This window comes from Cetorhinus maximus, chromosome 4, assembly GCF_964194155.1.
Source record: "Cetorhinus maximus chromosome 4, sCetMax3.hap1.1, whole genome shotgun sequence".
NCBI classification, from domain to species: domain Eukaryota; kingdom Metazoa; phylum Chordata; class Chondrichthyes; order Lamniformes; family Cetorhinidae; genus Cetorhinus; species Cetorhinus maximus.
This window is the reverse complement of record NC_135882.1, coordinates 162,971,122-164,097,234: the sequence shown is the minus strand read 5'-3', so window position 1 is coordinate 164,097,234 and position 1,126,113 is coordinate 162,971,122. Positions and strand designations below refer to the sequence as shown.

The window sequence follows — 1,126,113 nt, the reverse complement described above, 5'->3', positions numbered from 1 at the left end:
TGCATGTGAGAGGCTCACTGTCAGTGTGCTGCATGTGTGAGGCTCACTGTCAGTGTGCTGCATGTGTGAGACTCACTGTCAGTGTGCTGTATGTGTGAGACTCACTGTCAGTGTGCTGCATGTGTGAGACTCACTGTCAGTGTGCTGTATGTGTGAGACTCACTGTCAGTGTGCTGTATGTGAGAGACTCACTGTCAGTGTGCTGTATGTGAGAGACTCACTGTCAGTGTGCTGTATGTGAGAGACTCACTGTCAGTGTGCTGTATGTGACAGACTCACTGTCAGTGTGCTGTATGTGACAGACTCACTGTCAGTGTGCTGTATGTGACAGACTCACTCAGTGTGCTGTATGTGACAGACTCACTGTCAGTGTGCTGTATGTGACAGACTCACTGTCAGTGTGCTGTATGTGACAGACTCACTGTCAGTGTGCTGTATGTGACAGACTCACTGTCAGTGTGCTGTATGTGACAGACTCACTGTCAGTGTGCTGTATGTGACAGACTCACTGTCAGTGTGCTGTATGTGACAGACTCACTGTCAGTGTGCTGTATGTGACAGACTCACTGTCAGTGTGCTGTATGTGACAGACTCACTGTCAGTGTGCTGTATGTGACAGACTCACTGTCAGTGTGCTGTATGTGACAGACTCACTGTCAGTGTGCTGTATGTGACAGACTCACTGTCAGTGTGCTGTATGTGACAGACTCACTGTCAGTGTGCTGTATGTGACAGACTCACTGTCAGTGTGCTGTATGTGACAGACTCACTGTCAGTGTGCTGTATGTGTGAGACTCACTGTCAGTGTGCTGTATGTGACAGACTCACTGTCAGTGTGCTGTATGTGTGAGACTCACTGTCAGTGTGCTGTATGTGTGAGACTCACTGTCAGTGTGCTGTATGTGTGAGACTCACTGTCAGTGTGCTGTATGTGTGAGACTCACTGTCAGTGTGCTGTATGTGTGAGACTCACTGTCAGTCTGCTGTATGTGTGAGACTCACTGTCAGTGTGCTGTATGTGTGAGACTCACTGTCAGTCTGCTGTATGTGTGAGACTCACTGTCAGTCTGCTGTATGTGTGAGACTCACTGTCAGTCTGCTGTATGTGTGAGACTCACTGTCAGTGTGCTGTATGTGAGACTCACAGTCAGGGTGCTGTATGTGTGAGACTCACAGTCAATGTGCTCTATGTGTGAGACTCACTGTCAGTCTGCTGTATGTGTGAGACTCACTGTCAGTCTGCTGTATGTGTGAGACTCACTGTCAGTCTGCTGTATGTGTGAGACTCACTGTCAGTCTGCTGTATGTGTGAGACTCACTGTCAGTCTGCTGTATGTGTGAGACTCACTGTCAGTGTGCTGTATGTGTGAGACTCACTGTCAGTCTGCTGTATGTGTGAGACTCACTGTCAGTCTGCTGTATGTGTGAGACTCACTGTCAGTCTGCTGTATGTGTGAGACTCACTGTCAGTGTGCTGTATGTGTGAGACTCATTGTTCAGTCTGCTGTATGTGTGAGACTCACTGTTCAGTCTGCTGTATGTGTGAGACTCACTGTCAGTCTGCTGTATGTGTGAGACTCACTGTCAGTCGGCTGTATGTGTGAGACTCACTGTCAGTCGGCTGTATGTGTGAGACTCACTGTCAGTAGGCTGTATGTGTGAGACTCACTTTCAGTCGGCTGTATGTGTGAGACTCAGTCAATGTGCTCTATGTGTGAGACTCACTGTCAGTGTGCTGTATGACTGTATGTGAGAGACTCACTGTCAGTCTGCTGTATGACTGTATGTGAGAGACTCACTGTCAGTCTGCTGTATGTGTGAGACTCACTGTCAGTGTGCTGTATGACTGTATGTGAGAGACTCACTGTCAGTCTGCTGTATGTGAGAGACTCACTGTCAGTGTGCTGTATGACTGTATGTGAGAGACTCACTGTCAGTCTGCTGTTTGTGAGAGACTCACTGTCAGTGTGCTGTATGTGACAGACTCACTGTCAGTGTGCTGTATGTGACAGACTCACTGTCAGTGTGCTGTATGTGACAGACTCACTGTCAGTGTGCTGTATGTGACAGACTCACTGTCAGTGTGCTATATGTGACAGACTCACTGTCAGTGTGCTGTATGTGAGAGACTGACTGTCAGTGTGCTGTATGACTGTATGTGAGAGACTCACTGTCAGTCTGCTGTATGTGAGAGACTCACTGTCAGTGTGCTGTATGTGACAGACTCACTGTCAGTGTGCTGTATGTGACAGACTCACTGTCAGTGTGCTGTATGTGTGAGACTCACTGTCAGTCTGCTGTATGTGTGAGACTCACTGTCAGTCTGCTGTATGTGTGAGACTCACTGTCAGTGTGCTGTATGTGTGAGACTCACTGTCAGTGTGCTGTATGTGTGAGACTCACTGTCAGTGTGCTGTATGTGAGACTCACAGTCAGTGTGCTGTATGTGTGAGACTCAGTCAATGTGCTGTATGTGTGAGACTCACTGTCAGTCTGCTGTATGTGTGAGACTCACTGTCAGTCTGCTGTATGTGTGAGACTCACTGTCAGTCTGCTGTATGTGTGAGACTCACTGTCAGTCTGCTGTATGTGTGAGACTCACTGTCAGTCTGCTGTATGTGTGAGACTCACTGTCAGTCTGCTGTATGTGTGAGACTCACTGTCAGTCTGCTGTATGTGTGAGACTCACTGTCAGTCTGCTGTATGTGTGAGACTCACTGTCAGTCTGCTGTATGTGTGAGACTCACTGTCAGTCTGCTGTATGTGTGAGACTCACTGTCAGTCTGCTGTCTGTGTGAGACTCACTGTTCAGTCTGCTGTATGTGTGAGACTCACTGTCAGTCAGCTGTATGTGTGAGACTCACTGTCAGTCGGCTGTATGTGTGAGACTCACTGTCAGTAGGCTGTATGTGTGAGACTCACTTTCAGTCGGCTGTATGTGTGAGACTCAGTCAATGTGCTCTATGTGTGAGACTCACTGTCAGTGTGCTGTATGACTGTATGTGAGAGACTCACTGTCAGTCTGCTGTATGACTGTATGTGAGAGACTCACTGTCAGTGTGCTGTATGTGAGAGACTCACTGTCAGTCTGCTGTATGTGAGAGACTCACTGTCAGTGTGCTGTATGTGACAGACTCACTGTCAGTGTGCTGTATGTGACAGACTCACTGTCAGTGTGCTGTATGTGACAGACTCACTGTCAGTGTGCTGTATGTGACAGACTCACTGTCAGTGTGCTGTATGTGACAGACTCACTGTCAGTGTGCTGTATGTGACAGACTCACTGTCAGTGTGCTATATGTGACAGACTCACTGTCAGTGTGCTGTATGTGAGAGACTGACTGTCAGTGTGCTGTATGACTGTATGTGAGAGACTCACTGTCAGTGTGCTGTATGTGAGAGACTCACTGTCAGTGTGCTGTATGTGACAGACTCACTGTCAGTGTGCTGTATGTGACAGACTCACTGTCAGTGTGCTGTATGTGACAGACTCACTGTCAGTGTGCTATATGTGACAGACTCACTGTCAGTCTGCTGTATGTGAGAGACTGACTGTCAGTGTGCTGTATGTGAGAGACTCACTGTCAGTGTGCTGTATGTGACAGACTCACTGTCAGTGTGCTGTATGTGTGAGACTCACTGTCAGTCTGCTGTATGTGTGAGACTCACTGTCAGTGTGCTGTATGTGTGAGACTCACTGTCAGTGTGCTGTATGTGTGAGACTCACAGTCAATGTGCTGTATGTGTGAGACTCACTGTCAGTGTGCTGTATGTGTGAGACTCACTGTCAGTGTGCTGTATGTGTGAGACTCACTGTCAGTGTGCTGTATGTGTGAGACTCACTGTCAATGTGCTGTATGTGTGAGACTCACTGTCAGTGTGCTGTATGTGTGAGACTCACTGTCAGTGTGCTGTATGTGTGAGACTCACTGTCAGTGTGCTGTATGTGTGAGACTCACTGTCAGTGTGCTGTATGTGTGAGACTCACTGTCAGTCTGCTGTATGTGTGAGACTCACTGTCAGTCTGCTGTGTGTGTGAGACTCACTGTCAGTCTGCTGTATGTGTGAGACTCACTGTCAGTGTGCTGTATGTGACAGACTCACTGTCAGTCTGCTGTATGTGACAGACTCACTGTCAGTGTGCTGTATGTGTGAGACTCACTGTCACTGTGCTGTATGTGTGAGACTCACTGTCAGTCTGCTGTATGTGAGACTCACAGTCAGTCGGCTGTATGTGTGAGACTCAGTCAATGTGCTCTATGTGTGAGACTCACTGTCAGTCTGCTGTATGTGTGAGACTCACTGTCAGTCTGCTGTATGTGTGAGACTCACTGTCAGTCTGCTGTATGTGTGAGACTCACTGTCAGTCTGCTGTATGCATCAGTCTCACTGTCAGTCTGCTGTATGTGTGAGACTCACTGTTCAGTCTGCTGTATGCGTGAGACTCACTGTCAGTCTGCTGTATGCGTGAGACTCACTGTCAGTCTGCTGTATGCGTGAGACTCACTGTCAGTCGGCTGTATGCGTGAGACTCACTGTCAGTCGGCTGTATGTGTGAGACTCACTGTCAGTCGGCTGTATGTGTGAGACTCACTGTCAGTCGGCTGTATGTGTGAGAATCACTGTCAGTCGGCTGTATGTGTGAGACTCACTGTCAGTCGGCTGTATGTGTGAGACTCACTGTCAGTCGGCTGTATGTGTGAGACTCACTGTCAGTCGGCGTATGTGTGAGACTCACTGTCAGTCGGCTGTATGTGTGAGACTCACTGTCAGTCGGCTGTATGTGTGAGACTCACTGTCAGTCGGCTGTATGTGTGAGACTCACTGTCAGTCGGCTGTATGTGTGAGACTCACTGTCAGTCGGCTGTATGTGTGAGACTCACTGTCAGTCGGCTGTATGTGTGAGACTCACTGTCAGTCGGCTGTATGTGTGAGACTCACTGTCAGTCGGCTGTATGTGTGAGACTCACTGTCAGTCGGCTGTATGTGTGAGACTCAGTCAATGTGCTCTATGTGTGAGACTCACTGTCATTCTGCTGTATGTGAGAGATTCACTGTCAGTCTGCTGTATGTGAGAGACTCACTGTCAGTCGGCTGTATGTGTGAGACTCAGTCAATGTGCTCTATGTGTGAGACTCACCGTCAGTCTGCTCTATGTGTGAGACTCACTGTCAGTCTGCTTTATGTGAGAGATTCAGTCAGTCTGCTGTATGTGAGAGATTCACTGTCAGTCTGATGTATGTGTGAGACTCACTGTCAGTCTGATGTATGTGTGAGACTCACTGTCAGTGTGCTGTATGTGTGAGACTCACTGTCAGTCTGCTGTATGTGAGAGACTCACTGTCAGTCTGCTGTATGTGAGAGACTCACTGTCAGTCTGCTGTATGTGAGAGACTCACTGTCAGTCTGCTGTATGTGAGAGACTCACTGTCAGTCTGCTGTATGTGAGAGACTCACTGTCAGTCTGCTGTATGTGAGAGACTCACAGTCAATCTGCTTTATGTGAGAGATTCACTGTCAGTCTGCTGTATGTGAGAGACTCACTGTCAGTCGGCTGTATGTGTGAGACTCAGTCAATGTGCTCTATGTGTGAGACTCACCGTCAGTCTGCTCTATGTGTGAGACTCACCGTCAGTCTGCTTTATGTGAGAGATTCAGTCAGTCTGCTGTATGTGAGAGATTCACTGTCAGTCTGATGTATGTGTGAGACTCACTGTCAGTCTGATGTATGTGTGAGACTCACTGTTAGTGTGCTGTACGTGTGAAACTCACTGTCAGTCTGCTGTATGTGAGAGACTCACTGTCAGTCTGCTGTATGTGAGAGACTCACTGTCAGTCTGCTGTATGTGAGAGACTCACTGTCAGTCTGCTGTATGTGAGAGACTCACTGTCAGTCTGCTGTATGTGAGAGACTCACAGTCAATCTGCTTTATGTGGGAGATTCACTGTCAGTCTGCTGTATGTGAGAGACTCACTGTCAGTCGGCTGTATGTGAGAGACTCACTGTCAGTCTGCTGTATGTGAGAGACTCACAGTCAATCTGCTTTATGTGAGAGACTCACTGTCAGTCGGCTGTATGTGTGAGACTCAGTCAATGTGCTCTATGTGTGAGACTCACCGTCAGTCTGCACTATGTGTGAGACTCACTGTCAGTCTGCTTTATGTGAGAGATTCAGTCAGTCTGCTGTATGTGAGAGATTCACTGTCAGTCTGCTGTATGTGTGAGACTCACTGTCAGTCTGCTGTATGTGTGAGACTCACTGTCAGTCTGCTGTATGCGAGAGACTCACTGTCAGTCTGCTGTATGCGAGAGACTCACTGACAGTCTGCTGTATGTGAGAGACTCACGGTCAGTCTGCTGTATGTGAGAGACTCACGGTCAGTCTGCTGTATGTGTGAGACTCACTGTCAGTCTGCTGTATGTGTGAGACTCACTGTCAGTGTGCTGTATGTGTGAGACTCACTGTCAGTGTGCTGTATGTGTGAGACTCACTGTCAGTGTGCTGTATGTGTGAGACTCACTGTCAGTGTGCTGTATGTGTGAGACTCACTGTCAGTGTGCTGTATGTGAGAAACTCACTGTCTGTGCTGTATGTGTGAGACTCAGTCACTCTGCTGTATGTGTGAGACTCATAGAGTCATAGAGGTCTACAGCACAGAAAAAGGCCCTTCGGTCCATTGAGTCTGTGCCAGTCAAACAAGTACCTAGCTATTCTAATCCCATTTTCCAGCACTAGGCGCATAGCCTTGTATGCCATGGCATCGCAAGTGCACATCCAAATATCTCCTAAATGTTATGAGGGTTTCTGCCTCTACCACCCTTTCAGGAAGTGAGTTCCAGATTCCCACCTCCCTCTGGGTGAAACAATTCTTCCTCACATCCCTTCTAAACCTCCTGCCCCTTACCTTAAATCTATGCCCCCTGGTTATTGATCCCGCCACCAAGGGGAAAGTTCCTTCATGTCTACCCTATCTATGCCCCACATAATTTTATACACTTCAATCATGTCTCCCATCAATCTCCTCTGCTCCAGGGAAAATAACCCCAGTCTATCCAAACTCTTCTCATAACTAAAACTCTCCAGCCCAGGCAACATCCTTGTAAATCTCCTCTGCACTCTCTCTAGTGCAATTACATCCTTCCTATAATGCGGCTCAAGAACTACATGCAATACTCTAGCTGTGGCCTAACCAGCATTTTATACAGTTCCAGCATAACCTCCCTGATTTATATTCTATGCCTCGGCTAATAAAGGCAAGTATCTCATATGTCTTATTAACCACCTTATCTACCTGTCCCAATACCTTAAGGGACCGGTGGACATGCACACCAAGGTCCCTCTGATCCTCGGTACTTCCCACGATCCTACCATTCATCGTGTATTCCCGTGCCTTGTTTGTTCTGCCCAAGTGCATCACCTCACGCTTATCCGGATTAAATTCCATTTGCCACTGATCAGCCCATCTGTCCAGCCCGTCTATACCCTCCTGTAATCTAAGGCTATCCACCTCACTATTTACCACCCCACCAATTTTCATGTCATCTGCGAACTTACTGATCAACCCTCCCACATTCAAGTCTAAATCGTTTATATATACCGCAAACAGCAAGGGACCCAACACCGATCCCTGTGGAACCTCACTGGACACAGGCATCCAGTCACAAAAAAAACCCTCGATCATCACCCTCTACTTCCTGCCACTCAGCCAATTCTGGATCCAATTTATCAAACTGCCTTGGATCCCATGGGCTCTTACCTTCGTTATCAGTCTCCCATGCGGGACCTTATCAAAAACCTTGCTTAAGTCCAAATAGACTATGTCAAATGCATTGCCCTCATATACATACCTGGTCATCTCTTCGAAAAATTCAGTCAAATTGGTCAGACATGACCTCCCCTTAACAAAACCATGCTGCCTGTCCTTGATTAATCCCTGCCTCACCAAGTGTAGATTAATTCTGTCCCTCGCAATTGCTTCCAATATTTTCCCCACCACTGAGGTTAGACTGAGTGGCCTGTAGATCCCTGGTTTATCCCTTCCTCCCTTCTTGAATAACGGTACCACATTGGCTTCCTCCAGTCCTCTGGCACCTCTCCTGTGGCCAGAGAGGTATTGAAAATTATTGCCAGCGCCCCTGCTATCTCCTCACTGTCAGTCTGCTGAATGTGAGAGACTCACTGTCAGTCTGCTGTATGTGTGAGACTCACTGTCAGTGTGCTGTATGTGAGAGACTCACTGTCAGTTTGCTGTATGTGTGAGACTGTCTGCTGTATTTGTGAGACTCACTGTCAGCCTGCTGTATGTGAGACTCACTGTCAGTCTGCCTTGTGTGTGAGACTCACTGTCAGTCTGCCATGTTTGTGAGAGATTCACGGTCAGTCTGCTGTGTGTGTGTGTGTGTGTGTGTTACTCGCAGTCAGTTCGGTGTGTGTGTGAGACTCACTCAGTCTGCTGTGTGTGTGAGACTGTCAGTCAGCAGTTTGTGTGTGAGAGAGACTCACTGTCGGTCTGCTGTGTGTGTGAGAGAGACTCTGTCAATGTGCTGTGTGTGTGTGAGAGAGAGACTCACAGTCAGTCTGCTGTGTGTATGACTCACTGTCAGTCTGCCATGTATGTGAGACTCATGGTCAGCCTGCTGTGTGTGTGTGTGCGACTCACTGTGAGCCTGCTGTATGTGTGAGACTCACTGTGAGCCTGCTATATGTGTGAGACTCACTGTCAGCCTGTTGTATGTGAGAGACTCACTGTCAGCCTGTTGTATGTGTGAGACTCACTGTCAGCCTGTTGTATGTGAGAGACTCACTGTCAGCCTGTTGTATGTGTGAGACTCACTGTCAGCCTGTTGTATGAGAGAGACTCACTGTCAGTCTGCTGTATGTATGAGACACTGAGACTCAGGGCCCAGGAGAGGGAGCTGCAGGTGGTACAAAACACCAGGACCCAGGGGACGGGGGAGCCTTGGCTCGATGACATGAAGGGAGTTCGTCCAGCCTGGGCAGCCAAAGGCAGAGCTGCAGACCTGAAAGACTAGCTTTTGAAAACCAATCAGAACCGTCAGCCTGACAGTTCCAATTTTTTTTTAAAGCCGGTATTTCAGGTCAGTTTCACTAAGTTGCTGCTCTGCTGCTTCCGACCTTCAGGTAGCTTCATGGTTCCGATTTTTTTTAATCCAGTCAACCACAAAGCTGTCCGAAGGTCGAACTGACAGCAGAGCAGTGATTGGGAGAGCAGCAGGCACAGGAAACATGGAGCTACTCCTCCATTCACACTTCCTGCTTCCCCCATTGGCGCGGTGGCCTTCAAAATTCTTCTAATAGCCTTCAGTGGATATCGATGATTTTTTTTCAAATCAACTACTCCGGGATTTATGAATTCAACTCATGGGGAGGGAAAAGGAAACAAGTGTGATCAGAAAAGGAGGATGTGCGTTTATAGATGGTAAGGCCAGAGTAGAGGCATGTGGGGGTGGGTGGAGAGAGAAAGCCAGGGGGAGGGTTGGAAATAAAACCTCCAACTATAATCATATCGGCTGTGGTGGGCTAAAGATGGACGGAGGTTAATGTGGAAATGTGTGCAGGGACGAGTGGCAAAGCTGCAAAGGTTTCTTGGGCACTCAGATTTTGCAGGTATCCTTTGGGGGAGAGGGTGATAAAACAGCTGGAAACAAAACTAGTCTGTTTAAAGTTTCAACGGAAGCCTGTCTTTTATGGTTTCAAGAGAATCAGATGGATAATTGCGTTTTTGAACTTAAAAATACATTAACATGAAACTAATATTCTCGAGGGACGTGGGGAGATCCCCAGAACAGCGCTCCTGTTGGCGTGAATGATGGTTTGTACACCAATTATAAATCATTAAGGTTTTCAGCAGCATCAAATTCATGGGCCTAAAAGGTTAAGGCCACCATGCAGGAGTCTTCCAGCTGCACTGAACGACTTGTGATGACATCTTCCGGGAGGCCAAGGAGAAGAAGCAGAAAATGAAAGAACAGGAGGGAGTCTCCGCTGGTAATTGAGCCAGAGAAGGCCAGGGGCAGCATGCTGTATATATATATTGGACGATATTTGTAACCAGATGCCAACAATTGGAATTATCATTTTTCTGGGACCTTTCTGTGATTGTTTGCTGAACCTTGAAAGGGGAAAAAATATCATGCACGATTGTTGGGGAGGGATAAAGGGTCAGGGCCCAGAAACAGGAGAAGCACCGGGGCCCATGATTTCTCTCCCTGGCCCTGCTCAGACTCACTGCCAGTCTGCTGCTTAAGAGACTCTCAGACTCACTGTTATTCTGCCTTGCGAGAGACTGTCAGACTCACTGCCAGTCTGCTTTGTGTGTGTGTGTGACTTTTTTATTCAATCACGGGATGTGGACTTCACTGGCTGGGCCAGCATTTATTGCCCATCCCTAGTTGCCCTTGAGGAGGTGGTGGTGAGCTGGCTTCTTGAACCGCTACAGTCCATGTGGCGTAGGTGCACCCACAGTACTGATAAGAAGGGAGGTCCGCTGGTTGGAGTCATACCTAGCATGAAGGAAGATGGTTGTGGTTGTTGGAGGTCAGTCATCTCAGTTCCAGGACATCACTGCAGGAGTTCCTCAGGGTAATGTTCTCGGCCCAACCATCTTCAGCTGCTTCATCAAAGACCTTCCTTCCATTATAAGGTTAGAAGTGGGAATGTTCGCTGATTATTGCACAATGTTCAGCACCATTTGCGACTCCTCAGATACTGAAGCAGTCCATGTGGAAATGCAGCAAGACCTGGACAATATCCAGGCTTGGGCTGACAGGTGATAAGTAACATTCGTGCCACACAAGTGTCAGGCAATGACTGTCGCTGGATCAAAATCCTGGAACTCCCTAACTGCAGTGTGGGTTTACCTGCACCACATGGACTGCAGTGGTTCAAGAAGGCAGCTCACCACCACTTCTCAAGGGCAACTAGGGATGGGCAATAAATGCTGGCCCAGCCTGTGAAGCCCACATCCCGTGAATGAATTAAAAAAATACACTTTGACCCAGCGACAATGAAGGTAGGGCAATATATTTCCAAGTCAGAATGGTCAGTGACTTGGAGGGGAACTTCCAGGTGGTGGTGTTCCCATCTATTTGTTGTCCTTCTAGATGGTAGTAGTCGTAGGTTTGGAAGTTGCTGTCGAAGGAGCCTTGGTGAATTCCTACAGTGCATCTTATAGATGGTACACACTGCTGCTTCCGTGCATCGGTGGTGGAGGGAGTGAATATGGATGTTTTGCCAATCAAGTGGGCTGCTTTGTCCTGGACAGTGTCAAACTTCTTGAGTGTTGTGGGAGCTGCATTCATCCAGGCAAGTGGGGAGTATTCCATCACCTCCTGACTGGTGCCTTGTAGATGGTGGAAAGGCTTTGGGGAGTCAGGAGGTGAGTTACTCGCTGCAGGATTCCTAGCCTTCAACCTGCTCTTGTAGCCACACTATTTATATGGCTAGTCCAGTTCAGTTTCTGGTCAATGGTAACCCCCAGGATGATGATAGTGGGGGATTCAGTGATGGTGATGCCATTGAACATCAAGGGGCGATAGTTAGATTCTCTCTTGTTGGAGATGGTCATTGCCTGGCACTTGTGTGGCGCAAATGTTACTTGCCACTTGTCAGCCCAAGCCTGGATATTGTCTAGGTATTGCTGTATTTGGACATGAACTGCTTGAGTATCTGAGGAGTCGCGAATGGGTGTGCGCGCTTGTGTCTCTCAGACTCACTGCCAGTCTGCTGTGTGTATGTGTGTGTGTCTCTCAGACTCACTGTCAGTCTGCTAACGTGGGCTATTCGATAGCCTATGCAAACAAGCTTGGATGTAGGCACAGATTGAAAATAGCATTATCAGACAGTGATCTGGATTCCAACACATCCAGAATACGATGTGATTTTCAAAGGGTTTGGGGGGAGCCAGTAACCCATACATCTCCAATCGCTAAGCTTATTGTAGAGCTTATTAAAAGCCTTATAAACAGTTTTAGATTTTCAGTCTGGGTGTCTGGGGATCTGGGACTTGAGGGTGCAGCTGTCATGAGCACAGCAGGGAGCAATGACTGCTCATGGACATAATGGTCAACCTATTTAAGAAACGGGGATTTACACCCAGCTGCTCAACCAGAGACACCGAGTTGCCATTGCTGGTGCTGAGTGACTTGTATTTGTGAACAATGAGTGGTTGGACTTAGGAAAGGGACGTGAGGTTGCAGTTATCACACTGGGCATCAGAGTCTGGTAGACAAAGCCCTGGCGAATGAATCAGCAGCACCTGAGGGATTAGAGATGGGAGCAAGCTACTCTGACGTTGGACAGAGTGGAGAGGAGGAGCTTCAGCAGATGCATCCTCCCGGTCAGGGTAGATCAGAGAAGCACTGCAAGGGGAAGAAGTGCTACCCAAGACATCAGCTGTTCCACCCAAGGTCACCTACCTGCAAATGACAGAGTGTCACTGCCGCAGGAGACTGTGTCTATCTACGCAGATGGCCTCGGAAATTGTGTTTTGGTGCACAATGACCTGAAGACACATAGCCCCCATGGCAACTTGCAACCGTCAAGGTCATCGTCGCCCTGAATTTTTATGCATCTGGGTCGTTCTAGGGGTCAGCTGAAAACCTGAATGGCATCCGCAGTTGGCAGCTCACCAAGCAAGTTGCAGATACCCTCTTTCAGAGGGTGGGGGAACTACATTCATTTTTGTGATGGATGAACCAGCGCTGGCACAGAATGCATTTGGGTTGACTGCCAATGATGGTTTCCCTCAGGTCTGGGGAGGACCATCGACCCATGTAACTGTCAAGGCATCGATAGACCAGCCAGCCAGATGGCTGAACAGAAAACCCACTGGATAGCCAGCTGGTCTATGACCACAGGAAGGCATCTTGCAGGTGTGAGCCTGGTTCCCGGGCAGCTGTTATGATTCCTTCATCCTTTGAGAGTCCCAGATGTCACATTTCTTCAGGCCAACATCCCACACTCCATCGATAGCTGCTGGGGGTTAAGGGTTATCCTATAAAGAGGTGGCTCCTGACACCTGTCCAGGACCCAACCATGAGTGCACAGAGGCACTACAACCAGAGCTACCTACTATTACTAACATGTATTGAAAAGACCATTGGCATCTTGAGGATGCACTGTCACTGCCTTGACCAATTGAGTGGTGCCAGTTAATATTCGAATTGTGCTGTTTTCCTATTCTGGGGCTCCGGCTCCCACCCTGCTGGAGGATCATGATCATCTTGGAAGAGAAGAAATTGCAGGGATACCAGAAGATGGAACATAATGGGGAGGCGGTGGAATGGTGGTTTTGTCACTGGACTGGTATCCCAGAGACCCAGGGTAATGCTTTGGGGATCCAGGTTTGAATCCCACCACAGCAGATGGTGAAATTTGAATTCAGTAAAAAATCTGGAATTAAAATTCTGATGACGACCATAAAACCATTGTTGATTGTTGTTAAAAACCCATCTGGTTCACTAATGTCCTTTAGGGAAGAAACTCTGCTGTCCTTACCATGGTCTGGCCTACATGTGACTCCAGACCCACAGCAATGTGGTTGATTCTTAACTGCCCTCTAAACAAGGGCAATTAGGCATGGGCAATAATGCTGGCCTAGTCAGCGATGCCCATGTCCTGTGAATGAATAAAAAAAATAAATCGGCTGAAGTTATGGCAATAAATCCTAGGAGGCCAGTTACCCAGTTTCCGCCATGGAGACACTATTTTGAACAAATCTTTTGGATCATATCTCTATTTGGAGAACCAATTCAAATCCCATGGTACCTAGCTGATCCCCGACTCTGGAGATGACCAGGCTCTTGTCTACCAGAGAATGAACGAGGCTGTGAGCTACTGTAACTGGAGGGTTCCAGAGAATGAGTGTCATAACTCTGCTGTGGAGAGGAACAAAAAGGCAGTGAATGCAGAGTTGGTGCTGTGGAAAGGATACCTTGAAAAGATGGGTCCTGATTCCTATATTGCTGGGAAGAACTTCACAATGGCAGATGTAATGCTGCTCCCACAAGTGGCCTCTGCTGTTCGTTTTGGATTATCAAAGATACATATCCCAAGCTGATGGAGTACTACACTAGAGTGAAAGAGTGTCCAAGCATCCAGGCTTCATGGCCTCCCCATTGGAAGGAGAGCCCTCCAACCATGGACACTGAAAGATGTTTGAGTTTCACATCAATAACAGACCCCATATACGTTACTGGTGTTGGCCTTGACACTTAACAATGTCCTGCCTAAAGATTAACTTTTGTCATGGTGCAGTCTGTCATTGTTGCATTAAACCTCATTAAAATGTTATTGTAACAAAAAAATTAGAGTACATGCTTTAAGTTAGTAATCAAGAGCAGCTCTCCCCAATTAGGGAAGTATTAGGGCTTCAGTACAAGAGTATGTAAAGGTGTTGACACTGGGTGTTGGGGGGACTTGGAAGAGTCTGTAGATTTACTCTGCATTCTTGGAAATAAATCTGCCTTAAATTACAGGCTGGCTTCAGACTCATCCTTTCCTCAACATATGAATTTTGGAATTAACAGTACTCTCCAGTATGAGCCAGCCAGGATCTCTCATATTGTGGTCTTCTGCTGCACATGACAATAGAGAGAGGTCTGGAGCTGGATGAAGAGGAATGACACTCTTTCTCAGAGGAGGATGGGGAGGAGGCAGAAGAGGATGAAGGGAATACTCTAGAGGAGCCGGGTTCCCAGAATTGGAGGCAGTCCACCAAGGCCTTCCTAGATCTCGCAGCGATCAGCAGGCTGGCAAAGCCGCAAGGGCCACACTAATTCAGCAATGTCTCACTTGAGCGGCTCCCAGCTCTTATGCCAGATCATCTCTGAACTCACCTTCCATCAGAGAGAGAAATTATCCACCAATCACACGTGTCTGAATAATCCCATTGCCATCCAAATAGATTGAAAACAGGGTCTGTTGCCAACAGTCTCCCCCAACACAGACCATGCCACCGCAGGAAATTCAGTACTCCCACCACCACCATCACTGCCCTTTAACCTCATGTCCCTTTGGACATCAGGCAATAATAACACATATCTGATTGTAAGCATAAGCATTAATTGTTAAAGGAAATGTTAATAACCATATAAACTGAGAAAACGTCACCCAGGTGACCCATTGTGCATCTAACGAAATGGCGCCTCACACTCATGCACACAGCATGCTCCCGCTGTGGCTGAGGGTGAGGGTGAGGTAGAGGCAGCCTGCTGTATTCTACCTCCATCCAGCCAAGATGCCCATGGCTTCCGTCCTTGTCTTGGAGGTGCTCACACTTGTGTTAAAGCAGTGGCAGCCTCTGTCACATGGCAGCATGGATGGTTTCTCAGTCACGGAGGTGAGGGATGACACCGGTGCCCCCAAAGGAGTGATCCCTCATCAGCCCCCTCGACTAACTCAGCCCTTTCACGGTGTCATTTTATGCTCGATAATGCACCAGCTGAGATCCAGCTGGCAAATCCACTGAAAACATCTCTGCACTATCAGCAACACTGAGCAGTCAATGCTACAGAGAGTCTCACTCTGTCTGTGCATAGCTGTTCCTGCATCCACTCAGAGTGGTGCTGTATATGGGCCATTCTTTCAATTGGGGAGTTCATGTGCTCAGATTCCTGACAGAGCACGTGCACTGCATGGTTTCCTCCATGTCTGTCCATGACTCAGCAATGCTCAGGAATCTCTAACACTCGGGAACTTAACTGCTTCTGATGCTCCAGATAAATCCTCCTTGTCTGTGACACCCGAGGCCCGGTAACTCCACCAGCAGAGCATGACTGTCTCCTTCCTCTGTCTTCCGAAGGTGACTGCCCACAGCTGACTCGGCCTCACTTACCTCCTCTTGTTCATTCGTGATGTGCTGCTCACCCAGTGCTCCTCATTCTAAGCTAGCTTTAGACCCAGCCAAGGTAAAGGTGTCTGCACTGGTGGAAGATGTGTAGGAATGATGTGACAGTGCTGGCCACCTACCAGTGCCAGTGCTGGCCCTCTGAGCTCCCTGTTGTTCCTTTGCTTCAGTAGACGGCAAAGCCCAGACATAGTTGCCACTCACCAATTAAGAATGGCGCGCAGGCTCCCAGAGCTGCCGGCCCAAATCAGAGGACCGGCAGATCTGGAACCTCAGCTGTCCCACCGGGAGAGGTGGGTGCTGCTGAAGTAGGTAGAAGGCGAGGGCACTTCAAAATGGAGGTGTCCTCTGGAGGGGCGAAAATAATAACAGTTTTTAGAAGAGCCAAGCTGGCAGGCCCCTTTGCTCAGAGGGGGAAACTCTCCGACTGTAGCATCTGGGCCTTGAGGGCCTTTGCTGCCCTGTTTGGAGGATAGCACCTCTGACTCCGATGACCTCACAACCTGCCATAGGGAGGTCACCTCCATTGAAATGGCAGCCTCTGCATACAATCTCGGGTGATTATCGGGCTGCAGGGAATTCTGAGGTTTGGTGGTGGTGGGGGGGTGGGGGGGGGAGGCTGGCTGGGGCCAAGCCCATGAAGGGATGGAAAACAAGAATGAAAATTTTAGAACTGTGGTACTGCTAGATGGAGAACTAAAGCAAGTCAGTGAGCAAAGAGGCAATGGGTGAACAGAACTTGGTGCGATTTGGTATAAGGGCAGCAGAGCCTAAGCTGATGGAGGGTAAAACCCACCAGGAGAGGTGAATACAATCCCCAAGAATTTTAATCTGAAGAGACTGCTGACCATTTGACGGGCTTCTTCCCATGTCAGATACAAGGCTAACCAAAGTTACAGGCTCCGTGATGGCTGCATACCTGCAACTAAGACCATGATCATCCTAAGTTTGATTTCTGGTCTCCAATGATCTGGTCAATCTTAGTAGGATTGGCAGTCAGAATGCTAAATAAAACAAAGCTTTCATTTACATAGCGCTTTCTGTGACCTCCTGTCATTCCAAAATGCTTTTCGGCCAATTAAGTACTTTTGAAGTGTAGCCACTGTTCTAATGTAACAAAGGAAGCTTCTGCACAGGAAAAAGAATTCTTTGTTTAAATTTATGATTGCAACAAATACCTCTAAACTTTCAAGTAATTCTATAATTTTTTGAACTGTTTTTAATCCTAGAATTATGTTTTATTTTATTCAGAGAAAACCGCTTAAAAGTGAAATAATTCAATCGTTGACTCAAGTTGAATCCTGTGTCAAGTGTTCCTTGCTGCTTTCTGAGAAGGATGAGGTCAGCGTGATAGGTTTTGTGGTGCTCCTGTTCTAAAAGGAAGCAAATAACTTTGTGATCCCAGTACTTGAACAAAAAGAAATAAAGGCTTGCATTCATATAGCGCCATTTACGACGTCAGGATGTACTTTTGGGATTCCCTAACTCTTGGCATTAGCTGAAAACTTACTTGTGTGGCACCCTTTCATGTGGAACTTTGTGGAGGTTGAGATTGCAATCTGCCACAGGCCTTCTCTGTATCACATTGGAATGTTGTTTTCTTAAAGGCCAGGAGTTTCATTCTTCTGAAATAAAGAAATACTTTAATGTTGGCCAGGACACCAGACGTAACTCCCCCTAGTGTTCTTCAAAGAAGTGTCATGAGATCTTTTATATCCACCTGAGAGGGACCTTAATTTAACTTCTCATGAGAGAGATGGCATTTTAACAGTGCTTCCTCAGTTCTGCACTAAAGCGTCAGCCATCATTTTTGTGCTCAAGTCTTTGAAGTGGAACTTGAACACACAACGTTCTGACTCAGGTAAGACTGCTGCTATCCATTGACCAATGGCTGGTTATTCTTTCTATATTCCTCCTGCCTCGTCCTCACCTCTGAACATTCAGGACACACAGCAGGACTCAATGGGGATTGGTGGCAGGAAAGATAATAAGGCAAAATGCTGCAGATGCTGGAAATCTGAAATAAAAACAGAAGATGCTGGAAATACTCAGCGTATCTGGCAGCATCTGTGGAGAGGGAAACAAAGTTAGTATTTCAGTGACTCTTTACCAGTTCCAATGAAAGGTCACAAACCTGAAACATTAATTCTGTTTCTCTCTCCACAGATGCTGCCAGACCAGCTGAGTATTTCCAGCATCTTCTGTTTATACTAGGCCTGGGAGGTAACTTGTCTGGTCCTGAACTCAGCCCAGGTTAGAGTCAATGGATTGTGCTCTCTTGAGACCTGGTTTGAATCAGATACTGTGCCTCTTTTCACAGTTAAACACTTAAACATTCTAGTAAAGGCAGATTCTGAACTACAAATTCTGGAAATTCAGTCAGTCTGGTCCGAAACATTTCAAAGGCTTTGATGAAGACTATTACATTCAGCCCTCTGCCAGCTCTTCAGGTATATATGGAAACATCAGCCAAGTCTTTCTGCTGCTATCAGTCAACTGCGCAGAAAATCCTAGTGGTTCAGCACCTACAACGCTAGTTGAAAATGGAACTAACAATGTGGCATAAATGAGATGAAAATCCATAAGAAGCTTAAAGAGATTAAAACAGATAAATCTGTGCTAAGAGAGACAACGGAAGAGATGTAAAAGCCGTTAACATCTGTCAGACTAATGTAGTGTCTTTTTCAATAAAGATGACAAAACATACCTATAGGCCTGTAAATCAACGTCACATCAATATCACGGAATTGATTCTTAGAAGCATGCTTGAGGATTACCCGTAAGACAATAACCTGGTAAATATTGACTAACATGGACTCAGTAGGGAAGCTCATGACATCCCAAGAAGACTGTCTGACATAACATCGTGTAATTAGACTTCCAAAAAGTCTTTAATAAAGTTCCACATGAAAGGCAGTAACTTTAACTCAATGTGTCAAGGATGTAAGGATGCTAATACTAAAAGTTGGCAACAAAAGTAAGACTTGCATTTACATAGTGCCTTTCAAGACTGAAGGAGAACACCCCTGCTCTGCTTTCACATAGTGCCATGGCATCTTTTGTGTTCACCTGAGAGGGCAGATGAGGCTCCAGTTCAACATCTCATTCAAAACAGGGCACCTCCAAAATTGGAGTGTCAGCCGTTATTTGTTGTGGGAGTAATGTCAGGGTGGCAACAGTAAAATCTGAGGAGACATCAGGAGAACTTCAAATGAGTTAAAAAATGTAAAACAAAAACAGAATTACCTGGAAAAACTCAGCAGGTCTGGCAGCATCGGCGGAGAAGAAAAGAGTTGACGTTTCGAGTCCTCTTGACCCTTCAACAGAACTGAGTAATATTAGGAGAGGGGTGAAATATAAGCTGGTTTAAGGTGGGGGGTGGGGTGGGGGGAGAGAAGTTGGGGGGGGTGTGGTTGTAGGGACAAGCAAGCAGTGATAGGAGCAGATAATCAAAAGATGTCACAGACAAAGAACCAAAGAGGTGTTGAAGGTGGTGATATTATCTAAACAAATGTGCTAATTAAGAATGGATGGCAGGACACTCAAGGTACAGCTCTAGTGGGGTGGAAAGACTAGCAGGGCATTAAAGGTATAGATTTAAAAATAATGGAAATAGGTGGGAAAAGAAAAATCTATATAAATTATTGGAAAAAACAGAAGGGAGGGGGAAGAAACGGAAAGGGCATGGGGATGGAGGAGGGAGCTCAAGATCTAAAGTTGTTGAATTCAATATTCAGTCCGGAAGGCTGTAAAGTGCCTAGTCGGAAGATGAGGTGCTGTTCCTCCAGTTTGCGTTGGGCTTCACTGGAACAATGCAGCAAGCCAAGGACAGACATGTGGGCAAGAGAGCAGGGTGGAGTGTTAAAATGGCAAGCAACAGGGAGGTTTGTGTCTTTCTTGCGGACAGACCGCAGGTGTTCTGCAAAGCGGTCGCCCAGTTTACGTTTGGTCTCTCCAATGTAGAGGAGACCACATTGGGAGCAACGAATGCAGTAGACTAAATTAGGGGAAATGCAAGTGAAATGCTGCTTCACTTGAAAGGAGTGTTTGGGCCCTTGGACAGGGAGGAGAGAGGAAGTGAAGGGGCAGGTGTTGCATCTTTTGCGTGGGCATGGGAGGTGGCATAGGTGGGGGTTGAGGAGTAGGGGGTGATGGAGGAGTGGACCAGGGTGTCCCGGAGGGAACGATCCCTACAGAATACCGCCGGTGGGGGGTAAAGGGAAGATGTGTTTGGTGGTGGCATCATGCTGGAGTTGGCGGAAATGGCGGAGGATGATCCTTTGAATGCGGAGGCTGGTGGGGTGATAAGTGAGGACAAGGGGGACCCTATCATGTTTCTGGGAGGGAGGAGAAGGCGTGAGGGTGGATGCGCGGGAGATGGGCCGGACACGGTCGAGGGCCCTGTCAACGACTGTGGGTGGAAAACCTCGGTTAAGGAAGAAGGAGGACATGTCAGAGGAACTGTTTTTGAAGGTAGCATCATCAGAACAGATGTGACGGAGGCGAAGGAACTGAGAGAATGGGATGGAGTCTTTACAAGAAGCGGGGTGTGAGGATCTGTAGTCGAGGTAGCTGTGGGAGTTGGTAGGCTTGTAATGGATATTGGTGGACAGTCTATCACCAGAAATTGAGACAGAGAGGTCAAAGAAGGGAAGGGAAGTGTCAGAGATAGGCCATGTGAAAATGATGGAGGGTGGAAATTGGAAGCAAAATTAATAAATTTTTCCAGGTCCCGACGAGAGCATGAAGCAGCACCGAAGTAATCATCGATGTACCGGAGAAAGAGTTGTGGGAGGGGGCCGGAGTAGGACTGGAACAAGGAATATTCCACATACCCCATAAAGAGACAGGCATAGCTGGGGCCCATGCGGGTACCCATAGCCACACCTTTTATTTGGAGGAAGTGAGAGGAGTTAAAGGAGAAATCGTTCAGTGTGAGAACAAGTTCAGCCAGACAGAGGAGAGTAGTGGTGGATGGGGATTGTTCGGGCCTCTGTTCAAGGAAGAAGCTAAGGGCCCTCAGACCATCCTGGTGGGGGTTGGAGGTGTAGAGGGATTGGACGTCCATGGTGAAAAGGAAGCGGTTGGGGCCAGGGAACTGGAAATTGTTGATGTGACATAAGGTGTCAGAGGAATCACGGATGTAGGTGGGAAGGGACTGAACAAGGGGAGAGAGAAGGGAGTCAAGATAACAAGAAATGAGTTCCATGGGGCAGGAACAGGCTGACACGATCGGTCTGCCGGGACAGTCCTGTTTGTGGATTTTGGGTAGGAGGTAGAAGCGGGCCGTCCGAGGTTGAGCGACTATCAGGTTGGAAGCTGTGGGAGGAAGATCTCCAGAGGAGATGAGGTCAGTGACAGCCCGGGAAACAATGGCTTGATGTTCATTGGTGGGGTCATGGTCCAGGGAGAGGTAGGAGGAAGTGTCTGCGAGTTGACGCTCAGCCTCCACGAGGTAGAGGTCAGTGCGCCAGACAACAACAGCACCACCCTTGTCAGCGGGTTTGATGACAATGTTGGGGTTGGACCTGAGAGAACGGAGTGCAGTAAATTATGAGAGAGACAGATTAGAATGGGTGAGAGGAGCAGAGAAATTGAGACGACTAATGTCACGCCGACAGTTCTCAATGAAAAGATCAAGAGAAGGTAAGAATCCAGAGGGAGGGGTCCAGGTGGAGGGAGAATATTGGAGGTGGGTAAAAGGATCCGTTGAACGGGGAGAGGACTCCTGCCCAAAGAAGTGAGCACGGAGATGAAGACGGCGGAAGAAGAGTTCAGCATTGTGCCGAGCCCGAAATTCATTGAGATGAGGGCGTAAGGGTATGAAACTAAGTCCTTTGCTGAGCACTGAACGTTCAGCGTCGGAGAGGGGAAGGTCAGGGGGTATAGTGAATACACGGCCGGGGCTGGGATTGGAAGATGGGGTGGGGACGGGGGGACAGGCAGGGGTGGAGGGTCCTAGATGGGTGTTGGTGTCAATGAGTTGTTGGAGCTTGCGTTCCTTAGCACTTGAGAGAAAGAGAAAAAGTTTCTTGTTGAGGCGTCGGATGAGATGAAGAATAAAATGAAACTGGGGGCATGCGCAGCTTTGAAAAAGGGTGCGGCGGTGCTGCTGGAGGGAGAGGTCGAGTGTGTTCATATGGCGGCGCATGGCACTGAGTGTGGATCTCAGAATGCGACGGGAACAGCAGTCCGAGAAACATTTTATGTCCCGGAGATACCTGTAATCCTGGGTGGGTTCGAAACAAGAGGGATGGAATTTCAGTTGAAATCCACGTGGGGTAAGTCGGAGACAGAGACAGTCACTTAAAAAATGTGTCGGAGCAAAACAGTGACAATTAACTTTACTGTGCAGAAGTGAAATGTACTGTATACAGGAATAAAATAGTCAATACACACATCAGGAACTAGCTAAAGGTAAAGATGAAAAAGGTCTGGGGATATTATTAGACTCAATGCTCAATATCTATCATCACTGCAAAACGGCAATTAACAAAGCACACTGAATGCTGAACTACAGAGCCACAAGAACAGAGTAAAAAAGTTGCAGGGAATTGTGCTTAAATCATACAGCAAGCACCCTGTTCAAACCACATCCTGAGTACTTTGTCTGTTTCTATTCATTGAAACATTCAAACTTGGAAGTCGTACTGAAAAGGGTAAAGAGACTTAACCACAAGCATCAGAGAAGTGAAATTTGAAGAAAGACGGGAAAATTGGATGTTTACCCTTGAAAATAGGTAATATGGCCTCACCCCTCCCCATCTGTATAATCTCCTCCAGCCCTACAACCCTCCAACATAATTGCACTCCTCCAATTCTGGCCTCTTTCACATCCCCAATTTTAACTGCTCCACCATGCCTTATGAACATACGATTTAGGAGCAGGAATAGGCCCCTAAATAATCACAAAGGCCCCAGTAGGTCCTTATCCAGTTTGAAAATGGTTAAGTACCCAACTACAAGATTGCCAGTTGGATCCTGGTTGACGCGCTGGATATGATATGATGATTTATAATAGCACCTGATGTTTGGAACCTTTTTTTTTCAATTACCTGGGAGCTTGGAGAGCCTCTAGTTCCCCACTGTTTTCTCCATGGCAATGCCTCAGTCAATCAGAGTCGATTTGCCAACCAATCATCACCCTTTTCCCCACTAGTATAAATTGTTGTGATTGTTTGAAATGTGGCATTTCTGCATTTGTCCTGATGAGTGCAAGATGAAAAACATGGATTTTAAGGGTGGGATAAAACACTTCAATAGCACCAATTCTGGAGTACAAGATTCGATGGGTTGATTTTGATCGATGTCTTCCAAATTCCTTTCAGTTCTTGCTGATGACACTATATGGTCTTCCAGCACTTTGTATTTAATTCACTGGTTGAGCAATTGCCTTTCAATGTCTCTAACAGTGATTTTCCCCTTTGCCTCTTGACAGGTGTTTTCAGAGAAAGAGCAGGTTATAGAGGTATGAGGAGAAAAAAAAAAACAGCTAGCTATTATTGTGGAATTGCTGGAATCTTCCACACACAGGAGAAAGAGGTTTTAGGTCTTGTTCCTTTCAGGCTAGGAGCTATTCTGCTCTGCTCTCACACAAACCCTGGTCACCTGGTCAGGAGCCAATTAAAATGCTGTTGTCAGGCAGCTCCCTTGGTCCAGGACTCCTTTCAGGCATCATACTGTCTTTCATGGCACACTCCATTCCAGGACTGCAACATTGTATATATCTCTCATCCTGTTCTAGGGGCCATGTCTTTCAACTTGCAGCCATTGTGATTTTAACCCACAGTCCAACAGAAAATAGAAAGATATGTTCTTTACAATAGTCCAACAGAAATAAAAAGATATGTTCCTTACAATGGTTAAGAAGTACCCAACTACAAGTTTGTCACCTGGGTCCTGGTTGACGGTCTGGATATGATATGATGATTTATAATAGCACCTGCAGTCCACTCTCCATTCTAGTGAGTTGGTAAGGAAAAGTCAAAGGAATCAGGTAAATTTGACCATCTTGCTTATCTGGAAGAGGACCAAGTGAGGGATCAGATTGACTTGGCAACATGATTTTGTCACAAAATCTATTCACCAATTAATCCATTGGCTGCATTTATTTGTGCCACATGACTAGGGGGAGCACTTCTTGCACATATGCAGATGCAGCGTCAATGGCCAGGAACTTCCAGCCCAATTCCTGGCGGGACCCACCACAGAAGATTTGGCTGCCCAACCAAAGGTCAATTGACTTTCGACAGGGCCGGACGATCCAGGCGGCGGGCAGGGCCAGGAAAATCCCGCCCAGTGTCTGTGACACCACTGACAGTGACATCCCACGATGCTGCATGCATTAAAATGAACAAAAATAATAAAGAAAACACAACACTTTTCTGGTTCCCCCGCCCCCACCAGCAGGCTCCCACCGTTCCCTCGGATCCCCCATTCTCCCCCACTTCGCCCATGGCCCCTCGCCACGCCTCTCACACCTTCTGCTCATGCTCCCACTCCCTTCACCACTTCCCACCCACTTCCTTCGCGGCCCCTTGTCATTTCCTTCATAGAACCATAGAACACTACAGCACAGAAAACAGGCCATTCGGCCCTTCTAGTCTGTGCCGAAATATTATTCCGCTAGTCCCATTGACCTGCACCTAGTCCATAACCCTCCAGACCTCTCCCATCCATGTATCTATCTAATTTATTCTTAAAACTTAAGAGTGAGCTCGCATTTACCACGTCAGATGGTAGCTCGTTCCACACTCTCACCACTCTCTGAGTGAAGAAGTTCCCCCTAATGTTCCCCCTAAACCTTTCCCCTTTCACCCTAAAGCCATGTCCTCTCGTGTTTATTTCTCCTAATCTAAGTGGAAAGAGCCTACTCGCATTTACTCTGTCTATACCCCTCACAATTTTGTAAACTTCTATCAAATCTCCCCTCATTCTTCTACACTCCAAGGAATAAAGTCCTTACCTGTTTAATCTTTCCCTGTAACTCAACTCCTTAAGACCCGGCAACATCCTAGTAAATCTTCTCTGCACTCTCTCAATCTTACTGATATCTTTCCTGTAGTTAGGTGACCAGAACTGCACACAATACTCCAAAGTTGGCCTCACCATTGTCTTATACAACCTCACCATAACATCCCAACTCCTATATTCAATACTTTGATTTATGAAGGCCAGTATGCCAAAAGCTTTCTTTACATTGGCATTCATTGCAGGTTCATTTCTGTAACAGATGGTGGGAAGTGAAAGGACGAAGCGAAGGGTATGGCGGGGTGGGGGGGCAGCAGGAGTAGCAATGAAGGGAAAGAGAGGGAAATGGGAGGAAGCAAGGAGAAGTGGCGGAGGGAGTGGGAAGAGCGGGGCAAGTTGCGACGGGAGCAGGCAGCATGTGGGAGGGAGCCAGCGGCGGGTAGGAGAAAGTTAGCAGTGGGTGGGAAGCGAGGTTTTGGGATTTACAATTATGACATAAGTGGTTAGGGAAACCGCACACGCACCGGTGGTCAGAGTGGGAGCCAACATCCCGAGTTCCTTTTCATGTTTGGCAGTGGCAGGAGTTACAATGTTTTGCTACTGCATCTGAATGACAAAGATGTGGAGGAGCTAGGTTTTAGAGGATTGGTAACAATGGGAGGGGCTTAGAGCACAATATGCCAGCACAAGATGCATTGTAACGGACAGAAAACAGAGAGTAGGGATAAATGATTAAGTAAATAACCAGATTAGTGCTGCTGAGCAAGCACAAATGGGAGTCTAGTATTCCATAATTGAATTGTCACTGGTTTAGTGATCCAGAGACCCAGGGTAATGCTCTGGGGATCCGGGTTTGAATCCCACCACGGCAGATGGTGGAATTTGAATTCAATAAAAATCTAGAATGAAAAGTCTAATGATGACCATGGAACCAATGCCGATTGTTGTAAAAACCCATCTGGTTCACTAATGAACTTTAGGGAAGGAAATCTGCTGTCATTACCTGGTCTGGCCTACATGTGACTCCAGGCCCACAGCAATGTGGTTGACTCTTAGGGATGGGCAATAAATGCTGGCCCAGCCAGCGAAGCCCACATCCTGTGAATGAATTAAAAAAAACAGCAGATTGCAAGAGCCAGTAACCGTAAAGTGGAGACATTGGCTCCTCAAGTAGAAGCCGGCAAGGTTGGCAATTAAGTTATTTCAGGTTTTGACTTTCCCAGCAGTTATCAGCAGATGCTGTTTGTAGGTTTGTGATCGATCAAGGATGTTGGCCAGGCACACAGGCTGAGCATCATTTTGAGAAGTTCACCATTTAGGATGATAGGAATTTCACGAGAGGCAGTAGCACCGTGCTGGTGAAAGACGGAGTATACAGAATGCAAACAAAAGGAATATGTTCAAGCCTTGGAACCTTTTTTTTCCAATTACCTGGGAGCTTAGGGAACCTATAGTTCCTTGTTGTTTTCTCCACGGCAATGCCTCAGCCAATGAGTTGATTTGTCAACCAATCACCACCCTTTTTCCCCACTGGTATAAATTGTGATTGGTTGGCAAATCGACTCATTTTGTTTGAAATTTGGTATTTCTGCATTTGTCCTGATGAGTGCAAGATGAAAAGCTTCGGCAACATGTCTCTCCTTCCAACAATACGGTCTTTGTGGTATCTGGTAGAAGACACCGTTTCAGGCAGGACACAGCATAGGTTTCATATCAATATCGAGTGCGATTTCCAAAATGCCAAAGTCATTAGCTTGACTAGGCACTGTCATCAGCATAGATCCATTTCCAAAATCTGTTCACAAACAGGTTGTTTATGTATGGATTAGAAAGAAGTGGGTGCAAGTCCAGATTCCTGAGGGAAGCCATGGATTTTGTATCATGAGCTGGTGGGGTCAGTCAAGTGAGCACGTTGATCCCATAGCAGTAATTCAATTCAGCCAGAGGCTTAAAATAGCAGGACTCGATATTTTCAACAGAATACCGAACAGTGCCACAGGCTGCTGTTAGATTGAGGAAGACAACACATGTCATGAGGCTTTTCTGAAAGTAATTTTTAATGACAGTGGTCACAGCAAATACTTGGTCACACAGTGGAAATCAGCTTGGCCTGGGCCCAGCGTAGCCATGTTACTGGAGATATATATGTTGGAGGAGCAGATACTCAAGCATTTTATGACAAACGCTGAGGAGGGAGACTGGTCAGTAGCTCATTGCTAACAGTGAGAATATAAGAAACAGGAGCCGGAGTAGGCCATTGAGCCCTTCCAGCCCCCTCCATCATTCAATGAGATCATCGCTGATCTTCTACTTCAACACCATTTTCCTGCAGTATCCCTGTATCCCTTGATGTTTTTAATATGTAGAAATCTATCAATCTCATTCTTGAACACACTCGACAACTGAGCCTCCACAGCTCTGTGAGGCAGAGAATTCCAAAGATTCACCATCTTCTGAGTGAAGAAATTCCTCCACATCTCAGTCCTAAGTGAGCTGCCCCTTATTCTGACACCGTGTCCCCTGGTTCTAGACCTCCAACCAGGGGAAACATCCTTCCTGCATCTACCATGTTGAGCCCTGTAGGAATTTTGTATGTTTGAATGAGAACACCTCTCATTCTTCTAAACTCCAAAGAATAAAGGCCCAGTCTATTCAATCTTTCCTAATAGGACAATCCCTCCATTCCAGGGATTAGTTTGGTGAACCTTCATTGCACTCCCTCTATGGTAAGTATATCTTTTCTTAGGTAAGAAGGCCAAAACTGCACACAATACTCCAGGTGTGGTTTCACCAAGGCTCTATATAATTGCAGTAAGACATCTTTACTCCAATACTCAAATCCTCTTGTAATAAAGGCCAACATACCATTTGCCTTCTTAATTGCTTGCTGTACCTGTATGCTAGCTTTCAGTGACTCATGAACAAGGACACCCAAATCCCTTTGAAGTGCAACATTTCCCAGCCTCTCACTATTTAAGAAATATTCTGTATTTCTGCTTTTCCTACCAAAGTGGATAACCTTACATTTCTCCACACTGATAAAAACAAAAAGCTAAAAGCTACTGCGGATGCTGGAAATCTAAGACAAAAACAGAATTACCTGGAAAAACTCAGCAGGTCTGGCAGCATCGGTGGAGAAGAAAACAGTTGACGTTTCGAGTCCTCATGACCCTTCGGCAGAACTGAAGTATAGTTAGGAGAGAGGTGAAATATAAGCTGGTCTAAGGTGGGGGGCGGGGGGAGAGAGAAGTTGAGGGTGTGGTGATTGTGGAGATAAGCAAGCAGTGATAGGAGCAGATAATCAAAAGATGTCACAGACAAAAGGATCAAAGAGGTGTTGAAGGTGGTGATATTATCTAAGAAAAGTGCTAATTAAGAATGGATGGCAGGATACTCAAGGTACAGCTCTAGTGGGGGTGGGGTGGAAAGACTAACAAAGTATTAGTTGTAGATTTAAAAATAATGGAAATAGGTAGGAAAAGAAGAATCTATATAAATTATTGAAAAAAAAGGGAGGGGGAAGAAACGGGGTGGGGATGGGGGGAGGGGCAGAAGATGCAACACCTGCCCCTTCACTTCCTCTCTCCTCACCGTCCAAGGGCCCAAACACTCCTTTCAAGTGAAGCAGCATTTCACTTGCATTTCCCCTAACTTAGTCTACTGCATTCGTTGCTCCCAATGCGGTTTCCTCTACACTGGAGAGACCAAACGCAAACTGGGCGACCGCTTTGCAGAACACCTGCGGTCTGTCCGCAAGAAAGACCCAAACCTCCCTGTCACTTGCCATTTTAACACTCCACCCTGTTCTCTTGCCCACATGTCTGTCCGTGGCTTGCTGCATTGTTCCAGTGAAGCCCAACACAAACTGGAGGAACAGCACCTCATCTTCCGACTAGGCACTTTACAGCCTTCCGGGCTGAATATTGAATTCAACAACTTTAGATCTTAAACTCCCCCTCCCCCCCATCCCCACCCCGTTTCTTCCCCCTCCCTTTTTTTTCAATAATTTATATAGATTCTTCTTTTCCCACCTATTTCCATTATTTTTAAATCTATAACTAATACTTTGTTAGTCTTTCCACCCCACCCCCACTAGAGCTGTACCTTGAGTGTCCTGCCATCCATTCTTAATTAGCACTTTTCTTAGATAATATCACCACCTTCAACACCTCTTTGATCCTTTTGTCTGTGACATCTTTTGATTATCTGCTCCTATCACTGCTTGCTTATCCCTACAACCACCCCACCCTCAACTTCTCTCTCCCCCCGCCCCCCCACCTTAGACCAGCTTACATTTCACCTCTCTCCTAACTATACTTCAGTTCTGCCGAAGGGTCATGAGGACTCGAAACGTCAACTGTTTTCTTCTCCACCGATGCTGCCAGACCTGCTGAGTTTTTCCAGGTAATTCTGTTTTTGTTTTACATTTCTCCACATTGTATTCTGTCTGCTAAATTTTTTCCCACTCACTTAACCTCTCAATGTCCCCTTGAAGCACCTTTGCATCTTCCTCACAACTCACAATCCTACTTAGTTTTGTGTCATCTGCAAACTTGGAAATATTACATTTAATCCCCACATCCAAATCATTGATATAGATTATGAATAGCTGGGACCCAAGCACTGATCCTTGTGGTATCCCACTAGTCACAGACTGCCAACGTTAAAATGACCCATTTATTCCTACTCTCTGTTTTCTGTCTTTTAACCAGTTCTTAATCCACGCCAGTGTACTCGCCCCAATCACATGTTCTCTAATTTTGTTTATTAACCTCTTGTGTGAGACCTTATCAAAAGCTTTCTGAAAATCTAAATATACCACATCCACCGGTTCCCCCTTATCTGGTTCTGCTAGCTACGTCTTCAAAAAAATCCAACAGGTTTGTTAAACATGATTTCCCTTTCATAAATCCATGTTGACTGTTCAATCTTACCGTTATTTTCAAATCCATGTTGACTCTGTCCAATCCTACCATTATTTTCTAACTCTCCTGTTATGACATCCATTATTATAGATTCTAGCATTTTCCCTATGACTGATGTTAGGCTAACAGGTCTGTAGTTCCCTGTTTTCTCTCTCCCTCCTTTCTTAAATTGTGGGGTTATATTTGCTACCTTCCAATCTGCAGGAACCATTCTAGAGCCTATAGAATTTTGGAAGATGACCACCAATGTATCCATTATCTCTACAGCCACTTCTTTCAACCCTCTGAGATGTAGATCATCTGGTTCAGGGGATTTATCAACTTTAAGTCCCATTCATTTCTCTAGTACTTTTTTTGAACTAATATTAATATCTTGCAGTTCATCATTTACACTAGTCCCTTGATTCTCCAATATTTCTGAGGTTTTTAGTATTTTTCTCTATAAAGCAGACATGAAGTACTTGTTTATTTTCTCTGCCATTTCCTTGTTCCCCATTATACATTCTCCTGTCTCTGCTTGTAATTGACCCATATTTGTTTTTGCCAATCTTTTCCTTTTTACATACCTATAGAAACTTTTACAGTCCGTTTTTATGTTTCTCGTTAGTTTACTCCCATATTCTATTTTCCCTTTCTTAATCTTTTTCTTGGTCCACCTTTGCAGAATTCCAAAGTGTTTCCAATCCCCAGGCTTACCATTTTTTTGGGCAATTTTATACGCCTCTTCCTTTGATCTAATACAATCCTTAATTTCTTTCATTAGCCATGGTTGGAACACTTTCCTTACTGGGTTTCTTTCATATTTTTGTTGTAAACTATGTATTAGTTCTTTAAATGTTAGCCGTTGCCTGTCTACCATTTCATGTGGTTTCCTAATCCACCATAGACAATTTGCTCCTCATACCTTCATAGTTTCCTTTGTTTAGATTTAAGATTCTAGTTTCTGATAGAACTACATCACTCTTTCCACAGGCTCCTTTACAACAAGGTTATTAATTAGCCCTTTCTCATTGCACGATACTAGATCTAAAATACCCCGTTCCCTGGTTGGTTTCTCAACATACTGCTCCAGAAAACCATCTTGCGTACATTCCAAGAATTAGTCTTCCACAACATTAGTACTAATTAGGTTTACAGTCTTTAAATAGATTGAAATCCCCCATGATTAGTGTATTACTCTTGTTACATGCATCTCTAATTTCCTGATTTATACTGTGATTTACATTACCATTGCTGTTTGGTGGCCTCTACATAATTCCCACCAATGTTTTATACCCCTTGCTACTTCTTAGTTCCACCCAAACTGATTCTACATCTTGCTCTTTAGAACTAAGTTAATCTCTCACTACAGTACTAATGTCCTCTTTAATTAACAGAGCTACCCCACCATCTTTTCCCAGCTTCCTGTCCTTCCCAAATGTCATCTACCCTTGAATATTCAGATCCCAGCTTTGGTTTCCTTCTAGCCATGTCTCTGTAATGGCTATCAGGTCATAAAATTAATTTCTATTTCAGCTGACAATTTAATTGTTTTATTGCGAATGCTGTGGGCATTCAGATACAGTGCCCTTAATTCAATTTTGTTTACTGTTTTTGTAAACTTTGGTCCTATCTGCTGGCACACTCCTTAAGTTTACAATCATTGCACCTTCCTGCCATACTCTATTATCATTACCTTTATTGCTACCTTGATCTATTGCCTTGCCATTTCCCTTAAATTGACTCAATCTTCCCCTGCATGATCCCTTCCCCCAATATTTAGTTTAAAGCCCTCTCTATTTCCCCAGTTATACGACTCACTAGAACATTGGTCCCAGCACAGTTCAGGTGAAGAAAGTGGTACAACCCCCGGCAATATTTTTCCTAATATTGGCCACATGAATCGGAACCAACTTTTCCCACATCAGTCTTTGAGTCACGCATTCATCTCTCTAATTTTATGTACCTATGCCAATTTGCACACGGCTCATGCAATAATCCAAAGATTATTATATTTGAAATTCTGCTTTTTAATTTAGTACCTAGCTCCTCATACTCCCTCTGCAGAACCTCTTTTGTAGTCTTACCTAAGTTGCTGGTACCTTCATGGACCACGACAACTGGATCGTCCCCCTCCCGCTGCAAGTTCCTCTCAAGCCTTGAGCTGATATCCCAAACCCTGGCACCGGGCAAGCAACACAGCCTTCAGGATTCTCACTCTTAGCTGCAAAGAACAGTGTCTATCCCCCTGACTATATTGTCCCCTACAACCACTACATTCCTTTTAACTCCTCCCACATGAAAGGTTTCCTGTACTATGGTCAGTCTGCTCATCCACACTACAGCCCTCAGTCTTGTCCATACCAGCTACAAGAACCTCAAATTTGTTGCTCAATTGCAAGGGTGGAGGCTCCTCCACTCCCATCTTCTTGATCTCCTTACCTGCCTGACTCACAGTCACACCCTCCTGTCCCTGACCAAATCTAAATTAAGGGGTGTGACTGCCTTCTGGAACAAAGTGCCCAGGTAACTTTGCCCCTCCCTGATGCATCGCAATGTCTGTAGCTCGCCTCCAGCTCATTAACTCTGAGCTGAAGCTCCTCAAGCCACAGATACTTACTACAGATGTGGTTGCCATAGATTACAGTGGCATCCAGGAGCTCCCAGATGCTGCAGCCATGACACATCACCCATTCTGCCATCTTTATTGTGTTAACTGAATTTATTTTTCTTAATTGATTTATAGTTTCCCTCTTTGCTGAATTCCTTCACTCACCAAACTCCCAGCTTCACACTCTGTACACTCAAGTAGCACTAAGTGCAGACAAGCAGCACTCAGAGACCCCTTTTTTTTATACTGAAAACCAATGATGAGTCTACTCTGCTAAAGCACAGAAACCAGTTTAAGCTAGCTACCTAATTAACTAGTTACAACTGCTCTCAGAGAGCTTTATATCCCTGTATAAGACTGGAAGATACCTGACTTACTCTTAACTTAAACAGTAATTTTAGTTAATTGCTAGATGTAAACAAAAACAGACTTTAGAGAGAGAGATTAGCCCTGAAGATCACCTCACTTACCAAACTCCTGGCTTCACACTTTGTGAGTCCTTGCCTTGCTTCAGTAGGCTAGTAATCGTTGCTCAAAACCATACAGCTGGCATTCAACCTCAAAGAATAATATGAGTGAAGAAAGGTGTTATCCAATTACAAACTTATGGACCAAAGGTCTTCAAAAAAGCACTTGATGCAAAACTGGGTTTCATATTATGCAATACAATAAAGTTCAAATGATGTGAAGGCCAGTGGTGGGTCCTGTTTCAGGATATTTTGACATAAGTGATGCTATTCACTATAAAGGCTTTGATGTGGCCACTTTTAGGCTATGACTAGGCGCTGACTGACACAAATGGTTGGCCTATGCTGCTGGATGTTGAGCAGCACCCACGCAACTAATGAGTCTCCAGCTGTTCTGGCACAAAGAAGTAAAGTCCACCTGAGGAATTTACTCTTCCCAAAGTACTCAATGTGCAGCATCAAGTGATTCAATCAGGACATCTGCAGTACTTAGGCTCCTTAGACAGTACTTTACAAACCCATGACTGCTATCATCTAGAAGGGCAAGGGCAGCAGATGCATGGGAATACCATCACCTACAAGCTCCCTTCCAAGCCACACACCATCCTGACTCAGAAATATATCTCTGTTCCTCGAGTCGTTGGGTCAAAATCTTGGAACTGTGGGTGTACCTACACCACATAGGCTGAAGCGGTTCAAGAAGGCAGCTCACCTTCACCTTCTCAAGGGCAATTAGGGATGGGCAATAAATGTTGGCCTAGCCAGTGATGCCCACATCCCATGAATGAATTTTTAAAAATTTGAATTGTCGGGTTCCTCATATGCTTCCAATACTGCAGTGCAATGCATTGAGTTCTCAGTGCAACCCTGTGAATAATTGATATCCCAGTGAAACCAATGATACAACTAACAAATCAAAGAATCTTCAGTTCACAGTCAATTGCCTAACAACAAGATCTCTTATATGACACACAGTGATGTGAGCTTTAAGTGACATGTTCTGTAACCTTTCGGGCACTACATAAACTCTGGCTTTGTTTCAGTTTTATGCATTTTCAAACATGACTGAATTTTTCAATTTGCTCTCTCTGTTGCTGTTTGACTTCTTTAAGACTGCTTTCCATGTCATGAGACTTTTGTTTGCTATTGAGAAGGGCTGCCTTGGTGAGACCTCGATGTTGAACTTTGAGTAGTCCCTAGCCTGCGTCCCAGCAGGTGAGAACTGATCCTCCTCGGAGATTTCAATACCAGAATTGGAAAGGATGAAAGTCTTTGGAAGGGTAGGCAAGGAAAGAGTAGAGAAAGCAAAGTCCACCTGAGTCCTCCTCCTGACTAAATGTCTAGAACATGACCATGTTATAACCAACAACCTGTTTCACCATCCAGAGAAGCACAACTAAGACCTCATGGCAATACCCACAGTCCAAACATTAGCACCTGCTCAACTACGTCATGATTCAAGCAAGGGATCGCAGAGACATCTGCATCACCCACGCTATGACAGGTACCAACAGCTGCTGGAGCGGTCGTCGCCTTATCCAATCTACCATCTCCATTAGCCTGACCCCCAAGCAGCAGAGGCAACAGTCAGAAGCAATGCCGCAAGAAAATTAACATCAAAGGCCTTTGGGTTGGGTATTCCCATCCAAAAAAGCTCTATCAGAAAAATGTCATAGTTTGCAATGAGATTTGTAATTCCTGCAAAGTTCTAAGATAAAAACAAACTTTGTCAACAATAGGGGCCGAGTAGCACCTCCAAAGGCAGCGCCCTCTACTGCATTCTGTGTTGACATGCGGGCCTATCACTACGTCACCTGTTGGCCATCCTCATAGCGAGGAGCCCCACGCTGCTTGCTAGCTCTTGCTGCTGACATCCTGCAGGTGCCTGAGTCCCGCCTCCAATAAGACCATAAGACATAGGAGCAGAAATTAGGCCATTCGGCCCATCGAGTCTGCTCCGCCATTCAATCATGGCTGATAAGTTTCTCAACCCCATTCTCCCGCCTTCTCCCCGTAACCTTTCATCCCCTTACCAATCAAGAACCTATCTATCTTGGTCTTAAATACACTCAATGACCTGGCCTCCACAGCCTTCTGTGGCAATGAATTCCATAGATTCACCACTCCCTGGCTAAAGAAATTTCTCCTCATCTCTGTTCTAAAAGGTCTTCCCTTTACTCTGAGGCTGTGCCCTCGGGTCCTAGTCTCTCCTACTAATGGAAACATCTTCCCCATGTCCACTCTATCCAGGTCTTTCAGTATTCTGTAAGTGTCAATCAGATCCCCCCTCATCCTTCTAAACTCCGTCGAGTCTAGACCCAGAGTCCTCAAACGTTCCTCATATGTTAAGCCTTTCATTCCTGGGATCGTTCTCGTGAACCTCCTCTGGACCCTCTCCAGGGCCAGCACATCCTTCCTGAGATACGGGGCCCAAAATTGCTCACAATATTCTAAATGTGGTCTGACCAGAGCCTTATAAAGCCTCAGCAGCACATCCCTGCTTTTATATTCTAGTCCTCTCAAAATAAATGCCAACATTGCATTTGTCTTCCTAACGACCGACTCAACCCGCAAGTTAACCTTAAGAGAATCCTGGACTAGGACTCCCAAGTCCCTTTGCACTCCAGATTTCTGAATTCTCTCCCCATTTAGAAAATAGTCTATGCCTCTATTCTTCCTACCAAAGTGCATGACCTCACACTTCCCCACGTTGTATTCCATCTGCCAATAATACGGTAATAATAAAACAATATGGCGCCACCTGTCGGTCATTTCCTGTAACAATAGTTAGTGAATTTGGTTAGCCAGAGACAGCGCCATCTACCGGTCCCTCGTGATACAACAGACAGGGGCAGCGCCACCTGCCGGTCCCTCTGTGTTACAACAGCCAGGGACAGCGCCACCTACCGGTCCCTCCAGGATACAATAGTCGGGAAGTGAGCCCCCTGTCGGCTCCCCCTCGTCATTACGGGCGGAGCGGGAGGCGCCAAAGATTCGTCTGATCCCAGCACAGGCCCGTGTGTTTCCGCCCTGAATTTGCTGCGGAACCAGTCGGGAGGATGTTCGTGGCGCGGAGCATCGCGGCCGATCACAAGGACCTGATCCACGATGTTTCCTTCGACTTCCACGGGCGGAGGATGGCGACCTGCTCCAGCGATCAGAGTGTGAAGGTGGAGAGGCCGGAGCCTGGGCCGGGGGTCGGGGCCTGGGGGCTGGGGCTGGGGCCTGGGCCTGGGGCCTGGGCCTGGGGGCTGGGGCTGGGGCCTGGGCCTGGGGCCTGGGCCTGGGGCCTGGGGCCGGGGCCTGGAGCCTGGGGCTGGGGCCGGGGCCTGGGCCTGGGGCCTGGGCCTGGGGCCGGAGCCGGAGCCTGGGCCGGGGGTCGGGGCCTGGGGGCCGGAGCCGGAGCCTGGGCCGGGGGTCGGGGCCTGGGGCCGGGGTCGGGGCCTGGGCCTGGGGCCGGGGTCGGAGCCTGGGGCTGGAGCCTGGGGCTGGGGCCGGGGGTCGGGGCCGGAGCCGGAGCCTGGGCCTGGGGCCTGGGGCCTGGGCCTGGGCCTGGGGCCGGGGTCGGAGCCTGGGGCTGGGGGTTGTTAGTTTGCCCTCGGCCCGCCTCTCGCAAGCGCTGATGTCTTTCTTTCTACCTCAATGAGTGAAAATCCCGGGGAATGTGACCATTAAACCCCCCCCCCGCCCCCCCCCCCCCAGTAACCAACCCTAATGGTAATGAGGGGCACTTGGAACCGGGGGGGGGGGGAGGGGGGGTTTGGTGACCATGAGGAAAATGGGGGGGTGTTTGGTGACCATGAGGAAAGGGGGGGGTGTTTGGTGACCATGAGGAAAGGGGGGGGTGTTTGGTGACCATGAGGAAAGGGGGGGGTGTTTGGTGACCATGAGGAAAGGGGGGGGTGTTTGGTGACCATGAGGAAAGGGGGGAGTGTTTGGTGACCATGGGGGAGGGGGGTGTTTGGTGACCATGAGGAGGGGGGGGGTGGTTTGGTGACCATGAGGAGGAGGGGGGTTTTGGTGACCATGAAGGAGAAGGAGGGGGAGGGGGTTTGGTGACCATGAAGAGGTGGGGGGGTGGGGGGAGGTGGGGGTGGGGGTTTGGTGACCATGAGAGCCATGGGGGGGGAGGGGTTACAATCAACTAAACTTACAACTTATCTCGTTGAGTCATAACATTATCATCTATTCGCTCAAACTCACCCTGGAAACTCCCAGAATCAGTCTCCCATCGGCTGTCCTAGAAATACAGGACAGGGGACAAACAATCAAAATAAGGGATAATCCCTTAAGACATAACCCCTTGCCCTCACTCCCCAATAGCTATCCCCAGCCATGGGTCAGCCGTTTACAAACCACTAAATCCCTTATGAGCTATATAATCTGTTTTGAAAGAGGGGTTATTGTTATCTAGCACCCTAGGAGAAATCTTAGCTGTGAGTAATGCATGGTATCCTTGATATCGGAAATGCAGGTATCTCTGACCATACTGCACTCTAGAATATATGTTCAAATCCTAAGAGTGGGGCTTGCACCCACACCTGATTGAGAAGTGAGAGTGTAATTACTGAGCTAAGCTGATCAATGTGTGGAATGGACTTGTATGTTAAGGCCAAAACGGATGTTGTAATAGACAGACTACGTTCTATCAGAAAGAATGAGCCAATCTAGATGTAGAAAAGTTGTTGCTGCTTATTTGGAAGTCCAGAACTAGAGGTCATAAATATAAGAAAATCACGAATTAAATCCAGTATGGAATTCAGGGGAAACCTCTTTACCCAGAGAGAGGTTAGAATGTGGAACTTGCTACCACATTCTGTAGTTGAAGCAACATAGATGCATTAAGGGTAAGCTAGAAAATCACATGAGGGAGAAAGGAACAGGTTATGCTGATAGGGCAAGATGAGATAGGATAGAAGAAGGCTTGCACAGGCATGGACCAGTTAAGACAAATGGTCTGTCTCTGTGCTTTAAATTTTCAGTAATTTACACTGATCTGATGAATAGCATGCTGGTTATATTCTAATAGGTGTTCAGCGTTATGAGCTGTGATATACTTAGAGTTCTGATAACATTGTACACTGTTTTAAAAAAAAAACGCCTGACTAGTTTATGAAGTTACTTTAACTGCAAGTCCGTTACGTCATGTTATTAATCCCATTAAGTCCTCTTACACTTTCAGTATCTGTTGGTGTCTCTTTTGTAACATCTGGAAAAGCATAGGTCTTATTCCCTACAAACCATTCAGAGCTCCCACGTTGCGTCACAAAGTTGATTGAAAGTTGAATTGAGAACAGTGGGTTTTTCCTCATCTCTAATTCTTTCCTGGTTATGTGGCTATGTGCCATTCATTCCCTGGCCTTGCAGATTAGCAGGGGTGTAATGTGCTGCTTAGGCACATGGGAATTGGGAAGAGACAGAACTTGCCCTCCTAGTTAATCCTTGTGGGCAAGGACCTGGTCACCACTCGGGACAAGGTTACAACTGTTGCATCCATTGGTCCATCAGCGTTCAATTGTAATGGTTCCATGTTCCACAGGCTTTGTGCTCCATTCATTCATGTGTAATGTAATCTCAATACCAATCAGTAAGGTGTGATGACAGGAGCTTTTATTATCAATAAAGATACGGCTGATGGTGGGGGGGATAGTGTTGATGTAGTAGTCTCTGCGAATCTGTTGAATTTGTTTTTAACACATGCTACATTGGTTTGACAGGTGTGGGACAAAAGTGAAACTGGGGAGTGGAACTGCACAGCAAGCTGGAAGGTATGGAGCTCCTACCTGAGTTGTGGAGGCACTAGTGCCTCTTAATTACACTGTACATGTTGACACACAGACCAAATTACAATTGTTTTTAATGTGTGTGCGCATACACTATCCAATCTCACAAGGACTCTGAAATTAGAGAAAATCAGACTCCATAATCTCACAAATAACCATTGTTTCAGCTTAAACACCAAACGTTCATGTCACTGGTGCTGTTATTGAGTTTACGGGTGAAAGATTAAGCTAAACCATGGTGTGTTAATGATCATATGTGGAGGCTCCTTCACATTATTCAAATCTGTAAAACCTCCAAGTTACGGACTGTATAATGACCTTGATAATCAAAAATTTAAAAATATCAAACTGTTCAAGTTTATCATAGTTCTTTTGATGGTTTGAATCTGTGATAAAGAGGCTCCCTTTATACAAAATATAAACAGAAAATGCTGGAAATAAAAGCCAATAAGGAATTCAGGAGAAACTTCTTTACCCAGAGAGTAGTTAAAATGTGGAACCCAAGTTATGGCAGTATCTGTGGAGCGAAACAGAGTTAACATTTTAGTTCTGTGACCTTTCATCAGAACTGGGAATAGTTAGAGATGTAATAGGTTTTAAGCAATTTGGGTGGGACAAGGAAAAAAGGAAGGTTTGTGATAGGGTAAAAGTCAGGAGAGATTGAATCATAAAAGAGATTGGCCCTGGAAGACTAAGAATGGTGATGGGGCAAGAAAAGGAGAGATGTTTCTAGAGCAGATGTGCCACTGTCAGAAATCAAAAATAAGAGAAAAACCAAAACATGCAAAGAAAGGGAAACAAAATGGACCAGGGATTATGTTCTGAAATTGTTGATCTCAACGTTGAGTTTAGTACTCAAAATGAGTTGCTGTTCCTCAAGCTTACGTTGAGCTTCACTGGAACTGTGCAGTAGGCCGAAGACAGAAATGGCAGCGTGAGAACAAGGTGGAGAATTAAAATGACAGGCCACTGGAAGCTTGGGATCATGCTTGCAGACTGAACAGAGGTGTTCCGCAAAGCAATCACCCAATCTGCATTTGGTCTCCTCAGTGTAGAGGAGACACATTGTGAGCAGCGAACACTAGCTTGAAAGAAATACATGTAAATCGCTGCTTCACCTGGAAGAAGTGATTTGGAACCTTGGATTGTGAGGAGAGAGGAGGTGAAAGGGCAGGTGTTACCTCACCTGCGATTGCATGGGAAGATGTCGTGGGAAGGGGACAGGGTATTGGGGGTGATTGGAGGTTGTACTAGGGTGTCACAGAGGGAAAGGTCCATTTGCAATGCTGAAAGGAGAAGGGAAGATGTGTTTTGTAGTGGCATCATGCTGGAGGTGGCAGAAATTGCGGAAAATGATCCATTGAAGATAGAGGCAGGTGGGGTAGAAGGTGAGGAGCCCTATCATGATTCTGGGAAGGACGGGAAGGGGTGAGAGCGCAAGTGCAGGAAATGTGGCTGAGGGTCCTGTCAACCACAGTGGGGGGGAATCCCTGGGAAAAAGAAAAAAATCTCGGAAGCCCTGTTGTGGAAGGTTGTATCATCAGAACAGAGGCAACAGAGCCAAAGGAATTGGAAGAATGGAATGGAATCCTTACAGGGTGTAGGATGCAAGGAAGTGTATTCGAGATAGCTGTGGGAGTTAGTGGGCTTATAATGAATATTAGTTGATAGTCTAACTCCAGAAATGGGGACAGAGAAGTCAAAGAAGGGAAGAGATGGAGAGAAGGATGGAAATTGGAAGCAAAGTTGGATTGGAAAACGTCTTCAACAATTTTCGCGGGGTAACAGTGTGTACAAACCAGCATCTTACCACTTTGGAGCATGGTTGACAGCTCCAGTCTCCTCTGCTACTTTGTCTTGGTCTTGATGGTGGTGGTGGGGGTAGGGAGGGCAGAATCAAACCTTTTACTGAAAATAACATGAAGTTGAAAGACTTCCGTTGAATAGATGATTGAGGGAAAGCTAGATTAATACATGAGAAAGAAAGGAATAAAAGGTTATATGAACATAAAAAATAGGATCAGGAGGAGTCCATATGGTCCTTCGCATCTACTCCACATTCAGTAAGATCATGGCTGACTTTCTACATCAATGCCACTTTTCTGCCTGTTCCCATACCCCTTGATTCCCTTAGTGTCAAAAAATCTGTCAATCTCAGTTTTGAATGCTCATTGACTAAGCAATGACAGAAGAATTCCAAAGATCTACAACCATCTGAGTGAAGAAATTTCTCCTCATCTCAGTCCTTAATGGCCAACCCCTTATCCTGAGACTATGACCCCCATGTTCTAGACTCTCCAGTCAAGGGAAAGAAGCCTCACAACATCTACCCTGTAAGAACATTATAGTTCCAATGAGATCACCTCTCTTTCTTCTAAACTCCAGAGATTACATGCCAATTCTAGTCAATCTCTCCTCATAAGACAACATGGACCAGTTGGTTGAATGACCGATAACGTTTTATGGTTACTCTTCTAATTGAGGGTTCTTCCCATTAAACCCGCTGCTCTCTCTAACCTAACGTACAGTATTTTATACAATCTGTTTTGTAGACACACAGTGGCTCAGTATGGCGAGTGACATGGGCCCACCCTGAATTTGGACAAGTGTTAGCCTCCTGCTCCTTCGATCGGACAGCAGCTGTGTGGGAGGAGATAGTGGGAGAATCTAATGATAAACTACGGGGACAGAGCCATTGGGTGAGTTTGGATCTTTTCATTACTGGCGCTGCTGGGTTTTGGATGATGCTGCTGGTGTTTGCAATGGATTGTAGCAGATGACAGCTTTACCACATTCCAGTCTCCAGATCAACTAAAGCACATGAGGTTCGACAAAAATTCAATTTATAGAGGTCAACGTGTTGTCTTAAGGCAACGTTCTGTTAATTGTCAAAACAGTTATTCAAGTTGAAATACAATTTTTTTTATGTGGTTAGTGAAATGATCAGTGTTGTTTTAATTATCAGTCAGAATTACAAGTTGATCAATGTATGGTGAAATGCAATAGATGTCAACTGAAGTGAAAAGAAGGAACTTACATTTCAGTAGCACCTTTTACAACCCCAGGACATCCCAAAAAAACTTCACAGCCAATTAAGTACTTTTGAAGAGCAATAACTGCTTTAATGTAGGAAATATGGCAACCAATTTGTGTACAGTAAGCTCCCACAAACAGCAATGTGACATTGACCAGATAATAATGTTTTAGTGATGTTGATTGAGGGATAAATATTGCCCAGGACACTCCTCATCTTCAGAATAGGGCCATGGGATCTTTTGCATCCACCTGAGATTGCAAGCAAGACCTCAGTTTAACATCTCACTTAAAAGACAGCACCTTTGATAGTGCAGCATTAAGATGTCAGCCTAGATTTTGTGCTCAAGTCTTTGGATTGAGACTTGAACTCTTACCTTCTGTCTCAGAGACAAGAATGATGTAGCTAGTCGCCTTCTGTTTTTTCAGGATTTTTATTTATTAATACCCGTTTTAACCACTCTGATACAAGTTAGACTAAGCCCTGTCAATGGGCACATTCCTGTGAGACAAAATATTCTCTTATTGTTCACTTATTAAGTCAGCACTGGAAAGCTGTGGCTGAGGTGCATTTTCCCTTTAACTAAACATTGCCTTTAGCCTTTGCAGTTGTGCATTAGGGAGAGGAGTGAAAATAAAAGATTGAGAATTCCTCCATTCATGCTCCTGATTGTTGTCGTTTGGTCGGCACTGGAATGTTTGTGTGAGACTGTCAGGTGAGACCGGGAGAAATCATCTGCGATGCCCTGCGTAGTTTTGCATGACGAATAGCTTCGTGTGAGGTATTGGAAGTCTGCTGGACCCATTGGAATTGTTCCGTAGGAAGAGTCAGCGTCTTCCCGGAAAGGAGGGAAAATGAGAAAGGATATTAGAATGAAACAAAAATAAAAACCATTGTCAATAGCTACGTGTACATTAACAGGCCTTTAAATGGCTATCTCCAAACAGGTGAAGAGGACTACACTAGTGGACAGCAGGACGTCGGTGACTGATGTGAAATTTGCTCCGAAACACATGGGTTTGGTTCTAGCCACCTGTTCTGCAGATGGTGTTGTGCGGATATATGAGGCCCCAGACGTCATGAACCTCAGTCAGTGGTCATTGCAACATGAGATCTCGGGCAAATTGAGCTGTAGCTGTATTTCCTGGAACCCTTCAAGGTGAGAATATGTGGGTACTTGCACCTAATAGCTTGAGAGCATTTTAACTTAATACAGCGCACCAATTGCAGATAAAATAGTAGTTCCAGCCAGGTAAAAGCATAGCTTTGGTTTTGGGTAATAAGGAGTGTTTTTACTTCTTTATGCAACTAAGTGAAGGTGCCTTTCAAGTTCAGAATAAATTTATGTTGAGCTACTGTAGAGTCAGTTACTGTAAGTCAAATTGGCGAGATTTCTTCATTCTGCCACTACTACATGGAGTAGTTGAAGAGAAAGACATAAGCGTGTTTAAGGGTAAGCTAGATAAACGTGAGGGAGAAAGAAATAGCGGGTTTTGTAGAGGGGAAGTAGGTAGAAGAGGCTCATGTGGAACATAAACATTGTCATCGACCAGTAAGGCTGCATGGCCCACTTCTGTGCTGTAAATACTATGTGGGCTACGCTGTATTTTGGATACAATTCCTAAAAAAAGCTAACTGTTAATATTAGTGGGACCACTATTCATTTAGAGAGATTTTGGCTACAATGGTGTGAGCACCTCTGTCTTGTATGACTATCCTGCAGATGGTCAGCTTCTGTTAGTTTTGTTCCACTATCTCCTCCAGTTGTTTTCTACTGTGTTTTACCTAGGAGTGGTCAGCTGGGTGGAAAAATGAAGAAATGTTGCATTTCCCTCAGCACTGATAACCCTCGCTTTCATGGGATCTTGCAGCTCATCATGTGTGTGTCGAATCTTTGAAAGAGCTGTCCAATTAACCCAGCCACTTGTTCTTTGCCTATAGTCCTGCAATTTTCTCCCATTTCAAATATTTATCGAATTCCCTTTTGAAAGTTGTTACTGAATCTGCTCCCACCACCTGCTCAGTCTGCGTATTCCATATCGCAACAACTCATGTGTAAAAAAAAAAGGTTCTCCTCATCTCCCATCTGCCTCTTTGATCAGGAAAAACATACTTTAAATGTCAATTATGTTTGGAATCTTGACAACTGATGGAAATGCACGTTACAATTCTGTGTCCATCCAGTCAAGTTACCTGTTTCTGAAGCAGATCATTTGAGTGTGTAATCAGCCATGGGTTCAGCCTAAATTCTTTCCTTTTGTTTATTTTTGTTTCCCCTGTTCTTTTAAAAACATTTTTTTTAAATTACTAGTGCACCCTTTAAGCACAGTGAAAGTTATCACGCTGAGAGTTGATGCTTTTACAGATTTAATTGTATGCTCCCGTCATCATTGTATAGGACTTAAGAATTATATCTTAAACATTCTTTTTCTAATGTCTTTCTTCACAGTTCCCGTTCTCATCCCGCTATGATAGCAGTGGGAAGCGACGACAGCAGCACAAACCTAGGAGGGAAAGTTCAAATTTATGAATACAATGAAAACACCAGGTAAAATATGAAGGATTTTTTTTTTTAATTCATTTTTAAGGGATGTGGGCGTCGCTGGCCAGCATTTATTGCCCATTCCTAATTGCCTAATTGGAATGTAAGGAAAACATTTTATTTTTTGCCATCTCGTCCTGATGGTGCCTGTGCATGCTGCAATGAAGTTCCACGAACAGTTACTGTCTGTTAAGCCATACTCCAAATGCCGGATCCTTGTGTATAAACCCACATGGTGAGCGTCAGTGAGAGTGTAGGAATGGCCATACCGATCCAGATCCTGAATGTCCCATGGCCCACAGAGGGACAAGCGTCTGTAGCTCAGATTCAGAATCAGGGATCCTGGTTGGGTTTTGTCTCCCCTTTAACCTGGGGTCTCTGAAACCAAATGTAGCATTATCTCATTGCTGTCTCAACTGAGATCTGCTTAAAGCACAGGCTATTGATGAAACTCGGGACCTTTCTGGTCTCTGGTGTGTAGCTGAAGATCCCTTCACAAAGTGCAGCTATTCATCATCATGGGTAGGTTTTTGTCGCTTCCTTGTTCTCATTGTCCTCCCATTTGTGAAGGAACTCTTGCACTTTGCAGCAGCATTTTCAGTTTGAGAGTTGAAGTGAAAAGAAAATGTGAGCAAAGAAGAATAAATGATATGAATCCTGATTTGATATTTGTATTTTGCTTTTAGGAAGTATGCAAAAGCAGAAACCCTAATTACGGTCACCGATCCTGTGCATGATATTGCATTTGCTCCAAACCTTGGAAGGTCTTTCCATATCCTTGCAGTAGCAAATAAAGATGTTCGAATTTTCACGCTAAAACCTTTAAGGTGGGCATTACTTAGTCCTTAATTTCTGCTTTACCTACTGTATGTAAAATGCCCAAAGCAAATTAGTATTTAAGTTATGTGATAGAATTTGCATTTACATAGTATCTTATGTCTCTTGAGACATTCTGTAGAACCACATAATCATTTTGAATTGTTTTGTGGAATTCAGTAGGTATTTTGTGAATAGCAAATACCAATGATAAGACAAAAGCAAAATACTGTGAATACTGGAAATCTGAAATAAAAACAGAAAATGCTGAAAATACTCAGGAGGCCTGGCAGCATCTGTGGAGGGAGAAGCAAGAATTATGGTTTCAGGTCTGTGAACTGGGAAAAGTTAGAAATGTAGTAAGTGAAGTCAGGTGGATGATAAAGATCCTCTTGCACTACTTGAAAAAGAATAGCGAGTTCTGACTAACATTCTTATCTGAACCAACACCACAACAACAAAAAAATAGAATAATTAGTTATCACCTATTTCTAATTTTTCCTTGTTTTGATAAAAGGTCACAGACCTGAAATGTTAACAGTTCCTCCCTCCACGAATGCCACCAGACCTGAGTATTTCTGGCATTTTCTGTTTTTATTTCAGATTTCCAGTTTCTGCAGTGGTGGAGTGAAGGAAATATGGTATTCACCTGATTGGAAGCCTTTGAAGTTTTCATAGGGCTGGAGTTAGTTATAGAGATAGGGAGGGCAAAGCCAGGGGCGGGGTTTTAACATAGGGATCAGAATTTTAAAGTTGGGGTGTTGCCTGCCCAGGATCTAATTTTGGTCAACAAGCACAGGAGTAACTGGGCCTTGGTGAAGATTAGGAAATGAGTAGCAGACTCTTGGAATATTGGGTGGAATACAGGAGACTGGCCAGGAGAGCATTGAATAGTCAAGTCTGGAGGTAACAAAAGCGTGGGTGGCAGTTTCAGCAGCAGATAGCTGAGGCTGGGGAGGAGACAGTGATAATAAAGAAGTAGAAGCGGATGATCTTAGTGATGTAGAGAATATGGAGTTGGATGCTCAGCTCAAATAGGACATGAGTTGCGAAACATTAGATTCAACTTAAGACGGTAGCCTGGGAGGGAAATTTAAAAAGTGATGACGGATCAGACATTGGCTTTGGTCTTCTAAATGTTTATCGTCAATGTAGCTCTTCTGAAATGTAGCCACTGTTGGAATCTAAGACACAAGGCAGCAGATTTGTGCACAGCAGTATCCCACAAACATCAATTAGACAATGACCTGGTAATCCATTTTAGTGACGGGATAAATATTGACCAAAGTGTCAGCCCTGGATTATACGCTCAAATTTCTGGAGTACGGTTTGAAACCACAATCTCCTGATTAGGTAGCAAAGAACGCTACTCATTGAGCCACAGTGGATGATTAACTCAGTGCTCAGTTGGATTTGAAATTACAACATTTGACTGACTAGCACTTCATCAGAGCATGTGAATAATATTTAAAAACACTCTAGCAAAACTGAAATATTCTATGAATGTAAATATGCATTTATGAATTTTTCTATTCATTTAATGCAAGTCTAAACTTGATCATTCTTTTACAATACCTCACCTCACCACAACTGTTGATAATTGTAAGAGTGATTCCACCTATCAGCACAGGAAGCCATAACAATTAAAAAATTAAGATTTATAAATGTCTTTGGCTACTGTTAATAACAAAAGATTGAAGGGAGAGTTTAGGAGAAATTTCTGCATACAGAGCTGTTAGGAAATGGGAGGCCTGGTTAGAAACAGCAGTAGACACAAATCCATAAAGCTTTTAAAAAGAATGTGGATAAACAAAAAAAAAATTAAACAGGACTAAGTGTTAATCTCAGTGAACTACAGAGTAGTAGGGCCTAATGGCCTCCTGTGTTGTAAGATTCTATGATTTAACAATACTACCAAAAAACAAAAACTACATTTAGTCATTTGGTAGTACAGAACTTGAGTATTGCTGAAAAAAGACATGGGTCTAAATTTTCCGGCCCCTGCCTGCCATGGGAATCGTAGCAGGTGGGACAGATAATTTGACGGACCAGCAAAAGGTCCATTGACTTCTGGTGGGAATTTCTGATTCCGCGGCGGGTGGGACTGGAAAATCCAACCCATACACTATCTAAGCTTTTCGTCTTGCACTCATCAGAACAGATTGCAAGATTACCAATAGTAAAGGGAACAACAATCTATAATTCATGAGAAGAGAGTGCTGATTGGTTGGCAAGTGGACTCTAATTAACATTAGATGTGATTCCGCACTTAGACAACATTTGCTAAACAATCCTGATTGTGCTAAGAATTGCACCGAAAACCAATTTAAGATTATCAGTCAGGCTCGCTTACGCACATTAGAAGCCATATGTATTTATACAGAGGGCCCTGTCCTTTGTGAACAGAAGGAGCATGTCCACACATTGCACCTTTTTCAACTAAACAAAAGCTTGGGGGACAGCCATTCCCTGGTTCATTCCCCATGGCAAGGCCTTGACCAATCGGTCGACCTGCCTGATTTGAACAAAAGCTTTGCAATTAATTGCTCCCTGGTGCATACTTCATGGCAACCCCTTTGCCAGTCAGCATTCTTTTCTCATGTACCATAAATTGTTGTTCCTTTTACTGTTGGTAATCTTGGGATCTGTCCTGATGAGTGTAAGGTGGAAAAGTTAGACAGCATGTCTCTTTTTTTCAGTATTAAAAACTACATTATTGGCAGTAAACATTGGAAGACCAAAACCAATGTCTGATTCCTCATCACTTATTATATTTCCCTCTCAGGCCACCATCATGGGTTGAACCAAATGGTTTGCAACCTATGTCCTATTGCAACCTATGTCCTATTTCACCCTGAGCTTCCAACCAAACGAAATCCCAGAGGGAAACTTGGCTTATGGGCCATACCCTTTTTTCTATATTCTGAAAACGAGAAGAAGATATACCAATTTCAGCAGCAAAAATCTAGCAACACTTTTGGGTTTTTAAAAATTAAAAGTAAAAGTTTTATTAACAAGAAAACTTAAGCACACAAGATTACAGTTACACAGTTAAATTTGGTCTTACCAAACATTCCCCAAAAAAGACACTCTACTTGATCAGACCTACAAGTAACCACCTCCCAGCCAGCACTCCCTTATAGATGTTTAACTATAAGAATCCAGTAATATTAACCAAGGCAAATTGCTGTAGCCTCAATAAAGGCATACCACATGACCTCTAACCCTTTTCCATCTGCGATAGAGATCCAAACTTAAGAATAAAACTGCTTTTGCCAACTTTTCTGGCTTGACTAGATGGTTGATTCAAACCACATCTTCTCCCAGCCCAGAGCCACAGCTCAGCAGCTGCATCTCACCAGCTCCAGCTCAACAGCTACAGCTACCCTAATCTCTCCATAATAACTCTAAAATACCTTTTTTCCCTATCATCTCAGGTTCCGTTGTTCTCAAACCTCTTTGAAACTGAAATCCTTCCAAATATAAGGTCTTTCAATTTTCCATCTTGTCTTTGCTTTTGGGTAAATAAAATATAACATCCCCACCTCTTTTTACCTATGGAACTCCTGCAAGATGCAAACATGTTTCTTGTTATCTCTGACTTCCTTTTGATATTCAAAGAAACTCTCCACGTATCTAAAAATGTAAATGTTAGATCTAATGTATTCACTTGTACCTCAGACCTAACACCTCTATCCTTTTCATGTTTTAAATCGCCCCAGACAACCTGTCTCCTATTAATCTCTGCCCAGCTTAATTAAATCATACACACACCCTCAGCCCTTTTCACAGAATAACACAATATTCCTCAAAAATGTTTTTAAAAATAAATCAATTTCTCACAATATGCTCTCCATCACTAAGTCTGAGTACTTCCACCTCTTCCTTCATATCACTGTCTCCACCTCAGTTATCTGCTGTTGAAACTGTCATCTACACTTTTGTTACCACCTGACTTAACTAATTCCAATGCCCTCCTGGCCTGTTTCCCATATTCCACCCAATATATTCATTCCAAAAATTTGCTACCTAAATCCTAATCTGCGCAAAGTCCCATTCACTCCTGTGATGGTTGACCAATATCTTGAATAATTCTCAGCTCATTGAAATATACAAGATTCTGAAGGAGCTTGATAGAGTAGGTGCTGAGAGATTGTTTCCGTTGGTTGGGGAATCTAAAACACGGTTTGGGGGCGGCGGGGGGTGGGGGCGCAGGGGATTGGGGCACAGTCTCAGTATAAGGGGCCGATCATTTAGGACTGAGAAGAGGAGATATTTCTTCACTCTAAGGGTTGTAAATAATTGGAATTCTCTACCCCAGAGGGTTGTGGATGCTCCATCATTGAATATATTTGGGCTGGGATAGACAGATTTTTGGTGTATCGAGATCATGGGTTTTGAGGAGTGGGTGGGAAAGTGGAGTTGAAGCCTGAGATCAGCCATGATCGTGTTGAATAGTGGGGCCATATGACCTAGCCCTCCTCTTTCTTGTGTTCCAAGACAGCTGCATGTTGTTCCACACTGATCTTCCAAAAGTTTTTTTTATTCATTCATTCATGGGATGTGCACATTGCTGGCAAGCCAGCATTTATTGCACATCCCTAATTGACCTTGGGAAGATGGTGGTGACAATTGAGTGGCTTGCTAGGCTGTTTCAGAGGGCAGTTCAGAGTCAACCATATTGCTGTGAGTCCGGAGCCCCCTACAGGCCACCCCAGGTAAGAACGGCAGATTTTCTTCCCTCGAGGACGTGAGAAAGTCAGTTGTTTCATGGTTATGCTTACTGATATTAGCTTGTTAATCCCGATTTATTTAATTAATTGAATTTAAATTTCTGAAGTACCATGGTGGGATATGAACTTGCATCTCGAGATTATTATTTCAGGTCTCTGGATTGCTAGTGCAGCACCATAAATACTATGCTGTTGTACTAATCTGATGATTTCTAAACTGGTGCATGACTAATAAAAAATCAGCTTCACACCTTTCTCATCATCTTTTCCCTTAGAAAAGAATTAAGTGGTTCAGGAGGGCCAACAAAATTTGAAATCCAGACAGTGGCCCAGTTTGATAATCACAATTCCCAGGTATGGCGTGTGAGCTGGAACATCACTGGTACAGTATTGGCGTCCTCTGGAGATGATGGATGTGTCAGATTATGGAAAGGTGACCTTGAATTTCTAAGCACAGTTGGATCAATGTCAAACAGTTACTTTGATTTTGTTGTATTGTAATTATTGAGAGGTTTAATTGAAGGATACTATTTGCTGATCTCAGTGCAAGACCAGTTGGGTAGCAATCACCAAAGTGGTTTTAATTCAATTTCCATTTTGCTATTGGCATTATTACCCTGTTACGCAGGAATACTCTCACATGAATGTTTAACATCAAGATCTAATTATTACAAGTTTTATAGTAACATGACATTTTCAGCTGTTTTAATAATGCAAATAAGCATTACTTTAATCTTTTGATTTTACCTGCAGTGTGAATGCTGATGTAAACTGAAAGGCCAATAATACTACTCAGATGATTTGTTATTATTGAATGGCCCTACAGGATGATCATTGTTGATAAGAGAGCAAAGAACAGAAAGGAGAGATGCACCACCTAACTTTTTCGGTGTTAAATTGAGCTTTGAAACACCAGCTAGAACTGGGTGCTACTTTACTTGTTCCTCATTTTTATATTGTGCCCTGTAATCTAATTTTAGCCATGCAGTTTTATCCCTGATTAATGGAGTAAGTCTCTTTATTTTGCAGAGCAGTTTTCTGAATTGGGGGTACACAAAAACAAGATTCTACTGTATATTTTTTTCCTCTTGCCCATTATTGTGGCCTTCCTCAGTTGCTCATCAAATATTTCCAGGAGTAACTCAGTCATACAGATCAGGGTTTGCAGAGAAACCACACTTGGATCTTAGCCCCTCTGTCTCTGGAGGAGGAGGGAGGCTGGGGTTCCAGCTCCCAACTGATGATTGTTAGAAGTGAACTTTGATGAACGACAGGTTCAGTCATGGCCATGAAGAAACACAGCACAAGAAAAGCCAACATGCACTCACAATCTTACTGCCACCAGACAATAGCTGGTGATTTGTCTGTACACCAACAAGGACCTTTAGGAGAGAGATTGGGAGGAGGAAATTACTGAGAAATAAAAATATACCTGTTTTAGAACATTATCAAGAGGCAGAGGATGAAGATAAAGGGGAAAACCACTGGACAGGAAAGTAAACCGATGCTTGGAAACTTTAGACCGATGGAAATTATCCAGACTAGTTATATCAGTTTTTATTTCATCTTGATCCTAATTATCATTAGGACAAGACCCAACCTGTAGACTGATTTAGCTGACTTTGAAAGAAATTGAGGTGTTTACGCTGGAGAAAGGATGAAGCTGGACTCATTTGCCTGTGTCAGCCCATCTGCCTCTGAAACCTTCATCCATGTTTTTGTTACCTCCAGACACTACTATTCCAGTGCTGACTTAGCTGGCTTCCCACTTTCCACCTTCTGTGAACTTCAGCTCAAGTCCCTGGCTGACTGATCCATGTTGGCTATTGGTCCAGCAACACTTCGAATTAAAAATTCTCAGCCTTGTGTTCAGATCCTTTCATGGCCTCGTGCTCCACCCACCTCCAATCTCTGTAACATCCAGGCTTACATTCCTCCAAGGATCTGTGTTCCTTCAATTCTGGCATCCCCAATTTCCTTTGGTCCTGGTGGATGTTGTAAAATCTGGGATTATCTCTCTAAATCCTCTCTGCCTCTATTCTCATGCTACTTAGAACCTGCCACTTTGACCTTAATGTCTCTTTATATGGCTCAGTATCAAATGTTGTCTGTTAGCTCCCCTGTGAAATGCTACATTAAAGGCAGCATTTATAACTCGCCTACATCCTGGGTTGAAAGCATGAAATGTTAATTTACGTTCACTGAGATTCAGAAATGCTTTACATGCATACGCCTGTAGACTGAAGTTCCTATTTTTGTTGTTTTCCAGCTAATTATATGGACAATTGGAAATGTACTGGCATATTGAAAGGAGATGGAAGTCCTGTAAATAATGCCTTACTCCAACAGCAAGTGGGAATTCTTAATCCTTCCACAGTATTTAGCAATTCAGCCTCACAGAATACACTTAATGGAATGTCTTCTGGAGGAAGGTAGGTTGATAGTGCTTTCAGTTCAGAGTCATTGATGGAGGTTTGGAGAAATGTAAATGTAAGGTTACTATTTGGGGGCTAATAAATTTCATTTGACTTTTTTTTAAGCATTAGCTAGGCTGGCATTACACTACAGGATTTGAACACTGGATCCAATGGATGCTAAAACCAAATGTCAAATCCTGTAGTAAATATTATTGGCTTCAATATAATTTTTCTCTTTTTATGCTGGTGGGACTAGAAACTATCTGTTGTGACGAATGTGTAATGGGTGATGTGAGTGATACCCACTGAGAAGGTGGATGGGTAACCTCCATTTGGGAATCTGCCAGTGCTGTTCTGTGACTGCTACTAGGTGGCGTAGGTCACTCTATCTTCTAATGGCCATCTTTCCCAACATTAGGCTTAAGTAAGAAACTTGCCATTTGGGAAATGGAGTGCTGTGGCAAACTTTGTTTCAAAAATCAAGATGCTGCTACTGCTCCTTTTATTTTAAATTATTACTCCTTTTTGCTTCTCCATTACCTTTTACTTATGAAGATTATTGAGTGATAGAACCTTTTTAAAAATTTATTACCTAGTTGTAAAAAGGAATCTTCCCGAATAAGCCTCTGATCCCTGACATAAACCCCCAAAGTGGACAGGATCTGCTCTTAAATCTGTTGAAATAAATAAAAAAAATTATTTAAAAGTACAGAGTCTCGTCATAGCCATACACCAGATTCCATAACCATAAACCTCTCAAGATGAGGAAACAACTTTCAGTGCTGTGCCACTGCATAGTGTCCATAACTCTGAACTAGTTTTACCTTGAAAAATTGATGCATAAACCAATGAAACACATCTAAAATAATGAATATCTAAACTTATAAAAGGAAGAACAGAAACAGTATAACAAAACACAAAGTACTATTGCAAATGCTTAGAACTTAAAATCATCCTCACCGGCACAGAATAATGTTTGTTGCAATTAAATGTACACAACTCTGAGCTTGTACTTTATGGGTCAAAATAATTTGGAATTTAATTTGCCTGATTGTAGTGAACCAAGCTCCAGCAATGTATGAGACAGCACAATGGAGTGTACACATAAACCAGTTAGATTTATTGTAGATCAGCGTTATTGTCTTAAAGGAATGTTTTCAAGTAAAGAAAATCCAGATATCAAAGAATATAACTAAGAAAAAATGGGGAAAAAGCTTCCTACTTAGCTGGAAGTGTTTTTAATTTAACTACTGATTCAAAGGCTAGTGGAGTTGGACCATTTCAAGTCTTCTGTCACATTATGGGGGCACTTCATTTATCCCAGTTGTGAATGCAGTAGAGTAACATCATAGAAAAATCCTGTAGGTTGCCAATCGGGACATGTTCAGTTGCTGATTTTTGAGCCAGGTAAAGATGGTGCTGGATAGCTCAGCTCTGTATTCAGAGGGGAGAAAATAGTTTTTTCTGGCTCCATTAGTTAATATTGTCGAGTCTTTTTGCCAGTGCTACCCTCACCCAACTGACTGGAGATTCAGCCTCTGACTCCCTCCATCCCTCCTAGAGAAGCAGTGTTCCCTGATGCTTGTGTTAAGCTCAGGAGCTAGGCAATGTGGAAAATTGTAGGGGCAAATGATCTTTAACTTGGTGGCAAGAAACATTGATTGTAAAACAGTGTCAACAAGAGGCACCTTTTCCACCCATTTTAGAAAAACTCCATTTTTAAATTTGAGATTGTTGTGCTGTGGTGCAGAACAGTAAACGTGGAAATTGCTTGCAAATCTTTTCAATATACAAGATATGTATTGACCTAGCAAAGAAACAAACCTTTAGAGGGAGAAAAATGGAGCAAAGGATTTGGATTTCTTTACTTAGCAGTCAAAGTGAAAGTTACATTTGACATCTTTTTTCCTCCAAACTCCTCCCCCACCCCCCCCCCAAAATAGAATCAAATAGAAAAAATTACAAACATTTTCACATTTGAAATGTGGTATATGTTCATTTTTTTTTCTTTTAGGAAACCTTGATACACCTTGCCTTCTACATATATTATGCCCTTTTCAACAGACAGAAAACACAGCTGATCTCAAGCTAACTGGAATAACTTGGCTGTTTTGCTGCTTGTTGCATGCACACAGGAATGAAAAGTGAACTCCTTTTTCCCCTCCCAGTGTCACCCGAGGCCAACCAGCAACCTGCTTACTAATAATCTTGGATGGAAGGCTTTATAAAATTACATTTCCTTTTTTTCCCTGTTTGCCAGTGTTTTTTCCTGAATAAGTTTGACATTGTTCTTGAAGAGTTGGCATCAATGTACAGGAAACTCAGGAGAGGCACATGTTGCATTATCTAAGAGAAGCAAGCTTGGAAGAAATCTATTTTGCATCTTCTATAGCCATATACATAATGTATGTGTAACATTAAGGTGACGATAAATGACTTCCTTTGTAAACATTTAAGGAAAGTACTGCAAAAATATAAAGGCTGAAAGGAGAATATAGTTTAACTAATTTGCTTCAAGGTAATATTCATTTTAAACAACAACTGCACACACAATGTCACCACACATGCAGTGAGCACTCCAGTGTTACCCATGGAAAGCACTAATGAGGGCATACAAACCCAAATAGACATGCATATGTTCCCTTTTCCAGTGTGGGACCAGTATTCTGTGTGTTCTAATTAGAATGAATTAAATAAATTGAGAATCACAGAAACAGTATCGTGTGCGCTTGTTTCTTTCAATGTTGTATTTCCGATTACTTTTTTTTGCAGTCTCCAAACTCTTTCCTAATACTGATTCAGAAGTGTTGTGTTTACATAATGATGGAGGAACTGTTGAGAATACAGATGAAAGATACTTAAACGTCATTGAACTGTTGCATGGAATTGCCTTACTGTGGTCAGTTTCCTGAACCAAGACCCAGTGTTTTTGTTTGTTTTTTTTTCCAGGCATGTGTATCTTTCATTTTCTTATATTCATCACTTTTTCTCTTTGTCTTCTGTTTTTTTCTCCCATTTTTTTCCTCTCACCTGTGTGTTCCCGTCTACATCGTTTCAGGTATTTCTTTCCCCCTTCGGACCATGCTCGGGCTGGATCAAGATGGTCCAGTTATGCCCAGTTTCTTCCTCTTCCTCCTCCTCCTCTTCTTCCTATGGCAGAACAGTCTTGTGATGCTGATACAACTCACCTTCAGTATTGTAACCCTCACAGTCGATACTCCTGCAGATCTCTCAATTCCTTGCCAGAGAATGAGGGGGTGCAATAAAAAGGCTTACTTATGCAGAGCTGGTAATTGTGTATGTTTCTGATAAGTTATTTTCCATCCTTCCTCACTTCTACTGTACAGAGTAAGCTTCTCAATAGTTGGTTTATTGGGGTTATAACGCTCATATATAAATTGTGTAGATAATCTGATGTTGAAATGGCTCTATCAATCTGGTAGTTCCAAAATACTTGAGATTGGAAAGCTGCAGTTGACATCTGTATATGATAACAGCTAGTAGACCAAGTTAAACCTACAGAGTTGTGGTATGCCTTAGAAATGCCTACTGTTAATTTTTAATGGAGATTAATCTGTATCATGAGTGATTTTTGAAAGAAATATACATTTTTGAATGATCAGTTTTACTAAATATTTCTTGCATTATGGTTGGGAGAAAATTCTGTTTTAAATATGTTACCAACCTCAGAGTAGTGCATACAGCATGGCTGATGGCAGGATGATCATGGAAGCAGAGCTACGATGCCATTCCTGTTTTTGAGCTGAAGTAGACCACCATGTCGTCAGTGTCTTGCTAAATATTTATACATGTGATGGTATAGAATTATACTGAATAATGAATTGAGTGTAAAATTGTTTTGTTAAAAAATAAAGATACATGCAAAAAACTGACTGATTATAATTTGTTTGCCCCACACGGGAAAATGTTAGTAATCAATTCATTGAGTACTGACCTCTCATTGAATAGATTTTGTTTAATATTATTTGTCTCTTAAACAGCATAAATGTTTGAAAGTAGGGATTGAATTGAATTCAGTTGAAGGGATTTTGGGATGACAAGTTGGTTTATCAGTAAATTGAAGGATTTGGTTGAATTATTTAAATACATCCCTCTGCAAACAGTAAGAAGTCTGCCTTGGAAATAAGAGTGACACACTTTGTTAAACTATTAAAAATTCAAAGTGAACACCTACAGATATCCAAGTATCACATATCAAAGGCTAGATATTTGGAGCTGAAAGTACAAGGATCATCTAAAACATGGGTCAATTACATTTTGGATGTCACTGTGTTGTGGCTTAAAATTGCTACTATCCAAGCTAACTAAGAATATCTATTCCCTCCAAAATAATAAAGTCTCTTAAGTATATAGAGCCACAGATGACTTATTTTCCCTGTAAAAGTTAGCACTTCTTCCTGCATTGGGATTTCCAAAGAGCTGTCAGTAAAGAAGCAGCAAAAGCTGTTAGGTAAAGTTGAGTGGTGTGGAATAGGCAGTCAGATTTTTAGATGGACAGCAAATTGGTTCTACTTGCATAGGCAAGGTGTTGTCATTAAAGGTGTTTTTGTAAGGTTCTGTTACTAGTGGAAGCCCACAGACATTGGAATTCTTCACTACCTTTATTAATAATTTGGATGAAGGCAGCACAAATCCAATCCTTCAGATTACTGATAACATAAAGATGTAGGGAACTTTAGACAAGAAACAGAATGAAGTCTAAAAAAAGTTAAATATGCTGGATAAAGAGGCAGGGAGGCACCAATATTACAGCACTATGGAAGCATTCACTAAGTACTCGGAAACCGAATTCCGAAGATGGTCAGTTCACTGCTATAAGAAGGAAATCAGAAATCACATATTACAAGAAAATATTGTTACAGACAGGAGGGAGTTTAATTTGAACTGCCCTGATTTCCCCCCTCATCACCCGTCCGTAAACGGATAGAAATTTTGATTTCCCCCCTTTATAAGCAGCTCATATTTCCCAACCCCTCGGTTTTGAAGTGATCCAATTTCTATTAATAGTTCCACAGCAAACTCGAGATAGGGTAAACTCAGGGAGCTAGTTTATTCATGCACACGCAAACATGAGAGGATTTGCATTTTCACTCATACAATAAAAGGGGGGAAAGAGAAAGGGAGATTTATAGGGCAAAGACCACAGAATAAAGAATTGTTTCACTTGAGTCCAGAACCAAAGTCCAATGCTATATTCTTTCACAGGTCAGCAGGCTAAAGAGTGATGCTGGATAATTCACTTTTCCAGTGGAGATGACTTCCATGATGAGATAGGCATATAGAGAAGAAATGGTCTTGTAGTTGCTGGCACAGAGGTTCCAGTAGAACAGTGTAGATGGGGGTGTCAGGTATTCAAACCTGGACAGAGCCCTTTAGCTGCTTGCTAGATGGAAAATGGCAGACTGATTGGCAGGACAGCAATACAGTATTACAGGTTCCTCCAGCTAGGGGGTCATCTTACATGACTCCCACCTGTCCAATTTGGCTTTGACAAAGGATGTATACTCCATTGTCTGGATTCTTCAGATTGTTAATGTCCCAACCATTAAGAATTTTAAAGGAGGTTGCAGGGCTCTTTGTCCTAGCAAACTGGTAGTCTTCATTGGCCAGGCCTGGCTTAGGAAATGTAGATGACCTTTGTATAATTCCCTTTGAATTTGGTTTCTGCGACTTACAGGTACAATAATTGTCATAATATTATTGGGATTTATTGTAAAGCAGAATAATAATGGGGTCTGTGTCTATGTCTGTATGTGTGTGTAAGACTTAATTGAATTAAAGGCAGCTGGTCTGAAGGCTTTGATGTGTCAGAAGATAAGCTAGGTTTGAAATGGTAAGTAGGTAAACATAGATATAAACGGAGCCTTTGCATTTTTAAATAAACCAGACTAGATTGATTCAAAGGAAGGGGTGAAATGTTTCACCTAGCCAGAAGGAGTTAAGAAAGTGTGTTTACTTTTCCCAAAGATTACTGGTAAAATTGGTACTATAAGAAATTTTTATTAGAAAGGTAAAGTCTAAAGACATAGTGAAACAATGGGAATTTATTCAAAGGGGAAAATATGGATAAAGGAGAGAAGGCTGTGTGCAAGGAAAGGCATCCTAAGATCTAACAAGTGTGAAAAGCCTTCAGCATCTATACCTCAAGCTGCTGTTTACAAACAACTGAAGTTAAGAAAACTCACTTTGAATTGGGTTCTTCTGGGTATTGTGCCTGGGTCTTTTAAAATCTATGTGTCTTACTGTTATCTTAATGAAAGTGTAACTAGGAGTTAGATTAACTAGGGGATTCAGAAGTTATCATTGTAGTAATTTGTAAATCATTTCTTCTATTAATAAAGGTTTCATTTAGTTTTGTAAGAAACCTATAAGACTCAGTGGTCTTATTACTACTGAATTCAAGGCACGCATCTCAAAATTTATACAAATTGCAAAACATTTGTGGCAGTTGTTTAAAGTTTCCCTTTGGGATTTGAGCAGCTCAGCATTTACCATCGGCTGTGCCATAACAAGTACTCAAAACCGAACACTGGTTTCTTTTCAAATTCCTCCAAGTCCTCACCCTCTCCCTATCTCCATAACCCCCTCCAACCCTTCAACCTTGCAAGATAGCTGTGCATATCTAATTTTGGTCTCTTGACCATCCCCAAATTTAATCGCTCTGCCATTAGTGGCCTTGCCTTCAGTTGTCTTGGTGCTCAGCTCTAACATTTCCTCTCTAAACCTCTCCTTCAAGATGCTGCTGAAAAATCTCTGACCAAGGTTTTGATCCTCTTTCCTGATTTCTCCTTCTCAGACTAACCGTCAAAAATGTTTTTATTGATTTCTCTCTGGTGAAGCGGCTTGGGACGTTTTACCGCATTAAATGCGCATGCATTAAAATTTAGTGTTTGGAGGTAGGTTTTAAATTTAGGGCTTGAGGTTAGGTTAAAGATTTTTTTATTCGTTCATGGGATGTGGGCGTCACTGGCTAGGCCAGCATTTATTGCCCTTGTTCAGAGAGCATTTAAGAGTAAATCACATCACTGTGGGTCTGGAGTCACATATAACCCAGACCAGATAAGGACAGCAGAGTATGAGAAGAGAGATTGAGCAGTTTAGGCCTATAGAGTTTAGAAGGATGAGGAGATCTAATTGAGGTATATAAAGATGCTAAAGGGGGTAGACAAAGTCGACGTGGAGCGGATGTTTCCCCGTGTGGGGCATTCTAGAACGAGAGGCCATGGTTTTAGGCTAAGGGGTGACGGATTTAAATCAGAGATGAGGAGGAATTACTTTTCTCAAAGGCGTCGTGAATCTGTGGAATTCACTACCTCAGATTGCAGTGGATGCCGGGACGCTGAATAAATTTAAGGAGGAGAAAGACATTTTTAACTAGTAATGGGTTGAAAGGTTATGGGGAGAGGGCGGGAAGTTGGAGTTGAGGCCGAAACGAGATCAGCCATGATGGTATTGAATGGCGGGGCAGGCTCGAGGGGCTGAATTGCCCACTCCTGCTCCTGGTTCTTATGTTATGTTCCTTCCCTGAAGGACATTAGATATGGAGCTATGTTTGGAAATGAGTGGGTCGGGTTGGAGTTAGTGGTTATATTTTCAGAGGAATGGAGATTTGCACCGCTGGGCAATGGGGACCAGATCTGAGCTGGGATCTGTTGAAGGGTCATGAGGACTCGAAACGTCAACTGTGCTCTTCTCCGCCGATGCTGCCAGACCTGCTGAGTCTTTCCAGGTATTTTTTAATTTGGGATTTCCAGCATCCGCAGTTTTTTTTTTGCTTTTATATCTGAGCTGGGACCTGCCTAATGACCTCCACGTTACCCCGCCACAAATTCTCCATTGTCACTCAACACGTCCATTTATTCTTCGACCGAGCGTCAACCATCCGCCCCGCCTCTCACGGCGCAACAAACCATCCCCCCCACCCCACCCCCCACAAAAAACAACCTTCAAGTTTTAATTTCACGCAATTTTTATTTTGGACACGCTGCATGCGGAACTCAAAAGAAAACGCGCGCTTACTTATTGGTTCAGACGTGCTGGAAGCTGTCCGAAGAAACTTTACATTTCAACAGTGCGTGAGGGTGATTCAGATTCCTTATAACGAAGGTTAGTCACGGTTACTCATGGTGCGTGTTGGGGGCGACACTTTTGGCGCTTTAACGGCCAATATGCGATAACGGACGCTCTCTTTCAAATTCAAACCGTCCTGACGTTGAGGGACGCACGCGAGGTGCCAGGTTCGCGCGGAACGACGCCGGGGGGGGGAGGGGAGATTATGCGCATGCGCGTGGATTGAACCCAGCCCCCCCCCACTACCCCTTCCCCTCCCCCTCCGAAGCTTTTAGACGAGCCAGGAAGCTGAGCGTCCGCTGACCTTCCCCACTCTGGGCCTAAGTGAGGAGCAGCATTGGGCGGCGGGAGCGTCCATCATTGACAGGGCAGTATAATAAACAGGCGCTCTGGTTATGAGTCTGCGTGTAAACTTTCATGTAAGGTGAGTATTCCTCCAGTTTTCGGTTGGGCTGAGATAATCTACAATTGTGTTCCAGTCATTAAACTGCTATGGTTCAAATCTCCCCCCCGCCCCCCCACCACCCCCTCCCCACCTTTAACTGCTGAAAAGTTTTGTGTTATATCCTCTTTGTTTTTTTTTTAAAACGTGCGGATACCGTGGTTACTAATGCACTTCCATAAACTTCTCATAACCAGTTGGAGTGCACTTGCCTGATAACAGTAGCAGCCTTCAAAAACATTGCAGAGATGTTGGGGAAAAGGGTAGGAGGATTGGGGATTGACTGGATTGCTCGTCGAAAGAGCCAGCACAGACTCAATGGGTCGTTTCTGTGCTGTATGATTCCAATCATGTTGTGTGTATAATGTTCATCGTGTAGCTGAAGGAGTGTCTAAAAGTTGTGCTCAACGATGGATCCTTAATAATGGAAGCTGTGTTACATTAATACAAGCATTTATGTCGTTATAAAAGCTTCCCAGCGGCTTTTTAGGAGTGGAATTCGCACTTTCAGCAATTGATGTAAAATTAATTGTCTAGTTAAGATTGATATGTCACGTAAAATATTTAATATCTTTCAACATAACAGCAGCAACTTGCATTTAACATGACTGTCCCAAGATGCTTTGGAGGATGTCAAGCCCAACAATGGGATTGTTAAGAGACTCTCGGGGTCACTCGGTTCCTGACCTCATTCCAGCCTTGGTCCAAATGTGGACAAAAGAGTTGAACTGGTGAGGTGAGAAGGACTGTCCTTGACATCAAAGCAGCATTTGACTGAGTGTGGCATTGAGCTGTAGCAAAACTAAAGTCAATGGGAATCGGGGGGGGAAACTCTCCACTGGTTGGAGTCATACCTTGCACAAAGGAAGATGGTTGTTGCTGGAGGTCGGTCATCTCAGCCCCAGGATATTGCTGCAGGAGTTTCTCAGGGTAGTGTCCTCGGCCCAAACATCTTTAGCTGCTTCGTCAATGACCTTCCTTCCATCATAAGGTCAGAAGTCACTGATGATTGTGTGATGTTCAGCACCACTCCTCAGATACTGAAAGATAGAAAATAGGAGTAGGTAAATCAGCCCTTCGAGCCTGCTTTGCCATTCAAGATGGTCATGACTGATCCTCTATCTCAACGCTGTACTCTTGTGCTCTCCCCATACCCCTTGATGCCTTTAGAGTCCAGAAATCTATTTCCTTAAATATATTCAGTGACTTGGCTTCCGCAGCCTTCTGTGGTAGAGAATTCCATAGGTTCACCACCCTCTGAATGAAGAAATTTCTCCTCACCTTAGTCCTAAATGGTCTACCCTGTATCTTGAGGCTGTGACCCCTTGTTCTAGATCCCCCAGCCAGAGGAAATATTACCCCAGCATCCAGTTTGTCCAGCCTTGTCAGAATTTTAAATGTTTCAATGAGATCTCTTCTCATTCTTCTAAACTCCACTGAATATAGGCCTAAAGAAGAAGTCCATGTCCATATTTAGTAATACCTGGACAACATTCAGTCATGAGCTAATAATTGGCAAGTAACATTTGTGTCACACAAGTACCATCCCCAAGAAGAGAGAACCTAACCATCTCCCCTTGAAATTAAATTACCATCGCTGAATTCCCCCACCATCAACATCCTGAAACTGAACTGGATCAGCCACGTGAATACTATGGCTACAAGTGCAAGCTGGGAATCCTGCGGCAAGTAACTCCCCAAAACCTGTCCACCATCTGCAAGGCACAGGTCAGGAGTTTGATGGAATGTTCTCCACTTACTTGGATGAGTGCAACTCCAATAACACTTGAAGCTTGACACCATCCAAGACAAAGCAACTTGCTTGATTGGCACCCCATCCCCCAACTTAAACACTCACACTCTCTCCACTACTTACGCACACTGCCAGCAGTGTTCACCACATACAAGATGCACTGCGGCAACTCATCAAGGCTTCTTCGACAGCACCTTCCAAACCTGCAACCTCTACCACCTAGAAGAAGGGCAGCATATGCATGCGAACACCACTACCTGCAAGTTCCCCATCATACATCATCCTGACTTGGAACTATATCGCTCTTCTTCAACTGCGCTTGGTCAAAATCCTGGAAATTCCTTCCTAACAGCACTGTGAGTGTACTTACAACACATGGACTGCAGCAGTCAAGGAGGCAGCTGTTCACCAGCCCCTCAAGGCAATTTGGGATGGGCAATTAATGCTAGCCTAGGCAGTGAAACCTACATCCCATGGACAAATAAATAAAAAGAACTAACCAAAAATTTGGTTTAAAAGGTTGGTTTTAAGGAAGGCCTTGGAGGTGGAACAATTTAAATATAAAAGCAAGCTTTCATTATAGTGTTTCCTGAACTCAGGAGGCCCCAAAGTGCATTACAGCCAATGAATGACTTTTGATGTGCAGTCACTGTTGTGCTGTAAGAAATGTGGCAGCCAGTTTGCACATAGCATGTTTTCACAGTATTGTAATAATGACCAGAAAATTTGAAGTAAATAAGGAGACAAATGCAGAGGAAGTGATTACTTTTTTAAAGCTTTCGAATAGTTAAGATGATAGCTTAATGAATTTAACAAGTTGGTGAGTGTCTGAGGTATAATTCAGACTCTGTACAGCTGACCTCCTTGCTATAATGTTTATTATATACATCACTTGCCTGTAGCCAGCACTTAATGTAGATACAGTGTTTCTATGATGTGTTTTATCCAGGGCTGCAATGTGGTATGTTTTCTTTCAGTGTTGTTGGCTGAGGGATAAACATTGGTGAGGACTGAAAGTGGGTTCCACATTAAGGAGTTTAGGCAGCTGGCAGCACAACTGCTGATGGGATGGAGGAAGGAATGCACAAGAGACCAGGGTCAAAGAAGGGTTTTGGTGCTGGAAGTGATTAGAAATGGGGAAGGACAAAGTCCATGAAGTGATTTTAAACACAAAGATGAAAATCTTCATAGATAAAAACAAAAAACTGCGGATGCTGGAAATCCAAAACTAAAACAGAATTACCTGGAAAAACTCAGCAGGTCTGGCAGCATCGGCGGAGAAGAAAAGAGTTGACGTTTCGAGTCCTCATGACCCTTCAACAGAACTAAGTAAAAATAGGAGAGGGGTGAAATATAAGCTGGTTTAACCCTCTCCTATTTTTACTTAGTTCTGTTGAAGGGTCATGAGGACTCGAAACGTCAACTCTTTTCTTCTCCGCCGATGCTGCCAGACCTGCTGAGTTTTTCCAGATGAAAATCTTCAGTTTGAGACATAGGGGGAGCCAGGAACCTATCTGCCCTAAAAGACTATCTACTTTAATAATCTGCATTGTATGTATATAAATTCTACTGTGATAAAATTATTTTATGTAATGGGCCTGGGGAAATTGGCCATCATTTCATTTTGTGAGGCTGATGATAAAGCTCCAGTATTGCGAGTGGCAGGACTGACCAAAACAGCGTGTTGCACATGTATAACATCTTTGCAATAGTGCCGGTTGTGGTTTAGTGGCAGCACTCCCATCGCTTCTAAGCCAGATGGTTGTGGGTTCAAGTCCCACTCCTGAGACTTGAGTATGTAATGCAGGCTGAGACTGCAGCAATGAAGGGGTGCTGTCTTTCAGATGTACTGTTAAACTAAGGCCCTGTCTACCCTCTAAAGTAGACAGAAAAAAAATTCCATGGCACTATTTTCAAAGAGGATTAGAGCAGTTTTTCCCCATGTCTTGGCCAATGTTTATACCTGATCCAACACTCAAAACAGACTATCTGGTTATTATCAAACTGCTGTTTATGGGATCTTGCACAGATTGGCTGTTGCATTCCCGATGTTGCGACAGTGACTAGATTTCAAAGGTACTTAATTGGCTTTTAAGCTCTTTGGAATGCCCTGAGGCTTTGAAAGATGCAGCATAAATGGAAGTCTTTCATTAGAAAATGTCCCAAGGTACTTCACTGAGGTGTAACCAAAAAATCTGAATGCTGAGCTAAAGAAGGCCCCAGCTGTAGTAATGCGTCCAATTTTGGACATCACTCTTCAGGAAGGATGTGAAGAATTTGGAGCGGGTACAGAAGAGAGTTCCTAGAATGGTTCCAGGGACCATTCCCCCTGAAATGGGATGGCTTACAGTTAAGTGGATCGACTGGTGAAGCTGGAATTGCTTTCCTTAGAGCAGAGAGAAGAGTTGATAAAGATGTTTAACATTATGAAGGGTTTATTTGCACTGGCTCTAATATACTATTCTTTGATTCTATGATTTGAAGAGGGATGATTCAAAGCTAGGTCAAAGAAATGGTTTTAAGAGAGTTGGGGAGGAAGGTTTTAGGTAGAGAATTGCAACATTGGGCAAAGGCAGCTGAAGGCCTGACTGCCAGTGGTGAGATGAAGGGATGTGTATAAAAGGGTAGAGTGAGAATTGGGGCAGATGCCAATGGTGAATTGAAGGTAAGGGGTGTGTACAAGAGAGGTTAGAACATAAGAAATAGCAACAGGAGTAGACCATTTGGCCCCTTGAGCCTGCTCTGCCATTCAATAAGATCATGGCTGATCCTGTGTTTCGATTTCCACGTTGCCATCTAACCTCAATAACCTTTGCCTAACAAGAATCTATCTACCTCTGCCTTAAAAATATTCAATGACCCTGCCTCCACCTCCTTCTGAGGCAGAGAATTCCAAGGTTGCACAGCCCTCAGAGAAAAAATTTCTCCTCATCTCTGCCCTAAAAGGGCAGCCTTTAATTTTAAAACAGTGCCCCCTAGTTTTGGACTCACCGCAAGAGGAAACACCCTTTGACGTCCACCTTGTCAAGGCCGTTCAGGATCTTGTATACTTCAATCAAATTATCGCTCACTCTTCTAAACAAGCCCAGCCTTTCTTCATGAGACAAGCCACTCATTCTAGGTATCAATCTAGTAAACCTCCTTCGAACCGCATTTACATCCTTCCTTAAATAAGGAGACCAAAACTGCACACAGTATTCGATGTGCGGTCTCACCAATGCCCTGTATAACTGAAGCATAACATCCTTACTTTTATGTTCTATGCCTCTCATAATAAAGGATAGCATTCCATTAGCCTTCTTAATTACTTGTACCTGCATACTAACTTTTTGTAACTCATGTACTAGACCGCCTAGATCCCTCTGCACCTCAGAATTATGCAGCCATTCTCCATTTAAGTAACACTGCTTTTTTGTTCTTCCTGCCAAAGTGAACAACTTTACGTTTTCCCACATAAAACTCCGTTTGCCAGATCTTTGCCCACTCACTTAATTATCTATATCCATCTGCAACCTCATGTCCTCTTCACAACATACTTTCCTACCTATCTTTGTGTCATCTGCAAATTTAGCTACCATGTCTTCACTCCCCTCATCTAAGTCATTGATGTAAATCATAAAAAGTTGAGGCTCCTATGGGATGCCACTCGTCACATCCTGCCAAGCAGAAAAAGACCCATTTATGCATACTCTCTGCTTTCTGCCAGCCAGCCAATCTTCTATCCATGCTAATATGTTACCTACCACACCGTGCACTTTTATTTTCCGTAATAGCCTTTAATGTGGCACCTTATCAAATGCCTTTTGGAAATCCAAGTACAGTACGTCTACAGGCTCCCCTTTATCCATTGAGCACGTTGCCCCTTCAAAAAACTCCAATAAATTGGTTAAACATGATTTTCCTTTCACAAAACCATGCTGACTCTTCCCAATTGCCTTGAGCTCTCCTAAGTGCCCAGCTATAACCTTCTTAATGGTCGATTCTAATAACTTCCCCACGACAGACGTCAAGCTAACTGGCCTATAGTTTCCTGTTTTCGGCCTCCCTCCCTTCTTGAATAGAGGGGTTATATTTGCTACTTTCCAATCTGATGGAACCTTTCCAGAATCTAGCGAATTTTGGAAAGTTAACACCAGCATCAACTACCTCATTAGCCACCTCTTTTAAGACCCTAGGATGTAGTCCATCGGGACCTGGAGACTTGCCAGCCTGCAGCTCCGCCAATTTGGTCAATATTGTTTCCCTAGTGATTTCAATTTCACCAAGTTCCTTTCTCCTGTTCACTACCTGATTTGCAGCTATTACTGGAATGTTTTTTGTTTCCTCTGTAGTGAACACAAGTCAAATATTTGTTCATTTCTTCCACCATTTCCTTATTATCTACTATTAACTCCCCACTGTCACTCTGTAGAGGACCAACACTCACTCACTCTTTTCCTTTTTAAATACCTGTAGAAACTCTTACTATCCGTTTTTACATTTCTAGCTAGCTTCCCTTATACTCTAATTTCTTTCTCCTTTTTGGAGATGGGGAGGGGCAAAAACAAGATGATAACGACTAGTCTTTATTCTTTCATGGGATGTGGGCATCTCTGGCAAGGCCAGTGTTAGTTGCCCTAATTGCCCTTGAACTGAATGGCTTGTAGGACGTTTCAGAGGGTGGTTAAGCCACATTGCTGTGGATCTGGAGTCACAGGTAAGGTGGCAGATTTCCATCCCTAAAGGGCATTAGTGAACCAGATGGGTTTTCATGGTTACCATTACTGAGGCTAGCTTTATATTCCAGATTTATTATTTGAATTTAAATCCTACCTTCTGTTGTGGTGGGATTTGAACCCATGTCCACAGAGTATTAGTGTGTGCCTCTGGATTACTCACCCAGTGACATTACCACTATCTCCCCCTAGTGCGCAAGTTGCTGGATGATACCTATAAAAGCCATATCCCAAAAAAAATGAACGTTCAAATTCAACGTAACTGAAAATGTAAAAAGTATGTTGAGGTATGCATCAGATATTTGTGCAATAGCCAGTTGCTATGAGCTTTCATAATTCATTCGTGCATGTACAAGATAAATGGTTGATCCTGTTTTCTTTAGTTTGGGTGAATTACTGTGATTCTAGCAATTGTATTTAACATAGCCCCCTTGAGACTATTTTGCAAATGCAGTACAGTGATGTTATACATCATTCTTGCAAGTAACAGTTTTGAAACTTGCACAATGTGAAGTTTATCCTTGTTACCTAGTCTCTTGAGCTCTGCATGTGATAGACCAGGGATACAATTTGCTTCATTCAATTTAAAACAAAAAGACAATTTAATATAAGAAATAGGAATCTGCCATTTGGCGCATGGAGCCTGCTCTGCCATTCAGTAAGATCGTGGCTAATCATCTACCTCACCTCTGCTTTCTCACTCTATTCCCATATCCTCTGATTGCCTTGAGGTCCAAAAATTTATCGATCTTGGTTTTGAATGTGCTCAGCAACTGAGCATCCAGAGCTCTCTAGGGTAGGGAATTCTGAACATTCACAACCCTCTGAGTGAAGAAATTTCTCATTATCTCAATCCTAAATGGCCAATCCCTCATCCTAGGACTTTGACCCCTAGTTCTCGTGTCTCCAGTCAGGGAAACAACCTCTCCGTATCCACCCTGTCAAGCTCTCTTAAAGATTTCTGGTATTTCATAAGAATTTGGGGTTACATCTGTCAGAGTCCTTACAGCACAGAAGGAGACGATTCGAGTTCTTGTGGCTCTATGTAGACAATCTGTTCCATTGCTCCCTCTACCCCTTTAGATTTATTTGTCTCAAGTGCCCATCCAATTTCCTTTTGAAATCATTTATTGTCTCCGCTTCCACCACCTGTGTGGGCAGTGAGTTCCAGGTCATTAACACTTGCTGCATAAAAAATTCTTCCTCATATTCCCCTCTGTAGCTCTTGCCCAAAACCTTAAATCTGCATCCTCTAGTCCCCTTGTACCATTAGCTAAAGGGAACAACTTTGTTGTGTCTACCTTATCTATGCCTTTCATAATCATATACACCTCAATCAAATCTCTGCCCAATCTCCTTTGTTCCAGCCTCACCTTTTGGCTAAAATCCCTCATCCCCATACAATTCTGGTAAGCTTCTTCTGCACCCTCGCAAGGACCCTCACATCCTTCCTGAAGTGTGGTGACCAGAACTGGACGCATACTCCAGTTGTGGCTTAATCAGAGCTTTATACAAGTTCAGCATAACTTCCCTGCTTTTGTACTCAACACCTCTATTTATGAAACCCATGATCCCATATGCTTCGCTAACAGCTCTGTTTTGGGTGCTTTGTTGCATGCTGGAAGAGAATCTCTTGGATGTCTAGCTCTCCTGGCTTAATTTCTATGTACCGGAGAGAATTGCTGGATAGTGTCAATTGTCAAAGTTAAATCATCCTGGTTTGGATGGATCACTTAATGTGTTAAGGCACATGGGCAACAAAAGCCTAATTGGTTGCCATGTTGCAAAAGAGAGAGACTTAATCATTTTTTGATTGTTTAATGCAATAGGGACTTCAAAGCAAAGAAGCTTATTGCCCTAGAACTAGGCTCAGAAGTGACCATGTGCTTGCCAGGCAGTTGTATAAGCTGTAGCTGATAATTGTTCTGGGAATTTGAGTTCACATCATTTCACAATTGATATTTCTATTTTAATGAACCAGATTTGTAAAATCTAGATTATGTACACAAGTCCTTAGTGGGGCATGAAGTACACTGTTGGTGTCACTTATGCATGTATCAGAGGATTGGAGTGTGCAAGGTGGCTTGCACATTATTCGGTGAGCTTAAAAGGAATTTAAGCGGTTTATTGCTCATGTGTAGTTCACATTTTGGTTCATAAGCATGTGGCTACTTGTGGCAATGGTCCTTCACACTCGGCATAAAAAAGTGTATTTGGAGAGTGCCTGCATTATAAGAAGAGACCTTGAATTTGTAAGATATCTTATCATGCCCTCAAAATCCCAAAGTGCTTCACAACCAATAAATTACTTTTTAAGTATAGTCATTGTTATGCAGTTAAGTATGGCAGCCAGCTTGAGCTCATCAAAGTCCCAGACACTTAAAAATAGATTACCTGATAGTTTATTTATTAATGGTTTTAGTTGAGGGAAGGATGTTGTCAAAGGGCACTAAGAGCTGTTCCTGACCTTTAGCTTGAAGTATGGAATCTTTTATGCCCTCTAAAGCCCTTTACCTGCTTAACTTCTCTGAAAGATGGCATCTCTAACAATGCCGCATTTCCTCACTACTGTCAGAACTGTTAGTCTAGATTATGTACACAAGTCCTTAGTCGGGCTTGAATCCATGATGTTCTGACGGGCAAGAATGTTGCAACTAAACTAAGCTATTAGAGTAACGGTAATGAGGTTATTCTGTTTTTCTTCGTGTTTTATTCAATTTATTTATTTCAACCTTCTGCAGGTGAAGATCAAATGTCTGTAACGTAATGGAAAGTGTCAGAAATCTGGAGGATGAAACATTTCCAAGCTTTCTGTTGCAGTCTGTGAGAGGCAATAGCAGTGAAATGCTGGAAAATGTCACAGTTTCTTCAAATTTTGGACTCCCTGTGGCAGCGTCAACAGTTGCTAAAAATAAATCTGATTCCAGCAACAGGTGAGCTGTATAACCATGTGCATTTGTTTCACTTTGATTGTAAATGGCTTGATTGTTTTTAAATTTAAAGGGAAATTTCAACCTGTTAAGTGAAAATGCTAATACCATTAGTGAAGGACCCTGGTTTTGAGGGTTTTGAACCTGGCCGTACGAGTTGTTAATCATGATATTAGTGACTGTCGTTCCAGCTGGCACTTAGGGTTTAACTGTAGCACTTTAAAGTAGGTGCTCGAGATTTGTATGAGAACAGTGTTCTCTCGACAGTTTGTCTTGAAGTTGGGGTGAGACTCTGAGCAGTACTAAGTACTCTATATTGACACAATAGAACCGTAGTCTTTGAGCCAATGCTGCATGAATAATATGTACAGTAAGGTAACACCTTTTGGGAACAATTAACATTAAATGTTGCAAGTATAATTCAATCTGAAATTTGGGTGATGTCAAAAACCATTAACTTTATCCTTTTTTCTGAGCATTGAAATAACGCATTATTATTCTTATTCAAATGAATATCAATTTTTATGTAACCTCCATGTGAATTCATATAAATTTCTTTCAGAATTCCAGATATTCAAACTTCATACTTGGAAGAAGGAAGGTTTTCCAGAGCGGAGACACATCCATCTGATGTTTCGAATTCTGAAACCTGTAAAATATTTGCACTTAGTTTTAAAGATGAACTGTAAGTATCTGGTCCTTCCCATACTTTGAAAACTTCAATTGCAGAAAAAGATGTTGGAGTTGATGATGAAGAAATAGTTAGATTTTAAGGGGTGTCTTAAAAGGTGGATATAGAGGACGGGAGGTTCAGGGAGGGAATTCTGTGCCAAAATTTCATATATTCGGGAAAGGCCCCAGCGGATTGGAAAACCTCAAATGTAACACCTCTATTCAAGAAGGCAGACGAACAAAGCAGAACACTTTAGGCCCATTAGCCTCACATCTGTCATTTGGGAAAATGCTAGAATCCATTATTAAGAAGGTGGTAGCAGGACATTTAGAAAATCATAATGCAATCGGGCAGAGTCAACATGTTTTTATGAAAGGAAAATTGTGCTCAAAAAGTTTGAGTTCTTTGAGGATGTAACAGAAGGGTAGATAAAGGGAAACCTGTAGATGTATTGTATTTGGATTTCCAAAAGGCAACAAAAGGTTACTTCACAATATAAGCTCATGGCGTTGAGGATGATATATTAGCATGGATAGGGAATTGGCCAACTAACAGCAAACCGCATCAGGATAAATTTGTCACTTTCAGATTGGCCAACTGTAATGAGAGGAGTGCCGCACTGATCTTCGCTGGAGCTCCAACTATTTACAATCTTCCATTAATGACTTGGAGGATAAGACTGAGTAACTTATAACTAAATTTGCTGATGACAAAAATAGGCAGGAAGCAAGTTGGAGGATACAAACTGTCTGCAAAGGAATGTAGTTAGGTTAAGTGATTGGGCAAAACTTTGGCAGTTGGTATATAATGTTGGAAAGTTATCCACTTGTTGAGATTATCCATTTTGGTGGGAAGAATAGAAAAACAGAATGTTGTTTAAATGGAGAGAGGCTGTAGTACAGAGGGATCTGAGTGTCCTTGTACACGAATCACAAAAAGCTAGCATGCAGCTACAGTAAGTAATTAGGAAGGCAAATGAAATGTTGGCCTTTATTGCATGGGGGAACAGAGTACAAAAATAGGGAAGCCTTTCTACAGCTGTACAGGGCATTGGTGAGACCACAGCTTAGACTGTGTACCGTTTTGGTCACCTTAAGAAGGGATATACTTACATTGGAAGCAATTTGGAGAATTTACCAGGCTGATTCCTGGGGTGAATGGGTTGTCTTATGAAGGAAGTTTGAGCAGATTAAGCCTGTATGCATTGGAGTTTAGAAGAATGAGAGAGAATCTTATTGAAACATCTCAGATTCTGAGTGGGCTTGAGAGGATATTTTCCCCTCACGAGGAGAGGGGGAAATCTAGAATTCGGGGGCACAGTTTAAAATTGGGAATGAGGAGGAATTTCTTCTGAGGGTCGTTAGTGTTTTGAATTCTCTTCCATAGAAAGCAGTGAAGGCTGGGTCATTGAATATATTCAAGACTTAGCAAGACAAATTTTCAATCTACAAGGCATTTGAGAGTTATGTGGGGGCAGGCAGGAAAGTGGAGTTCAGGCCTGATCAGCCATAATCTTATTGAGTGGTGGAGCAGGCTTGATGTGCCAAATGGCCTTGTCCTCCAACTTATGATCTTGGCACCTTGACAGTTGATGGTGTGGTTGTGGATGATGGGATTATTTAGAATCAGGGATGTTCAAGAGGCCAGAATTGTAGGAACCCTTAAAGCGCTAAGGAGGATTGTGGGCTGGAGGAGATTAGAGATAGGGAGGGATGAGGCCACAAAAGGGTTAGAGCTCAAAAATTGAGGCATAGCTTAACTGGGGGCCAATAGGTCACGGTTTAAAGCTAAGAAAAGTTAAATTTTTTAATTCATTCATGGGATGGGGCTTCCCTGGCTGGGCCAGCATTTACTGCCCATCCCTAGTTGCGCTTGAGAAGGTGGTGAGCTTCCTTCTTGAACCGCTGCAGTCCATGTGGTAGGTACACCCATAGTGCTGTTAGGAGTGCCTCAAAAAAAAACTGAAATCTTACTATCCTCCATAATGTTACTATATTTTGAAGTTTTTCTTGTGTTATTTGCAAACTTTTAAAAAATGTACTGAAGTCCAGATTGTAATTTGCATCAAACTATACCAAATGCCAAACCCTGATGTACTGCACTTTATAGTTTCCTCCAATCTGTTGCTGATTAGTTTCTACTGTTTGTCTCTTGGCATATTGTCACATCTTGCCCACATTGCCATTTACCCTTTAATCTTGTGGGATTTAATTTTGCTTACAAGTCCATGACTTTGACCAAAAATTATGACCGGCAAAGATGTGTCCGGAGTCTGTGAAAATGAACAAAAGACACTTGACAATTTCATTTCTTGAACTACATAAATTAGATTTTGCAATGTTCAGAGCCAATGTTTGGAACAATAATGGGAAACCAAACCCCTGACGGTTCTGAAGCTTCAAAATAAAATTTCTTGGTTGTATTAACAATTAACTTAAATTCTATTATTTGACCATAATCAAAACTCAGGTGCATATCAATTTACTCAGCTGCCAGATTGAAATCTATACTCCTGTACCTTGTAGAAATAGCTAACAGAAACCAGAGCAGAATTCCATTATCTGTAGCTACAAAAGAAAATTCAATGAAATAGCCAAGAGTTCTTTGCATTGTACCCAATATGTCACCTCCAAGGCTGCCTCAGATACGAAATCATAAATAAAGGTATGCATTTCACTGTGGGCTATAACTGTTCTCCAAGAACATCCAAATACATCTAGTACATTTAAAATTTACCTGAAGAGTACCATTGGCATTCATCATGCTAGGTGCTCTGCCTAATATATTTGGGAGTGAGGTAAAGTGAGGAGGAAACATTAGGGGAAGAATTTAATATTTTGATTGTAGTAGAGGTAAACAGATTGAACTTATGATAGTCCATATCTTCATTTTACAATATAAATGAAACACATTTTAAAATATTCCAAACTGATGAGTGCATTTTCTACTATTAGAATTTTTTCTGTTTCTTTTACAGAGAGCATGTTGATGACTTCCTTGATGCTCACTGTATTCCTGATGTCATGGAAAAGCACTTGGATGAATTTAGTTCTTTCTCAGAAGTAAATCCACAACATGCATTATCAGGGAAATATAACAATAGACAAGATGCCAAATTTGGATTATTGTCTGTTGGTAAACTAAATGGTATGTATGAACAGCCATTCTGAATATCTCTGTAAAATTTGTTAAAATACTCGAGTGTAAAAGGTTTTCTTGAAAATAAATAGTGGATTGAATTAGCAAATTCATTCAAATTAAATTAATTGAAATTGAGTATGCCATTGTAACCACATTTGGATCTGAATTAAGGGGGAAAATTGATTTATTAGTAAAGTTCAAATTAACTCAATCATTTTATTATGTTTGAAATGCATACTTGCAAGTGGACAAAAATATAAATAACTCATTTTCAATTACATGTGGACCCATGTCATCTACCATGACATTGAGAATTAGAATTCTGTTTTTTAAAAATCTGGAAACAAAGGAAATCAGAAAATAAAAAAGATTGGTTCAAAGAAGCCCTTTGGCAAAGGAAATCTGTCTTCCTTGAAGGAGGTGACTCCAGCCCCACATCAACACAACTGACTTATAACTGTCCTTTGAATTGGCCTACCAAGCCACTCAGTTGTATCAAATTGATTCAACACCTAATGGCATTGTAGAGTACCTTCACTACACAGGCTGCAGCAGCTCAAGGATGTGGTCCACTGCCACCTCTGAGCAAGTAGAGATGGCCACTACAGACCAGCCTTGCCAGCAATGACCATATCCCTAAACAAATTCAAAATACTGGTCGTTTTTTTCAAATTTTTTGTTTGCTTAAATTCACTGCTTACTTTTGCAGAGACTCCTCCTGGGTTGGATAGTTTGACTGACAGCACTAACAATAAAGCAAATAAGGTATCTGCAACCAAAATATATCATTGTTGTACTTATTGAATTATAACTTAGTTAAACTAAAGTTTGTTAATTAAAATTATCTACTCATCCGAATGCTTTTGATCACTAAATGCCCACTTGGAGTATTACTGAATATTCCAAATGTTTTAGAAAATGTAATTATCAGAAGTAGATAAATATCTTTCTGAAACTTCGTCTTGCTTTATAAAGCACCTGTGACAAACATTTGAAATACTGTAAATGAATTTGCAAGTTGCTTTACTTAACTCCGTCAGCCCAAGAACATTGCTACAAGAATTCCTCATGATAGTGTCCTTGGTGCAGTGATCTTCAGCTAATTTGTCAATGACCTTCCCTCCCAACATAAGATCAGAAGTGGGATAGTGATTGATGTTTAGTGTTCAGGGGATGAACAGCCAGCAGTAATGCTCCTTATCAGTACCAACAACATAGGTACAGAGTGCAACGTGGTCCTGTAGCTGAATTTAGGGAGCTAGGAAAGAAACGAGCAAGTAGGACCTCAAAGGTAGCAATCCCAATATTACTCCCAGTGCCACATGCTGTTGAGTATAGAAATAGCATAGAGCAGATGAATGTGTGGCTGATGAGATGATGCAGGACAGAAGGCTTCAGATCCTTGGGGTATTGGGACCTGCTCTGGAGAAGATGGGAGCTCTATAGGCCTGATGGGTTGCACCTGAACAGAACTGGAAAAGTGTCCTGACGGGGTGGTTCACTAGTGCTATTGGGGAGGATTTAAATTAACTTGGCAGGATAAAAACCAGGTGGTAACATTAGAAAGAAAAAGCAAGATGCATAACGGTTGGGAAAGACAGATAGCACTGGAGTAAGAAATAGTAAGGTATTAGGTGGGGTCAGAGTAGGATGAAATACAATGAGATCTGAATTTAGTTTACTGTGTACTATGACGAGTTATCTGTAGTAAAAATAATTAGCTGGGGCAGGGTCAATTTCAATGGGTTGAGAACAGACCTGGCACAGGTAAATTAGAATCAAAGATTGACAGGCAAGACTTTAATAGAACAATGGGCTGCCTTTAAAGTGTTGAGGTACATGCCCATGAGGGGGAAAAATAAGACGAGCAAATACAGAATTCTATGGATGATGAACGGGAGAATAAGATGGAGCAGAAAAGGGGTGAGTATGACAGGTTGATAATGCATGTGAGAACTAGGCTGAATATAGAAAGTTTGGAGGGGAAGTGATAAAGGAAATGAGAAGCAAAGAGAGAATATGAGAAGAGACTGACTGCTAACATAAAAGGAAATCCGAAAGTGTTCTATAGGTATATAAATAGTAAAAGGAGAAGTGGTTCCGATTCAGAACCAAAAATGGGATTTACACATGGAAACCGAGGAGCATCACTGAGGCACACAATGAGTATTTTGCATCTGTCTTTACCGAGGAAGAAGAAACACTGGATGGGCTAAACGCTCTAACAAAGGAGGTGTTAATTAGGCTGGCTGTACTTAATTAAGTCACCTGTACTGGATCAGATGTATCCAAGGATACTGAGAGAAGTAAGGGTAGAAATTGCGAAGGCACTGGACATAATTCTTCAATCTTCCATAGATATAGAAGTGGTGTCAGAGGACTGAAGAATTGCAAATGTTGCACTCCGATTCAAAACAGGGTGCAAGGATAAACTCAATAACTACAAGCCTTATACCCTTTTATTCCTGTTATCTCAATTCGTAAAACCTACCTTTTTTCACATTTACTATCAAATTTTCCCCGCATTTTCAAATTTCCTATATGACCCCTACATTTCTGTTATTTTAAAGTTGGATTGAAATTAAGGTGCACGGTATCAAAGGGCATGTGATTGTAAGGATAGAAAGTTGGCTACAGGACACATAATAGAAACATAGAATAGTTATGGTGCAGAAAAAGGCCATTCAACCCATTGTGTCTGTGCCGGCTAAAAGAGAAAAAAGAAACCAGCTACACATTTTAATCCCACTTTCCAGCACCTTGTCCGTAGCTTTGCAGGTTACAGCACTTCAGATGTAGAATAGGATCAGTGGATTTTTTTGGACTGGAGCAGTGGTGTTCTCTGGTGACATATTAAGACCACCAGCCATCTTAATGTATAATTTTTGTTCTATATGAATGTCTGTGTGTTGCTCTTGTACCCCTTCATTCCTGCTATCTTGCGTTTAGTTTGAAAAATACACTCATTTAGTATCTTTGCCATTCCTTGATCCTCCATAAGATTTCCTTTTTTATCCCAATCAAGTTTACCTTTTACTCTTGATATTTATAAAATCCTTTACAAATTTTCATTGTTTGTTGTCTTCATACTACAGTAACTTTTATGTTTCACCTCCATCTTTTAAACTCTGCTTGAATTTCTTTTGCATTGTTAGCACTAGATTGTCATTTCTACAAGTTTAATTTTAATGGCTCACCTCTAGCAATGAGAAGGATAGCCAGTTAGAAGTCTCATTAGAGCAAATTTCACAATTCTTTATGCGTTTTTTGGAACTAATCCTGAATTTGTAATAGTTGTTTTGTACATCACCAGGTTGATGGCACAAAGGAACCTGGGAACTCCCCTACACTCAAACGAACAGATGAGGATTTGGGCACAAGACGATACAGTGACAGTCTAGCTAGTTTTTTAGAAGATGAAAGGCTCTTGTCATTGGCAAGCTTGGAAGACCAATCCACAGGTACAGTGCACAGTACTGTTGTCCTGTTTCCGAGGTGACTGAACTATAGTTAAGTATAAGGTGAAATTGTTGAAAATATTTTAAAATTGAATCTTTTTTTTAAAAACAGATGAACTTTGGGTTTAATATTGTTTTTTTTTACAGTTTGCAATGTCCAAAACAATTTTTGTTCAGTGCACCAGGAATTCTTAAATGGCCTGAACTTATTTACATTATTCAGAGGAAAAAAAGAAAATTATTCCTCCTTTTGTATATGCTGAAATGTTACAGAATCTTGCAGCAGTGAAGTCCAATTGGTCCATTGTGCCTGTGCTGGCTCTCTTTGAAATAGCTTTCCAATCAGCCCCCCTTTCCCCATAGCCCTGCAATTTCCTCTCTTTAAGTATATATGCAATTCCTTTTTGAAAGTTACTATTGAATTTGATACTTCCACCCTTTCAGCCAGTGCCTTGCAGATTATAATGACTCGCTATGCTAGAAAAAGGTTCTTCTCATCCTTCTGGCTCTTTTGCCAATTACCTTAAATCTGTGCCGCCTGAATATATTGACCCTTCTGCAACAGTTTCACAATTACTCTATTATAACCTTCCATGATATTGTTCAACATGATGACTAAAGGTTCAGTTTTTTAAAAAAAACTTGTCCAATCATAGTTGCTCCACTATTGGCCGCTGTGCCTTTAGTGTCTTGGGCCCCTAGCTCTGGAAATCTATGCCTACACCTCGCCACCTTTTTACTTCACTTTCCTTCTTTAAGACATTCCTTAAAATCTTCCTCTTTGACCAAGCATTTGGTCATCCGACCTAATATCCTTATGTGGCTCAGTGTCAGATTTTGCTTTACAGTACTCCTGTGAAGCACCTTGGGATATTTCATTACATTATAAGTACTATATAAATATAGGTAGCTGCTCAAAAATGAATAATGCTTCAATCCTAACAGATGATGAGCTTGATGCTGAGGCATTTCGGGATGATAGACTGGAAGCTTATTTCAAACAGTTGGTCCCGCCAGGAATGCAAAGAGGTCACACTGAAGGACAAGAACTCCCTGAAGTCCATGCTGCACTTCAAGAAACCAGATGGCACCAGGTAAAGCTCAACAGTCCTGTCTGTGCACCACACATCAATGCCAAAGGTTTCATCAAGTATAATGGTAAAAATAAAATTTTAATATTTTTTCATGAACTCCAGATGCAGCATTACAGCTTCCTCCTTTTTATTTAGGCTTGTGTGAATCAATAGGAGCACCTATCCCAAAAGAACTGGTGTTTTTTTTTGATTATCATTTTCACTGCTTGTTTCCACCTTGGTTTAAAAATTTAATTGTATGGCCCAGAATTTCCTGAATTGCATTTATGCAATAATTCCTGTTAGTTCCTGTGCCAATCTTGTAAATGTGAATTTATGGCCTAATTTGCCTACACTGGAGCCTACTAACTCGCATAATTAAGGTTCAGATTCATCTGAACCAGTACCAGTATCATCCTAGATTTCTATATTTGAAATGGCCGGACAGAAACTTAAATTACTTGTTATTTAGCCTTGTCCAATAAAACATAATACACCTATATGGTAACATTTTTACATCATTGAATATTTCTATAAATAATCAAACCTGTTAATTTAACTTTCCCTCTCCACTGTTAGCCCTTGCTAAGTGCAACTAATTCAGAAAGCTCAAAATATGAAATTTAGAAAAACTGAAATGAATAGTAGAACGAATTGAATTTTTAAAAAATCATTCATATGATGTGGGTGTCGCTGGCTAGACAAGCATTTATTCCCATCCCTAATTGCCCTCAAGAATTAGCTGAAGTCTGCCATCTAAGATGGTAGGGACCTTGGGAATTAGCTGAAGTCTGCCATATAAGATGGTGGGGACCTTGGGATGAGGCCAAGAGGGATCCATCCACTGGGCGCTTCTGGTCAAAGGTGATTGCAAACACTTCAGCCTTGTTTTTCACTTAACTGCTGAATCCCTAGATGTAATCTGACTGTTTACAGTAATAGCTGCAACATAACACCTAGCTATCAAATGTAACTCTTCAGTTTAACAAGGTGGAAGGGCTATTAACATTTTAGAAGTTGGTAAGAACAAGATAGAAACTTTTAGCTAGCGTATTCTGGTATCTGTAACAATTATTTCTGACCAGTCATGAATCTCAGTGCCACTCAGTTGACCATTGTGCATAATTCTCAAATTGACATTTGTATCATGTTGTTCACACCCCAAAATACTTACAATCAAGGAATTTTAATTGTGACCACAAAGGTAATGCAAGCAAACAACACCCAGGGTCCTAGGTGTTAAGTGACAGTAACAGCTAATCAAACCTTGTGCCTGGATATTTTGAAGTAGACTTAAGTTGGAGGTTGGCCAAACCTATCTCTAGTCGCCATTGATTTGCAAGTGACGTTCATGCCAGGCAATGGCCACCTCCAACAAGAGAGAATCTAGCCGTCGTCCCATTACATTCACTGAACTCCCACTATCAACATCGTGGGGGTTACCATTGACCACAAACTGAACTAGACTAGCCATATAAATACCTTGGCTACAAGAGCAGCTCAGAGGCTAGGAATCCTGTGGCGAATAAGTCACCGTCTAACTCCCCAAAGCCTGTCCACCAGCTACAGGTCAGGAGTGTGATGGAATATTCTCCACTTGCCTGGATGAATGCAGCTCCAACAACACTCAAGAAGCTTGACACGATCCAGGACAAAGCAGCCCGTGTGCTTGGCACCCCATCCACAAACACGGACTCCCTCTGCCATCACCGCACAGTGGCAGCAGTGTGTATCATCTACAAGATGTACTGCAGGAATTCACCAAGACTCCTTAGACAGCACCTTCCAAACCCATGACCATCAAGAAGAACAAGGGCAGCTTGGGAACACCACCACCTTTTCAAGGACCATTAGGAATTGACAATAAATGCTGGCCTAGCCAGTGAAGCCCACAATCTGTGAATGAATAATAAAAAAAATTATCCATCTTTACTGTTTTAGGGGGTTAGTGAACATGAATTGGATTCCAATTTCAGGAAATTAGACAAAGGTCCCTAGCAGCCACTGGTTAATGATGAGGTAGAAAATGTCCTCGTTCAGAAAATGTTTTATTCTCCTACCTGCCCATACAGCTAATTTTGAAATTAGTCTTTTAACTATTGAACTAAAACTGTAGATAAAGCTAAGATAAATATACAGACATATGTCCCAGAATAGCATGTGATCACATTGGCAAGTGGAATAACTTGAGAGCATCTTGAATAGAAAGCCCATGTGCAATTTAAATATTTTTGTTTTCACTGCAGCGGGTGCACCTAGCACTCTGTTCTCTTAAGTATTCTTGAGTGTCCTTAGTGCAAAGTGTTTAAAAATCCTACTGATGAAATTCAGTTAACTGGTAAAATCTTGTACAATTAAATTTAAACCTCTTGGGGGGTTTGTCATCGACGAACACCATTGTGTCATCTTGTACCTAGTGCTACCTAGTGCCACTGATGCCACAAATACTTTTACAAGTGCGTATACCTCTGTACAGAGCACAGTTAAAATCCTAGTTTGATTAACTTTGAAAAATATATTGTTTTTATTCGTTCATGGGATGTGGGCATCTCTGGCCAGGTCAGCATTTATCACCCATCTCTAGCTGCCCTAGTTCAGAGGGCATTTCAGAGTCAACATTGCTGTGGGCCTGGAGTCACATTTAGGCCAGAGCAGGTAAGGACAGCAGATTTCCTTCCCTAAAGGATATTAGTGAATGGGCTTTTATGACAATCGGCAGTGGTTTTATGATCGTCATTAGGCTTTTAATTCCAGATTTTTGTTGAATTCAAATTTCACCATCTGCCGTGGCAAGATTTGAACCCAAATCCCCAGAACATTACCCTGGGTCCCTGGATTACTAGTCCAGCAACAATACCATTACACCATCGCCATGTCTTCTAAGGGTACTTTATAAAGCTGTTAAATAATAAATTTTCCTCATGAATATTTGTATAATTGATTTGCAGTTTTTTCATCTGGAAAGTAGGATTTTTATTTGTGTGAAGATAATGCAAAATTTTGTCATTTTCTCCCCAACCAGAGGGAATAATAGTCTTTCCTTCACTCTATCAGAACTTCCATAATTTTAAAAGCTTCTATTAAATCTTCTCTCGGTCTGTTTTGCTGTGGTGAAAATAGTCTCAATATCTTTGGTCTGTCTTCATAACTAAGTTTTGTGTGCCTGATATTATCTTGATCAATGAATGCTCTCCATAGCTTTAATGCCCTTTCTATTCCAAGATATCCAAAACTGCGCACAATACTCTATGATGTAGCCAATGTTTTTACAAATTTGCCTCAATTACTTCAATTACTCTTGTACTCTGTATCCTTTTACATAAAACCAAAAAGATTTTTACTTTGATGGGTTTGTCTGCTTCTAGCTTTCAAGGATTTCTGTATTAGACCCCTTGGTCGTCTTATGTTCATCCAGATTTTCCATGGAGTGTATACTCCCTTGATTTACTTCCCAAAATATATTATCCTCATCCTTTGCCACATTACGTGCTATCTTCCAGTTATCTGCTTATTCCATAACTTGTCTGTCTTTCTAAAGCCTTTCAATTCTATGATTTGCATATGAAAATGAACAATCTTATGACACTTAATGAATCTTTTTTCGTTAAAAAATTATTTGACACTTTGCAAACAATTCTTCAATGTTGGGTAACTTTCAGATGCCTCCTGTTCGACAAGCAGCCACTGGAATGGATTCCGCACCATCAAGTGGTGCGGATACAGAAGATGAATTGGAGGCTGTCCAGCAACAGAGTGCTTTGCAAGGACAATTGCTGTTGTCCAGTTCAACAAGGCAATTGGTATGTAGGTTCTATTATACTTCTAAGGAGGGAGGAGGGGAGGGGAGGGGGAGGGTGCACACCTTTGAAGCTACTTTCTGAATTTTTGTGCACACCTTTGAAGCTACTTTCTGTTTGAAGTCACTAAAAAATTGAATTGGTAGGGATTAATCATTATTACATTGACTTCTGCAGATCAGCAGTGAGTACACTTGTCAACATCCTTTGAATTTTATGATTTTATATGGGTGTGACTCTGAAAACCTAATAACTTTAGAGTTTTTGAAACTTTTGGGGTCAGATAACTTTTTTAAATGAGTTGCAGTTATTAATTCCAAAATGTTAGGGCCAGGAAGTAGGAATAGATTATATATGGGAAAAAGTATATTAGCCGGAATGCAGGGGAAATAAAGACGACAGATGAGTATAAAACTCAGTTCTGGTATTTGAGTGAAGACTATCTTCAAATAGGAAATCTCAGTGGAAAGATAGTACAGTCTTTGCCTTAAGTCTGCCTGTAACCTAAGAATTAAATTCAACACAGTGAGTTGCTTGTCTTTTGGTTTTAATGTTATCTTAAATTTCCATTGTACAAGTGAATGCTGCCAATGGTTTATTAAGCTTACCAGTAAGTAGCAAAGCATTACATTTCTGAAAGGACTCCGATTTGATTCCCAGTCTAGGCTGTGTTAGCTCAACAGCGGTAAAGTGCTACAACTGATGGCACATCCCCCTGAGTTTAAGCATGTGGAAAAGTGACTAGGTTTCCCAATTGTATTTGCCTACTGGAATTAGTCATATGTGGGCATTGAGTGACAACAGTCTGAGACCTGGCTGTTTAACAACACCCTGCTGATGTTTTCTGTTGAGGTGTGCGTGTGTGTATGTGTGCTTGCAACAATGATGGCCACTTAAACTGTCGGGCACATGTATGGCTTCACACCTTGGAGAGAAAATTGTTGAGGAACCAAATGAACATGGGAATGATTATGTATCCTACATAACCCTAATGTTTATATTAAGTGTATTTTCATGTAATTTAGGTTAATCTTCCACAATGCATTTTCTCTTCATTGATGCATTTTAGTCAGCGTTACTGCAAGGGGATTGGAGTACAAGAATAAGGACATCTTGCTACAATTGGCTTTGGTGAGACTGCACCTGGACTACTGTGTGCAGTTTTGGCCTTGGTGTTTAAGGAAGGATATACTTGCATTTTAGGCAGTACGGTGAATGTTTGAAAGATTGGTCTCTGGGATGAGAGGCTGAGTAAATTGGGTCTTATATTCTCTGGAGTTTAGAAGAATGAGAGTTGATGTCACTGAAATACATAGGATCCTGAAGGGACTTAACAGAGTAGACACTGAGAGATTGTTTCCCCTGACTAGGGAATCTAGAACATAGCACAGTCTCGGGGTAAGGGATCAATCATTTAGGATTGAGCTGAGGAGAAATTACTTTACTCAATGTTGTGAATCTCTGGAATTCTCTACCCCAGTGGATACTTAATTGTTGACTATATTTAAGGCTGGAATAAGGCACATTTTTGGGCTCTTGGGAACCAAGGGATATGGGGAGAGATAGGAAAGTGGAGTTGAAGCCCAAGATCAGCCATGCTCCTGTTGAATGGCAGAGCAGGCTTCACAGGACGTAGGGGCTTCTGCTCCTATCTCTTGTATTCTTAACATGGGAGAATTTCCCCACCGATTCAAAGGTGGTGATTCATGTTGGCATAGTTTAACAAATGCTACCAGCCTGCTTAGTTTGTGTGAATCTGGATGATAATTAGTGATGGATTATTTAACTGTGGAAGATGTTTATGGGTGAGCATAATCCCATACTTGCCTGGTGTCCTTACATGGCATTGCTATCCCGAGGCAAGTTATCTTAGCATAAAATGGGGATTGAACATAAATATTTTTCACAGAATACTAATTAACTTAATATCTTAACTTGCAATGCAGCTTGGAGAGAGCAATCATCCCAGCTTTAGGCCAGGATTGGAAGGTGGTAGCTCTGATGAGTCCATCGGACCACTTGATGAACTAAATGATGTTGGATTTGAATTCAGAAGATCAGCAGAGGGTCAGGTCATAAACTCACCAGTTGTAGGTAAGCACATTATTACTGGATGTAAGACTGCTACTGGATCACTTTTTTCATACAATTAGGACGATACCTAGCTAAAGCTACAGGAGCATTATTCTGACAACGTTTTGCTCTCTTTATCCCTTTGTTGAAAGCTGGTCTCTGGTCGCCATTCTTGTTTTAACACTTTTTCTATACTAGTTTCTTGTACAATTAATTTTTTTTTTGCCGAGTTCAAAACATTTTCTGCGTTTTTTTTGTAATAAACATCTAACCTTTTGACTGACTGCCTAGGCAAAGGAAGTTTTATTTTTTTCAGATGAGCTCCTTAACACTTTTTGAGATTCCTATTAAAAACCTGAAGCAGGGTCCCAGTGTTGCCAGTTGGATCTTTGGTGGCATGCTTTGTTGGACTGAGTTATTTTTAGAAACCTTGGGCTCCAGCTGTGCATAGGAGGTTTCTATTCCTGGATCAAATTGGGATGGAAGTGTTTATTAGTAGCATTTTCTTGCACGTTCAAGATGTCACGATAATTGTGCTCTTCAAAGTCTCATATGGAGAGCCAGTATCAAGAGTTCTTTTGGTCCATACTTTTGACCTCTGGCATCATTCACTGACCTGTCCCATGTTGTGGTTTCACTATCAACTTTGGTTTATTGCGCCTGGATGATTTTATCTGTTTCAACTTTAGAAGAAGTAGCATTGACCCTGACAGTCGTGCTTTTACGCTGTTAACACAATTGTTAAAACCTTAATCTTACAGGTGGTGGAGGGGATGGTAGCAGTGGGACTGAAGAAGATGGAAATGTCGGTGTGTCAGCTATTCCTTCTGATTCTACAACCCATGATGATCGGTGGGGATGTGAACTAGTGGACAGAAATATAGCTGGAGAAGAAGATAACAATATTAGTACAGCAACTGTTCCCTCTAATACTGCAACATATGATAATTTGCGAGGCTTCAGAATAGTGGATAGGAATGTTGCTGGCCAAGATCAAGCACAAAGTACACTTCCATTAAATGGGAATAAGGAATTTATTGTTGGTCAGAATGAGGTAAGAAAGTAAATGAAACCCATTTAAAGTTTTCCATGTCATTTTTCAACCTAATGAACTCTATACTGCATCTGTAGATTTGAGTTGCTGTGATGATTAAATTTGCATAATTGTAGGATGTAATTTATTTACATACTGCTTCCAATGCTGTAGCTATCTTCTCTTTTAGACAGAGGGACGTTTAGGCCCAGTAGGCAATGGAAAAGTTATTACTACTGTTCCTGGAACAGCTCTTAATTTATCCTCCAGAAGAAGTTCAACTCATCATCAGGAAACTTCAGTAAGTGAAGTCCCTTCAAAGACCATGATTTCTATAATGTTTAAATCACTTCGGAATTTGTACCTACCGGAGGTAACATCAGTCTGGCTTCAAAAGGATTGACTTATGGCCAATCTCTTAAGATATAAATGGAGAGAGAGAATTATGCAAGAAAGTGGAAATAGTTGCAGGGTGGGAGGGCCCTGGGCACACCAACCTGGTGGGTATTCTGGAGTGAGAGAGAGAGCCTCATAGCATTATATCTCTCATAAAGATGTTCCCTCATGTGAGGACTTGTATTAAGCATTTGCTAAGCTCCATGTTGGGTTTTGGACATCAAAAGCTGCCCCGCAGAAATCCTTCCCTATGCAGTCCATTGTAATGAGGAAACCCTTGAGCATGGAGCAACAGCTGCAGGCTAGGGTTTGCGAGCATGCATTCTTATATTCATGGCTTGGTGCTTCTGCTTTTTTTGTTTTTGGAATCTGAGCTCACAAAGCTGTGATTGTTGCCTATCCCTGCAGTCATTTGGTGGCATAGGAGCAACCAGATGCTGGTCAGACCCCACACCTCCAACTGGTGAACACAAGAAATAGGAGCGAGAGTAGGCGACAAGGCCCATTAAGCCTGCTCTGCCATTCAACATGATCATGGCTGACCTTGGGCTTCAACTCCATTTTCCTGCCCATTCCTCATATCACTGAATTCCCGGAGACCAAAAATCTGTCTATCCCAGCCTTAAATGTATTCAGCAATAGAGTACCTGCAATCCTCTAAGTAGGGAATTTCCAATATTCTCAACCCTTTGAGTGAAGTAATTTCTCCTCATCTCGGTCCAAAATGATCGGCCCCGTATCCTGAGACTGTGCTTTCTTGTTTTAGATTCCCCGACCAGTGGAAACAATCTCTCAGCGTCCACCTTATCAAGCCCCTTTGAAATCTTTTATGTTTCAATAAGGTCGCTTCTCATTATTCCGAACTCCGGAGAACATAAGCCCAATTTATTCAGCCTATCCTCCATAGGACAACCCTTTCACCCCAGGGACCAATTTAGTGAACCTTCACTGTACCACCTCCAGTGCAAGTATATCCTTTCTTAAATGTGGATATCAAAACTGCACATGGTATTCCAGTTGTGGTCTTGCCAAAACCCTGTACAAATGTAGCAAGACTTCTTTATTCTTGTACTCCATTTCTTTTGCAATAAAGGCCAACATGCCATTTGCCTTCCTAATTGCTTGCTGCACTTGCATGCCAATTTTCCATGCTGCTTGAATGAACATACCCAAGTCTCTTTGAACATCAACACTTGCAAGTTTCTCATCTTTTGAAAAATCTTCTGCTTTTCTAGTCTTTCAACCAAAGTGAATAACTTCACACTTCCCTACATTATACTCCATCTGCCATCTTGTTGCCCACTCACTTAACCTGTCTATATCTCTTTGCAGCATCTGTGTCCTCCTCACAGCTTACTTTTCCACTTAGCTTTGTATCATCAGCAAACTTAGATACATTACTCTCTGTCTCTTCATCTAAGACATTAATATAGATTGTAAATAGCTGAGGCCCCAGTACTGATCCTTGCAGCACTCCACTGTTCACTGCCTGCCAACTTGGAAAAAGCCCTGTTTATGCCTGCTCTCTGCTTCCTATCTGTTAACTAACCCTCTATCCATGCTAATATACTACCCCCAACTCCATGAGCCCTTATCTTGCCTATTAACCTCTGTGTGGCACCTTGTTGAATGCCATTTGGAAATCCAGGTATACTACATCTACTGGTTCTCTTTTATTTGCCTGTTACATCCTCAGAGAAACTTGTTAAACAGGATTTCCCTTCAATGAAACCATGTTGACTTGTTCTAATCACACTGTGCTTTTCTAAGTCCAGTGTTAAGACTTCCTTAATAATAGATCCCAGCATGTTTCCAACAACTGATGTTAAGCTAGCTGGCCTGTAATTCACTGTTTTTTCTCTCTCACTGCTTTTTAAGAAAGGAGGGAAACATTTGCCAACTTCCAATCTAATGGGACCATCCCCACTGAAACCACTTTGATAGTAAATGATGCTTGCCCATGCTGTGATTAGGAGAATGGTAGCATTGCATTTGATCATCTTAACAGGAAGTTGCACTGCTCACAATGACATTTGCAAAAACAAAAGCTACCTCTCATCACATTATTTTTGCTGAACAGCCTGCACATTGAATCTATTCCCACCTTCATGGTTCCACAATTCTTAAATGGCACTTTTATTGTAATACACATGCTTCCGGTCTCAGCATTTTATTCCTAATGCTTTAGCATTCAAAGAAAGGCTCCCAATTTGATTTTGTCTTTTGTCTTGGGTCTTTAGTTTTATGTTTACAGTATTATTTCATGTTTTCTTCTCTGATTCTCTAACTTCTAACTGTGGAAATCTGTTTTTCCACAGTTACAATCTGACCATTCTTCTTCTATGTCTAGTTTTGATTCCATTCACTATTAGCAAATCTTCATCTTCCTAATTAGAAGCGCTCCATCTTTCATGAAATAACCAGATTTACTCTGTTTTCTGTTATTTATAAAGCTAACGCCATTTAGCACACCCAATAAGCCAGCTACATCATCTGCTATGATTCAATTCATTGGCTGATTATCCTACCAAAGACCAGGAATTGTCCTCCAAATGTAACTTCTGAGCCCTCATACTTCAGTTTCTTGATAATTAACTTAAAGCTATTTGAGCATACTCCTCTCCTGCATTATTTATTCCTGCATGAACACCCACTTCCCTTCACTTTGGAATCTGAAACTTCATGCCTGAGGCAGAGGAATAAGATGTTGATGGGGCCATAGTTTTTGTTTGAGCAGTGGAAATTGGCAAGAGTTATAGATTGGATGGGAGGATGTCTGGGAGAAGGACAAAGAGGAAGCAGTTCAAGAGAGTAATCAGGGTCTCAGGTATGTGGTGATGAGAAAGTGGTCTCGTGCGTGGTATGACCATTGATGGGGAATCGATATGGAGAGCGAGGTTGATTGAAATGGACAGGCAAGGAAACAAAGAACAAGGGGACTGGTTAGTTTTAAGTTGGAAACCAGTTGTATTACTTTGCAGCATTAAAATTCCAATAAACTATTACTTTTTAGAATTGATTTTAGATTTCACCAATGCCTCCTATGAAGCTAAATGCACTAGCACCTGCATATCAGTTGAGTAGACAGATGTAGAGTCAGTCTTTTTCTTTTTTATTGTGACATGATCTCAAGCTCTGAAAAGCACGTTCCCTTTAAAGATTGTTATTAAGCCCTGAATAATTAATTTTTTTGCTGTAAATTTCTGAGTCAGAACTGTATAAAGACTGCAAAATAATTTCACAAAGGATCCTTGGAGAGATGGCACATATTACAATAGTCTGGGGTGGAGTCAATGTAGCCAGGAGAAGCAGTAGTGCAGTGGGCTTCAAAAAAATATGGTTTGTTTCTAATTATCTATCTCTTTTAGTTAAAAGCATTGTGCATGCAGTAGCATTGTTTTGTTTGAGATGATTTTTATGGTGCTTATAGCTTTAAAGATTTGTGCAACTGAGCCATTGGTAGCCTAAATTTATTTCTGTTTTGGTTCCACAGAATGCTATGAATATCAATGTAAATGAAATGAAGCTGGATTCTGCATATTTTCGCACTGTGGGAGGCAATATTACCACAGATGACCAGTTACTTTTTGCTGTCCAAGACTCACCTTTTCATCTTTCTCAGATCACCTGCTCACCTTGTGATAATGACGACTTGGGTCTTGGAGGTGGACCTTGTGGAGACATTACATTAGGCCAGTCAGCAGCTACGGGAAGTTCTGATGATGCTGATTGGACCTTATGTGCTGATTCAGGCCCACCTCTTGCTGCTGCCTACTTATCACCTGTGTATCCAGATGAAATTGCAATTGAGGCATGGCAGGATTCCTCAAAAAACTCTCAGTTTTGTAAGCAGCAGAAAGCTGAATGGAGCACTGGGTGCTCCCAATGGGATAGTGGAGAAGGTACCTTTTTACAGTTGCTAATTCTAGTCTGCATAGTCATGTAGAGTGAGATTGATTGAAGATGCTAGGTGTTTTGCAGCTGGCTTGTTTAACTGATTCCAAAGGATTTACGCAATGAAAATATTGAATCCAATTGCTTTAATATTACTACTTCAGCTTTTTTATCCTTTAAAAAGAAGCAGTGATTTTATTCAACAAAAACCGCTGAGAACACGGAGGATGCAGCACTCCTGGGCACATGATCATCATGTTGATTGCCTAACTGTCATCAGTAACATATTAACAAAAATCTTATAGAAGTTGGACACTGATCCACATAGCCACGATATAACTTTGAATTGATAACATCAAGCAGGTGCAAAATGCATAGTGATATCTCTCTCTCTCTTCCCTGCTATGCCTACATAACATATACCTCCTGTGCCTATTCACTTGTTTGTTGGGATTAAAGCGCATGGGTTTGGGGGTAGTGTATTGAGACAGATAGAAGACTGATTGACAGACAGGAAACAAAGAGTAGGAATAAACGGGTCTTTTTCCGAACGGCAGGCAATGACTAGTGGGGTACTGCAGGGATCAGTGCTGGGACCCCAGCTATTCACAATATAAATAATTTAGATGAGGGAACTAAATGTAATATCTCTAAATTTGCAGATGACACAAAGCTGGATGGGAGAGTGAGCTGAGGAGGAGGATACAAAGATGCTTCAGTGTGATTTGGACAAGCTGAGTGAGTGGGCAAATGCATGGCAGATGCAGCATGATGTGGATAAATGTGAGGTTATCCACTTTGGTAGCAAAAGCAGGAAGGCAGATTATTATCTGAATGGCTATAAATTGAGAGAGGGGAATGTGCAACGAGGCCTGGGTGTCCTCATACACCAGTCGCTGAAGGTAAGCATGCAGGTGCAGGAGGCGGTAAAGAAGGCAAATGGTATGTTGGCCTTCATAGCCAGAGGATTTGAGTACAGGAGCAGGGATGTCTTGCTGCAATTATGCAGGGCCTTGGTGAGACCACACCTGGAATATTGTATGCAATTTTGGTCTCCTTATCTGAGGAAGGATGTTCTTGCTATAGAGGGAGTGCAGCAAAGGTTTACCAGACAGATTCCTGGGATGGTGGGTTTGACATATAAGGTGAGATTGAGTCGGTTAGGATTATATTCGCTGGAGTTCAGAAACATGAGAGGGGATTTCATAGAAACCTATAAAATTCTAACAAGACTAGGCAGGAAGGATGTTCCCGATGGTAGGGGAGCCCAGAACCAGGGGTCACAGCCTGAGGATACGGGGTAAACCATTTAGGACTGAGATGATGAGAAATTCCTTCACCCAGAGAGTGGTGAGCCTGTGGAATTCACTACCACAGAAAGTAGTTGAGGACAAAACAGTGTATGTTTTCAAGAAGGAGTTAGATATAGCTCTTGGGGTGAAAGGGATCAAAGGATATGGGGAGAAAACGGGAGCAGGCTGTTGAGTTGGATGATCAGCCGTGATCATGATGAATGGCAGAGCAGGCTCGAAGGGCAGAATGGCCTACTCCTATTTTCTATATTTGGCTTCTCTCTTCTCTGGAATCCTTCCCTCTCATCTCCCCTTTTCTCTGGGAAAGTGAGAAAACATAGGAACTTCAGTCAGACTTCACCTGGAGAACTGCATTCAGTTTTGTGTCAATGCACCTTGCTAAAGAGATATTAGGAGAGGGGTACAGTTTAAAGAGTTAAATGAGGGTGGCTTGTATGAACTTAGTTTGTATTCCATTGAGTTTAGAAAATTGAGGGCTGACCAAAGGTGTTTAAAACATCCCTTTGGCCACCAAGTGACACTTCTTTTCAGGCTTCCCTTGACCCTAGGTCTGATCCCATATTCTTTTCTTGTTTCCTCATGCCCCCTCCCAGCTCACTGAAATCTAGCTCCTCCTCCCGGTATCCTATTCCCGCTGAACTGTTAACCACTTGGCTTCCCTTCCAGGCCACTATGCTAGCTGACATTGTAATTAATACCCTCTCAGGTACTGTTCCTCTCCATTTCAAAACAACCTCATTCTCTGAAAAAAAAATTTTAAATCCCCCTACCCCGCAGTCCTTTCAAACTACTTTCCCATCTCCAAAGCCCATTTCTTCAGTTCTTACATTTTGACACCAGCCAAATCTTCACCTATCTTTCCCACAACTCCAGGTTTGGATCTCTGAAATCCTAGTTTCTGGTCATTCAACAGCATAAACAGTTCTAATCGAAATCACAACTGACGTTGTTTGATTGTGACTATATACAGTATTCCTCCTCCTCTGCAATCTTGGAAGTGATCTGTCACAGCACCCTCCTCCAACACCACCCCTGTTGTCGACCTTGGTGGGACTAACCTTAGTTGGTTTCATGGTTTCTCCTGTTCCACAAACTGTTACCCTTGGAGTCCCTCAAAGATCCATCTATGGCCACATTCTCTTCTGCATGTTGCTCTTCAATGACAACATCTGAAGAATTGGCCAATATATGTCATATAGCTGGCTTCTGTGCACCTAAATTTAAAGGGGGAAAATCAGTCAGGTTTCTGCTTTTGATCAGAATCCAGGATGTAAATGTATGTTAGTATCAGATGAGGGCGGTATATGGCTCAACTTTGATATTTGAGAGTCAAAAAAACGGTCTTTATTCATGGAGACTGCAAATGTGGAATGAGTGTAGTAATAGAGGATTGCTGATACTATAGAACTGTACCATACAAAGTTCATATCTTCAACAAAGGAGATGGAGAAGACTGGACATAAAAGGCTCCTGTTAAGTGTGTACCCAAAATGCCTTCCTTTTGCAGGGGAGAGACCCAGTGTGGTTTACCAAAATGAAGAAGGAAACTGGGTGACAGATCTGGCTTATTATTATTCATTGGATAAAGAACAGGATCAGTTCAATTTGCCAACCGATCTAGCCAATAGTATTCAAGAAGAAGAATTTGTAACTGGCAGTAAGATTTTAGCTTTTCTATAACATTTTTAAAGAAATAGCTTTGAGGAAACTTTTTTACTAATGCTTTACTGAAACCTTTTAAATGTGTTTTACAGACAAAGCTGCTGCATTGATTGAAGAAGATCAAGAGGAGTTTGAGGAAAAACACCCATTTCTTCAGGTTTGAGAGAGAATTATTTTGTTGTTCTTCCTAATGCAATTCAATGAAAAACTTGTCTAGATTGAGGTAAATGTGAATGCCTTTGAAGATCTCGGGAATTGGGGCTTACCTCTGAAAACAGACTGAAATAGGGAGCCTGGAATTTCTAGAGTAAGAACCATAGTGAAGGCTCACAGAAAATACAGTATTTATTTCTGAACCAGATTAATAGGGTTGAAAATTCCTAATGTAAAACTTAAAACTGAAGCAAAAATGAAAACAACAGATAAAACAGTTTCGCTAACTTAGAGAGAAACCAAGGACTCTGCAGCAGTTTTCTACAACAGTTTTATGAAACACAAGACAAATTTACACCTGTACAGTGATTAGTGAACTCATAAGGCTCCAGCATTCATCATCTGGCAGCTCATTGCTCAAAAGTCTATCCGATAATGACGGTGTTATTCTGGACACCCTAATTGTTTTTTATTTGCACTCCTTTAGCTCATATTTCTGTGCTATACTTTTACAGGGCTCTCCTTTATTTTCCTGGCTGTTTGACACTGCCTTCAACTCTATTAAATAGTAAAGGAGCAAGTGAATATTAACTCTATACGTATAGTTATATATGTTTATATATAAAATATATGTTTATATATTGTCTGCAGTGGTATTTAAGCTTATAAAGCTGCTCAATGCAATTTAAAACAAGTTAATGCTGCAGTGGTCCCCAACTGATGAAATCATGTATCATGCTATAATGCTGCTAACCTTGCTTGCATTGAATCATACTTCTCCCTCTTTAAAATTCCAAGAATGGCCGGTTGCTGAACAGGTGATTCTGTAATCTCGCATCCTTGTACAGCAAACTGAGAGTAGTTGATTTTTCTCTTGTAGTGCACATGGGGAATGCAAAGTTTTCAGATCTCTGTCACTTTGATATCACTTCAGGAGTTGCCAGATGTTGGAGGTGGAAGGCAAATCAGAATGCCTGCACCTACAAAATGAGTGGCTAAACATAGCCAAGAAGTGGTATAGACTAATGATTAGAACACGGAAAATCACCATCTATGGATGTGTCTGGCTAATTTTGTAGTGAGGCTTCTGCAAAATGCTCATATGAGGTAAACTGTGATTTGGGAAATGTGATTTGCATTTAAACTTGGGGGTTTTTTAATCTCCCAAGTAATTGGCCAGTATTGGCCATGAATAATTGTAACAATAATTTGATTTGAACTGGGGCATAGCTTCCAAGTAGTGTTATGCTTTTTTAAGCCACTTAAGTGCCATAGCAAAACTGAAGAAGCCAACATCAAGCTAATTTTTTTTTTATTCATTCATGGGATGTGGGCGTCACTGGCTAGGATGGGCATTTGCCCACCCCTAATTGTTCTTGTTCAAAGGGCATTTAAGAGTCAACCACATTGCTGTGTGAGAGTCTGGAGTCACATGTAGGCCAGACCAGGTAAGGACAGTAGATTTCTTTCGTTAAAGGATATTAGTGAACCAGATGGGTTTTTACAACAATCGGCAATGGTTTCATGGTCATCATCAGATTTTTAATTCCAAATTTTTATTGAATTCAAATTTCACCATCTGCCATGGTGGGCATTAAACCCGGATCCTCAGAGTCTCACCCTGGGTCTCTGGATTACTAGTCCAGTGACAATACCACTATGCCACTGCCTCCCTTCTTGGACATAAAATTTGAGGATAAAAATTTAGCATTTACTATCCTATAGTTTTCTAGCTCCTAATTAATTGTTGAATCAGATACAATTTTGCAGCCATTCCTACTGTAGCAGCAACTTGTGAACAATGACACAAGAAGTCATCTGGTTCTCATCTTGTCTTTAGCCTTTCATGATTTTCTTAAAGCTTTGAGCCAAATTTTGTTAGATTGGTTGTAAACAGCCAAGCAATAGCACCTTTAAATGATTACCATTTAGGCCAGACAAAATTTCATTAAAAAAATTGCAAAATAAGATCCTTTATGATTTGTAATATATCTATGATCCATCACCAGTTTGTTTGCGATGGTTAATTCTAGACATAAATCAGGTACGTTTTCATTTTTTCTTACCAACTGAATTTGGTCTTGTGACTATAACAGCAACTGCTTTAAGTATTTTTGACATACAAATGAATTAAACTAATTTATTGAAGATTGTAATTTAAAAATAAGTTTGGATAGCCAAGTGCATTCTTTCCTATTGAAACAAGTTTGTTCATAATGGGCAGGTGAAAAATTATGGAATTCAAGATGACAGTACTTTTTCCAACTACTTTAAATGTGAACCTGGATGTATTTTTTCCATGTTTTACGGCTACTAAGGTGTATTATATGTCCATCTATTCAGCACAATCTCCCTAACAATTTCTGAGCATTTTAATTTCAAATGTATTGACTAGTCTACCAACAAAGTGAAGGGGAATTACGCAAAAAAGAGAAGATTCAATTAATTGAATTAATTGTGAAACTAGCAATTATTCCTACTGTTTGGCATCCATAAACATAGAGACCATATGTACAGTTAACTACTATCATATTGAGAACCGAGGTTCATAATTTTGAAGTGTCTTCTCACCTTCTGTACAGGAGGATAAAATGGACATGACAGTTACAAATGGAGCATGTGGAAGTGATTCATGGCAGCTGCCAGCTAATAGCTGCTTGATGTTGAGAGCATCTCAAGCAGGATCTGACTTTATGCAAGGCAGTCAGAGTTATCTTCGCCTCACTCTGGGAGAATTCTTTGGTGAAAGATCAGAGGCTCTTGGATGTCTTGGAGAACAAAGCAATGGCATAAAACGGGTTAGTTCAAGGTTGCAAGGTTGTATATAATTTTTTTTTAAATAAGTATTAAAAATAACTGCCTCAGCCTCTAATTGAATTCCCGTTTCACATTTCCACATTAAGTAAAATCTTAACCCATTCTCCTTAGACTATTTGGGTAACTAAGAAGAGACCCTCCAAAGAAATTGTTTAAAACTAGAAATGCACAACTAAACTGTTGTCTATGTATTTTTCCTTAATTTATGTTGGTAATAATTGAGACTATTTCTAAATCTATTAGCCTTCATTTGGATATTCCATAACGTCACCAGAACACCGAGCACCTGTTCCTTTATTTGAACCTAATTTGTCACAAGTCCACAATGAAACCAGCAAGCTTTGCAATGATGATGCACTTTATTCAGGTAAAATAAAACCTATATTTTTGTTTGCACAAGTTGAGTATCCTTTAATAAATGTGCAAGTGCCAAAATTGAGTTTGTGATTAAAATAAATAAGGAGAAACTATTGTTTTGACTGGCAGGTGGGTCACTGAAGAACACTATTTAAGATGATTGGGAAAAGAGCCAGCGGGGAGATGAGGACATTTTAATTTTATAACCTGGAATGCACTGCCTGAAAGGTGGAAGAAGATTGAATAACAACTTTTAAAAATGAATTGTAAATATATTTCAAAAGGAAAAATTTACAGGGGCATGGGAAATGAGCAGTGGAGCGGCTCTTTTGTCAAGTTGGCACAGGCCAAATGGCCACCACTGTTTATTTTTATTCATCCACGGGATGTGGGCTTCACTGGCTGGGCCAGCATTTGTTGCCCATCCCTAGTTGCTCTTGAGAAAGTGGTGATGATCTGCCTTCTTGAACTGCTGCAGTCCATGTGGTGTAGGTACACCCACAGTGCTGTTAGGAAGGGAGTTCCAGGATTTAGACCCAGCGGCAGTGAAGGAACAGCGATATATTTCCAAGCCAGGATGATGAGTGACTTGGAGGGGAACTTCCAGATGGTGGCATTCCCAACCATCTGCTGCCCTTGTCCTTCTAGATGGGTCGTGGGTTTGGAAGATGCTGTCGAAGGAGCCTTGCTGAATTCCTGCAGTGCATCTTGTAGATGGTACACACTGCTGCTACTGTGTGTCGGTGGTGGAGGGAGTGAATGTTTGTGGATGTGATGCCAATCAAGCGGACTGCTTTGTCCTGGACGGTGTCAAGCTTCTTGAGTGTTGTGGGAGCTGCACTCATCCAGTCAAGTGGGGAGTATTCCATCACACTCCTGACTTGTACCTTGTAGATGGTGGACAGGCTTTGGGGAGTCAGGAGGTGAGTTATTTGTCGCACGATTCCTAGCCTCTGACCTGCTGTCATAGCCACAGTATTTAAATGGCTGGTCCAGTTTGGTTTCTGGTCAATGGTAAACCCCAGGATGTTGATCGTGGGGGATTCAGTGATGTTAATGTCATTGAGCATCAAGGTGCGATCGTTGGATTCTCTTGTTGGCGATGGTCATTGCCTGACACTTGTGTTGCGTGAATGTTACTTGCCATTTGTCAGCCCAAGCCTGGATGTTGTCCAGATCTTGCTGCATTTGGACGTGGACTGCTTCAGTATCTGAGGAGTCGCGAATGGTGCTGAACATTGTGCAATCATCAGCGAACATCCCCACTTCTGACCTTATGATGGAAGGAAGGTCATTGATGAAGCAGCTGAAGATGGTTGAGCCGAGGACACTGTCCTGAGGAACTCCTGCCCTGATGTCCTGGAGCTGAGATGACTGACCTTCAACAACCACAACCATGTTCCTTTGTGCTAGGCATGACTCCAACCAGCCGAGAGTTTCCCTTTGATTTTCATTGACTCCAGTTTTGCTAGGGCTCCTTGATGCCACACTCGGTCAAATGCTGCCTTGATGGCAAGGGCAGTCACTCAGGAGTTCAGCTCTTTTGTCCACGTTTGAACTAAGGTTGTAATGAGGTCAGGAGCTGAGTGGCCCTGCTGAAACCCAAACTGGGCCTCGGTGAGCAGGTTATTGCTAAGTAAGTGCTGCTTGATAGCATTGTTGATGACCCCTTCCATTACTTTACTCATGATCAAGAGTAGACTGATGGGGCGGTAATTGGCCGGGTTGGATTTGCCCTGCTTTTTTGTTCAGGACATACCTGGGCAATTTTCCATGTAGCTTGGTAGATGCTAGTGTTGTAGCTGTACTAGAACAGCTTGACTAGGGGTACAGCAAGTTCTGGAGCACAAGTCTTCTGTGCTATTGCCAGAATGTTGTCAGGGCCTATAGCCTTTGTAGTACCTAGTGTCTTCAGCAGTTTCTTGGTATCACGTGGAGTGAATCAAATTGGCTGAAAACTGGCATCTATGATATTGGGGACCTCTGGAGGAGGCCGAGATGGACCATCCACTTGGCACTTCTGGCTGAAGATTGTAGCAAATGCTTCAGCCTTATCTCTTGCACTGATGTGCTGGGCACCTCCGTCCTTGAGGATTGGGATATTTGTGCAGGCACCTCCAGTGAGTTGTTTTAATGGTCCAGCACTATTCATGACTGGACGTGGCAGGACTGCAGAGCTTAGACCTGATCCGTTGGTTGAGGGATTGCTTAGCCCTATCTGTCACTTGCTGCTTATGCTGTTTGGCACACAAGTAGCCCTGTGTTATGGCTTCACTAGGTTGACATCCCATTTTTAGGTATGCCTGATGATGTTGCTCCTGCCATGCCCTCCTGCACTCTTAATTGAACCATGGTTGATCCCCTGGCTTGATGATAATGGTAGAGTGGGGTATATGCTAGGCCATGAGGTTACAGATTGTGTCCGAGTACAATTTGCTGCTGCTGAAGGCCCAGAGCGCCTCATGGATGCCCAGTCTTGAGTTGCTAGACCTGTTCAAAATCTATCCCATTTAGCATGGCGGTAGTGCCACACAACATGATGGAGGGTATCCTCGGTGTGAAGGTGGGACTTCGTCTCCACAACAACTGTGCAATGGCCACTCCGACCAATACTGTTATGGACAGATGCATCTGCGGCAGGCAGGTTAGTGAGGATGAGGTCAAGTATGTTGTTCCCTCACCACCTGCTGCAGACCCAGTCTAGCAGCTATGTCCTTTAGGGCTATGTCAGTAGTGGTGCTACCAAGCCACTCTTGGTGATGGACATTGAAGTCCCCCACCCAGAATATATTCTGTGCCCTTGCCACCCTCAGTACTTCCCCCAAGTGGTGTTCATCATGGAGGATCACTGATTCATCAGCTGAGGGAGGGCGGTACGTGGTAATCAGCAAGTGGTTTCCTAGCCCATGTTTGACCTGATGCCATGAAACTTCATGGGGTCTGGAGTTGGTGTTGAGGATTACCAGGGCAACTCCCTCCCAACTGTATACCACTGTGCTCGCCACCTCTGCTGGGCCTGTCCTGCTGGTGGGACAGGACATACCCAGGGATGGTGATGGTGGTGCCTGGGACGTTATCTGTAAGGTATGATTCTGTGAGGATGACTATGTCAGGCTGTTGCTTGACTAGTCTGTGAGACAGTTCTCCCAGTTTCAGCACTAGCCCCTGGATGTTAGTAAGGAGGACTTTGCAGGGTTGACAGGGCTGCAATTGTTGTTTCCGGTGCCTAGGTCGATGCTGGGTGGTCCATCCGGTTTCATTCCTTACCTACACTAAGATTCTATTACTAAGGTACAATTCATAGAATAAGAGGTGATCATTAGATTTGTTTGTCATACACAAATATAATGCCTTATTTGCTGGGCCAAAACCCAGGAGCAATCTCCTTTATGACACTGAGTATGCCTGCACAGCGACATTTCTGAGGTTCAAAAAGGCGGCTTACCATCACCACCTCGAGGGCAATTGGGGATGTGTAGTACTTTTTAGCCTTGCAAGCAATGTACACATCCTATGAACAAAAACCCTTTCTTATCCCACGTCCCCCACCACCCCGGATACTCCATCGGAATATAGTGGCGTCTGGTTATTCAGACCGACGTGCAGTATTTTTTTTTTAAGTGGCCAGTGGAATGTTTGCCTTTGTCTCAAGAGGGTTGAAATACCACGGATGCAAATTATTGTACAGCTGTACAGTGTCCTGGTTAGACCCCAGCACTGCATACAACTATTGGCCTTGGAGGGGGTTAAGTTCAGATACACCAGAATTACATTAGGTCTTAAGAGTTAAATTATAAAGACAGGTTGCATTGGCTAGGCTTGAATTCCCTTGAATATTATTTAAGTGACCTTATTATGATGTTTATAATGGGATTTGATGGGACAGATAAGGCGATACTATTTCCTTGAATCGAATGGGTTTGGGGAGTCAAGCAAGGGGCACAAAACTTTAAAATTAAAGTTAGGCGTTAGGCAGGAAGTACTTCTAAATGTAAAGGGCAGTGTAAATCTAAAATTCTCTCCTCCAAAAGGCTGTTGAGGCTACATCAGCTGAAAATTTCAAAAGTTTTTTTCATGGTGTGTCAAGGATATTAAGTATTATGGAGCTACTGTGGGTATGATAGATGAGCCATGAGCAATTGAATGGCCCAACAGGCTCAAGGAGCTATAAGGCCTATTCCTGTTCGTCTGAAAGAAAGGAGACAAGATATGAGATTGAAAGTTTTAAATTAGCTCTTGTGGTATGGGCAACACTAGCAAGTCAGCATTTAAAAAAAATTTCCATAATTAGTTGCCTGGAGAGCATTGAGAATCAAATACCCCTGGATAATCTTTAGTGTACCAGTGCAGGAATAATGGGAAGATTAGCCTCCTTACATCCTGTAAAATTCAATAATTTTTTAACTGATTAGCTGCCAGAAGAACCAAATACAGGTTTGCATAAACAATTGTTTAGAAATTCCTCTCCAACCCAAGCTCCCAGGAGACCTGATGACCCACCTGCCTTCAGTATGTCGATTTGAGGCACCAAAAAACTCACCCAGTTCCCTTTTGAATGCTTGCATCCACATGTGCTGCATATGTTAGCAACTTTTTCCAGTGATCTTTGTAAATCGAAGCACCTAGCATTGAACTTTGTTTTTGTAACATGGTACTTATGTCCCTGGTCCTCCTTTCCCTGGCCCTCCTTTAAAGCAATCCTTTTGAATGGCCTGTTCTCTTGGACTGAGAACTTTCTTTTGTTATCTTAGATGCCTCAAGTCCCTTCAAAGTCTGTGCTTTACTAAATGATTAAGGTGCCTGCAAGATTACATTTCTTGTTTTGTGTAAACTTAACTTATAACTACTTCAAGTTGATGCTTATTGTCATTGTAAATTCTGTTTAAAACTTGCATAATTCACTTGGCTAATTTATATGGGTAATATCATACTGCCATGGTGAAATCTTCTATCACCAGGTAGTATTGTTTTAGAGGAAAAGCACAATTCTGTTCACAGAACTTGTATTTGTTGCTGTTTGTTCATTCTCTGTCTCATTTTTCATTAATATTACATTATGAAATATCCAGGAGTTTGTTTTTATGCAGCTGACCTGAAGAAAATGGACCAAGAAATTCCTACAGAATTTTCTACTACATTTCTAATTAACAAGCTGACTGAAAATGACAAATTTCAAACCAACAAGGAATCAAGTTCAAATATTCACATGAATGAATGTGGGGTCAGTGTGCCATTTTGTTCTTTAATTTTTTTTATTATTTCATGGGACATGACTGTCGCTGGCTAGGCCAGCTTTTCTATTGCCCATTCCTAATTTCCCTTGAGGATGGTGATGAACTACCATCTTGAGCCACTGCTATGTTTAAATGCATGTTATGTTTTAAACTCTGAAAAATTTTAATCATTGACTTGTTGAATAATGGCTTGCATTCAAAACATCATTTGGATATTTACTTTAAATTGTACTTCAAATAATAAGTATATGGCTAAAAACTTTTCCCTTTTTCTTAGAGTATGAAACTTTTGAGTTCACATGCGAAAGCTGAAGAACCTAAATTATTCAATGGCACAGATTCCTTCTTGAGCATAAGTGCAATTGCTTCTGCTATAGCTGATGCATCAGTGAGTGCTGACCCTGCTCAGCTAGCTACAATGATTTTGGAGCTTTCTAATAAGAACAGGAAGAAAATTGAGCACGCAACAACTATCAGCAAACCAAGTGCGCAGCTGCACGACCACGAAAGCAACATGAAGGATTTGGGTGTTTTTGTGGAGAAGAATTGTGAAAGACCTGAGACCAGTGAAAGTGAAGTCCTGAAATCTGAATTTAAACCATTGTCAGAATCTGTTTCTGCTTACAGTTTAGATTCTGTTGTTTCATCTGAAAATTCCAGAAATCCTCACAGCACGTCAAATTCATTTTCGGAGAAATCTACCTCAAGTAGAACCAGCAAGCAGGAAAATAAGGAAACAATATATTCAAAAGAAAAGTTGGGCCAATTTAACGCTATTGAAACACGAAGTGTGACTCAGTCAGATGAAACTTGTCTGTCAGTCAAATTAGTTGAGGGTAAGAGCAGATCACATAGTCAGAATGATCGCACAAAAACTTTTGTACTTGAGAAGAGCAAATTTTCTGGCCCCAAACATGGTGGAAGTCAACTTACCGATGTCAAATTAATGGCAAAAGAAGAATTTTTTGATAGCCAAATTACGTCAGTTGGAAGTACACTCACTGATGTGCCAAAGTTAACTGGCACTGTTAAATCAGTGGAGAAACATGGTGAATCTTTTTTAACTGTTTCTTCTACACAGAAGGTTTGTCTGGTGGATAATGAACCAAACTTGGATAAAACTCTTTGTAAAACAAAGAATGAAAGTGGAACAGAGATGATGCAAAAAGATGTTGAGGAAAGGTCTTCAGAAACATTATCTGATGATCGAATATTTAAGACAGAACAGAAAAACTTGAAGGTCACTGTTTCTTCACAACCCACTGCTGTTCAAGGTGTGGCAATGAATAATTCCAGTTTGCATTGTCCAAAAATACATTCTATTGAACCTGTGGAGCAAAGATTTAGAAAATCAAAGAGTGATACAATATGTGAAGATGACAAAGCAATGCACGTAACTTCAAAGTCACAAGTGGGAAGAGATGAACCAGAAAGCTCAGATCCCCATAACCAAGAAGAGAGAGTCAGCTTTGAACAATCAAATCGTGACCCAACTGCACCAAAAAACAATGAAACTGGTGAGCAGTCATTAAATAATGAAGTACTCATTGCATTAAAATGATATTGGCTACTGTAATTAAAAAAATAATAAAATATCAAATTTTCTAGGGTTACCTTCTTAGAACCATCCAACGCAGTTATGTGTAAACTTGAGATCATCCAATACTCTGCCTGTGTCTTAACTTGCAGAAAGGCCCGTTCCCCTATCATCCTTGTGCTTGCTGACCTACGTTGGCCTCTGACCAAGCAATGTCATGGTTTTAAAATTCTCATCCATTTTTTTTCCCCAAATCCCTTCATAGCTTCGATCCTCCCTATCCATGTACCCTCCTCCAGCCCCACAACCCTCCAAGATCTAGTTCTGGTCTCTTGTGAATCCCTGACTTTAATTATCCACCACTGACAGCCACTCCAAGTTGCCTAGGCCCTAAGCCCCTTAAAACCTACCTCTTTGACCAAGCTTTTGGTCATCTGACCTAATATCTCCTATGTGGCTTGGTGTCATATTTTGTTTTATAACGCTCCTGTGAAGTGCCTTGAGACATTTTATTATGTGCAATATTAATATAAGTTGATGTTAATGGAATCACTTGAATATCATTTTTAACAGATCAAGTGTGTGTGGTGATGCACAGCAAATGTAGATAATTTTTAGTGGTTCAGTACTTTTGACATTGCATGTAATTTTAGCCAAAAAATACATAGTCAACTTCTGCCGTTCGCGCCCCCCTTCATCACGGTTATGTTTTACCGCACTATCTGTGTATCCAATTGTGGTTTGCGCCCCCCGATACTTTGCTCATCCACGATTAAAAGTGTAACAATCCAGATGCCCCAAGTTCACAGTGATATTTAAACAGCACACCCCTGTGTAATGTGTGGCAAACCCCATGTTTTGGGACCCTCTTAAAGTACTGGTGCCACTGCACACTTACAAACATTGAACTCAAAGTGTCGCTGCTCCCCTGCCCACCAAAGCTTTTTTTATACTAAAAAATTAAACAGCACTTACACTAGCAAAAGATTTAAAGTTTCTGCACATGGTCCTGAAAGGTTAAGTAAGAACTTTATAAAATTCTTCAGAAACCATAAAAAAAAACATTATTTGTCCTCTTTTCCTTGAAGAAAGCGTGCACTACAAATATCCCTTCACTATACTGTGCAGTCTCCATGTGCACGTGTACAGTACTGTGATTTATAATTGCACTACAGGTATGTACTGTATTCTGTAATAGAAAAGCTTTACATTGTTTTCTTGTGTTGACACAATTCAGCAAAATTGTCATCAATTTAATTTTAAAAAATAGTTTTTATTGACTCCATCAATATAAAAATGTGAAATTTGGGGATGGCTGGAACATATCCAATTCAGTCCCATAATAAACTGTTTGTCATTCGCGATTTCACCTTTTGAGAGATCGTGGGAACGGAGCTCCCCCCACCCCCAAATGGCAGGAGTTGACTGTACTGACTTTCAAAGTAACATACTTTATATGTAATGTAACCCATTGATCAGACCTGAATTGCATTGGATAGTTATATAAAATATTTGGGGTAGAAAATAGCAGCCTTGTGAATTATGTAAAGAAATTGCAAGGAGCAACTTCTGTTGTAAAATAGAAGAAGCATTATATTTGCCAATAAATTCATTGCTTCTAAATTTGTAGGATAAAGTGAAGCATGAATTATAAACTGTGATCAGAATACGTTAATCTCTTGCAGCTCTGGTATTGTGCGTTGGTGCTGTTTCATACTGAAGTTAAAATATAATTATCTTAATGGCTAGTAAATACATAATTTTTAACTGAAATACATAATTTTCTTTCATTATAGATCATTGTTCTATGGCAGATCAGGTAAACTTGAGGCCATTGACTCATTCTTCACCAAGCCAAGTAACAGATTTACAAACTGCCACAAGGTAAAGAGGTTTTCTTTCGCGCGTCCCTGTTCAATTTTATGAATTTTGTTTTGGTGCATCCACAAAGTGGCAGGTTACTCGGACCAGAAGCTTGAAACATTTCAAATTAGGCACCTTGTTCAGTAGAATATTAGCATGTTTTTTGCAAAGCGAGCACTCGGAACACTTTGCTGAAATCTGTCGTTCAAAGCCAATTTACAAAGCTCTACTATCCAACCATGAGTAAGAACTCTGGGGTGGCCATCTATGAATTGGCTGCCCAGCTAGTCTGAAGCTTCCTTTAAAAAAGGACAATAAGCATCCCAGATTAGCTCCAATTAGTGCAGTCATGAATGGTCTAGTACAGAGGAGAGATACTGGCCTGTGCATTTGATGTCCGTAATGGCAATGTATGGAGATAATTGTTGAATAATTTTATCGTTTTTTTTTTAAATTCGGAGAGGAAATGGGATGAGGAGTACCCTGCCATTTTTTTCTTTTAACGACATTTCTTTAGATAACCTCTGATTTGCAAAGAGCCACTTCAAAATATGAAGACTGCTCCTCTGGTTGAGTTAATAAATTCAACACTCTTCATAAAGCTGAACCGTACATTTGTAACAGCAAGATCCCAGATTCTGTTTTCGGTTAGGCGATCCAGGCTAGGGTGCCAGTCGGGGCCTGGTGCTTCTAGATTTAAGAGCAGTGAAAATCAGCCATAATTTTTGCTTGTTTGCTATCCATGGGGTCCATGTTGGGAAATGTAGGACTGTGATCCTTAGATGAGGATGGGATCTAGCTTAGGTGTGATTCTTTCTTTCCTTCTCCTTCCCCAACAGTTGAATAGTTTGCTTGTGTACTGTGTTGCTTCAAACATGAAAATTAGACACATGGCAAGGTACTGAAACTTGGCCAACTTCTGTAGAAACATAACCTATGAGAAAGGAGGGGAGAAATTGAATAAAGTAACAGAAAAATAGCCTGCCTGGCTCTTGGATGGTGGTTATCGTGGATCGCAATAGATTTTGCCTATTTTTCAAAGCCCATCCAGGCTGAGCAGAAAGGTGTGCCATAATCTTAAAAATAATCATATTTTTGACTAGGGTTGTACTGCTTGAAAGACTATTAACAACAGAATCCCTATAAACATATTTTCAAAGTAATTAGAATCGAGCCTGTGAATGGGGTTAATCTTGAGTAAAATCATTTACCAGTTACTGTATTGCCCTGAGAGATTAATCTAATAGTAAATTTTGTGCCTGTTTCCCTGATGGAGACACTGCCTGGTGTAGAATAAAGCCATACAGAGCAGTGACCCTCCTTCATTTTTTGATCTTTGCATTAGCTGATCTCATCTAGACCAGCAGATGGAGTGCTGCAGTTGACTGCTGGAAAGTCTGCAGTTTGTCCAAGGATGAGCATCTGGGCAAGTTACAGTGCCCTTTGGTAAATAGCCTGTCATGAACTCCAGTGAGTACTGGAGATCTACCAGTATCCAAGGAACTGGAGAACTTGGGACCGGCAGAAAAAGAGGACAAACAAAACTATCATTGTCTTACATTGATGGTTTATTATCTTAATGTGTTAATTGCAGGGCTGATTTTCTATTCCTTAAAATACATTTTCCCTTTTCCAGCAGTTCTTCCTCATTGACATACTCCAACCCAAACCTTAGCAGACTGAGCTATATCTCTGGTGTTGACACAACACTGCAAAACAGCACAGCCATTGATGGTCCAGCGAATGCTAAGGTAGGAGAATGCTGTGAAACCTGAAATAGCAACTTAGATTTATGTAAGCAATTTTAACATATTAAAATGTCCCAAGGTATTTCACACGAACGTTATCGAACAATATTTAACACCAAGGCACATAAGGAAGTATTAAGAGAGGTTTAGGGAAGGAACTCCAGAAGGTAGGACCCAAGCAGCTGAAGGCACAATCACCACTGGTCAGAATTAGAGGTGCATACATACTTTGGCAAACATTGGGAAGAATGGGGTTACAAGATAGGGAGGGACAAGGCCATGGAGGGATTTGAAAATCATTGGGAGTTATAAAATCAAGGCATTGCCTGACCGGAAGCAGGTCAGGGAATACAGGGTGATGGATGAGAGGATATGGGCAACAGTTTTGGGTGAGCACAAGTTTACCTAGGGTGCAAAGTGGAAGAATGGCCAGGTAAGCATTGGAATAATTGCATCTAGAGGCAACAAAGGCATGAATGAGGGTTTCAGCAGAAGACCTGAGGCAGGGTGGAGAGGACATCTTAAAGCTGAAAGTAAATAGGTAAATGAAGTAGCACCCCTCAGTGTTGGGTTATTGCACTGCCTGCTGTGAAAGACATTTCAAAAGATTTCCAGATCACAATTTCTGATCATTGCACAAATTTTCAATTATAACCACTTGCTAGAAGAAACAAATGTAGGAAGCACGTAGCAAAAAAAAAATTCTAACTGTTACCAAAGCAGAAACTTACAGCAAGCAAGGTGGCATCGGAAAAGTAAAACAGATCAACATTTCAGTTAGGCAGTATCATTTTAACTTTTGACCTCTGATGAAGGGTTTCTACTTATTTTTCGTTACAGAAGCTAATATTCATGCCATGTACCTACAGCATTTTCTGTTCAATTTTATTTCCAGCATTTGAAATTTCTTTATTCTCTTCTCAAGGGCAACTAAGGACGGGCAATAAATGCTGGCCCAGCCAGTGAAGCCCACATCTTGTGAATGAATGAAAAAAAATATTGTTTTTGTGTGCACATATAAAATTTTAAAGGCATCTAGCTTCCTTGCAAATAAAATCATGGGTACAACTGGTAAGGCTGAAAATGGTTTGTAGTTTGTGTAACTGAGTGTGGATGATTTCCAAGTTGCTCGAATTCGGGGATGTTGCCAAATTACCCATAAACGATTGAAAATCAACTGATGGTTTTGATCACGGAATACTAATAGTCAATGTGCATTTCAATAGGAAAACCGGAATGTCAGAAAGTGCTACTTCATGCACTGTAGAGGAAACCTGGAATTCTTTTCCTCCAAAAAAAGCTGTTTGGGCTAGAATCAATTGAAAATTTCAAAACCAGTGATAGTTTTTGTTATTCAAGGATATTAAGGCTCAGGGTATCAAGACTGGTAGATGGCGTTAAGGTACAGGTCAACCATGATCTAATGAACTGGGGTAACAGGCTGAAGGCCTACTCATGTTCCTATATTTTCTCTCAACCCAACTGCTGGCCATAGATTATTAATCGTCTCGATCTTCTAGCACTATACTGTCCAGTGAAAGCATTCATTCTCAGTTGGGCATATGTATTAATCTCACTGGATTTATGCACAAGTGCCCAATTCATTTCTGGAACTTGAGTTGCTTGTACTTTACACATTTGAACAAACTGAACTTGAATTAGAGTACAAGGAATCAATAATATGATTTTTTGGAAGGGTATTCTTATGTCCTCTTATTGAGCAATAAAGCATTGCTTAAAAGCAAGGTTATGTGGTATAATTCGTGGTCCCATAACAACATCAGGTTTACCTCCCACCCCCAATAAATCATGTGGTCTTTTTTTTAAAAAATGGCTTTGGGAAGGGTAACGTAAAGAACGTGCTTTAGGTTTTAGAAGAAACTATATATGCTTTTTGCCACGCAGACTGTGATAATTTGCCTCCACATTTAGAGGTAGTGGTCCAAAGTTGTATCGAATCACTGAATGTAGAGAGGCCATTGACTTGGTGTCTTGGGCCTTTACTTATCCACTTAAATAAAAGACTGATGCATATCTCTTACTACCATTAACTTGAATCTTTTAGATTTTGGCCAATTATTTCTTCTTGTGTTACCTACGTTCCTTCACTAAATCTGAATAGAATACAGAAAGGATGAAAGATGTGAATTGTTTACTCTGACCATAGATCAACACCACCAAGCACTTATTTACATACAGACTAAATTTATAGGTTCACTCTGGTATGGTCCTGAGTTGTTGGCTCTGCCTTTAATGCCAGTTGCTCTAGTCTCTGAGCAAATGGCAAAGGCAGTGATTTTGGATTGTTAATAGTCTCAACAGTAGATGTAGTTAGTGCAGGAGGAATGCAGATGAAAGTATTGATCCATTGCTTTCTGTTCCCGATCATTCGTTATCCTTTAATCTTGCTGCAGGCTCTTATATTTACTATTTACTTGTTTTCTCCTTGATTCATTTATTCAAACTTCAAATCTCTTTTCGCTCCTCTTGCCCTTTCAGTCAGTTTCAGAAGTTTCTCAGAGCTCATTTGGTGTACAAGCTCTTGATGTCAGTTACAGATTAACTTTTATGGCCAATATCACCACTGAAAATGGTGACTGAGAAGTGGACGTCTCAAACAATATGTTTCTCCCTCCTTTGTTTTGTTTAGCAGATTTTGTAACTCCTGAATATACCAGGTTTTTTAAATCGGGAAGCGGTTCAATAGGATAGACAGAAAAAATGTTTCCATTTGTGGAGGAAACCAAAACTGGACGTGATAAGTATATAGGTAGTCACCAATAAATCCGATAAAGAATGTGGGAGAAACTTCACCCATAGTGTGGTTAGAATGTGGAACTTGCTACCAAAAGGAACGGTAAAGAAAATAACATTGTCTTTCAGGTGAAACTAGATCGATACATGGGTGGGAAAGGAATTAAAGATATGTTGATAGGATGGGAGGATACTTAGATGGAGCATAAAAATGGACACCGATCTGTTGGATCAAATTGTTTACTTTTGGTTCTGTAAATTCTATGCAATATACTTCATGAAAACTGTTCTACATATTTTAAATTGGGTGCTATCTGGCGGCTGACAATATTACAGCCTCAGTTTCTGAAAGGTCATACTGGAAACATTACGTGCTGGCCTTATCTTTCTCTTTTATCTTTCTCCCACTGCACGCGCGCGCGCGCACACACACACACACACACACACCCCCCCCACCCCCACCAAATATACTTCTGGGCTTATTTTTTTTAAATATTAAAAAAAAAATCTGTGACAAAAATGTATTCCGAGCTCGTATATATTTGGAAGATCTTTTAGGTTAGAAATAATTGACTGATGTCACGCCACAGCTGAGTTGTACAGTTTGGTCAGAGTTCAGCGAATGAAAGTTTTAAGACAGGGAAAATAAATCAGAAGTTTTGCAAAAACCAGAAGACCAAAAAACCCATAAGAGAGTAGATTGTATGTAGTGTTCAGGAGCCAGCAACTTTCTGGTTTCATGTTTATACTGTATTTGCATATAAATACTGCCCATAATTGTTAAGAAATAACTATGGTCTGCCAATACCTTTAGCAAACCAACCTACGTGTATTCTGTACCTAAAAGTATAATTTTCTTCCACAGAATGACAAAACCATCGAGCTAAGCACTACAATTATTCGATCAAGTCCCACTCCAACGCCAGATCAAACTCTAGTTAATCCAAGTGAATTGACAATTTCAAGCTCGTTGGAGGAACATACAGATGATTCTTGCAATCCTCGCTCACAGCCAAGAAAATCGGGTTGTGATAAACAGCAAAGCCATGAATGCAGAAGTTCTGTGGATAAAGCTGAAGATGGATGTCATTCACAAATAGCTGACATATCTTCCCCACAGTCTGAAGAAGCAAAGATACTACAATCAAGTAATCAGCAATTGGATGCTTTTCCTCCTGCAGCATCAGGCAAGCCAATGGTGTATGAAGAATCATCTACAATACAAAAAGCTGATCATGTTCATGCATCTTGGCAGGACAAGATGAACAGAATACATTGTAGAGACAACATTCAAGGATCCTACACAACTAATAGTGGGTTAGGTGTTCTCCCACCATTAAATACTAATTGCAGATATATGCCCATTTCAAGCTTTAAACCTCAAGGAGCTTCTTCAGATGGGCCCACGGCAGGCCCAACATTACTTACTGGACATTCATTATTAACAACTCCACTGGCCCAGCAGTATCTGGGAACTCTGACCTCCACTTCCAATTGTCTAAATGTGCCTTTGACCTCATGCCACTTGGGCAACACTTTGTCTTCTAATATACATAATCTTGCAGCTGGTTTGCCTGGTGCTAATATGCTCATTGGGAATATTCAAGCATTTGGGACTCACCTTGATCCTAAATTGGGGGCAAGGATGTTAGACCCAGCTCAGTTCTACAGTGCACACACCATACCTTTGGACTCGCAGTCTATTAGCTACCAACCATCTAGAATTGGCATGATTGATCAGTGGTCAGGTGGACATCAATTGAGAGATGTTGGTATGTATTTTTCTGGTATCTTTCTGGAGCTGAAGTTGCTGTTAGAACTAGATGTGCTGATATTTTTTTCAAAAAGCAAAACAGAAAAAGCACCATGCTTCATTCACCCCTTTGATACACTATAGAAGTGTAGCCTCATTCATACTTTCACTTGCGATAGGACTTTTAATCTGGGGAATCATGTGTCAACAGGAAAATGTCATATCACCTCATTGCACCTAAAACAATGCACCACACATGGTCTTGCATCATACAAGATCCACAATATTACGTAAGTTCATTTTTCTGCAACTAAACTTCTTGGCTCACCCCTGACTTGCTGCCAAACTGGAGTTAGTATCCCTAGCTCTACAGGTGTAGATTTTACGAGACAGATTGTCAAGTATGTTTATATCTAAGTGTTCCAGATTTTGTTTTCATTTTGAAGTTTTCCAGAAGTCCAAGGTGGTGGTGTTACTGGGTAGATTAAAATATTAGATGAATCTTTTCTAATCCAGCTTGTTAGAAGTAACACACACAACTATAATCTGCTCTCTAGCTAGCCATATAAAAAACAAATGAAACAGAAAAAATAAATGAACGACATTCAACAGCTAAAGTTGACAATTTAATATTGCATTTGGTAGAGTTTCCCAAGCTGGGCTTCAGTCATGTGGCATGGTTTATGAAATACATTAACTGGATCGTAAAGTATATTTAGTTCAGCATGTCTGCACCAACATATGATGGAGGTTTTCTGTTTGTGAGATGTTAGTTTGCACCTTAGTTATCTCTGTTCAGCGAAACTGGAGCGTCCTCTCCAGGGCATAAGTCTGGGCAAAATTTATGGAGACCCTGGGCTGCCCAAACGTCAAGGTCCCTCCTTTTGACCCCCCCTGTTGGGTCCAAAGAGATGCAGAGCACTACGTTTGACCCCAGCTTGGATGCAAGAATTGCCTGAAAGATGACCGAGTCAAGTCTACACCTGCTTTTGGGCTGTACTCTAGACTTTTTGTCAGGGCTTACTACCTTAGTCTTTACCTCTCCAGTGGGGCTATTTTCCCATAGCTGGGAGTTTGGTTCATGAGCACCAGGGCATGTCCACACACCAGTGGGCCTACAGGCTGCATGCCTGGGGACCATATCTCCTTTGCGTTTCTCAGAAGCTTTAGTTTGGAGCCACAGGGTACCCAGTTTCCATGTGTTACCATGAGGAGGCACAGCTGAGGACTTGCCTGTGGAGAGACTGTGTATTGACAGGGAAAGACTTGTGCAACAAAAACAAAAATTGCTGGAAAAACTCAGCAGGATCTGACAGCATCTGTGGAGAGTAAGACAGAGTTAACGTTTCGAGTCTGTATGACTCTTCCATTCTGAAGAAGTGTGATACGGACTTGAAATGTTAACTCTGTCTTTCTCTCCACAGATGCTGTCAGACCTGAGTTTTTCCAGCAATTTTTGTTTTTGTTTCAGATTTCCAGCATCCGCAGTGTTTTGCTTTTATCTAAGGATTTATGTACTTGGCTCCATTTTTCACATTGCGACTAACCAGGGGTATAGGCTGAAAGTAAAGAGCACACAAGAGCTCTGAGCACTTTACAAAATGCAGTGATATTCTCACCTTCATTCTTTCTATATAGTGTGATTTTATAGATTTGACTCTGATTCACAAAATGCATTAGGAAGGAATGATGGCACAAACATGGTAAGCCTAAAAACCAAGACAAACCTGACCCTGTTAGGGAGGGAGAGATGTCTTTGGACATGCACTACAATTGTGTAGGATGCTGAGGCAAGTAAGGGTGGAAATTGCGGAGGCAGTGGTTATAACCATCCAATCCATGGATACAGGGAAGGTGCCAGACGACTGGAGAGTTCCAAATAATATACCCTTGTTCAAAAAAGGGTGCAAGGTTAAATTCAGCAACTTCAGGCCACACAGTTTATCCTTGGTGGTGGAAAAGCTTTTAAAAACGATATCCAGAAAAAAATTAGTCACTTGGACAAATGTGGATTAATTAAGGAAAGTCAGCACGGATTTGTTGAAGGCTAATGTGGTTAACTATTTGAGTAACAGAGGGTTGATGAGGTTAATGCAGTTGGTGGTGTATATATGGACTTCCAAAAAGCACCTGATTAAAGTATCATAACTGGTTTGTCAGCAAAGTTGATGCCTATGGAATAAAAAAGACAGTGGCAGCATGGAAATGAGTTACAGGAAACAGTAGTGGTGAATGGTTCTTTTTCAGAAGATGTATAGTGGGGCTCCCCAGGAGACACCGTTGGTTTTCAGAATCTGTATTAATGACATAATGTGGGTGTGAAGGGTGCAATGTCAAAACTTGGAAGCATTGTGATCTGTGAGGATAGTGCTAGACTTCGAGGACGTAAACAGGTTGGTGGAATGGATAGACATGTGGCAGATGAAATTTAATGTAGAGAAGCGTAAAGTGATGCATTTTGGTAGGATGGACGAGAAAAGTCAATTTAAGATAAAAGGGTACAATTCTAAAGGGGGTGCAAGAGCAATGGGGCCTGGCGTATATCTGCACATTCGAGGTGACAGCACAGGTTGAGAAACCAGAAACCATTTGGGATCCTGGGATTTACAAATAGAGTACAAAAGCAAGGATGTTCAGATGAACCTTGATAGAATACTGGTTGGTTCAGCCTCAACAGCAATATTTTGTCCAATTCTGGACACCACACTTTAGCAAGGATACATAGACATTGGAGAGGGTGCAGTAAAGATTTAGGAGAATGGTTCCAGGGATGAGGAACTTCATTAACGTGGCTAGATTGGAGAAGCTGGGGCTGTTCTCCTTAAACAAGAGAAGGTTGAGAGGAGACTTGATAGAAGTATTCAAAATCATGAGGGACCTAAACAGAGTAGTTGAGGGTAAACTGTTCCCATTGGTGGAAGGATCGAGAACCAGAGGACACCCATTTAAAGTGATTGGCAAAAGAACCAGAGGGGACAGGAGGAAAAAATGTTTTTATACAACGAGTAATGAAAGTCACTGCCTGGGTGTGTGATGGAGGCAGATTCAATTGTGGCTTTCAGACTAATTGGATAAGCACCTGAAGAGAAATAACTTGCAGGGCTATGGGGGGAAAAAGGCTGGAGAGTGCAAGAGCAACTTGGCTGAAAGCCAGAGAGCTGGCATGGACTCGCCAGATTGAATGGCCTCATTCATTGTTGTAACCATTGTGATTCTATACTGAGACCACACCTAGAATACTGTGCTCCATTTTGGGTAAGGAAGGATGTACTTGCCTTTAAGGCAGTACAGCGAAGATTCACAAGATTGGTCCCTGAGATGAGAGGGTGGCCCTATGCGAGGCCAAGTAAATTGGATTTATATTCTCGAGTTTAGAAGGATGAGAGGTGATCTCGTTGAATTATTAAAATTCTGAAGGGGCTTGAGGTTGTTTCCCCCTGGCTGGTGACTCAAGAACAGGGGCACAGCCTCATGATAAAGGTTCAGTTACTTAGGACTGAGATGAAGAGATATTTCTTCATTCAAAGAATTGTGATTGTTTGTTTGGAATTCTCTATCCCGGGCAGTTGTGGATGTTCCATAGTTGAATATATTCAAGAGTGGGATAGATGGATTTTGATCTGAATCGAGGAATGTGGAGAAAGCAGAGTTGAGATAGGGGATTAGCCATGATCATATTGAATGGCAGAGCAGGCTCAAGGGTCTGCATGGTCTACTCTTCCTATTTCTTCTGTTGTCCAGTTCATACACTTGTTGGGAATGTTGGTGCCACTTGATGCTGAACAATCAGTGATTTAACTTAAATTTATGTTGGGAATTCACCAGAATAGGGTGATGATGAAATTGCAATGGCACTCACAAGCACCAAGGAACCTTTGAAGACCCTTGGTACTGAAAGGTTACTGGCACTGGGTTTTCTGGTACTGAGAAACTGCTGACACAAGACATTTTCACTTATTGGTGCCAGCATTGTATGCAAACAAAAGGCAAATTGCACCTGATCTCTGCAAGAAGGTAATTATCAGTCTAGTAGCACAGGACTTCTCTCAAGGGCTCACAGATTTCAGGTGTGGCATCACCAAGGAAATTATTGCTCAAGCAACTTCAGTGCCAGATGGTATCAACCATTCTTCAGTGCATGTTCCCCCAGAGTTAGTCAAACCCACCTGTAAATATAACCGAGGGGCATTGGAACAACTGTCAAGTAGTAATCCAAGAAAGCTTTGTACTTAGTCCCGGTTGTGGAAGATTGGTAACATTATAGTCTTCAGCAGTAAGGGAATTCAGCAGTGAATCTTTACCAAAATAACTTCTGAGAAATCAGAACTGAATATATGATCTACTGGCGCAGCAATGCAGCCAATAATTTGGCTGGATTGATTAGAAGCATTATTTTTGTAGTGAGTTAGAGTGAGGAGGGGGAGGGGAAATAAATAATGGTAAACGTCCCAAGGATGCATTGTTCAATCAGAGCTCCAAATATACTGTTAGTTAACTTCTTTAATCTTCAAGTGAAAATAGATATTGGCAGAGGTGTGGAAGCAATTTGATGACTGAATCACTGTGTTATGTCATATTTTAAGCCCTAAAAGAATGGTGTGGTTTAATAATTTTGTAAACTGATAGACTTTGGTGCAATTTTTTTTTCTTCTTAACTCCACGTTCTTTTTCCCCAAAAAATTCTATTCTGTTAGGCCATGTGCTGGTCCCGGAGGAATTGAAGTTTCCAAGCTCATGTTGTGTTGGAATAGCATCGCAAACATCACTCAGCATGTTCAATCCAACTGAACGGTGGATGCAAGTCTCTATTGGAGTTGTTAATGTTACACTAAATGGAGAGAAGGTTTGTATAATTTTAACATTTTTCTCATCAAATAGGCTTCCAGCAGGATAAAGATAAATACGGCCCAAGAATTGTTCAAATTTGCATCTTACAGTATCTGAGGGGATATCCTTTTTCTATTTTTGGCCAACTTTCAGTCATTCCCGGTCTTAAATGTTTGCTTTAAATCTGCTTCTGGATATTGGTTTTGATTTGATTCATTCATGGGATGTGATCCTTTATTGCCCATCCCTAGTGGCCCTTGGTAGGGTGGTGATGAACTGCCTTCTTGAACCACTGTCACCCTTACTGTGTAGGTACATGCACAGTGCTGTTGGGTAGCTATGTTAAGATTAGCCATACTAGCAAACTCTAGTAACTGAAAGCTATGATGCTTGTGTTAGCATTAGACAATTTGGACTGAGAACCTAACTTTTAATAGTCTGTGTTTTATATGTCTAAGTTAAACTGTTGCCACACAGCGTAAACAAATTGCTCAGCTGAATGGTGCCCTGCCAGTCTGCTGCTTTTCAAAAAAAAAAAATTCTTCAAACAAGCTGAATTTTTTTCTCACCTGAAAACTATGCTTTCTTCCCCTCGCCCCACCTGATTTCTTGTCATTTCTTCCAGTTTTTGTCTCTTTTGCATTTACAACTTCTGAACCAGAGTTTGAAATATAGATTTCCACCAACTGGGGTTCTCCTTTAATGGTGGACAGGACCATGACCATGCCTCTACCCCATTTCCCCCTCTACGCTGCTCTCAAAATAATTGAGTGCTCCTTCTTCCCACTTTTCACCTTGCCAGCCTCTGAACTATCTGCATAAATTTTCTGCCATCTACAACACCATTACCCCATCCAGAACATCTTTGCTTTATAGAGGGTCCATTCTCTCAAAGTGTAGTCATTCTTCCACTACTCCACATTCTAGGTGCCTTTCCTTGGCATTCTTAGCCAGTGCTAGCAGATCTCTGGATTTGGATCTGTGTGACGGAATAGAGCTGCTTTGGGTGATGTACAGGAATCACAGTCGTTAGACCCAAACGATTATTATATCAAAGTTGGTAACTTAAAGATAAAACAAAACTTTGTTTAATTGGGGAAAAAAACACAATTTTTTTCTCTGCAATAGCTGACTATTTGGCACTGCATTCTTCTAGACAAAAAAATTAGAACCATTATGGTTGTGCTCATTCTTCTAATATCTATCTCTCACACAGAAAATCAGGACCAATTGGAAATAGAAGATATAGTAATATTTCAACTGGGCATTAGGCAGAAACCCAGCGGTGAAGGAGAGGGGGGTAATGAATTGTCCCAATAATGCCACTCAGTAGTAGGTCAGTTTGTGTTTGCACTACTTGGTTGGAGTAGCGAGGATGAGGTTACTGGATATTTAGTTCCATTCCTGAAGGCTCATTGGAGCAGCAAAGGCTTCGGGTTGTCCTGGTGGGTTCATTGTACCTCTGCTACAAATGTCTATGAGGTAAGGATTCATGGAATATGTGGAATACTGCATATCAGACGCTGTTTTCTTTTGTGTGGTGATCATTGAACTTTGAAAAAGGCTAGTTGGATCATCCAAAAGGATCCAAGAGGACCAGGGTGGAGAAAAGACCGTAAGATGTGGGAGCAGAAGCAGGCCATTCGGCCCATCGAGTCTGCTCCACCATTCAGTGAGATCATGGCTGATCTGATGATCCTCAACTCCATTTTCCTGCTTTTTCCCCATGACCCGAGATTCCCTTACTGATTAAAAATCTGTCTATCTCAGCCTTGAATATACTTAACGACCCAGCTTCTACAGCCCTCTGTGGTAAAGAATTCCACAGATTAACCACCCTCTGAGAGAAGAAACTACTCCTCATCTCTGTTTTAAATGGGTGATCCCTTACTCTGAGATTATGCCCTCTGGTCCTCGACTCTCCCACAAGGGGAAACAACCTCTCAGCATCAACCCTGTCAAGCCCCCTAAGAATCTTATGTTTCAATAAGGCTGCCTCTCATTCTTTTATACTCCAGTGAATACAGGCCCAACCTATTCAACCTCTCCTCATAAGAAAATCCCTCCATACCCGGGATCAATTTCGTGAACCTTCTCTGGATTGTCTCCAATGCCAGTACATCTTTCCTTAGATAAGGGGGCCAAAATTGTTCACAGTATTCTAGGTGTGGTCTAACTAGTATAGTTTGTACAGCCTTGTATAGCTTTAGCAAGACTTCCTTATTTTTATACTCCATTCCCTTTGAAATAAAGGCCAACATTCCATTTGCCTTCCTGTTGAACTTGTATGCTAGCTTTTTGGGATTCATGCACGAGGACTCCCACATCCCCCTGTGCTCAAGCTTTCTGCAGTCTTTCTCCATTTAAATAATATTCAGCTCCTCTATTCTTCCTGCCAAAGTTCATAATCTCACATTTTCACACATTATATTCTATCTGTCAAGTTTTTCCCCATTCACTTAACCTGCCTATAATCCCTCTGTAGATTCTTTGTATCACCCTCCCCACTTGCCTTCCCACCTATTTTTGCGTCATCTGCAAACTTGGTGATAGAACATTCTTTCCTTCATCCAAGTCATTAATACATATTGTAAATAATTGTGGCCCCAGCACTGATCCCTGTGGCACTCCAATAGTTACAGGTTGCCATCCTGAAAATGCCCCCCTTATCCCAATTCTCTGTTTTCTAGTCTTTCGAGTTATCAACAGTCACAGATTGCAACTCTTTCGAGTACAATCACAGTTCTTGGTTTCCGGGAGTGGGACATGAACCCACAACCCTCTGATTCAAAGGCGAGGTGCTATGAACTGAGCCACCCTCCATCCATGCTAGTATACTGCCCCTAACACCATGGGCTCTTATCTTAAGTAGCCATATCTTATTAAGTAGCCTTATGTGCAGTACCTTATCGAATGCCTTTTGGAAATCCAAATATATTACATCTACTGGTGCCCCTTTATCTATCCTGCTTGTTACCACCTCGAAGCTAATAAATTTGTCAGGCATGATTTCCCCTTTGTGGAGCCATGCTGACTCTGCTTGACCGGATTAGTTGGCCTAAATCTGTCAGCTCTAAAAGAGGTACAGTAGATAAGTATATGGAAGACATTACAAACTTTGTAACGATGCATACCTCTTTATGAGGGGTGGTCACTAGGACCTGAGCCTGCAAGAGGAGTGCGCCACAGCACTCACATCTCTTGAAGTGCTAATGTTAATTCTGAAAAACTGATTTTATAGATATCTAATTCTGATTTTAATTTCAGGCAAAAGTAAGTACTGCCTTCAGGTATTTTTTCAAGTTACTTTTAGACTTTTGTTGATCTGATTTTCCATTCAAGAAACGCCTTTCATCCACAAATTAAAATACGGTGAGCCCTGCTGGCTCGTTTGTACATTGCTGCCCAGTGTCTTTTTAGTGGTACTGCATGCTAACTGTCAGCCGAAACAGTTGATGGGCTGCGCACCTAACATTGCTGTGACAGTCATTTAATAATGCTAATTGTGATGCCACTTACAGGTACTGTAGGTAAATGTTAGCAATTTTAAAGTGGCTGTAGGTAGAGCCTGATTTGGGATTTGTACTAAAATGTTCAGATCCACTTGGCTGCCTTAAACAAGGCACAAAATTTGCAAGCAAAGTGAAAATAGGGGTTTATGTGTTGGCACTGCAAGTGACTTCAAGAAGGCATACATGGGCTGATTGAATTGTTATGACAGATGAATTTGGAACAATGTGTGGCGATACATTATGGGAGAAATGACAGGAAATTTCCCCAAATGGTTAAGCTATAAGAGGAGAGACATTTAGGTTAGTTATCGTCCCACTTTCAAACATATAAGCATAATCAGGCTGTAAAAAGGCTTATGGTGTTTTAACTTTTATAAATAGAAGTATAAAGTGCAACAGCAAAGGAATAATGCTAAATAAATATAAATCATGGGTTAGGCTGCAGTTAGAATATTGTATCCAGTTTCATGCACCCTAGTTTAAAGAGACCTTTGAGAAGGTAAAGAAGAAATTTGCTAACATGATGCAAGAAACGAGAGGTTTTAGTTGTGAAGAAAGGCTAAGTGAACTGAGACTCCATTAATGTGGAGCAGGTTAAAAAGAAAATGGATAGAAATGTCAGAGTGAAGATTGGTAAAGGGAGGGGTTAGGAGACTTTTTATTTACGCAGATGTTAGTGTGGAATATCCTAATCAGTAATGATGTTGGAAACAGAATTCATGATCACTTTTAGAAAGGTACTCAATACAAGTTTGACATTCAAAAGAGTAAAAGATTATGGAAGTCGATCCCTTTTCCAGCGAGTCAGAGCAAGTTTGTTGGTTAAATGGACGTCTTCTGTGCCACAAAATTCAATGAAACTGTAGCCAAACTACAATGACTTGTTCAATTCATAGTATATTTTCACTCATTTTTACCTTCCAGATGGATACTTTTGCTCACCAGTGTTGGATATTCAAGAACAAAACCATCATTGGCCCTCATGTTACTGAAGATTTAAAATTGATGTTCCTTCCACGTCACTCTGGGATTTTTCAATGTGTAATGTGTGTCTCCTCATGTCCAGTCTCGGCAGATGCCAATACAATTGCCAGAGCAGAAGCACTTGCTGTAAGGGTGATTATTACAGCTGTGGCAGAAGACCCATTGATTGAGGTAGAGAACTGTTTAATATGTAATTTATGTATAGTACATATGCGCCACTAGATCTTTATTGACCATGCGTTGTTAAATTCATACAATTTTATGTTTCAACCACTACTTGCTACACTTAATCCTATGATAAAAAGCTGACCACCTTTATTTTGCACATTGAGTTATTTTTGACTGTCTGAAGAGCCTTTCAGAAAGTCTGACTTGAGGGGAAAGAAGATACCAGCGATGCATGACTGTTTAATTGTTTCATAACTTCTTTACTAGTACTATGGATCTTCCTTGACATTGCTCATGACGAGGATTCACCATTTTTATAGCAACAAAAATTTTTTTAATGCCTTGTAAGAGAGAACCACTGATTCACTGACAGCGATCAAGTGCAACTCCAGTTACAATAATAATATGCTTGGGTTTGCTGTCATAGTATCTTTGTGGAGTGAATTCCACTGCTCTGTCTGTTATTCTATAAATCTGTTTTCTTTTGGTATTCTTTATTATGTATAAAATGTGTATCTATTTAGTCAATGCGAACATATATTTCAATATCTTCTGCTCGAAGCATTGTGTACCAGATGGACAACAGTGTGTTGTAAAAGTGTAAAGTAATGAAGCCCTCAAGTGAACTTTGGAAAACCTCACTGATTTAAATTTTAAATGGGTCCCTAGGAGATGACAACCTTTTCGTTACATTTAATACATGTGATTTTTTTTTTAAATGGGAGGAGAGATTTCAAATAAATATTCTCTGTCTTCACACTAGAAGACACAAATTGCATACCAGACCTAGAGGATAATAAGGAACTTAAAGTAATAAATATCAGCAGAGGAAAACATACTGGAAAAACTTAAGGGACTAAAATCCAACAAATCCTCAGGACTTGATGGTCTACATCCGAGAGTCCAAAAAGAGCTGCAGAGGTAGTGGATGTGTTGGTTATGATTTTCCAAAATTCCCTACATTTTAGAACAGTCCTAGCAGATTGAAAGCTAGCAATGCAACGCTGCTATTCAAGAAAGGAGGGAGAAAGAAAACTGCCAACTACAGGCCAGTTAACCTGGCATCAGTTGTCAGGACAATGCTGGAATCCATTATTAAGGAAGTCTTAACAATGCACTTAGAGCATAGCATACTTGGATTTCCAAAAGGCATTGATAAGGTGCCAAACAATGTTAATAGGCAAGATAAGACTCATAGAGTTGGGGTAATATAATTAGCATGAACAGAGGATTGCTCAACAAACAGAAAACAGAGCAGGTACAAATGGGACATTTTCAGGCTGTAACTAGTGGAGTGCCACAAGGAATAATGAAAGGGCCACAGCCCTTGACTTAGTCGAAGAGACCCAAGAATAATGTACCTCAGTTTGTTGACAATACAAAGCTAGGTAGAAATGCAGGCTGTGCAGGCGATGCAGAGGATGCAAAGAGATATAGACTGGTTAAGTAAGTGGGTAACAAGGTGCCAGATGGAGTGTAATGTGGAGAAGTGTGAGGTTATTCATTTTAGTCATAAGAATAGAAAAGCAGAATTTTTTTTCGAAATGCGTGAAAATTTTAAATGGTAGAGACTTGGGTATTCTCATAGAAACACAAAGTTAACATGCAGGTAGAGCAAGCAATTAAGAAGTCAAATGGTATTATGGTCTGAATTGCAAGGAGATTGGAGTATAAGAATAAATAAGACATGCTACAATTGTACAGGGCTTTGGTGAGACCACGTCTAGAATGCTGTGAGCCATTTGGTCTCCATACTTAAGGAAGGATATACTTGCACGGAGACGATACAGTGAAGGTTCACTAGATTGGCCCCTGGGTTGAGAGGATTCCCCTATGAAGCATTGGTAGGCTGAGTAAATTGGGCCTATACTCCTTGGAGTTCAGAGCAACGAGATGATCTCATTGAGATATTCAAGATTCTGATGGGGCTTTACAGGGTGTACACTAAGTGGTGGTTTCCTCTGGTTGGGGAATCTAGAACTGGGGACACAGTCTCAGGATAAGGAGGCGATCATTTAGGACTGAGATGAAGAGAAATTTCTTCATGCCAAGGGTTGTGAATCTTTGGAATTTCTGTACCTCAGAGGTTTGTGTCTCAGGGAATCCAGGGTATGGAGAGCAGGGGGGAAATTGGAATTTAAGCCGACGATCAACCATGAGCCTGCTGGGCATGCTGTGTGGTGTAGTCCTGCATCTATTTCTTAAACTCTTCTTTCTGTCTGTTTCCAGGTTTTGGCTGGGAAAAGCAAAAGCTTGGATTTTGGTGACTTGGTGCCTGGTGGTGATAAAGCACTCTCTCTCAAATTGATTAATAGGACTCGCGCCACTGTTCCCATTCGACTTGTCATCAGTGCAGTAAGTTTTTATTTCTCTAAAAAGTGACTAATTGAACAAATTAATGTATTCTTGGTCAGTTATAATGCAATCTTTGCCCTTTGTATTAAGACTTGGCCTCCTTGTCCTGATGCCAGACAGTTGACTTGACAATACCATAAATACACACAAGCTTTTGTTTAAATTGTTTTTATTCATTCTCAGAATGTGGGTGCAGCTGGCAAGGCCAGTATTTATTGCCCATTTCTAATTGTTCATAAGGTGGCAGTGAGTCACTGCAATCTATGGTGTATGTTCACCCACAGTGCTGACAAGGAGGCCCAGTATTTTGATCCAGTGATGAGAAAGGAACAGTGATATATTTCCAAGTTAGGATGGTGTGTGACTTGAAGAGAAACTTGGAGATAATGGTAACAAAAACAAAAAATGCTGGAAAAACTCAGCAGGCCTGACAGCACCTGTGGAGAGAAAGACAATGTTAAAGTTTTGAGTCCATATGACTCTTCAGAGCCTTTATGTTGGAGATAATGGTGTTCCCAAGTGCCTGATGCCCTTGTCCTTCAAGACGGTAAAGGTTGCGGGGTTTGGAGATAATGTTGAAGAAACCATGGCGAGTTTTACGGTGCATCTTGTAGATTGTACACACTGCTGTCACGTACTAATGGTGGAAGGATTGAATGTTCAAAGTGGATGAGATGCCAATCAAGCAGACTATTTTGTCTTGGATGATGTCAAGCTTCTTGAGTGTTGTTAGAGCTGCGCTTATCAGACAAGTGGCGAGTATTCCTTCAGACTCTTGTTGGCACCTGAGGAGTTGTCAATGGTACTGAACACTCTGCAATTAATAGTGAACATCCCCACTTCTAACCTTATGTTGGAGGAAAGGTCATAATAAGCTAACCCTTGCACCCATGTCCTCAGGCTGCAATGATTGGAGCCTCCAATAGCCAGCTAGTGGAGACTTACCGCCCCCCCCTCAATTTTCCATTGGCTTCGATTTTACTACGGCTGTTTGTTGCGACACTCGGTCAAATACTACATTGATGTCAAGGGCAGTCACTTTTGCCTTATCTCTGGAATTCAGATCTTTTGTTTATGTTTGGACCAAGTCTATATTGAGATCTGGAGCTGACTGATTCTGGCTCTGTCAGCTCTTTGCTCAGAGTACAATTCAGCTTCAACCAGTGAAAATTAAATTTAAAGAAAGAAATTAAAAAATGAAATGAGATGATGACTGGCTTTGAACACTGCATCCTGAGAAAATGGATGTAGCTTGATGTGAATTCATAGAATCTGGAGCTGAGCCTGTGGATTCCCCTCATTTATAACTTCAATAGCTATGGCACCTGACATCGCATTGCAATGTTATTGAGGGGTTGTTCTGTTGCATAACAAGTATCAACAAAGAAAGTACTGTATCAGCAAAGGTATTTTGACATGGACCAATCAATTTCTTCAGTGTTCCATACTTATTAAGCTATGACCTGAAATGCATTTCAAGATATCTTGTTATTAAAATCTTGAAAAACATTGAGTCTTCTGCCGTGAGCAGTATGCTAACCCAGTGCACCATCCACTGCTCTCTAGATATACAGACAACCTTTCCTCAACGGGGAACTTAATTTGCTTTAGCCATCTCGTGTCGGTTTCCAATAATTCTAAATACATTTTTGTGTTGTACAGAATGCCGCTGCATGGAGATGTTTTACATTCTCCAAATCTGACACGTTAACAGAAACTGCACCGCAGGCTGAGAGAATCTCGCCATTGGTGGCCCCATCAGTCATGAATCATGTGATGCGAGCCAGCTATGATGGAGAGGTAATGAGAAATTCTGAGCCTCAGCTCAATGTGTTCTTCCATGTTCAGTTTCGATCTACTTTCAAAAGAGTAAAAGTGTTTTTTCTGCTTGGATATTTATTTCTGTCATAGGATGATTTGTACATTTTGGAAGGCTGAATAATATGTCAGTGTGAGAAATCAAGTGGATTTCAAACTTTCTAAATTGTTCAGTGGCTTGGAAAAATCAATTTTTGGGAAGATTTAATGCTGTTGTTGAAATTTTGCTTTTCAGTGTCCTATAGGCAAGCTTAGCAGAGTGTTTTATTCTACATGATCTATTTTAAACTAGCAAAAAACTTATTGTGTGGCACTGAAGATTGGATCTCCTTTTGCGTGAATTTCTTTGGTCATTGACTAAGAGTATTCACAAGCAGCGCAGAGTGACCTCCAAAAACGACAGTGATCATGGGTTTGGATTGGCCTGAGTGCTAATGTAGAACTGAAGGACTTTGAACTTATGATAACTGTTGTGTACTCTGCATTCTCATCATGGTTTCCCAGTACCATCTAGCTGCCGATCAGCTCTTTGGTTGAAGACATGTTTAGAGCCATTTTAGGATGCTCCGAGTTGACCACCTCACTGAGTACTGTTGTATCTATTGGTATGAGAAAACCTATAAATTATGAACCACCAAGCAAGGCTGTGATACTGTGGGTAAATGCGAAGTTTAGGCTAGTCACTTCCAAGTCAAGGATGTTATGATGTGGCAGGCAATGTGTGCCAGGTGGACCAAATCCACGATGGAAACTTGGCCACGTTATCACAACAGTTTTGCAATTTGTATTTATTATGAGAAGATTTGTGCACTGAATTCAGAAGTAATAAGTCCATTAAGGCCTTTAGAGATTTTAAAAATTAAATTAAAACATTTATTAACAAAATATTTCAAGCACATACACAAGATTACAGTTCCTTAATGCTATAACTAATCCTAAAACTCTTAATTAACCTAACTCCCAACTACATACCCCCTTTAAGGCAACAGTCCAAAATAGATTTTCAATTTTAAAGGCAAGCCAACAAGTTACCACAGCATGCACTTGACAGTGGAATTCCAGAGGCTTTTCTCCAATATTAGTTACTGGACACAACAGACTTTTCAAGTATGGCTGGAGGCTTCCCCAAGACTGTTCCATACACACCGGTTAGAGATAAAAACAAAAAGCTAAAAGCTACTGCGGATGCTGGAAATCCAAAACAAAAACAGAATTACCTGGAAAAACTCAGCAGGTCTGACAGCATCGGTGGAGAAGAAATCAGTTGACGTTTCGAGTCCTCACGACCCGGGTTCTGCCGAAGGGTCGTGAGGACTCGAAACGTCAACTGATTTCTTCTCCACCGATGCTGCCAGACCTGCTGAGTTTTTCCAGGTAATTCTGTTTTTGTTTCACACCGGTTAGATCTTACATGGCCCCTCAACATAGCCTGTCATTCCTCTTTATGTATGTTTCCCTCTCTTTAATCTGTAAATTCCATTGTTCCAACTGTCTTTGCAAATTTGCTTTTCCCATAATAAAAATCTTTCATGTTGCCAACTTGAATGCTTTCCTTTTGGGAAAAATAAAAGCATTGCTTGGCCTTGTTTATCTTGTTAGTTGTAAACATCCTACTATCCCTTTGAAACCCAAACAACTCCTTCACTTATCTAAAAATACAAATTTCTTTTACACCTTTGTTAAGACCTCATCCATGTTTACTCATTAGCATTTCAAGTACCCTTCTACACCTAACTCCTTTTGATAATTTCAAGCTTGCAGTCTAGCTGACTCCAACTCAGTTAAATCACACACAGACAGAATCATCCATACTCACCTCTATAAACCTACTTTAGAATAACCCACAATAATATTATGAAAATTATTATAGTTTAGTAACAAGGAGAGAAAATTGGAGAGCCCATTTTCACAACCATTGAATGGCATTAGTGACATTCATCTTTGCAGTTTTGAGTGAAAAGGGGAAAGGTTTAGGGGGAACTTCTTCACTCAGAGAGTGGTGAGAGTGTGGAACGAGCTACCATCTGACGTGGTAAATGCGGGCTCACTCTTAAGTTTTAAGAATAAATTAGATACATGGATGGGAGAGGTCTGGAGGGTTATGGACGAGATGCAGGTCAATGGGACTAGAGGAATAATATTTCGGCAGAGACTAGAAGGGCCTGTTTTCTGTGCTGTAGTGTTCTATGATTATAGTTTGGGGGAAGTTCAAAAAAATTTTTTTAAGCCCTTCATTAGTGATTTGTGCATTGCTAAAATACATTCAATTTAATTTCATATTATTTAAATAGTGTGGTGATAGCTGTGGTTACTTTACCAATTCCGCTGGATCTAATTGTATGTTACAGAATACCTGCACCAATGATCACAAGAACAGTTACCGCTTCTATACTTTAGTTAGAATATGTTTCAATCTCTTATAGATATCAAATGGAATGTTCTGTCTATCCATGCATGATACCCACAGCTGACAAGAGGCACAAGCATGATAAAACTGCTCCTCAGTATATCTTTTTAAACAAAAGTGCAGTTATAAAGCAGATGCTGTTTAGAAACCACTAAAACTGCAGTCTTTGGCCAGCCGAAACACTCGTGCCTATTGTCTTCACTGGGAATATCAATTTTTCTTTTGAAAAGTTTAGAATGTTTTTTCAAACTTTGGCAAACCTGAAAAATGTATGTCTTCACTTTGTTTTTTTTGATGGATCTTCTACAGCATTATAAGATTTTTAAATTTGTTTCTTTTTTTACAGGATCCTGAAAGTTTTGTTTTGTGGGTTCATTTTCATGCACCACAGAAATATATCAGTAGTTCAGGTATTTATTTCATTTTGCAGTTTGAAATGTTTTGAAAGGCTTTCTCCACCAACTAATCACAATCTGTATTAATGACATGGATGAAGGGACCTGTGCCAATTTGCTGCTAATATAAAGATGGGTAGGAGAGCGACTTGTGAGGAGGATGCAAAATGTGTGCAAAAGGATATAGATAGGTTAAGTGAGTGGGCAAGATTTAGCAGATGGAGTATAAATGGAAAATATGGGGTTATTCGCTTTGGTACGAAGAATAGAAAAGCAGAATTTTATTTAAATGGAGAACGACCGCAGAATACTATGGTTCAAAGGGACCTGGGTGTCCTTTACATGAAGCATAAAAAGTTAGCATGCGGATACAGCAAGTACTTAGAAGGCAAATGGAATGCTGGCTTTTATTGCCTGGGGTTTGGATTATAACATGGAGAAGTCTTGCTAGAACTGTAGGGCATTGGTGAGAACACACCTAGAGTACTACGTACAGTTCGGTCTCCCAACTTAAGGAGGGATATACTTGCATTGGAGGCAGTGAGAGAAGGCTCAGTAGGTTGGTTTATGGAATGAAGGAGTTGTCTTATGTGGGAAGGTTGAGCAGGTTGGACCTATACTCATGGGAGTTTAGAAGAATGCGAGGTGATCTTATTGAAAGGTTTAGCATTCTGAGGGGGCTTGAGAGGGTAGATTTTTTTATTCACTCATGGGGTGTGGACTTCGCTGGCTGGGCAACCATTTAGTGCCCATCCCTAGTTGCCCTTGAGAAGGTGGCGGTGAGCTGCCTTCTTGAACCGCTGCAGTCCATGTGGTGTGGGTACACCCACAGCGCTGTTGGGAAGGGAGTTCCAGGATTTGACCCAGCGACAGTGAAGGAACAGCAATATATTTCTAAGTCAGGATGATGAGTGACTTGGAAGGGAACTTCCAGATGGTGGTGTTCCCATCTATCTGCTGCCCTTGTCCTTCTAGATGGTAGTGGTCGTGGGTTTGGAAGGTGCTGTCTAGGGAGCCTTGTTGAATTCCTGCAGTGCATCTTGTAGATGGTACACACTGCTACTGTGCGTCAGTGGTGGAGGGAGTGAATGTTTGTGGATGTGATGCCAATCAAGCAGGCTGCTTTGTCCTGGGCGGTGACAAGCTTCTTGAGTGTTGTGGGAGCTGCACTCATCCAGGCAAGTGGAGAATATTCCATCACACTCCCGACTTGTGCAATGTAGATGGTGGACAGGCTTTGGGGGTAAGTTACTCGTTGCACAATTTCTAGCCTCTGACCTGCTCTTATAGCCACAGTGTTTATATGGCTAGTCCAGTTCAGTTTCTGGTCAGTGGTAACCCCTAGGATATAGTGGGGGATTCAGTGATGGTAATGTCATTGAACGTCATGGGGCGATGGTTAGATTCTCTCTTGTTGGAGGTGGTCATTGCCTGGCACTTGTGTGGCGCGAATGTTACTTGCCACTTGTCGGCCCAAGCCTGGACATTGTCCGGGTCTTGCTGCATTTGGACATGGACTGCTTCAGTATTCTGAGGAGTCGTGAATGGTGCTGAACATTGTGCAATCACCAGCGAACTTCTGACTTTATGATGGAAGGAAGGTCATTGATGAAGCAGCTGAAGATGGTTGGGCCGAGGGCACTGCCGTGAGGAACCCCTGCAGTGATGTTGTGGAGCTGAGATGACTGACCTCCAACAACCACAACCATCTTTCTTTGTGCTAGGTATGACTCCAACCAGTGGAGAGTTTTCCCCCTGATTCCCATTGATTCCAGTTTTGCTAGGGCTCCTTGATGCCACACTCGGTCAAATGTGGCCTTGATGTCGAGGGCAGTCACATTCGCCTCACTGAGAGGATGTTTCCCCTTGGGAATCTAGAACTGGGGCACAATTTTTTGAATAAGGACGTTTAAGACAGCGATGAGGAGGCATTTTTTCTGAAGGTTGTGAATGCCTTTGGATGCCTTTGTGGCATCTGAGTCTTTGAATATTTTCAAGACTGAGATAAACAGATTCTTGAAATATAAGGTCGTCAAGAGTTATGCAGAACAGGCTGAAAAGTGGATTTGCAGCCATGATCTTAGTGAATGCCAGAGCAGCCTCAAAGACCCATACGGCCTGCTGCTGCTCCTATTTCTTATGTTCTTATTTAAGTATGTTAATGGGTTCTTTATTTATTTTGTTTCAATTCGTGAAAAAAACTATATATAGTTGGACAAATATGATTGGCAACATCGTTTCACAGCTTTGTGACATTAGTTTGTAAACTAGAAACCGTGCCTTTTTTAAAAAAAGAGCATTAGTGATCCTAGAATAAAAACAGAAAATGAAGGAAAAACACAGCAGCATCTGTGGAGAGAGAAACAGAGTTAATGTTTCGATTCCAAATGACTCGACTTCAAAAGTGATCCTGGGTTTTATCAATAGGGTCAGAAAATTTTGAAAACTGAAAGGTAATTCTAAACTTGGACAAATCTTTGATAAGGCCATAGCTGGAATACTAGGCCCTACTTTGGGGACAAAATGTCAAAGCCATTGAGTGTACAGAAGAAATTTACTAAAATGATATGAAGGTGTAAGGTTTTAGGTACGAGGAGAAACTGAGTCCCCTTTCACTGCAGCAGGAAATGTTAAAAGGAGATTTAATAATGATGCTCAAAATGATGAATGATTTTATTAAGGAAAATGAGGGTAGCTATTATTCTGCTGGCTAGTGAGTTCATAACTACTGGGTGTTTAGGTGGTGTAGAAAGAATAAAGGAAAGAATTATTTTTGCCTTATTTGTGCCTTAATGGCATCTGGCTCCAGCTACTTCTCAATGCAGAAAGTCATTGGGTATGTGGCCGTCTTCTGTCTTGCAGATGTGCCCGAGCCAATGAAGCTGTCCTTTAAGTTATTTTACAAGTACTTTTAAGAGTAAGAGGGTAACTTGGGAAAGAGTAGGGCCCGTTAAGGACCATAGTGGTAACTTGTGTGTGGAGCCGGAAGACGTAGGTAGGGTTCTAAATGAATACCTTGTGTCGGTGTTCACAAGTGAGAGGGACGACATGGGTATGGAAATCAAGCAAGGCTGATATAATTAAATAAATTAGCATAGAAAGGGACGAGGTTCTAAGTGGCCTGGCAGGCGTAAAAGTAGATAAATCTCCAGGCCCAGATGAAATGTATCCCAGGCTGTTGAGTGAGGCAAGGGAGGAGATAGGGGCGCTGGCAATAATTTTCAATACCTCCCTGGCCACAGGAGAGGTGCCAGAGGACTGGAGGACAGCCAATGTGGTACCGTTATTCAAGAAGGGAGGAAGGGATAAACCCGGGATCTACAGGCCAGTCAGTTTAACCTCAGTGGTGGGGAAACTATTGGAAGCAATTCTGAGGGACAGAATTAATCTATGCTTGGAGAGGCAGGGGTTAATCACGGGCAGTCAGCATGGTTTTGTTAAGGGGAGGCCATGCCTGACCCATAATGCGTAACAGAAGTGAAGGTGGAAGTTGCTGGATGCCCAAAGCTCCACGTCCAGGATGCTTACAAGCATGACGTGAAAGCCCTAGACATTGATTATCGCACCTTGGAGTGATTATCGCACCTTGGAGTCACTAACCGAAAAGGGAGGAAAATGGCGACACCTCCTGTGGGCTTGCATGCACCAGCACGATGACCAGTGGCATAACAACAGACCTTAACGCTGAAAACAACGTTCAGTAGCTTCCTGTGTGGCACTTATGGCAGAACCTGCTTGCCAAGGATTGGCCAGCAGCAAAGGTGTGCCATATGAAGACCTCGTCTGAAATGAATTTGTTTTCTCCGTGTCCATCATCCTTCGTAGATGGAAGGATTCCAGTTAGATCATGGGATATTCTAACCTAGTGGTGGATAGAAAGCCATGTTCGCTTTTAGATGGTAAGCAACTAAATATTAAAATGGTAGCGGGGAAATGGGATTAAATGAGTTTCAGATAGCTGGCACAGATTAGATAAGCCAAATGATTTTCTCTGTCTTCTGTGAAATAATGATTCATTACAGAAACCTTGAGCTTTAAACTGTATTATAAACTTTCAGTACTATGACATTTATTGCAGATCCCTTAGGTGCTGCTGAGAATTACTTTGCAAGAGTTGATATAGAGGTTGACAGTCCTGGCCCCAGCAACGTTATTAACAGTGTACCACTCTGTGCCAGAGTTGGAATTGCTAGAATACATGCTCCTAAAGACCTGCAGGTATGCTGACACAAGCATTTGAAGATATAAATTTTTTGCATCTTGGATTTTCTGACAGCCTTGTGGGCAGAAGTAATGTCTGGTGTAGCATGAAACCATGCAAACAAAAGGGCAATTCATGCTCCATTTTCCACTGCTGCCATCTCTCTTTGTACACAAGTATAAATTGTTAGTATGGGAGTGGGGGTGCAAAAGTGAAAATCCAAGTGCTGGCATACTGTGAGATTTAATACATTTTTGTCTGCTAGATGTATGGACTGAAGTCATTTTCTGTATTCGCAAATGGATCAACTGGGATATATTATAAAGGACTCTTACTAGCTTAAGGTAGTCAAATTGTAGTTGCAGTTGGCAGAGGATGCATCGTAACAAATGGAAGTTATAAGCATCTGCTGCATTAAAAGTCACATGATGAAAAGGTTTTGAAGAACATCATTTTTTTGTGAATGACAATCTAGCAGAGACATTTTGTACAAGTATTGAAACTGAAGATAAGTGTATTCTGTTGTTAATGCAATATGTGTTGAGGGACATGTCTGTTGTATGTGCTCTGAGGTTTTCATTGTTTTTACATTTAGACTCTCGTAATGTGTGCTAAGCTTGGTATGACAGCTAAACAAATCCTCCCTCTAAAAAATGCAGGAAATATCACTGCACAGCTCAAGATTCAGGTGAGTTAGCAGTTACCTTAAACAACTTCACTAGTCTTTTTAAGGATTTAGTGCACACTACTTCTTAGTTTTGTTTTATGTAAACTTATGCAGCGTTCGTGTGAAAACCTCCTATAATCATTTCAGCAGCAAATAAGGTGGGGGGGGTGGGGTTTAAAAAGCCTTTCATTTACAAATATAATGCTAACCTCACTTCTTAAAAATGAATGCTGCATGTATGGTATTAAGCTTGCATAGTTCAATTTGTTCTCTATGTGGGCAATACTGGTCATCGTTGCATTTATTGCTCGACCCTAGTTGCATTGATGTGGGCTGCCTTGCACCATTGTTGTCCTTCTGGTGCTGAATTTCCCATGATGGTCTCAGGTTGGGAATTACAGGTTGTTGACCCAGCTAGAATGATGGAACAATAGGTGTGCAGATTAAGATGGTGTGTGTATTGAGAAAGAAATTGGAGATGATGGTGTTCTTGTAACATTACTGCTCTTGCCTTTCTTGATGGTAAAGGTTGCCCAGTGCTACTGTGTATTCTACTGCAGCCAGAGTGCACCAGTGTTATTGGAGGGTGGGGTTAGATGCTGAGTCTAGTGGTAGAAGTGCCAATCGAGCAAACTGCTCTGTCCTGGATACTGTTGAGTTTGAGTGTTTTTGCAACTGCACCCATTCAGACGAGTAGCGTGTATAATGTCGCACTGAGTTAAGATGGCTCTTCCCAGCATTCCCACATAATTCAGCTGCTCAAATGAATGCTCTATGCCATTTTCTCAGGTAGTAACTCACTTTCCTGGGGTTTTATTTGGTTTGGTGGCTAGTCTGAATATGCAACTCTGTTGCAGTCAGTGGGGCAAGGAAGTACAACAATATTGCTAACATAGCAATGACGGAATTGTAGCCAACCTTGCTTGAAATGAAAAGTTGACACTTTTTTTGTTAAAAGAAAAATTTGTCATCACCTTTACATCTTCAAAAAAGAGGCAGTGTCACTTAACAGTATACTGTGAAGTTGATGTTTTGGGATATGAATGCATGCAGTATTTTCATTGCAAAATATCCTTTTTGCTTGTTTGCCACCTGTTTTTTAAAAAGAAATGTTAGGATTTCTCTTCAAGCTCATTTCTTGTTTTTTGTTTACACATAAAATTACGTTTCATTTTCTTGGAACTATAATTTTTGCACTTTCTAGGGCTGTTAAACTGATGTCAGCAATCGGCCCAGTCCCTAACTGGCTGCTTTGGAAGCAACTCCCATCTTTGTTAGAATCATGTAATTTCATAGCATAGGAGGAGACAGCTTGGTTCATCATGCATGTGACAACACTCTCATTTTGCGTTCAGGCTGCTAATTAGGTCTACAAACATAAACCTCCATATCCTCAATATCAACCAAGTAAACGAGTGCCTGGTTTAATATCAATGTTGTGTGTCTTATATAGCTCCCCATTAAATTTTCTGATCATTTTTCTGAAATTTGATCATCATTGGTCCAAATTATATTAATCTCATCAGTAAACATTAGGCAAACTTTGAGTGGAAACAAAAATCCTGAAATATATGTTTATACGTTTGGTCTCTTGAATTACTTATTGTATAGTGAAAACTGGGTTGATTGAATGATGGTTTTCCCATCAACCCACTATTCCTCGTGTCCTACAATTTCATTGTTAAGCAAGTAAGTTGTATTTATTGGTCATGAATAATTTGCATAGAATTGTTCAACATTGCATCTTTTTTAAAATGAAAATTAACATTTTATGATCATCTATAGAGAGAGTTCTGCCTACTAATTGGGGATACAAACATTTACCTCTGTACCCATGATCGACCAAGTGAAAAAGAATATCTGCTTAATGTCAATTGTGTTAAAATCAAATTTATCTACATACTTCAGTACTGAAAGCCTGTACTTGGAAATGTTTGTGTATATTTTATGGATACTTAATGCTGAATTTTCCCCTAATTTATTTTAGACTGCAGAATGCTGTTTTTTAGCAAAACCTGAAAATCTTTTGATTCGGCCTGGAGAAGAATTGGAGATTGTAGTTTCATTTACTCCACAGGATGCTCAAAGTGAGATACAAAGGTATAACATTAACATTAGTCTTTTAGCTTTGCAATATAATTGATCTTCAGTCCCCACTATATACTCCATTGATCCCCTTCCTTAGAAACTGTCTCTGGCTCATCAAGACCATTACAATTCTGTTTGACATTGAGCTTCCAATATCCTTTCTGTCACCAAGACTGATTATTTCCATCTATGCAATACCTCTAATTCTTCGCTGATGAACCCTTATGTATGTCTAAACTATCTCCAGATGACGCTTTTCTTCCTCCCATCTTCTGTAAACTCCAACTTGTTCAAAACTCCACTACTCACATTCTGGAGCAAGTCATGCTCAGCCATCACTCATGTCCTCATTGATCCACATTGACTTCTGTCCCACAACTCATGAAAATTCTTGTCTTCACCTTAACATCCCTTCACTGTCTTGCAGCCTTTAGCCATCTGAGTCCCACTTTCAGGAGTTGCCTAGCTAAATTTTGCTGGACCTCTACACTTCTCAAAATGACCAGAACCTAACTCTTCACCCCTCCTAACCCCTCATTCCTTGGTTCAACTTCCTTTTGCCTAATTGCCATCTGTGAAGTACTTTGCAATGTCCCTTATGTTAATGTTGTTACGAGTTTCTAATAGATCTCTTGTCAAGGAAACATTGCTACATTTTACAGCTTACTGTTATGAGCAGAGCCAAGGATATAAGAAATGCGAGTAGACCATACAGTCCCTTAAGCCAGCTCCACTGTACAGTAAGATTATGGCTAACTTTAAACCTCAACTCGATTCCACATACCTTGATTATTTTAGTATCTGAAAATTTATCAATCTGTCTTGAATACAGTAATCAGCTGAACATCAATAGTCTCTGCAGTAGGACATGACTGCAGGAGTTCCTCCAGGGTCGTGCCCTAGGCTCAACCATCTTCAGCTGCTTCATCAATGACCTTCCATCATAAGGTCAGAACTAAGGATGTTCACTGATGATTGCACAATGTTCAGCATTCGTAACTTCTCAGATACTGAAGCAGTCCATGTCCAAATGCAGCAAGATCTGGACAATATCCAGGCTTGGGCTGACAAGTGGCAAGTAACATTTACACCATACAACTGCTGGCCATTGACCATCTCCAGCCAGAGAGATTCTAACCATTGCTCTTTGACATTCAATAGCATTGCCATCACTGAATCCCCCACATCCTGGGGGTTACCATTGACCAGGAACTGAACTGGAATAGCCATATAAATACTATGGCTACAAGAGCAGGCCAGAGGCTAGGAATCCTATGGTGAGTAACTCACCACCTGACTCCCCAAAGCCTGTCCATCATCTACAAGGCCTGAGTCAGGAGTGTAATGGAATACTCTCCACTTGCCTGGATGAGTGCGGCTTCAATGATACTCAAGAAGCTTGACACCATCCAGGACAAAGTAACCCACTTGATTGGCACCACATCCACAAACATTCACTCCCTTCATCACCAATGCACAGTGGCAGCGATGTGTACCATCTAAAAGATGTGCTGCAGGAACTCACCAAGGCTTCTTAAGCAGCACCTTCCAGCCTACAACCACTACCATCTAGAAGGACAAGGGCAGTCGGCAGAAGGGAACACCACCACCTGGAAGTCCTTCTCCAAGCCACACGTCATCTTGACCTGGAAATATATCATTGTTCCTTCACTTGCTGGGTCAAAATCCTGACAGCATTGTGGGTGTACCTGCTCCATGTGGCCTGTAGTGGTTCAAGAAGGCAGATCACTGTCACCTTCTCGAGGGCAATTAGAGATGGGCAATAAATGCTGTCCTGGCCAGTGACATCCACATCCCATTAATGAATTTTTAAAAAAATGTATTCAGGATAGTTTCTTAGAACAATACATTCTTGAACTATCCAGGGAACAAGTGATTTTTAGACCTGGTAATGTGTGCTGAGACAGGGTTCATAAATGACCTGCATAGTAAAGGATCCTCTAGGGAAGAGTGATCCATAACATGACAGCATTTCACATTCAGTCTGAAGGTGAGAAATGGGTCTGAAATGAGAGTTAGGCTTAAATAAAGTGTAAGAGTATGAAGACAGAGTGGCTATAATGGATTGGGAAAATAGGTGAAAAGGTAAGATAGTAGAGAAGCAGCGGCAGACATTTAATGAGATATTTCATAATTCTCAAGAAAGATGCATTCTGTAGAGAAAGAGACTACGGGAAGGATGCACCATCTGTGCCTAACTAGGCAAGTTAAGGATGGCATCAAATTGAAAGAAAAGATGTACAATGCTGCAAAGATTAGTGGTAGACCAGAAGATTGGGAAAATTTTAGAAACCAGTAAAGGACAACTAAAAGATTAATAGGGAGAAATTGAAGTCTGAGAGAAAACTAGCAATAAATTTAAAAACAGACAGTAAAAGCATCTGCAAGTATTTTTTTTTTAAAAAAGAGAGTAACGACAGTGAGTGTTGCTCCCTTAGAGGTTGAGACTGGGGGATTAATAGTGGGAAACGAGCAAATGGCAGAGACTTCAAGCAAATATTTTGTTCTTCAAAGTCGAAGACACAAAAAGCATCCCAAGAATAGGAGAAAATCGGAGCAAAAGGGAGAGGAAGGAACTTAAAACAATCACGATTACTTGAGGAAAAATTACTGGGAAAACTACTAGGACTAAAGTCTGACTAGTCCTCTGGACCTGAATGGCCTGCATCTTAAAGGAAGTGGTTGCAAAGGGTCCCAGCAGATTGGAAAGCTGCAAATGTAACACCTCTGTTTGCGAAAGGAGGGAGACAGAAAGCAGGAAACCATAAGCCAGTTGGTCTAACATCTGTCATTGCGAAAGGAGGGAGACAGAAAGCAGGAAACCATAATCAGGCAGAGTCAGTATGGTTCTGTGAAAGGGAAATCGCTTTTGACTAATTTATTAGAGTTCTCTTGATGTAGCAATCAGGGTGGATAAATGGAAACCAGTGGATGTTATGTATTTGGATTTCTAAAAGGCATTCAATAAGATACCGCATAAAAGGTTGCTGGAGAAGATAAGAGCTCATGGTGTTGTGGGTGATATATTAGCATGGATAGAGGATTGGCTAACAAGTTGGCAAACTGTAACTAGTGCAGTGGTGCATGCACCAGGACTGGGGCCTCAACTATTTATGATCTATATTATTGACTTGGATGAAGGGACCAACTGTATTGTAGCTAAATTTGCTGATGATACAAAGGTAGATAGGAAAGCAAGTTGAGGAGGATACAAAGAGCCTGCAAAGCGCTATAGATATATTAAGTGAGTGGGCAGAAGTTTGCAGATGGAATATAATGTGAGAAAATTGTGAACTCTTCCACTTTGGCAGAAAGAATAGAAAATCAGAATATTATTTAAATAGAGACTACAAAATGCTGTGGTACAGGGGGATCTGGGTATCCTTGTACATTAATCACAAAATGAATGCAGGTACAGCAAGAAATTAAGAATGCAAATGGAGTGTTGGCCTTCAGTGCAAGGGGGTGGAGTATAAAAATAGGGAAGTATTGCTCAGCTGTACATGGTATTGGTGAGACCGCACCTGAAATACTAAGGAGCTTTGGTTTCCTTATTTAAGGAGGGATACACTTGCAATGGAAGCAGTTCAGAGAAGGCTGATTCCTGTTATGAGAGCGTTGCCTTACGAGGAAAGGTTCAGCAGGTCGGGCCAATACTCATTGGAGTTTAGGAGAATGAGAGGTGATCTGATTGAACCCTACAGGATTCTGGCAGGCGCTTGACAGGATAGATGTTGAGAGGATGTCTCCCCTCATGGGAGAATCTAGAATTAGGAGTGCAGTTTAAAAATAAGGGATTTCCCATTTAAGAGATGAGGAGGAATGTCTTCTCAGGGTTGTTAGCATTTGGAATTCTCTTCTCCAGCAAGCAGTGGAGGCTGGATCATTGAATGTATTCAAGGCTGAGTTAGACAGATTTTTGGTTGACAAGGGAATCGAGCGTTATGGAGGCCTGGCAGGTAAGTGGAGTTAAGGCCAGAACCAGATCAGCCATGGTCTTTTTTAAAAATTCTTTTATGGGGTGTGGGTGTTGCTGATGAGGCCAACATTTGTTTCCCATTCCTAATTGCCCTTGAACTGAGTGGCTTGCTAGTCCACTTCAGCGAGCAGATGAGCGTCAACCGCATTGCTGTGGGTCTGGATTCGCATGTAGGCCAGACTGGGTAAGGATGGCAGATTTCCTCCCCCATACGACATTAGTGAAAGGGATTGTTACAAAAACCTATGAACTTTTCACGGTCACCATTACTGAGAATAGCTTTCAATTCCAGATTTTATTGATTGAATTTAAATGGCAGCTGGTGGGATTTGAACTCTTATTCTCAGAGCATTAGTCGGGGCTTCTAAATCACCAGTTTAGTGACGTTACCACTAAGCCACCATCACCCCTAATTATTGAATAATGGAGCTGGCTCAATGGGCCGAATGGCCTACTACTTTTAATTTATGATCTTTTAATCAACTCCTCTGCTGCTGAAACCCTCATTCATGGCTTTGTTAGCTCTAGACTCAACCATTCCAATGCACCCCGGCTGGTCTTCCACATTCTAACCTCCTTAAACTTCATGTCATCCAAAGCTTGCTGCCTGTATCCTAAATCCTGTTCCCTTATCGCCCACGTGCTTGCTGACCTACAGTGACTCCTGGTCAACCAATGTCGTGATTTTAAAATTCTCGTACTTGTTTTCAGGCGTCTTATCCTTGTTTTCAAAATGCTCCATGGCCTTGCCTCTCCCTATTTCTGTGATCTTGAAATCTGTCCTCTTGTGCCTAGGCTCCAAGCTTTGGAATACCCTCTCTGTATCTCTCCATCTCGATAGCTTGCTTTCCTCCTTTAAAACGCTCCTTAAAACCTACCTTTTTGACCAAGCATTTGGTCATCTATCCTAATGTCTCCTCGTGTCTCAGTGTCTTTGTTTTATAATGCTTCTGTGAAGCACCTTGAGAGGTTTCATTATGTTAACTATGCTGTATAAATAAAGTTGTTCTGTATCTCAGTCATTCTGTTCAAGTGACATACTTTTTAGTCTAGGAAACTTTTTTGAAAAGTTTTTTTAAAGAAATTATTGTTTTAAATGGGTGAACAAATTGAAACTAGGGAAACACAGATATTGATGGTGGGAATAGTAATTTTAAGCCTTTAGAACTGTTTAGAATTTATCATTTTCTTTCTAGCAATTTGACTATTCTGGTCCAGCCTTTTGGTCCCCAGTATGAAGTTGGTTTGAAAGGATTGCTTGGGAGACCTGAATCAGTCCAATCAATCTCCTCAACTTCAAATTCCTCGGTTGATGTACCACCAATTCTATCCAACAAGCAATTTATGTCATGGGGTGGCGTTTCTCTTGGAAGGACAGTGTAAGTACTATTGTCATTGGCAGTTAACATTATTCTAAGATTAGTATTGGTGTTGAATTCCATTATGAAGGTGGAACTGATGGAATTTTGTTTTTAACTTAATTGTTTTTAATAAGCCATCAAACTTTCATTTTACAATCTGCTCCTGCTAATTGAGGGTTATTTTTCACTTGAAAAATTTTAAATGCTCCAATTGTAAAATTGAGTTTTAATGAAATGGCATTGCACAATATTGCAGAAAAATAAGTAGCATAAAACATCAAAGCAACTGTTGAAATGCATTTGTTTGAAAACCACTGATTGTTTGCTTCCTTCCAATAGCGCATTCAACTGCAAACTGTTTAACGTGGATAAAACTTGCATTGGAACATGAGGTGTAGCTGTTCTGGATAAGTAAGGGCAGGCAAACAACAACAGTCTTGATCTGGACCGTGAAGAGAGGGGCAGTGGAGAAGGATGATGTTGAACGTTGCTGCAAACGATGGGGAGGGATATTGCAGGATGATTACAGTTACAGAAAATGTCATTTATGACTGATTAGGGCTGTTTCAGATATGTAGTGGAGCAGAAACCCAATTGTAAAGACTCAAACATGGAGTAGCGAGAAAAGCGCACATGGATATAGTAGGCAACAACACATTCAGGAAAAAGGAGTTTGGAGACAGTGTTAGTTTGCAAGAACACGGTTGTAGACTGACCAGGTAGGAACACTACACTAAGGAACAAGGTATCGCCATCCATGAATCAAGTTTCTATCAAAGCCACAATGTCAAAGCAGTAATCCACAAAAGTGGACGACACTAATCTTGTTTGAGAGTAAAGGGACATTCTAGAGAGAGATGTGGAGAGAGGTTATAATAATTCTGGCAGGGGTCAAGTGGAAAGCCCCAAGTTGGGGAGAGGTAGCAATGGGTGCCTTGATGGGCTTTTAAGAGAATGCGGAGAGAGAGGTGCAGGATGACCAAAGCCTTGTCTATTGGCATTGAAGTTTGGGATTGTAGCAGGAAAGCAGAGGAATAGTGATGAATTGGGTTGCTGGTTTTTGGGGAATGCCATTGCAGGTGTTATTCTGTGTGGAAAGTTAGTGCAGCATTGTCAGCGCAGAGCAACTTGATACACCTTGAATCTCAGGCGAGCAAAGCTGAACAGCTTTCAGTCAGTTCTGGTATGTAAGTAGATGCCCTCTGTAGATGACCTGAAAGCAGATGACAACAGTAAAGAGAAGAATATGCGAAGAGCGTTGGTGCCAGAACACAACCCTGGTTACAAATGGACAGATTCTCTCACCTATAAAGAGTTTGGTTTGACCATCAGCATCAGGAAGACAAATGGCATGGTCCATTGACAAAGTGACCCTGAGGTGGTTTTTGTTAGCTTCGCACATCTAGACTCCACAATCACCAGCAATCTGCCACTTGATGCTGAAGTCAACTCACATTGCAAAAGCAGCTGTTATGTCCAAGCTGAATAAGAGAATTAAGGAGCAGCAGCAACCTGACTGAGAATACCAGAGTGCAATTTTACCAAACCTGTGTCTTCACACTCCTCTACAATGGTGAGACCTGGATAACGTGCCAGGCAGGAGAAAAGGCTGAACAATTTCTACCTTTGCTACCTCAGATGTATTCTCGACAGGGCAGGGTCACCAACTCAGGTCCTGGAGTGTGCTAATTCTATCAGCGTTCACTCATTGCTAAGCCAGTGACATCTGTGCTGGCTTGGTGCTGTATACCCAAAGACCTTATGTACGGTGAACTAGCCACTGTATCACGGTCTCCTGGGCATCCATATCTCCGCAAGCAAGATATAAAGATGGCGAACTTTGATATCTGGGAGATAGTCGCAGATGGCAGTGACCTCTGGAGGCTGACTGCTTGGAAGGGTTTTGAAAGAGGTGAACAGAAACGAAAAACTCAGCTGGCCAAGAAGAAAGCCCAAAGAAAACAGGCAAGCGAATTGTGCACCTTCTCTGCCCGCTGTCTTCCTCTGTAGCAAAGGCGGCAGGGACTGCCGTGCCAGAGTGGAGCTCCTGAGCCACAACAGGGAATACTCAAGAGTTGACAAAACTGTTGTCTTATGAGACGAAGGCTGCCACTGAAATCCTGCACTGTTACCCATCTATCCCTCGGTGTGTAGGATTTTGCTGTGAGGTTTGTTGATCTGGAGATGGGGAGGCCTACTTTCAGTGTATCGCCTTGGATTGCTATCAAAGATAATAGGGTTTGGCCGTAGAATCAAAGATGCAGTTGTGTTTTCCCACCACAGGTTGTATAGCACTGCTTGGAGTTGGGAATCGATGGAAGTTGTGAGGTGTTGCAAACTTGATGTTTAAATTTCAGCTGATAGTTCTTAGTTTTGCTATGATTTGTAGTTGTAAAATTTCCTAAACTTCTCCATTATTTCTGTTGGCCTAGATCTTGTGTTTTTTGTTTGGATGCAAGTGTGTTGTACAGGGCGAAAGTATGTGCAGCATTTTTCTGGGGGAGGAATTGTTAACTGTGAGGAATCAGCTCTTGGTATTTGTGAAATTATTTTTGGGGAATATACAATTCTATTTACAGAAGAATTTTTGTTCCAAAGCTGGCTTGGTAATACAATTTTGCAGAGAGGTCAGAGTCTTAATTGCTGCTTTTGTCAATATAAATCTGACCCTACTGGATTGCATCAATAACTCAGCATTTTTATGGTAAACCCATGTGTCTGGAAATGCGTGCCAAGGGTAGATATGTGTTCTTAAACAGTGCAATAATCCTAAATGTCAAGTTGTCCCATTTTTATCACAAGATAGTATTCTGTGGTTTGCTTTAGAGATGATTAGAGCTCAATATGTGCATAGAATCTCAGGCTAGTTCATCTGCTGGTCTGTGCTTTCCAAAGGACATCAAAAGAACATAATTTCAAGCACACTCAATAAAATGAGGGGTTCTAGCATGTTTTATTTTCAAATGCTGACTAATATCCAGCAGTTAGTAACCTTAATGGGAAATATTCCTCACCAGAGCTAGTTGTACAAACTAGTTGATAGCCATCACCTTCAAATTGTTCTTTGATGCCAATCTAATATTGAAATCGTAACTTCATAGACTTATTGACTCTGACGTTTACAGCACAGAAGTAGGCCATTCGGCCCATCATGTCCACACCGATCAACAACTGACTACACTGATCCCATTTTTCAGCGCTTGCTCCATAGTCCTGGAGGCTATGGAAACGCAAGTGAATATCTAAATACTTCTTAAATGTTACGAGAGTTCCTGACTCAACCACCCTTTCAGGCAGAGAGTTCCAGACTTGCACCACCCTCTGGGTGAAAACATTTCTCCTCAACTCCCCTCTTAGCCTTCCACCTCTTACCTTGAATATATGCTCCCTGGTTATTGACCCCTCTACTAATGGTAAAAGTGCCTTCCTATCCACCCTGTCTATGTCCCTCATAATCTTATACACCTCTATCAAGTCCCCTCTCAACCATCACTGCTCCAAGGAAAACAATCCCAGCCTATCCAATCAGCCCAGGCAGCATTCTAATAAATCTCTGCTGCACCCTCACCAGTGCAATCACATCCTTCCTATAATGTGGTACCCAGAACTGCATGCAGTACTCTAGTTGTGACCTAACAAGCGTTTTATACAGTTCCAGCATAACCTCCCTGATCTTGTATTCTATGCCTCAGCTAATAAAGGCAAGTATCCCATATGCGTTCTTAACCACCTTATCTACCTGTCCTGCTACCTTCAGGGATCTGTGGATGTGCACACCAAGGTCCCTCTCATCTTCAATATTTTCTAGGGTCCTATCTTTCATAGTGTAACCCCTTGCCTCGTTAGCCCTTCCCAAGTGCATTACCTGACAGCAATGTGGATGTATCTATTACACACAGACCTCAGCAGTTCAAGAAAGTGGCTCATGACCACCAGCACCTGTGAAATTAGGGGTGGGCAAGAAATGCTTGCTGTGCCTGCATCCAGTGAACAAATCTATCTTTAAATAAAATTTTAAAATTGTTGGCATACAGTGGCATCACTATTCCTGACTGGAACAGTGATGATTTGTTACTTATGCCATCAATCAGTGCTGTACATGACTGAGCTTAATCTAACATATATAATTTGTACCCAACTATCTTCCACTTACTGTATTCTACGGTTTTTAATTGGGCAAAATGTGGGGTGGGGTGGGGGGGGGAGGAAATAAATACAATAACTATCACTAGAGAAAAAGTACTAGGGAAATTAATGGGGCTAAAGGCCGATAAGTACCCTGGACCTGATTGGTTGCATCCTAGGATATTACAGGAAGTAGCTGCAGAGATAGTGGATGCACAGGTAGTAATCTTCCAAGAATTCTTGCATTCTGGAAAAGTCCCAGAGGATTGGAAAACTGCCAATGTGACGCCCTTATTCAAAAAGGGAGGGAGACAAAAAAGAAGTAACTTTCGGCTAGTTAGCTTAACATCTGTCATTGGGAAAATGTTAGAGTCTATTATAAAGGATGTAATAGAGCATTTAGAAATGCATAATATAATTAAGCAGAGTGTGCATGGCTTCATGAAGGGAAAATTTTATGCCTGACAAATTTATTAGAATTCTTTCAGGAGGTAACAAGCGGGATAGATGAAGGGGAACCAGTAGATTTAATATATTTAGATTTCCAAACGGCACCCCACACAAGGCTACTTAATAAGATATGAGCCCATGGTGTTGGGGGTAGTATATTAGCATGGATAGAGGATTGTCTAACTAATAGAAGACAGAGTTGGGATACAGGGAGACATTTTCAAGATGGCAACCTGTAACTAGTGGAATACCGCAGGGATCAGTGCTGGGGCCACAATTATTTACAATGTACATTGGTGACTTGGATGAGGGAAGTGAATATACTATCACCAAGTTTGTGGATGACACAAAAGTAGGTGGGAAGGCAAGTGGTGAGGATGATACAAAGAGTCTACAGAGGAATATAAACAGGTTAAGTGAGTGGGCACAAACTTGGCAGATGGAATATAATGTGGGAAAATGTGAGGTTATGCACTTTGACAGGAAGAATAGAGGAGCTGAATATTATTTAAATGGAGAAAGCACCAGCACAGAGGGATTTGGGGGTTCTCGTGCATGAATCCCAAAAAGCTAGCATACAAGTTCAGCAGGTAATGGGGAAGGCAAATGGAATATTGGCCTTTATTTCAATGCGAATGGAGTATAAAAATAGGGAAGTCTTGCTAAAACTATACAAGGTACTAGTTAGAGCATACCTAGAATTCTGTGAACAGTTTTCGTCCTCTTATCTAAGGAAAGATGTACTGGCATTGAAGGCAGTCCAGAGAAGGTTCACTAGGTTGATCCTGGGCATGGAGGGTTTTTATTATGAGGAGAGATTGAGTCAGTTGGGCCTGTACCCATTGGAATTTAGAAGAATGAGAGGCAACCTTATTGAAACATAAGATTCTTAGCGGGTTTGACAGGCTAGATGCTGAGAGGCTGTTTCCCCTTGTGGGAGAGTCTAGGACCAGAGGGCACAGTCTCAGAGTAGGGGCGCCCATTTAAGACTGAGATGATGAGGAATTTCTTCTCTGAGGGTAGTCAATTTGGAATTCTTTACCGTAGAGGCTGGGTCATTAAGTATATTCAAGGCTGAGATAGACAGATTTTTAATCAGTATGGGGAAAAGACAGGAAAGTGGAATTGAGGATTATCAGATCAGCCGTGATCTCATTGAATGGCGGTGCAGACTCAATGGGCCAAATGGCCTACATCTTATGGGTGAAGTTGTTGTAGTTTCAATCACATCCTATTTGCTGCAGTTTCATAGTAGAGCCTATAAGCAGACTTTGTTTAACTATTTTTCTGAGTAAATCAACTTTTGCTTTGCTGTTTGCCCTAAAATCCACTGTTCACTGTCGGTCCCACCCCATGTCAGCCCTAATGTATTGGCTGAAACAATTGTCAATATATCCTCCAGAGCTCTAGCAACACCTGAAAGAAAAGTCAACACCCTGGTTGTCAAAAATTTGTCTTCCTCTTTGACTTTTTCTTTCAATTTTTACATAGATAATTGTATATTTGCGTTCACAAATTGTAGTTTACTGTCACTGTATTCATGCGCACTGAATGTATATAACCTAGTAAGGCAGTGAACCTATGCTTCGACCCGATGACCCATTAACTCATATTCACTTAGAACAGAAATAGTCCTGAAAACCATCAATGATATGCTTTTTCCCTCTTGCCTTATTTCTAGTTTACAAAGTTATTTTTAGCTAGTTTGTACGTTTTCTCATTGATTTTGTTTTTGTCTTTCAGTCAACAGAAGCTTATTCTTAGAAACAATTCTTCCTCTGTTACACAGCAGTTACGTTTGTTGATCAAAGGTCAAGATCAAGACTGCTTTCAGGTAAGTCTGAAGCAAAAGTTTGCATTAATATGTAGCTTGCATTTAGAAACCACAGGACTTTTTTTCCCCACAAGGAGAAGCATTTCAATTAAGCTTAATAACTTAGTTTTCATTTTTATATCCTTCATTGCTCTTTCTTCTTTGCCCTTGCTCCAAGAAAGTCATGTTTTTAAGAGATACTGTAGGCCATCTTCTTCCAAGTTGGCTTTAATGACTGTTATTGCATCTGCCACTATGCTATGGGTTGCCACAGGCTGAAAGTGAGCAAAATGGTGCAACCACTTATTTTTACCTCACCTACCTGTAAAATGGAAAGTATGATCAGTGAAATTGAAATTTATTATCCTTGAGGTCTGAAACTGGACTGGTGACAGAATGTATATAAATGGTGTACTGAGCTGGACTTGACCTTGCCAAGGAAAAATGCAATTTGACCAAACACCATCCAGTTTAGTTCACATCTTTACCTGTGGTTTTCTGTTTGTGCTAATAAATATTTGTGCTTGAGAAAGCAGTCCACACTTTTAAACTCAGTATGGTTTTACAACACTTGAAGGTTTGATTTTTGCCGTGTTTTTAAATGGTATATTTTCTAACTGATACAAATCCTGATGCACTGTCTATCGGCAGTAGTTAGTCAAGGCATTCCTGAATTTTTGAAATCAAGATTTTAATACACGACTGATTTTTTTTTTTTAGTTACAGAGCACATTTGGTCTTGAAGAAAGACTAACAAGTAATCGCGAGTTGATGGTCTGCCCTAAAGATGATGTCTGTGTGCATCTTTTGTTTGCACCAACCCGGGTGGCTTGCATGTTGGCAAGGCTCGAAATTAAGCAATCTGGGATACGTTCAATTCGACCAGGAGTAAAATTCACAGTATGTATACAGTTAATTAAAACTAAGACACAAAGAATGCTGTAAAACAGATCAGTTTAATGACTTAGATTTAGTCTTTTCCATTACGAAAGATGCACATTATCTTAAATTACTGTTCCTACAACAAGGCTATCCAAAGCTGTATGCGGCAAAACATCAAACCCCCCTCAAGGCCCTGCTCTTGGAGACGGGGTTGAAGAAAACCCTTGATGCAGTCAAACTGGAGAAACCGTCGACAAATTACTTTGACCCCTAAACAGAACAGTTTCAAATATGTTCATAACCATAAAAACAGCTCTAATGTATCTTCTTTAGGTATGCTATGTCACTGCTGTATAGTGACTTCAAAAAATGTGTTTTTCTTTGTGAATGATAAACTGGAAGGTCCTATAGTCAGTTGTTAAAGCAACCAAGTGTTAGTTATAGTTCCTGATGTAAAATATATGTTATGAATGGCTTTTTCTCTCTATTAAATGCTTCTTTACAGAGTCTACCCTCCCCACAAAGATAATGGTCCCAGTTCTATTCAGATGTAGCCAATCTGATTTGTGTTGGTGAAGAGTGCTCCAGAATCTAACATGTCTGTAACCATGAATTCATTTCCCTCATCCATCTGTTCCTGATTTTTTTTGTTCCTTGCGGAATTTACTCCTGTTCCTCCCTGCGAAAAACAGACAGAAAGGGCTAGGGAAATTATCAGGATAAAATGGAGGCATATGTGTACAGAGCAAAAAACTGTCGTAATCCTCCTAAAGCTAATTTGCATTGATGAGCTCTAATTCTTAATAAAGGTCCTTTTGACTGGTAACTGTTTTCTGCATCATGCAGATGGCCCATGTGATTCCCAAGGAAGAAAAGACAGGATAAGATTCCAATTGTATTGTAGACTCTCAAGTGACCAATAAGTTGAAATTAATTGTGTTTGTACCAAAACTTCAAGTTTTTAAAACATTTTAAGTTTTTTTTTATCAGATTCCACTTTCAGGTTATGGAGGAACAAGCAACATTATATTGGAAGATGTCAATAAACAATCAAGCAGCTATGTGGTGAATTTAAATGATATCACACCAGACAAAGTGAGCAAGATATCTTTCTGTATGAGAAACACAGGCTCTCGGGCTGCTTACATTAAGGCAGCTTGTTTCATGGATTCACAGATGAAAACTTTTATGACCGCCGATGTTATAAATATTTCTCCAGCCCAATTTGTACTCAAGGAACGGACTCGAGAGGTAAGATGGTGTATAATAAAGAACAACAGTAATTAAATTCTAGGAAAATAGACCACCTTCTGACATTACTCATCAACTTTCATGCAAACTAATCTTGAAGAAAGTTAAAAGCAAAATTCTATCTGAGATTGAGCGGTACAAATAGGAATTCCTCCATCCAGTGGTTGAAGGGGAATCATTCTAAGATGCTATTTCTCAATTTTTTTTCAAGCTTCAGGGGATGTCTCTTTCCCAGAAATTGTTTTAGGCTAGATCTTGAGCTTAAGATCCACTTAAAACTGTGAACATCTCTCAAAGCTGAAGACTGGTTATACTTGTGGCAATCTCTGGCAGTTTTCATCCTTTTCCAGTGTATTATTATTTTGTTTTATCTATTTGGATGGATAATTGGTTGTGGCACTGCAGGTGCGAAGGTGCCCTGAAAGTGCAGATTCTCGGAGACCTGCTGCAGTATTTTGTACTGAAATTTATATACTTCCTTATTAGATTATTTAGATTGCTTCCCAGACACAGTGGTGCCTCATTCTGTGGAAAAAGTAAGTTTAGTCTCCACATGCAAAACTCCCTGACAGTGGATCATTCAGCTTTGTCTGCTGTGGTTTGGGCTTGGATTTGTATTTTGTATATCCTTATTCAATATTTGATACTTTCTTCCTTTTTATATTTTTACACTTTAGAACTTTCACAATTCACACTGGTTTTAGCACCAATGTACTGACATTATACAGACGTATTTCAGTGCTTTCATTAGGGTCTGTTGCTCTAGAACTATTATGTACAGCAAAACCGGGAGTAGATCCCCTGACTTCAAGTATCAAAATTAAAAGCAGCTATATTTATGAGGAAGTTGCAGTGAGGATGGAAGGTATTCAGTTTGTATGTGGCAGTCCAACTTCCTGAAAGAAGCAAGTTGTTTTTTTTTTTATCTTGCTCGGAGTAAGGTGCCGTTATCTAACAGAGTTCTGTTCATTTTTTAAAGTTCAAACTTCTGATTTATAAGCACTTTTATAAACTCATATTTCTGTATGGCTTCGAGTAGTGTTCTATTTTATCACTTGATAAGCTTTGGCTGCTATTTGGAGATCATAGGATGGCCTCCATGCAAGGAACTAAGAGATCAAGTGTAAATGTAGCAGAGTTAAAGACAAACCATTTCATCGCTCAGAATGCAAATATCTACAGGGGATGCTATTGCTAGTTGTTTTCCTTTTGGATGATACCTGAACACGAAGATTAACGTTTTTATTTGAAGAATGAGAAAGATCACACTTCTATTAGATCAGTTAAAATTTCCCATGACTGTGTCCATATTTGAACAAAGGTCAGAGCTTAAATCCTCCTGGATGCAGATACTACTTACTTGCTTTACTGATGCTCCTTCCAATCAACCAGCCCAGAATAGAATTTCCTGCTGAGGACTAGTGTAGCTGAAGGAATAAAATGAAGACTAATGCCAGAAAGGCACAGTAGAAATGGTCACTCACATGTGGCTAGAATTATGGCAGACAAAATAAGACAGTGTACAGTAATTGCTTTGTGTGATGCTAGATGGATTAACATGCCAGCATGCCATCTTGACAATCATTTGGAGAAGGTCATAATTTTGATTAATTTTAATTTTTTTTTACAGCAAATCATTTGCAGTATGCTTAGATTATATGTTAGATTAATTTTAGTGTTGCCTTATGGAGCAAAACTAATGTCAGTCTGTTGGGGTCTTGCGGATGTTTAAAGTTATTTCACACCTGAGAATGAATGTATAAATGCCACTAATTTATCCCCTCACTGTCAGATTTGAAATTTAGTGCCATCCAGCTAAATATAGCTTTGTCCTAGTTACTTGTCCTGTCTTGTTTATAACCAGATATCCTTTGATGGGAGCAAATATTCTGAACATGACGAGACTTTAAATGCAAGGAAGCCCTGTTTGTGAATTTTGGGAAGGAGTTAGGAATTGGCTGTTTAAGGTTAAGGGCCTATGGGGTTGGAGGCAATGGAGGGAAGATTTCCAAAGGAGTTGAGGTCAGTGACAGACCTGGAGAGGATGGTGTGGTGTTGAAGAGCTGCCATTCTCTGCAAGGTAGAGGGTGGTTTGGTAGACAACAGCCTTGTCAGCAGGTTCTCTCTTATTCTTTCCCCTCCTTCCTACTTTCCCTGCCTGCATAGTTTCTTAAAACTGATTGCATTTCTAACTTTTTCCTGTTCTGACAAAATATTAACTCTTTTCTCTCTCCACAGATACCACTTGAACTATCTAGATTTTTTTTTGTTTTTATTTCAAATTTCTAGCTTTCACAGGATGTTGCTTTTATATTAGGGTCAGAACTTCTTTTGGTTTTGATCCATGTGTATGTAACTTTCTTCTCAGATAATTACAGTAACCTGCAAATCCACTTTAAAAGAATACCTTCACTGTAAAATGGATTCAGCATTACTTTGTACAATTTGTTTCTTTTGCGGAGACGAGGTGGCACGCCAGCAGCTAAGAAGGCAAGTGACATGTTTACAATTTTTGTTGCTTTGGAAGTTTGAGAAGAATATACTTGTCCATATCCACATTTATTACTACTCACTTTTTTAGCAGTAAATTTAATTTGAAGTTTCATATATTATGCTAGTGATTAGTTTTAAAAAGCCTGTTTGGCAGTAGTTGAATCAGTATATTTGTTATCTGCATATCTGGGCAACAGACAAAAATCAGGGTTCTTGGGAGTATCCACTGACTGCTGTATAGTGGTGCGGGCCATCATGTGAGTATAGCATCAGCCAGAAGGCAGAGACCGAAATAGTTAAGGATAAGGAGACTGTTTACAAACAGAATAAGTAATGCCCAGTTAAAAAAAAACTATTCCCAATTTATCATTAGCAAATTTGTTCAGGCTTGATGACATGGGAAAAATTGCTTACACTCTTTCAGTTTCAAATTCTTCTGAGTTTGAAGTTATGGCGTATTGAAGCAGAGAGCGGAATCTTTATGTAATAACTGGCTTTCTTGGGAGTCCACCCTGAAAGTGTTTATTTACTAGTATCCCTTGCTATCAGCACAAAGATTCACACAAAAAAAACAAAATAGTAATTTTAAGCTTAAAATGCAAGTGCGCTAAATCAGGAAAACCAGTCCTTTGAACATTAGGCTAGTTGCTTTCATTATCAACCTACACTAACTTTCATTTTTATCTTATCTGTCACCTTCCCTTTCACCCCAAATCATTACCTCAGAGCACTTAGCCGGAATCATCATGGAGTTGAACAGATAGTTTGTGGAAACAGCCCACTTCGGAAGATTAATTTCAATCAAAAGTTTTCTGGGGAAGAGTTCGTATCAGAAGGTATTAATTGTTTATTTATCTTTCAATTAACTTGCAGATTTCATGGATTCTATCATTTTATTATAGGTGACAGTTTTCATATCCTGAAAATTCTCAATTTCTACCCCTTCTAATGTTCAAACTTCATTTGTTCATCCATCTTGTATTTTGAGGCAAAAAAAATGTATTTGTTTTGAATTGTTGCGCCTTTTGGAAAATGGGTATGTATTTCACAAGCGCACATTTCTTTAAATAAAATGTAATTTATGATAAATTTGACAGCAAGCCTCTAAGTCTTGGATAAAGGGTTCAATGTAAATTAGTATTGTTGGTTGTGACGACTTATACACCAGACATTGGCTCAGGTAAGTAATGGAGCTGGTAAAGCCAAAGGCACCCCTGATAATTGTTCAATGAAAATCTCTCGAGACCATACTCAGGACTTAAGATGCAATACAAAAATGTGCGAAATAGGAGCAGGAATAGGCCATATGCCTCTGCTATTGAGTAAGATATTGGTTGAACTTCTACTTCTGCTCCCATTCCTCTGATATCCCCATAACTCTTGATTCCCTTACTATACAAAAATAAAACCTACCAATTTCTGTCTTGAATATATTTAACAATGGACCATTCACTTCTCCAGGGGGTAGAGAATTTCAAAGTTTCACAACCCTCTGAGTAAAGTAATTTTAGTCCTAGTCCAAAATGGCTGACCCCTTATCCTGAGTCTGTGACCCCATAGTTGTAGACTTCCCAACCAGGGGAAACATCATCCCAGCATCTACCCTGTTGAGCCCCTTAAGCTTATGTTTCAGTGAGATCATCTCATTCTTCTAAACTCTAGGGCCCAGCTTACTTGTTTTCCACAAAGGACAATCCCTCCTGCCATTCCAGAAATCAGTCTAATGAATCTTTGTTGCACTCCTTTAAGGCATGTATGCTTCCTTGGGTAAGGAGAATAAAACTGTACATAGCACTCCCAAGTGTAGTTTTTTGGCCAAGACTATATAAAATTGTAGTAGGAGTTCAGCATTCTTATACTTCAACCCCCTTGCAAGAAAGGCTAGTATAAGATTTGCATTCCTAATTGCTTGCTGCACCTGCATGTTATCCTTCCACATGAATTGCTGAAAGTTACTCAAGATCCTATGAATACCAATATTTCCTAGCCTTGCCATTTAAAATTATTTTGCTTTTCCATTTTTCCTACCAAAGTGAATAATGTCACATTTTCCAATATTATATTCATTCTGTCACATTTTTGTCCTTTCATTGACAGTGTCTATATCCTTTAGCAGAATCATTGCATATCATTCTGAGCCTATTTTCTCATTCAGCTTTGCATCAGCATCAATAGGGTCCTGCCTCTAAATCATTGATTGTAGATTGTAAATAGCTATGGCCCAAGTACTGATCCTTGCAGAACCCCACTAGTTACATTCTGCCAACAAAAGTGACACATTTGTTCTGGTTTTCTGTCCATTAACCAGTCCTCAATTCATGCTAATAAAGTACTGCAATCTCGTGAAACCTAATTAGCCTCAATGGTTACAGAACGGGAGGCCATTCAGCCCACATGTCCATGGCTCTCTGCAATAGCAACTCAATTATCCAGTTCCCTTCTGAAAGCCTTGATTAATCTGCATCTACCACATTCCAAATCCTAACCAATTGCTGCATAGAAAGTTTTTTTTCTCATGTCACCTTGTTTCTTTTGCCATTATAGTGTGTCGTCTGGTTCTTGCTCCCTCTGTCAAAGAGAACAGCCCCTCTAACCACTGTCCGTATCCCTCAATTGTTCAAAATCAACAGATCTCCTCTCAATTTTCTCGTTAAGAAGCCTCCAGTTTTTCTCATCTATTCACATAACTGAATTTGTTCATCCCAGAACAATTCTGAAATCTTATCTGCACCTTCTCTAATGGCTGCACATCCTTCCTAACTGGACACACTGCTCCAGTTGGGGCGAAATCAGTGTTTCATAAAAGTTCACAATAACTCCCTTGCTTTTGTACTCTATAAAGGCTCTACCTTTATTTTATACTGTGTCTCCATATCTTTCCTGCCAAAACGAATCACCTCACACTTCTATGCATTGAACTTCATCTGCCACTTATCTGCCAAATCCACCAACATGTCTGTCCTTTTGCAGTTCAAGACTATCCCCATTACAGTTGACAACATTTCTAATCTTCGTAACATCTGCAAATTCTGAAATCATGCCCTTCACTCCACAGTCTAGGTCATTACTATATATCAGGAAGAGCAAGGGTCCCAACACTGCCCCCTGAGGAACTCCACTACAAACCTTCCTCCAATCTGGAAAAACAAGCATTTATCTCTGTTTCCTGTCACTCAGCAATTTCTTATCCAAGTGCCTACTTTCCCTTTTATTCCATGACCTTGAATTTTGCTCACAACTCTGTTGTGAGGCACTATTTCAAATGCGTTTTAAAAATCCACATACACCACATCAACAGGGTTTCCTTTATCAACCTTCTCCATTATCTGCTCAAAAAACTCCAAGTAAGTTAAACACTCCCTTGATGAACCCACGCTGACTTTCCTTAATTATCCTGCACTTGTCTGAGTGGTTATTGATTTTATCCCTTAGAATCATTTCCAGAAGTTTCCCTACCACTGAGGTCAAACTGACTGGCCTGTAGTTGCTAGCATTATCCTTGCACCCCTTTTTAAACAAGGATGTAATATTCACAGTTCTCCAGTCCTCTGGCACCTCCCCTGAGTTGAAGAAAGACTGGAAGATCATCACTACTGCCTCCTGTAATTTCCACTCTCACTTCCCTCAGTACCCTTGGATGCATTTCATCCTGGTCCTGGTACTTCATCTGTTTTAAGTAAAGATATCCTTTCCAACACCACCTTCCTCTCGATTAAGTTATTTTAGTTACTTCCTCTCTCACCTCAGCCTGGGTAGCAGGTTCTTCCTTTGTAAAGTCAGACCATAAGATGTAGGAGCAGAAATAGGCCATTTGGCCCTGAGATCATGGCTGACCAGATAATCCTCACCTCTACTTTCTGCATTTTCCCCATAACCCTTGATTCCCTTACTGGTTAAAAATGTGTGTCTCAGGCTTGAATATACTTAATGGCCCAGCCTGTACAGCCCTCTGCGGTAAAGAATTCCACAGATTCACTACCCTCTAAGAGAAGAAATTCCTCCCCGTCTGTCTTAAATGGGCGAGCCCTTACTCTGAGATTATGCCTGCTGGTTCTTGCAAAGTACTCATTCAATACCTCTGCTATTTCTCCAGCTTCCACATTGCAAGTCATTTTTTTTTGTCCCTAATCAGCCCTACTCTCTTTTACCACCCTTTTATTATTTACATGCTTAAAGAAGACCTTGGGATTCCCTTTTATGTTTCCTGTCAGCCTATTTTCATGCTCTCTCCTTGTTTTTCTTATTAGTTTCTTCTCTTCCCCTCCTGTTCCTTCTATATTCAGCCTGATTCTCCTTTGTATTTTCTCCCTGACATTTGTTGTACGCGCACTTCTTCCTTTTCATCTTTACCTCTATCTCTCTCGTCATCCAGGGCGCTCTGGATTTATTTGTCCTACCTTTCCCCTTCAAGGGAATATACCTTGACAGTGCCTGCAATACTTTTTCTTTGAAGGTGGCCCATTTGTTCAGCCACTATCTTTTCTGTCAACGTTTGATTCCAACTCACTCGTCTCAGATGCATTCTCATCCCAAGGAAGTTGGCTTTCCCCCAGTTAATTATCCCTGCATATCCTCTCCTTGGACTGGAAACATAACTGCTGTAGAAAAACATCTTGAACACATTCCAGGAACTCTCACCCCTCTTGTCCTTTTGTACTATTTCTATCCCAGCCCAAATTCGGATAATTGAAGTCCCCCATTATGATTACTCTATAATTCTTGCACCTCTCAGTAATTTCTTTGCAAATTTGTTTCTCCACATCCTTTCCACTAGTTGGTGGGGTACATTCTTCACCATTCAATATTATTGTACCTTTCCCATTCAGTACCTCTAGCCAGAGAGATTCTGTCCTTGACCCCCCCTCTCTCTCCAGTATTGTAATGCCATCTTTAACCAATATTACCACTCCTCCACATACCCCCACTTTCCTTCCATTTCTATCTCTCCTAACATCTTGTACCCAGGAATATTTAATGCCCAGTCCTGCCCTTCTTTGAGCTAGGTCTCTGTTATAGCAATAATATCATGATTCTATTTGTCAACCTGTGCCTGCAGTTCACCAATTTTATTAATCACACTCCATGCATTCAGATACATGCACATGAGTCCTGATTTAGGCAGTTTTTACATTCCTGCTTGTGCTGACCCCATCTAATGACTTACAGTTGCCTAACCATCTTCTATCATACTCTCTAAACATTCTATCTACCTTGATGCAACTCTGATATATCCTCGTTATCAGTTGATACTTCATTATTTCCCACTGCCAGTTTTTTTCCTCTGCACTCTGAATATCCCCTCAGGTTCCCATCCTCCTGCCAATCTAGTTTAAACTCTCCTCAACATCACTAACTAATCTCCCCGCAAAGACACTAGTCCCAGTCCTGTTGTGTAACCCGTCCTCCTTATACAGGTCCCACCTGCTCCAGAACCGATCCCAATGCCTCAGAAATCTAAAGACCTCCCTCCTACTCCATTTCTCCAGCCATACATTGAATTGCTCAATCTTCCTATTCTTATGTTCACATGATAACATAATGGTTATCATTTCTAAAACTAGCTTTCAATTCCAAATTTGTATGAATTTTTTCTATTCATTCACAGCATGTGGGCTTCGCTGGCTGGGCCAGCAATTATTGCCCATCCCTCTTTGCCCTTGAAGGTGGTGGTGAGCTGTTTTCTTGAACTGCTGCAGTCCATGTGGTGTAGGTACACCCACAGTGCTGTTAGGGAGAGTTCCAGGATTTTGACCCAGTGACAGTAAAGTTACGGCGATACATTTCCAAGTCAGGATGGTGGGTGACTTAGAGGGGAACTTCCAGATGGTGGTGTTCCCACCTATCTGCTGCCCTTGTCCTTCTAGATGGTAGTGGTCGTGGGTTTGGAAGGTGCTGTCTAATGAGCCTTGTTGAATTCCTGCAGTGCATCTTGTAGATGGTACATAATGCTGCTAATGTGCATTGGTGGTGGAGGGATTGAATGTTTGTGGATGTGGTGCCAATCAAGCAGGCTGGTGTTATGACAATGTAGTTTGGTAAAGCTGAGCTATTTAAAAATCCCAGAGGGAAACTTTAAACAACTGCCACGACCTATATTTTTAAGTGGTATGTTTGAGGTGCAACTCTAAATTCAGGAATCAGATCACCAGTTCTTGAGAGGTTTTATTTTAAACTAAATGAAACATTTTATTAATTTACACAAGTTAAATATATACACATGGCTACAAATTGCTACTACCATAATTTTTAACAAATTCCTAAACTAATCTCCATTAAGGCACAGCAACCCATAGATTTTTAAGCAGGCACCAGGCAAAGTATTTTCACCTTACAAATTCAAAATGAGGTTCCTTTCACTTTGGTTCCTGTGGGGACAGTTGGAAGCTTCCAGCTTCTTTGATCTTACATTGCCTCTGCACTGCACACACACAACTGCTGACGGTTATATCCAGCACATTTCATTGAATGCAAATTCTAATTGTATCACTAGCCTCTTTGAACTCTACCTCTTCTAACAATAAAACCCCTTTCATGGTATCAATTTTATTAGTAATATAAGCATATTGCTTGGTCTCTGCTAGCTAGGTACCAGATTTCACCCCCACTTCTTGAATGGTCTATTCAAAAAATGCAAATGCACTCTACCTCTTACATCTCAAAACTAGTACACATCAAAGCACCCAGACTAGCTGGCTTTAATCCAATTAAGACACACCTACAGACCTCTATCTTTAAAAGAAAAATATTTTCAATAATATTATATACATAATAGCTTCATGACACTGGACAGCGTCAAGCTTCTTGAGTGTTATGAGAGCTGCACTCATCCAGGCAATGGAGAGTATTCCATCACAGTCCTGACTTGTGCCTTGTAGATAGTGGTCAGACTTTGGGGAGTCAGGAGGTGAGTTACTCATTGCAGAATTCCTAGCCTCTATCCTGCTCTTGTAGCCACCGTATTTAAATAGGTAGTCCAGTTCAGATTCTGGTCAATGGTAACCCCCAGGATGTTGATAGTGGGGGATTTAGTGATGGTAATGCCATTGAACATCAAGGGGCGATAGTTAGATTCTCTCATGTTGGAGATGGTCATTGCCTGACACTTGTGTGGCGCAAATGTCACTTGCCACTTGTCAGCCCAAGCCTGAATATTGTCCAAGTCTTGCTGCATTTGGACATGGACTGCTTCAGTATCTGAGGATTTGTGAAGGGTGCTGAACATTGTGCAATCATCAGCGAACTTCCCCACTTCTGACCTTATGATGGAAGGAAGGTCATTGATGAAACAGCTATAAGTGGTTGGGCAGAGGACGCTACCCTGAGGAACTCCTGCAGTGATGTCCTGGAGCTGAGATGACTGACTTCCAACAACCACAACCATCTTCCTTTGTGCTAGGTATGACTCCAACCAGTGGAGAGTTTTCCCCCCTGATTCTGATTGTCTCCAGTTTTGCTAGGGCTCCTTGATGCCACGCTTGATCAGATGCGGCCTTGATGTCAATGGCAGTCGCTCTCAATTTACCTCGGAAGTTCAGCTCTTTTGTCCAAGTTTGAATGAAGACTGTAATGAGGTCAGGAGCTGAGTGGCCCTGGTGGAACCCAAACTGGTTGTCAGTGAGCAGGTTATCGCTAAGGAATTGCTGCTTGACAGCACTGTTGATGACCCCCTTCCATTACTGATGATCGAGAGTAGACTGATAGGGTGGTAATTGGCCGCGTTGGATTTGTCCAGCTTTTTGTGTACAGGACGTACCTGGGCAATTTTCCACATAGCCGGGTAGATGCCAGTGTTGTAGCTGTACTGGAACAGCTTAACTAGGGGCGCGGCAAGTTCTGGAGCACAAGTCTTCAGTGATATTGCCGGAATATTGTCAGGGCCCATAGCCTTGGCAGTATCCAGTGCCTTCACCTGTTTCTTGATATCACATGGAATGAGTGGAATTGGCTGAAGACTGGCATCTGTGATGTTGGGGATCTCCAGAGGAGGCCGAGTTGGATCGACCACTCGGCACTTCTGGCTGGAGATTTGTAGTAAATGCTTCAGCCTTCTCTTTTGCATTAATTGAATTAATTAATTTTAAATTCTAGCAGATGCTGTGGTAGTATCTGGACCTGTGTCCCCAGATCATGAGCCCAGACCTCCACTGCTCCAGTGACATTGCCACTATGCTAAGATTGAAATGCATGCAATTACTGTATATGTCATCGAAAATCACCATTGATCTCTACAAACTCCCAAGTTCTGCAACTGTAGCGCACTGCTATCTCTAACCAGTCATAGTTAAAGTACATAAATTCTAATTTAATATCTAATCAACTCTGCTTATATTAAGAGTTTTGAAGGTTTTCAGTGAGAGCAGCAACATGGAATAACACAACTTTATGGTTGTATCATGTAAAGTTTGCTCTGAAAAGAGCAGCTGTTGCATTGAGTTCTTTGGAAAAACTTTTAGGCTTCAACATTTCAGACAACATACTCTGGCCAATTATCTGGAGGAGTGACTGGAACAGGTGAAGGAGGTTGTTATCTTTAGTGGAGGATGGGACTATGGGAGGGACTCTATTCCAGATTGGTCAAGTTGTTCATTTTGTAATAGGTCAGTACATTGATTAACTGTGTCGATGAATGTCAATATACTGGCCTATTACAAAGAGAATAGCCTGACCAATCAGCTGTAGAATCCCACCCATAGTTGCATCCTCCACAATATATAACTACCTCTTTTACCTGTTCCAATTATTCCTCTCTGTAGAGGTAGAGCATGCTGCCTGAAATCTTCAGGCTTCCTGGTTGTTTTAATGAACTCTTCTAAGGTAACAAGGGCTCTTTCTCAGAGCAACTTTTATATTGTGTTGTAGTAAAATTGTCTTATTAAGCTTGTATTCATTTTTAATATGTATTTGAGATTAAGTTTCTAAATTGTGAAATTTCTATGCTTTCCCTTAAGAGTTAATAAAAATGAGTTATCTTGCTTGATGTATATAGGACTGTTCTCCCTGCCTGCTCCTTTCTCTACCCTACCCTCCTTTTCTGTTCTCTGACCACACCCCCACTCCTTTTTGATTCTCTGGTTCTCCTTCCCAACCCATCCCCTTTTTAAAAAATTTTCTCCCTTGTTGTTAAACTTAGAAGAATTGAAGCTACACACCCAGTTGATTAAGCTGGCAAGAGGCTAAGCTATGCAGACCAAAAAGTTACAGACTTTATTCTCAATCTGTGAGCACATCACAGGGCAGTATTAGGCACACTCTGGGTTAGGTAGGAGGTAATTGATCAGGATGCCCACTCTTGATTGTACTTTCAGTCAGGGATGATTGAGTACACCTTGATTAGCATATTTGTATTTGATTCTTCTGATTGCACATTTACCACTAAAGCATAAGCTCAGCTGATTGATCTAACTTGCAAAATAGATAAATATATTTGAGTGAGATAACTTCACAAAAAATTTCTTTTGAAAGAAAATACTGAAGCAGTTTGTATTTTTTTTCTTTCTCCATATAGTTTATGACATACCAAAGAGGCCAAATGACATCCGGATTTTCTATGGAAATCTGAATAAGGTGATACTCTCTGTCACTGGAAGTTCTGCAACTGAGAACATTGTTACAGAAGCCATGAATTCGTTTTCTTCATCATCTGGTATGAGTGTTGGGTCAGAAAGGTATTTGAATGTGTCAAATTATTTACAAACTTAAAAATTAGATTTAATTGTATGGCTTTCATTGTTCATGATATTCAAAAAATTAGAATTGTTCAGAATTTAAAATAGCCTCAACTTTTAATGCTATCAGTCATAAACTCATTCAGTGGCAGAGCAGGCTCAAGGGGCTGTTGCATGGCTAACATTTTATTAATTTCTTTCATGAGATGTGGGCATCACTATCTAGGCCATCACATTGCCCACCCCTAATTGCCCTTGAAGGTACTGGTGAGCTGCCTCGAACCGCTGCAGTCAATGTGTTGTAGGTACACTCTGTGCTGTTAGGAAGGGAGCTTCAGAATTTTGACCCAGCAACAAGTGAAGGAACAGCAGTATAATCTGAGACAGGAACTGTCTCAGTGCTGTTGAAGGAGCCTTGGTGAGTTGCTACAGTGCACCTTGTAGATGGTACATATTGCTGCCACTGCGTCAGTGCTGAAGGGCGTGAATATTGAAGGTAATGGATGGCAGGCCAATCAAATGAGCTGCTTTGTCCTGGATGGTGTTGAGCTTCTTGAGTGTTGTTGGAGCTGCACTTATCCAGACAAATGGAGAGTATTCCATCATACTCCCAACTTGTGCCTTGTAGATGGTGGACAGGCTTTTAGGGGTCAGATGATGAGTTGCTCGTGGCAGAATTCCAAGCCTCTGACCTGCCCTGGTAGTCTTACGGTATTTATATATTTTATTCATTCACGGGATGTGGGTGTTGCTGGCTAGGTCAGTATTTATTGCCCATCCCTAATTGTCCTTGAGATATATGGCTGGTCTGGTTGTTATGATCCCCAACTGAGGCTACCACTGGACAAGCCTGATCCCAGGGTGGAACCCAGCTTGATAGATCCTAACTTTTAATTTGTTTGTTTAGATGCGTAGAGAGTGGCTACTGAACAGTCACCGGAGTCAGCTAATGAACTTTTAACAAAAGAATAAAGCATTTTTTAAACAAGAAAAGATGAACTATATTACAATGCTCCTTCACCCACAACTATACCTTTACAGATTTGTAAGCAAAACAGGTTACAAGAGCTTTCTTATCCTCTAATGTGCACAGTAAGTACAGTCCATGTAAACCAATTGGCAACCTGTGGTCAGACACACCACACTCTTAAGCCAAGTGACAGATGCCACCCCAGACAGATGCCATGGATCTGCTTGGGACGTTCTCCTGTTCCGCTCCCCTGGATTATTGGGGGCTTTCTTCTTTAGCTTAGGGCTTGCTATCTGTCCCTTTTGCTCCAGTCTCTCTCTGGCAGATACTTTAACCAGCTTTAGTTTGGAACTGGCTATCTGCCCCTCCTAGGCTGCTTCTGCCTGGCAGCTACCCTCAAAAGCCAACTGAACTCGAAACAACAGTTTGATTTGGAAGCTGGTTAAAGTTTTTTGTGTCTGTGAGAGGGACCTGCCTCTCTGTACCCCTGTTGCTAGGCAACAGCCCAGTTTACTTTGTTTAACTTAGCTTGGAGTCATAAAATTCTCACTAGAAATCTAGGCACCACTTAAAGTGAAACTAAAACTCAATTTGACCTTTCTTAACACAGATACAGAATTACAAATCAAACTTAAACCTTAAAGCTCAAACTCATTCCTAACACCTACAAATACAGATATAACTTGGGAAATAGAGTTTAACTAACACAGTTCATGTTTCTGGTGAATGGTAACTCCCAGAATGTATCCCCCACCGATGGGAATGCCTTTGAATGTCATGGGGCGATGGTTAGATGTTCTCTTGTTGGAGACTTGTGTGGCGCGAATGTTACTTGCCACTTATCGGCCCAAGCCTGGATGTTGTCCAGGCTGCAAATGAGCAGTATTCTGAGTCATGAATGGTGCTGAACATTGTGCAATTGCACACATTGCAATCATCAACAAACATTCCCATTTCTGACCTTTATGATGGAAGGACGAACATTGATGAAGAAGTTGGTTGGGCTGTGACATGACCCTGAGGACCTCCTGCAGCAATGTCCTGGGACTGAGATGATTGACCTCCAACAACCACAATCATCATTCTTTGTTCTCTGTATGACTTCAAAACAGTGGAGAGTTTTCCCCTGAATCCTGTTGATTTCTGTTTTTGCTAGGGCTTCTTGATGCCACACTCGGTCAAATGTTGCCTTGATGTCAAAAGCAGCCACTCTCACCTCACCTCTTGAATTAGCTCCTTTGCCCATGCCTGGACCAAGGCTTGAGGTCAGAAACTGAGTGGCCTTGACAGAACCCAAACTGAGCACCTGTGAGCTGGTAATTGCTGTTTGATAGCAGTGTTGTTGACATTTTCCATCACTTTACTGATGATCAAGAGTAGACTGGGGTGACAATTAGCCAGGTTGGATTTGTCCAGCTTTTTGTGGACAGGATGTACTTGTGCAATTTTCCACATTGTTGGGTAGATGCCAGTGTTGTAGCTTCACTGGAATAACTTGGCTTGGGGTGCAGCTACTTCTGGAGTACAAGTCTTCAGAACTATTGCTGGAATGCTGTCAGGGCCCATAGCCTTTGCAGTATCCAAAGCCTTCAGCTGTTTCCTGATGTCACGTGGAGTGGATTGAACTGGCTGAAGACTGGCATCTGTGATCCTGGAAAGTTCAGAAGGAAGTCAAAATGATCAGCTGCTCAGCTCTTGTGGCTGAAAATGGTTGTAAATGCTTCAATCTTATCTTTTGCACTGATGTGCTTGGCACCCCCATCATTGAGGATGGGGATACTTGTGGAACCACCACCTGCTGCTGTTGTTGAATTGTCCACCACCATTCATGACCGGATGCAAAGCTCAGATCTGATCTGTTGGCTGTGGGATAGCTAGCTCTGCCTGTCGCATGCTGCTTCTGCTGTTGGCATGCAAGTAGTCCTGTGTTGTAGATTTGCCAAGTTGATACCCCATTTTAGTTATGCCTGATGCTGCTTCATAGAAGCCAGGTTTATCCACCAGCCTGATAGTAGTGGTAGCATGCCAGGCCATGAGGTGGATTTTCAAAAGGCTTTTGATAAAGTCCCCTGCAGGAGGCTAGTTAGCAAAATTGAAGCACATGGAATAGGAGATATATACTGGCATGGATTAAGGATTGGCTAACGGGCAGAAAACAGGAGGAATAAACGGGTCGTTCTTGTGTTGGCAGGATGTGGCTAGTGGGCTACCACAAGGATCAGTACTTGGGCCCTAGCTGTTCACAATATATACCAATGATTTAGATGTGGGGAACAAATATATTTCCAAGTTTGTGGATGACACAAAGCTAGTGGGGATGTGTGTTATGACGAAGGTGCAAAGCAGCTTCAGAGGATTTGGACAGACTTAGTGAGTGGGCAAGAACATGGCAGATGGAATATAACCTGGAAACGTGAGGTTATCCACTTTGGTAGGAGGAACAGATGTGCAGAGTGTTTCTTAAATGGTAAGAGATTAGAAAGTGTAGATGTGCAAAGGGACCTGGGTGTTCTCATTAATAAGTCACTGAAAACAAACATGCAGAGCAGATGCAGGTAAGGGGGAAGCCACTTAGGACCAAGATGAGAATTTGTTTTACTCGGGGTTGTGAATCTTTGGAATTCTCTACCCGAGAGACCTGTAGAAACTCAGTCATTGAGTGCGTTTAAAGCAGAGATTGACAGATTTCTAAATAGGCATTGGCCAGAAAGAGGTTTGGGGATAGTGTGGGGAAAAGGCATCAAAGTAGATGATCAGCCATGATCGTATTGAATGCAGAGCTGAATGGCCTACTTGTATGTTTTGTTACAGCTTGTGTTTGAATACAATGCTGCTGCTGATGGCTAACAGTGGCCCATGGATGCCCAGTTTTGAGTTGAAATCTGTCCCATTTAGCACAGTATTAGTGCCATACAACCTTACTTGATCTGGCCTACACGTGACTCCAGATCAACAGTAATATGGTTGACTCTTGACTGCCTTCTGAAAAGGCCTAGTAAGCCACTTGATCATATTAAATCTGCTGCAAAGTCTCCAAAAAGGAGTGAAACGGGTCGGACCAATCAACATCAACCTGGGCACCGGAAGCGACAGCACACCCAGCCCTGTCAACCATGCAAGTCCTCCGGACTGATATCTAGGGGTTTGTGCCAGAATTGGTAGAGCTGTCCCACTGACTAGTCAAGCATAGTCATGCTTGTAGAATTATACCTTTTAATGTCCCAGACACTATCACCATCCCTGGGTATATCCTATCCCACCGACAAAACAGGCCCACCAGAGGTGGCAGCACAGTGGTATACAGTTGGGAGGGAGTTGCCCTAGGAGCGGTCAGCATTGACTCTGGACCCCATGAAGTGTCATGGAATCGGGTCAAACATGGGTAAGAAAACCTCCTGCTGGTTACCACCTACCACCCCTCTTCAGCTGATGAATCAGTACTCCTCCATGTTGAACAGCATTTGGAAGAAGCACTGAGGGTAGCAAGGGCACAGAATGTACTCTGGGTGTGGACCTTCACTGCCTACCCAGATTGTCCACCGCTGACCCAGCTGGCTAAGTCCAAAAGGGCATAGCTGCTGGAATCAGTCTGTGGCAGGTAGTGAGGGAACCAACAAGAGGGAAAAACCTACTTGACCTTGTCCTCACCAACCTTGTGAAGACAGGACTTTGCCTTCACATTAAGGATACCGTCCATCATGATGTGCTAAATGGGTTAGATTTAAAACCAACCTAGCAACCCAAAACTGGGCATCTGAGGCACAGCGTGCCATCGGGAGCAGCAGAATTATGTGCAACTACAATTTGTAATCTCATGACCCGGCATCTTGTCCACTCTACCATTACCATCAAGCTGGGAGATCAGCCCTGGTTCAATGAATAGTGCAGGAGGGCATGCCAGGAGCAGCACCAAGCATACCTAAAAATGAGACGTCAACCTGGTGATGCTGCAACACAGGACTACTTGCATGCAAAACAGCAGAAGCAGCATGCAATAAACAGAGCTAAGCTATTCCACAACCAACGCATCAGATCTAAGCTCTATAGCCCTGCCACATCCAGCCACGAAAAGTGCACAATTAAACAACTAACTGGAGAAGAAGGTTCTATGAATATGCACATCAGTGCAAAAGACAAGGCCGAAGCATTTGCAACCATCTTCAGCCAGAAGTGCTGAGTGGATGATCCATCTCTGCCTCCTCCTGAGGTCCCCCGCATCTTGGATGTCAGTCTTCAGCCAATTCAATTCACTCCACGTGATATCCAGTGCTTTCAGCTTTGAGCAGATGAATATGTGGCTTCAGAGCTGGTGCAGGAGGGTGGGTTTTAGATTCCTGGATCACTGGGTCCGTTTCTGGGGAAGGTGGAACCTGTACAAGCGGGACAGTCTACATCTGAACCAGAGCGAGACTAACATCCTTGCGGGCGGGTTTGCTGGTGCTGTTGGGAGGAGTTTAAACTAATTCAGCAGGGGGAGGGGACACAATGTTAGCAGAATAGGGACGCATCATAATACAGTAAAACAATCAAGTCAGAGGGAGTCCAGCTGCATTAAGTTTCAAGGGAGTAAGGCAAGGCTGGATGGCCTCTACTTTAACGCCAGGAGTATTACAGGTAAAACAGATGAGTTAAGGGTGAGGATTGACACGTGGAATTGTGATATAGTAGCCATCACTGAGACGTGGCTGAGGGAGGGGCAGGATTGGCAGCTCAACATTCCGAGATTTAGAATCTTCAGGGAAGGGGGTGAAAGAGGAGAAGGTGTTGCATTATTAGTTGAGGAATCAGTTACTGCAGTAAAGAGAGATGATATCTTGGAGGGGACATCGAATGAAGCTTTGTGAGTAGAGCTTAGGAATAAAAAAGGGGCAGCCACATTGTTGGGTGTTTATTATAGACCCCTAGATAGTCGGCGGGAAATTGAGGAGCAAATATGTGCACAATTTGCGGAGGTGTGTAAAAACAATAACAATAGGGTAATTATATTAGGTGATTTCAACTTTCCCAACGTTAATTGGGATAGACGTAGTTTTAAGGGCTTGGATGGATTGGATTTCTTGAAATGTGTACAGGAGAACTTTTTAGGTCAATATGTCCAACAAGGGACGGCGCAGTGCTGGACCTAATTCTGGGGAATGAAGCCGGACATGTGGTGGTGGGGGAGTATTTTGGTGATAGCAACCGCAACATGGTACAGTTTAAGTTTGTTATGGACAAAGAAATAGACAAGGTGCAAAAAAATGTTTTGGATTGGGGGAGAGGATTTTAGTAAGATAAGGCAGGATCTGGCCAAGGTAGACTGGGAACAGCTACTTGTGGGGGAAATCTACAGAGGAGCAGTGGAGGATGTTCAAAAAGGAAATGGGGCGGGTACTTCACATCCATCTTCACCCAAGAGGATGAAGGTATCGAACTCTGGGAGAGAGACTGCGAGGTTCTTGAACAAATTGGTAAAGGGAGTGACAAGGTATTGGAGGTGTTTTGGCAGGCTTAAAAGTGGACAAATCTCCAGGTCTGGATGATTTGTGTCCCAGACTGCTGAGGGAGGCAAGGGAGGAGATTGCAGGGGCTCTGACCCAAATTTTTAATTCCTCTCTAGCCATGGGGAGGTGCCAGAGGACTGGAGAACAGCTAATGTGGTTCCGCTATTTAAGTATTGTAGAGATAAGGCAGGGAACTACAGGCCAGTGAGTCTCACGTCAGTGGTAGGGAAACTATTGGAGAAAATTCTGACAAAGAGAATCTATCTCCACTTGGAGAGGCAATGTTTGATCCGGGATAGTCAAAATGGCTTTGTCAGAAGGACGTCATGTCTAACAAATTTGATTGAATTTTTGAGGAGGTGACCAGGTGTGTAGATGAGGGTAGTGCAGTTGATGTAGTTTATATGGATTTCAGCAAAGCCTTTGACAATGTCCCACATGGGAGACTTATAAAGAAGGCAAATGCACATGGGATACAGAGTAATTTGATAAGGTGGATTCAAAATTGGCTGAGTTGTAGGAGACAGAGGGTGATGACAGAAGGATGCTTTAGTGACTGGAAACCAGTCTCCAGTGGCGTACCACAGGGATCTGTGCTGGGTCCCCTATTATTCATCATTTATATAAACGACATAGGTGACTATGTGGGGGGTAGGATTAGTAAGTTTGCGGATGACACAAAGATTGGCCGGGTGGTTAACAATGAGATTGAGTGTCTCGGGCTACAGGAAGATATAGACGGGATGGTCAAATGGACAGATAAGTGGCAGATGGAATTTAACCCTGAAAAGTAAGGTGATTCACTTTGGAAGGAATAATTTGACAAGGAAATATTCAATGAACAGCATGACACTAAAGTTCTGAGGAACAAAGGGACCTTGGCTGTGTGTGTCCATAGAACTCTGAAAGCAGAGGGGCATGTTAGTGGGGTGGTGAAAAAGGCATATGGGACACTTGCCTTTATCAATCGAGGCATAGATTACAAAAGTAGGGAGGTCATGTTGGAGTCGTATAGAACCTTGGTGAGGCCACAGCTGGAGTACTGTGTGCAGTTCTGGTCGCCACATTATAGGAAGGATGTGATTGCACTGGAGGGGGTGCAAAGGATATTCACCAGGATGTTGCCTGGGATGAAACATTTAAATTATGAAGAGAGGTTGGATAGACTTGGGTTGTTTTTGTTGGAGCAGAGAAGACTGAGGGGCGACCTGATTGTGGTGTACAAGATTATGAGGGGCATGGACAGGGTGGATAGGGAGCAGCTGTTCCCTTTAGTTGAAGGGTCAGTCACAAGGGGACATAAGTTCAAGGTGAGGGGCAGGAGGTTTAGGGGGGGATGTGAGGAAAAATGTTTTTTACCCAGAGGGTGTTGACGGTCTGGAATGCATTGCCTGGGAGGGTGGTGGAGGCGGGTTGCCTCACATCCTTTGAAAAGTACCTGGATGAGCATTTGGCATGTCATAACATTCAAGGCAATGGGCTAAGTGCTGGTAAATGGGATTAGGTAGGTAGGCCAGGTGTTTCTCATGTGTTGGTGCAGACTCGATGGGCCAAAGGGCCTCTTCTGCACTGAGGTTCTGTGATTTCTTGATACTGCAAATGCTATGGGCCCTGACAACATTCCGGCAATAGTTCTGAAGACTTATGTTCCAGAGCTAGATGTGCCCTGAGCCAAGCTGTTCCAACAACAGGCATCCACCCAGCAATGTGGAAAATTGTCCAGGTATGTCCTGTTTGCAAAAAGGAAGACAAATTCAACCAGGCCAATTATCCCATCAGTCCACTCTCGATCGCAAGCAGAGTGATGTAAAGTATCATCAACACTGTGAAGCAGTACTTAGCGATAACCTCCTCAATGACACTTAGTTTGGGTTCCATGAGGAGCACTCTGCTCCTGACCTCATTACAGTCTTGGTTCAAACATGGACAAAAGAGCTGAGCTCGGTGTGGTGAGAGTGACTGCCCTTGACATCAAGGCAGTATTTGACAGATAATGACCACCTCCAACAAGAATGAATCTAATCATCTCCCCCTGACATTCGATGACATTACCATCGCTGAACCCCCCCACTATCAACACCTGGGCGTTACCATTGAACTGAACTGCATGAGCCATATAAGCACTGTGGCTACCAGAGCAGGTCAGAGACTGGGAATTCTGCAGCAAGTAATTCACCACCTGACTCCCCAAAGCCTGTTCACCATCTACAAAGCACAAGTCAGGAGTGTGATGGAATACTTTCCACTTGCCTGGACGAGTGCAGCTCCAACAACACCAGCACCCATGACAAAGCAACCTGCTTGATGGGCACCCCAACCACCACCTTCAACATCCACTCCCTCCACCATCGATGCACAGTGGCAACAGTCATCTACAAGATGCACTGCAGCAACTCTCCAAGGCTCCTTCGCCAGCACATTCCAAATCCATGACTTCTACCACCTAGAAGAAGGGCAGCAGATGCATGGAAACACCACCACTCCCAAGGCACACACCATCATGACTTGGAACTATATCGCTGTTCTTTCATTGTTGCTGAGTCAAAATCCCCAAATTCTCTTCCTAAACAGCACTTTGGGTATACCTATACCGCATGTACTGCCGCAGTTGAAAGTTGAAGAAGGTGGCTCATCATCACCTTTTCAAGGTCAATTGAGGATAGACGTTAAATGCTGGCCTAGACAGCGACGCCCACATCACATCCCTTGAATGAATAAAAGACGCATAATGTAGCGTATCCCCAATGTGAAGGTGGAACTTTGTCTCCACAAGTACTGTGCCGTGATCACTCCTACCAATGCTATCATGGCCAACTACATCTGTCACGGGGAGATTTGCGAGGACAAGGTCTGGTAGGTTCTTCCCTCTTCTTGGTTCCCTCATCACCTTCCACAGCCCCAGTTTAGCAGCTATGCCCTTTAGGCCTCAGTCAGTAATGGTGCTACCTTTATTTATTTTGCTCTTAAGGAAATAGTAACCTTTTGGCACATTTATATTTGAATATAATTGTTATCTGGGAATTAAATTTGATTTCTTGCTTAAAAGAAACATTAAATGGTGTGTTTAACAAAACCATTTGGAAAATTGATCTGATGCTATTTTGTTGTAGTGTACTCGGAAGTTCAGAAAGAAATCCATCAAATGCATCTTTGGATGTTCTTCCAGTAAGAGGACCGCAAGGTTCTCCACTATCTTTGAATGCTTCTAATCAAATGCTGAACCAGACAACCAAACCAAAATCATCATGGACTGTGCGGCCTGAATATTTAATTCTTACTGTGCCATCAGTTGGTGAGTAATGTTGCAATGCAATTCTGTTGATGTAGTGAATGAGAGGAACCAGACATACTGGAACATTTTTTTTCCTCTAGAGAAATAAACGATGGAAAGGCAACACAAAACAACTTTGGTTTATCCCATCACCTGGAGGTAATGGGTCACTTGTGTGCAGTATAAGCTGACACAATACTGAGCATTGAGGTAGTAGTATCCTTTCCTCTGCATTTGCATAGCCACACTAGGTATAGTATGGGACTTCGAGGAATCATGGTACTTGGTAAAATATTTGCACTGGCTGTCCATGGGAGATAATGTATTTGTGGACTGTGGCAACCTTAAACACAGATGTGGTTTGTAGGTTCACTTACAGCACATAGCAAACCTGCAAGTTGGCTTCTTTTGGAAAGTGAAGCCGCGATAGACACTGATTCTCAGACCAATGTACGTATGCTAATGAGTGTGCTGATAGTGAAGGAATTTGATATGTGTGGTCTCTTTATAATGCTCTAATTTGTTTCCAAATTTGTAGATGGATCAGCGCAGACTGGGCGTGTACAGATTATAAACCACTCCCCAAGGTCTTTGTCTTTTGAGCTGTCTTGGCCAGCACACTCCTTAACAGTGACACCCCAACATGGAGTAGTTGATCCAGAGTAGGTATAAACTCAGATATTTACTGTTTGAATGATTCCTGAAGTGAGGGATATTTACGTTATTAATGATTGTAATTCATACCTGGTAACATAAACTGTCCATTTTAACTTCTCTAGCTTGAATTTTTACTCCTGTCAAAATGAATATGTTGAGGTCTTTTAGATAGTGGCTGTATTTTGCAGTCAGCGCTGCGGTTTAAGTCCAGCTATCCCTGTTTGGCATTCCTAATGTGTTCCTTAAAAGAACTGCATGCTAAATGGAAATCACTTTTCCATAAGAAAACCATGTAAAAAGGGTGTGTTACATTGCTGGCAGGTTGCCAACTCTTATTGACTCAACCTGCCCCTCTCCCAAGTCTGCCCTCTGTCACTCAAGAGAGGCAGTAAGTGAATGGGTTGGGGGATGGCGGTGGCAAAGCAGCAGTTTATTTTTAAAAGACCAAGCATGTGCAGAGACAGTGCTATTCAGGGACTGCCCCGAATCTACAAACTGCTCATATGAAAACACTGTTTAAAAGGTGCTTTAAACAGGGATACCTGAAGCACAATCTCATTCCCTTCCCTTGACGAGGAGCTTGAATTGCAACTCCTGAATTTTTGCGTTTTTAAGATACTGAGCAATTTGCTCCATAATGATTTGAGTATTGATACCGTATCGCAAAATCCAAGCTAGTGTTTAGTTGCTGTTTGTTTTCCAAAATGTTTGTTCTTAATATTCAACCTACACATAGAACAGGAGGATAAGTTTTTTTTGATGCCATTTTTTTGATGCCATTTAGATTGTATCATCGAATAGTACACCGAAGGAGAGCATTTGGCCCATTTGAGTTTTTACTGGCTGTTTGGAAAAGTAAACCAGCTATTCCCATTCTTTCCCTAGATCCCTGCGTTTTTTTTCTCCAAATATTTGTTTTCCTTTTGAAAGCTACTATTGAATTTGTTTTCACCTAATCACGCAGTGCATTCCAACTCCTAACTACTCATTGCGTAAATAGTAGGTTATCTTCCCTCTACCCACTGTTCAATACAATTAGTCTCTTAATCACACTTGTTTTTACTGTCATTAGCAGCTTCTATCTATCCTTCTTGGCATAAGAAAGGTTCAATTAGTCCATCTTTGGTTCCTGAATGTGTAGATATTAAAATGCTTTCTTTTCTGGCGAATGTTTTTTGCATAGCTGTTTTTTTTTGGGGGCGGGGGGCAGTTTTGATGCAAGTGATCGTGCAATGTACCTATTTTTGTCTTTTACCACATCTTAAATTTATTCAATTTAATGGATCTTGCCCAGTGTCTACCTCTATTACATTTGCATGCAATATATAACATGGTGTGATTTCCAGATTTCTGCAGCCATTTTAAGCTGAAAAACATAGCAGTAGACCCCACAGATCAGAAAGGCATTAAAGTACCTCTGCAGTTTCGAGTTACCAAAAAAAGCCCTGTTTTTGATCGGGATAATTAAGGTTAAGTAGTCTGTGCCAAATGCAGCAAGACCTGGACAATACCCAGGCTTGGACTGACAAATGGCAAGTAACATTCACGCCACACAAGTTTCAGGCAATTACCATCTCCAACAAGAGACTCGAACCATCGCCCCTTGATGTTCAATGACATCACCATCACTGAATCCCCCACAATCAACATCTGGAGGTTACCATTGACCAGAAACTGAACTGGACTAGCCATATAAATACTGTGGCTGCAGGAGCAGAACAGAGGCTAGGAATAATACGATGGGTAATGCACCCCCTGACTCTCCAAAGCCTGTCCACCATCTACAAAGGCACAAGTCAGGAGTGTGATGGAATACTCCCCACTTGCCTGGATGAGTGCAGCTCTCACAACTCTCAAGAAGCTTGACACTGCCCAGAACACAGCAGCCCACTGGATTGGTACCATGTCTACAAACATTCACTCCACCACAGATGCACAGTAGCAGCTGTATGTACCATCTACAAGATGCACTGCAGGAATTCACCATGGTTCCTTTGGCAGTACCCTCCAAACCCTCGACCACTGCCTTGTCCTAGAAGGACAAAGGCAGCAGATAGATGGGAACATCACCACCTAGAAGTTCCCCTCCAAGTCACTCATCATCTTGACTTTGAAATATATTGCCGTACCTTCACTGTCACTGGGTCAAAATCCTGGAACTCTGTTCCTAACAGCACTGTTGGTGTACCTACACCACATGGACTGCAGCGGTTCAAGAAGGCAGCTCACCACCTTCTCAAGGACAGCTAGGGATGGGCAATAAATGCTGGCCCAGCCAGTGAAGCCCACATCCCACGAATGAATGAAAAAAATGCCAATTTTTATTAGGGCACAAAACGATTCCTCTCTGAGATGCCTTGACTGCAATTGCTCAGAGAGTGGGCACCCCTTATAAAATCCTGCTTGTTTTCTAATCCATTGGTTTCGGTGATTGATATTTCATCACTGATGTATGCCATAAGGAAGTGCTTTTGTTTTGTATGTGTGATTCCCAATTAAAGCACAAGATAAGTAAATGTAATTTTGGCATTTAATTTCACATGAAACATTATGCTGCAGATTAGTTTGTGCTCAACCCAAAGATTGATTCCCAAAAATTAGTTCCCTGTTCGATTAGCCAGTATAAACAAACCAGTCACATGCGAAGGCTGGATGACTAAGAACCACTCCAATAAAAAGGGGAAATTGCCATAGGGAGCAGTTTCTGAATTGGGGACGGGACATGGGCAGATCTTTTCATTTACAAGGAAAATTTCTTAAGTGCTGTTGTGGGTCACTTCAACTTTGTAGTCTATAATTCTCTTTAAAACTGCCTTTTGGATGCATGTTGGAGAAAAGCAAGGCTACCAATGACTCCTACATATTTAGCCAAACTCCAAATGAATAATGTAGACTGTTTGGGAAATTATTAATTTGTATGCGAGGAATGAAGTACATTGAAAATTTGAAGACTGAGGAATGTCATGTCCATGGTGCATAATTAAACGTTTATTTGATTTGATATTCAATTAATTAGATATCAATATGAATGCAAAATTTGTACGGTTCTTATTTTGTTATGGTGGAAAATAAGCTTTGCTTTTTGTTCAGGAGCCACTTACTAATTCTTGTGAGCCCAAATCCTTCTCTCGTTGCTAAACCTTCTGCTGTACCATGGAGTGGACAGATCTATGTGCACTGTGACAACATACAGCAGGTAGGAAATGTATAATTTAATTGGAGTTAATTAACTCCAAAATAAAAATCAATCATTCTGTAGACTGGTGTATGCACAGGTTAAGATTAATTCCCGATTTGGTTAGCCAGTATAAACACAATGAGAACCACTCAAACGCAATGGTGAAATTTCCATTGGTAATCTATTTGTGTAATTTTAAAAATGTTCTTTCTGCTCCTACATTGCCTTATCAAGGCCAGTAAAACTGGATATAAGGATTATCTCTACCCTTTTTAAAATAAATTTTGGGTGAGCCCAGGTAAGGTGTTCCTTGCTAGTTTATGTAACCAGGAGAACTTTATTTGATTATTTTAACAAAACAGTTAAACATTGCTGTAGTTCTAATCTCCACTCCAAATTCTCTCTGCAATGTATATTCTGCCCCCTCCAGTCTAACCCATTGTTTGAAACTGAACCAGACTTGACAGAAAGCTCTAGGTTCTATTTAACCACCAGCTTAAATTTCTGGCCCCACACATTCTCATCTGATCACCTATTTCTGGCCCTATCTTCCACCTGCCTCATTCAGAAACCTCCTCCCAACCCCCCACCCCAATCCAGATTTTTCTTACCTCCAGACTCAGTCCTTTCAATGCTCACCCAATGTTGTCCTAAGTAAGATGTGGTGAAGTAAATCATTACATTACATTGTATAGAAAGTGCACTTGTGCTTCAGAAGACTAATTCTCCATTCTCAACTTTGTGAACATAAGCTTATCAAAAACTGCTGCCCTTAGACTATCCTGCACCAGGTACCTCTCAGGGAGATGATGACACAGTGGTATTGTCACTGGACCAGTAATCCAGAGACCCAGGGTAATGTTCTGAGGACCCAGGTTTGAGTCCCACCACACCAGATGGTGGAATTTGAATTCAGTAAAAATCTGGAATGGAAACCGCTGTTGATTCGTTGTAAAAACCCATTTGGGTTTCTGAAAATGTCCTTTTAGGAAAGGAAATCTGCCACCCTCACTTGGTTTGGCCTACATGTGACTCCAGGCCCACAGCAATGCCCTCTGAACAAAGGCAGTTAGGGATGGGCAATAATGCTGACCTAGACAGTGACGCCCACATCCCATGAATGAATTTTTTTAAAAGTTGAAAAATTCCATGCTGTGGAATTTCCTCCCTTGCTCGCACTGCCCTTTTAAACCCACTTTTTGGGCCAAGCTTTTGGTCATCCCTCCTAATATCTTCCCTTGTGCCTTGGGACATTTTCCTTTTATGAAGTGTGTTATATAAATACAAATTGTTTTTGAGATCTTTATACTGAACAAAAGCATTAAAGGTGGAGGTGAGAGTGTGATTGGACAGATCTCACAGCAGGTTTACTGTGGCAAAAAGGGACAAACGGTAAATAATTTGAGAGTTTGAATTTGCCATTGCAAGTGACCTGACGGGGATTTTTTCCAGGGACAGCACATAAGGAATGGAAGGGGGGTGTAAGTGGTGAGGGATAAATGAAAGTTATCACAAGTAACCTTGTTTGTGATTGAAACATTATAAAGAGGGCAGTTATGCAAGATGACAATGTTAATGGGGTGGCCATGAATATTGGTAGAGGAGTTTATATGGGGAGTGTCTGTAAGGGAGGACAGGCAGAGTTGAAATGGATGTTGAAATTAAGGATAAGAACTGGCAGCAGTTGAGGGAGGAAAGCATCATTATTTTCATTCCTATCAAATTCAGGAGTGCAATGGAATACTCCCCACTTGCCTGGACGAGTGCAGCTCCCATAACACTTTAGAAGCTTGACACTGTCCAGGACAAAGTGGCCCACTTGATTGGCATCCACAAACATTCACACCCTCCTCCACCGATGCACAGTAGCAGCACTGTGTACCATCAACAAAATGCACTGCAGGAATTCACCAAGGCTCTTTAGACAGCACCTTCCAAACCCACGACCACTACCATCCAGAAGGACTAGGGCAGTAAATAGATGGGAGCACCACCTGGAAGTTCCCTTCCAAGTCACTCACCATCCTGACTTGGAAACATATCACTGTTCCTTCACTGTTGCTGGGTCAAAATCCTGGAACTCATTTCCTAACAGCACTGTGGGTGTACCTACACCACATGGACTGCAGCAGTTCAAGAAGGCAGCTCACCACCACCTTCTCAAGGGCAAGTAGGGATGGGCAATAAATGCTGGCCCAGCCTGCGAAGCCCATATGTCATGCAGGTTAATGGAATAGACAAAAATACACTTAATGTCGAGCATCATAAAGTAATATATTTTGGGAGGAGAGCTGAGCTGTGAAAGAATAGTGATATTAATATTTCTAAAGTGATTGAACAGAGAAATATGTGGACTCTTGCACAATTTGAATTTAAAAGCAAGGAAGTAAAGTTGAGTTTATTCAACATAATGATGAGGAGTATTTGGAATATTGAGGTTCTGAATGCCCCATCATTAGATGAGAAGTTATAGCTACAAAGTAAGTCACAGCCTATTGGGGCACTTTTCCCAGAATTAAGTGGTTAGTTTTCAACATTATGAAAGATCTTTAAAGAGTCGCTATGATAGGTTAACTCCACTGTCATGGAGCCAATGACTCAATGAACACCAGAAGGGAAAAGGAGGAAATAGCAGAAGCTTCTTCTCATAGAAAGTTATTTGAATGTAGTGAAGTTGTATGGGACAGGAACTAAAGCTTATTTCAAAAATTAGACAACATTTGAAAAGGGAAAATATTGAAAGAGCAATGACAAAGGAGTTGCGGTTTGATGGCTCCAGTTAAAGAGCTAACACTTGACCACAAGGGAATAAATAGCATTCTGCTATATTATCAGCACCAGATTGCTTATTGTGCAGTAAATGCACATTTTGTTTACATGAATGTCAGTTTATCTGGCTATTTTAAAATTTTAAAGCTGCTAACTGAGCAAGATCACTTCAAGATGATCACCATCACCAGCAATACTAAACTCAATTATTCTACACCAAATTAATTCAGATACCTAGATCTTTTATGTCAGTGTTATCTGCTATACAGTAACCATTGCATAACATAATAACGATGTTTTTATTTCCTGTTCAGTTAATTAAAGTACAAATTCGAGAAGATGTTATAATGGACACTTCTGCAGCTGTATTAAGCCCAACTGCAGTGCTAGATACAGAACCTTGGACACCTAATCTTCATCTGGCAAAGCCTCTGTTGAAGTCCCCTCCTACAAAACTAAAGATAAAGAACAGAACTGTACATTTTCCCTCAACATCAGCCGGGTCTAGTTCAGGTAAAAATCGAGAACTTTATTAGCTGTGCGTGGGCTATATAGTGTTTCCTTGATTCATGTGTTGTTCCAAGATAAACTGAAGACTGCACACCATAGGTCTTCTAGTATAGAATCATAGTCTTAGTCATTAGTCATAGAGCACAGAAGGAGGCAATTTGGCCATTGAGTTTGGAGCAATCCAGTCACCTCCATTCCCCTGCCTTATCCCCATAGCCCTGCAAGGTTATTTCCTTTTGAAATTATTGATCATTTCTGCTTTCACTGCCCTCATAGACATCAGTCATTGCCACCTGTTGCATTTAAACAAAAAACACACACACAAATTCCATCACATTTCACCTTGTATCTCTTGCCCAAAACCTTAAACCTGAATCCTTGTACCATCAGCCAATGGGAACAGTTTTTCCTTGTCTGCCTTATCCAAACCTGTCAAAATCTTGAACACCTCTACCAAATATTATTTTCTTCTAGGAGAACAATTCTAGCTTCTCCAACCTAACCTTGTAGCTAAAATCCCTCATCCCTGGAACCATTCTGGCAAATCTCCTTTGCACCCCCTCAAAGACCCTCATGCCCTTCCAATAATGTGGTGACCAGAACTGAATAATATTCTAGTTGTGGCTGAACCAGAGCTTTATATAAAGGTTCAGCATAACTTCCCTGCTTTTGTACTCCATGCTTCATATTTACTAAGCCCAAAATCGCACATACTTTCGTAACTGCTTTGTCCTGCCATGTCCAAAAATCGATGCGCACACACCTTAAGGTCATTCTCTTCCTGCACAGTCTTGAGAACTGTGCCATTAAGTCTATATTGCTTCTCCCCATTCCTTCTGCAAAATGCATCACCACACACACTAGCACACTATTTCATCACCTTACCTTTCAGAATTAACCTTGACAGTCAACCATTTTGTTACATTGATTCTAAATATTCACTTAGAAATATCCACATAGAAATGGATAAATTGTATTCTTGCTTATACCCATTAGAGATATGAAATATATACTGCAGGTGTGAATGACATTTAAAACCTCCATTGCACTAAATCACCCTGATGGCACTAAGCTATGTTTACTTTTCCAATAAAAGTTGTTAACTGTAACAATTTTCTACTATCTGTAATATAACCAATACTTGGATACTTGAATCTTTTGATTACTGTCTGCTCCACTGCTGCACTTATGCTTGGCACTTGTAATTTGGGTACTCTGTAAGCAATACTTTGTTTTTAAATTTAAACCTATTTCTAGTACACAGGAGCTCCATTGTAAACAATTGATGTGGAATGTCTATTACTTGATGCAATGATACCAGCAGTGTAATAAACAAAATTGCTGCTATAATCTGCCAGTATTGGTTATATTATAGATGGTAGAAAAGTGTTACAGTTAACAACTTTTATAGGAAAAGTGAACTATAGCTTAGTGGCATCAAGGGCAATTTAGTGCAATGGAGGAATTGCTTCTTACTGTGGTGCAGTGCAGAGCCTTATTGGAAGAAAGCTGTGTCTAATTAGCCAGTTTGTTTTCCCTCAAATGAGCGTATGATGAGGGTTTTTCATTAAATACGATTTACTGTTCCCACTGAATGGGGGCAGCATCCTATTGGAGAAGTTGGGGGGGGGGGAAATAACTTGCATGAATATTGTGCCATTCACTCAGGACAAGTCAAAGCTCCTTTGAATAAGTTAGTACTTTTGAAGTGTTGCTGCTTTTGTCACGTGGGAAGCTCTATGACCATTTGTGTAGAACAAAATGAGTCCAGATCATCTTTTTAGGCATTGGTCAAAAGATAGATGTTGGCCAGGACACGGGAGACTCCCCTATTAGCATTTGAATAGTGCCATTGGATGCTTTACATCTAGCTGAGAGGACAGGTTGGGTCTCCGTTTAACGTTTCATTCAAAAATAACGGCTCTCCAAAATCGCAGCACTCCTTCAATACTGAACTGTGATAGCAACCTAAATTATGGGCTGCAGCCTGGAATGGGGTTTGAACCCACAACCATCTTATCAAGAGGCAAGAGCACTCTGACTGAGCCAAGGCTGACACAGCACAAAGTGTTAAACTTCGTTTTAAAATTACTAACAATACTTTTGTTAATCTTGGCACAGAATCATTATTGGAAATTGAAAACGATGGGGAAGAAACTGTGAAATGGTTTCTATCGTCATTTGCACCTCCATATGTAAAGGTGAGCTGGTGCAATAATGGTTTTTCAGATAAAGAAATCATGTTAAGTAGGTTTTGCTTATTTCCCGGGTCTTAGAATTTGTATATGTTAAATCAAAATTTTCATCTCTGACCTTAAATAGTTTAAGCTAACATTGCCTTCATTATGATTGCTAAAAGCTTAGTGATTTTAAAGGAGAATTTTTATCCATTTCCATTTAAACATCACTGTATACTTTAAGTTGCTTGCTCAGTTTTGTGTCCGCAAGTATAAAATTAGTTTTTCAGGTACAGGTGCAGCTGTTGAGTAGTAATAAGGATGTTACTACACCAATCAGAAATCTAGTTACACCTCATTCAACAGTTGTAACTTTTCAAGGTTTTTCCAGTAAGGCTAATAGCTTTAAGTGGCTACTTGATTGCAGGGTGGAGGAGGGCGGGGGGTTAACTTCAGCGCACCCTGTGGGGAAGTGTGACAACTTCTGGGTTCCCACATTTAACTGCACCCCTGCAGACTCCAGAGGTTGCTGCCAGTTTCACCAATTAAACTGTCCTTGGTCACAGGTATTAACTGTCCTTACCATAGCTCTCTGGAAGATAGATCTGAGATAGATGATGAGGCAAACAATGTGTGGACTTGAAATGCCAGCTAGTACTGCTCCTTGTTTATGGTCCTACCACTGCTCAACTGAGATCCGTTAACTTGGGACTAATGAAAAACCTGGCATCTTGCTCATCTGTGTGGCTTAATGTTGCATATATGATGTACTAACCCATCAATCCCCATTTAGGGGATTGCCCACATGTAGGGCTGAAATTAGTGGCCACCCTAACCATCAGCCAGATGGCCACAGCAAGGTTGCCGCTGGCTACTTCCAGGAGCAGCAATGGGATTAAATCCCAAACAGGCACTTGCTGCCTGCTATTTAGGTTCCTGTGCCTTTTGAAGATCCAGGATCCTGCCTCCCAGAGCCATTGGTCAGTCGGAGGCCTGCAGTCCTTCAGTGCCAGCAGCGCCACCAGAGAGCAGTGGCCACTGAGACTACAGGAGGCTTGGAACAAGGAGCAGCACTGGAGTCCCCGGAGCAGATAAGCAGGGTGGCATCACAGGCTAGTCAGGCAGACCCTGATGAGGAAGAGCAGGAAGGGTTTTTCCCTAGGGAGCGGTCCTTGCCACAATACCCTGCAGGCAAGCCTACCATGATAGACCTAAGGGAGGAAGCCATTTATGGACTTCAATTTGGGAAGGCTGTCCTAGTCCTTTCCTGCCCTGACTTAATTGAGAAGGAAGTCAGGAAGGTGACACTCTCCACTCTGTGCCTTCCAGCCGGTTCCCGGGAAGATGTTAAATTCAGGCCATGCAGTACAGCACCTGGGAATGGCACTGACAACCACAGCTTTATCCCCACTCAGAGCTACTGCTACACTTTTGTCTGTTCTATTTATATCAATATTCTACCTTTTCAAATATAGTTAAGCTCAAGGGGATCGAGAAGAATACACTCTTTTTAATGGTAGGATGTGTGGCTGTTATTTCCCCATAATGTGGTGCATGTGTTGGTGTAATTGTATTTTGTTGTCTTGATGTATTGCATTGTTATTGATCAATGGTTAGAAATTGTGCCCTGTTCATAGATAAATGAGTTAAATTTAAATGCTTTCATTATATCTAACAGTGGGTGGATGAGAGTGGAGACATTTACAGAGCAACCTATACAGTCTTCAGATGCGCCAGAGTGTCTGGAACACTGCAGGCACACAGTAATGAGAAGGTAATGATCCATTTTCATAGAACTATTTTTCAAGAATACTTGCATTTGGTCATGTGCTGTATTGGAGTGAGTAAAACATCAAATGTTTTTCCCCCAAGAAATCTTCTTTTACCCCTACCCTGTATATTTTGGGAAGAAAAAATATAATCCACTCCACAAGAGAGCTGTCAGTATAGGAGCATGAGTGGCAGCCATCAGCCACTTTCTACATTCTGACAATATACCATAGCCTGTTGGCATGTCAGTAATTGTTCCAAAGTCTGAGTAGGCTTAGTATAAATTTTTTTGAAAAAAATTATGCTTGCGTTACGATTAGTTTCTATATAGCTTGTAAAATACAGAAACCCTTAACGTTTTCAGATCAGCCTATCTTTTTGTATAGGGGATGGACTACTTTCATTGAATGCAGAGCCCTATTGGATTTGTTTATAAATTAAGTTGATGCAGAATGAATTTTGTAGTGCCTGAAACTCAAACATGCAGAAATATTCATTAGTGTTCACCACCATGACATACTCAAATGAATCAACTTCTGATCTTTTGAAGTTGCCGATTATCTTTATGCCTCGCGATAAGGGTGACTATTCTCAGTTCTGGGATTTGGAGTGTCGCCTGGCTGTCGAGCCACATATGAAGCACAAGATTCAGTTTCAACTTCATGGAGCGGTAAGTGCTAACTATAGTTTTAGCTTCATCTTAAACGGTCTTCATTTACCTTGATAAAAACTGAAGCACTTTTTTGAACTGACATTTACGTTTCTACTTTTTGAATGGAAGAGCATGATGAGTATGGGTTAGATGAGTGAAACTTGCAGCTTAACAAAAGACAAGTGTGCATTCTGTGGAAAAGTGCAGAATGCAAATATCCTACCTGCTAAAGTTCTGTGACATAGAAAACAAAAGAACCTAGGAGTGCAGATACATAGATCTTTAAAAGCAGGACTGCAGATTAAAAATCCAGAAAAGAAATGGATTTCCAGGTTTTATACATTAGTCACTGAATATAAAAGCAAATTTTGTTAGGAAATAGTTGAGGTGCCATGGCAAAATTTTTCTTTATTCGTTGGATGTGGGCATCACTGGCTATGCCAGCTATTATTGCCCATCCCTAATTGCCCCTTGTTCAGAGGTCAACAACATTGCTGTGGGCCTGGAGTCACATGTAGGCCAGACCAAGCAAGGACAGTAGATTTCCTTCCCTAAAGGGCATTAGTGATTTTTATTGAATTCAAATTCCACCATCTGCCATGGCGGGATTTGAACACGGGTCCTCAGCGCATTATCCTGGGCCTCTGGATTACTTGTCCAGCGACAATATCACTATGCCATCGCCTCCCCTTAAAATACGTTTTCAATAGATCCCCAAAGCCTGTCCACCATCTACAAGGCACAAGTCAGGAGTGTGATGGAAAACTCCCCACTTGTCTGGATGAGTGCAGCTCCTATAAAACTCAAGAAGCTAGACACCATCCAGGACAAAGCAGCCCACTTGATTGACACCACATCCACAAACATTCACTCTCCACCTCCAGCACACAGCAGCAGCAGTGTGTACCATCGACAAGATGCACTGCAGGAATTCACCAAGGCTCCTTCGACAGCATCTTCCAAACCCACAACCATCTAGAAGGACAAGGGCAGCCAATAGATGGGAACACCACCATCTGGAAGTTCCCCTCCAAGCCACTCGCCATCCTGACTCGGAAGCATATCACCATTCCTTCACTGTGGCTGGGTCAAAATCCTGGAACTCCCTTCCTAACCTCACTGTGGGTGTACCTACACCACATGGACTGCAGCAATTCAGAAGGCAGCTCATCATCCCATTCTCAAGGGCAACTAGGGATGGGCAATAAATGCTGGCCCAGCCAGTGAGGCCCACATCCTGTGAATGAATTTTTTTAAATTCTCAAAACTCATGGGATGTCAGCCACTTGCCCTCTTGAATATCAAGGTTGTATTCTTCAAGTTGGCAAATCAGCATACTGTTAGGGCAGACAGCATCTACTGGAGTGTTGTCCTAACTAGATTTAATAGTGTATGATTGCAAATACTTGATTTTTGGCTACTTGTAAGTGTTTCAATTTCCCACTGCTTCCACTACTGGCTATCATTTGTATAGTCTTCAGCCTGGAGTAACAAGCAGTCTACGGTATGAGCTTCTTGCTAGTTGTGTGTGAGTCATCAGCCTATGAGGTGCCCTGGATAGTGCAGAGATGGCAGAATGCCTGTTGAATTTTTGTAAAAACTGATGCAAAATGGAAATGATGGATTAAACACCAAAGATTATGGGCCCAAGCAACATCCTGGCTGTAGTGCTAAAGACTTGTGCTCTAGAACTAGCCACGCTTCTAGCTAAGCTGTTCCAGTATGCTGGTATCTCCCTGACAAAAGTGGAAAATTGCCCAGGTATGTCTTATCCCCAAAAAGCAGGACAGAGTCCAGCCAACAACTGTCTCATCAGTCCACTTTCAGTTATCAAAGGAAGGGGTCATCAATGGGATCAAGTGACACTTAAGTCACCAATAATCTGCACATGGTTGCTCAATTTGGGTTCCACCAGCATTACTTGACTCCAGACCTCATTACAGCCTTGATCCAAATATGGATGAAAGAGCTGAATTCCAGAGGACAGGAGAGAATGAATGCTCTTGAATTAAAGGCAGCATTTGACCGAGTATGGGTATAAGGAGCCCAGTGAAATTGAAGTCAGTGAGAACTGCGCTAAAACTCTGCTGGCTGGAATCATGCCTTTTGGAGGCAATATCCTCGGCCCAACCATGAATGCTTAATCAATAACATTCCCTCGATCATAAGGTCAGAAGTGGGGATGTCTATTGATTACATGCACAGAAGTTGTCCATGCCTGCATGTAGCAAGGCCAAGGGCAAGTAATATTTGTGCCCCACAAAAGCCAGGCAATGACCATCTCCAGCAAGAGTGACATTCAGTGGTTCATTGGCATTGCCACAGCAGATCAGAAATTGAACTGAACCAGTGTACAAATCCTGTGGCTAAGAAGCTGGGAATTCTGCAGCAACTGACTCCCCAGAGCCTTTTCGTCATCTACAGGGCATAAGTCAGAAGTGTGATTGAATACTTTCCATTTTCCTGAATGATGCAGCTCCAACAATGCTCAATGCCATTCAGGACAAGACAACCTGCTTGATTGACACCCTTTCTGCCACCTTAACCTTTCACTCCCACCAGCACCAGCGTACTGTGGCCATAGTGTGCACCATCTGCAAGATGCCCTCCAGTGTTGCTTAGACAGCACCTTCCAAACCTGTGGCCTCTGCCAGCTAGAAGGCAAAGGGCAGCAGACTCATGGGAATGCCACCACCAAACTACACACCATCCTGACTTGGAAATGTGTTGCTGATCCTTCATTGTTATTGGGTAAAAATCTTGGAACTTTGCACCCAACAGCATTGCACTGTGGTATATCTACACCATATGGGACAGGAGCAATTCAAGAAGGTGATCACTTTCTTTTCAAAAGCCATGAAGGGTGGGTAATAAATGTTGGCATTCCTGACAGCACCCACCTCCCTGTGAGTGAAAACTGATATAAAATGGGGTAGCTGATAAAACTGCATGGATAAAGGAATCTAATATTGTGCTTTCATATAGGAAATCAATATTTATATGATTATTGGCATTTTTTGTTTGTTTCATTGCTGACAACACAATCATCTCTCTTCAGGGGACAAAAGCTAAAGGGAGCTCCAAGGAAACTGATTCAGCCACTGAACTGGTGAAAACTGAAATAGCAATGAAAAGGAGGAAATCCATATCGGAAAGATTAACCAGAACGGGGTCAGTAGAAAATGTTTGCAGTAAACTGTTAACATATAAGAATAGGAGCAGGAGTAGACCATACGGCCACTTGAGCCTGCTCCGCCATTCAATGCAATCGGGGCTGATCATCAACCTCAACTCCACTTTCTTGCCTGCTCCCCATATCCCTTGATTCCATGAGAAACCAAAACTCTTGTCTATCTCAGCTTTAAATGTATTCAACGATGGATTATCCACAACCTTGATGAAGGGGAAAAAAGAACCATGAATTTGCTATGTTTGCCCAGATGCATATCTATCTATATTCCTACTAATCCAAGTGATCTTTGAGCCAATCAAATTGATAACTAAAATTTAAGTTTTGTTCTTTTCAGACAAGAACAGCCAGCTTACAAGGGTGTATTTGCACCTGAGGATTTATACTCCTTCCCGGCAACACTTGTTGGGGAATCAAGCACATTAAAGGTTAATTTACGTAATAGTTCATCTGTTGCGCACATGGTGAGTTCTTTTCCTGTACAGTAAGTTTAAACATACTATAATGTGCAGCTTTCTAAATATCATCAGACTAAAATGAACCAAAACCTACACTTTCCACAAGACAGGAATGTGATATACAAAAGCAAAAAACATTTGCTCTGATGAGTAACCACTTCAAAAGTAATTGATTATCAAGTGCTTTTGAGATACCTTGAGGACATGAAGCATTGTATAAACTATTTTTCTTTGTGTTTCTCTCTTTTTTGATATTGCTATATCAATATACTGAGGCATTTCTCCAAGGTTTAAGATGAGCAAACCTGGGATATACAACTGAAATAATTTGCAACCTGAATTGTTTTTGCAATATTGGAGTAACAGGGAAATAGTATCTTGCATTTGGGTTTAACCTCCAATAATCCAGAGAATCTGATACTCCTTACGAATTGATGCCTGAAGGCATTATAGGAAATATATTACTCCCCAAACTTTACAACTGCTACACTTGGTTTTCGAGGTACCTTGTATGCTGTAAGGGACCAGATGCTGCTGATATACTAGGGTCACAATATCATACTTAGCTTGTGTTTACCTCAGTTGTTTAAATAATCCTCTGATTAGACTTGACTCCAGGGAAAATCTCTTCTGCAAGTCTCTTAAAGCAACACTTTGAAACTCTCAACTGTTTAACCTTGCTTTTCATAATGCTCCTGCTCCCATTTACTCAATCACACACACATCTCCACTTTTTCCTTTTCCCCCAGTAAAACTCTTTCTTCAACCCTGGTATGGCCCCCATCTTCACTCCCTTAAGTCTTAGGGGTGCAGGCCTGAATTTTAATGACGTACAACTAGTCTAGCTGTTCATTCTGCAATGTGAAGGTATCACCAGTTTCCTTTTTTTCCACTGCTGTCTTTTCCTTAAATTCCCCCTCCCTGGCTTCCTCCACCTTTTGCCTCCAATAAGAAGTGCAAGGGACTTGTGGATTTCATTGTCTTTATCAGACATTCCTCCCTCCCAGTTCCACATTAAGCCAAGCTTCCCCACCCTAACCCAGAACACTCTCCCCCTCCAGTTTCTCTCCTTTCTCCCCATCTTGACCATGGGGTTCGCCACCTGCTCTCTGCCATATTCCCACAAAAGTGCCGACCATACAAATATCTTTCCGGGCACTCATGCTAACTGATATTGCAAACCTTTTCAAACCTGCAACTTCTACCACCCAAAAGAGCAAGGGCAGCAGGTGCATGGAATAACCACATGCAATTTCCCTCCAATCCGTATTATTTTGATTTGGAAATATACCTCCACTCACTCAGTCACTAGGTCAACATCCTGGAATTCCCTCCCTAATAGCACTGTGGGTGTACCTACACCACATGGACAGCAGCAGTTCATGAAGGCAGCTCCCCACCACCTTAAGGGCAGTGAGGGATGGCCTAGCCAGTGATGCCCACATCCCGTAAATAAACCAAAAAAACCCTTTTTTGTGTTCCTTCTCTTCTGATGGTGTCCCCATTGTTCAAATCTGTTGTCATTACCCCGTTCAAAAAAAAACAATGATCCTTCTGCCCTTGCAAACTTACCACTCCATCTCCAAACTTCCTTTCTGCTGAAACCCTTACTTTTTGCTTCTGACTCAATTATTCAATTGTTCTCTTGGTCAGAATCCCCTCTCGCACACACTCTTAACTTGATGCGCATTCAAAATTCTGTGAACTGTATCTGAACTTGCATGCAGTTATGTTCACCCATAACCCCTGTCCTCTTTGACATACACTGGCCCCATACCTCAATATGAGAATATTCTCATCCTCATGTTTTAAGTCACAGACTCACAGTGCAGAAGAGGCCCTTCGGCCCATCGAGTCTGCACTGACACGTGAGAAACACCTGACCTACTTACCTAATCCCATTTACCAGCACTTGGCCCGTAGCCTTGAATGTTATGACATGCCAAGTGCTCATCCAGGTACTTTTTAAAGGATGTGAGGCAACCCACCTCCACCACCTTCCCAGTCGATTCATGATCTCATCCTTCTCTCTTTCTAAGCAAATCCAGACCCACAATATTTGAAGACTCCATGTTCTTCCAATTCTGGCCTCTTGTGCATCCCCCATTTCCTTCATCCCAACATTGGTAGGCACGTGTTCAGCCATCTAGTTCTAAGGCAATAGAATTAACTCCCTAAACCACCACCTCTAAGACACTTCTGAAAGACCTTTCGTTACAGATGGGAGAGGGTTTAATTTAAACAGCCTCGGTTTCTCTCGCCACCCGTCTGTAAACAGAGAGATGTTTTGATTTTGATTTCCCCCTTTATATGCGGTAGTGTATTTCCAACCCCTCATTTTGGTGTAATCCAATTTCTATTAACCCTACAACAAACTCGTGATAGGGTAAGCTCAGGGGTAGTTTATTTGCATGCTCTCAAATACAAGAGGAGGGGGCGCAGATAAACCATGATCTTATAAAATGGTGGAGCAGGCTCAAGGGGTCAAATGGCCTACTCCTGCTCCTTGTTCATATGTTTGTAACGTAGCCTCCTTTTTCACTCGTACAATAAGAGGGGGGATAGAGAAAGGAAGATTTACAGGGTAAAGACCACAGTAAAAAATTATTGTTTCATACGAGTCTAGAATCACAGTCCAATGGTGTATTCTTTCACAGAGGTTGGCAGGCTGAAAACTCGAGTGTTGTTGGAACTGCACTCATCCAGGCAAGTGGAGAGTATTCCATCACAATCCTGACTTGTGCCTTGTAGATGGTGGACAGGCTTTGGGGAGTCAAGATGCGAGTTACACGCTGCAGGATTCCTAGTCTGTGACCTGCTCTTGTAGCCACAATATTTATATGGTTAGTCCGGTTCAGTTTTGGATACTGGATAACTCACTTTTCCAGTAGAAATGACTTCCACGATGAGAGAGGCACACACAGATTGTAGATGCTGGGTCAGAAGTTCCAGTAGAAAGTGTAGATGAGGCACCAGGTGTTCAAACCTGGACAAAGTCCTTTTTCTAAACTGCTGCTTGCTAGATGGAAAATGGCAGACTGGTTGGCAATACATGACATACAAAGGATGTATATTCCTCTTCTGGATTCTTGAGATTATTGATGTTTCAACCAGAAAGAATTTGAAAGGAAAGGTGCAGAGTCCTTTGCCCTGGCAGACCAGTAGTCTGTTGGCCAGACATGGCTTAGTAAATGTAGATGGCCTTTGTATAATTCCCTATAAATTTGGTCTCTGCAACCACAGTCATTAGCGTCTCTTCAGTGATAACAAGGTGCAAATTTCTCTGACACTGTTAGTTTAGCTCCTTTTTTTTCTTTTAAGTCACAGCCAGAAAGTTCTTTTTGTTCAGGGTTACAGGCAGACATAGCTTCAGCCATCTTGGTCCAGTTTTAAAAATTTTAGGAAGTAGCCATGCTGATATATTTTTCATAAAAATACAGTGTGAGGTCATAGCTCTATTATGCCTGTGACTAAGCCTTTGGTCACCTGTCTGAATGTCATTGTCTTTGGCTTGTGTCAATTTTTGTTTGATTCCATCCTGTGAGGGGCTTTTGGACATTTTACAAGGTCAATGGCACAATATCAAGGCAAGTTGTTGCTGATGTGTAAAGGTTTGTGGTTGAAATTGGGTTGAACGTGTTTGTATAGTAACTACGATAACTATGCTGCTGAGTTATTTCAACTCTGCTTTGTGCAAAGGATTGGGCATATAAAAGCAAGACACTCAAGGGATTCTCTTGTCTTAACTTGCAGAAAAGCAGCTCTAAACTCCAGTAATGCCTTTTTAATAAATTTTGCTAACTGCAAAGGTTTACTCTTTGTCATGGCAAAGGCTGCAGATGGGGCAACAACTTCTATTTATATAGACCCCCAAGCTACAGATATTAAGACAAGGTGACGAAAACCCTAATCAAAGATGTTTTGAACCAGACTAAAATTTACTTTATAAACACACAGAATAATATAGTTGTCACACACCTTGGAATACAAGCATGTTATGCAGATGTGCATTACATATACAGAAAGCATGCTTTGATTTTTGCAGCCACTACTAACTATTTCAAAGCAACGACTTCAACTGCTCTGAGAACTTTGATATCTGCATTCATTAGGCTGTTTGTGTGGAGGTTATTTGTGTGGAGTTTTAAACTTGACTGAAGAAGCACAATTTTTGTACTGTCTTGCATTTTGCCATCACTTGCAGGCACTTTTTAACTTGCTAAATGGGTTGAGCACAGCATTGTGGTGCAAAATAGTGTCACAACAGAAGTATGTTGATGCATGGGACTGCTTTGTCTTCAAATGCCTAGGCCTACCTGCTGTTGTTTAGGGACCTGTGAACTTGCAAGGGTCACTTATAAACTTTTATTCAAATTCAATTAAAACCTGAAATTGAAAGCTAGTCTCAGTAATAACCATGAAACTATAATTGATTGTCACAAACACCCATCTGGTTCACTAATGTCCTTCATGGAACGAAATATGCCATCCTTACCCGAACTGACCTACATGTGATTCCAGATCCACAGTAATTTTCTTTATTAATTCATGAGATGTGGGCATCACTGGCTAAGCCAGCAATTATTGCCCATCTCTAATTGCCCTAGAGAAGATGGTGGTGAGCTGGCTTCTTGAAACCGCTTCAGTCCACCACAGTGCTGTTAGGAAGGGTGTTCCAGGATTTTGACCCAGTAACAGTGAAGGAATGGCGATATATTTCCAAGTCAGGATGGTGAGTGGCTTGCAGGGGAACTTGGGTAGCGGTGTTCCCATCTATCTGCTGCCCTTGTCCTTCTAGATGGTAGTGGTTTTAGGTTTGGAAGGTGTTGCCTAAAGAGGCTTGGTGAGTTCTTGCAGTGCATCTTGTAGATGGTACACACTGCTGCCACTGTGCATCAGTGGTTGGGGAAGTGAATGTTTATGGATGGGGCGCCAGTCCAGCAGGCTGCTTTGTCCTCAATGAAGTCAAGCTTCTTGAGTAGTGTTGGAGCTGCATTCATCCAGGCAAGTGGGGAGTATTCCATCACACTCCTGACTTGTGCCTTGTAGATGGCGGACAGGCTTCGGGGAGTCAGGAGGTGAGTTACTCACCACAGGATTCCTAGCCTCTGACCTGCTCTTGTAGCCACGCTATTTATATGGCTAATCCAGTTCAGTTTCTGGGCAATGATAAGCCCCCCCAGGATGTTGATAGTGGGTTCAGTGATGGTAATGCCATTGAAGGTAAACAGCTGATGGTTAGATTCTCTCTTGTTGGAGATGGTCACTGCCTGAAATTTGGGTGGCGCAAATGTTACTTGCCACCTCTCAGCCCAAGCCTGGATATTGTCTAAGTCTTGCTGCATTTGGACGTGGACTGCTTCAGTATCTGAGGAGTTGCGAAAGGTGCTGAACATTGTGCAAACATCCCCATCTCTGACCTTATGTTGGAAGGAAGGACATTGCTGAAGATGGTTGGGCTGAGGGCACTACCCTGAGGAACTCCCTGCAGTGAAGTCCTGGAGCTGAGATAATTGACCTCCAACAACCACAACCATTTTCCTTTGTGCTAGGTATGACTCCAACCAACAGAGAGTTTCCCCCTTGATTCCCATTGACTCCAGTTTTGCTAGGGTGCCTTGATGCCACATTCAGACCAATGCTGCCTTGATGTCAAGGGCAGTCACTCTCAAGCTGAACTCCAGGAGTTCAGCTCTTTTGCCCATGTTTGAACCAAGGCTGTAATGAGGTCAGGTGCTGAATGGCCCTGGTGGAACCCAAACTGAGCATCATTGAGTAGGTTATTGCTAAGCAAGTGCCGCTTGATGGCACTGTTGGTGGCCCCTTCCGTCAGTGTGGTTGACTCTAGCGATGGTTAACAAATGCTGGCCTTGCCTGTGATGCCTACATCCCATGAAAAAATAAATATTTTTAAAAATCTTCAGGTGCATTATTGGATAGGAAGGCACATGCTATGATTTTAGAATTCATCTCCATTGAGACCAAACACAAATGACATTGTCAATACAGAAGTGTACCATATCCAGTTTTCTTAACACTCTGGCCTCTACTGCATTTTAAATCATGTTGAGGGAAATGACTGGAACATAATGACAAAATAATGGGCACCTGGTAGATATTTTAACACAAGTTTGAAACACCAAAAAAGAGAGACTGTTTATCTTTTGTTTCTGCATTTTTTTAAATCTGTAATTATTCCATGTCCATGTGAAGCCTGTTTTGCAATAACAGGAGAGACTCCTTTTAGTTTTTCCATTATCGTCCTCATCATGAAAGCTGCTTGAGCTGCAGTATGAATCATTCAGATAATACACCCATTATTATCCATTTCGCAGCACCTGGAGGGGAAGGTAGATGACTTTTCATTAGAATCAGAAAAAAATTACAAATTGAAAGCCTATAGGAAGAATGGAGCTTGGAAAGGGGTTGTGGTGAAAAGAAATGTGATTAGGATGCAGGACATGATTAATATGGTCTAAGATGAAGGATGCAATAATGAAAGAACTTTGGATCTGGTACTGTACCTCAAGCTTGCATTGAGCTTCATTTGAAACCGTGTGGAAGGCCACGGTCAGAGTAGAGAAGAAAGGAGAATCGAGGTGACGAGCAGCCAGAGTTCAACATTGCCTTTGTGAATGGAAGGTGGTGTTCAATAAAGTAATCGCCCAATGTAGAGGAGGCTGCATTGTGAGCAGCAAGTACAGGACACTAGGTGGAAGAAGTACAAGTAAATCGCTGCCCTGCCTGCAAGGAGTGGAGGTCCTGGGCATAGGAGGAGGTTAAAGGGTAGGTGTTGCATCTCTTGTACTTGAAATAGAAGATGCCTGGGAAGGGGCACAGTTATGACTGGATCAAGGTAGCAGCAGTGTGTACCACCTACAAGATGCACTGCAGAAACTCATCAAGGCTCCTTAGACAGCACTTTCCAAACCCACAACCACTACCATCTAGAAGGACAAGGGCAGCAGATGCATGGGAACACCCACCTGCAAGTTCCCCTCCAAGTCACTCACCATCCTGACTTGGAAATATATCACCGTTCCTTCACTGTTGCTGAGTCAAAATCCTGGAACTCCTTCCCTAACAGCACTGTGGATTACCTACGCCACATGGACTGTAGCGGTTCAAGAAGGCAGCTCACCACCACCTTCTCTAGGGCAATTAGGGGTGGGCAATAAATGCTGGACTAGCCAGCGAAGCCCACATCCTGTGAACGAATAAAAAAGAAAGTGTCACTGGGAAAACAGCCGCTTCAGAACGCTGAAAGGAGGGATAGAAGAAGATAAATTGGGATCACTTTGGAGGTTGCAGAAAAGGCAAAGAATTGTCTGTTATGTGTTCTGGTGGGATGGAAGGGAAACAGTATCGTGCTTTTCTGGGTGCGGAGAAAAGTGTGGGAAATGGGCCGGAAAAGACTAAAGGCCCCTTTCTCCTGCAGTACTGAGAGGGAGAAGAATCAAATGGAAGTGGGTGAAGTGGAATAGACACCTGTCAAGAGGTCAACACTATGTACTATAATGACATTCCACTTGAATTCTCCATCTCACACCCTCTCTGTGTTAGACTTCCTGCACTGTTTAAATGCAGTTCAATGCCAGCTCGTGGAGCAGCAGCTTGCCTTTCTACAGTGTTTTACAGCTCTCCACCCTGAACATGTGACTTTAACAAGTTCAGAACTTAACCACAGCTTTCATTTTCTCTCAGACATCAGGTGCTGGTAATGTAGGTTGGACATTCATTTGTCATTAATTTAACTGTAAAAGAACTAGTGCATCTATCCCTTTGTTTACAACTTATAATTTAATGCAGTTTGTAAAAGTAGTATGCATTATTGCAATAACTTATACACCGTATGCTTATCGCATTTTGGCATAGTGTATAAAACTGTACTGGGACTTGGTGAAGATTATGTTGAAACCTACAAGTATGGTTTAGTCTCTGATTCTTTTCTACTGTATTAATCTATGCTTATTTATTGGATTTTTACATGGGTAAATGATCTAGGAAGAGAAAAATAAAGTAATTAAAACATGTCAGTTAATACAGCTAATTTGAAGTGGTGCTTGTATCTTTAATAATGCTTGCTTTATGCTGTAAACTAAAATAGTGATGAACAGTTCTTCAGATATCTTGTTTGGATTAATTGACTCAAAGCTGTTGGATGTAAACTGTAATTTAACAAAGCAAGTATTTTATGATGTGCATGTGTTTGTATTTGCTTGTAGCTGTACTAATGCTCTTGGTGTTGATTTGCAGCTGAAATTTGTAAACCCCAGGGAGCCATTTTATATCAAGCATTCCAATTATTCATTGCGGTGAGTGATCAATAAAAATATGAAGCAACGAGGAGACAAAACCTTGAGAATTGAATTAATGAGCCCTAAGTTTTAAATCTCTCAATTGCAACATTGTACAAGGGGTTTGAATCTTTGTTCCTGTCTCTTGCGATTTATGCTGAGTCCTCAGCATCTTGCTGTAGCTCACTGTAGAAACTAATATAGCCTCTTTCCATGTAGTAGATAATAATCAAAACATGCTCTATGCTGGTAATTCTCTTCATTCATGTACGTTTTAACTGAAAACTATAGAGGATGAGATCCAAGATTGAGAATATCAGCATGGAGCACAAGGCCAAAATGAATAAAGATTGTAGCAGAAGGACTAATTTGAGAAATACATGGAATTTGATTTCACAGTCCTGATCACCAAAATTGTACTGCATAGAACTAGAAGTGTATATTGCATTAAAAGTGATAATTGTGAGACAAAGGTATGTATGCTCATCCAATAACTACATGTCTGACTGATTTCCTTTCCCTCAGGATGATGAAGCCTACTGTAACATTCTTTTTTTTTAACCAAATCCCCAGTTGAGATTTGCTTATAGCACTGACCAGGGATTGGATTTGTGATCTCCCCTGGTCTGCATGGCTCCTAGGCAATGTTTACATTTCAAAAGTAATCAGTTTGGCTGTGAAGTGATTTAACACACCATGAGGATTTAAAAGATGCTGTATGAAACCCCTGTTTATCCTTTCCTCCCTCAATCTTCCATCTATGTCCCAGAAGATAAATTGCATTTTCACTACAATCTTAAATGTGAACTTTTAGAAAAGTTTTGATTTGTGTTGTATTCTCAATGGATCACTTCCCATAGTAGATTAGTTCCCAGTCCTAGACTTTGCCTTTAATGAGTTGTTTCCTTCATCACAGAGTGATGTGGAAATTGAGATTAATTATCATTCCACTCCAATTTGGATAGAGCTCTTGTACCTCCTTCCCTCATGAAGTGCTTCATCCGGCGAAGCGAATTTACCTCATTAGAATTGGAAACAATGAAATTAAATTGATTTAAATATTCAAAGCAGAGGAAGAATACAGAGCTTTAAGTAGAGGACAGGAATATAAGAACAGGAGTAGGCCATTAAGCCCCCCTAACTCTTTGCCATTCAACTAGGTAGTGGCTGAATTGTATCCTAACTCCATTTACCTGCCTTAGTTTTGTCACCCTTAATGCCCTTGACTAACAAAAATCTATCGATCTAAGTTTTAACAACTTCAGTTGACCCTCATCTTCAAAGCTGTTGAAGCTGAGAGTTCTAGATTTTCAGTTATCCTTTTGTGTGAAGCAGTGTTTCCTGACATCACCTCTGAATGACCCAGTAATGACTTCAAGGTTGTTATGCCTTGCTCTCCCTCCCCTTCCACCTTGTACCCCCCGCCAGAACTGCAACCAATAAACCCTTCATCTTTCAGTTGAGGAAATACAAGCCTCTTCTCTGCCTGTCCTAATAGCTTAACCCTTCTGACCCTGGTATTATTCTAGTGAATCTGCCCTGCACCCCACTCAAGGCCAGTATATTATTGAGGTGTGGTGGCCAGCACTAAATTCTGTACTCCAAATGGAGTCTAACCAGAGTTTTATATAATTTTTACCCCCCTGTAGTCCTGGATTTGCTCAGCCAATTGAGCTTCTATTTTGTACACTTTTTTAGGGTTTTTAATTTGAATTTGAACCTTCAAAATAGGTTTCATTGATGTTTAATCTGCTGGCTCTTGTTTCTCCTCCCCCATTTGCTCTCCCAAATGAAGCTAAAAGACCAAATGTGAATGCTGCTGCTATTATCTTTCCTTGAGAGATGCAATTTTAATCTGAAACTTATGATGGGAATGGACAAGTACTTGACCTTATAGTGGAGGGGAAAAGTTGATTTCAGTTTTGTTCAGGTTGCTTTAATTTCATGAATTTACATTTTGTTTAGTGCTCAACACTACATCAATCTACCTGTCCGGTTCAAACCAGAGTCAGACGGCAGATTCGAGGCACTGCTCGTGATACAAACCGATACATGTGGAAGTCTCCCTATTCGACTTATTGGTGAAGCTATTAGAAAAGAATGAACAAAAATTAACTTGGTCAAATTAAGTGCCTGGTTGAACTTTGAGACCCACTCTCAAGAGGAAAAGTTGTTCCACAGGAAACCGCATTAAGTAGAATCCTACAGCAACAAATGGAAAATGTACCTTTTATGTACAACTCATGTATTTTGTAAATGAAGATATTTATAGACTGGTGCCTTTTTGATTTAACATCAGAGTGGCTCTTGAAAAGGATGGAAAGTATTTTGGTAGATATTTGTAGTATACTAAATAAAGGTGCCAGCTTGCTATAGCAGGAACCTGTACAAGTTTCTGTCCTTTCCTTCAGTATTGTATAACTTGAATTATTTTGCACAAGCTTTATTTTTGTGGCCATTTTGTATACATTGGAATAGTTCTTTTATGCTGTATATTTGAAATAAAGTCAGTATTGTAAATTAATCTTCAATTGCCTTTATGACTTTCAAGACATTTCCTAAGTTTTAAATAGGAAAATAACCCTGGAGATGATGCAGCTTCAAATAGTATTTTGTGGCTGTAGAGCCATAGAGGTCTACAGCACAGAAAAAGACTCATCGGCCCATCGAGTTGCGCCGGTCAAACAAGTACCTAACTATTCTAATCCCATTTTCCAGCACCAGGCCCATAGCCTTGTATGCCATGGCATCACAGGTGCACATACAAATACTACTAAAATGTTATGAGGGTTTCTGCCTCTACCACCCTTTCAGCCAGTGAGTTTCAGATTCCCATCATCCTCTGGGTGAAAAAATTCTTTCCCTTATCCCCTCTAAACCTCCTGCCCCTTACCTTAAATCTATGCCCCCTGGTTATTGATCCCTCCACCAATGGTATAAGTTCCTTCCTGTCTACCCTATCTATGTCCCTCACAATTTTATACAACGCAATCATGTCCATCAATCTCCTTTGTTCCAGGGAAAATAACCCCAGTCAATCCAATCTCTCATAACTAAAAGTCTCCAGCCCAGGCAACATCCTGGTAAATCTCCTCTGCACTTTCTGTAATGCAATCACATTCTTCCTATAATGTGGATTCCAGAACTGCACACAATACTCTAGCTGTGGCCTAACCAGCGTTTTATTCATTTGCAGCATAACCTCCCTGCTCATATATTCTATGCCTCGGCTAATAAAGGCAAGTATCCCATATTCCGCCTTAACCACCTTATCTGTCCCAATACTTTTAAGGGACGGTGGACATGCACACCAAGGTCCCTCTGACCATCGGTACTTCCCAGGGTCCTACTATTCTTCATGTATTCCCGTGCCTTGCTTGTCCTACCTGAGTGCATCACCTCACATCTGGATTAAATTTCATTTGTCACTGATCAGCCCATCTATATCCTCCTGTAATCTAAGGCTATCCTCCTCGCTATTTACCACCCCACCAATTTTCCTGTCAGCTGTGAACTTACTGATCAATCCTCCTACATTCAAGTCCAAATCGTTTATATATACCACAAACAGCATGGGACCCAACACCGATCCCTGTGGAACCCCACTGGACACGCATCCAGTCTCAAAAACACCCCTCAGCCATCACGCTCTGTTTCCTGCCATTCAGCCAATTCTGGATCCAAATTGCCTTGGATCCCATTGGCTCTTATATCCGTTATCAGTCTCCCATGCGGGACCTTATCAAAAGCCTTGCTGAAGTCTAATTAGACTACATCAAATGCATTGCCCTGCCCTCATCTACACACCTGGTCACCTCTGAAAAATTCAATCAAATTGGTCAGACATGACCCCTTAACAAAACCATGCTGACAGCCCTGAATTAATCCCTGCCTCTCCAAGTGTAGATTAATTCTGTCCCTCAGAATTGCTTCCAATAGTTTCCCCACGACTGAGGTTAGATTGTCTGGCCTGTAGATCCCTGGTTTATCCTTTCCTCCCTTCTTAAATAACCACATTGGCTGTCCTCCAGTCCTCTGGCACCTTTCCTGTGGCCAGAGAGGTATTGAAAATTATTGCCAGCACCCCTGCTATCTCCTCCCTTGCCTCACTCAACAGCCTGGGATACATTTCGTCCAGGCCTGGAGATTTATCTACTTTTAAGCCTGCCAGTCCCCTTAGAACCTCCTCCCTTTCTATGCTAATTTCTTTAATTATTTCACAGTCGTCCTGCCTGATTTCCATACCCACGTCGTCCCTCTCACTTGTGAACACCGACACAAAGTATTCATTTAGAACCCTACCTACGTCTTCTGGCTCCCCACGTAAATTACCACTATGGTCCTTAATGGGCCCTACTCTTTCAAAGAACAAAGAAAAGAAAAGTACAGTACAGTACAGGAACAGGCCCTTCGGCCCTCCAAGCCTGCGCCGATCATATTGCCCATCAACTAAAACATTTTGCACTTCCGGGATCCATATCCCTCTATTCCCATCCCATTCATGTATTTGTCAAGCTGCCTCTTAAACACCACTATCATACTGCTTCCACCACCACCTCTGGCAGCAAATTCCAGACACTCACTACCCTCTGCATAAAAAACTTGCCCCGCACACCACCTCTAAAGTTTTCTCCTCTCACAAATCTATGTCCCCTCGTAATTGACGCTTCCACCCTGGGGAAAAACTTATCTATTCTGTCCATGCCACTCATAACTTTGTAAACTTCTATCAAGTCGCCCCTCAATCTCCGTCGCTCTAATGAGAACAATCCAAGTTTCTCCAACTTCTCCAGATAGCTAAAAACCTCCAGACCAGGCAGCATCCTGGTAAACCACCTCTGCACCCTCTCCAACACCTCCATATCCTTCTGGTAATGTGGTGACCAGAATTGCACGCAATATTCTAAGTGTGGCCTAACCTAGGTTCTATACAGCTGCAGCATGACTTCCCAGCTTTTATACTCAATACCCCTGGCTGATGAAGGCAAGCATGCCATATGCCTTCCTGACTACCTTTCAGTGACCTGTGGACCTGTACACCCAGATCCCTCTGCCCGTCGATGCACTTAAGGGTTCTGTCATTTACTGTATAATTCCTACCTGTATTAGACCTTCCAAAATGCATTACCGCGCATTTGTCCGGATTAAACTCCATCTGCCATTTCTCCGCCCAAGTCTCCAACCGATCTATATCCCGTTGTATCCTTTGACAATCCTCTTCACTATCTGCAACTCCTCCAACCTTAGTGTCATCTGCAAACTTACTAATTAGACCAGTTACATTTTCCTCCAAATCATTTACGTATACTACAAACAGCAAAGGTCCCAGCACTGATCCCTGCGGAACACCATTAGTCACAGCTCTCCATTCAGAAAAGCACCCTTCCACTGCTACCCTCTGTCTTCTATGACCAAACCAATTCTGTATCCATCTTGCCAGCTCACCTTTGATCCCATGCGACTTTACCTTCTGTACCAGTCTGCCGTGAGGGACCTTGTCAAAGGCCTTACTGAAATCCATGTAGATAACATCCACTGCCCTTCCATCGTCGATCATCTTTGTCACTTCCTCGAAAAACTCGATCAAGTTAGTGAGACACGACCTCCCCTTCACAAAACCATGCTGCTTCTCACTAATATGCCCATTTGCTTCCAAATGGTAGTAAATCCTGTCACGAAGAATCTTCTCCAATAATTTCCCTACCACTGACGTAAGGCTCACCGGCCTGTAATTTCCTGGATTATCCCTGCTACCCTTCTTAAACAATGGAACAACATTGGTCATCCTTCAGTCCTTTGGGACCTCACCCGTAGCCAGTGAGGATACAAGGATTTCTGTCAAGGCCCCAGCAATCTCCTCCCTTGCCTCCCTCAGTACACTGGGATAGATCCCATCTGGCCCTGGGGACTTATCCACCTTAATATTGTTCAAAACACCTAACACCTTTTTTGGTCTCAACATGATCCAGGCTATCTACACACTCTTCCCTGGACAAATCGACCGCTAAGTCCTCTTTGGTGAATACTGATGAGAAGTACTCATTTAGTATCTCTCCCATTTCTTCTGGCTCCACACACAGATTCCCACCCTTGTCCCTGAGTGGGCCTACCCTTTCCCTGGTTACCATCTTGCTTTTCACATATGTATAAAAGGCCTTGGGATTTTCATTAATCCTGGTTGTCAATGACTTTTCATGACCCCTTTTAGCCCTCCTGACTCCTTGCTTAAGTTTCTTCCCTAGTTATCCTCTTAACATACTTGTAAAATAACTTTGGCAGGTGAAATAAAGGAAAATCCAACATTTTTTTTCACGCCCCCCTTTTGCTCTCCTAATTTCCTTTTTAAGTTCCTGCCCTACACATTGTATACTCGCCTAGGGCTTCTGCTGTTTTGAGCCCTCGGTATCTGCCATACTTTTTCTCTTTATCCAATCCTGTATATCCCTCGACATTCAGGGTTCCCTGGATTTGTTGGTCCTACTCTTAGTCTTTACTGGAATATGTTGGCCCTGTACTCTCCCTATTTCCTTCTTCAATGAGTCCCACTGCTCTGATGCAGATTTACCTAAAAGTAGCTGCTCCCAGTTCACTCTGGCCAAATCATATCTGATCTTATTAGAACTGGCCTTCCCCCAATTTAGAACTCTGATTTCTGGCTCATGCTTGTCCTTTTCCATAACAACCTTGAATCTAACAGAGTTATGATCACTATCTGCAAAATGCTCCCCCACTGATACCTCTACCACTTGCCTGGCTTCATTCCCTAAAATTAAGTCCAGGACCTCTCTTGTAGGACCTTCTACGTACTGGCTTAAAAAGCTCTCCTGGATGCATTTTAAGAATTCCGCTCCCTCTAAACCTATCACAGTATAACTAACCCAGTTAATGTTGGGGAAGTTGAAATCCCCCACTATTACTACCCTATTATTTTTACTCTTCTCTGAAATTTGCCCATATATCTGCTCTTCTATTTCTCTTATTGTTTTGGGGCCTATAGTACGCTCCCAGCAATGTGACTGCTCCTTTTTTGTTTTTCAGTTCTACCCATATGTCTTCATTTGAGGAGCATTCTAAGATGTCATCCCTCCTTACTGCTGTAATTGATTCCTTGATCAATATTGCGATATCCCCTCCTCTTTTATCTCCTTCCCTGTCTGACCTGAAGACCCTATATCCTGGTAGATTGAGCTGCCAACCTTGCCCCTCTCTCAGCCATGTCTCTGTGACAGCAATGACATCATATTTCCATGTGTTAATTTGTGCCCTCAACTCATCTGCCTTATTCGTCAGACTCCTTGTGTTAAAATAAATACCATCCAACCTTGCCAAACTCCCTTGTGCCTTAACTGGCCTATAATTTCTATGCCTTCCAGACTCACTTGCTGTCTCTTCTAATTTTGGCTGTGCATCTCCCCCTGCTGAACCTCTTCTCAGGATCCCATCCCCCTGCCAAGTTAGTTTAAACCCTCCCCAACAGCACTAGCAAACCTCCCTGCAAGGATGTTCGTCCCATTCCGGTTCAGGTGCAACCCGTCCGCCTTGTGCATGTCCCACCACCCCCAGAAACGGTCCCAATGTCCCAGAAATCTAAAGCCCTCCCTCCTGCACCATCTCTCCAGCCACACATTCATCTGGACTAACCTCCTATTTCTATACTCAATAGCGCATGGCACCGGAAGTAATCCAGAGATTACTACTTTTGAGGTCCTGTTTTTTAATCTGCTTCCTAGCTCCCTAAATTCTGCTTGCAGGACCTCATCCCTCTTTCTACCTATGTCATTGGTACCAATATGTACCACGATCTCTGTCTGTTTGCCCTCCCCCTTTAGAATGCCCTGCAGCCGCTCAGTGACATCCTTGACCCTGGCACCAGGGAGGCAACAACCCATCCTGGAGTCACATCTACGGCCATAGAAACACCTGTATGTTCCCCCTACTATCTCCTATCACTATTGCTCTTCCCCTCTTTTTCCTCCACCACCACACCCCCCCCCACCCCCCCAGCATGCCTTGTGCAGCTGAGCCACTCACAGTGCCATGAGCATAGCTGCACTCCCCAGAGGAACCATCATTCTCACCGTTTTCCAACACAGAAAAACGGTTCTCGAGCGAGATGCACCCTGGGGATTTCCTGACTACCTGCCTGACACCTTACTTCTGACTGATGGTCACCCATTCCCTCTCTGTCTGCACTTCCGTAAGCTGTGGGGTGACCATGCCTAAAAACGTGCTATCCACGAAAGTCTCAGCCTTGCGGATGCACCTCAGTGTCTCCAGCTGCTGCTCAAGCTCTGAAACTTGGAGCTCAAGTAGTTGCAGCTGGTGGCACTTCCGGCACATGTGGTCGGTCAGAGCGCAAGGAGTGTCTAGGACTTCCAGATGTTGCAGGCAGTACATAACGGGACTGAGCTGCCCTGTCATGCCTCTGGTTGAAAAAAAAAACCCTTACTTTAAGTTAAATACAGTAAAAAAAGATTAAATTATTTATGTACTTTAAATAAAAACTAGAACTCTTACCTTTCCTTAGCTTAATCTATTTTAAACTGGAGAAAAACACTTACCCACTACTCACCAATCAGCTCTCACCTTTGTGCTGACGTCAATTTTTGAAGCGTCCCCACATCTGCACTGGTTGTGATCTCTCCGCCGTGCTCTTGCGCTGTCTTGTGATGTCACTCTTGTTATTTTCAACAAGAACTGACTGCAGGACACTCTTCCCAGACTGCTTCACCGCAATGCTGGCTGCAGAATACTCATCCCAGACTGCTTCACCGCAATGCTGACTGCAGGACACTCTTCCCAGACTGCTTCACCACAATGCTGACTGCAGGACACTCTTCCCAGACTGCTTCACTGCAATGCTGGCTGCAGAATACTCATCCCAGACTGCTTCACCGCAATGCTGACTACAGGACACTCTTCCCAGCAATCAAGAAAATGAAGCTAAATACTGAACAGGGGCTACCAATTTTGTTCTTTTCCAGGACTAAATCTTGATTGATAATGGGCCAGATGATATAGATCATAAGACGTAGGAGCAGATGTAGGTCATTTGGCCCATCGAGTCTGCTCCAACATTCAATGAGATCATGGCTGATCTGATAATCCTCAACTCCACTTTCCTGCCTCTTCCCCATAACCCTTGATTCCCGTACTGATTAAAAATCTGCCTATCTCAGCCTTGAATATACTTAACTCAGCCTGGACAGCCCTCTGCGATAAAGAATTCCACAGATTGACTGCCCCCTGAGAGAAGAAATTCCTCCTAACCTCTGTTTTAAATGGGCGCCCCCCTTACTCTGAGGTTATGCCCTCTGGTCCTAGACTCTCCCACAAGGGGAAACAACCTCTCAGCATCTACCCTGTCAAGCCCCCTAAGAATCTTATGTTTCAGTAAGGTCACCTCCCATTGTTCTAAACTCCAACGAGTACAGGCCCAACCTACTCAACCTCTCCTCATAAGAAAATCCCTTCATACCTGCTATCAACCTAGTGAACTTTCTCTGGACTGCCTCCAATGCCAGTATATCTTTCTAGATAGGGGGATCAAAACTGTTCACAGTATTCTAGATGTAGTCTAACTAGTGCCTTGTATAGTTTTAGCAAGACTTCCCTATTTATATACTCTATTCCCTTTGAAATAAAGGCCAACATTCCATTTGCCTTCCCTATTTCCTGTTGAACTTGTTTGTTAGCTTTTTGGGATTCATGCACTAGGACTCCCAAATCCCTCTGTGCTGCAGCCTTCTGCAGTCTTTCTCCATTTAAATAATATTCAGCTTATCTATTCTTCCTGCCAAAGTGAATAACCTCACATTTTCACACATTACATTCAATCTGCCAAGTTTTTGCCCACTCACTTAATCTGTCTATATCCCTCTGTAGACTCCTTGTGACATCCTCCCCACTTGCCTTCATCCACAAGTTTGTGTCATCCACAAACTTGGCGATGGTACATTCACTTCCCTCATCTAAGTCATGAATATATATTGTAAATAATTGTAACCCCAGCACTGATCCCTGTGGCACTCCACTAGTTACAGGTTGGCATCCCGAAAATGCCTCCCTTATCCCAACTCTGTCATCTATTAGTTAGCCAATTCTCTATCCATGCTAATATAGCACCATGGGCTCTTATCTTATTGAGTAGCCTTATGTGCAATTTGTGTGATGATTAAAGGACAAAGTTCTGTTTTGTTGGAAATATTGATCATAGCTGTATAATCTTTTCAATTATCAGTACTATTAGAAAACTGGTTGCTTCAGTGTTGTTTCTGCAGTAACATATAAGGAGTTTGATTCTTAGATGCTGACAGAGTTTGAAGAGGCTGTATTCCTAGTATTCATTCTGTTGAAGAGAGTACTGCCAATGATCATTTGTTGGTAGGTTGACCTACTCGGCCAAGTAAGGTTATGGACCTAGTCACTAAGGTTAGTGGCGCATGCCCATTCCAACTAACCTGCTTCAACACAGCTTAAAACCTCCTGTTTAGATTTGCCTCCCAAGTACGTTTCAAGTTTTTTGTTCAAATGTATAATGTTGTATTTAACATTTGCATCCCTAAATAGGGTTATTAGGAAGAGATAACCTTTCATCAATGCGAGAAGTATAACAGGCAAGGCAGATGAGCTTAGAGCTTGGATTAGTACTTGGGACTATGATGTTATTGCTATTACAGAGACTTGGTTGAAGGATGGACAGGATTGGCAGATAAACGTTCCAGGATTTAGATATTTCACGCAGGATAGAGAGGGATGTAGAAGAGGTGGGGGAGTTGCACTGCTGGTAAAGGGGAATATCACAGCTGTACGACAGGAGGACACCTCAGTGGGCTCATGCAGCAAGGCAATATGGGTAGAGCTCCGGAATAGGAAGGGTGCAGTCACAATGTTGGGGGTTTACTATAGGCCTCCCAATTGCAGGCGGGAGATTGAGGAACAGTTATGTAGGCAGATTTTGGAAAGATGTAAAAGCAATAGGGTTGTTGTGGTGGGTGATTTTAACTTTCCCTATATTGACTGGGAATCACTTAGTGCTGGGGGCTTGGATGGTGCAGAATTTGTAAGGTGCATCCAGGAGGGCTTCCTGAGACAATATGTAGATAGTCCAACTAGGGAAGGGGCAATACTGGACCTGGTATTAGGGAATGAACCCGGCCAGGTGGTCGAAGTTTCAGTAGGAGAGCATTTCGGGAAAAGTGACCATAATTCAGTAAGTTTCAAGGTGCTGGTGGATAAGGATAACAGGAGTCCTCGGGTTAAGGTGCTTAATTGGGGGAAGGCTAATTATAACAATATTAGGCAGGAACTGAGGAATCAAGACTGGAGGCGGATGTTTGAGGGAAAATCAACAACTGACATGTAGGGGGCTTTCAAATGTCAGTTGATAAGAATTCAGGACCGGCATGTTACTGCTAGGATGAAGGATAAGTATGGCAAGTTTCAGGAACCTTGGATAACGAAGGATATTGTGAGATTAGTCAAAAAGAAAAGGGAAGCATTCGTAAGGGCTAGAAGGCTGGGAACAGATGAAGCCCGTGGAGAATATAAAGAAAGTAGGAAGAAATTTAAGCAAGGAGTCAGGAGGGCTAAAAGGGGTCAAGAAAAGTCGCTGGCAACAAGGATTAAGGAAAATCCCAAGGCCTTTTAAACATATGTAAAAAGCAAGAGGGTAACAAGGGAAAGGGTAGGCCCACTCAGAGACAGAGGTGGGAATCTGTGTGTGGAGCCAGAAGAAATGGGAGAGATACTAAATGATTACTTCTCATCAGTATTCACCAAAGAGAAGGACTTAGCAGTCGATTTGTCTAGGGAAGAGTGTGTAGATAGCCTGGATCATGTTGAGATCAAAAAAGAGGAGGTGTTAGGCGTCTTGAAGAATATTAAGGTGGATAAGTCCCCAGGGCCAGATGGGATCTACCCCAGAGTACTGAGGGAGGCAAGGGAGGAGATTGCTGGGGCCTTGACAGAAATCTATGTATCCTCATTGGCTACGGTTGAGGTCCCAGAGGACTAGAGAATGACCAATGTTGTTCCATTGTTTAAGAAGGGTAGCAGGGATAATCCAGGAAATTACAGGCCGGTGAACCTTATGTCAGTGGTAGGGAAATTATTGGAGAAGATTCTTCGTGACAGGATTTACTACCATTTGGAAGCAAATGGGCGTATTAGTGAGAGGCAGCATGGTTTTGTGAAGGGGAGGTCATGTCTCACTAACTTGATCGAGTTTTTCGAGGAAGTGACAAAGATGATCGACGATGGAAGGGTAGTGGATGTTATCTACATGGATTTCAGTAAGGCCTTTGACAAGGTCCCTCATGGCAGACTGGTACAGAAGGTAAAGTCGCATGGGATCAGAGGTGAGCTGGCAAGATGGATACAGAATTGGTTTGGTCATAGAAGACAGAGGGTAGCAGTGGAAGGGTGCTTTTCTGAATGGAGAGCTGTGACTAGTGGAGTTCCGCAGGGATCAGTGCTGGGACCTTTGCTGTTTGTAGTATATGTAAATGATTTGGAGGAAAATGTAACTGGGCTAATTAGTAAATTTGCAGACGACACTAAGGTTGGAGGAGTTGCAGATAGTGAAGAGGATTGTCAAAGGATACAACGGGATATAGATCGGTTGGAGACTTGGGCGGAGAAATGGCAGATGGAGTTTAACCGGACAAATGTGAGGTAATGCATTTTGGAAGGTCTAATACAGGTAGGAATTATACAGTAAATGGCAAAACCCTTAAGTGCATCGACGGGCAGAGGGATCTGGGTGTACAGGTCCACAGGTCACTGAAAGTGGCAACGCAGGTGGATAAGGTAGTCAGGAAGGCATATGGCATGCTTGCCTTCATTGGCAGGGGTATTGAGTATAAAAGCTGGGAAGTCATGCTGCAGCTGTATAGAACCTTGGTTAGGCCACACTTGGAATATTGCGTGCAATTCTGGTCACCACATTACCAGAAGGAGATGGAGGCATTGGAGAGGGTGCAGAGGAGGTTTACCAGGATGCTGCCTGGTCTGGAGGTTATTATCTATGAGGAGAGGTTGGAGAAACTTGGATTGTTCTCACTAGAGCGACGGAGATTGAGGGGCGACTTGATAGAAGTTTACAAAATTATGAGTGGCATGGACAGAGTAGATAGTCAGAAGCTTTATCCCAGGGTGGAAGAGTCAATTACTAGGGGGCATAGATTTAAGGTGAGGAGATGTGCGGGGCAAGTTTTTTACGCAGAGGGTAGTGAGTGTCTGGAATTCGCTGCCAGAGGAGGTGGTGGAAGCAGCTACGATAGTGATGTTTAAGAGGCAGCTTGACAAATACTTGAATAGGATGGGAATAGAGGGATACGGACCCCGGAAGTGCAAAATGTTTTAGTTGACGGGCAATATGATCGGCGCAGGCTTGGAGGGCCGAAGGGCCTGTTCCTGTGCTGTACTTTTCTTTGTTCTTTGTTTTCTAAATGCCTCTGAATGTTGATTGGTGTTTCAGTCAGATTTGTTTGCATTAATTGTTGTTGTGAGCTAGTATTTATTCCCAAGTAATTCAGACCTTGCGTCATTTTTAAATTAATACTGGATCTCATGATGAAGGCAGCTGTCACTTCAATGACTTCCAATTTCCCTCTGCTAGCTTTATTACCTCAAATGACTCATATTCTTTCATCGGCTCCAAATAGTGGGCAAACTGTTTCTATAATAAAAGTAAAATGTTAGCTGCATAGAAACTCCTAGTTCGTGATTCATACTTGATCTTCTCTATTTCTGTTTGACCTTAAGTCTTGTCTTTGCCAACTATGTACTTTGGGTTTGAATAATTGTTTTTCAAGTGGAACTTTTCTTCCAACACAAGGGGAGCAAATCAGTGGAGGCATTAGTGGAGTACAGAAAGTGCAGGGTGGAGCTTAAGAAAGCAATTAGGAGAGCAAAGAAGGGATATGAGAGAGCTCTGGCTGGTAAAAGTAGGGAAAATCCCAAGATATTCTATAAGTATATCAATGGGAAGAGGATAGCCAGGGAAAGAGTAGGGCCCATTAAGGACCAAGGAGGTAATCTATGGGTGGAGCCAGAGGACATCGGTAGAGTGTTAAATGAATACTTCACATCCGTCTTCACCCAGGAGAATGAGGATGAAGGTATTGAACTGGGGGAGAGGGACTGCGAGGTTCTTGAACAAATTGATATAGGGAGTGACAAGGTATTGGAGGTGATGGCAGGCTTAAAAGTGGACAAATCAACAGGTCCGGATGATTTGTGTCCCAGACTGCTGAGGGAGGCAAGGGAGGAGATTGCAGGGGCTCTGACCCAAATTTTTAATTTCTCTCTGGCCACGGGGGAGGTGCCAGAGGACTGGTGAACAGCTAATGTGGTTCCGCTATTTAAATAGGGTTGTAGAGATAAGCCAGGGAACTACAGGCCAGTGAGTTTCACGTCAGTGGTAGGGAAACTATTGAAGAAAATTCTGAAGGAGAGAATCTATCTCCACTTGGAGAGGCAAGGTTTGATCAGGGATGGTCAGCATGGCTTTGTCAGGGGGAGGTCATGCCTAACAAATTTGATTGAATTTTTTGAGGAGGTAGCTAGGTGTGTAGTTATAGTTGATGTAGTTTATATGGATTTCAGCAAAGCCTTTGACAAGGTCCCACATGGGAGACTTATAAAGAAGGCAAATGCACATGGGATACAGGATAATTTGATAAGGTAGATTCAAAATTGGCTTAGTTGTAGGAGGCAGAAGGTGATGACAGAATGATGCTTTAGTGACTGGAAGCTAGTGTCCAGTGGCGTACCACAGGGATCTGTGCTGGGTCCCCTATTATTCGTCATTTATATAAACGACATAGATCACTAAGTGGGGGGTAGGATTAGTAAATTTGCGGATGACACAAAGATAAGCTGGGTGGTTAACAGTGAGGTTGAATGTCTTGGGCTACAGGAAGATATAGACGGGATGGTCAAATGGGCAGATAAGTGGCAGGTTGAATTTAACCCTGAAAAGTGTGAGGTGATACACTTTGGAAGGAGTAATTTGACAAGGAAGTATTCAATGAACGGCATGACACTAGGAAGTTCTGAGGAACAAAGGGACCTTGGCGTGTGTGTCCATAGATCTCTGAAGGCAGAGGGGCATGTTAGTGGAGTGGTGAGAAAGGCAAATGGGACACTTGCCTTTATCAATCAATAGATTACAAAAGTAGGGAGGTCATATTGGAGTTGTATAGAACCTTACTGAGGCCATAGCTGGAGTACTGTGTGCAGTTCTGGTCGCCACATTAAAGGAAGGGTGTGATTGCACTGGAGGGGGTGCAGAGGAGATTCACCAAGATGTTGCCTGGGATGAAACATTTAAGTTATGAAGAGAGGTTGGATAAACTTGGGTTGTTTTCATTGGAGCAGAGAAGACTGAGGGGTGACCTGATCGAGGTGTACAAGATTATGAGGGGCATGGATAAGGAGCAGCTATTCCTCTTAGTTGAAGGGTCAGTCACGAGGGGACATAAGTTCAAGGTGAGGGGCAGGAGGTTTAGGGGGGATATGAGGAAAAACTTTTTTACCCAGAGGGTGGTGACGGTCTGGAATGCACTTCCTGGGAGGGTGGTGGAGGCAGGTTGCCTCACATCCTTTAAAAAGTACCTGGATGAGCACTTGGCACATCATTACATTCAAGGCTATGGGACAAGTGCTGGTAAATGGGATTAGGTAGGTAGGTCAGGTGCTTCTCACATGTTGGTGCAGACTCGATGGGCCGAAGGGCCTCTTCTGCACTGTGATTCTGTGATATCCTACAGAGCTGAGTTTTGGTGTGATGGCCTCTGTTTTTCTGTTAAAGGTTTTGGTCAGTTTTTTTTGTGAATATTGACAGTGGCTGAATTTGATGGGGCAAAGGAAGAATGTCTAGCCAAAGTTTTGCACTTAAGGCAAAGATTGAAGGGATGACAAATACATTGGCCTCAGAAGTTCATTTTTTAGAAAACATTTTACTAATTCAATCCATTCTTTACCTCTCTTGTTTTCTGTACCTGATTTGGTGAATTGAATTCAATAAAAATCTGGAAATAAAAATCTAACGATGACCATGGAACCATTGTCGATTGTTGTAAAAACCCATCTGGTTCACTAATGTCCTTTAGAGAAAGGAAATCTGCTGTCTTTACCTGGTCTGGCCTACATGTGACTCCAGACCCACAGCAATGTGGTCGACTCTTAAATGCCCTCTGAAATAGCCTAGCAAGCCACTCAGTTGTAACAAACTGCTACAAAGTCACAAAAAAGGAATGAAACCGGACAGACCACCCGGCATCAACCGAGGCCCCAAAACGACAAAGGCAACTCAGCCCTGTCGACCCTGCAAAGTCCTCCTTACTAACATCTGGAGGCTAGTGCCAAAACTGCCTCACGGAATCATACCTTACAGATAATGTCCCAGACACTGCCATCATTATCCCTGGGTGCGTCCTGTCCCACAGGCAGGACAGGCCCAGCAGAGGTGGCGGCACAGTGGTATATAGTCAGGAGGCAGTTGCCCTTGGAGTCCTCAACATTGGCCCCGGAAGTCTCATGGCATCAGGTCAAACTAGGACAAGGAAACCTCCTGCTGATTATCACGTACTGCCCTTGAAGGATGACAAGTGCAGAATCTACTCTGGGTGGGGGACTTCAATGCCCATCGCCAACTACTGGCCGAGTCCTAAAGGCCATAGCTGCTAGACTCGGTCTGCGGCAAGTGGTGAGAGAACCAACAAGAGGGAAAAACATACTTGACCTCATCCTCACCAACCTGCTTGCCGCAGATGCATCTGTCCATGACAGTATTGTTAGGGGTGACCACTGCACAGTCATTGTGGAGATGAAGTCCTACCTTCACATTGAGGATGCCCCCCCATTGTATTGTGTGGCACTACCACCGTGCTAAATGGGACAGATTTCGAACATATCTAACAACTCGAGACTGGGCATCCATGAGGTGCTGTGGGCCATCAGCAGCAGAATTGTACTCGAACACAATCTGTAACCTCATGACCCCATTCTACCATTACCATCAAACCAGGGGATCCACCCTGGTTCAATGAAGAGTGCAGGAGAGCATTCCAGGAGCAGCACCAGGCACACCAAATAATGAAGCGTCAAAATGGTGAAGCTATAACACAGGACCACTTGCGCACAGGACAAACAGCATAAGCAGCAAGTGATAGACAGGGTTAAGAGATCCCACAACCAACGGATCAGATCTAAGCTCTGCAGTCCTGCCACATCCAGTCGTGAATGGTGGTAGACAATTAAACAACTCGCTGGAGGAGGAGGCTCCACAAATATCCCCATCCTCAATGATGGAGGAGCTCAGCACATCAGTACAAAAGATAAGGCTGAAGCATTTGCTGTAATCTTCAGCCAGAAGGACTGAGTGGATGATCCATCTCGGTCTTTTCCGGAGTACCCCAGCTTCACAGATGCCAGTCTTCAGCAAATTCATTCCACTCCACGTGATATCAAGAAACGGCTGAAGCACTGGATACTGTAAATGCTATGGGCCCTGACAATATTCCGGCAATGGTGCTGAAGACTTGTGCTCCAGAACTTGCTGCACCCTTAGCCAAGCTGTTCCTGTACAGCTACAACATTGGCATCTACCCGGTTATGTGCAAATTACCCAGGTACCTCCTCTACACAAAAAGCAGGACAAATCCAACCCAGCTAATTACCGCCCCATTAATCTCCTCTCCATCATCAGTAAAGTAATGGAAGGGGTCAACAACAGTGCTTTCAAGCAGCACTTGCTTAGTAATAACCTGCTCACTGACATCCAGTTTGGGTTCTGCCAGGGCCACCCAGCTCCCGGCCTCATTATAGCAGCACTCCCCACCATCTACAAGCACAAATCAGGAGTGTGATGGAATTCTCCCCACTTGCCTGGATGAGTGCAGCTCCCACAACAGTCAAGAAGCTTGACACCGTCCAGGACAAAGCAGCCCACTTGACTGGCATCACCTCCACAAACATTCATTCCCTCCACGCACAGTAGCAGCAGTATGTACCATCTACAAGATGCACTGCAGGAATTCACCAGAGCTCCTTCGACTGCACCTTCCAAACCCATGACTGCTACCATCTAGAAGGACAAGGGCAGCAGATAGATGGGAACACCACCACCTGGAAATTCCCCTCCAAGTCACTCACCGTTCTGAATTGGAAATATATTGCCGTTCCTTCACTGTCGTTGAGTCAAAATCCTGGAACTCCCTTCCTAACAGCACTGTGGGTGTACCTACACCACATGGACTGCAGCAATTCAAGAAGGCAGCTCACCACCACCCTCTCAAGGGCAATTAGGGATGGGCAATAAATGCTGGCCCAGCCAGCAAATCCCTCATCCCATGAATGAATAAAATAAAAGATCCCCTCAGGATCTTATGTTTCAATTAGATCACCTCTCATCCTTCTAAACTTCAATGGATATAGGCCCACCCTATTCAACTTTTCTTAAGGTAAGCCCTTCATCCCAGGAATGAGTCAAGTGAGCCTTCTCTGAACTGCTTCTAATGCTGTTTTTTTTTCAAATAAAGAGACCAAAACTGTACACAGTACTGCAGATATGATCTCAACAAGGTTCTGTACAGCTGCAGTAAAACTTCTCTACTCTTATATTCCATTTCCCCTTGCAGTTAACACCAACATCCCATTTGCCTTCCTAATCACTTGCTGTACTTGTGTACTAACGTTTTGTTTTCATGTACCAGGACACCCAGATCCCTCTAACCACCAAGTTCTGCAGTCTCCATTTAAATAATATGCTGCTTGTCTATTCTTCCTGCCAAAGTCAACAAATTTACATTTTTCCCACATTGTACTCCCTCTGCCAAATTTTTGCCCACTCACTTAACCTGTAGATATTCCTTTGCAGACTCAACCTCTTGACAACTTACTTTCCTACCCATCTTGGTGTCATCGGCAAATTTGTCTGCCATGCACTGGGTCCTTTCATTCAAGTCATTGATGTAGGTCGTTAAGTAGTTGGGGCCCCAGCACTGATCCCAGTGGCTCTCCACTAGTTACAGCTTGCTAACTTGAAAAAGGCCAATTTATCCCTACTCTCTGCTTCCTGTTTGCTAACCAATCCTTTATCTATGCGAATATTTTACCCTGTCTTCCATGCGCTTATTTCCTGCAGTAATCTTTTGTCACAAATGTGTAATTACAATATTATACATTTTTGTAAGAAACTATACCCTTTCAAAAATGGACACCAAGGAGTTTAAAAACATGGCTCCCAAAAGTCACATGATTTCTCTTGCGAATTCAATTGCGATCAGCCAGATGGAGGATCCAGGCTGCTTATCTCAAGAAGGATCACAAAACACATTTGAAATTCAATGATCCTTAAATGGACAATTGGGTTTTCTAAAGATGTCAAAGCTCATGACTCCTTTGATACTGGCAGGAAGGGCTTCTGCAAAAGACCTCGTGCAAATTTAATTAGCTTCGCTTTGTGGAACAATGACGCATCTACAGTAACATATCAGCCATTTTTGTATTTTTGAACTGTAAAAGGAGGCTGTGAGAAGCCATTTTGTGTGGCAGTGTGAGAGACAGCACCAGCACCAGCACACAGTTCTCTGCTGAACCAGCCATGAGTCACATGCGAGAGCTGGGGCTCCCTGCCATCAGGAGTTAGGGTAAGACATCCAGAAATTCCATTCCTGGTCTGCTGAGAAGTAACACAGGCCTTCTGCGCGTGTCAATACCTGCAGTTTCTAGTAAGGAAAGGAACCTTTTCTTCCCCAGCATCTGCTCTGCCTATCAAGGCCGAGCCCAAAGGAAAACTCTTGACTATTTGACTTCATAAGCCATCGCAGCTGCTGAACTGAACCTCAAGTTTCAACCCCTTCACTTCAGGAAGGAGGAATTCAAGCAATGGACCCGCAACAAAATATCTCAGAGACTGATTTGAAAATCTCCTCTTTAAGTCATTTTTTCTTTATCTGAATTTTAATCATTATCACTATCTGTATTTTAGTTAAGTAAAAAAGTTATTAAGTCACTCTCAGCAGTAGTTTTACAATAAACTAACCTTTATCTTCTTTAAAAATCAAGCTTGACTGTTGAGTTACTTTTAAATGAACCATTCTCAAATTAAAAGGGGGCCACATACACACATACAAATTCTCAGCTGGTGGACCACTCAGAGGAAACACCTTTTATGTAGCCATGACACGTAGTGGCATCTTATCAAATGCCTTTTGGAAATTCAAGTATACCATATCTACAGGTTCCCCTTTGGCAGCTTGCTTGTTCCTTGAGCAGGAGCAATTAGGGATGGGCAATAAATGCTGGCCTAACCAGTGACGCCCACATCCCGTGAATGAATATAAAAAAACTTCCTCAAAAACCCTAAATTAGTCAAATACAATATTCCTTTCAAAGCCATGTTGACTCTGCCTGATACCGTTACAATTTTCTAAGTATCCTGCTGTGTCCTTCTTAATAATGGATTCTATCAATTGCACTATGACAGATATTAAGCTAACTGGCCTATGCTACATTGCCTATTTTCCAATCTGTTGAGACCTCTCCATAATCTAATGAATTTTGGAAGGTTATAACCAATGCATCTATTATCTCTGCAGCCACTTCTTTTAAGACCCGAGGATGCAGATCATCTGATCCTGGGGACTTGCCAACCTTTAAGTCTTATAGTTTCCCCGGCACCTTTTCCCTAGTGATAGTGATTGTTAATTTCCTCCCAGCTGTTTTTCACCTCTTGATTTTCAAGTATCTTTGGGAAGTTTTCCAAATCTTCCACAGTGAAGACACAAAATACATGTTCAATGCCTCTGCCATTTCCTTGTTTTTCATTATCAATTCCTCTGATTCACTCTCTAGAAGACCAACATGAGTTTTAGTTATTCTTATACAAATATACAAGTAAATACTTGTAGGAACTCTTGCTATCTGTTTTTAAATTTCTAGCTAGCTTTCTCTCATGCTTTCCCATACATGATTCTCATACTTGACTTTCCCCCTCTTTTTATTATATTTTTTAGTCGCTCTATGCTGATTCTTGAAATCTGTCCAATCTCTGACCTATCCCTAATCTTTTCAGGTTTATATAGTGTTTCTTTCAATTTGATCCGATCCTTAGCTTCCTTATTCAGCCATAGATGATGCATCCTTCTCAAAGTGTCCTTCTTTTTCACTGAGATAAATCTTTGCTGAGAGTTATTAAGTATCTCCTTAAAAGTCTGCCACTGCGTCTTAACTGTCCTACCTTTTAGCTTGGTTTCCCAGTTCCCTTCAGCTAGCCCTGCCTTCATACCCTTATAATTACCTTTATTCAGGTTTAAAACAGTAACCTTAGATTTACATTTCTCTGCTTTGAACTGAATGTGAAAGTATATCATGTTATGATCGCTGTCACCTACAGGCTCCTTTACCATGAGGTTATTGATTAAACCTGTCTCACTGCTCATTACCAGGAATAGGATAGCCTGCTCCCTAGTCGGCTGTCGAACATACTGCTCTAAGAAATTGTCTCAGTCTCTATGAATTCATTTTCCAGGCTACCTTTGCCAATCTGATTCACCCAATGTACTGGCCTTTAGTTTCCTGCTTTGTCTGATTAGTGTGGTACCTTTCTTACACACACCAAGGGCTGAATTTTTCCATCGGTGAGTTGGGGGCGGGGCCCGCTCGCCGACAGGGGATGATGTCAGGAGGAACCCCCGACGTCACCCCACCCCATTTAAATATTCAGGAAGGTGGGGGCACAGCAAGATCAGCTGTCCATCCACCGACCTGTCAATGGCCAATTGAGGCCATTGACAGGATAATTAAAGTAATTAAAGGCCCTGCCCGCCCAACCTTAAGGTTGGTGGGCAGGCCAGGAGCCCCAGCGGGCTTCTGAAAAAACATGAAACCTCATCCACTGGCGGGAGAAGGTTTCATGTAGGTTTTTAAAAAATTTATTAAAGCTTTTGTGATATTTATTAACAAGTCCCATTTCATGTGACATTGTCACATGAGGGGACATGTTAATGATTTTTTTATTTTTCTATTTTTAGAGTTTGAAAACCTTTCAGCGACCTCCCTGAGACAGCACTTAGCCTCAGGGATACGTGCGCTCTTTTGTGCGCATGCGCGAAAGAGCGCACTCTCGCATTTGGGGAATCCCCCCTGCCCGCACTGGGAGCGCATAGCACTTCCCGCCGGACGTCACGCTGGGTGGGCCTTAATTGGCCCACCCACTTAAAATGGCGGCGAGGCCCGCTTCTCCAGCAGGGATCAGCTCCCCGCCTGCCGGAGATTGGGTCGGGCCCGCCCGCCCGACAGACAGGAAATTCAGCCCCATGTATTTTTTCCAGTATACTCTGCCCTGGAGTGTAACTTCTGTTAGGGGCCCTATAAACTACCATGGGAGGTTTTATTTCACGAAAGGCACTATTTAAATGCAAGTTGTACAGTAAATTCTGACCCATTAAGTTTCTTGAATTCCGAAATTGTTGAACATATAGCTTTAATTCAGAGATTTCCAGCAAAATTAATTGTACCAAACAGAAAATCAGATTAAATAATAAAATTCTCAATCTGTTTACCGTAACTAAGTTGTTTCTGTGGCATGAGATTTTTAGTGGTTGCAAAAGTTCTTTACACTGACCACAAAGTGGAGCTGTGGTAATGTAAAGATAACAAAAAATTCAGTATCTTCAGTATGTAAACGGCTAACAATAGATTTGACTTAAACAAAAATACCTGGAAAAACCCAGCAGGTCTGACAGCATCTGTGGAGAGGAACACAGTTAACGTTTCGAGTCCGAATGACTCTTCAACAGAACTAAGGAAAAATAGAAAAGAGGTGAAATATAAGCTGGTTTAAGGTGGGGGTGGGACAGGTAGAGCTGGATAGAGGACCAAAGATAGGTGGAGATAACCAAAAGATGTCACAGACAAAAGGCCAAAGAGGTGTTGAAGCTGGTGATATTATCTAAGGAATGTGATAATAAAGGTACAGTTAGCCCTAGTGGAGGTGGGGGGAAGGGATCGAAATAGGCTAAAAGGCAGAGATAAAACAATGGATGGAAATATATTTTAAAATAATGGAAATAGGTGGGAAAAGAAAAATCTATGTAAACTATTGGAAAAAAGGGGGATCGGAAAGGGGGTGGGGATGGAGGAGAGAGTTCATGGTCTAAAATTGTTGAACTCAATATTCAGTCCGGAAGGCTGTAAAGTGCCTAGTCGGAAGATGAGGTGCTGTTCCTCCAGTTTGCGGTGAGCTTCACTGGAACAATGCAGCAAACCAAGGACGGACATGTGGGCATGAGAGCAGGGTGGAGTGTTGAAATGGCAAGCGACAGGGAGGTCTGGGCCATGTTTGCGGACAGACCGAAGGTGTTCCGCAAAGCGGTCACACAGAGTTTGGTCTCTCCAATGTAGAGGAAACCACATTGGGAGCAACAAATGCAGTAGACTAAATTGAGGGAACTGCAAGTGAAATGCTGCTTCACTTGAAAGGAGTGTTGGGCTCTTGGACGCTGAGGAGAGGGGAAGTAAAGGGGCAGGTGTTGCACCTTCTGCGGTTGCATGGGAAGGTGCCGTGGGAGGGGGTTGAGGTCTAGGGGGTGATGGAGGAGTGGACCAGGGTGTCCCGGAGGGAACGATTCCTGCGGAATGCCACCGGGTGGTGGTGGCATCATGCTGGAGTTGGCGGAAATGGCAGAGGATGATCCTTTGAATGCGGAGGCTGGTGGGGTGATAAGTGAGGACAAGGGGGACCCTATCATGTTTCTGGGAGGGAGAGGAAGGTGTGAGGGCGGATGCGCGGGAGATGGGCCAGACGCGGTTGAAGGCCCTGTCAACCACCATGGGTGGAAAACCTTGGTTAAGGAAGAAGGAAGATATGACAGAGGAATTGTTTTTGAAAGTGGTATCATCAGAACAGATGCGACGGAGGCGAAGAAACTGAGAGAATGGGATGGAGTCCTTACAGGAAGCAAGGTGTGAGGAGCTGTAGTCGAGGTAGCTGTGGGAGTCGGTAGGCTTGTAATGAATATTGGTGGACAGTCTATCACCGGAAATTGAGACAGAGAGGTCAAGGAAGGGAAGGGAAGTGTCAGAGATGGACCATGTGAAAATGATGGAGGGGTGGAAATTGGGAACAAAATTAATAAATTTTTCCAGGTCCCGATGAGAGCATGAAGCAGCACCGAATCATTGATGTACCGGAGAAAGAGTTGTGGGAGGGGGCCTGAGTAGGACTGGAACAAGGAATGTTCCACATACCCCATAAAGAGACAGGCATAACTGGGGTCCATGCGGGTACCCATACCCACACCTTTTATTTGAAGGAAGTGAGAGGAGTTTAAGGAGAAATTGTTCAGTTAGAGAACAAGTTCAGCCAGATGGAGGAGAGTAGCGGTGGATGGGGATTGTTCAGGCCTCTGTTTGAGGAAGAAGCGGAGAGCGATCAGACCATCCTGGTGGGGGATGGAGGTGTAGAGGGATTGGACGTCCATGGTGAAGAGGAGGCGGTTGGGGCCAGGGAACTGGAAATTGTTGATATGATCTAGGGTGTCAGAGGAATCACGGATGTAGGTGGGAAGAGACTGGACAAGGGGAGAGAGAATGGAGTCAAGATAGCAAGAAAGGAGTTCCGTGGGGCAGGAACAGGCTGACACAATCGGTCTGCTGGGACAGTCCTGTTTGTGGATTTTGGGTAGGAGGTAGAAGTGGGCCTCCGAGGTTGGGAGACTATGAGGTTGGAAGCTGTGGAAGGAAGATCTCCAGAGGAGATGAGGTCAGTAACAGTCCTGGAAACAATGGCTTGATGTTCAGTGGTGGGGTCATGGTCCAGGGGGAGGTAGGAGGAAGTGTCTGCGCGTTGACGCTCAGCCTCTGCGAGGTAAAGGTCAGTGCGCCAGACAACAACAGCACCACCCTTGTCAGCGGGTTTGATGACAATGTCAGGGTTGGACCTGAGAGAACGGAATGAAGCAAGTTCAGAGAGGGACAGGTTAGAGTGGGTGAGAGGAGCAGAGAAATTGAGACGACTGATGGCACACCGAGAGTTCTCAATGAACAAATCAAGAGAAGGTAAGAATCCAGAGGGAGGGGTCCTGGTGGAGGGAGAATATTGGAGGTGGGTAAAAGGGCCTAAACACTCCTTTCAAGTGAAGCAGCATTTCACCTGCACTTCCCTCAATTTAGTCTACTGCATTCGTTGCTCCCAAAGCGGTTTCCTCTACATTGGAGAGACCAAACGCAGACTGGGTGACCGCTTTGCAGAACACCTTCGGTCTGTCCGCAAGCATGGCCCAGACCTCCCTGTCGCTTGCCATTTCAACACTCCACCCTGCTCTCATGCCCACATGTCCGTCCTTGGTTTGCTGCATTGTTCCAGTGAAGCTCACCGCAAACTGGAGGAACAGCACCTCATCTTCCGACTAGGCACTTTACAGCCTTCCGGACTGAATATTGAGTTCAACAGTTTTAGACCATGAACTCTCTCCTCCATCCCCACCCCCTTTCCGATCCCCCTTTTTTCCAATAATTTACATAGATTTTTCTTTTCCCACCTATTTCCATTATTTTTAAATTTATTTCTATCCATTGTTTTATCTCTGCCTTTTAGCCTATTTCGATCCCTTCCCCCACCCCACCCCCACGAGGGCTATCTGTACCTTTATTATCACATTCCTTAGATAATATCACCAACTTCAACACCTCTTTGGCCTTTTGTCTGTGACATCTTTTGGTTATCTATACCTATCACTGGCCCTCTATCCAGCTCTACCTGTCCCACCCCCCATCCCCCCTTAAACCAGCTTATATTTCACCTTTCTTCTATTTTTCCTTAGTTCTGTTGAAAAGTCATGCAGACTCGAAACGTTAACTGTGTTCCTCTCTGCAGATGCTGCCAGACCTGCTGAGTTTTTCCAGGTATTTTTGTTTTTGTTTTGGATTTCCAGCATCCGCAGTTTTTTGCTTTTATCAATAGATTTGACTTGTGAGGTTCAGATCTCTTCCTTTCAGTTGCTGAGGAATGCACAGAAATCAGGTCTTCCTGCCAGCTTATTCTCTTCACAGAATAAATTAGTAGTGTTGAGAACATTTTCATTTGTTGAGAATGTTTTCAGGATATTGCCAACTAGCAAAACAGAGTTAACGTTTTGAGTCCGTTTGACTCTTCTTCAGAGCTGAAGAGAAGTAAAAATGTGATGAAATTTATACTGTTTAAGGGGGGGGTGGAGCAGGTGAAGCTGGATCCTCACGCCCCGCTTCCTGTAAGGACTCCATCACATTCTCTCAGTTCCTTCGCCTCCACCGCATCTTTTCTAATGATGCCACTTTCAAAAATGGCGCTTCTGACATGTCTTCCTTCTTCCTTAACCGAGGTTTCCCACCCACTGTGGTTGACAGGGCCATCAACCGTGTCTGGCCCATCTCCCACGCATCTGCCCTCACACCTTACTCTCCCTCCCTCACTTTTCACCCCACCAGCCTCCGCATTCAAAGGATCATCCTCTGCCATTTCCGCCAACTCCAGCATGATGCCACCACCAAGCACATCTTCCCTTCAACCCCCACTGTCAGCATTCCATAGGGATTGTTCCCTCCGGGACACCCTGGTCCATTTCTCCATCACCCCCAACACCTCATCCCCTTCTCATGGCACCTTCCCATGCAATTGCAGAAGGTGCAACGCCTGCCCCTTTACCTCCTCCCTCTTCACCATCCAAGCGCCCAAACACTCCTTTCAAGTGAAGCAGCACTTCACTTGCACCTCTCTCAATCTGGCCTACTGCATTCGCTGCTCCTAATGCGGCCTCCTCTACATTGGAGAGACCAAACGCAGACTTGGTGACCGCTTTGTGGAACACCTTTGGTCTATCCACAAGCATGATCCAGACTTTCTTGTCGCTTGCCATTTCGACACACCATCCTGCTCTCATACCCACAGGTCATAGAAACATAGAAACATAGAAAATAGGAGCAGGAGTAGGCCATTTGGCCCTTTGAGCCTGCTCCACCATTCAATATGATCAATATGAGCCTGCTATAGAAATAGAAATGTCCGTCCTTGGCCTGCTGCAATGTTCCAGTGAAGCCCAACGCAAACTAGAGAAACAGCACCTCATCTTCCGATGAGGCACTTTACAGCCTTCTGGACTTAACATTGAGTTCAACAACTTCAGACCATGAACTCTCTCCTCCATCCTCACCCCTCCTTTTATCCCCTTTTTTCAATATTCATTTCTATTTGTAAATTTTTATTTTTTATCCATTTATTTTTATTTATTTTCATTTTTATTCATTGTTTCATCCCCACCTTTTATCCTATTTTCGATCTTTTTTCCCACTGTCCCCTCCCCCCACTCCACCCCCACCAGGGCCATCTGTCATTTGTTCATGTTGTTAATTCCAGAGTGCTTACCCTTGTCCTATGATCACATTCTGCTTTCTGACCTTAATGCCACTATCAGCACCTCCTTTAGCCAGTACCACTACCCTTTGTCCTTTTATTCATGACATCTTTGTCAATCTCTCCTTTGCCCCCCACCTATCACTGGCCTTCTATCCAGGTTCACCTGCTCCACCCCCACCTTAAACAGTATAAATTTCAGTACATTCTTACTTCTCTTTAGCTCTGAAGAAGAGTCATATGGACTCGAAACGTTAACTCCGTTTTTCTCTCCACAGATGCTGTTAGACCTGCTGAGTTTTTCCAGCATTTTCTGTTTTTGTTTCAGATTTTCGGCATCTGCAGTATTTTGCTTTTATGTTGTCAACTCGTGCTAGATGTGACAGCTATTTTAAGCAATTGTAGGATGGTAACCTTTACTGTGGGTGCATTGGGTGTAGTGGGAGATCCTAAATCTCTATTTAGATTCTGAAAGCAGTTTGTCATTCGATGTAGCACAATGGTGTGAGGAAGAATCAGAGTTCACGGAATTGCTCCAAGAGCCAGGTTAAGTGTAACATTTCTTGGCCTAGGAAGCAGTTTTACTTCCCTGCTTTGCCTTATTAATTAAATTAGAAGAAACAAAAGTGGCAGAAATTAGAATAAAATTCTCAAAAATCGTCTCTGTCAAGTTTTGCTTCTTTCTCTGTCTATCACAAACCCATCATTTGTGACTGCATTACCTTTTCAGGAGCATTGAGCTGACAAACTACTGCACACCTTTGATATCAGTCCTTAACCAAGCCCTCAGATGCTGCATTTGAACAATGAGCAACGAGTCTGCTCCTCAAACCATTTTCCTATATTCCGCATGATCTTGCTGATACTGGAATCACCCTCTTGAATCCCAACTGGAGTCGAGACTAAACCTTGAACGGAAAGTGGCTTATTTTAATGAGGACTGAGCGCCAAGTGTTTTAATGCTCTTAGCTTGAAGCTCTTGAAGCAAGCTGTTCTAATTCACATTAAAAATGCAGACAATTCAATTTTCCATTTCAATAGTGTAGAGCAGACGATGCCACAAGTCAGCATCTGAATTAAGTGGAAAGTTTTACCACATGTAACTGATTTAATGAAATATTCATGATGCAAAATAAAAAGCTTGTGGCTTTTCATTGGTTTCATGGGACAGTTAGCTATGCTGCACTGTGCCAGTTTTTAGGGCATTGGGAATTGGAATTTTTTTTTTAGGTGGGATCATGTTTATATTCTGTGCAAAATTACCACATCCTTCATTAAAATGGCAATTCAGTCTTTGTAACCTGTACAACTCAATTTATAAATCCCTTATCCAACTCTTACACGGTCTTCACAGCAGTTGCAAAAAAAAGGGTGAAACCTCATTTGGGCCTGTTTTGAGCACTGTTAACAAGTGCCCAATTCAGGAGGCACAAAAATCAAGAGGATTTCATCTCCAGGCTTCATCTGCCGATGACCTGCAGGTCGCCTGTTGGGAGAATCCAAATTAGAATCACCTACTTTGCTGATAGCAGCCCCCTGGTGGTGACGGGCTGGAGTGGGCAATGGGAGAGCTGGCCAATCATGATGCCTAAGGAGCCAGGGGAGAATTTCTGTTCTTCCTGGCTGCATAGGTAAGGCATGCTTAGCTGGTGGCTGCAAGGCAGGCCTGACACCTGACATCCACATCATCCATTAATTTCCCCGTTGGGCACTGTGGTTCTAATTAATGCATCAATGAGGCCTTATGCTGTTTTGGTAACCCCTTTACAAAAATGCCCCCCTTGAGTTCAGGAACCAATGAGGTTGGTATCCTTACTGCCCCAATAACACTAGAGAACAGGTCAGCTACATTTTAAAAGGACTCTATCATGGAGTAATTGACACTGTTCTATGCAGCAAGAGTCCAGACAGCTTTGTTATCTGCCCGGTGCCAAGGTTTGGGACATCTGCTCAGGGCTGGAGAGGATCTTGCAGTGGGAGGTGGAGGATTCAATTGTCATGGTCCATGTGGGTACCAACAACATAGGCAGGACAAGGAAAAAGTTTCTTCATAGTCAGTTTGAGAAGCTAGGTACCAATTAAGAAGCAGGACCTCAAAGGCAATGATCTCTGGATTATTACCTGGGCCACGTGCAAATTGCCACAGGGAAAATAAGATTAGAGAGATGAATGTGGGTCTCAAAAACTGGTGTGGGAGAAGTGGATTCTGGCTCGTGGGGCACTGGCACCAGTACTGGGGAAAGTGGGATCTGTACCATTGGAACATTTTTTTTAATTCATTCATGGGATCTGGGTGTCACTGGCTGGGCCAGCATTTATTGCCCATCCCTAATTGCCTTTGAAAACTGAGTGGCTTGCTAGGCCATTTCAGAGGGCATTTAAGAGTCAATCACATTGCTGTGGGTCTGGAGTCATATGTAGGCCAAACCAGGTAAGGACAGCAGATTTCCTTCCCTAAAGGACATTAGTGAACCAGGTGGGTTTTTACAACAATCAACAATGGTTTCATGGTTATCATCAGATTTTTAATTCCAGATATTTTATTGAATTCAAATTTCACCATCTGCCGTGCTGGAATTTAAACCCAGGCCCCCAGAGCTTTACCCTGGGTACCTGGAGTACTGGTCCAGCGACAATACCACTACGCCACCATCTCCCACACCGTGCTGTGAAGTGTGTTCTTGCGAATCACATAGTAGGAAAGTAGAGAGGGCTTTAAACTAAACAAGGGGGGTTAGGGATCAAACTTGGGTAGATGTGGCAAATCAAGGTGTAGATTCAAGGCAGGAGACCATATTAGTAAGGTGGGAAATGAGGGTCATAGAATAGCAGGAGGGGACAGAGAGATAAAACCTAAGAATGCACCAATAGTCAAGACTAGATGTTACAAAGATCACAAAAAGACAAAGCTAAAGGCTCTATATCTGAATGCATGTAGCATTCATAACAAAGTAAATGAATTGATAGCGCACGTTGAAGTAAATAAACATGATCTGTTAGCCATTGTGGAGACGTGGCTGCATTATGACAAGGATTGGATCCTGAATATTGAGGGATATATGATATTCAAGAAGAATAGGAAGCTAGGTAAAGGTGGAGGGGTAGCACTGTTGATCAAGAATGACATTGGTGCAATAGTTAGAGATGACCTTGGTTCAGGGGATCAGGATGTAGAATTGGTTTGGGTGGAGATGAGGAATAGTAGGGAAACAAAGTCATTAGTGGGAGTGGTCTACAGGCCACAATGTAGGACAAAGTATACAAGAAGAAACAAAAACAAAAATTGCTGGAAAAATTCAGCAGGTCTGACAGCACCTTGGAGAGAAAGACAGAGTTAACGCTTCAAGTCCGTATGACTCTTCATCAGAACTAAAGAGAAATAGAAATGAGGTGAAATATAAGCTGTTTAAGGAGGGGTTGGACAGGTGAAGCTGGATAGAGGGCCAGTGATAGGTGAAGGCAAAGAAGAAATATTGTGTGCTTGTGAAAAAGGGACAGCAATAATCATGGGTGATTTTAATCTACATATAAACCAGAAAAATCAGATTGGCAGTAATAGCCAGGATGAAGAGTTCATAATGCTTTCAAGGTGTTTTTTTTAGAGCAGCACATTATGAAAGCGACCAGAGAGGGTTATATTAGACTTGGTATCGTGTAATGTGACAAGGTTAATTAATGACCTCAGAGTGAAGGCACCCCTAGGTAGCAGTGACCACAATATGATTAAATTTTACATCCAGTTTGAAAGGAAGAAGAGTGTGTCCACGACTATTATTTTAAATTCAAATAAGAGCAACTATGTGGGCATGAAAGCTGAGCTACCAAAGGTTAACTGTGATACTAGGCTAGGGAATAGATCAATAGAGAAGCAGTGACAGATATTTAAGGGGATATTTCAGAATACTCAATAAATATATTCCTACTATAAAGAAAAACTCTAAAGGGAGGACCCACCATCCGTGGTTAACTGAAGAAGTTAAGGAAAGCATCAAACTTAAGGAAAAAGCATTCAACTCCGCAAAGATGAGCGGCAGGACAGGTGATTGGTCAAAATATAAAGAACGGCAGAGAATGATTAAAAGGTTAATCAGGAGAAAGGAATTAGAGTATGAGAGGAAGCTCGCAAGAAATGTAAAAATGGATAGCAAGAGTTTCTACAGGTATTTAAAAAGGAAAAGAGTGAGTGAGTGTTGGTCCTCTAGAGAGTGACAGTGGGGAGTTAATAGCAGATAATAAGGAAACGGAAGATGAAATGAACAAATATGTTGCTTCTGTCTTTTCTAAAGAGGATACAAAAATCATTCCAATAATAGCTGTAAATCAGGAGGTGGAAGGGAGAGGGGAACTTGGTGAAATTAGAATCACTAGGGAAGTGGTACTGAGCAAACTGATGGGGCTGTGGGCTGACAAGTCTCCCAGTACCTGATGGACTTCATCCTAGGGTCTTAAAAGAGGTGGCAAATGAGGTAGTAGGTGCATTTGTGTTAATTTTCCAAAATTCCATAGATTCTGGAAAGGTTCCATCAGATTGGAAAGTAGCAACTATAAATCCTCTATTCAAGAAGGGAGGGAGGCAGAAAACAGGAAACTATAGGCCAGTTAGCTTGACATCTGTCATGGGGAAGGTGTTAGAATCGATCATTAAGGAGGTTGCAGCTGGGCACTTAGAGAAACTCAAGGGTAATTGGGAAGAGTCAGCATGGTTTTGTGAAAGGGAAACCATGTTTAATCAATGTATTGGAGTTCTTAGCATTCCATTAGCCTTCATAATTACTTGTTGTACCTGCATACTAACTTTTTGTGACTCATGCACTAGAACGCACAGATCCCTCTGCAGTTCAGAATTCTGCAGCTATTCTCCGTTTAAGTAATAATTGATAAAGGGGAGTCAGTGGACGTAGTATACTTGGATTTTCAGAAGGCTTTCAATAAAGTCCCCCACAGGAGGTTAGTTAGCAAAATTAAAACACATGTGATAGGAAGTAATACACTGGCATGGATTAAGGATTGATTTACATGCAGAAAACAGAGTTGGCATAACCGGGTCATTCTCATGTTGGCAGGCTGTGACTAGTGGGGTACCGCAAGGATCAGTAGTTGGGCCCCAGCTGTTCACAATAAATATCAATGATTTGGATGTGGGGACCAAATGTAATATTTCCAAGTTCACGAATGACACAAAGCTAGGTGAGAATTTGTGAGGAAGATGCAAAGTGGCTTCAAGGGGGATTTGGACAGACTTAGTGAGTGAGCAAGAACATGACAGATGGAATATAATGTGGAAAAAAATGTGAGGTTATCCACTTTGGTAGGAGGAACAGATGTGCAGAGTATTTCTTAAATAGTGAGAGATTAGAAAGTGTAAATATACAAAGGGATCTGGGTGTCCTTGTCCATAAGTCACTGAAGGCTAACATGCAGGTGCAGCAAGGTATTAGGAAGGCTAATGGAATGTTAGCCTTTATCGCAAGAGGATTTGAGTATGGAGTAGTGAAATCTTGCTTCAATTGTATAGAACCTTGGTTAGACCGCACCTGGAATACTGTGTGCAGTTTTGGTCCCCTTACCTTAGGAAGAATATTATTGGCATAGAGGAAGTGCAACAAAAGTTCACCAGACTTGTTCCCATGATGACGGGACTATCCTATGAAGAGAGATTGGAGAAACTCGGTCTGTATTCTCTAGAGTTTTGAAGAATGAAAGGTGATCTCATTGAAATCTACAAAATACCCATAGGGATAGACAGGGTAGATGCAGGTAAGATATCACCCCTGGTTGGGAACCAGGGAACACAATTTTAAAATAAGGGGGAAGCCACTTAGGAATGAGATGAGGAGAAAGCTTTTTGCTCAGAGAGTAGTGAATCTTTGGAATTCTCTACCCCAGAGGGCTGTGGAAGCTCAGTCATTGAGTATGTTTAAAGCAGAGATCGGCAGATTTCTAAATACCAATGACATAAAGGGATATGGGGATAATGTGGGGAAAAAGGCATTGAAGTGGATGATCAACCATGATTGTACTGAATTGTCAAGCAGCCTCAATGGGTTGAATGACCTACTCCCATTCCTATGTTACCATGTTCCTAAATATACAAGTACTGTACTTTCAAAAGATTACTTAATATATTAGTTTTTTTTGTAGGCAGAACTGATTGAATCAGTAAGTAAATGGCCTGCTACATGAATCACAGGAACCAGGAAATCCCTGTATTTGATGCCTGGTCCTGGTAAAGCTGATGCCAGACAGGGCTTCAACCTCTCCGCTCTAGACTGAAGAAAAATCACTTCTGTTTCTGATCATTATCCAGTGACCCTGACCTGGAAAATGTAAATATGCAAAATACTCAGAGGGCAATGTTGAGCTCAGTTACAATGCTGTAGTGATTAAAAAGCTTGGCAGTGATTACAGTCTAGACTCACGCATGAAAAAGTTCAGGTGAGATATCAAAAGGATTTCAGAATATTTGGAACCAGATACCTTCAAATTGCAGGACAGACATAACAGAAACTAACTTACAGGTAGAAAGGCAAAATACTACATATTGGAAATAAAAACAGGAAATTCTGGAAATACTCAGGCAGCACCTGTGGAGAGAGAAACCAATGTTTCCGATGAAAGGTCATGGACCTGAATCTCCACAGATGCTGCCTATTTCCAGCCTTTTCCATTTTTCTGATTTAGGTGGCAATCCTGGACAGTTTTTGGTGGATAAAATATGAAGATTTTCTACCAAATTCCAGAAGTATGTTAACTGGAATGCAACAAATGATCACAGTTAAATATCAAGTTGAAATTTCACCTTAATCCCTTGAGACATGCACAAATTCTGTCAGCAAGACTGATTGTTTCTCAATTTTTCAATGATAGCAAAAAAAACTTGTATTTATACAGTGTCTTTCACAATCTCATGATGTCCTGAAGTGCTTTACAACCAATAAAGTAATGTACTTTAGAAGTGTACTCACAGTTGTAATATAGGAAATGTGGTAGCCATTTTGCACACAGTAATGTCCCACAAACAGTCATGAAATAACAACCAGACATTCTCATTTTACTGATGATATTTGTGTGATAAATATGGGTTAGGACACCAGAGAGAACACTATTCTTTGAATAGTGCTGTGAGATCTTCTGAGAGAGCAGATGAGACCTTGATTATAATATATTACCTGAAAGATTACACCTCCAACAGTGCAGCATTCCTTCAGCACTGCACTAAAGTGCCAACATAATTATAGGCTCAACTTTCTGGAAAGGTACTTCAACTTCTGACTTCAACTTCAACTGCCTTCTGACTCAGAGGTGCGAGAGGAACTTCTGAGCCACGGCTGACACCTATGTTAAAAGTACTCAAACTCAATTTTACAAGAAGGGAATCCTGGTGAAGGAAGTAATGGACATAAAACCTTTAATTTTTGAGACCTGCAAACAACGCCAAAGAAGGGAGAAATGGGAAGGAGAGATTTGATGGCTGAAAGACATTTGCGCAACAAGAAGTTGACAGCGTATCTAGAAGAGATTTAACAATATTTTTTAAATTGTTAAATAAAGACTTCAGCAGCTAAGTCAAATGTGGAACTATAAACGATGTAAGTTGCTTCACTAACTCTGGTAAGTGTTTTTTCATTGTTTTGTATTTTCATGATATTGTAGTATAAAACTTTTTTTTAACCAAGCGACAGAAACGTATATTACAGAAAGGTTAAATTATTCTCAGTGTGCCATTGTTTTACTTTGTGGAGGTTCTGAAGATGGAGAGAAAACTTCATAATTTTCCCCTCACCATAGACAACATTTGGATGTCCCAGCTTAGCTACAAACCATTAACCACAAGCAGTACCAGCGCAAGCAATTTTCAAGTATGCAAACAAGCAACTGATAAAGAAATAGCTGCAGATGCTGGTGGCAGCCATATCATTTTGTAAGCCTTGGTAGATTGGACATTCATTCTGCATCTGAATTTCTTAGGTTTTCCAAACCACTGGGATTGTCCTAGCATTTCCAGGAATTTAACACTGCTGTGAGCAGCCCAGGAGAAAAATCATAGGGGCCTTAAAAAAAATTGTGTTTTTGAAGAATGATCTTTGCCCACTTTTGTTACAAAAGTACTGGTACAAACAAAAAGAGGCTGTTTGACTGACAGTTACAAATTGAGTATCCAACTGGGTAAATAAAGGTGTGTTCACTTTTCAATTGGTTGTGGGAAGGTGGGTTGCAAGGGTGGACATGTCAGGTCATTAATGCCGAAAGTGTGGGGTTGGGGTGGGTAGATGCAGGAAGTCCAGCAAAAATTGGCAACCCTAGCAACTAGTGAAAGCCTATTTGTCGTGTTGTCTTATGCCCATGTTTGATTGGACGAAATTCCTAGTTAGTGGTGATGTCCTGTCCAGAAATGTTTTTGTCAAAATAAATGCAGACTGTTGGAAAATCGGTGAAAAACTGTTTAGTTTAATCAATTAATTCGAAACTGCCCTGTTAAACTGAAACCAGACAGAGAATATCGTGGCAGAAAATGCCCCTACTATTGTTACCTTTCTGGATTTTACTAAAAAAGTGGAAGCCTTGTGAATCTTGTGAATCTTTTTTGGAGTTGTATGTTAAGTGCTATGTTGCGAGTGTTTATTGTTTTAAAAGGAGAGTGCATACTGTGGCTCAGTCCATAGAACCCTCGCCTTTGAATCAGAGGGTTGTGGGTTCATGTCCCACTCCTGGAAACCAAGAACTGTGATTGTACTCGAAAGGGTTGCAATCTGTGACTGTTGATAACTCGAAAGAGTTTCCTACTTCATGTTGACATAGTAGTGAATTCCTCAATTTATTTTCATTAAGCACTCCATCAGCTACTGGTCCTGCCCACTCAATGATTAGTTGATTCATTCAACACCATGAAAGACACAGAATTGCTGATGCTAATTATGTAATAGTATAGAAGATTAAGGGGCGGTCTGATTGAGGTGTTTAAAATGGTTAAAGGATATGATCATGTAGATGCAGAGCAATTACTCTCTCTGCTGGGGTAATCAAGAATGAGTTGGGGGGGCTGCAGGGCTGTGGGGTGCGTGGTTGGAGCAGTGTCTTAAAATTAGAGCCAAACCATTTAGGAGGAAAATAAGGGAACACTTTTACGCACACAAGTTGGTAGAAATCTGGAATTTTCTCCAAAAGTGCTGAGGATCTTGTGTCCACTGGAGCTCCAAAGACTCAAATTGATAGCTTTTTGTTAGGTAACGTTTAAGAGATATGGAGCTGAGGCAGCTAAGTGGAGTTGAGGGACAGATTGAGTTGAGGTACAGATCAGTTATAATCTAACTGAGTGGTGGAGCAGTCTCAAGGGGTTAAATTGCCGACTCTTTCTGGCCCTGCCTTTCTAGTCAAGCATCAAATCAGAATTGATGGCAATCATATAATATATCATATAATATAATATAACTGTTCAATTAATCTCATTCTTTATTGCTAATTTTTTTGTAATTAGTTTGTGTTGCTCTCCCAAATACATCTTTTCCTCCCCATCCATTTACTTTATTTTGACACCTCCCCCTAAGTTCCTCCAAGTGCTGTTGCCACACAGACCACTCTCCAGTCAAAAGTGGAGGCAGGAGTGTCTGCCGATGGTTAGAAAACAATTCCTTCAATCATCAATTTTTTCTCTGTGTTGAAGCATCCTGTTCTTTCTCAGCACAATCGAGATCCCTTACAATCTAGGGAGAGGACAAAAAGCAAACCTGTCTCCTGACCATTCTGATATGCTGCGATACAATGTAAATGAGTGGTACAAATAGCTTAATTCTTGAAGTGATAGGATGGAGACCATCCAGCCTGTGATCAACACCAATGATGTTCCATATTTGTAATTAAGTGAGAAAACCCATTATATACCTTACTCCACTACTCTCTGTCTCCTGTCACTCAGTCAACTTTATATCCATGCTGCCACTGTCCCTTTTATTCCACTGCTTTTAACTTTCTGTTATGTGGCACTTTACTCATAAGCACTTAGATACGTCAGCGCCTGCCCTCCTCCCGCCCCCATCCCTGAGCGTTTCAGTGTGTGTTTCGCACTGGCTGGCCGTTAATTGACCAGGCAGTGTGAAATCGTGGGGGCTGATCTCAGGCAGCGGTCCATTCCCCAGCTGCTCCCAGGCCCACCGATCACACCCGCACACTGACCTAAAAACCCTGCCCCTGCTTTCTGTGCAATGTTCTGTGCTCAGATTGTAGTTTGTGATTCAGCACTTGTTACAGAAGTTGTTATTCTCCGAGATCTCATTTGGGTTTCCTCCAAACTGTCTCATGTGAAGATTAGTTGCAGACACTCATGTGTAAACCTTGATTTCAGACTATTAGTCATCCAGATAATGGTAGTAGTTATTTTATCTCTCCTCTCCTGTGCACTCAGATTGCACCAACAAAAACAAGCAAACATTTTAAAAACCTGTTTTTAATGTATTTACTTTTTTGTATTGCCTTCCCTTTTCTTTTGTCTATATCACCATCAGGGTTACAAAGGTGAGTAATGCACCAGAACTTCCTTCCGGTTGCCATCTTTTAATGACCTCTCAGAGATGCATGGAAGCAACCCAAAATATTTAATCTAAAGTTACCTACTATCCCCAATATCATCCATTCATCACTTCTCCATAATGAGGATTCCAATTCACCACCAAGAGACCAACTGTGCAAACCCTCATCCTTTTAATCCATAACATAATTCCTCATTTCAATTTCTGCAGTACATGGTGACATTACACAGGAACGACACACCACGGAAAAACTCTGACTTCTAAACTCCATATTGTCCAGTGTGACAAGTCTATCAATTAAACAAACTTAAGCCTATAGAATACCAGAATTACATTCTGCATTAGTATTAATAGCATGCTGAGCCTCATTGCATTCTCAATATCAACAAGCTTTGTGTTTGTAATGAGCTTCACTGGTGTGAACTTCACTGTTTCCAAATTCATTTTAGAGCAGAAAGTACTGTCAGTCTGATCAATGGTAAATATTATCCATTAGATCATTGCCACTGAACCATGACACTGAGTAACAGGAGCAGCCGAGTGACATAGGTTAAGGAAGTTCCTTTTTCATATAGATAAAAACAAAAAGCTAAAAGCTACTGCGGATGCTGGAAATCCAAAACAAAAACAGAATTACCTGGAAAAACTCAGCAGGTCTGGCAGCATCGGCGGAGAAGAAATCAGTTAACGTTTCGAGCCTTCATGGCCCTTCAGCAGAACTGAAGCATAGTTAGAAGAAGGGAGAAATATAAACTGGTTTAAGTGGGTGGGGCCGGGGGTGAGGGGTGGGGGGGGGGGGGGGGGTGGTGCGGGGAGAGAGACATTGAGGGTGTGGTGATTGTGGAGATGAGCAGATAATCAAAAGATGTCACAGACAAAAGGGTCAAAGAGGTGTTGAAGGTGGTGATATTTGTCTAAGAAAAGTGCTAATTAAGAATGGAAGACAGGACACTCAAAGTACAGCTCTAGTGGGGGTGGGGTGGAAAGACTAACAAAGTTTTAGTTTTAGATTTAAAAATAATGGAAATAGGTGGGGAAAGAAGAATCTATATAAATTATTGAAAAAAAACCGGGGGGATGTGGGGAGGGGGAGTTTAAGATCTAAAGTTGTTGAATTCAATATTCAGCCCGGAAGGCTGTAAAGTGCCTAGTCGGAAGATGAGGTGCTGTTCCTCCAGTTTGCGTTGGGCTTCACTGGAACAATGCAGCAAGCCAAGGACAGACATGTGGGCAAGAGAACAGGGTGGAGTGTTAAAATGGCAAGCGACAGGGAGGTTTGGGTCTTTCTTGCGGACAGACCGCAGGTGTTCCGCAAAACGGTCGCCCAGTTTGCGTTTGGTCTCTCCAATGTAGAGGAGACCGCATTGGGAGCAACGAATGCAGTAGACTAAGTTAGGGGAAATGCAAGTGAAATGCTGCTTCACTTGAAAGGAGTGTTTGGGCCCTTGGACGGTGAGGAGAGAGGAAGTGAAGGGGCAGGTGTTGCATCTTCTGCGTGGGCATGGGGAGGTGCCATAAGTGGGGGTTGAGGAGTAGGGGGTGATGGAGGAGTGGACCAGGGTGTCCCGGAGGGAACGATCCCTACGGAATGCCGTCAGGGGGGGTGAAGGGAAGATGTGTTTGGTGGTGGCATCATGCTGGAGTTGGCGGAAATGGCGGAGGATGATCCTTTGAATGCGGAGGCTGGTGGGGTGATAAGTGAGGACAAGGGGGACCCTATCATGTTTCTGGGAAGGAGGAGAAGGCGTGAGGGAGGATGCGCGGGATATGGACCGGACACGGTTGAGGGCCCTGTCAACGACCGTGGATGGAAAACCTCGGTTAAGGAAGAAGGAGGACATGTCAGAGGAGCTGTTTTTGAAGGTAGCGTCATCAGAACAGATGCGACGGAGGCGAAGGAACTGAGAGAATGGGATGGAGTCTTTACAAGAAGCGGGGTGTGAGGAGCTGTAGTCGAGGTAGCTGTGGGAGTCGGTAGGCTTGTAATGGATATTGGTGGACAGTCTATCATCAGAAATTGAGACAGAGAGGTCAAGGAGGGGAAGAGAAGTGTCAGAGATGGACCATGTGAAGATGATGGAGGGGTGGAGATTGGAAGCAAAATTAATAAATTTTAACAGGTCCCGACGAGAGCATGAAGCAGCACCGAAGTAATCATCGATGTACCGGAGAAAGAGTTGTGGGAGGGGGCCGGAGTAGGACTGGAACAAGGAATGTTCCACATACCCCATAAAGAGACAGGCATAGCTGGGGCCCATGCGGGTACCCATAGCCACACCTTTTATTTGGAGGAAGTGAGAGGAGTTAAAGGAGAACACACTCGACCTCTCCCTCCAGCAGCACCGCCGCACCCTTTTTCAAAGCTGCGCGTGCCCCCAGTTTCATTTTATTCTTCGCCTCATCCGTCGCCTCAACAAGAAACTTTTTCTCTTTCTCTCAAGTGCTAAGGAACGCAAGCTCCAACAACTCATCGACTCCAACACCCATCTGGGACCCTCCATCCCTGCTTGTCCCTCCGTCCTCACCCCATCTTCCAATCCCAGCCCCAGCCGCGTATTCACTATACCCCCTGACCTTCCCCTCTCCGATGCTGAACGTTCAGTGCTCAGCAAAGGACTTAGTTTCATACCCTTACGCCCTCATCTCAGTGAATTTCGGGCTCGGCATGATGCTGAACTCTTCTTCCGCCGTCTTCGTCTCCGTGCTCACTTCTTTGGGCAGGAATCCTCTCCCCGTTCAACGGATCCTTTTACCCACCTCCAATATTCTCCCTCCACTTGGACCCCTCCCTCTGGATTCTTACCTTCTCTTGATCTTTTCATTGAGAACTGTCGGCGTGACATTAGTCATCTCAATTTCTCTGCTCCTCTCAGCCATTCTAATCTGTCTCTCTCTGAACTCACTGCACTCCGTTCTCTCAGGTCCAACCCCAACATTGTCACCAAACCCGCTGACAAGGGTGGTACTGTTGTTGTCTGGCGCATTGACCTCTACCTCGCGGAGGCTGAGCGTCAACTCGCAGACATTTCCTCCTACCTCTCCCTGGACCATGACCCCACCACAGAACATCAAGCCATTGTTTCCAGGACTGTCACTGACCTCATCTCCTCTGGAGATCTTCCTCCCACAGCTTCCAACTTGATAGTCGCCCAACCTCGGACGGCCCGCTTCTACCTCCTACCCAAAATCCACAAACAGAACTGTCCTGGCAGACCGATCGTGTCAGCCTGTTCCTGCCCCACGGAACTCATTTCTCATTATCTTGACTCCCTTCTCTCTCCCCTTGTCCAGTCCCTTCCCACCTACATTCGTGATTCCTCTGACACCTTACGTCACATCAACAATTTCCAGTTCCCTGGCCCCAACCGCTTCCTCTTCACCATGGATGTCCAATCCCTCTACACCTCCATCCCCCACCAGGATGGTCTGAGGGCCCTTAGCTTCTTCCTTGAACAGAGGCCCCAACAATCCCCATCCACCACTACTCTCCTCCGTCTGGCTGAACTTGTTCTCACACTGAACAATTTCTCCTTTAACTCCTCTCACTTTCTCCAAATAAAAGGTGTGGCTATGGGTACCCGCATGGGCCCCAGCTATGCCTGTCTCTTTATGGGGTATGTGGAACATTCCTTGTTCCAGTCCTACTCCGGCCCCCTCCCACAACTCTTTCTCCGGTACATCGATGATTACTTCGGTGCTGCTTCATGCTCTCGTCGGGACCTGTTAAAATTTATTAATTTTGCTTCCAATCTCCACCCCTCCATCATCTTCACATGGTCCATCTCTGACACTTCTCTTCCCTTCCTTGACCTCTCTGTCTCAATTTCTGATGATAGACTGTCCACCAATATCCATTACAAGCCTACCGACTCCCACAGCTACCTCGACTACAGCTCCTCACACCCCGCTTCTTGTAAAGACTCCATCCCATTCTCTCAGTTCCTTCGCCTCCGTCGCATCTGTTCTGATGACGCTACCTTCAAAAACAGCTCCTCTGACATGTCCTCCTTCTTCCTTAACCGAGGTTTTCCATCCACGGTCGTTGACAGGGCCCTCAACCGTGTCCGGTCCATATCCCGCGCATCCTCCCTCACGCCTTCTCCTCCTTCCCAGAAACATGATAGGGTCCCCCTTGTCCTCACTTATCACCCCACCAGCCTCCGCATTCAAAGGATCATCCTCCGCCATTTCCGCCAACTCCAGCATGATGCCACCACCAAACACATCTTCCCTTCACCCCCCCTGACGGCATTCCGTAGGGATCGTTCCCTCCGGGACACCCTGGTCCACTCCTCCATCACCCCCTACTCCTCAACCCCCACTTATGGCACCTCCCCATGCCCACGCAGAAGATGCAACACCTGCCCCTTCACTTCCTCTCTCCTCACCGTCCAAGGGCCCAAACACTCCTTTCAAGTGAAGCAGCATTTCACTTGCATTTCCCCTAACTTAGTCTACTGCATTCGTTGCTCCCAATGCGGTCTCCTCTACATTGGAGAGACCAAACGCAAACTGGGCGACCGTTTTGCGGAACACCTGCGGTCTGTCCGCAAGAAAGACCCAAACCTCCCTGTCGCTTGCCATTTTAACACTCCACCCTGTTCTCTTGCCCACATGTCTGTCCTTGGCTTGCTGCATTGTTCCAGTGAAGCCCAACGCAAACTGGAGGAACAGCACCTCATCTTCCGACTAGGCACTTTACAGCCTTCCAGGCTGAATATTGAATTCAACAACTTTAGATCTTAAACTCCCCCTCCCCACATCCCCCCCGGTTTTTTTTCAATAATTTATATAGATTCTTCTTTCCCCACCTATTTCCATTATTTTTAAATCTAAAACTAAAACCTTGTTAGTCTTTCCACCCCACCCCCACTAGAGCTGTACTTTGAGTGTCCTGTCTTCCATTCTTAATTAGCACTTTTCTTAGACAAATATCACCACCTTCAACACCTCTTTGACCCTTTTGTCTGTGACATCTTTTGATTATCTGCTCATCTCCACAATCACCACACCCTCAATGTCTCTCTCCCCCCACCACCCCCCCCCCTCCCCCCTCACCCCCGGCCCCACCCACTTAAACCAGTTTATATTTCTCCCTTCTTCTAACTATGCTTCAGTTCTGCTGAAGGGCCATGAAGGCTCGAAACGTTAGCTGATTTCTTCTCCGCCGATGCTGCCAGACCTGCTGAGTTTTTCCAGGTAATTCTGTTTTTGTTTTGTGTTCCTTTTTCATATGTTTGAAATCAATGAAGAGGCGGATAACGGATGGTGGATCTATTATTATTTGTCTTACACTTGTCGCAAAAGTTAAAATGACTCTGATTGAGCGGTAAATGGGTGACAACACATTCGTGTTAAGAGAACACTGCCCTCACCCCATCACATGGCATCTTGTCTTTAAGAAAGCAGGTTTCCTTGCAATAGATACTTTCATTTCCCACCATTTTTCTTTACCAGCTTTCACCCCTTATCTCTTGAGATTGACTCCTCAATAGGAAATTCTTTCTCGTACCTTGCCCCACGTTGGAGTCCAGATAGTGAAAGCCAGGTGGGAAGGAGATAAAATCACAGAGTAATTCACCGTGGGGCTATTACTGTGTTGCTGACAAATTCAAGATAACATGACAGGTAGAAGGCATGTCAAGCCCACAAGATAGTTAGGAATGAGGTATGCATCTTTGTTTATCTATCAGGAAAGACCTATCTATCCAAATGTCTCTCCTCCAAATTCTTTATATGTTTATGAAGAACCTCTTGATGTTGTCCAAAATTTGCCTTTAACTAGTTTGAACCTATATCCTCTTATCCTGCTTCTGCAATTTAAAGTAATTTTGCAGATTTTTCTATGCTATTTATGATATATTGTACATCTATACGATCACCTCTTTTCAAGGTTGCAAAGCCCAAGTTTCTCCAATGGTTCTTCATAACCGTGCCTTGGATTTCATACTTCTAATACTAAGATTCAGTATTGTGGCACAGCCTTGCACTACTTGAATGAGTAGCTTGTGTCTTGGTGGCCAGAATTTGGGAGACAGTACTCAAAGCATTGATTAGTCAAAACATGTTGCAGTTTGAGTATGACTTCCTTTGACTTGAACTGTATTGTGTAAGCTATAGGGGTCAACAGTTTTTGGTTTTGTTGATTGTTGCTCTGCACTGGTTGGAGATGTTAAGAGTCAAGTCCATTATCTCCCTGAGATTCCTTTCAAACCTCATCTTGAGCTATTATAGCACTATTCATAGAATGTCTATCTTGTCCATTTTTCCTTCCAATTTGTAAATAATTGTCCCTGTTAAATTTCACCTGTCATTTTTCTATTCACTTATATTTTGTCCCAAATCATTTTGTAATTTTGGAGCTACTTTCAATCCAGTTGTCCCTCCTGGTTTTGTATCATTTGAAAACATGACCAATTTTCATTGAGCTTTTAAATTCAAATCACTGATATAAATTAGAGACAGTATTGGCCCCAAAACATCACAGTCTAGGACATTCAATTCAGTACTTTCCCCATCCTAACTTACCTTCTCGAACTAATACCTGTTGCTTTCTAGCCTTCAGACAATTTCTTACCCATTTCAAAGAGTTAAACTCAATCCCACACTAAGAGCTTAGCTTTCTGATATTACAACAATATTTCAAAAGTACTTAATTAGCTGTAAAGCACTTTGGGGACATCCTCTGGTATGAAAACTGTGATATATAAATGCAAGAATTTCTTCCTTTCTAATACACTTCTGTGTGGAAACCTGTGCTTTTTTGCCACAATGCATTTGGATTGTAGCTTCATCAAAAAGTTGAGGAGCTTGGTTATGCAGCATCTTCTTCTGAATCGATGGCACGAAGTGTCTGTCTTCCTGGGTTTTGTGTGAAAAAATGGAAAGACTTGCTTTTATATGGTGCTTTTCATGAGAATCAGTCATCTCAAAGCACTTTACTGCCAATGAAGTACTTTTTGAAGTGTAGTCACTGTAGTAATCTAGAAATGTTGTAAAATAGGAAATGAACTCAATCGTGGCAGGGGACTCTGAGGAGGACGGTGAAACGCTTTAGGAATATCCTCAAAGCATCCCTGGAGAGATGAAAACCTCTCTCTCATCAACTTATGGGAGTCCCTGGCCTCTGACGAACCAAAATAGGGAAGCTTCATCGGGAAAGCATGGAACACATCGAGGGACTTTGTTGGGAACACGCACAGGAGAAGTCATGGCATTAGAAAGAGTGTATAAACCTCCAAGTAACTCATCTACCCGACACTTCAAGCACCACGTGCTCTGCAAGTGGCAGAATCTGAAACCGTGAATTGGACTTGTCAGCTATCTCAGAACCCATCAAACTGGAGTCGAAGCAAGCCACCCCAACCCCTAGGGACTGCCTAAGAACAGTAGGAAGAGACAGTAGACCCAATTTTCTCAGCCGCTCATCATAGGGCAATCCCCTTATCCCAAGGACAAATTTAGTAAACCACCGCTATATTGCCTGCAATGCAATTGGAGACCAAAACTGCCCACAGTACTCCAGATGCGGTCTCACCAAAACCTTGCACAACCGTTGCAAAGACTTCTTTATTCCTGTACTCTAATCCCCTTGAAATAAAGGCCAAAATGCCACTTGCTTTCCTAATTGTTTCCCATACCTTTATGTTAACTTTTTGCACTCTTTGTACGAGCACTCCCAAGACTCTTTGAACATCAACACTTACAAGCTTCTCACCTTTTAAAAAAGATTCAGCTCTTCTATTCTCTACGCCAAAGTGAATAACTTCACATTTCCCTACATTATACTCCATCTGCCATCTTGTTGCCCACTCACTTAACCTGTCTATATCTCTTTGCAGCCTCTCTGCGTCCTCCCCACAGCTTACCTTTCCGCCTAGCTTTGCATCACCAGCAAACTTTGATACATTACTCTCTGTCTCTTCATCTGAGTCATTAATATAGATTTTTAAAAAATTATTCATTCATGGGATATGGGCTTCACCAGAGAAGCCCACATCCCGTAAATGAATTAAAAAAAGATTGCAAATAGTTGAGGCCCCATCACTGACCCTTGTGTTACCCCACTATTCACAACTGCCAACTTGAAAAAGTCCCATTTATGCCCACTCTCTGCTTCCTATCTGTTAACCAATCCTCTATCCATGCTAATATATTACATCCAACTCCATGCGCACTTACATTGCCTATTAACTTTTTATATGGCACCTTATCAAAAGCCTTTTGGAAATCCAGGTATACTACATCTATTGGTTTCTCTTTATCTACGTTACTAGATACCTCCTCAAAAAACTTAATAAATTTGTTTAACAGGATTTCCCTTTAGTAAAACCATTTTTAAAATTCATTTACAGGATGTGGGCATCGCTGGCTAGGCCAATATTTATTGCTCATCCCTAATTGCCCTTAAGAAGGTGGTGGTGAGCTGTCTTCTTGAACTGCTGCAGTCCCTGTGGTGTCAGTATACCCACAGTGCTGTTAGGGAGGGAATTCCAGTATTTTGACCCAGCGACAGTGAAGGAATGGCAATATATTTCCAAGTCAGGATGGTGAGTGACTTGGAGGGGAACTTCCAGGTGGTGGTGTTCCTATGTGTCTTTTGCCCTTGTCCTTCTAGTTGGTAGTGGTCGTGGGTTTGGAAGGTGCTGCCTAAGGAGCCTTGATGAGTTCCTGTAGTGCATCTTCTGGATGGTACATACTGCTTCCATTGTTCGTCGGTGGTGAAGCGAGTGAATATTTGTGGGCGGGGTGCCAATCAAGCTGACTTGTTGACGTTCTAATCATACTATGCTTTTCAAAGCGTATTGTTAATGCCTCCTTAATAATAGAATCCAACATTTTCCCAACAACTGATATTAGGCTAATTCTCCCTCCTTTCCAGAATAGTGAAGTAACATTTGCCAACTTCCAATCTAATGGGACCATTCCCAAATCCAATGAATTCTGGAAAATCACAGCTAGTGCACCCACTATCTCTGTAGCTATCTCCTTTAGAACTCTAGGGTGTGGGCCATCAGGCCCTGGGTATTTTTCACATTTTAGTTCCTTGAGTTTTTCTAATACTTCTTCTCTGTTGATATTAATTTCCCTAATTTCCTCACTTTTATTCAGCCCTAGTTTACTGTCTATTTCTGGAATGAAACTTATGTCTTCTACTGTGAAGATAGACACAAAATATTTGTTCAATGCCTCTGCCATTTCCTCATTCCCCATTATAATTTTTCCTGTCTCTGATTCTAATGGACCAATGTTAACTTTAGCTACTCTCTTCCTTTTTATATACTTATAAAAGCTCGTTCAATCTATTTTTATATGACTGACTAGTTTACCCTCACATTCTATTTTTTTTTCTTTTTATCAACTTTTTGGTTTCCCTTTGCTGGTTTCTAAAACACTCCCAATCCTCAAACTTGTCACTGATTTTTGCAATATTGTAAGCCTCTTCTTTTAACCTGATACTATCCCTAACTTCCTGAGTAAGCCATAAATGGGTCTTTCTTGCTGAATTGTTGTTTTTCCATGAAATATATTTTTGTTGGACATTTTGAATTGTTGCTTTAAATGTTTCCAACTGTTCATTTACCTTTCAGTCTATTTACCCAATTTACCTTAGCAAGTTCTCCACTCATACCCATGGAATTGGATTTGTTTAAGGTTAATATTCCTGTTTGTGATCAGAGTAAGTCACTTTGAAACTTAACCTGGAATTCAATGGTATTATGATCATTATTTCTCAATGGATCTTTTACTACAACATTATTAATGAACTGTGCTTCGTTACACAATACTAAATCTAACATAGCTCCATCCCTAGTTGGTTCCAAAATGTATTGGTCCAGGAAACTATCATGAAAACATTCCACAAACTCATCTTCTATACCGCTCTTACCAACTTGATTGTCCCAGTATATATGAAAATTCAAGTCCCCCACAATTATTACATTATCCTTGTTAAAAGTTCCAATGATTTCTTGTTTAAAACTCTGTCCAACAATATAACCACTGTTAGTGGGCCTCTAAATTACTCCCACCAGTGTTTCATGACTCTTGCTATTTCTAATTTCTACTCATACTGATTCTACTTCATGATCTTCTGAGGCCAGGTCTTTTCTCTCTAAAGCCCTTATGAAATCCGTTACTATCAGAGCTACTCCTTCTCCTTTGCTATTTCATCTGTCTTTCTGAAATATTGGGCAGAATTTTGGCCTTGGTGCGGTTGATTGGCGGGGGTGGGTGGGGGCAGTCGGGAAGCCGACTGCAGCCCGCGATTGGCACTGCACCGTGATTTTACGCAGGTGGGCCAATTAATGCCTGCCCAGCGTGGAACACGAGCGGTAGCGCTCAGCACTGTCTATGCAGGCAGGGGGAGGAGGGCAAACGGGCCTAGCATGAACTTCATGCATGCACGCGAAAGAGCTCTTCAATCTCCCTGAGGCACGGAACTGCCTATAAAAAAACAAATGAATAAAACAAAAATGTCATAAAACATGTCCCCTCATGTGACTCTGTCACATGAGCAGGGACATGTTTTTAATTTAAGTGTAAAGTTTTTATTTTATTTTTATTTGCTTTAGGAAACCTCATCCTGTCTGTGGATGAGGTTTCCCAAAAAATGCAAAGGCGGCTTTGCCTTTTTGCCTGCCTGCCGTTAGGTTAAACGGGCAGTAAAAAAATTCAGCACAACTGTTAACTTAATGGCCGTAATAGGCCTTTTAATTGTCAGTGGGAGCGTTATTTCATGCTCGGGCGTGTCGGGCGCACGCCCACACACCAAGCGAAAAATCCTGCCCATTGTGTACCCTGGAATATTTATTTCCCAACCTTGATCCCTTTGTAATCATGTCTCTGTAATGGCAATTAGATCTAAATAATTCATCTCTATTTGGCCATTAGTTCGTCTATCTTATTGCAGATTCTTCATATATTCAGACAAGGAACTTTTAATTTCTTTTTTTGTAACTTCTATTCCCTGCAATGACCTTATTCATTGATGTGCAATTTTTGTTAAACTCCCTGTCCCTTCCTGTCCTATTCTGAATGTCTTTACCCGCATCATTATAATCCTTTGATGCCTCAACCTTTCTATTTGGATTTTTAGATCCCCCTTCACCTGAACCCTCTCCCCCTCTGTTAGTTTAAAGTCCTCCTCGTTTAAACATGCAAGTTTCTGAAGGAGTTTGACAGGGTAGATGCTGAGAGATTGTTTCCGCAGGTATGAGAAGCTTAAATGTGGGGGGCACAGCGTCAGGATAAAGGGCCAATCATTTAGGACTGAGATTACGAGAAATTACTCAAAGGGTTGTGAATCTTTGGAATTCTCTACCCTAGAGGGTTCTGGACGCTCCATTGTTGAATACATTTAAGGCTGGAATAGACAGATTTTTGGTCTCTCAGGGAATCAAGATGTATGGGGAGTGGCAGGAAAGTGGAGTTGAAGCCCAAGATCAGCCATGATCATATTGAATGGCAGAGCAGGCTTGATGGGCCATATGGTCTACTCTTGTTCCTATTTCTTGTGCTCTTGGGTGTTTTGCTATAATGTGTGGTACAGGGGGTTTACGAACAAAGAGTAAAATCAAACTTACAAAATAAATAAAGGCATTTTAATTATGTGTTTAGGCAGATAGAAATAAAAACAATTTTGAAAATGTTTTCTGTTCTTTTCAAAACAATTTTATTTGATTACATTATAGCATGTAAATCTGGCAAGAATTGCCAGAGGTTTAACAAGATACTTTTCAAATACACTTTTAAATAAAATACTTGGAAGATAAATTTGGAATTAGTAAACAACATGTATTGACATCATATTAAAGAAGGATTTTCAAAATAAATTAACAGACCAGAATAGGACTCCATCCTATCTTAAATTTAGTTCACAGTCACATTACACAATTACCATTCCAGATGGGTGGTGTGGTGGAACTGAGTGGTATAGCGCTAAAGATTTGAGCAATGGAAAAAAGCCCAGTCCTAATTTCAACTAAAGCTTCAATCATTCAAACTACGCTAAGTAGGAAATTGCTGAGCAGATGGGAAATGGGACATTTAGAAGGTAGAGCCATGCCTTGGCATTCCCCAACACCTTTGGGGGAGATGGTGGCATAGTGGTAATATTACTGGACTAATAATCCCAAAGCCCAGTTTAATGCTTTAAGGGCATGGGCTCAAATTCCACCTCAGCAACTTGTGGAATTTTAATTCAATTTATAAATCTGGAATATGAAGCTCATCTCAGGAATGTGGCCATGAAATTATCATTGATTGTCCTAAAAAAAACCCATCTGATTCCCTGATATCCTTTAGGAAAGGAAATCTGCTCTCCTTTCCTTGGTCGGCCTAAATGTGACTCCAGATCAACGGCTATATAATTGACTCTTAACTGTCCTCTGAAATGGCTCAGCAGGGCAATCAGGGATGGGCACCAAATGCTGCCCTTACCAGCAATGCCCACATCCCATGAAAGAATAAAGAAAACAAAATCTTCTTTTAGCAGGTTACAGTTAGATTTTACAGAGAACTATGATCAGACAGATTGCTTGCCTTCTCAATCACAGACTTGTATCATGAAAATATAATAATTTTCATAATATTATTGTGCTTTATTGTAAAAGTGGGTTAATAGTGGGGCTTGGATTAATTTTTCTGTGTGTATGTGTGTGTGTGTTGGGGGGGGGGAGGGATTTAATTGAATTGGAGACAACTGGTCTGGAGGCTTAGAGTCATCAAAAATAGAAGCTAGGTTTGAAATGCTAAATATGTAAACATGGCTGAAGTTTTAGAATGTGAGGTGTGGGGAAAATTTGCATTTATAGATAAATTAGGGTAGCTTAAATTTCAAAGAGGTGGTAGGATGTTACACCTAGCCAGAAGAAGCTAAGCCAAACAGTGTGCTTATTTTTCCCTAAGGTTACTGATAAAATTAGTACTATGAAAGAATTATGAGAGGGGAAAAGTTCCAAAGACACATCAGAACAATGGAATTTACATCAAAAAGGGAGAAAAATGTATAAAGGAGATGAGGCTATGTATAAGAGGAGAAGGAATTCTAAGATCTAACACAAGTGTGGAAAGCCTCCAGCTTCTGTGCATCAAGTTGCTCTCTACAGGAACCGAAGCTGATAAAACTCACTTTGAGACTCACTGTCCAGGGTATTGTATTTTTTTTGCCTGGGTCTGTTTAAATCTATCTGTTTTTACTGTTGCCTTAATGGAGGTGTAACTGGGAGCCAGATTAATTAGGGTTTTAGGAGTTATTATAATAGTAATTCATAGACTTGTGTATGTGCTTGTAATCTTTTCTTTTGTTAATAAATGTTTAATTTAGTTTTCTAAAAAACTTCAGAAGTCACGGTAGTCTTATTACTTCTGAATTCAAGGCACGCATTTCGAAATAAAATACAAATTGCAAAACAGTTGTGACTGTGTGATTAAGTTTCCCTTGTGGATTTGATCCACCTGGTACACATTATCTGTCACATCATAACACTTGAAGTCTCGGCAGAGCAACAATGGACAGTAAATCATCAGAAGAACAATGAAAATGAGAAAAAAAAGACACAACTAATTTACCTTTTTATTATTGTCATTGACACTAATTATTGAATATTCGCAATATAAATTACATTCTAAAACTATTGTTCTCTAGTTCCTGAGCCCAAAACAAAGCTGAAATTTGATGGCAGTCTTGCAATTGCTGTTATTTCATATGTCTGAATCTTTGTCGTTTTGCACCTGAAGGTTTGGTAGGTTCCAATATTGTTCAAAAAACACACAGACATGTCTGGCATAACAATGAGCCACAGGAATCAAGAACCTTTACTTATGAGATCTTATTTAGGTAAAATAACATTCATAAAAATAAAAGCAACTGCAGAAATTTGCTGCCGTCAAATGCCCCAATGATTCAGGTAAGTGGTGCAGACTAGAGTGCATCTGATGCACAACTAGTTTAACAGTCCTTCAATAGATCTGCTAAGCCACATCAAGGGTTAGCTACCTTCACTCTCCTCTGCGTAAATTGTTACTGTATGCCTGAATCATTGCAATGAACAAGGATAACCCTCAGCTTATTTTCTTCACTACCAAAGAGCTCTTTGAAGATCTCATCTTGTCTGTCAAACCCACATCTTGCTCCCTGGACCTGATTCATATTAAACCGCTGATCAGTCAATTTCACTTCCTGCTCTCCACACTGCCTGGTATTGTAAATTGTTCCCTTCTTTATAGTTAGCACCTTCCTCCTTAAAAGAGCTATCTTTGACCCCTGTCCTGATCCCAAATTAACTTCCCTTTCCTATCCAAAGTCCCTGAATGTATTGTTCCCAAAGTTGCGCCTAACAGTCCAGCAACTTTGTTTGAATCTCTCCAGTCATCTTTCCATAACAGAGGACCAAAAGCAGTGGCATAATGTCCTTGTGGCGAAATGTCTCTGCCCCTGAGCCAGAAGCTCTGGGTTCAAGTCCCACCCGAGGAGGATGTGTTCATATAATGCGGCCAAACAGATTGAGCATCAACCTGCAAATCCGTCCAACGTATGCCAGTAAGAGCAGGAGAGATTTGTGATCAGCCATGTGATGGAAAGAAAATTGGAGCCTTTAGCATCACTATTCATGAGCTCTGGACAACAAAGTGCATGTAAAAGAGTATGTTGCCACAGCAACTTGGACTCCTTCGCTCAGTTGGCTGGATGGCTTGTGTGGATCAGATTGGTGCCAACAGCATGGGTATTCAATCCCTGTCCCAGCTGGGGTGGATTTGGGACCTGCCTCCTTGGCCACCTGTGGTGGAAATTGCATCACTTTGGGTTGGATCTGCCTTTGGGCAGGGAACAGAAGGAGAAAAACCAAAATAGCCTCAATCAAAAGTCACAAGTTTCATCCCCTGTAACTATGGTGAGTTTTCCCTCCTTGCCCTACTCAATCTCTCTGGGATGTGGAGTCAATGTGCCTCCAAAGCATCTCCTGCATTAGCCATTCCAGACTGCCTTTGCTTGATTCCCACTATTATCCTTTCAATCATAGCCACAGCATTTCCACTAATCATTTCTTTCTCTGATCCCCACACCATTCCCTCTACTCTCCTGACAAATTATCCTTGGCTCTTCCTTAATTTTCATCTACCCCTTGACGACATCATCTGATGACATCGGGGAGTGTCAACATTGAAGAATATGTGAGTTTAGATGCTCCTGGGGAAAGTTAAATTCACCGAAAATGTCAGAGCAGATCGAAGCTGGCTCCAACATGTCAAACTTCTGGGTTCAACTAGGTGTATTCTGTAGTTTGTGTGCAATCCCTCAAGAGAGGTGGGTTACTAATTTAATATGCAAATTGCTTTTTTTATTCATTCATGGGATATAGGCATGACTGACTTGGTCAGCATTTATTGCCCATCCCTAATTGCTCTTGAGAAGGTGGTGGTAAGCTGCCTTCTTGAACCACTGAAATCCATGTGGTGTAGGTACAAACACAGTACTGTTAGGGAGGTAGTTCCAGGATTTTGACCCAGTGAAGGAACGGTGATATATTTACAAGTCAGGATGGTGAGTGGCTTGGAGGGGAACTTCCAGGTGGTGGTGTTCCCATGTATCTGCTGCTCTCGTCCTGCTACATGGTAGTGGTCATGGGTTTGGAAGGTGCTGCCTAAGGAGCCTTGGTGAGTTCCTACAGTGCAGCTTGTTGATGCTACACAATGCTGCTACTGTCAGTCAGTGGAGGGAGTGTATGTTTGTGGAAGGGGTGCCAATCAAATGGGCTGCTTTGTCCTGGACGGTATCAAGCTTCTTGAGAGTATTGTTGGAGCTGCATTCGTCAAGGCAAGTGGAGAGTATTCCATCACACTCCTGACTTGTGCCTAGTAGATGGTGAACAGACTTTGTTTGGGGAGTCAGGAGGTGATTTATTTGCCACAGGACTCTGAGCCTCTGAATTTAACTGTCCTTTCAAATTTAATGCTGTATGCATGAGTTTCCTGGGTTTTCTGAAACTGGGCATTTAAACCTCTGGAGACTGAACTTGTCTCATCAGATGGTGGCAGGTCTGCAGCCTCCTGGAAGAAGACCTGCTCCCTCCTGGACCTGGTGGCTATGCTTTATTAGTGGCTGGGAAAGTTGTTAGCTATATATCAACTGTGGGTTTAATTGTACACAGGTAGTGGGCATTAACTGGGAATTCACTTGTGCTCCTATAAATAGGAACAGGCTGAAACTATGGTGGTTGGGTTAGGAGGTGCATGTTTGTCATGTGTACCTCTGTAAATAAAGCCTACTAGAAGTGAATAAATATTGGCTCTGGTTCTATACTTCACCATCTGGGCTTCATGAAATAAAACAAAAGTGACCTATAGATTCTAGATCCTTCTGGAATGCTGCTGGAGACATATCAAGGATCTCCCAGTCAGTTGTACACAAATGTATAAGGCAAGTCATGGTTGGGATGTTTGCCAGGTGTTATGACGTGGCAGATGATGTGTGCCAGGCGGATCAAATCCACGAGGGGAACTCCTAAAACCCCAAATTAATCTGGTTCCCAGTTACACTTCCGTTAAGGCAACAGTAAAAAAATAGATTTAAACCGACCGAGGCAAAACAACACAATACCCTGGATAGTGGAATTCAAAGTGAGTTTGCTATAGACAGCAACTTGATGCACAGAGGCTTTTCTCACTTGTGTTAGATCTTAAATTGCCTTCCCCTCTTACACATAACCTCATCTCCTTCATACATGTTTCTCCCTTTTTAATACAAATTCCATTGTTCCCATATGTTTTGCAACTTTACTTTTCTCATAATATAAATCTTCCATAGTACTAATTTTATCAGTAACCTTTGGGAAAAATAAACACACAGTTTGGTTTAACTTCTTATAGCAAGGAGTAACATCCTATCATCTCTTTGAAATTTAAACTACCCTAATTTATCTGTAAATGCAAATTTTCCTCACACCTCACATTCTAAAACTTCAGCCATGTTTACATATTTAGCATTTCAAACCTAGCTTCTTTTTTTGATGACTCCAAGCCTCTAGACCAGTTGTCTCCAATTCAATTAAATCCCACACACGCACACAAACTATGCAAACCCCACTATTAACCTACCTTTACAATAAATCACAATAATATTATGATAATTATTATATTTTCATGACACAGGACTGGCAATTATGTCAATCTCATTTGTGAAGATGCCAGTCACAATGAGTGGGTGCTCTGAGGAGGAGGTGGAAGGGGAAAAGGAGATTAAACAGTAACCTAACCAGCCACACATATTGCTGCTTGGGATGCCAGGGATTCCCGGAGAGGTGTAAGGTTCAGTTAGTTACTACCACTGGACTCATGTAACAACCACGTTCAACATCCAGTCGCATCAACCCCTCAATCCTACTGACACAAAGCATTCCTGCTACTAAACAACTGTCCATTGTACACCCTTTCCTCCAATTGGTTCTTGTTAATTCATATCTTATCATTGATTAATAAATAACTGAAAAGGTGAGTTGCCACCCGCCAAAAAATAATAGGCAACAGGCGATCAATTTAATGTGATTCTCCTAAAGAACAGTAATATTACAATATAACATTTTGTCACATGCCTGTGTGCATTACCTTCAGGAACTACAAAGCTTTACCCTTCCTTTTCCTACCACTCCTATGTGGACCAACCCCTGTGGCTTGAGAAAAGGTAGAGGCAGGCTGCTCAGATCTCTGCTCTGACTGCTGAGAATCCTTTGGCTCATATTCTTGGGGTTTCAGAGCCCATCACTTCGCACCAACAGAGCAGCCATGCCTTCAATGTTCATTTTGAATATAATAATCATTTTCTTTTCCTCTTCTGTGAAATAATTAGGTTTCCAGTGATCTCTTTCAGATCAACATTTTTGTGTGCCAATCTCATATCAAACAGATGGACAAATTCTGCTGTCCATAAAATTTTTCAATTCTGTTCTACGCAAGTCCTGTAGTAATCTGGCATCAGAAAAGAGAGTTAGAAAGTAGATATATAAATGTCTAGAGAAAATAAACTTGGATACAATGCAACAAAGCTATGGAAGAATTTAAAAATGAAGATGACCATCTTGTTCTTAATTGACTGTGGCACAGGATGGGAGAAACCAAGGATTCTCACTAGGGCCAACCGATATTCCATAAGATAAAAACAAAATACTGCGGATGCTGGAAATCTGAAACAAATTTAGAAAATGCTGGAAAAGCTCAGCAGGTCTGGCAGCATCTTTGGAGAGAGAAACAGAGTTAACGTTTCCAGTCCATATGAGGAGCAACCCTTTGTAATGAATAATGTTTATCAATTTTTTTTCCAAATTGGAAAAGGCTCCTTTTTCGAGAAATAGAAACTCGGTGTATTTTTCCTCTGAACAGCTAGTTAAGATAAACAAATATGTAAGTGTATTGCTTTGGGTGAAATACTTTTGCAAATTCCCGCAAGGGTTCCTCCACTCAACCACTGGCAAGACACACAGCGCAACCAGGCGGTGTAGTGTCACCTTCCCGTCCTGCAGGTGGCGCGGCGGCGGCGGCGAGATGAGAGGAGATGAGCTCGGTGGAAAGGGGGGAGGGGCAGAGATAGGGAGCGAGCGAGAGAGAGAGACAGGGGGAAGGGCTTTTCTTTTCCCTTGTCCTTGCCGCGCGGCTCCCCCTCCCCCCTCCCTTCTGCATGTCTCGCGCGTCTGTCTGAATGGAGCTCGAGCGAAGTAGTGGAAGATGGAGTGACGACACGCGGCGGGGGAGGGGGGTCGCGCGGAGGCTGAGTGTGCGAGAGACGGTTAGGGGGGGAGGGGAGGGGAGGGAGGAGCGGCAGCGCGAGGAGGAGGAGGAGGAGGAGGAGCTCGAGCGCCGCTCAGTCAGTCAGTCAGTCAGTGAGACGGCGATAAAGACGCCAGACAAGAGCCGCGGGGCTGATTGAGAGAGAGAGAGGGAGAGAGAGAGAGAGAGAGTGAGTCTCGCTGTCACTGCATTTATCCACGGTTTATTTTTGTGGGGGGGGGGTGGGAAGTGGAGGGAATGGGGAAGTTTTTAATTCGGAAGCACAACTGTACGTTTGTTGTTAATAATCCTGTCAGTCGCCGATTTCCAGCGGCGGGTTGTATAAAAATGGTTGTTTGCGGTGGCTGTTGCAGTCTGTGTGTGTGTTTGTGTTCCTATAGAAGCCAGACAGGGAGGCAGACTGGGGGGGGGGGGGCAGTCTGTCTGAAAGCTGTGTGTGTGTCTCTGTGTTTAGCCAGAGGGGCCCAAGTTTAAAGTCAACTGCACATCCAGCATCAGCTGGCGGCGGCGGGGGGTGGAAGCCACTCCGTGACAGCAAATTAAAAATCCTTTTAAAGTGTGGCACATGCCCTGCAGAACTTGTGCGTCAAGTCATTATTGCACCGCAATTGGAGGTAGTTTGGTGATTTTGTTTTTAAAAAAATTGATGGGCATTTTTCGTTACCACATTTACCGTTTAAATTGCTTGAAAAGCTGGCTTTGCTTTTTTTTTTGGACCAAAAAAATAAATCTCTTGGATGCCAAATGCACCAAGGGCTAATGTATTAATGAAGTTCAATGTGTCATAATCCCACTGCAGAAAGTGTCTAGCTTGTTTTTTTTTTAAAAAAAAAGTTTGTTGCGAAAGTGGAGGATGATTGAGGATGCTTCAGGGTGGTTCACCTTGGATCTGAGTTGCTTTTGGACTGTTGAGTAACCGTGAATGATTAAACTCCAAGCCAGTAGTGGCGCAAACATTAATCTGCCGTTCATTAATCCCCATCCCTTGACTATTTTTCATTTCATTTATACCCTTCAATGTCAAAGCAGATCTTGGATCCCTCTTGCTACATTGTGTGTTGTACACAGCATCCCTCTCTATGTGGATAATGTATGGAGTTCTTCATTTTGGCATATTTGCAATGTGAAGTTTGAAAGACAGTCATTTATTTATTTTTGACAATACAGACAATATTTATATTGTTCTTTCGGGAGGATGAAGAAGTGCATCAATTTCAGTGAAGCTTTCCTGATGTTTCGGGAGACTTTTAACTAATTGGGCTCCTAAGCTCTCTGCCTTTGGGTTTTGGTGTTTCTGGTGTAAAAGATCATAGTTACCAACCCACATCCCATCACTGCAAGGTGCAGCATGTTGCTGCTCTTATACAATGTTATTAAAAAAAATAATGTGTGACCTCAGGTGACTTGTGTTCATTTGATGTCATGAGCATTATTTTCACGTACAAAATAGTTGTAAACAACCTGTTCCTTTTCAAATCATGCACATGCATATATTTATGTAAAAAAGAAAGACTTTGTTTATATAGTGCTTTTCACGACAACTGGATGCCTCAATGTGCTTTATAGCCAATGACGCACTTTTGAAGTATAGTCACTATTGCAATTTAGGTATAAGAATTTTTAAAAATAAGATTATAGTTCTGTCACTGTAATCAGTGAACCAGCACAGAAGGAGGACATTTGGCCCATTGTGTTTGTGTTGGCTCTCTGCAAGACCAAATCAACCCTTCCCACTCCCACTCGTTTTCTTTGTAGCCCTGCAAATATCTTCTCTTCAAGTGCTTATCCAATTTCCTTTTAAAATCCATGATTGAATCTGCCTCCATCAATCTCCCCTGGCAATGCATTCGAGATCCTAACTACTTATAGAATCATAGAAATTTACAGCATGGAAGGAGGCATTTGGTCCATCGTGTCCATGCTGGCTGACAGGTAGCCATCCAACATAACCCCATTTTCTAGCTCTTGGTCTGTAGCCATGTAGCTTATGGGACTCCATGTGTGTATTTAAGTACTTTTAAATGTTATGAAGGTTTCTGCCTTTCCCACCCTTTCAGGCAGTGAGTTCTAGATCCCCACCACTCACTGGGTAATACATTTTCCCTCAATCCCCTTTAAGCCTCTTACCCTAAATCTGTGCCCCTGGCTATGGCCGTCTCAACCAAGGGAAATAAGGCCTTCTATCCGCTTTACCTAGACCCCTCCTAATTTTATAGATCTCCCCTCAACCTCTTCTGTTCCAAAGAAAACAACTCTAGCCTCTCTGATTTTTCCTCGTAAATAAAATTCCCCAGTCCAGGCAATATCCTCATAAATCTCCCCTGTCATCCAAATCACCTCTTTCCTATAATGAGGTGATGAGAACTCCAGTAGCCCAACAAATGTTTTATACAGCGTAACATCCCAGCTTACTCGCTGCGTAAAAAAGATTTTCTTCTGGTTGCCATTGGTTCTTTTGCTGTTCACCTTAAATGTTCACCTCAACCCTTCTGCCAAGCATCATTGGGAGTATATTTCAAATACCCATAGCAAAACATCTGGCCCCTTCCTGTCAAATTGTCTTGCTGCTCTTTGTCTAAGTCTGCACATTTGTACCTGATTGTTTCACTCAACTGCCAGCAATAAGACTAAAGCTTCATTTCAGTTTTACTAAGTTTCTTCAAACACAAGACTTCACTACACAGCTTCCTTTGTGCAGCAGATTCCACAAAAATTAGGAAATTGTCAAGTATTTTTTCCTTTTCAGTAATTTTTTGCTTGCCATCTTGAGTTCCTTGTGCAAGAAAATTGATTTGTAAACTGTCTTTAGAACACTGTCAATGCTGCTATACAAGGTCATTATATGATGATTTTCCCAATGTTTTTGCTTGTTATAACTAAGTATCGGGTTTTGACAAAAAGAAGTTTGTAGCTGGAAACCTATGCTTTGTTGTACAGTATGTCAGAGATGCTTTGTGCACCATATTGATACTTGCTATTTAAAAAAAAATCAACCTTGGGCATAGTTCCCATATTGCACTTCTGTCCATTTAGTCTCACTTTTTCACATTTTTGTTACCTTTTGTTGCAAAATAAAAAGCTGAAGAGGTAGGAAGGTACAAATCAACAGTGAGTAAAGCGTCTGGAAGCTACTAGTGACGTTTGAAAGCAGCTAATCCTGTAGGGCCAGTCGGGATAACCTAAAATAACTGAAAAGAGGTGAGACTACCAGCATAAATTTAACTGTAAATTTGTCTTTTGTATATTTGAATGCCCCCAAAGGTCTCAGCCTCTTTCAAAAGCTTGGCCATCAACTTGTTTTTGCCCAGAGTTGTGACCATCATTAGTGTCAGCTCAAATAGAGAAAGGTTTGGTGGATTTATTTTGAAAGTACTAAAGAGAAACCAGGGGCATAAAAATAAGGAAATAGCAGACATGCTGAATAATTACTTTGTGTCAGTGTTTATAGTAGAGGAAGAGGTCAGCATGTGGGAAATCCCAAGAAATTAGGGATGGGTATTCACCAAAATTAACATAAACAAAACAGTGACAAAGAAAATAATGATAAATCCCTGGGACCCGATGATCTACATCCCGAACTGTCACAAGAGGTGGCTGTAGAGATAGTGAATGCAATGGTGGTCATCTTACAAAATTCTAAAGATTCTGGAACGGTGCCTGCAGATTGAAGGTATCAAATGTAACCCCATTCTTTAAGAAAGGAGGGAGAGAAAAAACGGGGAACTGCAGATCTGTTAGCCTGACATCAGTGGGAAAATACTAAAATCTATTATTAAATATATGATAACAGGACGCTTAGAAAATAATGGTAGGATTGGGCAGAGTCAACATGGATTTATGAAATGAAAATCATGTTTGAGGATGCTTCTCACTGAAAAGATGAGGGGGAACCAGTGGATGTGGTGTATTTGGATTTTCAGAAGGCTTTCGATAAGGTCCCACACAAGCAGATAGTAAACAAAATTAGAATACCTGAGATTGGAGGTAATGGGCTAGCATGGATTGAGGATTGGATAACGGACAGAAAACAGAAACAGGTCATTCTCAGGTTGGCAAGCTGTGACTCGTGGGGGACCACAAGCTTCGGTGCATAGGCCACGGCTGTTCACAATCTATACCAATGATTTGGATGTGGGGACCAAATATAATATTTCCAAGTTTGCTGATGACACGAAGCTGGATGGGAATTGTATTGAGAGTATGATGCAAAGAGGATTCAGGGGGATTTGGACAGGCTAAGTGAGTGGGTAAGAACATGGCAGATGGAATATAATATGGATAAGTGTGAGGTTATCCACTTTGGTAGGAAAAACAGGAATGCAGAGTATTTCTTAAATGGTGAGAGGTTGGGATATATTGATGTCCAAAGAGACCGGGTGTCCTGGTTCATAAGTCACTGAAAGCTAACATGCAGGTGCAGTATGCAATTAGGAAGGCAAATGATATGTTGGCCTTTCTTGCAAGAGGATTTGAGTACAGAAGTAAAGATGCCTTACTTCGATTATATAGAACTGTGGTTAGATCGTACCTGGAATATTGTGTACAGTTTTGGTCCCCCTTACTTAAGGAAGGATATAGTTGCCATAGAGAGTGCAGCGGAGGTTCACCAGATTAATTTCTGGGATGGCAGGATTGTCCTATGAGGAAAGATTGAGGACACTGGGCCTGTGTTCTCTAGAGTTTGGAAGAATGAGAGGTGATTTTATTGAAACTTACAGAATTCTTAAGGGCTAGACAGATCTCATGAACCTGTAATTATGATATTACAGATTTTAAGGGTAACGGTTTTAAAGGCACATTTTTGTTTTCAAATCATTTCATTGAGTTTAAAAGCCTTTTTCAAAACGGAAGTATGGACAGACAACATGGCACCCTCTGGTTTTTATTCAAATCCTGTCGGACTTGAATCTCTTTCAAAGGGCTCTCCAGGGATGTCCATTGAATTCTAAAAGGTGTGAAAAGCCATTTTACTTCTGAGGGAACAGGAGACAGGAAGGGACTTCAAAGCACATCAGCATAATTAAGTTAATTGACTGGTGGTACAGTGCTTCATCGAAATTAACAAAGCAGCCATTTTAAGTTTTTGGAACTGTGTAAAGTCTGTTTGAGAACAGCCATTTGTGTGCAGAACCACAGGAGGAACTGAGAAAACAACTTCTGAGAAGGTTCTTGTCCAAGGGAGGACAAAGAGGCAGGTATCAAGAATTGAACTGCTGCTGAAAGAGTCCAGGCAATCTTCAAATGCCGCAACAACAGAATTAGTGAGGAATAAGAAACCTCTCCCAAAAACCTGCTAACCTGTTGAGTCCACCTGGAAGGGCAAATTGAATAGCTGACTGCAGCAGCCATCGCAACTGTTAAACCGAACACCAAGTTTCAAACCCTTCACTTCGGAAAGAAGGAATTCAAGCAACTGGCCTGCAAAGATATCTCTCAGACACTGATTTGAAAATCTCATTTTTAAGTATCTTTTTTTGTTTATCTGTATTTTAATCATTGTGACTGTTTTTTTGTTAATATCTTTATCACTTTTACTTAAATGACTTTCAGCAGTAGTTTTAAAATGAACTAACCTTTATCTTGTTTAAGACTAAAGCTTGTCTACTGGGTTACTTTTGAATTGAACCACACATAAGTTACAAGGGGGCTACACACACACACACACACACACACACACATTCGTAGCTCAAGGACCACTTTTAAGGAAAAGCCTTTTTATGTCTTCATGACCCAGAGTAGATGCAGAAAGGTTGTTTCCCTTGGTTGGGGGGTCTAGAACCAGGGGACACAGTCTTAGAATAAGGGAAAAGCCACTTAGGACTGAGATGAGGAGGAATTTCTTCACTCAGAGGTAGTGAATATTTGGAATTCTCTACCCCAGAGGGTTGTGGAAGCTCAGCCATTGAGTATTTTCAAGGCAGAGATTGATAGATTTCTAGATACTAATGACATTAAGGGATAGGGGAGTAGCATAGGAAAATGGCATTGAGGTAGATGATCAGCCATGATCTAGTTGAATGATAGAGCAGGTTCGGAGGGCTGAATGGCCTACTCCTGCTCCTGTGTTCCTAATGGCATTAAGAGTGACAAATCCACAGGACAAGATGCTTTTTCTTCCCAAGTTTCTAAAGGAAGCAGGTGAGAACATTGCTGATGCCTGACCTATAATCTTCCAGAGTTCTTTTGAGAACCATTCGTTTAGATTGGAAAATTGCAAGCCATTCCTTTTATTTAAGAAGGGTGAAGGAGGGAACCAGGGAATTATAGACCAGTTAGCTTGACACCTGTTTTCTGGAAATTGTTTAGAGTCTATAATTAAGGATAACATGGCTGAATACCTTGAAATTATTCAGATGATCAGAGAGCTGGTGTGGATTTGTAAGTTTGTCAGGCCGAACAAATCTGATTGTATTTTTTTTGAAGAAGTAACTAAAGTAATGGCTAGAGAAATGTCTATGGATGTTATTCATATGGACTTCTAGAAGGCATTTGATAAAGTCCTTCATAAGTGACTGGTAGCTAAAATTAAAGCTTTTGAAACTGAAGGCAAATTATTGACCTGGTTAGGTAATTGGCTGACTGGTAGGAATTAGAGAGTAGGGATAATGGGCAGGTACAATAATTGGCTGGATGTAAATAGTGGTGACCCCCAAGGATCTGTGTTGGGGCCTCAACTATTCACAATATTTATTCACGAGTTAGATCATGGGATAAAAAGCCACAAATCCAAGTTTGCAGATGACACAAAGATAGGTGACATTGTAAGCAGTGTAGATGGAAGCATAAAATTATAGAAAGATATTGATAGGTTAGGTGAATGTGCAAAACTGTTGCAAGTATATTTTAATGTAGGTGAGGCCATCCACTTTGGTCCTCAACAGAATAGAACAGGGAACTTCCTAAATGGTGAAAAACTAGGAATGAGGAATGGAAACCCAAAGAGACTTGAGGGTATCAACATATGAATTAGGAGCAGGGGTAGGCCATTTCCACTAGAGCCTTCTCCACCATTCAATAAGATTATGGCTAATCTAATTGTATCCTCAACTCCACATTCCCATCTACTCCCGGTAACATTTTGCTTTCCTTGTTTATCAAGAATCTTACCTACTGCTGCCTTAAAAATATTCAAAGACTCTGCTTCCACTGCCTTATGAGGAATAGAGTTCCAAAGACTGTACCCTGACAGAAAAAAATTCTCCTCCTCTCTCTTAAATGTTCAACCTCTTGTTTGTAAACAGTGACCCTTAGTTCTAGATTGGGCCTGTTCAACCTTTCCTCGTTGGGGGCTACACTTCAATTTTTCTCACACTTGGGGGATGGATGAGCAAATTTCAGGAAGCTAAGGTTTGGCGCAACATTAAACATGAATTTGAAAAAAAATGCTGCCTTATGATTAGAAACAACTTGCTGAGCAAGAAAAATTCTCACAATAAATTGATAATTAAAAAATGAGTAATTAAAGACGGCCATTCGAGTTTGAAAGGGTGAGAGTGTGTGTGTCCTAACTCTGAGTCTCAGGGTGTTCACTCACTCACCCTCACCCATTGTGAGAGTGCCTGTTAGTGTGTGAGGGTAAGGGTGAATGAGAACCCTGCGACTGGGAATGAGCCAGACACACACCCTGTCCTCCCTATTAGACCCTCTCTCACATGTGCGCTCACCCTCTCATAAACGTGTTTGTGCACACAATGACCAAATTCACCCCACGCCCCTCGCTTGCCCCCCTGCCCCGCGATCGCCCCACCACCACCCTCTCCTCTCTTGCCTCCCCCCCCCCACCCCCCCCCCCCCCCTCCTCCAACCACCACTCTCTCCTCTCTGGCCCGCCTTGTCTTCTCTCTGGCTCCCCCCCTCTCTCTTTCTCTCTGCCTGCCTCCCTCTCTCTCTCTGCCTCTGTTCACCATCAGCACAGCTGCAGTGGTCATTGAAGGTGTGACTATCTAGCACCTTCTTTGCAGTAGATCAACCTGGGCCTCATTGTCCCCATGGCATCCAAGCCACCCAAGCTTGTTGTCGGGCAGAATTCAGAGCAGTTACGTGACCCCTTTTATTTATCCTTTTTACTCTGTTTACTCTGCACTAGAGAGTCCCAAAACATAACAATCATAAACTTTGTATTTGCAACACCATGAGTACCTTTTGAGACTCAAGGCTTTGCTGAAAGACAGGATCTGACTCTGAGATTTGAAACAGTGGAGGAAAGGCAATTTACAGGCTGTTGCAGGTTAACATTAGATCATGACCTAAGGGGGACAGGATCCTTGAAGAATTGGCTCGGTACCTGGGACACGAGAGAGAAAGGATCAGTTATGTTATTGATCGAGTACAACTGGCTAAGATTGTGAAAACAGAACTAAGAAAGATTGACGTAGAGAGGAATTAGCAAGAGAGGAAAGAGATAAAGAGATGAAAAAACATGAAATGGAGCATGAGTTCTGATTGCAAAACTGAGTTGAGTAGGAGAAGTGAGGCTCACTCTTAATTTTGGAAAGGAATTTTCACTTAGTACCTACATTTAGTGAGCAGGGAGCAGAGATGTACTCTTGTCATGCGGGAAAATAGCGATGAATCTGAATTGATTGAAAAAACAGTGGACTATGCTCCTCCAAAGTGTTTTGGTAGGGAAGGCTTTGGAGATGTACTCATCTCTTTCAGCAGAGCACTTGTGTGATTACGAGGAAGTAAAGGCTGCTTATGAGTTGATGCCAGAGGCCTACAGGCAGAAATTTAGAAATTTGAGAAAAAGAACAGGCAAGACCTATGTAGGATTTGCCAGGGGAAACAAAATGGGTGTTCAACAGGTGGTGTAGGTTGTCAAAGGTTGAACAGAACTTTGATAATCTTAGGAAGATGATATTGTTGGAGGAATTCAAAAATAGTACCCCTTTGGGGTTAAGGTCTCACCTGGAAGATTACAGAGTTCATAAAATAAGGGAAGCCTTGTATTGACATATGATTATGAGTTAACTCATAAAATATTTAGTATAAACAGCCTCACTTTGGAATCTTCTAGAGAAAATGAAATGAGAGAGGGGTCAATGATGAGAGAGGTGGAAAAAGTAAAGACCAAGGCCCATCTCAGTTTAGTGGAAGTGAAAGTTCGGAACTCAGGTAAAGTTCAAGGGGTCTGACGTGCTGCTTTTGTCACAATAAAGGGCACATGAACTCTGAATGGTGGAAGTGTAAAAGCAAGACTGTAGCATTAGTATGGTTGCACAGTGTCCTCCTGGCAAATACTGTTCTATAGGGTAAAGCTTATGACAAGCCCGGTAGGTTCTTCTGTATTTACTGATGGAATAAATCAGAGTGAAAAAAGCTATAGAAATTGTTTAAGGGTGATGTATATCCATTTTTGTCCAATGAGGCAGTGAAGTCAGTTGTTATCTTTAAACTTACAAGAGCGGCACAGTTACTGATGGTGGTAGGTGCCATGAAGCTCTCCAAAAAGTTTGCTGAATAATAAAGTTTTGAATTAGGGTATTGATGGAAATTGTTCACCTGTTCCTTTTTATAAGTTTAATTTGAGATGTTGCTTTGTCACTGGTTTTGTTATTGTGGGTGTTGTTCCGACTTTATCTGTTGAAGGTATTGATTTCTTATGAAGTGACTTGACTGGAGATAAGGCATTGCTGTCTCCAGTGGTTTTTGGGAAACCTGTTGAAACTGAGGTTGTACAGGAAAGCAGAATAACTTAAAAAAACAATTATATTTTTTTGTACCTCTGCTGCAAAAAATAATGTTTTGACTAGGGATGTGTCCAAACAGTCAGCTAATTGGCCTGCTAGCATTAAAAGGACATTGGACCATCAGGCTTAAAAGAAAAAGTTAATGGCAGTTGGAGACGAGTTAAAGCCATCTGAATGAAAAATGCAGGAAACGCACAATCAAGGTGTGACAAAGCCGTTAGCAATAGTAGTCAAAGCTAATGATGAAACAAAGGAAAGGAATGCTTTAAAGGAGAGTGGAAAAGCTGAATCCAGTGGTGACATTATAGAACTATGAGGAAGGATATGTGCTCTTGAACGCAAATTAAAACTTCAAAATGACAAGGCAATTGCTCTTGCTAGAAAGGAATTAGATAAAGCTCGAAGTAAGTGGGAGGAAGGGCAGAAAAACGATAATTCAGAAAATTCATAACCTGATACTTTTCATTCCGTTCTTCTTAGCTGAGCATCGATATAACCTCAATGAAGTTCTTAAATCAGCTACAGATGATTTTACTCGACAGAAAATGGACTGCTTGCACAAAAAGAGGCAATGTTAAACCTGTGTCTATTGGAAAAGAAAGCCAAAGAGTTCGATCATTGTTAGACAAGAACTTGGAGTTAGAAGTGATCCTGAATTTAGACAGGATGAGGTGAAACATAGGAATGCAGGAGTAGGCCATTCAGTCCTTTGAGCCTGCTTGACCTTTCAACTAGACCATGGCTGATCACTTACCTCAACACCATTTTCCCAAGCTATCTCCATATCTAGAAATCTATCAATCTCTGTCTTGAGGTGATGGTGTAGTACAGCAGCAATCTAGAGACCCAGGGTAATGCTCTGGGGACCTGGGTTCGAATCCTGCCATGACAGTTGGTGGAATTTGAATTCAATAAAAATCTGGAATTATTGATCCTGAAACCATTGTCAATTGTTGTAAAAACCCACCTGATTCACTAATGTCCTTAGAGAAGGAAATCTGCCATTCCTAACTGGTCTGCGTACATGTGACTCCAGACCCACAGCAATGTGGTTGGCTCTTAAATGCCTAGCAAGCCATTCAGTTGTATCAAACTGCTACGAAGTCTCAAAAAAGGAATGAAACCAGACTGACCACCCGGCATCCACCTAGGCACAGAAAACGACAATGGCAAATTCAGCCCTGTCGAGCCTGCAAAGTCCTCCTTACTAACTTCTGGGTGCTAGTGCCAAAATTGGGAGAGCTATCTTACAGACTAGTCAAGCAACAGCCTGACATAGTCATCCTCACGGAATCATATCTTACAGATAATGTCCCTGACACCAGCATCATCATCCCTGGGTATGTCCTGTGGCAGCACAATGGTCTACAGTTGGGAGGGAATTGCCCTGGGAGTCCTCAACATCGACTCTGGACGCCATGAAGTCTCATGGCATCAGGTCAAACATGGGCAAGGAAACCTCCTGCTCATTTCCACGTACTGCCCTCCTCAGCTGAAGAATCACTGCTCCTCCATGTTGAACATCACTTGGAGGAAGCACTGAGGGTGGCAAGGGTGCAGAATATACCCTGGGTGGGAGACTTCAATGTCTATCACCGAGTGGCTTGGTAGCACCACTACTGACCGAGCTGCCGAGGCCTAAAGGACATAGCTGCTAGACTGGGTCTGCGGTAGGTAATGAGGGAACCAACAAGAGGGAAAAGCATACTTGACCTCATCCTCACCAAACTGCTTACCGCAGATGCATCTGTCCATGACGACAGTATCGGTAGGAGTGACCACTGCGCAACCATTGTGGAGATGGGGTCCCGCTTTCACATTGAGGATACCCTCTGTTGTGTTGTGTGGCACTACCACTGTGCTAAATGGGATAGATTTCAAAAAGATCCAGCAACTCAGGACTGGGCATCCGTGAGGCACTGTGGGCTATCAGCAGCAGCAGAATTGTACTTGAACACAATCTGTAACATCATGGTCCGGCATATCCCCCACTCTACCATTACTGTCAAGCCAGGGGATCAACCCTGTTCAATGAAGAGTGCAGGAAGGCATGCTAGGAGCAGCACCAGGCCTCCCTAAAACAGGTGTCAGCCTGGTGTAGCTATAACATAGGACAACTTGCGTACCAGACGGCATAAGCAGCAAGTGATAGAGGTAAGCGAACCAACAACCAACGGATCAGATCTAAGCTCTGCAATCCTGCCACATCCAATAATGAATGGTGGTGGACAATTAACAACACACTGGAGGAGGAGGCTCCACAAATATCCCCACCCTCAATGACAGGGGAGCCTCGCACATCAGTGCAAAAGATAAGGCTGAAGCATTTGCTACAATCTTCAGCCAGAAGTGCCGAGTGGATGATCTATCTCAACCTCTTCCAGAAGTCGCCATCACTAGACACCAGTCTTCAGCCAATTTGTTTCACTCCATGTGCTATCAAGAAATGGCTGATGGCACTGGATACTGCAAAGGCTATGTGGTCTGGCAATATTTCTGCAATAGTACTGAAGACTTGTGCTCCAGAACTTGCCATGCCCCTAGCCAAGCTGCTCCAGAACAGCTAAAACATTGGCATCTACCCGGCTATGTGGAAAATTGTCCAGGTATGTCCTGTACACAGAAAGTAGGACAAATCCAACCCGGCCAATTACCGCCGCATCTGTCTACTCTCAATCATCAGCAAAGTAATGGAAGGTGTCATCAACAGTGCTATCAAGCGGCAGTTGCTTAGCAATAACCTCATCGATGCCCTGGCTGGGTTCCGCCAGGGCCACTCAGCTCCTGACCTCATTTCAACTTTGGTTCAAACATGGAGATAAGAGCTGACCTGCAGAGGTGAGGTGAGAGTGACTACCCTTGACATCAAGGCTGCATTTGACCGAGTGTGGCATCAAGGAGCCCTAGCAAAACTGGAGTCAATGGGAATCACAGGGAAAACTCTCAGCTGGTTGGAGTCATAGCTAGCACAAAGGAAGATGGTTGTGGTTGTTGGAGGTCAGTCATCTCAGCTCCAGGATATCACTGCAGGAGTTCCTCAGGGTAGTGCCCTTGGGCCAAACATCTTCAGCTGCTTCATCAATGACCGACCTTCCATCATAAGGTCAGAAGTGGGGATGTTCGCTGATGATTGCACAATGTTCAGCACCATTTGTGACTCCTCAGATACTGTCGAAGTCCATGTCCAAATGCAGCAAGACCTGGACAATGTCCAGGCTTGGGCTGACAAGTGGCAAATAACATTCGTGCCACACAAGTACCAGGCAATGACCATCTCCAACAAGAGAGAATCTAACCATCGCCCCATGATGTTCAATGGCATTACCATCTCTGAATTCCCCACTATCAACATCCTGGGGGGGTGGTTACCATTGACCAGATACTATACTGGACTACCCATATAAATTCTGTGGCTGCAAGAGCAGGTCAGATCCTAGGAATCTTGTGATGAGTAACTCACCTCCTGACTCCCCAAAGCCTGTCCACCATCTACAAGGCACAAATGTCAGGAGTGTGATGTAATACTCCCCACTTGCCTGGATGTGCAGCTCCCACAACGCTCAAGAAGCTTGACCATCCAGGACAAAGCAGCCTGCTTGATTGACACCACTTTCGCTAACATTTACTCCCTCTGCCACTGATGCACAGTGTGCCATCTACATGATGCACTGCAGGAATTCACCAAGGCTCCTTAGACAGCACCTTCCAAACACATGACCACTACCATCTAGAAGGACAAGGGCAGCAGATAGATGGGAACACCAACACCTGGAAATTCCCCTCCAAGCCACTCACCATCCTGACTCGGAAATATATCGCCATTTCTTCACATTTGCTGGGTCAAAATCCTGGAACTCCCTTCCCAACAATACTGTGGGTGTACGTACACCATGTGGACTGCAGCGGTTCAAGAAGGCAGCTCACCACCACCTTCTCAAGGGCAACTAGGAGTAGGCAATAAATGCTGGCCCAGTCAGCGAAGCCCCCATCCCGTGAATGAATAAAAAAATAGCTTCCACAGTCCTCTGGCGTAGAGAGAAGAAATTCTTCCTCATCTCGGTGCTAAATGGGCTGCCCCTATTCTGAGACTGTGTCCCCTGGTTCTAGACCTCCCCAGCCAGGGGAAACATTCCTTCTGCATCTACCCTGTCTAGGCCCTTAAGAGTTTTGTAAGTTTCAAGGAGATCATCTCTCATTCTTCTAAACTCTAGAGATTAAAGGCTTAACCTCTCCTCATAGGACAGTCCCGCCATCCCAGGAATTAGTCTGGTGAATCTCCGCTGCGCTCACTTTATGGCAAGTATATCCTTCCTTGGGTAAGGGGACCAAAATTGTACATAATACTCCAGGTCCGGTCTAATCAAGGTTCTACACAATTGAAGTATGACTTCTTTACTCTTGTACTGAAATCGATTGTTATGAAGAACAGTTCAGATGGTTGGTTGAAACTTTTTTTCCAAGACTTGGACATTAAAAACATGCGGACTTAGAGTAAAATGGAGATCAGAGTGAACAGAGTGGTTCAATCTGCTTCAAACAGTGGAAACCCTGATGACAATGTATTGTCTAGCTTTAAAGGAAGATAATGGAAATATCTGAACCCAGAAGGTAAGAAGTGATATGACAGAGGATTGATTCTGATTCACAGCTGTCAGCACCCAGAAGCAGATGGTTTGCCAGAAATTAGTAATGTTCTTGACAAAGTTAACCAGACCAAAAAAATTGTGAAACCTTTGGGCACAAATACTGTTACAAGGGGCCAGCCTATGCATAATCGAATACAGATGTTAGAGAGCAACATGAAGAATGCAAAACCAAGGTACAATCTTTTAACCAAGAACATGGAAAAGCTGTACGGACTATGCAAAATGGGAAAAAAAGCAGATCTTTTGCGCAGATTGAAAGAAAACGAATTGACCAGTAGTAAAAGAAACTTGTTTGCCAGAGAGTTGGGATTCTAAGAACTTACGCAAGCTGGACTTTAAATCTTAATTGTCACATGAGTGTTTGGTGTTGAGCCTTATAATGTTGTCAAGACAAAATGTATAGCGATGAAATGTGACAAATAGTGGTTAGTTGTGGAGGAGATACTATATAGACCACAACCCATTGGTGTACCTAGAAAAGCTGAAATCCAAGAACCAAAGGTTGTTTGATGCTTCAGCCATTTACACTAAAAATTGTGCATGTTGCCAACCAAAAAAATGTGATTGTGGATGCACTGTTGAAAGTTTAAAGAACAAGGGATGGTAACAATGCCTTAAAGATGGGTGAACGTATTGTAAAGATTGTAAAATAAAATTATTTGTAATGAAGCTTGTTTTGTAAATACGATATATCGTTGCTACCTGTGTAGCAAGCTATTTGCTAAAGTGTTAATGATGTTAAGAACTTGTTAAGAAAACTTTACTACGGTAAAGCTTTCTTTATTCCAAGGGGTGTGGGGGGGAAGTGTGCAGGCCTTTGACTTGGAAGCAATAACAATAAGGAAAATTTAGAATTACTTCAAATGTTTGAGGAATCTGTAATTTTTGAAAAATGTTTGAAAGGACTTTTAAGAATTTGTATCACTTGTAAAACCACACTCAATAACCTATAGAGAAATAAATCTTTTCTTCTATAGCAAACTCACTTTGTGCTTCTGAAGACGTATTCCCTCCTCTGTAGCCTTCATTCTCACTCTCTCTAAACTTCAGCTCATCCAAATCCCTGCTGCCTGTAACCTATCCTGCACCACCTGGCTGGCTTACCATCCCTCACTAACCCACATTAGCCCTAGATCCTAGAACCTTACATTTAAATGTATCATTCTTGTGTTTTAATGGTTTCATGCCTTAACCCCTCCCTGTCTCTATAACCTGTAACCCCCTCCACTAGGTATTTGGCTTCGTAGCTGTCCTTGTACACCTGTTCCTTCTAACCACTGGGAGCCATGCCTTCAGTGGAAATTGTGCATGGACTTTTCTGGGCTGCTGTCACAGTTTTGGCTTAATCTGAATCAATTTAAGTCATCTACAGAACCTTATTTCAAACTGCAACAATATCTTTTTTAAGGAAACTTAGATAGTGGAACTAGGCAATCACCCACAATGAGAAATGGCTGCTGTTGCATACCTTGGTAGTGGTTTTCAGAACAGAACAGTGCTTGATCTCTTGGATAGAGGTTGGCATGCATTCATCATATGGCCAGATAGGTTGATTATCAGCCTGTAAATCCTTCCTATATGCCTGATGGCAGGCGCTAAGAGTGGGAGAGTTTCCTGGTCAGCCATACTGCAGAAGACAATGGCAATGGGCTGCAGTACTTTGCCAAGCATAATCATGGACCAATCCAATGGAAGTCCATGGTTGCCAACACCTTCCTAGGGAATGCATCACAATATAAAAAAAATGTAAAGGACATGCAATTAGCAAATTGCATTTATGTTTTGCCTTTAATGCAGTAAAATGCCCCAAAAGGCTTTGTAGAAATATTATCAAACAAAATTTGACATCAAATCAAGGAAGGAGATATTGGGATGGTTCATAAAGGTAGGTTTTAAAACAGTGCCTACAAATTTACAAATTAGGAGCAGGCATAGGCCATTCAGCTCCTTGAGCCTGCTCCTCTATTTGATAAGATCATGGCTGATCTGCTTGTGGCCTTAACTCCACTTTCCTGCCTACCCGCTATACCCTTTGACTCCCTTGTCAATCAAGAATCTAACTCAGCCTTAAAAATATTCAATAACCCTGCCTTCACTGCACTTTGGGGAAGAGAATTCCACAGACCAATGACCCTCTGAGAGAAGAAAATACTCCTGAACTCCATCCGAAAGGGGAGACCCTTATTTAAAACTGTTCCCAGGTTCTAGTCTCCCACAAGCGGAATCATCCACTCTGTCAATCCCCCACCACCGCCCCCTCCGGATCGTGGACGTTTCAATAAATTACCTCTCATTCTTCTAAACTCTCTAATGAATACAGGCCCAACTACCTTCTACCTTCCCTCATAAAATAACCCCTAATCCCAGGAAGCTTAACTTTTAATGCAGTAATATCCCTTCTTGAGTAAGGAGACCAAAATTGTACACAGTACTCCAGGTATGGTCTCACCAACGCCCTATATTCCATCCTACTTGCAATAAATGTCAACATTCCATTCGCCTTCCTAGTCACTTGCTGTACCTGCGCACCAACTGCTTGTGATTCATGTATCAGGACACCCATGTTATGATCCCCAGCTGAGGTTGCCACTAGAAAAGCCTGATCCCAGGGTGGAACCCAGCTTGATAGATCCTAACTTTTATTTATTTGTTTAGATATGTAGAGAGGGACTACTGAACAGAGTCACCGGAGTTTTTTTTATTTGTTCATGGGATGTGGGTGTCGATGGCCATTTAATGCCTATTCCTAATTGTCCTTGTTCAGAGGGCATTTAAGATTCAACCACATTGCTGTAGGTCTGGAGTCACGTGTAGGCCAGTTCAGGAAAGGACACCAGATTTCCTTCCTTAAAGGACATGAAGCAGATGGGTTTTTACAACAATCGACAATGGTTTCATTGTTATCACTAGACTTTTAATTCCAGATTTTTTTAAAATTCAAGTTCCACCATCTGCCATGGTGGGGTCCGAACCCGGGTCCCTAGAGCATTACCCTGGGTCTATGGATAACTAGTCCAGCAACAATAGCACTACACTATTGCCTCCCCCGTCAGCTAATGAACTTATAACAAAAGCATAAAACATTTATTAAACAAGAAAAGATAAACTATATACAATGCTCCATCACCCACAACTATACCTTTGCAGATATATACAGATTTGTAAGGATAACACAAGTTACAAAAGTTTTTTTTTAAATTCACACACTGGATGTGGGCTTTGCTGGCTGGGCCAGCATTTATTGCCCATTCCTAGTTGCCCTTGAGAAGGCGGTGGTGAGCTGCCTTCTTGAGCCGCTGCAGTCCATGTGGTGTAGTTACACCCACTGTGCTGTTAGGAAGGAAGTTCTAGAATGTTGACCCAGCCACAGCGAAGGAACGGCGATATATTTCCAAGTCAGGATGGTGAGTGACTTGGAGGGCAACTTCTAGGTGGTGGTGTTCCCATCTATCTGCTGCCCTTGTCCTTCTTAGATGGTAGTGGTCGTGGGTTTGGAAGGTGCTGTCTAAGGAACCTTGATGAATTCCTGCAGTGCATCTTGTAGATTGTACACACTGCTGCTACTGTGCATCGGTGGTGGAGGGAGTGAATGTCTGTGGGTGTGGTGCCAAACAAGTGGGCTGCTTCGTCCTGGACGGTGTCAAGCTTCTTGAGTGTTGTGGGAACTGCACTCATCCAGGCAAGTGGCGAGTATTCCATCACACTCCTGACATGTGCCTTGTAGATGGTGGACAGGCTTTGGGGAGTCAGGAGGTGAGTTACTCGTCGCTGGATTCCTAATCAATGGAGAGTTTTCCTCCTGATTTCCATTGCCTCCAGTTCTGCTAGGGCTCCTTGATGCCACGCTCTGTCAAATGCTGCCTTGATGGCAAAGGCAGTCACCCTCACGTCACCTCGGGAGTTCAGCTCTTTTGTCCACGTTTGAACCTAGGCGGTAATCAGGTCAGGAGCTGAGTTGCCCTGGCGGAACTCAAACTGGGCGTCAGTGAGCAGGTTATTGCTGCTTGATAGCACTGTTGATGACCGCTTCCATTACTTTACAGATGATCGAGAGTAGACTGATGGGGCGGTAATTGGCCGAGTTGGATTTGTCCTGCTTTTTGGGTACAGGACAAGCCTGGGCAATTTTCAACCTACCTATGTGACAGTTGCTAAGATGACCACTGATGATAAATCTGTGATACATCCGTGAAGGTAAATGTTTTTTCAGAAGGATGAATGGGTAAGAGGCATAACCGCACAGAAGGAAGCCATTTGGCTCATGGAGTCCAGCTCATTGTAGAGCAATCCAATCAGGGCCATTCCCCATTCTACTCCCGTAGCCCTGTAAATTTATTTTCCTTAAATTCCAATTCAATTTCCTTTTGAAATCATTCATTACTTATGCTTTCACAACCCCATAGACATCAAGTTCCAGGTCATTAGCACTTGCTGCATAAAAGTTTTCTTCTTCACATGCACCCTGCATCACTTGCCCAAAACCTGAAATTCCTGTTCCTGGTCCTTGTGTCATTAGCTAATGAGAACAGTTTTTATTTGTCTACCTTATCTAAACTTGTTGTAATCCTGTAAATCTCTGTCAAATCTAGCAAATCTCGTTCAATCTCCGTTGATTCAAGGAGAACCAACCCAGTTTCTACAACCTAACCTTGTAGCTAAAATCTCCTCATCCCTGGAACTATTCTTATAAATATCCTCTAACCCTCTGCACCCTCACATCCTCAAGTGTTGTGACCAGAACTGGATGCAGTATGCTAGTTGTGGCCTAACCAGAGCTTTATAAAAGTTCAGCATAACTTCCCTGCTTTTGTACTGAATACCTCTATTTATGATGGCCAAGATTGCATATGCTTTACTAACTCCTCTCCCATTATGACCTGCCACCTTCAAAGATCTATGCATGTGAATCCTCAGTCACTCTGTCCCTGTACACCCTTTAGGGCTGTGCCAAAGATAAGCTACATTATGTATTTTTGTAAATTTTGCTTTTGCTGTTAGATGTCATGTTTTTGAGAACATTTTCAAAAACAATTGGTTTAAGACTTTTAAATGTTCGATAAATTGAACTGTTAATCTCTAATGAAGCAATATCAGTGCAAATAGTTGTTTGGTAGTACAGAACTTGAGTATCGCTTAAAAAAAAAGAGGCGTAGAAGCTTTTCATCTTACTCCTCTCATCAGGACACTTCGCATGAATACCAATATAAGGGAAAACAACAATTTATACATATGAGAAGAGAATGCTGTTTGGTACAGGCATTGCCGTGGAGGATGCACCAATGACTGAAAATTAACTGCCAAGCATTGTTTGAAATTTAAACCAGACAGCTTGACCCTGATTGGTCAAGGAATTGTCCTGAGGAATGAGTCAGTGAATGGCTGTCACTTATTTAGCTGTAACAGGTGCAATGTGTATACATGTTCTTTCTGCTCTGTGTATTGGTAGCAACACAAGTGGTATTCACCACTAACAGGATGTTGCCGTCAAGCCAAAAAGATGTTCGACCTATCTCACAAATGAGTAATGTGATATGTGAATTTCAGTGCCAGTGTAATGCTAGCTCTGTAGGCCGTACATCCCAAAGACTGGTGGATCATATCAAATAGCATGTCCCAGCCGTTGTTTGCAACAGGCAAGGCACAGACTGTACCCAACGAGCCTGTGCTTGGAAAACTCAAAACACAATGTCCAACATTAGATGTGATTCCGTGATTGGACAACATTTGTTAAATAATCCTCAGTGTGCTAAGAATTATTTAAGATTGTCAGTTGGGCTCACAGTGTGTGCATGCACTGGAGGTTACATATATTAATACATAGGGCCCTGTTCTTTGCAGACAGAAAGAACATGTACACACATTGCGCCTGTTTCGCTTAAACAAAATAAGTGACAGCCATTTGCTGACTCATTCCTCAGGGCAATGCCTTGACCAATCAGGGTCAGGCTGCCTGGTTTAAATTGTGAACAATGCTTGGCAGTTAACTGTCAGTATTCAGCAATTGGTGCATTCTCCATGGCAACACATCTACCAATCAAAGTCCACCTGCCAACCAATCAGCACTCTCTTCTCATACAGCATAAATTGTTGTTTCCCTTATATTGGTATTCTTACGAAGTGTTCTGATGAGTGCAAGACGAAAAGTGTCAACATGTCTTTTTCAACAGTACTCAATATCAATGTATTAGAACATAAATTGATTTATTTACATTTGAGTAACAACTGCACAGTTGAGCTTTGGTTGGAGTTATTTCTTGATTTGTTGGGTCCTAAATTAGGAGGGAGAGTTAAGTAGTACAGATAGGAGCAGGAGGTTGCAAAGGGACATAGACAAACTGTGAATAGCAGAACTATGGCAGATGTTGTTTCATTTGGCCAAGTGTGACGTCATCCATTTTGGATCCAAGAAAGACAAACCAGAGAATTTTCTGCATGACGAGAAACTAGGAATTGTGGAGGAGCAGGGAGATTTGGGTGTCCATGTACACACCACTAAAAACTGCTAGATAGGTATAAAAAGCAAACTAAAGGCTAATAGATTGTTGTTTATATCAAATAGGACTGAGTACAAAGGGGAGAAAAGTTGTTTAGTAGTACAGAGCTTGAGTATTGCTGACAAAAGAGGGATGCTGTTGAAGCTTTTCAACTTGCATTCATCAGGACAGATGAAAGAATACCAAGTTTCAAACGGAACAACAAATTATACTGCATGAGAAAAAGGATGCTGATTGGTTGGCAACTAGACTCTGGTCGAGGTGTTGCCATGGAGAACGCACCAATGAACTGTTAGTCCCCATGCTTTTGTTTAAATTCAAAACGGCATGTCGCCTCTGAATCAGAGAACCGTTGTCCCCCATGCTTTTGTTTAATTGATAAAAGCGTAATGCCTGGACACCTTATTTCTGATTGTAGAGGACAGGGCCCACATGAATATATGTACCTTCTAGCAAGTGTAAGTGCGCCACATTGAGCCCAACTGATAATCTTAATTTCGTTATTCGTGTAATTCTAAGCACACTTGGTATTGTTTAGTAAGTGCTGTGCAATTATGGAATCGCATCTAATGTTTTGCAAGTACGTGCTGGTTAAGTAGGGTCGGTACCCTGCCTGTTGCAAACAACAACAGGGACATGCTGTTTGATACAATCCACCTGCCATTGGGATGTACGGCCTACATACCTGGTATCACACTGGCACTGAAATTCATACAGCATATTACTCATTTGTGTAGTAGGCAGAACATCTTTTTGGTTTGACCGCAGCATCATGGTTAGTGGAGGTTACTGCATAGTAGCAGTGTGAAATGGATGGCTTCACCTGGATGGCCCAGTCTACTTCAAATTACCCTGAAAAGATGAGGTGTCTCAAAAATGTGAGCAACAGGTGAAGCTGTTGAGTATTTCCTTGAGTAAAGAAGATTAGTCTAATCTAATCAAGGTGTTTAAGACGATTAAAGGATTTGACATGATAGGTAGAGAGAAACTGTTTCCTGTGTTGGGGGAATCTAGACCATATCTGGACCAACTGTATAATTGTGGGTAGTAAGAACATATTCTTAAGATTAGAGCTAGCCCATTGAAAAGGGTAGTAGAGATCTGGGACATTAATCTAACAAAAGGCTGTGGATACTGAGTCAATTGAAAACCTAAAGACTAAGGTAGATAGACTTTTGTTAGGTAAGGTTATCAGGGATATGGATCAAAGGTGGGTAACTGGAATTGAGTTATGGATCAATCAAGATCTAACTGAATAGTGGAATGTGCTCAGGGCTGAATGGCCTCGTTCTGTTCCCATGTAACTCGCTACTTAAAAAGGACACACTTTAAAGGATTGAAAGGTCAATTACAAATTTTTCATGAAATCAAAAGATGCCAACCAGAATACATAGATCACGGTGTCTAGGTCGACTTTTGAAACCTCCAAAACTCCTTCCAAAAATGGGGGTCAACTTTTATGCTGAGTAAAAAACGTGGTCATCATTTTGAAAGATGAAATTAAAAAAACACCAGTAATTCATACTAAATTAACGTGGCACAGTTTATTGAATTAATTAATTGTACAAAGATATCTTTAACCACAATCAAAGTGTTTTAAAACCATCAAATTAATTTCCTTCGGCATCTGACACAAAGAATTCATCTAATTTATCTAAAGTCACTTTGGCTATGGCACCGTTGTAAGGATCTCACTCTGGATGAGATTTCAGAATCATCCTTCTACAACAAATCATCTTCCTCTCCATCTATTGAATTGGATATTCTGCATTTTTTGAATGATCTGATGGTGCAGTAATAGCATCCCACGATGTGATAATTAAACCACAGAAAACACCAAGCAGGGAAGTGCACATATTTCCACTCTTTTTGTGAAAGTTTCTGTCAACCATCCATCTATTCCATTCAACACAAACGTGATTCTTGATTGGCTTGTTGAGGCATCCAAAGGTTGAACTACGGGTATTAGACCTCCTGGTATAACTGCAATGTGGTGTTATTTCTTTGCAGGCATCTCTTATTTTCTCATTGGTTATATGGGATCTGTACGTGTCCCTCACTAATAAGCTGCATTCTTTACCTAGGCCACCGGGATGCCTATTCCACACATGATTGATCCATAAGTTCACTCCATCCTCCTCCATCCAACAGTTGTCATGGATGTGCACAAAATCCCCTGTAGGGAATTTAATGTTTGGCACGATTTTGCATTTGAAAATTACCATAGGCTTTAATTTTGTTCTGTTAGCCATGCAAGCTAGTACCACCTTAAATCTTGTTTTTACATGCACTGTCATTTTTCACTCAAACTGTTTTTGAACCGTTCCACTCCACAGTTTGGCTGCTGGGCATATCAAAATTCATGGCCGCTTTATTCATGTTGTTACGATTCAGTTAAGCACCAGTAACGTTCTGTTTAAAGTGGACAAAGTTTGAAATCCCAATTAACCATTAGGAGAATAAAGCCACAAGATTACACAGTTTTTAAAAAACAAAAATTAATTTTCCTATACTAAGTCAGAAAGGTAAAACAATGTACAATGTCTATCTTATACTCCGACATTTAGGACTAACATGAGGTAAATATGAATTAACAGGCAAACTGTGGTCAGATACACTACGCTGCACTGTAGATGTAACCAAGACAGATCCCGTGGATTTGTCAACAATTCACCCAGACGTCAGTGACCACTGAGTCACAATATCTTGTTAAACTCTGTCCCCTTCACAAGGAATTTCAGCTGTTCACTTTCAAAGATCTGTCCTATTAATTCCCTCAAAAGCAGCTCTGACTCAGACTGCCCCAACGACTGCTCACCTCCCAATGGTTCAATCTTTACTCCTGAGACTGCGTTCTATGAAATTCACAAAGTTGTACTCCCACCTCTAATTACTGGTATGCTTGCAACTGTTTCGCAGACCGCTAGCTTCATTAAGCTAGCACTGCCCTTGGGTTTCTGCAAACACCAGTCTCCCAGCTGCACCAAGCTATAAATGGCTCTTGGGGCTTCTTCTGAGCCGTAACCATCTTCAATATGAAACCAGTGACCTTCCACCACCTTCTCAGCTCCCTAGGATTCCTCCTGAGCCCTAACTGCACTGGACTGCTCCCCGGGCTTGTCTGTGAGCTACAAATCACATGTGGTCCAAACTGCAACTAACCCCTCTGCCAGATAAATTGAAACCAGAGAACCTTCTTAAGGTTCTCCATAATGACATAACCTTTCAGGGTTTACTGAATGCTTTTAAACTGATTTAACTCTCTGAGCTGCAGTTCTTTGCAAACAATGTAGACATTATGTCTCCAGTTCTCCAACTAAGTAAGCCTACCTGCTGTTTTAGGACCTAATCTTTCTAGCTGTTAACCCCTTAAGTCAACATGGCCTCAACCTTTTAAATGTAATAGTCGTTAAGCTGCTTTAGTTGCACTTATCCCATTTTCTACAGTAAAACTTTAATCTTCCCAGAACTAAACATCCCCTAAAATATTAACATGAACCATGAACTAGATATTCACAACAATGTTATTGATGTGACTTAATGGGTACTCATATTTTTGCTGCTGTCTGATAATTCCACTGGAAATTGATAATTTTGGCATTGAGGTCTTATGGTAGTCTCTGAGCAACCTTGGTCTTCTGATGCAGCACTAGGCTGTTTTGTTCCATAAAACAACCATACCAACTAGCTATTGGTCTGAAATCTTTGATGGAGTTTGATTTGGTTCTGTTAAGTGCATTGTACATACATGGTATTCCTGGTGACAATGTGACCATTCCGACGATTTTCGAGGACCCATTGCAATACATGGGTTCTCAAGATCGGGTCACTGTTCTGATGGCACATTTGGCATGGAAATCTTCTTCAGGGTTAGTTCCTCCTCCTTCTATTTTCACACCAGTTTTTTTTTCACGAGCAATGAATTCCCTTGCTGCAGCACAGTTATTTGACCAGTTAGCAAATGTTATGACTTATAGCTTGAAAGCAACTTCGTACTTCATTCTTTTTTGCTGGAAGATCCATTTCTGTTCGTCACTTGCCATGCCATATGCAGTGTGCTCTGTGTGGGTGTGACTTAACCTCCTGCGCATCTTCTTTGCAACACAACCTGTATTGCTTGCTTGACCCTGTGCACTGACTTACAGTATAAGCAAGTAAGACATGAATTACTGTGTTGAAAAGTTGAGGCCAAATTAATGCAAGCATAGCATTTTGTAGCTGAAAAGGAGGGTGGAGGAGGTTGACTTATATGCCGAGTATATGCAAAAGCATGATTGTTGGCATTGAAAAAATCGGGTTGTCCTATATGCCGGATCGACTTATGTGCCCTGATCTACAGTACATATTTGAACAAATTAGATGGTTTGCATTTGAATTGTGTAGCTTTGCTTCCCTTCAACAGCTGTCATTAGACAAACTGAATAGTTTTTGAAACAATATATTGAATTAGGCTGGGATGTAATCTCTGTGAATGAAGATAGTTTTTAATTTTTTTTATGCACTTTGGCAGAATTGAAAGAGTTGGTGTTAAGCTAAATCTTTGACAAAAATGTTTGTTTAATTTTTGTCACAGTAGGTGTATAAAGATGTAAATAAGAAGAATCAGAAGAGTGGATAGGTTTGAATGATGAATGGAGAAAATAATACATTTGAAGAAAGAAGTAGGAGGGAGAAACGGGCCCTGGAGAACCTCTGAAGGAAGGAATTATCAACTACACTGCAAGTAATCATTTGAGAAGAAACATGATGGTGGTGAGAGGCCACACAATGCGTATCTAAGGTAACTATATCATTTTATAGTTCAAGTAAGATCCTCAAAGTAAGCCATGAAGAGGAGGCTATATTTGACCTGCCTTTTCCATTGTGTATTTCACTAGTGTGTTTTTTTTTTGCAAAGTGCAATTTCTAGTCATGTATGGTTTAGGGACCTTAAATAGCAATTTGTTATAGGATATTTGTGACTAAAGACTCCATCACCACCCTTGTAGTTTAATATATATGCATCAGGTGAAAATTAGCAATTGGGATGAAGCAGATTACTCAGAATGTTAGCTGCAAGACTGCTTCAGTACCTGAGGAGTTGCGAATGGTGCTGAACATTGTGCAATCACCAGGTATCCTCCTGGTGCTGATCCCCCAAGAATAGCAACTATATAGTGTTTTAATGTAAAGAAAATTTTCCTCAGGTGCTTCAGAGACTTGGAAAAAAATAGGTACAAAGTCAACCAAGGAATTAATGGCCGATGAAGTAGGTTTTAAGGGAAGTCTTGGGGACGAAATTTCAAAACCTGGAATCTAGGTGGCTGAAGGTAGTCTAAGTATTGATGGGTGAGCTTTGTGTCCGCCTTTTCCTGAATCATAAAGAACAGTTTGTCAGCTGCACTTTTCCAATGCCCCTCCTTGGTTTGTGCGTTCCAGGTTTTCCTCTCCCTGTCTCACTAGTCTTCATGTTGTTTAAAACATATACAGCACTCTTTCTATCTGAATTGTTTTAGTCCTTGCCTTTTTTCGCCAGAAAGTGGCCAATATCTAATTATATGATGGTGTAAACTGGGGATGTCACAACTGATCTCACTTGTAATCTAAATTTGATAGTATCTTCTGCACATGCCTTGTGCACCTCCAACCTTTTGAAGGTGAACTGAAATATTTATTGATGAGGGCAAAATCACATCATTAAACTGCTTTATTTCACAGTCTTATATTCACTTTCAAGTGAATATAGTCACAGTTTGACTCCTGAATAGTTGAAGTCTCTCGTCATGGGCAGGGGCTGACATTTTAATTGACTGACTTGAGATGCCGATTTAGACGACTTCCCTGCAGGCACCCGAGTAATGGCATTAAAGTGTTAGGCCAGGTTAAACATAGCTTTGTGTTGTTAGAGCATCACAACAGCATAGTAGACCCCAGATTGCCTTTTAGCAGTGCGCTAGAAGATCAGCTAGTTTTCAGTGCAAGTGTTGGGTGTCCTGACCAAAAGGTGGTTATGGACTCTTGACAAAATAAATTTTAGCAATTCAGTTTGTTGGACAGTATAGATATGTTCTCCACTTAGAGTTGAAATTTGCTGACAAATGCAATTAGAAACTTGAGATTGATTTTGAAGCCACATTCTTGTAGAATAATAAGTCATTTAGTTATGCTAATTATTGAAAAGAACACCAACTGACTGATATACTTAGGAGAACAGTCTGTGGATTAAAGGCTTCACCTGACATCCAACAAGCTTTATTGTGGTGTTATGGTAATTTAATTTGCTTTTTATTCATCTAATTTCTTTAGAAATCTGTTTATTCCCTACAGTGAAAGGATTACAGAATTAGTTTGTAATTGTAAGTATGCCTGATGTAATTGGGCCACTTGTGAATATTCAACCGATCACAACTTGCTTTTAAATTTCTGGAAGAAAAACATACGTTTTGGTGTTGTGATATTTCAGTCAAAATTTACTTTAATGGAATATCAATGGAATAGTTTTGAGGTAGTAAACCAACTGAAGTCTGTCATTAGGATTCCTGAATTCCTGAAAATGTCAACACACTTTCCTTTCCAAATTTCAGAAAAGCAGTGTCAGGTACCCAAAGGGCAACCTTGCTGTATTTGCAGAAAATGTTTTTCATTGCCTATTTTTGTCATCTACCTGTTTGTGTCTCTATCATCTATCAACTAACTTGGTGTTGCCCCAACTTGGGAAAAATAGATGTAGGCTTAATGTTTGAAATGGAACTGTCAAATGATTAAATTAATCACAGTTTTTTAGTGATTGAAAATGTTAACTATTTTAATACATATTTAATTGATGCAATTGTTGCACCCATCTCTTAAGTTTCCTTTAATTATTGATGTTATGGTCTTTCAATGAACAGCTGAGATTTGGTCATGTTACAATTGTTTTGGAACTGCATCTTTAAATTTAGGGTAAATGAAAGACATCATGTGACCCTTTCTGAACTTTGACTGACAAGCATGGGTGGTTTGATTGTTCAAGATCAAAGGAAGGCTTAGATTGTTTTACTGATAAGGTGCAAGGTATTTACGATTGGAATCAATGTCAGCGGTCTCTGAGTTTACCAAATGTAATATTTCCAAATTTGCTGATGACACGAAACTTGGTGAGAATGAGAGTAATGAGGAGGGTGTTAAGAGGCTTCAAGGCAATTTAGACAGGTTGAGCGAGTGGGCAAATACATGGCAGATGCAGTATAATGTGAATAAGTGTGAAGTTATCCACTTTGGTAGAAAAAACAGAATGGCAGAGTATTATTTAAATAGTGATAGATTGGGAAATGTTGATGTATAAAGGGACCTCGGTGTCCTTGTACACTAATCACTGAAAACAAGCATACAGGTGCAACAAGCAGTTAAGAAGGCAAATGGTATGTTGCCCTTCATTGCGAAAGGACTTGAGTACAGGAGCAAGGATGGCTTACTGCAGCTGTACAAGGTCTTGGTGAGACCACACTTGGTGTATTGTGTGCAGTTTTGGTCTCCTTACCTAAGATAGGATATACTTGCCATAGAGGGAGTGTAGCGAAGGTTCACTAGACTGATTCTTGGGATGGCAGAATTGTCGTATGAAGAGAGATTAGGCCAACTAGGCCTGTATTCACTGTAGTTTAGAAGAATGAGAGGAGATCTCATTGAAACACATGCAGTGAATTGAATTGGCTGAAGACTGGCATCAAAGATGCTGGGGACCTCCAGAGGAGGCCGAGATGGATCATTCACTCGGCTCTCCTGGCTGAAGACTGTTACAAATGCTTCAGCATACCTTTCCATCTTGGCCTCCTCTGGAGGTCCCCAGCATCATTGATGCCAGTCTTCAGCCAATTCGATTCACTGCACATGATATCAAGAAATGGCTGAAGGTACTGGATACTGCAAAGGCTATGGGCCCTGACAATATTCTGGCAATAATACTGAAGACTTGTGCTCCAGAACTTGCCTCGTCCCTAGCCCAGCTGTTCTAGTCCAGCTACAACACTGGCATCCATCTGGCAATGTGGAAAAATGTCCACAAAAAGCAGGACAAATCCAATCTGGCCAATTACTGCCCCATCAGTCTACTCTCCATCATCAATAAAGTGATGGAACAATCATCAACAGTGCTATCAAACGGTGCTTGCTTAGCAACAACCTGCTCACTGATGCTCAGTTTGGGTTCCACCAGGGTCACTCAGCTCCTGACCTCATTACAGCTTTGGTTCAAACATGGACAAAAGAGCTGAACTTCAGAGGTGAGGTGAGAGTGACTCACCACAGGATTCTTCGCCTCTAACCTGCTCTTGTAGTCACAGTATTTATAGGGCTGGTCCAGTTCAAATTTCTGGTCAATAATAACCCTCGGGATGTTGTTAATGAGGGATTCCACATGGACTGCAGCAGTTCAAGAAGGCAGCTCACCACTACCTTCTCAAAGGCAACTAGGGATGGGCAATAAATGCTGGCCCAGCTAGCGAAGCTCACATCCCATGAATGAATTAAAAAAAAAATAATGGTAATGGCATTGAATGTCAAGGAGAGAGGGTTGGATTCTCTCTTGTTGGAGATTGTCATTGCCTGGCACTTGTGTGGCGTGACTGTTACTTGCCATTTATCAGCCCAAGCCTGAATGTTGTCCAGGTCTTGCTACATATAGGTACGTACTGCTTCAGTATCTGAGGAGCCGCAAGTGGTACTGAACATTGTGTAATCATCAGCGATCATCCCCAATCCTGACCTTATGATGGAGGGAAGGTCATTGATGAAGCAGCTGAAGATGGTTGGGCCTAGGATACTAACCTGAGGCACTCTGCATTGATGACCTGAGACTGAGATGGTTGACCTCCAACAACCACCTTCCTTTGTGTTAGGTATGACTCCAACCAGTGGAGAGTTTTCCCATTGATTCCCATTGACTCCAGTTTTGTTAGTGTGCCTTGATGCCGCACTTGGTCACATAATGCCTTGATATCAAGGGCAGCCACTCTCACCTCATCTCTCAAGTTCAGCTCTTTTGTCCATGTTTGGACCAAGGCTGTAATGAGATCAGGAGCTGAGCGACCCTGGTGGAACCCAAACTGAGTGTCAGTGAGCAGGTTATTGCCAAGAAAGTGCCTGAGTTGATAACACTGAAGACAACCCTTCATCACTTTGCTGATGATCAAGAATACACTGATGGGACAGTAATTGGTCGGGTTGGATTTGTCCTGCTTTTTGTGAACAGGACATACCTGGGCAATTTTCCATGTTGCTGGGTAGATGCCAGCATTGCAGCCCTACTGGAACAGCTCAGCTCAGCATTATTGCCGGAATGTTATCAGCGTCCATAGCCTTTTCAGTATCCAGTGCCTTCAGCTGTTTCTTGATATTACGTGGAGTGAATCAAATTGGCTGAAGACTGGCATCTGCAATGCTGGGGACCTCAGCCTTGTCTTTTGCACTAATGTGCTGGGTTCCCCCATCATTCAGGATGGGAATATTTATGGAGCCTCCTCCTCCAGTTAGTTGTTTAATGTTTGGCATGCAAGTAGCCCTGTGCTGTAGCTTCACCAAGTTGACACCTACAGACTGCAGGGGAGTCCTCTATTAACAGCAGAACTATTATAGGAGCAGTATTGATTTTTGTCAGCAAACTTTGACAAATGCACCAAGCCTCCAAATGACAGTCAGGGTGAAGCGTTTACAGTTGGCACAAATGGTATTGCTTGACTTAAAACTCAGCTAAAATCCTAAACTCAAATTCCTTTTAACAATTAAGCAATTTATATCCTGAAAATTATACTGTGTGAATTCCAAGATTTGTGTGTTTGCAATGCATCATCACAGGTAGTAAGCTACTCTACTATTCATGATTGAAACATTAGATTAATATGACCTTCAGTCTCTGATGCGGATGCTAGTAGTGCAACTTTTTGTCCAGGGATAATGGAACTTTGCACATTGCTAATTTAAATGTACAATGGAGGACTTGACATTCCATATGTACTGTAATGTGCTGAAGCCACTACCCATTTGAAGTAAACTATGTACCTTGCTGATTGTTTTTCGTTGGGATTATTTAAACACATTAGACACTAAGATTAGGACAAGTATTAAAGGTCTTAGTTTTAATTCCAATTATTTTTTAAATCCCAATTTTATTTTGATTGGCTAATGGAGAAATATTTCATTCATTTTTGTCAGTGACATTTATAAAATATTGAGAGAAATACTTCAATCCTTCACCATAACTTTTACACATGGCATGTTTATAGGTTTTACTACTGAACTTAAACCAGCAAAACATTGGGAATGTATTGATTGTTTTTAAAGGTACTCTTTCTCCAGGGAGCACTGAATACAAGAGAGTTAACCAATAAATGCAATTCTGCACGCAAGAAAGAATACATGCTACTTGTTTCAGAATAGTGCTAATAAAGCTTGCTTTCTTCATTTAGTGGCACTTATCCATTCAATTGGATGCTGTGTGTTGGTTTTGGGGGAGGCTAGAGTGGGGTTTGGGGGCAGGTTATGAGGCTTGGGGGGGGTTAAGGTGGTGGGGGAGCTGGTCAGTGCCACCAAATTTACACTTCCAACATGGCATTGGATAGCGATTATGGAACTGTGGCTGAATTTTCTCTTCCTCTGCGTTTCTATGTTGGTGTCCTCAGCAATGTTCCTGCTGAGCTTTGAGGTATGCAGCCATGTGGCAGGCTGGAAGCTGGAAAGAACCACACAGGTAATGTTCCATGATAAATAATGTGTGTGTGCAGCTGCACAAAAATATTTGAAAAGACAGCATACTGAAAAATGTGCTTCACAGGGGAATTAGTAAATAAAATATGACATAGAACCACACAGGGAGGTAATAGGGCAGATGACCAAAAGCTTGGTCATGGATGCCAAGGAGAGGGATGGAGTCAGTAACCAAGGAGTATAGTTTGTGGCAGGGATTGAAGACAACAGCTTTGGCTTCCCAATATTTAGTTGAAGAAAATTTCTGCTCATCCCGTACTGGACGTTGATGCACACATGCAGTGAGACAATTTAGATACAGTGGAAGAGTTGAGAGCGGTGATGTTGAGGTAATGCTCAGTGTTATCAGAGTACCTGTGGATACTGACTCTGTTTTTTGGATGATGTGACCAAGGGGAATCATGTAGATGAGAAAAAGGGGAGCAAGGATAGATACTTGGGGACACGACCTGGGAGAGGGGTTGCAGTTGGTGCCAGACACTGGGCCCGGGTGCAAGGTAGGGGGAGTTGCCAAGGCTCACTATCGTCCTTCAGACAGGCTTCAGACCTGAAAGGCCAGCTTTTTAAAACAAAAATCAGAACTTGGGTGGGAGGGGTGGAGGGAGGTTTGGTTGGGGGTGGGGGGGGGTGGGGGTGGATTTGTGTGGGAGGGGTGGGGGGGGAAGGTTTCGGGTTTGAGTGGGGGTTGGGGGGAGGGTGGGAGTTTGAGTGGGAGGTGGGGATTTGAGTGGGGGGGTGTGGGTTTGGGTAGAGGGAGGGTGAGGGTTTGTGTGGGAGGGGTGGGGGAGGTTAGGGGTTTGTGTGGGAAGGGTGTGGGAGGGTTGGGGGTTTGTGTGGGAGGGGTGGGGGAGGTTGGGGGTTTGGGTGGGAGGGGTGCGGGAGGTTGGGACTTTGTGTGGGAGCAGTGGGGCGAGGGTGGGGGTTTGGGTGGAGGGAGGGGTGGGGGTTTGGGTGGAGGGAGGGGTGGGGGTTTGGGTGGGAGGTGGTGGAAGAGTGAGGGTTTGGGTGGGAGGTGGTGGAAGAGTGGGGGTTTGGGTGGGGGATTGGGGTGGGCAACTGGGGTGGAGGGTGGGGGTTTGGGTGGGGGTGTGGGGCAGAGGTTGGGGGTTTGGGTGCGGGAGGTTTGGGAGTTTGGCCGGGAGTGGTGGGGGTAAGTTAGGGTTTGGGTGGGGGATTGGGGTGAGGTTGAGGGTTTGGGTAGGAGGGGTGCGAGTCAGGTTGAGGATGGGGGAGGTTTGGATGGGAGGGGTGGATGGAGTGGTTGGGGGTTTGGGTGGGAGGGGTGGATAGAGTGGTTGGGGGTTTGGGTGGGAATGGTTTTAAAGTGTAGTGATTGGTGAATCTTAAATGGGGGATAATGTCATGCCTGATTGAGGAGACGGGTTAAGTTGGGGCGGTTTGGTGTGCACAATGGGCCTGGAGAGAGAAGTGCCAGGACCCATAATTTCTCTCCCTGGTCCTGCTTGGGATTATTGCATTTAGGCATAGAATCAGTTGTCCATATAATTCCCATGCACATTATATTGACATATATCTGTTTAGATAAAGATTATACTCAAATGGTTGTGGTGGGGAGAGGGGGTGGGGGGAAGCGATAAGGAAGGAAAGGTAGAGAATATCTTTGTATAATGTAATACAGTTTTAAAATTGTCCATGCATTTTTGTTCAACTGTTTTTAGTACTGTTTATTGTCGCTCCTTTTGATTTCAGTGGGTTGTCACTAATTTTATTGGTGTTGGTTCTCTATTCTAATATATGTTTCTAAGTTTTAACTGTATTTGCAGTATAAATCTAATCTGCAGCACTCTGATCATTTCCCTTAATGATGAAAAATATCTCAATATACAGATTTGCCTTTGAAAAGGATGGTACACTCCCTTCCCTCACCTAGCTAATTAGTAAGTTGTATTGGAATTTTTGTAATGCCAAATTTATTTAGTCTTGCGCTTTGTTGTATCCTTTATTCCTGTTTTCTCTTATTTGTCTTTAATGGGGTTTGCAACCCAACGCTGCTTTGTAACTAACCTTAAGGAATGAAGAGAATTACCAGGGCTGATGAATTTATTTGATTATTTTCCATTTTGCGCTTGACAACACTGACTGAGATTGCAAGGTCCAGGAAGAAACTTGTTGCAACATTTTGTCACTGTTTGATCTATTCTTGTACTGATAATTTGTTTCTTACTCTTTTAACAAATTTGAAAAGCTGGAGATCAGTATCTGTCTGATAATTCACTTCCTTTGTTATGATTAACCCCACACAGAGCAACACGCAGGCTTGTGTCTAATGTTCGTGTCTAATGTGTCTAGTGTCAAATATGGGATTTGATGAAGAACCATGAAACAGCTGCTCCAAGCCTGTGCATGCCTCTTTAAAGTAGTCGAGGTCTTCCTAACTGCATGGTAAACCATGACCTTAGTCTCGGATTTGAGATCTTGGTACTCAAAGACTTTTGTACATTTTGCACAATTACTTTTGTAAATAGTATTGTGTACAGTTTTGGTCTCCTTACCTTAGGATGGATATACCTGCTTCAGAGGTTCATTGGACTGATTCAACAGTAGCAACAACTTGCATTTATATAGCACTTTAACATAACAATGTAATAAAACGTCCCAAGATGTTTTACATGAATGTCATGGCACAAAATTTGACAACGAGCCTCAGGAGATGTTAGGTTAGATGACCAAAAGCTTAGTTAAAGAGCTAAGTTTTAAGAAGCATCTGATTCTGGGATATATCTCTTTAGAGTTTAGAGGAATGAGAGTGACATCATTAGAAGATATAAAATTCTTAAGGGGCTGCACAAGGTAGATGCTGGGAGGATGTCTCTTCTGGCTGTGGAGTCAAGTTCTAGGGGCCACATTGTCAGAATAAGGGGTCAACAATTTATAACTGAGAAGAGAAATTTATTTACCCAAAAGAGTCATGAACCTTAAGAATTCTCAACCACAGAGAGCTGTGCTAAGTCATTGAGTATATCCAAGCCAGAGATCGACAGATCTTTGGATACTGAGGAAATCGAGATATTGAGATCAGGTAGGAATGTGTAGCTGGAGTAAAACATTAGCCATGAATGGTGGAGCAGACTGGAGAGCCCCTGCTCCTATTTCTTATGTTCTTATCAGATATTTTTCCAAGGTTCAGCAGAAGTGAGAAATGACCTTGAGTGATTAGCAGTGCACACCAGTGGAGAGATGAATATGGTCTATGGTATTAAGAAGTAAATGGAACATGTTTGCCATGGTTGTGTGGCAGCAATGGAGTAGATTTCAGAACAAGGTGGGAACCATCTGGAACAGTGTTAGTGCAGCACAGAGTGAAATTTCCTGGCAGAGGAGCAGAAGACTGAAGCCGAAGAATCAGATCAGGTAGTAGTATTGAGGCAGCCCAGCAGAAAATACGCCCCTTGTATAAAGTGGTGGCAGCAGTTGACACAACTGAAGTCCTGAAGCCAGCAGGGAAATGGATTCAGCCCAGGAGAAAATTGATTTCTGTCCAAGACCCCACAACAGCAAAAAAAAGTTCATAAACCAAAAGCATTGAAGTACAGTGAGAAACTCAGCAGGTAACAGCAGCTGCTGGGGCATAGGTTACAGACTAGAAGAGCTTACTGTAAAAATCGCAGTTACTGAATAGCAGAGGCACAGCAATTTTGGGTGACTTTTCTAGGAGATCAGTGTGTCTTATGTTCCAGCAAATATGTACCTGTCTTTGCCCCTTTCTCTTAATACCTTTAGTTTAACAAAAATCTATCCATCTCTCTTTTAAATAACAATTGATCTAGCATCAATTACCATTTGCGGAACAGAGTTCCAAGCTTCTACCATCTTTTGCATAAAATGCATAAAAGAGTGTTTTGTAATTTTACTCCCAGAGGGTCTGGCTCTTAATTATTTGGTTAATTAATCCTGTGCTCCTAAACTGGTGGAAATAGTTTCTCTCTATCTATTCTATCTGTTCCACTTAACATCAACAACAACAAATTATGTTTATACTTTTAATGCAATGATTCTCCCAAGGCACTTCAAAGGAGCATAATAAAACAAAGTATGACACCAAGCCACATGAGATATTTGGTCAGATGACCAAAAGATTGGTCAAACAGGTTTTGAGGAGTGTCTTGGAGGAGGAAAGTGAGGCAGAGAGATGTAGGGAGAGAATTCCAGAGCTTGGATCCTGGACAACTTAAAGGCATGGTCACCAGTGTTTTTTCTTAATTCGCTCTTGGGATGTGGGCATTGTTGGCAAGGCCAGCATTTATTGCCCATCCCCAGTTGTCCTTGAGAAGATGGTGGTGAGGCGCCTCTTTGAATTGCTGCAGTCTGTGTGGTGAAGGTGCACCCACAGTGTTTAAGAGTGGAGCACTTACAATTGAGAATGCACAAGAGGTCAGAATTAGAGGAGTGCAGATATCTGGAAGGTTGAGGGGCTGGAAGAGATTGCAGAGATTGGCAGGAGCTGATGTTAATACAGGACAAGTCAGATCCCAGGGTGGAAACTGGCTTGATAAATCCGAACACTTTTTTTTAGAAACTGGAGGAAAGTAACTGAACAAATTCACAGGAGTTTACTGATGAACTTTTAACATAAAGAATTAAACATTTATTAAATAATAAAAAATGAACTAATTATGCCAGACAAAAAGGTTGGCAAGATCTTAATACAAACGCAAGAAAGTAATTCAAACTCAGACTATTCCTTTTATCCCAGCAATACCCTTACAGACACTCAAACCCAGTGAAGAGTGCAGAAACTGCAAGTTTTACACTGTACTGGTCTCTGGATGTCTGTATCCCACTGATGGATGTCTCATCCAAGTAGCTGTTGTTCTTTTGTGATCCCCAATGGCAGTAGGCTTTTCAGCTTTGGGGGCATAACAGCTGAGTCAGTCCATGCATTTATTTGATGATTGCACTTTCAAGCAGAAGTCAGTAGACAGGAGTTGGATACTGGTTGGTTTCTACCCTCCCAAGCCTATGGGCACTGAGGTCAGATTATTGGCTCCCGCATTTTAAAAGTTTCATCCCTGTTTCAGACCCCTCCATGGTGTTGCCCCATCCTATCTCTAACTTCCTCTAGCTCTACAATCCGCTGCAATCTCCACACTCCTCTAATTCTGGCTTCCTGTGATTGTACTTGCTCCACCATTGGTGCTCATGCCTTCTGCTGTCTAGGCCATAGCTCTGGAATTTCCTCCCTAAATTTCTCCACTTCTACAACTCTCTCCTTTTACATAGGATTTATGACATAGAAACATGCCATTTGGCTCAACCGTGCCGGTGTTTATGCTCCACTTGAACCTTCTCCTATCTTTCCTCATCTAAATCCATAGTATAAATCTCTATTTCCTGCTTATTCATGTGCTCATCTAGTTTCCCCTTAAATGCACCTACATAATTCCCTTCAACCACTCCCTTAGGAAGGATGTGAAGGCAATAAGATAGTGCAGAAAACATTCATGAGAACAGTTCCAGGAATGAGGAACTTAAGTTCTGTAGATAGATTGGAGCTGTTTTCTTGGATAAGGGAAGATTGAGAGGAGATTTGATAGAGGTATAAAAATCATGAGGGGTCTGGAAAGAATAGATGGGGAGAAACTTTCCATTGGTGGAAGGATCAGGGCACAGATTTAAGGTAATTGGCAAAAGGAGCAGTGACAACGTAAGGAAAACATTTTTCACGCAGCAGGCAGTTAGGATCTGGAATGCACTGCCTGAGAGTATAGTGGAGGCAGGTTCAATCGAGGCATTCAAGAGGGAATTGTATTATTATTTGGAAAGAAAGAATGTGCAGGCCTATGGTGAAAAGGTAGGGGAATGGCTCTTGGGGAATTACTCCTTCGGAAAGCCAGCAGACACAACAGGTCGCATGGCCTCCTTCTGTGCTGTAACCATTCTGTGTCTCCGATAATGAGTTCTACATTCTTATCACTCTTTGGGTGAAGAAGTTTCTTCTGAATTCCTATTGGATTTCTTGATGACAATCTTATACTGGTGGCCTCTAGTTCTGCTCTTCATTACAAGAGGAAACATTCCCCCAGTATTCACTTTATCAAAACCTTCCATGATTTTAAGTACATCGGTTAGGTCACCCCTCAACGTTCTTTCCTCAAGAGAAAAGAGACACAGCTTGTCAATCCTTTTCTGACATGTATACCTACACATTTCTGGTATCATCCTTGCAAATCTTCTCTGTGCCCTCTCCAGTGCCTCTATATCCTTTTTATGATATGGCAACCAGAACTGCATGCAGTACTCTATGTGGTCTAAGCAAGGTTTGATACAGCCACTCCTTTTAAGATGCCTTAAAACATATTTCTTCAACTAAGCTTTTGGTCATCTGTCCAAATATCTCCTTATGTGGCTTGCAATCATATTTTGTTAATGCTCCAGTGCAGCACCTTGGGATATTTAACTACGTCAAAGGAGCTATATAAATGCAATTTGCTTGTTTAAATGCTGAAAATTTTCACCATTGGAGATTTAAAACTTTATTTGCATAGTAAAACTAGATTTCTGTTTTATTTTATTTTTAATCCCAGTTGTACTATGAACTTGTGGCAAAGCTGAGCCTAAAATAATAACTCATTTGTTTCTTTTTATATCTTTGCTTATACCTGTGTCAACCAAGGCTCGTTGGTAACATTCTCTTGTCACAAAGTTCTGTGTTCAAGTCCCACTCCAGGGCTTGAGTGCAAAAATCAAGGCTGATACTCCAGTGCTGTTCTGAAGGAGATTTGCACTGTTGGAGGTGTTATCTTTCAGTTGAGATGTTAAACTGAGGTACCATTGGCTTGTTTGGGTGGATGTAAATGACCCCATGGCACTATTTCGAAGAAGAACAAAGGAGTTTTCTCTGGTGTCTTGGCCAATATTTATCCTTTCATCAATGTCAAAAAAACAGATTCTCTGGCCATTATTACTTTGCTTTTTGTGCGATTTTGCTGAGCGTGTATTGGCTGCCACATTTATTACATTATAGCAGTGACTACACTTCAAAAAGTACTTCATTGGCTGTAAAGTGCTTTGAGATGTCTGGTGGTCATGAAAAGTGCTATATAAATGTAAGTCTTTTTTTCTTCTAAACCTGCAGCCAAGCCCAGAATTGGCAAAACTTAGCCACAGATGTCATTGTGTTGAATAATTGGCAATGGTTATGTTGTGAATTTGAGTTCTGAATAGTGTCCAATAGTCAACCATGAGAGCTATTTGACTTCCACCCATCTTCTATAAATTTAAATCTGACCTGGAAATGACATTTTAGCACTGGGAACAATTACACTGATATGGCATTTGAGTGTTTTCATTCACAGAGTAAGCCATTAGCACTTTGAACCACGTAGCCAAAAGAGCAGAATACAAGTTGGGGGAAATGTATAATACATTAATTAACCACAGTTTGAGCACTGTGACTTTTCTGGTCAATGAGAGCCAAGGCAGACATTCTTTGCACTGCTTCAACACTACACCAGGCTGAGCCCAAGTGTCAAAATTGTTAAAAGATAAATTTAGGACTAGTATCAGGAAATTCTTCACTTACAGATTGATGAATGTTGGAAATACATTTTTGGACAGAATAGTGGAAGCAAAATCTGTGGAATAAAGACGCAGAACAAAATTAGGCTGTTCAGCACACTGAGCCTACTCCGCCATTCGTTAAGATCATGGCTGTAATCATTCACAGGGATGGAAAGGATGTTTTGGTGCATATCAAGGCAAGGAGTGACAGTGATGGAGAAAATACAATTTTGCATTTATGTACAGCTAGCCCATGCTTGCCAGAAACTGAGGGCAGGATTTTGAGCTCAGCCTGCAGGTGTGCGCCCGACATGCCCAAGCGTGAAATAGCACGCGATGACGTCAGGCGAGTGTCCCAACGTCGTTGCACACTCGTGTGATATTTCGGTGGGTGGGCACGTGCGAGAGTCGGCAGCGCGCCCGTCGACAACTAAGAGGCTTATTAAGGCCCTTAAGCTAGGCTTGAGTTGAATTTTTCGCTGCCTGTCCACGGTTGGCGGTTGGGTGAATAAGCCAGGTGGCCTTTGCATTTTTTGCGAAACCTCATCCATGGGCAGGATGAGATTTCTGTAATTAAATTTTTTAAAAAGTGTTTGGGTAGGATTTTAATAATCACAATGTAAATTGGGTTTTTAACATCTTTAATTTTGTTTTCAAAAATCTTCAGCTCCCTGAGGCAGCTCTGTGCAGTCCGGAAGCTTTCAGTGAGCGCAGCTGTGCGCATAGGCAAACTTCAGTGCTCGTGCTCCTCCCGTCCCCACCCTGGCAGCGCTGAGGAGCTTAGTGTGCATTTCACATTGGCTGGCCGTTAATTGGACAGCCAGCGTGAAATCGCGGTCAGGGCCGGATTGCAGGCGGCGGACCATTTCGCAGCTGCTCCCAGGCCCGCCAGGGGATGAGGGGAAAATCCTCCCCTGAGTTACAAGTGCCCAAGCTTATTTCACATGAAGTTCTTACTGCTGGCACTGCAAGGAGACATTCTTTATATCACGTAAACCATATATGTTTATGAAGTATCAATATCAACAACCAGGGTGCAGAGAATAAAAGGTAGCGCCAGTGCCACTCAAAATGTTTGCATTTAGGAGAAAAAACCTTAATATTTTGCCACCCGTTTCCTCCCCTAGGTCAAGTAACAGAGGCTGATGGGAGTGTAATTTATTCATTGTCTGCACCGGAGTGCTGCTTTGGGCTGCATTAGAGTGCTTAAGTTGGAGTTTGGTGAGAGAGAGACTTTTAAGGATTAATTTCTATCTAAAGTCTAACCTTTAATTTAGTAACTAACTAAAAGTTGCTCTTTGGGCTGGGAGAAGGTGAATTATAATCCAGCTTTAAGACAGAGGTTATAGAGGCTCTGCTCGCAGCTGCAGCTAGTAAATTAGTTAACTAACTTAAGTAGGTTTTCAGAAGCTAGATTTGGATAGCATAAAAGCAAGCCATCTGCAGTGCTGCTTTGGGCTGCACTAGGGTGCTTAAGTTGGTGTTTGGTGAGAGAGGGAGTTTGCTGAAGAGGGAAGGATGGATCTTTTCATTTTCTACCTTGCCTCAGTAAGAAGAGCAGCAGCCTTGGTAAGTAGGACCTGGTGAGTATTTCTTGTGTCCTTAATATCCTCTAAACTAGAGGAAGTAAAATTAAAGGAAGTAATTTTAAGGATAAGGCATGGCAGGGAAGCTTGACCAAGTGGAATGCTCCTCCTATGCGATGTGGGAAATAAGGAACGCTTCCAGTGTCCATGGCAACCGCATGTGTAGGAGGTGTCTCCAACTGCAGATATTCGAAATTCACGTTTCGGAGCTGCAGTTGCAGCTGGAGCTGCACCTGGAGTCACTGTGGAGCATCTGCAAGGATGAATTCTTAGAGTGAGGTGGTCACACAGCAGGTAAAGAGTGCACAGGCAGAAATGGAATGGGTGACCGCCAGAGTAAAACCACTGGGCAGGTAGTGCAGGAGTCCCCTGGGTCCATATCCCTCTCTAACAGATTTTCCATTTTGGATACTGCTGGGGGAGATGGTTTCTCAGGGGAATGCAGCAGGAGCCAAGTCCCTGGCACCATGAGTGGCTCAGCTGCATGGGTGGGGGAGGGGAGAAAAAAAAGTGGGAGAGCAATAATGATAGGGGATTCTATTGTAAGGGAAACAGATAGATGTTTCTGTGGCTGCAGACATGACACCAGGATGGTATGTTGCCTCCCTGGTGCCAGGGTCAAAGATGTCACTGAGCAGCTGTAGGACATTCTGAAGGGGGAGGGTGAACAGTTAGAGGTTGTGGTCCATATCGGTACCAATGCCATAGGTAAAAAGAGGGATGAGGTCCTGAAAGCAGAATATAGAGAATTAGGAAATAAAAAGGAGGACCTCAATAGTAGTAATCTCAGGATTACTCGCAGTGTCATGTGCTAGCGAGATCAGAAATAGGAGAATAGACCAGATGAATGCGTGGCTGGAGAGATGGTGTAGGAGGGAGAGATTTAGATTCTTGAGGCATTGAGACCAATTCTGGGACAGCTGGACAGGTTGCACCCCAGCAGGACCAAGACCAGTATCCTCGCAGGGGTATTTACTAGTACTGTGGGAGAGGGTTTAAATTAGGCTCGCAGCGGGATGGGAACCTGAACAGGGAGACACGAGAGAGGGAAACAAAGATGGGAATGAAAGACATAAAAGTAGAGAGCAAAAGTGGAAGGCAGAGGAAACAAGGGCTAACAGCAAATAGGGCCATAGTACAAAAGAAAGTGTCTAAAAATGTTAAAAGGACAAGTCTAAAGGCACTGTATCTCAAGACACTGAGCATTCTCAGTAAGGTAGATGAATTAACAGTACAAATAGATGTAAATGGGCATGATATGATTGCGATTACTGAGACATTGCTGTAGGGTGACCAAGGCTAGAAACTGAATATCCAAGGGTACTCGATACTTTGGAAGGACAGGCAAGAAGGAAAAGGAGGCGGTGTTGTTAGTTAAGGATGAATTTAGTGCAAAGTGAGAGTGTATATTGGCTCAGAAAATTTAGATGTAGAATCAGTCTGGGTGGAACTAAGAAGCAACAAGGGGCGGAAAACATTAGTGGGAGTTGTCTATAGGTCTCCAAACAGTAGTGATAAGGTAGGGGATGGCATAAACTAGGAAATTAGAGATGCATGTAACAAGGGTGCTACAGTAATCATGGGTGACTTTAATGCACATATAGACTGACAAACCAAATTAGCAATAATACTGTGGCAGGTTAATCCCTGGAGTGTGTACGAGATGGTTTTTTAGACCAGTATGTCGAAGAACCAACTAGGGAACAGGCTATCCTAGATTTGGTATTGTGCAATGAGAAGGGATTAATTAATAATCTTGTTATGCGGGGTCCTTTAGGGGACAGTTACCATAACATGATAGAATTCTTCATTAGGATGGAAATTTAAATAGTCCAATCTGAAACTAGGGTCCTAAATCTAAACAAAGGAAACTATGAAGGTATGAGGTGTGAGTTGGCTAAGATAGATTGGGGGACTTCATTAAAAGGCAGTGGATAGGCAATGGCTAATATTTAAAGAATGAATGTATGCATTACAACAGTTATACATTCCTTTCTGGCACAAAAACACAACAGGAAAAGCAGCCCAACCATGGCTAACAATAGAAATTAAGGATAGTATTAGATTCAAAGAGAAGTCATATAAAGTTGTGAGAAAGGGTAGCAAGCCTGAGGATTGGGAGCAGTTTAGAATTCAGCAAAGGAGGACCAAGAGATTGATTAAGAGGAGAAAAATAGAGTATGAGAGTAAACTTGCCATGAACATAAAAGTTGACTGTAAAAGCTTCTATAAGTATGAAAAAGAAAAAATATTAGTGAAGACAAATATAGGTCCTTTACAGTCCAAAATGGGAGAATTTATAATAGAGAATGAGGAAATGGCAGAGCAGTTAAACAACTACTTTAGTTCTGTCTTCACAGAGGAAGACACAAATAACTTCCCACAAATACTAAGGTCTAGTTAGGAGGAGTTGAAGGAAATTAGTATTACTAAAACAATAGTGCTGGAAAAATTAATGGAACTGAAAGCCGATAAATCCCCAGGGTCTGATAATCTACATCCCAGGGTAATAAAGGAGGTGGCCATGGAAATAGTGGATGCGTTGGTTGTCATGTTCCAAAATTCTGTAGATTCTGGAACAGTCCTGGCAGATTGGAGGGTGGCAAATGTAGCCCCACTATTTAAAAAAGGAGGGAGAGAGAAAGCAGGGAATTGCAGACCGGTTAGCCTAACATCAGTAGTAGGGAAAATGCTGGAGTCTATTATAAAGGATGTGATAACAGGACACTTAGAAAATATCAACAGGATTAGACAAAGTCAGCATGGATTTATGAGAGGGAAATCATGTTTGATGAACCGACTGGAGTTCTTTGAGGACGTAACAAGCAGAATGGTTAAGGAGAACCAGTGGATGTGGTGTGTTTGGATTTTCAGAAAACTTTTGATAAAGTCCCGCATAAGAGGTTAGTGTGTAAAATTAAAGCCCATGAGATTGGGGAAATATATTGGCATTGATTGAGAATTGATTAGCAGATAGGAAACAAAGAGTAGGAATAAACGGGTCTTTTTTGGAGTGGCAGGCGGTGACTAGAGGGGTATTGCAGGGATCAGTGCTTGGGTCCCAGCTATGCACAATATATATCAATGATTTGGCTGAGGGAACCAAATGTAATATTTCAAAGCTTGCTGACGACACAAAACTTGGTGGAAATGTGAGTGGTGAGGAGGGTGTAAAGAGGCTTCAAAGCGATTTAGACAAATTGAGTGAGTGAGCAAATACATGGCAGATGCAGTATAACCTGGATAAGTGTGAAGTTATCCACTTAGGTAGGAAAAACAGAAAAGCAGAGTATTATTTAAATGCTGATAGATTGGGAATTGTTGATGACAAAGGGACCTGGGTATGTATCTTTGTACACCAATCACTGAAAGAAAGCATGCAGGTGCAGCAAGCAGTTAAGAAGGCAAATGGTATGTTGCCTTTAATTGCAAGGGGACTTGAGTACAAGAGCAGGGATGTCTTTCTGCAGCTGTACAGGGCCTTGGTGAGACCACACCTGGTGTATTGTGTGCAGTTTTGGTCTCCTAACCTAAGAATGGGTATACTTGTCATAGAGGGAGTGCAGCGGAGGTTCTCCAGACTGATTCCTGGGATGGCAGGATTGTTGTATGAGGAGAGATTAGATTGACTAGGCCTGTGTTCACTGTAGTTTAGAAGAATGAGAGGGAATCTCATTGAAACGTTTAAAATTCTGACAGGGCTGGACAGACTGGGTGCAGGGATGCTGTTTCCTCTAGCTGCGGTGGAGGGGGGGCCTCTAGGTCACAGTCTGAGGATACAGGGTAGGCCATTTAACACTGAGATGAGGAGAAACTTCTTTACTCAGAGGATGGTGAACCTGTGGAATTCTCTGCCACAGAATGCTGTGGCGGCCAAGTAACTGAATATATTTAAGAAGGAAATAGATTTCTTGACACTAAAGGCTTCAAGAGGTATGGGGAGAGAGTGGGAGCATGGCGCTGAGATAGAGGATCAGCCATGATCATATTGAATAGCTCAAAGGGCCGAATAACCTACTCCTGCTGCTACTTTCTACTTTTCTATAATCTTGCAGACAAGGGCTGAAGAATAATGATCCTAGGACGAAGCTTGCTTAATTTTCATAGTTCTTATTGTGGCCTTCGCTGAGCGGCTCCCAAAGTATGAAGGCCGAGGAAAGAAGTTATGTAGCCGTATTGAGAATTGTAACTGTATTCAAAAACTGCCATGTTAACATGACTACTGCTTCAAACTTCTATCAATGTGGTGTGCAAACAGCCATCACACAAGCAAAATATAATGTCTCTTAACGTTGTCAGTAGTTTGTTATGTTGTTTCTTCACTCACTCCAATTTATATACTAAGATATTTTGAACATACATGCATGAAAAGTTCAAAAATAGTGTTTCAAAAAAATCTCAAAACCTATCATTATTACACTAAACCATACCGTTTTACAATATTTTTCATTAGCACAGACCTGCAATCTTTCTGGAAGAATTGATCATCTCTATGGAGTCAAGGAGTCTTCAAGATTGGCATATTTTAGTTTTCCATTCTGCTTCTCCGACTGCTTGCCTTTGAGGCCTCTGGTTTACTCCCCTTTCAGGCCTCTGTGCATGTGCAATCACTCGGTACTCCTCAATGGACTACACCAAGTCCCGTTTGCCCATCACCACTGCTGATCTGTGTTGAATCCCAGTCCGGCAAAGTCTCAAATTTTAAATTTTCAACCTTGCTCTCCAATCCCTTTCTCTGTAATCGCTTCCAACTTTACAACCCAGAGATTCTACACAGCTCAAATTCTGCCCTCTTTAGAATCCCTGATTTAATTTGTTCCGTCATTGGTGGCCGTACCTTTGGTTGCTTAGGTCCTAAGCTCAAGTTATGTACAAATTTGATGGACGTTTTTGGTACCTCGATGAACTTTTAAAAATATTTTAATTTTAACAGATATTCAAAATATGTATTCAGAGCTAGTTGCAGCTCATGCAAAATAGAGAATTGAATAGAATTGAAGATTCTACCTTGATTGTTCAAATTGTGCAAAGGAACAATGGTCTTAGCATTTCATACATTCCCAAATTCTTCTATTTCTCAAATCGTGCATTCCCAATCTTAGCAAAGTCATTTCACGAGGAACATAGGAAATAAGATCAGAAGGCCACTCAGCCCTTTGAGCCTGCTCTGTAATTCAATTAGATCATGGTTGATCTTCTACCTCAGCCCCATTTTCATGCACTATCCCCATATACCTTGTTGTCTTTGCTATTTAGAAATCTATTGATCTCTTTCTTGAAAATACTTGTTGACTGAGCCTCCAAGGCCATCTGGGATAGAGAATTCCAAAGACTTACCACCCTCTGAGTGAAGAAATTCCTCCTCCAAATGGCCTACGCATTATTCTGAGACTGTGTCACCTGGTTCTAGATCCCTCAGCTAGGGAAAATATCCTTCCTGCATCTACCTTGTTGAGCTCTGTAAGAATTTTGTTATTTCAATGAGATCGCCTCTCGTTCTTCTAAACTTGAGAGAATATAGGCCCAGTTTCCTCAATCTGTTATCTCGGAATCAGACTAGTGAACCTTCCCTGCAGTCCCTCTATGGCAAGTATATCCCTCCTTGGGTAAGGAGACCAAAATTGTACACAGTACTCCAGGTGTGTTCTCACAGCAAGACACCTTTACTCCCATACTTAAATCCTCTTACAATTAAGGCCAACATACCATTTGCCTTCCTAATTGCTTGCTGCACCTACATGTTAGCTTTCAGTGACTCTTGAAAAAGGACACTGTCACGAAACTAACATTTTTTCATTATATTATTGTGGTTTATTGTAAAGTAGGCTTATGGGTGTGAGTGTAGATGATTCTCTCTGTGTGAGTTAATTGAACTAGAGTCAGATATGCTGCAAGCTTGAAATTATCGAAAGAAGTTAGGGGTAAAAAGCATTTGAAATGCTAGTGAGTAAATATGGATGAGGGCTTAGCATGTCGGGTATGAAGGAAATTTGCATTTTTAGATATGTGAAGGGGTTATTTAGGTTTCAAAGGGATGATAGGATGTTTACAGATAACAAGGTAAGCAAGGCCAAGCAGTGTTTGTTTCTCAAAGGTATTGACCATATTGGCAACATGAAAGATTTTTATATTATGGGAAAAGTAAATTTCCAAAAACATATATAACAATGGAATTTACAGAATAAAGACAGAGAGACATATATAAAGTGAATGGAAGGCTATGTTGGGGGGTGTGACCATGTAATATCTAAAGGAGCATGTTAAACAGCTTTCGGGAAGCCTCCAGCCACTTTAGCAGAAGTCTGCTATGTCCAGTAACCAAAGGTGGAGGAAAGCCTTTGGAATTCCACCGAGTGGGTGCTTGCTGGCTTGTTTTTTTTAAAATTTAAAATCTATTTTAGACTGTTGCCTTAAAGGAGGTATGTAGTTGGGAGCCAGGTTAATTCGGGATTTTGGGATTAGTTACAGTATTAAGTCACTGTAATCTTATACATATGTTTGAAATCTTTTCTTTCATTGGTAAATGTTTTAATTTAGTTTTTAAAATCTCTAAAAGGTGTTACTGGACTCATTACTTCTGAATTTAGTGCACAAATCTTCTTGTAATAAATGCAAATTGCTAAACAATTGTGATAGTGTGGCCAAGTTTCCCTTGTGGATTTGGCCTACCTGGCACATGCAATAGCAACATGCAGGTCCTATTGGGCATCAACACTCTCCAATCTCTCACCATTTAAGAAACACTCTGCATTCCTGTTTTCCTATGAAAGTGGATAACCTTACACTTATTCACATTATATTCCATCTGCCATGTTCTTGCCCACTCACGTAGCCTGCCCAAACCCCCTTGAAGCCTCTTTTCATCCTCCTCCCAACTCACATTCCTACCTAGTTTTGTGCATCAGCAAACTTGGAAATATTACATTTGGCTCCCAAATCCAAATCATTGATACAGATTGTGAAAGCTGGGGCCCAAGCACTAGCGGTACCCCACTAGTCACAGCCTGCCAACCTGAGAATGACCCTTTATTCCTACTCTGATTTCTGCTGTTAACCAATTTTCAATCCATGCCAGGAGCCCTAGCAAAACTGAAGTCAGTGGGAATCAGGGGGAAAACTCTCTGCTGGTTGGAGTCATACCTAGCACAAAGGAAGATGGTTGTGGTTGTTGGAGGTCAGTCATCAGCTCCAGGATACCACTGCAGGAGCTCCTCAGGGTAGTGTCTTCGGCCCAACAATCTTCAGCTGCTTCATCAGTGACCTTCCTTCCATCATAAGGTCAGAAGTGGGGATGTTCGCTGATGATTGCACAATGTTCAGCACTATTTGCGAATCCTCAGACACTGAAGCAGTCCATGTCCAAATGCAGCAAGACCTGAACAATGTCCTGGCTTGGGTGACAAGTGGCAAGTAACATTCGCGCACACAAGTGTCAGGCAGTGACCATCTCCAACAAGAGAGAATCCAACTATTGCCCCTTGATGTTCAACGGCATTACCTTCACTGAATCCCCCACTATCAACACCCTGGGGGCTACCATTGACCAGAAACCGACCTGGACGAGCCATATAAATACTGTGGCTTCAAGAATAGGTCAGAGGCTAGGAATCGTGCGATGAATAACTTGCCCCCTGACTCCCCAAAGCCTGTCCACCATTTAAAAGACACAAGTTAGGAGTATGATGGAAAACTCCCCACTTGCCTGGATGAGTGCAGCTCCCACAACACTCAAGAAGCTTGACACCGTCCAGGACAAAGCAGCCCACATCCACAAACATTCACTCCCTCCACCACCGACGCATAGTAGCAGCAGTGTGCACCATCAACAAGACGCACTGCAGGAATTCACCAAGGCTTCTTAGCACCTTCCAAACCCACGACCACTACCATCTAGAAGGACAAGGACAGCAGATCGATCGGAACACCATCACCTAGAAGTTTCCCTCCAAGCTACTCACCATCCTGGCTTGGAAATATATCGCCATTCCTTCACTGTCGCTGGGTCAAAATCCTGGAACTCCCTCCCTAACAGCACTGTGGGTGTACCTACACCACATGGGCTGCAGCGGTTCAAGAAGGCAGCTCACCACCAACTTCTCAAGGGCAACTAGGGATAGGCAATAACCCTATCACGCCTTCTCCTCCTTCCCGGAAACATGATAGGGTCCCCCTTGTCCTCACCTATCACCCCACCAGCCTCCACATTCAAAGGATCATCCTCCGCCATTTCCGCCAACTGCAGCATGATGCCACCACCAAACACATCTTCGCTTCACCCCGCCTGACGGCATTCCGTAGGGATCGTTCCCTCCGGGACACCCTGGTCCACTCCTCCATCACCCCCTACTCCTCAACCCCCACTTATGGCACCTCCCCATGCCCACGCAGAAGATGCAACACCTGCCCCTTCACTTCCTCTCTCCTCACCGTCCAAGGGCCCAAACACTCCTTTCAAGTGAAGCAGCATTTCACTTGCATTTCCCCTAACTTAGTCTACTGCATTCGTTGCTCCCAATGCGGTCTCCTCTACATTGGAGAGACCAAACGCAAACTGGGCGACCGTTTTGCGGAACACCTGCGGTCTGTCCGCAAGAAAGACCCAAACCTCCCTGTCGCTTGCCATTTTAACACTCCACCCTGTTCTCTTGCCAACATGTCTGTCCTTGGCTTGCTGCATTGTTCCAGTGAAGCCCAACGTAAACTGGAGGAACAGCACCTCATCTTTCGACTAGGCACTTTACAGCCCTCTGGGCTGAATATTGAATTCAACAACTTTAGATCTTAAACTCCCCCTCCCCCCATCCCCACCCCGTTTCTTACCCCCCCCCGCTTTTTTTTTCAATAAATTATATAGATTCTTCTTTGCCCACCTATTTCCATTATTTTTAAATCTAAAACTAAAACCTTTAGTCTTTCCACCCCACCCCCACTAGAGCTGTACTTTGAATATCCTGTCTTCCATTCTTAATTAGCACTTTTCTCAGACCAATACCACCACCTTCAACACCTCTTTGACCCTTTTGTCTGTGACATCTTTTGATTATCTGCTCATCTCCACAATCACCACACCACACCCTCAATGTGTCTCTTCCCCCCCGCCACCCCCCCATCCCCCCCAAAACCCACCTTAAACCAATTTATATTTCTCCCTTCTTCTAACTATGCCCCAGTTCTGCCGAAGGGCCGTGAAGGCTCGAAACGTTAACTGATTTCTTCTCCGCCGATGCTGCCAGACTTGCTGAGTTTTTCCAGGTAATTCTGTTTTTGTTTTGGATTTCCAGCATCCGCAGTAGCTTTTAGCTTTTTGTTTTTATATATAGGCAATAAATGCTGGCCCAACCAGTGAAGCTCACATCCTGTGAATGAATAAAGAAAAACCCAATCACATGCACTCTAATTTTGTTTACTAGCCTCTTGTCTGTGACCTTATTGAAAGCCTTCTGAAAATCCAAATATATCACATCCACTTATCTATTCTGTTAGTTATACCCACAAAAAAACTCCAACAGGTTTGACAAACATGATTCCCCTTTCACAAATCCATGTTGACTCTGCTCAATCCTGCCATTATTTTCTAAATGTTCAGTTATCACATGCTTCTCGATAAGAAAACAAATAGTGAGTTACCTCACATTGGTGCTGCGCATTTTTGATTTTAGTTGACTCAAAGGCAGCAGTGACTGTACTCAGTGACAACTATAAAAAAGATGCATGTGTATTGTACTTCAGATTTAAGGGAATGCCATGTCTTTGCAATTTGATACTCATTATATTTCAAGTTCACTGTCACCATTAGGGCTGTAAATATATCATGCATCCAGACTGTGTCTTATACAGCTTCATATCTAGGGTCATTATTGATTGTCCCTCTATTTGAGAATTTGAGGATGAAATCTATTCAAGGTTGTGAGTTTCTGCCATGGCTCTTCATGTGACCAAACAGGCCAACTCTCAGCCCACAGATCTTAGGGCATATGTGGCAGGATGTCCCACAAGGTAGTGTGATCCACAGTACAGGATTCTTTTCTTCTCTGCCACTGCTCTGCCCTATCACATTGTGACTCAGAGCTTGATGGACAAGTTGCCGCCAGTAGCAAGCTCCTCCGAGCCTTTAATGTTAATACTGCCGTGCTTCAAGGAGAATTTCAGAGTGCCTTTGAAGCATTTTTGTCCTCCCCGGAGAGCTGGCCATTTGAGATTGAGAAAATAGGAGCTGGCAAGGGAGATGCTTTTTGGCGCCCAGTCAATCAAAGTTGATTTTGCAGAAGTTTTGTCTGAAAGCTTGTGGAGCTGGCTTCAAGGATGCTAGCGTTTGTTTGACAGCACTTCCATTGAATCCGGAGGATGCGGTGGAGGCATTGCTGATGGAATTTCTCTCACGATCTTGTGTCGCTGTACACAGTTCAGGTCTCACTGCGGAAAAGGAGTATTGGTGATGACAGCTGTTCTCTACTCCAGGATCCTGGACCAGACCCCCAAGTTCTTGGTACCATCGGTTGGAGACCAGTAACTTTATGTTGAAAGTAGGCAAGGTTTGAGATTCAAGACACTTGCTAAGAGAATAAAGCCACAAGATTCCACGATTTTTGAACAAACAAAATAAACTTTATTGTACAAGGTCAAAGATAAAACAATTTACAACACCTGTTTTATACTCTTGCATTCAGGGTTAATATGAGGTACATGTGAACAAATAGGCAAACTGTAGTTGAAAGCACCACACTGCACAATAACTGCCAAATGTGACCAAGCTAGATGCCATGGATTTCTCAACAACCTACATAGACATCAGTAAACACTTGAGTCAACTAATCTTGTTGAAACTCTGTCTCTCACACGAGGGATTCCAGTCTTTACCTGTGAAGATCTAGACTTGGAATTCTCTCTATAAGTTGCCCCAACTCCGATGGCCTCAAAGATGGCCCACCTTGTAGGGTTTCAATCTCGTCTCACAAGACTCCAATCCCCTGGATTCCTGAGTCTGCACTCCAGCACCAATGCACAAGCACAACTTGGGCTTTTCGGCCGTACTGAGCAGAATATTACTGCCCCAAAGGCGTATCTTCACCCCAACAGCCCGCAGCAAGGAGCCACCAACCTTCGATTGCCTGTTAGGTCGTCAGGGCTTCACCCAAGCCTTGACTACTTAAAGTCTGCCAACTATAGCCCATTTTCTGCTTGGAGCATCTTTCTCTGCTGCTTCTCTTTCTTATTAACTGGGACCTCTCCCTGTTCCTCTGTCCCTGTTCCTCCCTTCCTGTCCCATGCCCGGGACTCTTCGATTATGATGCTGCGATCCCGGTCACACGATTGTGGTTTTCTCGCAGTTTTCTTTTCTCCGCTTCATGCAGGTGCTCTGGGCCCATTCCCGGTCTGAACAATTACAAAAGGGCAGATTGCGTATGCACAAAACTCCCAAGGCCTGTCAAGACTTGGAGTTCCCGGTCCCCACAGTTGACGAAAAGTTAAGTTTGATTTTGTAACAACAAAGACGTTTGTTGACTTATGGAGATTTGTTTTTGTCGCTGCCATAGTTTGTAGAAGGCTAAGCTGGCGCAGTTGATCCGCTGTTGGGTCTCCTCATCAATGGTGGCCTTTTGAGAGAGGTAACTGCCAAGGTATGGGAAGTACCAAAAAACCATAGAGAGGTTAAGGTGCAAAAAAAGGCCATTCAGCCTATCTGTGCTGGAAATGCTCAACATATTCCAGAATTTCTCCTTCAACATATATAAGAAGTGTTGGCTGACCAGGTGTGGGTTGATGTGAGCTTTGTTTTGACAACTTTAAAAGACAGGCCAAGTTTTGTATGCAGAATTGAAGAGATCAAGAGTGGCTTGTAAATCTGGTGCCGAGTGGATGATGACACTGCAAATCCAGGGTAAACAAATACGAGATCTGATGAATTGAAAGACGACCCTATTCTGTACACAGATTTAAAAATATTTTTTGTTACGGGAAGATTTGAAGTGTTTTCAGCTACAAGGGAAAGGGGGTAAATTCATTATTGCTGCACTTTGTCTGTGTGGGTTAATAGGCGATCAAGGTAGCCATTATCTACTTTTAAGAAATTTTCAGACTGTATTGAGCAATTATGCAATCACTGGGTAATGAGAAGAAGGAAATATTAGTTTCCACCCTCTGTTGGAAACTATTATGTTACATGCCTTTGTTAGTCGAGCCTAATGTTTGAAGCACTCAATGAGAACACGTTGGTTTGTTATGGGAATTGCATCTAATCTATATACAAAACGTTTGGACAGACCTTTGAAAATAGATACACACTTGTAATGAAATGTGTATACAGTGGCTAAAGCATCTCTAAAATTGAGGTTTAACATTTTAATGGAAATTATCTGACACTTAACTCAGAAAATTGATTAATATGACCATAGAAATATACTCAAGAATTATGAGAAGATTCAGGTCTGTCTAGACCAAAGCATTTTTTTAATGATTGATTAGTCTGCCAGTGATAGCATATGGTCGAAACATGGTCTGAGGGGCAAGTTGTCTTTGTGACACAGTGCGTAGAAGATGGACAGATGGTGAATTATTTAACCTCATAGTTTAATTCTACATGCTGACTTGCCAGAACCCTATAGAGTATCTAAGAAGATTAACTGGGATTTTTGTGAATTTATAATAAAATAACCATTACCCTTGAATCTACACTTCATGGTGTTGCACAAAAACTGAAAACCAAGTAATACATATTTATGGCAATTTCTTAACAGAAAATACTGAAAGGGACACAGTTTGTAACTTTCAACTTATTTCTGTGCATCTCCATAATGTACAAGGAAAATCTGTTTAAGCTTGTATCATATATGTGGACCAATTTTCAGTGGGTTGGTAGATTTGGTCAGGTAACTTGCTGTCTGGCAATTTTGGTTGTTTAATTTCAAGTTCCCCTATAATTACAAAAGCAAGCCTCAAATGGTTCAGAATTATCTCAACCTTTGACAAATTAACTTTGTAATTGATCCTTGGTATGAGTTTATAATACAGTTTGCAATATCTGGCTTGCATCGTATCTGGTTTATTCTCTCATTGGTCAGACTTTGTGTTGGTAGTGCATACTAGTTTTATTTTAAAATTCATTAATGAGATGTGGGTATCGCTGGCTAGGCCAGCATTTATTGCCTATCCCTAGTTGCCCTTGAGAAAGTGGTGGTGAGCTACCTTCTTGAACCGCTGCAGTCCCTGTGTTGTAGGTATACCCACAGTGTTTTCAGGGAGGGAGTTCCAGGATTTTGACCCAGCAACAGTGAAGGAACGGTGATGTATTTCCAAGTCAGGATGGTGAGTGGCTTGGAGGGGAACTTCCAGGTGGTGGTGTTCCCATGTATCTGCTGCCTTTGTCCGGTCCTTTGTAGCGGCCGTGGGTTTGGAAGGTGCTACCTAAGGAGTCTTGGTGAATTTCTGTAGTGCATCTTGTAGATGGTACACACTGCTGCCACTGTGCGTCGGTGGCAGAGGGAGTGAATGTTTGTGGATGTGGTGCCAATCAAGTGGGCTGCTTTGTCCTGGATGGTGTCAAGCTTCTTGAGTGTTGTTGGAGCTGTACTCGTCCAGGCAAATGGAGAGTATTCCATCATGCACCTGACTTGTGCCTTGTAGATGGTGGTCAGGCTTTGGGGAGTCAGGAGGTGAGTTACTCGCCACATGTTTCCTAGCCTCTGAACTGCCCTTGCAGCCACAGTATATGGCTAGTCTAGTTCAGTTTCTGGTAAATGGTAATCCCCAGGATGTTGATAGTGGGGAATTCAGCGATCATAATGCCATTGACTATCAGGGGCGATGGTTAGATTCTCTCTTGTTGGAGATGGCCATTGCCTGGCACTTGTCTGGTGCAAATGTTACTTGCCACTTGTCAGCCCAAGCCTGGATATGGCCCGGGGTTTGCTGCATTTGGACATAGACTGCTTCAGTAGCTGAGGAGTTATGAATGGTGCTGAACATTGTGCAACGCGAACATCCCCACTTCTGACCTTATGATGGTAGGAAGGTCATTGATGAAGCAGCTGAAGAACCTTGGGCCTAGGACACTACACTGAGGAACTCCTGCAGTGATGTCCTGGAACCAAGATGATTGACCTCCTACAACCATAACCATCTTCCTTTGTGCTAGGCATGACCCCAACCAGTGAAGAGTTTTCCTCCTGACTCCCATTGACTCCACAGTTTTGCTGGGCTCCCTAATGCCACACTCAGTCAAATGCTGCCTTGATATCAAGAGCAGTCACTCTCACCTCACCTCAGGAGTTCAGCTCTTTTGTCTATGTTTGAACCAAGGCTGTAATGAGGTCAGGAGTGACCCTGGTTGAACCCAAACTGAGGGCCAGTGAACTTCTAAGCAAGCACCGCTTGATAGCACTGTTAAACTGATCATCACTTTACTGATGATTGAGAGATGCTGATGGTGCGGTAATTGGCCAGGTTAGATTTGTCCTGCTTTGTGTGTACAGGACATACCTGGGCAATTTTCCACATTGCTGGGTAGATGCCAGTATTGTAGCTGCGACACATAACATTGGTAGGCTCACCATCTTGATGCAAGATTAAATGTTTGCAAGTGAATTAGCAATCATGATTCTATAACTGAAGTTTAATTGAGAGAATGCCTCAGTTTGTGCAATATAAATCATTTGCAGTGTTGTATTGTAAATATCAGTCAATCATTGATAAAGTTTTTCATGAGGTTACAAGCTGAACTATATAGAATAGTTAACAAACTGGTAAGATGAATTGAAAACCAGCTTGGAACAAAAGGACAGTTGTGGGGAGGTGGTGGAATTGTGCTATTATCACTTACTAGTATTCCAGAGACCCAGGGCAGTACTCTGGGTATCAGGTTCAAATCCCACCAGATGGTGAAATTTGAATCTGATTTTTTTTTTAAAAGCTTGATCATGACCATGAAACCATTGCCAATTGTTGTAACAACCCATCTGGTTCACTAATGTCCCTTAGGGAAGGAAAACTGCTGCCCTTATCTGGTCTGGCCTACATGTCACTCCAGACCCGCAGCAATGTGGTTGACTCTTAAAAATGCTCTCTGAACAAGGGCAATTAGGGATGGCCAATAAATGCTGGCCTAGCCAGCGATGCCCACATCCCCTGAATGAATAAACAAAATGGAAAATGGTTTGCCTGGAGCTCTAGAGTTGTGTTCTGAGACCCTATCTTTTTATATTAACCGTATTTTGAATCATGTGGAGCAGGGTATGTGGATCAAGTTTTCTGTTGAGTCAAAGCTTTGTAGGGAGTTAGTTGAGTAGAAAGGAGATTGAGTATTTTCAAAGAGTCTTGGACCAATTAAATTAGGTTGGTTGCTGGTGGATTTTAATATAAGGTAATGTAATAACAAATAGCAAAAGTAAACGTGTATAATGAAGAAATGTCCTATTTGTGTAATTGAAACAGAAAATACTGGAAACACTCAGCAGGTCAGGCAGCATTTGTGGAGAGAGTAACAGAGTTAATGTTTCAGGTCTGTGACCTTTCATCAGAACTGGGAAAAATTAGAAAAGTCTTAAGTTTTGACCAAGGAATGGATGGCACAGGGACTATGCGATATGGTGAAAGACAGGAGAGATTGAATGACAAAAAGAGTTAGTCTTCCAGGGTCAAAGGGAATGGTGATGGCACAAGAAAAGAAACAAAAGATGACAGAAAGAGTCTACAGAGGGATATAGACAGGTTAAGTGAGTGGGCAAAAATGTGGCAGATGGAATATAATGTGGGAAAATGTGAGCTTGTGCACTTTGGCAGGAAGAATAGAGGAGATGAATATTACTTAAATGGAGAAAGACTGAAGAAATCTGCAACACAGAGGGATTTGGGGGTCCTCGTGCGTGTGTCATCCTGAGACACTCCCAGGTGCCGAGGCTCTTCAGTGTTGCAGCTCAATTGGATGGATGGCTGCTGGGTGACCAGGGCTATCCGTTAAAGCGGTGGCCCATGATGTGCCTCTGCCATCCAAGAACAGAGGCAGAGAAGCGTTACAATACAAATCATGCCTCCACAAGGGTAGTGATAGACAGAACTATAGGTCTTCTCAAGATGCTCTTTGGATGCCGGGATCGTTCAGGGGGAGCACTACAATACCCCCAGAGTGGGTGTCACAGATTGTGGTTGCATGCTGCGCTCTCCACAATCTGGCACTGGCAAGGGCGGACCCACTGGAGGAAGAGGATCTTGACACAGCTGCACAGGCCACAGATGATGAGTCCAGTAGTGAGTCTGAAGATGAACACGGCGAAGAGAATGCTGAAGGTGTGGAGTCAGACCTTGGTAACCTCCGGAGATGCCTTGATCCAACGCTCCTTCAGCTAGGCTACCAAAGATCAGCCTCAAACACATGCCAGGGCTGCCTCCTCCATCCTGGATGTCTGAAATGACCCTTTCATTTGAACACAAAGAACACTCTGCCTGTGCAATAAAGTTCAGAGCCACCTAAGTCCAGCATTACATATTGGCGTATCCTGCACCAATAAAATAAAAAGATGAAACATACTCAGTCAAAAACAAAATTTTTCTCATTTTGACAATGCATAAGCTTCTCTGGTCTTCATTCCCAGACCAGTATAGATAAAGTAAACATAAATGAACATAAAATCACCTGTGACCTGTCCCTCTTGTGCTCACCGTGCCTTTAACTTACGTTTGCGAGTGCTACGTCTAGGTGCTCTCCCCTTGCTGGCACCAGCATTGGAGACGACCTGCTGACTCTGCTGTCTTGTTAGCCTTGATGACCTTAGTGGTTGTTGTCTGGCCAGTGGAGCCTGTGCTGGCCTCGCCTGGGAGGGAGCAGCCAGTGCTAGTCCCCAGTCGCCGCAGCCTCATCAGATGCCATGGGCGCTGGCGGAGGGGTGGAGGAGCTGCTGCCGTCATCCAGAGCACCCTGAGAGGAGCCCGCAGAGATGACAGGCAGGTCATGCGCCAACGTGAAGTTGCTGTGGACCTAACTGCACACCATTGATGGACGGGTACCTAGCTGGGATCCTGGGTGCCTCATCCATCTCCCACATTGGCACTGATCACCTGAGGTCATTGTCTGTGTGAGGGCTTGCAGCTCCGAGAGCAACCCCAGGAACCCCTCATTCGGCCCCTGGAGCTGCCTCTCCCTGAGAGTCCCCACTCTCTCAATGGAGGAGGCAGTGCGCTTAGCCATGACAGTCAATACAGTGCTCACGCTCCGCATGGGCTCCTCCATCACGGAGACCATGGCACGCAGATCCTCATGGATCTCCGCCAGATCCTCCTGCACATCTTGCTGGACATCCAGCATCTGCCGCCTAATGGACGATTCCAGAGCCTCATCATTAACCTTCGACTGAGCATTGTCCGGGTCCCCAGCTGTCCTCCGACTGCCGGCACCTTGGGCACTCTCTGCTTCCGTCTGCATCTCAAGCAATTGTGAAGTGCCCTCACCAATGTGCACCGAGACACTAGCTGCCGCTCTAATGCTCACCGAGGTGCTGGTGCCTGCTTTAGAGAGCAGGTGCAAATGATGCCCGGTAGTCATCTGGCGTCAGGGGTGGCCCTTTGGGTCTGGAGATTGGACACCTGCTGGCGATCCTAAAAGGGAGAAGAAGGACATGTCTTTAGTTAAAGTCGTCACACTGTGACTGTGCATGCTAGGCACCCTGGTGAGACAATGGAGATCTGCATCATGGTGACCTCATCTTCCAGTGATCAATGGGGACTCCGGGTTCGAGCCTCACATCAATGAAAAGATTACACTAGAATGGTTGCACAAGCTGAAATACTCCACTTCTGTGCACTGCACTCTTACCTTCGTCTGGCACCCCCGCCTCTCCATGCCTGGTTGCACATGGGGCATGCCAGCTCTCAAGCTCCAGGGCATCTTGGTCATACCTCGAAAGGATTAGGAGGCTAGCAGGGCTTCCGCTGGTCTGCGACCTTTCTATATTGTTGTGGGCAGTCTTTTCCTGAAACCACAGAGGAGCATTGATTAACCCACTCTGTACATGCAGCCCCATTGCAGCCTGGCCAACTTCAGCTGAGGAGCTCCTGGCAGGCACTTCCGAGTCGTGGACCTTGAGCCACAAGGCACTCAATCCAAGCAGCCAGGGCTCACCCCCTTTGGCCAGCTCTGGTATGATTGACAGTTGGCAGTCAGACTTGAGCACAACTGGAATCCATGGAGGGGATGGCCAGACCTTAACACAGCTGCACACTGGCCCATGCTGACATGGCACTCACCCTTCCTGAGCGCAGCAGGTCATTGAAGTGCATCCGGCATTGCCCCCAGGAGCGCATCACCATGCCATGGCTGCTGACCAGCGTTGCCACCCCCTCCCATGCCCTCTTGGCGAGTCGTGGTGGCCTCGACCTCCCATCCCTGGGGTCAAGGGTCTCCCTCCTGGCAGATACCTCTTCCAGGAGGACGGCAAGGCACTCATCTGAGAAGCGGGGGCCCTCCTGCCTGCCATGTCCAGCTTCACTCGGGTCCATTGTGCCGGCTCAGGAAACGTACTCCTGGGCCGCTTTTAAACCGGCTGCCGTGTCGCCGTTGGACCCAGCGGCCAACAGGCCTGCCCCTGTTCGGCCCTTCCTGACCAGTGTGGAGCCGCGTTTCATGCTGGGCAGGCCTTAATTGGCCTGTCAGTGTGAAATTGCAATCGGGGCCCAATCATGGCCGGTGGTTGGTTTCACGGCTGCTCCCGGGCATGCCCGCCACACTCGCCCAACAAGGGGAAAATTCTGCCCATGGAAGAATTGACTACTGAATTGCGAAATCCAGGGTATGATACCTCTCAAAAGGTGAATAAAATTCCATGTTGGTCAGTGTTACTTGTGTTTAATTGCATGCAGGTGGTGGGCTTTAATTGGGGATTCACTTGAGCCCCTATAAAAATAGATTAAAACTGTGGTTATTGGGTTAAGTATGCTTGTAATGTGTAACTCTGCAAATGTGTAAAGATAGGCTCTAATACTATCCTTAACCAATTGGCTTTCTGGATTAGAACAGCCAGTGCTGTTATTTTTATTTGTTTTGCGGATCAGGTAAAGCTTTAGTGGAGTGTCACAGTATCTTTACAGTGCAGAAGGAGGCCATTTGGCTCATCGAGTGACCGCTTCAATGGAATAGCACAAGGATTAAATGACAGCAAGGTAGGTAAGTGATTATTTGCAATTGCCCACTGAAATGGTCTAGATGCAAATTTCCATTTTCTTTCTCATGCATATTATGAAGAGGTGTTGCACATCTAGGTGCTAAAAACTTTGTTCAAGCTCAATGAGGAAAGGATACAATTTTTTTTATATATAAAAGAAAACTTGATGTTCACGACAAATGATGAAAATGCTGTGGATTTTTTTCTCATTTCAGGCACCTTGTGTCAGCATCAAATACTCCCAAATTGGAGGACAACACAACTAGGTGAACACCAGAACATTAAGATAAAAGCAAAATACAGCAGATGCTGGAAATCTGAAATAAAAACGAAAAATACTGGAAAAACTCAGCACGTCTGACAGCATCTGTGGAGAAAAAAACAGAGTTAACGTTTTGAGTCCGTATGACTCTTCTCCATCAGAACTCGAAACATTAGAACTCTTGTTTCTCTCTCCACAGATGCTGTAAGACCTGCTGAGTTTTTCCAACATTTTCTGTTTTTATAAAACCAGAGTGCATTGGGAAATTTTATACTCCCAGCCACAGATCATCTGGCCATTCAGTTTATTCAGAAAATCAGTATGCTGAAAGTGCCTAATTTCCTATTCCTCAGAAGGGATGTGTGTGTATGAGGGAAAAATTAGCTCAAAACAATTGCATTCAGTACTTTATTCATACCAGTCACTTACAAAAGGCACCTTGTATACAGTGTATACCTTATCAGTTCAAGAGGCTGAATGATTTGGGAATCTATACTTTAGAGAAGCGTAGACTCGGGGCGGGTAGGGGCAGTGTCTGATTGAGGCTGATAAGATGACCAAGGAAATAGATTGTTCCAGTTGACAGTTTGTTCTAATTAAATAGGTTAAGGATCCAAGATCACAATTTTAGGTTGTGTAAGGCCAGATCTAGGCTTGATGTCAGGGGGTGTTTCTTTTTTGAGGGAATAGCTGACCTCTGATACAGCCTGCTGCCTCTTGCAGCGGACGCTAAATTCCTTCAAGAACTGGACTTGTTTCTGATTGGAGTGGACAAAAGATAAGCACTTTTGGGAATTCAGGTCCAGAATGACGATTTTTGATTGCTTAGATGTATTAGAAGGAAATTTCCCAGATATACCACCCCGAGTTCCCACCTCAAATTGGCCTATATCTGGTTTGTTGTGTTTCCCAGGGAATCACGTGTAGGGAGTGTGTCTGTTGTATCAATTGTGTGGCACAGGCTGGATGAACTAGCTTATATTTATGCCTCTTGTTCTGGACTCTCCCTCACTATCTAATTCCACAATTTTAAAGACCGGTATTAGTTCTTTTCATCTCTTTTCCTGAGGAAAGAGCCTAGGTCTGTTTAGTCTTTACTGATAATTGCACCTGCTGAAATCTAGTACTGCTGAAAAAAGAGACATGTCAAAGTTTTTCATTTTGAACTCATCAGGACTCTTTGCAAGAATACCACCATAAAGGGAAAACAACAATTTATGCTGTTTGCGAAAGTCTTATTGGCAACCTTGTAAATAGGGCCTGAGCCATTTGCTCACCATGCAAGCTTGATGCTGAAATAGGGCACCTCAAAGGCATCCTGTGGAATAATGGCTACCCTTTTCAGATCATTTCTTGCTGCATATCATGAAAACTCAAGAATGGGCTTAAGACCGTCACTTTCGGCCCTGAAAAGTGCCCAGTCTACCTCCAATTACCCTGGAAGGGCAAGATGGGACAAGGCAAAATTTGAGCAATAGGTGAAGCTATGAGTGGCATTCGCCACTGACAGGATGCTGCTGTCAAGCCAAAAAGATGTTCTGCCCATCACACAAATGAGTAATGTGGTATATGAATTTCAGTGCCAATGTAATTGTAGGTATGTAGGCCATATAGCCCAAAAACTGGTGGAGCGTATCAAACAGCATGTCCCAGCCATTGTTCAAGGTACAGACTGTACCCAACTAGCCTGTGCTTGCAAAATTCAAAACGCAGTGTCTAACATTAGATGTGGTTCCGCTACAACAAAAACAAAAATAGCTGGAAAAACTCAGCAGGTCTGACAGCACCTGCGGAGAGGAATACAGTTAACGTTTCGAGTCCGTATGACTCTTCATCAGAACTAAGGAAAAATAGAAATGAGGTGAAATATAAGCTGTTTGAGAGGGGTGGGACAGGTAGAGCTGGATAGAGGGCCAGATAGGTGGAGGCAAAGAAGAGATTGCCGAAGATATCAAAGACAAAAGGACAAAGGGGTGTTGAAGGTGGTGATATTACCTAAGGGATGTGCAAATGGGGACATTAAGGGTAGAGAGCAGGACGAGCAAGTGACAGATGGCCCTAGTGGGGGTGGGGTGGGGGGAAAGGATCGAAATAGGCTAAAAGGTGGAGATAAAACAATGGATGGAAATAAATTTTAAAATAATAGATATAGGTGGGAAAAGAAAAATATATTAAAAAAAATATTTTAAAAATGATAAATTATTGGATAAAGGGGTTCAGAAAGGGGGTTCGGATGGAGGAGAAGTTCATGGTCTGAAGTTGTTGAACTCAATGTTAAGTCCGGAAGGCTGTAAAGTGCCTAATCGGAAGAAAAGGTGCTGTTCCTCCAGTTTGTGGTGAGCTTCACTGGAACATTGCAGCAGGCCAAGGACGGACATATGGGCATGGTGGTGTGTTGAAATGGCAAGCGACAGGGAGGTCTGGGTCATGCTTGCGGACAGACCAAAGGTGTTCCACAAAGCGGTCACCCAGTCTGCGTTTGGTCTCTCCAATGTAGAGGAGACCGCGTTGGGAGCAGCAAACGCAGTAGACTAAATTGAAGGAAGTGCAAGTGAAATGCTGCTTCACTTGAAAGGAGTGTTTGGGCCCTTGGACGGTGAGGAGGGGCAGGTGTTACACCTTCTGCGGTTGCATGGGAAGTGCCGTGGGAGGGGGTTGAGGTGCAGTGGGTGATGGAGGAGTGGACCAGGGTGCCCCGGAGGGAACGGTCCCTGCGAAATGCCGACGGGGGGGGGAAGCGAAGATGTGTTTGTTGGTGGCATCATGCTGGAGTTGGCGGAAATGGCGGAGGATGGTCCTTTGAACACGGAGGCTGGTGGGGTGATAAGTGAGACAAAGGGGTCCCTATCATGGTTCTGGGAGGGAGAGGGAGGTGTGAGGGCGGATGCACGGGAGATGGGCTGGACATGGTTGAGGGCCCTGTCAACCACCGTGAGTGGAAAACCTTGGTTAAGGAAGAAGGAAGACATGTCAGAGGAACTGTTTTTGAAAGTGGCATCATCAGAACAGATGCGATGGAGGCGAAGGAACTGAGAGAATGGGATGGAGTCCTTACAGGAAGCGGGGTGTGAGGAGCTGTAGTCGAGGTAGCTGTGGGAGTAGGTAGGCTTGTAATGAATATTGGTGGACAATCTATCACCAGAAATTGAGACAGAGAGGTCAAGGAAAGGAAGGGCAGTGTCAGTGATGGACCATGTGAAAATGATGGAGGGGTGGAAATTGGAAGCAAAATTAATAAATTTTTCCAGACCCAGTCGAGAACATGAAGCGGCACCGAAGCAGTCATTGATGTACCGGAGAAAGAGTTGTTGGGGGGGGGGTCCTGAGTAGGACTGGAACAAGGAATGTTCCACATACCCCATAAAGAGACAGGCATAACTGGGGCCCATGCGGGTACCCATAGCCACACCTTTTATTTGGAGGAAGTGAGAGGAGTTGAAGGAGAAATTGTTCAGTGAGAGAACAAATTCAGCCAGACAGCAGAGAGTGGTGGTGGATGGGGATTGTTCAGGCCTCTGTTCGAGGAACAAGCGGAGAGCCCTTAGACCATCCCGGTGGGGAATGGAGATGTAGAGGGATTGGACGTCCATGGTGAAGAGGAGGCAGCTGGGGCCAGGGAACTGGAAATTGTTGATATGATGTAGGGCGTCAGAGGAATCACGGATGTAGGTGGGAAGAGACTGGACAAGGAGAGAGAGAATGGAGTCAAGATAGCAAGAAGTGAGTTCCGTGGGGCAGAAACAGGCTGACACGATTGGTCTGCCGGGACAGTCCTGTTTGTGGATTTTGGGTAGGAGGTAGAAGGTGGGCCGTCCGAGGTTGGGAGACAGAGGTTGGAAGCTGTGGAGGGAAGATTTCCAGAGCAGATAAGGTCAGTGACAATCCTGGAAACAGTGGCTTGATGTTTACTGGCAGGGTCATGGTCCAGGGGAGGTAGGAGGAAGTGTCTGCGAGTTGACGCTCAGCCTCTGTGAGGTAGAGGTCAGTGTGCCATACAACAACAGCACCACCCTTGTCAGCAGGTTTGATGACAAAGTCAGGGTTGAACCTGAGAGAACGGAGTGAAGCAAGTTCAGAGAGAGACAGGTTAGAGTGGGTGAGAGGAGCAGAGAAATTGAGATGACTGATGTCACGCCGACAGTTCTCAATGAAAAGGTCAAGAGCAGGTAAGAATCCAGAGGGGAGGGTCCAGGTGGAGGGAGAATATTGGAGGCGGGTAAAAGGATCCGTTGAACGGGGAGAGGACTCCTACCCAAAGAAGTGAGCATGGAGACGAAGGCGGCGGAAGAAGAGTTCAGAATCGTGCCGAGCCCAAAATTCATTGAGGTGAGGGCGTAAGGGTATGAAACTGAGTCCTTTGCTGAGCACTGAACGTTCAGCATCAGAGAGGGGAAGGTCAGGGGGTATTGTGAATACAAAGCCGGGGCTGGGATTGGAAGGCGGGATGTGGTCAGAGGGACGGGCAGGGGTGGAGGGTCCTGGATGGGCGTTGGTGTCGATGAGTTGTTGGAGCTTGCGTTCCTTGGCACCTGAAAGAAAGAGACAAAGTCTCTTGTTGAGGCATTGGATGAGATGAAGAATAAAATGAAGCTGGGGGCAAGGACAACTTAGAGATCGGGTGAGTCGGTGCTGCTGGAGGGAGAGGTCGAGTGTGTTCATATGGCGGCACATGGCATTGAGTGTGGCTCTCATTATGCACAGCAGTCGGAGGAGAGTTGTATGTCCCGGAAATACCTGTAATCTTGGGTGGGTTCGAAACATGAGGGATGGAACTTCAGTTGGAATCCACGTGGGATAAGTCGGAGACGGAGACAGAGACTGTCACTGAGGAAGGAAACATGGCTGTGAAAGTGAGTTTTAGTACACACCTTGTCAAACACCAGGAGAGAAATGGAAAGCAATGAAGATGAACAGGGCAAAAGAGACAAGCGGAAAATCTGTTGGACAGAAGAGGTAGGCATTCCTGGAAGAGAAGAGGCAGTTAATTAAACACTAAGATAAAGGCAAAATACTGCAGATGCTGGAAATCTGAAACAAAAACAAAAATAGCTGGAAAAACTCAGCAGGTCTGACAGCATCTGCGGAGAGGAATACAGTTAACGTTTCGAGTCCGTATGACTCTTCATCAGAACTAAGGAAAAATGGAAATGAGGTGAAATATTAGCTGTTTGAGGGGGGTGGAACAATTGAGCTGGTTAGAGGGCCAGTGATAGATGGAGGCAAAGAAGAGATTGCCAAAGATGCCATAGACAAAAGGACAAAGGGGTGTTGACGGTGGTGATATTACCTAAGGAATGTGCTAATGGTGACATTAAGGGTAGAAAATAGGACAAGTGAGTGACAGGATGGCCCTAGTGGGAGTGGGGAGAAAGGATTGAAATAGGCTAAAAGGTGGAGATAAAACAATGGATGGAAATAAATTTTAAAATAATAAAAATAGTGATTCCGTGATGGGACAACATTTGCTAAATAACCCTCAGTGTGCTAAGAATTACGCTGGCAACGAATTTAAGATTGTCAGTCTGGCTCGCAGTTTGGTGCATTTGTGTGTACTGGAAGCTACATATATTAATACACAGAGCCCTGTTCTTTGCAGACAGAAAGAACATGTACACGCATTGTGTCTATTTCAGCTAAACAAAATAAGTGACAGCCATTCGCTGACTCGTTCCTCAGGGCAATGCCTTGATCATCAGGGTCAAGCTGCCTGGTTTAAATTTCAAACAATGCTTGGCAATTAACTGTGAGTCACCATCACTGTTGCATTCTTCATGGCAGCGCCTCTATCAATCAGAATCCACTTGTCAACTAATCAGCACTCTCTTCTCATACAGTATAAGTTGTTGTTTTCCCCTTATGTTGATATTCTTGCGAAGAGTCCTGATGAGTTCAAGATGAAAAGCTGCGTCATGACAAATCTAGTACCATCTTTCTAAGTCTTTTCTGCATTTTCTCCATGTTTCATCATATCTTTTTTGTAAGTTGGTGTTTAAGAACTATGCACAGTGCCTTCACCAAGTTTAATGTGGCCTCCTGCTGCTGTATTCTTTTTTCTGAGAAATGAATTCCAATATTTCATTTTGTGCCCTGCATGGGCATATCAAATTTTTTATTCGTTCATGGGATGTGAGCATTGTTGGCAAGGCCAGCATTTATGGTTCATCCCCAGTTGCCCTTGAGAAGATGGTGATGGTGAATCACCTTCTTGAACAGCTAGCTGCATTCCTTGTGCTGTAGGTATACCTACAGTGCTCATAGGGAGGGATTTCCAAGACTTTCACCCAACAACAATGATGGAGCGGTGATATAATTCTATGTCAGGAGGGTGTGTGACTTGGAGGGAATTTGCAGGTGGTGGTGTTCTCTTGCGTCGCTGCCCCTATCTTTCTAGATGGTAGAGGTTGCAGATTTGTAAGGTGCGGTGAAGGAGTTTTGGTGAGTTGCTGTATTGCATCTTGTAGATGGTGCATACTGCTACCGCTGTGCATCGGTGGTGGAGATGGGGTGGAAGGTTAAGGTGGTGGATGTGGTGCCGATTAAGCAGGTTGCTTTGTCCTGGATGGTGTCAAGCTTGTGTTGTTGAAACTGCACTCACCCAGGCAAGGGGAAAGTATTCCATCACACTCCTGATTTGAGCCTTGTAGTCGGTGGACAGGTTTTGGAGAGTCAGGAGATGAGGTACTCACTGCAAGTTTCCTGGCTTCTTACCCTACTCTTGTAGCCACAGTATTTATATGGCTGGCCCAGTTCAGTTTCTGATTGATGGTAACCCCCAAAGTGTTGATGGTGGGGGATGATTAAATTCTCTCTTGTTGGAGATAGTCATTCCCTGCCACTTGTGTAGGATGAATGTTACTTGCTGCTTATCATTTCAAGCCTGCATGCGGGCACTTTATCAGTATCTGAGGAGTTGTGACTTGCACTTAATGCTCTGATCTTATGATGTAAGGAAAGTCATTGAAGCAGCTGAAAATGATTGGGCCGAGGGCACTACCCTGAGGGACTCCTGCAGCAATGTTCTGGGGCTGAGTTGATTGGCTTCCAACAACAGCAACTATCTTCCTTTGTGCTAGGTATGGCCTAACCAGTGGAGAGTTTCCCCCTGATTTCCATTGACTTCAATTTTGCTAGGGCTTCTTGATGCCACATGCAGTCAAATGTTGCCTTTTTCTCAAGGACAGTCACTGTCATCTCACCTTTGGAATTCAGCTGTTCCATTCATGCTGCGACTTTTTATGTATTTGTTGTTCTAGATCTCTTTAATCCTCTAATCCTATTTATTTCTTACCTTCAAAGGAATACATTGCCTCCTTATTCTTCCCACCAAAATAATCTATCTCCCAGATTGCTGTATTGAATTTAATTTTCCATTGATACAACCATGGATGGTCTGGATTTCCATTCCTGAATGCCAGACATCTACTTGTGCTAGAAATGCCAAGATGTGAACAGAACCAAGTTTTATTGTAATACTAATATTCCAAACCTAAGCTCTCGGGAATGATCATTTGCATGACGTAGAGTGTTATTTAGCACTGGAGGAACAGTACCTAGCAAGGATTCAATATCTTCAGGAGTGCTAGGTAAGAGAAAATTGCTGTTTCTTTCATTAAAAATATACTTATACTTGAGGAAATATTCAGTGGGAGGTCATTCTCATTTTTATTAATGTTTTCATGGCTGAATCCTGTGTGGTTAATGCAAACTGCTTAAGGTAGAAATCTTAAAAAATGGCCCTGTGAAAGGTTGCAATCTTTTGAAGAATCAGCTGATGTTATGATCTCCATGGAGACCAACAAACCAAATGAACTGAATTTACTGAGCCAGGGGAAACCAATGGAACCTAGGAACTTAGGAAATAGGAGCAGGAGGAGGCTATTCCGCCTCTCGAGCCTGCTGTGCCATTCAACTAGATTATGGCTGACCTCCTTACCTTAGTGCCACTTTCTTGCACTATTCTCCATATCCCTTTGATATCTTTAATATCTAGAAATCTACCTATATCTCCCTTTGAATATACTCAATGACTGAGCCTGTACAACCAGGGGGAACATCCTTCCTGCATCTACCCTGTTGAGCCTAAGAAGAATTTCATACACTTCAATTAGATAGCCTTCATTCTTCTAAACTCTAGAGTATATAGGCCCAGTCTCCTCAATCTCTCCTCCTACGACAATCCCACCATCCCAGAATCAGTATGGTGAACCTTTGTTATACCCTATGGCAAGTGTATCCTTCCTTCGGCCCAAAACTGTACACACTACTGCCGATGCGGTTTCACCAAATTTCTATACAATTGCAGCAAGACACCTTTACTCCTGTACTTAAATCCTCTTGCAATGAAGGCCAACAGGCCATTTGCCTTCCTAATTGCTTGCTGCATCTGCATGCTAACTTTCAGTGACTCATGAACAAGGACCATGCAGGTTCTATTGGACATCAACAATTTACAATCTCTCACCATTTAAGAAATACTCTGCATTCCTGGTAACTTCACATTTTCCACATTTATATTCCATCTGCCATGTTCTTTGCCCACTCACTTAGCCTGTCTAAATCCCCTTGAAGCCTCTTTGCATCCTTCTCACAACTCACGTTCCTACCTAGTTCTGTGTCATCATCAAACTACTACATTTAGGCCCCACATATAAATCATTGCTATAGATTATGAATAGCTGGTGCCCAAACACTGATCTATACAGTACCCAATAGTCACAGCCTGCCAACCTGGGAATGACCCATTTATTCCTACTCTGTTTTCTGTCCGTTAACCAATTCTCAATCCGTGCCAGTTTACTATCCCACCCCTCAATCCTATGTGCTTTAATTTTGTTTACTAACCTCCTGTGTGGGACCTTACCAAAAGCCTTCTGAAAATTCAAATACACTACATCCACTGGCTCCCCCTTTTCTATTCTGCTAGTTACATCCTCTTAGAACTCCAACAGGTTTGTTAAACATGATTTCCCTTTTGTAAATCCATGTTGACTTTGCTTAATCCTACCATTATTTTCTAAGTGTCCAGTTGTCACATTCTTTATAATAGATTCTTGCATTTTCCCTACTACTGAAGTCAGGTAGCAGGTCTGTTATTTTCTCTACCCCTTCTTTCCTAAATAGTGCTACTTTCCAATCTGCAGACACCATTCCAGGATCTATTGAATTTTGGAAGATGACCACCAGTGTATCTCTGCAACCACCTCTTTCAACACTGTAGGATGAAGATCATCTCGTCCAGGGAATTTATCAACTTTCAGTCCCATGAATTTCTCCAGTATTACTTTTTTACTAACACTAATTTCTTTCAGTTCCTCATTCTCACTAGTCCATTGGTTCGCCAGTGTTTCTGGGAGGTTTTTTGTATCTTCATCTGTGAAGACAGACAAGTCTGTGTGGCAGAAAGGGACAGAGCATACAAACTTAGAGTGCGCCAATAGATAAGGTTGTGAAAATAATAAAAAGACAGAATTAAAGGCATTCTATCTGAATGCACCCAGCATTTGCAATATGGTAGATGAATTGATGGCATGAATAGAAGTAAGCAGGTATGACCTGATTGCCGTTAGAGATGTGGCTGCAGGATGACCAAGGCTGAGAACTTAATGATCAACGGTATTCGACATTTAGGAAGGATAGGCGCAAAGGAGGTGGGGTAGTATTGTTCATAAAGGATGAGATCAGTACATTAGTGAGATAGGATCTTGCGTCAGAAGATTAGGATGTAAATCAGTTTGGGTGGTGCTAAGAAACAGCAAACATTGGTATGAATTGTTTATAGACCAGTAAACAGTAGTGGTAATATAGAGCACGGTATAAAGCAATGGATAATATATCACTTCTTATACCTTTTAATATAACAATCAAACCAAAATTGACATGAGTTAACAGGCAACTTGGGGTCGATATAACCTATAAATTACAAAGGAAATAGCAGATGCAACAAAGATAGATCTCTCAGATTTACTGAGCAATCCACTCAGCATATATGGTACTAATTTCAGCCACAAAGTCCTTCAAAGCTTAGAACTTTATCCAGTGGAATTCCAGCTCCTTTCCTTTTAAGGATTTAGCCTGATCCCCAGCCGACATCAGTGCCCAACCAACCCGAGTTCCACAGGCACGGCCTTCACCAAAATGGCAGTGTCTGCAGAACCTTCTTAGCTCTGCGCAAGATGGTCTTGATGACATGGATCCACCATTGTTATCTTCAAGTAATAGAAAAAGCTGCAGCAACTGTGTATTTGCTTATTCCCAGCTTCTGGATCCAGCCTCCATCTTCTTCAGTCTGCCTGTACTGCACCTCTGGGACCTGAGCTCAAATGGCTGTGTGTATTTATCTGGTTTCAACCAGTGTCAGTTTCACCAGAAACCTGAAGTTTCCATTTCTGTTTCCATTTCAGTTTTAGTTTTCCAAGAATCTTGCAGTTTCCATTACCCTTTCAGTTAGCTAAAAGTTCCATTTCAGTTCCAGTTGGGGTCTGTCTCAATAAATACAAGCCCTGAAACCATGGATTCCATCACACCGATGAAAGGGTTAGTACTCGGTATTTTTCTGCAAGTATTAAATTACAGAAAACTATAGATGTTGCAGTATTCATGTTTTGTTTGGAACAGTGTTGAGAATAGTAGAAAGGAACTCAAATCACTAATAAATCTTGTTAAATATGCAACTGAAATTTTCTTTTTGGCTGTTGGAGTAGTAGACAAATTTAATTTGCCCATAATCTATTGACAAAACATTGGCACCTGTAAAAAGGCTTTTTGCAATGATGCACAGTTGGATATAACTTATAACTTAAATTGCACTTGTCAGCTATTTCTAGATGTAGGATAGCAATTACGATGTCATTTGCAATTTATTACTGTTTAATGACTGTAATCTTTGCCTTATTCCCATGGTATGTTATTTGTGGGGCGAACGTCTCTTGAAGTGCAGCGTTGAAATTCAACAAAATAAAAGAGAAAGATTAATCACAAAGTAAAAGACAGCTTTTTTTTTTAGTTTTTTATTTCTTTAAATATTTGAGTAATGAAGTTGAAGTACAAACTTGACAAACCAAAACTGAAAGAAAAATATATCAAAATTAATTTCAAAATTGCAAAAATAGGACTGAATTGTGTGACAAGCTGTGATAATTAATTGGCAGTCAGAGATTGGGAGTTCGGAGGCTGGGAACTAGCCAGCGGGTCTCGGGCCTCCTGTGCATGCGCAGGCTGGGAGATGGCCACACGTACACAGTTTGTTATTTCCCGCATGCACCGGCTGGGAAAGGGCCTCACGTGCAGTTAGTGGTTTTTCTCATCTTCAGTCTGGGAACCGGCCCTGCGCACATCCGCAGAAGAAAAAAAAGAAAAGTGAAACTCCAGGTCAGGTGACCTGAAGAGGAGCGCCATTGTAGAGAAGGTGTCGCAGGAAACAGGACACGGGGAGGGGGACAGGGAGAAGGTCCCAAACAGAGAAGACCCCAAACTAGGGAGTGAGGCAGAAACAAGTCCCAGAAGAAGGTCCCAGTTAAGGGACAAGGTCAGAGATCAGAAACAGACCCTGTTAATTAAAGTTGAGGGAAACCAATATTTTCTTTGGAACAAGGACAGAGTTCAGAAACAGATCCTGTTAAGTAAAGTTGAGAGAAAGGAGAAGAGCAATAGGCTCTGAATTAAAGAGAGAGAGCTGCGGGGAGCAGACTTGAAGCAAAGTGGGCTCGAGAAAAGTCCTGAAGATCTTAGAGGGCAGCCGAAGGTTGGCGATTCTGTGCTGCGGGTCGCAAGAGCAAAGGTACCTTTTTAGAGCAGTGGAGTTCTGTTTGCCATGGCCAAAGATCTGAAAGTGTGCTTGGAAGTGCGCTTGAGTCCAGAGGAAAAGAATCTCGGAAGGCGAAATTGAAATAAAAGCAAAATACTGCGGATGCTGGAAATCTGAAACAAAAATAAAAATAGCTGGAAAAAATCAGCAGGTCTGACAGCATCTGCGGAGAGGAATACAGTTAATGTTTCGAGTCCGTATGACTCTTCATCAGAACTGAGGAAATATAGAAATGAGGTGAATAGAGGGCCAGTGATAGGTGGAGGCAAAGAAGAGATTGCCAAAGATGTCACTGGCCCTCTATCCAGCTTTACCTGTCCCACCCCCCCTCAACCAGCTTATATTTCACCTCATTTCTATATTTCCTCAGTTCTGATGAAGAGTCATACGGATTCGAAACGTTAACTGTATTCCTCTCCGCAGATGCTGTCAGACCTGCTGAGTTTTTCCAGCTATTTTTATTTTTGGCGAGATTGAAACCCTGGAGGTGGATCCTGGTTGAAGTCGTCTGAGCGGGAGTGACATTTGAAGAGGACTCTAAGGAAAGTTCATCAAATGTGGTGATTGGAAACCCTTATAAGAAAGACAGAGTTTGAGTGAGACTGGTTAGCTCATGGTGTGACAAGCACCTGGATGGATTGTTGAGAAATCCATAGAATCTGCTTTGGTCACATCTGCCATTTACTTTGGAGTGTGGTGTGTCTGACCACAGTTCACCAGTTGGTTCACATGTACCACATACTTATCCCGAGTATTAGAGTATAAGAAAGATACGGTAAATTGTTTTATCTTTCCAAATTTGTATGTGTCTGTAAAGAGATAGCTGGGGTGAAGGAATAGTAAATATTTGAATCATGTTCTTGTGTTAGCATTGAGATCTTTCCAACCTTTTTGTCTGGTGTAATATAGTTCATTTTTCTTGTTTAATAAATGTTTTAAACTTTGTGTTAAAAGCTTATAACACTCCTATGAATTTGTTCAGTAACTTACCTCCTCAGTTTCTTAAAAAAAGTAAAAGTTAGGATCTACCAATCTAGGTTTCAGCCTGGGACCTGACTTGTTCAATAGTAACATCAGCTGGGATCGTAGCAGCAGATTGTAACAAATTGACAAAACCAATATTTCCTTTGGAACAAGAGTATAAGAATGGAAAACCCAGTTAGCTGGGTTGAGTTGGACTATATTTAGCTGCCCCTGGGACCAGAACAGGAAGTTTGGGTCTACAACCTGTCCTAGAATGTCTGGGTTGCATGTAGATCTGATTGTTCTCTAAATTCCAGATCAGAACACATTTGGTATTTGTCATCAGAGTCAATAAACTCCACTGATTATAATCATTGATGGGGTTTCACCCTAGATGTCAAACCAAGTTGCTGACAGCTTGCTCAAAAGTAGAATCAGGCAACTTGGGATGCTAGCCTTCTGGTGCTATGCAACAAGTATGATATGATGCAGAATGTGGAACAGTTTGTTCATCAACCTGTGTCAGAATTTATTGGGCTTTAATAAGGAAATCTAACGAATGAGGGAAGTTTTTTTTAAGAATTGTGATAAATTTGAGGAATATCTTGAGAAACTATGAACAAAACCAAAAATACCTGGAAAAACTCAACAGGTCTGACAACATCTGCGGAGAGGAATACAGTTAACGTTTCGAGTCCGAATGACTCTTCAACAGAACTAAGGAAAAATAGAAAAGAGGTGAAATATAAGCTGGTTTAAGGGGGGGTGGGACAGGTAGAGCTGGATAGAGGGCCAGTGATAGGTGGAGATTGCCAAAAGATATCATAGACAAAAGGGCAAAGAGGTGTTGACGGTGGTGCTTTTAGCTAAGAAATGTGCTAATGTGGACATTAAGGGTGGAAAGCAGGACGAGCAAGTTAGCCCTAGTGGGGGTGGGGTGAGGGGGGAATCGAAATAGGCTAAAAGGTAGAGATAAAACAATGGATGGAAATACATTTAAAAATAATGGAAATAGGTGGGAAAAGAAAAATATATATAAATTATTGGAAAAGGGGGGATCGGAAATGGGGTGGGAGAGAGTTCATGATTTAAAGTTGTTGAACTCAATATTCAGCCCGGAAGGCTGTAAAGTACCTAGTCAGAAGATGAGGTGCTGTTCCTCCAGTTTGCGTTGAGCATCACTGGAACATTGCAGCAGGCCAAGGACAGACATGTGGGCATGAGAGCAGGGTGGTGTGTTGAAATGGCAAGCGACAGAGAGGTCTGGGTCATGCTTGCGGACAGACCGAAGGTGTTCCGCAAAGCGGTCACCCAGTCTGCGTTTGGTCTCTCCAATGTAGAGGAAACCACATTGGGAGCAGAGAATGTAGTAGACTAAATTGGGGGAAGTGCAAGTGAAATGCTGCTTCTCTTGAAAGGAGTGTTTGGGCCCTTGGACGGTGAGGAGAGGGGAAGTAAAGGGGCAGGTGTTGCACCTTCTGCGGTTGCATGGGAAGGTGCTGTGGGAGGGGGTGGAGGAGGAGGAGACCAGGGTGCCCCGGAGGGAACGGTCCCTGCGAAATGCTGCCGGTGGGGTGAAGGGAAGATGTGTTTGGTGGTGGCATCATGCTGGAGTTGGCGGAAATGGCAGAGGATGATCCTTTAAACGCGGAGGCTGGTGGGGTGATAAATGAGGATAAGAGGGACCCTATCATGGTTCTGGGAGGGAGAGGAAGGTGTGAGGCCGGATGCGCGGGAGATGGGCCGGACACGGTTGAGGGCCCTGTCAACCACCGTGGGTGGAAAACCTCGGTTAAGGAAGAAGGAAGACATGTCAGAAGAACTGTTTTTGAAAGTGGCATCATCAGAACAGATGCGACGGAGGCGAAGGAACTGAGAGAATGGGATGGAGTCCTTACAGGAAGCGTCCTTACAGAAACTATGTTTTTGTTTGCATTTAGATCACATTGTTTTAAATCATACATGCTAGAATATGTTAAAAATAAGTGGCTGATTCATTTTTCTTGTCATATCCTGTCTAGGTTATGTCTAGGTTTTCTGTTTTATTGGAATAAGCAGATAAAAAGTACTCATCAGCAAAATCCCTTGACATCTAAAATGGACTCACATTTTGATCATTCTATAATTTTAATTTTTAATTTGAGCTTCTGACCTCCTGCTAAAGAAGTGCAAAGAGAAAATTATTGCACCAGAATTAATAACCACCATTCTAATTTTAGACTCGAGGTGGGTAGTAAAGTTTAAAAAGTGATTTTTGTCTTTCTTTCCAATGAATTGCTTTGAAAAAATAAAATGGCTAAAGGGCATACCAACAAAACTAATTGCAAAAACACTTTATCAAATCCTGCTGCTTGTAAGGACTCTATTCCATTTTCTCAGTTTCTCTGCATCTGATATGATGGTGCCACTTACCATACCAGTGTTTCAGACATGCCTTCCATTTTCCTCAACCTAGGATTTCTCCCCCACCGTGGTTGACAATGCCCTCAGCCATTCCATTTCCTGCACTTCTGCTCTCACCCTGCCCCCTCCCCCCACAATTGCGTTCCCCTTGTCCTCATCTTCCACTACACCAGCCTCACATCCAATGGATCAGCCTCTGCCAAATCTGCCACGCCCAGTGGGATGTCACCAAAAAAACACATCATTCCCTCCCTTACCCTTTCAGCCCTCCAAAGGGATCATTCTCGCCATAAAATCCTGGTGCACTCCTTGGTTATCCCTAATTTTCCCATTCCCATGAAAGCCATTTAGGACCGAGATGAGAAGTTTCTTCACTGAGTGTTCTGAGCCTTTTAGAATTTACTACCCTAGAGATCTGCGGATGCTCAATCGTTGAATATAGATTTTTGTGTATTAAAGGATAAGACAGTGATACTCACTATGCAGCCCACAGTTGTCTTTCCTGCAGCCTGTTCGCCGACCGCCCGCCCCCACTCTTGCCTTTCCCCCGCTAGCCAACTACCGCTCGCTGCTTCCTTCCCCGATCTTCCCTTGCTTCATCCCTCACGCCGCCCCTCCCCAAGCCATTGTTCACTGCTGTGATTATCTTTTCTTATCATTTTTTGTGCTTTACATATCAAGAAAACTTTTTGAAGAAATACATCAGAATGAATCTGTCAGTATTTTTAAGTTCCTCTTGCCCGATTAAAATTTTCCAATATCCCAATTGGCGCTCTGTTTTCCTAGTGGATGCCACTGGGATATGAGGACAGTGCAGGAATGTGGAGTTGAGGTAGATGATCAACCAGCAAATAGGAAATTAGAGATGCATATAATAAAGGAACATCTGTAATTATGGGTGACTTTAATATGCATATAGATTGGGCAAATCAAATTAGTAACAATACAGTAGAGGAGGAATTCTTGGAGTGTATACGGGTTGTTTTTCTGGACCGATACATTGAGGAGCCAGCTAGAGAACAGGCCATCCTAGACTGGGTATTGTGTAATGAGAAAGGAATAATTGGCAATCTAGCTGCCCCTTGGGGATGAGCGACCATAATATGATGGAATTCTTCAGCAAGATAGAGAGTGACGTAGTTGATTCTGAGACTAAGGTCCTGAATCTTAATAAAGGAAACTACGATGGTATGAGGCGCGAGTTGGCTATGATGAATTGGGAAACGTTACTTAAAGGGATGACGGTGGATAGGCAATGGCAAACATTCAAAAAGCGCATGGGTGAACTGCAGCAATTGTTTATTCCTGTCTGGCACAAAAGTAAAACAGGAAAGGTGGCCAAACCATGGCTTACGAGGGTATGAGAGTAAGCTTGCAGGGAACATAAAAACTGACTGTAAAAGTTTCTATTTGTATGTGAAGAGAAAAAGATTGGTGAAGACAAATGTAGGTCCCTTACAGTCAGAAACAGGGGAATTTATAATGGGGAACAAAGAAATGGCTGACCAACTAAATACATACTTTGGTTCTGTCTTCACAAAGGAGGACACAAATAACATACCAGAAATGTTGGGGAACACAGGCTTTAATAAGAGGGAGGAACTGAAAGAAATCAGTATTAGTAGGGAAATGGTGTTGGGGAAATTGATGGGATTGAAGGCCGATAAATCCCCAGAGCCTGATAATCTACATCCCAGAGTACTTAAGGAGGTGGCCCTAGAAATAGTGGATGCATTGGTGGTCATCTTCTGAGATTCTATAGACTCTGGAACAGTTCCTACAGATTGGAGGGTAGTTAATGTAACCCCACTATTTAAAAAATGAGGCAGAGTGAAAACAGGGAATTATAGACCAGTCAGCCTGAAGTCGGTAGTGGGGAAAATTCTAGAGTCCATTATAAAAGATTTAATAGCTCAGCACGTGGAAAACAGTGGCAGAATCGGACAGAGTCAGCATGGATTTATGAAAGGGAAATCATGCTTGACAAATCTACTGGAATTTTTCGAAGATGTAAGTAGTAGAGTTGATGAGGGGGTGCCAGTGGATGTGGTTTATTTGGACTTTCAGAAGGCTTTCGTCAAAGTCCCATATAAGAGATTGGCGTGTAAAATTAAAGTGCATGGGATTGGGGGTAGTGTATTGAGATGGATAGAAAACTGGTTGGCAGACAAGAAACAAAGAGTAGGAATAAACCAGGTCTTTTTCCGAATGGCAGGCAGTGACTAGTGAGGTACCACAAGGATCGGTGCTGGGACCCCAGTTATTCACAATATATATTAATGATTTAGATAAGGGAACTAAATGTAATATCTCCAAATTTGCAGATGACACAAAGCTGGGTGGGAGGGTGAGCTGTGAGGAGGGTACAGAGATGCTTCAGTGTGATTTGGAAAAGCTGAGTGAGTGGGCAAATGCATGGCAGATGCAGTATAATGTGGATAAATGTGAGGTTATCCACTTTGTTAGCAAAAACAGGAAGGCAGATTATTATCTGAATGGCTATAAATTGAGAGAGGGTAATGTGCAACGAGACCTGGGTGTCCTTGTACACCAGTTGCTGAAGGTAAGTATGCAGGTGCAGCAGGTGGTAAAGAAGGCAAATGGTATGTTGGCCTTCATAGCCAGAGGATTTGAGTACAGGAACAGGGATGTCTTGCTGCAATTGTACAGGGCCTTGGTGAGACCATACCTGGAATATTGTGTGCAGTTTTGGTTTCCTTATCTGAGGAAGGATGTACTTGCTATAGAGGGAGTACAGCGAAGTTTACCCGACTGATTCCTGGGATGGCAGGACTGACTTATGAGGAGAGATTGAGTCGATTAGGATTATATTCTCTGGAGTTCAGAAGAATGAGGGGGGTTCTCATAGAAACCTATAAAATTCTAACAGGACTAGACAGGGTGGATGCAGGAAGGATGTTCCTGATGGTGGGGGAGTCCAGAACCAGGGGTCACAGTCTGAGGATATGGGGTAGACCATTTAGGACTGAGATGAGGAGAAATGTCTTCACCCAGAGAGTGGTGAGACTGTGGAATTCGTTACCACAGAAAGTAGTTGAGACCAAAACATTGTATGTTTTCAAGAAGGAGTTAGATATAGCTCTTAGGGCGAAAGGGATCAAAGGATATGGGGAGAAAGCAGGAGCAGGCTATTGAGTTGGATGATCAGACATGATCATAATGAATACTAGAGCAGGCTCGAAGGGCCGAATGGCCTACTCCTGCTCCTAGTTTCTATGTTGTTAAATGGTCGAGCTGGCTCAAAGGGCAAATGACCTACTCCAGCTCCTATTTCATGTCTCTTAAGTGCAGGAGTTGCAACAGATACCCTCTTATCTCCTCCCTTCTCACCGCTCAAGGCCTAAACACTCCTTCCAGGCAAAACAACGATTTACTTCTACTTCTTTCAGTGTATTCCTGGTTTCTCTACTCATGGTGGGACCTTCTTTGCACTAGGGAGACCAAATTGGCAGATTGGGTGAGCCTCCGTTCAGTTTGCGAGTGTGACTCTGAGTTTCCAGTTGCCTGTCATTTCAGTTCTCTGCTCCACTCATACCTTTCTGTCCTCGGCCTCCTATATTGTTCCAATGAAGCTGAACATAAGCTCGAGGACCAGGATCTTACCTTTCGTCTAGGCAATTTATAGTCTTTTTGACTCTACGCTGCATTCAACATTTTCAGATCATAACCGTTGCCCTTATTTAAATGTTTGCTTTTTATTTACTTTTCCCATTACCATCTCTTTTTGATTGCACTTCATTGCTTTTGTCACTTAACCTATATTGCCTTCTACCCTATTGCAGATCTCCCCTTTTATTTGTTCCTCCCTTACCTGCCTGGCACCCTCTGACCCTTCACCACCCCCTCAAAGCTCTCCCATCTCTCCCAAGTACTCTCAGCTCTGAGTACTGAGTACTGAGAGGCCGAGGACAGAAGACAGATGGAGGGTCATCGATCTGAAATGTTAAATTTGTTTCTCTCTCTACAGGTGCTGTCAGCCTGAGTGATTCCAGTAGTTTTTTTTTGTTTTCATCATAGACGACTGAAAGCCTACCTATAGCTTAGTAGTGGTAACATGCTGTTATACTGAGATTGAAACTGTCCCCTTGCAGGTCCTTCAGGCTGTGCAACACACCAATTATGAAATGGTTGGTAGTGGCAGCAACATCAAAGCTTATGCAGCTATCTGAAGTGAACTGCACGTGCTGAGTGTTCCTTGTCGTCCAAGCTATTACCATGTGTGCACAGACATACAGAGTTGACTGTACAGTCGCACTCCAAACTTCAGACAGAATTTTCAAAAAAAATTAATGGCTGGATGTTGGCAACACTGGCAAAGTGCCCAGTTTGCCCAGTTTACAACTGGTGCCAGTCCACGCATTACCAGGTATATACTGAATTCTGTTTCACAACTTGTCATGCTGGGATTTGAAGACACATCTTCCGGTCAGTGGCAATGCTGCACGCAAAGATTCTCCTGAACTGATGGTGCTGCACATTTCTTCTGGGATCTTCCAACCCTGGCTGTCAAAGAAATGCGCAGTGCAGTGTTTTCTGGACAAATCCATCCGAGTGGAATAGAGTTGGAGAAAGAGAGGAAACACCCCATTTTTACAGCACTAGTTGCTGTGTTCCGATAAGTTTAAAGGTCCAGTCTTTGAGTGTGAGTGGAAGAATGGGTGAATGGATGAATGGGTGAGGTTGGAAGGATGGGTAGGTGGGTGAATGGATAGTTGGGTCTGGTTGTGGGGAGGGGGGGTGGTAATTGGTTCCAGTTGGGGGTTTAGTCTGGTTGGGTCGGGGAGATGGTGGGGGTGCTGGTTGTTGAGCAGCTGGGTCTGGTTTTGGGGTTTAGTTGGGCTGGGGGGGATTAGTCGCATCTGGTCCAATGGGGGCAGGGGAATGGTTGGTGAAGGGTAGTTGAATCCAGTCCATTGGTGGGAGAGTGGTTGGATCCTGTCTGGGGAGAGAGGGTAGTTAGTTTGGTTTGGAGGGGTGTGGCGGTTTGGTTGGATCAGGGATAGTCAGGTAGTCGGGGAGCTGTTGAGGGAGGTAGTTCAGTGGTTGGGAGGGTGATTGGAGGGGTCAGTTTTAGAGTTGGCCAGGTGTTAGTCCAGGTTTTATTCTGCCCAACAATTCCTGGGTGACTATCCAAGTAAGCCTAGCGGATCTGTCTCAAGTCTCCGACTCTGAGTTAGAGTCAGAGACATTTGCCCAGGGTCTGGACAGTGGGGGAATTTCTTATCAGAAGTTTAAGCTCCCCAGGCAATTCCCACATAAGTCCGCATGTCAGGACTTCCACAAGTTTCTGATGCGCAACTTCCGACAATCCAGAGACCAGAGGATTTGGGCTATAATGTGATACCAAGTTCCGTAAACCAAGAAGGTGTTGATTTAGTTGGATTCAGTAAGTACTGTGGCAAGACTGCATGCCAAGACTAAACTGAGTAAGGTCCTAGTCTGTGAATTGCTGTTTGTTGATGATGCCATCCTAACATCCCATAGTGAAGTTCTCTTGCAGCAGCTTGTAGAATGCTTCTTCCAGGCCTGTATGCAATTTGGATTTACAATCAGTGTCAGGAAGACCAAATTTATGGGCCATGATGTAGAGACTCCACCTTCCATCAACATCGACAACTTCATTCTGGAGGTCATCGACGACTTCACATACTTTGGATCAACAATCATCAACCATCTGTCCCTTGATGCAGAAATCAGCACCAGGATTTCTAAGGTCACAGCTGTCATGTCAAAATTGGGAAGGCGGATGTGGACCAAGAGCAAACTAACCAAAAGTACAAAGCTCCGTCTGTACCAGGCTTGTGTCCTCAGTGCTCTGCTTTGCAATAGTGAGGCATGGAAAACTTATGCAAGCTAATAAAAGTGGCTGAACAGCATCTACCTCTGCTGCCTCAGACTAATATTGGGCATTTCCCGGCAAGTCGGGGTGCAGGAATCCTTAGCATGTCTGTCCTCCTAATTCAGCGGCGACTCTGTTGGCTGAGTCATGTGCACCAAATGTGTGATGACGCATTCCCAAAGATATGCTCTATGACGAGCTTGATATTGGCATGAGACAACAGGTAGGCCACATCTGCGATACAAGATGTCTGTGAGTGAGACCTCAAGTTGAGCGGGATCTGAGTTGATGCATGGGAAGTCCTTGCTGCTGACTGGAATGCCTGGAGACGAGTAGTCAGGGTGTAGAAAAAATAGAGGACTAAAGAAAAGACTAGATGGTGGAAGAGAGAACCGGATGGAAGGAAAAAATATCAGTCGATCTCGGGTCAATGTTATTCATCTGCACCAGCTGTGGAAGAGATTGCCACTCTCGAATTGCCTCTGCAGCCACAACATACGATGTTCAATCCAGAAGTGACGTATGCCCTGGGCGCAGCCCATCTCCCAAGATGGACAGATGCCTACTATTATGGTCTGAATATTACAAATAACTACAATGTTACAAGCATTTTTTGGGATGGTGTGAAAATATCATGCTACATTTATATTCTTGTATTATATGAAATATATTATAATGCCCTTCAGAAACACCTTGCTATGCCACCCCCCCCTGCACACACACATACACACACACACACACACACACATGCTCACTCACACACCTAATTTTGAAGTGCATTGACTTAGTATGTAGACAAATGTAGCAGCTGCTCTCTGCGCAACATCCCACAAACAGCAGTGGAGTGAATGGCTAATTTTTCTGAGTTTTGGTGATAGTTAAATCTGCCTTTTAATCTAAATAGAGAACTTCCTTCTCTTTAAATCGTGCTGGGGAATCTTGAATGCCTACATAATCCACTGGAACAAAAAGGGATTAGGTCCAGTCCAAAGGATAGCACCTCCAACAGTACAGCATGCTCTTGAGTATTGCACTGGATCACCAGACTGGAATATATGCTCAAGTCATGATATTCCTTTTTTTTGGGAACTGAATTCATTCTTTTTTACACACAAATGGTTATTTACATCCCAGTGGACCAATGGGTAAGATGAACAAAATATGAAGTCCATCAATTATATGTAACCTTTTGCAGCTCAAAAATTTAACATCTAATTTTAGGTTCTGAATACCATCAACTCAAAGAAATATGAATTGTTAAAACTTTAATTCTGGAGAATATATAGATTAGTGCTCTCCATATAATACCTAATAATGTACTTTCGCAGTTCAATAATATGGAACTATATTTAGTGCAGCAAGTGCCATACTTAGAGTGAAATATACTAACTACAAAACCATTCTCACATTTTCTGGTAATTTGTAACTCCCATTTTGGTTTAAGAATTCACCAGTTTCACATTTTGACTTGGAACTGTTGAAGTTCAGCCATTTGGCTCATTGTGTCGATGCTGACTCCGACAAAGCAATCCAAAACAAATCCCAGTGCTCTGATCTCTTCCCGTAGCCCTGTATTTTCCATTGCTTCAAATGTTTACAGCCCATGTCCCGGCACCTTCATCGCCATCTCTGGGTATGTCCTGTCCCACATGGACTTCAGCAGTTTAAGAAGGCAGCTTACAACCACCTTCTCAAGGGCAATTAGGGATGGTCAAAAAATGCTGGCCTAGCCAGCAATGCCCACATCCCATGAATGAATAAAAAAAAGTTTATCTATTTTTCCCTCAAGCTGCAATGTTCTTTGGCGCAGCTATTCCTTGTACCAAAAAATGTAGTACTCTGCATAAAGAAATTTCTTCTAATCTCACTAACTGTCATCACTGACACCCCAATGAGAGGAGATGGGGTGAATAGGGAAAGTATTTGAAAACTCTTCATAATTTTAGAAAGCTCAGCTCAATCTCTTCTTGACCTATGCTCCAGTGGCAATAATCCTAATATTTTAAGGATTCATTTTGGTGAATCTACACTGTATGCTGGCTTTGGTTTTATTGTCTTTTCTATTATGTGTGCTTAGCTAGTTAGCCAAGATTTAGTTCAGGTAGCATTGATCAACTACTTTTATAATCATCTGGAAACTTAACTTTCACCAAGATTTAAACATTTTTGTTGTTTCCAGTCACCAACAGGATGACTGCTGTTTAAAATAATTTTGAATGGATGTAAGAATTACAAATAGTTTATAAATAGGAGCAATTAATGAATCCAGCAAGAGAGAATTCTGTGAAACTCCAAGCACCAGCAAGATCAATGGAACTCCTTGCAATGTTTGAAACTTTTATCAATTGATTCAGCTTTATCTCTATCAAGAAAAGTAGTGAGGAGGCTCAGTTGTATCAAACGACGACAGAAAAGTCAAAAATAAATAAAACCAGACAGACTACCCAGCATCGACCCAGGCACCGGAAACGATAATGGCACACCCCGCCCAATCAGCCCTGCAAAGTCCTCCTTACTAACATCTGGGGGCTTGTGCCAAAATTGGGAGAGCTGTCCCACAGATTAGCTGAGCAGCAGCCAGACATAGTCATACTCTTTGAATCATACCATACAGCCAATGTCCCAGGCACTTCCATCACCATCTCTGGGTGTATCCTGCCCCACTAACAGGACAAACCCACCAGAGATGGCGGCACAATAATAGGGATGGAATTGCCTTGGGAGTCCTCAACATTGACTCTGGAGCCAATGAAGTTTCATGGCGTCAGGTCAAGCATGAGCAAAGAAACCTCCTGCTGATTACCTCGTTAATGAATCAAGATGCCTGCATGTTGAACATCACTTAGAAGAAGTATTGAGGGTAGCAGGGAAACAGAATATACTTTGGTTGGAGAACTTCAATGCCTATCATTAAGAGTGTCTCGGTAGCATCACTACTGACTGAGCTGGTTGAATCCTGAGGGACATTTGAGCCAGACTGGGCCTGTAGCAAGTGGTGAGGCAACCAACTAGAGAGAAAAACCTAAAATAAAAGCAAAATACTGCAGATGGTGAAAATCTGAAATAAAAACAAAGTGCAGGAAATACCCAGCAAGTCTGGCAGCATCTGTGGGGAGAGAAACAGAATTGACGTTTCGAGTCAAATACGACTGCTCCGGAACTCAGTGGGGAAAAACCTACATGACATCGCTCATTCCATATACCTGTTGCAGACAAGGCTTGGAAGACGGCGATGCACAAGGTGAAAAACACTGGGGCCTGTGCCCTCTGGGCCCTGGGACCCCTGGCTCAACTTGCGACTTTTGCTTTAATGTCAGCAATGCCCTTCTGCGTAGGTGGCAGACGTTCATATCCACAGTCTGCACTGAATGCACATTCCAACTCTGAAAGCTGGCCATTGTCCCTAATTCAACGGAGTTCCTGGACATGGCATCCTACTTGGCCGCCTCCAGGGAGATCTGTCCAACAGGTGCACCAATGCCAGTGCAAACACCCCCCCACCCCCCACCCCACCCCCGCCTCTTGGATCTTGGCCTGCTCCCGTGTTGTGTGCAGAGCCCACAAGCAACTCAGTCAAAGAGGATGCAGTGCTGGAGCTGCCTTGGGCCAATGCTACAATGATGCAGATGCAGTGGGTACATGAAAAATGTATAGCCTCCACCTCACTTTGCATGGTGCAGGGCCAGGTAGATGACCAATAGCAACCATTGCACACCCCAATTGAAAATAATTAATTTGTGTGAAACTGTGAAAGGAAGAAAAATCAGTTTGAATTTTCAAAAGAAGTGCAGATTAATTAGGCTCCAAAGATTTAAAGAAATTGAAAGGAAAGAATTGTTTCTTCATTTAATAGTTATTTACAAAGATGTAGCTTAGTTCTTAAATTGGAAGTTTTCTCATTATATTGTATAATAATATAAGGCTGTATAATTCTGAAAGTTAACGTCAGTAAGTAGTATTAATAAAGTACTGGAGAAAGTGGGAAACAAAAAAAAAAGGAGAGCGTAGAAAGATTAGCTCCATTCTTCTCAAAGCTGCTTGTTCAATGTTGCAGTACAGGTAGAATAGTTTTCAAGTGATCTGTGTCTTGAGTGGAGTCAGGACCCGGAAATAGTTCCAGCTCACAATTATTTTCTTAAGTCCGAGAGAGGAGGAAAACCCAGACTGAAAAGCAACCTGCTTCTGATCACTTTCATATGAATTCTGCCAAGGCCAGCTTGGAGTCTGTGCCACCTGGAGTGATCATAAGGTTAAACCCAACTCCTCTCGCTCTAGCTCCGCTCCTTATCAAAAAGGTTTTGTTAGTTAGCTCTGCTGCTTGGCACTTTTTAATGGTCATTTTTATTAATTACTCTTTTTTAAATTATGAATTCATTGCTTTGGCATTTCTTTTTGCTGAGCAAGTTGCTTATGTTTTCTTCATACCTTAGCTTTGTTTTGAAATTCATGTTTAACATTGTGCCAAACCAGATCTCAGGCAGCTGCTGCTGTGTTTTGTGATGAAGCAGAATGAGAGGCTCACAAGAAGTCTGTTTGCTTCTTGGAGGCCTGGCAAAAGGGCTTATTTTTGCTCCAATAGGAACAGCAAATGTTGGAAATGCTTAGCAAGTCTGGCAGCATCTGTGCAGAAAGAAAGAGGTCAGTGACACTTCATCAGATTTAGTGCAGATCGTGGACCTGAAGCATTGACTGTGTTTCTCTCTCCATAGATGTTGCCTGACCTGATGAGTATTTCCAGAATTTTCTGTTTATAATTCAGATTTCTAGCATCTGCAGTACTTTGTTTTCCTATTATGTGCTCCATGCTGGGCATTTGTAAGTGTGGTTAGTTTCAATTTAAAATGAGAAAGTATTTATCACTCATGCAAAGTGTAATTTTTCTGTTAACAAAGCCCATGTGAGTGGTTAGAAATAGCATTTTATTGCAGGTGAATTGGTTGGTGCTAATTTACTGGAAGGTTTCGCCATTTTTGAACTTGAAAGTGAAACCAGAAGTCATGCGCCAGTCAAATATTTCACTGTTAGTTCAGCATATTCTCATTTGTACTCAGTGCAAATAGATATAAATAAGTATGATCTGATAACCATTACATAACTGCAGGATGACATAGATTGGGATCTGGATATTGAAAGGTGTGTGTGACATTTGGGAAAGACAGGAAGTTAGGAAGAGGTGGAGGGGTGGCTCCATTAACTAATGATCATATTAGCAAATTAGACTGGGATGACCTAAGTTCGGAAAGTTAGGACGTAGAAACAGTTTGGGTAGAGATGAGAAATGATAAAGGCAAGAAATCACTGTGGGAGTGGTGTACAGACCCCTAACAGTAACCGTACAGTAGGACAGGGTATAAAGGAAGAAATAATGGGAGCTTGTCAGAAAGGTACGGCGATAATCATGGAGAATTTTAATCTGCATATAGACTGGGAAAATCAGATGGGCAAAGGTAGCCTAGATGAGGAATTCACAGCATGTTTTTGGGATAGTTCTAAGAAACCAGTGAGCAGACTATACAAAACCTCATATCATGCAATGAGCAATTAATGACCTCATAGTGAAGGCATCCCTAGGTAGCAGCAATCAAAATAAGATTGAATTTTGCATTCAGTTTGAGGGAGAGAAGAATGGGTCCAAGGCTAGTGTTTTAAACTTAAATAAGAACAATTATGAGGGCATGAAAGCACAGCTTGGCTAAAGTGAACTGGCAAATTAGGTTAAGGAATAGATCAATAGAAATGCAGTGGTGGACGTTTAAGAGAATATTTCAGAATGCACAGAATAGATACATTCCAACGAGAGAGAAAAATTCCAAGGGGAGGACCCACCATCAATGGTTAACTTAAAGAAAAATTAAAGATGGCATCAAAATAAAAGAAAAAGCATAATTGCACAGAGATGGGTGGCAGGTCAGAAGATTGGACAGAATATAAAGAGCAGCAAAGAATGACCAAAAGATTGATAAGGAAGGAAAAATTAGAGTGCGAGAGAAAGCTAGCTAGAAACTTAAAGACAGATAGTAAGAGTTCCTATAGATAAAAAAAAGCTATCAGAGTGAGCAATGGTCCTTTGGAAAGTGAGTCTGGGGAACTAATCATGGAAAATAAGGAGACAGCAGATGAATTGAACAGGTATTTTGCATCGGTCTTCACTATAGAGGATACAAGTAATATCCTAGAAACAGCTGGGAGGGAGGAATTCAAGAAAATAATAATTGCCAAGGAAGTGGTACTGACAAAATTGTTGGAGCTACGGTCTGATGAGTCCCGGCTCCTGATGGACTTCCATCCAAGGGTCTTGAAAGAAGTGGCTAGTGAGATAGTTGATGCGTTGGTTTTAATTGTCCAAAATTTCCCACATTTGGGGAACGTTCCATTGGATTGGAAAATAGTGAATGTAACTCTTTTAATTAAGAAGGGAGACAGAAAATGGGAAACTACAGGCCAGTTAGCTTAACATCTGTCATAAGGAAAATGTTAGAAGCTATTATTAAAGATGTTATAACAGGGCACTTGGAAAAATTCAGGGTAATCATACAGAGTCAACATGGTTTTGGGAAGGGAAATTCCATGTTTAACTAATTTATTGGAGTTCTCTGAAGAAGTAACATATACTGTGGATAAACGGGAACCGACAGATATACTGTATTTAGATTTTCAGAAGGATGTTATTGTGGAAAATAAAAGCTTGTGGTGTAGGGGTAACATATTGACATGGATAGAAGACTGGTTAGCTAACAGGAAACAAAGGGTAGGCATGAATGGATCTTTTTCAGGTTGGCTAGATATAACGAATGGTGTGCCACAGGGATCAGTGCTGGGGCATCAACTTTTTACAATTCATATAAATGACTTGAATGAAGGGACCAAAGATATGGTCGCTAATTTGCTGATGACACAAAAATAGGTAGGATTGTAAGATGAAAGAGGACATTAGGAGGCTAAAAAGGGATATAGATAGGTTAAGTGAGTGGGCATAGACCTGGCAAATAGAGTATAATGTGGGAAACTGTGAAATTGTCCATTTTGGCAGGAAAAATAAAAGAGAAGCACATTATCTAAATGGTGAGAGATTTCAGAGCTCTGAGATGCAGAGGGATTTCGGGGTCCTAGTGCATGAATTGCAAAAGGCTAGACGCAGGTACAGCAAGTAATTAGGAAAACTAATAGAATGATATCATTTATTTTGAGGGAAATTGAATACATTAGTCAGGAGGCAATGCTTCAGTTATACAGGGCATTGGTGAGACCACATATAGAGTACTGTGTACAGTATTCGTCTCCTTATTTAAGGTAGGGTGTATGCATTGGAAGCATTTCAGAGAAGGTTTACTAAACTAATACCTGGATTAGGTGGATTGTCTTATGAGGAAAGGTTGGACAGTCTAGGCTTGTATCCACTGGAGTTTAGAAATGTAAGAGATGACTTGATTGAAACCTTTAAGATCCTGAGGGGGTCTTGACAAGGTTGATGTGGAGAGGATGAATCCTCTTGTGGGAGAATCTAATAGTTGGGCCAGAATTTTCCCGTCGGCGATTTGGGGGCAGGGCCCGCTTGCCGACGGGAAAATGATGCGGGATGACGTCAGGAGGAACCCCCGACGTCATCCCGGTCCATTTAAATTTTTAGGAAGGCGGGTGGACAGCGAAATCAGCTGTTCACCCGCCGACCTGACAATGGCCAATTGAGGCCATTGACAGGATCATTAAGCTCATTGAAAGACCTGCCCATCCACCTTAAGGCCAGGAGCCCCAGCGAGCTTCTGAAAAAAGATAAAACCTCATCCACTGGCAGGATGAGGTTTCATCTCAGTTTTTAAAAAGTTTATTAAACTTTCACTCATATTTATTAACATGTCCCATCTCGTGTGACAGTGTCACACGAGGGGGACATGTTAATAATGTTTTTCTTTCTCTATTTTAAAAGTTTTTTAAACATTCAACACTCTCCCTGAGACAGCACTTAGTCTCAGGGAACGCGCAAAAGAGCGCACTTTGACAGATGGGGAATCCCTCCACCCCCCGCACAGGAAGCGCATAGCGCTTCCTGTCGGGCAGGCCGCTGGCTGGGCCTTAATTGGCCCACCCACGTAAAATGGCGACCGGCCCTGTTTAGGCGGCGGAGTCCGGCTGCCCGCCCGCCCATCAAGGTCAAAATTCTGGCCTTGGGGGCCACTGTTTAAAAATAAGGGGTCACCAATTTAGAAAGAAATGAGAATTTTTTTCTCAGAGGGCCATGAGTCTTTGGAATTCTCTTCCTGAAAAGGAGGTGGAAGCAGAATCTTTGAACATTTTTAAGGCAGAGGTAGATAGATTCTTGATAAGCAAGGGGGTGAAAGGTTATTAGGGGTAGGCAGGAATTTGAAATTGAGGTTACAATCAGATCAGCCATGATCTTATTGAATGTTGGAGCAGGCTCGAAGGGCCAAGTGGCCTACTCCACCTTGTAATTCGTATGTTCGTATGTAGATGGGATTGTTGTTTACGGTGCTTGTGAGTTTCGAGTCTTTTGGATATTGCTGACTGGAAATTGCATAGGGCCAGGTTCAAAGAAGTGGAGCTGGTTGCGTAATATGAATGACCAAGTTGTGTGCCTGTGCTTTCAATGGGCTTTATAAATAGAGGCATATACTACAAAAGTCAAAAGGTCTTGCTGAACCTATATAAAACAGTTCAATCCTACTGTGATTGTGGTCCCCAATTCAGGGCACCCATAGGATGTGAAGGTTTTATAGAGGGTTCAGAAGAGATTTAGTAGATTGGTTCCATGGATGAGAGATTACAGAGAGTCTGGGATTGTTCTCTTTACAGCCAAGAAGCTTGAGGGGATTTTTTAGAGGAGTATAAAATTCTAAAGACTTTAGATAAGATAAATAGAAACTGTTTCCAATGGCTGAAGGATCAATAATCAGTTCGCCCAGGCTTAACTTCAGCAGATGCATGGGAACACCACCGCCTGGAAGTTCCCCTCCAAACCACACACCATCCTGATTTGGTCATATATCGCCGTTCCTTCACTGTCGCTGGGTCAAAATCCTGGAACTCTGTCCTTGGTGTTCCTACACCAATTGGATTGCAGCGGTTCAAGAAGGCAGCTCACCACCACCTCCTCAAAGGCAAATTAGGGATGGGCAATAAATGCTGGCCTCACCACCCACATCCCATGAATGAATTAAACAAAATCTAAAAAAACAGTGGTGACACAAGGAAAAACTTTCACATGAAGTATGGTTAGGATTAGGAATGAACTTCCTCTCTTACATTGTGGTTGGTACAGATTCACATCAGTGTTCAAAAGTAAATTGAATAAATTGGACTGCAGCGGTTCAAGAAGGCAGCTCACCACCACCTCCTCAAAGGCAAATTAGGGATGGGCAATAAATGCTGGCCTCGCCACCCACATCCCTTGAATGAATTAAACAAAATCTAAAAAAACAGTGGTGACACAAGGAAAAACTTTCACATGAAGTATGGTTAGGATTAGGAATGAACTTCCTCTCTTACATTGTGGTTGGTACAGATTCACATCAGTGTTCAAAAGTAAATTGGATAAATACTGGAGAAAAAAATTATATGGAAAGAGTGTGGGTGGAGGGGTGGCAGAGGTGCGGTTGGACTGACTGGATTTCTCTTCGAAAGAACTGGTGCAGACTTGGTGGGTTGAAAGTCCTCCTGTGCTGTATTTTCTTATTCTATAGGACACAAAATGCATTGCAAAGGCGCTCGATGGAAGCTGTTGAGGGTTAAAGGGGGTGGGGGATGATGGGCCTTGAAACAGGAGAAGCACCAGGGCCATAAGTTCTCTCTCTGGCCTTGGTTGTAGATGCATCTGTCCAAGACAATATAGGGAGGAGTGATTACTGCACAATATGCACTACATACTGAGGATATCGTCGATTTTGTTGTGGGCCACTACTATCATGTTAAATAGTAAAAATTCAGAACAGATCTAGCAGCTCAAAACTAGGCATCCATCAGCTGTAGGCTGTCAGCAGCAGAAGAATTTTATTCAAGCACAAACTAACCTCATAGCCTTGCATATCCCTCACTCGGCTATCAAGCCAGGGGTTCATCGCTGGCTCGGTGAGGAGTGCAGGAGGGCATGCCAGAAGCAGCACCAGGCATATCTAAAAATGGTGTGTCAATCCGGTGAAGCTACAACACAGGACTATTTGCATGCCAAACAGTGGAGTTATCATGCAATAGACAGAGCTGAGCAATCCTACAACCAAAAGATCAGATCAAAGCTTTGCAGCCCTGCCACATCTAGTCATAAATGATGGTGAACAATTAAAAACTAATCGGAGGAAGAGGAGGCTCCACAAATATCCCCACCCAGCATGTTATTGCAAAAGACAAAGCTTTTTGCAACCATCTTCAGCCAGAAGTGCTGAGTGGATGATCCATCTCGGCCTCCTTCTGAGGTCCCCAGCATCATTGCTTCCAGCCTTCAGCCAATTCAATTCACTCCACGTAATATCAAGAAATAGCTGAAAGCATTAGATACAGCAAAGGCTATGGACCCTGGCAGCAACCTGGCAGTAGTACAGACGACATGCTCCAGAACTCAGAACTCATTGCACCCCTAGTCAAGCTGTAGTGCAGGTATGCCTAGTCCACAAAAATCATGACAAATCCACTCTGATCCACCAGTCTACTCTCGATCATCGGCAAGGTGATGGAAGGTACCATTAACAGAGCTATCAAGCGACACGTACACAGCGATAACCTGCTTACCAATGCTCAGTTTGGGTTCCGACAGGACCACTTGACTCGAGATCTCATTACAGCCTTGGTCCAACATGGGTAAAAAAGAGCTGAACTCGAAGTGAGTTGACGTTGATTGCCCTTGACATCAAGTTAGCATTTGACCGAATATGGCATCAAAGAACCCTAGCAAAATGGAAGCCAGTGGGCATTGGGGAAGTCTCTCCAGTTGTTGAAGTAATACCTAGCAGAAAGGAAGATGGTTATGGTAGGCCTATCATCTCGGCCCCAGGACATTGCAGAGAAGCTCCCCAGGGCAGTGTCCTAAACACAACCAGCTTCAGCTGCTTTACCACTGAACTTCCCTCCATCATAAGATTTGACCTGGGGATGTTCACTGATGATTGCACAGTGTTCAGTGCCATTTGCGATTCCTTAGATACTAAAGTTGTCCATGTCCATATTCAGCAAGACCTGGACAACATTCAGGCTTGGGTTGATAATTGCCGAGTAACATTCATGCCACACAAGTGCTAAGTAATAATCATCTCCAACAAAAAAGATTTTGACCATCTACCCTTGACATTCAACAACATTACCATCACTGAATTCCCTACCATCAATACACAGGGTCACCATTGACCAGAAACTTAACTGGGCCAGCCATTTAAATACTGAGGCTGCAAGAATGGATCAGAGGCTGTGGCTCCAACAACACTCACGAAGCTCAATTCCACCCAGGACAAAGCAACTGGCTTGATCGGCACCCCATCTAGCACCTTAAACATGCACTTCCTCCACCACCTGCGCACAATGGCATGAGTATGTACCATAAGCAAGGTTAATTGAAGCAAGTTGCCAAACCTCCTTCGACAGGACCTTCCAAGCCCACGACTTCTACCATCTAGGAGGACAAGGACAGCTAACACATTGGAACACCACCTGCATGTTCCCCTCTAAGCCACGCACCATTCTGACATAAAATAATTGACACCCCAGTACATTGTGCTTGTGTGACACATCTTAAATTCTGTAGTAGAAATAGGATGAGTTAGTGTCAGGACTTTCTATTTGGAGTGCCAATGCTGAAATTCTCATTTATTTTATTACTGTGTTTGTGACACCTTTTTCTTCTACACTTTTTCATTGAAAGGAAGTAGCCTTGCCAGTTTGCCCTTAAAAAGACACATGAAGCATCAAAAATATCATAGCATCAGAAAGCACAGAAGGATGTTGTTCAGCCCACAGGGCCTTGCAATGGCCTGGAATAAATCTTGGTGTCCTGATTTGCAGGCGAGAATTCTACGCCTAAACCACCAATACCCACTTATTTGAAATATAGAAAGAGCTATTCAAGGAAAAAGCCACAAGTGTAAATCTACAAACGTTTCCACGCAATCATGTGTCTTGAAAAGAATTTTAAGGCCAGCCTATAATTTGTAATTTGTCAGTTTATAATGTGAGAATCTAACCATCTAGCTTTCCTAACAGGATTCTCCCAGATGCATCATTGAACATTTCTCAGAATGCCTCTTCTGTAATGAAGCTGTTGGCTTATGGTTCAATCTAGTACAGACTAACTTAAAATGAAGAAAAGTTTATGAAAATCAGCTTTCCCTGGAATAACTGCAATTATAATTTAAGTTTCATGTACAGTGTAGTTGTTGAAAGTCGAAAATTTACTGATTAAAAAATCAACACAAATACATTAACACAAAAGCAAAATAATGAGCATGCTGGAAATCTGAAATAAAAACAGAAAATGCTGGAAACAGTTTGCAGGCCTGGAAGCATCTGTGGAAAGAGAAACAGAGTTACACATTTCAGGTTGATCCATCAGAAATGTAAACGCTGTTTCTTTCTCCACAGATGCTGCCAGACATTTTTTGAGTTTCTCATACGTTACAACTATTTAATGAGATTGGTGCCTGTTTCCAATGAAGTATCATTTTACATTTTTTCAACACTTTGCGTGTAAGAATTGAGGTGTTATGCCAACATCTTGTACTCCTGTCTAAATATTTGACAATCAAGTTTTGACACATTTCAAATATGACAGTTGAATATTTTGTAATCATTCCTTTAAACTTCACTAGTTCATTTTGGTTAAGGTAAGTGGTAAAAGTGTCCTCAACCACGCTATATGTGGTCCTCTGTTCCTTTAATTTAATTCCACCTTCTATACCAACATTGGAGATTTCAGACATTTTATCTTCAAAGTGCATATTATGAATTTAGATTCTGTTATTGGATTTTTTTTAATGCTTTACGCATTGATAATAGAAGAGAACGTTGTGCATGTGATTGAAATGAGACTGTGCTGAGGCACAAACAGTGAAAGTAAAATAATAGTATGCAGAGATGGAACAAACTGCATCCATTTCCAGTAATTTACATGTGATTGCAGTCACATTTGCAGCTGGTAATATTTTAAAGATTGTCAATGTTAAAATATTTCTCAAACCCAGATTCTGGTTCAGAAGCTTTTTGCATGTGTAGACTCTTTGCAGCATGTCCTTTTTTTATAAAAAGGACCTTCTCATGTCAGTAAATAGGTGCATTACTGTGTAATACTGTGCTATACAGATGAGGAAGTTCAATTCACACTCTCTGCTGATCTGGTTTATGTCTATTAGAGTACCGGTAAAAATGTTCCAGATGGAGGCAGTGTTTTTGAGCTCTTGTTTTCAGATGACTGTTGTTGCAAAATGTGCATGTATGTATAGCACGAACAGGATTAATTTGCTTATTCTGCCTCATGCAGTTGAGTAACCTATTCCTGCTCAGTTGGGCAAACTATTTGATTGAAGGACTGGTACACATATGATTGTAAACCAGCATGTATCTGTGCCTTCAAGAAGCGGAAGTGTTGTGGAGTGGAATAATCACTGTTGTATCTCCAAACCTGTCTTGGCAGCATTTACATACTTGTGCTTCAGAACTAGCTGCGTCTCTAGCAAAACTGTTCCAGTACAGCTACAACATTGGCATCTACTTGACAATGTGGAAAATTAGTAATTTATAAAGCTGTGTTACTTCTAGGGGGTTGGGTAATGGTAGGTGGTGAAGGTGAATGAAAGCAGATAATGCAATGAGTTAGCATTCTAACCTGTTCTCCTTCTAAAGCTGGGTTTAAATCCAACTCTGCAAAAACACATCTATTTATTTTAGTGGTACTGTTACTGGACTAGCAATCCAAAGACCCACGCTAATGCTCTGGGGACACTGGTTCAAATCCCACCCTGGCAACTGGTGGAATTTAAATTGAATTATTAGAAGTCTAGAATTAAAAGCTAGTCTCAGTAATGGTGACTGTGAAACCATGATTGCTTATCGTAAAAAAACAATCTGGCTCACAAATGTCTTTTAAGGAAGGAAATCTGCTGTCATTACCTGTTCTGACTTCAGACCCAGAGCCATGTGAGACTCTTAAATGCCCTCTGAAATGGCGTTGCAAGTTACTCAGTTGTATCAAATCGCTACCGAAAAGTTGATAAAGAAATGCCACCCGGCATTGACCAAGACACCGGAAATGAGAATGGCACACTCAGCCCTGTTGACCCTTCAAAATCCTCATTACTAACATCTGGGAGCCTGTACCAAAATTAAAAGAGCTGTCTCACAGACTAATCAAGCAACAGCTTGACATAGTCATTGTCTGTAAGGTATGTTTCTGTGACTATATCCCTGACACCACTATCACCGCACCTGGGTACATCCTGTCCCATTGGCAGGATGACCCAACAGAGCTGGTGGCACAGTGGTATGCAGCCAGGAGGGAGCAGACTTGAGAGTCCTCAATGTTGACTTCTGCCCCCATAAAGTCTCATGGCATCAGGTCAAACATGGGGAAGTTAGCCTTCTGTTGATCACCACGCCCACCACCCCCTCTGCCCCCTTAGGCTGATGAATCGGTAGCCGCCTGTTTGAACACCACTTGGAAGAAGCACTGAGGGCAGCGACAACACAGAATGTACTCTTGGCGGGAGGCACTTCAATGCCGTACCACTACTGACCGAGCTGGCTGAGTCTTAAAGAACATAGAAGCTATACTGCGTCTGCGGCAGGTGGTGAAGGAACAAACCAACTTGACCTCATCCTCACCAATCCACCTGTCCACCACCTGTCGCAGATGCACCTGTCCATGACAGTATTGGTAGGAGTGACCACTGCACAGTCCTTGTGGAAACCAAGGCCCTTCTTCATATTGAGGGATACCCTCCATTGTGTTGTGTGCCATTACCACTGTGCTAAAAGGGAGAGATTTCAAACAGATCCAGCAACTCAAAACTGGGCATCCATGAGATGCTGTGGGCCATAAACAGCTGCTGAATTTTATTCAACCACAATCTGCAACCTCATGGCCTGGAATATCCCCCACTCTACCATTACCATTAATCCAATAGACCAAGCCTGGTTCAATGAATAGTACAGGAGGGCATGTAAGAAGCAGCACCAGGCATATCTAAAAATGAGCTTTCAACCTGGTGAAGCTACAACACAGGACTACTTACATGCCAAACAACAGAAGCAGCATGCGATAGACAGAGCTAAGTTATCCCACAAGCAACGGAACAGATCTAAGTTCTGCAGTCCTGCCACATCCGGTCGTCAATGATGGTGGACAATTAAACAACTAATGGAAGGAGGAGGCTCCAAAAATATCCTAATGCTCAATGATGGAGAAGCTCAGCACATATGTGAAAAAGACGAGGCCAAAGCATTTGCAACAATCTTCAGTCAGGAGTGCTGAGCGGTTGATCCATATTGGCCTCCTTCTGAGGTCCCAAGCATCTCATATGCCAGTCTTCAGACAATTCCATTCACTCCACATGATATCAAGAAATGGCTGAAGGCACTGGATACTGCAGCCTATGGACCCTGACAATATTCTGGCAGTAGTTCTGAAGACTTGTGCTTCAGAACTAGCTGTGTTTCTAGCGAAACTGTTCCGTACAGTTACAACATTGGCATCTACTTGACAATGTGGAAAATTTCCCAGGCATGTCCTGTCCACAAAAAGCAAGACAAATCCAACTCAATTACTGCTTCTTCAGTCTACCCTCAATTATCCGCAAAGTGATGGAAAGGTTCATTGACAGTGCTACCAAGAGGCACTTACTCAGCAATAACCTGCTTACTGATGCTCAGTTTGGGTTCCGCAAGGGCCACTTGGCTCTTGTCCTCATTATAGTCTTGGTTCAAACATGGACAAAAGAGCTGAATTCATGAGGTGAGAGAGACTGCCCTTGACATCATGGCAGCATTTGACCAAGTGTGGCATTAAGGAGCGCTAGCAAAACTGGAGTTAGTTGGAATCGGGTGGGGTGAGGGAGAAACTCTTCAGCGGTTGGAGTCATACCTAGCACAAAGGAAGATGGTTGTGGTTGTTGGAGGTCAATTTTCACAGTTATCAGCACCATTCATGATGACTCAGATACATTTAAGGCTCGGAAAGACAGATTTTTGGTCTCTCAGGGAATTAAGGGATAAGGTGGGAAAATGGAGCTGAAGCCCAAGATCAGCCATGATTGATGGACCGTGTTGTGTACTCCCCCTATTTCTTATGATCTTATGAAGCACTCTATGTTCCATAGACAGCAAGGCCTGGACAACTTTCAGGCTTGGGATAATAGTTGGCAAGTTACAGTCGTGCCACAGAAGTGCCAGGCAATGACCATCTCCAACAAAAGAGAAAAAAGAGAATCTAATCATCTCCCCTTGGCATTCAGTGACAATACTATCACTGAATTCCCTACTGTCAACACCCTGGAGTTACCATTCACCAGAAACTGAACTGGACCAGCTATATAAATATTGTGGCTACAAGAGCATGTTAGAACATTGACACTCCATCCACCATCTTAAACATTCACTCCCTCCATCACCGACACACAGTGGCAGCAGTATGTACCATCTACAAAATACACTGAAGCAACGCGTCAAGGCTCCTTCGAAAGCACCTGAGGTCAGATTGACTGCCCTTGTCATCAAGGCAGCATTTGACCGAGTGTGACATCAACGAGACCTAGCAAAACTGGAGCCGATGGGAATCGGGGGAAAACACTCTGCTGGTTGGAATGATTGTGGTTGTCAGAGGTAAATCATCTCAGTTCCAGGACTTCACTGCAGGAGTTCCTTAGGGTAGTGTCTGAGGCCCAATCCTCTTCAGCTGCTTCAGGAATGACCTTCCTTCCATCATAAGGCCAGAAATGGGGATGTTCACTGATGATTGCACAATTTTCAGCAACACTCACGACTCCTCAGATACTGAAGCAGTCCATGTCCAAATGCAGCTACACCTGGACAATATCCAGGCTTGGGCTAACAAGTGGCAAGTAACATTGGTGTCACTCAAGTGCCAGGCAATGACCATCCCCAGCAAGAGACAATCTAACCATCGCCCCTTGACATTCAATGGCAATACCATCACTGAATCCCCTGCTATCATATGGGGATTACCATTGACCGGAAACCGAACTGGACTCACCATATAAATACTGTGACTACAACAGCAGGTCAGAGTCTAGGAATCCTGCGGCAAGTAACTCACCTCCTGACTCCCCAAAGCCTTTCTACAAGGCATAAGTCAGGATTGTGATGGAATACTCTCATCTTGCCTGGATGAATGCAGCTCCAACAACGCTCAAGAAGCTTGACACCATTCAGGGCAAAGCAGCCGATTTGATTGGCACCCCCCCCACAAACATTCACTCCCTTAACCACCGAGACACAGTGGCAGCAATGTGTACCATCTATAAGATGCACTGCAGTAACTCACCAAATCTCCTTAGACAGACCTTCTAAACCCACGAGCACTACTATCTAGAAGGGCAAGGGCAGCAGACAGATAGGAACACCTCAATCTGGAAGTTTCCTTCCAAGTCACTCACCATCCTGACTTGGAACTATACCGCCGTTCTGTCGCTAGGTCAAAATCCTGGAACTCCCTCCCTAACAGCACTGTGGATGTACCAACACCACCAGGGACTGCAGCGGTTCAAGAAGGCAGCTCATTACTGCCTTCTCAAGGACAATTAGGGATGGGCAATAAATGCTGGCCTAACCAGCGAAGCCTACATCCTGTGAAAGAAAAAGAGGTGCCACATCAAAGGTAATTACAGAAAATAAAAGCTCATGGCGTAGGGGATAACATATTGGAATGGATAGGAAGTTTGGTTAGCTAACAGGAAACAGAAGGAAACCATAAATCTGTCTTTTACTGGTTGGCAGGATGTAATGAGTTGTGTGCCACAGGGATCAGTGCTGGGGCATCAACTTTTTACAATTTATATAAATGACTTGGATGAAAGGACCAATTGTATGGTTGCTGAATTTGCTGACAACACAAATTAGGGAAGAAAATAAGTTTTGAAGAGGACGTAAGAAGGTGACATAGATAAATTGGAAGGAAGAATAAAAAAGAAGCATTTTATATAAATGGTAAGAGGTTGCAGGGCTCTGAGATTCAGAGAGATCTGGGTACCCTCGTGCATAAATCACAAAAGGCTAGTGTGCAGGTACAGCAAATAGGAAAGTTATTAGGATATTATCATTTAATGTGGGGGGAGTTAATTACCATAGTAGGGAGATTATCTTCAGTTATCAGGGCCCTGGCAAGATCACATCTGGAATACTTATTGCCCATCCCTAATTGCCCTTGAGGAGGTGGTGGTGAGCTGCCTTCTTGAACCGCTGCAGTCCCTGTGGTGTAAGTACACCCACAGTGCTGGTAGGGAGGGAGTTCCAGGATTTTGACCCAGAGACAGTGAAGGAATGGCAATATAGATTCAAGTCAGGATGGTGAGTGGCTTGGAGGGGAACTTCCAGGTTGAGGTGTTCCCATGTGTCTGCTGCCCTTGTCCTTCTAGATGGTAGTGGGTTTGGAAGTTGCCATCTAAGCAGGCTTGGTGAGTTATTGCAGTCTATGGTATATGGTATACACTGCTGTCATTGTGTCTCGGTGGTTGAGGGAATAAATGTTTGTGGATGGGTGCCACACAAGTGGGCTGCTTTGTCCTGGATGGTGTCAAGCTTCTTGAGTATTGTTGCAGCTGCCCTCATCCAGACAAGCTGAGAGTGTTCCATCATAATCCCGACTTGTGCCTTGTAGATGGTGGAGAGGCTTTGAGGAGTCGAGGTGAGCTACTCATTGCAGGATTCCTAGAATCTGACCTGTTCTTGTAGCCACAGTATTTATATGGCTAAAAGCAAAATGCTGCGGATGCTGGAAATGCTGGCTCAAGGAGGTGCTAATGGTGACATTAAGAGTAGAAAGCAGGATGAGCAAGTGACAGATGGTCCAAGTGGGGGTTGGATTGGGGAGGGGATGGTGTAGGAGAAAAGATAAAATAGGCTAAAAGGTGGGGATAAAACAATGAATGGAAATAAATTAAAAAAAATAATAATAGAAATTGACAGGAAAAAAAATATATAAAAATTAAAAAATAAATATTTGAAAAAAGGGGGATCAAAAAGGGGTGAGGATGGAGGAGAGAGTTCATGATCTGAAGTTGTTGAACTCAATGTTAAGTCTGGAAGGCTGTAAAGTGCCTAATCGGAAGATGAGGTGCTGTTCCTCCAGTTTGAGTTGAACTTCACGGGAACATTGCAGCAGGCCTTGTTTGCATGAGAGCAGGGTGGTGTTGAAATGGCAAGTGACAGGAAGGTCTGGGTCATGCTTGTGGACAGACCGAAGGTGTTCCGCAAAGTGGTCACCCAGTCTGCGTTTGGTCTCTCCAATGTAGAGGAGACAGCATTGGGAGCAGCGAATGCAGTAGACTAAATTGAGGGAAGTGCAAGTGAAGCGCCATCCCCCCTGATTGATTAAGATGAACTGGGAGAATCTGAAAAATGTGGACCACTTTCCACATCTTCTGAGCCTTCGCTAGATGAAGGCTGACATAGATGCCGAAATTCATCATTGCTTCCAATGTTCCAGCTGAGCCTTTGGGCATCTGAGGAAAAGAGTATTTGAGGACCAGGCTCTCAAATCCAAGACTTAAGGTCATATAGTTCACTAGGGAGTAGTGATTCCCACACTCCTAAATGCCTCAGAGACTTGGACAACCTACAAAGCACTGGAGAAGTACCACCATCAGTGCCTTCGCAAGATCCTCTAAATCTGGTGGCAAGAAAAGCGGTCCAACAGCGGTGTTCTCTCCCAAGCCAACTTGCACAGCACCGAGGTACTCAAAACCAGTTCCGCTGGACAAGACATATCATTCATATGCCTGACACCAGACTCCTGAAGCAACTTCTCTCCTTAGAACTCGGTTGCGGAAGGAGACTCCGGGGGGACAGCGGAAATGCTTTAGGGATGTCCTCAAAGCATCTTTAAAGTGGTCAAACATCCCTGTTGACTCATGGGATTCCTTGGCCTTTGATGAACCAAAATGGATAAAGTTCATTTGGGAAGACACCAAGAACATCAAGAGATTTGTTGGGAACGTACAGACGCAAAGTCGAGGTGTCAGAGAGAGCGCACATACCTTCAAACAACTCATCTACCCAACCCTGTAAGCACCATCTGCCCCGCATGTGGCAGAGTCTTCAGATTGAGCATTGGACTTAGCAGCCATCTCAGAACCTACTGAACCAGAGTGGAAGCAAGTCATTCTCGATCCTGAGGGACTGCCTATGAGAAGATAGTGCAGAATTCTCATTTTGCATATATTACCCTCCTGTTTTGAATGGAACTTGTGTAGGGTGCAAGAATGAGAAAGCATTCAAGTAATACTCACCTGAGGTTCATTGCACTGAAGGTAGCCACGTAATCTCCCTCTACTCAATTGTACCAGCAGGGATCACAAAAAAAATTCCGCAATTAAACTGTGGATCAACAATGCATTTTTGTTATCGCACTAGTTACAAAGTTAAGAATTTACCTGAATATCACTGCTGTCCATTTTGATTTAGTGTGGTTTCAGTACATGCAAAATCCCTCTGGCCAGCAGGCTAATTTCACATTGCTGTTAGACTCCCCTTCAAACTCACTTTCACTACTGTGGCCCCTGCCTGGCACCCCCACCCCGTGGCCTGTTCCTTCCATCTCTCACTGCGTTTCTTTTTAATTCATTCACGGGATGTGGGCTTCATTGGCTGGGCCAGCATTTATTGCCCATCCCTAGTTGCCCTTGAGAAGGTGGTGGTGAGCTGCCTCCTTGAACCGCTGCAGTCCATGTGGTGTAGGTACACTCATAGTGCTGTTAAGAGGGGAGTTCCAGGATTTTAACCCAGCGACAGTGAAAGAATGGCGATATATTTCCAAGTCAGGATGGTGAGTGACTTAGACGGAAACTTCCAGGTGGTGGTGTTCCCATTTATCTGCTGCCCTTGTCCTTCTAGGTGGTAGTGGTTGTGGGTTTGGAAGGTGCTGTGTAAGGAGCCTTGGTGAATTCCTGCAGTGCATCTTGTAGATGGTACACACTGCTGCTACTATGCGTCAGTGGAAGAGAGATGAATGTTTGTGGATGTGGTACCAATCAAGTGGACTGCTTTGTCCTGGACGGTGTCAAGCTTCTTCAGTGTTGTAGGAGCTGCACTCCATAGAACCATGGAACACTACAGCACAGAAAACAGGCCATTCGGCTCTTCTAGTTTGTGCCGAAATATTATTCCGCTAGTCCCATTGACCTGCACCTAGTCCATAACCCTCCAGACCTCTCCCATCCATGTATCCCATCCATGTATCTATCTAATTTATTCTTAAAACTTAAGAGTGAGCCCGCATTTACCACGTCAGATGGTAGCTCATTCCACACTCTCACCACTCTCTGAGTGAAGAAGTCCCCCCTAATGTTCCCCCTAAACCTTTCCCCTTTCACCCTAAAGCCATGTCCTCTCGTGTTTATTTCTCCTAATCTAAGTGGAAAGAGCCTACTTGCATTTACTCTGTCTATACCCCTCATTCATCCAGGCAAACGGGGAGTAATCCATCACATTCCTGACTTGTGCCTTGTAGATGGTGGACAGGCTTTGGGGAGTCAGGAGGTGAGTTACTTGTCACACGATTCCTATCCTCTGACCTGCTCTTGTAGCCAGAGTATTTATGTGGATAGTCCAGTTCCATTTCTGGTCAATGGTAACCCGCAGGATGTTGATAGTGGGTGATTTAGTGATGGTAATGCTATTGAACATCAAGGGGCGATGGTTGGATTCTCTCTTGTTGGAGATGGTCATTGTCTGACACTTGTGTCACACAAATGTTACATGTCACATATCAGCCCAAGCCTGGATATTGTCCCGGTCTTGCTGCATTTGGACATGGATTGCTTCAGCATCTGAGGAGTCAGGACGGTGCTGAACATTGCGCAATCATCATCGAACATCCCCACTTCAGGCGATGGCGTAGTTGTATTGTCGCTGGACTAGTAATCCAGAGACCTAGAATCCAGAATCCCGCCACGGCAGATGGTGGAATTTGAATTCAATAAAAAATCTGGAATTAAAAGTCCAATGATGACCATGAATGTTGTAAAAACCCATCTGGTTAACCATGTCCTTTAGGGAAGGAAATCTGTCATCCTTACCTGGCCTGGCCAGGTAACTCCATGTGACTCCAGACCCACAGCAATGTCCTCTAGCAAGCCACTCAGTTGTAACAAAGACACTGCTTCTTCAGCAGTCTTCAGCTGCCATTGAATGACTCACCGAATGGCTGACTGAGCACTGTATTGTGGCTCCATCCCCTGCTTTCCAGACTACTGCCCACAGTCGGAGCTTCTTCATTCCTGATACCTGTTTTATTTAGCCTTATATTTTAAATTATCATTATCATCAAGAGAGGTTTTTGTGTGTTGCTTGGATTGATCGTGTTAGGTGGCACTACCACCGTGCTAAATAAGATAGATTTCGGACAGACCTAGCAACTCAAGATTGGTAAACCATGAGGTGCTGTGGCCATCAGCAGCAGTAGAATTTTACTCTACCACTATTTGTAACCTCATGGCCTGGCTTATACCCCATCTACCATTACCACCAAGCCTGGTTGAATGAAGACCTCGGAGGGCGTGCCAGTGGCAGCATCAGGCATACCTAAAAATGGGGTGTTAACCTGGTGAAGCTACAACTCAGGACTACTTGCATAAAAACATAAGAAATAGGAACAGGAGTAGACCATTCGGCCTCTCAAGCCTGCTCCGCCATTCAATAAGTTCATGGCTGATTATCATTTGTTTCGATTTCCACGCTCCCATCTAACCCCAATAACCTTTGGTTCCCTTGCCTAACAAGAATCTATCTATCTCTGCCTTAAAAATATTCAATGACCCTGCCTCCACCATCTTCTGAGGCAGAGAATTCCAAAGTTGCACAACCCCCTGAGAGAGAAAATTTCTCCTTATCTCTGTCCTAAAAGGGCAACCCCTAATTTTAAATCAGAGTCCCCTAGTTCTGGACTCACCCACAAGAAGAAACATCCTTTCGACGTCCACCTTGTCAAGGCTGTTCAGGATCTTGTATACTTCAATAAAATCACCCCTCACTCTTCTAAACTCCAGTGGAAACTAGCCCAATCTGTCCAACCTTTCTTCATTAGACAGCCCACTCATTCCAGGTATCAATCTAGTAAACCTCCTCTGAACCGCCTCCAATGCATTTACATCCTTCCTTAAATAAGGAGACCAAAACTGCACACAGTATTCGAGGTGCGGTCTCACCAATGCCCTGTATAACTGAAGCATAACATCCTTACTTTTATGTTCTATCCCTCTCATAATAAAGGATAGCATTCCATTAGCCTTCTTAATTACTTGCTGTACCTGCATACTAACTTTTTGTGACTCATGTACGAGAACACCTAGATCCCTCTTGCACCTCAGAATTATCCAGCCGTTCTCCATTTAAGTAATACTCTGCTTTTTTGTTCTTTCTGCCAAAGTGAACAACTTCACATTTTCCTACATTATACTCCATTTGCCAGATTTTTGCCCACTCACGCAACCTATCTATATCTGTCTGCAGGCCCCTCATGTCCTCTTCACAACATACTTTCCTACCTATCTTTGCGTCACTTGCAAATTTAGTTACCATGTCTTCACTCCCCTCATCTAAATCATTGATGTAAATCGTAAAAAGTTGAGGCCCCAGTACAGACCTCAGTGGGACTCTACTCGTCACATCCTGCCAATCAAAAAAAGACCCATTTATGCATACTCTCTGCTTTCTGTCAGCCATTTATGCATACTCTCTGCTTTCTGTCAGCCAGCCAATCTTCTATCCATGCAAATATGTTACTCACTATACCTTGCCCTTTTATTTTCGTAATAATCTTTGATGTGGCATCTTATCAAATGCTTTCTGGAAATCCAAGTATAGTATGTCTACAGGCTCCCCTTTATCCACTGCGCATGTTACTCCTACAAAAAACTCCAATGAATTGGTTAAACATGATTTTCCTTTCACAAAACCATGCTGACTCTTCCCTATCGCCTTGAGCTCCTCTAAGTGCCCAGTTATAACCTCCTTTATGATCGATTCTAATAGCTTCCCCACGACAGACATCAAGCTAACTGGCCTATAGTTTCCTGTTTTCTGTCTCCCTCCCTTCTTGAATAGAGGGGTTATATTTGCTACTTTCCAATCTGATGAAACCTATCCAGAATCTAGCAAATTTTGGAAAATTAACACCAGCGCATCAACTACCTCATTAGCCACCTCTTTTAAGACCCGAGGATGTAGTTCATCGGGACCCAGAGACATGCCAACCTGCAGCTCCATCAATTTGCTCAGTATCGTTTCCGCTGACACTCTCTAGAGGGCCAACACTCACTTTACTTACTCTTTTCCTTTTAAATACCTGTAGAAATCTTGCTATCCATTTTTACATTTCTAGCTAGCTTCCTCTCATACTCTAATTTCTTTCTCCAGATTAACCTTTTAGTCATTCTCTGCTGTTCTTTATATTCTGTCTGTCCTACCACTCATCTTTGCGGAGTTGTATGCTTTTTCCTTAAGTCTGATGCTTTCTTTAACATCTTTAGTTAACCATGGATGGTGAGTCCTCCGCTTAGAATTTTACTTTATAGTAGGAATGCACTTATTCTGAACACTCTGAAATATCCCCTTAAATGTTTGCCACTGCTCCTGTATTGATCCATCCTCTAGCCTAGTTTCCCAGTTCACTTTAGCCAGCTCAGCTTTGATCCTCACATAGTTACCCTTATTTAAGTTTAAGATACTAGTCTTAGACCAGCTCTCCTCCCTTTCAAATCGGATGTAAAATTCAATCATTTTGTGGTTGCTGCTACTTAGGGGTGCCATTACTCTGAGGTCATTAATTAATCCTGTCTCGTTACACAATACCAAGTCTAATATCACCTGTTCTCTGGTTGGTTCCAGAACATGCTACTGTAAGAAACTATCTCGAAAGCATTCTAAGAACTCCTTATCCAGGCTGCTTCTGCCAATCTGATTTTTCCAGTTTGTGTAGATTAAAATCACCCATGATTATTGTCATCCCTTTATCGCAAGCATACAATATTTTCTCTTGAATACTTTGTCCTACACTGTGGCTACTTTTAGGGGAGGCTGTAGACCACTCCCACTAATGACTTTTTCCCCCTGCTATTCGTGCCAAGCAGCATAAGCAGCATGCGATCGGCAGAGCTAAGCGATCCCACAGCCATCTGAACAGATCTAAGCTCTGCAGTCCTGCCACATCCAGTTGTGAATGGTGGTGGACAATTAAACAACTCACTGGAGGAGGAGTCTCCACAAATATTCCCATCCTCAATGATGGGGGAGCCCAACACATCACTTCAAAAAATAAGGCTGAAGCACTTGCAACAATCTTGACCCAGCATCAGAGATGCTAGCCTTTGGCCAATTCGATTCACTTCATGTAATATGAAGAAATGGCTGAAGGCACTGGATACTGCAAAGGCTTTGAGCCCTGACAATATTCCAGCAATGTGTTATGGCACAACCGATGGTAAATGCTGAGTTGTTCAAATCTTAAAGAGAAACTTGAATCAACTGCCACAACTTGTTTTGCAATTTGTATAAATTTTGAGATGTGTGCCTTGTATTCAGTAGTAATAAGACCACCAAGTCTTATAGGTTTTACAAAACTAGATTAGACATTTATTAATAAGAGAAATGATTTTTAAATACATACATAGATCTACAAGTTACTACTATGATAGATTTTAAATCAATCTAACTCCCAGTTACACTTTCATTAAGACAACAGTGAGACACATAGATTTTTAAAGACCCAGACAAAGAAACATGATACCCTGAACAAGTCGAATTCAAAGTGAGTTTTCTTAACTTCTGTCCTTTGAAGACAACAACTTGAGGATGCTGAAGGCTTTTCATGCTTGTAAAATCTTAAAATGCCTATCCTTACACATAGCCTTCACTCCTTTATACATATTTGCCCCTTTGAATGCTAGTTCCCATAGTTTCGCTATGTCTTTGGACATTTTTCTCCCAATAATAAAAACCTCTCATAGCACTAAGTTTTACAAGTAATCTTTGGGAAAAATAAACACACAGGCACACACATAGACACATCCCACTATTACTCTATTTTTCAATAAATTCCAATAACACTATGAGAATCATTATATCTTCCTTGCAAATAATACTGAAGACTTGTGCTCCAGAACTTGCCGCACCTCGAGCCAAGATATCCTAGTACAGCTACAACACTGGCATCTACCCGGCAATGTGGAAAATTGTCCAGGAATGCCCTGCACACAAGAAGCAGTACAAATCCAACCCGGCCAGTTACTGCCCTATCAATCCACTCTCCATCATCAGTAAAGTGATGGAAAAGGTCACCAACAGCACTATTAAGCGGCACGTGCTTAGCAATAACCTGTTCACTGACGCTAAGTTTGGGTTCTGCCAGGAGTGCTGAGCCCCTGGCCTCATCACAGCCTTGGTTAAACATGGACAATAAAGCTGAACTGGTGAGGTGAGAGTGACTTTTTTAATCCATTTGTGGAATGGGCTAGCATTTATTGCCCATCCATAATTGCCCTTTTGAGAAGGTGGTGGTGAGCTGCCTTATTGAACTGCTGCAATCCATGTGGTGTGGGTACACCCACAGTGCTGTTAGGGAGTTCCAGGATTTTGACCCAGAGACAGTGAAGGAACGGCAATATATTTCCAAGTCAGGATGGTGAGTGACTTGGAGGGCAACTTTTAGGTTGTGGTTTTCCCATATATCTGCTGCCCTTGTCCTTCTAGATGGTAATGGTTGTGTGTTTGGTCATTGCTGTTGAAGGAGCGTTGGTGAGTTTCTGCTGTGCATCTTGTTGATGGTACACACTGCTGCTACTGTGCGTCGGTGATGGAGGGAGTGAATGCTTGTGGATGTGGTGCCAATCAAGTGGGCTGCTTTGTCCTGGATGCTGTCAAGCTTCTCGAGTGTTGTGGGAGCTGCTCATCCAGGCAAGTGGGGAGTATTCCACCACACCCCTGACTTGTGCCTTGTAGATGGTGGAAAGGCTTTGGCGAGTCAGGAGGTGGGTTGCTCGTCGCAATATTCCTAGCCTCTGACCTGCTCTTGTAGCCACAGTATTTATTTGGATAGTCCAGTTCAGTTTCTGGTCAATGGTAACCCCCAGGACACTGATAGTGGGGGATTTAGTGATGGTAATGCCATTGAATATCAAGGGGTGATGGTTGGATTCTCTCTTTTTGGAGGTGGTCATTGCCTGACACTTGTGTGATGCGAATGTTATTTGCCAATTGTCAGCCCAAGCCTGGATATTGTCCAGGTTTTGCTGCATTTGCTTCAGTATCCGAGGAGTCACAAATGGTGCTGAACATTGTGCAATCATCAGCGAACATCCCCACTTCTGACCTTATGATGGAAGGAAGGTCATTGATAAAGCAGCTGAAGATGGCTGGGCTGAGGACACTACCCTGAGGAACTCCTGCAGTGATGTCCTGGAGCTGAGATGTCTGACCTCCAACAACCACAGCCATCTTCCTTTGTGCTAGGTATGACTCCAACCAGCAGAGAGTTTTCCCCCTGATTCCCATTAACTCCAGTTTTGCTAGAGCTCCTTGATGCCACACTCTGTCAAATGCTGCCTTGAAGTAATGGGCTGTCACTCGGGAGCTCAGCTCTTTTGTCCATGTTTGAACCAAGGCTGGAATGAGGTCAGGAGCTTAGTGGCCCTGGCAGAACCCAAACTGGGCGTCAGTGAGCAGGTTATTGCTAAGGAAATGCTGCTTGACAGCACTGTTGATGACCCCTTCCATTACTTTACCGATGATGGAGATTAGAGTGATGGAGTGCTAATTGGCTGGGATGGATTTGCCCTGCTTTTTGTGTACAGGACATACCTGAACAATTTTCCACATTGCTGGGTAGATGCCAGTGTTGTAGCTGTACTGGAACAGCTTGGCTAGGGGAGTGGCAAGTTCTGGAGCACAAGTCTTCAGTACTATTGCCAGGGCCCATAGCCTTTGCAGCACCCAGTGTCTTCAGCTGTTTCTTGATATCACATGGAGTGAATTGAATTGGCTGAAGACTGGCATCTGAGATGCTGGGGACCTCTGGAGGAGGCCAAGATGGATCGTCCACTCGACACTTTTGGCTGAATATTGTAGCAAATGTTTCAGCCTTGTCTTTTGCACTGATGTGCTGGGCTCCCCCATCATTGAGGATGGGGATATTTGTGGAGCATCCTCCTCCAGTGTATTGTTTAATTGTCCACCACCGTTCATAACTGGCTGTAGCAGGACTGCAGAGCTTAGATCTGATCCGTTGGTTGTGGGATCGCTGAGCCCTGTCTATCGCTTGCTGCTTATGCTGTTTGACATGCAAGTAGTCCTGTGCTATAGCATCACCAGGTTGACACCTCATTTTTAGGTATGCCTGATGCTGCATCTGGCATGCCCCCCTGCACTCTTCATTGAACCAGGGTTGTTCCCCTGGCTTGATGGTAATGATAGAGTGAGGGAAATGCTGAGCCATGTTGTGCTTGAGTACAATTCTGCTGCTGCTGACGGATGCCCAGTCTTGAGTTGCCAGATCTGTTCGAAATCTATCCCATTTAGCATGGTGGTAGTGCCACACAACACGATGGAGGGTATCTTCAATGTGAAGCTGGGACTTCGTCGCCACAGTGGCTGTGTGGTGGTCACTCCTACTGATATTGTCATGGACAGATGCATCTGTGGCAGGTAGGTTGGTGAGGAAGAGGTCCAGTATGTTTTTCCCTCTTGTTGCTTCCCTCACCAGCTACCACAGACCCTTTAGGACTCGGTCAGCGTGTTTAGTAGTGGTGCTACCAAGCCACTCTTGGTGGTGGACATTGAAGTCTCCCACCCAGAGTACAGAGTACATTCTGCGGCATTGCCACCCTCAGTGCTTCCTCCAAACGAGCACTAATTCATCAGCTGAGGGAAGGCAGTTTGTGGTAATCAGCATGAGGTATCCTTGTCCATGTTTGACCTCTCCCGGGTCCGGAGTCGATGTTGAGGACTTCCAGGGCAACTTCCTCCTGACTGTATACCACTGTGCTGCCAACTCTGCTGGGTCTGTCCAGCCAGTGGGACAGGACATACCAAGGGATGGTGGTGGTGGTGGTGTCTGCAACATTATCTGTAAGGTATGATTCCATGTGGATGACTATGTGAGACAGCCCTCCCAATTTTGGCACTAGCCCCCAGGTGTTAGTAAGGAGGACTTTGCAGGGTCATCAGGGCTGAAATTGCTGTTGTCGTTTCCGGTGCCTAGGTCGATGCTGGGTGGTCTGTCCGGTTTCATTCCTTTTTTGCGACTTTGTACAACTGGGTGGCTTGCTTGGCCATTTCAGAGGGCATTTAAGGGTCAACCATATTGGTGTGGGTCTGGAGACCAGGCAAGGACGATGGATTTCCTTCCCTAAAGGACATTAGTGAACCAGTTGGGTTCATGGTCATCATTAGACTTTTAATTCCAGATTTTAATTGAATTCAAATTCCACCATCTGCCGTGGCAGGATTCGAACCCGGGTCCCCAAAGCATTACCCTGGGTCTCTGGATCACTAGTCCAGCGACAATACCACTATGCCATCAACTCCCCAATGTCCTTAACATCAAGGCAGCATTTGACTGAGTATGGCATCAAGGGGCCCTAGCCAAACTGGAGTCAATGGGAATCAGGGGGATAACTCTCTGCTGGTTGGAGTCGTACCTAGCACAAAGGAAGATGGTTATGGTTGTTGAAGTCAATCATCTCAGTTCCAGGATATCGCTGCGGGAGTTCCTCAAGGTTGTACCCTAGGCCCAACCATGTGCAACTGCTTCATCAATGACCTTCCTTTCATCATAAGGTCAGAAGCAGGGATGTTCACTGATTCAGCACCATTTGCAACTTCTCAGATACTGAAGCAGTCCATGTCCATATGCATCAAGAATGGGAAAACATTCAGGCTTGGGCTGATAAGTGGCAAGTAACATTTGCACCACACAAGTGCCAAGCAATGACCACCTCCAACAAGAGAGATTTAGCCATTGCCCCTTGACATTCAATGGCATTACCATCACTGAATTCCCCACTATCAACATCCTGGGGGCCACCATTATTCAGAAACTGAACTGGACTAGCCATATAAATACTGTGGCTACAAGGGCAGGTCAGAGGCTGGGAAGCCTGGGGAAAGCAACTCACCTCTGGACTCCCCAAAACCTGTCCTCCATCTACAAGGTGCAAGTCAGGAGTGCGATGGAATACTCTCCACTTGATTGGATGAGTGCAGCTCCAACAACACTCAAGAAGCTCGACACCATCCAGGACAAAGCATCCCGCTTGGTTGGCACCCCTTCTATAAACATTCACCCCCTCCACCACCGATGCATGGTGGCAACAGTATGTACCATCTGCAAGTTGCACTGCAGGAACTCACCAGGGCTCCTTAGACAGCACCTTCCAAACCCACGACCATTACCACCAATAAGGACAAGGGGAACAGATACATGGGAAACCACCATTTGGAAGTTCCCCTCCAAGCCACTCACCATCCTGACTTGGAAATGTATCACCATTCCTTCACTGTCGCTGGGTCAAATTCCTGGAACTCCCTCCTTGCAGTACTGTGGGTGTACCTACACTACATGGACTGCAGTGGTTCAGGAAGGCAGCTCACCACCACCTTCTCAAGGGCAATTAGCGATGGGCAATATATGCCGGCCTAACCAGTGATAAGCACATCCCATAAATGAATAAAAGAAAGTGATGATTTCATAATTATGAACACATTATAAGATAAAAGTTTATTTTTAAATCTATTGTTTGTAACAATATATTAATATTGTAGAATACGATTGAAGATATCTATATAATTTGAATCAACTTTGATTAGCTAACTTAAACCAGGCTAATTTCAAACTCTGAGTTAAGTCAATTTACCCAATTGTTAATGTTCAGCCGAAATGAGTTGACAGAACTATTTCATAGTGTGAATTTTCTGGAAGTATTTTGACATATTCATTAAACCCTGACCACAGTAACACTTTAAACCATAATGCTAAAATTACCTTGTTATAATAATTTTGCCAGTGTGAGGTGTATGTACATGTTTAGTATTACTGTAATGTATATTGTCACAATGTTTATGTTAATGTAGTATTTTTTCAGAATATTTACTGTAATCTCCTTTTCCACGTTTGAAACTTTTATCTTCCCCACTGCCCCTCTTTAGATGCAAACTTCCTATGCAGAAGCTATTTATAACTATAAGGCCAACATTTTCACCTTAAAAAAAATTTGGAGGGTAAATTGAAGCATTCTTTATTTAATGTTACAAAGTGGATTTCCATATGGCATTTCTCACCAAAAACATTTCAGTAGTAAATGCTCAGTCAACATTAATTATTAAGCACAAAACAGATTTTTCATCTTTAAATGATTATTTTGATGTTTTTGAAATTGAATATAATCCTATTTTCTTTGCACTTCAAAGTCAACAGAACAATTTTGTTCTGAGAATTGTTGGACTGCATTTGTTTTATTTTTGAAGGTCTTTGATGTGAACTAGCTGTCCATGAAACTGGTTTCCCTTAGTCAGACCTACTGATTTTAATAAGTCTATAGGTCATCAAAACATAATCTCTGCTTTTTAATTTTTCAGGACATTGCATGAAGCACCATAGGATGGGAATGGAAAGTACTTGTGACTGAATCCTGGAGAAGATAATAACTACGTTTTTAAAAAGACGTTGGTGGGGACGGTTCCTTACTCTGCTGTGACTTTCAGATTCACAATGGCAAAATTTTTGTGGCTTGGCGGCTAATATTTTGCTAACATATTTATCAGTTTGGAACTTCAACTTCTGTTTGCACAACTGCTCCTGGAGATTGTTTGCGGATGAAATGCACTGCAGTTAGAAATGGACTGTCAAGACCTGCAATGGAAGTGTCCTGGCTGTTTCCTGTTCAGTTTTGTCCAGTGAGGATAGGTTGAAGTTGGAATTGCAAGCATTGCTTGGAAAACAGTATGCAGGAAGCTGGTTTTCAAGCCACAAATGCTTTAAAAGGTATGTGTGCTTACAGTGGTATTTACTGTGGAGATTTCCCATAGATACTCCATCAGAAAAATGTCATTTTAGATCATTACTGTGATAAAAGTAATTCCTGTGATGAATGGGTCAATAACCAAAGGTAATTGGCAGATTAACCAGAAGGAAGATGAGAATTTTTTCTTAAGGTAGTAAATAGTTATGATCTGGAATGTACTGACTGAAAGGACGGTAGCAACAGATTCAGTGGTTCAAAATGTATACTTGAAAAGGAAATATTTTCAGAGGTGTGACTGGCCTCCTTTTGTGCCATATCATTTTAACATGAATACCTTAGTTGAAAGGACAAATGTTCCTGTGACACACCTGCAAAATTTCTATACAGAGCTCTCCAGGCAGTACACCAACTGTGGCTGAGCGGATTTTTGGCAATTTTTCACAGTATCATTCTTTAGGTAATTGTCAAGAGATACACAAGACCAGCCAGTGACCACTCCCTTTGTAGGCTTGTGGACTGGAAGCATACAGCCAGTGTTGGAGCTTTTAAATTTATGCTCCTATATTATAATAGGATTCTTGAGAACTAAGTATCCTTGTGACTTACTATGTATTGTGAATATTAAGTAGCAGAGTATACACTGAGTAATGAAGAAGTTGTGAGTTAAGATTCAGAACATTGTAGTTTCTTGATCTAAACAAAAATAAAAATGTATATTGGTAGTACACTGTGGCTCAGTCAGTATCTAATGAAGAAGGTTCTTTAATACTTTGCACAGGACCTTCAAGTAGAATTTTGTGGTTTTTATTGTGTTTAAGCATTGGTGGCTGATACCGAGGCTTTGATAACTTGGGTGAGAATAAGCTTTTCAGCTGTATGGCAGCGTCATGGTTATGATACGAGACTAACTACCCAGAATTGGTGAGTTCAAATCACAGGATTGTGAGTCAGGAAATAGAATTTGATAAATCTGGTAATTTGTCAGCTGTCACCAGGAAAAAATAACTGAAAGCCACCAGATTATCATTAAAAACTCAACTGGTTCATAGATGCTTTTCAGAGAAGGGAACCTGCCTAGGTTTTGCCTAATGTGACTCTCATTCTAATGACATTACAATGCCCTAAGGACATGGGTGATAAATACTGTGCTGCAAGTGTTGCCTTCACCAAGGAAAAGTAAAGCTGGTTGGATGACCAGTCTTCTGTGTTAATGTTATGTTAATTAGGTTGTTAAATTACACAGCTGAAGGGCATTGTTTAATTGAGTGCTTCAAGCACCTGTAACGAGGACAAAAACAGAAATACCTGGAAAAACTCCGCAGGTCTGGCAGCATCGGCGGAGAAGAATGAAGTTGACGTTTAGAGTCCTCATGACCCTTCAACAGAACCTGTAAAGAGGAACTGCTGGGACACTGTGGGCAGTTGGTAGAAGGCAGGCGTATGTGATACTGTATTCTGTTAGTAAACCTATGATCAGGAAAAGGATTTGTGCCCAGTTTCATATTTCACCATCTGGCTTGGGATCCATTTATCATCCTGGAGTGATTGCACTCTTGTATTCTGGTCATTTGGGAATTTTAAAAAGTACTTGAGTTTTCTTATCATTTTTGTTGATCAAATGGGACAAAGAAAGACAGGTTTTAAGTACCACTAGTTTACTCAGGTATAGCATTATTTATGCAGAGATTCTACTTTGTAGGTTTACTCTCTACCTCTATCTCTCACCTTGACCCATTCCCTCACTGCATGGCCCCCTTCTCTGCTCGCTCAAGTCCAAGGGTGGTCTTGAAAGGATATGGCAGACAACTAGTTTAGCCAACCACCACCAGATTTGGCTGGGCTACTTAAAACACAACTGGGTCATACTCTTAAATAAAAACAAAAAGCTAAAAGCTACTGCGGATGCTGGAAATCCAAAACAAAAACAGAATTACCTGGAAAAACTCAGCAGGTCTGGCAGCATCCGTGGAGAAGAAATCAGTTGATGTTTTGAGTCCTCACGACCCTTCGGCAGAACTGAGGTATAGTTAGGAGAGAGGTGAAATATAAGCTGGTCTCAGGTGGGGGGCGGGGGGAGAGAGAAGTTGAGGGTGGGGTGGTTGTGGGGATAAGCAAGCAGTGATAGGAGAAGATAATCAAAAGATGGCACAGACAAAAGGATCAAAGAGGTGTTGAAGGTGGTTAAAATGGCAAGCGACAGGGAGGTTTGGGTCTTTCTTGCGGACAGACCGCAGGTGTTCTGCAAAGCGGTCGCCCAGTTTGCGTTTGGTCTCTCCATGTAGAGGAGACTGCATTGGGAGCAACGAATGCAGTAGACTAAGTTAGGGGAAATGCAAGTGAAATGCTGCTTCACTTGAAAGGAGTGTTTGGGCCCTTGGACGGTGAGGAGAGAGGAAGTGAAGGGGCAGGTGTTGCAACTTCTGCGTGGGCATGGGGAGGTTCCATAAGTGGGGGTTGAGGAGTAGGGGGTGATGGAGGAGTGGACCAGGGTGTCCCGGAGGGAACAATCCCTACAGAATGCCGCCGGGGGGGTGAAGGGAAGATGTGTTTGGTGGGGAGAGAGGAAGTGAAGGGGCACCTATGGCACCTCCCCAAGGGCCCAAACACTCCCTGTCGCTTGCCATTTTAACACTCCACCCTGTTCTCTTGCCCACATGTCTGTCCGTGGCTTGCTGCATTGTTCCAGTGAAGCCCAACGCAAACTGGAGGAACAGCACCTCATCTTCCGACTAGGCACTTTACAGCCTTCCGGGCTGAATATTGAATTCAACAACTTTAGATCTTAAACTCCCCTTCCCTCCATCCCCACCCCATTTCTTCCCTCCCCCTTTTTTTTCAATAATTTATATAGATTCTTCTTTTCCCACCTATTTCCATTATTTTTAAATCTAAAACTAAAACTTTGTTAGTCTTTCCACCCCACCCCCACTAGAGCTGTACCTTGAGTGTCCTGCCTTCCATTCTTAATTAGCACTTTTCTTAGAAAATATCACCACCTTCAACACCTCTTTGATCCTTTTGTCTGTGACATCTTTTGATTATCTTCTCCTATCACTGCTTGCTTATCCCCACAACCACCCCACCCTCAACTTCTCTCTCCCCCCGCCCCCCCACCTTAGACCAGCTTATATTTCACCACTCTCCTAACTATACCTCAGTTCTGCTGAAGGGTCGTGAGGACTCGAAACGTCAACTGATTTCTTCTCCACCGATGCTGCCAGACCTGCTGAGTTTTTCCAGGTAATTCTGTTTTTGTTTTGGGTCATACTCTTACCTGCTAAAACTACTCACTATTCTAGGATTATCGTGGAATGCAAATATGGCTTCTCTTTGCTATGTCAGACTGTCCTCTCAAACCCCTTCTCCCCTGTCCCTTCTCCATCCCCACCTCCAACAAGTGCGAGAAGCTCATGGACTACTTCATCACTAAGGTTGAGACAATCCGATCAACTGCCTCTGCCACGTCACTGCCTTGCATTAGCCCACCTGATCATACTGCCTTTAATGCTCATCCCTGGGCTAGCCCCGAGCTTGCATCTTTCTCGAGTTTCTCCCCGTATGCCCCCTCTGAGCTCATCTTGTCCAGGAGATCCACCGCCTGTTCCCTCAATTCTATTCCCTTTAAATTGCTGATCACCCAACTTCCCCACCTGGCTCCCCATGTTAGCTGATATTATAAACAGTTCTCTCTCTTCAGGTGTTGTCCTTTATCCTTTGAATCTGCCGTCATTACCATCTCCTCAGATAAACCAACCATTCCCCCACCCCGCCCCATTCTTGAAAAATACTATTCCATCTTCAACCTCTCTTTCCTCTCCAAAGTTCTTGAATGTGTTTTCGCTTCCTGAATCCATCTCAGCTCATCTGCTGCTGAAACCCTCAATCATGCCTTCATTAACTTTAGACTTGACTATTTTAATACACTCCTGGCTGGACTCCCACATTTTAACCTCCGTAAACTTGAGCTTATCCAAAACTCTGCCGCCCTTGTATTAGCTTGGACCATGTCCTGTTCCCATATCACCCCTGGGCTCGATGGCTTACATTGGCTCCCTGTCAGTTTTAAAATTCTCATCCTTGTTTTTAAATCCCTCTATAGCCTTGCCCCTATCTTTGGAATCTCCTCCAACCTCACAACCTCCTGAGATAGCAGCACTCCTCTCATTCTGACCTCTTGTGCATTCCCAATTATAATTGCTCCACCATTGGTGGCTGTGCCTTCAGTTGCCTAGGCTGCAAGCTCTGGAATTCCGTCCCTACATCTCTCCACCTCTATAGCCTGCTTTCCCCCTTCAAGATACTCCTTAAAACCTATCCCTTTAACCACGTTTTTGATCATCTGACCTAATATCTACATATATAGCTTGGTGTTATACTTTGTTTTATAGTATTCTTGTGAAGTCCTTGGAATGCTTCATTACTTTGAAAGGCTCTATATGAATATAAGTTGTTGTGGGTGTCAAGGATGAGCAAGTAAGCAAGAAAATGACTGGCTCACTGCATGCAAGAATTTGGGGAGAAAAGTGGAATAAGCATGTGAAAGAGAGGAGAAAGGAAAGCACAAGCACAGCAAGAATGTGAGAACAAAAATGTGTGAACGTATAAAAACACAGACAAATGCATGTTAGGAGAGCATATGCTTCAGAACTGCATGATAAGGCAGCTTGCTCAATTGAGAGTGAGAACACATGTACACTTGTCAGCAAATTACATTCTGTTGGCATTACAATCACTGCTGAATTGATTAGATCTCGTCTATTTTAACTTTAATGTTGGGTTCCTTTGCATCAAATTGAGCGTGTAGTTTAAAAATTTTAAAGTACTAATATTATTCTGGACATAGGAACCTTATATATTAGATTATATTTATACTGTTTTGTTACTGAAATTCCTTACTCAAATTTTTATTTAAACATTCATAATATAATTATATATGCACTATATATCTGCATTAGACTTTATGTCCATTATTTTATTGGCTTCATTCATGTTTTGGCTGTGCATTCGGCTGAGTATAGCTTAACTCAGCCTTAAAAATGTGGGTTGCCTACTGCAGGTTTTTTAAAGAACTTACAGCATAAATACTTGTGAGTTATGAAACATTGGGTTAGAACCATTGGGAATAAGGATGATATAGGTTTAAAACTGTTCGTGTATTATTCCACATGATACTTGTATATTTGTGAGCATGTAGATTTCCAAGCCCGTTTCTCCATTATTCACTTAAAAGACTATCGGGTCCTGCTCTGCACAGGATCCTGAGCTTTATAAATAGGGGCATAGATTACAAAAGTGAGGATGTTTTGATAAACCTGTATAAAACACTGTTCTGCCTCAACTAGAGTACCGCATCTAGTTCTAGGCACCACACTTTAGGAAGGATTTGAAGGCATTGGAGAGAGCAGAAAATATTCAGGAGAATGGTTTTGGGATGAAGAACTTGTTACATAGATTGGAAAAGCTGGGGCTGTTCTCCTTGGAGCAGATGAGATTGAGTTTTGATAGAGGTATTCAAAATCTGAGTGCTCTGGGCAGAGTAGATAGGGAGAAACTGTTCCCATTGGTGGAAGGATCGAAAACCAGAGTACACTGATTTAAGGTTATTGGCAGAAGGTACATTGATGACATGAGGAAAACTTTTCTACGCACCAAGTGGTTAGGATCTGGAAGGCGCACAACTTGAGAGTGTGGTGGGGAAGATTTAGCCATGACTTTCAAAAGAGAATTGGATCATTGTCTGAGGACGAAAAATTTGCAGGATAATGGGGAAAAGGCTAGGCACTAGATGAATTGCTCTTGCAGAGAACTGGCATGTACAAGACTACAGAGCAAGAGCTAGAAAGTGGGATTAGGCTGGATGTTTTTTCTCTTGGTCAGCACAGACACAATAGACCGAATCATTCTGTGCTATAAACTTCTATGATTCTACAAAGCATAAACAAACATAAATATTTTTTCAAGACGTTATTTGAGAAGGGATTAAATTTAGTCTTTAAGAGAGTCTGGAATCTTGTGCTTCTAAATTTAACACTTAAGATCTTGGGCTAAGTCATTTTTGATTGTTTTGTCTCCAGACATCTCAATTGGACAAGTGAATTATTTTACTTCTGGTCCAGATTTATCAAAATTCATCTGAATGAAAATTTAATTCAGTTACTTCGTGTCCTGCCATCAACCTTGGAGAAGTGTCCTCTGCTTTGAAAGTGTAATTTCTGACTTTTTCTCCATTTCTTACTGGGCTGCTTACTTGAGAATGTCTGTTGTCAACTGCGTTATGTGATGCATCACTTCATTGTGCTGATTCAGACAATGGTTTTGATTGTGTAGGTCTTTAAAATTTTTCTTAATGCCATTTTGATGCTAAGTAATAGTGCTAGCTTTTTAAAAAAAATTGAGTAAGACATAGAGAAAATGATCATGAATTTCTTTAAAGTTGGGTGAAATGAACCTGCATATATGTTCACGTCTTGGAGAAAATAAAGCCCTAAGGTGTGCATCTCATCTTGCAAGCTCAGTAGTTATATGGAAGCTACTACATATGTTTAGAAATTGGAAATGAGAAAACATGAATAAAATTGAAGAACTGAAAAATGGAAGAACCCACCTGCCCCCACACAATGCTTACACACCCTCCAATCATCCTTTCCCCAAGCTTACTTTATAGACCCCAGCAGATGGATATGACGGTAGTGGATGGCAAGGAAGGGGACAACAAGAGTGGGCAAGTTATTGCAGTGGGGTCATGGATTGAATTGGATTGGATTGGATTGAAGATAGGTAGCTACAAGAATAGGTATAGATAACAACAATGGAATAGGGTTGTGACCTTCCTGAACGAGCCAAAGTTGGATTAGCACAGCGGGGGATGTGGTGGAGGACAATTAAACAACTAACTAGAATAGGGAGTTCCACAAATATCCCCAATGATGGGGGAGCACATCAGTGCAAAAGGCAAGGCTGAAGCATTTCAACAATCTTCAGAAGTGCTGAGTGAGTGATCCAGCATCACATCAGCCAATTCGATTCACTCCATGTGATACCAAGAAATGGCTGAAGGCACTGGATACTGCAAAGGCTTTGGGCCCTGACAATATTCCGGCAATAATACTGAAGAGTTGTGCTCCAGAGCTAGCTGAGCCCTTAGCCAAGCTTTTCAAGTACAGCTGCAACCTGGCATCCACCCAGCAATGTGGAAAATTGCCCAAGTATGTGCTGTCCACAAAAAGCAGGACAAATCCAACCCGGCCAGTTATTGCCCCATCAGTCCACTCTCGATCATCAGTAAAGTAATGTAAGGGGTCGTTGACAGTGCTATCAAGTGGCACTTAGTCAGCAATAATCTGCTTACTGACGCTCAGTTTGGGTTCCGCCAGGTCCACTCAACTCATTGCAGCCTTAGTCTAAACATGGACAAAAGAGCTGAATGCAATCAGTGAGGTGAGAGTGACTGCCCTCGACATAAAAATAGCAGTTGACCAAATGTAACGGCAAGGAGTCCTAGCAATACTGGAGTTAATGGGCATCGGGGAAAACCCTCCATTGTCTGGAGTCTGTACCAAGCACAAAGGAATATGGCTGTGGTTGTTCGAGGTCAATCATCTCAGTCCCAGGATGTCACAGCAGGAGTTCCTCAGGGTACTGTCCTAGGCCCAACCATCTTCAACTGCTTCATCAATGACCTTCTCTCCATCAGAAGTGGGTATGTTTACTGATGATTGCACAATGTTCAGCACCATTCATGACTCCTCAGATGCTGAAGCAGTCCGTGCAGGGCTGTTGCATTACTTAGCTTGGTGCCTCAGTTCATTGTGCTAAATCAGCCAATGACTTGTATTTATTAAATGTCACCTTCAATGTTGGTACGATCCATGTTGAGACCAATTACCTTTAAGAAGAGATATGAATATCCCAGTGACCAACATAATGAATCACATGACAAGATTTCATACTTTAAGACTTTTATTGTAACAAGCAAACTTAAATCATCTTCAACTCAGCATAACTTAGTAGGCACTAATACATTAATCTACAGAAAAGGTGCTTTAAGATAAAAGCAAAATACTGCGGATGCTGGAAATCTGAAACAAAAACAGGAAATGCTGGAAAAACTCAGCAGGTCTAGAAGGGTCATACAGACTCGAAATGTTAACTCTGTTTCTCACTCCACAAATGTTGCTAGACCTGCTGAGTTTTTCCAGCATTTTCTGTTTTTGTTTCAGAAAAGGTGTGGTTTCTCTAGATAGTAGGTAGGGACAGTGGGAATCTCGTTCATCCATTCATGCGCGTCACTAATTAGATGACGAGGCATTTGGCTATTTTAGTACGCACAATTTATGTAGCATCCAATCCGAGTATTTACGTGGCTCGTCCACATTGTGTCTTAACTCCAGGAAACCACAACCAAGGGTAGTGAATCAGGTGGAAGCGGAGCTCTGGGATGGCTGATCTTGATCTTCAGTAGATAAAATTTGAGTAAGCGTGGAAGTTCGTCACATAGGTACTGATGAAACTAGGTAGCCGATCATATGGTTAGTGGTCCGAAGACCTACCCTGAATAACATCACTGAAAGTGTGTTCTTTTTATTAATTATTTACATTAACCCAGGAAAAAGCCGTAATAGTTAACATAATTATAATTAACACCGTGCAACCACTTCCCAAACAACTAAACAAGGTAAAAGCCAAAACCGTTATGCCAGACTATACAAGTTCATTTAACCATAATGTACTAATTATCCACCTTACCGGCCCACCGGGGATCAGGCGTTAGACTTCCCACCCTGGAAATATACAATACCTGTCTCGTGGAACCTCTCCGTCCTTCATCTTGGGTCTTGTGACATCTCATCAGGTGGTCTCTGTGAAACGATTCTCTGACTACTGGTCTCCAAAGATTTGTCCAAGTTCCAATGACAGGGAGATCGTCAGTCTTGAAGTAAGCTGGGCGAAGGATTTGTATTTGTGAATCTTCAGGAATCGCATGAGGCTGTTATTCATGTCGAGCCACTTCCCTCTTGCTCCCATGACGAATCTGAAGAATTTTACTGACGTGCTGCCTGTCAATTCTAGTATCTCGTCCTTCAGATGTTGGTATTTGTGTTTTTTTTCGGCCCAAGCTTTCTCCAACGATTTGTTATTATCTTTGAAACGTACTGTGACATCCACCACCGCTACTTCTCTGTCCTTGACGAGGACCAGGTCTGGCTTCCAAAGGGACCCGTCCTTCCCGAAGAGCCTCGGTTCCAGGTGAGATGTCCAGCTGTACCTGGCGATAAACTGTTGCAAGCGGTCCAGGATTTTTTTTATGTCTTTTGATCTGTGCATTTTTCACAAATGGACAGTTGCCGGAGATGTGAGCCAGTGATTCGAACGGGGCCTCACATTGTCTGCAGGATTTGTTTTGGTGGTGTCTCCCTCGGTTTAAGGTAGATCTCGTTGGGTAGAGATTTCACCACAGTAGTAAGCTGTTAATGAGTCTGGACTGTTTAATGTTAAAACAGTTTTTCATCCAGGAATTAGAGGCGTAGTCATTTCCGTAATACTTGATGCGCGTTCCTTGGCATTGGAGTTTGGTCCACTTTAAATATTCAACCTCCCTCCAAGCCGCGTATCTATTGATGGGTTTGGGTCTGGACGTTTGGGTAGTATCCATCCATCCCATAGCGATACCAATTTCATTCATGCCCTATCCTTCATGTGTCCCTCTTAGACCTCCACTATCCTTGAGGGCTTCTTCGATCTCTCTGAGCACTTTGAGGTTCCTCAGGGAGTCGATTGTTTGTTTATTATCAATACCGCTGAATTCAAATGAGGCCTTTATCACCACGTCCGGCGAGTTCTCCAACGCCTCTATTTTCCGGATAATGGCGGACGGAATCTGGACTTCAAGCCTCGGCATGGCTAGACCTCCATTCCTGTTACTGCTGTATAGTAAACCATCCGTTGTATGCGGCAGAAGGTGTAGTATTTCTTTTGTTCCATTCTTGATATAATGATCCAGTTTAACTAGTGTGTTCTGTGGGACCTCTGCGAGGATCAGGTGGAAATATATTCTGGGTATCATATGCGTTTTAAGGATTTCAATCCTTTGGATAGGCCGAAGAGCTGCCTTCTTCAGATTCTCTATCCACGTACTGATTTTGGATCCCCATTGCTCCTCAATTACTCCCGCCCAGGGGTCGATTCTGGCACCCAGATATTTCTCCGTCTCTCCTGGTGGTATGTAAGAGATCGGACCTCCTTTCAGCTGCCAGTTCGCTCTACTGTTGTACAGGAACATCTTCCTTTTGTGGATGAAGTGGAAGCCCTTGGTCTTCCCGGCATTCATCTCCAATCCCGTCTTTTGGCAGAAGTCCTGTACAATGGCCAAGTTCTTGGTCATGCCGGCATGGGAGTCACTGAGCAGAGCAATGTCGTCAGCGAACGTCAGAGCTGAACAACACATAACTTAGTAGGCAACTAATACATTAAACTACAGAAAAGGTGCTTTAAGATAAAAGCAAAATACTGCGGATGCTGGAAATCTGAAACAAAAACAGGAAATGCTGGAAAAACTCAGCAGGTCTAGAAGGGTCATACAGACTCGAAATGTTAACTCTGTTTCTCGCTCCACAAATGCTGCTACACCTGCTGAGTTTTTCCAGCATTTTCTGTTTTTGTTTCAGAAAAGGTGCTTTCCTCATTAATTAACATAACCGAAAACCCCATGTCATGTTTATACGTTATGCCACACTCTCAGCAGATATGTTGCCTTGTACATAAAGTTCCGAACACCTCCCTGCTATTCAACTGGCTCTCTTCTACCTGTCACACCAGTGCAAGTCTTCCAGTATGCTTTGAAAATCCTTCACTCTATCTCCTGAGTATCATCGAACTGACTTCCAGCAGCAAGGCACCCTCTGGCAATTCTTTGGTCTTTTAAATCTCCACAAATCTTGTCATTTCAAACAGGAAATCTGTTCTCACCAGCATTCTGCTTGATGGCTAACACAAAAATAGTCTTTTGCTCTGCTTAGCACGGTAACTGTTTTCAGTCTTCCTTTCCAGATCTCTCTTTGTCTGAGTCTGAGAGTCTGTGTCCAGCAAGACCAACTGCCCCTCTTCTGTGTCAAATGTGAAAACTTGCACTTGAGTTTCTGAGTTTCGACCTGAACCTTTGTTCCCATGACAACCTAAACAGATGGGCTGGTTTCCAGGCAGATTTTAGTGTGATTCCCCATTTCAGGAAACTCTGTTTTACATTAATTTGAAAGATACAGTTTAAGACATAACCACCTTATAAAGTCTTACATTCATTACAATGTAATAAGACATCCTAATTCAGTTCACAGCATTATAAAGCAAAATTTGACTCTGAGCCACATAAAGAGATATTGGACAGATGACCAAAAGCTTGATCAAAGACATCATTTTTAACTAGTGTTAAAGGATGACAGAAAGGAAGAAGGGTGGAGAGGTTTATGAAGAGAATTCCAGAACTTGGGGCCTAGGCAGTTGAAGGCACAGCCACTGGTGGTGGAGCGATTAAAGTCAGGGATGCTCAAGGGTTCAGAATTAGCAGTGCACAGTTGTCACAGATACTTGGGGCCAGTATAATAAATATGGAAACTGAAGCATAATGGAAATGGCATGACTGAGTAAAGTTTTACAGAAAATGTTTGCGATACTTTCAGGATGAGCTTGCTATATATCAGAGGCTTTTAAAATAGTACTGGCAAATCTTCTGTGGTGTTGCTTATGGTGTGTCAGTGGTAACATTTTATAATATGTGTTACGCCACGTAAAGCATAATGTATTATCAGGCTATTGGTGTATAGTGAAGGGTGAAATTCTGTCTTGGTATTCTGGAATTTTTATTGACTGCTTTGGTATTGAATTTTGCAATTAAATTTTTCTGCAAGAACAATAAATTGGTGGCCTTGAAAGAGAATCCCTTACCTACCCCATAGCTTTTTTTAAAAAGCGGATAAAAAGTGAGATCGTATTTCAGATGTAACAGGTTAGAAATCAATGCATGGCTCCGTTAGGCTTGCTTGTGCATGTTTAGGTTTCTTAAAATTGTTTCTACAAAGTTGTTGAAAAATGTTGCCTGATAATGCCACAATGAGGACAAAAGGATAGGACCTTGGCAAATAACAGGATCATCTTAACAAATGAGACTTGTTGAGAAACAAACAGGAAGAACCAAAAGAAGGGTGAATTGGAGTGGGTGAATTCAATGTTAAATCAGGTACAGAAGATGAAATAGAGGGGCAAGAAAGATTGGATTAAGTGGAAGGAGGAATGAGAGACAAAAGAAAAGTAAAAAGTGTAAAGTTAAACCTCGTTGACATTTTTAAAATCTAAAACAATTCACAGCCTAAAGGAATGAAACTTTATAAACAAGAGATTGATTGGCAGTCATTAACAATTATCGTGTCATTAAAAATGTATTTGAGCTGTTAATCATGAGACTTTCTAGCGAGTTTATGGGCAATTAATTTGTACATGTAGCGACTTTATGGTGAGGTTAAATGTAAGATGCTGTTTTTGTAAAGCTAATGGCATAGCAGTGTACATTAGACAGAAACTATTGGTTTGCAATTCATGGTATATCTCTTTGCTATGAGTTGCCGGCTGATGTATGCATTAATAATAGCATGTGTCCTTTGCATGCAATCTTTTTCAGCAAACTCTGTCCTGGATTTTATTTGGTGTTTAGCAGTATTGAGGACAGAGAAGTGCAAGTGGGATTAGTATCATTGTAGGAAGAGCTTGAGGTCTAGTTGAACTGACTGGGGTGGAATGTGGGGCTTCTAGCTCTGGTAGAGTTTTGAGTGCATCAGCAGGGAAAGAAGGAAAGGCAAAGTTCTGATATCTTTGGGCTGGAAGGGTTTTGTATCCAGTCTGACAGCACTGATCTCTAATAGCTCTCTGCAAACAGTGAATTATTTCTGACCAGCAGAGACCTGTAAAACATTCGCAATCAAATTAATATCCTTTTTGCAACACTACTCCTCTAAAAACAAATTTCCAATTATTCTTTCATCAAAGACATTAACAGAATCAAAATCTCTCATTCTGAAAAAAGCTACATAAAGCTCTCTGTGTGTCAAAATAGACCTATAGGAATATTTATGCAAATTTTGGCAAGAGTCTGGCCTTGTGACTTGTTTATAGTCACAGAATATGAAAGTCTATTTGGGAACTGTGATCTCCTGAGTTGAAAAGGTAGGTTTACATCTGATGGGCTCAATATGATTCAAGGAATAAACATTCTATTTCCTTGAAATTTGTCCGTTATAATTTCAACATCTTTCATTGAAGGAAACAGCTTCCTAACTACCAGTCTTGTTCCATGACAAAGTCTTTGTTTAAGATTCAAGTTTCGTAGCAACATTATAATTATAATTGTTTCTTGAGTCTAATTTGTGTGATGGCTTGCCCATTGGCACTTGACTGTATAGAATCTCTGGAGGACATAGACTGTTATCATCATCATCTTCTATAGAATCAATGCTGATTACTATTTTAATTCACCTGTCAGCTTCGCTAAAACTTCTTTATTCAAATCTAGTGAATGTCTATTTTAGCTATAAGAATAGTGTTTGAATAATAAGTTCTATCAAGTAATTGTCTTTTCTGTTTTGCCACACTTAAACCAATTCCATCATCTCAGCTGCTCCCATGCCATCTACATCCTTGCTATGCCATCCCTCTCCTGTCATCTTCATCCCATTTCCATCCTTCTCATGCCACCTCTCTCAAGTTATCCTCATCCCGTCTCTATCCTTCCTATGCTATCCCTCTCATGTCATCCCCATCTCATTCTTTTCATCCCTCCCATGTCATCCCCATCACACTCATGCCATCCCCATCGCTCCCATCAATTCCATCCCATCCCTCATGGAAACAAACTCTTCAGCCAGGGGAACTTTGCTGATGGACTCCCATTACCTTCTGCAGTTTTTTCTCTCTGTCATCAACTGTTGTCATGTGCATCATGCACCCGCATTCTCCATTGCCCCACATGCCCCTGCATGTGTCAGGCACCACCCACCAAATATACCCACTAACAGATACACCTCTTAAACTGACCAATTAAAACTATCCAGACAGACAAAAAACTGACTTATTATTTCTGATATGGTTCCCAGAAAAATAGCATTTTCTATGTTAAAGCAAACATTATATCTGCATTATTCCCTCATTCTGCCTCTCCAGGACAGTAAATACTGTTGTAATGTAGCCATTATAAGGTAGGAAACTGGTAGCCTATCTGCATACAGTTAGTTAGTTTCTAAGAGATGGTTGCAGGATAAATGTTGGTCTGGGTACTGAGGAGAATGACCCTACTCTTTGATAACTGCCACATGATCTTTAGGGCTATCTGAGAGAGCAGACAGGGCATTGTTTTAACATGTCATAGAATCATAGAACCATAGAGAAGTTACAGCACAGAAGGAGGCCATTCGGCCCATCTTGTCCATGCCAGCCTGAGGACACCCAGGTGCCCTTTCTAATCCCACCTTCCTGCACCTGGCCCATAGCCCCGCAGTTTACAGCACTTTAGGTGCAGATCCAGCTACTTTTTAAAAGAGTTTAAAGTTTCTGCCTCTACCACCAACTTGGGCAGCGAATTCCAGACACCCACTACCCCCTGCGTAAAAAAGTTCTTCCTCATGTCCCCCCTACACCTTCTGCCACTTATCTTGAATCTATGTCCCCTGGTTCTAGAATTCTCCATCAAGGGAAACAATTTTATCCTGTCCACTCTATCTATTCCCCTCATCTAAAAGATGGAACCTCAAACAGTGCAGATCTCCCTCAGTTTTGCATTGAACTGCCAGCATGGATTGCCCAAGTAATTTCATTAATTTATTGATTGGTATATCATTTATTGATTTGTTGTTGTGCTTACTGGCCCATTGATTTGGATTATTGGTGAGTTCCATTGTTTTATTGATTCACTGAGGCCTGCTGCTCCTCTAACATTCTGATTTGTTGTATATTTGCTGCTTCATTAAGTTATTAATTCGCTGTTGAATGTTGCTCCAGCACTTTATCAATTCTTGGCGCCTACGTCTCCATCCATGTATTAATCACTAAGCCTGCTGCTCCATTAATTTATTTGGTGCTCAGCTGTTCTATTAATTAGAATTTGTATGTCAGCTGCTTCAAAAATATATTCATTTACTGGTGCCTGCACTTCCATTAATCTGTTGAATTGTTAGTGTGCCCACAGATCTATTAATTTATCGATTCACTGATGTCCACCCCTGCGCTGCCATTATTGACTCATGGATTCCTGATGCTCCATTAAGTTATTGCTTTGCTATACAAGCTGCTTTAAGGCTTTACTAATTCACAAGCTATAACTCCATTAATTTATGGATTCATTGGTGCCTGATGATTCATTAATTTATTGATTTGCCATACCTGCTGCTTTGTTGATTCTATGGTGCTCACTTGTTCATTACTTTATTGAATTGTTGGCACCTGTTGCTCTATAAATTTATAGATCAAGTAGCTGGTAATCTTTAAATTTATAAATGAACTGGTACAGTATTTATGAAGTTGTGCTGCAGTGTTCATTATAATTTTATTTTTATCAGTGAATGGTGATGCATGTGACTTGTGTTGGGTTTTTGTCAGTTGAGTTTTCCTGTTGTAATTGTATAGTGTCACAAAACAGTCTTGTTATAATTCAAGTTCTCTTCGTTATTTTAAATCTCTAGGTAGTTATTATTACTGAAACAGATTTTTGTTATCCACTTAGTGTATTCTGTCTCTTTGGGAATAAAGAGAACATGTTTTTTTAATATATTACTGTGCAGTCTTGAGTTCTCATGCAACGCCATGGGAAATTGACATGCATACACCTGTGTAAAATGTATCATAATACCTTATTCAAAATCTTTGTATACGCTTTTTGTTGTCACACAACTATGATAGTTTTTTTTCCATTTTAAATTTCTGCATCTGCTTTTATACTGAAAACAAAACTTGTCGACGTAATCCTGGCACTGGGTCAAAATGCTTTATGAAAATTTTCATCTCAAAATTTTTATCGGTAATTTTCATCTAGGCCACTTAAATTTCTAAGATCCAAAATAAAGTTTGAAGTAAACTAAACCACAGGGCAGTTGCTTCAGGTTCCCCCCCCCCACCCAGGAAAACCTAACTTTTTAATGTGAATTCCCAGCATCTCCAAGAACACTAGCTGCAATGTCAAAGCCTTAGAATACTCAAGTATTTGTTTTGAGAAGCACAAAGAAGCACCAGTGGTCCAGCTTCAGCCTTATGGGCATGAACTCTTTCCCTCAGTGCTTCATCTCCCATTGGCCTTTGAGAAATAACCTTGATATGAATGAGAAAATGTTTTCCCAGTTCGGTAATAGTAATTTAGAGTTAACCAAGATAGCTTCACTGCTTTCCTTCCTCAGCCTCTGCACTGAACAACAACTTTGGTGATTTTTCAACCTTCATTTCAACTCATCATGCTCTCTCCTTTTAGTCCAATTTCTTCTTTTTCTCCCAGATACAACGTGGGGAAGTGTGAGGTCATGCACTTTGGTAGGAAGAATAGAGGCATAGACTATTTTCTAAATGGGGAGAGAATTCAGAAATCTGGAGTGCAAAGGGACTTGGGAGTCCTAGTCCAGGATTCTCTTAAGGTTAACTTGCAGGTTGAGTCGGTAGTTAGGAAGGCAAATGCAATGTTGGCATTTATTTTGAGAGGACTAGACTATAAAAACAGGGATGTGCTGCTGAGGCTTTATAAGGCTCTGGTCAGACCACATTTAGAATATTGTGAGCAATTTTGGGCCCTGTATCTCAGGAAGGATGTGCTAGCCCTGGAGAGGGTCCAGAGGAGGTTCATGAGAACGATCCCAGGAATGAAAGGCTTAACATATGAGGAACGTTTGAGGACTCTGGGTCTATACTCGATGGAGTTTAGAAGGATGAGGGAGGATCTGATTGAAACTTACAGAATACTGAAAGGCCTGGATAGAGTGGACGTGGGGAAGATATTTCCATTAGCAGGAGAGACTAAGACCCGAGGGCTCAGCCTCAGAGTAAAGGGAAGACCTTTCAGAACAGAGATGAGGAGAAACTTCTTTAGCCAGAGAATGGTGAATCTATGGAATTCATTGCCACAGAAGGCTGTGGAGGCCAGGTCATTGAGTGTATTTAAGACAGAGATAGATAGGTCTTGATTGGTAAGGGGATGAAAGGTTACGGGGAGAAGGCGGGAGAATGGGGTTGAGAAACTTATCAGCCATGATTGAATGGCGGAGCATACTCGATGGGCCGAATGGCCTAATCTGCTCCTATGTCTTATGGTCTTATCTCCCCCTCCATATAAACTCCCCAACTCATTTTCAAGGCCACCCCATTGCCTTCTGACATGACTCTGTGACTAGTGTCATATCAATCATAGATATGGCCATCTCTAATCACTTCCTTATAACAGTCTCCATTCAAATTTCCCTCTCCCATCCCAGCCCTACTTACTTCTGTGTCCACCCTGGAAAAAAACTCCTCAGTTTACTTATAACCGTACTTTCAAAATCCGATAGAACAAAATACCGTGGATGTTGGTGATCTGAAATAAAAACCAAGTGCTGGGTGCTGGAAAAACTCCCGAAGAAGAGTCACATTGGAGTCGAAACATTAACTTTGTTTCTCTCTCCATAGATGCTGCCCGACCTGCTGAGTATTTGCATCACTTTGTTTTTCTTTCAAAATCCAAACTGCCTAACCTTTGGCCCACCATGATGTTTCTGCAAATACTGACTTTCTCAACCACTCTGTTAACTTCACATTTGATGCCACAGTCCTCATTAAAACCATTACACTTTTGTATCCTGGCCATTCACTCTGGCTTGGCCCTCACCTCTGCTCCCTATGGTGGATATGATGGACAACTAGTTTAGCCATTCACCACCAAATCTGTTTGGACCACATAAAGCATGGGCAGGTACTGCTCTCATCTGCTAAAATAACTTACTGTTTCAGGATCACTCTGGTATGCAAAGTTGGCCCACATCACTTAAGTGCAAGGAGCTCATGGACTTTTTTGTCATTAATATTGAGAATATTGGATTGGCTGTCTCTGCCACTTCCATTCCTCCCCCAAGTACACTGGGCCAAACATCCTCTAAAGTTCTCATCTCCCCTAGCACTGAACACTCTAGTTTCTCTCTTTACTTCCCCTCGTGCCCTCTCTGAGCTCATCTCACCTATGAGACCTATCTCTTGCTCCCTTGACCCTATTCCCACTAAACTACTGACAATTCATGTTCTCTTCCTGATCATATTAGCTGATATTGTTAATGGCTCTCCTCAAGTACTACCCCTCTCTGCTTTAAATGTGCGGTCAACACCCCTCTCTTTAAAAACCAATCCTTGACCCCACAGTCCTTGCAAATTACTGCCCCATATCCAAATTCCCTTTCCTCTCAAGCCCTCAAGTGTGTTGTCATCTCCCAAATCTATGCCTGGTTCTATTCTTGCTATCTAAACATAGCCAAGTATCAGTTGCAATGGCTTCTCTTCTTGCTGCCACACAGTTAGCTCTAGTGGCCCCCAAGTATCTATCCTGGCCCCCTCTTTCTCATTCAAACACTGCCCTTGGAGATATCTTCCTAAAACCCAGCGCTTGTTTTGACACGTATGTAGATGACATAACCAAAACAATAGAACATGAGTTTGAGAAAGCCATAATCTAACTGTTCAGTGCTCTGGTTAGAGTGCAATTTGAATATTGCATCACGTTCTGTTGAGATTCAAGCAAGATGTTGAAGTGCTGGAGGCTGTGCAGAAAAGAGCAAGAGCCAATCTGTTAAAAGTTTGAAATGGTTGTGAAAATCTGGTTCATAATTAATTTGCTTTAGAACAGAATATAACTTTTAAGGGGGTTAAAGTGTTAAATATATAATAAGTGGATATCTGATTGAGAAACTGATATGCAACCCTGAAGTAAATACAATTCAAACAAATCTGGGTTTATTAAAAGGTAACCTGTGTTTATTTTACAAGGTCATGGGTAGAGTGGTGAAAATGATAAACAATGGGGAGTCTTCTGTATTAGCATAATAGAACCAGAAGGTCTCCCTTACTTCAATAAAATATTTTATTATGTATGTAGTTTCCAAATGAAAGCAAGCTAACAGCTTTGTAAACATTGAATTTCTTCGTGGACCCAGGGTGTCTAGAGAAAGGGTTGTAAAACTGTAGAAGTTGTTGATATGGTATGGCAGATAGTAATTGCCGGGCTGACCAAATCCCAAAGGGGAAACTTGGTCAAGCTATCACAATGATTTGCAATTTGTATTTATTACAAGGAAGTATGTGTAGTGAAGTCAAAAGTAAAAATTCCACTACCTCTTTTGAAGATATTAAATATTAAATCAAAACATTTATTAACAAAAAAAAAAGAAAACTTAAACACACAAGATTCCAGTTACACAGTTAAATTTAGTCTTACAACATTTTCCAAAAGATTTCTACTTCGCTAGACTCACATATAAACACCTTTTTCCAGGCAACATTCCCTATAGAGTCTTAATCTATTAACAATCCAGTAATATTACTGCAAGGCACCCGCTGTTGCTATGGGGGAGATATTTCACAGGGGCTTCTCTCTCCCTTTCACTGGACAATGGAAATCCGAAGCTAGTAACAAAACCTTGCCTTCTGGAACAAACACTTCTCTGGGGTAGCGAGAGGCTGCTTACTTCACCGGTCTGCCCTTACACAGCCCACTCTTCAAGATCACAAGGCCACACCTCATACTGCTTTCAATCTTTCCATAAATATGTTTTTTCTATAACACAGGACTACTTGCATGCCAAACAGCATAAGCAGCAAGTGATAGACAGGGCTAAGCGATCCCACAACCAACAGATCAGATCTAAGCTCTGCTGTCCTGCCTTATCCAGTCATGAATGGTGGTGGACAATTAAACAGCAATAGAGGAAGTGCAGCGAAGGTCAGGACTGTCTTATGAGGAGAGATTGGTTCAACTGGGCCTGTATTCGCTTGAGTTGAGAAGAATGAGAAGGGATCTGATTGAAACGCATAAAATTCTAACAGGGCTAGACAGACTATATGCAGGGCGTATGTTTCCCCTGGTTGAGGAGTCTAGAACCAGGGGCCACAGTTTCAGGATACAGGGCAGGCCATTTAGAACTGAGATGAGGAAACATTTCTTTACTCAGAGGGTGGTCAACCTGTGGAATTCTCTACCACAGAAGGCTGTAGAGGCTGGATCACTGAGTATATTCACGAAAAGAATTGATAATATTAGGGGATCAAGTGGTATGGAGAGAAAGTGGGAATTTGGCGTTGAGATAGAGGATCAGCCATGATCATATTGAAAGGCGGAGCAGGCTCGAAGGGCCAAATAGCCGGCTCCTGCTCCAAGTTTCTATGTTTCTTTGTTTCTACAACCCTGGAATTGAAGTGATGAGTTCCAAGGGGGTTAGTAGTTTAGTGATTTTGGGAAAAAACACAAAGTAGAAAAAACTGTGCTGTTGCCTAGCGGGAGGAGTCCAGTGGCGCACACAGGGAAAGGCTGAAAAGAAGTTCAGAGAGGGAAGACTGGAGTTCTAAGCTCTCTGACAAGAAATACTGCAAGGCTGCTTGGGGACTGAGTTTAGGGAACTCATGTTTGCTCTGCAGTTGAAGTAATAGTGAGTTTAGAGTACAGCTTCCGATGTCTCAGGGAGAGATAACAGCTGGGGAAAAGCACCTAGTAAATGCTCAGAAATCTGTTGGAACAAAACCATTTGCAACTGGTCCAGCCCAAACAAGAAGCCTTGTTTCTAATATAGTAGTAAATCTTCACGGGGTTTTTGTGTCTGTCAGGGTATTGCTGGGCTAAAAGGGATAGTGTGAGTTTGAATAAATTTCCTGATGTTTGAATTGAAATCTTTCCAACCTTTTTATCCGGTGTAATATAGTTCATTTTTCCTTGTTTAATAAAGGTTTTATTCTTTATGTTAAAAGTTCATTGATAAAGTCCTGTTAATGCCCTCCATGGTTTCTAAAAAAGGCCAAGTTAGCATCCATCAAGCAAGGTTTCACTCTGGGATCTGATTTGTCAAGTATTAAAATGAGCTGGGATCGTAACAAAGTGGTGGCTCTTGTGGGATTAAACATCCTTGAATTTAAGGGGGGTTTGTGAATCCTTAAAGAAACAAGTACATGGAGATACAGGGCATAGGAACAGGATTTGCTGTGAAGTATCTTATACTGGTTGGAACTCAAAAATGGCTTTCACTGTTGCTAAGACTTTTCTGGGAGTAGAAAATGTTATCGTGGATTATTTGAAATCCTTGATTAAGACTAAACTGAGAGAGTTATTAGGTAAATTGAAGGTAGAAATAAAAGCAGGATTTCATAAGGATGATATCATTAAAGTAATTACCCAGCATTTAGAAATAAAAAGAGAGAAAACCCTGAAATTGATGTATCACAGCTAGAGTTAGCTAAGATTCAGTTGTAAATGAAGCAGCTTGAGATAGAAAGAGATACAGAAAAGCAGAAGCTTGAACTGGCAAATGAGAAGAAATAAAAAGAAAGACAAATGGAAATGCAAAAGCTTGAGCTTTAGTTTCAAAGAGAGAAAGAAATCAGACAACATGACTTGGCTATAGAGTAGCTTAGAATAAAGAAAGAAGGGAGTGATAGTGGTTCAGAGGATGATTCTGATTCCACTGAGGATTTTGATTTAACTAAAAATTGCTGAAAAAAGTGACAGGTTGAAGCTTTCGCCTTGCACTCATCAGGACACCTTGCAAGCATACCAATATATGGGGAAAAGTATTTATATTATATGTGAAGAGAATGATGATTCTTTGGCAAGCGGATTCTGATTGGTAGAGGTGTTGCCATGGAGAATGCACCAGTGATAGCGACAGACAGTTAACTGTTAAGCATTGTTTGCAATTTAATCCAGGTAGCTTGACCTTGATTGGTCAAGGCATTGCCTTGAGCAATGAGTCAGCAAATGACTGTCACTTATTTAGTTTAGCTGAAACAGGTGCAATTTATGTACATGTTCTTTCTGTCTACACTGAATAGAGCCCTGTATATTAATATATGTAGCTTCCAATTCATGCAAGTACGCCAAACTGCGAGCCTGACTGACCATCTTAAATTGGTTTTCAATGTAATTCTTAGCACACTGACGATTATTTAGCAAATGTTGTCCAATTGCGGAGTCATATCTAATGTTGGACACTGGCACTCAGAGACGAAAGTGATACCCTTGGGCCTGTTTGAGTTTGCGCGATACACAGCGTGAAATGATCTGAACTGTTCAACACGCTATAAGATTGGTCTTATTGGCAACCTTGTAAATAGGGCCCCAGCCAATAACTTACGATGCAAGCTTGATGCTGAAATAGGGCACATCAAAGGCAGCCTGCAGATGATGGCTACCTTGATCAGATCAGTTCGTGTTGTATATTATACAATCTCATGAACAGGCCTATAGCTATCACTTCTGGCCCTGAAAAGTGCCCAGTCTACCTCAGATTACCCTGAAAGTGCAACGTATTTCAAATATTTCAGCAACAGGTGAAGCTAGCTGTTTCACACTGGTACTATGCAGTAGCAACATGAGTGGTATTCGCCACTAACAGGATGCTGCCTTAGCAAAACTGGAGTCAATGGGAATCACAGGGAAAACTCTCCACTGGTTGGAGTCATACCTAGCACAAAGGAAGATGATTGTGGTTGTTGGAGGTCAGTCATCTCTGCTCCAGGACATCACTGCAGGAGCTCCTCAGGATAGTGTCCTTGGCCCAACCATCTTCAGCTGCTTCATCAATGACCTACCTTCCATCATAAGGTCAGAAGTGGGGATGTTCACTGATGATTGTATAATGTTCAGCACCATTCGCGACTCCTCAGATACTGAAGCAGTCCATGCCCAAATGCAGCAAGACCTGGACATTATCCAGGTTTGGGCTGACAAGTGGCAAGTAATATTTGCGCCACACAAGTGCCAGGCAATCACCATTTCCACAAGAGAGAATCCAACCATTGCCCCTTGATGTTCAATGGCATTACCATCACTGAATCCCCCACTATAAACATCCTGGGGCTTACCATTGACCAGAAACTGAACTGGACTATCCATATAAACACTGGCTACAAGAGCAGGTCAGAGGCTAAGAATCCTGTGACAAGTACCTCACCTCCTGACTCCTGAAAGCCTGTCCACCGTCTGTAAGGCACAAGACAGGAGTGTGATGGAATACTCCCCACTTGCCTGGATGAGAGCAGCTCCCACAACACTCAACAAGTTTGACAGCATCCAGGACAAAGCAGCCCACTTGACTGGCACCACATCCTCAAACATTCACTCCCTCCACTACCGATGCACAGTGGCAGTGTGTATCATCTACAAGATGCACTGCAGGAATTCACCAAGGCTCCTTAGACTGCACATTCCAAACCCACGATCGCTACTAACTAGAAGGATAAGGGCAGCAGATAGATGGGAGCACCACCCACCTGGAAGTTCCCCTCCAAGTCACTCACCATCCTGTCTTGGAAATATATTGCTGTTCCTTCACTGTGGCTGGGTCAAAATCCTGGAAGTCCCTTCTTAACAGCTCTGTGGGTGTACCTACACCACATGGACTGCAACAGTTCAAGAAGGCAACTCACCACCACCTTCTCTAGAGCAACTAGGGATGGGCAATAAATGCTGGCCCAGCCAGTGAAGCCCACATTCCGTAAATGAATTTAAAAAATCACATTATGCCTGTTTCAGCAAAATAAGTGACAGCCATTCGCTGACTTATTCTTCAGGGCAATGCCTTGACTAATCAGGGTTAAGCTGCCTGGTTTAAATTTCAAACAATGCTTGGCTGTTAACTGTCAGTCACCATCACTGCTGCATTCTCCTTGGCAATGCCTCTATCAATCAAAGTCTACTTGTCAAGTAATCAGCACTTTCCTCACATACAGTATAAATTATTGTGTTCCCCTTTTATTGGTATTCTTGCGAAGTGTCCTGATGAGTGCAAGATAAAAGGATTTGACATAGAGAAAGGTACTAATATGGAAAATGATAAACAGACCCTGACAGGAAGGGACAGAGTACAAATTCTAAGAGGAAATTGGCAGAAAAGGCTAGATGCTACAAAAATATTAAAAGGACAAAACCATAGGCCCTGTATCTAAATGCACTTAGCATTTGAAACAAATCAGATGAACTGATGGCACAAACATAAATAAATAAGTACAGTCTGTTAGCCATGACAGAGACATAGCTATGGGGTGACATTGATTGGGACCTAAATATTGAAGGGTGTGCCACATTTAGGAAGGACAGGAAGTTAAGAAAAGCTGAAGAGGTGGCTCTGTTAATTAACGATGGCTTTAGTATATTAGAGAGGGATGACCTAAGTTCAGGAAACCAGAATGTAGAAGTGGTTTAGGTTGGTATGAGAAATGATAAAGGCAAGAAGTCAGTTGTGGGAGTGGTGTACAGACCCCCAAAATCAGATGGGCAAAGGTAGTGTGGATGAGGAGTTCATAGAATGTTTTCGGGATAGTTTCTCAGAACAGCATGTTCTGGAGCCAACCAGAGAATAAGCTATACAAGACCTGGTATTGAGCAACGAGGTAAGATTAAGTGATAACCTCATAGTGAAGGCGCCCCTAGGTTGCAGCAATCATAATATTGAATTTTACATTCATTTTGAGGGGGAAATAAGTGCGTCCAAGGGCAATTTTGAGGGCATGAAAGTGGAGCTAGCTTAAGTGAACTGGCAAATGAGGTTAAGGGATAGGTCAATGGCAGACATTTAAAAGGATATTTCAGAATACACAGTATTAGATACATTCCATTGAGAAAGAAAAATTCCAACAGGAGGGCCCACCATCCGTGGTTAACTAAGAAAGTTAAAGACAGTATCAAACTTAAAGAAAAAGCATATAATTGCGCAAAGACAGGTGGCAGGTGAGAAGATTGGAAACAATATAAAGAATAGCAAAGAATGACAAAAAGATGACTAAGGAGGGGAAAAATTAGAGTGTGAGAGAAAGCTAGCTAGTAATATGAAGTTAGATAGTAAAAAGTTCTATAGATATTTAAATAAGAAAATAGTTAACAAAGTGAGCGTTGGTCCGCTAGAAAGTGCACCTGGGGAATTGATATTGGAAAGTAAGGAGATGGAGATGAATTAAACAGGTATTTTACTTCGGTCTTCACTATAGAGGACATAAGTAACATCCCAGAAATAGCTGTGAATCAAGAAATGGAAGGGAGAGAGGAACTCGAGGAAAATTACAATTACCAGGGAAGTGGTATTGAGCAAATTGTTGGGGCTGCAGACTGACAAATCCCCAGGTCTGGATGGACTTCAATGTAAGGCCGCGAAAGAAGTGGCTCGTGAGATAGTTGGTGTGTTGGTTTTATTTTTCCAAATTTCCCTAGTTTCTGGGAACGTTCCGTTAGATTGAAAAATACTTTATTCAAAAAGGGAGGGAGACAGAAAGTAGGAAACTACAGGCCAGTTAGTCTAGCATCTGTCATAGGGAGAATATCAGAAGCTATTATTAAAGATGTTATAGCAGGGCACTTAGAAAAATTCAAGGCAATCAGACAGAGTCAACATGGTTTTGTTGAAAGGGAAATCACGTTTAACCAATTTATTGGAATTCATTGAAGGAGTCACATGTGCTGTGGATAAACCGGTGGTTGTACTGTACTTAGATTCCCAGAAGGCATTTGATAAGGTGTTACATCAAAGGTTATTGCGGAAAATAAAAACTCATTGTGTAGGTGGCAACATATTGGCATGGATAAAAGATTGGCTAGTTAACAGGAAAGTGAGTGTTGGCATAAATGGGTCTTTTTCTGGTTGGCAGGATAATGAGGAGTGGTGTGCCACAGGAATCAGTGCTGGGGCTTTACTTTTTACAAATTATATAAACGATTTGGATGAAGGGGCCAAAGGAATGGTTTCTAAATTTGCTGATGACGCAAAGATAGGTAGGAAAGTAAATTGTGAAGAGGAATAAGGATGCTACAAAGGGACATAGGTCAAGCGAGTGGGCAAAGATCTGGCAAATGGAGTACAATGTGGACAAATGTGAAGTTGTCCATTTTGGCAGGAAGAATAGAAAAAAGCTTATTATCTAAACGGTGAGAGATTGCAGAGCTCTGAGATTCAGAGGGATTTGGGTGTTCTCGTGTATGAATCACAAAAGGCTAGTATGAAGGTACAGCAAGTAATTAGGAAAGCTAATAGAATATTATTTATTGTGAGGGAAATTAAATACAAAAGTAGGGAGGTTATGCTTCAACTGGAATACTGTGTACAGTGTTGGTCTCCTTATTTAAGGAAAGGTGTAAAAGCAGTTCAGAGAAGGTTTACTAAACTAATACCTGGATTGGGCGGATTGCCTTATGAGGAAAAGCTGGACAGGCTAGGTTTGTATCTGCTGGAGTTTAGAAGATTAAGAGATGATTTGATAGAAACTTATAAGATCCTGAGGGATCTTGGCAGGGTGGATGTGGAGAGGATGTTTCCTCTTGTGGGGGAATCCAGAACTAAGGGTCACTGTTTAAAAATAAGGGGTCGCTCATTTAAGACAGAGATGAGGAGAAATTTTTTCACAGAAGGTTGTGAGACTTTGGAATTCTCTTCCTCAAAAGACGGTGGAAGCAGAGTCTTTGAACATTATTAAGGCAGAGCTAGATTCTTGATTAACAAGGGGGTGAAAGGTTATTGGGGGTAGGCAGGAATACGTGGTTGAGGTTACAATCGGATCAACTATGATCTTACTGAATGGCCTACTCCTGCTCCTAATTCGTATGTTCGTATGTATGTTTCTTTTTTCAGCAATACTCAAGTGCTGTACTACCAAACAACTATTAACTAAAAATCTTTGTTCAGTGCCTAATTTTACAGAGGATGGAGTTGAAAGATATTCTACCTCATTTGAAAAGACAGCAATGAATTCTGAAGGGGGCAAAAGATGATTTGACCTTCATGTTACAAAGTGTCCTGTCAGGTACAGCTATGAATGTGTGTACTGGCCTGTCAGAAGAGCAATCTGCAGACTATGAAGTGGTTAAAAGGGCAATACTCAATGGGCAGAATTTTGCCCTTGATGGGCGGGCGGGCCCCACCGGCTCAGTGGCGGGCGGGCAGCTGATCGCCGCTGCCAAAATGGGTCCTGCCACCATTTTAAGTGGGCGGGCTAATTAAGGCCTGCCCAGCGGGCTGCCCAACGGGAAGCGCTATGCGCTTCCTGTGCGGGGGGAAGGGATTCCCCAACTGTCAGGGTGCGCGCGAAAGAGCGCACATCTCCCTGAGACTAAGTGCTGTCTCAGGGAGATCACTGACAGTGTTATAAATATCAAAAATAGAATAATAAAAAAATTATTATCATGTCCCCCTCATGTGACAATGTCACACGAAATGGGACATGTTAATAAATATGACTAAAACTTTATTAAACTTTTTAAAAACAGACATGAAACCTCATCCCACCGGGTATTAACTTATTAATTAAAGTTTAGGACCATAAAAAAGAAACCTGATTACACATTTGTAGAATTTGCAAGAAAAAAAGAAACGCTGTGAGATCAGTAGTTTCGATCACTCTGAAGTTGGAGAAAAATTTTGAGAACGTGAGGGAATCTATGATAATGGAGGAATTCCGGAGCAGTATTCCAGTAACCGTTAAGGCATATTTAGATGAGTGTCGAGTAACAAAGATTTGAGAAGTGGCAGTTTTGGCTGCTACCTATGATATCTCACACAGTTACATGTGGGGAAATGGTCGTATGGGAATCAACAGGAAATGGAGGAATAGAAAATCTGATGATGGAAAAGGAACTAGTTCTAGGGGAGCAGACAGAAGGATACAAAATAGTAAAGGAGATAGGCTAGAATCTAAAGGTGATGTAATGAAAACAGTATGCTTCCATTGCAATAAAACTGGACATACTAAAGCTAATTACTGCAAATTAATTGAGAGGCTTATTGCAGTAATAGGAATGCCTAAAGCACCTTTACGAAAAACTAACTTAGGGAAGGAGACAAGTGACAAAACAATAGCCATAGCGCAGGTGCACAGTGAAGGCTCAGAATCTACTGAAAAAGTAGGGACAATTTAACGAAGTAAACGTAGAATAACAAATTATAGAAAGGTTTGAAGAATTTGTTTATAGAGGAGAGGTATTCCCTTTTTGTCCAAATCAAGGAGGCAAACCAATAAAGATATTGAGAGACACTGGAGCAAATCAGTCACTGATGCTGGCTGAAGATACAATTCCCCTTCTAGAGAGGCAAATGAAGGAAAAAATATTAATTGGAGGTACCCACAGAGCTTATAAACCGGTCTCATTAAATAGAATTTGATTAAATAGTGATTTAGTAAGTAGAGAGCTTGCAGTTGGAGTAGTGCATCAAATCCTTATAGCAAGAATTGATTTTATCTTGGGGAATGGCGTGGCTGGCTCAAAAATATTCGCTTCACCGAGGGTGTTGGAACAAACTGTGGAAGCGAAAGAAACTGAGATATTACAGGAGGAACATCCTGGATTGTTTCTTGATTGTGTCATGACCAGATCTCAGGCCCATAAAATTAGACAGGCAAAATCTATACAAAAGGGAGATGACGTAGAAATTCAGTTATCTGACACTATTTTAGAAAACTTAAGCAAAAATGAGGAAGGTAAAGAGAATGAGGCTGGCATGTTTAGCCTACCTTCTTTAGTAGAAATGGAACAGGCTGATCCTGAGTTAAAAGAGCAGTATCAAACATCCTGCTCGGAGACTGAATCAAAACCAATTCCTGAATATTATTATTTAAAAGATAAAGTGCTAATGAGTAAGTGGAGACTACCTCAAATACCAGCCAATGAGGAGTGGGCAGTAGTTCATCAGGTGGTAGTTCCATCTGAATATTGTAATTAAATTATACGAGTAGCTCATAAAATTCCAATGGCAGGTAATTTAGGATTAGGAAAATACAGGCTAAAATATTGAGCCATTTTTATTGGCCAGGATTGCATAAAGATTTGGTTAAATTCTGCCAGACATGTCATACATGTCAGGGAATGGGGAAACCCCAATCATCAATTAAACCTGCACCCTTAATTCCGATACCAGATTTTGGTGAACCATTTAGCAGGGTCTTAATAGATTGTGTAGGACCGCTACCTAAAACCAGAAGCGGAAATCAGTATCTTTTAACAATTATGGATATTTCAACATGATTTCCTGAGGCATTGTCTTTGGGGAAAATTACAGCAAAAAGGGTAATGGAAAGGATAGCGGTAGGATTACCTAAGGAAATACAATCAGATTAATGCTTGAATCTTATGTCACAGATATTCAAAGAAATAATTTATAGCTTGGGAATAGAGTAGTTCTTCATCCACAATCGCAAGGAGCATAAGAAAGATGGCATCAAACTTTAAATACCATGATTAAAGCCTATTGTCAGGAATGCCCTAATGATTGGGATAAAGGAATTCCATTCTTACTGTTCGCCATTAGGGATGCCCCTAATGAGTGAACAGGATTCAATCCTTTTGAACTGATGTATGGGCATGAGGTGAGAGAACCCCTTAAATTAATGAAAGAAAAATTTATAAACCAAACCTCAGAAACTACACTTTTGACTTGCGTTTCAAATTTCCAGGAAAGATTAACGAAAACATGTGAGTTGGCCGAAGAGCAGTGGTAAAAAATGTAGGGAGTGAAATAAAAATATCAGAACATTCTGAGAATGAATCAGAAGTTGAAAAATCTGAAGATAACCCTCCAGTAATCAGATTAGATAATACAGAGGTGCTTAAAAATTTAGATCTAATATTAAACTATCTTCCATAAAACTTTCAAAGTGACTTACGAAAGCTATTACAAACTCATGGATCGATTTGCGTGAATAGACTCGGGAAAACGTCTTTGGCCGTACATGATGTTAATGTCGAGGATGCATTATCGGTAAAATAACATCCTTACAGACTAAATCCAGAGAATGTAGTCCAAGTGAGAGAAGAGATCAAGTTCATGATGGAAAATGACATTTTTGAACTGATTCACAGTAGCTGGAACTCACCTAATGTATTGGTACCAAACCCAGATGGGTCGTAGTGATTATGTGTAGATTATTGCAAAGTTAATGCAGTAACAAAGACAGATTCACATCCAGTTCTGTATTGAGTGGACAGGCAATGCTCGTTACAAAAGTTGATTTATTGGAGCGATATTGGCAAGTTCCATTAACCGATAAAGCCAAAGAAATATCAACTTTTATTACCCTGCATGGACTTTATCAGTGTAAAGTCTTCTCTTTTAGAATGAAACATGCACTTGCAACTTTTCAAAGAATAGGTCGTTGAAGGATTATGCAACTGTGTGGTATATATTGATGATTTGGTTGTGTTCAGCCAAACCTGGGAGGAACATTTACAACACTTGAATGAATTGTTTGATCGGTTACAAAGAGCTAATTTGGTCGTAAACTTGGCAAAAAAATGAATTTGCCAAAGCGGAAGTAACTTATTTGGGCCACATTGTGGGACAAGACCAAGTAGCACCTAGGGAAGCAAAGATAACGGCTATCTTGGATTTTCCAGTGCTTAAGGCAAACAAGAGATTTTGCAGTATATAGTGGATTGTATCAGAAGTTCATTCTAAATTTTAGCACTGTAGTGGCTCCCTTGACAAGCTTGTTAAAGAAAGGCAAGAAATTTGAATGGACTAAGGAGTGTCCAAATGCCTTTGACAGCTTGAAAGCTGTACTGACTACCACACCAGTTTTAGCAGCACCAAATAATGCTAAATCATTTAAACTGGCTGTTGATGCCCCTGACATAGGTGTTGGTGCAGTGTTATTGAAGGAGGATGAGATGGGAACGAATGGCCAGTCAGCTACTTTTTCTCAAAAGTTAAATTCTTGCCAGTAGAAATACTCAACTGTGGAAAAAGAGACTTTGAGTTTGGTGTTGGCTCCATAATGTTTTGAAATCTCTATATCTTACAACTCTGTAGAGACAGTTATTTATGCAAAGTCCTTGTGTATATGAGGTAAATACACTGTTACTGCTAGAGTAAGATATGATAAGTTAAATAGAGATAATAGTAAGAGGAGATTGTAATAGAAAATCACACAATGCCTCTTAAAGATGTTTTTTTTTCTGCATGGAAGTATTAGGAACAAAGTATAACTTTAAGTTTAAATTTGTACTTTTGTATTAAGGTTGAACATGGTTTCAGTTTCATTTAGTTTTGTTTGTGAGCTTGGTGTCAAGAGAGTCTGGAGGGCCTTCGAGCAAAATGGTCAGGTTTCTGGATTTTTTTGTATATGTGTATATGAGTTTTAGAACTCTCTGTTAAGAAATAGTGCAAGATTGCTGGGGGACTGAGTTTAGGGAACTCGCGTTGGCTCTGCAGTTGAAGTAATAGTTTAGAATGGGTTTTGAGTGACTCGGAGAGATACCAGATGGGCATAAACACCTAGTGAGTTCTTAGACATCCGCCAGAAGAAAACCATTTGCAACTGGGCTAGCCCAAGCAAGAAGCCTTGATGGTTGTAAATTTTCTCTGTGTTTTTGTAAGGGTATTGCTGGGATAAAATCAGGGGGAAAACTGTCCACAGGTTGGAGTCATACCTACCACAAAGGAAGATGGTTGTGGTTGTGGAGGTCAGCCATCTCAGCTCCAGGACATCACTGCAGGAGTTCCTCAGGGTAGTGTCCTTGACCCAATCATCTTCAGCTGCTTTATCAATGACTTTCCTTCCATCATAAGGTCAGAAGTGGGGATGTTCGCTAATGATTGCACAGTGTTCAGCACCATTCACGACTCCTCAGATACTGAAGCAGTTCATGTTCCAAATGCAGCAAGACCTGGAAACTATCCAGGCTTGGGCTGACAAGTGGCAAGTAACATTCACACCGCACAAGTGCCAGGCAATGACCATCTCCAACAAGCAAGAATCTAACCATTGCCTCTTGACATTCAATGGTATTACCATCACTGAATCCCCCACAATCAACATCCTGGGGGTTACCATTGATCAGAAACTGAATTGGACTCGCCATTTAAATACTGTGGCTACAAGAGCAGGTCAGAAGCTAGGAATCCTGTGACAAGTAACTCACTTCCTGACTCCCCAAAGCCTGTCCACCATCTACAAGACACAAGTCAGGAATGTGATGGAATACTCCCCACTTGCCTGGATGAGTGTAGCTCCCACAACACTCAAGAAGCTTGACACTGTCCAGGACAAAGCAGCCCACTTGATTGGCACAACATCCACAAACATTCACTCCCACCACCACCACCGATGCACAGTGGCAGCAGTGTGTACCATCTACAAGATACACTGTAGGAATTCACCAAGGCTCCTTAGACAGCACCTTCTAAACCCACGACCACTACCATCTAGAAGGTCAAGGGCAGCAGATAGGTGGCAACATCACCACCTGGCAGTTCCCCTTCAAGCCACTCACCATCCTGACTTGGAAATATATCGCCATTCCTTCACTGTTGCGAGGTTAAAATCCTGGAACTCCCTCCCTAACAGCACTGTGGGTATACCTACACCACATGGACTGCAGCAGTTCAAGAAGGCAGCTCCCCACCACCTTCTCAAGGGCAACTAGGGACGGACAATAAATGCTGGCCCGACCAGCAAAGCCCACATCCCAGGAATGAATAAAAAAAAAGTAATAGTGAGATGTGAATAATTTTCTGGTGTTTGTGCTGAGATCTCTCCGACCTTTTTGTCCGGTGTAATATAGTTCATTTTTCCTTGTTTAATAAATATTTAATTCTTTGTTATAAGTTCATTGGTAAACTCCTATGAATTTGTTCAGTAACTTCTGTCCACGGCATCTGAAAAAAAAAGTTAGGATCTATCAAGCCAGTTTTTACTCTGGGATCTGACTTGTCTAGCTTGTTCAGTATTAACATCAGCTGGGATCGTAACAATATGCAAGATATTTAAGCCAAGGAAAATCTGGAGTTTTGCTGACTAAATTTCAAGAGTACGATGAGAAATAGGTTGAAACAAGTAAGAGGCAAATTTCAGACCGAAGAAAATTATTATTCTTGCAAAGAATAATCAATCTATAGAATGGCCTTCCAGATAAACTAATGGAAGCGAAAACCCCAGAAGCATTTAAGAAATAGTTAGATAACTCAGTGGGGCATCTTGGGATTTTGCTGAGTGGACAAAGAACTAGCTCTGGCTCTAAACCAGAGGACACAGTCTCAGATTAAGGGGAAGGCCGTTTAAAACCGAGATGATGAGGAATTTCTTCACTCAGAAAGTGGTGAATCTTTGGAATTCCCTACCTCAGAAGGCTATGGAAGCTCAATCGTTAAGCATGTTCAAGACACAAATCTATAGATTTCTGGGTATTAATGATATCAAGGGATATGGCGATAGTGCAGGAAAATGGCATTGAGGTAGATGGTCAGCCATGATGTAATTGAATGGCAGAGCAGGCTCAGCTGGCCTACTCCTGTTCCTTTGTCCCTATGTTCCTATGACAAATTGACCTATTTCAAACCTTGATTTTTTCGTGGTCTTGTGAAATGAATGGCAAGGCAGAGAGGGAGATTAGGTGGGTTGACTGAAAGCTGGGTTGAAAAGTAGGATTTTGAAGAGGTTTTTAAAGGAGGGCAGAGAATTAGAAAGGTGCAGAGGTGAGTACCAGGAGTGGTGCCAAGGTGGCTAAAGACTTTGCCACCAATGACAGAGTAAAGGGTCGGGATAGAAAGAAGACACCAAGGCCAGAATCGGAGCACTCAGGATTTGGATATGCAGTTCCTGCCATGATATCGCTGCAACGTTAACATTACAGTAGCTCAGTATTCAGATTTGCTATTAATGTAGCAAATGTACTGAAATAGAGCAGGGTCATCTGAGACCTCAAGAGGTGGTGGTCTCTGCCCTTTTGCAATTGCCCCAGGTAAAGGTCAATGCTCAAGGCTACGAGCCATGGCCAATTGCAAAACCAGCAAATTTTCAGTGGTGATGGTGGAAGAGCAAAAAAAATTGAAGAATTGCATTTACACGACCACTAGTCATCTCAGAGCACTTTACAGCCAGTAAAGTACTTTTGAAGTGTAATCACCATTGTAATGTTAGAAATGTGGCAGCCAATATGCGCTCAGAAAACTCCCACAAACAACAATGTGACCATGACCAGGTAATCTGTTTTTTGTGATGTTGATTGAGGGATAAATATTGGCCAGGACACCGGGAATAATTCTCCTGGTGGTCATCAATATAGTGCCATGGGATCTTTTGCATCTACCCAAGCAGACAGATGGAGTCTTGGTTTAACGTCTCATCTGAAAGATCTTACCTCCAACATTGCAGCACTCTCTCAGCTGAAGTATCAGGCTTGTTTTTTGTGCATTAATGTGATAATAGCTTGCTCAGCAGATTTGCTATTAATACAGTAAATCTATTGAAACACAAGGTCATTTAAGGGAGGTGGTTGTCTCCGCACTTTTGCGAGTCATCCCCAGGCCCAGGGCCAAGGTTCTATGCTTAGGTTTAGAAGCCATGGCCAGTAACGAAAACAGAAAATTTTCAGTGGTAATGGTGGAAGAGCTAGAACCTTGAGGGACAACGGCTGCTTACAGGTGGAGGATCCATCAGAAAGTGGACTTGTGTTTCCTTAACAGCACACTTGAGGGAAACCAGTTCATGTATTCTCCTCCCTCGTCAGATTGCTCATGGCTCACTGAAATTGGACCATGAGGCATGGAGAAATGAGTAGAGGACCTGCCCTTAGGCAGATCACTAGTGCTGAAAAACATGAATGATGGGAAATAAACATACTATGAACGTTCTTGATGTGTGAACTCAAGGTATAATTTGCCATACCATCTGACAAGGCTTGCTTAAGATGCAAGTTACATTGATTTTTTTTTCCCCCAGAATAATATTGTTCTAAGTATTGTTGCTCTATCTCCTGTGGTGGATTTGTAATATTGGCTTAAGTTTGCAAGTGTTTTATTTACTTGTTTATTCTTTCATTCTCCATTTTCCAAACATTGTATTTCTTTGTTAATTGCACTATTCTTAAATGTTTCTTCCCCCCTAAGTAATCTAGGCAGGTGCTTCAATACAACAATGAGGGAGTAGTGCAATGTTAGAGATGGTATTTGGAGAAATGCCTTTGTGCACAGCTGTCTGTTGGGTACTGTGGCTTGCCATAGTCATGTGATCTCTGATTTCATTCATTTGTGAGTAAAGGATTGGGGCAGAAGCCATTTTACCCACAACATGGACATGGTGTCAGGAGTGTGCAGCTGAAATTGAGTGGATTTTGATAGCTGGGAGAGAGAGCTAGTCATTGTAAGAAATAGCAGAGAATAATTAAAACTTCAGTCTGCAACTTTGTACAGAGCTTTGGCTATTGGGTGAATAATATGGCTTTGAATATTCCAGTACCGCTCCTATGGAGATGAAGGCAGATTTAAGAATGAATTGGAAATCCTTTCAGTCTCAATGACAGAACTATGAAATTGCCACAGAATTAAATAAGAAGCCTTAACAAATAAGAGTAGCAGTTCTGTTATCAGTGCTTGAGAAAGAGTGCTACAAGATGTATTGCACCCTAGACCTCATTGAAGAGCATAAAAGCCAATCTTGTAAAATTTTGGAGGCCTTGAAGACCCAATTTGAACCCTCTACTAATGTTGTTTATGAATGCTACGTGCTCAACACCAGAGCTCAGGAAGAAGAGGGAATATTGATTAATATGTGACTACACTAAGATGTCCAGCTGAATCTTGAGAGTTTGAGCAACTGAAGGATGATCTGATCAGAGATAGGATTGTCTTAGGAATAAGAGATCTTGTGATGAGAGCACATCAGTAAGAGAAGAGAAACTTACTCAAGAAAGCTGTTGACATCTGCAGAAGTTCTGAAGTGGTCAATCATCAGCTGAAGAGTATTAATGGGATAACTGAAGAGGCTTTGCACCATGTGGAGATGCAGTTCAGGCCTTCCAAGCATAAGACAATGGAGAAAAGGAAGAACTACAAGAAGGCCGGCAGAAAGATCAAGGCCAGAGTAATAGATGTAAATATTGTAGAGGATACCACACAGGGAAAGGAAACATGTCTAGTATGGGGAAAGCAATGCTCTAACCGCAAGAAGAATCGCTTTGCACGCAAGCATTTTGCTGGAAAGAAGAAGAGCAAGCCTATAAAGATGATGACTGGAGAGATGTTGAACGGAAACTCTGATGAATCACTCTACACCCCAGAACAGGTTGGCACCATCAAGCTGCAAGGTAAAAAATGGTTTATGGTTTGGTATTGGAATGATGACTGCAGAAGCAGAGCATCATGTTAATGTGAAGTGTCAGATGGACATTGGCGCTACGTGCAATATCATGAAGTTCAAAGACCTGTGTGAAGTTGCTCAGCTGGTGACCTGAAAATAAGGCTGTCGAAGCTAAAGTTGAAACTATATGATTGAACAATGCTCAGTCCAAGAAGGCAAGCTAAGCTGAGAGCCCAATACAATGGGAAGAGAGAAGATCTACAGATCCTGATAAAAGCAAAATACTGCGGATGCTGGAAATCTAGAACAAAAATACCTGGAAAAACTCAGCAGGTCTGACAGCATCTGTGGAGAGGGATACAGTTGACGTTTTGAGTCTGTATGACCCTTCATCAGAACAAAGACATATAGAAATGAGATGAAATATATGCTGGGAGAAGGGGGTGGGACAGGAGAGCTCGATAGAGGGCCAGTGATAGGTGGAGGCCAAGAAGAGATTGCCAAAGATGTCATAGACAAAAGGACAAAGGAGTGTTGATGGTGGTGATATTATCTAAAAGATGTGCTAATGGGGACATTAAGGGAAGCAAGCTAGTGGCAGATGGCCCTAGTGCGGGTGGGGGGGAGGGATCTAAATGGGCTAATAGGTGGAGATGAAACAATAGATCGAAATAAATTTAAAAATAGGAGGGAAAAGAAAAAAATATAGTGTAAAAAAAAGATGATAAATTATTGGAAAAAAGGGGATCGGAAAGTGGGTGGGGATGGAGGAGAGAGTTCATGATCTGAAGTTGTTGAACTCAATATTATGTCTGGGAGGCTGCAAAGTGTCTAGTCGGAAGATGAGGTTCTGTTCCTCCAGTTTGCATTGAGCTTCACTGGAACATTGCAGCAGGCCAAGGACGGACACGTGGGCATGAGAGCAGGGTGGAGTGTTGAAATGGCAAGCGACAGGGAGGTCTGGGTCATGCTTGCGGACAGACTGAAGGTGTTCCATAAAGCGGTCACCCAGTCTGCGTTTGGTCTCTCCAATGTAGAGGAGACCACATTGGGAGCAGAGAATGCAGTAGACTAAATCGAGGGAAGTGCAAGTGAAATGCTGCTTCACTTGAAAGGAGTGTTTGGGCCCTTGGACGCTAAGGAGGGGGGTAGTAAAGGAGCAGGTGGTCCGCCTTCTGCGGTTGCATGGGAAGGTGCCGTGGGAGGGGCTGGAGGTGTAGGGGGTGATGGAGGAGTGGACCAGGGTGTCCCGGAGGGAACGATCCCTGCGGGAAGCCACCAGGGCATGAAGGGAAGATGTGTTTGGTAGTGGCATCATGCTGGAGTTGGTGGAAATGGCGGAGGATGATGCTTTGAATGCGGAGGCTGGTGGGGTGATAAGTGAGGACAAGGGGGACCCTATCATAGTTCTGGGAGGGGGAGGAAGGTGTGAGGGCGGATCTACGGGAGATGGGCTGGACACGGTTGAGGGTCCTGTCAACTACCGTGGGTGGAAAACCTCGGTTAGTGAAGAAGGAAGACATGTCAGAGGAACTGTTTTGGAAAGTGGCATCATCAGAACTGATGCGACGGAGGTGAAGGAACTGAGAGAATGGGATGGAGTCCTTACAGGAAGCGGGGTGTGAGGAGCTGTAGTCGAGGTAGCTGTGGGAGTCCGTAGGCTTGTCATGAATATTGGTGGACAGTCTATCACCAGATATTGAGACTGAGAGGTCAAGGAAGGGAAGGGAAGTGTCAGTGATGGGGCACGTGAAAATGATGGAGGGGTGGAAATTGGAAGCAAAATTAATAAATTTTTCCAGATCCAGACGAGAGCGTGAAGCGGCACCGAAGCAGTCATCGATGTACTGGAAAAAGAGTTGTGGGAGGAGGCCGGAGTAGGACTGGAACAAGGAATGTTCCACATACCCCACCAAGAGACAGGCATAACTGGGGTCCATGCGGGTACCCATAGCCAGACCTTTTATTTGGAGGAAGTGAGAGGAGTTGAAGGAGAAATTGTTCAGTGAGAGAACAAGTTCAGCCAGACGGAGGAGAGTCGTGGTGGATGGGGATTGTTCGGGCCTCTTTTCGAGGAAGAAGTGGAGAGCCCTCAGACCATCCCGGTGGGGGATGGAAGTGTAGAGGGATTGGACATCCATGGTGAAGAGGAGGCGGTTGTGGCCAGGGAACTGGAAATTGTTGATATGATGTAGGGCGTCAGAGGAATCGCGGATGTAGGTGGGAAGAGACGGGACAAGGAGAGAGAGAATGGAGTCAAGATAGCAAGAAATGAGTTCCGTGGAGCAGGAACAGGCTGACACGATCGGTCTGCCGGGACAGTCCTGTTTGTGGATTTTAGGTAGGAGGTAGAAGTCTGAGGTTGGGAGACTGTGAGTTTGGAAATGTGGAAGGAAGATCTCCAGAGGAAATGTGCTCAGTGACAGTCCTGGAAACAATGGCTTGATGTTCAGTGGTGGGGTCATGGTCCAGGGGGAGGTAGGAGGAAGTGTCTGCGAGTTGACGCTCAGCCTCTGTGAGGTAGAGGTCAGTGCGCCAGACAACAACAGCACCACCCTTGTCAACGGGTTTGATGACAATGTCAGGGTTGGACCTGAGAGAACAGAGTGCGGCAAGTTCATAAAGAGACAGGTTAGAGTGGGTGAGAGGAGCAGAGAAACTGAGATGACTGATGTCACACCGACAGTTCTCATTGAAAAGATCAAGAGCAGGTAAAAATCCAGAGGGAAGGGTCCAGGTGGAGGGAGAATATTGGAGGCGGGTAAAAGGATCCGTTGAACGGGGAGAGGACTCCTACCCAAAGAAGTGAGCACGGAGACGAAGGCGGCGGAAGATGAGTTCAGCATTGTGCCGAGCCCGAAATTCGTTGAGGTGAGGGCGTAAGGGTATGAAACTAAGTCCTTTGCCGAGCACTGAACGTTCAGCATCAGAGAGGGGAAGGTCAGAGGGTATCACCCTCTGCCATTTCCGCCAACTCCAGCATGATGCCACCACCAAACATATCTTCCCTTCACCCCCCTGGCGGCTTTCCGCAGGGATCGTTCCCATTAGCACATCTTTTAGATAATATCAACACCCCTTTGTCCTTTTATCTATGACATCTTTGGCAGTCTCTTCTTGCCCTCCACCTATCATTGGCCCTTTATCGACATCTCCTGTCCCACCCTCTTCTACCAGCATATATTTAATCTCATTTCCGTATGTCTTAGTTCTGATGTAGGGTCACACGGACTCGAAACGTCAACTGTATCCCTCTCTGCAGATGCTGTCAGACCTGCTGAGTTTTTCCAGGTATTTTTGTTTTTGTTCTACAGATCCTGATAGTGGACACTAACCAAAATCTTCTCATCTCAGCTAAAACAAGTCAAAAGCTTAGACTGGTAACTGTCCATCTACCAGAAGAGATTTTTAGTGTTTCGCATGGCACCAAGCCATTGACTGCTGAACAGATCCTGACAAAGATGTTTTCACAGGTCTTGGATGTCTCCCTGGTGAATATCATGAAGTAAATGAGAGCCTGAGCCCAACTTAACATCTTCCGAGGAGAGTTTCAGCTGCCCTCAAGTCCAGTCTGAAAGACAAGATAGAGGACTTTGAACAGATGGGAGTAATCAATAAAGTGACAACTCCTTCAGGCAGTATTAGCAGTGTGGTAGTGAAAACACCTGGAAAGTTGGGAGTGTACTTAGATCCAACGGACATGAATAAAGCTTTGAAGAGATCCCACTACCCCATGCCAACCATTGAATAAATTTTGCTGCAACTTGCCAAGGCAAAGGTCTTTACCACCCTAGATGTGAAATATCTGCTGGCAAGTGAAGTTGGATGAAAGCAGCAGTTTTCTGACTATATTTTGGGAGATACAAATTTGGCATTTCTACTCGCTGGAAGAGTATCAACGCGGACGGCATGAGATAGTGATCTTCCAGGAGTGGAAGCAATTGTGGATGATCTGCTATTCTATGGATGCAGAGATACAATGGAAGAAGCCATCGCAGACCATGATCAGAATCTAGTGGAACTGCTATAAGTCATGCACTGACAGCAAAAGGACCTCACTCTGATCCTGATAAGGTGCATGCTGTAGCAAAGATGCAACAGCTGACGTATGTGAAGGCAGTTCATTGATTTGTAGGTTTTGTGAATGACCGAGCAAAGTTCCTGCCCAGTTTGTAAACTGAGTGTGATGACACCGCAAAGGATGTTCAGTGGTATTGGGGCACAGAACACGAAGCAACTTTCCCTCGTATCAAACAACTAGTGACAACAATGCCAGTGCTGAGGTACTCTGATGCCACCAACAAAGTCACCCTGTAGTCTGATGCCAGCAAAACAGGACTTGGAGAAACCCTCATGCAGCAAGGGCAACCAGTTGCATTTGCATCCAGAGTGTTAATGCAAACTGAACGCTATGCCCAGGTTGAGAAAGACTGTCTTTGCTTGTGAGCATTTTAATCATTACTGTTTGGAAGAGACAAAGTGATGGTAGAGTCTGATCACAAGTCACTTCAAAGCATCTTCCTCAAACCGCTTCTATCTGCTCCAAAGTGTCTGCAAAGGATGTTACTTTGTTTGCAGAGATATAATTTTGGAAGTGAAGTACAAGCAAGGGAAGCAGATGTACATTGCTTACATGCTGCTGAAACCCCTCTCCTTTTGAAGGAAGTTGATGATGCTAATACAAAGTGTGAAATCTTCTAGCGTCAACGAGAAGTAATGGTACAACATGCTCTGGAAGTCATCAACCCAGTGGCGACTTTGAATCTACCCGATGGGCGTCTTGCTGAGGCCAAGCAAACTGTGCAATGCGATGCAACTCTCCAAGTGCTACAGGAAGTAGTGATGAAAGGATGGCCTGAAACTATCAAGGACACATCTGTTGCTATAAGGGAGTATTGGGCATACAGTGATGAAGTGATTGCCCAAGATGGCATGTTGTACAAAGGAACTAGAACCGTCATCCCTAAGGATGTGAGAAAAGAAATGCTGAAGCACATCCATGCAAGCCATCAAGGGATTGAGGAAGGCAAGAGAAGTGGCCAAACATTAGCAATGAGATGAAGGACTACATCAACCAGTTGCAGTGCTTGTAATGCATATCAAGCTAAGCAAGCTAAAGAGCCACTCTTGACTCATGAGATCTCAGACAGACCATGGATGTGGCTTGGAGTAGACCTCTTCCCTCTCTTTGGAACTGACTATCTCGTCTCCGTCAACTACTATTCAGACAAGTTGACGTCAACGATTACCCGTGAGATCATAGAATGCCTGAAAGCGCACTTCAGTCAGTCGTCATGGCATTCCTGACATTGTGATGAGTGACAATAGCCCTGAGTTCATGAGTGAAGAATTCAGGCACTTCATGAATCATTGGGAAATTCAGTGCTACGCATCATGTCCACACTACCCCCAGTCAAATGGAAAGGACGAGGCAGTGGTGAAAATTGTGAAAGGAGTCATCAAAAAAATTGAGTAGATCCAGCATTGATGTATACAAGGTTATCTTAGAGTGGAGAAACACACCTGCTGAAGGCATAGAAAGTAGTCCATTCCAGCAACTAATATAACACCGCACCCAAACTACTCTTCCAATAGCTAAAAAACTATTGAAGCCAGAAGTAGTAACAGGATTGAGTGACAAATCAAACTGAAATGACAACCAAATTTCACTTTGATAAAGTGGCCAAATCATTGCCGGATTTGAGAGTTGGAGAGTCAGTCAGAGTGCAAACATTCAATGTACTCAACCAAAGTCAGTCCACTTGGCAACTTGGAACCTGTGTAAAGCAGTTGTCACCTCGATCATACATGGTGCAAGTGAACAACCAGACATATTGTCACAGCTACAGACACACACGTGCAACTGGAGATGTTGCTGCTTCACAGCAGACTGCTAATGAGGAAGAGTTGATTTCCCCAAACTGAACATCAGTCACAGAGGTCAGCTACTCCCCAGCAAATGCAACAAATCAGCAGCAGCACTTGTCACAGCATCAACATTCTCCAGAGAGGCAACCAGCAGACGTACGAACATACGAATTAGGAGCAGGAGTAGACCACTCGAACCTGCTCCGTCAGTCAACAAGATCATGGCTGATCTGATTATAACCTGAACTCCATGTTCCTGTTTACTCCTGATAGCCTTTCACCTCCTTGCTTATCAAAAATCTAATTACCTCTGCCTTAAAAATATTCAAAGACTCTGCTTCCACTGTCTTTTGAGGAAGAGAGTTCCAAAGACTCATGACCCTCTGAGAGAAAAAATTTCTTCTCATCTCTGTCCTAAATGGGCGACCCCTTACTTTTAAACAATGGCCCGAGTACTAGATGCTCCCACAAGAGGCAACATCCTTTCCACGTCAACCCTGTCAAGATCCCTCAGGATCTTATATATTTCAATCAAGTTGCCTCATATTCTAAACTCGAGCAGATACAAGCCTAGCCTGTCCAACCTTTCCTCATAAGACAACTTGCCCAATACAGGTATTAGTTTAGTAAACCGTCAGACACCAGACAAATGACCACTAACAACCCACACACGTACTATTAGCAGACCTGAACACTTTAAAGATTGTGTGCAATGCATGTGTAGGAACATCAGATTAGGAGTAGGCCATTCAATTCATCGAACCTGCTCCATGTTAGGAAATAGAAATAGTTTAGCTAAGTTATATTTGTATTTGTGTGTGTTAGGAATAAGGTATATCTTTAAGTTTAAGTTCAATTTGTATTATTTTCTTTTTGTGGGTTAAACCTGGGATCTAGTTTCATCTTTGAGTGGAGACAGCTGCTCTAAAGCTCTGTTTGTACACCTACATTTCTAATGAGATTTTTACAACTCTTGGAGAGTTAAAGCAAACAAGAGTAGGAAAAAAAACTGTGCTGTTGCCTCGTAACAGGGGTCCAGAGAGGGAGCCCCACTCACCCACATGCACAGACAGAAAAAAACTAAAAAGAAAACGGTTTGAGTTCATTTGGAAGCAGCTGCCAGAGATACTGGATGGCAGAGGGACAAGTAGCAATTCCAAAACTGGATTCCAGAAAGACTGGATACTGGGAGAGGAAACTGCAGTGAAAGCAGATTTCCCAATAGGACCGAAAGGTCCCAAGGCCAAGGAGTGAGACAGAAAGGAAGGGTCCCAAGAGGACCTTCTAGTCAAAGGAGGACAAGAGTCTGGAAAAGGTCCAGTTCTGTGGAAGTGACAGTAAGGAGCAGAGAGGAAGGCAGCAAGCTTCAAGCTTAAAGGGAGAAAGCTGCAGGAAGCAGATTTAAAGTGATATAGGCAGAAGGTCCAAGGGAGACAGCTGAAGGTCTGTAACTCTTTGCTATGGGCATGTGAAGCAGTGGTATACCGTTGAAGGCTGAGTCAGTGAGAGAGAGTGCATGGAAGGAAGCTTGAATACAGTGATCCACGGGAGAGGAGCATCAGAAGGGGAGTTTGCAACCCTGGAGGTGGACCCTTGCGGAAGGCATCTGAGAGAAAGCGTTGCTTGGGTGAAGTTCCCAAAGCGGGTTCTTCGAGAGTGGAGATTGGAAACTGGAAACCCTCATGTGAAAGACGGAGTTCAGTGAGATCGGTTGACTTGCGGTATGACAAACATCTGGAGGGAGTTGATAAAAGATTCATAGCGTCTGTTTGGGGTGACATCTGTCACTTGGTTTCAGAGTGTGGTGTGCCTGACCACAGAAAGCCTATTGGTTTACAAGAATTGTGTACTTACTGGGAACATAAAATAACTTTTGTAACTTGTGTTTCCTTACAAATCTGAACATATCTGTAAAGGTATTGGAGTGGGTGAAGGGGTATTGTATTAAAGTTCATCTTTTCTTGTTTAATAAATGTTTTATTCTTTTGTTAAAAGTTTATCAGCTAATTCCTGTGACTCTGTTCAGTAGCCACCCTCCACATATCTAAACAAAAAATAAATGTCAGGATCTATCAAGCTGGGTTCCATCCTGGGATCAGGCTTGTCCAATAGTAACCTCAGCTGGGATCATAAAGTGGGGGCTCGTCCAGGATTTTGAAACGTGGGCAGCGGGTGATTGGATGGGGAATAATAATTGGTTCCGGATTTATCATTATACGGTGGGATCTCTGGTGGGATTGGAACATTGGTGGGATCTGTGCATCCTTTCAACGAGTACATGGAGGCACAGAGATACTGTACGTAGGAATTGGAGTTGCTGTGAAGTATATGATATGGGTTGGAATTCGAAATGGCTTTGGAGGTTGCTATGGCTTTTTTGCAGATGGAAAATGTAACCACGATTGTTTCACAAAAATTAACCGAGTAAGCTGATGGAAATGGCGGATAAACTGGAGTTAGGATTCCCTGAAGGGGCAAGGAAAGTGGACATAGTTGAGGTAATAGCGCAGCATTTGAAACTGGAAGGGATAACAGAGAGACCATGTTCTCCATGGGCTGAGTCAATTGAATTAGCTAAGATTCAGTTGCAAATGAAAAAACTTGAATTGGAGATGGAAGAAAAAGAAAAGGAAAGATAAAGGGACAAAAAGCAATAAGAAAGAGCATTTAGGTAGCTGTAACTGGAATTTCAGGCAAGGGAGAAGGATAAAAAAAGAGAGGCAAAGGAGAGAGAGGAGGAACGAGAAAGGGAATACCGGTTTAAAAGGCTGGACCTTAAAAAAGAGGCCTCAGATGCTGAGGAAGGTTCTGATGATGAAAAAGCCTTCAACCCAAAGCCTAGTGGAGAGATGTTTAAATTTGTGCAAGCCCTTCCAAAGTTTGAGGAAAGGGATGTAGAGGCATTTTTTATTCTGTTTGAGTAGGTGGCTAAGCTGACCAAAAGAAATCTGGACATTGCTCTTACAGAGTAGGTTGGTGGGTAGAGCTCATGGGGTTTATAATTCACTTTCAGAAGTTTCTGTGGAGTATGATGCAGTGAAAAAGGCCATTCCTAGTGCATATGAGTTGGTCCCTGAGGCATACAGGCAAAAATTTTGGAATATAAGAAAACAGCCTGGGCAGACCTATATTAAATTTGAGAGTGTAAAGCAAAGTAATTTTGACTGTTGGATACAGGCATTAAAAGTAGAGACAACATATGAAGCACTTAGGGAAATAATTCTTTTGGAAGAATTTAAAGATTCACTTCCTCTTGTCGTAAGAACCCATGTTGAAGACCAGAGAGTTAAAACAGCTAGACAGGCAGAGGCTGACGATTTTAAGCTGGTCCATAGATCTAAACCCTTTTTTCATCATCCCCACAAACCCGTGAAGGATAGAAGGTGGGAAGGTCAAAGGAAGGCAAGTAGCCAGGGAAGAGAAGGGACAGTTGGCAATTCCAGAAAATTCCTCACCAGACCAAAAAAGAGGGGGTTGAGGGTGGTAGCGACACTCGGAGGCTTAAGTAACAAGGTGGGTCATGTTCGGGCAAATTGCTAGAATTTAAATGGTATAACTATTGCGGGACTAGGAACGCCTAAAGAATCCTCAGGAAAAGTTGCATCAGAAAAGGAAATGGTTCTTAAAACTGTAGCAGTAGCACAGGTGAAACGTGTTCCCTCATGACCTACTGGAAGGGGGATATGGTTCAGGATTGTCCAAAGAATTCTTCTTTGATTACTGGTGAAGGAAGTCAGGCTATTCTGGATGTTTTATTTAGGAGAGAGAAGTGTTCCCTTACCTTGAGCGATACTTGGGCAGTTCAGTCATTGATGGTGGCTGATGATACAATTTGTGTTCTGGATAGTTTTATGAAAGAAAAAGTATTAATAAGGGTTATTAATGGAATTTATGAACCTGTTTCTTTGTGTAAAATCAACTTACAAAGTCGCTTTATAAACGGAATTGTTACGGTAGGAATTATTCCTAAATCACCTATTGAAGGGGTGGATTTTATTCTGTGTAATGATTTGGCTAATGGAGACAGTAATGTGGCAATGATTGTATTGCAGCAGGCAGTTGATCATGCTGATCTAAAACTACTGTGGCCAAAAATGAAACACATTGCCGATAACAAACAATTGAAGGAAAACCTAATTAACGTAGAAAACCAACTTTTATGCGTAAATGCATAGTTTGCTAATGAAAGAAGAGAATTGGTGAGAACAATTGAGAATCAGTCACAGAAAGTAAAACACTTGACTGAGGGCTTAAAATGTCTAAATGTTAGTAGAAGTAAATTTAACAAAGGTCAATCTTCAGTTAAAGCTTGATGAACTTCAAGCATCAGTAGTCTCCATGAAAAATCGTGGAAAATGCCTTGAAGAAGAAAAGGAATTATTGGTAAATCAGAATAATTGGTTGAATGCAGAATTAAAAACCAAAACTGATGAACTGTTAGAACTTTGTTGAGAAAGAGTAATGAGATTCTTGAACTTCAGTGCAAACTGGAGAAAATGAAGGGAAAGATGTGTGGTATGGAGTATCACAGCTCCAAAGTTGTTCCTGTGAATAAAAACTCTTTGCTGAATTGCGGTCCAGTTGAACAAAATAACTGATCCAAGTAACATTGCTGATATATCAACTTCAGTAATGGTCAATATGACAGCAACTAAAGTGCCTGTTAAATTGGAAATTAAGAATTGTCAACAAAAAGGACTGAAATCCAGATAATACATATCACTGGACGAGAGAATCTGTTTGTAAATGTGTTATCAAGAGTTTGAAGCTTAAAGGGAAGATTGGATATTTTAAAACCTGGACATTGAACTGGAATGATTTCTGCTGACACCAAGGATTTGACTATATATATTATGTCAATGTATGCAGCTGGTAGTGTAAATATATAGTTAAGTATAGGAGATAGTGTAAAATGGGTTATTAAATATGAAGCTGGTTTTTAGAATTATGCCGGTTCATTTTTCGATAAGGAAGGGGTTGTCATGAAGAGATTAATGTCTATAATGTTATTGGAAATTATTTTTAAAAATAGAGTTTAGTGGTGTCTGTGCCTATGTGTCTGTGTCTTAATTGGATTAAAGCCAGCTGGTCTAGAGGCTTTTATGTATAGAAATAAGTGGGTTTGAAATGGTAATTAGATAAGCATGGGGAAGTTTAGAAACATAGGTGTCAAGGGGGTACTTTTGCATTTGTTGAATAAACCATTCAAGACTGTGGGTAAAATTTTGCACCTAGCTAGAAGATGCTAAGCAATGTGTTTATTTTTTCAGTTTGCTAATAAAATTGGTGGAATCAAAGGATGTTATTGTTAGAAGATGTAAAATTAAAAACCTAGTAATAAAATGGAAAATTTACATTCAAAGAGAAAGATATGTGTAAAGGAGAAAGGAGATTGTGTGTAAGGCAGAGACATTTAAGATCTAACCAACCTGTATACCTCCAACTATGTCTGCAAGGAACCAACTTGCAAGGAACCTCATTTTGAATTTGTAAATTCAAATGTGCTTTGCTTGGGGTCTTTTTAAATCTGAGTTTTACTGTTGCCTTAATGGGTGTAACTGGGAGTCCGATTAATCAGGGGATTTTTGTAGTTATTATAAAAGTAATTTTGTAGACATATGTATGTGTTACAATTTTTCTTGTATTAATAAATGTTTAATTTATTTTTATAAAAACCTCTTGAGACTCAGTGGTCTTATTACTACTGAATTCAAGGCCTGCATCTTGAAACATACAAATTGCAATAATGGGTTATGACAGTTGTTTCAAGTTTCCCTCTGGGATTTGAGCAACCCAGCCTTTACCATCAGCTGTGTCATACTATCTACCCTCCCTTTCTTTATCAGTTTCTTGGTCCTCCTTTGCTGTATTCTAAATTCCTCCCAATCCTCAGATTTACTACTATTTCTGGCAACTTTGAAAGCTTTTTGTTTGAATCTAATACAATCCTTAACTTCCTTTGTTAGCCATGGTTGACTGACTTTTCCTTTTGGGTTTTTGTGCCTTGAAGGAATGTATAATTGCTGTAAAGTATTTAATAATTCTTTAAAGACTATCATTGCCAGTGTACCATCATACATTTTAATGTATTTTCCCAATCTACCTTAGCCAATGTGCCCCTCATACCTTCATAACTTCCTTTGTTCAAATTTAACACTCTGGCTTTAGATTGAACTACTTCGCTTTCAAATATAATGTAAAATTCTATCATATTATGGTCATTCAGCCCTAAAGGTTCTTTTGCAACAAGATGATTAGTTAGCCCTTTCTTGACACATAGTACTACATCTAAAATAGCCCGTTCTCTAGTTGGTTCCTCACCATACTGCTCTAGAAAACCATCCCTAACACTCTCCAGAAACTTGTCCTCCACAGCATTAGCGCTCATTCAGTTTACTGAGCCCATATGCAGATTGAAGTCACCCATGATTACTGTATTACCCATGCTACATGCTTCTCTAATCTCCTGATTAATACCATGCCCCACATTACCACTACTGTTTGGTGGCCTATAAACAACTCCTACCAATGTTTGCTGTCCCTTGCCGTTTCTTAGCTCCACCCAAACAAATTCCACGTTTTGTTCTTCCAATCTGAGATCCTCCCTTACTCATATACTGATCCCATCCCTTATTATCAGCACAACACCACCCCCTTTTCCTTTTTGCCTGTCTTTCCTAAACATTGAATACCTTTGAATATTCAGTTCCCTCTTGGTCATCCTGTAGCCATGTTTATGTAATGGCAATTAGATTGTCACCATTTACTTCTATTTGTGCCTTTAATCATATATTTTGTTGTGAATACTGTGTACATTTAGGTAGAGTGTCTTTAAGTTTTTAGCGTTTTCCACATTTTAAGCCTAGTTGATGCACGCCTTTGTTTCGCCTGCCTTCTAATTTTGCTTGCTACTTTTCTATTTCCTGTTATCAGTTTTACTTTCTTCAAGTTTGAGCTACCCCTCAGGTTCCCATTCCCCTGCCAAGCTCATTTGAACCCTCCCAATCAGCACTAGCAAATCTCCCTGTAAGGATATTGGCCCCGATCCTGTTATGGTGTAACCTGTCCATCTTGTACAGGTCTCACTGTTCGAGAATCAGTCCCAATGCCTCAGAAACCTGATGCCCTCCCTCCTACACCAACTATCCAGCCATGTGTTCCATCATTCAACCCACCTATTCCTGTGCTCACCAGCACTTGCTGTAGAAACAGATGAAAGTGAGACAGACTGAAATGAACAGTTTTCTGTCGCATATGATGACTTTCTTTATAGACTATGTATGTGGATAACCTGCAACTGCAAATGATAGTGTATGCAATGTGCTTTTTTCTTTTTATGAAAAGGTGGCTATTTGGAGAAATGCCTTTGTGCACGGTTGCCTTTTGGGTAATGTGACTTCCTATAGTAAGGACCTCTCATGTCATTCCTTTATGAGCAAAAGATTGAGGCAAAAGCCATTTTACCCACCACATGGAACAGATGGTGTCTTCCACGTGAGATATTTAAGCAAAGCCCCATGTTGCCTGATAAGCTATAGGTGGACATAAACGATCTAATACCACCATTTAAAGACCGCCAAGGAGTTCGCCAGGTATCCTGGCCAACATTTCTTCCTGAGCCAAGCTGACTGAGAATAGATTAACCGGTTATTGATTTAATTTCTGGCCCTTGTAAGCTTTAATGACAGTTATAGTCTTTGAATACAGAATTAAATTCCATTAGGTACTTGGAGCGCACTGATGACCCCCATCACATCTCAGCAGTACTCCTTGGTCGGGATTTGTGAGGCAGGTTAAGTGTCTGTCCACATAAATAAGATTTTTGTTTATTTGTGAATAAACCAGGGAGTGATCTGAATGCAAAGTGGAAGAAATTTGTCACCTTTTATTATGAGATAAGAAAGAGAAAGAAGAACATCGTCATTTCTTTTTGTTGGACTTTCCTGCCCACAAATTTCCTGATGTGGTTACCTATATAACTAACTGCATTTCAAATGAGCAGAAGTGTATTAACTACCGTAACTGTAATTGATTATTGAAAAGATCACAATAGTAACTTGTGATTTAAATTATTTTGTAGTATTTCACTGCAAAACTTCAAAGTTTTAAATGTTTAAAAATGCTGAAATTGAAAATTTCTGTAATTCTTTTCAATAGTGACACTTGAAAGTTGAGGACTAAATACTTTAATGAATGATGTGTGCCAGTAAATAATGACATGCTCTTTTACAGAGTGCAAATTCCACTGCACCAATGACAGATGTTTGAAATTTGGAAACTTGATTTGCAACCAACTAAATGATTGTGGAGATAACAGTGATGAAGAAAACTGCCCGCTAGTAACCGAGCATCCACCTCCAACAATCTTTAACTGTAAGTGTTGAATTTAGCTCCTATCATATATTACTGCCATTGGACAGTTGGAGAAATAAGAATATGTTTTGTTTTTATTGTCACTGACATCACTTTGCTGGAAGATGAAATGCGCAGCATGCAGTATTATTTGTGGCTTTAATGAATTTGTTTTGAGACCCGTGTATTTACTGCATTAACAGGTATTGTACCATACTGATGCTTTGAACTAGGTGAAATGTTTTTGAAATGCTGGAAATAGCAGTTAAACCAGAATTGTCAATAGGACAGACAATAGAGTACATCTAGCACTGGTCTTGACATGCCGGCAAGTGGCATTTGTTGCAGATGGAAATATGAATTACCTTTAGCTCTTTGTTCTTGAGACTCATATGAAACCTGTGATTTGCTCTTGATATTGAACTTGACTGTTTACAACAATTTAGCTAGCTAAAATTCAGAAGGATTGAAAGCTTCAAAAAAAATTAACCTGGGCCATGAACCTACCTGAAGCAGTATTCCTGATTTAAAGCAGAACTATCTTTATGAAGATTTTTGGAAAAATGCTTTCCACGTATAAATACACTGCATGGTGAGGAAAAATATTCAAGTTTGATCTGGATGCCTGCATATGGTAGAATTAGGGCACTTCACATCCTCCCAAAACAAAGTGTTTGCATCATTATTTTTCATGAATACTAATGGAAAATAATCAGGAAAGATGTTGAAATCACTTTTTTTTTAAAAAATGCAACTATATCACTGTTTCCAATCTTATACATTGTTAAAGTATCTTATTACGTTGATAATGAGCCATTTCTATTTTATCAGTGTCAGAACAGTTTTATGATTATGTCACACACATCACTATTATCACTCTTGGATTCTGTCTTTGCTCCAGCATTACAAAAATATCCCAAGAATTGAGTATTAATGGACCCCCTCTATAGTAAATGTCTATTAAGTTCCTTTGAAAGAACTGTTTTTCAACATGTGCTGTTCCTGTAATGTAAAGTTAGGTCCATGCCACCATATGAGATTTGCCAATTCTTCTTTGGCAGGACTCGGGTGGCAGGGTGGGGTTGGTAATGTGGAGTGGTGACCCCTGCTCTTGCTTGTTAAAAGAGCTTTGATAAGTTGAACAGCATAGTGCTCAAAGGCAATAATTTATCTTGCACCTTTAAGGTTGTGTGCAGTAGATGTTATGATATATTTATTGTAATAAAGTCATGCAGCACAGAAGTAGACCATATTGCCCAAGTGTGTGCTGATCTCTTTCTCCAAGATCTATGTCCTGTCACTCTCCTGTTTGCTCCATGAGTATTAAATATTCCACTTCTCAAGCAAGTACCTAAATCTCATAGTACTTATGGGTTGGTTCTGCTTCGGCAATTGTTTGTTGTAATGAATTCAGTATTGCTGAAAAAAAAAGATTTTTTTGTCAAAGCTTTTTGCCTTGCATTCATCAGGACAATTCACAAAAAAATACTGATGTCAGGGGAAATAACATACTGTATGAGAAGAGAGTGCTAATTGTTTGTTTGGCAAGTGGACTCTGATTGGTAGAGGCATTGTCATGGAGAATGCACTAGTTGATGGTGACTGACCGTTAACTGCCAAGCATTGTTTGAAATGCAAACCAGGCAGCTTGACTCTGATTGGTCAAGACATTGCCCTGGGGAATGAACCAGCGAATGGCTATCGCTTATTTTATTTAGTTGATACAGGCGCAACAGGTGTACATGTTCTTTCTGTCTTAAAGAACAGGGCTCTGTGTATTAATGTATGTAGCCTCCAGTACATGTAAATGTGGCACACTCTGAGCCCAACTGACAATCTTAAATTGGTTGTCAGCGTAATTCTGAGCACACTGAGAATTATTTAGCAAATGTTGTCCAATCACGGAATCACATCTAATGTTGGACACTATGTTTTGAGTTTTGCAAGCACGGGCTGGTTGAGTAGGGTCCATATCTTGCCCATTGTGAACAGCAGAAGGGACATGCTGTTTGATATGATCCGCCAATCTTCGGGAGGTATGGCCTACATACCTAGCACCACACTGGCACTGAAATTGATATACCACATTACTCATTTGTGTGATAGGCAGAACGTCTTTTTGGCTTGACAGCAGTATCCTGTTGGTGGCGAATACCACTTATGTTGCTACTGCATAGTAGCAGCGTGAAATAGCTAGCTTTACCTGTTGCTCAATTTTTTGAGATACCTTGCCCTTCCAAGGTAATCTGAGGTAGACTGGGCACTTTTCTGATCCGAAAGTGATGGCCTTGGACCCATTCAGATCATTTCACACTGTATATTGCGCAAACTCATAAGGGTAGCTATTTCACGTTGCTACTATGCAGCAGCAACCCGAGTGGTGTTCACCACTAACAGGATGCTGCTGTCAAGCTGAAAAGATGTCCTGCCTATCATACAAATGAGTAATGTGGTATATGAATTTTAGTGCCAGTGTGATGCTAGGTGTGTAGGCTGTAGGTTCCAACTACTGGCAGATCATATTAAACAGCACGTCCCTTCCGCTGTTCGCAATGGGCGAGGTATGGACTGTACCCAACCAGCCCGTGCTTGCAAAACTCAAAACATAGTGTCCAACATTAGATGTGATTCCGCGATTGGACAACATTTGCTTAGTAATGCTCAGTGTGCTAAGAATTACGCTGGCAACCAGTTTAAGATTGTTAGTCAGGCTCACGCTGTGACGCATTTATGTATACTGAAAGCTATATATATATTAATACACGGGGCCCTGTTCTTTGCAGACAGAAAGAATATGTACACACATTGCGCCTGTTTCACTTAAATAAAATAAGCGACAGACATTTGCTGGTTCATTGCCCAAGGCAATGTTTTGACCAATCAGAGTCAAGCTGCCTGGTTTAAATTTCAAACAATGCTTGGCAGTTAGCTGTCAGTCACCATCAACTGGTCCATTCTCCATGGCAACGCCTCTACTTATCAGAGTCAACTTGCAAACCAATCAGCACTCTCTTCTCATACAGTATAAATATGTTGTTTCCCCTGACATTGGTATTTTCTTGTGAATTGACCTGATGAGTGCAAGGTGAAAAGCTTTGACAAAAAATGTCTTGTTTTCAGTTCAGTACTGCCAAATTACTATAATGAATTCAAGTGCCATCTCTTTAAATATTTTTCTCCTCCCTCCTCAATTCTTTTTGTGATCTTTATACTTGTGCTCTCTTTTTCATGTCCTTTCAACCAAATGGAAGCAATCCGTCATCGTTCACTCCATCATAACCCCCTAATAATCTTGATGACCATTATAAAATAATTGCTCTGCTCCAGTGAAAAGGCTCCATCGCCAAATCTTTCTCCATAACTGTAACCCTTTAAACCTAGCAATGAAATGATGGGACTGGAGCATATTGACGTTCCATTATTTAATGCAGATGGTGCAACAGTAATTCTACTATGTATTGTGTATGCTGTACTTAACATTTGGGAAAAGCTGTTACATTTTTGTTGTGGGTATTGACCATGAATCGCAAATTCAGGTTATAAAATTTGCCGAACTGTTCAAAAGAATGGAAAATTTGGTATTCCTACTTGTAAAATCAAGTTTTTAGCCAAGCATTCATTGTGGTTTGTAGTTCAATGAACATTTGGCTCGGATGAATTTTGTGTTACTTCCTATTTTGCAGTTCTCACCTGTAAGTAGGGCATTAAGAAGTTATTTATGACTTGGTCCTAAGTTAATTTTCTGTAAATTAAAGCAGAATTAGCAGCATTAAATGTAGTATGCCTGCAAATAAGTGTTTGCAATGCTTTCTATGTCCATTACATATCCATATAAAAATATGCTTAACATTCTGATCTGCTGCATCTTTTTTTAGGTAGCTCGCTTTTGACTCAAGTGCATTGAGGTTGTGCAGTGTGCTCTTGCTCAGTCAATTTTACTTATTCAATATGTGTGTTTAGTCTAAAGATTATGTTTGGCTTTAGGAAAATAAAGCACTTAGTCTTGGATAGGTCAGAAATCATGATTTTGCAGTCTTCTAAGTGTGTTGTTTGTATAAAAACTTGCATTTTCATAATATGGTATTTCCTCTTCCTCCTGCCTGAATCTGGCAAAATACTTAACTTTCATGCAGCTGGGACAACCTGATAAAACTTCTATCACCAGAAATTATCAGTTATTATCTACTGATATTCACAAACACACATTTTCTTCCTTTCATTTCAATCAGTGCATTTTTATTAACTGTGCTGTCATTTTTAAATGATGACTCTTCTTGATATCAGTCCTAGCTCCTGTTGGAATTTTTATGCATCCATTCCCTGGTACAGTTTTTTTTTGTCATTGTGAGGAGCAACATTGTTTGTGTTCATGAATATTTTCTCTCTTCGCTATACTTATCAAAGTCATAAGCTAAAGGAACAAGTTTACTCTTACACTAAAACATTGATTCCTGAACTTTAAGATCCCTTTGAACCTCTTTCATCAAAATGTCAAACCTCATGAACCCTCTCGTAAAAATAAATGGTTTCCAGGGATTTTCTCCCTTACCTGAGTATAAACTATCAAAGCAGTGATCTAATATATTAAATATAACATTTGTTTTTCTTAATGACACTTTATTGCACAATATTAATAATTACATTATTTATCATTACATATTAATTTGATAATATTAATGAAAACACCAGCATTGTGAAAATACCAACACTTTTCCAAAATGTCACTTTCATAACTGGTATCAGCTTCTGAAGCGGGTGCTTCTTTTTTTTAAAAGTTTGCTGGGCCTGGCTGCTGGTTCTTGTCAGTTAAATATCATTGAGCCCACCTCTTCCCAGTTGCCAATATTTGCTTCCACTTTCAACCCTCTCTCCCGGATCCTGCAAATCTTCAATCTAGTGCATTCAGTTGCTGCTTCTGACTCTCGAATGTCATGGATTTTGGTAGGCTTTTTGAACCACGAGGCTCTCGGGGATCAGAAGCAGCTCCAATACTGGAAAAAAAAAAGTTTTAAAAAATCAGCACTCTAAAGCTTACCTTAGCTTCAAGATTTCAGACGGGAGGTTGCAAGGGGAAGGCAAACAACTCTGAAGCACAACCGACCACCAATGTCCTGCCATGAGGCGCCATATAAGATGCATTCTATTGGCCAGTGAATGCTGCTGTTCAGAACAGCAGCAATCATTGGTCAAGTAATCTGTCAATCGGGATGGTCTTCTAATCTACGGTAACAGGCTACTACTCCAACCAAGATACTTCCAGGTTGACCATTATGGGATTTTTCCCGCGAACACCCGAAACATTTTGGGAGCCCCCAAGGGCTTCGCATAGCCCACTTTGGAAACCATCGCACTAGAAGTAACGATCAGAGAATTCTTCATGAACAGTGGTGATGTTGCTACATATAGTGACCAAATGAATTCTTCTACCCTGCCGGTCCACTTAAATCATCATTAGGAGCTAGAACTGATAGGAGGGAGAAAAAAATCAATATTACAGGACTGAAGGGAAAGAACCAAGTAGAATATGCTAAAAAAAGATACTACTTACTGCTGGATCCGCTGTTTCTTGAGAAATAGTTCTGCGAAGAGAAAAACCTGGGGTGGATGAGGCTTTTTAATAAGTTGACTTCACTTTACCCCTAATGACAAAGTGTCTACTTTTTTACTGTTAATAAACATAGTAATTGTGAATGCTTTTATTAGGTGTTGTGATGACATCCAGGGTTCAAGTCTTTCAATGTTGTAGTTACCACTCTGTTTTGAGCATAACATTTTTAAAATATGAAATACTGCCTGCCACTCCTTCCCCCTGCTGTCCCCCTCACAACTTTACATTAATTTGAAATACGAAATAATGAAATGATATTTTTATTTCAAATACAAAATGGTATTTCTATTTGATGCTTTGATCTTGTATTCCATCTTGAATTAAAGTGGCTCTACAATATGGCCTGTTTCCTTGAGTGCCAAATTCACTGCATGTATGCTGAAGGATGGATTTGACAATGATGGAACAACTGCACGTTTTGTTTTGCTTTTTTAAATTTTTTCTTGAGATGTGGGTGTCACTGCCTAGGCAAGCAATTATTGCCCGTCCCTAATTGCTCTTGCGAATTGCCCTTACTTCTGTTCATGTGGCTGATACAGCTTATCACTTTTAGCAACATAATGTTGGCTTTGGCTCAGTGATGCTACTCTTGACTCCAATTCAGAGGATTGTGGGTTCAAGTCCCACTCCTGAGACTTGAGTACATAATCTTCTAGGTAGATACAACGGTGCAGGGCTGAGGGAGTGTTGCACTGTTGGAATTGCTGTCTTTCAGATTAGCATTAATCTAATGCCCTGTATGCTCTTCAGGGTGAACGTAAAAGATCCAGTGATCCAGTGCTCTTGGAAAAGAGCAGGGAAGTTTTCCTGGTGTCCTGGCATTTTGTTATCGTTGTTGGCTGTCCCTCAATTTGAGGATGACGTCTACTCAGGGACATGAGTTTCTGCCATGGGTCTTCATGTGAATGAACAGGCTGATTCTCGATCCACAGATCTTTGGCCCTGTCCCACAAGGTAGTGGGGTGCAGAGTGCAGGATTTTGTTCTTTTTCTTTCCTCCTCTGTCGTTACTCTGCCTCATCATTGAGGCATTTGGACTCAAGGCATGATGCAGTGTGATGAATAGGTTTTTTGCCATTTTTGAATGATTTGTAACAAGCTTCTCCCAGTTACTAATGTCAGTGTTGCTGCGCTTCAGGAAGAGCTTGTAGCGTTTTCTTCATCCTCCCCTGGAACACTAGCCATTGAGAGTTGCGAAGATGGGACTTGGCGAGGGAGATGCTTTTCAGCCATCTGGGCACAGTGTCCAGTCCATCGTAGTTGATTTTGCAGGAATTTTCCTGAATGCTTGTGGAGCTGGCTTCAAGAAGGAAACTAACGTTTGTTGACAGTCCTCCCATTAAATCTGGAGGATACGGCACAGGCACTGCTGATGGAATTTCTCTAGCGCTCTTATGTGTTGCTGATATACAGTCCATGCCTCACTGCAGTACACAAGTGTGGTGATAACTGCTCTGTACATTAAGATTTTTGTTGACTTGCGGAGGTCTTTGTTGTCAAACACCTGTAGTTCTTGGAAGGCTGAGCAGAGCAGCTGATCCGATGTTGGTGACCTCATCAATGGTGACCTTTTGAGAGAGTGGCTGCCAAGGTACGGGAGATACTTAACATATTCCAAAATTTATCTCTCAACATATATGGGAGGTGGAATATTTGCCTGACTTGGCATTTATTCCCCTATCAAAATCACTTGTGATGATGTGGCAGGTGGTATGTGCCAGGTGGAACAAATCCACAAGGGAAACGTGGCCACACTATCACAACGGTTTTGCAATTTGTGTTTATTATGAGAAGACTTGTGCACTGAACTCAGAAGTAATGAGTCCACTAACACTTTTAGAGATTTATAAAATTAAATTAAAACATTTATTAGCAAAAGAAAAGAATTCAAACACATACATAATATTACAGTTACTTGATAATTATAACAAATCCCAAAATTCCTAATTAACCTGACTCCCAACTACAAGCCCCTTTAAGGCAATAATCCAAAATAGATTTTAAAATTAAATAGGCAATCCATCAAGGTTACCACAGCGCCCACTCGGCAGTGGAATTCCAAAGGCTTTTTGACGCAACTTTAGTTATTGGAGCATCACTTCTTCTTCAGAGTGGCTGGAGGCTTTTTCCCAAATCTCTTTCACATGGTGTACCTCACAAGATTTTACACAGCCACCTCCAGATACCCTTCCACCCTTCTTTATATCTGTTTCTCTCTCTTTAATGTGTAAAATCCTATTGTACTACATGCCTTTGGAAATTTACTTTTCCCATAGTATAAAAATCTTTCATGTCACCATTATGGTCAGCACTTTCAGGAAAAATAATTGTATTGCTTTGCCTCACTTATCTTGTTAGTTGTAAACATTATCCCTTTGAAAATCAAACAACCCCTTCACTTCTCTAAAAATGCAAATTTCATTCACACCCTATCTGTGTAACCCTCAGCCTAGCTTATCCATTTCCATTTCAAAAGCCTGTTTTACACCTACTCTTCTGATAATTCCAATCTTGTAGTCTAAGCAGCTCTGGTCTAATTAAATCAGTCACACAGACAGAACCATCCACATTCACACCCATCAGCCTTTTATGAAAAATATGATAGTTTTGTGACACACTAATCTGAGCGTTATCTCATTGCTGTTTGTGGGACCATCCTCTGTGCAAAATTAACGGACGTTTCCATATATTAAAACAGCGACCACACTTCAAAAGCATGTTTTTTGGCTGGAAAGCATGAAGATCCTGTGGTCTTGAAAGCTACTATATAAATTCTGGTTTCTTTAGTTCTGGGTGCGAGTTAGTGTCTCTGATGGCCAACTTTTTTTTGGATATTCAAGAATTACCTGGAATAGGTTCTTCGCACTCTCATACCATCACCTCTGCTGTCCCCCAAGGATCTATCCTTGGCCGCCTCCTTTTTCCCATTTCCATGCTGCCCCTCAGTGACATCATTCAGAAGAACAGCATTAGTTTTCACATGTATGCTGACAACATCCAACTCAACCTCACCCCTACTTCTCTTGACGACTCCACTATTGCTAAATTATCAGACTGCTTTTCTGACCTCCAGTACAGGATAGGAAAAAAATTATTCCAATTAAATATTGCGAAGACTGAAGCCATTTTTTTGGTCTCCGCTCCAAACTCCATTCTCTAGCATTCAACTCCATCCCTCTCCATGGCAATTGTCTGGAATTAAACCAGAGACTGTTGACAAACCTGGTATCGTATTTGACCCCAAGGGTCTGTGCAATCACTAAGACCCTTTAGGGGAGGCGATGGCGTAACAGTATTGTTGCTGGACAAGTAATCCAGAGACCCAGGGTAATGCCCTGGGGCCTAGGTTCAAATCCTGCCACGGCAGTTGGTGGAATTTGAATTCAACAAAAATCTGGAATTAAAATGAAACCATTGTCGATTGTTATAAAAACCCAGCTGGTTCACTAATGCCCTTCAGAGAAAGAAATCTGCCGTCCTTACCTAGCCTGGCCTACATGTGACTCCAGACTCTTAAATGCCCTCTGAAATGGCCTCAGTTGTATCAAACCACAATAAAGTCTCCAAAAAGGAATTAAACCAGATGGACCACCCAGCATCGACTTAGGCACCAGAAACGACACCGGCAAACCTGTTGACCCTGCAAAGTCCTCCTTACATCTGGGGGCTAGTGCCAAAATTGAGAGAGCTGTCTCACAGACGAGTCAAGCAACAGTCTGACGTAGTCATCCTCACTGAACCATATCTTACAGATAATGTCCCAGACACCACCATCACCATCCCAGGGTATATCCTGTCCCACCGGCAGAGCAGAGGTGATAGCATAGTTGGGAGGGAGTTGCCTAGGAGTTCTCAACATCGACCCTGGAGTCTCATGGCATCAGGTCAATCATGGGCAAGGAAACCTCCTGCTCATTACCACATCCCGCCTTTCCTCAGCTGATTAATCAGTGCTCCTCCATGTTGAACACCACTTGGAGGAACCACTGAGGGTGGTAAAGGGACAGAATATACTCTGGTGGGGGACTTCAACGTTCATCACCAAGGTAGCAGCACTGCTGACCGAGCTGGCCAAGTCCTAAAGGACATAGCTGCTAGACTGTGTCTGTGGCAGGTGTTGAGGGAACCAACAAGAGGGAAAAACATGCTTGACCTCATCCTCACCAACCTGCCTGCCACAGATACATCTGTGCATGACAGTATCGTTAGGTAACCACCGCATAGTCGTTGTGGAGACAAAATCTCGCAATGGATTGGTTTTTAAAACTGAAACAGCTAGCTGAATAAGTTCAATTGGATTCTGCTTTCATATGCAGCAGCTTCTTGGAGGTGAAATTTATCAAGTTCATTAAATATTTAGTAGTCTAGTGCAGATGTTAATGAAATGGATGATGCTATTTTAAGAGCTTTAACAATGATAGTAATTTTCGGAGTGGGATTACTGACTTGCACATTGAAAGCCTGTGAATTCTAATAGTGTTTGTCATCATCCTGCCTGAGCAAGGCAGATTGATCATGAATACTGTCTAGACAGACTGTGCCCAAGTGAAGCTGTGGTCTCTGAAGACAAACTAAGATGCTGGCTTAGGTAATTGGAAAAATAAGGGCATTTTCTCTTATAATCAAATACCAATCAATGCAGATATTGGTTTAGAGCCTAGAAAACGTCCTCTGTTTCATATAACAAGTCAATAGTTATCACAGTTTGAAGTCCTGCATTATTTAGCTCTGGGGAAAGATGTATGATAACATTATTGACTTTGACTCTAATTTGTGTAGTTTGCAGATTGATCAAGTTCTGTCTGGTAGCACTGCTGATCCTGGATGTTTAAGAACACAGCTACTTCTTTCTATTAAACACAAAAATTAAAGAGTCGATTTTTAATCCTGAATGGTTAAAATAGATGTACACTTCCGCCTCTGTTCTGGCGTGCTCCTACCCGTTGCAGGCAGGTGGAGACCTTATCAGTATTTAAATCTTGGGCTGCCATGATGCAATTAGGATCCCAGTGTGATTTTAACTGCTGACTGTGGCAGTCACGCAGCGCTGGCCCTGTTAGTGAAACATGGTGGCAAGCAGGCTAGGATCCTGAACAGGAGGATTTGAGTTCCTTATAGCCCAAGAGCAGGGGGAATGTTTTTCTGGACTCCACAAGGCAGTCTTTGGCCTTTTCTTTCAAGTTTCACTTCTTAGATGTGGCATGTATGTGTCCTCAGCTCGATGATTTCCTTTATTGCTCAGCTGAGACAACAAGTACAATTTATATTTATATTGTGCCTTTAAGGTAATAACCATCCCAAGGCGCTTCACAGGAGCATTATAAGACAAAATAGGACACTAAATCACATAGGGTGATATTAGGTCAGATGATAAAAAGCTTGGTCAACGAGGTAGGTTTTAGGAGTGTCTTAAAAGAGGAAAGTGAGGTACAGAGCTGTGAGGATCGTATTCCAGAGCTTTGAGAATTTTAAATTAAGACATTTCTTGACCAGCGTAGGTCAACAAACATAAGGGTGATGGGCAAAAGGGACTTGGTGCAAGTTAAAACATGACGAGTAGGATTTTGGAGGGCAGAATGTGGGAGAGCAGCGAGGACTACATTGGAAGAGTCAAGTCTAGAGTTAACAAAGGTATGAATGAGGGTATCAACAGTAGAAAAGCTGAGACGGGTGATGTCATTGAGGTGGAAGTCAGAAACTTAAATTATGCAGATCTGCAGACTTTCGTGAAAACTAATAATTCTATACTTTGTGGGGAGAGCAAATTTACTGTTTCTGTAAATAGTGGTAAATAACTTCAGCTAGCATAGTATTAATCCACTTTAAGGAGGGAGAACCAATTAGTTTAACAGATTAAAGATGAAAATATTGTAAGCAAGGCATATCATTTCAAGATAAAAGTAATAGTTCCAACTTTTTATCATTCTTTCATGGGATCTGAGAGTCGCTGGCAAGGCCAGCATTTATTGCTCATTCCTAATTGCTCTTGAGAAGGTGCTGGTGAGCCTCCATCTTAAACAACTGAAATCCATGGTGAGAGATTGCAGAGCACAGAAATGCAGATGGATATGGGTGTCCTAGTGCATGAATTACAAAATGCTAATATGCAGGTACAGCAAGTAATTAGGAAAACTAATTGAATGCTGTTGTTTATTGCAGAGGAAATTCAATATAAAAGTAGGGAGGTTCAGTTGTACAGGACACTGGTGAGACCACATCTGGAGTAATGTGTACAGTATTGGTCGCCTTACTTAAGGGAAGATGTAAATGCACTAGAAGCAGCTCAGAGAAGGTTTACTAAACTAATACCAGGAATGGGCGGGTTGTCTTATGAGGAAAGATTGGACCAGGCTAGGCTTGTGTCCGCTGAAGTTTAAAAGAGTAAGAGACGACTTGATTCAAACATATAAGATCCTGAAGGGTCTTGACAGGGTGAATGTAAAAAGGATATTTTCTCTTGTGGGAGAATCTGGAACTAGGGGTCACTGTTTAAAAATAAGAAGTCATCCACTTAAGAAGAAATTTTTTCTCTGAGGGTAGTGGGTCTCTGGAACTCCCTCAAAAGGCAGCGGAAGCAGAACCTTTGAATGTTTTCAAGGCAGAGGTAGATCAAGTCTTGGTAAACAAGGGGGTGAAGTGTTATCGGGGGTAGGATTGTCAGATTGTCATGAATGTATATTATTATTTCAATGTATATTATTGTAAATTATTTGATGTATACTAGTTTTGAGATGTAAGAGAGGTAGAGTGCATTTGCATTTTGTTGAATAGAGCATTCAAGAAGAGGAGTGAATTCTGGCACCTAGATAGCAGAGACCAAGCAATTTTTTTTTTTTGGATGTGGGCATCGCTGGCCATGCCAGCATTTATTGCCCATCCCTAATTACCCTTGTTCAGAGGGCATTTTAAGAGCCAACCACATTGCTGTGGGTCTGGAGTCACATGTAGGCCAGACCAGGTAAGGACAGCAGATTTCCTTCTCTAAAGGACATTAGTGAACGAGATGGGGTTTTACGACAATCGGCAATGGTTTTGTGGTCATCATCAGTCTTTCAATTCTAGATTTTAATTCAATTCAAATTTCACCATCTGCCATGGCGGGATTCGAACCTGGGTCCCCAGAGCATTACCCTGGGTTTCTAGAATATCAGTCCAGTGACAAAACCACTATGCCATCACCTCCCCATATATGTTTATATTACTAATAAAATTGGCACTATGAAAGGGGTTTTTTGTTAAAAGAGGTGGAGTTCAAAGGGGCTGATGATACAATGAGAATTTACATTCAATGAGATGTGCTGGGTATAACCAATAGCAGTTTTGCTTGTGCAGGATAGAGGCAATGTCACATCAAAACCTGTAAGCCTACCACTGTGTATCTGCAAAGGAACTAAAGTGAAAGGTACCTCATTTTGAATTTGTAAAGTGAAAATGCTTTGCCTGGTGGCTGCTTAAAGTCTATGGGTTGCTGTTGCCTTAATGGAGATTAGTTTGGGAATTTGTTAAAAGTTATGATAGTAGTAGTCATGTGTGTGTGTTTAATGTGTTGTAACTTTAATAAAATGTTTCACTTAGTTTAATATAAAAAACCTCTCGAACTAGTGGTCTGATTCCTGAATTTAGCGCTGCATCTCAAACATACCACTTAAAAATATAGGTTATAATAGTTGTTTAAAGTTTCCCTCTGGGATTTTAAATAACTCAGCTTTACCAACTGCTGTGTCATAACAATTGGGGGCTCCAGCGGGATAAAAATATTTCTAATTCCTTGATAGGTTTGGAATTGGTGAATCTTAAGGTTACGAGTATGAGAATCACTTTGAATTCAGGAATTGGTGAGGTATTTTAGTGGTGAGACTGCAAGATGGCTTTGGCAATTGTTAAGACTTGTCCAGGAATAGAGGAGATAACTCTGATTGGGTTGGAAAAAATAACCTAAAGTAAGTTAACAAGAGTTGGCAGATAAGTTAAAATTTGGGTTACCTGAGGGGGTAGGATATTAGATACAGTTAAGAGTATAGCACAGCATCTACAGTTGGAAGTGAAACCTGACACTAGTGAGTCTCAGCTGGAGGTAGTGAGACCTCAGTTGCAAATGAAGATGCTTGAATTTGAACAAGCAAAGGAACTGAAAAAGCTTGAATTTGAAGCAAAGGACAGAGAAATGACTTTTAAAAGGGAATTAGAAATTGAGAAGATAGAGAAGATGGAAAGAGAAAAATAGAGAGAGAATTACAACTGAGAATATTGGCAGTTAAAAAAGGGATCCCAGTAGGGTGAGGAAGGATTTATCTATAGCGTAGAACCCAGTGAGGAGATGTTGAAATTTGTACAGGTTCTTCCAAAGTTTGAGGAAAAAGATACTGAAGCAATCTTTATTTCATTTGAGAAGCTAACTAGACAGATGAAATGGCCACAGGAAAACTGGACATTATTATTGCAGTCTATGTTGTTAGGTAGGGTGCATGAGGCGTATGCTTCGCTATCAGAAGAAATGTCGGTGAATTATGATGTGGTGCAAAAGGCTATTTTGAGTGCATGAGTTGGTTCCTGAAGCATACAGGCAGAAATTTTGGAATATGAAAATACAGCCTGGGAAAACTTATATTAAGCTTGAAAGAGTAAAACATAATTTTGACCAATGGATATGGGCATTAAAAATAGAGACAACTTATGCAGCTCTTAGGGGAGTAATTCTTTTGGAAGAATTTAAAGATTCAATCCCTTCAGTAGTGAGAACTCATGTAGAGGAACAGAGGGTTGATTCTGTAAGACAAGCAGCAGAGAGAGCTGATGATTATGAGTTAGTTCATAGAGCTAAACATTTCTTTCATCACGCTTTCAAATTGGAAAAGGATAACAAGTGGGAAGGTAGGTAGTCAAGGAAGAGAAGGAGTAGTTAGAATTTCCCAGGAAGTTTTTTTCTCAGAATAAAAGGGAAGGTGCTGAAGGTAGAAGTGACATTCGAAAATTGAGGCGTTTTCATTGTAATAAAGTGGGGCATACAAAGTCAGTGTGTTGGAGATTGCAGGAAAAATCTGTTGGAATTGTTGGGGCATAGAAAAGCGCTAGAAGTAAAAGTTCTGTAGGTTCTGAAGTTCAGGCACAGGAGAAACCAGTGGTTTATATACAGGTGAAACAGGGAGAATCAATGAAAGGTGAAGAAGTGGGAATGTGTTCACAGTTTACTCAAGAGAATTCTGAGGAGCAGGTCACCGAAATGTTTAACGACTTTGTATGTGAAGGGAAAGTCTTTCCATGTGTACAGGGTGGATTAGGTAAAGATGTGAAAATATTAAGAGACACGGGGCTAGTCAATCCTTAATGTTGTGGGATAGTGATATTTATTATTCAAAGGGAGTATTGCAGGAGCAGGTAATAATAAGTGAGGATCATGGAGATGCTAAATCCGTTCTGTTGTGGAAGGTAAATTTAAGAAGCAAATGGAAGACAGGTAAGGTTATAGTTGGAGCGGTGGAAAAATTGCCCATTGCAGGGGTTCAGTTCATTCCGGGTAATTATAACGTTGGATCGCAAATGTGGGTGATCATGAGGTAAGGGGACCACTGAAATTGATTCATGAGAAATTAGTTGGTCAAAATTCAGAAACTATTCTCCTGGATTACGTATCAAATTTCAGGGAAAGATTGAACAGAGCGTTTGAGTTGGCACAGCAAGTGATGAAAGTGAAAGCAGGTAAGAAAGCTAAAACTCGCAGTTTTGTTTCTGGAGAGGAAGTACTAGTTTTGTTACCAGCACTAGGGCATTCATTAAATGTAAGATTTAGTGGGCCTTACAGGATTGAAAATAAATTGAGTGAAGTAAATTATTTAATAAATACTCCAGATAGAAGAAAGAAGCAGAGGGTGTGTCATATAGTTGTGCTTATAAAGTACTTTGACAGGGAAGAGGAACAAAAATAGGTATTCGTGATGGTAGATGATGAGAAAGAGGCAGAAGTGCAGGACTCTGAAATTGATTTCCTCTAATCAAATTAGATAATGAGGGGGTGCTAGAAAATTTAGATGAAATATTGAGTTACCTTCCAAGCAAGCATCAAAGTGGTTTGGAAAAGCAATTGCAGTCACACAAAGCTATACGTGGGAATAAGTTGGGAAAGACACATTTAGCTTTACATGACGTATTGATAGAAGTTTCAGCTTCAAAACAGCAACATCCTTATAGATTAAATCTGGCAAAGTTATCACGAGTACAAAGAGAAATTGATGTCATGCTTCAAAACGATATAATTGAGTCTAGTTGCAGTAACTGGAGTTCACCTATTGTACTGGTACCGAAACCGAATGGAACATACAGGCTGCGTGGACTATCGAAAGGTGAATGCGGTGACAAAAATGGATTCATATCCCATACCACGTTGGAAGATTGCATTGAGGAAGTGGGACAATTGAAATTTATCACAAAGATTGACTTGCTAAAAGGATTTGGCGGGTACCGTTGTCGGAGAGATATCAGCTTTTGTAATGCTAAGTGGACTATATCAGTTTAAAGTCATGCCATTTGGTATGAAGAATGGACCTGTGACATTTCAAAGGTTGACAAAGTAATTGCCAGTCAAAGCAATTCTGCTGTTTGTATTGATGCTCTTATTGTTTTCAATCAGACGTGGGAGGAGCATTTATGGCATCTGGAATTATTCACTCAACTACAAGAAGCTAATTTGGTGATGAACTTGGCCGTAAGTGAATTTGCAAAATCGCAAGTTACGTATCTAGGTCATACTTTTGGACATGGTAAGGTGGCTCCGAGAGATGCGAAAGTCAAGGCTATCCTGGATTTCCCAGTGCCTACAACAAAACGCGAAGTTTTGAGATTTCTGGGCATGAGCGGGTTTTACTGGAAATTTGTACCAAATTTTAGCCAAGTGGTTGCTCCACTGACCGAACTATTAAAAAGGAACACGAAATTTCAATGGACACTGGAGTGTCAGAAGTCATTCAATAGTATGAAAACTGTATTAACTACGACACCAGTGTTGGCAGTACCCAATTATGTCAAGTGATTTAAGTATTCCATTGACGCAAGCGATATAGGCATTGGGGCTGTACTGTTACAAGAAGATGACAGTGGAATTGAAAAACCGATGGGATATTTTTCACGGAAGCTGAATGTACAACAGAGAAGATATTCAACGATCAAAAAAGAGACTTTGGGTTTAGTGTTGGCATTGCAGCATTTTAAAATTTATGTTGCAAACAATTCATCCGAAACAATTGTTTATACAGACCATAATCCTTTGCAGTTTTTGGACAAATTTCGATACAAAAGTGAAAGGCTTTTCAGATGGAGTCTATAATTACAACCATTTAATCTATGGATTACACATTGTTGGAAGAGAAAATCTGTTCGCAGATGCGTTATCAAGAGTTGAAGCTTAAAGGAAAATTAGACATTTTTTTTAAACCTGGACACTGAACTGGAGTGATTTCTGTTGATACCAAGGACTTGTGTATATATATTATGTTAATGCATGCATTTGGTAATGTAATAGTGTAATAGGTATAGGAGATAGTGTGAGATGGGTTATTAAAAAATGAAGCTGTCTTTTATAATTATGACTGTTCATTTTTTATTTGGGGGGATGTCATGAACTATTAATGTATCATTGGAAATTTTACTTTTCTTTTAAAATAGAGATTTAGCCTGTGGGTGTGTCTTAATTGGATTAAAGCCAGTTAGCCTGAGTGCTTTGATGTATACTAGTTTTGAGATGCAAGAGAGGTAGAGTGCATTTGCATTTTGTTGAATAGAGCATTGAAGAAAGGGAGTGAATTTTGGCACCCAGATAGCAGAGACCAAGCAATATGTTTATATTACTAATAAAATTGGTACTATGGAAGGGGTTTTATTGTTAGAAGAGGCGTAGTTGAAATGGGCTGATGATATAATGAGAATTTACATTCAATGAGATATATTGGGTATAATTGATAGCAGTTTTGTGTGTGCAGGCTAGAGGCAATGTAACATCAAAGCCTACCACTGTGTCTGCAAAGGAACTAAAGTGAAATGAACCTCATTTTGAATTTGTAAGGTGAAAATGCTTTGCCCAGTGTCTGCTTAAAGTCTCTGGGTTGCTGTTGCCTTAATGGAGATTAGTTTGGGAATTTGTTAAAAGTTATGATAATAGTAAATTGTGGCCATGTGTATGTGTTTAATGTGTTGTAACTTAATAAAAATGTTTCATTTACTTCAATATTAAAACCTCTCAAGAACTGGTGGTCTGATTCCTGAATTTAGAGCTGCATCTCAAACATATCACTTAAAATATAGGTTATGATAGTTGTTTAAAGTTTCCCGCTGGGATTTCAAATAACTCAGCTTTACCAACTGCAGTGTCATAACACAGATCGGGCATGATCTTATTAAATGGCAGAGCATGCTCATGGGCCAAGTGTCCTACGTCTGCTCCTAACTCATATGTTCATATGGTGTAGTTATACCTACCGTGTTGTTAGGATCCTGTTCCAGGATTTTGACCCAGCGACAGTAATGGAATGGCGATGTAGTTCCAAGTCAGGATGTTAGAGGGGAACTTCCATGTGGTGGCGTTCCTATGCATCTGCGCCTTTGTCCTTCTAGGTCGTAGAGGTCACGGGTTTGGAAGGTGATGTATAAGGCGGCTTGACAAGTTGCTGCAATGCATCTTGTAGATGGTACACATTGCTGCCATTGTGCTTCATTGGTGGAGAGCGTGACTGTTTAAACTGGCAGGTGGCATGCCGATTAAGTGGGCTGCTTTGCCCTGGATGGTGTTGAGCTTCTTGAGTGATGTTGAAGCCGCACTGATCTAGGCCTTGTACACCGTGGATAGGCTTTGGGGAGTCAAGAAGTGTTTTACTGGCCACAGAATTCCACGCCTCTGACCTGCTCTTGTAGTCACAATATTTATATGGCTGGCCCAATTCAGTTTCTCGTCAATGGGAACCCCCCAGGATGTTGATGGTAGGGGATTCAGCAATGGTAATGCCGTTGAATGTCAAGGGGAGATGGTTAGATTCTCTCTTGTTGGAGATGGTCATTGTCTGGCACTTGTGTAGTGCGAATATTACTTGCCACTTATCAGCCTAAGCCTGAATGTTGTCTAGGTCTTGCTGCATATGGACATGGGCTGCTTCTGTATCTGAGGAATTGGCAATGGTACTGAACACCATACAATGATCAATGAACATCCTCATTTCAGACCTTATTCTGCAGGGAAGGTCATTGATGAAGCAGCTGAAGATAATTGGACCTAGGCCACTACCCTGAGGAACTCTTGCAGCGGTGTTATGGGACTGAGATGATTTACTTCCAATAACCAGAACCATCTTCCTCTGTGCCAGGCATGACTCCAACCAGTGGAGAAATTTTCCCCCCTCTTGAGTTCAGCTCTTTTGCTCTTGTTTGGAACAAGGCTGTATTGGGGCCAGGAGCCAAATGGTGCTGGTGGAACCCAAACTGAAGATCGGCGACAGCTTATTGCTGTTTAAGGGCATCTTAATAATACTGTCAACGACATATTCCATTACTTTGCTGATGATCCACGGGAGACTGGTAGCGCAATAATTGGCTGGATTGGATTTGTCCTGCATTTTGTGGACAGGACATACCTGGGCAATTTTCCACATTGTCAAGCAGAAAACAGTGTTTCAGCTATACTGGAACAGCTTGGCACAGGGCGCTGCTAGTTCTGGAGCACAGGTCTTTGGTGCGACTGCCGGGCTGTTGTCAGGGACCATAGCCTTTGCTGTATTCAATGCCTTCAGCAATTTCTTGATATCACATGGAGTGAATCAAATTGGCTGAAGACTGGCATCCGTGATGCTGGGGATCTCAGGAGACTGTGGATCATCCACTTGGTACTTTTGGCTGAAGATGGTTACTAATGCTTCAGTATTGCCCCTTGCAGTGTTGTGCTGGGCTTCCCCCATGACTGAGGATGAGGATATTTGTGGAGTCCCCTCCTCTTCTGGTTAGTTGTTTAATTGTCCACCACTATTCAAGACTGGATGTGACAGAGTTGCGGTATTTTCACCTGATTCATTGGATGTGGGATTGCTTAGCTCTGTTTATTACATGATGCTTCTGCTATTTGGCATACATGCGTTGTAGCTTCACCAGGTTGATTCCTCATTTTTAGGTTTGTCTGGTGCTGCTCTTCTGCACTCTTCATTAAACCAGGGTTGATCCCCTGCCCTTATTGTGATGGTTGAGTGTGGGAAATGTCGGGTCAAGAGGTTACAGGTTGAATGCAGTTCTGCTGGTGACTCGTAGCACCTCATGGATGCTAAGTTTGGAGTTGCTAAATCTGTTTTGAATCTATCCCATTTAGTACGGTAATAGTGCTGCACAACATGATAGTTGGTATTCTGTGTTAAGATGGGACTTCGTTTCCACAGGGTTGTGCAATGGTCAGTCCCATCAATACTGTCATGGACAGATACATCTGTGACAGGCAGGTTGATGAGGATGAGGTCAAGTAGGTTTTCCCTCTAGAACAAAAACAAAAATACCTGGAAAAACTTAGCAGGTCTGACAGCATCTGTGGAGAGGAATACAGTTGACATTTCAAGTCCGTATAACCCTTCATCAGAACTAAGGAAATAGAGAAATGAGGTGAAACATAAGCTGGTAGAGGTGGGTGGGACTGGTAGAGCTGGATAGGGGGCCAGTGATAGGTGGAGGCAAAGAAGAGATTGCCAAAGATATCATAGACAAAAGGACAAAGGGGTGTTGACGGAGGTGATATTATCTAAGGAATGTGCTAATGGGGACATTAAGGGTAGCAAGCAGAACAAGCAAGTGGCAGATGGCCCTAGTGGAGGTGGGGTGGGGGGAAGGGATCGAAATGGGCTATAAGTTGGAGATAAAACAACAGATCGAAATAAATTTTAAAATAGGTGGGAAAAGAAAAATATATTGGTAAAAAAAAATATAAATTATTGGAAAAAGGGGGATCGGAAAGGGGATGGAGGAGAGAGTTCATGATCTGAAATTGTTGAACTCAATATTAAGTCCAGAAGGCTGTAAAGTGCCTAGTCGGAAGATGAGGTGCTGTTCCTCCAACTTGCGTTGTGCTTCACTGGAACATTGCAGCAGGCCAAGGACGGACATGTGGGCATGAGAGCAGGGTGGTCTGTTGAAATGGCAAGCGACAGGGAGGTCTGGGTCATGCTTGCAGACAGACTGAAGGTGTTCCGCAAAGCGGTCGCCCAGTCTGCGTTTGGTCTCTCCAAAGTAGAGGAGACCGCATTGGGTGCAGCGAATGCAGTAGACTAAATTGAGGGAAGTGCAAGTGAAGCGCTGCTTCACTTGAAAGGAGTGTTTGGGCCCTTGGACGGTGAGGAGGGGGGAAGTAAAGGGGCAGGTGTTGCACCTTCTGTGGTTGCATGGGAAGGTGCCGTGGGAAGGGGTTGAGGTGTAGGGGGTGATGGAGGAGTGGACCAAGGTGGCCCAGAGGGAACGATCCCTGCGGAAATCTGCCGGGGGGGGTGAGGGGAAGATGTGTTTGGTGGTGGTATCATGCCGGAGTTGGCGGAAATTTCCCTCTAGTTGGTTTCCTCACCACCTTCTAAAGAGCCAGTCTGGCAGATATGTCGTTCAGGACTTGCCCAGCTCAGTCAGTACAAATTCAGTTAATTAATAAAGTCTGGAATTGAAAGCCAGCCTCAGTAATGGTGACGATAAAACTATCATTTATTGTTGTAATAACTCACCTGGTTGTTGTAATAACTCACCTGATTCACTGATGCTCTTTGAGGGAAGGAAGTCTGCTGTCCAGCAGACACATGGGAACACCACCACATTAAAGTTCCACCTGGGTTACCATCCTAATTTGGAACTATAGTGCTGTTTCTTCATTGTTGATCAGTCAAAACCCTGGAACTCCCTCCCTAGCACTTTGTGGGTATACCTACATCACATAGACTGCAGTGGTTCAAGAAGGCACTAACCATTACCTTCTCAAGGGCAATTAGGGATGAGCAATAAATAAATTGTTTAAATGTTCATCTGTTTTTGCCTTTACCACTCTATCTGGAAGTTTATTTCATACATTGATCTCCCTTTGTTAAGAGGAATTTCCTAATCAGTTCTAACTGTACCATTTCCTAGTTGAATCTATACTCTGGCAATTTGGTTTAAATGAAAGTCTGGATGTTACAATATTATCTCTCAGATACCTCCTTTTCAAGTAGAAAAGCACAAATTTTGCTGTCCTTTCTTATAATCTGGACCTTTTAATAGTATGTATTAGTCTTGTGTCTCTCCTCTGCACTTCCCCACCCTCCTCCCCTTCCCCAGCCACTGTTTTAAAGTCTCCCTTGTGTCTCGGCAACCAGGTACAGTTCTGTGATTTCACCAGGCCATTGTGCAGTTTGATCATCACTTTCTCTTTCTTGTCTTCTACATTTTTGACTATGTAATTGAGCATTCTATTGGCTTTAATTGCTACTTTGCAATGGCTGAAGTTGTTGATCATTGCATCTACCAAGATTCTAAGATCCCTCTTAGCTTCAGCCCTTTGTGCATTTTGACACTTCTCAATTCATACAAATGCTTCAAGATTTGAGTAAATTAGAATAATATCTCTGAAATTCATAAGAATGACAGATGATCACTTTGAAACATAGAAGATTCTGAAGGGTCTTGACATGGAGGACACTGAGAGGATATATCCCAGGCTGGGGAATCTAGAACATGGGGACACAGTTACACGTTGCGATTTAGGACTGAGATGAGGAGAAATATCTTCACTCAAAGGGTTCTGAATCTTTGGAATTCTCTACTCCAGAGGCTTGTGGATAACCCATTGTTCAATATATGTAAGGCTGAGATAGACATATTTCTGGTCTCTCAGGGAATCCAGGGATAGGGTGAGCAGGTGGGAAAGTGAAGTCGAGGCTGAGGATCAGTCATGATTTTATTGGATGGCAGAGTCGGCTTGAGGGGCCATATGATCTACTGCTGTTCCTTTTTCTTATGTTCTTAACCGTTCTTCTTTCTTAAGTCTGAACTAAATTTCTTTTTGCATTGTTCCAGCCCAAATCTTGCTCAGAACTCATCCTGTACTTTGAGATCCTTCAATTACAGTGCCCTACCAAGCTTTGATTTTTGCATCAAAGTCAGCGATACAAAGTAGGAAGTTCTCATCCCAACACTAAATTATGGGGCACCTTATCAGTCCATTTACCTTAAAAAGATTACATTGAGGCTAGGGTGTTAAGTACCCATTGCTTTCTACTTTTAAGACAATCTTTAAAACCATTAAACTTTATTTCTAAGGTAAATTCTGAATTCCACAGCTTTGAGGTTAACTTTATTGTAGACACTCATGAAATTTTGTCAATCTTCTGGAAGTCTAGATTCACTTTTATTTATTACAAGGTTGAACAGCACAGATTGTTATATCCAGTTTTAAAACTCTTGCAACTGTAACCAATTAGAACATGATCGCTATAACGTTACTGTTTTCAGGGTTTGGTCATGACTGATGTAAAAAAGATAATTTGCATGGTAATATTTGATTTCTGTGCTGTATCAGCTTAGTAGATACTGAAGAGTGATCTCTTGTTTTCCCCTGCTGTTGTGTCCTTAATCTGTGATTTCCTGTTCTTTTTAATTAATTCAATGCAATACATTTTATTGAAAATATTTATATTGCAAAGTCCATTGAAATATAAAAATGTATAGCTTTGCTCTCCTTAGTTTCATTTAATACTTAGTTCACTATCCATCTTCAGGTATGTAAAGTCACTATTTTGTTTTAAGCATTGCAGGAAGGAATTGAGACAGGCATATTTTCAGAGTAAGAGTAGCTTCTGCTCATTGCTGACAAATAAATATTTCAGTTTGACTAAAGAGCTGTTAACACGGCTGTGTCCAATTAATTTCTAATCCATTCCATTTTATTACTTTTTCACTCCCATCAATTTGATGCTAGTGTTGCAATGTTTGCTTAATTACATAGTATTTCAGATTGTGTAATCTGACCAATTTAAAGAAACCTGAGTTGACAGTTTATAGTCACCTAAATGGGAATCTTCATGATTTACCATCATCTGAAAGCTGAACAAATCAATGTCCTATACAAATCAGTTATGTCTGATTTTTTTTTTCCAGTTATTTTATCTCTCTGTCTCCTTTGCCTCTGCTCATCTCTTTTTCTGTTGCTTCTTTCCCTTTAACTGACCTTATCTGTGTTTCTCAATTTTTTCTTCCATTTTGGTAGGTAGTATTGTGAGTTACTAGGCAGCATTTGGGCTGATGTCACAGGTGAAATGTGATGCTAGTAGCTCCCTTCCCAATCACTTGTAGTTTCATAATGTGCCCTGCCTCTTCAACTCTATTATGACATAGCCGATGGTAAATGCTGAGTTGTTCAAACCCCAAAGGGAAACTTGAAACAACTGTCACAACTAATTTTCAATTTGTATAAATTTCAAAATGCATGCCTTGAATTCAGTAGTAATAAGACCACCAAGTCTTATAGGTTTTTACAAAACTAGATTAACATTTATTAGTAAGAGAAATGATTTTTAAATACATAGTTCTACAAATTATCACTATGATAACTTCTAAATCCCCTAATCAATCTAACTCCCAGTTACACTTTTGTTAAGGCAATTGTAAGACACATAGATTTTTAAAAGACCCAGGGCAAAGAAACATGATACCCTGAACAAGTTGGATTCAAAATGAGTTTCCTTAACTTCAGCCCTTTGAAGACAACAGCTTGAGGCATTGATGCTGAAGGCTTTTTTCACACTTGTAAGATTTTAAAATGCCTACCCTTACACATAGCCGTTGCTCCTTTATACATATTTTCCTCTTTGAATGCAAATACCCATTGTTTCACTGTGTCTTTGGACTTTATCTCCCTGATAATAAAAACCTCCCATAGCACTAAGTTTTACCAATAATCTTTGGGAAAAATAAATACACCATTTCTAAACTTCACCTGGCTAGGTGTCACATTTCATCCCTCTGAAAACAATCTAGTCTTGTTTATTTAAAGATGCAAATGTTCCCTTGACACCTATGTTCCTAAACTTCCCCATGTTTACCTAATTAACATTTCAAACCTAACTTCTCTTCTTACATCAAAGCACCCAGAATAATTCAATTACGTCTTACACACACATATATAGACACATCCCACTAATACTCTATTTTGCAATAAATTCCAATAATATTATGAAAATTATCACATCTTCCTGACAAGCTCCTCAGTACCCATTCCCCTTCCATAGATCCATCCCCCTTCATAACCCTACCCCTTTGAACTCCCCATCAAACTTCCCTTCCCACTATTCCCTCAATCCAATGTCACAGAGCTCATCCTTAACTCTCGTCAACTGTTCGTTTTCACTTGCTTTTCCTTCAGGGTGAGTGGCCCAGTTCAGAGGCCCAGTTATTCTCAACCAGTTCTCCTCAACCTCCATTGTCCCTGTCTCCCCATCTCTCATTTTTCTCATGCTCATCCTACCTCTCCTTTCTCCTCGTGTTCTACTCTTATACATGTTATGACTGCACAATCCAAATTCAATCAGTAACAGTTCTGGACAAAAATACCAGGTCCAAGTACAACATTTTGGGAGAGTTTTTGATTGGGCTTTAAGACCTTCAATTATAAACTTGAATGAAAGCACCAAAGACACTAAAAGTGATTAAATTGATATAGCTGTTGTTATGAACTACTAACTTTTTACATTTACTTTCCCCCATAGTAACTGATATTTATAATATTTAAACAAAGGCTTTAAACAAAATTTAATATTGAAAAAGGTTCAGAAAAGATTTTGAGCAATCCATGGATGCACAGTTACACAATTTTATGTTCTCATTATTAAGCAGCAGCTATTGTTTGTGTGTGTGTATGCATGACTTTCATTCGGAATATGAAATTTATTTTGAGCATTCTGCCACATGCAGTCAACACCAATAATCTGGTCAGACCTTAAATTTGATCGCATCATTTGACTAAAGGAGACAACTGGTAGAGCGGGTGCAGACTGCCAAGATTACTCATTTGTTGTTTGTTTTTTTTGTCTAGATTTCAGAGGAGTTAAAGATGATAGCAAGATGACAATTTATGCAGCTGTAGGGGAGTTTGCCAAATGTAGATAAAGGCATTCAAATCTGCTGAGCTTGGAGCTTGTATGACCATTGTTGTAGGAAAGAAGAAAGTGTTTCTTGAATACAATGTTATTCAACAACAAATGGTACAGCATGATATTTAAATTATTACATATTTATCATATTTGGATAATATGAAGTTAGTTTGAGCTGTACGTAGATGTGCACAGCCCATTGACTAGTCCTTCAGAACGTATTTAATTATTGACCAAAATTCACAGGAGATAATTTTAAGAATTGGAATAAATTTGTGATCCATCCATAATCATCCATAGTCCACAAGGGGCTGTAGGCATCTCTCTCTCGCTGTTCACTATAACTCTATGTGCAATTCTGTGGATTTGTAATAGTAAATATGAATATTAGTGTCTTAAAGTAGGATGAAGATGACTGAAAATCAAGAGGAAGCCTTGGGTGCTTCATTGCAGTTTGACTAGCTAAGAACATTTGCTTTAGGTTTTGTTGTAACAATCCACTCAGCAGTGGATGAAGGGTGCTTGCTATTTATTATGCTTATAGCTGCACACACAATTTTTGTGAACTTTGTATGGCTATTTACAGTCTTCAGTAGTCTGTTATAGCATGGAACACTTACGGGGGATCTGGGACCATTGTGAATGAGGCAAACAATAGGATACCTCTTCCACCAATCAGATTAAATAATCCTTCCTGCGACCTCAGAGTCTAAACCAGGAAATGTAAATTAGAATATGATATTCAATGTATATTGTGCAGAAAGCCCAAGAGAGGAAAATATTTAGGATTAGGGGAGAGAGATAGAAGACAGAAAGAAATTTTTAGTTAGCTTTTAATTTTGCAATTTTTAAATATCTTCCAGCAATAATTGAAATCTAAAGGAATGAGACTCCACACTGGTAAAATTCGATTTTCTGTACCAGGAAGGAGATTTGGAAGTAATTAAGATTTAGCACAATGTTTAAAATTTGATTACACTTGAACGGACCAGCCCGAACCTTTTTCTAGCATGTTTGTTCGGTATCTAGTTGGGTAAATACTGCAACTTCAAGCCCTTCATGTTACAGAATGGTCACAAGTCGATGCAGCAAAGCTTGTGGAGGAGTGGGGCAAATCGAACAGTAACTTCCTCATTTCCACATTTAACTGTGCATGCACGAATGGTGGAAGTTGCTGTCTGACTTACTTTAATAACAGTGAACAATGAGCCTCACCATTATTCCTACCATAAAATCCAGACTAATGTGTTTTAAATGTTGCAATATATTTCCCACTTGGCTGTACAAAAGATCATAGTCCAATAATAAAAATAATGTAGTAACAAATCTGTTTCTGCGTAATATACCTGAACAAGTATGCAACTTGAATATTGGAAGAAATTAGGCTGTTTAGTCACAATTGTATTTGTGGATTGTATTGCCATTCAATCAGATCATGGCTGATCTGCACTTCAACTCAATTTACCTGCCTTTTTTACATCTATCTGCCCTTACCTAACAAATATTTATCAATCTCAGTCTTGAAAGTTCACAGGCTCATAGGGAGCGAGTTCCAGATGTAAGTAAAGTGCTTCCTGATTTCATCTCTAAATGGCCTAGCTCTAATTTTGACATTCTCTCTTATTCTGATTTTCCCTATTCATTTGGTTTAGAAACATTCCTTTGTAAATGAAAATTTTGGAGAAAGATAGACCAACTTGGTTACATTTGACTATACTAATGGACTTTGGATTCAAAGCTTCTAACTATATAAGATATATATAGAACAAAAAAAACTAAAGGGTGAATGGGATTTCCTCTGTACTGGGATTTCTGAAATTCCACAGCTCAATTTCGTCAAAGCTGTTGACTCACATGTTATGACCATGCAGTTGATAAAGCGGAGTTATTTTAAAATCCCAGAGGGAAACCTATAATTTTAAGTGATATGTTTGAGATACAACTCTAAATTCAGGAATCAGACCACCGGTTCTCGAGAGGTTTTATATTAAGCTAAATGAAACTTTTTATTAATTTACACAAGTTAAATATATACACATGACTGCAAATTACTATGATCATAATTTTTAACAAATTCCCAAACTAATCTCCATTAAGGCAACAGCAACTCATAGACTTGACCAGACACCAGGCAAGCATTTTCACCGTATGAATTCAAAATGAGGTTCTTTTCACTTTGGTTCCTGTGGAGACAGTTGGAGGCTTACAGCTGCTTTTGATCTCACATTGCCTCTGCTCTACACTCACAAAATGGTCGTCTTGTTATACCTTTACCCACAGCCCATTGAATGTAAATTCTCATTGTATCACCAACCTCTTGTAACAATCAAATCCCTTTCATAGTACTAATTTTATTATCAATATAAACATATTGCTTGGTATTTACTAGCTAGGTGGTAGTTTTCATCCCACTTCTTGAATACTGTATTCAAAAAATGCAAATGCACTCTACCTCTCTGTTTACATCTCAAAACTAGTACACATCAAAGCACCCAGACTAGCTAGCTTTAATCCAATTAAGACACACCCACAGACTAAACCTCTATTTTAAAAGAACAATATTTTCCAATAATATTATATACATTAATAGCTTCATGACACACATAACAGTAACTACATAATTCAACTTGCACTGTAAGGAACATTAGGGTCCTTCACAAATAAGATATATGATTTAGCACTATTAATGCAAAATGTTTTATTGTGAGAGTGTAAAATTTATTACACAAATATTCATCAACAATGACAACTTTCATTTACAAAGCCTCTTTAATGTAGTAAAATGTCACAAGGTGCTTCATAGGTACATTATCAAACAAAATTTGACACTGAGCTACATGACATATTAAAAACTTCACCCACAGCAGGTTTAATAGGCTATCCTAAAGGAGGAGAGGTAGAGAGGCTTATGGATGAAATTACAGAGTTTCGGGTCTAGTCAGTTGATCGGATCGGCTGTCAAGGATGGAGTGATTAAAATCGAATTGTGCAAGAAGGTGAAATTTGAGGAACGCAAGATTCTCTATAACTGGAGAAGGCCACAGAGGTTGAGAGGGGCAGGCCATGGAGGGATTTGAAAACAAGCATGAGAATTTTAAAATCTGAAATATTGCCAGACCAGGAGCCAGATCAGTGAGCACATTTGTAGGGTGAGGTGAGCTGCAGTTACCAACTGTGTCAGGTGGAAGATAGCTGGAGCAACCTCCAGATATGGAGGTTTGCTGTACATACGTAGAACCTTTCTTGACAAATAAATTGCAGACCGCAGCTGCAGGCAGTGGGGCTAGGTAGAGGATGAAGTCTCTACACCATTCAAAACCCCCAGAGTGTTGAGCTCACCATAACCTTCTCAAGGGCAACTAGGGATGGGCAATAAATGCTGGCCCAGCCAGTGAAGCCCACATCCTGTGAATGAATTTTTAAATAATGGTGAGCATGGACCGCAATCAATAAGTCCTACCACAAATCCTTCAAAGGTGGATCAGCTGATGGCTGCAAAGGCGGACGAAAGGCTGCAGCATGGCCTTGTCTTTGATTAGAGCAGCTCGCTTGACCATTGCAACCAGGCAATGCCCTGCCAAAATGATGTGGGGCCTGCTGTGCAATAGGCCTCCCACTCTAAAAGACATCATGCAAGGCCCTTCTATGTTTGGCAAATGCCAAACCCTTTGACAATCAGTTAATGTAATGGGGCAGGATTGTGATGTTTGGGAACTTCTAGTCATAACCTGACACAAAGGCGGCTGTTACCAATTAACTTCTCCACTTTTTATTGAGGCAAAAGTGTGACTTGGTGTTTGTAAATGTGTCTACGCAGCCTTCTTCAAGATTAACTCTGCACTCCCTAATAGGGGAAGGAGCGACAAAAGGTGCCCTAAAAATAGCAAACATGGCTGGAAAACACTCATCAGCAGTCGAACTGAAAGAAAACTTCTATCCCATCCTAGGCGCAACTCCGGCAGCTATACCATCACAGTCAAAGATCATCCTTGGTAAGTTCACCAAGTGCTGGGTGAGAAACAGCCACACCCTTTGGCCGAACACCATTGGAAAACATGGAGTTGGAAAGTCCAATTCCAATGGTGTATGCCTCCTTACCATGCGCGCTAAATGTGATCTTCTGACCACTAATATCCTTTTGCACCAAAGAAAAAACATTTCATGACATCCTGGCAATATCCAAGACTGAAGCACTGACACTTGATAGAATGTATGATAGTCAGGAGCAGGAATCAAAAAAGTGTACACGTTATATGTGGTTTAGTGATGGCTGGACAGACCACTAACTCATTTGCTCATCATTGGTGCTTAAGGTGGCCCCCTGAATGAACCAACAGTTGTGCCAGGTACAGAGAAAGTTCCAAGGTTTCTAGCCTGTCAAATAATACCAAGCTCAAGGAATTTCAAGAACAAATCAATTGGAAACTACAGGAAGGATGGTCACACCATCAAGCAATGTCCAAAATGACTAGTAATCATTGAAATCCATCATAACTCATACAGGCCAAGAAATCCTCGGAGACGCCGCTAAAAGGCATCAAAACTGTTTTGAGGAATGCAGAGAGTGCAAACTCATCGATTATGAATGGACAGCGTTCCAAACCTGGCAACAGTATCCAAACTCCACAGAAAAGAAGCTCATCCACCAGACAGCCAATCATAAAGTTCAAAGAAGAACCTGCGATTTGAAGAGCAAACAGTGGACAGAGAAGGCTGAAGAAATTCAACTTCTTGCTAACATGCACGACACCTGCACCTTTTTTAGCAATCAAAGAAATCTACGGATCAACATCGGTAAGATGCAAAGATGGCAAGACTCACCTCAAAGACACGGACAGTGTCAACACCTGCTGCAAATAGCACATTGTAAAACTACTCAATCACAGTGCACATGAACCTGACAGAGAACCTCCCACAAGACTTAATTAGAAGTGAGCTATACAATCCAATGCTAGACGAAGTGATAACTGCTGTCAACCAGATGAAAAACAACCAAGTTTCAAGCCCTGTAATATCCCCGTGGAAGTTCTGAAACATGGAAGAGACATACTGATCTTTTGGATACATGCCATCTCTGTGAAGCTTTGGCAGATGAAGAACTTCCAAGTGACTATAAGACACAAAGAAGGAGACAAATCAAACTGTATCAGCTACAGGGACATAACATTGCTTTCAGGCATTGGCTAAGTCCTAGCTGGGTTACTTCTTAATTGGCTGTCATCAATTGCAGAGTCCCAATGTGGTTTTTGACTAGCTAGAGGAACAACAGATATGATCTTCACAGCGCGCGCCAACTCCAGGAAATGTGCAGAGAGCAGAACATCCATACGAACATACAAATTAGGAGCAGGAGTAGGCCACTTGACCCTTTGAGTCTGCTCTGCCATCCAGTAAAATTATGGCTGATCTGAATGTAACCTCAACCATTCCTGCCTACCCCCGATAACCTTTCACCTCTTTGTTAATAAAGAATCTATCTAGCTCTGCCTTAAAAATATTCAAACACTCTGCTTCTACTGCCTTTTGAGGAAGAGAGTTCCAAAGACCCTCGACCCTCTGAGAGAAAAAAATTCTCCTTCTGTCTTAAATGAGCGACCCCTTATTTTTAAACAGTGATCCCTCGCTCTAGATTCTCCCACAAGAGGAAACATTCTCTCCACATCCACCCTGCCAAGACCCCTCAGGATCTTAAAAGTTTCAATTAAGTTGCCTCTCACTCTTCTAAATTCCAGTGGATACAAGCCTAGCTGGCCCAGCCTTTCCTCATAAGACAGCCCATTCCTGGTATTAGTCTAGTAAACCTTCTCTGAACTTTGTATTTGGCTTTCTTCAATCTCACAAATGCCTTCAACTAGGTGAATTGAACTGCCCTTTAGAAGGTGCTATAGTAATACGGATGCCCAGCTAAGTGCACAAACATCATCATGTGACAATATGCAAATAATAGTACAATGCCACCTTTGACCCTTTCCCTGTCAAAACAGGTGTCAAACAGGGCTGTGCCACTTCACCAACGCTATTCTCAATCTTTCTTGTAATAATGCTGCAACTTACTAACAGGCTCCCATTAGGTGTGGTCATAACTTATTGCAATGATAGTAAACTCTTCAACCTCAACCAGCTGAAGGCCACAACCAAGACAGAAACCATTTCTGTAATAGAACTACATTATGCCGATGATGCACAAGTTAGTGCTCACTGAAGAAGAACTACAACAGAACCTATAAATTAGGAGCAGGAGTAAGCCATTCGCCCCATCGAGCCTGCTCTGCCATTCGATAAGATCATGGCTGATCTGATTGTGACCTCAATGTTCCACCTGTTCCCAATGACCTTTGACTCCCTTGTTAGTCAAGAATCTATCTCTGCCTTAAAAATATTCAATCACCCTGCCTCCACTGTTCTCTGATGAAGAGAGTTCCAAAGACTCACAATACTCTGAAACCCCTTATTTTTAAACTGTTTGCCCTGGTTCAAGTCTCTCCCGCAAGGGGAAACATCCTTTCAGCATCCATCCTGTCAAGTCCCCTCAGGATCTTATATGTTTCAATGAGATCACCTCTCATTCTCCTAAACTCCAATGGATACAGGCCCAGCCTGTCCAAACTTTCTTCATAAATTGTAATTAGTTGAGGTCCCTGCACTGATCCCTGTGGCACTCCACTCGTCACATCTCGCCACCTTACTGTAATAATGATAAACTCTTCAACCTCAATCAGCTGAAGGCTACAATGAAGACAGCAACCACTTCTGTAATAGAACTCATTATGCCAATGATGCTCAAGGTAGTGCTCACTGAAGAAGAGCTGCAAGAGATAGTTGATATATTCACCATAGCATACAAGAGTTTGGGACTTAATCTGAACACAGGAAGACCAATGTCCTCTACCAACCCACTTCAAATATGTCAAATCCAAAGTATTCATTTGAGATTCATGTTGAAGTTTTGGAAAATGTTACTTACATCCCATGACTTGGAATCTATCTATCCCAAAAAACTGACATTGGTGAACAGGTACACGACCTAATCCAATGGGCTAGTCCAGTCTATGGTAAATTACACACCCAAATTTTCTAGTATTGTGATATCAGAACCATCACTAAACGTGAAGTCTATCAGGTAGTGATTCTGCCACACTTTTCTGTGGTGCTGAAGCTTGAACAACTTATAGATGCCACATCAAGGCCCTAGAACAACACCTTCAATGCTGTCTTGAAAGGATCTTGCAATTGCCGATAGATAGATGGATGAAATGGGAGTTGGTGCAAATTAGGATATGGACAGCAAAATTTTGGATGAACTCAAGTTTACGGAGGGTGGAAGGCTGGCCAGGTGGGCATTGAAATAGTCAAATCGAGAGGTAACAAAGTTATGGATGAGCGTTTCAGCAGCTGATGAGCTGATGCAGTGGAGAATAATCTTCAGGGAGGATGCATTGTCTGTAAATGTCTTTTAACCAGAAAGTTTAACATGCCAAACTTAATCTCAAAATGAAATTCCTGCACATTTGGGCAATTCAAATTTTGCAGATGCGATCATGATCTCCCCAATATTATCTAATGAAGATATTGATGAGATCACAACCTCCTGCTTGGTCAGAGTTGTGCGATTTCCCTGCATGGTTTACATAGGCCTTAGTTGTCGCTGTACCTTCGATGCACCTCAAAATCTCTAGACATTCCTCTTTGCTACCACATTAATTTTTTTGTTGGTGGAATTTGAATATCATACAAGTTCACTCTTGGAAATTTTGAAAGAGATACTACCTGGGTGACTTAGTAGATCAATGACATACATTATTTGAAATAAATTACAGTGTCTTACCATGTCTCTTGACAGAGAATTTATTTATTAGATCTAACCCTCAAATTTCTATTCAGTCAGAAACCAGGAAATGAACTCAGACAATTTTTTGCAATGACACCAATCAGTAATTTTCTTGAATAGGGACTCAGCAGTGCACAGCAGAACACTTTGAAGTGCATCACAGTGTTATTTGACTTTTCTTAATATATACATGTATTGACCTAATATTTCTTCTTAAAATCCTGCAGCGCAAGGAATAAATTCATTCTTGTTCCTTTGTTACACCCTATATAAGTTGTCAACCTTGGTTCAGCAGCAGCACTCTCACTTCTGAGTCAAAAGGTTGAGAGTTCTATTCCCCCTCCAGTGTCTTCAACACATAATCTAGATTGAAACTGAAGGGAGGTGTCATTTATCGGATGAGATGTTAAACTGAGGCTCCTTCTTCCCTCTCAGGTGGATGGATTTAAATGATCCCTTGGCACTATTCAAAGGGGAGCTGGGAAATTTGTTCCCAGAGTTCCTCCCTGCCACAGTACTGAAGCCTTATCAAAGTCACCAATGACATTCTATGTGATTGTTACCACAGTAAACTATTTTTCTTCACTTGCCTGCAGCCTTTGACACAGCTGACCACACCATTCTCCTTCACCTCACCTCTGTCGTACAACTGGGTGGGACAGCTGTTGCTGGTTTCATTTTTATTTTTAGAAGATGATGGAAGGCAGGTTTTGCAGCATCTGTAGAGAGAGAAAAACATAGTTAGCATTTCAGGTCTGTGACCTTTTATCAGAACCTGACAGGTCACAGATCTAAAATATTAACTGTTTGCTCTCTACAGATGCTGTCAGATCTGTAGCATTTCTGTTTTTCTAGCATTTTCTGTTTTTATTCTGAATTTTCAGGATCTGCAGTATTTTACTTGGTGTTTCCATTTATATCTATCCAGTAGCCAGAGAATTACCTGCTCCTAAATAATTAGCTCTGATGTTTCCCCAAGCATCTATCATTATCCTCCTACTTCTCACCTACATATTGCCCCTTGATGACATCATCTGAAAACACAGGGTTAGTTTCCACATGTACAATGACGACGCCCTGCTTTACCTCCTAGCACCTCTCTTGGCCCTTCCACTGTCTCTAAGTAGTCAGACTGCTTGTTCAGGATTGGATGAGCAGAAATTTCCTCCAACTAAATATTGGAAAGACTGAAGCCATTGTCCTCAGTTGCCACCAAAACCTCTGTTCCCTGGCTACCTGCTCCATCCCTCTCCCTGGCAACCAGACTGTTCATAACCTAGGTATTCTATTTGATTCTGAGGTGAGATTCTGACCATGTACCTGCTCTATCTCCAATACTACCAACTTCCATCTCTGTAACATTGTCTGATTCTACCACTGCCTCAGCTGATGAAACCCTCATTCATGCCTTTGTTGCATCTAGACTTAGCTATTTCAGAGCTGTCCTGGCCGGTCTCCCAATTTCTACCCTACGTGAACTTAATCCTGTCCTCTAAACTTGAAGTCATCCAAAACTCTGCTTGTATATTAACTCGCATAAAGCTCCATTCATCCATCACCACTATACTTGCTGTCCTCCATTGCCTCCTGGTCCAGCAACATCTCGAATTTAAAATTGTCACATAATAAAAATAAAATACTGCAGATGCTAGAAATCTGAAATAAAAACAAAGTGCTTGAAATAGTTAGCAAGTCTCACAGCATTTGTGTAGAGAAACAGAGTTAAGCTTTCAAGTCAAATATGACTCTTTTTCAGAACTGAAGCTCGGAACAGCACTTCATCTTTTGACTGGCCATTTAATAGCCTTCTGGACTCAACACTATCTCAAAGCTGTCCTGGGTCCTCAGTACTTTGCCTCCTCTGGTGCTACAAGAAAAACTTTGTATCTTCGTCTCAGGTGTGAAGGATCTCAGGACCAACTCAAAACATTATCATCAAATCTTTTAATTTCTTTCATGTGATGTGAGCGTTGCATGGCCAACATTTGTTGGTCATCCCTTGTTGCCCTCAAAGGTGGTGGTGAACCGCATTCTTGAACTGTTCAGTCTATCTGATGCAGATACATCTACAATGCTATTAGGAAGGGAGTTCCAATATTTTGACCTAGCAACAGGAACAGTATTATAGTTCCAAGTCAGGACGGTGTGTGGCCTGGAGGGCATCCTGCAGCTGGTGGTGTACCCATGCGTCTACTGTCCTTGTCTTTCTAGGCGGGAGAGGTCATGGATTTGGAAGATGCTGTTGGAGGAGCCTTGCTGACTTGCTGCGGCGCATATGGTACACACTGCTCCTGTGCATCAGTGGTGGAGGGAGTGAATGTTTAAGTTGCTGGATGGGGTGCCAATCAAGCGGACTGCTTTGTCCTGGATGGTGCCGAACTTCTTGCATATTCTCAGAATTGCACTTATCCAGGCAAATGGAGAGTATTCCATTACAGTCCACAGCTTATACCTGCTCTTGGAGCCTCAGTATTTATTTGGTTGGTCTAGTTAAGATTCTGGTCAATGGTGACCTCCAGGATGTTGATAGTGGAGGAATTCTATGATTGTAATGTAATTGAATGCCAATGAGAGATGGTTTTTTTTAGTCATTCATGGGATATGGGCTTCGCTAGTTGGACAAGCATTTATTGCCCATCCCTAGTTGCACTTGAGAAGATAGTGGTGAGCTGCCTTCTTGAACCGCTGAAGTCCATGTGATGTAGGTACACCCACAATGCTGTTAGAGAGGGAGTTCCAGGATTTTGACCCAGCAACAGTGAAGGAACGATGATATATTCCCAAGTCAGGATGGTGAGTGACTTGGAGGGGAACTTCCAGGTGACAGTGTCCCCATCTATCTGCTGCCCTTGTCCTTCCAGATGGCAGTGGTCATGGGTTTGGAAGGTGCTATCTAAGGAGCCTTGCTGAATCCCTGCAGTGCATCTTGTAGATGGTACACACTGCTGCCACTGTGTATCGGTGGTGGGGGGTGTGAATGTTTGTGAATGTAGTGCCAATCAAGTGGGCTGCTTTGTCCTGGACGGTGTCAAGCTTTTTGAGTGTTGTGGGAGGTGCACACATCCAGGCATGTGGGCAGTAATCTATCACACTCCTGACTTGTGCCTTGTAGATGGTGGCCAGGCTTTGGAGAGTCAGCAGTCACAGGATTCCTAGCCACTGACTTGCTCTTGTACTCACAGTGTTTATATGGTGAGTCCAGTTCAGTTTCTGGTCAATGGTAACCCCCGCAGGATGTTGATAGTGGGGGATTCATTGATGGTAATGCTGTTGAACATCAAGGGGTGATGGTTAGATTCTCTCTTGATGGAGATGGTCATTGCCTGGCACTTGTGTGGTGCGAATGTTATTTGCTACTTGTCTGCGTAAGCCTGGATATTGTCCAGGTCTTGCTGTATTTGAACATGGACTGCTTCAGTATCTGAGGAGTTGTGAATGGTGCTGAACATTGTGCAATCATTAGCGAACATCCCCACTTCTGACCTTATGATGGAAGGAACGTCAATGATGAAGCAGTTTCCGGCAGCCTCCTTTCTCCGTGCCAAGCCTGGACCAATTTTCCAGTGTCCATTGAATATTAGTCCACTCTAGCACAATAATCCAAAACAGACTTCACATTTTGATTCATCGGAACTCAGGGCTACCCTGTTGAAGTATTTGAAGAGTGTCTGGATCATACCTGGATTGCTGAAAGCATGTGCACAAAGGCTTATTTTCAGGTAAGTAGAACCAGAAGTTAATGTCAATATAGCCTCGAGTATGGGAAAACCTTGGATGATTCACCACAAAATGGGAGTTTGCAAATTTGGAATAATCTATTATGTATTGGCCATAGGGAAAGCCAGAAGCCACTCCCTAGCTGTGCAGTGATCCTTTGTAGAAACACTTCAATGCAGAAGCCTGGAGTAGTTGGCGTACTTGCAATAATGTATTAGTTCTTTATCAGAACCCTCGCAGTGAAAAATACTTCAGCTTTTTGTTTTTCAGTGTCTGGCCACCCATTCTTATGCTGTACCACTTGGGCATTGAGCATGCACAGAAAGAAGAATATTCAATTTCTCACTAAGCGTAGTCTTTCCTTATTAGAACAATTCATATACAGAGCAAGTGGGGAGAAACTATTTCCGTCGGTAACCAGAGGTCATAGATTTAAAATAATTGGCAAAAGAACTAAAGGAGAAATGAGAAATTTTTGGGTTGGATTTATATGGAGTCAAATTCTTTAGGAACTTTAAAAAAACAGCTGGCCTTTTACCTGAATATAAATTTGCAAGGTTATGGAAAAAGCTTGGGATGTGGGACTAGATTGGCCAGCTCTTTAAAAGGACTAGCACAAGCTCAACTGACTGAATGGTGGCCTGCTATGCTGTAAGATTCTGGGATTTTGAAGCTTGTTCATCTGTTCCTTACTTCTCTCTCACTCACCTGGCACAAATTATGTATCACTTTGCCCATATTGTTTTCAACATCTCACTGCTGTTCCTTTCAATATGAGGAATTGAAGAAGTGATTCAGATTGAGGCATGAGATGTTGAGTTGGGAAAGATCACTTGAATAAAATGATGGATCTGTGGCATGATTTGCTTGAACTGACAGTTTTCCTACATTTACTCCTCCAGGTTTCCCACATACCTGATTTGTAAATGGAGATGGCATTTGTCTCTAAAAGAAGGAGGAATATTGTTTAATTTTCGGGCACCAAAAATATAACTGGTTAAGCTTTCAAATGATGATACACTGACTAAGACATGTTAGGTGGGAGCCATTGTTTTGAGAGGTGAAGCCTAAAATTTTGGCGATAGTTATACTACTATAAACAGGGTCCCTATCATTGGCAATATACACATAAAGTACAAAGTGTATGTAAACATGCAATTTGAGCTGCCTGGAAAAACTGGCATTCCCAATTATTTTCTGGCTTCTGTTTTGAAAAATTCTAGGTATGTCTTTACCGTGAATTTGAGAAATGCATATTTGGTAATGAATTCTGTGTAATGCTGAATTTGTTTTCGTATGTTTCGGGCTACCTCAAACACATGAAGCCATGAACAACATAGATCAAAATTGTAGTAAGTAAATGGGTTACTTTTGAGCAAATAAAACTAAACCACTTCACTGCTACTTTGGTCAGATGATTTTGCTGCACTCCATGTTTGTAACACCTTTGTCTGAATCACAACTGTGCTATATTTCCATTGTTGGCAACAATCTTGACAGAAGACTAAGTGAACTTCAAAATTGTTTTATATTTCTCTGTACTCAAAAGTAACGTGGTATTTTGTCCAAGTCCTCTGTGAATTTTATGAGAGTAAATTTATTGAGTTCCTGATAATTTTTTTTAAAGAATTAACACCATTCCCTGGCCAATATTCTTCACAATCAAATATCAACCCACTGAGACATAACTCGGATACATCAGTTTGTTCACTTGAACTTCTGGTCAAAGCGAAATGCACTTACAGATCTATGTTGAGTGTTATAGAGCATTCCCATTGACTAATAGTCACAAATCTAGTTTTCCTATATGAAATAAAAAATCCAAAGGCCGGAATTTTCTGTGCCTGCCAGTGTTGGGCGTGTTTGGTAGTGTGAGTGGACAATATGGCAAGAAGGTCAAAAACAGGTTTCACGATGTCGTGAAACCAGTTTGTGATCGTCCTCTCCGCCCACCAATGAGGGGCCATGTTCCCCGCCATCGGACATCGGGAACTGATTATAATGATATTGATGAATTACAAGGCTAGCCTGCCAGATTCACCCCTGCTGCTGGATAATCCGCCCACGTTGGCGGGAAAACACGCTGATGTGTTTCACAGCAGCATATATAAGGAGTGCACCTGGCAGGTTGCACTTTGCTCGAGACTTAAAGGTTTATTTGCCTACCTTGCTTCGGTCAGCATTTGCAGTCATCAGCGCCAGGTTTCACAGACAGCACCGCATCACTTTCAGGCAGCTCACGGGTAGGTCTCTAGCCACCAGATCAGCCATATGTGGGTAGCTTTTCTATGTCTGCAGGGCAAGGTCTTTCTTGGGAAAGGGGGAGAAGTGGCCTCAGGGTAGTGTCCTAGACCCAACCATCTTTAGCTGCTTCATCAATGACCTTCCTTCCATCATAAGGTCAGAAGTGGGGATGTTCACTGATGTTTGCGCAACTTTCAGCACCATTTGCGACCCCTCAGATACTGAAGCAGCCCATGTGCAAATGCAACAAGACCTGTACAATATCCAGGCTTGGGCTGACAAGTGGCAAGTAACATTCATGCCACATAAGTGCCAGGCAATGACCATCTCCAACAAGAGACAATTTAACCATCACCCCATGAAATTCAATGCCTTTACCATTGCTGAACCCGCCACTATCAATATCCTGAGGGTTACCATTGACCAGCAACTGAACTGGACTAGCCATATAAATACTGTGGCTACAAGAGCAGGTCAGAGGTTAGGAATCATGTGACGAGTAACTCATCTCCTGACTCCCCAAAGCCTGTCCACCATCTGCAAGGCGCAGGTCAGGGATGTGATGGAATACTCTCTACTTGCCTGGATGAGTGCAGCTCCAACAATGCTCAAGAAACTTGACACCATCCAGGATTAAGCAGCCCGCTGATGGCACTCCATCCACAAACATTCACTCCCTCCACCACCGACGCACAGTGGCAGCAGTGTGTACCATCTACAAGATGCACTGCAGGAACTTACCAAGGGACGTAATGTTTGATATGATCCTCTGGTCTTTGGAACGTATGGCCTACATACCTAGCATCACACTAGCAATGACATTCCTATACCCATACTCATCTGGGTAATGCGCAGACCTTATTTTTGGTTTGAGCACACGAATAAGGAGTAGGAGTAGGCCATTTAACCCCATCGAGCCTGCTCTGCCATTTAATAAAATCTAATAGTCACCTTAAATCTGCATCCCTCCTAGCCCCGATGACCTATCACCCCCTTGCTTACCTAGAATCTATCCGCCTCTGCCTTAAAAATATGCAAAGATTCTGCTTCCACCGCCTTTTCAGGAAGAGTTCCAAAGACGCACGGTGCTCTGAGACACAAAATTTCGCCTCATGTCCGTTTTAAATGGGCGACCCCTTATTTTTAACCAGTGACCCCTAGTTCTAGATGCTCCCACAACAGGAAACATGCTCTCCACATCCACCCCATCAAGACCCCTCAGGATCTTATATGTTTCAATCAAATCACCTCTTACTTTTCTAAACTCCAGCGGATGCAAGCCTCACCTGTGCAGCCTTTCCTCATAACAGAACTTGTCCATTCCAGGTTTTAGTCTGGTAAACCTCCTCTAAACTGTTTCCATCGCATTTACGTCCCTCCTTAAATAAAGTGACCAATATTGTACACAGTACTCTGGATGTGGCCTCACTAGTGCTCTGTATAACTGAAGCATAACCTCCATACTTTTGTATTCATTTCCCCTTGCAATAAATGATAATATTCTATTAGCTTTCCTAATTACTTGCTGTACCTGCGTACTGGCCTTTTGCGATTCATGCGCTAAGACACCCAGATCCCCCTGCATTTCAGAGCTCTGCAATCCCTAACCATTTAAATAATATGCTTCTCTTATATTCTTCCTGCTAAAATGGACAATTTCACATTTTCCCACATTATACTCCATTTGTCAGATCTTTTCCCACTCATTTAACCTAAATGTATGTTTTTGTAGCCTCCTTTTGTCCTCTTGACAACTTACTTCTTTCTGTCGTCAGCAAATTTGGCAACCACCCCATCCATCCCTTTATCCAAGTCGTTTATGTAAATTGTAAACAGTTGAGGGCCCAGCACTTATCTCTGTGGCCAACTTGAAAAGGACCCATTTATCCCTACGCTCTGCTTCCTGTTAGCCAGCCAATCTTCTACCATGCCAATATGTCACCCCCTATACCATGAGCTTTTATTTTCTGCAATAATCTCTGATGTGGCACTTTATCAAATGCCTTCTGGAAATCTAAGTATAGTACATCCACTGCTCTCCTTTATCCACAGCAGATGTTGCTTCCTCAAAGAACTCCAATGAGTTGGTTAAACATTATTTCCCTTTCACAAAATCATGTTGACTCTGCCTGATTATCTTGAAGTTATCCAAATGCCCTACTATAGCTTCTTTAATAATAGTTTTTAACATTTTGCCTATGACAGATGTTAAGATAACTGGCCTGTAGGTTCCTCCTTTCTGTCTCCATCCCCCTTTTTTTTTGAATAATGGAGTTACATTTGCTATCTTCCAGTCTAACAGAGCCTGGGCAGCATTTAAGAAGTATGTTCGGATCCCATTAGGCATTATTGACATTTCAAGAAGAAATCAGACCTCCCATCAATTAATTGACAGAACTACGCCACAAGCTTTCACATTTTTCAACAAAAATAAACTTTGTATATTTTTTATATATAATTAAGTATGCACTTTTAACTTAACACTATAGTTTACAACTACGTATATTCTGAACTCAGTTTTATTTATACTTCTCCCCACCCTGCAAGAATTCCCTTATCTTATGAGATCTTGAATGTTTATTCACTTTTCCTGGTACCAACCCAAAGGCATGCCACAGCCCTCTGGAATTTACTTTAATTTTCCTTAATATTCTAGCTATTCCTTGAGGCACAAATTTCATGGAAATCCTTCCATTAGCTTTTGGCTCAGTGATCCTCCAATTTTCTTTAGAGACCTCTTGACTGTAGACTCTTCAGCTCGCTGTGGACGTACATAGATGGCATTTTCCCAGCCTGCTTCCAAAGCTACTGTTTGGACAGCTCTTTCCAAACTAACTATCCAAGTTGACTGCTTTCTGCAACAAGGCTCTGTGAGGACCACTGTAGATTGCTTCTAATAGCTGCAAACTAGAGCAAACCTTCCAGATTCTTTTCCCTCATGAAACCCAAATTGAACTGCCTGTTTCTGTCTGAAAACACACACACGTAAATGGAACAAAAGAACTTTCTAACCAAAGCTCCACCCTAAATCACTGTTTAGCAGTTAGGCCAACATGGCATGCTTTGGATGATTCAAGCAGAAATGCAAATGTTCAACACAAACAGTTCCCTTCAACACAACTGTTACATTTTTCAATTCATATGAATAATTTATATTTCTAATGAATGTAGTTGCCCTCTCTCCAGACTCCCTGGCTTGTTCTGAGGAAGAGTCACACGGACTCGAAACATTAACTTTGTTTCTCTCTCCACAGATGCTGCTAGACCTGCTGAGTTTTTCCAGCATTTTCTGTTTTTGTCCCTGGCCCTATTACAAGCTTACAGATGGATCATTCATTGTTCAAGATTTTTCATTATTAACCCTGACGTTGCATGACAAACACAGGATAACTTTCAGGTGTAATAAACCCAGGCTTATTTGAGTTGTGTTTGTACCAGAGTTGTTTTAACCAGTTTCTCAACCAGATGCTCCCATTTTCAACAGTTAAACTTTAGTTCTGTAAACTAAAAGTTATTTTCTAAACATATGGATTATGTAGTAGATATTTACAAAACGTGCTCCTGGACTGGACAAATGGAAAAACTAGTTAGGGCTACCACTCTTTTTATTATTCAGTGACACATACTGACAAGTGTGTGTGTGTGTGGATCTCGGATATGATGACTTCCATGCACAAATAGCTTGAGGTTTCTCAGGTTAATGTTCACGCATGAATGATTGCCAATTAAATGAAGTTCATGTGGGTCGATGCCACCTATGGAGTTGCCAAGAATTGCAATTTCAGAAGAGAGCAGGAGAAAAAAGTTGCATTTAAATGAGAAAGGATGACTATTACTTTTCAGACCATCATTATTTGGTATGTTTCTCATATTATTGCCTTTTAGACATGATAATATTTCAGTTAAATATTTGAGTAGATGTGGCTAAATTATGATATGAAATTGTTAATTGCAAATGAGTAAAATTATGTTCAATGCAGAAAACAGGAAACCACACAAATTGATTGTAAATATATAATTGAGTTCTTGTTCAAGCAAATTTTATTGCCATCTGCAAGAAAATGTTGAAGTAGTGTCTTACCAGTTCCACAGATTGGTGTGAATCCTAGACATTACCTCATTATCCTGGGCAGACATCCCATTTCTATGCAAAGCAAGTCTGCAGGAGTAAACAGCTAAATACCTGGATGATTAGCTGTTAAGCCACAGAAACTGGCTGAAAACTTATTTTCCAGCGCACTCTACAAGGTGTATCCCTGTTGCATTTCTACAGTGTATTACTATCCTTGGGGGCTTGTTATGGAAAGGCATGTGACCTGATGATTTTGCTAATTTAAATCCTGAATATCAAGACAATTGGAGGAAAAGCATTCCAAGGTACAATCATTTCTTTTCCTGTTTATTTTATTTACGAGTACAAAAAGTGCAATAGATTTCAAACAGATATAGCAACTCAAAAGAGGGGAAAACCTCATGGTCTGACATATCCACCATTCAACCATAAGCATCATACTGCAGGAGCAACCCTGAAAAGTGCAGGAGGGCATGCCAGGAGCAGCACCAGGCATACCTAAAAATGAGTGCAGCTACAACACAGGACTACTTGCATGCCAAACACCAGAACCAGCATGCGATAGACAGAGCTAAGTGATCCCGCAACCAATGGATCAGATCTAAGCTCTGCAGTCCTGCCACGTCCCGTCATAAATGGTAGTTAAGCAACTAACCAGAGGAGGAGGATCCACAAATAACCCCATCCTCAATGTTGGAAGAGCTCAGCACGTCGATGCAAAAAACAAGGCTGAAGCATTTGCAACCATATTGAGCCAGAAGGGCCAAGTGGATGATCCATCATGGCTTCCTCCTGAGGTCCCCAGCATTATAGATGCCAGTCTTCAGCCAATTCAGTTCAATCCACATGATATCAAGAAATGGCTGAAGGAACTGGATACTGCAAAGACTATGCACCCTGACAACATTGAGGCAGCAGTACTTAAGACCTGTACTGCAGAATTAGCTGCACCCCTAGCCAAGCTGTTCTAGTGTTGCTACAATACTGGTATCTTCTGTCAATGTGGAACATTGCCCAGATATGTCCTGTCCACAAAAAGCAAGACAAATCCAACCCAGTCAATTACCCCCCATCAGTCTACTCTTGGTCATTAGCAAAGCGATGGAAGGCATCTTTGACAGTGCTAAGAAGCGGCACTTACACAGCAATAACATGCTCACTGATGCACAGTTTGGGTTCTGCCAGGACCACTCAGCTCCTGACCTCATCAGAGTCTTAGTCCAAACATGGACAGAAGAGCTGAATTCAAGAGGTGAGGTGAGAGTGAAAGCCTTTGATATCAAGGCAGCATTTAACTGAGGCAGCATCAAGGAGCCCTAGCAAAACTGAAGCCAGTGGGAATTGGGGCGGGGGGGAACCTTCCACTGGCTAGAGTCATAAATAGCACAAAAGAAGATGGTTTTGGTTGTTGGCGGTCAACCATCTCAATAGAGTTCTTTAGGGTAGTGTCCTAGGCCCAAACATCTTCAGCTGCTTCATCAATGACCTTCCCTCCATCATAAGGTCAGAAATGGGAATGTTTGCTGATGATTACACAATGTTCAGCACCATTCGTGATTCCTCAGATACAGAAGCAGCAGTGTGCATTTGCAGCAAGACCTGGACAACATTCAGTCTTGGGCTGATAAGTGGCAAGCAACATTCATGCATGACAAGTGCTGTACAGTGATCATCTCCAACAAGAGATAATCTAACCATTTCCCCTTGAGATTCAATTATATTACCGTCGTTGTATCCGCTACTATCAACATCCTGGGTTGGGGGGTGGTTCTACATAGAAGAAAAACCTAAATGGAAGCCACATAAATACTGTGGCTACAAGAACAAGTCAGAGGTTGGGAATTCTGAGGCAAGAATCCTGACTCTCCAAAGCCTGTCCATCATTTACAAGGCAGAAGCCAGGAATGTGATGGAATACTCTCCACTTGCCTGGATGAGTGCAGCTCCAACAACACTCCAGAAACTCGAAACCATTCAGGACAAAGCAGCCTGCTTGATTGGCATTCCATATACCACCTTAAACGTTCACTACCTCCATCACCAACGCACAATGGCAGCAGTGTGTACCATCTTCAAGATGCATTGCAGCAACTCACCAAGACTCCTTTGTCAGCACCTTCCAAATCTCCAAACTCTATCATCCAGAAGGACAAGGGCTGCATACGCATGGGAACACCACCACCTGGAAGTTCCCCTCCAAGCCACGCACCATCCTGACTTGGAACTATATCACTATTCCTTCACTATTTTCTGAATCTCCCTCCCTAAAGCACTGTGTATACTTACATCACATGGAATGCAGCAGTGCAAGAAGGCGGATCACCACCACCTTCTCATGGGTAATTAGGGATTGGCAATAAATGCTGACCTAGCCAGCGACGCCCACATCCTGTGAAAAAAATGGCTAAAAAAAGTGTGATCAGAATAATTGTCACAAAAATATAACTGATGATCATAGTGTGGTTTGGCTATGAGAAAGTGAGCTTTGTTTTTCTTATGCTCATAGCTTATTGAAAATTACAAAACATTGTAACTTATTTAGAGACACAAATCATGGATGGAAGCATTTTATTCATTGTATTCCCTACTATTTCTTTATTAAAATGACACACCATTAAATTTTTGTGTTATAAGATATATAACTTTAGAAGCCTGACTTAGTTGAGACATGCCTGCTAAATTACACTGTCACAAAATAATCAGTTAAAGGTTTAACTGTGAGTTGTCTATCTTAGCTATATTATTCAGTTGAGTTCGATTGGAAATTTTCTGTTTATCTAGTTGGATGGAGGGAAAATTGGTGAAAGAATAACCCTGGCCTGCCTGCTTTGTCACAGGTGTTTGAGGAGAGAGAGAGAGCGAGAGATTGTATACTCAGCTGCTTGACAAAACATTGGGACCTGACACTCAGAATAGACATTTTAAAGTAAAATAATAAGCTCAGCCTTTTCTTAAAATCGTTATATACACCTTCTGATGTACGTGGATAAGTGCATTATAAAGTATGATAGCCCAATAGCAGGTTTGCATCAATGTAGCCATGACTTGACTGCCAGTGACCAAATTTGTCTTTCAGTCTTTGTGGTAAATATACTACTACTTTCATGAAAGTTGGTTGAGTTCATACACAGAAATAATCTATGATTTAGATGTAGGCAAATGGATATGATGTTCAAGTTTGTAGAAAGTACAAAAATAGGAGGCAAGAGTAACTTATTATGAAGGCTAATTGAAGCTGGATTTGATGACATGATGGAATGGCAAAATGGGAAGGATGGGATTCAAAGCCATTCGAACAGTGCTGATTATAAGGCAATATAATTGAAATTTTTACGATTACAAAAGGATGGGATATGGTAGATGGAAGACTGTTGCCAGTAAAATAAATGGTCATAGATACAAGATTAAATGCAAGAGATTTGTAAAGCAGTTACCCCTCCTATACTCTTGCCAATAGTGTTCAAGAACAGTAGGAACACTGCAAATGCATCCGGCTCACCATGAAATTTCTCTATCCCCACTCAAGAAAATTCTCAACCAATGTTCAGCATCTCCCTTTGATAAGGTAATTGATGTCATCGGGCTGTGTGAACAGCCATGGGCACGAATGTTTTGTTCCACCTAAAATACTAATTTCCTAAGTAGGATCAAAATTGCCCTTGAACTCTATCTAGCAAAACAGGTTTTCAAAACTGTGTTTACATTTGCTGGAAGTGTTGGTGCAACAAGTTGGACACAAACATCTAAACTGGCAGCTGTTTTAATTTAAACAAAGGAGATTACAGGATAATTTGATAGAGATATTTAATAATATGAAGGGTTGTGATACAGAAGATAAAAATGAGGGGACATGGATGTGAGATTAATTGTAAGAGATTTAGGACAGAGAGGAGGAGAAACCTTATAAAAAAGGTTGTGAGGCTGTGGAATTCACTATTGGAGTTAGTGATTGAAACAGAGACCATGTCAATTTTTAAGAATTGGTTAGGTTGAAAGAAAGAGGAATAAAGGGTTATGAGAACAGAGTGGATACATGGAATTATGACGGCACCTACTGCATGGGCTTGAATGACCTTGCGTTGTTACCTCTCTATGTAATTCTGTGCAATAAGTTGGATGAAAATGCATATCTAAATGTTTCTTGTTTGCCCATACTCTTATGATTTTCATTGAATAAATATCTGGCTTCTGATTTGTGGATTTGTTCTGTTCATTCTAAAGTGTGCATCTAGAGCAGTTAAGTACTTTTGATGTAATACAGCAACTCCTGCCTTCATCTCATTGGTGCTTTTGATAGAGTTATACCACCTCCATTCATATCTATTCTACCCTTTTTAAGGACATTATACCCTTCTATTTGTACACTATTCATTTCTATAATCTGAGATTAGTCATGTTTCTGATATTATATCATATTTCCCTATGTTACAACAACCTCAAGTTTAGGCATATTATTCGCACCAGAATGTTTTTATTTTTTCATGTTTTCGCATGGATATTAATCAGTGTATGTATTTCACATTTCCTATACCAGTTTGTACTACCTTTTGTTTATATTACATTCTGCTGTTCATCACTTAAACTTTATTTGTCCAGGTACCTCTGAATTCAACCAATTTACCCTCTACTAGATCATTTGCTGTGGATTTAATTTCATACTGTAGAAACTCTGGAAATATCCTCCTTTGTGTGCAGGGACCATCTGAAGAAAACAAATGAATAGTGATTGTTACTTTTTTAAAAGTTGAGTTGGTAGGATTCATCGATTGGAACCAGAATGAGTAGGCCTAAAGCCACTGTGTAAGTAGTGTGAGATACAGCAGAAAATCAGGTCTAGACAGATGCAACAGAAAATCAGGAATAGACTAGGACTAGCTGCTGTAAGATATGCCTAAACATGTGTCAGGACAATGAGCCAACAAATAGGAAATGACACATGGTGGGACTTGGCATATAATGCAGCCCAGCATCTGTGGTATAGCTTGTTATCTGAACTTTTACTTGTTGGTCAGATTGTGGTACTAGGGGTTTTGCTCATTTTAGTCTGTTGGCTGAGAGGTGTCATGAAACCGCATGGAACCAAATAAGAAAATAGTTGAAAATGAAATGGCAGTTTCATTGAGGGAACAATACTATTGATGTATCAGAAGTTCTTCTCTTTCAAGTAGGGATCTGTTGAAGAAATGACATTTTTACTTTTGAAATGTAATTAATTCCTTTAAATCACTTGGATTGCCTTCATCCCATTAATTATTAACTTATTAATTGAATGCTTTGACAGTTGATATTAGAGAGAAGGCATGCTTAATTCTAGGCAAACAAAACATAGCAGTCTGTAAGGCTTGTGAGCTCAGGCAGAGTGGAACCAATCAGGTAGTGTATAATGAGTTTCGACTGATGTGGGAGCAAGCATGCACAAAAGAGCCATAAGGAATGGCATTTAAATGAAAGAGCGCGAAGAGGACAAAACTCAGCAGATTTGAACAAGACCGACCATGCTGTGCTGTTCTCAAGAGTCTATTATCTAGTAATACCAACTTTGATTGTGTTAATTGTTGCTTGAACATTGTGTGTATGCTTTTTTTTGCTTGAACCTGCTAATGTACAACAAAACCTTTTTTTTATTCATTCACGGGGTGTGGGCTTCGCTGGCTAGGCCTGCATTTATTGCCCATCCCTCGTTGGCCTTGAGAAAGTGGTGGTGAGCTGCCTTCTTGAACCACTTGAACCACTCCCAGGGTAACTCCCTCCCGACTGTATATCACTGTGCCGCTACTTCTGCTGAGTGTTTCCTGCCAGTAGGACAAGACCATACCCAGGGATGGTGATGGTGGTGTCTGTGATATTATCTGGAAGATATGATTCTGTGAGGATGACTATGTCAGGCTGTTACTTGACCAGTCGGCGAGACAGCTCTCCCAATTTTGGCTTTAACCCCCAGATGTTAGCAGGGTCAACAGGGCTGAGATTGCCATTGCCATTTTCAGTACCTAGGTCCATGCCGGGTCCGTCCAGTTTCATTTATTTATTGTGACTTTGTAGCAGTTTTGATACAGCTGAATGGCTTGCTAGGCCATTGTTTGTGAGTCTGGAATCACATGTATGCCAGACCAGGTAAGGACAACAGATTTCCTTCCCTAAAGGATATTAGTGAACCAGATGGGTTTTTACAACAACCGACAATGGTTTCTTGGTCATCATTAGAATTTTAATTCCAGATTTTTATTGAATCCAAATTCCACCATCTGCCATGGCGGGATTCGAACCCCGGTCCTCAGAACATTACTAATCCAGTGACAGTACCACTATGCCATTGTCACCCCCATTATCTCATGTACTTTCTCATTGTTGTGAGAGAGCATGGTATGTAAATTGCCTTATTTTTCTTTTAATGTTGTCTCTGAAAAATATAAGAATTAATGCTTTACATCAGCATTAATGTTTTATATCCAAAACCCTGCACAGATTTTGATCATTTTTACTGCTCCGTGATTTCCTAGGGTCAAGAAGACAGTTCTTCACAATAATGACTGTGATTGTGCGGGTCTTGCTAACTACAAGCAGGAATGGCCAATCTTACTCATAATTCTGAGAATTTTATGTGCTCTAAAGGAAGATGTTGGTGTGCTGATCGTATAATTGAGCTAGTAATCCAGAGGCCCAGGCAAATGCCCTGGGGACACGCGTTCAAATCCCACCAAGGCATAGGTGGAATTTAAATTCAATTAATAAATTTGAAATAAAAGCTAGTCTCAGTAATAGTGGTCATGAAACTATCATTGATTGTTGTAAAAACCCATTTGGTTCACTAATGCCCTTTAGGGAAGGAAATCTGCCATTCTTACCCGGTCTGGCCTACATGTGACTCCAAACCCACAACAATGTGGTTGACTGTTAACTGCTCTCTGAAATGTCGTAGCAAGCCACTCATTTCATGGGCAATTAAGGATGGGCAATAATTGCTGGCCTTGCCAGTGATGCCCATTTCCCATGAAAAAATAAAGAAAAAGAAGAAAAAAGACCGGCATTGCACGACCACCTGACTTCTTAAAGCACATTACAGCCAATGAAGTACTTTTGAAGTGTGGTCGCTGTTGTGCTATAGTAAACATGGCAGCCAATTTTGTGCACAGCAAAATCCCACAATCAGCAACATGATAATGACCAGATAATTATTTTTTGTAATGTTGATTGAGGGGTAAGTATTGGCCAGGACACCGGGGATAACTCCCCTGGTCGTCTTCAAAGATCGTTTCCATCCACTTGAGCAGGCAGATGGGGCCTTGGTTTAACATCTCATCTGTAAGACAGCACCTCTGACACTGCAGTACTCCCTCAGTACTGCAATGGAGTGGCAGCCTAGATTTTTATGCTCAAATCCTGGAGTGGGATTTGAACCCAGAACCTGTGACTCAGGCGAGAGTGCTACCAATTGAGCCATAGCTGAGACGTACATGGGCATAAAGGTAGCTGCAACCTTTTTGGAACCTCAGCTGAAAACGATGGCCATGGGTCTCCATGAACTCAAGACTAAGAATTTGAATAGATACATGCCTCCAACTACATGGCTGTGAATGTGTTAGAGGCGGTTCAGAGGAGGTTTACTAGATTGATTCCTGGAATAAGCAGGCTACTTATGAGGAAAGGTTAGACAGACTGGGCTTGTTTCGAGTGGAGTTTAGAAGAGTGAGGGGTGATTTGATTGAAGTATATAAGATCCTGAATGGTATTGACAAGGTGCATGTGGAAAGGATGTTTCATTTTGTGGGTTTGTCCAGAACTAGGTGGCATTGTTTTAAAATTAGGGGTTGTCCTTTTAGGACAGAGATGAGGAGAATTTTTTTCTATCAGAGGGTTGTGCAACTTTGGAACTCTCTGCATCAGAAGGCAGTGGAGGCGGAACCATTGAATATTTTTAAGGCGGAGGTAGATAGATTCTTGTTAGGCAAGGGAATTGAAGGTTATTGGGGGTAGATGGGAATATGGAATTCAAAACACAAACAGATCAGCCATGACTTTAATGAATGGTGAAGCAGGCTTGAGGGGTGAATGGCCTACTTCTGCTCCTATTTCTTATGTTTGTAAACATCCTCTGAACCGTCTGCAATGTATTTACATCCATCCTTAAATAAGGAGACCAAACTGCACACAGTATTCAAGATGTGGCCTCACCAATGCCCTGCATAACTGAAGCATAACATCCTTAATTTTAAGTTCAATTCCTCTTGTAATAAAGGATAGTGTTCCGTAGCCTTCTTGGTTATGTGCTGTACCTGCATACTAACTTTTTGTGACTCATGCACTAGAGCACTTAGATCCCTCTACACCTTGGCATTTTGCTGTCGTTCACCGTATAAATAATACTTGGCTTTTTTATTCTTCCTACCAAAGTGAACAACTTCACATTTTCCCACATTATGCTCCATCTTTCCAGATTGTAGACATTTGTAGTCAGCTAGCACATTGCCTCCAAGAGCTCATGGTCTTCTTTCCTGCCAAGCAAAAAAAATGACCCCTCCCTCTTTCCGTCTCTGTCTGCTTTCTCTTTGTGCCTGCATCTGTGTGTTGATTACCTTCACCCTCCTTTGTGTCTGCAGCTCTCCTTCGTGTCTGCCTTCTTTCCTGTTGGTACAGAATTTCTTATGATCCTAGAAAATTACAATTGATCCCTTTACAATTGATGCAAACTCTTAAATGTCCTTTTCAACAGATTCCAGTCATTCAATAGAAATTACAAATTTTCCTTACTGTACTGCTTCCAGGTCAAAGGTTGTCATACACCAAGCTGAGCACTTTAATTTAATAAAAGTATAGAATGGCTGCAGCACAGGAGGAGGCCATTTGGCCTATTATATCTGTGCCAGCTCTCTGCAAAACATGTGGCAATGAGCTAATCCCACTTCCTTGCCCTTTCTCTGTAGTCGTACAATTCTTTTCTCTTCAGGTGCTTATCCAATTCTCTCTTGAAAGCTATGTTTAAATCTGCCTCCACTACACTCTCAGGCAGTGCATTTCAGATCCTAATCATTAGTTTCCCGTTGTTATCCAAGATAGCCGTTTTGTGCATGCGTAGAGTCATCTGTTGTGTGTTCTAACAAGGCTGTCAATCTCGATTGCAGACCTGTATATCTTTCTACATTACAGGCAAGGATGAAGTATTTGATTTTTTTTTGGAGCTGCCCACTCTTTCTAGCTTGTCGTTTGTCCTTAGCTGTCTGTATTCTTTGCTGTTCGAAGGAAAAAATGCCACTACTTGAGATTGTTCCCCAGATAGTTCTTCCTTGTACATTTTTCTTCTAGTCTGTGGTGGACATGCCACATTTCCTGAAGTTTTCCTTCAAGGAGTCCTTGAATCTTAATCTCAGCCTACCTCATAGGTGGTGTCCAAGTTTAATTAATGAGTACATGACCACCATAGGGATTTTATTGTCAGTGATATGTATTACGTATCCGTTCCATCTGAGCTAGACTTTGATAATGAGTGCTTCAATTCCAGACATCAAGGGGGTCAGTGTATTCACCACAGTCAGCAACTCTGGATGTCATTCCCTTGTGAAACTGCTGCATCAGATTTACAGCTCTATCAGGACATCAAGTTTGGCTAAGATTTTTCACAAGGACTGTCTATTTACTGTGTCAAAGACCTTCGTCAGGTCAAACAGAGTCCCATCTGTTGTTCATGTCATTTCTCTAGTATTTGCTGGATTTCCAGATCCTAACCACATGCTGCATAAAAAGCTTTTACTTCTTGTTGCCTCTGGTTCTTTTAAATCCATGTCCTAGGGCTCCTTGATGCCATACTTAGTCAAATGCTGCCTGGATGTCAAGGGCAGTCACTCTCACCTCACCTCTGTAGCTCAGCTATTATGTCCATGTTTAGACTAAGGCTGTAATGAGGTCAAGATCCAAGTGGTCCTGGCAGAACCTAAACTGAGCATTGGTGAACTGGTTGTTATTGTGTAAGTGCCACTTGATAGCACTGTTGATAACACCTTCCGTCACCTTGATGATCGAGAATCGTCGGCTGTCCCCCAATTCAAGGGTGGCATCTACTGAGGGTTGTGAGTTTCTGCCATGGGGCTTCATGTGACTGAACAGGCCAATTCTTGACCCTGAACAATTGGGGCAGGATATCCCATCAGGTAATAGGATTCAGAATTTGCTTCCTTTTCTTTCCTTTTCAAATTGTCATGCAGCTTGATGGATAAGTCGCCATTATAAACAATTGGTGACAAGCCCTTCCCAATCATTAACCATGCATTAGTCATGCAGCCGCACGTCAAATAGAGCCTCAGAGTGTCTTTGAAGCATTTTCTTTATCCTTTCTTGAGAGTTGAGAACACAGGACCTGGCAGGGGAGTCACTTTTTGGCCATCCAAACACAGTGTCTAGTCCATTGAAGTTGATTTTGCAGGAATTTTGCCTGAACGCTTTGCCTGAACTAACTTCAAGAGGAACACTCGCGTTTGTTCAGTGGCTCTCCCATTGAATCCAGAGGGTGAGGGGTGGCATTGCTGATGGTATTTCTCCAGCACACTAATGTGTTTCCGATATACAGTCCAGCTCTCAATGCAGCATTGGACTGTTGTTATGCAACTGCTCTGTGCGCTAGGACTTTTGTTGACTTTCAGAGGTCTTTGTTGTCAAACACTAGCTGCCGTAGCTTGTAGCAGGCTGAGCTGGCTCAGCTGATCCACTGTTGAAGCTCCTAGTCAATGGTGGCCTTTTGAGAGAGGTGCCTGCCAAGATATGTGAAGTGCTCAACATATTCCAGAGTCTGTCCTTCAACATATATGGAGTGTGGAATACTTGACTGACCAGATGTGGGTTGATTTGAGCTTTGTTTTGGCAACATTCAAGAACAGGCTGAGTTTCTTCTATGCAGAATTGAAGAAACCGAGAGTGGCTTGCAGTTCTGGTGCAGAGTGGACTGCGACACTGCAGTCATCTGCAAACTGTGGATCATGTGTGTCTATGGTGGTCAGTTGAGTTTTGACATGGAGACGACTGAGGTTAAAGAGTTTTGCATTCAGGCAGTACATCAGAGGGCAGGTGATCTTTGATGAGGTGAATAGCCACTGTCAGGTAGATTGTAAATTGTATGGGGCTATCACACAGCCTTGCTTGCTCAGCCTGGATTTGAAGGCACATGTTTCAGATCTCCCATTTGACAGTTGCAGTCATATCATCATTAAGCAATTGAAGGCACATGATAAAGTTCCTTGGACATTCAAATCTTTGGAGCACAATCCACAGAGCCTCATGATTTACTGAGTCAAATGCCTTGATCAGGTCGATGAATGCAATGAGGAGTTCCTGGTGGTGTTCTCAACGTTTTTCATGTCAAAGGTTCCTCTGGAAGGTCTAAAACCACACTGCATCACTGGGAGGATTTCCTCAGCAACAGTAGGCGATTCAGGAGAATGCGTGTCAGGGTTTTCCCTGTTATGAGCAAGAAGGAAATACCTCGATAGTCTCCACAACATGATTTATCTTCCTTCTTGGAGATAGTTACAATTGTTGCATTCCTGAAGTTTGGGGGTGATCATATGATGAGTGCATGGAGACTTGGTGTGAGCAAAAGCCCACCAGCTTCGAAGATCTCAGCTGTAATGTCATTGGAGCCACAGGCTTTGTTAATTTTAATCTGTTTGATTGCTTGTTGCAGCTCTTCCAAAGATTGCGGTTCACTCATGGATTCTACCACAGGATACTAGAGAATTGCTTGGAGAGTATCAGCTACCACTGTGGATTCATGGTTGAGGAGTTGTTCAAAATGGTTTTTCCAGCATTGATGGAAGGCATCGTTATCTTTAAGAAGAGAAACACCATCCTGAGAGCAAAGGAGATTTTTTTGGCTATAGATGGCCCTTGTGGCTACAAAAACACTTGGCATGTCATGATGGTCAGCATATTGTTGGATCTCTCGGGCTTTCTCTTTCCACCACATGTCCTTTACCTTCCAGATTTGTCTTTGGGCTTTAGCCTTGAGCTGTTGGAACACTGCCTTTGTGACTTATGACCTTGGCTTGTTCTGCCAGGCAATGAAGGCTGCTTGTTTATTATTTTCTTCTCATTCAGCATTGTTTCCATCGAAGCAGCCCTGCTGACAATAATGCTCAAACCCAATTGCCTGTGCACAGGAGTCTAGTACAGCAGGAGGGTTCGCCATTTGCATTGGCTTTTCCCACTCTGTTTTTCCCAATGGTTCTGCTCAAGGCATCAGAGTCACCAACAACCCTGGCATTAAAGTTGGAACTTCTCTGCTGGTCAGTTGGGTGGTAGGCTCCATGTCTTTTGGAACACTACTGCCCTCTGGTGGATGGTCAGCTCTCGTTGTACCTCCCCGAGGCAATACCCTCACTCTTCTTGGGCCAATTTGGGAACACTCCTGGTCCCCACTTAAATTCGCCATAAAGCTGCCAGCTAGACCAGCTTCTTAGCTGGGGCCTTTGGATTGGGAGCGGGCACTCTCATAACTTGTTTCCTGTCCCCGGAACACCACTGCCTATCTGCTCGTCGGTTTTGGGGTTCCCTTTGCCCCTATTTAAATTTGGAAATAAAGTTTCTGCCAACCATACTTAAGGCAATTCCTTAACCTTAGTCTTTCCTGGTTTAATAACTTGCCTTCCTTCAGGCTCTTCGACTAGGTGGGGCATCTGCCTCATTATCTCTTTCCCTGTATAGGGACTTACCTGGTCCATGTTTAATTCTGGGATACTCTATGAGCCTATTTTAAATTCTATCAGCCCTTCCTGTGCCCCTTTTAACTTTACTGGCCTGGCTTTGGCTGTGTTACATTCAAGCTGCTCTCACTCAGTGGTTATGGGTTTTATTTCACCCTTTTGGGCCTCTAAACATTCCCCAGCCTTCTGCACCCCTGCTGGCTGACGTTGGCCTCTTCTTTTGCTGGCTAACACTTTGCTGCCAGCCAAATCGATTTCTGCGACTGGCAGTTCAAGGACAATTCCAACCGTGACAGGGCCTGAAACAAGGTGGACCCAATGGAGGGGTGCAAACACAGATTCTGCTCTCACTCCACTGACCAGAGCTTTGGCCTTCTGGGAGGACTCAAGGATGGGAGGGGGGTGGGGTAAGTTTCGATTTCCCTCTAACATTAAGGACTGAATGGCTTTTGTGTCCCAGAGCAGTACAATGGACTTGCTCATGTTCTGGCATGGGTATGGGGACATTGTTGTCTGGGAGTTTGTCTGGCTCGGAATGGCTCAGACACACACAGTGCCATGCCCTCTAAAGGGTAAGTTTCTGTAGCAAGAGTCTCTGCCTGTTCTGCCATGCTACCCATAGGGGTGTATGGAGCCCTATTAGATCTACAGGCTTTCTTCACAATTTCCAGAACTCAGGCCTGGAATAGTCTATTTATTTTATTACAATGGGAACACACGGGAGTAGTTCTTTTGGATTGCAGGAGGGATTCTCGTACCCTTTGTTGTGTTTTCTTTTCTGGGGTGAGGGCCTTTCTTATCTAACTTTCTCTGCTTATCTTTCCAATGTTCATGGGAATGGTTTGGAAAGGGTTTGCCTGAGTTTCCAGGCCTATGAGTGAGATCATAGCTGTCCGCTGTGACTGCTGCATCCTAGACTGTGAGGATTCTCTGCTCCTGCAACTGCATCCTCAAGCTAAAGGGTAAGCAGTTTTAAAATTCCCCTAACAATATCAACTTCCACAATCCCTTGTTGGTGTGTGGGGTCTTTAGGGACCTTACCCATCGATCAAACACAATTTACTTCAGCCATTCGAACTCAAGGTAGGCTTGTGTGTGTTTTTTGCGAGTGTTCTGGAATTGCTGGAAATATACCTCCAGGACTAAAGTGTCGGCACTAACATGTAGGCACTTAGGATGGCAGCCTTGGTCTGCTCATAATTCATGGACACATCAGGAGTTAGCATGGAGCTGATCTTTGGGCTCTCCCTGATAACTGCCCTTGAATTAAAAACATCCTGATATCTGATGGCCATTTTAGCTGCTACTGCTACTTTCTCAAGTGACAAAAAATGACTTCCCATCACTTTCTTTGAACTTGGGAATGAATTTAGCGTACTTGAGGGCCTCAGAGAATGGCTATGGGTTAGGGAGATGGGGGTGCTACTGCGTAGGGAGAGATTTTCCTTTACAGCTTCCAGCTGTCTGGTCACTCTCTCACACATTGAGTTGCAAGGTCCATTTCCAATTTTCGGAGCTGGAATTCTTTCTCTCTTTCCTGTTCCCTTGTGTCTTCTCTCTCTTTCCCTTTCTCTCTCTCTCTCTTTCTCTCTTTTCCCTCTTCTTAAATTCTAGCTGTATTCTTAGCTTTTCCAGCATGAATTTGGCTAGAGGAGGGGATTCAGAGTCATGGTTGAGCTCAGCATCTAACTGTTCTGTCGGATATGTGAGATCCAAATGTTCTACCAACAACTGGATCAGTTCACTTCTCTTCACTTTACTGAGTAACTTTAACTGTACTTCCCTAGCTACAGCTTTCAGTTGCTCTTTGCTGAGGGATGCTAATGTTTCACCATTCAGATCTCCTTGCTTGACCCACATCTGGGCATCAAAAGATGCCATTTTCTTAGTGTTAGGGAAAAGGAATTTGCTGTGATTAAGTTCCTTGTGTTTTAAAATTTGTTCCAGCCGCTGATATTTTCCTTTTGGTTTCCAATTGGCCCTTTTATATCAGATTTGGCTTGTCTTACTTGGATGCTGGTCAGATCCTAATGGGTGATCCCGGATTTGAGCTCCCAATTTCTGTTACAGACGGGGGAGGGGGGTTAATTGAAACAGCACTAATTTCCCCTCTCACCACCCTTCTGTAAAAAGAAATGTGTTTTGATTTGCTTCTCTTTTTATAAGTGATGGTGTATTTCCCAGCCCCTTTAGTGTGATCCAATTTTCTATTAATAACCCCATAGCAAACTCAAGATAAGATGAACTCAAAGGGTTAGTTTATTTGCACACAAGCAATGACCGTCTCCAACAAGAGAGGATCTAACCATTGCCCCTTGACATTCAATGGCATTATCATCGCTGAATCCCCCACTGTCAAAAATCTGGGGGTTACCACTGATCAGAAACTGAACTGGACTGGCCATATAAATACTGTGGCTACAAGAGCAGGTCAGAGGCTAGGAATCCTGCGGAGAGTAACTCAATTCCTGACTCCCCGAAGCCTGCCCATCATCCACAAGGTACTAGTCAGGAGTATGATGGAATACTCTCCACTTGCCTGGATGAGTGCTGTTCCAACAACATTCAAGAAGCTTGATACCATCAAGGACACAGCATCCCACTTGATTGGCACCCCACAAACATTCACTCCCTCCACCACCAACACACAGTGGCAACAGTGTGTAACATCTACAAGATGCACTGCAGGAACTCACCAAGACTCCTTAGACAGCACCTTCCAAACCCAAACCCCACAACCCCCCGCATTCAGATAGTAAAAAGAGGAATAGAGAACAGAAAGATTTATAGTACAGAGACCACAGAGAAAAGTAATACTGTTTCACATGGGTTCCAGAGTCCAGAATCAAAGTCCAATGAGATATTCCTTCACTGAGGTTGGTGAGCTGAAAACCAATGCTGGATAATTTATGTTTCTGGTGGTGTTGACTTAGTGCGATGAGATACGCATGTAGAGATGAATCAGTCTTGAAGGTGATGGTACCGAATTTCCAGCAAAAGCAGTGTAGATGGGGACCAGGTATTCCACCTGGGCAGAACTCCTTGTCTGTGAGGCTGCTAGTGAGATGGTAAACAGCAGACTGAGCTATGCAGTTCAGCAAGGCAATATTATTTGTTCCACAAGCCAGAGGCCCATGTCACATGACTCCCACATTTCCACCGAGTCTTTTTTTTTACAAAGAACATGTATCCATTGCCTGGGTTCCAAAGGCTGTTAAATGTCTCAGCCATTAGGATTTTAAATAAAGGTTGCAGGGCCTTAGTCTTAGCAGGCGATCCATCCCCTTCTGGCCAGCCTGGGTTATTAAATGTGGATGGCCTTTGTATAGCTGTCTTTGAAGTTGGACTATACCGTCCACAAGGGGTTGTTGGTGGCTCCTCAGAGATAACGAGGTGCAGGTTTTCCTGAAACTGCCAAGTAGCTTCTTTTGGTCGGCGGTCACAAACATTCAGCCATTTTAAAAGGTCTTCATTCAGTTTTAAAATTTTAGAAATAGCAATGAGTATATCCATACATATTATATAAAAAATACAGTGTGAGGTCTTAGTCCCTTACAATTCCCAAGTTGCAAAATTTAAAGTTTTCTTCCTTTGACCACAAAGATAGTGATCCTGCAAGGTGTGGTTCCCCAGCCTGGAAAAAGTGGGCAACCTATTTTTAGGGCAACTTTTCTAGACCCATCTCCATTTGGGGTGAGCAGAGTATCCTAAAGAGGACTGTTCAGTCATAGATGCTACTGCCCAAACACACATCTGTCCCAACACAAGTGTCTGAAGACCTTCATGCGTCTGTCGCTTGTGTGCAGATTCTTGTCTCGGGACTCCCAAGTTCAAAGCCCTGTCTACATTGCCAATTCCCAATGCTACAGGACTTGGCAAATGGACCCTTGGTTTAAGCCTGTGCTAACTTTGTTTAATGTAGGCCCTTCAGTCTCTGTCATTATCCACATGACCTTGACGGGTTGATAGTCAGACTTCAGTGACTTGACAAACCACGATGTTGAGACCATCTTGCTGCTGTAGACTTCTTCTGACTTTGTTACTGATGTGATGTACAGTCTTCCTTCAACTGTTCTGATGTTGAGGACTTTTTGGACTGCACTTGGCTGCCATCCCCCTGTGATCTTGCTGCCGTAGGTTGCTCTACCAGGAGCAAGGAACTCTGGACTGCATCACTCAAGGCATCATCGGAGCACACAAGCCTCTGCACCACTTCTAGGGATACAGCTAGTTCTGGAGCACAAGTCTTTAGTACTACTGCTGGGATGTTGTCAGAGGCCACAACCTTAGTTGTAACCTGTGCCTTTAGCCATCTCTTTTTTTACTTATTCTTTGCATTTGGATGTGGACATGATAAATTTCTTGATATCACATGGGGTGAATTGGCTGAAGACTTATATCAGTGATGCTGGGGACCTCAGGAGGATGCCGGGATGGATCGTCCACTTGGCGCTTCTGCTGAAGATGGTTGCAAATGCTTTGTCTTTTGCACTGATGTGCTGGGCTCCCCATCATTGAGAATGGGGATGTTTGTGGAGCCACCACCTCCTGTTAGTTTTTTAATTGTCCACCATTGTGTTGTAGCTTCACCAGATTGGCATCTTTGGGTATGCCTGGTGCTGTTCCTGGCATACTCTCCTGCACTCTTGATTGAACCTCATTGATTCATGTACGAGGACCTTTAAATCCCTTTTGAATGCTAACTTCACTAGTCTCTAACCTTTTAACAAATGTACTCTGCTTTTACATTCTTTCTACCAAAGTGGATAATTTCACATTTCCACATTTTTATTTAATCTGCCACATCCTTGCTCAATCACTTAACCAATCTATATTCTTTGCAGCCTATATCCTCATAACCATTTACTTTCCCACCTAGCTGTGCATTCAGCAAACTTGGATATCTTATACTTGGTCCCTCATCTGAGTCATTGATATAGATTGGAATGATCCCTGCAGCACTCTACTGGTAACATCCTGTCATCTAGTTTATTCCTACTTTCAGTTTTCTGTCTATTAAACAATTTGCAATCCATGCTAATATATTATCTCCTATTCTGAGCTCTAATCTTGTGTAACAGCCTCGTGTGCTTTTGAATGCCTTCTAAAAATCCAAATATACCACATCCACTAGTTTCTCCCTTATGTGGAGAGACAGTGGCATAGTGGTAATGTCGCTGGGCTAATAATTCAGAGGCCCAGGCTAATGCTCTAGGGCTCAAAGTCCACCACATTCCTGCTGGTGGAATTCAAATTCAATTAATTAATTAATAAATCTCAAATTGAAAGTTAGTCTCAGTAATAGTGACCATGAAACTATCATTGATTGTCATAAAAACCCATCTGGTTCACTAATGTCATTTTGGGAATGAAATCTGCCACCCTTACTCGGTCTGGCCTACATGTGGTTCCAGACCCACAACAAAGTCCATTGGCTCTTAACTGCTCTGAAGGGCAATTAGGGTCGGGCAACAAATGCTGGCCTTGCCAGCGACTCCCACAACCCATTTAAGAGAAAAAGAATATCGTAAAGGGTCACAGGAGAGTTAAAGGCCTAGGGAAGCAGTTGATGGGAGAATCAAATGCCACCAGAAAAAAGTTATGACAATGTTGGGAAAAAGAGGAAATGTTTTCAGTATGGTAACCTCAGCCAGCGTGTGTGGCAGGGAAATAGCTGAACAAAAGGATTAAAATGGATATGGTAGAGTGCAAAGATACACAAATTGGAAGGAGCCTGAGGGCAGAAAGAGGAGTACCTGGGGTGTACAGGTGGACCAGTATGTAGGTGACTAGGTGAGGAAGGTCAGGGAATGGAAAATTAAATGTATGTGAGGCATAAATAGGATGTACCAGGAGAAGAATCCAGCAGGTGAATTTGACTACATTTATTCAGTGAGTCTAATGGGTTGTTAATCAGACCTTACTGCATGTGTCACAGGGTGTGAAGATTCATATCATGGCATCAACTAAAGGGTTAACAAACACTATAATGATTTTACACATGGTAGCAAGCTTTGCATAAAAGGTATTGTTGGAGTGTATCCCATGAAACAGATTTAATATGCAAATGATACTTAGTGGTATTTCCCTTTTTTGGTTATGATAAATAGCTTTTATGTGTATTAAGCAACAACTGTATGCACGACTTCCCTCAACTGGTCTGTATTTCTGAATCACTTCCTTTTGTTTGCTCAACTTAATTGTAATGTTGAATCAACAGATATAGAACAAAGTAAAATTACCATTTCAAGCAGACAGTTTAGGTTCAGTTGAGATGCATGTCTGGAAATTTCTGCTCTGTTTAGTCTGTGCAGCTGTACTAACTCAGTTAAATGAGTGTTCCTGGGCATAGGGAATGTCAGTGTTGTCTCAAGTGCTGTAATGGCAAGGGGACCATTGGGCTTATTGCCTGCATTATAAGCAATGTGACCTTTCAGTAAGAGGATGTTTTTATTTTATTTTGTAGCTTGCAACTTTGTACAGTTATGCTTGAAGAAAATGGAATAGGATCCACTATCAGCATTGTATTTGAATGTACAACTTGGCTATAGTAGTTGCCTACCTAAGCATTTTTTTTCTTCTCTTCAAATGATGAAGCATAAGTAACTAATGCTGAGAATTTATGATGGACTTGAACTGATGCCATTGTTCTGCTGGTTGAGAGCTATTCCAGACATCATGACTGCTGCTAGCCTTGGATGGACTGTCTGAAAATAGTTTAGCTTTCTGTAAAGCTTTCACACACTTGGTAAAAGAATGACAGGGTTCCTTGAATTTTCCAGTAGCAAGCAAAAAAAAAATGTTTATTATATTATGAAAAACTAATGCAAAATGTCTCCATTATGTGGAAAGTCCAAAGATATTTATTGTAGTTTGTATTCTGGTGAAAAATTCAAGATATGTCCTGTGAATGATGTTTAGTTCGTACTAGTTCACACTATATTTTGGAAATAATGGATATTTCCTCCAGTAATAAAGCAGAAACCTTGGGCAGGGAGAGGGGGCAGTATTTATCTTCAGATGGAAAGCAACAAAAAGACAGGTAGGGATGAATGGGAGATTAAAGTATTAAAATACTTACTTCAATCTGCCAACTTCCAGTTTTAATGTAGGCAGGACTTTGGGCGAGTGATCAACATGCTCCAAGGAAGGGGGTTGGGACTTTGATGTGTTTCTGGCTCCTTTACGCAAATTCGCCAATCATACACACAGGACTGATAAAGTATAAATAGGTTCAGTTTTATATATATATAATATATATTATGTTATTGGACCTGTCATATAAATGTTCTGGTACAAGAGCAGTTCAGAGGCTGGGAATTCTGCAGCGAGTAACTCATTTCCTGACTCCCCAAAGCTTGTCCATTATCTACAAGGCTTAAGTTAGGTGTGTGATGGATGGAATACTCTCCACTTGCCTGGATGAGTGCAGCCCCAACAACACTCAAGAAGCTTGACACCATCCAGGATATAGCAGCCCATTGATTGCACCCCATCCACCACCTTAACATTCACTCCCTCCACCACCAACACATAGTCGCAGCAGTGTGTACCATCTACAAGAAGCACTGCAGCAACTCACCAAGGCTCCTTTGACTGTACCTTCCAAATCCCCGACCTCTACCACCTTGAAGGACAAGGGCAGCAGATGCTAGGGAACACCTGCAAGTTTCTCTCTAAGCCACACACCATCCTGACTTGGAACTATATTGCTTTTTGTTCACTGTTATCTCTTTAGAGCGAGATTTAGATGTCTTGGGTCCAAGCATACTGGATTGTGTCATCCTCTTTTCTGTATGCATGTGATGGAGCTGCACCAGTCAGTGTGCTAATGCATATGATGGGTGATGCTATTAGGCTCCATGTCATCCAACTCACGCTGAGCTTCTCCTGTATGTGCAGACTGCACTTTCTAGGAATGTCAATAGACAGGATTGCATTTCTTCTGAGCTGTATACAGCATCACCTCTGAAATTCCCTATAGCATCAAATCTGTCTGGGTTTATCTGTTGTACGTCATGGACTGTCTCAATGCAATTATTTTTGGCCTCTTCTGCCACGATTGGTGCATTGATGATCTCGTTTAAGGTCATAATGTTAGTTCCATGCACACGAGTAACCCTGGTGCTGCTGGTCTGCATGTGTCCACCAGGTAGAATATTTCTGGTTTCCATGCAGACCTGTCGTAGCTGTATTTCAATGTCAATATACCAATGCAATGAATTGGTGACCCATTGTATGTTGTCATAGGTTGTATCATTGACTCCCAACGGTCCAAATATGTATCCTTCAGGATTCTGACTTCTAAGATGTTTGTGTTTGCCCCTGTGTCGACTTTGGCTGTGAGCCTGTGTTTGCTGCTTTTTTTCAGGCATCTGATGTCAATGGCAGCAAAAACCTTCAGTTGTTTGACTTCCTCCACACATCATGTGACATTCACGATGTGGAAAGCCTGTTCACTTTCTGGCTGAAGCTTTCTCCGCTCTGAATGTTTCACCCTGTTGATACCTGTTTGTGAGGCTGGTGTTTGTTTTGGAACTTTTGAAACCACGGGCGGGATTTTCCGCACCTGACCACCGCCAGGATCTTCCAGTCCCGCTGCAAGTCAATGGACTTCTGGCTGGGGTGCCGCCTCACCCGCAGTGTGTCAAGCCCGTGACGGGGCCGGAAAATTCCAGCCCACATGTTGTGGTGGTGAATTCCTGCCCACAGCTGGTGTTGCCGTTTCCGTTGATATTCAGCTAGAGCTTTCCACTTGTTGTGATTGATGTTGAGGGCTTTCATGTCTCTTTTTGACTCAGAACTTTGGTTGCCCAGTGGTCTCTTGGCAGGAGCTACCTCCAAGTATAGCATATCGTTGGAGATGCGGCCATCTTCTATCCTGTGCACATGCCCAGGCCAGCAAAGCCTTCTTTCTGGCTTGATTAGTGCTAGCATGCTTGACATGTTTTCCCTAGAAGGAACTGCTCTATTGGTGACTTTGTCTTCCCATGTGATGCCAACAATGCATCATAGACAGCAGAGATGGAAGTTTTTGAGCCTTTTTTCTTGGTAGATGTAACTTGTCCATGTTTCATTGCCAGACAGCAAATGCTGAGGATACAGGATTTGTAGAAAAGTATCTTGGTATTTTGTTAGTTGGCCTAAGTCAGTAGCTGCATTTTCAATATGTTCTGAGCTCTTCATCAAGAAACAGGTTGCCTGTCAACATAGATCCAAGATAGCAGAATTTTCTGACTGCTCCCAGTGATGTGTTGTTGGGTCTGATCACAGGTGGAGATGCAACACCCTGTCCCATATCTACACTTTCCTTGACACTGATGGTGAAAATTTTTTCCGCATTGGATCTCCAAACCGTAAATCCACTGTTTTCTGGTACCTTTTTAGTATTAAAATTATTATTATTTTCAAAGGCTATGCAGTAATTAATTCTGGTTGGGGTAAAATATTCTAATAATCCACAACATTAAAACATTTCTTCTCACCACCCTCATTTTTGCTTCTTGTACCAACCCTAAATTTACACCCTTTTTCTACTGACCACCAGTTCACTAACCAGAAATATTTTTTTTATTATTTATTTTCTCAAATTATTAAAACATTTTGAACACTTCATTTAATTTGGCTTCATCCACCCAGAGAGGTGATGCAAAAGATGGTCAGCATCAGAAGATCAGAAGGCACAGACTGGCTTGGGACTGCAGGTGACTATAGGGATAAAATAGGGTGTGCCAGTTAATGGATGTGTGAACAAAAGACAAGGGTTTTGAATAAAGTACATTGGAAGAAGTAGAGTTAATGGAAAGCAGTGAGGATCGCATGATGGATAAGTAGGTCAGCACAGAACAGGTTGTGGCCTGTAAGGTTTTAGGTGAGTTGTAGTTTGTGGGATAGAGCTCGAGTCTAATGAGGGGAGGATTGGAGAACTTGTGTCTGCCTGGCAAGCATGGACAATGCTGCAGAGTTTAAACACTAAGTTGCCTGATTCCTGGAATCCAACAACAGAAAATTCCCAAAGAAACATTAACTTTTACAGAGAATGTATTTAATTTGCTAAATTTAATTATTCACTAAGTAATCAGAAAAGTATTGTCATCTTTATGTCAACTCTTTATGATCATGAAGTTATTCCTGATTTGTCAGATATGCTGATTAATACTACAAGAAAACATCTATATAATGCACAACTAGGTAACTCTTACCAACCAATGAGAATACATCCTGTAATCCTTAAGAGGAACCATGCTTAATGTATTGACGTACATAAAACTGAACACATTGTCAGAATAACTTGAAGATTGTTACAGCAATCGGTATTAGCCAAATAAATGTATTTAATCTTTTTATATTAATATCTATCTTTTTAACTAAGCCAAACGAATGGAGTGAGTCATAAATTTATAATCGCAGCTCAGACAGCAACTTAAAAATGACTGTAGTCCTAGAAGGTTTTCATGAAGAACAGCTATGCAATAATATAATGGTCAGAGCATCTTAGGGGTGCATTCCTCTCCCAAAAAATGGGAGACTCCTGTTTTTTACTCTGTAATGAACCTTCTGACAAAATGATGGATATGCACAGCTTTCGAATATGCCATTAATTACAGAGTGAATCGGGTTTTCTCCAATTTCTCGTTGAGGAATTCCACCCTCGAGTCTATGCAATGTGTACAGCTAAAAACTTCTGACTGTGGTAATAAACATGACAAAAGCCAACAAGAAATTTGATTTCCAATTTTTTTATAGTCTGCAGGGAGGGAAATAAAATGCATATTTTTTGGCAGAATATGTAGACAGAGACAATCTTTAGAAAAAATTTAGGAGACAGTATCTGCAAGATGTATTTCACATTTATTACCATTTTTATTACCACTTTCTAAGGCTGTGAACTGTCTGATTGGTTTTGCTTATTTTTCCCTCTGGAGGAAACTGTTTTCATTTTTTTTTGGCCTGCCTGTACTAAAGCAAGCATTTCCTCTCGGATTTTCATCAATAAAAGCCTAATGAAGATTTTTTTTTACGCCATTCAGATCTAACTACAAATTAATTGTTTTCATTTTACATTCCTAAAACTATTATTTGAATTCTTATTCACCTGAATTAGCTAAACATGTTAAAATTTCAGAATTTGCTTCTATAGTTTTTCATTAGTACAGACGAGGCAGAAAAAGCCCCTCTCTGTTCTACTTTTTTTTGTCTTTTTATTAGTTTCTGGATTACTGATGAAGCAGATGTTACCTGTCAGTCCCTTGGCAATTGTTATATGCTGCCACAGTTATCAAAAAGGAAGAAGCTGCTTTAACTGGTTTGGTTATTTATAGACTCACCACTCTGGGTGTATGGGGCCTAGCGCATCTGCTGAAGATCATCTACACTACAGGTCAGCTTAAGGTTAGCTGTTTTGATTGCTGCGTTGATTGGCTGTGGCGGCTCTTAATGAGTAATCAGAATTCTTTTCCCTCCCCCACGGCTAGACCATTCCACTGCCACTGTCACCACCACTTTCGCCTTCAGTGGAGAATTTGTCTGAACCCTTTCATTCATTTGTCTGTCTCATACTTTGACCCAACCCCCACGACAACATAACAGCAAACGCTCTCCTCAATGAACAGGTCAATGCATCATCACAGCAGAAGTTTTGTCTGTGAACATGGTGTAAAGTATGCACATTTGTGTCAGTTTCTGACAGCAGGCTGGTAAAAGTTGATCCCTAAGCTGTTAAAGCTGCAGTTTCTACTCATTGTTACTAATGTATAACTTAATAATTGTGAACAGCACTATCATTTCACATACCAATGTGTCCTGCTCCTGTAACTGCAGAAGTGCACAACACCAGAGTATGAAGATATGTAAGTAAAGTACCTTTTTGTATTGTGTTTCTGTAGTTCAGTTCTTGATTTATTATTTGTGGAGAATTGAATGCCTAAAGAAATGCAGAGAGAGAATTTGCTAGGCAACGAAGAAATTAGTAGCATGGCTAATTATACAGGACTGCATTGACTTGAAACAAATATTTCTACATGTAGTTCAAACACCATCAGCATATGCAATGTTTCTGCATTGATTCCTCATTGTTTCAGTTTGCAGTGTTTTTAGTTAATATCTTTTTGGGTGGTGGGAGGGAGAGAGAAAAGAAACAAGCTTTCATCAAATAATTGTTAAATGTTGCCTAAATTTTAATAGTTTTTAATTGAAGATGTTCTTTATCCCTGGCTAGCAGTGCTGTGCATTTCAGTTGAAATAAGGCTGATTAAATTGAGTACTCATTTTGCCCTTATTAGGTGCAATTGACTGTTTGAATACTCTGATTGTGGGATTAAATGGGTATGTGTGATTTCTTTTTTTAATTTGCCCTTCTCCCACACGTATGTGCACTATAATTTGTTCTGAGACATTTAACTGAAATTGCTGGCTGCTGCAGCAAAAAACAAGTTGGAGTGATCTAATTTAAATTAAGTTTGCAGTCTAGCACTATAGCCAGTTACAGTACTTCCTGGTCAGAAAGTGAAAATTACTTTTTTTTCAAATTTTAAGTTATGATTGGAAGATTGAAAGTTACACCTTTTAAAGCATAAACATCTATAAAACTGGAGTTTTGCCTCCATTGTCTTGGTAGTTTATCATATCAGCTTGAGAATTTCTCTTGCAAAAGCAATTAATTCAAGGACCTGCTGATGGCTGTTGTTACAGTATTCAATAATTCCATCTCTGCTGAATTCAGTCCTGATCATATTTATCTTTACTTTGTAGCAGATAATTCTCTTAATCCATAGAAGAATGTATAACATTGATCACTGGGCAATGATCAATATTATATCCAACTGAAATGTTACAAACTTTTTTTCATTCTTTAATGTGATGTGGGTATCATTGGCAAGGCCCATCCCTATTTGCCCTTGAGAAGGTGGCAGTGAACCACCTTCTTGAACCACTGCAGTCAATCTGTTGTGGGTACACTCTCAGTGCTGATAGGAAGGGGGGACCAGAATTTTAATCCAACAACAGAGAAGGAACACTTATATAGTTCCAAGTCAGGATGGTGTGTGGCTTGGAGGAGAACTTGCAAGTGGTGTTCCTATGAGTCTGCTGCCCTTATTCTTCTAGGTGGTACAGGTCATGGGTTTGAAAGGTGCTGTTGAAGGAGCTTTGGTGAGTTGCTGCAATGCACTTTGTGTATAGAGCACATTGCTGCCACTGTGCATTGGTGGTGGAGGGAGTGAATTTTGAAGGTGGGTGGAGTGCAAATCAAGCAGACTGCTTTGTCCTGGATAGTGTCAAGCTTCTTGACTGTTGTTGGAGCTGCTCTCATTCAGGCAAGTGGAGACTATTCCATCCAGACTTGTATCTTGGAGGTGGCATAGTCAGGAGGTGAGTTACTTGCCTCAGAATTCCCAGTCTCTTACCTGTTCTTGTAACTGCAGCTGTAGCTGGTCCAGTTCAGTTCCTGGTCAATGGTAACCCCCGGAATGTTGATAGTGTGAGAATTCAGCGATGGAAATGCCATTGAATCTCAAGGGGAAGATTGTTAGATTCTCTCTAATTGAAGATGGTCATTGCCTGGCATTTGTTTGACACAAATGTTACTTGCCACTTTTCAGCCCAAACTTGAATGTTGCCCAGATCCTGCTGCACATGGACACAGACTGCTTCAGTTTCTGAGGAGTTGTGAAAAGTGCTGAACATTGTGCAATCATGCGCTGGGACTGATGTGATTGGTCTCCCACAGCCACCACCATCTTCCTTTGCTCTAGATTTGACTCCAACCAGTGGAGAGTTTTTCCCCTGATTCCCATTGACTTCATGATGCCACACTGTAACGGCCACCTGAGGATGGGTAAAATTGACTCCCCTATCATACCACTCCAAGCCTGACCATAATAAATTTTTTTGTGAATTTAGAATGGTGAAGGTATTTACTCAGTGTCTGTGCTTAACCATTTACATGCTGATTGCAAAGAAACAAGTCTAGCAGGCTTTCTTGCGTTTAAAACAAAGAGCGGTTGGTTTTTATTGTGTTAAACAGCCATCCAGATAAAGATATGAAAATATTTAAAAAGGTAAACCTACGTCTTGACCTTTCCACACACAAGTATGCAAAATTTACAGGTTATACTGTGGGTAGTTACTTTCTTAGCCAAATTAAAATTCAGTGCTGGAAGGTGAAAAATTGAGAGTTCACTGTTTGAGTCCTTTGCCAGTATCTAGTGCTATGACCGTGACCTTGAAGTTCCAGGAGTGGAGTTGAACCTCATGTAAAACTACAATTACCAGAGACAATTCATTTTCCAAAACGTCAATGATTTTTGCACCCGAGGTTCCTTTTGATGAAAATTTCTCTCTGTGCTGGATTTTTAACTTTAATAGAGATAGGACCTTGCCTTGAGGGAGAAGGGAAGGGGAGAATATTACTTCCCACTGGCAGGTTTTTCCAGACTACTGTTTTAGCAACTTGCGTGCTTTATGAAAGGGATTTCAAAAATGGTTACTTCAGTCACATGACCTCTCTCCACACAATGATTTCAGAAGGTGTTTGTTTAACTGGTGTCTGGACTGACTGTGGCTTTTGTCTCATGGCCTGGATGATTAAATTCTGTAATGTCCCAGCCACTAACTCCTGAATATCCAGTATCCATCTTGATGAAATAGGCAGATTACTGCTTTATTACTCCTTTCCATGTGGCTATTGTCCTAGTAAACTTTCTGTCTCCACTTGAGAGGTAGCCTTATAGGTGTGCAAATGTAAGGCCCAGGGCATGTTTCAGTAAATCTTTTGAAGTAGTTCTTGACATCAGCAGCTGTGAAATTCCATGAAGGTGTATTGGCATGTCTGAATTATATTTCACATTGGAACTTTCCAGAAAACTGGCCAACCTGCAACACCAGATGGCAGGTGACTTGTGGCAGCCATCTTAAGTCAGTGTCTTTTCTTGCTTTTCAAAATCCTCTTTTAAACAGTTCAATATATATTTGATCAGCTGATGAAATTACAGATTGATAGCACTCATGCACAAGTCACATCATCGTGACAACACTCAATCAAATGCTGTTTGATGTCAAGAGCAGTGAATCTCACCTCGCCTCTTGAGTCTTTTGTCCATATTTGGACCAAGGCTGTAATGAGGTCAGGTGCCGAGTGGCCCTGGCAGAACCCAAACTGAGCCACAGTGAACAGGTTATTACTGTGCAAGTGCCGCTTGATAGCACTGTCAGCAACACCTTCCATCACTTTGTTAATTTTTCAGGGGTGGTATTTGGCCGGATTGGATGAGTCCTGCTTTTTGTGGACAGCACATACCTGGGCAATTTTCCATTTTGTTGGGTAGATGGCAATGTTGTAGCTGTACTGGAACAGCCAGGGGTGCAGCTAATTCTGGAGCACAAGTCTTCAGTATCACAGACAGGATATTGTCAGGGCCCATAGCCTTTGCCATATCCAGTGCCTTCAGCTGTTTCTTGACATCATATGGAGTGAATTGAGTTGGTATCTGTGATTCTGAGGACTTCAGGAGGAGGCCAAGATGGATCATCCACTTGGCACTTCTGGCTGAAGGTGGGATATTTGTGGAACCTCTTCCTCCTGTTAGTTATTTAATTGTCCTAACTGGATGTGGCAGGATTGCAGAGCTTTGAGCTGATCCATTGGTTGTGAGATTACTTAGCTCTGCCTCATGATAGGAGCCTTCCATCTCATAAGATGGTTTGTGCTGGTCAACTCTTTGTTAATCATCGCCTGATGTGGCTCAGGAGCTCCGTTCTGGCATAGCAGTCTCTGCTGCATTTTCTGCAGAGGACGACTTTGGGCTGAGAAGGTGCATAATTTGCCAACCTCTGTTTTCTCTGGGCCCTCTTCTTGGCCAGCTGAGTTTTTCATTTCTGTTTACCCCTTTCAATGCCTTTCTGAACAGTCAGCTTTCAGAAGTCATGGCCGTCAGCGACCGTCTCTCAGCTATTTATCACCTTAATATCTCACTTGCAAATGTCCTTGTAGTGGAGGTATGAATGCCCGAGGTTGTGACCCAGTGGTCAATTCACCGTACAGAAGGTCTTTGGGTATATGACCATCATCCAATGAACGCAGCCAAGTCAGCACAAACGTCGTTGGCTTAGCAATGACTGTATGCTGATGGAATTAACACACTCCAGGACCTCTGAATTGGTGACTTTGTCCTGTCAAGAAATGCCAAGGATATATCTGAGACAGTAAAGGTGGAAACTGTTCAGTCTTTTCTCCTGCCATATGTTGTCCAGGTTTCACCATTATAGTGGAGTGCATTGAGGACACAGGCTTGGTGGACTCGCAGCTTGGTGTTCTCAGTCAGGCTGCTGTTGTTTCACACTCTCTTACTCAGCTTGGTGATAGCAACTGTAACTTTTGCGATGCGTGTGTTGATTTCAACATCAAGTGACAGTTTGCTGGTGATTGTGGAGCCTAGATATGTGAAGCTATCCACAACCTCCGGCGTCACATTGTCAATCCTGATGGATGGTAGTATGCCTGCATCATGACATTTGTCTTTCTGGTCAAAACAAGCTCTTAACAGGTGTGAGCAGGTCTATCCACTTGCCACTGCAGTTGTTACTCAGTTTGTAATGTTAGTGCGGTACCATCAACTTAGCGCAACACTCCGATGAAAGCTTGGCGCAACTTGGATCTTAGGAAGGTAAGTTCTAGTGTATCAGTTCTAATATGACCTGAAGGCATATAATACCAGCAAAGAGAAGAATATGCCAAAGCATGTCAGTGCCAGAACACAGCCCTGTTTTGACCACACTGAGGATCTCAAAGGATTCCAATGTTGCATCGTCATAGCCAGCCTTACCCATCATGTTGTCATGAAAAGAGGAGATCACATTGAGCAGCTTCGGCAGGCAGCCAATTTTCTCCAGCAGCTTTAATAGACCCCTCTGCTCACATGGTCGAATGCCTTGGTGAGATCGATGAAGACAATGTATAGTGGTCTCCTTTGTTTACAACATTTCTCTTGCAGCTGCTGGACTGAGATCATTTTAATTGTAGATCTTCTGTCTAATACAAATATTTATATATATTTAAGCCGCTCCTTTCTCTTTTTCCATCTCCCTCCACTTAAATGGCTGCACTAAATCTCTTGCCTTAACATAATGTAAAGACTCAAATATGCTCAAAACAAAAGAGTGCCTGGACTACACTTCTTAGTGTGACTATGCAGTTGTTAATGAGTATTTTATTTAATATAGTTTCCATATTGTAATATTTAACTATATTAAATAAAATATAGTTTCCATTCTTTCTGTATTTTCATTGACTATTGGTCTTTGTACTCACTTTTTCAGCCAAGGCTGTGGGGATGGTTTTAACATCTCCACACACTCAACAATGCTGACTTCTTTCCAGCTGATAGGAGACATATTGCTATATATTGCTGCTTCCAAAGAAATTGCTGTAATAAAAATAAGACAGCTTATGTATTTCTGCAGGCAGAGACTTCAGTTGATGACTTGGTTTTGGATCATCCCTGCAGGCTGAAAGTGTGCCCAACTGTCAAAGTAAGTGGCAGCTGCTGGCACAACTTGCCATCAAGTTGGCCATTTTATTCCCTCCACATTTATTAATACAATTTTATATGCTCATTTATGCATTCTTCCAACAATGAGCTTAGCACAAACAGAAGCTGGCTTGTATTGAGCAAGCATTTCCGCACTCAAGCACGCCTTGAGCTCATGGTCATCCTATTCCCAGATTTCTGTGCTGGTTGCTAAAAGATACTTGAAAATTCCTACTTTGACTTGTTCTCCAGTTTTGTTTCCAACCGGAGCAGCAGCTTTCCCAGGCTGCTCATCTACTTTCAAGTAAAGCATTTCCAGAACTTACTGTAATTAAACAATGAAAAGTAAAATTTTGGAGCAAATCATTGGCAGATCCATTTGAAGGACCCAGATATTGGGTCCCCTGGCTATTCTATTAAATCAATTATGTTTCAGTGACCTACTTAGGGGTTTAATAACGTGACAAGTATAATGGACCATGGTACTACATTGTAAATAAATTCAGTTTGAATGTATTAATTCCCAGCAGATTCAAACTCCAAAGTAAATTGGCTGGTTAATTTCTCTTATTAGACCTTTTGTACGTGAAGTAATTTGTGTTGCCTTGGGTGTGTTTTCTAGATCTCTGTTCTGTTAGGATGATAGTATGTTGGAGATATTATTACAGCTATCAGTCTGATGATCAGTCTAACTGTATGAGTTGTGATTTTTGTAGCTTCAAAATTGTAGTTATATCAGATAAGAGTATTTCCCTTTGTCATTAATGTTTTTTCAAACATGCTACTAATAGAAAAAGGACTCAACAATTTCTTCAAAGTGCACCTTCATATCATTTACCAATTTCGATGAGTGCAGCTTCATGCAAGCTTTTTCATAATACCATGCTTCTTGTTACGACAAAGAGGGCAAGCAGTCATTTGCTTTGAGGGTTCTCCTTTAGTGTAACGAGGGATCTACTGGACTAATGTGTTGTCAGTACTGATTCTGACTTGGAATAACTATGTCACCTGCATTCCTTGTCTTTCCAGAGAGCCCTGACTTGAGTTTGAGCAATTTATGAGTGTGAATCTTTTCTGTGGCCTGAGATGACAATGTGTCTCTGGACCATAATGAAGTGCTCTTTTTGTTTAGTTAAATTTATATCATCTGTTGCTTAGTCTGAAGAATAAATGAATTTATGATGGTATTTTCAACATCAGCTGTCACAGAAATTTGATCTAATCACTTTTAGGCTATTATAGTTTCTTACTTTCATGCAGGTCCCATTGCTTAGTACTAACAGGCATTCCCTCACAGGAAGACTAATAATTAATTTAAACAGATGTGGCGCTGTTCTTATGCTGGGACAACCCCACCTCTTATTGACATTCCATTGTATCAAATTGCTGGAGAATCAAACAGGTGGAGAGTGCTGAGTTTCAGGTTGGTGAACGTTTTACAGTGGGGCAACCCATATCTGGAGGCCCAGAGGCAACTGGAGTGCAGACAGGGCTTTAAATCAATAAAGTGGGGGGTGTGGGCAAGGGGTTGGATGGGAGAATTCAGGAAATGGTGAATTCAAAAGATCAAGGCTTGAGAACAAAATAACATTTTGGTTAAAAGTAAGCAGAGTGGGTCAGGAAAAGACAATGAAAATAACAAAGATTATAGGGAATTAATGACTAAGGTGATGTCAGAGAACATTAGGAAAAAGTCAAAGCTAAAGGTGCTATATCTGAATGTGCTAAGAATTCAAAACAAGTTAGATGAATTAATAGTGCAGACAGAAATTAATAGGTTTAATCTAATAGCCATTACAGAGAAGTAGTTGCAAAGCGACCAAAGTTGGGAACCAAATATTCCAGGGTTTTTAACTTTTAGAAGAGATAGTCAAGACGGAAAAGGAGGAGGAGTAACCCTGGTAATGAAGGATGGTTAAAGATAAGTAGAGAAAAAAACAAACAATCTTAGTTTAGAAAATGAAAAGTTGGAATCGGTTTGGATGAAGCTAAGAAACAGCATAGGGTAGACAATGTAGAAGGTAGTTGTTTATAGTTCCCTTAACAGTAGTTAAGTGTATGGGCAGAACATAAATCAGGAAATTAGAGGCACATGTAATAAGGGTAATCAAGTAATCACAGTGGGATTTTAATCGCAGAGGTCTGAGATGCAGACAGATTTGGGTTTCTTAGTGTATGAATTGCAGAAGGTTAGTATGCAGGTCCAGCAAGTAATTAGGAAAGCTAATAGAATGTTATCATTTATTACGAGGGGAATTGAATACAAAAGTAGGGAGGTTGTGCTTCAGTTATACAGGACGTTGGTGAGACCACATTGGGAGTACTGTGTACAGTATTGGTCATCTTATGTAAGGAAGTTCAGAGAAGGTTTACCAGACTAATAAGACAACCCACCCATTCCAGGTATGAGGAAAGATTGGACAGGCTAGGCTTGTATCCACTGGAGTTTAGAAAAGTAAGAGGTGACTTGATTGAAATGCATAAGATCCTAAGGGGTCTTAAAAGGGTGGATGTGGAGAGGATGTTTCCTCTTGCGGGAGAATCTAGAGCTAGGGGATCACTGTTTAATAATAAGGGGTTGCTCATTTAAAATGGAAATGAGGTGAAATTTTTTCTGAGGGGCGTGAGTGTTTAGAATTCTCTTGCTGAAAAGGCGGTGGAAGCAGAGTGTTTGAATATTTTAAGGCAGGGTTGGCTAGACCCTTGATAAGCAAGGGGGCGCTAGGTTATCAGGGGTAGGCAGAATGCAGATTTGAGGTTACTATCAGATCAGCTATAATCTTACGAATGGCGGAGCAGGCTCGAGGGACCAAATGGCCTACTGCTGCTCCTTGTTCATATGTTTGTAATCGTCATTCACATTGGGCAAACCAAATTTGCAGAAATAGTATTGAGGGTGAGTTTATGGAATGTATACAAGATAGTTTACTTGATCAATATGTTGAGACAACTAGAGAATAGGCTATTTGGCTCTGGTACTGTACAATGAGAAAGGATTTTTTGATAACCTTTTAAACCTTTTAATAAAGGGGCCTTGAGCGAATAACTGGCAGCCTGCCATCATGCGAGATAATGGTTTGCGCCTTGGTGGTCAACTTGGTCTTAAACATCACCTGGTGTGACTCAGGAATCCCACTCTGGCATGGCAGTCTCTGCTGCAGTTGCTGAAGATGAAAGTAGTGTGCTGAGAAGGTGCAGGGTTCACAGGCCTCTGTTTTCTCTGGGCCCACTCCTCAGCCAACTGGACTTTCCATTTCTCCTTGCCTCTGCTTCTCTGAGAAGTCAGCCTGCAGAGGTCCCAGCTGTTGACAACTGTCTCCCTGTAGTCTGTGTAGGTGTCTGCCATCTTCATATTTCCCTTGCAAGTGTCTTTGTCGTGGAGGTATGGGCATCCAGCAGGTTATGACCCTGGGTTGTGACCCTGTGGCCAGTTCACCATTTGGATATATAACCATCATCATATTAGAGAAATTCCCAAGCCTGGTTGTGAAGAAGACACTGATGCTTTGTTCATTGGAGAGCTTACTTCTCCACTCTAACACAATCTCCCCCAGTGCTGGCTGACTCTTTACATATGTTGCACCCAATTTGTGAAACTGCCCGTTTTATGAAATGGCTAGCTGAATAGAATGAACTAATCAATACCCAACACCTGTTAACCTTATTGTCTTAAACTACTAGGGATTTAACATCCACCAACAGACCTTTAAGTAACTAATAGATTCCACTCATTTTAAAAAGAAAAAAAGACTATTCATAAAAAAAAATGATAATACATGTTACCTTTATTGTACAAATCAATCTTAAACATGCTCTATATTTCCAACCCCCATCTAAAAACCAAAAAAGAGAGTTTAATAAGGTCATGTCCTCATAATTACCATTATAATACAAGACGTCCCTCTTCGAGGATATCCAACAATTTCTTTGGAAAAGCAGTTTTTGTGCAACAAGTTGACCTGCGTTGACCCATTTTGTTTTGGACATTTCCTTCCTTTCCAACATCTCTTTTATACTTGCGCGATCAATCCTCAATCTCTTTTTCCATGACACTCTGTCGAATGGACATTGTCCCAGAGTGAGCAGTTATCCATTTAGCATTCTGTAGGCACATTTGTACTGGGTTGCTCCTTATATAGGAGTTCCTTTTAAATACTCGATAAATACATAGCCATATCTATCACTTCTACCAGCGCAGCAGTCTGCACGGCTAAGGTGCTTTTAACTACTCAATTTTCTTTGATTCCCATGCTAAAGAACAACATATATTGTTTCTTCCCACTAAAATATAATGAAATAAAAGCAAAATACTGCAAATGCTGGAAATCTGAAATAAAAACAAAATGCTGGAAGCTTTTTAGCTCTGAAGAAGAGTCATATGGGCTTGAAACGTTAACTCTGTTTCTCTCCACAGATGCTGCCAGACCTGCTGAAAAATACCATATGCTGGATGCATCGTTCAGCCCATAAACACACTTGTTCAGCCTCTATAATTTCCCCTCTATATATCCAGCTTCTTTTGAAGGCTTTAAGAATATTTCTTTGAAATTGTTCCCCTTGCAAAAATGCTGCTTCAACGTCAATGGATTTACATTCTCACGAGTACATCGCTAAAGTGCTAGGAAAATCCTCAGACTTACTTTCCCTGCTGTTGGGGAGTCTACTCTAACCTCCTGGTCGCCTATTGTTCCTCAAATCCTAAGCTACAAGTCTAGCCTTAGCTTTATACATACCATTGGGGAATGCTTTCTCTGTACATATCCATCCATGGGACAATGCTGGCTGTCCTTTGTCTGCCTTTTCCGTGTAAAACTTTCCGTTAAACTTTCTCCAACTGTCAAGTTCTTTGTTCTGCTTCCTTTACCAATTCATCATCTAACTTGTTGGTAGCCACTAGAGCTGCACTGTTGAATGGGCTCCTACTAGTGTCACTCCCCGCCTGTTCTTTGCTCCATGCTCTTGTTAAACTATGTCCCCTACTAGATCTCCTGTCCCTATCTGGACTACTACTATCACCCAACTTGTTCCTCCAGCGACTAAACTTCCTTTCATGGGTTCTTGATCTTTTCCTAGGGCTGTAATCACCATTAGGCCTAGTGTCTGAACTTACACTACGTTTCCTGGCTTTCCACATTTTTACTTCCATCTGCCAATCGATAGATCTGATATTCTGCTCCTCATCTTGTATATTCAGCCAGTTTTTGTATTTCCCTGTGGCTTTTCCTACTATGGTGGCTTCCCTCCACTCACTAGCCCCTTCTGGCATATATGCCACCCTAGTTCCAACTTTTGGTAGTTGACCTTTGTGATAAATGGCCCTATACTGATATTCTTTATCACTTGGTCTACTCATTTAGCTCATTATCTGCCATAATCTATTGTTTGTACAGGTCTGACATATATGCATGCAACGCATGATGCACCTTCAGTTTATCATCTGTTCAGGCTTCATTAATGTGTAATCAGTGCCAGTAAGCCGTGTGGAATGTACTCGGTTTGATTACCATGTTGCAAGACTACCATTTTGCCATCAGTGCCTAGAAGTTTCCCTGACCTCTCCATTCTTTCTGCCCTTCTCTTTTATAATACGCCATGTCCCTGGGCTTAAAATTCATTTCTGAAGGCTTGATTCGATACCTCAAAGCTCTCCTGATTTTTTTCTGAAATCTCCATCTTAATAAATGCTCCCCTCCCTGCATGCATGGCATTCAAAATGTTCTACAAAAATGGAACTAATGGTAGTTCCCTCCAAAGCCAGGGGATGGTCCCGCATTATTGAAGGTATCTTCAGATTCCTGCCATAAGCTAATTGATAGGGGCTATAGCCCCCAACCATCTGAAGTGGTTTTTTTTGCATGTACTGCCCATGATAGAGCAGTTGTCAATTTACAATTTGTTTGGTCAGCTAAAATTTTTGCGAGCATTTAGTTAATCATGGTGTGATTTCTCTCACGTATCTCATTGCTAAAAAGACTTTCTGCTGCTGTATGTATTGTCACAATATTCAAATTTTCACACATACTCCAGAACTCATCATTGGCAAATTCTCCTCCGTTGTCGGTTAAGAATTTAGTTAGTGCTCCCAGCCTCTTCCATTCTTTCCATTATTTTAATCAATAATTAATTTATAATAAAGACAAAAAAGCAACATTGCCAGACTAAATCTAGTCGCTACATCTACAAAATGTAAAAGAATTTATTTCCCCCCATTTATCCAATAGAGGTCCATTGCTACGGTTTCATTAAAGTCTCTCGCCAATGGAAGACTTACTACTGTTTGCAATGGTGTTGTCCTGTACTTTGTTTTTTTACAAATATTACATTTTTCACTAATATTCTCGACAAGTCTAGTTTACTTCTCATCCTGTACCCCTACATCCTTTAACAGAATATTCAACCTATGGCCGGAGGGATGTGCAAACTGTCAATGTAGTTTTGTAATAATTTGCTTCTCCTTTAAACCCCTATCCCCAGCTGCCATTATTACCTTTTTAATTTTCTGTCTTGAGATGATAAGGCCTTAAAAGGAATACAATAATGTCTTGAATGTGTAAATTGCAAATCTACAGATCTCCCAAAGACAATCGCTTTATCATGCTCCATGGGCCTTTTTTCATTGAAGGTTTACTTAACAGTAAAGGTATTTCACTCGCTAGCACATCAGTACTGATAAAGTGATTTACCCCTGCTATTTTACACGGAATTACGATTCTTTTTAAGGATTTCAACATGTCACCATCACCGAACCTGAAATAAATAGAACTGTCATATCCTTTGACTTTACTGTGGCCTTCTTTACTTAAGAGACATGTAACGTTTTAGCCAGTCCACTCCACACACTGTGGACGTACAGCCACTATCTAGAACTGCGCAATTGAATGAATCTGTGACTAGCATACTTGTTATCAAACTGAAGTTTCTGATGACCAATACGATTCCTTCTGATTGTCAGTATCGTCCTCCTTGCCTTCAGTGTCATTTGGTGTCTCAAAAACCAAGTTTTCATTTTTGAACAATTTAACGCATAATAATACTTAGAGTCGCATGTGAAGTACCTGTTGATCATCCCTTGGTTATTTCTGGGGCTCTCACCACCTGTTATAGCTCCCAAAAGGGTCTCTGTCCTCATACTTGGTTTGTAATTCTTCTTTTGTACAGACATTTGGGCCCTATATTCAAATAATCTCAAAATGCTGTTGGCATTGTATCCTCCATCTTTGGCATCACTGCTAAAGAACACATTTGCGCCATAAAAGTGGCCAGAAATGAATGCTTTCCCAAAAATGTTTAAGGCTTCAGACATTTGATCCATAAGTGTTTCTTTCTCTTTGAATCTAACTCTGGTTAAAACCAAGAGCCTATCCATGTTTGATATCTTAGCACAGTCCAATAATTTAAAGGCAAGTACTGATTTACGAATTGCCAAGTGGAATCGCTGCAATCTCATATATAGTTGGTTAAACTCCAATATGTATTCTTATATAGAAGAATCATCCATTTTTATGAATTTATCAAAGTCCAACCAAATCTCATATAGGCATTCAATAAGCTATCTTTAACATAAATTTTATCCATGAATTTTAAGAGAGAGTGTCCAAACCTTCGTCATTGTTCAGTTCCTGAGGATCTAGTTCCAAAAACACTTTGCGGCAGATCTTGTTCCTGGCAGGAAGCAAAAGTGCTAGAACTATCCCAGGCTTTCTTTTGAGTTAGAGACATAACCCATGTCTATGCCTTGACTTAATTTTTCCATTGATCATAGGGTACAGTGTCATTAAATAGTGGTGGAAAATCATATCCTGCCACCTTATTCCTGGTTTTAGTCATCTTTCTTCAAAGAGTCTCCAATTATAGTCTTCTCTCAAAAATAACTCCAAATCTAAGTTTCTGTCTGGAAGTTAATCTCAGTCTCCAATCTTCACTTTTAGGCAACCATCCTCTGCTACCAACATTAGAAAAATTCCTAAACCTGGTTGTGAAGAAGACACTGAGACTAGAATGCTTTTGTAGAGAACATTTATTGCAGAGCTTACTTCTCCACTTTAACACAATTTGCCCCAGTGCTGCCTGACTCTTTATTTTGAGTTATCAACAGTCACAGATTGCAACTCTTTTGAGTACAATCACAGTTCTTGGTTTCCAGGAGTGGGATATGAATCCACAACCTTGTGATTCAAAGACGAGGGTGCAATGGACTGAGCCACAGCTGACACCTCTGACTCTTCTTTATATACACATCTGAGTATAATTAACTAATCAATACCCAACACTTGTTAACCTTAAACTACTAGGTATTTAACATCCATCAAACAGAACCTTTTAGAAACTAACAATGCATCCAATGAATGTGACTGAACCATCAAGGACATCGTTGGCTTAGTAATGAGTGTATGTCCGAGAGAACAAAGGTGACCATAGTACTTTAGAATGTAATATTGAGCTTGAAAATGATTTAATTAAATCCAAAACTATGGTCTTAAATCCAAAAAAAGCAAACTGCATAGGTATGAGGCACAAGTTGACTAAGGTAGATTGGGGAGCAACATTGAAAGATACGATGGTTGACAAGCAAAGGCTCGCATTTAAAGAATCAATATGTAATTTGCAACAAATGTACGTTCCTTTAAGGAACAAAAACTCCACAGAAAATACGATCCAATCGTGGCTAATGGGAGGCATACACAATACCCTTCACAAAGGATCGTTGCTGGATCCATGGAGGGAGGTAAGTATGGCTGGGATGAGATAGCAGGAAGGAGGGGGGGCACCAGCAAGGGTTGTGAGAAGGCCATGGCTGAAAGACCAGGGGGAGGGGAACCTGGGAGGAGGGTTACACCTTGGTGACGACCTCCGATGGGCCCAGGAGGTCTATTAATGAAGGATCCTCCACCCCCTGCCTGCCACCAGCCCTTGCAGGGAAACCTGGGTGCTTGGCGTGGGCCTCTTTCACTGCCAGATAAATCTCAACAGGTCAATGAGGCATTAAATGGGAATTAATTGTCCACTTAAGAGCCTCAATTGCCCACTGGCAGGCAGGCTGTCTGACTCTCTCTCCCCCTGCCAGCCCCCACCCCCGACCTCTGGTTAATTGCTGTGGGGGCAGGGGTAGGTGGGTAGGTGACAGGCAGACCACCTGCTGGATTTAATGTGCTCCCCCTGCCTTTAAACTCGCCACATAGGAGTGTTAAATCCAGCTCATAGTAACAGATTGTAAACAACTATATAGGTATATAAATTAGTGAAAGTAGATGTGGGCTCGTTAGAGGCAGAGATAGGTGAAATTATGATGCAGAATAAGGAACTGCAGAGACATTAAACAAACACTTTGTATCTGTCATCATGGTAGAAGAAACCAAAAAAATTCTGAAAATAATGGGGTATCAAAGGTCTAGCGGAAATGAGAAAGTTAAAGAAATATTGGATGCAAAATAGTAGTTGCTATTATTAGGGGCTTTGTAACAGGGCATTAAGAAAATCATAACATGATGAAGCAGAATCAACATGGATTTATGAAAGACGAATCATGTTTGACAAATCTGTTCAGAGATTTTGAGGATGAACTAGTAAGATGGATAAGGGGGAACCAGTAGATATACTGTATTTGGATTTTTAGAAAAGCATTTTATAAGGTGCCACAAAAGATGTTGCTATACAAAATAAGGACTCGTAAAGTTGGGTAGTATGTTCGCATGGATTGAGGATTAGTTAATGGGCAGAAAACTGACTAGGAACAAATGGGACATTTTCAGCTTGGCAGACTGTAATGATTGGGGTATCGCAAGGGTCAGTGCTTGGGCCTAAGCTATTTGCAATCTACATTAATGACTTAGATGAGAGGGCTGAGTCAATGTATCCAGGTTTGCTAACAATACAAAATTATTAAGGAAAGTAATCAGTGAAGAGGACTTTGAGAGGCTGCAGAGGGATATAGACAATTTGGATGAGTGGGCAAGAACATGGCAGATGGAATACAAGGTGGCAAAGTTTGAAGTTATCCACTTTAATAGGAAAAATAATAAAACATATTTTTGAAGGATAGAGAATGAGAGGACACATTTAAGGTAATTGGTAAAAGAAGCAATGGAGATATAAGGAGAAACTTTTTCGCACAGCGAGTGTTTTTTTTCATTCATTCATCAGATGTGGTCGTTGCTGGCTAGGCCAGCATTTATTGTCCATGCCTAATTGCTGTTGAGAAGGTGGTGGTGAGCTGCCTTCTTAAACCACTGCATGGTTCATGCATGGTCTATGTGATGTAGGAACACCCACAGAGCTGTTAGGGAGGGAGTTCCAGAATTTTGATCCAGCGACAGTGAAGGAACGGCAATATATTTCCAAGTCAGGATGGTGAATGCGTTGGAGGGGAACTTCCATGTGGTGGTCCTCCCATGTGTCTGCTGTCCTTATCCTTCTAGATGGTAGTGGTCGTGGGTTTGGAAGGTACTGTCTAAGGAGTCTTGGTGAGTTCCTGCAGTGCATCTTGTGGATGGTGCACACTGCTGCCACAAGTGTGGGTGGTGGAGGTAGTCAATGTCTGTGGATGGGGTGCCATTCAAGTGGGCTGCTTTGTCCTGGATATTGTCAAGTTTGTTGAGTGTTGTTGGAGCTGCACTCATCCAGGCAAGTGGAGAGTATTCCCTCACACTCCTGACTTGGGCCTTGTAGATGGTGGACAGGCTTTGGAAAGTCAGGAGGTGGGTTACTCGCCACAGGGTTCCTAACCTCTGCCCTGCTCTTGTAGCCACAGTATTTATGTGGCTAGTCCAATTCAGTTTCTGGTCAATGGTAACCCCCAGGATGTTGATAGTGGGGAATTCAGCGATGACAATGTCATTGAATGTCATGGGGTGATGGCTAGATTCACTCTTGTTGGAGACGGTCATTGCATGGCACTTGTGTGGTGCGAATGCTACTCACCCCATCAGTCTACTGTGCCATCACCTCTGCTGGGTCTGTCCTGCCGGTGGGACAGGGCGTGCCCAGGAATGGTGATGGTGGTGTCTGCGACATTATCTGTAAAGTATGATTCCACGAGTATGATTATGTCGGGTAGTTGCTTGACTAACCTGTGAGACAGCTCTCCCAATTTTGGCACTAGGCCCCAGATGTTAGTAAGGAGGGCTGCATTTGCCATTGTTGTTTCTGGTGCCTAGGTTGATGCCAGGTGGTCTGTTGGATTATATTCCTTTTAGGCTTCGTAGTAGTTTGATACAACTGAGTGGTTTGCAGAGGACATTTAAGAGTCAACCGCATTGCTGTGGGTTTGGAGATGGCAGCCAACATAAAGGGGAATCCCAAAGTCTTCTATCGGCACACAAATAGTTAAGAGGGTGGTAAAAGGAGGAGTAGGGCTGATTAGAGACCAAAAAGAGGATTTATACATGGAGGCAGGGGGCATGGCTGAGGTGTTAAATGAATACTTTGCATCTGCCTTTACCAAGAAAGCAGATGCTACCGAGGCCACAGTGACAGAGGAGGAAACTCTGTTACTGGAAGGGTTCAAAATTGATAAGGAAAAAGTGTTGGATAAACTTTCAGTACTTAAAGTTGACAAGGCACCCAGACCGGATGAGGTGCATCCAAGAATATTGAAGGAAGTAAGAGCGGAAATTGCAGGGGCACTGGACATAATCTTTCAGTCTTCCCTGGACTCAGGGGATCAGAGGACTGGAGAATTGCAAAAAAGGTTGTAAGGATAAGCCAACAATTACAGACCAGTCAGTTTAACTTCAGTGTTAAAGCTTCTTGAAACAATTATTTGGGATTGAACTAATACTCAATGAAAAAATATGGGTTGATTATGAAGAGCCAGCATGGATTTCTAAAGGAGAAATCGTGCTTAACTAACTTGCTGGAGTTTTTTAAAGAGCTAATAGAAAAGGTCAATGTGGATAATCCTGTTGATGTGGTGTACATGGACTTTCAAAAGACATTTGATGCAGTGCCACACAACAGACTTGAGAGAAAAGTTGTAGCTCATGGAATAAAAAGGGACAGTAGTAACGAGGATACAAAATTGGCTAAGTAATAGGAAACAGAGGGTTATGGTCAATGGATATTTTTCAGGCTGGAGGAAGGCTTGTAGTGGAGTTCACGAGGAGTCGGCATTGGGACCCTTGCTATTCCTGATATATATTAATGATCTTGGTCTTGGTGTGCAGGGGACAATTTCAAAATTTGCCGATGATATGAAACTTAGAAGTATTGTAGACTGTGAGAAGGACAGTATTGAACTTCAAAAGGACATAGACAAGTTGGTGGAGCGGGCAGTCAGGTGGCAGGTGAAGTTCAGTGCGGAGAAGTGCGAGGTGGTGCATTTTGGTAGGAAGAACATGGAGAGACAATATAAAATAAGGGGTACAATTCTTAAGTGGGTGTAGGAGCAGAGGGACCTTGATGTATATGTGATAGATCATTGAAGGTGGCAGGACAGGTGGAGAGAGCAATTAATAAAGCATAAACTATCTTGAGCTTTATTAATAGGGGCATAGAATAGAAGAATAGGGAGGTTATGCTGATCTTATATAAGACACTAGTTAGACCTCAGCTGGAGTATTGTGTACAGCCCTGGGCTGCACACTATAGGAAAGATGTGAACGTATTGGAGAGAGTGCAGAAGAGATTTACAAGAATGGTTCCAGAGATGAGAAACTTCAGTTATGAAGAGAGATTGGATTATAGTCCACTATAGGGAAGTGGTTGACCTCTGTCAGGAAGATATAATAATGTTGGTATCTGTGTCTATATTTGTCTGTGTGAGAGAGTGAGAGACTTAATTAGGTTTTAAGGCAGCTGGTCTGGAGGCTTTGATGTAACAAAAGATAAGTTAGGTTTGAAATGTTAAGTCGGTAAACATGGGGGAAGTTTAGAATGTAAGGTGTAAAAGGACATTTGCATTTTTAAATAAAGCAGACTTGATTGTTTTCGAAGGAGGGATGAAATGTGTCACCCAGCCAGGTGAAGTTCAGAAACAGTGGGCAGAATTTTATGTATGACGTGCGGGTGGCGGAGCCCGCATGTCAGCGCTTAAAATGTCGCGCACTGACATTGGGCGAGGGTGCCAATGTCAGCGCGCGTCATCGTGATATTCAGCTGGATGTTATGAAGTGCGACGCGTGCCCGCCATTAATTAAAGGCCTTGTTAAGGCCCTTAACTCGGCAATCGATGCCGATTTTGAGGTGCCCGTGCGATCTTCGGCTCGGCGCACGGGTGCAATAGGCAGGCGTGTAAGTGATTTTTTAACAAACCTCATCCACGGGCGGGATATGTGGGCTCAGAGGGGTTGTTAATATTTTATCTGAAGTATTTATTGCAGAAAGTGTTTTAAACTTGCCTGTGTGATTGTTAGCAGTTCCAACAGCTTTCTCTGTACTTTGAAGCTTCAGCTCACCAGTCTGCAGGCAGTAATCTTTATCGGGCCTGCAGCTTTCCGGAGGCCTCCATTTAGCCTGGGGGTATGGGTTCTGACATCTCCACTGGAGGCAGCTCCTCTGAGGAGGAAGGGAGGGATAGAATAAGGAGGAGACCAGGAGTGGACAATCAGCCTCCAGGGGAGCCACCTTTGGGAGGCCAGGCGCAGGCACAAGGGGCGCAGGGCAAAGAGGTTGTCCAAGGTGGAAGGGGCTGCAGAAGATGCCACTATCCTGCTGCCAGGGTATATAGGCAGCGAAGCAGCTACCTCAATATGACAGAGGTGCAGTGCCGAAGGAGGCTCCGACTGTCAAGGGGGACGGTGAACTATAACTGTCAGACGATTGGCCCTGAGATCTCCCCTAACTGTGTGGGTGGACACCCCATGCCAGCGGCTCTGAAGGTCATAGTTGCTCTCCACTTCTATGCATCTGGCTCCTTCCAGGGCTCGGTGGGTGATCTTTGTGGTGTCCCCCAATCAGCTGTCCACACTTGTGTCAAGCAGGTTACAGACGCTCTGTTCAAACTTGCATTGCCCTTCACCCACTTCCGCTGCGACCAGGAAAGTCAGACACAGCGATCCAGAGGCTTCGTGGCCATTGCTGGCTTCCCCCATGTCCAGGGTGCAATAGACTGCACACATGTGGCCATCAAGGCTCCAGCAGGTGAGCCCGGTGCCTTCTTCAACAGAAAGGGCTTCCACTCCATGAATGTGCAGATAGTGTGTGATCACAGGATGTAAATTCTGCAAGTTTGTGCAAGGTACCCAGGCAGCTCCCACGACGCCTACATCCTCAGACACTCCCAGGTGCTGGGGCTCTTCAGTGCTCAGGCTCGGCTGGATGGTTGGCTGGTGGGTGACAAGGGCTATCCCCTCAGAAGGTGGCTCATGATGCCTCTCTACCATTCAAGAACAGAAGCTGAGGAGCGCTACAATAGGAGCCACGGCACCACAAGGGCTGTGGTGGAGAGAGCCATCGGTCTTCTCAAGATGCGCTTCCGTTGCCTGGACTGCTCGGGGCGCACTCCAGTACCCTCTAGATCGCGTCTCTGTGATAGTGGTAGCATGCTGCGCTCTGCACAAACTTGGGCTGGAAAGGGGAGATGCAGTTGATGACGAAGACCTTGACGCAGTGGATGAGGCTGCACATGATGAATCCAGCAGTGGCTCAGAGGATGAGGAAGCACAGGGCAATGATGAGGGGCAGCACGCTGACCCACTACTACACCAAGGAGGCAAGGACATCTGGGACACTTTAATCCAACGAACCTTCAGCTAGCTCCACACACGTCGATCTGCAGGACCAACATTGCCAGGCGCTTCCACATGTGGCACTTAGGTGCTACATCTTCCACCTCATCAGTTGCAACTAAGGGCTTAGTACAGAAACATCAATGTCCACTGAAACACTCATGAAATGTCTGTGAAACTGCAGCACAAAGGAAACACCCTCAGCCATGGTCAGAAATGGGGACTTTATTGCCACCAAAATAAACAACAAACGTCGCTCTGACGCAGATAATGAAACATTCCCTAATCTAGGGCCAACACAAAATCACCAGTGACAAACCCGTGGAGTGTCTAACGTGCCTTATGCTTACATTTCCGGGTGCTATGCCTTGGTGCCGCCCCATCACTCGGAGTGGCTTGTGAGACAGCCTGCTGACTCTGCTGTCCTGTTGGCCTCGATGACCTTGGCGGCCGTCCTCTGGTCCGTGGAGCCTGTGCTGGCCCCGCCTGGGAGGAGGGGCCAGTTCCAGAACTGGCACCTCCCTAGTTGTCGCAGCCTTAACAGATGCAACGGTCACTGGCAGAGGAGCGGAGGAGCTGCTGCCCTAATCCAGAGTGCCCTGAGAGGAGCTCGCAGTGACGACAGGCAGCTGCTGTGCCGACGTGAGGTCATATTGGACCTCCCTGCTCACCACAGATGGATGGGCACCGAGCTGGGACACTTGGTGCCCAGAACATCTCCCACATTGCCAATGACTTGCCTGTGGCAATTAGCGCTGTGAGGGCTTGCAGGTCAGAGCGTAACCCAATCAGATGATTCTCAATCTGTTGGAAGCCCCTCTCCATGTGAGTCGCCAATCTCTCAATGGAGGAAGCCTGAAGCTCTGTCCTGAGGTTCATGCCATCACTGACACTCTGCCTGGATTCCTCCACCACAGATACCAAGTGAAGCACACCCTCATGCAACCCTGACAGATGCTTCCGCGCACCCTGCCGCTTGTCCTGCAGCTGCTGCATGGCTGACATCTCCAGAGGCACATCATCACTGCCCGACTCAACATGTGCCTGGTCCCCTACAGTCCTTCGGCTGCTCGCGCCATCGGCACTCTCTGTCCATGCCATCTCCTCCAGTGATTGTGGAGTGCCCTCTCCACTGTGCCCAGGGACACTGGCCGACGTAATAATCCCCACCGATGTGGCAGTCGTTGTGCTGGTGCCTGGCTCGCTGAAATGATGTGAAGCAAGTTGCAAGTGATGCCCCTCAGGTGTGGAGGGGGGGGCTCTGGACTTGTTCCTGGCGGCCATGTAGTGAAATTAACAACAAGGACAGTGCATCAGTTAGCGTTAAGTCACTAACACCATTCATCCCTTTTCCCCCCACCCCAGGCTCATAATGCGCTCAACCTTCAAGAACCTAAGGAGACCAACATTGGTGGTGTGATAAATAGTCAAGAGGAGGCCCAAACATTACACGCGCATGCAGACAGGCTGGTCAAATGGCCTAAGGAATGCCACATGGAATGTTATGTGGATAGGCAGTTAAGCACTTGGGCAAGACAAACAAGGTACGGGAATACATGAGTAATGGTAGGACCGTGGAAAGTCACGATGATTACAGGGACCTTGCTGGGCAGACCCTTTAGGGTAGCAGAATAGGAACATAAGATGTTTAACAAGGTCAAAGCCAGACTTGCCTTTATTAGCCGAGGAATAGAATGTAGGAAAAGGGAAGTCATGTTGCAAGTGCAGAAAACGCTGTCGAGGCCACAGCTACACTTCTGCGTTCAGCTGTGACCTGCGCTTCATGGGAGTGATGGCATTGGAGTGGGGAGAGTGCAGAGGTTCCTGACCTGGATGCATGCTGGCCTGGAGAGTTGGAGTTATGAGGAAACATTGCATACACTTGCGACATTTGCCGTGGAGCACAGGAGATTGACAGGTCACATTATTGACCTTCCTACCGTTATGAAGGACATAGAACGGGTGGACAAAAGGCAACATTTCCCCTTGGCGCAGGGATGACTAACGTGGTGGCATTTATTTAAGTTGAGTGCCATGAGGTTGACAGGTGAGGTGCTGAGGACCTTTTGGACAGAGTAATGTGGGACGCACTGGCTGAAAGGGTGGTGGAGGTACAAACCCTCCTAAGATGTAATAAGTCTTTGGATGTGCAGCAGTGATGCCATGGCATGTTAGGCCGTGGGTACAGTGGTCACAAATGGGATAAGGCGACTTTGGAAGGTGCTAGAGATGCACATCCTCAAGGGGCCGAGGAACCTTTGTGTATGACCCACACGTCTGACTGGATCAGTCTGTGAATGAGCAGTGTTGCTGCATTATTGATTGCAGCAACCATCAGTGCTTTGGATGGTGGGGAGACAGAGTGGATGGGACTGTGGTCCTCAAATACCTGGCTGCTGCACCCCAGCCTCACCGACACCTGCCGACCTGGCTGCCTGCTTCCTCCCCAGCTCCATGGCCTGCTCCTCATATGTGGTTACATGCTGCAGCATGGCGTGCCCACCACCAGTCCGCTAACACTCCCGGTTATTGTGCTCTGTTTTTGCCTGCAGAACAGAGAAGAGCATTTATTGGGGCTGATCGCTCATGTACTCTGCACATGCACGCCGCACCCCAATCACAGTGGTCCATCTGAGGCCTCCAACGGCTCCTGTTCACACTACTGGTGATCAGTCACCAGAAGGTAGTACAGCTGCTCCCAACCCCCTTCCCCCAACAGCCACCTTGGACACATTCGGCGTCCATCACTTTGAATAACACACAGGTCTTAGCGCCCATGGCAAGGAGGCGCAACTAGGTGCGGCACCAAGGCCAGCAGATGGCTCTTGGCCACGACACCTTGAGGCTCCCCTTCCACCATCTCATCACCATCAATAAGACATGTGTTGGAGTTCTGAGTATGTGTCTAGCTGCCTCCCCTGCAGGTTGCCCCCAGACTACTCAAATGCGACAAACACCAACATATGCTGCGGGGAGAACCCATCTTCTCCTCAACCACTAAGGCTGATGTAAGCATGGTCACTACCTGTTTGCCCACCCAGCGTGCGCCAAATTCCCAATACAGTAACAACACTTAAGATTGGGCGGGGTGGGGGGCCTCAAAGGCTACGGCTACCTGCTGCGTAAAATGGCCAAGGCCGACATGGTACTCATCCTTTCAGAGTGCAGCAAATCATTGAAGCATCTGCGGCACTGGGTTACTGTGCGCCGCACAGCATCTTGAGAGCTGACTGCCTCCACCACCTCCTGCCTGGTCACGTGGGGGGCTTTCCTCCTCCCATCTTTGGGAAACAACACCTCCTGACGATGTGACACCTCTTCGAGGAGGGCAGCAAGGCAGGCATCGGAGAACCGAGGGGCACATTGGACCCCCGTTGGCCTACCCTGCAGCCTGCCCCCCCCTCCTCCTCTGCCCTGACCTCCTCTGGAGCCCGGTCGCTGGCCTAAAGGAGGCTGCCTGGCCTTTCTTTATACAGACTGCTGGTTCCCCATTGGAACTGGCGGCCTGTACACGCCTGCCGCACATTTGAATTTCCCGCTGTACATGGGAGTCTGAAACGCGCTGGGCGGGCCTTAATTGGCCTGCCTGCTCAAAATGGCGGCGTGGCCTGTTTTGCCGGCGGAGATCAGCTACGCGCCTGCTGCCAATTGGGTCGGGCCCGCCCACCTGAAAAACATAAAATTCTGCCCCAGTATGTTTATTTTTCCCAAAGATTACTGGTAAAATTGGCACAATGATAATTTTTTATGATCTGGAAGGTAAAGTCCAAAGGCATAGTGAAAGAATGGGAATTTGCATTCAAAGGGGAAAATGTGTATAAAGGAAAGAAGGCTGTGTGTAAAGGCAGGCATTATAAGATCTAACAAGCATGAAAAGCCTTCAGCTTCTACACCTCAAGCTGCTGTTAACAATGAACTGAAGTTAAGAAAACTCGCTTTGAATTGGAGTGTCATGTTTCTTTGCCTGGGTCTTTTAAAACCTATGTGTCTCACTGTTGCCTTAACAGAGGTGTAACTGGGAGTCAAATTAATTTGTGGATTTAGAAGTTATAATAGTAATTTGTCGTCAAATGTACGTGCTTGATTAATACATTTATCTCTAATTAATAAATGTTTAATTTTGTTTTGTAAAAACCTATAAGGCTCGGTGGTCCTATTGCTACTGAATTCAAAGCCCACATCTTGAAACATACAAACTGCAAAAATAGTTGTGGCAGTTGTCTCAAGTTTCCCTCTGGGATTTGAACAACTCAGCATTTACCATCAGCTGTGCCATAACAACCTCGCTTGTAAAGAATTAAATAAGACACATTCGGAATGGGATAAGGAGAATGTTACGATCCTGGACCAGACCCCAACGTTTGGTATTATCTGGATAGGGACCAGTAACTATTTTGTTTAAAGTAGACAAAGTTTGAGATCCCAGGTACTTACTAAGAGAATAAAGCCACAAGATTCCATGTTTTAAGCAAACCAAAATAAATTTTACAGACAGAAATTAAACAACTTAGAATATCTATCTTACACTCGAACATTCAGAATTAACATGAGGTGCATGTGAATTAACAAGCAGGCTGTGATAAAACACACCACAATGCACAATAAATGACAGATGTGACCAACAAAGATCCCACAGATTTTTCATCAACCCACCCAGATGTCGATATGCACTGTGAGTTCAACAATCTCATTAAAACTCTGTCTCCTTCACGAGGGAGTTCAAGCCTCCAACTTCGAAGATCTAGCCTCTGAATTCCCTCCAAAGGTGTCTCTGCCTTGGATTGCCTCAATGACTGCTCATCTCCTGGGGTTTCAATCTCATCTCATGAGATAACATTCCCCTGGATTCCTGCATCTGCACTCCAGCACCGACCTACAGCTCCTTAGCCGTGCCGAGCAGAACAACACTGTTCCACAGGGTTATCTTTGCCCCAACGGCTCGCACAAAGTTATCAACCTTCCAATGCCTTTTCAGCTCTCTAGGGCTTTACCTGACCCCTCACTACTTGGAACCTGGAAACCGCAGCACTTTAACGGCTTGGAGCCTCTTTCTTTGCTCCTCTCCCCAGTAGTTTCTCTCCCCAATGGCTCCTTCCCTGTGCTCTCTCCCTCTCTCGCACCCCTCTCTCTCTCGCACCCCTCTCTCTCTCGCACCCCTCTCTCTCTTGCACCTCTCTCTCTCTCTCGCACCTCTCTCTCTCTCGCACCTCTCTCTCTCTCGCACCTCTCTCTCTCTCGCACCTCTTTGTCTCTCTTGCACCTCTCTCTCTTGCACCTCTCTCTCTCGCACCTCTCTCTCTCGCACCTCTCTGTCTCTTGCACCTCTCTCTCTCTCTCACTCACACCTCTACCTCTCTCTCTCTCGCACCTCTCTCTCTCGCACCTCTCTTGCACCTCTCCCCAGTAGTTTCTCTCCCCAATGGCTCCTTCCCTGTGCTCTCTCCCTCTCTCGCACCCCTCTCTCTCTCGCACCCCTCTCTCTCTCGCACCCCTCTCTCTCTCGCACCTCTCTCTCTCTCTCGCACCTCTCTCTCTCTCGCACCTCTCTCTCTCTCGCACCTCTCTCTCTCTCGCACCTCTCTCTCTCTCGCACCTCTTTGTCTCTCTTGCACCTCTCTCTCTTGCACCTCTCTCTCTCGCACCTCTCTCTCTCGCACCTCTCTGTCTCTTGCACCTCTCTCTCTCACTCACACCTCTACCTCTCTCTCTCTCGCACCTCTCTCTCTCGCACCTCTCTTGCACCTCTCTCTCGCACCTCTCTCTCTCACCTCTCTCTCTCTCGCACCTCTCTCTCTCTCGCACCTCTCTCTCTCTCGCACCTCTCTCTCTCTCGCACCTCTCTCTCTCTCTCGCACCTCTCTCTCTCTCGCACCTCTCTCTCTCTCGCACCTCTCTCTCTCTCGCACCTCTCTCTCTCTCGCACCTCTCTCTCTCTCGCACCTCTCTCTCTCTCGCACCTCTCTCCCTCTCTCTCTCTCTCGCCCCTGTCCTGGCACTCCTCTTGTTATGGTGCCATACTCTTGGGCTTTTCACACCGTTTTTCCCCGCAGGTGCCCTGTGAACTTGTCTCCGGTACAAAGAACTCTAAACGCTGGACTGCACATGCGCAGCTGTTCCCAATCCACACGTGCGGAAACTCGGAGGGCATGTGGGGATTTGTAGTTCCCAACCTCCACTCGGAAATCGGATGACTTTCTATTTCTTGACATACATGTTATTCTGCAGTTCAACTATTGCAATTCTCGCTTCCTTTAGAAAATCCTAATACATCTGGTGCAAACAATGGATGGTTGTTTTAAAAGATCTCCTGATCCCAGCAGATTCTAACTGTCACAAAATTTATGACATTGTAAGCTGTCAGTCCTCAGATATATGCCCTGCACAAATTTAGTATAAATAATTTTGAGTTCATCTGTAATCCCAGTGGCAAAATACTTCCAATGTAGCTATGTGCAGACTGTTCCCCTATATAAATTCCGAGTCATAATTCCTTGACATACCTAAAGCTTCTGAAACTTGTTAGAATCCCTTAACATCATAAGTTTTCTCAAAATTGCAAGCCAAATTGCTTATTTCACAATGTCAACTGACTGACAAACTTAATCGTCAGAGCTATTGAGTAGTGTATACATGTTTTTATACTTTTTGTAAGGGGTACTTTTTATATTCCCTCCACCCCTTTATCATTCTGGTTGACCATCTTCACCCAGTGAGGAGTAGCATATCTTCTATTCCAAGTCTAAAGGCCATGTACAAAGGTTGGTGCTGTTTCTTGCATTTTCTTGGGATTTGCTGCACAGTGAAGCTCATGTCTGTGCTGTCTCTCGATGAGCACGAACCTCACTCTGGCTCTGGACAGAGCACTTCGTCCACTGGGAGGAAGCAGTTAAGGACGATCCTTGCAGTGAACTTCCCTGTGGCAGACAGCAGGGAGCCCCCTTTGTAGTTACTGTAATTGGACTTGTTTCCCTCCTTGAATATAGTTACGATCACAACATCCCTGAGATCCCCTGGCCTAGCAGTTCTCTTAACAGTTGAGGGATATGAGGTTGTGTGGCCGTGACAGAAGTGTATCTCCATTGTGCTTCAGAGTTTCGGCAGGGATTCCATCTGGTCCAGAGGCTTTTTTGTATTTTAGCTTATTCAACCTCGTGAAAGCCTTCGACTCTGTCAACCGTGAAGGCTTAGGAGTATCCTCCTCAAATTTGGCTTCCCTCAGAAATTTGTCACCATTCTCTGCTTATTCCACGATGACATGCAAGCCATAATCATCACCAATAGAACCACCAGAGTCCCCATCTCAGTGAAGATGGGTCAAACAAGGCTGCGTCATTGCACCAACCCTCTTCTCCATCTTTTTCGCTGCAATATTGCAAATCATCTGCAGCAAAGTACCCAAAGGTGTGGAGATATTTTACAGAACAGACAGGAAACTGTTCAACCTACGCTACCTTCAATCCAAAACCAAAATCACTCCAACTTCAGTCATTAAGCCCAGGTATTGAAATGATGCTTGTGTTTGTGCTCATTCAGCAACAGAGCTCCAGACCATTCTTGACTCCCTCTCTGAAGTAAATGAGAAAACCGGCCTTTCATTAAATATCCGGAAATCTAAGACCCTCTTCCAACCAGCTCCCACAGCACAATACCTCCCCACATGGATTAAAATCAGTGGCAAGATCCTGGAAAACATGGACCTTTTCCCAAATCTTAGGGAAGCCTCCTCTCAATGAAGGCAGACATAGACAACGAAATTCACCTCCCATGTGCTATCACTGCCGTTGGCTGACTGAGGAAGAATGTATTTGAGGACGAAGACCTCAAATCCGAGACTAAGGTAATAAGATCAGAAAATGCTGGATAAACTCAGTAGGTCTGACAGGATCTATAGAGAGAGAAACAGTTAACGTTTCAACTCCTCATCAGAACTGGAGTGAGGTAGAAGTGTGATGGGTTTTATGCCGTTTAAAAATGGGGGAGAGGCAGGTGGAGCAACATAGAAAGTCAGGATTAGGTTGGAGGTCAAAAGAGATTAAATGAGAAGGATGTCATGGAACACAAGACAAAAGAGAATGGTAATGATAGTATTAAAGACTAAAGCAGGTGTTAATAGCGAAATAAAGATCTGCACTGTCTGAAAGCAAAATAGCCAAATGTGTTAATAGCAGAAAAAGGGTCAGCGTTGTCTGCAAGCAAAACTTGAGTACAAGATACAGTTTGGCACTTGGGGGGTGGGGGTGGGGGTGGTGGAGAATCAGAATGGTGGACGGAGATCATGGTGTGAAGTTGTTGAACCCAATGTTGAGTCCAGAAGACTGTAAAGTGCCTAATCGGAAGATGAGGTGTTGACCCTCCAGCTTGCATTGGGCTTCACTGGAACATTGTAGCAGGCCGAGGACAGAAATGTGAGCATGAGAGCAAGATGATGAATTGGAATGGAAAGCGACAGGAAGGTTGGGGTCATGCTGCAGACTGAGCGAAGGTGTTCTGAAAAGTTGTCACCCAGTCTGGTTGAGTCTCCCCAATGTAGAGGAGACCACATTATGACCAGCAAATACAGTTGACTAAATTGAAAAAAGTGCAAGTAAATCGCTGCTTCACCTGAAATGAACATTTGGGGCCTTGGACGGAGAGGGAGGGAGGAGGTAAAGGGGCAGGTGTTACATCCCATGCGATTCCATGTGAAGGTGCCATGAGAAGAAGATGAAGTGTTGGAGGTGATAGTGGAGTTGAACAGGGTGTCACGGAGGGAATGGTCCCTTCAGAATGCTGACAAGGGAGGTGAGCGGAAGATGTGTTTGGTGGTGGCATCATGCTGGCATTAGTGGTAATGGTGGTGGATGATCCTTTGAATACTGAGGCTGGTGGGATGGAAAGTGAGGACAAGGGGAACCCTATCATGGTTCTGGGAGGGAGGGGAAGGCGTGAGGGCAGAAGTGCGGGAAATGGGTCAGACATGGTTTTAGGGCTCTGTTAACCACAATGGCGGGAATCCTTGGCTGAGGAAAAAGGAAGGCATGTCAGAGTGCCATTGTGGAAGGTAGCATCATCAGAACAGATGAGATAGAGACGGAGAAACTGGGAGAATGGAATGGAGTCCTTACAGGAAGAAGGGTGTGAAGAGGTGTAGTTAAGGTAGCTGTGGGAGTCAGTGGGCTTATAATGAAATTTGGTAGATAGTCTGTCACCAGAAATGGTGACAGAAAAGTCAGGGAAAGGAAGAGAAGTGTCGGAGTTGGACCATGTGAAGGTGAGACACGAGTGTAAATTGGAAGCAAAATTGATTAATTTTTCCAGGCCCAGTCAAGAGCATAAAGTGGCACCAATACAGTCATCGATGTACCAGCAAAAGAGTTGTGGGAGGGGCAAGAGCAGGAACTGGAATAAGGAATATCCAACATACCCCACAAAAATACAGGCACAACTAGCGCCCATGCGGGTACCTATAGCCACACCTTTTATTTGGAGGAAGTGAGACAAGTTAAGGGAGAAATTGTTCAAGGAGAGAACAGGTTCAGTCAGTTAAAGGTGATGGATGGGCATTGTTCGGGCCTCTGTTCAAGGAAGAAGTGGAGAGCCCTCAGACCTTCCTGGTGGGGGATGGAAGTGTAGAGGGATTGGAAGTCCATAGTGAAGAGACTAAGTTCATGCTTTACCGGGCAGCTGTGATCCCCATGCTCTAAAATGTTTTGGAGACTTGGACAACCTACAGTTGGCACCTTAAAGCATTGGTGAAGCACCACCAGTGGTATCTTCAATCCTCCACCTCTCCCAAGCCAACAGGCCCAACATCATAATGCTAATAACTCAAAACCAGCTTCGCTGGGTAGCACATGTCGCTTGTATGCTTGACACCAGACTCCCAAAGCAACTGTGCTACTCAGAACTTGATCGTGGCAAAAGACTCCCAGGAGGACAACAAAGTTGCTTTAGGGATGTCCTCAAAGAATCCCTGAAGAAGTCAAACATTCCCAGCAGCTCATGGGAGAACCTGGCTTATGACCAAGCCAAATGGGCAAGGTTCATTCAGGAAAGCATCGAGCACATCAAGAGACTTTGTCAGGAACTCGCAGAGACTCTTCAAACACCACCTGCCCTGCATGTGACAGTCTGCAGATCACGCATTGAACTTATCAGCCACCTCAGAACCCATCAAACCAAAGCAAGTCACCCTTGATCCTGAGTAGCTGCTGAAGCATCATGTGACTCCCAGTTTAATGCTTCTTGCAGCTGGTTGCCAGTTCTGTTGCGCCCCTCAAGTTTTCCCTATCCTCTCCCTCCCTCTTTCCCCTCCTGCCTTGTTCACAAATCTCTGGAATGAAATGAGCCAGTAGCTATCCTGTTCCATAAGATTTAGCCTTGGCATGTGAACAATTATTGCCACCATATGTTTCCAAAAAGCGTTTGATAAAGTGCTGCGCAACAGACTTGTGAGCAAAGTTAAAGCTCATGGAATAAAACAAATTGAATAAAGTAGCAACATGGATGCGAAATTGGCTGAGTGACAGGAAACAGAGAGTAATGGTTAACAGATGTTTTTTGAGCTGGAGGAATGTTTATAGTGGAGTTCCCTGCTCTTTCTGATATATATTAATGGCCTAAACCTTGGTATACAGGGCACAAATTCAAAATTTGTTGACAATACAAAACTTGGAAGTCCCATCCAGGACCCTCCACCTCTTCCCATCCGATCTTCTAATCCCAGCCCTTACCATGTATTCACCATACCCTCTAAACTTCCCCTCTCTGATGCTGAACGATCAGTACTCAGTAAAGGACTCAGTTTCATACCCTTATGCCTTCACCTCAATGAATTCCAGGCTCAGCACGATGCTGAACTCTTCTTCCACCACCTTTGTCTCGTGCTCACTTCTTTGGGCAGGAGTCCTCCCCCTGTTCAATGGATCCTTTCACCTGCCTCCAGTTTTCTCCCTCCACCTTCCCTCTGGCCTCTTACCTGTTCTTGATCTTTTCATTGAGAACTGTCGGCGTGACATCGGCCATCTCAATTTCTCTGCTCCTCTCACCCAATCTAACCTGTCTCCTTCTGAACGTGCCACACTCCGTTCTCTCAGGTCCAACCTTTACTTTGTTATCAAACCTGCTGACAAAGGTGGTGCTGTTGTTTTCGGGCACACTGACCTCTACCTTGCAGAGGCTGAGCGCCAACACTTCCTCCTACCTCCCCCTGGACCATGACCCCACCACCAAACATCTAGCCATTGTTTCCAGGTCTGTCACTGACCTCATCTCCTCTGGAGATCTTCCCTCCACAGCTTCCAACCTCATAGTCTCCCAACCGTGGACAGCCCGCTTCTACCTCCTCCCCAAAATCCATAAACAGGATTGTCCCAGTAGACCAATCATGTCAGCCTGTTCCTGCCCCACAGAACTCATTTCTTCCTACCTTGACTCCATTCTCTCTCCCCTCGTCCAGTCTCTTCCCACTCTGATGCCCTATGTCATAACAGCAATTTCCAGTTCCCTGGCCCTAACCACCTCCTCTTCACCAGGGGCATCCAATCCCTCTACACCTGCATCCCCCACCAGGATGGTCTGAGGGCTCTCCGCTTCTTCCTTGAACAGAGGCTCAAACAATCCCCATCCACCACCACTCTCCTCCATCTGGCTGAACTTGTTCTCTCACTAAATAATTTCTTCTTAAACTTGTCTCACTTCCTCCAAATAAAAGGTATGGCTATGGGTACCCGCATGGGCCACAGTTATGACTCTCTTTATGGGTTATGTGGAACATTCCTTGTTCCAGTCCTACTCAGGCCCCCTCTCACAGCTCTTTTTTTCGGTACATCAATGACTGTTTCAGTGTCGCTTCATCCTCTTGTCTGGACCTGGAAAAATTTATCAATTTTGTTTCCAATTTCCACTCCTCCATCACCTTCACATGGTCCATCTCTGACACTTCCTTTCCCTTCCTTGACCTCTCTGTCTCAATTTCTGGTGATAGATTGTCCACCAATATTCATTACAAGCCCACCAACTCCTGCAGCTACCTCGAATACAGCTTCTCACACCCTGCTATTCTCTCAGTTCCTTCGCCTCTGTCGCATCTGTTCCGATGATGCCACTTTCCAAAACGGTGCTTCTGACATGTCTTCCTTCTTCCGAGGTTTCCCACCCACGGTGGTTGACAGGGCCCTCAACCGTGTCCGACCCATCTCCCGCGCCTCTGCCCTCACACCTTTCTCTCCCTCGCAGAACCATGATAGGATCCCCCTTGTCCTCAATTTTCACCTCACCAGCATTCAAAGGATCATCCTCTGCCATTTACACCAACTCCAGCATGATGCCACCACCAAACACATCTTCCCTTCACCTCCCCACCCCCCCCCCCCCCTCTCTCTCTCTCTCTCTCTCTCTCTCTGTAGGGACCGTTCCCTCTGGGTCACCCTGGTCCACTCCTCCATTACCTCAACACCTCATCCCTCTCCCACTGCACCTTCCCATGCAATCGCAGAAGGTGCAACTCCTGCCTCTTCATCTCCTCCCTCCTCACTGTTCAAGGGCCCAAACAATCCTTTCAGGTGAAGCAGCGCTTCACTTGCACCTCCTTCAATTTGGTCTACTGCATTCGCTGCTCCTAATGCGATCTCCTCTACATTGAAGAGACCAAACGCAGACTAGGTGAACGCTTTGCGGGACACCTTCGGTCTGTCCACAAGTGTGACCCAGACCTTCCTGTTGCTTGTCATTTCAACACACCATCCTGCTCTCATGCCCACATATCCATCCTTGACCTGCTGCAGTGTTCCAGTGAAGCCCAGTGCAACCTGGATAAACAGCACCTGATCTTCCAATTAGGCACTTTACAGCCTTCCGGACTTAACATTGAGCTCATCAACTTCAGACCATGAACTCCATCCTCATCCCTTTTTTTCAATATTCATTTTTATTTATTTTTATTTATTTTTTATCCGCTTATTTTTATTTTTATTGATTTTCATTTTTATTCATTGTTTTATCCCCAACTTTTATCCTATTTTTGATCTTTTTTCCCACCACCTGTCATCTGTCACTTGTTCGTGTTCTTCTTTCCAGAGCACTTACCCTTGTCCTGCTATTATCATATTCTGCTTTCTTACCTTAATGCCACCATCAGCACCTCCTTTAGCCAGTACCACTACCATCAACACCCCTTTGTCCTTTTGTTCATGGCATCTTTGTCAATCTCTCCTTTGCCCCCACCTATCACTGGCCTTCTATCCAGGTTCACCTGCTCCACCCCCCTTAAACAGTATAAATTTCATTACATTTTTACTTCTCTTTAGCTCTGAAGAAGAGTCATATGGACTCGAAATGTTAACTCCACAGATGCTGTTAGACCTGCTGAGTTTTTCCGTTTTTGTTTCAAATTTCCAGCATCCGCAGTATTTTGCTTTTATCAAAACTTGGAAGTATTGTGAACTGTGAGGAGGGTACTTTAGAACTTAAAAAGGACATAGGCTGGTGGAATGGGTGGACAAGTGGCAGATGAAATTTAATACAGAGAAGTGTGAAGTGATTCATTTCAGTAGCAAGAATGCTGAGAGACACTATAAAATAAAGAGTACAATTCTAAACGGGATGCAGGAGCAGATGGACCTGGGCGTATATCTGTATGAACCATTGAAGGTGACAGGACAGTTTGAGAGCGTGGTAATAAAGCATAATAGGGGCATAGGGTACAAAAGCAAGGAAGTTATGTTAAACTTGTACAGAACAATGGTTAGGCCTCAACTGGAGTATTGCATCCAGTTCTGGGCCCTACACATCAGGAAGGATATGAAGGCATAAGGATGGTCCCAGGGTTGAGGAACTTCCATTACATAGTAGGTTGGAGAAGTTGGGACTGTTTTTCTTGGAGAAGAGAAGGTTGAGAGGAGATTCGATAGAGATATTCAAAATCATGAGGAGTCTGGACAGAGTAGATAGGTAAAAACTGGTTTCCATTGGTGGAAGGATCGAAGTCAAGAGGGTAAAAAGAGGACAAAAGAAGCAATGGCGACCTGAGGGAAACCTTTTTCACACAGCGAGTGTTTAGGATCTGGAATGTAATGTCTGAATAGTGTGTCGGAGGCAGGTTCAATCAAGGTATACAAGACGGAAGCAGATTATTATCTGAAAAGGAAGAATGTGCAGGGCTGTGTGGAAAAGGCAGAGGAGTGGCACTAGGTGCATTGCTCCTTCGGAGACCCAGTACAGACATGACGAACCAAATGGCCGCCTCCTGTGCTGCAACCATTCTGTGATGTATTCCTTAATTTTAGTTTCAAAAAGGAATTCAGAAGAAGGACATTCAGTGTCGTTATTTTATCTGAACATTTTGTTTAAAGTATATTTGTCTCTCTCAAAATCACAGAATTATTACAAAGCAAATGTTTGCAAGTGAGCAAATGTTCAGGCGAGTGTCCCGACGTCATCGCGCACGTGCAAGATATTTCATTGACGGGCGTGCGCTAAACACGGAAGCGTGCCTGCCGATAAATAAGAGGGCTATAAGCTCATTAACAGTGCAATTCGCTGGGATTTTTCGCTGCCTGTCCAGCGTTACCGGCCAGGCAGCCTTTGCATTTTTCAGAAGACCTCATACAAAAAAATAAAAATCTATGTACAGAAATTTTATAATGTCTATGCTCAGGTGACTGCTTGTGTTGTGTGGACATTTTTTTCCGGATTTAAAAATCTTTATCTGATACTTTTGAAGTCTTCAGCTCCCTGAGGCAGCTCTCTGCCTTCAGGGAGCTTTCTGTGAGCGCTCACCCTCCTCCCGCCCCCACCCCGGCAGTGCTGATCATATCCGCGTGCACTTCACGCAAGCTGGCCGTTAATTGGCCAGCCAGTGTGATGTCGTGGTCGGGGGCTGATTGCGGGCGGCTTTCCTTAGTTACCCATGAGAAGGTGGTGGTGAACTGCCTTCTTGAACCACTGCAGTTCATATAATGTCGGTACACCCATAGTGCTGTTAGGAAGGGAGTTTCAGGATATTGACCCAGCGACAGTGGACAAGGAACGGCAATATATTTCCAAGTCAGGATGGTGAGTGACTTGGAGGGGAACTTCCAGGCATTGGTGTTCCCATCTATCTGCTGCCCTTGGTAGTGGTCATGGGTTTGGAAGGTGCTGTTGAAGGAGCCTTGGTGAATTCCTGCAGTGCATCTAGTAGATAGTACGCACTGCTGCTACTGTGCATCGGTGGTGGAGGGAGTGAATGTTTGTGAATAGGATGCCAATCCAGCGGACTGCTTTGTCCTGGACAGTGTCAAGCTTCTTGAGTATTGTGGGAGGTGCACTCATCCTGGCAAGTGGGGAGTATTCCATCACATTCCTGACTTGTGCCTTGTTGATGGTGGACAGGCTTTGGGGAGTCAGGAGGTGAGTTACTCATTGCAACATTCCCAGCCTCCGACCTGATCTCGTAGCCACAGTATTTATATGGCGAGTCCAGTTCAGTTTCTGGTCAATGGTAAGCCCCCAGGATGTTGATAGTGGGGGATTCAGTGATGGTAATGCTATTGAACGCCAAGGGCGATGGTTAGATTCTCCCTTGTGGGAGATGGTCATTGCCTGGCACTTGTGTGACGCGAATGTTACTTGCCACTTGTCGGCCCAAGCCTGGATATTGTCCAGGTCTTGCTGCATTTGGACATGGCAGTTTGTTAGTGCAAGTAGCAGATTAAATTTTCCTGCTCCATATGCTCCTATTTTATCTGAAATTTTCAAAGGTTGTCTGGTGAGGAGATAAGACATTTTTTGCCACTGGACAACCTTAATGTAATTCTGCATCTACATGTGCAAGTTGACGATTTCCCTTTATGACTATTTCTCTTTATAATATGCTTTCCAAAGGCTAAATGAAAGCAATATAGAAAAATGCATAATATTATTATAAAATATGTGACAAATTTGTCACTTCCTTTTTATTTATGGACTATTTGATATGAGATGTAAATAAAAAATTATTTCATTTTTACTATAGCATTTAGTTTGCAGAATACATCATGTGTTTTGTCTTTCTTTCATGTATCTAATCCAGGAAGTTTTGGTAAATGCCTACTGATGGGCAACTTTGGTTTGGCAGAATAAATATTTATGAGACCAAAAATTAAATACAGACAAGGGAAGCTGTTCAGTCTACTTTAACTCATCTATCGGGGAAAAAAAACTTTTCTTTCCCTGAAACGTTACATCATCTAACTGTATCTTGAAATAATTTAAGGCTTTTGCTTCCAATCCCCTTCCCAAAATTATTCCTAGTTCAATGAGAATCATTAGCCATCAGTCCCACATTAGCTTTTTACAAATGTTAGCCTATGTCCTTCTGTTTTCCTAATCAAAATAGGGCTGTGGATTTACCTAAAGCCTTTAATTGCATCAGCAAACCCAAAGTTGAATGCCGCTTTTTCAGTATACGTTATGTTATTTGCATGGATTTAGCCTGTTAGCTGCAAGTCATACTAAAAAAACAGCAACAGTTCTTTTCATCCCACTCGGGCAATAGCACTACTGCATACACACCAACCATGGCCAACACCCGTAATGTGAAAGTTCTGTAAAGAACTCACTATCATCAAATCAATGCCAAGAAATGACAAGCCAACAATCCTTGAAGATTTCATTGCTGGGGTCAGCTATGATTACACCTCATAAGAAACGATAATTACATGTCTAGAAATGGTACTCTGTACCAGTGTAACATTGCATGGGTAAATCATATGTGTGGTGCTAGTTCCTAGTCTGACTACGGGATGGTGAGGTTGTACCAGTGTAACATTGCATGGGTAAATCATATGTGTGGTGCTAGTTCCTAGTCTGACTACGGGATGGTGAGGTTGTACTGGGAGAGTGACCATTCGATCAAAGCAACTCTGGCTTGGCCAATTATTGTCAGACCACTCAATATCGATGCACTTGAAGATCACGATACCTGTGTTGATTTGACTATTTTGTGAAAACTCCTGGAATTAAGTAAACCATCGAGCCATCATATCTGAGTCACAATTCAATTATATTGAAAGCACTGGACAAGCTTCAAGAGAGCATCATCAATTTATTGGCTTTGTTAATTTTTTTTAAAAAATAGTTTCATGACAGCAATGAGGAAATCAGACTGTCTCTAGCCTCTATGAATGTTGTTCACCTCTCTTAGATTGATGACAATAGTTGTTTAATGTAGAAGGCTGCATACTGGCACTTAAACAGCAAGCTCAAAATACACCTCACATTATGAAAGAAAACTGGAGGAAGATTAAAGCTGAGCCACTGCAATCAGCTACTGATCAAAAGGACATGAAATCCTTCTGTGATGAACTTTAAGGATTGTGTATGTACTGAAAGAAAGTGGCAATGTCGCCATCTTGAGTGAAGATAACTAAGGGGGAATCTTGGAATGTTGGGCACCCAATTTGATCTCTCAAAATACTGTAGCCACCTGTAAGAGATCAACATGCTGTCTACCAATATGACTGAAATCCAAAAGAAAATGCCAGGAGGAAAAGCAGCTAGTTCATATAATATCGCTGCAGAGATTTGCAAGCATGAGGACCACAAGCTTAAGAAGAGCCTCTTCACTCTCTACCATAAAATCTGGGAACAAGAAATAGTACCACATGATTTTAAAGATGTCAACATTGTGCACCTTTACAAACACAAAAGTTGATTACTCGTGGTACCATATAATTTTTCTGCTTATTGGAAATACATAAAGTTCTCTGCCATATCAGACTCTTTTGACTGCGCAAAAAGCGGTAGAAATACTTCAAGAAACCAACGTGTATTTTGAGCTGGTCGTGGGGATTCAACATGCTTTTCTCAGCTGACAAATCCAAGAAAAGTGTAGAGAAGACCATGGTATTTGTTGATTTAAAACTCATTCAATATTGTATAACATAATGCACACTAAGGGAGATTCTTCTAAAGCTTGCATTCCCTGACAGTTTGTGAACATTGTTTGGCAGTTATGTGCCTCCACTGCTTTCTGGGGAAGAGAATTCCACATGCTATCAACCCTTTGAGAGGAAATATTTCTCCTCATCTATATCTTAAACAGTAGACCTTTTATTCTTAAACTGTATCCCTTGGTTCTAGTCTCTCCCACAAGTGCAAACATCCTCCTGGTATCTACTCTATCAAATCCCCTCAGGATCTTATATGTTTCAATAAGATCACCTCTCATTTTCCTAAACTCCAATGGGTATAAGCCCAACCTGTTGAATTTTTCTTCGTTAAGTAAGATCCTCATGCCAGGAATGAGTTGAGTGAACCTTCTCTGAACTATTTCTAATGTAATTATATATTTTTTTCAAATAAAGGGACCAAAAATGTACACAGTACCCAAATGTGGTCTTACCAATGCCCTGTACAGCTGCAGTAAAACTCACTTACTTTTATATTCTATTACCTTCGCAATAAACAACCACATTCCATTTGCCTTTTAATCAGTTGCTGTACCTGCATACTAACTTTTTGTGTTTCATGTACCGGGATACCAAATCCCTCTGTATCAAGAACTGTCACAGGAATCTTTATTTGGTACTGCACAGATGGTGCACATTCAACCTTTGTCAGCCGCAGGCTAAAATGAAAAAAAGTATGTTTGTGACATGCTGATGCAAGGTTATCAACCTAAAATGCTAACTCTTTAGATGCTGGCTGAGCATTTCCAGCATTTTCTGTTTTTATTAAACACTATACAGGTTGAGTATCCTTTATCTGTAAATCGAAAACCGAACACATCCAAAAACCACACTTTTTTTGAACCTCATTGACCTTTAGTGCGGGAAGTCTGTGACCTGAGCTGACACGAACCTCATTGACCTACCCTGTATTTATTATTCAGTGGTACATCTTACTGTCTAGCCATTTTATTTACTTTAGACTCTAGCTAGCCCAGTCTTTGGCCATTGTAATGTAAGCAGGGCTAGGCCTATATGTGGTATTCAAAAACCAAAATTATCTGAAATCCGAAACACAATCGGCCCGAGCGTTTTGGGTAAAGATTGTAATATATGTGCTGTCTGATCAAAGCATTGGACAGCTTCAACAGTATAGTTTAGTTTTGATTTTTCTTTTTGATTTGCTGCTCCTTAGTGATTTAGCACGATAGGATCATGGAATCATACAGTAATGAAGGAGGCCATTCAGTCCATTATGCTTGTCCTGGCTCTTTGGAAGAGCTGTGCAATTTGTCTGTCAATGTTTGCTTTTCTAGTATGGATCCAATTCCCATTTGAAAGGTACTATTGCATCTGTTTCCACTACCCTTTCAGGGAATGTAATCCAGATCATCATAACACTCTCTGCATAAAAAAACTCCCCATTTTCGCTTTGGCTGTTCTGCCAATTATCTTAAACCTGTGTCTTCTGGTGACCAGTCCTCCTGCCTGTGGACCTAGTTTCTCTTTATTTTCTCTATCAGAACCATTCATAATTTTGAACGCCTCAATTTTAAGCTCTTCTTAACCTTTTTTGCTCTAAGCGCAGTGTATCTAGTCTCTCCACAGAACTCAATCAAGTTTGTCAGACACAATTTATCTTCAACAAATCAATGTTGGCTGTCATTTATTAACTCTTGTTTTTCCAAATGACATTTAACTTTGTCCTGGATTATTGTCTCTAGAAGTTTCCCCATCACTGACTTTAGGTGGACTGACCTGTAGTTTTTGAAACAGATATTTGAAATCTAACACCCCTCTGGTCCACTCCCATATCTAAGGTGGATTGTGCCTAGAACCTTCACTGTTTTCACCCTTGATTTCCCTCAGCAACCTAGGATGCATTCCATCCAGGTGACTTTTCTGCTTGAAGCACAGACAACCTTTTAAGTATCTCTGTTTCATTAACTGTTCCTATTCAATTTCTCTAGCTTCATCTTCCTCCTTTACTGTGACATTTGTAGCATCATCTTTTGTGAAATCCAATGCAAAGTACTCAGTAAAATGGAATTTGCATTTTTAGGTAAGGGGAGAGGTTGTTGGCTTTTCAAAGGGACACGGTAAGATGTTCACAACTGGCAAGGTAATTAAGGCAAAGTTATTGTGTTTTTTTCCCCAAAAGTGCTGGCCCGAATGACAACATAAAAGATTTTTATATTTTGGGAAAAGTAACTTCCAAAGACAGGTTGAAACAATGCAAGTTATAGATCAAAAAGGAGGAAATATATTTAAAGAAGGATGGAAGGCTTTATGGGGGTTGAAATGAGGGCTGTGTTGGTGTGAGATCTTGAAAGGTGCACTGTGAAAAGCAGCCTCTAGCCACTCTGGAGAAGTTTGCTGTTCCAGTAACCAAGATTGTGTTAAAAGCCTTTGGGGTCGTACCGTCGAGTGAAAGGGAGAAAGAAGTTGTGAAATACCTCCTTTTATAGAAACAGTGGGTGCTTGTGGTAATCTTGCTGGACCTTTTATAGATTAAGAATCTATTTTGGACGGTTGCTTGAAAGGGGTGTGTAGTTGGGAGTCTAGTTAAGTAGAAATTTTGGGAACTGTTATAAGACTAAATAACTGTGTAACTGTAATCTTGTGTCTGTGTAGCTTTTTCTTTTCTTTTGTTAATAAACATTTTAATTTAATCTTTAAAATCTCTAAAGCTGGTAGTGGACTCTTTACTTCTGACTTCAGTGCACACACCTTTTCGTAATAAATACAAATTGCAAAATTGTTGTGATAACGTGGCCAAGTTTCCCTTTGGGATTTGGTCAGCCTGGTAAATACTACCTGTCATATCATAACAAGGGCCAGTGAGGGTGCTTAACAATAATTATGATGTAGTATGCACTTCATTCAACAAGGTGTAATTTTTAAGGGTTTTTTTTGGGCACGACTAGCAGCCTAAGAGTGGAAGTTTTTGTCAATTCAATTATTTTTCCATCGTTTGCATTCTGGAGGAGTTATATTATTCCAAAATAATTTAGGAACTATTTTGTCATGCACATGAATAAATGCATATTCAGGGTGTCGGACCAATCACTACTTCACTACTGCACGCACTACAGTCAGTGTACCAAAGTAACAATATATAGCTCTGCAGCAAATGGTGAGATCTGGAAAAATGCACTTGATGTAAGCTGCAGTATTTGTGTCTAAAGTGATTATTTCGGGCTTCTGGGAATGACAAGACATAACATGTTGGCAGCAGGTGTTTATAAATAAAATCAGTGCTGAAAAATCAACCTGAATTACTGCCAGAGAGAGAGAGAAAAACTGAGTGAATAATTCAGAAAGGGGGTGGCCTCTACCGAGGCTCCAGCCCATGATTAATTAAGAGGCCAACGAATTAAGAAGCATTTGAGAAGTTTAAACAAAAATGCAGATTGACATTCAGTAGTTTTCTAAAAGATATTAATGAAGTGGAAAGGACCAGTACCTCCTCTTGTGGACAGGAAAAGTTTAGATCAGGCACGTGCGGCCCGCGAAGCCCCTCTATATGGCCCATAGAGTCACTGTTCAAAAGCTGGTAGGACAGACCAGTAAGTTCAAAATGCAGATGAGTGAAATTCAAGATTTTGCAAGGAGCTGCTCCTCCAATCACAGGCCATTCCTTTCCAGTGTTTGCTGCTGATAGGTACACTACTGAGCCTATCAGCAGCAAATGAGGGTGAGAAACGATTTTTGATTGGAGGAGCAGCGAACAATGGCGATGGTGAGTGTGCTGAGGCCCAGGGAGCCAAGGTGTGGTCGGGCTGGAGCCCAGGGAGCCAAGGTGCAGCCAGGCCAGAGTCCAGGGAGCTAAGGTATGGCCGGGCCAGAGCCCCGGGAGCCAAGGTACAGCGGTGATTGAGCCCGGGCAGGGCGAAGTTTTGGCGGGTGGTAACTGTTGAGGCAGGCCCAGGGAGGAGATGGTGCCTTTGTGTGCGCGTGTGCGTGTGGGAGTGAGAGGGTGCGGGAGTGAGTATGTGTGTGTGGGCATGAGAGAGTGTGTGGGCGTGGGAGCGAGAGTGTGTGGGCGTGGGAGCGAGAGTGTGTGGGCGTGGGAGCGAGAGTGTGTGGGCGTGGGAGCGAGAGTGTGTGGGCGCGAGAGCGTGTGGGCGTGGGAGCGAGAGCGTGTGGGCGTGGGAGCGAGAGCGTGTGGGCGTGGGAGCGAGAGCGTGTGCACTCGTGGGGGAGCGAGAGCGAGTGCGCTCGTGGGGGAGCGAGAGTGAGTGTGTGTGTGTGTGTGGGAGTGAGAGTGTGTGTGCGCGTGGGAGTGAGAGAAAGTGTGTGGCTTTGTGTTTGTGTGGGTGTGTGTGTGTGTGTGTGCGGGAGTGAGAGAGAGTGGGTGTGTGTGTGTGTGTGTGAGAGGGAGAGTGTGCCCGTAAGCGGGAGTGAGAGAGTAAGTGTGCGTGTGTGTGTGTTTGAATGAGAGGGAGAGTGAGTGGGAAAGAGTATATGTGTCTGGGACTGAAAGAGGGAGTGAGAGTGTGTGTGTGAGTGAAAGAGAGAGGGAGAGTGTGTGGGAGGGAGAGTGGGAGTGAGTGAGCGTGTGTGCGCGCGCGTGTGTGGGATTGAGAGATTGTGTGTGTTTGTGGGAGTGAGAGAGTTTCTGTGTGTTTGGAAATGAGAGAATGAATAAGTGTGTGGGAGAGATTGAGTGTGTGTGGGAGTGAGGGAGAGATTGAGTGTGTGTGGGAGTGAGGGAGAGATTGAGTGTGTGTGGGAGTGAGGGAGAGAGTGTGTGTGTGTGGGAGTGAGGGAGAGATTGAGTGTGTGTGGGAGTGAGGGAGAGAGTGTGTGTGTGTGTGTGTGAGAGAGAGTGTGTGTGTATGTGTGTGAGAGAGAGAGAGTGTGTGTGTGAGAGAGAGAGTGTGAGAGAGAGAGTGTGTGTGTATGGGAGTGAGAGAGTGTGTGTGTATGGGAGTGAGAGAGTGTGTGTGTATGGGAGTGAGAGAGTGTGTGTGTGTGGGAGTGAGTGTGTGTGTGTGTGGGAGTGAGAGTGTGTGAGTGGGAGTGAGAGTGTGTGTGAGAGAGTGTGTGTGAGAGTGTGTGTGGGAGTGTGAGAGAGAGTGTGTGCGCGTGTGGGAGTGAAGAGAGAGTGTGCGTGTTTGTGTGTGAGAGTGTGCGTGTTTGTTTGTGAGTGTGCGTGTTTGTGTGTGTGTGCGTGTTTGTGTGTGAGAGAGTGTGTTTGTGTGTGTGAGAGAGTGTGTTTGTGTGTGTGAGAGAGTGTGTTTGTGTGTGTGAGAAAGTGTGTGTGTGTGAGAGTGAGAGAGTGCATTTGTGTGTCTGTGTAAGAGAGTGCGTTTGTGTGTGTGTGAGTGAGAGAGTGCGTTTGTGTGTGTGTGAGTGAGAGAGTGCGTTTGTGTGTGTGTGTGAGAGAGTGCGTTTGTGTGTGTGTGAGTGCGTTTGTGTGTGTGTGTGTGTGAGAGAGAGGGTTTGTGTGTGTGTGTGTGAGAGAGAGGGTTTGTGTGTGTGTGTGTGTGAGAGGGTTTGTGTGTGTGTGTGTGTGAGAGAGAGAGAGGGTTTGTGTGTGTGTGTGAGGGAGAGGGTTTGTGTGTGTGTGTGAGAGAGAGGGTTTGTGTGTGTGTGAGAGAGAGGGTTTGTGTGTGTGTGTGTGTGAGAGAGAGGGTTTGTGTGTGTGTGTGTGAGAGAGAGGGTTTGTGTGTGTGTGTGTGTGAGAGGGTTTGTGTGTGTGTGTGAGAGAGAGGGTTTGTGTGTGTGTGTGTGAGAGAGAGGGTTTGTGTGTGTGTGTGTGAGAGAGAGGGTTTGTGTGTGTGTGTGACAGAGAGAGGGTTTGTGTGTGTGTGTGTGAGAGAGAGGGTTTGTGTGTGTGTGTGTGAGAGAGGGTTTGTGTGTGTGTGTGTGTGAGAGAGAGAGAGGGTTTGTGTGTGTGTGTGAGGGAGAGGGTTTGTGTGTGTGTGTGAGAGAGAGGGTTTGTGTGTGTGTGAGAGAGAGGGTTTGTGTGTGTGTGTGTGAGAGAGAGGGTTTGTGTGTGTGTGTGTGAGAGAGAGGGTTTGTGTGTGTGTGTGTGAGAGAGAGGGTTTGTGTGTGTGTGTGTGTGTGAGAGAGAGGGTTTGTGTGTGTGTGTGTGTGTGAGAGAGAGGGTTTGTGTGTGTGTGTGAGAGAGAGGGTTTGTGTGTGTGTGTGAGAGAGAAAGAGTTTGTGTGTGTGAGAGAGAGAGTTTGTGTGTGTGTGTGTGAGAGGGTTTGTGCGTGTGTGTGTGTATGAGAGGGTTTGTGCGTGTGTGTGTGTGTGAGAGGGTTTGTGTGCGTGTGTGCACGCGCACAAGCGCAGGAGTGAGAGTGTGTGGGGGACAGAGGGAAAAAGTAGGCGAGTGTCTGCCCTACTCCCAGTCTCTGGTTTCTTCTTCACTCTTACCACCACATTCCTGCACACACACACACACACACACACACTCACTCACCGTGGGGAAGGGTGAGTGAGTGAGCACCCTGAGACTGGTAGTGAGCTGGATACACACACATTGCCCCTCTCACACTCTGGTTATTTTTTATCAATTACTCTTTTTAAACTTAATTTATTGCTATGACTTGCTTTACTTTTGCTCAGGAATTGTTTCCTTTCTTAAAACTTCAACTTTTTTTTGAAATTTAGTTTATTGTTATGCCAAACCTTATCTTTCCAAAATTTGCTCGCTGGTCCCCTGAATGAGAAAAAAATGCAAATGTGACCCCTGAGCAAAAAGGTTGGACAAGCCTGATTTAGATCCTTTCGACAGCTGGGAAATGAGTGAGGTAGACAGCAAAAACCCAGAAATTTTTTTTGAGAAATTCAGCACACATCTCCAGCCAAAATGAAATCATCAGATCCACCAATATGAATTTCAGAGCCTGAGCCAGCAACCAGGTGAGTCTGTTGATAATTTCTTAACGAGATTGAGTAATGTAGCCAGCAAGTGTAAATTCAAAGAAATGGATGAAAAGCTGGTAGATAAACTCGTTTGGGGCTCTTCACACCTTGATTTACAAAAAACTCTAATTTGTTAAGTCGAGCTCACAATATCGCAGTTGTTGACACTGCCAGAGCAGATGAAGCCACGAGTAGACAGGTGAAAATGCTGACTACCCAAATGGCTAGCATTCAGTTATGTTATGGGAAAGGGAGCAAGGCTGATGCAGTGAAATAGCAGCAAAGGAATGCACACCAGACAGAAAGATGTGCACGAACTGTGGACAATTGCATGAATTCACAGACTTAAGGAAATGTTCTGCATACAGATCAAACTTGTGGAAAGATGTGCAGAACAAAAAAAGATGATAAAGGAGTTACCAAAGGCAGCGCAACATGACAAATGAAGAAGTTAAACCAAAACATCCATACTCTGAAAGATGTAGTAAGTTTGAGGACAAAATAGATATAATGAAAATACACCTAAAAGATGCGACAGGTCCCAGAGAAAAGAAATTCACATACCCATTCATTCAGGAAGAAGGTGAGTAATAAGCCCACAACCATAAATCTAAAGCTAAAGCTTGAAGCAAAGAACAGAGTAACATAATCCTGCTCAGACTATACCGGAAGATCTTTCCTGAAAATTTGAAGGAAACATGTTCTGAAACCAAGCAATGTCTTGCTGACAGCATATGTTGGAACTAAGATTCAACAGCTAGGAACAACCCAAATCAAAGGGACACATAAAGGAAAAGACATTAACTGCATGTTCTACAATCTCAGTAAATCTATGAGATGAAGGAGGCGTTACTGACAGTTGAAGGTAGTACACCCTTCGAAAGCATCCTCTGATCAGAAGCAAGAAAGATTTGGTCCAAATCTATCCAGAGTGTTTTGATGAGATTGTTGGATGCTTTGTGAAGATTTTGAGTAACGCATCACTTTTGACCCAAAGGAATCAGTGATTCATCCCCTACGTAAAGTCCAATCGAACGAAAAGGAAAGCTTGAAAGAAAGCTCCAAGAGAAGAAAGTGATTACCAGAGTCACAGAATTTACAGATTGTTAAATTCCATCACTATGAGAGAGAATCCAAATGGACTGCTACAAATTTGCCTGGATACCAAAGTTCTTAATGGAGTTATAAAGAAGAATCACTACCCTACTCCAAAACTGGAAGATATCACACCAGCACTGGCAGGGGCAAAAGTTTTCAGCAAGCTCAATGCCAGAAATGGCTACTGGAATGTGAAACTTGAAGAGGAATCTTCGCTGTTGACAACATTTAAACATGTCCTTTGGACGCTACAAATTCATGGGTCAACCTTTTGTCCTTAAAGTGAGCCAGGATGTGTTCCAGCAGAAAATAGATGAGACAAAGGATGCAAAGGAGTAGTCGTCACAGTTGATGATATCCGGTCCATAAGTAATTAGCCATAGTCCACAAAGGACTGTAGGCACCTGTATCCATATGAGGGAGACAATTGGTTATATATAGCTTGAGGGGCAGCACTTTGCAAGCATGGGGCAAGGTGAGGAGGTAAGCCTCCATGAACTACCACAGCTATGGCGTAGATGAAAAATACAGTGACTACCCGGAGTGTTCGTTGATAGCACATCCTGTGGGAAAGCATAGATTCATCACTGACAGCAACTTGTGGATTTTCTGCACATGTGAAACTGCTGGATTTGCTGTTGGAATAATATCTGCGAATGCCGTCAATTACCATTGTAAAATTCAGGCTAAAAAGTTTATAATATATTCAGTGTTCCCTTTTGTTACTCACTCTTTCCTTCACTGTCACTGAATCAAAATCCTGGAACTCCCCTCCTATAGCACTGTAGGTGTACCTACACCAGATGGACTGCAGTGGATCATGAAGGTGGCTCACCACCAGTTGTCAAGGGCAATTAGGGATGGGCAACAAATGCTGACCTTTCCATCCTGTGAAAGAATAAAAAAACCCACAATTTTTGCCCTCGTTTCCTTTTTCAATTCTTCTGTATGCTTTCTGTTTGATTCTCTACTGTGTTATCAACCTGACATTCATCATAAATCTCCTTTTTCTGTTTTATATTAATCTCCATTTCTTTAGTCATCCAGGGAATACTGGCTTTGGATGCCCTTCCTTTACCCCTCATAGTTTGGTGACCAACTAAACACACTTCTATCTCCTCCTTGAAGGCCTCCTGTTGCTTGTTTATGGTTTTAAATGCCAATCATAGTTTCAATTCACTTGGGCCAATGTCTTTTCAACTCACTAAAATTGGCCCTCTTCCTGTTGAGTATCTTCACCATTGAACTTTATCCATTTCCGTTATTGCTCTAAATCTGACAATATGATCGCAACAATTTTGTTAATCTGTATCACAAATTGCTGCAACTAGGTCATCCTCGTCATGATTACTGATAGACAGTATTATGAATTAGATATAATTTGTATAAAACATGCTGTACCATTGAAACATGCTTTGACTGCCTGATTTCACTCCCCAGATCAAGATCCAATACTGCTAATAGTGTAACCTGTAAATAGCCTAAGGTGGAGTGAGTTGGCTTTTCACATTTTCATGTTTGTATATTCTATGGTTTCATCGGAACCACTTTTTACTTTACCAATTTTACCCCAATCCTGCTCTTCAGCGTGTGTGACTATGTTGTAATTTCCTGGGTCAGCCACACTACAGTACAGTACTTCACGCAAATGGCCATTCTTTGGATGTGACCTTTGACAGTGATTGTCAGTAAAAACACACTTGTCTTGCAACCTGTGGATGTAGAATAGTATTAAAGTGTAGTTTTACGTACCGAAGCAAATATATGGACAATTAGGATGAAAAAAGGGGGCACAGTTATAGTCAAAAGAAAAATACTGTGAATGCTGGGAATATGAAATAAAACAGAAAATGCTGGAACAACTCAGCAGGTCTGACAGCATTTGTGGAGAGAGAAACAGAGTTAAACAGAGACGCTCTGAAGAAGAGTCGAGCGGACTCCAAACGTTAACTCTGTTTCTCTCTTCACAGATGCTGTCAGACCTGCTGCATTTTTCCTGCATTTTCTGTTTTTATTACAGCAATAGGCAATGTTGTTTGATCCCTTTCTGCTCATTTTCCAATATAAATCTGCCAAATGGCGTTTGCGACATCTCCTGCCAATGCAGTATTTATTTCCCACCCTTTGTTGCTCTAAGAGTGTTAGGAATCAACTGGATAGTGTGGGATGGGTATCACCTCTATGCTAGACATGGTTAGGATGGCAGTACCTCTGTGAAGGGCATCAGTAAGGCAGTTTGTGTGTTTCTGACAATTGCAGTCACTTTTCTGATATCTGCCCACAAATGACCAATTTCAATTTGCCTCTGGGTTGCTAGTCTACATTGACCTCAGAGTTTTTAGTTTGCTACTTTAAACACTAGGCTACCATCCTGGTGACCTCTGAAACCTCTTCTCAACCAGATACAGGGAACTTTGTCCATAATTTAAAGGCAAACAGAGTTAGCTGCACCAGGTATAGATAAATTTATATATACGTTACATAGAAAAATATTTTTAGAATATTTTATATTTAAATATTATAATAATTATAAATATGATTTTATAGTTTTGATAAAAGAGCTGGTAAAGTGTTGATGAAAATTGATGGTCAATGTAAATAGCTGCCAGACTAGCAGTTGCCAAACGTATTCCAGAAAACTTTTTTCTTATTTACTTTGGTTTTACCTTGTTTGTCTCAGTATATGGAAAGCGATGGAGTAACTGAAGGCTGTTGGTTGAGGGTTTTGCTGTAATACCATTCCTGTTCAGAGGCTTCAGAGGTGTTATGTTTGCAGCTTCGTGATCAGGAAACATAGGTGATTGAGAGGCAGGATGCAAAAACAGGAACAGGTAGAGTGGTCAGAGAAGGATGTCGGGGGATCAGTGTAGTGGTTGTCCGGAGAGCAACTGGAAATGTGCCTGCCTTGTAGAGTATCAGGCTTATGCTGTGATAGTAAAAACAGTTGAAAGAGAAGGACAACTCATCAAGCTACAGTGTGATCTAGTTGTGCCACCTGCTGCTTAAAGAACTGGATGGTGATTGTGACTCTTTTTATCCATTAAATTACTGTGGAAAATCTGATAAGTTTCCACTCAACTTTAATCACTCAGGGCAGGTTCACTGTCAGGTCAGAACCAGTGTTGGCATCCAATCAACTTGTGTTGGGGTTTTTTAATCTTATGATATATTTTGGAGATAATAGCTATTGCTCTAGCATCACAGGCTTCAGCACCTGGAAAACCTGTGTGTAAAACTTGATATTTGTTCTGTTATATAAGTAGGAGTTTCTGCCTGATCACACCCACTCTTCAAAGTCAATTAATATTGGCCTCTGCACTTGACTCATACAGTCACAATCTGTATTTGTGGGAAAAAAATCAGAGATCAGGCATGTCCATTCTCATTGTTGCCCTAAAGCTTGTACCCAAGCTCCTCTTCACTACTACCATAAGTAAATCCCATCGCTTTATACTATCCTTAGATCTGATTTCCTACCCACAGCATGCACTTACAATAGGAGCATTATCTAGGCTTGAGTAGGCGCTCCAGAAAATGGGAGAATGAGAGGGGAAAGCAAGATTAGAATTTTAAAGGAGGGAGAAGAATTGAATACTTTGGGCTTTGGCAGGATTAGTGTTTTTGGGATTGGAAAGAGGAGATGATCAAAGATGGGAGTGGTGCTTTAAGATGGAGGACCCTTGGCAACACCAAAACTTACACTAAATTCCTTTCATCTATTACCCCTGTGCTCAATGTCCTACATTGGCTCGCATTTAAGTAAAGGCTCAATTTTAAAATTTTCATCCCTGTTTTAAAACCCTTCCATGGCCTCACCCCTCCCTATCTCTTTAATCCCCTCCAGCCTCTCAGCCTTCCAATGTCCCTGGTACTCTTAATTCTGACCTCTTGAGCATCCCCGATTTTAAGCGCTCCACCATTGGTGGCCGTGGCTTCAACTGCCTGGGCTCTAAGTTCTGGAATTCTCTCCCTAAACATTGCTGCCTCTTGACCTCACTTTCCTCCTTTTAAGATACTCCTCCCTCTTGAACAAGGTTTTGGCAATCTGCCCTCGTACCTCCTTATGTGGCTGTAATAAACTTGGAATGCAGGGCTGGTTTCTTGTAAGAAACAGTAAACTTTATTTAAAGACTCCAGATGAGGCTACATGCTTGTTCCAAGACCAAGGTTAAAAAGCTCCGCCCCTAAGATCCCTAGCATTTAGGGCTGATTCGTCTGTACAGTCACATGATCCCCATAAGAAGATATCATCTTGACAACTCAGTTCAGATTCACAGGCAAAGAATGGTTTTAATTCTTCAGAGACTAGTGCATTTGACTATTCTTGTAATACTTGTTCATGGACTCTTGCTAAAATTGGATCCTGATTTGTCCAATTCTTTATCTGTCTCGCGCAGGCTGCCCAGAAGGAAAAAACAGTAGAAACTGGGAAATAAGAATACTCATCCGAACTGGTCTTGCGTACCTTAAAATGGAACAGCAGTATAAACTGGGAAATAAGAGTAATGGTCTAAACTGTTTTTTTCCTTCTGGGTGATGAGTCCAGGAAATTCAACGCAAGACTACATATAGACTCTTGAGGTACTGGAACATGTGTAATACTATCAGGCAAAGGAAGACTGAGGGCTTCTGCATTTGCTATATGCACACCCAGATGGTGCATTAAAGTGTACGCTTATGCTGACAAAATTAAAGTCCATCTTTAAATTCTAGCAGAGGCTATCGATGGGATTGCCTTATCCTCACTAAACAACCCTAACAGTGGTTTGTGATCTGACACTATGGTGAAGTGTCGACTGTGCAAATATTGATGGAACCTTTTTACTGCAAATACGATGGATAAGCCCTCTTTTTCAATTTGAGAGTAACCTTTCTCAGCTACAGAAAGGGTTCTGGAAACATATCCTACTGGCTTTTCAGCTTTGATTTCTGTTTTTTCTTCTTGTGTTTGCCACAGGGTTTTATCTCGTCCTTCATTCTGATTCCACAGTCAGCTGAATTTGTCTCGGGTGAAATCTTAACTTGGTTCAGTTTCGGGGTCGAGCTACCCATTCGCACCCTGGAAAGTTCCAGGACTTTTCTATCTAATGCCTCTTTTGTCTCCATCAACTGATTCTTCAGTTCCTCTGTCTCTCGTTTGTATGTTTCAGCTTCCTCTTGGAACATTGAACACATTTTTTTCCCCGTCCAATTGTTTCTTTGGTTGGTTTAGAGCGGTACTGCATTCGTTTAGCTTCTTTTCATGAGCCTGACTTTTTACCTTTGGCGGGCGCCCGATCGGCGGGCCTGGGAGCAGTCGGGAAATTGACCAGCGACCGTGATCGCCCCCCGACCGTGTTTTCGCGCTGGCTGGCCAATTAATGGCGCTGAAATGCTAAGCATTGCCGGTGTGGGGCCGAGAAGAGGGTGGGCGATGACGTTTCCGCGGGTGTGAGTGAGTGCTGCGAGAAAGCTCCCTGGAGGCATTCAGTTTGCCTCAGGGAGCTGCAGACTAAAAAAGCTAAAATAAAGGTTTTAAAAGCTGAAAGAAGTATCCATGCATCACAATCAATCACCTGAAAATATAGTTGATAAAAATGCTATCCCCAGAAATTTATTTTAATTTTATTTCATCACAGAAATTTGATACTGCCCTTGGATGAGCAAATTGGAAATTTCATACCGCCTGTTTGGGCAGGCAATAAAAAATCAGAGTCAATTTCGCCTTTAATAGGCTTAATTGCCCTCTTAATTGTCGGCGGGCACGCTTCCTACTTTTGCGCGTGCCCACCGAGCGAAATATCATGCTTGCCCAACGTTGTCTTGTGCAATTTTATGCTCAATCGGGTCAGTCGTGCGCCTGCCCGCGGGACATGAAATTCTGCCCGTGATTTTCCCGTGGAACCAACTCTGACCTGAGGGATCCTTGCTTCCTGTGAAGGTTCTTCGGTTCTTCTATCTCATTTCAAAATACACCATCATACTTCCTTGTCAACTCAGGATTTCTTCTTGTCCTGACCTGAAAAATTTCTGACTAGTTTAGCTTGATTTCTTTCAACCATCACAGCCTGGAAGGCTAGGTCCTTTTCCTTTTACAACAATTATTGGCAGCTGAGTTACCTGTCACCTGTACCATACAGGTACAGAGGGCCTTTCACCTGTATTGCTTCACCTATATATGTATTTAATTGAGCAGCAGTTTTCTTCAAACTCAATGGCTGGGTACCTTCTCTGAGATATTTAAAGTTGTAAAAATATAAAAACAAAAAACTGCGGATGCTGGAAATCCAAAACAAAAACAAAAATACCTGGAAAAACTCAGCAGGTCTGGCAGCATCGGCGGAGAAGAACAAAGTTGACGTTTCGAGTCCTTGTGACCCTTCAACAGAACTAAGTAAAAATAGGAGAGGGGTGAAATATAAGCTGGTTTAAGGTGGTGGGTGGGGGGGGTGGGTGGTAGGGGGGCGTTGTCGGGACAAGCAAGCAGTGATAGGAGCAGATAACCAAAAGATGTCCCAGACAAAAGAACAAACAGGTGTTGAAGGTGGTGATATTTTCTAAAAGAATGTGCTAATTAGGAATGGATAGCAGGATACGCAAGGTACAGATAGCCCTAGTGGGGGTGGGGTGAAATAAGACTAAAAGGGCATAAAAGGTATAGATTTAAAAATAATGGAAATAAGTGGGAAAAGAAAAATCTATATAAATTATTGGAAAAAACAAAAGAGAGGGGGAAGAAACGGAAAGGGGGTGGGGATGGAGGAGGGAGTTCAAGATCTAAAGGCTGAATGGCCTCTACTTTAATGCCAGAAGTATTACAGGTAAAACGGATGAGTTAAGGGTGAGGATTGACACGTTGAATTGTGATATAGTAGCCATCACAGACACATGGTTGAGGGAGGGGCAGGATTGGCAGCTTAACGTTCCAGGATATAGAATCTTCAGGCGAGACAGGAGAGGGGGTAAATGAGGAGGAGGCATTGCATTATTATTTAAGGAGTCAGCTACTGCAGTAAAAAGAGATGATATCTTTGAGGGGGCATCAAATGAAGCTTTGTGGGTAGAGTTTAGGAATAAAAAAGGGGCAGCCACATTGTTAGGTGTTTATTATAGACCCCCAGATAGTCAGCGGGAAATTGAGGAGCAAATATGTGCACAATTTGTGGTGGTGTGTAAAAACAATAACAATAGGGTAATTATATAAGGTGATTTCAACTTTCCCAACATTAATTGGGATAGACATAGTGTTAAGGGCTTGGATGGAGTGTATTTCTTGAAATGTGTACAGGAGAACTTTTTAGGTCAATGTGTAGAGGGTCCAACAAGGGACAGTGCATTACTGGACCTAATTCTGGGGAATGAAGCCGGACAGGTGGCTGAGGTGGTGGTCGGCGAGCATTTAAGTTTGTTATGGACAAAGAAATCGACAAGTTGCAAAAAAATGTTTTGGATTGGGGGAGAGTGGATTTTAGTAAAATAAGGCAGGATCTGGCCAAGGTAGACTGGGAACAGTTACTTGTGGGGAAATCTACAGAGGAACAGTGGGGGGGTGTTCAAAAAGGAAATGGGGAGGGTACAGGCTCAACATGTTCCCCCTAGGGTGATAGGAAGGAGTAACAAGCCCAGAGAACCATTGATGAGCAGAGATATTCAGGTTACGATGAGAAGGAATAGAGAGGCTTTCAGCAGGTACAAGGGAAGCAAATCAGCAGAGGCATTAGTAGAGTACAGACAGTGCAGGGTGGAGCTTAAGAGAGCAATTAGGAGAGCAAAGAGGGGATATGAGAAAGCTCTGGCTGGTAAAAGTAGGGAAAATCCCAAGATATTCTATAAGTAAATCAATGGGAAGAGGATAACCAGCGAAAGAGTAGGGCCCATAAGGGACCAAGGGGGCAATCTATGGGTGGAGCCAGAGGACATCGCTAGAGTGTTGAATGAATACTTCACGTCCGTCTTCACCCAAGAGAATGAGGATGAAGGTATTGAACTTGGGGAGAGGGACTGCGAAGTTCTTAAGCAAATTGATATAGGAAGTGACAAGGTATTGGAGGTGATGGCAGGCTTAAAAGTGGACAAATCTCCAGGTCCGGATGATTTGTGTCCCAGGCTGCTGAGGGAGGCAAGGGAGGAGATTGCAGGGGCTCTGACCCAAATTTTTAATTCCTCTCTGGCCACGGGGGAGGTGCCAGAGGACTGGAGAACAGCTAATGTGGTTCCGCTATTTAAGAAGTGTTGTAGAGATAAGCCAGGGAACTACAGGCCAGTGAATCTCACGTCAGTGGTAGGGAAACTATTGGAGAAATTCTGAAGGAGAGTATCTATCTCCACCTGGAGAGGCAAGGAATGATCAGGGATAGTCAGCATGGCTTTGTCAGAGGGAGGTCATACCTAACAAATTTGATTGAATTTTTTGAGGAGGTGACCAGGTGTGTAGATGAGGGTAGTGCAGTTGATGTAGTCTATATGGATTTCAGCAAAGCCTTTGACAAGGCCCCACATGGGAGACTTATAAAGAAGGCAAATGCACATGGGATACAGGGTAATTTGATAAGCTGGATTCAAAATTGGCTTAGTTGTAGGAGGCAGAGGGTGATGACAGAAGGATGATATAGTGACTGGAAGTCAGTGTCCAGTGGCGTACCACAGGGATCTATGCTCGGTCCCCTATTATTTGTCATTTATATAAACAACATAGATGACTATGTGGGGAGTAGGATTAGTAAGTTTGCGGATGATACAAAGATTGGCCGGATGGTTAACGGTGAGGTTGAGTGTCTTGGGCTACAGGAAGATACAGATGGGATGGTCATATGGGCAGATAAGTGGCAGATGGAATTAAACCCTGAAAAGTGTGAGGTGATACACTTTGGAAGGAGTAATTTGCCAAGGAAGTATTCAATGAACAGCATGGCACTAGGAAGTTCTGAGGAACAAAGGGACCTTGGCGTGTGTGTCCATAGATCTCTGAAGGCGGAGGGGCATGTTAGTGGGGTGGTGAAAAAGGCATATGGGACACGCCTTTATCAATCGAGGCATAGATTACAAAAGTAGGGAGGTCATGTTGGAGTTGTATAGAACCTTGGTGAGGCCACAGCTGGAGTACTGTGTGCAGTTCTGGTCGCCACATTTTAGGAAGGATGTGATTGCACTGGAGGGGGTGCAGAGGAGATTCACCAGGATGTTGCCTGGGATGAAACATTTAAGTTACGAAGAGAGGTTGGATAGGCTTGAGTTGTTTCAGTTGGAGCAGAGAAGACTGAGGGGCGACCTGATCGAGGTGTACAAGATTATGAGGGGCATGGACAGGGTGGATAGGGAGCAGTTGTTCCCCTTAGTTGAAGGGTCAGTCACAAGGGGGCATAAGTTCAAGGTGAGGGGCAGGAGGTTTAGGGGGGATGTGAGGAAAAACTTTTTTACCCAGAGGGTGGTGACGGTCTGGAATGCATTGCTTGGGAGGGTGGTGGAGGTGGGTTGCCTCACATCCTTTAAAAAGTACCTGGATGAGCACTTGGCACATCATAACATTCGAGGCTATGGGCCAAGTATTGGTAAATGGGATTAGGTAGGTAGGTCAGGTGCTTCTCACGTGTCGGTGCAGACTCAATGGGCTGAAGGGCCTATTCTGCACTGTGATTCTGTGATCTGTGATTCCTTGCATGATTACTGAGGGTTTAGGCTGAAAATGTCCTTTCGCAAGGTCTACTAGCTTGATAAATGATCTGGAATTTGGCGCATTCGGAGCCATCAAGCAACGGATTAGGTTATAGGTTTTGCTCCCGATGACTCTTAGGAGAATTGCCTTCTGTTTCTCCTCCACTTTTATTTCGTTAGCCACAAAGTAAAAACCTAGTCGCCCTATGTATTGACTCCAGCCCTCGATGGATGAGTTGTAAGGGTAATTCTGCCAAACAGAGACATTGCTGGTGAGTATAATCCTTTTCTTTCTTCCCTTAAAAATCAAAATACTCGCAGTCGTGAGGCAAGGTGCTGCGTCAGTGCTATTTATTTTTATCGCCAATTGTTATAAACTTGGAATGCAGGGCTGGTTTCTTGTAAGAAACAGTAAACTTTTTTTTACAGGCTACATGCTTGTTCCAAGACCAAAGCTAAAAGCTCTGCCCCTAAGATTCCTTGCACATAGGACTGATTTGTCGCTACAGTCACATGATCCCCATAACAGTAAGAAAAGGTTTAACTTACAATCATTGCAGTAGCTTGATGTAATATTTTGTTTTATAATGCCCCTTGAAGTGCCTTGGTCCATGTTATTGCATTAAGGGCGCTATTATAAATATAGGTTGTTGTTTGAATAGTGCGAAAGATCTCTTTAACATCCGCATGATTACATTAAATGTGTTAAATAAATACCTGTTAATGCTTTGAAAATTATAACCAAGGCCATTGGCTGAAGCCTTTTTTTTAAATGAAAAAAACATGGAATCATAGAACGCTATTTCTAAAATACTGATTAACTCATGAAATCCCAGGTAATTGAAGCAGAGAATTTATCCTATTTGGGCATCATAAGTCAGTGGTTCTAGGTATGGAAAATGCCAACTCCTTTTCATTTTATATACAAGACCAGTAACTTTTATTTGTTTTCTTGGCGATTGGGGGAACCATGGAATCATGGATCGCTATTCCAAAAACACTAAGTACCTGAACCCTATGTGAGTCAGTAGTTCTAATTTCCCTTTTCTGGTGCTGAAAAATGCTTCAGTTAATTTGTAATATATATGCTACTAGTTTAAAGAAAGCTCAGTAACACAGAAGATCTCTGTTTATAATCCTCCTCCCCCACCCTCAGCACCTTTCCTTCATATATAGTAATTATCTAGACTTTTGAGGGAGAAATGTTTTTATTCTTAAAATGTCTATTAACTTTAAATCTGCTTTCTTTTCATCTTTGTGATTTTTCTATTTTTCCCCAATCCTCAACATGAGTCAATGTTGCACCAAACACTGCTTGGTCATACAGAGTGTATCATCTTGATCAAAATCTTGTGTTTTCCCCTTTTGGATATGGATGATGATTGTTGGAACATGTTCTAATTTTTCTCGTATATATGTTGTTACGATCCCCATAGAGACCAATAACTGTTTAAAAGAGATTTGAATCTCCAGTGACCGACTTGAAGAATCACACAAGAAGATTTCATATTTTAAGACTTTTTCTGTAACAAACACACTAAAATCAACGTTGGCCAAGCATTACTTAATGGGCAACTAATACACTAAACTACAGAAAAGATAATCACCCCTTAACTTCCTTACGTGACTGAAAACCCCATGCCACATTTATACGTTGCACTGCACTCTCCACAGAATTTACAGGAACTAGTCCCAAGTTACTCCCAACTTCCAACCAGCTCACTTCTCCTCATTTCATTGAGTTGTAATGTTCAGTATCTGTTGAAAATCATTACCCTGAGTCTTCTGAAAATCCTTGAGCCAACTTGCAGCAGCAAGGCCTACTCTGGTGACTCCTTCTCCCGACCACACCAGGGCGAATCTTCCAGTGTCCTTAAATCTCCACAGGCCCTGTCTCTTTGACCAGAGAATGAGCTCCCACTGTAAAGAAGACATCTGTCAGATCCAGTTCCATTTCCTGTACTTATATCAAATATCCATTCAGTTTTAGCAGATTTTAACCAAATGTTATGATTGTTGTCTTTTCAAATGCATTGTCATCTCTTAATGTGGCACATGCTCACAACACACTGTTCTGAAAAACTCAGCAGGTCTGGCAGCATCTGTGGAGAGGAGCACAGTTAACGTTTTGAGTCCGAATGACCTTTCAACAAGAGCTGGATAGAGGGCCAGTGATAGGTGGAGATAACCAAAAGATGTAACAGACAAAAGGACAAAGAGGTGTTGAAGGTGGTGATATTATCTAAAGGGATGTGCTAATTAAGGGTAGAAAGCAGGACGAGCAAGGTACAGATAGTCCTGGTGGGGTGGGGGGAAGGGATCGAAATAGGCTAAAAGGTAGAGATAAAACAATGGATGGAAATACACTTAAAAATAATGGAAGTAGGTGGGAAAAGAAAAATCTATATAAATTATTGGAAAAAACAAAAAGGAGGGGGAAAATCGGAAAGGGGATGGAGGAGAGACCTTCCGGACTGAATATTGAGTTCAACAGCCTGAATGGATGGTAGAGGCAAAAACCCTCAATTTAGTTGAGGTGTCTGGATGTGCACCAGAAGTGCCATAATCTGGAGGGTCTCGGACCAAATGCTGGAAAGTGGGATTAGGCTGGCTGGCTTATTTTTTGGCTGGCATATACATGATGGGCCAAGTGGCCTTTTTGTTCCATAAACTTTCTATGATTCTCTGAACTCAATAACTTTTAGCACTCGCTGTGCTGAAATAATAAATATGAAATTACTCCAACACCAAAAATTGGAGCCCTAATGCATTGCACCAAATTCTTTATGTCATTTTTGACTGCCTTTTCAAAGTCATTCACATCATATTGAAATCAACAGGGAGTTTTCATGAATTTAATCTATTTGACATGGGATGACTTGTTTTCTGCTGTGTAAGTCCAGTATCATATTTGTGAAAATGGTTTATCATATCCTACAAGAATTTCTATGTATGACTATCTTCCTAAAGTCATGTGCTAAATAAGCTGATCTCAAATAGGTGGCATTGGGAGTGCAACAATTCCCCAGCATAAATCAGCACCTTTTAAATTTTAGAGGAAGAGAAACATTTAAAACTAGCAGGCTACCGCTGCAAATGGGAGACCTGGGTTAAATCTTATGTCTGTTGTGTTTGAACCTTAGTCTGTTCCAGTTGTGTTTTATGTTGCCATACTGTTCAACTTCTAGAATATTCTGATGAGACAAGGGAGAAATTCAACAAAATCTTACCGAATTGTAAATGGAAGAGCTCACTATGTAAATGCAGCAACTAAACTTCCCCTTTCACCAAAATGATGGTTCCTGATCCAGTCTGACATATAAATCACATTACAAAACATTTAGTAATCAGTCAAAAGTTTTATTGCTTGAGGCCTGGAAACTGAGTTGCCAGGTAAAATATCCTTACAGAAGTGTATGGGAAAAAGTTGGGGGTAAGATTCATGTGTGACATGTTTTGCTTTCGTCGCTTCTGTTCAAGTATCTCAGTGTGAAACTGTAGAATCTTTTTGCAGCATGTAAGATTATTTGAATTATGCCTAATACTATGATGCTTTATAGTCATTGATCTTTTAGTACCTGTCCTGTAGGTGTAACAGCGAATATTGTGGTAACTGAGCCAATCAGTTTGTTAATATTTGTCCTCTATTTAACTGTCTCCTCTGAAATGAAGCATTTCTGTTACTGGACAGATATTAGCATAGCTTGCATTTCCTTAAGAGGTAAAATATAGCAATTTTTTTTCAGAACATAATTTTATTCTTACTTGTCTCAGCCAATTTCATTTCCTTGTTTAATATTATAGATAGTTGTTGTTGTACTTCTGTCCCCACTTTAACAGCCTTTCTCTGCCTTCTATGCTTTTTTTCATTGTCCGCCAAACCAGAGGTTATATCTGAGCAACAGATTTTGAATGGTTTCCATTCTTTGTCGGCTGACAGGGATGTACTTCCAGCATATGGATGGGTCCCTTTTTTCTTTACTTCCTCTGACCTGGACACCTTCAGACAAGATGGCATGTGATATGCAATTATCAACCTGAGGTGTTTTTCTCTCTCCATTGATGCTATCTGACCTGCTGAGTATTTCTAGTATTTCTGTTTTTATTTCAGACTTCTAGCATTGGCAGTATTTATGGTTGAAGACATGTTGTCTTGTCAGGAATGGCTGGCTAATCTCTGAACTTTACCAAACATTGCACAAACAAAAGAAATCTGCAATCTTGCAAGCCCTACACATTTGACATTGCAGTAGGAAGTTACAATGGAACATAGCTTCTGAGGAGTGGCATTCAGATTGCCGCACCACTCCTTTTTACTTACACCGGCATGGAACTGCACGTTTTTCGCCCAATCTTCCGACTTGCGCCTGCTTAGTATTGTGCAGTGCAGCAAGTTCCTGAGATCTTTTGTCAAATGCAGCAGAGTTGGAGGAAGTGAAGCCACACCCCCTTTTTTAAGACACTAGCTGCCATAAAGCAGGTACATTTGGGAGGATGGACTAGGGAGTGGGTAGGGTCCGGGGTGGGGGGAGGTGGTGGGGGAGAATAGGTCTGGGGGGAGGGTAGGTAGAATGGGTCAGGCGGGAGAGGGATAATTTGGGTCGTGGGAGGGGGGAATGGCTCTGGGAAGGGGGTTAGGATGGGTCGGGGGTGGTAGCTAGGATGGGGGGATAGGATGGATCAGGTGGTGGGTAGGATTGGGGGATGGGGATGGTTGGGGGGCGTTTTGAGGGGTTGGGGAGCATTGGGGTGGTCAGGTGGGTGTCAGGAGGATATAGGGGTGTGGACAGGGGTTGGGAGTAGCGGTTTGGAGGGTAGGGTAGCCTAATTGGGTGGTCAGGACGTGGGGTAGGGATGTAGGGGGTAGTCAGGGTTTTGGAATGTAAGGGGTTAGTCAGGAGGGTGGTCGGAATGTTGGGGCTAATCTGGGGTCAGGCAGTAGTGGTGAGTGTTATTGGGGGGATCTGGTGGGTGGGGGGCTGGTCAGTACTGTAGTTACCCAAGAGTTAGAAGTGGTTTTAATTCTTCTAACTTTTCCTGGGTAACTATTCTGCTAAGAGAGTCGGAACCGAGGCAGCATTTGACCAAGTATGGCGTCAAGGAGCCCTAGCAAAATTGGAATCAATAGGAATCAGGGGGAAAGCTCCACTGCTTGGAGTCATAATGAGCACAAAGGAGGATGGTTGTGCTTGTTGGAGGTCAATCATCTCAGTTCCAGGACATCACTTTAGAAGTTCCTCAGGGTAGCGTACTAGGCCCAACCATCTTCAATTGCTTCCATCATGAGGTCAGATGTGGAGATGTTCGCTGATGAGTGCACAATGTTAAGCACCATTTGCAACTCCTCAGATACTGATGCAGCCCATGTTTAAATACAGCAAGACCTGGACAATATCCAGGCTTGGGCTGGGAAGTGGCAAGTAACATTTGCGCCACACAAGGTCTAGGCAATGACTAACTCCAACAAAAGAAAATCTAACTATTATCCCTTGGCATTCACAGGCATTACCATCGCTGAATCCCCCACTATCAACATCATGTGTGTTACCATTAACCAGAAACTGAACTGGACCAGCCATATAAATACTGTGACTGCAAGAGCAGGTCAGAGGCTAGGAATCTTGTGGCGAGTAACTCACCTCCTGACTCTCCAAAGCCTACCTACCATCTACAAGACACAAACATTCACTCCCTCCACCACCGACGCACAGTGGCAATAATGTGTATCATCTACCAAGATGCTCTGCAGGAACTCACTAAGTCTCCTTAAGTAGCAACTTAAGTAGTGGTGTATTTATATAGGAAAGTATTTAGGGGAGGCAATGGTGTAGTGGTAGTTGCTGGACTAGTAATCCAGAGATGCATGGTAATGCTCTGGGGACTCGGGTTCGAATCCCACCATGGCAGATGGTGGAATTAAAAGTCTAATGATGACCATGAAGCCATTGTCGATTGTTGTAAAAACCCATCTAGTTTACTAATGTCCTTTAGAGAAGGAAATCTGCTGCCCTTACTTGGTCTGGCCTACATGTGACTCCAGACCCACAGCAATGTGGTTGACTCTTAAATGCCCTCTGAACAAGGGCAATTCGGGATGGGCAATAAATGCTTGCCTAGCCAGCGACACCCACATCCCATGAACGAATTTAAAAAAATTCAGTACTTCTGAGATCCCCCAGCACAACTTCTGGGGTGCCGATCCCCCTTCCCCCTGGAGATTGGATGGTCTGGGCCAAGGTTGTATAACTAACATCCATTACTGCCAAGTGCAGTGTGCCTCAAATTATGCTGCATTCTACTGTTATGCACTACATGTAAGATGCAACACAAACTTCTCTGAAAGGAAGGGTGGACCTCAAAATACCTCACAGTGCAGGCCAAAAATATATATTAAACTTTATTGTGCAGACATGTATTTTAATTTGAAAAAAAAAAGCTGATGAATACCCACCCATTTCCTCTCCTTCAATCTATTTAAGGGTTCACAAGTTATTTACATTGTACTTTCTCATCAAGCAATGGAAAACTCATGATCTGTGATAAATCACATGTCCACACAGCTGTTTATTTTATTAAAGGTTGCTCCTAATGTTTCGCTTTTTATGTGACAGAGCACGATTTAAGATTCATAGAATTTTCAGCACAGAAGACCATTCAGCCCATCATGTCTAGACTAATGCTAGCTCTTCCATTTTCCTGCTTTTTCCTATTAACCCTTTAATATTTGAATCCATGATGTTTTTAAAATATATCCTATAATAAATAAACCAAGTTTGATTTAAGGGATACATTTTTTGATTTCCTTTTCTTCTTTGGCTATAAAATTGTTTGCTATATAACAACAACTTGAATGATATAGCGATTTGAATATGTGGTAGGATTTTTCAGGTGGCGGGATTTCCTGGCCTGCCACCTGAGGGGTCGGCAGGGAAACCATCCCCCACCAATCAAGGCAGCCCTTCAGCTATTTAATGAATTGGCTGGAGAAGGGACTTCCGCCCTCACGAAGGCAGAAGTCCCTCCTCCGACAGCAATTGGCCAATCTGATTGATTGGGGAAGGTTTTAGTAAATCAGGAGTTTCAGTTGGTTAAAGCTTGGAGTAGTAGCAATATTACCTTGAAAGTTCAGTTAACAAATTTCTACTAATTTGGTAAGGTGAACTTCTAACCTATGCATTTTTTATACTGTTTTCAGAATTTTTTGCCGAAATCTTCTCCAACATTGATTAAATGTTTTGTGTCCACGTTAGGCGTGAACAGTTAGTTCTTGAGACTGGGAAATGGATTAGTGTAGAGTAGAGACTGTGAACTGTCGGTGTGAGTTGTAAATGTGGAGTATGCTCGACAGGCACACAGTCTCAACTTGGTGGATTAGTATGTTGTTCTGTTACAATGGCTAAAAGTGGAAGTGAACTGTACGTTAGCTACTTGGGTGAGGTTGGTGTGCCGTGTTATGACCACAGTCGATATTTGCTGAGCAAGCCAAATCCCAGAGGGAAACTTGTCTTATTGATCATAATCTTTTTTTTGTATTTTGAAAATGAGGGAAAGAACTGCTGACCCCAGAAGCATAGAATCCCAGTAACACTTCTGTATTTTTAAATTAAAAGGGCTTATTGACATAAAGAAAATAAAACTTAAGCACCCAAGATTAAAGTTACACAGTTAAGACAGTTTTACAAACCCCCCCGCCCCCCCCACCCCCATAAAAACCCACTTACAGAACACACAAGTAAATTACTTGGCAATAGTTCCCTTATAGATTTTTAACCATAAAAATCCAGTAATATTACCCCCAAGGCAAAAAGTGCTGTTGCTTTAGTAAAGGTATATTACACAACTTCTCCCTCTCTTCCTCTCTACTGTGGAAATCCAAAACAAAGGTTCAGAAACAGACTGCTTTCTTACACAAAGACTTTTCTGGCTTGAAAATTCGACAGTTGCTTCAAATTCACAACTTTCACACCTCCTCCCAGCACAGATCTGGTGTCAGGACACTTTCCCAACACAGCCACCCAACTCAGCTCAACATCGTTACTTAAATATCCTTTTCCCCTTTCATCTTAGATTTCATTATCCTAAGCACCTCTTTGAACTCAACTTTTCCAAACTATAAAAATCTTTCATGTTTTCCTACTGCCTCCACTTTTCAGTCAAATAAAATTTAATAACCTTCCCTTGTTTACTTATGAAACCTTTGTAAGTTGTGAAAGTTCCTTGTTATTTCTAAACTCCCCTTTGAAATTTAACAGCTGAAAAGCCCAGTCCCTACTTATAACACAGACTTCAAACCCAACCTATTTACTTGAAATCCAACTTCACCATAGCCTCTCATTACAAATGCATGCATCTAGCTCCTTGACCTTTCATCTCTCAGTTCCCACAGACAAGCTATCTTCATTAACTTGCCCCCAGTTTGTTTAATCGTGGACACACACACTCACACCTTTCTTTACAGAATACCACAATATTCCCAAAAAATACTTTAGAAAAACATCCAGCTTCACACCCCCCCCTCAACGGAAAAAAATGAAATGTCATGTTTCAAAGAGACATTTTCATTTTCTCAACCCACTTCTCATTACTTATTATACTTATCTATAAAAAACTATTACGTTATGGTGTACATGCATCATCTATAAGAAAAACTACTACACTATGGTGTACATACATCAACCATGAAATATATACAAGTCTTTTGTAAGAAAATTCATTCTAGTTCATTCTCAATTTCACAACATCCAAGTTCTTTTGAATTTAAGCCCTTGACAACACATCTGCAATTAAATTCTCTCATCCAGCCACATGTAATATTTTAAATTGAACGGTTGCAATAATAAGCTCCACTGGAACAGTCTGGCGTTTTTGTCTTGAAGCTTCAAAGGATTGTGGTCAGTATATATAACTGTCTCTGAAGAATTGTTTGCAACATACACCTCCAAATGCTGCAATGCTAAAACCAAGCTTAAAGTTTATTTTTCTACAGTTGAGGATTTCTTCTGATGCACATTCAACTTCCATGAGAAATACCCCACTGGTTTCTCAAGTCCCAGTTCATCTTTGTGTAGCAATACAGCACCAACACCCACATCACTGGTGTCAACAGCCATTTGAAGCTGCTTTGTATAATCAGGTGCTGCTAGAACAGGTGTAGTGGTTAGTACAGCTTTCTAGTTGTCAAATGCAGTCTGACACTCCTGTGTCCATTGAATCTCCTGTTCTTTTCCAATAAATCAGTCATTGGAGCAACTACACTGCTGAAATTTGGCATGAATTTCCGATAAAATCCATTCTTGCCCAGAAATCTCAAAATTTCCCATTTCGTTGTATGTACTGGGAACTCTACAATAGCTTTAATTTTTGCATCTCATTAGGGTCACTTGGCCATGTCCAATAGTGTGGCCTAAATATGTAACTTTTACGTTCGGAAATTCACTTTTAGCTAAATTTACAACCAAATTGGCTTCCTGTAATTCGTCAAACAGTTCCTTTAAATGTCATAGATATTCTTCCCAGGTTTGACTGAATACCATTAAGACATCAATGTAGACAGCACAATTGCTTAGTCCTTCAATCACTTCATTTGTTAATCTCGGAAATGTTGCTGGGCCATTTTTCATAACAAAAGGCGTTACTTTGCATTGACATAAACCATCCAGCATCACAAAAGCTGATACCTCTTTTGCCCTTGCAGATAAGGGTACTTGCCATTATCCTCGCAGTAAGTCAATTTTTGTGATAAAACTGATTGGCCCACTCTCTTGATACAATCCTGCAATCATGGAATAGGATATGAATCCGCCTTTGATATAGCATTTACTTTGCAGTAATCAGCACATAGTCTTTGTGATCCATCCGGTTTTGGCACCATTACAATGGGTATACTCCCAATTACTATGACTGGGCTCTATGATGTCATTTTGAAGCATAAATTCAATTTATTTCCGTGCTTGAGCCAATTTTACTGGATTTAATCTATATGGGTGTTGCCTTATTGAAACTGAATCCCCCACATCAACATCAAGCAAAGCCAAATTTGTCTCAGGACCATAGAAAAGTTATGGCGCAGAAAGAGGCCATTCAGTCCATCGTGTCTGCGCTTTCCCTGGTCTATTTCCACAAGTTGCTTTGTGTGACTGCAACATACTTAGATAGTTTTCTGGAAGGTAACTTTGATTCTAAATTACCTCCTCATTGTCCAGTTTAATCAGAGGAAGTTCAATTTCAGAATTTTAAATTTCTGGTTCTTCTTACCTACCACTACCAGTGCCCCTCTGTCAAAGTATAGCTGTTTTACTTCTGGCTCCTTCAGCTGTAACTGCACTAATTTCAATGGACTAAATACCTCAGCCTCATTCTCTCCAATCTCCTCTTCCTGAGTAATCTTTTCAAAGATTGATCTAGCCAACTGAGGTTCAGCATCCTCCCCTGTCATTTAGATTCTTCCTCTTCCTTAAGCTTGTGTGTCTGTGACCTCATCACCACACAATCTAGAAGCAATCCAGGATGCTCTTTCTGGAAAACCTCTGTTGATTGCATCTCAACAGGTTCCTCTGCTACAGTAGGCATGGTCAATATTTGCAATTCAGATATACATTCCCTAGAATAAAATGACCCTCTGCGATGGGCAATTTCTCTACTACCCCAATCATGGGGTACTGCAATCATGGAATAGGATATGAATCCGCCTTTGTTATAGCGTTTACTTTGCGGTAATCAGTACATAGTCTTTGTGATCCATCCGGTTTTGGCACCATTACAATGGGTATACTTCCAATTACTATGACTGGGCTCTATGATGTCTACCACCTCTCCTGTTTCAAATCACTTTTTAATTTTATTATGTGACAAAATAGACCTAAACCCTCCATGAATTCTGACACTTTCTCCTGCAACAATCCTTCTGGACAGCAGGTGGCACTATCACATAACATTAATGGCTGGCTAGCCCCTGTATCTCTTAAGATCTTAACAGTCTTTCCTTTTCTTCCTGGAAAACATGGATGCTTTCCCTTCGTATATAAAATCTTCAAACATCTCTGTATCTTGCTCTTCAGAACTTGGTAGGTTGTGATCACATTCCTACCTCTATGGTTAATACTAATTCTTCCTTGTTCACCTGTACAAAGGCTACTGGTTTGTCTTGCACTTGGATCTCAGAGACCACAGCACTTTTACTTAAAGAACTCTTCTGAGTTCCTATCAATCCAAACGCTCTCCAGTTTAACTTCCAATAATTTGATTTTGTATGTCCAGCCTTGTTACAATGGTAGAATACTTCTTTTCTTCCTTCACCTTTCCATCTTTAATAAACTGGCATCCTTTAACTTCCTCCTTGTTACTAACACTTTTACCAGCACTAGGTTTTCTATACCTCCAATTCCCTTGCTGATTTCCATATGACCCTTTCCCACGCTCGACTGTGTGAAATATCATAAGTATCGGCTAAAACAGCAGCTTCCCTGATCTTTTTACTTTTTCTTTCATCTATATATGTCTTGATAGTTACCATTTCTAAATTCTTTCTTAATCATAATTTCTCTTAAATTTTCAAAAGTTTTGTCTAACTTCAAAACCCTAAACCATAGATCCTAAAAAAATTATTTTTCCCTTGCAAACTCTACAAATGGCTGATTAGTTCTCTTTCTTATAGTCCTAAACTTCAACTGATTACCTTCAAGGACAAGCTCATATGCATTTAGTATTGCCTTTTTAACTACCTCGTAGTCTGCAGATTATTTTTCTGATAAACTGGCATACACATTCATTGCTGTACCTGACAAAACACTCTAACATTATGGTCCAAGCATCTTTTGGGCAATTCAACTTAATCTTTTCAGATGAGGTGAAAGATTTTTCTACTCCATCCTTCATAAATTTAGAAGATTTTTAGTTAAATTAAATTCCTCAAAGGAATCAAAGTCATTATCTGAATTATTGTCTCTCCTGTCTTCCTTTATTCTATGCTTCACTTTAGACAATTCATATTGTCTGGCTTCTTTCTCTCTTTGAAGCTGTCTATTTCTTTCCTTCTCTCTTTCCTCAATTGCTAACTTCTCTCTTTGAAGTTGAAGTTCAAGTTTCCGCATTTCTAATTCTTGCAATATTTTCCTTTTCTTGCTCCTCCTTTTCCTAATGAAGCTTCTTTATTTCTATTTCTTTTAATGTCATTTTCCTTCTCTTTCTCCCTTCTTTCTAATTCAAATTTTCTCATTTCTCTTTCTTTCTCTTTTTCATCCAATTCAAGTCATTTCAGTTCCATTTCTTTTTCAAGTTCAAAATTCTGCCTTTCCCTGTCTCTTTCAATATCAAACTGCTTCTTTTGCAACTGAAGTCTTACTACCTCTATCTGTGATGCACTAATTTCAAGTGTTGTCTCCTCTAACTTTAAATGCAGAGTAAGTACTTTAACCATAGCAGCCTTATGAAATCTTGCTTTTATTTCCACCTGCACTTCATCTGCTAACTCTCTCAGCTGAGTTTTAGTCAGTGATTTCAAATAGTCCACAGTTACATCTTCCATTCCCAGTAAAGTCTTAGCAGCTGTCAAAGCCATTTTGCAGTCCATGCACTTTAAAATCCCTCAACACAAAACTCCCGAGTTCAGTATTCTCCTTGTACTCATATCCTTTAAATTCATAAAACCCAATTCAATCAAGGGATTTCAAATCCCGCAAAAAGCCCCCAAATTTGTTACAACCACAGCCGATGTTATTTGCTGAACAAGCCAAATCCCAGATGGAAACTTGCCTTATTGATCATAACCTTTTTTTTGTATTTTGAAAACGAGGGAACAAACTGCTGACCCCAGAAGCAGTAATACTTTTAGGATTTTAAAATTATAAGATGAAGAAAATAACACTTAAGCACACAAAACTCAAGTTACACAGTTAAGACAGTTTTACAAAACATTGCCCCCCAAAAAAATTTGGTCAGAACACACAAGTAAACGACTTGGCAACAGCTCCCTTCTAACCATAAAAAATCCAGTAATATTACCCAAGGCAAAAACTGCTGTTGCTTTAGTAAAGGCATACCATACAACTTCTCACCCTCTTCCACTCTGCTGTGGAAATCGAAAAGAAAGGTTTAGAAATGGATTGCTTTCTTACACACAGACTTTTCTGGCTTGAAAATTCGTTGGCTGGTTCAAATTCGCAAATTTCACACCTCCTCCCAGCACAGAATCGGTCTCAGGACATCTTCCCTGCACAGCCACCCAACTCAACATCTTTCCTTAAATATCCTTTTCCCCTTTCAACTTATATTCCATTGTCCTAAGCACTTCTTCGAACCCAATTTTCCAAAATATAAAAATCTTTCCTGTTTTCCAATTGCCTCCACTTTTGGGTCAACATCAGTAGTGGGGAAAATGCTAGAGTCTATTATAAAAGATGTGGTAAAAGAACACTTGGAAAGCATTAATGGGATTAGACAAAGTCAGCATGGGTTTATGAAAGGGAAATCATACTTAACTAATCTACTGAAGTTTTTTGAGGCTGTAACTAGTAGAATAGATAAGGGAGAACCAGTGTGTGTGGCGTATTTGGATTTCAAGAAGGCTTTTGGTAAGGTCCCACATAAGAGGCTAGTGGGCAAAATTAAAGCATGTGGGATCGGGGGTAATTTACTGGCATGGATTGAGAATTGGTTGACGGACCGGAAACAGAGAGTGGGAATAAATGGGTCTTTTTCCGGATGGCAGGCGGTGACTAGTGGTGTACCACAGGAATCAGTGCTTGGGCCCCAGCTATTCACGATATATATAAATGACTTGGATGAGGAAACCAACTGCAATATTTCCAAGTTTGCTGACGACACAAAACTGGACAAGGTTGTGAGTTGTGAGGAGGATGCAAGGAGGCTTCAGGGTGATTTAGACAAGTTGTGTGTGTGGGCAAATACATGGCAGATGCAGTATAACATGGATAAACGTGATATTATACGCTTTGGTGTGAAAAGCAGAAAGACAGAGCACTATTTAAATGATGATATATTGGGAAATGTGGATGTGCAAAGGGATCTGGGAGTCCTTGTACACCAGTCAATGAAAGTAAACAGGCAGGTGCAACAAGCAATTAGGAAGGCAAATGGTATGTTGGCCTTCATTGCAAGAGGATTTGAATTCAGAAGTAGGGATGTCTTACTGCAGTTATACAAGGCCTTGGTGAGACCACACTTGGAGTATTGCGTGCAGTTTTGGTTTCCCTACCTAAGAAAAGATATATTTTCCATAGAGGGAGTGCAGCAAAGGCTCACTAGGCTGATACCGGGGTTGGCAGGACTGTCGTATGAGGAGAGATTGGTTCGACTGGGCCTGTATTCACTAGAGTTTAGAAGAATGAGAGGGGATCTGATTGAAACGTATAAAATTCAAACAGGGCTAGACAGACTTGATGCAGGAAGGATGTTTCCCCTGGTTGGGGAGTCTAGAACCAGAGGCCACAGTCTCAGGATACGGGGCAGACCATTTAGGACTGAGATGAGGAAGAATTTCTTCACTCAGAGGGTAGTCAACCTGTGGAATTCTCTACCACAGAAGGCTGTGGAGGCTGGGTCACTGAATATATTCAAGAAAGAAATTGATAATTTTTTGGATATTAGGGACATCAAGGGGTATGGAGAGAAAGCAGGAGTATGGCATTGAGATAGAGGATCGGCCATGATCATACTGAAAGGCGGAGCAGGCTCAAAGGGCCGAATGGCCTACTTCTGCTCCTAGTTTCTATCTTTCTATGCCAAATAAAATTTAATAAACCTCCCTTGTTTGCTTATGAAACCTTTGTAAGTTGTAAACATTTTTTGTCACTTCTAAACTCCCCCTTGAAATTTAATAGCTGAAAAGTCAAGTCCCTACTTGTCTTATAATGCAAATTTCAAACCTAACCTATTTACTTGAAATCCAACTTCACCATAGCCTCTCATTACAAATGCATGCATCTAGGACTTTTACCTTTCATCTCTCAGTTCCGACAGACAAACTGTCTTCACTAACCTTTCCCCAATTTAATTAATCATGGACACACACACAGTCTTCTTTACAGAATACCTCCATATTCCTGAAAAATAACATCCAACTTCAAAGCTGTGAGTCAGTTGCAGCAAGAAAGTGAAATTGAATAATTAAATTATTTGCAAGATTATTGCAGCTTCAAAGAATTGAACTACTGGGAGTAAAACAATGAATGGAGTTTTGTTACAAATGCATTTGAGAAATTTTGGTGCAGAGGCCTTTACTTTCCCTAGCTGAGTTTTAGCCATGTTTGTATGCCATTCTTGTCCATAAACAGTTAGAATTCAGTTTGATGTAGCTGAATTCAAAGATGTTGAGTATTACTTTAGGTTGTATTTCAGCCTAAGCTGGTCTGATCTGGTTTTGGCATCCTAACTACATACATGCTGAATAATTGAACTCAAAAGTGGAAATAGGTGTCTAGACATGTCTGATGTTGGTGTCTTATGTGAATGACCCTAATTCTCAGGCTTTGTCAGGGATTAGATGTTGTTTGGAAATGTAGGTAATTCAAGATGACAGTGGTATTATGAGATAGGATTGATTTTGCAAATGAGAATTTTCATCTGGCCAAATATTAATTTGTGTACGTACATAAACTATGACTTCAAACAATATGAATATGTTTTTAGTAATCTGTTAATAATGTGGTAGAATATATCGTCAATCTCTTCCCCCACCCAAAAACCAGAAAACTGAAACAGAAATGCTATATTGGAGTGTTCCTCCATTCATTAATTGAATCCTCAGTAAATCTGTGGTATTTTATTCTAAATGTTAAAACATAAATTGGAATTTCTGAGAATAACATGCGATCAATGTCTATTAAAAGCCTAAGTACGATAAATCTAAATTATGTTTAAAAATCTATTTAAGTTTCGGGGTAATTCTGACCTTACTAAAAAGATTTCTGACGCATACCAGCTGTTCTTGTACACCTGGATGAATCATAGTGATTGTTGCTTTACTAAGGAGTTCCCAGTGACAACATCGAACTGTATGTGATGTCGTTCCAGTATCATGAAGAGCATCTTTTCTAATTTAACAGTTCACATCGATCAATTTGTGGCAAATGTTTTTAGTCAAATCTAAGCAATTTCAGAAGATCATGAAATAAATAAACCATACCATGAGATTATCACATGGAATCTTTCAGCACAGAAGAAAACCATTCAACTCTTCATGCCTGTTCCAGCTCTTGAAAATGTTATACAATTTAGCCCCACACCTCAGCTATTTACCCATAACCCTGCAAATTAGGCCTCTTCAAGTACATATTCAGTTGCCTTTTGAAAGTTCCTATGAATCTGCTTCCACCATCCTATCAGCTATTGTGTTCTAGATTTTAACTACCATCTGCATGGAAAAGGTCTCATTTCTACTCTGGAGATCATAAATTTAAAATTATTGTCAATTATATTAAATCTATGACCTCTGGTATGTATATGGTATACAGTGGAAGATGTAGTTATGCCATAAATATAAATCCTTAATACAACACAAAAAAAACCAATATCTTATATACAAATACAAGTACTATTATACTTTAGTGGCAGCTGAGAGGCAGGCAACTGCTCCCAGACTTCTGTCATAGTGAGATGTCACCTTGCAAATGTTAAACAATTCTCTCACATCTTTTGGGAAACTCTGTGCCTCCATTTAATGGTTCTTGACACCAATCGACCTGGGATGAGAAATTCAGTAGCATTTGGCATTAAACCTTTGTTCACAGTGGTGTCAAGCGTCAGTACACCAGTGTATTATGGCACTCTATTGACCCAATAACTTTTGTTTTGCTTTTCCCCATTTCTAAATTAACTTTCTCCCATTTAGATTCTACAAATCCTTCCCAAATCATGGAATGAATGGGAAGGGACAGTGACATAGTGGTAATGTCACTGGACAAGTAATCTAATGGCCCAAGGAATGCTGTGGGGATATGAGGTCAAATCTCACCACAGCAGCTGGTGGAATTTCATGGTGAGCATGAAACTATCATTGATTATTACAAAAACAGATCTGGTTCACTAATGCCCTTCATTCAGGGAAGGAAATCTGCCGTCCTTACCCGGTCAGTCCTACATGTGACTCCAGACCTAGAGCAATGTGGTTGCCTCTTAACTGCTCTCTTAGCAAGTCCCTCAGTTAAAGGGCAATCAGGAATGGACAGAAAATGCTGGCCTTGCCAGCGACGTCCACATCCCAAGGAAGAATAAATTGTAAAAAAAATGTATTAGTCTATAACTCAGAAGGTAGGAAAAAGCTTACACCCTTTGGCAATACTTGTCAATAACATCCTGCTACAAACTGAGATAGAGCAGATCAAATTGACTTGCATCCTCATTTGATTTTTTCCCAGTTTTTAAAAAACTTCTGTCTGCTTGGCATGTATTCTTGGTTACTTGCATGAATGGATAGATGCCTCTGCAAATATCAATGACTCTCTGTGCATTAATTTACATCATGCTGTTCACTAATATCTTTCTTATGTTCCCCACCTGCTTTATTGATCTTCTGCCTTGTGTTCCCCATACAGGCAATCCTCTAACATGTAGGCTTCTCCTCCTCCTCGTCATAATTGTCAGTTCTTCATTCAGCCATTACACTCCTGCACTTTGGAAGTTCCTGTCAGTGACCGCCTTCATTATCTCCCCCCCTTCTCTTTTCAAAGCATTATTAAGAGCCTTTCTCTCTAACCATGCTTATGTTCCCCATCCCCACTCTAATTCTCTGCCGTTTCTCCCTTACACCCTCCTGCTCATGGCGCGCAGTGGGAGGCAGAATCCTGTGAAGGTTTTCCCTTTCCTATTCAACACATGACTTCTGTAACATTTTGCCACACAGGATCAGAAAGTTAATAGAGTTGGGGGCTTGAATCTTGGTGTTCCACAATTACACATTGATGTTCCTTTCAAGAGTATGAACCTGAACTTCTGAGGAGTGGCAATCAGACTTGGATTGTCACTCCACTCCTAGTTTTCTACCTCGAAATCCAGGCGATCCTTTCTTTCCCGACCTTCCGACTCAGACTGGGTGAGAACTGTGTAGAGCAGCGCACTCTTGAGGTCTTCAGTTGACGGCTGTACAGCCAGATGTAAGGAGCCCCCCTTTTTTATGGCACTGGCTGCCGTAAATCAGATAAGTTTAAAGGTCCAGCCACTTGCAAGCCAGGGTGAAGGTACCTTCACCCTGGCTTGCAAGTGGCTGGACCTTTAAACTTATCTGATTTGTAATGTAATGTAAGTGGGTAAGATTGGGGGCTGTGTATTTGTGGCGGGGGGGGTGGGGGTGGCAGGTGAGGTGGAGTGGGGTTCCCTAGCACACCTTTGAGCTACTCCCGGATACATTGCCCTAGAGCTTGAAATTTATGGGCTAGTGTTTCAAAAATGCTAATAGATTGTGCTATCCATGAATATCCCCATCCTTGATGATGGAGGAGCCCAGCACATCAGTGCAAAAGATAAGACTGAAGCATTCACAACAATCTTCAGCCAGAAGTGCCGAGTGGATGATCAATCGCTGCCTCTTTTGGAGGTGTCCAGCATCACAGATGCCAGTCTACAGCCAATTCGATTCACTCCATGTGATATCAAAAAGCAGCTAAAGGCACTGGATATTGCAAAGGCTATGGGCCTTGACAATATTCCGACGATAGTACTGAAGACTTGTGATCCAGGACTTGCCGCGCCCCTAGCCAAGCTGCCCCAGTACAGCTACAACACTGGCATCTAACCAGCAATGTGGAAAATTGCCTGGGTATGTCCTGTGCACAAAAAGCAGGACAAATTCAACCCGGCCAATTATTGCCCTATTAGCCTGCTCTCGATCATCAGTAAAGTGACGGAAGGAGTCATCAACAGTGCTGTTAAGCGGCACTTTCTTAGCAATAACCTGCTCACTTACGCTCAGTTTGGGTTCCACCAGGGTCACTCAGCTCCTGACATTAAACATGGACAAAAGAGCTGAACTCCAGAGGTGAGATGAGAGTGACTGCCATTTTCATCAAGGTAGCATTTGACCAATTGTGGCATCAAGGAGCCCTAGCAAAACTGGAATCAATGGGAATCGGGGGGGAAAACTCTCCACTGGTTGGAATCATACCTAGCACAAAGGAAGATGGTTGTGGTTGTTGGAGGTCAGTCATCTCAGCTCTAGGCTTGGGCTGACAAGTGGCCACACAAGCAATGACCGTCTCTAACAAGGGAGAATCTAACCATCGCCCCCTTGACATTCAATGGCATTACCATCGCTGAATCCCCAACGATCAACATTCTGGGGGTTACCATTGACCAGAAACTGAACTGGACTAGCCATATAAACTGTGGCTATGACAGCAGGTCAGAGGCTAGGAATTGTGTGGCGAGGAACTCACCTCCTGACTCCCCAAAGCCTGTCCACCATCTACAAGGACAGGATTGTGATGGAATACTCTCAACTTGTCAGGATGAGTGCAGCTCCAACAGCACTCAAGAAAATTGACACCATCCAGGACAAAGCAGCCCGCTTGTTTGGCACCCCTTCCACAAACATTCCCTCCCTCCACCACCAACACATAGTAGCAGCAGTGTGTGTCATCTACGAGATGCACTGCAGGAATTCACCAAGGCTCCTTAGGCAGCACCTTCCAAACTCACGACCACTACCATCTAGAAGGGCAAGGGCAGCAGATACATGGGTACACCACCACCTTGAAGTTCCCCTCCAAGCCACTCACCATCCTGACTTGGAAAGATATAGCCATACTTTCACTGTCACTGGGTCAAAATCCTAAAACTCTGTCTCTAACAGCACTGTGGGTGTACCTACACAACAGGGACTGCAGCGGTTCAAGAAGGCAGCTCACCACCACCCTTTCAAGGGCAATTAGGTATGGGCAATAAATGCTGGCCTAGTCAGTGACACCCACATCCCACAAATGATTTTTTAAAATCAATAATCATCTGCAGTTTTTGTCTGTTTGCACTTTTCTGATTGGCCAGCGGATTGATTTGGTGGGTGGAGCCTAGAGCACATGGAGGCATATGGGGCTTGTGAAAGACTGGAGTACGTGATGCACATGCGCCTGCCAATGGGTCGTAGTGGCAATGGGGTAGGATTTTTTGCCCAAAAAAGAGCAGTGGAAGGGAAAGAGAATGCAACAACAAAGTTACCCTAACCCATCTCCACCTTCTGAGACAGAGTTCCAAAGTCGCACAACCCTCTGAGAGAAAAAAATTCTCTTCATCTCTGTCCTAAAAGGGTGAGCCCTAATTTTAAAACAGTGCCCCTTAGTTCTGGCCTCACCGACAAGAGGAAACATCCTTTCGACGTCTACCTTGTCAAGGCCGTTCAGGATCTTGTATACTTCAATCAAATCACCCCTCACTCTTCTAAGCTCTAATGGAAATAAGCTAGTCTGTCCAACCTTTCCTCATAAGACAACTCATTCCAGGTATCAATCTAGTAAACCTCCTTTGAACTGCCTCCAATGCACTTACATCCTTCCTTAAATAAGATCAAAACTGCACACAGTATTCGAGGCGCGGTCTCACCAATGCCCTGTATAACTGAAGCATAACATTCTTACTTTTATGTTCAATCCCTCTCGTAATAAAATCAAAGAATCAAAGCCAATGAGGTATTCCTTCACGGAGGTCAGCGGGCTGATAACCAGTGCTGTATAATTCACTTTTCTTCTGGTGTTGACTTCACACAACGAGATAGGCACGCAGAGATTGGGACTTCTTTTTGGGACCTCTCCCTGTCCCCCTCCTATGTCCTGCTCCCTGAAACACTTACAAGATCCTGGTGCTCCATATCAGGTCATCTGACCTGCCTCTTTACGCCATTTTCTCTTTTCCCTTCTGCGCAGGCACGCAGGGCCTGTCCCTGGCCTGAAGGACATGAAAATAACCAAACTGCGCATGTGTGGCCAGTTCCTGGGTGGCGCATGCGTAGGAGATCTGAGGTTCTTCGGGAACCGGAGTTCCCGAATTACAAACTAAAGAAGGTAAGTATTTGAGTTTCATCGCGCCCTTCCCTTTGTAAGAAAGAAAACTTCACTACAGTGCAGGTTTCTTTACATTGGCTTTGCACTTTCTTTACAAGAACTTAACATTGTAAACTTCTAACGAATAGCTTATTGCATGATACGCAGGTAAATATTTCACTTTGCTCCACAATTACACATGTCATTTATATAATTAAAGGTTTAACCAAAATAAAAGCCAATACATGTAACAAGTAGGATTAGCAGAATTTAAACATCATAGAAGTACCATAACTCAAAGCTTCTGATTTCTTTTCCTCTTATACCCATTCTTCAACTTGCAAAGAAGGTTTCACTTAAGTCCACAGCCCGCTTGTTGTCCTATTTGTTGGTTGTAGGTGGAATTCCATCTTCAAGCTCATTTTCCAACTCAAACGTGGTAAATTTTCATTTTGATACAATAAAGTCAAAATAGCTCTTTGTGTGTTAACAACTCATTTCTCCTCCGATCAAAATCTTTTAGCTGTTTCAAAGATGCTATGTTATATTTATGTTCACACAAAAGGGTTTTATACTGCTGCTTAGTTTGATATTTGAACATTTTAAGATCTTGTAGTTTCTCCTGATCCCATTGCAAACAGTTCTTATTTAATTCTCTTTGAGGACCGTCAACCATTTCTTCACTCTGGAATCTTACTACTCGGTCCGATATTTCAACTCTTTTACACAGTTCACGAACCATATCATTCCACTCCTCTCCAAATTCGAAATGGTCTTTTGCAAATTGTCCACTTGCCTGGATTCCTGCGGCTGCACCTTGTGTGTCAACACTGGCAAGCACTTGTAAGACAGTGTCATGGTCATTGACCCTTCCAGACCATTTTGTTGGTTTACTCCTTTCCATTGACAATTCTCAATTTTCAATTCCACAGGCATTTCTGTTGCTTCTCTGCTGTCCATTACTGAGGTTGATATATCAGTACTGGTATTTGGATCAGTTCTTCGCTCTACTGGGTAAGGATTTTTTATTCACAGGATCAACTTTGGAACTGTGACACTCCATCCCAGGTTATGGAAAAACTGCACTACCCACTATATCATTACCCAATATAAAGTCTACGTTTGCAATAGGTAATTTTGGAACAACTCCAACCACGCAAGGCCCATTCTTCAGAGCATCACTTAAATTTACTCTGTGCAATGAGTAAGACAGAAACTTCCCCTCAATACCCTGTATTAATACATTCTAATTCAGTGAACTTTTTGGAGCAAGGTCCAAATCCTTTGCTAACAATAAGCTCTGAGCTGAACCAATATCTTTCAGAGTAACAGTTTTTCTGAGCTCGTGTCTTGGACATAAATGGAGTGATTTCCCCTTCCAATATAAATCCCTTGTAATCTTTTTCAGTTCTACCTACTCCCACTGTAAAAACATTCGAAGCACTGAGTTCCTCACAAGTTTCACTTTCTGGTGCAACTTTCTGTGTAGAAGCCTCTGTCATTTGCACCAGTACCGCTGTTCTAACATCCATTTCTTTTTCTGGATTGGCCTTTTCTAAAGACTCCTCAAGTATTCTTATTACTGCCACCGGTTTACCATTCAAAAATGGGCTTTGAGATGCCCAGTCTTATGGCAATAAAAGCATACTGCTTTCTTTACATCACTTTTACCTTCAACACTGTAATTTTTCTTGACTGGAACATCTTCTGCCTCCTCCTCAGAGCTAGACTCTTTCCTGTTCCTCCAGCTTCCATGCTGGTTTACAAATGGAGATCTACAGCCCCCTGGCTGCCTATATGATCTATCAGACCCGCCTGTCAGAACTGCTGCTTCTCGTACGCTAGAACGGTCTTCCAAGTGTGACCTAATAGCTATTGGGATGCTATTTCAAAATTCTTCCACTATCATTGGCTCCCTCATATTCTCAAAATTTTATTCTAACTTTAGTGATTGAAACCACCGATCCCACAGCATTTCTTTTTCCTAGTAGATACTATAAACATTTCATTCGGTCTGAAATTTCAATTGATATGCCTCAGGGATGAGCTCATAAGCATTAAGTACTGATGTTTTAACTACATCATAATCTGAAGATTGTTCTACTGAAAGACTAGAATACACATCCATAGCTTTCCTGACCAAAGCACTTGCAAAATGCGAATTCAGGTGTCCTTTGGCCACTTCAGCTTTGTAGCCACCTTTTCAAATGAGATAAAATGTCTCTCAACCCAGTCTTCAGTGAACTTAGGCAATAGACAAAGACTCTTTGTGATATCAAAGCTCCGAATGGGACTTGATTCCTCATCCAAACTATTAGACTCTCTTTTGCTCTGTAACCTAAGCTTTTCTCTAGGCAGTTAATGCTATGCTGTCTGATTTCTTTCTCTTTGAAACACAAGCTTTCACATTTCTATTTCTTTATCAAGTTCAAATTTTTTCATTTCTCCATCTTTTACCTCTTCTCCCAATTCAAGTTTTTCATTTCTCTATCTTTTTCCTTTTCCTCTTTCCAATTCAAGTTTTTTTCATTTCTTTTTCCATCTCAAATTGCTTCATCTGCAACTCAACAGAATTGCTATCTGGATTAACTTTTTCTTCTTCCAATCCCAATCATTTCGGCTTTCTCAGCCCTGTTTTTAACTCTAGCTACGTTTCTGCCAATGCAATTGCCTTGCCTTGGTTAATTGTTGCAAATCACTCAGGAATAAATCTTCCCTTTCCAGAAAAGTCTCAGCAATTGACAAAGCCATTCCGCTTTACAATCAGTATAGTAGAAGTCACCATGGAAATCTTATAAACCTTAACCTCAGCACATATCAGCACTCGTATTTGTTTGTGGATTCGAGATCCCAGACGAGCCCACAATTTATGTTATGATCCTTGGCCAGACCCTGGGTCATTGGGGGAGATGCAATTCGGGACCAATAGCATTTTGTTTAAAGCAGAGAAAGCTCGAGATTCAAGATGCTTACTAAGTGAATAAAGTCACAAGATTCCACGGGTTTTGAGCAAACAAAAATAAACTTTACAATACAAGTTCAGAAGGATAAAACATTTACAATATCTATCTTATACTCTAATATTCAGGATAAGTATGAGGTAAATGTGAATTAACAGGCGAACTGTGGTCAGACACATCACACTACACAATAGATGACAGATACAATCAACACAGATTCCATGGATTTTTCAACAACCCACCTAGATGTTTGGCACATTGTGAGCCAACCAATCTCACTGAAGCTTCATCTTCTCACAAGGGTTTCTGATCCCTCCCTTTGAAGATCTTGCCTTGGAATTCTTTCCAAAAGTCGCTCCCACTCTGATAGCTGCAACAATGGCCCACCTCACAGGGTTTCAATCTCACCTTCCAAGATTCCTTTCCCCTGGATCTCCGAATGCACTCAAGCTTCACCTTCCAAGCACAATTTTAGCTCTTTGGCCATGCCAAGCAGAACACCACTGCTCCAAGGGGTACCTTTGCCCTAACGGCCTGCAGCACGGAGTCACCAACCTTTAGTTGACGCCTTGGATTTAAAGGACTTCTCTCGTGCCCACTTCGCTCAAAGTCTGCTCCCTGCAGCTCTTTCTTTACTTCTGAGCCTTATTCTCTGCTCCTTTCCTCTAATTTAATTTAATGAGACTTGTGTCTGTCCCCTGGCTTTGTTCCTTACCTGAGACTTCCTTTTGGGACCTCTTCCAGTCCCCCTCCTGTTTCCCGCTCTCTGGGACACCTACAATCCTGGTGCTCCATATCAGGTCATCTGACCTGCCTCTTTGTGCCGTTTTCTTTTTGCCCTTTTGCGCTGAAGTGCAGCGCTGGCCCCTACCTGAAGAAGGTAAAAATAACCAAACTGTGCATATGCTGCCAGTTCCTGGCCAGCTCATGCGCGGGAAATCTGAGGCTCGTCGGGAACCGGAGTTCCCAACCTACGAACTCAAGAAGTTAAGTATTTGAGTTTCATCACAGATTATTGATGCAAGTGGAACATAATGAGCGATTGGTGTTCAACAGTCTGAAATGTGACATCAACTTGCAGCAGATCAATTTCTGTGGTTGTTTATTGAAAGAAGCCTGTTTAAAATCTCTTATTCTGGGTAACAGTAGTGAAGGTAAACAATTGACTGTCCTGGTGAATGAATCAAACTTTTAGACTAATGGTGTTTCATATTCATTCAAGGGATGTGGGCTTTGCTGGCTAGACCAGCATTTATTGCCCATCCCTAATTGCCCTTGAGAAGATGATGGTGAGCTGCCTTCTTGAACCACTGCAATCCATGTAGGATGTAGGCACATCCACAGTGCTGTTAGGAAAGGAGTTCCAGGATTTTGACCCAGCGACAGTGGAGAAATGACAATATATTTCCAAGTCAGGATGGTGAGTGGCTTGCAGGGGAACATCCAGATGGTGGTATTCCCATGTGTCTGCTGCCCTTGTCCTTCTAGATGGTTGTGGTCGTGGGTTTAGAAGATGCTGTCTGAGGAGAACTGGTGAGTTTCTGCAGTGCATCGTGTAGATCACACACACTGCTGCTATTGTGCGTTGGTGGTGGAGGGAGTGAATGTTTGTGGATGGGTGCCAATCAAGCCGACGGCTTTCAAAGCATGACTATGATAAAATAACTTGAGTAAAGAGGCAGACTCAAAGCGTTAGGGAAAATAAGCAACAACTCAAACCGCAGAAGCTGTCAACCTAGCTTGAAAAAAATAAAGTCCAACCTGAGCGGAATGATCAAAAACTGAGAGGTTTTAAACTGTTCGAAGAACAAACCAGACAAGAATATCAAACATTCTTGCTAGTGCCGTGTCATTATAATGATATAATACCTTGGCTTATTTACTGTACAAGACACCACTCACTCATAAGGGATTAGGTAAACACGTTGTGGGTTCATTTATAAAGACTAGGCAGATGAGAACAGTTATACATAGGTATAAAGCTTGAAGACATCAGAGCTTTGTGTGTGTGCTCTGCTCAGAGCAAAAGTGAAACTAAGGCTGGATTACATGTCACATTTCCCTTCTAGCAATGTCCCTTAAAGGCATATTACAGCATCCCCCTTTCTTTTTAAAGATACTTTCCCCCCTTCTAAAGAAGTATAACTATTTACAGTACATGTTCATGTTTAGTTACCATTACATAGGTGCATAGAACTGATGAATCTATGAGCGTCTAAAGTGTAAAGGTAATTTGCTGGTAAGCCCAGATCTTGTAACGATAACCTTGTCTGCAGGTTTCTTCAATTGCTCACAGTGATGTTACGACTGGGATGGTGTCAAACTTCTTGAATGTTGTTGGAGCTGCACTCAACCAGGCAAGGGGAGAATATTCTATCACAGTCTTGTTTTGTGCCTTGTAGATTGTGGACAGGCTTTGGGGAGTCAGAAGGTGAGTTACTTGCCACAAGATTCCTAGCCTCTGACCTGCTCTTGTAGCCACATCGTTTACATGGCTAGTCCAGTTCAGTTTCTGGTCAATGGTAACCCCCCCCAGGATGTTGATAGTGGGGGATTCAGCGATGGTAATGCTATTGAATGTCAAGGGGTGATGGTTAGATTCTCTCTTGTTGGGGATTGTCATTGCCTGGCATTTGTCTGGTGCGACCTGTGGAGTAGTCGATCTAGTGGGGCTAGTCAAACTGCACACTCCTCCCATCCCAGTCGTAACATCACTGTGAGCAATTGAAGAAACCTGCAGACAAGGTTATCGTTATAAGATCTGGGCACACCAGCAAATTACCTTTACACTTTAGACGCTCATTGATTCATCAGTTCTGTGCACTTATGTAATGGTAACTAAACATGAACATGTATTGTAAATAGTTACACTTCTTTAGAAGGGGGATAGTATCTTTAAAAAGAAAGGGGGATGCTGTAATATGCCTTTAAGGGACATTGCTAGAAGGGAAATGTGACATGTAATCCAGCCTTAGTTTCACTTTTGCTTTGAGCAGAGCACACACACAAAGCTCTGATGTCTTCAAGCTTTATACCTATGTATAACTGTTCTCATCTGCCTAGTCTTTATAAATGAACCCACAACGTGTTTACCCAATCCCTTGTGAGTGAGTGGTGTCTTGTGTCTTGTACAGTAAATAAGCCAAGGTATTATATCATTATAATAACACACTAGCAAGAATGTTTGATATTCTTGTCTGGTTTGTTCTTCGAACAGCTTAAAACCTCTGTTTTTGCTCATTCAGCTCAGATTGGACTTTATTTTTTTCAAGCTAGGTTGACAGCTTCTGCGCTTTGAGTTGTTGCTTTTTTCCCTAACACTTCGAGTCTGCCTTTTTACTCACAAGTTATTTTATTAAAGTCATGCTTTGAACTGAGTTCAGTAACTTTTATTTCTGGGCCTGCATTCTGTGATTCCACGCTGATGGGTGTGGTTAACTTCTGTGTTGCTTCAGCACAGTCAGGGCCATGCACTTCAGTTTTTGTTGCTATTAATCCTTTACTCTGAAATCTCAATCCTTTCTTTGGGCATTTTGATTTTGGAATTTGGTAGATCCCTTTTCTGCTTTTAACTCATTAGCTTGGCTTCAGCCCTTTTAATACCCAAGTGTCTTCCCTCAAGCTCTTTGACTAAGTCGGGCATCTCCCTCACCATCTCTTGACCTGCTTGTGGATCTCCTTGCCGCTGTTTAATTCTGTGGTCTCGGGCTTAGCCATTAAGACCTTCACGGGTTGTATCAACACCACACCCCCCTCCCCCCCAGGGCTTCTGAAACATTTTCAGCCTTTTACAACGTTACAGACTCCTGCCACTGAAATTGTTCAGTTTGCTCAATCTCTCTGGACTGTTTTTGAGTTTTGTGGGATAACAGCTGACAAGGTCATTTCCTAGCAAAAGATCGACTCCATGCATGGGCAAGCTTGAGATTATACCCACCGACACCAACCCAGTAACAAGTTCACTCTTTAAGTGAATTTTCACCAGTGGTACCTCACCACCTTCTCCAGTTAGCCCTTTGACTATCACTCTGGAATTTGTCCAGCTTCTGCATGTGAACTCCTAAATTCTCTCCGCTAGCAGTGTCTGTAAACAACCGGTATCCTGGAGAATGTTAATCTCCTTCCCTGATTCATTGGAACCACTAGGGGCCACTCCCCCTTTACACACAAAATCCTGATAGGTTTCTGTGCCTCCCTTTGCATTTGCACAAGGGGTTACAATTTTAGTGACTACGGACAAGTGCTGCATTGCAATATTGCCTGTGACTTTCTTTGCATGCAGTAATATGGCCTGGTTTGCCTCATTTGAAACAGTACATTAATCATGGGTGACCTTTAATCTTCATGTATATTGGGAAAATCAAATTGGCAGACGTAGCCATGAGCAAGGATTCATAAGAGTATCTTCGGGACAGTTTCCTAGAACAACGTGTTGTGGATCCAACCAGGGATCAGGCTATTTTGGATCTGGTAATGTGTAATGAGGCAGGTTTAATAAATGATCTCAGAGTAAAAGATACCCGAGAAAACAGTGACCATAACATGGTTGAATTTAGCATTCAGTTTGAGAGTGAGAAACTTGGGTCAGAAACAACTATGCAGAACTTAAGGGTATTTACAAAGGAATGAGGGCAGAGTTGGCTGGAGTGGACTGGGAAAGGAGTTTAGCAGAAATATGATTGATGAACAATGGCAGACGTTTAAGAAAACAGTTCATGACTCACAACAAAGATATATTCCAGTGGAGAAGAAGGATTCTAGGAAGGGGATAAACCAACCATAGTTAGCCACGGAAGTTAAAGATAGTATAAAATTGAAGGAAAAAACATACAATGTGGCAAAGATTAGTGGTAAGCCAGAGGATTGGGAAAGTTTTAAAAACCAATACAAGATGACCAAAAAAATAATAAAGAGGGAGAAAATAAACTCTGAGGGTAAAATAGCAAGTAATATAAAAACGGACAGGAGCTTTTTTAAATATATAAAAAGGAAGAGAGAGGCCAAAGCGAACAGAGGCCCCTTAGAGAATGAGGCTGAGGAAATAATAATGGGGAACCAAGAAATGGCAGAGGAGTTGAATAAATATTTGGCATCAGTCTTCACAGTAGAAGAGACTAATAGCATTCCATAAATACTAAATAATCAAGGGGAAAAAGGAGAGGGGGGAGAGAAATAAATACATTAACTATCATTAGAGCAAAAGTATTAGGAAAACTAATGGGGCTAAAGGCCATTAAGTACCCTGGACCTGATATTAAAGGAAGTAGCTACACAAATAGCAGATGCACTGGAAGTAATCTTCCAAGAATCCTTAGATAGTTGGAAAACTGCCAATGTAATGTTCTTATTCAAAAAGGGAGGGTGACAAAAAACAGGTAACTATAGGCCAGTTAGCTTAACATCCGTCATTGGGAAAATGTTAGAGTCTATTATAAAGGATATAATAGCAGAGCATTTAGAAATACATAATATCAAGCAGAGTCAGCATGGCTTCATGAAGGGGAAATCATGCCTGACAAATTTATTAGAATTCTTTGAGGAGGCAGGATAGATAAACAGAAACCAGTTTATAACCAGTAACATATTTGGATTTCCAAAAGGTGTTTGATAAGGTACTACAGATAAGGCTACTTAATAAGATAAGAGCCCATGATGTTGGGGGTATTATGTTAACATGAATAGAGGATTGGCCAACCAATAGAAATCAGAGAGTTGGGATAAGGGGGGCATTTTCAGGATGGCAACCTGTAACTAGTGGAGTGCCACAGGGATCAGTGCTGAGGCCACAATTATTTACAATATATATTAATGACTAGATGAGGGAAGTCATTGTACTATCACCAGGTTTGTGGATGACACAAAAATAGGTGGGAAGGCAAGTAGTGAGGATGACACAAAGAGTCTACAGAGGGATATAGACAGGTTAAGTGAGTGGACAAAAACTTGGCAGATGTAATATAATGTGGAAAAATGTGAGGTTATGCATTTTGGCAGGAAGAATAGAGGAGCTGAATATTATTTAAATGGAGAAAGGCTGCAGAAAGCTGCAGCACAGAGGGATTTGGGAGTCCTTGTGTGTGAATCCCAAAAAGCTAACATACAAGTTCAGCAGGTAATAGGGAAGGCAAATGGAATGTTGGCCTTTGAAATAAAGGGAATAGAGTAAATAAATAGGGAAGTCTTCCTAAAACTATACAAGACACTAGTTAAGACCACACCTAGAATACTGTGAACAGTTTTGGTCCCCCTATCTAAAGAAAGATATACTGGCATTGGAGGCAGTCCAGAAAAGGTTCACGAGGTTGATCCCAGGAATGGAAAGATTTTTTTATGAGGAGAGTTCGAGTAGGTTGGGACTGTACTCATTGGAGTATAGAAGAATAAGAGGCAATCTTATTGAAACACATAAGATTCTTAGGGGGCTTGACAGGGTAGATGCTGAGAGGTTGTTTCCCTTTGTGGGACGGTCTAAGATCAGAGGGCTTAATCTCAGAGTAAGGGGTCGCCCACTTAAGACAGAGATGAGGAGGAATTTCTTCTTTCAGATGGTAGTGAATCAGTGGAATTCTTTACCGCAGAAGGGTGTAGAGGCTGGGTCGCCAAGTATATTCAAGGCTAAGATAGGCAGATTTTTAATCAGTAAGGGAATCAAGGGTTATGGGGAAAAGGCAAGAGGGTGGATTGAGGATTCTCAGATCAGCCATGATCTCATTGAATGGTGGAGCCGACCAAATGGCCTACTTCCGAACCTATGTCTTATGGTCTTATAGACAGAGCGCAGCCTTGCAGCTCTGCCTTCTACATTCTTTCTTTTTAAAGTCAGGGATTGGTTTTCCCATTTTTCCCCACTCTCTTTTCCATTAGGATCTCTTTCCTTTCCCTCTGTTTCCCTCTTATCTCTTCCCTGCAGATACAAACTATTTGACCCAGGCCTGTTGTGATTAAGAGGCCTGAGAGTCAGTTCATAATCATTGGCCTTCATGGCAGCAGTCCTTGCTGAAGTAACCTTCCTATTTTCAATTTCTTTGCAGTTCAAAATTTGACTCTTCACAACTGATTAAATCTTGGTTTTTTTGTACAAATTTGCCTTTGGCTCATTTCGCAATGGGTACAAACCCAGACATAAGTACCCAGTTGTCATGACTGCATGAAAAGCATTTCCTTAAAATGGTCTGTGAGCTAGGAATTGTGTGTGTGTTTGTGGAGCAATTTTAAAAATAACCCAGCAACCAAACTTTATTCTTAAACAAGATAAAAGGACCTCCAAATTTTTGGTATAGGACATAAGAAATAGGAGAAGGAGTAAGCCATTCGGCCCCTCAAGCCTGCCCCACCATTCAGTAAGATCATGGCTGAACTGCCCCAATTGACTGCTCTTTCATGCCAGCTCCTCATAGTCTTCAACTCCCCAATATTTCAAAAATCTATCTACCTCCTCTTTAAATACTTCCAGTGATCTAGCCTCCACAACTCTCTGGGGTAGAGAATTCCAGACATTCACTACCCTCTGAGAGAAGAAATATCCCCTAGTTCGAGATTCCCCACTAGTGGAAACATCTTCTCAACCTGTCAAGCCCCCTCAGAATCTTGTATGTTTCAATAAGAATCACCCCTCATTGTTCTAAACTCCAATGAATAAAGGCCTAACCTGTTTAGCCATTTTTGATAAGTCAACCCCTTCATCCCAGGAATCAGCCTCGTGAATCTCTTTTGAACTGCCTTCAATGTCAGTACATCCTTTCTTAAATATGGGGACCGAAATTGTCTACAGCACTCCCTGTGCAGCCTCACCAACATCTTGTACAGTTATAACAAAACTTCCCTATTTTTAAACTCCAACCCCCTAGCAATACAGGCCAAAATTCCATTTGCTTTCTTAATTATTTGCTGCACCTACATGCTAACTTTTTGTGTTTCATGCACAAGAGCATCCAGATCTCTCTGTGCTGCACTTTTTTGGAGTCTCTCTCCATTTAAATAATAGTTTGCCATTTGATTCTTCCTACTGAAATGCATGACTTCACACTTTCCTACTTTAAACTCCATCTGCCAAGTTTTTGCCCACTCACTCAACCTATCTTATTTCCCCTTGCAGATTCCTTATGTCCTCATCACAACATGTCCTCTCACCTATTTTTGTATCATCAGAAAATTTGGATATATTACACTCTGCCCCCCTCCTCCAAGTCATTAATATAGATAGTAAATAAATGAGACCCTAGGACTTATCCTTGTGGCACTCCACTAGTTATGTCTTTCCAACCTGAAAAAGACCCATTAATCCTGACCCTCTGTCTTCTGTGTTAACCAATCCTCAATCCATGCTAATACATTACCCCCAATACTGTGAGCTCCTATTTTGTGCAATAACCTTTTATGTGGCATCTTATTGAATGCCTTCTGGAAGTCCAAATACATTACATCTACCAGTTCCCCTTTATCAACTCTGCTTGTTATATCCTCAAAGAAATCTAGCAAATTTGTCAAACATAATTTCCCTTTCACAAAACCATGTTGACTCTGTTCGATTGCGTTAAGCTTTTCTAAATGTCCTGCTATTTCTTCCTTAATAATGGACTCTAGCATTTTCCCAACGACAGATATTAGGCTGACTGGCCTGTGGCTTCCTGTTTTTTTGCCTCCCTCTCTTCTTTAACGGGAGTGTCACAGTAGCGGTTTTCCAATCCACTGGGACCCTCCCGAATCCAGTGAGTTCTGAAGTATTTCACCCAATGCCTCCACTATCTCTGCAGCCACTTCCTTTAAAACCCTTGGATGCAGGCCATCAGGTCCTGGTGACTTGTCTGCCTTTAATCCCATTAGTTTGTCAAATAGTTTGTCCCTCGTGATAGAGACTGTTACAAGATCTTTCCTCCCATTAGCTCCTTGCTTATCTTTGGGATGTTTATAGTGTCCTTCACCATGAAGACCAATGCAAAATATTGGTTTCAATTATCCAGTTAGGGACCAATAATTTTTTGTTTAAAGTAGACAGGGTTTAAGATTCAAGATACTTGCTTAGAGAATAAAGCCACAAGATTTCACGGGTTTTGAACAAACAAAAATAAACTTTACTATATAAAGTCAGAAAAGTAAAACACTTATAATATCTATATAACACTATACATTAAATAGCAAATGCAACCAAGACAGGTCCCACGGATTTCTCAGCAACCCACCCAGACATCAGTAAACACTGTGGGCCAACCAATCTTGTAGAAACTCTGTCTCACAAGGGATTCCAGTTTTCACCTTTGAAGATTTTGCCTTGGAATTCTCTCTCAAAGTCACTCCAACTCAAACGGCCTCAATGACTGCACACCTTGCAGGACTTTAATCTCACCTCCCAAGAATCTGTTCTCCTGGATTCCCAAGTCTGTACCCCAGCCTCTATTTACTGACGCAATTTCAGTGTTTTAATATCTGGCTAGCTTTACTGGGCTGGTACTGCCCCTGGATTTCACCAAGCTCCAATCTCCCCAGCTAAACCAAGCTATAAATGGCTCCCAAGGCTTCTTCTGAGCTCTAACCCTTTCCAGCATGGAGCCTATGACCTTCTGCTACCTCCTCAGCTCCCCAGGACTTCTCCTGAGCCCGAACTGCAGAAAGCAATCAAATGGCTCCTATGACTTCTACTGAGCCCCAACTACACAGAGCCAACTAACAGCAATACTTTTGCTGACTGGAGCCTGCTAACAGCAGAACCTTTTCCCCTGCTGCAGGACACTCACTCCCCTGGCAAACATGCAGATAAATTAAAACCATAGAATTTTTTAAAGCTCCACCCACCTCCATGATGATGTAGCCTTCCAAGTCTCGCTGAATGCTTTTAAATTAATTGTAGCTTTAACTTCCAAAACAAAACAACTTTCTGGGCTATATTTCTTTGTAAGCAGTGTAGACACCTCATCTCCAATTTTCTAGTTAAGTAAGCCCACCTGCTGTTTTATGATCTTGCCTTTCTAGCTGTTAACCTTTTAAGCCAACATGGCCTAAACCTTATAATTGTGATAGTCTTCAAGCTGCTTTATTAGCATTTACCCTATTTCCTACAGTTAAACTTTAATCTTCCCAGAACTAAAGATTACCTCAAAAGTATTACCATGAACTTGGTATTTATAACACCAGTTTATTATAAAACTACTTTTGCAAGTTATTTAGTAAAAGTGATAAAGTTATCAACTAAAAAACAGATACAAGGATTAAATATAGATAAGGATAAAAAATACTTTTAAAATTAAGATTTCAAATCAGTCCCTGTGAATAAAAATAAGATTTCAAATCAGTCCCTGTGAGATTTCATTGCAGGCCCATTGCTCGCAGTTGTAGTGTTGGTTGTCTGGAGTGAAGGGTTATGTTCAGCAACTGCGATAGATTCTGTAGTCAGTTGGTCGGTGTTTGCCTTTTCAGGTGGACTCAGCAGGTAGATCAGCTTTGGGGAGCAAGTGAAGGCACCTTTTCCTTACTGGTTCTGCAGCACGACACTTCCCTTTACAGCAGAACAATGATGATTTCTGGACATCTTCCTCTGTGACTCCCTATGGCAGAGAGAAAACCAGCTCTTACATGCTGTTCACAGTGAGTTCAGCTGAGAACTGTTGGCTGGAACTATCTTCTTTAGGTGTTCTGGGTTCTTTGCACACTGGCACATAAAATGGCTTATTACAACCTCCTTTATAGAGTTCAAAAACAGAAAATGGCTGATATGTTAATTTAGGTGAGTCATTGTTCCATAAAGCAAAGAAGTTAATTAAATTGCAGCTTTTTGACAAAGTCCTTCCTGTCTGTATCAAAGGAGTCCTGAGTTTTTACATCTTTGAAAGATTCAATTGTGTTGTCCAAGGCAGACTTGAATTATTAATAACTCTCTTGGTGACTGATTCTGAGATAAGTTCAACAATGTAAAAGCAAACATCTGTGGAAACAACTTGAAAGAATTTCTAAAACTTAGCTTAAAGATTTATTAAAGCAAGAATGTACTTTTAACAATTTTCCTTGAAAATCCGCAATATTATAACTGCACAGTCATGATAATTGTTACTGCCTTCTCTTTACTGCTACATTGGAAGCATCCTCTTCTCTAGTGAAGGCAGATGCAAAGTGCTCCTTTAGTACTTCAGCCATGCCTTCTGCCTCCGCTTATCTTGTTTTGAATGCTTCATACATTTAGATAAAGAGCCTAGAATGTTAACTTTTTAACAATTTCTCCTATTTTGATCTTATTCACTGATGCACTAATACTGTTAAAATTCTCTGCCCCTTCCTGTCATACCTCTGCTTATCTTTACCCAAATCATTGCACTACCTTAAGTTTTCTCTTCAGTTTGATAAACTTCCTTTCACCTGCACCTTCCTGAAACCTCAGATAGAAATCTGAAGGGGGAAATTTGGAAAGAATAACCCATTTTTGGTCCCTAATCAGTCCCATCCATCCTTTGACTACCCCTTTGTTATTTATACATTTTTAAAGAATTTTAGGGGTTCCCTTTTATGTTAGCTGCAAATATTTTCTCATATCCACTCTCTTCACCTCTCTTTACATTATTAGATCCCCTCTGTACTTGATATATTCAGCTTGGCTCTTTACTGCATTATGTAACCTAAAGTTATCATAAGTCTGCTTTTTCTGTCTTATTGCTTTAACTTTGGATGCCTGCCTGTCCCCCTCTTGGAAACGTATCAATTTTTCTTTTCTAATTATCTCCTCTTTGAAGCCATCTCGTTGTTCAGTTTTGCCTACCTACCTTTCTCCTTTTACTTTTATTTGATTCATTTCTTGAACTTTTTTCTTCCTTTCCTAACTCCCCTGCTAAAATTTCCCCTTTTGCAAGATCCTCCAAATCCAGTGGCAAGAAAGACAGTCCAACAGTAGCATCCTCTCCCAAGCCAAATTGCCCAGCATTGAGGTTCTCATCACTCAAAACCAGCTCCGCTGGACAGGACATGTCGTTTGTGTGCCTGACACCAGACTCCGGAAGCAACTGCCCTTCTTGGAACTCGGTCATGGCAGGAGATTCTAAGAGGACAGCGGAAATGCTTTAGAGATGTCCTCACAACACCCCTGAAGAGATTAAACATACCAGTTGACTCATGGGAAACCCTGGCCTGTGACTGACCAAAATGGAGAAGGCTCATTAAAGAAGGCACAAAACACATCAAGAGATTTTGTTGGGAATGTCCAGAATCAAAGTCGAGAAATCGGAGCAAATGCACAAAACTCCAAACAATCTATCTACCAAATCCTTCAAGCACCACCTGCCCCACATGTGGCAGAGTCTGCAGATTGCATATTGGACTTAACAGCCATTTCAGAAGCCATCAAATTGGAGCGGAAGTAAGTCATCCTCGATCCTGAGGGACTGTCTAAGAAGAAGAGTCATATGTAGCCTGAGATTAGCTGTATTCATTAGTAGCACTGATGCAAAAATTTATGAATCTTGCACAGTTTGACAGTTTGAACACTATTTTTCTAGGCTGCACCTATCAAGATTTGGTTTAAAAGGAATTGAAGTCTGCCAGAAAGAACACTCCATGCCTGGAGTCTAAATTGCTTTTACTCTCCTCCCAGGTAAACATAAACTATAATGAAACACAGAACATTGTACCAGGTCATGTTAACCACTGACTGGGTGTGTATCGTAGGTGTATATTGCAAGCAATCAGAAGCTTGTTTCCTCCTTCCATGTTTCCTATCTCAATGTGCACTGCCTTTATTGGCATTAAAATCCACTTGCCATCTACTTAGCTGTAGATCCTTTTGAAAACTTTTATGTTTTTACGTGATATATTTTTCTCAGATTCAGCCTGCTAGAAAACAAATACAAGTAATTCATCACCCATTATTGATCCCATGTATACCTTTATCCACCCAATATCTAAGTAATCTATAGAAAATGCTCAACACTGCATTTCCGCTTGCTTTGGTTCTATCACCTGCCCTCACAAGATTTTCCACAACTTTGCTATACAATAAATCTAACACTTCATTTGACTAGTTAAACTGCCAAACAAATTTATTAAACTGTAATATAGTTCAGTGCGCAGTAAAAGAAAGAACTTGCATTTGTATAGTACTTTTCATGACCTCGGGACTTCCCAAAGCACTTTACAGCCAATGAAGTACTTTTGAATTGTAGTCTCTGTTGGAATATAGCAGAGACATACTACAGATTTACAGTGGTCACAGGCTTACCATCCCTCCTTGGGTGATATAAAAAAAACTTGCCACCTCTACCACACTAAACTTCAGTGGGAATTGAATGTAACTGAGGATTTCTGTTTTAACCTTGAGTGTCAGTTCACTACTGACCCTCTGTGATCTCTTTTTGGCTTATCTGTATATTTTTGATTAGCTTCACCTAAACTATTCAATTAGAATAAAACAGACTGAGATATTACTTTCTAAATTTTGATGAAAAATTAAACTTAAATATGTATCTCTTAAACTCAAGTAGAGCTAGCAATAAACATGAATAAATACTTATAGAATGCTTGCATTTGAAACAGAATGAATGAGCTCTTCCCCATTTACATGTTGCGGGCATACTGTCTATTCTCAGGCTATGATATAGCAGAAGAAGTGGAACCATTTCCTATTAATAAATCTTGCTTTTAAACCTATATGCAACAAAGAAGCATCATAGACAAAGTGAATTTTTAATCGCAAGTCGACTTACACTAGTCACCTCTGGGCTAGAGCAAAGTTAGCAGAGGAGTATGATAATTTTTCACTGCTTTGGTGATGAGCTGGACAGACAGAATGTAACAAGTGGCCTCTTGGACTGTAAGCTTTTATGTTTCTACCTGGCTACATAACTTGGTTTCAATTTTACATATTGGCTAGAATTTTGACCTTGATGGGCGGGCGGGCCCCACCGGCTCGGCGGCAGGCGGGCAGCCGAAGTCTGCCGCCGGCCACCATTTTACATGGGCGGGCCAATTAAGGCCCGCCCAGCGGCCTGCCCGACAGGAAGCGCTATGTGCTTCTTGTTTGGGGGGTGGAGGGATTCCCCATCTATCAAAGTACGCTCTTTCGCGCATGCGCACGAAAGAGCGCACTGCTTCCTGAGACTAAGTGCTGTCTCAGGGAGAGTGCTGAATGTTCAAAAAACTTTAAAAATAGAGAACGAAAAACATTATTAACATGTCCCCCTCATGTGACACTGTCACACGAGATGGGACATGTTAATAAACATGAGTGAAACTTTAATAAACTTTTTAAAAACTGAGGTGAAACCTCATCCTGCCAGTGGATGAGGTTTTATCTTTTTTCAGAAACCCGCTGGGGCTCCTGGCCTGCCCACCAGCCTTAAGGTTGGATGGGCAGGTCTTTCAATTAGCTTAATGATCCTGTCAGTGGCCTCAATTGGCAGGTCCGCCTGCCTTCCTAAAAATTTAAATGGACCGGGATGATGTCGGGGGTTCCTCCCCGCCCCCAAATTGCCGACGGGAAAATTCTGGCCATTGTTACAGATGTCATCCACATTATTTACGAATAGGAAATAAACAAGGCTCATCAGTGCTAGTAGGACTTAAATGTAAACCCCAACTATGAAAAAGCAGATCCATGCTTCCACCCAACTCCTCCAAATGGCCCATTTTGAAACTCATTGTAGCAATCAGTCTAGTAGCCTTTGTTAGAATCATAGTATTTTGGAACATGAAGGGGGCCATTCAGACCATCGTGCTTGTGTCAGCTTTTCAAAGAAGCTGTTAAATTTAATTCCACGCTTCAGCTTTTTCCAAAAGCCCTGCAAATTAGCTCTTTTTGCATACCTACCCAATTGCCTTTTGAAAGTTACACAGCAATCTAATTCTAGTACTCTTTCAGGTACTCCAGATCTTAACAACCGTATTAAAAATTCTCTTTATTTTGCTCCTCGTTCTTTTGCCTATGATTTTTAATTAATTCATTTGCTAGAGGAAACATTTTTCCCGACTTGCTCCATCAAAATCCCTCATAACTTTGGATCTTCCCTTAACCATCCCTGATCTAAGGTGAGTAATCCCAGCTTCTCCAAACTCTCTACGTAACTGAACATTCTCATCATTGTATCATCCTGGTAAACCTCCATGAATGCAGTTCCATAATTCCAGCTCAAGATTGGAGTTTTAATCCACTGATGTAGTTTTGATTTCAAGTAAATCCAGAGTGAGAATTGCGTGGTTTGTTAGGTCACATATATTGGACTCAGCCTGAACCACAAGAGTAGCTTCAGAACCACCATCTATAGTCAATCTATTTGTAGATTAGCATTGCTTTGAGTATTTTGGCACTAGAGAATCCCACTGCAGTAGATTGATCATTGGTTCACTAGAGTGAGCACAGTGACTAGATTCCAATAGTTTGTGAATAATAAGGAACCGACCCATTTAGATTAACAGTTAAATTATTAATATTTTCCGAGGTGGAAATGTTGCATATCAGTCTGCTTCTGAATAGTAGATTGCATTTGTATGTAGACTACTGAAGTATATGATTACTGAAGATGGACTAATTATTATGCACTTGTGAAACAGGCCTTCAAGAAATTAAATGAGGGAGCATTTGAGCTTTAAAGGTTTGTGTAGATGAGTTGCTCGACAAACAAATGCATATGCATTTGTGTGTATACTGCTCGGCTGCAAGTTAATTACTTGTCATGTATTGGGGCTGTTACAAAATTGTGGATATTATATGCAGTGTTGTACTTCCTACATTATCACTTTCACAAAATTTTGCTATTGATATGAGTCAAGTTAATACAGAAATCAAAAAAGGAAAGTTCTGTTGATAGCTTTGTATTGTAGGACAATTTTCAATATTTGTAGTTTTCAATAACTGTCCAGTTCAGCTGGTGCTCCACATTCTGCCTTGCAATGTTTTCAGTAAAAAATATCATGAGTGGAAAAGCAGTTGCAGTGCTGTATTTACATTGCAGAGCTGTCTTCTAGAATGGGAGGGAATTACCATGAGAAAATGATAAAACTTGGGCTCAATTAAGATTGAGCCACTGATCTCAGCTTTGCTGTCATGAAAAGATACTTGCAATAATGGTCAATGTTGGCAACTCTTGCTGCCCCTCTTTTATGGTTAGTTATACAGCAGTATCGACAGTGGATATTATATTAATTCAAATAGGAGCAGGAATAGGCTAGTTGGCCCATCAACCTTGCTCTGCCATTCAATAAGATTATGGCTGATCTAATTGTGGCCTTACCTCCACTTTCCTGCCTGTCCCCCCATACCATTAACTCCCTTGTTAATCAAAAATCTGTCTAACTCAGCCTTGAATATATTCAATGACCCAGCCTCCACTGCTGTCTGTGGAAGAAAATTCCAAAGACTAATGACGCTCTGAAAGAAGACATTCCTTCTCACCTCTGCCTTAAATGGGAGTTCCCTTATTTTCAAACTGTGTCCCCAGTTCTAGATTCCCTCATGAAAGGAAACATCCTTCTAGCATCTATCCTGTCAAGTCCCCTCAGAATCTTTTATGTTTTGTTATGATCCCCAGCTGGGGTTACCACTGGACAAGCCTGATCCCAGAGTAGAACCCAGCTCGATAGATCCTATCTTTTATTTGTTTGTTTAGTTATGTGGAGAGGGGCTACTGAACAGAGTCACCAGAGTCAGCTAATGAACTTTTAGCAAAAGCATAAAATATTTCTTGAACAAGAAAAGATTAACTATATTACAATATTCCTTCACCCACAGCTATACCTTTATAGATATATACAGATTTGCAAGGATAGCACAAGTTACAAAAGCTATCTTAGACCCTAATGTTCACAGTAAGTAAATAGTCCATGTAAACCAATAAGACACCCTGTGGTCAGGCACAGCACACTCTGAAACCAAGTGATAGATGCCAATCAGATGCAATGGATCTCTCATCAACTCCCCCAGACACTTGTCCCACCCTGATCCAACCGGTCTCACTGAACTCTGTCTTTCACACAAGGGTTTCCAATCTCCACTTTCCAAGAACTCGCTTTGGAATCTTCTCCCAAACCAGTGCTTTCTCTCAGACGCCTTTTGCATGGGTTCACCTCCAGGGTTTCAAACTCTCCTTCTGATGTTCCTCTCCCATTGGTCACCACATGCATTCAAGCTTTCTTCCACACACTTTCTCCCACTGACCCAGCTGTCAACAGTACACCACTGCTTCACATGCCCATAGCAAAGAGTTACAGACCTTCAGTTGTCTCTTTGGACCTTAGACCATAAGACATAGGAGCAGAAATTAGGCCTTTCGGCCCATCGAGTCTGCTCCGCCATTCAATCATGGCTGACAAGTTTCTCAACCCCATTCTCCTGCCTTCTCCCTGTAACCTTTGAACCCCTTACCAATCAAGAACCTATCTATCTCGGTCTTAAATGCATTCAATGACCTGGCCTCCACAGCCTTCTGTGGCAATGAATTCCATAGATTCACCACTCTCTAGCTAAAGAAGTTTCTCCTCATCTCTGTTCTAAAAGGTCTTCCCTTTTCTCTGAGGCTGTGCCCTCGGGTCCTAGTCTCTCCTACTAATGGAAACATCTTCTCCACATCCACACTATCCAGGCCTTTCAGTATTCTGTAAGTTTCAATCAGATCCCCCCTCATCCTTCTAAACTCTGTCGAGTATAGACCCAGAGTCCTCAAACGTTCCTCATGTGTTAAGCATATGGCCTCTTGCAAGCTGTTCTCACTTCAAATGTGCTTTCTACAGCTTTTGTCTCTTTAAATCTGAAGCTTAGAGCCTTTCTCTCTGCCCCTCACTCTTAACTTCATTGACAGGACCCTTTTCCAGGTTTCTGTCCTGGACTAGAAGGTCTGCTTGGGACTTTCCCCTGTTTCTGTCTTACTCCTTAGGCCTTGGGGCCTTTTGGTTCTTTTGGGAACTCTCCTCTCACTCTGCAGCACCCTCTCCCAGTGTCCAGTCTCTCTCAAGTTCTGGCTTCAAACTGAACTCAAAACTGCTGTTTCTTTAGTTTTTCTGTGTGTTTCTCTATGGGAGGGACCTGTCGCTCTGGACCCCTGTTGCTAGGCAACAGTACTGTTTTTTTCCACTCTTGTTTGTTTAACTTAGCTGCAACAGTTCTAAAGTTCTCATTAGAAATGCAAGCACCTTTTAAAGTGAAGCTAAAACTCAACTTGACCTCTTCTTAACACACAGATACAGAAATACAACTTACTTGAACTACTTATTTCCTATCAGTTTCAATAAGTTCACCTCTCATCCTTCTAAACTGCAATGAGTATAGGCCCAACATACTCAATCTTTCCTCATAAGACAATCAGCCTAGTGAACCTTTTCATATCCCTTGTCATAATCATCGAGTTCGTGGCTCATATCAATATTTTAGAGATAATTTTTAGTTTTGGGAAGATTATGTTTGTAAGGGTTAGGTAATTAAAATGCTAGACATTAGAAATTGCCAGAACACCTCTAATAAGTTCAAAGGGTTCTATGTTTACTTATGAGGTCAAAGTTAGGAGGGTGAGAGCCATAAAAATGGCAGGTGGCCATCATTTAGCTGGAGAACTGCAGACAGTAAGTTTGTGAAGAATTGCCCTGACTTCATTAGAAATTTAAATTATTCATACAGACCTCAGGGTGAAAATTTTTGATTTCAAAGCTATAAGTTAATTAATCTAAAAATTTACTGGACGTCTCAACTAACTTCTGCTGCAATAGAGATTGGTAATTCAGGGTGGAACCTTGGTTGGAATTCACAGGATATCTGTGGGATTTTGCCAGAAGGTCTTCGGGCTTGGAGCTAAAAGTACTCAAGTTGGTGGGTGTAAGCCCTGAGTTTAGCAGGTAGAGAAAGAAAGAGGGTCTGTTAAGACCTGTAAAGCAGCTTTGGACTAGAAGCAAAAGAGCTATTAGAAATCAGGGGTATTTCTGAGGTGGAGGCACTAAGCTAGAATGCAGTGAAGCCTAAGTTTGAGATGAGAAGTTAGCAGTTGTGAGGGTTTTGCAGAGAAATTAGAGGATCACATGGCCAAAAGCTAATGGAAGGATCCCCATGAAATTTCATATTTCGGAGAATAGATGGGACACTGAGGAGAAATCAAAGTGAATTTCAGTGGGCTGTGGCATAACTTTGGTTTGGAGCCAGGAAAAGTGAATGAACCTTTAAGAGCCTTATTAGTAGCCAAAGACATTCTGGGGAAAGTCATGAGGAAAAAGGAGGTTCAGTTGAGAATTTTAGTCTAAAGTGTATGTGATTGTGTTTTATTATGCTTTTCATTGTAAAATTCAATGTATTTAATAGTGTTTGCTTTACTTGTTTGTTGTAAAATTCATCTGCACTAAACCATGGAATCTTGAGGCATAATATCTTTCAATTAATCCGCGCATGTTCGAATTTCCTATTAAACATTAATGGTCTCTAACTGGATTGTAACAAAATTGTGGGATCTCAAATCTACATAAGACCATAAGACATAGGAGCAGAAATTAGACCATTCGGCCCATCGAGTCTGCTCCGCCATTCAATCATGGCTAATAAGTTTCTCAACCCCATTCTCCCGCCTTCTTCCCATAACCTTTGATCCCCTTACCAATCAAGAACCTATCTATCTCGGTCTTAAATACACTCAATGACCTGGCCTCCACAGCCTTCTGTGGCAATGAATTCCATAGATTCACCACTCTCTGGCTAAAGAAGTTTCTCCTTATCTCTGTTCTAAAAGGTCTTCCTTTTACTCTGAGGCTGTGCCCACGGGTCCTAGTCTCTCCTACTAATGGAAACATCTTCCCCACGTCCACTCTATCCAGGCCTTTCAGTATTCTGTAAGTTTATGGATATGCTGGGTTTGCTTAAGCTAACAAGATTTCATGGTAAGGTTTGCTGTATTTATTGAAAAGCAGAATGGTTTTGTCAATTACTAAGACTTTTCTGGGTCAGGAAGATTTGTCTCTGTTTTTTAACAGTTAACAAAGGTGAGGTTAAAAGCATTAGCAGAAATTATTGAGGTGTTGGCTCAACATTTGAAGCTTCCGGAGCCAAGACTCTTATAAAAGGATTATGTGAATGAGTTTGTTTACACACATGCAGAGAAGTGTTGACTTTGCTTGATTAACATACCCACGATATTATAAATTGTTTTTCTGTGATCTCTTTTATCAATGTCTCAGTGTTTATTTGCACAAGGTTGAGGTGTCAAGTGCTTAAAGTTGCTTTTTAAAAATTTACTCATGGGATGCGGGCATCGCTGACAAGGCCGGCATTTGTTCCCTACCCCTAACTGCTACAACTGAGTGGCTTGCTAGGTCATTTCGGAGGGCAGTTAAGAGTCAACCACATTGCTGTGGGTCTGGAATCACATATGGGCCAGACCAGGTAAGGATGGCAGATTTTCTTCCCTAAAGGACATTATTGATAATTTAATGGTCTATTTGACATTCTTACAGGGTTGTAGGAACACCAGTTTTTTTTTCAAAAAATTATGAATGGTTTGTTTTTCTCTAAGCAATTTCACACATGCCATTATTATTATAGGGTTCATTGGTTCTTTACATAGTGTACACTGGGTGAATGGACATGAAAGGGCCATGATTGGTATGAGGGGCCATTGTGGGTGGAGGCATGAGTTGGCATGGGGACTATAAGGAGCCATGGGACTGGTGAGGGGCTTGAGTTGGCATGGGGGCATAGAGGTAGCATGGTGGAGGAGTGATGGGATGTGAGGGGTGAGTGCTAGAGGGCTTAAATGTAACCAGACAACAGTGCTGAAGTCCAAAAGAACTGAGGTGTGCCTTTTAACCAGCCCACTTCTGCTGTTGTTGTGGCCACTCTGATCAATTGATCAAGTGGCGTTGAGTTTGCATGGGGGCTATAACGGGACATGGGACTGGGTGAGAGGTTTGATTTGGCATAAGGGCATGGAGGTGACATTAGGAATGGGGAGGGGTTTGAGGGGTAGAGGGCCTAAAATGTAACCAAACAACTAGGCTGAAGTCCCAGAGAATCGAGTTGACCTTTTAATCAGTCCGCCTTGGCACTTAGCCAGTTCATGACTGCCTCTCATCTGTTTCCGGGGGTGGTGGGCCCAACTCTAACCTGCCCCCCACCTCCCCAGAGTGAAAATATTGCGTAAAGGGGCACTTTATACTGAGGTGGGTCTGCCAAGTCGGGAAATTTCCCAACTCGAGCTACCCATCTCTGTAATGAAAGTCCGGTCTTAACAGTCTATCTACTGTCAGTACAGCTGTCTTTACCGTTGTTTACAGGTGTGAGTAACTCGCACATTCTTCCCAGTAAGACAACCTGGGCCCCCCCTTCGACCTTTGACAACCAAGCCACTCAAGCTCGAGCAAAATTCAGAACAAGTCACATGACACCATTCATTCCTCCATTTTACCCTAAATTAAAGAGAGAGCCCTAAAGCATAACAACCTTTCAAACTTCATATTTGTGTCACCTCTCTCCTAAAAGATGGGACTAAATAAAACTAGATAAAAGTCTAGCCATCATCAGCATAGCTGCCCTGGTTGTTGTTTAAAGGTGTGAATGGCTTACATCTTCTTCCCAGGAAAACAACCTGGGCCCCCTTTAACCTTTAACAACCAAGCCGCGCAAGCATGTTGTCAGGCTTTCAGAATTCAGAGCTGGTCACATGACCTACATTCCTCCATTTTATGCTAAATTAAAGAAACAGTCCCGAAACAATCTTCCCTCCATTTTCCCTACCATTGTAGGCCATGCTTTTTCAATTTGCATTCCACACTCTTGAATTCCTTCTTAAAATCTCTCCTCATGTCCACCGCCCTCTCCTGCTTCAAGAATCTGCTTAAAATCTACATCTTACAAAGGTTTTAGTCAGACCTGCTAATGTCTCTTCGATTTAACATCCATTTATTTCCCCCTTACTCGTATGTGAAGCGCCTTGGGATATATTTCTATGTTAAAAGGCACGACATTCATATAACTTGTTGCAGATCAGTTTCCCTAAGAGACAAAACTTTGCAAATTGAACAGGTACTTTAGATAAGAACATACGAAATAGGAGTAAAAATAGGCCATGATCCACCATTCAATAAGGTCACGGTTGATCTTAACTCCACTGTCCTGCCTGCCCACATAACTCTTGACTTGCTTACAAATTAAAATTCTGTCTGAGTTTGTCAAAGGCAAAAGTACCTGGTGGGGGAAGACAGAAAGTTGAAGTCAAAAGGAAAGAACTCTCATTTATATTGTGAATGAAGCACTTTTAAAATGCAGTCGCTAATGCAATATAGGAAAGACAGCAACCAAAATATCTACTGCAAGATCCCACAAGTAATTCTGTGGCAATGACCAGTTTATCTGATTTGCGTGATGTTGGTTGTGAGTTAAATATTGATCACGACACAGGAAAAGCTTCTTTGCTCTCCTTTGAAATGGTGCCACGGGATCTTTGGTATACGCCTTTTGTGGGGCCTCACCACTGCAGTTTCCGGTGAAGGGAGTTAGGATAGCAACCGTGGAAATGTAATTTGGCTGCAACATTTTACTTGAAGTAGGTTGGTTTGGATGTGAATACTGGGAGCAATAATAAAATAGAAAACTGTTGCAACTAGTTTTTCAGTAACTTGAAGACCTTGAAAACTGCATAGGTGACTTTTCTGAAGATGGATTAACAAGATACTGCACAATTTACTGTTGTCTTCCTCAGCTATAGCTGAGACTGTGCAAACTGTCTGGAAAGACAGATATGGTGAGTGAGTGATGCAAGTGACTGTTAAAACTGTTTCGAGTTCAGTCATTCAGAGACTGCTTTTTAATGTACATTATTGACCCAAAATGTTTTTTTCAGCCTTGTCAAAATAACGTTATCAATCATATCAGTCAAAGATGACTGTAGACAATCAGATATCAACCAACATATTTAATTAGGTAACATTCCACTACAATATTTAAATAACATAGAACGAATGAGCTTCCATTTATTTGAGACACTCCGTGGGTGGAATAATACGGGGAGGGAGACAATGCTCCGGCTCCACACCGACCCACCCCGCAGCCATAAAGCGCTACGAGGAGGACTAACGAAGGCTGAGTGGGACTTCCGCCACTCATTGGGGCAGAATTCCCACCCACTGGAGCTGCTGCCCAATTAGTGGTAAGACAGAGGATTGGGAAAGTTTTAAAAACCAACCAAAGATGACAAAAAAAAAGAGGGAGAAAATAAACTTTGAGGGTAAACTAGCAAGTAATATAAAATCGGACGGTAAGAGCTTCTTTAAATATATAAAAAGGAAGAGAGAGACCAAAGTCAATAAAGGCCCCTTAGAGAATGAGGCTGGGGAAATAACAATGGGGAACCAGGAAATGGCAGAGGAGTTGAACAAATACTTTGCATCAGTCTTCACAGTAGAAGACACTAATAGCATACCAAAAATACAAAATAATCATGGGGCAAAAGGGGGGGAGGAGGAAATAAATACAATAGCTATCACTAGAGCAAGTACTAGGGAAACTAATGGGGCTAAAGGCCAGGAGGTCACCTGGATCTGATTGGTTGCATCCTAGGATAATAAAGGAAATAGCTACAGAGATAGTGGATGCACTGGTAGTAATCTTCCAAGAGCCCTTAGATTCTGGTAAAGTTCCAGAGGATTGCAAAACTGCCAATGTAACACCCTTATTCAAAAAGGGAGGGGGACGGAAAAACAGGTAATTACAGGCTGGTTAGCTTAATGTCTGTCATTGGGAAAATGTTAGAGTCTATTATAAAGGATGTTAAAGCAGAGCATTTAGCAATGCATAATCTAAGCAAGCAAAGTCAGCAAGGCTTCATGAAGGGGAAATCATGCTGACAAATCTTTGAGGAGGTAACAAGCAAGATAGATAAAGGGGAACCAGTAGATGTAATATATTTGGATTTCCAAAAAGCGTTTGATAAGGTACCACACATAAGGCTACTTAATAAGATAAGAGCCCATCGTGTTGGGGGTAGTATATTAACATGGATAGAGGACTGGCTAACTAATAGATGACAGAGAGTTGAGATACGGGGGGCATTTTCAGGATGGCAACCTGTAACTAGTGGAGTGCCACAGAGATCAGTGCTGGGGCCACAGTTATTTACAATATATATTAATGACTTAAATGAGGGAAATGAATGTACTATCGCCAAGTTTGCGGATGAAACAAAAATAGGTGGGAAGACAAGTGGTGAGGATGACACAAAAAGTCTACAGAGGTATATAGACAGGTTAAGTGAGTGGGCAAAAACTTGGCAGATGGAATATAATGTAGGAAAGTGTGAGGTTATGCACTTTGGCAGGAAGAATAGAGGAGCTGAATATTACTTAAATGGAGAAAAACTGAAGAAAGCTACAGCACAGAGGGATTTGGGGGTCCTCGTGTATGAATTCCAAAAAGCTAGCATTCAGGTTCAGCAGGTAAAGGGAAGGCAAATGGAATTTTGGCCTTTATTTCAAAGGGAATTGAGTATAAAAATAGGGAAGTCTTGCTAAAACTATACAAGGCACTAGTTAGATCACGCCTAGAATACTGTGAACAGTTTTGGTCCCCTTATCTAAGGAAAGATAAACTGGCATTGGAGGCAGTCCAGAGAAGGTTCACTAGGTTGATCCTGGGGATGGAGGGATTTTCTTATGAAGAGAGGTTGAGTTGGTTGAGCCTGTATTCATTAGAGTTTAGAAGAATGAGAGGCGACCTTATTTTTAATCAGTAAGGAAATTAAGGGTTGTGGGGAAAAGGCAGGAAAGTGGGGTTGAGGATTATCAGATTAGAGTCAAGGCCAATGGACCCCTGGAGCAGCTTTGGGGTCTTGGGCCAAGAGGGTTTGGTAGGTTAGGTAGAGGGTGGGTTTAAGGGAGGAAGTGGGTAGGAAGGAAGGGGGGTTGACCTAAAGGGGGGCCGCCCTGCCTTCGGCCAAGGGCAGCCCCGGAAGAGTGACCACACCTTCCTTCCTGCCGTTTAAACATTTAAATGTATAAAAATGGGCTTCCCGTCCAATTGGCCCTTAATTATTCATTTAAATATGCTGGGCAGGCTACCAATTTCAGCGCCTGCCCACCTCCCATATTATGGGGGAGAGCTCGGGGGTGGCAGGCAGGTGGTGGGATGGGTACCCACCCCGTTTTATATGCGGCCTCCCCCACCATGGGAAACACACCTGCAGGCGGCACGTAAAATTCAACCCAGTGTCTCTGATGTCCCAAAGTCCTTGCACCTACAATGAATTGGTTTGCAATAACCTGCCCTGTGGGTGAATGCAGCAGCCTTTTTGAGCACAGCAAGAAACCAAACAGTCGAGAACTGAATGAAGATTTATTATGTAAGCTGAAAGATCTTAGTGAGGACATTGGAGAATTCCCGGGTTCTTCAATTAGCCATGGGATCGTCAATATTTACTTAAAGTATAATACATCAGCCACTGAATTTTCTCCATTTTTCAAAATCAATTGGTGGCAATCTGATGTGGAGTATTTAAAATTACAGAGAATCCTTCACAAAGCAACAATCTTTAATAGTGTTGAATCACAGAATGGCAACACACTCACGAAAGGATAGTATATTTCAATAAATTTAGATACAATTTTGAAATCTGTCTGTATTCAATGAGAATCCATATTTCTGACTATATCCTTATATATCACCAGGACATTCTAAACTGAAATGCTGAACTTTTTGCAACCCAGGACACAGGCTTGCAGCTATTTGATATTGATTGGCTCATGTTTTGCCTGACACCACTCTTTTTTTGAGACATTCAGAGAATGCATAAATCGTTTTTGCATGAGATTCCCAAAAGTCCATTGCACAACGCTCATCTTTTCTTTTCTTTAGGTTTTGTTGAGAGAAAATAAGATTCGGGAAGATTTTGTGGTGCAGTGGTAGCATCCCTGCCTGCGAGCCAACAGTTCCGAGTGCCACTCCAGGACTTGGTGGCCAAGGAAGATGCATTCATAATGTTGCCAAACAGGTTGATTATCAACTTGCAAACCCTTCCAACATGCCTATGGCAAGTGGTAAGAGCAGGAGAGACCCCTGGTCAGCCATGTTTTATGCAGAGTGGTGCCCCTCAAGCTATCGTCCCTGACTTTAGGCTGGCGACATGTTCCAGGAAAAACAAGCTACAGAAAACAGACATAAACATGTTCTTTGTTTGCCTCAGGCATCTCTAAAAGCAGGAAATCTTCTAAGTCTAAAAAAGACTCCCATTTGAGAATGTGCCTATTATTACACTCACTTAAAACTGATACCGAAATAACAATCCTATATTTTATACTAAGAAAATCTGTTTTATTTTAAGCACTACTGTACTCTTTTGAAGAACATCAGTTGGTGCTTTTGGTACCTTTTGTATACGGGTATAGAGTAGAAAAGCAAGGAAATTATGTGAAGCCTATATAGGGCACTGGTTTGGACTCATTATAGAGTATTGCATCCACTTCTGGGCACCACACTTTAGGAAGGATGTGAAGGCATTAGAGAGAGTGCAGAAAAGAGTCATGAGAATGGTCCCAGGGATGAGGAACTTCAGTTACATAGAAAGATTGGAGAAGTTGGGACCGTTCTTCTTGGAGAATAGAAGATTGAGAGTAGATTTGATAGAGGTTTTCAAAATATGAGTGGTCTGGACAGAGTAGATCGGGAGAAACTGTTCCCGCTCCGTGGAATGATCGAGAACCAGAGGGCGCAGATTTAAGGTAATTGGCAAAAGAAGCAATGGCGACATGAAGAAAAACTGTTTAACGCAGCGAGTGGTTAGGATCAAATGCTCTGCCTGAGAGTGGGGTTGGAGACAGGTTCAATTAAGGCTTTCAAAAGGGAATCATTATTATCTGAAAAGGAAAAAGTTGCAGGGCTATGAGAAAAAGGCAGGGGAATGGCACTAAAAGAATTGCTCCTTCAGAGGGTCAATATAGACATGATGGGTCAAATGGCCTCCTTTTGTGCTGTAACCATTCTATGATTTGTGGGTTTTTTTGGCTCTGCCAATTGGAAAGGTTATTATGCCACACAACCTCCTGAGAACAGTTCAAATACTTATGTTTCTATTCATCATTAAGGTTTGGTTGAAAAGCCTTCTGGATGGTACACAAATTATGCTATCATTCTTCTTCAAGTGATTTGGAACAATTTTGTTTTCAGTGACCACCCTCCACCTCACCCCCAACGTCATTTTTTCCTGTCACCTTTTGAAAGTAATATTTGTTGCTGAGCTGAAACTCCCTGGGCAATGACTATTCTCAGTGTGTATTTTAAATTACTTTTTAGCACATTAAAATTGTTACCAAAAGAAACTGGAACGATATGTTGTGACTATTATTTACTGAAATTGAGATTTTATTTCATTAGACAATAGCCTATTGAGGGAAATAAACTGGCTTGTCTCTTCCACTTCTACCTCACTATAATAAGAGTAAGTAGTTTGGTGCACATACAGCACTTCAGCACTGTACACTTACCTTATTGCCCCATGACTATCCTGGAGACAATTTATGGTTTATTTAGTTTAATCATTTTAATTGCATTTGATTGGAAATTTCAATGTTGTCGGCAATAGGTAATAGTGCAAGTAGGTTTATATCAGCATTCTTCCAATCGAGAAGAACTCCTTGGTATTGCCTGAATGAAAAATTAAATTTAAAACTAGTAAAAAATGTGATCAACAGAGCAACAACTCCCCATTGTCTAGTGGAACTATGTTTTATGCAGAGCTGACAGATTTCAAGATTTCATGCTGCATAGGCTATTAGGTTATGCTTATCCTTTCGTTGCACTGCCTGGTGAAATGCTATAGATAACGTGGAATAGCTTATCTTAGATGCATTTGAGGTGACAAATATGCCAGGCTCTCAAAGACTAATACAAGCATAGCCCTGTGGGTGGAATAAAAATGAGCCTTGCACTGCCTTGTCACATAGACAGCAGTCACTAACACAATTAGATTTTCATAGCATTCGGACAGCCTGAGTATCTAATACCTGACTGTCTAGCCAATACATCAGCTGTCTGGGGCTGCACAGCTTTGCTTTATCATTGTATAAGTAGCCAAGCCTAAATAAAACTAAAGAATGCCTCCCACTGCTTCACTTTCAGAGTAAATAAATGTCAATATTTCTGTATTCTGTAGCTCTTGGCTAATTATTTGGATACAGTGAAATGCCAAATATAACTTTTTCCCAAGAGTTTGAGATTTTAAAATTAGATAATCACCAAAGATGAAGACTAACTTATGAATGAATGTACAAATGGGTTTGGACTACCTAAGTGTTCTGTTTGTGTAAGATCAATAATTTTATTTGATGGTGTAATCAGTATAAGGACATCACAAAGTTATACTGTTCCTTATATAGAATAACTGAAGGAGTGGAATCATATTTCATGTTGTGCTTCTAATGATTTTGCTTTTCAATATTAAAATATCCAAGTATAATATTTATAATATAAATACAGTACTAAATGCTCTTAATTACTCATGTTTCAGGCCAACTAGCCCAGTTTCAACCCTGAGCAGCATCTGCTGGGAAAGCAAAATCCTTGGAGTGCAATGTGTTGCCTGGTTTCTGCTGTATTCCATTTATTTGATCAACTGCTAAAATTTAATGTTGTGTCCTTGATATAGTCTGTTGGGGAAAATGCCTTTTTAAATTGTACTTTCTGGTTTGAATGACCTTTGACCTCAGGGCCTAGAGTTAATTGCAGCTCAGGCAGTACCTGTAATCTAGAGGAAATTTTAAATCTAACAGACATTAATTTGATCTTTTTACTTTGAGGCATTAAAGACAGAACTAGGTGAAGTATTGTTTCATTAGAAGAAAGTTGAACAGTTTGTGGTTAAGATTTTGGTTTTCCACAATCACATGTTAGCACTATGTTCATTAGATAAGTTTAAATAAGGGCACCTTGGCTCCAAAATTTCTTGTAAAGCTTATATTTTCCCTCATTGTTTCACCTAGCTGTATTTTGAACTAATCAAATATTTTTATATACCTGGAAGACTATCCCAAGTCTTACTTCTTGCATGAAGAAATGTTTAACAATATCTATTCTAAATGCTCGTTTCAAACATTGTGTCTAATGTCTTGGTTTGCATTAAAGCAGTACTATTAATTTACCTTACCTACACCATTTACTACATTTTTAATTCGTCCTCGCAATATAAGCCATATTTATTGCCACTGAAAAGGCAATAATGGGTCACCTTGACCAATTATTTTGTAGGCTCTCTTCCCTAAAAGACATTAGTGAATCTACCTGGCAGCTTTTATGGTGATGTTTCTGGTGCCAACACACAAATCACTAAATTTATTGAATTTGATTTCATAACTTTCCTGGTTTGAACCCACTTCCCCTGGACTTCTAGCCCAATTCCATAAACTGCTTCATTATTTTACTTCTGTAAAGTCATCAGTTAGTTCCACTTTCTCCATTCTTTTAGTATAACTCAATACTTTGAATGTAACATCAGTTTCATCACACTTCTGTCTCGAAGGTTTGAATGTATCCTTCTATGACTTCATGGCCAGAATTAAACACTGATATTCAAGGTGCAGTCTGACCGGTTTAATATAACAACCACAACAAATTATAACACTTTAACAGAATGAAATGTCCCAAGGTGCTTCACAGGAGCATTATAAAACAAAGGCTGAGACACATCAGTAGATATTAGGTAAGATGACCAAAAGCTTGGTCAAAGAGGTAGATTTTAAAGAGTGTCCTAAAGGAGAAAGGTGAGGCAGAGAGGTGTAGGGAGAGTATTCCAGAGCTTTGGGGCCTAGGCAACTGAAGGTACAGCCATCAATGCTGGAGCAATTAAATTTGGGGATGCACAAGAGGCCAGAATTAGAGGAGTATAGATATCTCAGAAGGGTATAGGGAGGGTAAGACTATGGAGGGATTTGAAAACAAGGATGAGAATTTTAAAATCATTAAAGACATTACTTAAAAAATACAAAAACTATAGAGAAGTTATAATCTGGGACTTCAATTATCCTAATATAGACTGGGATAGTAACAGTAATAAGGACAGGGAAGGGGAAGGTGTGTTCAGGAGAATTTTCTAAATCAGTATGTTTCTGGCCCAACAAGGGAGGGAGGCACAGTTGGATTTGGTTCTGGGGAATGAGGTGGGTCAAGTGGATCAGCTGTCAGTAGAGGTGCATTTAAGGGGTAGTGATCAGGTATCAATGTTTAGGTTAACTATAGAAAAGGAAAACGAGCAATCCAGAGTAAACTGCTTAATTGGAAGAGGTCCACTTTCAGTGGAGTGAGAACAGATCTGGCCCAGGTAAATTGGAATGAAAGACTGGTCAGCAAAACAGTGACAGCAATAGGCTGCCTTCAAAGAGGCAATAGTTCAGATACGTAGAGGTACGTTCCCAGAGGAAAAGGTAGAACTAATAAATCCAGAGGTCTCTGTATGACAGCAGTGATAGAGAGTAAGATAAAGCAGCAAAAGCGTGTGTATGACAGATGTCAGGTGGGTAATACAATTGAGAACCAGGCAGAACATAGGTGAAGTGAAAAAAAATACCACTGTGCTGCCACCCCTGCTGGATCTGTCCTGCTGATGAGACAGGACATACCCAGGAATGGGACATTGTTTGTTAGGTATGACTCTTGAGAGTTTGACTATGTCAGGCTGTTGCTCTCCCAATTTTAGCACAAGCCGCCAGGTATTAGTAAGGAGGATTTTGCGGGGTTGACAGGGCTGGTTTTGCCATTGTCATCTCTGGTGCCTAGGTAGATGCTGGGTGATCCATCCGATTTTAATTCCTTTTTGTAAGTTTTGTAGTGGTTTGATACAACTGAGTGGCTTGATAGGCCATTTCAGACGGCATTTAAGAGTCAACCATATTGCAGTGGATCTGGAGTTACTTGTTGGCTCACTATTACCGAGACTAGCCTTTTTAATTCCAGATTTTTATTTCCTAAATTTAAATTCCGCCAGCTGCCGTGGTGGGATTCAAACCTTTGTCCCCAGAGCATTAACCTGGGCCTCTGGATTACTAGTCTGGTGACATTACCACTATGCCACTGCCTCCCCCGTAGACTTATAAAAAGTAAAAGGGTGAGGAGTAGAGCCAATTAGGGGCCAAAAATGGGATTTCTGCATGGAGGGAATATGGAAAAAGTACTAAATTGGCACTTTGCTACGGTCTTTACTAAGGAAGAAAATGCTGCCCAAATCATAGTGGAAGAGGAGGTAACTGAGACACTGGATGGGCTAAAAATTGATAAAGAGGAAGCATATAGATAGGTTGGCTGTGCTTGAATTTGATAAGTCACCAGGGGTAGATGAGATGCATCCATGGACACTGAAGTTTGTGAAAGTGGAAATTGTAGAGGCTCTGGTCATAAACTTCCAATCCTCCTTAGATACGGGGTGGTGCCAAAGGACTGCAGAATTGCAAATGTTACACCTTTATTCAAAAAAGGTGTGAGAGGATAAGATTAGCAACTACAGACCAGTCAGTTTTATCTCAGTCTTGGGAAAGCTTTTAGAAACGATAATCCAGGACAAAAATTAATAATCAGTTGGAAAAGTTGGATTGATTAACGAAAGCCAATATAGATTTGTTACAGGCAAATCATGTTTAACTAACTTGCTTCAGTTTTTTTGATGAAGTAACAGAGACGATTAATGAGCGTCATGCAGTCGATGTGGTGTACATGGATTTCCAAAAAGCATTTGATAAAGTGCCATGTAACGGGCTTGTCAGCAAAGTTGAAGCCCATGGAATAAAATGGAACAGCATAGATACAAAATTGACCGAGTGAAAGGAAACAGATAGTGGTGAATGGTTTTTCCTACTGGAGGAATTTATACAATGGGGTTCCCCAGTGGTTGCTGTTGGGACCTGTGCTTTTCTTGATCTATGTTAATGACCTCAAATTTGGCGTAAGGAGCACAATTTCTAAATTTGCAGATGACACAAAACTTGGAAGCATTGTGAACTGTGAGAAGGATAGTGATAAACTTCAAGAGGACATAGGCAGGATGGTGGAATGGGCTGACAAATAGCAGATGAAATTTAATTTAGAGAACTGTGAAGTAATTCATTTTGTAAAAAGGGTTAGGAGAAGCAATATGAAATAAAGGGTACAATTCTAAATGAGATGCAGGAGCAGAGGGACTTTGGGTGTATTATTGAAGAAGGCAGGACAGGTTGAGAATGCAGAAAAGAAAGCACACAGGACCCTGGGCTTTATAAATTGAGGCATAAGAGTACAAAAGCAAGAAGGTTATGATGAACCTTTATAAGAACCTGGTTTGGCCTCAACTGGAGTATTGTGTCCAATCCTGGAAGGAAGGATGTGAAGGCATTGGAGAGAGTGCATAAAAAATTCACGAGAATGGTTCCAGGTATGAGGAACTTCAGCTATATATATAGATTGGAGAAGCTGGGGCTGTTCTCGTTGGACAAGAGGAGATGAAGAGGAGATTTGATGGAGGCTTTCAAAATCATGACGGGTTTGGATAGAGTAGATAAGAAGAAACTGTTCCTGTTGGCGGAAGGGTGTAGAACTAGAAGACCTGATTTAAGGTGATTGGGAAAGAAGCAACGGTTACATGAGGAAATTATTTTTCTTTTACACAATGCATAGTTAGGACCTGGAATGGTCTACCTGAGAGTGTGGTGGACACAGAGTCAATCAAGGCCTTTAAAAAAGAATTTGATAATTAACTGAAGAGAAAAGAATTGCAGGGTTATAGGCAAACAGTGGGGGCATGGGACCAGGTGAATTGCTCTTCCAGAGAGCTGGCATAGCCATGACAGGCCAAATGGCCTCCTTTTGTGCTATAAGCATTTTGAAAGGACATACAGTAATTCCTCTTTTAACGTTGTAGTTGCGTCCCTGAACAGTGCGACTTTAAATGAAATAACATTAAGTGAATCAGCTTTTTCCATACAACCAATGTAAAAGCTTTAGTTAGATTCTGTAGGACCTTACCCATCAGAAAAAATTATTAAAATATAATACCCTTTAAATTTAATTATGTTACATTGCTAAATTACTATATTTATAAATGAAATAAATTTAAAAATCTAAAATAAATATGCTAACTCTTTTTACTTACCTCCCGCTCGCCCCTCTCCCGTTCCCTGACCCTCCAGCTTACCACTAATTGTGCTATTCAACCCTTCCCCTCCCCGACCCTCCTGGTAGCTGCCAACCCTCCCACCGGTCGCCACTCCCGCTGCCCAACTCTCCAGCTTGCTGCCGTTTGTGCCTAACGCCATTTCGGTTCACCTACCCCACCCCGGTCGCTTCCAACTCTCCTGCTGGGTGGTCCTCCCACTCACCACTTCCCTTGACTGTGCCCTTGCTGTGAGCAAAGGCTCGGGAGATGACCAGAGAAGCAACCTACAGAACGAGAGCAGTTTCGAGTTGCAGGGTCAAGGAGATAAGCTAGAGAGGCAGCAATGGGAAGGTTGGCCAGCAGGAGAGTTGGCAGCAGGTGGGAGAGTCGGCTAGCTGGAAGGTTGGTGTTTGGGAGGGTCGGCCAGCGGGAGGGTTGTCAAGTGGGAGAAACTTCAAAATGGCACCAATCAGCTCACGGAACCCTACGTCACACCTGTTGCAAAATGATGTGAATGCGAATCCACAATGCTAAGTGCAAATACCGCTTCATTAAAAAAAGTTACATTGAAATGACTTAAACCAGGGCATTTTAATGCAAGGACTTACTGTACTATTTATGTGCATGGGTTTTGGGCCTGCTAAATATGCACACATGTTTGATTGCTAATTCAAAATCCCTGTTTATATTTAATACCAGAGAGCCTCTGAGATTCTTGAATGTAACAATTCTTTCAGGCTTGTTTTCTTCTGCAGTAACATTCTGCTCCTCTGAAGTGCCTTGGGACACTTTATTACATTAAAGTGCCAAAACGCTAAACACGAATATTGGCCCCATTAAAAACACAATGTGAAATCATTGCCCAATTTAAGACTGTGTGCATAATCATATAGCGCAGAATTAACATCTGAGTGTGTCATTTTTAAATTTGTTAAAAAGTTTTGTGACGGAAGTATAATTTTCATAATATTTTTCTGGTTTATTGTGAAGTAGTTTTATGGGGGCAAGTATAGATAGTTCTGTCTGTTTGACTTAATTACATTTGGAGTCAAGTAGACTGCATGTTTGAAATCACCAGAAGGAGCTAGGTGGAGAAATGTGCTTGACATGCTAATGAGTAAACATAGATGCTGGCTTAGCATGTAAGGTGTGAAGGGAATTTGCATTTTTAAATAAATGGAGGTATTGTTGGATTTCAAGGGGATCTTAGTCTGTTTCCGACTAGCCAGATAAGCAAGACTAAGGAATGTGTTTATTTTTCCCAAAGGTTACTGACAATATTGGCAACATGAAAGTTTTTATATTATGAGAAAGATACAGTTTCAAAGACATACAGAACAATAGACTTTACATATTAAAAAGGGAGAAACATAAATAAAGGAGGATGAAGGGCTATGTAAGGAAAGCCATGTAAGATCTAACAAGAGTGTGTGAAATAGCCTTCAAGAAACCTCCAGCCATTTGTGCATAAGTCTGCTATGTAAAATAACTGAAGTTGGAGACACCCATTTGGAATTCCACTGTCAAGTGGGTATTGTGTTAACTTGCTGGTTCTGTTTTAAATCTAAAATATATTTTGGACTGTTGTGTAAGTCAGGTCAATTAGGAATTTTATGATTTATTATAGTAATAAGTAATTGTAGCCTTATGTATGTGCTTGAAATCTTTTGTTAATAAATATTTTAATTTAAATTTTATAAACTCTAAAGGTCTTGATGGATTCATTACTTCTGAATTCAGTGCACATATTTTCTCGTAATAAATGCAAATTGCAAAACTTGTTGTGATAGCGCAACCAAGTTTCCATTGTGGATTTGGTCCGCCTGGCATACATCATCTGTCACAACAATTTGGCTGGTTAACTTGCTGTTCTGTATAGTATTTGAAATGTGTATATAACAAGTTCCAACCTTGTTCTGGTCCTTGAAAGAAAGCAAGGTGATGTTCACTGTAGGTTTTTGGCCTCTTCATATTTAGTTTCGGAAATTTTAATACTTTATTAAGAAATTTAAGAATTAGCCTCGTAAGCAAGCATGTCAATGCTTAAAAAGGCACCTAGGATGCCTTGAGCTTGATCTCTGTAGTCTTTAGTGCAAGCTGCCAGTGGGTTGGGATACAAGTTTATATTCATGAGTAAAATCTGACAGGCCTCTGTTTTACTGATTGTTTTCAATGCAAATCTACAACTGTAGTTGAACATCTTTCTTATATGCGCTCCATAAGGTTGATTGTGTTTCTTGCTGCAGGGCAAATCTCAACTCCTCCCTTTCAGTATTTCTCTTCTGAGGGAAGCAGCGAGTGAGAGAAAAGCGGCGAGAGTCTGGCAGGGAAGCAGTGAGAGTTGGGCAGAGAAGTGGTGAGGGCGAGAGAATCAGTGAGAGAGAGAGTCAGTCTGTGGGGGAGGCAGCGAGTGGGTGGTAAGCAGAAAGTTAGGATTTTTTGGCCAAAAGCCAGAGGTCGACTTTTACACGAGATAGACTATTTTATATGTAGTAGTTCCCAGAAACTATGAATATAGATAGATAAAGCTATACATTATATTTTGCCTACATACATACTGCATTTTTATAAATTGGCGTATAGAGTACAACAAAAAAGAAAAAAATTATAATTTTATATATAATATTGGTTTTGGCACAATTGCATTATTGTGTGCAGTTTTGGGTGCCTTATAGAAAGGACAGTGAAGTCATATTACAGCATAGATTCAACAAGATGATGCCAGGGATGAGAAATTAATGTTCAGAAACTATTTTAGATATTGGGACTATATTCACTGGAGCAAAAATAATTTATATTTCAACGCAACCATGAAAACAACTTCGATGCAGGGAATTATTATTTTGTAACAAAAAAGAAAGAGAAAAGCAACAGGAAAGCCTAAAGCTTTGAAGAGAATGTAATTACTTTTGACTCCTTTAATATAAATTGACCATTATTTAAAAAAAGGAATGAGACTACTTTTTAAACTATTTTTATTCATTTCCATTACTTAGGCATTCTTGTGTTACATAACTTTGTAGGTTCAGAAACTACAGGCTCCTCAGCCCATGCCAATGCTGATCTCAAATCATCTTCTAGGGTGTGAGCAAGACTATTTCAAGGTGACCTTTCCTTCAAATTTCCTTTCCCCCTTGTGGGGAAACACCTGGTACCCAACTCAGCATTTCTTAACGGAAATACAGCTGGAAACTCATTACAGACAGGACTGCACGAATGGAATAAAAATGGGCCTTCCACAAACTTATCACATAGATACCAGTCACTAACATAATTAGATCTTCATAGCATCCAGATAACTTACATGCCTAACCCCTGGTTGTGTGCTCAATGCTTTGGGCATGTACCTGTGCTGCATAGCTCAATGGAACAGGACATTGGGTTGCCAATCACTGTGGAATCAGAAATTGCATAAAACACACACTTTTACCATTTTAGCGATAAATGTAATCTGTTTTCATGTTTTTAGCCATTGTCAATATTTGCATTTTACATAGGAACAGGAGCAGGCTATTTAGACCCTAAGCATATTCCACCATTTGATGAGATCGTAGCTGATCCACAACCTGTAACTGCCTTTGCCCCATATCCCTTAATATCTTCAGTTCATAAAAAACTATCAATTGTAAGATTGACATTTATGAATTGGAGCAGGGAATAACAAAAATGCAAAATCAAAAGTCCTAAGGTCCGAACAGATTCAAAGATGTAAATAATTATGAGTATAGTTTAGACGCATAAATTGGGATGGGCAGACAATTCCATTAATTAGTTTAACTTTTTCTTGAAATATATGAACAACATTTAAAAATATTCTGAAAGTGCAATTGCTAACAATGTAACATTGCCTTGAATGTTTTAGAAATGAAGGGATCAAGTCAAGTGGAAACAGGATCACCCGACTAGGATTAACCCAGTAACTTTCATTTTTGTGCCAAGAAGTACAGACTACCAATTTACTTGAAGTGCAGTGATTGCCAACACCAATTAATCTTAAGAAGCAGTTTGCATTCCACATACATGCAAACAGTCTTATACACCGATCAAATTCATTTATTTAAGTCTGTTTAATTAGAAAGCAGCACTTGAAGCCCAGTGAGTAGCTGAGCACCAGGAAAATCCCAGGTACATTTCCTGGTTTATGCCAAGTTACCTGATCTCTCACAGGTCAACGGAAAGGCACATTGGTTGATGCCCAGTGTGCTAGACTAAGTACCATCCTGATCCCTTGTTCATGCATATGCAGACTTCAGTTAAGGACAGTAATGGCTCAATGAAACAACACCCGACACTATTGTCAAAGTCCATACCCGGAAAAAAAATGGTTATTTAAGCAAGATAACAGATGTCAAGCAGCCTCCTTGGAATCATTCTCCAGCAAATGGAAGATGGGTTAAAAAAATCAGCAAATGAATGAAAAAATTCAATCAAAATGTGATAACCTTCTTGAAAAATTATAAAGAATTTAAGTAGTTGCTTTGAGAAATCATCAGTGAAATCTATATTCTGTGTTTTTGCCTATACTATCAATGTGAATTAAAAAATTTTTATTCATTCAGGGAATGTGGGCTTCGCTGGCTAGAGCAGCATTTATTGCCCATCTCTAGTTGCCCTTGAGAATGTAGTGGTGAGTTGCCTTTTTGAACCGCTGCTGTCCATGTGGTGTAAGTATACCCACAGTGCTGTTTGGAAGGAAGTTCCAGGATTTTGACCCAGCGACAGTGAAGGAGCGGTGTTATATTTCAAGTCAGGATGGCGAGTGACTTGGAGGGGAACTTCCAGGTGGTGTTATTCCCATCTATCTGTTGACCTTGTGGTAGTGGTCGTGGGTTTGGAAGGTGCTGTCTAGGGAGCCTTGGTGAATTCTTGCAGTGCATCTTGTAGATGGTACACGCTGCTGCCAATGTGTGTCGGTGGTGGAGGGAGTGAATGTTTGTGGATGTGGTGCCAATCAAGAGGGCTGCTTTGCCCTGGACGGTGTCAAGCTTCTTGAGTACTGTGGGAGCTGCACTCATCCAGGCAAGTGGGGAGTATTCCATCACACTCCCGACTTGTACCTAGTAGATGCTAGACAGACTTTGGGGAGTCAGGAGGTGAATTACTTGTCACACGATTCCTAGCCTCTGACCTGCTCTTGTAGCCACAGTATTTATATGGCTATTCCAGTTCAGTTTCTGGTCAATGGTAACCCCCAGGATGATGATAGTGGGGGATTTATTGATGGTAATGCCATTGAATGCCAAGGGGCGATGGCTGGATTCTCTCTTGTTGGAGATTGTCATTGCCTGACACTTGTGTGGCGCAAATATTACTTGCCACTTGTCAGCCCAAGTCTAGATATTGTCCAGGTCTTGCTGCATTTGGACATGGGCATCTTCAGTGTCTGAAAAGTCGCGAATGGTGCTGAACATTGTGCAGCCATCTATGAACATCTGCACTTCTGATCTTATGATGGAGGGAAGGTCATTGATGAAGCAGCTGAAGATGGTTGGGCCTAGGACACTACCCTGAGGAACTCCTGCAGTGTTGCCCTGGAGCTGAAATGACTGATCTCCAACAATCACCTTCCTTTGTGCTAGGTATGACTCCAACCAGAGAAGAGTTTTCCCCCCGGATTCCCATTGACTCCAGTTTTGCTAGGGCTCCTTGATGTCAAGGGCTGTCACTATCACCTCACCTAGGGAGTTCAGCTCTTTTGTCCCTGTTTGAACCAAGGCTGTAATGAGGTCAGGAGCTCAGTGGCCCTGGCAGAACTCACACTGGGCTTCACTGAGCAGGTTATTGCTAAGCAAGTGCTCCTTGATAGCACTGTTGATTACCCTTTCCATTACTTTACTGATGATGGGCAGTAGATTGATGGGGCGGTAATTGGATTTGTCTTGCTTTTTGTGTACTGGACATACCCGGGCAATTTTCCACATAGCCAAGTAGATGCCAGTGTAGTAGCTGTACTGGAACAACTTGGCTAGGGGCATGGCACGTTCTGGAGCACAAGCCTTCAGTACTAATGCCAGAATATTGTCAGGGCCCATAGTCTTTGCACTGTCAGTGCCTTCACCCATTTCTTGATATCATGTGGAGTGAATCGAATTGGCTGAAGACTGGCATCTGTGATGCTGGAGACCTCCGGAGGAGGCCAAGTTGAATCATCCACTCGGCACTTCTGGCTGAAGATTGTAGCAAATGCTTCGGCCTTATCTTTGCACTGATGTACTGGGCTCTCCCATCATTGAGGGTGGGGATATTTGTGAGAGTTGTTTAATTGTCCACCACCATTCACGACTGGATGTGGCAGGACTGCAGAGTTTAGATCTGATCCGTTGGATGTGGGATCGTTTAGCTCTGTCAATCTCGCTGCTTATGCTGTTTGGCACCCAAGTAGTCCTGTGTTACAGCTTCACCGGGTTGACACCTCAATTTTAGGTATGCCTGGTGCTGCTCCTGGCATGCCCTCCTGCACTCTTCATTGAACCAAGCTTGATCCCCTGGCTTGATGGTATTGGTAGAGTGGGGGATATGCCGGGCCATGAGATCACAGATTGTGTTCGAGTACAATTCTGCTGCTGTTGATAGCCTTCAGCGCCTCATGGATGCCCAGTCTTGAGTTGCTAGATCTGTTCGAAATCTATCCCATTTAGCACGGTGGTAGTGCCAAACAACACAATGGAGGGTATCCTCAATGTGAAGGTGGGACTTGGTCTCCACAACGACTGTGCGGTGGTCACTCCTACTAACACTGTCATGGACAGATGCATCTGTGGCAGGCAGGTTGGTGAGGATGAGGTCAGTATGTTTTTCCCTCATGTTGGTTCCCTCACCACCTGCCGCAGATCCAGTCTAGCAGCTGTCCTTTAGGACTCGGCTAACTCGGTCTATGGTGGTGCCACTGAGCTACCCTTGGTGATGGACATTGAAGCTCCCCCGCCCAGAGTGTATTCAGTGCCCTTGCCACTCTCAGTACAACTCCAAGTGGTGTTCAACATGGAGGAGCACTGATTCATCAGCTGCAGGAGGGCTATACGTGGTAATCAGCAGGAGGTTTCCTTGTCCATGTCTGACCTGATGCCATGAGAATTCATGGAGCCTGGAGTTGATGTTGAGGACTCCCAGGGCAACTCCCTTCCAACTGTATACCACTGTGCCGTCACCTCTGCTGGGTCTGTCCTGTGGGACAGGATATACCCAGGGATGGTGATGGTGGTGTCTGGCACATTACCTGTAAGATATGATTCTGTGAGGATGACTATGTCAGACCGTTGCTTGACTAGTCTGTGAAACAGCTCTCCTAATTTTGGCACTAGCCCCCAGATTGGTCCGTCCGGTTTCATTCCTTTTTTGAGACTTTGTAGTGGTTTGATACAACTGAGTGGCTTGCTAGGCCATTTCAGAGGGCATGTAAGAGTCAACCACATTGCTGTGGGTCTGGAGTCACATGTAGGCCAGACCAGGTAAGACGGCAGATTTCCTTCCCTAAAGGACATTAGTGAACTAGATGGGTTTTTACAACCCTTTTTGTCCAAGAGGAGACTTGGTGATCTCTAACAGTGTACTACATACACAAGAGTTGTTAAGGTTGAAAGACCCCAATTTCTCCTTCACATGAATTAACACATGTAGTTTTACAGGCATAAGCAGATTGGGGCCAACAAAGGCACAATGGACAGTGAAGTTAGCCTGAGTTCATAGATCCGGTCATGTTGCTTCCACAGCACAAATAAAACACAGAGCATATTAGAGCACAGAGAAAAGGAGATAAGATTGAGTAGGTAGAATCAGGAGAAGATAGGCCTGTCAATGTCTAATCAGAATGCACAATACAGTAAATTTAAAAAAAGGAATAGATCAGAGTTGTATAAATACCCAGTAGGTTAGGCATCTGTAGAGAGAGAAAAGTAGTTAACATTTCAGGTCAGTAACCTTTTAGCAGAACTGGAAAATGTTAAGACGTGCCAGTTTTTAAGGCAAGTGCAGAGCCAGGGAAATGGTAGGGTGAGTGTTGAGGACAGGACAAAGAGGGAGAGTCAGCGAGGGATGCGGCAAGTTGGAGAGTCGGTGAGGGAAGCAGCGAGTGGGACAGTTGGTGAGTGAAGCGGCGAGTGGGAATGTCGGTGTGAGAATGACTCTCCATACAGAGTGGAAGCCAAGCGTGACAAAGGGCAATGATGGTGCAAGGGAAGAGACAAGTAGAGAAACAAAAGATGGATCATAGAGGAGGTGTAAATGCCAAATGCAGAATCATTACCAGAACCTGTTGTCTGAAAAAAAGAGCAGTGGTTATGGTGTGAGATAGTAGAACTCTATGTTGAATCCAGAAGGTTACAAAGTGCCTAATTGAAAGATGAGGTGCAGTTCCTTCAGCTTATATTGAGCTTCATTGGAAGACTGCAGAAGGGTGACACTGGATTGGGAGCTAGCACCTGACTGTCACCGCTTCCCTGCCCGACTCTCACACTTCCCTCCCCAACTCTCCCACTTTCCACTTCCATTCCAGACTGTCCCACTCGCCGCTTCACTCCATGACTCTCTCACTCACCGCTCCCCTCCCCGACTCTCCCACTCGTTGCTTTCCCTCTCCAACTCACCCACCCATCACTTCTCTCCCTGCCTATCCCACTTGCCACTTTCCCTCCTCGACTCTCCCACTTGCCGCTTCCCTTGCCGATTCTCCCTCTCCCCGTTTCACTCAATGACACTCCCATTTGTCACTTCCCTCACCGATTCTCCCACTTGCCGCTTCCCTCACTGACTCTCCCACTCGCCGCTTCCCTCCCTGACTCTCCACCTTGCCGACTCTCCCTCTCGCCGCTTCACTCGACGACTCTCCCATTCATCACTTCCCTCACCAACTCTCCCACTTGCCGCTTCCCTCGCTGACTCTCCCGCTTCCCTCACCGACTCTTCCACTCGCTGCTCCCCTCGTCAACTCTCCCACTCATCGCTTCCCTCCTCAACTCCCCTGCTAGCCACTTTCTCTCTCAAACCCCAGCTGTGAGTGAGGGCTCAGGAGAGGGATAGCGAGAGGGAGGAAGCGCATGAGAGAATTGGGGATGGAAGCGGCGAGTGAGAGAGCCATAGAGTGAAGTGGCAAGTGAGGGAGTCAGGGAGGGAAATGACGAGTGAATCAGGCAGGGAAGCCACGAGAGTCGGGCAGGGAAGCGGCGAGCGAGAGTGTCGGCGAGGGAAGCGGCAAGCGAGAGAGTCAGGCAGGGAATCGGTGAGGGAAGCGGCAAGAGCCGGGCAGGGCATTGGTGAGTGAGAGAGTTGGGCAGGGAAGCAACGAGTGAGAGAATCGGACAGGGAAACGGTGAAAGTCAGGCAGGGTAGAGGTTAGCGGCATGAGCCGGGGAGTGAAGCAGCGAGAGACGGGCAGGGAAGAGTTCAGAGTTGGGCAGGGAAGCAGCTAGTGAGAGTGTCACGGAGGAAAGCAGCGAGTGAGAGAGTTGGGCAGGGAAGCGGCAAGAGTTGGGCAGGGAAGCTGCGAGTGAGAGAGTTGGGCATGGAAGTGGCGACAGCCAGGCAGGGTAGCGGCAAGTGAGAGAGGTGGGCAGGGAAGTGGTGAGTGAGAGAGTCGGACAGCAAAGTGGCAAAGTCGAGCAGGGAATCGGCAAGTGAGAGATTTGGGCAGGGAAGCAGCGAGAGTCAGGGAGCAAAGTGAGAGTCAGGCAGGAAAGGGGCGAGAACTGGGCAGGCAAGCGGCAAGAGACAGGAATGGAAGTGGCGAGAGTCAGCAGGGAAACGGCGAGAGTTGGGCAGGGAAGCAGCAAAGAGTTGGGCAGGGAGTCAGGGAGCGAAGCAGCGGGAATTGGGCAGGGCAGCAGCAAGCGAGAGAGCCGGGCAGGGAAACAATGAGTGAGAGAGTCAGGCAGGGAAGTGGTGAGAGTCAGGCAGGGAAGTGGTGAGAGTCGGGCAGGAAAACGCCAAGTGGGACAGTCAAGAAGGGAAGCAATGAGCAGGAGTATCGGGGAGTGAAGTGATGAGAGTCAGGCAGGAAAGCGGCGAGAGTTGGGCAGGGCAGTGGCGAGTGAGAGAATCAGGGAGTAAAGTGGCGAGTGAGAGAGTTGGGAAGGGAAGCGGCGAGAGTCGGGCAGGGAAGCAGCAAGAGTCGGGCAGGAAAGCAGCAAGAGTCGGGCAGGGAAGCAGCAAGAGTCGGGCAGGGAAGCAGCAAGAGTCGGGCAGGCAAGCGGCAAGTGAGTGTTAGGCAAGCAAGCAGCAAGTGAGAGAATCGGACAGGGAAGCGGCGAGAGTCGGGCAGGGAAGTGGCGAGAGTTGGGCAGGGCAGCACCGAGTGGGAGTTGGGAAGGGAAGCGGTGAGAGAGAGGCGGGCAGGGAAGCGGCCAGTGAGAGAGGCAGTCAGGGAAGCGGCAATTGACAGTTGGGCAGGGAAATGGCGAGAGTCAGGCAGCGAAGCAGCGAGTGTGGGTGTCGGGGGTGGGGGAAGCGGCGACAGCCGAACAAGGAAGCATCAAGTGAGAGAGTCAGGAAGGGGAGCGGCGAGTGAGAGAGTCAGGAAGGGAAGCGGTGAGTGAGAGAGGTGGGCAGGGAAGTGGCGAATGAGAGAGGCGAGCAGGGAAGCAGCGAGTGAGAGAGATGGGTAGGGAAGTGGTGAGTGAGAGAGGTGGGCAGGGAAGCGGCGAATGAGAGAGGCGAGCAGGGAAGCAGCGAGTGAGAGAGGCGGGCAGGGAAGCGGCGAGTGAGAGAGGTGGGCAGGGAAGCGGCGAGTGAGAGAGGCGAGCAGGGGAGTGGCGAGTGAGAGAGGCGGGCAGGGAAGTGGCGAGTGAGAGAGGCGGGCAGGGAAGGTGTGAGTGAGAGAGTCAGGAAGGGAAGCAGTGAGTCAGAGAGGCGGGCAGGGAAGCAGCGAGTGAGAGAGGCGGGCAGGGAAGCAGCGAGTGAGAGAGGCAGGCAGGGAAGCAGCGAGTGAGAGAGGTGGGCAGGGAAGCAGCAAGTGAGAGAGGTGGGCAGGGAAGCGGTGAGTGAGAGAGTCAGGAAGGGAAGCGGTGAGTGGGAGAGGCGGGCAGGGAAGCAGCGAGTGAGAGAGGCGGGCAGGGAAGCAGCGAGTGAGAGAGGCAGGCAGGGAAGCAGCGAGTGAGAGAGGCAGGCAGGGAAGCAGCGAGTGAGAGAGGCAGGCAGGGAAGCGGTGAGTGAGAGATTCGGGCAGGGAAGCAACGAGAGTCAGGAAGCAGAGCAGTGAGAGTCAGGCAGGGAAGGGGCGAGACCTGTGAAGGCAAGCAGCAAGAGTCGGGATGGAAGCGGTGAGAGTCAGGCAGGGAATTGGTGAGAGCCGGGGAGTGAAGCAGCGGGAGTTGGGCAGGGCAGCAGCGAGTGAGAGCCGGGCAGGGAAGTGGTGAGAGGCGGGCAGGGCAGCAGCGAATGAGAGAGTCGGGCAGGCAAGCATCGAGTGAGAGAGTTGGGCATGGAAGCGGTGAGTCGGGCAGCAAGCGGTGAGTGAGAGAATCGGGCAGGAAAAAAGTGAGTGGGAGAGTTGAGAAGGGAAGTGATGAGTGAGAGCATCGAGCAGGGAAGTGGCAAGAGTCAGGCAGGGAAGCAGCAAATGAGAGAGTCGGAGTAAAGTGGCGAGTGAGGGAGCCGGGGAGGGAAGTGGTGAGATTAGAGGAGCGAAGCAGCGAGAGTCGGGCAGGGTAGTGGCAAGAGCCGGGCAGGCAAGCTGCGAGTGAGAGAGTCAGGCATGGAAGCAGCGAGTGAAAGAGTCGTGCAGGGGAGCGGTGAGGGCTGGGCAGGCAAGCAGTGAGTGAGAGAATCCGACAGGAAAGCAGCAAGAGTTGGGCAGGGAAGCGACGAGAGTCAGCAGGGAAGAGCCAAGAGTCGGGCAGGGAAGCGGCGAGTGTTGGGCAGGGCAGCACAGATGGAGAGTGTCAGAGAGTAAAGTGGCGAGTGAGAGAACCGGGCAGGGAAGCGGCTAGAGGCAGGGAGCAAAGTGGCGAGGGTCGGGCAGGGAGGTGGCGAGAGTCGGGCAGGGAAGCAGCAAGTGAGAGAGGTGGGCAGGCAAGCTGCGAGTGAGTCAGGCATGGAAGCGACGAGTGAAAGAGTCATGCAGGGAAGCGGTGAGAGCCGGGCAGGCAAGCTAAGAGAGAGAATCAGGCAGGCAAACGGCGAGTGAGAGAATTGGACAGGGAAGCAGCAAGAGTTGGACAGGGAAGTGGCGAGAGTCAGGGAGGGAAGTGGCGAGTGGAAGAGTCGGGGAGGGAAGCAGCGAGTGAGAGAGGCAGGCAGGCAAGCTGTGAGTGAGTCGGGAGTGGAAGCAACAAGTGAAAGAGTCACGCAGGGAAGCGGTGAGAGCCGGGCAGGCAAGCAGCGAGTGAGAGAATCAGACAGGGAAGCAGCAACAGTTGGACAGGGAAGTGGCAAGTGGGAGAGCCGGGGAGGGAAATGGCGAGTGGGAGAGTTGGGGAGGGAAATGGCGAGTGGGAGAGTTGGGGAGGGAGGTGGAGAGTCGGAAGGAAGCGGCGAGTGGGAGAGTCAGCAAGGGAAGTGGCGAGAGGGAGAGTCGGGGAGGGACGTGGCAAGTGGGAGAGTCAAGGAGGGAAGCGGCGAGTTAAAATGTTGGGCAGCGAAGTGGCGAGTGAGAATGTTGGGCAGCGAAGTGGCGAGTGAGAATGTTGGGCAGCGAAGTGGCGAGTGAGAATGTTGGGCAGCGAAGTGGCGAGTGAGAATGTTGGGCAGCGAAGTGGCGAGTGAGAATGTTGGGCAGCGAAGTGGCGAGTGAGAATGTTGGGCAGCGAAGTGGCGAGTGAGAATGTTGGGCAGCGAAGTGGCGAGTGAGAATGTTGGGCAGCGAAGTGGCGAGTGAGAGTGTTGGGCAGCGAAGTGGCGAGTGAGAGTGTTGGGCAGCGAAGTGGCGAGTGAGAGTGTCGGGGAGTGAAGTGGCGACTAGGACAATCAGGCAGTGAGGCAGCGAGTGAGTGTGTTGGGGGTGAAGTGGTGACAGACAGGCGGGCAGTGAAGCGGCAAGAGCCAGGCAAGGAAGCAGTAGTATTCAAGAGAAAATATTGTGTGCTTGTGATAAAGTAATCATGGGTGATTTTATTATACATATAAACAGGAAAAATCAGATTGGCAGTAGTAGCCTGAATGAGGAGCTCTTAGAATGTTTTCGAGATAGTTTTTTTAGAGCAGCACGTTCTGGAACCAACAAGGGAGCAGGTTATATAAGACTTGGTATTGTGTGATGTGACAGGATTAATTACTGATCTCAGAGTAAAGGCACCTCTAGGTAGCAACGACCACAAAATGATTGAATTTTACACCCAGTTTGAAAGGGAGAAGAGTGGGTCTAAGACTACTTTCTTAAACTTAAATAAGGGCCACGATGTGGGCATGAAAGCTGAGCTAGGTGAAGTAAACTGGGAAACTAGGCTACAGGATAGATCAATAGAGAAGCAGTGGCAGACATTTAAGGGGATATTTCAGAGTATTCAGAATAAGTACATTCCTATTATAAAGAAAAATTCTAAGGGGAGGACCCACCACCCATGGTTAGCTAAAGAAGTTAAGGAAAGCATCAAACTTAAGGAAAAAACATACAACTCCGCAGGACACATGATTGGTCAGAAAATAAAGAATGCAGAGAATGGTTAAAAGGTTAACCAAGAGAAAGAAATTGGAGTATGAGAGGAAGCTAGCTAGAAATGTAAAAACAGACAGGTATTTAAAAAAGAAAAGAGTAAATAAGGTGAGTGTTGGTCCTCTAGAAAGTGACAGTGGGGAATTAAAAGATATGAGTATTGTGTACAGTTTTGGACGCCACACTATAGGAAGGATGTGAATGCTTTGGAGAGAGTGCAGAAGAGGTTTACGAGAATGGTTCCTGGGATGAGAAACTTCAGTTATGAGGAATGATTGGAGAAGTTGGGACTGTTCTCCTTGGAGAGGGGAAGGCTGAGGGGAGACTTGATAGAAGTTTTCAAAATCATGAGGGGACTGGACAGAGTAGATAAGGAGAATTGTTCCTGCTCGTAAACAGATTGAGAAACAAAGGGCACAGTTTTAGTGCTTTGCAAAAGAAGCAAATGTGAGGTGAGAAAAGACTTTTTCACATAGCGAGTAGCTAGGGTTTGGAATGCACTGCCTGGAAGTGTGGTGGAGGCAGGTTCAATTGAGGTATTCAAGAGGGTATTGGATGATTATTTAAATAGAAACAATGTGTAAGGTTACTGGGAAAAGGCAGAAGATTGGCACTAAGTTAAAATGCTCAGAGAGCCGGTGCAGACACAATGGGCCGAATAGCCTCCTTCTGCACTGTTAAAGCTCGTGATTCTGTGATAATAAGGAAATGGCGGGAGAGATGAACAAATATTTTGATTCTGGGTTCACTATAGAGGATACAAAAAACATTCCAGTAATTGCTGCAAATCAGGAGGTGGAAGGGAGAGAGGAACTTGGTGAAATTGAAATCAATAGGGAAACAGTACTGAGCAAATTGATGGAGCTGCAAGTCTCTGGGTCCTGTTGGACAACATCCTAGGGTCTTAAAAGAGATGGCTAATGGGTTAGTCGATGTGCTGGTGTTAATTTTCCAAATTCACTAGATTCTGGAAAGGTTCCATCAGACTGGAAAGTATCAAATATAACCCCTCTATTCAAGAAGGGAGGGAGGCCAGTTAGCTTGACGTCTGTTGCGGAGAAATTGTCAGAATCGATAATTAAGGAGGTTATAGCTGGGCACTTAGAAGAACTCGAGGAAATCGGAAAGAGTCAGCATGGTTTTGTGAAAGGAAAATTATGTTTAACCTCTTTTTTGGAGCTTTTTGAAGGAGTAACATGTGCTGTGGATGAAGGGGAGCCTGTAGACTTACTGTACTTGGATTTCCAGAAGGCATTTGATAAGGTGTCATATGGAAAATAAAAACGCATGGTGTAGAGGGTAACATATTAGCATGGATAGAAGATTGGCTGGATGGCAGAAAGCAGAGAGTATGCATAAATGGATCTTTTTGAATTGGCAGGATATGACGAATGGAGTCCCCACAGGGGTCTGTGATTTACATCAATGACTTAAATGAGGGTAGTGAAGGCAAGGTAGCTAAATTTGCAAATGACACAAAGATAGATAGGCAAGTATGCTGTGAAGAGGACATAAGGAGGTTGCAGACGGATGTAGATAGGTTGAGTGAGTGGGCAAAGATCTGGCAAATGGAGTTTAATGTGGGAAAATGTAAAGTTGAGCAGGAAGAATTACTTAAATGAAGAACGGCTGCATAATTCTGAGGTGCAGAAGGATCTAGGTGTTCTAGTACGAGTCACAAAAAGTTTGTATGCAGGTACAACAAGCAGGCTAATGGAATGTTATCCTTTATTACGAGAGGGATTGAACATAAATGTAAGGATGTTATGCTTCAGTTATAGAGGGCATTGGTGAGACTGCACCTTGAACACTGTGTGTAGTTTTGGTCTCCTTATTTAAGGAAGGATGTATAATGTGTTGGAGGCGGTTCAGAGGAGGTTTACTAGATTGATACCTGGAATGAGAGGGTTATCTTATGAGGAAAGATTGGACAGGCTGGGTTTGTTTCCCCTAGAGTTTAGAAGAATGACGGGTGATTTGATTGAAGTATACAAACTCCTGAATGGTCTTGACAAGGTGGACATGGAAAAGATGTTTCCTCTTGTGGATGAGTCCAGAACTAGGGGGCACAGTTTTAAAATTAGGGCTTGGCCTTTTAGGACAGAGGCGAGGAGAATTTTTTTTTAAGAGGATTGTGCGACCTTGGAACACTTTGCCTCAGAAGGGGGTGGATGCGCGATCATTGAATGTTTTTAAGGCAGAGGTAGATAGATTCATGTTAGGCAGGGAAATCAAAGGTTATCAGGGGTAGATGGAAATGTGGAATTCGAAACAAGCATATCAGCCATGATCATTTTGAATGGTGGAACAGGCTCAAGGGGCCAAATGGTCTACTGTTCCTATTTCTTATGTTTCTTATGTTCCTGTTTCTCTCCCAAAGTACATCAGTTCACCCATCCACATTAATTGCCTGCCTGTCTGCCTGCAGTTTCTTTTTAATTTTCTTCAGTGTTTACCAAACCACCTATTTTTGTAAAGCAAAATACTGCAGATGTGGGAAATCTGAAATAAAAACAGAAAACACTCAGCAGGTTGTGGCAGCATCTGTGGAGAGAAACAGAGTTAATTTTTCAGATCTGTGACTTTTCATCTGAATTCTGGTTAAAGATCTGAAACATAACTCTGTTTCTCTCCACAGATGCTGCCATCACCTGCTGAGTATTTCTAGCATTGTCTTGTTTTTATTTCACTTACTTTTGTGCCAGTAGCAAGTTTCAAAATTATCCTCCAATGCCCAAGTCTAAATAATTTATATTGTTGAAAGAAAATATTAACAACACACATGATTAGCATGGAATTGATTGTAAGTTTATCAATTTAGAAGGTAGACGTCTGTGTGTCTGTATGTACCTATGTGTTAACTAAGCCTAGATTGATGGACTTTTTTTTATTATTTGTGCTTTAGGTGTGAGCATCACTGGCATTGTCAGTACTTCCCATTCCTAATTTCCCTTGAGAAGATGCAGGTGGATCTTCTTGAACGGCAGCAGTCAGCATGGTGAAGTTACCCTTAGCATGTTATTTGTTGGGGAGCTCAGGGATTTTGAACCAGCAATGATCAGCTATAGCTTTGGAAGTGGCTTGCTGTATATCTGAGATACTGAAAATAGTCAAAGTAGGCAGTGATTTACAGTATAGTTCATAGTGTTATGATCCCAGCTGACGTTATTACTGGACAAGCCAAATCCCAGGGTGGAACCCAGCTTTTTAGATCTTTACTTTTATTTTTTGTTTAGATACATGGAGCGTGGTTACTGAACAGTCACAGGAGTCAACTGATGAACTTTTAACAAACAAATAATACATTTATTAAACAAGAAAATATGAACTATATTACAATACTCCTTCACCCACAACTATACCTTTATAGATATATACAAATTTGTAAGGATAGCACAGTTACAAAAGCTATCTTATACTCGAATGTTCACAGCAAGTACTGTTATGGCATAGCCAATGGTTAATGCTGAGTTGTTCAAGTCCCAAAGGGAAACTTGAAACAACTGCCACAACTTGTTTTGCAATTTGTAAAATTTCGAGATGCGTGTCTTGAATTCAGTAGTAATAAGACCGCCAAGTCTTTAGGTTTTTTCCAAAATTAGGTTAAACATTTAATAGAAATTTAACAGTACTTACTGTGAACATTCGAGTACAAGATAGCTTTTGTAACTGTGCTATCCTTACAAATTTATATATATCTGTAAAGGTATAGTTGTGGGTGAAGGAGTATTGTAATATAGTTCATCTTTTCTTGTTTATTTTATTTTACGCACATACATACGTCAATGAATTACTACTTTAATAACTTCTAAACCCCCTACTTAATCTGACTCCCAGTTACAGTTTTGTTAAGGCAACAGTAAGACACACAGATTTTAAAAGACCCAGGCAAAGAAACGTGATACCCTGAACAATCTAATCCAGTGTGAGTTTCCTTAACTTCAGTTCTTTGTAGATAGCAGCTTGAGGCTTAGATGCTGAAGGCGTTTCACACTTGTTAGATCTTAGAATGCCTACTCATATACAGAGCTATCGCTCCTTTATACATATTTTCCCCTTTGAATGCAAATTCCCATTGTTTCACTATGTTTTTGGACTTTACCTTTCTGATAATAAAAATCTCTCATTGTACTAAGTTCACCAGTAACCTTTGGGAAAAATAAGCACTGTTTCTGAACTTCACCTGGCTAGGTGACACATTTCACCCCTCCTTTGAAAACAATCGAATTTGTTTAAAGGTGCAAATGTCCTTTTTCCCCTATGTCTACCTGCTTAACATTTCAAACCTAGCTCATCTTCTAACACATCAGCCTTCAGACCAGCTGCCTTTAATCCAATTAAGTCTCACGTGTGCGCGCACACACACTCACATTTTTTTATTAATTCACGGTATGTGGCTGGGCCAGCATTTATTGCTCATCTCTAGCTGCCCTTGAGAAAGTGGTGGTGAGCTGCCTTCTTGAACTGCTGCAGTCCATGTGGTGTAGGCACACCAACAGTGCTGTTACGAAGGGAGTTCCAGAATTTTGACCGAGTTACAGTGAAGGAACAGCAATATATTTCAGGATGATGAGTGACTTGGAGGGGAACTTCCAAGCGGTGGTATTCCCATGTATCTGTTGCCCTTGTCCTTCGAGATGGTAGTGGTAGTGAATTTGGAAGGTGCTGTTGTAGGAGCCTTGGTGAATTCCTGCAGTGCAACTTGTAGGTGGTACACACTGCTGCTACTGTGCGTTGGTGGTAGAGGGAGTGAATGTTTATGGATATGGCTGCTTTGTCCTGGATGGTGTCAAGCTTCTTGAGGGTTGTTGGAGCTGCACTCATCCAGGCCAGCGGGGAATATTCCACCACACTCCTGACTTGTGCCTTGTGGATGGTGGACAGGCTTTGGGGAGTCAAGAGGTGAGTTACTCGTCACACGATTCCTAGCCTCCAACCTGCTCTTGTAGCCACAGTATTTATATGGCTAGTCCAGTTCGGTTTCTGGTCAATGGTAACATCCAGATGTTGATAGTGGGGAAATTCAGTCATGGTAATACCATTAAACATCCAGGAGCGATAGTTAGATTCTCTCTTGTTGGAGATGGTCATTGCCTGACACTTGTGTGGCGTGAATGTTACTTGCCACTTGTCAGCCTAAGCCTGGATATTGCCCAGGTCTTGCTGCATTAGGACATGGACACAGATACCACTATTTTACAATAAGTTCAATAACATTATGAGAAATATATCTCCCTGACAGTACACAGTCCATTTAAACCCAATAGGCGACCTGTGATCAGGCACACCACATTCTGAAACCAAGTGACAGATGCTACCCCAAACAGATGCTATGAATCTGTCATCAACTCCCCCCAGATGCTTGTCACACTGTAAACCAACTGGTCTCACTGAACTCTGTCTTGCACACAAGGGTTTCTAATCTCCACTCGCAAAGAACTTGCGCTGAAATCTTCTCCCAAATAACGCTTTCTCACAGATGGCTTCTACAAGGGTCCACCTCCAGGGTTTCGAACGCTGCTTCCGATTTTCCTCTCCCCTGGATCACCATGTGCATTCAAATTTCCTTTCGTGCACTCTCTCACTCTGACTCAGCCGTCAACAGAACACCACTGCTTCACATGCCCATATTGAAAGGTTACAGACATGCCCATATTGAAAGGTTACAGCCATGATCTTACTGAATGGCATGACAGGCTCGATGGGCTGAATGGCTTACTCCTGCTCCTATTTCTTTTGATCTAATGAACATACCTATATAAGATGGAGCACAGTGGTTCAAGAATGCACCTCACTACCAGCTGTCCCCTTGGATCATCCGTCTTCTCGCACGCCTATATCGCTTTAAAGCCCTGCAGCTTTCTTCTCTTTAAGCTTGAAACTTGGAGCCTCCCTCTTTGCTCCTTACTTTCACTTCCACAGAACAGGACCTTTTCCAGAATCCTGTCCTTCCTTTGACTAAACTGTTCACTTGGGACCTTTCTTGTTCCACTCTCCGGGATTTGGGGACTTTCTTCTTTAGTTTCTTGAACCTGTTTCTGCAGTTTCCTCCCCTGTCCAGCCTCTCTTGGCAGCTGGCTTCAACTTTAGCTTGGGACTTGCTATCTGTCCCTCTGGTGTCCAGCCTCTCTGGAATCCTACTTCAGCTGAACTCAAACTGTTTTCGGTTTCTGTGTGTGTGCGTGTGGGGGGGTCTCCCTCTCTGGACCCCTGTTGCTCGGCAACAGCACAGTTCTTTTCAGCACAGTTTGTTTTGCTCCCTTCAAGAGCCATAGAATCTTCATTAAAATGCAGGCATCTTTTAAAGTGATAATAAAACTCAACTTCCCCTTTTCTTAACGCGCAAATACAGAAATACATATCAAACTTAAACATTAAAGATGTACCTTATTCTTAGCACACCCAAATACACATATAACCTACCTAAACTATCTCTATTTCCTAACAATAGTTTAGTGGTGTCCATAGGCATATTTTGTCTTATTTTCCATAGGTTTCAGAAAAGACTGGAATCAACCATGAAATGTTCTGAAATGGTCCAAAACGGATTATTATTTCTGGGGTAGGTTGAATCCTCAGAGCTAATTTGTGAAGTCAGCAATCAGATATAAGTATTGCCCCAGAATTCTACACCACAGGATTGAATGATGCTTTGTTGGCATTTTCTTTCTTTGTAAGATTCTGGAGGTTCTCATAAATTGATCACTTCATGTTAGCTCTGGTTCAATTGTACTTGCAAGCTGTATAAGTGTCTCTCTATGCTTTTTTCCATTATTCATTTATGGGATGTGGGAGTTGCTGGTAAGGCCAGCATTTATTTCCCATTTCTAATTACCCTTCAGAAGCTGGTAGTGAGGTGCATTCTTGAACCACTGTGCTCCATCTTATATAGGTATGTTCATTAGATCAAAAGAAATAGGAGCAGGAGTAAGCCATTCAGCCCATCGAGCCTGTCATGCCATTCAGTAAGATCATGGCTGATCTGATTGTGGCCTCAACTCCACTTTCCTGCCTGCCCACCGCTCCCCACCCTGCCCATAACCCTTCAATCCCTTGTAGATCAAAAATCTATCTAGCTCAACCCCGAATATATTCAGTGATCCTGTCCCCACTGTTCTCTGTGGAAGAGAATGCCAAAGTGAACTGGACTAGCCATATAAATACTATGTGGCTGCAAGAACAGGTCAGAGGCTAGGGACCTTGTGGCGAGTAACTCACCTCCTGACTCTCCAAAGCCTGTCCACAATCTACAAGGCACAAGTCAGGAGTGTGATGGAATACTCTCCCCTTGCCTGGATGAGTGCAGCTCCAACAACACTCAAGAAGCTTGACACTATCCAGGACAAAGCATCCCGCTTGATTGGCACCCCATCCACAAACATTCACTTCCTCCACTACTGACACACAGTGACAGCAGTGTGCACCATCTACAAGATGCACTACAAAAACACACCAAGGCCCCTTAGACAGCATCTTCCAAACCCATGACTACTACCATCTGGAAGGACAAGGGCAGCAGGTACATGGGAACACCATCACCTGGATGTTCCCCTCCAAGCCATTCACCATCCTTACTTGGAAAAATATCACCGTTCTTTCACTGTCACTGGGTCAAAATCCTGGAACTTCCTCCCTAATAGCACTGTAGGTGTACCTACACCAGATGGACTGCAACAGTTCAAGAAGGCAGCTCATCACAACTTTCTCAAGGGCAATTAGGGGTGGGCAATAAATGCTGGCCTAGCCAACAATGCCCTCACCCTTTGAATGAATAAGAAAAAGTCTAATGACCCTCTGAGAGAAGGAATGCCTCCTTATCTCCGTCTTAAATGGGAGAAACTTTATTTTTAAACTGTACCACCTAGTTCTAGATTCTCCCAGCGGGGGAAACATCATCTCAGCACCTACTCTGTCAAGCCCCTTCAGAACTTTTTATGTATCAGTAAGATCACTTCTCATTGTTTTAATCTCCACTGGCGCAACTTGCTCAACCTTTTCTCATAAGACAGCCCTGTCATCCCAGGAATCTGCCTGGTGAACCTTCTCTGATTGCTTCCAAAGCAAATATATGCTTTCTTAAGTAAGGAAACCAGAACTGTACACAGTACTCTAAGTGATGTCTCACCAAATACCCTGTACAGTTTTAGCAAGACTTCCCTACTTATATGGGCTATCTCCCTTACAATAAAGGCCAACATTTCTTTTGCCTCCCTAATTACTTGCTGTACCTGCATGTTAACCTTTTGTTGTCATCTGTGGTGTATATTGCTTAAGCACCATTAAGCAGTCTTGTAGAAGTTACCAAGAACTTTTTTTTAGCATTTATGAACTATGTGTATATTTACAGTAGTGGGTACAGGTATGGAGAGAACTTCATGGCATGTCCTTACATCTTGCTACCTAGCTTTACACTGCTCAGCAATGCTTTAGGTCATGTGCCTTCTTAGATCACCGGTGGGCAGTATGGTACTCAGTCCAAGCTTAACCCCAATCCTTCTACTACACCTCCCCCCAAGCCTTTATCCCCTGGATATAGACTGACAATAGTTACATAAGAACATAAGAAATAGGAACAGGAGTAAGCCATTTGGCCCCTTGAGCCTGCTCCGCCATTCAATAAGATCTTAGCTGATCATCTTGTGTTTCGATTTCTACATTTCCATCAAACCCCGGTAACCTTAGATTCTTGTTAGACAAGGGAATCAATTTACCTCTGTCTTAAAAATATTCAATGACCCCGCCTCCACCACCTGAGGCAGAGAATTCCAAAGTCACACAACTCTCTGAGAGAAAAAAATTCTCCTTGTCTCTGTCCTAAAAGGGCAACCCCTAATTTTAAAACAGTGTCCCCTACATCTGGACTCACCCACAAGAGGAAACATCCTTTCAATGTCTACTTTGTCAAGACCATTCAGGATCTTGTATACTTCAATCAAATCACCCCTCAATCTTCTGAACTCCAGTGGAAACAAGCCCAGTTTCTCCAACCTTTCCTCATAAGACAACCCACTCATTCCAGGTGTCAATCTAGTAAACCTCCTTTGAACCGCTTCCAATGCATCTACATCCTTCCTTAAATAAGGAGACCAAAACTGCACACAGTATTCGAGGTGTGGTCTCACCAATGCCCTGCGTAACTGAAGCATAACATCCTTACTTTTATGCTCAATCCCTCTTGTAATAAAGAACAGCATTCCATTAGCCTTCTTAAACACTTGCTATACCTGTGACTCATGTACGAGAACACCTAAATCCCTCTGAACCTCAGAATTATGCAGCCGTTCTTCATTTAAGTAGTACTCTGTTTTTTTGTTCTTCCTGCCAAAGTGAACAACTTCACATTTTCCCACATTAAACTCCATTTGCCAGATCTTTGCCCACTCACTCAACCTATCTACATCCGTCTGCAACCTCCTTATGTCCTCTTCACAGCATACTTCCCTATCTATCTTTGTGTCATTTGCAAATTTAGCTACCATGCCTTCACTGCCCTCATCTAAGTCATTGATGTAAGTCGTAAAAAATTGAGGCCCCAGTACAGACCCCCTGTGGGACACCATTCGTCACACCCTGCCAATCAGAAAAAGACCCATTTATGCCTACTCTCTGCTTCCTGCCAGCCAGCCAATCTTCTATCCATGCTAATATGTAAGCCACTACATCATGCGCTTTTATTTTCCATAGTAATCTTTGATGTGACACCTTATCAAATGCGTTCTACAGGCTCCCCTTTATCCATTGAGCATGTTACTCGTTCAAAAAAACTCCAATAAATTGGTTAAGCATGATTTTCCTTTCACAAAACCATGCTGACTCTTCCCAATTGCCTTGAGCTCTTCTAAGTGCCCAGCTCTAACCTCCTTAATGATCGATTCTAATAACTTTCCTACGACAGACGTCAAGCTACATGGCCTATAGTTTCCTGTTTTCTGCCTCCCTCCCTTCTTGAATAAAGGGGTTATATTTGCTGCTTTCCAGTCTGATGGAACCTTCCCAGAATCTAGTGAATTTTGGAAAATTAACACCAGGGCATCAATTACCTCATTAGCCACCTCTTTTATGACCCTAGGATGTAGTCCATTGGGACCCAGAGACTTGCCAGCCTGCAGCTCCATCAATTTGCTCAGTACGGTTTCTCTATTGATTTCAGTTTCACCGAGTTCCTTTCTCCCATTCACCTCCTGATTTGCAGCTATTGCTGGAATGTTTTTTGTATGCTCCATATTGAACACAGAAGCAAAATATTTGTTCATCTCTTCCGCCATTTCCTTATTATCTACTATTAACTCCCCACTGTCACTCTCTGGAGGACCAACACTCACTTTACTTACTCTTTTCCTTTTTAAGAACCTGTAGAAATTCTTGCTATCTGTTTTTACGTTTCTAGCTAGCTTCCTCTCACACTCAATTTCTTTCTCCTGATCAACCTTTTAATCATTCTCTGCCATTCTTTATATTCTGTCCAATCATCTGTCGTGCCACTCATTTCTGCCGCGATGTATGCTTTTTCCTTAAGTTTGATGCTTTCCTTAACATCTCTAGTTAACTACGGATGGTAGGTCCACCCCTTAGAATTTTTCTTTATAGTAGTAATATACTTATTCTGAATACTCTGAAACACCCCCTTAAATGTCTGCCACTGCTTCTCTATTGATCTATCCTGTAGCCTCGTTTCCCAGTTCACTTCAGGTAGTTGAAGAGTCATGCGGACTCGAAACGTTAACTGTGCTCCCTTCCACAGATGCTGCCAGACCTGCTGAGTTTTTCCAGGAATTTTTGTTTTTTTCAATTTCCAGCATCCGCAGTTTTTTGCTTTTATTTTAGCTCAGCTTTCATCTCCACATTGCTGCCCTTATTTAAGTTGAAGATACCAGTCTTAGACCCACTCTTCTTACTTACAGTTTGATTCAAGTCTTGTGTTGTCATAAGTCTTGATGCAACTGTAACTACTCTTAACTCTAAACTGCTCCATTATTAACATTACAACATTAATAGCAGGTATTAACAGAGTTCATCTACCCTGTCTCCCCCTTTCAGGCCTTCACATCGGGGTTTGAGGCAGTCTGGAGGTCTTGTACACTTGCCATGTCTCATTTGCTGTCTGGTCAGGAGAGTGGTAGGATCTAGGGGCTGTTGACCTTGGTGGTGGATTGTTGGTTGGAACCGAGTGCAGGCATGGCTTTGTGAGCTTTTTCCATTGGCGAGTGTTGCTCCATGCCTATTTGGTTGGGTTGCTGCGGTGGTTGTTTGGTACCGTGAGTGGTGGTCATTTCTTTCTGGGAGATGGGTTTGGTATCCACCAGCTGTCAATTGCGCCCCTTCTTCTGCCTTTTCCGGCCTCTGGAAGCCTTCTGGGGTTGAGGGGAGCCATGGATGGAAGAAGAGTGTGGAGGCAGCTCACCTTTGTTGAGTAGTGTTTGCGTCAGGCTGCTACCTGGTTAAGAACATAAGAACTAGGAGCAGGAGTAGGCAATTCAGCCCCTCAAGCCTGCCCCACCATTCAATACAATCATGGCTGATCTCATTGCAGCCTCAACTCCAATTTCCCGCCCTGTCCCCATAACCTTTCAACCCATTACTAATTAAAAATCTGCCTATCTTCTCCTTAAATTTATTCAGCGTCCCGGCATCCACTGCAATCTGAGGTAGTGAATTCCACAGATTCACGACCCTTTGAGAAAAGTAATTCCTCCTCATCTCTGATTTAAATCTCCCACCCCTTAGCCTAAAACAATGGCCTCTCATTCTAGAATGCCCCACAATGGGAAACATCTGCTCCACGTCTACTTTGTCTATCCCCATTAGCATCTTATATACTTCAATTAGATCTCCTCTCATCCTTCTGAGCTCTAGCGAGTATAGGCCTAAACTGCTCAATCTCTCCTCATAAGACAAGTCCCACATCTCTGGAATCAATCTAGTGAACCTCCTCTGAACCGCCTCCAGTGCAACCACATCCTTCCTCAAGTAAGGGGACCAAAACTGTGCACAGTACTCCAGGTGCGGTCTCATCAATGCCTTGTACAGTTGCAACACTTCCCTATTTTTATACTCTATTCCTTTAGCAATAAATGCCAAAATTCCATTTGCCTTCCTTTATTACCTGCTGTACCTGCATACTAGCTTTCAGCAATTCATACACGAGGACACCCAGATCCCTCTGCACTGAAGCATTCTGAAGTTTCTCTCCATTTAAATAATAAGTCACCTTTTTATTCTTCCGACCAAAATGGATAACCTCACACTTATCCACGTTAAACTCCATCTGCCAAATTTTGGCCCATAGCCTGTCCATATCCATTTGTAAATTTCTTATTTCTTCATTGCAACTTACTTTCTCACCTATTTTGGTGTCATCTGCAAATTTAGCTATAGTATCTTCTATCCCTGAACCCAAGTCATTAATAAAGCTTGTAAATAGTTGGGGCCCAAGGACCGAACCCTGTGGCACCCCACTAGTTACAGCTTGCCATCCAGAAAAAGACCCATTTATCCCGACTCTCTGCTTTCTGTTGGTTAGCCGATCCTCTATCCAAGCTAATATATTACCCCTAACTCCATGTGGTTCCAGTGGACTCTATGTTTTCATCACACTGGCTGGCAGTTGCTGGGGCCACGCATAGGTCGTCATTTCAACCAACTGCACTGTAGTCGCTGGTTGAGGCGGAGACTCTTCTGGAAGTAGCTCTGGTTCTGGTGTCACCTCCACTGGCGGTGCTGTGGTTCAGTTCGGGGACCTGAAAAGGAGAACAGATCTGCTAAGGAGAAGAACAGACCTGCTCCACGAACAGGAAAGAGAGGTGACAAACAAAATCAAAATTGAGTTGCTGTTTTGTCGCTGGGCTTTCGGGAGGACAGCTTTCTAGCTGCGTGGAGACTGTGGTTCTCTTCACATCTTGTGCCAGTTGAAGAAAGCCGAGGGTTAAGCAGGTGTCTCCACTGAGGAGTGAAAAGGTCTGATTTCGCACAATGTGCATAAATTCTGTGATCTGTATGTTGCTGTACCTTATTGGCTCTTGAATCATTCCAATGACCTGGAGTTAGACTCCCCCTGCACCGTAGAGTAGGGTGTTCATGGTTAGGACCCAGCAGTCTTGGAGTCACTCTGGCGCCAGAATCTAACTTGAAATTGCTGAGATGTCTACGTTCCAGAAGGGGGAGCCGTATCGTCTGATGTCGCCCAAGAATAAGGGCTGTCTCTCTTCTGGGTTGGTGGCCTCGACTTCATGGTTGGCTCTCAGATTGCCTGTGTGGTGCAGGGGACGCGACTAGCAAGGCCTGCTGAAGTGCCCCTGTTTGTGACAGTAGAAGCATTTAGCAGCGCTGGACAGACATTGGTCCTCCCTGTGGGTGCGCATCACCCTGCAGCGCTAGCACGGTCTGGCAGAGTGGTTGGCTTACCCTGGTTCGGATGGTCTCTGTGCTTCTGTGGCCAGATGTGGAGGACTAAGGTGTGGTTTCTGCCCCATGAAGTGCTCTCATCTCTAGGAATGGCCCGATGCTGGTCTCGCAGCTCGGACAGCGTGACTAGCTGGACACCCTTGTTGAGAGAGAGGTTTTCCTGGGCTTGGAGAAGGTCAGAGAGTGAATCGTCCACAATACCCACCATGCTTCTGCCTCAGATGAGTCCTGATTTCAGATCTCCGTATTCGCATCCATGTGGTAGAGGTTGTTGATAAAGGAATCAACAGGCTCCCCAGGCTGTTGGGCACTCCTGTTAAATTTCAAGCATTCCAAGGTCTTGTTGAATTGCAGATTGGATTTTAAAACATCTTCAAATTTAGCAGATGATTCATCTATGGCATGCCTGGCAATGATATTGTCTGCCATCAGTACAGTTGAATAAAGTAATACGCTAACTTGTTCTGCTTCTAAATTTTTATTTAACCCTGCAGCTGTGCTATATCTGAGGAACGTTTTTCTCCAAAAGCTCCAATTGTGAGATTGGTCCTGTCCATAGGTAAGGCATATTGGGGGTGGCAATGACAAATTGAGATTCATGGTTGAAAATTTTTAAAGTGTAGGAGTCCCTTTAAGAGATCAGAGGATTTCAAAATCTTGCCACCAGTATTGCTGTTGAGAAGATTTTCGTGCGCTTCGGACTTTTGTCGCAACCTTTAAAATGGCGGCGACAGGCAAGGAGAAGGAAGAAGCTATAAATTGGCCACAGGTCAGATTGCGACCGTGGGTCAGTTGAATGGCGGTGGTCTGCCACAGGTCAGGTCCATGTTGGGAAAGCAGAAGTTTCGCTGGCCAAGAGGTCGAAAATTTTGCGAGGCACTCGGGCTTTCGTTTAAACGGGGGTTTCTGCATGTTTGATGGTTATTTTTCCTCTTTTTTTACACTCCGGGCTGGGGGACAAGTATAGGGGTCACCAAGTTGGAGGCCAGGCTAGCAATGAATGTGCAACTGAGTTTTCTGCCTGACTGGTTTTTAAAAGAAATAGTTCACAGCACTGGTTTCCTGGAACTGTAAAAAATATGTTGTAATTCAGTGTTATAACTTATGCAGTTGGTAAAGTGGAGTTATTTAAAAATCCCAAAGGGAATCTTTAAACAACTGTCATAAACTATAATTTTAAGTGTTATGTTTGAGATGCAACTCTAAATTCAGGAATCAGACCACCAGTTCTCAAGGTTTTACATTAAACTAAATGAAACATTTTATTAATTTACACAGGTTAAAACATATGTACACATGGCTACAAATTATTACTGTCATAAGTTTTAACAAATTCCCAATCTAATCTCCATTAAGGCAATAGCAACTCATAGACTTAACCAAACACTAGGCAAGGCACTTTCACCTTACGAGTTCAAAACCTGTGGAGCCAGTTGGAGTCTTGCAGCTGCCTTTTGACCTCACATTGCCTCTGCTCTGCACACCCGAAAACTGCTGAAGTTATACCTCCAGCCCCATTGAATGTTAATTCTCATTGTATCAACAACCTCTGAACTAAACCTCTCTAACAATAAAACCCCTTTCATAGTACCAATTTTATTAGTAATGTAAACATAGTGCTTGGTAGCTGTTATGCCATTCAGTAAGATCATGTTTGATCTGATTGTGGCCTTAACTCCACAAAGTTGCTTGCCCGCCACACCCCCCCGCCCATAACCCTTCAATCTCTTGTAGATCAAAAATCTGTCTAGCTCCGCCTTGAATATATTCAATGATCCATTCCCCACTTTTCTCTATGGAAGAGTATTCCATAGTCTAACACTCCTCTGAGAAAAAAAAATGCCTCCTCATCACTGACTTAAATGAGAGAACCCTTATTTTTAAACTGTGCCACCTAGTTCTGGAATCCCCCATCAGGCAAAACATCCTCTCAGCACCTACCATACCAAGCCCCCTCAGAATCGTAGATGTATCAGTAAGATCACTTCTGTTATGAACACATATCTCTAAGAACAATGTGGTTTTTTTTAAACGGGAAGGACATTGAATTATTTGGACACTTTCTTGGGAACTGACCTGAGTTTTTTTTTAAAGTTATAAGTTCACCTTGGACTGTGAGCAAACTGCCTTTCCCAAGAAGCCACATGACTTTAGCTAAATGACCAACAAGGCCACTGAAAAGATAAAAACTATTTTTTTGTTTGAACTTTAATTGCTAAAGAAAAGAACTACTGCTTTCAGAGGCTGTGAGGCCCCGGTGATTTTCTGGAGACCACCTAAGTAGAGTTTCTGTTTTGAACTTGTTTTTTGGACTCAGTTTGGGAATAAACTGAAAAGGAGAAGGATGTCCAACTCACTCTCTCCCTGCCTTGTCTGAAATTCAGTATAGTTATCAGTATCCAGCTTGAAATACTCATCTCAGGATAACTTGGCTGTCTTTGGAAACCTCAGAAGCTGTATTGTATTGGGACCCTTGCTTTTCCTGATATATATTAATGATCTAGATCTTGGTGTGCAGGGGACAATTTCAAAGTTTATGGATGATATGAATTTTGGGAGTGTTGTAAACTGCAAGGAGGACAGTGTAGAACTTCAAAAGGACAAAGACAAGTTGGTGGAGTGGCCAGATAGGTGGCAAATGAATGAAGTTCAATGCAGAGAAGTGTGAGGTGATGCATTTTGATAGGAAAAACATGAACAGACAATATAAAATAAAGGGTAAAATTTTGAAGAGGGTGCAGGGGCAGAAAGACGTGGGTGTATATGTGCATATATCATTGAAGGTGGCAGGACAGGTGGAGAGAGTTGTTAATAAAGCATAAAGTATCCTGGGCTTTATTAATAGGGGCATAGAGTTCAAGAGCAAGGAGGTTATGCTGAATTTATATAAGACACTCGTTAGACCTCAGCTGGAGGTCTCAGTTCTGGGCACCACATTTATAAGAAAGATATGAACACATTGGAGAGAGTGCAGAAGAGGTTTACAAGAATGGTTCCAGAGAAACTTCAGTTACAAGGATAGATTGGAGGGGTTGGGAGATGGATTGGGACTGTTCTCCTTGGAGAGATGAAAGCTAAGAGAGATTTGATAGAGATGTTCAAAATTATTAGGGGGCTGGACAGAGTAGATAGGGAAAGGCTGCTCCCGCTTGTAAAAGGTTCAAAAAGGAGAGAGCACAGATTTAAAATGATTTGCAAAAGAAGCAAATGCGACGTGAGAAAAAACTTTTTCACACAGCGAGTGGTTCAGGTCTGGAATGCACTGCCTGGAAGTATGGTGGAGGCAGGTTCAATTAAGGCATTCAAGAGGGTGTTAGAAAATAATTTGAATAGAAACAATGTGCAGGGATACTGGGAAAAGGCAGGGCAATGGCACCAGGTCATCATGCTCATTTGGAGAGCTGGTGCAGACACGATGGGCCGAATTGTGTCCTTCTGTGCCGTTAAAACTGTGTGATTCTGAGATGAGAGAGAGACCCTAAAGACATTGATCCTGCTCTGTTCTCCTCCATACCGAAGTTCCTTTAGAAAGAACTTCCAGATAACTACTGGGAGCAGTGATCCATCTTTGCAAGCAGAAACACAGATCAACAGTATCAAAACACTTAAAACTTTACCCTTTTTCATAAAGTTTCCCATTGGCCTAAAGATGTTTTTTTCCTTAATCGCCAACCTCTGCAGAAAACCTATTTGTTTTATCTTTTATGTCTATGTTGGGATTTAAAGGGATATATAGCTATACTGCTGTTACAAATTGTATATTAACCAATTTTTGCAACTTGCTTTTAAAAATAAGTTTCATTTCATAATAAATCAATCATTCTGAGTTTATTGAAAGAACCCTGTTAAAGCCTGTCTCTAACAATGAAAGTAAACAATGGCCATTTTGGTGAGTGAATAAAACTTTTACACTGGTGCAACCTGCGGAGCACTGGGGCTAGAGAAACTGTGCACTCTTCCCATCCAGGTCGTAACTCTTCTCTTTGTTCTAAAAATCTCCAACCCACTTAACCTTTTCTCATAAGACATCCCTTTTATCCCAGAAATCGGCCTAGTGAACCTTCTCTGAACTGTTTCCAATGCAAGTATGTCCTTTCTTAAATAAGGGGACCAGAACTGTACACAGTACTGTAGGCTAAAGCTGTAGCACAACTTCCCTACTTTAATACGCCATATCCCTTGCAATAAAGGCCAACATTACTTTTGCCCCCCTAATTGCTTACACGTTAATTTTTTGTGATTCATGTACAAGGACACCCAGATCCCTCTGTGCTGCAGCTTTCTGCGGTCTCTCTCTATTTAAATATATTCTGCTTTTCTATTATTCCTGCCAAGTGGACAACTTCACATTTTCCTACATTATACTCCATCTGCCAAATTTTGGCCATTCACTTAACCTATCTAAATCCTTTTGCAGACTCTTCACTTGGTGCTTTCTTACCTATCACTGTATCATCAGCATACGAACATACGTACTAGGAGCAGGAGTAGGTCACTCGGCCTTTCAAGCCTGCTCCGCCATTCAATAACATCATGCTAATCTGATTGTAACCTCCTGCCTACCCTCAATAATGTTTCATCCCCTTGTTAATCAAGAATCTATCTAGCTCTGTTTTTAAAATATTCAAAGAGACTGCTTCCACTGCCTTTTGAGGAAGAGAGTGCCAATGACTCATGACTCTCTGAGAAAAATAATTTCTCCTCATCTCTGTCTTAAATGAGTGACCCATTATTTTTAAACCGTGACCCCTAGTTCTAGATTTTCTCACAAGAGGAAACAGCCTCTCCACATTCACACTGCCAAGATCCCTCAGGATCTTAAAGGTTTCAATCAAGTCACCTCTTACTCTTCTAAACTCCAGTGAATACAGGCCTAACCTGTCCAACCTTTCCTCATAAGACAACCCTCCCATTCCTGGTATTAGCCTAGTAAACCTTCTATGAACTGCTTCTAACGTATTTACATCTTTCCTTAAATAAGGAGACCAATACAGTACATAATATTCCAGGTGTGTTCTCACCAGTACCCTGTATAACTGAAGCATTATGTCCCTACTTTTGTATTCAGTTCCTCTTGCAATAAATGATAAATTTTATTAATAAGAAGAAAAGCAATCTTAAGCACACAAAATTAAAGTTACACAGTTAAAATTAGTCTTATAAAACATTCCCCCAAAAGACTCCCTACTTGGTCAGGCCCACATATAAACATTTTCCAGGCAACACTCCCTTAGAGATGTTTAACTATAAAAATCTAGTAATATTACCCAAGGAAAACTGCTGTAGCTTTAATAAAGGCATATTACATGACCTCTTAAACTCTCATCCACTCTGCTGTGGAAATCCAAGACTTCAAAACAAAACTACTTTTTGCAGGCCAAGACTTTTCTGGCTTGACTGGATGGCTGATTCAAACTACACCTTCTCCCAGCCTAGAGCTGTTTCCAGGAGATCTTCCTCTCACAGCCTACAGCCAATTCCTAAGCTCTCCACAGTAATTCTAAAATACCCTTTTCCCCCTTTTATCTTAGGTTCTATTGTTCTCACACCTCCTTGAAACTCAAACCCTTCCAAATATACAATCCCTCATGTTTCTATTTTATCTTTGCTTTCGGTTCAATAAAATGTAATATACCCTCTTCTGTTTACCCATGGAACTCCTGTAAGATGCAAAACTGTTTCCTGTCACCTCTGATTTGATATTCAAACAAATTCTCAACTTATCTAAAAATGCAAATGTTAGATCCAACCTATTTACTTGTACCTCAAACCCACCATAATATCTCAATACAAATGCACAAATCTAACACCTGTATCCTTTCATGTCTTAAAATTCTCAGACAGCCTGTCTCTAGTAACCTTTCCCCAGCTTAATTAAATCATTTGTGCGTGCGCGCACACACACACACTCACTCACTCACTCTCAGCCTTCTTCACAGAATAACACAACATTCCCCAAAAATATTTTTTAAAATTCCCTTCTCACACTACCCTTTTGTGATTCATGCACTAAGACTCTGGACTAGGACTAGGCTCTGCAATTTCTCACCATTTAGCTAACATGCTTCTTTTTTTATTCTTCTTGCCAAAATGGGAAATTTCACATTTGCCCACATTATATTCCATTTAACAGGTCTTTGCCCACTCACTTAACCCATCTATGTCACTTTGTAGCCTTACGTCCTCTTCACAACTTACTTTCCTACCTATATTTGTATCATCAGCAAATTTAGCAACCATACCACCTGTCCCTTCATCCAAGTTATTTATATAAATTGTAAAAAGTTGAGGCCCTAGCACTGAACCCTTTGGCACACCACTCATTACATCCCACCAACCAGAAAAAGACCCATTTATGGCTACCCTCTGTTTCCTGTTAGCTAGCCAATCTTTTATCCATGCCAATATATTACCCCCTACACCATGAGATTTTATTTTCTGCAATAACCTTTGATGTGGCACCTTATGAAATGCCTTCTTGAAATCTAAATACAGTATATACACCAGTTCCTCTTTATCCACGGTACATGTGACTCCTTCAAAGAACTCCAATAAATTGGATAAATGTAATTTTCCTTCCACAAAGCCATGTTAATTCTGCCTGATTGTATTGTGATTTAATGCCTTGCTACTACCTCTAATAATGGATTCTAGCACTTTCCCAATGACAGATGTTAGAATAACTGGCCTGTGGTTTCCTGCTTTCTGTCTCCCTCCTTTCTTGAATAATGTATTACATTTGTGGTTTTCCAATCCGCTGGGACCTTTCCAGAATCTAGGGAGCTTTTGAAGACTACAACCAATGCATCCACTATCTCTGCATACCCTAGCATGAAGGCCATCAGGTTCAGGGGACTTGTCAGCCTTTAGTCTCATTAGTTTCTTATTGCTTTTTCCCTAGTGATCATGACTGTTTTAAGTTCTTCTCTCCCTTTTCCCCCCAGCTTTTACTGTCCATTTTATATTTCTTGCTATTTTTCTCTCAGACTCCAATTTCTCCCTCTCTTTTTTTTAACCATCTTATGCTGGTTTCTAAAATTTCCCAGTCTTCTAGCCCGCCACTAATCTTTGCAGCACTGACCACCCTTAACTTCCTTAGTTAGCCACAGATGGTGCATCCTTCTCATAGAGTCTTTCTCAATTGAATATATCTTTGTTGAGAGTTATGAAATATCTCTTTAAATGTCAGCCACTGCTTTTCTACTCTTATTTTAGCCAACTCTATTTTCATACCCTTGTAATTGCCTTTACTTAAGTTTCAGACCCAAATTTCTCATCCCGAAACTGAATGCGAAATTCTATCATATTGTGATCACTCTTGCCTATGGGATCCTTTACGATGAGGCCATTAATTAATCCTGCCTCATTATAAATTACCAGATCTAAAATAACCTGTTTCCTGGTTGGTTTCAGAAAGTATTCTAGGAAACCATCCCAAATACACTCAATGAATTCATCCTGTAGGCTACCTTTGCCAATTTGATTTGCCTAATCTATATGAAGATTAAAATCTCCATGATTAACAAGCCCCCATTATTTCTTGATTTATACTCTGTAACCTGAGCTGACACGACCCGAGCTGACACGAACTTCACCGCTGTCCTCACCCGACCTTGAGCACGGAAATCTAGTTGTTTTCCTACACTGTTTACCTTGTGAATTTTGTTTGCACTGTTATAACACAGCAGTTTGTAACGGCTGAGTTATTTAAAATCCCAGAGGCAAACTTTAAACAGCTGTCATAACCTATATTTTCAATTGGTATGTTTTAAGTTGCAGCTTTAAATTCAGGAATAAGACCACCAGTTCTCAAGAGGTTTTTATATCAAACTAAATGAAATATTTATTAATTTACAACAAATGAAACACATACACATGGCTACAAATTACTACTATGATAACTTTTAACAAATTCCCAAATTAATCTCCACTAAGGCAACAATAACCAATAGACTTAAACAGGCACCAAGCAAAGCACTTTTCACTGTATGAATTCAATATGAAGTTTCTTTCAATGTGCTTCCTTTGCAGAGACAATGGTAGGCTTGCAGGCTTAGGCCTTACATGCCTCTGACCTGCACACACACATCTCCTTTCTGTAATACGCAGCCTTCCCCTTTGAATGTAAATTTTCATTGTATTGCCAGGTCATTTGAACCCCTTTCATAGGACCAATTTTATTAGTAATATAAACATTGCTTGGTGTCTCCTAGCTAGGTGCAAGATTTTGATGTGGTGTCTTTGATGAACGACCACAGGAGACTCTGGTACAGGTTACGATCGTTTATTCGAGCAATTGCAAGGAGGGCACCATCTCAATGCAGCTTGAGACAGTATTCTGCTAAGCTACAACTGTTCACCATATTTATGCATTATAGGTCACATGCAAGAACATCCTCTAGATTCCAATATTATCAACATATAGGTCTACATTAAACAGACAGGTCTCTGGTACAAAGGTAACCCTACCTTCACCCAGGCAGAGACCTGCCTTCCTATCTAAGCTGGGACTATCTGTCCTTCCCCTATCTGTGGAAGAGCACACTTAATCTATGTTATTGCCATCCTCTGACTCCAGTCTAACTCCCAGGACCCTGCTGGTGATTGCAAATCCTGAGGGTGTACAAAGTTTGAGAGCGTATAAGGTTCATCAGGTTTAACTGTTTAATTGTTGATTTACTGATTTGTGCTGGCCTGCCTATAGATTCTAATTTAAGTAATTCATTCCCACATAATGAAATCTCCCTTACCATAAATTCTCATTTACTTTCTTCCCCCTAACAGTTCCCCCGTTTGGCCCTTGGCCTAGCCCAAGGTAGCCAACTACAGTGGTACTGTCCATCCCCTTACGCACCGCCGCCCATTGATGCTGGCCAGTCATCTAGCTTTGGGTTGTAAAAGGTATCGTCAGACCACCTGTATCATCTGGCTGTTCAGTTCAGGCCTCAGGCTTACTAAATTCCTTCTCCACCTGTTAAAACTCCCCCAGCGCCACCTTTTTGTGACTTCCGGGTGCGATGAATCAAGAATATTAGATATATAATCAATATCAGTTGAAGTATAACTAGGGCATGGGAGATAATCTGAATCCACAGGTGTGTTTGTACATTTGCCCCCCCAGTTCCACCACCACCATGTGGAGGAACCTATTTGCTTGATATCCTCTTTTAAGGCTCTAATCTGTTGCTGCAGTTTATAGTAAGTTCTGTATGGCGGCTGAGCCTGTCTTTGAATCGTGGTTAGGTGCTTGGGTAATAAGGGAATTTCATAGGACAACTGGTTCAAATACTGTGTCAGGTTATCCTTAAGGCTTTCCTTGACCTGAATAGTAGTCGTTCCTCTCTTGTATATTTCAACCAGTTCCACTTTCCTTACCCTTGCTGGTGCCTGTGGATGCAGGCACACTGAATGATTATGGATGGGGCACATCCGGTTATTCCCGTACTGGATTCTTTCCTGCCACGTGGTGATACAATATATCCCATTCCCTACATATGCAAGATGGGTTGGTTCTTTTGCAGCCCATATAATTTCCATTGTACAGTTTGCAGCTGCTTTAAATCCACTTAGCTTCATCCATCTCATATATTGGGTGTGCATACTACTGCGGTGGCCTCTATCCTACACTCTTCTAATGTGGTACTAACTATATTCCCTTCTATGTCTACTGCATATGGAGGAATGACATGATACCTAATATAATAATCCTCCTGTATAACCCCAATATTTTCTACTCTATATAATGTCCTGTTGGGTGTTGACATAGGTAGAACAGGTATTACTAATACAATGCTTATTAACATATTACTATTCACTATATATTTAACATTAATTCTATATACGCATGTCAAACCTCTGAGCTGGCAACCGGTCAAGTCATGATTCTTGTGTCGTGAAAGATTAAATAAATGCTCATTAGTTACCCATAAAGAGACTACCCCTTCATTAATCTGTCTTAAATTCTCTCGGGCTTGTTCCAATGCCCAAGACCCATAGGTGCTACAAACACAATTTTTGCTCGCTTCATCTGAAATATTTTTCCCTATTTCAATTAATTTGTTGATTGTCCCCGCATGACTTTCGAGCACGGTAGCCAGGCTTTGAATTAACCGTGTCAGGTCCTGGTCCTTATCTAATTGTGTATCCTGGATCCCCTGTCCCCGCCCTAAAATCTCCTTAAGCTTAAAGCTCAAGATACGGATCTTTTGATCAACGGTTGCTAGGTCGATGGAATTAACTATTGATGTCCCTGTATTGAATAACGTGGCAGCGTCATTTATCAGGCTGCACTTAGCTCAGTCCCCCTCTGGGCCTGATCTCATCCTGCCATTAAACTAAACCGCTTCAGCCCTCAACTGGCCCATCAGAGCCGTATAAAGTGCTTGGGTGTGGGTTGGGATCCACTGGGGCAGGGCAATTCCGGATATGTTCAAGACTACGGGTACCAGCTCGTGGTGTACATTATCATACAAAACTTCTGATTAACCAGTACCAAACCATTCGTCAGTCCTGGATGCATAGTCGGACAAGGTGGGTCAGTCGGTGTGGTTTGAGGGGCTTCAATTATCTCTACATACGCCCATAACCAGGATCGTAGATCTCCCGAGCTCTGTGACTGGTAGGGAATGTGGAATTTCTGTTTAAATTTAAATTTATACATTTCTTTTAATGACTCTTCCTGTGAAATGAGTTCCCTGATCTGAATCCATCTGGATAGGCCCTGTGGAAGTAGATGTGGAAGGTGGCTGGATAGTGGCGGACCTCCTACACCCGATCTAAAGCAAACCCTTACTACAATTCGAAAGCACTTGTTCTCCTACTGTTACATTTATCATTCCCTGTTGCGTGTCACATTCGCCACTGTCCGTGCTGTACCAAGGTTCCTCCTGCGGTGCTGGATGAGCAGTGATGATCCCCGACCTTGTTGCCAGTACTGATACGCCCATGACCAGGATCGTAGATCTCCCGAGCTCTGTGGCTGGTAGGGAATGTGGAATTTCTGTTTAAATTTAAATTTATACATTTCTTTTAATGACTCTTCCTGTGAAATGAGTTCCCTGATCTGAATCCATCTGGATAGGCCCTGTCCACTCCTTCCATATCGAACTTCAATTCCTTTTAACTGCCGACACAATTCTACAATGCACATTCTTATCCTATCTTTCAATATCCTATCTTCACTTCCAGTGATGGTTCTCTCTGCAAGCCGCTTAACTCTGTCTGTAATCATAGTGTTAATCCTGTGGTCTTACTTTTTGTAGCTCGCAGGCACATTAATACAATCAGTAATACATCTATTTAGCCTTTTTCCAGCTTTCCCTTTACCTATATCCATCTTGTGGTGAATTGTTGTTAAGTATTATTTCTCCTTACATTTCAATTCCTGAACTACAGATTCCACATAGTTTTACCTCTAAGTTTTTTTTCCCTGACCATGATCATCCTAAGATTCTCTTGATTTCAGTTTCTCTATTGTCTTGATCATTTATAATGTTTCCTTGCTCTTTAGGCTGTATTAACTATTCCGTGTCAACGAGGATCCCTGTCTCTAGATCTTTGCTTATCTCCCCCTGTACGTTTCCAATGTCTCAGTTGATGGCCAGATTATCAAATTCACTTCCCTTAAAAAAGTTTGTATATTGTGTCGTTTTTCCCTAACTCTTTCTCCTACTTGCTTCGTACCATTTCACACATGCAACAGCTACCATCATATCTTGTTCAGGTTGCCTGGAGAGACTTTAAAATATAAAATATTCTCATAATAGTTTTAAAAACAGAAAGCAGGCATTGGCATGTTCCGTATCTTCTCAAACAACATTTATTGTCTAAATTGTGTCTGACTGTTTCTTTTAGAATTATCCCAGATTCATTAACTCGGCCAAAAATTGGATTTCTGCCAAACTTTGTCAAGGTCTTGAGCTTAGCTTCATATTTTGGGAACAGACTTACAAATACAAAAGCTTGCAGCATTTGAATTAGTGCCAATTGTTGTTAAACCTTTTAAAATGAAAATTCCCTTTTGAGAACTTTATCACAAACCAAACCTCAAATTTTAAACTTTGTAAGAAATGTAATTTACGCTATCAAAATTAAAACTACCTCTTTCTTATGTGTATTGATTTGTATCCAAGCTATAATTCCCGTATGTTTATTGACACATTCTTTATCTTAGGTAGCATCCTAGTGATTCAAGAGTAATCTTCTAAACTACACTGTACTTTATACCTCAAGCCTTGTCCCAACTTCAAATAACAGTGCTATTGGGATGCAGATTTCCTTTCATATTTAATTCATCTCTTCATAAGAAACCCCTTTTTATCCATTGGAGCCACCTAGGCCTTGTGTTTACGTCTTTTGGGTTTTCCTAGAAACCCTTGAACTTCAGGTAATTTTTCCCCTCAGAATTTTAGAATACTAACTCGTATGAGTTAATGTAACTCGTATGTATCAATCCCAATCAGCTTGGAAGCTGGTGATGCTAGTCTGCAAAGGGGGTGGTATAAAGGTTGGTTCATCTAACCCTGTCTAACTTCGTGATACCTTCAAATTGCGTCCCTTTTTGCCAGAAATTTCAAATCAAACCTTATACTCAAAACTTTGGAATGTTTTAGTATACTTTTCCTTTAATCTAACATGGGGCTTTCAACCCTGAAGTGCTGAACTGCACACACAAATAACAATTTACAGAAGAAAACACGTTAAAGCTCACATACGAACGCTTCCTTGCACACAAACAAACATGCATTTAGAGGTATGTATTTATATTCCTGTATCCTTAACTTAACAACTTAAAATTCTCATATTCTAAACGAAACTTCAAATGGCAGTGGGGGAAATAAAGGGATCTTGAAGGCTCCACCTATAGGGACAATCAAACTGACGAAAGCTCACATTTCCCCTGCTACTGCCTATCAGTGCTTATTAACGCCCCTAGGGGTACCCCCCTTTTCTCTCTTTTTCTCTCTCTCTCTCTTCAGCACAAGCAGCTCTTATAACTTAGATCAGTTCATTTTTTTAAGTTACAGAAAATTCAGCAGCGGACCTTTTGGGTCCCAATCATCCTTCCACATTTTCAGGAAAATCTCGTCATCCCGCACAGGACATTATACACCCCCAATTTGTTTCTCCCTCCCCCAAGGCTTCCTTGACTGCCCTCTCAAACTCCCTGTGCAGGGCTGTCGCCTTCTCCTGATCTGGGACATCCCCAGGTTTCGCCCAGTCTTCACTTCTAAACTGCAGGGGTAATCTTCCCCATATATCCCCTGGGCATTTAGCCTTCACCAGTATATGGGTATCAAGGGGGTGCATTGCATGGAAATCTTGCATTTCCTGCAATTTGGTCCAGAAATCTGGGTTGTTATGCCGAGGTTTAAGTCTCGGCAATTCTTTAAGCAAAACCTGCTTCTCCCCCAGGCTGAATGGTATGTGCTTAAACTTCTCTATAATCCTCTCAAGTGCCTCATCCCCTCCCCACCCTTGGGCCCCCTTACTCTCTTCGTCTTTTAATTCGCCTTTCCTGGTTTTACTTTTCCTAACGGTTATTGCCATAGGGGCCATGGGATTCAATGGGCACAGTGGGGCGGTTGGTTCATATGAGGGCGGAACTGCCTCAGCTCCTTCACAGGTTTCTCCTTTGGAGCTTTCCCCCTCTTGATCAGTGTCACTGCAGGCTGCTGCTGCCACTGTTCTGATCTGTCCTAGATCTGACTTTGTTCCTCTCTCTCTAATCGACTGGAATTTAGTATTAACCCTTCTGCACAACTGTAGGTACAGTGTGATAATAACTATCATCCGTTTCTTTTTGCTCTAACCACCACTGTTTTTGTTCTCCAGGGGATCCCTGTGGGTTCCACCCCTCCTGCATTTTAGTGATTGTTTTTGACTGTTGTTCCGCTATGAACCTCGTAATGGAGTCCGCAGTCCCCAGTGGAGTTCCATAGCGCTATTTTGTTTCCCTGACGGCCTTCTGTTCCTATTTTCCATATATCTCTGCGCGGTACATTCGCATGGTCCTAACAACTTAGTTATCTGAGGTATGTATGTGCGGTTTCACTGGGGTCTGGCCTCCCTGCGCAGCTTCAGCTAAGGTTATATTTCAAACCGTAACCACGCCAGCATGGCTCCGCCCTCCTCGTAACTGGGGTCTGGCCTCCCTGCGCGGCTTTGGCTAAGGTTATATTTCAAACCGTAACCACGCCAGCACGGCTTTGCCCTCCTCTTAACTGGGTAATGTTTCCGGCCTTCCTGCACGGCTTTGGCCCCGCTAGCCCGCCTGCACGTCTCTGCCTATTACCCCTGACGCCTCCTATCTCCTGTTCTGAGTTGTCCTCTTGATTCTTTGATACTTGACCGGACCGTTCTCGGGTAGGCCTGCTGCACTAACTACGGGTGGTAAATGAATATACTCACCCACTTTGCAGAGCCATCCCGAGGATCCGATCCGAGTATCCTGCCGACTACGCCAAATTGATGTGGTGTCTTTGATGAACGGACCACAGGAGACTCTGGTACAGGTTACGATCGTTTATTCGAGCAATTGCAAGGAGGGCACCATCTCAGTGCAGCTTGAGATAGTACTCTGCTAAGCTACAAGTGTTCACCATATTTATACATTATTGGTCACATAAAAGAACATCCTCCAGATTCCGATCTTGTCAACATATAGATTTACATTAAACAGACAGGTCTCTGGTACAAAGGTAACCCTACTTTCACCCAGGCAGAGACCTGCCTTCCTATCTAAGCTGGGACCATCTGTCCTTCCCCCATCTGTTGAAGAGCACACTTAATCTATGTTATTGCCATCCTCTGACTCCAGTCTAACTCCCAGGACCTTGCTGGTGATTGCAAACCCTGAGGGTGTACAAAGTTTGAGAGCGTATAAAGTTCATCTGGTTTAACTGTTTAATTGTTGATTTACTGATTTGCGCTGGCCTGCTTATAGATTCTAATTTAAGTAATTCATTCCCTCATAATGAATTCTCCCTTACCATAAATTCTCATTTACTTTCTTCCCCCTAACAATTTCGCTCCCAGTCTTTGAATAGTTTATTCAACAAAATGCAAATGCAACCTTTACCTTACTGTTTACACCTCAAAACTACTATACATCAAAGCACCCAGATTGGCTGGCTTTAACCCAATTAACACACACACAGACTAAACCTCTATTTTCTGAAACTCCCTAGATTCGGGCAAGGTCCTATTAGATTGGAAGATAGCTGTGGATTAAGGGGAGCCTGCAGACGTGCTGTACTTGGATTTCCAGAAGGCATTTGATAAGGTGACACATCAAAGGTTATTGTGGAAAATAAAAGCTCATGGTATAGGGGGTAACATATTAGCATGGATAGAAGATTGGCTGGCTGATAGAAAACAGGGAGTATGCATAACTGGGTCTTTTTCTGATTGGCAGAGTGTGATAAGTAGAGTCCCGCAGGAGGTCTGTACTGGTGCCTCAACTTTTTACAATTTATATCAATGACTTAGATGAGGGAAGTGAAGGTATGATAGCTAAATTTGCAGACGACACAAAGAGAGGTAGGAAAGTATGTTATGAAGAGCACATGGGGAGGTTACAGTCAGATGTAGATTGGTTGAGTGAGTGGGCAAAAATCTGGCAGACGGAGTATAATGTGGGAAAATGTGAAGTTTTTCACTTCAGGAAGAATAAAGAAGCACAGTATTACTTAAACAGAGAATGGCTGCAGAATTCAAGTGCTGAGAGATCGGGATACTCCAATGCATGAGCCACAAAAAGCTAGTATGCAAGTACAGCAAGTAATTATGAAGGCTAATGGAGTACTATCCTTTTCTTACAAGAGGATTTGAACATAAAAGGATGTTATGCTTCAGTTATACAGGGCATTGGTGAGACCCCATCTTGAATTCTGTGTGCAGTTTTGGCCTCCTTATTTAAAGAAGGATGTAAACACATTGCAGGTGGTCCAGAGGAGGTTTACTAGATTGATAGCTGGAATGAGTGGGTTGCCTTATGACGAAAGGTTAATGTTATGATTCCAGCTGATGGTAATTACTACTGGACAAGCCTGATCCCAGGGTAGAACCCAGCATGATAGATCCTGACTTTTATTTTTTGTTTAGATACTGAAGAGTAGCTACTGAATAGAGTCACAGGAGTTAGCTGATGAACTTTTAACAAAAGAATAAAACGTTTATTTAACAAGGAAAGATGAACTATATTACATTACTCCTTCACTCACAGCTATATCTTTACAGATATATACAGATTTGTAAGGATAACACAAGTTACAAAAGCTATCCTATACTCTAATATTAACAATTGGTATATAGTCCATGCAAACCAATAGGCAACTTGTGGTCAGACACACCACACTCTGAAACCAGTTGACACATACCACCCCAAACAGATGCTATGGATCTCTCCTCAATTCCTCCCAGACGCTTGTTACACTGTGAGACAACCGATCTCACTGAATTCCGTCTTTCACACAAGGGTTTCCGATCTCCACTCTCCAAGAACTTGCTTTGGAATCGTCTCCTAAACTGATGCTTTCTCTCAGACACCTCCTGCAAGGGTCCAACTCCCGGGTTTCAAACTCGCCTTCTGATGTTCCTCTCCCTTGGGTCACCTGTCCTGGTACCATCTTCCAACTGCCCTCAAACTGCTGTTTTGTGTGTGTGTGTGTGGGTGGGAGGGGGTTGGGGGGGTGGTCCTGCCTCTCCGGATCCCTTTTGTGAGGCAACAGCACAGTTTTTCCTACTCTTGTGTTTGCTTTAACTTCTCTTAGAGTTGTAAAACTTATTAGAAATGCAGGTATGCAAACAGCTTTAGACCTGTGGTCTCCACCCAAAATGAAACTAGATCCCAGTTTTCACCTTTTAAAGTGGAACTAAAACTCAACTTGACCTTTTCTTAACACACAAATAGAGAAATACAAATCAAACTTAAACTTTAAAGCTAAATCCTTTCCTAACACCCACAAATACACATATAACTTACTTAAACTGTCTGTATTTCCTAACATTAGACAGAATGGGCTTGTTTCCACTAGAGTTTAGAGGAATGAGGGTTGACTTGATTGAAGTGTATAATATCCTGAACGGTATTGACAAGCTGGACGTGGAAAGGATGTTTCCTCTTGTGGGTGAGCCCAGAACCAGGGGGGCACTGTTTTAAAATTTGGTGTTGCTCTTTTCGGACAGAGATGAGGAGATATTTTTTCTCTCAGAGGGTTGAGCAACTTTGGAACCCTCTGCCTCAGAAGGCAATGGAAGCAGGGTTATTGAATATTTTTAAGGCGGAGGTAGATAGATTCTTGTTAGGCAAGGGAACTGAAGGTTATCAGGTGTAGATGGGAATGTAGAATTCGAAACAGAGATCATCCATGATTTTATTGAATTGCAGCGCAGGCTTGAGGGGCCGAATGGCCTACATCTGCTCCTATTTCATGTCTGTATTGTGTGTATATGCTAATGTCGTTAGGAACCAATTGTGTGGAGAATGGGAACACCAATACTGTGATCAGATGACATAGTTTATAGGAGGAAACACCTTATTAACTCATATCTTGAGCTGCCCAGGGCAGCCAGTCTGGGACAGAGACCTTGCCTAGAAAAGGAAGAACCTTGCCTAGAAATTCACACAGGCAGAGAAAAGTGGGGCTACTCTGCAAATTACATATTCACTATAGGGCCTCATCTACAACTTCGACTGCAGCAAAGCCAGAAACCTGCTATTACATGGAGTAAGCCACTGTGAGTTCATCGCCAGAAACTTCCAAGCTTCATTATCTTCAGTGAACCAAGAGAGAACCCTCAGGCCTGCAACATTTTTAGCTATCACCTCGAGAACTAATAGTAAAAGTGACTTTTTGGACATTTTCAGAAATCGTGCATGCTTTACCTTCTTGTAATCACCTTTTCTTATGTGTGTGTCTTGTGAATGAGTGAGTGCACGCTGTTACAGTTATATTTTGGGTGTTGAGGAAATAAACGTGTATTCTTTCCTTTAATTTAAACCTACGAGAAAGCCTGTCTTCTGTTTGTCCTTGAAAGTCACAGCGCTTAAGCGGTTAACGCACTTCTTCTTTAAACACGTCTTGTTGCAGTTAGTCAACAGGTGGAAAAAATGAGGTGTTGGTGGGGTGGAGCAACTTACCATCTCTCCCCTATCCATGACAACAAACATTGGTACCTCGTGTTGTCCTTATGTGTCTTCAACCAAGTCACCTTGGGAACAGGATGACAACCTTCATGTGTTTTATTTTATTCATTCGCAGGATGTGGGCATTATTTCCCATTTATTATCTATCCCTATACAACTGAATGGCTGTAATAGAGGGCAGTTAAGAGTCACAGAATCACACAGTGCAGAAGAGGCCGTTCGGCCCATTGAGTCTGCACCGACATGTGAGAAACACCTGACCTACCTACCTAATCCCACTTACCAGCACTTGGCCCATAGCCTTGAATGTTAAGACGTGCCAAGTGCTCATCCAGGTACTTTTTGAAGGATGTGAGGCAACCTGCCTCCACCACCCTCCCAGGCAGCGCATTCCAGACCATCACCACCCTCTGGGTAAAAAAGTTTTTCCTCACATCCCCCCTAAACCTCCTGCCCCTCACCTTGAACTTGTATCCCCTTGTGACTGACCCTTCAACTAAGGGGAACAGCTGCTCCCTATCCACCCTGTCCATGCCTCTCACAATCTTGTACACCTCAATCAGGTCGCCCCTCAGTCTTCTCTGCTCCAACAAAAACAACCCAAGTCTATCCAACCTCTCTTCATAACTTAAATGTTTCATCCCAGGCAACATCCTGGTGAATCTCCTCTGCACTCCCTCTAGTGCAGTCACAGCCTTCCTATAATGTGGCAACCAGAACTGCACACAGTACTCCAGCTGTGGCCTCACCAAGGTTCTAAACAACTCCAACATGATCTCCCTACTTTTGTAACCTATGCCTCGATTGATAAAGGCAAATGTCCCATATGCCTTTTTCACCACCCCCCTAACATGCCCCTCCGCCTTCAGAGATCTATGGACACACATGCCAAGGTCCCTTTGTTCCTCAGAACTTCCTAGTGTCATGCCGTTCATTGAATACTTCCTTGTCAAATTACTCCTTCCAAAGTGTATCACCTCACACTTTTCAGGGTTAAATTCCATCTGCCACTTATCTGCCCCTTTGACCATCCCGTCTAAGTTTCCCTGTAGCCCAAGACACTCAACCTCACTTTTAACCACCCGGCCAATCTTTGTGTCATCCACAAACTTACTAATCCTACCCCCCATATGGTCATCTATGTCGTTTATATAAATGGCGAATAATAGGGGACCCAGCACAGATCTCTGTGGTACGCCACTGGACACTGGCTTCCTGTCACTATAGCATCCTTCTGTCATCACCCTCTGTCTCCTACAACTGACCCAATTTTGAATCCACCTTATCAAATCACCCTGCATCCCATGTGCATTTGCCTTCTTTATAAGTCTCCCATGTGGGACCTTGTCAAAGGCTTTGCCGAAATCCATATAAACTACATCAACTACACTACCCTCATCTGCACACCTGGTCACCTCCTCAAAAAATTCAATCAAATTTGTTAGGCATGACCTCCCTCTGACAAAGCCATGCTGACTTTCCCTGATCAAACCTTGCCTCTCCAAGTGGAGATAAATTCTCTCCTTCAGAATTTTCTCCTATAGTTTCCCTATCACTGACGTGAGACTCACTGGCCTGTAGTTCCCTGGCTTATCTCTACAACCATACTTAAATAGCGGAACCACATTAGCTGTTCTCCAGTCCTCTGGCACCTCCCCCGTGGCCAGAGAGGAATTAAAAATTTGGGTCAGAGCCCCTGCAATCTCCTCCCTTGCCTCCCTCAACAGCCTGGGACACAAATCATCTGGACCTAGAGATTTGTCCACTTTTAAGCCTGCCAACACCACCTGTCAACCTCATTGCTGTGGGTCTGGAGTCACATATTGGTCATCGGGTAAGGATGGCAGATTTCCTTCCATATAGAACATGAGCAAACCAGACTGGTTTTTACTACAATTGGGTAGTTTCATGGTCACCATTACTTGCCTTTTATTCCAGATTTATGTAATTTACCAGATTTAAATTTCCTAGTTGCTGTGGTACACATGTCTTTGAACATGTGTCTTTGGATCATTCATACAGGTCCCTGTGTTACTAGTCCAGTAATGTAACCACTATGCTTCCTTACCTCCAAGCAATGCATACCATCAAGTGACTAAGAGACATTGGGCAGAATCGTCTCAGATTTGCACTAAGTGCGGTAGCGGGTGAGAAAAACGACGTTTTACCCTCTGGCCACAATGGCGGCTTCTCACACCATATTGCCCCAAACCCGCCGCGTTAATTATGTATTCCCAGGAAGGACACCATTTCGATGGCGGGCGAGCTCTCAATCGTCCGCCACACCATCAGCTCACTGCTTCATCATGCTGGGCACCATATTTAAAGTGCAGCCGCACGCACATGACTGCTGCACGGAAGATATAGCCCTGAAAGGCAAAAGGACTGCAGCCCCCAGATTCAATGATGCAACCCTTGAGCACCTTTTGGACGCCGTGGGGGCCCACCATGATGTCCTCTACCTCTGCTCTGGCTGCAGGATTGGCAGCAACATCGCCAATCTGGCTTGGGAGGCGGTGGTTGGCGTCAATGCCCTGCAAAAGAAGACAGCCACCCAGTGCCAAAAGAGGATGAATGATCTCCTTCAGTGTCCTGCTTACACTCTGCATCTCTGTTCATGCAGGACAAGCTGGCACACAACAAGAGGGAGAGGTCACAGGCTGGTGGAGGAGTGCCTGAAATCAGGATCCTCACGGACTTTGAAAACAGAATCATCGAGCTGGCCGGCAAAGATCTGGACCGTTCCTGTTCTGACAGTGAGGTTGGCCATGCATTACCAAGTGAGGATCCAGCAGTGCAGCATCCACGAGACAACCATGCTGTGTGTGGTGTCCTGTATCACAGGCCACTGCCATGCATTAATTATCTCCCCTCGCTTTCACAGACACATCAGGAAACAGCCGACGGAGTCCATGACCCATGGCCTCCAATCAAGCCCCCAAGAAACCCTCAAAGAGGAATCTGAAGGCACCCTCCTTGAAGTCCCGTCACAGCACTCACCCACACCCTCCACCAGCGCAGAGAGACACACCTTGGCGGGACCTAGCTTTACAGTAGCCTCAGGATCATGATCTGGTGAGCACATCGCAGTTTCTGATCCACAGCAGGCAGTGGCAGGGACTTCCCAGGTCCCTGGCACTCAGAGGACTGCTGGAGGCCAGAAATTTGCTGAGTCTGTGTCAAATGACAAGCCTCTGGTCTTGGTCGTGTCACAGTTACTGGAGCTGCAAAGGCAAGCCCAGTAACATCGGGAGGGGATGTCCACTGCACTCCTCAGGTTGCAAGCAACGATGCAGGAGTCTGTCCGCCTTCAGGCTGATGTGATAGTGCCGGCTTGCCATGGCACCAAGGTGAACACTGTTAGGATGGTGGTCACCATGGAAACCTTGGTCCAGGACATCGCTCCTGCGCTGCTGCATGGACTGAACTTCATAACTGGAGCCACAGTTGGCCTCCAACAGTGTGTATACGAGAGGGTTGCAGGGCAGCCCGATCTCACTCTAGTTACCTCTTCTCCTCAAGGAGTCAGCCAAGGGCCTTCGGGCACCCATAAGGAGGAGGATCTCCCCCCACTTCCTTGCCAAGGCCATCCATCCGGGTGACTCCAGAACTGTCCGGCCCATCTGAATCCCCTCTTCCTGTGACCTCAGCAGCTCCAGCTCCACAGGTCGATAAGGTTTCCACTGTCACACAGCAGGATCCCGAAAGCAGGCCGGGACCATGCAGATCTAGGCCCTCCAAAGGACACCCGCAAAGGTCATCACAGACATCATCAGCAGGCTGCCTCCACCCCCGCTGTGGATGTCCAGGGAGCACCAAGATATAGCAACAGGGTTAAGAAAGCTAAGAAGATGTAACTCTTTCGAGTTATCAACAGTCACAGATTGTAACTCTTTCGAGCACATTCACAGTTCTTGGTTTCCGGGAGTGGGACATGAACCCACAACCTTCTATTCAAAGGCGAGGGTGCTATGAACTGAGCCACAGCTGACACCTCTGCACAGCCTGGGGACAGGTGTTGATCACTTGTACATAATGTTCACTATTGTAAATAAACTCCCAAGAATGTCTCCCTGCCCTTGGCTCCTTGTTCTGATGAGCGGTGTTTGTGTCACTCAGATGCAAACCTTTCTGCACATGATAAAGGCAGGTGTTTCAGTCCAGGGCCTCTTCCCTGTGCTTTGTGCAGCCTTCAGACCAAAGTGATGGTACAGCCTCACACTCTCTGGACATACTAGTGATGCCTGCACCTTGACAGTGCTTGTCATTGCTGCCAGAATGTCGTGGGCAGGCGTCACAGAGTTCCGTCATTCTTTCTCTGTGCTCTCAGCACCTTTAAGGTGGGACTGGCCCCCATCTCTTCAGCATCTGCGACCAGTGATGCTGTGCTCCTGAAGGGGTCAGGTGCTGAAGGCAGACAAAGGATCAGGTGCTTTCAAAGTTTCATGGCTGCATCTCCAGGATATGACCCTGATCACAGGGCGCAAGCGAACTGCCCTCTGACAGACAGGAGTCAGACATTCACAGAAGCTATGTGAAGATCTATGAAGTGTCCTCACTGCATATCGTTATTGGATTATCAGAGTTTCAGATTGTATGGAAACATGAAAATGAAACATTGTCCTTTATTTTAAATTTAGATAACATGTTTTTCAGTTCAAATCATTAGCATTTTTAGGGCTTAAATATTTTAAACAGTTGCAGATTTAAAGCAAACAGTCAAGAAGTGTATTTTGTCAATATACACAGCTTATATCTGGGTTTTAAGAAATACCTAAAAATTGCCTGGAGTGACCCACAGTTCCATTAATACACTACTGATCAATTGGCTAGAAGGGATTATACAGATGCCATATTCTATATGCCGGCTGCCATTTTGTTCAGCGCCGCAAGAGCCACCAATCCTTTCTGTTACCCAGCCTCAGCTTATGACCTAAAATCCCAGGCTTCACTGATCCTTCTTGGACCTGAACTCATGCTCAGGCAGGACTGCTTCAGATCCTTGTTATCTTCACTTAAGGTTGCAACTTCATGTAGGCTCCATGGCCCAAAATTTATTAATTTCTAAATCCAAACCACAGTTTTTCCAAATCGCTAGTTTTTCCTGGCACACAGTTGTTCAGGCATGGGACTTCACTGTTTCTTCCTTGTTATGAAACAGCTCAATACTGAGTGAACTCCACATGCTTAGATCATGCACCCATGCTGAAATTAATGTTTTCTTAATTTTAAACTATGCCATTCATTAAAAAGTGCTACTCCTATATTTTTACGTTTTAGCTTATTGAAGCTCTGGGCTCAGGTCCCCCTCCAGGCCTTTTTGGCCAAGAAAAGTGCGTTCATAACGTGGCCAAATAAATTGAGTATCAATCTGCAGCATACATCAATGGCAGGTGGTAAGAGCAGGAGAGATTCCTGGCCAGTCATGTGATAGAAGGAGAATTGGAGCCTTTACCATCACTGTGCATAACTCCAGTCTACAACATGCATGTAAAAGCACATGTTGCCATAGCAACTTGAACCCCTTGAGGGACATTTTGGTTCAGTTGGCTGGATGACCAGTATGGCTCAGATTGTTGACAACAGCAAGGGGTTTCAAACCCCATTCCAGCTATGGTGGATTCAGGAGCTGCCTCATAGATGTTTACAGCACAGAAGGAGGCCATTTGGCCCATCATGTCCACACTGGTCACCAAAGATCTGACTACACTAATTCCAGTGCTTGGCCCATAGCCCTGTGAATATCTAAACACTTCTTAAATGTTACGAGAGTTTCTGACTCAACCACCCTTTCAGGCAGTGAGTTCCAGATTCCCACCACCCTCTGGATGAAAAAATTTCTCCTCAACTCCCCTCTTAGCCTTCTACTTCTTACCTTAAATCTGTGTCTCCTGGTTATTGACCCCTCTACTAATGGAAAAAGTGCCTTCCTATCCACCATATCTATGCCCCTCATAATCTTATACACCTCTATCAGGTCCCTTCTCAAACTTTGCTGCTCCAAGGAAAACAACCCCAGCTGATCCAATCTTTCCTCAAAGCTCAGACCCTCCAGCCCAGGCAGTATCCTGGTAAATCTCCTCTGCACCCTCTCCAGTGCAATCACATTCTTCCTATAATGTGGTAACCAGAACGGCATGCAGTACTCCAGTTGTGGCCTAACCAGCATTTTATACAGTTCCAGCATCATCTCCCTGTTCTTGTGTTCTATACCTCGGCTAATAAAGGCAAGTATTCCATATGCCACCTTAACCACCTTATCTACCTGCCCTGCTACCTTCAGGGACCTGCGGATATACGCACCAAGGTCCCACTGATCTTCAGTACTTTCCAGGGTCCTACCATTCATAGTGTAATCCTTTGCCTTGTTAGCCCTCCCCAAGTGCATTACCTCACACTTACCTAGGTTGAATTCCATTTGCCACTGCACTGCCCACCTGACCAGGCCATTGATATCCTCCTGCACTTTACAGCTAACCACCTCATTATTTACCACCCTACCAATTTTCATGTCATCCGTGAACTTCTTGAGCATACCCCCTACATTTAAGTCCAAATCATTTATGTCCACAAACAGACAAGGGCCCAGCACTGAGCCCTGCGGAACCCCACTGGAAATAGACTTCCAGTCACAGAAACATCCGTCTACCATCACTGTCTGCTTCCTGCCGCTCAGTCAATTTTGGATCCAACATGCCAATTGCCTTGGATCCCATGGGCTTTTACTATCTTAACCAGTCTGCCATGAGGGACCTTATCAAAAGCCTTGCTCAAGTCCATGTAGACCACATTAAATGCATTACCCTCTTCAACACTCCTGGTCACCTCCTCAAAAAATTTGATCAGATTTGTCAAACACAACCTTCCCTTAACAAATCCATGCTGACTATCCTGTTTAATCCGTGTCTCTCCAAGTGCAGATATATTCTGTTCCTCAGAATTCTTTCTAGTAACTTCCCCACCACCGAGGTTAAACTGACTGACCTATAATTTCCTGGTCGAACCTTTCCTCCCTTTTCTAATAATGGGACAACGTCAGCAGTCCTCCAGTCCTCTGGCACCTCACCTATGGCCAGAGAGGATTTGAAAATTACTGCCAGGGCCCCTGATATCTCCTCCCTTGCCTCCCTCAACAGCCTGGGATGCATCTCATCTGGGCCTGCAGATTTATTCCCTTTTAAGGCTGCTAAACCCGTTAGTACCTCCTCTCTCTCTATGTTAATTTCCTCTAATATTTCACAGTTCTCCACCCTGATGTCTATACCTGTCTCGTCCTTTTCCATTGTGAAGACCAACGCAAAACATTCATTGAGAACTGTACCCATGTCTTCCAGGTCCACACACACATTACCTCTATGGTCCCTAATTGGCCCTACTCTTTCCCTAGTTATTCTCTTGCTCTTTGTATATTTAAAAAGCCCCTTTGGGTTTTCCTTTGTTCTGCCCACCAATGCTTTCTCATGCACTCTCTTAGCTTTCCTAATTTCCTTTTTAAGTTCCTCCCTGCGCGTTTTATACTCCTCTAGGAACTCTGCCATACTGAGTCCTCGGTATCTGCCATAAGCGTCTCTTTTCTTCTTAATCATAACCTTTATGTCCCTTGACATCCAGGGTTCTCCAAACTTGGTTCCCCCCTTTGCCTACATATTTGCCCTGTACTTTCGTTATTTCCTCCTTGAATGCCTCCCACTGCTCTGACAAAGTTTTAGCTGCAAGTAGCTGCTCCCAGTCCACTTGGGCCAAATCATATCTCATCTTAGTAAAATTAGCCTTTCCCCACTTTAGAACTTTTATTCCTGGCCCAACCTTACCCATTTCCATAACTATCCTAAATCTAACTGAGTTATGGTCACTATCTCCAAAATGCTCCTCTACTGATACGCCTTCTACCTGCCCGGGCTCATTTCTGAATATTAGGTCCAGAACTGCCCCTGCCCCCTCCCTTGTTGGGCTTTCTACGTACTGGCTAAAAAGGTTCTCCTGGATGCAACGTAATAATTTTGGGTCCCTCCCTACCTTGCACACTAAAATTATCCTAGTTAATATTTGGGTAGTTAAAATCCCCTACTTTTACTGCCCTATTATTCTTACACTTCTCTAAACTTTGATTACATATTTGATCCTCTATCTCTCTGTGACTGTTTGGGGGTCTATAGTGCACACCCAACCCGTGTTTGCCCCTTTTGTGTGTTTTACTTCTCCCCATATGGCTTAATTTGATGATCCTTCCAAGATATCATCCCTCCTCACTGCTATAATTGATTCCTTAATCAATATTGCAACTGCGCCCCCCACCCTCCCTCCTCTTCTATCCCGCTCTCTTATCTTGTCTGAATACCCTGTAACCAGGAATGTTGAGCTGCCAATCCTGCCCTCCTTTTAGCCAAGTCTCGGTCATAGCTATGATATCATACTCCCATGTGCCTGTCTGTGTCCTCAGCTCATCTGTCTTATTCCTCACCCTCCTTGCATTAAAATATATTCCATTTAGCCTTGCTAAACTCACTTCTTTCTTATTTAGCCCATGTTTCCTCTGCCTTCCAGACTCACTTATTAGCATTTTAACTTCTAATTTCATCTCAGCTCCTCTCCCTTCTGAACAATTTTTGAGGATCCGACCCCCCTGCCAAGTTAGTTTAAATCCGCCCCAACAGCATTAGCAAACCTCCCCGCAAGGATTTTTGTCCCATTCCTATTCAGCTGCAACCTGTCCAACTTGTACAGGTCCCACCTCCCCCAGAAACGGTCCCAGTGCCCAGGACTCTAAAGCCCTCCCTCCTGCACCATCTCTCCAACCACACATTCATCTGCTCTAATCCTTCTGTTCCTATACTCACTATTGCGTGACACCGGGAGTAATCCAGAGATTACTACCTTTGAAGTCCAGCTTTTCAATTTCCTACCTAATTCCCTAAAGTCTGCTTGCAGGACTCATTTCTCTTTCTTCCTATGTCATTGGTCCCAACATGGACCATGACCTCTGGCTGTTCACCCTTCCCCTTCAGAATGCTCTGTAGCCTTTCCGTGACACCCTTGACCCTGACACCCAGGAGGCAACACACCATCCTGGAGCCATGTCTACAGCCACAGAAGTGCCTGTCTACTCTCCTCACTCACGAATTCCCTACCACTATTGCCCTTCCACACTTCTTCCTCCTCCCCGAGCAGCTGGACCACCCACAGTGCCATGACTTTGGCTCTGGTTGGCCTCCACAGAGGAACCGTCACACTCACCATTTTCCAAAGCCAAAAAAACGGTTTGCAAGCAAGATGCACTCGGGATTCCCTCACTACCTACCTGGTCGCCTTCTTTTGTCTGGCGGTCACCCATTCCCTCTCTGCTTGTACTTCCTTAAGCTGCGAGTGACCACGTCCTGAAATGTGCTATCCACAAACCTCTTAGCCTTGTGAATGCACCATAGTGCCCCCAGTTGCCGCTCAAGCTCTAAAACCCGGAGCCCCAGTTGCTCCCATTGGAGGTACTTCCTGCACACATGGTCAACCAGACCGCCAGTAGTGTCTAGGATTTCCCACATGGCTGTACAAATCAGGATGTATAAATCACGGGACTGAACTCCCCAGACATATCTTAACTAAGTAGAATATGGACCCTTGCTTTTATTTTACCCTTACTCCTACTTGAGTATAGACTAGATGCTAGGTTCTGTAGATGCTGCTGACTGCCTGTCCCAGGATCCTCCTCTGACACTGTCCTCTCGGAGCTGCTGACTGCCTGTCCCGGTGTCTTCCTCTCACGCTCTGCCTCTTTTTCCTACCCATGTTGTAGATCACAGCACTGTGGGGACCTGCCTTTGGGCAGAGAATTGAAGAAGATGATTGGCTTTTAGGGTAAATGCACCAGGTGGACTGGGTGATGCAGTATTCCTCTCCTATAGTTTCTGCTATCACCTCTATGGCTCCCTTGGAGGCAGTATTTTTCTCCGTTCTTGGTGAACTGACTAATAGGTTGGCTAAGAGACTGGATACAGTGAATCTGAGGACTGAGGGGGTCAAGGGTACTGGGTGATGCCTATGGAGTTTTGCAACGTGCTGTTCCTGAGAATGTAATTTTGTTAATGGAATATTAACAATGAAGAAAAGCACACATTTATATATTTGGAAAATCGGTGAAAGTAGTCGAATAGCATCCAGAATATGAGAAATTAACATGGTTACAGGAGACATCATTTTTTTGTCTCTGGACAATACAAAGGTTATTTGCAAGTTTAGTAACTTCTGAATCTGTAAGCATTGCATACACTTATTGCTTCATTTCACCAAATATTCATGTGAACTTCGGGTAAGAAATATTGACTTGCTAGATTGTATTGGGTGCTGTTGTAAGGGTGGCCGAGTTGCTACCATTAATGATAGAATTAATCTGCAGACACGTCTTGAGTGGAAACATTAAGTTTATTTACAACATACTCAGCAGCAACTACACATGTGCTTTCAACTCCAACTCTATCTCTACACTGACTGCTTAGGTAGCTCGTGCAACTCTCCTATTGGTTACTACAGATCATGTGATCTCTCCTAACAAATATTATTCTTAAAGGTACACATTTTTCAAGACAACATAATATTTGGGGTAAGCAATTTACAAGTTCAGTCTCTCAGGTGGTTTCCTGGTATGTGTGGAACGTAGCAGCTCCACAACTTCACATTCTTCCTCAGGTACCTCCTTTTCAGGGGTTGCCTGAACATCAGGTGCTTCGGTGGGCATTTGCAGTTCTGTATCCTCAACTCTTACAGGAACAGTAGACATGTCTGTCCTTGATTGAGTATCCTCAACAGGAAATGCAGACCCGGTCATAATCTCTGGTGGAACCAAATCTTGGTGATTTGTCTCTCTCTCCCTTAAATGGTCCACATATTTCCTGATAATCCAGCCTCCCACCTCCATGTGGTAAGATAGAGGTCCAGTCACAGCACTTATTTCACCCGGTAACCACTTAGGTCCTTCTCCGAAGTTCTTCATGTATACCGGCTCTCCCACAGTAAATTTACCTCTCGCAACTATGCCAGTCGTGTCTAGTTTTCTGGCTTCCCTGACTCCTTTCCACCTTCCCTTCTAAATTCGGTATTATTAAGCTTAACCTCATCCTGAGACGGCGTTTCAACAATAACTCCGCAGGTGTGGCACCTGTTGTGTGAGGAGTAATCCTGTAATGAAAAAGAAAGCATGCTAGCTTGGTTGCCAAGGAATAGCCAGTTAGATTTCTCATGCCTGCTTTGAATATTTGAACCGCCCTTTCGGCCAGTCCATTTGAGGAAGGGTGGTATGGTGCAGCTTTTACATGAGTGATACCGTTGAGGCTAACAAACCATTGAAACTTAGCACTTGTAAATGCCGTGACGTCATTGAAAATGACTACTTCTGGTAGTCTGTGAATGGCAAAACTCTGACGTAGTTTCTCAATTGTAGCGGCTAACATTGGTGACTTCACCTCATATATGTCCAACCATTTCGAATGGGCATCGACAATGAGCAGAAACATTGTTCCCAGGAAAGTTCCAACATAGTCGATATGTAACCGCACCCAGCGTCTACCTGGCCACTCCTACGGGTGTAACGGATCTGTCACGGGCAACTTTTGCAGTTGCTGACATTGCACACAGTTCTTTACTAAACCCTCTGTTTCGCCATCTATCCCAGGGCACCATAGATAGCTGTGTGCTATGGTCTTCATTTGGGAAATTACTGGATGGGTACTGTGTAGTTCAATTAAAAGTGGCTCCCTTCTCTTTGGGGGAACTATCGCTCATGCTCCCCACAATAAGATGCCATCCTGGTTGGTTATTTCATGTCTTCTGTTGAAGTACAGTTTAATTTCATCAGATATAGGCTCCTTTCCTGTGACCAACCATGCAACATTTGTTCTCGTATTTGAGATAGGATTGGGTCCCGACTTGTCCAGTCTCTGATCGGTTGAGCACATACCGGCAAGGAATCTAAAAAATTTAACAGTAAAACAAGTTCCTGTGGAACTGGGATGAGCTCATCATTTACTTTAAAGGCAAACGACTAAGGGCATCGGCGTTTGCGATTTGATTGCCAGGCCTATGTATGAAAGCGCATTTGTATGCTGCCAGAATTAAAGCCCATTGTTGTATTCTTGCTGAGGCTATGGGTGACATAGCCTTGTCCTCACTAAACAGCCCTAGCAATGGTTTGTGGTCTGAAAAAATTGTAAAATGACAGCTGTTTATGTACTGGTGAAATTCCTTGACACCAAAGATGATGGTTTGGCCTTCTTTTTGACTTCACTATTGGCCAGACTTCTCTCAGATGCAAGCTCAACTTGTCTGATCTCAGTGGTTGAGCCTCCCAAAATTTTATTATCTGTCTGCTTCTTGGAAAATTCTGCGACTTTTGCTTCCAAGGCCTCTTTGGCTTCATTTAGCTGATTCTTCAGCTCTTCCGTCTCTTTTTTTGTATTTGTTTGCTGCCTCCTGGAAAATTGAACATTGTTGTGTCTTCTCTGCTAACTCTTTCTTTAGTTTAATATAAAAGCAAAATAATGCAGATGCTGGAAATCTAGAACAAAAACAAAAATATCTAGAAAAACTTAGCAGGTCTGACAGCATCTGCGGAGAGGGATACAGTTGACATTTCGAGTCTGTATGACCCTTCATCACAACTAAGACATATAGAAATGAGATGAAATATAAACTAGTAGAAGGGGGTGGGACAGGAGAGCTCGATAGGGGGTCAGTGATAGGTGGAGGCCAAGAAGAGACTGCCAAAGATGTCATAGACAAAAGGACAAAGGGGTGTTGACGGTGTTGATATTATCTAAAAGATGTGCTAATGGGGACATTAAGGGAAGCATTAAGGGGTGGCAGATGGCCCTAATGTGGGTGGGGTGGGGGGAAGGGATCGAAATGGACTAAAAGGTGGAGATGAAACAATAGATCAAAATAAATTAAAAAATAGGAGGGAAGAGAAAAAAATAGTTGTGAAAAAAAATTATAAATTATTGGAAAAAGGGGGATCGGAAAGGGGGTGGGGATGGAGGAGAGAGTTCATGATCTGAAATTGTTGAACTCAATATTTAAGTCCGGAAGGCTATAAAGTGCCTAGTCGGAAGATGAGGTGCTGTTCCTCCAGTTTGGGTTGAGCTTCACTGGAACGTTGCAGCAGGCCAAGGACGGACATGTGGGCATGAGAGCAGGGTGGTGTGTTGAAATGGCAAGCGACAGGGAGGTCTGGGTCATGCTTGCGGACAGACTGAAGGTGTTCCGCAAAGCGGGCACCCAGTCTGCGTTTGGTCTCTCCAATGTAGAGGAGACCGTGATAGGAGCAGCGAATGCAGTAGACTAAATTGAGGGAAGTGCAAGTGAAGTGCTGCTTCACTTGAAAGGAGTGTTTGGGCCCTTGGACGCTAAGGAGGGGGGAAGTAAAAGGACAGGTGTTGCACCTTCTATGGTTGCATGGGAATGTGCCGTGGGAGGGGGTTGAGGTGTAGGCGGGCGATGGAGCAGTGGACCAGGATGTCCCGGAGGAAACGATCCCTGCGGAACGCCACCAGGGGGGGTGAAGGGAAGATGTGTTTGGTAGTGGCATCATGCTGGAGTTGGCGGAAATGGCGGAGGATGATCATTTGAACCCGGAGGCCGGTGGGGTGATAAGTGAGGACAAGGGGGACCCTACCATTGTTCTGGGAGGGAGAGGAAAGTGTGAGGGCGGATGCGAGGGAGATGGGCCGGACACGGTTGAGGGCCCTGTCAACCACCGTGGGTGGAAAACCTCGGTTAAGGAAGAAGGAAGACATGTCAGAGGAACTGTTTTGGAAAGTTTGTTCAGAGAGATGCTGAATTCTTTCTATTTCTCTTCATACTTTTCCAGAGGTACAAACTTTGACCTGAGGGAATCTTGTAGTGTGTGAAGGTCTTTCAACAAGTTTCTTTTTTCCCTGCGAAGGTTGCCCACCTTGTCTCAAACTCTGTCATCAAGCAGGGTCTGTTTGAGCTTCTTCTGCTGTTCTTCCAGGCTTTGGCTTAAGATGGCCTACATTTCTTCAGGTTAATGAGTCCTTACTCCTTTTTCAAAACAGGAACTCTTCCAGTTTCCCTGATTCCCTGATTCTTAAGAGAAAGGAGAAAAAAATACAACATACTTGCATTGACACATCCTACTTTAGCATTATGGGAATCTAACATTTAGAGAGAAGTAAAAATTGATAAAAACAAATAACTAAAGAGTCAGGCAAAAAAAAAATTAGTTTCCTTTAAAAAATGTTGTTTCATAGATTATTGTAATATTTGATCTTTGTTTGAACCGTTCCAGTTCCCCTGATTTTGTGATTTGCAGTTGTTTATCTTTTAAAATGGAGATGATCGTGTGGAAATATTAGATGGCCTCCAAGGTCTTGTTAACTTGATGACATCATGTTAATGTTAAATATCCATGCTTTTCAATATAGACACTCTTTGCCTGCTGATTTTTGTTCTAGTGTGCCCAGCAGGAAATGAAAGGGTTTTAATAACTGCTTACAAATACTGCTGATGGAAATTTCACTCTCAGGAAGAATTAGCGCAATAGTCCTCATCCTGGCTGTATAGAAGCAAAGCTTGTTTGAAGGTGTCATCGATTTGTTAATTAAAGAAGAAATACTGTTTGTTTCCTTGTGTGGACTGTTATGTGCAGTTTTAAATATGGTTTTTGACAACTAAACGGCTGAACCTAAAGTACTGGAAAATAGTGCAGTGGCATGACAGAGAATGTTTTGTTTGAAAATATAAGAAGGGCTTTGAGTGCAGTGTTGTCCCGAACATGTATACTTCAAAACCAGAAAAATTGATTTCACTTGCAATAGAACTTGACAAAAATGTTTGGTGTATGAATATGCAAGATAATGTCTAATACAAGCAGATATTTTCAACGCCAGGGTTGTGAGACAAGTAGCAAGAATTCTCTATAAGTTAGAGGGTGTTGTCTCATCCGTCCGTTGGACTTTGCACATACTCTCATGTACTGTTCTAGTTTCCTTTGTGGTGAGCTGGCTGAAGAACCCAGAAGTTGAAATGTCTAGTTCTTTTCCTGTATATTTAATTTTAGTAAACAACTAGCAAAAAAGACTCCTTTGCCAAGCAAAAGAGGCAAGGCCATAAGAATTATTAATCTGTTTCCACGGTGCAAACAACATCCTGTCACACTGTGCGTGTTCTCATCCATTGATTTCAGTTAATTTGTGGTCGTCATAGTCTGCTGTTTCTGCCACAGTGTTTAAGTCTAGCACCTGAGTACTTGTGATATCTGCAGTGCATGCAGACATTATGAAGCCTCACACTGTTTCTGAAGTCTGTCTCAATCTGCTAATATAACATGTTCAAGTGCAGCTGGATGTGCATTGTTGAATTCCACATCTTGATTATGGAGAGTGATGAAGTGAATGTTACCAATGTGAAGGTTACACAGACAAATGACTGGAGTTGGGAAAAAGGTAGCTCTTTTTAAATCTTCTTACAAGATGTATTTTCATTTCAGCAGAAAATAACTTTTTTCAATAACTACCTAGGTTTTATGTTTCGACTAGATACAATCAGGAGTTTGTTGAACTTCAGTGTACCACAGCCAAAATGCTGTCAAAGAGGCTACTTTAAGAAATGACTGCTAATTATAAGCACCTGCGTCTATTTTAAGTGTGATCTATCCTGACTGAGGGTCATACTGAGGCTTGGGGCAGCCACCAAAGAGGTGCAATGAGGAAAGGCTTTCTAAGGCCTTTCAGCCATATTACACCAAGAGGCTGGAAGCTGTATAGAACCCCTTGGCTGTATGCCTGACATGGACTGTATATTGTGAATGTCAAGAATAATGAAATTGTAATGAGGTACCTCAGAGGATGCTGTATAGAGAGAAGTTGAATTCTGTGGCATTTTCTGTAATATTCGATTTGAAATGTTTTGTAATGTATTTTTTACAACTTTCATGAATAAAGTATATTTTTGAAAAACAAACTATCCTGACAATTTTAAGCAAATTAGTTTTTTTTTCTCTTTGTCGTTTCAGCTGAACAAGAATTTGTCAAGATAATCATCGTTGTTGTGGTAATGACAGTGATGGTCGTTGTAATCATTTGCTTGCTGAACCACTACAAACTTTTAACGCGGTCTTTCGTAAACCGACAAAGTCAAGGCAGGCGGCAAGAGGAAGCTTTGCAGCCAGTAAGTTCAACACTGTACACTTATTGTTAAAATTGAAACTATTTTACAAAATAACAGTGTAGGAATATATATATTGTGAGCACATTACCAAATCGTTCCAATAATTTAAATAAATGCTGACTTTTGTTTCTAAATTGCTCATTCCACTGTTATTGAACTTTATTAAATTTGTATAACCTTGGCTAGTGGCTGGAATTTAAGAATGTACCAGAATTAAAACCTTTTTAAACCTTTATTGCTTAATTTTTGCAAAATGTACATCTGTTGGACAGTAGACATTGGCTTCTACAATTTTGAATGTAATGTTATGTAATGATGTTGAATTTGAAATGTGAAATGGGCAGACTTTTCAAGGTTAGGAATTTCACATTTTCTTCCTCAAATGTTTACAGAACTTATTAGATTTTGCTTAGAAACACTCATGATTAACACACATCATAAAGATCTTTGGTTTCATCAGGTTAAGAACCTATATGTGTTTAAAGAATACAATTTGAGTAAAAAAATTTTCTCAAGTGATTATAGTGCAAATTAACATAATTGGGAACACATATAATTTGCATAAAAATAAATGGATATATGAAGTGGACAGGTAGGTAAAGGTGTTTACACATCCAGGCATGGTTGTAGGATTTTAATTTTTTTAATTCTTTATTGGGATGTGGGCATTGCTGGCCAGGCCAGCATTTGTTGCCCATTTTTTATTGCCCTTGCGAATGCGATGTTGGGTTGCCTTCTTTAATCATTTGGTGTGGGTATTCCCACAGTGCGGTTAGCAAGGGAGTTCCAGGACTTTGATCCAGTGACAGTGAAGAAACGTTGATATGGTTTCAAGTCTGGATGATGTGTGGCTAGTAGGGGAACTTGCAGGTGGTGGTGTTCCCATGCGTCCGTATTTTAATGGCCAGCAAGGTGTCGTGGGGAATAGATTATTGGTGTACCATACCACTGTGCCACAAAGTGATGGAAAGCATTTCTCCCTCTCCCCCTACCACCTGCTCCTACAATCAGAAGAAACTAGTGAGGCTGATTTTTGTCTGCTAGTGTAAATCAGTTATAAATGGTTAAGAATTTGTGCTAATCCCACCATAATGGCAACGGGTTACTAGCACACTCACTTCTTGAATCAGCTTATTTGCAAAATTATTCAAGATCAACAGATGGTGAGAATTAAAGGAAAGTATTGCACTTGGGTGACAAAACTGATGACACAGCTTTTATAGAAAGCATTTCAATCCATTAGCAGCCTTTGTCAATGCTGAAGGAACAGGGAATTAATAAGTATCAGCTAAATATGAGGGAAGGAAACCCATGTGCAGGCATGAGTCTGCAAAAGAGTGACCAAGCATCCTAATACACCCATTTGGTTACTGAAGTGAAGGTAATGCTGCATGTAAAAAGGTTACGCTCTGCCCTACTCCACAGCACCATTCCATAAACCCACATTGCTGCAATGCCTAGAAGGAAATAGGGGAAAAGCTTCTGGCTGCAGCTGCCAGTATTGTCTCTGGTTGTCATATGCCCAGCAGCAGCTGGTCCATCTCAGCATCTGGCTCTCTGCTGGCCCATAGCCAGTAAAGACAGTAATCCACAGCTAGAATCATAGAATCTTACAGCACAGAAGGAGGTCATTTGTCCCAACGTGTCTGCGTCAGCTCTGTGAAAAAGCTGTCCAATTAGTCCTGCACTCGACTTTCTCACTGTAACTTTGCAAATTAGTCCTCTTCAAATACACGTCCAATTGGCTTTTGAAAGTCCCTGTGTAATCTATTCCATAAACTTTTCGGATAGTGTATTCCAGTCCATAACTACCATATCTTTGTGAAATAATTTCTTCTCATTTCTCCTCTAACTCTATTGTCAAATATTTTAAGTCTCTGACCGCTAACCCACTTACCAGAGGATGCAATTTCTCCCCACTTGGTCTATCAAAAGCTTTCATTATTTTGAATACCTCTATTAAGTTTCCTCTTAACTTCTCTCTTTAGGAGAGCAATCTCAGTTTTTCTAATTCTCCACAGAATTGAAATCTCTTCCCCATGGTATCATCACCTGTAAATCTCCTTTGTACCTCTACAAGGTTTGATATACTTCCTTAAAGCCACAGTGCCCAAAATTGTACACAATACCGCAGCTGAGGTCTAACCAGTGATTTGTAAATATTTACCATGATATCCTTGTTTTTGTCTTCAGTGCTGCTATTTACAAAACTAAATATCCCATTTGCTTTCTTAACTCCTTGTGTAACCAATCAGGCTTTGTTGGCTGATGATCACCCCAACTTGCCTTCTCTTATGTAAGACATGACTGTGATTGGAGCACCAAGACTTAGGGGCAGCATTAGGAAGACTAAGAAGATGTAGTTGCACAGCCTAGGCATGGGTGATACACAGCCTAGGCACGGGTGTTAATCACATGTACATAAAGTTCACTATTGTAAATAAACGCTCATGGGTGTCTCCCCACCAATGGCTCCTTGTTCTGATGAGTAGTGTTTGTGTCACTCACATGTGAAACCTTGGTACCTACACAAGATAAAGGCAGGTGTCTCAGTCCAGGGCCTCTTCCCTGTGCTTTGTGCAGCTTTTAGACCAAAGTGGTGGTCCGGTCTCACACTCCCTGGACACATTATTGATGCCTGCACCTCAATGGTGCTTCTCATTGCTGCCAGAATGTCGTGGGCAGGCGTCACAGAGTTCCACCATTCTTCTGTATGCTCTCAGCAACTTTAAGTTGGGGCTGGCTCCCATCACATCAGCATCTGCTCCTGTAGGGGTCAGGTGCTGAAGACAGACAAAGGATCGGGTGCTTTTAAATTTTCATGACTGCAGCTCCATGATATGACCCTGATCACTGAGCATAAGTGAGCTGCCCTCGGACAGACAGGCGTCAGACATTCTCAGAGGCTATGTGAAGATCCATGGAGTGTCCTCACTAAATGTCGTCATCATCCTCCTGGAATCGAGTTAACTAGTACAGCCTCCACTGCATCTCCATGACAGAAGCCTTATCACAGAGGGTATGTGCGCTGGCATAAGCCAGACTGGAGTCAAATGTTCACAGATGCAATGTGAGGATCTATGGTGTCTCCTCACTGCATGTCATCATCATCCTTCACAAATCTAGCAGCTATGAGGGCATCCCAAGTGCGCCTACCTTGTCTAGCCAGTGCAAGAGCCTCATCGCCATCATCATCGCCTTCGAAGACCTCCTCACCCTCATCCCTGTTGACGTCCTCCTCATTGGAGGATTCCTCCAACCCCTCCATCTCCTCCTCAGTCAACTCCTCTTCCTGTTGCAGCATCAGGTTGCAAAGGGCGCAGCAGGCAACAATGATGCGTGACACCCTCTGTGGACTATATTGCAGGGCTCCACCAGACCGTCCAGGCCCCGGAATCTCATTTTCAACATCCCAATGGTTTGTGCCACCAAGTTGCTAGTTGCAGCATGAGCCTCATTGTACTTTTGCTCTGCTGCAGTCTGAGGCTGTCGCACGGGTGTCATCAGCCATGTCCTCTGCAAGTAGCCATTGTCCCCAAGGAGTCACCCCTGCAGCCTCTGTGGTCCATGAAGACGTCAGGGATCTGTGACTGACTTGTAGGAATCATGGCACTCCCTGGAAACTGTGCACAGATCTGCAGGATGCGTTTGCGGTGGTTGCACCCCAGTTGCACATTCAGCGAATGGAAGCCTTTGCGGTTGACATAGTTGACCACTTGATGCGACGGAGATCTGAGTGCCATGTGAGTGCAGTTGATGGCACCCTGCGCCTGTGGGAAAGCTGAGATCTAGACAAATCCAATTGCTCTTGCATCCTGGCTATCTTGGTCCAGGGTGGAATGCACAAAGTTGTGTGCCCTCGCGAAGGTGGTGTCCGTGACCTCATGGATGCATTTGTGGGTGAAGGCTTGTGATATCCCACAGAGGTCACCTACTGAGCCCTGAAAGGAGCTACTGGAATAAAAATTGAGCACCGCGGTGCCTTTCACAGCCACGGGCAGTGGATGCCCTCCTTGTCTCCATGGCGGCAAATCCTGCAGCTGAAGCATTTGCTACAATCTTCAGCCAGAAGTGCCGAGTGGATGATCCATCTCAGCCTCCTCCGGGTTTCCCCAGCATCACAGATGCTGATCTTCAGCCAATTCGATCCACCCCACGTGATATCAAGAAATGGCTGAAGACACTGGATATTGCAAAGGCCCTGACAGTATTCCGGCAATAGTACTGAAGACTTGTGCTCCAGAACTTGCCATTCCCCTAGCCAAGCTCTTCCACTACAGCTACAACATTGGCATCTACCCGGCTATGTGCAAAATTGGTATGTCCTGTACACAAAAAGCAGGACAACCCAGCCAATTACCGCCCCATCAGTCTACTCTCCATCATCAGTAAAGTAATGGAAGGGGTCATCAACAGTGCTATGAAGCAACACTTGCTTAACAATAACCTGCTCGCTGACACCCAGTTTGGGTTCTGCCAGAGCCATTCAGCTCCTGACCTCATTACAACGTTGGCTCAAACATAGACAATAGGGCTGAACTCCCGAGGTGAGGTGAGAGTGGCTGCCTTTGACATCAAGGCCACATTTGACAGAGTGTGGCATCAAGGAGCCCTAGCAAAACTGGAGTCAATGAGTATCAGGCGGAAAACTCTCCACTGGTTGGAGCCATACCTAGCACGAAGGAAGATGGTTGTGGTTGTTGGAGGTCAGTCATCTCAGCTCCAGGATATCACCACAGGAGTTCCTCAGTGTAGTGTCCTCGGGCCAACCATGTTCACCATTCGCGACTCCTCAGATACTGTCAATATGCAAATGCAACAAGACCTGGACAATATCCAGGCTTGGGCTGACAACTGGCAAGTAACATTTGCGCCACACAAGTGTCAGGCAATGACCATCTCCAACAAGAGAGAATCCAACCATCGCTCCTTGATGTTCAATGGCATTACTATCACTGAATGCTCCACTATCAACATCCTGGGGATGGACTAGCCATATAAATACTGTGGCTACAAGAGCAGATCAGAGGCTAGGAATCGTGCGATGAGTAACCCACCTCCTAACTACCCAAAGCCTGTCCACCATCTACAAGGCACAAGTCAGGAGTATGATGGAAAACTCCCCACTTGCCTGGATGAGTGCAGCTCCCACAACCTTCAAGAAGCTTGACACCGTCCAGGACAAAGCAGCCCACTTGATTGGCACCACATCCACAAACATTCACTCCGTCCACCACCGACGCACAGTAGCAGCAGTGTGTACCACCTACGAGATGCACTGCAGTAATTCATCGAGGCTCCTTCGGCAACACCTTCCAAACCCACGACCACTACCATCAAGAAGGACAAGAGCAGCAGATAGATGGGAACACCACCACCTGTAAGTTCCCCTCCGAGTCACTCACCATCCTGACTTGGAAATATATCACCTTCCCTTCGCTGGGTCAAAATCCTGACTTGGAAGCGTATTGCTGTTCCTTCGTTGTCGCTGGGTCAAAATCTTGGAACTCCCTTCCTAATAGCACTGTGGGTGTACCTACACCATTTGGACTGCAGCTGTTTAAGAAGACAGCTCACCACCACCTTCTCAAGGGCAAATAGGGATGGGCAATAAATGGTGGCCCAGCCAGCGAAGCCCACATCCCATGAATGAATTTTTTAAAAAGCTGGCAGATGTGACTGACCAGTTCCCTAGACAGGCGCAGTCTTCGGCGATACTTGTTCTCGGTCATATGCAGAAATGAAAGGCAGCGTCTGTAGATTCTGGGTCTAGCTAGGTGCCAACCAGCGTCAGCTTGCTGTGGCTCTTCAGCGGCATGTGCGGGAGCCCCAACTGCCCGTTCTTCCTGAGGATGCTGCTTCTCCCTCTACGCAGCCTGGCACCTCCATCGCTCTCTTCTCCGACATCTTCGCTCTCTGTATGCTGCGAGGCATACAGCTAGTTCACCAGCCTCCATGCTCCTGATGTACTCCTCCTGCAGGATGAAAGAGAGAGACGCGTGGGTCAGCTTGCGTGTTCTAAGAACCTTTCTTGTTTAAGTTCGAAGGCCCCTTAATGCATCCTGGGGAGTGCTGGCCACCACTTGGATGGCCAGGGATTAGTGTGCCTGCGTGGCTGCCCGAAACTCCACCCTCCTCCACCCCATTCCACCTGACCGATTGGCGGCAGCTTTGCCCACTGGACTGTATGCTATGCTCTGAGCTCAGGTGCAGGTATACTCCTAAACCATACAGCAAGGCTGCGCTGTTAGCTTGAACCATGGGGGAGACTGGTCCAAACCGGGATGGTGACATTGCAAGGGAGTGTGAGTGCCTCCACCAGTGACTGCTCCATGTCCAGCTTTCACAAGGAGATTGTACAATGTGCTTAGTCGTCCAATTGTTCTGCAGTCCACTAAAAGGCTCATTAGCTTGCAATGTGTGCCCAAGGGGCGAAAAGCTCTGGAGCACTTGGTAGCATGTTTTTGCCTCTGTGTTGCTTGAGTGGGCAGATAAGCTAGAGGCCTGACTCCACGCATGGCAATGTGGCTGTGTCTGATCTGTCTCAGCTGCAGAGGAATGGCCACTTTATACAAGGTTTCCCTAATGCTTAGCTGCTTTCCTTCCCCCCCCCCACCCCCACACGTGCTTGTGCACTGCCTTCAATCATTGAGCGGCCCTTGCCTCCCCCTAAGTCACCTCAACCGCAGGGCAGCCCTTGGCCTCCCCACCACCCCCCATTCAGAAAACACACCTCAAATTTGAAATCCAACAGGTGACCCTCACGGGCGCTGCACAACGTTACTGTGCACTCACCTCTGAGTTCCCCTTGAATTACATCTCACCAAGTGCACGCCTTATATATGCTGCAGTGAAACACACGTCGACGTGCTCGGACGATCCAGCATGGGAGGATGATTCCAGCAGGCTGACTTTGTATTGATATGAAGATGTATTAAATTACAATGAGGCTCCCGATGCCCGATGGCGGAAAACGTGGCCTGCCATTGACGGGCTGAGCAGACGACCGTAAACTGGTTTCACGACGTCATGAAAATTACTTTTGCCTTTCTTGCTATATTGTCTGCTCACGCCACCAAGCATGCCCAACACCAGCAGCCACAGAAAATTCCACCCATCGTTTTTAACCAATGTCACATTCGTACAAGAATTTCGAGCAGATACTGGAGGATAGTTTAGGCCCACTAACAACATTGGTAAAAAAAATTAAATATAGAGGGAATTGAAGTGTAGCCTCGAGTGCTATTCCATGAGTCCATGTTTTACTTTCTTCCTCTCAAGTGACTCGCAACACGCAAACACCTCTTAGCTGTGCAACTCAGCCAACTTCAAATGTGCTGCCCTCTTCAACCACATCCAACCCCTTCCCGACACCCTCATAGAGCTTGAGGTCTCAGTGTACGTTGGTATAATTCACTTTAGTAAAATTTCACTTCATAAACTTATGCACAATTCTGAAACCCTTTCATTAATATTCTTGTTTCATGCCCATGTCCCTACTATCCAATAATGCCTTAATTATTTTCAATTTTAAGGGATCTCTTTCATCTTGGATATGATTACGGCAGGACTGTTGAGGCTGGCTTCCTCCATTTATCTTTCACTCTCCTCTTGCACCCTCTGTGGTCATTTGTGTTTTCTTTCCTCGCTGCTTTCCTAAGCTTTCTATTCTGTGCTGTGTTTTGGGATTCTCTGCAATGGTCTTCCTCGCTATGTTACTGTCCCAGACCTACCTATTTATATCTTACCTTTCTTTCTCTGTTGCACTCAGCTTGGAAATTATATCTCCCTATTCTCCTTTTAGACTTTGCAGCAGCCCCTTTAAACCTTATTTTTTCCCCTTCCACTCACTTCCATGCTCTTGATTTCTCTTGATTCAACAACATGTGCCACCAACTGACACCATGTTAGTCAGTTAGTTGCTTTGCTTTGCTCTCCCCTGGCCTATTTAGGTGCCAGCTTTTCCTATGCTAATGAATGAGCCATTCTGTCCATTCAAGTAACAACTGGAATGACTTATTGCATTGTTCCTGTTCCCTTTTTAACCCTTATGCAGAAGTATGATTCTAAGTTTGCCTCCAACCCTCCACTATGTGAACCAACACAGTAAATGTTGGCAGGCTTTTTGACTGTGGTTGATGGGGAAGAGAATTGCGGCTGAGTGATCCTTGTCCCATTTAATATAAATGTGCTTGATGCTACCCTGGCTGAGATTAGTTAATTTAGCAGAAACCAGGAACCAAATCTAGTACTTTTCTGCTCTAATACAAAAGCAAAATACTGTGGATTTTGGAACTATGAATTAAAAACAAAAAATTCTGGAAATACTCAGCAGGTCTGACAGTATTTGTGAGAGAAAAACAGAGTTAACAGATGAAAGATTACAGATCTGAAATGTTAACTCTTTTTCTCTTTCCACAAATGCTGCCAGACCTACTGAGTATTTCTATCAGTTTCTGTTTTTACTTCTATGCTCTATATGACAATAGAGTGCACTGGGTGGTTCATCACACATTGAGCCATCAAAACTTCTATCAGTAACACTCTGGCTGCTAGGATATCCAGCAGTGATCCAGGGTTGCTTGCCCTATGTTTCTTTTCCTTTTCCTCACCTGTGCAAAGTGTTTAAGGTGCTTTTAAGGGGAATCTAGATAAGTACATGAGGGAGAAAGGAACAGAAGGATCTGCTGATGGGGTTAGATAAATTAGTGTATGAGGCGACTCATGTGAAGCATAAGCACTGATATAGGCCAGTTGGGCTGAATAATCTTTTTCCGTGCTATATATTCTGTGTAATTCTGCTCAATGTTCTCTCCTGAAGATCTGACCTAAATGTGAAACTTACCATTTAAAACATTGGAATTTAAAATTAATTCCTAGAGGCCCAGAGTTCTAGCATGCCCTCCTGGTTTTGACGTTCTTGAAGGCTTGAAACCTGTTCTTTGAAAGCTGCCAAAGAAATTAAGTGCTCTTATCATTCAGTTGTCTCTATTGAGTCCAAACAAACTTTGCATGTGGGAAGCACCTTGGGGCTTCTAGTTCAAGGTTCTATAACAAATCTTGTTATTGAAACCTTAATTGTATGTAGGGGGTGGGGAAGTGTTCACTTGAGCCCCTAATAGATAAACACAGACTAAAACTATGGTGGTTGGGTTAGGAGGTTTATGCTTGTAATATGTAACTCTTAATAAATAGAAAAGCATGTAAAGATTGGCTCCAGTTTTATGCTTCATCAATTGGCTTTTTGGAATAGAACATCGTAGCACCTAAAAGTGAAGCTTGGAAACTAAGAATAAAGGTTCAGGCTTAAAGCTACAATCCTAGTAGCCATTCTGAAAAATGGCAAAAAGGCAAGTGTAAATTCTTGATTAAACTCCAATGTTATCGAACTCTAAACCATTTGACCTGTAGAAGAACTAAGTAGATATGTGGATGTAGGTTACATCCCTACCAAAGGAGCAACAAGAAATGACCTTTGAGTTGTTATTCTTACCAGAAGTAAAATCAGAAGTAAAGTATTTTGTGAGCTAGTGCCCATCAGTTAGATAATGATGATGGTTTGGACTTTCTAATGGTGTTATTGGATTAGATTTACAAGAATGATGATCTATTAAACTGTCAGACTTTGATATTTGGTCATTCTTTGGAGAATTACATAATGGACTTTAACAGATTGCATAAAAGATTGATATGATTCAATTTGGGGATTCCTGGATCAGCACTAGCATATAAATTGTTAGATTTTGCTAATTTGGACAGGCTCCTGCTTCTAACTCAAAGATAAAAACAAAAAGCTAAAAGCTACTGCGGATGCTGGAAATCCAAAACAAAAACAGAATTACCTGGAAAAACTCAGCAGGTCTGGCAGCATCAGCGGAGAAGAAATCAGTTAACGTTTCGAGCCTTCACGGCCCTTCGGCAGAACTGGAGCATAGTTAGAAGAAGGGAGAAATATAAATTGGTTTAAGGTGGGTGGGGGGGGGGGGGGGGGGGTGGGGGGGGTTGGGGGAAGAGACACATTGAGGGTGTGGTGTGGTGATTGTGGAGATGAGCAGATAATCAAAAGATGTCACAGACAAAAGGGTCAAAGAGGTGTTGAAGGTGGTGGTATTTGTCTGAGAAAAGTGCTAATTAAGAATGGAAGACAGGATATTCAAAGTACAGCTCTAGTGGGGGTGGGGTGGAAAGACTAAAGGTTTTAGTTTTAGATTTAAAAATAATGGAAATAGGTGGGGAAAGAAGAATCTATATAAATTATTGAAAAAAAAAGCGGGGGGGGGGGGAAGAAACGGGGTGGGGATGGGGGGAGGGGGAGTTTAAGATCTAAAGTTGTTGAATTCAATATTCAGCCCGGAGGGCTGGTAAGTGCCTAGTCGGAAGATGGGGTGCTGTTCCTCCAGTTTGCGTTGGGCTTCACTGGAACAATGCAGCAAGCCAAGGACAAACATGTTGGCAAGAGAACAGGGTGGAGTGTTAAAATGGCAAGCGACAGGGAGGTTTGGGTCTTTCTTGCGGACAGACCGCAGGTGTTCCGCAAAACGGTCGCCCAGTTTGCGTTTGGTCTCTCCAATGTAGAGGAGACCGCATTGGGAGCAACGAATACAGTAGACTAAGTTAGGGGAAATGCAAGTGAAATGCTGCATCACTTGAAAGGAGTGTTTGGGCCCTTGGACGGTGAGGAGAGAGGAAGTGAAGGGGCAGGTGTTGCATCTTCTGCGTGGGCATGGGGAGGTGCCATAAGTGGGGGTTGAGGAGTAGGGGGTGATGGAGGAGTGGACCAGGGTGTCCCGGAGGGAACGATCCCTACGGAATGCCGTCAGGGGGGGTGAAGGGAAGATGTGTTTGGTGGTGGCATCATGCTGGAGTTGGCGGAAATGGCGGAGGATGATCCTTTGAATGCGGAGGCTGGTGGGGTGATAAGTGAGGACAAGGGGGACCCTATCATGTTTCTGGGAAGGAGGAGAAGGCGTGAGGGAGGATGCGCGGGATATGGGCCGGACACGGTTGAGGGCCCTGTCAACGACCGTGGATGGAAAACCTCGGTTAAGGAAGAAGGAGGACATGTCAGAGGAGCTGTTTTTGAAGGTAGCGTCATCAGAACAGATGCGACGGAGGCGAAGGAACTGAGAGAATGGGATGGAGTCTTTACAGGAAGCGGGGTGTGAGGAGCTGTAGTCGAGGTAGCTGTGGGAGTCGGTAGGCTTGTAATGGATATTGGTGGACAGTCTATCATCAGAAATTGAGACAGAGAGGTCAAGGAAGGGAAGAGAAGTGTCAGAGATGGACCATGTGAAGATGATGGAGGGGTGGAGATTGGAAGCAAAATTAATAAATTTTTCCAGGTCCCGACGAGAGCATGAAGCAGCACCGAAGTAATCATCGATGGACCGGAGAAAGAGTTGTGGGAGGGGGCCGGAGTAGGACTGGAACAAGGAATGTTCCACATACCCCATAAAGAGACAGGCATAGCTGGGGCCCATGCGGGTACCCATAGCCACACCTTTTATTTGGAGGAAGTGAGAGGAGTTAAAGGAGAAATTGTTCAGTGTGAGAACAAGTTCAGCCAGACGGAGGAGAGTAGTGGTGGATGGGGATTGTTGGGGCCTCTGTTCAAGGAAGAAGCTAAGGGCCCTCAGACCATCCTGGTGGGGGATGGAGGTGTAGAGGGATTGGACATCCATGGTGAAGAGGAAGCGGTTGGGGCCAGGGAACTGGAAATTGTTGATGTGACGTAAGGTGTCAGAGGAATCACGGATGTAGGTGGGAAGAGACTGGACAAGGGGAGAGAGAAGGGAGTCAAGATAACGAGAAATGAGTTCCGTGGGGCAGGAACAGGCTGACACGATCGGTCTGCCAGGACAGTTCTGTTTGTGGATTTTGGGTAGGAGGTAGAAGCGGGCCGTCCGAGGTTGGGCGACTATCAAGTTGGAAGCTGTGGGAGGAAGATCTCCAGAGGAGATGAGGTCAGTGACAGTCCTGGAAACAATGGCTTGATGTTCTGTGGTGGGGTCATGGTCCAGGGAGAGGTAGGAGGAAACGTCTGCGAGTTGACGCTCAGCCTCCGCGAGGTAGAGGTCAATGCGCCAGACAACAACAGTACCACCCTTGTCAGCGAGTTTGGTGACAATGTTGGGGTTGGACCTGAGAGAACGGAGTGCAGTGAGTTCAGAGAGAGACAGATTAGAATGGGTGAGAGGAGCAGAGAAATTGAGACGGCTAATGTCACGCCGACAGTTCTCAATGAAAAGATCAAGAGAAGGTAAGAATCCAGAGGGAGGGGTCCAAGTGGAGGGAGAATATTGGAGGTGGGTAAAAGGATCCGTTGAACGGGGAGAGGACTCCTGCCCAAAGAAGTGAGCACGGAGACGAAGACGGCGGAAGAAGAGTTCAGCATCATGCCGAGCCCGAAATTCATTGAGATGAGGGCGTAAGGGTATGAAACTAAGTCCTTTGCTGAGCACTGAACGTTCAGCATCGGAGAGGGGAAGGTCAGGGGGTATAGTGAATACGCGGCTGGGGCTGGGATTGGAAGATGGGGTGAGGACGGAGGGACAAGCAGGGGTGGAGGGTCCCAGATGGGTGTTGGAGTCGATGAGTTGTTGGAGCTTGCGTTCCTTAGCACTTGAGAGAAAGAGAAAAAGTTTCTTGTTGAGGCGACGGATGAGGCGAAGAATAAAATGAAACTGGGGGCACGCGCAGCTTTGAAAAAGGGTGCGGCGGTGCTGCTGGAGGGAGAGGTCGAGTGTGTTCATATGGCGGCGCATGGCACGGAGTGTGGATCTCAGAATGCGACGGGAACAGCAGTCCGAGAAATGTTTTATGTCCCGGAGATACCTGTAATCCTGGGTGCGTTCAAAACAAGAGGGATGGAATTTCAGTTGAAATCCACGTGGGGTGAGTCGGAGACGGAGACAGTCACTGAGAAAGGAGATATGGCTGTGAAAGCGGGTTTTAGTAAACACCTTGTCAAACACCAGGAGAGAAATGGAAAGCAATGAAGGTGAGCAGGGCAGAAGAGACAGTCGGAAATCTTGTCGGTGGACAGAACCATACTTCTTCAAAGAGGGCAGTTTTTGAAGAGAGGTGGCAGTCAATCAAACACAAAGAACCCACCCAGGATTACAGGTATCTCCGGGACATAAAACGTTTCTCGGACTGCTGTTCACGTCGCATTCTGAGATCCACACTCCGTGCCATGCGCCGCCATATGAACACACTCGACCTCTCCCTCCAGCAGCACCGCCGCACCCTTTTTCAAAGCTGCGCGTGCCCCCAGTTTCATTTTATTCTTCGCCTCATCCGTCGCCTCAACAAGAAACTTTTTCTCTTTCTCTCAAGTGCTAAGGAACGCAAGCTCCAACAACTCATCGACTCCAACACCCATCTGGGACCCTCCACCCCTGCTTGTCCCTCCGTCCTCACCCCATCTTCCAATCCCAGCCCCAGCCGCGTATTCACTATACCCCCTGACCTTCCCCTCTCCGATGCTGAACGTTCAGTGCTCAGCAAAGGACTTAGTTTCATACCCTTACGCCCTCATCTCAATGAATTTCGGGCTCGGCATGATGCTGAACTCTTCTTCCGCCGTCTTCGTCTCCGTGCTCACTTCTTTGGGCAGGAGTCCTCTCCCCGTTCAACGGATCCTTTTACCCACCTCCAATATTCTCCCTCCACTTGGACCCCTCCCTCTGGATTCTTACCTTCTCTTGATCTTTTCATTGAGAACTGTCGGCGTGACATTAGCTGTCTCAATTTCTCTGCTCCTCTCACCCATTCTAATCTGTCTCTCTCTGAACTCACTGCACTCCGTTCTCTCAGGTCCAACCCCAACATTGTCACCAAACCCGCTGACAAGGGTGGTACTGTTGTTGTCTGGCGCATTGACCTCTACCTCGCGGAGGCTGAGCGTCAACTCGCAGACGTTTCCTCCTACCTCTCCCTGGACCATGATCCCACCACAGAACATCAAGCCATTGTTTCCAGGACTGTCACTGACCTCATCTCCTCTGGAGATCTTCCTCCCACAGCTTCCAACTTGATAGTCGCCCAACCTCGGACGGCCCGCTTCTACCTCCTACCCAAAATCCACAAACAGAACTGTCCTGGCAGACCGATCGTGTCAGCCTGTTCCTGCCCCACGGAACTCATTTCTCGTTATCTTGACTCCCTTCTCTCTCCCCTTGTCCAGTCCCTTCCCACCTACATCCGTGATTCCTCTGACACCTTACGTCACATCAACAATTTCCAGTTCCCTGGCCCCAACCGCTTCCTCTTCACCATGGATGTCCAATCCCTCTACACCTCCATCCCCCACCAGGATGGTCTGAGGGCCCTTAGCTTCTTCCTTGAACAGAGGCCCCAACAATCCCCATCCACCACTACTCTCCTCCGTCTGGCTGAACTTGTTCTCACACTGAACAATTTCTCCTTTAACTCCTCTCACTTCCTCCAAATAAAAGGTGTGGCTATGGGTACCCGCATGGGCCCCAGCTATGCCTGTCTCTTTATGGGGTATGTGGAACATTCCTTGTTCCAGTCCTACTCCGGCCCCCTCCCACAACTCTTTCTCCGGTACATCGATGATTACTTCGGTGCTGCTTCATGCTCTCGTCGGGACCTGGAAAAATTTATTAATTTTGCTTCCAATCTCCACCCCTCCATCATCTTCACATGGTCCATCTCTGACACTTCTCTTCCCTTCCTTGACCTCTCTGTCTCAATTTCTGATGATAGACTGTCCACCAATATCCATTACAAGCCTACCGACTCCCACAGCTACCTCGACTACAGCTCCTCACACCCCGCTTCCTGTAAAGACTCCATCCCATTCTCTCAGTTCCTTCGCCTCCGTCGCATCTGTTCTGATGACGCTACCTTCAAAAACAGCTCCTCTGACATGTCCTCCTTCTTCCTTAACCGAGGTTTTCCATCCACGGTCGTTGACAGGGCCCTCAACCGTGTCCGGTCCATATCCCGCGCATCCTCCCTCACGCCTTCTCCTCCTTCCCAGAAACATGATAGGGTCCCCCTTGTCCTCACTTATCACCCCACCAGCCTCCGCATTCAAAGGATCATCCTCCGCCATTTCCGCCAACTCCAGCATGATGCCACCACCAAACACATCTTCCCTTCACTCCCCCTGACGGCATTCCGTAGGGATCGTTCCCTCCGGGACACCCTGGTCCACTCCTCCATCACCCCCTACTCCTCAACCCCCACTTATGGCACCTCCCCATGCCCACGCAGAAGATGCAACACCTGCCCCTTCACTTCCTCTCTCCTCACCGTCCAAGGGCCCAAACACTCCTTTCAAGTGAAGCAGCATTTCACTTGCATTTCCCCTAACTTAGTCTACTGTATTCGTTGCTCCCAATGCGGTCTCCTCTACATTGGAGAGACCAAACGCAAACTGGGCGACCGTTTTGCGGAACACCTACGGTCTGTCTGCGAGAAAGACCCAAACCTCCCTGTCGCTTGCCATTTTAACACTCCACCCTGTTCTCTTGCCAACATGTCTGTCCTTGGCTTGCTGCATTGTTCCAGTGAAGCCCAACGCAAACTGGAGGAACAGCAGCTCATCTTCCGACTAGGCACTTTACAGCCCTCCGGGCTGAATATTGAATTCAACAACTTTAGATCTTAAACTCCCCCTCCCCCCATCCCCACCCCGTTTCTTTCCCCCCCCCCCCCCCGCTTTTTTTTCAATAATTTATATAGATTCTTCTTTCCCCACCTATTTCCATTATTTTTAAATCTAAAACTAAAACCTTTAGTCTTTCCACCCCACCCCCACTAGAGCTGTACTTTGAATATCCTGTCTTCCATTCTTAATTAGCACTTTTCTCAGACAAATACCACCACCTTCAACACCTCTTTGACCCTTTTGTCTGTGACATCTTTTGATTATCTGCTCATCTCCACAATCACCACACCACACCTTCAATGTGTCTCTTCCCCCCCCCCCCCCCCCCCACCCACCTTAAACCAATTTATATTTCTCCCTTCTTCTAACTATGCTCCAGTTCTGCCGAAGGGCCGTGAAGGCTCGAAACGTTAACTGATTTCTTCTCCGCCGATGCTGCCAGACCTGCTGAGTTTTTCCAGGTAATTCTGTTTTTGTCCTGCTTCTAACTATTCAGTTCTTAGAGTGAAGACCAGATGGATCAGATGTCTGCTGCCTTGAAAGTATTTCTTGGGCAACAGTCATTTCCCTCAGCCTTTGTGGAACAAATAGCGCATTTCGCATTGACACAAAGAATAGGGGACTCAATGATTGTCGGATTTTGAAATGGTCCAGATACTGGATGCACGCATCAATGTGTTTGAAGAATTAAGGACAGGCAGAATGAGGATGAAAGCATCTTTAGTAGATATGGCCGTTGCAGCAGGAGATAGAATTGGAAAAGCAATTATAGGTGAATGAATTCCGGGAATGCCCAAGGAACAGTTAATAGGTGCTTCAGATGTGACTCAAAGTATCATTGTGCAATGAATTGCACAAAGCGGAGAGGCGCAGGATCTTTGGACTGACACATAATACAGAGAATTCTGAGGCAGAGGATGAAAATAATGATTTTCCAGACCAATTATACTAGTCACAAAGAGCTTTAGTCCTGTGAATGTTAGTTGCAGAGTCGTTTAACAGTGCAATGCTTGTGTTTGTACTGTACATGGAATAGCTTGGTTAAAATGTTATCTTAATTCACTGAGTGGTGAAGATCGATGCAAGGTTAAGGAATGTTAAAGTACTACTTTCTTTAGGTTTAGTTACGACAACACATTAAGGTCACTAAAGACCATTTTATAAGTACTGCCGTGGTCTCTAGTGAGATACACATGCTGTTGAGTAAATTTGCTATGATAAAGGTACACATGAAACTTCATATGAAGCATGATAAGGCAGCTAATTTTGGAAAATCAGTGGATCTGCAGTTTACCTAATCAGGCCATTATTGCGTCCCCTAAACAAAACTTGATGTTTCTCATCAGAGTGTTATACAAGTATTAATGGCATCAGGCAATAAGAGTCAGAGACAAAAAAAAAATTGTCTTAAAGTTGCATAAACAATTTGTTCACCCTACTTGTCAAAAGTGAAAATCCTGTTAAAAGATGCAGAACTGATTGATGAAGGGTATATGGGGCTAAAAGAGGAAATTAGTGAGAAATGTGAAATCTTTAAGAAGTACTGGAGGACTATCCTATTATAAATTTTCCATTGGCATGTGACTTTAATGAGGTGTAGCCATTGACCTAAAGCTATGGGACAAAGAAATATTTTCATTCTACATTTCGTGGGTCTCACAACCAGATTTAGCCTTTCTACAATAATACTTAATAAAGACAAAAGGGTTATTGTAGACAAAATCCTGGAGAAATAGATAGGAACCAGCCTTGAGACACCAGCCAAGCTTCTAAGTGATAATGGAAGAGAATTTGCCAATGATGAGTTCAGAGACTTGGGAAAACATGAACATAGAGGCGATGGCATATAGTGATATTGTCACTGGACTGGTAATTCAGAGACCCAGGGTAGTGCTCTGGGGATCCAGATTCGAATCCTACCACAGCAGGTGGTGTAATTTGAATTCAGTAAAAATCTGGAATTAAAAGTCTAATGATGACCATGAAACCATTGTCGATTGTCGTAAAAATCCATCTGGTTCACTAATGTCCTTTAGAAAAGGAAATCTGCCGTCCACACCTGGTCTGGCCTACATGTGACTCCAGATCTGCAGTAATGTGGTTGACTCTTAAATGGCCTCTGAAATGGTCTAGCAAGTCAGTTGTATCAAACCGCTAAAAAGTCCATAAAAAAGAATGAAACCGGGCTGACCACCCAGCATTGACTTAAGCACCGGAAACGACAACAACAGACCCAGCCCTGTTGACCCTTCAAAGTCCTCCTCACTAACATCTGGAGGGACTTGTGTGAAAATTGGGAGAACTATCTCACAAACTAGTCAAGCAACATCCTGACATAGTCGGAAATAGTCATACTCAAAGAATCGTAGCTTACAGATCTTGTCCCAAACACCACCATCACCATCCATGGGTATGCCCTGACCCACCGGCAGGACAGACCCAGCAGAGGTGGCAGCGCTGGGGTACGCAGTCGAGAAGGAGTTGCCCTGGGAGACCTCAACATCGACTCTAGACCACATGCAGTCTCATGGCATCAGCTCAAACATGGGCAAGGAAACCTCCTGCTGATTACCACGTCAACATCCCTCCACCTCAACTGATGAATCAGTACTCCTCCTTGTTGAACGTAACTTGGAGGAAGCACTGAGGGTGGCAAGGGCGCAGAATGTACTCTGGGTGGGGCATTTCAATGTCCATCACCAATAGTGGTTTGGTAGCACCACCATAGACCGAGCTGGCCAAGTCCTAAAGGACATAGCTGCTAGACTGGGTCTGTGGCAGGCAGTGAGGGAACCAACAAGAGGGAAAACCATATTTGTCCTCATCCTCACCAACCTGACTGCCACAGATGCATTTGTCCATGACAGTATCAGCAGGAATGACCACCACATAGTCCTTGTGGAGATGAAGTCCCATCTTTACATTGGGGATACCCTCCATTGTGTTGTGTGGCACCATCACTGTACTAAATGGGATAGATTTCCAACATATCTAGCAACTCAAGTCTGGGCATCCATGAGGCACAGTGGGCCATCAGCAGCAGCAGAATTGTGCCTCATGGCCCGGCATATTCCCCACTCTGACATTACCACCAAGCCAGGGGATCAACCCTGGTTAAATGAAGAATGCAGGAGGGCATGCATGAGCAGCACCAGGTGCCAGCCTGGTGAAGCTACAACACAGGACTACTTGCGTGCCAAACAACATAAGCAGTGAAAGCACTAGCATAAGCGATTCCACAGCCAATGGATCAGATCTAAGCTCTGCAGTCCTGCCATATCCAGTCATGAATGGTGGTGGACAATTAAACAACTCATGGAGGAGGCGGCTCCACAAATATCCTCATTCTCAATGATGGAGAAGCCCAGCACATCAGTGCAAAAGATGAGGCTGAACCATTCGCAACAATCTTCAGCCAGAAGTGCCGAGTGGATGATCCATCTTGGCCTCCTTTGGAGGTCTCCAGCATCACAGATGCCAGTCTTCAGCCAATTCAATTCAGCCCACGTGAAATCAAGAAAGGGCTGAAGGAACTTGATTCTGCAACGGTTATGGACTCTGACATAATTCCAGCAATAGGACTGAAGACTTGTGCTCCAGAAATTGCCATGCCCCCATCCAAGCTGCTCCAGTACAGCTACAGCACTGGCATCTACCGGCAATGTACAAAATTGCTCGGGTATGTCCTGTACACAAAAAGCAGGGCAAATCCAACCCGGCCAATTACTGCCCCATCAGTCTACTCTCCATTATCAGTGAAGTGATGGAAGGGGCCATCAACAGTGCTATCAAGCGGCACTTGCTTAGCATTAGCCTGCTCACTGATGCTTAGTTTGGGTTCTGCCAGGGTCACTCAGCATCTGACCTCATTACAGCCCTGGTTCAAGCATGGACTAAAGAGCTGAACTCCAGAGGTGAGGTGAGAGTGACTGCCCTTGACATCAAGGCAGCATTTGACCATGTGGCATCAAAGAGCCCTAGCAAAACTGGAATCAATGGGAATCAGGGGGAAAACTCTCCATTGGTTGGAGTCATACTAAGCACAAAGGAAGAGGGTTGTTGTTTTTGGAGGTCAATCATCTCAGCTTCAGGACATCATTGCAGGAGTTCCTTAGGATGATGTTCTAGGCCTGACCATCTTCAGCTGCTTCACCAATGACCTTCTTTCCAACATAAGGTCAGAAGTGGGTATGTTCACAATGTTCAGCACCATTTGCAACTCCACAGATACTGAAGCAGCCCATGTCCAAATGCAGCAAGACCTGGGCAATATCCAGGCTTGGGTTGACAAGTGCAAGTAACATGCATGCCACACAAGTGCCAGTCAGTGACTATCTCCAGCAAGAGAGAATCTAACAATCGCCCCTTGACATTGAATGGCACTACCATCACTGAATCCCCCAATATCAACATCCTCCCCCAAGAGGATACCATTCTCCAGAAACTGAACTGGACTAGCCACATAAATACAGTGGCTACAAGAGCAGGTCAGAGGCTTGGAATCCTGCGACAAATAATGCAGTTCCTGACTTCCCAAAGCCTGTCCACCATCCACTAGGTACAAGTCAGGAATGTGATGGAATACTCACCACTTGCCTGGATGAGTGCAGCTCCCACAATACTCAAGAATCTTGACACAATTCAGGATAAAGCAGCCGCTTGATTGGCACCCCTTCCACAAACATTCACTCCCTCCACCACTGACAAACAGTAGCAGCAGTGTACCATCTCTAGATGCACTGCAGGAACTCACCAAGGCTCCTTAGGCAGCATCTTCTAAACCCACGACTACTACCATCTAGAAGGACCAAGGGTGGCGATGCATGGGAACACCACCACCTGGAAGTTCCCCTCTAAGCCACTCACCATCTTGACTTGGCAATATAATGCCGTTCCTTCACTGTTGCTTCGTCAAAATTCTGGAACTCCCTTCCTAACAGCACTGTGGGTGTACTTACACCACAGGGACTGCAGCAGTTCAAGAAGGTACCTCACCAGCACTTTCTCAAGGGCAATTAGGGATGGGCAATAAATGCTGTCCTAGCCAGCGATGCCCACATCCTGTAAATGAATAAAAAGGTCTCTGTGAAAGGAATCATGTGATGATAGATGAAATGCTGCATAAAATTTTAGCTGATCATCCAGACTGCAAGTGGACAACCACCCTGGCATGGGCTGTGCAAAGAATTTACACCGAATCTTTGGAGCGCATAGTCCCTGTCAATTAATCTATGGATGAAATCCCAAATTGCCTTCTGTGCTGAGTGATAGTCCTCCTGCTCTTGAAGTTATTGCAATTAGTTTGATTTTTTTTCTGCACATTTGAATGCTTTATATGCAGGGAGATGGGCTTTTATCAAGCCTGAGGTTTTGGGAAGATTCAGAGAGCTCTGAGGCATTGTATAGGACTGTCCAAAACAGAATTTAATTCTGGGTATTTGGTGTATTAAAAGAGAGGTTCATAGGAAATGGAAAGGCTCTAGTAAGATAATAGGTCGTGATGGTAAGAAAATACTAATCAAACTATTATGATTCATTCCTTAATTTAATTGGAATTGATTACAAAATCTCGGACTTTGAGCAGCTGATAGAAGTAAATGAGGCATCTCGTGCCTCAAGTGCTTGTGTTTGTAATGAAGGTCCTGAGGAATAGAATATAGTAAATCGAGGGCTGGATAGTGATAATTTCAGTAATCACGACACACAGGACAGAGCTATCATATCCAAAAGTTAATTGCCCAGAATGGATACTTCAGTGACATATTTTCTAGAGTGGTCTAATGAATGGAGAGTTACGACAATTTTGGGACATGGAGGCAAAGCTACTGGCAAGCTTAAGTAATGGCTGAATGTTCAGAATGGTATCAAGAAATGAGGTCCCTGGGCTAGCAAAATGGGGTGGAAGACTGGAGAGAAGAAAATGCAGTGCAAGTACTGATGATGGATTCAAAATGACTCTTGCATTAGAAAACTATCACATAGCAGAGAAAGACCTTCCAATAGTACAAGAGGATGATCTCGCAACAGTAGATCTGACAGACATAAAAGTGCAAGTATGGGCAATAGCTTGATTAGATTATGGAATGAAATAAAGGTCACAGAACAGTTTCATAACCAGAGATAGAATTCCTCATTCACGATCACGAAGTTTTGGTGGCTGCCAATAAACTTGAGGATAAACTTATAAAAGAGGCAAAACAAAGGGAATTAGATATACTAAGATAAAAGCAAAAAACTGCGGATGCTGGAATCAAAAACAAAAATACCTGGAAATTAGATAGTTTCAGAGAGTTTGGATCAGATAAGGGCTACCAGCTTTGTCACATAGGTGGATTTGTACTGAAAAGTCCTTGCAGATGGGACTTATAAGACTAAAGCAAGACTAGTTGCTCGATGCTTCGAAGAGTATCTGGGTGATATAGATATTAGAGTGGACTCTCCCAAGTTGGAAAAGTAATCTTGAACGTCTTTTTAGATCTTTTGGCCATACACTCTTGGGAGTGTAGATCAGTCGACGCAAAAGCCATGTTTCTGTAGGGCGATACTTTTCAGAAAGACGGGATTCAGAAATCATCCAAAGATGCAACACATGGAGAGGACAGATTAAAAATAAATAAAGCATCATTAAAAAAAAACTTTCAGGTACCTTGATGATGATTTCTAATGGAGTGGTACTGCGGCATTTTAGAAATGTGTTATTAATAAGATTAGAGTATAGTTTAAAATTGGGAGTCAGGTTTGTAGGGCTTTTAAATGCCAGTATATTGGTTTAATTATTAAGCAGAGTAGGTCTGATATTAGTAACCCTGTTTAGAAAATGTTACTTTCTTTGCTAATCATTTTAGGTCATCACAGAAAGGTGATCTCATATCCAAAGAAGAGGCAGAGCAATTGCGATGCTTGACTCTAAGATAAAAGCAAAAAACTACGGATGCTGGAAATCCAAAACAAAAACAAAAAGTTAAACTGGTTGTGCACTCAGACTAGACCACATGCTAATTTTGACCTACTGGAGTTAAGTACTACAATGAAACACTGTAAACTACAGAATTTTTAAAGAGCAAATAAACATTACAAAAGAATGCATACTTAAGTTCCCATCCTCAAGTGACCCAATGAACATGAAACTAGACATTTTTAGTGTTGCTTCACATGCCAGTCTGCTTGCTGGGTATTCTAGTGCAGCTGTTTCATAATATTTATGGGTGTAAATGGGAAATGGTCTTTAGCTTAGGAAGATAAGAAAATAAAAAGAGTTGTTAAAAGCACTTCAGCTACTGAAAGATGGCTCTTGGATATGGGCCCATTGGATATGGGATACGACTTATCAAATATTTTAAGTGTGATTATGTACAATGAGTGTACTGAAGATAGTATACCCATTGAATGTTATGTAGATAATCGTTCCTTGTGAGATAATGTACACTACGAAAAGAGTGAGTAAGAAAATGTTATGGATTGACCTTGCTGGCTTGAAACAAACGCTGCAGAGAAAGGAAATCTCTAAAATTAATTGGTTGGAATCAAGCCACCAACTGTCGGATTGTTTTACAAAGGAAGTGCATGTATGAAGAAATTGTTGAGGGCCTGGAGGGGTGGAGGTCTCGTAATGTAGTGCTTTAAATGGCATATTGGAAGTATTTGATTTAATTTGTTTTGAAATTTGACTTGCATATCAACTCTAATTTTTATTTAAAATGAGAAAAGGGAATCGCTAATTGTCTATTAATTGTATACACATGGTGAACTTGAACTGGAGATTCACTTGAGCCCTAATAAATAGAAACAAACTAAAACTGTGGTGATCAGGTTAGGAGGTGTATGCTTATAATGTGTAACTCTGCAAATGAATATAATGTAAAGATTGTCTCCAGTTCAACCTTCACCAACGGGCTTTCTGGAACCGAGCATGGCAGAGAATTAAGAATAGCCAGGTTAATGTTATGCCTGGATCCTGTTGTCTTCAATTTTAAGAAATGTTCTTTGCGTTTCTCATGGGCACAGGCTTAACAAGGGCCCAACAAGAAAAGTTTAGGCCTCCTGCACAGGGCTGTCTCCTTCCCTCCCCTGATACCCTTCTGAAACCTGCTCCTCGTGATTTACTTGCTTGTCAGCGAGCCTCTCTTTTGTGCAGGTTGGCAGCCACCTGCTGCCCAAACTTCCGTTCAGATCTATTGATCAGCCCTCGCATGCCACTCAGTTGCGGATGGCTGCTGACCAACAGCATGCAGGTGATACTGGAATTAAATTGCTTTGCTTTCTCATGTTCATGTCATGTTCCAGGATGGTTTGCACTCACCCCACCCCTTTGCCCAAATCCTGTTCCAAATTAAAATTGTGACTCTGTTGTCTAAGTAGTTGACTAGTGGTTTACAGCTAAAGCTGGACTATTTCATTAGAGCTATGGTATGAAACCTGTGTCTGATATATGTAATAGTCACTACAGACTTCGAAATTTGTTTCCTAAAATGCAGAATAAATTTCCAAAAGATTCTTACACATTACATGACAGTTTTATTATATAAGTAACAAAATAAAACTTTCAGACAATAGGTGTGATTAAAGTGCTACATTTCAAGAGCTACATTGCTTTCATTTTATTTTACTAAAACAATAATATGATACTAACAATAGTGGATGGTCGAGAATAATTAAGAGAATTTAATCATAAATTCCAATATTGTCATAAACGATTCCATCTCCGATTTGAGGTTTATGATGTAATCTGTATCTCTCAAATTATTCAGCCTTATTTTTCACTTCTAAATATTTGTAGTTTTGTACATTCTCTTAGATGCCTCAAAATTTTTTTTACAAATTCGTTAGTATTCTAACGAATACTACAAAATGCCAAAGATACAATACAACATAATATTCTCCACACAGTGAATTCTCAACTTCTCCTTGCAATCTTAATAAGCAGTAACACAGTACTTCTCACAGGAGGTAATAAAGCCTGACTCCTTTGTACATTTTGTACTCAATGTGACATTGACAGGAGTTAAGAAAATGTTTCTTTCCCAACCGTTCAGTTGTGAGACCCATTGTATGTAACACATACGCACAATATACTATGCAGACTATGCAAATTTAAAATCTAACAAATTGCCAAATTGAACTGATTTTATTAAATGTTTTAAAAATATATTTATTATATTTTTAATTTCTTTTGGTTGGTTCACTTGAGGGTCAGCTGGTGCTGGAATAGTTTTATGAATGCTGGCAATCTGGTATTACCTCAATCACTTGGTCATCACCAGGTTATCTGACTATGCAGGGGGCATTTAAGGTGAGCCACCCAATGTCTATATCTACACACTTCCCAACACAGGTCATCAGATAACAATCAAGAGCAGAAACCTGGCTGATTTCACCCAGCCTCTTCCCTCCACCCTAGAAGCACTTGGGCTAATTCCAACATCCCAATTGTTGCACCAGCTAAGATTAGAAAATAAAAACTGTTTCCTGCTGGTCAGTCGAACTTAATAACACATTGGATAGTGCATTTATATTATAAACTACCAGAAACTGCTGTAGAGATTTAAGAAATTCTGTCCCTTCTGCAGTTTTCCAGCTGCTGATTCTTCAGTCGATAATTGCAAATATTGGAAAATGCTTGGCTTAAATCCTGGAAAAGAAAACATCTGCTCATCCCTTTCCATATTAAATTTTGTTGACAGAACTGGTATCCAGTCAACTGTTTATTTCCTTCTGTATTGCCATTTGGTCTCGATATCTCCAAGAGCAAACACCGCCTGCCCGACACATAGCTGGATAATGTGTTAACACCAATGTGCCCACTCTGAACCATGGGGATTGTAATTCAAAGGATGAGAGTTCAAACTCCACCATGGCAGTTTCATCAACATTATCATGTGTGTTCTGCCTATAGGCAGGTCCTTAGCTCATAGTAGTCTTTCCATGTTTCTATCCTGTGCCAGTCTTTTCATTTGCCAATAACTTCCTTCAAATTTCAAAACATCCAACATTAACATTCTCTTCCTTCCTATTTTTCCGTAAAACTTTCCCTTCATAACATTTTTTGCAAGTCCATTTGCTAATTTTGTTCAGCAAATTTCTTTATTTGTTCACTCTCCACAGCACTTTGTCATTTGTTACTTTTTCTGTCCAACTGATCCTTTCCTCTCCTGAGCTCTGAAGAAGAGTCATACGGACTCTCTTTCTCTCTCCCTCTCTTCACAGATGCTGCCAGACCTGCTGGATTTTTCCAGCATTTCCAGCATCCGCAGTATTTTGCTTTGATCCTTTTCATTCTCCTCCAAACCCACATTTCAAAGCTATTTAGCAAGTTGGTCTACTCTTACTGTGAGGTCCAAGTTTTTTTAGGATGTGGACGTCGCTGGCTAGGCCAGAATCTATTGCCCATCCCTAATTGTTTTTTAAGAGTCAACCACATTGCTGTGGGTCTGGAGCCACATATAGGCCAGACCAGGATTTCCTTCCCTAAAGGGCATTAGTGAACCAGATTTTACAACAATTAACAATGGTTTCATGGTCATCATTCCAGATATTTATTGAATTCAAATTCCACCATCTGCCATGGTGGGATTCGAACCTGGGTCCACAGGGCATTATCCTGGGTCTCTGGATTACCAGTCTGGTGACAATACCACTACGCCATCGCCTCCCCAAATCTCATATCCATACAAAACAGCAGTCCAAATTTTGTCTGTGACATCTTTTGATTATCTGCTCCTATCACTGCTTGCTTATCTCCACAATCACCACACCCTCAACTTCTCTCTCCCCCCGCCCCCCACCTTAGACCAGCTTATATTTCACTTTTCTCCTAACTATACTCAGTTCTGCCGAAGGGTCATGAAGACCCGAAACGTTAACTGATTTCTTCTCCACCGATGCTGCCAGACCTGCTGAGTTTTTCCAGGTAATTCTGTTTTTGTTTTGGATTTCCAGCATCCGCAGTAGCTTTTAGCTATTTGTTTTTAGTCCAAATCAAGCTCTTTACGAGTCTCTTCTTGAGTTGTTTATTCAGCTTTCCAGTTAGCAGCTGTCTTCTCTCAATAAATACAGCCTTTCCCATTGCTATCCTTGTTCTTATTTCTTTGATACACCTTCCATCTGGCAGCTGAAAAATTTGAATTCAGATTTTTAAAAATCTGGAAATAAATAAAGGTAATACCTGTAAAAGTGATTGAGGCTGTTTGATTGTTGTAAAAATCCAACTGGCCACTAATATCTTGTAGGGCAGGAAACCTGCTGTCCTTAACCAGTCTGGCCTAAATGTGACTCCAGTCACACACCATTGTGATTGATTTTTGTTCCCCCAAAAATATACTTTATTCATATAATTTATAAAAGTACATTACATGACTGTTCAAAGTTGACATTACATAAGTTGCAAACCAAATCAGTTTCTTCCAATACTGTATGTTCCTCACTACATTTACAGTTAGAGTTAATATTACAAGATTTGTCACATGTCAAACATACAGCCTAAGGGGTTTTACCCCATTTCCAGCCCCACGGTGTACTATGGCTGAAAGGCCTTAGATGATGGCCTTTCCATGATAATGGAAAACAAGGAAATGGTGGGGGCGTTGAATAGGTATTTTGTTTCTGTCTTCACTGTAGAAGACTTAGAAAACTCCCCAAAGATACTTGAAAATAAAGAAGTGAAAGAGAGAGAGGAACTTAAAACAATCATCATCACTAGGGAAAAGGTGCTGGGAAAATTATTAGACCTAAAGGCTGACAAGTCCCCAGGATCAAATGGCCTGCATCTGAGGGCCTTAAAATAAGTGGTTGCAGGGTTAGTAGAGTTGGTTATAATCTTCCAAAATTCCTTAGATTCTAGAAATTCCAGTGGATTGGAAAATGGCAAATGTAACACCTTTATTCAAGAAAGGAGGGAGACAGAAAGCAAGAAACTATAAGCCATTTAGCCTAACATCTGCCATAAGGAAATTCTAGAAGGAGGGTATAGCAAGTTACTTAGAAAATCATAATGGGATCAGGCAGAGTCAACATGATTTTGTGAAGGAAAATCATGTTTAACTAATTTCTTAGAATTCTTTGAGGAAGTAACAAGCAAGGTAGTTAAAGGGGGACCTGTAGATGTAGTGTAAAAAAGGCATTTGATAAGGCGCCACATCTACAGGTAGGGGTAACATATTCGCATGGATAAAGGATTGGTTAGCTAACAAACTGTAACTAGCAGAGTGCCACAGGGATCAGTGCTGGGGCCTCAACTATTTATAATCTATATAAAAGGCTTGGATGAAAGGACTGAATGTATGGTAGCTAAATTTGCTGATGGCACCAAAATAGATAGGTAAGTACGTTGTCAAGAGGAGGTAAAGAGTCTACAAAGGGATTATAGATAGGTTAAGTGAGTGGGCAAAATATTTTGCAGATGGAGTATAAAGTGGGAAAATGTGAACTTGTCCACTTTGACAGGAAGAATAGGAAAGCGGTAAACTATTTAAGTGGAGATCTGGGTGTCCTGGTACATGAATCACAAAAAGTTAGTTATGTAGGTACAGCAAGTGATTCAGGTGGCAAATGGAATGTTGGCATATATTGCAAGAGGAATGGAATACAAAGGTAGGCAAGTTTTACATCAACCGTGCAGGGCCTTGGTGTGACCACATTTGCAGTACTGTGTACAGTTTTGGTCTCCTTATTTGAAAAGGATGTAATTACATCAGAAGCAGTTCAGAGAAGATTCACTTGACTCATTCCTGGGATGAAGGGCTTAACTTATGAAGGAAGGTTAGGCCTATACCCATTGGTGTTTAGAAGAATGAGAGATGATCTTATTGAAACATATAAGATCCTGAAGGGACTTGTTAACTAGGAGGCACAGTTTAAGAGTAAGTTGTCTCCCTTTTAATATGGAGATGAGGAGATTTTTTTTTCCCTCTGTGGCTTGATAGTCTGTGGAATTCTCTTCCCCAGAAAGCTGTGAAGGATGAGTCATTGATTTATTCAAGGTTGAGTTAGATAGATTTTTGATAGACAAGGGAGTCAAGGGTTATAGGGTGCAGATAGGAAAGTGAAGTTGAGATCGCAACCAGATCAGCCATGATCTCATAAATGGCAGAGCAGGCTTGAGAGGCCAAATGGCCTACCCTGTTCCTAAGCCCTATGTTTCTAGATCCCATGTTCCTTTGTCTGCAACGTTCAATTGTGGACAATTCTTTGTACTGGAAAACCAGCAAATTTCGGGTAGACCAAAGTGCATCTTTCATCGAGCTGATGGTCTTCCAGCTGCAGTTGATGTTTATCTCATTGTGAGTTCCTGGGAACAGACTGTAGAGCTCGATTCTTAACCACCCTACTGGTCACCTAGCAAACCATAACATGTAGCAGTTCAGGAAGAAAGGCCCAACACCACCACCACCTTCTTAGCTAGCATTGATGGGAGAGGTTTGATACATATATGTGTTTGAAGTAATATGTGGGCCAGGTGGGAAGATGTCTATGTAGAGAATGAGGAATACTGAGCATACACCAATTGGACTGAATGTTCTGCTTTTGTTCAGTCGATTCTATTTAAATTTGCCTGATGAGCTGCTGAAAATTGTGTTTTTTTTTCATTTATTCATTCACAGGATGTGGGCATCACTGGCAAGGCCAGCATTTATTGCCCATCCCTAATTGCCTTTGAGAAGGTGATGGTGAGCTGCCCTCTTGAACGGCTGCAGTCCATTTGGTGTAGGTACACCCACAGTGCTGTTTAGGGAGGGAGTTCCAGGAGTTTGACTCAACAATAGTAAAGGAACGATGATATAGTTCCAAATAAAGATGGTATGTAGTTTGAAGGGAAACTTGCAAGTGGCAGTGTTATGGTCAATGCATCTGCTGCCCCTGTCCTTCTAAGAAGTAGAGGTCACAGGTTTGGAAGATACTGTTGAAAGAGACTTGGTGACTTGCTGCAGTGCATCTTGTAGATGGTACACACTGCTGCCACTATGTGTTGGTGTTAGAGGGAGTGAATGTTGACGAGATGGATGGGATGCTAAGCAAGTATGCTGGTTTGTCCTGGATGGTGCTAAGCTTCTTGAGTTCTTTTGGAGCTGCACTCATCAAGGCAAGTGGAGAGTATTGCATCACACTCCTGAGTTGTGCTCTGTAGCTGGTGGACAGACTATGGGGAGTCAGAGGTGAGTTACTCACTGTAGAATTCCAACTCTTGTGCCAACAGTATTTATATGGTTAGTCCAGTTCAGTTTCTGGTCAATGGTAACCCCCCAGGATGTTGATAGTAGGGAATTCAGTGATGGTAATGTCATTGAATGTCAAGGGGAGTTAGTTAGATTCTCTCTTGTTGGAGATGGTCATTGCCTGGAACTTGTGTGGCACAAATGTTACTTTCCCCTTATAAACTCAAGCCTGCATTGTCCAGGCCTTGCTGCACATGGATACAGACTCCTTCAGTATCTGAGCAGTTGCGAATGATGCTAAACATTGTGCAATCATCAGCACACATCCCCACTTCTGACCTTACAATGGAAGGAAGGTCATTGATGAAGCAGCTGAAGATGGTTGGGCCTAGGATGCTACCCTGTGGAACTCCTGCAGTGATGTCCTGGACTGAGATGACCATCTTTCTTTGTGCTGGGTATGACTACAACCAATGGAGACTTTTTCCCCTGATTCCCATTGACTTTAGTTTTGCTAGGAGGCCTTAATGCCACACTCAGCCAAATCCTACCTTGATATCAAGAGCAGTCACTCTGACCTTACCTCTTGAATTCACCTCTTTTTTTTTTGTCCATGTTTGGACCAAGGCTGTAATGAGGTCAGGAGCTAAGTGGCCCTGGCAGAACCCAAACTGAGCACCAGTGAGCAGGTTATGCTGTGTAAGTGCCGCTTGATGGCACTGTCAACAACCCCTTCCATCACTTCTCTGATTATCGAGAGTAAACCGATGGGATGATAATTGGCCAGATTGAATTTGTCCTGCTTATTGTGGTCAGGACATACCTGGGCAATTTTCCACATTGTCTAGTAGATGCCAGTGTTGTAACTATACTGGATCAACTTGGCTAGAAGCGCAGCAAGTTATAGAGCACAAGTCTACAGTACTATTGCCAGAATGTTATCAGTGTCTATAGTCTTTGCAGTATCCAGTGCCTTCAGTCATTTTTTGATTTCACTTGGAGTAAGTAGAATTGGCTGAAGACTGGCATCTGTGATGCTGGGGACCTCAGGAGGAGGCCAAGATAGATCATCCACTTGGCACTTCTGGCTGAAGGTGGTTGCAAATGCTTCAGCCTTCTCTTTTGCGCTGATGTAATTAGCTGAAATGTGTTTGAGTCACTTTTTCGACTTCTGATTTTTTCATCAGTTACTGTAAAATACTCCAATTGTAAGCTTTTAAGTTTTTTAAAACCACAAAAGCCTCACGTTACAAATGAATGATCAATAGCTTTAATATTTGTTGGAAAATAGACTTTAGCGTTCTAAGTGCAAGTTTAAGATGAATATATTTTATTTATCACTGTACCTGATTTTAAAGTGCAATTCCTAATTTTTTTAATATAGTATTGACATTTTGAGGCATTAAATTTGAGTCTGTTTGTGTCATCAACTTCTACATTTTGGAGAATTGTAGAAATTACTTTTGCAAATATATTAATTACTGGAGGAAGTAGTTATTAAGGCCCAAACTGGTTCTGATTGGAAAGCATAAGATTCAGGTTTTTGATGACAACTCCAATCCATGTAGAGAAGCTGGGTTAGTTGTAGGAGACAGAGGGTGATGACAGGAGGATGCTATAGTGACTGGAAGCCAGTGTCCAGTAGCGTACCACAGGGATCTGTGCTGGGTTCCCTATTATTCGTCATTTATATAAACGACATAGATGACTATGTGGGGGGTAGGATTAGTAAGTTTGCGGACGACACAAAGATTGGCCGGGTGGTTAATAGTGAGGTTGAGTGTCTTGGGCTACAGGAAGATATAAACAGGATGGTCAAATGGGCAGATAAGTGGCAGATGGAATTTAACCCTGAAAAGTGTGAGGTGATACACTTTGGAAGGAGTAATTTGACAAGGAAGTATTCAATGAACGGCATGACACTAGGAAGTTCTGAGGAACAAAGGGACCTTGGCATGTGTGTCCGTAGATCTCTGAAGGTGGAGGGGCATGTTAGTGGAGTGGTGAAAAAGGCATAGGGGACACTTGCCTTTATCAGTCGAGGCATAGGTTACAAAAGTAGGGAGATCATGCTGGAGTTGTATAAAACCTTGGTGAGGCCACAGCTGGAGTACTGTGTGCAGTTCTGGTCACCACATTATAGGAAGGATGTGGTTGCACTAGAGGGGGTGCAGAAGAGATTCACCAGGATGTTGCCTGGGATGAAACATTTAAGTTACAAAGAGAGGTTGGATAGACTTGGGTTGTTTTCGTTGGAGCAGAGAAGACTGAGGGCAACCTGATCGAGGTGTACAAGATTATGAGGGGCATGGACAGGGTGGATAGGGAGCAGCTGTTCCCCTTAGTTGAAGGGTCAGTCACGAGGAGACACAAGTTCAAGGTGAGGGGCAGGAGGTTTAGGGGGGATGTGAGGAAAAACCTTTTTACCCAGAGGGTGGTGACGGTCTGGAATGCACTGCCTGGGAGGGTGGTGGAGGCGGGTTGCCTCACATCCTTTAAAAAGTACCTGGATAAGCACTTGGCACGTCATAACATTCAAGGCTATGGGACAAGTGCTGGTAAATGGGATTAGGTAGGTAGGTCAGGTGTTTCTCATGTGTCGGTGCAGACTCGATGGACCGAAGGGCCTCTTCTGCACTGTGTGATTCTGTGATTCACTTGGCACCTTTTATGGTTTAACCAGGACTCAGAAATTACCATTTTATGAAAGCTGTTACTGCAATGCAGGAGTATTTGAATTAATCATTGGTCATTTTTTATTGAATTTATTTAAAATAATTACACAAACTTGTCTTTTGTATTGCTGAAAAAAGAGACCTGTCTAAGCTTTTCGTCTTGTGCTCATCAGGACACTTGGAAGAATACCAGTATAAGGGGAAAACAACAATTTATACTGTATGTGAAGAGCATGCTAATTGGTTGGCAAGTGGCATTGTCATGGAGAATGCATCACTGATGGTGGCTGACAATTAACTGCCAAACGTCGTTTGAAATTTAAACCAGGGAGCTTGACCCTGATTGGTCAAGGCATTGCTTGCCGGTCACCATCATTGGTGCATTATCCATGGCAATGCCATTTGCCAACCAGTCAGCACTCTCTTCACATGCAGTATAAATTGTTGTTTTCCCCTAATATTGATATCCTTGCAAGTGTCCTGATAAGTGCAAGACGAAAAGCTTAGACATGTCCCTTTTTCCAGCAATACTCATATCCTGTACCATCAAAAGACTAAACTTGCTTTTTCTTAATCAGTTTGATTAAAAAGTGCTAGTAAACTACAAAGGAGTAAGGTTCTTTCAATAATGACTACCTTAAATACAAAGATTAATTTCTCACCATTTCTACAAACAACTAATATCACACACTGCCATTTTCAAAAGATTGTTCAGTTCTATATAATTCTGTTCAAACAGTATTACTGGCTCTATATGTTGTACACATTGAGACAGTTATTTTCAAATCACGTCTTTTGTATGTGAATTTTAAAATGAAATTGTTTGGTCTAATCTAGTTTTGTTACATTCCAATTCTAAATTGCACCTACACAAAATATATTGTTTATATATTGCATGGGATTGGGGGTAGTGCATTGAGATCGATAGAAAACTGGTTGAGAGACAGGAAACAAAGAATAGGAATAAACAGGTCTTTTTCCGAATGGCAGGCAGCAACTCGTGGGGTACTGCAGGGATCGGTGCTAGGACCCCAGCTATTCACAATATATATGAATGATTTAGATGAGGGAACTAAATGTAATATATCCAAATTTGCAGATGACACAAAGCTGGGTGCAAGGGTGAGCTGTGAGGAGGATGCAGAGATGCTTCAGTGTGATTTGGACAAGCTAAGTGAGTAGGCAAATGCATGGTAGATGCAGTATAATGTGGATAAATGTGAGGTTATCCACTTTGGTAGCAAAAACAGGAAGGCAGATTATTATCTGAATGGCTATAAGTTGAGAGAGGGGAATGTGCAATGAGACCTGGGTGTCCTTGTACACCAGTCGCTGAAGGTAAGCATGCAGGTGCAGCAGGTGGGTAAAGAAGGCAAATGGTATGTTGGCCTTCATAGCGAGAGGATTCGAGTACAGGAGCAGGGATGTCTTGCTGCAATTATACAGGGCCTTGGTGAGACCACACTTGGAATATTGTGTGCAGTTTTGGTCTCCTCATCTGAGGAAGGATGTTTTTGCTATAGAGGGAGTGCAGCGAAGGTTTACCCGACTGATTCCTGGGATGGCAGGACTGACATATAAGGTGAGATTGAGTCAGTTAGGATTATATTCGCTGGAGTTCAGAAGAATGAGGGGGGATCTCATAGAAACCTATAAAATCCTAACAGGACTAGACAGGGTAGACGCAGGAAGGATATTCCTGATGGTGGGGGAGTCCAGAACCAGGGGTCACAGTAAACCATTTAGGACTAAGATGAGGAAAAATTTCTTCATCCAGAGAGTGGTGAGCCTGTGGAATTCGCTACCAGCGAAAGTAGTTGAGACCAAAACATTGTATGTTTTCAAGAAGGAGTTAGATATAGCTCTTGGGGCAAAAGGGGTCAAAGGGTATGGGGAGAAAGCGGGAGCAGGCTATTGAGTTGGATGATCAGCCATGATCACAGTGAATGGTGGAGCAGGCTCAAAGGGCTGAATGGCCTACTCCTCCTATTTTCTATGTATGTTTCTATGTAGGACAGAAAAATTGCTGTAACCTTTCTGGCTATTGTACAGTATGGAATCATTGCAATACTTGGTACAGTTTACCTGGCTATTTTCATTTTATGCTAAAATTCAGTAATGGAAATAGTCCTTGAAGGAAAGAGTGCATATTTGCTTCTCATAATAATGCTGGACCATTCCAGAACTATTGATAAAATTTCCCTCCTTGTCCTTTCCACCTGTCTTTGACATGGTTGACCACACCATCCTCTTCCAACACTTCTCCACTGTTGTTCAGTTAGGTGGGGCTGCACTCACCTGGTTCCATTCTTTTCTATCTAACTATAACCAGAGAATCACTTGCAATGGCTTTTCTTCCTGTTCCTGCACCGTTATGTCTGGTGTGCCCCAATGATCCATCAAACTTACATAATTATCTTAACTTACGTTTCTCATCTACATGCTGCCCCTCAGCGGTGTCATCTGAAGGCACTAGCTTTCACATGTACACAACTTTACCTCACCACAGCCTCTCTCAGCGGCTCCACTGTTGCTAAATTATCTGACTGCTTATCCAACATCTGGTAGGGGATGAGCAAAAATTTCCTCCAGTTAAATATAGGGAAGATTGAAGCCACTGTTTTCAGCCCCAGCTCCAAACTCCATTCCCTAGCGACCAACTCCATCCCTCTGCCTGGCAACAGTTTGAGATTAAGCCAATCTGTTGGTAACCTTGGTGTCACATCTGATCCCGAGATGATCTTCTGACGTCATATTTGTGCCACCTCTAAGACAACCTTTTTCCACGGGGAAATGGTGGTGTAGTGGTATTGTCACTGGACTGATAATCCAGAGACCCAGGGTAATGCTTTGAGGACCTGGGTTTGAATCCCACTGTGGCAGATGGTGGAATTTGATTTCAATAAAAATAAAAGAGGAATTAAAAGTCTAATGATTGTCGAAAAACCCATCTGATTCACTAATGCCCTTTAGGGAAGGAAATCTGTTGTCATTACCTGGTTTGACCTACATGTGACTCCAGACCCACAGCAATGTGGTTGACTCTTAAATGCCCTCTGGCCTAGCAAGCCACTCAGTAGATTGGCAATAAATGGTGGCCTAGCCAGTGATGCCCACATCCCATGAATGAATATAAAAAAAAAACCTCTGTAATGTTGCTTGACTTTGCCCCTGTCTCAGCTCATCTGCTACTAAAACCCTCAACCATGCCTTCATTACCTCTAGACTCCTGCTAGTCTTCCACATTCTACCCTCCGTAAACTTGAGCTCATTCAAAACTCTGCTGTCCGTATGTTAATTCACAGGAAGCCTCATTTCTCTATCACCCCTGTGCATTGGTTAGTCAATCAACATCTTGATTTCAAATCTTTCCATGGGTTCTCCTCTCCTATCATTGTAATCTCCAACCTCACAACCTTCTGAAATATCTGTGCTTCTCTAAATCGATTTTAATTGTTCCATCATTGCTGTGGTTGTACCTTCTGTTGCCTAGGCCCTAAGTTCTGGAATATTATCCCTATACCTCTCTGCCTCTCTACCTTGCTTTCTGCCTTTAAGACACTCCTTAAAACCTACCTTTTGACTCAGCTGTTGGTCGTCTGATTTAATATCTCCTTATCTGGCTCGGTGTCATGCTTAGTTTTATAATGCTCATGTGAAACGCCTCGAAACGTTTCATTACATTAACGGTGCTATATAAATATAAGATGTTGTTATTGCTTATGTCATTTTTTTCCAGATATCTACATCCAACTAATGAGCATTTTATTAATGAAGCGAAAATAAAAATGTTTCAACAATAGGGGGTTGCCTCAAATACAGAGCTTTTGGTCTATATTGTTGGAATGATCAGCCTTACTGAGGAAAGGATTAATGCTGGAATTCACATTCAAGCTTCATTGCTTCTTTTAAAGGAAGAGAATGATAGGATTTTTTTTTTTTGGCCTGACAGTTGTCAACTAAGAATGTTATTTTTCTCTTAGTTTGCGTCCTTTATGTTGTGAGCTTATGTTAAAAGAGCAGGAGAGAGGAGGACCTGGAGGCAGACAGCAACACCTAAAAGAGCAAGAGAGATGAGGACCTGAAAACACATAGCAGCACCTAAAAGAGTGGAAGAGAGGAGGACCTGGAGACAGACAGCAGCACCTAAAAGAGTGGAAGAGAGGAGGACCTGGAGACAGACAGCAGCACCTAAAAGAGAGGAGGACCTGGAGACAGACAGCAGCACCTTAAAGATTGGAAGAGAGGAGGACCTGGAGACAGACAGCAGCACTTAAAAGAGCAGGAGAGAGGAGGACCCAAAGACAGAAAACAGCATCTAAGAGTGGGAAAGAGGAAGACCTGGAGACAGACAGCAGCATCTAAGAACCTGGTCATCAGGTGTGAGGTACTCTCGCTGTTGCTGTACGTGGCGCAGGTCTGGCCCATTCCAGACTCCTGCGCGATGGCGATCACTCGAGCCATCTTCCGCTTTATCTGGAGGTCGAAAATGGATCGTGTCCGCAGGGACGCGATGTACAAGCCTCTAGATAAAGGGGGAAAAAACGTGCCCAACATCGCCCTCATGCTGATGGCCACCTTTGTGTGTGGCTGCATCAAGCGGTGCGTAGACCCTCAGTACGCAAACACCAAGTGTCACTACGTGCTGAGGTTCTACCTGTCCCCGGTGTTGCGAAGGATGGGTCTGGCCACGCTGCCGCGGAACGCTCCAAGTAGTTGGACCGTGCCGTACCACCTGTCCCTGGTGGAAAAATTTATGCAGAAAAACACCTTTGACCACAAGTCCATCAGGCAGTGGTCAGCACGTAACGTCCTAGAGGCCCTGAGGGAAAAGGAGAGGGTGGACCCTGTGGGATGGTTCCCCGAGCAGACTGTCAAAGTCATTTGGCAGAATGCCTCATCGCCAGAACTTTCCAACAAGCACCAAGACGTAGCTTGGCTGGTGGTGAGAAAGGCCCTCCCTGTCAGATCCTTCCTACACGCCAGGAGGCTCACCCCCTCTGCACGTTGCCCTCGAGGTGGCTGTGGTGGGGAAGAGACCGTTGTTCACCTCCTTGTGGATTGTGCCTTTGCAAAGAAAGTCTGGAGAGAGATGCAGTGGTTGCTGTCGAGGTTCATCCCGAGCAGTTCTGTGACACAGGACTCTGTGCTCTACGGGCTGTTCCCAGGGACACACACCGAGACAAACATTGACTGCAGCTGGAGGATCATCAACTCGGTGAAAGACGCGCTTTGGTCTGCCCGAAACTTGTTGGTCTTCCAGCACAAAGAGTTGTCCCCGACCGATTGTTGCGGACTGGCACAATCCAAAGTCCAGGACTACGTGCTGAGGGATGCACTAAAGCTTGGGGCAGCTGCCGCAAAGGCGCAATGGGGAAGGGTCGCTGTCTAAGACCTTTCTACCACAGTGCACCGAGAGACTGGGAACTGTTTAGAGCCCCTCGGGCTGTACAGATCAAAATGAAAGGCTGTAAATGATTGTAATATTGTTTGTACTGATGCACCTGGTGATACATTTTGTAAAAGTTTAACCTGGATTGTACCCTTGTAATGTTGTTTTTGAAATGGTTTTGAATGTGATTGAAGATATTTTATGAATAAAGTATATTTTTACAAAAAAAAAAATCTAAGAGTGGAAGAGAGGAGGACCTGGAGACAGACAGCAGCACCTAAAAGAGCAGGAGAGAGGAGGACCCAAAGACAGAAAACAGCATCTAAGAGTGGGAAAGAGGAAGACCTGGAGACAGACAGCAGCATCTAAAAAATATCCAATCTGTGGCTCCAGAACGGACCGACCACGTTCTGAGAAAAATCAGTGTGATGTCACAGGAAAACAGGTAGTTGATACATTGGTGAGTATTTTTCTCATTTATCTTTCAAAACTCAGGTAATTCTAGCAATTGTAAGGTTTTATTTGTAGTGGCATGGCTTACTAATAGTGGTAAAGCTTATTAAATTGGCTGATGAGCATTTCCTATTTAGGGAATTTCAATCAGACTAAGTAGAACATTTATTGAAATAATAAGAATATAAACACAAGCAGGACTAAAGACGCTAAGATTTAATCAGTAAAATAATTAGTTAAATGCTATAAATATGGCAGGGCAAATGATATGTGGCAGCTGCTGAATGTGGGAGCTCGTGGACACCTGGGTAATCAAAAGCAAACACATCTGCAGTAAGTATCTGCGGCTGGAAGAACTTCAGCTCAGAGTCACTGAGCTGGAGGTGAGACATAAACACTGCGATACATCAGGGAGGAGGAAACTTACCTGGACACTCGAGAAGGCGTTCACACCCTTTAGGATAAAGTCGTCTGATTTGGTCCATGGTCAAGGACAGGAGGATGTGCCTGCGAGTTAGGCAGGTATGGGGATCAAGAAGGTGGAAGTGGAGGACCCTCAGCCCTTGCAATTATGCAACAGGTTTGAGGTTCTTGCAGCCTGTACGGATGAATGCGAGGCCTGCAGCATGAATCAGACTACTGACCGTGGCACCATGATACAGGAAGCCATTCAAGCAGGGCAAGTTAATAGGAATGTAGGGACAGTATAGTCAGGGAAGGATAGATACAGTTCTCTACAGCTGAAAGCTTGAACCCAGAAGGCTGTGTTGCCTGCCCGGTGCCATGGTTCAGGAAATCTGCTCTGGGCTGGAGAGGAACTTGCAGTGGGAGGGGTAGGATCCAGTTGTCGTGGTTCACATAAATACCAATGACGTATGTAGAACTAGGAAATAGGATCTGCTGAGGGAGTATGAGTAGCTAGGGGCTAAATTAAAAAGCAGAACCTCAGATATAATAATCTCTGAGCCACAAGCAAATGTGGATGGCACCACATCCACAAACATGCACTCCCTCACCATCTACGCACAGTAGCAGCAGTGTGTACCATCTACAAGATGCACTGCAGAAATTCACCAAGGGTCCTTTGACAGCACCTTCCAAAACTACGACCACTCCCATCTAGAAGGACTAGGGCAGCAGATAGATGGGAACACCACCACCTAGAAGTTCCCCTCCAAGTCACTCACCATCCTGACTTTGGAAATATATCGCTGTTCCTTCACTGTCACTGGGTCAACATCCTGGAACTCCTTAACATCACTTGGGTGTACCTACACCACATGGACTGCAGCAGTTGAAGAAGGCAGCTCACCACCATCTTCTCAAGGGCAGCTAAGGATGGGCAATAAATGCTGGCCCAGCCAGCGAAGCCCACACCCGTGAATGAATATTAAAAAAAATTGGAGTAGGAAACATAAGTTTAGAGAGTTAAATGCGTGGTTCAAAAGATTGGTGTGGGAGGGTCATACAGACTCGGATCGTTAACTCTGTTTCTCTCTCCACAGACGCTGTCAGACCTCCTGAGTTTTTCCAGCATTTTTTGTTTTTGTTTCAGATTTCCAGCATCTGCAGTCTTTTGCTTTTATCTTGGTGTGGGAGAAATGGGTTTCGATTCATGGAGCACTGGCACCAGTACTGGGAAAAGTGAGAGCTGTACCGTTGGGACGGTCTTCACCTGAACCGTGCTGGGACCAGTGTACTGGCAAGTGGTTTAACTAGTGTGGTAGCGAGAGCTTTAAACTAAATCGTGGAGACAAGGAATCAGGTGAGGGAAGATGTGATTAATTAAAGAGAGGGGATAAGGCAAGGTAGCAATAAGTGAATTGATAATCTGAGTGTGGCAGGAAGGAACAGAGTGTACAAACTTGAGTGTGCCAGCAGGTAAGGCTAGAATAATAAAAAGATAGAATTAAAGGCACCCTTATCTGAATGCACACAGCATTTGTATCAAGATAGATGAATTGACGGCACAAATGGAAGTAAACAGGTATGATGTAACTGCTGTTACGGGGACGTAATCATGGGGGACTTTAATCTATATATAGTCTGGGTAAACCTAATTAGCACTAATGCTGTGGGGGATGAATTACTGGAATGTTTTTCTAGATGGTTTTCTAGAACAGTATGTTGAACAAACCAGGGAATGGGCTATTTTAGATCTAGTATTAAGCAATGAGAAAGGGCTAATTAATAATCTCATTTTTTAAAACTTATTCTTTCATGAGTTGTGGGCATCGCTGGCAAGGCCAGCATTTGTTGCCCATCCCTAATTGCCCTTGAGCTGAAAGGGTAGTTAAGAGTCAACCACATTACTGTGGTTCTGCAGTCACATGTAGGCCAGACCAGGTAAGCATGGCAGATATCCTTTCCTAAAGGACATTAGTGAACCCCCAGCTGGATTTTTACAACAATCAATGATTGTTTCATGGTCACTATTACTGAAACTAGCCTTTTTTTTAATATTCCATATTTTTATTAATTGAATTTTTACATTATACCAGCTGCCATAGTGGGATTTGAACCCATGTCCCCAGAGCATTAGCCTGAGCCTCTGGGTTACTGATCCAGTGACATTGCCACTATGCCACCATCTCCCCAAAAGAGCCTTTAGGCAAGAGTGACCATAATATGATAGAATTTTACAAGTGTGAAAGTGATGTAGTTCAATCCGAAACTAGGATCTTAAATCTAAACAATGGAAACTACAAAAGTATGAAAGGCATGTTAGCTGTGGAAGATTGGGAAACTACATTGAAAGACATGATGGTAGATAGGCAATGGCTAGCATTTAAAGAATTAATACATGGTTTACAGCAAATATACATTCCTTTGAGGCACAAAAAACCAACAGGAAAAGTGATATAACTGTGTTTAAGATTATATTAAATCAAAGGAAGAGGCTTATAAAGTTGCCAGAAAAAGTAGTAAGTTTGAGGATTGAGAGCATTTTAGAACTCAGCAAAGGAGGGCCAAGAAACTGATAAAGGATGGGAAAATAGAATACAAAAGTAAACTAGTGAGAAACATAAAAACAGACTGTAAAAGTTTCTATGGGAAAAGATTAGCAGAGACAAATGTGGGCCCATTGCAGGCAGAGACAAGAGAATTTATAATGGGGAGTAAGGAAATGGCAGAGAAATTGAATAAATACATTGTATCTCTCTTCATGGAGAAAGATACAAAAAAATCTCCCAGGAATACTAGAGAGCCAAGGGACTAGGAATTGAGAGAAATTAATATTAGTAAAAAGTAGCACTGGAGAAATTAACGGGATTGAAAGTTGATAAATCCACTGGCCCTGATGATCTACCTTCCAGAGTATTAAAATAAGTTGCTGTAAATATAGTGGATGCATTGGTGGTCATCTTCCAAACATTTATAGATTTTGGAACAGTTCCTGCAGATTGGAAGGTAGCAAATGTAACCCCACTATTTAACCTCACTACTTAACAAAGGAGGGAGAAAGAAAATGGGGAGCTACAGACTTGTTAGCCTGACATCAATAGTAGGGAAAATGCTAGAATCTATTATAAAGGCTGTGATAACGGGACACTTAGGAAATAATGGTAGGATTGGGCAGAGTCAGCATGGATTTATGGAAGGGAAATTATATTGACAAACCTGTTGGAGTTTTTTGAGTATGTTACTAGCAGAATAGATCAGGGGGAGCCTGTGGATGTGGTTAATTTGGATTTTCAGAAGGCTTTCGGTAAGGTCCCACACAAGAGATTAGTAAGCAAAATTAGAGCACAGGATATTGTGGGTAATATACTGACATAGATTGAGAATTGATTAATGGGAAGAAAGCACAGAGTAGGAAAATCGAGCCGTTCTCAGGTTGGCAGGCTGTGACTAGTGGGGGACCACAAGGATCAGTGCTTGGGCCACTCTGTTCACAATCTATATCAATGGTTTGGATGTGGAGACCAAATGTAATATTTCCGAGTTTGCTGATGACACAAAATTAGGTGGGAATGTGAGCTGTGAGGAGGATGCAAAGAAGCTTCAGGGGGATTTAGTGAGTGGGCAAGACATGGCAGATGGAGTATACTGTGGAAAAATGTAAAGTTATCCACTTTCTTAGGAAAAATAGAAATACAGAATATTATTTAAATGGTGAGAGATTGGGAAATGTTGATGTCCAAAGGGACCTGGGTGTCCTTGTTCGTGAGTCACTGAAAGCTAACATACAGATGCAGCAAACAATTAGGTAGGCAAACGCCTAGTTGGCCTTCATTGCTGCCATTCACTGTATAACCAGTAAACGTTAAACCGTGAGTGCAGGAAGTTTTACCTCCCTTTTGTTTTGGACATGGTTATGTGAACTGTTAATCAGTAGTGTACTATTTATATAATGATTTGCTTCTTTTCAATAGGAAGGGTACCTGTGCCCATCAGATAGCACAGTATCTCGTCACGGTGCTTCAGAGGTATGTTCCAGCTAAATCATTCATAATAAAAAGTTGTATTTGAATACTATGAAACATTTCCCTATATTGTATGAAATGTGTAAACCATCAGAAAATGGAAGAGTAACGATGTCTAAATATAATCATACAAAATATGTATCATCATCAGTGGGCTTGTTCCACGATTCAAACTTGATAGGGCAGGGAATTTTAAAAGACACTGTGCCCATGTGCAAAGTGCAAAGAATGATTGTCTCCTATTATTTTGCATGTTTGCAAACCTAAGCTGTGTTGTAAGTCAAAACACGGCTTTTCTGCCCAGTTATCATTCAATACTGTACTGCTACAATTGCTAAATGGACCTGGGTTTAGTTGATTCTTATTAAGCACCTATGCTACACCATTATCAAATTTCTATGGTATACTGGATGCAAAGAAAGCAAGCTCAGATCTTCTTTAATGAATAGTGTCCTATTTAATAAATATTTCAAAACTTCAGTTTCATCATCACATGCATCCTTTAGAATTTTAACCTCCTCTATAACCACCTTATCATACTGGTGTTGGAAAAACATTTCAACTCCTTGCCTTTTCAAAACTCAAAATCTATTTCAATATTTTACAGATTAGCCTAAACCTCCCAATGTTCTCCATTGAATTTTTTCCTGTTGAGGTTGCTTAGATTGCTTTTTCCTCTTTCTTCCCATCTCTATTACTCCTTTTTTAAAATTAATTTGGGGAACTGCTTGATTAATAACGCAGTCACTTTTCCAGAACCACTTTATCCAATTCAGGGTCATGGGAAGTCCAAGCCTATCCCGACAGGCAATGAGTGCTAAGCAGGGTACACCCAGGATGGGACGCCAGTCCATCACAGGGCACACACTCACACACACATTGGGGGAAAATTTACTGTAGCCAATCTGCCTAACCAGCACGTCTTTGGATGGTGGGAGGAAACCAGGGCACTCAGCGTAAACACATGCAGACACAGGGAGAATGTGCAAACTCCACACAGACAGACACCCGAGGTCAGGATCGAACCCAGGGTGTCCCTGGAGCTGTGAGGGAGCAGCACTAACCACTGTGACACCCTTCATGGATAACTATTTACCTTATATATTCAGCCCAGTTTTGAAAGCGTTCAGTGTTTCTCTGCTGGTGTTTTTTTGAAGTACTTAACAGTTGGTTTATTTTAGTTCATCCTCATACCTTTAAAGTTTATCTTTTTATAGTTGCCCGTTGCATTTACTGTAGGACCACCTTTAATTTACAGTGCTGTGATATTACAGATACACATCTGAGACTAGGGTCTATTTGATGCATTAAATAACTGGCAAATCCAAATTACTCTGCTCACTGCTGCTCCTGGCTTGCTAGCTTTTGATGTTAGGAAAGCACTCCCTTTCTCTTTCTGCTCTGACTTGGCAGTTTTTGAACCTAGCTTTGCACCAGCTAGACTAGGTAAGAATCCTAAAAATAATCTAAATCAGATTGTCAATTTGACTCCCAAATTATCGTGCCACTTTTGCATTGACACATAGTTAAATTCCTTTATCTCACACAAACCAATGGTTATAAAAATACTTTAATCACCAGTACGTGTAGGCTTAATATTCATTCTTATAAAGATCAAAGATTCGTTAGATAGCTGCATTCCTCAGGTTATCTATAAAAATGCTTAATGTAATAGTAAACGTAATGTAAAAATCATCACTTATTATCTCAGTCCAAATACAATCCTAAGATGTTTCTTTTTTTTGCTTTCAGTTGATGTATACTCCAAGATCAAGAGACAGATTTACAACCCCATCGTTCATGCAGAGGGAACGCTTTAGTCGCTTTCAACCCACGTACCCCTACATGCAACATGAGATTGATCTTCCTCCCACCATTTCACTGTCAGATGGAGAGGAACCTCCTCCATATCAGGGGTTGTGCACATTGCAACTTCGAGATCCAGAACAACAATTGGAACTCAATCGTGAATCTGTCAGGGCTCCACCTAATAGAACCATCTTTGATAGTGACTTGATCGATGTCTCTATGTATAATGGAGGACCACGCCCACCAAGCAGCAATTCAGGCATAAGTGCAACAAATTATAGCAGTAATGGAAGGATGGAAGGACCACCACCCACTTACAGTGAGGTCATGGGTCACTACCCAGGGTCAGCTTTTTTCCATCACCAGCACAGCACGCATCCTTCAACACATGGGGGCAGTGGACACCATTTTCAGCAGAATAGTGAAGACAGTACAATTGTCCCATTCAGAGGGAAGGACTTGAATACAGGAAAAATTGTTTGACTGCCTCTGTGGATGCGTGAACTGAAACAGTTGTGGCACCATTGGGCTGCACTCCTGTGGCACAATATGTTATTCAGTGGGAACTGCTACAGTTAGTAAAACCAAACAAAAAGTTGTTAGTTTTCTTTAAGGGAGTGCATGATATGTTGATTCTAACAGTATAACTTCCACTTTGGCAAACTAGCAGCTTTTGGCAAACAGTTTTTTATCTGGATTATTTAATTTTAAAGATCCTTAACACAGAATTTCTGCTGTTGGCTTGTAGATATTTTGTAGTAACTGAATTGCCCGAGATGGATGCTTAAGGTGTTTAATGATAACTGTACATTTTTTGGCCAGTTTTGTGATATTTTCAAACAAAAAATTGAAATTCCTTTTGAGTGCCAAGACAAAAAGGTGGAAGAAAAATGCAATGATTTAACTTGTTTGTGAAAAATTGAAATGTTGCACTATTTTCTTGTTTGAAAAAAGGGGAATTGCTTTAGGGGAAAACTTAAACTATCTGTTGTCTTCACACATGGAACTGAGTAGAATTTCTAAGGATGCAGGGGACTAGTTAGTGTTTTCAGCATATGGAGGTTGTTTTTGAAAAGAGATTTCTGGTTCCAGCCTAATGCCTATTTACACAGGAAATGGAAAATACAGGGACACAAACTGTTAACTGTCATTGCAATAACTATTAGGAACATCAATATGATGGGAATTTCCACCTTGAAGTCTACTAGATGGTAGGTGGTTTAAAGCTCAATTACTCCAAGTCTGCAATTTAGAATAAATGCATAATTTTGATTACGCAAAGATATCAGCCTTTTTGCACATGCTTAACCTTGGTCTCATGAAATTAGTTTAATGATGTTATGTAAAGTGGAGTGTGGAAGGTATCACAATAAGGTCTTCATTGGAGTACTCTCACATAACGGTTTCAACATTTGCAAATGTGCAGTAAATGTTCAGTTCGTTGTACTGTCTGCGGGGAGAAAAAAACAGATCTATTGTTATAGTTTTTTCTCTTAAAATGCTCTTAAAAAGTTTTTTAGACAAGTTGTAGCTATTTACTGCCTGTTGCTTTTGGACATTTTCAAACACTTACCCAACACATTCTGACCAGAAGCTCAGAAGCTGAAGTTCAGCATGTGCAAGATATTTCAACAAAAGCAAAAGTCTTTCCATGTGAATTGTGACTATACTGTTTTCAGTCTGTTCATTTGATTGTTTCTATGTCTACCTGTAGAAATTAGAATGAAATATTGCCAGAGACACACATACAGGGACTGAGAGTTTCCCAGGAGTGACAAATACAGTCCGTGCTGACTGCATTCCTCATTACAAACCATTAAATTGTGTTTCATTCCTCACATTTTCGAACGACCTTTTCGAAGTGATCTGTAAACTGAATACTTGAAACTATATTGACTTTTTGTCAATTTTCCTTAGTCCTCAGCAGTTGTAGCTAAAAATGCAAAACAGCTGTGGTTTACCAAATTTCTGCATTATTTTTCACCTCTTGTTTTTTGCCTTTGTGCACTTTTACAGCCTGTGGAAAACATACAATGTAACTTTTCACATCAAAACATGTTTTCTGAAAATTGAAAAAATCATGCAACTGAGCCACAAGATATAATGTTTAGCAGTAAGCAATATGTATTCAATAAGTAATGCTTATATATTTCACTGCTTAATGGCTTCAGATACATCTAATAGATGTCATTGCAGTCAGAGTTGGAAGATATAAATCTTGAGTTGCATAGTGGTAAAAATGGGCACTGTTTGAATAATACTTCAGTATTTTTTCCATGTTTCATTGTTGCTAATAAAAATGGGCATGGGCAGAAATAATTAGTAGGTAGTATTCAAAAAACTGTAAAAGTCGTGTTGTTCCTTTATTATAACTTACAACTCAATTTACAAGTTCAGTCAGTATATGTTTTCAGCCATATGGCACAGCCATCTTAGATGGTAGCTCACAAGTAACAAAGTTACTTTGTTTATTTTCTTAATTAAGTGGAGTTTCACTCTAATAAACATTGTTTTGTTCATATCACATGATTGTAAAATGTTTACCTTCCCTTTCCCAGCTCCACACCCTCCTTTTACTCCCATGAAGGAGCTGTAATGTGAAGATTTAGAGTTCTCCCCACACAATACAGTGTCGTGCTTTGAAACAAGCCTTTGTGAACACAAATATGTCACTACTAATGACAGACGTTGCGCAGTGAACACAATCACAATGGGCTAAACATACATTTGACATATAGTTGCCATGGTATATCCAATCTCTTATCATTTTTATCAGAAAATTCCCTTTATAAATAACAAACAGGGGAAGTACACACAACCTAAATGTTAAAGTGTTTCTTCAGTCAATAGAAGAGCATAATTAATTTGATAGTCATGATAACTGAACAGCAAATCATCCAGCCAATTTGTCCACTGTTTCCTAGCTTGCCCTTTTATGTCCTTTTTAATGTTTATACCAGATACTGTTGGTCAATAATGTATCTTCTTCAAAGAGCACATTCTTCATAGACTAATGTGAACATTTATAATTCACCAATCACACGCTAAATAAGAGAAGTTGACAGACAAATTTTACAATGTTTAGATTAGCTTTAGGTCTGTTCTCTCAAGGGCTATGAAGGATCCTTTTAGAATCTTGCCTCCTACTTTAGCCTTTTCTCATTATGTATAGCCTCAAGTTAGGAATGGCCTGGGGTAGGAACTTAGATGAGATGTACCTTTTTAGACATGCTAGAATAAAATAAATACCTTAACACTTAATGCATCTTCGCTATTGCAGATGTATTTTTTCAACACCAGGCAATATTGCACTTTTGCTATTTTTTTAAGACTAATTTTTTCATAAATGACTTTTCCTCATGCATTTCAGTATCCTGTATGACTCTTGAATGAAAGATAAACAAATCTTAGTCACCATTTATTTGATTCTGAAGCGTTCCTTTTTTTGTATCATAAGGTGTATGATTTCTGAAGACTGCCAGAGTTAACTTGTTCAGTGGTGTTGCTGTTGCTGCTACTGCTGCTTCTAATGCTGCTATTGCTTTAAATAATTTGTATGTCAGCTTATAATAATCATATGATATATCATAAGACACTTGGTGTGTGAAGAAGCCTCTTTATGCTTTCTATGTTGGCTTGTTCTGTAAGCTGTGGTAGAAACTGATCTATATATATTTTTGAAGAGGCTTGCATGTTATTAGTATGTGAGCAGATAAGGTGCCTCATTTTCAGGTTTGAGCAGATATAGGAATTCCCTTGCACTCTTGAGCTCCCACCTTTGTTGTGCCTCACTTAAATATGGTGCTTCTTTTGTTGTCTGTTTCTTATGTTTATTTGTAAGGTGCTGTATATAACTTGAATATATTATGCACATATCCTGCCCAATGGGTAGTAAAAAGACATTGTTAATAATGTATGATAATGTATAAATGACATAAATTTTAACACAATGGCATAGAATTTATGAATGCCTACCATGTGCTTTGTCCTTTTTGTAAACAAAAGTTCGCAAAGTAATACATAAAGAAAAAAATCTATGTACTTTATTTTCCTAAAAATTATTATCCTGTAATGCTGAAGTAAGAAGCTGACATTACTGAGCTTGACTATTGCCTCTTCAGTTGGGGAGGTAGTCGGTCAGTTTGTATGTAACAGAATTCTCACTTGTAAATGGAACTTTGCAGTGAAGAAGATTTTGCTAAGTCACTGTTAAAAATGCAACAGAATATTCACAATTTCTTTTGTCTGTCATTCAGTTGTCACTCATTTGGACCAGTATTAGTTTAAAGGAAGACAGACTTGCCTTCACAGTCTTTTTTAAAATTAGTTTAATTCTTTGAAAGGTTTAACATGTATCTTAGGAAAAATTAAGAGCCTGCAGATTATTTTAAATAATAAAACCATATTTAGGAAAAAAGTAACTTGTCTAAACTATTTTAAAATATTAAAAATAATTGGAATTAGATAAATTCTCAAAGCAACTTCAACATTATTAATCAGGTCCTCTGCTTTCTGACATTTCTTTTGAAGAAAACTATATATTTTTATTCTGAGAGATTCAGTTGCTGAATCAGGCCTGTGGGTTTTCCCCCCCAAACCTCCCACCATCCCCAACACTGGCATGTTAGAATCTAGAGCAAATGGTTCACAGCTGCACAGCACAGCCACAATGATATCCTCCAGAGCTACACTGGCATCTTGACTCTAGCTCAAATGGCAATGTGATCACAATTGTGAATTTAAAAGTTAAATGAATCATTTGTATTTGGTTTTGGCTACAATTTGGCATACAAAATTGGCCAATCTCGGTGATCGGGTGGGGGAATAAATGATGACTCCTCCTGACCCCTAACTGACCTTAAGAACACTGACCTATCCAAAGGAGTGACATGGTTAGAAATTTTAGTAATTCACAACTCTGCCACATACATTTAAAGCAAATGGCAGTGGAAGCACATACGATGTAAAAGTTAATGAAACCTCCTCAAATATAGGAATTTTTATTGCTCTAGTTAAGTAATTTATAATAATTTACACTAGAATCCTTGCCAACTCCATTAATGATAACATGAATAAAATCATAAGCTTATCTGGTGTAATAATGAACTGCAAATACAGTTGGTTCTCTCAGATCTGTCAGCATTTTTTAATTGATAGTTATCATTATGGTTCCTTGTAGACAAATACATTTTCATATAGAGGACTTTTTATTTTACATAGCAATGCTGCATGGATCAGAATATACAACACAGATGCCAGCTTTCTAGTTGTTAGGTTTTGCTGGGCTTTATTCATGCTTTGGTGTGTCAGCTACAGAACATTTCAGTGTAGCTTTCAAACCATTATACGACCATACTTTGTTACCAAAACAAATTATTGTGTACAGAAATAATTGAATGTTCCTTGCGTTTAGAGTTCTGTTATCACAAGGTAATGCTGGCAGAAATATTAACTGTACAATGTAATTTTGTACAATTAATAGAAATCGATGTGACCTATAATGGCAAAATTTGCTTTTATGGATTTTTTTAACAGTATTTGCTTATTTCCATTACGTTATCAAAAAAAATTGAAACTTGTGTATTTGCCTCTATTAATTAAGCAATGGTGATGTCATAGTTTATAGACCTAAGGTCTGGTATTTGCAATACTTTACAGAAGATGTTGCTAAGTGCTGTTGTAGTCAAAAATATTTTATGCTTGTAATTGGCTGTGGTCAGACCATAGCAAAAATCATTAAAAAAATACTGAAAGAAACATTGGCTTCCTCATTTTATGAATTGTGTTGCTTAAAATTAATCAAGAACATTAACCTCCATTAAATCTGTTCTAATATAATATGGCTCAGGGTCAAATTTTGTTTGATAAGATACCTGTGAAGTGCTGTGGGATAGTTTATTACTTTAAAGGCACTATGTAAATACAAGATGTTGAAGGAAAAGGCAAATTAATGTTTCTAATTTGTGTATGTTTTAAGAGGACTTTGTAACAGATTAATATTACATAGGATATTGTTATGACCACAGCAGATGTTAATTGCTGAGTAAACCAAACCCCAGAGGGAAACTTAACTTATGGGCCATACTCTTTTTTTTCTATTCTGAAAATGAGAAGAAAATAGACTGTCCAATAACACTTTTACTTTTTAAAATCCCAAAAGTTTTATTAACAAGAAGAAAACTTAAACGCACTAGATAACAAATTATAGTTAAAATTAGTCTTACAACACATTTCCCCCAAAATACTCCCTACTTGGTCAGACCCACAAGTAAACACCTTCCAGGCAACATTTTATCTAAAAATATCCAGTAATATTGCCCAAGGCAAACTGCTGTAGCTTTAATAAAGGCATACCGCACAACCTCAAACTCTCTTCCACTCTGCTATGAAAATTCAAGACTTCTGAACAAGACTGCCCTGGCTTGTCTAGATAGCTGATTCAAACTGCATCTTCTCCCAGTCTAGAGCTGTTTTCAGGAGATCTTCCTCACACAGCCAAAAGCCACCCCTAACCTCCCCAGTAACTCTAAAATACCTTTCTCCCCACCACCCCCCCCACCCTTTCATCCCAGATTCCATTGTTCTCACACCTCTTTGAAACTCAAATCCTTCCAAATATAAAATCTTTCCTGTTTCTATTTTGTCTCAGGTTCCCTTTGATATTCAAACAAACACTCAACTTATCTAAAAATGCAAATTTTAGATTCAACCTATTTAATTGTACCTTAAGCCCCTCATAATATCTTATTACAAATGCACAAACCTAATGCCACTATTCTTTCATGTCTTAAACCTCCCAGACAACCGGTCTTCTAGTAACCCTTCCCCAGCTTAATTAAATCATTTACACACAGTCTTTTTCACAAGATAACACAATATTTCCCCAAAAATATTTTTTTTAAAAACCCATTCTCACAATACACAGTACAGAAACAGGTCATTCAGCCCAACCAGTCCAATCTGGATTTGATTTAGTTTGTAAAAACAATGTATGATAAGGGCAGCTATTCCAAATGTAAATATTTGTTGGGCAACATTTATTGTTTTCTTCAAACCGCTTTCTTTTACTAAAAGTGTGAGTAGTAAGAATTCAACTTATGTTTTGACCTTTCCCAAGTAAGGTAAAATGCGAAGTAAAGTTTCTCTACTCCAAACTGCCTTCAACTTCCATAAAAGCACTCTGTCCAACTTGATTTTTTTTAAGATCACTAACAGTTATATATAGTATTGAAGTACTGCATCCAATTGGTGAATTTAGTTGTGGATCTGTTCATTCTGTAACTCTGGGTTGAATTCAAACCTAGGTCTCTGAGAAGCTGAGAGACTCAAAGAATGAGACAAGCAGCTTGATGTCAAATTGGGTATTTTTTTTTTTTTAAATTGGGTATTTTTTGGTGATTATTCACCTAACCATGACAAACTGGCATGTTTTTTTTAAACTACAGGTAGGATGAAGCAGCAGGCCCCGAGTCTACCTCAGCCAGAACAGGGATTGAATTCCTTGCTATTGGTGTTAATCTGAACCACATGCTAGTAGTCTAGCCCACTGAACGAGCTGCATCCCTCCCCATACCCCTTGACGCCTTGAGTCTAGAAATCTATTTCCTTTTTAAATATATTAAATGACTTGGCCTCCAAAGCCCTCTGTGGCAGAGAATTCCACAAGTTCACCACCCTCTCAGTGAAGACATTTCTCCTCAACTCAGTCCTAAATGGACTACCCCATATCCTGAAATTGTGACCCCTTGTTCTAGATACCCCAGCCAGAGGAAATATCATCCCTGCATCCAGTCTGTCCACCCGTGTCAGAATTTTATACGTTTCAGTGAGATCCCCCCTCATTCTTTCAAACTCCAATGAATACAGGCCCAGTTAGCCCAATCTCTCCTCATACGACAATCCTGCCATCCCAGGAATCAGTCTGGTGAACCTTCGCTGAACTCCCTCTATAGTAAGTATATCTTTCTTAGGTAAGGAGACCAAAACTGCACACAATACTCCAGGTGTGGTCTCACCAAGGCCCTGTATAGCTGCAGTAAGACATCCTTGCTCCTATAGTCAAATCCCCTTGCAATGAAGGCCAACATACCATTTGCCTTTTTAATTGCTTGCTTTCAGTGATTGGTGTACAAGGACACCCAGGTCCCTTTGTACATCAACATTTCCCAATCTATCACCATTTAAATAATACTTCACCATTGTTTTTCCTACCAAAGCAGGTAACTTCACACTTATCCACGTTTTACTGCATCTGCCATGTATTTGCCCATTCGCTCAACTTGTCTAAATATCGCCTTGAAGCCTCTTAACATCCTCCTCACCACTTACATTCCCACCTAGTTCTGTGTCATCAGCAAACTTGGAAATACTACATTTGGTTCCCTCATACAAATCATTAATATATATTGTGAATAGCTGGGGCCCAAGCACTGATCCTTTTGGTACCGTACTAATCACCCCCTGCCATTCCAAAAAAGACCCATTTATTCCTACTCTTTCCTGTCTGATAACCGTCTGTGCTTACTCGCAAAACTCAAAACAGTATCCAACATTAGATGTGATTCTGCAATTGGACAACACTTGTTAAACAATCCTGGTTGTGAAGAATTACACTAACAACCAATTTAAGATTATCAGCTGGGCTTGCAGTGTGGCTCACTTACATACGCTAGAAGCTAAATATATTCACACACAGAGCCCTGTCCTTTGTAGACAGGAACAAATCCAAACTTGCCTTTTCAACTAAGCAAAAGCTTGGGGAACAGCCATTCCCTGGTTCATTCCCCAGGGAATGCCTTGACTAGAGTCAACCTGGTTTGAATTTAAACAAGCTTAGCAGTTAACTGTTCTCCAGCGCATTCTCTGTAGCCACTTGCCAACCAATCAGCATACTCACGCAGTATATATATATATATATATATTATATATGCTGCTCTTAAGGTCATACAGACTTGAAACGTTAACTCTGTTTCTCTCACCACAGATGTCAGACTTGCTGAATTTTTCCAGCATTTTCTGTTTCTATTTCAGTATAAATTGTTGTTCCCTTTACAATTGGTATTCTTGCCTCTGTCCTGATGAGTTCAAGACGAAAAGCTTCAACAGCATTTCTCTTTTTTTCCAGCAATAATTTAGAATTATACAACTCCCTTCCAAATGCCTAACCAGTTTCTAGAGAGGGGTATCCTATTTCCAAGAGCCTTGTGAAGTTAGAAATAGGTGACAGGTGGGCTTTTTGAAGAGACTTCTACCAACAGGGTCTCTGTCTCTACTCTCCATTATCAGTGAGCAGAAGTAGATGGTGCACAGGACAGTTTGATCATGACATTCTCTGACTTGGTTGAACCATGCCAAGATTCCTAGGTTGAGCTCTACTTCACCCGTAGCTATTTGAACCCTCATTAACTGCCTCAATGGGTTGTGCTGAAATCTTGGGAAAGTTATAAACAGCAATTTACAAACACAAAAAGCAAGATGCTAAGAGTAAAGAAAGTGTTTTATTTATTTATTTTTTTACAAAGTAACAATATTCTCAAATCTTGTCTCTGGTTCAATTGAGACTTTAACATTAAAGTACGACTGCTTCCCAGCATAACTTTTGACAATGAAGGTTCTCGTGCAAAATATAGGCAAAGAAACAGGCCATTCAGTCCATGAGATGTCTGTGCGCCACTTGAGCCGCCTCCCATATTTCATCTAAATCCCTTCCTTCTCCCTCGTGCTTGTCTAGCTTCTCTTTAAATGCATACTATTTGTGCAACCACTCCCTGTGGCATCAAGTTCCATATTCTCACTGCTCTTCGGGTTAAACAGGTGCTTCTGAATTCCCCATTGGATCTCTTGGTGACTATTTTATATTAATGGCCTCTAGTTTTGCTCTTCCCCACAAGAGGACACATTCTCTCTATATCCACTCTATCAAAAGCTGTTCATGTTTCAAACATTACAATGACTTAGATGAGGGGAGTGAAGGCATAGTAGCTAAATTTGCAGATGATACCAAGATAAATAGGAAAGTACATTGTGAAGAAGACAGAAGGAGTTTGCAGACTGATAAGAGGTAAATTGAGTGAGTGGGCAAAAATCTGGCAGATGCAGTATAATTTGGGAAAATGTAAAGTTGTTAACTTTGACAGGAAGAATAAAAAAGCAAAGTGTTACTTAAACGGAGAACCACTGCAAAATTCCGAGGTGCAGAGGGATCCAGATGTTCTTGTGCTTGAAACACAAAAAGTTAGTATGCAGGTACAGCATGCAATCAAGAAGGCTAATGCAATGCTATCCTTTATTATAAGAGGAATTGAACATAAAAATAAGGATGTTATGCTTCATTTTTACAAGGCATTGGTGAAACCAAATCTCAAATACTGTGCGCAGTTTTGGTCTCCTTATTGGAAGGGTGTACGACTGCTTCCCAGCATAACTGCGGAAAATAAAAGCTCATAATGTAAGAGGTAACATATTAAGCCTGGAAAGAAGATTGATTGGCTGGCTGAAAACAGAGTGTATATAAATGGGTCTTTGTCTGATTGGCAAAATGTGACGAGTGGACTCCTGCAGGGGTGTGTGCTGGGGCCTCAACTTTTTCCAATTTACATTAATAACTTAGATGAGGGGAGCAAAGACATAATAGCTAAATTTGCGAACTAACAGCATTTAAAATACATCACCTGCTCATTTTAAACACACCATCACAAACCATTTTACAAGTCAATTCTATTCAAGCCTTCTTACGATTAGCTGTTCATATATCTAGAATTGAACATTTTATGATGGTTTCAACAGCAAATGTGTAGATACAGGACCTAATTTAGATCTTCAGGTTACTGCAGTTTTTTTTAAAGCATATTGCCATTATGTCAATGATTCACCAACAAGCCCGTCTGAGTGTAAACACGTCTTCAACCTATTTAAGGTCAGCTTACTGCTTGGATCTGCTGAATTAGAAGAGAGCTGGTGGAATGCCACTGCCAAACAGTAATCTCCAAGAACTCGGGATCTTCCATTGTGCCTGTGTAATGGTGTTCTGATCACTCTGAGGAAGTAAAGCATTTCAGTTAATCAAATAGTTCAAGTGCATTCAATTCCAGCATCAGGATGCTGTAGCCAGAATGTTAGATTATCCACTGAATTATGAGTCTTCCCTAAAAATTTTAAACTCCGCATGCAAATAGAATACTGTCAACTGCGGAAAATAAAAGCTCATAGTGCAGGGGGTGACATATTAGTCTGGACAGAAGATTGGCTGGTTGGCAGAAAACAGACTATGCATAAATGGGTCTTTGTCTGATTGGAAGGATGTGACGAGTGGACTCCCACAGGGGTCTGTGCTGGAGGTCTCAGCTTTTTACAGTTTACATCAATGACTTAGATGAGGGGAACGAAGGCATAGCTAAATTTGCAGGCGACACAAAGATAGGAAAGTATGTTTTTAGAAGACATAAGTAAAGTGAGTGGGCAAAAATCTGGCAAATAGAGTATATGTGGGAAAATGTGAAGTTGTTCACTTTGCCAGGAAGAAAGCAAAGTGTTACTTAAACAGAGGATAAGCTCAGGAGCTGAATAAGATGGCTCACTGGAAGAAGTTGAGACACTCGCAACTCCAAATGGAGATATATATTGATTTGCAGATGACACCAAAATAGGCAGGAAAGTGCGTTGTGAAGAAGACAAAGAGTTTACAGACAAGTTGAGTCAGTGGACAAAAATCTGGCAGACGGAGTATAAGACGGGGAGACGATGGCATAGTAGTATTGTTGTTGGACTAGTAATCCAGAGACCCAGGGTAATGCTCTGGGGACCCAGATTCGAATCCTGCCACAGGTGGAATTTGAATTTAATAAAAATCTGGAATTAGAAGTTTAATGATGACGCACTAATGTCCTTTAGGGAAGGACCATTTGCCCTCTGAAATGGCCTAGCAAGCCACTCAATTGTATCAAATTGCTACAAAGTCTCAAAAAAGGAATGAAACTGGACGGACCACCCAGCATCGACCTTGGCACCAAAAACGACAACGACAAAGTCCTCCTTACTAACATCTGGGGGCTAGTGTCAAATTTGGGAGCACTGTCTCTCAGTCTAGTCAAGCACCAGCATGACATAGACAGGAATCGTATCTTATAGATAATGCCCCAGACACCACCATCACCATCCCTGTCCCTGTATGTCCTGTTCTATGAGCAGGTATACAGTCGGGAGGGAGTTGCTCTGGGAGTCCCCAACATTGACTCCAGACCCCATGAAGTCCCATGCATCAAACATGGGCAAGGAAACCTCCTGCTAATTACCATGTACCGCCCTCCCTCAGCTGATGAATCAGTGCTCCTCCATTCACCACTTGGAGGAAGCACTGAGGGTGGCAAGGGGGTAGACTGTTCCCTGGGTGGGGGACTTCAATGTCCATCACCAAGAGTGGCTCGATGGCACCACTACTGACCGAGCCCGAAAGGACATAACTGCTAGACTGGGTCTGCGGCTGGTGGTGAGGGAACCAACAAGAGGAAAAAACATACTTGACTTCACCCTCACCAATCTGCCTGCCGCAGATGCATCTGCCCATGACAGTATTGGTAGGAGTGACCAACGCACAATCGTTGTGGAGACGAAATCCTGTCTTCATATTGAGGACCCTCCATCACATTGTATGGCACTACCATCATGGGATGGGGTAAATGGGATAGATTTCAAACAGATCTAGCAACTCAAGACTGAGCATCCAAGAGGTACTGTGGGCCATCAGCAGCAGCAGAATTGTACTCAAGCACAATCTGTAACCTCATGGCCCTGCATATCCCCCACTCAAGAGTTTCCATCAAGCCAGGGGATCAACCCTGGTTTAATCAAGAGTGCAGGAGGGCATGGCAGGAGTAGCACCAGGCATACCTAAAAGAGAGGTGTCAACCTGGTGAAGCTATAACACAGGACTGCTTGTATGCCAAACAGCATAAGAGCAAGTGATAGACAGAGCTAAGCGATCCCACAAACAATGGATCAGATCTAAGCTCTGCAGTCCTGCCACATGCAGTCGTGAATGGTGGTGAACAATTAAACAATTCACTGGAGGAGGAGGATCCACAAACGTCCTCATCCACAATGAAGGGGGAACCCAGCACATCAGCGCAAAAGGTAAGTCTGAAGCGTTGCTACAATCTTCAGCCAGAAGTGTTGAGTGGATAATCCATCTCGGCCTCCTCCGGAGGTTCCCAGCATCACAGGTGCCAGTCTTCAGCCAATTCAATTCACTTCACTTCACTTCACGTGATATCAAGAAACAGGTGAAGGCACTGGATACTGCAAAGGCTATGGGCCCTGACAATATTCCGGCAATAGTACTGAAGACTTGTGCTCCAGAACTTGCCATGCCCCTAGCCAAACTTTTCCAGTACATCCTACAACACTGCCATCCACCCTGCTATGCAGGAACCCTCACAACATTTAAGTAGTATTTAGATGAACATTTGAAACGCCATAGCATACAAGACTACTGGCCAAGTGCTGGAAAATGGGATTAGAGTAAATCGGGACTTGATGACCGGCATGGACACGACGGGTCAAAGGGACTCTTTCCATGCTGTAAACTCTATGACACTATGTGGAAAATTGCCCAGGTATGTCTTGTACACAAAAAGCAGGGCAAATCCAACCCAGCCAATTACTGCCCCATCAGCCTACTCTCAATCATCAGTAAAGTAATGGAAGCAGTCATCAACAGTGCTATCAAGCAGCACTTGCTTAGCAATAGCCTGCTCACTGACACCCAGTTTGGATTCCGCCAGGGCCAGTCAGCTCCTGACCTCATTACAGCCTTGGTTCAAACATGGACAAAAGAGCTGAACTCCCGAGGTGAGGTGAGAGTGACAGCCCTTGACATCAAGGTTGCATTTGACAGAGAGTGGCATCAAGGAGCCCTAGCAAAACTGGAGTCAATGGGAATCAGTGGAAAAACACTCCACTGGTTGGAGTCATACCGAGCACAAAGGAAGATGGTTGTGGTTTGTTGGAGGTCAGTCATCTCAGCTCCAGAACATCACTGCAGGAGTTCCTCAGGGTAGGCCCAACCATCTTCAGCTGCTTAATCAATGACCTTCCTTCCATCATAAAGGTCAGAAGTGGGATGTTCGCTGATAATTGCACAATGTTCAGCACCATTCGTGACTCCTCAGGTACTGGAGGAATCCATGTCCAAATGCAGCAAGACCTGAACAATATCCGGGCCTGGGCTGGGAAGTGGCAAGTAACATTCATGCCACACTAGTGCCAGGCAATGGCCATCTCACAGAATCACAGTGCAGAAGAGGCCCTTTGGCCCATCAAGTCTGCACCGACACGTGAGAAACACCTGACCTACCTACCTAATCCCACTTACCAGCACTTGGCCCATAGCCTTGAATGTTACGACATGCCAAGTGCTCATCCAGGTACTTTTTAAAGGATGTGAGGCAGCCTGCCTCCACCACCCTCCCAGGCAGTGCATTCCAGACCGTCACCACCCTCTGGGTAAAAAAAGTTTTTCCTCACAACCCCCCTAAACCTCCTGCCCCTCAACTTGAACTTGTGTCCCCTTGTGACTGACCCTTCAACTAAGGGGAACAGCTGCATCCTATCCAGCCTGTTCATGCCCCTCAATCTTGTACACCTCAATCAAGTCGCCCCTCAGTCTTCTCTGCTCCAACGAAAACAACCCAAGTCTATCCGACCTCTCTTCATAACTTAAATGTTTCATCCCAGACAACATACTGGTGAATCTCCTCTGCACCCTATCCAGTGCAATCTCATCCTTCCTACAATGTGGCGACCAGAACTGTACACAGTACTGCAGCTGTGGCCTCACCAAGGTTCTATACAACTCCCTACTGAGATAGATGGGTTCTTGATTGGTAAGGGGATCAAAGGTTATGGGGAGAAGGCGAGAGAATGGGGTTGAGAAACTTATCAGCCATGATTGAATGGCGGAGCAGACTCGACGGGCCGAATGGCCTAATTTCTGCTCCTATGTCTTATGGTAATCTATGCCTCAATTGATAAAGGCAAGTGTCCCATATACCTTTTTCAACACCCCACTAACATGCCCCTCCACCTTCAGAGATCTATGGACACACACGCCAAGGTTCCTTTGTTCATCAGAACTTCCTAGTGCCATGCCGTTCATTGAATATTTCCTTGTCAAATTACTCCTTCCAAAGTGTATCACCTCACACTTTTCAGGATTAAATTCCATCTGCCACTTATCTGCCCATTTGACCATCCCGTCTATATCTTCCTGTAGCCCAAGACACTCAACCTGTTAACCACCCAGCCAGTTTTTGTGTCATCCGCAAACTTACTAATCCTACCCCCCACATAGTCATCTATGTCGTTTATATAAATGACAAATAATAGGGGACCCAGCACAGATCCCTTTGGTATGCCATTGACACTGGCTTCCAGTCACTAAAGCATCCTTCTGTCATCACCCTCTGCCTCCTACAACTAAGCCAATTTTGAATCCACCTTATCAAATTACCATGTGCATTTGCCTTCTTTATAAGTCTCCCATGTGGGACCTTGTCAAAGGCTTTGCTGAAGTCCATATAAACTACTTCAACTACACTACCCTCATCTACACACCTGGTCACCTCCTCAAAAAATTCAATCAATTGTTAGGCATGACCTCCCTCTGACAAAGCCATGCTGACTATCCTTGATCAAACCTTGCCTCTCCAAGTGGAGATAAATATTCTCCTTCAGAAATTTCTCCAATAGTTTCCCTACCACTGACGTAAGACTCACTGGCCTGCAGTTCCCTGGCTTATCTCTACAACCCTTCTTAAATAGCGGAACCACGTTAGCTGTTCTCCAGTCCTCTGGCACCTCCCCCGTGGCCAGAGAGGAATTAAAAATTTGGGTCAGAGCCCCTACGATCTCTTCCCTTGCCTCCCTCAGCAGTCTGGGACACAAATCATCCAGACCTGGAGATTTGTCCACTTTTAAGCCTGCCATCACCTCCAATACCTTGTCACTCCCTACATCAATTTGCTTAAGAACCTCGCAGTCTCTCTCCCTGAGTTCGATACCTTCATCCTCATTCTCTTGGGTGAAGACGGACGTGAAGTATTCATTCAACACTCTAGGCTCCACCCATAGATTGGCCCCTTATGGGCCCTACTCTTTATCTGGTTAACCTCTTCCCATTGATATACTTATAGAATATATTGGGATTTTCCCTACTTTTACCAACAAGAGAGAATCTAACCATTTCCCCCTGAAATTCACTGGCATTACTATCACTATCAACCCACTATCAGTATCCTGAGGGTTACCATTGACCAGAAACTGAACTGGACCAGCCATATTAATACTGTGGCTATAAGAGCAGGTTAGAGGCTAGGGATCCTGCGACAAGTCCCTCAGCTCCTGACTCCCCAAAGCCTGCCCACCATCTAAAAGGCACAAATCAAGAGTGTGATGGAATACTCTCCACTTGCCTGGATGAGTGCACCTCCCACAATATTCAAGAAGCTTGACACCGTCCAGGTCAAAGCAGCCCACTTTATTGGCACCACATCCACAAACATTCAATGCCTCCACCACCAACACACAGTAGCAGCTGTATGTACCATCTACAAGATGCACTGCAGGAATTCACCAAGGCTGCTTACACAGCACCTACCAAACCCACAACCACTACCATCTAGAAGGACAAGGACAGCAACTAGATGGGAACACCACCACCTGGAAGTTCCCCTCCAAGTCACTCACCATCCTGACTTGGAAATATGTCGCTATTCCTTCACTGTCACTTGGTCAAAATCCAGGGACTCCCTCCCTAACAACACTGTGGGTGTACCTACATCACATGGACTGCAGCAGTTCAAGAAGGCAGCTCACCACCACCTTCTCAAGCGCAATAAATGCTGGCCTACTTCCCCTGAATGAATTTTTTAAAAGTTTGAGAGATATAGCGCAGGATTTACCAGAATGATAGGCGGACTCAAAAGTGTTGAACTATCAGGACAGGTTGCATAAAATTGGCTGATGGTCCCTTTAAGTAAAAAAATCAGAGGACAAAGGGGCATCTCCTTCACCAATAAGATCCAAGGATTGAGAATGGAACAGAAATAAGGGAGGATGACCAATTAGTCAAATCAGGTACAGAAAGATACATAAAGACAGGGAAAGAAAGATTGGATTGAGAAAAAAAAGACAAAGTATGAAAAAAGTTCAATAAATTTCAATCTTTTAGAAAAAGTTAATACCTACAGGAATGAAATGCAACAGTTTTGTTTTTTCCCTTTTCTGGGACCAATGCAAAATAGTCTAGGCACATAGGAGTAGGCCATTCAGCCTATCAAGCCTGCTCCACCATTCAATACAATCGTGGCTGATCATCCACTTCAATGCCTTTTTCTCACACTATTCCCATATCCCTTTATGCCATTGGCAGATTTCTAAATACCAATCTCTGCTTTAAACATACTTCCAAAGATTCACAACCCTTTGAGTAAAAAACAATTCTCCTCATTTCAGTCCTAAGTGGCTTCCCCCTTAATCTGAAATAGTGTCCCCTGGCCCTAGGCTCCCCAACCAGGGGAAACATCTTACCTACATCTACCCTGTTTACTCCTTTAAGTATTTTGCAGGTTTCAGTGAGAGCGCCTCTCATTCTTTGAAACTCTGGAGAATGCAAGCCCAGTTTTCCCAATCTCTCTTCATAGGACAGTCCCGCCATCCTGGGAACAAATCTGGTGAACGTTTGTGACACTCCCTCGATGGTAATAATATCTTTCCTAAGGTTAGAGGGCAAAAACTGCACATACTACTCCAGAAATATTCTAAGCAAGGTTCTATACTGTTAGGGGCAGGATGGGGATTAACTTAAACAGCACTAATTTCTCCTCTCACCACCCGTCCGTAAACAGAAAGGTGATTTTGATTGGCTACCCCCTTTATAAGAGCTGGCGCATTTCCCAACCCTCAGTTTAGATGTGATCCAATTCCCTATTGATAACCCCACAGCAAACTCAAAGGGTTAGTTCAATTGCACACTCAAACCTTGGGAGGTTAAAAACGTTGCCTCCTTTGCTTTCATAGAGTAAAAGGGGGACAGAGAAAAGATTGACAGTGCAGAGGCCACAGAAAAAAGAAATATTGTTTCACGTGGGTCCAGAGTCCAGAATCCAAGTCCAATGAAGTATTCCTCACGGATGTCGGCAAGTTGAAAACCGATGCTATATAATTCACACTTCCGGTGGTCACTTCACATGGTGAGATAGACATGCAGCGATGAATCAAGTCTTGTGGGCAATGGTACAGAATTCCAGTAGAAACAGCATAGATGGGGCCAGGTATTCAATATGCAGAGCTCCTTTTCTGTGCTGCTGCTAGTTAGATGGTAAAATGGCAGACTGAGTTTGCAGTACAGCAAGGCAATACAGCTGGTCCCATAATCTAGAGGTCCACGTCATTTAATTCCCACCTCTCCATATCATCTTTGACAAGGGATTGTATCCCTCGTCTGGGTCCCTGAGATGGTTAAATGTCGCAATGATTAAGAACGGTTTACCCTTTGTCCAAGCAGCTGGGTAGATTCCCGTTGGCCAGCCTGTGTTATGAAATGCTGATGGCCTTTTTATAGCTCTCTTTGAAGTTCGTCTGTGCAGCACACAGGGCGTCACATTCGTGTCTCTTCAAGAATAACGAGGTGCAAGTTTCTTCGATACTGCCAAGTGGCTCCTTTTGTTCGAGGATCACAGACAGGCACAGATTCAGCCATTTAAAAAGATCTTTGGCTAGCTTTTAAAGTTTTAGAAATAGCCATAAGGATATCTATATTTTTATAAAATATATATACAGGGTGAGGTCTTAGTCCCTTCACAATACAACTGAAGCAAGACTTTGTTATTCCGATATGAAATCCTCTTGTGATAAAGGCTAACATACAATTAGCATTCCTAATTGCTTGCTGCACCTGCATGTTAGCTTTCAGTGCCATATTGACAAGTTCACCCAGGTCCCTTAGTACATTGTCACTTTCTAATCTCTCACCGTTTATAAAACACTCTGCACATCTGTTCCTCCTACCAAAGTAGATAACTTCATATTTTCCCACATTATATTCCACCGACACATTCTTGCCCACTCAAAGTCTGTCCAAATCACCTTGAAGCTGCTTTGCATCTTCCTCACAACACACATTCCCACCTAGCTTTGTGTCACCCACGAACTTGGAAATATTACATTTGGTCCACACATCCAAATCATTGATATATATTGTGAACAGCTAGGGCCCTGAGGACTGATCCCTGCAGTATCCCGCTAGTCACAGCCTGGCAACGCTTAATGACCCGTTTATTCCGACTCTGTTTTCTGCTTGTTAGCCAATCCTTAGTTCTTGCCAGTATATTACCTCTTAACCCACGTGTTTTAATTTTTCTAACCAACCTCCTGCATGGGACTTTAAAAAGCCTTCTGAAAATCTAAGTATATTACATCCACCAACTCCCCTTTATCAATTGTTAGTAACATCCTCAAAAAGCTCGAACAGGCTCTTCAAACATGATTCCCCATTCATAATTCCATTTGACTATGCCCAATCAGATCATTATTATCCAAGTGTCCATTTCTCACATCCTTTAGAATAGATTCTAGCATTTTGCCTCCTACTGATATAAGGCTAACAGGTCTGTAGTTCCGTTTTCTCTCTCTCTCCTATATAGTGGGGTGACATTTGCTATCTTCCAATCTACAGGAACTGTTCCAGAATCTATAGAATCCATCCACTATCTCCATAGCTGTCTCTTTCAACATTAAGTACTGGAAAAGCTGGCTATGCTTAGAGTGGATAACTCACCTGGTCCAGATGTGAGGAAGAATGTTTTCACCCAGAGGGTGGTGGGAATCTGGAACTCACTGCCTGAAAAAGTGGTAGAGGCAGAAACCCTCAACATTTAAGAAGTATTTGGATGTGCACTTGCGATGCCATGGAATACAAGGCTATGGGCCTAGTGCTGGAAAATGGGACTAGAATAGTTAGGTACTTATTTGACCGGCGCAGACTCGATGGGCCAAAGGGCCTTTTTCTGTGCTGTAGACCTTTATGACTCTATGGCCCTACTTTGAGGAACTCCTGCTGCGATGTCTTGGAACGGAGATGATTGACCTCCAAAAACAGCAACCATCTTCCTTTGTGCTAGGTATGACTCCAACCAACGAATCCCGATTCCTACTGAGTCTAGTTTTGCTAGGGCTCCTTGATGCCACACTTGGTCAAATGCAGCTTTGATGTCAAGAGCACTTACTCTCACTTCACCTCAGGAGCCAGCTCTTTTGTCCATTCTTGAACCAAGGCTGTAATGAGGTCAGGAGCTGAGTGACCCTGCCAGGACTCAAACAGTCTGTCAGTGAGCAGGTTATTGCTAAGTAAGTGCCACTTGATAGCACTGTTGATGACTCTTCCATCACTTTACTGGTGATCGAGAGTAGACTGATGGAGCAATAATTGGCTGGGTTGGATTTGTCCTGCTTTGTGTGTACAGGACACATCTGGGCAATTTTCTATCTATCTCTGCCTTAAAAATATTCAGTGACCCCGTCTCCACCGCCTTCTGAGGCAGAGAGTTTGAAAGTTGCATAACCCTCAGAGAAAAAAAGTTTCTCCTCATCTCTGTCCTATAAGGACGACCCCTAATTTTAAAACAGTGCCCCTAGTTCTGGACTCACCCACAACAGGAAGCGTCCTTTCCACATTCACCTTGTCAAGATCATTCAGGGTTTCTGGAGCACAAGTCTTTAGTACTATTGCAGGAATAGTGTCGGAGCCCATAGCCATTGCAGCATCCAGTGTCTTCAGCCGTTTCTTTGATGTCATGTGGAGTGAATCGAATAGGCTGAAGACTGGCATCTGTGATGCTGGGGACATCTGGAGGAGGCAGAGATGGATCATCCACTCGGCACTTCTGGCTGAAGATTGTTGCAAATGCTTCAGCCTTATCTTTTGCACTGATGTGCTGGACTCCCCCATCATTGAGGATGGAGATATTTATGGAGCCTCATCCTCCAAAAACCTCCAGAGTGTTCAGACCAAATACCAGGACCCAAAAATGGCCTGGTATTAGTCCCAACCAGTCAGATTTTGTATCAAAATGTACATTATCAGATATTTCCCATCACGTTGAAGTTGATTGAGGGAAGGTGGCTGAACTGGTGTAAAAGAGACACACGAAAACCTATGGAGAAAATTTGGCAATGAACAGTTACAGATTTGTGGAGAAACACTGGAGATTCATGAATCCAAAGGCTTGGAAACTAATGGCTAAAGCCAAAAAACCCACAAGGAATAAAGGAAAGGAGGTGTTTGCTAAATGATATAGTTGACAGGAGACAATATGGTGGGAATGGCTTATAATAGATTAGATTTAGTAACAATGAATAAACATATGAATTGGGAGCAGGAGTAGGCCATGTGGCCCTTCAAGCCTGTTCTGCCATTTGATAAGATCATAGCTGATCTGATTGTGGCCTCTACTCCAATTTCCTGCCGACCCCGTATACCCTTAGATTCAAGGGAGTCAATCTACCTCAGCCTTAAAAATATTCATTGGCTCTGCCGCCACCGCTGTCTGGGAACAGTGGGGAAGTTATGCTGAACCTTTATAAAGCTCTAGTTAGGCCCCAGCTAGAGAAATGCAACTAGTTCTGGTCACCACACATTAGAAAGAATATGACGGTCCTTGAGAGGGTGCAGAGGAGATTTACCAGAACGGCTCCTGGGGCGGGGGATTTTCGTTACAAGGTTGGGTTGGCAAGCTGGGGTTGTTCTCTTTGGAGCAAAGAAGATTGAAGGGAGATTGATAAAGCTGTTTAAGGTTATGACAGGTTTAGATAAAATAGACAAAGAAAAAAAAACATTCCCATTAGTTGATGGTGCAAGGGTTCGGGGACACAGATTTAAGATCTTAGGCAAGAGATACAGGAGCAATACGAGGAAGAACTATATTGCGCAGCAAGTGGTAATAAACTGGAACTTGTGCCTGCCCACGAGGGTAGAGGAAGTGGAGACATTGAATGATTTCAAAAGGAAATTGGTTGGGCACTTGAAGGAAATGAACTTGCAGGGCTACAGGGAATGAGCTGATGAGTAGGATTGATTGGATTGCTCTGTGGAGAACTAACATAGGCTCGATAGGCCAAATGGCCTCCTTCTGCACTGTAAATGACTATGACAGATGGATTGACATTTCATTAACAAATGTTGTGTGAATTGTGCCCTTTCTGCAGCATGTTTAATGGGCAGCTAATGTGCAAATGCAGCAAGTTCTTAAAAATAACAGGGAGGTTAAGGTCAAGAGGTTGTGCGAAGCGGTAGAGTGACATAAATCAAACAATAAATTCTGACGATTGGCAAATGACAACGTATTTCTTCTTCCCTGGAGTATGCTGACTGATTTGTGCATTACTAACAACAGCGTGTGTCACAAACTCACTGATTTTTCTCCACAAAGCTTTGGCTCGCTATATTCAAAACAAACAACTAGACTAATTTGATACTTTTGCTAGAGAAAGTGAAAAACATGCACCGCAATCAAGCTAATGTTCAAATAATCTTAGTGATCACATAGAACAACTACACTTTAAGATAAGTAGCATAGCTTACTGTTTTTTCTATTAACTCCATCCACTCGTTCAGGAAATTCAAAAGGTTGAATGCATCAGGGATATTATCCCCTTCAGAGCAGAAAATCAGGAGCACTGCCAGTGGGATTCCTTCAGTGCAACTGCACACAAACAAAATAAGCAGAAGAGTTAGCACACAAACAGGTACAGAAATTTGTCTCTATGATAAAACTAAGGCTATCTATACAAAAATAATTCAGTCCGTTAGGCCCTCACTATTGCTGCGTTCAGCAGGCCATGACCAGAGACTGTTCAGAGCTCCAGTCAATGCACTCTAATATTTTGTGCATTGTAGTGAGTCAGTTTTTAAATATGCTCAGGTAGTTTTATGGCAAAGGGCCCCCTCTTGTGACCCATCTGAGAACAGTAGCTGAGCCCAACCAGCAATCCACAGCATAGATTTGAACTTCATAGATCCAATTGGTGGGAACTCCAACATTCGTGGATCCAACAGGCAGCTGCCCAACATACACAGGTCACGTAACCTGGACAGCCAATAAATGAAGGAAGCTACTTGCACAAAAGATGATTTAAATGGGTCTGTTTCTGAACAAAACAGGAGAGACTGAAATGTTTTTAGCCTTTGATTGGAATGCACGTGCCTTACTGAAAGGAAGAGCCCAAGCTAGTCATACATCTTCCAACAACATTCCTGCATTTTTTTCCAGTCTTAGTCTGTCTGAGATTAAACTGTGGATGAGCCAAAATTTCCTACAAATCAATAACTTCAATGCCATTGTTTTCAATCCCACCAAAAATCGTTTTCCTTCCTGTCCACTCTCTTCCCTGTTACTCACTCAGGCTAAACCACACTACACACAGCCTCAGTGCTCTGTTCAATCTCAAGCTTCAGACTCCATTCCCTCCAAGATTACTTACTTCAAAACAATCACATGGCTTGTCTCTGTCTTTACCTTATCCACTGAAAGCTTTACCCATTTTGGTCACCCCTAGACTTTGGAAAGGTGCTCCTTGGCAGCTCCACAACCTCTACCCTTCAGTAACTCCAAATCATCTAAAGCCTCTTGCTCTGCACTGAGTCCCATTCACCCATCCTTGTTGTCTTGTATTGGCTGCTTGTCCCAGTCTATAAATCTGCTCCATCTACCCAACCTTCTGTAGCATCCATGTCCTCTGACTGTCTCGAGTCCACCAACATTTGCTCACTCTCCCCTGCTCTATCTTTGCAGGAAAGCCTTCAGTTCCCTTGGTCCCACTCTTTGGAAATTCTTCACCAAATCCTATTAAGTCACCGCTTTTCCTTCCCTACCTTTGCAAACCTTGTGAGGGCACATCACTTCACCCAAGCTTTTGGTCACCCGCCTGGAAAAGCTTCCATTTCTTCTTCAAACACTCCTTTTCTACAATAAAGTGCTGTATAAATTCAGCACTAATGAGAATATCTTGGCCAGCAAGAATGCCCTGAGAGTTCCTGAGTATACATCACTCTAGAATGCATGGTAATGCACAGTGCATTCCAGGTTTGCAACACTTCAGTTACTAAATTGTAAATAAGAATGTAAGGAGCAGGTTGTACCAACTTAATTTACTTCAGTCTTGGACATGTTATGGGGAAAACCAAAGTGATCAGTCAGTACGTTTGGAATTGAACTTCAGTTAAATTCTGTCCCTCCAGTTCTATTGCTGCAGGTAATCAGAGACCTCAGTGTGCCCTGTATCACACTGTTCCCTGAAGTGTTACAAAACAAAACTTCATCCTCAGTCCAGAGCATCACCAAAAGCCAGATCTAGCACCACAGACATGTCACATTCCTACCTGTCACTGTAGAGTGATTTTGTAATGCCGCCTCCTGGGATATAGATCTCCTGTTCCTCACTAATCCCAGGGAAGGCCGCTACCCGTTCGAGTTCTTTCCATTTGAGGATTTGGAACTTATCTCCCACAATGGTCTGCAGAGCAGGTGTTGCCAAATATCGCAGAGGAGTGCTGTGAAAATGGAATACAGTTTCTAAAGTGTCTCGACTGCATTGGTTGAATTTTCTTTTAAAGTTTGGTGCTGATTTTCCTTTACTGCAACCTAACAAGCAATTAAATTGTATGCCCATTCTCATGTTTTATATAAATGTTAGAGCTAGCAGTTAAATGGAATCCCTCCCACTACCTTTCCACCAGAAACCTGGAAGCTCTATGACCACTTCTAATGTTTCACACCCGCAATCAAAAAGGGCTTCAGCTTAAAAACCTTTTCACCCTCGATATTTGTGACAAATCAAAATTTGTGAATAAAGTAATATGCAACACTTTTTAAAAATTCTTCCATGTGACAGGGGCATCACTGGCTAGATCAGCATCTATTGCCCATCCCTAATTGTCCTTGATGAGGTGGTAACGAGCCACCTTCTTGAACTGCTGCAGTCCAAGTGGTGTGGGTACACACACAGTGCTGTTAGGAGGGAGTTCCAGGATCTTGATCCAGCGACAGTGAAGGGATCGTGATATAGTTCCAACTCAGTCAGGACAGTCTGTGGCTTGGAGAGGAACTTTCAGGTGATGGTGTTCCCATGCATCTGCTGCCCTTGTCCTTCTAGGTGGTAGAGGTTGTGGGTTTTGAAGGTGCTGTCAAAGGACTTTGGTGAGTTGCTGCGGTGCATCTTGTAGATGGTACACACTACCGTCACTGTGCATCAGTGGTGGAGGGAGTGATTGTTGAAGGTGGTGGATGGGGTGCCAATCAAGCGGGCTGCCTTGTCCTGGATGGTGTCTAGCTTCTTCAGTGTTGTGGAGAAACACTCATCCAGGCAAGTGGGGAGTATTCCATCACCCTCCTGATTTGTGTCTTGGAGATGGTGGACAGACTTTGGGGAATCAGGAGGTGAGTTACTCACTGCAGAATTCCTAGCCTCTGGCCCCCTCTTGTAGCCACAGTATTTATATGGTTCATCCAGTTCAGTTTCTGGTCAATGGTATCCCCACCCCTCCCCAGAATGTTGATAGTCAGCGATTCAGCAATGGTAATGTCATTGAATGTCATGGCAGATGATTGGATTCTCTCTTGTTGGAGATAGTCATTGCCTAGCACTTGTGTAGCATGAATATTACTTGCCATTAATCAGCCAAATCCAGGTCTTGCTGCATATGGGCATGGACTGCTTCAGTATCTGAGGAGTCGCAAATGGTGCTGAACATTGTTCGCTAACGATTGCACATCCCAACTCCTGAAGGGAAGGTTATTGATGAAGCAGGAGAAGATGGTTAAGCCTAGGGCAATGTCAGGCTTAATATAGTAAGCAAAATGCATCCAGAAATATCACCACAGGATTTCCAGACACATAGCTTTAGATTATTTGGTTACTTAGTTGTCACACCACTGTCTAAAGTCTACAATATACTAATTAATCACAAAGAGCCTTGTAACAGGAGTAATTAAACAAACAGCAGCACAGTAACACTGAAAATAGCACATATTTGTTCTTACAGGCTTGTTCTTACCCTTAAACACAAAGCAGCCCACTCTCTCACATTATACAGACTCCTAGATTAGTGGTTAGTACAAATGCAAACTTGATGCACTGTTTTAGTTGGAAAACTCTTTATACTACAGAGATTGTTTGAACATTTTGAATCCTGCTGCTGTATGGCATTTCTATCATATTTGTGAAAAAATTATTCAAAGAAATCTCTGATTAGAAATTATGCACTATCTATTGTTCTCTTCTGAAGATGCTGACTCTCGCCAAGGTGCAGTTTCACAAGTTCCATTAGCTCTCTGGTACCTCAGCCCATGTGATTATTCCTTTTAAAGGTGAGCTTAGACAAGAGTCAGCAGGTAATTCAACCATGGGAATATCATAACTGAGCCTGATTGCCAGAGCTAACTATCAGGAGCAGGATCTTTGCTGATTTATTCACCACCATAATCTGGGCACAGAGGCCAACTGAAGTGGCCCTAGCTCTTGCTGAGATCAGTAAACCCAGCCCTGAGCTTGGATTAGGCCTGGCCTCCATGGTTCAGTTATGCACTATTCTCTCTCAGAACATTCAAAACCTTAATTCTTCCATCTTTAAAAGCCAATCACAATGTTGATGTTGAACCTACCCAATGAGCTGCTGGTCAACACGATGGTAGGCATAACTGCTGGACAGGGCCACAACTTTGCTGAATTCACTCTCTTTAATCCAGGAAAGGAGTTGTTGTCGGAATGAGCGGTGTTTACCCTATAAAGGGCAGATGAAATTTTGGTTATTCCATAGAATTCACAACTCAGAAAAAACATTTAGCACAACAGGTCAATGCTGGCAATTTATGCTCCATACAAGCCTCGTTTCACCCTACTTTATCTCACCCCACCAAATGTTCTTCTATTCCTTTTTCCCTCATGCATTTATATAGTTTCTCTGAAATGCATCTGAACTGTTTGTCTCAACAGCTTCCTGTGGCAGCAAGTTTCACATTCTGATCGCTCTCCGGACAAAGCAGTTTTGGAGGCTTTAATGCCCAGCTTATTTGGTTACAATAAAACAGATGGAAAGCAGCTCAATGCCAAAAGAAGTCAAATGGACCACACCAAATTGAGCTGCAACTTCCAATGGGCTGGCAATTGAGTTAGAGTGAACCAGATGGGTTTTTGCGACAATCGGCAATGGTTTCATGGTCATCATCAGACCTTTAATTCCAGATTTTTATTGAATTCTGCCATGGTGGAATTTGAACCTAGGTCCCCAGAGCATTACCCTGGGTCTCTGGATTACCAGTCCAGTGACAATACCACTATGCCACCACCTCTCCTTTTATACTCCATTCCCTTTAAAATAAAGGTCAACATTCCATTTGCCTTCCCTATTACTTGTTGAACTTGTTATGTTAGCTTTTTGGGATTCATGCACAAGGATTCCCAAATCGCTCAGTGCTGCAGCCTTCTCAATTTAAATAACATTCAGCTCTTCTATTCTTCCTGCCAAAGTGCATATCCTCACATTTTCCCAGATTATGTTCCATCTGCCACGTTTTTGCCCACTCACTTAACCTGTCTATATCCCTCTATAGACTTCTTGTGTCATCCTCACCACTTGCCTTCCCACCTCTTTTTGTGTCATCCACAAACTTGGCGATAGTACATTCATTTCCCTTATCCAAATCATTCATATATATTGTAAATAATTGAGGCCTCAGCACTGATCCCTGTGGCACTCCACTAGTTACAGGCTGCCATCCTGAAAATGCCCCCCTTTTCCCAACTCTCGCTCTTCTATTAGTTAGCCAATCCTCTATTCATGCTAATATACTACCCCCAACACCTTAGGCTCTTATCTTATTAAGTAGCCATATGTGTGGTATCTTATCGAACACCTTTTGGAAATCCAAATATATCACATCTACTGGTTCCCCTTTATCTATCCTGCTTGTTACCCCCTCAAAGAATTCTAATAAATTTGTTAAGACATGATTTCCCCTTCATGAAGCCAAGCTGACTCTGCTTGATTAGATTATGTATTTCTAAATGCTCTGCTATTACATCCTTTATAATAGACTCCAATATTTTCCCAATGACAGATGTTAAGCTAACTGGCTTATAGTTACCTGTTTTTTGTCTCCCTCCCTTTTTGAATAAGGATGTTAGAGTGGCCGTTCTCCAATCCTCTGGGACTTTTCCAGAATCTAAGGATTCTTGGAAGATTACTACCAGTGCATCCACTATCTCTGTAGCTACTTCCTTTAATCTCTTAAGATGTAATGCAACAGGTCCAGGGGACTTATCGGCCATTTGCCCCATTAGTTTCCCTAGTATTTTTTCTCTAGTGACAGTTATTGTATTTATTTCCTCCCCCACTTTTGCCCCTTGATTATTTAGTATTTTTGGAATGCTATTAGTATCTTCTACCATGAAGACTGAAGTAAAGTATTTATTCAACTCCTCTGCCGTTTCCTGGTTTCCCCATTTTTATTTCCCCAGCCTCATTCTCTAAGGGGCCTATGTTCACTTTGGCCTCTCGCTTCCTTTTTATATATTTAAAGAAGCTCTTTCTGTTTGTTTTTATATTACTTGCTAGTTTACCCTCAAAGTTTACTTTCTCCCTCTTATTTTTTGGTCATCTTTTGTTGGTTTTTAAAACTCTCTCAATCCTCTGGTTTACCACTAATCTTTGCCAAATTGTGTGTTTTTTCTTCCAATTTGATAATGTCCTTAACTTCCATGGTTAACCGTGGTTAGTTTATCCCCTTCCTTGAATCCTTCTTCCTCACTGGGATATATCTTTGTCATGAGTCATGAACTATTTTCTTAAACGTCTGCCAATGTTCATCAACCGTCTTTTCTGCTAAACTGCTTTCCCAGTCCACTCCAGCCAATTCTGCCCTCATTCCATTGTAATTACCCTTATTTAAGTTTAACACAGTTGTTTCCGACCCAAGTTTCTCACTCTCAAACGGAATGCTAAATTCTACCATATTATGGCCATTATTTCCTAGGGGATCCTTTACTCTGAGATCATTTATTAAACCTGCCTCATTACACATTACCAGATCCAAAATAGCCTGACCCCGGTTGGACTCACAACATATTGTTCTAAAAAACTGTCCCGAATACACAATGAATTGTTGCTCTTATCTTTCTCTGCCAATTTGATTTTCCCAATCTAAATGAAGATTAAAGTCACTCATGATTAGTGTACTGCCTTTTTTACATACCCTCATTATCTTCTGATTTATTCTCTGTACTACAGTATAGCTACTGTCAGGGGGCCTTTCAACTACTCCCACCTGCGTCTTCTTCCCCTCGTTATTCCCCTTCAGAAATGGCTGAAGGCACTGGATATTGCAAAGACTAGGAGGTCTGACAATATTCCGGCAATAGTACTGAAGACTTGTGTTCCAGAGCTTGCCGCGCCCCTAGCTATGCTGTTCCAGTACAGCTACAACACTGGCATTTACCTGGCTATGTGGAAAATTACAAAAAGCAGGACAAATCCAACCCGGCTAATTGCTGCCCCATCAGTCTACTCTCGATCATCAGTAAAGTAATGGAAGGCGTCATCTGCAGTGCTATCAAGCGGCACTTGCATAGCAATAAACTGCTCACTGACGCCCAGTTTGGGTTCCGCCAGGGCCACTCAGCTCCTGACCTCATTACAGCCTTGGTTCAAACATGGACAAAAGAGCTGAACTTCCAAGGTGAACTCCTCACGGAATAATATTTCGAAGCAACATGAGAAAGATGCTGAGGCTTAAAAAAAAAAAAAATAAATTCAATCATGGTGGGACGGGGAGACCACCTATGTTGAGAATATATTTTTATTCATTCAAGGGATGTGGGCTTCACTGGCTGGGCCATAATTTATTGCCTATCCCTTGTTGCCCTTGAAGGTGCTGGTGAGCTGCCTTCTTGAACCGCTGCAGTCCATGTAGTGTGGGTACACCCATAGTGCTGTTAGGAAGGGAGTTCCAGGATTTTGACCCAACTACAGTGAAGGAACGGCAATATATTTCCAAGTCATGACCGTGAGTAACTTGGAGGGGAACTTCCAGGTGGTGGTGTTCCCATCTATCTGCTGCCCTTGTCCTCCTAGATGGTAGTTGTCGTGGGTTTGGAAGGTGCTGTCTAAGAAGCCTTAGTGAATTCCTACAATGTATTCTGTAGATTGTACTCACTGCTGCCACTGTGCGTCAGTGTGGAGGGAATGAATATTTGTGGATGTGGTGCCAATCAAGCGGGCTGCTTTGTCCTGGACGGTTTCAAGCTTCTTGAGTGTTGTGGAAGCTGCACTCATCCTGGCAAGTGGGGAGTATTCCATCACACTCCTGACTTGTGCCTTGTAGATGGTGGACAGGCTTTGGGGAGTCAGGTGGTGAGTTACTCGTCGCAGGATTCCTAGCCTCTGACCTGCTTTCTTAGCCTCAGTATTTATATGGCTAGTCCAGTTCAGTTTCTGGTCAATGGTAACCCCCAGGATGTTGATGGTGAGGATTCAGTGATGGCAATGCCACTGAACGTCAAGGGACAATGATTAGATTCTCTCTTGTTGGAGATGGCCATTGTCTGGTACTTGTGTGGCCTTACTTGCCACTTGTCAGCCCAAGCTGACAATATACAGCTTGATAAGCAATAGGATTTCTGAATGAAACAAACTTTTGTAGGTCTTCACAATACAATATCATACATGGATGGCATCAACATCCAGGTGTTCAGAGCTCTAGGCAGAAAGGCGGGAGATAATCTACTGTACTTGAACATTTCTAAGGCTTCCATCCATGTTGTCGAATCAATCATGTCTAGTTACAATGATGTTAACAAGGCCACTCATACTTGCTAAATGTCTCAATGCAATGCACAATTCAGCGCATACTAAAACAAAGTCTCTGAATTAACAATTAATTTACAATCAACTCATTGCAGACATCTTATGTCCCAGCCTCAGTTTTCATACTTGATAAAGGCAAAGAACTTAAATTCCAACCATTTTAAAACACAATTAAACAAAGACAGAAATTGCCCAATTCTGTTACACTGAATACCTGAATAATTGGGGACCGAATCTGTAGGACTGCCAACTTCCGATCTGCTGATGCATAAACTGTAACACAGAACATAATTACATATGTAACACACAAGGCCATTGAGTTATCACATTGAAGTTTTGTTGTTACACGGACCAGTTAATACATCACATCCTCAAGAAAAAAAAATTCCAGTCTTACCAGTTTCTTTCACATTTAGAACAAGGCGGCAGGTGGGGTGGTGGGAGGGTGGTATGGTCCCAGGGTGAGGAAGAGTGTTTGAGATTTCCACTACCCTTTGCATGAAAAGTGCTTCTGCTATCACACCTGAGAAGCCTAGCTCTAATTTTAAGGTTATGTCTCCCTGTTCTGGATTGCCCCACTAGAGGAAATTTTTTCTCTCTATCTACCCTATCAAATCATTCAATCACATTAAACACCTCAATTATACGACCCATTAATTTTCTATACCCGAAGGCAGCCTAGCCTTTGCAACTTGTCCTCATAATTTAACTCTTAGATTCACCAAAACGACATCAGGACCAAGTGGAAGGTATGATCCTAAACTTGTGGAATAGACAAATAAGCTGCCTCAGTTCAAGTCTCAATCCTCAATGTTTCATCCATCGACAGCAGGTAATGGGTTTCCAGGACATGATTACATCTAACTTCAATAGGTTTAGTTAAGTTATTTGAGAATTTATATCTATTAAAGCATCAGATAACAATCTCCAAGAAAACGAATCAGCTATTCTTCAAATGCAGGCTCACAACAAATTATCACCTGCCCCCTTGTAGTTGGCTCACAAGCGGCAAAAGCCTGGCAGATGGTGCAGAGGAGCTAATAGGAACTACACGTGACTCTTGATCCACAGTAATGTGGTTGAAATGGCCTAGTAAGCCACTCAGTTTCTAAGGCAATTTGGAATGGGTAGTAAATGCCAGCCTTGCCAGCGATGTTCACATTCCAAGAATGAATGGGGAAAAAAGGTCTTTACAATGTTGCCACTATCAAAGCGATAATTAGAAAAATAAATCTACAATTTAATAAGAACTTCCAAGAAAGGGCAAAGGTCATTGAGTTTTTAAAAAAAATAAAATTGACCTTTAGTCACGCAATACGCCGTAATCCTCTCTCAATACATCCAATCGCTTCTTAGACAGGCTTGTGCCATTTCACACTTTGTACAAGGCTCCTACAAAGAACTAACTTCATTTAAACTTATATTACCTGGTATTTTAATTTCTTACTACACTGAATAATTTGCCTCAATCAGTTTCATTCATCCCTTTCATAATCTTAAAAACTTCAGAGCAGCTGGAAGCTTGTTTTCCAAACAAAAACATGATTAAATTTAAATTCCTAAATATTTATATCATGTCAGAGAGTTTTTCACCCATGTTCTTCTCTCACTCACCCTCAGAGCTGATGCACATTTCTGCTGAATTCTCAGAAGTTGTTGCGTATGGATTGTTTCCTACCACTGGAAGGAGGCAGTCACTGTGGATATAACCTACCCGGGGCAAAGTGAGTGTAGAAATGATCAGATCCACCGTTAGCTGACCAACATTACCCACAGACACAACTGGCTGGAACAGCAAAAAGATCAGTTAATTGAAAATTGCATGCTCTCTGCATGTTGCCTCGCAACCAAACTGATCCATTGTGGGACCATAGAAATAAAGTGCATTTTTAATTTTGTAATTACCCCTTGTTACCCAATCCTTCCCATTCACAACAGGACACACAATTGCCACAGTCTTTATGAAACATGACCAATATACAAGCCTCTGCTAATGCAGCAGTACACATGAATGCAAAGACAGCAGCCCTAAGGCCTTGGACTTACCACCTTACAACACAAAACATCTCATATCGACGTGCCACTCCCAGCTTTGTTCCCCTCCTTTTCATCCACCAATCGTAGACTTGATATTGGGGGCACGCTTTGCAGGAATATCCCTCGTGTCAAACAGTACCCCACCTCTCTATCCCATTTTTTTCTTCTCCCAACACAACAGCCACCACCCAAGTTCCAGCAGCCAAGCTGGCATGATAGTTCAGGATGCTAAGAAAGTCTCTCTATATTGTCTCACAGGTAGGGCCAGGCATGAAATCTCTGGTTATTTTATCCCTGCTGCCCCCTCTCCATCCAAAAGATGTAATATTTTACTACAAAATTGGTTACGCAGACAAAACTATGAAAGACTTGTATTTTCACAACCACTGGATGGATCAAAGCACTTTACAGCCAATGAGGTACTTTCTGAAGTGTAGTCACTGTTGTAATGTAGGAAACACAACAGCCATTCTGTGCACAACAAACTCTCTCAAACAACAAAGTGATGACTAAATAATCTGGTTTTTTTTACATGTTGATTGAGGGATAAATATTGGTCAAGACGCCAGGGATAACTCTCCTGCTCTTTGAAATAATGTCACAGGATCTTTTCGGTCCACCTGAGAGGATGGACAAAACCTTGGTGTGGCGTCTCATCTGAAAGGTGGCACCTCTGGCAATGCCTCACTCCCTCAGTGCTGTACGGCAGGTGGGGGAGGTCAGTCTAGATTTTTGTGCTCAAGTCAGAGTGGGACTTGGATCCAGAACCTTGTGATTCAGAGAGAGTCCTAACAAAAAGCCACAGCTCACACAATGAAGCAGTTTACTACAGTCCTCGCAGGTTTGTGGAAGTGTTCTCCTACTTCAATATCCAGTTGGTTATGTAAACCCACAGTACTAAACAACAATAGCTTTTAGATAAAAGTCATCAACATAAATTTGGTGCTCAAGGCAGCAAGGAATGTTGGGAGATGGAATACACTCTCATGTTGGGAGCCAAATATTCTTTCAGATGTGGAGTGAACTCCTACAACAGCAGCTAATTGTCAGATTCTTAATTTTTAAATGGAGAACGCATGTGTTTTCCAGGTAAGGTTTCCTTAGTGATGGCGCCAAGCTCAATTAGTAGCCCTGGAAAGTCAAAATCCCTATGAGAGCTTTGGTTAAGACAAAATTCTGTCTGGAGCTTCTGGAATAATGTTATTGTCTCTTCTGGAGCTTGCTGGGTGATGGGGCTATGTAGTGAAACCAGAGGAGGAAGAGTATAAACATAATGTGAGACTGACAGCAAGGTCAGTTTACCAAGTGTAACTGAAGGAAGCCCAAATACCTACAATTCTAGTTAGATAACAGGCGAGGCATAATCCAGGAGATAAGATTCCATACCTTGCTTTAGGCAGGAACTATGCCAAAATTCAAGATTAGATGACTGGATGAAAGGAAATAAGATGAAGGGATATAGGAAGAGAATGAATAAACGGAAGAACTATTTGCTCCCGTGGAGGGTTACATCAACAAGAACTAGTTGGGCTGAATAACAGGTGTCCACATTTCAGTTTCTACATATTTCACTTTAGAAAGCCCAGACTCAGCCCTTTTGTCCTTGCAAACAGCACCCGATTTCCAAATGCCTTTTCCTCTTCAAAGTCCCCGAACGTGCTGTCAACTCCCAAATCTATGCCTATCTTTCCTGAAACTCCAGGTTTGAACTTCTCCAATCATATTTCTGTCCCTGTGCAGCCCTGAAATGGTCTTTATCGAAGTCACAAAGGACAAACTATTTGTGAGCACAATTCCCTCCCATCTAAATGGTAAAAAATTATAAAGTGTAGATGTACAAAGGGGCCTGGGCGTCCTTGTCAATAAGTCACTGAAAGCTAACATGCAGGTACAGCAGGCAATTAGGAAGGCACATGATATGTTAGCCTTTATCACAAGAGGGTTTGAATACGGGAGTAGCGAAATGTACAGAAGCTTGGTTAGGCCACACCTGGAGCACCGTGTGCAGTTTTGGTCCCCTTACCTTAGGAAGGATATTATTGCCATAAAGGGAGTGCAACGAAAGTTCACCAGTCTTGTTCCTGGGATGGCAGACTGTCCTATGAAGAGAGATTGGGGAAACTGGGCCTGTATTATATAGAGTTTCAAAAAATGAGAGGTGATCTTATTGAAACCTAAAATAGGGATAGACAGGGTAGATGCAGGTAAGATGCTTCCCCTGACTGGGGAGTCTAGGACCAGGGGACACATTTTCAAAATAAGGGGAAGCCACTTAGTTCCGAGAGGAGGAGAATTTTTTTTACTCAAGGGCTGTGAATCTTTGGAATTCCCTATCCCAAAGGCTGTGGAAGCTCAGTCATTGAGTATGCTTAAAGTAAAGACTAACAATCTCTGCCAATGACAAAGGGATATGGGGATAGTGTGGGAAAAAGGCATTGAAGTAGATGATCAGACATGATTGTATTGAATGATGGAGCAGGCTCGACAGGCTGAATGCCCTACTCCTGTTCCTATGTTCCCTATCCTTCTCAACCAGTCTGCAGCCTTTGGCATAGCTGATCGCTCTGTCACCCAGTTAGGTGAAGCTACCATCCCCTGGGTCCATTCTTATCATTGCCTGGGCACCTCATGCAATGGCTTCTCTTCCCACACCTGCAACAATACCTCCAGAGGCTCTCAAAGATCTCTTCTCAGCCCCTCTGACTGCACATCTATAACTGGTGGCCCTTAGAGAGAGGAGAACGAACAAAGAGCAAAATACCACAGATGCTGGGAATCAGAAACGAGGACAAAAAGATGCCAGAAAGTCAGGTCAAGCAAATCCAGAGAGGGGAATTAGGGTAGGTGTTTGATGGCCGGCACGGACGATGGGCCAAAGGGCCTGTTTCTGTGCTGTACAACTCTATGACAACATGTTTTAGATGTAGCCCCGGTTGGTGTCCTACCATGAGTCTGGCTTGCAGTGAAGCCCAGCACCGCTGCGAAAGGCCAGTTTGTTTGTTTTTAAACCGGTGCCTCTGGCACATCAAATTTAACAACACAGAATCAGGCCATTCTGCCCAACTCTTCCATACTGGACACCGGCCCGATCCCACCCCATTTTAACAAAGACTTGAGCGCACAACGCTTCAGATAATTCAACACCAAGGCCTGGAGCAATCAATTAATGGGAGAGAATTCGACACTTAGACACCAGAAGCTACATTAAAAGTGCCATATTGGTCAGAACTTCATTGCGCTTGATCAGATTACACATTGTCAATGCAGCTACCTACCATGATGAGGGTGTAACCTTTCAGGTTTACACAACAATCCCCACTCGGGATGAAAACCGTCTCCATTCCGCCGCCTGCGTCGCCACAACCGTCACCCTCTCACCAGTCGCTTTCTAATGACGCACACCCTGGCTCGAAAGGGGGCGGGGGGGCCTTCCACACCGAGCGTCGGACATCGTGTGGCGTGTGCACGCCCGTTTTATTTTTTATTAAATCGAACTTTAATAGGAAGCAACCAGCCACAGTTGTTTCTTACAAATCCAACTGAGCAATCTCGGTTGCTGGGGATTTTGGTGCGGTGTTTCCTTTTTTTTTTACGGCAGGCGGTCGGAGCAGGTGTGCGGATAAATTCCCGCTCGGTTTTGCCGCCAGAATTTCAAACGCTCCAGCTGCTGCGCGGCCGTTGACGGCAGGGAGGCGGAGCTTTGTTCGCCATCGGCGGAGGAGGCAGGGTTCGGATGCAGTTGAAGAGGGGGGGCTTGGTGGCCATAGCGGGAGCTGGGTCGCTGTTGGCCGGTGGATTTGGGGGGGCGTAGCTTGACGACGATTGGAGGATGTTATGGGCGGGGCCTGTTGGGCCGTTGGTGAGGGGGCGGAGCTTAGCGCCAGTTGGAAACCCGCGGTGGTGGGTGGGGGGGCGGAGCTTGATGTGCGCTGGAGGCGGGGTTTGGTAGGTATTAGATACAGGGGCGGGGTTGAGTTGAAGATTGGAGGCGGGGCTTGACGGCTATTGGTGGGGTGTGGTGGGCAGGGCTCATTAGCCGTTGGAGGAAGGGGCGGAGTTTGTCATCTCGGAGCGAGGGGCTGGCAGAAGGCGGGAGGGAGGTTAGCGGAAGGAGGTGGGATTATTGCGGTGCAATCCGCTGTTGGGTGGCAGTAACTCCCCCCCGTCAAACTATTCCCCACCGTTATGTCGCTGCCGCCGAATAAGGCTTCCGAGCTGAAGCAAATCATTCACAACCAGCTGACCCAGGTGAGCTACAACCGCGTCCTCGCTCGGTGGGGGGTGTGCCCGTGGCCTAAGGTATTGTTTGGAACCATCGTGTAACTCTTTCGAGTACATTCACAGTTCTTGACTTTTTTTTTTGTTCAAAGTCCTGGAGTGGGACATGAACCCACAACCTTCTGACTCAAAGGTGAGGGTGCTATGAACTGAGCCACAGCTGACACCACATGAACCCTGCCCTGGGGCTCTGCTTCTGCTTAATCAATGAGGGTAACGGTATCATCAACCAGCACTTAAACCCTTAACACCCCCCCTCCCCAAACCAGGTGTATCTCTTTTTAAAGGGTCACAAACAATGAGTTCCAGAATTAAGTTTCAACTTGGAATTACAAAATCCTTTGGATGTTGGAAACCTGAAATAAAAACACGGAAAATGCTGTAACATGTACAGCAGGGACTGGCAGTGTCTGATTCTGTTTCTCCCTGCACAGATGCTGCTGGGCCTGCTGAGTGTTTCCAGCATTTCCTGTTTCCATTTCAATGCGTAACTTGTTCCCGTGCATCCACTGCCCACACCAGCCGCCCCTGTGTCCAGTGGTTGTGGAAAGCCTTGAGTGGCCCGGCAGGACCTGAGAGTGTCTTCCCCCAGGCAGACCTGAGCGTGGTTGTCACCGTGGGAGAGGGGCAAGCAGCTGGAGTGAACGGCCCCATCGACTCTATTCTGCTGGACTTTTCAATGCCCCTGTCAGACCCAGGAGCCGCATGAAGTAGTCTTCTGACCTACTTACTTCCCTTGCACTGAGTGGGCAAAGATCAGAAGTGTGGGACTGAAACACAGCCAGAAATAGAGGGGGCAGCCCCTTCAAATAGCGAAAGAGGGGCTGCAACCTCTTGCGCTCTGTATAAGCATGAAACATGGGCTCATCCAGCCTATAAAAATTGTCTGAAGGCTCTCATCTCACTAGAGCTGCAGGCTTGTTATGTAAATTTTTTTTTTGTTTACTTTTAACCTTTTGAGGGGTGGTGCCAACTGTTGCTCAGTGTGTAGCACTCTTGTCTTCAAGTCACAGTATTGTGGGTTCAACTCCGACTCCAGAGAATTGAGCATGTAGTGCAGTACTGAGGGAGTGGTGCATGGGTGGAGGAGCCATTTCTCGGATGGGGTTTTAAACCCTCGGGAGGATGTAAAAGATTCCATGGCACAATTGTAAAAGAAAAATCAGCAGGGGAGTTCCAGTCAATATATATCCCTCAATAAGCATCACTAAAACAGATTATTTTGTGATTGTCACATTGCTGTTTGTGGCAGCTTGCTGTACATATTAAATGCATTTTATATTAAATATGAAAGAAAGGACTTGCATTTACATTGCATTTATATTTCATGACTGCAGGATGTCTCAAATGCTTCACAGACAATGAAGTACTTGAAGTGTAGTCGCTGCTGTCATATAGGAAACTGCAGCAACCAATTCGTCCACAGCAAGCCCCCAAAACAGCAATCAGGTAAATGACCAGATAATTTTTCTAGTGATATTGGTTGAGGGATAAATATTGACTGGGACTTCCCACCTTTAAAAATAGCTCTGGGTCACTCTCTCACTGAGTTGTCAGTTTAGATTACCTCTTCAAATCTCTAGAAGGGGATTTGAATTTACAACATTCTGATTCAGCAATGAGCGTGCCAATTGGAACTCTGAAATCCTAATCAAAAGTCAGAAGTTCGTAACCAGACTTTTAAATCCAACTTGGACTCATGGGCCATAAGTCACTCCCTCTGTGTAAAATAGTGCTGAAGATCTGAGTTGAAGAGAATGGCAAAACTGAAACACAAGAAACCAATAACATAACAAAATTACATGGTGATATTAAAAGGAAATGGGAGGAGTGATCCCAAAGTACGTTTCCTTTTTCAGTAACTAATTTTAGCATTTTCTTCATTCTTTTTCCTCCTCTGGACTTCCTATGTTCATTGCCTCCTCTACTAAGAGAATAAGCTAGAGTGCTCCCTGCATCTCGCTGGTACAGTGCCTGTGATACACTTAGGAGATGTGTAAGGATAATGAAGCAACATCTGTCCTGGAGTAAGAGTGTATAAAGGATTGCCTTCTGTTGCCTTCCCACAGAAATACTCTTGATATTATCAACTTGCTGCAAAGGAACAGAGAGCTCTAGCTCCATCCTGTTGAAACACTATGACCTGGATAATAATGGTGAAACTTGCCAGCATGTATTATTGAGCACCCACCATCCCCAGTGTTCAATCAGCAGGAATTTATTTGAATTGACGAGATTCCATTCTGATCTTGCAGTGAAAAACCTTGAAAAAGTTGTACCCTGTTGAATGAGATTTTTAACAGTGCAACAACTTCATAATTACGGCTAAACACCCTCACTGGGTGTATAAACCTAATTTTGTATACAATATCAAAAATGCCTCCATTCTGAGACAAAAGTTCTACATTTTTTTGGATTTTTTGTAGTCTTAAATGTTTAACTTCTCAGTCTCTACAGTGCAGAGGGAGGCCATTCGGCCCATCAAGTCTGCACTGGATCTCTGAAAGAGCATTCTACCTCGTCCTACTCCCCTACCTTATCCCCGTAAGCTTGCACATTCTCTCTTTTCAGGCAGCAATCTAATTCCTTTTTGAATACCTTGACCGAACCTGCCTCCCCCACCCTTTCAGGAAGTTTGTTCCAGACTCCAACCACCCTCTGGGTGAAAATCTTAGTGAAATAATTGTTGTTTCACTGTCTGATAATTTAAATTAAAAGTGAAGGATATTAAAGTTTGCTGTGTGTGAATAATTCAATGTGATTTTCTGCTTGCCGAAATCACTGACTGAACACCGACAGCTTCCCTTGACTTGGCATCTGATTTAAACTACTATCAGGAAAGGAGAATCCATGCCACAGAGATCTTTGTGAGAAGCTTGCATCCAGGTGGTAATGTTTTTGGTTTCCATGTGCTTTATCACATATTGTCATAGAGGTCTGCAGCACAAGAAAAGGCCCTTCGGCCCATCAAGTCTGCGCCAGTCAAACAAGAACCTAACTATTCAAATCCCATTTTTTAGCACTCTTTCAGCATCACATTAATTAAGATCAAATTTAAACTTCCAAAGTTAATAGACAGATCAGGAGTCTACAGACCAGTTACCTGCGTTAACCATTTGTGCAATCCAAGGGATTTGTGGAAGCCTCTGAGATTTAAGTGAGAGGAGGGTTTTGAGCTTTAGGTGATCACATTTATATCGTTTGCACATGCCACAAGGGAATTCTTTTCCCACCTCACGTCCATGTGGTATATCTGAGCAGAGGAGTTATTTTTAGCCACGATACCAGTAAGATGTAAACGGTTTTTTGAAAATTGCAGAATGTGTATTTTTGTCTGTTTTAAATTTAAAGCTGTGACGCCAGTTTGCAGCTTGCCAACGTTAATAGCTTGCTGGTTGTTTTTTGACCAGATGAATGTCCATGAAAAGATCAGAGAAATCTTAGCAGAGTCGGTCCGGGAAGAATTAACTGTTTCTTCACAAGCTTTATCTGAGGCTGATCTCATTAAAGCATTACAACGACGTGGCATTGTAGACGACGTCATGAAGGAACTTCAATTTTTAACTGTAAGTATTTTATTGCAATTAGCAGCATATTTCCTAAATGCTCCTCCAGTGTTAAAATCTGAGCATCGAAAGCTCATTTACAAAGAAAATTATTGGTTTATATTTAATGTCACTACTGATGATTTAAAATATCATGAGTCTCAGTACCCCCATTAAAACAAATGGATGCATTTGGGATTGGGGAGCAGACAGGTGGTTCTTCTCTGTCTGTCACTGGAAATCTGCTGTTTCCTTCTTTACAGAGACTGCAGTATAGAATTGTCAAATGGTTACAGCACAGAAGTAGGCCATTGGGGCCATCATGTTCGTGCTGGCTCTCTGTAAGAGCAACTCAGTTAATCCCAATGCCCTGCCTTTTCACTGTAGCGCCGCAAATATTTTCTCTTCAGACAATTGTCCAGTTCTGTTTTAAAGCCATGATTGAATCTGCTTCCACAACACACTCTGGCAGAACGTTCCAGATCCTAGCCGCTTGCTGCATAAATGTTTTTCTTCGTGTCACCTTTAATTCTTTTGCCATTCATCTAAAATCTGTGTCCTCTGGTTCTCGACCTTTCTGTCAATGGGAAAAGTTTCTTCCTACGATGTAGACATTCTAGTTAAAGAAGAGCGTGAAATATTAGACACAATAAACATAGTGAGAGAGGAAGTAGTGAGGGACTGACATCCTTGAAGGTGGATAAATCACAAGGGCCAGATGGAATGTATCCCAGGCCGTAGAAAGAAGCCAGGGAAGAAATTTATGAAAGGGAAATCATGTTTGACAAATCTACTGAAGTTTTTTGAGGACATAACTAGCAGAATAGTTAAGGGAGAGCCAGTGGATGTGGTGTATTTGGATTTTCAGAAAGCTTTTGATAAAGTCCCACATAAGTGTTCCAAATTAAAGCACGTGGGATTGGGGGTAACTTATTGGCATGAATTGAGAATTGGTTAGCAGACAGGAAACAGAGTAGGAATAGATGGGTCTATTTCGGAATGACAGGCGGTGACTAGTGGGATACATGGGGATCAATACTTGGGCCCCAGCTGTTCACAGTATATATCAATGATTTGGACGAGGGAACCAAATGTAATATTTCCAAGTTTGTTGATGACACAAAACTAGGTGGGAATGAGAGTGGTGAGGAGGATGTTGTAAGGTTTCAAGGCAATATTTAGACAAGTTGAGTGAATGGGAAAATATATGGCAAATGCAATATAACATTGATAAATGTGAAGTTATCCACTTTGGTGGGAAAAACAGAATGGCAGAATATTATTTAAATGGTGATAGATTGGGAAATGTTGATGTACAAAGGGACCTGGGTGTCCTTGTACACCAGTCACTGAAAGCAAGCATGCAGGTGCAGAAAGCTGTTAGGAAGGCAAATAGTATGTTGGCCTTCATTGCAAGGGGATTTGAGTATAGGAGCAAGAATGTTTTACTGTAGCTGTACAGGGCCTTGGTAAGACCACACATGGTATATTGTGTGTAGTTTTGGTCTCCTTGCTTAAGAAAGGATATGCTTTCCATGGAGGGAGTGCAATGAAGGTTCACCAGACTGATTCCTGGGGCGGCAGGATTATCGTATGAAGAGAGATTGGGTCAACTCGGCCTATATTCACTGGAGTTTAGAAGAATGAGAGGGAATCTCATTGAAACATATAAAATCCTGACAGGGCTGGACAGATTGGATGATGTTCCCTCTGGTTGGGGTATCTAGAACAAGGGGTCACAATCTCAGGATACAGGGAAGTCCATTTAGAACTGAGATGAGGAGAAATGTCTTCACTCAGGGTGGGGAACCTGTGGAATTCTCTACCACAGAAGGCTGTGGAGGCCAAATCACTGAATATATTTTAGAAGGAAATCGATTCCTAGACTCTAAAGGTGTCAAGGGGTATGTGGAGAGAGCGAGTGTGGCGTTGAGTTAGAGTATCAGCCATCATATTTAATGGTGTAGCAGGCTCAAAGGGCCGAATGAAAAGAACAGCCATCTTCTTCAGCCACTACCACAGGCACTATATTTTGGGCACCATCTCTATCTAACCCCATAACATCATTGTCTCAGGCTGAACCAGATTCTTTGCAGCCTTGCCATCCATTGAAAAAGAGTAAAGCTGCATATTGTGGAAGAATAACAGGATTTGTAATATTGAAATATCCCACAAAACTCGTTAGAGTCCAATTACTTTTTAAAAATAAATTTGAACTTCCAGTTAATAGCTGAAAGAATGGCACATCAAGATTTCACATTTAAGACTTTTACTATAACAAATGACTAAAACACTCTTAACTAAACACTATCTTTGTAGGCAACTTATACTTTAGACCAGAGAATGGAATACCCCCCAACTTGTTAACCTAACCAAAAAAAAAAACACACTTCACAGATATGCTTTACACTTTCCTTTATGTAAACATTCAATTTTGCTAGAATTAATCCAAAGTGACTCTTAGCTCCCAAGGGTTTATTCCTGATCTTTTCTTTTCTCAGCCTAGTAACTTGCAATCTTAGAATTGTTTTTCACAGTGATGTTTTCCTTACTCAGAGATGCTCCATGTGGCCCACGTTAGGTAACTCTTCAGCCTCATTTTAACTCCCCCCAAATTTGGTCTCTTCAATCTGACTGAGCTTTCACCCTCATTCCTATGCGGTGAACCATAGAAGCATTTTTGGCCTCCATCTGCTCCCCATCTCCCGGATCCAGGCAGAATGTCACATAGCATTGATATTCTAACAAAGCATATAACTTGTTTTTTATGATGGTTTCTTCTTCTGCACCTTTCCCCATGGCAAAATGAATCACATGGACTTTGTATCTAGGTAGAAATTATAATTAGCTATCCTTGAAAGCCCAACTCTCACTTTGGAATGAAATGGACAGTTTAAAGCACAACTGTTTACAACTTGACATTCTGAACATTTTTCTGGGTCTTTGGAGGCTCAGTCTCCACTGTTAACACACAGGCTACTACCATTGTCTCCATGCATAAATACTTTGCACCTTATTCCCAGCAAGATAATACAAGCTTTCCCTTGATCTCGAACAGTCAAAGCACCCAGGCTTACTGTCAGGCAGACTTCAGAGCAGGGCAAATGACCCCTTTCATTTTACCTTAAAATTTTAAGACACAGTACCAAAACATACAATTATGAGGTTTATAAGATTATTATCATACTGTATATTGCAATGCTGTATTGCTTTTTTTTTTAAAAGGTCCCTGTATTTTAATGTTTCCTTACGAGGTCCTTTGTTCCTTATGAGGGAATTTAATTCTACAAATTAACTTAAGCTGCCTGGGGAAACAAAGCCATATGAAAATGAATAGGAATGTCTCGATGCAGCCTGGTCAGCACCATGTGTAAATTGCTAGGTCTGACGAGGTAGCATGGATAAAGTTCAGTTTTACTTTTGTGCTTGACTTCCCAGTGCCGCCCATTCCTCGAAGGTCCCTCAAGCTGTGCTGAATTGGTTGCCAATAGTTACATGACAATAGTTCAGAAATTGCCAATTGCGGAAGCGCACTGCCTTTCCTTGGCGCTTCATGGATTTTAGAACTGTATAATATGGGAAATTTGCTCTTCATCCCACAATAGTCTCTGCTGTATATAGAGTCATTAAGGTCTACAGCACAGAAAAAGGTCCTTTGGCCCATTGAGTCTGCGCCGGTCAAACAAGTACCTAACTATTCTAATCTCATTTTCCAGCACTAGGCCTTGTACGGCATCACAAGTGCACATTCAGATACTACTTAAATTTTATGAGGGTTTCTGCCTCTACCACCAGATACCCACCTCCCTCCGGGTGAAAAAATTCTTCCTTACATCCCCTCTAAACCTCCTGCCCCTCTCCTTAAATCTATGCGCCCTGGTTATTGATCCTTCCATCAAGTGAAAAAGTTCCTTCCTGTCTACCCTATCTACCCCTCATAATTTTATGCACCTCAATCATGTCCCCCCTCCATCTCCTCTGCTCCAAGGAAAATAACCCCAGTCTATCCAATCTCTCCTCATATCTAAAACTCTCCAGCCCAGGCAACATCCTGGTTATTCTCCTCTGCACTCTCTCTAGTGCAATCACATCCTTCCTATAATGCGGATTCCAGAACTACACGCAATACCCTAGCTGTGGCCAGCATTTTATACAGTTCCAGCAAAACCTCCCTGCTCTTGCCTTTATTAGCCGAGGCATAGAATACAAGTATCCCATATGCCTTCTTAACCACCTTATCTACCTGTCCTGCTACATGCACACCAAGTGATCCTTGATACTTCCCAGGGTCCTACCATTAATCATGTATTCCCTTGCCTTGTTTGTCCTGCCCAAGTGCATCACCTCACACTTATCTGGATTAAATTCCATTTGCCACTGATCAGCCTATCTGACCAAACCCGTCTATATCTTCCTGTAATCTAAGGTTATCCTCCTCACAATTTACCAGCCCACCATTTTTGTGTCATCCGCAAACTTACTGATCGACCCTCCCACATTCAAGTCTAAATTGTTTATATATACCACAAACATCAAGGGACCCAACTCCGATCCCTGTGGAACCCCACTGGACACAGGCATCCTGTCACAAAAATACCCATCCACCATCACCCTCTGTTTCCTGCCACTCAGCCAATTCTGGATCTAATTTGCCAAATTGCCTTGGATCCCATGGGCATTATCAGTCTCCCATGCGGGACCTTATCAAAAGCCTTGCTGAAGTCCAAATAGACTACATCAAATGCATTGCCCTCACCTACATACCTGGTCACCTCTTCAAAAAAAATTCAATCAAATTGATCAGACATGACCTCCCCTTAACAAAACCATGCTGATTGTCCTTGATTAATCCCTGCCTCTCCAAGTGTAGATTAATTCTGTCCCTCAGAATTGCTTTCAATAGTTTCCCTACCATTGAGGTTAGACTGACTGACCTGTAGATCCCTGGTTTATCCCTTCCTCCCTTCTTGAATAACGGTACCACATTGGCTGTCCTCCAGTCCTCTGACACCTCTCCTGTGGCCAGAGAGGTATTGAAAATTATTGCCAGCGCCCCTGCTATCTCCTCCCTTGCTTCACTCAACAGCCTGGGATACATTTGATGCGGGCCTGGAGATTTATCTACTTTTAAGCCTGCCAGACCACTTAGAACATCCTCCCTTTCTATGCTAATTTATTTAATTGTATCACAGTCCTTCTGTCTGATTTCCATACCCACGTCGTCCCTCTCACTTGTGAACACTGACACACAGTATTCATTTAGAACCCTACCTACGCCTTCCGGCTCCACCCACAAATTACCACTATACTCTTTCCCTAGTTATCATCTTACTCTTAATGTACTTGTAAAATAACTTTGGATTTTCCTTTATTTTACCTGCCAATGTTTTTTCATGCTGTTTTTGCTCTCCTAATTTCCTTTTTAAGTTTCCCCCCAACACATTCTATACTCCTCTAGGGCTTCTGCTGTTTTGAGCCCTTGGTATCTGCCATAAGCCTCCCTTTTTCTCTTTATCCAATCCCGTATATCCTACGACATCCAGAGTTCCCTGGATTTGTTGCTCCCACCCTTTATCTTTACTGGAATATGTTGGCCCTGTACTCTCCCTATTTCCTTCTTGAATGAGTCCCACTGCTCTGATGCAGATTTACCTAAAAGTAGCTGCTCCCAGTCCACTCTGGCCAAATCATATCTGATCTTATTAAAATCGGCCTTTCCCCAATTTAGAACTCTGACTTCTGGACCATCTTTGTTCTTTTCCATAACAACCTTTTAATCTAATGGAGTTATGATCACTATCTGCAAGATGCTCTACCACTTGCCCGGCTTCATTCCCTAAAATTAAGTCCAGGACCCCCCCCCACCAACTCTTGTAGGACCTTCTACATACTGGCTTAAAAAGCTCTCCTGGATGTATTTTAAGAATTCCACTCCCTCTAAACCTATCTCCCTATGACTAACCCAGTTAATGTTGGGGAAATTGAAATCCCCCACTATTACTACCCTATTATTTTTACACTTCTCTGAAATTTGCCTACATACCTGCTCTTATATTTCTCTTTGATTGTTTGGGGGCCTATAATACACTCCCAAAATATGTGATTGCTCCTTTTTTTTCCAGTTCTACCCATATGGCTTCATTTGAGGAGCCTTCTAAGATGTCACCCCTCCCTGCTGCTGTAATTGATTTCTTGATCAATATTGCGATACCCCCTCCTCTTTTACCTCCTTCCCTGACTCTCCTGAAGACCCTATATCCTGGAATATTGAGCTGCCAATCCTGCCCCTCTCTCAGCCATGTCTCTGTGACAGCAATGTCATCATACTTCCATGTGTTAATTTGTGCCCTCAACTCATCTGCCTTATTCGTCAGACTGCTTGCATTAAAATAAATACCATCCAACCTTGCCAAACTCCCTTGTGCCTTAACTGGCCTATAATTTCTATGCCTTCCAGACTCACTTGCTCTCTCTTCTAATTTTGGCTGTGCATCTTCCCCTGCTGAATACCCTCTCAGGATCCCATCCCCCTGCCAAGTTAACTTAAACCCTCCCCAACAGCACCAGCAAACCTCCCTGCAAGGATGTTGGTCCCATTCTGGTTCAGGTGCAACCCGTCTGCCTTGTCCAGATCCCACCGCTCCCAGAAACTGTCCCAATGCCCCAGAAATCTAAAGCCCTCCCTCCTGCACCATCTTTCCAGCCACGCATTCATCTAGACTAACCTCCTATTTCTATACTCACTAGCACGTGGCACCAGAAGTAATCCAGAGACTACTACCTTTGAGGTCCTGTTTTTTAATCTGCTTCCTAGCTCCCTAAATTCTGCTTGCAGGACCTCATCCCTCTTTCTACCTATGTCGTTGGTACAAATATGTACCACGATCTTTGGCTGTTTGCCCTCCCCCTTTAGAATGCCCTGCAGCCGCTCAGTGACATCCTTGACCCTGACACCAGGAAAGAAACATACCATCCTAGACTCACGCCTACGGCTGCAGAAATGCCTGTCGGTTCCCCTTACTATCGAGTCTCCTACCACTATTGCTCTTCCCCTCTTTTTCTTCCCCGCCCTGTGCAGCTGAGCCATTCACAGTGCCATGAGCGTGGCTACACTCCCCAGAGGAACTGTCATGCTCACCATTTTCCAACACAGAAAAACGGTTCTCAAGTGAGATGCACCTTGGAGATTTCCTGACTACCTGTCTGACACCTTTCTTCTGACTGATGGTCACCCATTCCCTCTCAGTCTGCACTTCCGTAAGCTGTGGGGTGACCACGTCTAAAAACGTGCTATCCACGAAACTCAGCCTCACGGATGCACCTCAGTGCCACCAGCTGCTGCTCAAGCTCTGAAACTCGGAGCTCAAGTAGTTGCAGCTGGTGGCGCTTCCTGCACACGTGGTCGGCCACATGTTGCAGACGATACATAACACGGGACTGAGCTGCCCTGCCATGCCTCTAGTTGAGAAAAAAAACCCTTTATGTTAAATACAGTAAAAAAAAAAGTTAAATTATTTATACACTTTAAATAAAAAACTAGAACTCTTACCTTTCCTTAGCTTAATCTATTTTAAACTGGAGAAAAACACTTACCCACTACTCACCAATCAGCTCCCACCTTTGTGCTGACATCGCTTTTTGAAGCTTCCCCGCACTCGCACTGGTTCTCAACTCTCCACCGTGCTGTCTTGTGATATCACTCTTGTTATTTTCAACAAGAACTGACTGCAGGACACTCTTCCCAGCCTGCTTCACCGCAATGCTGACTGCAGAACACTCATCCCAGACTGCTTCACCGCAATGCTGACTGCAGAGCACTCTTCCCAAACTGCTTCACTGCGATGCTGACTGCAGGACACTCTTCCCAGACTCTCTGACTTCCCAGATATATTGTTACTCCTGTGGATTGTGTAAGGACATGAGATAGGCAAAACTCAAGCTTTCAACTTTCATGGCTTGTCATTTATTATTTAATTTTCTTGTGTATCTTCATGACACTCCCATTTATAATCTTTGTCACCACCTTTGTGTTTCATGCAACAAAGACTTGTTGCAATTCAGGTGTTGCATTTTAGCATGGAATTACAGTGTTGTTTCCTGCATTTTGAACAAAATGGAATAAAGATATTTTTCATTTCCGGGAAGTGCAGGTCAAAGAAGGTACGTCCAGTTCAAAACCAGCCACACACTTTATTGACAAGGAACCAGCGGAATTGAGGAAAAGTGAGTGATTCTGTGACCTTATTCGTTTCAGCCTACTAACACTTTATTTGCTTCTGTAAGTTTTACTGGTTTACAGTGTGTTTTTGTTAGTATTTGCATTGTTTTCTTGAAATAAGTATTGTTAGTGAGACCTTATTGGTTTCTTCTGTGCAGTGGAAGGGGAAGGAAACTGGTGATCTTTTGAGAAATAACCTGTTGCCTTTCAGGTTAGAGTCAGTGTCCGTCACAAGCCTCTTGGGCATAAAATTTACCGCTTAAATGTATTGAATGTGGTTCCATCAAGAATCTGAATGTTGAAGATCCATCCCTTCACTGTCGCTGGGTCAAAATCCTGGCACTCCCTAACAGCCCTGTGGGTGTACCTACACCACATGGACTGCAGCAGTTCAAGAAGGCAGCTCACCACCACCTTCTCAAGGGCAACTAGGGATGGGCAATAAATGCTGGCCCAGCCAGTAAAACCTACGTCCTGTGAATGAATTTTTTAAAAATACTGTTTTCCCATCAGTTAACTAGCTGGTGATCACAATATTGTATCTGAATCGTTACTAACAAAGGAGATGGAACCAATCTCAGAACTTATGTGAAAAAGAGTCATGATGTAGCAGAGCTTCAAGCAGAGATTCTCATGAGTGAAATCAACCCAGTAATGCAGTGTTATTAGTGCAAGTATCATTACAGAAAAGATGTTTTGAACAAGTAAAGATATTATAGTCAGGTTTAGATTCCCGCTTCCTTTTGGAGTTTATCCTTTTTTTCATTTTCATGGCCCACAACATTTTTAGTTAAGAGGTTGAGCTCAAAAACTTCTGTCTTTCATGTGTTCCTGGGATGTGGACATCTCTGCATTTATTGCCCACACCTCAGAACTATGCAAAAGTGGAAGTGAGTCTTTTTCTTAAACTGTTGCTGTGCTAATGGTGCCCCCACACGGTGCTGAGCAGGAAATTCCTGTATAGTGACCTACCGACAAGCAAGGAATGGTGGTTACCTGACAAGCAATTTAGAGATGTGTTCCCATCTCATGCTCTTGCTGGTCTTGTACTTCTGAGTGTCAGTTTGCAGGTGAGAGACCTGCTTCTACATTAACCCTTGGTGAGTTAATCTATAGTGCATCCTATAGATTGTACATACTGCAATCGGTGTGCCAATGACGATGCGTGTCAGTATTAAGTCTAGTAACAAGAGCATTAATTGGGCAAAGTGTTCTGTTCAGATGGTTCTGAACTTCGAGTGTTGTGACTGCAACCATCCAAACAAGGACAGAGTATTGTCTAGCTTACCTCCTGACTTGAGCTTTGTCAATGGCTGAGAGATTTTGTTGGCGTAGACGAGAGCATATGCCACTGTGAATCTGACAGGATGTGATTAGAGGAGCATAAAGGCTAGAAAGTGCTATAAAAAATAAAATCTTGTTTCACTATTTGGTAATTTTTTACTTATTCATTCATGGGATGTGGACGTCACTGGCTCAGCCAGCATTTATTGCCTATCTCCAATTGCCCTTGTTCAGAGGGCATTTAGGAGTCAACCACATTGCTGAGGGGCTGGAGTCACATGTAGGCCAGACTAGGTAAGGATGGCAGATTTCCTTCCCTAATGGACATTAGTGAACCAAATGGGTTTTTATGACAATCGGCAATGGTTTCAGTCATCATTAGACTTTTTAATTCCAGATTTTGTTTGGATTCAAATTCTACCATCTGCCATGGTAGGATTTGAACCCAGGCCCTGAGAGCATTACCCCGGGTTTCCGGATTACTGGTCCAGTGACTATACCACTATGCCATCATCTCCCAGGACACTTGTGAGCTATAGCGCACTCACCTCGATCAGAAGCGTGGGTTCAAACCCCACTCCTGAGGTTTGTGCATATTGAGAGTGACTGCCTTTGACATCAAGGCAGCATTTGATAGTGTGGCATCCGGGAGCCCTAGCAAAACTGGAGTCAATGGGAATCAGGGGGAAAACTCTCTGCTGGTTGGAGTCATACCTAGCACAAAGGAAGATGGATGTGGTTGTTAGAGGTCAATCATCATTGCAGGAGTTCCTCAGGGTAGTGTCCTAGGTCCAACCATCTTCAGCTTCATCAATGACTTTCCTTCCATCATATAGTCAGAAGTGGGGATGTTCGCTGATGTTTGCACAATGTTTAGCATGCCGTGACGACTCAGATACTGAAGCAGCCCATGTCCAAATGCAGCAAGAACTGCATAATATCCAAGCTTGGGCTGACAAGTGGCAAATAACATTAGTGCCACACAAGTGACAGGCAATGACCATCTCCAACAAGAGAATCTAACCATCGCCCCATGACATTCAATGGCATTACCATCGCTGAAACCCCATTTTCAATCCCTGGGGGTTACTGGAACTGGACTAGCCATATAAATACTGTGGCTACAAGAGGCTAGGAATTGTGTGACAAGTAACTCACCTCCTGACTCCCCAAAGCCTGTCCACCATCTGCAAGGCATAGGTCAGGAGTGTGATGGAATGCCCCCATTTGCCTGGATGAGTGCAGCTCCCACAACACTCAAGAAGCTTGACACCATCCAGGACAAAGCAGCCGCTTGATTGGCACCACATCTACAAATATTCACTCCCTTCACCACTGACGCACAGTAGTAGCAGCGTGTACCATCTATAAGATGCAGTGCAGGAACTCACCAGGGCTCCTTGAGTAGCACCTTCCGAACCCACAACTGCTATCATCTAGAAGCACAAGGACAGCAGATACGTGGGAACACCACCATCTGGAAGTTTCCCTCCAAGCTACTCACCATCCTGACTTGGAAGCACGTTGCTGTTCCTTCACTGTCGTTGGGTAAAAATCCTGGAACTCCGTCCCTAACAGCACTGTGGGGGTACCTACGCCACATGGACTCCAGCAGTTCAAGAAGGCAGCTCACCACCACCTTCTCAAGGCCAATTAGGGGTGGACAATAGATACTGGTCTAGCCAGTGATGCCCACATCCCGTATATAAATAAAATAAAATCTAGGCTGATATTCCAATGAAGCACTGAGGGAGCGCTGCGCTATTTGAGGTGCTCTTTTGGATAAACGTTAAACTGAGAAAGATGTAAAAGATTCCAAAGCAATTTTTGAAAGAGAGAATATCTGGTCAGTATTTATTCCTCAACCAATATCACTAAACAACAAATTAACTGGTCATTAACCTGATTGCTGTTTGTTGGAGCTCACTGTAGTCGAATTGGTTGCTACAGTTTCCTATATTAAAACTGCCTACGTTTCAGAAGTACCTTATTTACTGTACGGTGGTTTGGGTTATTCGGAGGGTGTGAAAAGTGCTATGTAAATGGTGGCTCTTTTAGTAAAGCCTGGGTATTCATGTTCTCCCATTCACATTTCAGCAAACATCGATCCCACCAGAAGAAACCTATATCTTCAGGTTTTGGGTGGTAAAGCTTTCCTGGAGCATTTGCAGGAACCACAGCCATTACCAGGACAAATATGCTCTACATTTACGCTCTTCTTACATTTCCGAAACCAGCGCTTCCGTTCCAAGCCTGTGCCATGTGCCTGTGAGCCTGATCTGCAGGATGGGTTTCTGCTGGAAGTTCACAAAGACAGCTCAGGTAAGTGATGATGACAGTAACCAGATTTGTTTGTAAAATCAATCCATTGGAGAAATCTTAAAAGGGATAACTAACTTCCTTCAGTGGCTTAGTTGGTAAGTGCGTGATCTTGTGGGTCACATGATGGGGAATTTGGAGATAAATGTTCCCACAACATTGCTGTTCTTGTGCTTCTGAGTGTCAAGAGTTTGCAGGTGAAGGACATGCTTCTGTGTTTCTCACACTGCTGCCATAACTGTGCAATTCCCATTTATGCACAATAGCAGGGTTACTGTGGCGGAACTGTAAAAGACCTAAGGATAATCCCAGGACATATCAAAAGCACAGGAGAACTTTGTTGAAGTGGCTCACCACCACCTTCTCGAGGGTAATTAGGGATGGGCAACGAATGCTGGCCTTGCCAGTGATACTTAAATCCCATGGAGGAATTTTAAAAAAGCCACAGTTTCTTTATCAGATTGTAAAAGTCTGCGTACTATATAGTCACAAAATGCAGCTTTACCCAATGACCATATAGAGCTGCTTATTGCACATCCAGATTGTGGCAGCTGAAGAACTTAAGCCTGTAGGTCATGTGATCTGACGTTTATTTCTTCCTGATTGATATATCTAGGTGATGGCAGTAAGATGGCTGACGCAACGGCTTTATTATCAATCTGTGATCCTGTGCACATGGTTCTTATAAAGACAGATACATCTGGAGAAACAACCTTAATGGCTTCGCACTACTTGGAATGGCGATCTTTGCTGAGTTCACCGGATGGACAAATGAACATGTCTTTAGAGCTATTGGGTGTAGGTAAGAATAGCGCTACATTATCTTGATTAAACATTTTAATTTAGAGATTAGTTAATTATTTTGCCCCACTAGTGGAAACTTCTCAACATCTACCCTGTCAAGCCCCCTCAGAATCTTGAACGTTTCAATAAGATCACCCCTCATTCTTCTAAACTCTTATGAATAAAGGCCTAACCTGTTTAGCCATTCTTGAGAAGTCAACCCCTTCATCCCAGGAATCAGCCTAGTGAATCTCTTTTGAACTGCCTCCAATGACAGTATATCCTTTCTTAAATACAGGGACCAAAACTGTCCACAGTACTCCAGGTTCTGCCTCACCAACACCCTGTACAGTTGTAACAAGACTTCCCTATTTTTAAACTCCAACCTCCTATGGCAATGAGAGGAATGGCTAGCTAATTTGTTTCAGAAAGTGGCTGTAGGATCTAAAGCATCCACTTTACAGGGAAGGTGGGGACTCAGTTTAATGTCTTATTTGAAAGACAGCACCTCTCAACAATGCAGCACTTTCTCAGTGGTGCACTGACGTATTAGCCTGGTTAATGTACACAAATCTTGTGGTGAAGCTTGAACCCACAATCTACTGGCTTTGATATGAGAGCACTACCACTGAGCCATGGCTTCGATTGGAATTATGAGATATTATGAAACTAGTATCATGTGCGTCTCTTGCAAATCAGCTTCCTTATTATTCATAAGCAGAAAGCTCTGGAGAATATACATTTCTTCTCGACCTCCAGAAATCTCTTTGGGTTTCTCTGAGTCATTAGGATTGTGTGGATTGAGGGTACTCTTCATCCAGTTTTCAGCACTGCAGTACAGGACTACTGATGGTGTCAAGCAGTTTTGTTATTGGTATTGTATCAATACAAAGTTAAGCCTGGGTCTGACTGGACAAAGAATTAGTAACTGTAACTCCAGTACAAGTTTAACCCCAAGTTTGGCAGTGATTATTTTTCCTGTGCAGGCTTTTGGAGCACTGTGTGACTTGCTGCATCTCCATTGCAGCCATTATAAACCTGATCAATGTTGATGTTCAGAAATGCAGATTTCAAGTTTCTGAATTTTGAAGATGTAATTAAATGTGTAGATATGCAAACCTGCAGTAAGCAACAGTTCGAATGCTTCTGCATTGATTTCTTGTCAAAAAAGCAGCCAGACTGTAATCAATTGAGCTACTTGAACAAATGTCAGTAAATTCGTGTAAATGTGGCTTTGATGATTTAATACTTAACACCGGCTCAAGAAGCGGCATCCCCAAATTTTTGGGAAGCATATACACCCAAGATATCTAAATCTGTCATTTTACTTACAGCTGCTGGCTAACCTACTCTGCATTTCCAGTATTTTTGTTTTTTTATTGCATACTTTATAGATCTATAGTTCCGTTAGAATGAGGACTATAGTTTTGGATGCACTTGGCATGAAATCTTTACTCAAACAAATTCTTCCACTTTCAGGCACAGAGTGTAAAGTTCCTGTTGGAGTTTTAAACATAAAACTTGAAATATATCCCCGTCTGGTGCAGCCACTAAGCCAAGAAATAGTAGATACTCAGGTAGGGTATGCCTTATAATCTGTCTGGGGTAATTTCTTCTGTTTGCACTGGATAGGGATGGAGCAGGGAATTCTAATTATTTTGAGAACAGCATTTTCAGGTGGCATTCACATTGCACTAAACTAATATCCATTTCTATAGGTTCTTGATAAAACTATTTTGCATTCATTTTTAAAGAGAGAAGTTAGAAAATTGCTGGTATGATGTTGCTCAGTCCAGTATTTGGTGAAATTGCTTTGCTGGTGAGAAACCTGAGGGAGGGTGCAACTTTGTATCAGACAATTATGTCTACTGATGGACCCAGCCAGAGGCACAACTTCTGTTTTTTTTAATGTATATAATTTCTAGTTTTACCTCAGTGTAAACATTGCTTGTCACATTTGAAAATCCTGTTCCTGGTTCTGTTTGTGTGTTGACCAGATTTTTCCATTTTTTAGCTGTTTAAAAATTCACGACGTTATATAAAGTATTTGCTTGGTTCAGTGTCTTTCCCATAAAGCAGATAACGAACCTCGTTCTGAACAAAGTGTGATATACATCAGCTTCCTTGTGTTATTGGGTGCCTCTGTATGACTAGGAGCACGGTGCCTTTAAAGTTCAGACTATGAAATAAGTTTTCTTTCTGCCTTTGCACAAAATCTTGAATGTGGTCAGTGAACTGTATTTCCCCCAGAGGTCTGTGTCCCACTGATCCCTGTGGACAGTCAAACTCTGGAAATCATTGTCCTCTAGGATATAGAATGTAACTTTGGGCAGAATTTTCCCGTCGGCCATTTTGGGGGCAGGGCCCACTCGCCGACGGGAAAATGACGTTGGGAGGAACCCCTGACGTCATCCCGGTCCATTTAAATATTGAGGAAGGTGGGCGGACAGTGAAATCAGATGTCCGCCCGCCGACCTGTCAATGGTCAAATTAAGGCCATTGACAGGATAATTAAGCTTGTTAAATGCCCTGCCCGTCCAACCTTAAGACTGGCGGGCAGGCCAGGAGCCCCAGCGGGCTCCCCCCCCAGCACAGGAAGCGCATAGCGCTTCCCGTCGGGCAGCCTGCTGGGCGGGCCTTAATTGGCCCGCCCACTCAAAATGGCAGCGGGCCCTGTTTCGGCGGCAGAGTTCGGCTGCCCGCCTGATGCCGAGCCGGTGGGGCCCACCCGCCCATCAAGGTAAAAATTCTGACCTTTATTGCCAAATGTATAACATGACCAGCGACATAACAATGGACCAGTTGTTGTATATATTCGATATTACAATCAAGCACATGCTGCCCTAAGCATTCTCTCACTTTTCCAGAAGGTGGAGTCATTAGCTTTCTAGTGAATTCAGCTGATTATAAACCACAAACTGGTTCATTTTTCATATATGAATGAAAAGATTGCAATTTACTAGTGAGCTACATCTATTTATCTTTCGTCATACCAGAAAACAATAACACACTGGTTCAATTATAGGTTGAACTTCCAAGTTAGTGGCCCCTAACTTAACTGGCAATAATCTTTCCTGTTGCAGGTTATTTGGGTTCACAGCTTTGCTTGGAATATCTCGGGCTGCTCATGGGCTAGAAAGCAAGACTCTGGTTCTTGCTGTCTGAGTTGCCTAACTTCCTTCTCTATTTATTTAGTCACTTATTATTTATTTAGCATGTGCACAGTCACAGAGCCAAGCAATAGTCTTATCAGTGGCTGGTTGGAGTTCTTTAAACTGCCTTCAAGTTTAATCAGCAGACATCCCTCACAATGTGAGTCACTGTTTGGACTGCACCACAGCTGCAGCCTGGGTGGTCTTGGCAACACTACTGATGTAGGGCAGCTGCAAACAGGCTTTGGACAGCCCAGAAACTGTTTAAAATGGCCCACTGTTGCTATGGGAGATCGAAGTCAGGTGGACAAGCAGTGGGATCTATGATGAAAGAGTTGTTCCGGTGGATGTTTTCCCCTCCGATCCTCCTGCCATATGTCCTTAGCTATTATCCTCGTCGTGATGGATTTAACCATACGGTTTGGCGTGAGGGAAGGTGTACTGCTGGTGGATTGAGGGGGTCATTGAATAAGAGCAGGCTTGGGTTGGAGTGAACCTTCTCCAGTAGCTTGCCTGTTGTAGTTAACTTCCTGATGTGCGTGAGGCAATGTTGCTCAGGACTGGGAGCCAGGGTAGGTGAGTTGGTTGAAGAGTACCGGCGATGATGTGCATTTGTGAGTTGAGTTGCATATCGATAAGTCTGGTGCGGGCAGATTGGCACCATACTGGTGCACATTACTCTGCTGTTCCACTAATCTCTGTGGATTGTCAAACTCTGGAAATCATTGTCCTTTAGAATGTAGAAAGTAACTTTATTGCCAAATATATAGCATGACCAGGAATATAACATTGAGTACACGATGACAAGAGCAGAGGTCCTCGGGGTCTTGGCCTGTGATCCACGTGAGGTACCAGCCAGTTTACTCAGAAGGTTGTTGCAAGTTTTTATTTTTCTGCATTCTTAATGAGGTACTGTCTGTATGTGAGGGTCCTTTCGAGAATGATGCCTAGATAAACAGGCTGGGGATTGTGCTTCAGTCTCTGGCCATCCAGGGTGATGTTCAGTTCCCTCTTACTGCTGGCATTATGAAGGTGGGATGTGTTTTAATGGTGCTCTGTTTTAGGCACCACATTTTGCAATAGTTGGCCAGCTTTGCCATCACCTCCAAGTTTGCCTCCAGGCTGCACACCATTCTGACTGGATTGTTGATGTTTGGGGTTGCTGCATCAAACTCCTGAAATTCCATACCTAACAGCACTGAAGGGGTGTACCTTCATTCCAACAGCAGCCCATCACCTTCTCTCAAGGACATTAGTGAATCTGATTAGGTTTCAAACGATAATCGGGTAGTTTCAGGGTCCCCATTGCTGAAACTAGCTTTTTTATTGCAGATTTATTTAATTGAATTTAAATTCCCTGCTGCCATGGTGGGCTTTGAACTCACGTCTCTGGATCATACAGCCAGCCCTCTGGATTACTATTCCAGTAACATACCCACTCTATCATCCAGGATTCCCTCTCCTGATCACTATCGATTACAAGTGGATGTGTATAAACCTCAAGAGAAGACAAAATGGAGCTCTGCAATGATTACCCCCACCCACCCGCCCAACCTGTGGTTAAATTGTCTGCTAATACTCTTTCTTTTTTACATCATGGATAGGCATCTGAGACCTGTTGCTTATAATTCCTGCACCGTATGGGAACTTCAGGACACTTCATGTGTCTTGGGTGACCACATGTGTAGCAACTGTCTCCAGCTACTAGAGCTCAGGATTTCTGAGTTTATGGGGCAGCTGGAGTCACTGTGGAGCGTCAGGGAAGATAAGAGTTTCCTGGATCATGCTTTCCAGGAGGTGCTCACCTCACAGGCAATGAGAGGCCTGGATAGTAAGTTGGTAGCCATCCAGAAGAATAGGAAGAGGAAGCTAATACAGGAGTCTTTGGTGTCACTCTGAAACAGATACATGGAAACATGGCTTTAAAATGGAAAGGACTGGGTGCTTAAGTATATAACAGATGACTAGGGAAATGGAAATTATGATGAAACAAAAAAGAAGGGTGTATGTTGCATGTCAGGAGTTCAAGTGAAAAACCGGGCCAAATACAATAGGTTGAGGGGGGAGATGAAGAGAAAAATAAGATTGGCAAAGAGAATATGAGAATTGAATAGCAGTTAACTTAGAAGATTTTTGGATTCTCTTTTATCGGCATTTAAATAACAAGTGGGTAATAAGTGGAGTGGATCCTATTAGGGACAAAGGACGATATATGCTTAAGAGGCACAGGACGAGGCTAGAATACTTAATAACTTGTGTGTATTGCTGTTAACTAAGGAAGAGGAATCTGACAAAATGTTGATAGAAGTTGAGATAGTGGAGGAAATGGATAGTGTGAAAATTGAAAAGGAGGTGGTGGCACTGGAACGGCTGCCTATGCTTAGGGTAGATAAGTGACCTGGCCCGGATGGCTTGCATCCCAGGTTGCTAAAGGAAGTGGGGGTGAAGATAGCGGAAAGGCTTCCCTTAATTTTTCAATCTTCCCTAGATATGTGGGAGGTGTCAAAGGATTGGAGAGTGTCAAATTCAAGAAAGGATGTAAGGACAGTGCTAGCAGCTATAGGCCGGTCAGTTTAACATCAGTGGTGGGTAAGGTTTTGGGATTAATAATCAGAGAAAAAAATCAACAGTCACTTGGAGAGGTTTGAGTTAATTAAGGAGAGCCAGCACGGATTTGTAAAAGGCAGATCGTGCTTGAATAGTCTAGTGAATTTTTTGATTAAGTAACAGAAGATTGATAAATGGAATACGGTGGATGTTGTTTATATGGATTTTAAGAAAGCATTTAACAAGCTGCCCCACAAAAGGCTGGTTAATAAAATTAAGGTTTATGGAATAGGAGAGTCAGTGTGCAATTGGGTAGAAAGTTGGCTTAAGGATGGAAAACAGTGAGTCGAGGTAGATGGCTGTTTTTTGCACTGGAGGATGATAGACAGTGGTGTTCCCCACAGGTCAGTACTAGGGCTACTGCTGCTTTTGCTATATATAAATGACTTGGTTCTTGGAATGTGGAGTAAAATTTCAAAATTTGCCGATAATCTCAAACTTGGAGGAGTGACAAATAGTGAGGATGATGTGAATCACCTGCAGCAGGATATAGATAGGCTAGCAGAATGGTCAGACAGAATTTAATATAGAGAAGTGAGAGGTGATGCATTTTGGCAGAAGGGATGGGGAGAGGCAACATAGAATTAATAGCACAATTCTAAAGAATTTGCAGGGACTGAGGGACCTGGGACTGCATGTGCATCGATCTGTGTTGGTGGCAGAACATGTTGAGAGAGTGGTTAGTAAAGCATATGGGATCCTGGGCTTCATAAATAGTAGCATTGAGTACAAAAGCAGGGAAGTTATGCTGAACCTTTGTAAAGCTCTTATTAGGCCCCAATAGAGCGCGACATCCAGTTCTGGTCACCATACTTGAGGAAAGATGTGAAGGTCCTTGAGAGGGTCCAGAATAGATTTACCAGAATTATTCCAGGGATTGGACGGGTGAGGGTTGTTACAAGGTTAGCTTGAAAAGAATGGGGTTGTTCTCTTTGAAGCAAAGGAGATTGAGGGGAGATTTGATAGAGGTAGACAGGTTTAGATAAGGTAAACAAGGTAAAACTTCCCATTAGCTGATGGTACAAGGACTCGAGGACAGATTTTGAGATTTTGGGCAAGAGATGCAGGGGAAATATGAGGAAGGAACTTTTTTATGCCGTGCGTGGTAATGACCTGGAACCCACTGCCCACAAAAGTGGTGGAAGTGTAAACAATCAATGATTTCAAAAGAAAATTAGATGGCATTTGAAGAAATTAAACTTGCAGGGCTACAGGGACCAAAGCGGGTGAGTGGGGCTGACTGGATTGCTCCGTAGAGAGCCGGCATGGACCTGATGATCCGAATGGCTTCCTTCTGTCCCATAAATTATTCTGTGACTTTTTCTAGGCTAGTGTATGAGGAGTAACCATTTGGATGAGGAACTCAGTGGGTCTTGATGCTCTTCTACAACATGAGCATTGTCTTCAGAAAAGAGGAAACAATTCCTCTTTTAATATAGAAAAGAAAGTATTTCCTGAATATGGGGAAGCACCATGACCCTGACTATACAGTCAGATTTAAAATCTACCACATGAGAAATGGCAGTGGTGATACCCACCCCTTCTTATATGGTGTACCAGTGCTATGTAAGGATTTGATCTTCTGTTGTGTCCATAAATTAATTTGTTTTATTTTTAACTCCACTTAAATTTGCAGCTAGCTTTAGAGCGTCAAAAGACTGCAGAAAAGGAGCGCTTATACCTTATATATGCCAAGCAATGGTGGAGAGAATATCTTCAGATCAGACCTTCACACAACACAAGACTTGTGAAAATATTTGCACAGGTTTGTATCTAGTGTCTGTGTGTGTGTCTGCCTGTCCATCCACATGTGCAAGCTGGTGTTGGAGTCTCAGAGCAGTCACCACTTTTGGAAGAGAAGAGTTGGAAAAAAATATTCTTTGGTTCTTGTATGTCTTTTATTTCTCTTTCAGCATGCTTCCTTCTGTGTTATCATTTCTATTGTTTAACCATCTCCTGTTCTTCATCTAATCATTTTACAGATCATTCCTTATCTTGTGGTCTTTCAACACCACCACCCTCCCCATCCAACCCCCACCTCCACTGTGTTCCTTATATACTGTTTGTCAAAACTGGAAGGATGGTACCTTCTTCCTTTATCCACGTGTGCTGAGCATTTACATCCATTTTCTACTTTTGTTTCAGATTTCTAGTATCCCCAGTATTTTGTATTTTTGTGACTAACTACTGTTTATGGCTTAGATAGTTAATATATTTATTTTCATAGCCGATTCCTTTGTAAAAGAAAAATCTGCATTATATTTCTATTTTTAATTAATTGGGCTGATGTATAGATTGGACTACTGGGATAAGTCAACCATAATACAATCACCTAATTTTATTATGTCATGCCTAATGTAATAGTTGTGTGCAGAATAATCCCCCGAGGTGGAGTAATGGAATGATGGGCTAACAATGATGTTTCGCCATTTACCTATTCTGGAAGAATGGTAAAGATGAACTGATTGGGTGAATCATGGTTGTGCTGGATCAATTATGAATTATTACCATCCTAAGCTCCCATAAATAGCTGGACCCTAGCCAAGCTGTTGCGGTACAAAAGCAAAAAAACTGCAGATGCTAGAAATCCAAAATAAAAATAAAAATACCTGGAAAAGGTATTTTTCCAGGTATTTTTATTTCCGTTGTGGTACAATACTGGCATCTACCTGACAATGTGGAAAATTGCCCAGGTATGTCTTGTCCACAAAAAGCAGGATAAATCCGATCGGGCCAGTTACCAGCCCATTAGTCTACTCGCGAACATCAACAAAGTAATAAAAGGTGCCGTGGTGCAGTGCTATCAAGTGGCATGTGCTCACCTTTAACTTGCTCACTAACGCTCAATAACATTCCCTCCATCATAAGGCCAGACAAGGGGTATTCACTGATGATTGCACAGAGTTCAGTACCAATCACAACTCTTCAGCAGTTAATGTCTGAGTGGAGCAAGACCTGAAGTAACATTCATGCTTGGGCTGATAAGTGGCAAGCGACACTTGCGCCACACAAGTGCCAGATAATGTTCGTCTCCAACAAAGAGAGAGTCTAACCACCTTCCCTTGCCGCTCAACAGCATTAACACTGCTGATTTCACCTGCTGTCAACATCCTGGGGTCACCATTGACCAGAAACTGAACTGTACCAGCTGCCTAAATACTGTAGCTACAAGAGCAGGTCAAATGCTGGGATTTCAGCAATGAGTAACTTCACTCCTGACACCCCTGTACACCAAAACACCATTTAGCGTTCAAAATTCCAGACAATACAACCCTAGTCTGAATAAACACTCCTTGTAATTTAACCCTTGGAATCCAAGTATCATTCTGGTAAACCACATTGCACTTCCTCCAAGGTCAAATACATCTTTCCTAGGGTGCAGTGCCTAGTATTACTCAGTGCTCCAGGTGTGATCTAATAATGGGTTTGTGTAGCTGAAGCATAACTACTACCCCCTTGTGTTCTAGCCCTCCAGATTTAAAGGCCAGCGTGACATTAACCTGTTTATTTTCTGTACCTATTCATGACAATTTAATGATCTATGTACCTGGACCCACCCCTCCCAATAACCTTTGGACCTCCACTATTCCTAGCTTTTTACACAATTTAGTACCTTGTTCTATCCTTTTAAAGTCCATTTGCATGCATTGAAATTATTTGCCATAGTTTTGTCAATTCACTTAATCTATCAATATCTGTAATTTTATGCTTCCACCTAGACTGCATACATCTCTTGTCTTTGTGTCCTGGCAAACTTGGATATGTGGCATTTTATCCAATCAGTTAAGTCATTAATTAATACAGTGAATAGTTGAGGCCCAACAATTAGTGTACCTACCCATTATCCCTACTGTCGCTTGCTGCTCAGTCAATATCCTAGTCCTGGCAATTCCTCATGCTTTAGTGCTGTTATTTTCTTCATTTTGGTGAGCCTTTGTCCCTGGTTCAACATTAGTTTCTTGGGCATGTTTGGAAAGCTTAATCTCCTCTTCTGCTGTATAAATAAATAAAATGTATATATAAAATATATTTTCTCACTTGCCAATTTTCCCTCTTGCCCTGGAAGCTTTTCTCTGGGGATGCAAATCAGGCATTCTCCAGTGCCTTGCCTTAGTGACTATTGTTTGTTAAAAGTAAAATACTGCGGATGCTGGAAATCTGAAACAAAAACAAAAATTGCTGGAAAAACTCAGCAGGTCTGACAGCATCTGTGGAGAGGAAGACAGAGTTAACGTTTCGAGGCCATATGACTCAGAACTATTATTTGTTTATGTGAGCAATCAGTGGGTGTGAGCAGGCTATTTAACTGCAAAGACTGTGGGCTGGATTTTATGGCCTTCCCCCGCTGCAGGGTTTGATTGGGGGTGGGGGGCACGTTGGGACTAGAGTTGCTGATCATCTGATTGGCCAGCAGCTCTCTCTAAGGTGGGACTTCTTCCCAAGATAGGGGCAGAAGTCTCGCCTTAACACTTTGAGCAGTGTTAATTGCTGCAGCACAGCTGTTGGGAACAATGCTTCTACCCTGATTTTTTTACCCAGGGAGTTTGGAGATCATGGCACCTGGTAAAATCCAGCCAGTTGAAACTGAACCTACTGTGCTTCCCATTGACATCCATCCACAAGCACAGTCCAGTGAGAGTGAATGGACAATGATAAGGAGCCTGAATCCTTTTTGTAGAACCATTCCCCTCCTACAATGCTACTGCTGTCCTAGCTGCAGCCAGCTTAATGCACAGCCTAAGGGTTGAGCCTGGGATTGTTGTGTGGATGAACTACCTGTTGCTTGTCCTTGTTTAAACTTGTAAATTTAAAGAAGTATTTTTCAATGTAGAATTACCTCCTACAAATATTGTACAAATTGCAAGTAGACAAGTTTAATTGTATTAGGTGCATGTTCCAATCAGAAAAACCCTTTAATGTTTTAATTTAAACTACAAGTAATTGGAGGTGCAAAAACATGTGTTTGACTTTTGAAGTTCTAAATGCTTTGTGATGATTCCTTTAAGTTTCGATTTAATGTCTTTTATCTTGTAATGGATGCTTTCCCTAGAAGCTTCAACTGCCTACAAGTTGTTTGATTATACCTTTTTTTAACAGCTTCTGATTCTGATCTTCATTTTATTTATATATGAATTAAATATTTATAAACTAGCTAATTTTTCTGAGCTGAAGGGGCTGACTTTCATTTTCCTCTTCCCTGTCCCCCACATCAGGATGAGAATGGTGTGAACCGTCCAGTTTGCTCCTATATAAGACCTTTGCGAGCTGGGAGGCTTCTGGACGCACCGAGGCAGGCAGCCCGATTTGTCAATGTTCTAGGTTATGAAAGAGCGACAGCGGTTGGAGGTGGATCCAAGCAGGAGCAGTGGTGCACTTTGCTGCCTTTTCTCTGCAGAGGCAAGGTATTCTTTTTGCAATAAATTCTATTTTCAAAGGTAGTTGTGAATTCTGTCTTTGACATGTGGTTGGTCAAGGCTAAACAAGGTCTTTTGAATCAAAATCTTAATTTGGTTTCTTAACTTCTGGTTTTTCAGAATTCTGCATCTGTTGTGGTATAAAGATGAGACCACTCAAATCTGAGAGTTTCTAAGAAGCAAAGGGTTTATTCAAGCATATGATGGGAGATCAGTCCTCATTGCCTTTCCAAGGACACCTCTCACAATACAAAGTCTGTGATACAATTTATAGCTCTTGGTACTCACATAGCAAAACACTGTTACAACCCCCATAGTTATCACGGTAATGTCTTACACATATATCATTTAATTAAAAGTCTTCTGCAGATGTTCCCTATTATCTCAAAGTTTTGGCCTTTTTGCCTCAGCAGGGATGCGTTCATGTCTGGGGCTCAATGATGCTTTTTCCTTATCTCCATAACGCCTTGAAGAGGCCCATGTTTTTGGCTGTGCCTTAACCTCCCTACTCTTCCCATGTTAGTTCATGGCTGGAGAAATATGCTAAGATTACCACCTGCACCTGAAATGTTTCCTAATCTTCTAAATAGTAGAATTTAAGACCTTTCTTTAGCTATATGATTGATTCCCAAAAGGATCATAATTGACTGCTCTCCCTCCACTTACGCAATATTTTCCAATCTATGCAATATACCCTTTACCTTAGCATCTGGTGCAAATAACATTGGGGCTCTTGGTCTGGATGTAAAGGATTGTGCTAGTCTGTCTAACTATTCACACCCCATCACAACTGTATTTAGGTGCGAAGTTAGTCTTTACCCCTTCCCAACCTCAAACCATCTCTTGTTTATTGTTTGTTTATTTGATGGCCTGGCCTAGAGTGAGTCCTCATTTTTCCACAAGAAACTAAAACTATGAATATCTTTGAAAGCTTCATGTTCCTCTGGGCACCTGTTGTAACCTGCTCTTTAATCCACTTTTCCATGTCCTTGAATAGTCACCCATCTTTCCTCCTCAGCTGCCTGCTCCACATTACTTGTTGATGTGACTACTTTCTTATGCTGCTCTTTTCCTATCATGTCTCTGATTTTCTACAGGTGCTCTGGCCAGAGCAGACACCGGGTTTGTAGTTCACACAGCTGTCCCCTTTTCGTTTTGGTTATTTTTTTCCTTACAAAGTACTTTCACATAATATCTTCTAGTCCACTTTACCTCCCTGCGACTCTACCGATCCCCTCAACAAATTCGCACTTTAATAGTCCTTACTCCCACCCTGTTCAGACTTCATTCAGTGATGTGTACTTGTCTCAAACCCAGTGGAGAAATTTTGGGTGATAACATATCTGGTTAACTATTTTACTAATTCACAGAGCCGCCTTCAGGCTTTTTGTAAATTATAAAGAATGAAACTTGCTTTTATATTGCAGCTGATCATGTTCTCAGGATGTTTAAAAGCACTTCACATCCAATGAATTACTTGTTGGCAAGAGGTCTTTGTTCTTTGTTATTATGCTGGGAAATTGTGTCATGTTATTTCAATAGCTGACCTGGGGAGAAGAACAGAAAGGTACACGAGAGGGGAAATGAAAGTAAAACACTGGCATATGTATTGTTGTGGTGTGCTGAAAACGCATTCTGTTTTCTACAATCAATGTAACTTTTCGTACCCTGCAGGGAGACTGTGAGGATCATGCCAACTTGCTGTGCAGTTTGCTGCTGGGTTTTGGATTGGATGCCTATGTGTGCGTTGGAACAAAGGCAAAAAGGGTCCCCCACACTTGGGTGATGACTTATGGAACTGATGGAGCTGTCGTTTTCTGGGAGAGCTTAACTGGACACAGGTAAAATCAGGGTGCTTGTGGTTTGGAAATCATCTGTAAACAAATCAAGTCTCTCAAACACAGCAGATCTATTAATCAACCAATGGGTATTACAGTGGGTTTTTCTACTGTGCTTCTGACCCTCACATGACTGAGATTGTGTGAATGTGCAGGTAACCTACAAGTAGGTCTCTCTACCAGTTGCACTGGAGGATTTGCCACCTCCTGATCCATGTCCTATGTGTGTTGAGAAAGCCACAAAGAAACTGGCTAGCTCAGTGAGCTAATCAGGTCACGTTGGTAGAGTTTGATCTAGACATGGGGACTTTCCTGGATCTTGCCTCAACTCAGGCTCCTGAGCATAACCAATATAGTGAGTATTAATATAATCAATTTATGTTTTATAATGTCAACATGTGATCTACTTGAATAGAAATTATCCAGGTGTCTCAGCATTCTTGTTGAATTGTGAAAATTGAAGTTGGGACATTCCCCCTGCCTTTAATTAAAATTAGGATGTACAGAACCAGAACAGACTACTGTGGTCTCAAGATTCAGAAGTACCATTTTTGTGTTGCATCTTGGTTGCTTCTATTGCCTGAGAGCTGACCAGTTCCCCTCTAATTTGCTACCAGTTTCTACTGTTCCCTGAGGCAATCTGTTCCAGTGACAAGACTTGCTCACAACTCTGTGTGAAGTCATTAAATCTAAACTGTCTTGTTTGCCACTTCTCTTTTGAGCACAGGCCTGTGGCCTTTGTTTGCAGAATTTATGGTTCTTTCAACATTTTATTAGTTTATCTATACTCCTTGGAATCTTCAATTTCAATTAACGTCACCAGCTGTCTTTTCTGGTTTTAATGTTTCCTCATAACTTCGGCATGTGTCATTCCTCTGTGTCCTTTCCAAAGGCAGGAGACGAGGTGGAGAACAGCTAAACTAATACCAGGGATTACACAATTATTGTGACAAGACTTGTCCAGGTCAAGCCAAACTGCACTATATTCATCATTACCCCTGTTTCTCTGATGATATGCCCTAAAATCTTGTTTGCTTCTTTTACTGCTGATGAATGGAAAGCTTCAATGTTCTCCCATGTGACTCTCCTGTGTGATATGTCTGCTGTTTTCAATCTTATGTTCTTTTTGCATATTCCCTATCCAGTCTTGTCACTCCTTGCATTAAATAGGACTTGCCACTTGTCAGCCTAATCCTCCCGACTATTCAGATCCCTGTGTATTTTATTTACTTGTTCCTTGTCAGCAAACTTGGATATTTTCATTTCTCAGTCCCTTGTTTATTTTTAAGTGAATTATATTTTTCATTATTCATTATATATTGATTAGTCATATATCCATTGTTACAATCCCCATTGAGACCGATAACTTGTAAAAAGATATTTGAGTTTCCAGTGCCAGACTGAAAGGTCACATGACAATATTTTAAGTTTTAGGACTTATGGTATAACAAATGAAAAGTAACATTGGTTAAACATTATTCAGTGGGCAACTTATACTTTAAACTACAGAAAAGCTACCCCCATTTAACTTATAAAATGATCAACAATCTCACACCACAGTTATACTTTGGCCCTTAAGTGGACGCTGTATTCTCTCAGAACTAGTCCAAAGCTATTCTGTGCTCCTGCTGGCCTACTTCCTTTTTTCCTTTCCCATCCAGGTTACTTCTAATCCCTGAACTGACTTTAAAGATGAGGATTACCCTGAAGATTTCTCCCTCTAGCCAAAGCTAGGCTTGTCTTCCAGCCTCATTTAAATCCTCACAAACTTGGTCTCTTCAATCTGAGCACAAACTCCCACCTGCATTCTCTATAATGAATAACAGAACCAGTGTTTTCTCTGCTTCAGGTGCAGGATTTCTGCCTCTTGCACTCTGATTCTTGTAGACTGGGCCTGTGAGGTTTGGTGACCTGAGGAAACCTTGTAACCTGATACTCCAGTGGCTTGCTAAGGATTTTGACCCTCCCCAAATCTCATGTCCATGGCATTGTGAATCACATGGGCCTTGTAACCAGGTAAAAATGCTAATTAGCCCCAACTCCATTCTATCTTTGAATTAAATAGACAGTTAAAAGTATAACTGTTTATAAAACTTGATGTTCCTAACATCTCCCTTTGAGGCTTGGAGACTAACAGTCTACCCACAATTAGCACGATTCTCTTCACATTGTTTACAGGTGGGAACATCCTGCACATTTTTCCCAGTAAAAGAACCTGGACAGCCCTTTAACCTTTAACAACCAAGCCACCCAAGCTTGATGTCGGGTAGAATTCAGAGCAAGTCACATGACATTCTCTTCTCTCCCCCCCCGCAACCCCCAATTCTTCCATTTTACCCTAAATTAAAGATACAGTACCAAAACATAACATAATCTTTTAAACAGTCACTTGGTAGTACAGAACTTGAATATTGCTGAAAAGAGATATTTTGCCAAAGCATCAGCAACATTTCCCTTTTCAGCAATAATCTTATGAACTTTGTATTTATAACATGATTTTCTGGATGGGCGTTGCTGACAAGGCCAGCGTTCATTCCCATCTCTACTTGTCCTGAGAAGGCGGTGGCAGGCCAGCACCTTGAACCTCAGCAGTATTCCTTGTTGTGGTTTTTGATGCAGCTAAATGGTTTACAACGGCAGTTCCATATCAACAACACTGGTTACACACAGGCCATACTGATAAGGGTGACAGGTTACCTCGGCTAAAGAACACTAGTGAACCAGTTGAGTTTTTGTCACTATCGATAGCTTCAGTTATTTGCACTGATGCCAGCTTTTTATTTTCAAATTTCTTTCTTGACTAGGACTCAAATTCTCAATCTGCTGTAATGAGATACGTTTGGGTAATAGACTAGGACTGAGCCCTTGAGCAGCCCTTGCTTTCCCCGAGACAATTTCTGAACCTCTCCAGGAGCTTCCCTTCCTGCAATTCTGCTTTTCATGACTTGCTTCCTTGTGATACCATATCAAAAATGGCCTAGAAAATCAACAGAGGCCCAATACCAGTAGTTACACTGGGATTATGCCTGAGTTCACTGATGTGAGGATTGTATGAGCAGGACACCGGCAGTTTTAACACCTCTGCACTGCTGTCCCTTGCCACCAAAAAGTCTGGAAACCCCATGACTCTTTCTTCACTCCACCCCCCCCAACCCCTGCTGTAAAGTGTAATCTGGGTGCCCCAAATGGCATCCTTTACAAAGGGAGCCACTTCAGACCCCACTAAACAATATTTCTGAGTTCCTAATCTGTGGAAGCCTAGGCCCCAATTCCTGCCTAGACCCTCCGTGTGGAACCCCTTTTGGATAGTTACGCCTGTTGAGGAAGGAAGGTGCACTCATGCCAATTGCGCAGCAAATCCTACCTGGAGGCCCAGGAGTTAGAATTCAAGGCTTAAGGATTACCTGCCCATACATCAATGGCCTTATAGGAGGAGTTGGAGGTTCTGCCTCTCCAATAGCAGTGAGGAAATTCTGTCTTAAGCAACGCAGTCATGGAATTTAAGGACCATGGTGTCTACAGTTATCCACTCCATCAGTAATCTTGAAATTCAGTAATCTGTCAGAATTTGTTTCATGAAAGCCATGTTGACTATTTTTTAAGACAATATTTCTCAATGCCTAATTATTTCTTTCAGCATAATGCAATGTTTAGAGGTGAATGTATAAAAATGACAGGCAGGAAAAGATGACCTAGGCCATCAAGCCTGTCTTTCAAAATTTTGCGCGTAAGTCGATGTCCACCTTATTAGCTTGTAGTTCCCAGGGTTATCTATATGTCCCTCTTTTATAAAAGACCCCTGCTCCAGTCTGTAGGTACCACTCCTGTTTGGAAATCATCCAAAGGGGTTAGTTTGTAAGACCCTCCCCCGTTCTAAAGGTTCTTGACTTGGATATTGATGGCACGTAGCAACTTGGATGGAGTTTCACCAAAGGTGATGCATCTTTATTAAACCACTAAGCAGTAGTACATACTCACGATAATACCAGTTGCTTAGCTTCCCTGTGAGCTGGAGTCTGTTCTGGTGGTCAATCCAATGACAAATCCTCCATGCGCATCTTCTGAGCAACTGACCAAATTTTTCTAACCACTGCAGCCCAGGTGTTCTGTGGACTCTTTCTTTATACCTTTCTTCGCTATGGCCCTGTGCCATATAAGATGAAGCCTAATTTTAGCCCATTTGATTGGTTTTCAGTTACATCACTGTACATCTCATGCTTTCTCCAGATGTACGCTGGCTAGGCCGTCATTCTTGAGGTGCAATAGCCAGCTTGACTCCGCTTTGTTATCTCCAGAACCGGGAGAAGACGGCGCATTTCTTGTCCCTTAACGAAGCTCAGTCTGCTTATATTCCCTGGTACGAGCCCTCCTATAGTTTAAGTTATTTACTCATTCTAGCAAGGTTTTCACTTGACTAAATTACCATTTTGCTTTGTGTTTTGAGCCCACAGTACAGTTCTTTACATAGCTTCAGTCTGAGTCCTTATACCTTGATGTTCTATGTTATCACTGAGCAGACTCCACACACACGGCTACACCACAACCAGTCTACATTAATTAATGTAAAAGAAATAAAATAGTTACATAGTTAAAAAGTGATTGTACGTTATAAAGGTAAATAATACGTTGGCTTACAAGTTTCTTTTCGACAACCTTGAAAGACTGATAAACTATGTTCATATACACGTTATTAACAATCAGTGAAATTTCTGTTTAAAGCTGATGTGTTCCTGTTGTTTTAGATATGTTCACAGGCCTGTTAATCCTGATGACCCACCACTAGTAGAACAGCCAAAAAGAGCCTATCCTTATTGTTCCATAGGCTGCCTCTTCAATCACCAGAACTTTCATGCTAATTGTCAGCCATCTGACACAGTTGAACTGTGTCACTTTGACCTAAATGATGAATCAAAGTGGAAATCCATGAGTACTGAGGCCATAAAATCTGTGTGCGCTCCCGGGTCGTCTGTTTCATTGCCACCATTTCCACCTTTATGTGCTCCTGTGATTGATGGTGCAGCTGCGAGCAATGAGATTGAGTTGGTTTTGAGGAGTCTAATTTCTGAGCACAGGAAGGTAAGAAGATTGTCAAAAGTGATGAGTATTTGTAGATCTCTAGTAACGTGATAGTATTTCTATTATCTATCACCTTTTCCAAACACAAGGTGAGATCAGTAAACCATATCCCTAAACGACCATTCTTAATGTAAGCATATTTAAAGGGGGAGGAAACTAAATTAAGTATTTTCTATTCAAAAATATTTGATTTAAACTCAGGAGGCAATGGCGTGGTATTGTCACTGACTAGTAATCCAGAGACCAGGGTCTCTGGGGACCTGGGTTCGAACTCCACCACGGCAGATGGTGGAATTTGAATTCCATAAAATAAGAGTCTAATGATGACCATGATCATGTCAATTATCACAAAAACCCATCCGTCCTTACCTGGTCTGGCCATGTGACGCCAGACCAAGGGCATTTTGAGTCAACCACCGCTAAAAACAAGTCAGTAAGGAATGAAACCGAATGGGCACCTGACATCGACAACGGAAAACAGGAGGACAAAGTCCTTCTTATTAACATCTGGTGGCTTGTGCCAAAATTGGAAGAGCTGTCTCAAACTGTAGCACCAACAGGACACACCCAGCAGAGGTGGTGGCACAGTGGTATACAGTCGGGTGGGAGTTGCCCTGGGAGTCCTCTACATCGACTCCACACCCCATGAATTCTCATGGCACCGAGTTAAACATGGGCAAGGAAACTTCCTGCTGATTACCACATACTGTTCCCCCTTCAGCTGATGAATTGGTATTCCTCCACACTGAAGCACTGAGGGTGGCATGGGCGCAGAATGTACTCTGGGTGGGGACTTCAATGTACATCACTAAGCGTAGGTCGGTAGCACCACTACAGACTGTGCTGGCCGAGTCCTAAAGGACATAGCTGCTAGATTGGGCCTGGCAGGTGGGTGAGGGAACCAACAGGAGGAAAAAAACATACTTGACCTCAACCTCACGAACCTGCCTGCTGCAGATGCATCTGGAGTGCCCACCATGCAGTCCTTGTGGAGCCCTGCCTTCGCATTGAGGATACGCTCCATGTTGTGTGGCACTACCACCATGCTAAATGGGACAGATTTTGAACAGATCTAGCAACTAGAGGTGCTGTGGGCCGTCAGCAGCAGCAGAATTGTACCCGACTACAATGTGTAACCTCATGGCCTGGCATTTCCCCCACTCTGCCATTACCACCAAGCCAGGGGATCAACTTTGGTTCAATGAAGAGTGCAGGAGGGCATGCCAGAAGCAGCACCAGGCATACCTAAAAGAGAGGCGTCTGGTGAAGCTATAACACAGGACCACTTGCGTGCCAAACAGCACAACCAGCCCCGAAACTGATTCTTACCCTTTGCTAATCGCAAAGGGATCACTGTACAAAGGTCCCCTTTAGATCACTAGAGAAGCCCAGCTAGATTGGGCAACCCATGGAAGGTCTTCCTTTGTTTTGAAATGATAAGGAAAGATGAGCTGGTCTATCAAGTCTGCCCCAAACTGGTGAAGGTGCAATGTTTGCCCTATCTACCATCGCCCTCCTTAACCACCCCCCTACACTCCATAATACAGATCAGCCACACAATCTGACAGGCAAAAATAATTTCTGGAGTTGGGAACCCATCCAGCTGCCTTTTTGCTTACATTGAGTCTGCAGTCAATGCACAAGCAGAAACTTATTCCATAGCTTTGAACTCCAGAACTCTTTACTGAGCTGCAGCTGTTCACTATATCTATCAATGACTTGGTTGCAGTTGTATATTTGTTTTCAAATGACACTAAGCTTGGAGGCACAGTAAGTTGTGTAAATAGGAGCAGGAAGTTGCTATGGAACACACAGATTAAGTGAGTGGGCAGAGGTGTGGCACATGGGAGTTCAGTGTGGGAAAATGTGAGGTCTTCCACTTTGGATAAGAAGGACACAGTAATATTTTCTTCAAAATGAGATATTAGGAATTGTGGAGGTGCAATGGGATTTGGGCTTTTTTTTTTGTTCGTGTTTCCTCATAGCTTGGGTATATAATACCTGGAATCAATTTTGTGCCTTTAAATCAACCATCAATCTCGTGGCCCTGCTCTCACTCTTTTCCAGGGTGTCACTACAACTCATCCTGTGAGGGAACAAGAGTATTCAAAATGAGACCTAACCAAGGCTTTATGTAAGGACAGTATAGTACATTTTGTTTCATATTTAATCATAGTGGCAATGGACCTTAACATTCAGTTCCAAGAGGCTAGAGATTAGTATGCCCTAAGACTTTCTGCCACTTAAAAACCTTGAACTTGCAAACGTGCACAGTGTATGCATGTTTGACATTGTCCTGCCCATGTATATAAAACTACATTTATCTAAATTAAATTGTCTTTCCAAAATAGGCCAATTCACCCACTGTGTCTGTACCTGCCTATAAATGTAACTTTTTCATTTAAGGCTCTAACACCTGAACAAATCTTTATATCACTTGCAAAGTTGTGGGGCGGTTTCCCTCATGCCTTCATCTAGATCATTGATAGAGCTCTCACTATTGTGTAGGACTCCACTCATAACGGTGTCATTAATAACCACCTTCTGTTGACCAAAATGTAACTAATTCCTTATCCAAACTAAAATCTGGCTACTAGTTCCATGGGATTCCATTTTAATAAGCAGCCTATTGTGTGGCTTAGCCCATAGTATTTACAGCAAAAGCTCAGGCCATTCAACACCTTGGCCTGTTGCTGGTCCATGTTGTTGTTTATGCTGCACATGAGCCACCTCCTGCCCTTCATCTAACCCCATCAATATATCCTTTTATTCCCTTCTCCCTCCTGTGCTTATCTACATCAGCTTAGTAACTTTCTCAAAAATTCAATCAAATTGGTGAGACCTATTCTAAAACCCATGTTGAGAGACTCTAATAATCGCTCTCTGTCAAGATGGTTCTACAGTGAATGTCTAATTATCCCTTCAAGCAACCTTCTTAGCACAAGTCACACATTTGTGCGTGGAAGGTAGATTGCACAGCTAAAAGTGTACACTGTATGCACATACAGCAGAGTTAGATTGCAATACATTAAGGTTCTAAAGTATGTTGTACAAAGTAATTAGTTTTTATTAATACTCATGCAAGTATTCTTTCAGGCTGCATGAAGTGTTTTGAGTAAGATCTAATGTACAGGACTTTAAAGAGGTTTAACAAAACTGAGCAGTTCAATTGAGGTTTTCAGGTGCAATTGGGGTAATCAGAATATTGGTTGGAAAGTTAAAGCATACGAACATACAAATTAGGAGCAGGAGTAGGCCATTCGGCCCCTCAAGCCTGCTCTGCTATTCAATATGATCATGGCTGATCTGATTGTAGCCTCCAATCTACCCCTGATAACCTCTCACCCCTTTGTTTATCAAAAATCTATCTACCTCTGCCTTAAAAATATTTAAATACTCTGCTTCCGCTGCCTTTTAAGGAAGGGAGTTCCAAAGAACTCAGCGAAAAAAATGTTTTAAGATCTTTTCATTCTTCATGTAAGTTTAACAGAAGATGCTCTGACTGAAGTAACGGAAGAACTGCTGGCCCTTTAAAATGCATGTTTTTGTGAGCAGTCAACAAGCTGCTGAATCATCTTGTTTTTTCCTTGCTCAGTGTATCAGGAACAAATTGGCTTTGTTTTAATTTGGGGGAGAGAAAGCGACAAACCTTCCTCCTTTAGGATGGGGCAGAGAAAGTCCCTCTCAAATGCCTCCGTTTCCTCTAATCTTGCTGTCATTAGCTGTGTCATACTATATGCTGCTGTAAACCTTGTAAGGCTACTGTGAAATACAATGCAGAACACCCAGAAAGGTTATTGGAATAACTTGTTTAATTCCAAGTTACTGTGACTTTTCCTATAAACACCACCATATTTCAGTGTTAGTGCTGGGATAATATAAAACTTTTTGGTACCATAATGTTTACCCATATACCCACATCTCAGGTAGATTTTTCAGGTTGATGTAGACTGTACCATACTGAGATTTTAACCAATATTTGAGATGTTACTACCTGCACTATGGCTTGTCCTGTAAACTCTTGCTGTAATGCTTTCTAACACAATAGGACCTCAGTATGAACACTGTGTGGGATGACCATCTGTCTTACCTGCTGTCACCAGCACTTGCTGCGTATGAGATTGAACGCACAACTGGAGTGTCAGCAGGCAATGAGGAGTTCCAGGATGCTATAAAGAGAGCAGTGCCTGATGGACATACTTTCAAAGGCTTCCCTATTCACTTTGTGCATCGAAATCCTAGGAGAGCATTTGCAACCTGTTTAAGGTAAAAAAAAAATAGTCCTGGCCATCTCCATAAAGTGTGATTTTTTTTTTTGTTTTTGTGCGTGGAAGGTAGATTGCACAGCTAAAACTGTATACTGTATGCACATACAGCAGAATTAGATTGCAATACATTAAGGTTTTGTATCCTCACTTTTACACTAGTATAGCACCAGTAGATCAGAATACAACAAGTTTGAAAGGCAGTGAAATTTAAAGGTCTGAAGCTGTTGCTGGCCCTTTCCTATAATGGCCAGGTGCTTATCCACTGAGAACCTGCAACTAACTCACTCATGTAAAGGAAGTTCCATAGTGAAGAACAGCTGCTTTTGACGGTTTGAATTAAAGCAAACCAGCTTCCTGCCATCCACACTGCTGAGAGATGATTTGCTTCCTTCCTTCAGCTAGGCTTTAGAGCAATGTTCAGTTGCTCTACTTTTTTTCTCCGTGGGGGGCATGCCTTAACTCCATGTTGCACTCCTACTGACAGTATGACATGTTAGAGGGCATTTATGTGGGGGAGTTTTTACTTCCGGATGTGTTGAGAGTGGTGGGGGTTGGGATCTGGTAGCAATGTGCAGGAAACCCGGTCAGCCTGAGTGATAGGCTTGGCCCGGGAAACCCGGTCAGCCTGATTGATAGGCTTGGCCCGGGAAACCCGGTCAGCCTGAGTGATAGGCTTGGCCCGGGAAACCCGGTCAGCCTGATTGATAGGCTTGGCCCGGGAAACCCGGTCAGCCTGATTGATAGGCTTGGCCCGGGAAACCCGGTCAGCCTGAGTGATAGGCTTGGCCCGGGAAACCCGGTCAGCCTGATTGATAGGCTTGGCCCGGGAAACCCGGTCAGCCTGACTGATAGGCTTGGCCCGGGAATCCCGGTCAGCCTGAGTGATAGGCTTGGCCCGGGAAACCCGGTCAGCCTGACTGATAGGCTTGGCCCGGGAAACCCGGTCAGCCTGATTGATAGGCTTGGCCCGGGAAACCCGGTCAGCCTGACTGATAGGCTTGGCCCGGGAAACCCGGTCAGCCTGATTGATAGGCTTGGCCCGGGAAACCCGGTCAGCCTGACTGATAGGCTTGGCCCGGGAAACCCGGTCAGCCTGATTGATAGGCTTGGCCCGGGAAACCCGGTCAGCCTGATTGATAGGCTTGGCCCGGGAAACCCGGTCAGCCTGATTGATAGGCTTGGCCCGGGAAACCCGGTCAGCCTGATTGATAGGCTTGGCCCGGGAAACCCGGTCAGCCTGATTGATAGGCTTGGCCCGGGAAACCCGGTCAGCCTGATTGATAGGCTTGGCCCGGGAAACCCGGTCAGCCTGATTGATAGGCTTGGCCCGGGAAACCCGGTCAGCCTGATTGATAGGCTTGGCCCGGGAAACCCGGTCAGCCTGATTGATAGGCTTGGCCCGGGAAACCCGGTCAGCCACTGTTAAACATGTTGGTTGACTGCGTGCCCTTTGTGCCATCTGAGCAAAATTCAGATGTCGGCGAAAGACATTTGTTACAGTGCCACACAACGGATTTGTGAGCGTAGTTGTAACTCATGGAATAAAAGGGACAATAGCAATATGGATACGAAATCCCTTGAGTGACAGGAAGCAGAGAGTAGTGGTGAAATGGATGTTTTTTGGGCTGGAGGAAGGTTTGTAGTGGAGTTCCCCAGAAGTCACTGTTGGGACCCTTGCTTTTCGTGATATATGTACAGAGCATAATTTCAAAGATTGCGAATAATATGAAACTTAGAAACATTGTGAACTGTGAGGATAGTGTAGAACTTCAGAAATATGTAGATAAGTTGGTGGAATGGGTGGATAGATGGCAGATGAAGTTCAATGCGCGGAGAAATGTGAAGTGAATCATTTTGGTAGGAAGAGTACTGAGACACCAAATAAAACAATGGGTACAACTCTAAAGAGGGTGCAGGAGCAGAAGGACCTGGGTGTCAGTCTTTAAAGGTGGCAGGACAGGTTGAGAGCGCAGTTAATAAAGCTTGCAGTCCCTTGGACTTATTAATAGGAGTATAGAGTACAAGAGCAAGGGGGTTATGTCGAAAGCAAAATATTACGGATGCAGGAAATCTGAAATAAAAACAGAAAATGCTGGAAAAACTCAGCAGGCCTGACAGCATCTGTGGGCAGAGAAACAGAGTTAGTGTTTTGAGTCCATATGACTCTTCAGAGCTTTTTCCAGCATTTTCTGTTTTTATTTGAGGCTATGTTGAACTTATATAAGACACTATTCAGCCTCGGCTGTAGTATTGCTTCCAATCCTGGGCACTGCACTTCAGGAAGCATGTGAAGGTATTGGAGGCCCCTTTAAATTGCCACATGTGCACAGCAGCATGAAAAATTTAAAGGGCCCATGCTCTTAATTAAATTGCCTGTACAGTCCACAAAAGTAGAGGGAGTGTTGGCCTCTGGACTGAGGCAACTTGGGTAAGAAGTTGTGTAACTTACTGCCAAGTTATTTAAGGTGCCCTTGAGTTGATGTCTAGGATTCACCTTCAAACAATCCAATAACCAGAAGTCTTAGTCAGTATATTGCTTGAAATGGGATGTGTATGAAGGGACAGATGTAGACATAGTTCAACGATGATTTATTCGTGTTGTGAGGAATGCTGTGTTTTATTCCCCCCTCAAAAATTCTGAAGACAGTAATTCCCATGACTATTGCCAGAACTTTGCATTTTAGTTCTATCAATCTGTTCTGACAGCCTGTGAATTGGAAGCTGTTTCCAAACTGTCGCCACGTTGTCTAAAGGTCGGTACACTGAGGCTCCTTTCACTGCCTGGAGCCACTGCCAACTTAACATCTTAGGTAGTTTAAATTCTAAACTTGAACACGAGGAAAGGATGTCTTCAGCCAAAAGTATAAATAAACATTACTAAAAAGATAGGCTTGCTTTTGAGGAAAGTGGTCTTTTAGTTGGGTTGCCCTTTTTAAAAAAGCTCATATTTATAAAGGCCTTTTCGCGATCAGGACATTCCAATGCACTTTACAGCCAATGAAGTGTAGTCACTGTTGTAATATAGGAAACAGGGCAGCCAATTTGTCAACAGCAGACTCCCACAAACAACAATGAGGTTATGACCAAATGATCTCCAATTAATGCTGCTGATTGAGGGATATATATTGGCCAGAACTCACCTGGTTGCCTTTGGAATAGTGCCATGGGATATTTATATTCACCTGAAAGGACATACAGGGCTTTGTTTTAACATCTCACCTGAACGATGGCACCTCTGACAGTGCAGCACTTGTTCAGTCCATTGGATGGGAACGTCGCTGGTAAGGCCAGCATTTATTATCCATTGCTAACTTGAGTACAACTGAGTAGCTTGCTGGGCCATTTCAGAAGGTCCAGTGTCAACCACATTCCTGTGCATCTGGAGTGACATGTAGGCCAGACCAGGTAACAACGACAGATGTTCCTCCCTAAAGGGCATTAGTGAATTGGATGAGTTTTTACAATTGTGGTCACTTTTGTGGCCACTAGCTTTTTATTCTAGGTGTTATTAATTATGTAACTAGCGCCAGTCTAGATTTTGTGCTCAAGTCTCTGGCGTGGGTCTTGAGCCCACGATCCTCTGACTCAAGAGTACCTCTGATCTCTAGCTGACAACTCCTGTTTTACTTTTTCTCCCCTTTTCCATTTTAGGTCTCCATTCTGTGAGGAAATAATTTGCTGTCGAGGGGACCAGGTCCGCCTGGCCGTCCGTGTGAGAGTGTATCCGTACCCTGAGTCTGCCTGTGCAGTCTGGATTATGTTTGCATGCAAATACCGTTCAGTTCTGTGATGCATCCGAGTTTATAAATGACGCTGCTTTCACATTTGTGGACCCCAGTAATCGATTGGTTTCTTGTTGCTGCTCCCCAAAGATCTTCCTGCAGGATAGTGCCTTTTCAGACCAGGCCAATATTCCAAGAACCTGATGCATTGTAGACAAATTGTACATCTTTCTTGTTATATGTGTGTGAGATTGTGTATTTATTGAAAAATAACCTATGGAGATTGTATAAAAATGATTTTTTTTTTACAAAATGTATAAAATATTTTACTATACAATGAAGCTGACTTTATTTAAAGATCATTGATGTTTTACTCAGTCTTAAGTTCATCCTTTTAAAGGATTTTTTTTTCTTGTTTGCACAACAATAAATATATCATTGGAAGGTGGCAAAGCTGAATGTATGGCCCTCTATCCAGCTCTACCTGTCCCACCCCCCTCAAACACCTCATTTCTATTTTTCTTTAGTTCTGATGAAGCCATTCGGACTCGAAACGTTAACTGTATTCCTCTCCGCAGGTTCTGTCAGACCTGCTGAGTTTTTCCAGCTATTTTTGCTTTTGTTTGAGGTATATGTCATTGCCCCAAACCTCCATGCAGTGTTTTTCTGATGTCTTACCAATGGAAAGGTGATGGTAGACTCCTCATTATTCAAGTATGTCCAAGCTGTAAGTAACTTCATTGTCTTTTGTGGGTCCTCTAATGACTGTAGAGTCCAATGTGAGATTGGTATAGACATCCACAGAACTGGCAGTCCATATTGTCGTTGTTGGTGACTGGGGGAACTCTGCAGCTACACTTCCTCTGGACACATTGGATATTACAGGTTTGGCATAGCTGTCATTGAAGCGTGCTGAACCAAATTTCAGTGCTTGCCTCCATGTGAGCTGGTAGGTTGCAGTGTTTTTCCTTTGAAACAAAGTCCCTTCACTCAGTCTTCTGAGCATAATCCAGTAGCCAGGCACCCTCTGGCAACTCCTTGGTCTTTCACCCTCCACAAGCCTTGTTTTTATGAACTGGGAATCTGTCCTCACTGGCACTCTGGTGGTTAACCTAAAAAGTCCTTTTCTGCTGCGCATAGCAATGCCTGTTGTGGGTCTTTGTCTCCAGATCTCAGTCTTACTGACTATGAGAGTCTGTATGCAGCAGGACCAGCTGCTTCCTCCTTTGTGTTCAGGTGTTAAAATTTGCATCTTACTTTCAATAAGTTTCAATTTGAGTTTGTCTCCATAACTATCAAGTCACATGGGTTTGTCTCCAGGCAGATTTAGTATGAGGTCACATGGACTTGTTTCTGGGCAGATTTTGTAAGCAGTCAACACCCCTCTCCAAACTAATCAATTTTACCTTGAATTAAAGGGGGCAGTTTAAAACATAACCATCTTAAAGTCCAGCATTCGTAGCAATATTGATAAGCTTTGTAAGATCAGGATGTAGTTGGGAGTATATGTTGCTATGTACCACATACCCAATCTTTAATTTCAGAAAATATGCGTATTTTCACTTCTCGATTGCTAATACAGCAGCATATGTTACTTCACTGGCCAAAAAAAAGTTGACCAATTACTCATTTGGCCCCTCACAGCTCTATCCAGATCAGTGAAGCTGTCCATAGCCTAAAATGTGCGGTCACTTATAATGATGGTGGGTGCAGTTTAATGCTTTTGCCTGGCTGGACAAGTACTAACATCTTTGTATAGGCATGCTATTGCAAAGTGGTTCATGGTCATCCACATGTTATCCTAGGAGTGGGCCATGAGAGTCATCAGCAAATAGACTAAATAAATAGTTTGGTTATTGGTCACTTTGAATTTGTGCCACATGTTACAACAATCCCTCATGAATCACAGCTATGTGAGCACTGTTCACCTTAAAATTGTAAGATTAATTGGACTATCTTTGAAATCTACTGATAGGGTACTACTGTTTATTCTGCCATTTCCACCATGTACTATGACTATTTTTGAATTTATACCTGAAGTGGTCAGAGTAGCTTATTCAGTTCATTTATATGTAGCTACTCTAATTCTTATTTAACCCTCCTTGGCCAATAGGGGGCATCATTTTGCCTTTTATTTTATTGAAATAAAACCGGGTTAATCAATCAGAAAAACAGACATTTATCTCCGTTTGCATTGTACAAGACGGAAATGAGAAACATTTCATGGATTAAAATTATTCTATGCTGATACTCGAAAGAGAAACAAATGCTCATTAAAGAGGTCTGATACTGTCATATTCTTTCTTTATACTAACTTAGCTTTTTGTCTGTTAAGTAAGTTTGTTAGAAGGCTGGAAATGTCTGTTTCAGCTTCATTCCCAGTGACATGAACAGTAAAATCAGGCATGTGTAGCTGATAGGTCAGCAGAGGTAAAACGAACTTTGTTTTAGAATTCCGCAACCACCTTTGTAGGACTCTCAACTGAGATCATTGACAGGTTAATAGTGCTGCCCATTCAAGAAGATTTGGGGCCAGAACTTCCAAGGAGTATCAGGATGTAGTTGGGAGTATACGTTGCTATATACCACATAACCACCCTTAATTTCAGAGAAGATGCATATTTTAACTTCTCGGCTGCTAATGCAGCAGTTACTTTGCTGGCCAAAAAATTGACCAACTACTCATTTGGCCCCTCATCTGCTCCTTTTTTTCCCTACCTTTTAGTCAGGAGCTGCATATTTCTCGCCTGACCTTCCAACCTGGGCCTGGTGAGAAATGTGCAATGTAACTGGCTCCCGAGGCCTTCAGTGCAAGGCAGCAGCAGCCAGGCCCCCTTTTTACGGCGCTAGCTGCTATAAAACAGGTAATTTTAAAGTCACTTGTTTAAATGTCACTTTGAAAAGCCAGGGAGATGACAAATGGGCAGGGGTGGGGGTTGGGGATGGTAGTTGGATGTCAGGGAGGGTCAGTACTATAGTTACCCAGGGGTTACAAACGCTTTTAATCTTTCTAACTTTTCTTGTATAACTATTCTAAAAGAGTCGGAACCACCTGAAGTCTCCTATTTAAATTGGAGTATGTGATAGTGCAGGGTTCTTGTCCATGCAGTTTAAACTTCCTGGGCAATTCCTGTGCAGTCCTTACATGGGGACTTCTTGGGGGGTGGGGGGGGTGGTGGTTAGATGTTGGAGGCAGAAGATCAGGGCCAAAATGACCAGCTCCTCCGAGAATGTTATTAAGGGACATGTACAAAGTGATAACTAAAGCATTGAGCCTCAGTAACTGTCTCCAGTTGAATGATTTGACTGCTCAGTCAAAGTTTACAGTATGGAGAGCGGTTTTTGTTACAGCTGGAATTATGGCAGCTAATTGGATCAGTTGCACTGAGAGCTGATGAGTAGGGGAGTTTTAAGGGTTAATTTTAATTTAGCAATTAACTAAAAATTACTCTAATTTTATTCCAGTCTTAAAACAGGTATACAAGCACTGAGCAGCTGTAGCTAGTTAATTAGGTAGCTAGCTTAAACTGGTTTTCAGAAGCTTGAATCGAAGAAAAATAGGAATTCAGTGCTGCTTGTCAGCTGTGGCTCAGTTCATAGCACCCTCGCCTTTGAATCAGAGGGTTGTGGGTTCATGTCCCACTCCTGGAAACCAAGAACTGTGATTGTACTCGAAAGAGTTGCAATCTGTGACTGTTGATAACTCGAAAGAGTTTCCTCCCTCAGTTCCCTGATGGTCTAGTGGTTAGGATTCGGCGCTCTCACCGCCGCGGCCCGGGTTCGATTCCCGGTCAGGGAATGTCGAGTTATTGTATTTCTTGAAACGAGTGTTGATCACTCATTGATTAGAAGCATTTGAAAGGTTTGAGGTGTCAGCTGTGGCTCAGTTCATAGCACCCTCGCCTTTGAATCAGAAGGTTGTGGGTTCATGTCCCACTCCTGGAAACCAAGAACTGTGAATGTACTCGAAAGAGTTACATGCGATCTGTTGATAACTCGAAAGGGTTTCCTCCCTCAGTGCTGCTTCATCTGCACTGAGTGCTGCTTTGAGTGCAGGGAGTGTAAAGTGGGAGTTTGGTGAAAGGTGCTCCTTTCCTTTTCTATCTTTATTCAGCCTCTAGTAGCTGGCTTTTACCCTGGTGTAGGGGGAGGAAGTTGATTGGTGAGTAACTGGTTATTTATTCTAATAGTAATAAATAATTTTTAAAGCTACAGTATGGTAGGTCAGCTCGGCCCAGTAGAATGTACATCCTGCAGTATGTGGGAAGTCATGGGCATATTGTAACCTAGACGAACACATCTGCAGGAAATGTCACCTGCTGCAGGAGCTTGAGGTCCGGGTTTTGGAACTTGAGCAGTGTCGAGTCACTGTCATGCATCCGTGAGGCTGAGAACTACATGGATAGTTTATGGAGGTGGTCACGCTGTAGGTTAGGAGCATGCAGGCAGAGAGGGAATGGGTGACTGTCAGGCAGTCTAAGAGAAGCAGGCAGGAGTTCCCTGAGTCTATCTTGCTTGCTAATCAGTTTTCGATTTTGGATACTAGTGAGAGAGATGGTTCCTCCGGAGTGCAGCGAGAGCAAAGTCCATGGCACCATGGGTGGCTCAGCTGCACAGGAGTGATGGAAGAAAAGTGAAAAAGCAATAGTTACAGGGGATTCGATAGGTTGTTTCTGTGGCAGTAAATGTGACTCCTGGATGGTGTGTTGCCTCCCTGGTGCCAGCTTCAATGATGTCACGGAACGACTGCAGGACATCCTTCTGGGGCAGGATGAACAGCCAGAGGTCGTGGTCCACATTGGTACCAATGACATAGATAGGAAGAGGGATGAGGTCCTGAAAGCAGATTGGAGTTAGGCAGGAAATTAATAAACAGGACCTCAAGAGCAATAATCCCAGTGCCACATGCTGGTGAGCATAGGAATAGGAGTGATTGAACACGTGGCTGGAGAATTGTAGGAGGGACCAGTTCTGGGACAAGTGGGACCTGTACAAGATGGATGGGTTACAGCTTAACAGGACCAGAAAAATATGCAGACTCTATCTGTATATAGGCTGGGTAAACCTAATGAGCACTAATGCTGTGGAGGACGAGTTTCTGGAGTGTGTTAGGGATGGTTTTCTAGAGTAGTATGTTGAGTAACAGTATTTTAGGTCTGTTTAGATTATGTCACAAAAAGGGGCTAATTAATAATCTTGTTGTAAAAGAACACTTGGAGATGAGTGACCATAATATGATAGAATTTTACATTCTGTTTGAAAGTGAGGATGTACATTCTACTGGGCTGAGCTGACCTACCATACTCTGAAGCCAGGGTGTTAAATTTGAGCAAAGGAAATTATGGAGGTACGAGGGGCAAATTGACTGAGGTGGATTGGGAAAATACATTAAAAGGTATGATGGTACATGAGCAATGGATACCCTTTAAAGAATTATTACATCGTTTACAGCAATTATACACTGCTTCAAGGCACAAAAACCCAACGAGAAAATTCAGTCAACCATGGCTAACAAAGGAAGTTAAGGACTGTATAAGGTTAAAAGAAAAGGCCTATAAAGTTGCCAGAAATAGAAGTAAACCTGAAGATTTTAGAATATAGCAAAGGAGGACCAAAAAATTGATTTTTAAAAAATAGAATATGAATGTAAACTAGCAAAAAACATAAAAACAGCCTGTAAAAGATTCTATAGGTACGTGAAAAGGAAACATTTGGCTAAGACAAATATGGGTCTATTACAGGCAGAGTCAGGAGAATCTATAATGGGGAATACAGAAATGGTAGAAAAGCTAAATGATTATCTTGTGTCTGTCTTCCCTAATAAGATGCAAGAAATCACCCAGAATTAGAGATCTAAGGGACTAGGGAGAATGAAGAATTGAAGGAAATTAGTATTACCAAAAGGTTGTATTGGAGAAATTGAAACTGAAGGCTGATAAATGCCGGGACCTGATATTCTACATCCCAGAGTGTTGAAAGAGATAACTATGGAGATCCTGGATGCATTGGTGATTACCTTCCAAAATTCAATAGATTCTGGAACGGTTCCTGCAGATTGGAAGGTAGTGAATGTCACCACACTATTTAAGAAGGGAGGGAGAGAAAAAACCGGGAACTACAGACCTGTTGGTCTTAAATCCATAGTAGGGAAAATGCTAGAATATATTCTAAAGGATGTGATAAATAGATACTTGGACAATAATGATCTGATTGGGCATAGTCAGCATGGATTTATAAAAGAAAGATCATGTTTGATGAACCTATTGGAGTTTTTTGAGGATGTTATGGACAGAATTGATAAAGGGATGTAGTATATTTGGATTTTTAGAAGGCTTTTGATAAAGTCTGCCACAGGAGGTTGGTTAGTAAAATTAAAGCACATGGGATAGGAGGTAATACACTGGCATGGATTAAGGATTGGTTAACATGCAGAAAACCGTAGGCATAACCGGGTCATTCTCGCGTTAGCAGGCTGTGACTAGTGGGGTACTGAAAGGATCAGTACTTGGGCCCCAGCTGTTCACAATATATATCAATGATTTGGATGTGGGGACCAAATGTAATACTTCCAAGTTTGCAGATGACAAAAAGCTAGGTGGGAATGTGTGTTGTGAGGAAGGTGTAAAGAGGCTTCATGGGGATTTGGACAGATTTAGTGAGTGGACAAGAACATGGCAGATAGAATATAATATGGAAAAATGTGAGGTTATCCACTTTGATAGGAGGAACAGATGTACAGACTATTTCTTAAATGGTAAGAGGTTTGAAAGTGTAAATGTACAAAGGGACATAGGTGTCTATGTCATTAAGTCACTGAAATGCAGGTGCAGCAAGTAATTACGAAGGCCAATGGTATGCTAGCCTTTATTGCAAGAGGATTTGAGTATAGGAGCAGCAAAGTCTTGCTTCAATTGTATAGAATTTTAGTTTGACCACACCTGGAGTACTGTGTGAAGTTTTGGTCCCCTAACCTGAGGAAAGATATTATTGCCATAGAGGGAGTGCAATGAAGATTTGCCACTGTCTCTGAAGAGAGATTGGGGAAACTGGGCCTGTATTCTGTTAAGTTTTGAAGAATGAGGGGTTTTCTCATTGAAGCCTACAAAACACTTAAAAGGATAGACTGTGTAGATGCAGGTAAGGCGTTTCATCTGGTTGGGGAGTCTAGAACCAGGGGACACAATATCAAAATAAGGGAAAACCATTTAGGACCAAGATGAGGAGAATTGTTTTGACTCGGAGGATTGTGAATCTTTGGAATTGTCTACCCCAGAGAGATGTGGAAGCTCAGTCATTGAGTATGTTTAAAGCAGAGAGTGACAGATTTCTAAATACCAATGACATAAAGGGATATGAGGATATTGTGGAAAAAGGCATTGAAGTGGATGATCAGCCATAATCATATTGAATGACGGAACAGGCTCAATGGGCTGAATGGCCTACTCCTGCTCCTATGTGCCTAATGTGGAAGAAGCAAATTATCAAGCCAGTTCAGTTTCTGGTCAATTTCAATCCCCACTATCAACATCCTGGGAGGAGTTACCATTGACTAGAAACTGAACTGGACCAGCAATATAAATACTGTGGCTACAAGAGCACGTCAGAGGCTGGGAATTCTGCAGCGAATAAGTCACCTGCCTCCCATCTTGTACAGGTCCCACCATGTACAAGGCACAAGTCAAGTATGTGGTGGAATACTCTCCACATGCCTGGATGAGCGCAGCTCCAACAACACACAAAGCTTGACTCAAATCAGCCTGCTTGATTGGCACCCCATCCACCACTAGCATTCACTCCTTCCACTACCGATGCACAATGGCAGTAGTGTGTACTACCTACAAGATGCACTGCAGTAACTCACCAAGGCTTCTTTGACAGCACCTTCCAAACCCGTGACCTCTACCACCAAGGACAAGTGCAGCAGATTCATGGGAATGCCACCAACTGCAAGTTGCCCTCCAAGTCACTCACCATCCTGACTTGGAACAATATCGCTGTTCCTTCACTGTCACTGGGTCAAAATCCTGGAATTCCCTCCCTAACAGCGTTGTGGGTGTAGCTACACCAGCGGTTCTAGAAGGCAGCTCACCACCACCTTCTCAAGGGCAATCAGGGATGGGCCATAAATGCTGACCTAGCCAGCGAAGTCCACATCCTGTGAACGAATTAGAAAAAAAGATTCTGCGCTCCTCCAATTCTGGCCTATAGCGCAGCCCTGATGTTGACTGTTCCACCATTAGAGGCCGCCCCTTCGGAAATATGCTCTGGGCTTCCTTTCCTCCACCTCTCAGCCTCTCTGGCACATGCTCGTCTTGTACGGTGATCTTTAAAACTTACTTTCATCTATCCTAATAACTCCTCATGAGGCTTGGTATCAAATTTTATTTGATAATACACTTGTGAAACAGCTTGGGACATTTTATTAGGTCAAAGGTGCTATATAAATGCAAATTAAGTGAAAGAAATTTTTAAACTGTGTGGTTAGAAAAATTTGTCAATGAGCTTGTAACACGTTTTCATATTCATTTGTGGGATCTGAGCATCACTGAGCATTTATGAAACTGCACGCCTTGCTAGGCCATATCAGAGGGCAGTTAATAGTCAACCACATTACTGTGGGTCTGGAGTCACATATAGGTCAAACCAGGTAAGGATGGTAGATTTCTTTCTCCAAAGGGCATTAGTGAACCAGACAACCTGGTAATTTCACAATCATTATTATGAGACTAGTATTTCATTCCAGATTTATTAATTAATTGAATTTAAATAGTGAGATTTGAACTCATGTCTTTGGAACATGAGTCCAGGTCTAGAATAGTAGTCTAGTAACTTTACCACCATGCTACCATTCCCCCTAGTGTGGATGAGTTCTCTGGTGGACCTACAAGGTATTGCTGAAAATGTATGAATAATTATTGTTGTGAGGTGTGTTCTTCTATCTCGGACTCTAAGTGTAAGACTTGGCTCTTAGGCAGACTTAGACATACTCTGATATCTGCTTAACACTTGCCTATTAGTACTACATCTAAACAAGTTACAGAGCAGGCATGTTGCAGCTCAGCATGATTCCAGCCTCTCTCACAAGGGTCTAATGTATGACTGACTAGTGTCAGTGCTACATCATCGTCTATGTCATACATTGGCATATCGCATCTGTTAACTTACACTACAATTAATGTCAATTGATGGTCTTCATTCTATCCTTAATCTGTAAACATCAACAATAAATACTTTTAAGCCCTATAATTTTGAGGAGCAAATTATAAGTAAACACATCCATTCCCTAGCCACATCATGAAAGATAATTATGTAGCCCATTTTCCATGAGTGGGGTAAAAACAAGCACAAATGAGGATGGTTCTCTGCCAATTTAGTGCCCCATGCCCTTTCCCACCAACATTTCCTTCTGGTGCCAGAACGTTCTAGTGTTAAGAATTTGCATTATGTTAATGAGCCCTGATGAAGTTTCCATGTCCTTAACACCGCTGCTGCTTCACTGACATGTGTATGTTAAACAAACAAGCGTCCAAGGTTGCAAAGGTCTGCTTGCTGAAGAGCTTGGGCTGAAAACTGCAAGGAAAATGTACTACTTGGTTAATATTCTTTCTGTTTCTTATTTGTTTTGTCGTTTGAGTGTTCTGTTACCTTTTATGACGACTGTTGGGTCAGTGATGTTATTGTTCCAATCTCATTGTTGCTAGCACAATGGAAGTCCTCTACTTATCTGTTTTGGAGCAAGAGAGTGGTTTTAGACAAATCAAAGAATTAAAGAAGCTATGCCCATCTCTTGGTACCCCTGCATCTCCATGTACAGATCAATATACATATAATTGTCAGTGATTGAGTAGGATGTGATTCACAAAGGAGGATGTCACTTTGCTATGTCATATGCTGCACAGTGACCAACAAAAAATCTCATTCACAGGCACAACATGTGGCCCATGATCAAAATTGTCATAACAGTCCTTAAGGTCTATGTTGCCAAATCATTCCAAGTGCCACTGGCAGCTTCACTTATACTAGCCAACTTGCATCCTGAAAATGGCTAAATCAAGGGAGAACTGCTTCTCCCAATGGTATGACAGTCTTCATACCTAGGCCTCCTTCTGCGTTGTATAATTCTGTCAGTCCATCATGCCTGTGCTGGCTATTTAAAAGAGCTATCCAATTAGTTCCGCTCTCGGATCTTTCATAGAAAACGTAGAAGCATAGAAGCTAGGAGCAGGAGTAGGCCGTTAGGCCCTTCGAGTCTGCTTCACCATTCATTATGATCATGGCTGATCATCCAACTCAATAGCCTGCTCCCACTTTCTCCCCATACCCTTTGATCCCTTTCGCCCCAAGAGCTATATCTAACTCCTCCTTGAAAACATACAATGTGTTGGCCTCAACTATACTCTGTGGTAGCAAATTCCACAGGCTCACCACTCTCTGGGTTAAGAAATTTCTCCTCATCTCAGTCCTAAATGGTCTACCCCGTATCCTCAGACTGTGAACCCTGGTTCTGGACTCCCCCATCATCAGGAACATCCTTCCTGCATCTACGCTGTCTAGTCCTGTTAGAATTTTATAGGTTTCTATGAGATCCCCCCTCATTCTTCTGAACTCCAGCGAATATAATCCTAACTGACTCAATCTCCCCTCATATGTCAGTCCCGCCATCCCAGGAATCAGTCGGGTAAACCTTCGCTGCACTCCCTCTATAGCAAGAACATCTTTCCTCAGATAAGGAGACCAAAACTGCACACAATATTCCAAGTGTGGTCTCACCAAGGCCCTGTATAATTGCAGCAAGACATCCCTGCTCCTGTACTCGAATCCTCTGACTATGAAGGCCAACATACCATTTGCCTTCTTTACCGCCTGCTGCACCTGCATGCTTACCTCCAGCGACTGGTGTACAAGGACACCCAGGTCTCATTGCACATTCCCCTCTCTCAATTTATAGCCATTCAGATAATAATCTGCCTTCCTGTTTTTGCTACCAAAGTGGATAACCTCACATTTATTCACATTATATTGCATCTGCCATGCATTTGCCCACTCATTCAGTTTGTCCAAATCACCCTGAAGCATCTCTGCATCCTCCTCACAGCTCACCCTCCCACCCAGCTTTGTGTCATCTGCAAATTTGGAGATATTACATTTAGCTCCCTCATCTAAATCATTAATATACATTGTGAATAGCTGGGGTCCCAGCACCGATCCCTGCAGTACCCCACTAGTCACTGCCTGCCATTCAGAAAAAGACCCGTTTATTCCTACTTTTTGTTTCCTGTCTCGCAACCAGTTTTCTATCCATCTCAATACACTACCCCCAATCCCATGTGCTTTAATTTTACACACTAATCTCTTATGTGGGACTTTGTCGAAAGCCTTCTGAAAGTCCAAATAAACCACATCCACTGGCTCCGCCTCATCAACTCTACTAGTTACATCCTCGAAAAATTCCTGTAGATTTGTCAAGCATGACTTCCCTTTCGTAAATCCATGTTGACTCTGTCTGATTCTGCCACTGTTTTCCAAGTGCTCAGCTATTAAATCAGGCTGACTGGTCTATAATTCCCTGTTCTTCCTCTACCTCCCCTTTCTTTTTCCCCATAGCCCTGCGAATATTTCCTTTCAAGTAGATAACCATTTTAAAGTTATTATTGAATCTTCTTCCACCACCCGATCCATTTCAGGTCATCATAATTTGCTGTTTCAAATAAAAAAAATCTCATCTCCCCTCTGGCCAATTATCTTAAATCTATGACCTCTGGTTAGCAACCCGTCCTGCCAGTGAAAAGAGTTTCTCCTAATTTACCCTGCCAAAACTATTCAGAATTTTAAACACCTGTATTAAATCTTCCCTTAACCTTCTCAGTACAACCCAACTCTGATCTGTTCACATACCTCTAGTCCCTCATCCCTGAGAACGTTCTACTAATGTCCCTTTGCACCCTCGCTGAGAGTTTGTCATCCTTCTTCTTAGTGTAGTGTCCAGAAATTAATATGCTCCAGCTGAGGTGTAAACAGTGATTTATAAAGGTTTAGCACAACTTCATCGCTTTTCTACTCTACCTTTGAGAAATGTCAAAGATTGAAGTAGTCCTCAAGCATTTAAATATCTTCAGAATTAATCCTTCACAGAGTATAATAATCAGAATTATTTATGGGCGAGTTTCCATAGAGTTTCCAGCATAATGCTTAGGCACTGGTGAGTTGGTCTTTCAACCTACTTCATTGGACCCAAAGGTAGGACATTCCTCCCAGTTGCTCCTTCTCAGCTGACAATACTTTGTTGGCAGGGTCACACAGATAACTGGTGTTTCTACCATTCTTACAACGAGGCAACACCCCTCGGAGCAGGAGCAGCTCTGAGCAATTTCAGGCCCAACTATCGATTCCAGAAACTGAACCAAAGCAGGACTGAATTCAACATATTGAACAGTAACAATATTTAAGAAAGTCCCTATTATGCATTCAAGTCCAGAAAAGCTCGGAATTAAAGAGCTGCCAATCAAGTAAAGTCAAAGACACGGAGGTTCAGATTTTGCTGTAATAATTTTGGCAAGACTATCGGCGTTCACATTTATTACTGGATAAATCTGACTGCAATTTCTGGTATTCACAGTCATTTGTAAAAAGTTGGAAGCTGCTGTCAGAGATACTCTTGCTTCTCCACAGAGTGTGCTGTTGCAGTCCTTATAATAGACTTGGCACTGTTATCACTGTGAGGGAGTGAACCTGGGTACTTACACTATAGTTCTGCATTAAAAGTATCTGAAGAAGTTATGACCCATGCATTTAGGAGTAATAGAGTTTTTAATAGCATAGTAAGTGATGATTATTAATGATCAACCTCTCTGAGCCTGACAATTAAAAATTAAAATTGAGCTTCGTTCCTTCAGAAAAAAATTACGTTGCAAAACGTTTTTAAAAGTATATATTTTTAATTTTCCTGCTTCTCTGTTTCATCTCTCCCTTAATTGCACCTTTATTTCGCTTTCTGGACATAATTTAAATCTAATTTATTGACTCCTGCTTTATGCTTCAAAAAATCATATTAAAAAATCATTTAAAAAAAATCATATTCTATGCATAGAGTCATTTAATAAATCATAGTTCACATCTTTTTCAATCTTTCATATCAATGCTTTGACTATATATAATTAGATCAGCACCTAGGATAAGGTATCATAGTTCACCTATAGATTAAAGAATCTGTTCCTGCATTCAATTTATTTCGTGTGGATGTTCCCATAAGGTTTTGTGTATTGATTGGTTCCTAATCCCAAATACAAAAACCTCTTTAAAGATACAGATATTCAAAGACGATTTTAAATTCACTGTGCATTTGGCTATCTGAAACATCAGTTGAAAAAGATGTTATAGAGATTTTACAAGGTTCTGCTTTACAGAAGCAATTATGTGTTTGGGGTCAATCTGAAGAAAACTAATGTTTTGTTTACTGCAATGTCCATGCCCAGTAACACACGTGACGCAGTTTTCTCGCGTACGTGGAAAACTGAATTTATTTCGTGTACATGAAGAAGCAACTTGACAGATGGCTCTTCACACCAGCTGTAACCATAGCGACTCTCCCTAACAACTGCTCTGAATTGTAGTACTGTGGGAAAAAGACAGTCTCATGGAATCAAAACTCCACTACTGAAAGGAAAGCTTATCTTAAAATGTTACCACCATTGGATGAAACTGGAACATATATTAAATATAAGGGGGCAGTTTGAGTTGGTACTTGAGTTAGAACAATGCAGAAACAGGCTGACCAAAGTTATACCACTCGGTCTATGCTCCTCTCTGATTGGAACTTGCCTGATGACTTAAATCTCAGTGTTTGTAGAGAAATGACAGGGCACAGGCTCATGAACATTAATAAGGTTAAAAATAATGGATAAAGATCTCCCAAGAGGCGAGCTTGCAGTTGTACATTAAGATGATCTCATAGCGTTTACCAAAATGTGAATGTTGTCGCTTCAGTAGTATCAATATGAAACAGTTCTGGTTTTGCATTGATATAAATTGTGTATATAATTGGCCTATTAATAGCGTACACACCAGAAGTTCCTGAATCCAATGATTATTCCAATTGGAAAGTAGACTTGCATAACTAAGTAACTAGGTCTTTGTAGTTTGTGGATTATCCTACAGTGCTGAAATAGAGATTGCATTCAGGTGCAGCATCTGTGTGTAACTCTTTCGAGTTATCAACAGTCACAGATTGTAACTCTTTCGAGTACATTCACAGTTCTTGGTTTTCCAGGAGTGGGACATGAACCCACAACCTTCTGATTCAAAGGCGAGGGTGCTATGAACTGAGCCACAGCTGACACCTCATTAGCACCTGTGTGTATCATTATGTTGTTCCATTTAGATATTATCACTGTCAATAACGTTACCCTGTGCTTGCTGACCTACATTGCCTCTCGGTTAACCTATGGCTCGATTTTAAAACTCTCACCCTAGTTTTCAAATCACTGCCCCTGAGACCTTGTCCCCTCTCTTTCTTTGTAATCTCCTTCAACTCTACAACCTTCTCAGATATCTGCATTCTCAAATTCAGGCATCTTGAGCATCACCAATTTTAATGTCTCTACCATTCACAGCTGTGCCTTCAGCTCTCTAGGCCCTAAGCTCTGGAATCTCATCCCCCACACCGACCCCACCCCTCCCCAAATGCCTCTGCCTCTCTACCTTTTTTCCCTTCTTGAAATTAAAACCTATCTTTTGACCAAGCATTTGGTTATCTCACCTAATATTGCCCTTTGTGACAAATTTTGCTTTAAACCGCTCCTGTGAAGTGCCTTGGGACGTTTTATCACATTTAAGAAGCTATATAAATACAAGTTGTTGTTGTTGTTGTTGTTAGATCTGATTTTCAATATAATTGATTGTGATTTACAGACAAACAAAAACGTGAAGGAAATTCTCTCCAACACTTATATACTATTCCCGTCGGATCATAGTCAATGAAGTCCTAAAGTTTCCCACTGAGTTTCAGGCAAGATAGGCCATGAGGTCTACTCCTGCTCCTCTTTTTTTGTTCCTGTGTTCAAAGTGAAGTCACTACAAGTAAACATAGGTTTTAATTTTGTTATGACGCAGCTGATGATGTGTGCCAGGCAGATGAAATCCACGAGGGAAACTTGATTGCGCTATCACAACAGTTTTGCCACTTGTATTTATTTCTAGATTCATGCCCTGAATTCAGAAGTGATAAGTCCACCAAGACTTTCAGAAATTTTTTTAAATACTAAATTAAAATATTTATTAACAAATAAAAAGATTTCAAGCACATACACAGGTCTAAAAATAAACAATAGAATAGAACCACAGATAAGTTATGGCGCAGAAAGAGGCCATTCTGCCCATCGTCTCTGCACTGGCCAAAAAAAAGGAAAAAGAAGCTAGCCACTCATTTTAATCCCACTTTCTAGCACTTGGTCCGTAGCCTTGCAGGTGACAGCACTTCAGATGCAGATCCAGGTACCTTTTTAAATGAGTTGAGTGTTTCAGCCTCGACCACCAACTTAGGCAGTGAATTCCAGATGTCCACCACCCTCTGGGTGAAAAAGTTCTTCCTCATGTCCCCTCTAATCCTTCTACCAATCATCTTAAATCTATGCCCCCTGGTAACTGACCCCTCAAATAGGGGAAACAATTCTTTCCTGTCTACCCCCTCTAGGCCCCTTATAATTTTGTACACCTCATAATTTTGTTACCCCTTAGTCTCCTCTGTTCTGAGGAAAACAGAACTTTGGTCCAGAGTAGGCGTTGATAACAGAATAAAGGTCAGCACTGTCTGAAAGCAATGTAGCAGAATGTGTTAATAGCAGAAACAGGCTCAGCACTGTCTGAAAACATAACTTGAGGACAAAATACAGACTGGCACTTGGTTGGAGGGGGGCAGGGGGAGAAATAATTCAAAACGGAGGACAGACTTATGGTCTAAGTTGTTGAACTCAATGTTGAGCCCAGAAGGCTGTAAAGTGCCAAATCAGAAGATGAGGTGCTATTCCTTCAGCTTGAGCTGGGCTTCAGTGGACTCCATTGCAGCAGGCCAAGGACAGAATCACAGAATTTTAACGGCACAGAAAGAGGCCATTCGGCCCATCGTGCCTGCACCGGCTCTCCAAATGAGTATTATGACCTAGTGCCATTGCCCTGCCTTTTCCCCATACCCCTGCACATTGCTTCTAACCAAACAATCATCTAATTCCCTCCTGAATGCCTCTATTGAACCTGCCTCCACCACACTTCCAGGCAGTGCATTCCAGACCCGAACCACTCGTTGTGTGAAAAAGTTTTTTCTCATGTTACATTTGAGCATGAGAGCAAGATGGTGAATTGGAATGGCAAGTAACCGGAATGTGGGGGGTCATGCTTGCAGACTGAGGAAAGTGTTGTGCAAAGTGGTCGCCCGGTCTGAGTTTTGTCTCTCAGCATAGAGTAGGCTGCAATGCGAGCAGCAACTACAGTAGACTAAATTGAAAGGGGTGCAAGTAAATCGCTGCTTCACCTGGAGGGAGTGTGCGGGGCCTTGGACAGTGAGGAGGGAAGAGGTAAAGGGGCAGGTGTTGTACCTTCTGCAATTACCTCATTCCTAAAAATTGACGTTTTCTTTCCTGGATATTACTTTTTAGAGTGCGTTTTGCTCCCAATTTCAAGCATCTCTTCATTCGTCTTATGGTCTGTGTATAGAATTTTAAGCATACTTCCTAGCATGCACATTTTGAAGGCATCTATTTCCCTCCACACACCTTTATTTATTTATTTTGCTTCCACATGAGTGAATTAAGATGGGCAAGGAACTTCTCTCTGAAAAGTGTCAGCCATGGTTCAGTTGGTAGTACCCTCACTTCTGAGTCAGAGGTTGTGAGTTCTACTCCCCCATGAACCACTTGAGCACATAACTGAGGCTGACATGCCAGTGCAGAACTGAGGGAATGCTGCACTGTTGGAGGTGTTGTCTTTCAGATGAGACATTTTTAAAAATTCTCTCATGGGATGAGGGCATCGCTGGCAAGGCCAACACTTTTTGCTCATTCCCAATTGTCCTTGAGAAAGTGGTGGTGAGCCACCTTCTTGAACTGCTGCAATCCATCTGATGTAGGTACACCCACAGTGCTGTTAGGGAGGGAGTTCCAAGAATTTGACTCAGTGACAGTGAAGGGACAGCGATCTAGTCCCAAGTCAGAAAAGTGTGTGGCTTGGAAGGGAACTTGCAGGTGGTGGTGTTCCCATGCATCTGTTGCCCTTGCCCTTCTAGATGGTAGAGGTTGGGTGTATGGAAGGTGCTGTCGAAAGAGCCTTGGTGAGTTGCTGCAGTTCATCTTGCGTATAATACACACTGCTGCAGCTGTGCATTGGTGATGGAGAGAGTGAATGTTTAATTTGATAGATGGAGTGTTGATCAAGCGGGTTGCTTTGTCCTAGGTGGTGTTGAGCTTCTTGAGTGTTGCTGGAGCTGCACTCATGCAGGAAAATAGCAAGTATTCCATCACACTCCTGACTTGTGCCTTGTAGATGGTGGACAGGCTTTGGGGAGAGTCAGGAGGTGAGTTACTCACTGCAGAATTCCCAGTCTCTGACCTGCTCTTGTAGCCACAGCATTTATATAGCTAGTCCAGTTCAGTTTTGGATCAATGGTAACTCCCAGGATGTTGATAGTGGGGGATTCAGCAATTCAGCCATTGAATGTCATGGGGTGATGATTAGACTGAGGCCCTATCCGCCTGCTCTCTTAGTGCCCTTGACATTATTTATCCCTCACCCAACATCACTAAAAACATAGGCCTGAATCCTCTGTTCCCACACGCTGACGCGTAAAAGGACGCATGGTGACATCGGGCGTGCGTCCCGACGTCACTGTGCGTTATTCTGATCTTCAGTTCGGTGGGCGCACACCAGAATCGGCTGCGTGCCCACTGAACTGTCAAAGGCCTATTAACTAATTGAGGTAATTGTCAGGGCTGCCCGTCCAACCCTAAGGGTTGGTGGGCAGGCGAAGAGCCCAGGTGGCCTTTGCACTTTTCATGGAACCTCATCCACGGGCGGGATGAGATTTCATGAAGGGTTTATTAATTTAATAAAATGTTTCATGTAAATTCATAAACATGTCTCAGCTTATGTGACAATGTCATATGAGAGGACGTGTCTGAATAATTTTATTTTTTTATTTTTCACATTTTTATGACTTTCCTTAATCTCCTTGAGTGCCTCAGGGAGATTTCTGCCTCTTTCGCGCACATGCGGGCACAGGCCTCGACTCTGCCTCCTCCCCCCACCCATACAGGTAGCACTGAGAGCTTCCAGGTGCCCGTCGCGCTGGGTGGGCCTTAATTGGCCTGTATACGTAAAATGGCAGCATGCAGCTGATCGCGGGCGGTGATGGGCTGCTCACACATCCGCGCCTGCTCCCTCTCAGCCCGCCTGATGGGGAGAAAATTCTCCCCATAGTTTCTGGTCAATAATTAATTGCTGTTTGTGGGATCTTGCTATGTGCAAATTGGCTTTCGCAGTAACTCATCCCCTGACTCCCCAAAGCCTGTCCATCATCTACAAGGCAGAGGTCAGGTGGAGTACTCCCCACTTGCCTGGTTGGGTGCAGCTCCCACAACAACTGAGCCACAGCTGACATGCACAGCAAGCTCCCGCTAACAGCAATGTGAGAATGGGCTGATACTCTGCTCTGGTGATGTCGATTGTGGGATTTATTTAAGGCCAGTAAAATGCAAAGTGAAGGATGTTAAGATATTAACCAGGGTGAAAATTAAAATCAGAAAAAGAAATTGTAAGGAACAGTGAGGCAACAATGAGATTCGGTTGGTGTGTCTGTAGCAAGCAAAGAGTTAAAAGTACACCTCTTGTCACCCCTATGGGCAGGATCTTTATGTTGGCGTGCAGGGGCGGACCTGACACGCCGACGTGTAAAATGACGCGCGATAATGTTGGGCGTGCATCCCGATGTCATCGCGCGCCATTGTGATATTTTGCTTGGCGGGTGTGCATCGGAGTTGGCTGCGCGCCTGCCGAAATGTAAATGGCCTATTAACCCATTAAGAAATTAATTGAAGCACTTGTGAACGCTGTCCGTCCAACCTTAAGGTTGTCGGGGCAGGCGAAAAGCCCAAGCAGCCTTTGCGTTTTTCAGGAAACCTCATCCACGGGCGGGATGAGGTTTCCTGAAGCTTTTATCAAATGTATAAATACATTTTCATAAATTTAAAAGCATGTCCCAACTCATGTGACACAGCCACATGAGGGGACACGTTTAAATAAATTTTTAAATCGTTTATTTAATTATTTTAATATCCATTCAATCTCCCTGGGGCAACCCCGGGGAGATTGCTATGTTCTTTCGTGTGCATGCCCGCCCGCACAGGTAGCGCTGAGCGCTCCTGGTCATGTATTACGCTGGGCGGGCCTTAATTGTCCCGCCCATGTAAAATGGCGGCGCGGAGCCGATCGCGGGCGACGATCGGCTCTGTGCCCACCCCCGCCCAGCCCGCCCGCCATAGGAAGAATCCTGGCCCATGAAGACAAATGGGGCTAACAGGTTGTCTAACAGTCGGGTGAAGCATTCAAAGGAGCTTTATCACAACTGGAAGATGTCGACGGTATTCTCAAACTGTAATTTAAAGTGACGGAGCATATAATGAACAATAATGAAATGAGCAAATAGCTGGAAGGTTCATAAGCGGTCAGGTCTAGATAGAATCCATCTGATGCCTTCGGAAGCGTGCTGGAACTCCTGACGCCCTGGAATCTGTTGTGTTGATTGTGAATTGAAACATGAAATGCTATAAAAGCACTGCATTTCCACTAGCACCTGAAAAAGACAGAATGAGATTCTTTTCAAGAGCTCATTGTTGCCAGATGGGTTTCCCAGCACAGCTGTGGCAAACAACTGCACTGACTTCATCAGTCCTTGGCTACAGTCTTAGACACTTCACAACCTTGGCACCTGTGATGAGTGGCTGACCCCATATCCACTCCATTAGCATAACTTCTACTTCCACCTCCCTACTATTGCCCATCTCCACCCCCGGCTCAGCTCAGCTCCTGCTGAAACCTTCATCCATGATTGGACTATTCCAATGTTCTCCTGGCCAGAGTCCCATCTTCCAACTTCTCTACATTTGAGCTCAATCAAGACTCTGCTGTCCATATCCTAATTTGCACTAGGATTCCTTTACCACCATCATGGATTTGCTGGTATACATTGACTTCTGGTCCAGCAATGCCTCAATTTTAAAATTCTCATCCTTGTCCTCATGTCCCTCTATTGCCTCGCTCTTTCCTGTTTCTGTAACCTCCTCCAGCCTTCAACTCTCAAGGAACTTTGTGTTCCTCCAACTCTGGCCTCTTATTTCTTTTATTCATTTGTCAGATGTGGGCATCATTGGCTAGGCCATCATTTATTGCCCATCCCTAATTACCCTTGAGAACTGAATGGCTTGCTAGGCCATTTCAGAGTCAACCAAATTGCCAGTTCACTAAAGGACATTAGTGAACCAGGTTGGTTTATACAACAATTGACAATGGTGTCATGGTCATCATTAGACTTTTAATTCCAGATTTTTTACCAAATTGAAATTTCACCATCTGCCGTGGTGGGATTTGAATCCAGACCCCCAGTGTATTACTTTGGGTCTCTGGACTGCTAGTCCAGTGACAATACCACTATGCCACGACCTTGCCAAAAAAAAATTTTTTTTCGCTTCAGATCCCCAGGACTCTCAGCTAAGAGTAGCAGGGAGCGCTGAGAGGCAGGGGCTGGGACAGGCGGTAGCTTGCCTTGCGAACTGCCAGATTATGTGTCCCCCATTTCCTTTGCCCCACCATTGGCAGCTGTCTTGGCTCCAAGCTCTGGAATTCCCTCCCTAAACCTCCCCGTGTACACCTCCCTCTCCTCCTTTAAGAGACTTCTTAAAATTTACCTCTCTGACCAAACTTTTAGTTACCTGTCCTAATATTTCCTTGTGTAACTCTGCATCAAGTTTTTGTTTGATCACTCTTGTCAAGCAACTTGGGGGCATTTTCTTGTGTTAAAGGAGATGTGTAAATGTAAGTTGTTGCTCATGCATCATTCATTCCATTTCCCCCTACCAGAATTTCCCTTTTCAATAAAGTAGGAAAGACAAGTTGCACAATCTAATACAGGAAGGAAACTCTCACTTTGCTCCATGAAAAACCTCTAATTTCTGCATCTTGAAAGCTATGTCTGACACATTCATTCAGCAAATGTCATCACCTGAAACAAAACAATTTAATTCCTTTCACTCCCTGATGGACCTGCCATCTATTTCCAGCATTTGCGGTTCTTATTTTGAATTTCTAACTACAACTTGACTCACGGCTGACAGGAAGGGAGAATAGTTTGTTTTATTTCATCCCATTCCCCACTTTCCTTTCTCTCTTTTATATTGCCTCCCTAATCCAGGCGTGGGAGGTTACTTGTTGTTACAATGCAGCAAATGATGCAGTGTATCAAATATTTACAAGGAAATGTAATTCTTCAATAAGAGACAGTCTTGTTATGACTGATGCACTTGGTAAAGTGGAGTTATTTTTAAAAATCCCGGAGGGAAACTTTAAACAACTGTCATAACCTATCATTTTAAGTGTCATGTTTGAGATGTGACTCTAAATTCAGGAATCAGAGCATCAGTTCTTGAGGTTTTACATTAAACTAATTGAAACATTTTATTAATTTACACAGGTTAAAAACATATATACACATGGCTACAAATTACTACCATCATAACTTTTAACAAATTCCCAAACTAATCTCCATTAAGGCAACAGCAACCCATAGACTTAACCAAACACCAGGCAAAGCATTTTCACCATACGAATTGAAAATGAGGTTCTTTTCACTGTGGAACCAGTTGGAGGCTTATAGCTGCCTTTTGATCTTACATTGCCTCTGCCTGCACACCCGAAAACTACTGAAGTTATACCTACCACCACTGATTGAATTCAAATTCTCATTGTCTCACCAGCCTCTTTGAACTTTACCTTTTAACAATGAAACCCCATTCATTGTACCAATTTTATTAGTAATATAAACATATTGCTCGGTAGCTGCTAGAAAGGTGTCAAGTTTTCACCCCACTTCTTGAATGCTTATTCAAAAAATGCAAATACACACTACCTCTTACATATTAAAACTAGTACATATCAACGCACCCAGGCTAGCTGGCTTTAATCCAATTAATACACACCCGCGGACTAAACCTCTACTTTAAAAGAAAAATATTTTCCAAAATATTATACATATTAATAGCTTCATGACATCCCCCTCCTTATTGAAAAATGAACCATCATAATTTTAAAAGACAACTTCATTTTAATAATACATCTCACACCATCTCCTACACTTATTACACTATTACATTACCAGATACAAGCATTAACATAAATAAATAAATATATATATATATACACAAGTCCTTGGTATCAACAGAAATCACTCCAGTTCAGTGTCCAGGTTTTTTTTAAAAATGTCCCATTTCCCTTTAAGCTTCAAACTCTTGATAATGCACCTGTGAGCAGATTTTCTCTTCCAGCAATATGTATAATACTTAGATTAAATGGTTGTAATAATAGACTCCATCTGAAAAGCCTTACACTTTTGTCTCGAAATTTGTCCAAAAACTTCAAAGGATTATGATCTATATAAATGATTGTTTCTGATGAATTGTTTGCAACATAAATTTCAAAATGCTGCAATGCCAACACCAAACTCAAAGTCTCTTTTTCGATCGTTGAATATCTTCTCTTTTGTACATTCAGCTTCCGTGAAAAATACCCCATCGGTTTTCCAATTCCAGTGTCATCTTCTTGTAAGAGTACAGCCCCAATGCCTATATCGCTTTCAACAACGGCCAACTTGAATTGCTTGGCATAATTGGGTACAACCAAAACTGGTGTTGTAGTTAATACAGTTTCCAAACAAACGAATGACTTCTGACACTCGAGTGTCCGTTGAAACTTCTTGTTCTTTTTTAAAAGTTCAGTCAGTGGAGCAACCACTTGGCTAAAATTTAGTACACATTTCCGGTAAAACCCACTCATGCCCAGAAATCTCAAAACTTCTCATTCTGTTGTAGGCACTGGGAAATCTGCGATAGCCTTGACTTTTGCAACTCTCGGAGCCACCTTACCATGTCCAAAGGTATGGCCTAGGTACGTAACTTACACTTTTGGAAAGTCACTTTTAGCCACGTTCATCACCAAATTATCTTCTTGTGGTTGAGTAAATAATTCTTCCAGGTGCTGTAAATGCTCCTCTCAGGTCTGACTGAAAACAATTAGACCATCAACATAAACCGCACAATTGCTTAGACCCGCAATTACTTTGTCAGTCTTTGAAATGTCGCAGCTGCATTCTCCATACCAAATGGCATGACTTTAAACTGATATTATCCACTTGGCATTGTGAAAGCTGATATCTCCTTTGCCCTCTCTAACAATGGTACCTGCCAATATCCTTTTGGCAAGTCAATCTTTGTGAAAAATTTCGATTTTCCCACTTTCTCAATGCAATCCTCCAGCTGTGGTATGGGATATGAATCCGCTTTTGTTACCGCATTCACCTTTCGATAGTCCACACACAGTCTTTGTGTTCCATTCGGTTTTGGTACCAGTACAATAGGCGAACTCCAGTTACTGCAACTAGACTCAATAATATCATTTTGAAGCATGAAATCAATTTCTCTTTGTACTTGTGATAACTTTGTTGGATTTACTCTATAAGGTTGTTGCCTTATTGAAGATGATATTTCTATAAATACATCATATAAAGTTAAATGTGTCTTTCCCAACTTATTTCCATAAATAGGTTTGTGTGACTGTAATAGCCTTTCCAAATCACTTTGACACTTCTCAATATTTCATTTAAATTTTCAAGCACCCCCTCATTATCCAATTTGATTAGAGGAAAGTCAATTTCAGAATCCTACACTTCTACCTCTTTCTCATTATCCACTGTCACTAACACTTCTTTTTGCTGGTCCTTTCTGTCAAATGACCTTTTAAGCAAATTTACATGACACACCCTCTGCTTCTTTCTTCTATCTGGTGTATTTATTAAATAATTTACTTCACTCAATTTATTTTCAATCCTGTAAGGCCCACTAAATCTTGCATTTAATGAATCCCCTAGTACTGGTAACAAAACTAATACTTTCTCTCCAGAAACAAAACTGTGAGTTTCAGCTTTCTTATCTGCTTTCACTTTCATCACTTGCTGTGAGGCTATTAAATGTTCCCTAGTCAACTCACATGTTCTGTTCAATCCTTCCCTGAAATTTGATACATAATCCAGGAGAGTAGTTTCTGAATTTTGACCCTCCAATTTCTCATGATTCAATTTCAGCGGTCCCCTTGCCTCATGACCATAAACTAGTTCAAAAGGGCTAAAATCAGTTGATGCATTAGAAGCGTCTCTACTAGCAAATATCAAAAATGGAATTCCTGTATCCCAATCCTGTGCATTATCCTGACAGTATGCTCTCATTATAGTTTTTAAAGTTTGATGCCATCTTTCCAAAGCTCCTTGTGACTCCAGATGATAAGCTGTTGACTTAAACTGTTTTATCCCCAAACTGTTCATTACTTCCTTAAACAGCTGTGACATGACACTTGACCCCCTGATCTGACTGTATTTCTTTAGGTACGCCATATCTTGTGAAAAATTTAATTAACTCCTCCACAATCTTCTTAGTTGTAATATTTCTTAAAGGCATCACTCCAGGAAACCTAGTAGACACATCCATTAGTGTTAATAAATACTGATTTCCACTTTTTGTCTTAGGGAAGGATCCTACACAATCAATCACAACCCTGGTAAAAAGTTTTTTCAAATGCTGGTATTGGAATTAAAGGCGTCGGCTTAATCACTGCTTGTGATTTTCCTGTTACTTGACATATATGACAGATTCCACAGAATTTGACTACATCCCAATGCAATCCTGGCCAAAAAACCATCTGTATCTTTTCCTGTGTTTTCCTAATTCCTAAATGTCCCCCCATTGGGATTTCATGAGCAATCCTCAGAATCTCATTTCTATAACCTAATGGGATAACAGTCTGATGCACCTCCCTTCAGCTTTCCTTTGCTGAGACATGATCCAACCATCACTTCATCATTAATATAATAACCTACTGGAATACATTTTGCTTCGATTTCTGAATAAGCTTTCTGATGTAATCGTTTTAATTGCAAATCATTTTTCTGTAAATCCACTAACCTCTTTGAGTTAAACACTTCAACTGAACTGTTCTGCATTCCTTCCTCCTGAACATTGTTATTAAATACAGTGCCAGCCAATTGGATTTCAACACTTTCTTCTTGCCTTTAAACTGCCTGCTTATCTTGTTCATTTTGTTCTTCCTGATGGGCTTTTGATCTCATTATAACACAATCAGGAAACTATCCAGGATGTTCCTTCTGTAGCACTTCTGTTGAAAACACTTCTACAGGCTGCTCAACTACAACAGGCATTACTCACATTTGTGACCCAGCTATATCATTACCCAGAATAAATTGAACCCCTGGAACGGGCAATTTTTCTACCACTCCAACTATAACCTCACCTGTCTTCCATCTGCTCTTTAAATTTACCTTCCACAACGGAATAGATTTAGCATCTCCATGAACCCTGCTTATTATTACCTTCTCTTGTAGCACTCCCTCTGAACAACAAATATCACTATCCCACAACATTAAGGACTGACTAGCCCCTGTGTCTCTTAATATTTTAACATCTTTACCACTCCACCCTGTACACATGAAAGACTTTCCCTCCACATACAAAGTCTTTAAACATTTCTGCGACCTGCTCCTCAGAATTCTCTTGAGTAAACTATGACCACATTCCCACTTCTTTACCTTTCACTGATTCTCCCTGTTTCACCTGTACACAAACCATTGGTTTCTCCTGTGCCTAAACCTCAGAACCTACAGTACTTTTACTTCCGGAGCTTTTCTGTACCCCAATAATTCCTACAGATCTTTCCTGCAACCTCCAACACACTGGGCAGAATTTTGCCCTTGGTGGGCGAGCGGGCCCCACCAGCTTGGCGGCGGGCAAGTGCTGTCTCAGGGAGTTGACTGACAAGTAAGAAAAGTCAAAAAATAGAGAAATATTAAAATTATTAACATGTCCCCCTCATGTAACCATGTCACACGAGATGGGACATGTTAATAAGAAACACATAAAGTTTATTGAATTTTTAAAAAATGGACATGAAACTTCATCCCGCCAATGGATGAAGTTTCATGAATAATCTGGAGCCCGCTGGGGTGCCTGGTCTGCCCACCAGGCTTAAGGTTGGCCGGGCAGGGTCTTTAACAAGGTTAATTAGCCTGTCAATGGCCTTAATTGGCCATTGACAGGTCGGCGGGCGGACAGTTGATTTCGCTGTCCGCCCGCCTTCCTGAAGATTTAGGTTCCTCCCGATGTCATCCCGCGTCATTTTCCCCTCGGCGAGTGGGCCCCACCCCCAAATCGCCGAGGGGAAAATCCTGGCCACTGACTTTGTGTGCCCCACTTTATTACAATGAAAACACCTCAATTTTCTCTTCTACAGTTAGCACCAAATTTCTGCTTCAGGGACCAACTCATATGCACTCAAAATAGCTTTTTTCACCACATCATAATTCACCAACATTTCTTCTGAAAGTGAACTATATACCTCAAGCCCCCTACCTAACAACTTAGACTGAAATCATAATGTCCAGTTTTCCTGTGGCCATTTCATCTGTTTAGCTATCTTCTCAAATGAAATAAAGAATGATTCAATATCTGTTTCCTCAACCTTTGGAAGAGCTTGTACAAATTTAAACATATTCCCACTGGGTTATACTTGAGAGATAAATCCTTCCTCACCGACTGACATCTCTTTTCTAACTGCCAACATTTACAGTTAGAATTTTCTCTCTCTTTCTTCTTCTCTTTCCTCCTTCCCTATCTTCACAATCTCTAATTCCCTTTTAAAAGCCATTTCTCTATCCTTTACTTCAAATTCAAGCTTTTTCAGTTCCTTTGCTTGTTCAAATTCTAGTGTCCTCATTTGTAACTGAAGACTCACTACCTCCAGCTGTGACTCACTAGTATCAGGCTTCACTTCCAACTGTAGGTGCTGTGCTGTACTTTTAACCATATCAGATTTCCTAGCTCCCGCAGGTAACCCCAATTGTAACTTATCCACCAACTCTGTTAACTTACTTTTGGTTATTCTCTCCAACCTACTCAGAATTATCTCTTCTACTCCCAGACAAGTCTTAGCAATTGCCAAATCCATCTTCAGTCTCACCACTTCTAAAATACCTCACCAACTCCTGAATTCAAAGTGCCTCTTGTACTCGTAAGCTTTACGATTCACCTATTTATAACCAATTGAGCAATTAGAAATATAATTTATCCCGGACAAGCCCCCAATTATTATGACTGATGTAGTTGGTAAAGCAGTTATTTTAAAAAGTCCTAGAGGGAAACTTTAAACAATGTCATCATCTATAATTTTAAGTGTTATGTTTGAGATGTGACTCTACATTCAGGAATCAGACTGTCAATTCTGTCAATTAAACTAATTGAAACATTTTATTAATTTACACAGGTTAAAAATATATATACAGATGGCTACAAATTACTACTATCATAACTTTTAACAAATTCCCAAACTAATCTCCATTAAGGCAACAGCAACCCATAGACTTAACCAAACACCAGGCAAAGCATTTTCACCTTACAAATTCAAAATGAGGTTCTTTTCACTGTGGAGCCAGTTGGAGGTTTGCAGCTGCCTTTTGATCTTACATTGCCTCTGCCTGCACAACCGAAAACTACTGAAGTTATACCTACCACCACTGATTGAATTCAAATTCTCATTGTCTCACCAGTCTCTTTGAACTTTACCTTTTAACAATGAAACCCCATTCATTGTGCCAATTTTATTGGTAATATAAGCATATTGCTTGGTGGCTGCTAGAAAGGCGTCAAATTTTCACCCCTCTTCTTGAATGCTCCATTCAAAAAATGCAAATGCACGCTATCTTTCTTACATATCAAAACTAGTACATATCAAAGCAACCAGACTAGCTGGCTTTAATCCAATTATGATGCACCCGCAGACTAAACCTCTTTTTTAAAAGAAAAATATTTTCCAAAATATTATATACATTAATAGCTTCATGACAGTCTAAACACCTTCCTTTGACATTCAATGGCATTGCCATTGCTGAATCCCCTACTATCAACTTTGTGAGGGTTATCATTGACCAGAAACTGAACTGGACTAGCCATATAAATACTGTGGCTACAAGAGCAGGTCAGAGGCTAGGAATTCTGCAGTGAGTAACTCACCTCCCGACTCCCCAAAGCCTGTTCACCATCTACAAGGCACAAGTCAGGAGTGCGATGGAATATTCCCCACTTGCCTGGGTGAGTGCAGCTTCAACAACACTCAAGCAGCTCGACACCATCTAAGACAAAACAGCTCAACTTATTCAACACCTTCAACATTCACTGCCTCCAACAGCGATACACAGTGGCAGCGGTGTGTGTACCATCTACAAGATGCACTGCAGAAGCTCACCAAGGCTCGTCCAAACACGCAACCTCTACAACCTAGAAGGAGAAGGGCAAGTTCCCCTCCAAGCCACTCACCACCCTGACTTGGAAATACACCACCGTTTCTTCACTGGGTCAAATGCCAGGAACTCCCTTCCCCCTAACAAGCACTGTGGGTGTACCTACACCACATGGACTGCAGCGCATCAGGAGGAAAGGTGGGGCTCACCACCACCACCACCACCACCTCCTCAAGGGCAATCGGGGGGGGGGGGGGGTGGGGGGGGGTGGGCAATAAGCGACACCCACATCCCCACGGATGAATAAATCACAGCGAAAAACGTGCAAGTGCAGCAAATTAAAAGACATCGACGGGCGCTTGGACCACACGGCGTCTCCCAGGCATTGAGGAACCAGGTCATCTGATTGGATTGAATGAGAAGCCGCTGGAAGAGGCTGGGTGTGTGTGTGAGGGAAGTCAGGAGCTGCCAGGCTTGGCTGCGGTGCTGTTGTTAATACTGGGATGATGATGATGCAGATGATGCAGTGGCTGGAGACGATGGTGCTGGTTTTATTGCTGCTGCCGATGGTGTAGGGGCTGATCCTGTGTTGCAGCCTGTCCCAGACACCCAGACACACACAGAGAGACAGACAGACAGACAGACAGACACAGGCTGGTTGTGCGGGGACGATGGCAGAGCAGTGCTCCGGCAGCCCGGCACCGGCACAGGCAGAGGCGGCAGCAGCAGACGGCGGTGCCCCGGTGCAGCCGGACGCCGATTGCCAGGAGCTGTCCCTGGAGCAGATCCTCAAACTCTACAACCAGCCCCTGAACGAGGAGCAGGCTTGGGCCGTGTGCTTCCAGTGCTGCAGCACTCTGCACCGGCACCGGCCCCGGCAGCGGCCCCGGCCCCGGCCCCGGCACCGGCAGCGGCCCCGGCACGGCCACGGCCACGGGCACCCACCCGCAGAGCCGCCCGCAGAGCCGCCCGCCAACCGGCACCCTTTCTGGGACAGGCTGAGCGGAGCCAGGTCGGTCATCCTGCACCGGGATGGCAACATCAGCATCCGGGCCGACCCAGGTAAGACATGGACCGGAATCCAGAGCGGGAACAGCGGAGAGAGAGAGAGAGCTGAGCGTGAACCGAGCTGCTGGCTGGGGGCAGGGGGGGGGGGGGGTGTGGGTAAGGGGCAGGGGGGTAAGGGGCAGAGGGGCAGAGGGGGTGGGTAAGGGGCAGAGGGGGTAGGCGGTGGGTAAGGGGCAGAGGGGAGTAGGGGGTGGGTAAGGGGCAGAGGGGAGTAGGGGGTGGGTAAGGGGCAGAGGGGAGTAGGGGGTGGGTAAGGGGCAGAGGGGGTGGGTAAGGGGCAGATGGGTGTAGGGGGTGGGTAAGGGGCAGAGGGGGTGGGTAAGGGGCAGATGGGGGTAGGGGGTGGGTAAGGGGCAGATGGGGGTAGGGGGTGGGTAAGGGGCAGAGGGGGTGGGTAAGGGACAGAGGGGAGTAGGGGGTGGGTAAGGGGCAGAGGGGGGTAGGGGGTGGGTAAGGGGCAGAGGGGGGTAGGGGGTGGGTAAGGGGCAGAGTTTCAGGCGCCTGATTCTCAGAAGAAACCCAGTGTGCAAGAAATAAACTGAGTGAACATTCTGGCCGAGAGAAAAGCAAGAAATAAAGAGGGCAGGGGGTGTTATGTCAGGGTAAGATGTTGGGCAGGGGGTGTTATGTCAGGGTAAGATGTTGGGCAGGGGGTGTTATGTCAGGGTAAGATGCTGGGCAGGGGGGTGATATGTCAGGGTAAGATGCTGGGCAGGGGGTGTTATGTCAGGGTAAGATGTTGGGCAGGGGGTGTTATGTCAGGGTAAGATGTTGGGCAGGGGGGTGTTATGTCAGGGTAAGATGTTGGGCAGGGGGGTGTTATGTCAGGGTAAGATGTTGGGCAGGGGGTGATATGTCAGGGTAAGATGTTGGGCAGGGGGTGTTATGTCAGGGTAAGATGCTGGGCAGGGGGGTGATATGTCAGGGTAAGATGCTGGGCAGGGGGTGTTATGTCAGGGTAAGATGTTGGGCAGGGGGTGTTATGTCAGGGTAAGATGTTGGGCAGGGGGTGTTATGTCAGGGTAAGATGTTGGGCAGGGGGTGTTATGTCAGGGTAAGATGTTGGGCAGGGGGTGTTATGTCAGGGTAAGATGTTGGGCAGGGGGTGTTATGTCAGGGTAAGATGTTGGGCAGGGGGTGTTATGTCAGGGTAAGATGTTGGGCAGGGGGGTGATATGTCAGGGTAAGATGTTGGGCAGGGGGTATTATGGTGCTGTGTGAGACCGGGGGGGGGGGGGGGGTGGGGGTAATCACTGGCTGCAACCCTCCCTCCAGCACATCCCGAATGCGAGTGTTTGGGGAGAAGGAGCCTCAGAGGGAGACAAGGAGTCGGTAGCTTGGAGAAGGGAAGAGACTGGGCGGCGGAGCTCAGCAATAACAAGAGGGGCCTGTGGAACGAGAGAGTGTGCCCGGGGCGGGAGGGGGAAACAAGGCATTGTATTGCATAGAGGAGGAGGAGGAGGAGGGGAGATTAAATCAAGAAGAAAGATCCTTCTTAATTTAAGAAAGAAAAGTGAAGGATTGAAATAAGCCTGGGGAGAACAATAACAAAAGGCGAGAAGGAGCGAGTGTGAGTGTGTGTGTGTGTGTTTTTGTGTGTGAGTGTGAGTGTTTGTGTGCAGACACCTGGGGTAAAGGGGGGGTCTGTGACAGGGACCAGGGGTTCATTGTGACCGGGGAGGTTCCTCCTGAGGCAGGGAGATGAGTCCAGCCTCGGATAAACAAGCTGGGAAGGCGAGAGATGGGCAGAGAGCAGCACAACAATAATAATAATAATAATAATTACTGATCAATGGGTCAGTAATAAGCAGGACAATCAGGACAATGCCTGGGTTAAAATAGAGGGGGAGGGGGTGTGGGGGGAGGTGTTGTTATTGTTGTTGTTGTTGTTGTTGGGTTGGTGGGGGACGGTATCATTAACAATAAAACATCAACTCGGTTATTGGCAAAAATACTCATTGAGTTTAATCAGCAAAGCCCCCGGTTTGCACATCACAGAGATATGGAGACTTAAAGAGAAATATACCCCCCTCCCTCCGAAAGATTATTCAGTTATCCGGGCTGGAGGGGAGAACAGCACCCCCACCCCAACCCAGGGGTGGTGGCCGCGACCCACTCGTTTTCACAGGACAAACAAACAGATTTCAGGACGAACGTTGGGATTCCCCGGAATAACAAGGGGATTTGACCGGCTCGGTCCATTAATTATGAACAACGCTCGATCCGCACGTCAGCCAGAGGGGAGGAAAATGTTGGCTGAGGTGGGAGGGTTGAGGAGGGAGGTTGAAGGGGGGGTTGAGGAGGGAGGTTGAAGGAGGGGTTTGAGGAGGGAGGTTGAAGGAGGGGGTTGAGGGGGAGGTTGAAGGGGAGGTTGAAGGAGGGGTTGAGGGGGAGAGGGGGGGTTGAGGGTATGGAGGGGGTATTGAGGGGGGGTTGAGGGAGGCAGGGGGGCCAGGATTGCTGACTGAAGCCAAATATAGGTAGGCCTTCAGGAAGGGGGAGAGCATCCTGGGCCCCACAAGGCTAGAAAACTGTGCTGTTGAAGGTGGGATGAAGGGAGAAGAGGTGTTAAAGAGGCCAGAGTTGGAATATAGGAACAGCATCAGTCCATTCAACCCCTCGGGCCTGTTCTGTGTCATCCAATTTTCTTGCGTGCTTCAATACTATTTAACCGCTCTTGTTTCATAATCCTTTAATGCCCTTCAACAAATTCAGTCTTGAAAATTTCAGTTGAACCAGCATCCACAGCCTTTTGGGGGAGGGATTTCCCGATTTCCATTCCGTGTTGTGGGGTGGAAAAAGTGTCTCCTGATTTCACTCCTACATGGCCCAGGTCCAATTTTGAGATCATGCCACCTTGTCCTGGATTTTTTGTTCATTGATTTGGGTATTTCTGGAAAGCCTAGCATGTATATTCTCTAATCCCAGAGGAAGTGACTGTGTTCTGCTTTAGTGACTTCCTCGGCTGTTTTAGAGGACAGTTAAGAGTCAACACATTACTGTGGGTCTGAAGTTACATGTAGGCCAGACCAGGTAAGGACGGCAGATTTCCTTCCCTGAAGGACATTAGTGAACCAGATGAGTTTTTATGACAATCCATTCATGCTCACCATTACTGATTTTAAAAAAAATTTCAGACTTTATTTAACAAATTGAATTCAATTCAGTAATCACAGCAGTAAGATTTGAACTCACATATTCCTGATTGAGTCCAGGTTTCTACATTGCATAGTCCAGTAATGTAACCACTATGCTACCATACCTGTAGATTCCCCCACTACAGGAAATAGTTTCTCTGTGCGCTGACCCTATCAAAAATTCCTTAATCTGATCACCTTTAACCTTCTAATCTCGAGGAAATAAAAGCCAGGTTTATGCAATCCGTCTTCATAATTCAGTGGTTTAAGCTCTGGCATGATTCCAGAGGATCTGTGCTGTATTCCTACTGCTGTGGTTACCGAATTTAAATCCAGTTTGGAGACTTAAGCACATCATTTAGGCTGCGCTTACAATGTAATATTAAGGGAGTGCTGCATTGTCAGAAGTGTTACCTTTTGGATGAGATCTTAAACCATTTAAATTTAAATTCCTTGAATTTGTTCAGGATGGCTTTTTAGGAAATATGTTTTAGAAGCAAAAAAGCAGCTGGCCGTATTGGATTTAGTGGTGAGTGACCACGTGGCATTATTTAATAATCTGACGGTAACGGAGCAGAACACACAGAGTTACCATTAAACAATCAAATTTGATTTCGAGGGCCGGATTTTTGCCATCGATGCAGGAAGCTTGAGTTGGAAAATTTCCCTACTCAGCAGACCTGTTTTCTTTAAAAGGGCCCCAGCCAACCATATATTTATTTCGCGGAGGTGGAGGGTTTGGGGGGGGTGGGGGGGGGGGGGGGGGGGGTGGATTTGGGCCCACCACCTATAGAGGAAGTTTGGAGGTAGCCACGAAGGCAGGCGAGTGCTGAGGTGGCTGCTTAGAAGGCCTACCTTGGTTCTCTGAAACTTTGGTCCAGTTGTATAAAAGGTTGCTAGGCCCTCTAGCCCTCACTGCTTACCCCACCCACTTCCATGCCCCTGATACAACCAGGCCACCCCATGACCCCGTACCATCTCCATGCCCCCTCATACTCCCCATGCCACCTCCATAGCCACTTACCTAGTATTCACCATGGGAAGTATAATATTTATCCCCCAACCAACATCACTAAAATGGATAACCTGGTTATTTACTTCAGTGCAGTTTGTGGGAGCTTGATGTGTGCAAATTAAATGCTATATTTCCTCCATTGCAACTGTGACTACACTTCAAAATATTTCATTATTTGTAAAGCGCTTTGGGACATCGTGAAGTCATGAAAGATGCTATGTACAATTTCTTCTCTGCTTTCTTTAGTCATAGAGCCATAGAGGTCTACAGCACAGAAAAAGGCCCTTCGGCCCATTTAGTCTGTGCTGGTTAAACACGTACCTAACTATTCTAATCCCATTTTCCAGCACTAGGCCCCATAGCCTTGTATGCCATGGCAGCGCAAGTGCACATCCAAATACTTCTTAAATGTTATGAGGGTTTCTGCCTCTACCACCCTTTCAGACAGTGGCTTGGATATTTTATCTTCTTCATCCTGCTGTGTAAACAAAGTCTACATTAACAAGTCTGCAATTTTCTTATTATCCATTATAATCTTGTCTGCATCCGTCTTTAATGGGCCCACAGTCCCTTTTCACGCTCTCTTTCTCTTAAACTATTTATAAAATCTTTTGCTGTTAGCTTTGATGTGCCCTTGTAATGTTTATTTCCATTTTGCACCTGTTACCTCTTCCTTTGTATCCCTTTGTTGGCTTTTCCCATCTTTCCCAGCGCACTGGATTACCACTTTTCCTTGAATGTTATATATTATTGATTCCTGGCATAACTTTTTCTTCTGTCTTGATATTGCCTCTTAGCTCATTTGTTGACCATGATTGTTTAACAAGTGGAGTTTTGCTTTTTAGGGGTATGTACTTTTTTAATACCATACCAACTAATTCTTTGAATACTTCTAACTTCCATTGTTTGTGGGTTTACCGAGTAACAGTTTAGATCAATTTACTTAAATTTAAGTAAGGTAAACTAAATTTAATACCTTAGTTGGTGATTCTCCCTTCTCACTGTCGGATTTAATATCAAATTCAATTGTTTTATGGTAACTAATTGCAAACTGCGCCATTACTGTCAGATTGTTAAATAATTCTATGTACTTACTCACCACTAAATTCATTACAGCCAGTTCCTTTTTTTGGTTCTAACACATATTGTTCTAGAAAACTACTCTGAATATATTCAAGGAATTTAAATGATCTCAAATGAGCTGTGGCTCAATGGGTAGCATTCTTCTCGCTTGAGTCAGAAGGTTGTGGGTTTAAACTCTGCACCAGAGACATGAGCATACAATCTAGGCTGACACTCCAGCCTGGTAGTAAGGGAGTGTTGCATTGTTGGAGATGCCATCTTTCCAGTGTCACTTCAGGCCAAGGTCCCCATCACTATCTCAGTTGACTGTATAAGATCCCGTGGCACTATTTTTAAGGAGAGCGGGCCATTCTGCCTAGTGTCCTGACCAATAATTGTCGTTCAGCCGACATGACAAAAACAGATTACTTGGACCTATCACATTGCTGTTGGCAAGATCTTGCTCTGTATGAATTGGCTGCCATTGGCTCTGAGCAATATTGCTACCCTCCTCTCTCTCCAAATTCTCTGCCCTTCCTAAAGATCTTACAGCCTGGAATATTTAACTCCCAGTCGTAACCTGTAGCCACATCTCTGGAATGGCTACTACATCATAGCCTTAAAGATCAGTCAGGTTCACCAGACTGATTCCTGGGATGGCGGGATTGTGTATGGAGAGAGAATGAGGAAACTGGGCCTCTATTCTCTAGAGTTTAGAAGAATGAGAGCTGATCTCATTGAAACATAACATTCTTACAGGGCTTGAAAGGGTAGATGCAGGAAGAATGTTTCCCCTGGTTGGGGAGCATCTAGAACCAGGGGATACAGTCTTAGAATAAGGGGTAGGCCATTTGGGACCGAAATGAGGAGGAATTTCTTCACCCAGAGGGTGGTGAAGCTTTACAATTCTCAACCCCAGAGAACTGTAGAGGTTCAGTCATTGAGTATGTTCAAGACAGAGGTGGATAAATTTCTAGTTATTAATGATATCTATGGATATGGGGATAGTGTGGGAAAATGGTGTTAAGGTAGAACATCAGGGATGATCTAGTTGAATGCTGGATCAGTCTCGTGGGGCCAAATGACCTACTGCTGCTCCGATTTCCTATATTCCTAAAATGAATGCTGTCCTTCTACCTCACTTGTTTTATCTCTTATGCAACGTGCATTTATATACAGAGCTCTGATCTCTGTAACTGTTCCCACCAGCCCATTTGTGTAGCTGGTCATTTTATTACACCATTTTAGTTAAAACGGGGATCTTTCCTTCCTATCGTCCAGCTAATTTAATTCTTTCACCACTGCCCTACTTACCCCTGAGGGGGGTGGGGGAAGAAGTTGCGAAGTAAGGAAAGGCAAGTCCAAAGAGGGACTTGTAGTTGAGGGCAACAATTTTGAAATTGATAGAGAATGAATGAAGGTCGGTTAGAACAGATTGTTCAGGTAGGGGGACTGAGTACTGATAGGGTACTGGACAAGATACGGGCAGCAAAGCTTTAACAAGTTGAAGTGGGTGAATGGTAAAGCTTGGGAAGCTGGCATGGAGACCTTTGAAGTGAAGAAGTCTTGTAGGATCCTGGACTGAGGCCGAGGTTCCTGGTCCCTGAACTCCCCCATTTAAAGATTCTCATTCTCTCATTCAAATTCCTCCATGGCCTTGCACCCTTCCTGTCTTGGGACCCTTCTCCATCTGACAGCCCTATAAGATCTCTTTAACTCTGGCCAACCCCCTTCATCCCAACATTGGCAGTCGTGCCTTCATCTGCCTGGGGCCTAAGCTCTGGAAATCCCCCCACCGAACCTCTCAGACTTTCTACTCTCTCTCCTCCTCCCTTAAGACCCCCCCTAAAATTTGCCTCTTTTGACAAGCTTTTGGTCCCATGCCCTCGTCTCCCTTTCTTTGGCTCAGTGTCAATCTTTGTCTGATCATGCTCCTGTGAAGCACTTTGGGACATTTTGCCTCATTTAAAGTTGCCATATAAATGCAGGCTGTTGTCGTAGAGATGCTCTAGGCATGATTTCATAGGTAAGAGTGGAACTAAGTGAAGAGGGCAGAGGATGACCGTGTGATTGATCGGGTTGAAGACTCGAGAGAGGTGAATGGACGATGCTCACAGTCACAGAGAATGTTGCTTGTGACTTTGCTTCAAGCCATTTCAGTAAAGTGGAGGTGGGGAAAGCTCACTGGGAGATTCACACAGAGAGTTGGATCTGGGAGGTGACAACACACTCATGGGAGAGGAAAGGTGGACTGGGAATGAGCAGCAAGGACGGAAGAGATGGGAGTGGTTTTGTAGAATTAGGGTGTTTAGGGCTGAAAGGGTTAACTTATGGGACTGGAGAAACAGCACCACCCCACATGATGATACAAGAGGGAGTCACATGGCTAAGCCTCTGGATGAAGTAGGAGAAAGCTCATGGCTGAGACTGAGTAATACCGCAGTCTTGTATATCGGTAAATAGTTATGTTCATACAATAACCCAGCTAGTGTTCAGACATATAAATGCCTGCAACCGCTCTTTAGCTAGTCACAACCAAAATACAACAGGTTTGAGGAAAGGGGTGATAAAACCATAAGACGTAGGAGCAGAAGTAGGCCATTCAACCCATTGAGTCTGCTCCACCATTCAATGAGATCATGGCTGACCTGATAATCCTCAACTTCACTTTCCTGCCTTTTCACCTTTGATTCCCTTACTGATTAAAAATCTTGTCTATCTCAGCCTTGAATATACTTAACGACTCAGCCCTTACAGCCCTCTGTGGTAAGGAATTCCACAGATTAACTACCTCTGAGAGAAGAAATTCCTCCTCATCTCTGTCTTAAATGGGTGACCCCTTACTCTGAGATTATGCCCTTTGGTCCTAGACTCTCCCACGAGGGGAAACAACCTCTCAGCATCTACCCTGTCAAGCCCCTTAAGAATCTTATATGCCTCAATAATGTTGCCTCTCATTCCTCTAAACTCCAATGAGTACAGGCCCAACCTACTCAACCTCTCCTCATAAGAAAATCCTTCCATACCCGGGATCATGATGATAGTGGAATACCTGAGGAGTCATAGAGTCATAGAGGCCTACAGCACAGAAGAAGGCCCTTTGGCCCATTGAGTCTGTGCCGGTCAAACAAGTACCTAACTATTCTAATCCCATTTTCCAGCACTAGGCCCATAGCCTTGTATGTCATGGCATCGCAAGTGCACATCCAAATACTTCTTAAATGTTATGAGGGTTTCTGCCTCTACCACCCTTTCAGGCAGCGAGTTCCAGATTCCCACCTCCCTCTGGGTGAAAAAATTCTTCCTCACATCCCCTCTAAACCTCCTGCCCCTTACCTTAAATCTATGCCCCCTGGTTATTGATCCCTCCACCAAGGGGAAAAGTTCCTTCCTGTCTACCCTATCTATGCCACTCATAATTTTATGCACCTCAATCATGTCCCCCCCTCAATCTCCTCTGCTCCAGGGGAAATAACCCCAGTCTATCCAACCTCTCCTCATAACTAAAACTCTCCAGTCCAGGCAACATCCTGGTAAGTCTCCTCTGCACTCTCTCTAGTGCAGTTACATCCTTCCTATAATGCGGATTCCCGAACTGCACGCAATACTCTAGCTGTGACCTAACCAGCGTTTAATATAGTGCCAACATGACCTTCCTGCTCTTATATTCTATGCCTCAGCTAATAAAGGCAAGTATCCCATATGCCTTCTTAACCATCTTATCTACCTGTCCTGCTACCTTAAGGGACTGGTGGGCATGCACACCAAGGTCCCACTGATCCTTGATACTTCCCAGGGTCCTACCATTCATCGTGTATTCCTGTGCCTTGTTTGTCCTGCCCAAGTGCATCACCTCACACTTATCCGGATTAAATTCCATTTGCCACTGGTCAGCCCATCTGACCAGCCCGTCTATATCCCCCTATAATCTAAGGCTATCCTCCTCAATATTTACCACTCCACCAATTTTCGTGTCATCTGCAAACTTACTGATCAACCCTCCTACATTCAAGACTAAATCATTTATATATACCACAAAGAGGGAAATGTTTTGAGATGGGGGGGTCAGGGAAGGAAGTTCAGGGGTTAGTGAGAAAGGAGCAGGAGGGCAATGCCATGGCTAAAATGATTTTGGACACCTTTTAGATCTTGGCTTGTCACTTTTGCCTGAGTTGTGTACTTAGATTTTGTATTGCTGTGGAAACCAGTTTAAAATGTCAGGTGGCATCTTATTTTATATGGAGGGTTTTAGCCAAGTGAGCATTGGTTGGCCAGTAAAATTGCACATGCGATTGGCAAAAGAACAGAAGTGGGTGGGGAGAAGCTGAGGAGATATTTATGCCCTGAGTTGTGATCTGAAATGCACTATCTGAATGGCTAGTGGAAGCAGATTCAAGGGTAACTTTCAAGAGGCTAATGAATAAATGGTTTATAAAATTATAGAAACGTCATCACAGAAGGAGGCCATTTGGCCCATTGTACCTATGCTGGTCCGTTCAAAGAGCAGTCGTGCTTAGTCCCACACCCCTACTGTTTATCCATAACCCTATAAATTCCTCAGCCTCAGGCCTGACTTCCTCTTAAAATTTTTTTCTGACGGAATCAGCTTCCATCATCTTCTCACGTACAGCATTCTCAATCCCGACAATTCTGAGTGGAAAAAATTCTCCTAATCTTCCATCTGGATCTTTTGCCAATGATTTTAAACCTGTTGATCCACTCGCCAGAGGAAACAGCCATTATTTTTTCATGGGACATGGGCATCACTGGCAAGGCCAGCATTTGTGGCCCATCCCTAAATGCCTTTGAGCTGAGTGGCTTTCTAGGCCATTTCAGAGGGCACTTGGCTGTGGGTCATGTAGAGTTCCATGTAGGCCAGGCAAGGTAAGGATGGCAGATTTCCTCCCCTAAAGGAACCAGATGGATTGTTTTACAAAAGTCAATTATGGCTGTCATAGTCGCCATCACTGATGGCTAGTTTTATATTTCAGATTAATGAATTGAATTCAGATTTCACCAACAACCATGGTAGGATTTGAACCCATGTCCATAGAGCATTAGCCTGGAACTCTTAAGTTAATAGCCAAATGACACTACACCATGATCTCCTTTGCTTACCCCTTGCCTGAAGATGCTGTTGACTGGGTTATAATTCCAATGAGATGGTAGCAACGTCAGTTTATTTTAAAGCAAAATGTCTATTCCTTATTCATTATTCCAGACAGTGTCTTTTGGTGGGCTAACGGATGGTGTCGTATTTAAAATAGATCCTGCCCTCTTCCTCACACGTGCATTTTCTGGCACGGGAGCCCAGGCAGATTTTCCCCAACCCAATGACATCTTTCAACAGCATCTTCTGAATCCGTGACCTCTACCACCGAGAAGGCAAAGGGCAGCCAGTGGGAACACCACGTCCTGCAATCACTGGGGACACAATGGCATAATGGCAATGTAACTAGACTGGTCACCCAGGCTAATGCTCAGGGGGCGAGGGTTCAAAAATCCCACCGTGGCAGCTGCTGGGTTTTGAATTCACTTAAATAAATATGTAATATAAAATTAATCTCAGTAATGGTGAACGTGAAGCTAACATTGATTATTGTTTTATTAAAAAAAAACCCATCTGGTTCACCAATGTCCTTTAGGGAGGGAAATCTGCCATCCTTGCCTGGTCTGGCCTACATGTGACTCTTAACCACTCTCTGAAATAGTCTGGCAAGCTACTCCATTCAAGAGCAATTAGGGAGGGGCAACAAATGCTGGCCCACATCCCATGAAAGAGTAAAGGAAAAAAATGTTCTCCTTTGAATCACCCACCTGGCTTGGAATTATATCGTCCGTTCTTTCACTGTCACCGGGGCAAAATCCGGGACCCCCCCCTCCTTGTGACAGCACTGTGAGTGTACCTCCTACAGCAGTCCATGAAGTCAGCTCACCATCACCTTCTCCAGGACAGCTAGGGATGGCCAATCAATGCTCACACCCCATGAATAAATAAAACAAAAAGACTGTTGCCCCAGCTCGCATCAGTTATCTCATTTTAGACCAAGGATTGAATCCAGGATCCCTGTTTTGCATATTCCCACATCAGGTAATGTCCACACCGCAAAACGTCACAACACCAAAGCCAGACTCACGTTGTACAACACGAACATCACACTCACATTTCGCAACACCAACACCATACTCGATCAACCATGATCGTAATGAATGGTGGAGCAGGCTCGAAGGGCCGAATGGTCTACTCCTGCTCCTAGTTTCTATGTTTCTATGTATCACACACCGACCCATCCACAACACAACACAGAACCACATCGCCCAAAACCAGAACCACATCGCCCAAAACCAGAACCACATCGCCCAAAACCAGAACCACATCGCCCAAAACCAGAACCACATCACCCAAAACCAGAACCACATCACGCAACGTCATTGTGCACAGCATCAACACTCGCAGCACACCTGTACTGCAGTGCACCTGTACTGCAGCGCACCTGCACCACCTCCCCCCCCTCCGCACCTGCTCCGTACCAAACTCGCACCATACCACACTTGCAACACACCAGCACTAGCATTACAGTGTACCAGCCCAGCAGTGTATCACACCAGCACCACATTGCACTCCACCAAATTGAATCATACATTATTCCCAGGCAGTTGTAGGAATTTCTGATAATGTGTTTAATGATTATATTGTCAAATCTTGAATGAGATGTAGTCAGATATAAATCTAGCTGTGGACTATGAGACCAGGTGTAAATCTAGCTGTGGACTATGAGACCAGGTGTAAATCTAGCTGTGGACTATGAGACCAGGTGTAAATCTGGCTGTGGACTATGAGACCAGGTGTAAATCTAGCTGTGGACTATGAGACCAGGCACATTGCATGTTATTTGAGCTGTCTAATGCCTAAAACAAGGAGTAGAATTTTCCGTGTGCGTTGGTGGCGGGTTTGTTTGGAGGTGTGAGCGGACTATGGTGAGAAGGCCAAAAATCGGTTTCACGACATCATGAAACCAGTTTGCAATCGTCCGCTCTGCCTGTCAATGGTGGGCCGTGTTTCCCACCATCAGACATTGGAAACTTCATTGTAATACATCTGCATCTCATTATAAGCCCAGCTCGCCGGAATCATCCCCTCACGTCAAATTTACTGCCCACTTCGTTCAAGGGCGTAGACAGGAAGGTCCAGCTGTGAGTGGGAGAGGAAGATGTACCGGGGGGAGGGGTGGGAGAGGAAGGTATGGGTTTGATTGGGAGAGGAAGGCGTGTCAGATGGGTGAGGTTGGAAGGGGGAACGAAGGTGTCAGCGGCATGAGGTTGGGAGGGAGGGGGTAGTATGGGGGAGAATACAACAACTGGGGAGGTAGGTGTAAGGGGGTAGGAAGTTGTAAGGGAAAGAGTCCTGAGGGAGGGAGGAGTCCTGGAGGAGGAAGGAGTAAGGAAGGGGGGAGGACTAAGGAGCCTGGGTGGGGAGGAGCCTGGGGGAGAAGGAGTTCCAAGGGAGGAAGGAGTCCAGAGGGGGGATGTCCAGGTGAACATGCAAGGGAGGGGTTCGTGGAGTTGATGACTGTCTCCTGGGGGGCGAACTGAGGGTGGGCGTGGTAGGAGGGAATGGCAAAAATGACAGAGGACAGAGTGAGGCAGTAGGTGAGACTGTGACGGTATTGGTAGAAGGGATGGCGAGAGTAGTTGGTGGAGACTTGGTGGCAGACATGGACCCTATGGGGTGGGAAGGAGGAGGTCAGGGAGGTTAATATGGTTGGGGGTGGGATTTTCGGGAAGGTAGGGAATGTGCATGTTCACCTGGACATCTCCGAAAGAAAAGGTTTGTGGCTGGTAGATGACAGTGGGGAGGTGGAAGGTGATGCCAGGGGGGTCGATAGTGATGGGGAAAGGAAATGGGTGACTGGGGGAGGGGAAAGGACGGGGGAGCTGAAGAAAAGCGTTAGACGCACCATGCTTGCAAATCCGAAAATGAAACGAGACTCGTGGTGGGCGAGATCAGGTGCTGTATGGGAGTGTGATCAGTGGGTGGGCGGAGATGCAGGTCAGCTCAGATGGTCAACTGAAAAAGAACCCAGCAGGCAGCAGTGAAAATGCTCAGGACATTGAGATGCGTGTGATGGAGGAAGGCTCCATGTCCGTGGGAGAGAACTTGCACGAGGCTCCGAAAGGCCCTGACACACACACACTCCTCCCTCCAGAATCACTCCTGGTCTGGCTGTGTGCAGCTGAACTGCTGGTGGGGGCGATGGGGGGGATGCAGGGGGATAAAGTCTGTAAATAAAGCTGAAAGACATCATTACACATTATTCAGTGAAAGTGAATATATTTCCAGATTATAGCGTGACAAAATGTATTCACCTGTGCAACCAACCGTGATCAGAATTTCTTAACTTTTCTAGGCCTTAGATTTCTAGGTGCTGCCCTGACATCTGCAGCAAGTGTGGAGACAGACTATGCAGTGGTTGGCCTTCTTGCCTGTCACGACTTTGGCCTGGGTCCTCCACAGACCCGAGGCATTGGTGGCCTCGGCTTGCTTTGGCTGTCCTCCTGTGGGCCAGCTGCTGCCTCTGTGGTGACAGAGGATGAGTTTGACGGGGTCACAGGCAAAGGGGGCTTGGAGGAAGCGGTCAGGCACTGAGGTTCCTGAGTGGATGACCCGGGGTGTCCAGTTACCGCTCCTCCTCCCTTCGGGCGCTGAGTGGAAGGAGCACCTGGAGGGATGTTGAGGTGCCCGTTTCCCTCCCCCGTTGCCACTGCAGGAACTCGCCCACAGCTACTGGGATGGAGTGCAGGTCTGTGCGCACCTCCACGTTCTGCTGGACCAGGGTCTCCATGGCATCCATCAGCCTCCCCATATGTGCATCTGTGGACATTCATCAGAGAGCAGGCGGATGTGCTCCTCTGACTCACATGCCACTCTATTGAGGTCTTCCAACAGCTCTGCGTGATGTTCCCCCGCCTTCTGCTGACTCTCCACGATGAGTTGGAAGGTCAAATCCAGAGGCTCGTCATCTGACCCGGACCTCACAGATGCCTCTTCCCCAACAATCCTCTGAGTGCTCGGGAGCTCAGCTGAACCTGTCTTCTCCTGCTGTAGACATGTGTCCATGTGGTGACCACTAGATTGTGAACCTGAGCCTGCTCTAGATCTAGGTCCCACTGAGGTGTGTGTCTCTGTGCTGGTGGAGGGTGTGGGTGAGCGCTGTGACAGGCCTTCCAGGCTGCTTATTTCCAGCTCTTCAATGGAGGAGATGTCCTCTTGGCTGGAGGTGAGGACCTGGATGGAGCTGAGGGACTGGCTGGCTGAGGGTGTCGGTTGCTTGGTAAAGTTCCCTGTGAACCATAGTGGAGATAATTAGTGCGTGGCAGCAGAGAGTCAAAAGCAGGAGCGAGAGCACTCGCATTTGTGTTGAGAGAGGGATGATGTGCTGCAGGATCCTCACATGGTGTTCACCACTGACCTCACCATCGCCGCAGGCACGGTCCACGTCCTCAACAGTCAGCGCGATGGCACGCTGCTCAAAATGAGTGAGGGACCTCAGGTGGGCCACTCCACCCCAGTCTGGGACCTCTCCCTGCAGTTGTGAGCCAGCTTCTCCTGCATGAAAACAGATAGAGGGAGTGTGAGCAGGAGACATGGCCCTGCGTGGCATGTTTGTGTGGTGAGCGGAGACATGGACAGGCTGAGGACACGACCTCCAGAGGGTGTGAGCCTGATGGAGATGTGAGGGTGTGTGTGAGAGTTAGTGGTGTTGTTCCTTGAGGTGTGAGATCCCTGTAGATGTGTGATGGGTTTGTGAGTCTGTGAGTTGAGAGTGATGAGAAGAGTGACTTACCCTGGTGGAATGGAGGAGACCATTCACCCTCTTGCGGCACAGGGTGGCTGCCCTCTTTTGCAGGGTGTTGGCACTGACCACTGCTGCCACCACCTCCCATGCTGGATTGGTGAACTTGCTTGCTGGCCTTCACCCAGAGCCGGGGTACAGGACATCATAACCGGCCTCCTTGGCATCCAAAAGGCACTTGAGGAACATGTCATTAAAGCTGGGGCTGCAGTCTTCTTGCCTTTCGGGGCCATGTCTTGTGTGCAGCAGCCCTGGGCTGGAAGCACTGAGAGGTGTGCGCGCGGCTGCACTTTAAATATGGTGCCCGGTGTGATGAAGCAGCGAGGTAACGGGCGCGGCAGGTGAATTGGAGGCCGCCCGCTATCGAAACAGTGTGTTTTCCAGGAACACGTGATTAATGAGGCGGGATTGGGACGATAAGGCATGAAAAGCCACCATTGCGGCCGACGGGTAAAACATTCTTTTTCCCTCCCGCTACCGCACTTAGTGCAAATCTGGAATGATTCAGCCCAAGAATGCAGAGTGAGACAGCAACTTATGGAGATGAGGCAACTTAGTTTTCATGTAATTCTGTTTATGCAGTGTGCTGCAGAAACAGGAGAATAATAACAGGCTGACGGTATGTGCTGATGTGTTTTGGGAGGAGCTGTAAATCATAAGTAACAATTGATTAGACAGTTATCATTACTGAAACAAATCTGTAATGAAAAGTCCACTCTATGATAATGACTTTCAATATAATGTCCCATTTCTGCAAGCCATCATTTTTTCACATAGGCCTTTTGCCATGGGCTTGGAATCCAACCAAGGAAGTTGCTTGTCTATTCACTTAAATCTTAAAAAGCTATAAAAGAAAAACCATTGCACTTATATGTTTCTGGAAGGATGAGATCAGATGGGTTGAGGGGCCTTCTTCACTCATGATTTCAATGGATCTAATTGTACTTTTTGACAAATGTGCTAGAAGAAGCATAGCTGATGTATGGTGCAGTCTGATGGGATTTGTCTTGTCAGTGGTAGCAGAGAACATTACGCGCACGCACACACACAGACACACACACACACACAGACACACACAGACACACACACACAGACACAGACACACAGACACACACACACAGACACACACACACACAGACACATACACACACACACACACACACACATACAGACACACACACACACACACATACAGACACACACACACACACACATACACACACACATACAGACACACACACACAGAAACACAGTCATACAAATCTCTAATCCAAATAATGAGGTAGAGACCTCTTGCCCTGTGTGTGTGGTTTGGTGTTAAACTACATAATCTATGCAGACACTCCAGTGCATTATGGAGGGGGTGCTGCATTGTCAGAGGTGCCAGCTTTTAGATAACGTGTAACATTGTGGCCCCGTTGGCCTGCTCAAATGGTTGTGAAAGTGACCATGGGATTTACAATATTTTTGTTTTGAAGTAATGCAGATGTCCTGGTGCATCAAGAATGTGCATAGCACAAAATCCACCCAATTAATCCTCTAAGTGGCATCATGCGCTGTGTGTGTCAGAGGACCCTGGTTTATGGACAGTAATGAGATGCCTGCTTGATTCCGGTTGGTGTCTAGTGGAAAGCCCCAGTAAATATGGTGATGGATTTGTAACATGTAGTGGTGCAGCGATTTTAACTCAGCTAACTTCTCCCTTTCTGCCTGCCAGCCAGCCCAACATATGATCATCTCTTTTGTGTTGTAATCTATTTCCTGACCTTTCTTTTGCAGAACATGACTTTTGGGCTCACCTCTTGCCTTCCACTGTGCACTCATTCCGTTATATCCCTTATGCCTGGCTCTTCCAGGCAGGGAACCTATCAGGATTCAATTATTTTATTTATTTATAAGTTATTTTCCACTCTCTGTTGAATCTCCCACTGCTACTGCACTCCTGCACTGAACTCTTTAAACCCCATCCACTTTGATGCTTTTTTCCCCCATGGCTGCCCTCCATAAGTTGCCATCCTTAGAACTATTATTGAAAGCTCCTGTGCCAAGACAGTGGCCTGAGAGGATCATTGCACTTTATTCCTATAACATCCAAGTGGCTGTTCTCTTCCCACCATGATTGACCCTCCTCTTCTACACCTTATCGTCTGTCAATCTGTCTGTCTGAAAATAAATCTGTGCTTGATTGTACCCTCCAAACCAGCACACTGTAAATCACAGCTCTACTATAGGGCCAGGAGGAGGCCATTCAGTCCTTCGAGCCTGATCCACTGTTCAATGCGATAATGTGTGCTCTAACTCCATAGACCTGCCTTTGTTCCATATCCATTGGTTAACAACTTTCCACCAATCTCACCTTTAAAATGAACAATTGATGTGTGAATTTAATTGCCCCTATGGAAGAGAGTTCCAGACTTTTACCTCCTATTGGGCCATAACTTTGAGCTCCAGGGCAGTGTAGCTGGTGGTGGGGTAGGGTGGGAAGAGAAGGTTGGGGGTGGGGGAGGGGTGCCCCAAAGATGCGCTGGGGAACCCCCCTGAAAGTTCCCAGGTAAGGTTTGCGCAGCAATTGCCCAAGAAGTGCAAACATCCCATGAGCAATTGTCCTGCATTGGGGACCATTCGAGGATTGCGATTTAAATCACAAACCTCGGATGGTTGTGACTGTCTTACAGCAATAGTTACCCAGAAATAGTTAGAAGAATTAAAACCATTTTGCATAACTATTGTACAGACCTCTCCCGACTCCCCCACAACTGGCCGAACCTCCCCCACTACCTGACTGGCCGCCTCCCCCCACACCCCCTTGACTGGCCAAACCACCCCCGACTGGCTAAAACCCCCAGCCCTCCACACCTCCTGACTGGCTGACCCCCAACTGGGAGAACCCCCACCTCTCCAACCCCCACATCCCCCTTGATTGCCGTCTGCCTCCCCTCCCAGACTGCCTGAGTTTTTCGCCATTTACAAAATGTCCTGATTTGTCCTTTTTTAGGTCCCAAGTGGATGGCCCCTGGCCTACATTGAAACCCATTTGCCTCAGTTCTGCCTGTTCACTTAATCCATCAATATCTCTGTAATTTTATGCTTCCATCTACACTGCTTGCAATGTCACCTATCTTTGTGTCATCTGCAAGCTTGAATATGTGGTACTCTCTCCCATCACCTCAGTTGTTAAAAGCTATTGTGACTTGTTGAGGCCCCCACACAGATCGTTGTGGGACACTGCGAGTTACATCCTGTCAATTAGAGTATCTGCCCATTATCCCTATTCTCTATCTTCTGATGTTCAGCCAATTTCTTAATCAGTGATCCCGTCTCTGTTCTGTTCTTTGAACGAATACCAATCTGCAATCTTGTTACCGGTTTGAAGATGCAATCTCAGTCCTTCTACAGGTAAATTGTTATTCTGTACAGCAACATTGTCTGTCAGACAGGTGTGTCTCAGGTGCATTACAATCCCGTGACCTTACCTGTAAACATTAAGGTAGATTTGTACCTCACAGCCGGTGCCTGGAGTGTGCTGGTGGAATCTGGCAGAAGTGGCATTTACTGACAGTCAACATGAGCCATATGCCAGCTACAGACTTAAACTCATAAAATCCACATGTTTCAGGTGTGATGTACCTTACTAACCTATGAGTAGGAGTATCTTCGTGTTCTGTCACGATATTTTAATCCAGGGCTATCAAATAACCCCCAGGGAAGGAAAGAAGGGAACCATTCAAAAATTGCGATTTAAATCTCAAACTTCAGATGGTTCTGACTGTCTTACAGCAATAGTTACCCAGAAAAAGTTAGAAGAATTAAAACCACTTCTAGCATTTGCATAACTATTGTACAGACCTCTCCCGACTCCCCCCAACTGGCCTCCCTCAACGCCCGACTGGCCACCTCCCCCCATACCCCCCTGACTGGCCAAACCACCCCCGACTGGCTGAATCCCCCCAGCTGTCCACACCTCCTGACTGGCTGACCCCCAACTGGGAGAACCCCCTAGTCCCCCTTGATTGCTGGCTGCCTTTCATAGCACCTCCACAACCTTGGAACGTCCCAAAGCCAATGAAGCACCCTTTTAAAGTGTTGCCACTGTTGTCAAGTAAGAAACAGGACAGCCAATTTTGCGCACAGCAAGCTCCCACAAACAGCAATGCATCAATGCTCAGCCAATGTAGTTTTATTCCAGTAGTGGAGGGTTGAAGCATTTTGTTTCAGGAAGGTAGAAATCTGCTTTGGATAAAGTCCTACAAAGTGACATCTCACTCTTGACTCCTGGAAAATATTGAGGACTCAAGAGAACATTGCCGAAGAACCTGAAATATTTCAACAAAATTTTATGTGTATTTTTACGAGTTTGTCCTGGTGGTGATTTTCCTTGCCTCACACAATGTCCATATGCATTGGGCAGTTGTGTCCGCACCACCCATGGTTTTACATTTAGTCACTTTAATGAATAGAATATTAGCTGCCTGACCTAGATTTCCCAATTGGTGTGCGGCTGGTGGAAGGAGACTGTATGGATTTGGAAATTGGGGTCTACTGATTTCATAGAATTTTTATGTGAAGTATGAACATCTTCTATTTTTTAACTCTGTGACTTTTATCTCCCAGTCTCCCTGAACCATGAATGTCCCCTCAGTGGCAACAGCCCCTGCCCTCACCATCCCTCATCCCCTCACTGGGTCCTGCCTGACTGGCTCCGGTGACCCCGCTCACCTTGTTCCAAGGGCAGTGTCCACCACTGTGTCCTCTCACCTGGGTGCAGCTCCAGCAGTGGCCACTGCTCCCAGTGCTAATACTGAGACCAAAGAGCTGCTGGCCCTCTGATTGTCCAGCAGCTCTCAGTCTCAGGCTTTTATTCCTTAAAGGGACGGGAGCCCCAACGGCAACCAATTAGCTGCCAGATGGGTATTAAATACGGCTGAGTGTCCTGCAACTGCCTGAGACAGGTCGCCCCTGACTCTCGAGCCCGCCATCAGATCCCCTGCTGCCGTGGCTAAATTCAGCCCCCTGTGTGTGAAGCCAATGACTTTGTTTTGCTCTAATTTAACTGTCAAGATTGTAACATTCCCATATGCTCATGTGTGTTAGGTTACAATCCATTTTGGACTTTGGAGTTGCCTTTATAGGACCTTAAGTGATGGCTAATAATAAAAATACATTCCTTCCGAGTAACTGTGGGAACGTTGATCTAGTTGCTTGTTGCTAAGTTATATGGATCATGAATGGACTGTACGATTATGCACTCTGTTAATCACGGACTTGTTAAACGTAAACAAAATAGATTTTCATAGTAATGTGGACTGCCTTGGCTTCTAAGATTTGTAACTACAGAAAATTGAGGTAAATTTAAAGGGCCACTGTCATCGCTTTGTGATACAGTGAGGGGGCGTTATGCACAGTGTTTGTAGGTTGTAGCTGAATCATTGCTTAACAACAACAACTTACATTTATATATCACATTTACCAAAAGACGAACATCATCGAATCGATACCAGGCAAAAGTTAACATGTAGCCAGAGGATGAGCTAATACAGGGGTGACTTGGTCAGAGGTTGGTTTTGAGGAGGTTCTCAAAGAAAAAGAGAGGGTTCAAGGGGCAGAGAGGTTTAAGGAGGGAATTCCAAAGCTTAGAGCCTAGGTGGCTGAAGACACACCCACCAGTGGTGGAGTGAATGGAGCAGGGTGTGCACAACATGCCAGAGTTGGAGGAATGAAGAGTTCTGTAAGGGTTGTACGGCTGGAGGTGAATACAGACATAGGTAGGGGTGAAGCTAAGGAGGGATTTGAATATAAGGATGAGAATTTTTAAATGGAGCTGTTCGGGGAGCAGAATCCTCTATCGAGTGTCTGTTTCACTGTGTCAAGCCTCTGTCACCTCCAGACTTGTTAACTAGAAAGCCTACATTGTCAGCATTCACAGACTGCACTTCACAGGGTCGTAGGGCTAGAGAAGGTTACAGAGATGGAGAGAGATGAGGTGGAGAGATTTGAACACAAGGATAAGAATTTTAAATGGAAGGACTAGAAACAAGGGTGAGTTGAAGTGCACAGGAATGATGGATGAGCAGGACTTACTGCTGGTAAGGATAGGGAAGCAGAGTTTTGGATGAGCTGAAGTTTATGGTGGGTGGAGGATGCGAGGTCAGCTAGCAAAGCATTATAATTGTTGAATCTGGATGTAACAGGAGCAAGGATGAGGAATTTTATGGTGTTGACTACAAAGAACATAAATAAGCAACATGGAAGTGGAAATAGGCCACCCCTGTGATTGACAGGAAATGAAATCAGATGATCAGCTCAGAGTCAGATAGGATGGAGAGGGTGCAAATAGTTCACCTTAAGTGATGGTGATTTTCGTATCTAGACACTCAAATTCCTTTGATCCTCACAGTTTCTGGTCTTTTGCCATAAAGCAAATAGGATGGGTGTGCAGACAGGTGGTGGGTGCAGCTTTGTATGCATAAGTGTGAACTGATACATTTTTTTAGAGAAAAAACAAGAATGTGAATATGCCCTTCATGGAAAGACACTAAACATTGTTTAGCAGAGAGATGTGTTTCCTGAAATATGTGCGTGTAGGTAGAGCATAAAAAGACCAATAAGGTGTTGGATTTTAGAAATAGGAGCATGACGTACAAGAGCCAAAGTGTAATGATGAATTTGTACAAGCATGAAGCCACAATTAAATTACTGTTGGTAGTTTTGGGAACAACATTGGAGAAGGAACATTAAAGCCAGGGATTCACCAGGAAGATGTGAAGCGGAGAGACTCCAGACACTGGGATCATTCCTAGTGGTGCAAAGCAGGCTTGGGTTTTAAATTCAGGAAGAGATTTGATACAGTGACGAAGGAAAGACTATCCCCTCCGGTTGGGGAGATGGTAATGAGGGGTCATTAGTTTAAAGGTATCATGAAGAGAGCGAGTAGAGATGTTAGGAGAAACCCCTTCACACACAAGTTTGTTGGTTTGTGGAATGCTTTCTTATAGGGAATGGTTGGAGTGGAGGCCATTGCTTCTTTTATGGGAAAGTTACATAACATTGTTTGGTTGTGTAATTTATTATTGGTTAGGTGGTGGGATTATGTTGCAAATATATTGCGAAGGAAACAAGTTATTTAAAAATAATAATCATGTGTCTGGGATGAATTGAAGACCACAGCAGCACATCCGGGTTTGAATGAATCTAAAAACTGTTTGACCTTGATGCTCAGTTTTATTAATCAAATCCCTCAATTGTGTTATGACTTTCAACACATCCCTACACTTCACTTACTCAGAATAGAACAGTTTGAAAAGCTTTGCTAATGGAACTCATCCATTCAGACCTGGAAGAAGCCATGGTCACTCCCTGGTCGGTGGTGAATCATTTAATCTCGGCCAGGTATTTGCAATTGGCTTTTGATTGTTCAACTGTGGGAGGAATTCCAGCTAAACCTGATGCTGTTTTTGCTTAATCTGCACGCGCATGTGGAATCTTCAGTTGGAACCACTGCTTAGAATCAAGAACAGGCATTGAAGCCTCAAGGAGAGCAGCATGGGTGCCAGTTGTAGGGCACTTGCAGCTGTCCTGGCTGAGATAAGATAGCCCAGCTTATCAGTGTGCATTGTATCTGGAACCTCATAGTCTATACATCTCAGTTTTCCGCTGACTAAGCCCTTTAATCACTGAGAAATTCAGGGTGCCCCAGTTAATTTATTTAATTCTTGCACAACATGATAGGCAGCAAAGAGAAAGCTTAGGTTTAATGTGATTTGGACAGTTTTAGCTCTCTGCCGTTCCCAGACCTCCATCTTTTCAAATCAACGTGTGATGGTAGCTCAGTGATGACTGTTCCTCTTGTATTCCTTCTATTTCTAGGGAGAGTTTTGATCTTCCACTTGATGCTTTTTGCACACATTGCCGCTGAGATCAGGAACTCTACAGAGTAGGGGCATCAAATCCATGTCCCTCCTCACTGTGGACACTTTGCTGTCCAATAATGGAAGAATCTACTTTTACGTAATTTTTATGGCTCAGGAACAGGCCATTTGCCTGCCAGGTGCCAGAATGTTGCAGCCTCTATTTTAATTTATCCAGTGTTTAATAATCAAACACTGTAACTTTGCATGAGCACGAACCTATACTTTTTAGCAAAATTGTGTTATACACCATTCTTGCTCTTACAAAATTGTGAATCCTCTGAAATAAAAATACAAATGCTGGACACTCTCAACACGTCCAGCAGCTAGGTGGGAGAGAGACACAGGGAGTAACCTTTCAGGTTCATGACCTATCTTCAGAAATCTGCATCCTCTAATATGCTGTGAGTAATGTCAGAGGATGTCTGCTAATCAGTGTGTACATGTGCATATACATATATGCGGGTGTAAAAAGCCATACATCCATCTCAGTTCAGATGTCACACTTGAAAGTATAAAATGGTTACCAAAATATTGAGTACTTTTGTGCTTTCTTTTGCATCTTGATGAGGACAGGCTTGTGCTTATCACTACCTGTTTGCGTCCCAAAACACTGTACAGCCATCATGGTATGAAGTACTTTTGAAGTGTAGCCACTCTTCGAATACTGATAACTTGGTATTGCTGCAGAGCAGGGGGTGGTGCAGGGTTCCCAGACCGCTTCTAATCTACAGAAACCTCCTTCAACCACTGTCCTCCAATTGATCTTAGGTTTCTTTATTTAGACAACAACTTTCACAGCTGGAGTACCTGAACAAAGGCCAGGTTAAATATGGTTACCTTACCTTAAAAACCATGCTCCGTGATGTAAACTACCTTTGAGCAAATGACACGGCAGATTAATGTCTTCTATTGGAGGAGATTGATGTGCCAACTCTACAGAAATCAGACTTTCAGCAAAATATTTATTAAACAAGAAAAATGAATCATGTTGCACCAGACAAAACGGTTGGGAAAATCTCAATACAAACGCAAGTTGATGATTCGAATATTCACCGTCCCTTCACCCCAGTGAAGCCTGTTAATGTTTTTGTGATGGTTTTAGAATTTCAAATCCCCAGCTCATCATTCTGTCCTACTTTAACCAGACTGTTATTGTCACGTGTTTGAATAGAGTTTAGAACATCTCAGTCAGTCGCAGCTAAAGTGAATGCAAGTTGATTTGTATTGAGCCCATGTTCCCACCCAGCCCCACTAACTCTGCACCTGAAATTTTAAGTGCACAACTTAGTGGAACAGACGCTTTTCTCTCCAAACGAGATGACACTGCTTTTCACAGAATCGCAGGATGGTTACAGCACAGAAGGAGGCCATTCAGCCCATTGTGTCTGTGCTGGTTTTCTGAAGGAGCAATTCGCCTCATGCCGCTTTTCTGCCGCCTTCTTCCTGTAATCCTGCACATTCTTCCTTTTCAGAAAGTGGTCCAATTCCCTACTGAATACCTCAATTGACCCTGCCTCCACCACACTCGCTGGCAGTGCAATCCAGACACTATCCACTCACTGCATGAAACAGTTTTTCCTCATGTCGCTATTGCTTCTTTTGTCAATTAATTTAAACCTGTGCCCTCTGGTTCTGGATCCTTCCACCAATGGGAACATTTTCTCCCTTATCTACTCTGTCCAGACCCCTCGTGGCTTTGAATACCTCTATCAAATCTCTCAACTTCTCTTCTCCAAGGAAAACAGTCCCAACGTCTCCAATCTATCGATGTAACTGAAGTTCCTCATCCCTGGAATCATTTTCATGAATCATTTCTGCACTCTCTCCTATGCTTTCACAAGTGTGGTGCCCAGAACTGGACGCAGTATTTCAGTTGAGGCCGAACCAGTTTTCTTTATTTAAGTGTAACATAACATCCTTGCTTTTGTACTCTATGCTCCTATTAATAAAGAATGCCGTTTGCTTTATTAACCGTGCCCTCAGCCTGTCCTGCCTCATTCAATGATTTATGCACATATACACCCAGGTCCCTCTGCTCCTGCACCCCCTTTAGAATTGTACCCTTTATTTTATATTGTCTCTCCGTGTCCTTTCTACCAAAATGAATCACATCACACTTCTCTGCTTTGAATTGCATCTGCCATTTGTCCAACCATTCCACCAACTTGTCTATGTCCTTGTAAAGTTCTACACTATCCTCCTCACAGTTCACAATACTTCCAAGCTTTCAATTTTGAAATTGTGCCCTGGACACCAAGATCTCAGTCATTAATATATATCAGGAAAAGCCGGGGTCCTAACACCGGCCCTTGGGGAACTCCACTATAAACCTTCCTCCAATTCAAAACACATCCATTAACCTCTATTCTTTGTTTCGTGTTACTCAGCCTATTTCACATCCGTGTTGCCACTGTTCCTTTCATTCCATGAGTTCTAACTCTGCTCACGTGTCTGTTTATCAGATGCCTTTTGCAAGTCCATGTACAGCACATTAACAGCATTGCCCTCATCTATCCTCTGTTATATCATCAAAAAACTCAAGCAAGTTAGTTAAAAATGATTTGCCCTTAAATGTGCGCTGGGATTTCTTAATTAACATATATTTGCCCAAGTTGACTATTAATTTTGTCTCAAGTTATCATTTCTAAAAGCTTCTCCAGCACTGAGGTTAAATTGACAGGCCTGTAGTTGCTGGGCTTATCTTTATACCATTTTTTTGAACAAGGGTGTAATATTTGCAGTTCTCCAGTCCTCTATCACCACCCCTGAGCCTAAGAAAGATCGGAAAATATGACCAATGCCTTGGCAATTTCTACTCTCACTTCCCTCAATATTCTTGGATGCATTTCAACTAATCCTGGTGCCTAATGTTACGATCCCAGCTGATGTTAAAACTGGACAAATCAGATGACAGAGTGAAACCCTGGCTTGACAGATCCAAACTTTAGTTTTAGAAACTGAGGAGGTAAGTTACTGAACAAATTCACAGGAGTCTGCTGATAAACTTTTAACACACACAATAAAATATTTATTAAACAAGAAAAATGAACTATATTACACCAGACAAAGCGATTGGGAAATCTCAATACAAACACAAGAAGATGATTCAAATATTCACTATTCCATCACCCCAGCTATATCCTTACAGGCACATATAAATTCAGTAAGATAAAACTATTTACAATATTTATCTTATACTTTAACATTCAGGATAAGTATGAGATACATGTGAATTAACAGGCAAACTGTGGTCAGACACATAACACTCCAAAGTAAATGACAGATGCGACCAAAGTAGATTCCATGGAGTTCTCAACAACCCACCCAGATGTTTGTCACATTGTGAGCCAACTGCTCTCACTGAAACTTTATCTTTCTCACGAAGGTTTCCAATCCCTATATTTGAAGAACTTGCCTTGGAACTCTCTCCAAACATCGCTCCCACTCGGATGGCTTCAACAAGGATCCACCTCCAGGCTTTCGATCTCACCTTCCGAGATTCCTTTCCCCTGGACCTCCGAGCGCACTCAGGCATCACCTTCCAAGCACAATTTCAGATCCTCGGCCAATCCAAGCAGAACACCGCTGTTCCAAAAAACCCGATGTAAGGAGTCACCAACCTGCCTCCTCGGATTTTCAGGGCTTTTCTCGAGCCCACTTCTCTTCAAGTCTGCTCCCCACAGCTCTCTCTTTAATTCGGAGCCTATTGCTCTGCTCCTTTCTTTTAACTTGACTTCTCGGACCTTTTTCTGATCACTGCCTTTGTCCCTGCCTGGGGCTTTCTTCCAGGACCTCTTTCTGTCCCTCTATCTATCATGTCCTGCTCCCTGGGACACACTCAGCACAATGGCGCTCCGTTATCAGGTCACCTGACTTGCTTTTCGTGCCATTCTACTTCTTTCCCTCTGTGCAGGCGTGCAGGGCCGGTCCCTGGTCTAAGGAATGTAAAACACAGGAACTGTGCATGTGTGGCCATTTCCCAGCTGGTGCACGCGCTCATCGGGAACTGGCGACCCCGACTTCAGATTGAGGGAAGTATTTCGGTTTCATCGCACTTATCAACTTTAAGCAGAAGAGGCCATTTGGCCTATCGTGTCTGCACCGGCTCTCCGAATGAGCAGCTCACCTAGTTCCATTCTCCTGCCTTCTCCCTGTAACCCTGTATAGTCTTTCTTTTCAGATAAGAGCCTATCCAATACCTACTCCTTATCAGTTTTAAACACCTCAAGAGTCTGAAAAACCTTCTTTACCGCCTTGACCCATTCTTCTTTGGTAAAGGCAGATGTAAAATCTTTATTTAATACCTCGGCCATGCCTCCTGCTTCAATGCCTCAATCCCCTTTTTGGTCTCTAATCATCCCCACTCCTCCTTTTACCACCTTCTTACTTTTTATATACCTAAAAAGTCTTTTGGGGCCAGATTTTTGTGGAGTCAGGAAGACTCTGCAGGCCTTTAAAATTGGTGGGTGGGATCTGGATGCTGAAGCCCTGCCCCCTTTTCCGGCAGATCCGATTTTTGCCGGTAGGGGAAAAGGGGATGGAATGTGGTTCACACAGTTGGGAAACCAACTCAGCAGGGCCACTTGAACTCAGCGCCATTAGGACTGGGACAAGCAGAGCTTTCTTTAATTAGGGGGTTGTGAATCCCTGGAATTCTCTTCCTCAGAGAGCTGTGCATGGGTCAGTCATTGAGTATGTTGAAGACTAAGATTTATAGATTTTTGGACACTAAGGGGATTCACAGATAGGGCGGGGAAAGTGGACTGGAAGTTGAAGATCAACCAAGCATTATTGAATGGCGAAGGAGGCTTGAAGAGCCTAATGGCTTACTCCTGCTCCCATTTCTTGTGTTCTATCACAGAATTGTTATGGCGCAGAAGGAGGCCATTCGGCCCATCGTTTCTTGCTAAATGAGCAGCTCACCTAGTTCTATTCCCTTGCTTTCTCCCCTTAACCCTGCACATTCTTTCAGACAGCATTCCCTTTTGAAAGCCTCAATTGAATCTGCCTCCACCACACACTCAGGCAGTGCATTTCAAACCCTAACCACTCACTGTGTAAAAAAAAAGTTTTCTCTCATATCACGTCTGCTTCTTTTTCTAATTACTTTAAACCTGTGCCCTCTCGTTCTCGATCCTTTCATCAGTGGGAACAGTTTCTCCATATCTACTCTATCCAGATCCTTCATGATTTTGAATATGTTATGACCAGGTGAGAAAGGAGTGAACTGGCTCCCCTCTACGCAGCCTCCTCAGTTGGTCACAACAAAGGTTTAAGTTTCTCTTTCCACGAGGATATGCTTTTTCCGAATTAGAATGTATTTAACTACTCATGCTGTGAGCAATGAGGAGCCAATTAAACAAAGTTTTCTTGGGTTAAAGAGCAAATTTATTACCACAAAACCTGAACGAAAAAATAATAAAAACGCGACGTCACACACACAGGTATCGGAAATAAGGGAAGTTAGAGTCCAATAAAAAAAGGTTGAAAGAATATAAGTTTAAGTGTCCTTTGATTGTCCTTGAGGTGTAGATTTTTAAACTAAGGTCGATTTGGAGTAGCTGGTTTCATAGGTGTTGTCAGATGTAGATGTGGCAATTATTACGAGATCTCGGTTCACTGATAGTATTCTAGTAAATTTGGCTTCTGACATGAATAATACACTTGTTCCAAATGAGAGAGAGAGAGAGAGAACCCCTTTCAGCCTGTCTCTTCTGCTGAAAACTTTCTTGCAATCTCTCTGCAGATGCTGCAGCCTGGCCTGAAATACTTCACCCATTGTGTATTTCCAAGGGGTTTCGGGTGGGTCTGCCTGTGGCAGCCATTGTTTCAATATCCAGCATTTTTAATGTCTCTTCCTCAGACAGTTACGAGTTTCGATGGGTCTCTAAATTATAGGAAATGTCTCACTTCACACTACCCTGAGGGTGATCTGTTTGTTTTTCACCTTCACCTTGGAAGCTGGCCTTGCATTTTTAAGTACTTTGTTCTGTCGAATTTCGAGTCAGTTCAAAGGTGGAAAATCATATTTTCAAAAATAAAGGGGCGTAGCCTTTTGACACCTCTGTATTAGAAGAAACCTGGATTATCCCATCAGTTCTAACTGGGTCTTGTTGAGCTCTGGACAGGGCGTTGGCAATCGCATTCGATTTCCTGCAGTGCGGATGATTCTTAGGTGATATGGCTAGAGAAACAAACTCCAGCAGAATAACCTGGCGTTCTTGAGTTCTGAATTTTTCCACAGAGGTTAAAGGGTTGTGGTCAGTGTAGGCTGTGGTCCTCTGTTTCTATTTCGGATATACATCTCAAAGGGTTTGAGAGCTAATAATAAACCTAGGGTTTCTTTTTCTACTCTGGAATACCGTTACTGATGTGTGTTCAGGTTTTTGGAGAAGTATCTGATTGATCTCTCTATCCCTGATCCGTCTTCCTAGAGGAGGACAGCCCCTACCCTGAGCTCGCTAGTATTGATGGGCTACTTTGGATGCTTGGTTAAAATCTGGAGCTGCTAACACTGGCCCGTTTGTTAAAATGGCTTTCAGCTTTCCAAAAGTTGTCTGGCACATCCTGGTCCACACTACTTTTGCTTTTTTTCCGATAATAGGCCTGTCAGTGGGGCAATTACTGTGACGACGTTCGGGATGAACTTGCGGTCGAACCCACATATCCCTAAAAATCTCATGATTTCTCGTTTTGTTGTGGGAATGGGAAACTGTACCACTGCTTGTACTTTTGCAGCTCTGGGCAGCACTTGTCCTTGACCCACCACATGTCCAAAGGTCACCTGACCCTTAGCGAACTCACTGTTTGTGAGATTGACCACAAGGTCAGCTGACTGTAATTTCTGGAAGAGGGGGTTCTGGTTGCTCCAAATGAGTTTCCCAGGTGTCACTGTATACCAGGAGGTCATCTAGGTGACACTACACAGTTGGATAAGCCCATCACTTACCTGGTTCGCCAGCCTTTGAAAGGCAGCCATGGCGTTTTGGAGTCTAAATGGCACGGACTCGACACTGGTATAACCCATCCGGAGCCGTGAAGGCAGAGGTTCCCTTTGCGTGGGTGGTCAAGGGAACCTGCCAGAAGACGGCTCACCACCAGCTTCTCAAGGGCAATTAGGGATGGGCAATAATGCTGGCCTCGCCAGCGATACCCAATTTGCATGAATGAATATTTTTTTTAAATCACCTGTAGTTGCAGGGGGTGTCAGAATGGTACCACCAGACCTTAAAAGCAATGATCAGGGCACTGCCACAAGTACCCCCAAAATTGGGATAAAGGACTAGGTTTTCTTCTGTTCGCTATCAGAGACTCACCCTATGAGCCCACTGGTTTTACTCCATTTGAATTAGTTTACAGACACCAAGTGAGAGGTTCTCTGAGACTAATCAAGGAGAGGTTTTTAGAGCAGAAGGTGGACTCATTGGTTACCCAAGACTCCCTGCAATATTCGGGATGTGAAACTTGAGCCTTGATCCAACTGGATCTCAGTGGGCAGTCCATACTGGAATTGTGTTAATTCCCTCACCACTATTTTGGCTGATATGGTTCTCAGGGAAACAGCCTCTGGGAAGCAGGTAGCCACGTCCATGATGGTAAGGATGTACCGGTGGCCCCCTTTTCCCACAACCTGACAGGTGTGGCTGGTTCTGCAAAACCTTACTACATCTTGCTGGAGGTGTGGCCAGTAAAAATGCTGGTTGATGTGAGCTTGGGTTTCTCGTATACCAAAATGCCTGGCCGTTGGGATTTTGTGTGCTGGCTGTAATATTTCCTCACATTACCATGGTGTCACCACTACCTGGTGGATCGCTGTCCACTCCTCATTTGCAGGTCTGTGAGGGGGGTCTCCATTTCCTCATCAGCACATAATTTTTAACGTAGTAGCATTCAGGGATTGTCTCTGCCTCAGCTTCAGTTTGGGCAGTCTGAGCTAATTTTTTTAACGTGGGTCAGCTTGCTGAGCGGCACCTAAGGAAGTCCTACTTATTACCTCCTTAGGGTCTTTGAGACTCCCAAAAAAGGTCTCAGATAACCGGACAGTAGAGCTATCTGCTTACGGTACTACGTCAGCCTCCCCTGATGGAGTTTGTCTCTCCATAGACCAGGTTACCACACATTCGGGGGAAATACCAGGCACTTTACCATGCAGCTGTTCAGTCTCTCTGACCTCACTCAGCTTCTCAGGGATTACTGGAGACGCCATCACCTTTGATCCTGCCAAGTCATTGCAGAGGAGCAGGTTGGCCCTGTCCACAGGCAAACTGGGGGACGACTCCCATGTTCACCGGTCCTGACACAAGGTTGCTCTCCAGGTGCACCCAGTATAAGAGGAGGGGCATGTACCCTCCTTCAATAGCCTTTATCAACACCTTGGCACCTACTACATTCTCTGGTGTAAAGATCATGCCTTTTCCCAGCAGCAGAGTTTGTCTGGTCCCTGTATCCCTCAGTTATCAATGTAGGCCTATTTGTCTTGCTCTGGGGAAATGTGGTCACTCTTCCCCTTGATACAAAATCCTTGTGACTTCCAGGGATATTTGTAAACTTACCCATAGTCACAGTAGTGTTTCCACAGCAGGGGTGGGGAACCCACGGCCTGTGGGCCGGATCTGGACCATTGCTCAATTTCATCCAGCCCGCAGCAAAATTTCTAAAAATGTAGACCAATGACAGTAGCACTTCAAAATAGCATTTATCATCATCGTTATGAATTTGCTTTGGATATAAGCATCAGCTAAATTACTGTAATAATATTTAACAATATAATATTCAAATTCAGCCATTGCATTAAAACAGCGGGTGAGTTGAACGTTTCTGTATTTTCTCTTAAAAAAAAAACAAAATTAAGTTGATTTTTATGTGGGTGTGGCCCGCGACTGATTTTATCTATGTGTGAATGGCCCGTGATAAGAAAAAGGTTCCCCACCCCTGATCTACAGAGATTTGCTGCCGCAGTCAGAGCCATAGCCTGGTCTGCTATGCTTGCTGTCTGACTCCCATTTTCTGTGCAGGGTTTGTGCGCTGTCGCCCAACAAACCCCACGGGTTTTCCCTGTAACCTCCAGCACTCAGCACGGAGCTGTCCTGTCTTGCAGCAGTTAAACACACAGGCTTCTTGGCTTGGCTGCTCTTCTCAGCACCATCCTTTCTGGCCTGAGGAGGGCCCCTTGTGTTTCCAGCTGTCCCTTCTCTCCCATGGGTGCCCAGTTTCCTATCACTCATCCACCTTCCATCCTTCTCAGTTGGTTGAGGATGACCAGGGGATGGGGGTTTGTGGATAAGCTCATTATCATCATTATCATCGGAGTTGTTGCCTGACTGGCCCCATTTGCTCTCTGTTCTGCTATATGCATTCTTATCAGGAAGAGTATGGAGTTTTTAAAGCCCTCGAAGGGAATTATTTCACAAAGGTTTTCATAGGTGGCCTCCATCTTAAGTGCCAGTACCCGCTGGTCAAAAGTGAGTTGCTTAAGCCTTTCAAATCAGGCCATTTCCTGAGGGTACGGAATTTCTGATGGTATGCCTCTGGCACTAACTGGTACGTGCTTAAAATAGCCCTTTTTGCTGCCTCACAGCTTGTTGTAGTTTCCTCAGGCTAGAGGGAGTAAATCTCGTGAGCTTTTCCTGTCAGCTTACAGGACCTGTGTTGGTCTGGCCACTTTGACTGCTGGCCTACCCTTTCGAAAGAGATAAAGAGGGTGTCCACCTCTTCTTCATCAAACCTGGGAATTAAATGGGCAGAGTTGAATATCTCAGCCCTTAAATCTGAGCCGGGGGTGTCTTCAGTGGACGGAGTGGGATCCCCCTTCTCAGCTCGGGCTATTTTAATTTAAACTCCCTTTTTCTCTTTCCTGGAATTCTCTCTCCTCCTTCTGTTCCTGTCTCTCTTTCTATTTTCCTGTTCCTGCCTCTTTCTCTCTCTCTCTCTCTCTCTTTTCCCGTTCCTGCCTCTTTCTCTCTCTCTCTCTCTTTTCCCATTCCTGCCCCTCTCCCTCTTCTCCCTTTCCTGCCTTTCTCTCTCTATTTCCCCTTTTCTCAAATTCCAGTTCCAATTTCCGTGGCTCCGATCTGAATTTTCCTGCCGCTAATTTATCGGATTCGGTGCTCTCAATTTCCACCTTCACCACCCATTTTAAAATTTCTGTTTTTCTGGCTTTCGGGCTTAACTCCAAGTCTAAGTGCCTAGCTCCACCTTTTAGTTCTTCAAAGGACAGTGCACTTAACGTCTCTCCAGTTATCTCATCCTGTTCTATGAACGCATTGACATTGAACGTGGACATTTTAGCACTTTAGTATTACAGACCCAAGAAAACCTTTTTTTTTTTTTGGTGCAGTTTTTTAAATTGCTTTTGAAGGAAGAATTTACTTTCCCCATCCCAATTCTTTCGTCGGCCTGTGGGAACAGTTCCAGATACGAACCCCCGATTTTGTTATGGCCAGGGGAGATGGAGTGGCTCCCCTCTATTCAATCTCCTCGGTTGGTCACAACAAAGGTTTTAAGTTTCTTTTTCGCAAGGATAGGCCTTTTCTGAATCAACATGTATTTAACTGTTTAAGTTGTGAGCAATAAGGAGCCAATCGAACAAGGTTTTCTCGAGCCAAAGAAAGCAAATTTATTAACCACTAAACCCGAGAGGAAAAAAAATAATAAAACGCAACACCGTGCACATGGGAATCAGAAATAATGGAAGTTAGAGTCCAATAAAAAAATTTTAAAAGAATAAACGGTTCAGTGTTCTTTGATTGTCGTTGAGGTGTAGATTTTTAAACGTTGCGCCGATTTGGATTAGCTGGTTTTGTGGATGCAGTCAGATGTAGAAGATGTTGCAATTTTCTGAGATCTCGTTTCACTGGTAGATTTCCAGTGTAGTTGGCTTCCAACCCGAGTAATACACTTCTTCCAAAAGAGAGAGCCCCTTTCAGCCTGTCTCTTCTGCTGAAAACTTTCTTGCAATCTCTCTCCAGTGGCTGTAGCCTGGCCTGAAATACTTCACCCATTGTGTATTTCCATGGGGTTTCGGGTGGGTCTGTCCGTGACAGCCATTGTTTCAATATCCAGCACTTTGCATATTAGCATATTAACAAATACATCTATCAAATCTCCTCTCAGCCTCCTTTCCCAAGAAAAACAGCCCTAACTTCTCCAATCTATCTTCATGACAGAAGTTCCTCATCCCTGGAACCATTCTCGTGAATCTTTTCTGCACCCCCTCCAATGCCTTCACTTCTTTTCCTAAATTGCGGCACCCAGAGCTGGACGCAGTTGAGGCCGAATTAGCGTCTAATACAAGTGAATGTGAATTGCTCAGATATTTTAACTGACACTTTAACCTAATACTGCTTGTTTTATCATATTTCATATTATCATATTTCAATAGTTGATTTGGATCCTCTTTTTTTTTTCTCATTTTGGAGCATTCCATGTGTGTGTTGTTTCCTAGCCTTGCAGTGCTGCTGGTGAACCATGTGTTTTGAGAAAACTTGGGTGACTGGCTATTCCTTGTGGTTTTTGCTGTTTGGAAATATTCATGGCCTATTTCTGCGGCATTTCCCTTCCTGCTCGCCACATGACAGCACATGCAAAATCAAGAATTCAGCATGTGGGCAAGTGCCAGACAGCCCTCCTAACATAATTCAGACTGACACAATTTTGATTCAGTGTACTGCACCGTCAATGGGTGAATGAATCCTTCTGTGCAGACATAAGAAATAGGTTTTGAGTGATTTGAATGATGCACTAGAGGGAATATTTTGTGCAGTTTTTCAGTTGGTCTGTTACAGAATGTGTGTGATTAATATAAGCACTCCATTTAGTAGTTTAATTTATTAGATTAAATATGATTTCCTCTTCTAATTGAACTATTCTGCAGACGGATCCACAGGTGTGGCTAGCAATTTCATGCACCCCAGAAAGATGTTTTGCAATATAGAAAACTCAAAGCCTATTATCAGATGTGTCAATTACTAAATTAATCAGCATTATTGCTTAGTCAGCCGCTAAATGACACCCTTTAAGGCTACAGGGGCCATGTGCCTAGAGGGGAGGCAGGATGTCTGCCGAGTGATTACAAGTAAGGCATCCTTTGGCTTATGCAAAAGGAGTTTCATGAGTTCTGCATCATTCATTCCTGTGAAAGAATTGCTGTAATTCTTCACTTGGTTTCTTCAGGAGCAGAAGATGTGACTGAGTCACATTGATAGGGCATTAAACAGGTGGAGTAGGATAGATATAGAATGCTGACTGAGCAGGCTCCAAGGAGTAAATATTATTTTCTCATTCATGGATACTTTCCAAGTGCAAGAATATAAGAACATAACAAATAGGGGCAAGAGGGGGCTATCTGACCCTTCGAGCCTGCTCCACCACTACAACACTGACAAATCCAACCTGGCCGATTACCGCCCCTCAGTCTACTCTCGATCATCAATAAAGTGATGGAAGGGGTCATCATCAGTGCTGTCAAGTGGTACTTGTTTATGGTAACCTGTTCAGTGACGCTCAGTTTGGGTTCTGCCAGGACCACTCAGCTCCTGACCTCATTACAGCCTTGGTTCAAAAAAGAAAAAAGAGCTGAACTCCAGAGGCGAGGTAAGAGTGACTGCTCTTGATATCAAGGCAGCATTTGACCGAGTGTGGCATCAAGGAGCCCTAGCAACACTGGAGTCAACGGGAATCAGGGGGAACCTCTCCACTGGTTGCAGTCATATACCCACAAAGGAAGATGGTTGTGGCTGTTGGAGGTCAATCATCTCAGTTCCAGGACATCACTGCAGGAGTCCCTCAGGGTAGTGTCCTCTGCCCAACCTTCTTCAGTTACTTCACCAATGACCTTCCTTCCATCAAACGGTCAGAAATGGGGATGTTCACTGATGATTGCACAATGTTCAGTACCATTCGTGACTCCTCACATACTGAAGCAGTCCACATCCAAATGCAGCAAGACCTTGACAATATCCAGGCTTGGGCTGGCAAGTGGCAAGTAACATTTATGCCACATAAGTGCCAGGCAATGATTATCTCCAACAAAAGAGAATCCAACCATTGAACCTTGATACTCAATGGCATTACATTCGTTGAATCCTCCACTATCAACATCCTGGGGGTTACCATTGACCAGAATCTGAACTGGACTAGCCTTATAAATACTCTGGCTATAAGAACAGGTCAGAGGCTAAGAATCCTGCGGCGAGTAACTGACCTCCTGACTCCCCAAAGCATGTCCACCATCTACAAGGCACAAGTCAGGAGTGTGATGGAATACTCTCCACTTGCCTGGATGAGTGTGGCTCCAACAACACTCAAGAAGCTTGGCACCATCGAGGACAAAGTAGCCCACTTGATTGGCACCACATTCACAAGCGCTCACTCCCTCCACCACTGGTGCACATGGCAGCAGTGTGTACCAACTGCAGGAACTCACCAAGGCTCCTTAGACAGCACCTTCCAAACATGCGGCTGCTACTATCTAGAAGGACAAGGGCAAAAGATGCATGGGAACACCCGCCACCTGGAAGTTCCCCTCCAATCCACTCACTTTCCTGACTTGGAAATATATCGCTGTTCCTTCACTGTCTCTGGGTCAAAATCTAACTCTGTCTTGAATATAATTAAAGACTAAGCAACCACAGGTCTCTGGGGTAGAGAATTTCAAATTTTTATAACCACTTGAGTGAAGAAATTTCTCCTTATCTCAGCCCCAAATGGTTGAACCCTTATTCTGAGACTGTGACACCCGTGCTCTAGATTCCCCAGTGTGGAAACATTTTTTCAGCATCCACTCTGTCAAGCCCCTAATGAATTTTATATAAACCAATTAGATAATCTCTCGTTCTTCTTTACATCTTTGATCCTCAGTCCTCGCATGTTACTGGCCCATCTCCAGTCGCCCTTGCCTTTCCAAAGTCCATGAATGCGTTGTCATCTTCCAAATCTGCACCCATCTATCCTGAAATCCCATGTTTAAATCTTTCCAATTAAGCTCCTACACCTGCCACAATCCAAAATGCCTCTAATCAATGTCGCAAATGATATCCTTTGTTACCATGTGACCATGATGTCCTCTGCAACACTTACAGCCTCTGACACAATCAACTATACCATCCTCCATGGGCCAGCTCAGTGGGGTTTTCCTTGCCTGGTTCCATCCTTGATAGACTATCTCCCATTGCCACCCATTATCTCTGGAATCCCTCAAGGATCTTGGCCTCCTCCTATTCTTTATCGGATCTACTTGATACCATTTGGTAACCTCGCCTGTAAACACAGGGTCAGCTTCTACATCAATACTAATGACACCCAGGTCTACCTTTCCACAATCTTTTTCAATTCCTCCACTGCCTCTGTATTTTGCAACTATTTATCTTGTATCCAGTCTCGTATGGGCCGGAGTTTTGTCCAGCTAAACATTAAGGTGAACCAAAGCCACCAACTTTGGCTCCCACCACAAACTCTGTGTCCTTGCCACTGATTCCAAGCCCCACTCTAGCCGAAGTCTCAAGTTTACCAGCGTGCTTGCAATCTCAGCATCTCCTTTGACCATGAGCTGATCGTCTGATCCCATGTCCTCGCCATCACCGAGAACTGCCTATTTCCACTCTGGTAACATCACCTATTTCTGCCCCAGAGTTCCTCCCAGGACTTTGTCACATCCAGACTTGACTGTTCAAATGCTCTCCTGGCCAACCTCCCATCTTGACACTCTGTAAAGCAGCTCATTCAAAACTCTATGTCTCCTATCTTATCCAGCACCAAGCCCCACTCGCCCAACTGCTGATCTACTTTGGCTCCTAATCCCCTAATGTCTCCTATTTAACATTTTTATACTTGTATTTGCATTCTAACAGGACCTTGCTTTTTTTTATCACTGTAATCTCCTCCTGCCCTACAAGCCCAAAAACTACAACCTCATGGCCCGACATATTCCCCACTCTGCCAATACCAACAAGTCAGGGATTAACCCAGGTTCACTGAAGAGTGCAGGAGGGCATGCCAGGAGCAGCACCAGGCATACCTAAAAATGAGGTGTCAACCTGGTGAAGCTACAACACAGGATTTGTTGCATGCAAAACAGTGGAAGCAGCAAGCGTTAGACAGAGCTTAGCCACCCCACAACCAATGGGCCAGATCTAAGCTCTGCAGTCCTGCCGCATCCAATCATGATGGTGGTGAACAATTAAACAACTAACCAGGGCAGAAGCCTCCACAAATGTCCCCAGTCTCAATGACGGGGGAGCCCAGTACATCTGTGCAAAAGACAAGGTAGAAACATTTGCTGCAATCTTCAGCCAGAAGTGCCGAGTGGATGATCCATCTCGGCCTCCTCCTGAGGTCCCTAGCATCACAGATGCCAGTCTTCAGAAAATTGCCCGTGGAGGTCCTGTCCACAAAAAGCAGGACAAATCCACCCATCTAATTACTGCCCCATCAGTCTACTCTCGATCATTAGTAAAGTGATGGAAGAGGTCATCAACGGTGCTATTAAGCGGCACTTGCTTAGCAATAACCTGCTCACTGACACTCAGTTTGGGTTCCGCCAGGGCCACTCAGCTCTTGTCCTCTTGGCGCAAATATAGACAAAAGAACTGAACTCCAGAGCTGACTTGAGAATGACTGCCCTTGATATCAAACAACATTTGACCAAATGTGGCAAAAAGGAGCCCTGGCAAAATTGATATCAATGGGAATTGGGGAAAACTCTCCACTGGTTGGGGTCTTACCTGGCAAAAAAGAAGATGGTTGTGTTTGTTGGAAGCCAATCACTTCAGTCCCAGGATATTGCTGTAGGCGTTCCTTAGGGTAGTGTCCTAGGCCCAACCATCTTCAGCTGTTTCTTCGATGACCTTCCCTCCATCATAAGGTCATAAGTGGGGATGTTGGCTGATGATTGCATAATGTTCAGTGCTGTTCGCAACTCCTCAGATACTGAAGCAATTAATTTCCAAATGCAGCAAGACCTGGACAACATTCAGGCTTGTGCGGATAAGTAGCAAGCAACATTTGTGCCACACAAGTGCCAGGTAATGACCATCTCTGACGACAGAGAATCTAACCACCTCCCTTTGACATTCGATGGCATTACCATCACCAGATCCCCTAGCATCAACACCCTGAGGGGTACCATTGACCAGAAGCTCAAATGTGGTTACAAGAACAGGTGAAAGACTTGGAAACTGAGGCAAGTAACTCACTCCCTGTTTCCTTAAAGTCTGCTCACCAGCCAAGGGTGTGATGGAATACTCTCCACATGCCTGGATGAGTGCAGCTTCAGACTCAAGAAGCTCAACATCATCCAGCAGCCTGCTTGATTGGCACCCCATCCGTTCACTCCCTCCACCATCAACGCACAATGGGAGCAGTGTGTACCATCTACAAGATGCACTGCAGCAACTCACCAAACCTCCTTTGCCAGCACCTTCCAAACCCGTGACCTTTACCACCTAGAAGGACAAGTGCAGCAGTGAACACCACCATCTGCAAGTTGCCCTCCAAGCCACACACTATCCTGACTTGGAAACGTATTGCAATTCCTTCACTGGGTCAAAATCCTGGAACTCCCTCCCTAACAGCACTGTGGGTGTACCTACACCACAGGGACTGCAGTGGTTCAAGAAGGCGGCTCACCACCACCTCCTCAAATTAGGGATGGCCAATAAATGCTGGCCTTGCCAGAGACACCGACATGACAAAAATGAATTAAAGTATCTTGATTCTTCTGACTCAGGTCTCTAGAATGCCCATGCCTTATGCTGCCTGGGTCCAACAGTGTGAAATTCCTTCTGTAAATCCCTCTGCCTCTCCACCTCCTTTTATGACCCACTTGAAAACCCCATCTCTTCAGCCAAACTTCCGGTCACCTAATGTTAGACTCCTTCTTTGGCTTTCCTTACGCCTTTGTGAAGTACCTTGGAGCTGTTTCTTCCTGATGAAGCCACGATATAAATGCAGGATATTATTGTTGTTGTGAGTTTAAATGAAGCAATTTGATTCCAAAGCAGCTAGTGTGATTGGGTTGTCTGGCGTAAACAGCAGTGTGTGCAAGGATTGTACAGTAGATTTCTTTAGCTGCAACATTGAATTCTGTTCTCTTGTTGCTTGCAGTGAAAGTTGGTGCCTTGTAGACTGCTGCATTGTGCTGAGAAAAAAAAAGCCTAAATTACGTTTGTTTTTTGTTTTCTAGATAAAGGGGAAACAAGCCGGTGTACAGAACTAGAGGTAAGCAATGGCTAAAATGCTCAAACTATTGTTGATTATTCTGTGAAGAAGGATCTGCTAATAATTGTTTATTCCTTTTTCCTTCCTGAGCTTGATTAAATCTAAACTCCAGTTCTTGCTCCATAGCAGATTACTTGCAGATCTTTGGATCCATTACGAAGGGGAAAGCTTCCTTTCACCATGTCAGGAGGAAATGGAAATATTGCTGACAATTTTGACTTTGTTTGATAGCATAAATGGGCATTTCAGTTGCCTGTTATACTTCAGAACAGGAGTAGGCCATTCAGCCCCTCAAGCCTGTACTGGCATGCCTGATCTGTATGCTAACTCTTTTTACCCGACTTGGCTCCATATCTTTTAATGCCCTCAGATCCCATCATCATACAATCCACGATTTAGGTGTTTTAATTGAACTAGCATCTATTGTTTTTATTGGGAGAGAGTTCCACACTTCTAACACCCTTTGTGTAAAGGAGTGTTGCCTGACCACTCTCCTGAATGGCCTGGTTCTAAATGGTTATGTTCATTGTCAGAGATACTCTCCCCATCAATGGGAAGAAAATTCTCTCCGTCAACCCTAACAATTCCTTTCCATATCCCAAAAGCCTCAATCAAATCACCCCTTAACCCTCCATTTTCCAGGGCGTACAAGCCTAATTTATGAAACCTCTCCTAATTTTTTAACGCTTGTAGCTCTGACAATATTCAATTGAATCTACGCTGCACTCCTTCCATGGAAAATATACCCTTTCTGAGATGCGGTGCCCAGGACTGTACACACTACTCCAGATGTGGTCCAACCAGGGAAGCTTCCTCCCCTTTATGTTCTAGCCCTCCAGGTATAAATTTAGATTCCATTCCCCTTCTTTTGTACCTGACTACTACACTTTGGTGATCTATGCACATGGACCCGTAAATTACCTTTGGCCTCTATTGTCCCTTGCCTTCCACCATTTAAATAATGCTCACTGAATAATGAGTTTTGCCCATTCACTTAATCTGTCTATGTCTCTTGGTAATTTAATGCCTCCTTGCTTACCATAATCACCAATCTTTGTCTTATTGCCAAACCTGGATCGATGGCTCCCTTGATTTTCATTTCTTGTTGTTTGCATGCTTGATTTCATCAGTTGAAGTTCTTTTTTGAAGATATTAAACCCAACCTTCCTTGATTATTGCTCTGCTCCTGTAGGGAATGTTTGGGCCATTGTTTTGAGCTGCCTTTTGTGGTGCATTGCTGAATAAGTGAATCAAGGGTTTAGGAATTTACAGTCTTGACTGGCATTCCAAGGCACCCGCCCTGGCACCTTGGGTTGGTTGTTTACCACACCGTTGACCAGGATAGTGAAATATTTTGTTGTGTAGTAGCAGAGTGCTTAATCTGTGGGACAGACAAAAAAAAAGTGCATGTTAGTGTTACCAGAACTCAGCCTGATGTCCAAGCGATGTAAAAGGTGACAGTCTTCGGGTCAGATGCGATCCCTTCAATTTCATTTACGGCACCAATGGAAAATGGAGCGAAATCAGATGGCAAAGCTTGCCCAACATTCTGCTCCATTTCCCACCTCAGCCTGGCCCCACTGGACCACTGTCCCAATCAGCTTCATGCCAATGGGGAAGGGGTGTGAGCCTAGTAGCTACCGTGCCCATTTTTCCTTCCCTTAGACTGTGATAGGTTGTGGCAGGCCCAGGTTAGTGGTGGGATAGCTGTGAGTTTTCTCAATGGTGGGGTGGGGTGCTGAGGGAGTGGACCCAAGCATTTAGCTTTGTAGCCTTAGTTGTTGTGTTCATCTTTGAGGCTTTTCAATCTCTTAAATGGTCCTTTCTACTGTCTGCTTGATGCAGCGATGGTCCTTCTACAGTACTACCTGATTCCCGGTTGGTGAGCAGGCATTGCTAACACCTCTGGACCCAGGAGCATGGGACAGGGTTACAGTGCGGTTGGAGAGGGCAGTCAGAAATCCTGTCCCACTGCTCCCCTTGATCCAAGAAGCAAATCCAGACTTAGGCCTTTGAGCTTCAGCAACAAGCCTTACTCTGACCACTTCTTCCCAAATCGTGCACCAACCAGCCACCTCCGTCAATCAGCCAATTTCTTACAGCCTTCCAGTATCAAACTTTGTACTTAGTGCTGAGGGTCAGAACAGCAACAATCAGACTTATTAAAATAGCTTAAATCTTAACTACTGCTCCATGACCGCGGCTTTTCTGCAATGCAAACCGGTGTTAATATATAAAAATGTAGGAAGCTGTAGCTACAGAACCTGAGGTCTAAATGGGGTAATCCTGAGAGTAGTTAGGTAAGGTCGGAAAATGTTGCTGGAAAGCTGCAAGATAGAAAATGTGATATCCCAGTTTGAAAAAGTAAACAGAGATAAGCTGGAAAATTATAATCTTAACTTCAGTTGTTGGTAAATTACTAGTGCCTATACTACTGATAAAGTGAGCCAGTCAATGCCAATCAGTGCAGATTTTGAAAAATCAGGGCTGTGCCAACATTGTTTAATTCCTTTATTGGCACACTATCCTGACTTGGAAATATATCGCCGTTCCCTCACTGTCACTGGGTTAAAATCCTGGAACTCCCTCCCTAACAGCACTGTGGGTGTACCTACACCACATGGACTGCAGCGGTTCAAGAAGGCAGTTCACCACCACCTTCTCAAGGGTAACTAGGGATGGGCAATAAATGCTGGCCTAGCCAGCGACTCCCACATCCCATGAAAGAGTATATATATAAGGAAAAGGAAATGTGGCATTTATTGTTCACAGTGGTTGGAGCCATCCTTATTAATGAGAACATAACTGATCTAGATTTAAGTAATCAAGTGAGCAATTAAATAATGAAGTGAAAATTTGGTGGCAACATGCAAATTAGACATATGGCAAATTGTGATGATGATCTGACAGATACTTTTGTGGCAAGGCATACATAGGCTAACAGGTCACAGATAGGTGGCAGGTGTAGAAGAATAACACATTTAGGAATGAAGATCAGGAAATGGAAATATATCATAAATGGTGAAGTCTTATAAACAGTAGAGGTGCTGATCCTTGGCTTTTAATCCAAAGGTACAGAATCTAAAAACAAGGTGTTCATAGACCACACTTAGAGTACTGTGTGTAGTTCTGGTCGCTAGATATTGGAAAGGACAGAGAGGCACTGCAGAGGGTGCAAAAAAGATTTGCAAGGATGATACCAGAAATAAGTGGGAATACATATATTCTCTCTTTAAAATAGGGGTCACCTGATAAGGGTCTTTAAAATGATAAAATGTTGTGAAAGAATGGATACAGAGAGAATATTTCCTTTTGTGGGGAAGAGCATAACTAGAGGCCGTCAGTATGGGATAATCACCCAAGAAATCCAATAGAGAATTCAGAAGAAACTTTCTTACCCAAGAAGTGGTGAGAATGCGGAACTCGGAGAAGGGAATGGAGGCCTATGATGATAGATTTAGGTGCAGAAAGATGGGAGGAGGCTCAAGTAGAACACAAATGCTGGCAATGATAGGTTGGGGGATGGGGGGTGGCCATTTTCTGTGCTGTGTATCCTATGTAATATAATCCTATGTAACAGTGAATTTTTACAAGGTTTTATTTAGGCTACAGTTGGAATAATGTGTGAGGCTTTGGGCATCCCATTATAAGCAGGATGTAAAAACAAATGGAAAGGCGCAGCTGCGAGCAGGATGGTAAGAGTGCCCATGCAACGCATGTGGGTGATGCCCCCTCATCCCCTGCAGCCTAACGAAGTTAGAATTGACCCCAGCGATTCTGTGGTGCCACAATATTGCTTGTATCACGGCAGCAGTGAATTACCAGCCAACTAGGACAGAACTATGCAAAGTCTTACCGTGCCAGTTTAAAGATCGCCCGAGTGACACGAGTGAGCATCAGTGGAGTGCGTCGGCAGAGTTAACATTAACACGTTCTTTGTCTTCCATTCCCTTTAATGAACAAAGTCAACATTGCTGCCAGAAAGTCTGCATTTTCCTATGCCCGCCCTTGGCTTTTATCTGTGTGATACCTTCAACTCTTGTTAGTTTTTTATTCCATTTTTTATAATTAATCTCTCCACAGAGAATATTATATAATAGGTGACATCAACCAAGGATAAAACATTTTATTACAAAATTGTGTAATTGAGGTCGTGGTCACACAGTAAAATGCTTAAATTTATTCTTCAAATTGAAGTTGAAACATTTTTTGCAATAAAATTGCTTTTTAGTTTAGGAAAGTATTCTTGTTCAGAATCTGTAATATGAGGAAGCATCACAGGAAATAAAGGTACGGAATAGCTGATATAGCCAGACCAGTTTGTGATCTGAACCCATTGATTGAACGTCTATCAAGAGGTCTGGAACCAATGTGGTTTTTTTTTTATAAGAGAATTCTCTTATGCAGAAGATTTGTGGACCCTCTGTTTCCACTTGTGGGGGAGTCTAGAACCAGGGCCACCAGAATAAGATAGTCACTAATAAATCCGATAGGGAATTCAGGAGAAATTTCTTTACCCAGAACGCGATCAGGATATGGAACTCACTAGCAGAATAGAGTAGCTGAGACAAGTATAGATTTTAATATTGATCCTGCTAACTTTGAAAGGGAAGCTCTTACGAAAATTGGCCCTATGTAGAAGCTGCCATGGCATTTAAGGGGTAGCTAGATTTGTATACGAGGGAGAAAGAAATAGAAGGATATGATTAGATGGGAGGTTCGTGTGGAACATAAACTCTGACATAGACCAGTTGGGCTGAATGGCCTGTTTCTGTGCCACAGATCCTACTTAATTTTATGTAACCTTCACCTTTACTCTGTTAGATTTGCTTCGTTTCCTGTTATGTTATTAATACAGGTCTCTAGAGAGTGACACAGACATCAGAATTCCCCTGACTGCTGTTCTCAGTATTTGTCTTGCTGATGAAATTTAATGGACAATTTATCCTGCAACGTTAATGATCGATCTGTTTGAAACTAATAGGGTGGAAATAATATTTCAGAGCTAGCTTGCTGGTTCCATGTTGAAAGTTCAGCCTTGAAGAATGGGTTTTATTACTTTTACTTCCAGCACTGTGTATACATCTGAACTCTGGATAAAAGTGACTAGACTCACCCACTGATGGCACAGGGCATAATATGCTTGTGTTCTGTTCCTACAAAAAACCTGTGCCAATGTAGAAGTAAATTATTAATCCTAGATATTAATTAATGCTGCACTTGATCTATAAGAAGTTATTCGTTATGGAAAAGTCATATATTTGTATTGGAGTGACTTGCGTTGACATAGAATCTGGAACATTGGAGAGCGTCCCAAGGCGCTGCACAATGGTGTGGGGAAAAGATATATATTCATAAATATAGAGGCTGTTTAATGTGAATGTGTTTTATATACACATTACAAAGATATTTTGCTGCAAAAATAATCTGTTTGGCTGCACCTATCCATTACAATTAGGGCCATAAAAGATGTAGTGTTTTATTTCTTCGATACAATGACCTGGGTCGGTGTGTTGAGTGTCAATGTTTGCTGATCTGTATTTTCCTTTATCTAGATGCTCTGCCTGTCATCCCCTTGACAATGTAATATTAAAAATGCATGTTCACTAAGCTTGATGTGAGCCTTAACAGGAAAACAGGAAATTAGGACGGCAAGTGAGATTGATCACCACCTCGCGCTCTGTAAGTCTGTATGCTCCTGACAGATTTTCCCTTCCACCATCTTCCATTAACTTACAAATTCTAACTTGTCCCAGCACTTGGGAAGCTTTTCCCCACAAGTTATGACTGTGGAATGACAAGTTCAACTTTCCTGTGTTTTGCTCCCAAGGAATACTTATTCATAGCATCATTATGACACAGAAGCAGGCCATTTGGCCCATCAAGTCCGTGCTGAGCTTATTCGCTGGAGTAAACACAGGAGAAGAAGGGGCAGAGTCCTATGATGTAGGATCTCTGGCCCTTTACATTGCCTCTGGATTTCAGGGGTTTTCCCAAGCCAGGCACACAGTATGACACCAATGGCACGGTCTAAGGTGATGCTTTAGTAATGAAGTGGGAGGAAGTATTCCCGGCCCTGTCAACTCATTTTCCTTCTTCCAACATTAGAAGGACATTAAATGTGATGAGCACCCAGAAAATAGGCTTTAGACCGCAGGTTCTCAACCCTCCAGGACTGCCTCCAGGAATTTGAAGATCAGTCTCCAGGCCATTGCTACGAACAACTCGAAAGGAAAGTCGGCATGAAAGGGAATATTTTTTCACGTTTTCTTTGAACGCTTTCATTTATTAATTATAAAAAATATCAACAATGGGGATAAAAGGCTGACAATCAGGTATCAAAGAGGCTGTTTCATTTCAAAATCTCCAATGGCAGCAATGCAGGGTGGGGTTATTGAGGCAAGATGAAACCTCCAGGAATACTCCTAACCAAACTTGGCAACTCTACTTGAATCCTCCAACTATCTCTTGGATCAGACAGGGGGCTGGCAGCAAAGTTTTTTTTTTCATTCTTTAATGGGATGTGGGCATCACTGGCTAGACCAGCATTTGTTACCCATCTCTAATTGCCCTTGAACCAAGTGGCTTTTGAGGCAGTTAAGAGTCAACCACATTGCTGTGGGCCTGGAGTCATATATAGGCCAGGTGGGGATGGGACATTTCCTTCCTTAAAGGACATTAGTGAATCAGATGGGTTTTTAACAACAATCAATTCACGGTCACTATTACTAAGATTAGCTTTTCAATTCCAGATTATTGCTTGAATTTAAATTCCACCAGATGCCGTGGTGGGATTTGAACCCTTCTCCCCAGGGCATTAGCCTGGGCCTTTGGATTACCACAATGTCACTGTCTCCCCCTGACTGGTATTGGAAACCAATGTAAGTCAGACAGAGGTTTTATTTCTAAGGGACAGGGATTGGCATGGCAGGTTGCATTTTGTAACAGTCCAGCTGTTGAAGACCTCTTGGGCCTGCTTGGCTTTCCTCCTGGCTGCCAGGCCCTGGGCTTTGCATGGGAGGATGGTGGTCCTGAACTGCAGTGGGGAGTTGAGGGAGGGGTGGGTGGGTAGGCAGATATATTCCTGGAGGTGACTTTGCACCTCTCACTGCCCCACCCCCACACCATTGCCATTGGTCACTCAACATATCCCTACTGACTGCACACACCTTCCCCCACCAACTGGAATGCCAACTGGATGGTTCTTCACTGTCGGTCAAACAACCCTTTCCCCTGATCTGATATTTTCATAGCTAATAAATAAATGTATTCAAAGGAAATGTTTTTAACAAGACAATATTTTATTGTCCTTATGTTTTTGTTTATTCATTCATAGGATGTGGGCACACTGTCAAGACCAACATTTTATTGCCCATTTACTAATTGTCCTCCAGAAAGTGGTGGTGAGCTACTGCCTTGCCAACTGAGTGTTCTCAGGAGCGCCCTGGAGATCAGTCTTTAGTTCCTGGGGACTCGGGGGCAATCCTGGAGAGTTGGTAACTTCAACAAGGGTTGTGCACCTGGCCTCAGTTGATGAACTGAACCCAGAAGTAGAAGCGGTTTCAGGCCATTGTAGATAGCACGCGCTTCAAGTGCTTTGCAGTCAGGCTTGGAGTAGGGAATGGGAAAATTGTCCCTCATGCGTTTGGATTTTCTGTCCATAAATTTACTGGGTTTGTGTTGTGGAATCTTGCCTGTGTTCCAAACTGAACTTCTCATGCGAGCAACCTAACCTACAGGGAGCAGATTTTTAGAAACAGAGGTGAGCCTCAAATAAGTGTGTGATACAGATAAAGGCCCGTGGTTTAAAAACAAGTTCAGAGATATTTAGCCCGAGTACATCAAGCTTTTTAAGTGGGAGTAGCACTGGCTGGAAAATATACCCAACACAGGTTAGTGAAACAAACCTGAATTACTTTGGGGAAATGAGTATGGGAGTGGAGGGCAGTTGCTTTCGTGAATGTTCAGTTGACTGTTGAAATTGGCAGCAGACATTGTTAGTGTTTCCATTACTGTATAACCAATTCAACAGAGGCAAGGCTTGCCTAATTTCATTGAGGTGTCTATAGGAAACGCAGCCTGCAAGCTAGCTGTGTGCTCAATTCTTCCTTTAATGGGCTGAAGAGTTTCTTCAGGGTTTATGCAACCACTCTTCTCAGCCATGTCAATGTCCCATACTTCGCATCTGATTGATTTGGTTTCTTTAGTGCCTCATTTTGTACAATTATCTCAATGATCAGGAGCGGGTGGCAATTAACACCAGTCTGTGCCTCATCAAAACAGTGTACAAGATTTTCCAGCTATTGTGGGTTCTAAGTGGAGAATGGTGCACCAATTAAGGCAAGTTTAACCAATGTGAGTGAATTCCATCTCGAGCGTAAATTCCACATTTTATTCTTATTCCTGTGGCTGTCAGACCATGTGAACGTGTCCTATTCTGTTATTTACGAGATGTCAGTCATGGTAACACTCCTCCCTCTGAGCCGGGAGGCTGTGGGTGGGATTTTCCGGCCTCGTCTGCCGCCGCGGGATCGTCCTGTCCCGCCGAAGCGATTGGCTGGCCCGCCGATCCCCCGTGGCGGGTCCCGGAAAAATCTCGGCCTGTGGGTACAATTCCCATTCCAGAGACTTGAGTGCATAAGAACATAAGAAACAGGAGCAGGAGTAGGCCATTCAGCCCTCCGAGCCAACTCTGCCATTCAATGACTGATCTTCTGACATGATCCAGACTGATACTCCAGAGCAGCACTGAGGGAAAGCTGCGCTGTCATAGGTGCCATCTCTCAGCGACAGCATGAAATCGAGGCCACATCTGGTCTTTCAGGCAGATGGAAACGATTCCATCCATGCTGCTATTTCGAAGGAAAGTGGGGAAATTGTTCTAGTGTTGCGGCCATCTTTTATCCCTCAACCAACATCATAAAAAAAGGAGTTTTATGTGTGCGAATGTGCTGCTACATTGCAACAGCGAATACACTTCAGAAGTAGTTCATTGGCTGTAAAGCACTTTGGAGTGTCCTGAAAGGTGCTATATGAATGCAAGTTTATTTTTCAGGCACCAGATATTGTCTAATTAAGCTGCAAAGACATGAATATTCATTGCTGAGGTTAAAATAAAAACTTAATGGTCCTCAAGTATAGGTTTGGGGCAATGAAAAGGTGGAACAGCAGAGTTTATACTCCACAACATGGACCTGCATTTATATAGCACCTTCTATAATCTCCAGGTGTCCCAAAATGCTTTACAGCCAACGAAGTGCTTTTGAGGTGCTGACCCTATTGTAATGTATGGAAACGCGGCAGCCAATTTGCACACAGCAAGCTCCCGCAAACAGTGTAATAATGAGCAGATAATCTCTTTTTTTTTCGTGAGGTGGGCCGGAATTCTGGGAAGAGAGATGGCCTTGAATTGAACAATATGATAAAAATAAAAAGAAACCGCAGATGCTGAAAGTCTGAAATAAAAGTAGTTCAAAGGGTCAGGCAGGAGACAGTATTGCACTGCTCTCTGCCCACCCCCCACTGCCTGGTTCACCCTGACATTTAATAACAGAGGAAATGCAGCAACAATCACTGATAATTTGGTTGGTTTTCTGCGGTTTGACTATGTTCTAACGTACTTTGCATTGTTGAGTTAATTAGTACTATTGGAAGCTCAATCATTGAGCATGTTCAAAACAGAAATCGTTAGATTCCTGGATACTAATGACAGCAGGGGGTATGGGGATAGCACGGGAAAGTGGCGTTGAAGTAAATGATCAGCCATGATCTAATTGAATGGCAGAGCAGGCTTGATGGACCGAATGGCCTACTCCTACTCCTTCTCCTGCATTCCTGTGTATGCTGCTGGATTGGAAACCACCTGTTCAGCTGGTGTCTGCTGCCTCTTTGTTATTCACTATACCACTCTGTCATAGTGGTAATGCCATTGGGCTAGTAATCTGGAAGCCCAAACTAGTGCTCTGCGGACATGGGTTCAAACCCCACCATGGCAGCGGGTGGAATTTAGAATTCAATTATTAAAAATCTGGAATTGAAAGCTAGTCTCAGTAATGGGGACCATGAAGTCATCATCGATTGTTGTGAAAACCCATCTGGTTCACTAATGTCCTTTCGGGAGGGAAATCTGCCGTCCCTACCTGGTCTGGCCTACGTGTGACTCTAAGACCCACAGCAATGTGGTTGACTCTTAACTGTCCTCTTAAATGGCCGAGCAAGCCACTCAATTCAGGGGCATTTAGGGATGGGCAACAAATGCTGGCTTTGCCAGTTATGCCCACATCCCATGAAAGAATAAAGAAAAGAAACATTGGTTTTATAATAAACCGCCAGCCATTGCCTGTCTGAATTCACTTAGTTCAAAGGAATGGTTTTGGTTCCAATTCTCTTGCCTAATGGCTGAACTCTGCTTGAAATTGAACAACAAAATTCATTGAGCTGGACTTGTGTGTACTGTCTGGTATTTTTTGTTGTTGTCAGTAGCCATGTGTTGTTCTGAATTGTCATAGATTAGGATTAGGAGTTAGAAAATTGAACCTCACTGCTTTGCCCCCACCTTACTCATAGATTTCCCTCAGAAACTCGATACTGATTGTATATTGCCGGCTGCCTCTATAGAGAATTATTGCATTCCTGCATCACCAAAACCTCGCTTTCACATCTGGACAGTGTGTCTTTTTTTCACTCTGTAATTCATTGGGCTAGGGTCAGTTTGGATTAACCTGTACCAATATGTGGCTGATCTGCTTAGTTTTACTCAGCCTCTGGGATTAACATCTGACTAAACTCTGGAATTTGTTCCCTGAGCCTCTCCACCGCTCCCTCTCTTACTTTGACATTCCTCAAAACCTACCTCTTTGACCATATGTTTGGTTAAACTTGCCCTAATATCTCCTTATGTGACTCAGTGTCAACTTTGTTTTGATAAATGCTCGAGTGAAGGGTCTTGGGACGTTTTATCACATTAAAGATGCTACACAAATGCAAGCTGTTGTTGTAATGATTGGGATTTGGTTATAATGTAGGGATTAGCACGTTGGATTCAGAGCTCACTCCTATCTATTTAAGGCATTTGCTTTTCTATTGGTTCTGGTACCACCATAATGCCAACTGCTTCCAACCTCAGGGTCTGGTGCACTTGGCAGCACCAACCAAGTAACTTTAACGATTCATAAGACCACAATAACTTAAGAAGTAGGGGCAGGAGTAGGCCATTCTGTCCCTCAAGCCTGTGCTGCCATTGTGACCTGATTGTGGCCTTAACTCCATTTTCCTGCCTGCCCCCATAAATTTGATTCCCTTGTATAAGATTAAAGTGCAGCCTGGAGCTATGAATCCATGGGCCAGAATTTCCTGTGGGTTCGGGAAAACCTTACCTGTGCACTTCTGTGCGTTCTGAAATGCATGCCCGATCCATGTGTGACTTTGCCCAGGACTTTTGTCTTTTTAAACAGGGGTCAGATTTGCAGTGCATTTTGTGGGGCGCAATGGAGTGTGTGAGGTGTGTGTGCAGAGGCACCTCCACTCTTCCATACAGCAGCCCAGCTTCCATTTTAAGGCCCCATAAACCTCATCCTTCACACCCCACCCACCCCCATGCCCCCTCAGATTGCCCATGGCGGCCCGTGCCTCCCTCAGATTACCCATGTCACTCCATGGCCTCTCAACCCCAACCTTCCCCATGCCCTCCCAGATTACCCATGACACATCAATGCCACCTCCATGGCCCCCATGTACCCTCCATTGTCACTCACCCAATTTCCATTAAGCACAATCCTCAGGAGTTATGCAATAGAAATATTCTGTTATTACACTTCTTAACTGCTTCAATAATTCTTGAATTAATAGAAGCTTTTGAAACCCAGCCAAGTTTTCACAACAGCTATAACTGTCATAACGAAAACTTCCAGCTACATTGCCTGAAACTGACAACAGAATGGTGTTCTATTTGCATTTCTTAGCAGGGTGTCTGTCAATCAATGGAGAGAAGCAGGTTTAATTGTCCTCCACAATTCACGACTGGATGTGGCAGGACTGCAGATCAGAATGATTAGTTGAGGAATCGCTTCGCTCTGTCTATATCGCTTGCTGCTTATGATTTTTGGCATGCAAATAGCCCTGTGTTGTAGCTTCACCAAGTTGACACTTCATTTTTAGGTATGCCTGATGCTGCTCCTGACATGCCCTCCTGCACTCCTCATTGAACCAGGGTTGATCCCCTGGCTTGATGGTAATGGTAGAGTGGGGGATATGCCGGGCCATGAGATTACAGATTGTGGTTGTGTACAATTCTGCTGCTACTGATGGCCCACAGCGCCTCATGGATGCGTAGTCTTGAATTACTAGATTTGTTCAAAATCTATCCCATTTAGATAGTGGTAGTGCCACATAACACGATAAGAGGGTGTCCTCAATGTGAAGACAGGATTTCGTCTCCACAACGACTGTGTGGTGGGCTCTCCTACTGATACTGTCATGGACAGATGCATGCAGGCAGATTGGTCAGGATGAGGTTTAGTATGTTTTTCCCTATTGTTGGTTCCCTCACCACCTTCCGCAGACCCAGTCTAACAGCTGTGTCCTTTAGGAGTTGGCCAGCTCAGTCAGTAGAGGTGCTACCGAACTACTCTTGGTGATGGACATTGAAGTTCCCCCACCCAGAGTACATTCTGCACCCTTGCCACCCTCAGTGCTTCCTCCAAGTGGTGTTCAACATGGAGGATCACTGATTCATCAGCTAAGGGGGAGGAGTATGTGGTAATCAGCAGGAGGTTTGCTTGCCCATGTTTGACCTGATGCTGTGAGACTTCATGGGGTCCGGAGTCGATGTTGAGGACTCCCAGGGCAACTCCCTTCCAACTGTATACCACTGTGCTGCCACCTCTGTAGGGTCTGTCCTGCTGGTGGGACAAGACATACCCAGGGATGGTGTTATCTGGGACATTAACTGTAAGTTATGATTCCATGAGAATGACTATGTCAGGCTGTTGCTTGACTGGTCTATGAGACAGCTCTCCCAATTTTGGCACAAACCCCAGATGCTAGTAAGGAGGATTTTGCAGGGTCGACAGGGCTGAGTTTGCTGTTGTCGTTTCCAGTGCCTAAGTCGATGCCAAGTGGTCTGTCTGGTTTCATTCCTTATAGGCTTTGTAGGTGTATAAACTACTGAGTGGCTTGCTAGGCCAGTTAAGATTCGATGACATTGCTGTGGGTCTGGAGTGACGTGTAGGCCAGTCCATGTCAGGGTGGCAGAGTTCCATTCCTAAAGGACATTATTGAACCAGGTGGGTTTTTATGCCAATTGACAATGGTTTTATGGTCATCATTAGATTTTTAATTCCAGGTATTTATTGAATTCAAATGGCGGGATTCGAACCCCGGTCCCCAGAGAATTACCCTGGGTCTCTGGATTACTAGTCACGTGACAATACCACGATGCCTCCCCGTAGTATGAAGTTGTGACCACTCTGTGGGTTTGAATGTATGAATAAGCAATGCTCAATGTTGACCTCGTTAACTGAGAATTTGGGGAAACATGGCACGGCCTATTTCGAAAATTAAAAACCTCTGCCTACGGACAGACGATAGCAAAATAAAGGAGTTCAGGTTTGCCTCCCTCTCCTGTCCATTGTGATTAAAATTACATAAATCGTTGGTTCTGTGGAGGTTGGGCTGCTACTTCCTGCTTGAGTGCATGTGGAAACCAGAGGCCATATATATTTTTTAACCCAGCCTTAGAATCAGCGCTTCAATGGGAGATTGAATGGCTGAAGTGAAATCCATTGATCTTACCCTGGCCAAGAGCTCGGGCAATGCTGCCAGTACCGGTCTAGTAGTAGCAATGGCACTGACGCCAGCAGTTGTATTTGCCTTGTTTGGTACGAATGTTGCTGTACCATTCCATCAGTAAATAAATTGTGCCTCTGTGCCCACCCTCCATTCAAACCTATTTTATTAAATCTGACATTACCTCAGAGTCAGTGGATGAGGCAACAGCTTTAACACCTATGAGCTCTGGACCTGGTGCTGCTCACTTCATCGGCTCTAACATCATAAAATTGCATGTTATTTTACTGCAGAATGTTCTCTTTTTGGTGAAGGAAATTACCGGCTTGTTTTACGTTTGTAAATGCCAGAGTTTCTCTTGCATTGGCCAATGGCATCTCTGAAATGTTGGATGTTACAAAGTAAGCTGGAAGCTGAAAGCCAATGATAGATTCATTGAACATTTTTCTTTTTGAGGTAAAAGCAACACAATTACTGGCAGAGGCCATATATTTTGAGGCCTCAGCTGTTCATTTGCAGAAATTTTAATGCAGGTCAAGTGTAACCTGGGCTTCATTGCCTGATGCTCAATATGGATTTAATGGCACTGGTTTCTAATAATATCTCTTCTTTCTACTCAATTCGTACTTTGGGAATTTCTTTTATTTTCTGGCTTTCAGCAATGTGTATTTTTATTCTTCCTTTAGAAGTGGGTGATATTGGCTCGGCTCTGGTTGCCAATCCCTGATTGCCTTCTTGAACCTTTGAAGTCCATATGGTGTAGGTACACCCATAGTGCTGTTAGGGAGGGAGTTCCAGGATTTTGACCCAGCGACAGCGAAGGAACGGTGATATAGTTCCAAGTCAGGATGGCGAGTGGCTTGGAGGGGAACCTGCAGTTGGTGATGTTCCCATGCATCTGCAGCCCTTGTCTTTCTAGGCAGTAGAAGTTGCGGGTTTAGAAGGAGCCTTGGTGAATTGATTCATTGCATCTTGTAGATGGTACACACTGCTGCTCCTGTGTATCAGTGGTGGAGGAAGTGGATGTTGATGGTGATGGGTGGGGTGTCAAACAAGTGGGCTGCTTTGTCCCGGATGGTATTAAGCTTCTTGAGTGTTGTTGGAGCTGCACTCATCCAGGCAAGTGGAGAGTATTCCATCACATTCCTGACTTGTGCCTTGTAGATGGTGGACAAGCTTTGGGGAGTCAGGAGGTGAGTTACCCGCTGCAGGATTCCTAGCCTCTGACCTGCTCTTGTAGCCACGGTATTTATATGGCTGTCCAGTTCAATTTCTGGTCAATGGTAACCCCCCAGGATGTTGATAGTGGGGGATTCAACAGTGGTAAAGCCATTGAACGTCAAGGAAGATGGTTAGATCCTCTTGTGTTGGAGATGGTCTTTGTCTGGCACTTGTGTAGCATGCATGTTACTTGCCACTTATCAGCCTGAGCCAGAATGTTGTCTGAGACTTGCTGCATATGGACACACTGTGCGATCATCAACAAACATCTCCACTTCCGACCTTATAATGGGGGGAAGGCTAGAAAAGATATGAAAAAAGGTAGAAAATCCTGCCCGGCACACAAATGCCAACCCTACTCATGAAGTGGCAATACCTCATGACCTTCCCTGTTCAACACTCGCAATGTTAACTCCTGGAGGGGAGATAAGAACCCAATAAGATATTTTCAGTCATTTCCTCTGTATTTGCGCTCAGAGACATGTGATTGGGGGGATCAAAGATCAAGGAAACTCAGGCACAATTGCTTTCCACATGTAATTATTTTGCGCCTGCAATTCTACACTCTTTAACACCTGCCTTATTGATCCCTGCATCCGAATGCACCTCGGTGCATTATAATGGCTTCAGTCCCAGGCTATTCAGCTGAATTTCCTGCCATTACACTGTTTCCAAAAGGGTTAAAAAGTTTAAGCCCAGGATTTTAGGGGCTGAGGTAACCAAAGCCGTTTTATATGGTGTTTTATTGCAATGTTCTGACCATGAAATAAAACTTATCCTCATTGTGACCTCCACTTTTTCTGCTTTGAATGCATTTTTACAGCATCGGTATAAGTTCCTTTAAAAAATGGAAAAACTTGCCTATTGCGTGTTCTTAAACATGTTGTGCCAATGTGCATGAATCATAGTCAGCTGGTTTAAAACTTTACTTATCATACTTACAGCAGGAATATACAGCACATTTGTTTTTTTCCTAATTATTTACCACGGTTTCTGCAATTTGTTCTAACTTTTGGCATACATTAATCAGATTGGCAAGAATTTTGGGTGTTAACGGATATCAATCAAATAGCTACACAAATGTGCGTAATTTTTTTTATTCTTTCATGGGATGTGGGCGTCGCTGGCAAAGTCAGCATTTGTTGCCCATCCCTAATTGCCCTTGAGAAGGTGGTGGAACTGCTGCAGCTGGGTGTGACTTCCTAATTACATCCCACCACAGGAAATTCCACCCCCTTAGTCTACTTTCAGGAGAAACTTGGGAAACCTCTTTCCAACTCCATAGGGAAGAGTTTCCTTGGCATGTACCTAGTCTCGCAGGATCATGTTGGCTCAGCGAATCGGGAGAATCAGATGGCCAGACCAAATGCTGGTAAAAAAGCAACCCACTCGATCTGTTTACCTGCTAGTTAATTTAAATGGAGGATAATTTGGGTGAGCGCTAATGTCGCTTCTAAGCCATGCAGGAGCGTGGCCATGCAGCAGTTGGGATTGTGCTGCATAGGGAACGAACTAGCAAATACAAGCAGCATTTCCTTTAAGATGCAGGGCCATGCACCAATCTTACAGGGACCACGCAATGCAATAAGCCGGCCGGTTAAAGCAGACAGAAGTTAGATGAAACATTGGTGGGCACATTTGCAGGTATGTCTACCATAGTTCAGTTGGTACCTGTTGCCTCACAAGTTTGTGTATTCATGTCCCACTCCGTAGAATTGAGCACAAAAACTTTGTCTCATACTCCCAGTGTAGTACTGAGGGAGGGCTGCACAGTTGGAGGTGCCGTCTTTCAGATGTGACATGAAACTGAGACCCTGTCTCCCTATCAGATGGGTGCCAAAGATCCCATGGCACTATTTCAAAGAAGATCTGAAGAAGAGTCATACAGACTCGAAATGTTATCTGTCTCTCTCTCTCCACAGATGCTGTCAGACCTGATGAGTTTTTCCAGCATGTTTTGTTTTCGAGTTATCCTAGTGTCCTGGCCAATATTTATCCCTCAATCAATATCACAGAAAAAAAGATTTATTTGGTCAATATCATATTGCTGTTTGTGGGATCTTGCTCTGTGCAAATTGGTTGTCATGTTTCCTACATTACAACAGTGACTACACAGTAAAGCACTTTGAGATGTTCTGAGGATATGAAAGGTGCTATAGAAATGCAAGTCTTCCTTTTTTCCTTCCCTTGCATGTCAGCAATCTGACTGCGTGGATTTTCAATATTTTCTGCACCTTAATAATCAGTGCATCAGGGCGCAGACCCAGAAAAATCTCCCCTCATATGTCAACTCAGCAAACTGCCAAAGACCATTGTTTCCCAGGATCATTAGATGAACAGAATTTACTGACACGACTCCTCTGTTCTTGGAACTCAGGACTTTGTTAGGTCTGTTCTTAAACAACGTTAGTATATTTGTTAAAGCCGGCGAAAAGAATTTGGAAGAAAATGTGCTTTGCCAACATACCTGGTGCGCCTTAAAAGACATTATCCTAATGCTCTTCAGATATTTGTGCAAATCCTGTCCCGCTTGAACCAACGCATGGAAATTTCCTCGCAGTTGTCCCCCTTTCTTCATTGTAACTATACTTGAAGTGTGGACGCTTTGGGTTTCTGCTTCCTTTCTGGTGGAGCTAACCCGGTGGATCTGAGGAAACATTCAGCCTGTGTTTCACTGTAGACACATGTGAGGCCGTCCACTTTGGACCTAAAAAGAACAGAATCAAGGAACTTTCTTGATGATGAAAAGCCAGGAACCGTGGGGGTGGGTCCAAAGAGATGCGGGGGCCCAGGTACAGAAAATAATCAACAAGGCTCATGGAATGCTGGCCTTGGTATCTAGAGAACTAGATTACAAGATGGTAGAAGGCATGCTTCAAATATACAAAACCCTGGTTAGATCACACCTGGAGTACTGTTGAACAGTTCTGGGCAGCACACATTAGGAAGGATATATTTACCTTGGAGGGAGTTGCAGAATGATATGTGGGATTGGGGAAAGGGTTAATATGCAATTACACAGGTTATATTCTCTGGGATTTAGAAGGTTAAGGGGTGACGAACAAAATTTTCAAGATATTAAAGAGAACTGATAAGGTAGATAGAAAGAAACTATTTCTTTTGGTTGGGGAGTATAGAAATAGGGGCCATAGTGTAAAAGTTTGAACCAGACCTTCAGGAGGTATGTTACAAACGCTGTAGAGACCAACAGCTTTTAAAAGAGACAAATTTCCCAACCGACCAATGGAAATAAACTGATGGACAAGGTTTCACTTTTTTAGGACTTTACTGTAAAACGCAAACTGAAATGAACAGAAATCACATGAATTAATAGGCAACAAAACTATAGAAAAAGGTAAGTTTTGCATTCACTAACCAACACAACGAAAGTATATCTTACGAAACACTTTTGCGCCACACTTCTGACCGACGTGTAACATTACAAGAACAGTCACTCATGGCTCTTCAGTGAAATTTCACTTCTCCCCGCCGTGCCACATCGAAACTTCCAGTGACCTTCGACAATCGTTCCACTCAGCCCGAGTTATCCTGGATACGGTTGCCACAGTAAGGCGCACCTTGTGACTCCCCATTCCTGAAGTCTTCAAGAGCCCAAACTATTCTGTTCCCTTTTGAACAGAAACCTATCCCTTAAGAACATGCTGCTGCGTCATTAACATGAATACAGTTCCCCCCTGCTCTTCCACAGCAGCAGTAGCTTCTTTGTTTCTGCATCTCAAAGAGCAGCTGTCCTTTTTTTTGTGAGATACTGTGAAAGATGTTAAAACTGCCACATTCACTTTACTAGGTTTCTGTTTGAGCTTCTCTCCCCATGGAAACTGGATCACATGGGCATATCTCCTAGCTTGAGGTGTTTATCCAGAAACCCCTGTTTTACTTTGAGTTAAGGTACATTTCAAAATGTGAGTGTCTTGAACTTGCAAAGTTTAGCATTCATGACAAGTGGATTTAGGAAAGACTTATACACAGTAATGGTAGAAATACGGGACTCTGTTCCACAAGCAGCAATAGATACTAGATCAACTATTAATTTTTAAAAAGTGATTGAGAGATTTTTGTTAGCCAAAGGTATTAAAAGATATAGAGCAAATGCAGGTATGTGGAGTTAGGCTGTAGATTAGCCATGATCGCATTGAATGGGGTACAGGCTTGAGGGAGTAAATGACCTCTTCCTGTTCGTGCCTCGATGTTTGTCAAAAGTGAACAACAGTTCCACATTTTAGGTAGTGACCAATTCTTTGCACATTTCATTCAGAATTGACTCATATTAAAAATTAGTGTCCAGCAGAGTATCTGTGGCATTTCCTACAGTATTTCAATGGCTAATTTTTTTGGTTCAGAGAGAAAGAGGCACATTTATTTGTACTGCCAAACTGATGATAATAGGAAAGAAAGTTAGTTTATTTTGATAGCATGGACACGAGGGGCCATGTTGGAGTAAATAGGGGGAAACTGTTTCCGCAAGCGGCAGGTGGTGGTGTGGTGGAGCGTGCAGTCACCAACCACAGGATACAGATTAAAGATAATCGGCAAAAAAAAAATCCAGGGGTGAGATGAAGAGAACTTTTGTTTCTTGCGAAGTGGGTTGTTGTGATCTGGAACATGCTGCTTCACAACTTTTAAAAGATAAGAACCTGAAGAAGAGAAACTTAGGTTAATTGGATAGCTCTTTCAAAGAGCCAACGCAGACACGATGGGCCGAATGACCCCAACTGCGCTGTATGAGTCCATTATATTATGATGAAAGTGCTTCCTTCTGTGCTATGCCGTAAAATAGTTACAGCACCGAAGGAGGCCATTCACCCGTTGTGCCTGTGCTGGCTCTCTGCAAGCAACTCACCCAGTCCCATGCCCCCGTCTTTTCCCTGTAGTCCTGCAAACCTTTTCTCTTCAGATAGTTATCCAATGATGTCATTCTATGATTTCAATATGAGAATGCTTCCCTGTTGCTCGGCAACTCTTGGCATTTCAGGACAACCACTAGAAAGTTGGGCCATTGACGCATCTTTAAATTTACATGGGATCAGACAATCAGCACAGCTGATCACTTCACTGGGTGTCAGCCTCGGCGAGGCTCAGTGAAATCAGTCCAACTGGCAGCCCCGCATTCCTGAGAGTAGACCAAAATGCTTTGAAATAAAATTCTCAATTAATCGAACGAGGGGAATGTACCTCGACTTGATATAAACAGCTCAAGTCGTCTAATCTTGTTTTGCTTGTCACGGTCCTGGAAAGTCAGCTTTGGTTTCCCTTGAGAACTGATGACAAATTCCTGATCAGCTAGAAAGAGGTTCCGACCTGATGACAAAGGTGTGAATTTCCGATCACTTTCATTGAAATTGCAGCTCCCGTGAACCTATAGCTGGAGAACTTGTGTAGAATGTTAAAAACCTTGGCTTGTTATTATCTATTGATGGGCACCTCCAGATGGCCGATCAATCCTCTGTTAGCCTCTGTAGGTACCCATGAGCAGGCACTCGATCAGATCTGAAAATTAATACCAAACGCAATGTATTCTTAAAAGTATATTTCTGCCAAATTTGTAATTTGCAGCAGTCTCATTACATTTTTATTTATCACAAATGTAACTATAATTGTTAGAATGTGGAACTTGCTGACATATGGAATAGTTAAGGGGACTAGCATAGTTTCTAGGTGAGATGACACCTAGAGTACTACATATAGTTCTGGTCACCATATTGAAGGAGGGACATACTTACACTGGAGGCAGTTTGGAGAAGATCCACTAGTCTGATGCCCAAGACGAAGGGTTTATTTTATGAGGAAAGATTCAGCAGGTTGGGTCTAAACTCATTGGAGTTTAGAAGAATAAGAATTGATTTTGTTGACCTGTATAAGATTCTGAGGAAGCTTGACAGGGTAGATTCTCAGAGGAAGTCCCCCTGTGTGGGGGAATCATTAACTAGGTGCCATGGCTTCAGAATGAGGGGTGTCCCATTTAAGGTGGATATGTGGAGGAATTTCTTCTCTCAGGAGGTGATGAATCGTTGGGATTCCCCAGCCCAGAGACCTGTGGAAATTGGATCATTGAATATATTCAAGGCTGAGGAAAACAGTTCCTTAAACCTTCGGGCAGTTAAGGGTTATGGGAAACTGGCGGGAAAGTGGAATTGCGGCCGAAGATGAGCCATGATATTGAATGGCGGAGTAGCTTCGAGGGGCCAAATGGCCAACTCCTGCTCCCATTTCTTATGTCTTTAAGCAGAAGCTAGATAAGGTCACAAGGGAGAAAGGAATAGAAGGTTCTGAGTTAGATAAAGGGGTAGGAGGAGGCTTGTGTGGAGCATTAACACTGCTATAGACTAGCTGGGTTGATGGTTTCTTTCTGTGCTGTTTCCCCCCTGTAATTCTATTCAGCTAGTCTCTTTCTGTTCACGGATGGTTCAGTTTCAATCGTAGACTAAGAACCTGAAGTTCTGCAAGTTTTTGAGACCTCCAAAAATGCTTTACGGCCGATGTGTTACTTTTGAATTGTAGTCATTGCTTTTGTAGGCAAATGTAACAAGCTGATTTGTGCACTGGTAGGTTCCACAAACAGCAAGTTCAATGAATGATGAAGTAATGTATCTTAGTGGTGATGGAGGAAAGTTGGCCAGAATACCTGAATAATTTGCCTGCTCTTAGTTGGATAGTGTTGTGCAATAATGTTATCATTATCTGAGCAACAAATAAAGTCGGCACAGATTTGTTAACAGTCAACTGTGCTGGACTAAGCTTGATTGAGCTCTTTGATGAAGTAATAGAAAGGGTAGATAAGGGTGGCGTGATTGATATGAACTTTAGAAAGCTGGAGTCTATTGTTGTATTATCTGTAACTATCTGTAAAGATCTAAGAACTAATTAGATAGGAACTAATGTGTTATGTGTAAGTGTTTCAGGGGCCCACATTTCATGGCTGCACTAGAGACTCATGTGAAGTATAACAGAACCAGTTTAATCCAGTCCTTCGACTGAACCAGACAGCTTGGCAAAATTAAACGCAAAGAGTTTCTGATCTTTCTAAGCTTAAAGTGTAATTATTAACAACATCTGAAAACCAAAAGACAACAAGAACATATAGCAAAGGCATTTGATAAAGCACCAAAAAGTAGAGTTGTTAACAACATTGACACCCATGGGATTCAAGGGACAATGGCAATGTGGATACATAATTGTCTCAGGGACAGAAATCACGGGGTAGTGGTGAAAGACTGTTTTTCAGACTGGAGGGAAGTAATTTTTATTATTTGGTCATGGGAGTGGACTTCACTGGCTATGCCAACATGCATTGCTCATCACTAATTGCCCTTCAGAAGGTGGTGGTGAGCTGCCTTATCGAAACTGCAGTGGACTGGAACAGTTAGGAAGGGAGTTCAAGGCCCCTTAATGTTCAATGGCATTGCCTCACTGATTCCCCTACTATCAACTTCCTGGGAGTTACCATTGACCAGAAACTGAACTGGACTGACCATATAAATACTGTGGCTACAAGAGCAGGTCAGAGGCTAGGAATCCAGTGGTGAGTAACTCACCTCCTGACTCCAAAGCCTGTCCACCATCTACAAGGCACAAGCCAGGAGTGTGATGGAATACTCTCCACTTGCCTGGACGAGTGCAGCTCCAACAACACTTAAGAAGCTTGACATCTCCTGGACAAAGCAGCCCGCTTGATTGGCACCCCATCCACAAACATTGACTCCCTCTGCCTCTGACGCACAGTGGCAGCAGTGTGTACCACCTATAAGATGCACTGCAGCCACTCACCGAGGCTCCTTAGACAGCACCTTCCGAACCCACAGTCAGTACCATCTAGAAGGACAAGGGCAACAGACAGATGGGAACACCAGCACCTGGAAGTTCCCTTCCAAGCCACTCACCATCCTAACTTGGAAATATATCACCATTCCTTCACCGTCGTTGGGTCAAAATCCTGGAACTCCCTCCCTAATTGCACTGTAGATGTGCCTACACCATATGGACTGCAACGGTTCAAGAAGGCGGCTCACCACCACCTTCTCAAGGGCAGCCAGGGATGGGCAATAAATGTTGGCCCAGCCAGCGATGCCCACATCCCATGAATGAATAAAATAAAAGCTGTTAGGAAGGGAGTTCCAGGATTTTGACCCAGCGACATTGAAAGAACAGTGATATAGTTCCAAGACAGGATGGTGTATGACTTGGAGGGGAACTTGCAGGTGATGGTGTTCCTGTGCATCTGCTGCCCTTGTCCTTCTAGGTGGTAGTGGCTGTGGGTTTGGAAGGTATGTAGTAGTATTTCCCAGGAGGTTGGTATTAGGAGACTTGGTGTTCTTAGATATATATTAATGTCCTGGACTTGAGTTTACAGGGCATAATTTCAAAGTTTGCAGATGACATGACACTTGGAAATTTTGTAAACAATGTGGAGGCTAGTGACAAGCTTCAGGAGGACATAGATGGGTAAAATGGGCAAACATCTGGCAGATGACGTTTGACACAGACTAGTGTGCAGCAACATATTTTGAAGAGTGAGGAAAGATAAAATAAACCTCATGGTATAATTTTAAAAAGGGTGCAGGAATAGAAAGATCTGGTGTGTGCGTACACAAATCTTTAAAGACAGAAGGACAAGTTGTGAAGGCTGTTCATAAAAACATATGCAATTCTTGCTTTATTTCGGAGAGACGAAGTATAAAAACAAGGAAGTTATGTGTAAAACAAAGTACTGGAAAAACTCAGCGGGTTTGGCAGCATCTGTGGAGAGAGAGAGAGAGAGAGAGAGACAGAGTTAACGTTTTGAGTCCGTGTGACTCTTCTTGAGAACCTTTCTACAGAAGTTATGTTAAGCCTTTATAAGCCAATGGTTGGAGTATTATGTTCAATTCTGGGCACTGCATTTTAGGAAGGATTCCCAGGCCTTACAGGCTGCAGAAGAGATTTACTATGATGGTACCAGGTATGGGGAATTTCAAATATGCAGAAAGACAAGAGAAACTAGCATTGTTCTCCTTAAAGCAGAGAAGGTTAAGAGGATACAAAAAAAAAACAGAAAATGCTGGAAATACTCAGCAGGTCAGGCAGCTTCTGTGGAGATATTTCACTCTCTCTTCCCACAGAAATTGCCTGACCTGTCGGGTATTTCCAGTATTTCCTTTTTTTATTTCAGATTTCCACTATCCGCAGCCTTTTACTTTTGATGTTGAAGCTAAGAGATGATTTGATGGAAGTGTTCAAAATCAGGAACGGTTTTGATGAAGTTAGTAAGGAGTCTCTGTTTCCAGTGACAGAAAGGTGGGGAACCAGGGGACACAGATTTAAGATAAGTGGCAGAAGAGCCAAAGGTGGCATGAGGAAGCAATTTTTTTACGCAGTGAGTTGTTGTGATTGGAATGCACTGACTGAAAGAGTGGAGGAAGCAGACTCAACATCAACTTTCAAAAGGAAAATGAATAAATAATTTAAGATAAACAATTGTAAGGTAATGGAGAAAGGTCAAGGGAGCGAGACTAATTGGATTGCTCTACCAAAGGGCTAGCACATTAATGATGTGCCGAACAGCCTCAATTGATGCTGTATCATTCTATGATGTAATCTTGGTCCAAACCTACCATAAGTAGAAGTTTAAGATCCCTTGGGATTATTTTAAGTGGGATACGGAATTCTTCTGATCCCTGTACTGAATTTTTCCCCTCAATGTCAACCTCAAATATTCCTGTGATTGGCTGTATACCTGACCCCACCCACAACCCCAACGGCCCCCATCACACCTCCGCAAAAATGCATCGGAGGTGGGATGGAGCCAGGGGACTGACACGCAGGCCAGCAGGGAATCCCGACTCTGGTGGGGGCTGAAAGCCAAGCCTGGCAAGATTACTAAAACAGTACAGCAAAAGACTGTGGATGCTGGAAATCTGAAAGAAAAACGGAAAATGCAGGAAAAAGGTAGCTGGTCTAGCATCGTCTGTGGAGAGAGTTAACGTTTCAGACCCATGACCTTTCATCAAAACTGAGAAAAAGCTAAAGAGGCAGCAGGCTTCAAGCAATTAAAGAGTCAGGAAAATGTGGAAGGGGAGGACCGAGCAAAAGGGAAGACCTGTGAGAGGGTGGATGGCTTTATTTGTGGGATAGGAATTGGCTGCTGCATTTTGGCAAATTTTGGCTATCACCTTAAAACAAGATGACTACACTTAAAAAGGATAAAGTGGCACAATTTGAAGAAAAGCCGGGAGTTCTCCTCAACCAACACCGTGATATCGGTTTATCTGGTCATTATCGCATTGCTGTTTGTAGGAGCTTGCTGTGCACAAATTGGCACCCGCATTTCCTACATGATAACAATGACTATGCTTCAGAAGTACCTCATTGGCTGTAAACTGCTTTGGGATGTCCTGAGATCATGAAAGATGCTATATAAGTGAAGTTTTGCTCTTTCTGTCATTTCCAAGTTATTTTCTCAGCTATTTATTGAACTGTAAACTCAGATTAAGAATGTCCATGGCCCTGATAGTTTTAAAGAATAGTGACCCACCTACTAACAAGGGTTAGTAACCCCACTCGTAGGTTTGGAAAAATTAGCTCGCGTCTCAACTGCTAATTCACTGGTTTATCTGTCACAGCCCCAGCTCCCTTTCTTTCATCTTGTTGGGGAGCAGTTATGTTTGGGAATGGCCCCCTTGCTGTTGGACCTCGTTGCCGCTCAGGTGTAGCAAAAGCTTGTTCAGTGAACTCTGGCTCAACCAGCTTACGTTTGCAAACCCTTCAATCGCTCTGGTTGAATGAAATTTTCCTGTATTTTAAGTCTGTGAGACGTTCACACGACCTCACAACACAGGTGCCCTCTGTCCCGATCGTGCCAGCAGCCACTCATCAGACCAGTGAGCAAGTGTGCGACAAAGCAAAGAAAATGGGCCAAAGAAATGGAAGAAACACAGTCGGAATATGCATTATTACTGGAGCGCGACACATCCTGGGTTAATGCACTGAACTGTTTTTCTTTGTTTATAAACAAGTAAACCCTTGCTTCTCTTTTACCATGTGGGATGGGGAGAGGCTTCAGTGATCGGAGCTTGGAAGGTTAGAAGAATAAAGTGATGAAGTATGTTCTTTTTTCCCACGTTTTTCTATTGCCACCTTGCTGTCCTGTGCACTGTTGGTAGCTTTAGTATTAAGGCTGTGGACATGAGCACTGACGATGTTAAAGAGCTGCTGTTTAGTATTAAGGCTGTGGACTTGAGAGCGATGGCGATTGTTAATGAGCTGCTGTTTTCAGAAGGCAGCCAGCTGAGTGTTGGAGGCAGAGTGACCCCTTGGGAAGAGACTGCAGTGAGTCTCAGGCAGCAGAAAAAGGCTTCAGATGTTCAAAGCCTGATGGAATGTGGACACGTGTGTGGATGAAATACGTATGCGACAAAAGCAAAATACCATCCACGTGGGAAATCTGAAATAAAAACAGAAAATGTCGGACATATTCAGCAGGTCAGGCAGCATCTGTGGAGAGAGAGAGAGAGAGAGACACACAGAGTTAATGGGCCAGATTTTCATCTTCGGAGCCAGGAATGGGGAAACGGGACCAGTCCCAACATCGCGCGCCTGCCTCCATCTCGAGACTGCCAGGAGGCTGGATCTTTAGGGGGTCCAGGCACTAAGTGGCTTCGATGGCAGGCCTGGAGCTTAAGGTGGGAGTGAAGGAGAGCTGAGTCCAGTGTGGGTAGGTGAAAGGCCCATCTCTGTTCTCAAAAAACCTCAGCCCAGTTCTTCCGCGGCAATCAGCAGCTCACAGTTGAACTTCTAACCACTTTAAACCCCCCCCTCCCTCACCCCCCTCACACCCCTCACTCTGACCTGCTTACCCCCTCACCCTCATTCCCTTCACCCTCACCCCATCAACCCCTCACCTTTCCTTCATTCTTACCCTTATCCCCTCACCTCCATCATCCTCACCCTCGCACTGCCGTATCCTCTCATCCCCTTACCCCTCACCTGCCTCACCTTATGAACAGAACTGACAGGCCCCATTATAATAGTTGGAAGTCATTGAACAGCACATAAAAACCCTTGCATAAACAAACAGACTCTTCAAATCAACTCGGTAAACAACATCAAGCATTTGTAAAATGATTAAGCAGTTGGATTGCAGCCAAGAGCCCATAAAACTCTCCGAGTTAACAAACAGACTTCAGGACCGCTATATCAACAGATGTCTAGACTGAATACATAAAAACAATGGGAAAAGATGAAACATTTATACTTAGCTATCATACTTGGTGACCCTTTCAATAATGTGAAATGTGCTCTATCTTTTTATCCATTGGATGAACTTTTTAAACTCATCTGAAGACTTCTCCACATTTACACTTTCACTCGATGGCTTTCCAGATGACAGAAATAACAATCGGGCAAACACATTGTTTAAGGGGTAGTTACATCTTCCAATCACAAAACTGTCATAGCTCACTTTACTGAACACAGATACATCTCATGCTACAGCATTTCATGATCAACTGTAAAGGGGCATATGTAGCATCTTGTATTTAAATAACCTGGTATTAAAAGAAAAGCACCCCCAGGTGTTTTGCCTGTGTTAGACTGTGTGGTCCTGTACGCCACAGAGCAACACAATGGAGTGGATGTGCTTTACAAAATCATTGGCAATAGCGGGCTGTAGGTTTTGCCAAATGGCAATATTCTTCCTGTATCCTTTGGTAACCAATATAATAGAATCAGGTTACTGAAAAGTGGTCTTTAAGCTCATGAACTGATTTTATACGGTGCCATGCTCCTGCACCACCCAGTCTGAAAAGCACGCCCACGAAAACTCCTTCTGCCCCGCAGCCATTTTACACTCAGCGGGCTGTTTATTGGCTCGGGGTGAGACTTCCGCCTCCATCTGGGGAGGAAGTCCCGCCTTAGAGAGTTGCCAGCCAGCCAATCTGATTGGCTGACAGCTCTGTCGCCACAGCAGCATCAGGTTCAAGGGGTGGCCACTGCTGGTACTGCCAGCCCTGAAGAAGAGAAGATTATGCAGGCTGGACCCAAATCATCTGACAAGGAAGAGATGAGTACGTGGTCTTCCTGGCTGTCAATTCCAGCAATGTTTGACGCCTGGGGGAGATGGTGGCATCTTGGTGATGTCACTGGATTAGTAATCTAGTGGTTTAGGCCAATCCTCTGGGGACACAGTTCAAATCCCAGCATGGCAGCTGGTGGAATTTAGATTCAATTAATCGATCTGGAATTAAAGGCAAGTCTGAGGAATGATGATTATAAAGCTATTGTTATAAAAACCCATCTGGTTCACTAATGTCCTCCAGGGAAGGAAATCTGCTGCCCTTATCTGGTCTGGCCTACATGTGACTTCAGCCTCACAGTAATGTGCTTGACTCCTAATGGCTCTCTGAAATGGTCAAGCATGCCACTCAGGGCAATTAGGGATGGGCAACAAATGCTGGCCTTGCCCACACCCAGTGAAAGAACAAAAAGACCTCCACATTTATTCAACGTCTAAACAACCTTTTTTACTTGTGTTCTTATTGGAAAAGCTTAAGTTTTGAAATACAATATCCACTCTCTCCACTCCCGAAACCTCAGCTTTGGCAGCCTGGCACCTTGTTAAAAAGGCAGTTCTTGGGGTTTCTCGTTATCCATTGGGAATTCGCAATCATTTCGTTAAGAGCTCCCTCTTTCAGGCAAATCCTCCCGGGGTTGCATGCAAAATGATGGAGTTGGTGTTCAAGGAGGGATTTTCCAATGTCGTGCTCTCGGCGCGCAGGTTTAATCTCCTGAAGCACGTTCCTAGAATTTGGACGGCATTGGTCGGAAATTTGCTTGCAGTGCACGTGTGGATTTTCAAAACGCAGATGTGGCTTCCCACTGAGAGTGTACATTTCCCCAGCGAAAACTTCATAAAGCGCCTTTGATATCCCAACACCTTATTAGGATACAAGACAGTCAGGTTGTAACATCAGGAGAGTGAAGTTCAATGTAACCAGGTATGAAGAAGTATATTTTGGGCTTAAAAACTAGGGAATATAAAAACATCCTAGCCGTAAAATTCCGTAATGGATGCAGCAACAGAGAAACCTAGGGGTGCAGTTGCACAGATCTTTAAAAGAGCATTGAAGATAGAAAAATGATGGGTTTAGGAGCTTTGAGTGTAAAACTTAGAATGCATCGGTTATGGTCACTGTTGAAATGCCAGGTGCAATTTCAGAGGCTTTATTGTATTAAGTATTTTGGACCCCATGCAGGAAAAGGTGTAACATTGGCTTACTAGGATAATAACAGGAAATACAATTACAATGGCTCCGGAGAAATGAGGAGCTGTGCTCACTGGAGCAGAGATGCTAGGGGAAATCCAGTAGAAATGTTCAAAGGATTTGAGAGATTAAAAAGCGGTCAGTTAATCTGTAACGAAAACTCTTTTTAGCATGCATGAGAACCAGAGGCAAGATGAGGAGAATTTTTTTTTTTGCTCTGTGAATTCTTGTGATCTGGAATGTGCTGCCTGAAGGTCTGGTGGCAGCAATAACTTCCAAAAGGCGATTGGATAGAGGGAGTGAGAAATTTTTCAGGGAGAGGGGGCAAGAACGAATTAGATAATTCTTTCAAAGGGCCAACACAGGCACAATTGGCCGAATGACCTCCTCCTGTGCTGTTATTATTCTATGATTCTGTAATATGAATGTAAAGGACCCAGGACTAGCTAAGACTGTCAAACAGATCTTCACGTAGCAGATCTTCCAATTCTTAATGAATCCAGTCATCACCAGTATGTGACCCAATGAAACTAGAGTCCACTAGTTAAAAGCCTTTTGCTCACAACTAGAATCGTTTACATTTGATTTCTAGTTGACTGCTTCAGGAACTGTCATGCTGATACAGACCAGTAATGTAAAAGCAGCTAAAGAGGCATAAACATAAGATTATCATTACTTGGCTAACATTAGGGGAGAAGGCGGCGTAGTTTTTCCAGAGACTCAGGGTAATGCTCTGGGGGACCCAGGTTCGAATCCCACCACGGCAGATGGTGAAATTTGAATTCAATAAAAACCTGGAATTAAAAGTCTGATGTTGATCATGAAACCATTTGCTGATTTGTTGTTTTAAAAAAAACCCATCTGGTTCACTAGGGAAGGAAATCTGCTGTCCTTACCTGGTTTGGCCACATGTGACTCCAGACCCACAGCAATATGGTTGACTCTTAAATGCCCTCTGAACAAGGGCGATTAGGGATGGGCAATAAATGCTGGCCTAGCCAGCGACGCCCACATCCCATGAATGAATTTTTAAAAAAGCATTAAGGAAAGACCTTAGAATAGGGAATACAACACCACAAGTGGCTAAAGTTGATGCAGTTACAATATTTGATAAAGACTTAGATTAGATAAGGACTTTAAGAAAAATGTTAAAGGGAACTGGGAGAGAGACATGGAAAAATGATTTAAACAGAGAGTGGGCTATTTCCCAAGATTTCACAACGTATTGATAGGTCAAAAATGCACACATTTTATGGATGGAATTATTGGCTAGGTGCAGACCTGAATGAACATAGTGAAGGTGATGAGGAGCACAAAGTGATAATTATCAGGGTGGCTAGTCTGCAGGGATGGAAGAAAGGGGGAGATGACGGGAAATAATCCTTCCCATCATTTTTCAACCTGCAGCAGCACCAATCGTGTGCCAATAAATCTGGTAGTTTCGCTGTAGAAAAATTGACTGTTCATATTTTGTTTGCACATGAGGAAAATACAGTGATGTAATTAGCCCCAGCCCTCAATGTTGGCGCTGCCCAACGTTGCACCATTGGAGTTTGATAGAATAAAATAGGTCAGAAGGAGACCATTCAGCCCATCATGACTGGGCCAACTCATTGGAAGAGCTGCTCACGTACTCCCAATTCCCCTGCTCTTTCCCCATTGTTGCCCTTTGTGATGTTAATCCTCCACCCCATACCATGCCTAAGAGGGTGTTGGCAACCATGGACTTCCATTGGACTGGTCCATGATTATATTTGACAAAGTATTGCAGTGGTTCGCTGTTGCCTTCTGCAGTATGGCTGACCAGGAAACTCTCACCACCTGTCATCAGGCATATTGCAAGGATTTACAAGTGGATAATCAACCTGTTTGGCCACATTATGAATATTTCATGGACATCAAGTCCTGAGATAGGACTTGAACCTGGATCTCCTGACCCAGAGGTATGGATGCTACCCACTGCGCCACAAGACTGTTGTTAATGAAAATGAGAAATATGAAACGCATTATTGAACGTTTCCTGGTCTCACATGAGGGTTGTCTTGGATTTTCCAGAGAGGGAGCTCGGCGGACAACACCCAGCAAAAAAGCAACTTTTATATGGAGTCATTGGGCAGAATTTTCCTGTTGGCGGGTGAGCATGCCGACGTCACCACGCGCCATCGCGATATTTCGGTGGGCAGGTGCGCGATCATATCCACTGCGCGTCCGCCATTAATTAACGGGCTACTTAAGGCCCTTGACTTACCAATCGACACCGATTTTTTGGCGCCCGTGCAATCTTCGGGTCGGCGCACGGGCGCAACGGGCAGGCGGGTAGGACACATTTGTATAAACCTCATCCACGGGCGAGATAAGAGGGCTCACTGGGGTTGCGAGTGTGCACAGTCAAATATTGATTTTTCAAAGTTTTTGAAACTTGCCTGTGTGATCTGCAACACTTGAAAACACATACCAGCTGCTTTGTCTGGACTCTTAACCCTCAGGTCAGCACTCTGCAGTGAGGAATCTTTTTTGGGCCTGCAGGTTTCTGGAAGCCTTTCCATAGCCTGGGACTGGGAGCTGAACTCTCCATTGGAGGCACCACCTCTGAGGTGGAAGGGAGGGCTAGAAGGGGGAGGAGGCCAGGAGTGCACATTCAGCCTGCAGGGGAGCTGCCTTTGGGAGGACAGGCGCAGGCATGAGGGGCGCAGGGCCAAGAGGTAGACCGAGGCGTAAGAGGCCGCAGAAGACGCCACTATCCTGCTGCCAGGGTATACAGGCGGCGAAACAGCTACCTGAATATGTCTGAGCTGCAGTGCGGAAGGAGGCTCCGTCTCTCAAGGGAGACAGTCAACTATATCTGTCAGATGATTGGGCCTGAGATCTCCGCTAATTGTGTGTTGATCTTTGCGGTGTCTTCCAATCAGCCGTCCGCACCTGTGTCAAGCAGGTTACAGACGCTCTGTTCAGGCGTGCATTGACCTTCATCCACTTCCGCTGGGACCAGGCAAGCCAGACACAGGGAGCCAGAGGCTTCGCGGCCATTGCTGGCTTGCCCCGCGTCCAGGGTGCAATAGACTGCACACATGTGGCCATCAAGGCGCCAGCAGGTGAGCCCGGTGCCTTCATCAACAGGAAGGGCTTCCACTCCATGAACGTGCAGATAGTGTGTGATCACAGGATGCTGATGTTACAAGTCTGTGCAAGGTACCCAGGCAGCTCCCACAACGCCTACACCCTCAGACACTCCCAAGTGCTGGGGCTGTTCAGTGCTCCAGCCCAGCTTGATGGATGGTTGCTGGGTGACAAGGGCTATCCCCTCAGAAGGTGGCTCATGATGCCTCTCCACCATCCAAGAACAGAAGCTGGGCAGCGGGACAATAGGAGCCACGGCACAACAAGGGCTGTGGTGGAGAGAACCATTGGTCTTCTCAAGATGTGCTTCCGATGCCTGGACCACTCGGGGTTCATTCCAGTACCTCCCAGATTGTGTCTCAGTGTTAGTGATTGCATGGTGTGCTCTCCACAATCTCGCGCTGTGGGGGGGCCTCCTCCTCCCATCCTGGGGGACCAACACCTCCCGCCGTGCTGCCACCTCCTCGAGGAGAGCAGCAAGATACTCATCGGAAAAACGATGAGCCCTACCCTCCGGCCTGGCCTGCCCCGATGGCCTACCCTCCGGCCTGGCCTGCCCCGATGGCCTACCCTCCGGCCTGGCCTGCCCTCCGGCCTGGCCTGCCCCGATGGCCTGCCCTCCGGCCTGGCCTGCCCCGATGGCCTGCCCTCCAGCCTGGCCTGTCCCGATGGCCTGCCCTCCGGCCTGGCCTGCCCCGATGGCCTGCCCTCCGGCCTGGCCTGCCCCGATGGCCTGCCCTCCGGCCTGGCCTGCCCCGATGACCTGCCCTCCGGCCTGGCCTGCCCCGATGGCCTGCCCTCCGGCCTGGCCTGCCCCGATGGCCTGCCCTCCGGCCTGGCCTGCCCCGATGGCCTGCCCTCCGGCCTGGCCTGCCCCGATGGCCTGCCCTCCGGCCTGGCCTGCCCCGATGGCCTGCCCTCCGGCCTGGCCTGCCCCGATGGCCTGCCCTCCGGCCTGGCCTGCCCCGATGGCCTGCCCTCCGGCCTGGCCTGCCCCGATGGCCTGCCCTCCGGCCTGGCCTGCCCCGATGGCCTGCCCTCCGGCCTGGCCTGCCCCGATGGCCTGCCCTCCGGCCTGGCCTGCCCCGATGGCCTGCCCTCCGGCCTGGCCTGCCCCGATGGCCTGCCCTCCGGCCTGGCCTGCCCCGATGGCCTGCCCTCCGGCCTGGCCTGCCCCGATGGCCTGCCCTCCGGCCTGGCCTGCCCCGATGGCCTACCCTCCGGCCTGGCCTGCCCCGATGGCCTACCCTCCGGACTTGCGTCACCTCCATTGCCCCTCTGCAGAGCCCTTCGCCCAGTCAATGCGATGCAGCCTTTATAAGGCTGCCAGGCCTTCCTTTATACAGGCCGCCAGGTCGCCAATGGACCCGGTGAGCTGAGCGCGTCTGCCGCCGCCCACCCACTCCGGCTATGCACAGGAGTCGTGAAGTACGCTGGGCAGGCCTTAATTGGCCCGCCCAGCGTCAAATGGTGGACCTGATCGCGAGCGGCGATTGGGACCGCGCCCGCCCGCACCCGCTCTGTTCCCCTGCCAGAGGGGGAGCCAGAGGCACCTGTGTGCAGGGGTAACATGGCTGGCTGCAGTAAACATTCAAAAATAGAATGTAGCTTCACAGTCTCGTTATTATATTTAAAGTGCCAACCCACCTCCTTGAATTCATGTTGCCCAACCAGTCTGCAACTTTTTCCTTTCATGGGAGGTGGGCATCATTGGCATGGCCAGAATTTGTTGACTAATTCCCCTTGAACTGAGTGGCTTGCTAGGCCATTTCATAGGGCAGTTAAGAGTCAACCACATTGTTGTGGGCCTGGAGTCACATTGTAGGCCAGACCAGGTGAGGACGGCAGATTTCCTTCCCTAAAGGGCATTGGTGAACCAGATGGGTTTTTACAACAACCAATGATAGTGCGCATGAAACTGTTACTGAGACTAGTTTTGTATTCCAGATTTATTAATTGAATTTAAATTCCACCAGCTACTGCGATGCAATGGGGTTTGAACCCATGTCCCTAGATGATTGGTCTGGGTCTCTGGAATACTAGTCTAGTGACGTTACCACTACACCACCATCTCCCTCTGAATGGCTGGTTGGGAGGGCAGCTTTGGACTGGGAAGAAGATATCTGACTCTTTAACCCCCCCTGACCCCACACAGACCCGTCGTGGGGAGAACCTGTCTTGTTAAGGAGCTGAAACTGGAACCAGGGCAAGCGAAGGTTTCACTCTAAAAATTTTTTAAAAAAGCTGCAAATAAACACAGCAGCTCAGCCAACACTTGTAACAAGAGGAGGTGAGTTACGATCTTTCGTGTGTCTACCCTGTATCAATATCAAGCTGAAGCGTCTTAAGGCTTTTACAGCCTTATTTCTAAATTAACAAATGTTGATTTCTTGGTTTAAGGAAGCATCTAACTGTTTATTTTGAGAATAATTGTGAGAATTATGTTCTTCAAGTTGGTGACTCAGCAATGTCATTCTTCAAGGGAGGCGCTGTTACTCCCTGAGCACGTGTTCCACAGACAGGTGTAGCGGGCAGAATTTAGTCTTCTCTCCCGAGGTGAGTTGGGTGGCCGGGGGCGTTTCAACAGGCGGGAGGGTGGGGGTTGGCAATCTTGCCGCTTTCCTATCTCCACCTGAATTAAGTCTGCGGCAGGAAGGCCCATGGACAGCCTTCCTGCCCCGCTGTCAACTGATGCCCTCAAAAGTGCCCACTTGAGAGCCTCATCCCACTGTCGCTGTGGAGCATGACAAACAAACAAACCCGTGCAGGGTTGCTTGTGGACTCCTGGGGGAGGGTAGGGTGGTGGGGGATTTGTTGGGGGGAGTGGTTTGTTTCTTGTTCAAAGGCACTCAGTGCCTGATTGAGGGTCCCGGCATTGGGAAGGGGGGGAGGTGTCGCTGAGAGCTATCCCCCTGCCCTTGCTGCTGACCCCCCAGCCCCCTCCTCCCTCTCCCCATGACCCCCACCCTGCGACCCCCTCCTCCCTCTCCCCGTGACCCCCACCCTGCGACCCCCTCCCTCCCTCCCTGCCAGCACTCATTTGTGTCTGGGGTCCAGCAACAATACTAGGCCTCAAGTGGGTGTGCACTGGCAGCAGTCACCGCCCCTCTGGTGACGCTGCCATTCAAAAGAGCTGCCGACCTCTGATTGGCTGGCAGCTCTTCGTGGATGGGACTTGCGCCCCTGCGGTCCTGTTCACGGGGAAGGCCCGCCAGTTAAGTACCTGATTGGCATTTAATACCCTAAAAGAGGTGAGGTGGGGCTCTCACCGGCCCTTCAGCCGATAGGCGAGACCCCCATCGCCTCCATTAAATCAAGCCCATGTGTTTGGTTGTCAGGGCGGTGTTCTGATGGCACCGGAGACTTGGTCACTGGGCTGGTTTCGAACGATATGTAATCTTACCAAGGGAAGGATTAGGGCAGCGCTGCATGGAACAATCTTAAGAGTTTAGATATTGCATCTTCGTAGAGTCTTACAGCACAGAGGGAGGCCACTCTGCCCATCAAGTCTGTGCCAGCTCTTTGAAAGAGCTATCCAATTAAGTCCCACTCCTCCACTCATTCTCCATAGCCCTGCAAATTTCTCCTTTTCAAGTATTGTGTTATTGAGCAAATTGTCTCTTGTAGAGATTTGCTGTAGCTCAGTTGGTAGCTCTCTGGCCTTTGTGTCGTAGGATTCCAACCAGGACTTGAGCACAAAGGTCAAACTGACGCTCCACTGCAGTACTGAGAGAGTGCTGCACTGTCGGAGTGTTGTCTTTTGGGTGGGACATTAAGTGGAAGCCCCAGCTATCTGCTTGGATAAATGTAAAAAATCCCATGGCACGATTTAGAAGAAGGGGAGATATCCCCTATGTCCTGGCCAATATTTATTCCTCAATCATCATCACAAAAACAGATTACCTGGTCTTTATCACATTGCTGATTTGGGAGCTTGCTGTGCAAATTTGCTGGTGCATTTCCTACATTACAACAGTGCCTACATTTCAAAAATACTTCATTGACTGTAAAGTGCTTTGAGATGCCTGGTGACCATGAGAGGCACTATGGAAATATAAGTCTTTTAAATAGGAACAGGAGAAGGCCATTCAGCCCATTGAGCCTGCTCTGCCATTCAATACGATCATGGTTGATTGAACACTTCAATGTCTTTTTCCCACACTATCCCCAATAACCCTTTACGTTATTGTTAATCAGAAACCTACCATCTCTACCTTAAACATACTCGGTAACTGAGCTTCCACATCCCTTTGGGGTAGAGAATTCCAAAGATTCACAAACCCTCTGAGTAAAGACATTTCTCCTCATTTCGGTCCGAAGTGGCTTTCCCTTATTTTGAAATTGTGTCCCCTGATTCTAGACTTCCCAACCAGGGGAAACATCTTACCTGCATCTACGCTGTCTATTCCTTTAAGTATTTTGTAGGTTTCAATGAGAACACCTCTCATTCTTCGAAACTCCAGAGAACACAGGCCCAGTTTCCCCAATCTTCCTTCACAAGACAGTCCCGCCACCCCTATTTGGAGTAGGATGTAAATGAGAGATCTTGGTATGATAGGATAGATTATCTCTGTGTTACTCTAATTAGCTGATGGCTCTTTCAGCTATTTATAATAGCACCAACCTGTCTCTAGCTGGTGGGGTAGTTCCAGACCGTGTGTGGATGATAGTGAGTCAACAGCTCATCTTCCATCTGCCCCAGTTATTTTTTCTGTTGAAGTCAACGGGAATGAAAACAAGGAGTGATGTGAAATGAGCTGCCCACTGGCTATCACCCATTTTATGCGATCACACAAAGACCAAATCTGCCAGAGCATATATAACCGAATAAAACAACATCAGATGCTTTGCAAAGTGGGATCCGATACTGAGTAAGAATTGGGAGGAGTGTTAAGTGAGGTGTAGTGAACTAGTCTGATCGGACGCTGGTCTCAGGATAGCAGGACGTGCTGGTCCCATTACCGGCACCTCAAACCCCTGTGGCTCCAGGGCTGCCTGTGTAGCAGCACAAGAGCTGCAGCCCAGGGCAAGTCCGTTCCGGGACTTGGCTGCCATGTGATTGGGCCACCCTGATTCAGAGAGAGAGAGATCCAATTGGACCACAGCTGCCAGTCACCTGATGCCCTCCAATCATTTGTGACACCTGGGAGATGGTGATCAGACAGTCTACACTGGCACGTGGATTGCCAATGAAATTTAGCATTGGGTGTGCAGACGTTATTCTTGGAGAGGCTGGAAGCTGCATGAATGGGGACGTCAGGAGCTGCTGTGTGCAGAGAAGCAAAGGCTCTGATTGTAAGGCAAAGTTACACAGCAGACAGTACAATAGCACCATCCACGAGACCCTAGCTGGCTTATATTGTAGGATGTCCCCACTTTTTTTTCCCCCAAGTCGATAGCTCATTAATAAGGATTTTCATGCAGGTAACAGCTGTGTCAGCTGTAGAGGGGGCCAGGTATCTGGTTTTGTATCAGATCACCCAATTCCTAGCTGATCTGGCCACTGCCCAATATCGATACTTTATGCCTTAGTCCCCTTACCTCAGTGAAGCACAGGCAGGGCTTGGCTTGTCCCACATGCAGCAGCCTCAAAATGACAGACACAGAAACAGGTTGGTTTTCGTTATTATTCACACCCCTGCGAAGATGAATCTCCATAAATGATGACATCACTACCATGCGCGATGACATCATCACCATAAACAATGACATCACCCAATACATGATGGCATCACCACGAAGAATGATAAAATTGCCCTGTAAATGATCACATCGCTACCATACGTGATGACATTACCACCATAAATAATATCATCACCCGTACATGATGACATAATCACCATTCACGATAATGTGACCTTCACACAATGACATCACTGTTGTACATGATGATGTCATCACCATATACAATTATGTCACCCCCCCTGACGCGATGATGTCACCACCTGTAATGCCACCCCCAATACATGATGATATTATTCCCACACGTTACAACGGTGTGCAGTATTAGTGGCCTCCAGCAGTGGCCACCCTAGTCAGTTGGTAGCACTCTCAATTCTGAGTGAGAATGTTGTGGATTTAAGTGCCACACCAGACTCTTGATCCTGAAATGCAGACTGACTCCTGAGGGAGTGCTGCGCTAATGGAGGTGGCGTCTATCAAATGAGATGTTAAACCTCCTGCCCTCTGCCAGTGAAACGAAATTTGTGGATGTGAAAGGTCCCATGACACACTTTCTGAAGAAGAGCAGGGGAGTCATCTCCAATGTCCTGACCAATAGTTATTCCTCAATCATAACCATTAAAACAGACTATCTGATTATTATCTCATTGCTGTTTGTGGGAGCTTGCTGCACAAAAATTGGTCGTTGCTTTTCCTGTATTAAAACAGTCATAAGTACTTATTTGGCTGCAAAGCATGTTGGAATGTACCGACGTTGTGAAAGGCACTATACAAATGTAAGTCTTTTCTAACTGTAAATTGTAGTGTCCTATGATGATGCCACTGATACTCATGAGGAAAAAGATAAAAATTTCTTGCTGCAACAACCGATGCACTTTGCAGATTATTGGCTAAAGTTAGTAATGTCTCCACTTAACAGCAGGTCAGGTGTGATGACTCTATGGAGCAGACTGGTTTCATCAAGGAAACAGTTAAACTTTATTACAGAGGCATTTTCAGTACTTGCACGCTCGACCAGATCTCTAATCGCAAAAGCCCCACCCCTGCGGATTGCCCCCGCTATGGGCTCTCACTGGTCAGAGCCCCCCACAGTACGTCACATGACTGGTGATTGACAGGCGAGAGTGACAATGCATCCAGTTACCACATCAGGGCTTTCTGTCCTTCACTGGTTGGGTTTCATTAGCCCACTGACAGCTATGATTATAAAACAGAGCAAGCAAACTGAGATTACTGGAGGTAGGAATGATGCTGCCTTGATATTCTGGTGTGGGGTTAACAGTGAGTGACTGTCCCTAATGCTGCCTGTCCAGTCTTGCATGCCTATGCGACCCGTCCACCTTCTTCCTAAATATACAGGGGAGTCCCCAATGCTAAAGCCCTACCGCCTTATCTGAAATGGGGAGATAGGCCAAAAGAAATAGCTGCTGCATATCAAATGCCTCAAAAACAGATGTAAAGTTATCTGACAGTTACAAAAACTACAGGCGAAGTGACAGCATTGAGTCATTACTATAATTTCTGCAAATTTGGGGGAGTCTAGATGGTGGCCTTTAAACTCACTTCCAGTTTTTCTCTAACGTCCAGCAATCCTTGATGCCCTTTCACTACATGGCAGAAACATAGGTAGATGCTAATATGGACGAGATGGTAGAAAATGGAACATCTGATACCATTGCTGTTTTCGCACTGTGGTAAGTGGGTAGATCTGACTTTGGGTTGACCCACCATGAGCCCCTGCTGATTCTGAAGGATAGTGAGTACCACACTACCAGGCTACATCATGCAGGTTAATACAGATAGCCAAATTTATTTGATTTGATTTGAATTTATTTGAAAGAGCTATAATTACACACAAATTAAGAGGTGTCAGCTGTGGCTCAGTTCATAGCACCCTCGCCTTTGAATCAGAAGGTTGTTGGTTCATGTCCCACTCCCGGAAACCAAGAACTGTGAATGTACTCGAAAGAGTTACATGCGATCTGTTGATAACTCGAAAGAGTTACACACAAATTAAATAACTAAACCCACAGCAAAGGATCAACAACATGCTTCTCTTAAACAAAACCATTTTTGAAAATGAAAAAAAAAAATCCAAAGCACTGGTACCATTTTCAAAATGTTTTAATTGCACCTTCGACAGTGATAAACATAGGCACTTTAACTATGCAGAACCTCCCTGAATGCTGTGCCAAAACAATTTACTGACAGGGAACTGACAAAACAAGAAAACCTTGCATGTTTGACATCAATTGTCTGGGTCTTGAAACACATGAAACAAATTATTTCACACAAGGCAGGCTATTGTGTTAGTAAGCAATTTTGCTGTTCAGCTTGAAGAGTGTGAATGACAGGCTTCTTTCCATTCTTGTGAGGCTTTGATTACCTTTGACTTGCAAATAAAATAGCTGCAGCCCTGATCGCAGTCCCCGAAAGCCCAACATTTTGCATGCGCTTAACATTTCAAAGACTTGCCTTTTCAGTTGAAACTGATCTGTTGATAATTTTGATCAGATTGTCCCATGAACAAAAATGGGCTGGCCCACATTGATGCGAACAGTTATTTTTAGAAAGGGGTGGGGGAGAGGTGGGGTGGGGTCAGGCAGTGGATAAAAACAAAATAATTCTTTTGAGAATAACAACAACAACAGTCAAATGAATCTCATTTTTTTATCTAAAACTCAAAAGAAAGATTGCACAAAAATCTTGTAACTCCTCCTAAGAGGGTGCTGGTGACCATGGACTTCATTGGATTGGTCCATGATTATATTTGACAAAGTGCTGCAGTAGTTTGCTGTTGCCTTCTGCAGTGTGGCTGACCAGGGAACTCTCCCACTCTTACCACCTGCCATCAGGCATGTTAAAATGATTTATAGGCTGATAATCAACCTGTTTGGTTGAGTTATGAACGCATCTTCCATGGCCATCAATTCCCAGAGTGGGACTTGAACCCAGAGCTTCTGGCCAGAGGTAGGGGTACTACCATTGCACCATAGGACCTTCCTTGTGTAACTTATTGGGGTGAAAATTGATTATGCCCCATTTCTGGATCCATCACTGACAGTGTGCTGGCCTGAGCCTGGCTAGAAATTGGATCTCGTGCCTCATTTCAATAATTTACATGAGCTGCCAACACCTGCCACACTTCCATAGGCAACTCACTCATCCACAGGCAGAATTGCTGGCTGATGTCATCAGGGTGTGCCCGGAGGCAGTAATGTGGCAAGTTAGAGGAGAAAGAGAGGCCGGGGCAACCACTGAGGGCCCAGTGACATCATCGGTGTCACGACATCAATTTAACAGGAAATGAAGGGGGCGGCATGAGCTCTGGGATTCCCAGCAGCTCACCCAAGCTCGCTAAGGTGATGTAACTCTTTGAGGGCTCCTTGGGCAGAATTTTCTGCACTTAAAAATATTCGTGGGTTGGGGTCAGTTCCAGGTCTTGAACCTCCCATTGGCTGTCAGTGCACCCGCCTGTGAGATCTTCCCGGAAGCGGACCAATTAAGAGGCTGCCTTTGGGTCTGCCACCCAATTAAGAATGACGAGCAGGTCTCCTGAGACTGCAGGAACAATCAGAGGGCCTATAGCTTTGGAATGGTGTCAGCCCAACCAGGAGCGGTGGGCACTGTTGCTGTGGGATGGGAACCATGAGCCATTTTGAGGTGGTTCCTGAAGAGGTATTCAATCTAATAAAATAAGCGGTTTGCACAGATGCCAGGCCACCCCTGTGGAGGGAAAACCGGCCTCCAGTCGGTAGCGGGGGTAGGGGACAGGGCGGTGAGGATGGGAGGCCTTGCGCAAGGCTCCCCAGATCAGACATCGGCAAGCCAGGCCCCTGCAGGGCTTGGCCTTCAGTTTGGGGGGGACCTGTCCACTGCTGGAGAGATTCTGAATGGAGTCAAGGGTTAGAAAGTGGAGTTAAGATCACAATCAGATCGGCCACAATCCCATCCCAGCAGGACCAGGAAGACTCTGCCCCTTGTACGCCACAAGGAGCGGGATTGCTCTCCCGACTCCCACAATGAAGTCTTCAGCCTCCTTCAACCCCAACCTCCAGCCTTCTCTCCCCAGCCATCCCGACTGCCAGCCTCCTCCCCTATGCGATTGCCACCCTCCCGAACTTGGGCCTCTCTCTTCAGCGCTTCTGATCGCGGGCCTCTTCCCCGCCCACCGGTGTGGCTGTCTATTTGGCTGGTGGTTGGGGAGGAGGTGGCCCTACATGAGGCCTTGCTGTTAGGTTCACCAGGAGCTCCGCGACTCTAACTTTGCTACAATTTCCGACCAATCTGGACCAGTAAATATCAACACCATCATTTTTATTCACCTATAGCTCCTTTTATCTTAACTGTGTGTTGTGAGCTGTTTCTTTTGAAAGGTAGTATTTATTGAAGGAAAAAAAGGATAATATCATTGAAAAACATGCAGTTAATCGATTGTTCAGGTCTATTCTACAACAGAGTCCAAACAGTGTGATAGTACAACAAGGATTTGAGATACATGTCATTAGCTTGTGAAAGTTAATTATATTTATTTTTCTTTACTGATGTGAGTGTAATAATTACTGAACTGGTAGAGCGTACATAACAATCAGCCAATATTGATGCACTTTCAAACTTGTAGCAGGACTGATGATCAGTTAACAAACTATTCAGTGCTGTGCAAAGCAGCAGTGTTCATACATTATAACCTTGTGCTTCCTGCAGCCCATGGTATATATGCTTATGATGTAACTTAAATGAATGCCAGAGGCTGTCAATGTTGTATAATTTCTTATTAGTATCCACACAGCAAAGGTGAAAACCTACCCTTGTATCTCTTTCGTTTTCACTATTGGTGATATGCAATTTGCTGAGTAATGTGAGTAACTTTGTGAGCCACAGTATCTAAATATTCATTTAACAGAATCATGCACTGCAGAAGAAGGCCATTCAGCCCACCCTGCCTGTGCTGGCTTTTTGGAAGACATATCCAATTAGCCCTATACCCCTTCCCTTTCCCCATAGTCCTGCAAATTTCCCCTCAAATTTTTAAAAATTAATTTATGGGGTGTTAGCATCGCTGGCTAGGCCAGCATTTATTACTCATCCCTAATTTCCCTTGAGAAGGTGGTTGTGAACTGCCTTCTTGAACCGTTGCAGTGCATGTGGTCTAGGTACACCCACAGGAGTAGGATTTTGACCCAGCAACAATGAAGGAATGGCAAAGTATTTCCAAGTCAGGATGGTGAGTGGCTTGGAAGGGAGCTTGTAGTTGATGGCGTTCCCATATGCCTGCTGCCCTTTCTTCTAGATGATAGCGGTCGTGGATTTGGAAGGTGCTATCAAAGGAGCCTTGGTGAGTTCCTGCACTGCAACTTGTAGATGGTACACACTGCTGCCACTGCATGTCAGTGGTGGAGGGAGTGAATGTTCATGGATGTGGTGCCAATCAAGTGGGTGGCTTTGTCCTGGATAGTGTCGAACTTCTTGAGTGTTCTTTGAGCTGCAGTCATCCAGGCAAGTGGAGAGTATTCCATCCCACTCCTGACTTGTGCCTTGTAGATGGTGGACAGGATTTGGGGAGTCAGGAGGTGAGTTACTTGCGGCATGATTCGTAGCCCCTGACCTGCTCTTGTAGCCTCAGTATTTATATGGCTGGTCCAGTTCAGTTTCTGGTCAATGGTAGCCCCAGGATGTTAATAGCAGGGGATTCAGCAATAGTAATGCTATTGAATGTCAAGGGGCAATGGTTAGAGTCTCTCTTATTGGAGATGGTCATTGCCTGGCATTTGTGTGGCACGAATGTTATTTGCCACTTGTCAGCCCAAGCCTGGATATTGTCTAGGCCTTGCTGCATTTAGACATGGACTGCTTCAGTATCTGAGGAGTCGTGAATGGTGCTGCACATTGTGCAATCATCAGCGAACATCCCCACTTCTGTATTTCTGATGGAAGGAAGGTCATTGATGAAACAGCTGAAGATGGTTGGGCCTAGGACGCTACCCTGAGGAACTCCTGCAGTGATGTCCTGCAACTGAGATGATTGACCTCCAACAACCACAAACATTTTCCTTTGTGCTAGGTATGACTCCAACCAGCAGAGAGATTTCCCTGATTCCCATTGACTCCAGTTTTGCTAGAGCTGCTTGATGCCACACTCGGTCAAATACTGCCTTGACTTCAAGGGCAGTCACTCTCACCTCACCTCGGGAGTTCCTTTGTCCAACCAAGGCTGCAATGAGGTCAGGAGCTGAGTGGTCCTGGCAGAAACCAAACTTAATGCTGAAAAATGTTGGGAGGAATGAAGAGAGGCAATATAAATAATTTGAAAAAGGGGTTTAGGAACAGAAGGACCGGGGGTTCACATACATAAACCTTTGATGGTGGCTAGACGAGTTGATAAGGCTGTTTAAATAAAAAAATATGGCATTCTTGAAGATCATCAATGGAGGCAGCGAGCACAGAAGCAATTAAGTTATAGTCAGGTAATCATTTTAACCACGCTCACCAGGGAAAACCGATCAAAGTAAACACTGGCTAGGCCTCAGCTATGGTTGCCAACCCTCCAGGATTGGCCTGGAGTCTTCAGGAACTGAAGATCAATTTGCAGGACACTGCTATGTGCCACCCTGGAGACAAGTCATCAGGGCATTAAAAAGCTCATTTTCTTTGACCATTTCTCTTTACCAGATATAAAAATATTGAAAATGGGGGGAAAAAAGGCTATTTAGCTGACTATCTAGAATCATCCAATTGAGTAGTGAATCTTTTTTGCTTTTCAGTTGGCGCAGGAAAGCAGTGCATCCCAAGGGTGGATGTGCTGGCCGACTAATAGCTGGAGTGAGCAGGTTATGGCTAAGCAAGTGCCGTTTGATAGCACTGTTGATAACCCTTTCCATTACTTTACCGATGATCGAGAGTACACTGATGGGGCGGTAATTGGCCAGGTTGGATTTGTCCTGTTTTTTGTGTACAGGACAAATCTGGGCACTTTTCCACATAGCCGGGTTGATGTCAGTGTTGTAGCTGTACTGGAACAGCTTGGCTAGGGGTGCAGCAAGTTCTGGAGCACAAGTCTTCAGTACTATTGCCGGAATATTGTCAGGGCCCATAGCCTTTGCAGTATCCAGTGCCTTCTGCTGTTTTTTGATATCACGTGGAGTGAATCAAATTGGCTGAAGACTGGCATCTGTGATGCTGGGGACCTCCGGAGGAGGCCGAGATGGATCATCCACTCGGCACTTCTGGCAGAAGGTTGTTCCAGACTCTCTTCTCAATTGGATGACTTTAGTCTATCAGCCAAACAACCTTTTTTTCCCCCATTTTCAATATTTTTATATCTGGTAAAGAAAAATGTTCAAAGAAAATGACCAAAGAAAACCAATCCTTTTTAATGCCCTGATGACTTGTCTCCAGGGTGGCACACAGCAGGATCTGCAGTTCCTGAAGACTCCAGGCCAATCCTGGAGAGTTGGCAACCCCAGCTGAGGCCTAGCTAGTTTTCTTTGATCGGTTTTCCCCGGTGAGTGTGGCTAAAGTGATCACCTGACCATAACGTTAATTGCTTTTGTGCTTGCTGCCTCTATTGATGATCTTCAAGAATGCCATATGTTTTTTTTTAAACAGCCTTATCAACTTTCTGTTCCTGAACCCCCTTTTTCAAATTATTTATATTGCCTCTTCTCATTCCTCCCAAGTGGGCTTCAATTTTCAGCATTCAGTTTCGTCTGTTCAGTCTGCCCCTTTCGTCAGTCTGTCTAGATGGCCACCTGAATTCTGCAATGATCCTCATCATTGTTTCATGTAATTGTTTTCACAAACCTTGGAAACATTGCTGATAGTTGCTTAGTGTCAGTCAGGACAATGTGCTAGGATACTCTTCACTGGTCTTAAACCATTGACTCATGCAGTAAATGCCAGTGAGAGATGCAGGAGAGTCATGACAGAACCTTTTCAAGCACGCAATTGTTAACCATGATATGAACCTGATGGTTACTTATTAATGCTCATTGAGAATACAAACAAAGCCCGATGCTGAGATGTTATTGATTCAGTCCACTAGGGCAGGAAGATGTTGCCAAATATCGATATAAAAGCAAAATACTGCAGATGCTGGAGATCTGAAATAAAAACAGAAAGTGCTGGAAAAACTCAGCAGGTCTGGTCTGGCAGCATCTGTGGGGAGAGGAACAGAGATAACGTTTTGTGCCCAATGTGGCTCTTCTTTGGAACCCGGTTCCTCTCTCCACTGATGCTGCCAGACCTCCTGGGTTTTTCCAGCACTTTCTGTTTTTATTACTGAGTATTGATGACTACAGATGGTTCTTGATTCTTCTCTGCACAACGTGTATCTATATACCTGTGTCTACAGAAGTGATCGATTTATTGTTTTAATATATGTAGCCTAATTGAGGAGAAAGTGAGAGGCATAAGGGAGGCTCCTGCGCCAAAGAACGCCTCAGAGCTCAAATCATTCCTAGGAATGATTATTATGTACTATTATGGGTGGTTCTTACCCAATTTGTTTACAGTGCTGGCCCCACTGCATTCTCTACTCAAAAAGGGAGGTGTCTCAGAAAGAAGCTTTCATAAAGGTGAAACAATTGTTGCACTTGTCCAATCTAGTAGTGCCTTATGACCAGAGGGAAGAATTGATGCTGACATGTGACGCATCTCCCTACGGAGTGGGAGCAGTGCTCTCTCATCAGATGGATAACGGCATGGAACAGCCAATAGGTTATGTATCAAGAACGCTCACCACAGCAGAAAAGGGATACTCGCAGATAGAGAAAGAAGGCCTGTCCATCATCTTTGGTGTCAAGAAATTTCACCAGTACAAACGGCCGCCATTTTGCAATCATTTCAGACCGCAAACCATTGCTGGGATTGTTTAGTGAGGACAAGGCTATACCGCCCAAAGCCTCAGCAAGAATACAACGGTGGGCTGTAATTCTGGCAGCATACAAACATACTTTCGTATATAGGCCTGGCAATCAAATCGCAAACACTGAGGCCCTTAGTCATTTGCCTTTACAAGAAAATATTGAGCATGTCCCAGTTCCACAGGAACTTGCTTAACTGTTAAATTTCTTAGATTCCTCGCCAGTATGCTCTCGACAGGACAGAGACTGGACAATTTGGGACCCCGTCCTAGCTCAAGTACGAGAACAAGTGCTAGATGGCTGGTCACAGGAGACCGCATCTGACAAAATTAAACAGTACTTCAACAGAAGGCATGAATTAACCATCCAGGATGGCATCTTATTTTGGGGAGCACAAGGGATAGTTCCTCCAAAAGGAAGGGAGCCACTTTAAATTGAACTACACAGTGCCCATCCAGGAATTTCCTGAATGGACACCATAGCACGCAGCTATCTATGGTGGCTTGGGATGGATGGCGAAATAGAGTGTTTAGTAAAGCACTGGGTGCAATGTCAGCAACTGCAAAACTTGCCAGTGACAGCTCCATTACACCCATGGGAGTGGCCAGGTAGACCCTGGGTGCAGTTACACATTGACTACGTTGGACCTTTCCTGGGAACAATGTTTCTGCTCATTGTCGATGCCCATTCAAACTGGTTGGACGTATATGAGGTGAAGTCACCAACATCAGCCGCTACAATTGAGAAACTACATCAAAGTTTTGCCATTCGCGGACTACTAGAAGTAGTTGTTCCGATACTGACGTGGCATTTCGAGTGCTGAGTTTCAACGGCTTATCAGCCTCAATGGGTATCACTCATGTGAAAACTGCACTGTACCCCTCTTCCTCAAAAGGACTGGCTGAAAGGGAGGCTCAGACGTTCAGGGCAGGCATGAAAAAGCTAACTGGCGATTCCTTGGCAATCAAGCTAGCACGCTTTCTTTGCCATTACAGGACTACCCTCACACCTGTGGAGTTATTGTTGAAACGCTGTCTTAGGACGAGATTGAGTTTAATAAGGACGAGATTGAGTTTAATAATGCCGAATTTAGAGGGGAAGGTAGAAAGGACTTGGGGAAGCCAGAAAACTAGACCCGACTGGCATAGTCATGAGAGGAAATTTCCCGCGGGAGAGCCGGTATACATGAAAAACTTCAGGGAAGGACCAAAGTGGTTACCGGGTGAAATAAGTGCGGTGACTGGAGACCTCTATCTTACCACGTGGAGGTGGAAGGCTGGATCATTCGTAAAGATGGGGACCACTTAAGGGAGAGAGAGACAAATCACCAAGATTTGGTTCCACCAGAGATCATGACTGGGTCTGCATTTCCTGTTGAGGATTCTCAACCCAGGACGGACATGTCTGATGCTCCTGTAAGAGTTAAGGATACAGAACTGCAAGTGCCCACTGAAGCACCTGATGTTCAGGCAACTACTGAAAAGGGGGTACCTGACAAAGAATCTGAAGTTGTGGAGCTGCAATGTTCCACCTGTACCAGGAAACTATCTGAAAGATTGAACTTGTAAATTCCTTACCCGGTGTAAATATTATGTTGCCTTGAAAAATATGTACTTGTAAATATAATAAGTATAGCCGAGTTAAAGGGGGAGGAATGTAGTAATTCTGGTTTTATTTAGTGTGTAATTTTTTCCTTTAAGAATAATACTTGTTAAAGAAGATCACATGATCTGTAGTAACCAATAGGAGAGTAGCGCGGGCAACCTCAGCAGACAGTGTAGAGATAGAGTTGGAGTTGAAAGCACCCGTGTGGTTGCTGCTGAGTATATTGTAAATATGTTTCCACCCAAGAAGTGTCTGCAGATCAACTCCATCACCAATAGCACAACTCGGCCACCCTACAACAAACTAGTAGTGTCCTCACGTGATGGAGAAATTTAAGTTGTAATCACTGAAAAACCACTGGAATGAAACCTTCGTTTAACTGAACAATTATGCTGCCCTATTCCGTCCTACACTAAAGATAATGCAGCCGTTTGTTTCATGTGTTCACCTACCCTTTAAGAAGAACAGTTCTGTGTCAATCAATAAATCACATTCTAAAATCCATTTGCCTTATTTAAACTGACTCATCCTGTGTGTGTAAGTCTGCCTGCGTGAGTGTGCCTAAGAGTGAGTCTGTGTGCACTGACACGTCTTTTGTGGCAATGCTTATTGGGGACTTGCTGTTTTAGAACATGTCCTGGATCTATATTTATCCCTTAACTCTTCTTCATTAAAATGATGTAGGCTATCTTGGTCATTTGTCTCATTGTTCTTCGTGGGAGCTTGCTGTGTGCAAATTTGGCTGTTACCTTACTTCCATTACAACAACAACTTCACTTCGTTGGCCGTGAATTGCTTTTGGACATCCTGAAGTTGTGAAAGGTGCTACAGAAATGCAAGTCCTGCTTGCTTTCTTCCACTGAAGTTTGAACTGTGGGTGAGAACTCAGTGACCAAACTGACGCAGAGCCAGGAGAAATAGCTCTTTGCTGCTCCCAATTCAGTTATCTGTCTTTTACTCGCCTTAATTAAGCTGCATAGATGTGAGTGTTCTTTGCTGAGGCTAAAGTGAGAAGTTAATGGCCCTTAAGTATAGTTTGTGGCATTAGAGGCAGAACAGCAGAGCTCATGCACAGCAACGTAAATCAGCCCTGCCATTACAATCCTGAATGCTCACAAGCTTAGAACTGAGATTCGCATCTTTCTCGTTTGGTAGATGAACAAAAATATGAAGGTATATTGGAAACCAGCTTTGTAGAGCGTGACTCAGCACTGACATCATTAGTTTACTGCCAGAGGAAGCATTTCTTCAAATCTGAGTCCGAATCAGTCACACTGACTAGTGTTTGGAAAGATTTATCGATCTATTCAAGAGAAGAAAGTGTTGTTGTCAGCTGCACATAATAGGAGCCAGTCAGTGAGTCACCGCGGATGCATTATTGGATCACTGAATTCTGTATTCAGTCTAAATTCCAAAGAAAGTCTACCCCAAATGAAGAGGAAGTGTGACCCAGATTATAAAGAAAGAAAGATTTGCATTTATATAACGCCAGCACCAGACATCTCAAAACGCTTTACAGCCAATGAAGCACAGTCACTGTTGTGAACGCGACAGCCAGTTTGCACACGGCAAACTCCCACAAAGGGCAATATGATAATGACCATTTAATCTATTTTTGTGATATTGATTGAGGGATAAACATCAGCCGTGGCACTGTGGAGAAACTCCCCTGCTCTTTTTCAAAATAGTGTCACGAGATCGTTTACATCCACCTAAACAGGGCAGTTTGGGCCACAGCTGAACTTCTCATCTGAATGACAGTACCTCCAGCAATACAGCACTCCCCCCCGCCCCCCACCAAGTATTGTACAGGAGTCTCAACCTTGATTTTTATGTTTAAGCCCTGGGCCTGGATTTTCCAGCCCCACCCAAGTCAACGGACCTTTGGCCGATCCGTCAAATTTCCCGTCCTGCCCACGATGATTCCCAGCACAGGTGGGGTGGGAAAATTCCAGCCCTGGAGTGGGACTTAAACCCAGAACCTTACAGCACAAAAAGCAAAAATGTTACCAACTGGGCCACAGCTTAAAGCAGGTGATTTTTAAAAATGTGTTTGTCAGGTGGTGGTTGTTTATGGCGGAAAATAAAACGTTTTTCCATTTGAGCTTGCCGAGATTAGGCACAACATGGTTAGGTGTAGAGGTGGCTTTCCTCTATAGAGCCCTACCCATGTGCCCCAACTTCAAAGCAATCTATTACTAAATGAACGTAGCGTTTTTCAATTTCTCACTCCAGACACCCCACAAGCTCCTCGTGTGAGATTGTCACTGTAAAGAGAGATTAAAATCATAGAACCTTCTAGCACAAAAGGAGACCAATCGGCCCATCATGCCTAAGCCCACGCTTTGAAGGAGTTACCCGAATAGTTTCACTCCCCTGCTGATGTTTTACATCCGACACCCTTTCATCCCTCAGGACAACAGGGGCTAAAGTGTCCTGGAATGAACAGTTGTTTCAATACCTGAAAGAGCAGGGGACTGGGGTTAATTGGATAGTCTCTTTCAAAGCGCTGGCCCTAGAAAGGTGGGCTGAATGGCCTCCTTCTGTGCTGTAGGTTTCTACGAGGACTGAATGCATGCTCTGAGTTCCCAAAGGGCTTTTAAACAGCACTTTGATATTCTATTTATTTAAAAATGGGAAGTGTTTTCGAAGGAAGTTCCCCTGTAACCGCCACAGAGTTGATTCTTTTGGACAAGCTTTCGAGTAAATGTTTTAATTCCGATTTGAATTTCATTACTAATTACATCACTAATTTAGCTGAGTAATGTTGCGGGTTCGTGATCGGGACTGTATCATCATTCATACCTGGGAAACAGGTTTTGTCATGCTCAAAGTAAGAATGGCATTTAGAAGGGTATAATATGAACATTCCTCTGGATATTTATGTGGGTGTGTGCCTGCTATATTTATGTAATTTGCGTCACATTGAATCACAGTTTCACGTTGGGTGACAGTGCTGTTTAAATGTTACATTTCATTATTGAACATATAATCATGACTACATTGGACTGCCTTTAGAAAGTTCAGGGGAGCCTGACAATTGAATTTTGGAAATACCTGTGAGCTTTTTGCCCTCTGTTTACATCCCAAAATATACATTCATAAAATACTAACCCCCAGGAAAGGCTGATCAGCCTAGAAAAGAGAAGAGGGGTGACCTAATAAAGTTCTTTAAAATTGCGAAGTAGCTTTAGAGAAAATGTTTCTGCTTGTGGGGAAAACGAGGTATTATAAATTTAAGATAGCCACTAATAAATTCAATAGGGATTCAGGAGAAGATTCAGGGAGTGGTTAGAATGTGGAACTTACAACCACATGGAGTAGTTGAAAGCCCAGTAGGTTGATGGGGGAGAAAGGATTATGAGGTTTTGCTGATAGTGTTGGATGAAGTAGGGTGGCAAGAGGCTTAGGGGAAGCATAAACATTTGGCCAAATGGCAGTTTCTGTATTGTAAATTCTATTTAAAATTAATGACGTTATCATGTGTGTTTTCACCTTTTAAACCCACATTTCATTTGTATTTGCGATTAGGATACAGGCTGTTATCTGTGAGAACGCTTTTACATTAAAGGCGCTATAAAAATGCAAGCTATTGCAGTTAGTTTCCAAGCATGTGACTGAAGCCTGCGCATGAATTATAGAGTCCCGCTGCTTCCTCTATAGAGGATAGAGGAGAAAATGGGATTCAACCCTTTTCACAAAACTAAACAAAAAAGAAACTGCTTTTCACAAAACTAAACAAAAAAGAAACTGTGTCGAATCTTCCAGTCTCTGCATCGTCAGAGACTGGACGTACGACTGAGATGCACATCAGGACCCTGCCTGCAGACCCCTGTGGGAATTGCCCGGGAAGTTTCAACTTCCGATGGGCAATTCTCCTACTCCCCAGGACACTCCAACTCTGAGACTTGGGGCAGTTCCGACGTACTTACCTGGATAGTTACCAAGGAAATGTTAGACAGAGTAAAGTCGAGTCTAACTCCTGGAAAAACTACACAACTGAACCCCCAATCACTCACACTGACCCCACCCCCCACCCCCGCCCCACCAACTACGCCTCCCAACCACCCAACTAAGCCTTTCCCGATTACCCTTCCTGACCACCCAGCTACCCTCCCGACCAGCTAAAAACCCTCCCAACCTGACCTGAATATTCCCCCAATCTGACTACCCACTCACCCACCTCCCCCCTACTCGCTTATCTACTTACCCACCTACCCACCTCACTCACTTACCCACCTCACCCACCTACCCACCTCACTCACTTACCCACCTCACTCACTTACCCACCTCACCCACCTACCCACCTCACTCACTTACCCACCTCACTCACTTACTCACTCACCCATTCATCCACCCATTCACTCATCCATTCAGTCACTAACATTCAGACTAGACATTTAAATGGCAGTTAGTGCTGTAAAAGGGAGTGAATGTCTTGCCTTCCCCCTACCCTCCTATGATCGATGGAGTTCTCTGAGGGACGTTGCGCTCTGCGTTTCTGGGACAGCCAGGTTCAGAAGATCCCGGTAGGAGTGTGGTTGGGCAAATTTCCAGACGCAGCGGCAATCGAATGATGATTGCTGCTTCTTGGGAGTTCTTGCCCTTGAATTCTTAATTCTATCAAACCAAGAACCAGGTCTGCCAAATAAGCCCTGAATACTGCTTTCTTGCACTTGCCTTCTGACCTGCCTTCTGAACTGCTCTAGGAACCTTCGAATACAACACCAAATATTGCTGTACTGTAATCCATTTATTGGCTGTGATTTTGTCAACACCGTGCCATTCCTGATGCCGTAACCAGAACTGTGCGTCACTGCTGCTTTCTCTCTTTTTGCCTTTTCCCAAGTGATTATAATTGATAATTTATAAGCTATAATTATAATTAAAATTCTAAGTGTCAGCAGTGTGCATGGAATACACATTGGATTCAGCGGATGGGGAAACGTTTCATTGGTGAAACCCATCGTCAGTTGTTAAAGCTGCATCTACAGGCATCCTATTAACGAGACTCCTTGTTGAACAGGGATGCCTGCAGCACGGCCACAACTTTCCGGCCCGACCATATTGCTATTATTGCTGAAAAAGGGGCTCTTTTTTGTTGAAGCTTTTCGTCTTGCACTCATCAGGACAATTCACAAGAACACCGAATGTAAAGGAACAACAATTTATGGACAACAAACATGGAGAATGCACTGGTGCATTCTCCATGGCAACACCTCTAACAATCACAGTCTGTAACAACTAATCAGCACTCTCTTCTCATACAGTCTAAACTGTTGTTCCCTTTACATTTGGTATTCTTGCGGATTGTCCTAATAAGCGCAAGATGAAAAGCTTTGACAAAAAAGCCTATTTTTCAGCAATACTCAAGTTCTGTACTACCAAATGACATTGTCATTAACTAAAATAAGACTTGAGAGCACAAAGGTGACAGGGGTGTTTCTTAAAATTAAATTTCACTTGTAAGTTTTTCATATTACGTTCGTTCACTTTATTCATGTGTGCACCATTATTATTTGTTGAGACTATCTTAGTCAGAGAGCTCAATGTGCTGGCACATCTCATGGTTGTCACATGTTGATGGTGACAGGGGTGTTAGGGACATTTCCTTCATTGTGGAAGAAACAATGTTGTGTTTTTTTGTTCACTTTTTATTGAATGTTCATATTAGTGCCCAGTGTTGTACTCAGTAGGACATGGCTAAACTTGCAGGATTCCCTTCTGTGCATTGCAAAGGCTATTGTCTGAAAACAATCTCAGCAGGAGTAATTGGAATGTTGTAGGTGAACTTTAAACCTCCGAAAGGACTCTGCCAGCCGACATTCTGAGATGGACACACATTTGGACAGTACTGGCACGGCCCTTCGTTTTCATACCTTGACTGACTGTCCCCACTACCCCACCACATCCAGGACACCAGACCCTTCCCACTTCACTCCTCCATGCCCTTGACCCCACTCCACAACCCCCTTCACCACTGATTCACCATTATTGGTCCTGAGCCTCCATGCAAGCTGCCATTTCCTGCTCCCCTCCCTTGTGCCATAGTATTAAATAAGGAAAATTGCTAAACTTGCACACAACTGCAGACAGCTGACAGGCGCTTGCCACCTTTAAACGATCTTGAACCGGGTGATGCAAGAATCTCATACATCACTGACTTCATCTTTTTATTGAATATTCATGGAATGCAAATGTATTACACGTATGAGCTACTGCCGGCCAGCGTAATGCTCGACATGCCACAAGCGTGTTGCTTACTTTATCGCTGCATCTCAGCCAACTGTCGGGAATTTGAAATTTTGCATCCCGCCTAATTAAGTAGGCCATGCTTCCCAATCTCGTGGGCTTCATAAAATTCCCCCCGAAGTGTTTGACCAAGTCTGAAACACGTAATGTTTCTTGGCAATAGATGTGTAGACATAAACACAAATCACTCCATTTTTCTTCTGCAAAGAGGTGTAATCTTTGTCAATCCCTTTGATCCTGACGCTCCCTACACATTGTTAAGGAGAGCTCCAGATCTTTGTGGGTCTGCAGTCACGTACGGTGTCCTGATGATTCGTTGTATCTTGACAACAGTTATTGTGAAAAAGATCCTCAGAAATAAGGTAATTTCTTCAAAACACCAAATGATCAATCATTAAGCCAGTAATGAACGTTCTTAGCCTTTGTGTGTGCCAGCTGAGTGCTAGCACTCTCATCTCTAAGTCAGGAGGTTGTGGGTTCAAATCCCACCCTAGGGATTAGGTTTGGGTTGAAACTCTCGCACAGCACTAGGGTCTGTGGTGCTGTTATTTGGATGAGATGTTCAACAGGCCTCTCATCAAGTTGTAACAGACCCCGTGGCACTTTATCACACCTTTTAGGATGATACAACAAATGGCGTGCTTTGAAGTATAGTCACTGTTGTCATGTAGGGAAAACACAGAGGCCAATTTACAAACATACAATCTGTATTTTTGTGATGTTATTTGAGTGATAAATATTGGCCAGGACACCAGGAAACGCTCCCCTGCTCTTCTTCGAAATATTGTCGTAGAATCTTTGACATCCACCTGAGAGGGCAGATGGCACCTTGGCTTCATCCAAAAGACAGCATCGCTCACAGTGCAATACACCCTCTGTTCTGCATTAGAGTGTTAGGCTAGAGTAAGAACTTCAGCCTGTGGAGTGGGATGTGAACCCACAAGCTACTGGTTCAGAGGTGAGAGTACTGTCCATTGAGCCACAACAGACACCAGGTGGGCACAGTTCTTAGGGAGGTTGCATGAAGGCTGGAACTTTGGTCTCATGTTTATAATCCTGGGTTTTTCCTGCTTCTGTGGTCAGTGCTGCCATTCGGTTGACTGCCTTCACCAACAGAGTTCAAACCCTTTGAATTCCCATGTGTGCCAGCACCATTCCAATGACAGAGAGTTTGTGCGGAATTGCCCCTCCTTCTGGATGCCCAATAACTCATTGATCAAGGGGAGCCCCTATCCCTAAGGGCAGATGTGGTGTAGTGTTAATGTCACTGAGTTAGTAATCCAGAGGCCTAGGTGATGCACTGAGGGCATGGCTTCAAATCCTGCCATGGTAGCTGATGGAATTTAAATTCACTTAATAAAATCTGGATTTAAAAACTAGTCTTTGTAATGGTGACATGAAACTATCATGGATTATTGTAAAACCCCCTCTGGTTTGCTAATGTCCTTTCCTTACCTGATCTGGCCTAAATATGACTCTTAACTGAAGGGGCCTAGTAAGTCACTCAATTCAAGGCATTAGGGATGGGCAATGAATGCTGGCCTTGGCAGTGACGCCCACATCCCATGAAAGAATAAATAAAATCTAACAAGCTTTACTTTAAGACAGGAAATTGCAGCTGAGCTCCTGGAGAGTCTCAAATGCTTGCAAGCTGTTTTTCCAGAGCCTGTGCTCTTGGAGCGATCAATAAGGTCCTTTTTAAAAAGAATCAGACAGAATTTTTATACAGGACCCTAACCTATTTTAAAACAAAAGAGGCAAAGTTAATTCTTGACCTACATTTCGATGTGAAATACTGAAGTATATCAGGTGCAGGGCTGTCTCCAGACCTCCAAAGCTTTGCTATTATCAGAAATAAAAACAGAAAATGCTGGAAAACTCAGCATGTCTGACAGTATCTCTGAAGAGAGAAGAACAGAGTTAACATTTCGAGTCCATGTGACTCTTCTTCAGAACCTTAGAACCAGAGTCATACGGACTCGAAACGTTATCTCTGTTTCTCTCTCCACAGTTGTTGCCAGACCAGCTGAGTTTTTCCAGCATTTTCTGTTTGTATTTCAGATTTCCAGCATCTGCAGTATTTTGCTTTTATTTTGCTACTGTCAGACCTGTTACTAGGACAAGAATCTGGCGAGACGGTTTGTGTAGCCTTCACTGCCTCACGCTTTGCTGTGCTGCAGTGCAGTGTTTAAAAATACCATCATCACAGCAGAGAAGGACCAGGAGAAAATACTTGGAGACACCACCTTTGAAGTGCTGTGTTGTGCTGGTGTCCATATTATGTGGAGGCAAAGGAGAAGGTGAAACAGGGTGATGTCTATACCTAGAGTCGGAGAACCAATGATACAGCACAGAAGGGGAACATTCAGCCCATTGTATCAGTACCTCTTTGAAAAGAGCTGTCCTATCAGGAAAGATTGAATGGGCTGGAGCTCTTTTCTCTAGAAAAGGGGAGGCTAAGCTTTTGTTTTAAGCAAACCTTCACACACGTTTTTCCGCTTTGGCGAATGAGGAGGTGGTGGAAGGATTCCCAGGCTGATTATCACTACACCTCTACTGCTACATCACAAGACCTCCACAAGGGCCAAGAAGCTTTTAGCATTCCAGACAGTTTAATAGGGTAGAAATAGAGATGTTTCCAATTGTGGGAGAGACCAAAACTATAAGACATTCACCAATAAATCCGGTAGGAAATTCAGAAGAAGTATCTTTACCCAGTGAGTGGCTAGAATGTGGAACTCGCTACCATGAGGATTAGTTGAAATGAACAGCATTGATGCATTTAGGGTACAGCTGGTAAATGTTTGAGGAAAGAAAGGAATAGAAAGTTATGTTGATAGGGTTAGATAGAGTGGGAGGAGGCTGGTGTGGGGTGTTAAATACTGGCATGGACCAGTGCGGCTAAATGGCCTGTTTCTGTGCTCGCTATTCTATGTAATTTGATGTGACATTTGGGCCTGGAGGTGAGTTTTGTATCGGTTGGGGAATCCCAGAAGAAGGGGCTGCCTGAACGTGCTGCACAATTTAACTGCAAGGCCCCTTTAAGCAGTGTTCCCACCCACAGGCAGCCTGATTGACAGGCTGGAAGCTTTTTGGGTGGGAAGCCTGTTGGGGTGTGTGAGAGAGAGAGATCATTGGGGAGAGGGTTGATGACGGAGGAATAAAGACGGAAAGTGCTACAAAGACTCAGCAAGTCTGGCAGCATCTGTAGAGTTAGAAACAGAGTTAATGTTTTAGGTCAATGACTCTTCCTCAGCACTTGGCCTGAGATGTGAACTCTGTTTCTCTCTCTACAGATGCTGCCGGACCTGTGGAACGTTTCCAACATTTTCTGTTTTTATTTCAGATTTCCAGCATCTTCAGTATTTTGCTTGTGTGTGGCGATGGAGGAGCCCGGGGCATTGGCTGTAAGTATGCGTCTGTGAGTATGACTGTGTCAGGCTGTTGGTTGACTAGTTTGTGGGACAGCTCTCCCAATATTGACACAAGGCCACAGAATAGGGACGAAGGCTTTTAGGATCGACTGAGCAGGTTTTGCCGTTGTCATTTCCAAATCTCATGTGGAGGTCAATTGGCTTGGAGTGTAGCACTTGCAGCAGTTAGGCAGCTGTTCACTACTTGACCAGCATTCTTGCAACTGCCTCCAGATTTGTCATAATTCTTCTTAGGCAGCCCTCGGGTTCGAGGATGACTTGCTTCTATTCTGGTTTGATGGGTTCTGAGATAAGTCCAACGTGTGATCTGCAGATTTTGCCACATGTGGGCAGGTGATGCTTGGATGGTCAGCTAGGTGGTTTGTTCGGAGGTTTGTGCACTCTCTCCAATGCCTTGACTTTACCTCTGCATGTTCCTGATGAAGTCACTCCGTGTGTTCCAGTCCCTTCCCATTTGAAGTTTCTCTGTTTTGGTTGGTTACGAGCCAGGAACTCCCAAGAGTTTGTGGGGGGGAGGGGTTTGGGGGGAATGCTTGACCACATCAGGGATGCTTTGAGGGCATCCCTAAACCATTTCCGCTGTAATCCTCTGGGTTCCCTGCTACAATTGTGTTACAAGTAAGCAATAGCTTCCCGAGTCTGGTGTCAGGCGTACGAATGACATGTCCTGCCTAGCGGAGCTGGTTTTGAGTGATTAGCGCCTCGATGCTGGGCATGTTGACTTGGGAGTGGACGTTGCTGTTGGACCACCTTTCTTGCCACTGAATTTGGAAGATCTTGTGAAGGCATTGCTGGTGATACTTCTCCAGTGCTTTGAGGTGCCTGCTGTAGGTTGTCCAAGTCCCTGAAGCATATAGGAATGCGGGGATCACTGCTGCCCGGTAAACTCGGTTTTGACATCCTGGTCATCGAATACTCTTTCCCCCAGTCAGTCGAAGGCTGAGCTGGCACATTGGAGGCAATGGTGAATTTTGTCATCTATGTCTGCCTTCATCAAGAGGAGGCTCCCAAGATATGGAAAGTGGTCTTAATCAATGGGGGAGGTGTTGTAATGTGGGAGCTGGTTCAAAGAGGACTTTAGTTTTCTGGATGTTTAGTGAAAGCCCCATTTTCTCATATGCTTCAGAGAAGGAGTTGACAATGACCTGGAGCTCAGTTTGTGAGTGAGCGCACACACAAGCGTCATTTGCATGCTGGAGCTCAATGGCTGAGGTGATTTTGGTTTTGAATTGAAGGTGGTGTTTTCCATCTGTTCTGTAAATTGTCCCAATGCTTGTGGGTAACTTGCTGGAGATGAGGCGCAGTATTGTAGTGAGGATGAAGGTTGATGCGATGACACAGCCTTTTGTGACCCCAGTCTTCACTGAGATCGGGTCTGTGCTGGTTCTGTTGGCGAGGATCACGGTTTGCATGTCATGGTGGAGTAAGTTCACACGTTCTCCAAGGCTGCCGCCTGCTGCCTCTGACTGTCCCACCTGATAGTCTGTCCATTTGGCTGGCTGCTGGGCAGGAAGTGGAAGAAGAAATTGAATGAGTCCCCTGAGCATTGCCCCCTCCCCTCACATCTCCCTGTAAATATCGGGGCCTGTGACTCTCCCATATGGCTTACATTACTCTTGGAGATTGCACCATTAAGCCTGGGTCCCTGCTGCTAATGGTGTCGTTTGTTCAGAATTATAATGGCTGCACTCTGCTCCCTCTCTGGAGGGTTGAGAGTAACCCTTTACAACAGCAGCATCTGCACTGTTCTATCCTGTAGTGTCTGAAGGAAATAAAAGTGCAAAGTTCAGAACTGCAAACCAATTGGGTTAAAGTTTGTAACAGCAGTGGAGATGTTTGTCAGTTGCAATCCTCCTGTTTTGATCTCTGAATGACTGGAATTCGATGATTTTGTTCCACGTTTTACCCATTTTGCTCTTTTAATACTCCACATCCACATTTGTCTTGAATTGCTGCCTTTCTGTATTTAAGATCTAGGCCCATCAGCAAATACAGGGAATGCTGGAGATCTGCTCCTCTCAGTCTGTGAACATTTGTATTGATGTAAACGACATCTTTTTCATTCCTGGATCTGTAGATCTAGCCATTATTTCTTAAGTCAAACACACAACAATTGTGAGCTTATTTTGAACATTTATTCTCGGGGTATGGGCATTTCAGGCAAAGCCGACATTTATTGCCCAACCCGAGTTTCCCATTTGATACAACTGAGTGGCAAAGTAGGCCACTTGATAGTTGACTGCCCTATGTCGGTTTGGAACTAGAGTAATGTATAGGGCAGACTAGGTAAAGACCAGGTTTTCTTCCCTCAGAGACATAAAGGGTGTTCATATCTCGGGTGCAGTGTGGTTGCAAGTGGAAGAGAGTTTTCCACCCTAAAGTAAAAACAGAAAATGCACATTCGGCAGATCGGGCAGTGTCTGTGGAGAGAGGAACGCAATAAATGTTTCAGGTCGATGGACCTTTCTTCAGAACTGGAAGATATTAGAAATGAACAGCATTAAAGCAATTTTCCCAGCCTCTCTCTCTCAAATCTTCAGTCGTGTGCCCCACAAACTTGTGTTTGATATCTCACATGTTCCCTTCTCTCTCTCTTCAACCATCAGCACCAAAACCTTCAGTAGCCTTGTGCTGACTTGCTGAAACACTACCCCGGGTGTGATTTTCTATGTGTTGTTTTGGAACGGGCGAGTGGGTGGGAAATTGGCAGATTATAACTACTTGCATTTTGAGTAGAATTTAGTCTCAGTGCTTATTCGTGCTATGGTTGTAGAACAAGCTGGCATTGTCGCTACTGGGAAGTGCTACAGACACATGCTGTTATTTTGGTCTAAAACCCACATGATCAGCCTTCAAGAGAAGGGACAACTTGTTCTGTTGCCCAGGCCTGACTGAGGCAATGGGAGAATGACTTCATGTTTGAGTGGGCTTGCATTCAAGTTGTCAGATGACTGAGTTCATGACTGGCTTCGGGCTTTGAGTTTCATAAGAGCAGAAAATGTGAACACATCAGGGTAGACCTTGACTTTGTGCGATTATGTACAACAGGTGATAGCAAATCAGCACTGTGATTTACACTTCTGATTTTTTTTGTCTGCTTTTGAATATAAATGGGAAGAGATGGGAAGAGATGTAAAGTGGCCTTCTGATTTGCCATCATCTGTTACACACTATAGCACAAAGCGCAGATCAACCTCACTCTGTGATTCTGTATGATTACATCTGATGAGGATGGGAAGATGGTATTGACTTTTCTGCTGTTGAAATATCGTACTTAACCCATTGTACACTCCATGGATTGATAATATAGCCAGAGAGAGGTACAAATAACCATTGAGGGAGTGAAATTCTGAAGTTTATGAAATTCAATTTTGGCTGCTTATCCTATAGTGCTGGCCCATATTCTCTTCTATCCTGTGGGATAATGGCTATCCCGATCAGATCATTGTTCGCTGTGTATTTATAAATGGGCCTAAAGCCACCATTTACAGACCTGAAAAGTGTCCAGTCTACTTCAGATTACACTGGAAGGGTACGGTATTTGAGCAACAGGTGTAGCTAGCTGTTTCATGCTACTACTATGCAGTAGCAACACGAGTGGTATTCTCCCCTAACAGGATACTGCCATCAAGCCAAAAAGAAGTTCTGCCTATCACATGAATGTAGTCTATGAATTTCAGTGCTGGTACGATGCCAGGCATGTAGGCTGTACGTCTCAACAATGGCAGATCATATCATACATCACGTCCCTCAGCTGTTCACAATAGGCAGAGTACTGATTCTCCTCAACCAACTCGTGCTAGCAAAACTCAGAACATAATGTCTAACGTCAGATGAGATTCTACAATTGGACAACACTTGCTAAACAATCCTGAGTGTGCTAAGCTTTACACTAACAACCAATTTAAGACTATCAGTCGGGCTCGCAATGTGGCTCACTTATGTACGCTAAAAGCTACATATATTCTTCGGCAGGGACCCGTCCTCGTAGGTGAAAGGAATATGTCCAGATATTGCACCTTTTTTGAATTAGACAAAAGCGTGGGGGACAGTAGTTCGCTGGTGTATTCTCCATGGCAATGCCCCAACCAATCAGGGTGGACTTGCCAACCAAACAGCACCCTTTTCTCATGCGGTATAAATTGATGCTTACTTTGAAATTTGGCATTCTTGCATTTGTCCTGATGAGTGCAAGACAAAAAGCTTCGACAGTATGTCTCCTTTTTCAGCAATATTTTATTGTCTTCATTTTCGGAAGGGGACGTTATATTTTATTAGTTGATCGGAATGTGCTTACCAGGGAAATTTACAGTTTTGCATGTTTCCTGACTCAGGGATGCTCAATAACCATTCCTCTGTGGCTGAGCATTGTTCAAATCTGCCCATAAATTTAAAATGACTTGCGTCACTTTACCTACGCATTAGTTAAAAGATCATAGAACCTTTTTTTCCAACTTGCAGATCAAGTTTATCTAATCCAATCAGAGCTGCCATCAGCAGCTACCTGTAACCAACTCAATCACACCCATTGCTGAGTAGAGCAGCCTCTGATAGATCATATCCAATATCTTGTGCCCTCAACATTAAACGTTCCAAGTGCAGAATTATGGTACTCCTGGGTTGAGTGTGAATCAACATATGGGCGGTTTGTTGCAGGAAGGGGAAAGGGATGCAATGAGTCGCTGTTTCCTACTTGAAAGGAATTCTAGAAGAGAAAGCAGAGTGTGTTAGAAATCATACGCCGATACATATTGGGGCCTTGGGCTGCTGCAAAGGGATATTTTTAAATATATTCTTTGCATGGCACACATATGGCAGTCAGTATTGTTATAATCCCAGCTGACGTTACTACTAGACAAGTTAGATTTCTGGGTGGAACCTGGCTTGATAGATCCTAACTTTTATTTTTTGATTAGAAACGTGGAGGGTGGCTACTGAACAGAGTCACAGGAGTCAACTGATGAACTTTTAACAAAAGAATAAAACAGTTATTAAACAAGAAACAGATGAACTATATTACAATACTCCCTCACCCACAACCATACCTTAACAGATACATACAGATTCATAAGGATAACACGAATTACAAAATCTATCTTATACTCTAATGATCACGGTAAGTATACAGTCCATGTAAACCAATAGGCGACCTGTGCTCGGACACACCACATTCCAAGATCAAATGACAAAAGCCACCCAAACAGATGCTACGGATCTCTCATCAACTCCCCAGATGCTTGTCCCACTGTGAGCCAACTTCTCATCAACTCCCCAGATGCTTGTCCCACTGTGAGCCAACTTCTCATCAACTCCCCAGATGCTTGTCCCACTGTGAGCCAACTGGGCTCACGGAAACTCTGGCCAGTATTTTCCAGCCCCATTGACGTTGGGCATCATGGTAGGCGTGAACAGACAATATGGTGAGAAGCCCAAAAATCGGTTTTACGCTGTCGTGAAACCAGTTTGCGATTGTCCGCTCCTCCCATCACTGGCATTTCCCGCTGCTGGGAACATCATTTTAATATATTTGCATCCAACTATAAGCCGTGCTCGCCAGAATCAACCCCCCACACTGGATCATCCAGGCACACCGGCGTGTTTCACAACTGTATATAAGCCATGTGCACCCGGAGGGCTGCACTTCACTCGGGACTTCAAGGTTTGTTTGCCTAACTTGCTTCGGGCAGCACTTGCAGTCATCAGCGCCAGGCTTCGAGGGCAGCACCACATCACGTTTAGGGGGGGCTCACGGGCAGGTCTCTACCTACCAAACCAGCCATGAGGCGGGGGTGGCTTTTCGACAGCTGCAGGGCTAGGGCTTGCTTGGGGAAGGGGAGAAAGTGGCCTCAGGCAAGGGAAGAGGCTGCAGGGTGAGGGCTGTACTGGGGGAAGGGGAGCATCCAAGGGTGTGTGTGAGAGCACAAGTTGATCTGTGCAAGTGGCCTCAAGATGGTGAGGGCTGAGGAGGCAGTTTCCATAGGAGATGAGGCCAGATGGAGATGTGAGGGTTTGTGTGAGAGAGTGAGTGGTGATGCCCTTTGAGAGAGAGTGAGATGCCAGTGAATGTGCGATGGGCTTGTGAATGTGTGAGTTTACAGTGATGAGATGGTTGACTTATCCTGGCGGCACGGATGAGATCATTCATCTCCTTTCCGTGCTGGATTGCCAACCTCTTGCGGGCAGTGTTGGCACTGACCACCTCTGCCACCACCTCCCAAACTGGAGTGGCGAGACTAAAGGGCCTCCTGGAGCCAGAGCAGGGGTAGAGGACATCATGGCGGGTCTCTACGGTGTCCAGAAGGCGTCCCAGAGATGCGTCCCCCCCAAATCGGGGCTGCATTCGTCTTAGATTTTGGGGCCATGTCTTCGCCAGTGCCCTCCTGGGCTGCAAGCATTGAGAAGTGTGCGCGCGTCTGCAGTTTAAAATTTGGCACCCTCCGTGAGGAAACGGCGAAGTAACGGAGTGCTGGAAAAATCGGAGGCTGCCCGCTAGCGAGGCGCTGTGTTTCCTGTGGCTACATAATTAATGAGGCAGGAGTGGGATGATATGGCGCGAAAAGCCGCCATTGCAGCCGATGAGTAAAACGCCCTTTATCCCACACACTACCACACTTAGCACAAGTCTGGGACAATTCCACCCTCTGTCTTTCACACAAGAGTTTCCAATCTCCACTCTTGAAGAACTCGCTTTGGAATATTCTTCCAAATGGCACTTTCTCTCAGGCGTCTTCAACAAGCATCCACCCCTCGGGTTTCTATCTCTCCTTCTGATGTTCCCCTCCTGATCGCCACATGCATTTAAGCTTTGCCTTCCACGCACTCTCTCAGATACTCAGCTGTGTCAACAGAACACCGCTGCTTCACAGGACCATGGTAAGGAGTCACCAGCCTTTGGCTGTCTCCTTGGGTCTTTTGGCTTCTCGCAAGCCCACTTTGTTCCAAGTGTGCTCCCTGCAGCTCTGTCTTTTAACTTGGAACCTTTTCCTCTGTCCTTGCTCTTAACTTCACTCAACAGGACCTTTTCCAGATTCCTGTTCTTTTCCTTTGATCAGAAGGACTTCTTGGGACCCCTTCTCTGTCCCACTCCCTGGTTTTGGGACCTTTCTTCTTTGTTCTGAGATGTTTCTGTCTTTGCCATGGGGCATCCACTTACCACCTGAACTAAAACTGCTTTCTGTTTCTCCCTGTCTCTTTGTGGGTCTCTCTCTCTCTGGACCTCTGTTGCTAGGCCAGAGCACAGTTTTTTCCTACCTTGTGTTTGTTTAACTTCCCTAATCTACTAACCCCCTTGGTAACACAGCTCTTCACTTCATCAGTCATAAAACCTCATTAAAAATGCAGGTGTATAAACAGGGCCTCAAACTTGCCGGCTCCACCTCACAGAGAAAAACTCTGAATGAAACTAGACCCATAAATTACTTAAAACTGTCTCTAGTTCCTAACACTGTTTTGTTTGGAACCATGGTCAGAGAGATTTACTGTGTGTTATTTGTTAAACTGAAGCGTAAATAAGATGATTCATTGCACCATACAATGGTAAAGAGTATGGCTTGCCTAAAGGTGGGTGGCCTGAATTTCATGTCCAAGGATCTGAAAAAACTTGCCTTCAGAAAATAATGGAGCCAATTCTGTATGTTCCTCCCACTTTGCAGCATGGTTATCATTCCAATGCAATGATAACATTGGCTTGCACACTGAGATTTGTTGTGTTGAGAAACTAGATATCAGGACATCAGTAAAGTTCCAAACAGTGGGAAGGAAGCTGAGGTAAAGCAAGATGTTTTGATGAGATGATGCCAAGCACGGCTTGTAACATTTCAGGAGGAAGGGGAGAACTGAGGGAGCCACATAGGGTTATCAACCTCCCAGACTTGTTCTGGCTTTACCAGGAATTAATCAGTGCTACGCGAAACCTGGGGGGAGAAAGGTCATAAGGGCATTAGAAAACATTGTGTTGTTGTATATTCTTTAAACATTTATTAGTCATAAAAATATGGGAAGCAGGTTAAAGAGGCACTCGAGCATCATCCATTCAGCTGTGTGTCAGCTGTGGCTCAGTTGATAGCATGCTTGTCTCTGAGTCACAAGGTTCTGGGTTCATGTCCCCACTCCAAGGCTTGAGCATCAAGGCTGACACTCCACCACTGCAGTACAGTACTGAGGGAGTGCTGCACCGTTGGAGGTGAGATGAGACGTTAAACTGAGGTCCAATCTGTTTGCTCGGTTGGATGCAAAAGATCCCTGGCACTATTTTGAAGGGAAGCAGGGGAGTTATTCCCGGTGCCCTGGCCAATATTCATCCTTCAATCAACATCACAAAAAACAGGTTATCTGACCATTGCTGTTTGTGGGAGCTTACTGTGTGCAAATTGGCTGCCACATTTCCTACATTGCAACAGTGCCTACACTTCAAAAAGCACTTGATTGGCTCTAAAGTGCTTTGAGATGTCCGATGGTCATGAAGAGTGCTATATAAATGCAAGCCTTTCAACTGGATAATTGAGAGCCTGTTTGGTGTGGATGGACGTGTTGGATAACCGATGGCAGGAGTGTGGTGGGGGTCAGGACAATTAGAGACAGGAGATTGTGTGATAAAACTTCCAGGTTGGCAATCCTAGAGCCCAAGACCCTGTAGTTTCATCATCATAAGAGAGAATGAGAATAGGGGCCAGAGGGAGGGCCAAGAGTACATAGTGACCTTCATAGGGAATGAGATAAATGTGTGCTTGTTGTTGGAATTGTCTTTTTGAACAGAAACACAAAGAAACCACAAAACCAATCACTGCAGAATGGAGAAACAATTCCACCCAGATCAGTCTCATTACCAAAATGGGATCTGAGTAGGCTTGTACTTTCGTGAGTAAAAATGATGTCATTGTCTGAACACTCATGGTAATCTGCTACAGAGGATTATCCTTTAATGATCTGCTCTAAAAGGCGTGTTCATAGAATAAACAACATATTGCATCACTGCTAAGGTGCCTTCGCTTTGGCATCAACCACCTATGACTGTAGCAGTTCCAAAGAACAGTTGTGCCACAGTATCATCCCTTGGGGGCCAGTGAGGATGGCCTAAGTCTGAAAGTAGTTTTGGAAGCCCTAGCTCCTTAGTGGAATAACAATAAGTATTTAAGTTTCAGTTTGCCTTTCAGGGCCGAATGTTAGCGTCGACTGCGTTCCTCCCACATAATATAGGGGCCTCTTGATTCTTGATCACCTTTTGACACTGGAGGGGATTGAAAACCAACATTTCCAAAACCAGCAGTTGGACAGCAGTGTTTTACTCCTTGTTCTCAGTTTGGCCCCTCTGCTAAGGCAAACTGGCATCCCTTCCCTCTGAGCTGGATAGCATTACTCACATGACATTTGCCATAAAAGCTAGGCACAAGGAAAGAGTCTTCAGCCTATTGAAGGTCCCTGCTCCAAAAGTTGTTAACTTTGGGGAAATGCTGAAAAAGGCCTCATGTAACAGAACAATATATCACATCGCTGATGTGCCCAGTGACTGACAGTGCATGCAGGGAAACTTGAAGCTTTTCTGCAAATCATAGTAACATTTTATCCTAAATAAATATGAAGTTGCACAAATTACAGATTCTTCGGCCTGCATTTTCACCATTGCAGAGCCTCCTGTCGTGATGAAAATTCCAGAAACGGCCAAAATTTCTAAACCCCGCCCCCAAGCCCAGCATTTCCCATCTCCTTGGGGGTGGCGGGGGGAGCTGGTGGGTGGTGGTACTGGAGTCACATGCATCAATCACAAAGGCAGCTGGCCATTTAAGTCACCAGCTGCCTCCACTGACGTGGGATTTTGGAAGAACAAGCTTGTGGAATCTGGAGTGTGCAGATTACAGCAGGTAAGACGAGTTCTGAACTTGGTGAATTCTAATGGTTAGCCAGGGTACCCTTTTGGAGAGGGTTCCGAGACATCTTTGGGAAAGGTGAGGCACCCTTTGGGATTGTTAAAAGTGAACATGAACATGCACTTTTTACGCACAAACTCATTGGAACTGCTAGGCTGTGAAAGAGGTGTTCAGCTGTCCAGGTAGAGAGGGTTGAGCTATCTAGTAACTGCCCAGCTGTCCTGGATATGTCCAACTGCCCAGGAACTGTCCAGCTGTCAAGGAAATGTCCCGTTGTCCAGGAAATTTCCAGCTGTCCAGGAAATATTAAGGAACTGTCTAGCTGTCGGATCTGTCAGTACTATCCAGGAAGTGTCAAAGCTGTCAAGCCTGTCAACACTATCCAGGAAGTGTCAAACCTGTCAACACTATCAGGCAGTGTCAAAGCTGTCAAAGAATTGTCCAAGGATACTAGGTGAGTTGACATGGAGAGGGTAAGGGAAAAAGGGTAAGAGGGTATTTCCTGGACAGCTGGACATTTCCTGGACAACTGGACATTTCCTTGACAGCTGGACATCTGCTGGACAGCTGAACATCTGGACAGCTGGACAGCTCCTGGGCAGTTGGACATATCCAGGACAGCTGGACAGTGGTGGCATGGGTTGGCATGAGTTAGCACTAAGTTGGCATAGGGTTATGGGGACAATGGGGGTAGGTACATGGGCATTAAGTTGGCAAGGTGTGTGGGGCCATGGAGGGTGGGTGTGGGGCATGGGTCCGCTTAGATTGGCATGGATTAGGCAGAGGGGGTAAGGAATCAGGTCTGGAGGGATGTTATTTTGCTTTCTTCTTATTTATTTATTTAAGTGCAGCACCTGGCACAGAGACAGGCCTTGTGCCCAGTCCCCCTCTGCACCTGGCAACCTGCGGATTCATTCCCGGGTCGCTCGCCCTGAACCCCGTTTCAGCCCGCACCACCCACCCACCCCAACCCTGACTGAAAATCCAATCTGGGAGGGGCCATTTTTAAAGGTCGGGTTCACCGAGCCGGGAAACCACCCGACTCTGCTCCCCAACTCGCGGACAAAAATCTGGGCCATAAAGTATTGCGGCACAGAAGGAGACCATTCCGCCCATTGATCCATGCGGCTCTCCATGAAGTAATCCAGTCTGCCCCATCCCCCTGCTCCGTTACCATAGTCCTGCAGGTTTATTCCTCTCAAGTGCCCATCCAGTTCCCTTTTGAGATCGTTGATCACCTCCACTTGACACCACCCTCATGGGTATCGAGTTCCGGGTCATTCGTTAAGATTGAGTTTTCTTCCGATCCGCCAAAAACGACCAAGTTTAAGATACTTTGACCATGAAACTCCTGCAGGCTGGCTTTACTGCCTCAAGTATGGCTGAGAGAAACCCGTGTATCTAAAGCTGTTGACCTCATTGTAAGGCACGCAAGTGGCACCTGCTCCCGTACGTCCTTGTAAAGGAGAGCAGGGCACAGCCACTTGTCCCTTGGTGGCCCAAGACTCTTCTCAGGTGGAAGTGAGCAGGACTAACAAGCCTTCAGCTCCCAGTGGAGTCATTCTAGATAGGGCTAGGTAGGATTTGGGGCCTTTTGAAAGGCTTCAACAAGAGTTCTGCTGAGGCCTTCTACAGGCACCAATTGCAAAATTCCCTGGTAGCCCAGGTGTTCTCTTGACTTATGCTTTTGATGTGGGGAGGTGGGAGTAGGATGAAAGATTGGCCTATGACTCCCCTACCAGGGTTTGAAGGACCAGTGCAAACAAGGAGGAATCCTGGCAGAATCGGTTCTGCCCCAAATTCTGCTCCTTTTCCACCCCTCATGTCATAAATTAACCGTTCCGCCTACACGTATCCTGAGGAATTTAAGAATATAAGAAATAGGAGCAGGAGTAGACTGTATGGCCCCTGGAGCCTGCTCCGCTGTTCAGTACAATCATGGCTGACCTTCTGCCTCAACTTAATTTTCCTGTCCGCTCCCCATAATCCCTCGATTCTCCGATATACCAAGGCCGGGATTTTCCGGTCCCGCCTGCCACGGGACCAGAAATTCCTGCCCAAAGCCAATGGACCTTTTGCCGATCCGTCAGATTTTCCAGTCCTGTCCATGATAATTCTCACGGTGGGCAGGACTGGAAAATCGTGTCCTGAAAACCTACCAATCTCAGTCTTGAATATATTCGATGATGGAGCATCCTCAACTGCATGGGGTAGACGATTCCAAAGATTCACCATCCTTTGAGTGAAGAAATTTCTCTTCATTTCAGTCCTAAATGATTGTCCCCTTTATCCTGAGACTGCGCCCCTGGGTTTTAGCCTCCCCAGCCAGGGGGGGAAACAACCTCTCCATGTTTACCCTGTCAAGCCCCTTTAGAATCTTGCATGTTTCACCCCTTGATCTTCTAAACTCTACTATGGGCCCAATTTACTCAGCTTTTCATCATAGGACAGCCCTCTTATCCCAGGAACCAACCTAGTGAACCTTCAGTGCCTTGTATTCAGGAATTTGATTTTGGATGCATCCTCACCTACGTGTCCGCCTGAGGCTGCTTTTATAACCCAGGCCAGGTCTTGGGAGAGTGGCCAAAGGACATAACTCTCCTGCCTTTCTGCTGCAGCTGCACAACCAGTCTGCACGTGAAGCAGGTGCGATGTCGCTCCTGGTATAACGTGACAGTTTGGCCAGTTTGCAAATACATACAAAGTGCATGGTGCAGCTCTAATGAAAATGACACACCCAGCAGCTATTATCATGATGCCTCAGGGACAGCACATCTACTGGAACCAGGAGGACCAGTTAACAAGGCCAATTTTAAATAATCACTCAGACTGTTAATTAAACTCAGGTACTGAGTTGAGCCTTTGGTTGCATGTGGTTGCATAAGGCCTTTGTACCAGGAGAAAAGTAGCTTCACTGATTCCACCTGTGTTGCTAGCTCAGTAGCAAGACTGTTTGACTTCATTTTGACAGCTAGATAACTAAGAAAAGCCGGGACTGGATTTTTAGTCCCACCAGGGCCAGTGTTGGAGGCAGGAGCTTAAAAAATAGACACGGTTCCCCGGCTTAACCCGCCTCTGGGCCATTTTTGCAGAGAAGGGAACAGATAGCCTGTTAAAGACACTCAAGTCCCGTCAATAAAGGCCAACTGGAATTCCACCTCCCATTGTGGTGGCCTGTCTGCTGTATCTATTGTAATTAAAGATTTTAAAAAGCTGGAGGGAGAGGGCCCTTCCATATCGAAACAGCCTCATTCTCACTTACTTGCCATAATAGCCCGCTGCTTTTTTTAAGCTGGAGGGCCTCTGATTCGCCCTCTAGCTTCAAGAGCTCACTCACCCACACTCCTCACACACTCCGTCGTGACAACTGCGGTGAACCTGACCCTTGCGTGAAAAGACAGAAAGTTTCAGGCAAAGTCACACGTCGCTTGGGTGTGCATTTCAGAAGGTGCAAAAGTGCACAGGTCGGGTCTTCCTGAACCAACAGGGCCTACGGCCCCCGGTGTTTAGTAAATGTAAAAGAGTAAGTTCAGTGGGAGTTGGCCTCAAAGGGAATCGGAGAATCGAGGCTACTTGTTGTATCCCTGTCCCTTCTGCAGGCTCTCTCCGAGAGTGGGTCACTGACGCAGAATAACTGAATTTACCTTCACATTGCCAGTGTTATATTAAATGAGTTTGTATGACCTCAACTCAAGCCATAGTAGGCTCAAGTTCACATAAACATTGTTCAGTATGAGTTAGCATGTTTTAAGTAAAGATACCTCAAAAGACCACAGAAATGGGAAGATGGCAGATTGGTGGAGTAGGGATTGTTCTTCTGGGGTATTGGCAATAAGGTGAGTAGCTGAGGCGTGGTGGAGTCTGTTTTACTTTGATCACAAAGGAAGGAGCAGTTTGCACTTTGCACAGTGTTTTTCGGGACCACGGGATCTCCCAAAGCATTTCAAAACCAATTAACACTTTTGGACTGTGGCCACATGTTGTAAAAGATAATGTAGCAAAAGATAATTCGAGGCGTGGAAAGCTGCTTAATCCAAAAATCTCCCCATTGCAACATTCAATTCTTACTTGAATTCTCCCAGAGTTTTTACCATCACCATTCTAACCAGGAGTACGAGCTGATCACCTTTTGTGAAGAAGGACATCAAGGCCTTGAAGAAGGTGCAGAGGAGATTTACTCGAATGAAGGCAGGCATGAGGGACTTCAGTTATGTGGGGAAACCAGAGAAGCTGGGATTGTTGACCTTAGAGGCGATTAAGGGGAGATTTAGTACAAGCATTGAAAATCATGATAGATTTTGATAGAGAGGAAGTGTTTCCATGAGCAGGAAGGTTGGAAACCAGGGGACAAAAATAAGATAATTGTCAAGAGAACCAGAGGAGGGATGAGAGATTTTTTTTCAGCAGCGATTTGTTCTGATCTGGAATGTGCTGCCCCAAAGGGAGGTGAAAGCTGCTTCAGCAACTTTCAAAATGCACATTCCTTAGCTAATATCACCACCATCAACACCCCTTTGTCCTTTTGTCTATGACATCATTGGCAATCTCTTCTTTGCCTCCACCTATCACTGGCCCTCTATCCAGCTCTACCTCTCCCACCCCCCTCAACCAGCTTATATTTCATCTCATTTCTATTTTTCCTTAGTTCTGATGAAGAGTCATACGGACTCAAAACGTTAACTGTATCCCTCTCCGCAGATGCTGTCAGACTTGCTGAGTTTTTCCAGCTGTTTTTGTTTTTGTTTCAAAATGGAATTGGGTATCTACTTGCAAAGAACGTGGGTGGGATTTTTCACACCCGCCCGCCGTCGGGATCGTCCGGTCCGGCCACAAGTCAATGGGCTTCTGGCTGGGGCACCGCCTCATCCACGGCGGGTCCGGAAAATTCCGGCCAATATTTGGAAAGAGCAGGGAAGTGGGCTGGCACAGAGATGATGAGTTGAATGGCCTCCTTCTGTCCTGTACGACATGAGATCTTCTTTTGCACTCTACCGTCACAGTTTTTCCTTGACCATTTTTTATTGCTGGAGGATGAAACAGGGACCTCAGCTTGTATAGTGTAATAGTTTACAAATGAATTGCTTTCGTATGTGTAATCCTTCCTGATGATCATTTTTCACCTTTGTTTGGGCTGCATCATGCTTAAATGGACCCGGCATTTCTTATGGAAAATGCTTTAGCTACTGCAGCATACCAGCAGATAAAATAAGAACTTAAATGTTTTAACAGAAAAAAATATCCCAAAGGCTTCAGAATGTGTTCTTGTTGTCTTTTGGTTCCCAGATGTTGGTTATAATCACACTTTAAGCTTGGAAAGGACAGAGCTCTTTATCTTTAACTTGTCATACCGGCTTGTTCAATACAAGGACTGGTTTGAACTGGTTCTGTTACACATTATATCAGTTTCTGGTGCAGCTGTGAATTGTGATCCCCGGGAACACTTACACATAACAATTAGTTCCTAGTAAATCAGCTCCTAGCGCTTTACAGATATTTACAGATAATACAAAATATATATGAGACATGAGGTGTAATCCAAAAATGTACATTGAGCCAAAGAAGCAGATATTGGGAGGGGTGACTAAAAGCTTGGCCAAAAGTGAGTTTTAAAGGAAACGAGATATCTAGATGACTGAAAGTGCCAGTTGCCGATTCTGAGGCAAAGTGAAAGGGGAAACACACAGGACGCTAGAGTCAGAGAAAAGGAGGGTTGAGGGGTTTGTAGGAAATTACAAAAATAGGGAGGGGTGGGGTAATGAAAAGATGAAGACAGGGAATTAAAATTTGTGGCACTGGGGGAGGAAGAGCCAATATAGTTCAGGAAAAACAGATTTACGATATTTCTCTGGCATCAATATTCAGTTTAGGAATGACACTTGCATGCGAGTGTCATGAAACTAACATTTTTTATTACATTATTGTGGTTTATTGTAAAGTAGGTTTATGGGTGTGAGTGTGTATGATTCTGTCCGTGTGATTTAATTGAATTAGAGTCAGATATACTGCAAGCTTGAAATTATCAAAAGAAGTTAGGGGTAAAAAGCATTTGAAATGCTAGTGAGTAAACATGGATGAGGGCTTAGCATGTAGGGTGTGAAGGAAATTTGCATTTTTAGATAAGTGAAGGGGTTGTTTAGGTTTCAAAGGGATGGTAGGATGTTTACAACTAACAAGATAAGCAAAGCCAAGCAATGTGTTTATTTTTCCCAGAGGTACTGACCATATTGGCAACATAAAAGATTTTTATATTATGGGAAAAGTAAATTTCCAAAGACGTATAGAACAATGGAATTTACAGATTAAAGAGAAACATATATAAAGAGAATGGAAAGCTATGCTGGGGGGGCCATGTAAGATCTAAGAGGACCATGTAAAACAGCCTCAGGGAAGCCTCCAGCCACTTTAGCAGAAGTCTGCTATGTCCAGTAACCAAAGGTGGAGGAAAGCCTTTGGAATTCCACTGTCAAGTGGGTGCTGTGGTAAACTTGCTGGCTTGCAATTTAAATTTAAAATCTATTTTGGACTGTTGCCTTCACGGGGTTGTGTAGTTGGGAGTCAGGCTAAATAGGAATTTTGGGATTTGTTATAGTATTAAATAACTGTGATCTTGTGTATGTGCTTGAAATCTTTTCTTCTGTTAATAAATGTTTTAATTTAGTTTTTAAAATCTCTAAAGGTGTTAGTGGACTCACTCATTATTCTGAATTCAGTGCACAAATCTTCTCGTAATAAATACAAATTGCAAAACCGTTGTGATAGCACTGCCAAGTTCCCCTTGTGGATTTGGTCTACCTGGCACGCATCACCTGTCACGTCACAACAGAGAGGAATCACACTTTAGTGACATTTGGTAGAGAAAATTATGGGTGAACCTGTTCTGGTTGCAATTTACAATCTATAAAACAAGCTGTTGATTCAGGATTTAATTCCTTTGAGATGCAGCATTTTCAAACAACTTCCTCAGTATGTTCTGAGATATACAGACCAGGAACATATACATGGTACCACACATTCCCTTTTTATAGTTCTGCCAGCAATTTATTTTTGTCTTTTGTTTACCCTTCTATTTGTACATCTTTCTTTAAAAAAGAAAGCCTTGCATTTATATAGCACCTTTTATGACCACCGGAGATCTCTTTTTCAGCCAATTTGAAGTGTAGTCACTATTGTAAAGTAGGAAAGGTAATGTGGCCTTCTATATAACCATTCTCTTTCGGCTGACTGGAATGAACTGACTGTCATCGTACTGATAACATTCTGAGGTTGCATTGCTTCAAAGGCCAAAATATCCTTTCTAAGGTGCAGTGCCAGAACTGTACATTGTGCTCCAGATGTGCTATAACCAGGGCTTTGCATAACTGTAGCAAAGCTTCAAAGATAAAAGCAAAAAACTGCGGATGCTGGAAATCCAAAACAAAAATAAAAATACCTGGAAATGTATTTTTACTTAGTTCTGTTGAAGGGTCATACGGGCTTGAAACATTAACGCAGATGCTGCCAGACCTGCTGAGTTTTTCCAGGTATTTTTATTTTTGTTTTGTGGCAAAGCTTCCTTCGCTTTATATTGTAGTCCTCTGGTTACAAAGGCTAAAATTACATTAAATTTTTTTTGGAATTTATTTTGCATCTGACTACGAGATTTAAGCGATCTGTGTACATGGACCCCCTAAATCTCTTCAAATCTCCACAATTTCTAGCTTTTCACCATTTTCATCATACACAGATCTATCCTTTTTTGGGTCCAAAATGAATGGCTTTACACTTGCCTATGTTGAAATCCACCTGCCACATTTTTGTCCACTAGCTTAATCTATCAATGTCTCTTTGTAATGTTACGCTCCCATCGACACTGCCTACAATTCCATCAACCTATGTGTCATCAACAAGCTCGGATATATGGCTCTCTATTGTGCTGTCTAAGTTATTAATAAATACAGTTTGTACTTCAGATCCTTAGGGGTATATACTGGCCTTGTATTAAATTATTAGTTTATTTTTGAACACCCCCCATTGTTCATCTGTAATTTTACCCGATAACAGTTTTGGCCGGTCTGTTGTCATCAGTTTCTGCCCCATCCCCTTAAAGTTAGCCTCCAGAACTCGTAGTAACTGAGTAATGTTGTTCCTTTCAAACCTTACATTGAATTCAATCATAGTATGACCACTGTTAGATAAATGTTTCCATGCTGTGAGATGCTTAATTAAACCTGGCTGACCGTTCTCCTCTTCCTGCACCTCTGCTTTCCTCTGAGGTATTGGTACTCTGGAGAAACCTATCCAGAAAATCATTCCCTTACATGATGTGTCAATGTGTCTCTAACTTGCAATACAACTCAGTGACGCTGCCTGGATTCACTCCAGTACAGAGAGGGTCTTGTCGTTCAGAAGCTCACACATATTACAGACCAGACGCTTAGCTTGTAGCTGCCATTTCTACTTTATAATGATTTATTCGTTTATAGTAATTTAATTCTAGATATAATACAGAATTACTTAAGAGCTATATTATATTCAGTAGATGGATTTAGCTTCATTTTAGTTTAATTTGTAACTAATCTGTCCTGATTTTTTATTTACTTCCTTATTTTAGTATCCCCTTACTGCTTATATGTTACTTATGTATAAAAGGTTTTTATTTAATGCAATTTGAATCTTTATGATGTTGGCATCCTTTACTTAGTTTTAATTTGATCTTCTTAATTTTAATTAATTCATCTGATTATTTCTTTATACATTCACTTATTCACTGGTTTAAACCCTTGGTTTAAATTACTTAGCGCCACCTTCCTCCCTCTGTCCCTAATTCCCACTCTCACCAAATTCCCCCTCACCCTGACGAGTCACTCTGTTTAGTAGATTTGCCAAGTCTCAGCCAGCCCTGTGATCGCAGCTGCAACCCTCCTTTGCGTGAGGCTAGATAGTGAGGCTGCCCAGTAAACCCAGTGTGACCTATTGTGGCTGAGTGTCTCCACTCCAAGTGTTCCTCACTTGAAATGTATGGGCACCTGTTATTGTGTTGTTAATGGATAAAAAAAATCACAGCAGTTTGAAGTGATATTAGTGACAAGACTACTAATCAATGTGAAACTTGTTGATTGACCAAGCTCATTCAAACCAGGCTGAATAATCCAGAAAAACAAAATCACCCGAGGTTCATCATGAAGGCAAGAGAAATGCAGATCTTTCGATGAATTATTCTGCAAATGCCAATCTGCTAAACATGTTTCCTAGGGGATGGTTGGGTGGGGTGGGGGGCGGTGTGGTAGGGGCACGAGGGGAGGGCTTGTCTTACGACCAGCAGGAACTTGATGAGCACAGGTTACTGATTAAAACTTTATTTTCCTATTAAGAAAGCCAATAAAATGCAGTAAGATTTTTCGCAACTCAGTAAAATAAAAACCTGACCTCACATTTTAATAGCCGTTCCTGCTGAGTTCTATTAAAGCAACTTGGATAAATTTAATTAAAAGCCAACCTGAAAATTGGAAGGTGTTAAACTTTACCGCTACGCAGTGTGCAGACATGAAAGTGTTCTGCATTTTTGTAGCCCAGTTTGTATTCCACTGGCGTGGGGTTGGGGCTCCTCATCTCCACCGATCTGCCGGAGAGGGCCTTGATAGCCCATGTTCTAATGGGTCCTCAGTCTGTCCAAGGTGGATGCCTGTCTCTCCAGGGTAGAGCCTATAGAACCTGCATGGCAGCTATCTGAGCTTCTACCAAAGCTGCAAAATGTGCGAACACAGACTTCCTTTGTGAAGACCTGGCTGTTTAGCGCACCGGAGGTGGCCACGTTCTCTGTTCGAGGGCCGATAGCACATGATATGACCCTGTACGTAATGCTGAGTCTTCTTGGCAGGCCTACCTCGTATGAGACCCTTAGCCTGAGGACGGCAGTGCAAATAATATCCAGGCACCCTGCTGGGGTAACCAGCCTGATTCACTTTCCCCAGTGCTGCTGGCTCTGCCTAGCACGCTGATCTCCTGTTCTCACTTTCAAATGAGACGTAAACCAAGGTCCAGCCTGGCCCCTCAGGTAGACGTAAACGATTCCGTAACGCTAGTTGTCCCCGGTACGTCCTGCATACTTATCCCTCAAACAACACTTGCTTTGAAATCAGGTTATCTGGCCATCATCACATTGCTATGCGTGGGACCCTGTGTGCAAATTGGCTGCCACGTTTCCCACATTACAACAGTGACCACACTTCAAAGTGTAATCATTCACTGTAAAGGTCGTTCAGAGGTCATAGGCAATTTATAAGTGCGAGTTTTTTTTAATTTTGTATTATGAAGTGCTTGTGATTTATACAGGAATCCGTATTCTCCACTTCTGTCGCAGTCCTTCCAAACAATCTATAAAGTGTGTTGATATGTTTCCCGTATTTGACTGGAGGCCGTCCAGCCGTCTCTTGTGTTACTTGTTCCATTTAGTTTGGTAAACAACTGCAGATGAAAAGAAACCGGCATTCATTTTCTTAGGTTACAAATGAACCCTTCAAAATGCAATAATCCTGGAGACCTATGAAGGCAGCAGGGTCTGCTTTGTGAAGTACTCTTCGCTTTACAAACGCTTCATTACCCCCTCACTCTTCAGTCTATTTTTATCCAAGTTGCCCTCCAGGGAAACTCTGAAAGCACGCTTTTAAAAATAACATAAAAATCCTCCCAGAAGTGCCTATTTTCTGAGACCAAACTCACCTACGTCAGACACTTAAATGCATTAAACAATGGAAGGTCTGTAATAAACATAATGGGTCCGAAAACCTGCACGTTCTGGGTGCTTGGCGTTTCTGCAGCTGACCTCCTCCGACTTGTGTCAGAAGAGGTCTCATGCTGAAGGTGGGTGCCCAGCACCAGAGGCCTATCTAGGGTGCCAATCATTTCTGGCCAAAGATGCTTTGAAGGAATATCCAGGCAGTGGAGGTAGACATCTAGCGACTGGAGGCAGCAGCCAAGAACCCTGTGTGAATGGTCCCTGGTCGTCAGTGGAGATGGGGAGAATCTGGGCAAGATCTTTATTCTTTCATGGGAGACGGGCATCGCTGGCAAGGCCAGCGTTGGTTGCCCGCCCCTAATTGTCCTTGATCTGAGTGGCTTGCCAGAGCCATTTCAGAGGGCAATTAAGAGGCAACCACATTGCTGTGGGTTTGGAGTCACATGTAGGCCAGACCAGGTAAGGATGGCAGATTTCCTTCCCTAAAGGGGTTTTTACAACGTTTGATGATATTTTCATGGTCCCCATCACTGAGACTAGCTTTTACTTCCAGATTTTAAAGAATTGAATTGTAATTCTGCCAGCTGCATGCTGGGATTTGAACCCATGTCCCCAGGGCATTAGCCTGGGCCTCTGGAGCCCATTACCACTACACCGCCCTCTCCCCATTAGATCAGGAGCCTGGTGCCAGCAGAATAGTACCAGGGCTCCAAGGCTGAGATTCTGAGAAGAGATTACATAAATCAGGGTTATATTCTTTGGAATATAGAAGGTTAATGGGGTATTTCGCTTGAGGTTTTTAGGATTATGAAAGGAATTGAGGATTTTCCACTGGTGGGGGAGTCATAGGGCAGAATTGTCCCAGATTTGCACCAAGTGCGGTAGCGGGCAGGAGAAAACCATTTACCCAGCGGCCACAATGGCGACTTTTCACGCTGCATCATCCCAATCCCGCCTCATTAATCATGCGTTCCCGGGAAACAGGCCATTTCGATGGCGGGCGAGTCCCCATCACCTCATCACTTCCTCATGCCAGGTGCCGTATTTAAAGTGCAGTCGCGTGCACACTTCTTAGCACTTTCAGCCCAGGACTGCTGTACAGGAGTCATGGCCCCAATAGGCAAGAAGGCCATAGCCCCTGCCCCCAATTCAATGAGGCATCCCTGCAACACCTTTTGGACACCATGCTCTGGCTGCAGGAGTTCCAGCAAACTTACCGTTCAGGCTTGGTAGGCGATGGCAGTGGTGATCAGTGCCAATGCTGCACAGAAAAGGTTGGCCATCCAGTGCAGATAGAGGTCGAATGATCTCATCCGTGCCGCCAGGGTAAAACAACCATCTCCTCACTCTAAACTCACACACTCACAAGCCCATCATACATTCACTGGCATCTCACTCACTGCCAGCTCAAGGGACATCACCACTCACTCTCTCACACACACCCTCACATCTCCATCTGGCCTCATCTCCTCTGGAGGCTGCCTTCTCAGCCCTCACCATCTTGAGGCCACTTGCACAGATCAACTTGTGCCCTCACACACACCCTGGGATACCCTCCTTCCCCAGTACAGGCCTCGCCCTGCAGCCTTTTCCCTTGCCTGAGGAAACTTCTCTCCCTTCCCCAAGCAAACCCTAGCCCGGCAGCCGTTGAAAAGCCACCCCCGCCTTATGGCTGGTCTGGTAGGTAGACACCAGCTCCCTAGCCCCACTGAAAGTGATGTGGTGCTGCCTCGAAGCCTGGCACTGATGATCTTGAGTGCTGCCTGAAGCAAGGTAGGCAAACAAACCTTGAAGTCTTGAGCAAAGTGCAGCTGGCCAGGTGCACGTCGCTTATGTACAGTTGTGAAACACGTTGGTGTGCAATACACCGATGTGCTCAGTTGATCCAGGGTGGGGGATGATTCCAGCGAGCTGCGATTATAATGATATGCAGATGTATTACAATGAAGTTCCCAATGTCCGACAGTAGGAAGCACAGCCCGCCATCGAGAGGACGATTGCAAACTGGTTTCACGACGTCGTGAAACCGATTTTTGGCCTTCTCGCCACATTGTCCAATCACCCGCCAAACATGCCCGACATCAATGGGCACGGAAAATTCTGGCCAGAGTCATTTACGGCACAGATGGAGGCCATTCGGTTCATTGGGCCTATCCCAGCTCTCAGTGGAGCAATCCAGTCCGTCCCATTCCACCGCTCTATCCCTGTAGCCATGTAAGTGTGGAACTCTCTACCGCGCGAAACAGCGAGTGCTAGCTTAGTTAATAATTTTAAATCTGAGATCCATAAATTTTTGCTATCCAAGGGTATGGTGTGAAGGCAAGTGGATTGAGTTAAGATACACATCAGTCACGATCTCATTGAATGGTGAGACAGGCTTGAGGGCCTGAATAGCCAACTCCTGTTCCTGTGATCGTAAGGGAGGCCCAAGGCTTTTAAGTTTAACTTTCCGGCCTGCTTTTGGCCTGGATCTGCTGTTTGACAGGCTTGACTGACTGGGGAGCTGACACAACACGAACCCTGTCCAAGCCGCTGGTTGATATTTCAGATGGGATCCTAATGGTAGTGGCAGCCCGGCTCCATCCTGTGGGTACCCTGCTCAAATATTCAAACAAGCTAGTTAGCATCAGGAAGGCAGCAGGATCAGAGGGGGATGATGGGTAAGTGACCTGCCTTATTTTAATTGCTCACCACCTTCCTCACTCTCGTCCCTCAGGGCCTGGTTTCTGTGCGCAGGAAGTTAAAATCGGGATCATTATGTTTCCAACTTGAGGCTGCAATAGAAAGTGCAAGTGAATGCTTGTGTCTGCAGATTTTTGTGGGTTATTGTGAGGATTTTGTATTCAACCCTGGACTGTGGGTGTCGCCTTCTTGAACTGCTGTAGTCCATGTTTTGTAGGTATACCACGGTGCTGTTAGGGAGGGAGTTCCAGGACTTTGATCCAATGAAGGAACTGCAATATAGTTCCAAGTGAGGATGGTGTGTGACTTGCAGGGAAACTTGGAGGTGGTGGTGTTCCCATGCATCTTCTGGTTGTTGGAGGTCATGGGTTTGGGACACACTATCAAAGGAACCTTGAATTGCTGCAGTTACAGAGGATTATGGCCCCAGGTTCAAACTCCAATCTATGTTGAGTGAACAGATCTTAACTGAGGTAGCACTGTATTTGATCACAGTGTTCCAGAGTTGGGATAGATGAGGCCGGCCATACTTTCATATCGGAGTTAATGTAGCAATGGTTGATGCCAGTGGACATGAGGATGAGGACAGGGACAAACTCTGCTGTAATGGTGCATGTGCTGAAATGCCTGGCTCCATTCACTGCCATCAATCAGGTTGGATGAGATATTGGAAGGCATTTGGCTCTTATGGAATTTGAGGTTAGCAACACATTAATACAATCGAGGCAATCGATGCGTCAAATAAAAAGGCAAGGGGGGAGAAAATAACAGAGAAACCTGTCTTTGACTTTCTGTATATCATTAAAAAGTTGGAGTCAGCAGTATTTTGGGAAAGTTAATTCCGAAAGGGCCATGTGCTGTGGTAGCAGATCATATGGAATTGCCTGGTTTGGATAAAAATGGAATCATCACATGTGTTTACGGACAGAAGAGGAATATTTCCCTCACAGTTTTACAGGAACCATAGAATCGTAGCAAGGAGGCTATTCAACCCATTGCATCTGTGTCGGCTCAGGTGAGTTCAGACACCTGAGGCCGCAGTTGGGTTTAGTCATTGGCCAGATTTAGAGGATTGGATTTTTCCATGTATGTTGCAGGATGCGGCAGTCTTCTGTCTGTGGTTGTTTATTGGCGAATATTGTGAAGTAAAATTAGTGGAATCTGTGGAACTACTGAAGACATCTTTGCAGTGTTTATTATCTGATGCCTTTTCTACAGTGTGCCTGCCTCAAAGTTGCCACCTGTGATTGGATGTACTCCTGGAGGCTTCCTCACAAATCCTCCCGTCTCCAACTGCCTGACCCAGTCAAGCAGTCTCTTTTCTAATCTTCAATATCCGTACAACTAATAAGACAAAAGCCTTCAAAGATAAAAAGAAAAAAAGCAAACAGCCCGCTACTTTACTTTCAGGCTTCCTCACAGCAGTGTCCAGGTTATCAATCTTTAATTCTTGGCAACTCCAGGACAATCCTGAAGATTTGGCAACCCCAACTTCCATCAACATTACCTCTCCTGGATTCAGGGACAAATCCTGTAGTAAATTGGTACTGGTGTCTCTGTAAGGTCTGGGTAATCGTGGCAGAAGGTATAGATGTTGCCATGAGAGAAAAAGGGTCCATTTCTGGTCTATTTTCCCGTGTGTCGTTGGCTAGGCCAATATATGTCACTCGTTCCTATTGAGGAGAGGTGGTGGCGTAATGGTACCGTTGTTAGACCAGTTATCAAGGGTAATGCTTTGGGGGCCTGGGTTCAAATCCCACCAAAGCAGATGGTGAAATCTGAATTCAATAAATATCTGGGATTAAAAGCCTGATGATGACCATGAAACCATTGTTGATTGTTGTAAAAACCCATCTGGTTCACTAAATGCCCTTTAGGGAAGGAAATCTGCCATCATTACCTGGTCTGGCCTACATGTGACCACAAGACGCCACTCAGTTGTATCAATCTGCTAAAAGGAATGGAACTGGATGGACCACCTGGCATCGAACTAGGCACCGGAAAGGCAATCGCAGCCCAGATGACCCTGCAAAGTCTTCTGCCAAAATTGGGAGAGCTATCTCACAGACTAGTGAGGCAACAGCCTGACATAGTCATCCTCACGGAATCATACCTTACAGATAATGCCCCAGACACCACCATCACCATCCCTGAGTATGTCCTGTCCCACCGGCAGGATAGAGCCAGCAAAGGTGGTGGCACAGTGGTATATAGTCGGGAGGGAGTTGCCCTGGGAGTCCTCAACATTGACTCAGAACCACATGAAGTCTCATGGTATCAAGTCAAACATGGGCAAGGAAACCTCCTGCTGATTATCACGCCCCACTCCTCCATGTTGAACACCACCTGGAGGAAGCACTGAGGGCAGCAAGAGCACAGAATGTACTCTGGGTGAAGGACTTGAATGTCATCACCAAGAGTGGCTCGGTAGCACCACTACTGACTGAGTTGGCTGAGTCCTAAAGGACATAGCTGCTAGACTAGGTCTGCGGGAGGTGGTGAGGGAACTAACAAGGGGGATAAGCATGCTTGACCTCATCCTCACTAACTTGCCTGCCGCAGATGCATCTGTCCATGACAGTATTGGTAGGAGCGACTACTGCACAGTTTTTGTGGAGACAAGTCCTGCCTTCACATTGAGGACACCCTGTGTCACTACCACCGTGCTAAATGGGATAGATTTTGAACAGATCGAGCAACTCGAGACTGGGCAACCTTGGGGCACTGTGGGCCATCAGCAGCAGCAGAATTGTATTCAACCACAACCTGTAACCTCATAGCCTGGCATATCCCCCACTCTACCATTAGCACCAAACCAGGGGATCAACCATGGTTCAATGAAGAGTTCAGGAGGGCATGCCATGAGCAGCACCAGGCATACCTAAAAGTGAGGTGTCAACCTGGTGAAGCTATAATACAGGACTACTTGTGTGCCAACAGGATAAGCAGCAAGTGATAGACAGAGCTAAGTGCTTCCACAACCAACGGATCAGATCTAAGCTCTGCAGTCCTGCCACATCCAGTCGTGAATGGTGGTGGACAATTAAACAGCTCACTGGATGAGGAGGTTCCACTAATATCCCCATCCTCAATGGTGGTGGAGCCCAGCACATCATTGCAAAAGATAAGGCTGAAGCATTTGTAACAATTGTCAGCCAGAAGTGCTAAGTGGATGACCCATCTTGGCCTCCTCTGGAGGTCCCCATCATCACAGATGCCAGTCTTTAGCCAGTTTGATTCACTCCACATGATACCAATAAATGGTTGAACACACTGGATATTGCAAAGGGTATGGGTTCTGACAATATTCCAGCAATAGTACTGAAGACTTTTGCTTCTTAACTTGCCGCTCCCCTAGCCAAGCTGTTCCAGTACAGCTGCAACACTGGCATCTACCCAGCAATGTGGAAAATTGCCCAGGTAACTCCTGTAGACAAAAAGCAGGACAAATCCAACCTGGCCAATTACCACCCCATCAGCCTACTCTTGGCCATCAGTAAAGTGATATAAGGAGTCATCAACAGTGCTGTCAAGCAGCATTTGCTTAGCAATAACCTGTTCACTGACTCTCAGTTTGGGTTCTGCCAGGATCACTCAGCCCCTGACCTCATTGGCCTTGGTTCAAACGTGGACAATAGAGCTGAACTCCAGAGGTGTGGTGAGAGTGACTGTCCTTGACATCAAGGCTGAATTTGACTGAGTGTGGCATCAAGGAGCCATAGCAAAACTGGAGTCAATGGGAATCAGGGGAGGAACTCTCCGCTGGTTGAAGTCATACCTAGCACAAATGAAGATGGGTGGGGTTGTTAGAGGTCAGTCATCTCGGTTCCAGGACATCACTGCAGGAGTTCCTCAGAGTAGTGTCCTAGGCCCAACTATCTTCAACTGCCTCATCAATGACCTTTCTTCCATCATAAGGTAAGAAGTGGGGATGTTCGCTGATGATTCCACAATTTTCAGCACCATTCGTGACTCCTTAGACACTGAAGCAGTCCATGTCCAAATGCAGTAAGACCTGGACAATATCCAGGCTTGGGCTGACAAGTGGCAAGTAACATTTGTGCCACACAGGTGTCAGGGAATGACCATCTCAAACAAGAAAGAATCTAACTGTCGCCTCTTGTCATTAAATGGCATTACCATCGCTGAATCCCCCACTATCAACATCCTGGGGGTTACCATCGACCAGAAACTGCACTGGACTAGCCACATAATTACTGTGGCTACAGGAGCAAGTCAGAGCCTAGGAATCCTGTGGTGAGTAACTCAACTCCTGACTCCCCAAAGCCTGTCCACCATCTACAAGGCATAAGTCAGGAGTGTGATGGAATACTCTCCACTTGCCTGGATGAATGCAGCTGCAACAACACTCCAGAGGCTTGTTGCCATCCAGGACAAAGCAGCCCACCTGATTGAAACCCCATCCACAAACATTCACTCCCTCCACTACCGACGCCCAGTGTGTCAGGAAGATATAATAATTTTTATAATGTTATTGAAATTTCTTGTAAAGTGGAGTAATAGTTGGGGGGGGTGTTGTTTGTGTGTGGGACTTAATTGAATTAAAGGCAGCTGGTTTGATGACTTTTATGTAACAGAAGATAAGCGAGGTTTGAAATGTTAAGTGGGTAAACATGGGGGAAGTTTTAAGATGTAAGGTGTAAAGGGAACAATTGCATTTTTAAATCAGCCAGAGTAGTTTGAATTCAAAAGAGGGAGTGAAATATTACACCTAGCCAGGAGAAGTTAAGAAACAGTGTATTTATTTTTCCCAAAGATTACTTGTAAAACTGGTACTATGATAGATTTTATTATTGGAGAGGTAAAAGTTCAAAGACATAGTGAAACAATGGGAATTTGCATTCAAAGGGGAAAATATGTATAAAGGAGTGAAGGCTGTGTGTAAGGGCAGGCATTCTAAGATCTAACAAGGGTGAAAAGCCTTCAGCATCTAAGCGTCAAGCTGCTGTCTACAAAGAACTGGAGTTAAGAAAACTCACTGAATTGGGTTGTTCAGGGTATTGTGTTTCTTTGTTTGGGTCTTACTGTTGCCTTAATGAAAGTGTAACTGGGAGTTAGATTAACTAGGAGATTTAGAAGTTATCATAATAGTAATTTGTAGATCTATGTGTGTACTTAAAATCATTCCTTCTATTAATAAAGGTTTAATTTAGTTTTGTTAGAAACCTATAAGACTCTGTGGCCTTATTATTACTGAATTCAAGGCGCACACCTCGAAATTTATACAAATTGCAAAACAGTTGTGGCAGTTGTTCCGAGTTTCCCTTTGGAATTTGAGAAGCTCAGCATTTACCATCGGCTGTGCCATAACAAAGTGGCAGCAGTGTGTACCATCTACAAGATGCTCTGCAGGAACTCACCAAGCTGCCTTAGGCAGTACCTTCAAATCCACAACCACTATTTTCTCGAAGGACAAGGGCAGCAGACACATGGGAGCACCACCACCTGCAAGTTCCCCTCCAAGCCATTCATCATCCTGACATGGAAATATATCGCCGTTCCTTCACTGTCGCTGGGTCAAAATCCTGGAACTCCCTCCCTAACAGTACTGCGGGTGTACCTACACCAGACAGACTGCAGCGATTCAAGAAGGCAGCTCACCACCACCTTCTCAAGGGCAATTCAGATGGGGAATAAATGCTGGCCTAGCCAGCAACGCCCACATCCCATGAATGAATTTTTAAAAAATTGTTCTTGGGAAGGTGGCGGTGAGCCACCCTCAAGAATCATTGTAGTCCTTGTGGTGTAGGTACACCCACAGTGCTGGTAGGGAGGGAGTTCAGGGATCTTGACCTAGTGACAGTGAAAGGCGAAGATATCGTTCCAAGTCAGGGTAGTGTGTGACTTGGAGGGGGTCTTGCACTTGGTGGTGTTCCCATGTGCCTGCTGCCCTTGTCCTTCTGGGTGGTAGAGATCGTGGGTTTGGAAGGTGCTTTGGTGAGTTGCCACACTGCATCTTGTAGATGGTACTGCTGCCATTGTGTGTCGGTAGTGGAGGGACTGGATGTTTAAGGAACAGAACAAAAGGCAGAGGTGATTAAATACCAGGTCAACTTGTTGGTTTCATAAGGACTTCCCCCAACTCCTTTGAGACAGTGTTCAGAGCCAGGGGCTAAAATGGTTAAATTATGAAGACAGGTTGTATAGACCAGGCATATATTCCCTTGAGTATAAAAGAGTAATGGGTAACCTAATTGAGTTGTTTGAGATGATGAAATGAGTTGATAAGGTAGATCAAGAGAATTTATTTCCTCTTGTGGGGAGACTCTGGAACAAGGAAGTGTAACCTTAAAATTAGAACTAGGCCATTCATGGTTGATATTAGGAAGCACCTCCACACATCAAGGGCAGGATTTCACCGTCGGCGAGCGGGGGCGGGGCCCGCTGGCTGACGCGTAAAATGACGCGGGATGATGTTGGGCAGAACCCCCGATGTCATCCCGCCCCATTTAAATTTTCAGGAAGGTGGGGGCGCAGCAAAATCAGCTGCAGGCCCACCGACCTGTCAATGGTTACTTGAGACCGTTGACAGGATCAATTAAACAATTAAAGGACCTGCCCATCCAACCTTAAGGTTGGCGGGCAGGTAAAAATTGTAATAAAGTTGTTTTGGAAATTATGAACATGTCCCAACTCATGTGACATTGTCACATGAGGGGACCTGTAAGGGATTTATTTTTTCTCTATTTTTAATACTTTTAAAAGTCGAGGCGATCTCCCTGAGGCTGCATTTAGCCTCAGGGAGATGAGTGCGCTCTTTCCTGTGCATGCGCGAAAGAGCACACTCTCGATTTTAGGGGTTCCCCCACCCGCCGCCTGCACAGGGAGTGCATAGCGCTTCCCTGCGGACGTCACGCTGGACGGGCCTTAATTGGCCTGCCCATGAAAAATGGCGGTGCGGCCCCCATCGCCAGCGGCGATCAGGTCTGCTCCCACCCGCGATTGGATCAGCTCCGCCCACCCGACGAACGGAAAATTCAGCCTCACGGGTGGGGGTGGAAATCTGGAATTCTCTTCCCCAAAAAGCCAGTAAGGTCAATTGAAAATTTCAGAACTGAGGTTGATAGATTTTTGTTAGGCATGGGTATTAAGAAATTCAGAACCCAAGGCAGGTAAGATATAGTTCAGCCAAGATCTAATTTATATTTTGGGACAGGCTCGATGTCCTGAATGGTCTAACTTTGTTCCTAGTTTCCAAAAGTTCTTTTGTCATCCCACTAATGTGGATCTTTCATCCCATCTGCGCAGGTGATCGAATCGGTGGGAATTCTTGTTTACAAAGCCCTGGACTGGGGCCTGAAGGACAATGAAGAGCGGGAACTCAGTCCGCCATTGGAACATTTGATTGGCCGCATGACAAATATCCTGGATGAGGGATTGGGGACGGAAGGAAACCTGGACGAAGGGTACGATGCCCAGGACGAAGAGGAAGAGCAGAAAGAGATTATCACCATAAGAAATTTTAGACACGTAATGATGGTGAGTGCTCATTTTATTTTAAGCGATCCTGTCCTGTGTGAAATGTGGACTTTTCTCTTGCGTAGCGGATATTCATTTATTGGAGGGTCATAAACAGGTGTAAAAGCTGTCATCAATGCAACGTAGGCCTATTTACAATCTGGACTGATCTTTTGCTCACTATTTAAATATTGAAGTTGCATGTTGGCCTCAAATTGCTCAGTGTAAAAGAAACAAATGGAATTTGTTACAAAAATGTGTGATGCATTAACGCAGCACAATATAGGATTGGAGGCTGGTGCCATGCTGGGAGAATGACACACAATTTACAGCACAGGGCCAGGCCATTCAGCCCAGCTGATGTACATGCTCCACCTGAGCCTCCTCTCATTGTATCTCCGCCTACTCCATCGACATAACCTTCTATTTATTTCACCCTTATGTGTTTATCTGGCTTCCTTTTAAATGTATCCATGCTAGTTGCCTTTTTGTTCCACATTCTTACCACTCTCTGGATAAAGAAGTTTTTTTTTAATTCCTTAGTGGATTTATTAGTGACTATCTTGTATTCACAAACCCTGGATTTGGATTCTTCCCCAAGTTTCCAAATTTGAAAGACAAGGCACCCAGATGGTTAACGTGTTAACCAAAACCCCCTTCCCCCAGAGGCTAAATAATGAAGTGATTTTGTTTTATAGCTTGTGTGATTATTCAGAAATGCACCTCTCAAAGGATTGGGAGAAGGAGGAGAGATAAGATTTCACCAAGGCGAGTAAGGTTGAAGGAGAGGAAGAGGTCGAGCAGATTGACATTAAGCATTAAGAAAACTAAACCTAATTCTAAATGCAGGACTAAGGCATTCCATTAGTTAACCCGTGGAAATAGCTAAATGATTGTTGGATGTAAGCACAGCCTGGAATATTCTGAAAGCACTACTCCAGCACGCATTCATCCTTTCTGTGTTCAGTGTATCTGATATCTTACAGATGTAACATTTATTTTTAACTAGCAACAGCTCTGCGTGGGAGGTCTTGTGGCGCAGTGGGTAGTATCCCTGCCTCTGAGCCAGAAGCTCTGGGTTCAAGACCCACTCCGGGAGTTGACAGCCATGGGAGGCGTGTTCATAACACGGCAAAGCAGAATGTATCATTTTGTAAATCCTTCCAACACATGGCAGGCGGTAAGATTGGGAGAGATTCCTGGTCAGCCATGTGATGGAAAGTATGTTGGACCCTCTACCATCGCCATCCATAGCTCCAGAATACAACATGCATGTAAAAGTAAATGTTGCTACAGCAACGTGGACTCTGAGTAATCTGAAAGACACCACCACCACATCTCTACATGTTGTAACACAGTTTATTTCGATAAGACAAGCTCCAGTGCACTAATGAGTTCCGCGCATTCCCATTTTACAGATTTCCTCTTTGCTTAATCCTGATCCAAGTATTAAAGCTCCCCTGTCTGTGTTTTAATTTTTCAGCGTACTGGAAACCATCGATCACCATTTGCACACGAGCAGTTTTGATTAAATGATTGTCTAGTGTATCGATGAGTTTTGATACTGTACTGATTAATGTGCAGCGTGACTGATTTAGATGTGAAGGAGAGGGGATTGTTTCCAGCTGAGTCACCAGCAGCTGGCGTGCATGCAGGTTGTCAACCGCTTAAACTGCCGTTAGTTAATCGACAGTTTAATTGCAAGAATTGTGCGGCTGCAATCTGCGGAGACTATTTTTGTCACATCCTTAGAGTAAATTAGACAGCATCATTCTTGTAAAATGTATAATAGGGTGTGTTAACTAATAAATAGAACACACAATAATTTCATTGCTTCTCGTGATTTGCTCTCTTTAGGGAGAATATTCTGCTTCCGTCTATCGGACATCAGGCAGATTTGGGATGGTGAGGCACAGTAATTTGGGTGGAAAGACAAAATCAGTGAGAGTTTGGTTGATAGGTTAATCAGGGAGAAAGAAAAGAAACAGCTTGCATTTATATAGTACCTTTCACAGCCCCAGGGACCTCTCGATGCACCTTACGGTGAATTAAGTTGAAATGTAGTAACATAGGAAACGTCAGAATCAATCTGCACACAGCACGGTCCCACAAATGGTGATGAGGTAATGACCTGATAATCTTTTTTTTTTCCTGGGTGATGTTGGTTGGGGGATAAGCATTTGGCAGGAGAAATCTGCCGTTCTTCTTCAAAATAGTGCCATGGGATATTTTACATCCACCTGAAAGGGTGGCTGGGGCTTCGGTTTAACATCTCATCTGAAAGACATTGCTTCCGATGGCACTCCCTCATTACTGTCCTGAAGTGTCAGCCTAGAATATGTGCATAAATCTGTTTAATCTGTTGGCTCCATAATTTCATTGGATCGAGGGTGAGGTAAATGTGATGAAGGAGGCTGAAATGCTGGCAGAAAAGTGAGTATCCGCAACAAAGTTCAGCTCCTCAGCACCTTCAGAGCTCTACAAATCCTGAACTAACCTGTTGCTGACGTATCCAACTGTGTTCATAATGTGGCCACTGTTGGGAGGCCGAACCAATTTGCACACAGCAAGGTCCCAACAACAGCAATGAAATAAGTGTCCAGACCACCTGCTGATTGAGGGATAAATCCTGGCTGAGACATCGATCAAAGTCACCTGGTCTTCTTTGAAAAGTGTTATGGGATCTTTTACACTCACTTGAGAAGACAGATAGGGCCTTGGTTTTAAAAAAAAAAATGACACCACTGCCAGTTCAGAATTCCCTCGGTACTGGACAGAAGAATCAGAGCCTAGAGGATGCTCCCAAGTCTCTGGAGTCATTACTTGAGCGAACAAAGTTCTGACTGAGGGGCATGAGGCTGACACCTACATTTATGGTCGGTGTTCACGGGGTCAAAGTATAAAGGAGGGTTTTATTTATTCACAGGGTGTGACCGTAACTGGCAAGGCCAACATTTATTGCCCGTCCCCAATTGCCCTTGAGAAGATTGGGATAAGACACTTCCTTGAACCCCGGCCAGTGGTTTGGTGCAACTAAGTGGCTTGTCAATCCATTTCAGAGTCAACCACAGTGGGGAGTCACATATAGATGAGATTGGGTAAGGAAACACATTTCCTTTCCTAAAACACATTAGTGAACCAAATAAGTTTTTCTGACAATCCAGTCGTTTCATGACAACCACTAGTGATATGAGCTTTTTAACTTAGATTTATTTAATTAACCAAATTTAAACTCCTCAGCCCTGATGGTGAGATTTTAATTTATGTCACCAAATTGTTAGTCCAGGTCTCTGGATTATAATCAGTAACATAACCACTCTGGTGCTATGCTCCTTAGGATGTTTGGGTTAAGACCTCCAGGGCAGATAGGTATCCCTAGAATCCCTTTCTTCATCTTTCTTCATTTGCCTCCAAAAATATATTCATGATCAAATGCTGAAAGACATACCACTTTTGACAATCTGATTCTAAATTGTAGCAGTTGATCTTTGGAGAGAATACTTCCTGAAAGACCATGACTGGCCTTTAATGCTCAATATATATTGCTAGACTTTGCAAATGACAGAAATCAGTCTCAAGAGCTTAAGAAATAGGAACAGGAGTAGGCCATAGAGCCCCCTCGAGTCTGCTCTGCCATTCAACAAGGTCATGGCTGACCTGATCTTTTATTCTACTCCATTTTCCTGCCTGCTTCCCATAATTTTCGACTGCCTTATAATTCAAGAATCTGTTTGTCTTAACCTTGAATATGTCCAATGATAACCTCCACAGCTCTGTGTGGTAGAGTCCCTCTACGAGAAGAAATTCCTCCTCACCTCCGCCTTAAATGGGATACCCCCTTATTTTGAAACTGTGCCCCCTAGTTCTAGCTTCCCCCATGAGGGGCAACATTCTTTCAGCATCTACCTTGTGAAGCCCATTTCAGAATCTTATGTGTTTCAATAAGATCGCTTCTCATTCTTCTAAACTGCGTTGAGCGTAGGCCCACCCTGCTCAACCTTCCCTCAAATGACATTAAGAATAGGAAATAAGAGGTGATCCAATTTACATGCATTGATGAAGATGTGCAAGGGAATGGTCTGCAGATTTAAAACACCTCATGGGAAATAGTGCGGTGTATGATTGCAGCTGGTGAAATGCTTGTTCCAATTCCAGATTTGATTTGTCTGAATCCTTCAGGACAGGAACCATCCCACCCGCTGGAACACCTGCCCCAAATATGGATGAGATAAAATGAACAATACCGCATCTTAAATCAATCAGATCATCGTGTTCAATGTTCCTGGTATCTCAGTGTTAATGTCACTCTTCCTGACACACGTTGTAACTTGCCTTTTAATAATAAAAACAGAAAATGCTGAAAAGACTTGATCAATAGATCAAGCAGAATCTGTGGAGAGAAGCAGAGTTAACAGCTCGAGATGAGTTTGGTGGCAGGTGGTGTATGGTTATATGTTGTCCCATGAAGAGGTCTAGAAGCTTGTGTGGTTGAACAATAACTATTTATTCATAGCACATAACTATATACATATATGCAGGATGCAGTCCTGACTAGGTGTTATCTTCGAGCTGATTTCCGCCAGACTCAGTTCTATACTCTACTACCCCCATGTGACTCTCTACTTCATAATGTAGGCGGTACTGTTTTCCCAGCCCCACATTAACCCTGACAAGTCCTGAACGCCCTAATACAGAGGGGCATTTAATTGGGCAGGAGAACAGCAGGGTCCCTGCCACCTAGCTCCCCCCCCACCCCCCCCCCCCTCTTCCTGTCCTGCCGCCAGTTGAGACCCTTCAGTGGGCAGTTAATGCCCACTTAAGGGCCTCATCCTGAGCAGCTGGGTATTCACTCAGTGGTGGGTGGGGAACTCGCCGTGCGGAAAGCCTGAAAAGCAAACCCTGTCAGGTTTACTCACGGGTGCTGGGGTGGGGGGAGGTGCCCTCCTTGCCAGGCACTCTGTGCCTGATCGAGGGACTCTACATCGGGAAGGGCGGTAGGGGAGGATGAAGGTGGGGAAGCTGAGACCGGCCCTCTGCTCTTGGTACTGACCTCCTTCCTTCCCCCCCCCCCCGCCCCCCCCCCCCTTCCCCTGTGACTCCCTCTTCCCACTATCACTCAACAGTGGCCTGTGGCCTGGGTCCCTTGGTGATCCTGGGCACCGGGCCCGTACATTATCGGCAGCCACCACCTCTTCTCATGTGGTGCTGCTGAGTTAGCCGAGGCCAGCAGCTCTTGGTAAGCGGGATTTTCACCCCTGAGGTCCTTGGTCTCAGGAAAGATCCAATTTAGTGCCTGGTGGGCACCTAATGAAGCAGGCCTTCCGAAAAGCAGGCAATGTGGCATTCCCACCCGGCCCCGTCACATACATTAGATACCGCTCAATATTTCAGATTGATGTCCCTTCAAGCATACGTTCATTTCCCCCATTTTGCTGATTAAAAGTGCGTAAAGAAAATGAAAATATTCCACAATAATGATTTTTAATATCTCTATTGTTTTTCTCCTAGGTTGCTTGCAGCAGTCTCTGGGAGATTAATTTTTAATTCCTAGACAATCCTGAAAGGTTGGCAACCTTAGCATTAATGATTTGTGGGGTTGACATAATTTTTTTCAATCATTGAAGCCCATTTTCAAACTTCAGTCAATTAAGCTTAATTTACTGGGAACTTGATACCGCACCTTCCATACAGTACTTAGGGTATATAAATTTAAGGTTCAAAGTTTGTTTTCATATTTTTTTTATTATTACATGGAGCAGGATTGAAGCCTTTCTTGCTAGGCCGCAAGAAAAACAGCACTGACTTGTCGTTCCAGTAATCCCCTGGAGATTGTATGTATGGCTTTCGACTGGTGGGAACAGATGACCGAGAAAACTAAAGGTCACAATCACAGTAGGGGGAAGGGAGGACGGTAGCCTGGTTGCTATGGCAACTCTGCATTTTTCATGTATAGAGAAAAGGCGCTAAAACCTTTTTATTAAATTCAGTAGCACAGAAAGCTGCAGGAGTCATTTCATCATTTTTTTTAATACATCCTTCATCGTTCAGTTTGTTGCTGGAGATTTTTTTAACAATAGATTGCGAGCTGGGTTTCATGGAGATCTTGTAGTTGATGAAAAGTTGATTATAATGAGCATATGCCATAGCTTTATATCTGGTGTTCAGAATATCGTGGCTGTAAATTGACAATTGCCTATTGCAGTTCGCAATGTGTGAGATGTGGAGTAAGCCCCATCGTAGATTGGAGGATAGAGGTTCCTCTTACCTCTGAGGTAAATATTATTCAAAATTATGTACATCATTACTCTCAGCTTTGATGTGATCTAAAATTTAATCTGATCCCATATAAGTGCCAGAATACTCAAATTGGATATTTGCCAGTTGGATTTTGGTTTATCTGAAAATTGGCAGGGCGTGTAGGGGTGAAAGTATTGGAATCACCTTAAAGGGCCTGGGTTTTGTGATGGTGGGAGGTCAGCTAGTGGGGAGCTAAAAAGATGCTTTGGACAGGTAAGCTAAGGTGGACCAGATGGCCTGCAGCATCTGGCAACAAGGAAATTTTTGACATCCCAGCGACTGTTCTCAATCATTGCGGCTGTGACAATCCTGTTTGAACTCAGCTGTGATCATTGCCAGGTTAGGCTGGAGGTATTCACTCTTGGTGTGAATGAAAGAGTGAAAATATGGAACTTTTTACCACATAGTGTGGGTGAGGCAAATAGCATAGATGCCTTTAAGGGGTTTCTAGATGAGCACAAGCCAGGAGTGTGATGAAATACTCTCCACTTGCCTGGATGAGTGTAGCTCCAACAACATTCAAGAAGCTCGACACCATCCAGGACAAAGCAGCCTGTTTGATTGCCACCCCCATCCGCCATCTCAAATATTCACACCCTCACCACTGGCTCGCAGTTTATACCATCTACAAGATGTACTGCAGCAACTTGCCAAGGGTCCTTCAACAGCACCTTCCAAACCCACAAACTCGACCACCTAGAAGGACAAGGGTTGCCAGTGCATAGGAACACCACCACCTGCAAGTGCCCCTCCAAGTCACACATCATCTTGATTTGGAACTATATCGCCATTCTTTCATTGTCACAAGGTCAAAACGCTGGAACTCCCTTATGGACAGCACTGTGGGTGTACCTACGCCACATGAACCACAGCGATTCAAGGAGGTGGCTCACCACCACCTTCTCAAGGGCAATTAGGAATGGGCAGTAAATATTGGCCTGCCCAGCAACACTCAAATTCCAAGATCGAATGATAAAAATTTAAGATGAGGGAGAAGGGAATAGAATGAAATGCTGATAGGGTTAGATGAAGTGGCTCAATTAAAATCAGGGATGCTCAAGAGGCTGGAATTAGAGGAGCACAGTTATGTTGGAGGATTATAGGGCTGGAGGAAATTACAGAGATAGGAAGCGGCAAGGCCATGAAGGAATTTGAAAACAAAGATGAGAATTTTAAAATCGATCCACTTCCTGCGAACAAATAAAAAATAAATTATATCACATGGCGCACAATCTATTATTCTGTTGCGGAGGTTAAGTGTTGACCCTATTAGTGTGTTCAACATGCAAACCGTCAGGTAGATGTGTTAAAATGTATAAGTGGATTTAAAAGCCTGAGATAAATAACCTGTGTGAATTAGGAGCCGATGACAGCAGAAAGCTCATGCCCTATGTCCCCCTTAGGGCTGCAATGTCTCATTTAGGTTAGGTAAATACTGGAGGAGTTCATTTGCAGGTTCTTTGCTATTCTAAACCCTGGAGTTTTTTTCTTGAGAAGGTCAATTAAAATTAGAATTGTACCCCGAGTATTTTTTTTCACCCGGAGAGGTCCTTTCTCCTCTTCCAAATGGCTTGTTTTCTTTATATATTTTATAGTTTCTGATAGGGATGGTCCATGTCCTTCAACCCTTTCTGCACACTAGTTTCTACTAATCTCTCCCTTTATTCTTTTGTTGGTGATCTTAATTATTTTACTCTAGAAAAGAGGGCTGAGGGGTGATCTGGTAAATGTCTTTAATAGGGTAGGTGTAGAGAAGATGAATCCGCTTGCTGGCGAGAACAAAATTAGAGGCCATAAATTGGTCACTAATAAACCCAATTTAGAGAGAAACTTCTTAGAAACAAATATCTTAGATGCACTTAAGAGGAAGCACATGATAAGCGCATGAGGGAGGAAGGAATGGAAGGTAATGCTTGTAGGGTTTGATGAATTATGGTGGGAGGAGGTTCGTGTGGAGCATAAACACTGGCATAGACTAGTTGGGCCGTAGGGCCTGTTTCTGTAACGTAGGGCAGAATTTTAACCATGGCATGCCGTTCCTGACCGGAAATGGTCACTACTGCAACTCTCTTGTTGCTTCCTGGTACCCATGTGATTCTAAGTAGAAGTTAAAGTGCTGGTGGCTTGCAGGAGAGACACGTGCGATCATGCAGCGGGGGTAACTTTTCATTGGTGAAAAAACCCACCCTCAGGCAACAATACAGCAAGTACGGGCGGGCTATAAAAAAAAGCCTCCTGGCCAAACAGGGAGGCTCTGCATCACGGCCACAACTTTCCTATTCACCTCCGTTCAACAGTACTTTGTTCCATTTCACGTTGCGCTCCCTCATCACCAATAGACCCCCTCAAAATTCTCCCCATCATTCCCCCCTTTACTGTTCTTTATTGCCCTGGGACCCCCACCCCTGCCCCCCCTCTCCCCCCCCCACCAACCCCGCTACCCTCGGCCCCCTTGCGTCCACACCCCTTCACCTGGATCTTCAACTGGAGATGTCTGATCTTAGACAGACAGCCCCACGGTTCCGCAATGCCTCCTGCAGGCCATCAAGGAAAGGCATGAGGTATTTTTTTTCCTCCGGAGGGCATCAGAAGACCCCCCCCACCTGGCCATGGCGGCCTTGACAGAAGTGGCAAAGGACATAGGTTTAGAGGTGGCTCTGCAAGGGAGGATGGCAAGGGGAGTTTAACAGCCCAGAAAGGCAATGGAGTTCTGGCGATGTGACAGTGGTCATGTAGGTGCCTCACTCTTGGGCAAACTGTGTACATAAGGTTGTCCCTGGTATCCCATGCACGTCTCTCTATGGAGCTGGCATCCAGTAAAGAGTCATTAATATTCATGGCCTCCTCCTCTGGCTCATACAGTTCATCCTGCTCTGAGGAGGAGCTTTGCTGGAGTGGTTGAGGAAAATAGCTTAGATACATTTAAGGAGAAGCTAGATAAATACGCAAGGGAGAAAGGAATAGAAGGTTATGTAGGGAGGGTGAAATGAACTAGGGTGGGTGGAACAAAAACAAAAATAGCTGGCAAAACTCAGCAGGTCTGACAGTAGCTGCGGAGAGGAACACAGTCAATATTTCGAGTCCGTATGACTGTTCATCAGAACTAAGGAAAAATAGAAATGAGGTGAAATATAAGCTGGTTGAGGGGGGTGAGACAGGTAGAGCTGGATAGAGGGCCAGTGATAGGTGGAGATAACCAAAAGATGTCATAGACAAAAGGACAAAGAGTTGTTGAAGGTGGTGATATTATCTAAGGAATGTGTTAATTAAGGGTAGAAAGCAGGACAAGCAAGGTACAGATAGCCCTAGTGGGGGTGGGGGTGGGGTGGGGTGAAGGGAAGGGATCGAAATAGGCTAAAAGGTAGAGATAAAACAATGGATGGAAATACATTTAAAAATAATGGAAATAGTCACTTGCTTGCCCTGCTTGCTACCCTTAATGTCCCCATTAGCACATTCCTTAGATAATATCACCACCGTCAACACCCCTTTGTCGTTTTGTCTATGACATCTTTGGCAATCTCTTCTTTGCCTCCACCTATCACTGGCCCTCTATCCAGCTCTACCTGTCCCACCCCCCTCTACCAACTTATATTTCACCTCATTTCTATTTTTCCTTAGTTCTGATGAACAGTCATACGGACTCGAAATATTGACTGTATTCCTCTCCACAGATACTGTCAGACCTGCTGAGTTTTGCCAGCTATTTTTGTTTTTGTTTCAGATTTCCAGCATCCGCAGTATTTTGCTTTTATCTTAGGGTGGGTGGAGTTTGTGTGGCGTATAAACACCAACATAGACCAGTTGAGCTGAATGGCCCTGTTCCTCTGCTGTAAATGCAATGGAATTGGGCGTAACATTAACTGAGCAGTGATGACGATGGGGAGGGAGATGGTGTTGAAGGACCAACTGTTGGAGCAATGTTTCTAAAGCGCGCAACCTTTGCTAACTGGGATGTGTTCAGAGAAATTTGCCTTGTGAAAACACTATGAATGTTTCAAATCACCTTTATCTGCAGTCTTCTTCATCTTTCAGAAAGACTTGTCCAGCCAAAGTTCTATCTGCCTGTTCCAGTGGTTCATACAAACAATCGAATTAGGAATGGGAGTAGGAGTAGGCTATTCAGCCCGTTGAGTTTGGTCCGCCATTCAGTTTGATCATGGCTGATCATCTACCTCAATGTCACTTTCTCACACTATCCCCATATCCCTTGATGCCATTAGTATCCAGAAGTCTATCGATTTCTATCTTGAACATGCTCAATGATTGAGCTTCTACAGCCCTCTGGGGTGGAGAATTCCAAAAATTCACCACCCTCTGAATGAAGAAATTCCTCCTAATCTTAGTCTTAAATGACCTACCCCTTATTCTGAAACTGTTTCCCCTGTTTCTAGACTCACCAGCCAGGGGATGCATCAACCCTGTCACGCCCTCTAAGAATTTTGTAAGTCTCAATGAGATCATCTCTCATTCTTCGAAATCCTAGGGAATACAGGCCCAGTTTCCTCAATCTCGCCTCATAAGACAGTCCCACCATCACAGGGATTAGTCTGGTGAACCTTTGTTGCACTCCCCCTATGGCAAGTATGTCCTTCCTTAGATAAGGAGACCAGAACTGTACACAGTACTCCAGGTGCGGTCTTACCAAGGCTATATACAATTGCAGCAAGACATTTTTGCTTCTATACTCAAATCCCTTTGTGATGAAGGCTAACACACACCAGTTGCCTTCCTAATTGCTTGCTGCACCTCCATGCTAACTTTTAGTGACTCATGAACAAGGACACCCAGGTCCCTTTGGACACCCGCACTTCCCACCCTCTCAGCATTTGAGAAATATTCTGCTTTGCTGTTTTTTCTACCAAAGTGGATAACTTCAGACTTGTTGACTTTATATTCTATCTGCTATGTTCTTGCCTATTCACTTAGCCTGCCCAAGTCCTATTGAAGCCTCCTTGCATTCTCCTCACAACTTACATTCCCACTTAGTTTTGTGTCATCAGCAAACTTGGAAATGTTATAATTGGTCCTCACACCCAAATCATTGATATAGATTGTGAACATCTGTGGCCCCAGTACTGATCCTTGTGGTACTCCACAAGTAACAGCCTGCCATCTTGAGAATAACTCGTTTATTCCTATTCTCTGTTTTCTGTCAGTTAACCAATTCTCAATCCATACCAGTATATTACTTCCAATCCCATGTGGTCTAATTTTGTTTACTAACCTCCTGTGTGGAACTTTATGGAAATCCTTCTGAAAATCCAAATACACCACATCCACTGGTTCTCCTTTGCCAATGCTACAAGTAACATCCTCAAAAAAACTCGCAACAAATTTGTCAAACATGATATCCCTTTCATAAAACCATGCTGACTTTACCCAATTATTTTCATTATTTTATTATTTTCCCAGTGTCTCGTTATCACATCCTTTATAATTGATTCTAACATTTTCCCTACTACTGATGTCAGGCTAACGGGTCTGCAGTTTTCCATTTACTCTCTCCCTCCCTTCTTAAATAGTGGGGTTACATTTGCTACTTTCCAGTCTGCAGGAGCCTTTTCAGAATTCATAGAGTTTTGAAAGATAACTACCAATGCATCCACTATCTCTCTATCCACCTCCTTCAAAACTCTGGGATGCAGCTCATCTAATCCAGGGGATTTATCAACCTTCAATCCAAGTAATTTTTCGAGTACTACCTCGTTTATTAATACTAATTTCTTTCAGTTCCTCATTTTCACAGTCCCCTTGGTTCCCTGGTATTTCTGGGAGATTTTCTGTATCTTCCCCCATGAAGACAGACACAAAGTGACTGTTGAGTTTCTCCGCCATTTCCCTATTCTCCATTATAAATTCCCCTGTCTCCGCCAGTAATGGACACATTTGTCCTTGCTAATCCTTTCCTTTTCATATACCTAAATAAGCGTTTACAGTCCGCCTTAATGTTTCTCACTAGCTCACATTCATATTCTCTTTTCCCTTTCTTTATTAGCTTCTTTGTCCTCCTTTTCTGGACTATAAATTGCTCCCAATCCTCAAGTTTAACACTTTTTCTGGCAATCTTATAAACTACTTCCTTTGATTTGATGCAATCTTTAACTACTTTTGTTAGCCACAGTTGATTCACCTTTCCTGTTGGCTTTTGTGTCTTAGAGGAATGTATATTAGACCGCGTAATACTTTAAAAAATACTAGCCATTGCCTGTCTACCGTCAAATCTTTTAGCGTATTTTCCCAATCCACCATAGCCAATTTCCCCCTCATACCTTCATAGTTTCCTTTGTTCAGATTTAAGACTTTAGTTTCAGAATGAAGAATATCACTTTCATTAGGGGCAGGGGTAGACCATTTATACCCTCAAACCTTTCCACCATTCACTGGGGTGGGGGTGGGGGTGGGGGAGGGGCGGTGACATAGTGGTATTATCTCTGGACTAGTATTCCAGAGACCCAGGGTAATTCTCTGGGGACCTGGGTTCAAATCCCACGGCAGATGGTGAAATTTGAATCCAATAAAAATCTGGAATTAAAAGTCTGATCATGACCACGAAACCATTGTTGAGTGTTGTAAAAACCCATCTGGTTCACTAATCCCCTTTGGGAAAGGAAATCTGCTGTCCTTACCTGGCCTGGCCTACATGTGACTCCAGACCCTTAAAAATGCCCTCTGAATGAGGGCAAGTAGGGATGGGCAATAAATGCTGGTCAAGCCAGTGCCACCCATATCCAATGAATAAGAAAAATAGGATCACGGCTGATCTAATTGTGGCCTCAACTCCACCTTCCTGATATCCTTTGACTCCCTTGTTAGTTAAGAATCTACCTCTGCCTTAAAAATATTCAATGACCCTCCATCTGCACCGTGTTCCACCGTCTCTCATGAATTCCTTATTGGGTTTATTATTGACTATTTCATATTTATGACCCCCTAGCTTTGGACTCCTTCACAAGTGGAAACATTTTTCCTCCACACCTACCTTATTGAACCCCCATCTATCCAGGACCATTACCTTCTGAGGGCAGCTAAACTTGGTCTTGCTCTCATCTTTCAGAACAAATTTAAAAAGAAAACCCAATTTGGCATTACTGTAGGTATAATGTTGACTAAGGTTTGGACCTGAAGTCTGGGCTGAAGACGTACACCAGTGTGAATTTCTCTCTGCTCTGCTCCCAAAGAGCTGCAAAAAATGGCTGCCGTGCAGAAGCAAACTGGGTGGCATTCTGCCCCTGAACAGCATTGTGCTCAAAGTTCCTCTTACAACTTTGCTGGTACCTACACCTGACTGCATTTAAACAGGGCACAGATTCGATTTTCCCTAATGACTTCACATAGACATCTGGAGCAGTCTGTTACCAGAGAAACCTGACACTGTCGCTTCCCAGCCAGTCTTAAGGCTGGCATTGCCAAAAAAATAAGCCTTGGGAAAGTAACACAAAGTTAATGAAGCAACAGCTGAACCCACTTTCCTGGCTCCAACGTGATACAGAAACAAATGCGTTTATATAGCGCCTTTAGTGCACATCTCGAGGTACATCACAGGATTGTTATCAGACAAAATTTGACCCTAGCCACATGAGTAAGATATTAAGACAGCCAACCAAAAGCTTGGGTCAAAGAGGTAGGTTTTAAGAAGCGTCTTAAAGGAGGAGAAGCGGTAGTGAGGCAGAGAGGTTTAGGGAGGGAATTCCAGAGCTTAGGCCCAGGCAGCTAAAAGCATGGCCACCAATGGTGGAGCAAAGAGAATCAAAGATGGGCAAGGAGCCAGAATTGGAGGATCAAATTTTAGTAGTGGCTTCTGCCCAAGCCTTCTCCTGCATCAATCACCCAGTATTGCTAATTCAAACAACGCCCATGTTTTCACAATTTGAGCTGCAATAAGTAGTCTATTCCTCAAACAGTACAGAAACCTTTCCCTTATTGAAATGTACTTGCTGCTGCTACTGACGTAAAAGAAAATTATATTGCAACTGCAATACAGCCAGGCGCCTGACTTGCTCTTGGCATTGGCACTGCCAAACCACCTGGAGCTTATTTTATCCGTAACATTTTAATTTTCCAAACCGTTTTAACAGCTGAGGTGAACTTTGGTGGTACAGTGAAAGCCATTGCACAAGTTCCCCAAATCTCTAACCTGACAATCCTCTTCTCTGTGGTGCCCCCATGTGTTCCACAGATGCATGTTTGGGTGCTGGGCTTTCAGTGCCCACAGCATGTGGTTCTGGTGCAGTCTGCCCACATTGCTTCTGGACTGTGCCAAGAGATGAAGATTGCTCCCCCCCTTGTACAAAATGAAGTGAAACAAAACTAGTACAGGCTGCCTGAGCGTACAGGAGCAGTGAGGTGTAGTTTCAGAGCACTTCATGCTGTGAGTGGCGTAGCACAGGACTACATGTGTTGCCTTTCAATTGCTGCATAATGGGGTCTAAATGTAACATGGTTGAGTCCTTTTTAGGGGCTTAAGACGTGTGTAGTGATAGCCAGTTTTGGGGGGCGGAAGCCTGCGTCACATCTGTATGGGTGTTTGGGCCACGGCTAACTTAGCTGGAACCCTGGTGTAGGGAGAAAGGACTCTTAGATGTTTTTGAGAGGGATTGAGAAATGAAAAGTTGTACTTGCCTTTGCTACCCATGTGAAGTCATTGAAGTGCTTCCTGCACACTCTTGAGTGTGAAGCAACTGCTGTCGAAAATCTCAGTGATCTCTCTGGGGAGTGGTCCGTGTAAGAAAGTTGTGCTTCACCTCCCACACTTAAGCACGAATCTAGACTGAAACACCAGTGCAGTACCGAGGGAGTGCTGCATTGCGGAGGTGCTGTCTTAAAGCTACATTTAAATTGTTCCCTGTAAATGAGAAATGGCAGCCTTGAACACGCTACATGCTATCTCACCACGCTCCAGCCCTTTGATTCAAACCTGGAGGATTTGAAAAGGGGAAAGTCGTACAAGTTCCACTTCTCCGTCTGTTAATGTGCAATCTGATTCAGAGAAAGGGAGAATGTTCAAAGTAAACTAGTGGCGACAGTCATAAAAACATAGAGAATGCAAGTGTTTTGCCACTGGCGCACATCACTGAAATGAAACAGAACGGATAGAATGTCTTTTCGAACTTGCATGTTTGTCAACTGCTGAAAATGAAATCCTGCCTGTCCTCTCAGGCAAAATGTTAAATATCCCATTACAATATTTTGGAAAAGGGCGGGGCAGTTCTCCCTGGCGTTGTAGCCAATGTTTATCCTTCAACCAGCATCATTGAAACAGATTATCTGATCATTATCACACTGTTGTTTGTGGGAGCTTGCTGTGTGCATTTTACTGCAGTGCTTCCTACATTACAACAGTAACTACACTTCAAATGTACATCATTGGCTGTAAAGTCTCTGGAACTCCCTGCAAGTGCAAGACTCACTTTCTTTAATGACCACCTTGTGAGGACCAGCCTTTGTGGGTGTACCGACACGACAGGGGCTGCAGCGGTTCAAGAAGGCAGCTCACCGCCACCTTCTCAAGGGCAATTAGGGATGGGCAATAAATGCTGGCCCAGCCAGCGAAACCCACATCCCCGTGAATGAATTAAAAAAAGGTGATATATTTGATGGTGGATGTTTGGAACCTTCTGCAAACTCAACAATCTGATACTGGAATTAAGCTTGTCCACAGTCTTTCGGGGCATTGTCAGTAATTGTCAGCTAGGCTGCCTGACCAGAGTGGTAGGCCCATCTATCTGGGCTTTGATCCTTCCACCCACCCTCTGCTCCAAATACCCCTGAAAGCCAATAATGTTCCTGACTGAAGAAACAGGTGAAGCTTACCAGTGCGCTATTCATTGGATTTGTTTCGACAGGGAGCGTGCATTCCGCATCAAGCAAGCAGAAACACCCGTGGTTTGGTTGGAAGTCTTTATTGGGTTTCCACACACACACCAGTCACCAGGGTTGACCAGAGAAACCCAAATTATATATTCACTACTGTAACAGTGTTATCGATCAATTGTGCTTTTTAGACTGTTTACAGAAGTTACAGAAGGCACTGCTAAGAATTTAAGGTGGGTGTGAAAGTTTCAGGGAAACTCTAGCCGGGCGGGATCGGAAATTCCCACCCGAAGTCGACAGGCCTTAGGCCGGTCCGTCAAATTATCCGTCCCACCCATGATGATTCCCGCCACGGACAGGACTGGAAAATCCCGGCCTAGGTAACTAAAGGGCCAAAGCACCATATTCTCCACGTGGGCCATTCTTTAAGTAAAATAGTCTTTCCATGTGACCAGTTATGAGACAAGAGCTGTGGCCGTTTAACAGATCGGTGGAGGAAAAAAAAATCTGAATCTCAACTCCGCCCACGGTATCAAGCCTGATTGTTTGGGTTGGCCGGGCATTGGAGAGAGATACTGGGAGCTCTGCGGTTGTTTATTTACCCATGCTTCTGGACTGGCAGCTGTTAAACAAAATCCCTCTGGGTGCATTGATGCGGTGCAGATCCAAGACTGCCTCAAGGGCTTGAGACGCTTCTTCGTTTTGTACTCCTCCGTTAATTTATACCGTGCTGCCTCATTGCTACACAAGAGCCAGAGCATGCGGCAATTTATCTGCATTATAAGCAAAACAGCTCAATCGCTTATTTGACATGACAGAAATGGATTAAAATTCTGCCTCTGGCTTTTACTTTGAAGTCTCCTGATTTGAACCGGCGATGTTACAAAAGCATATTTTTACGATGTCAGCTATACCGAGCTACAAAAATAAGCTGCCAAATAATTGCTGCAATTTACTAATAATTTAAATGCCTCCTCCCTTATGGGAGAGTCACATGAAATTTCGTTGAAGAAATTAATAGGGTTTACATAAAACAAAAGCAATATTCTACTAGTAGTAGTGGGGAGGAGAGGTGGGCTGTGGGATTTGTCTGCCTTGTTCAGCTCCCTCGGTGAAATTAGTTTTTGCAGCTTGTGTTAACCCATACGCTGATTAATGTTTTTATTTTCAGGCTATTGTCAGGTCCTCTGACTGAGGGAATGCGCATACAAAGATTTGTGAATTCCAGTTTTGCACTCCTGTGTCTGCGTGGGCTGAATGGACATTTTGTTCCCAGGTCTCTGCCCGCAGCCCTGGCTCAGTTAGTACCACCTTTGCCCCAAAGTCAGACAGTTGGAGGTTCAAGCCCCAAACACTGGGCTGACACTGCAGTTCACAATGTCGGGGGTATTGTCTTTCAGTTGCGATGCTAAACTGAGGTCAGTGCCTCTCAGGAGGATGTAAACAATCCCGTGACACTGGTTTTAAGAAGAGCAGGGGAGTTCCCTCTGTGTTTTATTCAATATACACACCTTTGACCAATAGCTAAAAACAGATTTCCTGGGCCATTCACACGTCACTATTTGTGGAGCTCGCTCTGTGTAAGTTGGCTGCTGTGTTTCCGCCCTTCAAAAGTGAATACACTTCAAAAGTGCCTCATTGACCGTAAAGCGCTTTACGGCACCCTGAGGATGTGAAAGGTGCTATGTAAATACAATTTCTTTCTTGTGTGAGATTGACGAGGTGGAGTTTCTCCACCTGATTGAGCCACCAGCCTCCAACCATCAGACCGAGATTGGGCACTCAGAGTGGGAAAACGCAACTTGTGTTGCACAACTCTGTGCACGTTAAGTAGAGCAGGGGAATGGGACTGATTGGATTACCCGACAGAGAACCATCGCGGACTCGATGGGCCAGCGGCCTTTCTCTGTGCTGTAATGATCCCATATCGGTGCTCCACTGTTGCGGCTTGTGTGCAGATTGACTTTTATACGAGAATTGCTGTTCCTCCTGGAGCTTGGCCTGACAACACCTGAGACTCGCTGATTTAAACCGTGGTGCAGAAACTCGATGAGTCGAATCCCAGGGGAACCGCCTTGAAACTCAGCCCAGCTGCGTGGTAGCCATGGGAGGCCCAATGTGCCACATGAATGCATCCCTATGTAACCTGATGTGCCTCAAAAAAAAGTACTGTGTTTGAAATGCTACATATTGAACCCTCGCTGCGATGCATTTTCGCTTCCTTACGGGGGTTTCGCCAATGTCGCTTCAGGGAAGTCGCAACGTGAAACGTTGGCGTGCCCAGTGTTTCCTATTTCAGAGCGCTTAGCTCTACTCCAGTCTGAATGGGTCAGCATGGTCACATGACCCCTGGGGGAAGAGGCCAGCTTGCTTGTCCTGGGGAAGCACCTCTTTTGTGAAGGATTTCAGCATCATCTTTCTTGCAAGTGCCCGGAACAGAACTCCGGCTCAACCGGATCTGCCATCCGGTTTTGACTGACTGAGATCTCGCTGTATGAGAGAATGTTTTGTGCTGCAGCGTTGGTTGGAGCAGGGACAATTTCCTGTTGAAGAGCTGTCCTGTCCTGTCCTGTCCTGGAACTGAACCTCATCCAACCTTTACAGACGACAGGACAGATTTTCATCTTTGCTGCCTGGGTGGTAATCTGGCAGAGTGGATCGCCTAATCTCCGTGCAACCTGCCCAATTTTCATTCCCTGTGACTGCTGCCTAGGAAATGATGAAAATCTCCCTCGACAATCCCACTAAATCACGAGCAGGCCATGTAAATATCTTAAAACCACTCAGCCAGGCTCCGAAAACTCAAAGCAACAGAACTATTCCTGAGTGGCCGAAGGGCATCCCAGAGCTTGTTGTCGTGTCCTGCTGGGCCCGGCGACAGACTATAAAGAAGGACAGTAAAAACAAAACTGTACAATTAAGGTTAGAACAAGTTCATGAATGCACATGTGGGTCACTCATCGACTAAAATAGAAAAACTGGGTTAACGATTCAGGTTTTGCTGAGAAGAGGGACCGGTTGCCAAAGCTTTCCGTCTTGCGCTCATTAGGACAAATGCAAGAATGCCAAATTTTCAAACGATCACAACTAATCTATACTGCAGGAGAAAAGGGCGCTGGCAGGATGACTCTGATTGGCTGTGGCATTGCCATGGAGAGAGCAACAGGGAATTATAGGCTCCCCAAGATCTCGGGTAATTAAAAAAAAATGGTTTTCTGTCAGCTGGAGTGAAAAGTAAGTGACTAAGATTTTCTTCTTTTTCTCTTTGGTCAGTTGTGTGCTGCTCACTTGACAACCTCATCGGAGGCTCCGAACCATTACCAGGCTGTGTGCCGGGCGCTGTTTGCTGAATCCATGGAGTTACGCACCTTCTTGGCCAAAATTAAAAGTGCTAAAGAGGTAAGTGGTCACCTAACGTCAGCTAGCAGGTAAAAGGGGAGTCACAGCTAGGAGCAGAGAGGTTGGGAAACCCCACTTCTGAATTTCCACCAGGCTTGTTTTTTTAATGTAATTATCTCCAGGAGGTCGACCATGTTGCTCTGCACATTTTTGAACTAAGGGCAGGATTTTCCGCACTCGCCCGCCGACCGGGATCTTCCGGTCTCGCCACAGGTCAATGGACTTCTGGCCTTGGGGGGGGGAGGGGGAGGGCGCCGCCTCACCTGCGGCGGGTCCAGCCTGCAATGGGGCCAGAAAAACCCGGCCTAAAAGCAAAAGTGGTGGAAATACTGGGTCAGCAGGTCAGGCAGCATCTGTGGAGAGAGAGAGAGACAAACAGAGTTAACGTTTCATGTCTGTGACCTTTTTTTGGAGCGCCGATGAACCGTGACGAAAAGTCCTTGACCTGAAACTTTAACTCTTGTTTAGCTCTCCCCCCCTAACAGCACTGTGGGTGTATCTACACCAGATGGACTGCAGTGATCCAAGAATGCAGCCCGCCAACACCTTCTCCAGGGCATTTCGGAATTGGCAGCAAATGTTGGTCTTGCCAGCGATGCTCACCTACCACAGAAGAATATAAGAAAGCAGTTGACTATTTCCAGCATTTTCCATTTTTATTTCAGGTTTCCAGCATATGTAGTAATTGGCTTTCTATACAATGTGGCCTATTTTTGTGTTATTTTTCTTTCCTTCCTTCCCTCCCCATGGGACAATGCCTAGTCCTTACTCTCCAGCCTATGTTCAAAGCGTGAATACAATCAGAAACGTTTTGTTGATATGTGTTACATAGCAATGAATAACGTGGAACAACTCATTCGGCCCAACAGGTCCATTTTAATGTTTATCTTCCAAGTAAACATTAGCCCTAATTCCATCTATTTACCCTTTTACCTTCAACCACTTCTCTAATTTATTCTTAAATGTTGACATGGTCTGTAAACTTGAGCTCACCCAAAACTCTGCTGCCACTATCCTAACTTATATCAAGGTCCGCTTACCATAATCCCTGTGTTCACTGATCTGCCTTGACCTCTGGACAGCCAACGTCTTGATTTTAATATTCTTAACCTTAGCTGGAATTTTCTGTCCCCATTGGTGTCGGGTGTCATGGCAGGCATGAGTGGACAATATGGCGGGAAGGCCAAAAATCAGTTTCACGATGCGTGAAACCAGTTTGCAATCGTCCGCTGCACCCATCAATACGGGCTGCATTTCCCAATACTTTAGCATCTCATTATAAGTCCTACTTGCTGGAATCATCCCCCCCTAAGCTGGATCATCTGGGCACTGACACCGATGTGTTTCACAACTGTACATAATTTAATTTAATTTAAAGGGGTAAGTCATGGCAGGAGAGCTCAAAGCCATGGTGTGCTCCTCCTGCTGTATGTGGGAAGCTGGGAACATTTCCAGTGCCTGGTGCCACCATGTGTGCGAGAAGTGTCTCCAGCTGCAACTCCTGGAAGCCCGGGTTTCGGAACTGGAGTGGCGGCTGGGGACACTGTGGAGCATCCGCGAGGCGGAGAGTATCGTGGATAGCACATATAGAGAGGTGGTCACACCGTAGGCTTAGAGTCCACAGGCAGGAAGGGAATGGGTGACCACCAGGCAGAGCAAGAGGACTAGGCAGGTAGTGCAGGAATCTCCAGTGGCTATCCCCTGGCAAAGCAGCTATACCGCTTTGGATATTGTTGGGGGGAATGGCCTCTCAGGGGAATGCAGCAACAGCCAAAGTCATTGTACCACAGTTGGCTCTGCTGCACAGGGGAGGAGTAAAACGCATGGGCATGCAATAGTTATAGAGGATTCAACTGTAAGGGGAATAGATAGGCGTTTCTGTGGCTGCAAACGAGACTCCAGGATGGTACGTTGCCTCCCTGGTGCTAGGGTCAAGGATATTTCAGAGCGTCTACAGGACATTCTGAAGGGGGAGGGTGAACAGCCAGTGGTCTTGGTACACATTGGTATAAACGACATAGGTAAAAAAAAGGGATGAGGTCCTTAAAGCAGAATATAAGGAGTTAGGAAGTAAGTTGAAAAGTAGGACCTCAAAGGTAGTGATCTCAGGATTACTACCAGTGCTACATGCTAGTCAGAGTAGAAATAGCAGGATATATCAGATGAATACGTGGCTGAAGAGATGGTGTGAGGGGGAGGGTTTCAGATTCCTGGGACATTGGGAGCGGTTCTGGGGGAGGTGGGAGCAGTACAAACTGGACTGGTTACACCTGGGCAGGACCAGGACTGATGTTCTAGGGGGAATATTTGCTAGAGTGGTTGGGGAGGGTTTAAACTAAAATGGCAGGGGGATGGGAACCTATGCAAGGAGTCAGAGGAGGGGGAATCAAGGACAAGAACAAAAGACAGAAAGGGGAATAAGAAAAGTGATAGGCAGAGAAATCAAGGGCAAGAATCAAACAGGGACCCAGTGAAAAATAGTGGGAATGGGACAAGTAATGTTAAAAAGACAAGCCTTAAGGCTTTGTGCCTTAATGCGAGGAGCATTCGCAATAAAGTGGATGAATTAACCGCGCAAATAGATGTAAACAGGTATGATGTTGTTGGGCTTACGGAGACATGACTGCAGGGTGACCAGGGATGGGAACTAGACATCCAGGGGTATTCAGTATTTAGGAAAGACAGACAAAAAGGAAAAGGCGGTGGAGTTGCATTGCTGGTTAAAGAGGAAATTAATGCAATAGTGAGGAAAGATATTAGCTCTGCTGATGTGGAATCTGTATGGTTAGAGCTGAGAAACACTAAGGGGAAAAAAACGTTAGTGGGAGTTGTATATAGACCCCCAAACTGTAGTGGTGATGTTGGGAATGGCATTAAACAGGAAATTAGAGATGCATGCAATAAAGGAACATCTGTAATTATGGGTGACTTTAATCTGCATATAAATTGGGCAAATCAAATTAGTAACAGTACCATCGAGGAGGAATTCCTGGAGTGTATACGGGATGGTTTTCTGGACCAATACGTTGAGGAACCAACTAGAGAACAGGCCATCCTAGACTGGGTATTGTGTAATGAGAAAGGAATAATTGGCAATCTAGTTGCCCCTTGGGGATGAGCGACCATAATATGATGGAATTCTTCAGCAAGATCGAGAGTGACGTAGTTGATTCTGAGACTCGGGTCTTGAATCTTAATAAAGGAAACTACGATGGTATGAGGCGCGAGTTGGCTATGATGGATTGGGAAACACTACTTAAAGGGATGACGGTGGATAGGCAATGGCAAACATTCAAAGAGTGCATGGGTGAACTGCAACAATTGTTTATTCCTGTCTGGCACAAAAGTAAAATAGGAAAGGTGGCCAAACCATGGCTTACAAGGGAAATTAGAGATTGTATTAGATCCAAGAAAGAGGCATACAAATTGGCCAGAAAAAAACAACAGACCTGAGGATTGGAAGCACTTTAGAATTCAGCAAAGGAGGACCAAGGGATTGATTAAGAAGGGGAAAATAGAGTACGAGAGTAAGCTTACAGGGAACATAAAAACTGACTGTAAAAGTTTCTATTGGTATGTGAAGAGAAAAAGATTGGTGAAGACAAATGTAGGTCCCTTACAGTCAGAAACAAGGGAGTTTATAATGGGGAACAAAGAAATGGCTGCCCAACTAAATACATACTTTGGTTCTGTCTTCACAAAGGAGGACACAAATAACATACCAGAAATGTTGGGGAACACAGGCTTTAATGAGAGGGAGGAACTTAAAGAAATCAGTATCAGTGGGGAAATGGTGTTGGAGAAATTGATGGGATTGAAGGCCGATAAATCCCCAGGGCCTGTTAAACTACATCCCAGAGTACTTAAGGAAGTAGCCCTAGAAATAGTAGATGCATTGGTGGTCATCTTCTGAGATTCTGTAGACTCTGGAACAGTTCCTATAGATTGGAGGGTGGCTAATGTAACCCCACTATTTAAAAAGGGAGGTGGCGAGAAAACAGGGAATTATAGACCAGTCAGCCTGACGTCGGTAGTGGGGAACATTCTAGAGTTCATTATAAAAGATTTAATAGCTGAGCACATGGAAAACAGTGGCAGAATCGGACAGAGTCAGCATGGATTTATGAAAGGGAAATCATGCTTGACAAATCTATTGGAATTTTTCGAGAACATAACTAGTAGAGTTGATGAGGAGGAGCCAGTGGATGTGGTTTATTTGGACTTTCAGAAGGCTTTCGACAAAGTCTCACATAAGAGGTTAGTGAGTAAAATTAAAGCACATGGGATTGGGGGTAGTGTATTGAGATGGATAGAGAACTGGTTGGCAGACAGGAAACAAACAGTAGGAATAAACGGGTCTTTTTCCGAATGGCAGGCAGTGACTAGTGGGGTACCACAGGGATCGGTGCTGGGATCCCAGCTATTCACAATATATATTAGTGAGTTAGATGAGGGAACTAAATGTAATATCTCCCAATTTGCAGATGACACAAAGCTGGATGGGAGGGTGAGCTGTGAGGAGGATGCAGAGATGCTTCAGGGTGATTTGGACAAGTTGAATGAGTGGGCAAATGCATGGCAGATGCAGTATAATTTGGATAAATGTGAGGTTATCCACTTTGGTAGCAAAAACAGGAAGGCAGATTATTATCTGAATGGCTATAAATTGAGAGAGGGGAATGTGCAACGAGACCTGGGTGTCCTCGTACACCAGTTGCTGAAGGTAAGCATGCAGGTGCAGCAGGCAGTAAAGAAGGCAAATGGTATGTTGGCCTTCATAGGGAGAGGATTCAAGTACAGGAGCAGGGATGTCTTGCTGCAATTATACAGGGCCTTGGTGAGACCACACCTGGAATATTGTGTGCAGTTTTGGTCTCCTTATCTGAAGAAGGATGTTCTTGCTATAGAGGGAGTGCAGCGAAGGTTTACCAGGCTGATTCCTGGGATGGCGGGACTGACATATGAGGAGAGATTGAGTCGGTTAGGAATATATTTGCTGGAGTTCAGAAGAATGAGGGGAATCTCATAGAAAGCTATAAAATTCTAACAGGACTAGACAGGGTAGATGCAGGAAAGATGTTCCCGATGGTGGGGAAGTCCAGAACCAGGCGTCACAGTCTGAGGATACGGGGTCGACCATTTAGGACTGAGATGAGGAGAAATTTCTTCACCCAGAGAGTGGTGAGCCTGTGGAATTTGTCACCACAGAAAGTAGTTGAGGCCTTTGTATGTTTTCAAGAAGGAGTTGGATATAGCTCTTGGGGCGAAAGGGATTAAAGGATATGGGGAGAAAGCGGGAGCAGGCTATTGAGTTGGATGATCAGCCATGATCATGATGAATGGCGGAGCAGGCTCGAAGGGCCGAAAGGCCTACTCCTGCTCCTATTTTCTATGTTTCTATGTATAAGCGACGTGCACCTGGTGAGCTGCACTTCACTTGGGACTTCGAGGTTTGTTTGCCTACCTTGCTTCGGGCAGCACTCCCAGTCATCAGCGCCAGGCTTCGCAGGCAGCACCACATCACTTTTAGGGGAGCTCACGGGTAGATCTCTACCTAGCAGGCCAGTTATAAGATGGGGGTGGGTTTTCAGTGGCTGCAGGGCTAGGGCTTGCTTGGGGAAGGGGGAGAAGTGACCTCAGGCAAGAGAAGAGAATGCAGGGCGAGGGCCGTACTGGGGAAGGGGGTATCCCAGGGTGTGTGTGGGGACACACGTTGATCTGTGCAAGTGGCCTCAAGATGGTGCGGGCTGAGAAGGCAGTCTCCAAAGTTGATGAGGCTAGATGGAGATGTGAGGGTGTGTGTGAGAGAGAGTTGTGATGTCCCTTGAGCTGGCAGTGAGTGAGATGCCAATGAATGTGTGAGTTTGTGAGGGTGTGAGTTTAGAGTGATGAGATGGTCACCTTACCCTGGCTGCACAGATGAGATCATTCATCCACTTTATACACTGGATGGTCGACCTCTTCTGTGCAATATTGGCACCGACCACCATAGTCACCGCCTCCCAAGCCTGAGTGGTGAGATTGCTGGACCTCCTGCGGCCAGAACAGGGTGGGGAGCGGCATCATGGCGGGCCTCCAATAGGCATTCCAGTGACGGGTCACTGAACTGTTCTTGGCTTTCAGGGCCATGTCTTCACTGGAGCCGTCCTGGGCTGCAAGCATTGAAAACTGTGTGCGGCTGTAGTTTAGAAATGGCACCCAGAGTGAGGAAACGGTGTGGTGGGTGATTCAGAGGCTGCCCGCCAGCGAGACAGCGTGTTTCCTGTGGCTGCATAATTAATGAGGCAGGAAGCAGATGGTACGGCGTGAAAAGCTACCATTGCGCCCTCGGGTAAAACATCCTCTTTCCCACCTGCTACCGCACCTAGTGCAAATCTGGGCTGATTCCACCCCTCGTGTGCAAATCTCTCCATGGCCCCTCCCCTCCCCTCAACTGTCTGGCTTCTCCAGGCTCCTCTAATTCTAGCCTCTTGACAGCCCTGATTTCCTTCATTCCACCATTGGCGACCATCCTTCAACTGCCTGGCACCCAAGCCCTGGAATTTCCTCCCTGTTGGCTTCTCCACCTCTCTCTTCTTCTTTAACCTTAAGTGTCAACCGCATTGCAATGGGTCTAGAGTCACATGTAGGCCAGACCAGGTAAAGACAGCAGGGCATTAGTGAAGCAGATGGGTTTTTACAATAATCAACACTAGTTTCAGGGTCACTATTACTGAGGCTATCTTTTAATTCCACCAACTGCCATGGTGGAATTTGAACCCATGCCCCCAGCCTGGGCCTCATGAATTATGGGTCTCGCGACATTGCCATTGTGCCCCCTTAAATTCTCCCATTTTGTTATGTTAAGAGGGCAAGTTGTTATGGTTTAAATGATGCTAATGGACTTGGAATGCATTCCATAACCTCACACACCTCCTCCTACTCTCTGTCTTAAATCTCTTTACACTTACAGCTCTGTCCTTTCATTCTAGACCCCTCAACCACTGCAAACAGTCAGTTCTATATATCTCGTGCCAACCATAATATCAAACACCTCCAACAGATCGCCCCATATGCCATGTTTTTATGATGTGTGTTATCCTGGTTTACCTTGGCTGTCACTCCGCTACTGAGAGGCAAACTCCACCAGTGTGTTCCCTTCCCCGGCAGGGAGACACTGCTCCAATGCCTGGGGTCTCCCACTTGGTGTGTTCCAATCCGAGGCATCAAACCTGCATTATCCCATTCCATCTCATCTAATCTTCAGTGATCCAGTATCATCATTGCTTCACTGATCTGGGGGGAAGATTTCCACCAATTGTAGCAAAATCGTAAACCCACGGGTAGAGGATCCAGTTTTGCTACAATAGACGGCAATTAATTCCCCTCCCCTGCCACCCACACTACTTTACCTTCTCTCAGTGGCTGTGTTTTTGTGATTAAATGGGTGTGAAAAAAATCTCCCTTTGTTTGCTTGAACCTGTATCAACCACTAGTTCAGCCTCAAGTGGATTATTGTGTTTAGTTCTGGGCATTAGAATTTAGGAAGAATGTGAAGGCATTAGAGAGGATGCAGAAAAGATTCACAAGAGTGGTTCCAGGGAAGAGGAACTTCAGCTATGTGAATAGATTGGAGAATCTGGGGCTATTCTCCTTGGAGAAGAGAAGGTTGAAAGGAAGTTTGATAGAGGTGTTCAAAATCATGAAGGATCTTCACAGAGTAAGTAGGGAGAAACTGTTCTGCATATCAGAAGGATAGAGGACCAGCTGAAGGGTGAATGGCAAAAGAAGCAAAGGCGACATGAGGAAAAACTCTCTTATGCAGGGCCTGGTTAGGATCTGGAATGCATTGCCGAAGAGTGTGGTGAAGGCAGATTCAGTTACGACTTTCGAAAGGGAATTGGACAAATATCTGAAGAGGAAAAATTTGCAAGGCTACGGGGAAAAGCCGGGGCTGAGGGTAGGACTAGGAGAGTTGCTCTTGCGAAGAGCCAGCATTGGGCCAAATGGCCTCCTTCTGTGCTGTAACCATTCTATGATCCTACCTTTAGTGTATGTGGTTTGGTGCTGCCAGTATAGACCCGATTTTAACCCGAAGCGGGAATCAGGGGAGGAGTGGGTTGGGGGTGGGGGTTGGTGTGGTGTGCTGTGTGTGAGATAGAATCATACAGCACAGATGGGTAACATTCAGCCCATCATGTCTGTGCCAGAATGGGCACCGACATCCCATCTGGACCTCGGCAGAGTTAGGCCTGGATGACTTTAACACCCGGGCTTCATCTGCAATTGGTCAGCAGGCAGGAGCAGAATATAAATCCTGGTGAGTGGGTTTTGGGAGTGAGGCGGTTTCCACACTTAGGAAGGTGGGAGCTAGAGCTCCGGGACACTATAAATCTTTGAGGGGCTGAAAGTTTAAAAAAAATATAAGAACTTACTTGCCTGGGCTTCTTCTGACCTTGAATGCCCTTCCTCCCGTCTTCCATTGGTGGGAAAGACACAACACCTTCCTCACTCGGCCAGCCATTAAAATTACAGCCGGGCTTAACGATGACATAGGAAGCGCTCTGCATGAAATATGAATGGAGCCCACTGGCTTCAGCCTGGGCCTGCCAAGAAGAGCGGGTTTAAATAGGAGCCGACTGGAACTGTGCAGGGCTCTGATGGTTAAATATTCCCTTTGGTTATGGCCGCCCAGTTTCGGAGTAGGGTTAAAATCATCCTTTGCATCCTGATGTTAGGTCTATTGATCAGTCCATTCAGGCCTAAGAACATCAATAAGCTCTTTATAATGGATGTCATGATTGACAGGTTTAGCACCGAGATATCAGTCAAACAGAGCAATCTGATGGGCTGGAGGTCTGAAGGCAGACAGCTATTAACTTGCAGGCGAAAGATTGTTAAAGGTTCTTAATGGGACTTTGTACTTTCAAATGGACAATTATCTATTTAAAGAAAAGGCACGTCCACAACACTTGGCTTCTTGTCGTCTCAGATGTATGGATGTCCTGTGGAATGTGATAGTATTCTTGCCTGACCGCTCACCATTCTAGATTTGAAGATCTCCGCAGCTTGTGCAATAATTTGAACAACAGTTGCTCGGTAGCACAGAACTTGAATATTGCTTAAAAGAGAGACATGTTGCCGAAACCTTTCATCTTGCACTCATCGGGACAAATGCAATAATGGCAAAGTTCCAACGATCACAACAATTTATACTACAGGAGAAAAGTGTGCTTGGCCAATCAGAGTCCTTTTGCAACAATTTATACTACAGGAGAAAATGGTGCTCGGCCAATGAGAGTTGACTTGCCAACCAGTCAGCACCCTTTACTCCTGAAGTATAAATTGGTGTAACCATTTGAAATTTGACATTCTTGTGTTTGTCCTGATGAGTACAAGACATTCTCTTCAGCAACATCTCTCTCTTTTCAGCAATATTCAAGTAATTTTATCCTTGTAGAGATTCCACTTCTTGCCAAGCTCCTTTAATGATACAGGGCATGAGGGCATGATTAGAGTCAGAACCTGAGAACTTTGATCTCAAATAACATTCCCCATCCCTCCACCCCACACAGCTGTTATTGACCACCCACTACCTCTGGCAATCCTGAGTCATATTTGACGGGGCATAAAAATCAACCTTCCACCCAATCATGTGGTGTTTACCATGCTGCAAGTCAAAATAACACCCAACTACAGTCTAACAATGTTATGATTATACAGTAGACATCACTGGGCCAAACCTTTTAACGTGATTTTTATGCACCAAGTTGGGTGTAACCATTGGATGTGTCAACAACAGCAACTTGCATTTATATAGCACCTTTAATATAGTAAATATAGATGAAGAAAACCTTTTAGCTCATCCTAGCTAAGCTGTGGAGGAAGAAAGTTATTGTGACTTAAGTAAAAGCAGAAAATGCTGGAAAAACTCAGCAGGTCTGACAGCATCTGTGGAGAGAGAAACAGAGTTAACGTTGAAACTGCTGAGTTTTTCCAGCATTTTCTGTTTTTATTTCAGATTTCCAGCATGCGCAGCATTTTGCTTTTATCTTATTGTGAACATAACTGGGTACTAAATGAACCTAAGGTTTTTGCCTCCATTACCCTCCCCAGGAAGCCATTCCCATTAGTATGCACTTGAAGATATTCTTCCTGACATTCACCCTAAATTACACGAGTTTCCCTCGGCCTAGTGTCTTGTCTCGCGCTGAAATATTGGATGTGGATTTAGGGACATAGGGACATAGGACTTAGGAGCAGGAGTAGGCCTTTCATCTGTTCAAGCCTGCTCCGCCATTTGATATGATCATGGCTGATCTGGTTGTGATCTCAAATCCACTCTCCTGTCAGCCTCCCATAACTCTTGATTACCTTGTCTATTAAAATTCTAACTCAGCCTTGAATAAATTCAATGACCCAGCCTTCGCTGCTTCCTGGGGAAGAGGATTCCCAGACTAACGGCCTTCTGAGAGAAAAAATTTCTCCTCATCTCCGTCTTAAATGGGAGACCTCTTATTTTTAAACTGTGTACTCTAGTTCTAGTCTCGTCCATAAGAGGAAAGATCTTCTCAGGATCCATCCTATCCAGCCCCCTCAGGATCCTATATGTTTCAATAGGATCACCTCTCATTCTTCTAAACTTCAATGGGTAAACATAAGAACATAAGAAATAGGAACAGGAGTAGATCATATGGCCTATTCAACCTTTCTTCATAAGATAAGCGTTTCATCCCAGGAATCAGTCAAGTGAACCTTCTCTGAACTGCGTCTAATGCAATTATATCCTTTTCCAAACGAGACCAAAACTGTACACAGTACACCAGGTGTGGTCTCACCAAGGCCCTGTATAGCTGCAATAAAACTTCCCTATTTTTATATTCAATTCATCTTGCAATAAATGTCAACATTCCATTTGTCTTTCTAATCATTTGCTGTACCTGCATACTAACTTTTGTGATTCATGTACCAGAACACCCAGATCCCTCTGTACCACAGAGTTGTGCAGTCTCTCTTCATTTAAATAGCATACTGCTTTTATATCCTTCCTGTCAAAGTGGACAAGTTCACATATTATTCTGTTCATAGTACTTATTACGATAAATGCCCATAAAGCCCTATCCCAGTCACTTCTTCAAAACTAAAAAGCCCAAATTCCTTGTAGGAATTCTTGCTATTCCTAATCTCTATCCCTGATTTCCTGATTCTTTCTCAGTAATGTCCTTATGTCATCTTTTATTATCAGGGCTACCCCTCCCTCTTTTCCATTCTGACTGTTTTTTTCGAAGTCTCACATACCCTGAGAATTTATTTCCTAACTTTGGTCACCTTGTAACCATGTCTCTGTAATGGTGGTCAGATCTAAACCTTTATCTCTATTTGTGCCATTGGTTTATCTAATTGTGAATGCTCTGTACATTCAAATAAAGTGACTTCAGTTTGAATTTTATACTACCATTCCCTGCATGGACCTTACTCTCTGATGCACAATTACCATTAAACTCTTTGTCACTTCCTGTTCCACACAATTTGTCTTTTCCTACGTCGATAAACTTTTCTATCACCTCAACTTTTATCTTTGGATTCCTAAATCTCCCTTCACCTTAACACTTCTCCCCCTTTGTTAGTTTAAAACCATGTTTCCCTACTCTGACCATATTTGCTGGTGCACTTTAATATCTGTATATTCTGTCCCTTCCTGTCACACTCCGGTTACCATTACCTGCATTGCTACCCTGCACTATTGCCTGGGTCCTTCCTCTTTAACTTTCCAAATCTCCCCTCACTTGAACTCTTCCCTCCATTATTCACTTTAAAGCCCGATCTACAGTCTTAATTTCCATGCCTCATCAGGCCACTGGTCCCAGCACGGATCAGGTGAAGACCATCCCGAAGTACAGCTCCCCATTTTCTCCAGTTCTGGTGCCAGTGCCACATTACTTCAAACCCCTTTCTCCCACACCAACCTTTGAGCCACGCATTTAACTCTCTAATCTTATTTATGCTATGCCAATTTGCTTGTGGATCAGGTAGTAATCCAAAGATTATTATCTTTGTGGTTCTGTTTTTTAATTCAGCCTCTAGCTGCTCATACTCCCTCAGCTAACCTCTTAATACTACCCATGTCATTGGTACCCACATGGACCACAACTACCGATCCTCCCACTGCAAGTTCCTCTCCAGCCTTAAGGTAATGTTCTGACCTCTGGCACCAGACAGGCAACATAGCCTTTGGGACTCATGCTCTCGGCTGCAGAGAACAGTATCTATCCCCCTAACTATACTGTCCCCTTCTACAACTACATTCCTTTTTACTCCTCCCACTGCATGACTCCCTTGCTCATCCACCCTGCAGCCCCTGCTCTCCGTACAGGCTGCAAGAACCTCAAACGTGTTGGACAATTGCAAGGGTTGAGGCTCCTCCATTGCTGCCTTCTGGGTCCCTATGCCTGCCTCATTTGCAGTCACAAGGGTTGGCCTTGAGGCCTTGCAACTTCGCCAGACATTCACACTGCGCGTGGAAATCGGACGAGTCATTGGGTATCCAGCAATGTGCATGTGCTGGGTCAGCCAGGTCCTTGGAAGCGTGCCTAGTGCATGCATAGTGCAGTATACCCAATGACTTGTCTGATTTTCACATTCAGTGTGAATGTCTGGCGGTGTTGCGAGGCTTTAACTCAGACACACATGTTTGTAAGTTGGACAAAGGGACTGGAATGGTCATCCTTAACAAGCTCGACTATGTTGACAAACTGTACACCGTTCTTAATGATGGATCCAAATTTGTATCCATTGGACCCACCACCAAGCGTGACTGCGCAGTCCTGCTCAAAAACATGTTACAAAAATGTTTGTTAGATTATTGTAAGACTAACGAGCTGCCTTGTGGCGTAAATGATAAGATTCATCCTCGTGGTTCACTACGTCCACGTCTGTAAGGGCTGCCCAGGACACACAGAAGTGATATCCCATTACGCCCTGTCTTATCTATGTTTGGTTTAGACCCAAGGTTGTGCTAATGTTCTATTCCAAGCATCTGTATAAATTGTTGTTCTCTTTGAAAATTTTAAAAATTTGTTGATGGGATGTGGGCGTCACTGGCTAGGCCGGCATTTATTGCCCATCCCTAATTGCCCTTGTTCACTAAGAGTCAACCACATTGCTGTGGGCCTGGAGTCACATGTAGGCCAGAGCAGGTAAGGACAGCAGATTTCCTTCCCTAAAGGACATTCGTGATCCAGATGGGTTTTTACAACAATTGGCAATAGTTTCATGGCCATCACCAGATTTTTAATTCCAGATTATTATTGAATTCATATTTCACCATCTGCCATGGGTGGGATTTGTACCTGGGTCCCCAGAGCATTACGCTGGGTCTCTAGAATCCAGTAACAATACCACTATGCCACCGCCTCCCCATAATCTGCCCTGAAGAGTGCAAGATGAAAAGCTTCGACATCATATCTCTTTTTCAGCAATGATTAGCTAGGAGTTAGAAATATCACTCAACTATTATCTGTAGCTATATTAAGTAGTTCAGCTATAAATTTAATGCAATACTTATATATCGCCAATATCGGTTTAAACCATTTAAAGGGATAAAATGTTAAAATTCACCAACCTGCTCATTTAAATAATGCCTTTGAAACTCACCAGCTACTGGAGGCTGGAAAAAAGGTATAAAAAGAAGCACCCACTGAATTTCCAAGTTAGTACTCATACCTTCCACACTCTGGCCAGGATTTTCCATTCGTCGGGCGGGCTCAGTGGGAGCGGGCGGGGGTGGTCATGGAGCCGAACGCCATCCGCGATTGGCTCCGCACCGTGATTTCACATGGCGGGGGGGGGCCAATTAAGGCCCACCCTGTGTGGATCGCGAGCGGTAGCACTGAGCGCTACCTGTGCGGGTGGGGGGGAGGAGGGAGAGTCGGGTCCGGCGCGAAAGAGCACTTCACTCTCCCTGAGGCACTATTAAATAATCGCAAATAAATTTAACACAGAATCAGAAAGACCAAACAGCCAATGACTGCACTAACTCATGTTTGGAAAGATAAATCTATCAGGAAAATGACAAAGGTTAAGCTCCTTAAATTATTGATGTTTTTTATTGCCACTTGTGGTGCAGAATGTTGGACCACAAAGAAGAGAGACAGGAGAAAGATCAGTTCTTTTGGACTTTGGTGTTTCTGAAGAATACTCAGATGAAATGGACTGATAGACATACAAACGAGTGGGTATTACAACAGGAGGGAGTTGACAAAATAGACGGATTGTTATCAGTAGTGGACAGGTAAAGGTTGAAATACTTTGGTCATGTGGCACTGGAAGGGATGGTAGAGGGAAAACGTTGTGTAGGTAGGCAAAGTACCAGATGGAACTAATGGGCTTGAGTTTCACAAGAGCACTGAGAGTGACACAAACTCGATACAGCTGGAGGAGGAGAGTTCATGTTGCCACGGCAACTTTGGCTTCCCTGAGGTACCTGCACCACCACATACACAACTCTGACGTACCTGTATCAACTGCTGAGGTCTGCTCAGACGCACCAGCTTTATACTCAAATGAATTGAACGTACCATGGAGTTTCCTTTCAGAATTTTTTGGGGGTTCTTCAGTTAAAATTAATGCTTTATATTTTTGGCTCTAGGAGATCCCAGAATAGCGCTAGCAGCTGCATCCTTCCAACTGAGGTCTGATAGCCTCTGAAAAGCTGTCAGATTCTGAAGATATGTTATAATTCCAGACATTAAGTCTGCCCTGGTACTGTAAGCAGACATTACTGCATATTCAGTGAACTCAGTAATCATTATATCAAAAACCTGAGTTTATTTTAATGAATAAGGCACTTGTTTGTCTTACTACTAGAGGGAGGAAAGGGTGTCATATTGTCCTCTCCCTTCATCATGTTTAACTAGAGGTAAAGAAACATTAGGTGCCCAATATTTGTGATTGTCTATATCTGTGCACGTATATGTCCACTGGGCTTTTACATTGGCACTTGACAACCAGCTCCATTACCCTGACAAAAAAAAATTACAGCCACGAAAATAGTATATGTTGGAGGGTGTCGGGAGACCAGTGCCCGTCAGTCAGCAGGCTTCACTGTCTGAATTTCCTGACGTTCCCAACTGCGATTCTGCCCAATTTCAGGGACAGTCACAAAGGAGAATTCCTCCTGTTAAAGTCGGGTAACATAACAGCTGGGCCAAATTGCTTCCATTTATTGGTGCAGTGACACCATGAAACGGGTTTCTGATTGACTAATTGAGTTGCTCTTTCAAAGAGCTGGCACAGGGCCAATGGGCTGAATGGTCATTTCCTGTGCACTATCATTCTGTGGTGCTCTGTCTTAATATGTTATCTGATTGATTGGCAGAATCTGAAGAAGCTGCTGGATAACAAGGGTGAAAGCAGCCAACCCAATATGGAACTCAGTGAGCTCAATAACTTTGACTGGGTAAGAGGCTGTGTTCAATTGATCAATACTTCCTTTTTACGAATATTGTTAATACAATAAATGTTGTATTGTACAGTCATTTGCAGAGTTCTTATATCAATGATACCCTATAGCACTCAAACGTTTCACATGTATCTGGATGAATCACGGTGGCCAATTCTGACAGAACATCAACAACATCCCTCCCTTCCCATTACTACTCAATCCCAATCGACTTCAACAGGACACAAGATAGACAAGCAGAATGGACAGACAAGTAGAAGATGGTATTTTGTACAGAAAAGGGATAAGGAGAAGCATGGAACTATATCACCTTTCCTTCACTGTTGCTGGTTCAAAATCCTGGAATTCCCTTCCTAACAACATTCCCACCTGCACCAGATGGACTACAGCAGGTTAGGAAGGCCACCAGCTTCTCAAGGGCAATTAGGGATAGGCAATAAATGCTGGCCTAGCCAGGGATGCCCACATCCCAATGAAAAGAATGTTAAAACAAAAAGGCAAAAGAGATGCAATGGCACAGCACTAAAGAGTGTGCAGGGACACACGACCCGGGGCTGCATAGTCCAGAGTTCAGAGAAGGTTTGGAGAACCTGCTCGTTTGGAAAAGGTTTACGAGACTAATACCAGGAAAGTTCAGAGAAGGCTTAATAGACTAATACCAGGAATGGACAGGTTGTCTTATTGAGGAAAGGTTGGACAAGCTCGACTTGTATCCACCGGAGTTTAGAAGAGTAAGAGGCAACTTGATTGAAACCTTTAAGATGCTGAGGGGTCTTGACAGGGTGGATGTGGAAAGGATGTTTCCTCTTGTGGGAGAATCTAGGAGTCACTGTATAAAAATAAGGAATCACCTATTTAAGACAGAGATGTGGAGAAACTTTTTTCTTTGGAACTCTCTTCCCCAAAAGGCAATGGAAGTAGAGCCTTTGAATATTTTTAAGGCAGAGCTAGATAGATTCTTGATAAACAAGGAGGTGAAAGGTTATCGGGGTAAGCGGGAGGTTACAATCAGATCAGCCATGGTCTTATTGAATGGCAGAGCAGGCTTAAGGGGCTGAGGGCCTACTCCTGCTCCTAATTCGTATGTTTGTTTGTTTGCATGTGCATCGATCTTTGAAGTGACAGAACATATTGAGAGAGTAATCAGTGAAGCATATAGGATCTTGGGCTTCATGAATGGAGGCATTGAGTACAAAAGCGCAGAAGTTATGCAGAACCTGTATAAAGCTCTGGTTAGGCCACAACTAGGATGTTGCATCCAGTTCTGGTCACCATACTTTAGAAAGGATGTGTGGGCCCTTGAGACGGTGCAGAGGAGATTATCTAGAATGTTTCCAGGAATGGAGGATTTTAGTTACAAGGTTAGGTTGGAGAAACTGGGGCTGTTCTTGGAACAAAGGAGATTGAAGGGAGATTTGATGGAAGTATTTTTGTTGCCCATCCCTAATTGCCCTTGAACTGACTGGCTTCCTAGGCCATTTCAGAGGGCAGTTAGAGTCAACCACATTGCTGAGGTTCTGTAGTCACATGTAGGCCAGACCAAGTCCTTCTATCCTCCTCAAGTTTATGAGGATGACAGAAAAAAGGTTTAGATTTATGGATCACCTCATAATCGCCAGCCATCTCCACTGCCTGTCTAGCTGTTTTAACCTTATGTTCTTCAACGTGGGTTCTAACTACAAGAGGGAGTGAATCTTTAAATTCATCCAAGAGAATTATTTCCCTAAGAACTTCATACATTGTCTCTAACTTTAATGCCCTTACCCAGCGGTCAAAATTACTTTGCTTTACCCTTTCAACTTCAATATAGGTCTGACAAGGCTGTTTCCTTATGTTCTGAAATTTCTGCCTTTATGCCTCATATGCACTCAGAATAGCCTTTTTTACTGCACCATAATCACTGATACCTCTTCTGACAGTGAAGCATAAACCTCACGAGCTCTACCTACCAACCTACTCTGCAAAAGTAATGTCCAGATTTCTTTTTGCTACTTCATTTGTTTAGCCACCTTTTCAAACAAAATAAAGAATGCCTTGACATCTCTTTCCTCAAACTTTGGGAGAGCTTGCACAAGCTTGAACATCTCACCACTAGGTTTTAGGTTGAAGGTTTTTTCCTCATCAGAACTTTCCGCAGAACCTGAGATCTCATTCTTAACTTCCAGCCTTCTAAGCTGGTATTCCCTTTCTCGCTCCTTCTCTCTTTCTCTTGCCACTCTTTCTCTACCCTTCTCTCTTACCTGGAATTCCAGCTCTAGCTTCCTTTCTTTCTCCTGCCTTTCCGCTTTCTCCCTTTGAAATTCCCTTTCTCTTTCTGTCCTTTCTTTTTCTTTTGCCTCTCGTTCCAATTTTTTTTCATTTCCTTTGATTGTTCAAGTTCAAGCTTCTTCATTTGTAACTGAAGTCTCACTGCCTCCAGCTGTGCCTCACTTCCTGGAAAATGTGGTCTCTCTGTTACCCCTTCCAGTTTTAAATACTGTGCTATTATCTCAACTATGTCTACTTTCCGTGCCCCTTCAGGTAATTCTAACTCCAGCTTATCCGCCAGTTCCATCAACTCACTCTTGGTTAATTCCTGTAAACCAGCCAGAGTTGCATTTTCCATCTGTAAAAACGTCTTAGCAACCTCCAACGCCATTTCGAATTCCAACCCGTATAATATACCTCACAGCAACTTCCATTCCTATGTTCAGTACCTCTTTCCCTCCACGTACTTGTTAAAAGGATTCACAAATCCCACCAATGCCAAGGATTTTCAGTCCCAGACCTTTTTTTTAATTCATTCATGGGATGTGGGCTTCGCTGACTGGGCCAGCATTTATTGTCCATCCCTAGTTGCCCTTGAGGAGGTGATGGTGAGCTGCCTTCTTGAAACGCTGCAGTCCATGTGATGTAGGTACACCCATAGTGTTGTTAGGAAGGGAGTTCCAGGATTTTGACCCAGCGATAGTGAAGGAACGGCAATATATTTCCAAGTCAGGATGGTGAGTAACTTGGAGGGAACTTCCAGGTGGTGGTATTCCCATCTGTCTGCTGCCCTTGTCCTTCTAGGTGGTAGTGGTCATGGATTTGGAAGGTGCTGTGTAAGGAGCCTTGGTGAATTCCTGCAGTGCATCTTGTAGTTGGTACACACTGCTGTTACTGTGCGTCAGTGGTGGAGGGAGTGAATGTTTGTGGATATGATGCCAATCAAGCGGCTGCTTTGTCCTGGATGGAGTCAAGCTTCTTGAGTGTCGTGGGAGCTGCACTCATCCAGGCAAGTGGGGAGTATTCCATCACATTCTTGACTTGTGCCTTGTAGATGGTGGACAGGCTTTGGGGAGTCAGGAGGTGAGTTACTCGTCGCACGATTCCTAGCCTCTGACCTGCTCTTGTAGCCACAGTATTTATATGGCCAGCCCAGTTCAACTTCTGGTCAATGGTAACCCCCAGGATGTTGATAGTGGGGGATTCAGTGATGTAATGTCATTGAATATCAGGGGGCGATAGTTGGATTCTCTCTTGTTGAAGATGGTCATTTCCTGACACTTGTGTGGCATGTATGTTACTTGCCACTTGTCAGCCCAAGCCTGAATATTATCCAGGCCTTGCTGCATTTGGACATGGACTGCTTCAGTGTCTGAGGAGTCACAAATAGTGCTGAACATTGTACAATCATCAGCGAACATCCCCACTTCTGACCATATGAAGGAAGGAAGGTCATTGATGAAGCAGCTGAAGATGGTTGGGCCTAGGACACTACCCTGAAGAACTTCTGCAGTGATGTCCTGGAGCTGAGATGACTGACCTCCAACAACCACAACCATCTTCCTTTGTGCTAGGTATGACTTCAACCAGTGGAGAGTTCCCCCCCTGATTCCCATTGACTCCAGTTTTGCTAGGGCTTCTTGATGCCACACTTGGTCAAGTGCTGCCTTGATGTCAAGGGCAATCACTCTCACCTCACCTCGGACCAATTATTATTCCATGTCCAATCACCCGCTGTGCATGTTCAAATCCTGCAAGAGCCCCCACTTTGTTACGATACCAGCTGAGGTTACCCCTGGACAAGCCTGATCCCAGAGTGGAACCCAGCTTGGTAGATCCTAACTTTTATTGGTTTGTTTAAATAAGTGGAGAGTAGCTACTGAACAGAGTCACAGGAGTCAGCTGATGAACTTTTAACAAAAGAATAAAACATTTATTCAACAAGTAAAGATGAACTATATTACAATATCCCTTCACCCACAACTATACCTTTACAGATGTATACAGATTTGTAAGGATAACACGAGTTACAAAAGCTACCTTATACTCTAATGTACATAGTAAATACACAGTCCCTGTAAACCTATGGCACTCTGCAGTCAGACACACCACACTCACCTCAAGTGATAGATGCCACCTCAACCAGATGTTATGGATCTCTCCTCAACTCCCCCCAGACGCTTGCCACACTGTGAGCCAACCCGTCTCACTGAATTCTGTCCTTCATTCGAGGGTTTCTAATCCCCACCCTCCAAGACCTTGCCTTGGAATCTTCTCCCAAACCGAAGCTTTCTCTCAGACGCCTTCCACAAGGGTTTCCCCTCCAGGGTTTCGAACTCTCCTTCTGATGATTCTCTTGCCTCCTCATCTGAAATGTGAGCACCTTTCTAAAGTGAAACTAAAATGCCATTTGACCTTTCTTAACACACAGATACAGAAATACAAATCAAACTTAACCTTTAAAGCTAAAACTCATTCATAACACCACAAATACCAACATAACTTACTTAAACTATCTCTATTTCCTAACACCAGGTAAGGACGACAGATTTCCTTCCCTAAAGGACATTAGTGAACCAGATGGGTTTTTCAACGATCTAGGATAGTTTCATGGTCAACATTACTTAGACTAGCTTTATATTCCAGATTAATGAATTGGATTTAAATTCCACCAGCTGCCATGATGAGATTGTCCACAGAACATCATGGGCCTCTGAATTGTATTACCACAACTAAGCCACTGTCTCCCCTAAAGCTTATAACAGGTATAGATAAGGTCGGTAAAGGAAAGGAATTCCCATTAGCTATTTGTACAAGGACTTGGGGACACAGATTTAAGATTTTTGGGCAAGAGATGCAGGGGAATCTGAGGAAGGAGTTTTTTTTTTACACTGAGTGATAATTACCTGGAATTCACATATGAGGGTTGTGGAATCAGAGACGAAGGATGATTTCAAAAGGAAATTGGATAGACACCTGAAGGATTTAAACTTGTGTTGTTTTGGGGAGAGGAGCAGGGGAATGGAACTGACTGGATTGCTCTACAAAGAGCCAGCATGGACTTGGTGGACCAAATGACCTCCTTCTGTGTTGTTTTGACTCTATGGGCGGTATTTAATCCAGGTGACTAGGGTCTTGCCCGCTAGTTGGAGAGCCTCCTATAGGGAAGGCCCCCTGAATCAGGTGCCAATCAGGCACTTAAGTGGCAGCCCTTCCCTGGTATCAAGGACCCAGGAGTGGAAGTCAGGCCACCAAGAGCTGCTGGCCAATCAGAGGCTGGCAGCTTTCTATTGCAGGCAGTGCCACTGGGAGTGGTGGCAGCTGCTGGCAATGCACCCACCAGGGGCCCAGGATCAGTGAGGGACACTAGGCCACAGGTGAGTGAGGGTGGGATGGGTGCCATGGGAGGTGGGGGGGAGGGCGATTTGGCAGCAATGGCACGGGGGTTAGTTTTCAGTGGCAGCCCCCCTCCCCAAACCCTGCTTCCCAATACTGGCTCCCTCGACCTGGCACTGAGTGCCTGACAACAAATGTCTCCCCTCCAGATGCACACAAACAAACACAACAGGGACTTCTTTTTGTGTTCCCACTGCTGGTTGACTACCAGTGGCGGCTGGATGAGGCCCCCTGAGTGGGAATTAATTGTCCACTTAAGGGCCTCAATTGGCAGTGGGGTGGGAAGACTGTCCATGAGCCTTCCCACCCTGGATGTAAATGGGGCAGAGGCAGGAAGGCGTTGGAGTACCCAACAGAAACCCACTTGCCCGATTAAGTGCTCCCCCGCCTCCAAGCACACCTCAGGGGAGGGCACTCTATAAACTTCTCAGCCAAACGCCACATCTAACTGCTGACTCCCACTGTCTGTAAAATACTGACATTGCTTCACCCCCTTACCCCTCGTTCAATCTTCATTCACCTGCCAAAAAGCAGCCTGAATTCTGCCTATATATAACAGTACCGAACTCAGTGTAGTTATTTATGTAAGTACCGATGAAAGCCGGAAGTGCACAGTTGAAGGGGAAGAGAGAAGTCCATGTTTCACAAGGAAACCCTCACAAGCTGCTATAACTTTTTAAAAAATCATTCACAGGATGTGGGCGTCAGTGGAAAGGCTAGCATTTATTGCCCATCTCTATTGCCCTTGACTGAATGACTTCCTTGACTATTTCAGAGGACAATTAATTGTCAATCACATTGCTCTGGATCTAGAACCCAAACTGCGTAAGGATGGAAGATTTCCTTCCTTGAAAGTCATTAGTGAATCATATGGATTTTTACAATTATCCAATAGTCATCATCGCTGATACTAGCTTTTCATTCCAAAGTTATCTATCGTCGGAAATTAAATTCCCTAGCTGACATTGAACTTGTGTCTCCCAGATCTTTAATTCAGCCCACTGGATTACTGGTCCTGATGAGCAGCACTCAGAGTGAACCGGGTCGACCACGCCTAACTCTTTCCTGAAACTTGTCCAAATGTATTTGCTATCATTCAGCTAAAAATGGACGAGTGGCACAAAGAGTGCACTGTAAAATGCTTATAAAACAGTGTTCAATCCAGCACATGACACAGTTGAGAAATAACTAAGTTTTTGTATGTTGACATGTGAAAACTGAGCATCACTGTTCACAAATAAAAGATCAGCAGCTTGACACTACTGGAGGAAGTGCAGCGTGGATAAGGGAGCAAGAATGCCAGCTGCTACTCCTCTCCGTGGGCGGAGGAGAATCCATCATGGTCAAAGTCACAGGGAATGATACTTAAGAATTCCTTTAGGACTATTCAGATCTGTGGTAGCAAGGAGGGGGTGTGTGGGGTGGGGAAGCTGATGGGGAGAAATTCAAAAATAGAGCTGGCAGAAAGATGGACACAGATTTGGGAATGCGACAGCACTTTCAAGCACCTTGGACAGGTAGGGGAGATTGGAGATGGTGTGGCAGTTTGCAAGGACAGAGGGGTCAAGGTCAGAGTTTTTAAGGAGGGGAGTGGTGATGGCAGTTTTGAAAGGAAGGGGGACAGTACCTGAGGTGAGGGAAAGTTTTACAATATCAGCTTGCATGGGGAGCAGGAAACAAAGTTGGGTAGTCAGCGGTTTTTAGAGGGAATAATAGCGTTGAGGGAGCAGGAGACGGGTTTCATGGACAAGTTGAGCTTGGAGAGGGGATGAAGGGAAATAGCAGAAATCTTTCGACTTCAAACGGGACAGGCTACACTTTCCCCCCAAGGAGGAGGTTTCTGTGCTTCGTTGAATTATAACAGTCACTACATTCCAATGTCTCCCTGTCATGATAAAATACAAGAAAAACGCTGCTTGCTCATGGTGTTAGAGGTTTGATAACAGCTTGCAATTCAAAGCAAGCATGAGGCTTAGAAAGGAGGGAGGGAAAAGGGGAGACATTTGCAGGGAAACTGGTATTTCATAGGAAGAGGAGGAGGCCATTCAGCCCCTCAAGGCTGTTCCAGTATTCAATTGGATCGCGACTGAACCGTATCTTAATTCTATCCACCCCGCCCCACATTGTTCCATATCCCTTAATGCCCTTGCCTAACAAAAAGCACCCTTGCCTAACAATCTCAGTTCTGAGATTTTCAATTGAGCCCCCCCCACCCCCCCACCCCCCCGCACCGACACTGCTCCGCCCCGCCAACCTCATCAGCTTTTTGGGAGGAAAGTCTCAGATTCCCAATACCTTTTGTGTGAAGAAATGCTTGCCTGACATCACCCCTGGATGCTCCCCTTGGACTCACCCACCACAGGAGTATCTGTATCTACCCAGTCAACTCTTTTCATCATCTTAAACACTTCAAAAGATAAACACCTCAATCAGATCACCCCATATCATCTCTATTCATGAGAGACAAACAATTGTTACTTTGAGGTAAATAAAAGCAGAAAGTTTGTGTGATGATCCTGAAGAGCCATTTTACCCAGGTAGTCATTAAATCAGCAAATATCACTGAAGACTGAATGTCTGTCTGTTCCCATAATATGAATGAAAAATTTGTGTCTGTTGTCAGGTTACAGGTTATTGTCTTCTTCAATAATTACGATAACCCTGGAGTCAGTGTAAGTTGCAAAGAAATTGTGGGGTGAGGGCATCCATGTTCTATGGCTAATTCTGTGCCAGTTTTTCCTGTACCCACCAGTACAAGACGAGATCCAGCCTGTCTGCCCAATGTCCCACCACCTTTACAAGTGCCTGTTTTTCATACACACCAGGTACTGCTACTCTGTCTTGCAATCGGTGAATTCTCTTTATTCGTTCTCAGGATTTCTGACAAGACACCATTTATTGCACAGCCCTGTCTGTCTTGGGGGCATAAAGAAACAATTATGTAGTGAAGGAGCGGAGTGACATATGGGCCAAACCAGGCAGCGATGGCAGATTCTCTTCCCTGAAGGACATTAATTGGTTTTTTTAACGACAATCTGGAATGTTTGGTGGTCGTTTTTTGGGTGTCAGCCTGCAACTCAACAGATTTAATTACTTCAGTTTCCCAATTTGCCACAGTGGGATTTGAACTCAAACCGTCTGACTTGGTAATTATAGCACCCTAGAATGTCACAGTGCAGAAAGAGGCCATTTGGCCCATCATGCCTGTGCCAGCTCTGTAAAAGAGCTATCCAATTGAACCCATTACCGTGCTCTTCCCCATAGCCCTGCAAGTGTTTCCTTTTCAAGTTTATTTTCAATTTCCTTTTGAAGGTTACTATTGAATCTTTCAGGCAGTGCATTCCAGGTTGTGACAACTCGCTAGGTAAAAAAAAATCATCTCTCTTTTGGTTCTTTTGCTAATTATCTTAAACCCGTGTACCCTGGTTCCTGACACACTCGCCAATGAAACAAGTTCTCCTTATTTATTAAATATAAACTCCATATCATTTTGAACACCTCTATTAAATCTCCCCTTAACCTTCTCTGCTCTAAGGAGGATAATCTCAGCTTTTCTAATCTTTCCACATAACTGAAGATAATCCTCCCCATTCAGAAGATGGGATTATTCATCCACATTGTCACCCTTGATAGACAAGCCTCTTGTTAAGAAGCGGACAAACCTTTTAACAAACCATTTCATGTAATGTTCTACTATTTTGCAAAATCTTGCCATTCATTTTCTTCTTTCTTCCAACTTTCTCCTGCTATCAGTAGGCTCCAGCCCATTGTCAAGAGTAAACAACAATTGGAGTTTACAAAATTGTATGGGGTATAGACAGAGTAAATGCGAGTAGGCTCTTTCCACTTAGATTAGGAGAAGTAAACACGAGAGGACATGGCTTTAGGGTGAAAGGGGAAAGGTTTAGGGGGAACATTGGGGGGAACTTCTTCACTCAGAGCGTGGTGAGAGTGTGGAACGAGCTAACATCTGACGTGGTAAATGTGGGCTCACTCTTAAGTTTTAAGAATAAATTAGATAGATACGTGGATGGGAGAGGTCTGGAGGGTTATGGACTAGGTGCAGGTCAATGGGACTAGCGGAATAATATTTCGGCACAGACTAGAAGGAGAAGGGCCGAATGGGCTGTTTTCTGTGCTGTAGTGTTCTATGGTTCTATGGTTCTATGGACCCGGCCCTCTTGTCAATGTGTCAGATGGTAGTTTTCTTTCTCTCTAATAGAGGCACAAAGGTGCTTCTCCATGGCACCATTTCCAAAACATCGTGAAAACCCCTTTTCCTTTCATTCTGAAGGGATCTCAGTCAGTGCAGCTTCCAACACTAACGGCAATTGTCTTCCACTTTCAGGCCTGCTTCTGGGTGCAAGTGATGAGAGATTTGCGGAATGGTGTGAAGCTGAAGAAGGTGCAAGAGAGACAATACAACCCCCTGCCTATCGAGTACCAGCTCACACCGTATGAAATGCTCATGGATGACATCCGATCCAGAAGGTACACCCTACGCAAAGTCATGGTGAGTCACGGCTACCAACCTGCTCAGGCACTGAGTTCTGCTTGGGTTCAGAGATGTGTGTGTGTGTGTGTGGCCCTGATTTAAATATATTCATGAGGCTCCCCCCAACTCTATTCAGCAGGTTTTCTGCAGCCTCCACAAAGCACATAGTTCAAATGTCACCAGGCAGGAGCTCCTTGGCAACACAGGGTTAAAATCTTTGACCTTCTGGTGTAGGAATAGTTCATGGAATAAAAAGGACAGTAGCAATGTGGATACAAAATTGGCTGAGGGATAGGTTAATGGGTATTTTTTGGGCTGGAAGAAGCTTTGTAGTGGAGTTCCCCAGGGGTCGGTATTGGGACCCTTTCTCTTATATATAAATGATTTAGATCTTGGTGTGCAGGGGACAATTTCAAAGTTTGCGGATAACACAAAACTTGGGAGAATTATAAACTGTGAGGAGGGCAGTGTAGAACTTCAAAATGACATTGACACATTGGTGGAGTGGGCAGATAGGTGGCAGATGAAGTTCAGTGCGGAGAAGTGTGAGGTGATACAAAGAACATGGAGAGACAGTATAAAATAAAGGATACTATTCTAAACGGTGTGCAGGAGCAGAGAGACTTGGGTGTGTATATACACATAAGTCATTAAAGATGGCAGGACAGGTAGAGAGAGCTGTTACTAAAGTATACAGTATTGTATGGAACAGTTCCTACAGTTTGGAGGGTAGCTAATGTAATCCCACTATTTAAAAAGGGAGGTAGAGAGAAAACAGGGAATTATAGACCAGTCAGCCAGGTTGTGGGGAAAATTCTAGAGTCCATTGTAAAAGATTTAATAGCTGAGCACTTGGAAAACAGTGACAGAATTGGACAGAGTCAGCATGGATTTACGAAAGGGAAATCATGCTTAACAAGTCTACTGGAATTTTTCGAGGATGTAACTAGTACAGTTGATGAGGCGGAGCCAGTGGATGTGGTTTATTTGGACTTTCAGAAGGCTTTCAACAAAGTCCCACCTAAGAGATTAGCGTGTAAAATTAAAGCACATGGGATTGGGGGTAGTGTATTGAGATGGATAGAAAACTGGTTGCGAGACAGGAAACAAACAGTAGGAATAAACGGGTCTTTTTCCAAATGGCAGGCAGTGACTAGTGGGGTACCACAGGGATCAGTGCTGGGACCCCAGCTATTCACAATATATATGAATGATTTAGATGAGGGAACTAAATGTAATTTCTCCAAATTTGCAGACGACACAAAGCTGGGTGGGAGGGTGAGCTGTGAGGAGGATGCAGAGATGCTTCAGGGTGATTTGGACAAGCTGAGTGAGTGGGCAAATGCATGGCAGATGCAGTACAACATGGATAAATGTGAGGTTATCCACTTTGGTAGCAAAAACAGGAAGGCGGATATTATCTGAATGGCTATAAATTGAGAGAGGGGAATGTGCAACAAGACCTGGGTGTCCTTGTACACCAGTCGCTGAAGGGAAGCATGCAGGTGCAGCAGGCAGTATAGAAGGCAAATGGTATGTTGGCCTTCATAGCGAGAGGATTCGAGTACAGGAGCAGGGATGTCTTGCTGCAATTGTACAGGGCCTTGGTGAGACCACACCTGGAATATTACATGCAGTTTTGGTCTCCTTATCCGAGGAAGGATGTTCTTGCTATAGAGGGAGTGCAGCGAAGGTTTACCCAACTGATTCCTGGGATGGCGGGAGTGACATATGAGGAGAGATTGAGTCGGTTAGGATTATATTCGCTGGAGTTCAGAAGAATGAGGGGGGATCTCATAGAAAGCTATAAAATTCTAACAGGACTAGACAGGGTAGATGCAGGAAGGATGCTCCCGATGGTGGGGGAGTCCAGAACCAGGGGTCACAATCTGAGGATACGGGGTAGACCATTTAGGACTGAGATGAGGAGAAATTTCTTCACCCAGAGACTAGTGAGCCTGTGGAATTCACTACCACAGAAAGTAGTTGAGGCCAAAACATTGTATGTTTTCAAGAAGGAGTTAGATATAGCTCTTGGGGCGAAAGGGATCAAAGGATATGGGGAGAAAGCAGGAGCAGGCTATTGAATTGGGTGATCAGCCATGATCATAATGAATGGCGGAGCAGGCTCGAAGGGCTGAATGGCCTATTCCTGCTCCTAGTTTCTATGTTTCTATGTTTATTCTAGGCTTCATTAATAGGGGCATAGAGTACAAGAGTGGGGAGGTTAGGATGAACATATATAAGACACTGGTTAGACCTCAGCTGGAGTATTGTGTACAGTTCTGGGTGCCACACTATAGGAAGGATGTGAACGCATTGGAGAGAGAGCAGAAGAGGTTTACAAGAATGGTTCCAGGGATGAGAAACTTCAGTTATGAGGAAAGATTGGAGAAATTGGGACTGTTTTCCTTGGAGAGGAGAAGGCTGAGAGGAGACTTGATAGACGTTTTCAAAATCATGAGGGGTCTGGACAGGGTAGATAGAGAGAAACTGTTCCTGCTCATAATCGGATCAAGAACCAGAGAGCACAGTTTTAAAGTGTTTCCCAAAAAAAAGCAAATGTGAGGTGAGAAAAAACTTTTTCACACAGTGAGTGGTTAGGGTCTGGAATGTACTGCCTGGAAGTGTGGTGGAGGCAGGTTCAATTGAGGCATTAAAGAGGGCATTGGATGATTATTTAAATAGAAACAATGTGCAGGGTTTACAGGGAAAAGGCATGAGATTGGCACTAAGTTAAAATGCTCAGAGAGCTGGTGCGGACGACATGGGCCGAATGGCCTCCTTCTGCACGGTAACAATTCTGTGACTACTTAACCAATCATTATGTGTTGGAATTGTTATTGGATAGGGAACAGTTAAAAACCAGGGGATTTTTATTGCTTTGTCTAAATTTATAATGTGTGCTGAATATCAATGTTTTAGTTACGGTGGTTTATTCCTCAGCTTCCTGCACCTATCTACACCAGAAATCATACAATTCCTCATGTGACGTGTGCCTTTGCATACTCAATCACAACAACCTCTGTGTTTCCTCCCACCAACCAGTGTGTAGCCTGTGCGATAAAGGCCCACTTTCAGAGGGTTGCGGCTAATTAATATATAATAATCTAAATGAAAATGAAAATTTTGATTTGTTTTTTTAAACAAAGACCAGGCACATCCACATCAACTGTATGGTAACTGCTTGGCTCCATTTCAGTACAGTAACTTTGAAGTGGCTGGAGCTGGACTGAGTTAAGTGGTTAAAGGCCACCATGTTGTCTAGTGCCAAGCAGCGCAGTAGGCCAGTCGAAAGAATGTGAGGGAAGTTAGGGATATGAAAAGGTCACTTGGCACAATAAAAATCACCCTCCCCTAAACCAGCAGCATTTTGAAGGCCCTGATTCCTTTGTCTCCACTGTCTCAACTCACAGATTGTTCCAAACATTTATCACTGTTCAGTAACAGGGATACATTTCAGGTGTGAGTCAGATTGCAGTAGTTATGGAGCGGTGTAAATCTTGTTGGAATGGTAAAATGCTCAAATCATCTACGGTCATCAACTATTTGCCAAATTATGCACAGCAGGTTGCACTGATGCTAGTGGTGAGAGTTGAAAATTGCAGGTTGGCAAAATTTACAGGGATACCTACAATTAAAGCATGTTCGCAGAAAAGGAGTAAAATAATTCTTGTGGCCTCTGGAAACGTTCGAAAGCAGTCTAATCTTATTAGCCTCTATTGTCAAACACAAGTTAGCAGGCAAGTGATGGATCAGCCAGGCCCCAACACCCTGTTCAACAGCTGCTGAAGTGGAGGTGGGGGTGCCACCTTGTCTTCAGAAAGGTGGTTCTGTTTGCCCCTTCAGCACACTATTTCCATAGACCAGCAGGGTTGCTCTGAGGCGGAGACCTGTGTTAAAAGTCAGGTGGCCAAGTACAAAATAAGACACAGATCCTTTCCTTGATAGTAGGTTTATTCACAGGATGCAGCATTACAAATCTCTGCCTCCTGACTACTAACCCAGTAGACTCTCTCTATCTGTCCTTAATCAAACAATGCCCATCACCTGTGTATCTTTAGCAACATAAATCAACCAACCATTAACAGCACGCTTGAAGAGGTGTCAGCTGTGGCTCAGTTCATAGCACCCTCGCCTTTGAATCAGAGGGTTGTGGGTTCATGTCCCACTCCTGGAAACCAAGAACTGTGAATGTACTCGAAAAGAGTTACATGCGATCTGTTGATAACTCGAAAGAACAGCACGCTTGAGGCTGCAGCTGATTGATTTTGGCACTGATGGCACCAGACCTTCACTGCATTGTAGCAGATCTGAAAGCGTTTCTGCTCAGCCAGACCTGAATTTCGAGTTTCACAGAGTCACAGAATAATGTGGCACAGCAGGAGGCCATTGAGCTTCTCATCGGTGTAGCAACTCTATGGTAGGACTATCCGATTAATCCACATAAAGCTGGACAAATCCAATCTGCCCAATTACCACCCATCAGCCTATTTCCAATCAAATGATGGAAGGCGTCATCAATGTTGCTATCAAGCAGCACTTACCAATAACCTGCTCACCGATGCTAGGTTTGAATTCTGCCAGGCCCACTCAGCTCCAGACTTCATTATAGCCCTGGTCCAAACTGGCAAAAGAGCCTGTAGTGTATTGAAAATCCCGTTGTGCATTTTGTTTCCACTTAAGGCTACCATACGCATGTGGGATTGTAGAAGGAAAATTAAAGAATCAATTTTTTAACAGCATGTGCAGCAGTTCTGCTTTTTACAGAATCTTGCTGAATCCGAGACCAGGATTTTTTCCTCGGCGGGCGGGAGCGATTGGAAAGCCATCCGCGATTGGGGCCGGAACGCGATTTCACGCTGGTGGGCCACTTAAGGACCACTCAGCATGTAACGTGCGCGACAGCACTCTGGGCTGCCTGCATGAGGGGGGAGGAGGGCGAGCGCGCAAGTTCGCGCAGGTGAACGCTGGAAAAGCTCCCTGAGGCAGAGCTGCCTCCGGGAAATGAAGACATGAAAAATTAAAAATAAAGATTTTTTAAAATGTTATAAAACATGTCCCCTCATGTGACTCTGTCCACCCCCGCCCAGCCTGCCTGACGAGAGAAAAATCCCAGCCTAGGATTCAGCAAGATTCTGTAAGAAGCACGTGCTGTTAAAAAATTGATTCTTTAATTTTCCTTCTAGAATCCCACTGCTGGTACATGTGTATGGTGGCCTTAAGTGGACAAAATGCACAGTGTGATTTTCAATGCACTACAGGCTCTTTTGTCAGTTCCTAGAATCTCACTGCGAGGGTGGGGAGAGGAAGGTCTAGGTGTGAGTGGGAGGGGAAGGTGTATCGGTTGGGAGGAGGGGGACAAAGGTGTCAGGGGGTGTGAGGTTGGGAGGGGGGAATGAGGGTGTCGGGGAGTGAGTTTGGGAGGGTGGAGGAAGGAGTAAGGGTGGAGGAGGGAGTAAGGATGGAGAAGGGAGTAAGGGGGAGATGTGCAAGGGAGTCAGTGACTGTCTCCTGGGAAGCGAACTGAGGGTGGGCGTGGTAAGAGTGAATGGTGAGTGTGAGAGTGGGCAGAGGGAGCTGGTAGGGTGGGAGGGTGACGATGCGTCAGTATCAGTAGAAGGGATGGCGAGAGTGGTTGGTGGGGACTCGGAGGCAGACATGGACCCTGGGGGCGGGAAGGAGGAGGCCGGGGAGGTCAACATGAATGGGGGTGGGATTCTTAGGAAGATAGGGAAAGTGCACGTTCACCTGACCATCCTGGAATGACAAGGGTTCAGGTTGGTAGATGATGGTGGGGAGGTGGAAAGTGATGCCGGGGGGTCAACAGTGACGGGGGGGAAAAGACATGGGTGGCTGGGGAAGGAGAATGGGTGGGGAGCTGACAACACACTTGAGCACGACCATGGCTGTCGAAATGGAAAGTGAGTGGAGACTGGTGTTGGTCAGGCGCAGGTGCTGCATGGGAGCGCAGTCAATGGGGAGCGGAAATGCAGGCAGCTCAGATGGACGAGTGAAAGAGAACTCCATCATGCTCGGGACAGTAAGATGAGTGCGATGGACGAAGGCTCCATATGCGTGGGAGAGAGCTTGAACAAGACTCCAAAAGGCCCTGCCACAGACATTTCTCCCTCCAGAATCATTCGTTACCAGCTGCGTGCAGCTGAACTGCTAGTGGCGCTGGGAGGGGGGAGGAGGGAGCTGAATGCAGTGGGAGGTTTCGCCAAGCCTGTCAATAAAGCTGAAAGACAACATTACACATTATTCAGTGAAAGTGAATATATTTTCAGATTATAAAATGACAAAATGTGTTCGCCCATGCAATCACTTGTGATCAGAATTTCTCAACTTTTCTAGGCCTACCACTTCTTCTAGGTGCTGCCCTGACATCCGCAGCAGGGGTGGAGACAGCCTGTGCAATGGTTGGCCCTGTTGCCTCTGATGACTTCCTTTGGAGAGCCAAGTCCTGAGGGCTTGCTTTGGCTGTCCCCCTGTGAGCCAGCTGCTCCCTCTGCGGTGATAGAGGGAAAGGTTGAGGTGGGGGGTGGTCACAGGCAGAGGATACTCAAAGGAAGCGGACAGCTTCTGAGATTCCTGAATGAACGACCCAGGGGTGTCCAGGCCGGTAACCTCCTGCTGGCACAGTTGGGGTAGGGGGCATCATGGCGGCGTTCCATTGCGTCCAGAGGCGTCACTAAATTTGGGAGCTGCAGCCTTCTTTGCTTTCGGGGCCATCTGTTGCCTGGAGTAGTCCTGGTCTGTAGACATGAAGCGGGCTGCACTCTGGTGCACTTTAAATATGGCGCCCGGAGCGAGGACGCACTGAGGTCACGGCGCTGCGGGCAATTCCGAGGCTGCCCACCAGCGATCCGGCGTGTTCTCCGTGAATGCATCATAAATGAGGCAGGACACACTGGGGAGGGGACAATACAGCGCGAAAACCCGCCATTGCGGCTGGTGGTAAAACGTCATTTTCCATGCCCGCTACCACACTTAGTTCAAATCTGGAACAATTCCGCCCTAAGTCTCGAGTTTTAAGCCTCGAACTTGTTCTCATGCTCACAGTACTGTCCTCAGCCTGCTGCAATGTCCCAGTGAAACCCAGCTCAAGTTTGAGGAACAGCACCTCTGGGCTCAACATAGGATTCAACAACTTCAGACGATGAACTCTGTCCTCCTTTTTATATTTTCCTCCAGTGACAGCCTGTGTCTTGTTCTCATGTTTTGCTTTCAGACAGCATGACCTTTATTCTGCTATTAACACCTACTCTGGACCAATGCTTTGTTCATGTACTGCTACCATTACCATTTTCTTTGCCTTGTGTTTCATGACATCTTTGTCATTTAATCTCCCTGTTCTCTAACCTATCCCTGACCTTCACTTTTTCCCCCACCTGACCCTCCCCTCTTTTTCAACAGCATAATCCTCATCACATTTCTGCCCCTTTTCAGTTCTGAAGAAGTTGCATTAGACTTGAAATGTTAACTCTGTTTCTTGCTTCACAGATATTGCCAGAACTGCTGAGTTTTTCCAGCACTTGCTGTTTTTATTATGTACGAAACTATCATCCATTGTCGTAAAAACCCATCTGGTTCACCAATGTCTTGTAGGGAAGGGAATCTGCCATCCTTACCCAATCTGGCCTACATGTGCCTCTAGAGCCTCAGCAATGTGGTTGACTCTTAACCATCCTCTGAAATGGCTGAGCAAGCCACTCAGTTCAAGCGCAGTTAGGGATGGGCAACAAATGCTGGCCTTGGAAGCAATGCCCACACCCCATGAAAGAATAAAAAAAATATTCATAAGATTGAGTCCAATTTAGACATGAACATCTCAGATGAAGACCATGTCTTAATGCGCTCCATCCTGCGCTCAAATTCCCCTTTGAAATGGAGCAGTCAAATGAACTCCTCTTCCTTGATGTACTAGTTGAGAAATCTGCGAGGGGATTCTCTATCACGGCCCACCACAAGCCTACCTTTACTGGTCAGTATACACATTGGGATTCTTACAGTTCCACACGCTATAAGATTGGTCTTATAGGCAACCTAATAAATAGGGCCCAAGCCATTTGCTCACTGTGCAAACTTGATGCTTGGTGCATCAAAGACATCCTGCAGGATAATGGCTACCCTGATCAGATCATTTCACGCTGTATATTTTGCAAACTCAAGATCAGGCCTAAGGCTGTCACTTTTGGCCCTGAAAAGTACTCAGTCTACCTCAGATTACCCTGGAAGGGCAAGGTAACTCAAATATTTGAGCAATAGGTGAAGCTAGCTGTTTCACACGGCAACTATGCAGTAGCAACATGAGTGGTATTCGCCACTAACAGGATGTTGCCGTCAAGCCAAAAAGATGTTCTGCCTATCACACAAAAGAGTAATGTGGTGTATAAATGTCAGTGCCAGTGTGATGCTAGGTATATAGGCTGTACGTCCCAAAGGCTGGTGGATTGTACCAAACAGCATGTCCCAGCCGCAATTCGCAATGGGTAAGGTACAGACCGTACACAACCAGCCCGTGCTTGAAAACTCAAAACACAGGACAGAATTTTCTGCCTGTCGGGTGGGTGGGCCCGACCCAATCTCCGGCGGGCGGGGAGCTGAAACCTGCCAGAGAAGTGGGCCCTGCCGCAATTTTAAGTGGGCGGGCCAATTAAGGCCCGCCCAGCGTGACACCCGGCCTCAGGGAGATTACTGACAGCTGTATAAACATTAAAAATAGAAAAAAAAAATCCTTAATATGTCCCCCTCATGTGACAATGTCACACGAGATGTTAATAAATTTCATCAAAACTTTATTCAACTTTTTAAATCCCAACATGAAACCTCATCCTGCCGGTGGATGAGGTTTCATGTTTTCTCTATTTGCCGCCAGGGCTCCTGGCCTGCCAACCTTAAGGTTGGACGGGCAGGTCCTTTAATTGTTTTAATGATCCTGTCAGTGGTCTCAATTGGCCATTGACAGGTCGGCGGACCCACAGCTGATTTTGCTGCGCCCCCGCCTTCCTGAAAATTTAAATGGGGCAGGATGACGTGGGGGTTCCCCCCGACGTCATTTCACGTGTCGGCAAGCGGGCCCCACCCCCTGCTCGCCAACGGCAAAATTCAGCCCACAGTGTCCAAAACTAGATGTTATTCCGTAATTGGACAACATTTGCTAAATAATCCTCAGTGTGCTAAGAATTACGCTGACAACCAATTTAAGATTGTCAGTCAGGTTTGCAGTTTGGCGCATTTGCGTGTACTGGAAGTTACATATATTAATACACAGGGCCCTGTTCTTTGCAGACAGAAAGAACATGTACACACATTGCGCCTGTTTCAGCTAAACAAAATAAGTGATAGCCATTCGCTGACTCGTTCCTCAGGGCCATGCCTTAACCAATCAGAGTCAAGCTGCTTGGTTTAAATTTCAAACAATGCTTGGCAGTTAACTGTCATTCACCATCAATTCTCCATGGCAACGCCACTTGCCAACCAATCAGCTCTCTCTTCACATGCAGTGTAAATTGTTGTTTCCCCCTTATATTGGTATTCTTGCGAGGTGTCCTGGTGAGTGCAAGACGAAAAGCTTCGACATGTCTCTTTCTTTCAGCAATACAAAGGAAGATGGTTGTGGTTGTTCCAGGTCAATCACCTCAACCCTAAGATATCACTGGAGGAGTTTTCCAGGATAGTACCTTACGCCCAACCATCATCAGCTGCTTTATCAATGACCTTCTGTCCATCATAAGGTCAGAATTGGGGATGTTTGTACACTATTCAGTGCCATTCGCAAGTCCTCAGATAATGAAGCAGTCTTTGCCGATGTGCAGAACACCTAGATGTTATTCAGTCTTGGGCTGATAAGTGGCAAGTAACATTTGCATCACACAAGTGCCAGGCAAAGACCATTTCCATGACCATCTCCCCTTGTCAGTCAATAGCATTACCATTGCTGAATACCCCAGCACCAAAATCCTGAGCCTCACCATTGAGAAACTGAATGAACTAGCCATATAAATGTTGTGGCAACAAGACTAGGTCAGAGACTGCGAATTCTGCAGCAAGTGACTCATCTCCTGACTCCCCAGAGCCTGTCCAGCATCCCGGAGGCACCAGTGAGGGGTGTGACAAAATATTCTCCATTTGCAAATGCAGATCCCAGGAAGAGGAAGGAAGGAGGAAAGACCATAAGACATAGGAGCAGAAATTAGGCCATTTGGCCCATCGAGTCTGCTCCGCCATTCAATCATGGCTGATAAGTTTCTCAACCCCATTCTCCCGCCTTCTCCCCGTAACCTTTGATCCCCTTACCGATCAAGAACCTATCTCGGTCTTAAATACACTCAATGACCTGGCATCCACAGCCTTCTGTGGCATTGAATTCCATAGATTCACCACTCTCTGGCTAAAGAAGTTTCTCCTCATCTCTGTTCTAAAAGGTCTTCCCTTTACTCTGAGGCTGTGCCCTCGGGTCCTAGTCTCTCCTACTAATGGAAACATCTTCCCCACGTCCACTCTGTCCAGGCCTTTCAGTATTCTGTAAGTTTCAATCAAATCCCCCCTCATCCTTCTAAACTCCATCGAGTATAGACCTAGAGTCCTCAAACGTTCCTCATATGTTAAGCCTTTCATTCCTGGGATCGTTCTCGTGAACCTCCTCTGGACCCTCTCCAGGGCCAGAACATCCTTCCTGAGGTACGAGGCCCAAAATTGCTCACAATATTCTAAATGTGGTCTGACCAGAGTCTTATAAAGCCTCAGCAGCACATCCCTGCTTTTATATTCTAATCCTCTCGAAATAAATGCCAACATTGCATTTGCCTTCCTAACTACCGACTCAACCTGCAAGTTAACTTTAAGAGAATCCTGGACTAGGACTCCCAAGTCCCTTTGCACTCCAGATTTCTGAATTCTCTCCCCATTTAGAAAATAGTCTATGCCTCTATTCTTCCTACCAAAGTGCATGACCTCACACATCCCCACATTGTATTCCATCTGCCATGTCTTTGCCCATTCTCCTAACCTGTCCCCGCCTCCTCAATACTACCTGTCCCTTCACCTATCTTTGCATCATCTGCAAACTTAGCCAGAATGCCCTCAGTTCCTTCATCTAGATCATTAACGTACAAAGTGAAAAGTTGTGGTCCCAACACTGACCCCTGCGGAACTCCACTAGTCACCGGCCGCCATCCTGAGAGGGACCCCCTTATCCCCACTCTCTGCCTCCTGCCAGACAGCCAATCTTCTATCCATGCTAGTACCTTGCCTCTAACACCATGGGCTCTTATCTTACTGAGCAGCCTCCTGTGCGGCACCTTGACTAAGGCCTTCTGGAGGTCCAAGTAGATAACATCCAATGGCTCTCCTTTGTCTAACCTACTCGTTACCTCCTCAAAGAATTCTAAAAGATTTGTCAGGCATGACCTCCCCTTGATGAAACCATGCTGACTTTGCCCTATTTTACCATGCACTTCCAAGTATTCTGAAATCTCATCCTTAATAATGGACTCTAAAATCTTACCAACGACCAAGGTCAGGCTAATCGGCCTGTAATTTCCTGTCTTTTGCCTCACTCCCTTCTTAAACAGGGGGGTTACATTAGCGATTTTCCAGTCCTCTGGGACCCTCCCTGACTCCAGTGATTCCTGAAAGATCGCCACTAACGCCTCCACTATCTCTTCAGCTATCTCCTTCAGAACTCTAGGGTGTAATCCATCTGGTCCAGGTGATTTATCCACCTTCAGACCTTTCACAGAAGGAAAGTTCTGTGATAGGTTGGCGAGAAGGATTGATTAAATGGCATAAGGGATAATGGTGCAAGGCAGAAAGAGTGAGGATGGGAAAAGTAAAGAAACAAAAGGTGGGCCTGGAGGAGGTGTAAATGGAAGCAGTAGAACAGAGGGGAAGGGCAGCATGGAAAACCTGGCAAATCACTAATGAGTTGGACCTTGGTAACTCTCTTTTTCCATGGGTGGTTGATATTTTATTTACACTTTAAACCCATTTCTATAGCTCTGTAATGGACTGTCTGCACAACATGGTCAATACGCATTGACTTGTTTTGAGTCTGCCCCAGGTTAGCATAAATAAAATTAATTGGAACTATTTGACCTGGTTTAGGACCATTGATGTGCAATATGCCTCCAATTAGATTGAAACACATCTTTCAGTCAGCTTGACTGGTGATCTCTTCAGAGAAGTACTTCATTCATGAGGAGTGATAATCATTCTGGTTTTAATATGTTGGTTGTTTTAATAAATGCCATTTATAAAAATTATTCAATTTATTCAGACGTGCCAACAGCCTCTCTAATTAGTCCAAGTTGGCAATGAGTAGGAATGAGAAGACAATGTGATTCCTCTACTTTTGCTAGGATAAGTGCCTGCTGGTTGTCTCTCCTGATGCTCCTGCAGACTGTGCAGCATCAGTGGGAGCTTCTCTGTTCTACAGGTCCCTCCAGCACATGACCATGAAGTTCACACCCATTGGTACCACCTGATGGGGGTGCTGGATTCACATGGTAAGATCAGTCATCATTATAAGGGAGTCAGGAAAAAGGTGCTCCACTTTTCTCAAGGCAACACTTGGTGTGCCTTCCCCCCTATCCCATCCTCCCCCTAGCTAGATTCCCTCTAACATCAGTGAGTTTGTAATGGGGGAATAGAGGTTTACAAGGCCTCACGGATACTGGCAGCATAGTCCATGTATCAGGGAACGTGGTCTGCCCTCTGCCCTGCCTCCAATATTCCTGTTAATGTTCAAAAGGGGGTGTGGCAAATCAGTGGTCTTAAACATCAACTTGTAATGTAAACAAATTTATGTTAAAGAAATAAGATGATCAAAATGTTCCATATTGTTGTTCAATGCTGGGTACAGAAATTAACCACAAGTATAAAAATGATAACTTATTCTGCTTTTTAAAAGAATTAGAAAAATGTTCCATATACTCTAGTAATGGCACATTAGATTCTTAACCTTGGATGCTATTTGAACCCAGCTAACCTCAAATGGCATTTCATCCAGTTAGGAAAACAAGGCAGGAGAATACCTGAAATAAAGACCAACCTTGAGCATTCCCAGACTGCTGTACCCTCACTCAGTTTTGGCTGATGTTTGAATCCAGCTACTTGAGAGCATTGGGCTCTTAATTCAACCTTCACTGACATTTGAACACAGACTGTAGGCTAACCTCAATGGGTTAGCTTTTCTGGTTCTTGTGGATGTGCTTAGCTGACGTTTTATCTATCAAGCCAGTGTAGGTTATGCCTCTTGCTGTCTGAGAATAGAATCTGATAACCGTTAAAGCAGCATCCACAGAGACATCTGGAGCTTTACAATTCTCTACTCCAGAGGGCTTTTCGTTAATGAGTATATTCAAGTCTGAGATTTTTGGGCACTAAGGGAATCAAGGGATAAGGGGATAGATTGGGAAAGTGCAGTTAATGTAGGAGTTCAGCCATGATCATACTGAATGGCAGAGCAGGCTCAAGGGGCTGTATGGCCTATGTTGCTCCTATTTTTTATGCTCTTATCTTATGGTCTTATAGATAGGGCAGGGTTTAGCCCTGATCTATCGAATGGTGGAGCAGGCTCGAAGGGGTTGCAGGGCTTAATCTGACTCTTAGCTCACATGTTCTTATATTCTTCTGAAGGAAAATAGCATTCGAATGAATGGGAGCCAAATGTTATGTTGGCCTTCATTGCGAGAGGACTTGAGTACAGGAGCAAGGATGTCTTACTGCTGCTGTACAAGGCCTTAGTGAGACTGCACCTGGAGTGCTGTGTGCAGTTTTGGTCTCCTTACCTAAAAAACAATACCCTTGCCATAGAGGGAATGCAGTGAAGGTTCACCAGACTGATCCCTGGGATGGCAGGATTGTCATATGAGGAGAGATTGGGCCGACTAGGCCTGTATTCACTGGAGTTTAAAAGAATGAGAGGGGATTTCATTGAAACATGTAAAATCTTACAGGGATGGACAGACCGGATGCAGGGATGATATTTCCTCTGGCTGTGGGGTATCTAGAACAAGGGGTCACAGTCTCAGGATTAGGGGTAGACCATTTAGGACTGAGATGCTTCACCCCGAGGGTGGTGAACCTATGGAATTCTCTACCGCAGAAAGATGTGGAGGCCAAGTCACTGAATATATTTAAGAAGGAAATAGATAGATTTCTCATCTCTTAAGGCACCAAGGGGTATGGCGAGAGAACGCAGGAGTGTGGCGTTGAGATAGAAGATCAGCCACGATCATATTGAATGGCGGAGCAGGCTCGAAGGGCCGAATGACCTATTCCTGCATCTATTTTCTAGGTTTCTATGGGATGGACTAGAATAGTTGGGATTGTTCTCCTTGGAGCAAAGAGAGCCAATAGGAGACTTACTAGAAGTGTTCAAAATGATGAGGGCTTTTGGTAGAGCAGATAGGGGGAAATAGTTTCCACTAAAAGGAAGGCCAGTAACCAGAGCATGCAGATTTAAGATAATTCACCAAAAAAAAGTCAGGGGGAAGATGAGGAGAATTTTATTTACTCAGCGAGTTGTTATTATCTGGAATGCACTGCCTGAAAGAGTGATGGAAGCAAATACAAAGGTAACCCTCAAAAGGGAATTGGTTACATAATTAAACTAGAAAAGTGTGCAGGCCTATGGGAGTGGCACTAATTGGATAGCTCTTTCAAAGAGTCAGCACAGGGATTATGGGCCGAATGCTCTCCTTCTATGCTGTATGATTCCATGATGCAAAGAAGGAACATAATGGGCCAGAAATTGCTGGAAAGGCGTAATTTAAGCTGAGCAAATTGTTATTTGGACTGCTCAGCTCTATGTTCACACTGAAGTTGCTTCATGGGGAGGATGTTAACCTGCTGTTCCATGTGGGGGTCACTGGAGAAGTCAGTTGTTCCATGCAACATATACCTACAACTGCAGCCATTAAGTTTTATTAACTGAGGTGAAGTCATGTGACACAACCCAAAACACCCAGAACTTAACTGAAACATTAATGAATAGACTGCTAAGAAGGATTAAAGGCAAATTTGCAATGTGAATCCTAAAAGAAACACTTAAAGGTTAATAAGTTGAGGATTAATCAAAACTGTACGCTCCCTGAACGGCTTTAAATGAGTTTCTAAACCAAAGGGAAACAAATTGAGTTAATTGCCAATTCCAGTCACTGAGCAATGTTAAAGAGTAATTTTACAGTGTTACCGCAGTTGCTATCAACATGGATTAAATGATCAAACTGTTAGTATGGATAAACTTATTGATCTAGAAACAGATGGAAACATATTTGAGTCAAATGCTAACTTTCAATTTAGGAAAATTGGATACCATAGAATCTTACTGCCATTGAGCCCATTGTGCATTTCCTGGCTCTTTGAAAAAACTATCCAATTAGTCCCACTCCCCCCTTCTCTTTCCCTATAATTCTGCAAACCATTCTTTTTCAAGTATTTAACCAATTTCCTTTTGAAAGTTACTATTGAATCTGCTTCCATCATTCTTTCAGGTAAAAAATTCCGGATCATCACAGCTCGCTGTGTAAAAAAAAAAGTACGTGCTCCTCTGGTTCATTTGGTAATAATCTTAAATCTGTATCCTCTGGCTAATGATGAAACATTTTCTCTTTATTTACTCTATCAAAAGCCTTCATTATTTGAACATCACTTTCAAAGCTGCACTTAACCTTCTCTGCTCCAAAGGAGGATAATCCCAGGAGCCTGTACTTGTTGTACAGGGTGGCATTAATTTAAACCATTGAAACTGATGATTGTAAGACCATGTCAGCACGCACCTGACCTTCCAACATGCACTTCTGTCAGGCAAGACACCCTATCAATAAAGTGAAGTTGAAAATAACTCTTTATTAAGTGATGTTTCTCATGATGTATAACAGTAAACCTCAGGGGAAGGTTGGAAATCTAATATTTCAAGGCAGCTGGTGCCAAATATTTCCACAAGCTTGACTCACTCCTGGCTGCTCCATCACTCCGAGACCTCTCCATCTGTCTGCTCTGTGCCGCAGAAACTCTTTGCTTCCCATCTATTTGTGTCCATTGTACCACAGTAGTTTGCATTACAGAAGGAGGCCATTCAGCCCATTCCTATCATACCTGGGACTTTTCAATTTAGTTAAAGGGAAGTTGTGCAGTTTGGGACAAAAATTCAGACAGCTTTTTGGAGAGTCCTGCAAAGCATTGGGAGCCCTCAGCAAGGCCGCGGGGACACGGATGTGGCAAACAAACATGTTAAGCGTTGGAGCAACGCATTGCCCGACCACCTCAACCGCTTCATTTGGTGGCTTTGCCTGTTAAAGAAGTGTAGCACCCAGAGCTTAGAGAGTTTCCCTCTGCATCACTCCGTCCCCATGGGTTAGCACTGTAGCATGCCAACAAGGGGTAAAGCCAAGTTTCAGCCTAAAAGTAATTGTTACTGTCCTGCAATGTGTGTTTTGCAGTAACTGTGAGCATCCTTAATGTTGATGGGACAATTCTGAATTTGTCTTTTTACTAACACAGACCCTGAGAAGACTGACTCCCTCCCCACATTATCACATGCATCAAGACCTATTAAAAAATGATTCATGGCACCTTAGTGTTTGCAACCAATCAGCGAAAGACTGATCAACCTGGAAAATTTCTTTCCTGCCATGTATTGAAGACATACAGGGCAGAATTTAGCTCAGGAGGCAAGTTGGGAGGCTGGGGGCGGGGGACATTTAATTGGGCGAGAGGATGCAGTTTGGGCAATGTGCTACCTTCCTACCTCCGCCTGATTATTTGCTGGCTGTGAGGGTTCGTGGATGGCCTACCCACCCAGATACCAACTGAGGCCCTAAGTGGGCAATCAACTGTATTCAACCAGCCACAGTCAGGGGAGTCACCACACAGGGAACCCCAAAGGCTCTCAGGGCGAGTCAAAGGCACTCAAAGCGTAATCGAGGGACCCAGCACCGGGAAGGTGGGTGTCACTGAAATCCAGCCCCCTGCTCTTGTCTCTGATTTCCCCCTCCCTCTCCCTGCCGTGACCCTCACCCTACGACCCCCATCCCACAATCGCTCACCATTGGCCTGGGGTCTCCTGTTGATCCTGGGCCTCTGGTGGATGTATTACCGGCAGCTGCCACTGTTCCCGGGGACGCTGACTGCAATGGAGAGCTGTTGGCCCCTGATTGGCTGGCAGCTCTCGGGGGGGGGGGGTGTGGGAGCAGGATTTCAGCCCTGGGGTCCTTAATTCCGGGGAAGACCTGACACTGGCCATTTAATACTGGTGGGCCTTCCCCAACGGGTCTCAAGACTGTGGTCAAGGCCCCGTCAACAAGCATTAAATTTCTCTTACAAGGTTTAGGGTGCTTCAAAAGAACCATCCAAGACTAGGATCTGCTGGTGCTCCTCTTTGGGAAGAGGGACTGCTACATAAATTTGTGTTCTTGCTGTCCATAGCCTAACTTTGACCAAGTCCTATTCACCCATTACCCATATGCTCATATCAAAATGGCATTGTGGTTATGAAACTGGGCTAGTAACCCAGAGACCTGGATTAATCATCCAGAGACATGAGTTTGAAACCCATCACAACAGTTGGGGAATTTAAATTAAATAGATCAAGAATAAAAAGCTAGTTACAGAAACGGTGTCCATCGATCTGCTTGATTGATCCTTACCCGGCTTGTCCTAAATTTGAGTCCAGACCCACAGCATTGTGGTTGACTCTCAATTGCCCCCTGTAATGCCTCAGTAAGCCACACAGTTACACTTAAGAAGGTTGGTCATCGCCACCTTCTCAAGGGTAATTAAGGATGGGTAACAATTGCTGGCTTTGCCAGTGATGCCCACATCCCATGAATGAATATAAAAAAAAATAAACTGCCCTATAATGGACCTGAAAAGGTTCAGCAACACTTTTTCTTGGAAAATGTTTATTATAGTCTATTTTAGACTTAAATGTTTGAGATTTAAACATATTTTGCAAAGCAAAGCAAGACACAAGTACAAATAAATCCTCTGCCATGATCCGCAGTTCAGGGTTTGGAATATTAAGTGCGTGTAAGTCATACATTACAGGCACATTTGCATTGATTTTCACATAGTTAAAAGGAAAATATATTCTAACTCTTAAACCCCAGGCAGCTTGCAGTGTGATGTTTCTGATGATTTTAACAACTTGCAGGGTAATGAAAAGATTCATTCATGATATATTCTAGCCGAGTATTTGTTGACATCTGATATGTTTCTATGATGGAGATTGAATTAATGACCCTTTTGAATACATATGCAGTTCTAATAATGCTCCTTATACCATGCCTCTTTGACCAAACTTATGGTTACCTGTCCTAATATCTCCTTATGTGACTCAGTGTCAAATGCTCTTGTGAACTGCCTTGGGACTTGCGTCAAAGGCACCATTTAAATACAAATTGTTATTGTTATCTGATAGAGTTTTAAATATTAGGAACAGTGAAAATTGGGACATATGTTATTAAGGTTCTAAAGGATGGCCTGTTTGTACATTTGCAGAATTTGGAAATCACATACGCTTGTGCTGAACGTGTGTGATCATGTTGAATAATATGGGCTTGAATTGTTGATTTTAAAGAGAATCAACTCTGTACGGCTATTCACTACATTGGGGTGGATTTTATGAGGGTAAACAGATTACTCGCCCCTCCCAAACTTAAGGTTGGTCAGCAACATGCCAACCAGTAATCCAGCTGCCCCACAATGATAATACACTGGGGGCATCCTGAACAGAGTGAGAATGGGCCTTCCACCCCTTATGGACAGAAAGTCCCGCCATAGAGAGCTGCTGGTGAATCTGATTGGCTGTCAGCTCTATAGTCCCAGCAGCAGAGAGTAGTGGCCACTGCTGGAACTACAGACAGTCACCGAGAAGAGAAGGTGGACAGCGGACTTGGGCAAGTCTGGGGATTTTGGGTGGCAAGGCTGTGAGACCCCAGTGAGGTGGGGGAGGAGGTAGGGGGTCTTGTTAGAGAGGTCGGATGGGAGAGACAAAGCGGGGTTACCATCTTGGGGGGGTGTTGCCTGACAGAAGCCCATGCAGTGAAAGCTGCCGGGCTGCCCACCTTCCCCCACAGATTGAAAAATTGTGCCCGAGGCGGAATGAGGCCCTTCAGAAGCAGTTAAATGTCCACTTAAGGACCTCAGTAGGCCTGAGGGTGGGCGGGCGGCCGGATGCCGACCCGCCCCTTGTAATATTGGGGACAGGTCGGGAGTGGGCAGGAAGGCAGCGGTGGGCTAGCAGCCCACTTTATTTTACATGCCCCCCTTGCCATCAAACATGCCAGGGGCGGAGTGGGAGTAAGGTTTGAGAACCTCAACTGGCTGGAAAAGAGCAACTGTGTCACTCCTGATTTGCAGCCGTGCTAATTTCCAATTCTAATTGGAAAGCCAGGAAATTTTGGAATAAATTAGCAATGGAGAGATCGATGCGCTTTGATGGCAAAATTTCTGGCCTATGTCACTGTTGTTGCAGGAGATTCTGGGCTGATACACACAGAAAACTTATCCATGGCAGGTTAGATATTTTGGATAATTATTTTTTCAGTTTGCACTCCTGGCGAAGAGACTTGTTTCTTGTGGCATTTCTTTTGCTCTGCCTGTCAGACGAATCCATTGGGATTCCACTCCATGAGCTCCGTATATCTAGGGGATATCCTATCCCAAGTGCTCCTTTACAACTCCTTGATGTAGTAATGATCTGTTTGAAAAGATGGAACGATTTCTGTGACTAATTCGCATTCCTCTGCTGCAGGTTAACGGCAACATCCCTCCCAAACTGAAAAAAAGTGCCCACGAAATGATCCTGGACTTTATTCGCTCAAGACCTCCATTAAACCCCGTGAGTGTCGCAGATCTTGTTAGAATGCAGGGCAGCCATGGTTGACTTGCAAGGCAGTCTGATAAGCCTGGGTGACAGTATAAACCATGAATGTGAATCATACGCTCAGAAAGTTACTTGAGCTTTCTGTAATTTACTTAATGACTTCTCTGACTGGAATTTTAAATGTGAAGAAGGCATTGAAGATGTTTGACTTGTCCCCTGGAGTAAGCAGTAAGGGAGTTTGTGCTTGTCAAACCAATTTACATTTATTAAGCTACTGACTCCCCAAGGAGTGTATTTAAAGTCAATTCAAGTGTAACAACATTTAGCACAAAAAAAAATCAAGGCTGATGCCCAGTGCAGTACTGAGAGAGTGCTACACTATTGAAGCTGCCATTTTTCAGCTGATGCATTAAACCAAGTCCCTGTCTGCCCTCTCGGGGGGGCGGGGGGGGACAAAAAAGGACACTATTTTGAAGAAGAGCAGGGGAGTTATCCTGACCAATATTTATCCCCCAACCAGCACCACAAACACAGATTATCTGGTCATTATCATATTGTTGGAGCTAGCTTAGAGCAATTTGGCTGCTGCCTTTCCTACATTACACCAGTTAATTAGAACTCAAAAGTGCTTAATTGGCTGTAAAGCACTTTGGGATGCCTGGTGGTTGTGAAAGGCGCTATATAAATACAAGTCTCTTTATGATGAAATGCAATAATTACGTAGCATTTATAGCACAGAAACAGGCCATTCAGCCCAACAGGTGTTTGCTTGAGTTCATGCTTCACACATGCTGCTCCCTACCTTACTTCATCTAACCCTATCAACATATCCCTCTGTTCCTTTCTCCCTCATGCATTTATTTAGCTTCCTCTTAATTAAATATAATATATAGTATACAAACAGTAAAAGAACATTTTAAGTCTAATAAGCAATATTATATATTTGTCAATAGTCCCTTTGAGTCGTGCCTCATGACATGTTGTCATGAACGCTGAACTTTACAAGACGGTTATGTTTTAAAATGTACCTTTCACTCACCTAAAACAGAGAATTCTGGATAAACGCCTTATCCTGGAAACATGCCCATGTGATCGTATTGCCATGGGGAGAGAAACTCGAAGAGAAACCCATTAAGATGAGTGTGGCAGTTTTTAACCTTTTTCACAATATCTCACAGAAAAAGGATTGCTGCTGTTTGAGAAGCAGAGAAACAAAGGAGCTACTGCTATGAAGAGCAGGGAAGAATTATTTTATGTTAACAACCAAGCAGGACGCTTGTGAGAGGTCAGCTTCTGTTCGGAAGGAAGGGAACAGAACGGACGAGGATCTTGAAGATCTAAGGAATAGAGATTCGTCAAGGTGTGCCTTGCTGGTGAAAATCATTTCTGGAAAACTGGAACAGGAGGGGAATGATTGTCGAAGGATACTGGAAGTTTCAATCTGGTGTGGCGTGAAGAGTGAACCTGCTGGGGAACTTAGAGTGATTGTTCCTGTAATGCTACACATCTGCTAGCAGCCTGGCTCACAGTGAAAGGGTTTTGTAATACCGATTTTGGTTGCATTATGTAGTTAATGCAAAATAACCTTTTCTTTCGTTCACTATATTATTTGCCTGTTAAATAACGTTTGATCTATGTTGATTTTAGTTTGTTTGTTAAAGTTAAAGTCTTAAGATATGATATCTTGACATTTGGTTCTTTCCTTCAGTTTCTGAGAAATTCATCTCTTTTTAAAAGTTATTAGTTTCCATGAGGGTCTTAACAATATCATGAAATAATGATCACCTGGAGCAGAATTTTTAGGTTGGTGGGCGGGCGTGATCGGCGGGTAGGGGATCCGCCGGGGAACAGACTACTAACTGCGATCAGCCCCAGACCACAACTTCACTGAAGCATGCGCTGAAATATTCAGTGCCGCTGGTGCGGGCGGGAGGAGGGCGGGCTCTGATATAAATGCGGACGTGGGCGAGCGCTGAATGAAAGCTCCCCGAAGGCAGAGAGCTGCCTCAGGGAGCTGAAGACTTGAAAACAGCTGAATAAAGTTTGTAAAGTCAGGAAACAAATGTCCCAAGCATCACAATCCATCCCCTGAGCATACACATGATAAAAAATGCTGTCCACGGATTTTTATTTATTTTTTTTCATTTAATAATGGAAACCTCATCCCGCCTTTGAATGAGGTTTCATGAAAAGGTTGGAAGGACCACGAAAAATCAGAGACAATTACAACTTTAATGACCTTAATAGGCTTCTTAATTGTTGGCTGGTGAGCTTCCGATTTTTGCGTGTGCCCACCGACCGAAATGGCACTTGAGCACAGGATGGCATTGGGACGCTTGCCCTGCGATTTTGCGTTAGATTGGGTTGGGCGTGCGCCCGCAATGCTGACCCAAAAATTCTGCCCCTGGATGTTACAATTGCTGCTGGTTACACATAGAATTAGAAGATGCAGCACAGAAACAGACAGTTCAGTTCGGCCAAATAGGCTTATGCTCCACAAGCGTTTCCTCCCGTTTTATCTATCTCGTCTCAGCCTTTCTATTCCGCAGAACCATAGAAAAGTTACGGGGCAGAAAGAGGCCATTCAGCCCATCGTGTCTGCACTGGCCGAAAAGAGAAAAAAGAGACTAGCCGCTCATTTTAATCCCACTTTCCAGCACCTGGTCTGTAGCCTTGCAGGTTACAGCACTTCAGATGCAGATCTAGTACCTAGTTTCCTTTTGAAAGTATCTAAGCTGCTCACCACAATTACTTCCCGTGGCAGCGAATTCCACATTCTATTCACTCTCTAAGTAAAGAAATATTTCCTCATTTCCCTATTGGATTTATTACTCATGACCCGTAATTTTGGATTCTCTCACAAGTGGGATCGCAGCATGGAATCTTATAGCCTTTGAAAAATTTCAGGTGTCCGGACCATTTCTAGTTCCAACCCCACGAGGGTCAGAGGTGCACTGACAGTTAGAAACTGACCAGGGCATTTCTGCTTTGACTGTCCCATTAAGGACGATGGGTGGGTTCCTGAGGTAGAAGATCCAATAGGAGGGCCTGCAGCACTTGATGGGCAGCAGCTCCACTGGCAGAGGTGGGCACTGCTGAGGCAGGTAGGATAGCGTGAGGGCATCTCAAAATGGAGGTGCCCTTGGAAGCCTGATTAATATTTGAAAATAATGGAAGGCCCACAGTTTGTTAGGGTCATCAGTGCGGAGGAGAAACCCCTCCACAAGATGGGGGTTATGGCTGAGGCCTTTGCGGCACATTCATGGGGCCATTGACAGAAGGCAGCAATGACCCTGCCACCTCCTGACTCAGCGGGGGGCTGATCAGACGCTGGGAAGATCCCAGTAATGTTGGCAACTTTCCCCCAATTCTCCCTTAATTGCCTACCTGCCACTGCTGGGCGGGTAACCCCAGGCATATTGAGCCTACCATCGGAAAGATTGCTCGGAGTCAGTAACACTTCGGGGAGCCGACCTGACACGCGAGTTCAAACTTTGCTCCCGGCCCCACCTCCAAATTCTCTCCTCCGGGTCCGGGAAGATTCCGCCATTCTCTCCACATCGACCCTATCCAACCTTTTCATAATTTAAAAAAAAAAGTCTCTATCAGGTCAACTCTAAGCGTGCTCTTGTCTAACGAAAATAACACCAGCCTGTTCAGTCTTTCCCGAAAGCTGGAATCTCTCAGTTCCGATGCCATCCCTTGTAAATCTTCCTCTTTGCACCTTTCTCCAGTCAGATCTTTTAACTGTTGTTATTTTCTCTGGGGCACAGGCATCTGCAAGGAAACTAAAGCCGCATCCACCGCGCCCTCGGAGTCTTCACGAAAGAATATTAGAAGAAATTAAGTCTGAGCGAAAGCTGCGGCCGGTATCACCCGATGAGATCAGACGCAGCAAATATAGTGAGTCTGTGACACTAAAATTGCCATTTTATAAAAGTGTTGCTTTACGGACTGTTTTCTTTTTATTTATTTTCTAAGAAGCCACAAAGGTACAAGATACACCAGGCGACCGGATACGTTTCTATTTAAAAGTGACTGTAGGAACCTGAAATCCTTTCTATAATTTTTAATTTATGAAATTTTTTTTTAAAAAGGAAAGTGAATCCAAGACCTTAAGAAGCTAAAAATGGTTGTGGATGATGGATACAGTTTGAAAAGTGCCTCCAATTGGCTGATTATTACATTGCTGTCTTTAGAAACATGTGTAATGTTTTAAAACATGATTTTAAAGAATGATTGCATGCAGCTAAGAATGAAGCTAGCTCGCCTCCTGGTGCCTAATCCCTGAGCAGTATTATTAAATAATAATAGCTGAAGACTGTGCAGCTCTCCTGGCTTTCAGGACCAGATGATAGTGAGCTGTATCCATGGGAACTTGGAGGAAACAATGAATTGGAAGCAGCTTATATTTAAATAGCACCTTGTCACATCCTCCGAATGCTGCAAATGTTGCCAGCAATGAATTAGTTTTGACATGCATCCACTGTTGCTCTGTTGGCAACAGCAATAGGCAATCTGCCCACAACAGCAAAGAAATGAATGGCCAGCCTATCTATTTCTGGCGGAGTTCTTTGTCTTAAAAAAAATGTTTTGTTCGCTTGTGAAACGTGGGCGTCGCTGGCTAGGCCAATGTGTATTGCCCCATCCTAATTACCCTTGAGAAGGTGATGGTGAGTCGTCACCCCACCCCCCTCTTTGAACCGCTGCAATCTGTTTGATGAAGGTGCTCCCACAATGCTATTAGGTAATGCATGCTAGCATTTTGACCCATTGACGGTGAAGGAATAGCAATTAGTGCCCAATTCGGGATGGTGTGCAACTTTGAGGGGAAGTGGGAGATATTCCCGTGAGTCCGCTGTGAATCTGTCCTCCTAGGTAGTTGAGGAGGAATGCGATCCTCAAAAGCTAGCGAACACCCCGGTGTTCTTCGAATTATGGCAGGGGATCTTTAACCCACATGCCTGCTTTGAATTGCTGGCTGAGATTACAGCCAACAACCTTTGGACTCAAAACTGAGAATGATACCAGCTGAGCCCAGCGAACATGTGTAACAGGGCTTCCTGTATGGGTTTTAGTCTCGTCTTTCAGGTGTGTATTAGTGTGAACGTGTGTGTGCTTTATAGTAACTCACCTCTAGGAGTCTTTTGGAATAGTAATAGTGAACATTAAAAAGTACATTTGTAAGATACAGCATTCCTGACGTTAAAGGCCATCACTCATCAATGATATTCTTTGAAATTTGAACACAGGAATTAAGGTCGCAGTCTGTACATGACTGTATTTGATTCAAGGTGTTGAGTTAGTCGTGTTGGCACTTCTGGGGTTAACATCTGCAATGAGGTACCTGATCCTTTGAGGGACTGGGCATTATCAATCTGAGGGTTTAACACGTCTACAGGACCCGCAGGTCACTTCAATATAGCACAAGCAGTTTTTCACATGTCAAGGTCATTGTAACACATGTTCAGTGTTGTCTTCAATTGTGTAATTTGTCATATGGTATACTTCATGTTACACATTTGCTAAGATTGGAGTTAAATCACATGGCTGGCTAAGTACTAATTAATTGGAGTTAAAACTTAAATATATTGTTATTTCCCTGGGCATTGAAAGTCCCCCTGTTAAATGCCCATGTTCAGAGATTCACCTCAAGAACATTTAATTAGAAGCTCTGGCGAGTTATCTTAACCTGATGTAACTTGTCCATTTTTCTAATATTGTGTGCAGTTTGGGGCAGCCTACCTTCAAAATAAGATTGATGCACTAGGTAGAGTTCAGAGAAAAGAAGTGGGGATTTTGAATCACAATTAAGTAAGGGAGGCTGACAGAATGGGACATGTTCTCATTAGTGAGAAGAAACATGGAAGGGATGTGATCTGCACTTTTTAAAGTTCCTGGAAGAATGGGAAATGGATAGCATAAGTGGCTGTCAGCAGCTTATTTAACTCAAACCCGTGTTTGTAGAACTAGGCAGCAGGAATTCCACAAACTTCAGACAAGGCTTTAGATGAGAAAGTGGTTGTGTGGAGTAGTTGGAGTCTAATTACTTGCAATAAATGTGTTGGAATTTTACATTGATGTCATGGCAAGACTCCAGGTTGAAACTTTCAGGAGTTTTTTGGGGGCCTTTACTATTGGTTACTCAGCTCCCTGCAGGCTGTGAGTGCCCATTACATTGCAAACAATTTAATTGGTTGTGGGTGTTGCTGGCTAGATCAGCATTTATTGCCTATCCCTAATTGCCCTTGTTCAGAGGGCATTTAAGAGTCAACCATCTTGCTGTGGGTCTGGAGTCACATGTAGGCCAGACCAGGTAAGGACGGCAGATTTCCTTCCCTAGTGAACCAGGTGGGTTTTTATGACGATCAGCAATGGTTTCATGGTCATCATTAGCCTTTCAATTCCAGATTTTTACTGAATTCAAATTTCACCATGTGCCGTGGTGGGATTCGAACCCAGGACCCCCAACGCATTCCCCTGGGTCTCTGGATAAATATAGTAATATAGAGTAATAGTAAATAGAGTAATATGGAAAATAATGACAATACCACTGTGCCACCACCACCACTGGGTCTGTTGGTTTGAGGGGCTGTTATTCTCTTTGTTTTTGTTGAGAAGGTGAGTTGAATGGGCCTGTATTCTCCGGCATTTAGAAGACTAAGCGGCGATCTCAGTGGAACGTATAAAATTCTGGAAGGCCTTGACGGAGTAGAGGCTGTCAGGATGTTTCCCCTGGCTGGAGAGTCTGGAACTAGGGGGCCATAGCCTCTGGATAAGGTGTCAGCCATTTAGGACTGAGTTGGTGAGAAATTTCTTCACTCAGAGGGTTGTGGATCTTTATAATTCTCTACCCGAAAGCTGCGGATGCTCAGTTGTTGAGCACAACTCGCGTATCCTTTATCCATAAACCCGAGAACCAAAAACGCCCAAAAACCGCTCTTTTTTTGAACCTCATTGACCTTTGGCACATGAAGTCTGGCTGTTTGTCTGCATTCGCCGCTTCCTCACGCAGGGCGCCATGTTTAGACTGCCGCTGCGCGCGCACACTTCTCAATCCCTGCAGCCCAGGAACGCTACGATGAAGTTAGGTTCCCGACGTGCAGTGGTGGGAAACGTGCCTTGTTTGCCGTAAAACCGATTTTTGGCCTTCTCGCCATATTGTTCCGCAACCCCCCCCCCCAACCTTGTGCCCGCCATGATGCCTGAAACCAACCGGGCTGGAAGATTCCAGCATTAGTGTTTGAAATTTTGTATCAAAAACTGTCTCTGCCTCCCGACAATTTCACAATGAAAATTTACTGTCGTGCAAGTAGGATCCATAGCCGAGTCCCCCTAACTTCTCCCTCTGTTGGTTTCAGGCTGATATGTTTTAATCTATATAGGTATATATTATCTATATAATATTTATCGATATTAAAACACCTGGTTAATGGAATTAAAAAGTTCTATTTATTATAGAATAAATATGTTCTATTTTAATATAGAAAATAGTAATTTGCCTTATTCTCTTATAGCAGTGTCATTGAGGCCAAATAAGAACTGAAGAACTGATTTCTTTCACCCGTTTACTTTTCACACGGAGGCCGGAACCTGCTCATGTATCTGTATATACATGTTTGTCTCTGTCTGTCCGACTGTCTCTGTCTGTCCGACTGTCTCTGTCTGTCCGACTGTCTCTGTCTGTCCGACTGCTCTGTCTGTCTGACTGTCTCTGTCTGTCCGACTGTCTCTGTCTGTCCGACTGTCTCTGTCTGTCCGGCTGTCTCTGTCTGTCCGACTGTCTCTGTCTGTCCGACTGTCTCTGTCTGTCCGGCTGTCTCTGTCTGTCCGACTGTCTCGCCCACCGCCGGAACCGCCTGGTCCTGCTGAAAGCCAACGGACTTGTGGCTGGGCCGCCGAATCCGCCGGGGCGGACCCCACCACGACAGGGCCAGAAAATCCCGGCCTGTGTCCCTGTCTGTGTCTGTGTGCCTGTCCCTAAGCCTGTGTCCCTGCGCGGAACTTTCCATGCCTGTTGGCGTTGGGGCGTCATGACGGGCGTGAGCGGACGATTTGGCCGGGAAGGCCAAAAATTGGTTTCGCACCGTCGTGAAACCAGTTTGGAATTGTCCGCTCCGCCAATCAATGGTGGACCGCGTTTCCCACCGCCGTATTTTAATACATCTGCGTATCATTATAAGCCCTGCTCGCCGAAATCATCCCCGCCCCACCCCCTATGTCAGATTTACCGCCCACATCAGCAGGGAAACATGGTGGCGCACAACACGTCTTGACAGGTGTGACGTGCCGAAGTTGGGACTTACCGTCAGGGCCTTGCTTAGACCACGGACATCCGAGGAACAGAAGATGCTGGGGCCCGACAGCAACAGGACCCTGGAGGAATGTGCACTGCATGCTGGGTGTATTCTCATGGACATGACTCCGCTGTGAAGCAGCTCACGGAAAGTGGAAGGTCACCGTTGAGGGTCTGCTTCGGGACATCAGTGTCTTGGCCATGGTCTGCTACAGATGATCATCAAGAGGGTGGAGAGGAAGGTGTCGGTACAACTGGTAGAGGAAGGGCTACTTTTTACTGGAAGAGGAAGGTGAACTGGTGGGATGGGTGGTGGGAGGGTGTGGGCAAGGTTGGGAATGTGGGAAAAAACAGTGTCATGGGGGCGGTGAGGTTAGGACGGGGGCATCGATGGTGTCGGAGGGGAGGGAGTACAGGGGGAGGAGGGTGTCACGGGGAAAATACAGCAACTAGGGAGGTAGGTGTAAGGTGGGAGGAAGGTGAAAAGGAAGGAGTTCGGAGTGGGGAAGGAGTTTGGATGTGGGAAGGAGTCTGGGAGGAAGATGTTTGCGGGGGAAGGAGTCCGGGGGAGGAAGGAGTAAGGGTGGAGGATGGGAGGTGATGGCATAGTGGTACTGTCACTGGACTGGTAATCCAGAGACCCCAGCAGAATTTGAATTCAATAAAAATCTGGACTTAAAAGTGTAATAATGACCATGAAACCATTGCTGATTGGCATAAAAACCCATCTGGTTAGGGAAGGAAATCTGTTGTCTTCACCTGGTCTGGCCTACATGTGACTCCAGACCCACAGCAATGTGGCTGACTCTTAAATGCCCTCTGAAATGGCCTAGAAAGCCACTCAGTTGTACCAAACCGCTGAAAAGTCAGTAGAAAGGAATGAAATCGAATGGATCGCCCGGCATCAATCTAGGTAGTGGAAACAACAATGGCAAAACCAGCCCTGTCAACCCTGCAAAGCCCTCCTTACTAACATCTTGGGGCTTGTGCTAAATTTGGGAGAGCTGTCTCGCAGAATAGTCAAGCAACTGTCTGACGTAGTCATCCTCACGGAATCATACCTTACAGATCATGTCCCAGAGACTACCATCACCACACCCCCATCCCCTCAGCTGATGAATCAGTGCTCCTCCATGTTGAACACCACTTGGAGGAAGCACTGAAGGAAGCAAGGGTGCAGAATGTACTATGGGTGAGGGACTTCAATATCCATCACCAAGAGAGGCTCAGTAATACCACTACTGACCAATCTGGCCAAGTCTTAAAGGACTGGTTCTGCAGTACATGGTGAAGGAAACAACAAGAGGGAAAAATAACTTGACCTCATCCTCACCAACCTGCCTGCCGCAGGTGCATCTGTTCATGACAATATGGGTAGGAGTGACCACCCCACAGTCCTTGTGAAGACGAAGTCCCGCCTTCACATTGAGGATACCCTCCATCGTGTTGTGTGGCACTACCACCGTGCTAAATGGGATAGATTTTGAACAGACCTAGCAATTCAAGGTTGGGCATCCATAAGGTACTGTGGGCCATCAGCAGCAGCAAAATTGTACTCGAACGCAATCTGTAACCTCATGGCCTGGCATATCCCCCACTCTACCATTACCATCAAGCCAGGGGATCAACCCTGGTTCAATGAAGAGTGCAGGAGGGCATGCCAGGAGCAGCATCAGGCATACCGATAAATGAGGTGTCAACCTGGTGAAGCTACAACACAGGACAACTTGTGTGCCAAACAGCATAAGCAGCAAGTGATAGACAGAGCCAAGCAATTCCATAGCCAACGGATCAGATCTAAGCTCTGTAGTCCTGCCATATAAGGCGCTGTGGCCCCCAGACGTGAATGGTGCTGGATAACTAAACAATTCAATGGAGGAGGAGGCTCCACAAATATCTCCATCGTTAACAATGGGGGAGCCCAGCACATCAGTGCAAAAGATAAGGCCAAAGCATTTGCAACAATCTTCAGCCAGAAGTGCTGAGTGAATGATCCATCTCGGCCTCCTCCGGGTGTCCCCAGTATCACAGATGTCAGTCTTCATCCAATTCAATTCTCTCCATGTCATATCAAGAAACGGCTGGGGCACTGGCTACTGAAAAGGCTATGGGCCTTGACAATATTCTGGTAATAGTACTTGTGCTCCAGAACTTGTCGCGCCCCTAGCCAAGCTGTTCCAGTACAGCTACAACACTGGCATCTACCCAGCTATATGGAAAGTTGCCCAGGTATGTCCTGTATACAAAAAGCAGGACACTGTTGGGATACCTGCACCACAGGGACTACAGTGGTTCAATAAGGCAGCTCACTACCACCTTCTCAAGGACAAATAGGGGTGGGTAATAAATGAGGGCCTAGTCAGCGATACCCACATCCCGTAAATGAATTTTTTAAAAATCCAACCCGGCCAATTACCGCTCCATTAGTCTACTCTTGTTCATCAGTAAAGTGATGGAAAGGATCATCAACAGTGCTATCAATTGGCACTTGCTTAGCAATAACCTGCTCGCACACTCAGTCTGGTTCCACCAGGGTCACTCAGCTCCTGACCCCGTTACAGCCTTGGTTCAAACATGGACAAAACAGCTGAACTCCAGAGGTGAGATGAGAGTGACTGCTCTTGATATCATTTGACTGAGAGTGGCATCAAGGAGCCCTAGCAAAGCTGGAGTCAATGGGAATCGGGGAAAACTCACCGGTGCTTTGAGTCATATCTAGCACAAAGGAAGATGGTTGTGGTTATTGGAGGTCACTCATCTCAGCTCCAGGACATCACTGCAGGAGTTTCCTCAGGATAGTGACCTAGGCCCAACCACCTTCAGCTGCTTCATCAATGACCTTCCTTCCATCGTAAGGTCAGAAGTGGGGATGTTCGCTGATGATTGCACAATGCTCAGCACCACTCACGATCCTCAGATACTGAAGCAGTCTATGTCTAAATGCAGCAAGACCTGGACAATGTTCAGGCTTGGGCTGACAAGTGGCAAGTAACATTTGTGCCGCACAAGTGCCAGGCAATGACCATCTCCAGGAAGAGAATCTAACAATCACCCTTTGATGTTCAATGGCATTACCATCACTGAATCCCTGCTATGAAGTGAAAGGTGACGTGTACCTGGTGGATTAAATCCACGAGGGAAACTTGACCATGCGGCCACGACTGTTTTGCAATTTGTATTTTATTTCGAGATGTGTGCCCTGAATTCAGAAGTAATAAGACTACCACAACTTCAGAGGTTTTTAGAAAACTAATTTAAACATTAATTAACAAAAGAAAAGATTCCAAGCACATACATAGGTCTACAAATTACCATTATAATAACTCCTAAAACCCCTAATTAATCTGGCTCCCAGTTACACCTCCGTTAAGGCAACAGTAAAAACAAATAGATTTAAACAGACCCAGACAAAGCCACACAATACCCTGGACAGTGATATTCACAGTGAGTTTTCTCAGCTTCGGTTCCTGTAGACAGCAGCTTGATGCACAGAGGCTGGAGGCTTTTCACACTTGTTAGATCTTAAAATGCCTCCTCTTCTGACACATAACCTCATCTCCTTTATACATGTTTCTCCCTTTTTAATGCAAATTTCATTGTTCCGATATGTCTTTGGAACTTTACCTTTGTCATAATATAAATCTTTTCATAGTGTTCATATTATCAGTAGCCTTTGGGAAAAATAAACACACTGTTTGGCTTAGCTTCTTCGGGCTAGGTATAACATCCTCCCATCTCTTTGAAATTCAAACTAGCCTAATTTATCTAAAAATGCAAATTTTCCTTACACCTCACATTCTAAAACTTCAGCCATGTTTACATATTTAGCATTTCAAACCTAGCTTCTTGTTGATGACTCAAAGCCTCCAGACTAGCTGATCCCAATTCAATTAAATCCTGCACATATATGCAGAGAGAAGCTATCCAAACCCCACCTACATTTACATTAAATCACAATAATATTATGAGAATTATTATATTTTCATGATATCCCCCACTATCAACTTGCTAGGGGTTACCATTGACCAGAAAATGAACTCGACTAGCCATAGTGTGGCTACAAGAGCAGGTCAGAGGTTAGGAATTCTGCGGTGAGTAGCTCACCTCCTCACACCCCAAAGCCGGTCCACCATCTACAAGGCACAAGTCAGGAGTGTGATGGAACACTCTCCACTTGCCTGGATGAGTGCAGCTCCCACAATACCCAAGCAGCTTGACACCGTCCAGGACAAACCAGACTGCTTGACTGGCACCACATCCACGCCTGGAGGGAAGGTGAGGTGCCCCGTTTCCCTCTCATGTTGCCACTACAGGAACTCACCCATGGCTATCGTGATGGAATGCAGGTCTGCATGAATCTCTGCGTTCTGTTGGACCAGGGTCTCCATGGCACCTGCCATCCTTCCTATGGAGACCTCCAAATGCGCATATGTGGACACCACTTCATCAGAGAGCAGGCAGATGCACTCCTCCAACTCTTGGCTTCTTGTCACATGAGGGGGACATGTTAATGATTTTTTGATTTTTCTATTTTTAAAGTTTGAAAACCTTTCAGTGATCTCCCTGGGGCAGCACTTAGCCTCAGGGATACGTGCGCTCTTTTGTGCGCATGTGCGAAAGAGCGCGCACTCGCTTTCGGGGAATCCCCCCCCGCCCGCACAGGAAGTGCATAGCGCTTCCCGGTGGACTTCACGCTGGGTGGGTCTTAATTGGCCCGCCCACTTAAAATGGCGGTGCGGCCCGCTTCTCCAGTGGGGATTGTCTCCCCGCCCGCCAGAGATTGGGTCAGGCCCGCCCACCCGCCCGGCAAAAAATTCAGCCCTATGTGTGTGACTACATATTCAAGCATGTGTTTGCATATTCATGTGTGTTTATATCTTTTTTTGTTTGTGTGTATGTGTCCATATTTTGTGTGTGTGAGTATCATGTATATTATTGCATGTGTGAGTATTTTTCACTTACTATGTGCACAGGTTGCAATAAACCTGCACCTTGCAAAAACCAATAAGTGAAAGTGGGACTAGTGGCACTGAGACTAGGGTTTTTTATGGGCCTTTTCCTATTCTCAAACCTCAAGTTTTTTTTTAATTCATTCATGGGAGTGGGTGTCACTGGCTAGGCCAGCATTTATTGCTGAGTCAACCACATTGCTGTGGGTCTGGAGTCACATACAGGACAGCAGATTTCCTTCTTTAAAGGGCATTAGTGAACCAGATGGGTTTTTACAACAATCAACAATGGTTTCATGGTCATCGTTAGACTTTTTAATTCCAGATTTTTATTGAATTCAAATTCCACCATCTACTGTGGCAGGATTTGAACCCAGGTTCCCCAGAGCTTTACCCTGGGTCTCTGGATTACTAGTCCAGTAGCAATACAACCACACCATCGCCTCCCCATGCTGTATGTTACTTGGCACAGTTTAACACTCGTACTGGGTGCCTGAAATGGGAAACGCTACCTTCCCCCTTTCTTGACAGGCACTGTATTCACAAGAAAGAAAACCTGCTTTCTCTGTATGTGGGCCATACAGACCAGAGAGTCTCAATCCTGTATTGAAATTAAGCTATTGGTTCTCAGCCAAGACCATAATCAAGTGCAGTGTCTCTGTGTAAGGGGTAAGTGACCAGCATTCTTGCTGCCTAACACTGTGCTAACAGGTAATATTGCAAGACACCAGGATGGAATTGTACTTTAGTGAGCAAAACTATGGGCTGGATTTCTCTATGAGCGGCGCTGTTTGTTAGACTTGCACTTAGCCATAGATTTTCTATGGGTTTTGCACAGCAAGTTGCTGGCAGCCAAACAGCACAGCGCCCTCTACAAGCTAAGCAACTGTGAACTTCCTTAACCCATCAGATTGAAGAATCATCACTGAACAATGCAATCAGCAGGTGCAATTTAGAAAAGTGAATTCAATTTCAAATCGGGTACCGAAAGCAAAATAAAGAGAGGGAAAGAAATATTATTAAGGGAGCGAGCCACACAGTGAGATGCCATTTTCGCACAGTTCACAGAGGAGTGGCACATCTGGGCAACAAAATCCGGATTTTCATGTTTAACTACACGTCTCCGTCCGCAGAAGCTATTGTCCGATTTCCATGTGTTTAATGGTGAGTGCTGTTAGCCTCACCGAAATTTTCACAGAAACCCCCGGCCCATAGAATTGCTGAGTGGAAGGGGTGAGGAAGAAATTGGAGAGGAAAAGGAATATCAATCCCACTCCCTCTCCCCTCCCCCAGAAATTTGTCGAAGAAAATTCTCATGATCTTCAAATCCCACCGCAGGTTTTCCACACTCCGAGATCTCCGCACTCCTGCAGTTCTGACCCACACCCCCACCTTTCATTGCTCTGCCATTGCTGACCATGCCTTCAGCTGCTTGGGCCAGACGCTCTGGAATTCTCTCCCTCAACCTCTCAGCCTCTCCACATATCTCTCCATCTTTAAGACACTCCTTAAAGCCTACCTAGCATCTCCTTATCTGGGCCCCATGACATGGCTAATTTTATTTGGGATGCTTTACCATATTAAGGGTGTTATACAAACGCAAGAGGTTGCTGCTTGCAGAGAAAAAAGGACCGGCATTTATGTGGAATCTTTCATGACCTCGGGGTGCCCTTGGGATGCCCCCTCGCCAATGAGCTTTTGTTTTGAAGTAGGGAGCCAGGTCGTAATGAAGTCCAACAACCGGCTGCCCCTCATCACCCAGGCCCATTGGTGAGGAACTGAACAGCGGCCTGTCCCCCAGCAGGAAGTCTACAGCAGAACAGAAACGTAGGCCGGGATTTTCCAGCCTCGCTGTGGAGGGAGCTGCCGCGGGGGGGGGTAGCGACGGCCCAGCTACAAGTCCGGATGATGCTGGCGGCGGGCAGGGCTGGTAAATCCCACCTGTGGAGTGGGAGGGCGGAGCAAGCGTTGTGGTTTGCAGGACAGCGAAACACTCTTGTTAACAAGGTGGAATATTACTGTGCATTTGCAATAAAAACTGTAATAAGCTGCAGTCCTTTTGTTAACTGCTGGCTGATTTCGGATAGGGATCCAGGATCTTCCCCAGTAAGTAGCTGAGGGGTGTGGAAGTACAGGCTTCAATTAGAGTTCAGTTGCTCGGGGACATAAACCCTGGTTTGAGAATACTGTCGCTCCAGTAATTAGTTGCTACCAGCATGAAGGGTGTTGGACTTTTAAAGATTTTTTTGATTAAAAGCAGGGGGTTCAGCAGTGGGAACTGGTGCCCTATTCCATTGATATGTATTTCAATACAATAATGACATTTTTATAATGGCCCAGACCTTCCTGTCCAGGGGATCACACCCCGGGAGTAACCCGGATGATGCCCTTGGGGACTTCTCGGAGGTCCCCATGCACAGGAAGTGCCCGGGAAGTTTCAGTTTCTGCTGGACAATTACCCTCCAGCTGGAACTCTCCGAAACTCCGATTTAAAGTCAGGGACCTCAGATGGTTCCGTGTTACTTAGCAGAATAGTTACAAGGATTAAAACCACTTCTAACTCCGGCGTAACTATACTACTGACCCCCCGCCCCGACTCCCCGAATAACCTCCCTGACCACCTGAAAACCCTTCTCACCCCACGACTAGGCCCATCCCCTGACTATCCCCCCTGACCACCCGACTACACCCCAACCCCTCCCACCACCAACACCCCACCCTCCCCAAAACACCCGAGTTCCAACTCCTGACCACTCGGGCCCCCCGCCAACCGCTCGTCCTCCCACCCTGACCCATCCTACCCCCTCACCGACTCACCTTACACACTTACCTTCTGTCCTCTCAAAGTGGCTGGGACCTTAACACTTACAGCTGGTGCTGTAAAAAGGGGGAAAGGCTTCGTTCCCCTGATGACCCTACACTACACCAAAGGACTCCAGAAGCAGCTAAGCTCCACATTTCTCAGAATGCCCGAGTCAGAGGTCCGGGTGGGAAATGTGGAACTCCAGTCCAAGGTAAGAAAATAGGAGCAGAGTGGCTATCTGACAGTGATTGCCACTCCGGAGAAGATTCGGCCCAATGCCATCAACGCAATGAGACATCCCGAGGTATTTCGCAAGAGCACTATCAGACACTGAGCTATAGAGATAGAAATAACATTAATACTGTAAATCCTTCAAAATATTCATGGATCAGAATGAGGAATATTGCTAAGGTGATAAAGGAGGTATTAAACTGATTGTACGTCAGCGTTCATTCTGTAACTAATGAGGTTAGTGAGATGCAGACACAAATTTCTACATTGTAATATGATATGGCTACATTAACAGAGACATGGCTCAAACAAGACCAGGAATGGGTTCTTAATATTCCTGGTTGCCTAGGAATGGTAGAGAAGGAAAAAGAGGAAGCAGTATTGTTTGATGATACAGTTGTAAGTAGAAGGGATAGACTAGATGGTTCTAGTACTGAATCTATTTGAGTTGAGAAACAGAGAGGTGCTGTTTTATAGTTGGGAGCTTTTTTATAGAGCTATAAATAGCTTTTAGGAGAGGTAACCAAAAGCTTGGTCAAAGAGGTCAATTTTAAGGAGCAACTTTTGAGGAGGAGAGAGAGCTGGAGGTGCGGAGATGATTAAGGAAGGAATTTCAGTGATAGGGCCTGGGCAACTGAAGCCATGATTGTCAATAGTGGAGTCATTAAAATCAGGGACGCGCAAAAGGTCAGAATAGAAGAAGCTCAGAGATTTTTAAAAATTCATTCATGGAACATAGGCGTCATTGCCTAGGCCAGCATTTAATGCCCATCCCTAGTTGCCCTTGAGAAGGTGGCGGTGAGCTGCCTTCTTGAACCGCTGCAGTCCATGTGATGTAGGTACACCCACAGTGCTGTTAGGGAGTTCCAGGATTTTGACCCAGCAACAGTGAAGGAACGGTGATATATTTCCAAGTCAGGATGGTGAGTGGCTTGGAGGGGAACCTCCAGGTGGTGGTGTTCCCCTCTGTCTGCTGCCCTTGTCCTTCTAGATGATAGTGGTTGTGGGTTTGGAAGGTGCCGTCTAAGGGGCCTTAGTGAGTTCCTGCAGTGCATCTTGTAGATGGTACACACTGCCAAATTTTGAATTGCCGTGTGTTGGAGGGAGTTACAGGGATAAGGAGAGGTGAAGCCATGGAGGGATTTGAAAACGAGAGTGAGAATTTCCTTTGAGCCAGAATCCCCATGTCATGAGGCAACCTTTCCTCAATTACAGCATTGATTTGTGAGTTTGAATGCTGCAGATTGTTGGAACACCTCACTCAGTAACCTGTCAAGTTTTCATTTTATCCTGGCTACCAGTTATTTGTCAAATCAGCAAGTGGTCATGAATCCTAAAATCTATGAAAGGAAGTATGAATATTATTTAATGATGTATATACATAGTTAATGACTAAGAAGGTAAATGTACCATCGAGTGTGATACCAAACCCTTGACCATGACGGTCCCAGAATTGCCTCTTGGTCTGTACTAAATGAACTGACCTTAGTACAACCATCCCTGGAGACACAAAATATGGACTTGGCTCACTAGCTGCTCTTGTAAAACCTATGGCAGGGACTTTGCCACCGAGGCTGAAGTCCTTGCGGCGGGCCCCAGAGAGGCATCTTCCTAGGCGCAGTCAATTATGTGGGTCGGAGCTGGTGCTGCCATCCAATTAAGGGTGGCGGCCTGAGAACTACCAGCCCAATCAGCAGCACCACCGCTGGTAGTGGCCATTGCTGAGGCTGCAGCTGCAGGGAGAAGGTGCCTCAATGGCCGGGCATTCTCAGAGAGGGGTAGTGGTGTTTGGAAGATGTCAAGGCCCTGGCAATCGGGGGGAGGGACAGGGAGTGCGGTGTACAGGCAGCACCACTGCTGGTGGGGAGCCCCTCTGTGGGTCATGAAGTGGCCCATAAAGGAAGCCCCCTTCCTCCCCCCCCCCCCCCCCACAAAAGCCCACAGGGAGGCACCAAATGCCCCTGGACCCAGGAAGTTGCCCTTAACTGGCCACATAAGGAGCTGAATTGGACTCTGATTGGTTGGCCAATCTGCCAACTCTCTTGCTGCTGGCAAAATGGCATGGCGACGGGAAGACGTCGGACAACCCCACCCCTCACTCCTTCCAGCGCCATTTTGCCAGCCTTCCCACCTCTCAGCCCATCACCAAGTAGTTGGTAAAATCCCAGCCTTTGCAGGCGGAATTTTACAGCACCGTTGTGGCAGGTAGGGGCGGGACTGTCAGATGCGACGAGCCATTCAAAGGTCCATTGACTTCGGTGGAACGGTAAAATCCCACCAGCGTAAAATTCCGTCCTTTGTGTTTGCTTTTAGGGAAAGGGCAAAATTGGGCTCCATTCTAACACCATTTGCAATTAAAATATCTACTAGCACTATCTACACATAAAGAATGGTCATTTGGAGGAGGTATTGAAATGTTTCCCGATGCTGTGAAATCATATTTCAGTTAAAAAATCACTATCTTCAGCAGAGAAAGTGGAAATAATTGAGAAAGGCATCACCATAATGTATAACCAGGTTTGTCGTCGCGCTCTTGTGGACCCAGTTTCAGTTGGCACTCTCGAGAACCAAACCGTATCATATTTAAAGCGTCTCCAGTCTCCTGCATTAATTGTTTTCTTTCGTTGAAATTGTCCTTTCCAAAGGGTTAAACGCAAGTCATTTGAAAAGAGTAAAAACATATGGAAAATTGGAGTAATGTTCTGTATACTTTGCCGTTCCGCCTTTATCAATTCTCTGCAAAAGTTGAAAATATTAAGTTTTAATGATGAGATGAATTTCTAATCCTGTATTATTTTTTCCGTTTTTATCCTAACCATCCAATTGTTTTTCTTACAGTAATGAGGCCACTTAGCATGTCTTGCAGTTTTGACTTGTCAGGTAAAAGTAGCTCCAGTACCTGACATGTGGTGGTTATCGTCATGTCTTGCTTTTGCTTTCGCACCTTCCACTTCATCCATCTTTGTTTTTAATCATTCTTAGCTCCGTGGATTAATTTAGTGCTGCTGCCGCCTTTGTGATTTGTGCTTGGTGCAGGGGCTTTGGTGGTGTGATTTCAGTGTGTGCCAACAGGGTGCTTTCAACCGATGAAGCATATCATAAATTGAGTTTAAGTCAAAAGAGAGTGACTTTGCTTAGACCTGAAACTATTTATCCACTCATGGGATGTGAGTGCTGCTGGCAAGGCCAGCATTTATTACACATTCCCAGTTGTCCTTAAGAGGGTGGTGGCGAGCTGCCTTCTTGAATCACTGCAGTCTGTGTGGTGAAGGTCCACCCACAGGCAGAGAGTTTCAGGATTTTGGCTCAGCAACGAAGAAGGAATGCGGGATATTTCCAAGTTGGGATGGTATGTGGCTTGAAGGTGCTGGTGCTCCCATGTGTCTGCTGCCCTTATCCTTCTAGGTATAGATGTCGTGGGTTTGGGAGGTGTGGTTGAAGAAGCCTACCCTACTTGTCACTAGAGGTGGTGGAAACATAGAGCTGAGTGTCACTGTATAGCTGGAATCTGCCACCACAAAGGGACAGCATGTAGATAAGGAATAGGTGGGGGCCAAGGATAGATCCTTGGGGGACACCAGACATTTATATGTGGGGCAGGAAATAAAGCTCTCTGGCATTAATTGGATAGGGAAGAATGAAACCAGGAATTAGCCTTTTTTGTTCTTTAGCTTTTCATTTCTCCCTCATGAGGTGACTGAAGGAATTTTCTGGATAGATGGGTTAAGATGGGCCTATAGGCCCTCCTCATCTTTGTATGTGCTGTAATCATGTGAATAGAATGAATTTAAGCAAAGAAAAAAATAAGGGGCCAAAACTGTGGAGTTAACATCCATCATGCAATGTGCGTGACTACAGTTAATTTGAGCAAATCCTTTATATTTTTCCTGCTTTATTGTATAAGGAGATCTGTTAAAACACAGAGGCGACAGGAACTGTTGAGCTAGTGACCTGAATTAGTACATAACACATATGATTAGAGTGTATGACAGCGTAAGATCGTGAAAAACAGGTGACGGCGGGACAGCGGCCTATTTCATATCTCTCCTGACTTGTATTCCCAGAGGTGAGATGTAAGACTGGCCGTAAGCTGGCTCATTTTACACTATTGCACAGAGTCAAGATCTGCCCTACACACTCTTTCCAGCAGAGGTCACTGGAAAGAAGTCAGGAGTTAGAATCTTGACTGATATTAGTCACTCCCCATGCCCCAAACCTAGAGGTGTTGAAGCTATTTGTGATGCCCTGATGCACATCGAAGATGTAACCTGGATACTTGCTGGCCTGTGTAACACAGTACCATATTGGGCAGCACTTTTACCCATTAAACCATTGGGGAATTTACACAATTTTGAAGGGATTCCATTCAAGTATGCCTGTATTGTAGGCTCTTATTGTTGAAGCTGCTCGATTTTTTCTTTTGCACATTGCATTAAAAAATGGTTCTCAAAGGTTTTCGTCCCAAATGCTTCAATTAGTTAAATAATTGGTCTTTTCTCTAAGCCCCCATACCTTGTTAAGAAAGCAGACAGATGATCTTCTCTGCAATCTCAGTCAATGTTACTCTGTAATAATGTTATGGGGTGGACTCACCTCCAACCTTGCTTCTGCCCTAGGTTCAAGCAGCTCACCAATTTCTTTTATTCATTCATGGGATGTGGGCATCACTGGCTAGGCCGGAATTTATTCCCTATCCCTAATTGCTCTTGAGAAAGTGGTGGTGAGCTGCCTTCTTAAACCGCTGCAGTCTATGTGGTGTAGGTACACCCACAGTGCTGTTAGGGAGGGAGTTCCAGGATTTTGACCCAGCGACAGTGAAGGAACTGCGACATATTTCCAAGTCAGGATGGCGAGTGGCTTGGAGGGGATCTTCTAGTTGGTAGTGTTCCCATGTGTCTGCTGCCCTTGTCCTTCTAGATGGTCACGGTTGTGGGTTTGGAAGGTGCTGTCTAAGAAGCCTTGGTGAGTTCCTGCAGTGCATCTTGTAGATGGTACACACTGCTGCTACTGTCAGTCAGTGGTGGGGGGAGTGAATGTTTGTGGTTATGGTGCTAATCAAGTGGGCTGCTTTGTCCTGGATGGTGTCAAGCTTCGTGAGTGTTGTTGGAGCTGCACTCATCCAGGCAAGTGGAGAGTATTCCATCACACTCCTGTCCTGTGCCTTGTAAATGGTGGACAGGCTTTGAGGAGTCAGGAGGTGAGTTACTCACCACAGGATTCCTAGCCTCTGACCTGCTCTTGTACCCAAAGTATTTATATGGCTAGTCCAGTTCAGTTTCTGGTCAATGGTAACCCCCAGGATGTTGACAGTGGGGGATTCAGTGATGGTAATGCCATTGAATGTCAAAGGGTGACGGGTAGATTCTTTCTTATTTGAGAAGGTTATTGCCTGGCACCTTTGTGGTGCAAATGTTACTTGCCACTTATCAGCCCAAGCCTGAAATATTATCCAGGTCTTGCTGCATTTGAAGATACTGCTTCAGTATCTGAGGGGTCGCGAATGATGCTGAACATTGTGCAATCACTAGCGAACATCCCCACTTCTGACCTTGTGATGGAAGGAAGGCCATTGATAAAGCAGCTGAAGATGGTTGGGCCTAGGACACTACCCTGAGGAACTCCTGCAGTGATGTCTGGGAACTGAGATGATTGACCTCCACAACCACCTGTGATTCCCATTGACTCCAGTTTTGCTAGGGCTCCTTGATGCCACACTTAATCAAATGCAGCCTTGATGTCAAGGGCAGTCACTGTCACCTCACGCCTGGAGTTCAGCTCTTTTGTCCATGTTTGAACCAAGGCTGTAATGAGGCCAACAGCCAGGAGTGACCCTGGCGGAAAGCAAAATGAGCTTCAGTGAGCAGGTTATTGCTAAGCAAGTGCCGCTTGATAGCATTGTTGATGACCCCTTCCATCACTTTACTGATAATCGAGAGTAGGCTGATGGGGTAGTAATTGGCCAGGTTGGATTTGTCTTGTTTTTTGTGGACAGTACATAGCTGGGCAATTTTCCACATTTCTGGGTAGATGCCAGTGTTGTAGCTGGACTGGAACAGCTTGGCTAGGGATGCAGCAAGCTCTGGAGAACAAGTCTTCAGAACTATTGCCAGAATATTGTCAAGGCCCATAGCCTTTGCAATATCCAGTGCCTTCAGCTGTTTTATGATACCATGTGGAGTGAATCGAATTGGCTGAAGACTAGCATCTGTGATGGCTGGGGACCTCTGAAGGAGGCCGAGATGGATCATCCACTCAGCACTTCTGGCTGAAGATTGTAACAAATGCTTCAGCCTTATCTTTTGCACTGATGTGCTGGGCTCTTTCCTCGTTGAGGATGGGGATATTTGTGGAGCCTCCTCCTCCTGTGAGTTGTGTAATTGTCCTCCACCATTCATGACTGGATGTGGCAGGATTACAGAGCTTAGATCTGAACTTTTGATTGTGGGATCGCTTAGCTCTGTCTATTACTTGCCGCTTGTGCTGTTTGGCATGCAAGTAGTCCTGTGTTATAGCTTCACCAGGTTGACACCTCATTTTTAGGTATGCCTAGTGTTGCTCCCGCCATGCCCTCCTGCACTCTTGATTGAACCAGGGTTGATCCCCTGGCTTGGTGGTAATGGTAGAGTGGGGGTCATGATGGGCCATGAGATTACAGATTGTGTTCGAATACAATTCTGCTGCTGATGATGGCCCACCACGCCTCATGGATGCCCAGTCTTGAGCTGCTAGATCTGTTCGAAATCTATCCCATTTAGCACAGTGGTAGTGCCACACAACACAACTGTCTTGCTGACAGTCCAGTCAAATTGGAAACTTGGCATTGAAGGAGGGTGTTAGAAAAGTAGGCAGCAGTCCCTGGTACTTGGGTTGGCATTCCATTACCCAGTGCCATTAGTCATGAGGTTGCTTTTCAGTTTTGTGTCAAAAGAACTAGGATGTTACAACCCAGAGAAGAATGTTGCCACCAGGAACATAATAACAGGAGCAATCATTCAGCCTCCCGAGCCAGTCCATCTGAGGATTATGGTGAGCAAGAGCAAGGAGCTTTATGTTGAACTTGTCTAAATCACTTGTTCGGCCTCAGCTGGACACCACGCTTTGGGAAGAATGTGAAGGCATTGGAGAGAGTGAAGAAAAGATTCACAAGAATGATTCCAGGGATGGGGAATTTCAGTTATGAAGATGGATTGGAAAAGTTAGGACTGTTTTCCTTGGAGAAAAGAAGGCTGGGAGGAGATTTGATAGAGGCATTCAAAATCATGATGATTTTTACTAGGATGTTGCCGGGTCTTAAGGAGTTGAGTTACAGAGAAAGATTAAATAGGTTAGGACTTTATTCCTTGGAGCATAGAAGAATGAGGGGAGATTTGATAGAAGTTTACAAAATTGTGAGGGGTATAGACAGAGTAAATGTGAGTAGGCTCTTTCCACTTAGATTAGGAGAAATAAACACGAGAGGACATGGCTTTAGGGTGAAAGGGGAAAGGTTTAGGGGGAACATTAGGGGGAACTTCTTCACTCAGAGAGTGGTGAGAGTGTGGAACGAGCTACCATCTGACCTGGTAAATGCGGGCTCACTCTTAAGTTTTAAGAATAAATTAGATAGATACATGGATGGGAGAGGTCTGGAGGGTTATGGACTAGGTGCAGGTCAATGGGACTAGCGGAATAATATTTCGGCACAGACTAGAAGGGCCGAATGGCCTGTTTTCTGTGCTGTAGTGTTCTATGGTTCTATGGGTCTGAGCAGAGTAGATAGGGAGAAACCTTTTCCTACTTGTGAAAGGGTTGAGAACGAGAGGGCACAGTAAGAGAAGCAAGAGTGATATGAGGAAAAACCTTTTCATGTAGCGAGTGGTTAGGGTCTGGAATGCACTGACTGACAGTGTGGAGGAGGCAGGTTCAATTGAGGCTTTCAAATGGGAATTAGAGTGTTATCTGAAAAGGAAGAATTTGCAGGTTTACAGGGAGAAGGTGGTGAATGGAACTAGGTAAGTTGCTCAGTTGGCGAGCCGGTGCAGACACAATGGGCCAAATGGCCTCCTTCTGCATCATAACTGTTTTATGATTCTGTGGTGGGAAAGTTAGCATGTCTGCCTGAGCCATGGCAATGGTGGTGTTGTAAACAGGCATGCCATTTGTCGGTGGTGTTTTTTAAGTTTTGCACAATGGAAAAAGTTTAACAATAGACTTCAAGCAACAAAGTTCATATGGAGAAAGGGGGATTGCTCATGATTAGAGTTGCCACATCTGCCAGGTTTATACATCGCAAAGGAAGGGATCAAGGCTGAGATATGCTGATGAAGAAAAATTATTGAACGCTGTAATAACTTTAATGTGTACATATTATAGGGTAACAGGAATAGGAAAGATATACTTTCAGTGATAGTTTTGCACTTTTTAGATGTTTTACAATAACTCATTCAAAAAAACACACTGCCTGTTCCAAAACCGGACAGGTGGCAACTCCAACCTTGATATTGGTGCTATGCATGCAGCAGAAGACATGCAGTGTAGAAATAGCCTCTTCCAAAATAGTGTCCTAAAGTAGACGTTTCACTTCTCCTGTTTTAACAGATGTGACGACTCCAGAGAGGGGCAGAAAGACCTCACCGACACCTCTGGCCAATGGCGCAGTTATGTCTCAAACTATCGAAAATGACGCCCACACCTCGCATGTGCAAAGAAGAAAACTCCTGAAGGCGCCGACTCTGGCGGAGATAGACAGCTCTGATTCTGAGGTAAAGGAAAATGTGCTGGTGAATCCAGTGCTTATTCTCTGTTGTTCTTCTATTCATGTGTGAGTGTGCGCATGTTTATATGTGCAATTTTTAAAAGCTCATTCACGGGATGTGGGCGTTGCTGGCTGGGCCAGCATTTATTGCCCATCCCTAGTTGCCCTTGAGAAGGTGGTGGTGAGCTGCATTCTTGAACCGCTGCAATCCATGTGGTGTAGGTACACCCACAGTGCTGTTAGGAAGGGAGTTCCAGGTTTTAACCCAGCAACAGTGAAGGAACGGCGATATATTTATATATGTGTGTGTGTGTGTGTGTGTGTGTGTGTGTGAGTTTCTTTCCTCTAACTACATCTTGTGATGGAGATATCTACAGAGTAAAACAACCCGTTATGTGTTTAAGGGGAAGCTTGCTAAGTACATGAAGGAGAAAGGAATAGATAAATATGCTGATAGGGTTAGATAAAGAAGAGGTGGCTTGTGTGGAGCATAAGCCCCAGCATAGATTATTTGGGTTAAATGCCTGTTTCTATGCTGCAAATTCTATGTATATCTTGAAATACATGAGCTTATGCTACCTTGTAACCAAACAGTAATCCTTGGAAATAATTTTCCGCTGTTGACTTTCCAAATCCTTTTATAATTTTGAACCATTCTGTGAGAGGTCAATGTTTAACAGGTGAATATCCATTTACTGAATCAGGCAGCAGAAGACATTCTGTGAATCACAACTTTTCATTGTTAAACTATAGTTCCGTACAAATACGAGTTTCAACTCTTCCTGCCTGGATCCTATCCCTGTCCAGAAAGCAAACCCCCTACCGGGGAAAATCCCAGCTCTGAAGTACAGGCTTCAATGAGCATCACCTGCTCTCAATTCACCCTGAAGCTTGCCCTGGTTCACTCTTGACCTGCATGTCTAACATTGTCACTCCGGACTCCTCCAGTGAACAGCAAATCTCTCAGCATTGCTGGCTCCTGGAATTTCTGCAGGGGCTTCTCCTAAAGATAGGACGATACCCTGGAGGAATGGCCCAAATCCCTCAGTGTTTTAGGAAATGATTCCTGCCAGTTGAGCATGAGTCTTGAGTAATATTCTCAGGGGTGAAGGCAGAAGCAATGCGGGCAGCCCTGAAGCTTTGACAGTGTGGGCTGCTGTTGGCAGGAAGGGGGTGGTACCTCTTTTGGGGGATCCCTTGTGCCCATCGAGACAACAACACCCCCCAAGATGGTACCCCCACTTTGTCCGTCCCCTCTGGGCCTCTCTAACCCAAACCCCACCCCCCCACCAACCAACCTCACTGGGGTCTCCCAGCTGTGCCCAAAGTTCCCAGACTTACCAATCAAATTGGCCAGTAGCTCTCTAAATTGGGACTTCCTGTCCCTGAGGGATGGGAGTCGCACTGTGCACTAATTAAGGCCGCCCTCAATGTATTATCACTGCGGGGCAGCCAGGTTTCATATCAGCGACGTACTTTTAGACTTTTAGGTCAAGGGGTGCGAGTAACCTGTCTCCCCCTGTAAAATCCAAGCCTTATCGAATATTGGTTGGAGAGGCAGTTCAAAGGTCACTGTGGCAGAGGTCTGATAACAGTGAATGGTACCTGGCATAGGGGACCCAGTTAGAGAGGAGATCATTATTGCTGATTTGGAGTTGAATGTGATCAAAAGGTACATAGAACAAAAAAAATTGGAGCAGGAATAGGAGATGTGGTCCCTTGAGCCTGCTCCACCATTCAGTGAGATTATGTTTGATCTTCCACCTCAACTCCATTTTTTTTCATCCTATGCCCATATTCCTTGATTCCTTTACACAGTGGAGTATTGTGCAAGTAGTGTGAATTTTAAATAGACAACAGTGGTCCAATTTCAATCAAGTTGATGTATAATGCTGACCTAATTTTCAATGACTTTAGCTCTAATTTTGAAAAATGAGGTTGAGCTAACCCAATGCAGAGTTAGGGACTGGGCTTTGTTAACTTTTATGTTGGAAGTCTCCTTCCCTAATTTCAATATGCTACTGGGATAGAACCTGCTTCATGAACTTGGCTGGTAGCATACTGGGCTAGGGAAATTAAAACTCAGCAAGTCAGCAGCTCCCAAAGGGATGGAGCTAGTCATTCAAGGCCAAGTTGTAAAGGTGACCAATATCTGTTGATCACTCATAAATTCTTCCTCATCTAAATCAGGTAACATTTGGGTGGAAAGGAAATAAAGGCTCAATGCAAAAGTTCGAAATGACTTGTTTGTCATTGATCAGAAGTTCACGTTCCCAGCTAGACCAGTCACAGTGACTGTATGAAGAAACAGCTCTGAGTTGTTCAATGTACACAACAGAATGAACATTGTTGCCATTCTGATGGGTTTGTTTTGTTTTTGAAAAGCCATCCCTTGGAAGTGTCTTGTGCTCTGATCACCTGATGTTTCCTTCTGAGTGCAGTGTTTCTGTGGCACCAATTCAGACTGTTGGTGTATTGCTCAGCTGTTCAGTGCTTGATTGTGTGTGTCTGGTCTCTGTTCTGTGCGTGCTATTGGTCAAGCCTATTGGAGAAACAGAAACTAAACTGAAAGCAAGCAGCAGTAAACTGTAAGCGTGAGAGAGCAGACATTTTAAAGCACTGTAAATAAAGCTCCTGTTTAGACATAGAAACTGGTGTGTCATCCCTGCGTATCTCCAAGGCATAAAACGCAACAGTCAGGGTCCACACTTTGTGTCTTTTCAAACTTTCTAACTGTTGCAACCTCACTTTTCAAAATTAGAGCTAAAGTAGACAAGAATAGGCTAGTGGGTTGGTGGCTTAGTAGTAGTGCTCTGGCGTTTACATCAGAAGGTTGTTGGTTGCAATCCCATTCCTGAAGTGCAAAATATAATCTGATTCTCCAGTGGAAGTACTGAGGGATTGTTGGAGCTGCTGTCTTTTGGATATCCTGATTCCATCAGGCCTCATACCTGATATTCTCCTCGGTAGCGCTGATGGCCCAGTTTTGCCCCATAAACAGGTGGTGTAAACAATAATACTCTTAACCTAGACCTAGTTACAGAATACCAAAGTACCTTCATAAAAAAGCTTACAAATGTAACTTACACCTGAATCAACTTTTTAAATTATATGTTCACGGGATGTGGGCTTCAATGGCCGGGCCAGCATTTATTGACCATCCCGAGTTGCCCTTGAGAAGGTGGTGATGAGCACCCTGCTTTGCCCTGGATGGTGTTGAGCTTCCTGAGTGTTGTTGAAGCTTCACTCATCCAGGCAAGTGGAGAGTATTCCATCACACCCTGACTTGTGTCTTGTAGATGGTGGACAGGCTTTGGGAGTCAGGAGGTGAGTTACTGGCTACCAAATTCCTAGCCTCTGACCTGCTCTTGTAGCCACAGTATTTATATGGCTAGTCCAGTTCAGTTTCTGGTCAATTGTAATCCCAGAATGTTGATAGTGGGAGATTCAGTGATGGTAATGTCGCTGATTGTCAAAGGGAGATGGTTGGATTTTCTCTTGTTGGAGATGGTCATTGCCTGGCACTTGTTGATGCAAAATGTTACTTGCCACTTATCAGCTCAAGCCTGAATATTGTCCAGGTCTTGCTGCATTTGGACATGGACTGCGTCAGTATCTGAGTCAGTCTTGAATCGACAATCTTGAATTAATATGTCATCACCAAGAACTGCAGGCAAAAGGGTTTGGGAAGATGGAGCCAACATCAAAGCTGTGGTATGAAAGCAATTGGATCAAACCCTTCATTGCTGACCTTCTAAAGTCATACCACCTGACCTTGTGTCCCTCTTGCATCTGTAGATGATGCTAAAAAGACAAGCATAGCAGACCTTAAAGGGGACTGTCACTGGAAAATACCCCAACTCATTATCAAGGTCCATTTTGGAATGTTAAAGATATCGTTAAAAACCTTGATCTGTCTCCCTAAGAAGAAGACCAGGAGTCATCACAGGGCAACGTAAGATAGGATTTTTCCAGCAAGTTACAGCAGTGGAAATAGGAGCAGCTCCAAGGAAGTTTCTGGGATAATAGAGAAGGGACCTAAAGATTGTTTTGAAGAATTTATTTGCACAACGCAGAAGCTTATAAATGAGTATATTGTTGACACATTCACTGGGTCATCTGCCATAGGCTTTATCAGGATACCAAAAAAAAAATCATCCTTTCAAAAGAATTGAGGAATGTCTGATTTATGGAGTCACTTACAGAGCCTGTGGAATGAGTACTGCATGGATCGCAGACAGGATTTGTAACCATTGAGCTATGCTTTGTGCTTAATGAAGAGATGCAATTGGGAACAGATTAATGATGTCTACAGGGAAGAATCGATCAAGGACGGAGACTAGGGGATCAGAGGTTGATACATCGAAGATCATTGCCCCATGTCACATATTATGATGATCAACAATGAAGAAGCTCCAAGCGACAGCTTTTCCAACAAGGAAAGTCTTGTCAAACCCTTAACGAAATGGTGCAATCACTCAGTAGTTCAGACTTTTCCTTTATTATCAACAGCTTGATACAGAGACAGCTGAGGCTGCAGGTCCTTATGCAGTAGTGACCGAGTTGCCCTATGGCCTGTTTGGTGGAGCACACTGTATCTTATATGTTCATACGAATTAGGAGCAGGAGTAGGCCACTCAGAACCTCGAGCCTCGTCTGCCATTCAATAAGATTGTAACCTCAACCCCACGTTCTAACCTAACCCCGATATCCTTTCACCCCCTTTTTAATCAAGAATCTAGTTCTGCCTTAAAAATATTCCAGGACTCTGCTTCCACCACCTTTTTGAGGAAGCCAGGGCATTGGTGAGACCGCACCTCAAATACTGTGTGCAGTATTGGTCTCCTTATTTAAGGAAGGATGTAAATGCATTGGAGGCGGTTCAGAGGAGGTTTACTAGATTGATACCTGGAATGAGTGGGCTGTCTTATGAGGAAAGGTTGGACAGACTGGGCTTGATTCCACTGGAGTTTAGAAGAGTGAGGGGTGATTTGATTGAAGTATACAAGACCCTGAACAGCCTTGACAAGGTGGACATCGAAAGGATGTTTCTGCTTGTGGGTGAATCCAGAACTAGGAGGCACTGTTTTAAAATTAGGGCTCGCCCTTTTAGGACAGAGATGAGGAGAATTTTTTTCTCTCAGAGTGTCGTGCGACTTTGGAACTCTCTGCTTCAGAAGGCGGTGGAGGCCGGGTCATTGAATATTTTTTAAGGCAGAGGTAGATAGATTCTTGTTAGGCAAGGGAATCAAAGGATATCGGGGTTAGATGGGAATGTGGAAATTGCAACACAAGGAGATCAGCCATGATCTTATTGAAGGCAGATCACACTCGAGGGGCTGAATGGTCTACACCTATTCCTACTTCTTACGTTCTTATGGGCAGAATTTCACCCATGTCGGGGGATGGGCGGGGGCAGTCGGGAAGCCAACCGCGATCAGGGCCGGAAGGTAGTTACACACTGGCAGGCCAATTAAGGCCCAGCATGAAATGGGAGCGGCAGCGCTCAGCACTGCCTGTGTGGCCGGGGGAGGGAGGGCGAGCCGGGCGGAGGAGGGCGAGCCGGGCGGGGGAGGGCGAGCCGGGCGGGGGAGGGCGAGCCGGGCGGGGGAGGGCGAGCCGGGGGAGGGAGGGCGAGCCGGGCGGGGGAGGGCGAGCCGGGCGGGGGAGGGGGAGCCGGGGGAGGGAGGGCGAGCCGGGGGGAGGGAGGGCGAGCCGGGCGAGGGAGGGCGAGCCGGGGGAGGGAGGGTGAGCCGGGCGAGGGAGGGCGAGCCGAGGGAGCCCAGAGCTGCCTCAGGGAGATGAAGTGTTACATAAAGAAATAAAGAAAATAAAAATGTAATGAAACATGTCCCCTCATGTGACTCTGTCACAAGAGCAGGGACATGTTACCAATTAAGTTATAAAATTTTAATTTAATTTTTATTTGCTTGAGGAAACCTCATTCCGCCCATGGGTGAGGTTTCCTAAAAAGGCTGTTTGGCTTTTTTTCCGTTCCCGCCAACCATAAGGTTGGACGGGCAGCGAAAAATTCAAGTTAATTAATCATTTAATGGCCTTAACAGGCCTTTTAATTGTCGGCGGGCGCAGTGCCCACTTCTGTGTGTGCCCGCCAAACGAAATATCACGCGACTGCGCATTGACGTTGGGACACACTCCCGACGGTCAGCACGCGTCATTTTACACTCAAGCAGGTCGGGCACGCGCCCGCCCGCTGAGCTAAAAGTTTTACCCTACTTTCTAAAGACTCACGACCCTCTGAGAGAAAACATTCCTCCTCATCCCTGTAGATTTTTAAAATACTGGGGGGGTTGAGGGCTATGAGGAGCTGGCACGAAAGAGGAGTTGAGGCCTGGGGCAGATCAGCCATGATCTTATAGAATGGCGGGGCAGGTTTGAGGGGCCGAATGGCCTACTCCTGCTCCTATTTCTTATGGTCTTAAATGAGCGACCCCTTATTTTTAAACAGCGACCCCTAGTTCTAGATTCTCCCACAAGAGGAAACATCCTCTCCACATCCATCAATCAGGTTCTCATATGACCTTCCGGACTGAATATTGAGTTCAACAATTTTGGATCATGAACTCTTTCCTCCATCCCCATCCCCTTTCCGATCCCCCCCCCTCCTTTTTTCCAATAATTTATATAGATTTTTCTTTTCCCACCTATTTCCATTATTTTTAAATGTATTTCCATCCATTGTTTTATCTCTACCTTTTAGCCTATTTCGATCCCTTCCCTTCACCCCACCCCCACTAGGGCTATCTGTACCTTGCTTGTCCTGCTTTCTACCCTTAATTAGCACATTCCTTAGATAATATCACCACCTTCAACACCTCTTTGTCCCTTTGTCTGTGACATCTTTTGGCAATCTCCACCTATCACTGGCCCTCTATCCAGCTCTACCTGTCCCACCCCCCACTTGAACCAGCTTATATTTCACCTCTTTTCTATTTTTACTTAGTGCTGTTGAAGAGTCATACGGACTCGAAACGTTAACTGTGTTCCTCTCCGCAGATGCTGCCAGACCTGCTGAGTTTTTCCAGGTATTTTCATTTTTGTTTTGGATTTCCAGCATCCGCAGTTTTTTTGCTTTTATCCCATGCTACCTTTGCTACCTGTACATTCCGGGGGTTGGGGTGCTATGGAGCAGATTATTGTCTGGTAGTTGCAGCCTCCATAAATGCTGCATGAGATTCCAATGCTCCTTCCTATGTTGCTCCTCCTCCATGGTGTACAAGAGTTTTCTCTGAGGGAATGCTGACTATGAGGATGGGCCAGGGAGAGTGAAACCTGCTGATGATACGACCCTGACCGAAACAGTGAACAGCAGGTCCAGCCGTCTGGAAATGACAACAGTAGGTGGAACCAGGAATTTATTCTGTCTGCAACTTACTGCTGAACTTCCCCAAGGATCTCATTAGCCTGCCTCTGTACATAAAAACTGGCGCAAATCGAATAAAAATCAGTAAACAGTCGGAGCCCAGGGAAAAGCGCAAAGTTAACACTCACAGGAAGAGACCAGGCGTTATGTTTCAGAGTGCTATAAAAGTGTAGTGAGTAGACATGAAGAACTTTCATCCTTGACATTTTGCAGCCCTCTGGTCTGAACACTGACTTTGTCACTTCAGACCATTTCCTGCTTCTTGATTTCTTTTGCCAACTTCACTTCCCCACTTTTTGCCCTTTCTCTTTCTCCCCAAAGCACTGTCTGTCTGAGCTGTTACCACAAACCCTTTCGGCTTTTCAATTCACTTAACCGCCGTGATGATCTTTTTACACCATCGGCACTTTTTCTCCTCTTTCAGCTTTAGAAATACTAACACTCACAAGCTAGTAAACCCATTTCATATACACAAACTTTGACCTTGAGCTGGTGTTCTTCACTTCCCTCCCTCCCCCGCTCCTGAGTCTCTTGCCTCCCAGTTTCTATTCCTGATTGGCGTTTACAGCACCAGTGAAGATCTTTCAGCGCATTGTGTCTATTCCGTTCCAGAGGAAATCAAAACGAATCCTACTTGTCTGTACTCTTCACATCGAAGAGTCTATATCCAAAATGTTAACCCATCTTTGTTTTTGTAGATGCTGATGGTCTGATGTGTGTTTTTAGTATTTTTCATTTGATTTTTGTAGTAGGCCACATTTTAGCAATTAAGAAAATAATTTGTTTTCCTCTAGTCAGATGTACCATCTAGTGTCCAAACTGTGAATGAATAAAGCTTAAAAGCCTTTTTTATTACTAAGGAGGATGTCAAAGGGCCAAGTTCCATCGTACGGAGCACAACAATAACTGGATTTGTATAGCACCTTTAACACAGTAAAATGGCCCACGGCACTTCACAGGAGCAATATCAAACAAAATTTGAAGAGTCATACGGACTCGAAACGTTAACTGTGTTCCTCTCCGCAGATGCTGTCAGACCTGCTGAGTTTTTCCAGGTGTTTTTGTTTTTGTTTTGGATTTCCAGCATCCGCAGTTTTTTGCTTTTATCACATAAGGAGGTATTAGGTCAGGTGACAAAAAGTTTGGTTAAAGAGGTCAGTTTTAAGGAGTGTCTTAAAAAAGGAAAGAGTGGCAGAGAGGTGAAGCAGTTTAGGGAGAGAATTCCAGAGATTTGGGCCTGGGCAACTGAAGGCAAAGTCACCAGTGGTGGTGCAAGTAAAATCAGGGAAGCACAAGAGACCAGAATTGGAGTAGTGCAAATATCTTGGAGGGCTTTGGGGTTGGAGGAGATTACAGAGGTAGCGAGGGACAAGTTCATAGAGCGCTTTGAAAATAGGAATGAGAGTTTAAATTGAGGCATTGCTAAACCAGGAGCCAGTGTAAGCCAGTGAGCACAGGGGTGATGGGTGAACGAGACTTGGTGAAAGTTAGGACGTGGGCAGCAGAGTTTCGGATGCGCTGAAGGTTACAGAGAGTAGAACATGGGAGGCTGGCCAGGAGTGTGTTGGAATAGTTGAGTCGAGAGGTAACAAAGGTGCGGATGAAGGTTCCAGCAGCAGACGACCTGAGGCAGGGGCAGAGTTGGACAATGTGATGTAGGTGAGTGAGTCTGGAACTCACTGCCTGAAAGGATGGCTGAGTCAGAGTCTCTTGTAACATTTAAGAAGTATTTAGATATTCACTTGTGTTGCATAGCCTCCAGGGCTATGGGCCAAGCGCTGGAAAATGGGATTAGTGTAGTCAGATCTTTGTTGACCGGCGAGGACACGATGGGCCAAATAGCCCCCTTTTGTGCTGTAAACATCTATGAGCCTAGGTGGAAATATGCTGCTTTAAGACATAAGACATAGGAGCAGAAATTAGGCCATTCGGCCCATCGAGTCTGCTCCGCCATTCAATCATGGCTGATAAGTTTCTCAACCCCATTCTCCCGCCTTCTCCCTGTAACCTTTGATCCCCTTACCAATCAAGAACCTATCTATCTCAGTCTTAAATACACTCAATGACCTGGCCTCCACAGCCTTCTGTGGCAATGAATTCCATAGATTCACCACTCTCTGGCTAAAGAAGTTTCTCCTCATCTCTGTTCTAAAAGGTCTTCCCTTTACTCTAAGGCTGTGCCCTCGGGTCCTAGTCTCTCCTACTAATGGAAACATATTCCCCACGTCCACTCTATCCAGGCCTTTCAGTATTCTGTAAGTTTTAATCAGATCCCCCCTCATCCTTCTAAACTCCATCAAGTATAGACCCAGAGTCCTCAAATGTTCCTCATATGTTAAGTCTTTCATTCCTGGGATCATTCTCGTGAACCTCCTCTGGACCCTCTCCAGGGCCAGCACATCCTTCCTGAGATACGGGGCCCAAAATTGCTCACAATATTCTAAATGTGGCCTGACCAGAGCCTTATAAAGCCTCAGCAGCACATCCCTGCTTTTATATTCTAATCCTCTCAAAATAAATGCAACATTGCATTTGCCTTCCTAACTACCGACTCAACCTGCAAGTTAACCTTAAGAGAATCCTGGACTAGGACTCCCAAGTCCCTTTGCACTCCAGATTTCTGAATTCTCTCCCCATTTAGAAAATAGTCTATGCCTCTATTCTTCCTACCAAAGTGCATGACCTCACACTTCCCCACGTTGTATTCCATCTGCCACTTCTTTGCCCATTCTCCTAATCTGTGCAAATCCTTCTGCAGCCTCCCCGCCTCCTCAATACTACCTGTCCCTCCACCTATCTTTGTATCATCTGCAAACTTAGCCAGGATGCCCTCAATTCCTTCATCTTGATCATTAATGTATAAAGCGAAAAGTTGTGGTCCCAACACTGACCCCTGCGGAACTCCACTAGTCACCGACCGCCATCCTGAGAAGGACCCCCTTATCCCCACTCTCTGCCTCCTGCCAGACAGCCAATCTTCTATACGTGCTAGTACCTTGCCTCTAACACCATGGGCTCTTATCTTACTGAGCAGCCTCTTGTGCGGCACCTTGTCAAAGGCCTTCTGGAAGTCCAAGTAGATAACATCCATTGGCTCTCCTTTGTCTAACCTACTCGTTACCTCCTCAAAGAATTCTAACAGATTTGTCAGGCATGACCTCCCCTTGATGAAACCATGCTGACTTTGCCCTATTTTACCATGTACTTCCAAGTGTTCTGAAATCTCATCCTTAATAATGGACTCTAAAATCTTACCAACGACCGAGGTCAGGCTAATCGGCCTGTAATTTCCCGTCTTTTGCCTCACTTCCTTCTTAAACAGGGGGGTTACATTAGCGATTTTCCAGTCCTCTGGGACCCTCCCTGACTCCAGTGATTCCTGAAAGATCGCCACTTATGCCTCCACTATCTCTTCAGCTTTCTCCTTCAGAACTCTGGGGTGTAATCCATCTGGTCCAGGTGATTTATCCATACCTTGATGATGATGCAGATATGTAGCTGGAGTCTCAGGGTCAAATATGATATCAAGTTGGTAAGCAGTCTGCTTCAGTCTCAGACTGTTGCCAGGGAAAAGGATGGCAGGCTACGGGTAGCTAGGGAATGGTGTTTGTGGTGGTGACCGGAAACAATGGCTACAGTGTTCTCAATATATAATTGGAGGAAATCTCCGCTCGTCCATGGATATTGAATAAGCGGTTTGATGATTTAGAGACAGTGGAGAATCAGGAGATGGTGCGAGGTAGAGCTGGGTGTCAGCGTTAATGTGAGAAGTAACGCTGTGTTTTTGGATAATGTCACCGAGGTAGATGGGAATTAGGAGGGGGTAAAAAGAATGAAAAAGGTGAGATAAATTAGGCAGACATAATTCGATGATGTTAAGTTTGAGTTTTAAAATCTGAAGATTGAGCAGGAAAAGAAAAAACTGAGGGAGGGAAGGAATCTCAGTTTTTAGGTCCTTAAAAAAAGTGCAAGGATGCATCGACTTTTGGTTTTAACACAGGTCTGGATGGATGTAGGGGAGGAAATCCCCTTCCTGCACCATTAGCTCTGATGCTTCCCCCACCCACTGAGAATCTATCCTTAGCTCCTTCCTGTTTCTCATCGAGATGCCGCCACTTGGCGACATCATCTGAAAGTACGTTTAGTTTAGTGACGACACCCAGCTCTACCCCACCATTAACCCCTGTTGACTCCACCACTGTTGCTAAATTATCAGACTGGTTATCTGACATCTGTATACAACAATGTTCAAACCAAGTTACTAAGAAATCTATACAGGTAATGCTTCTGTTTGCACAGTGGAAAACGCATACTGTGTCCCCACCAATCCTAGGGATACACAACAGCTACCTAATTCCAAAGAGTGTAGGTATAGTTTAGAAAAAAGCCAAAATGTAGGGTGCCCTAAGTGTGTGTACTGCTGCAGTTTAACCAGTTAACTGTTATGATCCCAGCTGATGTTATGAGTGGACAAGTCGGATCCCAGGTATATACCTTTACAGATATATACAGATTTGTAAGGATAACACAAGGTACAAAAGCTATCTTATACTCTAATGTTCACAGTCAGTACGCAATCCATGTAAACCAATTGGCGACCTGTGGTCAGACACACCACACTCTGAAACCAAGTGACAGATGCCACCCCAAACTGATGCTATAGATCTTTCACCAACTCCCTCCAGACGCTTGTCACACTGTGAGTCAACTGGTCTCACTGAACCATCTTTCACACGAGGGTTTCCGATCTCCACTCTCAAAGAACTCGCTGTGGAATCTTTTCCCAAGCGATGCTTTCTCTCAGACGCCTTCCACAAGGTTCCACCTCCAGGGTTTCGAACTCTCCTTCCAATGTTCCTTTCCCTGGATCGCCACGTGCATTCGAGCAAGCTTTACCTTCCACGCACTCTCTCTCAGATACTTTGCCATGCCAACAGAACACCACTGCTTCACATGCCGTTAATAAGGAGTCACCAACTTTTGGCTGTCTTCTCTGATCTTCTGGCTTCTCGCAAGCCCACTATGCCTTGAGTCTGCTTTCTGCAGCTTTCTCTCTCTAAACATGGAGCTTTCCTATGCTCCTCACTCTTAACTTCACTTATCAGGACCTTTTCCAGATTCCTGTTCTTTTTCTTTGACTAGAAGGTCTTCTCGGGACCCCCCCAACCTTCTGTTCTTTGGGGAAATCCGTTTCCTGCAGCTCCCTCCTGTCCAGCTTATCCTAGCTCCTTCTTCCAACTAAACTAAAAAAAACACTGTTCTGTTTCTCTCTGTGTCTGTGGGCCCTCTGTTGCTAGGCAACAGCCACAACATGAACACACTTTCCACGACCATCAAGCCCTGGAGTGGGAATGACCTACTCCTTAATCCTGTGTTTTGTTTCCAATCTTCCATTGCTGAGTGTGGGATTTTAGATCTACCTCAATCCTGAAGAGCCTGGCTTCCTCTGCCAAGGATGATAATGAAAACTTTAGTTGTTAGAGATTTACGAGGGCGCTGCAAGGAGTGGAAAATTGCAGCTATGACTAAAGATTGGATAGGCTGGGATTGTTCTCCTTGGAACAGAGGAGGCCGAGGGGAGATTTGATTGAGGTGTACAAGGTTATGAAGGGCCTGGATAGAGTGGATGGGAAGGTCAGTGACTAGGGACCATAGATTTAAAGTGCTTGGTAGAAGGTTGAGAGGGGAAATGAGGAAAAATATTTTTACCCAAAGGGTGGTAGGGGTCTGGGACTCACTGCCTGAAAGGGTAGTAGAGGCAGAAACACTCAACTCATTTAGAGGGTGTCTGGGTGTGCACATGAAGTCCAAATGCTGGAAAATAGGATTAGGCTGGGTGGCTTGTTTTTCAGCCAGCGCAGACACGATGGGCAGAGTGGCCCCCTTCTGTGCTGTAAGTTTTTCTTCATTTTCTAAATATCTTAAAAGGGGGAATGTACAGGGATGTGGGGAGAGGACGGGAGAGTGGCAGTATGTGAATTACTCCATAGGAGAGCCAGCATGGAAACAATGGGCCAAATGGCGGTCTTCTGTGCTATAACGATTCTATAATTCTACTCAATGATTCTAGACAGTTGCTTTTGTTCAGAAGGTAATAACTCCTTGTGAGTAGTTTGACAAGCAGCTCAACTCAATGTAAAATCTGTGAATCAATTGACATGATTCACATACAAACCATACCTGATTGAAAATAACAATGCTGTGCAGTTTGGGGATCTGCCAGTGCAATGTTCCACTTTTAAGCAACAGCCATTTGCTCATTCGTTCCCCAGGACAATGCTTTGATCATTCGGAGTCAAGCTGCCTGGTTTAAATTTCAAAACAATGCTTGGCAGTTAACTGTCAACTGATACACTCCCATGGCAACGCCTCTACCAATCAGAGTCCACTTGCCAATCAATCAGCAATCTCTTCTCATACAGTATAAATTGTTGTTCCCTTTACATTTGGTATTCTTGCATGGTGTCCTGATGAGTGCAAGACAAAAAGCTTTGACACAAAAAGCCTCTTTTTCAGCAATACTCAAGTTCCACTTTCCTATGTTTGGTGTCATGATGTTTTATCTATTTAACAGGAGGAGAGAATTAAGATGTTGAGGAGCAGTTCCAGTGGATCAACATTTAAGGTGGAAGACAGCTCTCCAGAGACTCCGAATGGCAAAAAGAGTAAGCACAGTGGAATCTATTTACACCCACACATTGGGCAGAAGTTTCTGCTTGGTGTGTGGGCACGTGCCTGACACGCTCGAGCGTGAAATAGTGCGCAATGACGTTGGGGTGAACATTGAATATATTCAATTACCACTGCTCTCTGGGGAAGAGAATTCCACAGGCTAACGACCCTCTGAGAGAAAAAAATTCTCATCATTTTTGTCTCAAATGGGAGTCCTCTTATTTTAAAATTGTGTCCCCTAGTTCTAGTCCCCTCCCCTCCCCTCAGAAGGGGAAACATCCTCCTGGTATCCACCCTAACAAGTCCCCTCAGGATTGAATATGTTTCAATAATATTACCTCTCATTTTTCTGAACTCCAGTGGATACAGCCCCAACTTGTTCAACCTTTTTTCATAAAATAAGCCCTTCATCGCAGGAATGAGTTGAGTAGACCCACCCCCTGATATCAATAGATCCTCACCTCGATGAAGCAGTCAGAACTCCTGACACTTGGGAAACCCATCTGACAGTCAAAAGACCTGAACAACGATAAGGCTAGCAGCCTTATTATTACATTAAAAGTTCCGACCTGCCTCCTCGGGTCGCCCAGTTAAAGCCGGAAATAGGCGTGTCCGAGGTGTGTTCGGGTGAGGAAACAGATTTCTCAGCCTTTAACCCCCATCTGACCCAAGCCTGCCTGCTTCTTTTAGGAGAAAGAAATGGAACTTGGCAACAACTGGTAAATATGCGCATGGAAGGGACTGTCAGGAATTTGCTTCTGTGTGGCTACAGTGAATTCTTTTAACATTGACTTCGTGAAGTTTGTTCCCTGGAAAATCACTTTTATTTAGGAACACAGAAACACAGGAGTAGGCCATTCAGCCCCTCTAGCCTGTTATAAGAAAGAACTTGCACTTATATAGCTCCTGTCACAACTGCAGGATGTCCCAGAGCACATTACAGCCAACCAAGGATAGTCATTTTTGGGATGTAAGAAACATGGAAGCCAATTTGTGCACAGCAAGCTCCCACTAACAGTTTTGAGATAAGTGACCAGATAATCTGGTTTAATGATTGGTTGAGGGGTGGATGTAGAAAAGTATTTGTTTCCTGTAATCTCCCTTACTCTTTAACTGTAGAAACTGTATCTAAGGTACAGCACCTGCTCAGCAGAATGCATCTAGGGATCAGATCAAGAAATCAGTGCCTTGCCCAATTAAGAGAAAATGTGACCCAAATGACAGATTTTGATAGGAATTGACAGGGTAGACGTTGCAAAGTTATTTCTCTCTGGCAGGAGAGTCTAGAACTTGCAAACATACTCTCAGGATAAAGTGTTGTCTGTTTAGGACTGAGATGAGGAGAAACTTCTTCACAAAGGTTATGAATTCTTGCAATTCTTGAGAGGTTTGTAGCTGCCCCTTTGTTGAGCATATTCAGAACCAAGTTTCATAAGAGATTTTTGGACATTAAGGGAATCAAGGGAATAAGGCGAGAAAGTGGAGTTGAGGTAGATGATCAGCCCCAATATTGAATGGTGGAGCAGGCTCATGGAGGCTCATAGCCGACTCCTGCTGCTATGAGATGAGGAATTTTTTTTTTCTCTCAGTGCGTTGGGAGACTTTGGAATTCTCTTCCTCAAAAGGTGGTTGAGGCAGAGCCTTTGAATATATTTAAGGCAGAGGTAGATAGATTCTATAAGCAAGGGAATGAAAAGTTATTGGGGGCAGGCAGGAATGTGGAGTTGCGGTTAAAATTAAATCAGCCATGATGTTATTAAGTGCTGGAGCAGGCTCCTAGGGCTGAGTGCTCCTAATCTGTATGTTCGTATTTCATAGGTTCTCTTGTTGAGATCCTGTTTTTCTGGTTAGGACTCATGCCTTCAGCCCTAGTGTAAGGGTTCGTAGACGATGTGCTAGATTAAAGATGGCATATCCATTTTTACATTCTTATTCTATCTACAGCCCCTGCAATGTTTCTGCCCATCTCCTCAACTCCGCAGCCTGAACGAAGGAAGCAACCTCAGAGGCGACACTCCATCGAGAAGGAAACGCCAACCAACGTGCGCCAGTTTCTCCCTCCATCACGGCAGAGTTCCAAGTCTCTGGTAAGTACAACATACATGACGGAGGGTTGTGCGAGAGTTCCCATGGAGACTCCCTCCACTCGAGAAGGTTGTTATGATCCCCAAGAGACCAGTAGCTTTAAAAAAGATCTGAATTTCCTGTGACTGACTGAAGGGATCACGCGACAAGATTTCAAGTTTTAAGACTTTTACTGTAACGAACAAACTCTCAAAGCAATGTTGAGTATTTAGTGGGCAACTTAAACTGACTTTTAACACAGCTAACTATTCCATGCCACGGTTAAACTTTATTCTGTCCCATAAGTGAACCAGGAGTTTCACTCTCAGGGAACCAGGCCAAAACTATTCTCCACTCTTGATGGCTGCTCCCGTTTCCCTTTCTCAGCTGGGAAATTTCAAATTCCAGACACACTTTTACTGTGAGGGTTACCCTGGAAATTCCTCCATCTAGCCAAAGCCAGGCGTATCTTCCAGCCTCGTTTAAATCCTCACAAACTTGATCTCTTCAATCTCGGCGTGAGCTTCCAAATACCCTCTGTGAGGTGAATAATAAAGACAATATTTTCTCTGTTTCAAGTGTAGGATTCACTGCCTGTATGTCACTGCTCTCTCTCTCTATCTCTCTCCCTCTTTCTCTCTCTCTATCTCTCTCTCTCTCTTGCTCTCTCCCTCTCTGTGATTCTTGCTGACTGACTTGTTTCTGTGAGGTTCATTGATACCGTAGAAAAGCCTATAAGCCAATACTAGAATGGTTTGCTATGGACTCTTCCCCTCTCAAAGCCCATCTCCATGGCAAAGTGAATCACACGAGCCTTGTATCCAGATAAAATGATAATTAGATATCCTCTAGACCGCGAACTCCATTCTATCTTGGAATTAAATAGGCAGCTTAAAGTATAATTGTTTGTAAAACCTGACATTCCTAACACCTCCCTGTGAGCCCTGGAGGAGACTAAGGATTGTATTTTTGTTTCAGCTTTAAAAATGGTGGGCAGTACCCAAATGCAGAAGCCCCATCCCCATTTCCAATAGATCCAATCTTTGCCACCAGGGGAAGAAGGCAGGGCCTGATTCATACGGGTGAGAAACCCAATCTCAGCAGGGCCACTTGAACTTAGTGCTGAGTTCAAACGCCCCAATTTGCTAGTCCAAGGGCGTTAAGTTGCAGTGTGGGAATCACGAATTGATGGAGTAGACGTAAACGCTTTTGGAGGACGGATAAGATCTGTTTAAGTGTCATATTCTGAAGCTTTTTTAAACCTCCTGCCCTTTAAACTTGAGGAAAAACAGGCTTAAGTTGTCAGTGAGCGTTTAAAAAATACTGCCTGTTGGACTGCTTTGATTGACAAGCAGCTGGTGTAGGTTATACAAAGGATTACTACCTGTTTGTGCAGCTTCAATAGAGTTCTTTGTTAACATTTCCTAAGGACTATTATTATGTCATTATGAATGCTTAGCTAAGTTTCAAAAGCCCTATTATCCTAGTGGGGGTTTCGAGTTCACCAGTTTGACTGACAATTTAAAGAGGCCATTAAAGGGTTAGTTGTCTTTGATTTGGGGTCTGAATAGATGTTTGTTTTTATAACAGATTGAACACTTGAGGAGATTTAAAAGCTATGAGTGGGTTTCATGAATGGGAGTTTTTTTCACTATCAAGCACGTATGACTGAGTGAGTGCTGCATTAAATAGTTAGAAGTTATTTTAATCTCCACATGGTTCCTGAAGTCTGCCCATGGTGGTTACTGGATGAGTGGCTTTGGAGGTGGCGTAGGGTTACAAGGGGGAACAGGGGATAATAAAGAATTGGGGTAGGTGGGAGACATGAGTTGGTATGGAGGGGGCATGAGAGTGGGTGGGGCATGAGTTGGCATGGAGGAGCCATGAGAGGGGTGAGTATGAGGGGTCATGGGGGGTGTGGAGATGAGGACTAGAGGGTCTAAAACAGCTAGGATGAAGAACCAGAAAACCAAGGCGGGCCTTCTATCGAGCCCACCCCTGTGGTGGCCTAGGACCTGCTTCTGGGGTCAGGAAGCGCACTCAATCCATGCTCATTCCCTGGAATGAAAATTGGGTTTAACGGGGCCCTTTAAACCGAGGAAGGTCTGCTGAGTTGGGAAGTTACTTAACAGTGAAATTTCTTGACATTAGCTACCCACCTCCGGCCCCTAACAGTCTACCCAGAGTCCGCACAGATGCTCCTGCCATTGTTTCCGTTTTTGAACATTTTGCGCCTTCTTTCCAGTAAAAGAACCTGCTCCCCACCCACTTCCCCCCTTTAACCTTTAATTACCAAGTCACCCAAGCTTGTTGACGGGAAGAATTCAGAGCAGGTCACATGACCCCCTTCATTCCACCATTTTACCCTAAATTGAAGAGACAGTCCCAAAACATAATCTTAAAAACTTTGTATTTGTAACACGATGTATCTAAATGTGAACACATTTTGAAAACAAAGCTTTTAGGCAACTTCCTAAAACAAGGAGTGCATTTCCATTGTGTTGCATTGGTATCAAATGGTCTCCGTCAATTCAGTTTTTTATCATGTGCAACTTTGGGTAATATATAGTTACGGGCATGAACTCAGCACTACAATAGACCTATATCCGTAAGCCTTCTGCAGTACAGGTCAGTGAAGATTTGCAAGTTACAGCATAGATGGAGGTAACGTGGTTCACCGCACCTGTCTCAGGGCCTGCTGAGTATTTTTAGCACTTTCTGTTTTTTTACAGAACACAAGAAATAGGAGCAGGTGTAGGCCATTTGGCCCCTTGAGCCTGCTCTGCCATTCAATAAGATCATGGCTGATCTGATTGAGGCCTCAACTCCGCTTTCCTGTCTGCCCCCCATAACCCTTGATTCAGAATCACACAGTGCAGAAGAGGCCCTTCGGCCCATCGAGCCTGCACTGACACGTGAGAAACACCTGACCTACCTACCTCATCCCATTTACCAGCACTTGGCCTATAGTCTTCAATGTTATGATGTGCCAAGCGCTCATCCAGGTACTTTTTAAAGGATGTGAGGCAACCCGCCTCCACCACCCTCCCAGGCAGCGCATTCCAGACCGTCACCACCCTCTGGGTAAAAAAGTTTTTCCTCACATCCCCCCTAAACCTCCTGCCCCTCACCTTGAACTTATGTCCCCTTGTGACTGACCCTTCAACTAAAAAGCCAAATTGAAGAATGTGGGTTTTGATCCCACTACCTCTCACATGCAAAGCGAGTGCTCTACCATTTGTGCTAATTCCCCCACACTCCCTTATGAAAAATCTAACTCAGCCTCGAATGCATTCAATGACCCAGCCTCCACTGGTCTCTAGGGAAGGGAATTCGGCAGACTAATGACCCTCTGAGAGAAAAAAATTCTCTTCACCTCATTCTTAAATGGTAGACCCCTAATATGTAATCTGTGTCCCCTAGTTCTAGACTTCCCCACAAGGGGAAACATCCTCCCAGCAGCCACCCTGTCAAGTCCCATCAGGATCTGATATGTTTCAATAAGATCACCTCTCATTCTTCTGAACTCCGATGGGAATTGGCCCAACCTGCTCAACATTTGCTCATAAAACAGCCACTCCATCCCGGGAATCAGTCGAATGAACCTTTTCTAAACTGCTTCTAATGCAATTATATCCTTTCTTAAGTAAGGAGGCCAAAACTGAACACAGTGCTCCAGATGCAATCTAACTAAGGCCCGTATAGCTTCAGCAACACTTCCCTACTTTTATTTTCGATTCCCCTTGCAATAAACAAGTGTGAATGGAGGCAGAGTTAAATTACCCTTGCAAACAAATCCAAGATATTCACTAAGGAAATCACCTAATTTTCTTTTGGTCTACCCAATATAGAGGCGACCTACCATGAGCAGCAGGTATAATTCATTTCCATTGACTTCAAAGTCAAAATCTACCTCAATATGTCCATATTTTGGTGGTGTACATTGAGGGAATGATGTTTGGTCTGCACTGAGAATCACATAGTGTCATGGGATCTCTTAAAAATCACCTAAACTAACAGAGCATGTGTCAGCTTAAATTCCGTGACCAAGTCCTGATGTGGGTCTTGAATCTACAACACTTACAAGGTCGGAGCAATCAGATAAATGGGCAAATTTCTGCTAATTTTGTAGATGTTCTTATAGTCTTTTTTTAAAGTTTCAACCCAAATGTGTGCTTTCTTAAGCTCTTCAGAAACAGTGCAAAGTTCGTCACAAATCCTTGCTGCTATCATCATTTTCGATGCTGAACTGTTCGGCTTTGCTTAGAAATAAGGATTGTAGTTTGTTTGTTTGTGTTTCTGACAGAGAATCCCCATGCAGATTGCCATCATAACCATCTATCTGTTGTCCAGGTATCCAGGCTAAGCAGTTTATTACCTCGGATGAACCTCCAACTGTTTATCCCAACTATGCAAACAGTCTCCATGCTCAATTATTACCCGCTGGAAGCCGCCATGTTTGGTTTGGTGGGGGCTGTGTATTTTCTGTGTGAGGGAGTCTTTATCAACAGGTGGAAAAGACCAAAGGTTTGCCGTATCTGAAATACTCCTTTGAAAAAAAAAGCAAACAGAATCATTCTCGCTTCCCTACCAAGAGCAATGCCAGATTGTATTACTAGATTGCTGCTCTCTGCTTTGATGGCCCCACCGTTTCTGATTGACAATGATTTTATTTTTTTCTTTGCTGTGTAAACTTTTTGGAGGGTGAGACGATGAGGGGTTTAGATAATATCAAACATTTTTCACTTGATAAATGTGCTTTTTGCTCTCTGCACTCTAGTAGGCCAAGAAAGATGCCTAATTGTTGAACTACGCCCTCCTCATAGTCAACATCTCTGCTTGGGGTTTTGCAGTAAAATGGAATTGTTGTACCTAAGGGTGATGCATCCCTGATGTTCATATTTTATTAATCTCAATAGGGTTCTTCCTAGTGAAAGGGTAAATTGGAAAGGTCTGTTTTAAATTTCACTCTTTTTGCATTAAGTATAATGCATAATTCAGGGAAAGAGACCTCAGCTCTTTAACTCTCTGAATTGTTCGAGCGTAAATGTTTTGAGGCTTACAGCCACATTCAGAATTTGAACCTTGCTTTCTCGCCCTCCTGTTGACAGTTAAAGAAATTAAACACTAATCACATTGGGGAAATGATGCATGGGCACTTTGTGTGATATCTTTAGCAATGCTACCTCTGTTTCTTCACAATCCTGTGCTTTTCTGAGTGTGGAATATCTATCCTCTTTTTGAATGTACTTTTATCGAATGGATTTCTTTGCAGTGGCTTTTTTTATGGGTAAGTCGGAGGAACTCGCATGAGAAATTGGAGCCAACAGGTTAAATCTTAGCTTCCAAAAACGGTGGGCTGAGGTTGTGTCAGAGGTTGCTTTTAATGGAGGTAGGACAAGGGACAGGCAACCAATCAGTGCGCAAGAAGTGGGTTGGTAATTTAAGTATTATAATGAATCATTGTATTCCTAACCAGAGGCAGCCAGATTTCCCAGTCCTCGGGACACTTGGCAGCTTAAAGAAGTTGAGAACATATGAACATATGAATTAGGAGCATGAGTCGGCCACTCAGCCCTTCAAATCTGCTCCGCCATTCAATAAGATCATGGCTGATCTGATTGTAAGCTACACTCCACATTCCCGCCTACCCCAGTCAACCTTTCACCCCCTTGTTTATCAAGAATCTATCTAGCTCTGCCTTAAAAATATTCAAAGATTCTGCTTCCACTGCCTTTTGAGGAGCAGAGTTCCAATGTCTCATGACCCCCTGAGAGAATCCATGATGTAATTGTCTTTACAGCGCTGTTTGTGGGCTAAGAGGAACAGGGGTAGTTCCTCCAGCCTAAACAAATTATGCAGTAAACCTCACCCACAAACTATCTATTCACCATACCAACTATTGTATCCCCTACAATCCCTCCTCAGCCCACACAATGATCCAGACCCCTCTATGATCCCTCTTCCTTCCTCAATATGCCAACTGCTCTTGTAGGCTTCAAGCTTGTGAATCAGCCTGGGTTCAAGTCTAGGTTTTCCGTGCAATACTGAGGGGATGGTGTACCGTCGGACATCTCATCTTTCAGATGAAATGTTAACCAAGGCCCTGTCAGCTCTCTCCGGTGAACTTAAAAGATCCCATGGCTCTATTTCAAAGAAGAGCAGGGGAGTTATCCACCGTGACCTGGCCAAATATTTATCTCTCAAATGACACCACTTGAAAACAGCTTATTTGGTCATTAGCATATTGCTGTTTGTGGGAGCTTACTGTGCGCAAATTGGCTGCCACGTTTCTCACATTACAACAAAAACTACACTTCAAAAGTAGTTCAATGAATATAAACTGCTCGGAGGTGTCCAGTGGTTGTGAAAGGTTCTATATAAATGAAAATCTTTCTTTCTTCTTTCAGACCTCCCACCTGAAAGGCCTCTAGCCTGTCAGTGAGGCTGCCTGAGGTGGAAACCTGACAGAGAAAAAATAATTAAAGCCTGCAGTTAAACTCTGCCGAGCATTAGGGAAATCCAGAAGAATGGATTTCCCAATCTAACAACAGGAGCCCCCGCCCCCATCAACCCCTGCACAGAACTCGCCTCCAAACTAAAATCAAAGGCAAAGTTTCCGACAGAATTGCACAAGACGTTTTTTTTTGACCCTGTCCAACAAACCTACCAATCTATTTGAAGAAAAGTGGATACTAACTATCTGCATGGGCACCACACAGTACAGAACTCGGTTAAATCTCTCCGACTCTCTCAGGTGTGCAGGTTAAAGTTGATAGATCACAACTGTGATGAGCTAGGGTGTCAACCCTTCAGCGTTGCCCCGGGGGTCGCCAAGAGTTAAAGATTAATTGCCCGGACACTGCAAGAGCAACCAGGAGCAAAATGATAGTGGCGTTATAAAAAGTCTATTTTCATTGAACACATATTTATCATATCTTTACCTATAAGAGTTTTGGGCATGGGGTTAAAAAGGCTGTTGACTGACCATCAGAAATCATTTAATCAGGTAATAAAGAGCCTATTCACTTTCCGATTGATGCAGAAGGGCGACCAATAGCAGGTGTGTAGGAGCAGGGCAGTTGGCAGCAAGAGGTCATGTGATGAAAGGCCCGAGAGTTGGCCAGTTTGTGATGAACAGAGACGAGATGCTATCACACAAAGGGGACCATTCCGAGGCTATTTCCCATAACTGACTTAAAAAAACACCTTTGGCCTTTGGACTTGGTTCTCTTGACTGGAGAAAATCCCAGACCTGTTCAGAGGGAAAATGGGAGGAGATTTTATTTTTAAATCACCAGTCAAGGTAGTATTGTAAGTGCATAGATAGTATCAATGATCTCCAGGACAGGAGGAAATTAAATATAAATGATCTTTTTATAGAGACAGGACAGAGATTTTACACACGAACATTTGTTACATCTTCGTTCCTTCCTCTTTCTTTTGCTTCCACCCCACCTCCAACCCTTTCCATTTGCTAACTCCAGACTCAGCATTTATCCCCTCACCAGAAATGCTGAACAGTGTTAATTATTCTCTAGTATTATAAGGATTTTTGCTATATTAGGAAAAAAGAAAATTTCATTTAAGAATCAAAATTTATGGAAAATTTGTAAAGTGAAGCGAGAATATTGCTGAAATGAGAGAAACTTTTCATCCTGCATTCATCAGGACAAACACAAGAATGCCAAATTTCAAATGATCACAATTTATACTACAGGAGTGAAGGGTGCTGATTGGTTGGCAAGTTGACTCTGCTTGAGCATGTAACGTGATTCATTTATGCTTGCTGAAAGCATTCATAATAGGGACCCTTTCTTTGCAAACGAAGGGAATGTGTTCAAGCATTGTGCCTTTTTTGAATTACCTAGGCACTTGGGGAGCCTATGGTTAATTGTTGCTTTCTTCAAAGCCTCATGCCCTGGAATATCCTCCCTCTACCTCTCTACCTCACTTTCCTCATTTAAGACACTTCTTAAAACCTACTTCCTTTGACCAAGCATATGATCACCTAACCTAACTTCTCCTTAGGTCGCTCAACATCATACTTTATCTTAAAATATTCCTGTGAAACGGCATGTGATATTTTATTACATTAAAGGCACTATGTAGATATAAATTTTTGTTGTATATCTATTAGTTATAGAAGATTCTGGTAGGAATCAGAGAAGGCTATAAACAGTTCTAATTAAAATTAGTGAAATTCTACTTAATTCTAGCCTTGGATTCATGAAACTGTATAATTGGTAGACGTTTTGATCCAGTGCAATGTGGATATTTAAATAAAAATGTCTACCATTGAGTCAAAGGAAACCTAGTAGATTCAGGCAGTTAGAATAACAAGGAGCATAGCTAAAAGTTTCAAGGTCCTCATTATTGTAGATCTAGCCTGCCAGCTTCATAATAAAATAGGCCTTATGTTGTCCTTCGGTGTGTGCCAACATTACAGAGGCGTGTCTTACTGTGGTATCTCCATTATTAAGGCAACATGACTTGGGAAGGTAGCTGATATTGTGCTTAAGCTCCATATTGAAAGCTGGAAAACCCCTGACGTATCCCATTGCTCTTCAGTAGTTTAAAAGTATATGCTAAAAGCTGAGTTTTTCCAGTCCTGGTGAAAGTCAATGGACTTTTTGTCATGGCGGGGCCAGAAAATCCCTGCCAAAGTTTCTGAATGTCTCTTTTGCATTTGTGTATGTGTTCCCCTCTGAGACAATGCGTGGTGCCCATGTATTCATTACCCACCTTTCCTGATCTTATCTTGGATGATTTTTTTCTCCCCCCCCCCCCCCACCCAATAAATACGAATTAATATACTAACTGAATACTGGAATTTCAAAGGAAACTGCGAATGGTTAGCGCCTAATGTGGTCATTGTGTTACAGGAGGAGTTCTGTTACCCTGTGGAGTGTCTGGCACTGACTGTGGAGGAAGTGATGCACATCCGACAGGTCTTGGTGAAAGCGGAACTAGAGAAGTACCAGCAGTACAAAGATGTCTACACTGCCCTGAAGAGGGGAAAGGTTTGTTCAGTCCTTTTGAAGAAATTTGTTTCAACCAGGTTGGCAAGTTTTAACAGCTTTTTGCACTTTTCTCCCTTGTTCCATTCCCCTCTTCAAACTCTAGGGGGGGGCATCAGTTGGAAAACCTTGGACATGGTTTGGATTGGGCAGCACCTGTTTTTAAGACAAGAAACAAGCGCTGAATGCTCTAATATGGCGTGCAATGTTCATTCTGTGATGGCTATGCACCTCATGCCGTATTGGTTAGGGAGTCCTGTAGTTGTCTGCTGCGCCTGCTTGAAACAAGTGTTAGGTCCATTGTTAACGCAAATCTGAGGCCTAAAGCCTATTTCAGGCCCATTCCAATTTTGGGTCGTGACCACTCGCGGCATTCATGTTTAAGCAAGCACCAAAATGGTCAGTAGCAAATTCTTACTTGCCAGGATGTGGAGCCAGAAGGAGAACATTAAAATAGGAGGTTGCTGTGGATCACTGCTCACCTCCAATCCCCAATCTCAGTTTCCGAATACCTGACTCACTGGGTCTTCGGGGGCAATCGGCATCCTTTGCACTTTGATAACATCCTGATGATGCAAGAAGACCAATATCACGTGCCCTGCCTGCTCACCAGTTTTGGTTGGTAATTGATCCATTTTCTAGGCTCACATCACCATAGTTCACCCAGCGATGGCTACCACTGAGTGGTTCAGGCAATGACCACCTTGAGACAAGCAATCAATCCGGCTAGAAAAGCAACGTCCATCAAGATTAGGATTCCAATTCATTTCAGGGTGGGACTAAGCAGGGCCCGAATTTAACTCCTGTAAGTGAATTGGTTTTGAGTGAGTTAAAATCTCGCTCACAGTGACTTTGGGCTGGATCATATGCTGACAGTGAGCTCCCTGCACCCCATCTTAAATGTCACCCCCACTTAGCCGGCTCACCCACTTTAAGTTTTCAGACAGTGGCCCTTTGATTAGCTTGAGGCAGAATTTCCGTCTGTCTCAGGCCCATAAAGCTGCCAGCCAATCAGAGGCTGGCATTTCTGCACACCGGCAGTGCCAGCAGGAGCGGTGGCCACTGCCTGTACTGCAGGTAGGCCAAGGGATGGATTGAGAATCAATCCATTGATGGATCAAGATTGAGAGACGGTTGCAGTATGTTCAGGACCTCTCTGGGCCAGGCTGACAGACCCCAGTGAGGGGGCTTGGGGGGCATTTCAGGCAGGGCTAGGGTGGACAATGGAAAGCAGAACTGTGGGGAGGGGCCTCCGATTGGCAATGTTGGCCCTGCGAGAGGTACCCCTTCCTCCTTTTCACTAGCCAGCAGCCTGTAGGGTTAGAGCTACCAGGTTGCACATTGAGTGCCAGCCTCTCCCACTGCCCATTAAATCAGAGCGACGATGGCATGTGTTAATTGTCCAGTTGAGGAACTCAATTGGACCATGGGTGGGAGACCCACCCAACACTTCCCTTGCCACTTGTAAAATCACAGCGGGAGCTGGGATGCCACTGATAGCAGGGTGCACTAATTTACAGGTGCACCTGCCTGCTTTCCTACCTGTGCGTGGCGTGTAAAATTCAGCCCATTGTTTCATGTTTGTCTGAAAGCTAGTAATATTCAGACCATCTTTACATGCAATTCATGAGACAGTTATTCTTTCTAATTCACCAGGAAGGAAAGTTCTGCTGTCCCGTATCCTGTATAGTTTTGGGCAGCTGCATTAACCCTAATGCAGAGCAGTTGAAGGCTGTGGGCTGAGTAACACGAGTGGGTGGACAGCAGCAACCCCCTTCCCCCTTAATGCCCTGCAGGACGGCTAAACAAGGACCAATTGGGACCTCCGCCCCTCACTGGGGAGCAAGTCCCGCCCTCTGGGGCTGCCAGCCAATCAGATTGGCTGGCAGCTCCATTTGTCCAGGCAGCACGTCAGTGGAAGGTTCCGGGACTGTGGGAGAAGAAGGAAGAAGACCCATGGATCCCAGCAGCAGGTAGGTTTCGGGCTGGGAGGGATTGGGTAGGTCAGGGAGGGGAGAAAGGTCGGGTGGGTTTAACGCTGTTGCTGGATAGGAAGGAAGTGAGGGTTCAATTTTTGGGCGTCCACCCCAGGTTTGGCAAAGCGCAGCCCTCGAAGAGCAATCCCCGCCCGCCTCCTCGCCCTTAGAACTTGAAAAAAAAATCTAGCTGCCCGCTCCTGCCCAGCTGCCCACGCCAAACATTTTATGGTGAGGACAGCGTATTTTCAGGGTCTTGGCAACAAGCCTAATTGACCCTCGATTGCTTGTTTGAATATGGTGGGTGAGCTGCCGATTTTGGTGCCTGCTCACCTGCTGTGAGTTTGGGAGTGGGAGGGAAGGTGGTGGGGCGGTGTGATGACTTGATGCACTGGACAGGTTTCTACTTGAAACAGATACCTTTATTACAGAACTCTTTTTCAAGCCCAGGTCCACGACTAGAAAGCTCTGCCCCACAGATTACTCACGCTCAGGGCTCACCCCCCAAGAACAATCACGTGATCCCTAATAGGCAGTAGGAAAAGCTGTACCTGCAATCTGCATTTCAAAATGACAAAATTGGATCTCTGTTCGCCCAATTCCTATTTGCTTCACACACACAGGCGAAGAGTCCAAGAAATTCAGCATAAGCACAACGTCTTGTGGCATCAAAGCATGTGCAAAGCTATCTGGTAGTGGGAGACGACTGAGTATGTTCGCATTTGCAGTACGCAAGCCAGGACGGTGCATAACAGTACACACATGTGCAGATAATATCAAAGCCCAACATTGAATTCTTGCTGAGGTTACAGGCAGAATGGCTTTATCCTCACTGAATAAACCCACTAATGGTTTATGGTCCGACACTGTGGTGAAATGTCATCCATGCAGATACTGGTGGAATTCCTTCACTCCAAATATCACTGATAAACCTTCCTTTTCAAGTTGTGAATAACCCTTCTCAGCTGCAGAGAGGGTTCTGGAGACATAGCCAATTGGCCTTTCGGAACCATCTTCCATCTTGTGTGATAACACCGCTCCCACACCATAAGGAGATGAGTCATAGGTTAATATTAATTCTTTTGAAGGGTCATAATGTACCAATAGACATGATGAATGTAATAGCTCCTTAATTTTCACAAAGGCTTCTTGTTGTGAATTCCATGACCAATGATGATTCTTTTTCAATAACAAGTACCAGCACTGTTGACAAGTTTGGCAAGAAGCGACTATAGTAATTTATCATGACCAAAAAAGACTTGGGCCAGAATTTTCCCGTCGGCGTTTTGGGGGCGGGGCCTGCTTGCCGATGGGAAAATGACAAAGGATGATGTCAGGAGGAACCCCTGATGTCATCCTGGTCCCTTTAAATTTTCAAGAAGGCAGGCAGACAGTGAAATCAGCTGTTCACCCGCTGACCTGTCAATGGCCAATTGAGGCCATTGACAGGGTACTTAAAGTAATTAAAGGCCCTGCCCGCCCAACCTTAAGGCTGGCGGGCAGGCCAGGAGCCTCAGCAGGCTTCTGATAAAACATGAAACCTCATCCACCGATGAGGTTTCATGTTCCTTTTTAAAAACTTTAATAAATGTAATGTTATGTTTATTAACATGTCCCATCTCGTGTGACATTGTCACATGAGGGGGACATGTTAATAATATTTTTATTTTTCTATTTTTTAAGTTTTTTAGACTGTCACTGATCTCCCTGAGACAGCGCTTAGTCTCAGGGAGCAGTGCGCGCACTTTGACAGCTGGGGATTCCCTCCCCCTCGCACAGTCAGGCAGGCTGCTGGGCGGGCCTTAATTGGCCCGCCCACTCAAAATGGCGGCGGGCCCCGTTTCGGTGGAGGGGTTCGGCTGTCCGCCTGCTGCCGAGCCAATGGGGCCCGCACGCCCACCAAGGGCAAAATTCTGCCCTTGAGCTCTGTGATGTTGGTAGGATAGGGCACCTCTTTGATTGCCCTGACTTTCTCCTCTACTGGATGCAACCCCTCGGCATCCACTCGATGACCCAAGTAAGTAACTTCTGTAGCTTGGCACCAGCTTCCAAAAATCATCTTAAAACCTCTTCCAGGTTGGCCAGATGTTCAGCTTCCATTGACCCTGTGATCAGGATGTCATCCAGGTATACTACTACTCGGGGAAGTCCTTGCAAAAGACTCTCTGTGGTCCTTTGGAAGGGTAGGCATGTTTTACGTCTGGTCTAGTTATCCAGAGACCCAGGGTAATGTTCTGGGGACCCGGGTTCGAATCTGCCGTGGCAGATGCTGGAATTTGAATTCAATAAAAATCTGGAATTAAAAAAAGTCTAACAATAACCATGAAACCATTGTCGATTGTCATAAAAACCCATCTGGTTCACTAATGTCCTTTAGGGAAGGAAATCTGTCGTCCTTCCCTGGTTTGGCCTACATGTGACTCCAGACCCACAGCAATGTGGTTGACTCTTAAATGCCCTCCGAAATGGCCTAGCAAGCCACTCAGCTGTAACAAACCGCTACAAAGTCACAAAATAGGAAAGAAACCAGACGGACCACCCGGCATCGACCTAGGCACCAGAAATGACAACGGCAATCTCAGCCCTGTCTACCCTGCAAAGTCCTCCTTACTAACACCTGGGGCCCAGTGTCAGAATTGGGAGAGTTTTCTCACAGATTAGTCAAGCTACAGCCTGATATAGTCATCCTCACAGAATCATACTTTACAGATAATTTCCCAGATACCACCATCACCATCCCTGGGTATGTCCTGTCCCACCGATAGGACAGGCCCAGCACAGGTGGCGCACAGTGGTATACAGTTGGGAGGGAGTTGCCCTGGGAGTCCTCAACATCAACTCCGGACCCCATGAAGTCTCATGGCATCAGGTCAAACATGGGAAAGGAAACCTCCTGCTGATTACCACACATCACCCTCCCTCAGCTGATGAATCAGTGCTCCTCCATGTTGAAAATCACTTGGAGGAAGCACTGAGGGTGGCAAGGACACAGAATGTACTCTAGATGGGGATTTAAATGTCCATCACCAAGAGTGGCTCGGTAGCACCACTAATGACCGAGCTGGCCGAGTCCTAAAGGACATAGCTCCTACACTGGGTCTGTGGCAAGTGGTGAGGGAACCAACAAGAGGGAAAAGCACACTTAACCTCATCTTCACCAATCTGCCTGCCACAGATGCATCTGTCCACAACAGTATCGGTAGGAGTGACCACCGCACAGTCGTTGTGGAGACGAAGTCCCACCTTCATATCAAGGATACCCTCCATCGTGTTGTGTGGCACTACCACCGTGCTAAATGGGGTAGATTTCAAACAGATCTGGTAACTCAAGACTGGGCTTCCATGAGGCACTGTGGGCCATCAGCAGCAGCAGAATTGTATTTGAACACAAACTGTAACCTCATGGCCCGGCATATCCCCCACTCTACCATTACCATCAAGCCAAGGGATCAACCCTGGTTCAATGAAGAGTGCAGGAGGGCATGCCAGGAGCAGCACCAGGCATACCTAAAAATGAGGTGTCAACCTGGTGAAGCTATAACACAGGACTACTTGCATGCTAAACAGCATAAGCAGCAAGTGATAGACAGGGCTAAGCGATCCCATACCAATGGATCAGATCTAAGCTCTGCAGTTCTGTCACACCCAGTCATGAATGGTGGTGGACAATTAAACAACTCACTAGAGGAGGAGGCTCCACCAATGTCCTCATCCTCAATGATGGAGGAATGCATCACATCAATGCAAAAGATAAGGCTGAAGCATTTGCAATAATCTTCAGCCAGACGTGCCGAGTGGATGATCCATCTTGGCCTCCTCCGGAGGTCCCTAGCAACTTAGCTGCCAGTCTTCAGCCAATTCAATTCACTCCATGTGATATCATGAAACAGCTGAAGGCACTGGATACTGCAAAGACTATGGGCCCTGACAATATTCCAGCAATGGCACTGAAGACATGCTCCAGAAATTGCTGTGCCCCGAGCCAAGCTGTTCCAGTACAGTTACAACACTGGCGTCTACCCGGCTATGTGAAAAATTGCCCAGGTATGTCCTGTACACAAAAAGCAGGACAAATCCAACCCGGCCAATTACCGCCCCATCAGTCCACTCTCGATCATCAGTAAAGTAATGGAAGGGGTCATCAACAGTGCTATCAAGCGGCACTTGCTTAGCAATAACCTGCTCACTGACACACAGTTTGGGTTCCGCCAGGGATACTCAGCTCCTGACCTCATTACCTTGGTTCCAACATGGACCAAAGAGCTGAACTCCCGAGGTGAGGTGAGAGTGACTGCCCTTGACATCAAGGCCGCATTTGACAGAGTGTGGCATCAAGGAGCCCTAGCAAAACTGGAGTCAATGGGAATCAGGGGGAAAATTCTCCACTGGTTGGAGTCATACCTAGCACAAAGGAAGATGGTTGTAGTTGTTGGAGGTCAGTCATCTCAGCTCCAGGACATCACCGCAGCAGTTCCTCAGGGTAGTGGCCTCGGCCCAACTATCTTCAGCTGCTTCATCGATGACCTTCCTTCCATCATAAGGTCAGAAGTGGGGATGGTCGCTGATGATTACACAATGTTCAACACCATTTGTGACTCCACAGATACTGAAGCATCCATGTCCAAATGCAGCAAGACCTGAACAATATCCAGGCTTGGGCTCAAAAGTGACAAGTAACATTCGCACTACACAAGTGCCAGGCAATGACCCTCTCATATAAGAAAGAATCTACCCATTACCTTTTGACATGCAGTAGCATTACCATCACTGAATCCCCCCACAAGTAACATCCTGGGGGGGGTTACCATTGACCAGAAATTGAACTGGACTAGCCATAAAAATACTGTGGCTACAAGAGCAGGTCAGAGGCTAGGAATCGTGCGATGAGTAACTCACTTCCTGACTCCCCAAAGCCTTCCCTCCACCTACAAGGCACAAGTCAGGAGTGTGATGGAATATTCCCCACTTGCCTGGGTGAGTGCAGCTCCCACAACACTCAAGAAGCTTGATACTGTCCAGGACAAAGCAGCCCGCTTGATTGGCACCACATCCACAAACATTCACTCCCTCCACCACAGACACACAGTAGCAGCAGTGTGTACCATCTACAAGATGCACTGCAGGAATTCACCAAGGCTCCTTCGACAGCACCTTCCAAACCCATGACCACTACCATGTAGAAGGACAAGGGCAGCAGGTAGATGGGAACACCACCACCTGGAAATTCCCCTCCAAGTCAGTCCCCATCCTGACTTGGAAATATATCGCCATTTCTTCACTGTGGCTGGGTCAAAATCCTGGAACTCACTTCCTAACAGCACTGTTGGTGTACCTCCACCACATGGACTGCAGTGGTTCAAGAAGGCGGCTCACCACCACCTTCTCAAGGGCAACTAGGGATGGGCAATAAATGCTGGCCCAACCTGCAAAGCTCACATCCTGTGAATGAATTTTTTAAAAATTGATACAGACCCGTGTGCGTATTGATGGTTACATACCCCCTAGATGTGCTGTCCAGCTTTAGCTGTTGGTATGCATGGCTCATGTCCAGTTTGGTGTAGGGTTTCACTCCAGCTGGCTTTGCATACAAGTCGTCTATCCTTGGGATAGGATATTTTCTAGTTTAGCTGCCTTGTTCACAGCTAATTTGTCATTCCCACAAATGTGAATGGTTTGATCTAGTTTCACCACAGGGACTATGGGCGCTGCTCATTCTGAAAATTGGACTGGCTGGATGATGTCTATGATCTCTAAGCAACAAAATTCTGCACCCAGCTTCTCCTTTAGGGCATAAGGCACAGGTCTGGCCTTCAAGAACTGGGGTGTTACCTCTGAATCTACATATATTTTTGCTTGCAAGCCTTTTAACTTTCCCAATTCATCATGAAATACACTGTTGTATTTCCTTAACAGCTCAGGAGCTCCTGCTGTTCTCACCTGAGATATTTCAGACCAGTTGAACTTAATTTTTTGTAACTAGTCTCGGCCCAGAAGACTAGGTCCTTCACCTGTCACTATGATCACTGGAAGCTGGGCTGTCTGTGGCTTATAGGACATAGGTACTGTGGCAATGCCCTTTACCTGTATGGACTCTCCAGTGTATGTCTTCAATTGAGCCATGGTTTGCTCCAGATTCATTGGCTGGGTACCTTCATTTAGGTGATTAAATGTGTGCTCTCCCACCACTGTGGTTGAGGCTCCCGTATCTACCGCCATTATTGGTGGCTTCCCATTCATTTGAATGGTGACAGTTATTGGTTCAGTTTTTGCTGCTGTGACATTGTGCAGGGAATAGATATCAGTATCGGCAGCTTCAGCTTCTGTTATATTATTCACTTGAATCATTTTGGTCTGCTATCTGATGGGCTGTCTCGATTTCGCCCTGCATTGCTTTATTACGTGCCCTTTCTTGTGGCAGTAATGGCATTCTGCCTTCTTAGATCTGCAGGCGTCCAGTACGTGGTCACCCCCACATCTGTAACAGATTAACGTTGGAGTCGCTGCTGAAATGTTTCCACTAGGCCTTTTCACTTTTCGAGCGGTAGAGACTGTCTCTCGCTTCGCTGCGGTGTCTCTGGTTTTTGCGCCAGGCCCAGTGGTATGTTCCCGCCCCAATTGAAGAACAGCGCCGTGTTGCACACTCTGTAAGGCCTGCGAGTCCCTCGTAGCATTTTCTGTGGCCAGCATCACCTCCATGGCGCGCCCCAAATTGATGTTAACTTCTTTTGAGTGAACGACGCTCAATGGCGTCGTCATGACCGCTACAAACGAAGCAGTCCTGCAACATGTCATTGAGCGTGTCTCTGAAGCCATAATGCTCAGTCAACTGCTTTAACTTCACTATATAGGTTGCGATGGACTCCCCCGAGCCCCTTACTCAGGAGTTAAACTTAAACCTCTGCATTATTACTGATGGCTTCGTCTGAAAAATGCGTCTTCACGAGGCCTACCAGTTCGTTCAAGGATTTCGAATTGGGCGTGTTCGGAGCCATCAGACTGCGGATGAGGTCGTATGTCTTGCTACCACAGACACTTAAACGAATTGCTTCCTACTCCTCCTCTGTGGCTATTTCATTCGTCACGAAATAAAAACCAAGGCACTCTGTGTACTGGCTCCAGGCTTCCATAGACGCGTCATAAGGGTTGATTTGCCAAAGAGTGGCATGACTGGTTTTTAAAAATCTGTTCAAGGGATGTGGGCTTCTCTGGCTAGGCCAGCATTTATTACCCATCCCTAATTGCTCTTGAGAAGGTGGTGGTGAGCTGCCTTCCTGAACCACTGCAGTCCATGTAGTGTAGGTACACCCACAGTGCTGTTAGGAAGGAAGTTCCAGGATTTTGGCCTAACAACGGTGAAGGAACGGCAATATATTTCCAAGTCAGGATGGTGAGTGGCTTGGAGGGGAGCTTTCAGGTGGTGGTGTTTCCATACATCTCCTGCCCTTGTCCTTCTAGATGGGTTTGGAAGGTGCTGCCTAAGGAGCCTTGGAGAATTCCTGCAGCGCATCTTGTGGATGGTACACACTGCTGCTACTGTGCGTCGGTGATGGAGGGAGTGAATGTTTGTGGATGTGGTGCCAATCAAGCGGGCTGCTTTGTCCTGGACGGTGTCAAGCTTCTTGAGTGTTGTGGGAGCTGCACTCACCCAGGCAAGTGGGGAGTATTCCATCACACTCCTGACTTGTGCCTGGTAGATGGTGGACAGGCTTTGGGGAGTCAGGGGATGAGTTATTCGCCGTAGGATTCCTTTTTACTTAAGAACGGATGTGCTCACATTCACAAAGCGAGGCGTAGCTTGAGAGCTATTTTTAAGAGTCTGTGGAGCTATTTTACCCTCGTCGCCAAATGTAATGACTTGATATACCAGATAGGTTTCTACTTGAAACAGATAACTTTATTACAGAACTCTTTTTGGAGCTACATGCTTGAACCAGGTCCATGACTAGAAAGCTCTGCTCCCCACCCGATTACCCGCGCTTAGGGCTCATTCATCAAGAACAATCATGTGACCCCAATAGACAGTAGGAAAAGCTGTACCTTCAATCACTACAGGTGGGCACCTGTCCTATTTGACTTGCCCTACCCCAGCAGTAGCTGCCACTCCCAGTGGAGCTGCCAACCCTCCAATTAACCAGGGTTTTTTATTTATTTATTTGTTCATGGGATGTGCTGGCAGGCCAGGATTTATTGCCCATCCCTAATTGCCTTTGAGAAGGTGGTGGTGAGCCGCCTTCTTGAACGGCTGCAGTCCATGTCGCACAGGTACACCCACAGTGCTGTTAGGGAGGGAATGGAGGTGGGATTTTGTCTTTTTTACGGGGATGGGTACATGGACGGCAGCTAATTAGTTGCCAGATGGGCCCAAAATGCGACCGGGGGGTCCTGGAAACCGCAAAGGCAGTGTTGCCCCAGCTATCTGGCCCACCATCGGGGCCCCCGGTGCCCATGGGGACATTACAGCACAGAAGGGGCCGTTCAGCCGATCAAGTCCATGTCTTTGATCCCTGACTTAAGCCTACCAACTAACTAAGGAGGCATTCTAACTGCTCTTCACTGCACAATATGATGAATAAAATGTTAGTTGATGCAATTTCCAACCACACAGTGGGTGACTATTTTTATAGACCTGGGGCATATCCGCTCGCAAATAAAAGTAGATGAAATTCAGGGAGTCTCCCCCGATTTCCCAACATTTTCCCAGCTGCTCTCTTGAAGTATCAATTCCCCATTTGAAGTCATGGTACCCAATGATTATTCTCTTGCTTTCAAATAAATGGCTTGATTGTGTAATTGTACTGCCTGAGCCCACTTTCTATTGCAAATCCGGAAAAAAACAGCCAGCATTGTCATTCTCAGAGTGCCAATGAGATGGAAAACCAAGATGTTGCTCATTTCGTCATTTCCCCTTGGATAACTAAACATCCGATCGAAGATCATGTGCTTTCAGCTGAATGCTTGAAAAAGGAAATCCTCATCATGGGAAATGAGCTCATAATTCAAAAAAAAAGTAATGTAGACTATTTTAGTTCCCTAAAAGCCTCCTGCTATTGACCAGAGCCTCTGAGTGTTCCATATATTGATCGAGCACCGGCAAATATCTTCTCCCTCTCGCAAATGTTGCAATAGAAAGAATGAGTGGCTCAGGAACATTCATGCCACAGAAATAACATTCTGTTAATAGATATCATGTGTTAGAAATTACTGAGAGAGGAGCAGTTTCAATGATTAAGGTGTCATTTTGGCTCTTCATTTCTGCAAATTTGGAGGCTGTTAAATCCAAGATTAAACACAGCAGTTGACTGAAACCTAGCCAGAAAGTGGGAGAAACAAGCGAGCTGGGATAATTAGCATGCAGCGTCAAATACCAGGTAAAGCAGAGACCAGCAGTTCTCTGTGCACACTTCATAAAACAATAGGGGAGTCTGCTAAAACAATGAAATAAATCCATTGTTGTTATATTACAGTCCATAGCACTTCATTCAAATCAGGTGATTCAGCATTGGCAATCTGTCACCAGTATTGACCTCTACCTCGCAGAGGCTGAATGTCAACTCGCAGACACTTCCTCCTACCTCCCCCCTGGACCATGACCCCACCACTGAACATCAAGCCATTGTTTCCAGGACTGTCACTGACCTCATCTCCTCTGGAGATCTTCCCTCCACAGCTTCCAACCTCATAGTCTCCCAACCTCGGACGGCCCACTTCTACCTCCTACCCAAAATCCACAAACAGGACTGTCCCGGCAGACCGATCATGTCAGCCTGTTCCTGCCCCACGGAACTCATTTCTCGTTATCTTGACTCCCTTCTCTCTCCCCTTGTCCAGTCCCTTCCCACCTACATCCGTGATTCCTCCTACGCCGGAGGTGGGCGGTGAAGGAATCATCATATCAACAATTTCCAGTTCCCTAGCCCCAACCGCCTCCTCTTCACCATGGACATCCAATCCCTCAACACCTCCATCCCCCACCAGGATAGTCTGAGGGCCCTTAGCTTCTTCCTCGAACAGAGGCCCAAACAATCTCCATCCACCACTACTCTCCTCCGTCTGGCTGAACTTGTTCTCACACTGAACAATTTCTCCTTAAACTCCTCTCACTTCCTCCAAATAAAAGGTGTGGCTATGGGTACCCGCATGGGCCCCAGCTATGCCTGTCTCTTTATGGGGCATGTGGAACATTCCTTGTTCCAGTCCTGCTCCTGCCCACTCCCACAACTCTTTCTCCGGTACATCGATGACTGCTTCGGTGCTGCTTCATGCTCTCGTCTGGATCTGGAAAAATTTATTAATTTTGCTTCCAATTTCCACCCCTCCATCATTTTCACATGGTCCATCACTGACACTTCCCTTCCCTTCCTTGACCTCTCTGTCTCAATTTCTGGTGATAGACTGTCCACCAATATTCATTACAAGCCGACCGACTCCCACAGCTACCTTGACTACACCTCCTCACACCCCGTTTCCTGTAAGGACTCCATCCCATTTTCTCAGCTCCTTTGCCTCCGTCGCATCTGTTCTGATGATGCTACTTTCCAAAACAGTTCCTTTGACATGTCTTCCTTCTTCCTTAACCGAGGTTTTCGACCCATGGTGGTTGACAGGGCCCTCAACCGTGTCCGGCCCATCTCCTGCGCATCCACCCTCACACCTTCCTCTCCCTCCCAGAACCAGAACCCCCCTCCTCACCGTCCAAGGGCCCAAACACTCCTTGTCCTCACTTATCACCCCACCAGCCTCCGCGTTCAAAGGATCATCCTCCGCCATTTCCGCCAACTCCAGCATGATGACACATCTTTCCTTCACCCCCCCTCCGGCGCCTTTCCGCAGGGATCGTTCCCTCCGGGACACCCTGGTCCACTCCTCCATCACCACCTACACCTCAAACCCCTCCCACGGCACCTTCTCATGCAACCGCAGAAGGTGCAACACCTGCCCCTTTACTTCCCCCCTCCTCACCGTCCAAGGGCCCAAACACTCCTTTCAAGTGAAGCAGCATTTCACTTGCACTTCCCTCAATTTAGTCTACTGCATTCTCTGCTCCCAATGCGGTCTCCTCTACATTGGAGAGACCACACACAGACTGGGTGACCACTATGCGGAACACCTTCAGTCTGTCCACAAGCATGACCCAGACCTCCCTATTGCTTGCCATTTCAGCACTGCACCCTGCTCTCATGCCCACATGTCCGTCCTTGGCCTGCTGCAATGTTCCACTGAAGCTCAATGCAAACTGGAGGAACAGCACCTCATCTTCCGATTAGGCACTTTACAGCCTTCCAGACTTAATATTGAGTTCAACAACTTCAGATCATGAACTCTCTCCTCCATCCCACCCCCTTTCCGATCCCCCTTTTTCCAATAATTTATAATTGTTAAAAAAAATACACTTTTCTTTTCCCACCTATTTTAAAATTTATTTCGATCTATTGTTTTATCTCCACCTTTCAGCCCATTTCGATCCCTTCCCCCCACCCCACCCCTACTAGAGCCATCTGTCACTTGCTTGTCCTGCTTTCTACCCTTAATGTCCCCATTAGCACATTCCTTAGATAATATCACCACCGTCAACACCCCTTTGTCGTTTTGTCTATGACATCTTTGACAATCTCTTCATTGCCTCCGCCTATCACTGGCCCTCTATCCAGCTCTACCTGTCCCACTCCCCTCTACCAGCTTATATTTCACCTCATTTCTCTATTTCCTTAGTTCTGATGAAGAGTCATACGGACTCGAAACGTTAACTGTATTCCTCTCCACAGATGCTGTCAGACCTGCTGAGTTTTTCCAGCTATTTTTGTTTTTGTTTCAGATTTCCAGCATCCGCAGTATTTTGCTTTTGACACTGACCATGCCTTTTTGGGTGTTTGGCTTTTGCTGAAATGAGCCTGTTCTCTCCACCACGCCCAGGAGTGTTTTATTAATTTAAAAAAAGGTTTGGTGTCTGGATGAAGGATTGATTGGATGTTGAGTTTAGACATGAAAAGGGATCATTCAGCTCCCAGACTATAAGAAAGAAAGCAGCCGTAAAGTTCTGATCCCCATGTTCTCACCTGCAAATTATGTTTTGGCACTGTTGTGTACCTTGTGTTAGAGCAGCAACTCCACTCAGCACTTCCACTCACACTCCTACTGGCCCAACACAGCTTCTCTGACCTGACCTGTCTCTGCAGCCTCCTGGTTCCTGGTCCAATATGGCTTTGAATCATCTTTGCTCTGACCTAATGAGTCTCTCTCTACCCCCTCTCTCCTCCTCCTTTAAGATATGCCTCAAGACCTACCTCTTGGGTCCACGTTTTTGATCTAATGTCTCTTTAAGCTACTCGTTGTCAAATCTTGTTCCATAATGCCCCTGTGAAGCACACTATACAGATAGATGCACTACATAAATGTAAATTGTTGTTGGTTACGGTGTAGATGCTGCCTTGGGGCTATGACAATACAAGCTGTGCTGAGCTCCTCTAATACTTACTGGATAAGTGCGTTGCCTGATGATAATCAGCTACATAGATTAGTACATGAGTGCACCTCGTTACTTGGTCACAATAGTTAGAATGTCATATTTGGATCAGGAGGATGAAAAATCAACCCCTTATTTTGACCTTCTCATTATCCAGTGACTACTTCTGTAGGTGAGGTCAGAAGCACGTTGGACACAATACTTCCCACAGTCTCCAAACCTTCCTACGCTCACAGACAAACAATTACCATATCCATGAGGTACCTGGTTAGTCTGGTGTTGCCACACAGGAAGATCAGTCATCTTCAAGCCATTTTTAAGAGTCTGCATTTCAGACTTCTGAAAAACCCATGCCCATTTATAGGGCAGAATTTTGCACCTCATGGTCAGGCGCGCACCCAACCCAATCAGGAGTAAAATAGCGCGAGAAGACGTCGGGCGATGGTCCTGATGTCATCCCGAACGCGCAATCTTCAGGTCGGCGGGCGTGCGCGGGTGTCAGAGCCGCACCCACCGTCAATTAAAAGGCCACAAAAAACGGAATTGATCTCGATCTTACATTGCCCGTGCAATTTTACACTTGTCCCACGGGTAAAACGGGCAGGCGGGCAGCCCACATTTTGCAAAACCTCATCCAAGGGCGGGATAAAAAGGGTCAGCAGCATTGCCAGTGTGAGTAGTGAGGAGTTTAGGAGATAGTTTCCTGCTGGTTGCTTATTTGAACTTGACAGCTTCATCTCAGTTCTTAGCACTTCTAGGCTTCATTTCAGGACTCATTGGTGTCTCAAGGCCCCCAGTGGATTTTAACCGTGCGGGCCATTCCAGGTATCAGGTAGCCTTCTGTTACCCTGGTAACGGGGATTGTGGTCTCCACTGGAGGCACCTCCTCTGAGGAGGAGAGGGGCAGAAGGGAGAGGAGGCCAGGTGTCCCAATGCAGCGTCCAGGGGAGCGACCTGTGGGAGGAGAGATGGAGGCACAAGGGCACAGGGCCAACAGGTAGCCCAAGGCGGAAGGGGCCGCAGAAGACGCCACTATCCTGCTGCCAGGGTTTACAGGCGGCGATGCAGCTACCTCAACATGTACGAGGTGCAATGCCACAGGAGGCTCCGCCTCTCAAGGGAGACAGTGACCTCCTTCTGTCAGATGATTGGACCTGAGATCAGCTCCAACTGTGTGGGTGGACACCCCATGCCAGTGGCTCTGAAGGTCACAGTGGCCCTCAACTTCTTTGCCTCCGGCTCTTTCCAGGGGTCAGTGGGGGATCTGTGTGGAGTGTCCCAATCAGCTGTACATAGTTGCATTAAGCTGGTGACAGAAGCTCTGTTCAGGTGGGTAATGACCTTTATTCATTTACGTATGGATGAGGCCAGTCAGGCTGAGCGAGCCAGAGGATTTGCAGCAATTGCTGGGTTTCCCCGCATCCAGGGTGCAATCGACTTCACACTTGTGGCCATCAAGGCGCCAGCGGGTCAACCGGGTGCATTTGTCAACAGGAAGGGCTTCCACTCCTTGAACGTGCAGATAGTTTGTGACCACAGGACACAGATTCTGCAAGTCTGTGCAAGGTACCCTGGCAGCTCCCATGACGCTTACGTCCTCAGACACTCCCAGGTGCCGAGGCTATTCAGTGCTCCAGCCCGACTGGATGGATGGTTGCTGGGTGACAAGGGCTAACCATTGAAATGGTGGCTTATGATGCTGCTCCGCCACCCAAGAACAGAGACAGAGCAGCGTTATAATAGGAGTCATGCCTCCACAAGGGCAGTGACAGGGGGGACCATAGGTCTTCCGAAGATGCGCTTCCGATGCCTGGACCATTCAAGGGCAGCACTACACTACCCCCCAGAGTGGGTGATAGTGGTTGCATGCTGCACTCTCCACAATCTGGCACTGGCAAGAGAGGACCCACAGGAAGAAGAGGATCTTGACGCAGCTCCACAGGCCACAGAGGATGAATCCAGTAGTGAGTCAGAAGAGGACCATGGTGAAGAGAATGCGGAGGGCATGGAGGCAGACCTCAGTATCCTTCAGGGAGGCAGGGAAACCAGGGATGCCTTGATCCAACGCTTCTTCAGCTAGGCTGCCAAAGATCTGCTTCCACCTCATGCTAGAGCTGCCGCCTAATCCTTTCATTTGAACCTAAAGTCTACTCAGTGCCTGTGCAATAAAGTTTAGAGCTACTCACATCCAGCATTACATACTGGCCTACCCTGCACCAAAAAAATACAAAGGTGAAGCAGACTCAGGCTATTACAACAAAAACAAAATTTATGTACTTTTCACAATCCAAGCAAATTAACATAACCTTCCTCTGGTCTTCATTACCAGACCAGTAAACATAAACAAAACATTACAGAACAGAAGATCACCTGTGACCAGTCCCTCTTGTGCTCATGGTGCCTTAAACTTACCTTGGCGAGTGCTATGTCTTGGTGCCCTCGCTGGCAGCAGCATTGGAGACAACCTGCTGAGTCTGGTGTCTTGTTGGCCTTGATGACCTTGCCGGTCGTCCTCTGGCTAGTGGAACCTGTGCTGGCCCTTCCTGGGAGGTAGCGGCCAGTGCCATGGCTGGCATCTCCCCAGTCATCGTAGCCTCACCAGATGCCACAGTCACTGGCAGAGGGGCGGAGGAGCTATTGCCATCATCCAGAGTGCCCAGAGAGGAGCCCACGGAGACGACAAGCAGCTCATACGCCAACGTGAGGTCGCTCTGAACCTCCCTGCTCACCATTGATGGACAGGCATCTGTCTGGGATACTGAGTGCCTTTTCCATCTCCCACACTGGCACCTACCTCCTGAGGTCATTGCCTGTGTGAGGGCTTGCAGCTCCGAGCACAATCCCAGGAACCCCTGATTCTGACCCTGGAGCTGCCTCTCCGAGAGAGTTGCCACTCTCTCAATGGAGGAGGCAGTGCACTTGGCCATGAAGGTCAACGTAGTGTTTATGCTCCTCATGGACTCCACAACAGAGACTATGACATGCATGCCCTCATGGATCTCTGCCAGATCATTTCGCAAATCCTGCTGGACATCCAGCATCTGCCGCCTGATAGACGACTCCAGAGGCTCATTATCTGCCTTCGACTCAGCATCGTCCTGATCTCCAGCAGTCCCCCAACTGCTGGCGCCCTGGCCACTCCCTGCCCCCGCCTGCTCCTAAAGCGAGTGTGAAGTGCCCTCATCGCTCCGACATTCTAGCTGAAGATCTAACACCCACCAAGGTGCTGGTATCTGCGCTGGTGCCTGGTTCAGAGAACGGGAGTGACGCTAGTGCAGCTGAAACCCGGTGGTCCTCTGACATCGGGATGGCTCTTTGGGGTCCTGCGATTGAGTGAGTGCTGACGAATCTAAGGGAGAACAACAGCATGTCATTAGTTAAAGTCATCACACTGTCACTGTGCATGCCAGGCACCCTGGTGAGACAATGGAGATCTGCATCATGGTGCCATCATCTTTCAATTATCAATGGGAAATCCAGTTTTGAGGCTCCCATCAATGAAGAGGCTACACAAGAATGTTTGCACCATCCTAAACTCTCACCTCTGTGCACTCCACTCTTACCTTCGTCTGACACCCCAGTCTCTCTGCAGCCGGCTGACCGAGGTGCGTGTCACCTCTCCAGCTCCAAGGCATCCTGCTCGAATCTGGTTAGGGTTAGGAGGTTTGTGGAGCCTCTGCCTGTCCCCAACCTCTCAATGTTGTTATGGGTCATCTTCTCCTGAAAGGACAGAGGAGCATTGATTAGTCCCCTCTCTACCTGCAGCGCCATTGCAGCCTGGCCAACCCCACCTGAGGAACACCTCGCAGGGCACATCCGAGTCGTGGCCCTCGAGCCACAAGGCACTCAGTCCAAGCAGCCAGGACTCACACCCCCTTGGCCAGCTTCAGTGTTGTTGACAATTGGCACTCAGACTCTAACACCCCTGAGCTCCACGGGGGGGACGGCCAGACCTTAACACTTCACCACACTGATCCATGCCAACACGGTACTCGCCCTTCCCGAGCGCAGCAGGTCGTTGAACCTTTTGCGGCACTGCACCCATGTGCACCGCACAACGTCGTCGCTGCTGACCTGGATTGCCACCTCTTCTCAAGCTCTTTTTGTTAGGTGTGTTGACCTCCTTCCATCTCTGGGGGTGAGGGTATCCCTCCTGGCAGCCACCTCCTCTAGGAGGACCGTGAAGCGCTCGTCCGAAAACCGGGGCCAAGTGCCCACCCGACCTACCCTCCAATCTGGTGTCTTCAGCCGCAGTTGAGGCCATAGCTTCGGTCTTCATGCAGAAGGTATGGTCTTCCCTGGCAGCCTTGAAGGATCTGCCTGTGCCGTTTTTAAACCGCCCGCCAGGTCGCCATTGGACCCGGCACCCGACAGGCCCCCGTCCGGCCCTTCCCGACCATTAGGAAGACACGTTCCACACTGGGCGGGCTGTAATTGGCCAGCCAGCCACCCGACCGCTGGCAGGGGCCCGATTCCCGACCGGTCCTGGGCCCGCTGACTGCGCGTGCCTGCCAAGGGTAAAATTCAGGCCATAGGGTTTCTGTTCAAGCAATTTTAATTCATTCATAAGATGTGGGTATCATTGGCAAGACCTGCATTTATTATCTTTCCCTTATTGCCCTTGAGAAGGTGTTGGTGTGACACCTTCTTGACAACCGAGTGGCTCGCTGAGCCATTTCAGAGGGCATATTGCTTTGGATCTGCCGACATAGACCAGATTGGGTAAGGATGGCAGATTCCTTTCCTAAAGGCTAGCTTAGTTTTTATGACAATCCCATAGCTTCATAGTCACCATTACTGATACTAGCTTTTTATTCCATATTATTTTTTAGTGTTGCTGAAAGAAGAGTCATGTCTTGCACTCATCAGGATAGACTCGCAAGAAAAGGAGAACAATAAATTATGCTTCATGAGAAGAGGGCGTTGATTGGTTGGCAATAGGGCTCTGATTGGTCAAGGCATTGCCCTGGGGAATGAACCAGGGAATGGCTGTCCCCCAAGCTTTTGTTTAGTTGAAAAAGGCACAATGTGTGAACATGCTCCTTCTGTCCACAAAGGACAGGGCCCTGTGTGTGAATACGTGTGGCTTCAAGTACACATAAGTGAGCCACACTGCAAGCCCAGCTGATAACCTTCAATTGGTTGTTAGTGTAATTCTGAGCACAATCAGGATTGTTTAGCAAGTGTTGTTCTATCGCAGTATCACATCTAATGTTGGGCACTATGGGTGGAACTTTATGGCCCCTCCTGTCGGCGGGATTTTCCGGTCCTGCCGAAGTGAGTGGAGTTTTGAATGGCTCGCCACATTTTCTGGCCCTGCCCCCTCCATAACCGGACTGCAAAATTCCGCCCTGTGTTCTGAGTTTTGCAAGCACGGGCTGGTTGAGTATGGTCAGTACTTTGCCTATTGCGAACAGCGGAAGGGGTGTGCTGTTTGATATGATCCACCACAGCCTACACACCTGGCATCACACCGGCATTGAAATTCATATACCACAGCACTCATTTGTACGCCAGGCAGAACGTCGTTTTGGTTTGACGGCAGCATCCTGTTAGTGAAAAATACCACTTGTGTTGCTGCTGTACAGTAACAGCATGAAACAGCTAGCAATGTGAAGGTGGGACTTCGTCAGAACAAGGACTGTGCAGTGGCCACTCCTACCAATACTGTCATGGACAGATGCACCTGCGACAGGTAGATGGGTGAGGACAGAGTCAAGTAGGTATTATTCTCTTGTTGGTTCCCTCACCACCTGCCGCAGACCCAGTCTAGCAGCTTTGTCCTTTAGAACTCGACCAGCTTGGTCAGTAGTGGTGCTACCAAACCACTCTTGGTGATGGGCATTGAAGTCCCCATCCAGAGTACATTCTGTGCCATTCCAACCCTCAGTGCTTCTTCTAATTGGAGTTTAACACGGAGGAACACTGATTCATCAGCTGACGGGTTAAAAATGTGGGATTTTAAAAGACACTTATGTTTTAAAATGTCTCTTTTAACCTAAGCTAAAGCTTGGTGTCCTGGATAGGGGAGATGTTAGATCTTACTAAACTCTGCCCAGAGATAGGCCAATGTGATCTGGTTATCATAGGGAAAGAGGCCCAGACTGAAACTTAATGAAAAGCAAGTGACAATATTTTACATATTGACACAAAAGAGGGGCAGCTGGTTTTCTGGACACACAGGAACAGAGAGATGAAGATGGAGACGGAACCAGCAGTTGCTGTGAAAAGCAGAAGAAAAGACTTTTTTGTGTGTGTTAGCCACCAAGCAGGATGCTGGGGAGAACTGGTTCTCTGTTCAAAGAGATGGGAATTGTTGAGATTTCAGAAACAAGGAGTCACTGGAGTGGGCTTTGCTGCTGGAACTTGGCTTTGGAATAATCCTAAGACTGTGAAACGATGTTCATTGGACACCGAAAGACTTACCCTGACATGGCAGGGAGATGGGAGCCTGCTGAAAATCCAGGAGTAGCTTGGCAGTGAATCTTCAAGGCTGCATATCTGCTGGGAGTTTAGCATAAAGTACTTTGATTGCGTTAGTTAGTTAAAGGGGAAGTACTTTTTCTTCAGTTTGGTGTATTAATTGCCTGTTAAGTAATGTTTAGTTTATATTGATTTTAGTTTGTTTGTTACAGTAAAAGTTTTAAAATTTGAACCCCTGTACTGTGATTATTTTGGTCACTCACTGGGAAATTAATACGTTTTTAAAAAGTTATTTGTCTCTATGGGAATCATAATAGCACTAACCAAATAAATTCTGTCCTTGACTCCCCAGCACTGCAATACTTTATTTGATCAATTCTGCCACTCCTCTTTCTTTCTTTCTTTCCTTCACCATCTTTCCTGAAAACCTTATGCCCCATCCTGCCCTTTTTTGAGCTAGGTCTCTGTTATAACCGTAACATTACATCCCCACATGGCTATCTGTACCTGCTGCTCATCAACCTAATTCACCACGTTCTGCACAATCACACACGTGCACAGTAAACCTAATTTAGACCTAATTACATTCCCTCTTAACCTGACCCCGCCTAATACTGTACTATTTCCTACTCTAGTGCTGCCTGTCTCTCTCAATTCTTTGTGCACTTTGTGCTCCTGGCATCCCCTCCTGCACTCTTCATCGTTGCACCCACGCTTCCATCCCTACCAAGTTAGCTTAAATCTTCCCCAACACCACTAATAACCACCAGTGTGAACATTGGTCCCAGTTCTGTTCAGATGCAACCTGTCCAGCCTGTACATGTCCCATCTTCCCCCAGACCCAGCCCCATTGTCCCAGGAATCTAAAACCCTCCCTCCTGCACCATCTCGCCAGCTGTGCACTCATCTGCTCGATCCTCTTATTTCAATACTCACTAGTGCGGGGGTAATCCGGAGATACCTACCTTTTAAGTCTTGGTTGCCAGTTTCTTTAAGGAGGCTTAAAGAAGCCGTTTAGCAGACTAAAAATGGATGCTGAGTGGCTGAGTTTCTAAGCCAATGTATATTCTCAATGGGTCAATAAAATATTTAAATGATTTTTATTTTTACAAAATATATAAATGAATCTAGTAGCATTGTTGTTTGTAGTTGTTTTAATTACATGATGCTGTTGTTGTACTGACCCAAGTGTCATTCTCGCTCTCTCTGCAGTTGTGTTTCTGCTGCCGCACAAAGAGGTTCTCAATATTCACCTGGTCGTACACCTGCCAATTCTGTAAAAGGTTTGTCGTACCCTTGTCTTTGACTTTTCGTCATCTAGCCTTCCTGTTTTCCTTATCATCCAGTTGCTTCCCTCATATTCTTCAAGGGAGAAGGGTGGGTGAAAAGTTTACAAGAGACAGGAACTAACTGGTTAACGGGTTAAATGGCAGGAGATCGGTGGGAGGTCTTCAGAAAGAATTTAACATTGTACTGAATGAGCTTATACTCCTAACGGGCCAGAACTCCTTGTCAAAAAAAAAACAAAAGAGGTAAGGGGCAACCTAAAATGTGAAAAATAGTGCAGATCCTGGCAAATGGCAGAGATATTAAGACCAACAAAGGGTGATAAAACAGATAGTCTGACCTAAGAAAAAGGAATATAAAAAGAAACCTGCAAAGGATATCAAAATCAACACATCATGTTTTTATAATTAGGGAACAGAGGGTGGTTAAGGGAACGTTGGACCCCTGAAAATCTGATATTGGAATCTGGTTAATGGCAGACAGGTTAAATTTGCCAGACACCCCCCCAAGGAAACTAAGGAACGGGTATTCACCATAATTAACGCAACCAAAGCAATTGTAATGAAGAAAATAATAGCAGTAAAGTGTGTCCAACTCCCAGGATCAGATGGCTTCCATCCCAGAGTTTTAATGTAGGTGAATATTGCAGATACCCTGACTGCAATATTTCAAAGCTCTCTTGATTCAGGAACCGTTCCTTTATAGATTGGGAAATTGCACTTCACTCTGCTATTTAAGAAATATGACAGACGGAAACCACTTAGCCTAACATCTGTTGTCAGGAAACTATGAGATCTATAGTTAAGAATAGGGTGACTGAACACCTTGAAAATTTTCAGCTGATCAGAGCAAGCCAGCATAGATTTGTAAAGGATGGGTCATGCCTGATGGATCTGATTGAGTTTTTTGTGGAAGTGACTAAAATAGTGAGCAAGAGATTGTTCGCTAAAATTGGACCACTGCAAATTGAGGGAAAATTATTGACCTAGTTAGGGAATTAACTGAGCAGCAAGAAACAGAGAGTGGGGATAGTGACAGGCACTAAAATTGGGCAGGATATGACTCGTATTGTCCTACAGAGACCTGTGTTGGAGCCTCAATTATTCACTGTATTTATGAACAGTTTAGATGAACAGCTTAGAAAGCCACATATCCAACTTTGCCAATGATACAAAGATAAGCAGCATTTTGTTTTACTCCTTCATGGGATGTAGGCCATCATTTCCCTAACTGCCCTTGAGAAGGTGTTGGTGAACTGCTGCACTCCATGCAGTGTAGATATATATCCACAGTGCTGATAGGGAGGAAGTTCCAGGATTTTTACAGTGCACTAGAGCAGTGAAGGAATTATAGCGTAGGCAGTTTAGATGGAAGCATATAATTACAAAGAGATATTAGATGACAGCTCAAGAGAATGGACAAAACTGTGACAAATGGATTTTAATGTGGACATGTGTGAGGCTAACCACTTTGGACCAAGAAAGGGTAGAGTACTTTCTAAACAGTGAAAAGCTAGGAAAGGTGGAGGTCCAAGGAGACATAGGGGGCCATGTACATAGTTAAATAAAATGTCATGGACAGAAATAGAAAATAATCACAAAGCCTAATGGAATGCTGGTCTTTAGATCTAGGAATAGAACACAAGGAGATAGAAATCATGCTTCAGCTATATCAAACCCTGGGGAAGAACTTTACATTTCCCCAGCAGTGGCTTTACAGGCAGGGGTAAGGGGCCTATAAAATTCCTCAGATGGCCTTCCCACCGGGCTCTTGCCCACCCAACCTCTCTGCAATTTTACAGTGGACGGGCGAGGCCTAGGCTGGCCAGCCCGCCCTTGCCCCAGTTGAGGCCCTTGGAGGCTGATTAATGACCATTTAAGAGCCGTTTCCCAGCCAGCCTCAATGTTCAGGAGCAGGGCCAAAACCCGGAGAGTCACCCTGCTCAGGCCTCACGTCGGAAGCGGAACACCTCCATCAAAAGCCTCCTTTCAACATGGGTGCCCCCACCTCCACCCTACCCTCCACAAGATCTTGCCCCTGCAGATGCCCCTTGGCCCATTGCTGCTTCTGGCAGTGCTGGGACTGTATATGGCCAGTCGGATTGGTCAGCAGCATTCTGAGGTGGGACTTACTCCTGACTGAAGGGCGGAAGTCCCATCTCCATGCAATTAACATTCCTTGGAGCGTTAAATGGCTGCAGTGTAGATTTACCAGAATGTTATCTGGGTTAATTTATAGGGAGAGATTACGCAAACTAGGACTGTAGGGGAGAATTTTCTTGCCATTAGGCAGGCTGGTCAAGAGTGGGCATGGGCGGGCACAGAGCTGATCGCCACCATTTTACGAGGGCCGGTCAATTAAGGCCCGCCCAGTGGGACGTGTGCCCAGTAGTGCTCAGCACTACCTGAGTGGGCGGGGGGAGGAGGGAGAGTCGGGGCCTGCGCTCTTTCGCGCAAACACGTGAATGAGCTCAGAAATCTCCCTGAGGCACGGAGCTGCCTCAGGGAGATCAGGTTGAATTTGACACTTCAAAATAAAAAAAAGTTTAAAATTATTTACACATGTCCCCTCATGTGACAGCGTCACATGAGCTGGGACATGTTTATCAGATGTTTAATAAATATTTATTCATTTAATAAACCCTTCATGAAACCTCATCCTGCCCGTGGATGAGGCTTTATGAAAAATGTGAAGGCCGCCTGGGCTCTTCACCTGCCCGCCAACCTTAAGGTTGGACAGGCAGCCCTGTCGATTAGTTCGATTGCTGTGTTAATGGCCTTAACAGGCCTTTGACAGTTCGGCGAGCATACAGCCGACTGCGGTGCGCGCCCGCCGAATGAAAGATCAGAATGACGCACGGTGACTTCGGGACGCGTGCCCGACATCACCGCGGGTCATTTTATGCGTCAGCGTGCGGGGCCCACACAGAAAATGCTGGCTGTAATCTCTGGAATTTAGAAGACTTTGATTGAAGTATCAAAGCTATTCAAGAAGAAGTGAAGCCTGTCTCAGTAAAGGTCCTTGATTACATTCAGTGCACCTTAACCAGATCAAAAACAGAATTACCTGGAAAAACTCAGCAGGTCTGGCAGCATCGGTGGAGAAGAAATCAGTTAACGTTTCGAGTCTTCATGACCCTTTGGCAGAACTGAGTATAGTTAGGAGAAAAGTGAAAAAGAAGCTGGTCTAAGGTGGGGGGGCGGGGGGAGAGAGAAGTTGAGGGTGTGGTGATTGTGGAGATAAGCAAGCAGTGATACGAGCAGATAATCAAAAGATGTCACAGACAAAAGGATCAAAGAGGTGTTGAAGGTGGTGATATTATCTAGGAAAAGTGCTAATTAAGAATGGAAGACAGGATATTCAAGGTACAGCTTTAGTGGGGGTGGGGTGGAAAGACTAACAAAGTTTTAGTTTTAGATTTAAAAATAATGGAAATAGGTGGGAAAAGAAGAATCTATATAAATTATTGAAAAAAAAGGGAGGGGGGAGAAACGGGGTGGGGATGGGGGGAGGGGGAGTTTAAGATCTAAAGTTGTTGAATTCAATATTCAGCCCGGAAGGCTGTAAAGTGCCTAGTCGGAAGATGAGGTGCTGTTCCTCCAGTTTGCATTGGGCTTCACTGGAACAATGCAGCAAGCCAAGGACAGACATGTGGGCAAGAGAACAGGGTGGAGTGTTAAAATGGCAAGCGACAGGGAGGTTTGGGTCTTTCTTGCGGACAGACCGCAGGTGTTCTGCAAAGCGGTCGCCCAGTTTGCGTTTGGTCTCTCCAATGTAGAGGAGACCGCATTGGGAGCAACGAATACAGTAGACTAAGTTAGGGGAAATGCAAGTGAAATGCTGCTTCACTTGAAAGGAGTGTTTGGGCCCTTGGACGGTGAGGAGAGAGGAAGTGAAGGGGCAGGTGTTGCATCTTCTGCGTGGGCATGGGGAGGTGCCATAGGTGGGTTCTCAGTTCTGCCGAAGGGTCATGAAGACTCGAAACATTAACTGATTTCTTCTCCACCGATGCTGCCAGACCTGCCTTCCAGGTAATTCTGTTTTTGTTTTGGATTTCCAGCATCCGCAGTAGCTTTTAGCTTTTTGTTTTTATCACCTTAACCAGATGCTGTTTGTACTTATCCAGTGCAGGGAGGGACACATGTGAACTGCTGCCCAAAATAAATGGACCACTTCAAATGCTATAGCCACTGACTTTGAATTTGAATTTATTTCAAATGAATAATGGTTTTAGCTTTTTGTATACTATAAGAAACTGCCCCTTTTAAACATGGATATTTTAGCTGGTGCAGCCTGTATATGTATCACAGCATTAAAATACCTCATCAAATAGGCAACTTCATCATTTTACAGTCCCCAAATCTAGCAACACGTTAGTTAGTGAATAAACAAACTCTTTGATGACTTAACCGGTTTTAATACTCAATTATCTTTCCACAGACCGGTGTGTTCACAGTGTTGTAAAAAGGTATGTTCAAATTGCTGATATTTGTATCTGAATGAATTCACCTTTTGTCACCTGTGGAAAAAGTCTTTTTTGAAAGTGAAAAAAGTCTTTCTTTGTGGTTTAGATGCGACTACCCTCCAAACCGTACAGCAATCTTCCAATTTTTTCCTTGGGACCATCAGCCTTGCCAAAAGAGGGGAAAGTATTGAAGCCAGAGAAGCCATCAAGCAGTCGCCGTCGACATGATGGTCAACACAAGGGTCTAGTCAGGTACGAAATAAGGAGGCCCTGAGAGTGGGGCATCTTTCAGCAGGGGTGGGCCCTTACTGTCAGGCAGTCTCCCCAAAGTAGTGAAGTGCCCATCCGCTGCTGGTAAAATGGGAGCGGCAGCACAAAGAGACCCTTAATTGGCCATTGAGGAGCCTCAATTGAGCTAAGGGCAAGAGGGCCTTCCTCTGCCATCCCACCATTGGTAAAATGCCAACAGTGGCGGGAAGGTGTTGGGCACGCCACACCCCACCATTCGACCCATTTTTATGCCGCCGCCTCCTCTAGCACACACCCTGGGGCCCAGCAAAATCCAGGCCATTAACCCTCTCCCTCTCTCTTTCTCTCCACGGATGCTGCCTGACCTGCTGAGCATTTCCACCTTTTTCTGTGTTCTCGGTCAGTTCTTGGAGTTCTCACAATAATTTTATGCTGCTGTAGCGTCCGCTACTTGTCAAGCGCAATGTACAGGACAGTGGATGGTGACAGGCCACCCGGTGGGCAGGGGCATCCAGGAAGGGACGAAGGTTAGCAAGGACAAAAAGCATGTTTGAGGAAGAAGAGCTTATGAAGACTTTGAAGGCAGAGAGAGAGATGGCAAAGTGGAGATGCTGGAAGAGGGAGTTGCAGAAGGCTGAAGAGAGAGCTGCTGATGACGAAACAGAATGAGAAATGAGATTGGGTCGGATGTTGGAGGATTCCCCAGAGTTGTTGGGTCAATTGAAATTTTCAAGATGAGGAGATTGATAGATAATTTTTAGCTGAGGGTGTGAAGAAATATGAAACAAAGACAGCTAAAGAAGTTGAGTGCATATCAGCCATGATCTAACTGAATGGCAGAACAGGCTCAAGGGGATGGAAAGCCTACTCTTGTTGCCATGTTCCCACTAAAGCTAATTAAACCTATGAATCGAAGGTTAGAGGCAAAGAGTGCGAATCATTGGTGGTGTTAAGTTTGCACTTGACATTGGTATGGCCACACCTGGAGTACTGAGTACAATATGGTCACCATTTTACATTAAGGATTTCAGGACATTGGAGGGTTTGCAAGAAGCAAAACTATCTCACGCATTGGAGTTAGGAGAAGAGGTTGGTGAATAAAGTTTTCCTGATGGGGTCTGACTAAGGCTTTGCCCATTGAAGCATCACTGCCTCACTTTTCCAGACATCTTGAGATAAAGACAACATTTCATTAGCCTTTTTGGTTACCCTTTGCACCTGTACACTAGCTTTTAGTGATTTGTGTATTTGAGCAGTTGAACGCCTTTCCTTCTAGACTCTCATCATTAAGAAAATATTTCAATTTGCCTTTCTCAGATCCAAAGTGCATTACCTCATACTTCTCCACATTCACCTCCATCTGCCGCAGTTTTGCCCACTCACTAGTTCCCTCTTTAACTTCCTTCTTCCATCCGCACAAGTCTCCTTCCTCCACTGTGAAAATAGATACCAAATGTTCATTTAACAATCTGCTAGTTCCTTATTACAGTCTCGTCTGCATCTGTCTTTAATGGGGCCCACATTCCCCTTTACCACTCCCTTTCTCTTCATATGTTTCTAAAAATGTTTGCTATTAGCTTTAATAGCCCTTGTTTTTTTTCATATTTTTTATTCATACCCTTTGTTGCTTTTTACACCTCAACCATTTCTACAGTCCCTTCCTTTATTGCTGCTTACACTGTGCCATTGGTTTCAGCTACTAACCCCATTTCATTCCTTTCCTGTTCCATGTCTTGCAGCCTGCAGCCATTTTATTTCTGCTTGCTCTGTTCTTTTCCTTTTCTTCATGTTATTACCTTGTGTTTTTCCACATTAAATACCATTTTCCACTCACCAGTCCGTCTTCTAAATTTACCCAGGTGCCTTGCCTTTTATTTGAACCCATCTTGCATTTTGCTGGCTGCAAATTCACACAGCTTTATTTCTGTTTCCAGTTCCAAGTCATTTATATTCAATGGTAAGAGTTTCCGCTTTGGGTGAAAACAGCTATTCTCATGCAAATTACGCTCAAATTTGCACTAGTTTTGTGGTGTTATTTGTCCTCGAGTTTCTGCCCAGACTCATTTGCATATCATCGAACGCAAAATCTGTCATGAGCCAGCGCAGTCGGGCTGTGTTTTGAGTTTACTTTGAAATGTATTCCTCGATATATTTAGAAGTGGTAATTTGGTGCAGCTTGATAACTACAACTGAAAATGGATTCATCACAAAAAAAATAAGCATCCATATCAATTAATCCAATGCTGATTGTGTAGTGCAATTTTAAATGACTGAAAATCACTTTTAAAAATCATACAGAACCATGTACCAGACACGTTGGGGTACAGTAATGATTTTCTAAGTAAGCTAAAAAAAATTAATTATTCATAAGCCTTTAAAATATGCTGATTAGCGTCCTTGCGGCAAAAAGGTCCAGTTTTACCACTTGACCCTCCTCGAAGGCTGGCAAACAAAAGCAATTAACAGATGCTCCCAATGGTAATCAGTTTGATCTGTGTGCCTGACAAGAATATGGGCAGGGCAGGCTTCTGGCTGATTTGTTTTAAAAGCTAGAGCAAACGATGACAGGAACTTGATTTGTGCTGGAAGGAAGTGCTCAAAATTCTGCGACCTTTTGGGTGAATTTATCCCCCCACCCCAATTCTGGATGAATTGCGCCAGACCAAACAGCGTTACCGAGCGGAAACTTGACTTCACTGCATGTAGCATTAATCCCCAATATCACTGGGACACAGGAATCCAGTGGAGCTCAAGAGGAAAGATTATATTGGGCTGTGGGTTTTGTGGATGAGGACCTGAGCCACCGCATTCAGAATGCCTCCCAGTTTACAGATGGTCAAAGTAGGAACTCGAGCTATGGATGATATTAGAGAACCTCAGCGTTGAAGAGATAGCAACGTGGGTTAGAGCTTTAGTAGAGGAGGGGCAGGAGCGGGTGGGTTTGCGAGACTGAAAGTGGCCTTGACGACGGATCGGAGATGGGAAAGGAAGTTGAGTTTAGGGTTGAACAGTACACCAAGGTGCCTCTGGGCTGAGCTTGAGGCAGCAGTAGGGGAAGAGGGGAATTCTGGCCAGAACTGTGCAATTATTTGCCGTGGTTGAAGGGAGTGGTTTCAGTTTTGCTGATATAGTGCCTTCATTTTATCTTTTAAATTAACTGAGTGCCTGTGAGTAGTTCATGAGAGCGATAGAAATGCCTTTGTACAAAAGGAGAAGTAGAATATCATATACAAATTTTGCTGTGGCTTTGAATATTTCTCTATTTGCATTTGTGGTTGATTTGATGGAAACACCCTTGCCCTGAAGTTTAGGACTAGCCACACATCCAGCAAATTGTGCAGGGCTGTTTATTTCTGTTATGCCTGAGAACAACAGTAAGAATAAAGGGCCACAGGTTTTAATCTCCCACTTGTATCAAAACTAACGAGTGAGATGATGGGGAAAATGCTCCTACCAGTAAAATGGCCTTTTGAGTATTTCCAGGGCATCACCAGAGATCCCAGCTCTTAATAACCACAGTCTAATCGCTGCAGCTTCCCTTATAAGACACGCAAAATAGCCTCCAACATTTGTTTCTAATATGAGGCTGTTTGCTCTTTCACAGGCTGCCGTCAGTGTCCAAATCTTCTGAGAGGTCAGCCGACAGCCTAGAGTTTCCCAAAGAGCTGATGGAGGACTGGAGCACAATGGAAGTTTGTGTTGACTGTAAGAAATTCATCTCCGAAATCATAAGTTCCAGTCGGCGGAGTCTTGTCCTGGCAAACAAGCGCGCCAGGTTAAAACGGAAAACTCAGTCCTTTTATATGTCCTCAACAAGCACGTCAGAATTTCGACTGGCAACACCCAAGGAGAGAACTATCAAAGAGGTTTAGACTCGTGCCTTTTTTATTTTTTGTCCTTCTTCCTGAAGCTGTTTTCTGAACAGGCATCACAGAACAAAATAACTGGAAATGGATCTACAGATACACAGGAACACTGATTATGCTAAAATTCACAAGTATCTAGCTTTCATGTATTAATAAAGGACAGGGTTCATTTGTATGGTCATATCTTTGTGAATGAGTCTTATCAAACATGAAATAATGTAAGTTACTTGTATATAATTGTAATATATTTTATTAACAGGAGGGTTTGGGTCCCACTGACATTGGGAGTGGATATCTAATTCCACTTGCAGCAGTTAAAAATTGACAACGTGTATAATATTTCATCTGCGCAGTATATGTACATGGAATATACTACAGAAGATCTTAGTTTAATCTCGAACATCTTCCAAGGTAATAATCTTATATGATGCAGGCATTTTTTTTTAACTTAAACTTTGTGTCAACGGTTTATAGGTGAGGGAGAAAGATAGTTTTGGGTATGAAGGGCAATGGGAGCTCACTTTTTTTATAATTTAAAAAAAAAAGGCGCTTTTATTTTTTAACAGCATAATGATGGATTTATGACGCAGCCCCTCTCTGATTTCATGAAAGCACCAGAAAATTGTCAGTATTTGTCAAACTGACGTTAGGTCTGTATTGAACACTTGAATGCCAGCTTATACAAGACAGTTTTTGCACTTATATGAAGCACTTGATCGACGCTCTCATTTGAAACTCATTCTCTCCATGGAAGTAGATCATATGATCATAAGAGATAGGAGCAGGAGTAGGCTATTCAGCCCATTGAGCCTGCTCCGCCATTCAATAAGATATTATTGTGGTCTTAAGTCCACTTTTCCAGAAGTAGCATTGTGACCAGTTACCCACTGAGCTGATCAGACCACTCAGCACAATAAATCCATAGATAACCCAACTTGTTGCCTTTCAGTCTTGGCTTATTGGTGATTAGCCTGAATACTTAAGGAATGGATTGCCATAACTTCCCATCCTTTCCCTCCATTCCCCCACTGTGCACCTGTATGTGCTGCATTATATAGTTTCTAAGTTATACTGTAGAGCTGCTGTGAACAAGACATGCCACTCAGTTCACTTGTACTACTGAGTTTCCTGTATGTTCTATGTAAATGCAATGACCGTCATGCATTAATTAAAAAGAACTATAATCTTTATGAAGAATATTGTCTCTCATTCTCAGTAGGAAGGACCAGTTTTCACTATGCGGATATGTGTTGAACCTTTCTAACTCAGGAATGGAAAGGTAATTTCCTATTGATTTTCAAGCTCTGAATATGCTCAGCACTCTGTACATTAGCTACATTTTACCTCATTTAAAATGGATGTGGATCATACTGAGGCTCACCACGGGATAGCACAGCGGTGAGGGAGCAATTTCTATTGTTTACTGATCGTATTTTTAGAATAAGCTCAAGCATTCTTCATTTTCGTTCTGACGAAGTAAGACTACTTTTGTTTAGGGATTCGGGCATCATTGCAGGCTAGGCCAGCATTTGTTGCCCATTCCTAATTGAACATGAGAAAGCAGTCGGTGAGCTGCCTTCTTGAACCGCTGCAGTTCGTGAGGACTCGTTTCATCGAAGTGTAACTGAGAAAACAATTTGAAAATCTGCTTCTTGGCGTTTGTTTTGATTTCGAATTGCCTTGGTACTGTGAGAGACCCTCAAGTTTGACGCAATGCCACATAACAGCAGTTTGACACATGGGCAAATATACAGCTAGGAAACTGCTCAAGTTACAAGGGTGTGAGAAATTTGTCCACTGGCAAATACTTCCTGAACTGGATTTTAGAGGCTTGAGGCTTGCATGAGAAAATCGGCGGGATTTTCTAGTCCCACCAGTGGCGGGCAGCGTCACATCCGGGACAGGAAAATTTGGCGAGCGGCCAAAAGTCAATTGAATACGATATGTTGTTGTTATGTCTCCTGTAACAAGATGTGAAGATGAAATGTGGCACTTTAGATAGGGCTGATCTGCAAAATGTGACAAATACTTGATTAGGCATGTCAATAGGATGAGATGGCTGATCCGAACTCACCCAAAGTCAAAATAATAAGCATTTAAGGAGCTTAACGTACATGGTGCTGGAAGTCAGAGGAAATTGTGTGACAGTTTTGGTGTAATGTGATAGTAGCTTGTCCATCACTCTTCTGAGGTCATATATCACATGATCCATATCAGAAAATTAAACACGTTTCCAGTTTGACAGTAACTTGTATATTTTATATATTTAAAATATATACATAAAAATGAAAACAAAAGTTAACTTTAACATTCAACAGTTAAAACAGCTTATAAAGTGCATCCATTTATGGAGAACAGTGACTTATATGCAAATACTTTTCCTCATCTAATTGGCAATACAGTGGATCAAGTGCTGGGGAGTGAATGTTCGGTGCCCTGGTGCAGAGCCAAACATGGGTTTGTGTTCAACACGGATCAACTTTAGTTTGAGCGTTTTCAAATTGGAGAATGCTGAGTAGAAGATGCAGCATCTCCTTGCGAGGTCATGCATTCTTACTGAGATTTTAGGCACCATACATCAGATTAAAAGACCATCCATTTTGGTGGAATCCCATTTTACTCACAATCACCCCAGCATATTTTCCAGAGTCAGAGTCATTTAAGAGTGAGATTAGACACTTCCCAAGAAGGACAGGACAGTTCACATAATAGTACAGTGCTGAAGGAGGCCATTTGGCCCATCCAGTCTGTGCCAACTCTTCGAAGGGCAATTCAGTTAGCCTTGCTCTCCTGCTTTTTCCTCATATCTCTACAATTTTTTCTCTTTCAAGTATTTATGCAATTGCCTTTTCAAGGCTACTATTGAATCCATATTCATCGCCCTATCAGTGGTGCAGTCCAAATTCTGACCACGTTGCATAATTGCCTCTGGTTTTGTCAACTACCTTAAATCTATGTCTTCTGGTTATCGCATCTTCAGCGTTGGAAAGTTTCTCCCAATCTAAATCCTTCATGATGTTAAAGCTCTCTTAGCCTTCTCTGCTCTAAAGAGAACCCAACTTTTCTAGTCTATCCAGGTGACTGAAAACCCCCCCCACCCCACCCCACCCTGGAAGCATTCCAGTAAGACTCTTCCGTAAACTTCTCATTCTTCCGAAGAGTGGTACCACATAAGATGTTAGAAAGAATGCTTGTCTAAAATTGCAGATAGAACAGGATTCCATCAAAATCTGGCCTTTGTATTAAAGTGGAATGTATTATTCTTTAAAATTAGGAATTTCCCGGTGCTGGGGAGTTGTACGTGATTTAATTTCCTTTGGAGCCTCGAACATTTAGTTCTCCCGCTACCCTCCACGTGTCGTAGAAATCACAGTTCCCGTCATCTCAGTAGTTAGAATGCCATACTTAGATGAGGGAGATAACATTGTACAAAAGTGCCAAGACTTACAAAGCCGATGGTACAACCAAGGAAATGAGCAAACCTGTATCTTAAAACAAACACAAGAATAGGCACAGAAGTAGGTCATACGGTCCCTTGAATCTGCTCCACCATTCAATAAGATCATGGCTGATCTTTTACCTCAACTCCACTTTCCTGCACTATCCCCATATCCCTTAGTTTCCACAATTCAATCAATCTCAGTCTTAAATGACTGAGCATCCACAGTCCTTTGAGGTAGAGAATATTGTTATTTAACACCTTGAAGCACCGAAACAGGCCATTCGGCCCATCAGATCCACACTGGTGTTTCTGCTCTACACAGGTTTGTGACCACCATGCTATTGAACAGTTTCCAGAATCCACATTGTCAATGATCTGTAACAAAATGTTTTGCAATAAGATATGAAAATAACATGAAACCCCACCATTCCCCCTAGGTTTGGTTGATAGTTAATGATGGCTGAGTTTGACCTGCTGTTACAAGCCATGGTAAGTGTTGGCTCGCACTTGGCCATGCTGCTCGTGATGTAACAGTTTCTTCAAAAAGTTACAGAATTTCTTGCTGAAAAGAAAAAAAAAACTCTGTAAATTTCGGAGATAAATCACATTAATTCGCACTGATAGATCTCACTGTAATTGGTGTCCCTGATTCTCGATCCTTCCCTGAATGGGAACAGTTTTTACCTATCTACTCTTCATAATTTTGAATATATCTATCAAATCTCCTCTTTATTAATAATATAATTAACAATACTTGAAATAAAAGTACATTTTAGCCGCATGCAGTTTCCTTCAGGCTCGTCCTCAGGTTTTCCCTCTGGAGGGGTTTCTTCACCTTCAGCTGCTAACCTAGGTACAGTCATGGGGTACGCCTGCTAACCTAGATACAGTCATGGGGTACGCCTGCTAACCTAGGTACAGTCATGGGGTACGCCTGCTAACCTAGATACAGTCATGGGGTACGCCTGCTAACCTAGGTACAGTCATGGGGTACGCCTGCTAACCTAGATACAGTCATGGGGTACGCCTGCTAACCTAGGTACAGTCATGGGGTACGCCTGCTAACCTAGGTACAGTCATGGGGTACGCCTGCTAACCTAGGTACAGTCATGGGGTACGCCTGCTAACCTAGGTACAGTCATGGGGTACGCCTGCTAACCTAGGTACAGTCATGGGGTACGCCTGCTAACCTAGATACAGTCATGGGGTACGCCTGCTAACCTAGGTACAGTCATGGGGTACGCCTGCTAACCTAGATACAGTCATGGAGTACACCTGCTAACCTAGGTACAGTCATGGAGTACACCTGCTAACCTAGATACAGTCATGGAGTACACCTGCTTACCTAGATACAGTCATGGGGTACACCTGCTAACCTAGATACAGTCATGGGGTACACCTGCTAACCTAGATACAGTCATGGAGTACACCTGCTAACCTAGATACAGTCATGGGGTACACCTGCTAACCTAGATACAGTCATGGAGTACACCTGCTAACCTAGATACAGTCATGGGGTACACCTGCTAACCTAGATACAGTCATGGGGTACGCCTGCTAACCTAGGTACAGTCATGGGGTATGCCTGCTAACCTAGGTACAGTCATGGGGTACACCTGCTAACCTAGATACAGTCATGGAGTACACCTGCTAACCTAGATACAGTCATGGGGTACGCCTGCTAACCTAGGTACAGTCATGGGGTATGCCTGTTAACCTAGATACAGGCTCATCCTGACTGTGCAATCGTGTACAATGGCCACATCTCTCTATGTTTTTAGATGATCACACAAAGTCAAATTTACATTGTGTGTCAAAATTCTTCCAACTTGCCACTGTATAACACTGTCCACTGGTTCTCAAACAACATATAGGGCTGGATTTTACGGTCCCCTGCCAGCAGGTTTGAAGGCAAGGGGAATGTAAAATCCAGTGGCTGGCTTGCCCTCCACCTACCCCCTGGCCCCTGCCTCCATTTTGGTTTTAGCAGCAGCAGGGTTGTTATTGGGTGGCTCGCCCGCCAGTGGGACAATTGAGGCCCTTAAGGGATTCAACCGGCAGCAGAAGAGGTCCACGCCACAGCCAGCCTGGCAGGTTTCCTTGCAGGGGTTAGTGTTGGGTGGGTGGGTCCCTCCTTAATGGGCCCTTTTCATTGGAAGGCCCTCCCTAGGTGTTACACCCCAGGTCTTCCCACCCCCATGGCCTCTCATGACCACCACCTCGCCCGCTCCCCCCCCACCCCCCCACCCCCCCCCCCCCCCCGTCCCTCCCACCAGGGCCAGGGCCAAGGCCTGCTAGCTAGGACCTTACAAGACCCCCAAACACGATCCAGGGGAGTTCACCTCCTCAAGCCCCAAGCGCAGTACCAGCAGTGACCACTGCTCCCAGTGGAGCTGCCAGTACTGGATAGCTGCAGGTTTCTGATTGGCCGGTAGCTCTCTGAGGTGGTATTTCCTGTCCCTGAGTGGTGGAAATCATGCCTCCAAACAGCAAAGCGACCATTAAAACACCTATGGGGACTTTTGTTTAGCCCAGGGACTGGGGAGGACCACAGCATCCCGTAAAATCTAGCCCATTGACACATTTTACAACCACTCACCTGCAGTGTTCGATTTGGTGCGCTACTTTTGGCTACCCTCTTTCATTTATTAACTGTTCTGCATCATCTTTCTCTTCACATTCATTTTCCTCATACTCTTCTTCCAGCTCCTTCTCCTCATTATCACCTTCGTCACTGGATTCTTCCACAACTGTGAATGTATTTCTGTTTCCAACAGTCATATTTCGTACTTTGCATCTGAGTATTTTGATGTCAGTTTCCGCTTGGACGGCTTCTGTGCTACTTGTGTTCTTTTCATTGGAACTCCCGCATGTGTGAGACTTCATGTCCAGAGCTTCTTCTAAAACAGAGAATTGAACCAAGGTCAATGTCTAGACATGTACTTTCCTGCATTCTTTTAACAGTTATTTTCCTGTTTATTTAAAGCAGGTGAATGATGTATTGAAATAACACAGTAATTTTTCGACAGTGCCTTACCAGAAGAAACGTACTCCCTTAACCTACCCGGTTCAGCCAAGTAACTAAGTAGTCTAAAAACAACTGGATATCTTATGTGCTGTGTATAGTTTGTGCTGACTGATACAATAATGTTCAAATGTTCAGTCTGTTTGGATAATGTTGCCTATGGAGATCTGACCCCATCAGATTCTAAATGAAACATAAAGGAACATCTCAGGGCAGCGTGCTGCTATTAATTCATTTTCTATTATTTTCACTTGATTATGAATGGCTGCTAGTCTAGCCTCTTGACTAAATGAAATGGTTCTGACTGTATAGAGCTCCTTTTTTAGCTTTGAAATATAACTATGGACCAGCAATAGAAGCACAAAGCAATTTACTTGTACTTCTTTCAGTTTAGTCCACTGCACAGGTATTTACTTCTCTCAATGCTGTCTCCTCACCTTGGGGAGACCAAACGCAGACTAGGTGACCGCTTTGGGGAAGACCTGAGCTCAGTCCGCAAGCATGACCCTGACTTTCTGGTCACTCGCCATTTCAATTCACCATCTTAACTTCATGCTCACATTTCTGTCCTTGGCCTGCTGCATTGTTCCATGAAGCCCAACGCAAACTGGAGCAACAACACCTCATCTTCCGACTAGGCACATTCCGGCCTTCCGGCTTCAACCTCCAGTTTAACAACTTCAGACCAATGAACTCTGTGCTCCAGTTTGATCTTTTTTTCCACCCAGTGCCAGTTTGTATTTTGTTTTCATGTTTTTGCTTTCAGAGCTGACCTTTACTCTGTTTTCACACCTATTCTGGACCTCTGCTTTGTTTCTCTACTACTACCACTCCCTACACCTTTTGTTTCATGACATCTTTGGTATTTAATCTCACCCTCCATCTAACATATCCCTGACCTTCCCCTGACTCCCCTCCCCCCTTTTTCAAAGGCATAAAAGCCATCACCTTTCCACCTCTCTTCAGTTCCAAAGAAGAGTCATCTTGGACTCGAAACGTTAACTCTGCTTCTCTCTCCACAGATGCTGCCAGAGCTGCACTGAGTTTTTCCAGCACGTTCTGTTTTTCTTTCCGATCTCCAGGCCAGATTTTTACATTGGGTGTGCGGGGGGCGGGCCCGACACGCCAGCACGTAAAATGACGCGCGATGACATCGGCCGTGCGTCCCGGCGTCATCGCGCTGTCTCGCGATATTTCATTCGGCTGCGCGCCCGCCGATAGTTGAAAGGCCTATTAAGGCCATTAACAAGGTAATTGAGTTGAATTTTATGCTGCCCGTCCAACCTCATGGTTGGCGGGCAGGCGAAAAGGCCAAGAGGCCTTTACGTTTTTTAGGAAGCCTCATCCACGAGAGGGATGAGGTTTCCTGAAGCTTTTGTGGATAAAAGCTTTTCCTGAAAAATAAAAACATGTCCCATCGCGCGTGACACACAGTCACACGAGGGGATATGCTTCCTTATTACATTAATTTATTTTTTTCAAAAGCGCTTCAATCTCCCTGAGGCAGCTCCGTGCCCCAGGGAGATTGAAGCGCTCTTTCACACGCATGCCCCGACTCTCCCCCCTGCCCACCCGCCCGCACTATGGCTGCAGCGCTACGGCTCGTGTATTACGCTGGGCGTGCCTTATGTGCAGAGCCGATCGCGCGCAGCAGTCCGCTCCGCAATCGCCCACCTGCCCGCCCGCTCCCGCCGAGCCCGCCAGACGCAGGAAAAATCCAGGCCCCCAGCAGCCACAGCATTTTGTTTTTATCCCATTCCTTTAAATCCCAGATAGAAGAAGTGGAGAAATCAACGTTCGGGGCAAGGAGTGATGACACATACCATGTTCTGGGTTTGTACTGGATGTTGGTTCCACAAAGTTATCGGGATCAGATAATGACATCGCGCTCATAATGGACAGATTGTTGTTCGAACCAAAGATGCAATTGTTTAGATTTGAGTTGCAGATACAGATCTTGCAGATCACTGGAAAGTGGGAGTGTCCTTCTAGGGGTAAAAATAGAAACTTAACAACTCAGCTGACCAGCTCATATTTGACCACAGATCATGTCTCATTTTGAAAGGACTAATGTGAGGAAAATATGAATTAAGGAAAGGTGGCGTAACTTCACATGACTTGGGTATTTTTGGTGGTTTTCTGCCAAAATTACTGAGGATGATCAGGAGATCCTTCGTGGAAATTCTGCTTCAATATTTCTGAACAGTAGACCTTTTCTAGCAGAATTAGAAACCGCTTTCTACTTTTTATTGGCAAAATACTCTTCAGCATCTTCACTCCTTTACCCCAGGAAACCAAGTGGGCATTTTAAATCACTGGTGGGGCTTAGCTACTGAGGTCCTACTCCCTCCTCGCAGGTTCCGATTTTTAACATTCCGTTCTGAGCAGGTGAAAAGGCCACCCAACAGACATCGGCAGGGCCTTCTTTATTATGCATGTCCCCAGACCCCTTGAGCCTGCTCCGCCATTCAATAAGATCAAAGTGGACTTCTACCTCAACACCACTTTTCCCGCCTTATTCCCATAATGAGGCCCATGGCCCATTTTCGGGCAGATTTCGGGGCTCCTGGTTGGGTCACAACTCAGTGTCCATCGGCGGTTATAGACCTGAAACGGACCATAACCAACTTCCGGCCCACCTGCCAAGCCTGCTTGTAGATTTTAATTCACTTTCTTTTTCTTTTTTTATGCTTTTTTAAGTACATCACTGAAATGTGGCAAAGTGTGGCAACTGAAGGTTAAGGGGCTTAAATCAGACCTTTCATATACAGTCCAGCTAATCTCTAATGATAACATGGGCCAGGATTTTCCACTCGTTGGGCAGGCTCGGTGGGAGCAGGCGGGAGCGGCCATGGAGCCGACCACCGCCTGTGATCGGCTCCGCACCGCGATTTCATGCAGGAGGGCCAATTAAGGCCCACCATGCGTGGATCGTGAGTGGTAGCACTGAGCGCTACCTGTGCGGGCAGGGGGGAGAAGAGGGAGAGTCGGGTCCAGCGCGCAGTTCGCGCTTTTTGGAAAAATTAATAAAGAGCAGAGAAACTAAATGAAACATATCTCCTCATGTGACTGTGTCACATGAGATGGGCATGTTTCTAAGTTCAAATGAAATGTTTCATTTAATTTGTAATAGCTTCAGGAAACCTCATCCCGCTCGTGGACGAAGTTCGCTGAAAAACCTAAAGGCCGCTTGGCCTTTTCGCCTGCCCCCTAAGGTTGGACGGGCAGTGTAAAATTCAGGTTAATTACCTGGTTAATGGCCTTAATAGGCCTTTTAATTATCGGCAGGCGCGCAGCCGACTCTGGCACGCACCTGCCGAACGAAATATCGCGTGACTTCATCGTGCGTCATTTTACGTTCCGGCGTGTCGGGTGCGTGCCTGCATGCCGAATGTAAAATTCTGCCCATGGTGTCTGAAACATTACATTTAGCTGTTACTCTGAATTATTCTATTTACAACTTCAATGCTCCCCTGTGGTGAAGTAGTCTAAATAGGTTTTGGAGGTCAGATTGCTCAGTTTTGATTCATTGATGTTTTACACTAATGTAACATCTGGACTGTGACATCTGCAGAGCAAACATTTCAAAATGTTTAAATAAGTTAGGAAACTCACTTTGAGACAACGATGCTTCTACAGTACTTTGCGGCTTTGAAACAAGAGGTTTTGCTGTAGAAAAAAAAATGACAAATCAGAAACTGTCCTTTTATGCATTCTCTGTTCCATCAGCCAGCATTTGTGTCATTCCTGTTGTAGTTTTAATTTTACTCCCTGAGCTGTCCTTCTCTAAACCCTTCCACCTCCGCTTCTCCTCCTGCTTTAAAAGCATTCTCACAACCCATTGTTAGAAATCCTGATTCTGTCATCCTCCCTTAACTCTCCCATCCAGGCTCAATGTCATTTCTCTATCTGATTCCATTAGTGAAGTGCCTGGAGACAGTTTTATGTTCAATTCACCGTATAAATAAGTGCACCAATCTAACTATTCATTGCATATATCAATATACATTAATAATGCTGAAATGAAAGACAAGTTGCTGAATTTTTTTGTCTTGCACTCATCAGGACAAATGCAAGGATGCCAAATTTCAAACTATCACAACAATTTATACTACAAGAGGAAAGGGTGCTGATTGGTTGGCTGCTAGACTCTGTTTGCTTTCTCCATGGCAACGCCTCTGCCAAAGAGTAACTTTAGGCTTCCTAAGCTCCTGGGTAATTTTAAAAAAAGTCCATGGTTCCCCTCATGCCACAACATGCATCTTTTGTCATCGACAGGTTCCCCCCTCGGAAATAAGCCTGATTGAGTTCCAGCTGGGCAAGGAGAGCTTGGGACAGGCCACAGGAGTAGGTAGGTCTGATCCACAACCATAGAGGAAGGGAGGGACTCCAAACCTGGGGAAGTCTGATCTGTGAACCCAGCAGCAGAACTGATCCTGGGGATCTGCTCCTGGATCATGTATGTGGGGGACTCTGATGGGGAAAACTGGGGGTGTGGGGGGGTGGGTGGGGCAAGGGCAAGCACTCCCACTCTTCCTGGCCTACAAACAGTGCTGTAAAAGAACTTTGCTCTGCCCCAAAACTGTCCTTGCCTCCCTTCTGCTGTCGGGTTTCCCAGTGGCTATTATAAAAACCTTTTGGGAGCAGGAAAGCTTTTGGCCGTCTACCCTGCCTCCACAAAGCCCAGAAGTAGGAGTTGGAGTTGGATTGTGGTTGGGTTTCAGATTTCAATTTAACATCTATCCTGACCCTAACCCACCTGTTTTGGGATGTTAAAATTCAGCCTTTTATCTCTTAAAAATTATTTCTATTGGAACAAAGTTCCAAAGAAGATCCTTACTTGAAGCATTAACCTGTCTTTCTCTTTTTAGACGCTGAAGGACCTTATGTTTTTTGTTCTTCCATTTTATACTTTGAACTGGTTTAAAATATTTGATCTTCCCACTGAGCTTTACTGCAAACTGCTTAAGCTAACTAAGGACAATTGAAGCTTCAATTCTGACAGTATCTTGAGACATCAATAAGTACTTACTGGAAGGAGCTAACCCCAGTAATGAAGGTGCTTGTGGAGTGTGACCAGTAGAATTAACTGTATAAGAACCAAAAGAGAAAGGTTAGTTAAACTCAGTATCAATATTTCACTATAATTAAAACAAGTACAATTCCACCTATTTAAGATAACTCAAAGCAACAATATAAATTGTTGTTCCCTTTGAAATTTGGTATTCTTGCATCTGTCCCGATAAGGGCAAGACGAAAAGCTTCAACAGCAGGTCTCTTCTTTTCAGCAAAAGCAACATCAAATTACTGAAATTAGGTTTACACATTTTCATCATTGAAATCTCATAGCAACAACAACTAGCATTGATATAACACCTTTAAGGTAGTAAAAATGCCCAGAGTGCATTCCTGGAGTGTTAGCAAACAAAATTTGGCTCTGAGCCAAAATATAAAAACAAAAAACTGCAGATGCTGGAAATCCAAAACAAAAATGGAAACAGAAATACCTGGAAAAACTCAGCAGGTCTGGCAGCATCGGCGGAGAAGAGTACAGTTGACGTTTCGAGTCCTCATGACCCATTCTGTTGAAGGGTCATGAGGACTTGAAACGTCAACTGTACTCTTCTCCGCCGATGCTGCCAGACCTGCTGAGTTTTTCCAGGTATTTCTGTTTCTGTTTTTGTTTTGGCTCTGAGCCACATGCTGTTTATGCCATTGTGATGCAATGAAGCACACATTGTCAGTCCCACGTTGTACTCTGTTGTAAGCACATGTAAAGTACAGGCACGGTACTGGTAGAAGGAAGGAATTACCTGACTGGGTGAATTTGCAGCACTAAATTATATAATTTGCTATGTTGGGCCACAGTTTGCTGTAGCAGGATATCTAACAGCATCTGCCATTAGTTAGATTTGCCCTTTCATGCCTAGGTTTGCAAATTCTTTTGGGTGACAAGTTACTAAAAGCGGGAGATAGTAAATCGCAGTGAGAAATCAGGCATCTGGGACCTGAGTGAACAGAACAAAGAACAGTCTAACTCCTGAACTAGTCCAATTGAATGAAGCACTGCGGAACTAACAGCACAAGGACAAAGAACGAAGTGTAAATTAGAATAGGTGAATTCAATGTTAGATCAGGTGCAGCATGAGAAAAATGAGGGGGACAGAAAGATTGGATTATGAAAAAAAGAGGCTGAAAGGGAAAGTTTAAAAAATTGACATTTTAAAATTTTACGTTTTAAATCTCCAACAATTAAAACCTTAAAGAATGGCAGTTGTAATAGCTATTTTCACTGCCAGAGAGCTTGATTGGTAGTAATTAACATGTATCATGCCCTTAAGAAGGTACTTAGACTGAAATGGATAAGACTTGCTTTATTTAACACACAAATACAGCAAGTTCACACTGCATTTAATGTTGTGGCAGACACTGAGATGTGGGTGCTATATAGTGACAGAGTGGCACAAATGGACAACTTTTGAATATTTGAGTTTAACCATGCATCAGCCCCTCACCCCAAGTTATACCATTTGCAGATAAATAACAGTGCATGTCATTAGCCTCGCCATTACTTTGACAACAAATTATGCCTCATTATATTACATTACACAGTACTATATTAGAATGCCTGCCACTCATCATAGAACACTGAGCACACAGTTGCTAAATGGTTTCACGGGGGTCAACTGTGACATTTAGTTACCAATGAATCTTGGCAGCTCTGTTAATCTATCATTAGTTTCCTAGGATAGTCCTTGTGCATGCCCGAGGCATACTTCACAATTCCCAGTTTATAACTGGTAAATGTTAATGGCTGAAATCATATAGGGCCCTGGAAATAACAGGCTCTTAAATAACATTGTGCCTGCTTTCATTTTGTTACGCAGCGAGTGGTTAGGATCTGGAATGCACTGCCTGAGTATGTGGCGGGGCAGATTCAATTGAGCTGGCATGTACACAATGGGCCGAATGGACTCCTTCTGTGCTGCAACCATTCTCTTCTGTTTATATCCAGCATTTTCCATTTCTCGAACAGCAAAGGAACTTAAGTTATCTTGAGAGAGTATGAGTTAAAATAAAATTAGCTAATAGTTGAATAAAGAGCATCAAATTCATTGCAGTGGAATTGCAGCTGATCTGTGACCAGTGACTACAATCGCCATTCCACAGAGAATACTTCAAAACTAATGAAGGTGCTTCCAACTTGTTGCTATGAAAAAGAAACTTCAAAAGCTCTCAAATATATTCCACAGTTGAGACTAATTCAGTCCCCTTGACTGTGATTTTCTTTCCATTCATTCACATTTTGTTAACATTTGGTATTAAATTACTGAAAAGGTTTAGAGACCACTAAACAGCAATAAGATCGCAGGGAGATTCTCAAAACCTATATCATGATATATAAACCGGCTCCCATAGGCACAAAGTGGTTATTGATGGTTGCAGGTCTGTTTGTAGTCAAGTTACCAGCATCTCCTTTTGGGACTTGCTTTTCACTATCTTTATTAATGACCTAAATGTAACGGTTGGGGAAACACTCAGTATGTTTGTGAATGATGTGCAAGTGTTAAGAATGTAGATGAGAATAAATTCTCTGAGCAAATCCTGAGGCAATGGGAGACTAGACCCACGTTTAGCAAATGACATTTAACTTGGCTAAGATAGCATGATGTATGCGGCATTTTCAATGCTAAATATACAGAGTAAAGTTCTGAAGGATATAAAGAAGGAAAGAGATCTTGGTATTATTGTACATAATGCCCTTAGTTTCATGATCAGTGGCAGGAAGCATTAGCTAAAGTAATTAGAATATTAGGTTTAATTGACAGGGCTCTTGTATGGTAGATGATATAAAGGCATTATAAAAGATTCAGCGAAAGGTTATTTGAATGATATTCATCTTAAAACACCTTAGTTAGCCAGTTAGCCATCTCTATATGTACTAGAGAAACAAAGACCCCGAGAGGATCTGGTAGAAGTGTTTAAAATAACAAAGGGACTAGGCTAGAACTAATCTGCCAATTAAATAGGTCAGGAAGAGCCAGGAAACATGCTTTTAAGTTGCTTTTGGGTCAAACAAGGTTGGGTATCAGGATGTTCTTCTTTTTCCAGACAATACTTGACCTATGGAACCAGCTGCTGGCTCATGCAATGGGCATGGATTGACCACATAACTTAAATAGAGAGCTAGACCAGTTCTTGCTTGGGTTGGAGATCATGTCATACAAAAAGTGGTTGGAATAATAACAAATATAAATCTTGGTAATTGTGTTCTCCTGTTTTGATCATTTAAGGCAGTCAAAGAGGGAACTTCTCAATTCCACAACAGCCCCCCTCCCCAGCTCCTGAAAATGGTTTCAAGGCATTTTAAATTCAGCTTTTTGCCTCTTCTGGGAGATCAAATGGCTGTTGGCAGGTATTGGCTGTCGTGTGTCATGATGCTTAGGACAGGCTGGATATATTCCTGTCCATTGTTGTTCGTATATTCACATTTATATTTTCTATGGCCCACACCAAAGCCTCTACCTGACTAACTTCTGGTCCATTTAGAATCCTACCATTTAAGATTTATTTCCTTTCCCTATTCTTATTTTAATTATTTTACATTGCGCTGCATGTGTCACCTATTTTCTCATCCTGCAGCCAACCCATCTGTGCCACAATTCCTCAACCCTTCCCCCATTTGGCATCAACATTAAATTCCAATATTGTTCCCTCAGCTCAGAAGTCAAGATCATGGCCAGGATTTTAACATTCGGTGTGCGGGGGTGGGCCCGACACGTTGGAAGGTAAAATGGTGTGCGATGTTGCGTTCGGAGGGCGCTCGCTGGAGTCGGCTGCATGCCCGTCGATAATTAAAAGGCCTATTAAGGCCATTAGCAACCTCATTAACTTGAAATTTATGCTGTCCGATCAGCCTAATGGTTGGCAGGCAGGCGAAAAGGCCAAGTCTTTTTAGGAAATGGAATAAAAAAATTTTTGAAAAATAAAAACATGTCCCATCTCATGTGACACACAGTCACATGAAGGGGGGGACATGTTCCATTAAATCTTTTATGTTTTTAATAATTTCTTTAAAAAGCGCTTCAATCTCCTTGAAGCAGTTCCGTGCCTCAGGGAGATTGAAGCGCTCTTTCAGGTGCACATGCAAAAGAGCGCTGGACTCGACTCTCCCTCCTCCCTCCGCCCGCACCAGTAGCGCGCTACCGCTCGCAATCCACGCTGGGAGGCCCAAGGGCGTGAAATCACGGTGCCGAGCCGATCGGGGGGAGGGGGGGCGGTGGTCAGCTCCACGGCCGCCCCCTCCTGCTCCCACCGAGCCCGCCCGAAGCGGGAAATATTTAGGCACATTTATCTATACGGTACAGCAACAAGTTGCATTTATATCACGCTGTTAATGTAGAAATCCATCCCAGATGTGTGATGCAAAACCGAGCTGAGAAAAAGGCAGCAAAGTTTAGGAGAGACGATCAAAAGTTTGGTCAAAGATGTGGGTTTGAAGGAGAAGAGTGCGCTGGAGAGGCAGCACGGTTTTAGAGGAGTGGATTCCAGAGAGTGGACCTAGGTGCCTGGAGGAGCTGAGGAAGGGAATACAATACAAAAGTAAAAAAAATAACACTAATCATGTGCAAGACTTTAATCAGTCTACAGTTGGAGTAATATATACAGTGGTGGTCACTCATTAAAGAAAATTTAGAATAAAAGCAGATTTAAAAAATCCTAGAAATACACAGTGGCTCAGTCACTAACTATAAAGAGAAAGGACAGGATAATGTTTGCGATGTGTACCATTTATCAAAACGCAAAAAGTAAAAGTAAAAGATGGCCAGCACTTTAATAAAGCAGGAAAAGCGAAGGGAAGACAGCTAAAGGGGCAAAATAACAAATACCCAGATCATAACTTGGAAGGGTGGAGGAACAGAGTCTGAACAAAAGGACTGATGTCAGTGAGGGCAGTGCCAGAAAGGTAGCAACACAAAGTTTAATTAAAAACAGAAAACGCTGAAAACATTCAGCAGGCCTGATAGCACCTGTGGAGAGAGAAACATTGTCAATGACCCTTTATCGGGACAATATTTACCTTGCTTTCCCGTTATTTCTTTGCTCAGATGTGGGTCAGACATTTCAAGCGCCTGAAAGAAGATGCCACAGGCTTTCTTCCCTTTTCGGAGGACAGCAGAAAGTAGCTCAGATGCTTTTGAAAGCATTTCAGACTTGGAGCTGATGACATTAAGTTCATATTGGCTGAGAATCCGGGTGCTATACAGGAAATATGTGATCTGCTCAACCAATGTAGGGGACATCGATGTACTGAGTGCGTAGTAATGTCGCCGCAAATCTATCATATCAATCACAAATAAAAAGTACAGTCATTAGCTTAAAAAAACATTACACAGGAAAACTAAATGATAACATTTAGAACAACAACTTGCATCAATACAAGGCGTCTCATGGGAGCAAAGTCAATCAAAATTTGCCACCAGGCCACATCATCTTATCGTGTCCACGGACAGTCTACACATGGCCCAGCCAGAACTGGACACATTTTTGCGCCTTGTTGTTGAATAAGGTAGAAGCGTTCACGTCACAGTCCTGTCTCAACCAATTCTACCACCACCACGCACAGCAAGTAGTGTATACAACATGTTGTACCGCTGATTTGATCAAGTACCAACATCATGCCTGAAGACGGAAGTTGTCGATTGTCAAAAACACGGGTCTTTTTCAAGACCGGCATTGACTGTTCTATCTGCTAACATTGAAGGGTTCTCTGTAGCTAACAAAACCAGGCCACATAAGGAGATATTAGAACTGTTGGCCAGAAACTTGGTCAATGACGTAGGGTTTAAGGAGCCTCTTAAAAGTGGAAAGGTAGTGAGGAACAGACATTTACAGAGGGAATTTCAGAACATAAGGCTTTAGCAGCTGAAGCCACAGCTGTCATAAGGACATAAAAAATAGAAGCAGGAGTAGACCATATGACCCATAAAGCCTGTTCTGCCATCCAATACGATCATGACTGATCTTTGTCTTCAGCTCCACTTTCCCGCTTGCTCCCCGGATCCCTTGATTCCCTAAGAAGCCAAAAATCTGTCTACTTTAGCCTTAAATATAGTCAATGATGGAGGACCCACAACCCTCTGGGGTAGAGAATTCCAAACATTCACAGCCCTTGGAGTGGAGAAATTTCTCCTCATCTCAATCCTAAAGAATCACCCCTTTTCCTGAGATTGTGCCCCTGTGTTCTAGATTCCCCAGTCAGGGAAACCATCGTCTTAGTGTTTGACCTGTCGATGCCCTTCAGAATCTTGATGTTTCAATAAGATCACCTCTCATTCTTCTAAACTCCAGAGAATATAGGCCCAATTTAGTCAAACTTTGATCACAGGACAACCCTCTCATCCCAGGGATCAACGTAGTGAACCTTTGCTCTAACACCTCCAATTCAAATATATCCTTCCTTAAACATGGAGATTAAACTGTGCACAGTATTCCAGATGTGGTCTCGCCAAAGCCCTTGTTGCAAGTTTTGTACTCCAATTCCCTTGCAATAAAGGCCAACATGTCATTTGCCTTCCTAATTGCTTGTTCTACCTGCATACTGACTTCCTGTGTTCCTTGTATACCCAAGTCCCTCAGAAAACCAACATTTACAAGTTTCACACTTTAAAAAGAAATTATGCTTTTCCATTCTTACAACCAAGGTGAATAACTTCACACTTCCCCACATTATACTCCATCTGCCCTCTTGTTGCTCACTCACTTAACCTGTCTATAACTCTTTGCAGTTTCTTTGTGTCCTCCTCACAGTTTACATTCCCACCTAGCTTTGTGCTGTCAGCAAATTTAGATAGGTTACTCTCCATCTAAGTCATTAATATAGATTGTAAATAGCTGAGGCCCCAGCACTGATCCCTGAGGCACTCCACTAGTCACAGTCTGCCAACTTGAAAATGCTCTATTTATCTCTACTCTTTGCTTCCTGTCTGTTAACCATGGTCTGTCCATGCTAATATATTGTGCCCCCAATTCCACGAGCCCCTATCTTGCATATTAAGCTTTTCGTGGCACCTTATTGAATGCCTTTTGAAAATACAAGTATACAACATCTACTGGTTCCCTTTTATCAACCCTTCCAGTTACATCCTCAAAAAAGTCACATAAATTTGTCAAACACGATTTCCCTTTCGTAAAACCATACTGACTTTGTCTGATCATACCATGCTTTTCTGATTGCCTTGTTAAGATCTCCTTAACAGTAAATTTCAGCACTTTCCTGATGACTGATACCAGACTAATGGAGTGATGCAAATTGGGGATGCGCACAAGGCCAGAATTGAAGGAGTGCAGAGATCCTGGAGGGTTGTAGGACTGGAGGAAGTTACAGCAATAGGTATTCATTCAATGACAATTAGCAGTGTATACAAGGTAATTTAGTTGTAGGTCTCAGATGACCAATATAAGACTAACAATTTTCCTATGTTGTTGCAGCAAAGGTGTTATCTGTGCTGTGCAGTAGACTAGGGTTGATTATTGAATCTGTGGGGATGGATATTAAATTCTTTAGTTTTAATACATTAACTTTGTGAATAAGCAACAATTACAAAGTATTACATGCACAGAAACAGGCCATACCGGAGGATGTTTCCTCTTGTGGGAGAAACTAAAACTAGGGGACATCATTTAAAAATAAGAGGTCTCCCTTTTAAGATGGAGACAAGGAGGATTTTTTCCTCTCAGAGGGCTGTTAGGCTGTGGAATTCTCTTCCCCAGAAGGTAGCGGAGGCTGGGTCTTTAAGTTTATTCAAGGCTGAGTTAGACAGTTTTTGATAGACAAGGGTCAAGGGTTATTGGGGGCAGACAGCAAGCTGGAGCCAAGACCACAACCAGATCAGCCATGATCATATTGAATGGTGAAGCAGAATCAAAGGGCCAAATGGCCTACTCCTGCTCCTAAGTCCTATTACGTCCCTATGTTTTGGCAGTGAATTATTATGACCTGGAATGCACTGACTGAAAGGGTGGCAGAAACATACCTTTCAAAAGGAAACTGGATAAATGGGATTAATTGGATTGCTCCTTCAAAGAGCCATCACAGGGGCATGATGAGCTTAGTGACCTCCTTCGTCCTGTAAGATTCTGTGATTCTAAGTTTTATCACGAAAGGAATAAGACTTAAAGCCAAGAGGTGTTACACAATTGAAGGATAAATTTTTGTTCATTCTAGGGTTCACAGAGAACACAAAACAGATTTACTAGAATACTTTCTGATATGAGGAAACACAAATGTAATGGCCGTTGCCTCCAATCATTGCATCAAATCCTAAATCTTTGAACAAAACATGGATTTGAAAGTGCATTACATTGACAAATTGATAGGGCTACAATTGAACAATGAGGCTAAACTTGAAATCCACAACAGCAAAGAAAAACAGATGGAGGGTGATCTCGATGTGTGGCAATGCATCATGCTCTCTCAATCCATTTACTTAAAAACTTTCACTAGAACTTCAGTGTATTACTAAAACAATGATTTTTGCAACTAATGAGTTGCAATCCTCTTTTTAAGAGATGATCCCACCAAGCTATACCTTCTTGATTTTTTCTTATTTACCGCAACAACTTATATTCATATAAAAGTGTTCACTTAGAAAAATGTCAGTCTTTCTCACCATCCAGATCTTTAACACTAGGGTCAACAACAACTTACTGTTATATAATAGTGCCTTTAAACATAGAAAAATGCCCCAAGGTGCTATAGAGAAGCGTAGTCAGCCAAAAACTGACATGGATCCAAAGAGGGAAATATAAAGAGGGCTGACTAAAAACTTGGTCAAAGAGATGGGTTTTAAAGAGGGTCAAAGGGTGAGTTGTGAAAAGTTTAGAAAGAGAATTCCAAAGCTTTGAGCCCTGCCTGAGCTGCAGGAACAGCTGAAGGGAGTGGGGAATTCAGGAGATTTGGAGGACGTAGAATTCTCAGAGGGTTGTATGGACTGGATAACATTCCAGAGTCAGCGAGGGGACCGAGGCTGTGAAGGGATTTACACATGAGGATGAAAGTGTAAAAACTGAGGTGCTGGGAGACAGGGAGCCAATGTCTCCGGGACTCCACTAAAATAATAAGTAAATGGCCAGTCATCAAACTGCTGTAGTATCAATAGCGCCACATGGGCTACATTTTACATAGTGAATGGGTGAAGAAAAAAACCTAGCAATATGTTATTCTGTATCACTCGCATATCTTCAATTGGAGAAAAGAATACATTTTAATACATCGTCTTTGATGGCAGCAGAAATGCGATCTTTCTACCCTCTGCTGCACCTACATCATAGGATAAGAGACACCAGGTAACTTATTCTTCCCCCCACCCCGCATTGTAAACGTAAAAATAAAATGAAAAGACAAACTTCAGGAAAGCGCCTTTAGAGGCTCCACAGTTTGCCACAATCAATATGGTTTTCTGAAAAATTGCCAAGCTTCGTGCCATCGTATCTTTCCCTTAGGCAACACTTCAACAGCAGAGGCATCCCGAACATTTTTTTTTTAAATCCTTTTTTTTTTGCTGAACTACCAACGCTTCAGCCAGTAAACAAGCTTCAGACTTACTGTCAAGCACTTGTCTTCAATTGGCAATTGAATGAGAACTCTTACCGGACTGTGCCATCTCACACGACATGGCTTCACTGTCAGGTATCTGGGATTTTAGATGTCTTTAACTTTCTACTGAGGCTGATTTTTGTTCGGGTCGGGCGATTGGAAGTGAAGTCTGCTGCTCCGTCTTTTATCTTCCAGCAGTTTCCTCCGAGTGAAAGGTTCAGCCCCTCTTTTTCACTGGTTATTACACCCACATTGTACGTCACAGGGGAATCTCCGAGGATATCTTCCATACCAAGTGCAAAAAAATGTATTGTGTTTCCTTGTCCGGACACAGTTCGTCTTCCGGCAGCAGATTAAAGATTTTTTAAAAATTGAAGAATGTCAATCACATTGGCTGCCCATTTCCACCTCTGTCACATTACCCAGTTCCACTTCTGTCACATTACCCAGTTCCTCTGCCTCAGCTCAGCTGCTGCTGAAAGCCTCCCATGCCTTTATTTCCTCCAGACTTGACGATTTTAACTCACTCCTGGCCTGCGTCTGGTATTCTACCCTCTGTAAACTTGAGCTCATTCCAAGCTCTGCTGTTAGTGCCAAGTCCTGTTCCCCGATCACCCCAGTGCTCGCTGATCTACATTGGCTCCCAGTCAAGCAATGTCTCAGCTTTCAGATTCTCATCCTTGTTTTCAGATCCCTCCATGGCCTCGCTCCTCCCTATCTCTGTAATCTCCTCCAGCCCCATGACCCGCCGAGATTTCTGCACTCCTCTAATTCTGGTCTCTTGAGTATCCCCAATTTTAATTGCTCCGCCATTAGTGGCTGTGCTTTCAGCAAGACCCTAAGCTCTGGAATTCCCTCTCTGAACCTTTCTGCCTGTCTGACTTCTCGCTCCTCCATTAGGATACTCCTTAAAACCTCTCTCTTTGACCAAGCTTTGGGCCATCTGCTCTAATCTCAGTTTATGCGCTTCAGTGTCCAATCTTGCTTCATAATACTCCTCTGAAGCTCCTTGGGTTGTATTATTGCATGAAAGGCAATATAAATGCAAGTTGTTGTTGTAGTGTTTGGCGTGAGATTTGTTAATCATTATCGATTTAAACAATGTGATTTATGTTCATGCACCTCACAACTCCATCTAATTACATTGCTTCACTTTTGATCATTAATCTCACTGTTAACATCTTCTCTACAGTGACAGATCTGCAAAACCTTGGTTTACAGTCAGACTGAAAGCAAAATGACTTGCCAGGAAAGTCTTACACTACACTTTAGGATGAAACCCACAGTACCAAAAGACAGTCACAATCTACTAGTTCCAAATAGATGACCTCATGAAATCAGTTTTTAACAAGAGTTTTAAGAGTGAAGTGCCTACAGTTTTAACAACAGATTTTGGTAAATTAGCACAGACATTGTTGGAAACACTCACCAGATCAGGCAGACTTTGTGGAAAGAGAAGCACAGGAATTCCAAAGCAACAACATTTCATCAGAATCCTAGAAATCAGAATGACACAGCAGAGGAGGAAGCCATTCAGCCCATCATGCCTGTTCTGGCTCTTTAGTAGATCTAAAACAATTAATCCCTGCTCTTTCTTCAGCCATGTAAATGTTTCCCTCCAAGTATTTATCCAGTTCTCTCTTGAATGTTACTATTGAATCTTCTTCCACTGTTCTTTGGGGCATTCCAGATCACAACAATTTGCAGCATTAAAAAATTGGTCCCTCGCTCTTATTCTTTTGCCAATCACCTTAAATCTGTGTCCTCTGGCTAACGACCTCTCTGCGACTGGAAACCCTCCACATTTACTCCATCAAATTTACTCATCACATCGAAAATCTCCACCAAATCTCCTCTTGGCCCTTTCTGATCTAAGAAGAACCTCCTTTCCAATACACCCCACTCCCAGCTTCTCCACTCTCTACATAAAACTGAGATCCCTCATTCCTGATAAATCCCGGGTAAATCTCTTGTGCATCCTCTTCTAGGCTTTGATATCTTTCCTAATATGTGGTTCCCAGAATTGGACGCTATACACCAGTTGAGGTCTAACCAGTGTTTTATTAAGGTTTCGCATGAATTCCTTGCTTTTGAACTCCATTTCTTTATGAATAAACCTCAGGTTTTTAAAGAGCCTTCGCAATTTGCTCTACCACTTTCAAAGATATGCGTACAATTGACAATTGAATGAGAACCCTTACTGGATTGTCCCATCCCAAGAACACAAGAAAAAGGAGTAGGAACATGGCCCATTGAGCCTGCTGCATCATTCAATATGATCATGGCTGACCATGGGTTTCAACTCCACTTTCCTGCCCGCTCACCATATCCCAACATGGATATCCGACATCACTTCACTGTCAGATATCTGGGGCTTTAGATGTCTTTAACTTTCTACTGAAACTGATTTTATTCAGGCGGGGTTGTTGAAAGTGAAGTCTGCTACTCCCTCTTTCAACTTCCAGCAGTTTCTTCTGCGTGAACAGTCCAGCTCGTTATTGCTCGAAACACACTATGTCACAGGGGAATCCCCAAGGATGTGCCAGCCCTTAACATCGAGTGCAAAGAATGTATTGTGTTTCCTTGTCTGGACACAGTCCTATATAAGTTTGTTGTCCAGCAGCAGATTGTTAATGATTTTTAAAAAAATGAAGAATGTCAATTACATTGGCTGCTCATTTCCACCTCTGTCACATTACCCAGTTCCTCTGCCTCAGCTCAGCTGCTGCTGAAAGCCTCCCATGCCTTTCTTTCCTCCAGACTTGACGATTTTAACTCACTCCTGGCCTGCGTCTGGTATTCTACCCTCTGTAAACTTGAGCTCATTCCAAGCTCTGCTGTTAGTGCCAAGTCCTGTTCCCCGATCACCCCAGTGCTCGCTTATCTACATTGGCTCCCAGTCAAGCAATGTCTCAGCTTTCAAATTCTCATCCTTGTTTTCAGATCCCTCCATGGCCTCGCTCCTCCCTATCTCTGCAATCTCCTCCAGCCCCATGACCCGCCGAGATTTCTGCACTCCTCTAATTCTGGTCTCTTGAGTATCCCCAATTTTAATTGCTCCGCCATTAGTGGCTGTGCTTTCAGCAAGACCCTAAGCTCTGGAATTCCCTCTCTGAACCTTTCCGTCTGTCTGACTTCTCGCTCCTCCATTAGGATGCTCCTTAAAACCTCTCTCTTTGACCAAGCTTTGGGCCATCTGCTCTAATCTCAGTTTATGCACTTCAGTGTCCAATCTTGCTTTGTAATACTCCTTTGAAGCTCCTTGGGATGTTAAAGGAACTATATATTTAGGGGGAGGTCGTGGTATTGTCACTGGACTAGTATTCCAGAGACCCAGGGTTCAAATCCCACCAATGCAGATGGTGAAATTTGAATGCCCTAAAAATCTGGAATTAGAAGTCTGATGTTGAACACAATCAATGATTGCTGATTGTTGTAAAGCCCCAACTGGTTCACTAATGTCCTTTAGGATAGGAAATCCGCCGTCCTTACCTGGTCTGGCCTACATGTGACTCCAGACACACAGCAATGTGGTTGACTCTTAACTGCCCTCTGAACTAGGGCAATAAGGGATGGGAAATAAATGCTGGCCTAGCCAGTGACACCCACATCCCATGAACGAATAAAAAAGATATGTGTTGTTGTAGTATCTGGAGTGAGGTTTGTTCCTTTTTTGATTTAAACAACTTTGTGATTTATGTTCATGGATCTCACCCTTTGAAGGTAACACAACTCCATGCAATTAAATTGGTTCACTTTTGACAATAAATCTTACTCTTAACCTTTTTTGTATATTGACATGCCTGCCAAAGCTTTGATACTGTCAGACTGAAACTATCTTCCCTGAATACCTTGTAGTAGAGAATATTAAGTTCCTAGACCAGCCCTGCTTTGAGTTTGGTCTCAGTTTATGCCACTGTATCATAGTCCCATGTGGCGACTTCTGCCTGTAGCTCATCAACCATATTTACCTCTCTCCATTCGTTTAAGCATATACACCCCAATCCCGTATTTGACTGCCTTGCATTTGCCTCCTGTCTGGTTCCTCCTTTTTCTGAACAATTCTTCAGCCTGGTGCTATTTGCCACTTCTGCGAAATTTTTTGTGATTTGACTGGACTATAATAGATATTTAACACCTTTTAGGAACGTGTAGAACTGTGGAAAGGTGGGAAGGGAAGGAAAGAGCAAAGGAGACGATTTGTGATGGGATGGAGGGCAGGAATGATTAAATGACAATGGATGGCGGAAGGCAACATGTGGTGGCAATGGGACAATATAGAAACAAAAACTGGGCCTAAAGTAGGTGTAAATAGTTGTACAGAATATCAGGATAGCAAAATTTGGCAAAGAAGAGGAGGCTCCCGGAGTCTGGGAATATGATGGAGAAAAGTGGGTAGACCCCAGGGATATGGACTACCTTGTGGACCATGCACTGACAGGTGGTAGACACACTGAGCACCAGCCCACATGTCCTCTACCCCACAGCCTGCCTACCAATCCTTCCCTATTGCAGATTTCTAGTATCTACAGTGTTTGCCTTATTTTAGATTTGGATGAAATTAATTTTTTTATCTTCTCAAGAATTAAAAGCTTCTCCGGTTCATCCCAGGCACATTTAAACTATTGCTATTGTGAATGCAAGCTCTTGCTGTGTTAAATACATCCCAACTATCAGATGTTTTGTAAACAAATACTACAACCATCATGAAAATGGATCATTGTCACAAGTCCAGGGTGAGGAAATGCCTTTAAGACCATCAAACCCACTCCATCCATAGCCCATGCACCTTTAATTTATCGGGTGCTCTCTCATCCTAACTACTACATGTTGATCTCCCTACTTTAATTATCAGTAAGTTCCTTGCTTTATCTTCCCCCACCCCATCAACTCTCAAAAAAGCGATGAGTACTCAATTCCCCTTCTAGACAGCAATCAGTGATCATTTCAAAGCGTCAAAAGCAAAATACTGCAGCTGCTGGGAATCTGAAATAAAAACAGAACATGTTGGAAATACTCAGCAGGTCAAGTAGCATCTGCGCTGAGAGAAACAGTCTTAATGGGGCTGGATTTAATGCAGCCCATTGTGGCTGGAAAAAGGCAGCTGGGCCCACTTCATCATGGGAGGGGCTGCACATCAGTCTCCCAGCAGCGGGAAAACCTTCCATGATTAAGTAGGAGGCAGAACAGGCCCATGCGGAAAACTCGCCCACTCACAGGTTGTCAATGAGGCTCATTATTTAGCCAATTGACAGCAATTATCCCTGAGCCCAGCAGGAGTTAGCAAGCAGTTCAGGTATTTCATGCGGATGGCAAGGCTTTTCCTGTGCCCACAGAAGGCTTACGGGAAAACCCTGCAGGGCTCACCTGCAACTTCTGGGGGTGGTCCCTCTTTCAAAGGCACTTAGTGACCGATCGAGGTACCTGGCATTGGGCTAGAGGGCAGCTGTTGAAAGCCACTCCCTGCCCCCTCTCCCACAACCCCCTCCCTGTGACCCCCAACACATCCTCACTCACTTGTATCCTGGGTCCCTTGGTGATCCTAGCCCTCTCCCTGGGTACATCACCAGTAGCAGCTACCACTCCCGATGTTGCTGCCTGTAATAGAGAGCTGCCGACCACTGATTGGCTGGCAGCTTTCGATGGCGGGAATTTCACCCTTGGAGTTCTGGACCCCGGGGAAGGCCTGACACTGGCCAGTTAAGTGACTGACAGGGCCACCTCTCAAGGGCAACATAGTTTTTCCACCAGTTCTCCAACCAGTGGGCCGAAACTACATTGTTTATATTAAATTCCACCCAATGTGTCCGCCCAATGACTTTTTATCAGAATAGTACTGTTGAATCTGCTTCCACCAATCTTTCCTGCAGTGTGTTCCGATCATAATAATTCACTGTGTAAAAATATTTCTTCATCTCGCCCCTGGTGCTTTTGCCATCTTAAATCACCTTAAATCTATGTCCTCTGGTTACTATCCTTCCACCATTGGAAACAGTTTCTCTTTATTTCGGTTTCCTGTGGTGATTGGCACCTAGGTGTACGGCTTTCATTTAGTGTCGGCTTGGCAAGTGCAGCTAATTGGAGTACACTGGTTAAACTGGTTATGAGCACAGTGCGTGCCTTCATTCATACAATGCCACTGACATCATGTGTGGTTCCCAACATTACATTTTGTTATCCAGTTACATGTGTTGATGGAGCCATTGGGTCTATTGTCTGAGTTTCCTTTGAGAATAATGGCCTCTATTAAACATCTATCAAAGTGAGGTATGTTATGTTAATGTTGTGTCAATTATATTGTTAAGGCTAAGGATAAACAGGTGGAGGGTTTTGATTGATTAATTGCCTTTGAGCACATATGAAAAGGGAGTGCTGGGACACTGGGTTGATTGGTAGGTAGGAGGCAGCGATCTGTCATGCTGAGTTCTGTGAATAAATCTACTATCAAGAAAAGAGTCTGTATCTAGTTTCGTACTTCACCATCTGGCTTGAATCCAATTAACATATTCATCTCATGTACCAGTAAGTGGGCAAACATCACCTCACATGCCTGGCATCCCTCCATTGTCTCTTCTCATCTTCCTAATACCTCAGATTGAGAGATTACCATTGGGGAAAGTTTGGAGCAATTAGCCACATCTTTAGAATTGACACAATGGTTCAAGAGAAACTAAATGCCATAGGAGGAGAAAAAAAATCAGATCAGGAATGCACCAGAGAAAGCCTGTAAACACTTCCTTTTATATTACTATACCCATTAAATTAACTTCTGCCTGACCTGTCAGACACTAGTGGCCCTAAACACCTGATATTAATGTGAGAAGCATAATTTGCTACTTATTATAGTAGAAACAAAATAATCATCCTTCCTATAATAAACTAAATTTGAATAAAATTATCTTAAGTTTTAATATTCTTTTGTATATGCTATCAAATATAACCATTACACTTTGGAACTTTTAGACACATTACACTTTGAGGGTTTCAGAAAGCCTCTTACTCTTTGAAAACTTAGAATAGACTCATTGAGTTGATCAGGATTAGGCTGATGAAGCTTTTCAAAAAGGTAGCTGATTTCCAATTCCAAAATATATCCATCACACATATTCAACAAAACTCACAGATGTTTGTGTTAGAATTAAGTGACTTGGCTCCAGCCCGAATCAAAGTGCCTAGCAACAACCAGAAAATAGTTAAAACAACGTATTGAGTTCTTATTCATTCTTTGGATGTTGACATCACTTGTCAATGTTAGTATTTATTGTCCAACCTTTGTTGCCTTTGAGAAGATGATGTGCCTTTTTCTTGAACCGCAGCAGTCTCTGTGGCAAAGGTGTCCATAATGCTGTTAGTTAAACTGGAACATGATTGGCATGACTAACAAAAACAGAAAATGCTGGAAAAACTCAGCAGGTCTAACAGCATCTGTGGAGAGAAGCAGAGTTAACGTTCCGAGTCCGTATGAGAGAGTCATATGGACTCGAAACGTTAGCTCTGTTTTTCTCTCCACAGATGCTGTTAGACCTGTTGAGTTTTCCAGCATTTTTTGTGTTTGTTTCAGATTTCCAGCATCTGTGGTATTTTGCTTTTATATTGGTGTGACTAAAGCTGGCTGTTAACCATGACAGAAACAAAGAGCCAATGACAAGCTAAACCTTACACAGAGATACATTTTTTTGCCAGCAGTGTCTTGAGTTCATTGTTGGACTTCTAAAAAGCAGAAGAAACGTTCGGAATGGGAAGCAGCACATCTAAAACTACTCCTAATCATCCATTTATTATAGACAACTTAAGTGAATTGTCTTCATCTATAATGATCCTCAAGCCCATCTTCCAGACTAGAATCAACAGCCTCTAGTATTATCCTTTGCTGAAGTCTGTATCTCAGGAGCTTAATTAAACTCATCTATCTTTTACTGTCGGGTCATAAATTCAGAGGGTCCTTAAATAGGTCTTTATAGACGAATAAAGGAAGAAATCAGCAGTTTCCACAACTTAACCTACCCACTATTCTAGATATTTTAGATGTTATCTTATGAAAGTTTGAAACCATATATTTATATTTCATTCAGTCCTTCAAAATTGAGAAACGTTTAACTGTCGTGAAGTTTTTCTTCCACAAATAAGTTATGCTTTTGCTCTGGATTCTTTACTTATAGAAATGACTTCTGAGTAAAAGTAGAGGAAATCTATGTTCTAAAATAATTCCTATTTAATTATTGTTCAATTTTCAAGGCAACATGGAATAATTCATTTTGATCAATTCACCAATACAGGAAAGAAAATGGAGATGACTTTACCACAGCAGCGAATGGGGTGGGTGAAAAACACTCTGAAATTTGTTTACCCTTTACAGAATAGTCAGTGATTCATAGTGAGAATGAGGTGATGGAGTTATAAGTCATTCAGAGAAACTAGATTAAAATGGTATCGTACCATTAGAATGAATGAAAAATAGCTTGGGGCAATATATTACACAATAAAACTCACTACACTCAACACCAACCACAAACTAGGATTCCCATGAGTAATTTCTATTGATTCAATTTGTGAATTTTCTTGTTGAAGGGATTTGAGGGGAAATTCATGCAGAATTAGCAACAGTTTCGCTTCTTAATGGTTAAAACTTATTTATTTTGTTGTTATCTTTATCAACATCAGGCGTGTTTATGCTCTGAACCACTGGGCTGTTTAACACAGCAGGAAAGATGGCATCCAGGCCCTCTTAATCGTGGGAGAGGCCCCATGTCAGTCTCCGACTGGCAGCAAAGCCACCCTTGGTTGAGTAGGAGGGTGGAAGAACTGATGCGGGGTTCCCTACTGCCAGAGGCAGCAGGTCAATTCGGCTCATTGATGAGCCAATTTTCATTCTCATTGATGAGCCAAAAAGCCTCATTGATAATGCAGCTCATTACCCCTGAGTCCACTGCAACTTAGTGGTGGTTCACGGAGTAAATGGAGGGTGCACGACTTTTCCATGCCCTCGGAAGGCCGCCCCACAAAATCTGTCAGGTTTGCCAGGGGCCATTCGGGCAGGGGGGTCCCTCATAGTCAGGCACTGTGTCTGACTGGGAGACATGGCATCAGGAAAAGTAGGGGCATTGAAAGCCACCACCCCCGCCTTTGCCTTCAACACCACTCTCCCATGACCTCCGCCTTACGACCCCCATCCTGCCTTTGCTCGCCTTTAGTCTGGGGTCTCACAATGATCCTGGACTTCTGGTGGGTGAATTGCCAGCAGCTGCCATTGCTTCCCTGATTCACCGGCAGCTCTCGGTGGGCTGGACACGCACCACCAGGGACCCCAATTGCAGGGAAGGCCTAATGGTGGCCATCTAAGTGCATGAAAGGCACTTGATTCTGTCAGGCCATCCCCACTGCAGGCACTGACGGAGGTTCCCTGCTGGATCTGCTAGTGGGCAAGGCCACCGTCAGCCCAGCAGAATCCTGGCCATTACCTTCCTTCCTATTGTAGTCCAAACCTCTTCATTTAACTGAGACCTGTAGCCATTCATAGTGTTCAGCTACACCATACAGTTTGTATTGTCAAATGGCAGATTAATATCAATGTAAACTGAATGATGTAATATCATGTAAAGGTTTGCAAATACAATTGTGGAAAAGGGAAAAAATTGCTGGATTGTGGGGAAAGAATGGGGAAGTGGGGATAATTGTGTCATTCTTCAAAAGAAGTGGGGCATTCAAGATGGGCCAAAGAGCCTCCTCCTGTGCTGTACTATTCTATGAATCTATGCTAATGCAAGACCATCTCCTGCTGCCCTGTCCCCATTCCTACTGACCCACCAATTCCCTTCTTGGCTCCCACTTAAGCTGACATTTAAATGACTCCCCCCTGTTCAGGTACTGTCCCTTTCCCTTTCAAAACCATCATTAGCCCAATCCTCAAAAAACTCACCCTCAACTTGCAAATTACTGTCCCAATTTCCAATCTCCCTTTCCCTCCAACGTCCAAAATCCATAGAAAATTAGAAAGATTTATGGCACAGAAGGATGGCCATTCAGCCCATCTTGTCTGTAGCCCAGAGGTTTCAGCACCTCAAGCACATATCCAAGTATTTGTTAGATGCAATGAGGAGTTTTTGCCTCTACCACCCAAACCCTCACAAACCTCTGAGTGAAAAAATCCTTCCAACAACTACTTTTAATCTATGCCCCCTGGCTTACGACCTCTTTGCTAACAGAAATAGGTCCTTCCTATCCACTCTATCAGGACCCCTCATAATTTTATACACCTCAATTAAATCCCCCCTCAGCCACCCTTGTTTCAAAGAAAACAACACCAGCCTCTCCAATTTTTCCTCATAGCTAAAATTCTCCTTTTCTAAATCTCCTCTGTACCACCTGTAGTGCGATAACATCTTTCCTGTACTATAATCTAAATAGTATTTTATACAGTTCTAACATGACCTCCCTGCTCTTACACTGTAGGCCTCGACCAATAAAGGAAAATATACCTTCTTGACCACTGTATCCATCTGCCCCACCAATTTCAGGGATTTCTGGGCATATGTTCCAAGGTCTCTCTGTTCCTCTACGCTTCTCAGAATCGGACAATTTACTGGGTATTCCCTTGCCTTTTCTGTCCTCCCCAAATGCATTATCTTGCACCTTGCTGCATTGAGTTCCAATGGCCTCTTTTCTGTCCATCTGAACTTCCTGCAATATACAACATTCTTCCTCATGATCAACCACACGGCCAATTTTTATATCATCTGCAAACTTCTTAATCATGCTCCTGGCTTATAAGTCTAAATTATTGATTTATTCTACAAACAGCATGGGACCTAATACTGAGCCCTGTGGAATCCCACTGGAAACAGCCTTCCAGTCTCAAAAACACCCATTGACCATAACCTTTTGCTTCTTGCCATTGAGCCAATTATGGATCCAACTTGCCACTTTCCCTTGGATCCCTTAAGCTTTTAATTTTTTGACCAGTCTGCCATGTGGGACTTTGTCAAAAGCCTTGGTAAAATCAATGTAGACTACATCAAATGTAGTCATCAACTCTCTTCAAAAAATTCAAATAAGTTAGTCAGACAGAACATTCCCCTAACATTGACTGGCCAACAAAGTTAGTAGTCCTCCAGTCCTGCGGTGCCATGTCTGTAGCCAGAGAGGATCAGAAAATGGTGATCAGAGCTTCCACTATTTCTTCCCTTATCAAACATTTTATTGCAGGCCTGCGTGTTCATCCACTTTCATAGTAACACCTTAATATTTCCTCCCTTGTTATGTTTATCCCATTCTATACTTCACAGTCCTCTCCGCCTCCAATACAATGTCTGCTTCTTCCCTCTCTTTTGTGAAAATAGATGCAAAATATTCATTAAGAAGCATGCCCATGTGTTCCTCCTCCGCACACTGTTTTCTTTTTGGTCTCTAATTGGTACTACACTTTCCTTATTCATCCTTTTATTCTTGATGTATTTATAATACCTTTGGGCTTTTCTTGATTTTACTTGTCAATATTTTTTCATGTCCTCTCTTTGCTTTTCTAATTTCCTTTTTAATTTCATCTCTGCACTTTCTACACTCCTCTAGGCTTACTGTAGTATTGAGCTTTTGGCATCTGACGTAAGTTTTATTTTGCCGTACCCTACTCTGTATGCTCTTTACTTTGTGGGAACATATTTGGTCTGAAAGCTTTTTAGCTCCGTCTTGAATGCCTACTGCTCTGACACGGGCTTGCCTTCAAGCAGCTGTTTCCAGTCCACTTTTCTCACCTTAGTAAAATTGGCCTTACCCCAACTGAAAAATGTTTACTCTTGGTTTATCTAAATCCTTTACCATAAATACTCTAAATTTAACTGAATTATGATCACTATCACTAGAATACCCTCCCACTGATAACCCATCCACCTCCCCAGATTCATTCCCTAAGAGAAGTCTAGAACTGAAATCTATACTCCCTTTTCCCCAACTCAGGTTTTCCTCTCTGCTACAGCAACAAAATGATCCTAACCAAAATCACAAATGACACCTTTAGCACAGCTGACCACACCATCCTTCTCCGAAACCTCTCGTCCATTGTCCAGTTCAGTGTGGCTGCCCTTACTCGGTTTCACCCTTATCTATTCAATCATACATAACCAGGCCATTGCGGCAATGGGTCCTCTTCCGACAACCTGCACTGTAATTTCTGGAGCCCACCAAGAGTCCAGCCTTGGCCTGCCCTCTTCCTCATCTACCTGCTACACTTGGCCATATCAACATCAGGCAGGCATCAGCTTCCACAGCTCCAGTGATGTCACTCAGTTCTACTTCACCAACACCTCCTTAACCTCTCCACTATTTCCTGTTGTTAGACTCATCCTTGACCCCTCCACTATTTCCAGTTGTTAGACTCCTTGTCTGACACCCAGTCCTGGAGAAGCTGCAACTTCCTCCAGTTAAACATTGGAAGACCAAACTCTTGGCCCACCCACCACAAACTTTGAATCAGTACAATCTTCCTGCCAGGCCACCAACTCAGGCTGAAAGTCAGACTGCACACAACCTTAGCATTCTATGCTACTGCCAGTTGAGCCTCCAATCCCATATTCTCTCCATTAAAGATAATGTACTGGCACTTCCATAATACTGCCCACCTCCATTCATACCTCATACCATCTACTGCTAAAACCTTCGCATGTACCTTTATCACCTTGAGAATTAACTATTCCAATAGTCACCTGGCTGGCCTTCCATCTCTATAAGCTTCAACTCATTCTAAGCTCTACTGCTAAATACAATCTCTCAACAAGTCCTGACCACCTGCCCCTTGTCTGATCTGCACATGGCCCCTGACCCCCTAATGTATCAAAATGAAAATTCTCATCCTCATCTTTAAATATCTTCATGGGCCTTGCCTCTCCCTATCTCGGTAAGCTTCTCCAGTTCTACAACTTCCTCTGATGTCCCAGTTACTTTGGATCTGGTCTCCTATGCATCTCCCCTCTTTCATTCCAACATCACAAATGGCTGTGCCTTTAGCTGCCTAAGTTCCAAATCCAGAAATTGCCTCCTTAAACCACTCCATTCCCTGCTCCTCCATGAAAACGCCTCCTAAATGCAAGATGTTGCTAAGATGAGCCTTTTGACCAAGGTTTTGGTCATCCCTCTTAATTGTTCCTTCTTTGGTTTGATGTCCATTTGTCTAGATTATGCTTCTTGGGAAGTAAGTACATTTGGATTTTTTAAAGACAAGATATAAGTGCATGTTGCTGTTGCTGTTGTTATTCAGACAGGAGAAAGTCGTGGCGGACTAGAGAAAAAAGAAATGGGAGAAACTACCAGATAACTTTCAACGAAGCATTTGTACTCATTACAGAGGGCCGGTTAGCACAGTTAGCTAGATGGTTGGTGTGTGGCTCAGGATAACGCCAACAGTTTGGGGCTTGATCCCCATTCTGACTAAAGTAGGCTTGGAGCCTGCCCTGTAATAAAGTCACAGCATAAGCCATGATATGGCAGCCCTTGAATAACTGAGGATGCAACTTGAAGAAGTAGTAACCAATCCAAAACAAAAACAAAAACAGAAATACCTGGAAAAACTCAGCAGGTCTGGCAGCATCGGTGGAGAAGAGCACAGCTGACATTTCGAGTCCTCATGACCCTTCAACAGAACTAAGTAAAAATAGGAAAGGGGTGAAATATAAGCTGGTTTAAGGGGTGGGGGGGGTGGTGTTGGGACAAGAAGAGCTAGGTAAAGGGCCAGTGATAGGTGGAGATAACCAAAAGATGTCACAGACAAAAGAACAAAGAAGTGTTGAAGGTGGTGATATTATCTAAGGAATATGCTAATTAAGGGTAGAAAGCAGGACGAACAAGGTACAGATAGCTCTAGTGGGGGCAGGGTGGGGTGAAGGAATACTAAAAAGGCTAAAAGGTAGAGATAAAACAATGGATGGAAATACATTTAAAAATAATGGAAATAGGTGGGAAAAGAAAAATCTATATAAATTATTGGAAAAAACAAAAAGGAGGGGGAAAAAACGGAAAGGGGGTGGGGATGGAGGAGAGAGTTCATGATCTAAAATTGTTGAACTCAATATTCAGTCCGGAAGGCTGTAAAGTGCCTAGTCGGAAGATGAGGTGCTGTTCTTCCAGTTTGCGTTGAGCTTCACTGGAACAATGCAGCAAGCCAAGGACGGACATGTGGGCATGAGAGCAGGGTGGAGTGTTGAAATGGCAAGCGACAGGGAGGTCTGGGTAATGCTTGCGGACAGACCGAAGGTGTTCTGCAAAGCAGTCACCCAGTCCGCGTTTGGACTCTCCAATGTAGAGGAAACCGCATTGGGAGCAACGAATGCAGTAGACTAAGTTGAGGGAAGTGCAAGTGAAATGCTGCTTCACTTGAAAGGAGTGTTTGTGCCCTTGGACGGTGAGGAGAGAGGAAGTGAAGGGGCAGGTGTTGCATCTTCTGCGGTTGCATGGGAAGGTGCCATGGGAGGGGGTTGAGGAGTAGGGGGTGATGGAGGAGTGGACCAGGGTGTCACGGAAGGAACGATGAATGTCGCCGGGGGGGGTGAAGGGAAGATGTGTTTGGTGGTGGCATCATGCTGGAGTTGGCGCAAATGGCGGAGGATGGTCCTTTGATCATTTGAATGCAGAGGCTGGTGGGGTGATAAGTGAAGACAAGGAGGACCCTATCATGTTTCTGGGAGGGAGAGGAAGGTGTGAGGGCGGATGCACGGGAGATGGGCCGGACACGGTTGAGGGTCCTGTCAACCAATCCAATTTTATTATGCTGTTTCGTCTTTCGAAAAGAGTTAAAAATTAGAATGGAATTGAAAAAAAAATCAAACCTTGCCATTGGCATACGCCAAAGAAAAGCTTGAGGAGTAAATCATTTTAAAATAGTTTTGCCAACATAATTCATGGAATGAAATGTAGAGAACATGACTTTTGTGGTTAAGAGGCTTAGGCCAGAAGTGACTTCCCTTTCTTAGACACCACCTAGTGGCCCATTCTGTGAACTGTGAATCTTTCCACTTGAACCTGTCAAATATAAGTAACCAGAGACAAAGCTGTTTAGTTGTTTGCAAGATCACAAGATAATTACAGATGAGGATGGGCATTTTGCCCATGATAAATAATCTATCCTGAAAGACCCTAATGTTGCCACTGCCCCCAACACAGTAGCACCTGTAGTATAAGGGTCTGGCATAGAAAGGGTTAACATAGGACTGGGTACATACCGCTCACAGTGTGATGTGAAGAAACATGTGACTCTAGAGGGCAGACTTGTACTGGACAGAGACGTGTGTAGAGGCAAGCATGGAGACAGCTCCTAGCTTAGACTTTATACTGCATATATGTATATAGTTACAAGTAGTTAAACACTCACAGTTAAACTATACAAGTCTCAGAACCTCTTCATGAGACCTACTGAACTACACACAACATCTTATCCATATAAAGAGAGAGTGCTGGAAAAATTCAGCAGGTCAGGCAGCTGCGGAGAGAGAAACAGGGTTAACATTTCAGGTCATTTCATTAGAACTGGAAAAGTTAGAGATTATAGCAGATTTTAAGCAAGTAAAGAGGCAGCGAAAATGGTGTGGCGAGTGGGCAAGAGAAAAGCGAAAATCTGTGTTACAGTGGAAGGTAGGCATGACTAAATGACAAAAATGGATGATGGTGCAAGGCAAAAGGAGCTGGTAATGGGAAAAGTAAAGAAACAAAAGATGGGCCTAGAGGAGGTGTTATTGGGAAATAGCAGAACTATCATTAATAGCTGTTGCCTGAAAAAATAGGGCCAGATATTATGATCTGAAATTGTTAAACTCAATGTTGAAAGCTATAAAGTGTCCAATCGAAAGATGAGTTTCTGTTTCTCGAACTTAATATGAGCGAAGAGTTAAAATGACAAGCGACTAGCTCAGGGTAATGTTTGTAGTCTGAGCAGACGTGTTCCACAAAGTGGCCATCAACTCTGTGTTTGGTCGCCCCACTGTAGAATGGACCCTACAGTATATGAAGTTGAAAGAAGTAAATTGCTGCTTTGCCTGAAAGGAGTATTTGGATTTTTTTAAAATTTGCTCATGGGAGTCACTGGCTAGGCCAGCATTTATTGGCCATCCCTAATTGCCCTTGTTCAGAGGGCATTTAAGAGTCAACCAGGTAAGGATGATAGGGTTCCTTCCCTAAGGGACATTAGTGAACTAGATAGGTTTTTACAACAATGGTTATTTTCAGACTTTTAACTGAATTCAAATTCCATCATCTGCCATAGTTGGATTTGAACCCAGGACCACAGAAAATTACCTTAGGTTGCTGGATTATAGGTCCAGTGACAATACCACTATGCCACCACCTCCCCTTGTGAGGGGAGCAGTTAAAAGGACGTGTTGCATTGCCTGCACTTGCATGGAAAGATATGGTAGGACATGGAAGGAGTGATGTTGCAGAGGAATGATCCCTTCAGAATGCAGAAAAGTTGGGGGAGGGGAGAGGAGATGAGTTTTGCAGTGGCATTGTACTGGAGATGGTGGGAATGGTGAAGGATGATCTTTTGAAGATGGAGGCTGGTGAGTGGAAGGTGAGGTCAAGGAGAACCCTATTTTGGTTCTGGGAGAGAGGGGATGGGGTAAAAACAGAAGTGTGGGAAATGGAAAGGACGTGGTTGAGGGCCCTGTCGACCATGTTGGAGAGTAATCATCAGCTGAAGGAAAAGGAAAATATGTAGGAAAACACTTGTATGGAAGCTGGTATTTTCAGAACAAATGTGACAGATGTGGAAAAGCTGGGAGAATAGAAGGGAGTCCTTACAGGAAGCAGGATAGAAGTCAGAGTAGTCAAGAGAACCTGTAATTTCCAATTGTTTCTCAAATGATTCCAAGGTTTTGGCCTCCGCTTATTTACTAGAGGTTTATTCCACATATTGATTAACCTTTGTGTCAAGTTTGATTTCCTGACATCAGTCTAGAAAATGATATTTTACTAGTTTGAATCTGTCCCTTAGTTCACTCCAATAGTTTCATTTCAAGTAATATTCCTGGTTAACTTTCCCAATGCCCAAAACTATCTTTGATACCTCAGATGCTACTTTCCAGTCTTACCTCATTACTCAGGCCGTTGAAACTGGGGATCAGATATGTAGATCTTCCCTGTACTGACTCCAGCACTTGAATATCTTTTGTTTCTTGCAACCAGAATTAAATACAGTATTCAGTGTATGGTCTGAGCTGGGCACTCTACACTTTATTACCTCCTTTGACTTACTTTGCGTTGAGCTTCACTGGAACAATGCAGAGGAGCTGCTCCCAATACGGTTTCCTCTACATTGGAGAGACCAAACGCAGACTGGGTGACCGCTTTGCGGATCACCTTCGGTCTGTCCGCAAGCATGACTCAGACCTCCCTGTCACTTGCCATTTCAACACTCCACCCTGCTCTCATGCCCAAATGTCCATCCTTAGCCTGCTGCATTGTTCCAGGGAAGCTCAACGCAAACTGGAAGAACAGCACCTCATCTTCCGACTAGGCACTTTACAGCCTTCCGGACTGAATATTGAGTTCAACAATTTTAGATCATGAACTCTCTCCTCCATCCCCACCCCCTTTCCGTTTTTTCCCCCTCCTTTTTGTTTTTTCCAATAATTTATATAGATTTTTCTTTTCCCACCTATTTCCATTATTTTTAAATGTATTTCCATCCATTGTTTTATCTCTACCTTTTAGCCTATTTCGATCCCTTCACCCCACCCCACCCCCACTAGTGCTATCTGTCCCTTGCTTGTCCTGCTTTCTACCCTTAATGTCACCTATTAGCACATTCCTTAGATAATATCACCACCTTCAACACTTCTTTGTCCTTTTGTCTGTGACATCTTTTGGCAATCTCCACCTATCACTGGCTCTCTATCCAGCTCTACCTGTCCCAACCCCCTTATACCAGCTTATATTTCACCTCTCTTCTATTTTTCCTTAGTTCTGTTGAAGAATCATATGGACTCGAAACGTTAACTGTGTTCCTCTCCGCAGATGCTGTCAGACCTGCTGAGTTTTTCCAGGTATTTTTATTTTTGTTTTGGATTTCCAGCATCTGTAGTTTTTTGTTTTTATCTTAATTCAGCATCCTGTTGGTTTTGTTGATTGCTACTCTGCACTGGTAGGACAATATTCATCCCCTTATCCCTCCAGTTCACTGAATTGAGAGCTTGGCCCAAATCTGAGTTCTTCTTCTGTCACCTTCGTCTCCATTGCCCACTTCTTTGGCCAGGATTCTGCTGCACAGTGAACCCTCTCTCCTGCCTTCAGAATTCTTGTTCCACTTGGGACCCTTCCATCTGGCCTCTAAGGATCTCTAGATCTTTACATTGAGAAGTGCAGGTGTAACGTTGGCCATTTCATTTTCTCTGCTCCCTCACTCTAATTGATCTTCCCCTGAACTTGCAATGCTTCATTCTCTCAGGTCCAAACCTCATTAAACCTACTGTTGCTGCTTAGTAAACCAACTCTTACCTAGTGAAGGTTGAATGCCAACTTGCTGACACCTCCCTCTAACCTCCCCCGGACCATGACCACACCGCCGAATATCAGGCCAATATTTCTATCTTCTCTGGAGATCTTCCGTTCACAGCCTTCAACCTCATTGTACCCCCGAGCATTGCACAGCCCCCTTCTACCTCCTTTCCTAGGTGCACAGGACCTAAACAGGACTAACCTGCTAAAACCATCATCTCAGCCTGTTCTTGGCTCATCAAGCTGGTTTCTTCCTATCTCGATTATTTTTCTTCCCTTGTTCAGTCTGTTAGGAAACTCAGATACTTACCTTGATTTAAAGTTGGAGGCTGGAAACTCAGTTTCCATTGGGCCTCGGGCCTTCTGTGCATGTGCTGGCCAGGAAATAGCCACAGATGCGCAGTTCATGTTTTCTTTGTCCTTCGGGCCGGGAACCAGCCCTGTGTGCCTGCACAGAAGAAAAGTAGAAAAAAGTGAAATGGCGTGAAACTGCAGGTCAGGTGACCTGAACCGGAGCGCCATTCCAGAGAAGCTGTCTCAGGGTGCAGGACATGGGGAAGGGGACAGGGACAGGTCCCAGAAGAAAGTCCCAGGCAGGGACAAAGACATGAATCAGACAGTGGTCCCAGAAATCAAGTTGAAAGAAAGCAGCAGAGCAATAGGCTTCTAGTTAAAGACAGAGCTGTGAGGACAGACTTAAAATGAAACAGGCTTGAGAGAAGACCTGAAGATCAGAGGAAGTAGCCGAAGGTTGGCGACTCCTTCTGCGGGCTTTTTGGAGCAGCGGTGTTCTGCTTGGCATGGCTGAGGGTCTGAAATTGTGCTTGTAAGGTGAAGCTTGAGTGTACTAGGAGATCCAGTGGAAAGAAATCTTGGAAGGTGAGATTGAAAGCCTGGAGGTGGATTCTTGTTGAAGCCATCCGAGTGGGAGTGACATTTGGAGAGAGTTCCAAGGTGAGTTCTTCAAATGTGGAAACTGGAAACACTCGTGAGAAAGACAAAGTTTCCATGAGATTGGCTCACAACGTGACAAATGTCTGTGTGGGCTGCTGAGAAATCCATGGAATCTGCTTTGGTCACATGTCATTTACTTTGGAGTGTTGTGTGTCTGACCACAGTTTGCCTATTAATTCACATGCACCCCATTCTTACCCTGAGTATTAGAGTATAAGATAAATATTGTAAATTATTTTATCTTTCTGAATTATATGTGGCTGTAGAGATGTTGCTGGGGTAAAGGAATAGTGAATATTTGGATCATCTTCTTAGGTTTGTATCGAGATTTTTTCCAATCTTTTTGTCTGGTGTAATATTGTTCATTTTTCTTGGTTAATAAATATTTTTTTGTGTGTTAAAACTTCATCAGCAGACTCCTGTCAATTTGTTCAGTAACTTTCCTCCAAGGTTGCTTAAAAAAAAGTTAGGATCTATCAAGCCAGGTTTCACTCTGAGATCTGACTTGTCCAGTATTAACATTAGCTGGGATTGTAACACTTCCCACCTATATTTGCAAGTCTTCTCATGTCCTCTGTCACTTTAACAATTTCAGTGTCTAACTGGCTCCTTTTCACCAATCCCTTTGCCTATAGGCTCTACACTTCTTCAATGACAGGGG

General features: G+C 43.2%; 7 protein-coding genes, 1 non-coding gene and 1 pseudogene across 23 annotated transcripts; 7 read left to right on the top strand and 2 right to left on the bottom strand.

Annotated features, from left to right (window-relative positions):
• Nucleotides 1-13,646: 13,646 nt before the first annotated feature.
• Nucleotides 13,647-14,329, top strand: LOC144679399 (glutathione S-transferase A pseudogene; annotated as a pseudogene).
• Nucleotides 14,330-35,769: 21,440 nt separating this feature from the next.
• Nucleotides 35,770-55,797, top strand: seh1l (SEH1-like (S. cerevisiae)). Of its 3 annotated transcripts, none has more exons than XM_078541059.1 (9): nt 35,770-35,992; nt 38,540-38,590; nt 41,158-41,304; nt 42,587-42,798; nt 44,089-44,187; nt 44,868-45,008; nt 50,006-50,163; nt 52,000-52,162; nt 55,206-55,797. In XM_078541059.1, the coding sequence occupies exons 1-9, from the start codon at nt 35,882-35,884 to the stop codon at nt 55,411-55,413; spliced, it is 1,290 nt and encodes a 429-aa protein (XP_078397185.1). In that variant the 5' UTR covers nt 35,770-35,881; the 3' UTR covers nt 55,414-55,797. The 3 variants fall into 3 exon arrangements, with proteins under 3 accessions (XP_078397185.1, XP_078397186.1, XP_078397187.1); XM_078541060.1 differs by having other exon boundaries at nt 54,920-55,797; XM_078541061.1 differs by having other exon boundaries at nt 35,771-35,992; nt 54,162-55,797.
• Nucleotides 55,798-60,495: 4,698 nt separating this feature from the next.
• cep192 (centrosomal protein 192) lies at nt 60,496-196,175 on the top strand. The gene is made up of 47 exons (XM_078541058.1): nt 60,496-60,662; nt 69,890-70,081; nt 70,641-70,763; nt 73,729-73,898; nt 74,602-74,657; nt 77,206-77,353; nt 78,296-78,444; nt 82,083-82,223; nt 84,167-84,314; nt 85,055-85,347; nt 85,517-85,627; nt 89,216-89,624; nt 92,437-92,586; nt 92,684-92,748; nt 95,327-95,542; nt 95,805-95,928; nt 100,988-101,139; nt 101,430-102,669; nt 104,486-104,573; nt 106,189-106,303; nt 109,920-110,826; nt 115,502-115,650; nt 120,071-120,301; nt 122,528-122,653; nt 124,316-124,453; nt 127,225-127,288; nt 131,352-131,491; nt 132,070-132,162; nt 134,129-134,241; nt 139,426-139,608; nt 145,909-145,999; nt 146,699-146,878; nt 147,851-148,111; nt 150,480-150,601; nt 151,331-151,440; nt 160,110-160,269; nt 169,833-170,014; nt 170,532-170,655; nt 173,741-173,846; nt 176,912-177,110; nt 179,229-179,308; nt 180,963-181,058; nt 181,605-181,724; nt 184,765-184,877; nt 185,234-185,360; nt 193,611-193,669; nt 195,617-196,175. The coding sequence occupies exons 2-47, from the start codon at nt 69,915-69,917 to the stop codon at nt 195,753-195,755; spliced, it is 8,478 nt and encodes a 2,825-aa protein (XP_078397184.1). The 5' UTR covers nt 60,496-60,662; nt 69,890-69,914; the 3' UTR covers nt 195,756-196,175.
• Nucleotides 196,176-250,408: 54,233 nt separating this feature from the next.
• On the top strand, nt 250,409-708,157 carry ldlrad4a (low density lipoprotein receptor class A domain containing 4a). Of its 5 annotated transcripts, none has more exons than XM_078541082.1 (7): nt 250,409-250,523; nt 275,757-275,963; nt 363,231-363,636; nt 414,008-414,148; nt 656,195-656,349; nt 699,036-699,089; nt 700,839-708,157. In XM_078541082.1, the coding sequence occupies exons 3-7, from the start codon at nt 363,597-363,599 to the stop codon at nt 701,376-701,378; spliced, it is 930 nt and encodes a 309-aa protein (XP_078397208.1). In that variant the 5' UTR covers nt 250,409-250,523; nt 275,757-275,963; nt 363,231-363,596; the 3' UTR covers nt 701,379-708,157. The 5 variants fall into 5 exon arrangements, with proteins under 5 accessions (XP_078397208.1, XP_078397212.1, XP_078397210.1 ...); XM_078541084.1 differs by having other exon boundaries at nt 250,416-250,523; nt 275,760-275,963; XM_078541086.1 differs by lacking the exon at nt 363,231-363,636.
• A 2,216-nt stretch (nt 708,158-710,373) lies between these two features.
• Nucleotides 710,374-737,253, bottom strand: psmg2 (proteasome (prosome, macropain) assembly chaperone 2). The gene is made up of 7 exons (XM_078541092.1): nt 737,118-737,253; nt 733,420-733,591; nt 732,020-732,078; nt 727,607-727,725; nt 725,326-725,496; nt 723,529-723,649; nt 710,374-711,930 (listed from the first exon to the last, which is right to left on the bottom strand). Exons 1-7 carry the CDS (start codon nt 737,181-737,183, stop codon nt 711,838-711,840), a joined length of 801 nt encoding a protein of 266 aa, XP_078397218.1. The 5' UTR covers nt 737,184-737,253; the 3' UTR covers nt 710,374-711,837.
• Nucleotides 737,254-737,964: 711 nt separating this feature from the next.
• On the top strand, nt 737,965-780,719 carry cep76 (centrosomal protein 76). Of its 5 annotated transcripts, XM_078541071.1 has the most exons (14): nt 737,965-738,090; nt 739,458-739,569; nt 740,053-740,147; nt 741,531-741,686; nt 749,816-749,888; nt 753,265-753,489; nt 754,103-754,288; nt 755,749-755,846; nt 761,665-761,793; nt 765,242-765,430; nt 767,117-767,283; nt 772,023-772,356; nt 776,405-776,622; nt 780,276-780,719. In XM_078541071.1, the coding sequence occupies exons 4-14, from the start codon at nt 741,531-741,533 to the stop codon at nt 780,412-780,414; spliced, it is 1,914 nt and encodes a 637-aa protein (XP_078397197.1). In that variant the 5' UTR covers nt 737,965-738,090; nt 739,458-739,569; nt 740,053-740,147; the 3' UTR covers nt 780,415-780,719. The 5 variants fall into 5 exon arrangements, with proteins under 5 accessions (XP_078397197.1, XP_078397196.1, XP_078397195.1 ...); XM_078541070.1 differs by lacking the exon at nt 740,053-740,147; XM_078541072.1 differs by lacking the exon at nt 739,458-739,569 and having other exon boundaries at nt 738,075-738,090.
• A 3,354-nt stretch (nt 780,720-784,073) lies between these two features.
• Nucleotides 784,074-784,145, top strand: trnae-cuc (transfer RNA glutamic acid (anticodon CUC)). The gene has a single exon. It is a non-coding gene; the product is annotated as a tRNA-Glu (tRNA).
• Nucleotides 784,146-809,607: 25,462 nt separating this feature from the next.
• On the top strand, nt 809,608-1,086,149 carry LOC144680000 (protein spire homolog 1-like). Of its 5 annotated transcripts, none has more exons than XM_078541063.1 (17): nt 809,608-810,014; nt 850,175-850,209; nt 938,950-939,180; nt 958,543-958,668; nt 974,024-974,104; nt 984,099-984,263; nt 1,004,011-1,004,097; nt 1,007,856-1,007,985; nt 1,023,200-1,023,241; nt 1,028,939-1,029,102; nt 1,043,054-1,043,144; nt 1,045,096-1,045,238; nt 1,054,101-1,054,238; nt 1,076,307-1,076,377; nt 1,080,822-1,080,849; nt 1,080,953-1,081,098; nt 1,084,700-1,086,149. In XM_078541063.1, the coding sequence occupies exons 1-17, from the start codon at nt 809,624-809,626 to the stop codon at nt 1,084,965-1,084,967; spliced, it is 2,337 nt and encodes a 778-aa protein (XP_078397189.1). In that variant the 5' UTR covers nt 809,608-809,623; the 3' UTR covers nt 1,084,968-1,086,149. The 5 variants fall into 5 exon arrangements, with proteins under 5 accessions (XP_078397189.1, XP_078397193.1, XP_078397191.1 ...); XM_078541067.1 differs by lacking the exon at nt 809,608-810,014 and adding an exon at nt 1,049,569-1,049,742 and having other exon boundaries at nt 850,087-850,209; XM_078541065.1 differs by lacking the exons at nt 809,608-810,014; nt 850,175-850,209 and adding exons at nt 908,291-908,394; nt 1,049,569-1,049,742.
• Nucleotides 1,086,150-1,087,198: 1,049 nt separating this feature from the next.
• Nucleotides 1,087,199-1,106,281, bottom strand: LOC144679379 (uncharacterized). 2 transcript variants are annotated; one of them, XM_078539740.1, is made up of 7 exons: nt 1,106,082-1,106,281; nt 1,101,510-1,101,767; nt 1,096,461-1,096,517; nt 1,095,044-1,095,097; nt 1,093,252-1,093,416; nt 1,091,003-1,091,303; nt 1,087,199-1,088,965 (listed from the first exon to the last, which is right to left on the bottom strand). In XM_078539740.1, exons 1-6 carry the CDS (start codon nt 1,106,104-1,106,106, stop codon nt 1,091,035-1,091,037), a joined length of 828 nt encoding a protein of 275 aa, XP_078395866.1. In that variant the 5' UTR covers nt 1,106,107-1,106,281; the 3' UTR covers nt 1,087,199-1,088,965; nt 1,091,003-1,091,034. The 2 variants fall into 2 exon arrangements, with proteins under 2 accessions (XP_078395866.1, XP_078395868.1); XM_078539742.1 differs by lacking the exon at nt 1,093,252-1,093,416 and having other exon boundaries at nt 1,106,082-1,106,250.
• Between the last annotated feature and the right edge of the window lie 19,832 nt (nt 1,106,282-1,126,113).

Bases quoted from the DNA above. Each gene is read 5' to 3' on its own strand.
- LOC144679379 (XM_078539740.1), bottom strand. From the start codon at position 1,106,106: ATGTCGTGTGAGATGGCACAGTCCG. The intron at 1,096,518-1,101,509 runs GTAAATATTGTC...GTTCTTATACAG, and splicing joins AGAAATAACGGGAAAGCAAG to TTAATTCTACTGGTCACACT. The intron at 1,091,304-1,093,251 runs GTATGTGTCATC...TCTCTGTTTTAG, and splicing joins CAGTACAAACCCAGAACATG to AAGAAGCTCTGGACATGAAG.
- seh1l (XM_078541059.1), top strand. From the start codon at position 35,882: ATGTTCGTGGCGCGGAGCATCGCGGCCGATCACAAGGACCTGATCCAC. The intron at 35,993-38,539 runs GTGGAGAGGCCG...TTGGTTTGACAG, and splicing joins CCAGCGATCAGAGTGTGAAG to GTGTGGGACAAAAGTGAAAC. The intron at 38,591-41,157 runs GTATGGAGCTCC...TCTGTTTTGTAG, and splicing joins ACTGCACAGCAAGCTGGAAG to ACACACAGTGGCTCAGTATG.
- cep192 (XM_078541058.1), top strand. From the start codon at position 69,915: ATGGAAAGTGTCAGAAATCTGGAGGATGAAACATTTCCAAGCTTTCTG. The intron at 95,929-100,987 runs GTAAAATAAAAC...TGAAATATCCAG, and splicing joins TGATGATGCACTTTATTCAG to GAGTTTGTTTTTATGCAGCT. The intron at 102,670-104,485 runs GTGAGCAGTCAT...CTTTCATTATAG, and splicing joins ACCAAAAAACAATGAAACTG to ATCATTGTTCTATGGCAGAT.
- ldlrad4a (XM_078541082.1), top strand. From the start codon at position 363,597: ATGCAGGAAGCTGGTTTTCAAGCCACAAATGCTTTAAAAG. The intron at 414,149-656,194 runs GTAAGTGTTGAA...TTGTCGTTTCAG, and splicing joins ACCTCCAACAATCTTTAACT to CTGAACAAGAATTTGTCAAG. The intron at 699,090-700,838 runs GTATGTTCCAGC...TTTTGCTTTCAG, and splicing joins CTCGTCACGGTGCTTCAGAG to TTGATGTATACTCCAAGATC.
- psmg2 (XM_078541092.1), bottom strand. From the start codon at position 737,183: ATGGAGACGGTTTTCATCCCGAGTGGGGATTGTTGTGTAAACCTGAAA. The intron at 732,079-733,419 runs GTGAGTGAGAGA...TCTGTGTTACAG, and splicing joins AATGTGCATCAGCTCTGAGG to TTTATGCATCAGCAGATCGG. The intron at 723,650-725,325 runs GTAGGAATGTGA...GTTTGTGTGCAG, and splicing joins AAATCACTCTACAGTGACAG to TTGCACTGAAGGAATCCCAC.
- LOC144680000 (XM_078541063.1), top strand. From the start codon at position 809,624: ATGGCAGAGCAGTGCTCCGGCAGCCCGGCACCGGCACAGGCAGAGGCG. The intron at 1,007,986-1,023,199 runs GTGAGTCTGTGA...TTTTTCTTACAG, and splicing joins GATCAGACGCAGCAAATATA to TAATGAGGCCACTTAGCATG. The intron at 1,080,850-1,080,952 runs GTATGTTCAAAT...TTTGTGGTTTAG, and splicing joins GTTCACAGTGTTGTAAAAAG to ATGCGACTACCCTCCAAACC.
- cep76 (XM_078541069.1), top strand. From the start codon at position 738,028: ATGTCGCTGCCGCCGAATAAGGCTTCCGAGCTGAAGCAAATCATTCAC. The intron at 753,490-754,102 runs GTAAGTGATGAT...TGATATATCTAG, and splicing joins AGTTCACAAAGACAGCTCAG to GTGATGGCAGTAAGATGGCT. The intron at 776,623-780,275 runs GTAAAAAAAAAA...TTTCCATTTTAG, and splicing joins GCATTTGCAACCTGTTTAAG to GTCTCCATTCTGTGAGGAAA.